This window comes from Mobula birostris, chromosome 30 (assembly GCF_030028105.1).
Source record: "Mobula birostris isolate sMobBir1 chromosome 30, sMobBir1.hap1, whole genome shotgun sequence".
NCBI lineage: Eukaryota > Metazoa > Chordata > Chondrichthyes > Myliobatiformes > Myliobatidae > Mobula > Mobula birostris.
The window spans coordinates 20290180-21443612 of NC_092399.1; the positions used below are offsets into that span (position 1 = coordinate 20290180).

Genomic DNA, 1153433 nt, shown 5'->3' on the forward strand with positions numbered 1-1153433 from the left:
TTGGAAGAAATGCATGCAGGGAAGTATTTTTCATTACTATTGTTACAGCACGGTAATGAGTTGCTGTGATCTTTATCAGTCTGAATCAGGTCTTTAAACATGATATGAAAATATGACAAAGTCCAGGACAGAGAAATTTAAGTGTTCATGATAAGGGATGGCCCATTGCTTTCTGGGTGCTTTGCGCCATATCCTCATCCCATTATTATGCTCTTCTTGCCTTTGACCACATCATTCCACAGGTACTTCTAGTGCATAGTCAGAAAACAAAGTTCCCTCAGACATGATAGGAGAAGACAGGAGGGGGAGGGATGGAGCTAAGAGCTGGAAAGTTGATTGGCAAAAGTGATATGAGGCTGGAGAAGGGAGAGGATCATGGAACGGGAGGCCCAGGGAGAAAGAAAGGGTGAGGGAAGAAGCCCAGAGGATGGGCAAGGAGTGTAATGAGAGGGACAGAGGAAGAAAAAGGAGAGAGAGAGAGAGAGAGAGAGAGAGAGAGGAAATGAATAAATAAATAAATAACGGATGGAGGGCGAAGTGGAGGTAGGGCATTAATGGAAGTTTGAGAAGTCAATGTTCATGCCATCAGGCTGGAGGCTACCCAGACGGAATATAAGGTGTTGTTCCTCCAACCTGAGTGTGGCTTCATCTTTACAGTAGAGGAGGCCCTGGATAGACATATCAGAATGGGAATGGGACGTGGAATTAAAATGTGTGGCCACTGGGAGATCCTGCTTTCTCTGGTGACAGAGCGTAGGTGTTCAGCGAAATGGTCTTCCAGCCTACGTCGGGTCTCGCCAATATATAGAAGGCCTCACCAGGAGCACCAGACGCAGTATATCACCCCAGCTGATTCACAGGTGAAGTGTCGCCTCACCTGGAAGGACTGCCTGGGGCCCTGAATGGTGGTGAGGGAGGAAGTGTAAGGGCATGTGTAGCACTTGTTCCGCTTACAAGGGTAAGTGCTGGAGCCTTCCCTCCCCCTCCTGTCTTCTCCTATCATTTGGTATCTCCCTCTCCCCCTCCCACTTTCAAATCTCTTACAATCTCTTCTTTCAGTTAGTCCTGACGAAGGGTCTCGACCCGAAACGTCGACTGTACCTTTTCCTATAGATGCGGTCTGGCCTGCTGGGTTCACCAGCATTTTTTGTGTGTGTTGCTTGAAATTCCAGCATCTGCAGATTTCCTCGTGTTTGTGTCCCTCAGACATTCCCCTTTATCCCTATCCAGACAACTTCCTGTTGAGTGAAGCGTCACATTACTTGCTACAGACATTGATCCTGGGAACAGGTATGTCATACTTGTGCTGACAGCTTGCCCATAAAGATTGAATTGAGGCACATATCAGAAAATAGTTTACAATTTTTGCAAGTATTTTCAAGAGATCAATCTCCTGCCTAGTTTACTTTTTTGAATGAAAGCTGAACCTTCCCCACCTCTACGATTTTAAATTCATTCTGCACCTGCAATGTAAAATCTAAACAGAAATTTGCATAACATGACAGGAATAATTTCACATCTCCCTGTTTTCTAATTGCTGCTTTTAGAAGCTTTATTAGCAGTGAGAGGATCAGTTGCCATCTAAGTACGGTGGTATCGTGCAGTCAGATGTGACAGTCTGAAGCAGGACAACATTCATTAAAAATCTTTAAATAGGCTGGCAGACAACAACAATAAAGGGCGAGCATTATCGGCAAATATTAAAACTGTGGAAAGGAGAACACTAAATAGGAATTACACAAGCATTTTTGAAAAGAAAAAAATCTGAGCTCTGGCAATGCTGCAAATCACGTTACAGAGAACTGGATTAATTTGGGCTTAAACAATTATGTTTTGCAATTAGGAGATTCATGTACATGACCCAGTAAATAGAAGGCTCAGTTGAGACAAAGCTGTACCATCCATTGTCCTTTGATGCCCAACCTAGCACAGACATTTCCTCTCTAGTCCTTACCCGACTCACGTCTCTGCAACACAAAATATGCCGAATTTCTACATTTTCTCAACTTACGGCCTACTATTAATGCAAAATGTCAACTGGTTTTCACTTTACAGATGCTTTCTGACATGTTGCACATTTCCAGCACTTCAGTTTGTAAAGTTTAATCAATTAAGTTTATTTGACCTTTCAATTCATGTTCATCATCCTCGGACAGTTGCTTTTGATGGAATGGAAAAAATTGTGATAAACTCAACAAAGGTTGTATTTCAGAGAAAACTTTATCAGTTTGACATGAATATACTCAGCGGGTCAGGCAGTATCTATAGAGGGAAAATGGATGTTTTGGGTTGAGATCCTTCATCTGCAATGGAGGAGTAGTTTGGATGAAGAGTCTCGACCTGAAGCGTTGTATGTTCATTTCCCTCTGCAGATGCTACCTGATCTGTTGAATTCCTCAAATAGTTTGTTTCCACCTTCAGATTCCAGCATCTGCAGTCTCCGTGAATATACACTCTGCATCTTCCGAGTTTCCAATAACAATAGGTTATGACAACAAATATGAAGACCATAAAGTTACTTCCCAGCAGTTTTATGGCATTAAGTTGAAAGTTCAAACATACATAAGAGACAGCACTTGAGATCACAAGGTACGAATATTAGCAAAAACTTAAGACTGAACTTGAGTTATAGCTTTTTCAAGAGACACAGGATTGCAAAGCGTTACTTGCTCTGACACCAAATAAACATGTCAACTTTTTCAGACAAACATAGTTGAATATTACTCTGGGAAAAATATTGCATGTTGCACAATTTGGAATTGCTTTACTTTAGGTGCTAAGGCAAATAAAGATACAACAGAAAAAGTAAAAAGGTTTCTGACAGACTACAAGACACCCTGCTATGTGGGCAAAAGTACTTTGTAATTTACTCAAGTAAAGACAATTTTCTTCAGATAAAACTTGAATGAACAGGTTCTTAAAGTTTCTAGGTCCTTTTTAGTTTGTTGTACATAAACAAGAGAATCATTATTACAAATTAACCACAATAACAAGCGTATAGCTTTGGATATATTTGGAGGGCTGTGGGGGGGATGTGTCCTATGGGGGCAAAGCCACAGCAACCAGACCTCTGGTAGTGTGTCTGGCTCTAAGGCTTAGAAGGGAAGAGCAGAGGAGGCTGGTGGTGATAGAAGATTCAATAGTTAAGGGAATAGACAGGAGATTCTATGAACATGAAAGAGACACCTAGTTAGTATATTGGCTCCCAAATGCCTGGGTTAGGGAGGTCTTGGATCAGGTGCACAGCATTTCTAAAGAGGGAGGGTGAGCAGTCAGAAGTCGTGGTACATAAGGATATCAACAAAATAGCTAGGAAAAGGGACAAGGTCCTGAAGAGGGAATATAGGGAGCTAGGAAGGAAACTAAAAACCAGGACTTCAAGGGCAGTAATCTTTGGATTGCCGTCAGTGCTACACACCAGTGAGAGTAGGAATAGGATGACGATATGGCAGATGAAAATGAGGCTGAAGAATTGGTGCAGTGGGCAGGGTGTCAGATTTCTGGACCATTGAGATCCCTTTTGGGGGAGGTATGACTGTACAAAAATAACAGGTTACATCTGAACTTGAAAAGGAACAATATCCTTGCAGACAGATTTGTTTGAGATGCTGGGGAGGATCTAAACTAGTTTGGCAGGGTGATGTGAACCTATGTGATAGGTCAGATGATGGAATAGTTGACGTAAAGGTAGATGGAATGTGTAGACACCGTGAAAAAGGATATGCTGTGAATAGGGCGTAAATCAGTCAGATCGATTGAAAGGTATTTATTTTGATGTGGCAAGTATCAGGAATGAACTCAGATCATGAATCAGTACATGGAACTATGATGTTGTAGCCACTACAGAGACTTGGCCGTCACAAGAGCAGGATTGACTCACAGATGTCTGGGGTTTAGATGTTTCAAAGGGGACAGGGAGAGAGGTAAAAGAAGGGAGTAAGAGTGTCATTGCTAATGAGGAATAATATCACAGCTGCAAAAAGGGAGGACATTGTAGACAGATCAGTGTGAGTGAAAGTCATAAAAACAGGAAGGGAGACCCCCAATAGCGACAGGGACATTGAGGAGCAGATTAAAATACAGAAAGGTGCAAAAAAATAGCAGGGTTCTTGTCATGGGGGACTTCATCTTCCCTAATATTGATTGGCACCTGTTTAATGCAAGAGGATAGATGGGGCAGATTTTGGGATTCTGACACAATATAGGGACAGGTCAACTAGAGAAGAGGACATTATGGAACCAGTACTATGCAATCAACCTGGTCAAGTGACAGATCTCTTGGTGGGCAAGCATTTTGGAGAGAGTGACCAGAATTCCCTGGCCTTTAGCATAGCCTTCAACAACATGGTAAAATTAGGTGTGGGCTAATTTTGATGCTAACAAACAGTAGCTTGGGAGCAGATATTCTCAAGGAAACATACAATAGAAATGTGGAGGTTATTTAGGGAGCAATTGCATGAGGTTCTGTATAGGCTTGTCCCATTGAGGAAGGGAAAGAATGGTAGGGTGATAAGAGTTATGGAACGTCAAGTCAAGAGGAAGGATGGAGCACACTTAAGACTTAAGAAGCAAAGATTAGGCAGGGCTCTTGAGAGGTATAAGGTAGCCAGAAAGGAGATTAAAAAGAGACTTAGGAGAGGCAGAAGGGCTCATGAGATGGCCTTGGCGAGTAGGATTAAGGAAAACCCCAAGGTGTCCTTAAAAAAAAAACACAAAGACTAGAGTAAGAGTTGGACTGAAAATCAACAAGTACGTGAAGAAGTGGCTTGGAGTACGGAGCAGCCTCAATAATGTTGCAATCCACAATAGCCAGACAAAGCTTACCATCCCAGTGCAATCCCTCGTTGAGGAGGTCAAGGTAGCCAAGGTGAGATCATTCTTGATGCTTGGAGACTCAAAAGACCCTGTCATCAAGAACACCCAGCCGGATGTGAGATCAGGCAGGAAGTGGTCAGCCCGTGTAGCAGTTGATGAGGCAGAGTCTAGATTGAAGCACAAGGAGATGGTTGGGGCTATCCAGCTAGGCCGCCAGGGACTTGGATGGACAACCCACAAGTGGTGGTCACCTTCTACAAGTAAGGAGCGCCGTGAGCTTGTAACACAAGAAATACAAGAGGTAGAAGAGAAGAAGAGGTTAACTAAAACAGCTGGCCTGGCCAAGCAAGGGACTTGGACCCGGTGGGAAAGTGTTGAACGACGACATCTATCTTGGAATGTTCTGTGACAGATGGAACCACTCCGCATTTCTTTTCTATGCAAAGCAGCGTACAATCTGCTCCCAACACCTGCCAACCTCAGCACCTGGTATGAAGGTAAGAGAGACAGGTGTGCTGCTTGTGGCGAGAAGGGAACACTTCAACATATCTTGAGTGCGTGCAGAGTCAATCTTTCCAGCGGCATGTACACTTGGAGACATAGCAACGTTCTCAAAGTTGTAACAGAAGTGGTTGAGCGGAGAGTACTGCAGCACAACTTATCTCATGCCCCATGCTGCACAGAACATCGCATATCATTTTTGAAAGAAGGCTCCAAGTCAAGGGTGTACAGTGCAGGCTCACGATCAAGCATACTTTCTTCAGCCAATGATTGGTGTGTCAAGGCTGACCTGGACGGGAAAGGCAGTTTTCCGGAGCAAATAGCTTTCACAACATTGCATCCAGATATAATCGTATGGTCTGACACCAGTAGAGAAGTGGAAATTGGTGAACTCACAGTCCCCTGGGAAGACAACATCGATGAAGCCCATGAGCGCAAGTTAACCAAGTATGCAGAATTAATATCAGAGTGCAGAGACAGAGGGTGGAAGGTCTCATGCTATCCATTCGAAGTAGGCTGCCGTGGGTTTATTGCGTTCACTCTCCAGAAGTGGCTGCGTGACCTTGGCTTCACTAGAAGAGGGATCAAGTCAACCAGCAGGACTGTAGCTGAAGCAGCAGAAAAAGGATCAGCATGGGTGTGGACCAAGTATGTCCAGAGGGGAAGATAGTCAGACAGTGTATACATCTTTTGCAAACCCTTCAGTAGTTGCATAGACACCTGAAGTGCAGACTATCTGTTGGATGGAAGTGACCAACAACTCTGATAGAGGCAGATGCCAAGTTTTTAAGCTCACCAGTGGGAGGTGGTGCTTTAGCACTGCTGGCCCACCACCTCGAGGGAGTCTTGATCATAAGTGGGCCAAAACTCCTGAAGACAGGTGGCAGATCAACTGATGATCCCACTGGTGATAGCACAGGACAGTTAACATCTTAGTCCACGTGTATTTTGTAACTCTAACAGGATAAAACATATTCCTGGAGTTGGAAGAGGTAGGGGAGGTCCTTAATGAATGCTTTGCTTCAGTATTCACCTTTGAGAGGGAGCTTAATGAACGTGAGATCAGTGTAGAACAGGCTAATGTGCTGGGACATGCCAAATTTAAGAAAGAGGCAGTGTTTTGTAAAACATTCGGATAGGTAAGGCCCTGAGGCAAGATGGGATATATGTTGGGTAACTACAGGAAGCAATAGAAGAGATTGCTGTGCCTATGGTGATGATCATTGTGTCTTCGCAGGCCATAGGAGCAGTAAGTTAGAAGATGGACAAATTATAATTGTTTGTTCAAGAAAATTAATATGAAAAACCATGGAAATGATGGACCAGTGAGTCTTACATCAATAGTGGACAAGAGGTTCCTTAGAAAGAGAACTTTTGAGTATTTGGAGAAACAGTCTGATAAGGGGTAGTCAGCAAGTGTTTGAGGGGCAGGTCCTCATTCTCAAGCTGAATTGAATGCTTTGAGGATGTGAGAAAGCACGTTGAGGAAGATAGAGCAGTGGACGTGGTGTTTATGGATTTTAGTAAGGTGTTTGACAAGGTTCTCCAGGGTAGGCTCATTCAGAAAGTCAGGAGGCATGGGATCCAGTGAAACTTGGCCACACGGATTTGGAAATGGCCCACAGAAGGCAGAAGGCAGTTGTAGATGGAGTATATTCTGCCTGGAGGTTTGTGATTAGTGATGTTCTGCAAGAATCTGTTCAGGCATCTTTGCTCTTTGTGATTTTTATAATTGACTTATAGGCTGGAAATTGAATATCTAATATGGTGGTGCCAAAGCTACAAATCTCTCACTCAATGTCAGCATAATCAAGGAAGTGGAAAGGTAGGTTAGTAGTTTGCAGATGACATGAAGGTTGGTGGTGCTGTGGAGGGTGTAGAAGGATGATGTGCATTACAGTGGAGCATTCATAGGATGCAGAGCTGAGCTGAGAAGTGGTAGATGAAGCTCAATGTGGAAAAATATGAGGTGATACACCATGAAAGGTCAAACTTGAAGACAGAATACAAGGTTAATGACAGGATTCTTAGCAGTGTGGAGGATCAAAGAGATCTTGGGGTTCAGGTCCACAGATTTGTCAAAGTTTCCACGCAACTTGATAGGGTAAATACGAAGATGTATAGTGTGCTGGCCTTCATTGGTCAGAGGATTGAGTTCAAGAGCTACAAGGTAATATTTCAGCTCTATAAAACCCTGGTTAGACCACAATTGGAGTATTGTGTTCAGTTCTGGTCTCTTCTTTATCAGAAGAATGTGGAAACTTTAGAGAGGGCATAGAGAAGATTTGCCAGGATGCTACCTGGATTAGAGAACATGTCTTGTGAGGAAAGATTGAGCAAGCTAAGGCTCTTGTCTTTGGAGCAAAGGAGGATGAGAGGAGACTTGATAGAGGTGTATAAAATGATAAGAGACATAGAAAAGATTGACAGCAAGCGCCTTTTTCCCAGCGTGGCAATGGCTAATACAAGAGGACATACTTTTAAGGTGATTGGGGAAAGGTATAGGGGAGATATCATGGGTAGATTGGGGGAGTAGTAAGTGGATGAAATGCTCTGCCAAGGGTGGTAATAGAAGCAAATGCATTAGGAACTTTTAAGACACTCTTTGATAGGCACATGGGTAAAAGAAAAGCGGAATGCTCTGTGCGAAAGAATTTGATCTTGGAATAGGTTAAAAGGTTGGCATGCCATTGTGGGCTGAAGGACTAGCACTGTTCTGTGCAATTCTATTTTCTATATTCAGATATGAACAAGATAGCAAGATCCACAATCATGAAACACTTTGAGTGGCTGGTAACGGATCATATTAAATCCCACCTTCCAGCTGTATTGGACGCTTCCTCTTTTGCCTATCACTGATAACGCCATAGCCTCAACCCTCTACTCCGCTCTGTCCCAGTCAGTAAACGATGCTTCATACGCCAGGATGTTGTTCAGCAACTTCAGTTTAACACGATCATCCCTCAGAGGCTGGTGGTAAACTGTCCTTGTTGGGACTCAACACCCGGCTCTGTAACTGGATCTTGGGCTTCTTGACAGAAAGATCCCAGTCAGTCCTGAGTTGGCAGCAACACCTCAAGCTCCGTCACGCTGGGCACTGGTGCGCCCCCAGGGCTGTGTGCTCTCGCTCTGACTCAGGACTGCGCTGCCAGATCCAGCTCAAACCACATCAAGTCCGCTGATGATACAACAGTGGTTGGCCACATCAGCAAAAATGATGAGTCCTCTCGATGGTGTGAGGACAACAGCCTGAGTGTCAAAGTGGACAAGACAAAAGAGATGACTGTGCACCTTAGGAACGCACAAGCCAACCAGCCTCTATTGCACGTCAATGGCTCGGTCATGGAGAGAGTGAAGTGCACCAAGTTTTTTGGGGGAAACATAACAGATGATCTAACCAAGACCCGCGACAACTCATTATTCAGGAAGCATAGCAGCATTGAAATTTTCTGAGGAGATCGAGAGGTGCAAGTCTCCCTGCCCCCAGTCCAACAGCTTTCTCCAGGAGCACCATCGAGATCATCCTGCCCGGCAGCATCATTGTGTGGTATGGAAGCTGCGAGGCATTAAACTGCAAGACTCTACAGAGGATAGTGAAAACCACCGAGAAGGTCACCAGGGTCTCCCACAATCTTTTTACCTACTACCATCAGGAAGGAGGTACAGGAGCATGAACACCAGGACAGTCAGGCTGGATGACAACTGCTCCCCTCAGGCAGTGAGTCTAAAGAATACTCTGCCTCTATCGAGGTCTCATCACGAGGGCAGTGAGATATTCACTGTTTACGTGCTGTTACCGTTCACTGTTTACCCCTGCTGATCACTACATGCACTTGGAATTATATTTTATTAACTTGTTTGTGGTAATATTTTGCTTTATGTGCTGCATGTGATATATGTTTTGTAAATGCACCACGGTCCGGAGGAACCTTTCGTTTGATTGTATATACGCACAGTCAGATGACAATAAACTTAAACTTGATGGTCGCTCCAATCCAAAAGGCACTAATAAAATATTTACAACAGAACAAATACCACTGGAAAGATCAGCTACCTAGATGCTCCATGCAGCAATGACCTTTAACTACAAGTTGATTTTCTTCAATTTGTTATGTCTGCACTTAGAATACATGGATTTTATAACTACTTTTTGATAATGGACTCTTTCAGTAATTGTGCCAAATAGGCAATATTGGAACAGTCACTCATTAAACTGCTCTTTCATTGGGAAAAACTGCACAATAAAGAGCTTATGCAGTTTTAGCCTGTTTTACAGTTCAGCTATAAACTTTTCATTTGCCTCATTGTTTATGTTACATCCCTTTCTGCAAATATTCTTATCTGAGTAGGTTGTTCACTGCCAAGTAACAGTTCCATATATTGTTTCAACTTGATTTCCCTTTCATGAACAGCTAATGGGTAATTATAGAAATCCATGTAGTTTGTTAGCAGTGTGCATTGCCATGTGGATTGTTGGAAGTGTTTGTGGAATCAGAAAAAAGACAGTTCTTATTTAATTACAGGACATATGCACTGTTTCTTTGACTAAAAGAATTATAAAATTGCAGAAAAGAGAGTATGAAAGTAAACGGTCAAGTAATTAAGAAGTCAGCAAGAGCTCCTTCAGTTATATTATAAAGGAGAGTAATTAATGTCAAGGCAACACACCAAAATGCCCGAGGAACGCAGCGGATCAGGCAGCATCTATGGAAAAGGGTAATCAGTCGATGTTTCAGGCTGAGACCCTTCATCAGGACTGGAAACGAAGGGGGAAGGAGTCAGAGTAAGAAGGTGTGGGTGGGGAGGAAGAGGTACAAGGTGGCAGGTGATAGGTGAAAGCAGGAGCAAGGGAGGGGTGAAGTAAAGAGTTGGCAGGTTGATTGCAACAAAGCCATCAATTCCATCATCAAAATCATTGACATATAACGTAAAAAGAATCGGTCCCACCATAGACCTCTGTGGAACAGGACTAGTTACCAGAGGCCAACCAGAAAAGGCTCCATTTATTTCCACTTTTTGCCTCCTGCCAATCAGCCACTGCTTTATCCATGGTAGAACCTTTCCTGTAATACCATGAACTCGTAGCTTGTTAAGCAGCCTCATGTGTGGCACCTTCTGAAAATCGAAATGCACAACATCAACGGATTCTCCTGTGTCTATTCTGCTTGTTACTTCTTCAAAGAATTCCAACAAATTTATTAGGCACTATTTTCCCCTTGAGGAAACCGTGCTGACTATGGCCTATTTTATCATGAGTCTCCAAGTATCCTGAAGGCTCAATTCTGTTTCGGAATGCTTGTGATTGTTTCAGTAGTTTGCATGATTTGTATTTTTTTCTTTCTCATGCACATTGAGTGTTAAAATTTTATTTATTTATTTATTATTGATTATTCTTTCCTTTTAATTGGGTTATTTCAGGTTTCATGCTTTGTGGTTATCTGTGAGCAAGCAAATTTCAAGCTTGTATAATTTCAACATTCTTTGATAATAAATGAATCTTGAATCTTGAGTGTATGCTAGATAAATTTGGTGATGATAGAAACAGAAGCGAGTTTGTAATTTTTGAGGATACAAAGAACCAGTAAAATTATATAGAGAGGTTAAAGAAATTGGCAGATAGAGTATAATCCGGGAAAATGTGGAGTTATCCACTTTGAAAGGAAAATCTAAGGAGAAAATTATTATTTTAATGGATTGAGAAAACAGAATGCAGTACAAAGTGACCTGGCATCCTCACAAAAAAGTTATCATACAGGTGCAACAAATAATTGAGGAGGCTAATGGAATGTTGCCTTTATTGAAAGGGCCATAGGGTGCAAAAGTAGAGGTGTATTGATGAAACTTTTACCATTCTTTAACACAGTGAGTTATGGAGGCAGAGTCACTGAAAATATTCAAGGTGGAGATTGCCAGAACACAAGGGATGTGGAGAGAGACTGGGGAAAATGTTGTTGAGGCCAAGATTGGATCAGCCACAATCAACTTGACCAGGGGAGCAGAGTTGAGGTGTCTGGCCTACTCTTGCTTATATTTCACCTGAAACTGCACGTTTTGAAGAGTCAAGACACAAAATGCACTCTTTAAACTTACAGTGAAATTGTCGACCAACAGTACAGCCTTGAATATAATCTCTTATGTGTGGCTTGACTGCTTTACCATGAGGTCAAGGCTATGGTGATTTTTAACTTCCCATCCTTTGGACCTTTCTGGGAAATTACTCCTGATTGCTATCCCATCTGCTTTATAGTCACCATGAACACTATCTCCTTATCCCTCTTTTGCACAATTTGTTTTTATAACTTATAATAACATGTCTTGCACTGTATTGCTACTACAAAACAACAGATTTGACAATTTGATTTTGATTCTAATTCTGATTGAAACTCCGTATTAAACAAAGTTTGCCCACCTTTGCTTCAGCTTAGTGGAACAGACAGAGTGGGCATATGCACCTTGCTTGCATTGCAGGACTTCCCAAATTGCTGGCATTCAGAGGCTCCCTGGTAACCCCCTGGTGGCAGAGCTTGGCGGTGGACCGCCTTTGCCCCCCACACAAGGGCCATGCCTCATGTCTCTCTGAGGGAGGGTCTAATCTTGAAGTATGAACTTCAGGCAGGACCTGTGCGAAGAGAAATAATCTGCCGAGTATTCCCAACACTTGGTCTTTATTTGCTTGCTTGTTCAGATCCTTTAACCTCCAAGAAGTCCCTACTATCCCTCTGTCACTGCAGCATCCATTTATTCATAGGTAGCACTCCTTTGTAGCTGTGGGATCAGTGGCATGTCCCTTTAAGAGCTTCTGGACTGCAAAGATTTTAGCAACTATAAGTACTTGCAATAATTAAATAGGGTATGCTATGTAAAACCCACAAAGTTAGTGTGAGCCTATTGTTACAACGAGGAACTCAGTAACACTGTGCACTGCGAGCACTTTGCACTTCACAACTGAAGATGGTGCAGTTCACATAATTTTCACAAACACCACTTGGGTAACCCACAATATCACCTTAAATCCAAAGAACACTAAACAGATTAATATTATTTTTGAGAAGGATTCTGATGGCATAGACTTGTTTCTTTTACGTTCCCTGAGTGATCTTCAGGTATGGTTTGTTTTTCTCCCATTATTTTTCCCAATGCCCAGTTAAATAGTGAAACCATCTGTTGTTCAGCGATTATGTCTGAAGCTACTGGCTTGGGTCACATTAGAAAATGACCTATAATTACATGAAACAGTTTGTTCCTATTGTCTGAAAGGCACTGTTGCCTAGAAATATTTTTCAGTATAAGCTAAACGTTTGCACCCAAGTGGACAATCAGACACAAAAAAAATGAAAACAGGCAAAATTCCTGGTTAAAGTAAAATTATTGGGGGATTTTTCACTCTGATTCATACAAGATTCCTGACAGCAGCTGCCTGTGATGCTCACAATTGCAATGTCATTGCTGCTTTTAAAGGCTGTTAGAACATTTAAAGATAGCTCTCCATGGCAACCAATGGCAAAAGAAGATACCATGGAAGGGCAGGAGCACCTGACTTCTGTGTGCTTGACTAAGGTATGAGGAGGCTGTCATGTGTGATTTGCTCAAAAATTGCTTCTGGGTTGAAAGCTTTTATTCTGACAACCTAAATGTGATCAAATCACTGAATATAAGGTTAGAACAAGGATGATCTCAAATTTCTCCAGAGTCTCTTGCCATCACTATGCTGAATTCCTATTACCAAATCAGAACTCTATCTTCTGCTTCAGAAGCACACAGGAAATCATTCACTATATCTTAAATGATTTATTGATTATTTCATAAGGCTAGAATGCTGCCTTTAAAGTCTGCAAAATCATTTCACTGCCAGTTCCCGTAATGATCATAGTAATCTTCCCAGAGACCTGATATACTTAAATGAGCCTGGAATATAGGCACATAATTTTCAAGATAGTTTGTTACTTTATAACAGTAAATGAATTTCCAACCTTGAGGTAAACTGCTTTACATGATTCCCCCCCAAAAAATGAACATAGCAAAATCCAGAAAGGAGGATGGACAGTGGGATATCATCAAAGTAACTTAACAAGACCAGGCTATGACCAACAAATAACTAACTTCATGCACCCTGTTCACTTCAAAAGGCTAGATATTCTATACACCACACATTATGTATTGAATTAATTAAATAAGTAATTAATTGTAAACGTATTACATTTACACAGAGGGGAATCCTTTTGTGTTCACAGAACCTGAGAACAAATTGTGGCACTGAGGAAGGTCATTCTGTCCATTTTGTCTAATTCCAGTTAAAAAGTTACCCAGTCTAATCCCACTCATGGACACTAAATATTGGAGCTCTACAGGTCGTGCTCTTCAAGCACTCATCCAAATACTTTTGTGAAAAAATGATTAGGATTTCTGTCTCTCCAACTTTCTACTACAAACAAAAATGTTTTCTTTGCTTCTCTCATTTTCCCTTTAGTCCTTCCACCAGTTATTTTAAACTTCTCTCCCTGTTTTTGAATCCACTGCTAAAATAAATGCTTTCTTCTGTTAGCTCCAGGCAAGCTCTTCATACATTATTTGGCACCTGTATTAAGTTAGAACTGAACAGTTTTCAAATTTGGCATTCTGACTAAAGTTATACAGATGTACATTAGAATGCATTCTACCATGGCCTGGAATGGAAACTCCAATGCACAGGGACACAACTTGCTACAAAATGTGGAGGACTCAGCCAATTCCATCACAGGTATAGATCTCCCTACCATCATGGACATATACAAGAGGCGATTTCTCAGAGAGGCAACATCCATTATCAGGGAATCCCTATTATTTGGGCCATGACCCCTCTTGATGCTGCCATCAGTCAAGGGGTTCAGGAAAGTGAAGACCCAAACCTTAAGGTTCAACAGTACGTTCATCCCCACTGACATCAGGCCCTTGAACTAACTTGAATAGCTGTAATACTACCTTGGACCGCACATCTTTTTCTCTCTCTCAACACGTACAAGTGCGGGGGTTCCCAACCTTTTTTGTAATGCCATGGACCCCTACCATTAACTGAGGGCCCCAGTTTGGGAACCCCTGGACAAGTGTTATCATGTTAATTTGGTTGTGTAAAGTATGTGTAATTTATGTTAATTTTAGTTTATGTTAACCTAGGAAGCTCATTTTCATGGCATTTATTCCCTGTATACGTATACCTATGGCAATTATCTTGAATGTGATTGCATTTGTCTAGTGCAACTAAATCCTTCCTGTGATATATATCAGAATTGCATTTCGTATTCAATCCACAGCCTAATTAATGTTGAATCCAGTTCTCGTATAAAACCCTGGCTATTATATTCAACGATCTAGCTGATTTAATAAGTATGTCCTTTGAATATGGCCTTACTACTATTAAAGAAGGTTGTGTTGGCACGTGGTCAAGTGGCTAAGGTGTTCATCTAGTGATCTGAAGGTCGCTAGTTAGAGCCTTGGCTGAGGCGTCGTGTGTGTCCTTGAGCAAGGCACTTTACCACACAGTGCTCTGCGATGACACCGGTGCCAAGCTGTATGGGTCCTACTGTCCTTCCCTTGGACAACATTGGTGTCATGGAGAGGGGAGACTTGCAGCATGGGCAACTGCTGGTCTTCCATACAACCTTACCCAGGCCTGCACCCTGGAAACTTTCCAAGGCACAAACCCATGGTCTCATGAGACTAACTGATGCCTATTAAGTATTAAAGATCCATGGACAAAGATTCCAAGGTCTATTGTTAATCAACACAACTTAATATTTTCCTGTTTATTGTACCATATATTCCCACTCTCTTGCACCTTCCCAAATGTATTGCCCTACTCTTCTATGGATGAAATTTCATTTACTATCTTTCTACTCAGCAGAACTGTCTTACACTTTCTTGCAATGTGAAACTATTTTTACATCATCCACAGACCTTAACATTTAGATTAAAATTAGCAAGAAAAGGAGTACTGGGTATTGTGGAACTTTGTTGGTGACTGTCCTTCAGTTACAATCGAGACTAATTTCCCTTTATTTCGTGATAACATTTTGCATCCAGTTACCAATCTCCCTTGGATCACATAAAGACATGGAGTCACAGAGCACTGCAGTGCAGGAACAGGCACATTGGCCCATCAAATTTGTGCCAAACTCATATTCTGCCTACTCCCATCAACCCTGGAACATAGCCCTCCATAATTCTCCCATCCATGTACTTATCCAAGCTTCTCTTTTACATTTATGACCAACCTATTATAAGGCATCTTATCAAAAGCCTTGCTAAGATCCATGAAGAGTATACCAAACACACTCCAACAGTCTTCCACCCTATCTCCTCAAATAATAATTAAGTTATGCAGACAACCTCTCCTTAATTAGTGTTGAACGCATTTCTAGTTAAAAAAAAAACCCTGGCTATTCAGTGATACAGCTGACTTAATAACATGCCCTTTGACTCTTGCCCTACCAGTATTAAAGATCCATGGACAAAGATTCCAAGGTCTATGGTTTGTCAACACAACTTTAGCAAGTAACCAGCTAGAAGGTCCTGCTGAAGGATTTCAGCCTGAAACGTAGACTGTACTTTTTTCCCATAGATGCTGCCTGGCCTGATGAGTACATCCAAGATGTGTATAAGATGGTGAGAGGCATTGATCATTTGGATAGTTAAGAGGCTTTTTCCCAGGGCTGAAATGGCTAACATGACAGGGCACTGTTTTAAGATGCTTGGAAGTAGGTACAGAGGACATGTCAGGGATAAGTTTTTTTATGCTGAGAGTAGTGAGTGTGTGTAATGGGCTGCCAGCGATGGTAGTGGAGGTGGATATGATAGGGTCTTTTAAGAGACTTCTGGATAGGTACATGGAGTTTAGAAAAATAGACGGCTATGGGTAACCATAGGTAATTTCTAAAGTAAGTCCATGTTCACCATAACATTGTGGGCCGAAGGGTCTGTATTGTGCTGTAGGTCTTCTATGTTTCTATGTCTATTTTGTGTATGTTGCTTGGATTTCCAGCATCTGCAGATTTTATTTTGTTTGTGATTTGCTCTCCTTAATAAATCATTTTGTCCCTAATTAATCTATGCTTTTCTGAATTAAAGCTTACAGTATATTGACCCTGAGAATGTCTTCCAATAATTTACCTCTTATTTGATTGGTATATAACATATTATAGCAGTAGAAATGTCCCTCAACTAATAAGCAAGTCATACCTAGTATATCTGCTAGAATTGGTAGTAAAAAGAAAAAAAAACTGATCTTCTTGAACATTCACGAGAAGGTAAGACACAGTCGGACCATGACAATAACATGACAAGTTGGACATTAAAGGTACAGTCATATAGGTAAGACTTCACTGATGTCATTGATTATCAGATTGGTACAGTATAGAAGGGTCTCTGGCTTGTTCCTAAAGCAATTAGCAAATAGGGAGAGGTGAATTAGCAAATAACCAGCTAGAAATGTGGCTACAAATAACAGGTCTATTGAGTACAAATGATGCTTAGAAAGATTTATTACTCACTGAACTGTTAAAAAAAAAGTTGCTTTTTTATGATTGGATTCTCATCTTACCTCAGATTATTTGAGAAGCAACAGCCAAATTATTTCACTTTGTTCAAGAGAATGCTCATCGATGATGCGTAACCTTAGAATTGAATGATACAGAAAAGTGAAATTATACTTAAGGTATAATCTTCATAGTGTGGGTTTGATTTTGAGAGTTCGTGTTAGTATCTTGAATAAACTAGTCATCTTCCTTCTCTAACAAATGACTGCTCTCCTTCTCTGTGTCGGCTCCAGGTGACATCAGACGCAATCTCCGCTGTGTAGGAGATTGCTCCATTTCTGTCATTAATCTTTCCAAGTACCCATCTTTGATCAACAGTATAGTCCCTCGCCATGGCTGCTTGTCCAGGAGTAAGACATCAAACCTTCATTTTGTCTGAACTATTTGTCCTGCATGCTCCTTCTGAGATTGCATTTGAGGTGATCCAAGAGTAAACGCAAGGGATGATCCGGGAGCAGCATAGACAATGAGATAGGCAAGGAAGAAATAAGCGAGCTTCGGATTCAGTGTCAGTGTAATGTGTTCTGCCGACATTGCTCGCATTGCGTCCTGTAGACTCTGGACAAGCCTTTGCATCAACCCATTTATAGCTGGGTGGTGTAGTGCAGATATAATATGTCTTATTCCATTAATTTTCAGGAAAGGTTGTACTTGTTCTGCAACAAACTGTGCTTCACTGTCACTGGCTAATTGTTCTGGAACACTAGTCCTTGAGAATACGCTTCTTAACAAATCAGCAATCTCTGAGACTATCATGGAAGCTATTGGGAAAACTTCTGGCCACTTGGTAGCTGCATCCACTACTACCAAGAAATTTGTGCCAATGAATATTTCGGTAAAATCCATATGAATCCTCTGCCAGGGCAATACAGTCCATTCCCAGGAATGGAGAGGCACTGCTGCTGGCATCTTCTGGACATTGACATCGTGAACAGTGCATGGTGAGCTGCTCAATCTGCTAATTTATCTATCCCAGGCCACCAAACAAAGCTTAGAGCCAATGCTTTCATTTTCACCATGCCTAGATGTTTTTGGTATTAGATTAGATTATGAGGACACTCAAGTCCTCATTTATTGTCATTTAGAAATGCATGCATTAAAAAATGATACAATGTTCCTCCAGAAAGATATCACAGAAACACAGGACAAACCAAGACTAAAACCGACAAAACCACATAATTATAACATATAGTTACAACAGTACACAGCAATACCGTAATTTGATAAAGAGCAGACCATGGGCATGGTAAAAAAAAGACTCAAGTCCCAATAGCCCCATCATCTCACACAGACGGTAGAAGGGAGAAACTCTCCCTGCCATGAACTCCACGTGCCATAAACTTGCCGATGCATTGGAAGCACCCGACTGCAGCCGACTCTGAGTGCCTCTGACCAGTCCTCCGACACCGAGCACCATCTCTGCCGAGCGCTTCGACCCCGCGCTGGCTGCCGAGCAACAAGCAAAGCCGAGGACTCGGGGCCTTCACCTCCGGATATTCTGGATCACACAGTAGCAGCGGCAGCAAAGCAGGCATTTCAGAAGTTTCACAGATGTTCCTCTGTGCTCTCACGTCTGTCTCCATCAAATCAGGATTGTGCACGGCACCTTACTTGACAGATAACAGATATCATTTACCGGAGTGGCAGCTGTGACCTGTGTCGCGCTACCATCTTCTACAACTCTTCTATGTAGCTCCTTCAACACTTTAGCTCCCAGATTGGTTGACACAACCACTCTCAATTCCCACATAAGGCATCCTGCCAAGGGCAAGTTCATCCTGGTGTTGGTAAAAGTAGGGAAACTGGAACTTCTGCTACAGATTCCAGCCATTTTGGGTGGCTACGTGGACCTGAGATAGTGGGAGGTATTTTCTGATTTCCCTTTGGATCTTCTCTGCTACAATAGGGAGACTTTCAATTTGCATGAAGGAGAATATGGCAAGAGGAGTGTCCTGTTTTAAAGATTTTTCAGGTATTTCTATTTCTAGATTAAACAGGACAATCCATCAGCATCTCCATGATTAGTCACCCCCTTGAATTTGATTTTGTAATTGTGTCCTCCAAGAAGCAGAGAACATATCTGCATTTTTTGCTGTTGCTGTTAGTGGAACTCCCTTCTGTGGATTGAAAATAGACACTAGTGGCTGATGATTAGTAATGAAGATAAATTCTCTCCCATACGAGCACTGGTTGAAACATTTTACAGCCCAATGAAGACTCAATGCCTTTCATCTGTGTGTAATTTTCCTCTGCCAGGGAATATAATGCAAAGTTTATGGAACGTTCACTTCCATCACTGGTAACGTATGACACAATAGGACCAATACCATAAGGTGATGCCTTGCAAGCAAGCTTCACTGGACTGTGTGGATTATAATGTGTCAGTACAGTGTCTGACAATAATTTCCTTTGTCTTTTGGAAAGCTACCTTATACTGCTTTGTCCATTGCTAATTCTTTCAAATGGGTAGTAATCAGTTCCAGAGGTGGAGCACTTTTGGCAGCGACCCATTATAATAATTGACAAAGCCTAAAAAGGACCACAACTGTGAAATGTCCTTTAGCCTTGGGCCATCCACCAATGGTTGGGTTTTCTAAGCACACTTGTGTAAGTACTTTTGCATCAATGGTTTGTCCACAGAAAGTAATACTTGGTTTAAATAATTTACTCTTGTTGCATTGTGCTCTGAGCCCATATCTTCTCATCTTTTTTCTATCACTACCTTGAGATTTTGAAGATGTTCCTTGTCATCCTCACCAGTAGTAATGTTGTCATCCAGGTAGCACTGAGTGCCTGGGTAGTCTTACAGCACCGAGTCCACAGCTTTCTGCCAGAGCGAAGGTGCAGTTGCTGGTCCAAGAATAAACTTATTATAGTGAGAAACCTCTTTGTGAATGTTTATGGTAAGAAACATTTTTAGACTCTTCTTCCATCTCCACCTGTAGGTAGACCTCAGTTAAATCCATTTTGCTAAAGTGGTTTCCTCTAAAAAGGTTTGCAAAGAACCATTAACCCTGTGTCGAGGGTATTGATCTACTTTCAGTACTGGGTTAATGGTGACCTTAAAATGGCATCAGATCCCAAGAGACCCACCTTTCTTGGCTACTGGGATCACTGGTGTTGCTCATTGGCTCCAATTATCCTTGTAAAGAATTCCTTCAGCCTCTGTGCTATCCAGCTCAAGGGTACTTTATCATGGGTGGTATAAGGAACTGGGTGGGCTTTGTAATACTTAAGTGTGGAATTTTCCTTTAACACTATTTGACCCTTGATATGTTTGAGTTTTCCAGTGCCATCTCTGAACACTGCTGTGGCATCATCCAGTACTTTCCTTAATTCACTTTCTGTTGACTCTAGTGCAGAGGGTTTCGCTTGCAAATGGTGGATGGATCTCCCGTTAATTTATAGTTGTCTCAGCCAATCAAGGCCACGCAATACTGGCCCTCCTGTTTTTTACCACATGCAAGCATTTCACTGATACAAATGTCATTCCCACAGGAGTTATCTTTTCTTCAGTATAAGTTCTTAGTTGGCTATCTGCCAGCTTCAATCAATTTGAAGTGCATTCAAACTTATTTTGTGGAATGATTGAAACAGCTGAGCCAGTGTCCAATTCCATTTTAGTTAATTTGCCATTCACTTCTGGTGTAAACCATTTTGCTTGTCTTCACCCTCCTGGCACTTATCCCTTTAAGAAGCCAAAATGCTATACCCATTCACCTCCATTCAGTGCCCCAACCAGCCCATCCAGGTGAGGGAAGAAACACTTCACCACTGAATCTGCTAAGGTCGCCTACTGTATCCAGTACTTCGATGCAGCCTCCTCTGCACTGGTGAGACTCCTCATAAATTGGGAGACCACTTTGTCAAGTACCTCTGCTCCAGCTGACAACTGCAGAAATTCCCAGTGGTTCAACATTTTAATTCCCATTCCCATTCCTGCTGTGATGTGTCAATCCATGGCCTCCTCTTGTGCCACAATGAGGCCACCCTTATGTTCCATCTGGGCAGCCTCCAACCTGATGGCATGAAAATAGATTACTCCTTCCGGTAAATATAAAATTACTTTCCCCTCCCCCTCCTCTATTCCCCAAGCTGGCCTCTTACCTCTTCTCACTTGCCTATTACCTGCCCCTGGTGCCCTTCCCTTTGTCCTATAGTTCACTACTATCCTATCAAGTTCCTTCATCTCCAGCCCTTTACCTTTCCCACCCACCTGGCTTCAACTATTACCCTGTAGCTATCTTTCTTCGCTTTCCTCCATCTTTTTAATCGGGTGACTTCCTGCTTTCTTTACCAGTCCTGAAGAAGGATCTTGACCTGAAACATCCACTGTTTGTCCATTTCATAGATGTTGCCTGACCTGTTGAGTTCTCCAGTATTTGTGCATGATGCTTGTCTCCTGTTCAGATTGTAAATCTCAAGACTATCCAGTCCTGTATCGCTCTCATCATTATCAGATCTTTCATCAACAGCTTGCAGATTGATTTTCTTTGTGAAAATGTGACTTGACTTATCTTTTACTGTTCCCTGTGAAGTCCATTTATTTTTGTCCGCTTGACATGCTTCTTGTATGAGTCCTATGTTGCTGCATTTCCTCCAAGTTCCACCTTTAAACCTGCATTGTTCTGGTGTATGAAAACTCCAGCACAATTATGACACAATTTGTTCAGCTAGGCAGGTTTCTATTTAGACTTTGTAATTTTGTTCATCCTCATTTTCATTCCTGACAGAAACTCAATTACATCTTTGGCTGCAGTTTCCATTGATACCATGATTTCAACTGCTTATTTAAATGTGAGTTGTGCTTCTGTTAGCCATTTTTGAATGCTTTCTTGTAAGATTCCACACACTAAACAATCTCTCAGTGCATCATTAAGGCCATCACTGAACTGGCAGTGCTCGAGACAATTTCTAAAATTCAACCACATACGCTGAAATAGACTACTGTTCTTTTTAATTCTGCTTATGAAATGTAAAACACTGTGCAATCAACAATAGTTTGGTTCTAAATGTTCCTGCATTACCTTCATAATATCAATGAAGCTCATTTTAGCTGATTTGGTTGGAACAGTTAAACTTCTAAGCTTTTCCACCAATTATTCTCACCAAATTGACACACGCTTTTCATTTGCTTCAAAATACTACTCAATTCATTCGGTATACAACACCCAGTTATCTTTTGTGCAATCAAACATCTCTATCTTTCTGATGTAGCCAGCCAGTTCTGCTTTTTTTTACAAGTATTTATTAGTATTATCAATCTGTAATCACTGTTTATGAACCCATGATTTTTTTCTTTTTTCTGCCTTTTTTTTAACGACTGACATTTTTCCTCCTTTGGAAGAAAAAAACGTACTCTGATTTTTCTTTAACTCAAACATCTTGCTGCACTTCAGCAGGTAGATACAGTAGCTGTCTCGGATTCATTTTAAAACATACTCATCGCCACTGTTATGCTTTGTAATAGCAAAAACTAACTGAAAAGAAAACATGGGATCCAGGAGATGTGTGTCTACCTTGCTTTACTTCAGTGACACGCTCCATTATGACGTGGTGGCATAATGACATAGGTCATTCATGTACTTTTATATATAACCCATGATAAATTATGTAAACAGCAAAGCATCCTTAATCAAACAATATATATACAATATTACTCAAATATTACGGAAATATTAAACACACAACAGTTTTTTTCTGGAGTGGCAGAGGCTGAGAGGAGACCTGACAGAAATTTATAAAATTATGGGATGTATAGACAGTCAGAATCTTTTACCCAAGATAGAAATGTCAGGAGGGGTGTGAATCATATGCAGGCAGAAGAAATTTAGTTTAATTCAGTACTATGCTTGGTACAAACATTGTGGACTAAATGATTTGTTCCTGTCCTGTAATTTTCTATGTTTTAAGTTTTATAACCTTAGAGCCATAAGACATAGGAGCAGCATTAGGCCATTCAGCCCATCGAGTCTGCCCCGCCATTTCATCATAGCTGACCCGGATCCCACCCAACCCCACACACCTGCCCTCTCATCATATCCTTTGATGCCCCAACCGATCAGGAAACTTCTGCCTTAAGAATACCCATGGCCTTGACATCCATCACAGTCTGTGGCAGAGAGCATTCAACAGACTTACTACTCTCTGGCTAAAAAAATCCTCCTTATCTCTGTTCTAAAAAGTCGCCCCTCAATTTTGAGGCTGTATAATAGGGTGCATAGGCATGAAAGTCTTGAAGGGAACTTTTGTGCAGACAGGGGAGACAGTAAATTGAAGAAAGGGAGCATACAGATTAGCTTTATTTATTACATATACCTTGAAACATACAGTGCAATGTGTTGATTGTGTCAAATCAATTTAACAATGTTTATTCTGGGGGCAGACGGCTTCCAGCGTCAACACTGCATGCTCACAACTTGCTAACCCTAACCCATAAACCTTTGGAATTTGGGAGGAAACCAAAAGAAACCCACACAGACATGGGAAGAATGTACCAACTCCTTACAGAAAGTGGAGGGAATCCAACCTTAATCAGTGATCGTGCTTACCGCTAGGCTACCATGCCACCTAATAGACTGATAGAAAAAAGTACTGGTTAGATAAATCTTCACAAAACTGATTAGTGTGGCATCTTCATACCACTGAATCCCATGGCATAATTGTGACCGTTATTCTAAAATGTGTCTGCTTTTGTCAGCTCTTTCCTTTGGTTTAAAATGCCATTTTCATAAGACCGTACAACATAGGAGCACAATTAAGTCATTTGGCCCATTGAGTCTGCTCCAACATTCAATCGTGGCTGATCCTTTTCTCCCCTCCCTGGCCTTCGCCCCGTAACCTTTCATGTTGAATCATAACTACATGAAACTTTTTCGCTAGGTCTCAAGGTTTCATGTACTTTGCAACTACAAGCCATATTATCATCGAAGTGAAAGCAGGCTGATAAGAACTGCATATTAGGCCAACCAAACTAATCTCCAGGTAAGGTCAGACCTTCTAATCAATTAATTTCCTGTCTTTCAATTTTAAGTTACTTGGCAGTTGAGCACCAAGTGACATTTTCCAGCATTGCAAATGTACATACACAATGAAGAACTCAAAATGAAAATCAAAAGTAATGTAAATGCTGGATATTTGAAATAGGTACAGTAATTCCTGGAAATAAATCAGTGGTTCAGGCAGTATCTGTAGAAAGAGTGAAGAACTGTAGTGGAAATCTGTAAACTCAATCAGCTCCATCATGGGCACTAGCCTCCCCCGCATCCAGGACATTTTCAAGAAGTGATGCCTCAAAAAAGTGGCATTCATCATTAAGAATCCCCATCACCCAGAACATGCCCTCTTATCATTGCTACCATCAGGGAAGAGGAACAGGAGCCTGAAGGCACACACTTAAATATTCAGGAACAGCTCTGCCATCAGATTTCTGAAGGGACATAGAACCCATGAACTCTATCTCAATACTTATTTAATTTAACTATTATTTATATAGTTACGATATGCACCCAACAGCACCAGCTTCTGTAGTTTAGACATTTTAGACATTCTAACTCTCTGGAATATGGCTAGCTGGTACGGCCCCTTTAAATATTCTGGATTTTCCCACTAATTAACAATTATGTCTTGGATGCCAAGAATTGAGTGTTTAAAGAGCACATGAACAGAGCCTCAGTGCTCAATCATAAGCCATACTAATGATATTACCTAGAATTTGTTTTGTGCTTAGTACTTGATCCAGGTTTATACTGTGTCTCGATCCTTGCTTCAGATACTCCAGCATTTGGGTCTGAACCATCCTTGTCAAGGATGATTGAGCCAGTAGGGATAAGCTGTAAATGAGAGTATTTACTTGATGGATTAATCATGGCATTTTGGGGGAGATAATGTGATGCTTTGGTCATAAAAGCTATGAAGACTGTTAGAGTGAGAATACAGACAAAGCAGTCTTAACAGTAGTTAAAATACAGAGATAAAGTTTTTTTTTCTACCATTAGTAGAGCTGAGACAAAAATGTTGGATGCATTGTCTATCCTGCTGTAGAGAAAATATGTTACCTGAAGGTGTAGAATTGTTTTTATTATTTCAGATATAAACTTTATACATAATAAAACATATAAAAGGAAGAAGTAGTGCAAAAATATTTTACATTCATGGTCATTCAGTAGTGTAAACTTAAAAAAATCCACAAATAAATATTGTGCCAGAGTGGGTCGCTGAGATGATGGCCCTTTCATTGTTTGATGGGTTATCCCCACACAGCTCTGTCCCTCCATATGCTATTGTGGCTGGAGCCTAGACTATGATCCTTCCTCAGAGAGCCTTGACATCCTACATGGATACATCACAGCCTGCTATGGCAGCTTCTCTGCACGTGACCACAGGAAACTACAGAGAGTCATGGACACAGCTCAGCACATCAGGGAAGCCGGACTCCCTTCCATACTTCTTGCTGCCTCAGTAAAGCAGCCTGCGTAATCAAAGGCCTCACCCACTATGAACATTCTTTCTTCTCCCCTGTTCCATCGGGCTGAAGGTACAAAAGCCTGAAAGCATGTGCCCCCAGGCTCAAGGACAATTTCTGATTGGTTGTTATGAACGGTTCCCCTGAACGATAAGATGGACTCTAGACTACACAGTCTTTCTTGTAATGATATTGTTCACCCGTGCTGCATTTTCTTTGTAGCTGTCAGACTTTATTTTGCGTTTAGTTATTGTCTTACCTCAATATGTAATGATTTGATCTGTATGAGTGGTATGCAAAACCAGTTTTGCACTGTAGTTCGGTACATGTGATAATAATAAACCGAATCCACTTCCATTGACCGTACCCCTTCCCATGTACTCCCCCAGCCTGGACTATGCCTGACTGCAACACACCCTTACAGACATCACATTCATCTCACTGCTGAATCTGGAAAGTTGTGATGTGCCCTTGCGAATGATGCTGTTCCTTAAGCATATAGAGAGCCTCATTATACCCAGGCAGGAGTTCACAGAGGTTGGAGTGGGAATGGGCTGCATCAGATTCGATCAGGAAGCGCAGCAATTGTTCCACTATATTCGATCAGTTTACTCCTCCACATTGCACTTACTGCTACTCAATGTAGCAATCAAATACTGGGTTCAGATCTTCAAATATCCCAGGTTCTTCCTGATATTATTCATACAAAATCTCTCACATTATTGGTTGTGAAATAGAACTGTCCATAAGATAAGGCTTTCAATTGTGTTAAACCTAGACTAGATACTTTACTGATCCCAAAGGAAATTACAGTGTCTCAGTAGCATTACAAGTGCACTGATATACAAATATATAAATATTAGTAGAGAAATAAGAATGAATAAAAAAATAAGGTATCTGAAACAGTCTAACTGGAGGGTCATCACTTCCCTGACTATAGGTTGACTCATTATAGAGCCACGTGGCTGAGGGTAAGAATAACCTCATGTAGCACTCTTTGGAGCAGCACAGTTGTCTTAGTCTATGACTAAAAGTGCTCTTCTTTTCAGCCAAGCTGGCATGCAGAGGGTGAGAAACATCTGGAATTGCTAGGATTCTCCATAGGCTCCTTTGTAGAACCACAGCTTCCATGTGTCCAGTTTGACTTTTTAATCATTGAGCCTGTTGGCATCACCTGTGTTGATGCCAATGCCCTGGCACACCACCGCATAGAAGATCGTACTGGCAACAACAGCAGGGTAGAACATGTGAAGGAGAGGCCTGCATACTCCAAAGGACCTCGGTCTCCTCAGGAAGTAGAGGTGGCTCTGGCCCTTCTTGTCCACAGCCTCTGTGTTGGTGCTCCACTCAAGTCTGTCATCCAGGTGCACCTCAACTACTTGTAGGTCCTCATCACATCCACATCCTCACCATCAATAGTAATAGTGAGCAGTATAGGCTTAGTCTTCCTAAAGTCCATCACCATCTCCTTTGTCTTACTGATGTTGAACTGCAAATAATTCAGCTTGCACCATTTGTCCAAGTCCTCTTCCAGGGCCTTGTATTCATCCTCCTGTCCTCCCTTTATACACCCAACTATTGCTGAGTCATCACACACTATCTTGTGAGCTATGTTCAGAATCAGAATCACCACAATACGTCGTGAAATTTGCAGGCATTTACAGGTAAAAAAAGAAATACAACAGAATTTTATAAAAAAACTATATATAAACAGATAAAAAACTTAAAAACACCAATGTGCAAAAGAAGACAAACTGTCCAAATAAAAGTAATACCGGGAACATGAGTTGCAAAGTACTTAAAAGTGTGTCATTGTGTGGGCAGACAGAAAACTGAACCCAGCCGTGGAAGAATGAGAAAATCCCATGTTGAGATAGAAACAAGAGTTTATTCCTCAGAATTCCAACTGAACATCGAATGACACCACAAGCGGAATCTTTCTTGAAACACACAAGGACCCTGCGATAAGTGCTATTTGGAGTCCGCTTTAAACCATCACAGTAGGCTGAGAGCCCATGGCAATCAAAATAAATTTGACAAGATTAAACAGAAAGCACAAGGGCTTACCGACTCTAGATAAGGTAAAAATTAGCAAATACAGGCACAAGGCCGGCAGAGCTCATGACAAAGTGAGTCTGTAGGTCGTAGAATCAGTTCAGAGCAGTGGTAAATGAAGTCATTCACACCGGTTCAGTAGCCTGCTGGTTGTAGGATAATTACTGTTCTTGAACTTGGTAGTGTGGAATCTAAGGCTTCAGAACTTCCTGCCCAATGGCAGTAGGGCTTGACCTGAATGGTGGGCCTCTTTAATGATTGGTTAAATGGAACTCCCCATTTGAGCAATGGGACAGAGCATGTGTGGCTAAGGAAAAAAAAAGACAAATGTTTATACAGCTATAGGAAAAAAGATTGTGATTAATTGACTTACTCTGCCATAATTCTGGTCCAAGACAATGGGCAAAACAGCCTTCTCTTGTGATGTTGCCAGGACTGGAGGGCTTGAGTTATGAGGAGAGACTTGATAGGTTGAGATTATTTCACCTGGAGCAAAGGCATTGAGGGGTGACCTTATAGAGGTTTATATAATTGTGAGGGGCTTAGATAAGGTGGGCAAATAATGGTCATTTTCCCAGTGTAGGGAATTCCTAAACAACAGAGCATAAGTTTAAGGTGAGAGGGGAAAGATTTCAAAATGACCTGAGGGCCAAGATTTCATCACTGTTCCATCCACCCCTAAATTTAATCAATATTACATGTTTATCCTAAAAATTTCTATCAACCATGTCTGAACATATCCTTTCACATTATGACACAATATAATGAAATCGAAAGCATTATATTGCTGAGAAAGCTTGATTAATTCTATGTTCGTGTTCATGAGTAATTTGTTTTCTGGTAGAAGGAGATGGTAAAACTCAAGAGTTACAAACAAACACAATATAATTGTTTTTTTGCAGGATGTTTATTATTGAAAACTAGATATGCCTCAGCAAGATTTTCTCTCAAATCCCTCAGGAGCATGTAAAAGGGCCATTATCAGAACATTCATCCATTATACACCCATTCTGATTTTCATCTATAATGGACCACCTAAATATTTTGTCCATTTTTACTGCTCAATTAAAAATAATTCCACTGAGTTCTCTAGAGAACTTAATTAAAAGTTATATCACAATTTGTTGTGACCTTGCACATCTTTACCTATCAGATGCTGTGTTCGAATTAACTAAGTCATACATTGCTTTTATGTTGCATTACTTAGTGTTATTTCTCTTTAATGTTGTTCTAACAAACTTTCTATAGTAAATTTTCGTGTAACGAGAGCTGTACAACTCATCTCCTTCTACCTTAGGCCACAAACTTACCAATCACCCCTGCTGTGGACCACCTGGAGGTCCAAGACGCTCTCGTTACATGCATGTGCAGTTCAACTCTTTGAGTGATAATGCAGAAAGTTTGAAGTTAATAACTCATCTCCTTCTACCTTAGGCCACAAACTTATCAGTCACCCCTGCTGTGGACCACTTCTACAAAGAAGAGATCCGCATGCTCCACGACAGCTGGACTAAGTGTGTACATGTAGGAGGGGGCTACGTTGAAAAATTAATGTGCCAGATTTTCTAAAATTGACTCCTTCTACTTTAGGCCACAAACATCAATCACCCCTCGTAAAAGCAAACAGGAAATCACTTCATGCACCCAGGAAGATTTAATGTTCTTTATTTCATCAGACTGGCGCTGTGATGGTGAAGACTGTAGAAGAAGCAATTTCCCTGTTAACTTCTGGATTGATATGAATAATCGCACCAGGCTCAAGCCATATTTGATTGAGCTTAGACCACATGCACCTCATTTCCTTAGACATTTCCAAATAGTTAAAGAAGTATTATTTAGACAGTTACTCACAGAAAATATTAGATATTCTGAGTGTAACCATGCATAATAATAAAAAGGATCACAGAATTCCCCAGGAGAACAATGAATGTGGCCAGGCAGGGACAATAGACTTATGCACAATGTATGGGTAAACTTAATCCTAAATTCTGTGCCTGCACACTGTAAGGTGGAATTCGGCATAGAGCTAAAGATCAGGAGACGGTGCACATGACTTCCCTCAACACTAAGCCCAGGTTAAAGCACAAATACATTGCAGCTCAACCTCTGACATTGCAAAAGGGATGGTCAGCATCTATTCTATCATCTGCATGCTGTTGAAAGCCTATCAGCCCAGTCTGGGAGGCAAGGTATCAGGGTCCCTCTCTGCACTCTACCTGCCCCACTAAACATGACGCAGCAAAGTCCACAGAATATTTCAACATGCAAGACTGTAAATGGAAAGTGCAGCTGCAGGAAGAGTAAAGAAAAGAAAATGGGCAGCCCAGTAAATTAACAGACGCTGTGTACTGGATCAGATCAAAAGGCTGGACATGTATCCCCATTCACAGTCCATCATTGTTCATTTTATATTGTAAGGAATTTATTTCTTACATTAAACATAGAATTTATACTTTATTATAAGTTTCAATAACTTACATGTAATGCCCTGGTTCATATTTTTACTGTTGTGCTGTATGTATTTCATTTATCAGTTCTCTAAGAGCAGGCTGTTCTGCTGTCAGCCTGTATGGGTTAATGTTGAAGATAAGGAATGTGTGCCATCGAATTAGGATGGTAGAATGAGGGGTGTTTTCTTGGTGAGGGTCACTAAGGTTGGACTTGGCTGTCTTTTTGTGGGAGATGAAGAGGGAAGATGCTGGGGAGAACTGGTCACAGGATATGACTCGGTGGGAGACCCACTTGTTTTTTTTTACTAACTCTTTAGTTAAGATTCATAAATATAATTCCTTTAATCATATGCAGTGTGCTGTCTGTTATTTTGTGGCACTAATTTGTAACAGGGTGGCAAATTACACAGCATCCACACAAACCGGGGTTTGGGACGGGAGAGTAGCCTCTGTCTCACGAGTTTGGTGGGATCAGAGAGTGTTTTCCCTAGACTTACGCAGCCAAAGAAACCAAGGGGTTTCATACACAATTATGTATCTCCTGAGTTCTTATCTGCAGCTTCAACCTTCCTTGTTTTGAGGGCAGAGTACAATTCGGTAAATTCAGCCCTCCACCATCATTGAGCACGCCCACAAGGAGTGCTGCCACGAGGAAACAACAACCATCATCAAGGGCTTCCGCTATCCAGGCCATGCTCTCTTCTTACTGCTGTGATTGTGAAGGAGGTACAGGAGCCTTAGGTCCCACACCACCAGCTCCAGGAACTTATTAGCCTTTAGTTCTTCGGCTTCTGAACCTGTGTAGATAACATCATTCACCTCAATACTGAGCCTATGGATTCACTTTCAAGGATTCTACAAATCATTTTTTCAGTATTATCTATCTATCTATTTGTTTAATTATTGTGTTTTTTTTCTGTACTAGCACAGTTATTCTTCTTTAGTATCAGTACGATGGGACTTCCGAGAGACTTTGAGAGTTTTTTTTAGCGTGCTCATGGTCTGTTCTTTATCAAATTACAGTATTGCTTTGCACTGTTGTAACTATATGTTATAATTATGTTGTTTTTGTCAGTTTTTTTTATTCTTGGTTTGCCTTGTGTTTCTGTGATATCATACTGGAGGAACGTTGTATCATTCTTAATGCATGCATTACTAAATGACAATTAAAGAGGACTGCATGCCCTCATAACCTAATAATCTAGTACACTGGGAATAGAGCTTTGACCAGTGGCCAGTCCATACATTGGAGGTTTGGAGAGCAGGAGACTTCAATCGGGTCCACTATCTGAGGATAAAAAGCAGGAGCAGTTCACAGCAGCGTAGTACAGCTTTGACCAGCAACCAGTTGGTGTTTGGGATTAATTACTAATAGCAAGTTAAACAAAGGCGCAGTGGCCATCGCTGGAGTGGACGTAGTCAGAGTGGTAATCTTAAGGCTTTAGCTCTTTGAGGTATCCATGAAGAGGGGCTTCACTCAGAGAAAGCAAAGGAAAGAAAAACTCTTACTTCTCTTTTTTCCTGCTCAGCTAAGACAGTAGTGTTAACAGGCAGGATTGTGCAATGCTCCTCTTGCTGGACGTAGAGAGAGCTCCAGTGTCCCTGACCACTACAATTGCGAGAAGTGCATCCCGCTGCAGCTTCTAACAAACTGCATTATGGAGCTGAAGCTAGAACAGGATAAACTCTGGATCATTTGGGAGGTTGAAGGGGTGATAGGTAGGACATATAGAGAGGTAGTTACACCCAAGGTGCAGGACACAGGAAGCTGGGTGGCAGTCAGGAAGGGGAAAGGGATTAAGGAGCCAATGCAGAGTACCCCTGTGGCCATGTCCATTAATAACAGGTATATCACTTTGGATACTGTTGGGAGGGTGGGTGGGGGAAATGACCAAACAGAGGAAAGTCACTATGGGCGAGTTTCTGGTACTGAGTCTGCCTCTGTGACTCAGAAGGGAATGGGAAAAGAGAGGCATGCTGTGATGATAGGGGATTCGTTAGTTAGAGGAACGGACATGAGGTTCTGAGAGCAAGAATGAGATTCCCGGATGGTATGTTGCCTCCCGGGTGCTGGGGTCTGGGGTATCTCGGATCAAGTCCTCAGCATTCTTAAGAGGGAGGGTGAACAGCAAGAAGTCATGGTCCATATAGGTACCAATAACACGGGTAGGAAGAGTGACGAGGTTCTGCAGAGAGAGTTCAGGGACTTAGGTGCTAAGTTAAAAGGTAGGAGATTCAGGGTTGTGATCTCAGGATTGCTTCCCGTGTCACATGCTAGTGAGGCTAGAACTAGGAAAATTACACAGCTTAATATGTGGCCAAGGAGATGGTGTAGGAGGTAGGGCATAAGATTTTTGGATCATTGGGCTCTCTTCCAGGGAAGGTGGGACCTGTACAGAAGGCCTTGATAGAGTGGATGTGGAGAGGATGTTTCCTATGGTGGGGGGAGTCTAAGACCAGAGAGCACAACCTCAGAATAGAGGGGCGGCCTTTTAGATCGAGATGAGGAAAAATGTCTTTTGCCAGAGAGTAGTGAACGTGTGGAATTCTTTGCTACAAGCAGCTGTGGAAGCCAAGTCTTTATGTATATTTAAGGCAGAAGTTGCTAGATGCTTGATTGGTCACAGCATGAAGGGATATGGGGAGAAGGCAGGAGATTAGAACTTAGAGGAAAATTGGATCAGCCATGATGAAATGGCAGAACAGACACGATGGGCCAAATGACCTAATTCTGTTCCTATAGCTTATGGTCTTATAAACACAAAATACTCTGCATATGTTGGAGTCAAAGCAACACTCACAACATGCTGGAGGAACTCAGCAGGTCGGACAGCATCCATGGAAACCATCAGTCAACGTTTTGGCCCGGAACACTTCGTCAGGACTGAAGAGGGGAGGAGAAGAGGCCCTGTAAAGAAGGTGGGGGGAGGGTGGGAAGGAGAAGGCTGGTAGGTTCCATGTGAAAAACCAGTAAGGGGAAAGATCAAGGGGTGGGGGAGGGGATAGGCAGGAAAGGTGAAGAAGGAATAAGGGAAAGCACAATGGGTGGTAGAAGGAGGTGGAACCATGAAGGAGGTGAAAGGCAGCTGGGGGAGGGTGCAGAGTGAAACTGGGATGGGGGAAGGGAGGGGGAGGGAATTACCAGAAGTTGGAGAATTCAATGTTCATACCAAGGGGCTGGAGACTACCCAGACGGTATATGAGGTGTTGCTCCTCCAACCTGAGTTTAGCCTCATCATGGCAGTAGAGGAGGCCATGTATGGACATATCCGAATGGGAATGTGAAGCAGAGTTAAAGTGGGTGTCAACTGGGAGACCCTGTCTGTTGTGGCCGGTGGAGTGGAGGTGCTCGTTTATGTTTGTTCATTAGTCTTTATGTATAGTTTTTCATTGATTTTATTATATTACTTTGTTCTACTTTGAATGCATGCAAGAAGGCAAATCTCAGGGTGGTGTGTGTTGACATATATATATATTAAGAGCATGGGTTCTTAAAACTTTTGCACAGTACTGTATTTGTCAGCAGGGCGTGGAGAGCAACTTTGTAAATCTGGCAGCAGTAAGGGATGTTGGGAATAGTGAAGGTGACGCACTGTGAGAGGGGTGGAAGAGTGTGGGACAGGTGGCAGAGATGGAGTGCCAGGATAGGGGTTTCACGGGTGCAGATACACCCAGTCATGAGACACCAAGCGAAGTTATTTGATTTCAAACAATTGGTTTATTGATCATTATAGAAAGTCTCCTTGGTGGTTCCCACTCCTTCCCCTCTTCCTGCCCCTTTTCCCAACCATGATTCAATTCTCCCTGGCCCCTTCCCACTCTCAGTTCACAATAGAATCCTGTATTAGAATTAAAACCAGGTTTATCATGAAATTTGTGGGGTTTTTTTGCGGCAGCAGTATGTTGCAATACGTAAGAATACTACAGAACTGTGCAAAAGTCTTAGGCACCCTATCTATGTGCCTTAAGTCTTTTACACAGTACTATATATTTAGTATGCTGTATAACACAACTACTATATACACAAACACAGCATAATACATTTTAAATTATCCCATTCAGTCTGAGAGATTTAAGCACTGGAAGATTTCTCACTCTTGTGGGATAACTACTTTCCTGACAAGGGATCTCACCCTGCTTGGCAGGTGAGACTTGTGGCTGAGAAACAATCTCAGGTTCTGGGGCCACCTCTGTGTTGGTCGTAGGAGTTGATTCTGCGACTGCAGGGAGTCGTTCTGACAGCCCTGAACACCTACCTTCTCCAATAATCGACTCTGCTCTCATCAGCAGATCCAAGTGTCATCTCCAGATGTCATCAGACTCAATCTCTACTTCATAGGAGAGCGGTCCAGCTGTGTCCTTAATCTTTCCAAGCACCCACTTCTGACCACCTCCGTAGTTCCTCATCAGGACTGCTTGTGAAACATCAGACCTCCTTGTTTGTGGAGCTCTCAATTTTTCTCAGCTTTGGGTCTTGAGTACTCCTTCTGAGATTGGGCTTGAGGAGATACAAGCGTGAATTCAAGGGACGACCCAGGAACAGCAAAGCTGGTGAGTTGTTGGTTGTGGCATGTGCTGCATTGCGACATGGAAGAAGAAAACTTGCAAGCTTTTGATTTGGTGTCAGTGAAGTGTGTTCTGACATTGCTCACAATGTATTCTTTATACTCTGGACATATCTATCTATCAAGCTGTTTGTAGGTGGGTGGTATGGTGCAAATGTAATATGTCTTATTCCATTCATTTTTAGAAATGACTGAAACTGTTCTGCAACAGACTGTGGTCCTTTGTCACTGACTAAATTTTCTGGAACACCCATCCTTGAGAAGAGGCTTCTCAACGCATCGACAGTCTGCAAGGCTATAGTGGAGGTTAATCAGAATCAGGTTTATTATTACCAGCATGTGTCATGAAATTTGTTAACTTAGCAGCAGCAGTTCAATCCAATACATAATATAACAGAAGAGGAACAATGTTTTTCTCAAGTGATGCTGTGTCTTAGTTTGGAGAAAATTAGAAGTCAAACCTTTGAACCTTTATTTGATTTTGAAAAAAGATGGGGCTCATTTGCTCGTTATTATCATTTGAGCTAATTGATAGATTCTTTCCACGATCTAATTGTAAATTTCTTGGTATATTTTCTTTTCTTGCTGGTGGTTTGATCTTTATTTTTAGAACATTTTGTATGACGCATGGCTCGGGGGTTGTACACCTAATGGTTTTTTTTTTCCCACTTTTTCTGCCTAGTAGGTTTTTTTGTTATGACAAATTTTTTTTCAATCTTTAAGATAATGTCTTTTTTGATACATTGTAAGTGTTGTTACTTCAATATACTCATATTATTTCTTTTGTATAATATAACAACAAAAAGATTTGAAAAGAAAGAAAGAAGAGGAGAAAAAAATAATAAATAAATAAGTCAATCAATTACAGTATATGTATATTGAATAGATTAAAAATCATACAAAAAAACAGAAATAATATATATTTAAAAAGTGAGGTAGTGTTCAAGGGTTTAATGTCCATTTAGGAATCAGATGGCAGAGGGGAAAAAGCTGTTCCTGAATCACTGAGTGTGTGCCTTCAGGCTCCTGTACCTCCTATCTGATGGTAACAAGTGAGAAAAGGGCATGACCTGGGTGCTGGAGGTCTTTAATAATGGACGCTGCTTTTCTGAGACACTGCTCCTCGAAGGTGTCCTGGGTACTTTGTAGGATAGTACCCAAGATGGAGCCAACTAAATTTACAACCCTCTGCCTTTCGATCCTGTGCAGTAGCCCCCCCCCACCCCTGCAACCCCAATATCAGACAGTGATGCAGCCTGTCAGATTGCTCTCCATGGTATATCTGTGGAAGTTTTTGAGTGAACTTGTTGACACGCCAAACCTCTTCAAACTCCTAATGAAGTATAGCCGCTGTCTTGCCTTCTTTATAACTGCATTGTAACACTTCCGGCCACTTTCGTAGCTGCATTCACTACTACCAAGAAGTTTGTGCACATAAATGGTCTGGTAAAATCAACATGAATCCCCTGCCAGGGCATTGCAGGCTATTCCCAGGGACGGAGGAGTGCTGCTCTTGGCATCTTTTGGACGTGTTGACTTCCCAAGCAGTGCATGGCAAGCCTCTTGATCTGCAGATCAATCCGAGGACACCAGACAAAGCTTCGAGCCAATGCTTTCACTTACACCACACCAAGATGACCAGTATGTAGCTCCTCCAACACTAAGCCAACACTCTCAATCCACGTAAGATAAACCCACTCAAAGGCAACTTCATCCTGACTGTTGAAAATAGGGGAACTGGGATTCCTGCTGCACATTCCAGACATTTGGGTTGCCATGTAGACTTGAGACAGTGTGGGGTATTTTCTGGTTTCCCTTGGCATCACATCTGCCATAATAAGAAGACGTTTGTTTTGCATTAGGGAGAATATGTCAAGAGGATGGTCATCTTTTGTAAATTTTTCATGTATTTCCTTTTCTAAGGGTAAACAGGACAATCGATCAGCATTTCCATGATTAGTCATCCTCTTGCACTCAGTCTTGTAACTGCGTACTCTGAGAAACAGAGCCCATCTCTGCATTCATTCTGGGAGGAGCTTAGGAGGATTAATGACGCCTAACGGCGTCTCCTTTGTTTGCATCTTTGGAAACAGCTCTACTTCCATCTTTAATATCTCTATTTTTCCTTTTCAGGGTTCTTTTGAAGACCCTGACCTGGAGTTACACGCTGACTTTGGTTCCTTGCGGGAATGGGACCCGCTCTTGGGGTTTCATGAATGGCTGTTGTTCGGCATGCCAAGGGTTCAGCCTAAGAGCTTCGCTCATCTTTGAAGGGCCAAGATTTCGTGGCTCTGGAGAAGGGCGGATCGAAGGTCAGTGTCACAGCAGGAGGAGTCAGAAAATCTACAGCTGTGTGCCCAGAGACCTGAGATCTTTGGGCACAGAGCTTGGAAAAAGCGATGCAACAGACTTTTAACATCATAAACCAGTGATTTGGTTGTTATGTCTCCCCTCTGGCTATGAAATGGAGACACCTCTTTCTCCCTTATTAAGGAGAGAGAGAGCCTGTGGTATGTTGAATACCGGGTGAACAAGTAGTCTTTGCATCACTGCAAGTCTGTGTCTTTGCTATTGCTTTGCTCACACTTGAGTGCTCGGTGGCGGGGCCGATGCTTTTTTTGCCGGTGGAAGGAGAGATTGTTGCTTGCTCCCACTTACGCTTGTGAGGGAGGGGAGCTGGGGGGGACTTGTGGGTTCTAACATTTAACTGTCATTCATTATTTTGGGGCACTCCTCTGTTTTCATGGATGGTTGTGAAGAAAAAGCATTTCAGGATGCATATCGTATACATTTCTCTGACATTAGATGTACCTTTGCTGTTAGTGGAGCACCTTTCTGTGCATTGAAAATGGATACCAGTGCTTGGTGATCAGTAATGGGGGTAAACTCTCTCCTATTCAAGTACTGGTTGAAATGCTTTACATTCCAAACCAGACTCAAGTCCTCTCTGCTAATCTGTGCATAATTTTCCTCTGCAGCAGTAAGGGAACATGAATGCAAAGGTCATTCATTTCCATCAATCATAACATGTGACATGACTGAACCTACACCAGAAGGTGAAGCATCATATACTGTGTGAGTACAGTGCCTGACATCACCAGTTCCTTTGTCTTTTGGAAAGCCACCTTGCACTGCTTTGACCATTGTCATTTCTTCCTGTAGTAATGAGTTTAAGGGGTGGAGCACGGTAGCCAGGTTTGGCAGAAACCTATTGTAGTATTTGACAAATCCTAAAAAAGAACCACAATTGTCATATGCCCTTTGGCCTTGGGCCACCCATCACTGCTTGAATTTTCTCAGCACACATATATTATGCTGGGACCACAGGAAGTGATGTGAGGTGGCTTTCATTCCTGACTGCAACTCAGTTGTGTCTCTGTCTGCTATTTCCATTGATACAGTGATTTCAACTGCCTTTTTTAAAATATGAGTTGTGCTTCAGTTAGGAGCTGTTTTTGAATGCACTCCTGTAAGATTCCACAAACTAAACCATTTCTAAACTGACAATGCTCTTCAATTCAGCCATGTATACTGAAATGGTCTTGCTTTACTTTTGATTCCACTAATGAAACCTAAGATATTTTGGAATCAACAATAGTTTCAGTTCTACGTGTTCTGATATGACTTTCATGATATCAATTACACTCATTTCGGCTGGCTTGGTAGGACCAGTTAAACTCCTAAGCAAATATATGCTTTCCATCTATTATACTCAGAAAAACTGACACTCACTTTACATTGGCTTTTCATTCTTTACATTAATTTTCTTTTAAATATTGCTCAATTTGCTCAGTTATCATCAGATGGTTATCTGTTTTGCAATCGAATGTATCTATCTTTCTGATGAAGCCAGCCACTTCCACTCTTTCTTATTCGTTATTATTATCACCCAGTACTCATTGTTTATGAACCCGGGAATTTGAACATCTCGCTGCACTTCAACAGGTTGATAGTTGTCTCTGTTTCATTTTAAAACTTCCTTGTCACCACTGTTTTGTATTGTAACTCTAAAACATAAAGCTAATTGAAAGAAATACACAGAGCCGGGAGATGCATGTGTACTTCGGTTTTTACTTTGGCAGGGCACACGCATATAACTTTGTAGCGTAATGATATATGCAACTCATGTAGTTATGCGTATAACACATAATGAATTATGTGAACAACAAAGAATGCTTAATCAAATAATATATTTACTATTTACTCAAATATTACTGAAATATTAAATACACAGCACATTTAAAAGCATAGATGTATTGATACAAACAGACTCAGGGAGGTCTGGTAACTTACTCACCTTCCCTGTCCTGGAGAAGTAAGGCCCATTACGTTTGCCATCTAAAGTGACCAAATTCAATACATGGGAGCTTTATGTTGGGAACAGGTCATGATAAGGTTGTGGGAATCCCATTTTAATGGCATAAGGTTATTTCCCTGTTTTGATGCCGGCTCAAAGGTGACATGATAAGTTAAAACCGGCTCAACTCTTGAAGACAAATTTAAGACCAGTACACCGTTTTAGCGTCCCAGGCTATTGGGGATGATTAGCTATTCATTGTAATTGTTGGGCTTGGAGTATATGCAATGAGATATAGACTTAGTTACTTGTTGGCACACATAAACATTATCTTAGAATAAATAGTGTATTTGGTTAAACTAGAGAGGCAGAAAAAAGTGCCTGATTGCAGATATCAAAAGATGCGATGTGTGTCAGCAATAGTAATCATCATTCTGAAATGACTTTGCATCTTTTGCCAGTTCTTTTATTGACCAGGGAACTATTGTCCATAAGTAACCTGACAGTATTAATGTAAATGCCATGGAGCAACTGAGACCCACTACCAGTGACCTTCTGGCTGAAACATACTCTTTCATATGCTTTCAAACTGGAGATCACATTATCGCCTACCACCAGACAGCTCCTAAACAACAGCCAAAGTGAAAGTAGATTGACAAGAATTGCATATTGGGTCAATCAAAGTAATCTCCAAAGAAGTTTGCATAAATCACTTGGCAGTCAAACACTAAGCAACACTTGACAACACCTCAAATGAGTCATACACATTAAATAAAAACTAACTGGTCTAATCTGACCTTGCAATTCAAGATAGTTTAATGTCAGAAAGAACTTTGGTCACAAATTGAATGCAGAATTCTCATGAATTCTTAGATATTTTACAATGATTATGGCAGATGTCAGCAACAAGAAAAAGGGTGAATTATATAAAAAATATGAATAACTAATGATGTTGCATTTGCTGAAATATATAAAGGTGAACTTAGAGATACCTTTGCATCAGGAAATATTGAGTCATTCCTTATTTACAGATTCTGAAATTGGAACAAAGTAATGTTTCTTTCCACACAGTTCATCGGCCTGGAACCTGGGTAAAATAGTCTTTTAAACATCAATTTATATTCTACAAAATACAAGAAAAAGAAGAATTGTTATGCAAGATACTCATCATAAAACTGTACACTTAAAATTGTGGAGTGCTATTTTTATTTACAAGTTCTAGGCATCCAGGAATGAATCGAGCATTTGGTTGTCATCAGTCCATGTTCTTGCCGAAGATAGATTGTCTCATATAAGAACAAGAAGGACATAAGATCTGTCAGCTCACAAACTTGACAGTAGTTTGAATGGCTTGCCACTAAGACAGGGCTAATGGATTTTAGAGCCATCAGGAGAAGACACCTTGGCATTATTCTTTGATGTTGACACATTCATCATTTAGAGATTTATCTGATGTGCCAAATGAAGAAGACACACTACATGAAGGAAATTAATTTGCCAGAAATTAATTTTTCATCGCGTGTTGATATTTTGTAAGTTCTTTTTATTCTAAAAAAAATCACTATACTGATGGTGCACACTGTCCTCGAGCAGTGTGCCTCAGTGATTCAAAATTTCTATGGCTGCATCGTGGAGAGCATTTTGACAGTTTGCTCAACCACCTGCTAGGGAGGCTCCAATGCTCAGAATCGAAAAAAAACTACGGAGGATTGTAGACTCAGCCAGCTTCATCATGGGCACTGGTCACTCCATCAGCGAGGACATTTTCAAAAGATGGTTCCTCAAAAAGACAGCAGCAAACCTGAAGAAACGTCACCATCCAGGACATCCTCTCTTTCCATTACTACCATCAGAGAGGAGGTACAGGAGCCTGAGGATACACTCTCAACATTTTAGGAACAGCTTCTTCCCTCTTCAGTCATATTTCTGAATTGTCCATGAGCACCATCTCATTATTTTGCTCTTTTCCGCACTATTTATGATATTCAAATATTTCTTATTGTAACTTTAGTAATTACTTATGTATTACTCTGTATTGCTGCTGCAAAACAACACATTTCACAACATATATCAGTGATAATAAATCTAATTCTGATTCTGAAAGTGCTAATCACTGACACACTGGGACTCCAGAGAGAAGAGCAAATTGTCTAGGGAAATCTAGAAAAGACTTAATTTGATAGGGTCTTCTCCATTTTCCATCATTTTGTGGTTGCCTTGGCTGCAATAGAACTTCTATCTTATCTTAGTAGTCAGCAAGGCTGAGATTGGGAATTCCACCTTCTGGGAGTTTAGTTTTTATTCACAATTTCCATATCTGGAAAGCAATCTGCCATAGCTGGAGGGTACAGACAGACACAGTGGTTTGTACACTCAAAGATGTTGGAAGTTTCTATATCTTCTCTTAGGGCAAGATTAAGGCTAAATTCTGAGGTCAAAAATGAACAACCTTTTCAAGTAAGCCTAAAGTCAGGGGTTTAACATAAACCTCCTCTTTGACAAGGGTCAGCCAATGGGCATAAGTCCAATAGTTGAAATAACACAGTGCATCTTTGGCTATTGTTCAGTTGGTATTGTGTATATTGACCATGGATTAAAGTTTGATGAAATGAAATGGCTTTTGTGATTAAAGGTCAATGGAAAAGTACATATGAAATTGCCTAGTAGACAGAAATGGCACATTGTATTTACTTCAAATGGGAAGGAAGTATACTACGTCCTTCAAAGGTTTATATTAGGACCAGATGATTTTTTTAAATTATTAAAGATCTGGAATAGGATGTAGGAAGCATAATTTGATGACACAAACCTCATAAATGCAGCAAAAAATGAAAATGCAATTCTAGAGACAAACTGATTTAGTAACTAAATGGATACTAGCTGAAATATAATCAGGGCAGCAGTGAGTGTGACTGCCTCACAGTTTCTGGGTTCAATCCTGACTTCTGATGCTTTCTGGCCAGGCAGCATCTCTAGGAAGAGGTACAGTCCACGTTTCAGGCCGAGACCCTTCATCAGGACTAACTGAAGGAAGAGTTAGTAAGAGATTTGAAAGTGGCAGAGGGAGGGGGAGATCCAAAATGATAGGAGAAGACAGAAGGGGGAGGGATGAAGCCAAGAGCTGGACAGGTGATTGGCAAAGGGGATATGAGAGGATCATGGGACAGAAGGCCCAGGGAAAAGGAAAAGGGGGAGGAGGGAAAAAACCCAGAGGATGGACAAGGGGTATAGTCAGAGGGACAGAGGGAGAAAAAGGAGAGTGAGAGAAAGAATGTGTGTATAAAAATAAATAACGGATGGGTTATGAGGGGGAGGTGGGGCATTAGCGGAAGTTAGAGAAGTCAATGTTCATGCCATCAGGTCGGAGGCTACCCAGATGGAATATAAGGTGTTGTTCCTCCAACCTGAGTGTGGCTTCATCTTTACAGTAGAGGAAGCCGTGGATAGACCTGTCAGAATGGGAATGGGATGTGGAATTAAAAAGTGTGGCCACTGGGAGATCCTGCTTTCTCTGGCGGACAGAGCGTAGGTGTTCAGCAAAGCAGTCTCCCAGTGTGCGTCGGGTCTCGCCAATATATAAAAGGCCACATCGGGAGCACCGGACACAGTATATCACCCCAGTCGACTCACAGGTGAAGTGTCGCCTCACCTGGAAGGACTGTCTGGGGCCCTGAATGGTGGTAAGGGAGGAAGTGCAAGGCCACGTGTAGCACTTGTTCCGCTTACAAGGATAAGTGCCAAGAGGAGATCAGTGGGGAGGGATGTGGGGAACGAATGGACAAGGGAGTTGCGTAGGGAGCGATCCCTGTTGAAAGCAGAGGTGGGGGAGAGAAAGATGTGCTTAGTGGTGGGATACCGTTGGAGGTGGTGGAAGTTACGGAGAATAATATGTTGGACCCGGAGGCTGGTGGGGCGGTAGGTGAGGACCAGGGGAACCCTATTCCTAGTGGCGTGGCGGGAGGATGGAGTGAGAGCAGATGTGCGTGAAATGGGGAAGATGCGTTTGAGAGCAGAGTTGATGGTGGAGGCAGGGAAGCCCCTTTCTTTAAAAAAGGAGGACATCTCCCTCGTCCTGGAATGAAAAGCCTCATCCTGAGAGCAAATGTGGCGGAGACAGAGGAATTGCGAGAAGGAGATGGCATTTTTGCAAGAGACAGGGTGAGAAGAGGAATAGTTCAGATAGCTGTGAGAGTTGGTAGGCTTATAGTAGACATCAGTGGATAAGCTGTCTCCAGAGATAGAGACAGAAAGATCTAGAAAGGGGAGGGAGGTGTCGGAAATGGACCAGGTAAACTTGAGGGCAGGGTGAAAGTTGGAGGCAAAGTTAATAAAGTCAACGAGCTCTGCATGCGTGCAGGAAGCAGTGCCAATGCAGTCGTCGATGTAGCGAAGGAAAAGTGGGGAACAGATACCAGAATAGGTACGGAACATAGATTGTTCCACAAAGCCAACAAAAAGGCAGGCATAGCTAGGACCCATATGGGTGCCCATAGCTACACCTTTAGTTTGGAGGAAGTGGGAGGAGCCAAAGGAGAAATTATTAAGAGTAAGGACTAATTCCGCTAGACGGAGCAGAGTGGTGGTAGAGGGGAACTGATTAGGTCTGGAATCCAAAAAGAAGCGGAGAGCTTTGAGACCTTCCTGATGGGGGATGGAAGTATATAAGGACTGGACATCCATGGTGAAAATAAAGCGGTGAGGGCCAGGGAAAATCATCGAAAAGCTTAAGAGTGTGAGAAGTGTCATGAACATAGGTAGGAAGGGATTGAACAAGCGGGGGATAACGTGTCGAGGTATGCAGAAACGAGTTCGGTGGGGCAGGAGCAAGCTGAGACAATAGGTCTGCCAGGACAGGCAGGTTTGTGGATCTTGGGTAGGAGGTAGAAACAGGAAGTGCGAGGTGTTGGAACTATAAGGTTGGTAGCAGTGGATGGGAGATCCCTGAGCGGATAAAGTCGGTGATGGTGTGGGAGACAATGGCCTGGTGCTTCTTAGTGGGGTCACGATCGAGGGGTAAATAAGAGGAGGTGTCCATGAGTTGTTGCTCTGCCTCAGCAAGGTAGAGGTCAGTATGCCAGACTACAACAGCACCCCGCTTATCAGTGGGTTTAATAGTAAGGTTAGGATTAGTGTGAAGGGAGTGGAGAGCAGAGCGTTCGGAAGGAATGAGGATGGAATGGGAACAAGATGCGGTGAAGTTGAGACGGTTGATGTCCCGTCAGCAGTTAGCAATAAGGATATCCAGAGCAGGCAGAAGACCAGAGTGGGGTGTCCATGAAGAAGAGGAGGGTTGAAGATGGGAGAAGGGGTCATCAGTGGGGGTGGAAGAGTCCTTGCCGAGGAAGTAGGCTCGGAGATGGAGACGGCGGAAGAAGAGTTCCGCATCATGGCGAACATGGAACTCGCTGAGGTGTGGGCGAAGGGGGACAAAGGTGAGGCCCTTACTGAGGACAGAGCATTCTGCCTCCGACAGTTGAAGGTTGGAGGAGATGGTAAAGACCCGGCATGGATGAGAGCTGGGATCAGAGGGGGGAGAGGGGAGACTGGGGGTGTCAGTGGAGAGGGGAGGGTTGGGGTGAGAGGAAGATGGAGCCTCTGAGTACCCAGGAGCTGATGATGGGATCTGAGGGAAACGGGATTGCAGAGTATTGGTGGGGGAAGGGGAGACGGGAGTCACAATAGCAGCACATAAAGACCCGGCCTGGAGTTCAAGGCTGGAGTCGCAGTTGGTGGTTGCGCAATCGCTTTGAATGACTCCATGGTCGTTGCTGGAGTCCGGGTTTTGAATATGCCCTGAGGTGTTGGAGCCGGCGAGATCAATGGCAGAGGCAATCTGCAGTTCATGCCTGCTAGTTTCAGGGCCAACAGCTGTTGTTTTCTGATGTTTTCTGTGCGGTTTAAATGTTCTCCGAGATTGTGTAAGTTTCCTCACACATTTCAAGAATATGATGTTCCATTGGCTTCTGTTAAATATCCCTTAGTGTAGGTAAGTGGTTAAAGAATCAAAGAATAGTGGCTGGGCTACAGGGAAAATGAAGTGAGGAGAAATGGTTTCACTTGCTGACATAGATCCCATCAAATGAATTGTCCTTGTGTTTCCTTTATTCAAAATAAGCTTTATTCACAATAAAGATATATACAAGAATAAACCATGCAAATAATTTTCAGTTGTGGACAATGCATTAGGTAGTATTAACTTACATTTTTAAAAACCCTGTGGTGATGTGCTGGTACGATACTTAAGGAGCATCCCTGTCCATCGACTGTAGTTCTTTCCCACTGAGCCCCTGCACTGCCTGCACCAAAGTTCAGTGCTTCCCTCAGCAACGCACTTCTGCAAAGTGCAGTTTGTCAGTCAGCAGCATTCCACACACACAAAATGCTGGAGGAACTCAGCAGGCCAGGCAGCTTCTATGGAAAAGAGTACAGTTAACGTTTCAGGCTGAGACCCTTCATCAGGACTGGAGGGATAAAGATGAGACACAGCGAGGGAGCGGTGCGAAAGGGCTTCACTGAACTCCCATCAAAGGGAATATTTAAACTTCTTCAGGATAAGCGTCTCTGGGAGAGACTTTGCAGACTTCTCTTTTTTTTTCTCTAGTCCCGATGAAGGGTCTTAGCCTGAAATGTTGACTGTATCCTTTTCCATAGATGCTGCCTGGCCTGCTGAGTTCCTCCAGCATTTTGTGTGTGTTGCTTGGATTTCCAGCATCTGCAGATTTTTTTCTCTTGTTTGTGAGCAGCACTTCACAACTGACTGCTCTCTGTGTTGTAGTATCGAAGTAAATATCCCAGAGCAATGTGGTGAATTTTGGATAATTGAGGGAAGGAGAATAAAGCAAATGCTACAGTTTTAAACTGAGGGTTTGCAGGGTCAGGAAGGAATTAATTTAATACCTTAGGTTCAAATGCAAATTAAAGCAGAAAATACTGAAGATATTGACCAATAAGAAGGAGGAAGAGGGAGAGGGGAGGGGAAGAGGAGAAGGAGGAAGAGGGCGGGGGGAGGATAAGAGGAGAAGGAGGAAGAGGGAGGAGAAGGAGGAAGAGGGAAATGGAGAAGAGGGTGTGTTAATGTTTTTGCCAAAGTATCCTTTTAATTGGTTCACTTTTTGAAGATGACAAGACAGATTGAAAAGTTAATGCTTTTAATGCTGCACCATTAACAGACATTGGTTTTGTCTCTGAAGACATTGTAAAGAAACTGGGATTATTTTCCCTAGAGCTGGGGTATTCTAGATTAACAAAGTCTTTTGATACAACAGATATGAAAAGAAACCATTTACATTGACAGAAGGATCAGTAACCAGATTGATAGCAATTAGTACAGAATCAGGGAGGTGGGAGATTTTTTAAAACTGTAAACTGGTAGGATCTGGATACAGCATGAAAGACTGATTCATGAAACTGATTCAGTTGTAAATCACAGAAGGGAATTAAAGGAATACTTGAAAAGGAAATGTCTGCAAGGCCACAAGCAAAGGCTAGTGAAGTTAACTGGGTGTCTCGGTGAAAGACCAGATCAGATGCACAGGCTGCTGCTGTGCTGGGTAGTTCTATGAAATATTCAAAAGCTATAGAATCTTTAGAGTAACAGCAAGGCAATTTGGCAAGGATTGTGAGTAATAACAAGGATAAAATGCACAGAAAATAGTAATGGGTTTCGGCAACTCTCAAGATATTGGAGAAGCAATGGGTAGAGCTGCAAATAATGCAGATTCTGATACCTCGCTGCAAAAGAGAAAATAAAAGAAATTTGGATAGGAGGGGTATAGAGATTTGTGATTTGTGTGCAGGTCGATGGGACTAGGCAGATTAATAGTTCAGCACGTACTAGATGGAGCAAAGGGCCTGTTTTTGTGCTGCAGTGTTCTATGACTGTATGACTAAAAGTCTATGGAATATCGCATTCAGAATTTGCAACATTCGATGTAATGGGGGAATGTATATATGTGGACATCAGAGAAACGTAGAGCAAACACAAAACAGACGTAACAGGATTCTTTTATGCACATGGATAAGCAGACTACCTGAAGTATAAGAACCAACCGCTACAAAGTTTTGTGGACGGTTTTCCAGGTCTACAGATTAAGTAGCAAATGTTTTGACACAGAACTTTGTTCATTACCTAGGAATCACGAACATTCAATTGATTGCATATTTGGAATTTACGAAATCATTCTGCTATGACAGTAGATGAAACCGGTGTGACTGAAGTATAAAAGTAGCTGCAGGACTCTCTGTTGCAAATAATACATATGAGGAACCCTGAAGTGCATGCATCCCTTTACTTGTTTCTCCTACATTTCCCATAGTGCGTGCAGCAGTGCCGCGAGCCTGGTGTTGCTATTGGAAAGTTGGACTCTGGGTGTGAGATTGAATCTGCTCCGTTGTACCAATCACCAAGCTCTCCTATTTGATTGACACTTTTACTTGGATTACATGGAGATGAGAAGGGTACTACCATATCTAGGTGGACGGATGGATAGATAGCGCATGGAAACAGGCTCTTCAGCTCCCAGAATCTGCACCAACCATCAAGTACCTATTTACATGAATTCATTCTTCCCACACTGCCAAGAGCTTTCTCTAGATTTTTACACTCACTTCCAAATATTAGAGGCGATTTACAAAGGTCAATTAACTTACCAACATGCCTGTACTTGGGATGGCGTGGAAATTGAAGCATCCCGAGGAAACACCCCCATATGGTCACAGAGAGAACATGCATCCAAGACAAAGTAGTTCAGTTGATTCATCAACAATCCAACACATTAATTTTCTCCATCACTGGCACACAGTGGCTTCAGTCTGTTCCATGTAATCCATCAGCACCTTCAAAACCGGAGATCTCCACCGCTAAGGAGGTTGAGGGCGTCAGGCATAAAACAATTCCACCTCCTGCAGGTTCTCCAATGATGGAGGAACAGAGCCATCATGAATTGGAAATATATTGCCAATTCTTCATCGTATGAATCCTGAAACTCCCTACCCACCAGCTCTGTAAGGTACCTTCACAAGAAGGACTACAAGTGATTCAAAAAGCTGGGACCAAACGAACTTTTCAAAGGGAACCAAGGATGGTCAATAAATGCCTACCTTCTCAGCCACGTCAAGGTTCTGTAACAAAAATTAAAATTAATATAATAAACATGGAAGTTGAATAAATTATTGTAGACATTAAATATAAAAACAGGAACAAACAGCAGCATGAGTGTCCTCTAATTAGGTTAAAGGGTCATCCTCACCTACGTCATCATTGTGAGGGGTCCTCCAGTTGTTCTGCATCTTTCGTGAGCTGTTCACGGCCACCATCATACCGTCCAGTTTTCTGTCAGGGATCTGGAGCTTCACCCACATTTTCCTTAATCCTCTTCCAGTGAAAATAATTGGCCATCAACTCACAACTTGAATCAGTGTTCTTTTAAAATAGAAACACACTATACAAAGAGTGGCAGCCACAAGCATTGAGTTAGCATATCTAATCTGTCTCTATATTATATTTCCTACCAAATGGAAGTATATGACAATAGCCAACGTAGCCTATTTCTTTTTTAAAATCACATCACAGCATCATGGTAAATTAGCTTTTATTTTTAGCTTCTAAAACTGGAAAATGCATAAAAGTTAGCATACATGTCCATTAAACTGCAGAATCTGAAACTACCCTTCTTAGATTTCCTCTGTGAAGTAAGGAATTATCTTGTCTAACCTCATCCAAGTTGATCTGAGCAAGATCACAGCTCTGAACCACATACAGAGAAATATTTATCCACACTATTGCTTACCTCGTAGGATGCACAAACCCGCTGTTATGAACAGGTGAGATTGCAAGCCAGCAACACTTCCAATGCAGACGATTTTAACAGGTTATCTGAGAGTCTAATACTAAGTCTGAAGAACCAAGGTGTGATTAGCATCTATCAAGATTTGTGTTTTATGTATCTGGCAGTAGATTGCTAATTCTTTTATACTGCCAGAACTCCCTGTTACATTTCTCTTACACTGCATATTGTGCCTTTTTAAAACAAGTTCCTGAAAAGTGCCACTAATTAAAAAAATAATCAAAGTAAAAGTAGCTTCCTGCTTTCAGTGTGCTTAATTATCTTCTCCCAATGAGTTATTAAAAACATTTGTTTTTAGGAAATTATGAATTCACAACAGGTTTGTAATCTGCCTACTCCAAAGATTGATGGGAGCAAAGTAATTTTATTTCTTCTGTGCCTTTGTCAAACTGATTGGGCTGTGAAATTGGAGTGTCGGGGCTGGTTGCAACCACTCAATTTGTAGCGAATGTTCTGCCAGTGGTCACTATATTGATAGAGCTCTTAAAGATAGTGGAGTCAAGGGATATGGGGAGAAGGCAGGAACGGGGTACTGATTGTGGATGATCAGCCATGATCACAGTGAATGGCGGTGCTGGCTTGAAGGGCCGAATGGCCTAATCCTGCATCTATTGTCTATTATTGTCTATTGTGTATTGTCTATTGAAGTATGGCAGCATCCCAGGAGTCTGATGTAATCAAGGAAGGCCAACTCACCAAGCTGATCAAAACAGAAACTTCATCCTAGAAGTCATTGATAAATAACTTAGGCATTATTGTTTCAATTAAATGTTAGAAATGGTAATACTATACACTACTAGTAATTATAATATCCTCCCTCCATTCTTTCACAGCAAAAGATCTGAAGATTCTACACTATTTCCTGATATACTTCCCCACTATTTTCGTTGAAGAGAGGATACTGTCATTGTCAGTGTGTCTGTAATCGCCTGGGATAATAGTGGTCTCAGAAGGAGTACTCAAATAGTTCCAGAACTTACTGCAGAAAAACCATCCATTCTGGACGAAATATCTCAACTTGGAAAGAGAAATGTGGAAATTACTTAAAAGCTGACCACAAATCTTTTTTTTTGATTTAGGAGGGACTTTTGTTCACTTGCTAGGACCCGGGCATTACCTGAAAGGCTCGTGTTTATTGGCTAGCACTAATTCTCCTGAGAAGTAGGTGGTGAGCTATCTTCTTTAACCAGTATAGCTTTACTGGTGGAGGTGCTTTTAGTGTTTCTGGGAGAGAATCGGAAGCACTTCCAAGTCAGGAAAGGGAGATATCTGCAAGTAGCAATATTCCCATGTGAACGCTTGCCTTTCCCTTCTTGGCGGTAGAGGTCAGAGGTCTGGGAGTAGCTGAGACAAGTAGCTAAAGTGCATCTTACAGATGGTTCTCTACTGCACATAGAGAATGAATGCTTAGGATGCCTTAGTGGTGTTAATCAAATGGATGTACTTTGTTTTAATGGTGTTGAGTTGCTTGATAATTGAGGCAAATGGAAACAATTCCTGTACAATCTTGATTTGTACCCTAAAAGCAGGGAGAAGATGTGAAGGTTTCTCGAGGTGATTTCATAACATTCAAGATGAAATGCCTTAGGACTGTGGAGCTTTGATCTCACCCTTTGGTTGAGAGAACCGAGCTATGTCTACTGCATATTGTCTAAAACACACATGGTCCTGAGTTTCAGCTTCACTGGGCTGGCATTTCAGCATTTCTGGAAACAGCATGTCTTTTTGCATTCTTCAGTGAACCAGAATTCTGGGGTGTGTATTGTTAAGACATAGAAAGCTATGAAACTAGTGTTGGTAAATGCAGTCACAAGGAAATCTGCAGATGCTGGAATTTCAAGCAACACGCATAAAAGTTGCTGGTGAATGCAGCAGGCCAGGCAGCATCTCTAGGAAGAGGTACAGTCGACGTCTTGGCCCGAAACGGCAACTGTACCTCTTCCTAGAGATGCTGCCTGGTCTGCTGCGTTCACCAGCAACTTTTATGTGTGTTGGTTGGTAAATGCAGTAACTAGGTGGGTGACTGATGGTCAACATGGAATTGGAGACCTAAAGGATTTACTCCTGTGCCGTTGGACTCAATAATTCAAAGAAAGTTATAAAAAACATAGCACTCTCCTGTCCACATTTTAGGCCCTAATGTTTCATGCATACAGACTTCTGAAGACAGCAGTATAACTTTAATAAATATAAATGAACATTGGATTCTTGGCTTTGCATGTGGAAAGCTCATGATCTGCAGTTGGATGATCATTAGAGGTAAAAAATAAAATAGAGGTAAAAAATAAAATCTGCTACCAAGATGACCGCGGAGTTCTCAGGTGGAAGTGAGGAAGCAAGCAGGGAGTCTTCAGAAGGACTTAGGCAGAAAAGGGGAACGGACAAAGAAGTGTGCAGATGGAATACAGTGTTGGAAAGTGTGTGGTCAAGCAAGGATGTAATGCTGAGGCTTTATCAAGTACTGGTGAGGCCTCACTTGAAGTATTGTGAACAGTTTTGGACCTCTTACTTACACAAGGATGTGCTGATGTTGATGAGGGTTCAGCTGAGGTTCACAAGAGTGATTCTAGGAATTAAAGGCTTATCGTATGAGGAGTGATTGATGGCTCTGGGCCTCTATTTGCTGGAATTTAGAAGAACGAGAAGGGATCTCACTAAAGCCTATCTAATGTTGAAAGGTCAAGAAAGAGTGGATGTGAAGAGGTTGATTCCTGTGGCAGGGGAGCCTAGGACCAGAGGACACAGCCTCAGAATAGAGGGAAGTCCATTTAGAATGGAGATGAGGAGGAAATTCTTTAGCTGGTGTTGGAGAATCTGTGGAATGAGTTGCCACAGGTGGCTGTGGCGGTCAGGTCATTGGGTGTATTTAAGGTGGAGGTTGATTAGTCAGGGTGTGAAAGACTATGGGGAGAAAGCAAGAGCATGGGGTTGAGAGAGAAATGGATGAGCCACGATGAAATGGTAGAGCAGACTCAATGGGCTGTACGGTTGAATGCTGCTCTGATGAGGAGGAGGAGGAGGAGATAGCAGCGTGCCACGCGCACACAGCCCTCTGGTGAAAATGATATCGTATCCATTAAATAGGGGCCGTGGACAATTCTGATTTGATGGAGGCAGACGTGAAAGCACAGAGGAACATCTGGAGAAATTTCTGAAACGCAGGTTCGCTGCTGCTGTTACTGGGCGATCGAGAATCTTCCAAGAGAAGGCCCCAAAATCCGCGGCTTTGCCTGCTGTTGGCGACCGAGATTGAGGTTGGATTGTTCGGATAGAGATGGTACTCAGTACTTGTTGTTGGAGAGCTGATCGGAGGCTTGAAATTTTCGGATGACTCAGAGTCGGACTGTGGTTGGGCATGGCGGGGAGAGTTTTTCTTCCTTCTCCCGTCTGCGTGAGATGTGGGACATTTGAGAGACCTTGAACTTTTTACTGTGCTCATGGACTTCTTCATCAAGTTATGGTATTGTTGCACTATTATAACTATATGTTATAATTATGCGGTTTTGTTAGTTTTTTCAGTCTTGGTCTGTCCTGTGTTTTGTGATATCACACCGGACGAAATATTGTATCATTTCTTAATGCATGCATTACTAAATTACAATAAAAGAGGACTGTGTGTCTTCATAATCTATATGACCTAATTGGGATGGTTGTCTCAGGTCATTGATTATACAGTGGGAGTGAGCCACTAACTTAGAGAACCTATCTGGAAGAAGAAAAATGCCTTGCAACCTTCAGTAAAAATCAGGAAATGTATGGCCTCTTTAAGAATGCTGATGTTGCCTTGGATCCTTAAGCCCAGATTTAGTGTTTGCCCACTGTGTACTCAAGGGTCTCAAATGCACATGAATATTCTGTGTAAGATCAAAGTTTGCTATTTGTATCATACATCTCTGCTAGGCCTCCATGTTAAAGTGCATTTTTTTAAAAATTTTTGGGAGTGCATGTGTGCTAGAGTTAATTATTTCTGCACAAATACCCTTTTTTATTGGTTCAATACAGCTCAAGATCTTCAATGCGATTACTTTGTGGAGGAATCAGGTGGAAGGGGAATGCAGAACAACCCACACTTAGAAACAGACAAAGTCATCAGAATGCACCGACATCCTTGAAGTACTTCCCTCCTTTGAAAACTGCGGAGAAGCAGTCCACGGCTTTTGTTATTCACAGGGATTCTCCACTATTAGTGGTCGTGATTTCCCACAAAACGCGCCAACGTGAAGCATGGGGAACTGGCACACGTTCAGGAGGGAAGGAATCGCGGGAACTGACTGCGACGTCAAGGCGCCAGAGTCCTCACAGAGATCCTGAAATTGCAGACAGTTATTCAGAGAGATGTAGGTTAATTACATGGTAAATGTTGGAATTTTCCCCCAAACATGCTCCTGCTGGTGGCGTAACACATTCACTGTGGGAAACAGTAAATTACCTTCAGAGTTCCTAGAACTTCCTTTCCGGAAATCACTTGACTGCAGATTTCTAAGTAGCCCCCAAAAGTCTTAGAAGCAGAGTAAAGCAATTGGGGACTAATTAATCGTGATGCCTTCCCTTCTGCACTGTACATTTTACACATTGCGGTAAAATAACAATTACTTTGTTCCCATGGCTCGCTGTTTATCAATATTCTTTCAGAGGGAGATAATTGCAGTTCGAAGGACAATTGAGGTGCTTCCTGAACTCGGTCAGGTTTTACTTTGAAGAAGAAGACCGGTACTTTATCAAACCACAAGGCGACGACATTGATTTAAAAACGGAACAAGTGGCGGTAGAGAAAATGCCAGCATCGCTCTGAGGAGCCTTGCAATGCTCTGCCAGGATCGCAGTTGGGCAGGTAGTTACGTTTCAAAAATGGTAATCATTAGTGGCATTTGACATCCGTTTCTGTAGTTAAAAGCAGACACGGGCTGAACAGGTACATCCGATACTCTTCAGTACTAATCCGGCGAATGGCCACAAGCGAGGTATCCAAGGCATTATGGATTTCACCATCTTCTTATTTGTTTTCCTTTTCTGCATGTTACAATAACTAAAATGTTGCTGCCACTGCCACATTTCCATAACCATGCGATGGGTGTTCCTGGCCGCTGCAACTGAATTTGGTTTCATCATACAAAATTATGAGGCGTTTAGACAGACTAGATGCACGCAGGCTTTTTCCACTGAACTTGGGCGACACTAGGTCGCAAATTAAAGGTGAAACATAAATCATTTAAGGAGACCTGAAGGAAGTCTTTTTTACTCAGAGGGTGGTGTGAGTGTGGAACGAGCTACCAAACATAAGTGGAGGAAAAGTACTCGAATGGGAAGGGTATGGAAGACTATGATCCACTCGAGGGGGAATGGAATAAGGCAAAGTAATAGTTCTGCATCAACTAGATGGGCTGAAGGACCTGTTTCTGTGCTGTAGTACTCTGTGATTCTATTGTTAAAGTGCTGGAGTTTTTACATTTTATGGGTTGTTTTATTGATCCCCTTAATATTTGATATTCTTGGCTCCTGGTTCATCTGCTTCAATGGTAGTAGAGGTTGTGAACGTTGTGTTCTTTGCACGTACCGTGGGTTACTACGAACAAACCATATTCTGGAAGAATTAAATCTAGAACGTTTATTTACAACAGCAAACAGCAAACATGTCTTTAGCATACTGTTTCTAGATCATTCTGTCATTTCTGCACATGCTCCCAACTCTGTCCAATCATGTTCTTACACGTGACACGTGATACCATCACAGTGAAAGGCACTCCAAAGATGCCCACAGTATTATAGACCTAAATTATAGGCCAGTTAGTCTGACTTCAGTGGTTGGAAAGATGTTACAAGACCATAAGATATAGGAGCAGAAGTAGGCCATTTGGCCCATCAAGTCCACTATTCCATCATGGGCTGATCCAATTCTTCCAGTCATCCCCACTCCCCTGCCTTCTCCCCATACCCTTTGATGCCCTGGCTGATCAACAACCTATCTATCTCTGCCTTAAATGCACCCAATGACTTGTCCTCCACAGCCACTTGTGGTAACAAAGTACACAGATTTACCACCATCTGACAGAAGTAATTTCTTTACATCATTGTTCTAAGTGGATGTCCTTCAATCCTGAAGTCATGCCCTCTTGTCCCAAGCTCTCCTACCATGGGAAATAACTTTGCCATATCTAATCTGTACAGGGCTTTTAATATTCAGCATGTTTCTATGAGATCCCCCCTCATTCTCCTGAACTCCAAGAAATACAGCCCACCAGCTGCCAGACATTCCTCATTTGGTAACCCTTTCATTCCTGGAATCGTTCTCGTGAATCTTCTCTGTACACTCTCCAATATCAGTATATCCTTTCTAAAATAAGGAGCCCAAAACTGCACACAATACTCCCAAGTGTGGTCACACGAGTGCCTTATACAGCCTCAACATCACATCCCTGCTGCTATATTCTATACCTCTAGAAATAAGTGCCAGCATTGCATTTGCCTTCTTCACCACTGACTCAACCTGGAGGTTAACCTTAGGGTATCCTGCACAAGGACTCCCAAGTCCCTTTGTATCTCTGCATTTTGAATTCTCTCCCCATCTAAATAATAGACTGCCTATTTATTTCTTCCACCAAAGTGCATGAGCATACACTTTCCAACATTGTATTTCATTTGCCACTTCTCTGCCCATTCCCTGAAACTACTTAAGTCTTTCTGCAGGCTCTCTGTTTCCTCAACACTACCTGCTCCTCCACCTATATTTGTATCATTGGCAAACTTAGCCACAAATCCAATAATCCCACAGTCCAAATCATTGACATACATTGTAAAAGGCAGCGGTCCCAACATCGATCCTTGTGGAACTCCACTTCCTTCCTTCGCAAGATTGCAAGTTGGGACATGCACGGGCGATTGCCTCCTGTTCAATTCCATTTGCAGCACACGCAATAGCCCATGCCTGGAAGAAGTATGACACCCAGGCATAGGCTGAAAAGAGATAAGTAACATTCATGCCACAGAAGTGAGTTTAATAATGAGGACAGTTGCCCATAGAAGAAAGGGAAGGAGTAGTGAAACCAAAGAGAGAGGAGCAGAAGAAATGGGGAGAGAGGTTAACCAGAATGGGGAATGAAAAATAGAGAAGGATGGAGAGGGACAAAATTATTAGGTTAGAGACATTGATATTCATGCTATCAGGTTTGAGGCTTTCCAAAAGGAATGTGACATGTTGAATTCCTTCTTCTTTAGCCCTTTACCTCTTCCACCTATTGCCTCCCAGCTTCATACTTCATCACCCACCCACCATCCCCCTGACCTATCATCCGCCAGCTTGTACTCTTTACCCTCTCTCACCTTATTATGATATGCTTTCCTTTAAGGCCCGTTAACTGCAATATTATTAATGTATCTGTACTCTTTTCCCAGTACCGGATCTCAACATATTGATCTAGAAAGCTGTTTCTTATTTGCTTCATGAATTCATTTTCTATACTAGAACAGTAGATTTAGCTTTCCTAGTTCACATGAAGATCATGATTTTACACTTGTTATCTTTGCCTTTATCTGCAGATTTAATCTATGGCCTATCATAGCATTACTGTTTGGGGATCTTTACAGGATTCCAACCAACATTCCCCCTTACTCTTGATCACTCTTAGTTAGCTCCACACAGACTGGTTCCACTATTTGAGTTTCAAAGGCATGACACTTTACCTCTGTTGCTTGAATTCCATTTTTTGGCAGAGGGACAATCCCTCTTCCTTTTCCATTTTGTGTATCTCTTCCTGGAATACTTAATTAATGATCCTTGGTCGCTGTTACTGTAATAGCTTTTGGATTATGTCCACTTATTTCTATTTTTGCAATAGATTGAAGTCTCGTTATCAATGCTGCATGTATTCACATAAAGGAACTTTTAATTAAGTCTCGTAATTTTTCCTGTTCTGACTCTTATCCCTTCCCTGCTCTCCCATCTTGGCAGACTCTGGTCTATCATTATTCACTTTGCTTGTCCTTCCTCTTGAACTTTCTAAGCTTTCCCTCTCCAAGACCTTCCTACTGATGATTCAGTTTAGAGTCTTATCTTTAGCCCTTGTGGTTTGCCTGTTTTTCACTCCCAGAGCAATTCAAGTAAAGCCCACCCCAATGGAACAGTTCCCTCTTTCCCTCTTACTGGTCCAATGTCTCACACTGATCTTTCAGCCACACTTTCAGCTCTCAGATTTTACTGTCCTCATGCCAATTTGCAGGTGACTTGGGTAATACTCTAGAGATTAACAGTTTTGTGGGTCTGCTTTGTAATTTGAACCCTAGTTGTTTATACTCCTCAACACAAATTCTTTCTTTTCACCTGTGTGTCACTGGTTTCCACAAACTCCAGTGACAGTACCTTTCTCCTTCTACTCCATGAAAAATTTGCCAAGAACAATCATGGTCATGGAGACTATGATCGCCCATGTCATATGACATGGCACATAATAATGATGTACTTAATCTATTTAAATCTTGATAAATGAATCAGTACTAATGGAATAGACTTTAAACTAAAATCTCTCATTCACCAATGTCCTGGCCCCTTAAGTGCACTTGAGCACTACATGGTGTGCCTTAGCAAAATCTAGAGATTTTACGTTCTCTGACTCCACGGGTTCTGAGCTGTGTTAGGCATTTTTAGCTGGGGTTCCCTGTGACCTCGTAGGTTTCCTCGTAGGTGCTCCATTTTCCTCCTACATTACAAAAAGACGTTTTGGTTAGTTGGTCACGTGGGTGTAATTAGACTGCACAGGCTCATTGGGCTGGAAGGACCTGTACTGAGCATGTCGTGGTGGTTGGCATCCGTCTGTCTCAAAGGACAATAGGTGGTCATCATCATCATCACAAGCCTGGGTGGAAGGTATGGAGATCCTGAGGTGCCCAGTCGTCAAGATCCCCCTCTCAGCCTCACCAGTGTAGTCCAAAGGAAAGCTTATGGAGCAATATGTTTGGCACCAGCTTGGCTAAGAGAGCTGTCGGAAGGATGGTCATTGACTTCCAGCTGCCTTAGGGGCTCCACTCTGGTTGGCTGTCTAGGTTTACTCCCGTAGCCTTTGCCTCTCCTGAGGCTGCCCACAAGGCAGTGGGGCTATTTACCTGTAGCCAGGGATCTGGTTCATGAGCACCAGGGTGTGTCCACACACCGGTGGGCCTGTGTGCTACGTGCGCAGGGGCCAGATCTCCTCCTCGTCCTCTGTAGTTCAGCCTGAGTCCGAAAGGAGTTCAGTTTCCGTGTGTCGCCAGTGAGGAGGCAGTACATGAGGCTTGCGGTTGGAGAGGCTCTGTACTGACAAGGAGAGACTTACACATTCAGCTCTCCTTTTTGTGAGACTGCTCGCCAGCGGTGGAACCTGAAAGTGAGAGCGACAAGCACTAGCCACTACAGCATCACACTGGACACACCACAACAACCATTTTGACACCATTGGGCCTGCTTCAGTAAATAAATAAGGATTGTTAGATAAGTAGATAAATAAATAAATACTATAGCCACAACTGACATGTATTAGAGGTTCAGGGATAGATGTGTAAACAGATTGTATGTGTATATTTTTGTACATAATCAACATCTATTGTACATTACTGTGCCATAGGTGCCTTAATGGGATAAGGATTTAAAGTGCATTTATTATCAAAGAATGTACGAATTATACAACCTGGAGATTTGTTTGCTTGCAGACAGCCACAAAGTAAGAAACACCAAAGAACCCAATTTAAAAAATAAAATAAAATAAAGACCAATTCCTGCTGCGCAGAGAAAGCGAGAAAAAGTGCAAATCATGCAAACAGAAGCAACAACATTCAGAACAAAATCTCTCCTTAGAACCGGACCCCAGAGCATCCTGGAGTAGGCCGAAGCCTCATTCTCAGCCCATCATATTAGTGGGCATGGCGAGCAGCAGCCAGGACAGTCTTCATAACCTCAGTGCCATGGAGGGAAGAGAGAACATTCCGGGAGACCGAGCGAAATCGGCTTTTGTGAGGCAAGGACTCTCGTCTTTGTATAAACTAAGCACTGGAGAGTCTGCGTTATACAGTAATTGACAGATTTAACCTGGAGAATGAAGTTTTTTGTAAGTGTATTGATTAATATTCTTGCCATGCATGTATACTTTCCTGTATTCAAAGTGATTGATGCTCACATGTAGCTCTGTGCATCAACAAGTCCTTAATGTTAAACAAGAACAAAGGGTGCACAAATTTCCAGGGCTGATTATTGCACTTGAGGAACAGAGAAACAATTAGAAATGAAGGCTGGGTCGGGCTGCACAGTAATGTAATGGTGACAGGCTTGAATGGCATTGGTTCAGGGAACAGACCGACAGTGACTCCAACTTTGTCATCATATTTTTATTGGTTACTATTTTGTCTGACAATTCCCACAGACCATAAAAGGCATTTTGCAGCATTTACAAATTCTGATTAATTGTTCATCCGGTGGAGGTTGGGCGAGAATAAGGGTATGGTTGGTGAGGGTTCAGGGTGGGGGTGTGAGGGGTGGAGAGGCAGAAAGAATGACAGCTCATTTTTTTAGATATTGCATTAGAGTATTTAATGGATTGCTCACCTTAGAGGAAAGATCCTGTTAATTTTGAACATGTTTTTTTTCAATAAAGACTAATGGAGCTTTTATGATGTTGCCCTTGCTGGGTCACTGCCTCTGTTGTTGGCGAACACCTGCTTCTCTAAACACAGGAGATTCTGAAGATCCTGGAAATCTTGACAACCACATACAAAATGCCAGAAGAATTCAGCGGGTCAGGCAGCATCAATGGAAGGAAATGATCAATCAATGTTTGGGACTACAACCCTTCATTAGGACCTACTTCTTCCTTTTTCCCCTCATCTTTCTCTCTTTCTTTTACATAAGAGATTGTGAGCAATGGTATTAAATGACAGATGAAGGGAACTTGGATAACAAGAGACCATAGTCTTGGCTGAGGATCAGGTAATGGTAAAGATATCACCAAAGGAAAAGCTTTAATGGGTTATAACTAGTAGAGAAATTTGTGTCAAAAAGATGAAAAGAAGAGAAGCGGTAGGTCAAGGGAATTTGAGCAAGAGAATGGTGAGTGCAATTGATGAGTGAGCCCGAAGGGATAGGAATGAAGAGAAAGATGATGAATTACTGAGAGGCAAACAGGAAGCAGAGGCTAGAAAAAACTCAATAATGACAGGACCTAGCATGCGAAGACTTTTCCAATAGGTTCTGTATACTTTCTCTGTTTCAAAATTTGAGCACATAATATATAGATTACATTTTGCTGAGATCCTGAGAAGAGCTAAGACATTAAACTGAAACATTATATTGAGTAAAAAATCAAAGATCAATTGCTAGTACATTATAGCCCACTTCCAAACTATGGTTCAAATGACTTTGGCGTCCTTCAGTACTGTACTGGAGTGTTAGCCTGGGTGAACCTTTTAGCTTCGAAATTTTTTTTTATTTGCTCATTGCACATAAATGTTATTGACAGGGCCACATTTATTATTCGCTCCAATTGCAATTTGATTGCAGAGGTTTGTAATGGCCATTTTGGAGGGTAGTTAAGAATTCAGCCATTTCATTGAGATTGTGGGAGCCACAGATTTCTTATCTGAAAGGAAATTAATGAACCAGATGTGTTTTTATGATGATATATTAGTTTCGTGGGAACTGTTAATGCTATCTTATTTCAACTTAAAAAAAATAAATTAACTGCTTTTAAGTTCCTTGGTTGCTGTCATGAGATTTAAATGTGTGTCCTGATCAATAGTCCAAGCCTGCAAGTGAAGCCCCTATCCAGCCAATTGTAACGCCTGAGTAAACTTGCTAACTGGAAGAGTTGGAAAAATATCACAAATGAATTAACTGAATTAAATCAGTCAATATAAAAATATAGCAATTGCAAGCTACGATACTGAACAATCAATGACTGACATAGAGCTTCATTTTCTCCACAAGTAACAGGCAACAAAAAAGACAATCAAGAAATGTGTACCACCGTGGTAATGGACGGAAGCTAAGCAAATGTTTAGATCAAATTAAGACAACAGCAAGGAAGCGTGAACATGCCATGTTAAGATTAATAATAGGTTTAGGGTGAGTCGACATGTATTTGTAAAAGGGAAATAATTTTTGATAAATTTGTTGGTGTTTGAAGTTTTAACTAGCAGCCAAGATAAAGTGAAACCAAATTAAATGCTGTACTTTAGGAAGGCCTTGAATAAGTGTCATGAACAAAATTAGAGAGCATTGTATTGGGGGTAATATACAAGTGTAGATTGAGTATTGATTAACAATTTTGAAAGAGAGGACTAAATGAAATCCATTTTTGGGTTAGGTGGCTGTGACTGGTGGGCTAGCTCTGGGGTTAGTGCTGAACCCCAGGTGTCTGCAATTTATACTTTATACTTTATACTTTATTGTCGCCAAACAATTGATACTAGAACGTACAATCATCACAGCGATATTTGATTCTGCGCTTCCTGTTCCCTGGATTACAAATATTAAATATTAAAAATAGTGAAAATTAGTAAATATTAAAAATTTAAATTATGAATCATAAATAGAAAATAGAAAAATGGAAAGTAAGGTAGTGCAAAAAAATAGAGAGGCAGGTCCGGATATTTGGACGGTACGGCCCAGATCCGGGTCAGGATCCGTTCAGCAGTCTTATCACAGTTGGAAAGAAGCTGTTCCCAATTCTGGCCGTACGAGTCTTCAAGCTCCTGAGCCTTCTCCCGGAGGGAAGAGGGACGAAAAGTGTGTTGCCTGGGTGGGTCGTGTCCTTGATTATCCTGGCAGCACTGCTCCGACAACATGTGGTGTAAAGTGAGTCCAAGGACAGAAGATTGGTTTGTGTGATGTGCTGCGCCGTGTTCACAATCTTCTGCGCTTCTTTTGGTCTTGGACACGACAACTTCCATACCAGGTTGTGATGCACTCTAGAAGAATGCTTTCTACGGTGTATCTATAAAAAATAGTGAGGGTTTTAGGGGACAGGCCAAATTTCTTTAGTTCTCTCAGGAAGTAATGGCGCTGGTGGGCCTTCTTGGCAGTGAACTCTGCTTGGTTGGACCAAGTCAGGTCATTTGTGATATTGACCCCGAGGAACTTAAAGCTTTTGACCTGTTCCATTTGCGCACCACCGATGTAAATTGGGTTGTGCGGTCCGCTACTCCTTCTGAAATCAACAACCAATTCCTTCGTCTTGCTGACGTTGAGGGATAGGTTATTGTCTTCGCATCATGCCACCAGTTTCTTAATTTCCTCTCTGTACTCAAACTCATCATTACCCGAGATACGGCCTACAATTGTTGTGTCATCAGCAAACTTATATATTGAGTTTGATGGAAACTTGGCTACACAATCATGGGTGTACAGGGGCTGAGTACACAGCCTTGTGGGGCACCGGTGCTCAGAGTGATTGTAGAGGAGAGCTTGTCCCCTATTTTTACAGCCTGGGTCCTGTCTATGAGGAAGTTGAAGATTCAGCTGCAGATCTGAGTGCTGAGGCCCAGGTTCCGGAGCTTAGGAATCAGTTTATTTGGAATGATAGTATTAAAGGCAGAGCTGTAGTCAATGAAAAGGAGCCTTACGTATGCATCTTTATTCTCCCGGTGTTCTAAGGAAGAATGTAGGACTGGAGAGATGGCATCTGCCGTTGACCTGTTGCTCCGGTAGGTGAAATGCAAAGCATCGAGGTTGACCAGTAGGCTGTGGTTGATGTGTACCACAACCAATCTCTCGAAGCACTTCATAGCAATTGATGTCAGAGCCACAGGTCGATAGTCATTCGGGTATGCCACCTTGCTCTTCTTCAGCACTGGGATTATCGTTGCCTTCTTAAAACACGAGGGGATCTAGACTGAAGCAAAGAGTAGTTGAAGATGTCAGCAAACACTCCAGCTAGCTCGCTTGCACAGGCCCGGAGAACCCATCTCGGGATGCCATCTGGTCCCGTCGCCTTCCTTAGATTTATCTTCAGGAAGGCTCTTCTAATGTCCTCCTCGGTGATGATGAATCTCGATGCCACCAGGTCCGGAGGGAGTGGGACGCTCCTCTTCTGTTCGAATCTTGCGTAGAATACGTTAAGTTCGTCAGGAAGAGATATTCCCAGCCTTTTCTTTGCGCCCAGTGATCTTCTTTAGACCCTGCCATAGTCTACTAGCATCCCTCTGGTTAACCTGGGCTTCCAACTTGGCTCGATATAGCCTCTTGGCGCCCTTAATGGCTTTCCGGAGTTCACGCCTGGATTCCGTGTAGCGACTGGTATCCCCGGACCTAAAAGCCACAGCTCTAGCCTTTAAAAGGGACTTGACCTCATAATTCATCCAAGGTTTCCGGTTAGGGAATACCCGGATCGTCTTGCGAGACACACAGTCCTCCGTGCATTTCCAAATAAAGTCCATGACAGCGGAGGCATACTCATCGAGGTTAGCTGCCGAGTCCTTGAATACTAACCAGTCCACCGATTCAAAGCAGTCATGGAGAACCTCATCTGTTTCCTCCGTCCAGCGCGACACTACTTTTGACACCGTGACCTCCTGCTTCAGTTTCTGTTTGTAAGCCGGGAGGAGGATTTATATTAATAACTTAGATGAAGGAATATGGATGTGATGTGACAAGACATTTAATGTGGGAAAATGCACATTCTGGTGGTAGAAGTTTGAAATTCAGGGTATTTTTAAATGTTTTAAAGGTGTCAGAGTTCATTGGGATCTCATTAATTCAAGCATCGAGGAAGATTGAAACATCGTGGTGAGGGCAGAAGGCGAGCGAGTGTTCGGCCTTGCCTACCAGCCTCTCACTAGCTGCTGCCAGAGGAAGGTATCTGCGTGTGACAGTCTCTCTCTCCCTCTCACTCACTGCTGTCAAGGGAGGGCCCCTGCATTCAAATGATCTCTCGCTCTTTCCCTCGGTGCTGTCACAAGATAGTACCGAAGTTCTGGGTCTGCAGTTTGTAGATTGGACTGTTGTTCACATTGGGGCTAATGAATACTGAGCTGAACTGATTGTGGACTCTTCTGATTTTTTTTTTGATTTTGATTTTTTTTTATATTCTGTGTTTTCACTGGTTCTTTCTTGTTGCCATTTGCACAATTTGTTGTTTTTTTTTGCATGAGCAGTGTTGACATTTTTATTTGAATGGATTCCATCATTTTCTTCTTTTCGTAGCTGACTGTGGAGAAGATGAATCCCAAGCTTGTATATTGCACAAGGACTTTGATAATATATGTACTTTGACTTCGATTTTGACTTTGATCTGGTTGTTCTTGCACACAGACCACTGCAAGTAAATGTGTAGGTTCAGCAAGCAGCTTAGAAGGCAATTTTATATTGGCCTCATTAAATAGAAGAATAAAGATGCATTCATCCAATTATTTGACTGCACTTGAAGCATTTTATACATTACTAAGCATATTCCTGCATCAGATGGTTTATAACACTTGGTTCCTGTGAGAACAGATTTGATATGTCACAAACAGACTGGACTTGTGCTACCTGGAGTCTGTAAGAATAAAAAGTTAATTTATTGTAGGGTATACAATTCACATGGGGCTTGATGGATAGGTGTTCTATCTTCTGTCTAGGGAGTTTAGAATCTGGTGTCTTGGAATAAGGAATCAGCCATTCAGCACAAAAAAGCAAATATGCTTCTTCATTCACAGGGCAATAGAGCTCGCCACCAAAGAGGACAGAGAGGCTCTGTTGCTGCATACTTTCAACACAGATATCAAGCGATATTTCAACAATACAAGATGTGGAGCATGTAGGCAGGAAACTGGGGCTAAGGTTGAAGTTCCCGATGCAGGAAGATTGTTCCCGATGTTCCCGATGTTGGGGAAGTCCAGAACAAGGGGTCACAATTTGAGGATAAAGGGGAAGCCTTTTAGGACCGAGATTAGGAAAAACTTCTTCACACAGAGAGTGGTGAATCTGTGGAATTCTCTGCCACAGGAAACAGCTGAGGCCAGTTCATTGGCTATATTTAAGAGGGAGTTAGATATGGCCCTTGTGGCTACGGGGATCAGGGGGTATGGATGATCAGCCATGATCATAATAAATGGTGGTGCAGGCTCGAAGGGCCGAATGGCCTACTCCTGCACCTATTTTCTATGTTTCTATGTTTCTATACTACTGAGTCATGGAGCAGGCATTAAGAATGAAATGACTCATTTCTGTTTTGATTTCTTTTGTCTTCCAAAGTTCTTTTGAATTAGGCCACTATGTGTTCTTAAGTGGCACATAATTGTTTCAGACTATCTTGATTATAAAGCTTCCTCCAATGAATCTTCATGCTTCTTTGTGCTTAAGTTTCTGAAATAATGTTATCATAAACATTGCAGATTTAAGGGACTGTTGTGAATGTCACTGGAGAAGTTGTGGAAATGAAACTCCTTATTCTTCATGAAGACAGCCAATCTTCTGGAGGTCCTCTTGGTAGAGTCTCATTAAGTTAAAAGTACATTACATTTTATACTCTTAAGATCAAAGATAACAGTAGGCGATTCAATACAATCTCAGTAGTTATAATGACATTGTTTACTTCAATACTTTAGTTGACAAATGATTCCTTTGTGGTACATATTTACAGTAGAAGCATATTGTAATTGATAAGACACCTCTGAAGGTTCAAACCCAAGATTAGTGTTGTGAAAGCTGACTCTTCAAGTACAGAAATCTCCCAACCATTGATAGATCAGCTATTTGATGTGCTATGTGATAGTATTAGTGTGGTTTGCAAGCTTCCTTGAACTTGTTTACATTGGTGCAAATTACTTAAACCCATAATTGCATAGATTAATGCAAACCAATTTACATAACTCCACTGTTTTAACGTTTGGCTGAAGCTTATGCACCATCTCATAGTTACCATTTTTCAAACCATATCTCTGTGCGCCAGCCTGTACTCCACAGACAGTATTGTTTATTTCCAAAGGTACCCATTTATCTTCCATTCTCTACTTGCAATGTACAATTTACATTAAGAACTGAAGACCGGTTCTTGCTTGAATTAATATCTGCTATATTCACATTACTCCAGAATACTCTCTGACAGGGATCACCAAGGACCTCTATAAAATGGAAGTTCCTGGTAACAAAATCGGAATTGATAGCAACAGGCTAATTTACAGGATCTCACTAACATGCTCGCAGCTCTCAGGTTTTTCAATTCTTGGTGCAATGTCAGAATCAGAATCAGGTTTACTATCGCTGTCATGTCTCATGAAAGGTGTTGTTTTGTGGCAGCAGTACAGTGCAATATACAAAAAAATGTCATATGTTACAGTAAGAAGCATAAATAGTGTAAAAAGAGATCAAAAAGTAAGGTAATGTTTATGGATTCCTGATTCATTCTGAAATCTGAGGATGGAGTGAAGGAAGCTGTTGAGTGTGTGCCTTCAGGCCCCCGTTCCTCTTCCCTGCTGGTAGTAATGAGAAGAGCGCATGCCCTCGATGGTGAGGGTCCCTAATCATGGAGACCACCTTCTTGAGTCATCATCAATTGAAAATGTCCTTGATGGTGGGGAGGCTAGTACTCATGATGACGCTGGCTGAGTTTACTACCCTGTGCCTCTTTTCCCAATCCTGTTCACTGGACCTTCCATGCCTGACGATGACGCAACCAATCAGAATGCTCCCCATGTGATGTCTGTAATGTAAGCTCTGAAACCAAAGAGTGTATCTTATTAAACAGGCTCCTTATCAGAGGCCAGAAGACCTTTTGATATATTTATAGATATTATAGATTTATTTATAGATGATCTAAAATTGCAGGAATGGTCTGTGCTGCTAATCTTTGAGGGAGGCATCCACAAAGATCATTAGAGCCGAAATCTTTCGGATATCAATTGTAATTTGGTACTTTCTGGAAGGAACACACAATTTCTGCCACTGGCATTTTCTTTAGCCAATCAGAACAAAGAATTTTCTTAAACATTTAACAGGGAGGTGAAAAAAATGCACATTGAGATCATTGAAAATAAGTCAGAGTAAGAATTATTAAATAGATACAGTTTGTTTAGAGGTTTCTATATAATAGACTATTAATTCAGTTTTGAAAAATTAATGCTTGTTTTAATAAAGCTCTGCTAATTTAAATACTTGCATTAAAGTGCTAAAGAAGTTGTCTATTTATCACATGACACTTCTATCTCAATAGAGGTAACCTTTAATATTCTTACAGTGAGAATCATTTGGAATAAATTGAATTATTCATAGTAAATAAGGAATTTCCAATTAATTCCAATTGTTCAGAGTGTAGCTTATGGAGGATCAGGTGATCGCTAACAACAAACACCAGGTATGTCTATATTTCGCCATACGTATGTGATGTTAGAAGTTGCTGTGAATTTTATGAAGTAATAAAGGTAGGTGACAGACTCACTATTATTACCATCATAGGTTCCAGGTTGTTGTCTTTCAGAGAGGTATTAATTGGGGTATCTAAACTCACAGACATTAAAATCCACTAGAATGGCTAGGAGAAGATCAAAAGTATTCTCTCTGATTTCAAACAACAGGTTCACCTCAACCAAGGTAAGAAAACACAGAAGATGAGATTGTTATCTAGTCAATGCCTTGTTCAAATTAACAGCTATATTTTCTATGTTGCCAAAATGAGTATACTTAAAAGTGCTTGATTGTCAATGAAGCACATTTAAGTAAATTTGTAGCCATGGAAGTTGAAACATAAATGTAAATCATTTTTACAGGAGTGGAACAACCAAGCATTAAAAAAATCACAGTTTTTAGTTCAGTTTTTCAACAATACAAGTAAAACTTTATTTAGGCCATCATTTTCAATTTTGCTAGCTCTTAAAGCATAGTGATTTTGCTGAATTATTATGGTATTCGGGCATTACTTTTTCACTGGTATATTAAATAATTTTATGGAATAATTCTTATTCTCTATTTTTTCAGTGAAAATATTGCTCAGACTATTGAAAGATTAAGAAAAAAGACAATCTTAATCAAAAGTAATTGACTATTAACTCTTTTCCCGCTTTCTTCTCTCTCCTCATTTCGTTTACTGAGGTATCCATAACCCTCTTCTGCTTCATTGACCTGTTACTAATATACCTATGACCATCCAACTTTGATTCATTGTCCATGCTTTTGTTCTGTTTCTACAAACAATACTATCTACTCTCCTAGAAAGTTGGACAGGAGTTGAACACTGGCTTGTTCCATCATTGAATATGATCATGGCTGATCTGCCCCAGATTTTTTCTCCACTTCAGTGCCAGTTTCATATAGCCCTCAATTTCTCAATTTTTCAATTATGTATTCCTTCTCTTTAAAAACCTCCTATGATCTAGCTTTCCCAACCCTCAAGGATATAAAATTCTAACCTAGCATCTGTGAAAATAAATTCCTGCAAACCTGAGTCTCAAGTGACTGTCTATTTATCTCGTAAGTGCATACATAGAAGCTCTCACTAATAGAAACATTTCAACTTGTTCCTGTTCCTGGAAAGAAATAGGTACTACTTAGATATTAGATATGGTGGGAGGTTGTAGGACTGGAACTCCCAACCTTTCTTATTTGATGGACCTCTACCATTAACCAAGCGATCTGAAAACCCCTGGTTGGAAATCCCAGCTCCATGGTTAAAACGATCCCTGCAGAAAAGGAGCGGAACCTTGCTCTCCAGAAAAGTTTACTGAGAAAAGATTCAGTGCTTCCTTTTATTAGAGTCCAGGTTGAGAGCTAACAGATCGTGAGCAGGGTCAGTGGTGATGAGCTCACTTTGAATTTGAACAAGAGGTAGATGGGTTGAGTGAGTTGTCAGAAGTTTTGCAAGTGGAGTTTAACATGAGCAACTGGGAATGTCCCGCACTGTGATTAGGAAAACTCAAAAGGAAGACTATTAAAGGGAGGGAGAATGCAAGTAAATGGATCTCAGTGTTCTTCTGAATGAAAGACAAGTTAGCGTGTGACTGCAGCAAGTAACCAAGAAGGCAGATTGCATGTTTGCCTTTTTGAAAGGGAGAATTGGAATTTAAAAATAGGAGAAACTTTGTCAAAATTATACTGGGCCAATTCCACGGATGAGAAATTGTTCCCTCTGTTTGTGTGTGTAAATAAAAGGGAATTAATAAAATCCTGTATTTCACCTACTCTGTTGATAATGAAACAGGAAAGGATTCTGTTGAAAAATTCTTGCATATGAAAGAACCTGCTTCAAAGCAAGCCTGCTTTTACTTCGATGCTAAGATACGACTTGGTGCCCTCCATAGCAACACAGACTGCAATAAGAAGTGGCAGTATGTGTTGTGTATTTAATATTTCAGTGATATTTGAGTAACTTTGTAAATATATTGTTTGATTAAGCATTCTTTGTTTACTTCATTCATTGCGGATTTTATGTACCGTATGTCATAAACGCACGCCTCACTAGTAAAACTAAGTGTACAGGAGTTATCTCCAGCAATGTCAGCAGTACACACTGCACTGACAATGAATCAGATGCTTGCCAATTTCTTCCTGCATATTACAATACAGTACACTCCACAACCAACAACTCGCCAGCTCTGCTGTTCCTGGCTTGTCCCTTGCATTCGCTAAAAATGATACTGAAAGTTTCTTCAGACATCATGTGTAAAAGAGAGGTGAGAGTGGATATCAGACCACAGGAAAATGACGCTGGAAAGGGAGTAACAGGGGATAAGGAAAAGGTAGATGAACTGAATAAGTATTTTGCATCAGTCTTCACAGTGGAAGACACTTGCAGTACAGTGGAATTTCCAGGTGTCAGGAGTCATGAAGTGTGTGAAGTGACCATAACTACAGAGAAGGTTCTTGGGAAACTGAGAGGTCTGAAGGTAGGTAAATCCTCTGGACCAGATAGTATACACCCCAGAGTTCTGAAAGCGGTGGCTGAAGAGATCATGGAGATATTAGCAATGATCTTTCAAGAACCAATAGGTTCTGGAATTGGTCCAGAAGACTGGAAAATTGCAAATGTCACTCCACTCTTCTAGAAGGGAGAAAGGCAGAAGAAAGGAAACTATTGGTCAGTTAGTCTGATCTCAGTGGTAGGGAAGATGCTGGAATTGATTATTAAGAAATGAAGTCTCAGGGTATTTGGAGGCATATGATAAAATTGGCCCTAGTCAGCATGGTTTTCTCAAGGAAAGATCTTGCCTGACAAATCTGTTGGAATTCTTTGAAGAAATGACAAGTAGGACAGACAAAGGAAAATCGGTTCATGTTGTGTACTTGGATTTTCAGAAGGTCTTTAACAAGGTGCCACACATGGCTACAAGCTACAAGCCCATGGTAACACAGGAAAGATTCCAGGATGGATAAAGCAGTGGCTGATTGGTAGGGGGCAAAGCGATGGAATAAAGGGGGCCTTTTCTCGTTGGCTGTGGGTGACTAGTGGTGTTCCACAGGGGTCTGTGTTGGGACCAATTCTTTTCATGCTATATGTCAATGATTTGGATGATGGAATTGAAGGCTTTGTTGCAAAGTTTGCAGATGATATGAAGATAGGTGGAGAGATAGGTAGTGTTGAGGAAGTAGAAAGGCTACAGAAGGACTTAGACAAAGTAGGAGAATCGGCGAAGATATGGCAGATGCAATACCTTGTCAGGAAGTGTATGGTCATGCAATTTTGTAGAAGAAATGGAAGGGTTGACTATTTTCTAAATGGAGAGAAAATACAAAAAAAACTGAGATGTAAAGGGAAACAACAGGAATTCTGCAGACGCTGGAAATTCAAGCAACACACATCAAAGTTGCTGGTGAACGCAGCAGGTCAGGCAGCATCTCTAGGGAGAGGTACAGTCGACGTTTCAGGCCGAGACCCTGACGAAGGGATGCTGCCTGGCCTGCTGCGTTCACCAGCAACTTTAATGTGTGTTGCTTGAGATGTAAATGGACTTGGGAGCACTTATGCAGGATACCCTAAAGGTAAATTTGCAGGTTGAGTCTGTGGTGAGGAAAGCAAATGCAATGTTAGCATTCATTTCAAGAGGACTAGAATATAAAAGTAAGGATGCAATGTTGAGAGTTTATAAAGCACTGGCGAGGCCTCACTTGGAGTGTTGTAAGCTGGTTTAGCCCCCTAATCTTAAGAGGGATGTGCTGAAACTAGAGATGGTTCAAAGGAGGTTCACAAAAAAGACTGCAGGATTGAATGGCTTGTCATTTGAAGAGTGTTTGATGGTTCTGGGCCTGTATTCACTAAATCCAGAAGAATGAGGGGGTAAGCTTATTGAAACCTATCAAATGGTGAAAGGCCTTGATAGAGTAGATGTTTCCTATGGTGGGAGAGTTTATGACCAGAGGTCACAGCCTGAGAATAGAGGGGCATCCTTTTAGAACTGAGATGAGGGTGAATTTCTTTAGCCAGAGATTGGTGAATTTGGAATTCTTTGCCACAGGCATCTGTGGAGGTCAAGTCTTTATGCATATTTAAGTTAGAGGTTGGTAGATTCCTGATTGGACAGGGCATGTACGGATACAGGGGGGAGGCAGGAGATCTGGGCTGAGAGGAAAATTGGATGAACCATCATGAAATAGTAGAGCAGACTTGATGGGCCAATTGGCCTAATTCTGTTTCTATATCTTATGGTCTTATGGTTGGATCTCTTCAAACCCAATCTCAGAAGGAGCATGCAGGGGAAACAGCAGAGAGCTCCTCAAACAAGGAGATTTGATGTTTCGATCCTGGTCAAACAATCCTGGTGAGGGACTACAGAAGCAGTCAAAAAGTGGCACTTGGAAAGACTAAGGTCAGAACTGAACTACTCTCTTACCGAGTGGAGATTGTGTCTGATGTCATCTGGAGACGACACATTGTTCGGTTGAGGAGAGCAGAGTCAATTGTTAGAGTAGAAAGATGGCTGCTGCTGTCAGAACCACTTTCTGCAGTCCTAGAGTCAACCACTGTGGAGGAGGTTCCAGAACCTGAGATTGACTTGCAGTCGCAATTCTCACCTGCCAAGCAGAGTGAATGCCCAACCACCCCCCCACCAGTCATGAAAGACATTATCCCACAAGAGTAAGAAATCCTCCACAGCGATGAAATCTTTCGGCTTGAATGGGACAATATAAAATTTACTATGCTGTGGATGTGTGTATAGTAGTTGTATTGCATTCTATATTGAATTGTTTATAGCTTAGTAGGGAAGAGTTTTGTGAATTTAATATTTCAGTAGTGTTTGAGTAAAATTGTAAACATATATGCAGCAGAATAAGTGCCACATCTGCCCCTGCAGCTCCTCCCTCACTACCATCCAGGCCCCAAACAGTCTTTCCAGATGAGGCGACACTTCATCTGTGAGTCTGTTGATGCCATCGACTGTATCTGGTGCTCCTGGTGTGACCTCTTGTATGTTGGTGTGACCCGAAAGTAAAAAGCGGGATCTCGCAGTAGCTGCCCATTTCAATTCTAATCCCTTTTCCCATTCCTGCATGTTAGTCCATTGCCTCCTCTTCTGTCGCAATGAGGCCACACACACATTGAGGTAGCAACATCTTATATTTCATCTGGGTAGCCTTCAACCTGAGGGCATGAACATCAATTTCCTGAAGTTCCTGTAATTGTCCCCGACTCCTTCACCATTCCCCATTCCTGTATATCTCTCCCGCCTTATCTCCTTACCTGCCCATCAGCTCTCTCTGGCACTCCTCCCCCTTCCCTTTCTTTCATGGCCTTCTGTCCTCTCCTATCAGATTCCCCCTTCTCTAGTCCTTTATCTCTTTCACCAATCAACTTCCCAGCTCTTTACTCCACCTCTCCCCCTCTCTTGATTCCACCTATCACCTTGTACTTCTTTCTCCTATCCCCTCACCTTCTTACATTGACCTCTCTTTCTTGATAAAGGGTCTCAGCCCAAAACATTGACTGTTTACTCTTTTTCATAGATGCTGCCTGGCCTGCTGAGTTCCTGCAGTATTTTGTGTGTTTTGTGCCTGATTAAGCATTGTTTGTTGTTTACATAGTGCATTACTGGTTACAGTATATGTAAAAGTACATGAATAGTACATGCCATCACACCACCACATCATTAGTGCAAGCCTTGTTTAAAGTAAAAACAAAACTAAGACGTGCATTCCCAGCTCCATGTTTTCTTTCAATTAGTTTTATGTTTTGGAGCTGCAAAGCACAACAATACAATGATTCAAAATGGAGCAATTTCCTCCAACAAAATAACAGAGATAGAAGAAATTTTGTGCTAAAAATATTTGTTGCATTATTTCTTCCGACAATAACAGTAAAGGGGATGACTCAAAGAGACTAAAGTTAATCATAGATAGTGCTAGATACATGAACATACAGGTGAAAGTTGTAGCTCCGTGTGGGCGTCTGGAACAGCACATCTTCAAAAGAACTGTGAGTGTGCACTTACTAGATCTTGTGAGTGCAGCCTATTTCCCAAGCAACACACACAAAACGCTTTAGATTTTCAGCATCTGCAGAATTTCTTGTGTTTTTGATTTTCCCAGACCATCTAACTGTTTGCATTCAATGTATATTAAATGTAGCTTGCTTTAAGTTCTTGATGGATAAAACATCACCAGTACTTCAAGATTCAAGATTGTTTAATGTGTTTAATGTCTTTTTCGGTATACGTGTATAATAAAATAATCGTTACTCTCGATCCAATGCAGAAAAAAGAAAAAAAAACACAGTAATAATGAAAACACAATGAATATAAATACTTTTTCTTTATTTTTCAATATTTTTATTCATTACCTGCATAGATGAATACAAAATACATTATGGTATTATGGAAACAGAAACAAGATTGAATTTCCCCATAACTATGTATAGTAAGTTAATCATAATATTGAAAAGGTACTTTTTTTCTAATCTAAAGCAAAATCAAAACCCCATAACAAAATAGAAAAAGAGAAAAAAAAACAGAAAAAAAGCTGTTTGGTTAAAAGAAAAGAAAAAAATCTGACATATAATCATAAATTCAAACATATAAATACTTAATAATATAGTATAAAAGTAATATAAATACTTAAGATCACTAAGTGCCACTAGGAACAGGAATCTCTGCATAGAAGATGATTGACAGGAAAAGATACGGTATTGGTGATTGAGTGTGGGTTAGTGGGTGGAGGTGTTGATCATCCTTACTGCCTGGGGAAAGTAAGTGTTTTCAAGTCAGGTGGTCCTGGTGTGGATGCTACATAGCTTCCCTGATTCTGCCAAGCCCCCTTTGCTGGCAGATTACTGTGGAGCATAGTATGGTTTGTGGTATTGTGCCATGAGAGTGAATCACTGAACTCCAAATGACAAGTTTTATTCAGTTTACCACCGGGGAAGCAGTGAAGTTACTTGACTTTTATGCTCATCTCTCCTCTAGGTAAAATTCTGTGCCATCAAGCAACAAACACCTTCAATCTTCAGCAGGGTAATTTTTTTTTTATGTTTAACGCTCGAAGGCACCACGAACTTCCAGATATTGCAAGTGTGCATGAAATAGTTGGATTAATCTGTCGGAAGCTTTGCATAGGTGAAAATTGAGGAAAATACTTAACTGCTTGTAATAAAGATTTTGTACATCTTGGTGCGATATGGCTACTTCTGTTGGTCTGGGAGATAGGCGTTGATGCAAAATCATCAAAGCGATGATGAAGACAGAGATTCGGAATTCTCTGTGGCGATGCAAGCTTCTACAGGAACACAGGAGAATGTAAGACACAGCTCCTTAGGCCAGGCTAGTGTAACAATACACACCATTTGGGAAGTTACTACAAGCTGCTAACAAATGCAGAGAGGCAATGCTATGACTGGATTCTGGCACTGAGCAACATCGCCTTAATTGTTAATGGCGTAATCAGAACCCTATCAATTAAGTTCCCACCAATAACTCACAGCCAGCTGCCATTATCCTGCAGTGATCAACAGACTGGGACACAATGTGTTGCAGTGGAACATTTGTTACTTATTGTGCATTTCTGGTATGAACTCTACAATATATTAATTACTGTGTGCTGTAACTAATTGTTCATTAACTCTGCAAAGAAACAATTCTTATTAACAGATCTATTAGCTTATGAAAGGTTTCCATTATTGCATGTTATTGCTTATTATAGAAGAGAAATTTGTTTCAGCGAGGAAGTGAACATTTGCATAGATTTAAAGATTCAAAGAACATTTGTTATCAAAGTATGTATGCAGTATACAACCCAGAGATTCGTTCTTCCTACAGACAGTCACGAAACAAAGAAACTTCACAGAACCCATTCAAAGAAAACATCAAACACCCGACATGTAAATAAAACAACAAATGCGCAAATGGCAAAAACTGAGCAAAAAAACCACAGAATGTAAAACATCAAACCACAGAGTTGCTGAAGCAGTTTCAGAATGTTTGGTTTAGTTCAGTCCAGTTCAATTTAGCGCGGTGTTGTTTGTTGAATGCAACCTGCAGAGCCAGATCAAAACTGCACAAAATAGCAATTAAAAAACGAGTAGCCAGAAACACGCAAGATGAACTAGAGAGAAATCCAAAAGCCGTGTTGATTAAACCTTACCAAAGACCCAGGACTCTGCCACCATACTCCTGCAGCATTGAGCAACAGGGAGAGAAAGACCAGTTAAATGTATGCACCTTCCTTCGGCAGCAGTGAGAGAGACTGGTCAAATGCAGGCAGAAGACATTGAACACCCGCTCGCCTTCCATTCTCATCCTCGTTGATTTCAATCTTGCTTGATGCTTTAATTGGTGAGATCGGTGAGAAATGGAGTTATCATGGGTTCTTGCCCAGTCTACAGGCTTCTTGGTCTTCAGACTGCACGCTCTGCTCCAAACCTCACCAAACTCCCTTGGAGACGGCAAAGCAACAGATTGCTCAATCAGCCCAAGAACGCACCATCAAAATACACCTCCTGTGCCTAATAAAGTGGACGCTAGTGTATTTTTGCAGTCTTCCCATCCACTTCAAAGTTCAACGTCTTGTGCATTCAGAGAAGCTGTTCTGCAGTGTTGTAACATATGGTTATTTGAGATGATGTCAGCTTGAACGAGTCTGGCTATTTTCCTCTGCACTGTCTCATTAACAAGATGTTTTTGCCCACAGAACTGTTGCCTACTGGTGTAGCCTCCTGGTAAGCCTCAGGCTCACTCAGCTCACTTTCGTGTAGGGGGACCAGCCTTCTGCCCCGCCAAACTGGGTAATCAAGTTTACGTGGACGCCGTGTGATGTATCCCACACCTCCAAATAACAGACAGTACACCATATGTGATTAAATGATTACACTTTATAGATCTTACTGGAACTATGTACAAAATAAAAGGAAAGTAAAAAGTGCCAAACTTATCCAAGTTCAACCACTTCATGCACAACTGTTGGTGCTCAATTAATGGAGTCTTCCTTCCACCATTCAATCCCCTCCGACCTCCTCGACCCTCCACCTGCGACCCACCATGGTGGTCGACTAGAGCGCGTCCAGCACATCCTTCCTCTTTGGTTCTCCTCCAGAAAAGCCCTGGACCTCGGACTCCCTCTTGGGTCCGATCCTCACCCATCTTACAGCATCTCTCTCATCGTGTCTTCTCTCTCCGTCCCCATCGCTCCTTCTCCCCAAATCCTGCGAAAGCAATGGCTTACAGATACACAAGAAAGAATAACATCTATCCCAATTGTTTAGCAAATGAATACAATTCTCGTTATCAGTAATTATAACCCAAACAAGCTAATACCGTTAACTCAGCAGTTAACATTACAGAGAAGCCATTTTATTATAACATAACAAAGAAGCCATTTTATTAGCCTTAGCAGTAACATAAAAGAAGAAACACCTTACACTGTTTTTTGCTTTATTTGTTTTCTGCACCATTCTCTGTAAATTGGAAAGAGTATTGTGTGTGAAAATTCCAGGATATCAGCAGTTTCTGAGGTACTCAAAGCACCCCATCTGGCACCAACAATCAAAATCACTTAGGTCACATGTTTTCCTCATTCTGATGTTTGGTCTGAACTATAGCTGAACCTCTTGACCAAGTCTGCATACGTTTATGCGTTGAGTTGCTGCCTCGTGATTGGCTGATCAGATATTTGCATTAACAAGCAGGTGTATAGGTTTACCTATTAAAATGGCCACAGAGTGTATGCACATATACTGGCTGTTTTAGTTTATTAGGATCCTGATAGTTTAATAAATTTTTAAATGTGACTATTCAGAAGCTATGTAAAAGTCCAAAACTAATGTATTTTAAACATTGGTGACCTCCCATTAGTAAGTAGAAATTTCTTTTTTAATAGCTGTCATTGTGAAAAGCCTTTTCTTTGTTCAGAAGACTGCCTTATGGCAAATTACATTCATTCCAAAGCACATCGCCTCTCATGTTGAATAGCCAAAATCCCCATTTTCATGTTATCCTTCCTATCTAATTATAAATGACTCATTTATTGAAGGTGCTCCCACAGATTAATTAACCTCAATGTTTTCTCAGAAACATGGATTGCCCACAATGGCTAATTTAGTAGATAATGGTGAAACATTTCTGCAGCATCTCTGGAATCCTTTGGAAGTACAAAATATCAATATCAATTTCTTGATACCAGCAGCATTTTTGTTGATTAAAAACAATTCAATTTGAAAAATGTAACCATAATCTTCTATTAATCCTCATTGGAAAACCTCAGTATTACTTTAATTACTGGTTTTATGATACATTATGACATCCAGAAATGTATAGATATTAGTATAATATCATAAATTCATAAAAACAAATCCTCTATAACTCTAAATAATAACAAATATTGAAGCAGCATTAGTCTTCATCAGGCATATTGAATAATGCGGTCAGAACACATTAATAAGTAGTTTCTGAAAATGGGCACATTTTGTAATGTGATTATCCCACACCAGTTGTTTCCAATGCAAGCAGTGTACCAACAGTGTACTGCTTATTTTTTAAAACAATTTCAGCACACAATCAGTGCTAGTATGTTGTTCTCTGGCTGGGGGTGGGGGAGAAGATGGGGGTCTGAATTGTGTCTGCAACTACCACTCACACAACGTCATTCCAACCTAGCCCTGTTAAATGACTGTAGTAGGGGATGGCAGGTCCTTCATAACATCCTCCCACCCAAGAGTCATTCAAGAAGGCATAAAATGAGCAGGATTTTCAGACTCTTCCTTTGAAGTCCAGCTGAAGGAGGTGGAGATATGTAGAAATCTCTTGTACCTGACATAGGCTGGGATGTCCCTCAGCCACTCTCTCAAGAAGCAGTGGGAGGAACTGGATGCACAACCACAGATTCAGAGATCTCACTCCCTTGGCCAAAGTCAATGCATGCATTCTCACAAGCCATATCCTACCCACTATGGCATCAGCCATAGAGATTGCTTAATGTTTAAGAACATAAGACCATAAGAAATAGGAGCAGGAGTAGGCCATCTGGCCCGTTGAGCCTGCTCCACCATTTAATAAGATCATGGCTGATCTGGCCATGGACTCATCGCCACCTATCTGGCTTTTCTCAATAACCCTTAATTCCCCTACCATACAAAAATCTATCCAACCTGTCTTAAATATATTTACTGAGGTGGCCTCCACTGCTTCACTGGGCAGAGAATTCTACAGATTCACCACTCTCTGGGAAAAGTAGTTCATCCTCATCTCTGTCCTATATCTACCCTCCCCCCACCCCCCCAAATCTTGAGGCTATGTCCCCGACTTCTAGTCTCACCTACCAGTGGAAACAACTTTCCTGTCTCTATCTTATCTATCCCTTTCATAATTTTATATGTTTCTATAAGGTCTCTTCTCATTTTTCTGAATTCCAGCAAGCACAGTCCCAGGCGACTCAATCTCTCCTCAAAGTCTAACCCCCTCATCTCTGGAATCAAGCTGTTGAACCCCCTCTGCACCGCCTCCAAATCCAGTACATAGATCCTTCTTCAAGTAAGGAGACCAGAACTGCACGCAGTACTCCAGGTGTGGCCTCACCAGTACCCTGTACAGTTGCAGCATAACCTTCCTGCTCTTAAATTCAATCCCTCCAGCAAAAAAGGCCAACATTCCATTTGCCTTCTTGATAGCCTGCTGCACCTGCAAACCAACCTTTTGTGATTCATGCACAAGCGCTCCCAAGTCCCTCTGCACAGCAGCACGCTGCAATCTTTTACCATTTAAATAATAATCTGATCTTCCATTTTTCCTTCCAAGGTGGATGACCTCACATTTACCAACATTGTACTCCATCTGCCAAACCTTTGCCCACTCACTTATCCTATCTATATCTCTCTGCAGACTCTCCGTATCTTCTGCACAATTTGCTTTTCCACTCATCTCCCGACATCCTCTGTCATTTGGGTGTGTTGCCGCATCCTTGCACATTTATTACTGCTGTAAATTTCACACAGACATCATGCAAACTCTGCAAGCTTTCAATATATGATGGCACTTACACACTACCCCACAACACTGCACATATTTGGAAGCATGTGGCTGGCCATGGAAGTGCACATTATGCCCACTGCTGCCAGGACTGAGGCAAAAACCATTTACACCTCATTGTCTTCCTCACTTCCTGCTTCCATCTCTTCCGACAGTTGTGATTTTTTCAGCAGCAGATGACATCCAGCTCTTGCTATCCCTAACCTCCTGTCAACACAACCCTGCCCTTGGGTCTTTGTTCACTCAGAGAGCACAGGACCGCAAGATGAGATGGATTAGGGAGAGGAGAGTGAGGACAAAGACATATAATAATCTGATTGTAACCACTAGATTAACACCTCAGAGACTGATTTAGAGGTTTTCTCACTCATTGTAAACCATTGGGCATGAAAGGCTGCCACCATGAGAGGAGAAAGGCTGATGCTGGGTGAAAACTCCACAGAGGGTTATATATAAATTGTGCTGCAGTAGACAAGGGTGGAAACATAATGGTAGACCTACAGAGGAAAGCTAATGGGTGTACAGGGGAATACCTGATAGAAATCCTCCATATGGAAAAGCACGGAAACACCCAGCAAGACCCTAGCTGGCCTGCTGCAATTGTATTAGTTGTTGGTGCGGCAGTGCTTGGGGTACTGTGTACAGTTTTGGTCCGCCCTGTTACTGGAAAGACATGGTTAAACCAGGAAGAGCACAGAAAACATTTATAAGGTAGTCTTTATTCCTCAGAATGTGGGAGAATGAGTTTAGAATTTTGAGAGGGATAGCGAAGGTGACAGTTTATTTTTTTCCTCCAAGTTAGAGGTATCCACAGCAGGGGACATTGATTAAGGATGAGAGGGGAAAGATTTAAAAGGGACCTGAAGTGTAACTTTTTCATGCAGAGGGTGGTAAGTATACAGAATGAGCTGCCAGAGGAAGAGGTTACATTGAGTACAATAGTATCATTAAAGAAGCACTTGCATGGATACATGGGGAGGAAGTGCATGAAGTGATTTGGGCTGAATGGAGGAAATTGGGACAAGCTCGGTGGACAACATGGTCAGCACGGACTGGATGGGCCAAGGAGCCTGTATCCATGCTGTATTTCTCCATTGTATGACTGTGTGCAAATCCTGGACCACTGGACATGGTGGGTTAGTTGATTAATTACTCACTTACCAACCTTCTGTCCTGTAGGAGAATGTCTTATTCTGTTTGTCAAAAGTCGCTTCTGTTGTGGTTGGTTAGTTTAGAAACTGCAGCTGCTTTTCCCATTGGATGGCTGCCTTGTGTCCAGTTTCAAATATCCTGGCTATATAAAATAGCACGTGGAAGGGGCTTGCTCTCTACTTCCTTTGTTTAGGGAAAGATACACATAATGATTAGGAAGGTATACCCTACATGCATTTTTAACTAAGTATGTTGTTGAATGCAAGTATTTTTGTTGAATACTCAGCCTTGTAGTGTCTGTAGCTTGGGGAACATGAATGTTTCGTTGCATTTTTACTGTTCATAAATGAATGATTAATATATCTATTCGAAGAGAGTGCTTTCTGTATCACTTGCCAGACTCACAAACCTGATTGAACATTACACCTACAAGGTAACATCTAGTGGGATATTTTCTGTGTTCTTTGCAGGTCAGGAAAGAACAATATAGTGTTTGGGCTTTGCAAAAAGAGCTTTGATTTCTGCCTTACAATCATATGCTGATGTAATCATTGCTGTGGATTAAAGAGGGCTTGCAGGCTGTAACAACAGTCCAGTAACAGGGAACTAGGATTGCTGAGGGGGTTGTAGTGGTTGTGGTTGTGTTTCCCAGGATGATAGCATTCCTGAGCCTACCAATACCACCTTCAGCAGCTGGTTGGCAGGTTAGACCACTCCTCTGTTTCCCAAGGTGGGTCTGAAGCTCAGTTTTAACCTACAGATTTGATCATAATTGCCTCAGGCCATCCACAGACACACTCTGTAGCTTTTCTATCTGGACTACTGATGAACCTTGTTCCGCCAAATCCAGCAATTTCCCCAGGAAAGACATCAACATTCATTATAAGCAGCTGGAAGAAACACTGCTACAGTGTCAAGACATCCTCGGAGTCTGAGTCTACTTGGCAACATTGACCCAGAACGTTGATTCAGTGAAAGCTGAGAAAATGGCATCATTTGTTCCGCCAGGATTGTATCTGCATGAACATCTTTAAAAAAAATATTCCTGATGATGGGAAATAGTTGTAAGAAGAGGAAAATGTAGGCAGCATCTGTGAAAAAGAAGCAGTCAATGTTTTATGTTGGAGGCCCTTCATCAGAACCTACATGGGTTGAAGCCACCATTTCTGTGCTAGGATTGGAATTCAGATTCAGATTCAGATTAGTTTCTCACAGGTACATCAAACCATGAAGAGAAATGTGTCATTTGCAACTTGCACACGCAAGGATGTGCGAGAGCAGCCCACAAATCTTGCCACATAATTTGGGACCAACACTGCACGCCAAAAATGTTCAAAGTGGATGGACTTCAGGCTTTATGTTTGAGCACACACATGTTGGTCAACATTTAATGCAGGCTTTTGGGCAGGCCGGCCAGCACCCCAGTCATCTCACTGTGCATGTTATAACTGGTATTCTAAAGCAGAACTCATGTCTGAGGGTTGCCTTTCACCTGAGTTACCATTTTCATTGCCTTGGCCAGCGGCCACTGGTTCCGGTGGCTCACAATCTACATATTCTGTATAACTTCCATTGTAACAGCCCTATCTGGCCTCATGAAAGAAAGATGCAAACTTGTGAGTGAATATGTTGCGGTCTGTCCCATGACGTGCTTACTAGGCCTGGATACGAGGTAATATGCGATGGGGCTGAGGCCTTGCTGTGGAAGAGGGTGGCTGTAATTGTCTGGGGATGCTGTACTGTGTATGAAAATTAGGCAGAAGCTGAGAGTGATACATATCATTCAAATGAGGACAATATAATATATTGAGCAATGTGTGTGGTTAGTGACAGTCTGGGGTAGATGAGATTTGATAAATATTCACTGAGTTTGTCTGCATGAACTTAATTGTCAGGCTGCTTGCATAGACAGTGTTGAATTATGGGAGAAGTGCTTCACTCTTGCTGTTGACCTCATTGGGAACGTCTTCCTACTGCCGCCTGACCATTAGTGACCCTTGGGTACGGGACCTTTATTCTTCTGTCCACTGGACTGAACAAAATCTCCAGAACTATATCTGAAAATAAAGATGGCCTCCTCTTAACTGTGGTCTGCACTGCCTCTATCTCATTATCAAATCCATTGGGATGACCTTCACCGCTGGTTGCAGACCAAAAAGGGAAGTGATTGCTTCAGTCCACATCAGCTTCAGGTTGTGCGCGGTTGTTGCAGAAGTTAACCTTCTCGATGCACCTCCTGGCAATAAAGACTGAAGTTGGCACAAATTAATCACAAATTGGCCAAAGCATTAATTTTCTGTTGGGAGGCACTGATCAACCAGGCACAGGTTAATAACATTTAGTGATGCCAGCTTTGTCCAGTTTCTACCTCAAATAACCTGAGCGGCATTAATAAACGGCAATGAAAGGGCATTATTCAGGTTGATTTAAGCCACTGACAATAAATCCAGGGACTCATTCATTCTAAATGAGGCAGTGATTCACTTGCACTGTTTCAATCCAGTCCATTGTATTCAGTGCTCACAAAGTAGCCTCCTCTAGTTGGCAGATAGGCTGATTGTTTTACCGAGCTCCTACGTTTAGTCTGCAGGAGTGATTCTGATCTATCGATTGTCTGCCACTTGAATTCACCATCCCATTCCCTCTCTGAACTCTCTGTCTGTAGTTGGCTGCTTTGTTACAGGCACACCACAAATGCAATGAACATTTTACATCTGGGTATGTTGCAGCCTGCAGGATTCAATACCGACTTCTGTACCTTCAGATGTTTTGGAGTGCATGCCTTTATGGCAAAAGGCTAAAGTTCAAAGGATATATGTGAGGCTATTTTTTTGTCACAGGTATTGATGGAATGCACTGGCAGGAGCAATGGTGGAGGCAGATACAATAGAGACATTTAAGAGGCTCTTAGATATACAGAGAATAGAGGGATATAACCATGTGCTGGCAGAAGAGATTAGGTGTGATTAATGAGATTTACGGGAAGATGTTGTTTCCTGCTTGCCATTGTTGCCCGCTGCACCTCCAGTAGTGTCCTTTGGTCAGCTGCAGCGTCACCAATTGGGGAGCAGCACTCATTGGTACTTCGCTTGCTTAGCCCTGGTACATCTCCTGACGGTGGTGCAGTGCAGGGACGATTCCCTGCCTATCCCCTCCAGTTTCCAATGGAGTTAGTTGGTCCCCCAATTTCTGACCTTCCTCCTCAGCCACAGCCAAAAGCTGCCCCTTTCTGCCTCTTCAGCCAGCTCCCTGATGGCTTCTCTTAGCCTCGCTCCAGTCACTGCCATATCACAGAGTAACCTTGTCAATGCACCGATGAAGTTCCAGTATCCTATCTCCACGGGGCAGACGATGGTCCTCCAGCCAACGTCCTTATACTCAGCTGCCAGTTCTGAGTACTTCAGCCTCTTCTGCTCGTGGGCAACCTTCACTACTTCCTCCCGGGGGATGGTTAACTCAATGAGGAGAAGTGTCTTGGTGGAGAGATGCTGTGGTGGTTTCATGGGGAACTGGAGCTGTCTGCCAAGATCTGCTCTCACCTTCCACTCCTTGCTAGTGGAGAGGACTCCCGAAAGAGCTTTTGGGCAGGTGCATTCAGCACTCTTCCCAGCCTTAACAAATGGGATGAGTTGGCGTCCCACTGGGGAAAGGTTGCTTCTCGTACCCCGCCTAAAAGTCTCGAGGATCTCTGCCAGCTTCCTTAGGACATGATAGTGCTGCCATCTGCCGCACCCTTGGGACTGCGCGATCTTGCATCCAGCCTGAATGTGCTGGAGGTTGGCATTGCTGGTATCACACAGGGGCGGTTATTCTCACTGCTGAGCCACTGGTGAGGATTTCGGGGGGCAGGGCAAGGTGTCATAGTTTGCCCTGATAAGGAAGCTGAGTCTGGCTTGTGGGACCTTCCACAGGTCAGACCAGCTGAATGACCTGAAGATGATGCTTTCCCATGTTGTCCTGTTTCCCTGGTGGCCCTGTGCCACTGCCTTCAACCTGTGGCGCTCCTGCTCTGTCTTTGTCACCTCCTCCACTGGCATGGCTTTTCTCTCTTTCTCTCTGGTCGATTCTGGCCAGGTCCTCTGCAAACTGTTTCTGTGCTCCTTTCCCATCTTCCTGTCAGAGAGCTCTGCAATGTACTGCCTCCCAAGGCTTTGGATGGGCTACCTGGACAACAATTGGGATTTCCTCGCCCCCTACAACAAAGGTGATGTTGTTGTTTCTGACTCCATTTCTGAGAGATAGGCCTCACGACTTGGAGGGCTTGAACTTCATCCTTGCCCATGTCACTAGCTCGTCCGGTATCTACAGCAGCCTTCTTGTGCATGCAGCCATCTGAAGAATGCTTGCGTCATCATCTACATAGCTTCTCAGAGGAGGAAGCCTCTGTCCTGACTGTATCTTTATGCCTCCAACCACCTGCCTTGCTCCAATAACGATAATCTTGAAGGCTGACACAAACAGGAAGTGAGCGATGGAATATCCCAGTGTGATGCATACTTCGAACTGCTGCCCCTCCATTGTAAAGTCTTGAAAAGAGAAGCCCATCTGGAGGATTCTGAAGTAGTTGGAAACCAGGCCTCTAATGCAATCAGGAATGTAAACGAACTCCATCGCAAAGTTGATGAGCTGATACTGCACAGATCCACAGGTATTCAGAAGTTCTAGCCACACAACGTGTAGGTCACCTTTCTCACGCTTGGTTCATTGGATCTGATCCCATATCAATGATGCATGGTCCACACATCCTGGGAAGACTGGAACTCTTGTCTTCTAGCAGCTGGGGTCAATGTATCCATTGCCCATGAGGTAGCTGGTCATTCTCTTAGCCACGACTGAGAAGATGATTTCCCCTCGGCGTTCAGCAGTGCAATGCTCCTGAATTGGTTGATGGCACTGGAGTTCTGATCTTTGGAGATGAACACCACTCTGGTAGATATGTTGGTTTTCCCAGGCAGTTCTCATCAGGTTCCACAGGATTTTTAACACGAGGGCAGTTTTAGTAGAACTTATAAGGAATTGCGTTTGGACCTGGCGCTGATGCTGATCTGGCCTTTTTGGTGACTTTGCTGACTTCAGTTAGCTTGGAGGGGAGGTTTGATGTCAGACTGGATGGTTGGAGGAGCAGGACGAAGAACATACTCTGGTGATCCAAGAGAAGTTTTCTTTGCTGGATCACCGTATTGGTCCCTGATGTACTGCTCCAGCTACTCTTTGGTGGCTTTCAGACCCCCGGTCTTTCCATCTTTCAGCAGCTGTTGGGTGTATATGAAAGGATTCTCGAAGAAGCTGGCCCTCTTTCCTTCTTACTCCTGCCCTTACAAATGTGCTCTGCCCTTCACAACCTCACCAGCTTCTGCTTCATTTTGTTTCACAACAGCTTCAAGCCCACTTTCTCCTCCTGCGTTGCTGTCTTCCAGTTCTTCCGCTGCTGGCACAGTCTTCATACGAGCTGCTCCATGTCCTTCCCCCTTCTTCCCTTTTTTCTTGGGGCAGCGACTCGCTTGACATCAGCTTTGCCAAGTCTATCTCTACACACCTCGTACAGGAAGTCCCAAAATAAGTTAGCTTGTCTTCCACTCAGCCACGTAACTCGTGTTCTAGGATCGCGCTGAGGTCCATATCCAGCCTCTGCCACTTGGCCACTTCACTCGCCTTTGGCCACTTGATCTTGTGCCTCCTTCCTGGTTGCTTCTTCTCAGCTTTGTGGTGTGGCTCCACAGATGGGAGATGTCAGGTGTGTTTGTGTGCTCACACAGGTGGTTTACCCTTCATTGTTGGGTCTACTTCCTCTACCAACGAATCACCTCCAGCAACGTTGGGTCCTTCAGGTCAGATTTTCTACCTGGCTTTGGGTCTCTCTTGTCTGATCTGCTGCAGCAGTGCAAGGTCACTATTGGCCTTTCTTGCTGCACATCATTCTCCCCTGATGGATTTGTATGTGTCTCCATCAGATTCTGATATGTCTCTATAGTGGACTGAGCGGGAAAAAGGCAGCGAGAGGGGAATCATGGTTGGGAAAAGAGCAGAGAGGGAGCAGGAAGCAACAGAGAGACGTTCTGGAATGAGCAATAAGCCAATTGTCTGGAATCAAATTACCTTGCCTAGTTTCTCAGAGCTGGGTGGGTCTGCACTTGCACCACCCCATACCCCTGGCAACTCCTCTGCCACCTGTCTCACTCCCCTTCTGCAGCACTCCACCCTCGCCATTCCCAACATCCTTTGCTCCCGCCAGATTTACAAACTCGCTCTCCATTCCACATTGACCAATACAGTACTGCGGCAAAAGTATTAGGTGCCCTAGCTATGTGTGCTTAAGACCTTTGCACAGCACTGTAGGTTAGTGAAACTTACTGGGGGATGATCTCTTTAACGTGTACTGTGAGTAAGATTTCTTTCCTCAGCCTTCAGAAAGTTTAACACTGAAGTGGTGAACAAATTGAGGAAGAATATGAAATCTTCATTTAGAAAAACATGGCTTAATCATGAGCAAACAGCATGGATTTGTTAAGGCAGGATTAAATATAACTAAATTGACTGAATTTTTGAGGAGGTTATAAGGACATTGTTGAAGGTAAAATATTTGATCTCATCCATTAGCATTTTTACAATGTGCTGAACAAAACCCCAATTGGCATACTGATTAGATTAGGTACCCAAGGGATCCCAGGGAAGTTGGCATGCTGAACTAAAAGTGGTTAAGTGGCTGAGGGAAAAGAGTAATTGCAAGGTTATGGGAGGCAAGGTTCCATGGGACTTTGTACTTGCTTCTCAATGTAGACTTCATTGACTTGGACTTGAGTGCAGAAGTTAAGAAGTTTGCAAAACTTTAAAATAAAGGATAAAATTCTCAACCACAGGATAGTATCAACAACAAAAAAATGCCAAATGCAAATTTACTGCAGTCTTGAGATGAGAGAAATAATAGACCTGACAAAGGCAGAAAGATGAATAAGTAGAATAAGAAGAGAAAAGGAAGGGGGAGACCTCGGGATGTATCTCTACAGATCCCTCAAAGAGCAGATCTTGAAGAAAAATGGTTTAAATGCATAATCCCTTGTCTTTGCAGGCTGAGGTGTATTGCTTAAGAGCAAAGAGGTCATGTTGGAACTCTACGAATTATTGTCTACATTTCTGGGACTCACGTAACTAGAATACCAAAGGTGAGGTGGAGATTTATGGGGATGTTGTCGGGAATGGGGAGTGCTCTTGATGAAGATAGATTGACTAAGCTGGATTTTTGTTTATGAAAAGCTAAAAATTTAATAGAAAATAATATTTCCTTAAGCAAAAAGATTTGAAGTAATTGATAAAATGATTGGAAGAGACTTAAACAAAAGAACTAAGCTAAGGTGATAGGCTCTGAAATTCATTGCCTGAAAAGGAGATGGAGTCAGAAACGCTCATCATATTTAAACAAAAATATCCAGAAGAACATCTGAAGTGCCATGGCCCACAATGCCAAGGATCAAGAGCTGAGAAAAGGGGGTTCCACGTTGGCCATTTTGTGGTCACAATGGGTCAAATGACCACTATCTTTCCTAAAAAAATACTCTACCATTCAGCTGCAGTTCTTTTACAATTCTGGAATTGAGAACTAACAGTTCTTCAGGGACCATTACATTAACCTGTCTCTTAACTGGAATGTAACGGTGGTAAAGGACACTGTGCAGATGATGAAGGAAAATAGGCTGAATTATAGTCAAGTTAGAAGCGGAAAGAGAAATTAAGGAAAGGGAAGAAAGGCTGGAATAAGAGGAATGGTTGAAAGGGACTGAAAGAAAAATTTGATTTTTATAATTAAAATTTCTAAAATATCTAGGAACAATTTATGATCTGCAGAAGAGAGACTTCAGTGTATAAATTGCTCCCTTTTTGGGATCCCAAGTTCGAAACCAGGTTAAAACCATCAATCATCATTTACAAAATCCTTATGCTGTGAAATCACCCTTCCCATTTTCTGTGGCAAGTTACATCCTTGGTCTTTGTGGAAATGTAACTATTTCTTGATTCTCTTGGGAAGATTCACAGTGTGGTCCTGATTTTGCAGAGCTAATGGTGGAAATTGTCCAGTAATTTGAGGCAATTTGCAATTCATGCTTTATCACTTCCCAACCACAAAATTATGAGGGTTTTGTGCACTAATGACAACAGGCCTGGTGCTCAATATTTTATCTTTACTGAAAAATCTGAGTCAAAATGTTGGATAGCAGCTGAACCAGTTCACACTCCTGTCAAAAACCTGATTACATACTCATTCCGCACAGAGAGAGCATTCTTGTACCCTTGAAAATTGCTAACTAGTTTTGTGATTGCAGAGATGAGAACTGTACAGATAGTCTTTCTCTTGTCATAGTAACAGCTTAATTCTCTCCAGCCGTAGCTCTGTACAGATAAGAATCCTTCTTAGGTTCTGTGGCTCTTTTAATTAGCAGACAGGCAAAAATTGATTTACTTTCAGAATCCCACAACCTGTAAATTAAAGTGCCTCAGTATAATGAGAGAAAGAAGGGACAATACTCAGAGATTAATGGTGTGAATGCACAAATTGAAAGGGGAATTTTAACTCCCTTGCCCTGGCAAAAACTGAGTCAAAATCCAATCAATAAACACACAGCTCAATCTCAATACTTGTCATCTCCTGGATGGCCTCAGTATAATGTTCAAACTATGGACATTTTGTTTTCCTGTGATACAAGCTCGACTGTATCCGCTCACTGAATGGGTGCCCACTTCAAATGCAACGTTCAGTAATGAGGTCCATGGATGTAAAACAGATCTTTGTGAAATCTGAGAGTGCAAGAATATTGCGCAGCATGGTGGAGCAGTGGTTAGCGCAATGTTTTATAGCACTAGCGATCACCAGTCTGGGTCCAATTCCTGCCACTGTCTGTAAGGAGTTTGTACATTCACCCTGCGACTGTGTGAGTTTCCTCCGGGTGCTCCAGTTTCCTCCCACATTCCAAAGGCGTATGCTTAGGGTTAAATAAGTCGTGGGCATGCAAAGTTAGCACAGGAAACGTGGTGCCTCTTGTGGGCTGCCCCCAGTACAATCTTCAGACTGCATTGGTCATTGATGCAAACAACGCATTTCACTCTATGTTTCGACGTACATGTGACAAATATAATCTAATCTTGATTTTACGCCACGATGTGCAACAAATAAAATCTGTGTGGATCCGCCTCAAGAACCCACTGCTATGCACTTGCAAAGTCCTCCGAAATTGGAGAAGGAACAGGGGATGGGCTGGGTGAGGGGAAGTATCTCACCATGATTGTTTAGGTAGGATTTATGGGACGCATGTTACTTTCTCATTTAACTTTAAGGACCCAGTTCTTGGTGGTAAGATGAGCACTGACTAACCACACATCAGAAATTACCAAAGTGCTGGGCTTTATTTAATATAAAAATCTCTTCTTTTTTCTCATTGTGCTGGGTCCTTTGTTAGATCATCAAAGTCAAAGTTGAGCTTATTGTCATATGCTAAATGGCTTAAAAAGCAGAGCCTATTCACTTTAACTTGTAAAAAAAAATAGGTTGAAAAGAGAGAAATGTATAAGATAAATTTTGTTCCTCCTGTTGTCGGACAGAGCATCATAGTTGAAGGAGGTTGGTGGTGGTGCTCCTGGGAGTGAGGAGTAGTAGGAAGGAGGGTAGGGACCAATTGAAAGTGAAGTAGTGCAATAAGGTGAACAGGCAATGAAGCTAAAAAAAAATTTCCTTAAGGGACTTCCTAGCCAGTTCTGGCAATATCTCAGCAAATGCCTGCCTGAATTTGCCCATATATCTTGATGCATATTTCACTGACTGTTCTAAATGGAACCTGTATCTTCCACCAGTGATCACCAACTCTTATTTAATAGCATATTCAGTGGTGAAAGCACCTAGTAGATTTTGATCTGTTACAGAGTGTTCCCTCGGACTTTGAAGGAGACTAGTGTTGAAATTGCGGGGGCCCTGGCAGAAATATTTAAAATGTCGCTGTCTACGGGTGAAGTGCCGGAGGATTGGAGAGTGGCTCATGTTGTTCCGTTGTTTAAAAAGGATCGAAAAGTAATCCGGGAAATTATAGGCCGGTGAGTTTAACGCCAGTAGTAGGTAAGTTATTGGAGGGAGTACTGAGAGACAGAATCTACAAGCATTTGGATAGTCAGGGGCTTATTAGGGAGAGTGAACATGGCTTTGTGAGTGGTAGGTCATGTTTGACCAATCTGTTGGAGTTTTTCGAGGAGGTTACCAGGAAAGTGGATGAAGGGAAGGCAGTGGATATTGTCTACATGGACTTCAGTAAGGCCTTTGACAAGGTCCCGCATGGGAGGTTAGTTAGGAAAATTCAGTTGCTAGGTATACATGGAGAGGTGGTAAATTGGATTAGACATTGGGTCGATGGAAGAAGCCAAAGAGTGGTGGTAGAGAATTGGTTCTCTGAGTGGAGGCCTGTGACTAGTGGTGTGCCACAGGGATCAGTGCTGGGTCCATTGTTATTTGTCATCTATATCAATGATCTGGATGATAATGTGGTAAATTGGATCAGCAAGTTTGCTGATGATACAAAGATTTGAGGTGTAGTAGACAGTGAGGAAGGTTTTCAGAGCCTGCAGAGGGACTTGGACCAGCTGGAAAAATGGGCTGAAAAATGGCAGATGGAGTTTAATACTGACAAGTGTGAGGTATTGCACGTTGGAAGGACAAACCAACATAGAACATACAGGGTTAATGGTAAGGCACTGAGGAGTGCAGTGGAACAGAGGGATCTGGGAATACAGATACAAAATTCCCTAAAAGTGGCGTCACAGGTAGATAGGGTCGTAAAGAGAGCTTTTGGTACATTGGCCTTTATTAATCGAAGTATTGAGTATAAGAGCTGGAATGTTATGATGAGGTTGTATAAGGCATTGGTGAGGCCGAATCTGGAGTATTGTGTTCAGTTTTGGTCACCAAATTACAGGAAGGATATAAATAAGGTTGAAAGAGTGCAGAGAAGGTTTACAAGGATGTTGCCAGGACTTGAGAAACTCAGTTACAGAGAAAGGTTGAATAGGTTAGGACTTTATTCCCTGGAGCGTAGAAGAATGAGGGGAGATTTGATAGAGGTATATAAAATTATGATGGGTATAGATAGAGTGAATGCAAGCAGGCTTTTTCCACTGAGGCAAGGGAAGAAAAGAACCAGAGGACATGGGTTAAGGGTGAAGGGGGAAAAGTTTAAAGGGAACATTGGGGGGGCTTCTTCACACAGAGAGTGGTGGGAGTATGGAATGAGCTGCCAGACGAGGTGGTAAATGCGGGTTCTTTTTTAACATTTAAGAATAAATTGGACAGATACATGGATGGGAGGTGTATGGAGGGATATAGTCCGTGTGCAGGTCAGTGGGACTAGGCAGAAAATGGTTCGGCACAGCCAAGAAGGGCCAAAGGGCCTGTTTCTGTGCTGTAGTTTCTATGGTTTATTTTCTATGGTCCTATAGTGCAGCTACTGGGTGATAACTTGAACTCTTCAAGTAACTGGAGAACGTGGCACCAGCGAACAACATGACCAAAGGCAACAACCTTCAGACAGTTCTTTTACTACTTCTTTCAAATATGATTCTGCTACTGAGCTTGGAGCCCATGATTTACATTTTGACGGTATGTTTTCAGACCGATCGAGCAATCTGGCGCTCTGCTGTCTCCAAGGGAGTTTGGTGAGTTTTCGGGCACAGTGAGTGGCCTGGAGACAGGGCATGAGGTTGATGGTTTCTATTTTGTGTTTCTCTCACGTTTTTTACCGTTTGTGCGATTTGTTCTTTTATCTTGCGCGTTGGGTGTTTGATATTTTTCTTTGAACAGGTTCCACGCTGTTTTTTTGTTTCAAGGCTGTCTGTAGAAAGATGAATCTCAGGGTTGTACACTGCATGAGTATTTTGATAATAAATGTCTTTTGAATATTTGAATCTTAACTATTTAAAGGTTAAAGATAAACTTTATTTGTCATGCTGAAACATTTAATTATACCGTAAAATGTATTGTTTGTATCAAATCAAATCAGAAAGTATTGTGCTGGTCAAGTGTTGCCATGCTTCTGGCACCAATGTAGTGTGCCCACAACTACCTGACCCTAACTCTTCTGGATTGTGGAAGAAACCGGAGCACCCAGAGAAAATACATGTGGTCATGGGGAGAAGGTACAACTCCTTACAGGTAGCGGTGGGAATTGAACCCAGCTCACGCACTTTTGGTCCCCACTGGACACGCAGTACTCACCTGTGGCTCCAAACGGCTGTTTGGATGTTACGGTAGGCACACCCCGGTACACCGCTTCGACAGGTGGGCTAAGCCAGGTGAGGGTAGATGACGGCCTCAAACCCCAGTGAGATAGGCATGTGAAGTTAGCTCCAACATACTAGGTGGAATAGATCTATAATGAGATGCAACGTTCAGGAAGGCAGTACTGCAAACTTCCGAGGAGAGCAAAGGGCATTGCAAGGTTCAGAAGATGTCATGATAGTCCACTGCAACCAAGGAAGACCCCAGTTTGTGACTCCTACTCATACCGCTGGACACAGACTCCTCGGATCAAGAGAGTGGAATTGCCCCAGTGCATCATGCTTTCCACTTTAAAAACTCTCCCCCACAGGTTTCTTGTCATCATTGGACATAACAGACAACCACTGGGTGGAAAAAAAAAGGGATTAAAATGAGTTTTTCATGATTTTGAGCCTGAGAGTAGTTGGCTGTAAAGGTAGTTTATTGAATTCATATCACTAACATCAAATCCACCTGCCACACACACAGAAACCGTTGTCACATAAGCCAATATGGCTATAAGTAAAGATGCTTTATATCGCCACAAACCAGTCATGGATAAAATAAAACCTCTCATGCATTTTCCCAAGGTGACATTGCCAACCTGCATGGGACTGTTGTGAGCAGAGGTGGAGAGAAATGGCTTCAAGATCAAAAACCTGCAAGAAATATTCATCTGTCTGCACCCTGCAGTAGAACATGTTATCTACAGCCATCAGAAAGATGAAAGCTATCACAACTACACCTTTGTCCCATTTTTCAGAAGGAATGGCATGATATGGAGATTAAAAATGACAAAAACTATTTTCTTTCCTGTCATCCACATTCGGATGTTTAGTGCTTGATTTAGATGGCCAAAGTGCCAACTGTACACGGTTCTGAATCTAAGAGGTCTTTGTGGAGTCACCAGATGTATTTATGACTCTAGTACACTATTACTGTCACAGTGGTTGCAGAATGCTAATGCCTCCATCCTGCAGATTTAGAGAACTCTTAAGGGAACCTGCAACCACATTTCCTGATACAGTTCAGGCTTGAACATGTACATAATTGGTCTCAATGCTCCTTAATGTTTTTTTTTTGTTAAATATTCATTTCAATGATTTGGATATCTCAACATCTATTTCTCATCCGATCATGATCCATATATTCTTCATTCTGTTCATCCCCCGATTGGTACAAACCTACACCATTCAGCTTTCTTTGCAAGCCCATGCCCTACGGACCATCTTCCAAAATTCCTGCCCACCTGCAACTAAAATTAGTGAGCCTACCATTTCAATGCAAATAAGATTTGACCATCAAGATTCCAACCCATTGATGTGGTCTGAGATGGAAACCAATTTCGGTTTCTCATTGTAGCATGATTTGTTCACAATGGATGCAAAGACAGACAGGCTGAAGGTACAGAAAGGCCTAGGTCATGAAGTAAATGCCTACAACGGGGCACAGAGGACTGGATTTTAGTATCCAGCGGAAGGGGACTGCCTGAACTGTTACTGATGAACCCTGGTGCAATTATCCTGATTGTGTTTAATGTGCTTCATCTGTACAGTTCATTCAAAAAATAAGATTTTCTCTGTATAGCCATTATCGTCATTCTTTATTATATGTCATGATGCCATTATATGCTTGGATTATGTTCCTAACTTAACTCACAGTACTTTGGTGCATTTATTTCTAATTCACTTTGAAGGGAATCCACAATTTCATGTTTCAAGTTTTAAGTCTTCTTTCTTAATTGCTTAGATAAAATAAGACTTAATACCAGGCCATTCAGATACAGTGTCCATTTACCCAACTGGGATATTCCCTCTTTTGTCCAAATTTTAAATCCATGTCACAGCTAAGGTTATTTTATTGAGACTAAGCAGGTTTAACAATGAGTTTTTTTTTGTCTCCCTAGGAAATCCCTCTCGAAATATTACTGAAAGGCCTGAGAAATAACCATGCCAGTTCAGAGTGTGGATATTTATTTGTGGCTTCTCGAAGATACTGACTGTTGATGGAATGAGTTGATCAGTCCTAGAGAGATTTTATGCCCTTTATCTCTTTCGTCAAACAACTTCCCAGCTCTTTACTTCCTCCTTCCCCCTCTCCAAATTTCACCTGTCACTTGCCACTTTGTACTTCTTCCTTTCCTCCCCCCCCCCCACCGCCTTCTTAGTCTGACTCCTTCCCCCTTCCCTTCCAGTCTTGACAAAGGATCTTGGCCTGAAACGTTGACTGTTTACTCTTTCCCATAGATTCTTCCTGGCTTGCTGAGTTCCTCCAGTATTTGGAGTGTTGCTTTGAATTTCTAGCCTCTGCAGATTTTCTCGTGTTTGAGGGTTTATGCCCTTCTCTGATGGCTTCCCTTCTGCAACTGATTAGCGGAGAACTGCTGTACCTTGGAACAGATACGTCAATACGCCACCTTCTAACTCATTGGCATGTTAAGTATATTTCACAATCATACACAAACACATTTCTTTTTGTAGTTTCAACATGGAGTTTATGAAGATTCCTCTGCAGATTTTAGAACTGGCATATTTATACTGTTTTTATTGAAGGAACTATTGATTCACTGTCGAATTCCAAAGAGGCAAAGGACATGAAGCGCAAAAGAACTGCTAGTTCATTTAAAGTGGAATGGCTTATTGAAACAGTAGAAACTGCTACACTGAAAGCTCGTGAGATCAAGAATGAGCAGCTATGAGAAATATTCATATACTATACATAAACTGGTGTTTTCTCTGTGTATTGTCATGATGCAAAAGTTGCTGGAGAATTTGCAAGTGGGAAGAAGTGGAATGATATTTGGAAACTAGTCTTCTTTTAAAGTGTCAATTAGCGAACAAATGAATATGAGCGACGTGCAAAAGCTCCGGTGAGAAAATCCTTCATTAACCGGCTACGTTAATGTGAGAGTGCAAATGAATGAGAGTGAAAACGATCAAAGTTCTTATTGACAGTGTTTTGCTAGCTGTTAAAATAAATACATCTATATATGAAATTCAATGTGTACATGTTGTTGTCACTGGGCAAAAAATTGCACAGCATAAGATTTTTGTGCAACTTGTCATTACAAATTAGAAGGAATGTTGGTCCAAATGATTAGTCAAAGAAAAGCACATGAGAATGATTAAGTCCTGTTGAAGTTTGTTACTGCCTGTTACGCTGTTGTCATTTAGGGCAGCAATGAAGATCCTCCATCTCTGTCTCTAGCCCCCTTCTCTATTGTGTCCCAGATGTGGCTCAGGGTCCTCATTTCTGCCTCAGTGGTATAGCGCCAGGTTTCCCTTAGTCTCCTGCATTTCCTCTACCCTTCAGGGGTCCACCGAACTGCTGTCCTTGATGATGTAGTTGACCTCTCTTCTCGTCACGTGCCTAATCCATCTCCGACGTTTCCTCATGATGGTTGTGGCGATATGCTCTTGGTGACACTGAAAGAGTGGGGTTGGCTGGAGATCTTTCCTGGTAAGAAAATATTGAGGAGCTTCCGGAGGCTTCTGGTGTGGGAACGATGACAGCTTGGCGAGGTCATCCTCTGCCGGCATTCTGACCCGCACAAGCGTGTGGACAGAACACAACTCTGGTACAGCTTGGTGTGGACACTGTACTTGGTTGATCTCCATATGTTGCTCATTGATCTGAAGACATTTCTAGCTTTTCTGGGTCTGCACTAGATATCTTCCTTGGACCCATCATCCTGTTGAATGATACTCCTGATGAAGGGCCTCAGCTTAAGATATTGACTGTTTATTCCTCTCCATAAATGCTGCTTATCCTCCTGAGTTCCTCCAGCGTTTGTATTTGTTGCTCAGGATTTCCAGCATCTGCAGAATCTCTTGTGCTCAGATTATTGACTGCTCTAATTCTGTTAACATAGTCATGTCTACGTTGACCGGAAAGAACAAGGTCAAGAGGGGAACAGTAAGAAACAGCAGTCCATGATCGTGGTGGCACAGAACTAGAATCTTAATCTGATGCCTGAGTACAGGGAGGGTGTCAGGAACAGGCAGTATACAAGCAAGGTCAAGAATATCAAATGCATTTAAAGTTGTTTAGTTCTTCAGTAAGCTGAATTATGGTGCATCTGCCTCCCTGCCTGAAATCTGTGCATCACAAACCCCTCACTCCAATACTTACCTGAGTGGGACATAGTAGGTCTCCACCACTAGCTATTGATGTCCTTGAGTTCAGTAGTGTGGTCCAATAGCATATCAGCCACAGGTAACATAAAGTGCAGGACCTCCTCCAAAAGAAATTAACAGCCGCCCGAGCTTGTAAGTTATTTTAATTGCTTCTGACATTTAGAGTCATTCAGTTATTCACTTAAAATGTTAATTAACAGAAATAATTAAAATGTTAAAATAAAAAAGTCATTATCTAATTTCTTTGCCGAGTTTGCTAGCTAATTAGATCTGAGTGATGATTCCGCATTTTGCAAGACTCCCAGCAAAATTGAGCCTCTCCTTTGGATGCAATGTGGAGATCAGTCACAGGGTGAACTGATAGGTTCCATCTTACTCATTCCTCCAAATATGTCAGCAAATCCTCTAAGATTAACAGCATTGTGAATGGCACAACACCAACAGAAGAAACAGGAGAGGGAAAACATCTTCACACAGCAAGTAGATATAATCTGCATTTCATAAATGAAGAATGATGGAAGATTCAATTATATTTTTCAAAAACTAATTGAGGAAGTAGAACATGTACACGAAGAACTGAGATATGGTATTTACTGCATTATGCTTGTAGAGAGCCAACACAGACTTAATGGATCAAGTGCCCTTCTTCAATTTTGCAATAATCTTCTAATTTAATGATAGTAAAATTTGATCTGGTGGAAGACTGCTTGGTAGCGTAGTGGTTAGCACAATGCTTTACAGTACCAGTGATCTGGGTTCTTTTTCTGCTGCTGTCTGTAAGGACTTTGTATGTCTTTCTCATGAACGCATGGATTTCTGCTTGGTGCTCCAGTTTCTTCCCACAGTCCGAAGAAGTACTAGTTTGTAGTGAAACTTCTTTTTAGCTGGCAACTCCAGAGATGCAGCTCGTTATCCCCTCATTAACAGCCACTGGATGCAGAGGTGAGAAAACCACCTTTCTCAAACTACATACATTTAGGGTCTGAATGACTTGGGTTCCATCAAAACTGGGAAGTTGGGATTCAATCACCCGAACCCCGATCTGTGCAAATACTGTGTTAGTACTGCCACCATGCAATTAGCTGTTGGCAAGAAATAACAGATCGCACGCTGCATACAATTATATAAAAAAGTATATTTATAAATGCCAACTTTATCAGACAGTTAGCAAGAGAAAGAAAAGGAAAAATAAGTAAAACGGCCCATTACAGTTAACCGAGCCCAAGTGTGCACAGAAGTTGTAGATCAGCTTGAAGTTGTTTTTAACTCATGCACTGGACCCACAGTTTGTGTGAAAGCACACACCACCTTCCAAATGTCGCTCAAAATCCACCTCAAACCAACGGGCTCCCCTTCGGGAGTCTTGGTCCTTTCTCCTTGAAGCCATTCATTTATCCCAGGGCTGAAATGGCTAGCACAGGGCACCGTTTTAAGGTGCTTGGCAGGAGGTACAGAGGAGATGACAGGGGTAAGTTTTTTACGCAGAGAGTGGTGAGTGCGTGGAATGAGCTGACGGCAACAGTGGTGGAGGCGGATACGATAGGGTCTTTTAAGAGACTCCTGGACAGGTATATGAAGCTCAGAAAAATAGAGAGCTATGGGTAACCCGAGGTAACTTCCCAGGTAAGGACATGTTCAACAAAGCTTTGTGGGCCGAAGGCCATGTATTGTGCTGCAGGTTTTCAATGTTTCTATGCACCAAGCACCTTGTGCAACAGGGCTGGCATCCTCAGTCATTTTCCCTCCTGTCCTCTCCCAGATTTTTCCAAAAAGACCTCGACCAAGCGTTCTCTAGATCCTTCTCCCAATTTCACCATCCTGATTGGCTGACACAACATTAAGTTGAACAACATAGCCCCTTATCTTTAGCTCAAACTGAAACACGCTAAAGCAGAACTGACTGCTCTTACAGAACTGCTAAAATGAAATATCTACAGCATAGCAGTAAAAATCTTAACCAGGGTGTTACAGTAAGTACATTCTCCTGTGACTTGGCTAGGGTTAAATCAGGGGTTGCTGGGAGGCACTGCTCAAAGGGCTAGAAGGGCCTATTCTGTGCTGTATCTTAAAAAGTTTAATAAATAAATACATAAAATGTTTCTAAAGCTTACAAGAAATATACATTGGCCTAAGAACTGAAACTGCATGGGAAAAGGTGTTGAACCATGACCAATAAAAGAAATGATAGTTCATTCTGGACTAAATGAAATTACTTATAATATGATCAAAATATGGTAATCTTGAAACTTGAGGGAATTATACACTTTAGTAAAAACATTGAATGTAAGATTTAATTTCAAAGATTTAAGATAAAGGCCCTGAATCTGAATTTTCACATTTCATGATCTCTTTAGAAATTTTGTTTCAAGCAACAGCAGCAAATCACTGAGCATAACTTTAAATGGACTTTGAACATGGGCATTCTTGAGGTTGATGTTATTAAATGTGCGTGTGTGTGTGTGTGTGTGTGTGTGTGTGTGTGTGTTGAGGAGGCAGGTGGGGGTGGGGGAAGTATAATTGAGAAGTGTCAGCATTTTACTCACAAACCGTTGCCATTGAAGCAGCTTGTGAAATTGAGTTATAAAATCTTTGTGGCATGCAAATCAGGAGATATTAGGGGGAAACTATCACAGATCTCATGAAGGGAGATAAAGAAGAAATTAAAATGGGCAATAAGGAAATGGTTGGTACATCTCAAATTTTATTGTCTTCTCTGTACCAGACATGAAAGACGTACTGGAACAAATGGGAAACTGGTGTTCTGATGACTATAAGGACCCATTGTACATATATCAGATATCAAATAATACTACAAAAGTGATAGGGACAGAAAATCAATAAGTACTTTGGACCTGGTGGAGACATTCAAGGGCTTTATAAGTGAGTGCTAGAAACATTGTGAACACCTTGGCTTTCATCATGTACAAGCCATTAGATTTCAGCATGCCCTCAAGATGGTGTCGATAAATGGCAACTCTTTACAGGCAGCTCCGATAGGTATCGTCAAATATTCCCGTTTAGGACTACTACAGCTGAAATCTGGACACAGCCAAGTGCACTCCAGTAATCAACATAGTTTTAAGACATTTAAAAAAATCTATTGATACTCAAATCTAGCAGTATATGCAGACCCAGATAGCAGACTTGGGTTGTGAGTGCAATTCCTCCTTAATAAAACAGAACCACGGAAGTCAAGCCAGTCTGCAGGTAGGATTAAAATGCAAAAGAATTAGGCTCTCATTCACGACTATCCTACTGGTGAGTGTACAGTCTCTGGAAAATAAAATTGAAGACATCAGAGCAAGATTGCTGTACCATCAGGGACTGCTGTACACTTTGGTTCATGGGAACGTGGTATTCCTTGCTATTTTGGATGCATCACTGCAGCTTGATGGCTTCATCATTCTCTGCAAAGGCAGTATAGCTCAGTCTTTTAAAGGTAGAGGTGGCAGTGTATGCTTTATTATGAACTCATCGTGGTGCACAGATGTGACAGTTCTGTCTCAGTGCTGCTCACCTAACCTCAAGCATTTAGCGGTCAAGTGTTGTCCATTTTATCTGCTGAGGGAGTTTTCCACCATCATCCTGGTAGCAGTGTACATTCCACCTCAAGCTAATGTCAGACGGTTTCTGGAGGAGCTGTGCACCATAATCAGAAGTCACAAAACAGTGCACTTTGATGCCTTTCCTATAGTTGTGGGGGGATTTCAACCAGGCCAGCACGAAGAACCCTCTGAACAACTACCACCAGCATATCACCTGTGGAACCAGAGGAGACAGCACACTTGACCACTGTTGCACCACCATCAAGAACGCTCGCTGTGCCATCCCATGCCCACACTTTGGAAGTTCAATCATGTGGCTGCACTTCCACTCCCGGCGCATAGGCAGAGACTAAGTACTAGTGGCGAGGACCAGGAAGTTATGGTCAAGAGCGATTGATCACAGGACTGGACAATATTTAGGGACTCATCTTCGATTCTGAATGAATGCACCACATTTGACTCTGAGTTCATCAAGACCTGTGTGAGTGAGTGTATACCTTTGAGAATATACTGGACATACCCAACTCCAATGCCATGGATGATCGAAGAGATTGGAAATCTTGTGAGGGCTAGATCTGTAGCATTCAAGACCGGTGATCCAAAACTTTACAAGAAGGCCAGATATAACTGATAGAAAGCTATTTTAAGAAGGAATAAAGAATGCTGAGTGAAGTTAGAGAAGGAATCAGGTGCATACCAGCTCCAGCAGAGTTTGCAGGCTATTACTTCTTCCAAGTCAAAACCCAACATCATGAACAGCTGCGATGCCTCACTCCGAGATGAGCTCAATACATTTTATGCATGCTTGGAAAGGGAGAATAAAGCTCTACTTGTGAGAATCCCTGCAGCATCTGGTGACACTGTGACCTCTGTCTTGGAGACTAATGTCAGAACATCTTTTAAGAGGGTGAACCCATGCAAGGCGTCAGGCCCTGATATTGTACCTGATGGGGCACTGAAGACCTGTGCCAACAAACTGTTGGGAATACTCAAGGACATCTTCAATCGCTCATGGCTGCAGTCAGAGGTTCTCACCTGCTTCAAAAGGGTGATAACGTTACCAGTCCGCAAGGAGATCAGGGTGAGTTGACTCAATGACTATCACCCAGTTGTACTTACATCTACTGTGCTGAAATGCTTTGAGAGGTTGGCCAGGATCAACTTAACTCTTGCTTAAGGAAGGACTTTGACCTGCTGCGGTTTGTCTATCACCACAATAAGTCTACAGCAAATGCAATCTCACTGGCTCTCCACTTGGCCTTGGATCACCTGAACAATAGCAATAATTACATCAGGCTGCTGTTTATTGCTTAAAGATCAGCATTCAACACAATCAAACCCTCAGCTCTAATCAGCCAACTCCAAAACCTGGGCATCTGTACCTCTCTCTGCAATTGGATCCTTGACTTCCTCACTGGGAGACCATAATGAGTACAGGTCAGAAATAACATCTCCTCCTGGCTGACAACCAAGGCTGGTGCACCTCAAAGATGCTTGCTCAGCCCACTGCTCTACTCTCTCTATGCAAGCACGACTCTATGGCTAGGCACAGCTCAAACAACATTCAGCAATTTTCTGATGACACAACTACTGGGAAAATTTCAGGTGGTGATGAGGAGGCATACAGGGGAGTGACATAGATCAGCTGGTTAAGTGGTTTAGCAACAACAACCATGCTCTTAGTGTCGGTAAATCCAAGGAAATGATAAACACGAGAAAATCTAAAGCAGCACACACAAAATGCTGGAGGAACTCAGCAGGTTAGGCAGCAACTATGGGAAAGAGTGAACAGTCGACATTTCGGGCCAAAACCCTTCATCAGGATGCTGCCTGGTCTGTTGAGTTCCTCAAGCAGTTTGTGTGTGTTCCAAGGAATTGATTGTGGACTTTTAGGAAGGGAAAGTTGGGAGAGCACACTCCGTCCTCATTGAGAGATAAGCAGTGGAAAGGGAAAGCAATTTCAAGTCCCTAGGAGACAATAGGAACATGTTGACAAGGAAACTGTAATACGAATAGTATGACGAGACAAAATCAACAAAAACTTGTGAGAGGAAAATAGGATTGATTTTCATGACCTGGTGTGGAGAAAACATGGATGTTGAGTATGTGGAGTTTTATAAAATATTTGGTAAGGTTACCAAACGAAATTAGAACTTGCAGAACTGGGGACAATTTAATACCAGTGAATAACAGATCAAAAGCAATAAAAATAATTGGATCCTTTTCAGACTAGTGGGCAGCAACTAAAAGGGTACTGCGAGAATCAAATTGACTACTTACAATCTGTTTCAATGACTGAAATTAGATGCTCACATATCCAGTTTTGCTGATGATACCAAATTAGGTTGAATGCTAAGTTGTGATGAGAAAGCAAGGTTGTTGCAAAGAGGATTGTATAGGTTAAGTAAGCAGACAAAAACACAGAATATGATCTACAAAAACACAATTATACACTTTGCTAGAAAATATATAAAAGCTGATTTTATGAAAGTTGAAACTTGGAAATTTTAATATTTGAAATGCTTAGAATTGCAGCAAGTTAAAATATATGATTAGCAACAAATTGCAAAGGCAAGTAGTCGGTAGTCATTATGTCAAGAGTGTTGTCTCCTTATAACATGCATTTTTACTCTTCAGGCATAATTCAAAGTTCTAAGTACATTTATTGTAAACAGGAGAAAGACTGCAGATTCTGGAAATCGAAAACAAAACACATGGAATGTTGAAGGAATTCAGAAGGTCAGACAGCATCTATGGAAATGAATAGATAGTTGACATTCATTTCAGTATTCCAGAAGGAAGGAGAAAGATGCCAGAATAAAAAGGTGGAAGGAGGGGAAAGAGGCTGGTTGGAAGGTGATACGTGAAACCGGGTGAGTGAGTAAGGTCAAGGGCTGGAAAGGAAAGAATCTAATTGGAGTGGAGAGTGGACCATAGGAGAAAAGGAAGGAGGAAGGGACCCAGAGGGAAGTAATAGGCAGTGGAGGAGGTAAGGGGGGGGGAGAGAATTTTTGTTTACCGATAGGAGAAATGAACATACATGCCGTCAGGTTGGAGGGTACCAGACGAAATGTAAGGTGTTACTCCTCCACCCAGAGGATGGCCCATTGTTGGCGCAAGAGGAAGCCATGGACCAACATGAATGAGAACTGGAATTAAAAAGTTTGGCTACTGGAAAGTCTTGCTTGTGGCGAGTGGTGTGGAGGTGCCTGATGAAGTGGTCCCTCGATTTACAATACGTCTCACCAATGTAGAAGAGACCATGTCAGGAGCTCCAGGCACAATAGACAACCCCAGCTGATTCTCAGGTAAAGTGTTGCCTCACCTGGAAAGACTGCCTGGGGGCCGAGAATGGAAGTGAGGGAGGAGGTGTTGGGCAGCCGTTGTACTTAGCCTGCTTGCAAGGATAAATGCCGGTAGGGAGATTAGTGGTGAGGAATGAATGGACAGGGGAATTGCGGAGGGAGCGATCCCTGTGGACAACAGAGAGGAGCGAAGGTAAAGATATGTTTAGTGGTTGTGCTATAGCTGGGCCATCTCTCCATTGAAATTCAGTCCTAGATTGATGAGCTTTAAGTATCAGCAGCAGATCAGTGAAGGTTGTTGATAGAATCTTGATTGTGATCATTCAGAGTGAACTTTGCTGCAGTGCACCATGGATCAGATGGGCATAATCTAATTTGACTTGGTGATTTCAGTGCAAAAAAATTCATATCCAATTTAATCCAGAAGCTCAATTTATTTTCTTGATTTTTATACGTGCCCTTGTCTACTAACCTATCTATTCTCCAAAGAAAAATACAAATTGGGTGACTGATCCCCACAGATGACCCTATACCTGTTAATTCTTTATCACATGCTTATTCTGAAAGCTTATCTTTAAACTATTCCATTAAAGCTCAAATCAAGCCTAAGGAACAACACCTTATCCACTAACTAGGATGCTATCACCTTCAAGGATCATCATTAAATTCAATGATTTCTGATAACCTGCCATTCCTGTTTATATTGGAATTGGCCTGTTTTGATGCAAGGTAATCAGCATGCAGCTTTAACTCGGTTCTCGTTCCTCCACAGATATTACCTGACCCGACGAGCTATGCCAGCATTCACTTTCATTACCGAGTTACTGTAACTGGTGTTTTATATCCCAGTTTCAGCAATTCTTTTTCTTCCTCCTCTTTCATCTCTTTCCATTCGCATCTCCTTCAGATAGATCAGCTACCAAGCTTTCACCATCATGCCATAGTCTACACCCTATCCATTTGTTCTCTCCATCCCTCTTCCTCTGAGAGATTTCTATAATTTCCTAACCTGATGAAAGATCATTATTCTGAAGCATTGACTCTCTTTCTCCCTCTGGAGATGCCGCCTGGCCTACCGATATTTCAGGTATTTTTGTATTATTGTTAATTTGAATTGGGCAAAGCTTTATTCTGAATGTGAGCCTGCTTCAAGTGCCTTTTGAAGACAGGAAATTATTATTTTTCTCCCTTCTTTTCCAGTGAGTTGACATCTAAGATCAGATCACCAGAGTTCTGATGTACTTAACAATACTTCAAGAGTCAATGAGCCAGTCCTCAGCGGAGGATCGAAGTTGGAGATGGATAGCAACTTTAAATTCCCATGTGGTATTATTTTGGAGGATCTGTCCTAAGTCCAACATGTAAGTGCAATTAGTAAGAAAGCACAGTAGCACCTCTTCTTCCTTAGGAGCTTGCGAAGATTTGGCATGACATCTAAACCTTTGACAAACTTCTATAGGTGTGTGGTGGAGAGTACATTGACTGCTTACATCACAGCTTGGTATGGAAATGTCAGTGTCCTTGAATGGAAAATCCAACAAAAATTAGTGGATACAGCCCACATGATCACGGATAAAGCCCTCCCCACCACAGAGCGCATCTACATGAGACGCTGTCGCAGGAAAGCAGCTCTTCTCATCCAGGATATCCTCTCTTCTCGCTGCTGCCATCAGGAAGAAGGTACAAGAGCCTCAGGACTCACAACACAAGGTTCAGGAACAGTTACAACAGGCTCTTGGATCAGAGGGGATAACTTCATTCAACTTCACTTGCTCCATCATTGAAATGTTCCCACAAGCAATGAATTCACTTTCAAGGAATCCTCTTCATATTCTTGATATTTATTGTTTATTTATTTATTATTATTGGTTCCTCTTTTCATTTGCACAGTTTATTGTTTTCTGCACTCTGGGACAACCCTAATTAGGCAGTCTTTCATTGATTCTGTTACTCTTATTATTCCACAGATTTATTGAGAATGTCCACAAGAAAATGACACATATGTACTTTTGTAATAAATTTACTTTGAGCTTTGTGCCTTGAGTTTTGCCATTGCTACTCTTTTTATTTGAAGAAGTATTTCAAGGTAAATTTCACATATTTTTCCCGTGATGTTTAAAGGAGATTGTTTTATTGGGTTATCTGCCCAGATCTGGTGAGTGGCAGTTTCCTTAATCTGGTAAGATTAACAGTCATAAATGCAGTGTCTTCAAAAATCCATTAATACAACATTTATCCAAAGCACTAACGTTGACTTACTAGGCAGTGTACTTAAAATTGTTCGCATTTCAGCTTTTAAGACATGGTGCAGACTGAATGTTCCATACTGTCTGTAAAATGTTTACAATGTACAAACCACAAAGCTTTCTTATCCATTTGGGATTACAATGTGAACAAATGCATAGTGAGAGTACATAAGGATTGCTTAAAATACATAAATAATCTTATTACATTTTAGACAAAATGTCCAAGATGACATCTGCATTTAGCATCTTTTTGGAAGTTGCTATGTCTTCTGGACTGATGCCCACCACCTCGTGCGACCCCAAAGCACTTCTTCCTTACGCAGTGCAGGGTGGCTTCATCACTTTCAAAGACCAGACTCTGTGAAGTTAGACCCCATGGTAATATGCAGCAGGAATAGCTCTTGGATGTCAATCCTAATAATTACTTAGCTCCCTACATGTCTTGAATTAACAATTCCCTGTTGGAAATTCCTTGGAAGCATAATGCATATTTGGAACCTGATCACTCTTGCAGTAAAACTCCTCCCAACCTGAACTTACATTAAACCTGGTAGAAGATTTCAAATCAGCATCCTCTGCATCAGATTCACCTTCTGCCATTTTATCCCATTCTTACTTGATCCCACCACCAGTTACATTCTCCCCTTCTCTTCTAACCTTTCCTCACCCTTTGTTTTCCATGTCCACTCTCCACAGGGCTCTTTAGTTTGCCCATCCCTCCTCAACCTCTTGCACTTTTCCCTGGCCCTTCACCCCTTCCCTCACTCCCATCCAGTGACCTAAGCAGCCATTTTAGGAGAGGCAGATGTCCACCTGCAACTCATCCCAGCTTGTTCTCTGTATTTGATGCTGGCAATTGGACCTCGAGCCTAGATTAAGGAACCATTTTACAAAACACCTATCCTCTGCCTGAAAAAGTCACATTGAGTTTCTGCTTACATGTCATTTTAACTCTGTATCCCACTCCTTCTCTAAAGATACAGAGGGTCCAAATGCAAATTGGAAGGCTAGCATCTCATATTCCCCTTGGGTACCTCATAACCAAAAGGTACTAATGTTCAGTGTCATGTAACCCACATTGTTGGTGTTATACTATCTTCTCCACTTAGTTTTCTTCATCCTTCATTCATCCCTCACAACCCCTCCTCCCCACCTGATGGCATTTGTCCATCAACAATCCTCCCAGCCCCAAATCTTGTTTCACTTAGCGCCTATCAGCATCTATCCTTCTAATGTTTCTTTGTTCTAGATTCCAGAATCTCCAGTCTTACATGTCGTCCAGATTTAGATGTTGAGAAATACTGGACAGCCTACTGAGTCAACTTCCTCCTGTTTTTTGAAGCGATTCACAGGAGTCAAGCTTAACTTTAACCGTGAAACAGGGCAGTTGTTTTTGGCCATCCATCTACTGCATCTTGTCTAATCAGCAATCTTAATAAACGAGCTAAGTGTTGAAGTGTTGTTTCAGCCAACATTGAAATGAAACCCTTCTGAAGCCCAGGCTGCACATGATTATTTTTACATGGATCTTTTAGATCAGTCTAACTTATATAGAACTCCAGTGCAGTTCTGGTTCATTCCAGTGTTTATCTTGATGTAATCTGGCATCAAAATAAACATAGAAAACATACAACACAATACAGGCCCTTTGGCCCACAAAGCTGTGCTGATCATGTCCCTACCTTAGAACTACCTAGGCTTTACCCAAAGCCCTCTATTTTCCTAAGCTCCATGTAATCATCCAGGAGTCTCTTAAAAGACCCTATCTTTTCTGCCTCCACCACCACTGCCGGCAGCCCATTCCACGCACTCACCACTCTCTGTGTAAACACTTACCACTGACATCTCCTCTGTACCTACTTCCAAGCACCTTAAAACTATGCCCTCTTGTGCTAGCCATTTCAGTCCTGGGGAAAAGCCTCTGACTATCCACACAATCAATGCCTCTCATTATCTTGTACACCTCTATCAAGTCACCTCTCATCCTCCGTCGCTTCAAGGAGAAAAGGCTGAGTTCACTCAACCTATTCTCATAAGGCATGTTCCCCAATCCAGGCAACATCCTTGTAAATCTCCTCTGCACCCTTTCTATGGTTTCCACATCCTTCCTATAGTGAGGTAACCAGAACTGAGCATGATATTCCAAGTGGGGTCTGAACAGGGTCCTATATAGCTGCAACATTACTTCTCAACTCTTAAACTCAATCCCACGATTGATGAAGGCCAGTGCACCATATGCCTTTTTAACCACAGAGTCAACCTGCTCAGCTGCTTTGAGTGTCCTATGGACTCTGATCCCAAGATCCCTCTGATCTTCCACACTGCCAATAGTCTTACCATTAATACTATATTCTGCCATCATATTTGACCTACCAAAATGAACCACTTCACACTTAACTGGGTTGAACTCTATCTGCCACTTCTCAGCCAAGTTTTGCATCCTACCAATGTCCCACTGTAACCTCTGACAGGCCTCCACACTATCCACAACACCCCCAACCTTGAGATGTCAGCATAAAACTTGCCGATGACCTCTGGGGTCTGTTGGAGTTTGAAGTGTGTCATCCAATTTATAAACACAGCTTTCACTTTACATAGATAATTATATTTTCTGTCCTTTATTTCAGATTCAAACCATCCACAATTTTTTATGCTCACCATACGTTATTGCAAAGTCTTATGCAGACTGCGAGTAAGTATTAGTTTATTACAACATCTCCAACTACTGACAGCAGGTGTCGGTGCCTGTAGGCAATAACAGCACAATAAATTAACGAAAGAAAAGTTTTGATTTGCAATCCACGTGTACCATCTTTTTGTTGTTTTTGTTTGCCAAATAGTTCTAACCTAATTTAAAAAAATCTTCATCAATAATCTCAATTCAGATCATGAAAAGAATGTGCTTTAGTTAATGATTTGTCTCTCTTTTTGTCTGTTTGCTCCTTATCTTCTTCCCTCAGATTCTTTTTTTAATTAATTTTTTATGCATTTCTACAATAAAACTGCAGGAAAAAAACAACAACAAAATGGATATTTATACAGTGCGAAACAAACAACCTTCAGATTCAGATTGATTTATCACATGTTCATTGAGTACATTGTTGGTGTTAAACAACCAACATGTCCAACGACGTGTTGGGGGCAGTCTGCAAGTGGCTGTAACCATAACAATGTTCAACACAACACGCAACACAGAAAAACACAAGCAGCAACAAAAAAGAACGACAGGACAAAACATGACAACAGTAGCAAAACAAGCCCCTTTTCCACCCTCACATCCCCTAAGACATACAGGTCTCCAAGCCCTGGACGGGCCATCCCTGGGCTTCCAGTTCTTGGCCCTGGACTTTCAAACTTGCAGACTTTGGGCCACTAAATCTGAGTCTCAACCTTCAGGCTTCTATAATTATAGTTGGCACAGCTTGTATAGTTTGTTATATTTGAATATTGTGTACTGTTTTGGTCTCCAAATTTGAGGAAGGACACTCTAGCTATTGAGGGAGTGCAGCAGAGGTTCACGAGGTTAATTCCCGGGATGGCGGGACTGTCATATGTTGAAAGATTGGAGTGACTGGGGTTGTGTACACTGGAATTTAGAAGGATGAGAGGGGATCCGATTGAAACACATAAGATTATTAAGGGATTGGACACGTTAGAGGCAGGAAACGTGTTCCCGATGTTGGGGGAGTCCAGAACAAGAGAGCACAGTTTAAGAATAAAGGGTAGACAACTCAGAGCGGAGTTGAGGAAAAACTTTTTCACACAGAGGGTTGTGGTTCTTTGGAATGCTCTGCCTCAGAAGGCAGTGGAGGCCAATTCTCTGGATTCTTTCAAAAAAGAGTTAGATAGAGCTCTTAAAGATAACGGAGTGAAGGAATATGGGGGGAAGGCAGGAAAAGGGTACTGATTGTGGATGATCAGCCATGATCACGGTGAATGGTGGTGCTGGCTCGAAGGGCTGAATGGCCTACTCCTGCACCTATTGTCTATTGTCTATTTATAACTGTTTATTATAATTGGTAGTTAAAATGGATATCAATTGTATATTCTGATCTAGACTTGAAAATATTTAAATAGCATTCCAGGGTTGACAGCACTCATTAGTTGCCATTATGCTCTAATGCCCACTGATTTCCAGTGATCACACACAAGAACACAATCACGACCTTTATTTGTTTACTTATTGAGATATAAAACATGGAGTAGGCCTTTTGAGCCGCACTGCCCCAACAACCCTGATAAAACCCTAATCATAGTACAAATTACAGTGACCAGTTAACCCACCCAGTACATCTCTGGACAGTGGGAGGTAACCAAACCACCTGGGGAAACCTGCGCATTCCACAGGGAGAACATCGGAGTTGAACTTTGAACTCCAGCATTCCAAGCTGCATTAATGTTGCTCTAACCGCTATGCTACCGAGCTGCCCAGAGTCTCCCTGGCGTTTACTGTAGGCACAAGAATGTGGAATGGACAATGCACTAAATATGTATGTGGTATTGAAAAACACGGTCAAAATCTTCTTATTTGTATCATAATCTAAGCATAGTCCAATGGAAGCAGATAGTTATCATTTTGTGTTGCTGGTGAACGCAGCAGGCCAGGCAGCATCTCTAGGAAGATGTACAGTCGACGTTTTGGGCCGAGACGTCGACTGTACCTCTTCCTAGAGATGCTGCCTGGCCTGCTGCGTTCACCAGCAACTTTTATGTGCGTTGCTTGAAATTCCAGCATCTGCAGATTTCCTCGTGTTTGAGTTATCATTTTGATATTAAATAAAGAAATCACTTGAAACAGCCACTGTCTCAGGTAGCATCTGTAAAAAGCAAAACAGAGTCAGCACTTCAAGTTCAATATTCTAAAACATTAATTTAAGTTTTCTTTCCACAGATGCTGCATTCTTCCAACACTTCATTTTTATTTCAGATTTCCAATGTTTGCTGTTTCTTTGATATCATTTTTAGCTACATATTTGTATCGTATGCAATTTTCAATCTGGGAGAGGTGAACTAAGAATTTTAATACCATTTCAGCTAACAATGAAGTGACTTTTTGCTGCTGCTTTCACTGTAGATGCATATTTTTTAGATGGAACTAACTCATAGAGGAGCAAACAGTCTGCTAGAGGATCCCAGTGATTTAGCAGCACCTCTGAGGGGAAAGAACCTTTCAACGTTTTGGGTCAACATCCTGCATCAGGACCAAGAGTGGACATGGGAGATAGACAATATAAATAGAAGATCAATAGTGGTGTAACAGAGGCAAAGGTGGTTGGTGCACCAAGGAAGGGTGAAGGATGAAGGGCAGACAGAGCTAGATGGGGGGGTGGGGGGAGAGTGGTGTGGTGAAGTTGGGAGACAGAAGAAAGTGGGAGATAGCTGGAAGCTAACAAAAAGTGAAAGGTGGAGGCAGGAGAGGGATGGGAGGCTGGGGACAGTGCAGACAGTTGTTGTAGATAGAAAAGGTCTTAATCACATCAAAAAAAATTTATTGCAGATTTAGTTTACACTGCTATCTGCTTCAAGTGTATTCTATGACATGAAAAAGAATTTCAGGATGTATATTGTATATACTTCTCTGACATTAAATGTAGCTATTAAAACCTATTGAAACATTGGACCCATGAACACTACCTCACTACTTTTTTTGCACTGCTTATTTAATTTAACTCTCTATATATATACTCTTTATTTTATGCTACTTTTATTTTTGAACTATTTAACTATTTGATATACATATACTGTATATACTCACTGTATTCCTTTTTTTCTGTATTTATCAACTATTACATTGTACTACTGCTGCGAAGACAACAGGTTTCATGACATAATGCTGGTGTTAGTAAACCTGATTCTGATTCTGACGACAGCCCTGAATGTAACATCAATTCTCCTGATCGGCGAAGCAACTTGAAGCATCAGCTTCTGTGTGACATCAGTGCATCTCTTCCCTTCATCTCCACTTGTATTCTTATGCTTGTTTGTTCTTCTGTGCCCTTGTCACCCACTAGAATTTACTGCCTGAAGCCTCAACTGACTGCATTTCATTAATGTTAAGCACTCAGTTCCTCTGGTTAAAGTTAAATAATAGCTTTACTGAGGGAAAAACAAATCACACAATCAACATCCTGTCTCTATTTCTCATCCAGAAACACAGCACCATTAACAGTTCTTAAAGAGCCACTCTACCCGGCTCGCAGAGAACTAAAAACATGAATGTAAAAGTACTGCACAGAAAATAATATTTTTGTATAGCTGACAGGAGTTTATTATATATTTTTTTACTTCCTGGAATCTGACCATGTTTCAGCTGAAGAAATTAGATTAGATTAGATTAGGTTAGATTCAACTTTATTATCATTGTGCCGAGTACAGATACAAAGTCAATGAAATGAAGTTAGCACCTGACCAGAAATGCAAAGAATAGCGTTATTTACAAAATAACTGCGAATAAAAAGTAAGTGCTACAGCACACAAATATAAAAGTACTGAGACAGTACAATATGGGTGCAATACTGCTTAGCGCTGTGATGTGAGGTTCAGCAGTGTCACAGCCTCAGGGAAGAAGCTCTTCCTGTGCCTGCTGGTGCGGGAGCGGAGGCTCCTGTAGTGCCTACCAGATGAGAGGAGAGTAAAAAGTCCATGGTTAGTAATAATAAAATAAAGTTTGTAATTCAAATACTTTCATATTTAATGCCCATACTGTAATTATTTCAACTTCCTGCCGATAGCATATAGCCAATATACTCATGTCCATTAATTAAGCACACCCATTGCCCAGGACATGTCCTCTTCTCAATACTACCATCAGAGAGGAGGTTTAGGAAGGTGCCGATGAATCATCCCCCCATGCATACATGGCTCCTCTGTAGAAAGAGTTAAGTGCACCAAGTTCCTGCGAGTTCACATCATGGATAATCTCACCTAGTCCCTCGATATCACCTCCCTGAATAAGGAGGCACAGCAGCACCTCCACTTCCTGAGAAGATTGAAGCAAGTGAGCCCCTCCCCCCACCATCACCTTAACTGCATTTCACAGGAACACGATTGAGAGCATCCTGACTAGCTGCATCTTTATCTGGTGTGGGAGCAGCAAAGCATGGACTGGATGTCCCTACAAAGGGCTGTGGAAATGGCCAAGAGCATCATAGGGGGGTCCCTCTACCATCCATCAGGGACATGTACACAGCAGGTCCCTTAATATTGTCTAGGATCTCACTCATCCATCCAGCATCCTCTTTGACCTTCTACTATCAGGCAGGGGACTCTGATGTATAAAAACAAGCATGGTCAGGATGTGAAGCAGTTTCTTCCCTCAGGCCATTAAGCTTCAGAACTTCCTGCCTCATCGCATTCGAAGTGTCACCAGATAATCTGTACATAAATATCACATCTGTGCTGTATCCTACAATATTTAATTTATGCACTTTACTTTGTTTATCTATGCATCATTCATTTGTAGATTTAACCCTTACTCTCCTAAATTACTGAGTGTATTGTGTACCACTGTGCTTTACACCCTGGTCCGGAGAAACATTGTCTCGTTTGACGGTACACATGTATATAGTTAAATGACAATAAACTTGACTTGACTCGACAGGAGGCCTTTTCAGGCACAATTTCTTCCCCTCCACCATTTCTGAATGGACAATGAACCCATGAACTACATCACTATTTTTGGTCTCATAAATATACTGTACGTTATACGTATATAATTTGTAATTTTGTGCAATATATAAAAATTACTCTAAATTACACCATGAAAAATATAAATATTTCTTGTCATATTTAGAGTATATTTTTACTGCTAGCACAAAACAACAAGTTTCATGATGTCTGTCAGTGATAATAAGCTGGGCTCTGATTCTTGGTTGTGATGTCTTTCATGTCACCTATGATCCTGCTCAGTCAAGAAAAGACATTAATAAAATAAATGGTATCAATAAAAATGGCAGAGGTAACAGTTCTACTTCTGTTTTTGGTTAAGTTTTATTAAATTCAGCTGTATCCAGAGTGAAATAGAAACACCAAGGGGGAGTTTTCAAAGGGATCATACAAACTGATGACAAGTCACAAGTTCCTTCTACATCTCCCTGGAGCAGCCAACTTGCTATGAGTGAAAATGAACCCACTCTTGAATTGTTTCTATTTTCTCAATTCAATTATTACAGTTAGAAAATTACATTTGACAGAATTTAGAACACTGTTGATTGCTTTTCCATTTAATGGTTAGAACAAGATAGGTCACGTAGCCTGATGAATTTATACTAAGCATTTGCTCACCTACCAAATAAATGAGTCTCTTGAACCTTTCAATATCTGAGACAGAACCTCCCTCTGAGATGAATCTGTGATGTTCTTTTGAAAGGAGGCTCTGCAATCTTAAAACATGTACATTAAGTATCTGGCTGTCAGGCAGGAGAAATTAACAATAAATGCATGTCTTTAAACAGGTTCATCTGACAGTCTCAAGATAAAGGGAATCAGAAATAATGTACTTAAGTTGCATCAAAGTGTTGCAAATAAAGTTAATGCCTTTTATGAGTCCTGTATGGGACCTCAACTCCATTCCTAATGCAACATACTGGACTCCAGAGTCTCAAGTTCTAAAATGGCAGACAATGCTCCTCTGATCAGAGTACATGGAGGCATCCAAAATAGGAACGGAGATTACTTATACTTTTATTTGCTGTCCTGTAGTCCCTGGGCATTTCCCCATAAGCACTGCAGCATGGTTTCACATACAAGAATGCAAAAATACAATCAGCTAATGGGTTCTAACAGTTCCCAAGGACATCGGTTTCCCTCCTACATTTGGGTGCCATCTCATTCTGATGTCAACCATGTCTCAGCTGGCAGCATTAACGGGATGAGAAGATTGCATCCAAAACTCACTCCAGAGCAAAATGCAATATGTCTCTGGTACTGAAAGTACTCTGGTACAGCTCTGCTAAATGAGATGTCTTTCTGCTGAGCAATTAAAGCTATAAATGGAAATGATCTCTTGCTGTTAATTTCAAAAAGAATCGATTATTATATCTAAGCCAGTATTACTCTCAATTACAAATTTTACCTGTTTACAATTTCACTCCTTTTTATTTCTTTGTTCGAGTGAAATATTTCCTGTGCATTTCTGGTGAAACATATAACCTCAATTTCTCTTGCATAGTTCCCTATGTCAAATAAATTTCGCACTGAACAATAGCAGGATCTCAGCTTTTATTCTGATTGGGAGTCTAGCTGTGAATGTCGTTTGATTTTTATTTGGTTAAGTGTTCGTGCTGGCAGCAGTTATCATGAAGGACTTCTGAAAGAATGTATAGTAGATTCCAGAAGTGAATATACTGTAAGTATAGTGGAGTCATAGAGTGTTACAGAACAGAAGCAGGCCCTTTGGCCCATCAGGCGCATGCTGATCTGTTGTTCTGCCTAGTCCCATGTACTTATCCAATCTTTTCTTAAATATTGCAACTGAACCCACATCCACCACTTCCGCTGGCAGCTCTATCCATGTTAGCACCATATTCTGAATGAAAAGGTTCCCTCCAGGTTTCTCTTAATTACTTCATCTTTAATCTATGACCTCTAGTCTCACCCAGCTTCAGTGGAAAAAAAAAACCTGCTTGCATTTATCCTATCTATACCCCATATAATTTTGTATACCCCTATAAAATTTTCCCCTCATTCTCCTTCATTGTAAGGAATTAAGGTCCTAACATTCAACTTTTCTCTATAACTCAGTTCCTCAAGTCCTGGCAACATCCTTGCAAATTTTCTCTGCACTCATTCAATTCTATTGTTAATTTTCCTGTAAGCAAACATAAGAACATAGAAAACCTACAGCACAATACAGGCCCTTCGGCCCACAAAGCTGTGCCGAACATGTCCTTACTTTAGAAATGACCTAGGGTTACCCACAGCCCTCTATTTTTCTAAGATCCATGTACCTATCCAGAAATCTCTCAGAAGACCCTATCGTATCCGTCTCCACCTCCGTCGCTGGTAACCCATTCTACGCACTCACCACTCTCTGCATAAAAAAAATATCCCTGACATCTCCTCTGTACCTACTTCCAAACACCTTCAAACTGTGTCCTCTCGTGCCAGCCATTTCAGCCCTGGGAAAAAGCCTCTGACTATCCACACAATCAATGCCTCTCATCAACTTGTACCAGGTCACCTCTCATCCTCCGTCAATCTCTCATCCTCCGTCGAAAAGCTCCCCAATGCTCTAACAGTTTGTTTCTTCTGACCAGAACTCCATAGAATTTGGTCTCACATACATCTTATCCAACTTCAACATAACATCCCAATTCTTGTCAATACTCTGATTTAAGAAGGGCAACATGCCAAAAGCTCTCATTACCTATCCAAAACCTATCTACATATTACATCACTTTCAAAGAACTATGGATCAGTATTCCCAGATCCTTTTGAGTTATCATACTCCTCAGTGTCCTGCCCAGGTTTGCCCTCCCAAAGTGCAAAACCTCACACTTATATGCATTAAATTCAACCTGCCATTTTTTCAGCCCGATTTTCCAGCTGGTCCAAATTCCACTGCAAGCTTTGATAGACTGCCTCACTGTCCACAACACCCCCAATCTTAGTGTAATCCATAAATTTTTCTGATTCAGTTTACCACAGGAATATCCAGATATTGATACAGATGACAAGCAACAATTGACCCAGCACTGATCCCTGTGGCACACTATGAGTCAAAAGCCTCCAGTCAGAGATGCAACCAAGCCTCTCTCTGGGTTCTCCTGTTAGTCAATGTAGAATCCAATTTAACTATTCATTCTGAATGCAAAACAACTGGACCTTCTGGACCAGCCTTCCATGCAGGCTTTTGTCAAAGTTCTTGCAAAAGTCCATGCAGACAATGTCCACTGCCTTTCCCTCATCAACTTTCCTGGTAACATCCTCAAAAAGTCTGTACGATAGTTTAGACACGAACGCCACACACAAAGCCACGATGACTTTTGCTATTCATACGAGGGATGTTTGATGGCTCTGGGTCTGTACTCGCTGGAACTCAGAAGGATGAGGGGTGGATCTCATGAAACCTTTCGAATATTCAAAGGCCTAGAGAGACTAGATGTGCGAAAGATGTTTCCCATGGTGGGAGTGTCTAGGACAAAAGGACACAGCCTCAGGATAGAGGAGTGCCCTTTCAAAACAGAGATGTGGAAAATTTCTTTCGCCAAAGGGTGGTGAATTTTGGAATTTGTTGCCACATACAGCTGTGGAGGCCAGGTCGTTGGGTGTATTCAAGGCAGAGATTGATGGGTTCTTGACTGGACATGGCATCAAAGGTTACGGGGAGAAGGCTGGGAACTGGGGTTGAGGAGGAGAGAAAAAAAAAGGATCAGCCATGATTGAATGGCAGAGCAGACTCAATGGGCCAGATGGCCTAATTTTGCTCCTATGTCTTATGATTTATGGTCCAATCAGGCCCTATAAACCCAAATATATATTTAGTTTTTTAGTTGTAATTTTAGAGCTCAGCTACAGTACAGGACCTTCCAGCCCATGAGTCCACACCACCCATTTACAGCTATATGACCTGACCAATTTATCTACTAACCCGTATTTTTTTGGAATGTGGGCAGAAACCTATATGGTCTTGAGAAGAATCTACAAACTTCCTACAGAGAGCATCAAAATTGAACCCAGGTCACTGGCCCTAACTGCTATGCTACTGTGTCACCCCATGCAGCCTGTCTCTTAGAATAACTTACCCACTACTGACATCACACTCAGCGGCCAAAAATTTTCCAGCTTATTGTTAGACCTGTTCTTGACCAGTAGAGCAATATTAGCTACCTCCAGTCCTCCAGCGCTAAGGATGTTTGAACAACATCTGCCAGGGCCCCTGTGATTTCTGCACGAACCTCTCACAGGATTGATGAGTTCCCAGGGTCACCTTGTCAGGCCCTGGGAACTTAACAATCCTATCTACAAGTAGCCTTGTATAGTTCAACAGGTCATAAATAACCAAAGTTCAAAGTTTCGGCTAAATTTATTATCAAAGTATATATACTACACTGAGATTCATTTTCCTGTGGGCTTTCAAAGAAATACAATAGAATCAATGAAAAAGAAAACACATACATAACAAAGACAGACAAACGACCAATGTGCAAAAGACAACAGACTGTACAAATACAAAAAAGAAAATAATAATAATAATAAAAATAAAGCAATAAATATCAAGAACATGAATAGAGTCCTTATAAGTGAGTCCATGGTTCAGTGATGGGGTGAGTGAAGGTGTCCCCTCTGTCTCAAGAGCCTGATGGTTGAGGGGTAGTAACTGACTCTGAACCTGGTGGTGTGGGTCTTGAGGCTCTGGTACCTTCTGACCCTCTCCTGATGGCAGCAGTGAAAAGAGAACTTGGCCTGGGTGGTGGGAATCCCCGATGATGGATGCAGTTTCCCTGCGACAGCTCTCCGTGTAGATGCGCCCAGTGGTGGGGAGTGCTTTACCTGTGATGGACCGGGCCATACCCACTACTTTTTGTAGGATATTCCATTCAAGGGTGTAGGTGTTTTCATATCAGACAGTGATGCAGCCAGTGAATATACTCTTCACCAGACCTGTACAGAAGTTTGTCAAAGTTTGAGGTGAGATGGCAAATCTTTGCAAACTTCTAAGAAAGTAGGTGCACTGCTGTGCCTTCTTTATTATGGCACTTGCGAGCTGGGCCTAGGACAGTCTCTCTTGAAATGCTAGTGCTGAGGATGTTAAAGTTGCTGACCCTCTCCACCTCTGACCCCCTGATGAAGACTGGCTCATGGACCTCCAGTTTTCTCCTCCTGTAGTTAATAACCTGCTCCTTGGTTTTGCTGATATCGAGTGAGAGATTGTTGTGTGGCACCATTCAGCTGGATTTTCGATCTCCTTCCTATATGGGCGGAGCTAAGATGGAGCAAGACGGTGAATTTTTTGAGCTCCTCTGAAAAGCAGCTTAAATTCCTCGACTTTGATGTCTTTTTATCCTTTTCAAGGTGGATGGTGTCCTGTTGGAGTCTGTGATCTATAGCTGCACTCAAACTGCGGCTCTTCACGGTGGTGGGTTCCCGTTTCCAGAGCCCGATAACTGGCCTTTTCGATATGTCCAGGAGCAGATTGGAAGACGGGTGCCTTGGGGTGCGGCCTAGCATCGCCCTGTGGACTCAATTCCATGCCAGTGTTGGCAACTGAGGTATCATGGGAAATCGAAACAGCAAGGCTGTCAGAGGTCTCTCTCTCTCTCTCTTTCTCTCTCTCTCTCTCTCTCACTCTCTCTCTCTCTCTCACACACTCCCTCTCTCTCTCACTCTCTCTCTCCCCCCTCTCTCTCTCCCTCTCTCTCACTCTCTCTCGTTCTTTCTTTCTCTCACACACTCCCTCTCTCTCGCTCTCTCTCACTCTCTCTCTCATTCTTTCTTTCTCTCACACACTCCCTCTCTCTCTCACTCTCTCTCTCGTTCTTTCTTTCTCTCACACACTCCCTCTCACTCTCTCTCTCTCTCTCTCACACTCCCTCTCTCTCTCTCTCTCTCTCTCTCTCTCTCTCTCACTCACTCAATGGTGGGGGGGAGGTGGAGTTTGCTGCTGATTCTCAAGTTGGGAAAGCTCGGAATAATAATGCAACGCTGCAGAGCGTAACATCAAAACAGCAAGTTGTTTCGTTGGTCACTCCTCTTGCTGTGGAAGGAAGGGCTCGCTGTCCCTTAGTGGTAAGAGAGAGCCTGTGGCATGTTGAACTGTTGGGTGAACAATAGTTTTTGTTGTACTGCAGTTCATGGTGTCATTGGGTTCTTTGCTATTGCTTGCTTGGTAGTGGAGGGTGCTGAAGCTCCTGCTGGAACAAATGGGAGGAGAGAGAGGGGGAGAGTTGATCTTTGATGCTGCTTGTGCATGGGAAGGGGGAGGGGGCTTTGGGGTTCTAACATTTTTCTGTCATTTATTCTTTGTTTTTTTTTCTGTTTTATGGATGTCTACAAAGAGTAAGAATTTCAGATTGCTTACTGCATGAATTCTCTGTTACTAAATAGGACCATTGAACCATATGCTGATTCTTGACCACCCTTTGCTTTTTATATAACAACGGTGTTGTCAGAAAACTGAAATACGGCATTGGAGCTGTGCTTAGCCTCACGGTCACAAGTATAAAGTGAGTAGAGCAGGGAGCGAAGCACACAGCCTTGTGGTACACCTGTGCTGATGGTGATGGTGGAGGAGATGTTGTTGTCAATCTGACTGACTGGGGTCTACAAGTGAGGAGCTCGAGGCTCCAATTGCACAAGAGGGCTTTGAGACTTTGGCCTTAGAGCTTATTGATTAGTTTTGAGGGGATGATAGAGTAGTCAATCAGAGCATCCTGATGAGTGCATCTTCATTGTCCAAATCTTCCAAGGTTGAGTGCCAATGAAATGGAATTTGTTGCTGGGTTATGATGGTAGGCAAATTGGAATGGATCCAAGTCACTCTCAGGCAGGTGCATCACCAACCTCTCAAAGCACTTCATCACAGTAGATCTAAGTGCTACTGGACAATGGATTTGAATGCGACTGAAGGGTGCTCTCAAGTCAGCCCCGGAGATAGAAATCACAGGGTTGTCGGGGGCTGTGGGAGCTCATGAAAGTGCCTCAGAATTTTGTGAGTGAAAGAGGGCCTGAAAAGCATTGAACTCGCCTGGGAGTGAAACCTCATTGTCACATGACACTTAGTTTTACTTTGTAGGAGATGATAGCATTCAAGCCCTGAAACTGCTGTTGAGTATCTTTCTGTGATTCAACTTTGGTCCAGAATTGCATCTGAGATGACTTCCTGGAGCTTGTACCTAGTCCTCTTGTATTTTACTTGGTCACCAGACCTGATCACCACCGACCTAGTCCTCAGCTGATAGCGGATCTCTTGGTTCATCCAGGACATCTGATTATATTTTCAAAAAAGATTTTCCATTTACAGTGTAACAGCATTTTTTTTTCAATATCTCCTTACCTAAGACATCAATAAGGCTTTCTACCATTTAAAGAAGCAATTCTGTAGTTCAACCTAAAAGATGAGTTTTGTTTTTAGTTTGAAGAAAAGCTTCAATAAATTGTCTTAAGTAACTTGGTGGGAAACTATTGAATGATTTGAGAATGGAACACATGATAAATCATCTGCAGGAAAAGTTGGAAAAAATGAGATAAATCTTCTGTAGGTTATTATTATCCACCTTATTAATTGGCTAATGAGCTGCCTTGACTGGGACGCTTCCGGCTCTCCACTCAGGCAGGAAGGCCTATTCTGGGTCTAGTGAAACTAAAATACTTTAAAATAACTTCAGATGGAGAAATCACTTTGATGAAATGCGCATTCAGAAATCTAACAGCATTTAGTGCCACGTGGATTGACTAAAATAACTGATAGAGAAGTTTCTTTAGTAATGTAGCAAAGTATTATGGAACTTTTGATACATTTAAAATTGTTCATCAGATTCAATAATGGATTGATTTTAATGCTTCATTACTCTGCATGCTCACCTTCTTAATACTGGCTTAATGATGCAAAGAATTTAAGATCCCGTCATTCATTTCAGGATATCTGAGGGCTGCATTAAAAAGAAGTAAATCAGAAATAAAATTTTAGATTATGACATACATACATGTTTAATAAATGATCCCTGCGTGTGACCTTGTTTCATGTGTAAGTGGCAATTCAATATATTCTGTGTAGAGAGCTAGACTGGTGGATGTTATTGAAGTCAATTGGGAAAAGCTCCAAGCCAAGATATTTTTTCTTTGTAAGTTACCACCCCAGCACTAAGAAATGTAATGTAACTGACAATTCACAGGCCCACAAGGTTCTGGTTAAAATGAGCTGATCATTGTTGATTTTCTAACAGATACTCACACCACAAACTAATTCACAATTTCCCTTGCACTAGATTCCACGTCATATTCAAACCAAGGAGATGATCATCGATTTCAGACAGTCTCAGCCTAAGCACACACCCCTCAGCATCAGTGGCTCCACAGTGGAGAGAGTGGAAAACATCAAGTTCCTTGGGGCGCAGATCTCGGACAATCTCACCTGGTCCAGGAACACCACTGGGATTGTGAAACGGGCCCAGCGGAGATTGCACTTTCTGAGGAAGCTTAAACAAGCATCACTCCCCACTAACATCTTAACTACATTCTACAGAGGCATGGTTGAGAGTGTGCTGACCTTTTGCATCACAACCTGGTACTCCAGCTGCAGTGCTGTTGACAAAAAAGCCTTGCAGAGGGTGGTTAGGGGAGCAGAGAAGGATATTGGGGTCTCCCTACCTTCTGTCCAAGACCTCCTTCAGAGTCGATGCCTCCAGAAGACACGGTACATCATTAAAGACCCCTCACAACCTCTCCATGAACTGTTTGTTCTTCTGCCATCAGGCAAACGTTACAGGAGCATCAAAACTAAAACCACAAGGCTACTAAACAGCTTCCTCCTACAGGCAGTCAGACTGCTAAATAGCTGCTCTACCTGACTCTGCTTTGGACACTTTTAACTTGCACTGGACACCCATAACTGATTTTAACTGACATGTGGCTGTTGTGTTTAACTATTTATTGTTATGTTTATTATTTAGTGTTGTGTTTGTTATGTTATGATTACACTGCCCCTGAAAAACAGTCTCATTCTGCCCTGCAAAGCTGATGTATGGTTAGAATGACAATAAAGTTTTTTGAATCTTGAATCTTGAATCTATTCAAATGAAGTCGATGTATTCGGTACTGTGCACACATTAGTAACAGTTCAAACACAATTAGAGTCTTGACGTTAAAAATTATGAAGGAAAACCTCTTCCCATCAGTATAAAGAAAGCCAAACTCTTCAAAATTAGAATGTATTTCAGGACTACAGAGCAAAAAAATCCCTAAAATCATGGAAGTTAAATCTAATCATCTTGCTGGAACTTTCAAATCAATATCTCCAAAAACAAAAGATAATTAACATTTTCAAGTGTAGATATCTCCATCTGAAATCCAGGAAAAAGACAAATGAAAAAACTGCAAATCTAACTTAAGGAACAGGGTAAATGGGAAAGGACACAGACACACACACACACACACACACACACACACACACACACACACACACACACACACACACACACACACACACACCACACTGCTTGGTGGAAGAAGAAGCAGAAATGAATGTGTTACTCTCAAGATGAATTGAATTGAATTGAATTAACTTTATTTCTTACATCCTTCACATACATGAGTAAAAATCTTAATGTTCCATCTCTGTCTAAATGTGTAATGTGCAATCAGAGTAATTTATAATAATTTATAATAAATAGAACAGTCAATGTAACATAGAAATACACTCAAATCAGCATGAGTTAATCAGTCTGATGGCCTGTGGAAGAAGCTGTCCCGGAGCCTGTTGATCCTGGCTTTTATGCTGTGGTACCATTTCCCCGATGGTAGCAGCTGGAATAGACCGTAGTTGGGGTGACTTGGGTCCCCAATGATCCTTCGGGCCCTTTTTACACCTGTCTTTGCAAGTGTCCCGAATCATGGGAAGTTCACAGCTGGTGTGTACAGACCACGTGATGTGGCTGCTGAGGAACTTGAAGCTGTTTACCGTCTCAGCCCCAGATCCATTGATGTCAATAGGAGTTAGTCCATCTCCATTCCTCCTGTAATCCACAACTAGCAATGTTTTTGTGACATTGAGGTTGTTTCGACACTGAGAGTGGAAGCCATTTAAAGATGTAGAAATGATTATATGAGGCCAGTGGAGGTTGATTAAAGCAGATATGAAATGGGAAATGAAGCATTTAGCATTCCTGCCACACACTGTCCCAATATGTAAAATGAGACACACATACCTCAATAAGGCAGGATATTGGTGCTTGAGCAGACACAGACTTCATGATGGAAAATGCATCTGATGTGTATCGCCTTCTGCAAAATGACCTGCGGCCAAACTTATTCTTAGACTCAGTTCTGTCCATTGCTATAAAGTCCACAATGTCTGTTAACATTTATATCCCTGCACCAATCCAAGATACTACCAGTGTTATCCACCACATTAATCATGTTGAATTACTCAGATGTGCAAAGTAAGTGGCAGATGAATTCCTTTGCTTGAACAGTAAGTGCATCTCCTACTCCTCAAATGCAATTTTATTAAATCTCAGGATCACCAAATGTCTAAGCATTACTGATTGTTTCTCTAATTAGATGCATTATCTAATATCATAATAGTTGCCTGTATCACATATTGATTGGGCTGCTTTTAATTAATACACATGTGGAAATAAAATTTGGACCAACATTTAGACTTGTATGTCATGGACTGATGCCAATTAATGGAACCTGCTCTACCCAAGTGGGGTAAATTTCTCTTCATATACCTGGATGTCAAAGAAGTTTAATGGTATAATCTAGGTTTTATAAAATTACTATCTGAGTGATTTTCCTACATCTGCTGCATCTAGCTAATATTTTGCACCACATTCATTAAGAGAAACATACACTGTCACAATGGATCAAGCACTAGCTTCAGTATCAGTCAAGGCTGTTCAAATATCAAGTCCAGAAGTGAATTCATCCTGTCACACACCAAACCACAGTGCAATTTTCTGAAGGTGATGAATCTGCAGTGTTGTTTATTTGGTCAATGAAACAGAAAGTACTGGAGACTCTCAGAGATCAGGAAGCATCTGTGGAGAGGGAGTCAGAACCGATAAAATATCATCAACCACAATGGTTAATTTTATTTCTGGTTTCACTGATGTTTGATGATCTGCTGAGCATTTCCAGCTCTTTCTGTCTTACTTTCAGAATTCTAATGTTGGTTTTCAGCTTTGTTTTTTAATACAAATGATTTTTAAAATTATCTTTATAAAAGGAGACTTTTCTCCCCCAAAAAAGTTTCTCTCTCAGAAACCCTGGCATTGCTAACTTCCTTTCGAAAAACCAACTGTGTTACTGGAGATAAATAATTTGCAATGAAGCATTTAATATAGCATTTAATATATATAGTTATATATTTAATATAACTTAATTCAGCTGCCTTTAGCTGCTCTTGTGACAAGGGAATATAGTTCTTGCAACCAAATTCTCCCTTCACATTATTTTTATCTCACCAATTTTCTGTCATTTCGAATGTCAACTTGTCCTATCCAACATGAGATGGAATTGTACAGCTCTTGGATCTGGTGATTTGTTGATTTTGTCATTTTTCTTTCTCTATTTCCCACTTCCAGCTTATGTTTTCTCTTACAAAAAGAAAGCATCAGCCTGTGTGAAATATCGCAGTAAGTATATTGCCGAGGTTAAATTTAGGAATAGTATAGTTCTGCTGCTGTGGTAATTAGAGAAGGGAATGTGAAGAGCAGCTCTGTGAATACACAAACTGAAGTTCCAACTTGAAGTTTCTTTTATCAACATGAACTTTATTCATAATAAAATATATATTTACAGGAATAATACCTCCCACCTGCATAGCCTTTTCATTCGTACATTCATAGTCAATGTTTAAATTGTGTTCTAGTACATTTCTTAAAACAATAGGACAGTTGTCGCATATGTGGCCTCATGGGGTGATACACTACAATAATGGAGGGGCTTCCTCACCCAACCTGGCCCATCCCTGTTCAGTTGCAGAAGAACCCTATACTGTAATGCTCCCCAACTGGGCCCTTGAGGTGCCGGTAGCAAATTTCTGTGTGCCCTTCAGTACGTACACCTGCAGCCTGGAATGAGCCAGACAGCAGCAGACCTCAACACGTGTCTCGATGTGCGAGCAGACCAACAAGTTTTGGGCAGACCAAGGGGCGTCTTTCCACTGAGTTGATGACGTGCCAGCAGCACTTGATGTCCATCTGTGTGCGTGTGCTTTTGGGAGTAGTCGACAGATCAGGGAGCCCTCTGTCACGTAAATGAATCATGACCTGGGCCCTTGCACCGCCCTCCACACGTTCTTCGCAAACTCACAGTCTGCAAAGAGGTGAACAACAGTTTCATCCGCACTATACAACTTGGGAAACTAATGTGTACTAAACAGTGGGAAGAGCTTGCAATGTGCACTAACAAGGCATCTGATCAAACTACTTTTGAATGAGAATGGAAAATTAAACTGCAAACAGAGAGGGATGTTTCATGAACACTCTCAATAACAATGGCGGCAGAATCTAGTTTGTAAAAGCTAAAAGTAAAATTGAAGGATTTATCACTAAAAATGCTGATTGAATGGTTTACCTATCCTCACAACCATGATTGAAGCCACAAAGAAAGAAATCAATTCACTATGAGTTATAAATCATAAGTTCAGAAGCAGAGAGTCCACATTGCTTAATTAAGCTTGCAACTCCACAACTAATAAAGCAGCCCGTGGTTGCATGCAGAGAATTTCTACAATGTTCAGGTATAGGCTTGGTTTCTTAAGGTAGTCATAGTTGGGGGAGATAGTGGGGATAAGCTCCCACTACTTATTAAATATTTCCAATGGAATGCATCTTAAATAGCTTCTGACAATCAAATCCAGCTTCTGGCCTTCACACGTGGCTTAGCTACTAAGCCCAGTGGAACTGTTTCTACTGACAGGAGACGGGGCAAATGGGCACCTCAAAACCAGCCACTTCAGGCAGATAGGGCTCATCAGCTGTGGTTGGCAGCTCATCTAGGGGAAGAGAAACTCAGATCTCAAACCTCCACAGACTTGCAGCAATACTCACTCATATGGAGGGCTTTGGGAGTAAACCCAAAGGGAAAAGTCTGGAGATGGAGACCCTAAGGCAGTTCTACATTGAGTTCCATGCAGGCTGGCAGCTCCTGCGATGCTGAAGCCAAACAGTGCCAGTCTCTGCCGCTCCTCCAGCTGTGTGGAGAGAGGGAGGCTGCTGAATGGGCAACAGCTTGCTCTCCATACCATACTGCCTTAGCTTGCTGTCCATATCATATTGCCTTGGCTTGCATATCATGTTGGTGCAATTGGAAGACCTCAGGTATAAGCTGATGTGTAAAATAACATTTTTCCATACAAATGTATGGAATAGATAGTGACCATCCTCAGCTAAAGAAAATCTAACAGTCTCCTCTTGACATTAAATAACAACACCTTCTTGACTTCTCCGATAACTAACATCCTGGGGCAGAGGGGTTGTCATTCTAGTCAGAAAACTTAATTGGATCGACCACTGCACCATGGCTACAAGAGTACGTACAAATGAGAGTAATTCCACTCTGTGATTTTCCCACTGTTCTTCCAAACCTGTCCATTATCTTTTAAAAATGTCAGGAGTATGGAACGTTCTCCAATTGTTTTCAAAAATGCTCAAACGTTTTGATGCCATCCTGAAAAAGCTGCTTACTTAATTGACGTTAAATCCTTCTTCCTAAACATTTACTTTCCAGTGTACCAAACTGTGTCATGCAATATTCAGTAAAGGACACCTCTCAGTTATACCAGTGGCATTTCCCAAACTCAGAGAGAAACAGGCTAAGAGGTGTGCAAGATGATAAGAGGCATAACCAGAGTGGACAGACAATGCTTTCTCCTCAGGACAGAAAAAGTTAATGCAAGGGGGCATAACTTTTAAGGTTTTTGGAGGAAAGTATATGGAGGGAAAGAGATGACAGAGGTAGGTTTTTCCTTAGCCAGAGTGGTGCGTGTGTGGAATGCACTGTTAGGGGTGGCGGTAGAGACAACTATATTAGGGATGTTTAAGAGACACTTTAGATAGGCACATGCATGAAAGTAAAATTGAGGGGTATATGTTAGGGAAGGTTTGGATTGATCTTAAGTAAGGTTAAAAGGTCAGCATAACATTGTGAGCTGCAAGGCTATACTGTGCTGTCCTGTTCCATGTTCTCAGTTCTATGTTCATGACCTCTGCCTCCAAAATGAACAACAGCATCTCCCAGTAAGTGAATCAAGGTGAGAATCCAGTCCTAATTTTGATGGTGATTGGGGTTGAGAAATAAGTGCTAACCATGTTGAAAAATGCAAAAATATTCTGATACAGCAACAGCCAGGACATAATTAAAATGCAATATTTTGGTCTGTGTCATTGCATGCTGCTCCGTTAACTAGACTGAAAATGGCGCTGAACATCATCAGACACAAGGATTTGAAGTATAATCGGTCCGATAATTGCAAAGACAGCAGATCTGACTTTCAAATGAGTAATGAATATGGAAGTGTTGCTTTCAGAAACTAATATGCAACATGATTTGGACTTTGTGCTTCTGGAAAGACTGAGGTTCACAGCATGGCTGCTTAAACACATAATTAGTTTCAATTAGATCCCAGGTTGGAAAGCAGCAGAAAGGCCCGAGGACTGAAGGTGATTAAACAAACTCACAGACATTTCCATAAAATGTGTGGAAAGCAGTAGTTTTAAATTATATATACATGTGCTCAGTGTTATATGTTACAGATACTCAGCTGCATGGGATAAATCTGACTGATGGTTCTGATTATAGTCTTGCCGGCAGGTGTCTTGGTACAAACTTTTCAAAAGTTGAATATCTAAGTTTATTCGAATCTCTAGTATCTTATTGGGCTATTAAATAGTGCAGGTTGTTCTCCAGCAATATAGTTTCATTTTACGAGTGAAAGAATCAGAATCAGGTTTAATATCAGTGACATATCTGTATCTTGTGATATTCGTGGCAACAGTACAGTCCAGTGCATCAAAGATGCTATAAATGACAATGTATACCGTATACACTGTATATATTGGATTCTGGTGAATTGTTACGCGGCAGGACTAGTACATTTTGGACCAATTAAGGGGCTGCTCCAATTAGCTGAAGTTTTATGAACAGAGTTAAAAAGGTTTTAAATACACAAACTGAATAACATATTTTGTATTTAAGTGAAATATAGAACAATTAGTACACTACCAATATTACAGCAGAACTATAAAACTGTGTATTGTATTATATATAATATAATACAAATTATATTATTACAAATTACAAAATAATACAAATTATTTGTATTTATAATACCAATTATAAAATTAACTTTCAATCATTTAACTAAGTCGTGCAAAAAGAGAGCGAAAATAGTGAGGTAGCATACATGGGTTATATGTCCACTGAGAAATCTGATGGGAAAGGGGAAGAAACTACTCCTCAAACATTAAGCGTGTGTCTTCAGCCTCCCGTACCTCCTCTCTGATGGCAGTAATGAGAAGAAAGCATGTCCTGGTGATGGGGTTTTTAATGATGAAGGTTGCCTTTTGGAGGCATGGCATCTTGAAGATGTCCTCAATTCTGGGGAGGCTATTGCCCATGATGGAACTGGCTGAGGTTGCACCCCGCTGCAAATTTTATGATCCATACTAGCCAATGATGCAACCAGTTATGCTCTCCACCATAGAAATTTGCTAGAGTCTTTGGTGACATATTAAATCTCCTCAAGCTCCTAATGACTCCTACAGTAGCTGGCATGCCTTCTTGGTAATGCATTAATATGTTGGGCCCAGGATAGATCTTCAGAGATGCTGATATCCAGGAACTTGAAACTTCTCACCCTTTCCACTGCTGAACCCTCGATAAATGTGTGTGTTTCCTCAAGTTCCTCTTCTTGACTTCCACAATCAATTCCTTGGCTTTACTGACATTTAGTGTAAGGTTGTTATTGTGACACCACTCAACCAGCAATCTGTTGCTTTCCTGTATATCTCCTCATCATCATATGACCGTATCAGTGTGCTCAATCGTAAATTGAAAATTAAGGGTCAGAACTTAATACAATGTCTTAGTGATTTCCTTCCAGTTTCCTCTGTGGATCATGAGAAGTTATTTTTGGTGTGAATTTAACAGACTGATTTGAAATGAAGGGCATGTGATAGTCACACAGATTGGAAATTTGCCATGTATGCTGATCTTACCAGCAATCCTGAGCAAAGCTACTTCATGTCAGCACTGCCATTTAGGACCATAATGATCTAATTAATGGCTTATATCAACCATACACAAAGAGCTTTGTGCTTAGCAACAAGAGAAAATGTTATCTCCCAGCTCTGCTATTTAAAGGGATCATCAATAACTTGCAGGTGTGTTTGTAAATGAATGGAAAGAATGCTATTTGCACATGAGAGTGCTATCTGAATTGATCAAAATTAAATGAGAGTGTAGTGACTCAGGTTTGAACTCCCGCCTTCAGACAAATGTCTCCACTGGCAGGCATGGGTGCACCAGTAATTGCTGCCTCTGAGTCTGTCAAAAACAAACAAGAGGAGGAAAATGGAACAGTGAAACTGGAGACTCTATGCACAATGCTTTGAGGAGGTCACAATTTTTTTTTTGAAGCAAATGGAGCCAAATGCATTGCTTTTTCAATTGGAAACTAAAACTATTCCAAGTTCTATGGAAGTCAAACAGCATCTGTGCAAGGAAAAACAGACTTCATGCTTCAGCACACTGTGGAGATCATCAGTCTGAAATGTTGCTGTTTTTATCTGCATTGATATTGCCTGAAAGTTTCTAGCACCTTTCTTAATTCAGTCTTCTTGTGTCTCTGATTTCTTTTTGCTTTTTATCTCCTTCTCCATTGAAAGGGAACAGTGAGCAACTTCTGTGTTAGGCTTCAGCAGGACTGTGGGCTTTTCTGAGATGAAAGAAAGGTATGGCCTAGAGTACGTTGCTTTTAAAGCCTTCAACTGAACACTCAAAGCTAGTTTATGATGTGAATTTCTATATCCTGCACAATCTGGCAAGAAAACAAGCTTAGATCTTGCCTGTTGCTGTAGAGAGGAGGAGGATGAAGCGAAGGAAAAACAGTCAGAGAAGAAGCAGTAGCAGAAATAGAGGAAAAATTCTTTCTGTGTAGGCAATAAGGAAAACTATAGAAAGTCTGTGAATCATAAAGAACATTCCAATTGTCCATTGTTCTAATATTGATATCCTCGGGTTGCTGATCATCCCAATTTCTCTTTGACCAGGACAACAAGACACTAAGATATACCACATTGACACCCTAAATCAGACTTCCAACCATCAAAGAAGTAACTTAGAAACTTTAACTAATTACCTTTGCTCCTCCTCCAAGTGCTCATGTGTCTTTGCCTGTGTGTGTATGCGTGCGTGTGTGTGTGTGTGTGTGTGTGTGTGTGTGTGTGTGTGTGTGTGAACCGGAGGTAGCACTTCAAAGATCCCCTCAACCCTGTCCATAAGTTACTTTGACCCCATCCCACAACATACTACCTGGCCCAGACGAGCCACTGATCTCAGCCTGAAAGGATACTGAAAAGGGGTGAAAGGTGAAATATTTAAGGAGGGTCTTCTTCGCTCAGAGTGTGGAGCAATCTGCCCGAGGAGGTGGTGGATGCAGATTTGATTACAACTCTTAATAGTACTTTGGATAGGTACATGGATGGGATGGTATGGAGGGCTATGGTCCAGGTGCGGGCCGATCAGACTAGGCAGCCCTCTGGTGAAAATGATATCGTATCCGTTAAATAGGGGAGGTGGACAATTCTAATTTGATGGAGACAGACGTGAAAGCACAGAGGAACATCTGGAGAAATTTCTGAAACGCAGATTCGCTGCTGTTGTTACTGTGCGATCGGGAATCTTCCAGAGGGAAGGCCTCAAAATCCCTGGCTTTGCCTGCTGTTGGCGACCGAGATTGAGGTCGAATCGTTCGGATAGAGATGGTGCTCGGTGTCGGAGAGCTGATCGGAGGCTCGACGTTTTCGGATGACTCAGAGTCGGACTGTGGTCGGCATGGCAGGGAGGGTTTTTCTTCCTTCTCCCGTCTGCGTGAGATGTGGAATATTTGAGAGACTTTGAACCTTTTACTGTGCTCATGGACTGTTCTTCATCAAGTTATGGTATTGTTGTACTGTTGTAACTATATGTTATAATTATGTGGTTTTGTTAGTTTTTTCAGTCTTGGTCTGTCCTGTGTTTTGTGATATCACACCGGAGGAAATATTGTATCATTTCTTGATGCGTGCATTACTAAATGACAATAAAAGAGGACCACATGCCTTCATAATCTAATCTAAAAGAATAACAGTTTGGCACGGACCAGATTGGCTGAAGAGCCTGTTTCTGTACTTGTAGTCCTCTATGACTCTAAGTATTATAGCATGTGTGGGAAGAAAAAGGGAGTTAACATTTCAAATGGGTCTTCAGCCTGAAGCATGAATTCTCCTCCTCTTTCCATCAGTGCTGCCCAAGCTGATGAGGGTCCCTTCCTTCCAGTAAAGCAGATGAGAATGGGATGCAGCAGAAAGGCAGAAAAATGTGTTTTGGGCTCATTTTGCCTGTGTTGTAGGAACAAGAATAGTGAGAGCTAATAACTAGTAACTAGTGCTATGGATTGTGCTAATGAGATAACAAGGAAGCACAGACAAAAGTACAGACATGTAGTGCAGCAACAACGACACCCAGATTCCGGGAACCACTCTAATTATGTTATAGCGTGCACCCATTGCTGTCATAGAAAATTGGATTTACTGTTAAACCTGTGGTTAATCATTTTATTCTGCTAATCAGGACCTAGTCTGCTACTTAATTAAGCTTTGCTGTTGCCATCATTATGTTATCAAAATGTAGTTTTGCTGGTAATCACGTCAACTGAGAACTTAAAAGCTGTACCAGATCCATGCTCAGGTGGATCAGCTTTGCCTGGTCTTATGGTGCTCATAATAAATCGCTCATTATTTCAAGCACCAGCTCTGTGTGATCTTTCACTTTGCACATACAGCATTACTGAAATGGCTGAGTAAGGTTTTAAGAAGCTGCATGTGCCGTGAACCCTGAGTATTTTCAATGCCAGCTGATAATTAATCATATAAATATCAGCAAGGAAAGCGACCGAACCACTTGTTGGCCCCACTTTGTAATAAGTGGCGAAATAAGTAATTGGAAGCCAACCACTTCCCCTGAGCCCACAGTGGTGGTGGTAGAGTTTCATTCAAAGCGGTATTAATAATCATTGATTTACAGAGGGGAAATGCTAAAAGCATTCCAAAGCTCATCTGACTGAGTGATTGCATTGTGAAGCCTAAATTTACTGCCCCAGAGGATCGTGCATTAAATTAATTCTGATAGTTTGATATTCAGTGTTAAAGTTTGGACTGCAAATAAAACTACTTGAGTCTCAAAGCAGCTTATTGTCTCCATATCATGGACCAGCTCTCTGCATGAAAACTCTCTTTAAAAAAGTACATTTTCCCATTAATTTAAACAAACAAGGAATACTGATGAATGTTTGTGTCTCCTTTATTCATTTCTGTTTGTGTACTGAGTACCAACTGAATTACAGAGTTCAACATTAACGGGCAGTTAATTAACATTATTGAGATATGCTTGGTGCCTTGCACTGATTGTGTGAGTACAGCCAGAAGTATCACTGGCTGTATTGATTGACTGGATTCCTGACGGAATCAAAACCACTCACTGCTTAAATAAAAAATATTTGAAGATCAGTTATTATTTTAATTCTGTTTCAACAGTGAAGTTAGTAATTCATGTTAAATTCCATGAGGGCAGTGACCTCATCTTCCTTACCACAATATTAACCCTCAAGAGTAATAGTTTGTGTAGTCATTTTCAACCACACAAACCATTACAATGAAACTCCACCTTCTCATTAAATGGTAATATCAATGTGTGTCCAGCAGGTGTCACTGGATGTCTATCGGTGACAGAAGCTTTGGTTACTCTACACTTCCCCAGCCTTCCGATCAAAGCATTTCTTCCTTAAAATTTGACTGCTATCTGCTCTGATTTTGGTTGACCCAACACAGCTCTTTCTATATCTTCCTAATCAGTTGCACAAAGAATGGAGAAAGCTTGTAAGGAGGCTTCATCGGTCCTTTATTACGAAGGAAAACAGATAGTCTGAGGTCCCTTTCAGACACTATACCAACTACTTCAATGACCCAACATAAGCAGTGCTTAAGGAAGAGTTAGGTCCTCTCCGTTATCACAGGAAGAAATCCAAGGGCCTTGTTAGATTAGAAGGCAGTCAGAAGTTGCTGTGCATCAGGATTATGAAGTCATAGTGGTTATTAATTGCTTGACTGTGCAAAATACACTACTGGAATTGCAAGCTGGAGGTCAAGTACATTTAGAAAGGTTGAATGTTTACAATAAAAATACTATCGTGTCAAACCTAAACTCCTGGTAACTTAGTGAGGTGAGCCCATATCCTTCATTCTTCTCATTTTTGCCTCCTCTATCACTTTCTAAGTCCTTTGCTTCATCTCTTTCCGTTTCTTCTCTGTATGTTCAATCTGATTGATATAATTACCAGAACTCTGCTGCTAACCTACCAGCACAAAATGATTTAATTTTTTTATCTACTTCTATTTCACTTTTCAGTCTTCATGTTTACGATAATTAACATTTTTGCAGCTGTCTCTGTGATTTTTTTGTTCAATTTTATTACTACGCCTCATCAACATAAGACGGTAAGAACTTCACGAATGACATCCTTTTTAAAATGATGGGCTGCCAGTTATTCAAACACGCTGCTAAGTTGAGAGATGATTATGGTTTTTGCATAATCATTGATATTAATGTTATAGAACAACTGAAACAATGTTCTATGGAAATTGCCCACGAGTGGCAATGAACATTACCCAAAGGACAAGAAAAATATATCAAAGCATAAACAAAATAATTATCTAACAAAGTTGGCCTGCCCACTCACTTAGAGCTGCACAGGGGGTTACAATGAACGTAGAACCTCAAAACTTTTCTAACATTGGCCTGTGGATTCCCTTCATACTGCCCTGATGTCAGACTGGGCATTCTCCTAGTATCAATCTGGGCATCCCATCAGTGCTATCCCAATGTCAGACTGATGCTCCCTCAGTTCAACCCCCGGTTTCAGACAGTCCCTCAGTGCGGCCTGGGTGACAACTCAGAATCTCCATGGCACCACTTGATATTAACCCGAGGGTTCTCTTGATGCTGTACCAACGTTAACCTGGGCATCAGTGCAGCTACAGTGTCAACCAGGATGCTCCTATAATTCTGGGTGTTCTTACGGTACTGCTTGATTTGGGCTGAGGTGCTCAATTGGTGATGCTCTGATTTTGGCTAAGGTGAACCTTCTGCAACCCTGGTTACAAAGTCATATTCATACGGCACAGAGACAGTGCCATCAACCCACCACATCTGTGTTGATAATTTGTGCTCATCTACATTTAAGCAACAGTGAAATGCTTTTACTGCACCCATTATCTGTACCTCTTAAGTCTCTTCTGCACTCATGTGCACTCTAATGCCCTAATTGCTTCCTTAGTCTCTTTAAGTTCCTTATTCAAGATTTCTCCTATTTCCTAACAATTTTGTTTTACATTTTTTCCACTTGGCCTCTCACATTTAGCCATTTATAAATTTATCTTTACACTCCAAGCTTTCATTTTTAGACATATTTCTTCCCACATTTTCAAATCATAATTCTTGTAACTTCTCTCCTCCTTTTAGGTATTTAGCAATAATTTTATGTGTTCTTTTATACTTAAATGAATTTTCCCTCTGGCTGTTTCTATTGTTCTCTCAGCCTTGTTTACTGTTTCTTACTGCGGTCATGTTGACTGCTACAAGTGGCTTTTTGTAATTTCACCTCCACTGTCCAGATTCTCATACTTCTTTTCCTCTGCTTTCTACACACACTTTGCTTTCACTCTGCAACATCTCTTTTCTTCTGTTGTCCATTTCTCTTTGCCTTAATTTCCAATTCAACATTATTAATTCAGAGCTCTTTCTGCAAGAGTTCTGCATTTTGTCGTTGGTAATTGTCTCATCCTTTGCATTTCATTTCTTTCAGCCTGACTAATTAAGAAATCAGCACCAAATTCAATTTGCCATCCTATGTAAAGAATCGGAAGGTGGGCATCAATCTTGTCTAGGAGACATTTTGGTTTTGAAGGAGGTCCGTATGGTTCCATCTGCTGGTTCCCTGATAAGTACCAACTTTTTCAAGCTTCCAAAAACAATTCCATGTTCACGCTTCATAACTGAATGCAAATCCACACTCTTAAATGATTGTTATTCATAAAAGTCACTCCGAACACTCTCATTGCCAAAACAGCAATGCCACACTCTGAGATAGTTCTCATAAAACAAATTTAAAGTTAATTTAGTGTGATTATTTGAACAGTGGTGAAGTAGGGCTTACATTTCTTTTGAGGATAAGCCACATCACTGCCAATAATTTCCATTACCCTATGAACCTGACTTAAGAAAATAATATTGAAGATGTCTTTATAAAATTAAATTTACCAAAAAGCACTTTCCTGATTTTCTTTCAAGTAAATAATTAGAGGAATAATCCTAATGTCATAATTTTTATTTACTTATTTTTCTTTGCCTGGATCTGCCAAGAACATAACTTATTTCCATTTTTTATTTGCTTTTTGGAAAGGAATAAAAACATAAGAAATAGGAGCAGGAGTAGGCCATCTGGCCCATCGAGTCTCCTCCGCCATTCGATAAGGTAATGGCTGATCTTCACCTACCTGCCTTTCCCCTATAACCCTTAATTCCCTTACTATACAAAAGTCTATCCAACCTTGTCATAAATATATTTACTAGGGTAGCCTCCACTGCTTCATTGGGCAGAGAATTCCACAGATTCACCACTCTCTGGGAAAAGCAGTTCCTCCTCATCTCTGTCCTAAATCTACTCCCCCAAATCTTGGGGCAATGTCCCCTAGTAAGACATGTCAAATTAGATGGAGAATACAAGTATTTAGATCTATTAGTAATAAAGAACAAGACCTTCCAAATCAATGTTGCTGACTAGGAGCTTGCTGCTCATGGTTTGGAGGTGGAACCAAAAGGACTCCACAAAAAGATACTGAATTTGCATTCAGTTATGAAGATTGAAAATGGAATTCCTTTAACATCTGAAAACAAATTATGCTTATCAGTGAACCATTAGGGAACTGTGTGACTGTTGTGTGGGTTTGGCGTTATCCTTCCAGTTCTGGATGGCAAATTAATTTTGACGCTGGCTTCCTAATTAAAGTCTGGCTGAAAGAAACGAAAGTGATGAGACATTGACCGGAGACAGCAGTGCTCTCTGTAGATGATAAATCTGCAGCCAAATGTGCTAGTGGTGGCAGATGTTACCTACATTTTGTTTGCTTGTTGTTGTTTTGTGAATTTAGTATTTACAGAGTTGTCTTCTTTTGCATGTTGGTTGTTTGTAAGCTTTTGTTTGTGTGCTGATTTTCATTGATTCAGTTGTATTTCTTTGTTCTGCTGTAAATGACTGCAAGAAAATGAATCTCAAGGTACTATATGGTGACCTATATGCACGTTGATAATAAATTGACTTCAAACATTTGAAATGCGGAGGCTAAGCATTGTGGATAATCAGCTGACCATTTGAGCTTCTTTTACACCTATCAGTGAAGGTAGAGAGTATTTCATCACACACCTTGTAAATAATTATAATGCTCTGTGAAGTCAAGGGTTAAGTTAGTTGATATAGTTTAACCACTGATTTACCCTTGTAATTTGAATATTCATACATTCAATCCAATCATATTCCTTGCTGATAATGACCCATGAGATACTCATGAAAATTTAAAGAATGTCAAGTGTCAAGCTGATAACTCACTTTCGAGTTCAAGTTTAATTGTCATTCAAGCATACATGAACAATTATGAATACAGCTGAATGAAACAAGATTACTCAGGGGCCAAGGTGCAAAACCCAGTACCAACACAGGGCAACACACATATGGCACATATAAGATAGCAGGAAACATACAGTCACACAAAAAATATAATATTGCCCAAATTCCTGAGTGTCATGTCCTGCAGATGGATGGTGCCTGATGGTGTTGGCAGGAACAAGCCAGCAGCAGTCCACAGATGAACACAATCCAGCTTGTTTCAACTGCAATGAATACCGGAGGCAGCACTGATCAGACCCCAGGGGCAGCTGCAACAGGCAACCCCACAGCTTGAGGCCTGGTCTGCACAACCACCGAGGCCACGCAGTTCACACACGGTTTGTCTCACTAAAAAACCAGTGAACCAGAGTTGCAGTATTCTACATTACCAAGGTCCAACAGGGTCTTGTGATCATGAGTAAAGTGTCCAAGACAGTCACTCGCTCCATTTGTTAGACTATCCACTACCTTCATGCACTGACCCCAATGCCTTCCTGTAGCAGGCGGCAACATGATCCACATCGAATCCAGCTCCATCACTATTGAGCAACTTGCAGATGGGGTAGACTGATGTACTTGATGCTCTTGGTAATCAGCAGTGTCTTATGACCATAAAAAAGAAGTATAAAGATTCAAAGTACACTTATTATCAAAGAATGTATAAATTATACACCTTGAGATTTGTCTGCTTGCAGGCAGCCACAAAGCAAGAGACCCAAATACCCAATTGAAAAAAGACCAAAAAACCACTGTGGAGAGAGAGAGAGAGAGAGAGAGAGAGAGAGAGAGAGAGAGAGAGAGAGAGAGAGAGAGAGAGAGAGAGAGAGAGAGAGAGAGAAAACCAAATCATGCAAAAATGGAAGCTACCCAACAGCATTCCAAACCGGATTGAATCCTCAGATCTACTCCCGGAACAGCTGGAGTAGTCCCAGTTCATCACACCAGCAGGGCCAAAACGCATAGTTGCTGGATCAGATCACAGCCTTGGTGCCACAGAGAAAGAAACGAACATTCGCGGGAGAGTGAGGGACATCAGCCCGACCCTCACCTCCGTTCCTGACTCTTGGGCTTCCAGTCTGTCTGTGTCAGCGTTTAAATTGTCACGTGTAGTTTAGCTTCTAAGCCCAGTGAAACCGTTTCTACTGACAGGAGAAGAGGCAATGGCAGGTTACTGGCACCTTAAAAACCAGTCGCTTTGGGCAGATGGGACTCGTCAGCCATGGTTGGCAGTTCATTTAGGAGAAAGAAAACTTTGATCTCAAACCTCCACTGCCTTGTGGCTATACTCACTTATGGGAAAGCCCAAGGGAAAAATCTGGAGCTGGAATCCTTATGTTGAGTTCAATGTTGACTGGCAACTCGGGCGACACTGCTGGTGCCAAACTATATCAGTGTCCGCTTTTCCTTTAGCTTCATCAGATACGTGGAGAGGGGGAGCTTGCTATATGGGCAACAGCTTGCTCTCCATATTGTACTGACCAGTCTTGTGCATTGAGACATCTGGGATGCAACATCCACAGTTGACCCTGACCAACAGAGGCCTCACTCACATTTGAAGAAACAATAGCCCCTTGATTGATGATAATTATAGGTGTGGTACAAACCAGGCTTCCAGCGACACAGATCTACTGCTACTAATTTCCCACAATATAAATGGGCATCCAAACTTTTAAGTTGTGGAATTCATCCCACTTAACACCAAAGCGTGACAGAGCCTGACTCAGTCTCCATAATAACTGATCAATACTCCCACTGCTGTATTGAACGGATGAACCTGTAACAGATAGACTGGTGAAGAAGATGACAAGTAATATTATGCCTTTACCATCTACTGTAGATTGAGTTTGGCTGGTTAAGTAGCTCTGTGAGCCCTTTAGCTTCCAGTGATCAGACAGCTCAGTTATTGATATTGTTCCTTAGTCACCCCTGCAGATAGACACTGAAGACAATGATAGACTCCTGAGTACATTTTATGGGCTTATAACTCTCAGTGTGCTGTCCAAGTGTCATTCAACATTTTGAAGTTTCAATATTCACCAGCTGAGCGAAAATGTTAGGTGTTAGTCAACAGGAAGTTTCCTTGTTTGTTTATGCCTTACGGCTTAAGCCTTTTGTGAGGCTTTTCATCGATACGTAGAGAGATAGAGAGTAGAAACAGTCCTTCAGCCCACCAAATTTGCACCAACCATCAAGCGTACACTAATCTACCTGAACTTACTTTATTGTGCCACTTTCCCATCAATACCCTAGATTCTACCGCTTACCTTCACACTGGGGGAAAATGATGATTAACCTACCAAATCCCACATTTTTTGGGACATTGGAGATTTTCTTCAGCTCACAAACTTTTCTCCCTGTGCACTGCACCCAGAAACAATGGTTCATTGTCCACTAGAAACCTCAGTGGCCCCTCTTAATAAGTCTCACTTTAGCCCCAATGTCCTTCTTCTGCAAGGGATTGGCACACAAGGCTAGTTGAACAAATGAGGCTATTGGAATGATGGAAAGGCAGGTTATCAATCAACAGAAACGAGTTGAATGCCATGATGGAATCATATTTGATGACACACAAGATTATGTCCGTTCCAGTCAGTTGTACGAAAGCAAATCCAGTTATGTTTTCAATAAAGCAAGACCAGTTCAATCATTTTTAAAATTATCGTTACAAAAGCTACGGACATTAAGGATGTGATGCTGAGGCTTTATCGGGCACTGGTGAGGCCTCGCCTTGAGTATTGTGAACAGTTTTGGGCCCCTCATCTTAGAAAAGATGTGCTGGCTTTGGAGAGGGTCCAGAGAAGGTTCACAAGGATGATTCCAGGAATGAAAGTGTTATCATACAAGGAACGTTTGATGGTTCTGGGTCTGTACTCGCTAGAATTCAGAAGGATGAGAGGGTGATCTCATTGAAATCTTTCGAATGTTGAAAGGGCTAGACAGAGTAGATGTGGTAAGGATGTTTCCCATGGTGGGAGAGTCTTGGATAAGAAGGCACAGCCTCAGGATAGAAGAACGCTCTTTTAAAATAGAGATGTGGAGAAATTTCTTTAGCCAAAGGCTGGTGAATTTGTGGAATTTGTTGCCACATGCAGCTGTGGAGGCCAGGTCGTTGGGTGTATTTAAGGCAGAGGTTGATAGGTTCTTGATTGGACATGGCATCAAAGGTTATGGGGAGAAGGCCAGGAACTAGGATTGAGGAGAAGAAAAAAGGTTCAGCCATGATTGAATGGTGGAGCAGACTCAATGGGCCAGATGGCCTAATTCTGCTCCCTTGTCTTATGGTCTTATGGACATGAAGTGAGCAATGTGAAGCAGTAAAATAGCTTCAGGTTGATTAATAGATTATATTTATTGGCCCTTTCCTACCCCATACTGTTCCTGCATAGAGTCTGCATGGTAAAGCATGAATTTACTATTGCATCAGTATCAGTAGCTATATCCACATATATATTCTGAGTGTAAGTGTTATTTATGGTTCCTTACGTATGTTATACTCAGGTGAAGGAAATGGAGATAAGCTCCCACCACCTCTTAAATGCTCTTAGTGGCGTGCACCTCAAATAGCCCCTGACAACCAAGTCCAGCTCCTGGTCTTCACGTGTGGCTTAGCAACTAAGCTCGGCGGAACTGTTCCACTGACAGGATGAGGGGCAAAGACGGGTTACAGGTGCCTTAATCCCAACCACTTCAGGCAGATGTGGTTCATCAGCCGTGGTTGCCAGCTCACCTCAGAGAAGAAAGTATTTGATCTCAAGCCTTTCTGCAATGTGGTTATACCTACTCATGGGGAAGGCTTTGGGAGTAAACCCTGAGGGAAAAATCTGGAGCTGGGGTCTCTAAGGCTGAAATTCAATGTTGACTGGCAGGTCCTGCAACACTGCTGGTGCCAAACAGTATCGAGCTCTGCTGTCCCCTTGGGTTCATCAGATGCATGGAGAGGGGAAGCTTGCTACATGGGCAACAGCTTACTCTCCTGTATTGTACTGCCCAGGCTTGTGTATCCATTATGGACCCTGACCGACAGAAGGCTCAAATGTTATTTATTGAATTAAGTTGTATGTAACCCAGAAATCTCTCGATCTGCAATTTTTAAACACCACACAATAAAAATGTTTAAAAGATGCAACTGATGTCTCATTTGACAATTTAATTGCTCAGTTTTAAAAGGAAAACTTTATCGTACTTGAGAATGCTTCTTTAAACAAAATAAGGAATTGCAGTTACTTTGGAGACCATGAGTATGATGCACAAGGTCAAATCTGAGTGAAAACTGCTTTAATCATGGCGGTCACTGCATAACTATTCTGACTCCAGCTGCCCCTAAAAGCTTAAAATGGACCAACTTCAGAGTCCGATAGGTATATGTGGAGCCAGAATGAAATGAAATCTGGGTCACTGCATCTGAAATATAAATATCTGTAAAAGGAGAAGGTGTGAGCACTGGACTAGAGGCCATTTCAGTTGTTAATAAAGCAAGTGTTTCTTCTGATCTTTGTGCTGAAGGAAAAAGATTTGCTTATTATTTAATATGTTGGTACCTCTGCTATGGAAAAGAATAGCATTTCTCACCCACCAATTCTGGAAGGAACCATTGTACATCTCTGTGGAATATCTTTCTTATGCTGGTACTAGAAACATTTATATGGATTTATATTTTTCAACTATAACCAATAAATTACTTTAAGCTGTTGTATTTTCTCTTTCAATTAACACAAGTCAAGAATTATTATTGTTGAGATAATGGATGGGGATTTTGAAAATTCTAATTTTTGATAAAAAAATTAATCCTATTTACTTTAAATGGGGTATTTTCTTCTTTTAATCACAATATCAACAAAGAGCTATTATGATGTCTAGATTAAACATACATTTTTACATTTATACCAATAATTTGAATGTGGACTCTGGAGGGGTAGTCAGAATACTATCACCTCGCGATAGTGGGTTCAATTCAAATCTGTTGGAATTCACGGCTCATCATTATTTTCAGTATGGATTGAAAGTAGGACTCAGATGGGACCATTCTTAAATTCACAGACAATATAAAATCATGAAGAACAAGAGGTTATCAATAGAATGTTAGAAACTAAGATAATTTAGTTCAGTAGCATACTATTGAGACATTTATATCTCATACCAAAGTTCTAGATAATAATCAAAGAAGTCCAGTTAAAGTAATGCCTTAATTAAAGGCATCCGTTAGTCTTGCGAGACCATGGATCTGCGCCTGGAAAGTCTTCACTCTCTAGGACACAGGCCTGGGCAAGGTTGTATGGAAGACCAGCAGTTGCCCATTCTGCAAGTCTCCCCTCTCCACGACATCAATGTTGTCCAAGGGAAGGGCATTAGGACCCATACAGCTTGGCACCAGTGTTGTCGCAGAGCAATGTGTGATTAGGTGCCTTGCTCAAGGACACAACAGCTTGCTTCGGCCGGGGCTCGAACTCACGTCCTTCAGGTCGCTAGTCCAATGCCTTAACCACCTGGCCATGTGCCCACAATGCCTTAATTATTATTATTATTATTATCATCATCATCTGAGGAAATAACAAGCAGGATAGACAAAGGAGAGTCAGTAGATGTTTTACTTGGACTTTCTGAAGGACTTTGGCAAGGTGCACACACATGAGGCTGCCTATGATATTACAGGAAAGTTCTTCCATCATTTGTGTGTGTAGCATGGATATGATGTTGGCTGACTGGCAGGAGGCAAGGAATGGGAATAACGGAAGCCTCTTCTGTCTGACTGCCGGTAACTAATGGTGCTCCCCAGTGGGCTATGTTGGGACCGTTTTTTTCATGTTATATGTCAGTGATTTGGATGACGGAATTGATGGCTTTATGGCCAAGTTCGCAGATGATACAAAGATAGGTAGAGGGGCAGACAGCGTTGAGGAATCAGGGAATCTGCAGATGACTTAGACACGTTAAGGGATTAAGCAAAGATGTACCAGATAGAATATAATGTAAGAAAACGTATGGTCATGCACTTTGGTAGATGGAGAGTTAACATACTGTTTACCACCTTACCTTCCTTACCACCAACTCAACCGGCAAGTTAACCTTTAGGGAACCCTGCATGAGGACTCTCAAATCCCTTTTCACTTCTGATTTTTCAATTTTCTCCATTTATACTATTTTCTAAACAGGTTGTGCTGGTGGTATGGAAGAGAAATAATATGTTGACATTTATTTAGAACTGTGTACATACATCTATTGATGCTTCTGGACACATTTTCAGTGATGTTCCTGGAATCATCGGGTGTTTCAGGTCTTTCAACATCATACAACCTCCTTCAGGTGACCCAGCCAGGGCTGATCAGACCCCAGCTTGTGTTCAGATGGCTAGCTACTTATGACTCCATGGCTCCCCTCTTTTGAGCCACAGCCATCTTGAGGCCCTCTCTGTCGCATCGGTGGTACTGCGGATGGCTCTCCTCTTCCTCTCTCCCTCGATGCCCAAAATGCTGAAGGCTCTGGCTAAAGAATCGGCTGCGAATCCCCTACATCCAACCTCCACTGGGAGACACCTTGTTCTCCATCCAGCTTGCTGACAGTTGCTGACCATTCCTGCAAACTTGGAAAGCTTCCTTTCAAAGGCCTCTTCCAAGCAAACTTCCCACCGGACTGTCAGCTCTAGCAGCACCACTTGCTTAGTAGACTCAGACACAAAGGCAAGGATATAAAAGCAAGAATGTAATGCAGAGGCTTTATAAGACATTTGTCAGACTTGCACTTTGAGCCCCTTATTTAAGAAAAGATGTACTGGCATTGGAGAGACTCCAGAGGATATTCATTAGAATGATTCTGGGAATGAAAAGGTTAACATATGAGCAGTGCTTGATGGCTCTGGGCCTATACTCATTGGAGTTTAGAAGAATGAGGGGTGTTCTTATTGAAACCTATTGAATACTTGAAGACCTGGATGGAATGGATGTGGAGAAAATGTTTCCTATAGTGGGGAACTCCAGGACTGGAGGGCACTGCCTCAGAATAGAGGCGTGTCCATTTAGAACAGAGATGAGGAGGAATTTATTTAGCCAGAGCATAATGAATATGTAGAATTCATTGCCACAGAGTCATTGGGGTATATTTAATGTGGAGGTTGATAAGTACCTTTTTAATCAGAGCATCAAAGGTTCCAGGAGAGGCAGGAGAATGGGGTTGAGAAGCATAATAAATTGGCCATAATGGAATGGCAGAAGATGATCAAAAAGCTGAATGACCTAATTCTGCTCCTATGTCTTATGGTCTTACTTAAAGGATGCTCTTTTGCAGTTCATAGCTGATAGTATAAATTGTTTATTTTTATCTGGGACTGTCAGCTCCAGCAGCACCACTTGCTTAGTAGACTCAGACACAAGGGCAAGGATATTGTCTGACAGTCAAATTGTCTAAATTGTCTAGAAATTGGCAAATAGAAAGGAGGAAGATCCACAGGAAAACCGAATAATGCTGGGCTTTGCATTTGAACAATACTACCACATTTTAAGGTACTCCACAAGTCAAATAAGGATCCGATCCCTTCATATTTAGAATGTAATGACCCCACATGCTGGAGAATATTGAGGCTTATTGGAAAGGGAAGAGTCTGAGATTGAGTGGTAAATCTTCACCCGGACAGTAATGGCTTCACATTGTCCATTGAGGTCAGTGGAATTAAATTTCAGAAGTGGAACACAGCATACAGCCACTGACCATAAGCACAGGTGATGGGAGATAAATTTCTGCAAATATTTGAGCTCTTTGTTTTGTGACATCAGTAAGGGTCACTCACTTAGGAAAGTTTGGCTTGTAATGCAGCTGAATAACATAATAAAAAATTTATTTTAAACAGGATTCTTAGGTTAGGCAGCGAAAGGCACTTTCACATAATGAGACATGCCCTCTGTAACAAATCGATTAAATGAACCAGGCAATCTTTTGAAAGAGAACATGATAAATTTATAAAGGAGATGGAGACTGAAAAAGGAGACACAAAGGTAGCAAGAAAGAAGATACAAGAGAGTGTTAAGCTAGAAGAACTGTTAAGCTCTATTTAAAGAGTGTAAAGTGGCTTGGTGAAATGCACACACATGTATATTTAAAGAATGTAATAAGTGATCGGGAAAGCAGCAGGAGAAAAAGCAACTCATTGAAGTCAGTGAGTCTAACACCAGTGGCAGGAAAATTACCGGAAACATTTCTGAAGGTCAGGATGAATCTGCAATTGGAGAGAAAGAAATTAATCAAGGACGGTCACATTAGCTTTGGTCAATTGATATTCTGTGGATTGATTTGTCTGTATTTTTCAGGAAGGAGACTAAGTGTGTCGATGAGAATAGTGCAGTTGATATACTTATCATGAACTCAGTAAGGCCATTTACAGGGTTCCACGTGGGAGACTACTCCTTGCGATAAGAGCCCATTGGTTTCCAAGGCAACTTGGCAAATGGGATCTGAAATTGGTTTGGCGATGGAGAGCAGAGGCTGAATACTGAGGTATGTTTTTGCAATTGAAAGACCATGATCAGTGATGTACCACAGGTATCAGTGCTCAGAGCTTCGCTATTCATACATGTATTAACAATTTCGACATCAGGAACAAGAGAAACTCTGCAGGTGCTGGGAATCCAAGCAAAACACACAATATGCTGGGGGAACTCAACAGGTCAGGCAGTATCAATGGAAAAGAGTAAATAGTCGACGTTTTGAGCTGAGACTCTTCATCAGGACTGGAGAAAAAGAGTTGAGAAGTCAGAGTAAAAAGGTGTGGGGAGTGGAGGAAGAGATGTAAGTTAGTAGGTGATAGGTGAAACTGGGAGAGGGAGAGGGGGAGGGGTGAAGTAGAGAGCTGGGAAGGCAATTGGTGAAAAAGATAAAGGGCTGGAGAAGGAGGAATCTGATAGGAGAGGACAGAAGGCCACAGAAGAAAGGAACGGGAGAGGAGCACAAGAGGGAGGTAATAGGCAGATAAGGAGATATGGTGAGAGAGAGAAATAAGAATGGGGAATGGTGAAGGAGAGGGGTGGGGGGCCTTTACTGGAAGCTCAAGAAATCGATGTTTCTGTCGTCAGGTTGGAGGCTACCCAGACGGAATATAAGGGGTTGCTACTCCACCCTGAGTGTGGCCTCATCACAGCAGTAGAAAATGGCGAGTAGAATCAAAATGGGTGTCCACCGGGAGATCCTGCTGTTTCTGGTGGATGGAGCACAGGTGTCTGGTGAAGCAGCTCCCAATCTTCATTGAGTCTCATTGATATACTAGAGGCCACACCTGGAGCACCAGATACAGTAGATGACCCCAACAGACTCACAGGTGAAGAGTAACCTCACCTGGAGGGTTTGTTTGGGGCCCTAAATGTTAGTGAGGGAGGAGGTGTAGGGAGTAAGTGTAGCTTTTGTTCCGCTTGCAAGGGTAAGTGCCAGCAGGGAAATCAGTGAGGAGAGGCGAATGGTGCTCCACCCCCTTCACTTCCTTGCATGACCTCTCCTATCAGATTCCCCCTTTTACAACTTTTTATTTCTTTCATTAATCGACTTCCCAGCTGTGTTGGCGCATGACCAATTGGTTAAGGCGTTGGTCCAGTGATCTAAAGGTCGCTAGTTCGAGCCTCAGCTGAGGGAACGTGTTGTGTCCTTGAGCAAGGGCCTTAACCACACATTGCTCTGCGGCGACACCGGTGCCAAGCTGTATCGGCCCTAGTGCCCTTCCCTTGGACAACATCAGTGGTGTGGAGAGGGGAGACTTGCAGCATGGATAACCGCTGGTCTTCCATACAACCTTGCCCAGGCTTGCACCTTGGAAACATTCCAAGGCGCAAATCCATGGTCTCATGAGACTAACGGATGCCTCTATATATAAAAAAAATCGACTTCCCAGCTCTCTACTTCATCCTTCGCCCTCTCCTGTTTTCACCTATCACCTACTACCTTGCAACACACACAAAATATTGGAGAAACTCAGCAGGCCAGGCAGCACCTAGGAAAAAAGTACAGTTGACGTTTTGGGCCAAAACTTGTATTTGTTCTTCACTTCCCCCCACCTTCTTACTCTGATTTCTCATCTTTTTTTCCAGTCCTGATGAAGGTCTCGACATGAAACGTCGACTGTTTAATCTTCTCCACAGATGCTGCCTGACCTGCTGAGTTCCTCTAGCATTCTGGGTATGTAAACAGGAGGTGTAATAAGTAAGTTTGCAGATGACATGGAAGTTTAGTAACCCTGCTGTTAGGGAGGTAGAATAATACAGATGAGATGACAAGATTGGTTGATGAAATTGAGAAGTGTGAGATGATGACTTTTGAAAGGACTGAAAGGATTTGGAAATACACACTGAATGATGGATGTATGGAGGCACAGAGGGACTTCAGAGCTCTATGTTAGTATCTCCTAATTCAGCACCACAGGTTGACTAATCCGGTACAGAAGCCATACGGAATTCTTACTTTCATTAAGTGGTGTGTGGAATATAAATGGAAGGAAGTAATATGACAACAATATAAAACACTAGTTAGGGCACAGCCGGAATATTGTGCGCAGTTTTGATTACGATACATTGGGAAGGATGTTATTGCACTGGAGAATGGAGAGGAGGTTCACTGGATGTTGCTGGGAATGGAATATTCCAACTAAGAAGCGAGATGGACAGACTGAGTTTGTTTTCCTTAGAGCCGTGAGGACTGAGGGAGCAGCTAATTTGAGCATGCAAAATTATGAAGGGTAAGCAATCTTCTCTCTTGGCAGCAATTGTCATGGTCCAGTCTGTGGACTCAGGCTCCTAGTTCATGATTCCTAGTCCTGGTCCCACCTTCCCAAGTCCAGGCTCCTAGTTCATAGTTTCTTGTCTGGGTTCCCTGTCTAGTCCATGTCCTAGCCCTAGTCTGTGTTCTTGTCCCTGCTCCTTGTCTGTATCCTGTCACGTCCCTACTCTAGTCAAGTCCTGTTCCTAGTACTTTAGTGTCTGTGTCTTGCACTTGTGTCCACTCCCAACGCCCTCGCACTGTGACAAAGCTATGTATAACCAAAGGGTATATATGCTTTGTTAGGGGCCATTCTGGAGTTATGGTATATAAGAACTACTAATTTCAACTGCAGCCAGTCTTTAAATCTGAATATGGATTGTAGATTGAATTTAAAATACAGCTCGGAACAATGGTCTTCCTAGAGCAGCATTTTAGAGTAATTTGCAGACCAGGAAAGATCCAATTGACTTGACATGTCTGCATATGCATGAATGCAATCAACACCACATTGCATGAATATTACTCAGAGACCAGAGAAATTAACATTCATTTTTGGGTGCAGTGGTGGGAAGATCCAGTCATTTGAAAAATTACATGTAACTCAAAAGAAGCATTTTAAGGGAATTGTGACTATAGAAATTGTCCTGTTACTTTTGTTCTTTAACATATAAAAATGGTCTATAATGTTAGGTCAGGGAGTCTCTCGGTTGTTCTGAATAAAGACTTTTATATCTACCGGCTGTGCCTGTCTAGTGCTCTGTTCACAGTCACAACAAGATTAGAGTTAGGAGACTCTGAGATGGAAATTTGATTTCACTCAGAGGATGATTGAAATCTGGAAAGCATTGTCCAAAGAGGTGATGGAGACAGGTACTCTCAAAATATTTTAAAAACATTTTGAAATGCTGTGACATAGATGGCCACAGGCCAAGTGCTGGAAATGGGGATGAACACCTGGGGCCCTCTGCCATGTCATGTCACTTTTTATCTTATGAATATGACTCTAGATCCTTGGATGCGCTCATTGATTCTTGGAAACAATGGAAATCGCAATATAATCTTTGTCTTCAAAACAATTGTTGTAACCAACCATAAGGACTGTTGACTTGTTCACTTAATATTGTGTTAGGAAAGATATTAAAATAAAATGCAGTAGTCATAATTTACAGCCAACCTCTGGAGAAGAAACAGAAAATATTGATCGGGATAAGGCAGCGGATGTTGCATACATTAGATGGACCATTCAGAATTTCATGATATGCATCAGGGTAGACTGAAAGGGGGCTGTCAAATAGGAAACAGGATAAAGAAGTTTTCCAAACTAGTGAGCAGCAGAGAGTCAAAGCATAGAGGGGTTCATTCACATCTATGCAAAAATTTCAAAATTGGACATATCATTTTGGAAATTACTGATTATACCAGCCTCAGAGGTAATGTGAAATACTGTACTAAAGTATGTAAAGATAGAGCAAGACTTTCAGAAAGAGCAGGCAATGATAAAATCAAATTCAATAAAAAGGCATGTTACATCTTTATTCTTCTTTTAAGTCAAGGGAATAAGGAGGTCACATATTCCTCAGAAGGTAAGAAATTAAATGAAGTAGAAAAGATTTGGAAAGACAGGTACATAAATCTTGTACACTGATGTAAGTTGATAAGACCATGAAGAGTCTGAATAAGTTATTAGAATTCACATCTAGCAGGGAAATAATGTTACATTTGATACAGCAGTTTGGTAGGACCACGCATATGCAGAACATTCTCCAGAGTACAAAGGATTGATGACAACACTGGAGAAAAACACTTAAAAGACTGTTCTAGAATACTTTCCCCTTGACTCCTATAGACAATAACTTACAATGAGCTCTGACTGTACTGGTGCCAAATCCTCTCTAATGCCTTGCCAAAAGAGTCATTCTTCATTTGAAAATCTTGGTATTTGTTGTAGGCTTTCTTGACTACAATACAAGTTGCAGACATTTGACACAAAGTACCAGCATTTGACATTAGATTTCAGAGAAGTTTGAGAACCAATTAATTTTTGTCTATAATGCAAAAGAACACAAGGGGGGCATATAGAAACAAGCATTGTCACACTGTGTAATCAATATATTCTTATTAACTTTACGATACAAGGGGAAAGAATTGAATGCCCATCTTTTATGTATTCATAATATATACTGGGCTTGCAATAATATCAAAATAATGTTTGATGTGGAGTCAAAATTACATTGAACTGAAGACATGAGAAGGAACTGGTGTAATTCCTTGGAGGTCATAATAAAGGAATTATCCACCAGAGTAGGACACACAATGTCTCATCTACTTTAATGACTTACATGGGTTCACATATTGATTTGATCTGACATTTCAATAATTCTAAGTCCTTGCAAACTATCATCAATCATCTCATGCCCACTACCTGCGACTTAGTTCTCTTTTGGCAATTGAAGCAGGGGATTTCAACAAAATAATCATTTCTCTAGAAACTGCCAATCATACAATTTTTATTTAGCAAGTCATTTTCTGCATAACTGCGATCTATCTTTGTCAAATTTCAGTCTTCTATCATTATGGAGAGATAATAGGCAGGGAATGACAAGTGGAAACTGAAGGAATCTCCCACATATATTTACTTAACAATCAAATAATTACGTAGTTGAAGAAAACATGAACATGTACCAGTGAAACTAGTTATTTCCTTACTAATCAGGGACATCACAATTTTTATCTTTCTCTCAGCTACGTTAATGTATAACACTGTCAATTGAAATTGGACTCAAAAGCTAACTTAGACTGTAATACATTAAAGGTCTTTGTTCTCATCACTAAGAACCACTAAAAGGGTATCATTGTCAAACTTGGAGTTGGGTTTGATTACATATGCAATGGAAAAATAGACCAATCATTTGCAAAATGTTTTTATAACCTTTGAGTATTCCAAGTTTCTTCACAGCCAATTCAATACTCTTAAAGTAAAGGCACATTTGAATAGTGGAAGCAGTCTTTGTAAGGCAGGCTTAATGTATGGCAAGAAGATGTAACCAAATAATTGTGTTTGTCAAACACCTCCACTCCATCTGCCGAAAGCAGAACTTCCCAGTGACCAACCATTTTAACTCCTATCCCATTCCCATTCCGACATATCTGTCCGTGACCTCTTTTGCCACATTGCCAGCATTCTCAGGGTGGAGAAGCAACTCCTCATATTCCATCTAGATAGCTTTCAATCTGATGGTATAAACAGCGAATTATCCTTTTGGTAATTTTTCCCTCCCCTTCCCTCTTCTATTTTCGAGTCTGGCCTCTTATGTCTTCTCAACTGCCTCTCACCTTCCCCTGGTGCTCCTCTTTCTTCCATGGTCCACTATCCTCTCCTATCAGACTCCTTCTTCTCCAGCCGATTATCTTTCCCACACACCTGGCTTCAACTATCACCTTCTACCTAGTCCTCCTTCTCCTCTCCCCACCATTTTATTCCGGCACCTTCTTCCTTCCTTTCCTGTCCTGAAGAGGGGGCTTGTCCGAAATGCCTGATATGCTGAATTCCTCCAGCATTTTGTATGTTACTCTGGATTTCTGGCATCTGCAGAATCTCTTGTGTTTTGTTTCATGTTGTTGACTGATGATGAAGTATTAGCCGAAGAACTCCTTTGTTTTTCTTTGGAAAACACCATGGGATATTTTTACATTTTTCATAGAAGCGAAAAGAAACCTTGCCGTGGTTCATATCTGAAAGGTAACACATTCAGAGCAGCAGTTACTCCCCCAATACAGAACGAAGTGCCAATCCAAATGACATAAGCAAGTTACCAAGTGGGTCAGGAATCCACAGTCTTTAAAGATGAAAATCTTGTGGAACAAAGCAATACTGTGAAAACCCTGTGCACTTCAGAAAAACAACTGCACTGTCCATGCAGTTCACTAATACTACACTCAAGCTCTGTTCCAGCTTAAAACTATTAGGTCTTAGGTTTTAATTCCATGTCCCATTCCCATTCTGATATGTCTATCCACGGCTTCCTCTACTGTAAAGATGAAGCCACACTCAGGTTGGAGGAACAACACCTTATATTCCGTCTGGGTAGCCTCCAACCTGATGGCATGAACATTGACTTCTCAAACTTCCGCTAATGCCCCACCTCCCCCTCATACACCGTCCGTTATTTATTTATATACACACATTCTTTCTCTCTCTCTCCTTTTTCTCCCTCTGTCCCTCTGACTATACGCCTTGCCCATCCTCTGGGTTTTTCCCCCCCTCCCCCTTTTCTTTCTCCCTAGGCCTCCTGTCCCATGATCCTCTCATATCCCTTTTGCCAACCGACTGTCCAGCTCTTGGATCCATCCCTCCCCCTCCTGTCTTCTCCTATCGTTTCAGATCTCCCCCTCCCCCTCCCACTTTCAAATCTCTTACTAGCTTTTCTTTCAGTTAGTCCTGACGAAGGGTCTCGGCCTGAAATGTACCTCTTCCTAGAGATGCTGCCTGGCCTGCTGCGTTCACCAGCAACTTTGATGTGTGTTGCTTGAAATTCCAGCATCTGCAGATTTCCTTGTGTTTGAGGTCTTGAACAATTGTTATTGCTTCCAGTTTATTTCTATGCTTAAAATAATTCTATATTTCCCTCCAAACCAAAAGCCCCCAGTCCAGCTTGGCTGGAGTGCTACAGCACACTGCTTCCAGCGTCTCCAATCCTGGGTGGCTGCAACAGACAACACTGCGGCATGAAGCCTAGTCCGGGCCACAACCATAACCACGCAGCTCCCCCGCCATCGATCTCACCAATAAACCAGTAATCTACATTACCCACGTTATAATCCTCCTGGAGTTTGCACTATCAGTTCTACTGCAATCCTAATGTTTTGCAGTGCTGCAGAACTGGGACAGAAAGGATTACCTTCAGCCTCCTTTTTCATCTATCGTAATACCTGTATAGGACAGAATGTATAATGACTGAGAATTATCATGGGTGAAACTATTGCCATAGTCAATGCTAAATCGAAGGTTGCCTGAGGAAAACTTCCTTGTCAAGGAATGTCCTTCCATGACCTGTTGCTTTGATGTCCTTATTTTCATCTGAGCCAAGCTTTTTGCCTTTTTCCATTTGAAGTTGAGAAGCAAGGATAAGTGAAAGGGTCCTCTATTCCAAAGCACTTTAGGAATTGTTCAATGTAATCTAAGAAGTGGATAGTTATTTGATACATTTTTTCCCCAGAAAACTGTCTGGCAAAGTTAGATCTACATTTTGCTATTTTGCATTCTCTGGTAATATCAGTGTCACACAGCATGCAAAGAGGCCCTTTCAGCTGGTGCAAGCCCCTTCTCTCTATTTACCTATCCAGATGGGTCTGAAATGTTGTATTTGTACCCCCCTCAACCATTTCCTCTGGCACCTCATTCCAGGTACTCACTGTCCTCTGTGTCCACTTGTCTTAGCTCGGATCTATGTCCTCTGATTGTGGACTCCCCTGCTCTGGGGAAAAGATGACGACAGTCCTCCTTATCCATAGCCTTCATGATTTTATAAACACCTATGGGGCCATCCCTCATTCTCTTGCTCCCCGGGGACTAAAGATCAAGCATGGCTAGCCTCTCCCTCTTACTTGGACCCTCCAGTCCAGACAGTGTCTTTGTAAGTCTCACCTACATCCTCTCCAGCTTGACATTGTCGTTGTTATAACAGGGGGATTAAAACTCTACATAATACTCCAAGAGGAGTGTCACCAATAACTTATATAACTGCAACATAATGTCTTAACTTTTATACTCCGTGATCTGACTGAGGAAAGCCTTCATGCTAAGTACCTTCTTCATCTCCCTGCTTACTTGCACAGCCACCTTCCGTGAATCGTGCGCTTGCTGTCACAGGTTTCTCTGTTTTATAGCACTCAATAGTGCTCTGCCGTTCACTGTGCAATTTCTACTCTGGTTTGGCTGCCTAAAATACATAAACGCACATTCGTGAAAGTTGAAATCCATTTGCCGTTGCAATGCCAGTCCCTAACTGATCAACATCTCTTTGCAATTTATTGCAACCCGATTCACTATAGGTAGTGCACCCGTGGCTGACAAGGGAAATTAGGGATAGTATCAATTCCAAAGAAGAAACATACAAATTAGCCAGAAAAAGCGGCTCACCTGAGGACTGGGAGAAATTCAGAGTCCAGCAGAGGAAGACAAAGGGCTTAATTAGGAAAGGGAAAAAAGATTATGAGAGAAAACTGGCAGGGAACATAAAAACTGACTGTAAAAGCTTTTATAGATATGTGAAAAGAAAAAGATTGGTTAAGACAAATGTAGGTCCCTTACAGTCAGAAACAGGTGAATTGATTATGGGGAACAAGGACATGGCAGACCAATTGAATAACTACTTTGGTTCTGTCTTCACTAAGGAGGACATAAATAATCTTCCGGAAATAGTATGGGACAGAGGGTCAAGTGAGATGGAGGAACTGAGGGAAATACATGTTAGTAGGGAAGTGGTGTTAGGTAAATTGAAGGGATTAAAGGCAGATAAATCCCCAAGGCCAGATGGTCTGCATCCCAGAGTGCTTAAGGAAGTAGCCCAAGAAATAGTGGATGCATTAGTGATAATTTTTCAAAACTCGTTAGATTCTGGCCTAGTTCCTGAGGATTGGAGGGTGGCTAATGTAACCCCACTTTTTAAAAAAGGAGGGAGAGAAAAACCGAGGAATTATAGACCGGTTAGCCTAACATCGGTGGTGGGGAAAATGCTAGAGTCAGTTATCAAAGATGTGATAACAGCGCATTTGGAAAGCGGTGAAAACATTGGACAAAGTTAGCATGGATTTGTGAAAGGAAAATCATGTCTGACGAACCTCATAGAATCTTTTGAGGATGTAGCTAGTAGAGTGGATAGGGGATGTGGTATATTTGGATTTTCAAGACTTTTGACAAGGTCCCACACAGGAGATTGGTGTGCAAACTTAAAGCACATGGTATTGGGGGTATGGTATTGATGTGGATAGAAAATTGGTTGGCAGACAGGAAGCAAAGAGTGGGAATAAATGGGACCTTTTCAGAATGGCAGGCGGTGACTAGTGGGGTACTGCAAGGCTCAGTGCTGGGACCCCAGTGGTTCACAATATATATTAATGACTTAGATGAGGGAATTAAATGCAGCATCTCCAAGCTTGCAGATGACACGAAGCTGGGCGGCAGTGTTAGCTGTGAGGAGGATGCTAAGAGGATGCAGGGTGACTTGGATAGGTTAGGTGAGTGGGCAAATTCATGGCAGATGCAATTTAAGGTGAATAAATGTGAGGTTATCCACTTTGGTGGCAAAAACAGGAAAACAGATTATTATCTGAATGGTTGCCGATGAGGAAAAGGGGAGGTGCAACGAGACCTGGGTGTCATTATACACCAGTCATTGAAAGTGGGTATGCAGGTACAGTAGGCGGTGAAAAAGACGAATGGTATGCTGGCACTCATAGCAAGAGGATTCAAGTACAGGAGCAGGGAGGTACTACTGCAGTTGTACAAGGCCTTGGTGAGACCACACCTGGAGTATTGTGTGCAGTTTTGGTCCCCTAATCTGAGGAAAGACATTCTTGCCATAGAGGGAGTACAAAGAAGGTTCACCAGATTGATTCCTGGGATGGCAGGACTTTCATATGATGAAAGACTGGATCGACTAGGCTTATACTCGTTGGAATTCAGGAGATTGAGGGGGGATGTTATTAAAACGTATAAAATCCTAAAGGGATTGTACAGGCTAGATGCAGGAAGATTGTTCCCGATGTTGGGGAAGTCCAGAATGAAGGGTCACAATTTGAGGATAAAGGGGAAGCCTTTTAGGACCGAGATTAGGAAAAAACTTCTTCACACAGAGAGTGGTGAATCTGTGGAATTCTCTGCCACAGGAAACAGTTGAGGCCATTTCATTGGCGATATTTGAGAGGGAGTTAGATATGGCCCTTGCGGCTAAAGGGATCGGGGGTATGGAGAGAAGGCAGGTACAAGGTTCTGAGTTGGATGATCAGCCATGATCATACTGAATGGCGGTGCAGGATCGAAGGGCCGAATGGCCTACTCCTGCACCTATTTTCTGTGTTTCTATGTTTCTAACAAGACCCTCTAATTTAGTATCATCAGCAAATTTACTGATCGTGCCACATACATTCACATCCAGGTAATTTACATAAATAATGAATAACACTGACCCCTAGGGCACTTCACTGGCTGCAGGCCCCAGTTAGAAAAACAATCTTCAACCATCACTCTCTGCGCTGACTATCCTGCAGAGATTGGGTCTTATCAAGCCAATTCTGAATCCACCTCACTCGCTCCCCCTGAATCCCATGCAACCTAGTGTTTCAGTTCATTCTGCCTGGGAGGTCATGTCAAAGGCCTTAAAAAAGACAATTCAGACAACATTCACTTCTCTACTTTCACCTATCCCATCACCTACCTCTTCAAAAAACTCCAAAAAATTCATCAGACATGATTTCTCCACACAAAACCAAGCTGACTACTTCTGATCAGGCCTTCACTATTCAAGTGATGGTAGATCTTGCCGCTCAGAATTACCTCCAGTAACCTCCACACAACTGAAGTCTGGTTTACTGGTTCTTATTGCGCTCATTTCTTGGGCATGATACTCTCCTTAGTAACTGCTGAATAGAAATAGATGTTAAAATCATCTGCTACAGGATCTGTGGCTCTACAAGTCGGTTTTAGGAGAAATCGCTCTCATGATACCCTTTTACTGTTAACGCAATTGAAAACCTCGGGATTATCTTTAACCCTGCTTACCTAGTCTACCTCATACTCGCTGCTTGCCCTTCTGATTCCCCTCTTAAACCTGATCTTAAACATTTAATATCAAGAGATTCAGCCACCTAAACACAATGTACAGTTTCTTCTTTTTTTGACCAGGTCCTCAATATTTCTCATCAGCCAGGGTTCTCTGATCTTGGGCTGTCTACACATCATTGTAACCGGAAGACGCTGCTTCTGAACTCTTGATATGACCCTTTTAAAAGACTCATTAATGCTTAACTTCACATGCTTTACTTCTAATCAGTTTGAATAACTGTTAAATAAAACTAAAAGTTCAAAGTAAATTTATTATCTAAGTGCATATATGTCATTATATACTACTCTGAGATTCACTTTCTTGTCAGCCTTCAAGTTCAACTTTAATTGTCGTTCCCCATACGTGAACACCCATGAATACAGCCTAATGAAAGTGTTCCTCTGGGGCCAAGGGGCACAGCACAGGACAAGCAGTCATACACAGCCCCAGGCACATATATTAGATAGCAGTTAACATAACTGAAAAATATCATATTGTCGAAATCCCTGAAGTGTCATGACCTTTAAATTGATGGTGCATGGATGTCGTCGGCAGCAGTCTGCAGATGAACGGAATCCATGTGGTCTTTTGCCGAGCGAATACTTGGAGGGGCCAGCCCTCAGTCCAGCCTGGATGGTGTGCCACACCACACGGCACCAGCGTCTCCTCTCCTGGGTGGCTGCAACAGATGATACTGCGGCAGAAAGCCTAGTACAGGCCACAACCGAGAACAAGCAGCTTGCCCGCCATCGATCTCGCTAATGAAGCAATGAACCGAACCTGCAATATTCTATGTTACCAGTGTCCAGTAGGGCTTTGCATTGGCAAGTACAAAGAAACACAATTCAATCAATGAAAAACTGCACACAAACAAAGACGGCAACCAACCAATGCACAAAAGACAACAAATTGTGCAAAGACAAAAAAGTAAAAAATAAAAACAAAGTATTTAATATTGTGAATATGAGTTGTAGAGTTCTTGAAAGTGAATACATAGGTTGTGGAACCAGTTCATCGTTGGGGTGTGTGAAGTTATCCACTCTGGTTCAGGAGCCTAATGATTGAGGAGTAAATATCTATTTCTGAACTTGGAGATGTGGGACCTAAGACTCCTGTACCTCCTTCTTTCCTTGGTGTATATACTTTTCACATAGTCTACGGGAATCCAGAGGAATTTTTTGTAGGCCACATGCACATCTAGAGTGATGCTTTAGGAGGTTGTGTTGTCCAGTGTTAAGGCACTGTACATCAGCCGGTTAGGTCTACTATACCTTTAACAATGCTCAGCCAATAAGGAAATCCTCCAACAACTGCTTTCGTAATCACAACACCTGCGTTGTTCTTCTATAATTGTGTCTTCCAGTTCCTTTATGTCAATCCTTATTTTGATTATCTATAGTACAAACCTTAATTTGCAGATAATCAATAGAAATGACAATAAAATGGCTCCATGCCTTTAGTAGAATCTGTCTCTGAATTGATTTATCCATTTTATTGTTTTATAACATTGTACTTTTCTGGAAGTCCAGTTATTTTCTTTGCTGTGACAGGGGAATCATGTCTGGTTATCTGCAGAGCATGAATGCTACTTTCTGTGTTTATTCTGGCTGTTTCATAAGAAAATCTTGACAGTACATCCACCATAATATTTAGGTTTGTTGCTCAGAATTCATAGTCTTTCATGTGTGATAGTCACCCTCTGCATCCTTGATGGGAATTGCAGATGTCAACAACAGAATGGCTAGTTTTACTTGTGGTCAGTGACTAAAGTCATTGGTTTCCTGAATAATAGTAGTAATTGCAAATATAATTGCCAACAATCCTTCTGTATCTGAGCATTAAATTCTTCCACTGGTGCTATGATTTGTACTCAAAGGGGCTCTCAGAGCCACTGTCCATGACCTGAATAACCATGACTACGACTCCACAGTCTGAAGAACTGAAGACATGTCAGTGTCCTGCTGCGTCAAAACGGACTGACTACTGAAACTTTGCTAACTCAGATGTCACACGTATAGAAGAGTGAAACAACATTGGAAACAACTCCTGAGCCGGCATCGGCCACGAAACACCCATTTACTCAAATCGCGTTTTTTCATTCTCCCCATATTTTCATCAAATGATGAAAACAAAGGTCAATTTACAGTGCCAATTAACCTACTAATCAGCATACTGTCAGCATGTGGGAGGAAATCAGAGAAAATGCACATGGTCACAGATTGACTCCAAGTGGCTAGAGCTGGAAGTATGAGTGCATAATTCTACTAGTTGTGCTGCTGTGTCATTAATGGCTACACCAACATCGGGGAAATATCTGCTTCAGGGACTTTTCATCCTGTTATTTCATGTTCTCGTTATTTATTGCTATTTATTTATATTTGCATTTGCACAATTTGTTTTCTTCTGCACTCCAGCTGATCCTGTAATAGTTACTATTTTCTGAGTATACCCACATGAAAATTAATCTCAGGGTTGTATATGGTGATGTATATGCACTTTGTTATGTCTCCCCTCTTTCTGTGAAATGGGGACACCTCTTTTTCCCTTATTAGGGAGAGAGGGAGCCTGTGGTATGTCGAATTAGCGGGTGAACGAGTCATCTTTGGGGTACTGCAAGTCTGTGTCTTTAGTGATGCTTTGCTGCACGCTTGAGTGCTCAGGGGAGGGTGATGATGTTTTTTTTGCTGGTGGGGGAGGGGGAATTGTTGCTTTACTGCTACTTAGGCATGGTTGGGAGGAGCTGGTGGGGGCTTTCGAGTTCTTACATTTAACCGTCATTCATTCTTTGGGGCACTCCCCTGTTTTCGTGGATGGCTGTGAGGAAAGAGAATTTCAAGATGTATACTGAATACATTTCTCTGACTTTAAATGCACCTTTAAAACCTTTAATAATAACATTAACTTTGAACTTTAGAAGTCAGCTGCAGTATATCTAGAAATGACTGAAAATGTTTTTGCTGACTCTGGCAATGGCCTAAACTTTCTTTTTCACTGTTTCTGAACAATCTTTTTCTGTTCACCGTGTAACTAAATCACTCCTTTCTGCATACAAGCATACCTGCTTTTTTTAAACCTGATGTTTTACTGAGAAAGTCTTTTGAACACTTGCATAAGTATCTGTGGGAATTACAATTAAAACATCATTCTCACTTGTTGCTTTACCCATTGTTACCTGTGGCAATACTTAGTGATAATTTTACCTCATACACTAACATGGTGTTTGAATGCAAATATTGATGGTATTAATTAACAAGTCAGTTTGGCTTCTTCTATCTACATTGTGCTAGGCATATTCATGAGACAATGTTAATTTAGCTTCACTTGTGCCTATTTGTCATACAAATGTTGAAATGTAGTCGGAGGTCATTGCTTGACATCCATTGTCTGCAAAAGGTCACTTAATAATCGCTACAGAAGTGGATGATATTATCTACCTTATGTATTGCCTAATCACTTTAATGCTTCACTGACAACAAGTGTTGCTACTATCTGCTTAGCTATTCTTCCACTGAACTTTCAACAGCTATGGTGCCAGTCTTGGCTTTAACTACTGTAGATCAGTTTAACATTTGATTGACATATACAATCTTGGTGCTGTTTAATGCTGATGGATTCCTAAACATATTTCCATATTACATCCAGTCTCTGCTGTAAACACAGACAAGATGTATACAAGTTAAAAACATGTTTTTGTAATTTCAAGTCAAATCGAGACAAGTCAAGTTTATTGTCATTTAATTACATACATATTCCTTATACTATCAAGTGAGATGAAGTTTCTCTGGACCAGGGTGTAAAGCACAGTAGTACAAATAACACAAAATAGCTAAGGAAGGTAAGAAATAAATCTATAAATGAATTATGCAAAAATAAATAAAGTGCATAAATTAAATATTGTAGGGTACAGTACAAAACTGAAGTTTATGTACAAATTATCCAGTGTGCACTTGGAATGCGATGTGGCAGGAAGTTCAGAAGCCTAATAGTTTAAGGGAAGAAGCTGTTTCCCATCCTGAACGTTCTTGTCTTTATGCATCGGAGTCTCCTGCCTGATGGTAGAAAGTCAAAGAGGAGGCTGGATGAATGGGTGGGATCATTAATAATACGAAGGGCCCTGTGTACACAGCCCTCCTGGTAAATGTCCCCGATGGATGGTAGGAAGACACCTATGATCCTCTCAGCCATTCTCACTGTTCTTTGTAGGAACTTCATAGTCATAGTCATAGTCATAGTCACAGTCATACTTTATTGATCCTGAGGGAAATTGGGTTTCATTACAGTTGCAACAACCAAGAATAGAGTATAAATATAGCAATATAAAACCATAAATAATAATATATAAATTATGCCAGGACCAGCCTATTGGCTCAGCGTGTCTGACCCTCCAAGAGAGGAGTTGTAAAGTTTGATGGCCACAGGCAGGGATGACTTCATATGACGCTCTGTGTTGCATCTCGGTGGAATGAGTCTCTGGCTGAATGTACTCCTGTGCCCACCCAGTACATTATGTAGTGGATGGGAGACATTGTCCAAGATGACATGCAACTTGGACAGCATCCTCTTTTCAGACACCACCGCCAGAGAGTCCAGTTCCATCCCCACAACATCACTGGCCTCACGAATGAGTTTGTTGATTCTGTTGTTGTCTGCTACCCTCAGCCTGCTGCCCCAGCACACAACAGCAAACATGATCGCACTGGCCACCATAGACTTGTAGAACATCCTCAGCATCGTCCGACAGATGTTAAAGGACCTCAGTCTCCTCAGGAAATAGAGACGGTTCTGACCCTTCTTGTAGACAGCCTCAGTGTTCTTTGACCAGTCCAGTTTATTGTCAATTCGTATCCCCAGGTACTTGTAATCCTCCACCATGTCAACGCTGACCCCCTTGATGGAAACAGGGGTCACCGGTAACTTAGCCATCCTCAGGTCCACCACCAGCTCCTTAGTCTTTTTCACATTAAGCTGCAGATAATTCTGCTCACACCATGTGACAAAGTTTCCTACCGTAGCCCTGTACTCAGCCTCATCTCCCTTGCTGATGCATCCAACTATGGCAGAGTCATCAGAAAACTTCTGAAGATGGCAGGACTCTGTGCAGTAGTTGAAGTCCGAGGTGTAAATGGTGAAGAGAAAGGGAGACAAGACAGTCTCCTATGGAGCCCCAATGCTGCTGATCACTCTGTCTGACACACACGTACTCTCTAATGTTCTGCTGCTCCCATACCAGATGGAGATGCAGCTTGTCAGGATGCTTTCAATGGTGCACCTATAAAATGTGGTTAAGATGGGGCTGCCTCAATGTCCTCAGGAAGTGGAGACGCTGATGTGCCTTCTTATTCAGGGAGATGATATTGAGGGACCAGGTGAGATCAACTGTGATGTGAACTTCCAGGAACTTGGTGGACTAAAATCTTTAAAACAGAAGAGCCATATCTGCACCTTCCAAAATTCCACAGTCATTTCCTTAGGCTTCCTCATGTTCAAACTTAGGTTGTTGTTCTCACACCAGTCCACCAGCTGCTCCACTTCCAGGGCAGCCGCTGTTGTGTCTTCTGCAAACTTGAAGACACAGTTTGAGCTGAATCCTGTGGCGCAGTCAGCTGTGTGAACGGCAGTGGGCTAAGCCCACAGCCTGGGGAGAGCCAGAGCTCAGCATAATGGGCCTAAAGACCTTGCTGTCCACACGGACTGACTGTGGCCTTTCTGTTGAGAAGTCCAGGATCCATTTACAGAGGGAGGTGTTGATACCCAGCAAGGACAGTTTCCACACCTGTTTCTGGGGTAAGATGATGTCAAACACCAAAGTGAAGCCTATAAACAGCAGCCTGGCTTATGTGACTCCATTTTCCAGGTGGAATAGGACAGAGTGGAGGGCAGAGACTGTGGTATCATCATTGCATTGATTTGAGTGATAAGCAAACTAGAAAGGGTCCAATGTAGCTGGGAGAAAGGCTTTAATGCACTCCATGCATTATGAGGACACGCAGTCCTCTTTTATTGTCATTTAGTAATGCATGCATTAAGAAATGACACAATGTTCCTCCAGAATGATATCACAGAAACATAAGACAAATCAAGACTGAAAAACTGACAAAAACCACACAATTATAACATATAGTTACAAGCAGTGCAAAGCAATACTGTAATTTGATAAAGAACAGACCATGGGCATGGTAGAAAAAAAAGTCTCAAAGTCTCTCGAAAGTCCCATCATCTCACGCAGACGGTAGAAGGAAGAAAAAAAACTCTCCCTGCTATGAACCTCCAGCGCCGCAAACTTGCCGATGCAGCACCCTAAAAGAACCCGACCGTAGCCAACTCTTGGGTCCGTCTGCAAACTTCGAGCCTCCGACCAGCCCTCCAACACAGAGCACTGAGCACAATCTCTGCCGAGCGCTTCGACCTCGGTCCCGGCAACAGGCAATAGGCAAAGCCGAGGATTTGGGGCCTTCCCCTCTGGAGATTCTCGATCTCACAGTAGCAGCGACAGCGAAGCAGGCATTTCAGAAGTTTCTCCAGATGTTCCTCCGTGCTTCTCATGTCTGTCTCCATCAAATCAGGATTGTGCACAGCCCCTACTTAACAAGTACGATATCATTTCGGAGCGGCTGCGCATGCTGTGTCTGACGCCATCTTCTCCTCCCCTCCTCCATGACCAGCTGCTCTAAGCATTTCACAATGGTTGATGTTAATGTCACTGGACAATAGTCATTTAGACAGATCACCTGTCACCTTCTTTGGCACTGGTACCGCCTTGAAAACCCAAGGGGACGATGGACTGCTCCAGAGGGCTGTTGAATATATCTGTCCGCACCTCAGTTAACTGGGCTGCATAGTCTTTCAGAACCTAACCTCATATCCTCAGTTTTGTAAGTCAATCACGCCCAAGGAGATAGAATTTGTTCACACAACTATTAAAATCAGTCGGTTATGTGGAGAGACCACATTTTCTATTGGTCCAAGCATTCATAGGGATTATGCTTTCAGTTTTACTGTGCATCTTACTAAAGGCATCTTTACAAAATCCTGGCTAGGTTTGTAGCTCTTACGTGAAATCAGGTTTGCAGGTTCAGTGAGTGGGGACAAATGACATTCACTAATCGTAAGTAAGTTAACAATTTATTTACATGTCAGGACAAACACTAAGCGTTCAGTAACCCATTCAAGATACACACAGTGGCAGATACTCATCTAAATCATGCACCTGGGCCCTCTTACTGCAGCACACTTTCACTGTTTCCATGGCACTGATTTCAACCCCCAGTTCATGGTGACTCAGAGAGTGAAAAGAGGCTGCTTGCTTTCAGTGCTCAAGATTTATACTCTAACGGCACTGTAACTTAATCAGCTAAATGACAGCTCTGGCAGGAGCTGCAATGCTCCTTTTGTGGGCTTGCACGGTGGAATTGTTTTTCAATGAACATAGAACATAGAACATAGAATAGTACAGCACAGTACAGGCCCTTCGGCCCACAATGTAGTGCCGACCCTCAAACCCTGCTGCCCATATAAGCCCCCACCTTAAATTCCTCCATATACCTGTCTAGTAGTCTCTTAAACTTCACTAGTGTATCTGCCTCCACCACTGACTCAGGCAGTGCATTCCACGCACCAACCACTCTCTGAGTAAAAAACTTTCCTCTAGTATCCCCCTTGAACTTCCCATCCCTTACCTTAAAGCCATGTCTTCTTGTATTGAGCAGTGGTGCCCTGGGGAAGAGGCGCTGGCTATCCACTCTATCTATTCCTCTTATTATCTTGTACACCTCTATCATGTCTCCTCTCATCCTCCTTCTCTCCAAAGAGTAAAGCCCTAGCTCCCTTAATCTCTGATCATAATGCATACTTTCTAAACCAGGCAGCATCCTGGTAAATCTCCTCTGTACTCTTTCCAATGCTTCCACATCCTTCCTATAGTGAGGTGACCAGAACTGGACACAGTACTCCAAGTGTGGCCTAACCAGAGTTTTATAGAGCTGCATCATTACATGGCAACTCTTAAACTCTATCCCTCGACTTATGAAAGCTAACACCCCATAAGCTTTCTTAACTACCCTATCCACCTGTGAGGCAAATTTCAGGGATCTGTGGACATGTACCCCGAGATCCCTCTGCTCCTCCACATTACCAAGTATCCTGCCATTTACTTTGTACTCTGCCTTGGAGTTTGTGCTTCCAAAGTGTACCACCTCACACTTCTCTGGGTTGAACTCCATCTGCCACTTCTCAGCCCACTTCTGCATCCTATCAATGTCTCTCTGCAATCTTTGACAATCCTCTACACTATCTACAACACCACCAAACTTTGTCTCATCTGCAAACTTGCTAACCCACCCTTCTATCCACACATCCAGGTCGTTAATAAAAATCACGAAAAGTAGAGGTCCCAGAAAAGATCCTTGTGGGACACCACTAGTCACAATCCTCCAATCTGAATGTACTCCCTCCACCACCACCCTCTGCCTTCTGCAGGCGAGCCAATTCTGAATCCACCTGGCCAAACTTCCCTGGATCCCATGCCTTCTAACATTCTGAATAAGTCTCTTGTGTGGAACCTTGTCAAATGCCTTACTAAAATCCATATAGATCACATCCACTGCACTACCCTCATCTATATGCCTGGTCACCTCCTCAAAGAACTCTATCAGGCTTGTTAGACATGATCTGCCCTTCACAAAGCCATGCTGACTGTCCCTGATCAGACCATGATTCTCTAAATGCCGATAGATCCTATCTCTAAGAATCTTTTCCAACAGCTTTCCCACCACAGATGTAAGGCTCACTGGTCTATAATTACCTGGACTATCCCTACTACCTTTTTTGAACAAGGGGACAACATTCGCCTCCCTCCAATCCTCCAGTACCATTCCCGTGGACAACGAGGACATAAAGATCCTAGCCAGAGGCTCAGCAATCTCTTCTCTCGCCTCGTGGAGCAGCCTGGGGAATATTCCGTCAGGCCCCGGGGACTTATCTGTCCTAATATATTTTAACAACTCCAACACCTCCTCTCCCTTAATATCAACATGCTCCAGAACATCAACTTCACTCATATTGTCCTCACCATCATCAAGTTCCCACTCATTGGTGAATACCGAAGAGAAATATTTATTGAGGACCTCGCTCACTTCCACAGCCTCCAGGCACATCTTCCCACCTTTATCTCTAATCGGTCCTACCTTCACTCCTGTCATCCTTTTTTTCTTCACATAATTGAAGAATGCCTTGGGGTTTTCCTTTACCCTACTCGCCAAGGCCTTCTCATGCCCCTTCTTGCTCTTCTCAGCCCCTTCTTAAGCTCCTTTCTTGCTTCCCTATATTCCTCAATAGACACATCTGATCCTTGCTTCCTAAACCTCATGTATGCTGCCTTCTTCCACCTGACTAGATTTTCCACCTCACTTGTCACCTATGGTTCCTTCACCCTATCATTCTTTATCTTCCTCACTGTGACAAATTTATCCCTAACATCCCGCAAGAGATCTCTAAACATGGATCACATGTCCATAGCACATTTCCCTGCAAAAACATCATCACAATTCACACCCGCAAGTTCTAGCCTTATAGCCTCATAATTTGCCCCCTGTCCTCTCTGATTCTATCCTTTTCCATGGTAATGCTAAAGGCCAGAGAGTGGTTGTCACTGTCCCCCAGCTGCTCACCCACTGCGAGATCTGTGACCTGACCCAGTTCATTACCTAGTACTAGATCTAGTATGGCATTCCCTCTGGTCGGCCTGTCCACATACTGTGACGGGAATCCATCCTGGACACACTTAACAAATTCTGCCCCATCTAAACCCTTGGAACTAATCAGGTGCCAATCAACATTAGGGAAGTTAAAGTCACCCATGATAACAACCCTGTTATTTTTGCACCTTTCCAAAATCTGCCTCCCAATCTGCTCCTCTGTATCTCTGCTGCTACCAGGGGGCCTATAGAATACCCCCAGTAGAGTAACTGCTCCCTTTCTGTTCCTGACTTCCACCCATATTGACTCAAAAGAGGATCCTGCTACATTACCCACCCTTTCTGTAGCTGTAATAGTATCCCTGACCAGTAATGCCACCCCTCCTCCCCTTTTTCTGCCCTCTCTATCCCTTTTAAAGCACTGAAATCCAGGAATATTGAGAATCCATTCCTGCCCTGGTGCCAGCCAAGTCTCTGTAATGGCCACTACATCATAATTCCATGTATGTATGAACAGGTAAGGTAGGTGCTTACTGCAACAAACGACCCCTTAAAAGATGTGATACCCAGTCTGCAGGCTAGTATAACCCCTGTGGTTACCCCGCTATGCTACATGCAAAGTATTAACACTATGATACACACAACTATCAGCCCATCGGCTGCTATCCAATCTACTACAGTAGTCCACCAACTCCCTACGCCCATTGCCTTAAAGTTTGGCTAATGCATATAAGAATGTCTTAAGGTGACCACTTTGCAAAGGTGTGCTTTTAACTTCAACTTACTGCTTGTAATTTACATTAAGAACTGAAGACTGGTTCATATAACTCCAGCATGCTTGCGAACGTAATCTACTGTTGGCCCCGGATGGAAATCTGTCCCAGGAAGGCCGAACTTTAAGAAGGATCTAATTAAGTAGGGCAGCAAAAATGCCCTTCACTTCAGATCCCTTTCCCAATTACTAGCCTATCACGTCCCCATGTGTACCTACATCTACACTATCTAACATCCCCAATTGGCTTTCTACAAGACTGAGCAGAGATGACCATAAAATGCTCCAGAAATCTGATCACCTCCTCTTCCTGGACACACTAGGCTTCTCAATTTCAACCAGTCCTCAAACTGTAGCTTTGTCATTCGTGTGCTTGTTCCCTTCTCTCCTACTGGCCATTGGTCACATCCTTCTCCATCAGTAGTTACTCTGTGGGCAAGGTCAAAGCAAGGTACTGGTGTTTCAGGTTCACAGGCAACAGTTCACATTCCATGCCATAACAGAAGATTATCAGAATGATGTGACAACCAGACTCTCAGTCCCTTTGATCGATCTACAAGAGGGTTTGAGGTGGCTTCAATTTGAAAAGCTGCAAGGATCTCGCCCCAGTGCCATCTCCTCCTGGATTGCCCTTTCAGCCGCAGGCTTAACCAATGAAAGGACCCAACTCATTTGTGTTCACTCCCCATTCAGGCTCGGGTGGCTGCCTTCGGACTCTGTGTGCAATTCCTTCTCTCCCTCTCAGTCTGCCTTGCCATTGAGGTGATGGAATGAACGAGGGGTAGAATCTGATGTATCCACCATAACTCAGATCCCTCTCATCTATTTTCCCAGTACATTTCTTTTCTGATCTATAAAACTAATCATCTACCCTCCAGAACCAGCCTCCAGTACAAAATACATTCACTGTTAGATTTTAACATGTTATTCACGGCTCGCTGTTACACTCCCTCTGTGTCTTCTGCATTCACGTTCCCGACTCCTTTCATTCGCAGCCCTGGGAGGAGTGGAGCACAGTGGAGGAAGCAGCCAAAGCCCTTCACCAGGGGTCCTTAGTCACGGGTGTGTACAATGATCCAGAGGGTCATAGGTTAACCTCGACTCAGGTTGGGGTATTTAGTTAAAGCACCAGCTCCCCGATTAGAGGGAGTGTGCTGCTCTCATTGAGACGAGCAATAAGGGGTATCATAGATGCTGCCATTAGATTATTGGAGGAATTAGAGTACATGTTTTTTCCTCTCTATATCCCCCTCTCTCAAGCTGTCTCTCTTCCCCAGCCTGTCCCATGGAGGCTGGAGGGGCTATGCGTCAGCAGCCCCTTGCCAGGTTTGGGACAGCGTGGTCACTGATCTGGCCAGTACTGGCATAGATGCATAGAGGTAGGCACGCTCACTTACAGGGGAATACCCATGGGTCTCCTCTAACCTGTCTTCCCCATCCTCACTATCTAACCAAACATCTCCATCCCCCTGTCCCCATATTGTGAGATTGTCTTGTACTTCTGCTTTAAGAAAGCATTTATCTGGCTCCCCTTGCTCTCAGGGAACCCTACCTCATTAAGTACAGGCACGATGGAATGTTTCATTTTCACCCCACGGGAGTCCAGTGCATCTGATCAGGATACAGGCATTCCATCAGTAGGTTCCAAGTTCTGCACTGTTGTCAGTCCATCTCGGGACTTGGCACTGCTCACAAGTGGTTCCGTCTCTGATTTTTGACTTTAAACATATTGATCTTATATTTAATCACCAAGTCCTGCTCACGGCGCCATTGAAATCAGGTTTACAGGGATAGAAAACACGCACTAAAAATGGAAAGAAAGTTAACCATTTATTTACAGGACGAGATAAATGGTAAACATTCAGTAACCCATTCAAGTTAAACACCATGTCTGATACTTATCTAAAGTGTTTGCCTGAGCCCTCTTGCTGTAACACATTTCCACTATTTATTGTTTCCACCTCACTGATCATGACTCCCAGTCTGTGGTGACTCAGAGCCAAAAAAAAGGTCCATGTACTCTCAGCACATGAGATTTATACTCTACTTGTGCAGTGACTTCATCAGCTAAATGGCATCTGGGAGGGGCTGCCATTTTCTATAAATGGGCCAATCTCTAACCAGCACAGAGGAGTGGCTTTTGATGACAGGTAAGATGGGTACTTACTGCAACAGTAGCTGGGTTAATAGTCATGCTCTTCCTTAATGATTGAACAGTTCTTTAATATTGAAATTGCTTTTACACTCAGTGTTCACCTTATTAGGTACCTCCTACACGTAATAAAGTGGCCACTGAGTGTACATTCATGGTCTTCTGCTGCTGTTGCCCATCCACTTCAAGGTTTGGTGTGCTATGCTTTCAGAGATAAAATTCTGTACACTATTGTAAACATAGATCACACACAAACTGCTGGAGGAACTCAGCAGTCCAGGCAGCATCTATAGAAAAGAATACAGTTGTTGTCTCGGGCCGTTTGCAATGAATAATAGAAGAGAATATTATACTTTATACCTTATTGTCGCCAAACAATTGATACTAGAATGTACAATCATCACAGCGATATTTGATTCTGTGCTTCCCGATCCCTGGATTACAAATCGATAGTAAATATTAAAAATTTAGATTATAAATCATAAATAGAAAATGGAAAAATGGAAAGTAAGGTAGTGCAAAAAAAACGCGAGGCAGGTCCGGATATTTGGAGGGAACGGCCCAGATCCGGGTCAACATCCGTTCAGCAGTCTTTTCACAGTTGGAAAGAAGCTGTTCCCAAATCTGGCCATATGAGTCTTCAAGCTCCTAAGCCTTCTCCCGGAAGGAAGAGGGAAGAAAAGTGTGTTGGCTGGGTGGGTTGAGTCCTTGATTATCCTGGCAGCACTGCTCCGACAGCGTGCGGTGCAAAGTGAGTCCAAGGACAGAAGTAAAGGCGCTGGTGGGCCTTCTTGGCAGTGGACTCTGCTTGGTTGGACCAAGTCAGGTAATTTATTATTAAAATGCTGAAAGACTGCAGCATGCTGTTGTGCAGAGGGAATTGGGAGTGCTTGTTCATGAATTGCAAATAGTTGGCTTGCAGGTACAACAGGTTATTAAGAAGGTAAATGGAATGTTGGCCTTCATTGCTAGAGGGATTGAATTCAAGAGCAGGGAGGTCATGCTGCAACTATACAGGGTACTGGTGAGGCCGCATCTGGAGAACTGTGTGCAGTTCTGGTCTCCATACCTGAGGAAGGATATACTGGCTTTGGAGGCAGTGCAGAGGAGGTTCACCAGGTTGATTCCAGGGATGAAGGGGTTAACCTATGAGGAGAGATTGAGTTGCCTGGGGCTATATTCTCTGGAATTCTGAAGAATGAGAAGGGATCTTATAGAAACATACAAAATTTTGAAAGGAATAGATAAGATAGAAGTAGAAAAGTTGTTTCCATTGGTAGGTGGGACTGGAATTAGGGGACATTGCCTCAAGATTCAGGGGAGAAAATTTAAGACGGAGCTGAGGAGAAACTGTTTTTCCCAGAGTGGTGAATCTGTGGAATTCTCTGCCCAGGGAAACAGTTGAGGCTTTGTCACTAAATATATTTAAGATACAATTAGATAGGTTTTTACATAGTAAGGGAATTAAGGGTTATGGGGAAGAGGCAGGTAGATGGAGCTGAGTTTACGGACAGATCAGCCATGATCTTATTGAATGACGGGACAGGTTCGATGGGCCGGATGGCCTACTCCTGCTCCTATTTCTTATGTTCTTATGAGACCCAAGGGTTTCCATAGATGCTGCCAGACCTGCTGAGTTCCTCCAGGATTTTGTATGTGTTGCTTGGATTTCCAGCATCTGCAGATTTTTTTTGTTTGCAAACATGCATAGTTACTTGAGTTGTGTTACGTTCCTGGCAACTTGAACCAATCTGGCCATTCCCTACTGACTTCTCTCATTTTGTCCACAGAGCTGCTGCTCACTGGATGTTTTTTTGTTTATTGCACCATTTTCTATAAACTCTCGAGACAGTTTACATAAAAAGCCCAAGAGACCAGCAGTTTCTGAGACATGTAAACCATCCCGTCTGGCAGCAACAATAATTCCATGGTCAAAGTCACTTACATCACATTTCTTCCCCATTCAAATGATTGCTCTGAGCAACAAATAAACCTCATGACCATGTCTGCATGCTTTCATGCACTGAGCTGCTGCCACATGATTGGCTGATTAGATATTTGCAGTAATGAACATGTGCACATATGTTCCTAATAAAGTGGCCAGTGGATGTACTTATGCTAAGCCTTTATAAGACGCCAGTCAGACCGCACCTGGAGTATTGTCAACAGTTTTGGGCCCCACATCTCAGAAAGGATGTGCTGTCATCAGAGAGACTCCTGAGGAGGTTCACCAGGATGATTCCAGGAATGAAAGGGTTAACATACGAGGTGTGTTTGGCAGCTCCGGGCCTGTACTCACTGGAATTTAGAAGAATACATAGAGATGTCATTGAAACCTACCGAATGATGAACGGATTAGATAGGGTGGATGTGGACAGGATGCTTCCCATGGTAGGGGTGTCCAGAACTAGAGGGCACAGCTTCAGAATTGAGGGGCAACCTTTTAGAACAGAGGAAAGGGGGAATTTCTTTTAGCCAGAGTACAGCGAATCTGTGGAATGCTCTGCCACAGACTGTGATGGAGGCCAGGTCCATGGGTATAGAAACATAGAAACATAGAAAATAGGTGCAGGAGTAGGCCATTCGGCCCTTCGAGCCTGCACCGCCATTTATTATGATCATGGCTGATCATCCAACTCAGAACCCCGCCCCAGCCTTCCCTCCATACCCCCTGACCCCCGTAGCCACAAGGGCCATATCTAACTCCCTCTTAAGTATAGCCAATGAACTGGCCTCAACTGTTTCCTGTGGCAGAGAATTCCACAGATTCACCACTCTCTGTGTGAAGAAGTTTTTCCTAATCTCAGTCCTAAAAGGCTTCCCCTCTATCCTCAAACTGTGGCCCCTCGTTCTGGATTTCCCCAACATCGGGAACAATCTTCCTGCATCTAGCCTGTCCAATCCCTTTAGGATCTTATACGTTTCAATCAGATCCCCCCTCAATCTTCTAAATTCCAACGAGTACAAACCCAGTTCATCCAGTCTTTCTTCATATGAAAGTCCTGCCATCCCAGGAATCAATCTGGTGAACCTTCTTTGTACTCCCTCTATGGCAAGGATGTCTTTCCTCAGATTAGGGGACCAAAACTGCACACAATACTCAGGTGTGGTCTCACCAAGGCCTTGTACAACTGCAGTAGTACCTCCCTGCTCCTGTACTCGAATCCTCTCGCTATAAATGCCAGCATACCATTCGCCTTTTTCACCGCCTGCTGTACCTGCATGCCCACTTTCAATGACTGGTGTATAATGACACCCAGGTCTCGTTGCACCTCCCCTTTTCCTAATTGGCCACCATTCAGATAATAATCTGTTTTCCTATTTTTGCCACCAAAGTGGATAACTTCACTTTTATCCACATTAAATTGCATCTGCCATGAATTTGCCCACTCACCCAACCTATTCAAGTCACCCTGCATCCTCTTAGCATCCTCCTCACAGCTAACACTGCCACCCAGCTTCGTGTCATCCGCAAACTTGGAGATGCTGCATTTAATTCCCTCATCCAAGTCATTAATATATATTGTAAACAACTGGGGTCCCAGCACTGAGCCTTGCGGTACCCCACCAGTCACCGCCTGCCATTCTGAAAAGGTCCTGTTTATTCCCGCTCTTTGCTTCCTGTCTGCTAACCAACTCTCCACCCACACCAATACCTTACCCCCAATACCGTGTGCTTTAAGTTTGCACACTAATCTCCTGTGTGGGACCTTGTCAAAAGCCTTCTGAAAATCCAAATATACCACATCCACTGGTTCTCCCCTATCCACTCTACTAGTTACATCCTCAAAAAATTCTATGAGATTGGTCAGACATGATTTTCCTTTCACAAATCCATGCTGACTTTGTCTGATCATTTCACCGCTTTCCAAATGTGCTGTTATCACATCCTTGATAACTGACTCCAGCAGTTTCCCCACCACCGACGTTAGGCTAACCGGTCTATAGTTCCCCGGTTTCTCTCTCCCTCCTTTTTTAAAAAGTGGAGTTACATTAGCCACCCTCCCAATCCTCAGGAACTAGTCCAGAATCTAATGAGTTTTGAAAAATTATCACTAATGCATCCACTATTTCTTGGGCTACTTCCTTAAGCACCCTGGGATGCAGACCATTTGGCCCTGGGGATTTATCCGCCTTCAATCCCTTCAATTTACCTAACACCACTTCCCTACTAACATGTATTTCGCTCAGTTCCTCCATCTCACTGGACCCTCTGTCCCCTACTATTTCTGGAAGATTATTTATGTCCTCCTTAGTGAAGACAGAACCAAAGTAATTATTCAATTGGTCTGCCATGTCCTTGCTCCCCATAATCAATTCACCTTTTTCTGTCTGCAGGGGACCTACATTTGTCTTTACCAGTCTTTTCCTTTTTACATATCTATAAAAGCTTTTACAGTCCGTTTTTATGTTGCCTGCCAGTTTTCTCTCATAATCTTTTTTCCCCTTCCTAATTAAGCCCTTTGTCCTCCTCTGCTGAACTCTGAATTTCTCCCAGTCCTCCGGTGAGCCACTTTCTCTGGCTAATTTGTATGCTTCTTCTTTGGAATTGATACTATCCCTAATTTCTCTTGTCAGCCACGGGTGCACTACCTTCCTTGATTTATTCTTTTGCCAACCTGGGATGAACAATTGTTGTAGTTCATCCATGCAACCTTTAAATGCTTGCCATTGCATATCCACCGTCAATCCTTTAAGTGTCATTTGCCAGTCTATCTTAGCTAATTCACGTCTCATACCTTCAAAGTTACCCCTCTTTAAGTTCAGAACCTTTGTTTCTGAATTAACTCTGTCACTCTCCATCTTAATGAAGAATTCCACCATATTATGGTCACTCTCACCCAAGGGGCCTCTCACGACAAGATTGCTAATTAACCCTTCCTCATTGCTCAAAACCCAGTCCAGAATAGCCTGCTCTCTAGTTGGTTCCTCGACATGTTGGTTCAAAAAACCATCCCGCATACATTCCAAGAAATCCTCTTCCTCAGCACCTTTACCAATTTGGTTCACCCAATCTACATGTAGATTGAAGTCACCCATTATAACTGCTGTTCCTTTATTGCACACATTTCTAATTTCCTGTTTAATACCATCTCCGACCTCACTACTACTGTTAGGTGGCCTGTACACAACTCCCACCAGCGTCTTCTGCCCCTTAGTGTTACGTAGCTCTACCCATATCGATTCCACATCTTCCCGGCTTATGTCCTTCCTTTCTATTGCGTTAATCCCTTCTTTAACCAGCAACGCCACCCCACCTCCCCTTCCCTCATGTCTATCCCTCCTGAATACTGAATATCCCTGAATGTTGAGCTCCCATCCCTGGTCACCCTGGAGCCATGTCTCTGTGATCCCAACTATATCATAATCATTAATAACAATCTGCACTTTCAATTCATCCACCTTATTACGAATGCTCCTTGCATTGACACACAAAGCCTTCAGGCGCTCTTTTACAACTCTCTTAGCCCTTATACAATTATGCTGAAAAGTGGCCCTTTTTAATGCTTGCCCTGGATTTGTCGGCCTGCCACTTTTACTTTTCTCCTTAGTACTTTTTGCTTCTACCCTCACTTTACACCCCTCTGTCTCTCTGCACTGGTTCCCATCCCCCTGTTGTGAACTAACCTCCTTACGCCTAGCCTCTTTAATTTGATTCCCACCCCCCAACCATTCTAGTTTAAAGTCACCTCAGTAGCCCCCGCTAATCTCCCTGCCAGGATATTGGTCCCCCTAGGATTCAAGTGCAACCCGTCCTTTTTGTACAGGTCACGCCTGCGCCAAAAGAGGTCCCAATGATCCAAAAACTTGAATCCCTGCCCCCTGCTCCAATCCCTCAGCCACGCATTTATCCTCCACCTCATCGCATTCCTACTCTCACTGTCGCGTGGCACAGGCAGTAATCCCGAGATTACTACCTCTGCGGTCCTTTTTCTCAACTCCCTTCCTAGCTCCCTATATTCTCCTTTCAGGACCTCATCCCTTTTCCTACCTATGTCATTGGTACCTATATGTACCACGACCTCCGGCTCCTCACCCTCCCACTTCAGGATATCTTGGACACGATCAGAAATATCCCGGACCCTGGCACCAGGGAGGCAAACTACCATCCAGGTCTCTGGACTGCGTCCACAGAATCACCTATCTGACCCCCTTATTATCGAGTCCCCTATCACAACTGCCCTCCTCTTCCTTGCTCTACCCTTCTGAGCTACAGGGCCGGACTCTGTGCCGGAGGCACGGCCACTGTCGCTTCCCCCAGGTAAGCTGTCCCCCCCAACAGTACTCAAACAGGAGTACCTGTTGTTAAGGGGCACAGCCACCGGGGTACTCCCTATTACCTGACTTTTCCCCTTCCCCCTCGTAACCGTGACCCACTTGTCTGCCTCCCGTGGCCCCGGCGTGACCACCTGCCTGCAACTCCTCTCTATCACCTCCTCACTCTCCCTGACCAGACGAAGGTCATCGAGCTGCAGCTCCAGTTCCGTAACGCGGTCCCTTAGGAGCTGCATCTCGATGCACTTGGCGCAGATGTAGACGTCCGGGAGGCTTGTAGACTCCAGGGCCTCCCACATCCGACACCGAGAACGGCAAACTGCCCTCACACTCATACTGCCCCTCTCCTCAAATAACAATAGAAAATGAATGCCAAACCTCCCTCGCCTCGCCTGTTTCCGCCTAAGCCCGTTGAGCCGAAGCCCTTAAGCCTTCACTCTGCTCCCGGCTCACTCCGCCGCCCGCAATCTACGCTGCCCACTCTATGAGGCTCTGTTCCTTTTAAATCTGCCGCGCTGCACAGCCCGACGTCACACGTCTGCGCAGTCCCGCCTCTCAGAACGCCGTTGGAGAAAAAAAAAATAACGAAAATTTCAAAAATGTCTTAGTTAAGGTGTAAGGATTGTTTCCTGATCAGTCAGGGCATCAAAGATATGGCAAGAAGGCAGATGTATGGGGTTGAGTGGGATCTGGGATCGGCCATGATAGACTTTCAGAGCAGACTCGATGGGGTGAATGGTCTAATTCTGCTCCTGTGTCTTATGGTCATATCATCACTAAAGGCATATGCACAATTTAATACATAATATTTATATTACTTATTCACTTCAATGTTATTAACCTCCTTCCTATGGTTCTCAATTGCGTTTGTTTCTCTTGCGTTGGAGCACTCATTGTCACAACTTTACTTGTGAGATTCTAGTCCTGCGTAAAGAGGCTCTGCATCCTTGCTCTTTTCATCTTCGCACTCTCAGCTGATACCCTTGTCCTGAATGATTCCCATTGTAATGTGAGCAGTCTCGAGCCAGACTCACCTCACCCAGCACTCACATTCATATGGCCAAACAGGATGTGAGAGTTCCCACCAATGCTCCTGAACTTAGTCCATTAATTACAGTGCAGGTCAAAACGGTCACATTTTTTGAGGTCATTTTTCACAGATGGTGCTATTTTGCATTACGGTTAGATTAAACATTAGCTTTAATCTGTTTAGTAACTTTAGCTGGATATTCTCTTCAGTCAATCCATAATCCAAGAATACATATATAGACTTTATAATGCTGTAATAGACGTATTAGAGCAGTATTTCCCAACCTTTTTTAGCCCAATGCCCCCCAAAGCACTTTCATACTAAGCTCAATATATTTTCCAGTACCCCCGTCATGTAAAAACATGTCCACCATCTGCCAGCGTGAGAATAATGATACTGCTTTACATTTTTATTTGCCTTTAAACCTCGCTTATGCAGTACCTGTATGCTCTACAGCAGCTTCGATATCAATACGATCCTTGAGCTTGATGGTTTATAACAAGAGTTGAAATCTCTGGTTCAAGTTGTGACAACAAAAGCCTTAAGTCCTCATGCGTAACAATGTCCAAACAGTTTGTGTTTTTTTCTGAGTATCTGGTTCATTGCACTGAAGCCTCAATCAACAAGGTAGGAAGATCGAAAGGGAATGAAGAGCAGTTTGGCTCTTCTCCAAAGACCAGGAAACAACTTTGTATGACAGTATAGCCACATACCACAAAAGCTGACATTTTTGAAAAGTGTTTTTGCTGCTTCATCATTCTGAATTTCGATAATTTCTTCTTGCAAGCTCTCTTCCTGTTCTTTCACCTTGCAAAGAAATGAGTTAATTACTCAGTATGGAATTTCCAGATGGTTCAAATCCTTGAATTGATTTTGAAAATCCTTCTTCAGTAATTACAGGTGTAAGCAGTACTCTTGCAAAACACCGTCTGTGAAAGAGAGTGCCATACCCTCTATGCAGGGGAACAGTGAGAACATTCTTCGCCCAATGTTTTGCTTATATATTTCCAACTTCTTGATAAAAGCTGACACTGTATTTTTTGCCTGGATTAAATTGAAATTCTCACCCTGCAGTTTCATATTTAGAATGTTCATTTTGTCTAACAGATTAGCTATGTATGCCACATCTCCACATGGAAGGTCAACCTTGTTTCCAAGCTTTAGTTGACTTTGAGTAAAAATACAACCACAGTGTCAAAAAGATCAAAGAAATGTTTTAAACCACAGCCTTTTGAGGTGTGAAGAAGCAAGCGGTCAAACACTTCATCTTGGTGTAACTGATGAAATATTCTGCTATTTAATGGATGAGTTTTATTTTCTTGATAGCAGATATTACAGGAGTAACATTTGAAAAATGGTCATTGGCTGAGGTTTTTGGCTGTGAGATGTTGATGATGAATTATACAATGGATTGCAAACAGACTTGAATTTTTTTCATAAATGCCACTAAAGCAGCATGGCGACTTGTCATATATGGTGCTCCATCTGTTGCACAAGGAATCATGTTCCCAGTTGGAATACTTTTATCCTCAATATGCTGTGCATTTTGAGCTAATCATAGGTTGAATCTCATTGATATGTGTTTTTAACTTTCTACAAAAGAGAATCTTTTCATAAACTTTTACCATTTTTGATAAACCATACATATGCCATTAGCAATGCCTCATTGTCTTGCACAGTTGATTCATCCAATTGTATCCCACATTCTATTTTTTGTAACTCTGTGCATAGTTGATACTTAATGCTTCACTCATTTTGCTATTTCTCAGAGGAATTGATTTTAAAATACTGGTATCCACTTTGACAATAGTGGTGAGCACTTCTGACATATCAGGCACTGTTAATCTTTCAACAATTGTATGAGATTTTTCACACTTTACTATCATTTTGGAAATGCTATAAGAGGCAATGAAACCACTATCAAGGCCATTTTAGCTTTCTTGACAAACAACTCGAGTGTGCAAATCTTTTCAAATGCTGCTTTTATTTCATGCAACTGAGTAATGCCATAGTCAGGGTGTCTTTTATGGAATTGTTCCTGCGATCTCGATAGTTTCATTAGACTGTACAGTATTACAAATCAAACACATGTGGCGTCACTAATCTGACGGGAATGGAATAAAACCATACTCCAGGTATGTTTCATTGTATTGATGCACTTTCGATAGTTTGTGTTTCTTAGCAGGATTAGAATTCAAGGTTTCACAGCCTTTAAGCTCAGATCGCAGTGTATGTATTTATCCATCATTCATGGAGCTAAATTAAAATAAAAAAACAGCACAAACTGGGAATGCCTATCAGGTGTTGACGATGGCAGCGAGTTGACACAGTCGGTCAAGTCTTGTGCCTCAAGATAGGGTGCCGCTTACTGCCCCCCCCCCCCGAGAATTTTGAACACTCCCCTATGACTTCTATTTCCCCTAACTGAACCTTAAGACATGTAAACACCCCCATTTGGAATCACTGCATTAGAGGAATTCTATCCTCACAGTATCTCTCTTGATATCTGTTTCTATGCCTATAACTTTCTACAATCTCTGCCCACAATGGATTGAAATTGTTTTGCACCTTCTCTATTACCTCTTGAAGTGGCATACTGGAGGGTCAAGAGGATTTGTCATCAAGATTCTGGATCCTATTTCCACCAATAGGATCACTTTCTTCTGCTTGTTTTGATCCTCGGGACTTTTATCCTTACCCTTTACATCCACAATGTTATTCTGCTTAATAAAGAAATGGAAGGATTCATGAGCGTTGTCACATCAGTTGGGATTTCTAGTACAATCAGTCGGAGATTGGACAGCCATGCTGTCCCTTCTTCCATGAGCCTGGTTTGCCTTTTCACTCGTAACCAGTGCTGCCTTTTTAACCATCTGTCCTTCACAATCACTGCAACCATGAGCTTCTCACACTCACTTGAGCAGCACAATCCATGATGACTTTGTCACTTTTGATGGCTGATGTTGCTATTCTCACTACCGGTGTAAAGTATGTGTGGTCAGCAGCCTCTTGACCTCTAAATAATCAACTGCAAAGTGTACAGAATTAGACACAAGACATAAAGGGGTTAAGTAAGTTGTATGGTAACACAAGAGATTACAGAAGCAGCAATCTAGAGCTAAAACAAACAGTACTGATGCAGGCACAGAATCTTTTGGCAATTTTGTCTTTTGAGAATTCTTTTCCACCACAGATGCTGGTTCACCCACTGAACCTTCCAGGAAAGTTTTTGTTGTACAAGTTGTATGTCCATTTGAAAACTCTTTACAGAAGGTAGCAGTCCAAGGAGCAATCTCTTATGCAAAGCAAGCTTTAGAGCAACAATATTTTAAAACCCAAATTTCAAAATGTATGAGTTGTTATTACTGTGTTCTCACCACCTGCATCAAAAGAGGCATTTCACTTTTGAGCTCACAAAGGGCCATCAGAAATTCATCAAAATCTCTCACTGTCCACATAAATTCAAAGAAGGCACGTACATTCACCAAAACAAATTCTGACAATAATTTTACACCTGAGAATCTGATGAAATATGAAAGCCTGACCATAGTTTCTGAAAGGCAAAGATGCAACCAGCAACCGGTCTCAATGGTTTAACATAATCATATTGGACACAAGTCTGTCAAACATTGTTATTAATGAAGTTGCAAAGATCATCAAAGACTGACCAGAAAAGCAGATAAACTGGTGGATTTTAATCTAAAATTCATATTCGGCCTTTCATGAACCTTTCAAACTGGACTATGTGATCAGGAGATTGGCCAATATAGGTCAAGGGCACTGTATCAATAACAAAGCTTCTATTTCTATTGTCAGAACAAATCTTAACACATGAAAGAGTATGTCTGTTGGAAAATACCAACAGGCAAACTAATTTAATCATAGGAAGCTACTATCCTTGGACATTAGTAGCATTTGAAAAAACTTGAAACAGATTAGACAGAGGCAAGAATGACATGATTCCAACGGAGTGTAGAGACATTATGAAAAATTTAGTCACTCAGAATTTACCAGTGATCGAATATGACAGAATTTGACATCTAATTGCAAAATAATATAAATATTATGTGCTCTGAAAATTATCCCAGCTTTAATTTTTAAGGAAAGATAAATATCCTTGGGCAAAATTGGATTCGTAGATGGATGGGAGGTGTATGGAGCGCTACGGTCTGGGTGCAGATCAATGGGACGAAACAGTTTAAATGGTTTGGCGTGGACTAGGTGGACCAAAGGGCCTGTTTCTGTGCTGTACTTTACCATGACTACGGCCCTAAAATGAAAAGCTCACAAACTTAGTAAAGCAGTGGCCACCAGAGGTAACTGAGATTTGGCCCCTAGTTACTGAGGGGTTTATTTTTCAATAAACCATTGATTCTCTGCTAACTGCTTATGCAATGTGGTAGCACATTGCTAAATGCTGGAACAGCAGCTCTCTCTGCTACTAGGCTGCTGAGCACTAGGATGTGTCTGCCTGGTTTTTCTTCACACAAGTGGTGAATTCCATATTTTAGCTAGACTTTTAACATGGAAAGTGATGAATCCTTGTATTTTCCATTCCAGGGAGATCAATAGGTTCGATTACAATGTCAAGCCATCGTTTGACTAAGCTGCAGCTCAGAGTGAGACACAAAGCAGAATTGTAATGTACTGTTAAATGATAATTGAATTAATCTAACCTGCATTGAAAATATTATAAACACGAGATATTCTGTAGATCCTGGAAATCCAGAGCAACACCTACAATTTGCTGGAGGAACTCAGCAGGTCAAGTTAGCACCTATGGAAATGAATAAGCAGTTGACGATCCGGGGCCAAAACCTGTCTTCAGGACTGAAAAGGAAGGGGGAAGATTCCAGAATAAGAAGGTGGGGGAGGGGAAGGAGGCTAGCTAGAAGGTGACGGGTGAAGCCAGGCCGGTTGAAAAGATAAAGGGATGCCAAAAAAGTAATCTGATAGGAGAGGCGAGTAGAGCACAGGAGAAAGAGAAGGATGAGGGGACCCAGGGGAAAGTATTAGGCAGGTTAGAAGAGATGAGAGGCCAGATTGAGGTATAGATGAAGAAGGGAGGGGGAGGGAATTTATTTCTGATAGTAGAAATTATTATTCATGCCATCAGGATGGAGGCTACCCAGATGGAATATAAGGTATTGCTCCTCCTCCCTGAGAGTGACCTCATCTTATTACAAGGGGAGGCCATGGACCCACATATCAGAACAGAGCAGGTATGGGAATTAAAAAGTTTGAAGTATCATGGACAGAATTAGACCATAAGACAAAAGAGCAGAAGCAGGCCATTCGGCCCATCGAGTCTGCTCCGCCATTTTATCATGAGCTGATCCATTTTATCCTATTTAGTCTCACTGCCCCGCCTTCTTACTATAACCTTTGATGCCCTGGCTACTCAGATACCTATCAATCTCTGCCTTAAATACACCTAATGACTTGGCCTCCACTGCTGCCCGTGGCAACAAATTCCATAGATTCACCACCCTCTGACTTTCTTCGCATTTCTGTTCTGAAAGGGCGCCCTTCAATCCTGAAGTCATGCCCTCTCGTACTAGACTCCCCCAACATGGGAAACAACTTTGCCACATCCACTCTGTCCAATTAGTGCATCATTTTACACCTAGTCTATTCCCTTCTGTAAATGGGGCCTGACTTGCTGAGTCCCTCTTTGTGTGTGTTGCTCAAGATTCCCAGCATCTGCAGAATTTCTTGTGTTAATGTTCGTATGTCTACTCTGATGCATCAGGCAGTTTAAACGTTAAAGATCAACTGTACAAAAACAGCTGACTTTTGCTTATTGAACAATACCTGGCTGGTTTGCTACTCAAACCTAACCCCATCATAACACATTATTAGATACAAGTACAAAGCAATTTTTGTCCTTATCTTCACATAAATCAAACTCAGTTGAGTTGAATCTTTTCATTTTGTTTTTGATTGCTTCAAGTTCAAATTCAGTTTGTCAGGTGACAGTTAGATACCAATTCCGGCAGTGAAATGTTCTTCTGAATGTTTTTTGTTGTGTGTTTCAGGCCACTGAGTTATCCCCAACATCTTCATTACTACTAGTTATGGAACGTTACTCTAAAAGTCAGGTTCATCATAAATTGATCAACAGCTAGTGGGAAGTAGTTTCTTTGTAGCATCTGCAGGCTTCACCTGCATCAGAATCAGGTCCTGTGATGCAGTTACAGAGGCGCTTTTGGCAGGAATCCTGGAGAATCCTCTCTGCTCTGCCTTTATCACAGGTGTCTCAGCCTAACGAAAATAAACTAAGACTCAGATTCTTACCCCACTGACCCGTGTGATGACAATCAACAGGTAACACTCACATCTGCTGTAATGAAGTGCTTTGCGAGGTTGGTGATGGCTAGAATTATCTCCTGACTGAGCAAGGATCCGTCATATAAATATAATGATAATTGTATAATTGTAAAGCAAGCATGACAGCAGCTCTACTTCCTCAGGAGCCTGCAGAGATTTGGCATGTCATCAAAAACCTTGGCGAACTTCTATTGATGTATGGTGGAAAATGTGTTGACTGGCTGCATTACCGCCTCGTATGGGAACGCCAATGCCCCTGAGGTTTCAAGATAATTTGAACAATTTGAATGGGTGGGTAAAAACATGGCAGATGAAGCATAAAGTAGGTAAATGTGAAGTTATCCAGATCAGTAGGGAAAAACTGAAAGAATGAATATTATTTCAACGGGGATAGACTGCGAGGACAAAAGGCAGTTATCAAAGGCATTGGCGCTGGGGTTACAGGACGCCTGGATGAAATGGGCTCTTTCCAAGTGCAAGATCACCTGGGCAGAGCTTTGGAGACTGGAGCCCGTCCGCAATTCTTTCCTCCTGCAGTCTGTGTATGACACTCTACTTACACCGTCACAGCTGCACACATGGGGCTGAGAGAGGGCTCTAACTGTGGGGTTCACTGGCACACATACCGTCAGGATGCAGAACAGCTTTAACACAAGGATGGTAGAGGTGGCACCACAACAAGGCCCTACTGTCCCTTGCTGACACACCGGAGTGGGGGAGGTGTAAATAGAGACCAGCTAGCAGAGAGGCAAACAGGGCAGTCATTTTCATCAAGGACAGGGCCACGCCAGTCACATCAAAGAGGCCTAAATCCAATCTGCTGCAAACTGCCAGATCATGGGAGATGAGGGTCACTATGGGGAGGAAGCTGCAGTTCCTGGAGGTGGAGCAAACCACACTTTGACCAGACATTGTACGGTGGTCCACCAAAGACGAGAAGATCATCCTGATGGAGCGCACAGTACCATGGAAGGACGGATGCGAGGAGGCTCATGAGAGGAAGGCCCTGAAGTATCAGTCCTTCGTCCAGGAGTGCAGGGACAAAGGATGTCAGATGTGGCTCCTCCCCATGGAGATCGGCTGCAGAGGCTTCCCTGCAAGGTTGGCATGTTGTCTGCTGCTTGCGCTGGGCCTTCATGAAAAGAGCAAGAACCCAGCAGCACGCAGGATGGGGAAGGGAGCAGAAGGAGCCTCTTGCTGGATATAGAGCAGGCGGGAAGAGTTGAGCTGGAAGTCAGGAGCACATGGGCAGTGACTTGATCACCACTGCTGACCTGCCAACTGGAGAGTGTAGTGGTTAAGGGTCAAAACACTCTATGAAGATTGGGCGCAACCTGTTGACATCTGTGCCTGGCCAAAGGCTGTGGTTACCTCATTAGGTAACTGAAGAGAGCACCCTAGGGTATGATGCAAGTGTACGTGGGGTCCTTGTAAACCAGTCACTGTGAGTAAACATACAGCTGTAGCAAACATTTAAAAAGGCAAATGGTATTTTGGCTTTTGTTGTAAACGATATTGTGCACAGATTGTCTTACTACAATTTACAAGACCACAACTGGAGATTAATGTGTTGTTTTTTTTCTTTTTAAGAGAAATTTAAGTATATGCTTGTTACTGTATTGTGAAGGACAAGACTGTTCTCGGGATGGTGGGATTACCGTATGAGAGGAGACTGTGTTGACTGGAGTTTGGAAAAATGAGAAGAGATCTCATTGAAAGTTAGAAGATCCTGACGTGACTCAACAAACTCAGGAGCTTCAAGATTCGAGGTTCAAGTTTATTTGTCACTTGTACATCGAAATAGACAGTGAAATGTGTCATTTATATTAAAAAGCAACACACCCAAGAGCCGAGGGCGGCTCGTAAGCATGGCCACGCATTCTGGTGCCAACATAGCATGCCCACAACGCTCAGCCGAACTACACAGAGCATGGCAAGTAACAAACAGCAACAACAAAAGCAAGCCCTGTTCCTCCATCCTGTCCACCCACATAAACAGGTCTTTAACCCAGGTTAGGCCTCCAGTCTCCAGTTGACATGATTTGGGCCTCAGTTGTATAAACTGAGGTTATATAGAGTGAAAGGTAACAGTTTTATAAAATGGAGTAATGCAGTTAGGACTGAGCTGAGGAGTGTGGGAACAGGACATTGTGACAAAAGATATGGAATAGTTGAAAAAGCTGAAACGGTCAAGTGGCCTACCCCTGCTCTAATCTCATTGTTTTTCTATGTTTCAATGCATGGTGATATCAGTGTTTCTCGTGTACCGTAGGGGTTCCCAACCTTCCTTTCTGATGCCATAGACCCCTACCATTGGCCGAGGGGTCCCGTGAACCGCAGGTTGGAAACCCCTAGCAAAACATAACTAAAGAAGAGATTCCAAGACACTGCTCATGTTGCAAAAAAAGCTTTGTTTCAAAATGGAAATCAGGAGAAGTATCAGATCAATGAGCTCATATATTAAATGCCATTCAGGAGGGGCAATCTCAAAGCTTCATTCAGTTCCATTGTGTTACCCCTGGGAGGAGCTGCCAAAAGAAGAGACTTAAAGAAAGTATCTGTTGATACACTGAGCTGTGATCTGATGTATATTGCTGGAGGCTGATTGAACAGTAATATTTAAAACAGAACTGGGTAAATACATGAAAAAAATACAGAGCTATGGGGAACTAGTGAGAGCTGGGATTAAATAACCAAAGTTGACAGGGTCTTCTGTCCAAGCAATATGATGCTCTCTTTATGTTTCAATCCAGGGAACAGTTCCATAATTAATCTGCTGATTTCCTTCATCATACAAAATACCGGGATGGTATTACTTCCCACTCTGTGACCCTTTATTCCATTGGCACTCAGTGTAATACCAATCTTCATAGTTTAATAATTTCAGTTCCATGGTGAAGCACCTTCAATTACTCCAAAAGACTGAGGTTTGGTAAAATACTGAAAGGCTTTTATTCGCTGTACAATACGACCTCCACAGTGAGTGTCTGCCCCCGGACTGAGGGGGAGGGGCAAGGCGAACACCTTTATACAGGACTCTGTGGGAGGAGCCACAGGGGTAGTCAGCAGAGGGGTGTGTCCAGACAGGTAACCGAGTTACAACATATATACATGGTTTACCACACATGGTTCATTAGTTACAGCCATTGTTAGTGGGATCTACCCCACTGTGTTTCTGACTTTGGATCACGTATTATTTAACTTACAGCTTCATCCCTTTGTACCTGTGAGCTCTCACGTAAGCCATTGGTCTTCAGTCATGTTTTCAATTCGTGAAAATATCATTGCTTTTCTGATGCTCCCTCTTTTATACTCTCTGGCATTTCACAGACTATTCCTGGAAAAAATTCATATATTCCAGGACTGTATAGATTGCAAAAAGAACAGATGTGGCTTGCTCAGTCTATTGATATAATATTATCTTATATGAGTGCTGAAATTCTCTAAGTATATTGAAGTATTGAATTACTGGGAAATCAATGTTAGGGCTGTGATTGACTGTCAATCCATTGTAAAAGCCCTGTCAGAGCCTTACTTTTATCATTCTAATCATTTCCTCTGTATTAGAAAGAATTGGCATGACTGATGTGACTGCCATTAGAAATCATGAGGGTGAGGGAAAGAGATGGGGGAAGAGAGGGGGAGAGGGAGGAGAAAGGGAGAGTATGTGTGTTTGAGAGAGAGAGATTTTATTTATATATATTATAGGAAATTCATTGTATTTTTAATGGGGTATCAACTTCACAGAGAAGTTGACATGCATGGTGAAACTTCCTTACAGACTTATTTCCATTGGACGTCAAGGTGATCAAAAATGATACCTTGCTTTCACCTCACCATGCCACAAAAAAAGGCTTTCATTCAGCATGTCACACTAATTTTATTGATCTTTAATAGGATTGGATAATCATGGTGTTTCAAAAGAGAGCACATAACAGGAGTTAATTTTAATGCAGTTGAGTGTTTTAATACTCATCTCTGTTGAACTGTACAGAGAACAGCAAAGTAAGGGTTGTCTCATTGAACCAATAGCCAGAATTTTGCTTCATTCTTACAGAGAATTGACTTCAAGTACCAGAATAATGGCTGGGAAGTTTAAATTGAGGTCATTAAACAAACAGGAAATTAAAGCTAGTCTTAATGGTAGTAACTGTGAAAGCTATCCATCTAGTTCACCAAAATCCTTCTGAAGAAAATTCTATTGGCCCCTCTGTGACGTCAAGCCCATAAAACCAATGTCTGCAGGCCTGAGTCTGCTGGAGGCCTGTTCTGGGGTTAAACGAATGTGTATGTATGTGGAAGGGAAGGAAGAACATTTTCTTTTGATCTTGTGTTTGTTATTTGTTGTGTTCTGTGTTGTTCTGCCAAGCACTGTGGGTATGCTATGTTGACATCAAGCCATGATGACCTTGAACTCTCTCCTCAATTAGGGATAGACAATAAATGCTGCAACATCTAGCACCACCTGCATCTCATGAATTAGTTAGAAAAAGCTTACTGTGCCCATGTTGGCAGAATTCATTTTGTATCAACACAGATTTGGTTTGATAAATCTTACAGTGCTTTCTTACTCAGTAAAACCTAACTAAGGATGCCCCTTGCATGAGCAAGGTTTATGGCAAATGATGAATACATTCATGCTTCTTCATTTCAAAATATATTCAATAGTAAAAATATGCTGATTAGTTTCTCTGCATAATAATATAAAGGAACTGTATCACAATAAGTACTGTCTGCAGTAAATTTCCCTGCACGCTTAAAAAATGTTGACTGCCCTATTGAATCAATGTCATGCAAATAGCCTACCATTTCCAAGTTTTGTAAACAGGTGAGGATTTGTAATAGCTTTATGTATTAGGCAGACTTGTTTTGGTTTCAAAGTTATGTATCTCTCTTCAGTATATCACTTCCTGCATGCAGATTTTGAAGTAATTTCTATTTGATTGACTTGAATTTCATTTAGTCATGGAACAAGTGATAAATTACTACTAAATCATCAGGCAGAATAGCAATGAAATATGAAATAGGGATACGTATAGTATATTTTAATGAAAACATGCTGCATATTATCTATAAACAATAAATCTTGAATGACAAATCAGCAAAACTCGCCAAATGATAAAAAGTGAAACAATAAAATTATTCAAGATAACTTTGGAAGAAAAATGAAATTTTCATTCTCTGAAAAGGGTATACTTGTGTATCTATCATGGAGGTAATGATGTAAATAACATCCAAATCTACTTAGACTTAATGAAATTTTCGGATGAATGGCCTCAGCCTGGAACATCAGCTGTACTCTTTTCCATAGATGCTGTCTGGCCTACTGAGTTCATCCAGCATTTTGTGTGTGCTGCTTAGTGAAATTTTACCCATCTGCTGTTCAAAATTTTATCTGTAGATTGTGGGGTGGTGGTGGTGGGGGGTGGGTAGGGGGTTTAGGTTTTGATTCTGATGCAAACTTATCATCTATGTGACATCGAACAGTGACCCAGAAGGTCTTAATTACAAATGTAGCCAGGAGACGTGCACCATATTGCTCCAAAGTTGATTGAGAATGGTTTTGATTAACACATGCCGTGCTAAGTATTGTGTGAATAGATGGTATGAATTTTCTCTATTGATCATTTGGGGAAAAAAATAAAGTGGCAAATGACTCAGGCAATAAATATTTGCTCTCATGTGTTTCCATCCTCTTCAACACCCATTCCCCCCACAGCCCACTGAAATAAAGGAAGCTTTCACCTGAATTAGGAGTAGCTATGAGGTTCGCCATTGTAGCCAAGTCACCCCTGCAGGTGTTTATTTCATTTAACTCTCCACAAATCTGCATCCCTTTAACAACAATATTGTCAGTCCTACTTCCATTTATTGAGAATATTGGCGTGGCACGGTAGCACAATGGTTAGCACAATGATTTACAGTACCAGCAACTCAGGTTCAATTCCCTCCACTGCCTGTAAGGAGTTTGTATGTTCTCCCCATGACCACATGGGTTTCCTGCATTAGCTCCAATTTCCTCCCACAGCCCAAAGACGTATTGGTTGGTAAGTTAATTGTTCACTGTAAATTGTCTTGTAATTAGGCTAGGATTAAATCAGGGCAGCATGCTTCTGAGGGATAGGATGGCCTATTTGGTTTCTTGTAGTGCAGATGTAGACCACAGTGACAGCAGGGGCATTCTTTGCATTGCAAGGCATTTAATGTCAGCTTTATGTACCCATGTCTTATTCTTTCTCAAATCAGCTTCATTCTAAAACAACGTCGCCTTACACTGGGCTCCATCATGATTAGATTAGATTAGATTATGAGGACATGCAGTCCTCTTTTATTGTCATTTAGTAATGCATGCATGAAGAAATGATACAATATTCTTCCGGTGTGACATCACAAAACAAAAGACGGACCAAGACTGAAAAAAACTAACAAAACCACATAATTATAACATATAGTTACAGCAGTGCAACAATACCATAACTTGATGAAGAAGTCCATGAGCACAGTAAAAGTTCAAAGTCTCTCAAATGTCCCACACCTCACGCAGACGGGAGAAGGAAGAAAAACTCTCCCTGCCATGCCCGACCACAGTCCGACTCTGAATCATCCGAAAACTTCGAGCTCTGATCAGCTCTCCGACACCGAGTACTGAGCGCCGATTCGACCTCTTCTCGGTCCGAACGATTCGACCTCTTCTCGGTCGCCAAAAGCAGGCAAGGCCGGGGATTTTGAGGCCTTCCCTCCAAAAGATTCCTGACCACGCAGTAACGACAGCAGTGAACTGGCATTTCAGAAATTTTTCCAGATGTTCCTCTGTGCTTGCACGTCCCTCTCCATCAAATCAGAATTGTCCACGGCCCCTATTTAACGGATACAATATCATTTTTCACGGGAGGGCTGCGAACGCGCAGCACACTGCTTTCTCTCCTCCTGCCAACATGCATTTAGTAATGCATGCATTAAGAAATAATACAATGTTTCTCCAGAATGATATCACAGAAACACATGACAAACCGACTGAAAAACTGACAAAATCCATGCTCCTAGGCATCCTCCGCAATCTTATTAGTTTGAAAAAAAAAATTCCTCCTCTTCCTTGTAAATATTAATAAGAAGCTTCTGGTAGCTGCTCGGTGTTTTCAGTGTGAGAGAGTTTCTAGACTGCTTGCTCAAATTGAATGGAATGTCATCCATCTGTCCCAAGATTATTCAAGACACTTCGGATCAGTGCATTCACTTTACATTTCTAATTGCACCAGTGCTACTTTGCGTTAATGTTTAATATTTCCTGTTAATCACAAAAAGCTTTTAATGTTGTACTTCAATAAATTAATTGTCAGCTGCAGAGTGTGCTCTCCATGCTGGAGTTCTTGACTGTTTTATTTGACCAGCTATTAATAATGGGGGATTGAATATTGTGTCTAATGAATAAAAAGTGCCAATAGGCACTAAAACACAATGTAATGAGACTTTATTATCTTAAGCCATGGTAGGTTAAGCATCTTATTATAACGTTCTTCACCAGGTACACAGTATGTTTTTGTTTCTATTCCTTCAGGTTCTTTTTAACATGAGTTACAAGACGTATCTTGATTTGATGGCAAAATATATATTAATTTTGTCACAGTGGGTCCCTCAAATAACCAATGGATCAGTTTGGTGTTGCTCACGGGATTTCAGCTCAGGTGATAAAACTGGGCTTCATGTAAGCTGGTGAGAATGTACAGCTGCATGTTTTATACCTGCTTGATTTTCCTTATTTATTGGCTTGATTTGCCTTACTGAATATGGTTCACGAACCTGTGGTGTAGTGGCATCAGCACTGGACTTCGAGGGAAATAGTCCCAGGTTCGAATCCAGCTGGCTCTTTGAACACTTTCTATCTGATCTGGGTTGAGCATTGGCCTAGCAACTCAGGCTTGTTAAAATACAAGGAAATGGCAAGGCTGCCGCCTGACGTGCCACAAAGCGTAGAAAGAAACAATAGCAACAAATATGGTTCTTAAAAAATAAGAAGACATATTAATTCTTCAATGAGAAGGGAGAGTTGTGAAGCTGAAGGTTAATCTCATATTCTACAATGAACATATTCCTCCCCTTTTATCACTAATATGAATGGCCACTTATCTCCCCAAAGACATGGTGGTTGCCAGCAAAGTCTAACCATTTAAGACCTAAGTCGCCAAATGAATTGATGTTCATTGTTCAAGCTCATTCCCAGTCCCCCTGCTTAAATTAATGCTCTGCATTTTCTGACCGTGATGTCAGCCACACTGTGACACTCTTCCCTATTGCTGGTGTCACAGAGAAAAACTGAATTAGCCGTAGGACTTCAGTCTGAATCAAGAATTAAATTACATTCCTCAAAGCTACATTTCTGTAAAGATAATTATAGAAGGACGAGTTCATTATCTTTTTATTACACTTCCATCTTGTTTCTGAATTTAGGTCATGTTTTCCCATGTTGACGGATCTCCCACTTAAATACCTGTGGATGTGACATTATAAAATATGTCCAATTAAGGGACAATGAGAAAGAATCAGCCAAGTGCATCCAAAGCTCACATCCGGCAGGAAGTACTTCATATGAATGTATAAATGACTGGTACTAAATGCAAACACATTCTAGGAATACAAGCCAAGTTCTCCCATACTTCTCCTACCCTTCCGACTGAATGGCTCTGTTGCTTGTATATCATCCAGTATTTGAGGACCAATAATATCATTAGAAAGAATTTGGAAGATCAAAGATATTTAATGAGAGGCAAGTATCTTCTCTGTTGTTAGTGTTAAGCAACATTATAGCCATCCACTGGAATTCAGTCTCATTGAATTGAATTGGAAAAGTATTAGAAGTGGAGAACTATGTACACGCACAAACTGCTGGAGGAACTCAGCAGGGTAGGCTGTCTTGATGAAGGGTCTCGGCCCAAAACATTAACTCTGTATTCCTTTCCATTGACTCTGCCCGAACTGTTGAGCTCCTTCAGCATTTTTGTGTGTGTTACTCCAGATTTCCAGCATCTGCAAAATCTGCTGCATTTGAGTACTGCAAATAACCACTGTTCTTTAATCCCATTGATTGCACGCCATTAAATGTCCTTTTCTTACTGTGATTGATTTTATCCATGCCTTTGTTATCTCTAGACCTGACAAAACTCCTGCCAGATCATCCAGTTTCTACGTTCCATGCGCTTTTCACGTCAACTGATAGCAAGTCCAATACAGCATCACCTCTCCTTGTACAGGCACATTATGGATTCCAGAGTGCTCACATTTCTATTCAGAGCACCCCTTTGGCCTCGAGAATTTGTATCATCTTTGTCTCTACGCAATTCTTTAAGATCTCAACATACCTTTGCACATCCCTAAGATCGGCAACTCTTTATATCACTCTGTTTCCTTGGTCTACGGTGCTGTTCCAACATTACGCACTCATTGCTTTTAAAAATTAGGCACATCACAGCCTTTTCATTCAGCAAGTTTCAAGCAATCAGCCATTCTTATCTTTGCATTTCATGTTTTTTGGAGGTGTTACAAACTGTAGGGAGATAGGACTATTTCAAAATAAAAAACATGGTGAGGGGCATTTCCTGATTTACCTCTGAAAAATTCAGAAGATTCACTCCTTGATTTCACAGTGATTTCTGTGTTTTCCAGCAAAATGTTGGATCTGAGGAGATAAAATGTTAATGGGGCACATTGCAATCGTAAAGTCAGTACATTCCTGAAAATTAAATGTTATTAGTATATTAGGAAAATAAATCACAATAATGAATTTCATTGTGTCAAAAATGTCATAAAATATTTCTCAATGTTTAGGAATATAACCTAATTCATGGCATATCGTAACTATTATGTCCACATACAATTTATTAAGTGCAGCTAATATTGAAATTGTAATACTCCTTCAAGAATGATATCCCAATTGCCAATGACACAGCTCAGTCTCACATTTAAACATATTTATCAGTACATGCTGGGATGACTAATGAACGTCAGAACCAATGTATATTTCTCAAAAATGCAAATATTAAACAGCAACTTTGATCTATGGTATTTGAGTTGATGACTCCCCCTCAAAGTTTCACCTAACTCCTGGCATTTCTTTCTCCCATCTCCCCACCCTTAAAATCTAATCGTCAGCTTTTTTTCTCCAGTCCTGCCGAAGGGTTTTGGCCCGAAACGTCAACTGTACTTTATTCCATTGATGCTTCCTCCAGCATTTTGTGTGTGCTGCTCGGATTTCCAGCATCTGCAGGTTTTCTCTTGTGTTTATAGAAAAGCAGTTACTTGAAAGAGAATTTTAAAGTGCATGTGAAACAAGTGAACATTCGAGTCAATAATTTGATTGGACAGTCCACGTAGAGCAATAGATCTGTGCAGATGTGATGACCTAAATAGTTTTTCATATGCACTTTAACTTTGTGTTTATGACTACACAAACCATTGAGCTGTATATGTGACATTTACAGACATTAGATATTGTTTCAACTGTGCTTCATTTGTCAAAATCCAGGCAGTAAACAAAATGTCTATGAACCACAATGTTGGTAACTTAACAAATTCACAACCCTGTGGCAAACAAGAAAGGCTGATGCACAAGTAAATGTGCTATTTTCCATACCTCTGATACCGATGGAGACTTACTCTTCCAAAAACTCAAAATAATTTGGAAGATGTGTTCGCAGGTTGGGTTGAGTTTTTCTCTGATCTTAGTATCTATTTGGAAATGTTTCATCCCAATGTGAAGAGACACCATCAGTGCACTGTCACACCACAATCAGCAGTGCACTGATGGCGTCTTCTTTCATTGTGGTAGGTAAATTGCCAAGATTGGAAAACAGCTCAACCCAACCTTCTCATAACTTTCCAGGCAGAAGAAGAAAAGAGAAAGTCATTTAACCCCCCCTCCCCACCTTTTTTTTCTCTGTAGACATTCATCAGTCATAATGTCAAGATGATTTATCAGCACCATTTCTTAATTGATGAACTACCCTGGGAACGAAACACCACATAAATTCTGATAAGAATTTTACATCCCCAATCTCAGCAATTTATAAAGTCCTGTGCTTTTAGAAAGGATCAAATAAAAAGTATTTTAGTTAAGTTTTTTTTTCTTCTCAGTGCTTTATATGCTTTAGAATGGCCCCTGTCATGTTGTCAGTCATCTATTTGATAATATGAATTTTAAGCTTCACTCCTCAGGCTTGGATTTCCCAGCGTATCATACACTGAGAAGGTGCTGCAAATTCATAAGGTAAGATGTATCTAAATAGACTTTTGGGAATATTTTGAAAAATTAAGCAATGTATACTCTCAGTATAACTCCTTTCCCATCCTCTGGGCACCCCTCCCCTTTTCTTTCTCCCTAGACCTCCCACCCCATGAACCTCTCCCTTCTCCAGCCTTGTATCCCTTTTGCCAATCAACTTTCCAGCTCTTAGCTCCTTCCCCTCCCCCTCCTGTCTTCTCCTATCATTTCGGATCTCCCCTCCCCCTCCCACTTCAATTCTCTTACTATCTCTTCTTTCAGTTCGTCCTGACGAAGGGTCTTGGCCCGAAACGTCAACTGTACCTCTTCCTGTAGATACTGCCTGGCCTGCTGTGTTCACCAGCTTTTTTATGTGTGTTGCTTGGATTTCCTGCATCTGCAGATTTCCTTGTGTTCAATTTGATAAAGTTCTTTGATGGAAGATTTGTGGCTCTTGTAGTTTATTTGGATTTGCAAACTGTGTTCAATAATGTAGTGCATGGTAGTTTGTCAAGAGATTAAAGCCCATGGAATAAAAGTAGCTGGACAAAATATTGGACAACAAGATAGAGAAAAATAGTGAAAGCTTGTTTCAGAAACAAAAATTGAATTTCTTAATGTCTATATTAATGACTTGGACTATGCTGAATGATATCCTTCTATGCTTTAGTTATTCACTGATTCTGTGAAACTTGTAAGGCCTCAGTCTTCATTAATATAGAATTGGTCTTAAATTTTAAACCTGATTCAAGCCCTATGCTCTACATTACACTTTCCTAGACAACATGACTATTAAGTTTACTATTTATATTAATGTATTAATATATTATTTCTCTCCTCTGCTAGAATTAGTGAATAGAAAACCAAAATAATTGATTGAGGGCACCTTTAAGTAACTTCAAATTTACAATGTTTTCAACTTAACCGCTTAATTCAGCTTACTTGCCTCCACGTCACTCTTCCTCTTCCTGCCTCTGCATTTGTATATTCAGAAAAACAAAATGTATTCCCAAATTTCCATATTTCATCACTGCTCCACAACCCAGGGACAAGTATCTGTTCCTTTCAGATTCTAGCTGTGTAGCTAAACACCAATGTTTCCTTCAGCACCCTCCCCAATGCCCCACCCAATGAAGCTTTAATCATTCCAAATGGTTTCCAGCTGGAAGAACTGAGACTTTCCATGGATGCAGCCTGTCCTGCAAGCATTTTCCATTGTTTACAGCTCACCGAACGAGATTGAGCTCTTGCTGGAAGAACATGAAGTGAATTGCAACTTTAGAGTCAACAACTCATAGTCATAAAGCTCAGTAACAGGCCTTGGGCCTAGTATGACCACACTAGCCAACAAATACCTATCTATACTAATCAACTGATCTATTTTTAAAAGGGAATATCTTATCATGATTTAACTTTACATTGCTTATAGGCATCCATTAGTCTCGTGAGACCATGGATTTGCACCTTGGAAGTTTTCCAGGGCACAGGCGTAGGCAAGATTGTATGGAAGACTGGCAGTTGGCCATGCCGCAAGTCTCCCTTCTCCACGCCACCGATGTTGTCCAAGGGAAGGGCACTAGGGCCGATGCAGCTTGGCACCAGTTTCGACGGAGAACAATGTGTGGTTAAGTGCCTTGCTCAAGAACACAATATGCTGCCTCAGTTGAGGCTTGAACTAGCGACCTTCAGATCACTAGACCAATGCCTTAACTACTTGGCCACGCACCAACACTTTTACTGCTACACATGCCTTTACACTTCCTCCCTCATGACCATTCAGGACCCCAGACAGTCCTTCCAGGTGAGACAACAATTCACCTTTTTGTCAGCTGGTGTGATATACTGCTCCCTGTGCAACCTTCTATATATTGATGAGACCTGACGCAGACTGGGAGACTGTTTCGCTGAACACCTATGCTCTGTCTGCCAGAGAAAGCAGGATCTCCCAGTGGCCACACATTTTAACTCCACATCCCATTCCCATTCTGATATGTCTATCTATGGCATCCTCTACTGTCAAGATGAAGCCACAATCAGGTTGAAGGAACAACACCTTATATTCTGTCTGGGTAGCCTCCAACCTGATGGCATGAGCATTGACTTCTCTAACTTCCGCTAATGTCCCACCCCCACTTCATACCCCATCCCTTATCTATCTATCTATCTATCTATCTATCTATCTATCTATCTATTTATTTATTTATTTATTTATTTATTTACTTTCTTTTTTTTTCTCCCTCTCTCCTTCTCACTATACTCCTTGCCCATCCTCTGGGATTCCCCCTCCCCCTTTCTTTCTCCCTAGGCCTTCCGTCCCACGATCCTCTCCCTTCTCCATCCTCGTATCCCTTTTGCCAATCAACTGTCCAGCTCTTGGCTCTTTCTCTCCCCCTCCTGTCTTCTCCTATCATTTCAGATCTCCCCCTCCCCCTTCCACTTTCAAATCTCTTACTATCTCTTCTTTCAGTTAGTCCTAACGAAGGGTCTCGGCCCGAAACTTTGACTCGACCTCTTCCTATAGATGCTGCCTGGCCTGCTGCGTTCACCAGCATTTTTTATCTGTGTTTATCATATTGACTTACCTTTTACAAAGCCAAGCTGTACAAGTGATTTTAAATTTTGTGAGAATTTATCTCACCATCAAGGTTAAATTGATTGAAGGACAACGTTTTTTCCATTTTAAGGGGTGGCACAATGCTTTACAGTCCAATGACCCAGGCTCAATTCCCACCGCTGTCTGTAAGAAGTTTGTGCATTCTCCCTATGATCACATGGGTTTCCTTTAGGTGCTCTGGTTTCCTCCCACATTCCAAACACTTACCATTTGGTAGGTTAGTTGGTCATTGGAAATTGTCCCATGATTAGGCTAGGGAGTTTACAGCACGAGTCTAAGGTCTGTAAACTCCTATTCTATGCTGTATCTCAATAAATTTAAACAAAAAAAGTCAATGCAGCACCCGTTGAGGCAAACGGATGGTCAGTGATTTAAGGTCAAGACTGTGCATCAGGAACTTGTGTCCCCTAAATTCATTGCTCTTCAGTTATTGAGTTTATGGCCTTATCTTATCATGAACAAGGGTGTACCACTTGCAAGTTTCCATCTTCCTGAACCTATAGATGTTTGGCCGCTCAGTTTCAGGGCTTCTGGAATTTCCTCTCTCTGATTTCCTCTTCACCTTACTGGACCAGGTTATGTATCTATTTTGGGTGCATCTGACCTTTCTAGTACTTTGTCTTTATCAACTGTCTGAGAGAAGGTTATGTGGTCCATTGCATGTACTATTCATTTAATTTGCTTTTCAAAGTTCTTAAAAACTTTTTCGGCCTGGGACTATGGCGACTTTAGCACTTAGAGCTCAATACCAAACAGTAGAAAATTGAAATGGTTGATTGCTACATTAACTGACATCAGAAAGAATATCAGAAAATTACTTGCATCCTGTACACTTCTGTACAAATGACAGTGAACAATCTGTTCCATTTTCAGACAGCAGGCTAACATTATTTAATTGGATCCATTAGCTTCAACGTTCTAGATTTCTACTGATTTTCAGTAGTTCACTGCATGGTTAAAAGCTATGCTCTGTTTGTTTCTTTTATATTAAATTAAAACTAAAGCACCATAATTAAACTCACCCATCCATTAAGAGCAAATCTCCCAAAAGCTATCCCTTACATTAATTTTCACAACAGAACTGTTTCATAACATCTCAAATTTAATATGCATGCTCTTTCTTTCAGTCATGTTCGGAGTTCAAGAAATCTGCAATATAAATGTATAAAAGGTTAGTTTTCTGAAAAGGGTGACTAATTTATGTTTATAAAGGCTCCCTGATTCTTGTTGTGCTTTATTTACATAAGCTTTTTTTTCTATTACTATATCATATTAAGATTCAATTAAAGGGAGAATGCTGACACTTGTCTGATGTGCCCACATTCTCCCTATGTTAGTATCTTAACCTTTGGCCACTGATGAGAACTTGACACTGAAAATGTATGTTTGCAATCTTACAAAAATGAAAAGGGCAGTAATTGTACAAAATTGGGCTTTACTTCAAGTAGTGTCTAATCCTCATTGAACTGGGTCTTTGTTAACCAGCATGGAATTCCGTATTTGCATATTATTAGAGTTTTGCTCTTCATGCCAGAGACATAAAAATGTAAAATCGACATTAATATTCAAGAGTACTGGAGCAGTAGGCATGAGGGTACTTCTGATCTTAACCTTAGATTCCCAAAAAATGTGAATGAGAAGAAACAGAACAGATTCCGTCTTAAATTTTAACTTCACCCTTTTATTCAGCTGGCCTGAATTGGACATCACTGTAAAACAAGGCAGTAATTTTGCAAAATTTGTGTCAGGACTCACAGTAATTTCAACATTAATCACTTTTTTTTTCCTGGTTGAATTCCATGGGCTAACATATGTTTGACGTGCTATAGCCTACATTACTCTAGGTACACACAGTAAATCTTATTAGAATGTAGTCATAACTACTATAGCAGACAACAGGAATTCCGCAGATGCTGGAAATTCAAGCAGCACACATCAAATTTGCTGGTGAACGCAGCAGGCCAGGCAATATCTCTAGGAAGAGGTACAGTCGACATTTCAGGCTGAGACCCTTTGTCAGGACTAACTGAAGGAAGAGTTAGTAATCTACAATAGCAGAGTTGTCTTCCCACTGAAGTAAATAAAAGTCAACGCTTGATTTGTTACATTGGCCTCCAAAGAAACTCTTAAGAGTTCTACTTCATTGGTACGGGTGTAGGATCTGAAGTGGATTATTAAGGTTTCTAATCTTACTGTGAATTTTCCCAAATTAATTCATCCATTTATTTTCTGTTTATATAATAAAGTCAAGGCCTGTGAATCTTTTGGTGTTTAATTCATTTTTTTGTTTTGAATCCTCACACCATGTTACTCCCAACATTACTGAAGCATCACTTGATATTAATTTAGAATCACTCGGTATTAATGGAATGAATGAGCTAAGGTAGGACAAAGTAAATTTTATGAATTCATCCCAATTAAGTGCTGGATTGATCCATATAACATACTGTACTTGTTATGGAAATTCAATATCTATGAAATGCATAAAATGCAATCTTTTCTCAGAAATTAATTAAAGTTAAGCATTTTTGGTGGACTAAGATAGGCTAAATAAATAATAGAACCTAAGGATGTACTGAGGGTCAGAAGAATCTTAGTATCCAGGTCTCTAGTTCTCTGAAGACAGCAGCACAGGGAGGTTGAAGAGTCAAAGATATGAGATACATAACTTCATTAGCTACTGTATACAAAGCAATAACAGAGAACTATGTAAGGCATTAGTAAGGCCACAGTTGATGTAACATGTACAATTCTAATTAATACAGGATAAGAAGGATGTGATAGCTCTGGAGAGGTTGCAATGGAGATTTACCAGAAATCCGATGAAGTATTTCAACTATGAGGAATGACCGAATAGAATGGCTCTGTTTTCCATCAGTAGATGAGTCTGAAAGAGGACCTGATAGAGGTATAAATTTAAGATTTGGGTTTAAGTAATGGGTAGGTGATTTACAGGAAGCTTGAGGAAGAACTCCAAAGATGGATAACATCTGGAACTCACTGGCTGATAGGGTGGTGGAAGTGCATTCGTTCATAACATATTAGTATCTAATTAAGCACCTGAAACGCCTTAGCATTGCACGTTGAGCGCAAGAAAATATAAATTAATATAGATAGGGACTGATGGCTGGCAAGGACATTATAGTGACTCTGACATCTCAGTGAAGTAAAAATCCATCATACTAGCCATAAGGTATAAGTTGCATATTAAAATCAACAATTCATCTTTAAGCGAGTAAAGAACTTCACTGCACAGCTTGGACTTAGATAAACTGGATTGAAACCTTATCAATGAAAACCAAAATTGAATGATGGGAGGACTTTAAGGAAGGTATATTTCAACTTGGGTGGCAGGGTGGGGATACGACTCTACCAAAGGAGATGTGAGGCGCTCCTTCCCTCCGCTAGCCTGCAGGTCACCCTTGGGCAAGGTGCAGCACCTGCTTAGCCCCCTGATCAGGGCCATGTGAGTCCATGGGAACAGGTGGCGGATGGTTGTATGAGCAGCTGCTGCATATTACAAGTCCTGGTTATGCGACCACTGGCACCAGGCAGACAACCTCTGAAGAGTGTTGATATTGGCTGGAGTCACCAGTCTTGTAAAGACACTGCCCGGAACAGGGCAATAACAAATCACTTCTGCAATAGGTTTTACCAAGAGAAATCATGGCTGAGACCATGATCACCTAATTCATATGACACTGCACTTGGGAAATGAACAACATTTCAGCTGTAAAGCCACAACTTTCTGACGAGGAAGAAATGAGAGCATATTGCAGAACACAAGTATGTCTGCAAGTTAAAATATGCATTAATTTATATAGACCCGACACAGACTGGGAGACCGCCTTGCTGAACATCTACGCTCTGTCCGCCGGAGAAAGCAGGATCTCCCAGTGGCCCACCATTCAGAGCCCCAAACAGTCCTTCCATGTGAGGCAACACTTCACCTGTGAGTCGTCTGGGGTGATATACTGCGTCCGGTGCTCCCGATGTGGCCTTTTATATATTGGCGAGACCCGACGCAGACTGGGAGACCGCCTTGCTGAACATCTACGCTCTGTCCGCCAGAGAAAGCAGGATCTCCCAGTGGCCCACCATTCAGAGCCCCAAACAGTCCTTCCATGTGAGGCAACACTTCACCTGTGAGTCGTCTGGGGTGATATACTGCGTCCGGTGCTCCCGATGTGGCCTTTTATATATTGGCGAGACCCGACGCAGACTGGGAGACCGCTTTGCTGAACATCTACGCTCTGTCCGCCAGAGAAAGCAGGATCTCCCAGTGGCCACACATTTTAATTCCACATCCCATTCCCATTCTGACATGCCTATCCACGGCCTCCTCTACTGTATAGATGAAGCCACACTCAGGTTGGAGGAACAACACCTTATATTCCGTCTGGGTAGCCTCCAACCTGATGGCATGAACATCGACTTCTCTAACTTCCGCTAAGGCTCCACCTCCCCCTCGTACCCCATCTGTTACTTATTTTTATGCACACATTCTTTCTCTCACTCTCCTTTTTCTCCTTCTGAATATACCTCTTGCCCATCCTCTGGGTCCGCCCCCCCCCCCCCCGTCTTTCTTCCCGGACCTCCTGTCCCATGATCCTCTCATACCCCTTTTGCCTATCACCTGTCCAGCTCTTGGCTCCATCCCTCCCCCTCTTGTCTTCTCCTATCATTTTGGATCTCCCCCTCCCCCTCCAACTTTCAAATCCCTTACTCACTCTTCTTTCAATTAGTCCTGACGAAGGGTCTCGGCCTGAAACATTGACTGCACCTCTTCCTAGAGATGCTGCCTGGCCTGCTGCATTCACCAGCAACTTTTATGTGTGTTGCTTGAATTTCCAGCATCTGCAGAATTCCTGTTGTTTGCATTAATTTATATATTTTGATCTGTTTAATGATGGGTCATTGGGTTGAAACATTGGATCTGATTTTTTTTAAATCTTCACAGTTGCTGCCAGATCTGTTGAGTGTTTCCTTTAGTCTTTATGTCAGAACCAAGACCACAGTTTTCACTTATAGTTGTTCATGATTTTCACTTACGTGCTTTTACAGGACACAGTTTAGAAATTTGCAGATAACTTAAGATAAAACTTGGAGGCTTAGAAAATGCAAAGAAGGTTGTGGTCGACTTCAAGGAGCCCAGATCAGTCAAATAGAATGAGCAGCAGTTGAAGTTTAATGTTGAGAAATACGAAGTGTTGCATTTTAGATCAGTGGTCCCCAACCACCGGGCCACGGACCGATACCAGACTGCAAAGCATGTGCTACCGGGCCGTGAGGAAACGATATGAGTCAGCTGCACTTTTCCTCATTCTCTGTCATGCACTGTTGAACTTGAACATAGGGTTGTCAACTGTCCCATATTTGCCGGGACATCCCTTTTATTGGGCTAAATTGGTTTGTCCCATACGTGACTGCCCTTGTCCCGCTGAGATAGAGTGTTCCTATGAAACCTTTTGTGCCTAAGTGGCGCAAAGCGAAGAAGCAATTACCATTAATTTTATGAGAAAAATTTTTGAGTGTTCCCAGACCCAAAAAAAGCCTACCAAATCATACCAAATACCACGTAAGACCGGAAATAACACTAACATATAGTAATAGCAGGAATGTTAAGATAAATACACAGCCTATATGAAGTAGAAATAATGTATTACAGCATAGTCAGGAAGATTAAGCCAAAACTGATTTGTGGGTAAAAAATCGGCACGTACGTGCACGCGCATGTCACATATGCGCAGGTCACACATGCGCACACAGGTGCCAGAGCAAGGCTTCATGGTCATGGTAGTCTTTCATGGGGTAACGCAAGTGTCCCAGGATTTGACTGTTAATTTTGTCCCTTATTTGGAAGTGAGAAAGTTGGCAACCCTAACTGTAAAAAACATGTTCAGATGAGTTTAACCCTACTTGAACACCCCACCCCCCCACCCCCCGGTCAGCCGGTCCGCAAGAATATTGTCAATACTAAACTGGTCTGTGTGCAAAAAAGTTTGGGGACTGCTGTTTTAGATTGAAGAATGAGAACAGGCAGTGGAAACCAGGGGGCACAATTGTAGAAGATATACAAGAATAGAGACATCTAGGTGTATCAGGGTATTGTTTGTTGAAAGTGGAAGGCACATTAAGAAAGTGATTTAAAAAAAAATCAAATGGGATCTTGGGCTTTATAAGTAGAAGCAAAGTACAAAAACAAGGAAGTAATAATGACTTTGGTTCAACCACAACCAGAGGATTTTACCCATTACAGTAGACACATCTGGAAAATGATGCATGAGCTTCAGAGAAGGTACAGAAACAAAATGATTCCAGGATAGACAAAATTTAGTTAAGTAGACAACAACAGAGGTTGGTGTTGTTTTCCTTTGAAGAGTGTAGTTTAGTTTAGAAGGGATTTGATGAAGGCGCTTAAGTTGGTGGCATGGTAGCATAGTGGTTAGCACAATACTTTACAGTACCAGCGACCTGGGCTCAATTCCACCACTGCCTGTAAGGATTTTGTACATTTTTCCTCATGACTGCATGGATTTCTTCCAGGTGCTCTGGTTTCCTCCCACAGTCCAAAGATGTACCAATTGGTAGGTTAATTTGTCATTGTAAACTCTCCAATGATTAGGCAAGAATTAAGTTGGGGATTGCTGGGCAGTACGGCTCAAAGGGCCAGAACAGCCTATTCTGCGTTATATCTCAATAAATAAATCAATCAGTCATGAAGGATAGCGATGATGGAGATGGTCTGAAACTGTCCCTGTTCAGCAGTAAGCTTTTGACAATCAAGGACCACGCTACCCACAAGCTGTGGATTTGCATTAGGAAGATGTGAGAGGTATGTCAATTATGCATTACATGCTGACCAGCATAGTGCCAATAGGCCCATTAGCTCACGCTGTTAGCACTAAGGATCACACTAAAATTCTGAAAGCCAGCAAGGTTGGCTCAGTGATTTGGCTGCAGACTAAATCACATTGTGTAGCGCAAAAAAAAAGTACTGCATAACCCAAAAGATTTTCTAGTATACTCTGTTTACTACTTGCTGCTAGTCAGATTTTAGGTGTCAATTTAGACATAATTAGATATTGATGTAGAACCATATTGCTATAAACTTTGCATTTAAAATAGAACAGCTTTCTTCATGGACACACTTAGAGTGATTAACTTCTGAGCAAAAAATCTTTTCTTTTGGTCATTTGAAACTGACATTTTGTAAATGATCACAGCAAATTCAATTCAACCAGCATTTATATAAAAAGTACAGGGGCTCATTGTCAAAACTTTTATTCAAAAAGTTAAAATTGTTTTCAAATTCAGTAAAGTATACTAAGATGAAACACAATGCAAAGCATCATATACAGACAGATAAAGTACATATATATATATATTTATATAGCAGAGAGGTCATAAAGACGACACATCGATAATATAATACATATTTACACACCTCTACATAAATTGTGTATATTACAATTTGTATACTGCTTATCTTTTGTTTTTTTAAAAAAGCCGATTTCAACATCCATTCACTACAATAATGAAAAACATTTAGAACTTGTCCTTGATTTGCTGTACAAATTTTGTTTCTTCTTTTGCATAAAAATATATCTCTGTACAAAAAAAAGGATTCTCTCCACGTGATGCAAACTCGATGCATGTGATTCAGTGGAAGAAAAGGTCTCTTGCAGAATAAATCTGATATAAATAAATAGCTTGTGTTGAAGCAAGTCAAGGTATACAGATGTGTATCATGAGGAGAAGCTACTTTGGCTGCTCTGTAAGGGGCCATTGTCACTGCTGTTATCAGGTTACCTGCATGCTTGGAGCATCAGGATATACAGGAACAGTATTTCTTACAATAACATAATTTTTTTTACAAGAGACATTTTTTGAATATTAAGCAAATTATTACTATGAATTAAAAAGTAAGTTTATTTTGCTGTTTTAAAAATCGTGGCAGAATTGTGATAGCACCCATTCTTGGTTCTTGAAAGTTACCAATGTTTTTTCCACATGCAACTTCCTGACATACAATTTGGACATAACTGATATACAGGTGGTGTAGAAATTAGACATGCCTGTTTCTCCATGGAGGTCAATTATTAGAACATTAATTATTTAAGTTACTCTACCAATTTGGGGCTGCGCAAACTTAAAGATAAATTCCTGTTCCTCAAACACTCCACACAAACCTAAAATTTCTTGAATTAACAAAGCTGAAAATCAAAGCAAGTCTGAGATAGTTATTTATATGACCTCACTACTGCAATGGAACAAACATTGGGAATCTCACACTGAAGGTAGATGCTCATCCATATCACTGAGCTCTGATAGATCAGAAGTCAAGGAAAGAACTGAAACTGGGTAGCATACCTTTAAACTGCCATCCTATCTATTTTAGAATATTCCTGAAATGAACTGTACCTAGTAACATAAATCAGGTAGCCTGCTTAGTCTGATTTAATTTTGTCAACTCAACCAACAAGTGCTTCAGTGTAGGAAAGAAAGCAGCACGTGTACTGTTAACACATACAAAATACTGGAGGAACTCAGCAGGTCAGGCAACATTTATAGAAAGGAGTAAACAGTCAATTTTCTTCAGGCTGTGACCCCTCTTCAGGATTCATAAGGGGTGTGGGCCTGAGTGTCAACTGTCTATTCCTTTCCATAGATACTGCCTAATCTGCTGAGTTCCTCCAGCCTTTTGTATGTGTTTCTCTGAATTTCTAGAATCTCAGCTACCATACTATAAAAGGGGAAAACAAAACATCCATTACATGACACATACAAGCCTCTGCAATTTAAAACTGAAAGGCCAATTATATTTTATTCTGCTCTTTGTCTGGTGCATTACCTTCTTTAGTTTGGAGTGCTTAATCACTGTGGAATTTGGTGCCATGTATAGTACATGGAATGATCAACTTTTCAGGTTAATTAACAAACTTACTTGACCATACCTTTAATGAGGATGCCACTTCTGTAAAAACAGAAACCAAATTTAAAATCTGAAACTGTGTTGACCATTAGTACTAAAAGTAGTTGCAAAAGTACTGTTTTAACTTGAATACTTTAAGTTCAAGTACAAATGTCCACTCTGAAGTTAAACACAAGTAGGTCTGCTAGATTTCAAAATATATCTGTATGTTAAAATCTCATACCATTGTTACAGAGTTCAAAGGCAATTGTTTATTTAGAATTCTGAAACTAGTCTTTTTAGAAAAAATGAATTGGAAAAGAAGATTTAGTATAGTAGCAATGATATTTAGCTATGTCTTGCTTCTATACATGTTGCTTTTGGCTTTCTAACATCAATGGTAAATATTACTTACTTTTCCTTCATTGAATATAGAACCAAATTTGTCTGAGAGGACCAGCAGACAACTTTGCTTAAATTTGACTATGCTTTCTCAGAATAGACTGCTGGAGGCTGTAAGTCACCCTTGTCACTAATTCTTTCATTCTCTTTTTCCCCTAGTAAGTGCCCTACCTTCTGCTCAAAAGATCTGCAGTACTAGAGTTCTCAGCATCTCAAAAACATGTGGACGACTTAACCTGAGTAGTTATTTTACAAAATTGTGGAATATCAGCATAATTAATGTTATTCCTTTCTAAGGTGAACTTCTGAATTTTATTGCCACTCTAATATATACACTGTTTTTGTTTTGTTGTTCCAATGGTCTAGGTACAACCTTGTATGAACTCTTGCTTAGGAGTTGTTACATATTGTCTTTGATTAGTAATTGCAAAAGCAAAATCATTGGAATATCAATACAGTTTATGGACTCTATAACGTTTTCTTTCTCTTTTGCTGAAATAATCTGCAATTTGAAAAAATAGCTCTCCTAAATCCATTTATCCCCTTGCTTAGAGTCTTCACACATTGGGCAGCATGTTATATCGTAATGAATCATCTTTACATATATGAAAGGATTGAGACAACTGTGGAAAAAAACTAGAAAGATTTGTAATGATATGTTGGTACAATTAAAAATCTAGCAATGTATTTCGCACTATAACTCTTTGGGTGTATCTTGGCATTCATTTATAAAGCTTTGTACAAAGGATCAAACACTCTTTTTGATCCCAATGGTTCAACTATCATATTATAATGTAATATTTTCAAATTCAGTGAATGAAGAAAATTAACCATGAACTTCTTTATCCATGTTTTCAATTTTCAATCCATTGAACTGAACATCAGAAAGGCTGTGACTAGCAAAGCTGAAAATGGAATACTCTGGGGTTGTGCCTCATACAAAAACAATAGAAAGGCATAATTTTAAAGCATATTTAAATTTTGTTCCAAGCCACATTCCTTCAAAATATGACTCTTGTAACAGAAAATAAACTTCAGTAAACTAAATATTTTTGGAGAGTGCTAGCCTTATATTTTTCCTTACAGATCCCCTGGCTTATAAAATTACTGTGAATTTACAATTATTTTCTTGTATATCATTTATGGAAAATTTATTTGCTGAGGACCATTATCCCATATAGCATTAACCCACAATACTTTACTGCAGTCTTTACTCTGATAAGATTAGTGCCACCATTCCATTTGTCAATGCTTTCTAGAAGGATTGGGACAATGCACTGCATAATTTGCCAGTATGAGTGAGTGAAATAGGCAGAAAATCACAAGGTAGAAATTTGTCTTTGGTTGAAGGTATTAAATGCACCAAAGCATAGAGGATATGTGTTGTTCCCTTCTCCAAAATCAATGCAAAGGGAGGTCAAACTGCACATGCCTCTCTGTTGTGTATTTAGTGGAAGTAATCAAATTTCTGTCCCATATGATTATTTAGCACTCAGTGATTAACTCACTAATTATACATTCATCTTTTTAGTTGACTGTACAAATAAATGTTTCTTTCCTGCATAGATTTAGCAGGTTGCAGGTGTAAAGATTGTTCACTCTTTTATAGACTCAATCAACTTTCTTTGAACACTTTATTTTCCAACGTATTGACCCAAGGAGCAAACCTCCTAGATAGATAAAAAAGGGACATGATTCTGGCAATGGGTAATCCTTGAAGCCTTCAAGATAGGACAGCATCTCTCAGGTGAACAAGAAAGTTTGTAGAACAGATCTAGTTAATGCTTCCGAAAATCCCTTTGTATAGATCTGTTAAGTTTTTGATGTGTTTCAGGATTTCTAAGAATAAAGACAGGTGCCTAGAAATTGGCTGGTTTTCTTACCGTTGTGATTGAAAATTGTGTTCATCCAATATACATTGTGATTGTGAAAAGTTCTGGATGTTGCCACTTGAGAAATTTCACTGAGAAACCCGAACAATTTTCTTCATTTGGGTGCATGGGATGGTGAAGTTCCCCATGGACCATTCATTGGGAGTACAGCAGGAAAGCATGGACTATATTGCTGAAGGAGCATTAACCATCATTGGGCACACTAAGGACAACTCAGAGGCCAAAAGTTATTTGACCTTATCCTTTGAGCATCATATACAATGCAAATGATTCTGCAAATCTGTTCAAATTTAATCAACCACTGCTGCAATCCTAACAAAAGTCAGATGTCCAACCCACCAACCCTCTGATCCTCATCCAAATACTGGTCTTGCACTTCCAGCAACACACATCAAAGTTGCTGGTGAACGCAGCAGGCCAGGCAGCATCTGTAGGAAGAGGTGCAGTCGACGTTTCAGGCCGAGACCCTTCGTCAGGACTTGCACTTCCAGTTTCTTTTCCTAATCCTTTTGACTAAGACACTGTTAGTCTCCTGGTCTCAATTCACCTCTAAACGGAATGGATAGTTTTTCACTCATGGTCTCAGACTGCTCCCAACCAATACATGTAAGCCCTTAATACTGCTCTCCTTTCAGAGTCGTTGGACCTGCAGCTAGTGAGCTCCAGGCACAGTTTCAGGAAGGGAGGGAGAAGAAGACAGCCAGTATGCTTCTGACTCAAGTGTGCAAGACATGCACTGTTAAACCTCCAGACCAAATACAACTGAGGTTTGCTGAAGGGATCTTACAATCACTGTTCCCCACTCTTGACCACTGTAACATTCTAATGTTCTCAAATTGGACAGAGTTGCTGAATGGATCTCTGTCCTTCAGGCAGTAACAGTTCCTGCTACAAATCCAATTGTCTTGTAGATTAGTAACAGCATCAATCTCTCTGATGCTTAACTTCATGGCTCACCAACTGGTACAACACACAATTCAATGGAATGTACATTTCACTTCAGTAATGGTTTCTAATGTATTAAAGCTGCCACACCTAACAGCAGCTTTAATAAAAACAGAAAATTCTGAGAATACTCAGCAGTTTAGGTAGAGGAATAGTTAGTATTTCAGGTCAAAGACCCTTTCTGATAAAAGGATCTTGACCTGAAATATGAACTGTTTCTCCTTTTGCAGAGTCTGTTTGACCCTCTGAGATTTTCTATCAGTTTCTATTTTTATTTCATATTTCCAGCATCTGTAGTTTTTCTTTTGATTAACAATGATATTTTGCTGGTTTTCCCAGGATTGTTCAACTTCCAATTTTTCCAGACACTGTTAAACTTAATGTTGTCCTTTTCTCATAATTTACAGTTAGTCACAGAGTAAATAGCCAGGTTTTCTTTAGCAGCACAAAACTTTCTTAGAAGATACCCTCCTGAGGCTTCAGCCTTGGCTGAGTAATGATACTCTCACCTTTGACTCAGGATCTTACGAGTTCAAGTCCCAGTCCTGAGATCTAAGTGCAGTGTGTGAAGCTCTGGTGTAACTATGGAGGTGATATTCTCCAGACAAGTTGCCAGACTGAGGCAAAACTGGTGCTGGTAAAAGATCACATCACAATTTGTCTTGTTATAATTTGTAGTTTGATATACTCTGTTACATACATACAGGAAGGCAAGTAGTATTTTTTACACTTGCTACTTTACTAGATTATTCATGAGATTAAATGGAATATTTAAAAGTGTGATTCCTCAAAACTTGCCAAAGTGACACCACAGATCAAAGAATTACACAGCACATTTTGCATTTCAGCGTTAGAATGCACACATATGGAAGTCCAGAGCATTTTGATGTGCAAGCGACAGCTGGTTTGTAGGTTTCTACAAATCCACCTGCTAACTATCAGCATGATCTGGCCTAAGGTGTCTTGTACACTGACTTTTTTTATTTATTAAATGCAAGCTTAGGCATTGTATGTGTTAAATCCACTCACAGTGATTCATTTTTGAAAGAAATCCAGAAAGACATAACACTTAAAACAAATGTTTTGATAATTGGTCATTTCAACTATATCCATGCTCCTATATAAAAAAAACACATGGATATTGTTAAATCTGGCATGAGTTCAATTCAGATCCTTTGATAGCGGCAAGTTTGTCAGTGCTGGAGTAAACCAACAGATGCTGAATAACCACAGACTCCAAAAGAAACCCATTCTAATTCTCCCAAAAGCTTGCAGCATGAAACCTTGGCACTCCTCTTGTGCATCCCCTTTTCAATCACTCCATCATGGGTCAACTTGGTCTCAGCTATAAACTCTGGAGGTACATGGCAAAATCATTTTGCTCTCAGTAAATGCTCCTTTACATCTTGACCCAATCTTGTGAACAATGTCTGATTGTTAGATTTAATTTGTAAGCTCCTTAAAGAGCTTTGGGATGTTTATTATGTTCGAGGCTATATAAATTCAAGATGTTGCTATCGTTGTGGTTCTGTTTGAACATGGTTACTCTTATTTTGCCACTTTGAAGTGACTTTTAATTGCTTCTCACTGCAAAAGAAACTCCAATACATTCCTACTTGAATAGAACTTAATATACTACATTCCCACTCTACTGAGATTCCTCATATCACTCTGTGGTAAATTTATCATATTTAATCTACTAAATTCTCATATTTTTCATGAAACAGAAAGCCATTAAATTTCTGCCAGCTCTTAACAGCATTCCCACTAGTCGCACTCCTGCACTTATTAACTAGAAATCTATTCTTTCTCATATTCTACACTGTGAGATTAATGTTCTGGCAGTGTTGACCGTGAGTGGATTCTTCATAACTGATAAGGCTATAGTAGTGGATAGCAAAATGGGATTTAAGCTATATTTTAAGGGAGGTGTTTTTGAGACTGCATCAAGAGTACTAGGATTGAAACTGATGATGTGGAAAAATAAACAGGAGGCTTGGATCTTCCACATCTGAACAGAATTTGGATCCCTATCAAAAGCTGTCTCAATATGATCTTTTTTAAACCGCCCTTAATTAAACATTTAAGAGTTGTATATTTGCCAATATAGAAGACGAAGAAAGCCCTTAACTCCGAGTGGAGTCACTGGGACTCCGTCATGATGGCTTTTTTTTTTTAGCAGGCTTTCTTATTTTTAGGAAGCCGAGTTGCTAGCTTGACGCTCAACCTAGCACGGATGGAAAGCGTGCAAGGGAGCCGGCTGGATTCGAACTCGGTAGCCTTCGTTCCGAAGTCCAGCGCTGATGCCACTATGCCACCAGCTGGCTAATTTGCCAATATACTCACAGAATTTGATAGTGAGCTTGCCTTTGTTAAAAATGAATGGCACTGTAATCATGAGGATATTATTATAAATCTTAAAGAATTTCAAACATCACCACTGAAATTAAAGCAATATCTAATTTGGATGTGCACTGATGTTTCCTTTCAGTACTTGGATTAACGTGTCATTACTTGTCATGCAGTGGGATAATGTATGGTACAAAATAATACTCAACAATATGAAATTATAGAAAAGATTTAAGCAAACTTCTCTCATATTCTGATAAAGGCAACAAAGAGAACCAAGAGATGGGCCAGGTTCTTTGCCAGAGAACCAGATGGAAATATTTTACTCAAAGGCTTTTAACACATTTCCCCCATTTGGATGTTATTAAATAATCAGACTTGCAGTTGAAATGGATCCCTGTGTGAACCGGGTCCAATCTTAAGTTCCGTGATGGATGAAGGGCACCACTGTTTCTCTTCTTCTCTGCCCAAGTCTTATCCAGCTTGAAGATACTTTCCTGGAGTCAGAGCCTTTTTGAGGGTTTGAGCTCAGTGATGTGATGAATTCATCATCGCATGTACCCTCTTGGTTATCACCATGGGAAATGTTTATTTTTAACTGCAGTGATTTCAGGACAAGTCCAATCCTTGGCCTCCCCCTCACCCCTGGATCTTCGTAATAGAAGTAGTAAGTAGGGCAACAGCCTCATAGCTTCTCCACAGTTTGTACGTGTTTGAAGAAAAGCAGCCAAGTCGAATCTGATGAGGTGATTCTGAACTTCAGCATTCTGTTTCGAAAAAGAAATAAATAAACACTGTATTAGAAAACTCAGAGAGTCAACAGTCTACAGATATATTATTGATTACAAGTAGATTTGTGAATTAAAACTTTCTTTTGCCTAAGGCAATGATTTTCTCATTAGAACAAAACAAGCTGAGCCTCTTGAACTCCTTGAGCCCAAGTTGTACCAACATATAACTTATGTAATTTTCAATAAATCAATGATGTACCACAGAGAGCATGTCTGTTATGGAGGGGCCACTGCACAGAATCGGAAAAAAGCTGCAGAAAATTGTAAGCTCAGCCAGCTCTATCATAGGCACTAGCCTACCCAGCATCGAGGGCAAACTTATGAACAACTTCTTCCCCTCTGCCAACTGATTTTTGAATGCTCCATGAACCCGTGAACACTATCTCAAAAAGGTGGCATCCATCATGAAGAACCCCCATCACCCAGGACATGCTCTCTTCTCATTGCCACCATCAAGGAGGCGGTACAGGAGCCAGTAGACACACACTCTAAGTTTCAGGAACAGCTCCTTCCCCATCACCATCAGATTCTTGAATGGGCAATAAACCCATGAACACTACCTCAGTAATTTTCCTTCTCTTTTTGCATAACTTGTTCAATTTATATACATATACATACACAGTACTGAGCAAAAGTCTTAAACACAGCTAGGGTGCCTCAGATTTTTGCACAGTGCTGTATTTGTCAACGTAAAATGGAGAGCAAGTTTGTAAATCCGGTGAGGGAAAAGGATATTGGGAATGGCATTGGAATGGCAAGGAGTGTCAGGCGTAGGGGAGTAGCATAGGTGCAGACACACCCAGCCATGAGACGCCAGGCAAGGTCAATTGATTCCAAACTATTGGTTTATTGATCATTACCGAATTTCTTGCCGGTGCTTCCCAGTCACCTCCCCTCTCCCTTCCCCTTTTCCCAACCATGATTCACTTCTTCTTGCCCCCTTCCCACTCTCAGTCCACAATAGAGTCCCACATCAGAATCAGGCTTACCATCACTCACATAGGTCATGAAATTTGTTTTTATTTTGCAGCAGCAGTGCAGTGCAATACATAAAATTACTATAGTACTGTGGCAAAGTCTTTCTCTCACACACACACATACACCTAAGACTTTGCACGATATTGTATATATATTTCTTACTGTAATTTCTACATTTTTTATGATTATGTAATGCACTGTACTGCTGCCATAAAACAACAGGTTTCATGACATATGCCCATAATATTAAACCTAATTCTGATTCTGAAGTAAATTGCCTTGTTTATGAAAGAGTTTCCAAGGAAACAATGATCCCTGTACTCATTTAAGACCACCAAACAAATTAAGATATTTGACAATGTAGAAGACATAATGTTACTGACAGGCACTTTTGCCTGAGGACAATCCTCATATATTTTATTCATATATTCAACACATGCAAATGAAACCCAAACATTTTTTTCATGAGATGTGATATGTTGGTGCTAAAACATACGTAATTTTGCATAAAGTTAATTATGACCAAGGAGTTGCTATGTTGGCCAAGCAAATCAGGGTCGGGGCCACCCCTGCAGTTGAAATTTATCACAGTGGGGTACAGTAGAAGGAAACTCACTGTGTCTTAGATTGAGCTAAATGGCAAAAGATTGTATGCCCAAACAACTGAGGGATCAATTATTCTTGTCCATTAGGTCACTGGCGATGAACAAGCAATTGCTGTGTCATGTAGTCCAAGTCAATCTAATGCAAAATCATATGGTAGCAACATTACATTTTACATGATGCATGCCACTATTAAATCAAGGTAAACCACTGCACTATTTATACTGAGAGCATTAACCAACAGAACACCCAAGCTGGATTTTGCCTTAAGAAGGTAGCACCCATCAGCCTCACCATCCAGGGCATGTCCTCTTCTCATTTCTACTATCAGGGAGGTTTCCATAGTTTGAGGATGTACACTCAGCATTTTAGGAACAACTTCTTCCCCTCTGCCAACAGATTTTTGAATGGTCCATGAACTCGTGAACACTATCTCACTATTCCTCTTTTGCACTATTTAATTAATTTTATTTCTTCTGGTAACATATAGTAATCTTTTGTGTATTGCACTGTATTGCTGCCACATGCAACAAATTTCATGACACAGGTCAGCCATAATAAGCTTGATCCGGATTCTGATTTCCGTTGGCCAATAGTCTCTTAGAGATCTGCCAGCTAGATTCAGAGTGAAGATCAGCTTGCTCAAGCAGGAATGAGTCAGATGTCAGATGACAAGACCTCCCTCTTCACTGATAGATTCAGCACTAACTCCAGGGCAGAGCTCAATTGTGCTGAGGTGAAACTGAAGATAAGTGAAAGTTTATTTTCATCGATATTTAATTTAATTATTCTACTTTTAATTTCCATCACTTAAATGAGTTCCGAGCATTTTAAAAATATCTTTATGTTATTGATTACTGAAATGAAATGTAATATCAGGGATATTATTAATTATGTAAACACACAATCTGCTGGAAGAACTCAGTGGTGAATCAGCCTCTGTGGGAGGAAAGGAATTGTTGACTTTTCCTCAGTGACTCAAGGAGGTTTGCAAATGTAAGTGCAGTTACAGGAATGGCTTGGAGGCTAGCACGAGGAGCAGACTGCATCAAGCATGATCAGCCCAATGGCTTGTAAAAAAGATTTTGGGTTACAACATAGGATTCATTTTAAGAATGGCACTGACTTGATAGGTTTAGAATCCAAAGTAACAAGGCATAACCTTAAAGTGAGAACATACCTTTACAGAACAGTAGAAATCTGCCATTTTATTCATCAAAACACTATAATGACCAGGTTGTTTGGAAAGATCAAAACTGATAGGAATTGCAATGTTCAGGACAGAGACTGATAAGCTGTTGTTGAATTGGACTGAAAGTAGCTGTGTAATGTGACTATAGTTCTGAAATGAACCACGTTATTTAACTATTTAAACAGCAATTATCCAGGACTTCTGTGCTCTTGCTGTCAAACACAGATGCCTGGGATACATTCCCAGGTTCAGAAGGCTGAATGTGTCATTTTACACTGTGACAAGACTCTGTATTGAGTCCACTGATGAAGTTCAGACTTTTGAGGTTCCCCTGTGAAACTGCCTTGCAGATGCTACTACAAATTAGCTTGCCAAGTACATTATCAGACCCACTGATTTCAATGAGGATGGCGGGGCTAAACAAGCAGCATCATAATTATGTGCCATGCCATATTGACGTGGATAATTATGGTCTTATCCTGATCATGACTGTTCTTGGCAAATTCTTCTACAGAAGTGTTTGACATTTCCTTCTCCTGGGCAGTGTCATTACAAGGCAGTGATCCCTGCTATTTTCAATCATCTTCAGAGATTGTCTTCATGGCATCAGTGGTCATATAACCAGGAATTGTGATATGCACCAGCTACTCATCCATCACCTCCTCCCAAGTCTTCACATGACTCTGATTGGGGGGCTAAGGAGGTGTTAGACCTTGCCCAAGGGAGACCTGCAGTCTAGCGGAGGGAAGGAGCATCTCCTTTGGTAGGGACGCATTTTCTCCCCACCACCCAGGTTAAACTAACATTCTGTTTAATCATTTTTTGCCATTTTTATTTTTTTAAACATCAAATTTAATTTTATAAAACATCTCCAAATATCAGATACACTAAAAAACTATTAAAAAATCCTCTGACAGCTTACAAAGATTCCTTTCTGAAATACCTATCAGGACAGTTTTGCTGGAACACTTTGTATTCATCAAGATCAGGAATGCTAATATTGGAGGATGCAGCTAAATACTTTTCCATTTTTATATTCAGCGCTGATATTGAAGTCATAAATAGTACAAGTCAGATGTAAAGCTCTTCCGGCAATTTGTTTTAACTGCAGCTACAGAAGATTATTTTGCCATTGTAAATACTTGGAGCAACCATTATTCTGGCTTTTTCAAATATGATGGCATATTTAAGGTAATCAGTGTTAAAATATGGGCAATTTTGTCTGCATTTGCAGTCATTAGAAATTGGGTTGAGGCGCAGCAAACTCATTTAGTTTAATGTCTTCAAAACAAGTTGCTGATGAAACTTTTAATCCAGCGACATTACTTAGATTTGAAATAAAAAGTATAAATGCTGAAATCACTCAGCACATGAGGTAGCTTCTGTGGAAAATGAAAGTTAACAGTTCAAGTCAAAAAGCTTTCACACAACTGTGAAAGAGAGAAGAGCAAGTTAGCTAAAATTTAGAGAGAAGATGGGGAAAGGATGGAACAGACAATGGGAATAACAGTGATAGGGTGAGGCTAGGTTTGGTCAGGGTTGTTGAGAGGAGAAGTAGTGTTTTACAGGTTAATGGTGATAGTTGGAGTGTGATAATATAGAAAAGAAATGTAACCTGTTGTAAAATGCATATCAGTGGGTCATGCTGAGCTGGTCATTTGGAGCAAGTAAAGTAATGATTACTGTCGAAATAGCCTGTTCTGATGCAAACACACCCTATCACAGATATCCCCTGTTTCACATCCTACCACCTTTTCTGCAAATTAAAACTTGTTTCTCTTGCCTCATCAGTTCCGACAATGGGTCTTCAACCTGAAACATTAGTGGTGTTCGTCTTTTCACAGATATTGCCTGACCTATTAAGTGCTTCCAGCATTTTCTCATTAATTTCAGATTTTTAGCATCTGCAGTTTATAAAATTTGATTTGAATCCTGTTCTAAGAAGTAGAAATTTCTTTTTATTAAGTAAACCATCTGTCTTGGCCACCTTCCTAATCCCTGACAACTGGTTCAAAAACTGTATAAAATATGTTTTATTCCTCAATTAGAGGAAGGCATACCTTGATTCCATACGGAACATATTGCAATAGCAAAGCTGGAATCAGAAACTAATTATTTCTGAACAATTGGAAAGCGGGCACAATCATGATACACAGTTGACAATGTGTGACTGTGTCAATGAAACACCTTTGATAATAAGAGATTGCAATACAGAGTCCCATATAACCAATGAGAGGTTGAGATCATCAGCAGGAAGGACATGTGACATTGCAGTTAGAAGCTGGAAAACATGCCAAAATTTGACAACTTATTGAACTTGAAGCAGTCCACGTACTTCATAAAACGCTGCTACTCACCAATGCATTTGTCAAGAGTCGGTGCTATACGGCCGTGCATACAGTGCTCACTGTCACCTCAATCTCATTGGTCACAATGTCAGAAGGCTGGACATTTCGATCATACATAGGGTTTTCAAAAGTTGCTCGACCATTAGTGTTTTCATGGCCTGCAAAACCGTTGAATGGTACTTTGGGCCTTTTCCTGAAAGAAATTTAGAACATAACTAAATGTCTAACGAATGATATGATAACACAAGTAATTTTATAATTTTATACATAAGTAAAAGTTCATGCAAACTTTTCAGGTGCCAATAGACTGAATTTCAGTGCAACTTCTCCCACTGGTATGATAAAGCTCTGATGATCACCATTTGATTATTTGGAAATCTAAAGGTTTGCCACCTGGTTCTCTGGATGCTGTTTCCTGCATTCCTCTTAAACTCAGTGGGATCTCTCTACCAGCTCTCCTTTTAAACGCAACCAGAACCTGCCTCCCCCACCCCCAGTACCACTTCTTTTACGTCACCAAGACCTTGCTTCTTACATTCGCCAGGGCCCTGTTTCCTGCTTTCCCTTTAAACCAACCAGAGCCCTACTTCCCAGGTTCTCTTTCAGTGGGCAATTTATTATACAGCCCTGTATTAGCTAAAAAACAAAACCGTGAATTAAAATGTGTTGGGGATTAGTAGATGTAATAGATGTATATTAATAGATGTCTGGAATATCTGCCAATCCAGCACAATCTATGTCCTGGAGGTGCCAGATTATTGGAGTTTTGAATTAAACACATAAATCAGTCCCCATTATCTGTCACTTTCAATGAGTGTGATTCCAATGTAACAAACTCTTGCTCACAATACATCGTTCATGATGTGGTTATAAAACAGAAATATATAACTAGACCAAAGGTAATCGATTTCCATTTATTCCACTAGACCTACCATCCATACTAACCTATGTTCAGGAAGTAGATGGACACTATGGATCCCATTTTTAACCAGATCTATTTTGGCTGGTTGGGAATTGGTGAAAGCATGAAGCTGGAGGCTAAAAAAAAAATTAACTCCCATTTAAATCCAACTGCTGACTCCTCAGCTCTTCAGGATGGGAAGCTGGCTGGAAATAGAGGGAAGTGCATGTCAAAATGAGAAAAAATGAGGCACTAGCTTTCATGGTTGATCTGCAGAAGCCATGTAACTGGGAAAGGACAAGTCTTTCCTTCCAAGTCAGGGAGGGGTCAAGAGGAAATTAAACCTGCATCGTTAGGCCTCCTCTTTTTTACTTACTACATTGGGTGGATGGCATGTTAGTCAAACTATTAGCAGCTCCTGACCACATCTCAAAGGACCATGGTCTGATCTTGATCTCAGACTTGTATGTCCTCCTTGTTCCCCAGTTACCCTGTGGGTGTCTGTCAGGTTGTCCGGTTTCTTCTCATACTTCGAAGCAGTGCTGGTAGTTTAATCGATTACTGTGAATTAGCCCTCATTGTAGGTGGGTAGCAAATGAAATCAAGGAAAGCTGATAGGCATGTGAGAGAGAATAGATCACGGATGTACAGTAGCTGAAAATGAGGCCACTGCCGTGTTTGTGAGCACCATAGATCTTATCGGCTGAAGGAACTTAGTCTGTGTTTGAATAAGTAATCAAGATAGGTTTGATGGGAAGTTAACTGCACTTTCTGCCAAGATACAATTGCATTCTGTTCATCTGAATTTGGCAATAAAAACTCCCACCAGCATTATTTAGTTCAATTCAGTTAAAATGTTCATGTTGGTTCTTGGCTGTTCCAGGGTAATAAGGGTTAAAATCCCGCCAATTCTTTTCATTTTCGTTCAGTTCAGAGTGGAGTATTAATGGAATTGTTTAAAAGAAGTCTGAAAACAAACATTCAAAACTGTTACTTAATATTCTGCAACATACCTAAGCAGAATAAATCACTCCCGCTGGATACAAGGAGTCAACTGTATTTGTCACACAGCAGGAATGGTAAAGTGCATCTCGTTACAGATCAGTCCAATTCCTATTTATTCTCATCATTCAATATTCAAAGGAGGTACTGGCCATCTCCATTGCATATAATTTCCATAATCTACACACTTTATATCTAGAGTGGATGGACTCCTCAATGTCAGAACTTCCATTCAAAGTATTCTTTGTTTCGCTATCTCCTGCAACTACATATGCACCCAATCATGGCATACTGATGAGTCAGATATACTGCAGTCAATCTTCATAAACAAGTGGAATACATTCCATGTACAGTCAGTAACAGCAGAGATGGTTCAGTTATATGAAGTTTGCCTTCTATTCATGTGCCCTGGTGGAATTAATCTATTATATATCCTTTCAGGCATGCTGTGCAAGTTCATCAGCCTGTTATCTGCAGTGTCTAATGCTCCTGTACAACTCAGAAACCACACACTGCAATCATAACATAACATAACCAATGATAAAAATGAATTCAATCAATTTCATAGTGTGATTCCATGAACGAAGATGAACCTCAAATCTGATATATTGGCATAAAACTCTATCAGTCTTAGGGAGAGAACCTGCTTTTCTACGTGACTGAGCTAACTGTAAGTCTAGTTTGACTATATGAGACTCATACATGTAAGATAAATGGAACTTGAAAGGGTGCAATGTAATTCAAAGTATGAGTTGATTATTGTAACATTCATACAGTGCTTCTACAGGTTGTTTGGAAGTAACTGTTAGCAATAACATTACTTCATCTTATACTTTAAAAAAATATTTTGTTGTGATCTCCAAAACTAATATTGGACTTCATATTAAATAGGAATTTCCTTAGCCTGAGGCTGGTGAATTCATTGTCACAGATGGCAGTGGAGGCCCAGTCATTGGGTATATTTAAAGTAGAGGTTGATTATTAACGACAACAAATTTACAGGGAGAAGGCAAGTTGAGTATGGTTGAGAAGGATAATAAATCAGCCATGATGGAATGGCAGAGCAGATTCCATGGTCTGAATAGCCTGATTTTGCTATTATGTCTTGTGGTCTGAAGTTCTACACCATTGAAATGGATTGATGTTGAAACTGGCACCGCCACGCACTGAGTTATCAAAACAAAATTGCACGTCAGGGATTCTGTCCCATTAAAATATATGATACTTACAATTAAGTCAACTCTGATGTTTGTCACTTCCCTGCATGGTTGATTGCGAGTGACAGCTTAAGTTAGAACACTCAGCAAAAAAAAATGTAGCCTCCTGCTTTTTGTATTCTTAAATGTCTTGTAATTCAACTGTCCTTCCAAATTCCTTCGAAGAGTTTGGATTAATTTGGCAATCTGTCAACAGGCTTTTTATAGACAGAGAATCATAGAACCATATAGCACAGAAACAGGCCTTTCTGCCCATCAGGTCCATACTAACCATCAAGGATACAGCTGTACTAATCTCATTTACTGGCACTCGGTCGGTAGCCTTTTGTGCAGTCTTCTATCCAAAACCTAATTAAATTAATTTGATATCTGGCTGCATGTGTTGAAAATAAACTGGCATACATACAGGACTAAAAAAGACAATATTATTTAATAGAAAATACACTGCCTTGATTCCACCTGAATATTTTAATGAATCCTCCATACTGTACATCCCACAACTTAATAGATGCAGTATTCTACTTTTGCTTCTTTTACCATCTGGAGCACTAGTAACTGATTAATGTTGTTACTCATTAAGTTAAGTAACAGGGACAGAGCTACTTTATTAAAGGCAGACAACCTTCCATTAATGCAGGAGTTCCCAACAAGGGGTCCATGAACTCCTTGGTTAATGATAGGGGTCCATGGCATGAAAATTTTGGGAACTCCTACATTAATGGCAGTGTCTTGTGTAACAATATAGGAAAACCCCACATTACAGCCATATGGATAATAGAAATTCACCCTTAAAGAATCACAGAAAAATTGAGATATAGAATAGAATTTTCTCTCATGGAATTAATATGTTTATTTAATTATACTTTATACTTTATTGTCGCCAAACAATTGGTACTAGAATGTACAATCATCACAGTGATATTTGATTCTGCGCTTCCCACTCCCTGGATTACAAATATTAAATATTAAAAATAATTAAAATTAGTAAATATTAAAAGTTGAAATTATAAATCATAAATAGAAAATAGAAAATGGAAAGTAAGGTAGTGCAAAAAAACCAAGAGGCAGGCCCGGGTATTTGGAGGGTACGGCCCAGATCCGGGTCAGGATCCGTTCAGCAGTCTTATCACAGTTGGAAAGAAGCTGTTCCCAAATCTGGCCGTACGAGTCTTCAAGCTCCTGTGTCTTCTCCCGGAGGGAAGAGGGATGAAAAGTGTGTTGGCTGGGTGGGATGTGTCCTTGATTATCCCGGCAGCACTGCTCCGACAGCGTGCGGTGTAAAGTGAGTCCATGGATGGAAGATTGATTTGTGTGATGTGCTGCGCTGTGTTCACGACCTTTTGCAGCTTCTTCCGATCTTGGACAGGACAACTTCCATACCAGGTTGTGATGCACCCTGTTATATACAATATTTTTCCAACTCATGTTTCTAGAAACATGTGCAGATGATGCAAATTCAAATTATGGAAAATCATGGCACAGACCATTTTCTAGGAATGCACTCCTGCTCCCATAATACAGGATTGCCTGCACATCAGAGAGTCATAAAATATAGTTAATTCATTCTTTTTCTATATTCTAAACCGCTTCCCTCACAATGCAGTCCTTCCTTAAAACATTCAACTTAATCTGCACTTGTCAAGTCATTCAGCAACTCTGTAAACAATAAACATTTTGGAGATGGTGAGCTGTTCCCTGGAACTGTGAGTCTCATTTTCTGCATCAGTGTTACCTGCCCCCAGGCTCAGTGGATATCAGCTCACCACAGAATACATTAGTGGTCTTTCTACTTTTTTGCCTTCCCATATTTGCATCTTCATTTGCCACTTCTCAGCCCAGCTCTGCGACCTATCAACGTCCCACCGTGACGTACGACAATCTTTTACATTATCCACAACACCGTCGACCTTTGTGTCATCTGCAAACCTACTAACCCACCCTTCACACTCCTCATCCAAATCATTTATAAAAATCACAAAGAACGGGGAATCCCTGAACCTCACTGGTCACCGATCTCCAGTCAGAATACGCTCCATTTACTAGCACCCTCTGCCTTCTGTGGGGAAGCCAGTACTGAATCCACACAGCCAAGTTTCCCTGGATCACAGGGCTCCTGAGTTTTTGAATGTGCCCACCCTGGGGAATCTTATTGAGCACCTTGTTAAAATCCATATAGTGTACAACCGCAATTCTACTTTCCTTATCCTGTGATAGTGTTATGCAAGCTAACGTAATTTTTTTGCTTGAACAAAATCATGACTTTGGCCCTTAAGAACTCCGGGGAAATTCTGTGGGAATTCCCCCTGTTGAAAGGGAGCCAGAGGAAGGTGATCAGGTGGTATGCAGTGCAGTCGGACTTAAACATCATTTGTTAGGACAGGATTTTAGACTAAAAACAGCTTAAAAAATGAAAGTGAAATATCTGCCAGGGGCCTAGTGGTTAGCATAATACTTTGCAGTACAGGTGACCCAGGTTCAATTCTCGCAGCTGCTCGTAAAAAGCTTGTGTGTTCTTCCCGTGACTGTGTGCTCTGGTTTCCTCCCACATTCCAAAGATGTAGCAGTAGGTCGGTTAATTGTAAATTGTCCTGTGATCAGGTGAAGATGAAATCAGGGGATAGCTGGATGGTGCAGCTCAAAGGACCGGAAGACCCTATTCCACACTGTATCTTAATAAATCAATCAATAAATAAAGTATTGCAGATGGGTCAATCGAAATTCTTGTCAGTAATGTATAACTGGTTGAGAAGCTGCCTCACATTTTCAGCCTCCTGGGTTTAATCCTGAACTCCACTGCAATCTGTGTGCTATTTTTAAACTCTCAGTGATTGGGTGGGTTTCCTCCATGTGCTCCGGCATCCCTCACGTCCCAAGTATTGGGATTTGGCAGATATATTAGCCACTGCAAATTGACCCTAATGTGTTCGGGTGAGAGATACAATCTGGGGAGGGAGTTGATGGAATGTGGGATGAATAAAATGGCATTAGTGTAATATTAGTGTGAAGGGTGCATGATGGTTGGAGTGAAGAATCTGTTTCTATGCAGTTTGACTATTATACACAGCACTCAAATCTCAAGCACGTATATATAGCTAGGGTGCCTAAGGCTTTAGCTCAATACTGTAATTGTAACCGTGCTAGTCTGTAAATCTGGTGGGAACAAAGAATGTTGAGAAAAGTGAGAGTGGAGCACCACAGGGTTGGGGGGTGGGACAGGTGGCATAGAAGGCGTACCAGAGGTGGGGGTGGCGTGAGTGTAGATACACTCATCCATGAGACACCAGGCAAGGTCATTTGATTCAAAACAATTGGTTTTTTGATCATTACAGAATGTCTTTCTTGTGCTTCCCATTCCCTCCTCTCTCCCTTCCCCTTTTCCCAATTATGATTCCCTGTTCCTTCTCCCTTCCCACTCTCAGTTCGCAAAATAGACCCATATCAGAATGGTTTATCATCGCTCTCATATGTCATAAAATTTGACTTTTTTGGCAGCAGTACAGTGCAATACATAAAATTACTACATAACTGTGCAGAGGTCTTAAGCACCCTAGCTATCCATATGTATGTCTAAGACTTTTGGGAGTACTGTACCTCTCCGCCAATTAAAGAAGCTCAGCTCCTCCTCAGGAATGACAAGAGTTCTCTTGAGAAATACCAGGTATAAGGATTATACCTCCACCAGTTTATTTAAAAGAAAATTATTGAACTTAGTTTAAATGCTGTAGTCTTGACTTTATTTTCAAATTGTATTTTTCTCTTATTAAGTACATTTTACAAGTGCAGGATAGGATGCTCCTGATCTTTACATATAGCTATGAATTATTTTGAGTTGCTTTATGAATTGGTTAAGATAGGTGTGCTCATAGTAAGGTGCATAAAAGAGCTTCTTGCAGGTATGATTATTTTGATACAGACATTTACCTTTTAAAAGTAAAAGTGAAATAGAACTGCAGAATGGTTACTGCAGAACAGAGTGAGCACAGTTGGAATTCAGAGTTGATCTGAGCTAATTAGAACAAGAAGATGTAGGGACCACATTTCAGTAGCAAATTGCCCCATTGTGAAGATTTGAGTTCATTCTTAATTGCATTGTTAGAAGATTCTAAATGATTCACTACCATTCCATTTTATTCTGATGGTTTGCCCGGTTATGATCTTCTTCCAATCCATCAGTTAGAATATTTGGTCTTGCTTTATGCATTCTCTCTGATCCATCTCAAGGTCATTGCAATGTGTGGTGCTCATATTTAATACTCAAGAGGCTACGCTAAATCTAATGATTTAATTAGTAGGGCTACTAGTACTTGATGTTTCAATCCCTATGGTAAGTCAGCGCTCTCGATGTTGGCAGTAGGCTTGGAGTGGTGACAAGGAGAGAGGGTAGGAACGTCATCGGGGTCATCAGGTGGGCACCCTCCTTCTTTGACGTTTCGTTGATAAGTCCACAATGTCTCCAGAGGGCTCAACAGTGCTACCTGGCGTCCCAGATACACCCCCCTCAGTTCCATACCCTCCTGTCTTCATCTTGCAGCCCAGTTGTTGCCTTTCCTTTTAATCCAAATCCAATTGCTGCTTTCTTCTGCTGCGTTTGACAAGGACTTGATTGCTTGTTGGCGGGAGTGACCCCTCACCCCCATCTTCTTCAATAGACTAGATAGTATAGTGTGACCAATACTGATGTCTGGTGATGTACACTGGATACTGCATCTTCTTGCTTTATACTTGTGACTATGAGGCTACATTCAGCTCCAATGCCATATTTAACAACAAAAACATCCAGGGATGTGCTAGGGCAAGCTCACAAGTATTGCCATAATACTCAGTAGGACAACACAGAACACCATAAAACTGATCACAACAAACAACAAAACAACAGTAAATACAAGCCCTGAGGATGCGAACACTATGCCTCGAACTCCAATCTTACCGGTTCACGTACCCAGGGGATCACTGGCCCTTGTTCCTCCTGACCTTATGGAACATTGATTCAGGAACCTATTGACAACTTGCTGACCCTGGGGGGCGGGAGTGTGATCCACTAGCCAAAATCCACACTGCCCTGCCAGCCCAATATCAGACTATGGATGTTTAATGACCAACATTGTTGACTTTCAAGCATGGAGTAGGGGCTTAGACTCCAGCTTGACCTCTAATTCCTGCATGTCCCTGTCCCTGAACATTAAACTAACACACACTTTCCCCCTCTCTCCACAAAACCATCTCTACATACCTAAATAAACCATGCGTAATGTTGCATCAGGTTCGCAGGTCTGGCAAGTGAGACAGGAAATGCACTGACTTCGAATAGGTATATTAATCATTTATATACAAACAGTAAAAATTCGACCAAACATTCATGTTCTCCAAGTTGCAGACACTACAAAGCTGAATATTCAACAAATGTATGTACATTCAGCATACTTAGTTAAAAGTGCACACAGAGCATACCTTCCTAATTGTCATGTGCATCCTTGCTTTAAACAAAGGCAGAGAGAGCTAGTCCCTTCCATGCGCTATTTTATATACCCAGGATATATGAAACTGGACACCAGGCAGGTAAGCAGTAGCATGTTTGTAAACTAACCAATCACACTGGAAGCAATTTTCAACACTCAGAATAAGGCACACCCCAACAGGACATTATGAAACTAAAAAACAAATTTTAAATGCCTTGTCCAGCTTCATGTTTTCAAGATCAACATTCTGATCCATTTCACTCTGCTTCTAATAAATTGAGTTTTCTCCCATTAGACCAGATCTAGTGGAAACGATATTTTTATCTGTATCAGCTTGTCCTTTCTCCTTTCACCCTGTGTTTTAGGAAGGTCCATTCCCTAACTACTTCCATGTTCAAGTATTTTCAGCTCGGCCTGTTAATCAGACTGGTTGTAGCCTCCATAAACTTTCCTTCAATGTCAGCAAAATGAAGGAACTGGTCATGGACTTCAGGAGGAAAGGCAGAGTAAATGCCCCTGACTGTATCAATGGTGCTAAGCTGTAAATAGATGAGAGCATATGAAATTCCCAGGTGTAAATATCTACAATTTGTCCTGGTCCAGCCTTGTAGACACAGTAGGGAAGAATGCCCACCAATCCCTCTAACTTCTCAGAATGCCAAGGAAATCTGGTATGCTTCCAAAGACTCTCAATGATTGATACAGACACACCATACAAAACATCCTATCTGTATACATCACAGCTTGGTATAGCAACTACTCTTCAGAAGACCTGAAAAAATTGCAGGAAGTTGTGAATACAGCTCACTTTATTAGGAAACCCAGCCTCCCCGCCAACAATTCCCGCTGCCTCTGGTAAAGCAGCCAACATAATCAGCCTCCTATCCCAGTTCATCCTCTCCACTCTCCTTTCCATGGCTGAAAATATAAAAGTTTGAGAAAGTGTATCACGAGGCTCAAGGGCAGCTTCAATCCCACTGCTATAAGATTCTTCGACAGGACTCAAACGCTGAACATGAATCTGATCTCTCAGACTAGCTTGACATGACTTCTGTTGGTTATTTGTCTTGCTGTACTACATTTTCTCTGTAACCACAACACTATATTTTATATTCTGTTTTTTTTTTTACTTTTTTCCCCCTTTTTTTAACCTCTAGTTACTTATACATGGAATGATCTACCGGGACAGCATGCAAACAAATGATTTTTTACTGTATTTCAGTACATGTGACAATAATACACTGCCAAAAACAAATTGTATTGCAGTATGTTCAGGAGTGCATGGTGCAGTGGTAGCCTCATCTGTGATAATAAATTGATGATCCCCCTTAGTTATTTTACAAATACTCAAGGGATAATGGACAAACAAGATTAATTCCTGTTCTGTTTCAATGGATTGAACATGTTTGTGGGAATTTGGAATCTGCCCTATTGAAATAATCTTTCCACAGAAAAATAGAACAAAAATGGATGGCATCATACATCACAAATACCTCAGTAGATAAAACTGTACCAAAAGGATAAAGATCCATTCCTATTTACTGCATAATGTAATAAGGGCAAAGTAAATTATCATTAGGTGGAAATGACCTCACATGAGACTGATAGAAGCTTAATACACTTCATGGCATTCACCTGCTCATTACATTAATAGAGCTATTTTGACTTACTTATTTTAAATAAATGGCGGGAGGAGAGAAAGCAGTGTGCCGCGCGTGCGCAGCCCTCCGATGAAAAATGATATCGTATCTGTTAAATAGGGGCCGTGGACAATTCTGATTTGATGGAGACAGACATGAAAGCACAGAGGACCATCTGGAAAAATTTCTGAGACGCTTGTTCGCTGCTGTTGTTACTGCACAGTCGGGAATCTTTCGGAGGGAAGACCTCAAAATCCCCGGCCTTGCCTGCTTTTGGCGACCGAGAAGGAGGTCGAATCGTTCGGACAGAGATGGTGCTCAGTACTCGGTGTCGGAGAGCTGATCAGAGCTCAAAGTTTTTGGATGACTCAGAGTTGGACCATGGTCGGGTATGGCAGGGAGAGTGTTTCTTCCTTCTTTCCGTCTGCGTGAGATGTGGGACATTTGAGAGACTTTGACCTTTTACTGTGCTCATGGACTTCCTCAGCAAGTTATTGTATTGTTGCACTGTTGTAGCTATATGTTATAATTATGTGGTTTTGTTAGTTTTTTCAGTCTTGGTCTGTCCTGTGTTTTGTGATATCACACCGGAGGAAATATTGTATCATTTCTTAATGCATGCACTACTAAATGACAATAAAAGAGGACTGCATGTCTTCATAATCTAAAGAAAATGAACTAATGCTTTTATTTAATAATAAATAGCGGATTCTGACCACTTTTACTTCAAGTGCTAAGCTCTACTTTTGTGTAATAATTTCCATCCCCTATCTCAATGCTACTTTCTAAGCTCTTTAACAAGGCACTCTTCCTGTGCTCAGCATGGAAAAGTCAACAAACTGTCTGCTAATAATAACCTAAAAGCTCATCTGCGGAAAGCACATTATTTAAAGTAGACAATACTTCTGCTGTTACAGAATGTCATTCCTGAATTGGTCTTTGCCCAGTTTATTGATAGAGTCAGCAACAAGTACTCCTAAATTAAATGCATGCTGCATTTCCAAACAGGTGATCTTTCTCTCTCCCAATCTCAGGAAGATACCACCCATTGCAGGAATGTGACTTTTCCAATCCAACCCAGATACTGTAAAAACACACACATATGACTAATAGCATCAAGGCCAACTTGAACTAAGAACTCCCAAATCAATATGACCCTGGTCAAACCAGAACACTTCTCCCAAAGTCACCTTTCAAGCACTCACCTGTGTTTGTAGAGATACAATATAAATCCTGCCGTTATCAGGGCAAAGAAAGGCACAAGGATGGCAACTGCTACCGAGCTGCTGCTGGTGCTCAGGTGGTGCCCAATGGAGTCGGCCCCAGCTTCCAGCATGTGCAGATCTGAGTAAATCACATCAAGTTAATTGCATGTGCAAGAATCAGGCTTAAAAAAGTAACAGTAAAATATAAAGCAAAAACACTTTGTGAGGATGCACTCTATCTCTCATAAAAGTTCATAGACTCAAATAAATGCCAGCATTTTACAGATAATGCATATAGTACAGCTAGCACATCTGTATGGACCCCACATACTGTAATTGTTACAGTATAGTCTTCATTATAAACAGTCATATTTCCAGATTTCATGTAACCAAAGTGAAATTCTCAAAAGGAACTTCATAAGTCAGGGCACAAATTTCTTCCATCCTTGTAAATATCCGGTTTGTGCAATGGGACTTATATCAATCACACTGACTATGATTGTACATTAAGCAAGAGATGTTCCAAACAGTTGTACAGGTCTTTTACTGGAAAAAAAGATAAAATTTTTTGCAGTTGTAAGGGATATTCAATCTCAGCAAAATGATGAAACTAGTCAATGTCTTCAGGAGGCAAGGCAGAGTGAATGCCCCTGACTGTATCGATGGTGCTAAGTTGTAAATAGATGAGGGCATAAAAAATTCCCAGGTGTAAATGTCACCAACAATTTGTCCTGGTCCAGCCTTGTAGACATAGAAGAGAAGAAAGCACACCAATCCCTCTACCTTCTCAGAATGCCAAGGACATCTGGTATGCTCCCAAAGACTCTCACTGATTGATACAGACGTATCATAGAAAACATCCTATCTGTATACATCACGGTTTGGTATAGCAACTGTGAGTAAATGAGAAAATCAGTAAATACGAGATTGGGAATGAGTGATGAAATGCATAAGGAGTCAATGAGTGAGCGTTGGATTAAAGGATTATGGAAGTAAAAGAGCAAAGAGAGTTCCAAGTAAGAGGAAGGAAGGAACTGAATGAGTAAGTGAGTACAGGGTGAAGTCAATCACTCACTCATTCCTACAGCAAAAAAAAACAATTCAGAAAAATCCACTGGAATGGAAAACAATGAAAAAGAACACCTCATCTTATTCTAAGCTTCCTAAAATACTGGTTAAGGAATTCCATTTAGATGATTGGGTGCTGAGCTAAAATGTCTGGTCATTCCCAATGCAATGCAGAACGGGGTCTCACTGCTGGAGCCCATCTGGATTCCAGAGATGGAGCAGAGTGACTAATTCAGTTCTATCTGTCACTCAGTAGGCCTTGGACTATCCCTGAAGTCAATGGCGGAAGGAGGCAATAGTAACAACTGCAGATGTCTGCATTTAATGAGATATCAGCCCTTGCTGGCAGTTTCTTTATACGTTAAACACAAATATCAGAGAACACCATTAGATCTATTGCTATTTCTATAGCAGCACCTACACCAATATACTGTAAATACATGACAAAAGAAATAATAGGAGACTCGCATGATATCACACCATTTATAAACTTTGGATGATCCAAGATGTTTTGCAACTAATTAGGTTCATTTGAAGTGCAAACATTATTCAAATATAAGAAAATTGGCAGCAAATTTATACACAGAAGGATTCCAGATGCAGCTGTGTAACATTAAATAGATAATATGGTTTTAGTTGCTTGTTGTGGGCCAGTAATGCTTGTGATAAAAGGAATAACGCTGCTGCTGAATATTTATTAGAATTTTTCTCAAAGCAAATCCTTATCTGATGCAATGATGGGTGACTTGTGAAGTACAATTTTTGGCGAGGAATCAATTCATTCTGGTCAACATTACGAAAAAAAATGTTAACAAGCAGAATTCCTTTGAAAGCAAATCAGGCAAGATGTGAAATGAACTTCTGTTCACTCGTTTCCAGGGTGTTACTGCAACTGAAAATCACAAATGAAATACAGAATTTTACTTATTCTGTGACATTTAATCACTGCTTCTTATAAGAATCTTCCATTTTCAATGAATTGGGTCTCAAAAGATTTTTCCTAGATCACACCTTACAGAAATTAAGTTTGTTTACCTCCCGTGCAGGTACTTTCAAAAGAAGTTTGTGGGAAATAAGAACAGTTTAACTTGGTGTATGCCCTCAATTGCCAACTCATTTCTGTAGCAACGTCTTTAAGGATCTCTCAGGCCATGTTTTACTAACTCCGTTTTGTGCTTCAGATTTTCTCACTAGGATTACTTAACAGGGGAATGGTTTTATTGTTAACTACTATACAAGAAGCTTGCATGCAAAATCTAAAAGATTTAATCCTGTGGGTCTTGAGATGGATTCTGTCAGATTTCAGAATTACTTCTTAGGTCAATGTGGCTTCAGATTTGCAGAATTACAACTTTAGAGGACAGAATGTCCAGCTTTAGCACTTTTCTTTAGGAAGAAATCAGCTTGTCCTGCCCCAACCAACTAGAATGGTCTATTTAAGTATCCACTCTATTGGGATAATTTTCTCATTTTAAATTCTTCACAGCAAGTACTGTCCTTTTGGGAATACAAGTCAATTGATGTAAGTCATTTTGCAACTATTCAAAATGGACTGTTGACGAATCATGAGAAATTCATGTGCTCTATTTTTGATAAATTTTGGTTCTTAAGGTTGTTGGCAAGAATGAGGTCATAAAATAATCCAATCCAACCTTGATATTCCCCAGGTGATTTTTAGTCTGATATTCTTTGCCCAGTGGCTGAAACATCCTCAAAGTGCAATGCAGAACAGAAACAGATGGTTATAAAAGCCCCTTGGTACTTCTGTTAGTCTTTTAGTGAAGATATAAAATTCTGAAAAAGCACTATAGAATGAGGAGGCCATTGACTTTATGAACATGGGTCATGGATCCAAAATCATTATAAGCACTTAAGAGGTTCAACACAAACTAATGCATTTATTAGATTAGTTAAAAAGTATGGAGAAGGTCACATTACCTATTCTTTGCAGACCAAATTGCCCAAAGTCCTTGCCTCGAACATATCCCTGGTACACAAATGTGTTGCCTGAAGGCTCAGCAGAAACCTAAATGATAATAAGTGAGGTTAGTCACCCTATTAGTAATCAACATTTCAAGGGTATTTACAGAACATGGCCCTGAATTTCCTAACTAAGATGGGTCTATTGTGGAGCAGAACATGCGCCTATTATGTGCGACTCTCCGATGTCGTGAGCTTTGATGTACTTCACACAATGCAACTGCAGCATGATCATCAGGTGAGAGGGAATGTCTTACAAATGTTCTGTGTGGTAAGTTAGGTGGCAAAGTTGCTTAACAAATACAAGAGTGTTCTGTTTTCTAATACATTGATTTACCAGTAACAATGAATGAAGTAGGAAAATTATCATTTTAGACTTAAATGCAACACCCACCAGAAAAATCATTAACCATTATGCATGTTAGTGGTGCATTGCACTAACTATTTGTTTTGTCCTATGAGCTTGTTGCATCTTGTCCCATTTTCATTTAGGAAAGATTTCTACATTGCATTATCAAGACACAATCACTTGAGGAGTTTTAAGCACATGGAATTCTGTGTGTGTTTTTTGTTCTGAGTGTTTGTTCAATCCTTCATCTGATCCCATTCCCACAGATCTTTTGTCTAATTCCACCTCCCACTCCCCCGTGACTCCCCCACTCTATTCAGAGACAAAGGATCCACAACTCATCCAGATTCCTGTGTGTTTCTGTATGCTCCATCCTTGTAAAGCACCATGATAGGAGACAGTCCATTTCTCTGCACCTTGATGGAATATGATGATTCTGACAAACCAGATCACAACCCACCTGCATTAATCATCATGGTAGTTACTTTTGGTACTCATAAAATTAAGCCTTTTTAGGTGCAAGTATAAATATTGAATTCTTAAAATCTTAAAGATATATATATATGAAAATTATTGTTTTATGAAATTATAACGATAAAACTAATACATATCCTTAAGGATTTTAAAGACATTTTTTGCTTTTAACAGTAGGTCATTCACATGGGATTGAAAAGATGTTTAATAATAATGTTCTTTTTTGTGATAAATGTGTTTCAGCTATGTTTTTGAAACCTCAGCTGCTATTACTCTTAAATAGAATATTTGTTGTTGTTGCTGGAAGAAAAACATTCCAAATTTCCCAATTGGACTTGTTCAAATAAGATTTTATGCTTGGCCAGTAAGTTGAACATAACAGGGCAAACATGGGTGATCTGGAAAACTAGCAGAACTTTGATTGCTGTTTGTGCCCTTGAACTTTGATTGTATTTGGGCATCTGTAGTTGCAAGATTTTATAGATGGAATTAACCACAACCAAGCAAATGAGATGTCAGGTTTGCACAGAAGGCATTGACTATACAGTGAAATGATTGGTGCTCAGTTTATACAAAGCTTCTCTGGTGCTGTTTTGGGAATACCATAACGATGAAAATACCAGATTATTCAATGACTTCCAACTTTTATTTATGCTATGGACCCCCTACAATTTACCAAGGTGTCTGTGGTAGGTACTACTTGATCTAAGTATTCACTAGGGTTAGAAAAGTACTCAGAATTGAGAAAGTGATAAATGTGTCTTTTTCTTTCCTCGGCAAAGAATTTTGTGTAGAAACTTCAAATATTTAAAAAATAGGTTAAATTAATTTTAAAGGTTTAGCAAATTTGTTTCAAGAAGATTTCACTTGTACATTATCTCTAGTAGATGAAATGGGAAGTTTCTCATCTTATGTCATCAGGTCCATCGAGCCAGCTGCCAAAGAAGCAATCCTATTCGTTCTATTCCCCTGAGCTAAGTTGGAAGAAATCCTTTCATATTAAGGGTTACTTCGTGTAAAGTGTTTTTACCTGCTACTACCGAAGCAGTGACTTAAGCATAAGTTAAACGTGACAGGAAAAAATACTTTAGTGGCTAAAAGGACTCGGAGAAAGATTTTGTAAATAGGATTCATGAAGAGTCTCCGGTGGAATACCTGGCACTGGCAGAAATATAATGAGACATATGGCAATAAATATTTCACAATTAATTGCAGGCATCTCACTGTAAAGCCTTGACTGCTACCTCCCCAGGGGTATTAATATGAGAGAAATATATACTACTTTACAGGTATAGTCACATGAAAAATAATATCCTTGTGCGAAGATGAGTTCCTTTAGGGCTTCCATTTGAAAGTTGATGAAATTTAAAAAAGAGAATAGACATAAAATGCATAAAAGCATAATAAAACATCTAAAGCACATAAAAATTAAATATGGAAAGTAATGATTATCTTTACGTTATATACTGATAAACCAATCATCTCTTAGTACATATGACAAATGTAGCTTCATATCTTCCTATCAAGTGTATGAATTAATTCTATTGCATCTTCATCTTTGTGAAGAACCATGAGAAGTTGAGGTGGATTTTCAATACTGGGCTCTGCCCTGAGATGGTTAAATTCTTCTACATTTGCTTATTGATTATATAAACAATTATTAACTTCTGTTATAATTTGGTAATCAATTGTCTTTAGAATGGTTCGGCAAAAAATATTAGACAGTGCCATAAAATATTTTCACACCCATCTGATCTCCAAGTCTGTACTGTGAGTTGAAACATGCCACTTTTCAATCCTGACCTGTCACATTCTCAAGGCCAGAAGAGTACATAGTGCTGACAAACTGATGGAGATCTAGGACTACGACTTAGCAGAGAGAATGACAGGTACATTCCTATGTTCCTGTCCAAACTGCCTCCACAGCACTCTAACCATGACACTAGGATCTTGAAAGAGAGAGGTGACTCATCAATACTTACATATCCATCCAGTGCCAGGTGGTCACTTTTAAATTTCTGTACAAATATTTCAACAGGACCTCGGATTTTATAAAGTTCAAGAAGAAGATGGTGCTCCCCCTTTTTGTAGAAACCTGAAAGAAGTAATTACACTAAAAGTTAAACAAATGTAGTATTTCAGTTTATCATTGTCATTCTTGAAGCTTTTGCTTTCTGGGAAAGTTGACTTGGGAGGAAGTCACTCAAGTAATAGTCCTTAATTTACACTGCTAGGTAAAAACCTCAACACCAATTGTGCAGGATGGTACAAGGCTTAAAAAGAATCTCAGAGAAGATGATCAACATGAGAAATAATGACTGCACGTGCTCACTTTTCTGCAGAAAAACTGGCAGGTCTATACAGAGCTCCACATCTTGACTTGCGTAGCTATGCAGAAGTTCAGATTTGCTGAATGAATAAAAAAGTTCTGACCTATTGCACAGCTGATTGACATGGAATTCTTCCTTGGACTCACGTGGACTCCAATAGTGGAGAACACATTTCTACAGTCTGTTGGTATTGACACTAGAAATGTTCCTAGTGAAGCTCCACTGGCTAGAAGTTCTGCAGGAACAGTGAACCCATTCATTTCAGTACCAAAGGATATCACTGAGGCACCTAATTAATATGCAGCAATTATAAAACATGTGTGTTTGGACAAATGAATGGCTAATGAAATATGGAAAGGAGTACACACTAGTTTTTCTTCACTCCTAAACATGGATTTTTATCTTCTTTCTAACACCCGAGGGCAACATTTCTCCTTCATCCCCCTATGCTGCCCTCTACTCCATACCCCTCCTTTACCAATCCCAACCGTCTAAGATAACTTGACCTCTGCTTCAATTGACGCTATAAAATATGTGGTGGAAAATGCTTGCAAAATGTGGTGAGAAGTTATTGGGCATCAAAATTCATTCTGTTGACAGCGACTTAGAAAAGATTTCTTAATTCCAGTTTAATTTGGGGAGTACACACTTCCATAAACTACAAATGAAGTTGAAGATAAATTCTGAGTAAATTAGAGTTATTGCGAAATAGTGGCTTATGACAGCGGTCCCCAACCACCGGGCCGCAAAGCATGTGCTACCAGGCCATGAGGAAACGATATGATTTGGCGATATGAGTCAGCTGCACCTTTCCTCATTCCCTGTCACGCACTGTTGAACTTGAACGCACGCAAGGTCATTACGCACGTGAGGTCATTACCCGCGCGTCATCCATATCAGCGCAGGAAGGAGATCAACCCCTTGAGCTTGTAAATGACGGCGGGCTGAAAAGTACGTTTGACATAACATCTCTGCCGGCATTCCAGATCAAAGTCAAGGCTAAATATCTTGAGATAGCCACGAAAACACTGAAAACGTTGTTTCCGTTTCCAACATATCTCTGCAATGAATGCAATGAAAACTAAATTGCGGAATAGACTGGACATAAGGAACTCCCTTCGAGTATCGTTGTCTTCCATCACCCCTCGATGGCACTGTCTTGTTGCAGGGAAATAAGCCCAGGGCTCCCACTGATTCAGCGATATTGGGGTGTTACAATGATTTTATATGTTCATACGGGGAAAATATGTGCTGTGTGTTTAATATCCAAACATTACTTAAAATGTTATGATGCTATTGACTTATAAGTGACTTATCACTATATTTATGCGAGGAAAATATGAGCTGTGTGTTTAATATTAAATTCGTTAGATAAATCCTTTTAGAAACGAAATTGAGTTTATGAGCCACTTGTAAGTGATTTATAGTTCTTATCACCTATATTCCGGTTGTGATTAACACCCTTCCCCTCCGAACAGAATCGCCAAAAACGATTTGTAGAAAAAAAACGGCACGTACACACGTGCGCAAATCACGCATGCGCACTGGTGCCTGCGCAAAGCTTCATGGTCATGGTAGTCTTCTCGGGGTAAACACAATGTACTTGACGGTTACTCTTGTCTGTTGGCAACCCTACTACCCACCCCGGTTGGCCGGTCTGCAAGAATCTTGTCAATATAAACTGGTCTGTGGTGCAAAAAAGGTTGGGGACCCTTGGCTTATGAAATCTTAAGATGAGGTTGCCATAAATTTATTGTCTGTTGTTTGTGTAAACTAGCACCAAACTCCAGTTCCGAACGTCAATGGTTTTGATATTCACGCTTAATAAAATTCAAAAACTGGGGTTTATCAGATGGACTTCATTATATCACCTCCCTGCGCATTCAACAGGAGATGAATTTTAACGTCAGAAACCTTTAGAATCTACTTGAACAGAAAGTCAATTTTATCTATTTTGCGGGATGCAATTTTGACTCAGTTAGATTACATCCCATTAGAAATAATTCAAAGAGGTTTTCTTCATTTGATAGGAATGAATGTGAAGTCTCCCTGTTAGTGCAATGTATTAAAAAATAACCAGAACCGCAGTCAGAATTATTTTTCCACTTACCTGTCAATTTAAGCTCGACTCCACTCTGATCTAAAAGCGTTGCCATGACTTTACTGGTGGACAGATTAAAGCTGTTAATTGTTAACATGACTGGCTGCCTCTTCCCCAGATATTCATATGAACCTTTCCAGAGAGAATTGTGGGCAAAGACATTGGCTGGAACTGCCAACAATGAGAAAAATAGATTTAGAGACAATTGATCACACAAACAAAGTCTTTAAATGCTTTAAAGATTTGTTTCTATTTCAGCTGTTAACTTACCTGAAAGTTTGCTACTTGTTATTTCCTTCACTGTCCCCATTGGACTTCCACTGGGCCTTGTGTCTGCTGAACAAACACAAGCAAGAAAATAGTTGATAACAATAATATTTAAGGCAAATGTTGGATACAGGTTGTAAAGACAAGACTGAAGGCAATGAATCTGGCTGTAAATAATTTAGTCCTGAAATTATGAGGATGTCACAAACTCCAAGGTCCACTCCTCTGCAGGGAGAAATATGATAATGTATTACTGCAGGCTGCTCTATATGCATGTGGTATCAAACAAAGTGTTTTGATGGCTGCAGAGGGAGACATCACAGATGTTTAGAAACTTTAGATCAAATAATGCAAAGTTCCCATTCGTAGCAACTGAGAATATTGCTCAGACCTTTACTAATGCGAAGGAATTAATCTGCAGTGGAACCTTTTGTGGTAATGGTGCACCAATCAACAAGGGATCCCCCGAATTAATCCTGGCCTAATCATGGAACACTTTACAATGACCAATTAACCTACCAACTGGTAAGTTTTTGGAGTGTGGGATACCTGGGGGAAACCCACACAATCACAGGGAAAATGTACAAATTCCTCACAGCCGACAGCAGGAATTGAACCTGGATTGCTGGGACTGTGAAGCTTTGTGCTAATCAGTATGCCGCTATGCCACCCCATATGCTAAACCAAGCCCTGCCTATCCTGCCGGTGGATGTAGTAGGGTCTATCATGCAAGGGAAGAGGATATCTGTTGGATTCTTGCTAATATTTGTCTCTCAACCAACAGAAAGATTTACTGTGCACTAGGCACATTTTTGGCTGCTACTCTTCATAATTTGGTTGGTCTACTTGCCTACATTGTTAGAATGACAATGCTTCAAAATTAATACACTGTTTATGAAGTATTTTGGAACGTATTCCAAGGAGCTAAATTGAATCAAGTTCTCTCTTTACCACAGAGTGCAGATTTAAGGTAATATGATTGCACTTCAAGTGATTGCAGATTGCTTACAGATATCAGCAATACTTTATACTTTATTGTCACCAAACAATTGATACTACAACTTACAATCATCACAGCGATATTTGATTCTGCGCTTCCCACTCCCTGGATTACAAAAATTAAATATTAACAATATTAAAAATAGTAAAAATTAGTAACTATTAAAAATTTAAATTATAAATCATAATGTCACAATTGTTGTTTCCATGAATTAGCACGAATATTTTCCAGAATCCTCAGACTTATCTGGGCAGTAATATCATATTGGATAACCTAGAAACATAAAAGTTAGAAGCAGTTGTAGGCCTTTCATTCATTTGTGCTTGCCCTGTGAATGAATGACATCAGGGTTCATCTTTTACCTCAGTCTGCTCACCTGTACTAATCTCAGGTCTACTGAATTCCTATAGCGCACAAAAATCTCTCTAAAATATAGTCAGCAAATAGCCAACAAAATCTTCATGGCTATGGAGAAGCTGAGGTGTTGATGGTATTAATTTTGAAAGTTTCAAAGGAGAAATTCAATTTATAAAGGAAGGTGAAGGTTAAGTGTCTCAGAATGCTTTCTTCCTGTGGGTGGATAAATCATTAGTAAGCTGGGAAATGTTTTGGAAAGGACATGTTTGATCACAAAGAAAAATTTCATTGTTTGAGAGGTCGGGAGAGGAGATCTATTGAACTGAATGTAGAATAAACTCATGGGGTAATTTTTTTCTTGGTGTATTACGATGGTCAGTGAAGGAAAGTAGCACAGACATCATGAAAGTGAAGCTCATATCTTTCACTTATGTTTTCAGAACAAAATGGTTTTCAAGATTATTACTTTTGTCATTTATAACATAATAAAGGGAGTGCAAGCAATTTTATATTGTGTTATGTAAGGATGGGGATCAAAGAAGCAACACAGTAAACATTTTGATTATGATTATAAGACCATTAAGACATAGGAACAGAATTAGGCCATTCAGACTAGTGAGTCTGTTTCAAAATTCAATCAATTACAATCCTTTTCTCCCCTCCTCAGTCCCACTCCTTGGCCTTCTCGCCATAACCTTTGATGCCACATCCAATCAAGAACCTATCAAGCTCTGCCTTAGATATTCACAACAATCCAGCCTCCAGAGTCATCTGCGGCAACAAATTCCACAAATTCACCACTCTGGCTAAAGCAATTTCTCCACATCTCTTTTAAATGGATGTTCCTCTATCCTAATGCTGTGCACTCTTGTCCTAGACTCCCACACCATGGGAAACATCCTTTCCACATCTCTGTCTAGGACTTTCAACATTCGAATGAGATCCCCCTCATCCTTCTAATTTCCAGCGAGTACAGATGCAGAGCTATCAGATGTTCCTCGTGTGATAACCCTTTCATTCACGGAATCATCCTTGTGAACCTCCTCTGAACCCTCTCCAATGCCAGCACATCCTTTCCTAGATGAAGAGCCCAAGACTGTTCACAATACTCAATGTGGGTGATGGTGGTCCTTAATGCTGGACGCCACCTTTTTGAGGCATCGCTCCTTGAAGGCGTCCTAGATATTACAAAGGTTAGTGCATATGATGGAGCTGACCAATTTAGCAACTCTCTGCAGCTAACTTCGATCCTGTGCAGTAGCCCGCCCCCCCCATCCACAGCAGAAGGTGATGCAGCCAGTTCAAGTGCCCTCCACCGTACATCTGGAGAAATTTGTGAGTGTTTTTGGTGACATACCAAATCTCCTCAAACTTCTAATGAAATCTTTCCAATCAGAATAATCTTGTATCTATCCAGACACAAGCTGCTCTCTTATGTTATCTTCACAAGTACCTTAAAATAATGCTAACCCAAAATTTTATCTTTGCATGTGGTTGCGATGAAGCATATGTATCGCATAGATAAAAATACAATTCAGTTTATCAACAGATTGCTTTTTCTCTACTTCCTGCGCTTTTAATCTAATGAAGATCATCAAGCTTATGATATGTATGGTATCCCCTGGTTTTGAAAATATTCCTCTTTCTCTAGCTTCTTTTACTCAAAGAATTTCAGTAGTTCAGGAAAACATACCCTTGAGTACATAAATGGTAACCTCCCAACATTAAGCTACTGGCAGAAATCAATACACTTTGCACTTCAGACACAATATAAAGATTGTCAGATCCTTTATAATAGAGCATATTTGATTGTTTTTACTTGCTTTTCCAGTGGAAAAGGCTCAATTAGATTAAAAAAAAACACTTGAAAAATTATTTCAGTACCAGCAATCAGTCCTCAGTAAACTGCATCTCTTCCTAATCCTGAAGCACCATGTAAAAAATAAAAGAGCTTCAAATATATTCACTTTTGCATCCACTTCTAACAAATGCTGCTTGAGCCAAAGTGAAAATTAATAAGCCTCAAGCAAGATGAAAAGATAAGAAATGTCCTGAAGAATAATGGATATGTGGAATAGATTTTCATCAAAAATAATGTCATGCAAATTACCTTCGTTACAAGGAGCTGCATAATGATACGAAAAGCATGACATTGACAGTTGCAAAGATTAAAATAGAGAAGAAAGATCAAATACACAGAACAACATTGTGGTTTTGCTGTTACTGAAACTATAGAATTATTATCTACGAAGCAATTGGCAGGTTTGAATTATGGAGTTTGAGGCATAAAAATGCAACCTGGAGTTTCATTGAACTATTTTTGCTGGGACTGACTGACAGGCATCAGGGAGAAATTCCTCAGAACTTTTCTCCACAGATTCAAAATTCCTTTTGGGGAGCATTATAGTTTGTAAAAAAAATAGTCCTGGTGAGATGAAAGGCTTTTCTTATTTTATGGAACTTGGGCGAGCAACACCATTTTTGACATTGTGCAGTACGTTGTGTAAGAACTGTCCAATATGTTTACATTTCAGTGCAGCATTTAAAAACGTTAATGGCTGTGACGGGAGCTAAGCAGCTTGACACCATTCTCAATTTGCTGATTACATTTGCTGGCAATGTTGCACTTGGGTTACTTTTACTTAGCACTGCAAAAACTGTTAAGCTTTCAAATAAAATTAATATGAATTTCTGTAGAGTATATTATTTGTCACTGCTAAGCACTTCCAGATGGATGGTGAATCACACCTTCCTTGGTGTTATCAGTGAAGCTTAAATCTTCCAAAACTAATCCCTCATTCCCATTGGACTAACTTCCCATGAGTATAATTTTGATACCAGCCATCCTCGTGTTCTTGTTAAAGTGAAATTGTCATTTGGAGCTAGTATGCACTGGGTCGCTGGCTAGCTTATGCTGCAAGTGCACGAGTGTCACATTGAAATAACTCAAGCCCAATTCACTTATAGAATAGCAGTAAGAAAGCATTTGATCTGCTGGACTCCAGGCTCAATTTAAATGAGAAATGAAAGCACCTTCCACAGGTCCAACGCTCTGCTTCCTACCCCTAACCCAATTAGCTTCAGCATTTTGCACTATTTGCAGTAACCAGCAAAAGCATTTCTTAACTTCTTGCAAAAAAATAAATCCATTAATAAAATCACTCAGAATCCAATCTATTACTTTGCATATTGTTTCTCTTTAGGAGCAACGCCTCAAAAAGGTGGCATCCATCATTAAGGACCCATATAACTTTGGCCATGCCTTGTTCTCATTGCTATCATCAGGAAGGAGGTAGAGGAACCTAAAGTACACACTCTGAGATTCACGAACAGCTTCTTCGCCTCTGCCATCCGATTTCTGAATGGACATTGAACCCATGAACACTACCTCACTGTTTTTTAAATTTTTTTTTGCATTACTTATCTAATTTAACTATTATTGTTGTATTGGGTGTATTTACGGTAGAGATAGATAGGTTCTTGATTAGCCGGAGTATCAAAGGGTGTGGGGAGAAAGTAGGGGAGTGAGGATGACCCAAAGAATTGGATCAGCCCATGATTGAATGGCAGAGCAGACTTGATGGGCCGAATGCCCTACTTTTGCTCCTATATCTTATGGTCTTATTTTATATATATATAGTAATTACCTTTTTTCTATTATTATGCATTGTATTGTACTGCTGACGCAAAGAAAACAAATTTCATGATATTAAGCAACACATATAAAAGTTGCTGGTGAATGCAGCAGGCCAGGCAGCATCTCTAGGAAGAGGTACAGTCGACGTTTCGGGCCGAGACCCTTCGTCAGGACCTCCACCATATTAAAACTGATTCTCATTCTGCATCTGCTTCTGATTGATCATCAGTGCCAAAAGAACATAGGACAAAATATCAGTTCCAATCCAGTTTAAGGATGGAAAACACATCAAATTTCGCTTTCACTGGAGATGACAGCTGTCTGCAAATTTAATTTATTTGAAATCTAAATCACAATGACTTGCGATAATGCATCATTTAAAAAAAATCTTTATTAACTATTTTCTTTTTAGCAGTAAGTATTAATGAATTTAAGGTAATGGGAGTTGAGGGAAGGCAGCTGCATTATTACAGAGCTGATTGTACAAACCTTAATAAGGAATCATTCATGTTGGAATAAATGGAGGAAGATTACCTCCCATAAGGAGAGAGATAGCTCTGACTATGGATTTAGGTTATGATGACATTATTTGGAAACATTATGACAATACCTAATTACTTTGTCCTAGCACTAGCTATCACACAAGTACATCTAAAACTTGAGAGAGAACAGAATAAATGTAGAGCACAGTAGTAACATGTGACTTAATCACTGAGGCTTCACTTGAAAGAATTCTCAAGGTACCACTTGACATAGTGTACAACATGACAAGATCATTTCTTTACACTGACAACTAAGAATAACTGAAGTACTTTATAATTTACATACAATTGATACAATTACACAGAATAACATAAACAATGTGAAGTACTTTTTACTCTTACAGTTGGATTTTAGATCAAGTGGCAGACAGATCTTGAAGGCACAAGTATAACTTTCACTCTTTTCCACACATGCTGCCTGGCCTGCTGAGTTCCTTCAGCATTTTGTGCATGTTGCTTGGATTTCCAGCGTCTGCAGATTTTCTCTTGTGATTACTATAACTTTCAGGTTGTATTTGTACAAAAAGTTGCTGACATAATACATATGTTTACTTAAGGGCTTACCATAACAGAGAGGCTGCTTTCCTGACCAGCTTCCATCAGGTCTGCATGTCCGATGCTCTGATCCTTCAGCAAGATAGAAACCAGACTGGCATGTGTATATTAAGGTGTATCCAAGAGAAGGCAAATCAATAGAACCCACATTCAGATGAGGAGGAGTCTCAGGCTGTCTGCAGTGATGTGCTTTAGAGAAAATTTGGATATTGTTATGATTCAGAAAAGATTAAAATAATCGCACTCGAGTCTTAAAATATATCTTTTGATCAACCATTTTAATCCGTTTTTATGAAGCAGAACAGGGAAGGCTCCATACAGATTACAATGAAAGGGCTTCATGAATACTGGATCAAATGCCTTACAGTTTATTTTCAGTGAACATTAATTGCAATTGGCATTTCTGGAAAGGCAGGAATTTAAGAAGATTGTTACATTTATTTGCCATTTGAAAAGAAATTTGGTTCCTCAATCATGTCCATTTGGTCTTATTCTGGTAGAGCACACTCAGACTCTGATTTGCCTGAAGATGACTTGTACCCACTTATGTTTCTGAGTTCGGGATATTTAAATAGTCTTACAGTCCCATCTCTGGATGATTCCAGTGAATAAGAACAGGATATGGTCACTACTCCATGTGCAAGAGCAAATCCTGAGGCCTTTTTACTTCTGTCTAAAAAAAATTACTTCAAAACCCTTCAGCTCTACAGATGTTGTTTGGTATGTGGAAAAACAATGCATCTTGTTCACAATTCCAAATTTTGCTGCCTGTTGCCTCCAAAATGAGTGTTGGGATGCTAGAGATTACTTTTCTTTACCCTTTATAAGGTGGGCACCTAGCATGCTGAGCAGGCTAAATAGGTCTTTAGATACCTTTAAGCAATACACAGAAAATGCTGCAGGAACTCAGCAGGTCAGGCGGCTGCTATGGAGGGAATTAAACAGTTAATGCTTTGGGTCAAGACTGAAGAAGACCTGATGAAGAATTCTAATGAAGTTCTAATGAAAAGTTCTGATGAATGGTCTGCATAAAATATGGACTATTTATTCCACTACATAGATGTGGTCTGACCCGCTAAGTTCCTCCAGCATTTTGTGTGTGTTGCTCAAGACTTTTACCATCTGCAGAACCTCTTAAGTTATTATACGCTTTTTGCATCATTTGGTCTTTTCTGAGTACAGCCTTTCTAGTACTCACTCCAGGGGCAAATGCTCTATATTCCCTCGTGTCTTTCTATGTAACCCAGGTTAATTAAACCCAAAATTGTAATGTTAGAAAGTTCTACCTGCGGAGGGATGAAAACGAGGTTTACTGATTTAAAAAAAAGAATTTGGAAAAAAAACTCTATCTGAGAGCGGGGCAGACTGGATACAGGACGGACAAGGAGAGAAACGCAGAGCAATTAGAAGCTGAAAACGTGAACCGTTAAGAGTGGAATTAGTAGTGAAATCTTTACCCTAGTAACTTAAAATTCTCAGGGTGAAACCCCTGGAGGAGAGACAATAGCGATTGAAGCTACAGCTATAACTAGCTATAAGGAGACAATATCTCGGCAGAGACAAGTATCCCAAATTCCTACCGTGTAGTCAGGAATTAGTTCTGCAAAATCATACCAATGGTTTTAGGCAAGTTTTGTACAAGTTTGTGAATCAACTTTCTGTGGATGATAAATTATTTACTGTAATTCCAACGAATCCAAGAACCAAGATGGCGAGCCTCCCAAGAGTCTAAGATCCAGCGCGGGAACAAAGTGTATAATGATGCAGATGATTTAATACGGTTGGATGTATGTTTATTTTCTTTCGAAGAAACTGAATTTGATTTTCTGTAAGAACTGATTATTTTTGTAAAGGCTTTGCTAAGTTACTAAATGAGATTTACTTTGTTTAAGAGTTGTGATGTTGGAGAATTGTCATGAAATGAGTTAAACTGTATTTATATAATTTTTGAATTTGAATTTATACTTGTAGGTATGCTGCCTGGAACTGAAACTGAAGTTAACTATAATACTTGAGAATAGGAATTATATATGGTTTTCTATCTAAGTAGAGATAAATAAAAAGGAAAGTTTAGTCTGTAAACTTTTAAATAGGGAATAACACTAGATCTAATTTGTTAGAGAAATTAGGAAAAACAGATGTTATTCTAATGATTATCACTGATTCTAATTAAAAAGGAATTTATTGAGGTTTGATAACTGAGATTTAGAACCTAAACAGAATGTTTGAATTTTGAATTGTTCTTGCTCATGTAAATATTTTGTACATATTGTTTCTTTTTCTTCTGAACAAAGCCTTATCCCCAGAAGTGTGTGGTTTCTATTCACTGCCTCCTTCTGATACCTGGATTCTTCTGATGGCCTAATAGCACCTAGTGTAATTAGATTTTTCTCAAATGAGTGTGACAGCTAGTCACACACGATAAGACTGGTGCTGCACAGGTGTTACATTTAAGTCCAGTATGCAGGCACTCTTGGACTATCCTCTCTGATATGCAATCTGCCGCTTATGTGTGAAGATTGCAGAGGCCTTTAGCTTTATTCCAAGTTGCTATGAAATTAAGAGTGCAACCAAGAATTTAAGCAGCAGCAGAAGAGAAAGACAGTGGTCAATGTGTATTTTTAACTACACAAGAAAGAGAAGAATAGTGTTCTGAACTACTGTTGTGTATGTTTAAGTTACTCTGTAATGGTCTTGACCATTGTATTTTATGATTTTGTCTCAGAAAAGACCAAATATTGCAATTTATTTCTAGGTTGGATATCAGAGGAATTGAAGAGGATTTTCTAGCCATTAGCTCCCAAATTCATTCTCCTCTTTTTTCTCAAGGAAGTGTTTTGTGGATTTGGGACCCGCTATTAAAAAAATATCATTGTAAGTACAAATTGAGTGCTGGTTAGCCACTTCATTGCACTGTCAATCACAATTTATGTAATTTTCCTGACATTTGAGTGCAAAATGATGGGATTATAATCGGGTGGATAGCATGTGTCCTACTTTTTCAGGTTAGGACATTGCTGGGTGACTTTTTATTCTGTCCTTGGATCCGAGAGGTATAATTATACTGGACCAACTAGCTTGTTGGAGCAGCTGGATCTGTTGTATAGGACTTCAGTAACAGAGTCACGATTCAGCAACTGTCATCTTCACATCCAGTACAATACGCCATCTCTTCTATAATATGGAGCAATTTGAATTGGATGGCTTCTGAGATGGTGGGAACCATAGAAGAAAACTGAGATATCTCATTCATTAAGCACTTCTGACTGAAGATGATCGAAAAAAAGTTCATCCTTGCAACAATACTTTCAGTTGTATCTCTGTTGTCCATGGTGAAGGTATTCTTGTAATGTCCAGGAATATTATATTTCGTAATTTTGATTCAGACTGTAATGGCTTCACAGAACAGACTCTGGAGTCATGTGTCAGTGTGTAATGGGGTCAGGTATGATGTCAAGGATGTCAAGGCATATGGTGTAATGGTCAGTAATCACACGTTGGTTTCAGGTCATAAGGTGTAATAGAGAGAACAAGTAAACTGAAAACAAGGCAGTTCATGGAGAACTGTTTCCCCTTTAGTAGCTCAACTTTCACTCACCATACACAACTGCCTGAGCACAATATGCCCCCTCCATGTCTTCCTCTGCACTGGGAGTTATTACATTAACAAAAGTCATGTACACTATTGGTAGCTTCAACTGCAAATAAAATCCTTCCTTAGAAACACAGCAGTAGCAAAGTGATTTACTTATTTAATTATTGATTTACGCATTCATAGGGAAAACATGCAAACTCCTTACAGGAGATGTATGATTGTCTTTCCAAAGATGAAATTGATTTCATAGGCTGAAAATGTAGTTTCAATCACAAAATAATGACACGGGCGGTATATACAGCCAATCTGTATTTCATTTTATGTTAATAAATAATTAACTTGCAAGCGTGCAGACACAGTAACAACAAATTCCACTGAGTTTTTAAGTGAAACCAAGACACAAAAATGGGACATACGAATGCATTCAGGCTGGGTACCGCTCCAGGTAAGATTGGCAAGGCAAGTGCGTGTACTTGATCCAAGGAGAAGATAGCCTTTCAGGCACTTGAAGCCCACCGTACTTCCAACCTGCCACAAAGTGAAAACAGTAATTTTAACATAGATATTTCAAACATAAACATTTCAAACCTCCACTAAATGTCAAAATAATACATTTGTTATTATGAGTGTACCTAGTGGACCCGTGTTACTATTAATCTCAAGGAGCTCCTTAGACGAGATTAAAAGTCATTAGGCATGATATTTTATTCCACTTGTCTTGGGACCAGAGAAGAAGATTTGTTTCAATGAGAGGTTTCTAAGGGGGTGCTTCCATTTTATCACAAAATAATGAATTGTTCAAGGAAATAATGCTAAAACCTCACTTGGAATTAATCTGGTTCTAAAGAGGATTTTCTCTGTTGAAGAGCATTCAGTGTTTTTTTTTTCTGTCACTGCTTAAATTTTATTTGGTATGAAATTAGTGCCAAGCTAATTCCCCACTAAAAATACATGCAATTCCCCACAATAAAGATCATCTGTGCCAAAAATATTCTACTCTGGTAACCCGTTAATGACAAAACCACAGTACCTTAAACGTTCTACCTCTGTGTAGATATGTAAAGTAACCATATAATTGAAGTTCCACACATGTCAAAATAATTCTCCTGGTTTTCATTTGAGATTGAGTGGTCCAAAACAAAATTCTTTTTTCAGTTAGTGATGCAATGGTTTGGGTTTTACTGGCTTTTCTGTGGCAATGCAAGAACTTATCATTTCTAGCATGTGTGGGACCTCAGCATGTGCATATTCAAGCACCAAATCTGAACCTCCTGGAATCTCTGGACGGGCATAAACTTGCTGTAATTCTGCAGTGATTAATCTGAAACATTTCCTCACAGATCCTGAACCAGCTTAAAACTGAGACAGGATCTGCAGGTTGATTCATCCAGATGGTGATTTTATGGCTGCAGGGAAGAAATGGAAGGATCAGATACATTATTCATACATTAATTAATCAAGTTTTAAACAGTAAATATATCTTTTAAAGTTTGAGATAATTTTTCATTGTTTTAAGTGTTATTGTTTTCTTTAAAATATGTGTCAGAGGCTTTCAGAAACACGTAAGAATTTGGACAGCTTTGGAAAATTTATAGGATGACTATGCAATTTTTCTTCTTGTCAGTGATTTCTTCAGCATTTTCATGGACAGGTCCTGCCCACAAAACCTGATTATATCAACTGAGGCCCTTACACAACTCAGGTCTTCACTGATGGAACTCAAGATATTTTTGACAGCAAGTTCATCCCCTATTAGGTCAGGCTCAATGAACTAGCAGTACACTTAGGTTTCAGCTGCTAAGCGTAGGCGGTAGGCTCTAAACAGAGAAGTGCCTCAAAGCAAAGCACACGCCCCCTTCTGTACAGGTCCCACCTTTCCTGCAAGAGAGCCCAAAGATCCAAAAATCTTATGCCTTTCCTCCAATACCAACTCATTAGCCATGTATTAAACTGTATAAACTTCCTAGTTTTAGTTTCAGTCATGATGAAATGGGCCAAATGGCTTAATTCTCCTTCTATATCCTATGGCCTTATGGCCGAACTGAATGAATGAAATTTCAGAAGACAAGGACATGACCACAGAATGATGCCTCCTATTGTTCAGAGAAGGGGTCAGGGAATGAACTTCAACCTGGACCGTGGGAACACAGTTTGTCAGAAGATCTAAGAGTGCAGTTACCAGTGGCAAATCTACGTAAAAGGTTCAGCTGAATATGCAATGGACCGCCCTGTTGATACAGCACTGAGGGTGGTTAATGGATTTCCTTCAGCCACACAGCGACAAAGCTGAGGTGATAACTTTGGGGGAATATTGGAATGATAGATTTTAGATCCATGATGAAACTAAAGAAGCCCTTGCTCTTTTCCTAGGAGCAAAGAGACCAAGATCATGACTAGTTTGGATAGGCGGGAATAGAAGGAACTTCTTCTAACTGGGGATTGAACATACTTAGCAAAGTTAACTATTTGGCCAAACAACATTGTAAGTAATGTATAAAATTCAGTATCTATGGGAATTATGGAAACAGAATCATCTGGAGGTTTCAAAAGAGAATTATTCTGCATACCTAAATGGGAGTTATTTCTGGGGAAAGAGTGCAGGAATGAACTTAACAGAAACACTCTATTTAAATCAGCATGGACTTTTTGGGCCAGCATTAGACCATAAGACATAGGAGATACTCGGTCCATTGAGTCTGCTCCACCATTCCATCATGGCTGATTTATTATCCCCCTCAACCCCTTTCTTCTATTTTCTCTGCATAACCTTTGACACCCTGACTAATCAAGAACCTATCAGCCTCTGCTTTTGATATGCCCAATGACTTGGCCTCCACAATTGTCTGTCGCAATGAATTCCATAGATACATCACCCTCTGGCTAAAGAAATACCTCCTCATCTCTGTTTTTAAAGGGATGGCCTTGTAGTCTGCCCTTTGTCTTTGACTCCCCCCACTTGAGAAAACATCCTCTCCTCGTCTACTCGATCTAGTCTTTTCAATTTTTAATGGTTTCAATGAGATTTCCCCCCCCCCACTATTCTTATAATCTTCAGTGAGTACAGGCTCAGAACCATCAAACGCTCTTCACACATTAACCCTTTCATTCCCAGGATCATTCTTGTGACCCCCTTCTGGATCCTCTCCAACACCCTTTCTCAGATAAGGGACCCAAAACTGGACATAATATTCCAAGTGCAGTCTGACCAATGCCTTAAAAAGCCACTTTTGTTACACAACAATTCTGTGATTCCATGAAGGGTGAAGGGGAAGAGAGAAATCTGAGCTCTACCCTGGATTTGTTTGCATTGATATTTACGTAGATAGTAGCACTAGGGAGTTTGAAAGATTATCAACAAAGGATTCAAAATAAGTATTTCTGGAGGCATATGAAAGCGATGGATTGAGAATATACAAAGGAAAAGAAATGTGGGACTGATTGGAAGTACTTAGCGATAACAACAATTTATGAATAAAATTGAGAGGACAGGGGAAGCTAAAATACAAGTTAAGATCATAAATATGAAAAGAACAGTGTAAAAGATTGAGTGATGGGGAAGTAGCTTTTGGTAAGGAATATTATAAGATGTTTCAGGTAGGTACAACTGTGGTTTGGGTCAAAGATAGACAAGTGTCACTGCATGTAAAGCTGCAGTCTCACATCTCCGGCAATGCATGGTTAATCCCAAGCTCCAGTCATTTCTGTATCGAGCTTGCATGTTCTCCCCCTGACCACATACATTTCCCCAGGTGCTCGAGTTTCCTCCCACATCCGAATACCTTGCTGATAGGTTAACTAGTTACATAAATTCTCTGTAATACAGGTGGGTGGAATCTAGTGGGAAATGTAGGCCACATGAGAGAGAATAAACTGCAGGGAAATTAATAGGGAACAGAGGCTGATGAGAACACCCTGAGAAAAAGCAGACACTCAACGGACTAAACTGTTTTCAACTCTATCTTAAAAGAAATGAGGATATAACAAAGTGACAGAGAGAATATGGCATCAAACTCTGTTGCTGCATTATCGAGAATGTATTACAAAGATCTGGTAAAACTTAGAAGAGTGGGGTTCTTACATCTGTAAGAATCTGCATCAGATCAATCATCTCACTGGGGTCTTCTAAACCTTATCTGCCAAGGAAATAATGATGCATATTTATCATTTGGAAGCAAAAAAATATATAATGACCACCTGCCCAGAGGTTTTCTGTCATCAGGCATCTGAACCAAGCCAGAAATATGACTTTGCATTAGTGTTACAGATGCAAGACCGTTTGCCATTTGATGTATTCATATTATGACAGACAGTTCCAATTATTCCAAAGGGAAGCTCATTCACTTATGCTACGTGGAAGAAATGGAGAAGAAGCATGGGAGGGATGATGAATATGCAAAGGCTAGCAAAAAATATAATCACCAAAGAATGAAAAGATGCAGCAATGTCACATAAGGTCAGGAGCATAACTCAGAAAGGATGAAATGAAAAACAGCATATTGGACAATAATGTCACACTGTAGGTGGGAACGGGTTCTTCTGCCAGCATGTCCATGCTAACTATCCACATCAATCCCAATTACAGGTACTTAGTCCATAACATTTTATATCTTGGCAATTCAAGTGCTCATTTAGATAGTTCTTATATGTTGTTCCACCAACCCCTCAGGGCTACAACCACATTCTAGTATTCTGCCTTATAACCACCTCTTTCCCTAACTTTATGTCTTCTAATCGTTTCTGTCTTTCTACTCTATTTATTGATGACCTTGGTACATCAGTTAGGTCCACCGTCAGCCACTTCTGCTCCAAGACCATGAGACCATATGAAACGGAAGCCCTTCAGCCCATTGAGTATGCTCCTCCATTCCATCATGGCTGATTTATTATCCCTCCCAGCCTCATTCTCCTGTCTTCCCCCAATAACCTTTGACACCCTGATTAATTAAGAACCTATCAACCTCTGTTTTAAATATACTCAATGACTCGGCCTCCATAGCCACCTGTGGCAAATAATTCCACAGATTCATCATCCACTGGCTGAAGAAATTCCTCCTCATCTTTGTTCTAAAGGGTTGTTCTACTCTGAAGCTGTGTCCTCCGATCCTACGCTCCACCACTATAGGAATCATCCTTGCCATGTCTACTCCATCTAGATATTTCAATATTCAATAAGTTTCAATGAGATATCCACCTCATTCTTCTAAATTCCAGAGAGTAGAGCCATGATGTAAAGCTTCTCATATATTAACCCTTTCATTTCTGCAATCGTACCCATGAACTTGCTCTGGACCCCCTTCAATGCTGCTAATCTTGCTTAGATAAGGGGTCCAAAACTGATCACAAGGAAAACAAACCCCGTCTTCTCCTCATAAGTGAAACTTATCCCAAGCAACATCCCAGTGAATTTCCAGTCCAAACATGTTCTTCTTATGGTTCACTGATAAGAACCGCTCCAGATGTGACAAAGGGTATGTATCAGAATAGCCAAAACGTATCTGACATTTTCCCCACGGATACACATTCTGAATAAAAAAAAAAGATTCCTTGAACTTTATGCTCTAGTGTTATTGGCCCTTTGAGGTGGATGCATTTGATTTATGAAGAATATACCACTCTCTAAGCACAGGTACATATTAAGTTAAACGTTACATTATAAATTTGATGCAGCCTTTTAGCTTAACAAAATTTTGCTTAACAGAGTATTTTCTAGAAGTATTTCTTTCATAAATCAAGGAATGACAGTGTGTTCTCTATGGTCTGGTTCTACTGGCATTCTCATTCTGATGCCTGGAAAAATAATGCATGTTCTGAGAGCTTGACACTGTCAAGAAGACAAAGAAGTGCTGGCAGATTCCATAATGCTGTTTGAATGCCAAGTAAACCCATATGCTCCATTCATATCGCCTGGGAATGGAAATCCCGTGTCTTTAACTATTTTGACCTATTAATTGACTCATATCATACACCAACATGAACACTCTCAAGTAGCCTTGGAAATGATACAGCAGAGCCTTCATTTGTACTAAAGCAGCTGAAAGGATTTCAACTGATGCACACACACTGCAAAGGTTAAAACATGTGTCCCACAGCCATCTTCTTAATGATAATCAGAGATGGGTAATTCACATCAGAGCTACAATAAGAAAGCTGGAAATCCTCAGCAAGTGAGGCAGCATGAAGCTGATGCCAGGGTACAAGAAATGGATGCATTAATAAATATCACCTGTCCCAAAAATTCTCTACTTCTCGTCACCGACTATTGGCAATCCCACGGTATCTCAGATGACAATTCCACACTGCATGAAGCTGTTTTGACTTTTGAGCATTTCTAGCAGTTTCTGTTTGTATTTCAGATTTCCAGAATCTACAGTTTTATTTTGACTTGCGTGGGCAAGTAATCACAAGCGTGCGAATGACATCTATATCCCAGGAAAGATCCATTTGAAAAAAAAAATGTCACTTGGTGATATCCAATGATAGAATGACAGCTGCAAATCCCTGGAATTTAGGTCCATGATTCAAAGACAAAACTAATCGAAAGCTTCAGCTGGGAAGTACCACACATAAAGGTTGCTGGTGAACGCAGCAGGCCAGGCAGCATCTCGAGGAAGAGGTGCAGTCAATGTTTCAGGCCCTGACGAAGGGTCTCGGCCTGAAACGTTGACTGCACCTCTTCCTAGAGATGCTGCCTGGCCTGCTGCGTTCACCAGCAACTTTTATGTGTGTTACTTGAATTTCCAGCATCTGCAGAATTCCTGTTGTTAGCTGTGAAGTACACTCCTTTGTTAAATACCACAAGTTATTTAATATACTAAAGGTACTATATCAATATGAGATACTGCCAATTAATCTTGCTAGTGAATTCAGGTAAGTTTGGTGAATCCACTGCTGCCCAACATTGGAGAATAGGCTTCCTGAGATTGGCCTGTGGACCTGGAATCTCATTAACTTCAATAAAGATTTTACAGATGTGAGGAAGAAAGGTAAGATAACCTATTTTTTTCTTTTTCTGCAGTAAAGTTTATAATTAATCCTTTTAATTATAAACAGAAGCCTGAAGATACGCACTCAGTGATTCAGGAACACCTTCTTCCCCTCTGCCGTCCAATTTCTCAATGAACACTGAACCCATAAACACTACCCCACTACTTTTTGTTTTTTGAACTACTTATTTAATTTAATTTGAATATAGTTACTGTAATACAGTTTTTAAAAATATTTATCATGTATTGCATCGTACTGTTGCTGCAAAATTAACAAATTTCACGACATATGCCAGTGATATTAAACCTGATTGATTCTGTTAAATGTTTTCAGGTGATTTTTAAACATAGTTTTTAAACATTGTTCATTTCTGGTGCAAGCATTTTTGAATACCTCTGAATGAAAAACTTCTAGGAGATTTTCAAAATCTTTAAAGTTTAAAGAAGTAGTAAATCAGGGGCATGGATCTGCTGTTGGTCAGGGTTTCTTCAGCAATATTTTGGGCAGAGCTTAGTCTGGTCCTGTTATGATGCACAAAACCCTGTCTCCATGCACATCTTCACCAACTGATTCATAATCTTCTCGGTAAGCAAGCATAAGCTTTAGGATCTGAGCCAATCTGGTAACTGCTGGCCAGCAGAAAATCAGGGCAATGACTGCCGGTGGTGGGTCCCACTCCTCAATATTGAGGCCAGTTGCTTTCCTTTTAACCATTAAACAAAGAAGCTGATGCCTCTTCTTCATTAAGCTGAGATGTTGAAAATTTACAGCCTTTTCTGATCCTTCGATGAACCTCCCAATATATTACAGGAGAGAACTGTGGGCTTATGTGGCCACTGTACTCTTGTTGACTATTTCATGAAGGGTCATGCATAGGAGATATTGTTGGTGTAATGATATCAATGTAGTAGGTAACTCACCTGGTAACCTTGGGAATTGTTCTGTATTCCAAAAAAGGGCACGCCTGGATCAACACAAGTGGTGTGTGTTGAATCTGAAGAAAAATAAATGTAATGGTAATACTGCACTGAACTTTAGTGCAACACATTAGTAAATTAAGCACATAAGAGGTCAAGCACAGCACAGCAAATTATCCCCATGTCTGGTAAATTAAAATATTGATGGACATACTGGTTTTGCGACTATAAAGCTGAGGGCTACTGTGGATGTTGTGGCCTAAAATTGATTCAGGGCATTTCTGTGCCAACATCTTCAACTACTGCACAGAGTCTTGTCATTTTCAGAAGTTTTCTGATGACTCTGCCATAGTTGGATGCATCAGCAGGGGAGATGAGACTGAGTACAGGGCTACGGTAGGAAACTTTGTCACATGGTGTGAGCAGAATCATCTGCAGCTTAAGGTGAAAAAGACTAAGGAGCTGGTGGTAGACCTGAGGAGAGCTAAGGTACTGGTGACCCCTGTTTTCATCCAGGGGATCAGTGTGGACATGGAGGAGGATTACAATACCTGAGGATATGAATTGACAATAAACTGGACTGGTCAAAGAACACTGAGGATGTCTACAAGAAGGGTCAGAGCTGTCTCTATTTCCTGAGGAGACTGAGGTCCTTTAACATCTGCCGGACGACGCTGAGGATGTTCTACGAGTCTGTGGTGGCCAGTACTATCATGTTTGCTGTTGTGTGCTGGGGCAGCAGGCTGAGGGTAGCAGACACCAACAGAATCAACAAACTCATTCGTAAGCCAGTGATGTTGTGGGGACGGAACTGGACTCTCTGGTGGTGGTGTCTGAAAAGAGGATGCTGTCCAAGTTGCATGCCATCTTGGACAATGTCTCCCATCCACTACATAATGTACTGGTTGGGCACAGGAGTACATTCAGCCAAAGACTCATTCCACCGAGATGCAACACAGAGCATCATAGGAAGTCATTCCTGCCTGTGGCCATCAAACTTTACAACTCCTCGCTTGGAGGGTCAGACACCCTGAGCCATTACTATTTAACTATTTATGGTACAAGTGTAACGAAAACCAATTTCCCCCAGGATCAATAAAGTATGACTATGACTATGACTATGACATACTGGCTCACTGAAAACTGGTCTTTGGCATAATTCCTCAGAGGAAAGCACCCAATGAAGGCAAAGAACCTCTCTGTTGAGAAGGAAGGGCATTTCAAGGATCAGATGAGGAATTGGTCATTCTAGTGAATCACTAATGGCTATGGAAGTTGGACGTAGGAAAACATAAAGTAAATCATAATATTGGAGATTGGTGGCAGCCGCATGGCTGATTGACAGTGGAAATAATTGAGACATGCTTTCAATACACTGTCTTGAGCAAAAGAGTTGAAGGGATTTATAGGTGAGAAGGGAAAGAAAGTTTGCAGATTTATTTAACATCTCTTTTTGCCGGTATCACAATTTTAATGCTCTTGATCCTCCAGGTGAATCTGACACGAAATGGTATTTTTGCAAGGAAACATTACCTATACATGTTGGCTGGGTTCCACTCCACATGCCGTCAGACTGGCAAAATCTTCGTGATGAACCCACTAATACCAGTGGTGGATTACAGATGAAGAAGACAGCAGATTTATATGTAAATCCTTGTTCTTCTCGCCTTCCTTGAGCTGGGGTTCCTGGATCGCCACAGAACACAGCTAGAACAGCAGAGCATTGGATGAGACACAGACGTTAATGCACAGAAAAAGAAAACTAGAACTTACTTGTTCAATTTGTAGACTGTACATCAGGCCACTATTTGTTCTTAGTTGGGCTTGTAAAGATCAGTCTAAAGTATTAATTTACTGGGGGTTGTTCAGGATCAATAAAGGTTTTGTGCAAGCCAGTGAAATGAGATGCACACATTGCACTTCAGATAAGGAACTTCCACCAATGCACAGAACTGCCGTTTACGCTAATCCCATTGTAAGGATTTGTCAAACATATCCTTCCCAGTATTCTATTTTTGGCGCCTTAGGCAGTGTAGTGATTGTGTTGCATCAAGTATGAAACATTTAACAACAGACATTCAATTCATTTTAGCTTAACCTCTAAAATGTGTTATATGTGATATTGATCCACGGACAATATTTGTTCTTGGACACCATTTTTTATTCTAGTTTTGCGACAGAACATTGACAGGAAGTGTTGAGTGTTGACGGACAGAACATGCCAGAAGGAAGGATTTACAAAGTAAGGTAACAGTTGACTGTGTCAACTCCCTTTACTTCAACAGTCTGAGGCACCCACCTACTTCAAGCAAGCTTCGATTTTACCAGTGCCTAATAAGAATGTGGCAAGCTTCCTCAAGGACTATCATCTAGTAGCATTTACATCCACTGTGATAAAGCACTTTGAGAGGCTGGTGATGAAACAGACCAACTCCTGCTTGATGAGCAACTTTGACCTGCTCTAATTTGCCTACCATCTCAACAGGTTTGCCTTAACCCTGCCTTGTGCAATGGATCCTGGACTTCCTGTTAGATGGCCAGCAGGTGGTAAGAGTGGACTCCCTCACCTCCACCCCTCTGACTGTGTACTGAGGGGGATTAGTACTAAGTTCCCTCCTTTACTCCCTGTATACTCAAGACTGTGTTGCCACCCATAGCTCTAATCTGCTAATTAAATTTGCCAACAACACTCATTAATTGGCCTAATCTCAAACAATAACGAGGTGGCCTACAGGGAAGAAGTTATCTCTCTGACACAGTAGCGTCAAGGAAACAACCTCTCCCTCAATGTTGCAAAAACAAAGGAGCTGGTTTTGGATTACAGGAGGAATGGAGATGGGCTAACCCCTATTGACATTAATGGATCTGGGGTTGAGAAGGTAAACAGCATTAGGTTCCTTGGGATCCACATCACCGAGGACCTCACGTGGTCTATACACACCAGCTGTGTGGTGAAAAAAGCACAACAGTGCGTCTTTCACCTGAGACAGTTGAGGAAGTTTGGTATGGGCCCCCAGATCCTAAGAACTTTCTACAGGGGTACAATTGAGAGCATCCTGACTGGTGCATCACTGCCTGGTATGGGAACTGTATTGCAGGATTCTGCAGAGAGTGGTGCGGATAACCCATCGCATCTGTAATTGTGAACTTCCCATGATTCAGGACATTTACAAAGACAGGTGTGAAAAAAGGACCTGAAGGATCCTTGGGGACCCGAGTCACCCCAACCACAATCTATTCCATCGGCTACCATCTGAGAAAGAGTACTGCAGCATAATAGCCAGGATCAAGAGGCTCCGGGACAGTTTCTTCCACCAGGCCATCAGACTGATTAGCCTATGCTCACTTGAGTGTATTTCTATGTTACATTGACTGTTCTATTTATTATAAATTATTATAAATAACTATGATTGCACATTGCACATTTAGACTGAGATATAATGTAAAGATTTTTACTCCTCATGTATGTGAAGGATGTAAGAAATAAAGTCAATTCAATTCAAAGGTTAACAGCAGATGCTTTTTCATTGGCTCCTCACTGTACCCTGGCATGTCTGGACAGTGATGGTGCATGCAACAGGATGCTCTTCATTGACATAGCTTTGGCTTGGCATTCAATACTATCATCGCCTCAAAGCTACAAACTGTAATTAATAAACTCCCAGCACAAGGCCACAATACCTCCTTGTGCAACAGTTCTCCGATTTCCTCACTTTCAGACCTCAGTCATTTCGGACTGGGAACAACATATCCTCCACAATCGCCATCAGTGCAGGTGAACCGCAAGGCTGTGTGTTTAGCCCCCTGCTCTGCTCACTTTATACTTAAGATTGTGAGGCTAAGCACAGTTGCAATGCCACACTTAAGTTTGCTGATGGCTCCATTGTTGTTGGCCAAATCACAGGTGATGTTAAATCAGCATATTGGAGAGACACTGAAAATCTGGCTGCGCAACAATAACCTCTCACTCAATGTCAGCAAGACAAAGGAACTGAGTATTGACTACAGGAGGAGGAAACCAGAGGTCCAAAACCCAGTCCTCTTTGGGGAATCAGAGCTCGAGAGGGTCAACAACTTTAAAATCTTTGGTGTTATCATTTCACAGGATTTGCCCTGGGACCAGTATGTAAATGCAATTACAAAGACAGCACCATACAGATAGCATAGTAGCACCTCCACTTTCTTAGAAGTTTGCAAGGATTTGACATGTCGTTTAAAACACTGATAAACTTGTACCAAAGTGTGGTGTCGAGTATATTGACTAGTTGCATCACGGCCTGCTATGGATACACCAATGCCCTTGAATGAAAAGCCTACAAAAAGTACTGAGCGTAGTCCAGTTCATTGTGGGTAAAGCCCTCCCCACCAGTGAGCACATCTGCAGCGAGTGCTGTTGCAAGGAAAGCAGCATCCATCATTAATGACCCCATGTTATTTTCTAGCTGCTGCCATCAGGAAGGAGGTACAGGAGTCTCAAGTCCCAAACAGTTATTACCCCTCAACCAGCAGGCTTTTGACTAAATGGGATAACTTCACTCAACTTCACTCACCCCAACAATGATCTGTTCCCACAACCTATGGACTCACTTTCAAGGACTCATCTCATATTCTTGAGATTTAGTGCTTAATTACTACTATTATAGTTGTTATTTCTTTTCTCTTTGTATTTACTGTGGATGCCCACAAGAGAATTAATCTGTGGGTTGTATATGGTGCCATATATGTAAGACCATAAGATATTATAGGAGAATTAGTCATTGAGTCTGATCAGCTATTTTACCTCTCAGCCACAATCTCCAGTCTACCCCACTGTTCCCTTAATACCATGACCAATCAAGAATCTATCAACCTCTGACTCAAATATATATACTGTAAAGACGGCCTTCACAGATGCCTGTGGCAATGAATTTTGCATATTCTCCACTCTCTGGCTAAAGAAATTCCTCCTCATCTCCATTTTAAAAGGGCGCCCCTCTATTCTGAAGCTGTGTCCACTGGTTTTAGACTCTCCCACTATAGGAAACACCCTCTCCACATCCACTGAATCATGGCCTTTCATTATTTGATAGGTTTCAATTAGGTCACTCCTCATTCTTCTGAATTACAGTGAAAACAGGCCCAAAGCCATCACGCAGTCTTCATATGACAAGCTGTTTAATCATGGAATAATTTTCGTGAACCTCCTTTGAACCCTCTCCAGTTAAATCACATCCTTTCTAAGATGAGGGACCCATCACTACTCACAGTACTCCAAGTGATGCTTCAGCAGTGCTTTTTAAAGTCTCAATATTAGATCTTCGCTTTTGTACTCTAGCCCTTTTGAAATGAATGCTAACATCGCATTTGTTTTCCTCACCACAGATTTAACCTGCAAATTGACCTTTAGGGAATCCTGTGCAAGGACTCCCAAATGCCTTTGCACCTCAGAGTTTAGTATTTTCTGTCCATTTAGAAAATAGTCAACCTTTGCATTTCTTCTACCAAAGTGCATGACCATACACTTCTCGACACTATTCCATCTGCCATTTCTTTGCCCATTCTCCTAATCTGTCTAAGTCCTTCTGTGGTCTCCGTACTTCCTCAAAACTACCTGCATCTCCACCTATCTTCGTATCATCTGCCAATTTGCAGCAAAGCCGTCGATGCATCATCTAAATCATTGGCATATAATGTAAAAAGAATTAGTCCCAACACAGACTCCTGTGGAGCACCACTAGTCACCGGCAGCCAACAAGAAAAGGCCCCCTTTATTCTTACTCTTTTGTCTCCTACCAAGCAGCCACTGCTTCATCTGTGCTAGACTCTTTCCTGTAATACCATGGGCTTGTAGCTTGTTAAGCAGCCTCATGTGGCACCTTGTCAAAAAGCTTTTGAAAATCCAAGTACACAACATCAACCAAATCTTCTTTGTCTACCCTGCTTGCTGTTCCTTCAAAGTATTCCAACAGATTTGTTAGGTAAGATTTTCCCTTGAGGAAACTATACGGACTACGACCTATTTTATCATGTGCCTCCAAGTACGCTGAAACCACACCCTTAACAATCGACTCTAACATCTTTCCAACCACTGAGGTCAGACTAACCGGCCTATAATTTCCTTTCTTCTGACTTCTCCCTTATTGGAGAGTGGAGTGGTATTTGCAAATTTCCAGTCTTCTGGAACCATTCCAGAATCTAGTGATTCTTGAATGATCATTACTAATGCCTCCACAAACTCTTAAGCCACCTCATTCAGAATGCTGGGGTGTATACCATCTGTGCCAGGTGACTTATTTATCTTCTGACCTTTCAGTTTCCTAAGAACCTTCTCCCTAGTAATGGTAACTTTGCACACTTTATGACCACTGACACCTGGAACTTCCATCATTCTGCTTCTACAGTGAAGAATGATGCAAAATACTTATTCAGTTCATCTGCCATTTCCTAAGCCACACTAAATACTTGCATACTCTAAATGAATGGCCGCTCCACTTGAACTTGAATTATTCTTATTGGCCTTTTCTAACGAATCCCTTTTGCTGATTGGTCACTCCTCAAATCAGAAAAAAAGAGCTGCAAAACTCTTGCTTTTGAAACCTCAATTGCTGTTGTGATTAAAAAGCAGCACTTTTCACGCACCCTTGGTGTGGATTGTCCAACTCAGTACTTTGATAATAAATCTATTTTGAGCACGTGGCCAAGTGGTTAAGGCATTGGACTAGCTACCTGAAGGTCGTGAGTTCGAGCCCCAGCCGAGGGAACGTGTTGTGTCCTTGAGCAAGGCACTTAATCACACATTGTTCTGCAACGACACTGCACTGGTGCCAAGCTGTATGGGTCCTAATGCCCTTCCCTTGGACAACATTGGTGTTGTGGAGAGGGGAGACTTGCAGCATGGGCAACTGCTGGTCTTCCAAACAACCTTGCCTAGGCCTGTGCCCTGGAGAGTGAAGACTTTCCAGGCACAGATCTATGGTCTCACAAGACTAACGGATGTCTTTATTTATTATTTGAACTTTTCAACTCATGCTTGAAGTAACTGCGCTGATATTTAGAAGTTCAGTAACTGCCCGTACCTCCAAGAGTGAATAATGGAACAGACTGAGATATAATCATCCCCCCAACAAAAAAACCTTCTATCAGAGCCGCCGTTGTGTCTTAAATAAAGTTTTTGTTTTACCTATGTCATTATTGTTGCTCTGGATTCTGAGTGAAATTGCTGATATTAATTCACATGCATGCTTGATAGGTGCTGTCTGACTTGCTGAATGTTTCCAGCACGTTTTTCTTTCAGACTTTAATCATCTACAGTCTTATGACTATTTTATTCTGTTCTAATTGTGTTCTTACTTGTAAAAGTAATTATTACATTTAATTTATACTTTTCTTGTGAATGATGCAAAGAAGATTTGAGAGAAGTTTGGACAGGTACATGGATAGTAGAGGTGTCGGGGTCTGTGGTCCCGGAGCAGGTCGATGGGAGTAGGCAGTTTAAGTGGCTCGGCATAGACTAAAGGGGCAAATGGCCTGTTTCTATGATGTACTTTTCTATGACTCTAAGATACTATGTGCTGGTGATGCTGTTATATGCTTCTGATTGTAGCACTGCACAATGTACTTATGCATATCACAGTAAACTTGACTTTGACTCTGACTTTGTTTTGTATGTTGCTTTTCAGATTATGGTTTTGTCATTCCTCAATGAGACCCATGTTACATCTTTGTTATTTGCTGATCCCTTACTCTCAGAAATCGCTTATATTATGCTATTCTTCATAAGTGAGGTTTAGGTCCTTGGTTTGAAAATGTTCACTGCAAATCTTTCTGACAGTGAACCCAGGTTAATAACAAGAAAGCTTCTGTAATTGTCTTTGGCTTTAAGTCCTATCGTGCATATTCCTGCAGTTTTTCTTATTTTATGGGAATCCCCCTACAGCAAATAAGTTTTAATAGAGTAAATTGTATTGAATATTCGTCAGCTGGTATAATGATAATATTGTGGAGAGATTTTTACTCTAGACCATAAACACGAGAAGTTCTGCAGATGCTGGAAATCCAAAATAGTATACACAAAATGCTGGAGGAACTCAACAGGTCAGGCAGCATCTATGGAAATGAATAAAGAGTCGACACTTCGGGCCAAGATCCTTCTTCTGCACTTTACTATAGATGCTGTCCAAATAATTTTAGGTAAGTAAATGATGAATACAATATTTATACCATAGAGAGATCTGTTGATAAATTTGAGCAGTTATTCTTTTCACTCATATCTTGAAACTATGGGAACTAACTAGATAGGGCATCTTTAGAACTTTCAAATCTGTTCCTGACAACAGTTTCATCAGTTTAAGTACCCTTAACCATATTTCATGGATGCTGTAAGGTTCAAATAAAGCCAGTTCAATTCAAAATTTGAAGAAATGAGAAAGGATCTAGAAAGCGTGGATTGGGACAGGTTGTTCTCTGGCATGGATGTGATCGGTAGGTGGGAAGCCTTCAACGGGGAAATTTTGAGAGTGCAGAATTTGTATGTTCCTGTCAGGATTAAAGGCAAGGTGAATAAGAATAAGGAACCTTGGTTCTCAAGGGATATTGCAACTCTGATAAAGAAGAAGAGGCAGTTGTATGACGTGTATAGGAAGCAAGGAGTAAATAAGGTGCTTGAAGAGTATAAGAAGTGCAAGAAAATACTTAAGAAAGAAATCAGGAGGGCTAAAAGAAGACATGAGGTTGCCTTGGCAGTCAAAGTGAAGGATAATCCAAAGAGCCTTTATAGGTATATTAAGAGCAAAAGGATTGTAAGGGATAAAATTGGTCCTCTTGAAGATCAGAGTGGTCGGCTATGTGTGGAACCAAAGGAAATGGGGGAGATCTTAAATAGGTTTTTTGCGTCTGTGTTTACCAAGGAAACTGGCATGAAGTCTATGGAATTAAGGGAAACAAGTAGTGAGATCATGGAAACTGTACAGATCAAAAAGGAGGAGGTCCTTGCTGTCTTGAGGAAAATTAAAGTGGATAAATCCCCGGGACCTGACAGGGTGTTCCCTCGGACCTTGAAGGAGACTAGTGTTGTAATTGCAGGGGCCGTGGCTGAAATATTTAAAGTGTCGTTGTCTACAGGTGAGGTGCCGGAGGATTGGAGAGTGGCTCATGTTGTTCCGTTGTTTAAAAAAGGATCGAAAAGTAATCCGAGAAATTATAGGCCAGTAAGTTTAACAGCGGTAGTAGGTAAGTTATTGGAGGGAGTACTAAGAGACAGAATCTACAAGCATTTGGATAGACTGGGACTTATTAGGGAGAGTCAACATTGCTTTGTGCGTGGTAGGTCATGTTTGACCAATCTATTGAGTTTTTCGAGGAGGTTACCAGGAAAGTGGATGAAGGGAAGGCAGTGGATATTGTCTACATGGACTTCAGTAAGGCCTTTGACAAGGTCCCGCATGGGAGGTTAGTTAGGAAAATTCAGTCGCTAGGTATACATGGAGAGGTGGTAAATTGGATTAGACATTGGCTCGATGGAAGAAGCCAGAGAGTGGTGGTAGAGAATTGCTTCTCTGAGTGGAGGCCTGTGACTAGTGGTGTGCCACGGGGATCAGTGCTGGGTCCATTGTTATTTGTCATCTATGTCAATGATCTGGATGATAATGTGGTAAATTGGATCAGCAAGTTTGCTGATGATACAAAGATTGGAGGTGTAGTAGACAGTGAGGAAGGTTTTCAGAGCCTGCAGAGGGACTTGGACCATCTGGAAAAGTGGGCTGAAAAATGGCAGATGGAGTTTAATACTGACAAGTGTGAGGTATTGCACGTTGGAAGGACAAACCAACATAGAACATACAGGGTTAATGGTAAGGCACTGAGGAGTGCAATGGAACAGAGGGATCTCGGAATACAGATACAAAATTCCCTAAAAGTGGCGTCACAGGTAGATAGGGTCGTAAAGAGAGCTTTTGGTACATTGGCCTTTATTAATCAAAGTATTGAGTATAAGAGCTGGAGTGTTATGATGAGGTTGTATAAGGCATTGGTGAGGCCGAATCTGGAGTAATGTGTTCAGTTTTGGTCACCAAATTACAGGAAGGATATAAATAAGGTTGAAAGAGTGCAGAGAAGGTTTACAAGGATGTTGCTGGGACTTGAGAAACTCAGTTACAGAGAAAGGTTGAATAGGTTAGGACTTTATTCCCTGGAGCGTAAAAGAATGAGGGGAGATTTGATAGAGGTATATAAAATTATGATGGGTATAGATAGAGTAAATGCAAGCAGGCTTTTTCCACTGAGGCAAGGGGAGAAAAAACCAGAGGACATGGGTTAAGGGTGAGGGGGGAAAAGTTTAAAGGGAACACTAGGGGGGGCTTCTTCACACAGAGAGTGGTGGGAGTATGGAATGAGCTGCCAGACGAGGTGGTAAATGCGGGTTCTTTTTTAACATTTAAGAATAAATTGGACAGATACATGAATGGGAAGTGTATGGAGGGATATGGTCCGTGTGCAGGTCAGTGGGACTAGGCAGAAAATGGTTTGGTACAGCCAAGAAGGGCCAGAAGGCCTGTTTCTGTGCTGTAGTTTCTATGGTTAAAAGGAGATATCGGTCAGAGGTATAAATAAGCCAAGTACTTTTTTTTTGTCCCATACTCTGCCAGAGCCTCGGTGACCACTTTTTCAAGTGGTTGTCTTGGAGGAAAGATTCTGTGAATGGTTCCCCACATCCTTCTCGCAGCACAGTTTTTTTTTATGAGACCGAGTTGCGAGCTCGACACTCAACCCGGCACGGGTGGAAAACGTGCCCGGGAGCGGCCCGACTGGGTTCGAACTCGGGGAACTTCTCTCCGGAGTCCAGCGCTGATGTCACTGCGCCACTGGCCGGTTAAGCCAAGTACACAACATTTAAAAAAAAATCTGGTCAAGTATTGGCATAAAAAAAACAGCAAAACATTTGTGTCAAGTGATGGGAATTTCTAAAGAAAAACTCTGGAAAATTAAATCAAAGACAATATATTAAAAAAATGTTGGACCGCCGTGTTGGTCTGATGCAAACAAAGGGATGAACCATGACTGATCAATACACATTCAGTCCCTGCTGTTCAGCAAAGTTCAAAGTTCAACGTAACATTTATTATCAGAGTACATACATGAGAAAGGTTGTATAGGTTAGGACTTTATTCCCTGGAGCGTAGAAGAATGAGGGGAGATTTGATAGAGGTATATAAAATTATAGTGGGTATAGATAGAGTGAATGCAAGCAGGCTTCTTCCACTGAGGCAAGGGGAGAAAAAAACAGAGGGCATGGGTTAAGGGTGAAGGGGGAAAAGTTTAAAGGGAACATTAGAGGGGGCTTCTTCACACAGAGAGCAGTGGGAGTGTGGAATGAGCTGCCAAATGAAGTGGTAAATGCGGGCTCACTTTTAACATTTAAGAAAAACTTGGACAGGTATATGGATGGGAGGTGTACGGAGGGATATGGTCCAGGTGCAGGACTGTGGGACGAGGCCGAAAAATTGTTTGGCACATGCCAAGAAGGGCCAAAAGGCCTGTTTCTGTGCTGTAATGTTCTATGGTTCTATGTCAATTGATAACATATTTCACTTTGAAATCTGCATTTAGCTGAGCAATTATGTCATAAGATCACAGATCTACAGAATGGCTAAATATCATATGCATCATGTGGAGTTTCTGTGCTCCTGAAATATATTAACCTGGAGCAGAAACCAATAAACAACAAAAAACAGTGGTAGAAATGCTTATCCTTCATACCAATAGAAATTAGATTCTAATGGCAAAAATTATGCTCAGTGCTTTTTAAAGCACTGACATGCATATATACCCACCAATGGCTGACATTCCTGACTCCACTACAAGGATATGCTTTTTCCTCCACTTTCTCACTCTCACTACAGTTCAAAGTTACTTCAGCAATTCTCAGTATTGCAAATCCTCACTGAGACCAGGGTTAGAGGTGATATAAGGAGGAGGAGCTAAGAATCAGTCTGTTGTGCCTCATGAGAAAGCTGGGCGGTATTTACAATGGACCATTAGATGAGGTATCTTTATCTCCTGTGGCAAAAGTAAACTTCTTTCCATCAATAGCCGCTTGGTTGAAATGTAATTCAGTTGGGCTCATGATTTGAGGCTTGGCAACTGATGTGCAAGGGAAGAGTGAGTAGGTCAGAGGCAACCAGTGTAACAGCATTACTGTTGGATCTCTAACAATAATCCAATGTCAATGAGTGAAAATGTACTCAGTGCTTAAATGCAATCTACCACATGGCAGGGAACATGAAAAGCAAAAGGGGAAACTGGAAGTTTCATTGAAAGGTACACTTTCTTTTAAAAACTTGGTTTAATTAATCATTAGCCATTCTGGATGACTTCTGAGCATTTCAAAGCATCCAGTCACTTTGGAATTCACTGCTTGGAAACTTTATTCTGGTGCGCAGATGTTTCCTTCTGTGATGTGAATGCATAATGTTGCTGTCCAACAATGTTAATGTTACTCTTGAGATGAGGGGAAAAAAAAACATGGATTTAACAAAGAAAAGAAACCCTACTCAACTTCCAAGAAATTATACAATACTGCATCATTTATATATCATCTTATTTTGCACTTCATTATTCAACTATTGTTATCGGACAGTAAACTTAGATATTCCTGAAGGTGAAAAAATTTAAGTTAAAAACTGATCACATTTTAATTTCTAAATGGAAACATGTTAGTAGGCTTATTATCATGAATACTTAAATGTTTTATACTTAAATATCAAAGCTTCAAAGTTTAAACTTCAAAGTAAAATTATTATCAAAGTATGCATATGTTTTTGATCTTCTGGTAACATGGCAGTGCTTATGAACCAAAGATGCTAATTTTCTTTGTAAAATGTGTTTTTTTACAATCCTAGGACAATTCTACTCCAAGAACTTTGGGTACCACAGGGCTACTCCATTAGTGAGCTGCTCATTGTTCAGAGTAGCAGGGACTGGTGTCGGCAGCAGAGCTGGCTTAGGTGTCCAAGGGCCCAGCTGGGATTTTGGAGAAGGAGCTGGTCGGGATATCGGAGGAGCCCGTCGGGATATCAGAATATCAGAGGAGCCCGTTGGGATGACGGAGAAGCCAGTCTGGATACAGAGGAGCTGGCCAGACTGCAGAACATGCTGCTGCCTGCTTTTCGGAAGCATTGAAGTTGGTGCAGTGTAACCGTGGGAGATTGTCTCAGACATTTCACTTACGATCGCAAGACTTTGTTGGACAGTATTAACGTAAGTTTCAGCAGGCCTGTTTCCCTCGTCTGATGGTGGGACAGACAACGTGAGAGCTGTGCAGCCTTAGTTGTAGTGAAGATTAGACGTCAAACCTCGGGCTTGCCTGCTATTGCAGACTAGTTAGAAGATGCGGAAGCGTTACAACGTGCACCACTCTCGGCAGGGGCCTGGCCACTCTGATCAGTGCTGCCCTCCGATGTTGGAGCGGTGGAATAACAGGCTGGATTGCATGGCCTGCACAGAGCCAGCAAACTGCATCATTGATTGCCAACATTGTCGCTCAAGATCTTGGACTATATATATGTTTTATTTCAAGTGAATACGCTTCTTTGCTCGCTGTTTTGAATCATGTTACTTGCTATTTTGAATACTTTGCACCTTGGACTCAGAAGAACACTGCCTCATTCAGCTGTATCTATGTATGTTTTAAATGATAATTAAGCAATTTGACTTCATGTCACAATATGGCCCTGAGATTCTTTTTCTTACAGGCATACACAGTAGATACGAGAAACACAATAGAATCAATGAAAGACCACCTCCAACAGGATGGACAAACAACAAATGTACAAAAGACAACAAACTTGCAAATACAAAATGAGAGAAAAAAACTCAAAATAATAATAACAAATAAATAAGCAATAAATATCAAGAAAATGAGTTGCAGAATCCTCGAGAAAAAGTCCATAGGTTATGTGAACATTTCAATGATGGGGCAAGTGAAGTTGAGTGAAGTTATCCCCTTTGGTTCAAAACCCTGATGGTTGAGGGGTAGTTACGGTTCCGGAAACTGGTGGTGCAAGTCCTGAGGCTCCGGTACCTTCTTCCTGATGGCAGCAGCAAGAAGAGAACATGAACTAGATAGTGGGAGTTCTTGATGATGGATGCTGCTTTCCTATGATAGCGCTCCATGTAGATGTGCTCAGTGGTGGGGAGGGCTTTACCTATGATGGACTGGACTGTATCCACTACTTTTTGTCAGCTTGTCTATTTAAGGGCGTTGGTATTTCCATACCAAGCTTTGATGCAACAAGTTAATATACCCTCCACTGCACATTTTAGATCTACACACCTTTGATAGCATGATCTGTCAGAAGCCCATTTGAGTCGTTATGTACAGGGCCTCACTTTATTCTGAATATAGCCTAGTCACCACCTATGATACATTTTATTTTGTCAGTGATCAAAGATGTTGGAAGGACTCAAGGAGCTGAGTGGCTCAGAAATTAAGAGAGTAAGTTTGGGGGGTGGTGGTGTGAGGGAAAATTGGGGCAACATTAATGATTAGACCCCAACAAGCACAAATAAGAAAGTGAAATGTGAAAATCAGGCAGCGTGTGCTTCAATAGAAGGATTTATTTCTTCAAAGCACAAAGTTGTGGGTTCAAATCTCACGCGTGGATTTGAACAAATAGTTTTTAAATGTATTAGTGATGTTCTGAAAGTGTTTACGTTGGAAGCGTTATAGATTAGCCATTAAGCTGTGTGTCTCCTTGTCTATTCACATCATCATCAAAGATTCGAAAACTAGCCAACATTAGTTTCTCACCCAACATCAAGGAAATAAAATGTGATGATTTAACCTGGAGATTCATTCACTTGGTCTTTCATCTTAACATATCAAACTGGTAATTCAACGTATTTGTAATCTTTTTATGGGACCTTTCTATTTGTGTTATCTTGGCACAAGCAAACTGGTTATTATAATTCCTATATTAGAACATTAACTACAATGTTTTAGTTGTAAGCTGCTCTGTGATTCCTGGTTATTTTTAAAATATTAATTCATCTTCAATATTTATTTGCCTGATTGAAGGAGATTCCAAGTACTAAAATAAATTTTTCCTGGTAGAGATTTTTCATATAATAAGCATTAAACATTCATCAAAATGCACCTTGATTTTTATGAATGAACCAATTTGTTTTATCAGTTCATTCATCTATTTATTGTGTTGAGTTCCTTGATACGATACATGAGTGAAGCTCCACATGCCTGGACATACTTACGAAAGCACTGCGGAACTTCCCCATTCCATGTCCCATTCCCCTCACAGGTAAGCACAGCGGGTAGAGAGAGCTGGTATCCTTCAGAGCAGGCATAGCTGATGCTGGCTCCCCAGCTGAAGTCTGATCCCACAGCCATTCCATTGAGGACTCTAGGGGGAGGTTGGCATTTGATAGCTGCAAAAGGACAGAGATGATGAGAAATCCAACAGCTCCAGTACAACAATAATTGCAGCCAATCTCACTCCACTGTCAGCATTCACTTCACAGTTAAAACAGCAGTGAAGGAGAGTGATTTCCAAGAAATGATGTGCTTTGGGTGAGAACTTAACTCTGGCACAAAAAGGAAAAATCATGGACTTTCAAATGGGCTATTTTAATTTAAATTATACTACTCTATTTGGCAAATGGACAAAAATGGGAATTGTGTTGAGAACCTAATTTTAAAAATTTGGAACTACTGATGGAAGATCATAAAACTATGAGTGGTGTAGGTAGGTAAGGCAGCCAGGATGTTTTTCCTAAGATGGAAATGTTGAATATGAGAGGGCCTAGCTTTAAGGTGAGAGGGGAGAGTATAAAGCAGATGTGTGGGGTAAGTTTTATTACACAGAGAGTGGTTCATGCCAGCGGTGGCAATGGAAGTTGATATATTAGTGGCCACTATAAGGTTTATAGAGAGCAACAAAAGCATACAAGGGAATAGAGGGATGTGGATCTTGTACAGGCAGGAGGGATTAGTTTCATTTGGTATCATGTACAATGAAGTCATCATGAGCCAAAGAGCCTGTCCCTCTTCTGTAGTTCTTTATGTTCTATGTTCTTTAATATACTCTTCTTTATTGTTCGAATTTCTATGACTAACTGGGGTCGAAATTCATCTTTTATTGCTAGCGTTAAACATATATGGTGGAACAGAATATTGAGAGGGGACAAAAATGAACAATCCTTTCACGAGCAATTATTTTGTGCTTTGCATCAAAGACAGACCTCTACCCCAGTATCTTAGCACTAAATCCTCCTTCAGTGCATTATTTTGCCACAGAGGATAAAGCACACTAAACTACACAAAATTGAACTTCGCTTTTATACTTAGTCTTTTGACTGATAGTCAGATGCTATTAAGGGTGATCATTAGTCTGGCTTAGAAAAATAAATCTCACATTCACAGAAAACTTGCAAGATGAGTACCTGTCCCACTCACATCATTTAATTTTTCAAAGCTTACGAATCGATATGCATTAAGGGGAAACTCATTCCTTAACCTATCTGCCTAATTGTTCATGTCTGACTTAATATTCTCAATGGCCAATTAATCTGGCCACTTGGCCACTCAACATTATAAACTATTGGTCAGAACCAGAGCTGGTCACTGTCAACATAAATTGGAAAACGGTGTTGATTCTTTCTCACAAATAATCAAAGGATGAAACATATGGAAAAACAAAGATTACTACTGAATAAAAGTACCCGACAATTTGTTTTCTTGTGCAACATCCTCATCAATACAGAAAATGGATTTTAAAAAAAGGCTCTGCAAAAGCACAACAGATGTTGATCATAAAATTGCTCAGGGCAAAATGATCTGATGTAGCATTTGTTGATGAAGTGAATCCATTAAAATGTAAATTTCATTTGACTGTAGCACATGCTCAAAGATAATTAAAAGAACACTAAATAGTTCAATGCAATTCAATAAGCCAAATCCTGGTTATCAATTAGTTGGCCACGTTTGTTAGATTCCTTGCCAATAACAAAGTAATGATCAAACAGTGGATTTAACACATCTATTTATATTTCACAGCAGCATTCTGAACTTATACCTCTCAGAAATCTTGTCTCAAAGAAAAAGAGTATGCATTTTTATTGTACTTCTTGCAAAGTAAAAAAAAAATCCCAAGGCACGTTGTAAGAGTGTGAGCCAACAATATTTGACACTGAGCCACAGAAACTCAGAGAACTAGATAATTGGTCAAAGGTAGGTTTTAAGAGGGTCCTAAAGGAAAGGAAACAGAAGCTCTGTGGAGGTATTTCTGAAGTTCAAAACTTGGGCAGCAGATAAACAGTAATCACATCACCAAATGCTCAAATATGAATTACACCAGAGAGGTGGAGGAATTTAAAATTCTATAATTCATTAAATGAATTATAACACAGGAGGCCAGTTTGGCCACAATGTTCATACTGGCCACAGATGGGGTGATTTAGGTCAATTCTACTGTCTATTTCTCAAACCATGGACTTGTTTTCAGCTCCACCATCCTTCCAAGTAGTTAGTTCCAGACCCTACTATTTCTTACATTATTCACCCTCATTCACCTCCACGCTGAACTGACTGCATAACCTATAGACTCACTTTCAAGGATCCAACAAACTCATGTTCTCAGCATTACTTACTTACTTCGTTTAAAAATATGTATTATTGGCAAGATTTGTCCTCTTTTGCACATGGGGAGTTTGCCATTCTATATAGCTTTCCATGAACTATTATCTTCACCAAAGAAGATATAATGATCTCCTTCCCTCTGCTAGCCTGCAGGTCACCCTTGGGCAAGGTGTAGCACCTGCTTCGACCCCTGATCAGGGTCACGTGAAGGCATGAGAGCAGGTGGCAGATGGTCGTATGAGCATCTGGTGCATATTACAAATCCTGGTTATGCGAGCACTGATGCCAGGCAGACAATCTCTGAAGAGTATTAACAGTGGCTGGGGTCACCCCTCTTGTGAAGACACTGCCCAGAAGAAGGCAACGGCAAACACCTTCTGCAGAAAAAATTTCCAAGAATAATCATGGTCACGGAAAGACCATGTTTACTCAAGGCATACGACACAGCACATAATGATGATACTGTAAACAGCTGCAAGAAAATGAATCTCAAGGTAGAATGTGTACTTAGATAATAATTTTACTTTCAACTTTGAACTTTCTTAGGTACAGAGCAATTTTCTCAACTACACTCCAATCATTCTACCATTTCTCCTAGTTACTGATATTTCTTCCAAGGGAAATAGATTCCTTCTCCTTTTCTTCTTGAGAATCTTGTGATTTTATATGGTTCAAATAAACCCCCCCTTATGTATGTTATGTTTTGAAGGAATCTATTGAAAGAATCTACCTCACACTGATGGTTCTTTCTTCATTGCTACATCTGAAACTCTCTGAACATCTTCCTGGATCTTTATTTCATTCCCTCTCATGCTACCACATACTTCCTGTCATACAGTGACTGGATTGGTAATATTCTAGCTGTGGCCTAATTATTCTTCTTTGTGGTTTCAGCATGATCTCCACATCCATATCCTGTGAACAAATATGAAAAATAGGCCAAAAGTGGCAGGATATGAATTGTATTTATTATTTTCAAAGAATGTGTGCACTGTAGGTAAAGGTAGCTCTTACTATCCCCCTGCAAATGCTGTTGAGCTGAGTTGCTAACTGGCCATTTCAATGGGAGATTGAAACATCGAGACAGTGGGAGTAGCAGTCGGAGGCCTCTGCACTTAAGCGACCTCTCTCTCGATGGTGAAAGAGAGTCTGCTGATTCTCGAGTCAGGAGAAATCTGAAATATATGGTGCTAAAAACTGTGCATTGAGATAGTGAGCAGAAGCGATACCTCTCCCTCATTAGTAAGAGAGAGGGCCTGTAGAGATGTCGAAGTGTTGGGATGGACAGTAGTTTATGATGGACTCTAGATCATGGTCTCTGGGGGCCTTGCTATTACTTTCATGGTGGGCGGAGTGAGGTGGGGGGGCTGATGCGTTTTTGCTGGAATAGGTGCGGGGAAGGGGAGTGGACGGTTGATGCTTTGCTGCTGTATGTGCATGGGATGGGGGAGTGGGGCTTTGGGGTTCTAACATTTTTTTTGTCATTCATTCTTTGGAGTTTTCAGTTTTTTCTCTGTTCCGCGGATGTTTGTGAAGAGTAAGATTTTCAGGTTGTATGTTACATATATTATCTGACATTAACTTGAATAATTGAACCATCGAACCTTGTGGGTTGTGAGACACATATAAAGCTGACTGAGCAGGGTTAGCAGTTTTCCTCCCCAAGACAAAAGGATGATTTATATAAAAATATTCTACACTTGCCTGCTCCTCAATCCTTAGACTACTATTTTTAAATTTTAACTGTAATTAAATATCCCTCCCCTCCACTTTAATGGAATTTGAATCAATGTCTTTGGAAAGAGGGTGTTAAGTTCAAAGTAAATTTATTATCAAAGTACGTATGTATCAACAGTCATTTTCTTGCAGGCATTCACAGTAGGACAAATAAATACAATAGAGTCAATGAAGAACTACACACAAAGACTGACAATCAACCAATGTGCAAAAGAAGAGAAACAGCGCAAATACAAAAGCAAAATAATAATAAATAAGCAAGTAAATTAAATAACACTGAGAACATGAGTCCATGACAGTAAGTTCATAGGCTGTGGAATTAGTTCAGATCTGAGGTGAGTGAAATTATTAGCATTGGTTTAGGAGCCTGATGGTTGAAGAGTAATAAATATTCCTGAATCTGGTGGTTCAGGATCTAAGTCTCCTGTACTCCCTTCCCAGTGGCATCAACGAGTAGGGAGCATGGCCTGGTTGGTGGTGCTCCTTGACAATGGTTACTTTGTCCTTGTGGTATCCCTCTTTGTAAATATGCTCAATGGAGGGGCGGTCTTTTCCTATGATGGACTGCTAACAGGACATCACCTGACTTACCATGGTACATGTTTGTAAATTAAAAATGCTAGGTAACAAATCTTTTGTTATCACCACTCAAATTTTCCCAAAATATCCTTTACTAGAATTAAAAAAGGTTCTTCTATAATGAAAATTCTGATTAAGGTCACATACTTCATACTTATTCACAATAGATCAGTTTTAACAGGTGTATTTATATTGATTGTTACATGAGTTAAGTGCAAGACTGAAGCAACTGTGAGAGTAATGTCAGGGTCTGGTGTGAAATGATAGCATCTAGATATGTTCAATGGGCACATGATGAAGTGATTCTTTTGCTCAGTAACTAACACCAGACTAGAAGCAACCCAAGCATCTCACATTTTTCTTCTATGGAACATAAAATCAGTTTTTTTTTCATTTAAACAGTTTTCTCCAATTTTGTTTCTGCCTCCTCTGTTCATGTTATTCACTTTTCAACATAAATAAAATAATGAATGAAGCAGGTAGATTCACAATGATCATTCAGATTCTCTCTCATTTAACAATGGAAAATAATCTTGGCTGTCCAACTTAAGTCCCTTGGTCAAAAACCCAACATGCCGACAGTTTGTTAATTAGAGTTAGAGCTGAAACAATTTGCATGCAACATATAATATATAAAAAATCTTGAGACAATTAAAGGGGACAGTTCAGTGTGGAAGCAAAATATATAATGAATGATTTTATTAAAACACAGAAAAAGAATCACAAGTCAATTAACATCAACTCTACCTTGCATATCATCGTAATTGATTGACTTACGTCTGCAGATTGGCCTACTTCCATTCCAGCTTCTGTCTTTGGTGCATGTGAGGGCAGAATGCTTCATGGAATCCATCGTGTAGCCAGGCACGCACTGAAATACTACTGTTTTATTGTAGGTGAAGTCATTGCCCAGTCTGATCCCATTTGCTGGCAATCCAGGATCACCACAATTAATCACTGTAAGGGAAAGATCCAGTAATACCCAATAAATTCTTCATGTTTATGCTGTTTTACACTGTATTAAAGTAGTATTGTTCTAGCTGCTATATACCAATGACCTTCACATGTATTGTCACACAGTGAAGTCCTTATCAGAATCAGAAATAGAATCAGGAATATTACCACTGGCATATGTCATGATACTTGTTGTTTTGCTGCAGCAGTAGAGTGAAAGACACAAAATTACTATGAGTTATAACAGAAAAAAAATCAATAATACCTCTGCAGCGAGGCCGAAGGTAGAGATACCTTATTTATTTATTGAGATACAGCATGGAATCGGCCCTTCCAGCTGCACCGTTCAGCAGTCTCCCAATTTAATCCTAAACTAATCAAAGGACAATTTATAATGACCGATTAACAGCTAACCGGTATGTCTTTGGACTGTGGGAGGGAAGCCACTCAGTCATGGAGAGAACGTATAATCTCCTTACAGGCGGTTGCGGGAATTGAACCCGGGTTGCCTGTACTGTAAAGAGTTGTGCTCACCACTGCGCTACCATACCTTTAAAGAATTTTTGCATATTATAACTAAGAGTCGCAACTTGATCTGTTTCCTAAGAGCTTGTGGAAGACCGGAGATCTTATTGAGATAATTCAAAATCTTCAGAATCTATTTCATTCTGCACACCCTCCCCTCTGCCGGCACTAAGCTAGTAATTGAAAAAAAAGGAAAAATTAGACAAGCATTTAAAGTTTTAAAAATGTGATGAGAAGATGCAGAAAATCAATTGGAAGAGAAAATACTTAGTGCTTTCAGCAAACTCCTTCAGAAAATGATAAATGAGAAATGTATTCCCCGTGTTTTCTTCTCATGCTTTACAAGAAGTAAAAATTACATATTGGGAAAAGGAAGAATAAAAAGTACTATGTTTAAACAAATGAGGAAAATAAGTTAAACCAAGGCTTGTTGGACAATATTGTGCTGAGATTTGAGAACCTTCAATATTAGAATTTCTGGAAAAACACAATTCAGTTTACTGAAGCTTACCTGTAAACATTTACCATCCTGTACAGACAAAAATACTCTGTTTGACCAATGATTTCTTCCTCCTGGGTTGAAGATTATAATAGATCAAGCTGAGCTGTATCATTTAAGGATCTATTTTTCATTTCCCAGATGCTATAAAAGTTTTGGCCAGCCATGACATCATTCCTTCCAAGATGGCAGCTAGAGCAAAAGCTTTCTCTGCTGAACGTCATATACTCTGTCTGTGCTTTAACTCTGACAAGACAATGTGCTTATAGATGCAACATGTTACATACAGTATGTAAAATGTCACCCAGCAAAACTAATTTTTGCACCATAGCCACTGCTACTGGATCTGAAATAGACATAGAAAAGAAACTGACCTATGCATTGTGGAGGGACACTGGTCCAGGTACCATTCATTGTACAGTGCCTGGTCAACAAACCAGTTGAATAGTAGCCTTCCCGACAGGCATAGGTAATAGAACTCGAAAAATCCAGCTTGTTGCTATACACTATCCTGGCATTGTTCGGTGTTCCAGGGTTTCCACAGGAGACAGCTGTGAATGGTAAGAAGAAAATTACATGGAATGCATTCCAAATATTTTCTATCGGCAATCATAGGCCAGCTGACAAATTCTTTAGTATTGTTCTGAAAGTTCAAATGATTAACTGGAAAGGACAGCAATAGCTACTTACTTCAGTTTGATGTAAACTAATACATTGTTTGCCCCTATTCCCCTTTTCTCGGCTGACTGATGTATATACATGTTCACCTCGGCACAATATACAATTATAATATGCTTCATTATCTCCCAGGTCTTGTAATCATAATTTTTGTTTATCCAATGGTCTTTTTCATTCAGAATAAGATGTGCAGTATCCACGCTTCTCTTCTATCATATTCCTTCTTCTCCAGCCCTTGACCTTTCCCACCCACTTGGCTTCACCTAATACCCTTTAAGCCAGCTACCTTTCTCTCCCCCCAACCTTTTTTATTCCCTTCCCTTCATTCTCAGTCCTGAAGAAGGATCTCAGCCCAAAATGTCGACTATCTATTCATTTCCACAGATGCTGCCTGACCTACTGAGTTCCTCCAGCACTTTGTATGGGTTGCTTTGGATTGCCAGCATATACAGACGTATCATGTTGAAGTACGATGCGGCTCTCGTTCCCAAACTGAGCATTTCCCATTGAATAAGACTGATACTTTTTGTGTTGCAATAAGCAAATTCAAGTTAAACTATGATGAAGTATCTTGGAATTGAGATGTTTGGATTAAAGAAAGTGAACTGAAAACACACCTTGTGCTCTAGTGTTTCCATTGCATTTTCCTGTGAGCAGGCACAGTGAGCTATAACAGAGAAAGTGTTTCAAGCTGCTCTGACAATATTGACATACCTGCTACTTTTTAAAATGCAGTCTTTTCTCATTCTTTCAGACTAATTACAATCAGAAATATATAATGTGGTGAGGGGGATTGACTTGGTGGATGTTTCCCATTGGTAAGGGCATCTAGAATTAGGAATGTTCCAAAAGTAAAGCCTCCCCATTCCAAGTGGTGGTAAGAAGGAGTGTCTTCATAAAGAGAGTTATTGGGATTCTCTGTTCTGGAGTGTGGTGGAGACAGAGTCATTAAAAACATCCAAGTCAGATATTGAAACATTTCAAATGCAAAAGGGTTGAGAGATAAGGAAACAGAATGGGAAAATGTTGAGGTCAAGATTAGATCAGCCATGATCTTATTAAATTGTGAGGAGGATCAGAGGGCCAACTGGTCTCCTCTCCTGTTTCATCTGTTCTTCTGTTGTATCAGTACTGTTTTGTTATTAGCCTGGGACATAGTGGTTAGCACAACGATTTACAGTGCCAGCTTTAAAATCGGGGTTCAGTTCTGCTGCTGTCTGCAAGGGGTCTCTACATTCTCGCTGTGACCGCATGGATTTCCTTTGGGTTCTCCGGTTTCCTCTCGCGTTCCAAAGATGTATGTAACGCGCTGTAATGGCTTCTCTGTAATGTTTCACTGCTAAGGCTAATGAAATAGCTTCTCTCTAATGTTCACTGCTGAGATAACGGTTTCTCTGTAGCAGCAATGTTTGGGTTATGGCTGGAGATGACAGGACTGTGGTTATGCATGTTAGCCAATCAGGATTGGCTTTTGCTGGAAAGAGATGAGGCGAGAAGACATGAATGGAAAGATTTGGTAGACCGCGGACGGAGTGGACTCGGAGCAAGGGTCCGAAGGGCAGCGATGATCGGAGGAGGTCGATGGTGAACGATCGACTTATCAGTGAGCTCCAACTTTGCGCAACAGACTGTTAATAAGATTAGGCCATTTTTTTCCTTTTATTTTGTTTCTTTACTAACTACATAGTCAAAGTAAAAATTATAAAGCTTAATCGTTTAATCGCAAAAAAAAAGGAAGACATGGAGGAGTGTCACAGTGGTGGTTAATACAGTACAATGATGAGATCAGTGGGTAACAAATGTGAAGTATAAGTAAAGGGCAGGGTCCGTGGCAGAAAGCAAGAATGGCAAGGGTAGTGACAACGTGCAGTACAGTAGATGAAGTGTAAAGTCAAAGAGGTACAAGTACAGTGCAGACTGGGCACAGTACAGGAGTTGGACAGTGAGAAACACAACGCTATTTATACAAATTGCCTTTTAAGATTTCCTCTTGAATTTGAAGAACTGCAGCTGAACCCCACATTATAGGATGGTTGTGTTCCTAGAAAGTTGTTCGTATTGTAATTTTCAGTCAGATGAAGGCGTATCATCTGCAAATGCTTCAAGGAATGTGAGTTGAAAAAGAATAATTTGTGTTGATTTATTTACTTTTTCTCCATACCAGTCCTGCAAGAGAGAATTTTATTCTGTATCGCAAAATTTTGGATAGTCACTTATGAATTGTGTAAAAGCAAAATTCTATTACCAAAAGCCATAATAACAGTGGTCATCTATAAAGTATAATCATCCACACAGATGCAGGGCGAGTACATTATAGTTTGAGAACTCTTGCATGAGCTAAAAATACACTACAACATGCAAATTATTCTGTTATGGTAATTATTTTATATGAAATAATGTCAGAATATTAATATAAATAGAATGGTATAGTCGCAAACATGAGGAAAACTGCAGATGCTGGAATTTCAAGCAACACACATAAAAGTTGCTGGTGAACGCAGCAGATAGAGATCTTTCGTCAGGACTCAGCCCGAAACTTTGACTGTACCTCTTCCTAGAGATGCTGCCTAGAATGGTATAGTCCTTCTGTTTCCATGTTCTTTTGCGTAGTTCAGGATATGGGACTTCAGTAATGCTGATAAACACTAGAGATGCTGGAAATCCAGAGTAACATTTTGGTCTCCGTCTGAAATGCTGACTCTTTATTCCTCTTCACAGATACTGCTTGACTTGCTGAGTCCCTTGAGCATTTTGTGTGTGCTATCATAATGCTAATATCCCATTTTCCATATGGAAAATTCATTTCAAGGGCTCCGCAACAAGTACAGTGATCACCAGCCCGAATCAGGGTAGAATTTCTATTAACTCCCGAGCCTGTATAATCATTCTTTTTATATCTACCTTCAGTTTTGCTTAATGTGTTTGCAACTTTTTGCAAAACTTTAAAATTGTGATTTGATTTTGTGTATATTAGGACACTGAAAAAGGTTCCATTCCTTATTTCCACTAATTACTTCATCAACCTTACTGATCCTTAATTTTTCCACATTAGTTCATACTAGTGGTCATTCCCATTCTGTGTTCCTTATCACCACAGCCATCCCTACCCTTTGCAGTTCTTCCCCATTTTCCAAAGGCAGAAACAGGTTGTTACACAGCAGTCATTTAGTTGTTTAGAAATTACTTAGAGTGGCGGGGTAGAGATATGTCTCAAAAAAAGGTGTAAGGTGCTCTTTTCCTCTTGATCCTGCAGATCTCTCTTGAGCAAGGTGTAGCACCTGCTTAGTCCCCCCACCAAAATCAGGGTGACGTGAAGCCATGGGAGCAGGCGGTGGATGGTCCAATGAGCAGCTGTACAAGTCCTGGTTATGTCCCAACTGACGCCAGGCCAACAATATCTGAAGAGTATTGATAACGGCAGGGGTCAACTGTCCTGTAAAGGCACTACCCAGAAGAAGGCAATGGAAAACCACTTCTGTAGAAAAATTTGCCAAGAACAATCATGGTCAAAAACATGATTGTCCACGACGTATAACACGGCACATAATGATGATGATGATTTAGTTCAAGGCTAATCTCAGGAAAGATATTACAACACGTTACCAAGCAGTTTGGTTCATGGAGAAGGTGGCTAGGAAATTATTGCCAAGAGTGAAGGGAGAGGCAGAACTGAGAAATATGCAGCAATTATAAATTGACTTCTTCAGTAACAGCTTCAAAATAAATCACCTCCAGTCCCTAATTTCATACTGTATACTTGTTAACTCCCTCCACAGCTAAAAGTGGGCTTTCATGGATCGGGTGATGTTTCTAATCTCTTTACAAACACTGCAGTTTTTGACAGATTTCCCCCAACTACCATATTACCTCAGTCTTCACACATTTCTTGGAGGTGTTCCCACATCTCCAGACTGCTGTTGCGCTCAAAAATATTCAAACATTCATATTTCCAGCACAGTACTAATGAATTTACATGAAAGATATTGGTAGATTGTGTTGTTAAACAGGGCCCGGGAGGTTGGAGAACCAGCTGCATGTAGCTTAAGGGAAGTATATTGTTTATAGCTGCAGTGGAGCAGGTAATCAATCTATGGGAATGATTTAAAAAATCTAATTTAAATTATTATGGATTTCTTTTTAGAGATAAGAATGTTGATTTACACTGTACAGAAGATGCCAAATACATCTTGGAGGGGAGGATTTTTAAATGGGTGCTTTGGGTTTCTTGTTTTGTGGCTGCCTGTATAGATGGATCTCAAGGTTGTATAATGTATACATACTTTGAGAATAAATGTACTTGAACTTCGAATTTTTGAACTTCAACATGATCCATGTGATTCTTGTTTGCTATGGGAAAGAGGGAGCAGTCACTGGGTTTTAATCAAATTCTGTCATTACAGTTCACGTTATCGTCTTTAGAAGGACCAGACACAAAATGCTATGTTTCTGGCCAAGACCCTTCTTTGGGACACCTTTACAAGGATATGCTTGGGAAAATTCTTGTAAATCTTTGAGTCATTTCACACTTTTTTTAATGGAAGGAGAATATGGGGAGAAAAATGTAAAAGACTAATATAGAAACATAGAAAATAGGTGCAGGAGTAGTCCATTCAGCCCTTCGAGCCGCACCGCCATTCAGTATGATCATGGCTGATCATCCAACTCAGAACGCTGCACCGGCCTTCCCTCCATACCCCCTGATCCCTTTAGCCACAAGGGCCATATCTAACTCCCTCTTAAATATAGCCAATGAACTGGCCTCAACTGTTTCCTGTGGCAGAGAATTCCACAGATTCACCACTTTCTGTGTGAAGAAGTTTTGCTATTTTTATTTATTTAAGTTTTATTTGTTGCGATACAGCATGAAATCCCCTGATTTAATCCCCCAATTTAATCCTAACCTAATCACGGGACAATTTACAATGATCAATTAACCTACCAACCGGTATATCTTCGAGCTGTGGGAGGAAAATGGAGCGCTTGGAGCCAACTCATGCGGTCATGGGGAGAACATGCAAACTCCTTACAGACAGCGAAGAATTAAACCCGTTTGCTGGTACTGTAAAGCTGGTACTGTACTATGCTACCATGCCACCCCCATTATGTAAGTGAATGGTTAAAAATTAACTTACTGACTATAACATGTGTGCTTAAGTTAAACAAATATGAATGTCTTTAGAGGGATTTAACCCTAAAATCTCAAGCACAGTGTCAGGAGTTTACATAAACCAAGCAGACAGGTATCCAAATAAGTAAATGCTTAAAATTATTTGGAAACACGTACTAACTTCATTGCCTTCGCTGAAAATGTCATATTTTGAACAGTTTCTCTGTTTTAATGCAGTCCTGGTCAGGATGTGACCTTGGACACAATGATGTGTGGCTTTGGTGGGATCACCTCTGGAGGTAATGCACATTTTTTTTCCATTACAAGGAAGGAAGGCATTTGATTTTCCCTGGGGATGATGAGGCTCCTTTAGAAAGAAATTCAGAGTGTCTTAGGATATTATGGCAGAAAGAGACTATCCGTCCCATACTGCTCAAAAATGGAATTTAATTAAACTCTGTTTTCCGGTTTTTGTCCCATAGTCCTGCAGGTTATAACATTTCAAATCTTCATCTGGGTATTGTGGCTACTAAAGCAGGTCAAAGGCTAGGAATCCTGTGGCGTGTAACTCACCTCCTGACTCCCCAAAGCCTGTCCACCATCTACAAGGCTCAGGTCAGGAGTGTAATGGAATACTCTCCACTCTCCTGGATGAGTGCAGCTTCATCAACATTCAAGAAGCTTGACACAATCCAATACAAGGCATCTCACTTGATTGGCACCCCTTCTACAAACATCCAGTCCCTGCATCTTTGACCAACAGTTGCAGCAGTGTGTACTATCTACAAGATGCACTGCAGCAACACACCAGCGTTCCTAAGGTAGCACCTTCTAGACCCATGATCACTACTATCTAGAAGGACTAGAACAGCAGATCCTCGGGAACACCACCATTTGGAAATCCCTCTCCAAGTCACTCACTATCCTGACTTGGAAACACATCACCGTACCTTCATTGCCGCTGGGTCAAAATCACGGAGTTCCCTCCCTAAAAGCACTGAGGATGTACATACACCTCAGGGACTGCAGTAGTTCAAGAAGTCAGCTCATCACCACCTTCTCAAGGGCAACTAGGGATGGGCAATAAATGCTGGCTTAGCTGGCAATGCCCACATCCCATAAATGAACATGTAATGCCCTGGCTCATAATTTTTTACTGTTAGGCTTTTCTGTATTTGATTTTTGTGCTGTTCTCTGCAAGCTGCTTGTTTGGGTTACTGTTGAAGATAAGAGATAGGAGAATTGTGTGCCATCCAATTAGGATGGCTGGATTAAGGGGAGGTTTCTCTGGTTTCTCTGGTGAGGGACACTAAGCTTGGGCTTGGGGCTTTTGTTAAGGGGAAGAAGAGAGAAGAAGCTGGAGAGAAGAGGTTGTAGGATTCGACCCGGAGTGGGGCCGTGTTTCGATGAAGCCTGGGGTGAGATCGAAGCAGGATCGGCGAAGGTGAAACTGTGAGCTCCAACTTGTGCACATTAGACAGTTTCATTAAAATGGGCCCTTTTCCTTTGATGCTCTTTCTTTACTAACCGTTTAGTCTAATTAAGAATTATAAAGCTAAATCTTTTAATTGTATGCGGTGTACTGTCTGTCTGAAGAAGCTGCAGAAGATCGTGAACACGGCGCAGGACATCACACAAACCAATCTTCCGTCCTTGGACTCACTTTACACCACACGCTGTTGGAGCAGTGCTGCCAGGATAATCAAGGACACGGCCCACCCAGCCAACAGACTTTTTGTCCCTCTTCCCTCCTGGAGAAGGCTCAGGAGCTTGAAGACTCGTACGGCCAGATTTGGGAACAGCTTCTTTCCAATTGTGATAAGACTGTTGAACGGATCCTGACCCGGAGCTGGGCTGTGCCCTCAAAATATCCAGACCCGCCTCTCGGTTTTTTTTGCGCTACCTTACTTTCCATTATTCTATTTATGATTTATAAATGTAAATTTTTAATATTTACTATCGATTTGTAATTCAGGGAGCGGGAACCGCAGAATCAAATATCGCTGTGATGATTGTACATTCTAGTATCAATTGTTTGGCGACAATAAAGTATAAAGTATAAGTATTTTGTGGCACTTATTTGTAACAGGGTAACAAATCATGCAGCATCCACACAAACAGAGGTTTCGGGGTGGGCTGGCGCCTCAATCTCACGCATTTAACGGCGCTGGAAATTGTCTTCACTAGACTTACGCAGCCGATGGAACCGGAGTATTTCAAACAAATTTTAAAAAGCTGATTTAAAAGAGGGTTGCTGCCTTCATTATCCTTTCAACCACTAAGTTTTACATCTTCTCGACAGTTGTCCCCATCACTCACTGAATTATTTCTTTTCTCTCTCAAGTCCCCTCTAATCCTTCTACCCATTAGTTTAAGGCTCTCCCTCTCCACAAAGGGAAATGGATCTTTTCTGTTACTGCTTTGCCCTTGGTCACTTACAATAGACAGGTGTGAGAGCATTACTCACCATTTGGCTTCATCCTGCAGCTTTGTTTCTGCTCATCTGAGTTGTAACCAAAAATGAATTTCTCTCCTAAACATGTGTCTTGGAGAAAAATATTCAATGGGCCTTATCACAGGTGTAAAGTGCACTCATGTAGAAAAATAACACAGAAAATGATGGAGGAACTCAGCAGTTTGGGCAGTATCTAGGGAGGGGAATAAAGAGCCGATGTTTTGGATAGGAACGGGGTAGACATCAGAAGGTGGAACAAGGGGAATGAGCACAATTTTGCAGCAGAAACCTAGTGAGGGGGAAGGTGAGTGGTTGGGGCAGGGGGAGATGAAGTAGAAAACTAAGTTTTGGCAAAGGGAAGGCAAAAATATTTACAAGTATCTCCTCGGGATTTTTTTTTATTCGCATGGATTATAAAGCATTCACTTCTCTCTTCACTTCAACAGTTTTTGTGAACTATATCTGAAAATTACACACCTTTGAAAGATTCCAGATTTTCTGCCCATATGATTTCGTAAAATTAAAGAAAAATAATACGAGAAGGTATTGACATAAGCTCTAACTTAGGGAGTTCCAAAATTAGATCAAAGCTTTTATGGAATTTCAATGTCACACATGGATAGACTTCTGCAGAGCATTCATCTACTGAGAATCAGCTAGAGGAATACAAGATCCGTATGCTGAAGAAGGAGGAATGCATGGGAGAGCTAATCAAAACAATTCAAACTGATGCTATAAGAAGCATAGAAGGAGAATCAATTGCTCGGAACCGTCACTTTCTAAAGATTACTCATCAGTAGATTTCCAATTCAATACGTTCTAAGATGTCACATTGCTTATCGTAGGGGACAGGAGGATTAGAGCATACATAAGCCCAGGGTTAAACCACCAGTTTGACAAATAGTCGGGAGTTGTTCTGAATGTAAAGAGGAGGGAGCAAAGATACCTCTCCTCATTTTGTCTTGATTCTTTCAAGGTAGCTGTGACACATTTGGTGAATGGACATCAATAGTAATGGCACTAATTTCCTTATATAAGATGTTGACGGATCTTCTTCATGATTGTTTTAGTCCTTCAGACAACAATCAATCCAAGCATTTCAACGCAGGCGTTTAGGGTGAATACAATTTTCGAACAACATTTGTTGGCTGACACTAACGCAAGATAATAGAATTTTGTTGAGATAACACACGAGTAATGTATGCCATATATGGTTTCTATATGCATGGAGGAATATATTTGATATAGATTGCTGCTATAACAGTGCACCGGACTGATTTCTGGGATGAAGAAATTTCCCTACAGGAATAATGACTTTGCAAGATGGATATGTTCTTTACAGTCCTGACAATACAGGTTTAGCATATTTAAGATTCTTTCGAGTTTAACGGGATAGATACTTGGAAACTGTATCCTTTGGCTCCAGAGTCTAAAAGTTGTGGGTCATTATCTCAGCATAAGATTTTGCTCACATAGGATCAAAATGAGCAGTCGCTTTGTTATCCAAAGCACTATGAACCTTCGGAATTCTCTAACTCAAAGCGGAATGCAATGGAATTTTAAATTCCAAAAGGATTCAAGGGCAGAGGAATAGGATAAGTAAGTGGAACTAAGGCTGAGACCTGACTTAAATCTTATTGAATGCAGGAGTGGGGAGTAAATGGAAGGAGGGTGGGTGTAAGCGGCTCATTCTTATTTTTTTAATGTTTAATGTTCTAAATAATTGTTTAAACATAGATTAGTGATTTATAAATAAATCTCTGGAAAATTTTGAAGTTACTAAGTGATGGGAAGGAGCTTTCTATAACTTGCAGATGCAGGAAGCCATTGTGGGATCCTTGTCTTTTATGACCTCAGAGATTCCAGCATTTTATACATTTTATCCAATTTTCAATGGCCTCAGCTTTTTTTAAAGGTATTTTCATCAAATTTAAATGAATATTCATATAAGTAGTTAATGGGTATCATCTTGCAGTCAAGAAAAGTGATGGCTCATAATAATTGCTTCATTAGTGCTGTGATTCAACAATGTGGTTAGGTGGCTACATTTAGTCAATGCTCTGCTAACAGACAGTGACATATACCTAAACCAAGATGCTTTGAGCATTATAGAAATCCATTTCAGAATACAGTCCTTTGTGTCCATTCTGGCCAAGAAATGGAACTAATTCTGTGACACTGACTTTCCAGTTCTCAATCTGTGACTTAAAGTTCAGATAAGTATGAGACAAGTTTTGGTCTCCACATCATTGAATTCCACTTCTCTCTGTGTGACTTGAAAGAGAATATTGAGATGGCCGTGCTTCCAGGTTAAATGTATTCCATTAAAGAAATCATAGTTTGGTGAAGGGATCCAATCACAAACAAGAGAAGATCTGCAGATGCTGGAAATCCAAGCAATACCACACACAAAATGCTGGAGGAACTCAGCAGGCCAGGCAGCATCTATGGAAATGAGTACAGTCAACATTTTGGGCTGGGACCCTTCGGCAGGACTGGAGGTAAAAAGATGAGGAGCAGAATTAAAAGGCGGGGGGAGGGGAGGGAGGTGTGTGCTTGGTGATGTGAATTTATTGATAACATTTAATTACTCTTTAATTGATTAATTAATTTACTTATTGTTTATATTTAAATAGCCATATATTTAGTCAAATTTTTCATGTTTCACATTTTGTTTGAGAATAAACTACATGAATTTACAACTTCATTTGTTATTCAATCCAACACTATCTTCCTTCATCGGCAATACCACAGTGTCAAGACACTGAGAACAATACAAATATATTCTTAATTGTGAAGTCAAGCAAGATTTGTGTGGTATTCAGATAGATAAGTGATAAATAATTGAATGCCTTCAAGATGTTTATGAGATTTATACAGATTCAATTTTAATTTTACAAGCTTGTTAGCACATACATATCTGTCTACCAATCCTAACTAAGCTGATGGGTTCTCTGAGAGCGACAAACAGCAGACTGCCAAGTTATGGAATTATTTTTTTGACACTGAGGTGATAAGATTAGCTTCAGATATGAGAGTTTATTTCTGGTCAGACAGACCCTGCCACATTGGGGATCTTTAATTATAGAGTACTGTACAAAAGTCCTAAGTACATATAAAAAAAATTCTGTAAAGCGATTCCAGTCCTGATGAAGGGTCTCGGTCTGAAATGTCGATTGTACACTTTTCTATAGATGTTGCCTGGCCGACTGAGTTCCCCCAGCATTTTGTATGTTCTGCCTGTAAAGCAAGGATGCTTTCAAAAATAATCAAATGAGAAGTTTCTAATTATGAAAAAATGAATGTTTGGAAATATAAATTCTGCTCTTTTCTCCTGACACAATGATGCAGAAGACAAAAAATAAGCATTTAAAACAAAATTTATGTAAACATTCCAGGGTGCCTAAAACTATTGTACAGCTCTGTAGCTGTCTGGATGGTATTTAACATTGGTTGCAAGGTTGAAATGGTAGGCCGCTATTTAATTATTTTACTGTTCTTCAGATAGAAAAATAAACAAATATGTTGCTGGATATATTCAACAGGTCAGGAAGGATCTGCAGTGTTAGAAATTAAGTTAATAAGTCATGAGGTGCTTCCAATGCAGAAATGCATTCACTTGCAACTCGACTATGGATGAACTATATATTTTACTTTACAGCTCTGCTACGGTAACTTGCTGTCTAAGGCCACCCTGATCCAAAATGATGAGCTTTCGGATGGCAGCAGGGTCTTAGAGTCATTGTCATAGCATCATACAACATGAAAAGTGGCCCTTCAGCCCATTCAGTCTATACCGATCACCGTGCCTATCTATAACAACCCAATTTCCCAGCACTTGATCCATACCCATTCTATACCATGTCATTTCAAGTGTTTGTCTAAATGATATTATGTAATAACATTTCAGGAGATCATCCAGTTGGGACATAACAAGCTCCACTAAAATAAACAACTGAAGCAGAACAATAATGCTCACACAGATTTTGCTGGGCTGATAAACATTCGGCATTTTTACGTTTTAGTTTTCCAGTATTAGCAGTCATTTGTCTTCCCACAGACACAGAAGGTTCTGAAGATGCTGTAAATCTTGTTCAACACACACAGAATGCCGGAGGAATTCAGCAAGTCAGGCATCATCTATGAAGGGGAATAAACAGTCGACTTTTTGTGCCGAGACCCTTCACCTGGACCTCACGTTGAGGCCCTCCAGCATTCTGTGTGTGTTGGGTTAGTCTCCCACTGTGGTTTGAGACCCTGTGCAGGATCTGACCTGGTGCAGAATCTGAGGGCTGATGCGTCAACAAACGATTCTCAGCAATTCTGAGTTCTGACAATAAATCTTCGATACCGCAGTGTGAATAGTTTAACCCAACTGGTCCTTCTGACTTCTTATGAAGCAATTAGACCTATCTTCCTTGAGGTACTTCACAGATTCAGTTTATGTAGTCCTCTCCCATACCATGTTCTCTCCCTGTTGGTATATGCAAGGATATGGTGATATGCAAATCAGTTCATCTCCACACACTATTGAGACACTGAGCTTAACACTGATAGATGAGTGAAACATTTGCCTGTACATATTTCAATAGAAATAATATATCTTACTTTGATTTCATCAACAAATATGGTCAGTTCATCAATTCATTACTTCACGTTGCTTTAGTTACAATTTATTTTACAGTATATTGGAACCATCTCTGAAGCATTATGGCCTTCTTAATTCAGTAATAAAGCTTTAGCGACGGATAAACTGATGGGAGGCAATGATGATTCTTTCCTTGGATTAGGTGACAAAGAGAGATACAGTAAAGTATGCAATCTAAAGTACTCTTTCAATAACATAATCTCTACCAATGCTGATATGAACTATTTATTTCAGGTGATGTCTAGTGTCCATTATATTTCATAATTTAAAACATATACGTGTTGAAATTGAACACATTTATCAAACTTAGCGTCAAACCTACTGCAAGCTTGTTTCCAATTTAGCTCCTCTAATGAAACCAGTAATGTGCAGCACAATTAATGCCTAGATTATGGGACTAGTATTCATAATAATTCATCATACTGAAGTCGTCTCTTTAATCAGCCTCTCTTTTCCCATCCTTCTCATCAGTAACTCTTTGCTCTTTGTTCATAGGCTGGTAGTTATTTCGACTTCAACCATAGTTTTCTGACAGATGAGCCTGATTGAAGGAATAATTAATTATTCCTTTTAGCCATATCATTAGTTACTCTCCTTTACCTTTTTAACCAACTTTTTACGAACCTCTCAATAATGATAAAAAAATTAATCTCATAATAAATTACTCAAACATAAGGTATATTTGAAAGAAACGAGATAAAGTAGAACTTTAAAACGAAACTACCTTTTTTTGGGATGGAATACTCTAAAATATTGTTGAACAAATTTATAAAGCTTAGCATAGGTCAACTGCTGCTTTTTTATATATGTGTGTACTGGATGTCCAAAACATGTGTTATTTTGTTAATATTCTGTATTAAAGAGAAATGTTAATGCTTCACATATTTAATAATGAATAAATAGCTAAAATATATATTAGTACCCCTTAGAGAATAATTGTTTTGTTGTTTTTCTGTTTACTTTATGTATATATGTATATATATATATAAATACATTGGGTGGATTCACATCTCTACAGAAGAGGCGTAAGGCACTCCTTCTCTCCACTAGCCTACAGGTTACCGTTGGGGAAGGTATAGCACCTTTCAGGGTCACATGAAGCCATGGGAGCGGGTGGTGGATGGTCAAATGAGCAGCTGGTGCATTTCACAAGTCTTAGTTATGCCAGGCAGACAGTCTCTGAAGAGCATTGATAATGGCTGGGGTCACCCATCTTGTAAAGACACCATCCAGAAGAAGGCAGTGGCAAACTACTTCTGTAAAAACATTTGTCAAGAACAATCATGGTCATGGAAAGACCATGATTACCCATGTCATATGACATGGCACATAACGAACAAATTTTATATATATAGTGTTGTAATGTGAGCATTATTAAAAGAAAATTAATACTAATTAGGATAGTGGGGGGTTTTACTTCCATTCTTTTTACACCTGGTGTGTTTTGTATACAGTGTGCCTGCCATGCTGTATGGGTTGTGAAAGCCTCTGTATAGAATTAATGGTTTTGAAGTTCGAGATAAAGTTGTTTCTCTGGCATGACATTGTCGAGTGTGCCTTTTTCAAAGTAGAAGTTACTACATATAGTTAAAGAGATTAATTGACAAAATATTGCTTGAGAGAGACCCAAAAAAACTTGCAGATGTCTTTATAAAATATTAAATTACAAAAGAAAATTGAATTATTTCTAAAGTAACTCAACTAATTTCTAAATGCTTAGTGTTTACTCAAGAGTTGACTAAGTCTACTTTCTCTGACATATTACAAGTTCCAGTGGAATGATCTTGGCTCCCCAGCTGGTGTGTTTGAATGCCCAGTAAATCAAGTACCTCGACACTCGGGCTGGCTCCCGCTCCAGGTTCCATCTGGCTGACAAATACGTTCTGAAGATCCCCTAAGTATATAGCCAGCTTCACAGGTGAATCGTACCATGTTCTTCACTTGAAAGTCTTTGCCAAGCCGAATGCCATGCGCTGGGATTCCTGGATCACCACAAAATCCGAGGCTATCCCCTGCAAGCCAAAGCAATGTACAAACATCATAATCCAGAATTAATTTTCCTGTATAGAATGATCAAATCCTACCATCCGTGTAAAGTTAAAAAGATATAATCATAGCTCAAAGTGGTAACAAGACATTTTTAAAATATATACTGTGATAGAAGTAGGTTTTTTACACTGAGAGTGCTACATGTTTAGAATACATTGCCGAGATATTGGTAGAGACTGATATATTCAGAACATTTAAGAGATTCTTAGAAAGGCAGATGGATAGAAGAAAAATGGACAATTATTGGTTATGTTGGAGGAAAGGATTAGATTGATCTTGGCGCAAACAACAGGAATTCTGCAGATGCTGGAAATTCAAGCAACACACATAAAAGTTGCTGGTGAACGCAGCAGGCCAGGCAGCATCTCTAGGAAGAGGTGCAGTCGACGTTTCAGGCCTCTTCCTGCCTGGCCTGTGCACCTCTTCCTAGAGATGCTGCCTGGCCTGCTAGTCCTGACGAAGGGTCTCGGCCTGAAACGTCGACTGCACCTCTTCCTAGAGATGCTGCCTGGCCTGCTGCGTTCACCAGCAACTTTTATGTGTGTAGATTGATCTTGGAATAGGTTAAAAGCTCAGCACAATACCATGGGCTAAAGGGCTGATGTTCTATAGTCTTGGACAGTGATAACAGATAAAGTCAGCCCTACACAATGGGATTATACACTTGAAAGCAATTCTAAAAACTCTAAAAAGTAGAGATGTTCAGAGATATTGAAGGCACGTGCTTGGGAGTGAACTGATGTCATCAAATTGGTTCTGTTGGCAGAACGCTTGGCTGAATTGACAACCGAACTGATGTGATGTACATAAACCGAGGCAATAATGGAAACAATGAGGAACAGGAGGAGCCCAAGTCAGCGGCAAGATGGTTATCTCTTGCAAAAGATGGACTGAAGCTGATGACTGTGCCAAGTTTAGTTGCAGTGCAATGTAAATGCTCTTGTGTGGAATTACAGATGTTGGCAAAATAAAACAGTCATCCTATCTCACAAGACAGCAAAATTAAACTTTTAAATAGCATAATTTACTATTTTTACAAATCTAAAATCAGACCTACCTTCAAGATATTATTTCTCCAAATAATACCTTATTTAGGCTTCAGTGATGTTTACACATTGTCATTGCTACGCCAGTATATTAAAGTGCATCAGTTATACACACTGTAAAAATGGTAAACTTATCTGAAATTGGAAAATAAATTATTGCATGTAACGTGATATTTCATTGCAGTTGAACCTTTCCCCAGTGGCCCAGTTTCATCCTACATAAATGCACAGATAGGGTGAATATGAACAGTGTTTTCCCCCAGAGTTGGGGTATCAACAACTAGAGGATATAGGTTTAGGGTGACAGGGGTAAGTTTTATTAGGAACTTGAGTGGCAACTTTTTCGCCCGGAGGGTGGTCAGTGTATGGAATGAGCTGCTGGAGGAAATGGTTGAGGCAGGTACAATAACAGCAGTTGAAAGGAACTTCGACAGAGACATGGATGAGAAACAGTTAGTCAAATGTGGGAAAACAGGACAAGCTAAGATAGGAATCCTCTTTGGCATGGATCTGTTGGATTAATTTCCATGCTGCATGGCTCTGTGACTGAATACACAAGCCTTGTGGTTGGACAGGGGGGTGGGGATGGGGGCTTCACGGTAGCATAGTGGTTACCATAATGCTTTACAGCACCAGTGACCCAGGTTGAAATCCTGCTGCTGTCCGTAAAGAGTTTGTTTGTATGTTTTCCTCAAGACCATCTGGGTTTCCTCCAAGTGCTCTCGTTTCCTCTCGCAGTCCAAAGACAATACCAGTTGATAGGTTAATTGGGCATTGTAAATTGTTTTGTGATTAGGCTAGGGTAAAATTGGGGGTTGCTGAGTAGCACGGTTTGAGGGTCCAGAAGGGCCTGTTGTGTACTCAATAAAGATTACTTCCGGGGTGCCTAGGGGTGACTCATGTAGCAGCAGAACTCTCAATGGATGCTATTAAATATTCTCGTTTCAGTCTGATACAGCTAAAAATGCACAACTGCTTCCAAGGTCAGTACAGTCAACAAAGATGTCTTGATGTATTTAAACCAATTGGTAGCATTCATTAGTCTCGCAAGACCATGGATCTGTGCCTAGAAAGTCTTGCTTCAGTCTGTGTTGGTACAGCAGCGTCTGTTGTGGCTGTAGAGGCCTACACAGGAGTGACAGTCTCGGCTGCAGCGACTGCACTTGAAGGCACTGTCCTCCAGTGTTGTCTTGGTGCTGTTTTTCTGACGAGTGCGCTTTTCTTCAGCAGCAAGCCTCAGCTTCTCTTCTCCTCTTTTTAGACCTCTGTGTAGTTCCAGCCTCCAGTGAGAGCGATCGTTTGCGATATCCTCCCACCTCTCGACGTTCATTTTCAGTGACCTCATGTCTGTCTGCAAATGTCTTTGAAGCGAAGATGGGACCGCCCTTGTGCTCTCTTGCCGGAGGCCAGTTCCCCGTACAGTAGGTCTTTCAGGATCCTCCCGTCTGACATGCGGTGTACGTGGCCCAGCCAGCGGAGATGGTGTTGTTGGTGCAGGACCTCATTGTTGGTGACTCGGTCAGTCCACGTGATGTCCAGGATGCGTCTCAGGCTGCGAAGGTGGAAGGCGTTGAGACGCTGCTATTGTCTGTAGCAGAGGCTCCAGGTCTCACTGCCGTAAAGCAGTGGGTTGAGGATGCAGGCCCTGTAGACTGCAACTTTGGTGTGCGTCGTCAGCTTTCTGTTCTCCCAGACACTCTTTGTCAGCCTGGTGAATGTTGAGGCTACTCGTCTGATCAGTCTGTTGATCTCGGGATCAATGGAGAGGCTGTCCGTGATGGCGGAGCCAAGGTATGTAAACTCGTGGACTACCTTCAGCTCGTAATTGTTGATGGTAATGGCAGGGGGTGCTCAATGCCTTGGCCCAACACGTTGGTTTTCTTCAGGCTGATGGTCAAGCTGAAGTCCTGGCAGGCTCCTGAGAAGCTGTCCATGAGGCGTTGCAGTTGCTCTTCAGAGTGTGTTGCCAGTGCCACATCGTCTGCAAGCAACATGTCCCTGATGAGTACTTCATGAACCTTGATTTTTGCCCTCAGTCGGGACAGACTGAACAGCCTCCCGTCCGATCTGGTGTGGAGGTAGACACCATCAGTTGATGTTCCAAAGGCGTGTTTCAGCATGACTGCGAAGAAGATGCCAAACAGGGTGGGGGCAAGCACACAGCCCTGCTTCACACCGCTGCGGATGTTTAAGGCCTCCAAGGAAGAGCTGTCGAACTGAACAACGCCCTTCATGTCTGTGTGGAATGACCGAACTATCCTGAGGAGCCTCGGGGAACAACCAATCCTGGCGAGGATTTTGAACAGGCTGTCTCTGCTCACAAGGTCGAAGGCCTTCGTAAGGTTAATGCCAGACCAACTATTGCTGCTTAAAACTGATGGAAACAGTGCTGATTGTGGATGGAATCATCCTTGGAGGATTCCACGCAGGAGGCATGGCTGCAGCTCAGGGATCCAAGTGCATTTAAGGAAATGTGGTTTTAAACTCCCAATAACGACTATCTTGCTGGGAAATGGGCAGTCTCTGGTGAATAAGATCGATGATCTCAGAGCTAGGGTGCTGAATCAGAGGGACATTAGGACCACGTGTATCCTTTGTTTCACGGAATCCTGGTTAACCCCTTCTGTACTGGATGCAGCGATTCAGATCGACGGGTTTACTATACACCGTTGGGATAGATCTACAGAGTCTCTCAAAAGCAGAGGTGAGGAGTATACCTCATGATCAACTCTTCTCGGTGCATAAATATATCAGTGCTGTCCCAATTCTGCTTACCAGACCTGGAATATCTAGCAGTTAAGTGCTTTTTACCTACAGCAGGAGATCTCCGGGATAATTTTGGTAGCAGTATACATTCCACATCAGGGCAATGTCAATCAGGCTTTAGACGATCTGAGCAATGGGGTCAACATGCACGAAACAGCGCACCCTAACGCCTTCACTATTATTTTGGGGGATTTCAACTAGGCCAGCTTGAAAAAAAATCACTAAGCAATTACCATCAACAGATCACTTGCAATACTAGAGGAAACAACACACTGGACCATTTTTACACCACCATTAAGAATGCCTACCATGCTATTCCACGTTCTCATTTCGGGAAGTCTCATCACTTAGTTGTATTCTACTCCCTGAGTATAGGCAGAGACTGAAGACTGCAGCACCAGCAGTGAGGACCATGAAGGTATGGACAAGGGAAGCATAGGAGCGCTTACAGGACTGCTTTGAATCAGTGGACTGGACTGTATTTAAGGATGCATCTTCGAATCTGGATGAGTATGCTGCAGTTGTTTCTAACTTCATTAAAACCTGTGTGGATGAGTGTACGCCTACAAAGACTTACTGTACATTCCCAAACGATAAACCATGGATGAACCTGGAGGTACGTCATCTGCTGAAGGCTAGATCTGTGGCATTCAAGTCTGGTGACCCAGGCCAGTACCAGAAAACCAGGTAAGATTTGCAGAGGGCTATTTCAAGGGCGAAGAGACAATTTCGAATGAGGTTGGAGGTGACATTGGATGTACAACAACTCTGGCAGGGTTTGCAACAAAGTGAAACCCAATGGCAGCAATGCTTCAATACCAGATGAACTCAATGCCTTCGATGCCTGCTTTGAAAGGGAGAACACAACTACAGCTGTGAAAATCCCTGCTGCACCGATGACCCTGTGATCTCTGTCTCAGAGGTCGGCATTAGGCTGTCTTTAAAGAAAGTGAACCCTCGCAAGGCAGAAGGAGTACCTGGTAAGGCTTTGAAAACCTGTGTCAACCAACTGACAGGAGTATTCAAGGACATTTTCAACCTCCCACTACTACAGGCAGAAGTTCCCACTCGCTTCACAAAGGCAACAATTATACCAGTGCCTAAGAAGAATAACGTGAGCTGCCTTAATGACTATCACTTGGTAGCACTCACATCTACAGTGATGAAATGCTTTGAGAGGTTGGTCATGACTAGACTGAACTCCTGCCTCAGCAAGAACCTGGACCCATTGCACTTTGCCTTTCGCCACAATAAGTCAATGGCAGGTGCAATCTCAATGGCTCTTCACATGGCTTTAAACCATTTGGACAACACAAACACCTATGACAAGACTCTGTTCATCGATTGTAGCTCAGCATTTAATACCATCATTCCCACAATCCTGATCGAGAAGTTACAGAACCTGAGCCTCTGTACCTCCCTCTGCAATTGGATCCTCGACTTTCTAACTGGAAGACCACAATCTATGCTGACTGGTGATAACATTTCATCCTCACTGATGATCAACACTGGTGCACCTCAGTGGTGTGTGCTTAGCCCACTGTTCAACTCTCTTTATTCCCATGACTGTGTGGCTAGACATAGCTCAAATACCATCTATAAATTTGCTGATGATATGACCATTGTTGGTAGAATCTCAGATGGTGACAAGAGAGCATACAGGAGTGAGATATGCCAACTAGTGGAGTGGTGTCGCAGAAACAACCTGGCACTCAACGTCAGTAAGACGAAAGAGCTTATTGTGGACTTCAGGAAGGGTCAGACGAAGGAAAACATACCAATCCTCATAGAGGGATCAGAAGTGGAGAGAGTGAGCAGTTTCAAGTTCCTGAGTGTCAAGATCTCTGTGGCTTTAAACTGGTCCTAGCATATCAATGCAGTTATAAAGAAGGCAAGACAGTAACTATACTTCATTAGGAGTTTGAAGAGATTTGGTATGTCAACAAATACACACAAAAACTTTTATAGATGTACCATAGAGAGCATTCTGACAGGCTGCATCACTGTCTGGTATGGGGGTGCGGGGGGCTACTGCACAGGACTGAAAGAAGCTGCAGGCTGTTGAAAATTTAGTCATCTCCACCTTGGGTACTAGCCTACAAAGTATCCAGGACTTCTTCAAGGAGCGGTGTCTCAGAAAGGCAGCATCCATTATTAAGGACCACCAGCACCAGGGCATGCCCTTTTCTCACTGTTACCATCAGGCAGGAGGTACAGAAGCCCAAAGGCACACACTCAGCAATTCAGGAACTGCTTCCTCCTCTCTGGCATCCGATTTCTAAATGGACATTGAACCCGTGAACACTACCTCACTTCTTAAATATATATCATTTCTGTTTTTGCACAATTTTTAATTTATTCAATATACATATACTGTAATCGATTTACTTTTTTTTCCCTTCTATATTATGTGCTGCATTGAACTGCTGTTGTTAACAAATTTCACGACACATGACGGTGATAATAAACCAGATTCTGATTCTAATTAAATAACAGCAGCCTTTCTTTTTTTGCACTAAAACTGCTCAAAATATATTTTTATGATATGTCGTCTGCAGGGCTATCAGATCGTTACACTTTGTACTTTGTTTCATTAACGACTTTCGATCTTCTGCCTTTGGTGGCTGTGCTTTCAACTGGTGAAGCCTTGACCATCCTGAAAGCTTTCCATTTCTCCCTCTCTCTTTCCTGTCTGATGGAAGTCTGGCTTAACCTGTACCTTCTAGCCAATGCTGTTCCAATAGATTCAATCACACTACCATCTATCTCAGCGGTTCCCAACCACCAGGCCGCAAAGCATGTGCTACCAGGCCGCGAGAAAACGATATGAGTCAGCTGCACCTTTCCTCATTCCCTGTCATGCACTGTTGAACTTGAACATGGGGTTGCCAACTGTCCCGTATTTGCCGGGACATCCTGTATATTGGGCTAAATTGGTTTGTCCCGTATTTCCCCCGCTAAGGTAGAGCGTTCCTATGAAACATTTTGTGCCAAAATAGCGTGAAGCGAAGAAGCAATTGCCATTAATTTAGATGGGAAAAATTTTTGAGTGTTCCCAGACCCAAAAAATAACCTACCAAATCATACCAAATAATGCATAAAACCGAAAATAAATAACACTAACATATAGTAAAAGTAGGAATGATATGATAAATACACAGCCTATATAAAGTAGAAATAATGTATATACAGTATAGTCGGGAAGATGAAGGCAAAACCGATTGGTGGGGGGAAAAATCGGCACGCATGCGCACACAGGTGCCCGCGCAAGGCTTCATGGTCATGGTAATCTTTCCTGGGGTAAAGTTTCCCGGGATTTGACTGCTACTTTTTTCCCTTATTCGGGAGTGAGAAAGTTGGCAACCCTAACTGTAAAAGACATGTTGAGGTGAGTTTAACCCTACTTGAACACCCCACCATCCTCCCCCCCCCTCCCCATCGGCCAGTCCGCAAGAATATTGACAATATTAAACCGGTCCGCGGTGCAAACAAGGTTGGGGACCCCTGATCTATCTGACAATGCAGAACATTTGCAAGTACGTCCTGTCCAGAAAATCCACAACATATCCAGCTGGCCACTGATTATGGTTTTAGTTGACTCTTCACCAAGCGATGGAGGTATCTTGGATGGTATGTCAACCAACACACTTCCCAATGTCTTGGCTGCTGATGCATAGCTTAGGTTTTGCGTGATGACTCTTTTCCCATTCTGACATGTTGGTCCGTGGCCTCCTCTATTGCCACGATGAGCCACTCTCAGGTTGGAGGATCAACACCTCATATTGCGCCTGGGTAGCTTCCAACCTGATGGCATGAATATTTTTTTCTCTATTTCTTGTAACTTATCCCCCTTCTGTTTCCTCTTCTACCATTCCCCACTCTTACCTCTTCTCTTCTCACCTGCCCATCAGCTCCCGCTGGTGAATCTCCTCCTTCTCTTTCCCCCGTGGTCCACTCTACCCTATTATGAGATTCCTTCTTTTTTCCCTATCACCTCTCAGCTTCTGACTTGATCTTCCCCTCTCCAACACCTGGCTTCACTTATCACCTTCTTGCTTGCACTCTTCCCCCTTCACCCCACCTCCTTATTCTGGCCTCGTTGCCCTTCCTTTTCAGCCCTGAAGATGGATCTTGGCCCAAAATGTTGCTTGTTTATTCCTTTCCATAGATGCTGCCTGACCTGCCGAATTCCTCCAGCATTTTGTGTGTGTTGCTTTAGATTTTGCTTGGACCACTGCACTGCCGACTTCATTACTCCCTGAGATGAAACTATCTGCCCTTGGCATTAAGGGAATGGATGCATTGATGAACCTTTATATCAATACAGGTCACTGGCTAGAGCTGAGCGGGCACTGAGGGCAGTGGCTATAGTTATTTAAAGCCAATAATTCCAGCACCAAAGCACCGCTGCTCACATTTTTCAAGGCACAATCCCAGGCTCATAAATAAAAGTGATTCTACAGATGCTGGAAATTCAGAGTAACACACACACACACATAAAATACTGGAGAAATTCAGCAGGTCAGACAGCATCTACAGAGAGCACCCACAGACCGCTGACATTTTGGGCCGAGACCCTTCATCAGGATGGCAAAGGAAAGGAGAGAAATGCAGAATAAGGAAGTGGGGGAAGGGGAAGGGGTACATCTGGCGGGTGATAGTTTAAACCAAGTGAGGGGGAAGGTGAATGAAGTGAGAAGCTGGGAGGTGATAGGTAGAAGAAGCAATTTTCTAGGTGAAGAAAGTGGACCATGGGAGAAAGGGAAGGATGGGGCACCAGAGGAGTGACAGCCTGGTGAGGAGAAGAAAAGAGGTAAGAAGAAAGCCAGAATGGGAAATGGAAAAAGAGAGAAATTACCCGGAAAGTTAGGGAAATTGATGATCGTGCTGTCAGGTTGGAGACTAGCCAGACAGAGTCTGAGGTGTTGCTCCTCCAACCCAATCATTGCTGTAGAGGAGGTCATGGGCCAACGTGCTGTAATAAGAATGGGGAGCGAAATTAAAATGGTCGGCTGCCGGTAAGTCTCGCCTGTAATGGGATGGAGCAAAGGTATTCGGTAAGGCAGTCCCCCAAGATACGTCAGGTCGAACAAATGTAGCAGAGGCTGCAACAGGGGCACCAGATACAGTAAACAACACCAACAGACTCACAGGTGAAGCTTTGTCACACCTCGGACTATTTGGAGCCTTGAGAGGTGGTGATGAAAGGGATTATTGGGCAAATGTAGCACATATGCTGCTTAGAGGGATTAGTGCCAGAAGGTAGATGAGTGATGATTGGACAAAGAAGTGTCTCCCTCCTGGCACTTAGCCATGCATCTCACGCTTGGCACTTATCCCTGTACACCTTTCCCTCTGCAAAACCCCTTACTCCCCCACCACCGTTCTTCATTTTCTGCAGTGATTGCTGTCTGTGACTCCCTTGTGTGCGACAAATTCGGGGTTGATAGAATCTAATAAAATGGAGGATATACACCTAACACCTGATAATTTCTAGACTTCTGGTCATAATTTCTGGACAACCGGTCAAGATAGCACCTGTGTATAACACTCCTTTGGTCGACATCTTCTGGATAGATTACGAAACCGTGTATTTCACTTCTTTAATATCTTTTACATTTGTTTTTTTTTTGTCTTGAGTGTGATTCTGGAACTGTTGGAGCCTGTGATTTATTGTTTGGAGATCGTTTGGGTGCTTCAGCGCTCTGCAGTCTCCGAGAGGATTCCAAGAGGCAGAGGCAGCGTGCGTGAACCTCATAGCAGTGAGGATGATCCCATTCCTTCCTCTTCTATTTCCAACTCTAGCCTCTTACTTCTTCTTCTCACTACCTATCACATCTCCCGGGTGCATCTCCTTCCTTTTCTCCCATAGCGCACTGTCCTCTCTGATAAGATTCTTTTTTCTCCAGCGCTTTACCTTTCTCACCCACCTTGCTTCACCTATCCCCTTCTAGCTAATCCTCCCTCCCTTCTCCTTCCTTTCCAGTCCTAAAGAAGGGTCTTCTGCCCAAAATATTGACTACTCATTAATTTCCATGGATGCTGCCTGTCCTGCTGAGTTCCTCCAGAATTTTATGTATGTTGCTGTGGATTTCCAGCATCTGCAAAATCTCTTATGTTTATTGATATATTTGCTGTCTCTCACATTTTTATAAACATTGTTGTTGTGCAGGTTTCATTAGTGAATTAGGTTGTGTTTCTTTGTTCACTTGCTGCTTGCAAGAAGACAAATCTCAAGGTTGTAGATGGTATGCATACTTTGATCATAAATGTACTTTGAACTCTGAGCTTTGAATTATTGAGATGCAGTGTGGAATCGACCTTTTTAGTCCTTTGAGCTGCACCATACAACAACCCCTGATTTAATCTGAGGCCAATCACAGGACAATTTACAATGACTGATACACCTGGTACAGTATGAACTGGTACATCTTTGGACTGTGGAGGGAAAGCAGAAGAAACTCACAGGGAGAATGTACAAACTTCTTACAGATAGCGGTGGGAACTCAATCTGGATCACAGGTACTGTAACGCAACATGCTAACTACTGTGCTACCCCTTGAAAAGGAAAGACTTTGAAATGGAAATTTCAACTCACAACACAATATAAAACAATGAAACAGTTCATTGTGAACACATTTTTTTCAGCATTGTTATATCAATACAGAAAAGAAACAAAAAGAAAAGGGGTTGGAGTTATTCATATGAATACTCTTCAGACGCATTGTTGTCAGCTACAGAAAAGCACAATTGGCAATGTATTGCATTTATCACGTGTCCAAAAGCAACACTTTGAAAGCTTCGCCTGCAGTTTGCTTCCATGTCTTTTGAAAGGAGCAAAGAATGTCTCAAATCCTCTCAGATGCAGCCTTTTGTCACCACATGGCTGTTACTGCACAAATCCAATGCTGAACACTTCAACAATATCATTCTTGGAATAGATAAAAAAAATCTTGAAATAAAACGTCAACTTTGGTAGTAAAACACAGACTTTAACCACATTTTTGAGGATGTGAAAAAAATCTACTCTGTTTTGGTTATTAAAATGCTGGATTACTGACAAAAAATGCTAAGAAATATCTATTTTGAGAGAATTTTGTTCAAAGACATTTAGAGAGGTACATAGATAGGAAACATTTATAAGACTATGGGCCAAATGCAGGCAAATGGGACTAGCCTGGCTGGGTGCCTTGGTCAGCACAGACCAGTTGGGCCGAGAGGCCTGTTTCTGTGCTGTAAGATGATGTGACTGGAAAGTAATTTCATTGATTGATAGAAAAAATAATCCAGTGTCATAAAACAATGCAAGCCAGTATCAACAAATCGTATTGAAATGCTTTCAGAAGCTGCCTAGTGGTCTGGGAATTAAAAGCAGCAAGTGTGTACAAAACAGGGATATTTTGACATTTGATTTTTAAATTCACCATTGGAAATAAAAGTGTTCAATATAACACGTGACTTACTCTAGATTTACAGAAGAATATAGATGTAAAATATGCTCAATAAATGCTGTTGGATTTTTCAGTTCGATTTTGCTTTTCCAATGTCTAGAATGGTTGTCTAACTGGATGTATTCAGAATAAAGGATCCATGACAAAATATAATCACTATTGACCAGGATAAACAAATTCCTTAGTGGCGAATCTATATCACAGAATTCATAGCATCTTTGCAGTAGAGGAGGTGGCTATTTAGCCCTTTGAATTCATACCCACTCTCTTCCCAGAGCAACTAACAGTTCCACCTTCTTGATAGCATTGCAATTTATTCCCTCCCCATATATCAACACAATTTCATTCTGAGGATCATAATGGAATCTACCACCGTCATACCTGCAGGCTGTCCATTCCAGATTCAAATCACACACTGCATAACAAGTTCTTTCCCCCGAAGTCACCCTTAATTTTATTTCTCTTTTATGTTACATGTGTGGTTTAAAATACTTGACCTCTCGATCAATGGGAACAACTTCCAACTATCAACATTGTCCAAACCTTTTATGGCCTTCCACGTACTTCCCTTAAATCTTGCCTCGTTGTTCTCAAAGGAAAACAGATCCAACCTCTAATCTATCCTTGTGACTGTAATCCTTTCCATAAATCTTTTCTGGATTTTCTCTAAAGCCTTTGCATTCCTCTGATAATTAGGTAGCCAGAATAGAGCACCATACTTCATTTGAAGCTATGCCAGAGTTTTATAGCGTAACTTCCCTGCTTTTAAGCAATATGTCTTTTTTGATAGAGCACAAACATATGCATAGCTTGTCTTCTAACCAGCCCTACCACTTTTAAAGAATCTTGCACCCATATTTCTGAAGTCCTTGTGCTTTGCATCCCTTTTAGAAAAAAAAACTTATATTCGATACTACTTTTCCTCATTTTCCGCATTAAATTTCATCTGCCGCAGGCTTGCTAATCCTACCAGCGTGTTTGTTTCAAAGAGCATAGAACAGTTCAGCAGAGGATTAGGCCCTTTGGCCTATAATATCTGTGATAAGCATGATGCCAAATTAAAATAATTCCTTTTCCCTACAAATGATCCATATTCCTCCACACGTTAATATCCATGTGCCTATTTAAAAGACACTTAATATCTACTATTATATCTGCTCCACTGCCACCCATGGAGACATATTCCAGGAATCTGCTTCTTTTATCTGCTCACCCTCTTTAAACTCAACCCCCTTAAAACTATGCCTTATAGCATTTAAATTTTTTGCTCTGAGAAAAAAAGATACTGCCTATCTCTCCTATTGATGCATCTCATAATGTTTTTGTAAATTTCTATCATATCTCCCCTCAACCACCGAGAAAACAATCCAAGGTTGTCCAGCCTCTCCTTCTAATACCCTCGAGACAGACAACTAGAAAACAGATAGATACTTTATTGATCCCAAAGGAAATTACCGTGTCACAGTAGCATTATAAGTGCACAGATATATGAATATTAGAGGAAAAGTAAGAAATAATTTTAAAAAAGTTACCTCAAACAGTCTAACAGGAGTGGGTCATCACTTTTCCTGGCAATAGATTGACTCATTATAGAGCCTAACAGCCAAAGGTAAGAATGACCTCATATAGCGCTCTATGAAGCAGCACAGTTGTCTTTGTTTATTACTAAAAGTGCTCTTCTGTTCAGCCAACGTGGCATGTGGAGGGTGAGAAATATTGTCCAGAATTCCCAGCATTTTCTGTAGGGTCCTTTGTTCTCCTTTGGTTTGGAAGGACAAACCAAGGTAGAACATACAGCGTTAATGGTAAGGCATTGAGGAGTGCAGTAGAACAGAGGGATCTGGGAATACAGATACAAAATTCCCTAAAAGTGGCGTCACAGGTAGATAGGGTCGTAAAGAGAGCTTTTGGTACATTGGCCTTTATTAATCAAAGTATTGAGTATAAGAGCTGGAATGTTATGGTGAGGTTGTATAAGGCATTGGTGAGGCCAAATCTGGAGTATTGTGTTCAGTTTTGGCCACCAAATTACAGGAAGGATATAAATAAGGTTGAAAGAGTGCAGAGAAGGTTTACAAGGATGTTGCCGGGACTTGAGAAACTCGGTTACAGAGAAAGGTTGAATAGGTTAGGACTTTATTCCCTGGGGCGTAGAAGAATGAGGGGAGATTTGATAGAGGTATATAAAATTATGATGGGTATAGATAGAGAGAATGCAAGCAGGCTTTTTCCACTGAGGCAAGGGGAGAAAAAAACCAGAGGACATAGGTTAAGGGTGAGGGGGGGAAAAGTTTAAAGGGAACATTGGGGGGGGGGCTTCTTCACACAGAGAGTGGTGGGAGTATCGAATGAGCTGCCAGACAAGGCGGTAAATGCGGGTTCTTTTTTAACATTTAAGAATAAATTGGACAGATACATGGATGGGAGGTGTATGGAGGGATATGGTCCGTGTGCAGGTCAGTGGGACTAGGCAGAAAATGGTTCGGCACAGCCAAGAAGGGCCAAAAGGCCTGTTTCTGTGCTGTAGTTTTACTATGGTTTCTATCACAGCCTCCAGTGTGTCCAGTTTGACTCCTATAACAGAACCAGCCTTTCTAATCAATTTATTGAGCCTGTTGGCATCACCTGTGTTGTTGTCATTGCTCCAGCACACCACCAGACAGAGGATTGTACTGGTGACAACAGATTGGTAGACTATGTGAAGGAGAGCTCTGCATACTCCAAAGGATCTCAGTCTCCTGAGGAAGTAGAGGCGACCCTGGCCCTTCTTGTACATAGTCTCTGTGTTGGTGCTCCACTAAACTCTGTCACCCAGGTGCACTCCCTGCTATTTGTAGGTACTCACCACATCCACGTCCTCACCAACAATAGTTACAGGGAGCAGTGCAGGCTTAGTCCTCCTAAAGTCTATCAACATCTCCTTTGTCTTACTGATGTTGAGCCGCAGATAATTCAGCTTGCACCATTTGACCAGGTCCTCCACCAGGGCCCTGTATTCACCCTCCCGTCCTCCCTTTATCCACCCAACTATTGCTGAGTCATCAGAGAATTTCTGCAGCAGCTTTCAGGAAGCTATAGATTTGAACTTCTCTCTACATCAGTGCTATTAAGGATCATGCCATTAACTGCATACTCTCCCCATATAGTTGTTGTGCCAAAGTGTAACCTCTCATAATTACCCACATTAAACTCCTTCTGGCATTACTCTGCCATTACTGTAAATGATCTGTATCCTTCGATGGTCTTCTTCACTGTCCCCAACTTCACCAATTTTTGTGTCATCTATAAACTTACTAAATATTTTGTCCACTTGAGGGGCATGTGGTCCTGCGCAGCACCACAGATCACAGGTCTCCAGCCAGAATAGTACCTGCTGCCACTACCCTCTGCCTTCTTATTTATTGTATTTCGAGATAAAACACAGAATAGGCTTTTCCAGCCCTTTGAGCTACACTGCCAGCAACCCCCATACCAACTCTTTACGGAGGATATTGCTCCGAACTGTAAAACCCTGAGCAGCAACAGCATCATGCTAATCACTACTGTGCAAGCCCACTTCTGATTCCAAAACATCCAGTCCCCTTGGATCGCATGACCTCACTGGCCAACCTTCTACGAAGGACCTTATCACTCCATTTACAATGCATTAGTATCTTCTCCTCAATTCACAACCCTGCCAAGTTTGGTGTCATCAGCAAATTTAGAAATTGTGGCTTGCATTATCATTTTGGATGCAATTAGTAAATTGTGGCTGAAATTGACTTCAAACTGAACCAATCAGATAATGGCAGTTTTGCCTTATGCAAGTGAATTAAGTTTAACTCAGCATAAAAAAATACAGTGTAAAAGTTTTGAGACATAATTCACCTACGTATTATATTCAAGATTTTTTTCCCGGCAGTTCCCTAATTATGCTGCAGAAATATCCATCAATACCAGCTGGGTAACAATTTGCTGGCAGGCCATCCTCTTAATTAATTTTCAGGATATGGGTGCCAGTGACAAGTCCTGTATTTATTGCCCATCCTTAATCACCGCTAAATGGATGGTGATGAATCCTTGGCAAACGTTTCCTTACATAAATTTTATTTTTCATTTTGAATGGCATATGGCTAAAAGAGTGGAGAATAAACATCTCATTGAGGGAACCCAGGAATCGAGAATGAGTGAACAGGGTAAATTACGTTCTCCAATAAAATCTTGATCAATCAGTACATTTTTGGAGAAATTGAATATTTTGACTAATCCAGGGCAGGTATATCTGCTCCATTAGTTAGCTACTGCTTGTTGAGCTACTAGCATTTAGGGCAGCAATGAAGGCCCTCTATCTCTGTCTGTCCTTGGCTGTCTTCTCTTCGTGCCCCGGGTGTGGTTCAGGGTCCTCATTTCTGCCTCTACGATATGGGGCAAAGTTGTCTTTGGTCTCCCGCGTATCCTCCACCCTTCAGGAGTCCAATGAAGTGCGGTCTTGAAGATGGAGTTGGTCTCATCAAGTGCCCACTCCATCTCCAATGTTTCCACATGACGATTGTGGTCATGTCCTCATGGTGATACTGAAGGAGTAGGGCGTGGTTGGAGATCTTTCTTGGCCAGAAAATGCGGAGGATTGATGAGTTTGGAGAAGGACATAAAGATACGGAAGGCGCTGGCATGGAGGGCTATGAATGACATGAAGGAAATCTGGAAATCGAACCTGACCAGAGGGCTTAAAAAGATGATTTTCATAGCAGTCATAGAGTCCATTCTCACGTACGGATGCGAGACGTGGACACTCACCAAGACGATGTGAAAGTCTCTAGATGGTTGCTATACACGAATGCTCCGGATGGCTCTTGACGTGAGTTGGCAACAGCACATGACGAATGTTGAGCTCTATAACAACCTACCGAAGCTCTCCACTAAAATCGAGGCAAGAAGACTGCAACTAGCGGGGCACTGTCTACGCCAACCCGAGCTACCTGCCAGCCCAGTCATCATATGGGAGCCCAAGCATGGGAGGATGAACCCTGGGCGCCCTCCCAAGACTATAGTCAACACGCTCCTAGAAGGCAGTGGCGTGGCTAATGTAGATGAACTGAACACACTGATCAGGGAGAGGGAGAAGTGAAGAGTCCGTCATCGTGCCTGACGCCGGCCCCCTAGGCCTGAGTCGACGTAGTAGTGGTAGTAGTTTGCACAAATAAGAGAAAATCTGCAGATGCTGGAAATCCGAGCAACACACACAAAATGCTGGAGGACCTCAGCAGGCCAGGCAGCATCTGTGGAAAAAAGTACAGTTGACGTTTTGGGCTGAAATCCTTTGGCAGGACTGGGCTTTCAAGGTTCATGGTGTGGAATGATGGCAGTTTGGCAAGGTCATTCTCTGCCTGCACCAGCGCCAGCATTCTGACCCGTACAATGGTGTGGACAGAACACAGCTCTGGTACAGCTTCACCTTGGTGTGGGTGCTGTACTTGGTCGATTCACATACGTTGCTCCATTAGTTCTGTCACTGTTTTTGGTTCAGCAGCTTCCTCTGAAATTCTAGTAACGGGTAGGCAGGTTTGCAAAGAGCCGGAAGCGCAAGCCGACACTGTACTTTTCTGATGGTTCTTGAGTTCATGAAAAATGCTAAAGATCTCTTTATCTTTTGGTATCAGAATGTTAAAGATTGCACTTCTGGAGTCATTATGCCCAGCTGTTTAAAGCAAATATCATTAAATAAACTGTGCAGGGAACCAAAATTTCCTTCAAAACACTTTTCCCATAGGTTATTCATTTTGTGTACATATTTCATCTCTATTCTTTATACTGTTTAAAATCTACACTAATTAATAATTGCTCCAAAGTAACTCTAGTGTAGACCTTTTTGAGAATAGAATTTGTTCTCTACTAAAATTACTGTTTCAAAGGTATTAGGAACATTAAGCATTCAGCTTAGAATAATTAAGAGACAAGTTAAATCTCCCTTCACACTACCAGTAACATAACTTTGTCCCTTGACCCAGGAACTGCCACGCCTGTTTATTTCTTAGGAGAAAATATGCATGAGGAATTCAAGATTAATTGAAGGTATTATTTTGCACCATACATTTTGGTGTCAAAATTGTTGTTGTGACACATCTAGTGTGGTAGTGTAGTGGGTCATGCTTGTCGCTCTCACTTTCAACTTCCACTGTCGGCGAGCAGTCTTACAAAAAGGAGAGCTGAATGTGTAAGTCTCTCCCTGCCAGTACATAGCCTCTCCAGTGGCAAACCTCATATACTGCCTCCTCGCTGACGACACACAGAAATTGAACTTTCGGACTCAGGCTGAACTACAGAGGACAGAGTAGAGGTCTGGCCCCTGCACACACAGCACGTAGGCCCACCAGTGTGTGGATACACCTGAGTGCTCATGAAGCTGATCCCCAGTGATGGGTAAATAGCCCCACTGCCTGTGGGCAGCCTCGGGAGAGGCGCAGGCTATGGAAGTAAACCCAGACAGCAAATCCGAATTGGAGCCCCTGAAGCAGCTGGAAGTCATTGAACATTCTTCTGACAGTTCCTGCAGCCAAGCTAGTGCCAGACGTATTGCTTTATAAGCTTTCCTTTCGACTACGCGCTGGTGAGGCTGAGAGGGGGATCTTGACGACTGGGCATCTCAGGATCTCCACACCTTCTGCCCACGTCTGTGATGATGATTATCATCATCCATAGTCCTTCGAGACAGATGGATGCCAACCAGCCAACCATATTTTGGGTGCAGGTTTTTAGTGGTCCAAAACTATTGTGAAGTCTTCATAATAGAATCGAAACTGAGGTAGACTTGAACCAAGACTGAAGAGTCAAAATTCTTATCCATCGGGGTAGAAATTCAACCTCTGCCGAATGATATACATACATTCAGAATGTCATGGTGTATGCACAGAAAGAAGGATGACTTTCTGCATTTTGTCATGAACTTTAATAAGAGTTTGAAGTAATGAATATGTAAATGACTTAAAGATCTCCAAATATTTTTTGCTGTGTTTCATTCAGAGACAGTACTCTAATATTGGCTTCCACCATGCGATATTCCATCCATTCTCTGATTATAAACTTGCAATTAGAACATCTCCTTTTTAAAATGGTGGGCCTTCTGTCAAGCTCCCCCTTCCCCAATTTGAAACTCCAGGACAGAACAAAAGATAACTAGTAACAATATGTTTTTTTTTGCAAGATTGTGTGTGTTGTTCTCAGTGAAACACTTACAAAACAAAATCTGGATAATACATTTTAATATCTGTGATCAGAGCTCATGGAAAATTCATGTTTTTTTTTGTTTTGATTGTATTCTCTCCAGGGTAGTTAGGAATAATTGTTATAAGCAAGAAAATAAGTGCAGGCACTTCGTACATGCTGATAATTTTCTTCCCCTGCACTTGTTGACTAAATAATTTAATTTGTAGTTTAAACTATGACAGATATTATAGCAATACCTGAAGCAATTCTGTTATTAAAGAGCAGATTGTTTATAAATTAGGAAAGACAGCCAAAATATTCAGATTTTATTTCCTTCATCCAAAGAATTTTTAATTTCTCTGATGCATTGTTGCAGAATGCATTGTTTTTTTTAATAGATATATTTCCATGATTTACTCTGGGTATGTTTACTGCTATAGTGTCTTTATTTGTTCCGCTGGATGGACAATTGTGCACTGCTTGTGTTAGAGTGAGAGATTCATAGACTCACACTGGAGCAGAATTTCTGACTTACTCCAGTCCCTGACGCTTATTCACCTTGGGTGGGATCTCTTGCTGACTAATGCCAAATGCAATTGCTTGGGTTTAGCCATTAAACTTGAATTCCCAACAAGTCCAGGACAGATTCAGCATATTAAAACCTATTCAGATCTCTTGGCTGGTTGACTTCCCAAAGTGTTCAACTGCCTTGCTGAGGTTCTACAGTATTTGCACCCAGGTAATCGTATCTTTGATACTATGCAGAGTGAGATCTGGTGGGGGAATTGAGAACCCATTGATTTCAGTTTTTTTTGAGCTAATGATTAAGAGGCAAAGGCAGGGATCTTTAATACATCATTCCAAATTCCTCTTAATTGTACAGCCCGCAAGCAGCTCTATAAGGGCTTTGCCAGCTCTCTGGTGTATTTTGGCACAGGGCTTTCTTAATAAGCTGTCAGAGCCCAGCATCTTCCCACAATCTGAGATATTTTATGCTAGAGAGATCACCCCCACCCCCCCACTTGCAGAGCAGTTAGGTGCAGGCACGTGGAAACTATGGATTGTGGAGCCACTGGGTCACTAAGGACTGATTTTCTTCTGCATGCACAGTTCTTCTGCCATCAATTTGGTACTAATACAGGTATAATAGTATCAAACAACAGGAATTCTGCAGATGCTGGAAATTCAAGCAACACACATAAAATTTGCTGGTGAACGCAGCAGGCCAGGCAGCATCACTAGGAAGAGGTGCAGTCGATGTTTCAGGCCGAGACCCTTCGTCAGGACTAACTGAAGGAAGAGTGAGTAAGGGATTTGAAAGTTGGACGGGGAGGGGGAGATCCAAAATGATAGGAGAAGACAGGAGGGGGAGGGATGGAGCCAAGAGCTGGACAGGTGATTGGCAAAAAGGGTATGAAAGGATCATGGGACAGGAGGTCGGGGAAGAAAGACAGGGGGGGGGGGCGGACCCAGAGGATGGGCAAGAGGTATATTCAGAGGGAGAAAAAGGAGAGTGAGAGAAAGAATGTGTGCATAAAAATAAGTAACAGATGGGGTACGAGGGGGAGGTGGAGCCTTAGCGGAAGTTAGAGAAGTCGATGTTCATGCCATCAGGTTGGAGGCTACCCAGACGGAATATAAGGTGTTGTTCCTCCAACCTGAGTGTGGCTTCATCTTTACAGTAGAGGAGGCCGTGGATAGACATGTCAGAATGGGAATGGGATGTGGAATTAAAATGTGTGGCCATTGGGAGATCCTGCTTTCTCTGGCGGACAGAGCGTAGGTGTTCAGCAAAGTGATCTCCTAGTCTGCGTCGGGTCTCGCCAATATACAAAAGGCCACATCGGGAGCACCGGACGCAGTATATCACCCCAGCCGACTCACAAGTGAAGTGTTGCCTCACCTGGAAGGACTGTTTGGGGCCCTGAATGGTGGTAAGGTAGGAAGTGTAAGGGCATGTGTAGCACTTGTTCCGCTTACACGGATAAGTGCCAGGAGGGAGATCAGTGGGGAGGGATGGGGGGGACGAATGGACAAGGGAGTCGTGTAGGGAGCGATCCCTGCGGAATGCAGAGAGGGGGGGAGGGAAAGATGTGCTTAGTGGTGGGATCCCGTTGGAGGGGGCGGAAGTTACGGAGAATAATATGTTGGACCCGGAGGCTGGTGGGGTGGTAGGTGAGGACCAGGGGAACCCTATTCCACCCCGCTCTGGTCTTCTGCCTGCTGTGGATCTCTTTATCGCTAACTGCCGACGGAACATCAACCGTCTCGACTTCACCACACCTTGTCCCCATTCCAACCTCGCTCCTTCGGAACGCTCTGCTCTCCACTCCCTCCGCACTAATCCTAACCTTACTATTAAACCCGCCGATAAGGGGGGTGCTGTTGTAGTCTGGCATACTGACCTGTACCTTGCTGAGGCACAGCGACAACTCACGGATACCTCCTCTTATTTACCCCTCGATCGTGACCCCACTAAGGAGCACCAGGCCATTGTCTCCCACACCATCACAGACTTTATCCGCTCAGGGGATCTCCCATCCACTGCTACCAACCTTATAGTTCCCACACCTCGCACTTCCCATTTCTACCTCCTACCCAAGATCCACAAACCTGCCTGTACTGGCCGACCTATTGTCTCAGCTTGCTCCTGCCCCACCGAACTCGTTTCTGCATACCTCGACACAGTTTTATCCCCCCTTGTTCAATCTCTTCCTACCTATGTTCGTGACAGTTCTCACGCTCTTAAACTTTTCGATAATTTTAAGTTCGCTGGCCCCCACCGCTTCATTTTCACCATGGATGTCCAGTCTCTATATACTTCCATCCCCCATCAGGAAGGTCTCAAAGCTCTACGCTTCTTTTTGGATTCCAGACCTAATCAGTTCCCCTCTACCACCACTCTGCTCCGTCTAGCGGAATTAGTCCTTATTCTTAATAATTTCTCCTTTGGCTCCTCCCACTTCCTCCAAACTAAAGGTGTAGCTATGGGCACCCGTATGGCTCCTAGCTATGCCTGCCTTTTTGTTGGCTTTGTGGAACAATCTATGTTCCGTGCCTATTCTGGTATCTGTCCCCCACTTTTCCTTCGCTACATCGACGACTGCATTGGCGCTGCTTCCTACACTCATGCAGAGCTCGTTGACTTTATTAACTTTGCCTCCAACTTTCACCCTGCCCTCAAGTTTACCTGGTCCATTTCTGACACCTCCCTCCCCTTTCTAGATCTTTCTGTCTCTATCTCTGGAGACAGCTTATCCACTGATGTCTACTATAAGCCTACTGACTCTCACAGCTATCTGGACTATTTCTCTTCTCACACTGTCTCTTGCAAAAATGCCATCCCCTTCTCTCAATTCCTCCATCTCTGCCGCATCTGCTCTCAAGATGAGGCTTTTCATTCTAGGACGAGGGAGATGTCTTCCTTTTTTAAAGAAAGGGGCTTCCCTTCCTCCACCATCAACTCTGCTCTTAAACGCATCTCCCCCATTTCACGTACATCTGCTCTCACTCCATCCTCTCGTCATCCCACCAGGAATAGGGTTCCCCTGGTCCTCACTTACCACCCCACCAGCCTCTGGGTCCAACATATTATTCTCCGTAACTTCCGCCACCTCCAACGGGATCCCACCACTAAACACATCTTTCCCTCCCCCCCCCCCTGCATTCCGCAGGGATCACTCCCTACGCGACTCCCTTGTCCATTTGTTCCCCCCATCCCTCCCCACTGATCTCCCTCCTGGCACTTATCCGTGTAAGCGGAACCAGTGCTACACATGCCCTTACACTTCCTCCCTTACCACCATTCAGGGCCCCAAGCAGTCCTTCCAGGTGAGGCAACACTTCACCTGTGAGTCGGCTGGGGTGATATACTGCGTCCGGTGCTCCCGATGTGGCCTTTTATATATTGGTGAGACCTGACGCAGACTAGGAGATCGCTTTGCTGAATACCTACGCTCTGTCCGCCAGAGAAAGCAGGATCTCCCAGTGGCCACACATTTTAATTCCACATCCCATTCCCATTCTGACATGTCTATCCATGGCCTCCTCTACTGTAAAGATGAAGCCACACTCAGGTTGGAGGAACAACACCTTATATTCCGTCTGGGTAGCCTCCAACTTGATGGCATGAACATCGACTTCTCTAACTTCCGCTAAGGCCCCACCTCCCCCTCGTACCCCATCTGTTACTTATTTTTATACACACATTCTTTCTCTCACTCTCCTTTTTCTCCCTCTGTCCCTCTGAATATACCCCTTGCCCATCCTCTGGGTCCCCCCCCCCACCCTTGTCTTTCTTCCCGGACCTCCTGTCCCATGATCCTCTCGTATCCCTTTTGCCTATCACCTGTCCAGCTCTTGGCTCCATCCCCCTGCCTCCTGTCTTCTCCTATCATTTTGGATCTCCCCCTCCCCCTCCAACTTTCAAATCCCTTACTCACTCTTCCTTCAGTTAGTCCTGACGAAGGGTCTCGGCCTGAAACGTCAACTGCACCTCTTCCTAGAGATGCTGCCTGGCCTGCTGCGTTCACCAGCAACTTTTATGTGTGTTGCTATAATAGTATCACATCTCTCCACTACTCTTGAGGTCCCTTGAAGGATTACCCATCTCCTTGTTAAAACAAGGGAAAAGGTCATTATCATGAGGCTGGTAGTTCTCATGCAAGCCCACTATCCTTCAATTTGTTTCTCTTACAAGTACTGAAAAACATCCCCTCCAGTTCTTACCATACTTAAGTAAATAGTTTGTCATGTTGGTGCCCTCTAATAATTTAAGCATCAGTCAGATAAATAGGAATGAACCACATTATATCAATATGGCACAGCTTTGATTCATATTTCTAGAAGGCAGATTCTCCATATGTCAGGTATTATCTCTGGGTATATTAATACTACTCATTTATCATTACTTCCTGACCTGCAGCTGATTAAGTTCCAAGTAGTGATTTTTTAAAATATAAACCAACCTTTTACTTTCTCTCCCTCTTCCCCTATCTCATACTCTTTCACTCATCTTTACTTACTTACTGCTCATTGCAACACTGCCACTTAGGACAGCAATGAACGTCCTCCATCTCTCTCTGTCTTTGACCGCACACATATCTACAGTAGAAGGATTCTTCATTGCTATTTCCATAACAGCTCTGTTTGACCAGTCGGGGTTCTTAGTCCTGGGCTGAACCCCAAACCTGGAGAACCAGAGAAAAACTCTTAGTCTGACCTCTACACTTTGACCTGCTAGGCATGGGTGACCCTCCCAGAACCAAAGCATAAAGCCCTGACTCTTGGTCTCTTCCAATCTTGTGGTCATCCTGCTTTGCTACATGAACAGAAGTGCCTCACTCCATCTGATACACCGCATCTCAGATCTTTATGTTGGTGGCCATCCAGGGTACACCAGTCCCACCACCAACACTCCTGCATTTAATCACACCCACCAACCTCCCCCAACTTCATGCAAAACCAACCCCTCCCACCCACAGCAATGATGTCTTCCACACACAACCCACAGTCAAAAATGAAGAGTCAGCACTCTCCCAACTGCCAACAGGAGTAGACAACATCAGACAACTATTTTGTGAGAAAATTGCTGTTCCTCTCCATGCCTTGTGGCACATCAGGTGGCAACCTCACCATTCCTTTAGCACTTGCCTGTTTTTGACGAGGCTGAGTTGCTAGCTTGACACTCACCCCAGCATGGATGGAATGCGCGCAATGAGCCAGCCAGATTTGAACCTGGGACCACTCACTTCAAAGTCTGGTGTGGATGCCACTGCACTCCCAGCCAGCTACATGAGAACTTACCTCCATTAACTTGCAATAGAGGCCTCAGGCTTTGGTCACAACTGAGTGAGCAAGCAATCACTATGGCTATATTTAGGTTGCATCAACACAATGGCTGTTTGTCCTTCAGGATGCAATAGAGCTTATATCAATGACTACATACATGAGATATGAATGCAAAATCTATTTTATGCCAGATAGCTCATACATCAATAGAGGAGTTCAAATGAACACTGTGTCAAATTTATGGTTGACAGATAGTGAGCCCTCTCAGAACCCCATGTGCTGAGAGGGAAGGCTTACCTGAGCAGTGTGGTAATGATCCACTCCAATGTCCATCCGGATTGCAAACACGAGTACTATTTCCAATCAGATGCCTTCTCTGGCTGCACTGGTATCGTACCGTGGAGCCAACTGTAAACTGATCACCATGCAGTTCTGCTCCTGGGGGAAAACCAGGGTGACTACAGAGCACCACTAGGACAGAAAAAAAATGGTAAAAAATACATCTTTTAAATGAAATTTATAAATTAATTGGTTAAGAAACAGCACAATGAACAGGTGAATTCAGCATTTAAAATGGATCATGTTCTGGGCACAATTATACAAAAGAAAGTGTAATAATTATGGTATTGTAGGACTGAATTGACAGTCTGGATGGGAAAGGTTCAGAGGGATATAGGCCAGATGCCGGCAAATGGAACGAGCTTAGGAAGACACATTGGTTGACAGTGACAAAGTGAGCCAAAGGGCAAAGTCCCATGCTGTATAACTCTGGGATTCTCATTAACTTCTGAGGACCAGTCTTGTGAATATGGATGTTGCAAAGATTTTGCTGCCTTTCCAACCACACTCTGACATTGCTCCTATTTCCCAGCTGAACCTGAACATGGCACAGATTAAACAACATAATTCACTCAAGAGGAATGAACCTCTCCTGAGGTGGGGTTTTTTTTGGATTTTTCATTAAATTAACTGTTGTATCTAATTCTTAATGTAACCATACTGAAATGACTTTTATCAATTTAAGTATTTTTACAGTTTGTTAATTATTATATTCTTAATATATTAGATTTGTGTTTAAATTTAACATTTTCATAGTGTTTGTTAAATCAAAGGTGTATAAAGTATTTTGAAAGGAGATTTGCTAATTTTGAGACATGGTTTAATTTGATGTGTGGGTCTACTAAAGGTGGCATGCACTTCAGCAGGAAAGCCTAATGTTCTGTCGGACTTATTGGCTTGGAAGGGACAAAGTTGCCACCACAGGTAAGGAAGGGTAAGGAAGCGGAGACTGCAGGGCCTCATATTTACAAGGTAGACCAACACATTCTGCCCCCAGGCCATATATTGTGCTGGTACTGAAACAGAGAGAGGCGTAAGTTACTGTAAAACAAGTGGTGGTTGTCTTGGATGCTCCCCTTGTGACTGCAAAACCCTGTTGGATATTGATAACGCAAGATACCACATCCCTGTTTCCTTTGTTTGGTGGATAGCTAGGTGGTGTGGGAGCTGCATAGCCTCGGTTGCAGTGAGGACTAAGCCTCCAGCCGCGGGCTTGTCTGCTGCTGCAGTCCAAGTAAGGAGATGCCGGAGGCTGTCCTGCATGGCGTCTGTGCTCAGTTAGGTGTTCGGCTCTCCCGTCGATACTGCCCTCCAGTGCTTGATCAGTGGAATGACAGGCCAGATTGCTGGGAATTGTACCATCAATTTGTGGGACATGTCACTCAGGGTTTTGGACTATATGTGATTTTTTTTGTGTGTTTATGATTTTTTTCTTGCTCACTATTTTGAGTGTGCTGTGTATGTTTTGCACCTTGGCCCCAGAACCACTCCATTTCTTTTTCCTGCATCCATGTATGGGTGAATGATAATTTAACTTGATATGATTTGCTTCTTTACTGATCTTAGTATCATCCTCTTTTACCTTGCAAAGTTAGGTTTTTGAAATGAATTACCCTTCCCTCCTCCAATGCAAAGAGCAACACTACAAAATGCTGGAGGCACTCAGCCAGTCATGCAGTGTCTATGGAGGGGAATAAACAGTAGAAAATCACAGAGCTTCCTTCTTGAACTCCGCCCCCCCGGAGCTGCACTTAGTAAAAGTCCAGTACATCCATGATGCTTTCCTATCCTGAAGAATGGTCAATGAACCATGAGGTCAAATTCATGTCTTTCTCTGTAGGTGATGTCTGATCCATTTCAAATATCCAAAATTTTTCATGTATTTACAAAGTGATGACCTGAAATATGCCTTTCGATTTTGTGTTTTATATTCTGTGTTTTTGCTAATTTTTTTGTTGTGTCATTTTTTTTGTGTGTGATGTGGAGCTGGGTTGGGGGAGGGTGGTTGATGTTTGATGATTTTCTTTGAAAGGGTTAGTTCCATGGTTGTTCTTTGTCTCATCATTGTCTGTGGGGAAGAAGATGAATTTCAGGGTTGTATACTATATATCTACTTTGATAATAAATGTACTTTGAATCCTTGACTTTGAACTTAGCATATGTAGTATACAGAGATAAATACCCAAAGATATTTACAAAGAAATGAATGGTAGCTGTTATCAATATGGACACAATTTAAATTTATGTGTTATTTAAATAATGAGTTGTGACTACTGAGTGGCTCCAAGAGATAATTGTTTTTGGTTGTTAGGGATATAGTATCTACAAAGATTATGGCTACAATTAAGCAGCAGTTTCTATTAATCTACACATTCCCATCATCCTGGATTCCCTACCATTCACCTTCAAACAAATGACATTTATTAATGGTCAATTAACTTAATAAGCCATATAATGTGGGGGGAAGAAATGGAGTACATGAAAGTAATCCATGGGGTCACAAGGAAGACATCAATAGACAATACCAGAGATCAGAATGGAACATGTGTCTCTGAGGCTGTGAGACAGCAGCTCTACTACCATTTTTGTGTTAAAAGCTCATTTCACATCTGTTTCGTAGGATGCATAATTTCTGTCTCTTTGGTGTCCATTACGTGATGACGCTATTAGACAGTATCATGAACAGCCGAAGAGAGTTTACAAGGAAATGATCACTTTTAATCATCTGTCATTACATTTTTAAAGGTAAACCACAATGCAGATCTTCCCTTATAACCCATGGATTTGGAGATTATTGTTGCCATTTCATTCAGTTGTAGAACAGAAGATAACAAGGCCTGTGCAATGGATAATGAACTAAGATACTCCCTTGTCCTGGAGGGTGAGTTTCACTCATAGTTACCAAAGACTGTCTGGTATATGTTTACAATATGACACGCACTGGCAAAGTACATTATCTAACAGTATCAGATAAATAATTATTTCAAATAATTTACAGGAGTTACTTCATGTATCTAAGGTAACATTCCAACTACAAACCTTTTCTAGCAACCACAAATGCTGGAAAATTCCAAGAGCGATGCTCCAGTGGCAGTTTCCATAGCAACTTGTACTCAGTAACAACAGTGTAAGGTTTTATTTCAGTCATACGATGATCAAGGTATGCTCAGAACAGCAATCAGAATGGGCTGGGATTTGTGATCGTAATAAGTTTTATTGATTCTCCACAGTAAGCATTCTGTCTGGATGCAGAGAAACTTGGTAAAGCAACTGCTTTGCGTGTTGTGATGGTATTGGGTTTGCTGAACGCAAGGTTTTAAACTCAGATGGAGATCTTAAGCCCCATCCGATTTAAATAGCCTTGGGTACCCTCACTAAAGGGAGGTAATACTGTAACAATCAAATCTTCAAAGATTAGTTCACTTCCCTGCTTATTCCCCATGGCAAGTTTAATTGTCAATACCCACTATTTGAGTGGTGGGTCCCCTTCCCTATCATGGAGAAGATGCTTCCAGCTAACAAAGCCATTCAAACACAGTCCATTTATTTTCAGTGATACACGTTTAAATCCAAACAACATTAAAATCTCACAGAGGATTTCAATTGTATAAAAGACATACAAATTACAAACCATTTGTAAAACACAAAGGATTTTCAAAACACAATTACAATTCCTATAAGCTAAAAAGACATACTAATGATGCAGGAGAATGAATCACCTATCACAGAAATTGAAGCCAGAGGAATCGATTTGAGTCACCCTGTCTTTCTATCATTCTTCTTGATGTTCCTTAAATGTTCCAAAAAAGCCCAGACAACTCTTAACATTTATCTTGTTTCTTTACCACTTAGGTGACTACACATTTCTATGTTATTTCCTTGCATACCCTTTTTACACAAACGGTCTAAAAGCTTCTTGGAGACACAGTTTCCTGACTCCCACAATTAATGCTGCAAAGCTGACTCCATCAGTACACAAAGCTTTCAACTTATTACCACATCAGTCATTTGATATACTAAATGATATTATCCACCTGACCTACTGGCTTCTTTGAACTAAATAACTTAGCCAGCATTGTCTGTTTTGAAACAAGAAAAATTAACATATACATTGTCTTAGAGTACACCTCTCGAGAATTCAGTCTAGGTGCTGTGATCCAAGATTCTACTTTCTGTAGGCAGTACCTCAGTTTGCAAAGTGGTCCTTTCAACCTCAAACAACATTAAACGCTGAAGACTGTCTCCTGTTTATGACCAGCATCTAAGCATAGAATATTAGTTGGAAGGCTATCTTATTCAAAACCAACTCCTTGATCTCCATAAATATCCGCTGCTGTGTTTAGAAAGCTGAGCTTGGCAAAATAGAAGAGGCCCCCTGGGCCAGGAAGTGAATATCCATCACAGCGCGATCACAAGAAACTGCAGAGAGTTGTGAACAAAGATCAGAACATCACAGGAACCAGACTCCCCTCTATAGACTCTGTCTATATTTCCCGCTGCATCAGTAAAGCAGACAGCATAATTGAAAAGACTACCCACCTCATACGTTCTCTCTTCTACCCCCTTTCATCAAGTAGGAGATGCAAAAACCTGAAAGCATGAATCACCAGGCTCAAGGACAGCTTCTAACTCACTGTTATCAGACTCTTGAATGGAACTCTTCTATGATAAATGGACTCCTGGTTTCACAATCGTTATCATTTTGCACTTCCTTTTTGAGTCCATTCTTTTACACTTATATTCTGCAGTGTTATTGTTTTACCTTATTCTAGCTCAATGCACTGTATAATGATCTGGTCTGTATAAATGGTATGCAAAACAATCTTTTTACTACAAGACAATAATACACCAATGCCAATTCCGATGACCAAGTTGTCAGTGCTCTCTATCATTACACTGTAAAACTGACCATAACTGCACTGACATGGCTAAATAAAAAAAATGGGGATGCTAGAATCAGCAGTATCAGCCTTCCCTTTGGGAAATGCATGATTATTGTCCTTTCAGTGTTGACCATAATAACAGCATTAGAGCAACAATTAAACCCTCTTAGCTCAGTTGTCAGTCACTTGTCACTAATAGTACAATCACTGCTTGAAAGTACTCCTCTCCTGTCACCAAAAGTGGACTGGATCTAAGCTCTATCATTAAAATGGACATGCTTGCTTAGTATTTTAAATCCTCACAATACAATAGCTGAAACTGATTGATGCCCGGCATCTCTTGAATTTTCACATTTTGCTTGACTGAGAAAAAAATTCATTTCATTTTTGACTTTCCTCTTGTGAATTATAGAGATTCTTCAGGTCATTAAGTAGAAATGCATTGAATAAATTCCACTGAGTGATCAGATTAACATTTTAACTTCCTCTCCACAGCATTCCATCAGACAATAAGACACAGAAGCAAGATTGCGCTATTTGGCCCAACAACTCTTCTTCACCACATGATCACAGCTAATTTATTTCCCTCTTAGCCCTTTTCTTTTTACGCATTTGGCCTTTGACCCCCCCCATACTAATTAAGTACCTATCAACTTCCACTTCAAATCTACCCAAAATCACTTGACCTCCACAGCCATCTATGCCAATAACTTCCACTGATCCACCACCCTCTGGTTAAAGAAGTTCCGCAACTCCTTTCTAAATGGAAATTCTTATATTCCGAACACACTATATGTCTGACCATGTTAGTTAACAATTAAATTTATAATTTTATTTCTTTACTGCTCAATGAAATGACATCAATATCTGAATTTATTACTAACTTCTACTAAGACAAATTACACACTAGGATTAAATTATTCTCTTTTGCAGAATAATACATTCATTTAAAGGCAGCATTTTCACTTACAGAGGCATTTTGGGAGTGACTTGTCCCAGGAGCCATCACCTTGACATGTCAGCACATCTGATCCCAGCAGGTAGTATCGAGCATTGCACTCATACGAGACCGTACTGCCATAACTAAATCTCTGGGCAATGTTCAATTGTACTCGGCGAATTCCATTTTCTACATGTGCAGGATCTGAACAGTTAACAACTACAAGAAAATAAGAATATATTCAAACTCTATGGACCATCTTTCTACATGTTAAAATCTTTGAAACTGCTTTATAGTTAGAGCTTGTACCTTTACATGCAGGAAAGGAATTGCTCCACTGCCCATTAGATTGGCACTGGGAGCTAGTAGATCCATGCAGTAAGTAACCTGGATTACAGGTAAATCTAACCACATCGTTCAGGTTAAATTGAGTTCCGTGAGTTACTCCATTCACTGGATTACCAGGGTGACCACATGAAAGAGCTAGAAAAGGTAAATAATATAACAGTTACTCAGTAACAACTGAGCATTCTAAAAAAAACTCGAATATAGTGCATTCCATTTAATTGGGACACATTGGGACCAGTACATTTTGGACCTCAATTATCTAAAGTTTCATGTAAGTAGTTAAAATGGTATAAAAAGGACAAACTACTGTTTAACTGAGTAATAAATTCTGCATCTAAATGAAATGCAGAATAAATTAGAACACCATCAGTACTACTACAGTACTATAAAGGTGTATATTAGTTCCTAATAGTTCGTGATGGAGAATACCACGTTTTCTGGATTGGTTGTAAATGAATAAAATCAACACATCGCCTATTACAGACAGTGCACTGTCTTCAACCAGTGCTTTCAATGTTTGCATCCACCGAATCTTTACTTTCATTGTAACATTCAAAATGATTGTTGATGCCTTCAAATTCTTTGTAGTTCCTAACTTGAAGAAGTGGAATCATTTCATTTTCGCTCCTGGAATCTCCAAGCCTGAATACTTGAAACTGCGGTAGGCAAATGAGTTCTAAGATAACTTACTGCTTATTTCTCACCAACTGTTAGTGACAAAATCACTATTTCTTGAACACAAGCACATGCAACTGATATTATTTTAAAACTTTCCACCCTATGCACAGTGCAGTATCTAATGGCTACACAAGTTCACATGACTGAAGCTAGTTAGAAACAGTTTGGCAACAGTCTCCAATCCCAATTAAGTGGGATAATGTCCCAAATAAACAAAAGGGAATCCTGGCTATTTTCTTGCTTTGTTTTGTTCTTTAAGAATTGTCCCAAATAGTGGCTGTCCCAATTGACTGGAATCCACTGTATTGTGAAATTCAATCAGTGCATAAAAATTATGGCACATCTATGAAATCAACAATATATAAATACACAGATCTCATGTAAGGAACCCAATATACACCACTGGAAATCTAATCAGTCTGAAAGAGATTTAGGACACAGATGCCTACCAAATGGTCAAATTCTTGCAGAATGTATATATTGTTGATACAGTATACCTGTAAAAAATGCTTGTGGTTATCCCAGTTATTTATGATACTGACTCCTCTAAATTCAGGAATGTAGAAATGAATCAATTTGCTGAAAGGTTACTGATTTCATACAATGCTATACGGATATGGTGGATAAACAGATAATCACTGCTTAATATAAAACTACTCTATTCACCGTGTACAAGAACTTGTCTCTGATACTGGGAAATGATCAGCAATTAGCTTATATTCTGCTATTAGGAACTGTATTTCTGGCACAAAGTTTCACCTGATATGGAAATTGGATGCAGTTTTTGCACTATGAGTAATACAACATTATTAAATAATCTCAGTGATGGACACAGTAAAATGCTTGATGTACACAACACCTTAATATAGCTTTACATAGAGTTAATATATGAAGAAACAGATTGGTTAGAACCGACAGGAAGTGAATATCACCATTAATTCAGTATAAAGAGTAGAGAATCAGCTGGTAGAGAATCACTGGTTATTCCTAGTCTCATTTGTAGGAGGAAACTACTTCCATATGTTACCAATGCTAAAAAAGGTTCATAACCCAAGCTCCATCAATATATGTTATGTCTCTGTTCAGAATTAATTTTAAAAAATATAATCTTACCAAGAGCAATGAAGCATTATTCTGCTTATTGCAAAGGATTGAGCTATGGCTTAAAACAAGGAACGTAGTCGACGAGATTCTAGGGTTCTGCATTCAACTTGCTAGACATTAAAAGAATATTCAAGCCCTTGTGTTGTTGTTGTTTCGTAAGGCAGATGTTCTTTTTCTTCGCACTTCTAATTGTTTTGTATCAAGCCACTCCTCCAGTTCATGGCCACATTGATGGTCCGCAGCAAAGCTGTCTCAGATCTTGGTGAGAGGGCATGTTTGGACCAGTCAGAAGACGTCCTGGGTTGGCAACACAGGGGCAAGCTGGGGTTTGTCAGGCGCCCCATTGGTGTAGTGCTTGCTCTGTTTCGGCACGTCGACTTCTGAGCCTATTTGCGGTTGTCCAGTTTTTTCTGGTAGCTGTAGCAAAGATGTGCTATCACACCTGCTTTTTTTTTAATTTTAAGAATTATTGCTCCACTGGGCATTGCAAATGTAATACATACTGAAGAAAATTCATATTGTCCAAAGTAAACTACCAAATATTCTGTTTCAGACAGTACAAGAAACAAGATCATCTGTTGTTAAAAATTTAAGTTGAAGCAAGTACATTGTTGAATCGAAGAGCCTGACATCTTGACTGCGATTCACAATTAGAGACCAGCTGTGTCATTATTGGGAAATAATACTGAATGGGAATGCCGGAGAGGAGAACAGAGAAGGAGAAACAGGCTTTACTTCACTGCTGCTGCAAGGGTCCTAGTGCTTAATCAGTCAGAGAGGCAGCAGACAGACAGCAAATAGCACTTTCCCTCACTCAGTATTAATGCACAGTGATAGTGGGCAGCAGAGTGAAGCTTATAATATGGGGAAAGATGAATGGCTATCTTTGGGATTAAATTTTAACTATTAAGAACCAAAATTTGTTTTGCACGTATGAATAATCCCTGTTTATTTCAGTTTTATGCAATTAAAGCTACTTGTTTTATATCACTGGTAACATTTGTCTACACATATCCTGGCAAGAGTCGCTCATTTCCATATTAGGGAGACAGGAGATGTTAAAGCATTGCAGCAGGGGATTGTGAACCAGGTTTTCCTGTGGGAAGACATGAATAGATATTTCTGAGACAACATCACTTTGCTTATACACTTGTGAACTGGAAGACTTAATGTGTTACTCAATGCCCAAACAAACAACTTGTCCTGCCTAGTTCCAAATGCAAGCATCAAGAGCTTTCCCCAATTATTGTGACACAAAATGACTGCCATTCCTCCCAAATCCCCCTCCCCACAACACCCCATTCTGATCCTCCCCAGTGTGTGACTGTTGTCTCTTTACCTCATCAATGGACAGTCCTACCCCGATACCTCATCACACCCAGCAGAAATCACTGCTCCTCCTCAAAAAACACGCATGCACCACAATCTGTCCTCGAATAAGCACTGGGCTTCAATGTCTCACCAACACCCTAAGAGACTGGGTGAATGGCCAACAGTCTCCCAAGTCCACTTTCAGGAAAAGAACAGACAGTTTGCTATTTTGGCTACAAAATCATGCAACATGTGAGATGTTATGCACAAAGTATAACAAAAATTTTCACTGAAGGGGTAATGCCCAAAATATTCATTGATGCTTACATGTAAGGGTGAACCAGAAATTCTTGGGATAAGTGATGGACAGAGAATCTTGCAGGTAGAAGCATTGAATCTCCACAGGCATACTTAGCCATCCACCAAACGTTGTACCATGATTTCAGTTGCCAATCACCACACTATCCATTGACCCATTTTATGAAAAAAATCTTGTTAACCAAGAATTGAAAACAAGTATCTAATGAAATAAGTAAGAAATATTTGAGATATATGGACTAAAATTAAAACAAATGAACCATGACCTTCACCACTTTCTCTCCTTTATTGATAACTAAATTAGCCGGCAGGCGGGGTGGTGGCATCTGCACTGAACTTTGAGGTGAATTCAAATCCAGGTTCAAATCTGGCCGGCTCCTTGCACGCTTTCCATCCGTGCTGGGTTGAGCACTGAGCTAACAACTCGGCCTCATAAAAAACAGACAAACGCTAAACAAATGGCAAGATTGCTGCTCGATACACCACAAGGCGTGAAGAGGAACAGCAATTGAAAACTAAATCAAGTGATACTTACGCACACATACAGGCGATTTCCCTGACCACTTGTGATCCTGCTGGCAAATTCGAACTGAAGTTCCAATGAGGCGAAATCCTGGGTTGCACTGGTATACCACTGTCCCACGGTAGCTGAAGTTTTCACCAATTACCTGACCATTGACAATGGACTTGGGCATCCCACAGTGACCAGCTGAAACCAAAGAAGCTTCATTCAGTGTGATTAATGGCTCAATTAATAGCAACTTATGGGAAGAATTCAGAAAGGACAAGAAATATTAGCTGTTCCTATACTTATTTATATGAACAGATCTTATATTGTTTACAAGCAGTTTGGTTACTCTCAGTGCATTCAAGTCATGGTGTTTTAATTTTGTGATAACATTCTGTAATGCAAATTAATTCAGGTCAGTTAATTTAGCAACTAGTCATTAAAGTTACAACATATGTCAAGCTGATAACAGCTCGAAGTTTCATGAATAATCAAGGCAACTTGATCTTGAAACTAGTTGCCTTAGCCTCTTACTTTAAGCAAGTACTTAATTGCAAAATTGCAAAATCAAGTGTATGTTGCATTTCAGTGGTATTTACTTGAACTTTAATGAAATTAAAATAAACAAATAATACAACACAACTTTATAGTGTGCAGCTTGCGGAACTATTCATGAACCAAGCATTTATGCATAGATCTCCAAATACTAACCAAGGCAATTCACTTCCATTCCACTCCACAGTCCGTTGGCCTGGCATTCCCGTACCCGGGATCCTACCATTGTGTATCCAGTGTTACAGGAAAAGATGGCTGTTGCCCCATACGTATTTAATGTCCCAATCTTATTACCGTGTGTTGGAAATCCTAGTTCTGCACATGAGATTACTGTAAATTTAGAAAATTAATTGATTAGTTTTAACAGTTCTTAGCATCATATAGCATGGAAACAAGATATTTAGCCCACCAAATTCATACTGGATGTCAGCATTCATTTATATCAATTATACAATAATTGCATTCAATTCTCCCAAATTTCACCACTCAACTATACGTTCGGGGTAATTTATAGCCACCAGTTAACCTGTACAACTTTGGGATGTGGGAGGAATTCAAAGCAACTGAAGCAAACCCATATAGCTTGATAATGTGCAAACTCCACACAGACAGTGCCTGAGGTCATGATTGAACCCCAGGCAATAAAGACACAAGCGAAGCAGTTTAACTGGATGTCCCACATCCTCTTTCAATTAACCATGTATAATAATCCTTATATTTCCTCTGTTCTCTTCTTTCCTCCATTTTCTTCCATCTGCTTAGACCACACTTGGAATATTGTGTTCAGTTCTGGTTGTCTTCATTATAGGAAGGATGTGGGAGCTTCAGAGAGGGTGCCAAGGAGATTTACCAGGATCATGTCTGGATTGGAGAACCTGTCTTATGAGGATAGGTTGAGTGAGCTAGGGCTTTTTGCTCTGTAGCGAAGGAAAATGAAGAGTTGCTTAACAGATGTGTCAAAGTAGATGATATGAGACAATGAGTGGATAACCAGAGACTCTTTCTCAGGGTGGAAATGGCTAATACAAGGGTGCATAAAATTTTAAGGTGATTGAAGGTAAGTATAGGGGGATGTCAGAAGTACAATTTTTCTTTTATGCAAGTGTGGTAGGTCCTTGCAACATGCTGCTGGTAGAAGCAGATACATTTGGGACATTTAAGAGACTCCTCAATGAGTACTTGGATGATAGAAAATCGGAGGGCTATGTAGGAGGGAAAGTTTAGATTGATCTTAGAGTAGGTTATAAGGTCAGCAAAGGGTGTGTAGTATAATATAATCTTCTATGCTCTATCTTAAAACCTGCATTTCTGATGAAAGGCTTTCAAGCATGGACATTATCTGATCCTGGTGCTGCCTTGTTAGCTACGTACAGTACCTCTAGCTTTCCTCGTTTAAAGATGGATGAATTGGTATTTGGTGCCGTATTGGTTTGAACACAAACATAAACATTTTGGTTGAGAACAGTCTTACAAACGACAAACTGAAGGTCACCCAAGGGTGACTGTGCAAGTCAAGCCCAGAGATAACAAAGTACAAATGAGATAACATTCAAATTTATACACAAGGGTAACTTTTCATGTCAACAATCCAGCTAGCAACTTAGTAAAGAAGACAAGCTGTGCAATTTTCATCCCATTAATTTCTGGAGGGTTGAACAGTGAGCAGGAGTGATTACCATCCAGACAGTGAAGGTACAAAGCAGCTCTGTGCTGATGTGATATGTAAGTGTGCATGAAAGAAAACATGGGTTGGCCTTGATTCTTGTGGGAATTTACAGGTCTAAGGTCAAAAGGTAGTTTTTATTTCTCTCAGTAAATGTCAACTCTCTGCAAATGTTCTGATGTAAAGCATGACTTATTTCAAATATTACTTAATTGTCCAGCACATAGATGCCTAATTTTTCTTGCTGTTTAACACATCAAAATATGGTTATTTTAAGTATTAAAAATAAACAAAGTATTAGAAGAATTCCAAAACAATTGTAAGGTAGTTATAAATTAATTGGATTCATCTACACCACCAATAACACAGAATTTTCTCAAGGAGTAGTGCAGTAGATGATGAATATCAACCTGAGAGTTTTTAACTGATAAAAATGTAAGTTAATTTACAAATTCTCTCTTTCTTTACTCTCTTTAGATATAACTACTGAAATACTTTTCTTGCATTATTCTCTTATTTATTTATGACAGAGAGGCAGCTGTTTGACTCAAAAAGTCTATTCTGGCTCTCCAGAATGCTAGCCTGACTTTTCCACCACTTACTTCCCATCATTATGAAAGTATGAAATTAAAGAAATTTGGCCTGTCCCCTAAAACCCTCACTAATTTTTATAGATGCACCGTAGAAAGCATTCTTCTAGGGTGCATCACAACCCGGTATGGAAGTTGTCCTGTCCAAGACCGAAAGAAGCTGCAGAAGATCATGAACACAGCCCAGTACATCACACAAACCAATCTTCCGTCCGTGGACTCACTTTACACCGCACGCTGTCGGAGCAGTGCTGCCAGGATAATCAAGGACACGACCCACCCAGCCAACACACTTTTTGTCCCTCTTCCCTCAGGGAGAAGGCTCAGGAGCTTGAAGACTCATACGGCCAGATTTGGGAACAGCTTCTTTCCAACTGTGATAAGACTGCTGAACAGATCCTGACCCGGATCTGGGCCGTACCCTCCAAATATCCAGACCTGCCTCTCGGTTTTTTTTTGCACTACCTTACTTCCCATTTTTCTATTTTCTATTTTTGATTTATAATTTAAATTTTTAATATTTACTATCAATTTGTACTCCAGGGAGCGCAAAGCGCTGAATCAAATATCGCTGTGATGATTGTACGCTGTAGTATCAATTGTTTGGCGACAATAAGGTATAAAGTATAAAGTATAATTAATTATCTCTCATATTATCTGAACTTACTTCTCCACACCCTCGCCATCCTACCCTGCCATTTGCCTGCCTGCTGCTGGGACAAGGTATGGGAGCTAATTAACTAACTAACCTACACATTTAGGGAACATGGGAGGAAGCTGGAACCCTTAGAGGAAACAAATGTCAGCACTGGGAAAATTGTGAATTCCATCGATGGCAGTGGAGACGAGAACTGAACCTGGATCAGCAGAGATGTGATGCAACAGTGCAAGCTGCTTCACCATTGTGCGGCTTGAAGAAAGTATATAATGACATGATGATGGAATTAGAATCTGAATCAGGTTTATTATCACTGGCATGTGACGTGAAATTTGTTAACTTAGCAGCAGCAGTTCAAAGTAATACATAATATAGAAGAGAAAAAATTAATAAAATTAAAAACAAATAAATAAATAAGTAAATCAATTACGGCAGTCATATATTGAATAGATTAAAAACATGCAAAAGTCAGAAATAAGATTGATCCTGCAAGATAATTAGATTAACATCGGTAGAGGTATGGTCAATAACAAATACTGCTGCAGAAAAAAACAAATCAATCTGCTCCATTGTATAGTTAGCAGCATTAGTAATTCCTCCTCAGGGCACTCTTGCATTTTCAGCATTAGTAATTCCTTCTCAGAGTACCCTCAAATATGATCAACAGTCAATATTTGGGGAAAAAACTACAAAAAGATAAATAGCCAACAAAGAGACTTCATAAATCAATTAAAATCAATGGCACCAAATTGCTTTTTAAAATGTGATGAATTACTATTGTAAGTCATAGAGAGAATGAGCACAGGAGTAGGCCCTTTGACTCATCACCCTACACAGTAGGGGCAATTTACAGTGACTACTTTACTTACCAATCCAGAATTGGAATAAGATTTATTATCACTCACTTAGGTTACATGAAATTTGTTGTTTTGTAGCAGTACAGGGCAAAGACATATATTAATATAGATTATTTAATTTTTTGCACTACTTATTTCTGTAATTTATAGTGAATAGTGCAAAGAAATGGAATAACAAGATTGTGTTCATGGGTTCATGGACCATTTAGAAATTTGCTGGTGAATGGGAGGAAGCTGTTTCTGAATTGTTGAATGTGGGTCTTCAAGCTCCTGTTGTAGTGATGAGAAGAGGGCATGTGTCTGATGGTAAGAGTCCTTAGTGATGAACACCACCTCATTGAGGCTTTCTCCTCTAGAAGAAGAGCCTGCGATAGAGCTGGTTGAGTCTACAACTGTATGCAACCTCTTGCAATTCTGTACATTGGACCATCCATTTCAAGCTGTAATGTAACCAGTCAGAATGCTCTCGACGAAATATATGTCAAAATTTGCAAGAGTCATTGATAACATACAAATCTCCTCAAGCTCCTAACAAAGTAAAGCCACTGGCTTGGCCTCTTTTTGATTGCATCAACGTGTTAGGCCCAGGAGTGATTCTCTGAGATGTTGGCTTCCAGGAACCTGAAGCTGCTCACCCTTTTCACCGCTGACCTCTGATGAGAACTGGTGTGTGCTCTCCCGACTCCCCTTCCTGAAGTCCACTACCAATTCCTTGGTCTTGCTGACACAGAGTGCAAGGTTGTTTCTATGGCACCACTCAACCAGCTGCTCCGTCGCACCTTTGCGTGCCTCTGCTTCACCGTTTGAGATGCTACCAACAACAGATGATGTTTGATCTGTGCCTACCACTCAGGAGAGTAGAGAGTAGAGCAGTGCACCTGTATTAATATCAGCAAGAGGTGGTTATTACTGATCCATACCACTATCATCTTCCAATAAGGAAGCTGAAGAACTAGTAGCAGAGTGAGGTACAGAGGCCCAGGTTTTGCAACTTGCTGATTGTCTTTGGGGTGTAGGAAGAAGGCAGAGCACCTGGAGGAAACTTTCTTGATCGTATGACAATACTAATTCCACGTCGACAGCAAGATAGAACCTAGAACCGCAAGACAGTGAATCAACTGACAGTGCCACATCTGTTCTGACAGAATTCCGTCAGTCTGTTGTAGAAGTAAGATATAGCGTTCAACTGACTTTGCTGCTCTACAAAATTTTCAATGGGGATTGAAGAACAGAATCCTGTTTAACCTCTTCTACAAGCTATTTTGGTCTACAGAAATCCTTCACCATTACTGCACATCAGTATCTGCAGGCGAATCTCCAGTTTTGAGGACTGTTCCTGGCTTTTTAATTACTGAGTGGGGGAGGGGTGCAGAGAAGGAGACTTTACTGGCCTCTCCATTTCAGAGTTTCGGTGTCGCAGACATGTACACTAATTCGTTTCAGAAGTATTGGGTCACTTGTCCATATTCAAGTTCTTCGTGCAAGGAGGCAGAATCATTTGCAGAGACATTGATGCATGATGTGTTTCCGGACTGGAGGATGAAAACAGAAACCTAGTTGTTTTAGCAACACACATCAAAGTTGCTGGTGAACGCAGCAGGCCAAGCAGCATCTGTAGGAAGAGGTGCAGTCGACGTTTCAGGCCGAGACCCTTCGTCAGGACGGGGGACTGCACCTCTTCCTACAGATGCTGCTTGGCCTGCTGCATTCACCAGCAACTTTGATGTGTGTTGCTTGAATTTCCAGCATCTGCAGAATTCCTGTTGTTTACCTAGTTGTTTTCCCTCTTTTTAACCTTTGAGTGCTTAGGCCAACTATTGTCCATCTGAGATCATTACAGCACACACTGTAGATTAAAATGAAGTACTAAATCCATCTGAGATCAACTTTACATACAAGGAATGAATTTATGAACTTGAGTCAGTAGGAACCCAAAATGAAATTTCTAACATAGCTCAAAACACTTAACGGGTCAGTTAAAAAAAGTAACAGATATTTCCTGTCAATAAATAAACTAACGAACAAAAGAGGGTATGCTCAGGCTCACAGCAAGATGGTTAACTAGTTTTGAGTTAATTATTTTATATTATTAACTTACAAAAACTACTTTCTACTTACTGTTACAGCTGGGCTTCTGGTGTCCAACACTCCAAGTCCCATTAGTTTGACAGCTGATGACCCTCAGTCCCTGTAGATAATATCCTGGGTCACAAGTGATAATCATTTGAGCTCCATATTGATTCGGATCTCCATTTAACAGCTTCCAGTTCCCGTGATCTACACGAAGACTATTAACTTCAGGGCAAGTCACAGCTGTAAAAATGTACATCGAGTTGCAATCAATAGCAGGTTATTACTTCGTTACTTGTTGTGTTGCAGTTTTCTGATTGGTTATCGATTTGATCAATCAAGGATTAGAATTAACCTCCCTGTTTTACATTCTTAAATTCAATCACAATGTTTGGCAATGATGTACAATAAATAAAAGGAATATTGTAGTCTATTGATCTGCCTTTGTCTTATTTCAAACAGAACCACCTAATTTGCATTGTTTCTTCAGATCATTTCAAGAACAATCCATACTTCCTTTTCTTTTAATTTTCTAACTATGTTAGATAAGGTAAAAAAAATCTGTTCTTAAATTGAGGAAAGTAGATAAAACAACATCTCATTGTTTATTCGCAAACAACAGGAATTCTGCAGATGCTGGAAATTCAAGCAACACACATAAAAGTTGCTGGTGAACGCAGCAGGCCAGGCAGCATCTCTAGGAAGAGGTGCAGTCGACGATTCAGGCCGAGACCCTTCGTCAGCACTAACTGAAGGAAGAGTGAGTAAGGGATTACTTACTCACTCTTCCTTCAGTTAGTCCTGACGAAGGGTCTCGGCCTGAAACGTCGACTGCACCTCTTCCTAGAGATGCTGCCTGGCCTGCTGCGTTCACCAGCGACTTTTATGTGTGTTGCTCTCATTGTTTATTCCTTGCACTTATACATATGACCTGACATTTAGTACATTGGGCAGCTTCACCAGTTTTATTTTCCAGCAAAACATTGCAAATCCTTTTTTAATTTTAATTTTCTGAGTATGTATTTACGAGTGTACACTGTACTCTAACTACCAGTTCTTGTATCTATGTTAAAAAATAATAAATAGGAGTGACCTTCTACCTCAAGCTCGAGTAACACAAAGAAAATGCTGGAAGAACTCAGCAGGTCAAGCAGCATCTATGGAAAGGAATAAAGAGCCAATGTTCTAGGCTGAGACGTTTCATTAGGACTGAAAAGGAAGAGGGAAGAAGCCAGAATAAGAAGGTGGGGAGAGTCGAAGTAGTACAAACTAGGTAGCAGGTCGTAGGTGAAGTCAGGTGAGGGGGAAGGTAGATGGGTGCAGGGGGATTGAAGTGAGAAGCTGGAAGGTGACAGATGGGAAAGGTAAAGGGCTGAAGAAGAAGGAATCTGATAGGAGAGGAGATTGGACCATGGGAGAAAAGAAAGGAGGAGTGGAACCCCAGGAAGGTGATGAGCAGGTGAGGAGAATAGAAGGCGTGAAAGGGTAACCAGAATGGGGAATGGAAAATGAGAGGAGAGGGAGAGAAGATAAGTTACCTAAAGTTAGAGAAATAAATGTTTATGCCATCAGGTTGGAAGCTGCCCAGAATATAAGGTGTCTCTTCATCAATCAGCCATTTTCCAGTACTATTTCCATTTTCTTTGATTACCTTCAAGCCCAGTAATCTATGGAATGAACTCAGTAGATAAACCTCCACGGTCCTTCGGAGTAGAAAATTCTGAAGGTTCATTGCCCTCTGATTGAAGAAATCTCTGCTCATTTCAGTACTAAGCAGTCCTATCAATTATTCTGAAAACAATGACTGTAATCCTTGTCCTTCGCCAAAGGAAACATTTTTCCTGCATCTAGCCTGCCAAGCTCTTTAAGAATTTTGTAAGTCTCAGTGAGATCACCTGTCATTCTTCTGAACTCTTGAGAACTCTGTCTCAATCCAATGCAATTCTCCTTATATGGTAACTTCGTCATCCGAGGAGCCACCTAATGAACCTCTGCTGCATTCTGTCAATGGCAAGTACATCACTTTTTGGTAAAGAGACCAAACTACACAAAATATACCAGGCAGCATCTCTGTAAGGACCTATTCAAATACAATAAAACTTCAGTCGTCACTGATATAAATCCCCTCAGAATAAAAATTGACATGCCCTCTTATTCTGTTGCCGTACTGGATGCTGACTTTAAGCGACTTGTGTACAAATGTACTTGGGTCCCTTCTAACATCAGCTCTACTCAATTTTTCGACGTTTAATAAATGCTCCATTTTCTGCTACAGCTACTAAAGTGGATGACTTTACAATTTTTCATGTTATTTATTCTCATTCACGTATTCAGCTTGTCCATACTACTGTTAAGCCTTTTTTAATCCACTTGCTAAACTCTCCTAGTTCAGTATCATCAGTAAACTTATGATGCCTTTGGTCAAATACTTAATATAGATTAACCCAAGAAATTCTGCAGATGCTGGAAATCCAAAGCAACACACACAAAATGCTGGATGATCTCAGCCTGTCAGGCAGCATCTATGGAGCAAACAGTCAACGTTTTGGGCTGAGACCCTTCTTCAGTTCTCAGTGTGTCGTATATGTTACTTAATATTGACTGTAAATTACTGGGGACCTATGGGGGTCTAATAGCACCAACCCCTGCAGCGTCCCCAGCTATTTACAATCTGTATTTATGCTACACCTGCCAGTCTGATAATTATGTATTAGTCCATTCACTACTAACATTTGCTTTCTGCCTACAACCAATTTGTAATCCATTTCATTATACTGTCTAACCTTGTGGACCAAACTCCTGTGTGGAACCTTATTGAACACCTTCTGAAGATCCCATTACACCACATCTACTATGTTAACTGCACAAAACAGGAACTGAATTAGTCTTTTCCCTGTTGGTTCTTTAACCTACTTACTGAACCAGCATCTCATATACATACGATGAATTCTTCTTCCACCTTATCACAATAAATTTGATTTGTCCATTCTCTATGTATTTATAGCACATGCACAATTACAATTACATTTTGATGATGTATAAATAACTCACACAGCTGCTTTCTGCTCTTTACTATTTCTTAGCTCAACCCAAATTAATTTTAGCTTTACATCAGGGCCTGTCAAGCCAAAATTATTTCTTACGACTGTGCTAATCTGCTCCCTTCTCTAGAGTACTGCACCAACCCCTTTTCCTTTTTGAAAATAAAGAAGAAGATGCTTGACATCTGAAATAATAACATTATTATCATCATTATTATTATTATTATTACTAATATGACTGATCAGTTATTACAGATAGCACAATCCATAACCACTGTCTGGATATATTAATACAGGATAAACAAGAAAGAACAACTTATTTAATAGATATAGCCATTCCAAACACATATAACTTACAAAAATCAAGAAGTGAAAGACACCGGAAATATGCTGAAATAAAAGAGGAAATTAGAAAATCTTTGGAACATGGACAAGGTATACATCGTCCCGATAGTAATATCTTCAACTTGTATCATCCTAAAGACGCTACACAATAGCATTAAACAATTAGGGCTACACAGTAATATCTATGTAATTCTTCAGAAAGCCACAATACTAAACACCACTAGAATAGTCCGTAAGTTTCTAGCAATTGACAAATGAGTGTGGTTGTTTATGCCCGTACCTCAGTTTTTACCAGCTTGAGCTGAGAAAAAAATAAAAATAATAATAATAAATTGTTGGAAACACACGTTGAGTCAGTCAGAATTTTATCGAACAAGAAACAGTTTATGTTTCAGATCTTAACGTTTATCAGAAATCAGAAAGATAAATGCACGTTTTAGGTACAATACATACAAAACGCTGGAGGAACTCAGCAGGTCAGGCAGCATCTATGAAAATGAATAAACAGTTCACCTTTCTGGTCAAGACCCTTCTTCGGACTGGAAAGGAAGGGGGAAGATGCCAGAATAAAAATTGAGGGTGGAAAGGAGAAGTGTAGCTAGAAGTAATAGGTGAAATCAGGTGGGTGGAAAAGGTAAAGGGAAGGAATCTGACAGGACAGGAGAGTGGACTATGGGAGAAAGGGAAGGAGGAGGGGCACAAGGGGGAGGTGATAAGCAGGTGAGAAGAGAGGAAGAGAGGCTCAAGTGGGGAATAGAAGAAGGAAAAAAAATACAGGAAGGAGAATCTGATGTTTTTGCCATCAGGTTGGAGGTCACCCAGAAGAAATATGAGGTATTGCTCCTTCATCCTGAGAATAGCTTCATTATGGCACAAGAGGAGCCCACGGACCGACATGTCGGAATGGGAATGCAAATAGGAATTAAAATGGTTGGCCACCAGGAAATTTCACTTTTGGCAGATGGCGTGAAGACGCTTGACAAAGCAGTCCCCCAGTTTATGACAGGGTCTCACCAATGTAGAGAAGACCTCATTGGAAGCACTGGATACTATAGACAACCCCAACAGATTCACAGCAGATGTTTTGTCTCAGCTGAAAGGATTGGTCAGGCCCCTGAATGAAGGTGAGAGAGGAGGTGAATGGGCAGGTGTAGCACATTGGCTGCTTGCAGAGATAAGCGCCAAGAGTGAAATTAATGGGGAGGGGTGAATGGACAAGGGAATCATGGAAGGTGCTATCCCTGCAGAAAGCGGGGAGTGGGGGAGAGGTAAACATGTATTTGTTGGAGATAGTGGGAGGTGCGGAGAATGATGCGTTAGATGTGGAGGCTCTTGGGGTGGTAGGTTAGGACAAGGGAAACTCTATCCCTGTTCAGATGGTGGGGCATGGGGTGAGCATGGATGTCTGAGAAATGGAGATGTGGATGAGGGCAGCGTCAGTGGTGAGGTTTAGTAGCAGCAAATCAATTTGTCTTTCCATTCCCAGTTTGGTTTATAGCCTCCTCAACTGCCATGATGAGGCCAAACTCATCTGCTTTCTCTCCTCCTTCTCTTTCTTCCTTGGTCCACTGTCCTCTCCTATTAGATGCCTTCTTACTCAGTCCTTTACCTCTTCCACTCATCACCTCCCAGCTTCTTACTCCACTTTCCGCTCCTCCACCCACCATCTTCCCTATCACCGGCAAACCTGCACTCCATCCCCTCCCCCGTCCCTATCCCTTCCTTTCCAGTCCTGATGAAGGGTCTCAACCTCAAACACCGACTGTTTATCCCCCTCCACAGATGTTGCCAAAGTTCCTCCAGCATTTTGTGCATGTTGCTTATAGTTAGTAGATAAGGTTAGGAAAGGGGATAAGTTGAACTAAGGAATATCTCTAATTTGTTGAGATCGGATGATTTGATGCAGTTGTTATCAGAAAAAACTTCTTTGCCTGTACAATGTTTTGCTAATGGTAAGGTTGTCAGACATGCCCAGTAGGCCAAACGATATAGAAATAAGACAAAAAGAAAAAAAAACATGATCAAAATGATGAAATTTACAATGGAATGCTCAGTTCTGGTTCAAACAGAAAGAAAATGTGGCTCTCTAAAGTCGGGGAATTTTAATATTGACTCCTGCAGGTGTCCAGATGGAAAATGAAATACTTTTCTCTCTAGCTTGCTCTAGACCACGTGTAACAGCACAGGAGGACACAGAAAGAAAGAGCAGAGTGGGAGCGGAATGATGAATTACCATAGCAGGCAACTGGAAGCTGAAGGTCACCCGTGAGCACAGAGTGCAGATACTCCATAAAGAGAACACTCGATCTGCATTTAGTTTCTCAACGTAAAGGTCACATTGTTAACATCAGATTCAGTACACTAGATTAAAATAACTGCAAGGCAATCACTTTATTTGTCTGTCTTTCTAAACATCGGCTACATTGGGATACTTAGAGATCAAGATTACAGGTTAGCTTTATTTGTCACATGTACATCAAAACATACAATGTAAATGTGTCGTCTGTGTCAAACCAAATCAGCAAAGATTGAGCTGAGGAGAGCCTGTAACTGTTACCATTCTTCCAGTGCCAATAAAGCATGCCTAAAACTTACTAACCCTGCCCATGAGTCCTGATAAAGGGCCTTAACCTGAAAAGTTGACTGTTTACTCTTTTCCATAGTTGCTGCCTGACCTGCTGGGCTCCCCCAGTATTTTGTGTGTGTTGCTTTGGATTTCCAGCATCTGCAGATTTTCTCGTCTTTCTTCTAACCCTATCCATACATTTGTTTTCGAATGTGAGCGGAAACCAGGGCATCCGGAATAAACCCAAGTGGTCACAGGGAGAACATACAGGCTCCTTACAGACAGCAGCGGGAATTGGATCCTGATTAAAGTGATAATGTTAACCACTACACTATTGTGCCTCCCTTCCCGATCTTGGTCATCCTCCTATCATGTTTCCATTATATCAATTAGATCATTTTCAGCTTACTTCTGTTTGTGCCATGTACAGCAGCAAATAATGCAACCTCTGTAACTATTACAGTTCAGCACCTTTAAAGTTGTCATTTTAACATTTTTTCTGTGCAATGGCCCATCTTGCTGCTTGACCTTGTTTTTGCTATCTTTCTGATTTCCTCTTCCTGCTTTATTTCTCCCCACTTTCCCTGCTAAGCTTGCTTACACCCTCTCAATAACCTTAGCAAATCCTTCTGCAAGGACATTGGCTCCAGCTCTGCTGACTTGCAACCCATTCAATTAAACAGATCCTGACTGCCCCTGAAGTGCTTCTAATACCTTAGCAATTTAAAGTTCTTACTTTTGCACCATCCAAATGGTCTACCTGCCAGATACTTGTACAGAAGCTTCTTGGAATTCAATGATGCTTGCTTCTGTATTATAGGAGTTGATGTGATAAATAAAATCTTTTAAACTCTACTATTTGAGTGTGTTTCCAATCCCTATAAATAGCAGAATGACGACTGTCTCCAACTTTCAGAACTTTGGTTCAGAACTGGGCAGACTCACTTCAGCTCCCGCTAAGGTCAAACCACAGCAGCAGCTCTCTTGGTGATAGCTAAGAGACAACTTGATTTTGGTGGAATCACAAGGATAAGCTGTGAAAGGTGGAAATTTAAAGCATAGATTTGATATTCTGGTGTGGTCAACCCACCTGGCATAGAAGAGAGAAGTTTTATGAAGTATGCTGCTCCAATCAGGAAGTGAATGATGAAGACACCAGTGCGGCAAACGGTTCCATTGTCATATTTCACTTTGATAAGTAGGTCAGAACAAATCTCACCAAACCATATCAAATTGAGCCAAAATGATGAGATACTCTTACATTAGTCCAGAGAACAATGGATGCCTCGCAAGGTTGTTAAAAACTATAGTGATCATAAGGAAACATAGATGCAAATCACGTGGTGAAGAATGGCTGCTGCAAGAAAAGTGTTCATTTTAATGGTTATTTTCCTGCATTTATTTATTCATAGACTGGAACATCTCTGTATTTGTTGATTCAAATTGAATTAATTCATAATACATTCTATTGATCTCCCGTCATCCCCTTTCATCAACAATTAGACCATCACTTCATCTTTGAAATGTAAGCCAAGTCCATGCAACATACCGTAAGTTTCATCTCTCTCAGCTTTGGATTGTTTCTATTGAATTTGCATTCCAAACTTGAATAAATCCTTCTTGACTTACAGTGGTAAGAAATGACAACAGAGCTGAACTCAAAATTTACATAACCACAGTATAATGTAAGATCTATACCATTACACCTTGCCTCACAGACTTAAAAGTCAACATTGGCCTCTTTACTTATTTTGGAAACAATACTGAACAAAGCCATTTGACCTTTCATACCTCTACACTCTCAGAGAAGCAATTTGTTTAGTCTCAAACCCTATTCCCTTCTTCTACCTTATTGTAGTGAATACACCTGGAGCCCCAAACCTCAGCACTCCATCGATTTCACCAATAGAACAAGTCTTTTTATTCCATCTTTATTAAGTTCACTGGATGGGTATCTTTAAAAAAAATCTATGTTTGATTATTTGATTGGTCTATGGAAACATCTTTGTGTGCAACAAACAATATGCTGACGGGAGTCAGTTTTTAACGCAGCATCTGCATTACATAGATACATATATATAGGCAATCATTAGTCTCATGAGAGTGGGCACGTGGCCAAGTGGTTAAGGCATTGGACTAGCGACCTGAAGGTCGTGAGTTCGAGCCCCAGCTGAGGCAACGTGTTGTGTCCTTGAGCAAGGCACTTAATCACACATTGCTCTGCGACGACACTGAGAGAGTGCCCTGGAGAGTGAAGACTTTTCAGGCGCAGATCCATGGTCTCACAAGACTAACGGATGTCTTTAAGTCTCATGAGACCATGGATTTGTGTCTTGGAAGGTTTCCAGGGTGCAGTCCTGGGCAAGGTTGTATGGAAGACCAGCAGTTGCCCATGCTGCAAGTCACCCCTCTCCACACCACCGATGTTGTCCAAGGGAAGGGCATTAGGACCCATACAGCTTGGCAACAGTGTTGTTGCAGAGCAATGTGTGGTTAAGTTCCTTGCTCAAAGACACACAGGCTGCCTTAGCCAAGGCTTGAACTAGCGAACTTCAAATCACTAGACGAACGCCTTAACCACTTGGCCACGCGCCAACACGGATATACACATATAGATACATAGAATAGTACAACACAGTACAGGCCCTTCGGCCCACAATGTTGTGCCGACCCTTAAACCCTGAGTACCATATAACCTCCCACCTTAAATTCCTCCATATACCTGTCTAGTCGTCTCTTAAATTTCACTAGTGTATCTGCCTCCACCACTGACTCAGGCAGTGCATTCCACGCACCAACTACTCTCTGAGTAAAAAACCTTCCTCTAATATTCCCCTTGAACTTCCCACCCCTTACCGTAAAGTCATGTCCTCTTGTATTGAGCAGTGGTGCCTTGGGGAAGAGGCGCTGGCTGTCCACTCTATTTATTCCTCTTAATATCTTGTATACCTCTATCATGTCTCTTTTCATCCTCCTTCTCTCCAAAGGGTAAAGCCCTAGCTCCCTTAATCTCTAATCATAATGCATACTCTCTAAACCAGGCAGCATCCTGGTAAATCTCCTCTGTACCCTGAGCTCTGCTGAGCATTGTGGGCATGCTATGTTGGTGCTAGAGTGTGTGGCAATACTTGAAGGCTACCTCCAGCACTCTCTTGGGTGTGTTGGTTGCTAATGCAAATGACACGTTTCACTGTATATTTTGATGATAACTAAACTTGAAATCTCCCAGTGGACAGCCATTTTAATTCCACTTCGAATTTTCATTCCAACATATTAGTCTCTGGTCTCCTCTGCTGTCATGATGGGGCCCCACTCAGGCTGGAGGAACAACACCTTATATTCCACCTGGGTAGCCTCCAAACAGAAGGCATGGACATTGATTTCTCGAACTTCCGGTTATGTACCCCCCCCCACTTCCCCCTTTACTATCACCATTCCCCATTCCCATGTCCTTCTCGCAACTTATCTGCCCTTGACCTCCCTCTGGTGCTCCTCCCCCTTTTCTTTCTTCTATGACTTTCTGTCCTCTCCAATCACGATCCCCCTTCTCCAGCCTTTTATCACTTTCACCAGTCAACTTCCCAGCTCTTTACTTCTCCCTTCCCGTCCCCTCCTGGTTTCACCTATGGTTCTTCTTTCCCTCCCCCCACTTTCTTACTCTGGCTCCTCATCTTTTTCTTTCCAGTCCCGATGAAGGGTACTACCCCAAAATATCGACGGTTTATTCTTTACCACAGATGCTGCCTGGCCTGCTGAGTTCCTCCAGCACTTTGTGCGTGTTGCTTGAAACTTGAGTGTGTGTGCAGATCCTGACACAGAATTTTGATCCGAAAATGTTGATAATTCCTTCTCCCCTTACAGATGCTGCTCGACCTGCTGAGTTCCTCCAGCAGACTGTTGTTCTGCATTCCAGCATCTGCAATCTCCTGTGCCTCTATCGAATTCCTGTTGTGATAGAGTGGGGCTGGAATGATTGACTTCCAATAACTAGAGCCATTTTATCTGTGATCACCTTGGTGTAATCAGGGCAAGAGACAAACAGAAGAAGGCAGAAAAATCCAGAAAAAAATAAGGTATAATAAACTAGAATCCCAACTAGCTGGATCTGTGGGCCTCTGGAATGCCCACCAACCTGTTTTTTCTTCTTTCGTGTAGTGACTCCTTATCCTAGGCAATGAAACATAACTTGCTTTGGTATACTCACCCACGCAGAGTGGTGGATTGCCATTATTGCTCCACTTTCCATTTTCCTGGCAGACAGCTGTTGACAGTTCACCAGACTGCAGTCGGTATCCCTCGTTGCACTGATAGATGGCCCTCGTTCCAAGAGTGTACTCTCTCCCAAAGACTGTTCCATTTGCCGGAGCTTTTGGGACGCCACAAGAAATGGCTGAAAATGAACATCTGTCAGCTTTATCTGAGATACAGTGTGCACCAGTATGACCAACTTCACTAATACTTACATTGCTGCTGTGATATAAATAGACACACAATTACTGTATAACATTGTGTGGGAGCACAGCACTTTGTTGATCTAGTGGGTCACTTCGTTTAAAGGAAGAAACATATATTTACTATTTTAGACAAGTTGATGACTCAATTTGATATGGTTAGAAGAGGTGTAGGATTAAGGTAGGTCACTTTGGTGGGAGTGTGGGGTGGGGCTAGCTCTGTGCAACAAATCATCAACCAAATTTTGGAAGTTGGACAAGACAGGCTGTGACCAACATTTGGCATGACAATCACTGAAATCTGCTTACAAAAAGTATTGCAGATAAGAAAAATGGGAAAAATATTACTTCAGTGAGATTAATGTACTACAAATCTGTAACATTGTTTCTTAAAGAATGACTAATATAAGAAACGCTAAAAAAACATAGAAAATTGAGCTATCATTGGTTAACAAAATGCTAACAATAATTTGAAATAAAGTTTATGATTTCCACCTCATATAAATGGATTCCAACAGAATACAGACTAGACACACACAATGCAGGAGGAACTCACGAGACCAGGCAGCATCTTTGGAAAAGAGTAAACAGTCAACGTTTCAGGCCGAGACCCTTCATCAGGTCCACAGGAAGGGTTATGACCTGCAGCATCGACTGTTTACTCTTTTCCATAGATGCTGCCTGGCCTGCTGAGTTCCTCTGGCATTTTATGTGTGTTGCTTTGGATTTCCAGCATCTGCAGATTTTCTCATGTTTAGAATACAATCTACTACTGTTGGCTATAGCTTCTTTATGCTCATTTATTTGTCAGTGTTTTCTGTGAACCCACAATCCTTTCGTCAGTAGTATTTCTTGTTCATAAAACTGGTCCCACAGCAGATTCAGTTGGGAAACATTAACTCGGTCTAATGTCCTGAATGATATAAATCAGGTATTGCTTAAAGATTTAAAAGGCTTTCAGGAAACCTTGTACTTTCCATTCTCACCATAGAGGTAAAATTTTCTTCACCTTAATTTTTCATAGTGTGCTTCTTTAGTTTTCAGGACCTTTTTGATCTCATCAAAGTCATAAAGTTTTCAAAATCTTGTACAGCAGGTTAGGAAGAGACTGCCTTATTGAAATATAACTTTATGCAAGTTCATCCATAATATTTTAAAGAACACCAACAAATAATATTAATTTTTGTAGTATTTATTAACAACTGGGCATGATATATGTTCCATTGATTTAATTATGGGTAGTGTTTGGATGAACATATAAAATATTTGATGGACCAATACATGGGAAATTGTTCATTTCTGACTCACGGAAAATGAGCTTATGGACAGTTCTCAGGGGTTTTAAGCCTGTATGCCTCTTAATTGTACTTATAATTTGGAGAGTTTAGACTAGAGGAGTTTGCGACAGAGCTTGTGCAGAAACTGGGCCTCATTTCAGCTTTCAACATACTTTGGACTTAATTCACTGATTATACCCCTATTGGAAATTCCTGCCCACGGTGCAGCAACTTTCATTGAATATTGGCAGCAAATAATAAAACATCTATTGAAAGTAGAGCAACATTTTGCTAAGAATTGCAGACTTGACAAATGTCAAGTTCAGATCAAGTTAGATTTTTTTTTGTTTCATTGTTACAATTGTTAAATCAATTCTACAAGAGAGCATTGATATAATGATGCATGACAGATAATATTTTTCTTACCTTGACAAAGAGGAGGAATGGTATTCCAATTGTAAAATCCTTGGGGGAACCTTGTGCATGTTGCAGTACCTTGTCCAATCAATCGATAGCCTGGATCACAGGTGAATCGCACTGTGCTGCCGGGTAGCCCTCCTGTTGGTGTGTGAACTCTGCCGTGTCTTGGGGGACTTGGTGGGCTACAGTATGGAGCTAATGACAAAACAAAATTACAAACATACTGAAGTAAGTAACACAGAGAAAGCGCCGGAAGAACTCAACAATTCAGGTTGCATCTGTGGAATAGGATAATCTGTCGACATTTCAGGCCAAGACCCTTCATCAGGGCTGGAAAGGAAGGGGGCAGAAGCCAGAATAAGAAGGTAAGGAGAGGTGAAATAGATATTAACTGTCCAGGGAACTTGCTTGTCAAACTCAGCTTTCTAACACAGCAGCTGACACTTCCAGAGATCAAAGAGTTGTTTTCCATTAAGTTAAACTCCCTATCAATATTCTTTGCTGAGCTTCCTGTCATAAACAAGAGCCAGTCTTCAGTTCTTAACGTAAATATAAAGCAGTAATCAGTTTTAAGTTGAAAGGGTTAATTGTGCCGCTGAAGGGTTTCGGCCCGAAACGTTGACTGTACTCTTTACCATAGATGCTGAATTCCTCCAGCGTTTTGTGTGTGTTACCCAGATTTCCAGAATCTGCAGGTTTTCTCTTGTTTGTTATGCTAATTGTGCCTGCATCAAACCAGACAACATTGGCTAACTTATTTAGTTCAAGCAACCTTGCAGACCAGATTGGTACATGTCACTTAGCATGTCAAATACCTGATCTATCAATATTCACAGCATTAATTTTGGGCATTTGCAAACTGTCACCAGATGCTTTTAGACCATCTATGTGAAAAAGTACCTAACAAAATATCACCTGTGTGAAGTTAGCAGGTAGCAATAAACAGTATAAATGCAAGACAGGAGTCAAGTTAGTTAGGAATGGTCAAGGAACTGCAAGTTGAATAACAGAAAGATGCAGTGACTAGAATGTATTCTTCTGCCTTTAATTTCACAGTAATTAACTCTTTCATTTGTCAGGTGTTGGTATGTCTTTTTAGCAGGAATTGCATCGGTGTTTTGGAAACCCTTTGTGTTTTAGAAGTTGTTTTGTAATTTGGAAATCTTTTGTAAGATAGAAAACCTCTGTGAATTTGAAACGTGTTTTAAGAATTGTATCTAAATTTGAAGATGTATTAGTTTAAATATGTTTAAATATTAGATAATACTTAGTTTGCTGGAAGTATCTCCTCCTTGGTAGGGAGCAGGTCTGACACTCAAATAGTGGCCATTGGCAGCTAAGCTTGGCATGGAGGTTAAACAGGGTTGTGATTTTGCCTTTGAAGAGTACATGGCTACAGTATGACCTCCCTTTAGTGAGGGTACCCATTGCTATCTATATCGGATGGGTCTTTCAATCTTTGTTTGAGTCAGAACTTCACAGTCACCAAATCCAATGCCATCACAGAGGGGGAGGAGGGCAATTTGGCAGCAATAGGTGAAGCCAGGTGAGGGGGAAGATGGGTGGGTTGGAGAGTGGGGATGAAATAAGAAAGTGGAAGGAAAATAAGTGGGAGGAATAAGTGGAAGAGGTAAAGAGCTAAAAAAGAAGGAATCTGATAGGATAGGATATTGGACTGTGGAAGTAAAGGAAGGAGGAAGGGAACCAAAGGGAGGTGATGGGCAGGTGAGGAGGAGAAGGGGTGAGTGTGTAACCAGAATAAGAAATGGAAAATTTACTGAAGTAAGTTTTTATTATCATCTAACTCTGGAGATAACAGGGTGAGAAAATGAGTCTGCTCTATGCACTTTACATTAATTCATTGGCAGTATTTGATTTCTTATCTTTTCCCTAAATCAGAGAGTCTCTGGCAGAGCAAAATTATGTGTTTATATGCATGCTTCATCGTGCAATAGCAAGGATACGCCACTCACCATGGCAACATTGCCCTATTTCAAGTGAAACTGTTGTATCTGACAACTTGTTCATCATTTTCTATCACTTTCAAAGATCAATAAATAAGTCACTTTCTGCAGTGCATGTTTTCTTTGCAATAATCAGCATCACTGATTAAATACAATAATGCAATTACATCACACTGAGAATACTGAAGTAATTACATTCACTCTGTACAGTCAAAGGTAAATCAAGCAGAAACAGTGTGTGTCCCAGCAAAAGGGATGGTATTTGGAAGGAAAATTGATTCTTATCCAATTAAAATTCAATTACTAGTGCAACATTATACACATTAACAATACAACATATCATTCCTTGTCAAAAAAAATAAGCTTATCGTCAGGAGTCATTTGGAACTGTGGAATAAGTTTTGATTAACATCTTTTTTTTCCCTGCTGTTCTAGTGATAATTTTCATTTTGGCCATCATTAATGTAGCTTTGAAAGATATCTAAAGTTCTTAATTTACAGTGAATTACCTTTGAATGGGTTAGTTGCTATTATGTAGGCAGCAATATTGCCACCAGCCATGATCTCGTAAACAATTAGATGAATGACCTGTTAATCTATTTTTAATAGACGTTAGTTTAAGAAGATGCTTCTGGAGTTGCTCTTAATTCAGACAGACATGAACATATACTACGTACACATGCACGCTACTGAAGCTGATCCAAGACTGGGTATCTTCAAATCCAAGGAAAGATTCAGAAGACATCTCTGGCAAACAAAATTGTGGTTGTACAAATGCCAGATCATGGCAATAACATACTTACATTATTCTCCACGGCAACGTCTCCTTCACCCTTCCAACACCCTTCAGGTGAAGATGCTATATCTGCCAACCTGTTCATCAATTAATCACTTTCAGAAATCAATAGATCAGTCATTGTTTCTGCACCAAATATAAAAGCAAGGATGTAATGTTGAGACTTTATTCAGCACTGGTGAGGCCACATGGAGTATTGTAAGCAGTTTTGGTTCACTTATCTTAGAAAGGATGTGCTGAAACTGGAAATGGTTCAATGGAGGTTCACAAAAATGACTCCAGGATTGAATGGCTTGTCATATGAAGACCGTTTGATGCCTCTGGGCCTGTATTCATTAGAATTTAGAAGAATGGAGTGTGACCTCATTGAAACCTATCTAACGGTGAAAGGCCTTGATAGAGTGGATGTGGCGAGGATGTTTCCTATGACAGAGAGTCTAAGTCAGAGGGACAGATGGGCGTCCTTTTAGAATAGAGATAAAGAGGAATTTCTATAGCCAGAGAGTGGTGAATCTGTGAAATTTTTTTCACAGATAGCTTTGGAGACCAAGTCTCTATGTATATAGAAGGCATAAAGAGGTTGCTAGATTCTTGATTAGTCAGGGCATGAAGGGATACAAGGAGAAGGCAGGAGACTGAGGCTGAGAGGAAAATTGGATCAGCCATGATGAAATAGGGGAGAAAATTCGACGGGCCAAATGGCCTAATTCTGCTCCTATATCTAATGGTCTTATGGTCTAACTGTTATTTTCTTTTGCAACAGTCATCATGAATAAACTACAAGAATGCAAGAGACTATTTCTTACATTTACATGTTTGTAAGTCAGGTGGGGATAATATTAAGTTGATACATAATTTCATTTGGCATTCTTAAATAGGCTTTATATTGTTTCCTCCTCAACGCAACAGAGGTGACTTTCAAACTCCCCAGTGGAGTTCCTCAATACTAATGAATACAAGTGATCAGCATCCTCACACTGGTCTCATCAGTCAGTAGAGCAGAGCTTGTGAGTGATTTTGACATCAGTTAAATTCCCTTGTCGTCAGAAAGCAAAAGATGCCACTGAAAATTGCAAATTCATCATCTACAGTATATTGAATTCTAAGTTTGAGCAAAGCTCCAACCACAAATTATCCACTTACTGTATATAAAACAAGTTTATATCAGTGCACCTGACAACAGTTTTTCATGGACATTTGCAGTAACTATTTTTCCTTGTCAGGCATGATAACCTTGCGTAGTTTCTTAGCCCATCATATTGCTGCTTATCGCTCAATTCTTCAGCCATGATACAATTTCCTGGTATTATTGCTGCAGAATTAGCTGCATTGGAGGCATGGAGACTACATGGCTACTCAAACAGCACTATATAAGAAAACAGTTCGAGACAACATGTGATACTCAAGTGGAAATGCAACGATGGACTTTGCCTACACTCCTGACAATTCTTTAGGTTTCATTGCACTTTCTAAATATTCTATATTTCTAAATATTCTAGATATTCACCTGGGACTTTCACTTTTGCAGCTTTCACCTGGGGTTTGATGAGTGATCTTTTGCATGAAATAGAATCAAGCTAGCTTCCTCAAAGTTCAAGTAAATTTAATATCAAAGTACGTACGTATACGTTACAACACACTGCCTTGAGATTCACTTTCTTGCAGGCGTTTTAAGGAAAATAAAGAAATGCAATATAATTTGGAAAAAACACTATAAATAATAAAGACTGACAAACAGTCAATGTGCAAAAGAAAATTTTACAAATAATAAAAAAATATAAATATATAATACTGAGAATATAGGTTGTAGAGTCATTGAAAGTGAGTCTTTAGGTTGTGGTGTTCATTCAGCATTAAGGCAAGTGAAGTTATTTACACTAGTTCTGGTGATGACTGTTCTTGAACTTGGTTGTGTGGGACCTAAGGCTCCTGTATGTCCTGCCTGAGAGGGAGATACCCATACCTTTACCTGTACTATCAGCACTGTTAAATTACTGATCAAAGCTGGCAAGCTTAATCCAGAATCACATCACATTTAATTAAGCCCTTGTAGGAACATGATGGAAGCCCACTTTAAGAAGAAAGCAAGATCTTCAGATTACAAGCTTGGATTTTGATGCACCTTCTTAAAATTAGAATTAAACATAAAGTGATGGTGGAACAACATTTCTGGAGAATCCAAAGAGCTTGAGCAGGTGGGCAACATTTCTGTTGATACTTAATTAACGGCAAAGAGATGAAGGCCCCAATAATACAAGGAATCAGTCACCCATTTGACACCTTGGGGGACAGCAACACAAACTGATTTTGCTGAAGACCCACAAGTAACCTGGAATGAGGCTAAAGAAGAAATATTGAAGATATAATTTCTTGGCACTGCCATCACATTAGTTAAGAGTTGGCAAAAGATTTCCTTGCAACAGATGGCAATAATCTGCAATTGCTTCCCTGTAGAATAAGAGAAGGCAGATCTTTTCAAGTACTGCCATGTTGCCATACCCAAACTCTGCAGTCAATTCTATTGAGTAGAATAATGTGTGGTTCAGTCAATTTACATATAGAGCCAACTGGTCTTCCTGGCATATCTTTTTCATCTTCTGCCATCAGATCCTATCAAAAGGATGATTGAAAAACTTTACCCTCATACTGAAATGCAATTACTTCAGGAAAGCATTGCAGTCAATCCCTTGCTGGTTATTAATATCCAATTGGAATGAATGGAATTGATACCATCACCAGCCAGAACTGTTGCCCGGAGGACCTAAAATGAGGCAGCAGTGCAAGTTTTGTAATTAAGTTTAAATTACACACACTCCCTTAGATGTTTTTTGCAACCCCAATGGAATACTAAGGTTTCTGTAAGTGATTCTTAATTGCCATTTTTTCTAATCTAGATCTTTCTTCTTATCTAATCTAAGATGAATGTTCTGTTTCTCCTTCCACAGATACTTGCAAACTTGTTTAGTGTTTCCTGCATTCCTGCATTATCTGAATTTATTTGTCCAAGCCCAAGATTAGCTCATTTCATGAGATTTGCTTTTATATTGCCTTCCAAGCCAATTTCAAATGGCTCTGAGACTATTTGGTTTTTAAAGTGACTCCTTCTTCTCTTGATTCAGTAATTTTATTTCAGTGCTCTGACTCGGTGACCCAGATCTTGGTATGTATCCTCAATGACATCAGACGTGCCAGGCACAGAATACAGTGCAGTATGAGTTCAAACTTTGCCAGCAGTCTTCCTAGATCAATCAACAAAAATATATTTGATCCTACATAAGTCTCAACAGCTATTTGTATTTATGTAACACTTTTGATGCAGTAAGACATTCCACTGCGATTCACTCGAGTGTTAGTAAACAGAACTAGGGACTGAATCATACAAAGATAATTTCTATAGTGGGGGTGTCTAAGACTAGAGAACCCAACCTCAGAACATAGGGGTGTCCATTTAGAACAGAGACGAGGAGGAATTTCTTTAGCCAGAGAGTGGTGAATCTGTGGAATTCATGCCACAGATGGCTGTGGAAGCCAAGTCAATGGATATACTTAAAGAGGAGGTTGATAGATGCTTGATATGTAAGGGCATCAAAGGTTACAGCGACAAGGTGGAAGCATGATGTTAAGAAGGAAAGTAAAACAGCCAGGATTGAATGGCCTAATTCTGCTCCTGTGTCTAATGGTCTAGCTGAAAAGATAAAACAAAAGTGTACTTGGGCATGGAGGCAAGTTTTAAAGAGCAGCTTAACGGAAGGAAAAGGAGAATAGTGGCCATTACAGAATTGTGCCATGGAAACTTGAAGCACAAGGCACAACTGCTAGTAATGGAATGATTATGTCAGGAATTAGGGGAACACAGATAAACAGAGGACTCTACACCTGCTGGGATATATAAAGGTAAAGAAAGAACAGCCATGGAAAGGTTTGAAAACAAGAGAGACACATTGAAAATTCAGATAAGGCTTACATGGGAATTAGAGTACTTCAGTGGGTACTGAGGCGAATGGTGAAAAGGAGAAGCATTTTGCAACACCAGAGGAACTATTCCAATCTCCTGGTTCATGCAAGTTCTCAGCAAGTAGACAAGGGGTGATTGATAAGCTCGTGGCCTAAGGTAGAAGGAGTCAATTTTAGAAAACCTAGCACATTTATTTTTCCTACATTTACAGACTTAGTCTAGTGGTCGTGGAACATACGTATCCCTTCTTTGTAGAAGTCGACGTCTTGGACCTCCAGAAAGTGGTCTATAGCAGGGGCGATTGATAAGTTCATGGCCTAAATTAGAAGGAGATGAGTTATTAACTTCAAACTTTTTGCATTTTCACACAAAGAGCTGAACTGCACGTGCATGCAACGAGAGCAGTATAACCCATCTTCTTCCACCTTAGGCCATAAACTTATCAATCGCCCCTGCTATGGACCACCTGGAGGTCCAAGACGCTCTCGTTACATGCACGTGCAGTTCAACTGTTTGAGTGATAACGCAGAAAATTTGGAGTTAATAACTTATCTCCTTCTACCTTAGGCCACAAACTTATCAATCACCCCTGCTGTGGACCACTTCTACAAAGAAGGGATCTGTACACTCCACGACCGCTGGACTAAGTGCGTACATGTAGGAGGGGCCTATGTTGAAAAATAAATGTGCTAGGTTTTCTAAAATTGACTCCTTCTACCTTAGGCCACAAACTTATCAATCACCCCTTGTAAATGCAGCTAATCTCACCCTGTACCTTGTTTCATTTAAATACTGATCATTCCAGATGTTTTATTCATCATAACAAAATTCAGTTGTCACCGGTGAATATTTAGTCAATCACCTTAAATCCTTTGTCATCAAGGACTTCCATTGATTCTGTCTGGATCTTTCTTCATTTCAATCATCCCTTTCATTTTGAACATTTCCTCTTTACTAACGTCGTTCCAAGGAGAACAACATCAACTTCCACAACCTTTCATCTTAACATAAGTGCTCAGCCACGGACTCATGCTGGTCAATCTTTCCCTGCATCTTTTGCAAGGCCTTCATGCATCTCCAGTGACCAGAGTTGATTGCAGTGTTCCAGTTGTGACCAAACCAACAGGTTGTGAAGGTTTATCCTGAATACTTTTGTCCTTTGTGCCTTGGTTTAACAGTTCTTGTATGCTGTGAGATTAATTTTTTTTTAGATAATTCTCCTGCCACTTTCAACGATTAGTGAACAAATGGAGGATCACAAATTGGTAGCAAATGAGTGAATGACACATGACATAAATTAGAAGTCTAATAGGGTTTGGGTTTCAGGAATAGTCAAAACTGAAAGGAACAGAGTCTTAGATGAGGTTTGTGCATGGTCAGAATTGATTATGTTATGGTAGTGTGTACTGAGACCTTGAAAGTCACCTCAAAGTCAAAAATGATACTAATTGTCTCATATAGTTATCCAGGAGTGGGATAAGTTGATGGTTGCAGAAGGATGATTTTAATAGGGATTGAAAGTAATGTCTGAGGAAGTTTCTGTTTATTCAGTACTGGATGCAGGATGAGTTAACTGGCAACTCAGATACCAGAAGTGTCAACTGATGTGACAATGAAGTGGGCTTAGATGTCAAAAGAACACAGCCAAGACCTGACAGTGAATATTCAATTATATTCCTGAGGGACTAAGTGTAGGAATATAAATGTGAGAAGACAAGGGCAATATACGGGGATGCTATCAGAGGTAAGAGTGTAAGAGCATTAACAGAAGACAGTGCAGATGATTCTTTGGCCATAACTAACTGGATGAGAAAGAAACATAGTCCTTTTCAACTGGACAGCAGAGGAGAAGCACCAGAGCATAATTGTGTAGCCAATCATATCGAGGGCTGTAGTCAGGAGAAGATACATCAGACTTTTCTGTTGTTTTGATTGCATGTGAGGTCACCAGTGACTTTGTGAAGTTGTACAATGGCAGGGACGTTCAACTGATTTTATGTTTGAAGCCCATTAAGATGGATGCTTATGGATTTCAGAGGCAACAGCATCTTTAATGCCTTTTAGAAGCAGAGATTGTCCAGTATTTGCAACAATGCATTATTCAATGAATGCTACGTTAAGAGGATGGGTAATGAAATCCTTTGAAATGAGAGACAGTGGTTAGCAACCTCAAAAAATCAAGAAAATAGGGAGAGTGGGCAGCAAGTTTGTAAGAATGGCATCATGGAACAGGAGATGGACCTCAAGGACAAGATAAGATTATAAACAGTATGAGGGAAGAAATTAGAGAATCCGAAACATGATGCAAGTTCAGGATAATCTCAGAAAGAACCATTAAGTGTAAGTTTAGACAAAGAAAATGAAAGGAAGAAGACAACCATCTCACTAGGTGCTTAGAGTTCTAGTGGCAAAGAAGTCCTTGCGATTTTTGCTGAAGTCAGGAATGGGAGAGTCAGGAGAGGGAAGGATTTGTTTGCTGCAGAGACAATAATTCTAATTCTATTCCTGTCCTCAGGAATACCACTGTCAATCTCTCTTTATTCCAATGTTCATGTTAGGGTTTAACAGGTTAATTAACTTCTGTAATGCTTTGCTGAAACCTCATTGCTCTCCATTCCCCATTATCCTGCCTCAGGAATAGATCACTATTGCTTTAGCATTGTTGGGTCTAGGCACTGGTGGACCCTCCATCCCTTGCAGAAAGATCTCAATAGTTCAAAAATGCAAAGAATTTCCCCCTCCTTAAGGGCAATTAATGATGTGAAATCATCTTTTTGAAGCAGCTTTTTCATCATGTTTTCAGCCATTATGATTAATCCTGCTCTGAGGGTTTGGAATCTGCTTGTCTGTTGTGAAATTTTTTGGGATATTGACAAATAAAAGAGAAATTATAAATGCAAGCTGGTGTTTTACTGGGAAACTTATATTGTCCTTCAATTCTGTGCTTCTGGAAGGGATTCAGTAGAGTCTGATGAACACCTGCTTTTGAAATTGTATATCGTCTGTTTTGGACTCTACAGCTTTGTGCATCAGCAAACATTGTTTCAACATTGGTCTGATCATCACATTGTGTTTAAAAAGGTTGTTAATCGTAGCTGTGACATTGTAATGTGAAATTGCTATCGACCAGTGATAGACTTTCTCCCAGCCTCATCTCACACTGCTGCTTACACTAATACTGCAGATTAATGGCTTTGTCCTTGTGCTTATGTCAGCTATAGATATCAGTACAGAACAATTACATTGGTATCTGAAACACGGATAGACTGCAGGAATATGTGGTTAGGGGTGACGTGTAGAAAAGGAGATGTATTAATTTATCCATACAGGCCTCTTACCCAAATAATACTTCAGGGTGCAAATACATGGAAAAACTAAGGCGAATAACTTGGCCTCAAAAATGCTAATAAAAGCTATAAGTAAGATTTAGTTGTAAAGTTATAAACCAATCCCTGTTCAAATAAAGGCAAGCCACTGACATAGCTATTTCAGCTAGGAACATAAATCAAAGTTGGAATATCTTTATACAGGCTAATAATCTATTTTAATTGATTTCTTTGATAATTTCAAAATCAATTTTCAGTTCTCCCTTTATATTTCAAGCTTTCTAAACAAATTATTCAAGCTTTTTTTGGGTTTAAAAAAAGAAATTACAAATGCGTGTGTAACAAAATATCTGCCCATTCTTTCATATTGTACAGTTCTCTGTTTCAGGACAGAATAGATTTATTAAGAAATTAAAGCAGGTACTGCTGCGATGGTGTTGGTTGTAGTGGTGGGGAGTGGTGGTGGCTAGGTATTAATAATCCTCCAGATCAAGCTTCAGGCATGAAAAATCATTGCTTTAAATCCCTTCTCATCCATTCTACTGCTATCTCACATCTTGTTGAGACAATGTGTTGTGTAACTGATCAATCATGCAAGGAATTGATTGGACCTCCTACATACAGAGGGATTCCTTTCTTTCCCTCTCTCATTTTTTGTTTGTGGGTTTTCAAGTGCACGTTTTCCTCTCAGTGGGTCCATGTTGACGCTCCCATACTATACAGTTGCCCAGCACGTACCATTATTAATATGACTCAGTAAAAACATTTAATCGTACTACTCTGCTGTCGGTCTTGCTCTGAACATATGTAACAGTATTAAAGTCAGGTAAGTAAATCTTGCAGATTCTTACTGCATGAGTCAAACCAAACTTATTTCACAACCTGTCATTTCTACCTTTGCTATACCTTGCTGTTTATAAGGCAGATTGATGATGTCCTTGACTTCAATGCATCCCCCAGTGCAAAGACTAATTTTTTGATAGCAGAGAATGGAGGAAAACACACCAATGTCTGTTCCTGTTCATGCTACTTGAAAGCATGGTGTCACCATTGGGTGGAAACTCTGATGAGAAGCACAAAAGGCGGGAGGAGAAGATGGCAGCGCACCACACATGCGCAGCTCTCCGGTGAAAAATGATGTCGTATCTGTTAAATAGGGACCGTGCACAATTTCTGATTTGATGGAGACAGACGTGAAAGCACAGAGGAACATCTGGAGAAGTTTCTGAAACGCCTGTCCGCTGCTGTCGTTACTGTGTGGTCAGGAATCTTTCGGAGGGTAGGCCTCAAAATCCCCGGCCTTGCCTGCTTTTGGCGACTGAGAAAGAGGTCGAATCACTTGGACAGAGATGGTGCTCAGTATTCGGTGTTGGAGAGCTGATCAGAGCTCGAAATGTTCGGATGACTCAGAGTCGGATTTTAGTCGGCATAGCAGGGAGAGTTTTTCTTCTTTCCTTCTCCCATCAGCGTGAAATGTGGGACATTTGAGAAACTTTGAACTTCACTGTGCTCATGGACTTCATCAAGTTATGGTATTGTTGCACTGTTGTAACTATATGTATAATTATGTGGTTTTGTCAGTTTTTTCAGTCTTGGTTTGTCTTGTGTTTTTGTGATATCACACCGGAGGAAATAATGTATCATTTCTTAATGCATGCATTACTAAATGACAATAAAAGGGGACTACGTGTCTTCATAATCTAAAACTTCAGCTCAGAATCTAAAAATTCACTGTTGCTGTAAGAAAATTGGAGCTTAGTTGAGCTGAAGAATAGAACCACAAGGGCAAATAGTTTCCAGCATGGCAACTTAATCTTGCCACCAGAGCAACCTCATCTGCATTAGAGTCTAGGCTTTGAAATTAAAGAAATGCTTGTACAAGCTTTTTACGTGCACATTCATTAAGTTTTTGAGGAAAATGCAACATTTTCAGAAAGGTTCTTGCTTTAATTAGAAAAGTTACACTCTCTGCATAGACAGGTTATACTCAAAATAGTTCTGTACAAAATGAAATTATACCTGTGATCTTGAACGTTTTAACCTCCTATTGTAGTCGTACTATCAGATGATGTATGGGGCTGGCCTTTTATAGTTTTTGGATGACATTAGCAGAAGCTTTGGATTACATTCTCATACAGAACTTTCTGTATAGTATAGAGTGGAATTTCATTGTTCGTTTCCCTACATAGATGCTGCCTGACCTATTGAGTTCTTCCAGCATTTTGTGTGTGTTGATCCAGATTTCAAGCATCTGCAGTTGTGTATCTCCATCCAGAATGCAGGTGTGTCAAATGATTAAGGCGGCAAATAGCTGGCTTCTTCACGAACAAATGAAATTTAAACGTAAAGAAGGCAGAAATCTTATCATAACTGTATGGGCGCTGGTTGGAACATACCAGAGGGAAAGCTTATTATCCTTCTCTTCCTATTTAAGGAGGGATAGACTTTAATTGGAAATGGCTCAGTGACAGTTCATTAGGCTAATTTTTGGGAAGAAAATGGCTCCTGATATATAAAGATTGGTAAAAATTCCATCAAGTTCAGAAAAATGAGAGGTGATTCTACTCAAATCATTCAAAGTCCTGAGAATGCTTGAGAAGGAAGATGCTGAAAGCCTATTTCCCCTTGTTAGAGAATCAAACAAAAGGAGGCTTGTTAGGGAAAATATTACAGCAGTGCTCAGGCAGGACAGATTAGAGGGCTTGTCTACTGAGTCCTTATGGGTGGAGCTGAGAAACAGGAAAGGTATGGCCACATTAGTGGGATTGTATTACAGACCACCCAATAGTCAACGAGACTTGGAAGAGCAAATCTGCAGAGAGATAGCAGGCAACTGCAGGAAACATAAAGTTGTGGTGGTAGGGGATTTTAATTTTCCATACATTGATTGGGACTCCCATACTGTTAGGGGTCTAGATGGTTTAGAGTTTGTAAAATGTGTTCAGGAAAGTTTTCTAAATCAATATATAGAGGGACCAACTAGAGGGGATGCAATATTGGATCTCCTGTTTGGAAACGAATTAGGGCAAGTGACAGAAGTCTGTGTAGGAGAGCACTTTGGTTCCAGTGATCATAACACCATTAGTTTCAACTTGATCATGGACAAGGATAGATCTGGTCCTAGGGTTGAGGTTCTGAACTGGAAGAAGGCCAAATTTGAAGAAATGAGAAAGGATCTAAAAAGCGTGGATTGGGACAGGTTGTTCTCTGGCAAAGATATGATTGGTAGGTGGGAAGCCTTCAAAGGGGAAATTTTGAGAGTGCAGGGTTTGTATGTTCCTGTCAGGATTAAAGGCAAATTGAATAGGAATAAGGAACCTTGGTTCTCAAGGGATATTGCAACTCTGATAAAGAAGAAGAGGGGGTTGTATGAAATGTAGAGGAAACAGGGGGTAAATCAGGTGCTTGAGGAGTATAAGAAGTGCAAGAAAATACTTAAGAAAGAAATCAGGAGGGCTAAAAGAAGACATGAGGTTGCCTTGGCAGTCAAAGTGAAGGATAATCCAAAGAGCTTTTACAAGTACATTAAGAGCAAAAGGATTGTAAGGGATAAAATTGGTCCTCTTGAAGATCAGAGTGGTCGACTTTGTGAGGAACCAAAGGAAATGGGGGAGATCTTAAATAGGTTTTTTGTGTCTGTATTTACTAAGGAAGCTGGCATGAAATCTATGGAATTGAGGGAATCAAGTAGTGAGACCATGGAAACTGTACAGATTGAAAAGGAGGAGGTGCTTGCTGTCTTGCGGAAAATTAAAGTGGATAAATCCCCGGGACCTGACAGAGTGTTCCCTCGGACCTTGAAGGAGACTAGTGTTGAAATTGCGGGGACCCTGGCAGAAATATTTAAAATGTCGCTGTCTACGGGTGAAGTGCCGGAGGATTGGAGAGTGGCTCATGTTGTTCCGTTGTTTAAAAAAGGATCGAAAAGTAATCCGAGAAATTATAGGCCGGTGAGTTTAACGTCAGTAGTAGGTAAGTTATTGGAGGGAGTACTAAGAGACAGAATCTACAAGCATTTGGATAGACAGGGGCTTATTAGGGAGAGTCAACATGGCTTTGTGCGTGGTAGGTCATGTTTGACCAATCTGTTGGAGTTTTTCGAGGAGGTTACCAGGAAAGTGGATGAAGGGAAGGCAGTGGATATTGTCTACATGGACTTCAGTAAGGCCTTTGACAAGGTCCCGCATGGGAGGTTAGTTAGGAAAATTCATTCGCTAGGTATACATGGAGAGGTGGTAAATTGGATTAGACATTGGCTCGATGGAAGAAGCCAGAGAGTGGTGGTAGAGAATTGCTTCTCTGAGTGGAGGCCTGTGACTAGTGGTGTGCCACGGGGATCAGTGCTGGGTCCATTGTTATTTGTCATCTATATCAATGATCTGGATGATAATGTGGTAAATTGCATCAGCAAGTTTGCTGATGATACAAAGATTGGAGGTGTAGCAGACAGTGAGGAAGGTTTTCAGAGCCTGCAGAGGGACTTGGACCATCTGGAAAAATGGGCTGAAAAATGGCAGATGGAGTTTAATACTGACAAGTGTGAGGTATTGCACGTTGGAAGGATAAAGCAACGTAGAACATACAGGGTTAATGGTAAGGCACTGAGGAGTGCAATGCAACAGAGGGATCTGGGAATACAGATACAAAATTCCCTAAAAGTGTCGTCACAGGTAGATAGGGTCGTAAAGACAGCTTTTGGTACATTGGTCTTTATTAATCAAAGTATTGAGTATAAGAGCTGGAATGTTATGATGAGGTTGTATAAGGCATTGGTGAGGCCGAATCTGGAGTATTGTGTTCAGTTTTGGTCACCAAATTACAGGAAGGATATAAATAACGTTGAAAGAGTGCAGAGAAGGTTTACAAGGATGTTGCCGGGACTTGAGAAACTCAGTTACAGAGAAAGGTTGAATAGGTTAGGACTTTATTCCCTGGAGCGTAGAAGAATGAGGGGAGATTTGATAGAGGTATATAAAATTATGATGGGTATAGATAGAGTGAATGCAAGCAGGCTTTTTCCACTGAGGCAAGGGGAGAAAAAAACCAGAGGACATGGGTTAAGGGTGAGGGGGGAAAAGTTTAAAGGGAACATTAGAGGGGGCTTCTTCACACAGAGAGTGGCAGGAGTATGGAATGAGCTGCCAGACGAGGTGGTAAATGCGGGTTCTTTTTTAACATTTAAGAATAAATTGGACAGATACTTGGATGGGAGGTGTATGGAGGGATATGGTCCGTGTGCAGGTCAGTGGGACTAGGCAGAAAATGGTTCGGCACAGCCAAGAAGGGCCAAAGGGCCTGATTCTGTGCTGTAGTTTCTATGGTTCTATGGTTCTATGGAGGCATGATGTAGAAAGAAGGCTGAGGGGAGTTTCTTCTCTCACAGGGTTTTAATGTTTTTTTTATTATGGACAACTGTGGAGACAGAGATTAAATACATTCACTGCTGCAAGAAAGAGATCTTTTGTGTATAAGGAAACCAATGTCTATAGGGGATAGCCAGGAGATTAGAGCTACAGCCAAGATCAGAATACCATGGTTGAGTGACAGGCAGGATGAAGAGGTCATGTGACTCCTTTAACTTTTGTCTCTGATGTTCTTATGAAAGAATATTATGGGCATGCATAAAAGGTAAGAAAAAATAAATTATTTTCAATGGAATGGTGGTTTTTTTATGAATACTGATTGTATTGGCTACATTTTGGTTGAATTGACAGGCAGATTTATGGGCCCCTTTCATGTACAGAACTGGAATCTTTTAAGTTGGCAGGTTATCCAAGTGAAGAGATGGACAGAAACCAGTGCTTCTAGCTCACCTGTTCAGAATTCAAATGTCATAAAATAAAGTTGAAGAGGTGAAAATATTTTTATTAAAATGCTGCATTTAGGCTGTAAATTAAGTTGAACCTGGCTGGGTTACACCCTCTTCTATTTGGATTTGCTGGCTGTGATACATTTATATTCTGGGTACTATATCTACCTACAGCATATGAGCAAAAAGAGAAATTATTGGAAAGGAACACACCTCAAACATCCATTTATTTAAAGTGTGAGGATGGAGGCACAGTCCAGTATCCTTATGCTATTCAACTGGAAAAGTATCAGTTCTACATAACTGCAAAGTTCCATACTTTATTCTTCTACGCCCCACAAAGACCTCAATTTACTATCAAATGGGTTCAGTCAAGACAATAGCACCCACCAATCCCTGCTGATGAAATACCTCAATTGCAAGAGAATGGCCTCTTTTCACACAACGGCTAATGCTATGTTCTGATAGTGGTAATTTCTCATCAAATACTGTGAAATTGTGGTACATTTCCTGATATCAATTGAAAACCAATGAGACTGGGTACTGAGCGTCCCCAGTGATTTAATTTTGTCAGTGAGGTGTCCATTCCAGCAATTTTCACTGGTGGCTTTGGTTGTGAAATAACCCGCTGTTTCTGAATTGGAAGCCTCACTTTAGGAATTTGGCCTGTAGTTCAGTGCAAAACTGTGGGCAGTGTAACGATGCTAAACATTGAACTGAACCTTATTTTTACCCAACATCACCAAAGTATCGCACTTGACCCGTAGAATGTATTTTCTGTTTGAATATTCTTCTTGTGTCAAATATTGTTTCTTTTCAATTGAGATACAGCACAGAATAAGCCTTTCCACCCCTTTGAGCTGCATAGCTCAGCAACCCCCAAGTCACTCCTGGCCTAATCACGGGACAATTTACAATGCTCAATTAACCTACTAACTGGTATGTCTACCGAAGCTGGAGCACCCGGAGGAAACCCACATGGTCAAAAGGAGAACATACAAACTCCTTATCAGCGGTGGGCGGGAATTGAACCTGGGTCACTGGTACTGTAAAGCGCTGTGCTAACCACTGTGATGCCCCAATCGTGTGGCAAATGACTACACTGATTGCAGATTAGAAAGCAAATAAAGGATACTTTCTCCAATTTTCTTCACTTATGCAGGAACATTTTCAATGGTGATATAAACAGAAACCCACAGATATGACTAAATGGCAATGAAATTAGAGCAGAGCAGTAGTACACTGTGAAAGAGAATTCAAGGCCCATGAAGATACACTGTTTCTATTTAACTATGTTTAATTAACTTCTCTTGGAGGTATCCTTTTGTTATGTTCTGTGGTTAACGCTGAAGCCCAAGGTAACATTCTCATCAGTGGTAAGACTTTGGCCATCTTGTTACTAACCTGAGTAATTTATCTTAAATCCTTTCCAGTTGGCGGCATGGTCAGATGACCAGCGGAGGTAAACCTTGTTGCTTGAGCTGATAACTGTAATTGGAGATGTATAATTGCCACTGAGAGAGATAAGCAGTGGGTTTTGGCTTGAGGGACCTGTGGATAACAATAGCATTCGAGTTAGGCATATAGATGTTACCTGATTTTTTAAGCAATGAAACACCATCCTCCATTTGCACTCAAATGACAGATTAATTTTCCACCATGCTGTTCCAAGTGCCATTCTCAGAATTTATCAAAGGCACTGTGAAAATGTTGTGGCTAAATTAGAAGACCTCAAAGTGGAGACACGGAAAAAAAATATGTTTTGAAAGGTAATGTGTATCTTTCTCAAGATTCCAATTTGTTATGCCAGAGCTATGTAGATTTAAAAGAATAATCTATATGCAAATTTCAACCACCTGAATATTAATCTCCGTAACCTTAATTTTAAAGTAATTGACTTCAGAAAATATGAAGACTAAATCATAGCTGGGAACTTGCTAAGGACAACCCAGACTTAGGCTGTGACGCCAACAGTCACGTTCCAGTACAACATCTGAACGGTAGGAGTGGAGTGAATGAAGCTGACTGGGAAGCAAACATTTTGTGTGGTGTCAGATAACTATGAAGCTGGCTGGGTGAATTAAGCTCAGACTACTTCCCTTATTTCAATATCCATTAGACATTTCAGTCTATAAGGACCTGTTTATAAGGACTATCACACAACATAAATGTGGCCTACTATTGATAAGAGGATGGGAGGGGATCTGATTGAAACATATAAGATTATTAAGGGATTGGACACGCTAGAGGCAGGAAACATGTTCCCGATGTTGGGGGAGTCCAGAATGTGAGGCCACAGTTTAAGAATAAGGGGTAGACAACTTAGAACAGAGTTGAGGAAAAACTTTTTCACACAGAGGTTTGTGGTTCTGTGGAATGCTCTGCCTCAGAAGGCAGTGGAGGCCAGTTCTCTGGATTCTTTCAAAAAAGAGTTAGATAGAGTTCTTAAAGATAGCGGAGCGAAGGGATACGGGGAGAAGGCAGGAAATGGGTACTGATTGTGGATGATCAGCCATGATCACAGTGAATGGTGGTGCTGGCTCGAAGGGCTGAATGGCCTACTCCTGCACCTATTGTTTATTGATAACTTTTTAATTTTGTTCACAATTAAAAGTAATGTCTAAAATCTGACTAGAGATGTGTTGAGATTCGCTTGGAGTAGCCCAATCAACACTCAAATAGAATCATACTGTCACCTTGACCACAATGCAAATTTCGAATTACATACATGAATAAATTGCATAACCAGATAACTGACCAAAGATAATTCACCTGCAAAAATTATTTTTGCACTAATCACATTCTGATTTTGCCTGCCATACTCTCGATAGCATAAGGAACCTTTCTTGCTACATCTTTCACCACGCTGGCCTGTTTGGCAGGTGGAGAATTGGGGAGACGGGAGGGCAGGGGAGGAACTGAGAGAGGGAAAGAACATGTTCTGGAACACTCTGCTGAGATAAATCCTACAGAAGGAACATTTTAAAAAATGCAGATACTGAAAACCTGAATTAAAAACAGAATGTACAGGAAATGTTCAGCAGGTAGTATCTGCAGAGAGAAAAACAGAATCAATGACTTCTCAACTATTCTGATTGGGATAAGTATCTAACAGGGAGTGGTGGCAAGTATATTATATTTGCCCTCTCTCTAGGCACCAAAGGGGATATGGAGGTAATGCCAGGGTCCTCACATATCTGAGTAAATACATAAAGACTTTCGATAGCATCAAGATCGAAAGTTTCTCTGATTGTTTGGGTAATTGTACAGCTGGCACCATCTGAGCTCATGTAATGGAGGATTAATAAGGCCCATGAAACTAAGGTTTAGAAAGGCATTAATCTCTACAGCAGAAGAAAGAGTGACATCCAATTAAGGCACAATTATAAAATGATTGTGTGCAATATATCTATGGCATGCTAATATCAGAATTATGAATATTAAATATTATTAATTTACCATCATATATTTCCAGTTCATCAAACTGTCGTTCACTTTGAAAGAACTCAATTTGAAGAGTAACGTTGTAGCCTGGATCTACTTTAATAATCCATGAGCAGGTATGGAAATGTCGGTAATTCCCAAGGAAGCCTTGATTTAAGATGACTCCTGAGGAATCCATGAGGATCTCATTCACTGGGCAATGTGCTGCATCAACATAACCAAAAGTCAAATTATATCACATCACTTTGCTTTGAAAATCAATTGTGAAGAAACATCTTCAAAAGTCTTTTTCTCATTTGTCTGGGGAACGGAGGAACTGAACATACCTGAAGAACTACTCAAGAACAGTAGGCCCTAAATCACAAAATTTCACAGGAGGAGCCCTGGCAATAATTTGACCAGACAGATTCATTCTGCTGTCACCTATCTCTGAACTGTCAGGATATCAATCAAGGCGGCAGAGCTAAAATCTCACAGGACAAGTGATTTTATACAGTTCTGGAAACCTCCTGAGAGATGGCCCAAGTGTCACTTACTCTGTCTTCTTCTTATCATAAATAAGGTGAGCCATCCTGACGCTTATCTGCACTGCTTTGGCTTAATTTTGTGGGAATTAAAACTCATGGAGGAGAAGTACAGTTTCTGTCACTGCAAGGAGTTGCCAGTATGATATCTGTGGTGCCACGGTAATGTAGCATTTACCGCGAAGCTATTACGGCTTGGGACTTTCTGGCGCCCAGAGTTCAATTCTGGCGCCATCTTTAAGGAGTTCTTCCTTGTGGAATGCATAGACTTTCCCTGGGTGCTCTGCTTTCCTACCACAGTCCAAAGATTGTAGACTACATTAAAATGTCCACGTTATAATTATCTAGTTAAACATACTCAGCCATATTTTATTTTTGCCATCTGTACAATAGTTAGTTCTCAGTCCCGTTTCAGACCAGATGTGGGCAGATTAATTGGGCATTGTAAATTGTCCTGTGATTAGGTTAGGGGTAATCGGGCTTATTGGGGTTTTTCTGGGATGGTGTGGCTTGAAGGTCTGAGGGGACCTACTCAGTACAGTATGACTAAATAATATTAATAAATAGACATATTGTTTTCTCCCTTTGAATTCAGTATCAGTGAAGTGAGTAGAATTGTGAATAATTGCTGTCTGTTGCTCAAAAATGTTTATTTATTCATTCAGGGAATGTAGGTTTGTGGACAGGGGATTAGCATTAATGAAACATTACTAAGTTCCCTTGAGAAATTTGTAAAGAAGCTATCTCTTGATCACTCGTAAACTGTATCACATCTGACTTGCTAGGCCATTTCAGAGGACGATTAGCTGTCTTCAACATTGATAATGGTCTGGAAGCACATACGGGTGAGACCAGATAAAGGCAGATTTCGGTCCCTTAGAGATAGACAAAAACAAAATGTTTCTTTTTTTTGTTGCTATAATTCACAGTTCCATGACTACCATCAGTAATACTAGCTTTTCATATGGCAGATTTAATTATTACTTTGAAATTCCACAGTTGCAATTATAAGATGTGAACTCATGCCTTTGGATTATTACCTCACACTGTTCATCACCAGGTTACATGTCTGGTAACAGAGCCACTACATTAATATTCCCTCATTATCATTATCTAGTAAACATACTCCACCATAATTTATTTCTGCTATTCGCATATTAGTTCTCAGTTAAATTTCCGATCAGATGCAATCATCTTTCACAGTTTAAAAGTTACTACTGCTGCTATAACAGTGAAACACATCCAATTTGTAGGCCTGATATTACCTGAGGCATTTAGTTCAGATTCATTCTGCAGCACAGATCAACCCACGTTACGGTCATCTTCTGTATACTTTGATCCAAGACAGCCACAAATAAACCATAATCAGCAGTAGCTACAGAAAGTGCATACTGCAGTACTGATAACACTGGATAACAAAGATTTTCCTTTCTGAATACTTTTGTGTGTATCTTATGGATTTTGGGCTGCTGATCATGAAAATCACCATGAAATTTCCCTATCACTCACCATTTAAAAAAAAAATCACCTACATTTGTTATTTCAATTCATAATTCAAGTCAGAATAACTGATGCCAAGATGGAGAAATGCATTTTGGTTGGTCCACAAATCAAACAGGTCCTCCATGACAGGCAATTAGAAGAACTTCAAGTGGGACCGCAGAAAATCGCATGGAAGGCATTCAAGGATGTTGAAAATTTCCTTGGCAACTACAGAGCACCAAACTACATGCAGCTGTTTGACAGCATGCTTCAAGCATACAAAAACCATGAAGTGTAACATGTCACTAAACATTCATTTTCTGCATTCCCATTTAGACTTCCTCCCTGCAAATCTTGGTGAAAGGTTTTCCCAGGACTTTGGGATCATGGAGAAACGGTATCAGGGCAACTGGGACCCATCAATGCTGGCTGATTATTGCTGGACACTGAAGTGAGAAGCTTCAGACACTGAGTAGAAATGAAAACCATCAACAAAGCACTTTTAGCTTAGTTGAACTATTGCAAAGTGTCAGGAACATCATGCAATTAAATTCATTACATTCAATAAAAGTTAATTTCTTATTTCTCCAAATTCTTATGTGATCCTGAAATTGTATTTATGTTTAGCTTCAAGTGATCTATCATTAACAAAAAAAAACTTCCAAGGAAGCAACACTTTCAAAAAAAGTTGCTGTCCAGTGCGAGTGGTCTGTTCAACTAAGACACGGCATTGACAGCTACTGTATTACTGGACACATGGACTGGATACTCCATGAAACTGGTGGCCCTGATCAATTATTCATAGCAAGACAGTTTGAATAGCTCACAGATAACTTTTTCATTACCCTCCCCCCCCCCACTCTCCACTCCCCAGAAAATAGTCACATATCACTTCTGCTTTATTTGAAGTTTCCCCAAAGGCTAATTGTGAAATGGAGTACAATGAGATTGATGATTCCTGCTCCTTATTTTGCCTTGTTTCAGTCCGGAATCTGAAGTGAAGTTGAAAGTTTGTGTCGTTATGGAGTAATGGGATTTTGCCGTTTAGAAGGTCAGCCAGACCTTGTAAAGATTTGGAATGCTGCATTCTTCATCTGCCCTAATGTATTTTTTTTCAAAGGGAATTAGTGGCATTCATTTGGTCAGATTTATGTCTATATCATGTACATCGACTTGTGTCTCCTGCTTAATGGATGATACACCAAAGTGACAGTCCTTGTTGAATCAACTGTGGGATAACTGTTGAGAACATTAGCAGGAGTCTGAATAGACAATGTGCATCCCTAAACCTTGAGAGATAATGTTTCAACTTCAAAAAAAGAAGTTTACAGTGCACTTGCCCAGATGTTTGGTTTCTATTTATTGGATATCCAGATGACCTCTACTACTAACAAATAACCATATCTTTCACTGGGATGCTGAGGGGGGAGAAAAACACTGGGCAACACCAGGGGAAGATGCGGCGTAGAAGATAACAGAGAAAGAAATAAGAAGAGAAAACTAAACTGGAACTCAAGTAAATCATTGTTAATTTTAAAGAAAAACAACGAAAGACACAAGATAGATAATAGTAAAAGCTTATCTTAATATGAATGGGTCCTGAGTCAGGGTCTTGGCCTGAAATGTTGACTGTTTATTCATTTCTATAGATACTGAGCTCCTCCAGCATTTTGTGTGCGTTGCTTTTAATATGAATGATATGGCAGATGAGGGGAATGAAATTGAAAGGCAGTGAGAGGGGGTGAGGTGGATTGAATGGAATGATATGGGATTGAGGGAGAAAGAAAAAGAGTTGTGCATGCAGACACAAAGAGAGGAGAGAGAGACAGGTGGGAGCATCAGAGAATGGAAACCATATACTGCAATATTATCTTATACTCGTTAAAACACACTGGAAAAGGTAGCGGAAATTTTATTTTATATTTTTATTTATTGTGATACAGCACGGACAAGGCTTTTCCAGTCCTTCAAGCCGTGCCACCAAGCAACCCCTGATTTTATCCTAGCCTAATCACAGGGAAATTTACAATGACCAATTAACCTACCAACTACAACATCTTTGGACTGTGGGAGGAAACCAAAGCACCCGGAAAAAATCCACACAGTCACAGGAAGAACGTACAAGGGTGGGAATTGAAACTGAGTTACCTGTACTGTAAAGTATTGTGCTAACCACGATGCTACCAGGCTGCCCTTAGAGAGAGAGAGAGAGAGAGAGAGAGAGAGAGAGAGAGAGAGAGAGAGAGAGAGAGAGAAAGAGAGAAAGAAAGAGAGAGAGAAAGAGAGAAAGAGAGAAAGTGAGAGAGAGAGAATGAATCAGAGAGTTAAAGGGATTATAATAATTGCATAAAAAGGAGACAATAAATTCATTGAATAGAAGTGTCAGTACTATTGACATTGTTCAATTTATATGCTCATAAATTACTTCAATGATCTCAAACTGTTCCACTGTTGGTATCAGTTACCAATCTGTCCCTTCAATGAAGTACCAGGGTCATCAGTAAGGTATGGAGTAAATGTTACAAATCCCAGAAGTCAGATCTATTTTGAGAATGAAAAAAAGTTTTCATTCCCTTTACCTCTTGATTATTCTCATTATAAATCTTTACAAAGCTATTAAATATGTGTCTATTATAAAGATAGCTTGTGCAATACAATATTCAAATGGCTGATATATTGCCAAGGTCATCCTCAAGTGCACCTAATGGCCTGAATCTCCTACTGCACAGCGGGAGCATATTAGTTGTAGTGCAGTTTGAAGGGACCTCAGTCATTCATATGAATTTCTGATTATGTGCTCCTTGCATGCAAATATCTCACTCATGACAAAAGTACTTAGATCCGTGTTCTTGATGTACTATTTCCATACAATTGGGCTGTTTTGTCTTCAAACAATAGATAAAAACAGAATCAGGTTTATTATTACTGACCTGTGTCACAACATTTCTTCTTCTGTGGCGAAAGTACAGTGCAAGACATAAAAGTGATTGTAAGTAACAAAAATGAACAAATATGAAACAGAGGAATACAAGGTATGGTTCATGGACCATACAGAAGTCTGTTGGTGGGGGGATGAAGCTGTTCCTAAACTGATGAGTCAGGGTAGGGGGTCTTCAGGCTCCTGTACCTCCTCCACAATGGTTGTAATGAGAAAAGGACACGTCCCGGATTATCAGGGTCCTTAGAGTTGGGTGCCATCTTTTTTTGAAGCTTCCCTCGATGGTGAGGAAGGTTGTGCCCTTGGTGGAGCTGGATGGGTCCACAATTCTATGCAACCTCTTGTGAACCTGTGTCTGGGAGGCCCCATACCAGGCAGTGATGCAACCAGTCAGAATTCTCTTCAGTGTTCATCAGTAGAAATTTTCATGAGTGTTTGGTGACATATCAAATCTGCTCAAACTTCAAATGTAGCATGTCTGTCTAGGTACCATATCCAATGCAGACTTTGGTGACCACGGTTTTCCATATAGATCTATCCTTCGTTTTTTGGATGATTTCCATTTCCTCGATGTGTAGCCACCTGGCTAGGCTTTTGATGTACATAAGCCAAGGTCTTCCTCTAGGTTTACTCCCCTCAATCTTTCCAGAAAGTATGAGTTTCTCTAGTTCATCTTTCTGCATGATGTGTCCTAGGAATCTGAGTTGTCTTTCTCTTATTGTTGGTCTGAGTGATCGAACTGCTTGGCCTCTTCTGAGAACTTCTTCATTTGATGTGTGTGTGGTCCATGATACTTTTAACATTCTCCTGTGGAACCATAATTCAGCTGCTTCTAGTCTCTTTTCCATTGCTGGAGAAATGGTCCAGCATTCACTTCCATAAGTCAGGACAGAATAAATGTAGCACTGCAGTATTCTGTTTTTAGTGTACGTGCTCATCTTTCTGTCTGTTAATATGGTCTTCATTTTTTGGAAAGCTTCTTTCGCCATTGCTATTCTGTATTTGTAAATGTAGCATAACCTCTTTTTTTTGGGGGTGGGGGGGTGGGGGAGATTGCATCAATATGTTGCGCCCATGATAGATTGAGATGTTAAAGCTGCCCACTCTTTCCCCTGCAGACTCCTCAAAGAAAGCTGCTGTTTGTACTCCCGACTTCCCCTTCTTGAAGTCCACAACCAATTCCTTGGTCTTGCTCATGCTGAGTGTGAGGCTATCGTTGTAAAACCACACAACTAGCCAATGCATCCCACTCCTGTATGCTTCTTCATCACCATCTGAGATTCCGCCAACAACAATGGTGTCATTGGTCTACTTACAGCTGTGCATAGCTCTGCTGTCATGAGTGCACAGAGAGTAGAACAGTAAGCTAATCATGCATCCAGAGAAGTACTGGACACCGAGCTGTAATCGACAAACAGCATCCTGATTGTACGTATTGCTTTAATCCAGGTAGTTCAAGGCCAAGCGGAGGGCTACTGAGATTGTGACCACTATAGACCTGCTGTGACGGAAGGCAAACTGCAGTGGGTTCATATCCTTGCTCAGGCAAGAGTTAATTCCAGATGTGACCAACCTCTTAAGGTACTTTATCACTGTAGATGTGAATGCTACTGGGTGATAGGCATTCAGCAGTTATCATCAGGAAATTCTGGCACTTTAATTATCTTAAGGTATTTATAAAGTGACATCTGCTGAAAACCTCCCAGTAGAAAATGAGAAGAATCAACACAAACACTTGACCGTTGATCTATGGAGAACAATAAGTCGCCTTGATTTTTACTCAGTGTGGTCAATTTGTTTTTTAATAGGTAGATTACAGCAGTGGTGTTTTTTTTTTCTTTGTAGTTAACTATTCAGTGAGACAATGACCACTTAACATTTGGGATAGGGAATCAATAAAATCTAATTATGGTTCACCTCTATGTACTTATACTAAAAGTGAGGAACGGAGAAGAGGATGAACAGAAAAAAAATTGGGTTTAGTTTGGTCTATTATCCTTAATGCTCCAAAACAGAATCCAGAGAGCTTCTGCAGATTTATGGGATCATCAATACAAATATGGATGAATACAGAACAAACAGATTGAAACACTGATTAATGCACACTGCTGATTAGATGGTGGAATTCAATGCTCCAGCTAACCCTGCTGCATAACTTCACATGGCTGAAAGCAAATTACATACTAGAGAGGATCTCACCACAACTCTTTAAAGATCAGCTATGAGGAGACTAACTGGGAATTGAATCCTTTGGTATAATTCTACAAGCATTTCATACCTTCTGGAGCTTCTTTTGTTAACATTACTGAAAAATCAACCCCTTTGCATAGACCAGAAGCTCTTGGATATAGCTCTATTTCCAGGCATTTCCCTTGGAATACAATTGGAAGAATAAACCAATGGATAAGGAGCAAAACAAGCGAGAGGAAGAATGAGGAAGCTTGGTGGGGGGGGGCGTGTAGATTCTTAGGAGACCAAAAATACTTCAGTGTTAATCTCCAATTCTCCAACATGAAACATAGTGAAGGAGATTTCTGCTTCAATGATGACATCTGAAATGTACCACTTGCTCCAGTTACAAAGGCAATCCCAGAGCAACACGAGTGTTGTACAAGGGGAGGCCGCTAATGCCTTATATTCAGAGCGAATTAGCAACCCTCTCCTGCTGCAGGCAAACAGCCAGAAATCACTTATGTTCATGCAATCTATTTTGGACATGCGACTGTCATCGTTGATTACGTGAAGGCTGTGAAATATGGATGTCTGGTACATCAAACATGTTGGAACATGTTGCAAGGTGTGAATCTGAATGATGGAGCTAGTTGTTTAGTGAATGATCAATCAATAATGCAACATCTGAGGTGTTAAATCACAGTCTTCGGAGCTTGACTTTTTACTTTCACCGCCAGCATACTAGAGAAGATCTCACTGCAACTCTTTGAAGATCAGCTGTGAGAAGACCAACTGGGAATTGAACCCTTTCGTATAATTCTACAAGTATTTCATGCTTTCTGGAGCTTCTTTTGTTATGGTCCTATGGATTTCTAAGCATGGCCTCCTGAAACCTAGTAGGGCCAACATATCTCTTCTACTTCCCACACTCTTCACCATGGCATTATGCAGTGATATTGATATTGCAAAAGACGAAGCAGTGGCTGTTTTGAGACATTAAAGCATGGATGAAAATGCATTGAGAATAATAGTTGGGACTTTTATTATGTTACAGCTGTACAAGATGTTCGTAAGACCTCACCTGGAGATTTGTAACCAGTTCCAGTTACCCAGCCATAGAAAGTTTGCAACTAAGCTGGAGACAGTGGAGGGCAGCTTTACAAGGATGTTTGAAATAGGTGGGGGAACGTCAACTCAGACCACGAGAGGCCTGCGTCAGGCATTTTCATGCCTTACAAGGCGCAGATAGGAAGCCTGTGTGGGGTGCCACTCCTCAAACAGACACTAGAGCAATGTGTGGTTAAATGCCTTGCTCAAGGACACAACACGCTGCCACAGCTGAGGCTCGAACTAGCGACCTTCAGATCACTAGGCGAACGCCTTAACCACTTGGCCACGTGCCCAACACTTTTTTGAAATATAGGAGGGTAAAGAGAGACTGGATAGGTTGGGTCTGTACTCCCTGGAATGAAGGAGCTAAGGGATGACCATACTGAGTTATATAAAATCATGAGGGGCACAGATAAGGTGAAGGTTCACAGTATTTTTCCCAGAGTACAAGAATTTAAACTAAAGGAAATAGATTTAAGATATGACATCAAAGACTTAAAGGGGAAGCAGGGAGTCTGCAGATAGGTTTGACAGATTAGGAGAATAGGCAAAGAAGTGTATGGTCATGCACTTTAGTAGAAGGAATAAAGGGGAGAATATTCTGAATTCAGACCTGCAAAGTAACTTCTCTTACTACCAACTCAGCAAGCAAGTTTACAGCTGCCAGGAGAATGATGTTGAAGCCAGTGTGTTCCACCGGGAGCTGTGCGGTACGGTGTTCAGTCTGGAGTCAGTATTCGCTTGGCAGAAGATAGGCTGTATTGTGGTTGACTGCAGATGTCTGCAGCATTCATGGACTCAGAGCCTCAAGCCGCAGTGTCACCTGCTTACAGCCGCCGGGAGAGAGGCATCAGAGCCGGGATGCTCCGCCAGGGTCGGTGTGGCATGGCATCGTCCAAGCTGGAGTCAGTGCTGTTGTCACCCCCAGTGTTCGCTTGGCAGAAGACAAGCTGTATTGTGATGGACTGCAGATCTCTTCCGCATTCATGGACTCAGGGTCTGGACTTTTTATTTGCGTGGCTGTATCTTTGTGATATTTGCATGTGCTTGCTATCTTCTATGTGTTATGTGTGCTTTGTGCTACGTGTGACTGTTGGTACTGTGACTTGCAGCTTGGCCTTGGTGAAATGCTGTCTTGTTCAGCTATACTCACGGGTATTCATGTATGGTTGAATGACAATTAAACTTGAATTGAAATTGTATTTGAATTGATTGAAATTAACCTTTAGGGGATCCTGCACAAGGAATCCCAAGTCTTGTAACACCTCTGAATTTTGAATTTTCTCTTTGTTTAGAAAAATAGGCATGCCTTTAATCCTTCTGCTAAAGTACATGACCATACACTTCACTTCACGACATTCCATCTGCCACTTTGCCCATTCTTCTTTCTCCACCAATTCTTTTTCCCCTATTACTGTCTCTCCAGCATCATATTCCAGCAGTCCGATATCCACTCTCATCTCTCTTTTGCTCTTTATATATTTGAAAAGAAATCTTTTGGTATCCTCTTTTATATGATTGGCTAGCTTACATTATATTTCTTCTTTTCTCTCTTTATGGCCTTTTTAGTTGATTTCTGTTGGTTTTTTAAAGCTTTCCAATCCTTTACCTTCCCACTAATTTTTGCTATATTATATGCCCTCTCTTTTTCTTTTATGCTATCTTTGACTTCCCTTGTCAATCGCAGCTACCCATTCTCCCTTTAGAATACTTCTTCATCTTTGAGATGTATCTATCCTGCACCATCTGAAATGCCCCCAGACATCCCAATTGTTACTATCTGCTGTCAACCCTGCTGGTGTCCCTTTTCAGTCATCTTTGACCAGCTCTTCTCTCGTGCCTCTATAATTCCCTTTATCCATTGTAATGCTGATACATCTGACTTTATCTTCTCGCTCTCAAACTGCAGGGTGAATTCTATCATATTATGATCACTGTCTCCTAAGGGTTCCTCCTCCTCGAGCTCCCTAATCAAATTTGGTTCATTACTCAACACCCAATCTAGAATTGTCAATCCCCTAGTGGGCCCAGCCATAAATAGTTCTAACAAGCCATCTTGTAGTCATCCACAAATTCCCTCTCTGGATCCAGCACTAACCGAATTTTCCCAATCTTCCTACATATTGAAACCCCCCCTAAGATTATCACAATCTTGCCCTGATTATATTAGCAAAGATTGCGCTGGGCAGTCCACAGGTGTCGCCACACTTCTGACACCAACATAACATGTGTGCAAGTCACTATGATTTTGGATTTTGGAATGGCGAGAGTAAGCCAGAGCTCTGGGAGAAACCCAGACAATCATGAGGAGAATGTATAAACTGCTGGCCAGCAGTAGCAGGAATTGAAATCCAATCTTACAGCCAGAGCTAACTGCTGATGCTCACTGCTACAATACCATGCCACTCCACAATTATGTCATTCAAAGGATGACTATATGACATAATACTCACTACTTTCTTACCCAGACATAAAGGACCAATTTACCTTCTTTAAGTTTCTTGATTCTCTTGATTACGCTAGTGGCAAAGAACTCACGAATAAATTGATTGGATTAAAAAAAAGTTGGAAGACCCATTCTAATGACTATGCACCTTTTGCAAGAATAAACACACAGAAAAGGCTGGAAGAGCTCAGTAAGTCAGGCAGCATCTATGGAGTGGAATAAACAATTGACGTTTCACAACAAGACCCTTCATCAGTGCAAGTAGATGATCTCTGTCTTCATGCACTTCCAAAATTCGGCAGGAGGTGGCAATGTTGCACAATTAATGATCACTTCTTGCCCATGAATTTAGCAGTCCCTGCAGTGGCTTTGCTCTGGTCTCATCTCCCTAGAATGTATTTCTGGTCAATATCAGTAAACACAGTTTTCTTGATATTGGATTGTAGCCATTTTCAGTGTGCTAAAAAGTGCTGCAATGTGCCCTAATGTTTAATCTGCAAAAAAAACAAAACTCTAAATTTGTGGATGTTGTTTTGAAAAATCATTAAGATGATTTGCACCAATTTCCCTTCATTAAAAACATTGCCTCCACAGATCCCAGCGGGAAAAGTGTCCAGAATTTGCAGTTGCTGGATTATTCTAAAACTAACCACTGGAGACCAAGTTAGTGACTAAAATCCTGTCACCTTCTGTGACAGCTATAAAGTTGTCAAGGAAAGCTCAGTGGGTGGTGGGGGGTTGGTGGATGAGGTCAGGGGGATTATAGTGGAAGTAGAGAGGGTAAAGTGAATACAGATACAAAATAACCCCATCTATTCCATGATCATGTGTGTAGATTGATTCTTCTTCCACGATTGGCCTCAAGCAAGTGTGAAACATAGGCTCATAATTTGAGCAGAGATCGGAGCACTGAAGTGAAAAGGTTCTGTCAGTACAACAGCACTTGGAAAGGATCTCCAGTTGAAGCAGAGTGGTGAGGAGATAGACAGGCATGACCAGACAGCAAAGTAGCAGTGTCTCAGCTCTTAACTCTTGTTGGCAAATTTAGGTCATCTACCCTTTTCTTTGACAGTAGGTTAAATTGTGTCGGTAGGGCTGTATTTATTTATTTATTTATTTCATTTAGTGATTCAGTGTGAAATAGATCCTTCCAGCCTAATAAGCTGTACAGCCTAGAAACCCACCTATTTACACTAGCCTAACCACAGGACAACTTACAATGACCAATTCAGCTACTGGCCGGTACATCTTTGGACTGTGGGAGGAAACCAGAGCACCCAGAGGAAACCCACACGATCATGGAAAGAACATTTGAACTCACACTAACTGCGACACTACTGTGGCATCCCTGGTCACCCTGCACAGTGCTGATGTCATCGCATGTGAAATTAATGCTGACGAAATGCCAGCTACCCTGTGTGGTGCCTGGTCCAACTTCCATTTGGAATGGTTGCAGTCGTTATTGAGTCATCGAGAGATACAGTACAGAAATAGGAGCTTTGACCCACTGACTTCACGCCAGCCTTCATGCACCCATAGTTGATCCTACTAAAGTATGAACAAAATGTATTCAATGTACAGTTTTTGTGTTAAATACAGACAAAATCAACTCACTCATCTAAATATTTGGAAGGATGGGTCTTACACTGATTATCTATGAAACAATGGTTCTTTACCAAACACCACCTTACGAGGGGTAATTAATAAGTTCGTGGACTAAGGTAGAAGGAGATGAGTTATACAGCTCTCTTTACATGCACATGCAGTTCATCTCTTTGAGTGATAATGCAGAAAGTTTGAAGTTAATAACTCATGGGTTAATCATGCATCAGGGGTAATTGACGAGTTCGTGGCCGAAGATAGAAGGAGATGAGTTATTAACTTCAAACTTACTGCATAATCACTCAAAGAGTTGACCTGCATGTGCATTGTGCATGCAACAAGAGCTGTATAACTCATCTCCTTCTACCTTAGGCCACAAACTTATCAATCACCCCTCCTGTGGACACTTTCTGGAGGTCCAAGATCTGTATGTTCCATGACCGCTGGACTAAGTGCGTAAATGCAGGAGGGGACTATGTTGAAAAATAAATGTGCTAGATTTTCTAAAATTGATTCCTTCTACCCTAGGCCACGAACATATCAATCACCCCTCGTAATTCAACGTTGCAATCTGACAATATAAGTTCATGACCAATCTCAGAAATGCAGTCTTGTTCAGCAAGGCATAACTCTTGCATAATCCAGAATCATATCTACAATCAAAAAAATCATAACATGTTAGCTCCTTGATGTTCTCTGTACATAAGAGCTACACTCCTCACTGTCGGTCCTGTGTATGATAGGAGATCTGTTGAATTCATTGCCATGGGCAGCCATGGAGGACAATTCATCGAGTACATTTAAAGGAGAGGTTGATGAGTTTTTGATTTGTAGGGGTATCAAAGGTTATAGAGAGAAGGTGGAGAATGGGGTTTGAGGGAAATAATAAATCAGCCATGGTGGAATGGCAGAGCAGACTCGATGGGCCAAATGGCCCAATTCTACTCCTATGTATTATGGTTGTACGTACAGACCAGTTGCAGTCCTCGCATAGTTAGCCCTGACAATTCTAACCCTACTTACATACCTCACACAGTCAGACCAGTTTTTATGAACTCAGTTATCCAACTCCCATGGTCATCTGTGATTTACAAACCACAGGTCTATTGTGTTGCCCAGAACAACTTATGCCTTGCCAATTGCTCAACTGCTGGCAATTGAGCTCTACTTTTGGAAAGTTCAGTGCCCCACCTGAGGAGTCTACCTAAACTCACTTGTCTATTTTCCTATCTGCCTCTGAAGGATCTAGTGGAACAAAGCATTGACAGTGTGCTGTTTTACTGTGAGGCTTTCTGCCTGTTATTGTGTCAGATGGCCCCCACCAATGTCAGTCTAGGCAACGCCAATCCGAATAGGCACACATAATGTGCATGAACGACTGGTGAAAACCTAAACTCAATAATACCACTCAACAACACCAATGGCCGGGCTCCACACAGTTGGCTTCCAGGACTCGCAATGTCAGCAGTGAGGTGTCACACCAGTGCTGAGCAATTATCAGCTGACAGAGGAGAATGACATGGTAGTCAGCACATTGCTTTTGCACCTTGGTTGTTTGTCAGTCTTCGTTTATGCATAGTTTTTCATAAATTCCTTCTTATTTCTTTATTTTCCTGTAAATGCCCGCAAGAAAATGAATCCGAAAGTCATATATGGGGACATATACATACTTAAGATAATAAATTCACTCTGTCTTCGACTTTGACGACTGGGCGTCTATGGAGCAAATACTGCAACGAGGTCCAAGTGGAGAGATTCAGAAGCATCACTAACCTCAGATGTTTTACTTAGTTGAATCACAGGTCTCCCCTCATCCTACCAAGCCATCATTCCTTATGGACCCAAGGCTCTCACTTCAGTCTTCCTGACCATAAGCCCCCATTACCCCACCCTGTCCTTGCTTTTCCTGCCATCTACCTGTTTCTCCCAGTCCCAACAACTTCAGCCCTTCTGACCTAAGGCCTCTCCTCACTCACCTGATTTTACCTTACCCAGCACCTTCAACTTCCAGTCTTTTGTCTAACATCCTCAGTGCCCAGAGTCACCCCAGTGGAATTTTTGAGTGGGGCCAGGCACACACTGCTGGAAAGGCTGAGATCACACTTGTAGAACCAGTATACTCTAATGAGGTGTGGCTAGCAAGTTTGGTTTGCTTGCTGGCCATTGGAAGATCAGTTTTGTTCACTATCCCATATCTAGTCCAATTGTACATAGTCATGCTCCTCACAGTTAGCAAAGGTAATCATCCATGCATTGTCTTGGCCTGCATACCTTTGTTAGATTGCCATTAACAAAGCCATCAATCTTGTTACATTGTCTATTTTATCCATTTCAAGATTTTACATTGTTTGATTGGCAATGAAGCACAACTTTTGTTACAAGTTCAAGTTCAATTATCATTCAACTATATATGAATATAGCCAAACAGAACAGTGTTCCTCCTGGGCCAAGGTACAAAACACACAGCCAACAGCGCATTGCACACTGCACACAGCACGAATAGCATGCGGGGTTATAATTTCAAGAAAGAAAACAGAGTCACAAAGAAAAAAGATAATAATATAACCCAGTTCCCTGTGTGGCATGACTGTAGACTGATGGAGAGTTGTCCAAGCCCCGCTTGTACATCCAGTGAGCGAAAACTGGAGGGCAGTACTGACAGGAGGGGTCAGCCCCCAACCCAGAACAGATTTCAGGAAGTAAATTAAGCAAATTTAATTCAAAGGATGAAAAATTAATATGAAAAGGCTTGGTGTGCTCTGTGTACTTTGGGGGCCAAATGACCTCCTTCTACAGCACAATAAAACATAAAATTCAAAAGAAAAGACACCACTTCTACAACCATGTAGGACGGAGAATTCAGCTGCATCTGCAATTACTCACTGCTGCAGTCTTCACTGTCACTTTCTTTGTACGTACCTTCACAGGATGGAGGTGGACCTTCAAACTGGAGATGCGTTCCCAGGCGACATGTTAATATTTCATTTCCAATCAGTGTAAATCCAGGAAGGCATTGGTACTTGATAATATCACCTTGGTATATGAAAAAAGTAAGAAAGTTATAGCAAAGTGTCAAAAACAAGAAACGTACCACATATTCTTGTTCATTTTTACAAATTTCAGTCTAGTTCTCTTCAATGGATCATTGTGCATTTTTAACTGATCAGGTAATTTCTCCTCCCGTTTTTTCCACTATGTCTATTGAGAGCGGGGATGATTATACAACATTTGTTTTCCTGTAATGATGGACCAAATCCCATTCATCTCCTTTCGAGAGTACCAAGTTCTCAAGAGGGACATATTCTCTTCAATATGTCTGGGAAGAAAGGAATCAGCGAACCAATGAGGAGAGACTATGAATGAGGGAGGAGAGAAGACAGAGGCAGAACAACCTATTTGATAGAGGTGTATACCCAGCTCTGGATCAACTCTGATGAATGCCTGAACTAAATCATTAAATCATCCTTTGTCATAAACTGTGCTCCCTTAATGCCTGTGGTACACGGTGCAGTGGAGAGCAATCAGAGACGAAAGCACAACTTAAATCTGCCTGTTACCAAACAGCTGCGGTCAATGGAACCATTTAAAAGCCATGGAGACCTACTCAGACTTGGAGCATCTGTGCTGGAACATTATGTGAAACCCAAGTGGCCCGCCATTTGTGCATGTAGGTCATAGCCCAAGAAGAATTTATTGCAAACTCAGTGTTAATTTTGGGATAGCGATGAATGAATCTAATGGTTCTCTTCCTTTTCAGTCCCGATGAAGAGTCTCGGCCCAAAACGTCTACTGTTTATTTCTGTCCATAGATACTGCCTGATGTGTTGAATTCCTCCCGTGTTTTGTGTGTGTTGATAAAGAAGAAAGGATTGCATTTTTACAAATCAGGGCACTGAAATGCTGTTTAAAGTGTTGTCTTCGATTCAATCTGCCTATTTATAACAATGGAGAAGTGGCAGATGGACTTCAATCTGGAAAAGTGTGAAATTTAACACTTTGAAAGATTGAAAGTGAGGGTGGAGTACAAGGTTAATGGCAGAATTCTTAGCCAAAGTCAATAGATTCCTCAGAAGTACCACAGTTGATAGAGTGGATAAGAAGGCATTCAGTTTGCTGGCCTGCATTAGTTGGGGGATGGAATTCAATAGCCATGAAATACTGTTGCAGTTCCATAAAACTTGGTTAGACTTCTCTTGGAGTATTAAGTTCAGTTCTGTTCATCTCATTATCGGAAGAATGTGGGAGTAGTGGGTGTCTGGAACACACTGCCTGTGTGCTGTTAGAGTGTCAGATAATAGGGATATTGAAAAGACTCTTAGGTGGGCACATGGATGTAAAAATAAAGTAGAGGATTATGGGCTGTATAGGAGAGAAGGGTTAGATTGATCATAAAGTACCTTCATATAGGTTGACATAATATTGTGGCCGAAGGGTGTTTACTGTGTTGTACAGGTCTATGTTCCATTTCACTGTTAACAATTTGATATTGTTTGCTTTGTGTAAATGACAGCACAGAACAGGCCCTTCGGCCCACAATGTTGTGCCGACCCTCTAACCCTGCCTCCCATATAAGCCCCCAACTTAAATTCCTCCATTGGTCCAGTGGTCTCTTAAACTTCACTAGTGTAGTTTTAATATTTATTGTAGTTTTAGTGTAGATTTAATATTTAATATTAATTAAGGGATGAATGTTAGTCATTAAATAATGAAGGATAAAACCTAAGGCAGATTTTGCTTTTTTTTTGACTTTGACATGATTAGTAACAGGACTCGTTGCAAAGTAGTGACAAAAAGCAGTTAGCACACTTACCGATCTCAAACTCTTCATCTTCAGAAAATATCTCTGCATTTGTCACAGAGACAGGTGGCCGGCACTTCCTCAGCTGATAGGCTGAAAAACAATAAAAATGACTATCGATCATTGGAGTTTTAATTGCAGCATCACATCACCCACTAAATCAAAATCTATTCTTAAGCCTCAAGAAAGTTATCTTGATGAAATGGGTGTGCTATTTTAAAGGAGTTTGCAGTTGCTAAGCAAATACCATGAGAGGTTTAAAGAAGGAAATTTTGTGTACAAATCTACCATGTTGGGTAAAGCTTTTACCCTAGCTATAAGATTTGAGAAAAATGATTTCAGGTACTTCCATTCAGTATGCCTCCTGTTTACATATTCAATACATGTAATTGATTTACTTGTTTGTTTATTACGTTTTATTTTATTTATTGTTTTTTTCTCTCTCTGCTAGACTATGTATTGCATTGAACTGCTGCTGCTAAGTTAACAAATTTCACGTCACATGCCGGTGATAATAAACCTGATTCTGATTTTTCATATCCATTGTTAGCCATTGACTGTTACATTTCTCAATTACTTCCCCTTTCTGCAACTACAAATGTATATACTGTATACAATTTCTCACTTTTGTGCCCTGATGAAAGGCCCTTGATTTAAAACATCAACACTGTTTTTTGCTCACTGATTTTCTTGAATTGTTGAGTGTTGCCTTTTCCATTTCTCATTTCCTCTCTCATATAATCCTCTAGTTATAACAATATAAGACATAGAAGCAGGAGTACTATATAACCATTCACTACCGTGCCCTCATTCAATAAGATCATGATTGAATTTTCTGATCAAGTTCTCTTTACCAAACCAGTCACATGGACTTGGATGATCTAAAAATCAATCAGTCAATAGCCTTGGATCTATTCAATAGCTGAGCATTCAAAGCAGTCCAAAGTAGATATTAAAAGGTTTACAACCTCTGCTTAATGTAGCATGCTATGTAGTGGTTAGGGTAGTCACTTTACAGTGCCAGTGATCATTGATCGAGGTTTGATTTCCACTATTGTTTTTAAGGAGTTTATAGGCTCTTCTTGTGATTATGTATTAGATTTCCTCTCACATTCCAAAGAATGTATGGTTCAGTTTAATGAGTTGTAAGCGACACGCAGGAGCACAATCCTCAAACTGTGTAGGTCTTTGACGCATTTCACTCAGTTACAATGTACATGTGACAATAAAGCTAACTTTAACCTTTAAAGGATTTCTCTTCCTCCCAGAACTAAATTTCAATGAACAACAGAGTTGCATAGCTACAGTTGTCAAAGACAGCTCAGGTGTGAGAGAGCGGAGACAGAGCCAACTTTGGGAAAAGAACAGACACAGTTTCGTGGTGGTGAACTTGATCACATCTAAGCAGTATGAGGGTATATTCACACTCTTTAAATACACCATGACACCGGCAGGACATAGAAGAGCAATGTGATCCACTTTATACACATTGACTCAGCAAATGGACCAGTTTTCTCTGATTGCTGTCGCTGATTTTTTTTGCCAAATAACCATATTCAAGATATTTTGCAAATCATTCACAGGGGCTTCCCAGGAGCTTAACATCATAATGGACATCAGGACTGCAACTAATACCTTCTGAACTGTTAGGCTTTCAGGTATCTCTAAATGAGAGACAGAGAGAGTTGGAGAGGCAGGGAGGACATTGTAAAACTGAATCATATCCTCGATTATATGATTCACTTTTGATTACTATCAACTATTTCAAAGTTCAAAGTTTAAAGTAAATTTATTATCAAAGTACATATATGTCACTATATGCATATCTGAGATTCATTTTTTTGTAGGCATACATATTAAATACAAGAAACACAATAGAATCAATAAAAGATCACCCCCAAAAGGACGGACAACAACCAATGTGCAAAAGCCAACAACTGGGTAAATATAAAACAAGAAAAAATGTAATAACAAATAAATAAACAATAAATATTGAGAAAATGAGTTGCAGAGTCTTTGAAAGTGAGTCCATAAGTTGAGGGAATGTTTCAGTGATGGGGCCATATGAAGTTGAGTGAAGTTGTCTCCTCTGGTTCAAGAGCCTCATGGTTGTCTGGTAATAACTGTTTCCTGAACCTGATACACTGGGTCCTGAGGCTCCTGTACCATCTTCCTAATGGCAGCAGTGAGAAGACAGCATGACCTGGATGGTGGAGGCCTCTGATGATAGACACTGTTTTCCTGTGAGAGTGATCTATGCAGCTGTGCTCAACAGAGGGGAAAGCTTTACCTGTGGTGTACTGGGTTATATCCACTACTCCCTGTAGCCTTTTCCATTCAAGGGCATTGGTGTTTCCATACCAGACTGTGATGCAACCAGTCAATGTACTCTCTACCGCACATTAAAAGAAGGTTGTTAAAGATGTAAATGACATGCCAAATCTTTGAGCTACTGTTGGTCAAATTTAACAGCCAGAAGCTTAAAATCAAATGAAAATTTCTTTTGTCTTTTTTAGTTTCTCTAACATTCCAATCACTAAAGTCTTTTTTTATTGACACACCTGAGGCAGCCAGTTCGCCATCCAACCCAACACTGAAATGAAGCTTCCTGCCAGGTTCAAATTAGTCTCTGGCTATTACCTGCATGTCTAGAACACTAAAATAAATAACTATAATGTGCTTCTGTACACATGGATTCAAGAGAGAGGTGGTCAATTGAGTGCAGGTGATGTCACCCTAAGGCAAAAGAAAATGGAATTTAAAAGTAGTAACTATTTTGTGGGCAAAGTCTATTTTTGAAAGAATGAAGAAACCTGGAGACAAAGTAATATTTTACATTCCAGTGTTCCAAATTATCACTGCAGGTTAAACAAAATTCATTTAGTGTAGCAATTAATCCAACAAGGAAAATGAGGACTTATACCATTGTATGGTACTTGGTCCTAATAACGTAGTCATCGAATAGTGTCAAAAGACGAAGATGAATGAAGCTTATTAGTGTGTGTGAGCTGTGGTTCTAGATCCTAGTTGGAAAACTAGTAGTATCTTTCCCTTCATAACCATCTGCAACCTTTAATGAGTTGTATGCTTATCGCAAACTGCATAATTTCCATGTGTGCAGGTAAGCGAGAGATGGTATAAAAAGTAAAAAGTGAATTTCTTATGAGAGCACGGTACAGAGTGCATTAGCGTCACATTATTGCTCTCAGTTTTCAAAGCAGCTTTCGAAGTTTGAACATTTCTCTCAGTGGAAAAGCTGAAATAAATTAGCATTCATATTTCAAATGATATGCTACTTAGGCAAAGCTGTCTTTTTAATGTATTTGACGTATCCAACACAATTATATTTCAACAGAGCTCAGGAATATTGTCCTAAAACATCAGTATGGAAACGCTTGTTGCCGAGGCTCACAACTGCAGTCACCAGACTCACAAACTGAGGAATGGAAGGTGTCAGTTGCAATGACTGTACAGCTTAAACACTTACGAATGATATTATAATTAGCAATTTAAATGGAGTTCTTAAAACATTAATGATAATCCTGTCAGAGTCATAGACTTCAATAGCATGGAAACAGACCCTTTGCCTCTACTCATCCATGCCGATCAAGTTCTATACATGAGTTAGGAACATTTCCAGTATTCTTAGCGATATCACCTCTAAACCAGGGTGTCCTAACCTAGTGTCCACTGACCCTCTGCTTAACAGTATAAAAAGGTTGGTAACCATTGTTCTAAACCTTTCCCATCCATGTACCTGTCTAAGTGTCTTTTAGATTAATAATTGCAACCAGCTTTACCACTTTCTATGCAGCTCATTCAATATTCCCTCTAGCCTCTGTGTGAAAAAGTTTCCCCTCAAATCTCTTTTAAGTGTTTCCCCTCTTTCCGCTCTCACTTTCAATCTATGCCCCTTAGTTTCAGACTTCCCTTTCAGATGAACCGGAATGCATAATGCCAATATTGAAATAGATATATCGTGTTCTACACAAAAAGCTGGTCATGTTGGCTCAATGATCATTTCATGTTCCAGGATTTATTTTCTTATCTTGTACTCTGGGTAACATCATGCACAAGTCTACAAGAAGATGGGAGTGAGGCAGAAAATGGGCATTTCCAGTGAGAGCCTCAAAACATGTCCATAGACATAGTCATCAAAATGGAACACTTCCCCTAAGAGGAGAGCAGTAAGTAGTATTATTAGAGTCAATATAACACTCTATGCAGATTTATACTAAAACAATTATCGTAATCTACCCATACTGACCAGTCAGAGTGTTCAGAAGTTTGGATTTATTCAATGCTGAGCTAAGTGTGTTAAAATCTCTATGACTTCACTCAGGAACTGGCAACCTAAATAGGCCAAGAACATTCAAATGCATGTAATACCAAGAAATCAGGGGATAGATCCATCGCTCAAAACATGGGCTCCCTATGTCATGGAGAGCATTGTAAATGGCTGCATCACCACCTGCTATGGCAGGGGCGGGGAGGGTGTACTGTACAGGAGCAAAATAAACTGCAGACACTTGTAAACTTAGTCAGCTCCATCAGGGGCACTAGGCTCCATCGTACCCAGGACACCTTCAAGGAGCGATGCCTCAAAAAGGTGGCATCCATCATTAAGGACCCCATTTCCTGAGTTTTGTCTTGTTCTCATTGCTACTATCCAGATGGAGGTACAGAAGCCTGAAGGCACACACTCAATGATTCAGGAACAGCTTCTTTCTCTCTTCCGTGTGATTTCTGCATGGACATTGAACCCATGAACACTACCTCACTAGTTTTTTACTTGTATTTTTCCACTACTTACCTAATTGCACTGTAATATATATATTTACTGTATTTCAGTATTTCATGTTTTTTTCTGTTATTATGTATTGCATTGTACTGCTGCCACAAAGACAAGATATTTCACAATGTTTGTCATTGATATTAAACCTGATTCTGATTCGCACCATGTGATTGTTCTGGGATAAAATTGTGTATTTTGCTTCTTTAGAATATTACTGGGTTGCATTGATATGACAGATTGAGCATCATTCTCTTCAGATTTTTTTGGGATATTTAGCTATTACAATTTAGCTATTGATGTGTCGTCATATTTGTTCCTTATTCTCAACATTTGACAATTTTAAATTTCATGCTAATGTTCTTTCCAGTTGCACACTTAATCCAATTCAATGCTCATCTAATAGGGTACCTCAACTGAATCCATAGCTTCTACTTTTGCAGTATCAGTAATATGAACAACTTAGTTTGGGCTTTTGAATCCAAATCATTCACATAAATAGGAGAACAAATTTACGGTCCAGAATTTTTGGGTTACAGCTGCCCACCATCCAAGGCTATTAGACAAGTGATGTCCTGTTGCCAATTCTATTCTTGGACAAGAGGGTAGTTAGTCAGCTTGCCCAATATTTGTCCATCTTGCGCTGGCTCAGAGTTCACATAGAATCACTAGACTCATGAATCTTGGTGAACGAGAATACGAATTGCAGCTTACTTTACAGCAGGAACCCTTCCACAATGTAGCCTTACAGTAGTTGTTCTTCTCATATCTATAATTGTGTCTGTATTTAGATTACTGTCATCTGACGGAACAACATATGGAATTGATTTTTTGTGCAACCGATGTTAAAGATGAAACAACCTGTGTGATGTTAAGAGAAATCAATTTTGAACAATATTTTGTTACATAGTTCAAGGTATTCATGGAAGAGTTAGATCATATATTTCAGTAGCTGGGATTCTACCACTGATGAAAAATTGAGAGTTTAATTGTTGCTCTGCACGTAGAGTTCTATCACAAGTCTGAAATATATAAGAGGCAGAAAACAAGAGAGACAGGGAGAGAAAGAAGCAACAGAGAGAAAAAAAAGTGGGAACGAAGTAAAGGAAGAGAGAAAGCAAGAGTGCATGTGTACATTTGGTGATGCTGTGGTGTGATAAGTGTGAAGTGGGTATAGAAAGAGAGGGATAGAAGTGAGAGTATACATAGGTAATCTGGGGTGATTATTATCATTATTATTACAAAAATTGCTTGAATCTAAAATGTTCAGATTAAAAATGTTCAGATTCAAATTGTAAAAAAGAGATATGAACTGACCATAAAATTTTATAATAAATCGACCTCCATTTGCCATATCACTGTGGAACTTGAAGAGAACTTGATTTGAAGTGCTGTATGTTGATTCTTTTATGGAACTTCCACTAAATACTCCTAGCTGGGGTGCACTTTGTTGAGCTCCATCCCTAAAGGATCAAATTATTAAACATCAAATTAGCTGAGAAATAGAACAGAAAAAGAAGATATTGATAGATAAATTTTCGGTATATCAAGAGGTAGTTTTTGTTACATAAATACTCAAATGCAAAGTGATTTTTTTTTTCCTGTTTGGATTGAATGACCTATTGAGGAGAGGCAACCTCAAGCTCAGGACTTTGAAACAAGCCAAATGAGCTCAAAACTCTGATACTGTGGAGATGACAGTGGACTTCAGGAGGAGCCCCCCAGTACTCCCCTGACTCACTATACTCAACAGTATTGTGTCTGCTGTGGAGACCTTCAGGTTTCTGGGTGTCTCAATCTCCCAGGACCTGAAGTGGACACCCAACGCAGACACTCTTATCAAAAAGGCTCAGCAGAGGTTGTATTTCCTACATCAACTCAGGAAGTACAACCTGCCTCAGGAGCTGCTGATTCGATTCTATTCAGGAATAATCCAGTCTGTTCTCTGTTCGTCCATCACTGTCTGGTTTGAATCAGCTACCAAACAAGACAAGAATAGACTCCAAAGAACCGTTAGGGCTGCGGAAAACATTATTGGTGTGAAGCTGCCCTCGATCCAGGACTTATATGCATCTAGAGTCAGGAAGCGAGCAAGCAGAATCACTGTAGACCCATCACACCCTGGACATCACCTGTTCCAACTCCTTCCTTCTGGTAGGCACTTTAGATCACTGTATGCCAGGACAAATAGGTACAAGAACAGTTTCTTTCCGTATGCCATCAGTCTTATGAACACTTGAATTTTAGTCTATTATAAACCAAGTCCACCTGTACATACACAGGTATACCTCATTGTATATAGTTCATGATTATTTGCACTATTGTTTTATTTGCTTTTTGATTCTGTACAGTCAGAGGTCAGGGAAACCAGCATCAAATTCCCTGTACGTGTCCACATACCTGGCGATAATAAAGGATTCTGATGCTGATTCATCCAACTCTACTTGATAAGTCAAATTCATCTTCTCACAATATCACTTAATTATTATACCCCAAATTGATATTTAATTTTCATTTGAGCTCTTCCATTCTGTATATTTCACCACGTCACAGGACTTGCTATTGACAAAAGTATTGAAAGGAATTTACCTTTGCATGATCATTCAATTCTTTTATATCTTTATATTCTTATGTATAAAAACCTTACACATTGTATTAAAGTACTGTATGCTAGTGGCCTAACACTGTTCAGATGAGGTTCTCCTTAGACTGAATTATGTGACACCTCATTTTAGTAGCAAACCTGCTTGCTTCCCTTCTCCAACTATACCTATTTCCAATGGGAAATGTCCTTCCTCAGAGGTTAAAATTAGTCCAGACAACATGAAGCCCATGTGCCCATTCTCTCAGTGTGACATGACAGGAGCATTCCTAGAGAACATGCTGATGTTACTAGATTAAACGATCTCTGCACAATTTACACCAACTTTCAATCTATAGTTTAAACCCAGCTGACAGCATCGTTTTGGCTGATCTTTCAACCTATAACTTCAACATTTTTGGCTGATCAGTTCAAAGCAAGCCCAGTGAAGGGTGCTAAAAGTGAAAAAAAAGCTGAAAATTTTCAAGCATCATCTTTGAGGAGAGCAAAGCAGGGTTAATGGTCACTTCTGGAGCCAGGAGATGTTGCAAGAAATAGGTGGAGGTTAAAGATAATGGGGTATTGAGACATCTTTAAAAAATCTATCATTGGAGGGCAGTCAGGATGTGATTAAACTATATGACAACAAAAAATCCATGTGTCAATAAAAAGGCAAAAACAAGAAGTAAAGACAAATCAATCAGAGGAGAGGTGAATCATGGAGATTAAGAAAAAAGGAAAAATGCGTTAACCATAGCATTTCTTCTAGGAAGGGGGTAAGCTGTGGCTGTTGCCGTAAATAGATACAATGCAGGGTGGACAATATGGTTTGGATTTCTGCTGCCACTTGCCCTTTTCTTCCATCACTCTGTCAAGATACTGGAGCCTTTTCCATGTTGACAGCGTGTTTTTGCTTTGAACTTCTGCAGAGGAGACCTGTGTACAAACCTCAAGGTTCAGCTCAATTAACTAATACTGTCAAATAGTCTGCTGCCATCTCATTTGTAGAAGCGGTGTTACTGAGTGGACGGCGAACAATAAAAAGCACAGCAAGAGCTGAGCTGTGAGCGAACAGAAATTCGTACCAGATAGTAATGAAGTCGTTGCCAGGTTCTAGCTGTAGTAGAGTTAAGTTGACATAAATCCCATAGCCCACAGGCACTGTCACTAGCCAAGTACAATCCTGCGAGTTCGGATATTCATTTGGATAGCCAGGAGAGTAGATGGTGCCATTGTGAGTAGTAATATTACCGCCACAGGGAACTGAAATGAAAGAATAGGTCTCTTTACGGCCGTTAACAAGGATGATTGAATCAGGAAAAAAAACACAACTGTTGAATGCTTCCAGAGAAGAAACTGCATGTATTCATATGGCATTTGAGACAGCTGACTAGTAAAGATTGATTTTAAATGTACAGACAACCACATTGCTGCACAATATACAAAGGAGTCAAGAATAGCCATAAAAACTGATTTTAAACTATCAGTAACTTAGCAGTAATATAGGAAGTGGTGATCACAACTAAAATGATTTACAATCGACTATTTGCTGAAATCCTAATTGCAAAGCCTTATCTTTATAATTTTGGGAGCATTAGAAGAATCAAATAGGGAAGTAATTTTAGAATGATTGGAATCAATGTATTAAAATGTGCAATAGTTGCTGTTAGGGCAGGATTTATATATTCTCTTCATCCTAATCATTCTTATATTTAACATACAATATACTGTATATTGTAAAATTATTAGTCTAATTTATTATAATCTTCAGGCTCAATATATTTATTGATATTTTGCACATAGATATGAATGAAATTATTACTTCAAAATATTTATTCAGCACACTAGCAATAGACCATATTACATGAATCATGTACAGCTTTTTCACTAATTTGAATTAATTTATGAATGTATTGAAGCAGTTCATTGCCAAGACCTACTCTTATCAACACTGTGCTTGATTCCATATATCTGCACAATTATCTTTATTGCCTCTCTCTACTGGAATATCCACATCAGATTGACCAGATTGTGGGTGAGAATGATGAAATTAATATGCAAATATTTATTAAGCATGTCAAAAATGACTGTCAATAAAATATTCTAACATAACCAGCTAACCTATATTAATTTGATGCTGTGACTCACCAAGGCAAATTATTATTTGTGGATACGCAAAGTGTAAATTATCACCTTTTTGCCATCTTGCACCAGCCATTTGATATTTCACAGATTTAATCAATGACCATTGACAATAATAAAGTTAATACCTTCACATCTTGGAATGGGATAATCCCAGTTTCTGTCAACTCCATGTCGGCAGTTTAAAACCGAGTGGCCGACAAGGTGATATCCAGGGAGGCACTCAAATGAAATGGACTGTCCAACATTGTAACCAGATTCTGTGACAAAGCCATTAGGAAATGGCTGAGGGTTAGGGCATTCATGCAATTCGTAAGCTGAAAGAAAAATGGTACAATTTATTGTATTATTTATTTATTTAGAAATAAAGCATAGACTAGGCCTTTCCGGCTCAACAAGCCACACTGCCCAGCAAACCATCTATCTAACCCTAGCCTAATCATAGGGCAATTTACGGTGATCAACTAACGTACTAACCAGTATGACTTTGGGCTTTGGGAGGAAACCGGAACACCCAAAGGAAATTCATGCGCTCATGGGAAAGACATACAAACTTCTTAGACAGCTTCGGGATTAAGCTCTGAACTCTGACACCCCAGCTAAAGTAGTGTGGTGTTAACTATCACAGAACCATGGTAACCTAGCCCCAAATTAGCCTGGAATGTCTACAAAACTTCTAATTTGAGACTGTCATGTTGCCTAATACAACTTTAGTGAAATCAGTTCAGAAAAATGAGTTAGCTTTCTTAAATGTTCTGTAAATGCCCAAGTTTTATTTTATAATACTATCTCTAAACTATATAATTCATTCAAACAGTGACAGGAAAAAATGCTCCAATTGATTAAATTCAAGCTACAACACCGAACGTTTAAACGATCTGCTTAGGCCTGCATGTCTAAGGAAAGTTGCTGGTCATATAATCAAATTTACAATATGCATTTACAAACCCTGCATTAATTGATACCAGAATTTTTCTTCTTACAAGTAAATTAACTTTTCTGTAAACTAGTTAATGAGAAACCTCATTAACTGAGCCAGAAAGCTGCCTCAGCTCTGTGGGCATGTCGGCTGACCATAATCCATTAGAAGTAGACCAATGTAGCATGACACACAAAGAAGGAGAAAGATGGTGTTGGTCTCAAAAGTTTTGATGATTCGTTTTTAAGGTTCATGCATATTTATCCACATCATTTCACTTCTTCCATTCTAATGTACTGCGTTCAGTATTCCCAATGTGGCTTCCTCTACATTGGAGAAACCAAAGGCAGTTTGGGTCATCACTTTGGAGAGCACCTGTGCCAAGTCTACAGGAGTAATCTGAGCTACCTGTTGGCTGCTATTTTAATTCATCATCCCACTCACTGTGCTCTCTTTCTCTCTCTATGACCTCCTGTACTGTTGCTATGAGGCCCAAGAAAAGCTCAAGGAATAACATTTCAATATTGGTCTTGGCCCATTGCAGTCGGTGGGACTCAATATTAATTGACTATCTTCTAAGAAAGTTTCTTTTTCTTTCCACTTGCATGAGAACTGGCCATTTTTGACTGCCACCATTTTTTCTTCCTTTTTTTCTGTATAGCTAGTGTACCATGTGGCCTACAGTACAATAAGGGACTACTTTATGTTTTAGTAACACGTCGTTGAATGCGCTATTAGGCGCATATTGAGCTTGTGTTATTAGGCACGTATTGATCTGTACGTGTGTGTTGGAGTTCGGTTTCTACCAGTAAAGAACCATGAAACTTAGTTCCCGTCTCCAGAGTTTTTGTTAGTAGCATTGCCAGGCCACATACACAACAAATTGGTGACAAGGTTAATGAACCTACATCATACCTTATATTCCGTCTGGGTAGCCTCCAACCTGATGGCATGAACATCGACTTCTCTAACTTCCGCTAATGCCCCACCTCCCCCTCATACCCCATCTGTTATTTATTTTTATACACACATTCTTTCTCGCATTCTCCTTTTTTTCCCTCTGTCCCTCTGACTATACCCCTTGCCCATCCTCTGGGTTCCCCACCCCCCTTGTCTTTCTTCCCGGACCTCCTGTCCCATGATCCTCTTATATCCCTTTTGCCAATCACCTGTCCAGCTCTTGGCTCCATCCCTCCCCCTCCTGTCTTCTCCTATCATTTTGGATCTCCCCCTCCCCCTCCCACTTTCAAATCTCTTACTAACTCTTCCTTCAGTTAGTCCTGACGAAGGGTCTCGGCCTGAAACGTCGACTGTACCTCTTCCTAGAGATGCTGCCTGGCCTGCTGCGTTCACTAGCAACTTTGATGTGTGTTGCTCATATTGGAATGCTGTGTTTTACTTGATAACAACACTCGGAGGAAGAGCGCAAAGAACAAGCCAAAGAGCGGGAGAAGGAGGCAAAGCGAGGCTACGAGTCTGTAAGGAAGCAGGAGCACAGCCGGGGTCGGGAATGTCGGAAGACCAAGCGACACTCGGAGCTGCAGCACGTCCAAGCAAGACCTCAGATGGTGCTGACCCCCAGGGGCTGAGGGTCTGCCTGCCCCAGAAGGGAAATAAAAGGGAGCGACACATACATCTAGACAGAGTTTGCTCATGACGCTAGCAAAAAGGACATGTGTGTCAAAAAGAAAACATGGGGAAAATGGGACAAAATTAACATAACAAAGATGGCGATGATTGGAACCATTACAGCATTTGATAGTGGCATTGAAGACTGGGCAACTTACATTGAAAGAGTGGAGTTATATTGTGAGGCTAACAGTGTTAATGAAAGAAAAGCCAGCATCTTACTCAGTATTATGGGAGCAAAAACATACGGGCTGCTACGGAGCTTGTTAACCCCTGAAAAGCCAACTGACAAAATGTTCAAGCAAATAGTAGACACTCTCCAACAGCATTTAAGCCCCAAACCACTGGTCATTGCTGAAAGATTTAAATTTCACAAATGGAATCAGAGCAGAAATGAAAGCATTTCTGAATATTGTGCTGAATTGCACAAATTATCAGAACATTGTCAATTTGGAGCTGGTCTTTTGGATGCATTGAGGGACAGGTTAGTGTGTGGCATGCACTGTGAAACCACACAGAAGAAGCTCCTGGGTGAAAAAGACCTTACATTAGAGAAGGCGCTGAACATTGCAATATCAACGGAAACAGCAGCAAGGGGTGCTTCAGAGATGCAACAAAAGTTTTAAAAAAACTTGTTATAATTTGATATTATTACATTACTTTGTTATAATTTGATATTATTAAGTTACTAAATAAACAAATGGAAGGCATTTGTATGTTAAGGATAAACACATTTGTTTAGTATGGTGCCCCAGTAACAAACACAGTTGATACACTACTAAAATAAAAGGGGAGGAGTGTACCATATATCCTACAGTATAATAAGAGACTACTTTATGTTTTAGTAACACGTTGTTGAATGCGCTATTAGGCACATATTGAGCATGTGTTATTAGGCACGTATTGATCTGTACGTGTGTGTTAGAGTCTGGTTTCTACCAGTAAAGAACCATGAAACTTAGCTCCTGTCTTCAGTGTTTTTATTAATAGCATTGTTGTGTAGCCAGGCCACGTACACAACAGCTAGACTATACTGACTATACATCATTAGCAATGCACTACACAGGTAAAGAAACTTAATCGTATTGTAACTGCAACTCTATTTCACTCTAATAGAGAAATTCTCTTTTTTCTACCCATCTCCCCCTCCCCTCAACCTTCTCTTCTACCTAGGCTAACTCTTCTCTCTTTCTCAGTCCTGATGATTGGTCTCAGATTGAAAATATTATTTGTTCCTCTTTCCACAGATGGTGTGGTAAGGTGAAACAGAATTAGTGATTTCCCTGTTGCAACAGCTGTGCAATGGCTGAATATGTTGACAAGATGTCTTACTCATGTTTAGTTGTAGGCTTTGGTTCTGCAGGTAGGCCTTATCTCAGGAGATACTGTATACCGGAAGTCATGTAGTTATTTCCAGCAAATTGCCTTCAGTGCTCTTGACTTATATGGAGCTTTTATCATTAGTACGGGACGTAAGGGAGAACCTGTACAGTATAATAGCAAGGATTTTTGGAGCTTTTCCGTGGACTTGATCATAACCAGTGCCTGGCGACTTTGAAGCCCCTTCATGTTTCATCAAAAGCCAAAGACTATACAAGCAGCACTGCTAATTGTTAATTGTTGATAAGTATTACTACGAATTGCATGAAATCTTCAGCTTGATTTATTAGTGAAGGATCAAATAAAGAAATCTGAGTTTTGTTCCTTTAGTTGAATTGAATGAGATTTATCACTGCAGTTAAAGCATTAAACACAATTCCTTGAGTTACTAATTATTTGTTCTCTTAGTTGAGTAAAATAAAGTTACTTAATCAAACTATTTGAGAAGCTGTGTCTTTCATTATCCACTCAGTCACTCAAGAGGAATCAAAATAAACCTGAACTCTATTTTGAGACGGATGGTGTCTGGCTGGCTGAGTGTTTCCAGCATATCCTGCTCTTATTTCAGATTTCTAGCATCTGGTGATCTTTGACTCCATTAAATTATATAACACACTTAAAATTAATTAATTTTAGTTATTCATATCCAAACCTTAAAAGAAGCCATGTCAGGCTATGAAGGTTGGATCTAGATTGCTATCAGACATTAGAAGGCTAAGGTGCATTGTACTGGAGACTTATGTGATATTCTAATGGATATAAAACCAGTCCCTGTGAGGTGTGTGCATGTACTGTAAGCTATTGCACAACATTAGAACAATACAAACACACATATTCTTTTACAAGATTCCCTATCCAGAGAAGTTCATAAATCAGACAGAAGCCTCTAGTATATTAGAATTCAACTCACAAGCGAAACAAAATAGTTTTGAAGAAGTGTGTGTCATCTGCTGTGACATGTATTCCCTGGTCAGGCTGCATGTCGAACATCCCATTTGTGTTCACTAAGTCTGGCAATGTCAACTGCTAGATAAAGTATCGGGGGTCAGTTGAATTAACTGAAGTTAATGAGATAGTTTGTTTCCATCACCTCAATATGTTGTCCTCACTATAACTGGGGATGTTCTGTAAGGCTTCTGATCCAAAATAAAGTAACCTAAGTTTCACTTCAGTTCACCTGAAGCTTGGGAAGTGTTTTCTGGTTAATATAACTGAATATATATTGGGTGATGGATTATTTAATAATCAGGTGCAAAGCAGCTCTTAATAAATTTGTTGAGATCATACAATCATTACTGTTCTCACTGTGAATGTCATTAAGCCTTAGATGCAGGAGTTTACTACTAAGTACTTGAATTCAAAAAAGTTACCCAATAAAAAAAGAAGTTATCTACAAAATAATATTCCAGGACAATCAACCTTTAAAGTCAATTGTTACAACTTTTGAAACTTTTGACTGGAAAAATGTCTTGGAAAATTAAGTCATTGTTTCAGAATTTTTTCTAACATTGCAATGTATTGAGAAAGTTAACAGTGACATAATAAGAAAGCCTGTAGCAGGACAGCATACTAATGTATTAAATTTGAATGCAGATCAAATTTGTAAATCCCTGTTGAAGCAATTTCCTGATCCCAGCATGGAACTCTTTGTACTTCTAAGCAGCCAGGTTCAATCAACCATTGACAAAGGTCCATTCCAGAATTTGAAGAGATAGAGACAAAACACAGAATTGAAGGAAATGAAACTGATCAACAACGAGTTCATTACATGCTGGAGATGGTGTACCATCACTTGAAGTTTGGCATGGTGAATCAGTAGGAGGGCATTTTTGGGATATTTTATACTGTCGGATTACAGGCCTTCCCTAAACCAAAATAAAGATTGTGTGACAGAAAGATGCTGGAGAAGTTCAGCCAGTCAGGCAGCATCTGTGGATGGAAATGGACAGTTGATGTTTTGGATCAAGACCCTCTATTTGGACTGGAAAGAAAGGGGGAGATAGCCAGTATAAGAAGATGTAGGGAAGGGGTTAAACAAAAGCTGGTAGGAGAGAGGTGGCTCTACGTGAGGGGAGTGATCTGCAGATGAAGGTGGGAATGATGCCTGAAACTGAGAGGTGATAGTTAGAAGTGACAAAGGGCTGAAGATGATGGAATTTGATAGGAGAGGATAGTGGAGCATGGAATAGGGGATAGGAGGTGGACAGAGGAAAGACATGGAGTGATAGGAGAGGTGATGGTCAGGTAGAGAGGGAGAGGATGGGGAGAGGGAAGATATTGGGTAATTGGGGGGCAAGTAGAAACAGGAGTGGAGAAAGAAAGGCAAGAAAGAGGAAAATAGTGGAAAAGAGACAGAGGGGAAGCAGTTACTGGAAATTTATCACTTGATTTTTAGATTGCTCATTTAATCCACTGGAGTATTCTTCCTTCCATCTACTGGTTTTCACTGAATTTACATGTTGTATTCATCAAAGGTACAATTAACATAGACAGAGAGACAGCAGAGACTGCAGATGCCAGGGTAATTGCTGAAGGAACTCAGCAAGTTGAGCAGCATTGGTATGGGGAAGGAAGAGAAAAGTCCTGGTGAGGAAGCTCCGTCAAAACAGCAACCATTCCCATCTACCCACCGATACTACCTGACACTCTGAGTTCCTCCAGTAGGTTTTTTTTTGCTATAACTAACACAGGTATTTTCATTGCTATACTGACACCTGATGTTGTCCATCATTATATCTTTCCCTTTGTTCTTTGTTTGCCCAACCTACCAATACCTGACTTTGAAACAAGGGCTATTTTATTCACCTCCAACATCTCTAGTTTTCTCTCGTTAATCCTCTTTGATCAACTCATGAGTGTGAGATGTGAAAGGGCACTTTTCTCCTCAAGCTCACTTCAGGTAGAAACTTGGGTTAACAACTGCAGAGGCTCATACTTGTTCCTATGAATTGGATTTGAAATTACCAACATGTACTTACCAATTATCAACTACTGAAGTCTTACCTTGGTACATGAGTTTGAAGCCTGGTTTGTTTTCTGAATGATCACTGTGGAAGTATATGGTTGTCACGTGAGAAGTAGACATTAGAGAAGGTGGAAGTTCAGCTCCACTGAACCTGCCAATCACAGAACTAGTGTCATGTGGTCCATTCCGAACTTCAATGAAATCGTGGTTAGGTTCAGTGGAAAAGTTCAGAAATTCAATATAAGCCCCTAAAAACGACATATACAATGAAAGCCATGAATATATTTCCCAGAGTTATGTGGAGTTACTTTATCACTCTGGACAAACAAGCACTGGGTATTTGTGCTTTTCATGAAGATTGGTTTTCCTCACTTTGGCAGAACCCAAAATCAATATTGTGAATTTTCAAATGACCCAGACTCTGTGTCAATGATTCTACAATATAGAGCATGGAGGGAAACTTGATAAAAATGTGTTTCAGTGCCACAATTAAATGGCAACAAATTCATCTTCTGCAACAGCTTTCCAATGAAGATAAATAAGACACTGGTAAAGCAAACTTCCCATTTCAAATTTTCTAGGTGCCCCTAGCATACTAAATCAGTAAACTAAAGCATCTGTTAACATTAGTGAAGCATGGCTGGGGTGCAGTACTCAACCAATCCATAAACCTGGTATATATTGGATAATTACTTCCTTGCACCAACTATGTTGAGAACTTCATCATCTAGCTTCTGTAAGGAGTGGCAGAGCAAAAAGATGTTACACAGTATTGACTGGAAACAAACCAAATATGATGGAAATGCAGGATAATTTAATTAGCTATTACTGTAATAATTTAAATGCAAGAAAATGAAATTAGCTCAAAATTCACAGAAGTGACTCTCTTTTATAATTATCTAGAATATTACTGCACTCCCTCATGTTTATTCAAACACTACTTCAGTAATGGATAAGACGAGTACCATCAATGGATCTGAAGGAAACATTGCATATTGCTGAATATTAATGAGATGCAATGCAAATGAAGCATAGAATTCCCAGTGATCTCTTTCACATTATTTCTTAATAAATGTGCAATACTTAAATCATTATTTTAATTCTGTCATCTGACTGGCATCATTTGCTAAGTGCATACTTACTGACCTGGCTGCATGTATTATGATTGGCACTGACTGCGCAAAAGCACAAAAAAAAGTGATCATTGTACATAATATAATGTAATGAGTTGTCAGGGTGTGATTTTAAATGTTTAAGTGCTGGTTGCAAGACACTTCAGTTTTGTTCCCTTGATCTACATTTCTTTATCATTTACAGCCTTGTAATTACTCCCTTCATTTTTCATATTGTCGAGTCGTCACATTTTCTTTTCATGGCAATACACTCAGAAAAGCAAATAAAAAACTAAAATTTCAGATTAAAAGTTTGCCTTGATTAAAACATTGACATAAATTTCATAATTTGGCAGCTATTTCCTTTCCAGACAAAATGCCAAATATAATTTAAGTAAAAAACTTATTACCACTTGCACTAAATGCATATTATTTCAATATGTGTGTGTTAAATATACTTCTGAAATTCAATATCATAGACTTAAAAGGTCAGGTAATTTCAGAAGCAACATTTCACATCCGCAGTACCCTACAGTGTGATTAACACATGATGAGTTAATACTCGAGTATTTTCTCATTCAATGGTGGAATATTTCAGGATGAATAATTTGATACCACCTTGGTTCTTGATCAAATGATGTAGGATGACATGTTCCTGTTAAGTAAGTCACGACTGGAACATGCAACAAAGAAAATTGACTTCCTTGTCAGTCCACTAGCTTGAAGCTATCTGGTGGTTTTCCACAAGAACCAAAATGAGCTGAATTATACTAGAATATCAAGGGCAAGTCAAGTCAAATCAAATTTATTGTCACTTAACGACATACATGCATATCGTCAAATGAGACAATGTTTATCTGGACCATGGTGTAAAGCACATAACATACATATAACACACAATAACTTAGGAAAGTAAGAATCAAATCTACAAATAATTTATGCATAAATAAAGTAAAATGCATAAATTAAATATTGTTGGGTACAGAACAAATTAATCAAATGCAATGTGGCATGGAGTTCAGAAGCCTAATGGCTTGAGAGAAGAAACTGTTTCCCAACATGACCATTCTTGCCTTTATGCATTGGAGTTTCCTGATGGTAGAAAATCAAAGAGGATGCTGGATGGCTGGGTAAGATCCTTGATAATACTAAGGGCTCTGCATATGCAGCGCTCCTGATAAATGTCCCCGACGGATGGTAGGGAGAGCATGTTAATTGCACAAACATAATCAATGCACAATTTGGTCATCAAGTTAACAGATCTGATGAAATTCAATGGTTGATTTATCCTGCTCCACAGTTTCTTCTGGGAAACAAAATCCTACCCTTAGCCTCCTCATCACTCTTAAGAATTTGCTGGATTTGCACATTAATTGCCCCCTAATTATACCATAGAAATGACAGAAAAATAAAACCACCTCAACATTATAACAGTAATTGATATGGGTAGATTTGAAATCATATATATATCGGCGGGAGGAGAGAGAGCAGCATGCCATGCGTGCATAGCCCTCCGGTGAAAAATGATATCGTATCCATTAAATAGGGGCCATGGACAATTCTGATTTGATGGAGACGGACGTGAAAGCACAGAGGAACATCTGGAGAAATTTCTGAAGCGATCGTTCGCTGCTGTCGTTACTGCGCGGTCGGGAATCTTCCGGAGGGAAGGCCTCAAAATCCCCGGCCTTGCCTGCTGTTGGCAACTGAGATTGAGGTCGAATCGTTCGGACAGAGATGGAGCTCAGTACTCGGTGTCGGAGAGCTGATTCGGAGGGCTCGAAGTTTTTGGGTGACTCAGAGACAGATTGTGTTCGGGCATGGCAGGGAGAGTTTTTCTTCCTTCTCCCATCTGCGTGAGATGTGGGACATTTGAGAGACTTTGAAATTTTTACTGTACTCATGAACTTCTTCATCAAGTTATGGTATTGTTGCACTGTTGTAACTATATGCTATAACTATGTGGTTTTGTCAGTTTTTTCAGTCTTGGTCTGTTCTGTGTTTTGCGTTATCAAACCGGAGGAAACATTGTATCATTTCTTAATGCATGCATTACGAAATGACAATAAAAGAGGACTGTGTGTCTTCATAATCTAATATATTGAGCTGTGTATAATGGCTCAACGAGTTTAGCATTTGACCACTTGGCACATCATCAACAGTGTTCCAAGCACAATTGTCAGTCAGCGCTGAATTGGGTGATTTATCAGGAAAACTTAAAGATGGTAGAATTAATCTCAGCAGACCATATGCATCAGCCTGGATATTAGTTATCTGGAGCACTCTTGGGCTGCATTATGAAACCCTTCATAGTAGAATAACCTCCAGATGCTGCTAAGTTCATATAAAAATAACAGCTACTGGGATTTTTGGTGGGTGTCTGAACTACAGTAAGTTACAGGGAGTCAATAATTCTAAGAAAGTACAAGGGAAAAAAGTTCTAACTCAGTTTATAATTTCTAACACAATCATAATTATTTTTCAAAGGTTGAACCAAATCAATAACTGGATCACAGCAGAAGTCACTTTGAATAAATGAAATGTATTTAACCTGTTTTCTTTAGAACAATGTTTCTTTGCCGCTCTGAGGAATAGTCAGAATTCAATATAAATAACTACTGCAAAATAGTTCTCTAATGAGAATGAAGCACCTCACTGCACACTGACAAGTTACCATTTCTGAAAAGCTGTCTGATAAACTTCCATTCACAGCCCACAAACACAAAATAAAACGCTAGAAATGAAATCAAACTGACTGACCGCATTATCTACTGGTGATGTTGCAATGTACATGTTGTGCAGCACTTACCCCTGACGAAGAGGCTTGTCAAATCACCATTCTTAAAAGCTCCCTAGCATTTAATTTGTTGTTAAAATCATTTTTCCCTTTTCATAGCTGTTGATACATTACAAAAATTAGTAATTTTGGGCAACAGTTGAATTTTCTTGCTTTGTATATAGAAAACGTGTTTTTGGACAATACCAATTTATGTTTTACTGAGAGGATTTCACAAAATACAATGCAAAGCAAATTAAAAATGTGTTTGTGGCATTACATAGCAATTAAATAATAGAACAATATTCTATACAGAGGTAACATCACTACCTTAGGAATAGGAAAAGTCTGCTCAGCTCTTATCAGCTGACAGCTGATCTGCATTCATCTCTACTCTCCTGTATTTATTCATCATCATTCAATACTCTACAGTAATTTCTCAAAAATCATTCGAGCAAGGGATGCTCATATTTCCCAAGAAAGTACTTTTTTGGATGGGGAGAGTGTTGGGAGAGATAAGTTCTAAACTTCTGCATTTTGTTTGATTAACTTTGTAACTTAAATGTAGTTCTGTCTGTAACGTATCCATCCAAAACAAAGCAAAGCTCCAAAGAGGGAACATGTTGTTTTGAGAACATCCTCTTCAGATTCTGAGGAGTCAAACTGGACACACTGGAGGCTGTGGCAGAACAAAGGACCCTACAGAAAACCCTGGGAATTCTGGACAATGTTTCTCACCCTCTGCATGCCACCTTGGCTGAACAGAGGAGCACTTTTAGTCATAGACAAAGATAACTGCATTGCTTCAAAGAGTGCTACGTGAGGTCATTCTTACCCTTGGGTATTGGGTTCTACAGTAAGGCAATCTATAGCCGGGGAAGTAATGACCTCCGTCCTGTTAGACTGTCTGTGGTAACTTATTTTTTATTCTTTCTACTTCTCTTCTAATACTTATATCAGTGCACTTGTAAGGCTACTGTGACACTGTGAATTTCCTTTGGGATCAATAAAGTATCATCTATTAATCTATCTAATCACATATTCTCTCCTCAAAATGCAAAAATTAAAGAAATAACTTACATAAGTAATTGATTCTCAAATTATTATTAAAATATTTTACCAAATCAAGTTATTTTATTAAATAAAAAGGAAAGTTTACAGATTTAAACAAAGGTAGCAAAATGGATTCAAAATGGATGTAGGGAGTTAGGCATAAGATTGTCGAGGGCTGCAATCTCGGGATCACTGCTGTGTACAAGTGAGTTTACAGGTAGGAGGAGACAGCAGGTGAATGTCTGGCTGAGGCTTTCATTCAGCAGGATTGCCACTGACTCTTCTTTGTCTAACCTGCTTGCAACCACCTCAAAGATTTCCAACAGATTTGTCAGCCAAGATTTCTTCTCAATGAAACTGTGCTGACCTCACCATATTTTATTATGAATCTCCTCAAAACTAATCAATGCGCTCAAAGACCTATGCCTCAATTAACTCCTATGCAAAGGAATTCCAATTTCCTCACTCACAGAGCCCTGTCAGTTTGGATTGGCAATAACATCTCCTCCACAATCATCATCAACACAGATGTACCACAAAGCTGTGTGCTTAGCCCCCGGATTTACTTGCTTTGTACTTATGATTGTGAGGCTAAGCACAGCTCCAATGCCACTTTCATGTTTGCTGACAATACCACTGTTTAGATTAGATTAGATTAGATTAGATTATGAGGACATTTATTGTCATTTAGCAATGCATGCATTAAGAAATGATACAATATTGTTTCTGGTCAAAACAAAGTTGGTGATGAACCAGCATATAGGAGGGAGACTGAAAATCTGGTTGATTATAGGAGAGGGAAATCTGAGGTCCATGACGCATCATTGGGGATGGGAGGTGGACAGGGTCAGTACCATTAAATTCCTCAGTATCAACACTTCAGAGGATCTGTCCTGGAAACAGCACATAAGTGCCATTACAACGAAGACATGGCAGCACCTCTTCTTTCTTAGAAGTTTGCTCAGATTTATCATGCCATATAAAACTTTGACAAACTTCTATAGATGCATAGTAGAGAGTATCATGTCCAGTTGCATCATGGTGAAGAATGGAAACTCCAATACCCAGGAAAAGAAAAGCCTACAAAAGGTAGTGGACACAGTCCAGTCCATCATAGGTAAAAAAAAAAAACTCCGCAAGCATTGAGCACATCTTACAAGAAGTCTCACCATCCAGGCCATGCTCTCTTCTCACTGCTACTATCAGGAGGGAGGTACAGGAGCCATAGGCCCCACTCCACGAGGTACAGGAAAAGTTATTACCTTTTAACCATCAGGCTCCTGAACCAACATGGATAACTCCACTCATCTCAACTCTGATCTAATTCCACAACCTATAGACTCTCTTTCAAAGACTGTACAATACATGCTAATAATATTTAATTATTACTTTTATTAGTATTATTTGGCTTATTTTTGTATTTGTACAGTTTATCTTCTTTAGTACATTGGCTATCTGTCTCTGTTTGTTTGTGTGTAGTTTTTCATTGATTCTTTTGTATTTTTTGGTATCTACATCCAGTGAATGCCCCAAAAAATTGAATCTCAGGTAGGCTACGGTGATATATATGTACATACTTTGATAATGAATTTATTTCGAATGTTGAACAAGTATTGTAAAATTTTAGAAGTGGAGGTCGAGGCAAAGATGAAGGTAAGAGAGAGGAGAGAGTAACACTTTCCATTAGGGAAAACTTAGTACTTAGAGAATATATTTTTGGGGCATCGTCCACTGAGGCTGCGTGGATGGAACTTAGAAATAAGAAGGAAATTTTGATAGAATTCTACTAAAGGATGTGGAAACCATAGAAAGGATGCAGGGATTTACAAGAATGTTGCCTGGATTGGGGAAACAGGTTGAGTGAACTCGGCCTTTTCTCCTTGGAGCGACGGAGGATGAGAGGTGACCTGATAGAGGTGTATAAGATGATGAGAGGCATTGATCATGTGGATAGTCAGAGGCTTTTTCCCAGGGCTGAAATGGCTGCCACAAGGGAGCACAGGTTTAAGGTGCTGGGGAGTAGGTACAGAGGAGATGTCGGGGTAAGTTTTTTTATGCAGGGTGGTGAGCGCATGGAATGGGCTGCTAGCAACAGTGGTGGAGGTGGATATGATAGGGTCTTTTAAGAGACTTTTGGATAGGTACACGGAGCTTAGAAAAATAGAGGGCTATGGTAACTCTAGTAATTTCTAAGGTAGGGAAATGTTCAGCACAACTTTGTTGGCCGAAGGACCTGTATTGTGCTGTAGGTTTTCTATGTCTCCCAATAGTCACCAGGAGTTAGAGGATCAAATATATAGGGATATACAAACATCTACAAGAATAATAAAGTTGTAATAGTAGGTGATTTCAGCTTCTCTTGTATTGGCTGGGACTATCACAATACAAAGGGTTTATTAGGGCAGAACATGTTAAATGTGTTGACAGATGTTTTCTCAAACAATACATAAATGACCATACAAGAACTGGGACAACACTTGATCTCCTGTTAATTTATGAAGGTCAGTGGGACAAAGACATGAAAATCTGCAGATGCTGGAAAACCAAGCAATACACACGCAAAGTTCTGGAGGAACTCAGCAGGCCAGGCTGCATTTATGGAAACGAGTAAACAGTTAAAGCTTCAGGAAGAGATCCTTCATCAGGATTGTGAAAAAGGATGAGAAGTTAGAGCAAGAAGGTGGGGGGAGGGGAGGAAGAAGTCCAAGGTGGTAGGTTATAGGCGACAGGTGAAACTGGAGAGGGGGAGGAGTAAAGTAAAGAGTTGAGAAGTTGATTGGTGAAAGAGATAAAGGGTTGGAGAAGGGGGTATCTGATAGGAGGGGGTTAAAGACCATGAAAAAAGGGGGAAGGAGCGCCAGAGGGAAGTGATGAGCTGGTAAGGAGATAAGGTGAGAGAGGGAATGGGAATGGGAATGGTGAAGGTGGGGGTGGGGTGGGGAGGTAATTACCAGAAGTTAGATAAATCAATGCTTATGCCATCAGGTTGGAGGCTACCCAGACAAAATAAGGTGTTGCTGCTCCAACCCGAGCATGGCCTCTTTGCGGCAGTAGAGGAAGCCATGGACAGACATGTCGTCCTGCTGCGTTAGTGGAGGAGCATTTTGGGACCAGTGATCATAATGTAATTATGGAAAATGAAAGGCAAGAAATCAGACAGGTATTTGCAAAGGTTGATTGGGAGAGGCTGTTTGCAGTTAAAGGAATGTCTGGTAAGGGAGGAGGATCTAGAAATACGATAAGGAGATTTCGGAGACAGCATATTCTTGTTAGAGCAATGGGCAAAGTGGAAGTGTTAAGGAATCATAGTTGATGAGGGCTATTGAGGCACTGATAGTGATAAAGGAGAATGTGTCTGTCAGGTATTGGCAGCTGGGGTCAGATAGATCCCTTGATGAAAGAGTTCACTTAGGAGGTCCAGAGGAGAAAAAAAAAGAAGACTTGGTCAGATTAAAAAAAAGATCTTAAAAGATTCTATAAGTTAAAGGGGTTCTATAAAGTTAGATTCTATAAGTCAATATGATCATCTCCGTGTGGAGTCATAGGTGATGGGTGAGATGCAAAATAAATACTTTATAAATAAGTAATTATTGTGGTGAAGGTCATATAAGTTAAGAAGAATTTAGGGAAATGAATAGTAATGTACTGAAATGTGTTCATATTACAAGAGAGGGAGGTGCTGGTGGTTTTCGGGCACCCTGAGGTGGATAAATCAGAAGAATCAGAATCAGGTTTAATATTACTGGCATATGTCATGAAACTTGTTGTGTAATCCATGGGGCCTATCCAAAAGCAAATTTAAGAAATTGCAGGAATCTATGGAAGAAATTGCAGAGGCCCTGACAGGGATATTTGCATCACCTTTAGCCATGGCTGAGATACGGAGGATGGCTAATGTGTTTTTATTTAAGAAGGAGTGCGAGGACAAGCCATGGAATTATAGGCCTGTCAGCCGAACATCAGAGGTGGGGAAGTTGCTGGAGGGAATTCTGGGAAACAAGATCTATCTGCCTTTGGAAAGGCAGGGACTGATTAGGGACAGTCAAAATGGAAAATCCTGTCTCCCAAATTTTACCGAGTCTTTTAAGGAGATAACAAAGAAAATTGATGAGGTCAGTGAGTAGATGTTGTCTACATGGTCGTTAGCAAGGCCTCTAATGAGGTCATTAGTTTATTACTGTCACAGGTACTTTGATAAAGTATCAGAGAGTAATACAGCACAGAAACTAGTCCTTCAGGTCAATACCAACAAGATACCCATTTGAGCTGGTCCCTCAAATGGCCCATGTCATTCCAAACTTTTTCTATCCAAGTATCTGTTCAATTACTTTTATTGTATCTGACTTAACCATTTCTTCTGCCAGTTTATTCCATAAACACTACACTCTCTCTGTGAAAAATAGTTGCTCCTCAAGTTCCTGTTAAATCTTACCCCTCTCACATTAAACCTACTCCCTCTAGTTCTTGATTCCCCATTGCTTTGAAAAAATACTGAGTACATTCACCTTGTCTATGGACATTAAGATCTTATACACATGAAAAGCAATTACACAGTGCTATAGTACTGTGAAAAGTTTTTGTTTGCATGCTAGCTGGATAGGTTCTAAAAACAAGGAGAAATAAAATGAACTCAGAATATAAGATTACAGTTACAGAGTAAGTTCAGTGCATATAGCCCAGAGCTGGACCATTGTGAGGTAGATTGAGAGGTCATGAGTTCATTGTTCGTTATCTTTTTTTTAACATCTATTTGCATGGTAGGGGAATCTAGATCAGAGGGGATGCAGGGTGAGTTTAACTGGATACAAATTTGGCTTAGTGGAAGGAAAAGTGGGTGGAACTGGAGTGTGGTGATTCAGACTGGAGACCTGTGACCAGAGGTGTGCCACAGGGCTCAGCACTAGGTCCACTGCTCTTGGTCATCTGTTAGGAATTTGGATGAAAATGTTGCTGATATGGATAGTGAGGAGGTGTATTGGAGAATGAAAATGGTTATCTAAGGATACAACAGCATCTAGGTGAACTGCAAAAGTAGGCCAAAAATGATAGATTGAATTAACTTGGACAAGTGTGAGGTATTGAATTTTGGAAAGATAGAGCAAGGCAGGACTTTACATAATAAATGACAGAGCCTTGGAGAGTGTTGCAGAACAACGAGACCTGGGAATATGGGAAGTTTGTTCCCTGAAAGTGGTGACAAATGTAGACAGAGTAGTGAAAAAAGGTATTAGGCTTGCCTTCATTGGTCAGGGCATTGAGTATAGAGTTGGAATAACATGCTGCAACTGTACAGGTCACTGAAATGTAGGAAGTGGGGGAGGGTAAATTTCTGAATGCATATAAAATCATGAGGGGTGTAGATAAAGTAGATGGTCACAGTCTTTTTTCCAAATGAAGAGGATACTAAAGCTAAAGGCACAAAATTTAGTGAGAGTGGAAACATTTAAGGGAAACAGAGGAGAAACTTATTCACATGAAGGCGTTGGATATATGGAGCAAGTTACCAGTGTGAGCTATGGAGGTAGATACAATTATAATGTTTCAAAAACATTTAGACAGGTACAGGGATAGGAAAGGTTTAGAGCGACTGGGTCAAATGCAGGCAAATGGAACTAGTTTGGATAGTCGTCTTGATCAGCAACGATGAGATGGGCTGAAGGATCTGTGTACATACTGTACATCTCTATATCTTATCCAAGTCATTATTTACTTCTTTGCTGGCCTCCTGTTTCCCCTTTGGTCTTTGAAGTCCAGATGTTACAGATTCATACATTACACCAGTTAATACACAAGGAAGCACTGTTTTTAGATTCTGTACTGCATTAGCTTTGCGATTCTCTTTGCTATACTCCCACTTGGCCACTCTTTGATAACTGTTTGCTGTACTGTTAATGACTTTATGTTCTTTTTCTCATTTCATGTAAAATGTAACAATCATCACTTCATCACGGAAACCAAACAAGCAGCCTAAGCCTTGCTCCGGTAACTAAATTTTAATTAAAAAGAAAATCTATCCTCACAGTGAGTCTGGAATTAAGAGGGGGAATTCCAGAGTCAAATCAATCACATCAACCAGCCAGCTAGTTTTTTATTCCCCATACATTATCTCACTATAAAAAGAGCTATACCCTATGCTATAGCGTAATGAGAGAGCTATGGTTGGCGATAAACCCAAGTGCAGAGTAAGATATAGAATTAACTCAGAGTCAAAATAAATAAGTGAACACAAATGAAATCCAAAGGTAAAATCATAAATCGTAGTAAGAAACAGAACTCCTATGATTGAGCACTGAGTTCTCAGCACAAGGCCATTAAATACAGTCTTTCCATGAAGGAATGTGGCAGGAAATAATTGGCAGTCTGGGTATTAAAGGTACAGCATCAGCTAAGCATAATCTGGGGAGCTGGAGTGCTGAGATTTGGATGCCTGCCACTGTTCTGTCAGGGCCATGACACTATAGTGATTGTCCCCCTATTAGTCCATCAGTGATCTTTTTTTCTTGGACATTAAGCTGTTGGATCTGAGAGTAATTAAACCAAGTACAACCAAAGTGAGATTTGCCCTGAGACTTAAATATTTGCAAGCAGTTATCTGCAGAAATATGCAGGACGTGAAACTATGTCTATTCATCAAAGCTCAACAAATCTGAAGAGGGGAGTGAACTTCTACAGCAACATTCTACAAGTAATAAATAAGGCAAACAAGCAATTAGTTTATGTTAATGTTGCTGGCTGTGGTGAGAATATTGAAGAATAAACTAGAAAATATTTCTGTTTATATATTATCGATGCTTTAAAGATGTTTATATCCACAGGGATGGGATGGGAGTTAGGTTTAATGGACCCATCAAAAAGGCAGCACTAAGCATTCAATTAATGTTTCAGCTGTGTTGATATAGTAGAGGCAGAAGAGACTACATACGATTGGATGAAGAACGCTATAAGAATAAGCAAGTGAATTATGAAGTTGGGACATGTGAATGTACACTTTGTAAATTGGGAACGATTGTACTCAGGGAAAAGCACAATGGAATTGTCGAGCTTGTTTGGGGAGCAATCATGTGGGCTGCTTGGATAGGTTTGATTCTTTGAGGCAGGGAAAGAATGGTTCCACGTGTTTTGTCATCCATAGTTGAGAACAAATGCGGAACATCTAGTAAAGAGGAAGAAAGAAGCATATTTAACATTTAGGAAATCAAGATCAGACAGGGCTCTAGAGAGTTACCAGGTAGCCTGGAAGGAGTTTACGAATGGTCTTAGGAGAGATAGAATGGAACATGAGAATGTCTTGGTGAGTTGGATTATGGAAAAGGCTAAGACATTCTACATGTACATGAAGAATAGAAGGATGAGTCAAGTGAGGATAGGACTAAACAGTGATAGTTGAGGAAATATACTCATGGAGATTGAGGAGGTAGTGGAGATCCTTAATGAGCATTCACCAGTGAGAGGGATAGTGATCACTGTTCAGATAGCATAAAACAAGCTGATATGCTAAAACATGTTGACAATAAGAAACGGGAGATTCTGGAGTATTTGTAAAACATCAGAATATAGTCATAGAGTCTGTGATGAGAATACACATAAATTAAGATGTTTGCTGGCCTGGGTTAGCATCAGTGGCATCAGCAGTTGGTCTGCCACCTGTCCTCAGGGGAAGGAGAGATAAGGAACAATGAAGCAGCATCTGGAGATGTGTAATGAAGGGATGGGAGAGAGAGCTGTCTAGAGCGGCTCCCCCTTTGAACCCTGAACTGTTTGAAGTGATGGACAGGTGATCTGGAGATGTGTAATGAAGGGACGGGAGAGAGTGCTGTCTGGAGCGGCTCCCCTTTGAACCCTGAACTGTTTGAAGTGATGGACAGGCGATACCCCAGCAGGGGGATAAAAAGGGACAGGTTCGCTAAGGCAGCAGACACACGACACCCGAGGTAACGAGACCCTGGAAGCGGTGCGCCTCTCACAAGTCGGTGAGAAGCTCTTGGGCGGCTGATCGGGGGATCGGCCTTAAACGCACAGGGTGGAAAGGTACGATCAGTGGGAACCTGGTGTGTGTCTACCCTCGCTTGGGTGCCGGGTTCACTGCAGAGGATCGACCGCATCTGGAGGAGGGGTCACAGTCGGTGACCTCAGGTGACATCACAAAGGACCCGCCCGAAAGCTGCTTGTGAGCAATATCGCCGGTCTGTGAGTAGAAGCCGTTCTGAATGATCAGTCGTTCTCGTTCTCTCTCTCCCTCCCCCCACGTTGTCCATCGCCATGGCAACGATTACTGCGAACTGAACTAAATTGGACTGAACTTTGTGTCACTTTGAAATTGGTCATTTACCCCTAGACAACGATAGAGCTTGATTGATGCTGTTATCTTAATTCTGTGCACATGTGTGTTTACCATTGCTGAACTGTTGCATTTATTATCCTTTCGATTACTGTGTTGCTTGTTTCCTTAATAAAACTTTCTTAGTTCTAGTAATCCAGACTCCAACTGAGTGATCCATTTCTGCTGGTTTGGCAACCCAGTTTCAGGGTACGTAACAAGTCATAGAACAACATATTAACAGGCCCTTCGGCCGATCTAGTCCACACCAAACTATTAACCTACCTAGTTCCATTATCCTGAGCCCAGATCATAGCCCTCCATACCCCTCCCATCTAGGTACCAATTCAAATCTCTCTTAAAATTTGAAATCAAACCCTAAACCACAACTTTTTCTGGCAGTCCATTCCATACTGTCACCACCCTCTGAGCGAAGAAGTTCCCTCTCATGTTCTCCTTACCCATTTAACCTTTCACCCTCAACCCATGACCTCTAGTTCTAGTCTAGAAAAAAGCCTGCTTGCATTTACCTTATCTGTACCCCTCTTGATCTTGTATACCACAATCAAATCTCCCCTTAATTATCTACATTCGAGGGAATAAAGTCAAAACCTATTCAATATTTCCCGATAACTCAGATCCTCAAGTCCTGACAGCATCTTTGTTAATTTTTTCTGCATTCTCTCAATCTTATTGATATCTTTCCTCCGGGATGGTGACCAGAACTACGCACAATACTCCAAATTAGGAGTCACAAATATTTTATATACTTCAACATATATTTGATATTTTGATTTATGAAGGTCAATGTGCCAAAAGCTCTCTTTATGATCCTATCTACTTGTAACACCACTTTCAAGGAACTATGGATCTGTATTTACCATAACTGATGTCAGGCTCACTGGCCTATAATTTCTCAGCTTATTTATAAAGCTTTTCTTAAACAATGGAACAACCTAGCTATTCTCCACTCCTCCAGAACTTCATACATTGCTAAGGATGTTTTAAATATCTCAGCTGGCCCCCTGCAATTTCTACACTAGCCTACCACAAGGTCCTGTGGTGAGAGAATCTAAGAGCAAAGGACTCTGCCTCAAAATAGAGGAGTGTCCTTTTAGAATGGAGATCAGGAGGAATTTCTTCAGCCAGAGAGAGGTGAATCTGTGGAATTCTTTGCCACAGGCACCTGTGGAGTCCAAGTCTTTATGCATATTTAAGGCAGAGGTTGATAGGTTCTTGAATTGTCAGGGCATGAAGTGATATGGGGAGAAGGCAGGACATTGGGACTGAGGGGAAAATTGGATCAGCCATGACGAAATGATGGAGCAGACATGATGGGCCAAATGGCCTAATTCTGCTCCTATATCTTATAATCTTATCTTACAGTCTTATCATTCAAGGAACACCTAGTCAGGCCCTGGGCACTTATCCATCCTGATGTGCCTCAAAAAAACAAATGCCTCCTCCTCTGTAATCTGCAAACGACCCATAACCTCACTGCTTCTTTGCCTCAATTCTATATTCTCTGTGTCGATCTCCTCAGCAAATACAAGGTCAGAAAATCCATTTGAGATATCCTTCCAGCTCCATGTGTAAATGATCACTCTGATCTTCCAGAGGACCAGTTCTGACTCTTGCTATCCTTTTTCTCTTAATATATCTGTAGAAGCCCTTGAGATTCCCCTTTACCTTGTCTGTTGGAAAGCAACCCCATACCTTCTTTTAGCGGTCCTGATTTTCTTTCGGAAGTGTTCTCTTCAATTTCTTATACTCTTCAAGTACCTCATTTGTTCCTTCCTGCCTATGCCTGCTATGTACCTCCTTCTTATTCTTAAGCAGGGCCTCAATTTCTTTGTGGTTAAGAAGGCTACGGTGCATTAACCTTCATCAATCGTGGGACTGAGTTTAGGAGCCGAGAGGTAATGTTGCAGACCCTACTTGGAGTACTGTGCTCAGTTCTGGTTGCCTCACTACAGGAAGGATGTGGAAACCATAGAAAGGGTGCAGAGGAGATTTACAAGGATGTTGCCTGGATTGGGGAGAATAGGCTGAGTGAACTCGGACTTTTCTCCTTGGAGCGACAGAGGATGAGAGGTGACCTGATAGAGGTGTATAAGATAATGATTGTGTGGATAGTCGGAGGCTTTCCCAGGGCTGAAATGGCTAAGATGAGAGGGCACAGTTTTAAGGTGCTTGGAAGTAGGTACAGAGGAGATGTCAGGGTTAAGTTTTTTTTACGCAGAGAGTGGTGAGTGTGTGGAATGGGCTGCCGGCGAGGGTGGTGGAGGTGAATATGATAGGATCTTTTAAGAGACTCCTGGATAGGTACATGGAGCTTAGAAAAATAGAGGGCTATGGATAACCCTAGGTAATTTCAAAAGTAAGGCCATGTTCAGCACAGCTTTGTGGGCCGAAGGGCCTGTATTGTGCTTTTCTATGTTTTCAAACTAAATTCCCTGAACTTATTTTTCAGGACCTCGTCATCTTCTCTATCTATGCCATTGGTACTGACGTGCACCACGACCTCTGGCTGCTCACCCTCCCTCTTAAGAATGCTATGGATACAACCCGAGATGTCCTGGACCCGGGCACCTGGGAGGCAATATACCATCCAGGAATTTTGTTCTCGTCCATATTGAACCTCTATCACCACAGTTCACTTCTTTTTCCTCTTTCCTTTCTGAGCCGTAGAACCAGACTCAGTGCCAGAGACTTGACTGCTAAGGCTTTCCTCTGCTAAGTCTCTCCCCGCATAAATATCCAAAGTGGTATACCCATTTTTGAGTGGAATGGCTACAGCGGGACTCTGCACTGGCTGCCTATCTCCTTCCCTCCCTTGAAGGTCACCCAGTTACTTATATCCTGCAACTTACCTGTAACTACCTCCCTGTATCACCTGTCAATCAACCACTCAGTCTCTCAAATGATCGGGAGTTCATCCAGCTCCAGCTCTAATGGTTTTACGTGGTTTGTAAGGAGCTGCAGCTAGATGCACTTCTTGCAGACGTAGTCATTAGGGACACAAGAGCTTTCCTTGGCTTCCTACATCCAGCAAAAGGATTCCTCTATCCACTATCCTGCCTGGCATCCTCACTGTTCTAACTGTGTAATACTAGAGAAAGCAAAAATAGGTCTACCTACAGCCTCCTCCTCTCTTCACTGAAACTTCTGCGAGCCAAAGCCTGAGCTCCCTACTCTAACACTGGCCCACTCAGACAATGGCCTTTCGCACAATAGCTGCTCCGCTTAAACCTAACTTCTTTTTTATTAGACCTTGCCAAGTGCTTAATGATAAACACTCCAACGTCTCCTAATGGTTAGGATAAATAAGTCCACAGGGTCGAATGGGATATACCCCAGGCTACTGCAGGAGGCATGAGAAATGATTTTTACACCTTTAGCAATGATCTTTTCATCCTCTCTGGTCACAGGAATAATACCAAAAGATTGGAGGGTGATAAATATTATTCCTTTAGGGAATAGGGATAATCTTAGTGAGCGGTGACTAGTGAGACTTTGGTCAATGGTGAGCAAACTATCGGAGAGGATTCTAAGAGCATAACCTGATTAGGAATAGTGAGCATGACTTTGTGAGTAGCATGTCGTTTTTTATGAGTGTAATTGAATTGTTTGAGGAAGTGAAAAACAAATTGATGAAGGTAGAGCAGTGGAAGTGGTGCAGATTGATTTTAGTGAGATATTTGACGAAGTTCCTCATGATGGGTTCATTCAGAAACTCTGGAGGCATGGGGTTCAGGGAAACTTGGCTGCTTGGACTGCGAACTGGCTTTCCCATAGGAGGCAGAAAGTGGTAGCAGATGGAGCATATTCTGCCTGGAAGTCAGTGACCAGTGAAGTTTCATAGGGATTTATTCTGGGATCCCTTGCTCTTTTGATTTTTATAAACAACTTGCATGAGTGGAAAGGTGGATTAGTATGTCTTTAGATGATCCGAGGTTTGGCGGTATTATGAATAATAAAGAAAGGGTCGTAATTGCAATGGGTTATTGATAGAACGCAGAGCTGGGCTGTGAAATGTCAGATGGAGTTCAATCCGGAAAAGTGTCTAGTGATAGACTTTGGAAGGTCGAACTTGAAGGCAGAATACAGGATTGATGGTAGGATTCTTAGCAGTGTGGAAGCAAAGAGGGATCTTGGGTTCCACATCCATAGAAAACTCAAAGATACCGCACAAGATAATAGGATGGCTAAGAAGGTGCTTCATCTGTTGGCCGTTATTAGTTGGATGATTGAGTTGAAGAGCTGCGAGGTAATGTTGTAGCTTTATAAAACTCTGGAGAGATCACTCTTGGAGCATTGTGTTCAGTTCTGATCCCATCATTATCTATTTATTTAGCAATTCAGCGTGGAGAAGGCCCTTCCACCCTTTCGAGTCAGAAAGATATAGTGATGGTGCAGAGGAGATTTACCAGGATGCTGCCTGGATTAGAGATCATGTCTTATGAGGATAGTTTGAGTGAGTTAGAGCGTTTCTGTTTGGAGCGAAAAAGGATGAGAGATGATTTGATGGAGGAGTATATGATAAAAAAGACGTATAGGTTAAGTGGACAGCCAGAGACTTTTTGCCATGGAAGAAATGGCTAATACAAGAGGGCATAGTTTTAAGGTAATTAGATGAAATTCTAGTAGGCTGTCAGAGGTGATTTTCTTATACAGAGATTGTGGTAGAGGCAGATACAACAGGGCATTTAAGAGTCTGTTGGGCACAAGGATGAAAGAGAACTAAAAAGCTATGAGGGAGGGAAGGGTTAGATTGATCTTAAAGTAAGTTAAAAGATTAGCACAACATTCTGTGCTGATGGGTCTGAAATGTGTTGTGGCATTCTATATTCTATGAAAAGAGGAAAAAATGAAGTTTATTAAAAAGTGCAATTAGTATATACAAATAGATTATATGTTATATGTGTCATGCACAGTTGAAATTAACTTATAAATCAGGTCAGAGATAGAAATTTAACCTTAGAACTTAAGAAAAAAAAATCCACTGTGGCCAGTTCATCATCTCACAAATGATCAAACATGGAATAAAATTCTGAATTTGACTATTTCATCCTTGAATCACTAACGTCTGGTTTTCTCACAATTCCCACAAACCAATTAGTGTATTAGTCTGTGAGAGGTAATATTAGTACTGATTAAGTTAATTCAATGCACATTTAAGGTGCTACTTTTTTCCAAATAGGAAAGATGAGTGGAATTAATTTTCATGCAATCATTATTGTTGAAACCTAAGTACAATTGGACTAAATAATCCAGATCAAAACAATAAACTATAAATTATCTCACTCCAATCAATAGGCAGTAAACCAATATTGATAGATTAGGTTAGTTAACATGTGTGTGTGGTATATATCATTGATTGGGACAGTGCTGTGCCATATGATTGGGGTTAGGAAATCGAAAATTTGAAACTTTGCAAGAGCACCCAATATAGTAATATAATACAAACAATTGATATCAGGGCATTCACTTATGAAACACCCAGCTGCATATTAAAGAAAACATATACTCCAAGAAGCAGTTAGATCAAAATATTTTGATTATTTGGGTAGGAGTACATAGCCATTAAATGCTGTGATTTGAGGTTCTGTATTATAAAAGATGATCTATAAATATAAGAACAACATCCACTGTAGACAAATGGTCTTCAAAGTAGGAATACTATATACAACAAAACTGTTCATGTTGTCTGGAGCTGGGGGTGAGGGTAAAGAATGTGTTGATTCTGTGCCCTAGTACAAGTGGCCATTACCTGTTTCAAAGTTAGCAGAAATAAAATTTGAGCCAATCTCTATTTGATGATTTGGTTTTGCATTTGTTCTATTGCTGGTATACTGACTGAGTGAGATACATCAACTAAAGCAATGGCCACAAGTGGCTCACTGTCTTCTTCTGAAATCAGAGCATTATTGGAACATGCTATTATATAATTAGCTGGGTGTGTGTCTACACTGTAAACAGTGGTGATATGAGCTTAAAGAGAAGCTGTTATAATCAATAGACATAGTTAACCTAACAAATGCACATCATCACCATTTATCAACTTGTGCTTCACCAATTAACTATGGTGAAGTAAAAACACCAGCCCCAAGATATATTATTGGGTTTCATAATATTCTTAATATCAGGTCAGAAGGTCCATAATTTTAATTATTTTTTAATCACTCTGCCTGAAATTTCCCTCTATTGTTACATAACAGCTGTTACTTGCACTTTCCCTGCAAAGTGAGTTCAAGGATTTAGGTGCTAAGTTATAAAGGTAAATAGCCATCTGGTAAGAAACAGGCCACTATAGAGGATCAGGAGAGGCGCAGATGGTTGTAAACTCAGCCAGCATTTCCCTCCCCACCATCAAGGACATCTTCAAAAGGTGATGCCGCAATCCACCTGTAGGGAGCCCTACTATACAGACCTCTCTTCTCATTGCTACCATCAGTGAGAAGATACAGGTGCCTGAAGACATATACTGAACATTTTAGGGCAACACGTACAAAATGCTGGAAGAACTCAGCAGGTTTTCTGAGCTCCTCAATTTTATCAACCTTGCCTCTAACTTCCACCAATCCTAAATTCACCTGGTCTATTTCTGACATGTCTCTCTCCTTTCTCTGTCTCCATCTCTGGAGACAATCTTTCTACCGATATCAAGATGCCATTTCCTCTTCTCAGTTCCTTCATCTCTGACTCATCTGAGGCTTACCTTTTCAGAACATCTGAGAAGTCCTCCTCCTTCAAAATATGGGGTTTCCCTTCCCCTACTATTGATGTTGCCTTCATCCAAATCCCCTCCATTTCCCAAACGTCTGCACTCATCCCATAACCCTGCCAATTTAACAGGGATAGAGTTCCTCTTGTCCTCACCTACCACCCCATGAACCTTCGTATGCAACACATCATTCTCCGAAATTCCATCCTCTTCAATGGGATTCTACCACCAAATGCATCTTTACCTTCCCTTCACTCTCTGCTTTCGAAAAGGATCATTTCCTCTGCATTCGCTTATTCGATCATCCCTCCCCACTAATCTGTCTCCTGGCACTTATCCCTGCAAGCAGAATAAGTGCTACACCATCCATTCATCTCCTCCTTTACCGTCATTTAGGCCTCCAAATAGTCCTTCCAGGCCAGGTAACGTTTCACTTGCAAATCTTTATGGGGTTGCCAACTGTATCCAGTGCTCCTAATATAGCTTCGTCTACACTGGTAAGACCTGATGTAGATTGGGGGACTGTTTTCTCGAGCACCTTCACTCCATCCACAAAAAGCAATGTTTCCCAGTGATCAACCATTTTAATTCCAGCCCATTCTCATTCCGACATGTCAGTCCAGTCCATGGCCTTCTCTTCTGCCACAGTGAGGCTGTTCTCAGAGTGAAGGAGCAACACCTCATACTCCTAGGTAGCCTCCAACTTGATGGCTTGAACACAGATTTCTCCAATTTCTGGTAATTTTTCCCCCTCCTCTTCCCTCTTCTTCAATTTCCTACTTGAGCATCCCTCTTACCTCTTCTCCTCACCTGCCCCTCCTCCTTCCTTTTCTCCTATGGAAACACTTCCCTCTCCTATCAGATACCTTCTTCTCCAACCCTTTACTTTTTCCACCTGTCACCTCCCAGATTCTTACTTCATCTCCATCCCCCACCCTTCCCATTTCACCTATCACCTGCCAGACTGAGCTCCTTCCCCCTTCCTTTCCAGTCCTGCTGAAGTGCCTTGGACCGAAACATTGACCGTTTATTCCTATCCATAGATGCTGCCTGATCTACAGAGTTCCTCTAGCATCTTGTGTGGGTGTTACTCTGGATTGCCAGCATCTGCAGAATCTCGTGTTCAACATTTTAGGGACAGCTTTATTGCCCTCCACCATCAAATTTATGAATCATCAATAAATCCATAAATGCCACCTCACTAATTTTGCTCTCTTTTTTGTATTTACTTAGCTCCGAGTGGAGTCATTGGGACGCCGTCATGATGGCATTTTTTTAGCAGGCTCTCATATTTACGAGGCCGAGTTGCTAGCTCGACGCTCAACCCAGCAAGGATGGAAAGCGTGCAAGGGAGCTGGCTGGATTCGAACTTGGGAGCCTTCGCTCCGAAGTCCGGCGCTGATGTCACTATGCCGCCAGCCGACCTTTTTTATACCACTTATTTACATTTCTGTGGTATATTTATTTCTTATTCTAATTTATGCTTTATTTTATATATTGCACTGTACTTCGGGTGGAAAACAGCAAATTCATCGATATTTGATAGTGACAATAAACCTAATTCTGATTGTGAAAGGACAGAACATCCAGGGTGGTGATATCGGGACTGCTCTCCATGCCACATGCTAGTTATGCTAGACGTAGGGAGATCATACAGTTTAACACGTGGTTGGTGAGATGGTGCAGGAGTGAGGGGTTCAGATTGTTGGATCATTGGGCTCTTCTCCAGAGAAGGTGGGACACTCTCCAATTGGGACAGTTTGCACTTGAACTGGAGGGGGACCAATAACCTTGCAGCAAGGTTTGCTAGTGTTGCTCTGGGGGATTTAAACTGGAGCTGTTGAAGGATGGGGACCAGAGTGTCACGGTAGCCGGTGTGGAACCAAAAGGTCGAGCATGATGGGGCTAATTTTCTGAGTTGCATCTATTTCTTCGATCTCAGAGCAGTGATCAGCATGTGGAATTATAATACTGTAGCTATCAGTGTGACTTGGTTGCCAGAGGGGCAGGACTGGGAGCCGCTGTTCCAAACATGACAGGAGGAGGTGTATCAACGATGGAGGGGTGGCATTACTCATCAGGGAAAATGTCACAGCCGTGCTCAGGCAGGAGAGACTAGAGGGCTTGTCTTCTGAGGTGAGACTAGATCTATAGGTCAGAGGTTAAGGAGAAAAAAGATGAAATAATTAAGGGGAACTTCCAGACAGTGGCGGATGCAAGTGCGGAAGGAGCTGCAAGCAGAAGTAGTGGATGCGGGTTCAAATGCAACATTTAAGAGCAGTTTGGATAAGTATATGGATAGGATGGATCTAGAAGACTGTGGTCCAGGTGCTGTTTGTTGGAAATGGCAGAACAGTTCGGTATTGACTAGACTGGCCAAGCCTATCCTTATGCTGTAATGTTCTATTATTCTATTTAATCTTCCAGTAGCATCAAGTATTTTGCCTTCATGTGAAGTAAATGCCCTCTGAAATCTCACAGGAATTCAATGTAAGCAGCAAGAAATTTATTTAACAGAGTCTGTTCCACAAAAGGGTCATGTTCCCTAAAGGACTGTGACAATTTTATACTCTTGTAGAGGACTTAATCACAAATGCAAATCTTTATCCATAGAATGTCCAGTAATCCATCTAAATATATCGATGCATTAATATTACTAATACGTTGCATGAAAAAGTCAATTACATTGACTGTTTTTGAATTGCTACAGCGCAGATTTTCATAGAATTTATATAATGGTTCACAGAGTAATATCATAACTTCCCTAACTAATGCACAGCTAGGATCTTACTAAACAAATATCCTCAAGCACTATGAAGAGTGCATCAGTTTCTGCCAGCATTGATAGCAGAATATTGAGCTGTCCTGTTGAAAATTTGACAAATTGCTTGATTGCCAGAAGGTTTTCATTTAAAAATCACACTGTATTTCTTTTGTTTGTTTTAAACCCATTATTTGCAGAGAAAGAAAGTTACCTGTTATCCAAAAATATAAAGATAAAGTAGCAGAAAGTACAGTTTTGGTTTTCACATTGGACCGGTTTGAAAAGCCATAACCTTGTTGGTTGAAATGGCACTTTGCTCAAAACTGTACTTCTCCCTGAAAAAAAAGGCATATAACTACTGGTGAGAATAGTTTCTACCTTTCGCAACTTACCATATCCAACTTCAAGTGAAATCCTCCAAACACAATCCATGTTACTAGGATAATTTCCTGGAAAACCTGGGCTCAGGATGACGTCACTAGAATCCATGGAAGTCCCTCCGCATTGTGCTTGAATGAGAAAAGAAGAAAGTATTTATTTCTGCCAGATCAGGAATTAAGAAATGATTGCTTAAACTTTGGAATGAAGAAAGGTAAGGGAAAAAGTTGATCTTATTACATTCATCTTGCCAACTTGAAAGAAAGATTAATTTTCAGGTCTGGTGTTCCTGGATAGTTGGATGTCCCTGAAATTGAATCAAGTGGTGAAACAGGCTTCAAGGTTATATTGAAATGGAGTCTTCTAATCTCTGTTAAAATGCCCTTAGATTAGGGGTCTTTTAAATTCAACATCAGAGATATCATGATGATGTACTCTGCACAAGATTCTTGAAGAACTGCATCACAAACGGGAATGTTTCTTTAACATTTCAAAACAGGTTATAGAAAAGTGCAGATGTAATGTCACAGGATTGCCAATGTTCACTGACATCATTCTATTCCCTTTATTCTGATGCCACACCAGACTTCTTCGTAAATCTTAGCTTTAAGCCAGAGGCCTATTTCTAGTGAGGCTTGGGGCTTAATTTCAGAATGGTCCTAAGGTTGCAGATCAGGCATTTTTTTTAATACCTTCACACCAGAAACTAGTTAATTGATATCTAGAAAGTTATTAAATTTATTTTCAATTAATAAGTTCAAAAGAAATAAACAGAAGAACTACAAAGAATCTTATTTCTGGTCATTTTAAGTGGCACCACAAGTTTCATTTTTGAGCAAGTTTTTTTCCATCATCTAAAATTAGCAATGATAGGATTTACCTCCTATTTTTCACCGAGGGTCAAATGATTGGCAGCTTGTACCTATACTTCCCAATGTGTTGGGAGTATATATCTATATAAATTTCACTGTAATTTCATTGTAATATTAAACAGAGAGCTAACTCAGTACAAAATATACAACTTAACATGAGAAGCACTCGGCACTTTTCAAACAGTTTAAATGTTGAAAAAAATAATGGTGTACAAACAAAATGAGAAAAAAATAGGCATCTGCTTCTTTGGATAAACTCAAATTAATCATTACACCAGCTTGGGTACAAACCTACATTGAATGCACAACTGATTAGCAGATTTTAAATGGACTCTTTCCACATTTATATCCTCTCTTGCTTTTTATCAGACATCCGAGAAGAAAGTAAGTTATTACACTCTGTTAAGTTTTCCCTTCATCCACCTCATTAGAACTTAAGGATGTGCATAATTAATCTACTCTCCATTTTAAGAAAATTTTCAAGGCCTTGGCCAGGTGGGATTATTATTCCATTTTCAGGCCAGAGACTAGTGGATAATAATTTATTAAAATAATTATACCCAGCATGTAATAGCTTTTCAATTATCTGCATATTTAATCCAGATCTCAGGCTTGTCAATGGATTGAGAAGTACATTTCAGCAACTCAAAGCCTCCTTTTGATACAATCGGTCAATTTACTTTACACAAGTAATCATTCTCATCTCTGCATTAAATGCAAGGAGCAGAGAATGTTTCAGCAATTCTCTTTACAAAATGTGATCTTCCCCATGTTTTCCATTCCATCATATTATAAAACCTTAAACAAAGTTTATTCAGTTCTCTTTTTATATATAAATTTAATACCACCATGATTTAGTCAGAGGATTTTGTCATCCATCATTGTCCGATTTGAAACCCCCAACATCAGTCAAATGAAATATTCCAATATATTTTAATGGTCAACAATGCCTTCTAGAGGAGGTCTGTAAGGATTGAAAAGACCAAAGCGTCAAATTCTTTCTGTTGTGAATAATGAACTGCAGACAAATAGTTATAAGCCATGGTAAACAACAAAGGAGAGAGTTTTTTTTAGCCAAACACTGTTAATGCTTTATTCTTGAATGATTCTTCACTGAATGAAACACACACAAAATGCTGGAGTAACTCAGTAGGTTAGATGGCATCCATGGAAATGAACAAATGGTCAATTTTTTGGGCTGAGACCCTTCTTCAGGACACTCTTGTCTTCACTGTTGAGCTTAGTGGGTCAACTGACAAATTAAACTTAACCAACTGGTGACAAAGCCTGTGAAACTAATCGATACGATAAATACAACAGCTAGGCTCTGTAAATTAGTCCTTCAATTTGAGTTAAGTAAGTGAATGGGTACAAAACTTGTTGTAATTATTGACATTACTGTAAATTTCCAAATGCCCATTATTGTAGTTTGAAAAGAAATCACATTTATGATTTTAATATATCAAATTCATTACTTATTGTCCTTAGATTCTTCCCTATAATGTTTGCAGAATTTGCTTTGAAACAGGAAGGTGGAACAGGGTGTGAGGAGACAGTGAGTGGAATTCAGGCGTTTCACTGCAGGAATCAAAAATGTATTTAAAATATGCCAGAATTCACAATTGAGTTAGAAAATCAATTTTACAGCAGCAAATATTAATCTGCAAGTTATTATATTTGGCTGATAAGGTTTCTGTAAATATAGCCCCTGCAGTGCCTTACAGAAACCAGAACCATAATTATTTGTAGAAAATCATGGTATTTGTGTGTATTTGAAACAGGAAGACAAATTCTGTATCTTTCTGCCCAGCTGTAGCATATATAAATGTATCTGCAGTGTATGCAGTAACTGTTAGTTATGTTGTTTACATCAGCAACAGTACACTTTGCCTTCAGGGAGGGGTTGGTGGTGAGGGGGAAGAGAAATGCACCTCCCTCCTTAGCTGTTGCATTTGCTCCAAAGAGAAACATTATTAAAAATTTATACAGAGCATCAGGGCTGTGAAGGAAATCTATAGCATGAATATGAATTGGGGCTGGAGAATGCATTGACGGCAAGACACAGTTCTTTACCATCGTTAAGGTGGACAGACTGCAGTTGACATTTTAGATTGCCAGCTTGACCTCAATTTAGATGCATAAAATATTGCTTCAGTGAGAAAGAGATTCACCACTCTCTGTGTGAAGAAGTTTTTCCTAATCTCGGTCCTAAAAGGCTTCCCCTCTATCCTCAAACTGTGACCCCTCGTTCTGGACTTCCCCAACATCGGGAACAATCTTCCTGCATCTGGCCTGTCCAATCCCTTTAGAATCTTATACGTTTCAATCAGATCCCCCCTCAATCTTCTAAATTCCAACGAGTACAAGCCCAGTTCATCCAGTCTTTCTTCATATGAAAGTCTTGGCATCCCAGGAATCAATCTGGTGAACCTTCTCTGTACTCCCTCTATGGCAAGGGTGTCTTTCCTCAGATTAAGGGACCAAAACTGCACACAATACTCCAGGTGTGGTCTCACCAAGGCCTTGTACAACTGCAGTAGTACCTCCCTGCTCCTGTACTCAAATCCTCTCGCTATAAATGCCAGCATACCATTCGCCTTTTTCACTGCCTGCTGTACCTGCATGCCCACTTTCAACGACTGGTGTATAATGACACCCAGCTCTCGATGCACCTCCCCTTTTCCTAATCGGCCACCATTCAAATAATAATCTGTTTTCCTATTTTTGCCACCAAAGTGGATAACTTCACATTTATCCACATTAAATTGCATCTGCCATGAATTTGCCCACTCACCCAACCTATCCAAGTCACCCTGCATCCTCTTAGCATCCTCCTCACAGCTAACACTGCCACCCAGCTTCGTGTCATCCGCAAACTTGGAGATGCTGCATTTAATTCCCTCATCCAAGTCATTAATATATATTGTAAACAACTGGGGTCCCAGCACTGAGCCTTGCGGTACCCCACTAGTCACCGCCTGCCATTCTGAAAAGATCCCGTTTATTCCCACTCTTTGCTTCCTGTCTGCTAACCAACTCTCCACCCACACCAATACCTTACCCCCAATACCGTGTGCTTTAAGTTTGCACACTAATCTCCTGTGTGGGACCTTGTCAAAAGCCTTCTGAAAATCCAAATATACCACATCCACTGGTTCTCCCCTATCCACTCTACTAGTTACATCCTCAAAAAATTCTATGAGATTCGTCAGACATGACTTTCCTTTCACAAATCCATGCTGACTTTGTCCGATCATTTCACCGCTTTCCAAATGTGCTGTTATCACATCCTTGATAACTGACTCCAGCAGTTTCCCCACCACCGACGTTAGGCTAACCGGTCTATAATTCCCCGGTTTCTCTCTCCCTCCTTTTTTAAAAAGTGGAGTTACATTAGCCACCCTCCAATCCTCAGGAACTAGTCCAGAATCTAACGAGTTTTGAAAAATTATCACTAATGCATCCACTATTTCTTGGGCTACTTCCTTAAGCACCCTGGGATGCAGACCATCTGGCCCTGGGGATTTATCTGCCTTCAATCCCTTCAATTTACCTAACACCACTTCCCTACTAACATGTATTTCGCTCAGTTCCTCCATCTCACTGGACCCTCTGTCCCCTACTATTTCTGGAAGATTATTTATGTCGTCCTTAGTGAAGACAGAACGAAAGTAATTATTCAATTGGTCTGCCATGTCCTTGCTCCCCATAATCAATTCACCTGTTTCTGTCTGCAGGGGACCTACATTTGTCTTTACCAGTCATTTCCTTTTTACATATCTATAAAAGCTTTTACAGTCCGTTTTTATGTTGCCTGCCAGTTTTCTCTCATAATCTTTTTTCCCCTTCCTAATTAAGCCCTTTGTCCTCCTCTGCTGAACTCTGAATTTCTCCCGGTCCTCAGGTGAGCCACTTTCTCTGGCTAATTTGTATGCTTCTTCTTTGGAATTGATACTATCCCTAATTTCTCTTGTCAGCCACGGGTGCACTACCTTCCTTGATTTATTCTTTTGCCAAACTGGGATGAACATTTGTTGCAGTTCATCCACGCAACCTTTAAATGCTTGCCATTGCATATCCACCGTCAATCCTTTAAGTGTCATTTGCCAGTCTATCTTAGCTAATTCATGTCTCATACCTTCAAAGTTACCCCTCTTTAAGTTCAGAACCTTTGTTTCTGAATTAACTATGTCACTCTCCATCTTAATGAAGAATTCCACCATATTATGGTCACTCTTACCCAAGGGGTCTCTCACGACAAGATTGCTAATTAACCCTTCCTCATTGCTCAAAACCCAGTCCAGAGTAGCCTGCTCTCTAGTCGGTTCCTCGACATGTTGGTTCAAAAAACCATCCCGCATACATTCCAAGAAATCCTCTTCCTCAGCACCTTTACCAATTTGGTTCACCCGATCTACATGTAGATTGAAGTCACCCATTATAACTGCTGTTCCTTTATTGCACACATTTCTAATTTCCTGTTTAATACCATCTCCGACCTCACTACTACTGTTAGGTGGCCTGTACACAACTCCCACCAGCGTCTTCTGTCCCTTAGTGTTACGCAGCTCTACCCATATCGATTCCACATCTTCCTGGCTTATGTCCTTCCTTTCTATTGTGTTAATCTCTTCTTTAACCAGCAACGCCACCCCACCTCCCCTTCCTTCATGTCTATCCCTCCTGAATATTGAATATTCCTGAATGTTGAGCTCCCATCCCTGGTCACCCTGGAGCCATGTCTCTGTGACCCCAACTATATCATAATCATTAATAACAATCTGGACTTTCAATTCATCCACCTTATTACGAATGCTCCTTGCATTGACACACAAAGCCTTCAGGCGCTCTTTTACAACTCTCTTAGCCCTTATACAATTATGCTGAAAAGTGGCCCTTTTTAATGCTTGCCCTGGATTTGTCGGCCTGCCACTTTTACTTTTCTGGTAACAAGATCAGTTCTGGTTTTTAGGACAGTAAAGGTTCCTCGCTCTTCAATTCAATTATATACATTAACCTCATCTTCAGAAGAAGATTCTCATGTAACAACGTCATTTTTTCTGCATTATTTACATTCTTTTCTGAATGACTTTCTGAAAGGCAGGCAAATTTTGGGTTGTTTTGTATTGATATCTTTCAACAATTTTATATTCAATCCTTTACGCTTGCAGTGAATATATTGTATTACAAATAAGAAATTTTGATTTTATATTACTTCTGTGATGGATGATTCATTCATCTGCATCATAATGTTCACAGCCAAATATTGTACTCACTTTTGCAAACTCAATTCTTCATAACTCAAGAGACCTCAGACTTAAATTTCCTGATTAAATGCAATGCATTCACTTTGGGGTGCAAATTTCCAGTCCTTATGACGGATATTTGCTTCCTTGGCCAGGAGGTCTCACAATTTGCTATGCTCAGCTTTCTAAACACAGTTACTGCCACTTGTACAATCAAATAATTGTAAGTAAATTCTAACTAACACGGTTTAGCTTCTGGTTATTAAATGGTAACCAGTCTTCAGTTCTTGAAATGTAAATGGTAAGCAGTAATCAGTTTGAAGTTACAGCGGTATTATTTATAGAGTAACTTCGCAAACAAGCTCTGTATATAGCAACACACATCAAAGTTGCTGGTGAACGCAGCAGGCCAGGCAGCATCTCTAGGAAGAGGTACAGTCGACGTTTCAGGCCGAGACCCTTCGTCAGGACTAACGAAGGGTCTCGGCCTGAAACGTCGACTGTACCTCTTCCTAGAGATGCTGCCTGGCCTGCTGTGTTCACCAGCAACTTTGATGTGTGTTGCTTGAATTTCCAGCATCTGCAGAATTCCTGTTGTTTGCGTCTGTATATAGCAGATGCGTTGTCAGTAGAAGTGCGTTGGTCACTGGTTTTTTACTGCTTAAGAGGTGCAGTATAATACAATGGGTTACTTAATTTGGCTTGATTCAAAGTACAATAGCTTAGTAAACTTGCAGACTAGATGGATAATATAATTTATCATATCAACAACTGATCTATTAACGTTGGAAGTTTTATGTATATAAGAAGCTAGCTTTACAGCATTAATTGTGGGTGGTTGGGGTCTGTGGCACAAAAAAAAGATTTTAGTCTGTTTCTATAAAAAGGATATCTGAGGAAATAGTGCATGTATATGAAGTCACCCAACTGGCATAAAAGTGTAAACAGCAATTGAGGCTGATTAGGAAGGGGATGTTGAACATCAAGACGGATGAAAGAAACATGGGGTGAACTAGAATTCATTCCTCTGGCTTACCCTTCTGCGATGGATGATTCATTCATCTGCACCATTAGTATGACTTTTTAACTTATAGGAATTGTACCTGTAGTCTGGAATATTTTGTGTTTTAGAAGTGGGTTGTAATTTGGAAATGTTTAAAATAGAAGTCTTTTGTGAGTTTTAAGTGTGTTTTAAAAATGCTGTTGGGACTTAAGTGTGTATCACTGAAAATAAATGAATTGTGTTTCAAAATACTTTGTTGTAGCAGACACCAACAGAATCAACAAACTCATTCGTAAGGCCAGTGATGTTGTGGGGATGGAACTGGACTCTCTGACGGTGGTGTCTGAAAAGAGGATGCTGTTCAAGTTGCATGCCATCTTGGTCAATGTCTCCCATCCACTACATAATGTACTGGTTGGGCACAGGAGTACACTCAGCCAGAGACTCATTCCACCGAGATGCAACACAGATCGTCATAGGAAGTCATTCCTGCCTGTGGCCATCAAACTTTACAACTCCTCCCTTGGAGGGTCAGACACTTTTACAACTCCTCCCTTGGAGGGTCAGACACTTTTACAACTCCTCCCTTGGAGGGTCAGACACGCTGAGCCAATAGGCTTGTCCTGAACTTATTTCCTGGCGTAATTTACATATTACTATTTAACTATTTATGGTTTTATTACTATTTAATTATTTATGGTGCAACTGTAACAAAAACCAATTTCCCCCGGGATCAAAAAAGTATGACTATGACTATGTTAGCTGGAAGACTCTTCTCCTTGATAAGGAGAGGGGACCCACAACTCAAATAGTGGGTACTAGAAGTTAAACTCACTTTGGAGAATAAACAACACTAGTTTATTAAATGAACTAGTCTTTGAAGATTGTGGGTGGCCATAAGTATGGATATGTACTGACTATAATGGAAACGTATGTAAAGGATGGGAAGTTATTGAATGGTTTATTGTATATAATTTTATTTTTGAATAAAGTGTATTTTGAAATAAAAATAAGTCTTTGAAGATTGGATAGTTACAGTATAGCCTCCCTTTAGTGAGAGTACTTGTGACTGTTTATATCCAAAAGGGCTTTAGGGCTTCACTTAAGTTTAAAACTTTTGTGGCCAGCAAACCCAATACCATCACATTCTTTGAAATGGTTGTCCTTCTGTTGCTTAATGCTGCACCTTGCACCACTTCGTGGATAAAACATATACCAAATACTAATGCTAACAGATTGCAGAGAGCTGTCTGGAGAAGCTCTGAGGAAGAGATCTGTCTGTGAATATTCTCACCTCTCGCACTGGCCACCAGTTATAACCACCTATTTGACTATGGTTCTACTGCCTTCAAAGGAACCAAATGAATGGAGATAGGTGAAAGTGGAAAATTACTTTTATCCGTGTACTTTCACCTAATCAACCAAAACCATTGCTTGTTTTCTTCTTAACCAGACATAAATTTGGCAAAGAGTCTGAATTAAATAAAGTGGGAAGAAAGTCCTAGAAAAAAAAACAGGATTAAATAATTAATGGCTGCAACTGATCTCATGACACCATTTTGAAAAGAAAGGGAGGTATCTCTGGTGTCCTGGCTGATTTTTATCAAAACATCAATAAATAGTTCACAACACCTAGGATATTTTTTTTTCCTTTTGGCATCAGTAAGCAGATAGTAATGTGAAATGCACTTTGGGGTATCCGGAATTCATTACATAAGCCATGAGCTAGAATTAAATGTCCAGTAAGAATTTCAGGAGTTTCTGCCCTGGATACACATCAGCACAATTAGGCTGATAATGTCCACTGGGACAAGGTGGCTGCTCATGTGGTCAGACCATCTGCTGCAAATAACGTGTGTAGACCAATACAAACTGGATAAGCAAACAAGAGAATTTTGTCTTGCAGTTGCTGTCCAAGTTGTGCCACTGCCACGAGTCTTTGATCCACAATCACAGTGGACGAAGCAGCAAACCACACAGAGGGATTCAGGATAACTCCATAATCACCAGTTAATCTTGCAATAATGTTACATTTCAACATATGAAATAGAAGCAGATCATTTTGTCCCTTACGTCTGCTCTGTATTTAAACAGGTGTAGTTACACGAAGCAATTTTATCAACGGACCACTAAATCAGTCTGATTCCTCTGGGAAAGAGCAGTTAAGCTGAAATAAGAACATGGATCTGCAAGAAACACTCCACAGGTCAGGGGCCATCTGTACAGGGAGAAACAAAGTTAATGATCAATGATCTTAGAATATAAAGTGCACCTGGGAAAGCACATTGCGGGCCATTGGTTCACAGCTACACACTTTCCGTCGTGCAACAAAGGAAATGCATTGCCTGGGACTGGTGCCAAGTCCAAGAGTGAGAGAGAGCTAGTTTTTGAAATGCCTACCAGGCTGAGGAAGTGGGCAGGTTAGGTAAAAAAGCAAAAGATTGAGATTCTGGTGGTGTAGCAGAGGGGAGCTCAGATTTGCAATGTAAGGGTATCAAAGGTTTTGGGGATAAAGCCAGAGAAAGGGTTGATTTAAAAAAAAATTAGCCATGATTCAACATTCACTGCTGTGCTCCAGCATTGCTGTCAAATGATTCAACAAAATCTATTTCAGTGCAGGAGAATGAAAGGTTAAACAATAAGGAGGGGCATTGATAGGGTGAATCACTCAAGTCTTTTGTTCCCAGGATATGGGCATCAAGGATAAAGTCAAGAAATCCTAATTGTTTGTGGGATTTAGGGGAGCAAATTTGAAGAGAGGTAGAAGACAGTTGCAGGAGAAAGAAGGTTGTGATAGTAAGCTATTTTAAATTTCTGTCTATTGACTGAGACTCCCTTATTGTAATGGGGCTGGGTGGGATTGAGTTTGTCAAATGTGTTCAGGAAGGTTTTGTTAATCAATATATAGAGGTCCCAACTAGAGTGAGCTTGATACTGGATCTCCTATTAGGGAACGAAAAACGTGTTTGTGTAGGGGACATTTCGGAATTAATGATCATAAATCCAATAATTTCAAGACACTGTAATTGAGTAGGATAAGATTGGTCCTTGTGTTGAGGTTCTAAATTGGAGAAAGGCCAATTTTGATGGCATCAGAAAGGATCTGGTAAATATCCATTGGGACAGGTTGTTTTCAGGCAAATGGATGCCTGGTAAGTGGAAGGATTTCAAAAGTGAAATTTTGAGAGTACAGAGTATATTTGTTGGAATAAAAGGCAAGACTAACAGGATGAGGGAACATTGAGTTTTGGTTAAGAAGGAGTGGATAGTAGGTATCGTCAGTGAGGAACAAATGAGGTACTTGAGGAGTATAAGAAATATAAGAGAATATTTAAAAAGGAAATAATAAAGGCTAAAAGAAGGCATGAGATTGCTCTGCTAGACAAGGTGAAAGAGAATCCCAAGGGCTTCTACAAATTATTAAGAGCGAAAGGACAGCAAGGAACAAAATTTGGTCCACTTGAAGAACAGTATGGCCATCTATGCATGGAGCTAAAAGAGATCTTAAATGGATTGTTTGCCGTTGTGCTTACTGGGGAAATGAACACTAAGTCTATAGAACTGAGGCAAAACAGTAGTGAGGTCATAGATGATATTGGGTTTACAGAAGAGGAGATGATTGCTATCTTGAGGCAAATTATGGTGCATAAGTCCCCTTGGACCTTGCTAGGAGGCATAAGTTGCGGGGGTTCGGGCAAAGGTAACTAAAACATTCTTAGCCACAAGTGAGGTACGTGGATGGGTGGGACACAAAGGGCTATGGTCTATGTATGTATCAAAGGGACTGGGCAGAATAACAGCCAGCATGGACCAGATGGGCTGAAAGGCCTATTTCTGTGTTGCAGTGCTCTATGAGTCTAAGAACTAGGGGAGAGATTTAATAGGAACTTGAGCGGTACTTTTTCTCACACAGAGCTGAGCTGCCAGAGGAGGTGGTTGAGGGAGGTACAATCATAGCTTTTGAGAGACAAGCAACACACACACAAAAATGCTGGTGAACGCAGCAGGCCAGGCAGCATCTATAGGAAGAGGTAGCATCTATAGGGTAGATGCTGCCTGGCCTGCTGCGTTCACCAGCATTTTTTGTGTGCATTGCTTGAATTTCCAGCATCTGCAGATTTCCTCATGTTTGCGTTTTAAGAGATAGTTATTTTTATTCTCCTGTGCCATTCTTTCCTTTTCAGGGTGATTGGGGCTCTGTCAGAGTCCCTGATCTAACGTTCAAACTATGGTTCTACTCGAGCAGTGGGTTTTTGGATCAACTGTGTGGCCTAATGCTTCAATATCTCCAAGGAGATGGGAGACTTGGAGAAGTGGCACGGAAGATTATGATATTGGAAAAGTGAATTGCTAGCCTCTGCTCTTGTTGCTGCAGGAGCGACCTCTCTCTGTCTCGCGCGCTGGAGAGAGAGATCCTGTCTGAGATACTGAAATGCTGGTTTGTGGACTGTAGCTTTGATGAACTCTGGATCAAGGTCTCTTTGGGGGGGGGGAGGGTTGGGGGGAGCTTCTGCTGTTGTTTGCATTGTGGGTGAGTGAGGGGGTGGGTCGGTGCTTTTGCTGGCATGAGTGGAGGGTTGATGCAAAGGGAGGGGCTTTGGAGCTTTGATATTTCTATCATTCTTTCTGTGGGGTTTTTGTTTCATGGATGTCTGTGAAGAGCATGAATTTCAAATTATATTCTGTATACCTTCTCTGATATTAAATGAACTTTTGAATCACAGTGGAGTAGAAATTTAATACAAAATGATTGCAGATCATATTTCATGTCTGAAAACCCATTCCGCTAAAATCAGTTGACCAAATTTCATAAGTTGAGTACCAAGCAGGATTGTTTCTACAATGAAAGTTCTGTGCTGTTGACATAGTTCTGATGCATTAGTCGTATGCCATCTATTTCCTAAGATTATGTACACAGGATGTATACAGTGTGCTCTAAAATATTTCATCATTTCACTTTCTCTACAAATTTTAGGCTGCTGTTTTAGGCTGTTTTCTGCTGAAAAGCTGCTCTCTCATATTTCCTAAATATGCCCTGCTAGCCTTACTTAGGTGACTGCTGCCAACTGCTTGTTTTTCTCTGCCAATGAAACTGGCATTGCAAAAATAAATTAAGTACTGGTGACTTCTTCAAAGCAATTAAGTTTGAGCTTATAACCATGATCCAAAAGGCTCTGGAGCTTTACAGCTCATTCCTAACCTCACAATCCCTCTCTTGGCTCCAATTAAGTCCACTTCTGTGAACGGGCAGCATTCAATTCAAAAACCTCAAAGGGAATATTACAGAAAAGGCAGGAGGAACTCAGCAGGTCAGGCATCATCTATAGAGGGAAATAAACAATCAACGTCTTCAGCCAAGACCCTGTATCAGGACTGGAAAGGAAGGGAGTAGAAGCCAGAATAAGAAGGTGTGGGGGAAGGAGTACAAGCTGGCCACTGAGACTAGGTAGGAGGAAGGTGAGTTGGTTGCCGAGGAGGGTGAAGTATGAAACTGAGAAGTGATAGGTAGATGAGGTAAAGTGGTGAAGAAGGAGTCTGATGACAGCTGACAATGGAAGAATAGGAAGGAGAAGGGGAAGCAGAGGGAGGTGATGGGCAGATGAGGAGAAGAGAAGGATGAGAGGGTAACCAGAATGGGGAAGGGAATGAGAAAGAAGGAGTGAGGGGAAAGCAATTGCCAAAAGTTGAAAAAACTGATGTTCATGCCATCAGGTTGGTGGCGAAGTCCTCAACAAAGCCAATCTATGTCAGATCTCACCAATATAGAGGAGGTAGATTCAGGATCACTGGATAAAATATATGACCCCAAGAGACTCAGATGAAATGTTGCTTCACTTGGAAGGACTGTTTAGGACTCTGAGAGGTACTGAGGGAGGAGGTGTAGGGGCAGGTATGGCACCAGGCATGCTTAAAGGGATAAGTGCAAGGAGGGAGATCAGTGGAGAGGGATAAATAGACAAAGGAAGTCACTGTGAGAAAAATGCAAATAATAAAAAAAATCTGTGCTTCACTAAAATCAAATGCCTCTGTGAATATAATACTTGAAATCCAGCATCGACTGTATACTCCTTTGCCTATATGTGTTTAACCCTCAATATACTGAACTAGGAGAAAAGGTGCTTTCAAATGATTTGATCTAACACTTGTACCAAAAATGTTTTTTTTCTGTGAACAAATGGATTAAAAGAGTCAGAGTGCAAATAATAAACTTAAACACTGCTTTCCACATGTTGGACCATACTCAAGGTACACTTGTTCTTGTATACATACCAATACAAAGTGGAGGAGGGTAGTTCCACCGGCGGACAGTTCCAGGCATACAAGATATATGGGAGTGCCCCTGGGGGGATAAACAGGAATGATTGATCTACCATCATCAATTTTCATCTGAAATATCCAAAAGCAAAGTTCTGTAATGGTCTACATTTTACATTACTTAATTACCTGCAGTTGGTATCCTGGTTCACACTGAAAAGTCACAACATCATTGATTAAGTATCTCTCACCAATCTTCACACTGTTGGCAGGGATCAATGGTTCTGGGCAGCTTGTCAGCCCCACAGCTACAAGAAAGAGAATATGAAAGCAGTTACTAAGTGCCGACATTTGCGAGGTTCCTGTGCATTTTCAGAACCATAATCCCAACTAAATACAGGGATTCCTTGTCATTGTGATTGCTACAGCTCCTGAAGCATTTTGGTAGTATAACAAGCATGATGTTCAGAGTGATCCACTCTTTAATGTTAGCGTATTGATAAAATGCATTTGGCCATTATTGCCATTCCCATCATTTGCACTTTGTTCGACACTGTTAGTTTGGAATTATAGTCAGAAAGCATGTGGAAGTCAATTTGGTTCCCACTACTCATTTATCAGGGGTTCCCAACACTTCTTATGCCATGGAGCCTTGCCATTAACTAAGCAGCCTATGGATCTCAGGTTTGGAACCTCTGTCATTGATGAATATGAACATATATAAGTTTGATGCTTTAAAAAGGAAAAAAACTATTCAACTGCTAAAGTGGAATAGTATAATGCTGGGAAAAATAGAAGGCTTGTCTTGAATACAGGCCCTCAGTTCAGGGAAATGTGTTTGATTCATGTTAAAATAGCTTACTTAAAACACACACAAAATGCTGGAGGAATTCAGCAGGTCAGGCAGCATCAATGGAAATATCACAATGTTTTGGGCGGAGATCATTCTAAATTCTTCTGCACTATTTTCCTTTATCTTCAATTCTTGTTCCACAATGGTTGGCATCCGTCTGTCTCGGAGGACAATGGGTGATGATTATCATCATCACAAGCCTGGGTGGAAGGTATGAAGATCCTGAGATGCCCAGTCGCCAAGATCCCCCTCTTGGCCTCACCAGTGTAATCCAAAGGAAAGCTTATGAAGCAATACATTTGGCACTATCTTGGCTGTAGGAGCTGCCGGAAGGATGTTCAATGACGTCCAGCCACCTTTGGGGCTCCACTCCGGATTTGCTGTCTGGGTTTACTGCTGTAGCCCTTGTCTCTCCCGAGGCTGCCCACTAGGCAGTGGGGCTATTTACCCATAGTCACAATACATACTTAGAAAGCAACTATGAAAACATCAATCCTTTTTGCAAGGATTTGTAATTTTTGTGGAAGTTGTGCTAATGAATTATTTTTATTGCAAACAAACGGGGATAAAACATGACACCAGTGAGTGACCATCACCTAAAATCTACCCTACAAAGCAGCAGCAATATCTTCTTCCAGCTATAGTGAAATTAAATTAGACCATTTAATTTTTATTTTCTTTATAGTTGTAACTTTTACTGCATGCTTGTATTTTATATACTTACATGCATATAACTGTTTAGTATGCTTCCTAGTGGTGACAGTATGTATACACAATTGTTCAATGTGACCCTGGTATTTACAGTTCTTTGAATCATTCTGGGAAGTTCCAGAAAGTTCTCTGGTATAGCGTTATTTGAATAGGGGCTATCTGATTGGTTAATTCTCATCTACAAATTTGAATGGAATGTTTCTTATGGTATGCAAAGAGCTGAACACTTAAGCTCACCATTTTTATTCTTTATTCATTTAGTCTTTGCTTCCCCTTTCCCTTCTGTACTAGACCTCTATTACTGTCAGTTTCCAATTGTCTTTATTCTCATTAGCACTTAATAAAATGATCATGAAGCAACAAGTTTAATGCCTCTACCTTGACTTCCAAAAGAACCTTGATTCAAAACTTCAGAAACTAACATGTACTTACTTTTATTCTCCCAATGAAAATATGTACTTCACAAACATGCTTTTCCTCACATAGATCTTTAGAGTATGACAGAGCGAAATTTACCAAGAATAACCTTCAAAGTGGTAGCAGAAGAAAGAATGAAGTATCAGAACAAAGACGCACTCAGCAAAGGAATAATGTCGAGCAAAATAATGTAATAAAACAGTGCATCAGCTGCACATCACCATTAACAGCGTACAACATTTTCAAAAAAAAACATTTGCTCCCCCTCGTCCTCCACCTCAAGTTGTTAGGAAAAAGAGTTGAATCAGAGACAGTTTCTTCACTTGGAATTAGGGTACAAATCATTTCTTGAATAAGATATGGGCATAGCAGGTGGCATACATTGAACGTAGAGAATAGCAAGAAGCAGTGAGTTCCACTGACAGATAGCATTATCGGTAAATGTGAGGAGGAGGAGGTTTCAGGTTTTCTTTCATTTATTTCCCATGCTCAGTGATGAAAATAAAATGAAATACTGGAACTGAATAGAGCCAAACAACAGATCCTGCAGATACAGGAATCTGGATCAACGAACAATTTGCTGGAAGAACTCAGTTGGTCAAGCAGCATCTGAGGGGGTAGGGACAGAATTATCGATGTTTCGATTTGAAACCCTGCATCAAGATTCTTTTCCCCCTGCAGTTGCTGCTCAATCTATTGAGTTCCTCCAGCAGTTCCAATCAATATCCATATCCTTACACCAATGGAAAACATTTCTGTTTATTCATTCTGTACAAAACTTAATTTTGGCCCTATTGTAATTCAAAATCTTGTCTATTTTAATAATGTATGAGAACCTGGCTTAATGTTTATCAGAATATTTACACTGATAAGGATACAGAAAATATAATAGAATGGAAAAAAAATGGAGAGCAGCCAATATTGATGATACAGAAGAAAACAAAATACCAGGCAAAAGGTAATCTGAGTAGACGGAGTGCACTTATTGCTAGCCAACATCTTTTTTATGTCCCTCTTCTTTCTGACCTTATGCTCACTTTGTGTTCACCTCATCCATGAAGCTTATTTTATGCTCCTCTGAAACTGCTGAGCACTCCCACCTTTCCTTCCTCCTACTTTGCTTTTAATGTTGGCCAGACTATTTGGAGCCTACTGTTGTTCAAGTGGGTGGACAGAACGCAACAGGTTCTGGGTTTTTTAATCTGATATTGACAATGGCTTCATTCACTTGCAGGGAACCTCACGCGTGCTCTTTCCCGCCCCTCAGGGATCCCTCCATCTGCAGCCTCTCTGTGACATCATCTGGATTCACACTACCAGCTTCTTAATATGCCCAAAAGCTAAGAATTCGATCTTCATGCCACCATCATCATTGTCGTCTTGTGCCGTTTTATGACGTGGGCGATCGTGATCCCACCACCATGATTGTTCTTGGCAGACTTTGCTACAGGAGTGTCCGCCATCACCTTCTTCTGAGTGATGCCTTTGCCAGACAGGTGACGCCACATTATCAATACTCTTCAGAGATTGTGTGCTTGGTGTCAGTTGGCACATAACCAGGACTTGTGATACGCACCAGCTGCTCCTATGGCCATCCATCACCGGCCCCCATGGCTTTACATAACCGTGATCATAGGGTTAAGCAGGTGCTACACCTTGCCCAGGGGTGACCAGGAGGCTAGCGGAGTGAAGGAGCACCTTTCGCCTCCTTTGGTAGAGACTTATCTCCACCCCGACACCTGCACATCACCCTAAACCTCTGAATTGTTAGGTAGCAACTATTAATAAAGAATGAATAAAGATTTCTTTCAACAACACAAAATGAAGCTCTCAGCCATGGCATGATAAATGGGTATGATTTGGTACAGGATAAGGTGCAGAAAGCAGAATTGATTGCTTTATAGCAGACAGAAGATAGGTGGGGAGATCAGTCTGGAGGCAAAGAAAAAACCATGGGTAAGGAATTGGAATGTAGATCAGTAAAGTCAGATAAACTGGACAATGTTACAACACTGGAAAATGGTAGTCAGGCAGTCCAAAGCTTACCTCAGTGACAAAATGATAGCAAGATTACAAGCACCTTAAGCAGCCAACCTTAGTCACCAAGCCAAGCTTCTCCCTAACAACTGATGGACAGACTAAGATGTTTGTAACCTCTGAACCACTTTAACAATGAGATACGTTTGAGATTATTTTATCCCCATTATCACTTAGACTGCCCTACTACCTGTTTTCAGCTCTTTCACCCTGCCCAGCATCTGCAGTCACGTGCAAACTAGGCTCAATTACAATAAAAAAAGAGCATAATGACCTGTTCAGATGTTGGAGAGCGTGGCTTGGAACAATACACCATCTGTTTGAAAATATAAACTCCTAATGTACGTGTATACGTCAGATGCAATGGGGAAAAGTGAGCAAGCCAGAAGTTGTAAATATGGGCATGGATCACTTTGTGGTCTGTGACTGTTTATCTACTGCATGGCACTGTGTCAGTCTTTGTCTGATAAATTCTTGACATCTGTTCCCAAATCCAACAGGAAGCCTACAGACCAATAAACATATGATAGCATCTATTGCCAAGAATGATGCAATGGTGCCTCCAATAGGTAAACTGAACAATTGCAGACACATTGATCCCTATCACCACAACCTGAAGTACAACCACTTTTCCTGCTCTCAGTGAATATATTCAACCTTCCTTTCATGCCCACATCAATAATAATATTTCCAATTCAGCTTCTATCCCAGTCGAAAATGGCTAAGCTGGAAAGGTATTTAATAATGATTTTTTGGGTTTTAAGGTCCTGTATTCAGCTATTAATCAGGTGTTTAAATATGTATCTTGAGCCAGTTTTATTTGCCCAGCTGTCACTTTAGGACAACTAGGCAAATAAAGGGCCAGAGGCATATTGAATGCTTTCTGCTAATTACTCAATATAAAAAAAAATCAACAAATCTTGATTTGCCATCTTGATTTACCGTTGACTGCTTCTGGTTAAGTAATTAAGTATTTACTCCCAACAAATTCTTCTGGTTTTAACTGTAGCTTATTTTTTTCTACAAATGTTTGTAATTTTCATACATTAAACTGAGAATTAGTGAATACTTAATTATTAAAACCCTTATATTTGATAAGGAGACAGATTTTTCATTCATAAATGTCCATTCGATTGCAGTACAAACACTAAAATGGGAATCATGCTCCAAACATAGTAGCTGGACCCTCCATGAATTTATTGACAGGGTTATTTCAAAAACAGAACTAATTATTGTCTTGTGTTGTTTCTGTTTGTGAAGCTGAATAAATTATGCTAATTTAAGAATTCAATGGATTTTTCAAATGATCCATTCTTCTATTTGGGGTATCGAAAACTGTGTTAACTCGGATCCAGACTTTAATGCAAATCTGAACTTCAATAATTTGCACTTAACCCTTGATCTATGAGAGAAGTGAAGCAGCATCTGTCATATCCATCCCAGTCTTTGCCAGTTCTCCCTTTAACGACTTGAGCAATTTAAAGCCTCTGCATTTCCCAAACCATTTTCATCACTATTGAATAATAAAGATAACACACTTATAAAAGCTGTTCGATTCAAATATGAATGGTAATGAAACTCCAATAATACATTGATTATAAGATGTTTATAGCAGTCAGCAATAATTCCTGAATACTTATTTAAAGGTCATTTAAATCCAATGTGATCCCATCATTCGTGAATCAGGATGACAATCTTCTACAATTGTCAAAAGAGCCATTCGATTTATTTTATGTGCATAATAAATGCCACTGCCAGTAATCACAAAGGGACCTGGGCATTGAAATTTGTCTGAGTAAAATGTATTGAAGATATCTATTATTAGTCTTTTTCTGAATGCAATCCAGAAAAAAGATTTTTGGCATCGGACACAATAAGGAAAAACCAAAGGCAGCACAATAAATCTGACAAGCTCATAAACAATTGCAGATAATAATGGGTTAGATATCCCTATGGATCGTCCAAGGCTTAATGTATTATACAAATAAATTTATATCTATCTATCCATCTACACATACCTATCTATATGGAATGATATATTACTTATGCAATGTCTGTATGACTTAAGTCTTGCCCAGAAGATGAAAACTAACTTCCTGCATTAATTACAGACCTGAACCAATCTGGCCTATTGCCTAAGAAGCTGGCAGTGAACCTAGAGGCCATTTTCCATAAGTTCCTGTATTCATTTTTCTCCCCCTCATTCCTGGCAGCTGCAACTATATTTGGATGGTATGCTGTTTCATTGCTCTCAGAGGTATTGAACGCAATATGTACCATTCTTTCCTCCCAGGTTAGTCTTTCCCAATGCAGTCCTATAAATTCAAGTTCTGACTTTTGATAGGAGCCACCATTTTAAAAGATTCTGCTCTGAACCAGAATCAGGTTTAATATCACTGGCATTTGCCATGAAATTTGTTGTTTTGTAGCAGCAGTACATTGTAATGAATAATAAAAAAACTATACATTATTAACTGTAAGTAGTGCAAAAAGAGAGCAAAAATATATTCAGAAATAGTGAGGTAGTGCTCTTGTGATCACTTCCATTCAGAAATCCGATTGCAGAGGGGAAAAAACTCATCCTGAAATGTTTAGTGTGTGCCTTCAGGCTCCTGTACCTCCTCCCTGATGGTAGCAATGAAAAGAGGGCATGAGCTGGATGATGGGGTCCTTAATAATGGATGCTACCTTTTCGAGGCACTGCCTATTGATGGTGTCCTCAAAGCTGGGGAAGCTCATGCCCATGATGGGACTGGCTGAGTTTACAACTTCCTGCTCATTTTTCTCAATATCAGATGGTCAAGTCGTCACTTCTTATTGTCATTTCAACCATAACTGCTGGTAAAAATGAGACAACGTTTTCCAGGACCATGGTGCCACATGAAACAATACAAAAACTACACTGAACTATGTAAGGAAAAAAACACAAAAAACTACACTAGACTACAGACCTATCCAGGACTGCATAAAGTGCACAAAACAGTGCAGGCACTACTATAAATAATAATAAACAAGACAGTAGGCACATTAGAGGGTACAATAGGTTGGTGTCAGTCCAGGCTCTGGGTATTGAGGAGTCTGATGGCTTGGGGGAAGAAACTGTTACCTAGTCTGGTCATGAGAGCCTGAATACTTTGGTGCCTTTTTCCAGATGGCAGGAGGGAGGAGAGTTTATATGAGGGGTGTGTGGGGTCCTTCATAATGCTGTTTGCTTTGCGGATGCAGCGTATGGTGTAAATGTCTGTGATGGCGGGAAGAGAGACCCTGATGATCTTCTCAGCTGACCTCACTATCTGCTGCAGGGTCTTGCAATCTGAGATGGTGCAATTTCCGAACCAAGCCATGATACAGCCAGTTAGAATGCCCTTCATGGTTCATCTGTAGAAATTTGTAAATGTCTTTGGTGATATACCAAGTCTCCTCAGTGTCATAATGAAATGTAGCTGCTGACATGCTTTCTTTGTAATTGCATCAATGTGTTGGACCCAGGATAGATCTTCAGAGATGTTGGCACCCTGGAACTTGAAACTGCTCACCATTTCCACTGCTGACCCCTCAGTGAGGACTGGTCTGTACTTTTGCATGTGATTTAGAACTTACTATGTGATTAGTACATGCAGCTCCTAATTCTAATGCTCTTGACAATTTACATAATATATGCATTAAAATAAAAGTTTCCCATGCCCTTGCACTAAAACAATGCAGAAATAGTGCAAACACTACTCAACAGACTTGCTTGTTACTTGTTACAAAATTTCTCAAATGAAGCACTTTAAGGCCAGTATCCCTGAAAGTCCATGCTTGGTCCATGAGCCAGCATTTGTTATATTAGCATAATGTTACAATCAGATAACATAAGCCCACCAAGCCAGGTGTCAGATGGCCACAAGGCACTATTTACCTAGAAGATGAAAGGTAATTCCAAGGTGTGAAGACATAGAATGTTACTATTGCATGGGATAAATTAATGGTCACCTCATAAAGCAGATCAAGAAATACCAAGTGACAAAACATTTAAGGTCAAAACAAAAAGTAAGTATGGCAGATTCTATTAGTTGGACAGATTTATCGGGGCAGCTGCTTAATTGGGACAACTCCTAAAGATCAAAAACATATCAAGAAAATAGTTGGTTTTCCATTTGTTTATTTGGGACAGTATACTGTTACTGAACAGTTTCTAACTAGTGCCAGTCATGTACCCTTGTGTTAGTGTCTACTCAGTGCTTGGAGTGAATTGTTTTTAAATAGCATCAGTTGTATGTGTTTGTGTTCAAAAAGCAGTGATTTTTGTCACTGATAGTTTGGGTGAAATAAGTAGTAAGACAATGCGGAACCGTTTTGATCACTGTGGTTTCAAGCATCAGGCTGTGAGATGCCAGAAATGGCAGGGAGTGAAAATGAAATGATTTCACTACTTCACCAATTTAGGAACAATAAAGAGTTTGAAGGTATCAACAATCATCTTGAATGTGACAATGAAAATGAAGATATGAAAGATGAAATCAATAAAAAGCTCATATGAAGACAGTCCATTATCTGTATCAGGTGTCTGCACTGATTTTGTTCATTTACAGTCAATCGTAAGAACAAGGCAGCTTATGCTAGATTAATTTTTCCATCTACAACTATTAGGGACTAATACACAATTTTATAGTACTGTAGTAGTATTGTAATTTGTTCTGTTTTTCATTTAAATGAATAATTTGTTACTCAATAGTTTGTCATTTTATACCTTTTTAACTATTTCCACAAAACTTCAGATAATTGGGACAGCCGCTGAAACGAGTCAAAATTTTACTGGTCCCAATGTGTCCCAATGACCCGTAATCTACTGTATAGCGCTTGTCTTGTCTATATGTGTATATTTTTTTTTGCTCGACTTTTAACATCCACTGAAATTTCTTACTTTTATATTCCAAATGAAATCCATTTGCAGAAACGCTGATGTCAGAGTAAAAATGTAAATAAAGTTGATTGGAGCTACTGTTCAACAATGCGGGGACTGTAGTACCTGTAAGACATCAAACAGAAAATAACTAGAAGAGATCGCCAGAACAGTACATACCTCCTTCGCTCATACAACCCACAGTGAACTCTGAAAAATAATAACCAACACTGTAGTAAATGCAAAGGCTCTGCCACATGGTTAATTTGTTGGTTACTTGCAATTTACCTGGTATTAATGAATACATTTAATATCCTTCCTTCAGCATTATGTAAGGACATGAGTCAAGCTTTTATATTTACAATTTAATAGGCTTGTGCTACATGTACACTGCCGTGCCAATGTCTTAAGGACATGCAAACATATAAGGTGCCTAGGGCTTTTCCACAGTCCTGTATATTGGTTAAAATAGGAAGGTGGTTGGAAAAAGAAATAAATACTTAGCTTTATTAGCTCAGTAGTATTAAGCATTCTTTGGTAACTGGAAAGATATAATAGACACTACTGTGCAAAAGTTTTAGGCACCCGAGCTATATACATGTGCTTAAAATGTCCACACCAAGGTGAAGCTGTACCAGAGCTGTATTCTGTCCACACTCTTATATGGGTCAGAATATTGGGACATGTCAGAGAACAACCTTGTCAAGCTGTCAGCATTCCACACTATGAGCCTCCGGAAGATCCTCCATACTTTCTAGCCAAGAAAGATCTCCAACCACGCCCTACTCCTTCAGTGCCAACAAGAGGATGTGGCCACAATCATCATGAGGATATGTTGGAGCTGCATTGGGCATATGATGAGGAGAGGGACCAACTCCATCATCAAGACAGCCCTTCACTGGACCCCTAAATGCCAGCGGAAATATGGGGGACAAAAGACAATTTGGCGTCATACCGTGGAGGCAGAAATGAGGACCCTGAACCACAGTAGGGGCACAATAGAGAAGATGGCCAAGGACAGACAGGGATGGAGGACCTTCATTGCTGCCCTAAACACCAGTGGTGTAACAGGCAGTAACTAACTAACTATGACGTTTGCACTCTACTGTAAAGATTGAGCAATCAGGTCCCAACATTTAAAAACCAATGGAGTCTGCAGTTTTCAGGTGCGCTTTTGAGAACTGAGTGTATACTGCAGTATGAATTTTGTTACGTTATTGTGCCAAACATTACCATCAGCTGTGAGTTTAAAGACTTCAATAAAAAGATGTTTTATAACAAGCTCCATCTCTGTCAGTGACCCAAAAGGCCAATGGCAGCAAATTGGCATTTTATTTTTGTTGCTTGACCAAGAACAGCGATCCTGTTCATGAGGTGAAATAGTGACGATGGCAGGCGTGGATGTGGTGGATATTTTAGTGAGATTGAGTGATCTGATTGGTCACAGCCATTTATTTTGCACAGGGAATAAGTAGAAATATTGTCGAGACCAAACAGCATTGGGAAAGCCTTGGGGAGGACAGAGAAAAGAGAAGCACAGAGATTGTGTAAGATCAGGATGATTGTATTACTGTTGGTTGGGATGGAGATGTATGTTACATTGATGACTCTGTATCACTGTGAGCTACTGAAGAGATCTGATTAGTGAACGTGATGAAAATCCAGAACGGACATTTTAATCTGGAGCTTGCAGAATTCTTTCAGAGCCATAAGCATTAGTAAGAGGCAATTTCACTCAGAACATTATTTTGAGGTGCAAACATAAAGTCCGCAGAAATTGCAATGAGATCTACTTTATCACTGATGCGGCAGACAGAAAACTGGTGGATAGTTAGAGTGCAAGACATAACAAAACTGATAGTCATGCAGATGCAAAAAGGTGAAAAGGCCTTTCGATGAATATTCCATCAGTACCTGAATTCAGAGTGTTCATTCCAGATGGACTTTATTAGGTCTGGGGATATTTATTTGGGAATTAACCTCTCTAACAAAAAGTAGCTGTTGGTAAAAAGCATGATCTCTTGCCTCAGGTGCAAGTATGAAATGCTGAAGTATCAAAAGCAGCTTAATTTCTCTTCTTTAATGTCTCTCTTTTCCTTTACGAGGTGGATGGAGTTCTTTTAGAGCCTGGATCCAACTCAGACCGCAGTTCTTTATGGCAATGGTCCCTGCGTCCAGAGCTCAACAACTGGCTGATTTTGATATCCCTAGGATGCCACTTGGAAGTTGTGCGTTTTTGGGGCCCTGTGGACGAATTGATTCCATGCTGGTATTGCTGACCTAGGCGTCACAGGAGAATGGAACATTGCATAGTGACAGCAGATGAGGTTGTTGGAGGCCTCTGTACTCAGGTATTGTGCTTGCCCTCTCTTTTTCTCTTGATGGTGGGGGGGGGGGGAGAGAGAGTTTGCTACTGATTCACAAGTTGGAGAAATTCGGATTGAAGGTGGCATGGCAGACTGTAACATCATATTCAGCAATCTGTTGCTTTGTTGGTCTGCTCTCTCGCTGTGTAAGGGTGACACCTCTCTGTCCCTTGTTGGTGAGAGAACAAGCTTGTAACATGTCGAATTCATCAGGTGAACAATAGTTTTTGTTAGACTGCAAATCATGATCCCTCTTCAGGGGATTTGCTATTGCTTGTTTGGTGGGTGGTCGGTGCTGGTGCTTGCTGCTGAAATAAGTGGGGGAGGGGCGGGGGAGAGTTGATGCTTTGCTGATGCTTGTGCATAGGAGGGGGAGTGCTGTGCTTTGGGGTTCTAAAGTTTTTCTGCCATTCATTCTTTGGGGTGCTCTTCTGCTTTTTGTGGATGTCTGCGAAGAGTAAGAATTTCAGGTTGTATACTGTAAACATTCTCAGATTAAGTGGAACCACTGAACAATCATTATGTATACTCCACTCAGTCAGATTTGAATTCAATTTTTTTGATCTCAAGTAATTCTAAAAATGAGTAGTTATCACAGTGTTATATTTTAAATGAACATTTTGATGCACTCAGACAGCACCAAGAAGCAAGAGGATAAAATTATGGATAATACTGTATTCACAACATGAAGACAATAATGTTGAAGCAACAACTGCTGAACAGCATGCTGGACTAGATGAGCACAAGATTTAGACATGATAAGTACAGCTTGCCCTAAAGAATTCTGCAGACCAGAAGAAGAGATTGAGTTGTGTTATAATTGGTCAAATTATAAATTGCATATGTTGACTGGAAATAGTTAATTTAAGATGACAATAATTTAATATTATGTAAGTTTTTATTAGTTTTGTATTATAATAGAAAGCAATGTCAGCTTGTGTTACTATATACTAAGAACTGAGTGTACTGCTTGACATCTACATATTTTACCACATATTACTGTCAGCTGAGTTTACTACCTTCAAATAAAGGATGTTTTCCTGAAGCTCTGTCCCTTATTTTCCTTTGTAAGCAGCAACACAAAGCAGCCTGAACATTCAATTGAATTCATTTAGAAGAATAAAGGTGTTCACTGTAAACATTATGGTCACTTTCAGGAAGCACAGAATAATACGTTGGCAGAAAGCCATTGCACTCCAATGCAGAAAAGGTTTGCATCGATTAAACTTCGTGCAGCAGTCATAGATCATGTTCGCTGGGCAGAGGTGCTGGGATAAAAAAGAAAACAGATCCCAAGCCAACCTGTATTGCTTCAGCTTCAGATTCTTTTGAATAAATGACCTGCTGTTTCAAATTGACTTGAAATAAATGAATTCAGCTTATAGCCTTGATAGAGGAGAAGGATGCAAAATCACATCACAATTGATTAGTGTTATGTCTTGTAACTCGAAAACATTAAACTAATTAAAAGAAAGACACAGGACTAGGGCTGCGAGCTAACTTCATTTTTACCTGAAGCGAGGTCTGCACATATCACATAGTAGCATCATGACCTATGCAATACACATATTTATATAACTCGTAATATATTATTTAAATGAATAAGAATATTTTATCAAATAATACATTCACAATATTACTCAAATATTAAATATATAACACTCCTTAGTAGTTGTATTATAGAGTATAATATATGAGGGGTGATTGATAAGTTCGTGGCCTAAGGCAGAAGAAGATGTGTTATTAACTTCAAACTTTCTGTATTATCACTCAAAGAGTTGAACTGCACCTGCATGTAACAAGACCGTCTTGGACCTCCAGGTCATCTACAGCAGGGGTGATTGATAAGTTAATGGCCCTAGGTAGAAGAAGAGGAGTTAACCAGCTCTTGTTACATGCACGTGCAGTTCAACTTTTTGAGTGAGAATGCAGCAAGATTGAAGTTAATAACTCATCTCCTTCTACCTTAGGCTAGAAACTTATCAATCACCCCTGCTGTGGACCACATACTGGAGGTCCAAGACGTCAACTTCTACAAAGAAGGGATCCGTATGCTCCACTACCTCTGGACTAAGTGTGCAAACGTAGGAAAAATAAATGTGCTAGGTTTTCTAAAATTGACTCCTTCTGCCTTAGTCCACAAACTTATCAATCACCCCTCGTATATTGCAACTACTATATAGACATTCGCAGCAGAGTAAATTTTAAATTGTCTAATTCAGGCTTAAAGATTTAATTGCTGTGGAGGCTTTCTTTATCTTGTGGGACACCATCTTTCCTGACAAGGGGGCTCACTCTGACAGGTGAGACTTGTGGCTGTGAAACAATCTCAGGTTCTTGGGGCCTCTTCCGTGGTGGTTGTAGGAGTTGACTCTGGGAATGCAGGAAATGGTTCTGACAGCCCTGGGTATGTTTCTTTGGACATGTTGGCATCCAAAACAGTGCATGACAAGCTTCGCTGGATGCTGTGCATCATATTGTGCAAGTACAGTGTCTGCCATCACCATTTCATATGAAGAAAGGACTGGATGAACTGGGCTTGTACTCGTTGGAATTTAGAAGATTGAGGGGGAAGAAAGACTGGATGAACTGGGCTTGTACTCATTGGAATTTAGAAAATTGAGGGGGGATCTGATTGAAACGTATAAAATCCTAAAGGGATTGGACAGGCCAGATGCAGGAAGATTGTTCCCGATGTTGGGGAAGTCCAGAACAAGGGGTCACAGTTTGAGGATAAAGGGAAAGCCTTTTAGGACCGAGATTAGGAAAAACTTCTTCACACAGAGAGTGGTGAATCTGTGGAATTCTCTGCCACAGGAAACAGTTGAGGCCAGTTCATTGGCTATATTTAAGAGGGAGTTAGATATGGCCCTTGTGGCTACGGGGGTCAGGGGGTATGGAGGGAAGGCTGGGGCGGGGTTCTGAGTTGGATGATCAGCCATGATCATAATAAATGGCAGTGCAGGCTCGAAGGGCCGAATGGCCTACTCCTGCACCTATTTTCTATGTTTTTTCTGTTTCTATTTCCTTTACCTTTTTGGAAGCCACCTCCCACGGCTTTGTCCATTGCCATTTCTTCACAATCTGTAGCAATGAGTTCAAGAGGTGGAGCACAGTAGGCAGGTTAGGAAGGAACCTTTTATATTAATTGACAAATGCTAAAAAGGACCACAACTGTGACACATCCTTCAGCCTTGGGGCATCTAAGGCTGCTTGAAATCTCAGCATACTAGTGAAATTCTTGTGCATTGATGGTGCGATCACAGTAAATGGTGCTTGGTTTAAAGAATTCACACTTGTTGCAATGTGCTCTGAGACCATAATCTTCTAATCTTTTTAACATTGTATTGAGATCTTGGAGATGTTCCTCGTCATCCTTACTGGTAACAATGACGTCATACAGGTAACACTGAGAGTCTGAACAGCCTTTCAGCACCAGAACCATAGTATTCTGCCAGAGTGCAGGTGCAGATGCTACTCCAAAAATATGCCTATTATAGTGATAAAGCATTTTGTGAGTGTTGATGGTGAGAAACATTTTGGACTCTTCTTCCATCTTGATCTGTAGGTAGGCTTCAGCTAAGTCCACTTTGCTGAAGTGTTTTCCTCCAGAAAGGTTTGCAAATATATCCTCTATCCTGGGCAAAGGATCTACTTTCTGTGCTGGGTTGATGGGAACTTTAAATTAAGACAGAGCCTGACAGACCCATTCTTCTTGGCTACTGGGACCACTGGCCTGTCCATGGGCTCCACTCAACTTTGGAAAGAAATCCTTTAGCCTTCATGTGATCTAGCTGACTGGCTGCTTTATCACAAATGGTATAAGGCACTGGACAGGCTTTGAAAAACTTGGGTGTGATATTTTCTTTTAATAATAATTTACTCTTGATGTGTTTGAGTTTTCCAATGGCATCCTTGAGCACTGCTGTGGCATCATCCAGTACCTTTCTTAATTCATTTTCATTTACTCTTTGCAGGGGATGTGGTATGCAAAAGATGGATGGATCTCCAATCAAGTTGTAGTTAACACAGCCGATCATATTCCCGCAATGCAGGTCCTCCTATTTTCACCACATACAATCTCAATGTGGCCTGTTGGTTGCTGTATTTCACTGTTACGAATGTCATTCTGACAGGAATTTTCTTTTCTGCAGTATAAGTTCTTAGCTGGATATCTGCAGGCTTCAGTTTAGTATCTTTTAAATGCCATTTAAACTCATTTTATGAAGTGACTGAAACAGCTGAGTGAGTGACTAGTTCCATTTTAATTAATTGAGTTATTAACTTCTGGTGTAAGCTGTATTGCTTGTCTGTTGTTAGTTTTCACATTTTAAATCTCAAGGCTATACCAGTCATTCATCACTCTCATCATATTCATATTTTCCACCAACAGCATGCAGATTAATGCTCTTTTGGAAACTGCATTTTGACTACTCTATCTTTTGCTCTTTGTTGTGTAGTCCATTTATTTTTGTCTGCCTGACATGTGTTTTGTATGTATCCTACTTTGTTGCATATTCTGTAAGTTTTTCCTTTAAATCTGCTTTGGTCCAGTGTACGTGAGATCCCTGACTCAATCATAACACATTTTGTTCGGCCAGGCCACTTTCTGGTGCAATTTTGATCATGCTCACTTTCATTCCTGACTGCAATGCAATTGTATCTTTGTCTGCTGTTTCTATTGATACACCTATTTCAACTGCTCTTTTAAATATAAGTTGTGCTTCAGTTAGCAGCTGTTTTTGAATGCTTTCTGGTAAGATTCCACAAACTAAACAAACTTTCAGTGCATCATTAAGCCTATCATTGAGCTGGCAATGCTTAGATAATCTCTTCAATTCAGCCAGGTATGCTGAAATGGTCTCCCCTTCCTTTTGATTCTGCTCATGAAACTTAAAGAGTTCTACAATCAACAGTGATTTCTGAATGTTCTTCCATTATGTTCAAAAGGTCATTTCAGCTGGTTTGATTGAAGCAATTATAGTTTTAAGTAAACTGTAGGTCATTAAACCCAGTACACCCAATAAAACAGATACTCATTTCTCGTTGTCAATTCCATTTGATTCAAAATAACAGCTCAGTTCATTCTGTATACATGACCCCATTATCTTTTTATGCAATTGAATGCATCTATCTTTCTGATGCAGCCAACCATTTCCATTCTTTTTTAAATTTATGATTATTATCATCAGGTGCTCGCTATTTATAACCTGTGAGTTTGTCCATTTACTGCTTTTTTTACTAGATCATATTTCCTTTTCGATAGAAGCATGTGCTGTACTCTCTTTTCTTGTTACTTGAATGTTTCTTGCTTTTTTGTTAACTTGAATCTCTCACTGTGCTTCAACAGGTAGATAGACATCTTGGACTTGTTTAAAACTTCCTCATAACCACTGTTCTGTTTTGTAACTCCAAAATATTAAGCTAATTTAAAGAAAGAACGGGAAAGGAAACAGGGATATAAGTCTAACTTTGGTTTTACTTTTCACAAGGTCTGCATTATCAAGTGGTAGTATCATGACGTATGCAATTTACTAATATTTACAGATAATTTGAAATTAATTATTTAAATGAACAAGAATGCTTAATCAAACAATATATTTACAATATTACTCAAATAGAACCAAAATATTAAATACACAATAATTAGTATCATATATTTTCAGAATTTACTAACACAGGTTCTAAAAAAAGGATTTGTTCATTTCTCAAAGCTCAAAGTAAATTTAATATCAAAGAACATATATGTTACCATTTACAACTCTGAGATTCATTTTCCTGTTGTCATTTACAGTAAATACAAAGAAAAACAATAGAATCAATAAAATGTACACGACAAAGACGGACAAATATTAATGTGCAAAAATCAACAAATTGTGTAAATACTAAAAAGAAAAAAATATATATATATGTAATAAATATTGAGAGCATAAGACAGTTAAATATATAAAAAAAATTAGCCAGGAATAGACAACTAAATTAAAAGGATATAATTATTTAACTTTAAGCATATTCTTTTATAAATTTTGATGCCTTGTTCTTTTAATTTATTTCTGTTTTTTATTCAGCAGGAAACAGGATGTTCCCCAGTATCAACCTGGTATCCAGGGTGATTTCTGGTATCACCCTTGATACCGTCAGTTAGAACAAATCTTTTCAGTTTTTGTGAAATGTTTGCTTAAATGCACTGCTTTTTATGGAGTGGGAGAAGCAAGTATCTCCTTAAAGTTATCCCCTCGAAAAGCATTTGCCATGATCATGTATTCACATCAGAAGGAAGCTAAAGTGTTACCACAACTTCCTGTACGGACTAATTGAACTAATAACTAAACACCACATTTTCAAAAGGCATCTTTCTTAATCTTAAAATAGAAATAAACACAAAGTGATTAGATTTTCAGTTTTAAATATTTGCAGTGTTTTTTTTTCCTTGCTGTATGCTGATGTGCATTATTAGCCCAAAGAACATTAAAATTCTGAACAGTTAGCTATGTAAACATTTTCTATTACAGAATATCTACAAAAGTCATCTTCAAGGTTATCTTAAATTTGTACAGAGCTGCAGATTATTCTCTCAGGCAAAAATTAGTTAGTTTATAGTACGTATCCATGCAAAAACGAAAACATATTCTTCAAATAATCAATAATTTATGGGCAACCGAATGTGTTTATTTCATATGGGTCTGGAGTAATACTACAACACTGAATGCGCTAAAACTGTATCTGTGGATTTTAGGAATGCTTTGAATACTTAAAGCACTCAATGTCAAAGACTACCACAGGCATTTTTATAATCTCAGGAACTAATGTCTCTCACAACAGTATAGCAGTTGCATTACTGCATTAAAACACATAACATGAGACATATAGATGAAGTTTGACTTACACCACCACCAGTGGAGAAAAAAAATTGTAAGTGGAATCAACCATAAGTATGACAGCAAAACTGAAGGTTTACACATGAGAACCCAAAGCATTGGAGCAGAATACTTAGCAAAAGCACAGTGGCTTGTACAATCCATATTCAGCCCACTTATCCTTCACCAAAGCAGATAAAATTTGCCTTACTTGGACTCTGGCAAGCATTCTTAATCTTAGCGATCCTTAAATAATAGTTCTATGGGTGTTTCATCTGTTCTGACCCCACTTGTCCCTTCTGCTTAATATTTTATAAAATGTCTTCTAACCTTTGGTGTGATTGCCAACTCCACAATCAGTTGGATATTTATCAACAAGAGTTGGACATCACCAGCTAAACTTTGCCAGCTATACTGACATTTACTGTCCAATTCTAATTTATCCTGGATTGAGAAATAAAGTATCAACCACGTTGCTAGAATCAGAGTCATAAACGGGCCTATTCAGGATAGTAAATTTCACAGCCTAAAATGATCCAGATTAACCATCTCATCAATGGTCGTGGTCTAGATTAAATATTGTGTAAACACCCGAACTATTTATATTTGTAATAGTAATCTGACATCATTGATCATAAACTCAATCTTCTTGTGTCCTTTGAAAACCACTTTAGACCTATGTGTCTCCACTTACAATTTGCTATTCTCCATGGAGTTCTTTCAAATGTCGCTTTCTAAGCAGAATATGCAAATATCCACCTATGTGAATTAGTGATCAGCCCAAAATTAGCCTAGGTATTTTGCTTTGTTGCTGGATAATGTCATTTCCTGAGCAAAACACAGACAATGAGGGGAAGAAGAGTGGAATCACAAATTTTCACCTCACGAGGGTGTGAAACGGTTTTCTCTGCATCTCAGAAAGGAAGAGATCTGGAGTGACTAGACTGTAATCAAGTGCAGTGCTGCTAAGGAACATTGTTCCTTATTAATGATGAATCTATTATGAGGACAATCAATCTAAGCTGAATCTAGATATATCACCCAGAGCCTTCCAGAACTGCGAACTACAGGAACATAAAAATTGTAGAGTAACTTTAAAAGAATGAAAAATATAAGCAATCAGAGCAAGGAAAGGTAATTCTACACCACTTCACTCTTTTACAAGATCATAGCTGAGCTTCAATAACATTTTCCAGCCCTGTCCTTATTCCTTATGTCAAAAAAATCTAGTGCTGAGAGTGTAATCAACTACTGTGCCTCCCTAGCCCACTAGAAGTAGAGAATTCCAAAGATGCCCTGCCCTTTGAAGGAAGAAATTTCTTCTCATTTTGGTCCTAAATGGCTTAATATTCACTTTAGACAGTGACTTCTAGTTCTATTCTCTTTACCCGCTGTTAGAGTGAGGAGCTAGTATACTGGGCAAGGAGATAGAAAATTGGCCCAGTAGAAAAGGTGGTGTACATAAAGAATTGGTTTCCATATTTTAGCATTCCTGATTATATTACCCAAAAAATAAAGAATACTAGGTCTGTTTCAAAATTCAAACAAATTTGTTGCTAATATGTTAACTTGTATAAGATCATATTACCTGAAAAACTGCCAAGCATTGTTGCAGTAATATCACCCCCATCAAAGACTTCCAGGGAGTCCCAGTTATGTTCTGTGGCAAATCTGATAACTTGAATCTGAAACCATAATTAAAAGCTGATTAAAAACTGCCCCTCATTATTTGATTACTGTAAGTACATTAAACATATTAGTCTGTCAGACAATGTATACAATGAGGGAAAGTAAATCGTGCAGAGGAATTTGGGAAGTTGCAACTTGCACCCTCAGCATATAGAAAGCCACAGAATAAAACTGATCAATATTCTTTACTAGATGGTATTAAAATGGCTCTTTCAAAAGGACCACAGGATGAATGTGACATGAAAAGAATTCCTGAATTAATAGAAGGGTATCTAAAATTTTACTTATGATAAGTTATTATAACAAAGTGTAGCATGGTTGAGACTGACATTGGAATACCTTGGCTGGATACAGCATGGAATAACGGGAATAATTCTGGCAGGAATGACCACGTGCCTCTGCCAGAGCCAGACCTGATATATGTCTATGCAAACCATTGCACGTGAATCGGAAGATTTGGGGTCCAAGATTGCTTGAGGGACTTGAATATGAAAATCTCTAGTGACATTCCAGTGCAATGATGTGGAAACGCATTGTGGTTGAAGATATTGCCTTTTAGATTGAATGTTAAACCAAGGTCACATTTATAGTATCAGGTGGATTTAGAGTATCAAACTGAACTAATATGAAAAATTGAGTTTCTCTCTGTGCCTTGTGGTGCATTGGGTGGCAACATTGCCATTTCTTCTGCATTTGTCTGTTTTTTACTAGGCTGAGTTGCTAGCTCGATGCTCAACCCAGCATAGTGTGTGCAAGGAACCAGCTAGATTCGAACCTGGCACCACTCGTTTTGAAGTCCAGTGCAGATGCCACTGCGCTGCTGGCCGGAAATAGGCGGAAGAGTAGAGGTGTTATATCTAGTATCTGATTCTATACGTCCCTTAAACTACACATGAGAACAGATTCTATCATCATCATCACACTGTTGTTTGTAGGTACTTACATGGATTAGCTGCATGGCTTATTGAATTAAGAACAGTGATTGCATTTCCAGTCTATTTCATTGGCTGTAAACATCTTGGGACATTTTAGGGAAATGGAAAGTGAATCTTTCATTCGTTTTCTTAACCATGCACAATCAGTTTCCACTGTGAGATTCTTTCCAGAGTCACATTGTACCGTCAAAGGTCCTTTGCACTAATGGGTCCGCACCAATCATCAAGCATAGATTTACACTAATCCAATAAAAAACATTTTCTAACCACAAACTCACCAAATAATCCAGTTAGACACCTGGGAGAATTTAGAATGGCCAAACATTCTTCATACAGGTGATATTCAATAAATGAAAATGAATCTCAGGGTTGTATATGGTGACGTACATGTACTTTGATAATAAATTTGAACTTTGAAGTCGAAATTAAACAGGTAATTGTGGGAGTAAGTTATCTCAGCTCTCAACTGTCTGCTAACTTCATTCAAGGAGCAGGACATACACTAAAATAATAAGTAGTGTGAGTCACCACTAGTTTCCCAGCTACACTTGATGAGAAGCATGTGCTGGAAAGTAGCAGTTCATTCACTTTTACAAGACTGATGGTAATGCATTTGTGCAGATGTGGGAATAGTTTTCCATCTGTTGCGTAGGGAGCACATGCAAGGGGTTCATGATAGGCTTGTCCCATTGAGACAGGGAAAGGATGGTAGGGTGAAGGAATCACAGTAGACAAGAGAAGTGGAACTTCTAGTTAAGAGGAAGAAGGATGTGTACCTAAGGTTCAGGAAATGAAGATCAGACAGAGCTCTTGAGAATGATAAGTAGTCAGGAAGGATCTTAAGAAGGGATGTAGGAGGGCTAGAAGGGGACGAGAGGAGGCGTTATTAGCAAGCAGGATTAAGGAAAATGTTCCATATGCATATGAAGAGCAGGATGATGACTAGACTGAGGGTGAGACCAATCATGGCTAAAAGAGGAAATGTGTCTGGACTCGGAGACAGCATAGAACAGACTAATACATTGGAATATGTCAACAGTAAGAAAAAGGATGTGCTGGAAATTTGTAAAACATTAGAATAAGTCTTTGGTTACGGAGGGGATATACCCCAGGTTATATTGGTAAACAAGGGAAGAGATTGCTGCACTTATGCAATGATCTTGCATCTTCACCAGCCACAGAAAAAGCACTGGAAGATTGGAGGATGGTAAATGTTATCCCTTTGTTCAAGAACTCACAGCAATCTCAGTCCTCTCCATCGGCAGCACAGCAGTGGAAGCCGCAAGCACTTCCAAACTCCTGGCAGTGCACATCTCACACAGCCTCTCATGGTCACAGTACACATTACACACAATCAAAAAAAGCTCACAAACACCTCTATTTTCTGGGGAGGCCAAAAAGAGGAACTACAGATATGCCGGATCACTGCATAGCATGGAAACTGTACTCTGGCGAACAGGACAGCTCGACAATGGGCAGTCAAAACTTCCCAAAGTATCACCAGCACCCGCCTACCCGCCATCAAGGAATTACCTATACAGAAAGGTTTCGGAAAAAGGCCAGCAACATCATAAAGGAGCCCATCCACCCTGCTCATGAACTATTTGTCCCACTCCCATCAGGGAGGAGGTTATGTAGTATCTATGCCAGGACTCCCAGACTCAAAAACAGTTACTTTTCTCATCAGTAAGATGGATCAACACCTCCTACTACTAACCCACCCCACCCCTTCCACCAATACTTTATCGAATTCCTGTCAAAGACAAATTTTGTACAGACACTCACGTGCCTAGCGTCACTTCATGTACATATAATCAGTCAATGCATTTAAGTTATCTTATGTATTTTTATTATTATTGTGTTTTTTTTGTGCTGCATCAGATCTGGATTAACAATTATTTCATTCTCCTTTACACTTGTGTACTGGAAATGGCATTAAACAATCTTGAATCTTGAATTTTCAAAGGTGATAGTGATTATCCTGGGAATCATACACCAGTGAGTCCTAAATCTGTGGTGGGAAAACCAGTGGAGAGGATTCTTAGAGATAGGGTTTATGAGCTTTTGGAGAACCTTAGTCATAACAGGAATAGTCAACATGGCTTTGTGAAGGGCAGGTCATGCCTGATTGAATTCTTCTTGGTAGTGACAAAACAAATTGATGAAGATAGAGCAGTGGTTGTGGTGAACAAAGATTTTAGTAAGCTGTTTGAAAAGGTTCCCCACAGTAAGATCATCCAGAAAGTCAGGAGGCATGGGATACAGGGAAACATGTTTGTGTGGGCTCACATTTGGCTTTCCCGCAGAAGGCAGAGGGCAACAATAGATCAAGCATATTTTGCCTTGAGGATGGTGACCACAGGGAGATTCTACAGGTTGGTGTCCCTATGGAACATCATAAGTAACCAGTGATGCTCCGCTGGGATCTACCTATTCTGGGACGTCTGCACTTTGTGATTTTTATAAATGATTTGGATGAAGATGAGGAAAGGTGGCTTAGTAAGGTTGCAATGACACCAAGGTTGGTGGTGTTGTGAATAGAGTGGAAGATTGTCATGTTGCACTGGGACATGGATAGAATGCAATGATGGGATAAGGAGTGACAGATGGAGTTAAATCAGGAAAAAATATGAAGTGATTCACTTTGGAAGGTTGAACTTGAAAGCAGAATATAAGGTTAATGGCAAGATTCTTAGCAGTATGAAAGAACAACATGATCTTGGGAACCCACATCTCTCGATCCCTTAATTTTGCCGTGCAAGTTGATCGAGTGGCTAAGAAGGCATATGGTGTTTTGGCCTTCATTAGTCGGGGGCACGTGGCCAAGTGGTTAAGGCATTGGACTAGCGACCTGAAGGTCGTGAGTTCGAGCCCCAGCCAAGGCAACGTGTTGTGTCCTTTTGCAAGGCACTTAATCGCACATTGCTCTGCAGCGACACTGGTGCCAAGCTGTATGGGTCCTAATGCCCTTCCCTTGGACAACATTGGTGTCGTGGAGAGGGGAGACTTGCAGCATGGGCAACTGCTGGTCTTCCATACAACCTTGCCTAGGCCTGCGCCCTGGAGAGTGAAGACTTTCCAGGCACAGATCCATGGTCTCACAAGACTAACAGATGCCTTTACATTTAGTTGGGGGATTGAGTTCAAAATGTGCAAGGTAATGTTGCAGCTTTATAAAAGTGATTCAATCACACTTGGAATATTGTGTTTAGTTCTGGTCATCTAATTCTGGGAAGGGTGTGGAAGTTTTAGAGGTTGCAGAGGAGATGTACCAGGATGCTGACTGGAACATGTTTTATGAAGGGATAATGAGTGGACTAGAGCTTTTCTCTTTGGAGCAAACGAGGATGAGAGGTGACTGGACAGAGATGTATAAGATGATAAGAGGCATAGAAAGAGTGGACAGACTGTACCTTTTTCCCCAGGACAGAAATGGCTAATATGTGAGGGCATTATTTTAAGGTGATTGGGGGTAAACATACGGGGACATCAGAGGTGGGATTTTTACACAGGAAGTAGTAAGAGTGCGGAAGGCACTGGCAGGAGTGGTGGTAGAGGTGGAGATATTAGGGATATTCAAGACAGTCAGACTGACACATGGACAAAAAAAAAGTGGAAGACTCTGCAGGAAGGATGGATTAGATTTGTTTAAAAGGTCAGTTTAAGATCATGGGCTGAAGAGTCTATACCATTATTGCTATAGTGTTCTATCTTCTATGTTCTAAGAAAGCCCAGAAAGAATGCCCAAGAGCTCGAGATATGGTATCTGATAAATTATCACTTATGTAAGCTGTTCATTGAAAGTCATGAGTCAATAGAGATGTGCTGTATCCATTCATAGTCAGAATAACATATATTGAATACATTTTCACAACTGTATTATTTCATTTAAATACTGCATTCTGCAGAGGTTTGAGTCAAACAATATACAGTAATTGTTCGCTGAATATTGAAGTTATTTGATCAATTTTCTGTGGGTTAATGAGCCTAAAGGCTTGAACCATTTCTTCTTTGGTTCCTTGAGCCTATATGAAGCATGTATTTTCAATTCCTCCAGCAAATAATAACATTGCTTGTAAAAGATTGGCATTATTGAGTGGCCAGTTATCGCTTGATCTGTGGTTCAGATTGTAACATTCTTAGCAGATGTTCAAGCTCCATTCCTTAGATGGGAGCTCACAAATTTGGGTCTACATTTCAGTGCAGTCTTGAGGAAAGGTTGCAGCGTTGGAGTTCTGTTATTCAGATGAAGTGCTGAACTGAGGCTTTGCCTGCTCTCCCAGATAGATTTAAATGTTCCATAGGCACCACTTTGAAGAGGGAGTTGGGGCATTCCTAGTCAATAGTTATCTGTCAACTAACACTGGAAGAGATAGGATCATACTGCAGTTTGTGGAACCTTGCTCTGAGTAAATTGGTTGGAACTCTTCCTATGATACACTTTGAATCTGACATCAGAGAAATGGGCTATTTCAGTCCATGAGATTCATGCCAACTGTGATTACTGTCTAAGCTAAAGTAATTTGCCTGCTTTAGGCCTCTATTGTCTTTCCTATCCAAGGACACATCCCAATGAAGGTACGTTTTTGGCTGTAAAGTTCTGTAGGACATCCTGAGGCTGTGAAAGGCACACTAAATGTGCAATTTTTTAAGTCATGCTAAGAGTCTGATCGACTCTTAATCTTGTGTTATTGACACAAATAAAACCAACAAATATTTTTAACAAAAGGTTATTGGAGGGTGAAAGTGGCTCCTGCAGGTAGAAATTCAAACAGCAAATGACTAAGTAACACCATTAGTTTTAAATCAATGCATATCCTTTACAGCAATTTATATCCTGCAGTATTTTCTTTGAATTTGCTTTGGTTCAATGGATAGATCCTTCATGTGACACATTTTAATGAAGTTTTCAGAAAACTGATCCACAGCCTTTATGATCCACGTATCTCCCGAATAGTAGACTACTAAATAATAAATGTCTAATACAGAGGAAATGAAAAGAAACTCCATTCAATTACTATTACTTAATGGGATTTCCTTAGGTCCCACCAATACTTAAATAAAGGATAATTACAAATCAGTAGATACATCTACATCTTCAAGAGGTACGAACTCAAGAAGGCAGCATCCATAACTAAAGACCCTCACCATCTGCGACATGTCCTTTTCTCATTACCACCATTAGGGAGAGGTACAGGAGTCCAGAGACCCATTCTTAATAACTTAGGAACAACTTCTTCCCCTCCGCCATCTGAATGGTCCATGAGAACTATCTTATTATTCCTTCTTTGCAATGTTTATTTATTTTGCAATTTAGTGTAATTCTTATGTCCTTACACTGGACCGTTGTTGCAAAATGACAAATGTCACGACAAAGAAGCTGGTGATAATAAGCACAATTCTGACCCTATATCTCCAAAAGGAGGCTCATTCTAGAACTGGTAATTCCCTATTGTTCAAGCCTTGCCTTTCAGACTACGTACCCACCTCATCAACCTTCAATTGCATTGTTATTTTATTTGTTCTGTTAGGTTGGAAGCATTCCAGAAGAATTGTAATAGCGGAACATGATTTGGTTTGTAGATCCTGTTCCACCATTCAGTTAGATCAGGTCAGGTGTACTCAGCTTCACCTTCTCAGTCTCCCATTGTTTTCCCGGAGCGCCTTTATTCCAAAATATTTTTTGAACTTTCACTCAAATGTACTGCGATTAAGCATCTGTACCTGAGTTAGAGAATTCCATATCCTTTTGAATTAAGGAATCTGATCTCATTTCATTCCTGAGTGTATAATCATTATTCTCAAACTATACCAGAGATCCAAGATAGACACCTTATGCTCCACATCACTACGTTCATGAACAGCTACTTTCCTGACACCATCTTCTAGAACCCTACCTCTACCTGCAGAACCTTATCCCAACCTCAAAAATTGGACATTGTGGACCAGCTCTTACACTACCTGTCACTTCAGTGTGAGCTGATTTTACGAACTGCCAATAAAAAAGCTAAGTTCTTGGTTTTGCAGTCTTTTTTCTACTGTATGATGTAATATTATGTATAACTTACACTCAGTGGCCACTCATTAGATACCTCCTGTATGTAATAAAGTGGCCACTGAGCCTGTGTGTGGTCTTCTGCTGCCATAGACCATCCACCTCAAAGTTCAATGTGTTGTACATTCAGAGATGCTCTTCACTGCTGTAATGCATGGTTAATAGAGTTACTGTCACTTTGAACCAGTCTGCCCATTCTCTTCTGGCCTCGCTCACCAACAAGGCGTCTTCACCCACTGAACTGCCAATTCTGGATGTATTTTTATTTTCTCACCATTCTCTGGAAACTCTAGAGACTGCTGAGTGTGAAAATCCCAGGAGACCAGCAGTTTCTGAGATACCCAAACCTCCTCGTCTGACACCAACAATCATTCCACGGTCAAAGCTACTTAGATCACATTTCTTCCCCATTCTGATGTTAGGTCTGGACCTTCTGATCACGGCTGCATACTTTTATGCATTGAGTTGCTGCCACATGATTGAATGATTAGGTATTTGCATTAAGGAGCAGGTGTACCTAATAAAGTGGCTACTGAGTGTATATTCAGTGTGTTTTCTATAGCTACTTGCCTGTGACGATGCTGCATTTTTTATTGGACAGTATTACACTGTACTTGTGTACAACACAATAAACTCAGATTGATTTGACTTCAGACTTCCTGACCGGAGAAGTGATTTTCCAACAGTAACCTTGCCTCGTTTCCTAGGGGTTAAGTGATAGCACAGACCAAATCTCATTCAGTTTTGCCAGCAGTTCTGGCTGGAGCTGATTGTGCTCAGCTGTTTGAATGGCACTAAATCCTGGAATTCCACACGTGGGTTTCCAATGCTGAATTCCAGAACTGAGTGAGTGGCAGATGGTGTTGCATCTGTTACTTGGCTCACCGTTGGGTTTCCAGCTGTGGAATTTTCCGGCATCAGTCCTTACATCCTAGACATGGATTATGAGGCAAAGGAGAAAATGTGGCAACGGAGAAAATTTTATTAAGTTATTTTGATTTTGTTTCCTGATTAAGTTACATATATATTAATTTATTCATACCCAACTTAGATGCAGGTGTGCAGTGAATGAGGTGAAAACTCTGGGTAGTAGGTCTGAATCAACACAATCGTGCTCAGTAGGATGAGTTCTCATTATTTTGGATTCTAAGCAATGAGGGCCAGGTGAGCTGAATGTGTTTTCTTCAGGCAATCTCCTTAAGCTCCAGAGATATGGGAAATCTCAAGTTCATCTTCTGCTCTGAGGTGAGTTAGCAGCCAGATCAGTTGACTTTATTGTTCTATACACCAGGGTGGAATGAAATTCCTTGCATGTGTGAAGCTTGTAGAGTAAACAGTGAAGATGGAAATAGCAAAGACAACATTAAAAACAACGATGACTGCAATCACAACAGAGTCGTGCAAAAAATAGCAGTGAGGGTGAGGTAGTGAGAAAAGAAATGCTGAAGTGACAATAAGGGACAAGGCAGAGTTAAGGATTCAGTTTCAGCTGCACAAACATTGTCACAAGGTGTATTTAACTTTATTATATTCTGGTTGGGAATATAGCTGGGGGAAGATCAACCAAGTTTATGATCCATTTGCTATCCCAATTTTTCCCTTGGGAAGCAGAAACTAGGAAAGAACATGGACAGACTAATAACGATGGCTATGAGGATAAATATTTTGCCATCACTTATTCTCAGATCGAACACATATCGTATCTGTATATATTCATGGGAAAGTTGTGGGGGGACCTTTTTATAAATCAAAACATGCTTTATTTATAACTTATTCAGTAAATGCTATTGGTGCACATTTCTCAGCATCATTCTGTCATTCAATACACTTTCTTACTATGTGTCAAAGATTTTTGTGTTTTCTCTTTATACCATGCAGTTGTGAAGTATTTGAGAGGCTGTTAACACAGGGCCCAGTTACTCAGTACCATCATGAGTGCCTATGGAGTTTAAATAGCAGGATTCATTTACTTCAGTAGACTGCTGGAGCAAACTGGATTACTTCTGTCCTCTGCAAGAGAATGCCTTCAGCTATACTGTCGGGGTATTACCAAGGAGATAAAACATGAGCCGACTTGCATTTATTTTTAGAAAAGGTAGATAACTAGATCATAATTCAGATGCAAGTAAGTCACTTCTATTAACAAAACAACTTTTACTTTGTCGTGTTGAGAATGCACCATGCTGTGCTTGAGATGACGGCATTTGATTGTTCTTTATGTAAATTAATTCATTTATGAATAGTGAATAATTAATTTAGTTGAAGCAACTGTATTTGGCCTCCATACAAGTAAATAAAATGATATTATAATCTGTCTGCCTACATTATGTCATTAAAAATTCAGCATACTTAAAAATTCTGCAGCACATAATGAATCTGCAATTACTTCACAAACTTCTTAAGAGGAGTGAGGCCAATGATTATTAAAATTAGTTACAATTTATTACCTGAATAATTGCAAACAAATTAGTGTATTTTAACACCTTATATTATTTTTTCATTAATATCATTAACAGTTAAATACCAGATTCCTGAGCAACCAGATGTTTATAAAACATCAGCAGCCAAAGTGTAATTCTCTACAGTATCAGGGAAGAATCTTTTAGTTTTGCTACAGATGTTCAATATTATTCTGGAAGTGGCCATTAACTGTAGCCAACTGTTTGCATTAAATTAAATTTTGTAAAACATTGAATGAACGTTTGAACAGTTCAAAATGACAATTTAACTCTTTGTGGAGTGTCAGTATAAGATAAATCCAAAATTTGTTAATGTTTAATGTTTGTTGATAGCAGCTGTATTTTTTCTAAGTCTCAGGCACCGTTGATATGAGGATACCTATTAATGACTAAATGTCTGTCGGTCACTTTGAGAGATCGATGGATTCTTTCTTAGTGTTTGTCAATTTGGCTCAATGATTTCTGTTTTGCATTTAGGCTAATCGCGTATATGGAATATTCATGTTCTTTTGGAATGTTAAGTCGAAAACATTGGCGGACTGATGGATACAGAGTGACCATTAAAGTATCTAATTGATTTATAAGTGTATGCTGAACACTGTGTTAATGAACATATGTATTGTTTGAATGAAAGAAACCAGGCTGAATTAATGGCATGAGAACAAAAGATCAAAGAGTTTGTCTTTCTCTGCGTGTCTCTTTACCCTTGTGGAACTCTTATTTATTGGGGTACCTTTCCCTGGGATCCTTGGACTTGACCTGGACTGGAAATCGTGATGGATGCCCAGGATCCAGAAGTGGTTACACGAGTGAGTCAAACCATAGAAACTACAGCACAGAAACAGGCCTTTTGGCCCTTCTTGGCTGTGCCGAACCATTTTCTGCCTAGTCCCACTGACCTGCACATGGACCATATCCCTCCATACACCTCCCATCCATGTATCTGTCCAATTTATTCTTAAATGTTAAAAAAGAACCAGCATTTACTACCTCGTCTGGCAGCTCATTCCATACTCCCACCACTCTCTGTGTGAAGAAGCCCCTGCTAATGTTCCCTTTAAACTTTTCCCCCCTCACCCTTAACCCATGTCCTCTGTTTTTTTTCTCCCCTTGCCTCAGTGGAAAAAGCCTGCTTGCATTCACTCTATCTATACCCATCATAATTTTATATACCTCTATCAAATCTCCCCTCATTCTTCTACACTCCAGGGAATAAAGTCCTAACCTATTCAACCTTTCTCTGTAACTGAGTTTCTCAAGTCCTGGCAACATCCTTGTAAACCTTCTCTGCACTCTTTCAACCTTATTTATATCCTTCCTGTAATTTGGTGACCAAAACTGAACACAATACTCCAGATTCGGCCTCACCAATGCCTTATACAACCTCATCATAACATTCCAGCTCTTATACTCAATACTTCGATTAATAAAGGCCAATGTACCAAAAGCTCTCTTTACGACCCTATCTACCTGTGACGACACTTTTAGGGAATTTTGTATCTGTATTCCCAGATCCCTCTGTTCCACTGCACTCCTCAGTGCCTTACCATTAACCCTGTATGTTCTACATTGGTTTGTCCTTCCAACGTGCAATACCTCACACTTGTCAGTATTAAACTTCATCTGCCATTTTTCAGCCCATTTTTCCAGATGGTCCAAGTCCCTCTGCAGGCTCTGAAAACCTTCCTCACTGTCTACTACACCTCCAATCTTTGTATCATCAGCAAACTTGCTGATCCAATTTACCACATTATCATCCAGATCATTGATATAGATGACAAATAACAATGGACCCAGCACTGATCCCTGTGGCACACCACTAGTCACAGGCCTCCACTCAGAGAACCAATTCTCTACCACCACTCTCTGGCTTCTTCCATCGAGCCAATGTCTAATCCAATTTACCACTTCTCCATGTATACCTAGCGACTGAATTTTCCTAACTAACCTCCCATGCGGGACCTTGTCAAAGGCCTTACTGAAGTCCATGTAGACAATATCCACTGCCTTCCCTTAATCCACTCTCCTGGTAACCTCCTCGAAAAACTCCAACAGATTGGTCAAACATGACCTACCACGCACAAAGCCATGTTGACTCTCCCTAATAAGTCCCTGTCTATCCAAATGCTTGTAGATTCTGTCTCTTAGTACTCCCTCCAATAACTTACCTACTACTTACATTAAACTCACCGGCCTATAATTTCCCGGATTACTTTTCGATCTTTTTTTAAACAACGGAACAACATGAGCCACTCTCCAATCCTCCGGCACTTCACCCGTAGACAGCGACATTTTAAATATTTCCGCCAGGGCCCCCGCAATTTCAACACTAGTCTCCTTCAAGGTCTGAGGGAACACTCTGTCAGGTCCCGGGGATTTATCCACTTTAATTTTCCTCAAGACAGCAAGCACCTCCTCCTTTTCAATCTGTACAGTTTCCATGGTCTCACTACTTGATTCCCTCAATTCCATAGATTTCATGCCAGCTTCCTTAGTAAATACAGACGCAAAAAACTTATTTAAGATCTCCCCCATTTCCTTTGGTTCCGCACAAAGCCGACCACTCTGATCTTCAAGAGGACCAATTTTATCCCTTACAATCCTTTTGCTCTTAATGTACTTGTAAAAGCTCTTTGGATTATCCTTCACTTTGACTGCCAAGGCAACCTCATGTCTTCTTTTAGCCCTCCTGATTTCTTTCTTAAGTATTTTCTTGCACTTCTTATACTCCTCAAGCACCTGATTTATCCCCTGTTTCCTATACATTCCATACAACTCCCTCTTCTTCTTTATCAGAGTTGCAATATCCCTTGAGAACCAAGGTTCCTTATTCCTATTCAATTTGCCTTTAATCCTGACAGGAACATACAAACTCTGCACTCTCAAAATTTCCCCTTTGAAGGCTCCAAAATTTGGAGTTCCCCCTGATAACAGTGACAATCGCATGGTGACTAAGAATGGTAAGCCCTGAAATTTTTGTGGAAATTTTTGTGACCTACTACATAGTATATTGTGTGGTTTATTCATGCTTTCTATTTTATGATAATAAATTAGGCTCAAACTACTTTGTTGTGCTTGTACACTTATTACCATATCTTCTGGACACTCAGATTGTTTGGGTCTAATCAACCCAGCCCATCACACCAACTTTTCAACAGAGCACATGAGTGGGACTGGTGACCTGTCAGTCCTGAGCAAAAATTTCACACAGCACAGCAATCACTCTGACAACAGCCTTTCATCAAAACATTCTCTGCAATGCACTCACATGCATGTGGCCTGTCTTTCTAACATCACATTGTGGGTTCTATTTTCAACTGGATCACATGAGCATACTTTTTAAACTTCAACATGCAAAGTAGGAAATGTAAACGTAGTGGGCAATCAGAATACGGTTCCCCTGTGACCATTCCCCTCACCTGCAGGTATACTCTCTTGGATACTGTTGGGAGGGATTTCTTTCAGGGGCTTGCAGCAGTTATCAACTCACTGGCTCTGTGCCTGGTACTATGGATCAGAGGGGAAGGGTACAGTCAGACAGGGCAATTGGTGATAGGATAGATACCATGATGGGTGTGTGGCATCCTGGTTGGCAGGGTGTAGAAAATTCCTGAGGGAGATGGTGAACTCCTAGAGCTCATTGTACACATTGGTACGAGTGACATAGGCAGCCTGAGGATAAGGTCCCGCAGAATGAGTATCGGGTCTATAACCAGGAAAGTTTAGAAGCATAACCTCAGGGGTAGCGATCTTGAGATTACTCCTGATGTCTTGTGCTAATGAGGTCAGAACTAGAAGGACAAACCAGAGGAGCTGGTGTAGGAGTCAGGGATACAGGTTCTTGATCATTAGGATCTCTTTTGGGGTTGAGGCGACCTGTACAAAAGGGACGTTTTGCATTTGAACTAGAGAGGGACCCATATCCTTCTTGGGAAGTTTGCTAGTGCTACATAGGGAAGTGGGGAAGGGGGGAGGGACTTAAATTAGATTGGTGGGAGTGGGGAAAGTGAGGGTGGAACTGAACCGAAGGAAGTCAGGGGTTAAAGCAATAGGCACCAACAGCAATTCTAGTAATCAGGATAACCAGAGATACAGTAAAGAAAGGGAAAAGAATAATTAATTAAACTGCATTTATTTCAAGGCTCAAGGTTTGACAGGTAAAGTGGACGAACTCAGAACGTGTATTGGCCCTGTGACTTTGAATGTTATACAATAGCTATAACAGAAACATGGCTGAGAGAAAGGCAGGACTGGCAGCCCAGTATTCTAGGACACAGATGCTACAGGCATGATAGAGATACAGGTAAGAGAGGAGGGGGTGTAGCCTTTTTTATAAGGTAAGATGTAGCAGAAATGACATTCTCAAGTTCAAAGTTCAAAGTACATTTATTATCAAAGTATGTATGCAGTATACAACTCTGAGATTTGCCTTTCCACAGACAATGATGAAACAAAGAAACATCACGGAACCTGTTCAAAGAAAACATCGAACAACCAATGCACAAAAATATTACAAATTGTGCAAACAGCCAAAAAAAACTAACAAAAACACAGACTATTAAACATTAAACCAGAGTAATTGAAATGTTCAGTTTTGTTCAGTTCATTTCAATTCTTCGACTGCAAGCTGCAGAACCTGTCTGTCCTGATCAAAATCACACAGAATAGCAATAAAAAATGACTGAGGTCATTTGGATAGAACTTAGAAACAAGAAGGGAGGGTCACTCTAGTGGGGCTGTATTATAGACACATACTAATCAGCAGGAACTTAAGCAGCAGGTGTGTAGATAAATTGGTCATTTTATAAAAGGGTTGTATTAGTAGAAGAATTTAACTGTCCCATTATTGGCTCAGCTACCCAGAGAGTTAAGGATCTAGACAAGATGGGATTTGTGAAAGTTTTCTGAGTCTATATATTAAGGGTCCTTATCAGGGAGGGTACAATATAGGTCTTAGGGAATGAGCTAGGGTGAGTAACTGATGTGGCAGACCAGGAGCATTTTGGCTCAAGAGACCATAATTCTATTAGTTTTGAGACAGGACTGAAGAAGATAGGTCAGACCCACAGGTTATGGTCCTAAACAAGAGCAGGGCTAAATTTTTGGAAATTAGGCAGGATCTAGCTAAGGTTGATTGGGCGAGCCTGTTCGAAAGGAAAGGAAGAAATGCTAAGTGGGAGGCTTTGAAGTGTGTGATAGCAAGTGTCCAGGAGAAGCATGTTCCTGTTCGGGTGAAGGGTAAATCTGGCAGGTTTGGAGAACCTTGGATGACAATTGATGTTGAAGTCCTGTGAAAGAATGCTGCTGAAAGTGCAAACTCTAATTAGTTTTTTTCAACTTATTCCTCGAATAGAGAAGTTGAAATGTAGTTTTTGTTAATTTTCTGTTTATAAACCCACATATGCTCAGTTAGCATCATTACTAGGGCATTAGAACTAAAATAAGGATACTCTTCTGTCTTCTGTCTGTCAATGTTGCTGGGAGTGAATTTCAAGTCACCATATTATAAAAATGTAGAGGTGAGGGAGAGGGTGAAGAAATTTACAAGGATGATGATAGGAGTATACGTATCAGGAAAAATTAAGCCAACTACCTCTTTTCCATTGAGGAAATGCATCTGAGCATGATCTGATAAAAAGGTCTTCAAATTGACAAAAGGTTTTGTCAGAGCAGGTACAAGAAGAATGTTCCCATTTGTGAGGAAGAGCATGATGAGGGACGAAAATGTCATTAGTGTAATATAACCCACCAAGCAAGTGAATAGGGAATTCAAAGAAAATCCCTTTCTCTGAGGGGTGGTAAGAATGTGGAACTCACAACCATATGGAATGTTAGAGACAATGCAATTGAAAAGTGGCTGAACGTCACAGGAGGAAGATGCAGTAGGGAGCTATATTAATAGAAACATAGAAAATAGGTGCAGGAGTAGGCCATTCGGTCCTTTGAGCCTGCACCGCCATTTATTATGATCATGGCTGATCATCCAACTCAGAACCCCGCCCCAGCCTTCCTTCCATACCCCCTGACCCCCATAGCCACAAGGACCATATCTAACTCCCTCTTAAATATAGCCAATGAACTGGCCTCAACTGTTTCCTGTGGCAGAGAATTCCACAGATTCACCACTCTCTGTGTAAAGAAGTTTTTCCTAATCTCGGTCCTAAAAGGCTTCCCCTCTATCCTCAAACTGTGGCCCCTTGTTCTGGACTTCCCCAACATCGGGAACAATCTTCTTGCATCTAGCCTGTCCAATCCCTTTAGGATCTTATATGTTTCAATCAGATCCCCCCTCAATCTTCTAAATTCCAATGAGTACAAGCCCAGTTCATCCAGTCTTTCTTCATATGAAAGTCCTGCCATCCCAGGAATCAATCTGGTGAACCTTCTTTGTACTCCCTCTATGGCAAGGATGTCTTTCCTCAGATTAGGGGACCAAAACTGCACACAATACTCCAGGTGTGGTCTCACCAAGGCCTTGTACAACTGCAGTAGTACCTCCCTGCTCCTGTACTCGAATTCTCTCGCTATAAATGCCAGCATACCATTCGCCTTTTTCACTGCCTGCTGTACCTGCATGCCCACTTTCAATGACTGGTGTATAATGACACCCAGGTCTCGTTGCACCTCCCCTTTTCCTAATCGGCCACCATTCAGATAATATTGATGAATTTAGTGGAGGAAAGTTAGCATAGTCATGTGTAGACATAAATGCTGTCACAATGGCCTCAATGGCCGCTGTACAATATATCCAAAGGAATGCGAAGTAGTAGTCTACTTTACAGCTCACAGAAGTTTCAATCCCAATAGCAGAAGAGCATACCATTGACTCGGGTCTCACATTTAATAAGGAAAACTGATGTCACAACTTGACTATCCATCTACAAGTGATGACTCTATGATAGAGAAGCTGTTACGCCTCCATCAAGGCATTCAACTTCTCTAGAATTTTTGTCCTCAAAGTCCCACCAGCAGTTTAACCCCACAGTGAGGTTAAACGGCACAGTGCCCAAAAGCAAGCAACAAGGCCATTGACATAAGACTAAACCGAACCCTAAGCTTGCACGGTAGACAAACCAACAGCAAAGAAAACAATGAATAGCCGAACCACGTTGCATGTTTGGAGCAAGACACTAAGGATGAATTTCTACTCCGGAAGTGAGTATAAACGAGAGAAAATGATCGGTGAGAAACTATCAAGTTAGATGCCTCAGGTGGCTAGTTGAGCTTCAAAGTGACACACGCACTAAGGACGCAGTGATCATTTCCAATAAGTATACACAGCAGGCAGATCATGAAATCAATCACTGTATACACTGAGGAAAAGGCATCACACCTATTCAAATCTGGCAGTTAACTCTGTATCAGAATCCAAAGTCCATTTTCAAAGGTGCCAAGTTTAGTTCCTACCGATTTTAAAATGAAAAACTCCTCTTTCAACATGTTTATGATGAGGCTTGTTTAACTGTAGTTTTAGTATTTGTGACAGAAAAAATCTAACAAAAATGTACTGACTGCTTCAATGATAAGCCATCCTTGAAAAGGATCAAAATGACATTGGATGCTTCATCCAATGCAAATCACAATCCATTTCTGGTCATGCTTGTTCAATGTGTTGAAACTGCAGTATGTAAATTGTACTGTTTCAATAATCTATGAAATTTCAGCTAATATAAAATCTGCAGCAAATTGCCAAGTAAAACAAATTTCAGAATAATCCACCCAGCTCAAAGATAAGAAAAGTGCAATTGCTAGGATGAGTTGTACTACAGTCGTCCTGGTAACCAGCAGAGACAGAGGAACAGATAAGTTTAGAGGGTAGGTAGATCATGGAAAGATGTAAAAGTAACAGTGTTTACACAATGAGTAACTTTCATCATCATCATCATCATCATTTCATCATTATGTACCATGTCATCACACAGGTAATCCTGGTCTTTCCATGACTGTGATTGTCTTGGCAAATTTTTCTACAGAAGTGGGTTGCCATTGCCTTTTTCTGGGCAGTGCCTTTACAAGATGAGTGATCAAAACCATTATCAATACTCTATAAAGATTGTCTGCTTGACAACAGTGGTCACATATTCAGGACTTAGGATATGCACCAGATGCTCATATGACCACTTTAACTTCCCCAATAATGACAGTGCCAGAGGATGTCCAGGCAGGATGTATTACATAGAACTAGGAGGGTTTTTTGAAAGAATATGTGCATAATCCAACCAAGGGGGCATCCTAGACCTTGTATCGCGAATGAGCCTGGCTGGCTGATTAGAGTTTCAGTGGGAGAGCATCTTGGGAACAGTGATGATGAGTTTTAATGTAGTTGTGGTTTAAAATAAGATTGAACCTCAGGGAAATTGCTAAATTGAGGAAATGGTAATTGCAATAGTATAAGCCAGAAACCAGGTAGAGAAGACTGGGAATACTTGTTTTTGCTATCTGACATCTGGGAGTCATTAAAGGGTAGCTGGTCAAAATTCGAGACCAGCTTATTCCTGTTAGGAAGAAAGTCATGAAAGGCAAGGAAGAAAGGAAGAAATTTACGAACAAAGGAAGAAATTTATACAAGGACCCAGAGTAAGTAGGTGAGCTATTGAATGAGTACTTTGCATTATTATTCACCAAGGCGAAGGACATGGAGGGCACTGAGATTGGTTGGGGGGTGGTGGTGTATGTTGACATTCTAGAGTATTTTGGTATCAAAAAGGAAGGTGTGTTGTGTCTCTTGAAGAACATCAAGGTGGATAAATCCCTAAGGTCTGATGGAATCTAACCCAAGATACTGAGGGAGGCAAGAGAAGAAAATGCTGGGGTCTAGACAAAAACCTTAATATTCTCTTTAGCCAGAATGTTCCAGAGGATTCAGGATTACCTAAATTTGTTCCTTTGTTTTGTGACGAGAATACACATAAAATTAAGATGTTTGCTGGCCTGGGTTAGCATCACTGACATCAGCAGTTGGTCTGCCACCTGTCCTCAGGGGAAGGAGAGATAAGGAACAATGGAGCAGCGTCTGGAGATGTGTAATGAAGGGACGGGTGAGAGAGCTGTCTGGAGCGGCTCCCCCTTTGAATCCTGAACTATTTGAAGTGATGGACAGGCGATCTGGAGATGTGTAATGAAGGGATGGGCGAGAGAGCTGTCTGGAGCGGCTCCCCCTTTGAACCCTGAACTGTTTGAAGTGATGGACAGGCGATACCCCAGCAGGGGGATAAAAAGGGACCGGTTCGCTAAGGCACACACACGACACCCGAGGTAACGAGACCCTGGAAGCGGTGCGCCCCTCACGAGTCGGTGGGAAGTACCGGACAATGCACAGGGTGGAAAGGTACGATCAGCGGGAACCCGGTGTGTGTCCGCCCTTGCTTGGGTGCCGGGTTCACTGCAGAGGATCGACCGCATCTGGAGGAGGGGTCACAGTCGGTGACCTCAGGTGACATCATCAAGGACCTGCCCAAAAAGCTGCTTGTGAGCCATATCGCCGGTCTGTGAGTGGAAGCCGTGTCTGAATGATCAGTCGTTCCCGTTCTCTCTCTCTCCCCACGTTGTCCATCGCCATGGCAACGATTACTGCGAACTGAACTAAATTGGACTGAACTTTTGTGTCACTTTGAAATTTGGTCATTTACCCCTAGACAATGATAGAGCTTGATTGATGCTGTTATCTTAATTCTGTGCACATGTGTGTTTATCATTGCTGAACTGTTGCATTTATTATCCTTTCGATTACTGTGTTGCTTGTTTCCTTAATAAAACTTTCTTAGTTCTAGTAATCCAGACTGCGACTGAGTGATCCATTTCTGCTGGTTTGGCAACCCAGTTACGGGGTACGTAACAGTTTAAATAGGCCAAAAGGGATAATCCTGCCAATTATACACCAATGAGTGGTAAGAAAATTATTGGAGAAAAATGTTAGAAATAAAGTTTACTTACATTTGAAAAAGTATAGGTTTATTAGCTTTGTACAGGGAAAGTCAGGGATTATTAGCTCTGTACAGCAAAGGTCAGGTCTAACAACTGTGAGTTTTTCGAGGAGGTGATGAAGATACTGTAACTGATGAGGGTGGGGCAGTGGATGTCATCTACATGGACATCAATAAAACATTCAACGAAGTCCCTCCTGGTAGATTGATACATAAGATTAAAGAACATGATGATTTTGTAGATTGGGTACAAAACTGACTTGGCCATAGATGACTGCGGGTAGTTGTAGAGGAATGTTACTTTGATTTTTGGTCTATAATCAGTGATATTCTACAGATGTCAGTGTTAGGATCTTTATTGTTTGTAATATACATAAAGTATTTGAACAAAAATGTTGGAATGCTGATCAGTAAATTTAATAATAATATTAATAACTTATTTATAGAGCACTTTTCATACAAACAATGTAGTTCAAAATCCTTTACAACTTGATTACGTGCAAATATGAAAATAAAAGACAAACAGATGTTTCTATGTAGGTTCTCAGTCATCCAGCTCATTGTATATCAAGCAGTAGTAAATCAAGGCAACTGGACTTGCTGCATTGTCTAGAAGATGCTTTACCACTCACCTGAGAGGCTTCTTCAGTTCTAAACCAGGGTAGGTAGTTTTCCGGCTTATCGACTGTGAGTTGTTTAAAGGTAAAGCAATCACATACCTACAGTACAGTCCTAACATCTCTACCCCGGCATCTCCACAACAGTTCACACCTCCATTCACGCAAAGAAACAAAGGTAAGGCTAATGGCTCTCTCATTACCTCTATGACTCTTAATGACACTCATGTGATTGCTATACCTTTAAGCAACTCACAGAGTTTATAAATTGGAAGACTGCCCACCATGGATCAGAACTGATGAAGCCTCTTGGATGAGTGGTGGAATAACTTCAGGACAACACAGCAAGTCCAGCTGCCTTGATTTACTATTGCTTGATATACAACAGATGTTACTTAAATGCAAGATTAAATAAATAGGTTTTGTGCTTATAGTTTTAGGTACTGAGTTCCAGTTTAGGAACATAGTTTTAAAAAGCTGACCCGCCAGTTATCTTTTGGGGAGATAGTTCAAATTTAAGTGTCCAGTTTAAATTTAAGAAGACCTGAGAGCTTGCGAAGGATTATAAAACATAAGTGAGACTGTGATGTTCTCTGGTCTGAGACTCTGAGAGATTTAAAAACACTTTAAAAATAAGAGAATTTTAAAAATAATTCTAAATGATACAGGAAGTCAATGCAGAGTAGTTAGGACATGAGTGAAATGCTCCTTCATCCTGGTTATTGTTAAAAATATAGTAGCAGTGTTCTGAATGAGTCGAAATGTGTAAATAGATTGCTTTGGAAGACCAGTTAAAAAGTGCATTGCAGAAATCTAGTCTATTCAATATAAAGGTGTGAATTAATTTTTCATAATCATTACATGACAGAAGCAGATTTTACTCTTTGTTTCAATCTTACTGAGTTCTGAATTAGAAAAGCTTGTAAATCTTGACGTGGTTGACCTTTTCTATGAGATTGGCTATTGAGGTTATCAGTATCTGAAGCTATACTATCACTAATTGAAGTAATATTTTTGTTAAAAATATTGCAAATTCCTCACGTTTTGTGGCAGATGCTTAGCTTAAGACATTATAGGTTAGTGCAAGGTTCAACAATCAGTTTATAGCTTATGAGAATATTCTTGACTCGTTGCTATTCTCTAATGATCTTGGAGAAATGGGCTCTTCTTGCAAAGCATGAAGCAGCAACCAAGGAAAGTCTACAGAAAACATTAAAATTTGGTAAAGATGTGGACAGTAAGGAAGGCTGTCAAAGGATACAGCGCAATATCAATCAATTGGAAATATGGGCAAGAAGTGGTATATGAAATTTAAACCAGACAAGTGTGACGTTTTATTTTGGAGATCTAATACAAGAGGAAAGTGCACAGTAAACGGAAGGGTGCCTATCAGGGATCTTGGGGTACAAGTCCTTAACTCTCTGAAGGTGCTAACACAAGTGGACTGAATGGTAAAGAAGGTGTACTGAATATTTGTTTTTATTGGTCAGGACTGTAAATATAAGAGTTGAGAGGCCGTATTGCAGCTATATAAAACTTTGTTGCATTGTATGGGTAGAAGGTTATGATTAGTCATGGAGCTGCAAGTGATGGGAATCCAGGAAGTGCTGCAAGACTGTTCTGATTGGACATTGGTAAAACACACACAGAGGAAGAATTAAAGTGTGCTAAAGAACCAGGAGATCTTGGATACAGAGATACAAATCACTAAATATCAACACTAATATGATAAAGCAAAGCATGAGTTACTTTGTATGGAATGTTGAAAGATGAGGTGATGACCTGATAGAAGTTTATAATATTATGCCATGTCATATGACATAGGCGATCATGGTCTTTCTACGCAAATTCTTATACAGAAGAGTTTTCCCATTACCTTCTTCTGGGCAGTGTCTTTACAAAGCGGGTGACCCCAAACTTTATCTATACTCTGCAGAAATTGTCTGTCTGGCATCAGTGGTTGCATAACCAGGACTTGTAATATGCACTATCTGCTCATGTGCACTCATGACTTCATGTGACATTGACTGAGGGGCTAAGCAGGTGCTACACATTGCCTAAGGCTGACCAGCAGACTAGCAGAGGGAAAGAGTGCCTAACATCTCCTTTGGTAGAGACCTATCTCCACCCCGCCACCTATTTTTGACATTTCTCAGGGAAGAAATGTCAAAATCAGGAGGACATGCATTGAAGTTGAGAGGGGTAGATTCAAAGGAATTAAATTAATTAAAATAGAAATTTACTCTAAACTGAGGAAAAATAAGCAACAAATCTATCAAACTTACTTTTTTAATGAAAATTGATAGTCCTATCAAATGAAGAAAGCTACATTAAATGCTTCCATTCTGGCTGGGGTCAAGAGGAGGGGCCTGATACAAAGAGCATCTAGATTCTTAGGCTCAGCAACCTACACAATGCTCTGAGCCTCAATGGTGAGTTCAGAGGTATGAAGTATAACAGAAGTTTCAGTGGTAAGGTCTCTGGGTAAATTTATTTGCCCCACCACTCATGTCAATGGGGACTGAGGTCTACGAATCAGAGAATAAAAGGGAGGGATTTTTAAAATTATTTCAGTTTTTTTGTTTATCTACACTTTCTGAGATTTTTTTCTCCTTGTTACAAAATATAATTTCGATATTTTTTAAATAAAAATTTAAGTTTGTTAAATATATCTCAATAGAACACAAAAACCAGGAATTGAAAAGATATAGAAAGGACAAGGACAATATAGAAAAAAATATAAAAAGGATATAGTTGAAAAGACTAGAAAGGACAATTTCCAGAAATGTCATGTTGGCCAACGAGTTCTTCAGACAAGCGGCAGAATGGGATAGTGCATCGGGACTCATTTAAGGATTTTTCAAAAAATGCCTCCTGGGTTACTACGTATTGCAATTATGTCTCTTATCAATATATTTAGTCACAAGACAAATATAATACTGTAGTGCACAACAATGTATAGGAACAAATTGCAAAATGGATAAATGTGATCACAGTCTGAGAAATGGTGAAAGGGCTGGGACCAGTCATTGACGAACTACACTCGGGAAATTAAAAATAAAATTGTGAAATCAGTGAAAAACGTCAAGTTAGGTAAGAATAGCAGGGTAGTACTCTGAGGAATTTTAGGGAAATATTAACAAGCAAACACAGAAGGACTAAATAGAAATATATACACACCAGTGTCAATCTAGAAATGAATAATAAAAAAATATCAATGGCCAGGAAAAATAGTGGAATTTATTTCTTGAAGAGTAGAGCTGAAAGCAGAAGACATGCTGAACATAAAAAAATCATTTGGTTGGACTCTTCTTGGCACACAATGCATAGTAATCAAAGAATAAAAGCCAGCAAATGCTAGAAATCCAGAAAAATAATAGGAATACCTGAAAATGCTAAAGTTGTTAATTTAAATTTATACCCTGTGATTAAGCATTCTTTACAAACTTGGCTCCAGTTCTGTAATTTTTTTAATCTTAAAAAATTTAAACTTTGTAGTTTAATTTATCGAAATTACTTTTTTTCAGCCTTCTTTGAGTGATCCAATTTTTTTACTTTGGAAAAATAAAGGTATTAATTCTTTTTTGGATTTATTTAAAGAAGATAGACTGATGTCTTTTGAACAATTAGTTGATAAATATTCTCTTTCATACTCACACCTTTTATAATACCTTCAAGTTAGTCATTTCTTACAAAAATATTTAAGTAATTTTCCTTACATATTGGATGCCGACCCGTTAGATACTATTATGAGTATCAACCCTTTAATGAAGGGTTCCATTGGAAGAAATTATAATTTACTATTACACTGGGATAAGCATCCTTTATTTAAGATTAAACAAAATTGGGAAAAGGAACTTAATTTGACTTTTATGATGGAGGACTGGACACAGATTCTGAAGCTGGTTAACTCTTCTTCGATCTGTGCTAGTCATTCACTGATTCAATTTAAAATTGTACATTGTTACTATTTGACGAAGGAGAGATTGTCTAAAATGTTTCCTAATGTTGATAGTTATTGCAATAGATGTAAAACTGAGATAGCTACACTGACACAGATGTTTTGGTCCTGTTTTATACTAGAACAGTTCTGGAAGTCAGTTTCTTCTACAATTTCTAAGCACTTAAAATTAATTTACAACCTAACAAATTAACTGTGCTTTTTGGTATAATTCCTCAAACTATCCACGGTATCATGTTATTGACCAACATGTTATTGCATTTGTTACATTGATAGCTAGGAGGGCTATTTTGTTGAAGTGGAAGGATATATCGGCTCCCATTTTGTCACAATGGTTCTCTCAAGTGATGCTATGTCTTAGCTTGGAGAAAATTAGAAGGCGAACCTTTGAACCTATATTTGATTTTGAGAAAAGATGACATTCATTAGCTCGTTACTATCATTTGAGTTAATTGATAGATTTCATCCACTATCTAATTGTAAATTTTTGGTACTTTTTTTTTCTTGCTGGCAGTTTGATGTTTATCTTTAGAAGCTTTTTGTATGACGCATGGCTCTGGGGTTGAACACCTAATGGGTTTTTTTTCACTTTTCCTTGCTTAGTAGGGTTTTTTTTCTCTTTTTTTTGTCACCAAAATTTTTTCAATCTTTAAAACGATGATTTTTTTTTCCTTGAGACATTATAAGTGTTACCTACTTCGATGTATTCTTGTTAATTTTGGGTAATAATAATAAAAAGATTTGAAAAGAAAAAAGGAATACCTGAAAATACTCAGTAGGTCTGACATTGTTGAAAGACAAGGAGGAAGTAAATGCTTCAAGTTGATTATACTTCATTTCTACTGAGACAGCTTAAATATCAAGTGTATCTTAAGTTGCAGAGAAGGTGGAATTGTAGGGTAATGTAAATTCTGGAAGTGTTAATAATTCACAGCCACCAACATTGAATTGAATTGACTTTGTTTCTTACATCCTTCAGATACAAGAGGAGTAAAAATCTTTAAGTGAGTTGTGGTCCACTTTACGAGGCTGGTCTGCCGTGATGATGTAATTATGCAAGGTTATTTTATTGCACTTTGTGTTCAGTGTTTTATACTACAATAAATGTGTTGCTAGAGGTTTTCTTAAACATAACAATGACTCCACCGTTTTGATTTGTGAAAACCTACCAACTAGTGGAAAGGATGAAAGAAATGATTGTGGTGAACAGAAAGCAAGAGAAACTAAAGCAAGAGATTATTTTTCTTTCGCAGATATCCAGCTGAAAAAGACTGGTGACTTGTTCACCATAGTGAGGAGTCTGGAGAAGGTGTAAGCAAAAGAGAGAGAGAGGGAGAAAATAGAAGTATAAAATGTTACATTTGCTAGAAATATGGGACAAAGGATAATGTTGGAATATATTCAGTATGTAGCCAACATTTGCAGAAACAAAAAAAAATACTGAGCTTATCTTGGGGATTGCTGATACAAATTGGAAGCTTTGAGTATCTGAAACTAACTCGCTGTTGGACTCAGTGACGATAGTTCAGGTTTACAGTATATGAATAGGAGGCCAGATGCTCTGAAGAAGATATAAACAGTTTTGCTAGAATGATTAAAGAACTGAGACAGAACAAATATGCTGTGAAAGTGTAAGACCTGAGGGATGGACAGATAAAAGTCTTTAAGTTTCTGAAAAGATTTGACAGGGTGAGCATAAAGCTTTCCAGTTGCAGTTCAGATGAAATAAAAACTAGAGGCTATATTAACCATTAATAAAACAAGCAAAAAATTTAAGAGGAATGTAACATTTAACATGGTAGAATCTGAAAACTGTTGCAAGTGTAACAGTGGCAATGTGCATGGAGACATTCAAAAATAAAGCCAGCACTAGATAGGTCTGATGGATTAAAAAAAGGACATAAAATCCTTGCAGTATTTAACTGCAGAATGTCTTGTTAAGGGCAAACAGTATTTTTTTGGAGGCTGTAAACAGTTGTAAACATTTTAGTGAACATGTTAGGACAGAACTCAAAGTGTGCTGATTTATAAACAGTGGGCAGGTTCATGCTCGTGTATTTCAAATCAATTGTCATTTGTCCTTTATACAATATTAATAAATACCTGTATGCCAGCTCCTTCGGGGACCGTGATTTTCCATAAACAGTTCAGGCTGTTATTATAAGGAGCAGGAAACCCTGGTGATAGAATTGTGCCCTTTCTTTCAGTGAGATTTCCTCCACAAGGAACTGGAAAAAAGATTAACAGTTTTTATTAAGATTGACAATGAAGACAAATATGTCTCTCATGCACAGACAGTTAAATTTGGTTTTATATAGATGTAATTCAGTTGTGATCATAAATCGCAGAACCAGGTGATATCCCTATTAAGTGTTTTACTGCTTATCAGATAGAAGATCCAAAATAATGCAATCATATTGTTACAAGTATATATATATATATATATATATATATATATATATTAATATATAATTACCTCTTGTCACTGAGTGGCCTTCAAATATGTTTTTGTTTCCATGTAAAGAACAGCCTACACTCCCCATGACATTTTACAAGAAATAATCTGTCAGAGCTGAGCAATAAGCCCTTTCATTGCAGATATTACCTACTGAGATAATAAGAATTATTTATAGATCAGCTCTGTCCAACTACTGGACAAATAATGTTTTGCAAGTCTGTGTCAGAAACAAGAAATCTAGTTAAGTAAATTAACACCAGATGAGAAAACAGCATTCACAAGATTACACAATTTTTTTCCAAAGTGCAGTCGTACTTTATGTCAATTAGTTCTATAAATGTTCTGTCGGGTGAGTTTTCCTGTGGAATACTTTCTACTATATTAGGTTTTACATCAGTGAAATGGAGGGAAGATGCTTACGTGGTAGTTGAAGAATGTAGGTTTCAACAAAAAGATCAGCAGTCTGGGGAGATGGGCTAACAAGATCACTGCCAAGGGTTGAAGTGCAATCACTAAGACGAATGCCTGGCAAAAAGGTGGTGTGTGCATTAGACTTTCTGCCAGCAACACAGAAAGAATTGGTCTCTATAAATGCCATTGAAGGGAGTTCTAAGGCTCCGGCACAGACCTGCTCCAGTGTGCATGGCTCTACATTGTTTATGGGTGCCCTGTGCTCAGTACAAAGTTCTTAGGGTGCTTTTGTGCAAATGCGAGGAGAAGCAAAACCTCATTTCAGGAAGTAGATAATCCCGTCCTGATGTTGCAGTACTCAACAGAATCTCTTGGCTCATATTTTGATATTTCTTAGGAAATGGAAACATTCCATACAACTAGTGTGAAACAATAATAATGACAATGTTTTCACATTTTAAACAGGACTTCAAACATGTCACTTTGAAGGGCAGGGTTCTCATATGATTTGGTGTTTTATGATTTATTTCCATTTGAAAACATACAAAGTAGCAACAGTCTTTTCAACTCCTGGTATCTGTTCCACAGTCTAATACAAAACACGTCTTTATCTCAAATCCACTTTCTTGCCTGATCTCCATATTCAACGGTTGCCTCAGTGACAAAACATCTGGCAAGTCGCAGCAATGAGTGTATTGAAGGTTTAAGAATTCACAACTCTCTGGAGTAGATTTTCAAAGATTCATAGCGCAATCCTCTACATAAAGACTCTTCTCATCTCATTTCTAAATAGTTGGTCCTTTCTCTCACGGATACATTCACCAGTTGAGATTTTCTGCCCTGAGAAGACACGGTTTTCCTGTCAATTCTGTCAGTCTCTCTCAGAAGTTTGTATATTTGAATGAAATCACCTCTCATTCTTTGAATTTCAGTGATTTTAGATTATTCATTCCTCTTCGGACAAACTCCCTATTGCAGGAATCAATCTACATTTCACTGACTCCAAAGCAGGTATATACTTTACATCCGGCTAAGCTATTTATGCACAATGTGTGAATGACCATTTTGCTTCAGTGAGCTAAGGTCTATAACACTGGGGGCTCATCAGCTGGCATTGCCCACTGTCCTTCATGCAGTGCAGAATACACAAAGGGAAATGTAGAGGTGGGTTCGGGGAAAAGATGGGATGCCAGCTGCCGGGGACATAATTACAGCCTTGTAATGCATGGAGCAGGGAATATTGGAATGGCTAACTAGACAATGAGTACCTAAAAAGGACCTGTTGTGGGGCGGGGGGGGAGGAGATTTCGGGAAAATATTGACACATGATTGAGATTGGCACATTGCAGAATCAGAGAAAAAGTCACAGAATTATACAGCATGAAAACCTGTCAACCCAACTTGTCCATACCAACCAAGCTGCCTATCTAAGCTCATTCCAATTGACAACAGTTAGCACATATCACTCTGAATCTTTTTTTCTCCAGATACCTGCTCAAATGTTTTTTTAATGTTGTTTTCAACAAACCTCCTTTGGCAGTTTATTCCACATGCCCACCAGCTTCTGTGTGGAAAAACGTGCTCCTCAAATCCCTTTGAAATCTTTCCCTTTTCACCTTACATCGACTGTATGCCTTCTGATTTTAAACTCCACAAATGCAAAGAGGTAGGGCACTTTTAAGGGCAAGATCCTTAACAGTGTTGCTGAGCAGAAAAGCTTTGGAATCCAAGTCCATAGCTCCTTGAAAGTAGCTACTCAGACCGCTAAGGTAGTTAAGACGGCTTATGGAATGCTTTCTTTTATTAGTTGAGGCATTGAGTTCAAAAGTCAAGGGGTCATGTTGCAACTTTATAAAATTCTGGCTAGGCCTCAGCTGGAGTATTGCATACAGTTTCGTTCTCCCCACTAGAGGAGGAATGTTGAGGCTTTGGAGAAGGTAATCATCTATTGCACCATGATCTTGTCTGCTTTAGAGGGTATGTTGCTATCACGGGAGGCTGGATATACTTGAGATGTTTTCTCTGGAGAGTTGGAGGCTGAGGGGAGATTTGTTGTTTACCAGATTATGAGAGATTTAGACCAGAGTGGACAGAGAGTATCTGTTTCCCAGGGATGAAATGTCTCATACCAGAGGGCATGCATTGAAGTTGAGAGGGGGTTGGTTCAAGTGGGAAATAAGAGGTGATTTTTTTTTTTACTCAGAGTCTGTTTTCCTGGTATGGTGGTAGAGGCAAATACAATAGAGACTTTTAAGAGATGTTTGGATAGGCACAAGGATGTAAGGACGATAGAGAGATACAGACATGTTGCAGGTAGGAGGAATTAGTGTTTGGGTGTTTTTGATTTGGTTTTTAGCTAGTTCAGCACAGCATTGTGAGCGAAATGATCTGTTCCTGTGCTGGAATGCTCTGTTCTATTAAGGGAGAAATATTGCGACTATCTACCCAATCAATGCCTCTCTTTATATTCTAACCCTCTGTAAGATCATCTCTCAATATCTTTCATTCCAGAGAAAATGATCCCAATCTATCTAGTCTCTCTTTATATTTTAAGCCCTGGAGTCCAAACAACATCATTGTCCATCTTTCGTTCAATTACATCCTTCCTGGTGTATGGCAACCAGAGCTACACACAATTCTCCAACTGTGGCCGAATTATTGTTTTGCACAACTGCAACATGATGTCCTAAATCCTGTATTCAATGCTAAGGCCTATGAAAGGAAGTATCCCATATGATCTCTTTACCACGCTGGCTACCTGTGCTGCCATTTTCAGGAGCTATGTACTGGTACCTCTGGTTCTCTCTGTTCAATAACTTATTCCAGGCCCTGCCATTCACCGAGTATGTCCTGGCCTGGTCCAGCTTCTCAAAATGCATCACTTCATACTTGTCCAAATTAAATTCCCCACTTACCCCTCTTTCCAAGTTGATCAATATCTTGTTTTAAACTTCAACCTTCTTCAGTGTCTCTTACAAAAAAAATAGAAAGTAAATACTATCCTTCATTTAATACTAATTACTACACCAGGAACAGTGGGATACGGCGTCCAGGCAGGAGATGGCACTGCCTCTCCCCACTCCCCTGCCCCCCCCCCCAGAGTTTGCTCAGCAGAAAACAAGCTCTGCTGATCGTCTGCAGATTTTGGCGGCAGGAATGGATGGCTTGAGTTTGGGGTCTTTTATTGAGTGGCTGAATTTTTCTAACTTGAATGTGCTAGATGTGCTTTGTGTTGTGTGTGTCCGTAGGCAATGTGTCTTGCACCTTGGCTTCGAAGTAAAGGCTGATTTATACTTGTGCATACTAGCTTACGCCGTAGCCTACGCAAGTGGGCTACGCCATTGTGAACATTTATACTTCTGCGTTGGTGTGTCTGTGTCTCTCTGCAATTCACCGCCAAAACGCTAGTTGGCGGTGGGGTTTCTGTGCCACTGTGTTGAGTTTCTTCGTATTGAAAGTCAACATGAAGAAACTCAAACTTCAAACAATGGTGACTGAAACTGAAGGAGGGTGAAATTTCTGTGCTTGTTCGGCCACTGAGAGACATGGACGAGGAAATGCATTTCAAATATTTTCGGATGTTGGCAGGTAGATTTGACGATTTGGTTCATCGTCTCCAACCATTTATTTCGCATCAGTGTATGCACAGTATACTCAGAGACTGGTAATCACCATTTGAGTTTTAGCGTCAGGTGGAAGTGAACAGGCTGTAGCAGCTAGCTACAAACTGGCATCAAGCACAGGGTCCTCCATAATTTCGGAGGTCTGTAAAGCTTTATGGAAAGTACTGCAGCCAGAGTTCCTTCCCTGCCCTTCAGTCGCCCAATGGGAAGCTATTGCAGCGTAGGAGGAAATGCGATGCTACCAAGCGGACCAATCACAGTTGTTTCGTTTTGCGTCGCCGCGACGCGTAGTTACGTTTTGGGAAAGGTGTGCGTTAGGCTACGGCATAGAGTACAGCGCAGGGTATGTGGCTACGCCGTACCCACGGCGTACATTTGACGCACAAGTATGAATCAGCCTTAATGCTGCCTTGTTTGGCTGTATTCATGAATATTCATACATGGTTGAATGGCAATTAAACTTGAATTGAATTAAAGAAGTGCTTTTCTTCTTAGTATATTTTATCTTCTTCAGCAAATTGTCACATGCTACTTAAATGCATTTCCTCAGATATACTGTTGATAGTTAATTCCACAGCAACTGACCACTGTCTGATATCCAATTCAGATCATTGAGAATAATTGTAGGAAGTTGGGTCATAAGCATTGGCAGACTGGTTAATAACACAGGATGCCACAGCCACATCAAATTGCAGCTTCCACTGATGTGCACGAACAGGAAAAGTAAGAGTACTCAGGTCCAAAGAAGCACATATCTTCAACAGTGACTGAGATCAAACCTATACTGTATAGCTTTGGACAGATTAAGCCACAGCTGATGGAGAAAAAAAATTGGTGACTAGCAAGAGCTTTATTCAGTTTCAAACTATATTAAACATTTCAGGGCCTTTAGTTGCACTGATTAAATGCACCAGTTAATAATCTGCCAACCATTCTCTGATGACTTTATATTAATCAATTCTTAAATTCCAGCAAAATTTAGTTGGTTGGCTTATGACACGATCTCTATGTTTAATCACTGGCTATCACAAGTTAATATTAAGGAATTGTCCAGTTTTGGTTCACTTACCCGAACAGCTTGGTGCAGAGTCATTCCACTGTGCCAAGGCATCAGGCACAGCCAGGCATCTTATGTTCTCAGACCCCTGAAGGGCATAACCTGGGCTGCATTCAAAGTGGATAATGGACCCCACGGCAAAGTCATTTCCAATTCTTCTGCCAAACCTTGGTTCTGGCACAGAGCTGCATTGAGTGGCACTTGTGCGGGGCACAGCTGAAGATGATTGAATGGAATAACTCAAATTCAGTTCCCAATTTCATCAACAAATAGAAAGGATTTCAGCAGAATCCAGACGAAACAAAGAAAAATCTTTCAAATAACCTGACAAGCTATTTATATGCAAATAAGCAACCCAAACACTGAATGTAATCAATAAATCATTTTTGAATTTTACACAAAAATCACACATACACTGTGCAAATTATGTATTTCATTGCTCATAGATTCATCCCACAACACAAAAAGTATATATGGATGTTTCTGCAGCTCGATACAGACACTGTGCTCAAGCAGGTAAAAGAAATCACAGTAGGTTGAGAAAATTGCTCTTGTCCCTCTGGAGCCTGCAGCTGGCCATTCTAGGTTCATGATCTCTCCTTTGTCATCTCTGGGGATTTTGTCTGAGTAAAGCTTGGGCCAACCTTGGCAGGAATTCCTTTTAAGAATCAAATTGCTAAAGGAGAGGGCATGCAACTCAGCACAAATTAACAGCGTGGGTGAAGCTCAACCTGAAAGCTAACCTTCCGTCAGGATGATCATATAGGAAATGGAAGTATTCGTGCCGGGTCACAGCAAGGAATGTGCCTGGAATTTGAATGGCATTTAGAGGGTTGTGGAGCAGCAATTAATTCAATGGCTAGTAGTACAGAGGCTTTGAATTAACAATTCACTCTGCTAAGGAATTTAAATTCAGTCATTATCTGGAACTATATATAAAAATATAGTGGTCAATGGTAATGATGAATACAAAGTTACTGGGTTATTGTAAAAATCCACCTGGCTTCTTGTGTCTTTTGGTGGAGGACATCTGTCCATGATCTACTTTAAGTCATGTGAAAGGACATTGAGGAGTCAACAGCCTTGTTGGAGTCACAAAGAGGCTATCTGATTTATAGCATAATTCAAAAATCAATGAACTACTTGGCATCAAATACGGACATAGAAAATTTGCTCCCAGGCCAGTCACCAATGTAAGTCTTCCTTACAAACATCTGAGGGCTAGTGTTTAAATTGGAAGGGCTGTTCCACAGACCAGACGAGCAACAGACAGATGTGGCCTTATTTACAAATAATAGTTATGAAATCATAAAGCCTACAGTAAAGCAGGCCCCTTGGCCTATCTGGTCTGGGCTGACCTGGCCTTCTGCCTGGCCCCATCTACCTACCTCCTCCATTCCCCTTTCAAACATGTACCTATCCAATCTTCCCTTAAATGTTACAATTGAATCCATATCTACCACTTCTGCTGACAGCTTGTTCCACACTCATGCCAGCCTCTGGGTGAAGAAGCTTCCCCCCTCAGATTCTCTTTAAATACTTTATATTTCACCATAAAACTATGACTTCTAGTTTCAGTCTCACCCGATGGAAGCCTGGCATAATGTTCCAGACTTTCCATCACAATCCCTGGCTCCATCCCATCACAGGAACAGGATAAACCCAGGAGAGGTGGGAGGGAGTAGCCCTGGGAAACATTGAATTGCAACAAGAGGAGAGAAAAACCCTTTTGCTCTTATTCTTACAAACCTAAAAACTTCCTGGCATATCATTTGATGATTATATTGGTGGAAGCAACTGCTGCTCCATCCTCTGGTTCACCCAAAGGAAACACTCCATTATGTTGTGTGGCAGCATATTAGTGCTGACATGGGCAACCATGAGGCAAATCAGTATCACCAGAAAGGTTCTCCTTCATAATTTTTAATGCCATAATCTAGCACATACCTATACTTCTATTTCTATCAACCCTTGGTTTAAGAATGACAACAGGAATGCACTCAGAGCACAACTAGGATGAAAAGCCAATCGGATGAAATAGCAACATGTGTGAATGCAGCAAAGCAATATGTGATTCACAGAACTGAGCGATCTCATGATCAACAGATCTGGCCAACGTTCTGCAATCCTACCTCACCTAGGGATGTATAGTTGTGGACCATTACACAACAGACAGGAGTGGTGTGTCGGCAAAGAATGGTGGGAAACCATTGGATAGCAATGAGTAAGTTCTGGGAAGGCCTGGCACTGGGTGAGCCCTCAAGAGGCATTCTTTCTCTGGGACTATTCAAAGTCATGCCTGCCTACCTGACATGAACCCAACACCTGTCCTGGGCCCTCCTTAATACTGGTTACCAGATTTTGGAGAGCATCTGAGGCTGGAGCTCTCCAAGCAGAAATCTGAGTGACACTAGCATAAGGGACAAAGGACAGAATATCTGGGTCCAATCTTCTGGGCTTAAGTCCAAATCTAGGTCCACACCCAGGTTCAGTGACCTTAGTATGAGGGCAAGAAACATCAAATTCGGGTTGGAAATAGATCTGACTGGTGGAGCGCATGATATCATGAGATTTCTTCAAATGAATGTGACCCTTCAGTGGACAAATTAATGTCAAATGTTCTTTGCTTTTTGGGTAACACAAGGATATTAGTGATCAGCAGCTGGACAGGCAATGCATTTCTTCCCCTCTGATAGCTGGAGACTGGTTCAATGTTAAAACACAGCACAACACAGCAGTGAAAGAATTGGCATAATTACAACTGAATAGAGATTGAATTTAGGCCAATAATTCAAGAGAACTTAATTTAAAAAAATGTTTTATTCAGAATTGCTGGATCTTAGATTAGACTCATTTTCCCTTTTTCAAACTTTGCTCCTGAACATAACCATATAACAATTACAGCATGGAAACAGGCCGTCTCGGCCCTTCTAGTTCATGCCGAACTCTTACCCTATCCTAGTCCCACCGACCCGCATTCAGCCCATAACCCTCCATTCCTTTCCTGTCCATATATCCATCCAATTTAACTTTAAATGAAAACATAGAACCTGCCTCAACCACTTCTGTTGGAAGCTCATTCCACACAGCTACCACTCTCTGAGTAAAGAAGTTCCCCCTCATGTTACTCCTAAACTTTTGTCCTCTAACTCTCAACCCATGTCCTGTTTGAATCTTCTCCACTCTCAATGGAAAAAGTCTAACCACGTCAACTCTATCAATCCCCCTCATAATTTTAAACACCTCTATCAAGTCCCCCCTCAACCGTCTCCGCTCCAAAGAATAAAGACCTAACTTGTTCAACCTTTCTCTGTAACTTAGGAGATGAAACACAGGTAACATTTTAGTAAACCTCCTCTATACTCTCTCAATTTTATTGACATCTTTCCTATAATTCGGTGACCAGAACTGTACACAATACTCCAGATTTGGCCTTACCAATGCCTTATACAAATTCAACATTACATCCCAACTCCTATACTCAATGCTCTGATTAATAAAGACCAGCAAACCAAAAGCCTTCTTCACCACTCTATCCACATGAGATTCCACCTTCAGGGAACTATGCACCATTATTCCTAGATCCCTCTGTTCTACAGCATTCTTTAATGCCCTACCATTTACCATGTATGTCCTATTTTGATTAGTTCTACCAAAATGTAGCACCTCACATTTTTCTGCATTAAACTCCATCTGCCGTCTTTCAGCCCATTCTGCTAACTGTCCTAAATCTCTCTGCAAGCTTTGAAAACCTACCTCATCATCCACAACACCATCTATCTTAGTATCATCTGCTTACTTAATAATCCAATTTACCACCCCATCATCCAGATCTCAATCTCAATATCTGAATCCATCGTCTCAATTGCCACAAGTGTCCATATAATACCTTCTTCAAAGACATTCTGTTATAAATTACTCTGTAACTATACTGGAATCAAAAACACTCACCTCTCTTTTCTACCCATGTTTTTGAAGTTTTGCCCTCTATTCTTTGGGTGTTCCAAATTCCTGAACATTTACTGACTCATATTCCTGCACTTAAATATTTCAATTAATGACCAAACAGAAAGTAGCTCGACTTAAAAAAACTTTTTAAAACTCGTTTCTTGGTGCCCAAAAATTTTCTTTCTTTGTTTCCTGCGCTCTCATGTGCTCATACCTGTACTACACGAGATGAGCTGATTTACAAATTCTTAATAAATTTCTCTGTCTAATGCCTCATTTAAAGCAAGTGATTGAAAACATAACTTTCAAAGGCCATCTTCAGATCGTTTATCTGGGGTCTGCCAGCATCACTTGAGCATCCAGTATTACTTCTATATCAAGCATGCACCAAATTATATCATCCCCACCCCCTTATGAGGTTCCTTTTGCAGCATTATGAGAGAAAGCTGATCATGACTTGGGAGCAACCATAGCCAGGATAACTAGACTTTCATTCAGCAATGTAGACTTAGACCGCATTAGGGTATATATCACATTAATCTTTTGTACTTTCCCCCTCACCTCCAAAGTAGTAGCAAGATCCCAGCTTCTTGATCCCATAATCCAATATTAACACTCCCAGATCCTGTTTTCACCATCCCAAACTTCTCCCAGGCCATCAAGAAGACCACTGATTAATCTTCCTGCTATTGTTGCTTTAGCTTATTGGGACCCCCAACAACCCCATGTTATGTTATCTTTCCTGCCTTCTTAAAGTGGCCTCCAACCTGAAACCAACCGCGGCTCTACTCCTCCACCCAGACAAATTCTGGCCTGGCCCTCTCCACCCGGAAACGTTTCACCAAGGTAACCACAAAGAATATTTGAAGTTCTGTTGCAATCATACAGTTTTAGAAATGAAATTGTACCTGAAAGAAGACAGAATATAGTATTAATGGTAAGACTATATCAGTGTGGAGGTTCAGTGAGATCCTGAGGTCTGAGTCCATAGGACAGTCAAAACTGCTGCGTAGGTTGACAGTGTTGTTAAGAACGCGTATGGTGTGATGGCCTTCATCAACCATGGGATTGTTCAAGAGCCATGGGGTAATGTTACAGCTATATAAGAACTTAGTTAGACCCCACTTGGAGTACTGTATTCATTCAGGTCTGGTCACCTCACTACAGGAAGGATGTAGATACTATAGAGAGAGTTCAGAGGAGATTTACAAGGATGTTACCTGGATTGGAGAGCATGCCTTATGAGAATAGGTCAAGTCAACTTGGCCTTTTCTCCTTGGAGCAATATAGGACGAAAGGTGACCTGATAGAGGTGTATACGATGATGAGACGCATTGATCATTTGGATAGTCAGAGGCTATTTCCCGGGGCTGAGATGGCTAACATGAGGGGACATAGTTTTAAGGTGCTTGGAAGTAGGTACAGGGAGGGTGTCAGATGTAAATTTTTAACACGGAGAGTGGTGGGTGTGTGGAATGCACTGCCAGTGATGGTGGTAGAGGCAGATACAATAGGGTCTCTTAAGAGAATCTTAGATAGGTACATGGAGCTTAGAAAAATAGAGGGCTCTGTGATAGGAAAATTCTAGGCAGTTTCTAGACACAACATTGTGGGTTAAAGGGCCTGTTATATGCTGCAGATTTCTATGTTCTATATAATCAAATTGCTCACGTACCTTGATAGACAAAGTGAAACCCTCTGGCACTGGCATGACTCTTGGCACTGAACTTCATCAGCACTTGATTGGAGGTGGCCAAGGGCAAGGATTCCCCTGTAATAAAAGAGAAAATAATTTACTAAGTACAAGGATCAACACAGCAAGTCTGAATCCTGACACAGGAGGAAATAGTATTCATCGAACAAAATTTTATTTCTGTTTTCCCCTGTTTCAACCATTTTTTATAATAGTAGATTGAGGAACAGATAAAAAAGTAATCGCATAAATAAACAACTTTTATTACCAAATATTCTATTAAACTTTATAAGAAACGACAGAGGAGAGGCATCTGAGTCTTAGCAGTCGGATGGCATAATGCAATACCTTAAGACAGTTTTGTGAGGCAAATGTTGACAATTTCCCACTTGGAAACCAGTTTGTTTCTCACGTCTAAATGATTAATGGCATTTTCTCATGAATGTCGGAGGTCAATTATTTGCTGAAGATTCACTGACATAAAATATGTAAGACGGAAAGGTTAAGAGAGGTGAAACAATCAGTAGTTCTACATCTTTTTCCCATTCACATATAATTAGGGAGTGGCAAGCTCTATTAGCCCTTTGAAAGTTATATCTGCCAACTGCTGGTTTGAATTGTCTCATGCAAACTATTTCAGACATTCTAAAGCCAGAGGGTCTTTCATGGCTCGCCTTCCTTGATGGATGTAGATTCATCTTATTTCTATCATTGCATGGTATCTTCCAGAGTCCCTGGTTGTGTAAAAGTCTTTTAGTCATTAAATACCATCACCTGCTATAACTTGCCATGGCAGCTTCACCAGTCTAACAATTAATCTGGCATATGAAGGAGTCAAGGCTGGTTTCTGACCTGCATCTTTTCAAATTTATTAGATTCCTGCATTCATATTTTTCCTCCTAACTGCCACTACTGACTGACTTGATGCAGCCAATTTCTTTTTTTGAGAGCATTACAAGCAGCTTGGAAACTTAATTTAAATCTTTTCGGCCACTCACTTCACTGTGATCGACTGCTTGATAAGCAAAGTTAACGCTGTTCCTCACACTGGCACATGGTGTGTGGTGGAGTGGAACAGCTAGAACTGTTCACAGCACCAGATGCTCAGGTGGATCCATAACCTTGGACACTGTCCATGTGGAGTTTGCATGTTCTCTTAGTGAACTCGCTAGTTTATTCTGGGGGCCAGTTTCTCCTCCCAGATCCCAAAGTTATGCACTTTGGTAGGTTAGTTGGCCACTGTACTTTGTCCTTAGTAATCAGAGAGTGGTAGAATCTGGGAGAATTTGATGAGAATACAGACAGTCTGTGGGTTATGACTGATGGATACCCTTACACATGAATAAGCTTCCATAATATTAATATAAAACTCCATGTATGTAGCCCTCTCCCTCTCCAGTAATTGTTTTTTTTATTTTCTGCTTTATGCATTTTGGATGTCATTGATTATAATACTGTGGAGGCATAATAACAAGCAATTTTGTGTATTTTCGGATAAATGGACAAAATCAATTTATAGGCAGCCTTAAAAATGGAAGGCATTCGTAACCCAGGGCTGGCCTGTAGGCGAAGAACAGTGAACGGAGTTAATGTAGGATTATTTTAAATGGTCAGAACAGGTTCAATGTGCTGAAGAACCATTTTTTGTATTTCACTGTGACTCTACGACTTGAACAAGCCAAGGACAGGACAAAGTAATCACTGCAAGTGATATCACCTGTTTGAATGCTACTCATGTTATTGTGAAATTGGATGCAATTAGCATTGGCTACTCATTGACCATAAAGACCACCCACTTCACCTTTCTTGACCTTTTTATTACCTTTTCATCTCACACACATTATTTTGGATATTGTTCAGAAATGTAATTACCCTTTGACACTCTTGTGAGAATTCTTCTGGAATTTATTAATGTTTGAGTGACAAGTATATTTTTGTAGATGCCCTGGGAATTTGCATTCATCAAGATGAAGGATGTTATTGCAATGGAATTAAACTTTTTATAGATTTTATATGAAACTTGGCATCTTATATTTCCAGGACAGTAGCGCTACACTAGCTCAGACAAATATTAATATTCTGATAGTAGGGGTAAAGGGGTTTTACAATTGTAGGTAAGTGCTTCCAATGTTATTTGAGAAAATGGAAATAATGCATCAATTATCCAATGAGGTGGACTTGCCATTCATTAACAAGTGTGTCTGCCTGCCAGCATTTCACATAAAACATCAGTTTTTGTCTGCTGGGATTTGATGTCAGCATCAAGCAATGAGATTATTTGATAGCAGAACCAAAGTCTGACACCATGTTAGTTGAAAGGAAGAATATGAATCAATCAAATGGCACTTTTTCCCTTTGTTTCTTTTGTGCACACAATGAGGCAGGAAAGCATAAAAGCGAACTGTGCCTTACATTCTCCAAAAAGACTTGCCAGTTGCTATTAAATAGAATTAATGAAAGTTCATTAATTGGCTTGGTTTGATAATTCTGCACACTGTCTCTGAATTATGACAGTCATGAAATAAACTAACTTGTAAAATTGAAATGATAGACATTTATTGAAAGAATACACACACTGAGCCACACAGATAAATACAGTATCCTGTTGTTTAAAGTATTGTGCAAAAGTTTTAAGCACCCTAGATTTTTGATGTTATTTCAGCCTTGAGAACACTGTGATCTCAACACTATTGAGGCTGGGATTACTGGGAGAGACAGAAGTGAGACAGCTAAAGTCTGCAAGTCTGCGACTGTGGCAAGTTCTCCAAGATGCTTGAAAAAATACCAGCTGAATATTTTTATAAGGCTCCACGAGTGTACTAAGAAAATTGATGTAGATTAAAAGGCAGATGGTGATCATAACAAATATTGATTTGATTAAGTTTGTTTTTACTTTTTACTGTCTCTATGGTATTTTTTGATATTTAGAAAGGTTTCTTTTCATTATTTTTGAAAGCATCTTCACTTTACAGACTTTTCTTTTACATTTGCCTAAGACTTTTGCAGTTTTGTATGTCAGATCGGGTGATCAAGTATTCTGGGTTAGGAGGTCACAGAAGGTGAATCTCAGCACCCATATTGCCTTTCAGTCACTACGAACTCCTGTTTTTCTAACTTTGTTAGCAGTTAGCTTTCTGGCATCGATCCTGAAATCTGAACTTTTGCTTGTATGCCAGGTCACTTTTAATATGGACAAAATAAACAGACAAGCCAAAACCAACTTCTAAACACAAAATACTCTGCAGATGCTGGGGTCAAAGCAACACTCACAACACGCTGGAGGAACTCAGCGGGTCGGGCTGCATCCGTGGAAACAATCAGTCAACGTTTCGGGCTGGAACCCCTTGTCAGGACTGTAGAGGGAAGGGGAAGAGGCCCTATAAAGAAGGTGGGGGGAGGGTGGGAAGGAGAAGGCTGGTAGGTTCCAGGTGAAAAATCAGTAAGGGGAAAGATAAAGGGGTGGGGGAGGGGAAGCAGGGAAGTGATAGGCAGGAAAGGTGAAGAAGGAATAGGGGAAAACACAATGGGTAGTAGAAGGAGGCAGAACCATGAGAGAGGTAGTAGGCAGCTGGGGGAGGGGGTAGAGTGAAATAGGGATAGGGGAAGGGAGGGGGAGGGAATTACTGGAAGTTGGAGAATTCAATGTTCATACCAAGGGGCTGAAGACTATCTAGATGGTAAATCAGGTCAAAATCAACTTCTAGTATGGACAAAAAAAAGACAATCTAAGCCAACCATGCCAAAATTTTTCACAAAGGTGTTCACATAATGAGCAATACACAGAAAATGCTGGAGGAACTCAGAAAGTCAGACAGCACCTATGGGGGGAATAAACAGTGGATGTTTTGGGTCAAATTTTGTTGAATTTCGGCAAATGGCAGGACAGTGAAGCTGAGGCAGGTTGGCAGAAGACATTTGTCCTGACGGTGTTAAGCAGAAGGATAATCCTCTCTTTTCTTCAATGACTATGATGGCTCAGATTTTGTTCTTCAAACATGTCTAAGTGCAAATATTTTCTAAATACTGCAGTTTGACTATCAAGATTGAGGAGGCTTAATTCTGAAGTGTAATCATTACAGATGAACTGCTAGTTGACTGTCAGCACGGTACATCCCATTATTCAGATTGTATAATGTAAAATAAACTTCTCCATTATTTTTTTTGCCACTCCTACTAGACGGACACTCTCTTAATAACTCATTTGTAAATATTTAATTCCACTGATTCATCACTTGTCACAATCCATGTTAAACTCTTCAAAGGAGTGCGGCGTATGATGGGTCCCAACTGACAACCAGAAAACACTTGGTTAGTACATAGTTTAACAGTACCTGTGTGGGAACCAGACAGTGAGCTGAGGAGCCTTGAATGTTGGGTTGGACCGTCGTGCACTTCCACCACATCATTCAGTGCCGTCTGAAAATATGTAAATTGGCCAAATACCACTGCACGAGAGAGAAATAAAATATCCATTCATTAAAAAGACATCAATGGAATGAACATTGAAAATTAATTAGCATTGTTTTATGTGCAGTACACACATAGACTTCTCTGTGATATTTTATAAACAGACTGATTTAGAAATAAATCGACCATCAAATAATTCAAATGGACAATCGTCTTGTGACTGAGATCTGTGCAAGAACTAAGAAAAGACAGATGTAATGGTCTGAAATACATAATTGATAGGATTAGAATATGTTACTGAGCTACTGATGAGCTTTTCATAACCACAAATTAACTTAATAATTCATAACTGTAAGAAAAAAGGGACCTGAAAATACTTTTTGTTCTTTGCAACCACAAAGAACAGAACTACTGGTCTTAAAATATAACCTTTGATCAATTTAGCGCCTTTACTTCCTGAGAAAGCTAAGGAAATTTGGCCTGTCCCCTAAAACCCTCACTAATTTTTATAGATGCACCGTAGAAAGCATTCCTCTAGGGTGCATCACAACCTGGTATGGAAGCTGTCCTGTCCAAGACCGGAAGAAGCTGCAGAAGATCATGAACACAGACCAGTACATCACACAAACCAATCTTCTGTCCGTGGACTCACTTTACACCGCACGCTGGCGGAGCAGTGCTGCCAGGATAATCAAGGACACGACCCACCCAGCCAACACACTTTTCGTCCCTCTTCCCTCCGGGAGAAGGCCCAGGAGCTTGAAGACTTGTACAGCCAGATTTGGGAACAGCATTTTTCCAACTGTGATAAGACTGCTGAAAGGATCCCGACCCGGATCTGGGCCGTACCCTCCAAATATCCAGACCTGCCTCTCGGTTTTTTTGCACTACCTTACTTTCCCTTTTCTATTTTCTATTTATGATTTATAATTTAAATTTTTAATATTTACTATCAATTTGTACCCCAGGAAGTGCAAAGCGCAGAATCAAATATCGCTGTGATGATTGTACGCTCTAGTATCAATTGTTTGGTGACAATAAAGTATAGAGTACTTATTTATCCAGTTGAATTGGAAATAAGAAATCAAACTGCATTCCAACAAACATGATCAAAAATCAGTTGTGGCAGGTATTATTGTTTCATTCAGAGTTCCATACCATAATCTTTGGCCACAATAATGGAATATAAACAGGTCTGTCCACCAGTGTAGTTCTTAGGGTAGTTTGGAGACAAAATTACACCTTCGGATCCCATATACTGGCCTCCACATGGTGCTGGAAAATAAAGCAAAAAGCATTTTTCGGAAAGTTAACACAACAATCATTTTGTCTGATGAAGGGCAGGAGAGCTCCTATTTCATTGGCAGCATCCAGTGAATTTAGAACATCCTAATACTTTTTCTTTACCTGATATAAAATTTACCACTCTGTAGTAGTCAGTAAACGTTCATACTTTCAGCGGGGTAACTCACAGTCACAATATGTTGTTTTCTGTACTGTCTTACCTTAGACTCATCACCATGATAGCAAAGGAAATATTTGTACTATTCTTTGTGAGATCATCATACTCTTGTCCAATGTGTCTACTGCCTAGCTAATGCCCCTGAGTCCGCTTGACCTCCAGGCCTTCCCCAGAGCTTTTTAAAATGCACCAATAATGCTTGAAAGTTAAATTCTGATGTCTAACAGATATACCCCAGGCTACTATGGGAATCCAGGGAAGATATTGTTGTTTCACTGATGAAGATCTTTTTATCCTCACTGGCAGCTAGAGTGCTACCGGAAGACTGGAGGGATGCAAGTGTTTTTCCTTTGTTCATAAAAGGTAATGGAGTTAATCCTGGGATTGTAGACCAGTAGGCAAACTATTGGGGAGGATTCTTAGAGACAAGATTTAGGAGCATTTGGGGAAGTGTACTCTGAACAGAGACAACATAGCTTTATGAGGGTTAGGTCATGCCTCATGAGACTGATTGTCATTATCAAGGAAGTAAATTGATGAAGGTAGAGTGGGAGGCTCCATTGGAAAGTCTTGAGGCATGGCATTCAGCAAAATGGCTGCGTGGATTCGGAACTGACTTTCCAATGGCAGGCAGAGAGTGGTAACAGATGGGCCATGTTTGCCTGGAGTGCAGTGACTAGTGGTGTTCTTCAGGGATCTGTTCCAGGACCCTGTTCCTTGTGATATTTTCATAAACTACTCAGATGAGTGTGTGTAAGGGTGAGTTGATAAGTTTGCAGATGGCACAAAGGTTGGTGGTGTTGTATAGAGTGTAGAAAGTTGTCATAGGTTACACCAAGCAATTGATAGAATGGAGACCTGGGCTGAGAAGTGGCAGATGAAGTTCAATGGGAAAAGTGTGAAGTGTTTCACTTCGGCAGGTCAAATTTGAAGGCAAGTCTACAAAGTCATTGATAGGATTCTGAGCAGTGTGGAGGAACAGAGGGATCTTCGAATCCACATCCATAGATCCGTCAAAGTTGTAGCATAAATTGCTGGTGTGTTAGTGTGCTGGCCTTCATTAGTTGGGGCAGGAATTGAGATCAAGAGCAATGAGGTAATACTCTGGTAAGAATTGGAATATTGTGTTCAGTTCTGATCACCTCATTATAGGAAGTATGTGAAAGCTTTCGAGAGGTTCCAAAGGAGATTTATCTGGATGTTGCCTGGATTAGAGAGCATGTTTTATGAGGAAAGTTTAAGAGAGCTAGGGCTTTCTCTTTGGATCAAAGGAGGATGAGAGGCAACTTGACAAGGGGCATAGACTCAGAGTGAATAGGCAGCACCTTTTTCCCAGGGTGGCAAGACAAATCAAGAGGACATTCTTTTAAGATGGTTGGAAGAAAGTATAGGTGGAATATCAGAGGTTTTTTTTACAGAGTGCATAGAACACACTGCCAGGAGTGGTGGTAGAGGCAGCAACGTTAGGGACTTTTAAGAGACTCTTAGATAGGCACATGAATGAGAGAAAAATAGAGGGCTATGTGGGAGGGAAGAGTTACATTACTCTTGGAGTAGGTTAAATGTTTAGCTCAATTCCATGGGCCAAATGGCTTGTACTGTATTACGTTATATTTAATTTCAAAGGTTTCAAAGATACATCTAATGTCAGAGAAATGTATACAATGTGCATCCTGAATTTTATTTTTCTTTGCAGGCATCCACGAAAACAGAGGAGTGCCCCAAAGAATGAATGACAGTTAGATGTTAAAACCCCAAAGCTCCCCCCAGCTCCCCCCTCCCACACGTAAGCAGCAGCAAAGATCCCCCTCTCCCACCAGCAAAAAGAGCATCAGCGCCCTCCACCAAGCACTCAACCCAAACATACCTTAGTTGCTTCAAAAGTATACTGTATTAATAACTACAGTGTATATATATATAATGCAACCAGTTCTTGTCTTTCATTATACAAAATGTTGCATTAAATCAATACCAAACTTGTCTTAAACAAAGCACCTTAGCTACAACACTATTTTTATGTAGCGTTATCTACTCAACTCTGCAATTTTCCCTGGACATATAGGAATGAAAAATTATTCATCCACACTCAAAACCATAATAAGGAAAGGCTTAATGGAAGATTCATTCTCTTGTCTCAAGTCTGATACCCCCAGTTCCTCCCACCTCTTTATTTCATAGTGCGTAACAGGAGACAGTATATGGAGAATGCTTATTCCTCCAGGGCATGAGGCATTTGTGCTAATTTCTCAAAATATTAGCCCAATATTCTTTGATTTCTTTTTTGAAGGTAGGTGCTGTTTAACCTGATGCTAAAACAGAAGACAGAATGATGTATGAAAAGCTAAACAATTTTCTCAAAATTTTTGTTATCATTGTCACAATTTTTAAAATATGTCATATTAATTTTACAATTCCCAAATAAGTTAACACAAACGTGCAGATGACAAAGCACATTTAAGTAATGGTTTAGAACGTATTCATCACTGTGCTACTTGCCAGGTTCATGTTTGCTCGAAGCAGATTTTCTAGCAGCAAACTGATCCCTGAAGATTGCTCTGACCTGATTGCTGAGCCCTGTATGGTGTGAGACCTTTTGATCTTACATGACAAAACTGACCACTGAAATACTTTGATAACCAGCTAAGAAAAATTCTGAAATGTCTGTTAAAGAAAATACTTAAAAAAAAAACTGATGAGCGTGCTTAAAAAAAACCTTAAAAATGTTTGGGTGGTGCTCATGACCAAAGGGACCTACCTGGGTGTGCTTGAACACAGGCACCTTGACCAATATCAAGGTGGGACAAATGATGAGAGGTACTTCTATGACAACATGTTTTGACTTCAGGAGAAAGGAAGCCTTAATGCAATTTTATCGGGCCTTATTGAGACCAAACTAAAAGTACTGTAAACACAAGAAAATTCTGCAGATGCTGGAAATCCACAGCAACACATGTAAAATGTTGGAGGAAGTCAGGAGGTGAGTCAACATCTATGGAGAGGAATACAGCCGATGTTTCAGGCTGAGGTAGGTCCTGAGGAAGGGTTGACCCTTTATTCCTCTCCACAGATGCTGTCTGACCTGCTGAGTTCCTCCAGCATTATGTGTGTGCGTTGCAGAAGTAAAATTTGAACTCCTCAGCTACAGCAGGTTGTCACAGTGGAAGTGGGACAATTTACTGGACTTCTTCCAGCAGCAGCGGGTTTGTCGTTACAGGAGAGATTGAGAAGCTTGGGTTGGGACTGTACTCTGAAGAGTTCAGAAGAATGAGGAGAAATTTAATTGAAGCTTTTCAAGTTCTTTAAAATTTTTCACATGTCAGGTGGGGGGTTTCCTTGACTGAGGAAGCTAGGGGCAGGGGAATGAGATTATGATGAGGAAAGGCTTCTTCTATCAGAATGTAATAAACCATCAGAATTACGCACCCCAGAGGGATGTAAAACTCAGTTATTGTGTTTATTCACATTGGATTTCTGGATATCCAGGTAATCAGTAGATATGGGATAGTATCGAAAAAATAGCACAAAAGTAGAGGATTGAATGGCCACATTGTCTACTCTGCTCTTATTTTATATATTTTTAAAAGGAAAGAACTTAAAACACCAGAGGCGCATAAAATCAATGAAATATGGCTAATCTAATGAATCAAAAATCATATGAATTATTGGACAGTGTATTACCTCCATTGCTCCCCATCACTTCCTTTAAGCAGAATAGAGTTGGCAAACTACTGTCAGTTTAAAGCTGGACAATGTAACTGCAAAGAAAGTGCAAGAACTTGGTGCTCACTGCTGGCTGCCACAGGGTGCCCACACATGAAGTTTACCCAGAAATCACAATGGCAAAAACCTCACAGCAAGTTTAAGATATCCATAATCATACATAATCGTCTAAGACTCCCAATCTTTATAACAATTACACACCAAAGTATAACATTTTTAAGCAACTTTGAATATTTATCTTCCAAATAAGGCAGAGTGCACGGTATAAAATTCAAATTACTTAAACCTTCAAATTAATCATTGTATAACAAACGAGGGTTGTGACAAGTTAAAATTATTACAGAGTGATGTATCATGTTCCTTCTTGTACTATTTATATTTCCAACTTATTTTACTCTGGGGATGGTGTAATAACTGACTTTTACATAATGCTTTATGTAATGAGTCAAAATGTTTTATCGTTACAAACGTTTTAAAATGTACATTACATAACTGCGGGTCAAAATAATGACTACTTAGAAGAGGAGAGTTCTTTTTATACGTAATTTGCAACTCAGTTCGCAAAATGAGAATACTTAATAAAAATTTCCAGCAAAGTTGAAACGAAAGGCAAATAATTCAAAGCAAAACGATTTTTTTTTGAGCATGAACATTAAACCTCCTGCGAAAGGAGACCGCAACACCTTAACCAAAAACTGGAGGTTCATTGAAATGAAGTTGTGCTTCCCAAAGCAATTAATCAGCCTCAGATGAACTACATTACCAAGACATTTAGTCCTGTAGAGACAAAGAGACTTAATCAATCTGATAACTTTTTTATATTATGATCTGATAAAGAAAAGCACAGGGGTATAGAGGATAGCAGTGATATTAGAGGATTTTAAAGCACCCTCAGAAGTCAAAAATCAATGTACATTAAGGGTGAATCTGTACATGTATTATGGTGTGTAAGTGCCTTTTCAAAAAGAGTCAAATTGAAATTCTTATCCACATCCCTAATTAAGCACTGAGAAAACAGGAGATGGTCGATTGCAGTTTGTAATCAATTTTGTAATTCTGAATGATTGCATGCTTGTTCTATTGACTTACTGGCCACACTTACAGCATGATTTCTTTTTCACCAAAGGAAATAGTAATAGGTGGGTTTCCTGGTATTATTTTTTCCTCAGGCCTCACTGCTACTTCATCATACCTAAAGCTGCTGATCAATATTATTTACATATTAAGAAACATTTCTGATATTTTGACTGTTATCTGATGTGCTTTCTGATCATGTTTTTAACTTCTAAACTGTGCAGCCGAGAAATACTATGACTACATATCATTCATGATTGAATTCGACCTGGTTCTCTGATGAGGTACAGATGGATGATAAGGTTTTTTGTCCATCAAATGGCAGGAGTCTGGCAGGGTCAATCTCCTGCTCAAAATACAATCCAAGAGGTTGTGCAAACTTGTGCAAATTCTTGTATCAACTCATTTTCCACTGATATGGCGAAGACAAAATTATAGCACAAGTTTATTCTATGAATCATTACAATATGGTTCATATCTCAAATAATTTCATTGGTATAGGGGTAGGGAATAGGGAAAGGGAACAGGGAGATATACATGGCGAAAAGATCTCAAAAGCAATAGCCTAGCTCTGATGAAATTCCACTGTGCCATCTAGTACATATCCTGAAGGACCTTGGAATCAGTAATCTACCCTATTTCTTGGACACTTAATGGTCAATAACATGTTAAAATGTTCAAAATATATTGTTAAATTAAGCATTGGAGGTGCAGAGACCAGAAGACTGAAGTATTGATACTTCTTGTTATGGACATGAAGGTCATTGCAAAAGAAGTTATGATGTATGCAACTATAACTGGGCATAACTTTTCTATCTGAGTGGTCATTACCTGAACAAGATGGAACAGGCTTATTCCAGGTTGGATTCCCATCTCCTCCCATAATGCAGGTAAGAGTCGAATAACCAACTATCTCATAGCCACTGTCGCAGTAAAAGGTCACCGTAGATCCGAGCTTCATGTTTGTACCCACACGCGTGCCATTCTTGATTGTTCCAGGATCGAAACAAGATTCTCTGGGGTTCTCTTTAAACATAAGATAATTATGAATCACCATGTTATTTATTTGCCAATTTGAATGATGACAGATTTTTATAATATTATGTAGAATGCGTAATTGCAATGACAAAAGCAATTTGTTATATAGTACCACCTATAACTCTAGAAAATACAGCACAACTTCTCAATATTCTGAACTGCAAGGAAATGTAGTTTACTAAAATATCTCCAGGTCAGATATAGGGAGATAGAGGTAGGGACTAATTGGAGAGAAAAGAAGGCCTTCAGAAAGAGCAGCAAAAGAAAGATTTGTATTTATATTTACTTTGTTTATGACTTTAGGAAGTCTCAAGTACTTTATAAATTGCAAAATACGTTCTGGACTGCGTATAAATATTAGATATATAGGTAATATAGATTCACCAATTCAAATATCGCTCTTATTATCAATCAATTCTCTTAGTTTTTACTTTCAACTTCCTCCATCTTTTTTTGTTACTCACCTGTGTTTACAGGCTTCCTACTATGAACTTTTGATCCTTTTACTGATCTACAAAATAAGGTAGAGCATTCATATGTTTAAAACCTACTCTCTGGAACAGCTTGATTAAGCCACTCTATTTCTCTTTCCCAGAAGAAAAGAACTTTCCCTAAAATGCAACACTGGGACATTTTCCCCTGATTCTTCCACTACCAAATGGCATGTACCTCTTTGCTCGAAAGAACCTAGATAATTTTTCTACAATAAAAATATTACAAAATTCTGAGTCACTGTTGTCATTGAGGAGGAAGAACTGAATACTGGATTGCAGAGAGCCTGACAACTGATGTATCACTGGGAATATTTCCCATTAGTTTCTGTCTTTATTTTGTATAATATAAATGCTGTTAGAAATTTCCACTGTCAGTCATTCTCACCTTTCTGTGAAAAAAACTTTTAGGTAATGAAGAGTAAATAGAAATTGGAAAGGATGATTGATGTAAATCTCAATTTTTATTTCCAGTTGATTTGTAAAATGGAATTCTAGCAAATAGATTTGTTCCTTTGCAGGATTTTTGACAATGAAGCACATAAGAGGCTCTCACTGTGAGAGTTCTGAGAAAACGACTTTGTAATATACTGTTATTTTCCTTAGGAGTCTGCGGAGATTAGGCATGACATCAAAGACCTTGACATATTTCTATAGATGAGAAGTGGAAAGTGTATAGATTGGCTGCATTACCGCCTGGTATTATGGGAACACCAATGATTTTGAACAGAATATCCTACAAAAGGTCATGGATTCAGCACAACACATCACGGGTGAAGTCCTCCCAAACACTGAGCACATCTACGTGAAACATTGTAGAAAAGCAGCATCCATCATTAAAGATCCTCACCACCCAGGCCATGCTCTTTTCTCACTGCTGCCTTCTGATAGAAGGTACAAGTGCCTCAGGATTTGCACCACCGAATTCGAAAACAGTTACTACCCCTCAACCATCAGGCTCTTGAACAAAGGAGAATAATGATAGTCATCTATTGAGATGTTCCCACAACCAATTTTCTCACTTTAAGGACTCTTGATCTTGTTATTTCATGTTTTCATTATGTATTGCTATTTATTTATATTTGCATTTGCAGAATTTGTCTTCTATGCTCTTGCTGTTTCATTGACAATGTTTACAGTTGCTATTCTATAGACTTGCTGAGTATGCCTGCAGGAAAAAGAATCTCAGGGTTGTATTTGGTGACACGTATGTACTCTGATAATAAATTTTACTTTGAACTTTTGAGATCCTAGTTTGAAAACTGAACACTGTTCAAATCTGTGTGCAGCTCTGAGAGTATCCTAGAATCCATTACATTGTTTTGTGGTTTTCTTTTAAAGTTCAGTCCAGAAATACATCTCTGGTCTCTGTAATGATGTCCTTGGCATCAAAATTGTGTACTTTATGATGCAGGATACTATAGGGTTCAGGCTCATGGTTGTTTGTGGCGGTGGTGGAAGTGGAAGGCCGCATTTCTAAATGGTTTATATGAATTTCGTCATTGAGGTCAGAAATTAGTGCCCTCTTTTTGACTTCAATTTTTTTCCAGAAAAGTTGAGGAGTGATTTAATAGACAAATTATATGGAGCTAAATGTGAATAAAAACTTCAATTTCTTATAAAACTTGGGTATCATTTATACTTATGCTTTTCTTGTAAATACTGCTTATATGATGCTTTGTACCTGTGATCTTACTGCAAGTACATTTTTCACTACAGCTGTGAATATGTCTGTAAACTCAGCCTTGACATTGACTAAAAACAAACCTCAATTATTTCAGCATTATCCCAGACATCATTTCTGCTGCTACATTGCTTCGTGACTTATCCATTTTATATCTGGAACCTGGGCTGTTCAGAGCTGAACAAAGACGTCAGAACTGAAGTTGTTCTATGTTGGAAGTTCAAGCCATAAGGAGCATCTCATTAATGTGACTATCACTTCATTTATTTAAATAATCAATAAAAAATAGGAACCTCGATGTTTTAAGAATGCCCTCTGCAAAACTCCTGAGGCAGACAGCAGTCTAAGCTTGTTACTTTGTTCATTTGCTCCACCACTCTGATTATCAGTTCAAAATAAATATATTATCAAAGTAATGTACCTATCTGTCATCATATACAATCCCGAGAATCATTTTCTTGAAGGCCAATCTATAAATCCATAATAAAATAACAATCGTAATAGAAACAATGAAAGACCGTACCAACCTGGGCATTCAAGCAGTGTACAAAAGACAACAAATTGCAAATACAAATAGAAAGAAAAAAAAAATAATAAATAAATACAGGGAATATGAGATTAAGCAACCTTAAAAGTAAGTCCATAGGTTGTGGGTGCATTTCAGTAATGGGACAAGTGAAGTTGAGTGAAATTATCCTCTTTGGCTTAAGAGCCTGAGGGTTGAAGAGGTAATAACAGTTCCTGAACCTGGTGGTACGAGGCCTGAGGTTCCAGTACCTTCTTCCTGATGGCAGCATTGAGACGCAAGAATGTCCTGGGTAGCGGGAGACCCCAATGATGGATGCTGCTTTCCCGTCACCGCATTCCATGAGGATTTTTTCTTGTTTACTTATTTAATGAGATACAGCGTGGACCCGCCCGTTGAGCCATGTCACCTAACAGCCCCCGGTTTAACCTTAACCTAGTCATAGGTCAATTTACAATGACCAAATTACTTATCAACTAGTATGTCTTTGGACTGTGGGAGGAAATTGGAGCATTGGGAGAAACCCGTGCGAGGAGAACATGCAAATTCTTCAGAGACAGCGGCGGGAATTGAACCTGGGTCAAGCGGTGTGCTAACCATTATGCTACTGTGCTGCCCTAATAGTGTGGATGTGTTCTGTGGTAGGGAGGGCTTTACTTGTGATGGACAAGACATTATCCACTATTTTTTTTTATCAGATTTTCCAGTCAAGGGCATTGGTCTTTCCATAGCAGGCCATGAGGCAGCCACTTAATCTACTCTCCAACAGTGTATTTTAATGATTCCTGAATTCCAGCCAAGGCACTTGGGTACTTTAGCTGAGAGCTTTCTTTCCCTGTGGAATGCTGCTCTCCAACAAATTCATTCAATTGTTTATTGCATGTGAGTAATACGTCTAACTAAAACTGTTTACTGCCAGTAATGCAAGAATAGTTCAAGTTATATTTGGAAGCACGCAAACACTTTGTGTGTTTACTTATTGAAGTGACTCTGAACTTTGAGATGCTAATTATCAACCTGATACACAGACGGCATATAATACTAGAGGACTGTAACAAAAGGGATGACATTCAGAGTTATACTGCTCTTGTAGATGAAGCATAGTGAGCTGAACTAACCCAAAGCAGAGATGAAAAATCACCTATTTTGATGGAGGTAATATCATTGCTGGAATTCTGTGTTCTATAACATTATACAATACTAAGAGAAGATCTCTAAAATGAATTAGGACAGCAATGAAGGAAATTGATGCTTCGATCTAAAACTTAAAAATAACTGGATATTAATTATTATGTTAAAACCACAGATATCACCTTTCAATCTGGAATTGATTGGAAGGATTTATGATAAAAATGTAGTTTTCTCACTGGATATTGAGAACAAGGTAATTACTCCCAACATACCTGTCTTTGACCTACCGCAGATATTTCCACTCTTTGAGGGAAAGTGCCAGACTAGTGGCATTTTGATTATGCTTAATACATCAGATTTGATTTTACTGAAATGACTTTTTTTGTTATGAACTATTTCTGGGTACAGAAAACTAGAAAATCTTACATTTGGAATAATTCAAGGGTTTGAGACTTCCCTGGACAGGATAACAGAAAATGCTGGAAATGTTCAGCAGGCCAGTGTTAATGCTTAGTATTAATCTTCTATCACTCTGACAAAGGCCCAAGACACTATGTTTGCAGGCTGCTCCAGAGATCATACCTGTCCTGCAAAGTACTTACTTCAGTATTTCTTACTTTTATTTCAGATTTTCAGCAGCTGCTGAATTTTGCTTTCATATGGTGGCAAAGACACTGCCAAAGCCCTCCAAAAATAAGAATCTCTCATTTGTTTGGAACTGGATTATAATACACAAATTTAATCCCCAGAAGATGACTAATTCAAATCTCATCCTTCTTTCATTTTAATCAACCCCAGATTTCCTCCAACTCATTTCCTCCTTCCCTTTCTATTCCTCTCTTCATTCAAAGCCTAAAATCTAGGGTAGTTACTAATTTAAAACTATAGACACAACCTATATGAAGGCAGAGATCATCTGCAGGGCAATTTTAGGGTAATCAATGCTAGCATAAAACAGTATGATAGTTCAATCAAACTGCTTTATTAAAAAAATCCTCAGATATATTTCTGCATTTCAAGAGTGCCTCTAGTATTCACTACTGTGGCACTTGCTTGCATGACAATTAAAGCAAGGCTCAGAGCAATTTTGGAAACATCCCCTATAGTTCCAACAAAAAACACTTCCATTTATCTCAGCGACCTCCTCCATATTAGAGAGAGAAAAAGAGTTGCATTTATTTAGATACTTAGATAACCTCAGGACTTCTCAAAGCTCTTTACCGTCAATGGAATGATTTTTGAAATGCAATTACTTTTACAAATGGAAATGTAGTAACTAATTTGTATAAATCAAATTCCATATAAAAAAAGTCAGATTCATTATGCTAATTAGTTTGTTGAGCTCAGTTGGAGTATTAATTTGGCCAAGGTGCCAAGGATATTCAGTCTCCTGCTGTTCTTCAAAGTTGCAACATAGAATCAGGGGAAAGCTTCACCTTGGTCAGATCAATGTCCTTTTAACTCCACCAAAGTCACTTCATCTCCATTACTTATACCATCAGTTCCAATAACTGCTTTAGATATAGCCTACATGATCCTGTGTCCAGTAGGGTGTTGGCACATGCATATCTGATGCCCACTAGAAATAGCAGATCATTCACACCAATCAGCATTATACTATCAATTTGGAACTAGCTAAATCCCTCTCTTAACGTACAACTATCCAGGGGTGGTAATGGGGATAAGCTCCCACCACCCATTAAATGCTCCCAAAGTTGTGTGCCTCAAATAACCACCGACACCCAAGTCCAGCTCCTTGCCTTCACATGTGGCTTCGCTATTAAGTCTGGTGGAACTGTTTCTACTGTCAGGAAAAGGTGCAAAGGCAGGTTATCGACAACTTAAAACCAGTCCTTTCAGGCGGAAGGGACTTGTCAGCTTTGGTTGGCAACTCATTTAGAGGGAGGAAAACCCTGATCTCAAACCTCTACTGCCTTGTGGCTATACCCACTCACAGGGAAGGCTTCAGGAGTAAACTTTGAGGGAAAAATCTGGAGCTGGATTCCCTAACGCAGTCCTGAATTGATTTCATTGTTGACTGGCAACTCCTGCGACATTGCTGGTGCCAAATTGTATCAGTCTCTTCATTGGCCGTTCTTTCTGGGTCGTCCGATGCATGGTGAGGGGGAGCTTTCAAATGGGCAACAGCTTACTTTCCACATTATACTGCTTGTATAGCTAGACAGCTAGGATGCAATATCCATTGTCAGCCCTGATCAAAAGAGGTCAAAGAATGTACTGCCAATAATATGTCTCCATCTGCAACATCCCTCTCCACAACTGGATCACCTTTCCTTCTGGTTAGTTGTCCATTGTTTTTCCTCACCTGATATTGTCAGGTAACAAGTACATGGACAAGGAGCACAACAGAAGCGAAAGGACAGTATTCTGATTGCAAAACTTCAGCACAAGGTTTAGAAAGCCCCGTTTCCAAGAGATATTGAGGCACTGATTAAGAAGAAGAAGGAGGTGAATAGCAGGTATAGGCAAGTAAGCACAAATGAAGTACTTGAAGTGTAAGAAATGCAAGAGAACACTTATGAAGGAAATCAAGAGCGCTAATTAAAGCATGAGATAGCTCTCGCAGACAAGGTGAAGGAGAATTCTAAGGGCTTTTACAGATATATTAACAGCAAAAGGATAAAAAGAAAGGGAAAAAAATTGGTCCTCTGAAAGATCAGAAAAGTGATCGATGGGTGGAGCTGAAAAAGTTGGCGGAGATCTGAAATGGATTTTTTTTGCATCTGTATTTACTTTGGAGACAGACACAGAGTCTACAGAATTGAGGTCAAGCAGCAGCGAGGTCATGGACCCTATACAGATTACAGAGGAGGAGGTGTTTTCTGTCCTGAGGGAAATTAGGGTGGATAAATCCCCAGGGCCTGACACATTGTTCTCTCAGACTCTGTGGGAGGTAAGTGCAGAAATAGCAGGGGCCTGGCAGAGATATTTAAAACATCCTTCGCCACGGGTGAGGTGCCAGGGGATCGGAGGATTACTAATGTTGTTCCATTGTTTAAGATAGGCTCTAAGAATAAGCCAGGAAATTACAGGCTGGTGAGCCTGACATTAGCAGTGGGAAAGCTATTGGAAGGTGTCTAAGGGTTGGGATGTATAAGTATTTGGATAGACAAGGACTGGTTCGGGATAGTCAACATGTTTTTGTGTGTGTTAGGTTGTGTCTAATCAATCTTACAGTTTTTCAAGGATATTACCAGAAAAACTAATGAAGGTAAAGCAGTGGATGTAGTCTACATGGACTTTTGCAAGGTCTTTAGCACGATCCCGTAGGGGAAGTTGGTCAAGAAGATTCAGACACTTGGAATTCAAGATGAAGTAATTGGATTAGACAGTGGCTTTGTAGGAGACACTAGAAAGTGGTCATAGATGGTTGCCCCTCTGACTGAAGGTGCATGATTGGTGGTGTGCCACAGGGAATGATGCCGGGTCCATTGTTGTTTGTCATCTATATCAATGATCTGGATGATGATCAACAAATTTGTTAATGACACCAAGATTAAGGTGCAATGGAGAGCAAGGAAGACTGGAAGACTATCAAAGCTTGTAGTAGGATATGGACAGGCTAGAAAATAGGGCTGGAAAATGTTAGATGGAATTTAATGCAGACAATTATGAGGTGTTACAATATGGGAGATCAAAATAGCATAGGTCTTACACAGTGAGCAGTAGGGCACTGAGGAGACTAGTGGAATTTCTGGGAATACAGATCTGTAATTACTTGAAAGTGGCATCACAGGTTCACTCAGAGGGTGGTGAGTGTATAGAAAAGAGAAAGTGCAAATGGTAGATATGCAATAAAACAGAGAGCTTAAGGTAAAAGAGCCCTTAGGGGAAAGTAATCATAATACAATCAATTTCACCCTGAAATTTGAAAAGGAGAAGCTAAAGTCATATGTATCAGTATTGCAGTGGAGTAAAGGGAATTAGAGGCATGAGAGAGCTATAGGTTGACTCATTATAGAACCTAATGGCCAAGGGTAAGTATGTCCTCTTATAGCACTCTTTGAAGAGGCGCGGTTGTCTTAGTCTATTAGTAAAGATACTAACAGAATGGTGGAAGTTCCAGGAGTCTGGGGACATGAAATGTATGAAGTTACCATAACTAGAGAGAAGGTTCTTGGGAAACTGAAAGGTCTGAAGGTAGATAACTCACCTGGACTAGATGGTGCTCACCCTAGAGTTCTGAAAGAGGTGGTTGAAACGATTGCGGAGGCATCACTAATGATCTTTCAAGAATCACTACATTCTGTAATTGTTCCCGAAGACTGGAAAATTGCAAATGTCACTCCACTCTTCAAGAAGGGAGAGAAGCAAAGAAAAGAAATGATAGGCCAGTTAGTCTGACCTCAGTGGTTGAGAAGTTGTTGGAGTCGATTATTAAGGATGAGGTCTCAGTGTACATGGAGGCACGAGATAAAATAGGCCATAATCAGCATGGTTTACTCAAGGGAAAGTCTTGCCTGACAAATATGTTAAAATTCTTTGAAGAAATAACAAGCAGGATAGACAAAGAAGAATCAGTTGATGTTGTGTACTTGGATTTTCAGAAGACCTTTGAAAAGGTGCCACACATGAGGCTATGTAACAAGCTATGAGCACATGGCATTACAAGAAAGACTCTAGCATGGATAGACCAGTGGCTGATTGGCAGGAGGCAAATAGTGGGAATAAAGGGAATCTTTTCCGACTGGCTGCTGGTGACTAATGATGTTCCACAGGGATCTGTGTTGGGACTGATTCTTTTTACATTCTATGTCAATGATTTGGATGATGGAATTGATAGCTTTGTTGCAATGTTTGCAGATGATATGAAGACAACCGGATGGGGAATGTAGTTCTGAGGAAGTAAAGAGGCTACAGAAGGAATCCAGTGTCAGGAAGTGTCTGGTCATGCATTTTGGAAGAAGAAATGAATTGGTTGACTCTTTTCCAGATGGAGACAAAATTCAAAAAACTGAGACGCAAAAGGACTTGGGAGTCCATGTGCAGGATTCCCTTAAGGTTAGTTTGCAGGTTGAGCCTGTGGTGAAGAAGGCAAATGCAATGTTCGCATTCATTTCAGGAGAACTAGAATATAAAAGTAAGAATGTGGTGTTGATACCTTATAACACACTGGTGAGGCCTCACTTGAAGTATTGAGAGCAACTTTGGGCCTCTTATCTGAGAAAGGATGTGCTGAAATTGGAGAGGGTTCAAAGGAGGTTCACAAAAATGATTCCGGGTTTGAATGGCTTGTCAAAGAGTGCCTGATGGCTCTAGGACTCTATTCACTAGAATTCAGAAAAATGAGGGATGACGTCACTGAAACCTCCTGGATGGTGAAAGACCTTGATAGAGTGGATGTGGAGAGGATGTTTCTTATGGTGGGAGAGTCTAAGACCGGAGAACATAGCCTCAGGATGGAGGAGTGTCCTTTTAGTATGGAGATGAGGAGGAATTTCTTTAACCAGAGAGTGGTGAATCTGTGGAATTCTTTGCCATAAGCAGCTGTAGAGGCCAAGTCTTTATGTATATTTAAGGCAGAGCTTGATAGATTCTTGATTGCTCAGGGCATGAAGGGTGACAGGGAGAAGGCAGGAGATTGGGGCTGAGAGGAAAATTGGATAAGCCATGATGAAATGGTGGATCAAATTCGATATGCCAAATGGCCTAATTCTGTTCCTATGTCTTATGGTCTTTTATGGGTGTGATTTTAACATTTAAGAGAAATTTAGGTAAGTTCATGGATGGGATGGTTATAGAGGGTTATGGTCCTTGTGCAGATTAATGGTTCATCATGGACTAGATGGGTCAAAGGGCCTATTTCTGTGCTTAAGTATTCTATGACTGTATGACAATCGTACTGCCCATACACATGGTTGCACAGATGGGCATACATTTTAGAATATTTGTACAACTCAGAAATTGAGCAAGGTGCCATACCGATCAGAAGGAGGTATTAGAAGATGAAGAAGAAGATAGGGCAGGAAGGTTTACACGGTGATGGAATCCTTGGCCAAGGTATATTGGTGGTCATAGTTGCAAAGAGCAATTCCCCTCACACCATAGAGAAGTCATATTTGAGATGCAGTTGTACAATGAATTTTTCCGTCTGCTGCAGTCACCTGCTCTCTGGGATGTTCAATGGATTAAAGCACCATTGGATATATCTTACCTGCCATTCATAAATCCAAGGTGTTGCAGACATCTCCAGCCAACCAGCACAGCCTATTACTATTATGTTAATAAGCTGGCAGGTCAACGTTTGTGTCGTGCCTGAATCAGTTACAATAGATGTGCATTAATCTGAAATAACAATTGACTTTGCTGTCTTTTAATTGGCCTCTGCTATGTCTCATGGGCATCAGTTGGTTTTTGTGTCAAGTTAACTTCTCTTTAAATGAGCTCAATCTGACTGACAGTTAGCCTGGGGGCTCCGACGACTACAATGACTGCAGTGTGCATTTCAGTATGTTTCACCTTCCTGAACCTGGGCAGAGTGTGACTGAAGTGTGGAGCACACTGGGGGTTAGTTGACAAAGAGCTGACCTCCCACTCTATTCCCAAAGTGATCATTGTATTCAGGCACAATCCTGTAACAAACTGTGCTGAAGAGTTTGTAATACTTTGCAGTCAATCCCTCCTATTTATACTAATCCAGCATTGTCTCATTCATTTCAGTGAAATTACCTCCCTTCACTAAATTGGTTTAATTTTAAAAATATATATATATTATGTACATAAGATATATACATCTAGATCTAGCAATGTATCAGTATTGATCTATACATGTATATATCTATATAAATCTATACATATTTAGTTATTTATTTATGCAGACAGAGAGAGAGAGATATACACATAGAAAGATATCAATATAGATAAATATATTTATGTATATAGATATATACATACACTTAATAGCCATATTATTAGGTTAATGCAAATATATAATCAGCCAATCAAGTGGCAGCAACTCAATGCATAAAAGCATGCCGACGTGGTCAAGAGGTTCAGTTGTTGCTCAGACCAAACTTCAGAATGGGGAAGAAATGTGATCTAAGTGACTTTGATCATGGAATGATTGTTGGTGCCTGACAATCAGTTCCAGAGTATCTCAGAAACTGCTGATCTCCTGGGATCTTCATGCACAACAGTGAACATCGACAACAGTGAAATTCTTAGTTTTCAGAGAATGGTACAAAAATGTAAAACATCCAGCTGGCGATTGGTTTGTGGACAAAAATGCCCTCTTAATAGTCAGACTAGATCAAGCTGTCAAGATGTTGAGAGTAACTCAAGTAACTGTTACAATAGTGATGTGTAGAAGAGCATCACTGAATACACATGTTGAACCTCGAAGTGGATGGGCTACAGCAGCAGAACACCACACTGGGTTCCACTCTTGTACCTAATAAAGTCATCACTATCTCTATCTATCTAGCTATCTATCTATCCATTTATTTTAATTCTTAAGAACAGTGAAAGGGGTCTTAGTTTCTTCCATCTGCAGTCTTGTTGCCACTCACTGATCTCTCTCAGAATGACACAGTTATGAGACCATCAGTGTGCTGGGAACCACATGGCCTAAACTGGGAAATGCAACTGTGAGCATCACAAGTGAGGTGAGTGCAAGGTGCAGGATGGGTCCACTGTGATCTGGTCCAATGTTATTCAAGCCTTTGCCTTCCAAATGGAAAACATACTACATCGTTCATAAAAGCTCTTGACTCCACTAATCCAGAAATTTGAAGCAAAGCATGTGGACCAGGATGGTGTAAATGGACCATTCCCACTTCTGAAACATTCTTCTGAAAATATGGGCATCACAGCTTAGTTATTTAATTGATATGCCACAACTGTATTGTTCCCTTTTGCCTCTTTTCCTTGTAGTAGGAGGCATTACATCAGATATATGTTTAACTTATTGAGAAATTGCAAGAAATAGCATTGTTTTAATTATATTTAATTATATCTTATATTTTAAAGTAGTATCATCCACTTTCTTAGATTCTTTCCTCTTTCCTCCTGTCCACTGGAGATTGGCATACAATACCTGCCCAACAATCCCCCAATTTCATTCATAGATAATACTGAGTAGCTTCTTTTTCAGGAGCACATCAGAAGCCTTTCTTTTGGAGTTAATTAACTGGTACTATCCACGACCCAGGACAAGTAATTATTCTTTAAAACTCTCACAAAATTTAAAGAAAATAATGAGTTTGGGTGTGTCAATATATTTTTACATGCAAGGTTTGTCCATTAGCACTCTCCCTTGGGTATTGGTACAAGTAGTACGACTAATTATTTTACTGCTTGAAGGAAATTGTGTTACCCTTATATTTAAGGACAAATCCCATCATGCTGACAGAGGCATCACTCCGAAAAGCCAGAAAGAGGCTGTTGCTGCTGCTCTCTATTCTGTCAGGCACCTGCAAGCCTTGAAAGCTACCAATCAGTGGACTGAGAGAGTCTGGTCCATCGTAGATATGAAGGAAGTCATAGCCTGGTTCTACATTGAAGCTGAAAGAAAAGAGGAGGAATTAGATTCAACATAAGATTGAAGACCTTGTCAAGTACAATGGGGATATTTTTTGATGACGAGAACATTTGCAGACACTGGAAATCCAAGCAACACTCAAAAAAATGCTGGAGAAACTCAGTAGGCCAGCATCAGCCCTGATGAAGGGTCTCAGCCCAAAACGTTGACTGTTTACTCTTTTCCATAGATCCTGCCCGTTCTGATGAGTTCCCTCCAGCATTTTGTGTGTGTTGCTGGCATATTTTCGAAGTATGCTTCATGACCCAGTTTCTATTTACCAAGAGCAGCATAGGTCTTAGTGCTCAGATATCACAGCACATTTAAAAGAAATCCTCTTTCATATTTTGCATTGTCAGGATTACCACAAATAAGTTACTTCTATTTTTTTGCAATAAACTTAATTTTTATGTTTGCCTTTATTAATTCTCCCACTCACCATGGTTGAACTATTTTCCCCTCCATTGCAATAAAACGTCACTCTTTCACATTGATGTTCAGAATCAGAATTGGAGACAGGTTTAAGATCACTGGCAAATGCCATGAAATTTGTTGTCTTTGAGGAAGCAATACAATGCAATACATAATAATAGAGAGGAAATCTGTGAATTACAGTTTGTATATATGTATCATATAGTTAAATTAAGTAAGTGGTGCAAAAATAGAAATCAAAAAGTAGTGAGGTAGTGTTCGTGGGTTCAATGTCCATTCAGAAATCTGATGGCAAAGGGGAAGAAGCTGCTCTTGGATCATTGAGTATCTGCCTTTAGGTTCCCGTACCTCCTTCCTGATGGTACCAATGGGAACTGGGCATGTCCTGGGTGAAGAGGGTCCTTAATGATGGATGCTGCCTTTTTGAAGCATTGCTCCTTGAAGATATCCTAGATACTACGGAGGTTATTGCCCATGATGGAGCTGACTAGGTTTACAACTCTCTGCAGTTTATTTCAATCGGGTGCAGTAGCACCCCACCACCCCAATACCAGACGGTGATGCAGCCAGTTGGAATGCTCTCCATTGTACAAATATAGAAATTTGCACGTGTCTTTGGTGACATAACAGACCTCCTCAAACTCAAAATGAAATATAGCCGTATCTTTGTGAACTGCATCAATATGTTTGGCCCAGGGTAGATCCTCAGGGATATTGACACTCACTAAAGATGTAAAAGTAAGAATAGAAAGGAAAGTTACATTTTCTAAGTATTTTTTATGCCGGGGGGGCTCTGATTCTTTTTTTTCACTTTCAGAGGTGTATTCCCAAATCCTCCTCATTTTTGGAGTAACACCAAGTTCTGAAGTTCCAGCAAAATCTGGAGTGATATAAGTATATGACACTGATTATAAGTTGAACATGGCATTCCTGAAATGGATAATATGGCTATCTAATATTAATGTCAGCTTACAAAAGAGCCAGTGCAGACTTGATGGATTGAATCCTCTCCTTCAGTGCTGTATTGTTTCATCAAGTTATCAAGGAACTCTAAAGCTACAGAACCCAATTCGCTGCTGTTTTTGTAGAATATGGAGAGCTCTGAAATACTACAGAGTGAGGATGCATGAAAGGAATAAACAACTGAAAGGAGAACTGAAAGAAACTGAAGTTAAGGGAGAGAAACAAGGAGTGTTAGGAAACAAAATAGGAGTGAATGAGAGTTCAGAACAGAGAGAAAGAAGAAGAAAAAAGCAGAAAAGTAGAGAAAGAAGGTGGAAAGTTTTGTTTGCCCACATTATTAGTGAAAAGTATGGAGGAACTGGATATGTTAAAAGTTTTGAAAATAAAATGTATAACTTTTGCTTCTTATGTTCTTTGTCATTAAGAATAGATTATGGGAATTAAGCTTATACAGGAAACATTTATACATTTGTCTTGATTTTTATAACTTTGTTGCGAGAATGTCTTTACTACCTTTCATTAAGCACCTTTGTTGAGCAAAGTATATAACAAGGAAAGATTAGTAAAGAGCCATTCAACATGAGAATCGCTGACTACAATCAAATATTTTTTCTTCACTTCAAATAAAGTCCTAATTTTAAATCCACAAAGAATTCTATAAAGTGAAATATGCAAATTGACTAGAATTTCAGTTTCAATGATTTGCAGGGAGCAGAAGTAAAATATTGATTATTTTTCATTTTGTCCAGGTCTGACAAGACAGTAATAATTGGCATTACGCAATACAACAGACCATAGTTGTTTATCAAGGTTTCAGCAGGAGATAATGCCTGTGACATCTATATCATTCCAGGAAGCAAACTCCTGTTGAGGAAAGGTCACAATGCCATCCTCCAGCTGCCTATCGAACTATTACTCTGGCACTTCCTAATTAGCATGTTGCAAAACCAGCATGATAAAACTGTAATCATTAAAAATAGAAACACACTTTTGTATTTCTGAGGAATTTACAGATTTAGAAATCGTACGTGCAATTTACACCTTTACATTTGTATTCAATATTTTTTTTTAAATGGGTAAAACGTGACATTCAGCAAATCTTAGAATTATTCATTTTTACCTTCTATATTGACTGCATACACAGTGGAGAAGAAACCTGTCCTGTTATACATGTGAAACAAATGATAGGTCATGCACTTATATTGAACTGATGTATGTGCATGAACTCTGCATCTAAAATCTGATTTGCTTAACTTGAACAGAATAGACAACACACTACCGTGGCATTTTGAGCTCCTGAACTAAGGTACATCATGCATTTCCTTCAATGGCTTGCTCACTTCAATCTCTGTTATGTGTGTTCAGTGCCTAATAGAACTTCTGAAGAAAAATAATCGTGTCCTGTCGAATATTTAGAAGAATTTCATCTTGTGCATTTGTCACAGCGCGAGGCTGATGTTTCACAATTAAGACAAATTATTGAAAAAAAAAGGTTATTTGGTTCATTGTGTCCACACAGCTCTTTGGAAAAGGAATGGCTTAGTCTCCATTTTCCTGTAAATTCCTCAACTTCAAGCAGTTGTCCAAATCTTTTTTAGAACATAGAACATAGAATGATACAGCACAGTACAGGCTCTTCAGCCCAAGATGTTGCGCCAACCTTTAATCTACTCTAAGATCAATCTACACCTTCCATTCCACATAGCCCTCCATTTTCCTTTTATCCCATCTAAGAGCTTTTAAGTGTCCTTAATGTACAGTATTTGTCTCCATCACCACCCCAGCAGCATGTTCCATTCACCTACTACTCTCTTTGTAAAAAGAACTGCCTTTGACATCCTCACTACACCTTCATCTCAATACCTTAATTAGCCCCCTTGTATTAGACATTTCTGCCTGGGACAAAAGTCTTTGGCTGTCCATTCTATTGATCATCTGGTACACCTCAATCAATTCACTTTTAGATACCTCACATCGATGCAAAACTTACCTCTGAAATGTCAGGGCAATAACATAATCAGGTGAAACCGTCACTGTCCAATCGCACTCCTTGCTGTGAGGATAGGGTTCTGGATAAAATGGAGATAGGATAATTCCTGAGGGCCCAGTTAGATTCCCTCCACAAGGAGCTGGGAAAATTAAAAGTAATTATGAATTAGATTGACATTAACTTAGTTAATCAGGAAGTATAAAAATAAAATAGATATGCTGTATTAAAAGTAAGTTGTTTCAAGCTAAGTTTCATCTCAATCTTTTATATCAGGCAGCTCCCTCTTTTAGGGCAAATAATGTTCATGCAGGTTAGTTCAGCAGTTGGCAAGGCCTTTGCCAGGATTACTTTCCTTTGGCAACTGTTTGTCCAACAATTCATAAAGATAAGAGACTCTATATTTGGCACAACTAATTCCAAAGGCACTAATTACCTACAGCACATTGCAGGTGTCTGTGTGTGTGCTTTATGCACTCTGTGACAAGCATGAACAACAAACTGTATTGTTTAAGGCATCTAGCAACATCTGGCACATTATATATAAATATAGGGCCCTGACTATTGAAGACTGCTTCCCAGGATTGTTGAGCAACCTCAGTATGTCAACTCTGGAGATGTTGTCCACCAACTCTTCAGGATGTCAGTCACGTAAGTTGTTTGTCAAAAAAAAAACTTCTTTTTGGAGAAGATTCTGGATGTCCAGCAAGACCTAGTCCCAATATCTGCAGACCATTTTGATCCACTGACTCACTTTAACCCCTCTTACTCACTAGTGTATAAAGATTTGTGAAATGCATACAAGTGAGGAATCCCTTTGACAACATACACTTGCAGAGAGGTGTTAAAGAACCAGCCCCTTGAAAGCACTGATAGGCCATAAGAAGCAGGTGCCCACCACAGCTATTACATTTCATTGGCCTCCCAAAGTAGTGTGTGTTGGATTGGTGAAGGCAGTTTTTGGCTATTAGAACCTTATATTTAATGATGCCTTTTACATTTCTCTCTATCCCTCTGTCTCTACCCCTCTCGTTCAATCATAGCTTTCAAGATTTACATTGCATGATGGTACAGATGTATTTCCCACAGTTCACAGGTTCTAAAATAATGCTCCCGCTATGAATCTCAGCAGTCAGCTCAACAGCCATCTGCTCTTTGTTGGTATATGTCAGACATCGCCATGCCGTTTACATGAAGACATCCATCATTTGGTAACGGAATGTGTGGCGACACTTCGTGGCTGGCCCCAGTACATCCTTGGTTGTGTTGTTTGTTAATTTAAATGATGCATTTCACTGTATGTTTTGATATACATGTGATTAATGAATCTGAATCTCTTTGCACATCTGTTTCCTTCCGAGACAGAATTCCTTGATAAACCATTACAGGTAAGAAATATGGGAAAAAGAAGTGACATATGGAAGTTGAAGAGATTTTGTTTCATGCCCATGTCTTTGTTAGAAATACTCCAGTCAGAACTATAGCTCTTTAAAATAAATAGGTGTTAAGCCTGGGTTTTATGAGGGCGGCCTTACAGAAATGTTTAAAATCATGAGAGGTACAGATAAGGTGGGAAGTAGCAGTTTTACCTCAGGGTAAGGGGAGATCACAACTAGGGGACACAGATTTAGGGAGAGAGGGAAAAGATTCAAAAGGGGCCCGAGGGGGAGCTTTTTCTGCACAGAGGGTGGTGAGGATATGGAAAGAGGTGCCGGAAGGAGTTGAACCAGGTACTATAGTATCAATTAAAGATAAAAGAAGATTAGTTTTATTTTCATGGGTATGTCAGAATATACAGTGAAATGCATCACTTACATCAATGAACACAGTTCAAGAATGTGCTGGGACATCCTGCAATTGTTGCCATGCTTCTGACGCCATTTAAGAAGCACTTGGATAGGTACAGGGGGACCACAGCTTAAAGGTATATGGGCCAAACACTGGAAAGTGGGACTAGGTGGTGGGCACCATGGTCAACATGGACACAAGCTGAGGAAACTGGGACTAATTGGGTGGGCAATGTTGTCGATATGGACATAGCTTGAGAAATTTGGGCCTAGCTGGGTGGGCACAGTGGTTGACTCACACAAGCTGAGGAAATTTGGACTAGCTGTATGGGCACCGTGGTTGACATGGGCATAGACGGAGAAAATTGGGACTAATTGGGTGGGGAGCGTGGTCAATATGGAGACGGCTGAGGAAGTTGGACCCAGCTGGGTGGACACAGTGGTCACCGTGGACACAGGCTGAAGAAATTGGGACTCATACTGAAGGGCCTGTATCCATGCTGTTTTGCTCTCTGATTCTAAGAAAACTATGGCAACAGTTACACAAAAAGAAGACAACTAGCATGGACTGCCACTGTGTAAGAGTAAATATAATCTTGTGTGATTCTTCAGGTCTGTCAGAAAGAATTGAAGAACAGAAGTGTAGTGCTTCACTGGAAATGAAGAGTAGCGGGGGACAATGGTATACAAAATGGTGCTAACAAAATTGTACTCTTGAAATATTTTTGCTTCAAACCCACTCTTTCACCTTAGTTTATATTCCAACTCAAAACTCATTCTAGACTTGCATTCAAAGAATGCAAAGATACATTCTGGGCTTTTAGTATCTCAACTAAAATATAGAGAGATTATCCAGTACACTAGCACCCAAACTGATCATGGACTATACAATACAGTTTTTACCCTCCCTTTTCTAGATTGAAGCTCTAATATCCTTATTGCCTTTCAGTCCCACAGATAGTAGACATTCTTTTTAAAAGAGTGCAGATAGTGTTGCCTGGTTAATTGATTTTTGTGGCCCAGGCTTAATCAAACTTAAACGAGAAACCTTTTTTATTCCTCAGTGATGATAAAACCTGTACCACCAATACATCTGAAATCAGATAACAGATAAGGACAGAGAGTCACACAGAATAGAAATAGACTCTTTTGCTCACTGAGATAAAGAGGAAAGATGCTGGAAACACAAAGCAGGTCAGGCAGAATCAATTGCAGGAGAAACGGGGTTCACATTTCAAGTCAAGGATAAGACATTAAGAGTCTTCGGCCTGAAATGTTAACCCTGTTTCTCCTTCTACAGATGCTGTCTGAATAGTGAGGCAGCCTCATTTTTATTTCAGCTTCCTGAACCTGTGGGTATTTGACTGTCGGCACAGGAAGGAATTATTACAGAGGCCTTTCTGCTCAGAGTGTCTCTGCAGCTCATTTGTTTTAATCCATTCGAGGGATGTGAGATTTGCAGGTGGAGCCAGCAGTTAGCTGACCATGTCAAGTTGCTGTTAAAAAGGTGGAGGTGAGCCACCTTGCCTTGAGGCATGAGTCTACCCACAATGACTTTTGGGAGAGTGTTCATGGATTTTGAACCAGCGATGGTGAAGGAGCTGCAATATATTTCAAATCAGGATGGCACTTGGCTTGGAGGACAACTTCTGGATGGTAAGGTCTTCCCATTCATTTGCTGCCCTTATCTTTCTAGCAGGAAATGGTCGTGAGTTTTAAAGGAGTTGTCTAAAAACTATTGGCTGGCCCATTATAGTGCATCTTGTAGACTGTTGCTACCTTTTCAATGATAGAGTGAGTGAGTCGTTGATAAAGTGCCTATCAAGTTGTGTACTACAGTCACCTAAGCTATGAGGAGGCCTATAGGCCAATTTAATCCACATTAAGGACAATGGATTGACACCTGGGTGATACTAATTGTTACAAATGGCTTCTATTAAAATAAAATTAACCTCTTTTCTAGCAGCTAACCTAAATATGGTGGAATTGTGATCTGCTCACTATATGGCCAACAGTAAAGGCCAAATCAATCAAGCACAATAATGGTAAATTATTAACAAAAATACAAAATCAACATGGTCGAATTGCGGATTTATAAACAAATTCATAGGCATGTATGAAATTGAGCCAAAAGCATTTGAGGCCCAGTTGAGCAGACTTATACAGTTGGAAGCCATTCAGCCCATTGGGTCCTTGCTAGCTCCTCACAGAGCTCCCAAGCATCCTCCCCTTTAGCATGATCTCAAATGTCCCTCAACTCTGCTTTTAGTATTTTGTCTCCTGTCTACCACAACTGGTTAATCTATAAGCTTATCCATGGGATGTGAGAGGAAACCAGAGCAGAAACATGTGTGGTTATTGGCAACTTCACTCAGACAGCACCCAAAGTCAGGATCAAAGCCATGTTGCTGAAGTTGTGAGGGAGCAATGCTAATGATTACTCTATCACCAAAAATAATTCCAGAAATTACAGAAGTCTGAAAGGATGTTCCTCCAGGCTCAGACAGCTTCTGTCCCACTGTTATATGACTAATGACTGATTCCCTGGTGTGATTAGATGGACTCTTGATCTCATAATTGGTTTTGAACCTTAATGTCTGTCTGCACTGCACTTGTTCTATAACTGTAACACTTCATTCTGCACCTCTTTTACCTTGTTTTATTTGCTACACCATAACGAAATCATCTGTATAAGTGGCATGCAAAACAGATTTTCACTGCACTTCAGTACATACGACAATAATAAACCAATTTACCAATTTAATTTACCAATAAATAAAATGCTCAAAATCAGTTCGGAACTGAAATCTCCCTTACAATGATTGCTTTGCCTAAACTAATTAATTTGGATTTCAAAAATACATTTGACCTACTATTGACTGAAGCACAGAACAAGTAAATTTGCAATATCTGTTATAAATTTAAATACTTGACATACTTCAGTTTAAATTAAATAATCATTAAGTTTTCCAAATTGAAACATAAATATTAGAATTAATTTGAAGTTATGTAAGGTACATTTTAAATACAACAGCATTCCGTGTGTTTGGAGAGTAAAAGAATTCTTTCAATCCTGTTTATCTTGAAATCATTCTAGTAAGATATTACAAAATATAATCAGTGAATGCTGCATCATTGTAAATTACTTTACCAACACTCAAAATTACATTAAGATATCTCCCAATGATAATTTCACTTGCCAAATTACTCAGAAAGATCATCTACTGCACATAAGCCTGTGCAATCATCATTCAATTTCAATCAACATGTTCAAATTTATGACGTTCTGTAATTCAGTCTGACATGACCATATAGACAAGTTGACAACCATCTGCCCTGAAGATTACAGATTCAAATAGAGGCACTGTCCATTTTGTAATTGATTGCTGGTGTCAATTCCAGCCAAATATATATTGGGTAGAAATCTATGTCCAGAGACCGTAAATATTAGCAAGCAGCTCCAATCTGTGAATACATGTTATGAGCCCATGGCACAGATCCACTTCTAAATTTTCCACTAAATGCCACCGAGCACACATCACATGAAGAGCTCCTTAAAGCTGGCTGGCTGGCTGGGTAAATAAAGTATTGATGTGTACTTCAAGGTACCTCACAATATTGTGGGCAGCGGAGAGTTGGAATATCACAAAGGGCTGAAAGCCACTGAGCTGTGCTTAATGCCAACCATTACATAGAACATAGAAATCTGTGGCACATTACAGATCCTTCGGCCCACAATGTTGTGCCAACCATATAACCTACTGCCTAGAATTTCCCTACTGCATAGCCCTCTATTTTTCTAAGCTCCATGTACCTATCTAAGAGTCTCTTAAAAGACCCTATTATATCCGCCATCACTGGCAGTGCATTCCATATATCCACCACTCACTGTGTGAAAAACCTACCTCCGACATCCCCCTTGTACCTACTTCTGAGCACCTTAAAACTATGCCCCCTCATGTTAGCTATTTCAGCCTTGGGAAAAAACCTCTGGCTATCCACACAATCAATGCCTCTCATCATCTTATATACCTCTATCAGGTCACCTCTCTTCCTCCATCGCTCCAAGGAAAAAAGGCCAAGTTCACTCACTTGTTCTCACAAGGCACACTTTCCAATCCAGGCAACATCCTTGTAAATCTCCTCTGCACTCTCTCTATAGCACCCACATTGTTGAATAAATTGCTGCATTAAAGCAACTGGTAGGGTTTAAAGAGTATAAAGAAAATTTACAAGGATGTTGCTGGGTCTGGAGGACACGAAAAGACAAAAACGAAAGGCTGAAAAGGCTAGGATTTCATTCTTAAAATGTAGAAGATTGAGAGAAGATTTGATGGAAGTATTAAAATTAGGTGGGGTATAGACAGGGTAAACACAAGAAGGCTCTTTTCACTGAAGTTGATTGGGACTACAACCAGAGGTCATGAGTTAAGGATGAATGGTGAAAAGTTTAAGGGAAACATGAAGGGAAACTTCTTCACTCAGAGGGTCTTGAGAGTGTGAAACAAGCTGTGAGCACAAATGGTACATGCAAGGTCAATTTCAATGTTTAAGCGAAGTTTGAATAGGTATAAGGATGGTAGGGGTATGAAGGGATATGGTACTGGTTGATGGGAGCCGGCAGTTTAAATGGGTTTGGCATGGACTAGATGGGCTGAAGGGCCAGTTTCTGTACTGTACTTTGCTATGACTCTATGATAACTATTCTCAAAGGTTTCAAAGGTACAGTTATTGTCAGAGAAATGTATTCAGTACACAACCTGAAATGCTTTTTCTTTGCAACCATCCACAAAAACAGAGGAGTGCCCCCAAAGAATGAATGACAGTTAAATGTTAGAACCCCAAAGCCTCCCCCAGCTTCCCTCCCTCCCGCAACAATCACCCCTCGCCCCACTGGAAAAAAAAGCACTGGCACCCGCCACCAATCACTCAAGCGTGAACAAGGCAACAGCAAAGACACGGACTTGCAGTACTGCAAAGACTACTTGTTCACCCGGCATTCGACACCCCACAGGCTCTCTCTCCCTAATAAGGGAGAAAGATGTGTCTCCGTTTCACTGATTCTTAAAGAGGGCCATGTGGTATAACAGAAGAGACTACATTTTCAAATTTTCAGGACTATTTTCACATTAGAGGAGATAATCATCATGAATTAAAAGTGCTGCCAGAACACCTGTACACAGCTTTTAGGAAAAGTAAAACACAGAACTCATTTGAGGTCATTTGTATCTGATTATAGGGTGTTGATGGCATCCAGTGAGAGCCCTGAAGCAGATCTTAACTGGAAGCTTGATGCCTGATTGGACACTATTGGATGGGATTTTGCGGCAGAATCTTAGCTGTCCTGGTCACTTTGTCTCTGCATTCCTTAACTTCCCAACCATCACAGATTACTTCCATCCCTGCTGATGTCCTGAATCCTTCCCCACAAACATCAACCTGAACCACTGATCATTAACTCAAACCCCCTATTCGTCTGGTGGAACCACCATAATGTCTACCCCACTACAAACCTTTGCTTGCACAGGTCAGGTACTCCCAACTCTGGCAAATTCATGCTCTTCCCACCCTTCATACAATCCTTTTCTGGACCATCCATCCTCCCCATGCACAATCCTACCTCCAAAATTACCCACCCTGTCTGATCCTCCTTCCAACTCCCTTCCTGTCTTTGCAGTCACAGGATTGTAGCAGAATGTTTATTCTATCTCATGCACGACTTTCAAAGTTCAAAGTTTACATATATGCTACCATATACAACCCTGAGATTCATTTTCTTGTGGCCATATTTAAGAAATCTATAGAATAGTAACTGTAATACAATCACTGAAAGACCACCCAATCTTGGGTTTCATGTATAGTAAAATGTCAGATTTTGTAAATGGTTCATCTAACATTTGCTGCTAGCCCAACAGTTTGGATGTCAAATCTGAATGTATCCGGGCACATGTATATCAGTAATCATTGGGAGAGCTCGACAGCAACGCTCATGGCAGCAAATCTCTTCAAAATGTCTCATTTTAAAACACAAAATCAAGCTTTTCTTTGAGTATAAAAAGAATCAGGTACTACAGAAAATCTGATATGTAAAAATAACAAAATTGTAAAACACGAAATTGACGTGAAGTAAAGAGAAACTTTGCTTTCAAGTCTGAAAGCTGTGACTAGTATTACTTCTGAAATGTCTCTGATGTCTAGTGGAATTATAAAGCAGATTGTGAAGAGCATTATAAGTAGCAGAAGAGTGCAGATACAGAGTAGGTGAAAGCACAAGAGTGATGAGAATTCAAACAAATGCTTTTTCACAGGCCTAGAAGAAAAATTTTATGCAGAATAGTAAGTAAGGTTGAGAAAATAAACCTTGTTTCTGTGGATTCGAATTGCATCTAGTATAGACGGTCAAATTATAAGCTTGGCAGTTTCTTATCAAAGTCCAAAGTTCAAAATAAATTTTATTATCAGAATAATATATGTCACCATATACAATCCTGAGATTCTTTTTTCTTGTGGGCATACTCAGCAATTCTATAGAATAGTAACTTTAACAACATTAATGAATGATCAACCAGAGTTCAGAAGACAACAAACTGTGCAAATGCAAATATAAATAAATAGCAATAAATAATGAGAATATGAAATAACAAGATAAAGAGACCATAAAGTGAGATCATTGGTTGTGGGATCATCTCAATGGATGGGGCAAGTGAGTTTTGCTATCCCCTTTTGTTCAAGAGCCTGATGGTTGAGCGGTAGTAACTGCTTTTGAAGCTGGTGGTGCGGGTCCTGAAGCTCTGGGACTTTCCACCTGATGGCAGCAGCAAGAAAAGAGCTTGGTCTGGGTGGTGAGGATCTCTAATGATTGATTCTGCCTTCTTATGGCAGTGTTTCAAGCATATGTGCTCAATAGTTGGGAGGGCTTGACCCATGATGTACTGAGCTGAATCCACTACCTTTTCTGGGATTTTCTGTTCAAAGGCTTTGGTTTTTCCATACCAAGCCGTGATGCAGCTAGTCAGTACACTCTCCACTACACATCTATAGAAGTTTGTTGGAGACTGTGCCTGTCTGTAAATGGAGTAGCAGCAGTTTTTGTGCGGTTCCCAGTTTTGTTCCCTTCCCCCTATTTTAAACTTCGAATTTTAAATTTTTATTGCCGATTTTTGAGGGGGAACAATATCTCTCTGTCTACGAAGAGTGGGAAGAACTTGTCTGAACCTAGTGATAAGGCAATGGGAAAGGAAAGATGCAAAAGGAAAGATCTGATGAAATGCCACCATGGGCTGAAGATATGGTTCGGACACTGAATTCAATTAAAGATCAGAATGGGTCAATTAAAGACCAACTGGAAAAGAATAGTAATGAAATGAAGTCACTTCTGGGAAAACTTAAAGACCTGGAAACTCAAGTTATTACACACGAAGATGAATTGAAGATAACTAAGCAAAAATTGTTTGAAACTACAATTCATTTGGAAAGATATCAAAATAAGATTATAGACCTGGAAACTAGGTCTCTCCGAAAGAATATACGAATTGTTGAGCTGAAAGAAGGAGCCAAAGATGGAGATTTAATTGCTTACTTTGGTAAGCTTTTTCTTACCTTATTTCCTACCATATTATCACAGCCACCTACTACAGAAAGAGCGCACAGAGCTTTTATTTCGAAATCTAAAGATCCAAATAAACCAAGGTCTGTTCTGGTTTGTTTTCATCATTTTAAAATTAAAGATCAAATAATGAGACAGGCAAGAAAACAGAGAGTTTTTAGACTTAAGGAATCTGAGCTCCGTTTTTATGAGGATTATCCAAAGGAGATAATGGAACAAAGATCAAAATTTGCTCTGGTAATGAAACAGGCATATGATAAGAAACTATTCCCTTCCTTGCGTTACCCATCAAGAATTAAAGTTTTTCCTCCTAATTCTCCTCCTCATACATTTTTTGATCCTAAAGTTGCACTGGTGTTCGTTCAAACTATATCTGCTGCAGCTGCCAAATGAACTGTCTGGAAGACTGCTTGGTTATCTGTATATTATTGGCATTTCGGAAAGAAGATTTATGAAGGTTACTTGGACATTTCATTGAGAGACTATTTAAAGAAGATAAGGGGATTTGTTCATCACTGCGTATCATTGCTTTTTTTGGAAAGAAGATCTGTGGTTCAAGTTTGACTGTTTAAATGGTTATTTGGACATTCGACTGAGAAAATGAAGATAAAGGGACTTGTTCCTTTAACCTAATATCTGGTTTGATCTTTTTATTGTTTCTTTCTTAATTAATTAATTGGTAGTTTTTCCTACTAATGGGGCTACTTTTATATATATTTAAGGGAGGGTTCAATTACTTATATAATATTACTAGTTGGTATTTTTGAAAATTTAGTTGGGTTAAATATGCTATTAACTTTTTTTGCATTATTATAGCATCTTATAACCAACTTTAAAGCTTTTTTTTCTGGATTTAATGCTAAATTTAAGATGGCGCTGGTTTTTCTTTTTAAGAGATAACATTTTTTCAGTTCTTTCTTGTTTAAAAAAGATTAAATATAAACATGGGATAGTTTGCAGATGCTGGAATGTAAATACTTTCCTTTGTTGAGACTTTGTTGTCCTCTTACAAGGTCAGTGGGTTTTGTTTTTTTTTAACTAAGGGGAGGGAGAGAGAATCTTTTTAAATTTTTCTTGTGCAAACAGAGCAGTCCCTGGTTTTGTATTCTATCATAGGGTGCCTGCTTTTATTTCGGGCTATGGGGGGAGGGGGTGGGGTTAGAGTTAAGGGTTTTTTCCCCATTGGGTGGTTCCGGAGCATGCGTATTTTCTATGTGGTTGTATTCTTCATCGCCGCCATTTTTGATCATCTCGTATTGGTATGTGTTCTGCGCGTGTGTAAAGTAGAATAAAATTATAGTATGGTATTTAAACGGATTAATGTAATAAGTTGGAATTTACGTGGTTGAAATCATCCTAACAAATGAAAAAAGACTTTTAAAATCATTAACTGATTCCAACCTGATATAATTTTTGCCCAAGAGACCCATATCAGGGTGGGAGATCAAAATAGATTTTTTGGATGGTGGAGGGTTTGCAATTTCACTCCACTTCTCAGAGCATAACTAAGGGAGTGTCCATCTTTATTAAATCCAATATATTTACTGAAGCTGATATTGAGTCAGATTTTAATGGTAGATTTTTAATTGTTAAAGGAGTAATCTGTAGCAGAATAGTTGTTTTGGTCAATTTGTACAGTCCTAACTTAGATGATCCTTTTTTTAAAAATGGTATTTGCTTTACTGCCTGATTTAAATGAATATATGTTGATAATGGGTGGGGATTTTAACTGTTGTTTAAATCCTTTGATTGACAAGAGCTCAACTGATCAGCGACTTCCAAATCACTCTGTAGCACTTATTAACTCCTTTTTGACTGATTCTGGATTGATTGAACTATGGAGATATTTACACCCTGATGACAGAGAATATTCTTTTTTTCTCATGTTTATAAAATATATTTGAGGAACGATTATATTATAATCGATCCTCACTTCTTGCCTAGTGTTAAGAATTGTGAATATGACGCTATTGCTATATCTGATCATGTGCCTCTGAGTTTGTCTTTTGAACTTGATGATGTCATTCTTGCCCGCCCACCACGGTGCATGTCTCAGACATTATTGCAGAACTCTGAAGTTGTCAGCTTCATTGAAACCCAGATAAAAGAATTTTTTTCTTTTTAATGATATAGGAGGTATGTCTAAATTAATCATATGGGATACATTTAAAGCATTTTTACGTGGTCAGACCATTTCTTATTCAGCTAAGCTTAAAGGACAGACTAAAGTAGAATCAGATAAGATTTCAAAAGAAATTAAAGACTTAGATAATATTTATGCAATCCCCCCTAATATTGATTTATTCAAACATAGGGTGGAACTTCAATCACAATATAATCTATTATTAACTCATTCTATTGAAGGCTACTTGCGTAAACTAAAGAGCCAATTTTATATGTTTGGAGATAAAAATAAAAAACTGCTTGCATCTCAGTTAAAAATGGCTAGAGCCAAAAGGCAAGTTTTGAAAATCCTTAGGAAAGATGGTACCCTGGCTTGGGAATATGAAGAAATTAATAATATTTTTCAAGATTTTTATACTGAACTTTATAAATCTCAATGTCCAGTAGACTCTTCTAAAATGAATGCTTTCTTACGAAAGATTGCTTTTCCTCAAATTTCTGTTGGAGATCAAAAAGCTCTTGATGCCCAAATTACTGAAGCCGAAATTCATAAAGATTTTTTTTCAATGCAATCTGGTAAGGCCCCTAGACTTGATGGCTAACCTGTAGAATTTTATTAAAAATTTGGAAAATTGCTTTTTCTGTATATGTTGGAAATGTTTTAGGATTCTTTTGTGAAAGGTGATTTACCCTCTACTTTTTATGAGGCTTCTATTTCTTTAATTCTTAAAAAGGATAAAGATCCTACTGATTGAGCCTCATATAGACCTATTTCATTATTGAATGTCGATGCTAAGATTCTGTCAAAGATAATAGCCAATCGGTTGGGGAATATTTTGGGTAAAATTATTTTTAAAGATCAAACAGGCTTTATAAAGGGTCATTATTCTTTTTCAAATGTTCGGAGATTATTTAACATTATATATTTGTCCTCTTTTAAAACTCCACAATGCGTCGTCTCTTTGGATGCTGAAAAAGCGTTCGATTGAGTCGAATGGAAATATTTATTTAATGTTTTAGAGAAATTTGGCTTTGGTGTTAATTTTAATAATTGGATTAGAATGATGTATAAAACTCCTGTTGGTACTGTTATTACTAATAACCGTAGATCCCCTTTTTTTCAGCTTTCACGGGGACAGGACAAGATTGTCCATTAAGTCCTTTGTTATTTAATTTAACACTAGAACCCCTTGCTATTGCTCTTCATGAAGCGAAAGATATTTATGGAGTTTTTGTGAATGAGACCATTCATAAGATTTCTCTTTACGCTGACGATTTACTGGTTTATATATCCAATCCCGAGGAATCTATTCCTGCCTTGCTAAAATTATTTAACGAATTTGGAGAGTTTTCAGGATATAAAATCAATTTTAGTAAAAGTGAACTGTTTCCTATAAATGAATCTGTTTCTGTATATGATAATACTCCTTTCAAAGTCACAGATTCCTTTAGATATTTAGGTGTTATAATCACTAAAAAATATAAGGATCTTTATAAAGCTAATTTTGTTCCCTTGGTAGATTCTGTGAAGTATTTATTTAGTAGATAGAACCCACTTACAAAAATGATGATTTTACCAAAATTTTTATATTGATTTCAGAATATCCCTGTTTTTCTGACTAAAAGTTTTTTAATTCGATTGATTCTATTATTTTCTCTTTTATTTGGAATAATAAAAGACCAAGAATTAGTAAATATCACTTACAAAAGCTGAAAAAGGATGGAGGTCTCGCTTTGCCTAATTTAAGAATGTATTACTGGGCTGTTAATGTGCAATATATGTCCTTCTGGTTACACTGGGTTGATAAGAATGATCGGCCAATTTGGGTAGACTTGGAATTGAAAGCTGTGAAACGGTTTTATTTAACCTCGTTATTGGGAGCTGCTTTACCTATATAATTAGCTAAAGTTGCTGATTTAAATTTATACCTTGTGATTAAGCATTCTTTACAAACTTGGCTCCAGTTCCGTAATTTTTTTAATCTTAAAAAATATAAAGTTTGTAGTTTAATTTATCGAAATTACTTTTTTAAGCCTTTTTTGAGTGATCCAATTTTTTTACTTTGGAAAAATAAAGGTATTAATTCTTTTTTTGGATTTATTTAAAGAAGATAGACTGATTTTTTTGAACAATTAGTTCACAAATATTCTCCTTCATACTCACACTTTTTACAATACCTTCAAGTTAGACATTTCTTACAAAAATATTTAAGTAATTTTCCTTACATATTGGATGCCGGCCTGTTAGATATTATTACGAGTATGAACCCTTTGATGAAGTGTTCCATTGGAAGAATTTGTAATTTACTATTACACTGGGATAACCGTCCTTTATTCAAGATTCAACAAGATTGGGAAAAAGAACTTAATTTGACTTTTATGATGGAGGACTGGAAGCGGATTCTGAAGTCGGTTAACTCTTCTTTGATCTGTGCTAGTCATTCACTGATTAAATTTAAAATTGTACATTGTTACCATTTGACGAAGGAGAGATTGTCTAAAATGTTTCCTTATGTTGATAGTTATTGTGATAGATGTAAAACTGGGATAGCTACACTGACACACATGTTTTGGTCCTGTTCTATACTGGAACAGTTCTGGAAGTCAGTTTTTCCCATAATTTCTAAAGTACTTAAAATTAATTTACAACCTAACAAATTAACTGTGCTTTTTGGAATAATTCCTCAAAATATCTGCAGTATCTCTTTGTCTGACCAACATGTTATTGCATTTGTTACATTGATAGCTAGGAGGACCATTTTGTTGAAGTGGAAGGATACATCGGCTCCCATTTTGTCACAATGGTTCTCTCAAGTGATGCTATGTCTTAGTTTGGAGAAAATTAGAAGTCGAACCTTTGAACCTATGTTTGATTTTGAGAAAAGATGGGGTTCATTTGCTCACCACGATCATTTGAGTCAATTGATAGATTTCCTCCACGATCTAATTGTAAATTTTTGGTACTTTTTTTTCTTGCTGGCGGCTTGATCTTTAGAAGCTTTTTGTATGAAGCATGGCTCCAGGGTTTTCTTTCTCACTTTTCTCTGCTTTAGTAGGGGTTTTTTTCTATTTTTTGTCACCAAAATTTTTTCGATCTTTAAAACAATGTTTTTTTTTCTTGAGATATTGTAAGTGTTGCTTACTTCGATGTACTCTTGTTAATTTTGGATAATAATAATAAAAAGATTTGAAGAGAAAGAAAGAAAGAAGTTTGTCATGGAAATGGAGACAGAAGGAATAGGTAGATAAATTAACGAGCTCAGCTCCCCCAACCTCATCATAGTTTGTTCCAGAACTCAGACAGATCGTGGATAATCTGTTTGTTCACTTTATTTACCAGTCATGACCCATATCCTCAACATACATATGTAAAGAAATCTATCAAACTCAGAATCCTTGGACTTTCGAGATCCAGTTTTTTCTTCCCTCTCAGAATGATTATAAAAGGAGCATTTGTTGTGATAGCCAATCATTACCTTTTTTTGCTGAACACCAGTAGCTATAATAGCAACTGGTATGGTGACTTTTTAACCAATAATGATGGACAATGTGTGGCGTGAGGCCAAGTGGTTAAGACATCAGTCTAGTGATCTGAAGATCGCTAGTTCGAGCCTCAGCTGAGGCAGTGTGTTGTGTCCTTGAGCAAGGCACTTAACACACATTGCTCTGAGAGGTTAAAAAGTTCTATTTTAACTTCATCAGTCCACAGGACTTGTTTTCAAAATGCATCAGGCTTGTTTAGACGTTCCTTTGAACCTTTTGAATAGAACTTTTTGGCCACAATGAGCAAAGGTATGTTTGGAGAAAAAAGGGTGAAGAATTTTATGAAAAGAACCCCTCTTCAACTGTTAAGCATGGAGGTGAATGGATCATGCTTTGGGCTTGTGTTGCAGCCAGTGGTATGAGGAACATTTACTGGTAGAGGGAAGAATGAATTCAATTAAATACCAGCAAATTCTGGAAGCAAACATCACACCGTCTGTAAAAAAGCCAAAGGTGAAAAGAGGATGGCTTCTACAGCAGGATAATGAACCTAAACATACTTCAAAATCCACAATGGACTACCTCAAGAGCGCAAGCTGAAAGTTTTGCCATGGCCCTCACGGTCCCCTGACCTAAACAATATTGAGAATCTGTGGATAGGCCTCAAAAGAGCAGGGTGTGCAAGACGGCCCAAGAATCTCACAAAACTAGAAGCCTTTTGCAAGGAAAAATTGGCGAAAATCCCCTAAACAAGAATCGGAAGACTCTTAGCTGGCTACAAGAAACATTTACAAGCTGTGATACTTGCCAAAGGGGGTATTACTAAGTACTGCCATGCAGGGTGCCCAAACTTTTGCTTCGGGCCCTTTTCCTTTTTAGTTATTTTCAAACTGTAAAAGATGGAAATAAAAAAAAAGTTTTCTTGCTTAAAATATTAAAGAAATGTGTCATCTTTAACTTTATGCTTTTTGGAAATCAGTTCATCTTTTACTCGCTTAGCTATTCACAGTAACAGAAATTTTGACCAGGCATGTGCAAACCTTTGCATGCCACGATATATATATATATATAATAATTGTCAACTTTCTGCCTTAGCTCAGATGTGATCATGTTTAGAATTAGATTCCTGAGGCATTTAGGAAAACATCTTCAAAAGAAGTGAATACTTAACGATTGTATTAGAATTGTAGAAATCTACATATTTCACATTCTAGTGTAGAAGAAGACGAAAAATGCAATTTAGCACCAGAAGCCTTCTTGCCTACTTGCTAGCAGCAGTGTGGACAGTGTGAGTAGAAATAGAAGGGTGGATGGGGCAGGATGCTACTTAAAAAAATCCCCTAAAATTACCTTCCTGAAAGCCAAAATTATGGAAAGCAGAACAATTTAGTTAACTGTTACAGATTACACCAATAATAATAAGATCAAGTCCATTCAATGACAGGTGATTATTCTCGAAGGAGATGATTTGTAAATGATCATTTTCATAAGTAGATTTATATCACTAACCAACAAAGTTCTGTTCTGCTATAACCTGCTGAGCAACAATTGATCCAAGCAAGCACCACCTCAACAGAAACAATTCATTCCGAATGTGCCACAACCATCTAGGTCTTGCTCTCTTTTTGCTGCTGCCATCAGGAAGGAGGTACAAGAGCCCCAGGTTCCAAATCACCAGGTTCAGGAACTGTTATTATCCCTCAACCATCAGGCTCTTGAACCAGAAGGAATAACTTCACTCACGCCAACACTGAACAAACTTCACAACCTATGGACTCACTTTCAAGGATCCTACAAATCATATTCTCAATATTTATGATTTATTTATTTATTATTATTATTTTGTTTCTTTTCCATTTGTTGTGTTTTGTTTATTTATATTTAGCGATACGGCACAGAATAACCCTTCCAGCCATTTGAGCCACCTTCCCCTCGTAAGCATACAACCCTGATTAACCCTAACCTAATCATGGGACAATTTTACAATGACCAATTAACCTACCCGGCGTGACTTTGGATTGAGGAAACTGCATTACCCAGGGAAAACTCATGCATTCCACAGGGAGGATATATAGTAACTCCTGACAGAACAGCGTTGGAATTGAACCCCAAGTTATGAACTCCAGAATGCTCTGAGGCGTAATAGCATAGTGCTAACTGCTCTGTTACCATGGTAACCATTTTGCATATTGGCTGTTTGTCTGTTTTTGTTGAGTGCTGTTTTTCTTTGGTTGAAATATGCTTCTTTGTATTTACTGTAAATGCCTGCAGGAAATGAATCTCATGGTAGTATATGGTGACATATATGTACTCTGACATTAAATTTACTTTGTTCTTTGTATTTTGTACTTCATAATAGCACTACACTAAATTCCCTTTAATACTTCATTATGCTTGGGCAATCCACAGAGTAGTAAATTATTAGATAGTATTTGTAGTCACTCACCAAAACAACGATGTATTTGGAATCAAGGCCTAACATAAAAATACAATTGTTGTTCTGAAGAAGGGTCTCAGCCTGAGAGGTCATCTGCTGCCTGACCTCAGAATCAGAATCAGGTTTATTATCACTGGCATGTGATGTGAAATTTGTTAACTTAGCAGTTAACAAATTGTCCACCTGTTGAGTTCCGCCAGCATTTTTTGTGTGTTGCTTTGGATTTGCTGCAACTGCAGAATTTCGCATGTTTATAATTGTTGCTCAGTTTGGGCTAACTATCTTCCAGAATCTCCAACAAGAAATTTACTCACAGTGGCTCTGATCAGTAGAAAACGTGCGCTCAACAAACTAGATGGAAGAACATCACTAATCTATCTTGAATCTTGAGGAAAAGCTTGCTACTTAGTCACCAAAGTACTTATGATGATTTAAACTAGTTAAATATAAAACAACCTCCAGCACACTGGTGCTGCTGGTAGAGCTGTTGCCTCACAGTTCCAGCGACCTGGGTTTGATCTTGACCTTGTCTGTTGTCTGTGAGGAGTTTGCACATTTTCTCTGTAACCACGTGTGTTTCTTATGAGTGCTCTGAGTTTTCCCCACATCTCAACAGTATGGGGGCTGGGAAGTTAACTACCCACTAATGTTTCTTTATTTATTGAGATACAGCACGGAATAGGTCTTTCCGGCATTTCAAGCCACACCACCCAGCAATCTCCCTGATTTAATCTGAGCCTAATCTTGGGACACTTTATAATGACCAATTAACCTACCAACTGGTATGTCTTTGGACTACGGGAGGAAACTAGAGCATGCGGAAGAAACCTGTGCAATTATGGGGAGAACATACAAATTCCTTACAGGCAGCTGTGGGAATTGAACCCAGGTCACCTGTACTGCAAAGCATTGTGCTAACCACTAGGTTACCATGCCACTTAATGTGTGAAGGGAGATTTGCTGAGAATGAGGAGCAATTTTTAAAAAATGGAATTAATGCAGTATTAATGTAAAATGGGTTATTAATAGTCAGTGTGGACTCAATTTGTCAGAAGCCCTGTCTATGTGTTGTATGTCTCTATGTAAGAATACTTTCAGGCAGGTTAATTTACTCCTGTTAATGATTTCCTCCTCCAAAAACGGTCATTGTGTATTAAAAAGGCCTAAACTTGTGTTAGTAGGGAGCTGACGTTAGCCAAGGCATCATCAACCTATTCAAGCCAACTAATTCCATATTGTCACTTTGATAGGGATCAGTTCAGTCTGCACTTGCTTGTGGAGCAATCTTCATCGTCCATACGTATGCACAGAACAGGGCTTTCCAGAGGTGAATCCTACCATGTGATATAGCCACAACTAGCCATGCCCACAGAAATGCTTAAGACATCTTTAATAGCCATTTAATCCAAACCCTAGTTAACAGAGTGAAAATCTCTGAAAATTTCTGAATTTCTCTACTATTATATGGTTTCTAAGGTTTGGTGTGCAGAGACCCTGGTGAGAGCATGAAAATTGCCGAAGCATTTCCACTTTGCCATGGCAATACACTAAAAAGACTACCAATTTCACCCAAGAGCCACAAACATCCTGACTTTTATCTAGGAAAGTCCTAGAAGCTCCATTTGGAACTGCCATCATCCTGAGGAAAAAAAACTCGATTTCCCTGATTCAATGAAAAGGAAACCATGGTCTTATGCAAATAATTTTGGTAAGCTTTTGTGTGGTAAACCTTTATTATTTTGATTACCAAAGACAAACTTGAGATCTTGTCAAACAACATAGGCATTTCCAGGAAAAGAGGTTAAAAATATTGTGTAAAAATTCCAGCTTCAACATTTGCATTCTTTGTAAATTATTAGCTGCATGATGAAAGAGCTTCTACATCCAAATAATAGGACAATCTGTACAAAGGAATTAGAGATAAATGGTGTTTCGCATTTTATTTAAAAGCAGAATCTAAAAGAGAGCACAGACTTGAACCCAGCCAAACCCAATAGACCCACTCCAATGTACAATGTACATCACGGGCCCAATTCTCACTCAACTGACTCTATGATCAATTGAATGTTGGGCTGTCTAGGTTGTACAGCCTTGCATGATGGGATGATATATTTGAAAAGACGTGTGGATTGGTGAATTTCTCATCAGATGAGAACTTATGTTTAAATGTACACATTTTGCCTACTTAATAAGTTAGCAGAACTAGAGAAAATCTATACAACTCTTTTTTTGGACTTGAAACATCCTTGCACATACATTCACAGCTGGTAAGAAGAGAATTTAATACCAGCTAAGAAATGTGCCTGCTCTTACTTTCCATTCACTTATTATAACAAATACACGTCTGCTATCATTACCCAGACTGTTCTAGATGTGTCAGCAGCCCGACCAAAATGTTTGATTTAGCTGCCACCTTGGTCCAGAGCAATCAGAAAGGGACAGTAAATGCTGGCGCTGCCAGTGCCACCTACATCTTGTGGAGAGCAAAAGAAAATGGTGGTGGATCTGACAGGGCACTTGAATCAGGTTCTGTCACGTAACCATAACATGGTTTAAGAGGAGAAGCAGCACAGTCAAGTTACATTGCCTGGCACATTGGTCTTGAGGCAGTGAGAGATAACACCTCTGTATGTTGCAGGCATGTTATACAATATTTCAAGTGTGACTTTTGGAAATAGGCCTTCAAATTGAGCTCTAAATAGAGTCCGACAGCGTGGAAATAGACCCTTCAATCCGCCACGATCAGGCCAATCATTAAACACCTATTTACATTAATCCTACACTCACTGTATTTTTGTTCTTCCCTCAGTCCCATTCTGCCCAGATACATACTCATTGAAATTTAGAATGGCCAATTAACCCAGTGGTCCCCAACCTCCGGGCCGCGGACCGATACATTGCTGCGAAGAATGCAGTGGTGCAGCAGTACCCAGAACGCACTCAGCATATCTTTAAGGAAAAAAGCTGAAATAAACAAGCTAATTAATTAGATGCCGCCTGGCACGTAAATGTTGGCCCAGATCAGAGGTGATTGCCGATTGCGTGGCCTCAGATCTGGACTGACATTTACGTGCTGGGCGGCACCTAATTAATTAGCTTGTTTATTTTGGCGTTTTTCTTAAAGATGTGCTGGGTGCGGTCCGATTACTGCTGCACCACTGCATTCTTTGCCGCAATGTATCGGTCCACGGCCGGGAGGTTGGGGACCACTGAATTAACCTATTAACCTGCATGTCTTTAAGATCAAAACCAGGCTGTTAGAAATATGAGACAGCAGCTCTGCTAGTTGAACCACTCTGCAACTTGACCAATTAGTGGGTAAACAGTTAATGGTATTTATTTAAACCTATGACACACAGTTCAATCATTCTGAAATAGCTAAAGATTATCAATAATATTCAATACCCAAAAAGTGTGACTAATGCTTAGAACAATGTTCCAGGTATGTATCCGAAGGTGAATTCAAGTTGTGGGGCACACGGTAGCTTAGTGGTTAGCACAACGTTCTACAGTACAGGCGACCCAGGTTCAGTTTCCGCCACTGCCCATAAGGAGTTTGTACGTTATCCCTGTGACCACATGGGTTTCCTCCCTCAGTCCAAAAATACCCTGAGATTTGGCAAGGGTTAAATTGGGGAATTGCTGGGTGGTGTGACTCAAAGGGCCAGTTCTGTGCTTTATCTCAATAAATACATACATACATACATACATACATTTATGCAACTGGAGAGGAATATCAAGCTTAGATGAAAGAGTAATTCAATGAATCAATCTTTGTGCATCTAAAAGATTATAAAATTCAGAATTCCGAATTTAAGAACGTAACTAACTTCATAAGCTTACAGATACAACTAGGCAAATCAATATATCCAAAGCATGGAGGATTGGAAAACAAATTTCCTGAGTGAAGAAACTATTCCCTTCTAATTCAAGGTTCAAGGTACATTTATTATCAAGGTAAGTATGCAGCATACAACTCTGAGATTAGTCTGACAGGGAACAGGAAATGTATGATGTTCCATTGCACAGATTTGGACATAGGGTGGATTGGACATATAGCCTACACTTAGTTCAAAGCGGTAATAGAAGGCAGGAAATAATTAAAGTAGAGAGGGTTAGGCTATTTTTGGTTTCATTCATGTTTGATTCATGATTTGATACATGTCATTTAATTAGGATGTTATTAACAACGAACTTCACTAAAAGAGATCAAACACTTGATTTTCTCATTATGTATGTTACTCAGCTTCCTTTGTATTAACAATTAGCTAATAGGCACATTTTTTTTCAGCTGGTTCCCTTCAAGGCATTCGTGCTGAATTTTCATCAATTATTCCAACTCGTTAATTTTATTATTAGGTTAATCTTCTTAAAAATGAAGCAGCAGTAATTGAGAATAAAACACTTTAATGTTGCAATCCTTAGTTTTCAATTTCAGACCTATTGGCAAAAATCTGTTCGCAATAAAAAAGACTCCATGAAAAGACTGATAAAAATCAATACCTATACATGTTGGTGGATCAGGCTGCCAGAAGAATCTATTGTCAATCTGCACGCACACGATGGCTGCCTCTCCTTGCAGCACGTAGCCGGGATCACACTGAAATACAATGGAATCTTTAGGCTCCCTGCTGTCTCCACTTCGACTGCCATTCTGAGGAGATCCAGGGTCATTACATGATGTAGCTGTGGAAACTACAACAGGTTGTACTGGTTAAGACTTCAAGCCAAAATAACAGCAAACATATTGCAAATAATGCTTAACACACGTAACTATTAATTATAGCAAAGTTACACCACAACTTGTTGAACTTGACGACTGATTTTAAGGATATTATGGTGGTGCAGATAGTTTCAACTATTCTGAGATAGGCTGAAGTGCTTGTATCCTCTTTGGTTACCATTGCTCTGGAATGCAATTTATTAAATATTGAAATTAATGTGAAACAGCATTTTAAATTAGGAACATGAGCATTTTTCAACGGAGTTGTCATATGTAATTGTTTTTACAGTCTTATGGATGCCACTCGGAAGCCCATTGCTTTTTGCCCATCGGTACTTTCCATGAAGAAGATGGTGTAGGTCTGCTTTCTTGAACTGATACGTTTGTACAAGCAAGGGACTTTATTGTTTAGTGTCGAGTTTCAGAATATTGAATCAGTAGGACTGAGAAAAATACATAAGACACAGAAATCATATGGTGAGGAACTTAAGAGATGGCGAGCATGCAGGCTTTTTCTAACTGGGGTTTGGAAATTTCTAACAGGTGACTGAAATGTTTTATATTTGAAATACACCTTAAAACGGTTTTACTGTGTACGTTATCCTGTAGTGCTTTGCATGTGGCTATAAATTCTAGTGAACCCTGATTTCATTGCTTATTGTCTCACCATGAAATTAGTAGATGACAGGGATCTGATGCCATGGTCGCAATTGTGCAGGCATTACACACTTTAACATTTAACATTGGCATTCCTGACTCTCTTCCTTCAGAATTCACCCACAGTCCATTCAGGCCTGAAACTGGAGGCAAGGGATTTAGGATTTACTTTCCAAGGTTGACAATATTGTTTACTTCTGGGGCGGAGGGGAGGGGAATTACTTGACCCAGAACTTGATGGCGATGAGGTGATAATTGATTGCTATATTGATGCTGGCAGTTATGATGGGGAGGAGATGATGAGATCAGCCTGGCTCTGAGATTCAGAGGTGCTGGCACCAACATCTAGAGTGGAGCATTTGGGATGTCAGTATCATGATTAAAGTGCAGAGACTCTGGGTGGAACTAGGAACCAGAACGCTGGCAACAAAGGCTGAATACTGAGGTGCGGGTTGGTGCACATTGAGGGATAAACATTTGGTGGGTTGGGGGAGGCGTGGCTAGATATTTAAATTTATATCCAGAAGACCACAAGAACATAGGAGTAAGATTGGGCCATCTGGCACCTCAAGCCCACCCTACCATATGTTAAGATCATCAGTGATCTACCTCAGATCTGAACTACTCCTCTTCATATCCCACATTCAAGAATACATCTACCTCCACTTTAAATACTTTTAATAATCTAACCTCCCCAATGCTTCTGGGATGGGGAATTACAGAGACTCACTACTCTCTGTGAAAAGAAATTTCTCCATATCTATTTTGTGACCTGTCTCCTATTTTGTAACTAATACCTTTCTTCAAGACTCTTGCACTCGTGAACACATCTGAGTATCTATCATGTCATGAACCTTAATAATATATATGTTTCAACAAGAATACAAACACTAACTCTGTAACCTCTCCTGAGAGGATAACCCTTTCATCCCAGGAATTAGCCTGGTAAATCTGATTTAGACTGCCTCTGATGCCACTGTATTTTTGCTTTGGTAAGAAACCAAAATTATGTACAATTGGAATAAAACTTACATATTTTAAGCTCCAACTCCTTTGCAATAAAGACCAATATGCCACTTATCTTCTTAATTAAGAAGATAAGTTCTACGAGCTTATTTAATTTATACACAGAAAGACACACAGAACCCCTCCCCCTGTATTTCACTCATTGACAGTGTTTTTCCATTCGGACGTCAATTTCCCTTTTGATTCATCTTACCAAAGAGCACCATCTTCCCACATTAAACTTCATTTATCACATTTTTGACAACTTAATCAATCTATGTCCTGTTGCAGTCACAATACTCATAGTAACATGACTCATCTATTTTCATGTTGTATTAACAAACTTAGATATTTTTACTTATATGTCCTTTACTTTCTAGCTAGGTCATTAATATAGTCTATAACTAATGGCCAGGAACTAATCCCCAGTGTACTCCTTTGAACCCGAAATAAGATCCATTTATTCCAATTTTTCATTTTCTTCTATGTGATAACCAGTTCCAATACATTTTTCTCCATTTCATTTCAATCCATAAGATTTTTACCCACCAAATAGAGTCCAGTCTCATATTTTACTGGTAAGAACATGTTGTTATAGATGGACCCAACAAACTGGTGGGCATTCCTAAGGTCAGATTGCTCTGCAATCTTCTAAAAGGAATAACACACCAGGAAAAGCTTTTCTCGAGCATCTCTGACATGGATCCTGAGTTGGGCTCACATCAGGACATGTCCAATTGAGTTTCAATTGATATAATTCAACAAAGAGATGGTTACAAAAAAAAAGAGTTTATTATTTCAGCAGAGCTAAAATGTCGCCAGAGGGCGGCTTCTTCGGGCTCAACTGCAAAAACAGCTTAACTTTTTTAATGTCTCTTATTTGCTTTTCAAGGTGGATGGGGTTCTGTCGAAGTCCATGATCTATAGCTGCACTAAAACTACGGTTCTTTACCAAGATAGACAGCTCACTGCCCAGCTGTTTTTCGATATCCCAAAAACGCAGCCTGGAAGACACACACACAATTGAGGCGAGGTCCTGCGGCCCTGTGGACGGGCCGATTTCATGCCAGTGTCACCAACTGAGATACAGCAGGCGAAATGGAACATTGCAAACAGTGGATTGGCTGTTGCGGCCCTCTGTACTCGGGCAATCGCTCTTTCTTTCTCTCAATGGCAGGGGAGAGCTTGCTGCTGATGCTTGAGTCAGAGAACTCAGGATAAAAATGACGCGACAGACTTTAACATCGTAATCAGTGAGTTGTTTTGATTTGTTGGTCTCCCCTCTTGTTGTGGGAAGGGTAACACCTCCCTGTCCCTTGTTGGTGAGAGAGAGAGAGAGAGCCTGTGGCATTTCAAATTGTTGGGTGAATAATTAGTTTTTGTTGGACTGCAGATCATGGTCTCTCTTTGGGGTGCTTTGCTATTGCTTGCTTGGTGGATGGTTGGTGCTAATGCTTTCTGCTGAAGTAAGTGGGCATGGGGGAGGGGGAGGATTGATGCTTTTCTGCTAGTTGTGCGTGGGAGGGGAAGATGGGGCTTTGGAGTTCTAACATTTTACTGTCATTCATTCTTTGGGATATTGTTTTTCGTGGATGTCTGCAAAGGGTAATAATTTCAGGGTGTATACTCTATGCATTCTCTGATATTAAATGGAACCATTGAATCATTGGACAATTAGGCCAATTTCCGGTCACATAGGATTTATAATAAAAGAAACAATTAAATTTTTGGGCTATTGGTGATGTCAACTTTTTACTCTGCAATAATATTTTTCCTGAATTTGCATGACAATGTTGTTGGGTCAAGATGGTCAAGAATAGAACTTTTTGGGGGAAAAAATGTGTTTTCAAAAGGTAAGTTTTTACTGAAATTTGATACAATTTCTTTAATTGAATTTATTCTTTCCCCAGATTAATTCTGTTTTTGCTACACTGCATGCACAGTTTAGCACAGTTGTTGGTTCCTTCCAAGTCTGTTTTTGCCAGAGTCCCTGGTGGATGTTTAGCTTGTTTTTACAAGGAGGCCTCATGGGGAGATAAATTCCAGAACCACGGATGGTCCAACTTCCAGTTAATCAGCCACATCTGGCATACCTTTTGCAAGCACACCATTGTTGAGAACACAATACAACTGATTTTATACACAAATTTTTTGGTAAGGATGTTGTCCTACTCATCATCCCACTGTGAGCTTAATTACTGCTTTCCTTTGCTTTCTCCAGCTTTAAGCAAGACTGAGTTTGCAGCGAGAAAGCAATTTAAAGAATATTCAGATGGCAAACTTTAACTTTTAGTTTCATTACTGCAGAATCCGATGTAGTACCTCTCCAAGTCTGTGCTCCTGACGAATCGACCTCAGAAACTTCCTTCACATTTCCCTGCACAATAATGGCATGGCAGAAAGCTGCCTCTCAGTTCCAGAATCTCTGATTCAATTCTGACTGCATTGTTTTCATAGTCTCTTGGTGACTACCTGGGTTTCATCTGGGCATTTCTATTTCCCTCCACATCCCAAAGATGTACTGTTTGAAAGATTGGAAGGTTAATTGGGTGCATAAAATAACCTCAGTTGTAGGTGGATAGGAGAAGAATCAGGGCAGTTAATGAGCATGTGAGGGAGAAAATATAACAGGGAAATAAGACAGGCAATAAGAGTGTAGACACTAAACACCAAATGAACCTGTAAAAACAGGATAAATGAATAGCATTCAATGTTCCTCTGCATAGATGCTTGCTTCATTTCTGTGATTTTAAATTGACTTGGCCAAGAATAAATCAGGTTTATAATTATTTAAAGATTATATTATACCAGTTATTAAATTAAATCAGAAGGTGACTTTGACATGTTTTCTGCATCACAGGAAAATTTAAGGATTTTATTCCCCTTGCACCAGTTATTTTTAGCATCTTGGTATTTTGAACCATGCTGCCTAGACAAGCATGGTTATTTGACACTCTCAAGCCAAATTGGCCTTACTCTCGCCTACGAAGATTTGCAGGTAAGTGAGAAAGTTACCCAAATCCTCAGGCCAATAGCCACTACCCTCTTCTTTCCCCAAGACCCTCGGAAACTTGAGCCAAACCTGATACCTCTGCCTGCTAAATATCCTCTTCAACTGTGCAACCAGTTCCTCCTCTAAATCCTGAACTGCTTTCCTCCCACTTCCAGCCACAAGCGATGTTACCCCCCAGACCCTTTCTTTCCTCCTATTCACAGGCAATGTCTTCAGATCTTTCCATTACAGTGCAAAGAAAGGTTCCTTTTCTTACTATTCTGGTAGGTAACTGACTGCAAAGCCTGACTAGGCCTATGGCCAACCACCTGAGCTCAGCCTATGTTCAGGAGAACCAAGCAGATCAGTGTTCATCATTATTGGTCACAACTTCTTACATCATGAGCAATGATCCATGAGCCCTTGACTGTGAAATGGAATTTCTTGGTGAATGATTCTGATAGCCAAATTATCCCTTTATTGAATAATCTCCATTTTTCACCATAAAACTTAACCTTGATTTCTCGTACTATTGCCTACTAACACCCTCTGTGACAACAGTAAAACAAAGTTCTCCCAAGCTCTGTTGATGTCACTTTTTTTTATTCATTCACTTACGGGATGTGGGCATTGCCAGCTAAGCTGGCATTTATTGTCCATCCGTAGTTACCCTTGAGAAGGTGGTGATGAACTGCCTTCTTGAACCACTGCAGTCCCTGAGGTGTAGGTACACTCACAGTGCTGTTAGGGAGGGAATTCCATGAGTTTGACCCAGTGACAATGAAGGAATGGCGATAGGTTTCCAAGTCAGGATGGTGAGTAACTTGGAAAGGGACTTCCAAGTAGTGGTGTTCCCAGGTATCTGCTGTTCTTGTCCTTCTAGATGGCAGTGGCCGTGGGTCTGGAAGATGCTGCCTTAGGAACTTTGATGTGTTATTGCAGTGAATCTTGTGGATAGTACAAGTTAGTACACTGCTGCAACTGTTCGGCGATGCTGGAGGGATTGGATACTTGTAGAGGAGGTATTAATCAAATGGGCTGCCTTGTACTGGATGGTGTCAAGCTTCTTGAGTGTTGATGGAGCTGCACTCATCCAGGCAAGTGGCGAGTATTCCATTACACTCCTGACCTGAGCCTTGTAGGTGGTGGACAGGCTTTGGGGAGTCAGGAGGTGAGTTACAAACTGCAGAATTGCCAGCCTTTGACTTGCTCTGGTAGCCACCATGTTTATATAGCTAGACCAATTCAGTTTCCTGTCAATGGTAACGAACCACCCCCCCCCGCCCCCCCGGATGGTATAGTAGAGGATTCAGTAATGGTGATGCCACTGAATGTCAACGGGCGATGGTTAGGGCCTCTCTTGTTGGAGATGGTCACTGCCTGGCTCTTGCATAGCTCGAAAGTTACTTGCCGCTTGTCAGCCCATGCTTGGATATTGTCCAGGTCCTGTTGCATTTGCATATGAATGGCTTCACTATCTGAGGAGTCATGTAGAGTAAACTGCAGGGACTATTGTTTAAATTTTCCATGAGGCTTTGTTAGGAAAATCTCTTATAGAAAGTTAAAAATTTGACCTCTGAACGTGCAAAGTCATTGTAGTCCAATTTCATTTTCCGCCCACCGTTGGCATCACTGAACCCAAATGTATTACTGGAATGGTTCAGTAGCTCTTACACATTTAACTTTGTCTATTCCTCAGGTTCAGGTAAATGTGCCTGTTTAAAGTCATTCAGGCACAGGTTCAAGCTCAGGGCTGTGTTCATGAAAAAACTTTGGTCAGGTAGCAAGAACCTTCACCAGCTGGTTTTCACTTAACATTCGGTAGAAGGTTGCTGAAAACAAATGATTCTCAGCAACAGAGTTAATGCTGGTCATCTAAGCAGGAACCAATCCTTATAGGTAAAATGTATTTTTTTTTACATTGTATAGTAATTTAGTTTTCAGTGCCTAAATGTGAATCATTCCAAAATCCTTTGCTTTCATTGGCAGGGTAGAGAATGCATAGGTCACAGATTACACCCTGTTCTTCGAACCATCCTCTTTAAAGTATTGGATCATGGAATATGAGTTTTTAATTTGTATTTGTGTTTGCAAACTCAAAAAAAAATCCACACATCTGAATAATATTTTCAAAAATCATTGACAGCCAATAAAATAAGATTGGGGGCCAACAAACTCTCAAGACATATCTATAGCCAGGCTTCTCAGTGTCACTTAGGGAGCCTGTGTTACACAAGTTCCTGCCAAGAAAATCGCGTCTAGCCTCCTGGAGAAAAACCATAACTGGGTTTGTAACAGATAGCAATAGGCTTTGAGGTCTGGTGAATAGTCAGACTGGACATCTTGTTGGTCAGCAGAAATTCTGAGCCAATGCTATTTTATGGTGTGTTACTTCTTAAAATATAGATACAGTATCAATTTTTGAAGGAAGATGGGGTGGGCTAATGCACTTTAGAAGACAGAAAATTAAAGGGCTTCAATGCAAAAGGCAAAAGGACATTCCAATTCTATGTTTTTGTCCAGTTTAACCTTGGATTTTTTTTGCATTGAAATTGCTCACACAAATAAATAAGACCCTAAGACAAAAAGATATTGGAGCATTAGACTATTGGGCACATCGTATCTGCTCTGCATTCAGTCATGACTGATTTATTATCCCTTTCAATCCCATTCTCCTGCTATCACCCCATAACCTTTCACACCCTGATTAATCAAGAACCTATCAGTCTCCACTAAATATACAAAATGCCTTGCTCTCCACAGCCATCTGTGGCAATGAATTCCACAGATTTATCACCCTCTGGTGAAAGAATTCTTTCTCATCTCTGTTTTAAATGAATATCCCTCTATTCTGAACCTGTGACCTCTGGAAATATTCTCTCCACATCCACTCTCCCTAAGCATTTCAGGATTCAATAGGTTTCATTTCATTCTTCTAAACTCCAGTGAGTACAGGCCTAGAGCCTTCAGATGCTCGTCGTATGTTACAAATTTCATGCCTTGATTCACTCTCGTGAACCTCCTCTAGACTCTCTCCAATGACAATAGTTATTTTCTTAGACAAGGGGCCTAAAACGGCTCATGGTACTCTAACTGCAGTCTAACCAATGCCTTATAAAGCCTCAGCATTACATCCTTTTATATTGTAGTCCTCTTGAAATAAGTGGTAACATTACATTTGCCTTCCTTACCACTGACTCAACCACCAAATTAACCTTTAAGGAATCATGCACAAGAATTCACAAGCCTCTCTGCACCTATGATTTTTTAAATTTTCTGCCCCTTTAGAAAATCATAAAGGCTTTGATTCCTTCTACTAAAGTGCATGACTTTGCTACATGATATTCCACCTGCTACTTTTTGCTCATTCTCCCAATCTGTGTAAATCCTCTACAGACTTCCTGCTTCCTGAACACCATCTGCCCTTCCACAAATCTGGCTATACAGCCATCAATTCTATCACTCAGATCATTGACATATAACATGAAAAGAAGTGGTACATGACTAAACTCTGCAGCACACTAGTATTCACTGGCAGCCAACCAGACAAGACTCCTTTTATTCCCACTCTTTGCCTCCTGCCAGTCAGCCAATCCTCTATCCATGCTCGTACCTCTTCCGTAATATCATGGGCTTTTATCTTGTTAAGCAGCTTCATATACAGAAACGTGTCTATCCTGCTTGTTATTTCCTCAAAGAATTCCAACAGATTTGTCAGGCAAGATTTTCCCTTAAGCCAAGCATACTGACTTTGGCCTTTTTTTTTTATCATGCTTCTCCAAGTACCCCGAAACCACATCCTTAACAATCGATTCTAACATCTTCCCAACCACTGAAGTTAGACTGATTAGCCTATAATTTCCTTTTTTCTGCCTCTCTCCCTTCTTGAAGAGTGGAGTGACATTTGCAATCTTCCATTCCTTCAGAACCATGCCAAAATCAATTGATTCTTGAAAGATCATTACTATTGCCTCCAAAATCTCTTTATCTATCTCTTTCAGAATGCTGGTATGTATCTAGTTCAGGTAAGTCACCTACCTTCAGACCTTTCAGTCTCCCAAGCATCTTCTCCTTAGTAACAAAAAACTACACTCTCATCTGCCCACTGACACTCTTGAATTTCTGGAATTCTGCTAGTGAAGACTGATGCAAAATACTTACTATGTTTGTCTGACATTTCTTTATACCAATTACTACCTCTCCAGTGTCATTTTCCAGCTGTCTGATATCTACTTTTCCTACTCTTTTACTCTTTATATATCTATAAAAACTTTTTGCATCCTCTTTGATATTATTGCTTTGTTTATCTTCATATTTCATCTGTTCCCTCTTTATAGTTTTTTTTTTTGTTACCTTCTGTTGGCTTTTAGAAACTTCCCAATCCTTTAACTTCCCATTATTTTTTTTCCTATATTATGCGGCCTCTCTTTTGCTTTCATGCTGTCTTTGACTTCCCGTATCAGATGCGGTTGCCTCATCTTCCCATTAGAATAATTCTTCTTTGGGACCTTCTGAATTATTCACAGAAACTCCATCAATGCTAGTGTCTGCTTCCGATCAACTTTGGTCAGCTCCTCTCTCATGCCTCTGTAATACGTTGTTGTAGGGATTGTTGCAGGGATTAATGACATTCGTCGTTAAGACGAGCCCAATTCTTCATGACCTCATGGACCATAGGATCTATAGGGTTTTCATGGAAAGAGATGGAAGTAGATTGCCAGGCCTTTCTTCCACACAGATATTGCCGCTGCCCAGGTTGGGACCCGGCTGGGTTTGAACTCAGGACCATCTGCCTTGAAGTCCAGTGCTGATGCCACTACACCACCAGCTGGCCTGTAATTCCCTTTACTCCACAGTAATACTGATTCATCTGACTTTATCTTCTCTTTCTCAAACTGCAGGGTGAATTCAATCATATTATGACCACTGTTCCGAACAGTTCCTTTACCTTAATCACCATAATAAAATCTGGTTCATTGCACAACACCTAACTCAGAATTGCCTTTCTCCTAGTGGGCTCAACTACAAGCTGCTCTAAAAAGCCATCTACGAGTATTCATAGGCATTCTACAAGTTCCATCTCTTGGGATCCAGCACCAACCTGATTTTCTCAATCTACCTGCATATCGAAATCACCCATGACTATCGTAACATTGCCCTTTTTACTTGCCATTTCTATCTCATATTGTAATTTGTACCCCATATCCTGGCTCCTCTTCGGAGGCTTGTATATAACTCCCATCAGGTTCTTCTTACCCTTGCAGTTTTTCAAATCTACCTACAGGATTCTATATCTTACGATCCTACGTCACACCTTCCCAAAGTTTTGATTTAATTTTTTGCCAACAGTGACATCCCACCCATTCTGCCTACTTGCCTGTACCTTTGATACAATGTGTAGATTTGGATGTTAAGCTCTCAACTATGATCTTCTTTCAAACACAAATCAGAGGTACCCACATATCTACCAATTTCAGACTGCCCAACAAGATCATCTACCATATTCTGTATACCATGTGCATTAATACATAACACCTTCAGTCTTGTTGGACCATTTTTAATTTTGCCCTTATGTTACACTATGTTGCTGTGCAATTTTGGCCTGTCATCTGCCAGTCCTTCCTTACAATTTCACTAAACACTGCAACAACTTGTATACCAACTGCCCCATCCTCAGCCCGATCACTCTGGTTCCCATCCCCCTGCCAAATCAGTTTATACCCTCCCCAACAGTTCTAAAAAATCTGCCCACAAGGATATTGGTGCCCCTCGGGCTCAGGCATAACCCTTCCTTTTTTGTATGGGTTATACCTTCCCCGGAAGAGGTCCCAATGATCTAGAAATCTGAAACACTACCCCTTGCACCAATTCCTCAGCCACACATTCATCTGCCAAAGCATCCTATTCTTACTCTCATTGTCACCCAGATTCCTACCCTGGAAGCCCAACTTTTCAGCTTTCTACCAAACACCCAATATTCTCTCTTCAGGACCTCCTCCCTTTTCCTACCCATGCTGTTGCTACCAATATATACCACAGCTTCCAACTGCTCACTCTCCCCCCTTTGAATACTGTGGACCTGATCTGAGACATCCCTGACCCTGGCACTGGGAGGCAACATACCATCTGGGTGTCTCTTTCACATTCACAGAATCTCCTGTCTGCTCTTCTAACTATAGAGTCCCCTGTCAGTACTGCGCTCATCTTCTCCCTGCTCTCCTTTTGAATTTCAGTGCCAGAGACCTGACTGCTGTAGCTTTCCTCTATTAGTTCATTGCCCCCAACTGTATCTAAGTGGTATACCTGTTGTTGAGGGGAATGATCATAAGGGTACTCTGCACTAGCTGCCTATCCTCTTTCCGTTACCTGACAATCACCCAGTTTACCTGTGTCCTACACCTTGGGTGTAACTACCTCCCTGTATGGCCTGTTGATCAACCCCTCAGCCTCCTGAATAATCTGGACTTCATCCACTCCAGCTCCAATTCCTTAACATGAAAGAGGCTGCAGCTGGAAGTGCTTCTTGCGGGGGTAGTTGTCAGGGATACTGGATGTCTCCCTGTCTTCCCACATCCCACAAGAGCAGCATTCCATTATCCTGTCAAGAAAAAAATAAATGACCAAATAAATCTACCTAGAGCCCTTGTCGCTCCTCGCCGAAGCCTTAATGAGCTAAAGCCTGAGCTCCCCTCTCTAACATTGGTCCACTCACACAATGGTCACTCTGCTTAAAATTAATTCCTTTTTATTGGCACTTGACAAGTACTTAATTATGCATAATCCAACATCATTGTGGTGCACAGAATGCAATCAAATGTTTCCTCAGAAACAGTGGCACACAGAATGCCCTGACCACTCCACCCTCCCCACTTGCTCTTTTTTGAACTCTCTCTGTTGCTATGCAATCCAATGTCCCCTCCGGAACTGTGGCTAGCAGAATGTCCTGAACACCATGCTCACTTCTTTTGAAATCTCCCTCTCACTACATACACTCCAACATCTCCGAATGATGCAGATACATGTGCCTAGAAATTGGCCTCTGAAGGCATATTCAACTGAAATCCCTCAGGTATCCTAAACAAGTTCTGAGTTCAGTCCATTGAAATAATACTCTACAAGGACAATGCTTTGTGATGTGTCCACAGCAGATTTTTGTTGCAGGCATTTGCATGGGTAAGAAGTTTGCAGTGAGGCATTGAGGTTAAGATTGAGCGAGAGGCTTGTTTGGAAGATGATCAGCCTTTAGTCAGATGATGTGGGACTCAAAAGATCTTCTGCCTGATGATACATGCATCATATTTTAATCTAAGTAAGATTGGTCTTGGGTGGCAGGGTGGAAATACATCTCTACCAAAGGAGGTATAAAGTACTTCGTCCCTCTGCTAGCCTGCAAGTCACCCTTGGGCAAGGTGTAGCACCTGCTTAGCATGTCGTATGAGCAACTGGTGCATATCACAAATCTAAGCTATGCAACGACTGATGTCAGGCAGACAATCTCTGAAAAGTATTGGTAACGGTTGGGGGGGTCACCCACCTTGTAAAGACACTATTCACAGCTCTACACACTGTCCTTACACACCTGGAGAGAAGGGATACTTATGTGAGAATGCTGTTCTTGGACTACAGTTCAGCATTCAACATCATAACTCCCTCCAGGCTTGACAAGAAGCTCAGAGGTCTCGGCCTTCACACTGCTTTGTGCAGCTGGATCCTGGATTTCATGTCAGATCGCCGGCAGGTGGTAAGAGTGGGCTCCCTCACCTCTGCCCCTCTAACCCTCAACACAGGAGACCCCTCAGGGTTGTGTTCTTAGCCCCCTCCTTTATTCTCTGTATACCCATGACTGTGTTGCCACCCACAGCTCCAATCTGCTAATTAAATTTGTAGATGATACTACGTTGATTGGCTTTATCTCAAATAATAACGAGGCAGCCGTCAGAGAAGAAGTCATCACCCTAACAGTGTGGTGTCAAGAAAACAACCTCTCCCTCAATGTCACAAAAACAAAGGAGCTGATTGTGGACTACAGCAGGAACTGAGACAGGTTTACCCCTATTGACATCAATAGATCTGGAGTTGTGAGAGTGAACAGCTTTAAGTTCCTTGGTATACACATCACCGAGGACCTCACTTGGTCTGTACATACCAGCTGTGTGGTGAAAAAAGCACAACAGAGTCTCTTTCACCTCAGACGGTTGAAGAAGTTCAGTATGAGTCCCCAAATCCAAATCCTACAGGGGTACAATTGAGAACATCCTAACTGACTGTATCACTGCCTGGTATGGGAACTGTACTTCCCTCAAACACAGTTCTCTGCAGAGAGTGGTGCAGACAGTCCAGGGCATCTGTGGATGTGAGTGAACTTCCCACTACTCAGGACATTTACAGCAACAGGTGCATAAAAAGAGCCCGAAGGATCATTGGGGACCCAAGTCATCCCAACCACAAACTGCTCCAGTTGCTAACATTCAGGAAATGGTACCACTGCATTAAAGCCAGGACCAACAGGCTCTGGGACAGCTTTTCCACCAGGCCATCAGACTGATTAATTCACACTGTCATAATTGTATTTCTAAGCATGTTAACAGTTCTGTTGTATATCTTACCGTACATACTATTTATTACAAATTACTACAATTTGGACATTGCACATTCAGACAGAAATGTAATGTAAAGATTCTTTCTCCTTATGTATATGAAGGATGTATGAAATAATGCCAATTCAATGGCAAATCACTTCTGTAGAAGAATTTGCTGAGGACAATCATGATCACCTACGTCATACGACATGGCACATGACAAATAAAGGAAGAAAGGTTGATCTACTTTAACTGGCAGAGAAGCTTAGTCTTATGAAATCTCATCCTGCAAAACGCTGTCATAGAATCCTACAAAACAGAAACAGGGCCTATTCATGCTGACCATCTATTTTCCACCCGCACTACTCCCATTTACCAGCAAATTTATTTTACACAAGGTCAAAATATGCATCATACCCCATTTGCTGTCTCTGCAGAACTATAGTTACCTCTGTATGTTAGCAGTTTATATGCTCAGAGGATCCGAACAATCCCAATGATCTTGGTCACTCATGCACAAAAGGTCTGTGAATATATTCCTTCATGTAGCATAAAGAAAGCATGCAAGATGAAAGAATTTCTCTGCCCTGATCAGTGCTTTATTGGACCTTCTACTGTGAGTGACACCTCAGTAAAAAAATCAGTTTTGCCAAGCAGACTCCCTTGATTATAGATATTGCTCCTGCAAAAGTAATACTTCAGCTCCAAAGAAACAGAAAGGTGCACTATGCTTCCAAATGGCAGAATGGAGCACCTTTTACAATATCACAATACTCTCTTTTGACATACTCAAAAATGAAGCGCTCTTTCAGCATCACTGAATCCCTGGACTACAGATATGTGCTCTTTCATAAAAAGGTGCATCAATTCAGATTAAACTGTATTTCATCTCTCATGTTTCAATTCAAAAGTTATTCATTTTGTGTTTCCCTTGAGACTTACTTAGGCAAATTCAGGTTGAAATGAATAGACACAATTGTGCTCAATGAAATTTGGAATAGAATAGGTGAGGAAAATTAAATCCTCTTAAATTTCTGTCATTCTTTTGATTTCATAATCCTTTCTGTGCCCGGGCATGAGCTACAACTTTTAAATAATTATACAGATTCTAACTATAGGTTCAGATACAAATAAAAAAGAGCTTTCTTCGAAAGTGCGGTACTGTAATTAATTTATTCTTTTGGTAATCATATAAATTAAATACTTCTGACAAACGCAAGTATTTGTTAATGCATTCCACCTACCTATATTCTAATCCACTGCACTAGCAAGTTAATATTTCTCAGAATATTAAATTATTGCTACACTGTAAAATTAGGTTATCCAGCTCAAGCACAAGGACATTACCATAATTATCAGTTCTTCCATGAGGGCTTGCAAAACACTGAATAAAATAATAACCATATATTCATTGCAACTCCACTTCAGAAACTCTGTATCTTGAAATTTAATTTTAAACATAGTTGGTGAGCAGCAAGTGGCTACTTGTGTATGTAGTCACGATGCTAAAGCTTGCTTTTCAAGAAGAAAATCATAAGTAGTATCAGCTGGGAAATCTAAAATTGATTGCTCTTGAGAAATTGATGATTGACTGTTTTCTGAAATCACTACAGCCTGAGCTACAGATAAATGGTCAGTTGAGAATCTTTAAAGAACGAGCTAACCCAGTGAGATTGGTATTTGGAGCAAAATATATGTTAGAGAAACTCAGTTTATACTGTGGAGGTAAATAGACAGTCAACATTTCAAGTCAAGAGCCTTTACCTGTATTGGTAAAAGACAGGTCCAGATGAAACATTTTGACTCAAAACATTAAATGTCTCTTCCTCTCCACAGATACTGCTTAATCCGTTGAACTCCTTCTGAAGTTTGTTTGTTGCTCTAGGTTTCATCATCTGCAGTTTATTTGTTGTCTCAGCATTTTGTTGGATTCACCCGCTGTCAAAGAACATTCTTTGTGCACATGCAAAGTTTAGTGCTGTAGCTACTAATGATTTTGAGGAAGCCATGACAGAACAAGTCATAGTTTGAAATACAATATAATATAATTTACTTGCCTAGGTAGACACAATATATGTAAGGCTGAGAGAAATACTTCAGTGAGTTCGGAGGAATGAGTGGCTCAGGAAATGCTGTGGTGTGAGTGTTTACTTTTAGAGATATAGCAAGGTAACAGGCCCTTCTAACTCAATAAGCCTATGCTGCCCTAATACACCTTTGTAACCAATTAACCTAATAATGCATGCACCTTTGGAATGTGGGAGGAAACTGGAGCACCCAGAGGAAACCCAGCAGTCATAAGGAAAATGTCCAACTCCTTATGGGCAGTGACGAGAACGGAACCCGGGTTGCTGGTGTTGTAACTGCTACACTATGTTGTTGGAACAGCTGCAGTAATCTAGAGAGTATGGAATCCCAAAGTTTGGGGGCGGTGGGGGGGAGGGGTACGCAAGAATAGAGAAATGGATTGTGCAAGTTTAAGGGTACTGAGGAAGTCTTAAGCCTCGAAATTCCCTAAAACTCCTGGACAATTTGAGAATGGAATACCGAGGGACACAAATGATTCAAGATCTCACATGTATTAAGCACACAGATATCTCTAGTACATAGTCACCAAACTGCAAAAAAAAAGGCATGCAATTGATAATGGCTGAGTTGACGTACGGAGCAATGAAAGATTCTGAATTTACAGTCTGGCTTGGAGGGAGAAACAACACTATAAAATAAAAATTTCCATTTTCAAACAATTTTAAAACCAAATAATGAATACCTCTCTCTATGTCTGATTATTTCGATGCTTCATAAAGTAAGAACCGATGATTGACTAGTAAGCATTTTAGTAGATTTTGTTTCAAACTTGAACAGAACAGCATTAGCAGGTTAACATTCACCCAACCTGCTGACAGAACCTGAATAAGGATTTCACATCCAATCATTTCCCTGGTTTCTTAATGAGTATTACTGTAATGTAGTTTAACTGAGATTTGAACTTACTGTGAAATTTGACAAAATGAGCTGTTTTGATGGTGAGGGAAGATCATAAACTTTGATTCCTAAATGCATTCTATTCCCCAGTTCTGAGAGATTGCAATTCAACCCCATGTTTACTTACTTAAAGTCATAAGTTCATTTTTCAGTTTTCAAGACAGTGTTAGAATCAAAATCATATATAATATTTCATATTACACAAAAAATTTATGTTTTCTACATTGCCACTAAGAGCTTCGTTTTATATTTTAATGGAAAGTATATTAAGACCTAAAGGCATCCGTTAGTCTTGCGAGACCATGGATCTGCTCACCTGGAAAGTATTCACTCTCCAGGGCGCAGGCCTGGGCAAGGTTGTACGGAAGACCAGCAGTTGCCCATGCTGCAAGTCTCCAATGTTGTCCAAGGGAAGGGCATTAGGACCCATACAGCTTGGCGCCAGTGTCGTCGCAGAGCAATGTGTGGTTAAGTGCCTTGCTCAAAGACACACACGCTGCCTTGGCAGGGGCTCGAACTCACGACCTTCAGGTCACTAGTCCAATGCCTTAACCACTTGGCCACATGCCCACACATATTAAGATCATAAGACAGAATAAGCCCATTATGTCTGCTTTGTCATTTAATCAAGTCAACCTACAAGTTAACCTTAAGGGAATCCTGAACTATGACTTCCAAATCCCAAATCTCTGATTTCTGTATCTTCTCCCCATTTAGAAATTACACATTTATTCTTTCTACCAAACTGTGTAAGTCCATCTATTCTCATCTGATGTCTTGGCTAGGGCTCTGTTTGCTCTCGTAGTGCCTTCCTACTGAATGATGCTTTATGTAATTAATTTTCTGATATGGTAGCACATTTCTACTGTCAGCTACTCGTTAAGACTATGAACTTCCATTCCTGCTTACCAATGCCCATCTTTACTACTTGCATTGGCAGCAAAGATTCCATTCCTCCTGACCAAAGTTGGGCCCTTGAAGACAGAAACGGGTGAAATTATTATGGGGAACAAGGAAATGGCAGATGAGCTGAACAGGTACTTTAGATCTGTCTTCACTAGGGAAGGCACAAACAATCTCCCAGATGTGACAATGGCCAGAGGATCTAGGGTAACGGAGGAACTGAAGGAAATTCACATTATGAATGTGAATTCATGCAGAAAATGGTGTTGGGTAAACTGATGGGACTGAAGGCTGATAAATCCCCAGGGCCTGATGGTCTGCATCTCAGGGTACTTAAGGAGGTGGCTCAAGAAATCGTGGATGCATTGGTAATCATTTTCCAACGTTCTATAGATTCAGGATCAGTTCCTGCGGATTGCAGGGTAGCTAATGTTATCCCACTTTTTAAGAAAGGTGGGGGAGAAAAAACAGGCAATTATAGACCAGTTAGTCTGACATCAGTGGTGGGGAAGATGCTGGAGTCAATTATAAAAGATGAAATAGTGGCATATTTGGATAGCAGTAGCAGGATAGGTCCGAGTCAGCATGGATTTACGAAGGGAAAATCATGCTTGACTAATCTTCTGGAATTTTTTGAGGATGTGACTATGAAAATGGACATGGGAAAGCCAGTGGATGTAGTGTACCTAGACTTTCAGAAAGCCTTTGATAAGGTCCCACACAGGAGGTTAGTGGGCAAAAATAGAGCACATGGTATTGGGGGTAGGGTACTGACATGGGTAGAAAATTGGTTGGCAGACAGGAAACAAAGAGTAGGGATTAATGGGTTCTTTTCAGAGTGGCAGGCAGTGACTAGTGGGGTACCGCAAGGCTCGGTGCTGGGATCACAGCTATTTACAATATACATTAATGATTTAGATGAAGGGATTAAAAGTAAAATTAGCAGATTTGCAGATGACACAAAGCTGGGTGAAGTGTGAAATGTGAGGAAGATGTTATGAGAATGCAGGGTGGCTTGGACAGGTTGGGTGAGTGAGCAGATGCATGGCAGATGCAGTTTAGTGTGGATAAATGTGAGGTTATCCACTTTGGTGGCAAGAACAGGAAGGCAGATTACTGTCTGAATGGTGTCAAGTTAGGAAAAGGGGAAGTACAACAAGATCTGGGTGTCCTTGCTCATCAGTCACTGAAAGTAAGCATACAGGTACAGCAGGCAGTGAAGAAAGCTAATGGCATGTTGGCCTTCATAACAAGGGGAGTTGAGTATAGGAGCAAAGAGGTCCTTCTGCAGTTGTACAATGCCTTGGTGAGACCCCACCTGGAGTATTGTGTGCAGTTTTGGTCTCGAAATTTGAGGAAGGACATTATTGCTATAGAAGGAGTGCAGTGTAGGTTCACTGGGTTAATTCTAGGGATGGTGGGAATGTCATATGTTGAAAGATTGGAGCGGCTGGGCTTGTATATATTGGAATTTAGAAGGATGAGAGGGGATCTGATTGAAACATATAAGATTATTAAGGGATTGGACACGCTGGAGGCAGGAAACATGTTCCTGATGCTGGGGGAGTCCAGAACCAAAGGCCACAGTTTAAGAATAAGGGGTAGACCATTTAGAACAGAGTTGAGGAAAAACTTTTTCACACAGAGGGTTGTGGATCTGTGGAATGCTCTGCCTCAGAAGGCAGTGGAGGCCAATTCTCTGGATTCTTTCAAGAAAGAGTTAGATAGAGCTCTTAAAAATAGCAGAGTCAAGGGATATGGGGAAAAGGCAGGAACAGGGTACTGATTGTGGATGATCAGCCATGATCACAGTGAATGGCGGTGCTGGCTCGAAGGGCCGAAGGGCCGAATGGCCTACTCCTGCACCTATTGTCTATTGTTTATTGACTTATAATTGATTTCACTTTGATCAGTCCTGACGAAGGGTCTCGGCCTGAAACGTCGACTGCACCTCTTCCTACAGATGCTGCCTGGCCTGCTGCGTTCACCAGCAACTTTGATGTGTGTCACTTTGATCACAGTTGTTTTTACACTATTATATTTGGGCCTAGATGTTCTACTTTACAGAGCTATCTTTGTGTCTATTATGGGAAAATAATCACTTTTCAAAGTTTGTAGAGTTGCCGATTGTGACTCAGTGCCAGCTCTTAATGCCTTGATCTAACTCTATGAATAATGTCTCCCCAACCCTGAGTCCCTTCTGCTTTCTCCACAACAACACTTCCTACCTAGCTGTATAAGTTCACACTTTCCTTTACTGCATTCAATCTACCACCACTTTGCCCATTTTCAACCTGCCCAAATCTGACTGCAGATTTCCTCCCTCCGCCAACTCTACCTGCCTCTTTACCTCTCCTTGTATCATCTGCAAACTTGTTCATAGTACCATCACTGCATTCATCCAGCTTATTAATGTAAAACAAAAATTAAAGGAAACCTTCAAAGAGACATCTTAAATATCTTTAAGATTCAGATTTGTATATTAGCAGTGCAAAGAAATTCCAAATATAGTCAGTCAACGAGATGGGAATCAACGTTTTGACAGGATGTACTTCACTGACCAGACACTCAGCTCTCAACTGCAGCTCCGAGGAGCTGTTTGCAGGTGATATCAACTATACCCCGGTACACTGCTTTGACAGGTCGGCTAAACCACGTGAGGGTAGCTGGTGGGCATCATACCCTGCTGAGACAGGGACATGCCTGTACTAGCATGTGAGGTCATCTCCAGCAGACTGGGTGGATGAGATCTGCAGTGAGATCCAATGGCTCTGAAGACATGGAGAGAGGAGGTCACAACCAGGCACAGAAGACATTGTGGTTATCCTCTGCAACCAAGGAAAATCCTAGCTTGTAACATTTGTTCATACCACTGGACCGGGACTTCTGAGGTCAAGAGAGTGGAATTGCACCAGTGAAACAGTTTTTCCATTTTAAAAACTCCCCCACGCAGGTTTCCTGTCATTGTTGGACACAATGGACAACCACCACTTCAAACAGAAGGAGACTTTATGTCCTTAAATTGGCACCAGATAGATCTAAATCTTGGAGGACCCGACCCCAAAGCCTTTGGACAAATAAAAGTTCTGCAACTGTTCAAAAGACAGCTCACCGTTACCTTCCGAAGAACAGTTCAGGAATACGAAAGAAATGCTGACCTCAACAACGGTGTACGTAACTAGAGAGATTCATACATTTAAAATAAAGTAACCACTGTTGACAAGAGGACCCACAACCTTGTCATTGGACTTGGAGGATTGTGCACCTCAATGACCCAGAGAGCTGTGTTGGCTGGATTCAGAGATTTCGGCTTTGGCTCTTGGTAGGGTCACCCATGCCCAAACAGGTCAAAGAGTAGAGGTTAGACTAAGAGTCCTCCAGGTTCAGGGGGTTTCAGCTCAGGACTAACAACTCTGGCAGGTAAAACAAAATTGTTACAGAAACTGCAATGAAGAATCCTTCTACATCTGAATGCAACAGTATTCCTGAGTCTCTATCAGGACTTGGATGACTGACAGTAGTGAAAACCAAGAGGAAGCGACTGACATGACACAGGAAGCCCTAGACACCAGAGAAAGGGGGGCTTCCTTGCGGTCCTAAACACCAGTGGTGTAATGGGCAGGAAGTATCCACCACTGGGGACAGTGATGGTCATAAAGTCAGAGAGCAGCTTAGATTGATAACTTCATTCTAGTTCTCACATACCTTGAAAAGAAATGGAAAAGCCCTGCTTGCTGGTGAAGAAGTCTGTGTCAAACTGCAACGTGATGGAATTGAACGTGCTTTGGATGTCTGGAGGCATTGCAGATCCACTCATCTCCCGCAGCAGAATGCCACTCTCCAGTGGTCCATCCCAAACCTTCAGGACATCATGAACAGATTCTGTGTGGAAAACTTTAAAGTGGATGCTAAAAGAGGAAGCAAACAAAAAAACAAGATCATGATGAGGGAAGTCATGGACTTTTGATTTGAATGTGATGCACAATTTTCAGGATGGAAATTGTTGGCTTGGTTTTATGCTATTATGCAGGCTCACTATATTTTTATCCAAGTTAGCAACATACCACAATAATATTTTATCTTTTGATTCCAAATTAATGCTGGTCATTGAGGTACAAAAAATAGATGAGATATTTTAAAGAAATTCCACCTACTAGAAATCCTACAAGTGGTTTGTTAAAATTTTATCTTAATCTACAAACTTAATTAAATGACAATGTTTACTTTCCTTTATACTGATAAACTAAAATAGTTTTATGATATTCCTGGAGAATTTCCATCTACAGTGGATGCTATCATCTACTTTCTCCCAGCAGCTATCATTTGATACTTTCAATTTCATTTATACACCACCAATTTCCTGACTGTAAAAATAAGATTTCTGGACAAGATGCTGGAAATCTGAATTCTTTAAAACATATGGGTCATCAGTTTTATTAAGAAATCCTGGCATACAAACTCAACTCTACCTAAAGAGTGTGCTGAAATGTTCATCATGTTCAGTTCAGAGCAAGTTCAAGATCTAGAATGTTTAGCACTGGAAAAATACACTGTCCATTCCTTCATCGCCAGACTGGGCAGATATTGAACCTATTTGACCTTTGCTTGCATGGGGATGTGTAGGTGGAAAGGGGCTTTGGATTGGGTTCACTGGCATCAATTGTAATGAAGTAGGACAGTCATTGTGTGTAGGTGGTAAGAGTTGGATCATGGGGAAACGTGAAAGGATTGGACCAACACAATCCTGTAAATGCTGAAAATCTTGAGTAATACACACTCAATACTGGAGGAATTCTGCAAGCCAAGCAGCATCTATAGAAGGGAGTATGCAGTCAATATTTTGAAGTGAAACCTTTCATCAGAAGTGGCGGGGTGAACTGTGAGACCAGCTACTTATCGTGAGGGAGCAGCTGGGTAAACAAAGTTAGGATACCTGCAACAACAGATTGGAAGGTTAGTGGAGAGAGTGTGATACTGCAGGTTAAGGGGATGGAATTAACATGGGGAGCAGAAATACATGAAATGAAAGGAATTGGGGGGAGCATTGGTGAAGTAAACTTTTACTTGAAAGCCTAAAGGTTCAAAGCAAATTTATTAACAAAGTCACCATATGCTACTTGAGATTCATTTTCTTGCAGGCATTTGGTAACAGACACTTAAAATACTGGCAATGAGGTGTGACAGTACAAGTGATGTGGTTTACATGTTAAATTAAGAGAGCAATGAACATTTCTTAATAAGTTCTATTCTGTGACAATTCCAAAAATGATGCTGCCAAAATAATTCTGCACTGTCATATGTAAAAGAGATTTTAATGAAGCAGCTTCCCTTTGATTTGGAGCACTACAACAACTTCATCTTATAAATGGACCCAAATTCAATCTTTTGTTTAAAATGAGTCGTGAGGCTTAATTATTAACTCGGTTAGTTAATCATAGGAACAGAATGAGGTCACTTGGATCATCAAGGCTGCTCTATCAGTTTTCCAGCTGCACCAGCAGTTATCCTTATCGGCCTCTTACTTTTCAAACATATTCACCGTCTTCAAACATAGTAATCACACTCCTCGTCAGTGCATCCCACATTTTTACAGCCTTTTTAGTTCTTTGAAGAACTGCTTTGGAAGGCCCATTGTTCTGTTTATCTGTTTCAATAAAAAAATCATACTTATCACCTCATTTTTTTTTAAACGGTCTATTCAGGTAGTGCAGGATTTGTCCTGAAGTTATTTCCCTACCATGGTGATAGTAGGTGGGCGTGGAGGAGGAAGGTTACATCACTGAAGTAACACTCTGCATAATAATCTGGATTTTGCCAGCAACAGCTAGTAGTTCTGTACTGAACATGCAGCACGACCAATTTAGATGGCAGTAAGTATGGGAACTCCATTGGGAGTCAAGGTTAGCATTCTAAACCTGGAAATAGTCATTATCCTATACGTTTCAATGAACTCTATCTTGCTGAGAACTGCCTGCTTTTATAACTTTATGCACTTCTCCAGACTAAGTGGATGACCTCTGATTCTGCTGACAGCAAACAAACTCCTTCAAAGACGTTTTAGGTGCATAACTTCTCCAGTGTATGTTTAAGACCCTGCCACCACTCATACCTCACTGCTGAAGTCCAGGTTCCTCTGAAGGATCTACCCTGACTGCCAAACCTAGCCCGTCTAGACTTGTCTGATGTCTTGGAAAGGACTCTGTTTGCTCTTGTAGTACCTTCCCACTGAGTGATGCTTTATGCATATAATTTTCTGGTATGGTAGTACATTTCTACTGCCAGCTACTTGTTAAGACTATGAACTTACATTCCTACTTACCCATCTTTACTACTTTCATTGGCAGCAAAGATTCCATTCCTCCTGACTTATAATTGATTTCACTTTGATCATAGCTGTTTGTACATTCTATTATATTTGGGCCTAGATGTTCTACCACACAGAAATATCTTTGTGTCTACTACACAATAACATTTTATTGGGAAAATAATCACTTTTCAAAGTTTGTAGAGTTGCTGATTGTGGCCCAGTGCCAGCTCTTAATGCCTTGATTTAACTCTATGAATAATGTCTCCCCAACCCTGTGTTCCTTCTGCTTTCTCCACCACAACACTCCCTACCTAAATGATAGTTCTGCTCACTCAACTTCGACAGCTGGAACAGGCTTTAGGCTTTATTACATAATAAATGCAAAAAAAGTCTTCTTCATTTACATGAAATATTGCAGGGCAACTTTATTGGTACAGAAGAATCTCTTGCTCCTTATGAGTTTATTGAAGCTGCTTTGCAGCAGACGTATTGGGTACTTCTTACCCAGTGATAGTAGAGCTACTAGGACTTGATGTTTCAATCCCTATGGTAAGTTGGCACTCTCAATGTTGGCAGTGGGTTTGGAGTGGTGACAAGGAGGGAGGGTAGGTACGTCATCGGGGTCATCAGGTGGGCATCCTTCTTTGGCATTTCGTTGATAAGCCCACGACGTCTCCAGAGGGCTCAACGGTGCTACCTGGCGTCCCAGATACACCCCCACCCTCAGTTCCATACCCTCCTGTCTTCATCTTGCAGCCCAGTTGTTGTCTTTCCTTTTAATCCAAATCCAATTGCTGCTTTCTTCTGCTGCATTTGACAAGGACTTGATTGCTTGTTGGAGGGAGTGACCCCTCACCCCCATCTTCTTCAATAGACTGGTCATAGATGTAGCAACGAATCCCTTGCATCCCACTTCTACAGGGAAAATCTTGGTCTTCCAGCCATTCTGGGCAGCTTCAGTTGCTAGTTCAGAGTTCTTGGTCTTTTTCCTCTCATAAGCTTCTTCTACACCATCTTCCCATGGTACTGTCAATTCCACAACATGCCAGCTTGGCTGTTGTGGACCACAGGACCATGTCCGGCCAGAGTGTTGTAGCTGCAATGTCTGGGGGAAACACAGTGATATAACTAACAAAAGACAACTCCAGTACAAAATGGAGAAGAAAGAATGTTAAATTAATATTTTCTAGGACTGTTGAGATGAAACTCTGTGTTCAGTGTGGTTTCCAATCGATTACTCAATCCAACTTACTTGCTGTTTCATATAATTTCTCGCCTATAATATTTCCCACTGCAAGAAATGATGGTTAGCTTATCTGTGACATTTGTAGATATGAGAAATCTGCCATTTTCTATGTGTATGTCTTGCTAAAGCCTATAGTGTTATATGGCTAGATATGGATTGCTTCCGGAATATTTCAGAAATGTCACTTCTGAACAAACCTCCTGCTGTCAACATTTACTTAAACTTTCATGTTTCTGCTGGAAATTCCCTCTGCAACCTTGTCACATTGTAATTACTGGCCCCAGTCAATGCTTCCATAGTCAGTGATGACGCTCTACCATTGTAGGTTGTGATTCAGAGAAAATGTAACCCCTCAACCAATTCAACCTCCTTGTTTCCAAAACCAATGAATATTTCACTATTTAGAAAATAATTAAAATGTGCAATAATACTGTCTGCAAATTTTAGAAAAGCATTATACATTACTAAAATACTGTTTGAAATACCTTGGCAAATCAAAAATCCTACTCCTCTTTATCTTAAGAATACATTCCATTTCAACTTCCAGGGTACATGCAGCACCATGTCAAATTAGCTGGCAATGCATCAACTTTGTCAAGTGTATCACACATTACTTATTTAGGCATCATTGCTCATTATTACTAGTAGAAGCCCCGATTTTCAACTGAGTAGGCTCTGGCTGTTATACCTGCAACTGCAAAGTTTCCTATCCATTAACCTTCACAGGTCCAAAGATGAATTAACCTTACATGACATCCCTATCAACATGTTGCATATGGCTAAGTAATTAAGTCTGCATTTTAATTATGTAATTAGAATAGCTTTAATCAATAATATGCTGTATGCAGTATATGCTCATAATCCAGATAATATGAAAATATCCCCATTGAGATAATATTTCCTTCACAGCTGCCCTTGGGGTTCAATCTCACCAAAGCAAACTGAAATCTTCCCTGCTTCCTTCCAATGTCTCTTCTCCATTTTCACTTGTATTATTCATATTCTTCACACTTTCAGTTATTCCACCATACATTTTCATGTTAAGATTATTCTAGGGCAAAATCCCATAAGGAAGCTATCAATTAAAATGTTATTCTTTCATACTCCAAATCATTATATTGTATTTTCTTTTCCCTCAAAAGCATTAATCTTTACAGCATTTGAGATTGGCTCTCCACCTCTGCCAGAAGTATATTCACTTTCGCAATTAGACCACTGAGGTGACTTTTTTTTCCCCTGTCTGGGCTCTTTCAAGACATCCAGGACTCATAAATGTCTCAGCTGTGATTATTTTTTTATATCTATACTTAAAAATTTTTAATTCATAAATTTTATATAAAACCCAAATTAAAGCTCAAGCTGTCAGGCTGATCAACACCATTATGCCCATTAACCCTCTCCACCCACCACCAGTACACATCGGCTATTCCTTTCCACAGCCCCTCAGCACCTTTGATCCCTCTCCCTCATGCACCATAAATCGCACTTACGCTCCACACCTCATACCTACACTGATGGTCAATCATATGCCTTTCTGCAACTTAGTAGAGTTCCTCTTTCCAAGAGTCATTTTGTCACTTTATCATTTCTTGTCAGTTGCTTTATGTACAGATACTCCTTCATCTTCATTTACATACAATTATACTATGTGTAGAAGCTCATCTTTTATGTAAGTATATATCCCCAGCTATGGGTAAACAGCCCCACTACCTTGTGGGCAGTCTCGGAAGGGACGAAGGCTATGGGAGTAAACCCAGACAGCAAGTATGGAGTGGAACCCCTAAGGCAGCTGGAGTCATTGAAAACCCTTCTGGCAGCTCCTGCAGCCAAGCTGGTGCCAAACATATTGAGATGGATAGCAACCACCTATATATATATATATATATATATATATATATAGCCATATTCAAACAATTACATGTACCTTGTGTTTATCGGATAGATTATATATGTTGGATTTTTCTCTGTTTTTTAAATTGTGTTTTTATTCTTTTTATGTTTTTTATGCTCTACTGGACCCAGAGTAACAGTCATTTTGTTCTCCTTTTAGATTAGATTAGATTAGATTCAACTTTATTGTCATTGTGCCGAGTACAGATGCAAAGCCAATGAAATGCAATTAGCATCTGACCAGAAGTGCAAAAGAATAGTATTATTTTCAAAATAACTGCAAGTAAAAAGTAAGTGCTACAGCACACAAATATAAAAGTACTGAGACAGTACAATACGGATGCAATACTGCTTAGCGCTGTGATGTGAGGTTCAGCAGTGTCACAGCCTTAGGGAAGAAGCTCTTCCTTTGCCTGCTGGTGCGGGAGCGGAGGCTCCTGTAGCGCCTACCAGATGGGAGGAAAGTATAGAAGTCCATGGTTAGGGTGAAATGCATCTTTAATAATGCTTTTCGCCCCACTCAGGCAGCGTTTATGGTAGATGTTCTCAATGGTGGGCAATTGGGTGCCGATAATCCGCTGGGCAGTTTTCACCACCCGCTGGAGTGCTTTGCGGTCTGATATGGGACAATTGCCATACCACACTGAGATGCAGTTGGTGAGAATGCTCTCACTGGTACAGCAATAAAAGTCCTTCAGTAGCCTGGGACAGAGGTGAGCTGTCTTGATGCTCCGCAGGAAATAAAGGCGCTGTTTATTCTCATCTATTGAAGAATGATAATAAACAATCTTGAATTGTGAAATTAGATGCATGGATATCAAATCATACACCGAGTAGAAATCATAACTTTAATAATTTGCTTCACTGCATTGCAAAGATAACTACACTATCTCTTTTGTTTTACTGTAACATGGATTCATGCTCATTCCTATTATGCTTATTTCCATTCTTTATTTAATTAACAATTATAATCTTGACAGTCTTCAGATCCTTTAAGCTTTCATTGTTTCTTCCACAGAACTTCTAACGTTATCTATTGTTGCACAATATCCTTCAAAAGAGAGATAGTGCATTAGATTATAAGCACAAGAGAGTTGTGGGTGAAAAACACGAAGTTAACATCAAGAAACTAGAATGCAATTAATTTATCGACATATCAAATATACAGTAAATATGAACATATTTCCAGCAACTCACAAACAACTCCGTTATTGTTTCCACCAGCAATTAACTACTGCTGACTAAATAATGGAATGTTATGTTGATGTTGCTGAGGCTTAATTTGGAGTATTGTGTGCAGTTTTGGTCACCTAACTACAGGAAAGATGTAAACAAGGTTGAAAGAGTGCAGAGAAAATTTACAAGGATGTTGCCAGGTCTAGAGGACCTGAGTTAAAAGGAAAGATTGAATAGGTTAGGACTGTATTCTTTAGAACTTAGTAGATTGAGAGTAGATTTGATAGAGTTATTCAAAACTATGAGGGGTAGAGACAGAGTAAATCGAAGTAAGCTTTTTCCACTGAGGTTAGGTGGGACTACAACCAGAGGTCATGGGTTAAGTGTGAAAGGTGAGAAGTTAAAGAGCAACATGAAGGGAAACATTTTCACTCAGATGGTCATGAGTAAGTGGAAGGAGTTGCTGGGACAAATGGTCCATTCAAGCTTGATTTCAGCATTTAAGAGAAGTTTGGACATGGAGAGTAGGGATATGGAGGGCTATGGTCCTGGTGCAGGTCAATGGGAGTAGGTCACTTAAATTGTTTCAGCATGGACTAGACAGGCCGAAGGGCCTGATTCTGTGCTATCCTTCTCTATGACTCCAAATATGACTTACATTACAGCATACTGCCATCAAAAATATGACAAATTAATTCTAATCATGACTGCATTGAATGTTCTCACACTACTCTCATGTCTGTTCACTTGAATAGACCATTTCTGTTGGACTATGAAAGGTCCATCAAGCACACTCTAAGTCTATCCATTAAACATGAGTGCAGCAAACAGAAATAAAAAGCTTTCAATGGATTCTGCTTATGCACAATTGCAATGGACTTTATAATTAACATGGCTCCCTCACACAATTAAGTGGGTAAGTAGCAATGTGGTTTCTAATGTGAGATTCTAATCTCGATGGTACCTCAAATATATCAGTTATGTCAAGTGCTTGAATGCTTCAAAATATATGCATGATTATTTTTCTCATGGAAGCTGTAATTCAACAAACTGTACAAATCTAAATCAAACTTTTCCACTAAAGGAAGATAGACAATTATCCCACAAAGAGTGATTCTGAATGACAGGGATTTTATTATTCAGAATCAAGCAGCCAAATTTTATTTTGCATTCCACGGTCCACCACTTGTAGTGCACAGTGGATCCTGGCCATCTGCAGTGATGTCTAGTCATATGGAGTGCACACTTGTTCACCACCACAAGATTTTTTCAATGACATACTAGTTGTCTGAATTCGGCTGTCAAGCAGGAACAGCCGGCAGTCTTCAATGTACCTACGGAGCTGGCTTCCGAATGGCTTAAAGGAGAAGTCAGCAAGTCACCAAGACTTCCATTACAAATGACACAAGGAACATCCATTTAAGTAAAGTTTATTAATTTGCCTTCAGACTCACCCACACTTGCTCACACTACTGTAATTCCCTATCTGCTTCCCTCTAACTAGGCTTGAAATTTTATCCTAAACTGAATCTGTAGATTAAGCCTGCGAATATCTGCTTTAGTAACTGCAAAAATTGCAATTGGCCTCAAAAATCACATCTTCAAACAGTGATTGCTTTCATTATTCCTTAAAAACAGTTTTGTGTTACATACTCCTGAAAATATTCAGGGTAAAGAGGGGATGATTGCAGAAAACGAGAGTCAACATTGATTTGGAAGTGTATGTAAAGGATTTTTAATAAAATAATGACTGCAGAAAATAAGTGATGGTATATATGAATGCAAACACTAGGAGCTCAAGTTGGCCATTTGATACCCAAACTCCTTCCCTCAGTCTGCTCTTCCCCCTACAAGATCACAGCTGATCTTTCTCATTTCCACTTTCCTGCTCTTTCCCTGTATCTATTAATCATTTAGTATTTGGTTTCTAGCTACTTCTGTTTTGACTGCAGTTGATAATGGAGCTTCCTTTACACTCGGAGGTCCAGAATTACAAAGATTCACCAATTATTTCTTGAAGAAACTTCTCTTCATTTCAGTCTTCTATGGCCTTCCCTCTGTTTTGATCTTCAGTTCTAGATTCCTTGGCTAAGGGAAATACCATCCCAGAATTGACTGTCAAGCTGCTGTAGAATTTCGTACCATACCTCTACTTCTTTTGAATTCTAATATCCCCTCATATTCAAAACACAAATGCCCTTGAAAGGAAAATTCTACAAAAAGTAGTAATACGGCCCAGTCCATCATGAATAGCACCCTCCAAAACACTGAGCACATCTACATGGAACGCTGTCAAAGGAAAGCAGCGTCTACCATCAGGGACCCCCACCATCCAGGATATGCTCTTCTCTTCGCTGCCGCCATCAGGAAGAAGGTACAGAGCTTAAGGATCCACACCACCAGTTTCAGAAACTGTTACGACCCCTCGACTATCAGACACTTGAACAAAGGGGATAACATCACTTGACTTCATTTGCCCCATCATTGAAATGTTTCCACCAACCAAAAGACTCACTTTCAAGACTCTTTATCTAATGTCCTCTATATTTTATTGCTTATTTATTTATGTTATTGTTTCTTCTTTTTTCATTTGCACAGTTTGTTGTCTTCTGCACTCTGGTTGAAAGCCTTAGTTTGGTGGTCATTCATTGATTCTGTTGTAGTTACTATTCTATAGATTTACTGAGTATTCCCACAAGAAAATGCATCTCAGGGTTGAATATGGTGACATATATATGTATTTTAATAATAAAATTTACTTTGAACTTTCATCTTACAGACCAAGAACCAACCTGATGGATCTTTGATCTACCCACTCTGTAGCAAACATATCCTTCTTTAGTTATGGTAAATGTAATTACATACAACACATTAAAGTTTGGTTTTTCCCATGGTCCTGTATAATTGCAAATGTTAGGAAGCATGGACCACCTCACAACCTTGCACCCATCAGTCACCTTCACGCTCCAAGTGGAAGAATTTTTGGTTCCAACATTTTGCATCTCAGAACCCACAAAGCTGAAGTAGGAGCAGGTCCTCCTGGGGGAGTTGCCCAAGGAAAAGATGAAATACACTTGTTCTATATCCTCTCATGATAACAGCCAGTTTATCATTTAACTTCGTAACTGCCAGTGCACCTGCATTGTAGCTTCCAGTCACAAACAAGAGACAATCTGCAGATGCTGGAAATCCAAGCAACACACACAAAATGCTGGAGGAACTCAGCAGGCCAGGCAGCATCTATGGAAAAAGTACAGTCGACATTTTGGGCCATGACCCTTCGGCAGGACTGGTAGCTTTCAGTGACTTGTGTACAAGGACAACCATGCCCTTTCGAACAGCTACGCTTACCAGAGTTCGATGAAAGATTAATGCACATCATCCACCATTAATGCAAAGTGATAAATGAAGTTCATTTGCAAAAAAAAATATGTAAATGCAATTGTTCCATATGTGTTTTGCTACAAGTCATCTGTTTTGTGAGGGAGGGCTGGGAGGGATTTGATTTCAAATCCTGGACAACTGGGTCTAAGGCTAGCCAGCATCTGGATTCAGGCTCCATCAAAGTATTCCCATTGATTAGCCAGTACCTGTCATGCCTCCATAGGTAATAAGTACTTCGGGATAATTGAATTTTCAGTTATTTGCCTCACCAAAACTGACCTCAAATAAATCCTAGGAAGGAGTAAAGGTTTCACAGCTTTCATCAGTATTGTCCCCGGCCCTTCCATAAAATTCAATGTAAAGCCAAAAAGCAAGAAGTCACAACACGCTGGAGGAACTCAGCGGGTCGGGCAGCATCCATGGAAAAGATCAGTCTACGTTTTGGGCCGGAACCCTTCATCAGGACTGTAGAGGGAAGGGGCAGAGGTCCTATAAAGAAGGTGGGGGGAGGGTGGGAAGGAGAAGGCTGGTAGGTTCCAGGTGAAAAACCAGTAAGGGGAAAGATAAAGGGGTGGGAGAGGGGAGGCAGGGAGTTGATAGGCAGGAAAGGTGAAGAAAGAACAGGGGAAGACACAGTGGGCAGTAGAAGGAGGCGGAACCATGAGGGAGGTGATAGGCAGCTGGGGGAGGGGGCAGAGTGACATAGGGATAGGGGAAGGGAGGGGGATGGAATTACCGGAAGTTGGAGAATTCTATGTTCATACCAAGGGGCTGGAGACTACCTAGATGGTATATGAGGTGTTGCTCCTCCAACCTGAGTTTAGCCTCATCATGGCAGTAGAGGAGGCCATGTGTGTGTTGCTTTGACCCCGGCATCTGCAGATTATTTTGTGTTTAAAAAGCAAGAAGTATTTTCCCAGGTCATTCATTATACAGGGTGTATTCTATTAAACGATCTGTCACACTGTTGTATCTATTATATAAATTTAAACACTTATAGTCATTTCATTAGTCCTGCTCTGTAAGAATGGGACAAACTACAACACAAATAGAACAACATGCAATATGACGCTGTTTCTAACTGTGACCTTTGTCATTGTAGCATTCAGTGCTGGATTATTGGGAAACCCAGCCACATTAATAGAGTACCCGCCGAGAAAACAGGAGAACACAATCACACATGGACAAGAAGAAAAAGAACAGCAAATCAGAATGACTGAAAGACGATGTGTGAGCTGAATCCCAGTACATAGGTGGTGGTGATATGTTTTCCTGTCAGCTACAGGGAACAATGATCAGGAGTTGCTGCCTTCAGTCTATTACAGTATTCACTTGATTAAATTCATGCCCACTATTACTTTACGCTGTCCTGAAAATTTCATAAGGAAAAAAACACTGGTTATTTATGATTCATCAAGTTGGGAATTTGCATGGAAATCACGGACATGGTGATAAACTGAGCTGCCAGCAAACCCAGATTCAACTAATAATTTGCTATAATGACCTTTTATTTTTGGTGCGCTGAATTAGAATTCTTGAACTACTGAAAAGACTATTAGCATGACAAAGCAACCACAGGCGACCTTCCTTTTTAGTCACTATTCATTAAGTAGTTTCAAAAACAAAACACACTTTCACTCATGCTGATGCCCTTCTTAAATACTTGGTATATCGTGAATTAAAACTTGAGGAAGAAGCTGTGTTTCACGGGACATGATGCCGTCTACCTTTGAAGCACAGCCAGCTATTATTTGAGTTTCTCACTACTTTCTATTTATATACAGAGAAAGCAGAGTGGGTCTTTCTGGCCCTTCGAGCCATACCATAAGACATAGGAGCAGAATTAGGACATCTGGCCCATTGAGTCTGCTCTGCCATTCAATCATGGCTGATCCTTTTTTTTCTCCTCCTCAACCCCAGTTCCCAGCCTTCTCCCCGTAATCTTTGATGCCATGTCCAATCAAGAACCTGTCAGTCTCTGCCTTAAATACACCCAACGACCTGGCCTCCACAGCTGCATGTGGCAACAACTTCCACAAATCTACCACCATTTGGCTGAAGAAATTTCTCTGCATCTCTGTTTTGAAAGGGTGCCCCTCTATTCTGAGGCTGTGCCCTCTTGACCTAGGCTCTCCCACCATGGGAAACATCCTTTCCACATCTACTCTGTCTGGGCCTTTCAACATTCGAAAGGTTTCAATGAGATCCTCCCTTGTCCTTCTGAATTGCAGCGAGTACAGACCCAGAGCCATCAAGCATGCCTTGTATGATAACCCTTTCATTCCTGGAATCATCCTCGTGAACCTCCTCTGGACCCTCCCCAATGCAGCACATCTTTTCTAAGATGAGGGGCCCAAAACTGTTCACAATACTCAAGGTGAGGCCTCACCAGTGCCTTATAAAGTCTCAGCATCACATCCTTGCTAAAGACACTAGGATTAAATCAGGGGATGCCGCCCAGCATCCCCTGATTTAACCCTAGTCTGATCACGGGAGAATTTACAATGATCAATTATTCTACTAACTGGCATGTCTTTAGAATGTGGGAGGAACCCGGAGCACCCGGAGGAAACCCATGCATTCCATGGGGAGCATGCACTCCTTACAGAAGTCGCTGGATTTGAACTCCAAACTCTGCGGCCCTGAGCAGAAATGGCATTGCGTTAACCGCTATGCTGCCATGGCTCAAAGGTTGCTCTGGAGAGGTGCCATGGTGAAGGTCACGCATTGGTGCAATCTTTAGGGGTGATCCAAAGAAAGAGCACTACCTTTCCACTGGAAGGAGAAGCATGGATTTTGATACTCGTGAGCTCTTGGTTCCACAGAGAGTACTGGAGAGCGGCTGAGCCTGGCTAAACTCTGCAGCCAAGCAATATACTGTGCATTTCAGGAATACGTTGGAGATCAAGTGTTGGTACATCATTCTTCCTGTTCCACCACTGCAATCTGTGATGTCTCCGGGGCCAGAGCCCAGAGACAGTGAGCCGAGGGGCCAGGTAATCCTAGGTATGCACACTCTCAGCTTAAAGCTAACATTTCTAAGCACTCACAAACCAGTATGAAGAAGTGTAGGCTTTGCTTTCAGTTTATTCTTTATTTTACTCAATCTTAGTATTTTAATGAATTTCTGTTAATTAATTTCTAAATTAATTTCAAAACAGAAACATGTTTATGTAATTTATTAAATAGAACATAGAATAGTACAGATTTTATAAACTATCCTAAGATCAAACTAAATCTTCCCTCCTACACAGCCCCACATTTTTCCATCATCCATGTGCTTATCTAATAGTTCGTTAAGTGTCCCTCATATATCTGCCTCTACTACCACCTCCGGCTGAGCGATCCATGCACCCACTGCTCTCTGTGTTAAACAAGACTTACCTCTGATATGCCCCCAACACTTTCTTCCAATCGTCTTAAAGTCAGTCATTTAGGACCTCAGAAAACATCTCTGGTTATGCAATTGAACTACCATGTTGTACACCTCTATCACCTCTCATGCTCTTTTGCTCCAAAGAGAAAAGTCCTAGCTTGCTCAACCTCTCCTCATAAGACATGCTCTAATGCAGGAAACACACAGGTAAACCTCCTCCGAAACTCCCACATCTTTCCTGGTGACCAGAACTGAGCACAATATTCTAAAGATTTTATAGAGCTGCAACATGACCTTGAATTCAATCCCCAGACTAATGAAGGGCAACATAGCAAGCCTTCTTAACAACCTCATCAACCTGCATGGCAACACTGAGGGAACTATGGACGCTGACCACAAGATCCACCTTTTCCTCCACACTGCTAAGAAATCAGCCGTTAAACCCGTATTCTGCCATCAAATTCAAATTTATTCTCTTTTAATGTTCCAGAAAACATTTATACCTATTGCAACTATTTGTAAACATTTCTAATTATCAGAGATGTTTAGGCTTAAAATTTAAACTTCTTTTAGGGATGGCAAAAGACACCTTTACGAGAATAAAGAGTATACTGACCAATACTAAACTAGGCATGACAACCCGCCTCAGAGTACTGAAATGTTACGTTTATCCAGTTACGTTATATGGCTCAGAACATTGGACAATACCTAGTAACATGAGGAAACGAATTGTAGCAGCAGAGAGGTGGTTTTGGAGGAGGATGCAAAGGATATCATGAACAAAACGAATATCTAATGAGGATGTCATGAACAGAGCAAACACAAAATGAGAAATGATGTATGAGATCATGAAAAGGCAATGTAACTTCATTGGACATGTGATTAGGAAAGAGGAGTTAGAATGCACGGTAATTATGGGAAAGATTGAAGGGAAGAAAGCAAGAGGAAGCCAAAGACAAATGATGATGGGGACAGCAGCCACAGAATTGGAAATGAATACCAATGATTTGATCCACTTGACCCGAGACAGGAGTGTATGGGCCATGGCAGTCAAAACTCAAACTGGGCATGGCACCTGATGATGATGATGATTAGGCTTAACAACTTTGGACTATCAGGGTGGTCTACTACCTAAGCACCATTTGACAATCATTCACAGTGTACAGATACATGCCAGATGCTCCTCCAAGTCCTTGCTGACTACTACAAGATTCTGATGTATTTTAAATCCCGGGTTCTTTTATTAGTCAGGGATGAGGCTTAAAACTTATCGCTTAATGATCATGTATTAAAAATTAATAGAACAATGAAAACAGAAAGGGGTCTTACTATTTTGAATAAAAGCTAAAAAAAAAAAGCTGGCATCTAACATTTAACTTTTATATCCGAAGCTAAGAAAATTCCAGAGATAAGGATAATCCAATTAGAAAATTCTTTAAAAATACGATAATAAAAACAGCCAATGAGAAAATATGCATTCAGAACAAAGCAGCTTCTGGAATTATACTTTGTATAGCCACTAGAGGCATACTAAACTACCAGGCATGCAAAGGCGACTTAAAATACTAGCATATAAATAAAGCTAAACTGTCGAATCCAGCACTGTCAAACTCACATTTACACTAATCCTAATCCTACTCTAGTTCTATTATATTCACTCCCACTCTCACAGATTCTATCACTTAAGTGCACATAGAGAGCAGTTTATAATAACAAATTAGTTCACCGACCTGGAATGGGGAATTTGGAGGATGGGAGGAAACTGAAGGAGCCAGAGGAAACACACATAGTCAAAGAGAGAAGGTGGGAACTGAGCAGGCATCAGTCGAGATCAGGCATTAGAACTGTAAGGCAGCATCTCCACTGGCTGTGTCATTGAGCAGCCCTTGTGAACACTTCACTTCGGTAGACAACTACGGTAGTGACAACTAGAACTTGATGTGACATGTCTGTTTTGCAAAAGATTAGTGCAGTTTCATTGGAAATGCATGGGTGGAGAGGAGTTGGATCTAGCAGGATCACATCTAGCTTTACTTGCAAACTACCTCTCTGAGGACCATCTTGCAAATGTATTAACCACATCTTTAACCACATTTCTAAGATGAACCCAGAAAAGGTAGTGGTTTCCTGACAAGTTCTGCTCCCACCTGGGAATAGTATTAAACACAACCAAGTGGCAAGCTATTTAAAAGTCAGCACCCGTGTCTGGAATATTATTTTTAACAAGCCCCTTACTCACATCTGAAAGATTTTTTTTTGCCAAACTTGTATGTTGCTAATATGCTAATATCAGTTTTAAGAAACATTCTTTTCCTCAAGCTGATTTTTTTAAAAAGGAAAATACCTCCTCTGATACCTCTACACCATCCGCCACAAGTGGAACTTCCTGGGGGCCAGACATTTTAATTTTGATTCCCATTCCCATTTTCATGTGTCGGTCCATGATCTCTGCTTCTGCTAAGATGAAGCCACCCTCAGAGTGGAGGAGCAATACCTTATATTCCATCTAGGTAGCCTCCAACCTGATGGTATGAATATCGATTTCTCCAACCAGTGAACAAATTTTCCTCCCCTCTTTATTTTCCGTCCTGACCTTTCACCTCTTCTCGCTTACTATTACTTCCCCCTGGGTCCCCTCCTCTTTCCTTTTCTCCCATGGTCCACTCTCCTTTCCTATCAGATTCCTTCTTCTCCAACCCCTGACCTCTCCCACCCACCTGGCTTCACCTATCACCTGCAAGCAAGCTTCCTTCCCCTCCACCCAGCTTTTTAATTCTGGTATCTTGGTCCTGAAAAAGGGCCTCGGCCCAAAATGTCAACTATCTATTTATTTCCATAGATGCTGAGTTCCTCCAGCATTTTGTGCATGTTATGTCCTCTGATTATCACCTCATTTAGACCATAAGGTGCATGGCCAAGTGGTTAAGGCATTCGTCTAGTGATCTGAAGGTCACTAGGTGAATCAGCATGAGCATATTAAAAAGGCAGGGCAGGGGCCGGCTGGTGGCACAAGGACATCGGCGCCAGACTTGGGAGAGGAGGTTCCCGGGTTCGAGACTAGTCAGGTCCGTGCTGGATTGAGCTTTCCATCCGTGCTGGGTTGAGTGTCGAGATCGCAACTCAACCTCATAAAATAAAAAGGAAAATACTGCGAAAATGTCTGTGTGAGGAGTGGCGCGCCACACAGTCTCTCTCTCGCTCCATGCCTTGTAAAAGCCATGAAAAAGACATCATCACGGATGGACTCACGGACATGCAGACGCACAGATGCGCACGCACTCACACGCAGACATGCAGACTCGCACGCACGCAGGCACACGCCAAAAAAAAGGCAGGGCAGAATTGAGGGGATGAGAGGCCTATTCTTGCTCCTATTTTCCTATGTAGCTGTGGAGCATTAAAGCACTGCATGTCACCACATGTGACGTGGGTTTGCATTCTGTCATGATTAGAATAGATTAGATCAACATTATTTGTCACATGTACTGTGCCTTTAAAAAGTATTCACCCTCCCCACCCCCCAGAAGTTTTCACGTTTTATTGTTTTACAACATTGAATCTCAGTGGATTTAATGTGGCTTTTTTGACCCTGATCAACAAAAAAAAGACTCTTTTGTGTCTGAGTGAAAATCTATAAAGTGATCAAAATTAATTACAAATATAAAACACAAAATAATTGATTGCACAAGTATTCATCCTTTAATATGACACAGCAAATCATCACTGGTGCAGCCAATTGATTATAGAAGTCACATAAATAGTTAAATGGAGATCACCTGTGTGCAGTCAAGGTGTGTCAATTGATTGTAGAAAAAATACACTTGGAGCTGGAATGACCGACTGCTGGTGAGTCAGTATGCTGGCAAAAACGACACCATGAAGCCACAAGAAAATCAACAAGCAACTAACTATGCAAAAAGGCTGTTGAAAATCACAAGTCAGGAGATGGATTCAAGAAAATTTCCAAGGCACTTTATATCCCTTGGAGTACAGTTAAGTCAATCATCAAAAAATGGAAAGAATATGGCACAGTTATAAATCTGCCTAGAGCAGACCATCCTCAAAAACCGAGTGACCATGCAAGAAGGGGATGAGGGAGGGAGGCCACTAAGAGACCTATGACAAGTCTGGAGGAGTTACAAGCTTCAGTGGCTGAGATGGGAGAGACTGTGCATACAACAAAGGTTGGCCGGGTGCTTCACCAGTCACAGCTTTATGGGAAAATGGCAAAGAGAACTCACTAGCCCTAACCATACATCCTTGGAATGTGGGAGGAAACCCACATAGCCACAGGCTGAACGTACTAACTCCTTACATATAACGACTGGAATCGAACCCCGATCTCACAGCTGGCACTATAAAGTGATGTGCTAATCGCTACCCTACCTTGCTGTATTGTGTCTGTCATGAAATGGGGTCACCGTACTCTCCATTCGTCAGTTTTCTCCCTACGTGCAAACTCCCATGTCTGTCAGTCAAACTGAAGTGTTAAGAAAGTTCAATACATCTTTATAATTCTAAATCCATTTCATATTTTGCATCATTCCTCTGATGCTCTCAAGCATATTCAAAGCAGAAATCATCTGTGAGGATTAATTCACTAATCCTTCAATTTGAGTCTGGTTTATTTTTGATCTCCCCGTGCTCTATAGCACCTCACAGCACAAAGTGTGCAGGGATGTTGTCAATTTTTTCCCAAACAGCCAATATAGGGCGAAAGGGAGGTGTGGGATGGGTGCATAAAGTTTGTCAGTTTAGCACTTTTCTTCTTTACACTACTCCATCTCTTCCTTAATGCACCTAACCATGAAGTATGCAGTATGGTGAACCAAGCATATTAGCTATGCTCACTGAGGAAAAAGTGCTTGTTATGCACTTCCGAACCTCTGACCTATAAATTCGTTGCACTGTAAACAAATGCAGGAAACTTTGGAAATATTCAGCAAGGCAGCATTTGTAGGAAGAGAAATGGAGTTAAAACTTCAGGTCAAAAAACATTCATCAGATTGACTTGAAATGTGAACTCTGTTTCTGTGAGGAACTCTGCTTTTAAATTAATTCTTCCTATCTGCTTTTACCATGGAGAAGAACCTGAAATGAGCTCAGGGGCGGAAACAATGATACCCTGCAGGATATTAGCATTACCAAGGAGGAGGTACAGGAGGCACAATAATGCACTAATGGTTGATAAATCCTTGGGGCCTGATCAGCTGTTTCCTAGGATGTTAAGGGAGGCAAGCAATGAGATTGCTGGAGTACTGGCAGTGATTTTTCCAACTTCATTATCCACAGTTGACTTACCAGAAGACTCAAGGATAACTAATGCACTTTAGTTTAAAGCGTGTATCCGCAAATAGGTAATAACAGGCAAGTTAGCATTATATCAGTGGTGGCAAAATGATTGGAAGGGATCCAGAAAGACAGAATTTGTGCATTTGTAAGGAGAAGGGCTATTTACGGATAGTCAGTGTTGTCTACATGGATGTTAGAAAAAATTTGACAAGTCAATTGGTAGGCTTCTCTGAAAGGTAAAGCATAGAATTCAAGGTGAGCCAACCAAATGGGTGCAAAATGGGCCTTCTAGTAGGAAAGAAAAGGTTGTGATGGTGTTTTTTGGGATTGGTGCTCTGTTGTTTTATACAGTAATAATTTGGATAAAAATGTTGGTAGCATACATCTAAGTTGGTGGGTTTACTGCACAGCGAAGAGGATTGACTATAGCCACACTCTCGAGTCATGGCTCTGCCACCTCGACTCTGTCAAGCTTTGCCTCAGTTCTGCTGCATCGAATCACATCCACGTCCGCTCCAGCAATGCGAGCATCGGCTCATTCCCTGCTCTCAGACCCAGGCCCCGCTGCATCGATTTGGCCCGTACGTGCCATGACACAACTGTCTCGCACCTTCGAGATTTTAGTCCACACCGCAAAAATGTCAGGTTGTACAACGTAGTTCCAAAGCTTGACTCCAAAACGGGAATTTACAGGGTATTGACTGCGGTGACCGTATCCAAGAAAAAGTGGGATTAATGGAGTAATTTGTAATGTCGTTTATTTTGTTTGCCACCAGCAAATCATTGCTGTGCTTCACCAGTGCTATCTTAAACTGGACATTTTACACAGTAAGAGTAGGATTAGACCATTTGACCTCTTGAGTTTGTTCTACTATTGATCAAACTCACTGATGATATACTGTACTGCAGTGCTATTTTGGTCTACCATGTCCATATCTCTGACTATGATATTATCCACTAATTATCAGTTCATATTTTAAAGGAACTCAATAAATATGCATCCAGGTACAGAAATACAAAAATACACCACCCTCTCCCTAAATTTCAGTCCTCAGTGATCTATCCTTTCCTGAGGCTGTGGTTCTTGCTGCTGAAGTTTTCCGCCAGATAAATATCCTGCCAACCCTCTATGTTTCAGTGAAACGTACACCCTTTCTTTGAAACTCTAGAGAATACAGACTGTGTTAACTCAATCTCAACTCATAAAGCTGCTGAATTGTTGTTGTGCTCCCTTTATGGCAGCTGGATGCCTGTTTTTTAGGTTAGGAAAGCAAAATTATGCACTATGCTTAAAGTCAGAAAGATCCCTGCAGAATTTCAGTAAGTCATCTTTCATTTCATGCATATATTCTCTTGTAATACAAGTTGGTGTACAATTTGCTGTGAGCCATTTGCTGCGAGCCATTTGCTGCATCTACATGTTGGTTTTCATTAACTTGTGATTATTCCTAAATTCTTAATCTTTTATCGAACGTAAACAGTTCCCTCTATTTGTTCAGCCTGTACTCTTCATGATCTTAAACATCTCTGTCAGCTCTGGTTATAACCTCTTTTGTTCAAAGTTGAATAAGCCCAACTTCTTTCTGTTCATGTAACTGAAATACCTCGCCCTTAGAAATTGTTTCTCCAAAGTCTTTATATCTTTCCTAGAGAGTGGTGCAGAAGTTTGATAAAAGTTCATTGTGCCTTCTTTGCTCTTGTACTCTGTGTCTCTGCTTATAAAACCCAGCATCTGGTATATGCTTTAACCCATTTACATGTTCAGCCCTGCCACTTTCAAGGATGGCGCATATATTTCACTCACCATCAGCCTCCCCTGCTAAATCTCTCTACTTTTGAATCACTTATAAAATTTTGCCCATTAGTTTATATTGCCTCTTTTCTTACTTTCTTCAAAAATTAGTACTATTTCATCTCTCACTCATAGGCCTTCTTCACCATTCTGTTACGCACCCTTGAAGTCTCTTTTTACCTTGTCCACTGTTGACTCTGCCTCCAAGCTTTGCATCATCTGCAAATATCAAAATTGTGCCTTTGTCTAAGTCATTATTATATATTAAAAAAGGCCTTGACCCTAATTTTAGTCCCTGAAGAAATCCATTCCATAATGTCCTCCAGTCCAAAGAAACAGTATTCTCTTTTTGTCCTGTTATTTAGCCAATTTTGTATTCAATGTATCTGCAGCCTCTTTTAATCCAAAACGTCCATCCAGAATGATTAGCTTATAATGTAGTAATTTATCATTATTTTTTATTGTATGGATAACAAAGGCCAGAGATAAAGGTTGGCAAATGGATTTGAGGGACTGACTGGTTGAAGCCTGTTTCAGTGTGTGCAGAAACCAGTCAATGGAAATTAGTTGGTGGCCTCAAAGTTTTTTCAGTACCATGCTCAATGGAATATTCTTTACTCTTTCAGCTGGAACATGGAGCCTGTTTTCTTGGGCTGATTGACGTAAAAGAGGAAAATAGAAATTATTTAAACTCTGGGAAAAATCATATTTGTATACGAGCAGCCTGCCTAATGGTCCCGCTCCCATTTGTATCTTGGAGACATTCTGCTATCATTATTCTTAAATAAATCTACATCTCAGCTTTGTAAAGGACACTTGCCGAAAAGAGTTTAAAGGTGTCTGCATCAGGATTTGCGAACTGCTTCTAAGCATGTCTGTAGAGTCAGTTGTATGTTTCTCATTAATTTTTTAATGAATTTTCACTGCACTAAGCCCACAAAGACTTTCAATGCACATGTGTGAAGAGAAAATTGCTTTAATTAATCCCTTTCAGAGGACCAATCTCAGACTTATCCTCCACAGGATTATTTATCTGCACATCACGTTTTTCCAGTGATTTGCAATAGCCATGAACAACCTTCCTGGTGTACATCACAGAATATTAACAGACAATAAAATGAATCATTTCATCCATTCTTTGTGTGAAGAGATTATTCTTTGAAAAGGAATCTCAAAATCTCAATTGGTCTTGCATGGCTATTCACAATAACTTTTCTATAACTGTTGATCTATTCAACAGTATCCCAAATGTCATTTTGACTATGTTGGCTCCCGTTGAAACCATCACATTCTCCCTTCCTCCCACAGACCCTTAAACAGTTATCATTTTTGATGGAACTGTAGGACAAAATAAAGCAATTCATGGCTTAATCTCACTTGCTAACTCTCCATGATTCTGATGCCTTCTATAGTGCATTACCAATCCCAAATTCTTTTTGCTACTCCAAACATTCTTCCTTCTTCCTTCCTTCCTCAACTCCAACAGCTATAGCAAGGAACTCACCAACATCTATGTTACTTTGAAAGAAACTGCAACTGTCAAAATTTCTCATATCATCTGGTCAATCCTCCCATTGTTTTCCAAGAGCAACCCCATTTTCTGCTTGAACCTATATGCTCCAATGTTTCTTCCTAGCTCCCCTATTATCTACTGAAAGCCTACAACCCTTTTCCCTTAAAAAGCTGATCACTTCTCTTTTTAGCTCCCATATTCGGTGACATTATAAACAGTTCTCTCTCCTCAGGTACTGCACTTTTCTCCATCAAAGCTGTTGTTATCTGTTCCTCCTTAGAAAATAAACTGATAGAACATGTAACACTGCAGCACAGTACATACCATCTGGCCCATGATGTTGTGCTGAACTTTTAAACTATTCTAATTTCAATCTAACCCTTCCCTCCTACATATCCTCCATTTTTCTATCCATATACATATCTAAGATTTTCTTAAATGCCCCTAATATATCTGCCTGTACCAACATACCAGGCAGGGCGTTCCATGACCCGGTGACCTCCTTATTAATAATTGCCCCATGTTTGATTTTCTCTTCTCTCCAGAGGCCTTGAATGTTTTGCCGCTGCCCAACCCAGTGCCCATCTTTCCTGGAATTCCATGTCTAATCAGGTTTTTGTCTCTACACATCTGTGCATCAACTGTTCTTATTAAAATCACAAATACGTCCTGATTAATTATGGTTAACGAATAGCAATCTGTTATTCCTTCTTTATTTCAGGTGTCAGAATCAGATTTATTTATCACATGTACAGTACAATGAAATGCACCATTTGCATTAACAACCAGTACACCCAAGGATGTGCTGGGGGCAGCCCACAAGTTGCGCCACATGCATTCCAGTGCTAACATAATATGCCCCCCATGCTTGGCAGATCAACGCAGAACAAGGGACAAAACAACAACAGCAAAACAAGCCCAGTTCCTCAATCCCAGACTCCAGACCTTGCAGACACTGGGCCTTCGATTTCCCCAGCGGACTCACAAACTCAGGTCTCCAGTCATCGGTATGGTTGACTATGCCACACTCCTGGCACTCCTCTGGTTTACCCACAGAATCATATACCCTGGTTACGCCTGGTCTCATGTCACCGCATCTGGTACCTCAATAAGCTATCCCAGCCTTTTCATTTTCGTGAAATGTTGCTCTTCAGTAGCATCTTCTAAAAACAAAGGGTTTCTTTCCAGCATTACAAAGACAGCAACAACATTCAGTATCGCTTCTGCCATCATTCCACCATCTCCAAACTGCCAGGATACTTGTCTGATGCCCTGTACTAAATGTACAGAAGTTTTCTACTATTAAGTACTGAGAAACAAAAAACAGATCTTCAGTCCTCATGGGAACTCTGTTCCCTAGCAACTAACTCCATCCTTTTTCCAGGCAATGTGTGGGGCTGAACCAGATTACTTGGAGCCTTAGTGTTACTTTGTTGCAAAGATTAAGTTTGGAGCAATTAACTTAAACAATTAAGACCACTATTTTCACATCAGCCTAGCTCTGCTCCTGCCTCTGCTCTTCCTGTGCAGAACTCCCCATCCAAATCTTTGTTATTTCTGGAACATAGAGAAACATATACAAAGCCAGAAAAAAAATAGGCAATATTTTACCAGGAACCTACATATCCATTTGACAATGTGACAGCTCCTGGCTAATACCTTAGTTCTATCCTTTGTAAAACTTAGGATACCCAAAACGCTATTGCCTATAATCTGAGTCAAGTCCTGCTATTAGGGTGTATTCTGGCATTAGGCAACATAGCAAATGTTAATTTCAACATCAACCAGTCTTCAGATCTGAATATGAATTGTAGGTTGAATTTAAAATGCAGTTCAGAATAATAGTCTTCCTGGAGCTGCATTTTAAGAGTAAAATGACTGAGATGTCTGTATTTGCATGAATGCAATCAACACCCCATTAACCCAATATTCTGCGTAGACATGAATATGCCTTGAAGGTAATGATAATTAACACTCATTTCGGTTGTGTTGGTGGGAAGAATCAGGTATTTCAATACTTACATGTGACTCTCAAAAGAAGCATTATAGAGGCATTGTATCTATAGAAATTGTTCTCTTCTTTAAATATAAAAATGTTTTTTCTCTCTCTCTCCCTCCCACTCCCTCCCTCTCTCTCAGCTTTGCTCACAGTCACAGTACTGTCATCCATCGATTTCAGCCATGGTGTCTGCTTCTGCCTCTCAAACCTTCTTTCTCCCGTGCCCCCCCCCCAAAATAACTTCTATGGAATTGACTTTCCAATCAATTAAACTTTTTACTTTTTCCCCTCATTAAAATCTATTTTTAGATCAGTTGTACATTGTTATGCTCCATACATGGTCTTATGTGGTGGAACCTAAACGCTCCCTGCACAAGGTAAGAATTCATAGTACTAGGTATACTGTTGGTTCCTTAAGTTTGTTATAGCCAGGAGTGGTAGTGGGGATAACTACCCACTACCCATTAAAAGCTCCCAATGGCATGCATCTCAAATAGCTTCTGACAACTAAATCCAGCTCCTGGCCTTCATGTGTGGTTTAGCTACTAAGTCTGGTGGAACCATTCCTACTGACAGGAGAAGGAGCAAAGATGCCTTAAAACCAGTTGCATTGGGTAGTTGGAGCTCATCAACCCTGGGTGGTTCCCATCTAGGAGAAGGAAAACTCTGGACTCGAACCTCTGCTGCCTTGCGGCTCTACCCCGTCATGGCGAAGGTTTCAGGAGTAAACCCTGGTAAATTCCAGAGATGGAGTCTCTAAGACAGCCCCACGTTGAGTTCAACACTGACTGGTAACTCGTGCGACACCGCTGGTGCTAAACTGTATCGGTCTCTGCCGTTCCTTTGGGTTCATCAGCTATGTGGGGGCGGGGTGGGGGTGTAGTCTGCTATATGGAGCCTGCTTTCCATATTATACAGCCCTGGCATGTGTATCATGTGGACAGCTGGAATTCAACATCCATGGTCAAACCTGTCCAACAGAGGGCCTCAAGATATACGATTATGTAGTCTTTCTGATAACTCAAAGCTATGTGGGAAAGCTGAGTTAAGACGGATGCAATGAGTCTACAGATGGATACAACCTATATGTATCTGGAATGGGATATACGTAGTTAAGAGTGTGATCAAATATTTGTTAGATAGTGTAAAACATCGAAAAATGTGAGGTTACCTACTTTCAGAGGAAGATTAGAAAATAATTTTGATTAGGAGAGAACAGAGCACTATTGTACAGATACTTGATGTTCTAGCGTAAGTAACAGACAAGAACTCAAAACATGTAAGTAGAAAACTATAACTGTCACTCCAGTATGAAATCAGCTGCAAAACAATTTGGCTTTTAATCTTCTAAGTATGAAACTTTTAAGTCATTTGGCTCAAATGTATGTTTATATGAGCTGGTTTTTCACAAAAGGCCACTTTCCTATAAAGCTGTTTTGAGCAAAGTGAATTTTACACTAACGTGTTCCTGAAGGCAATTAATGTTTTGCTGGTTTTGCTTTTCTCCTACAGCCAAGGGAGGAGACTCAGTTGGCCAATCTTCGAAGATTCTTGCATGGAACAAGCAAAGAACAGAACAACTTTGCACAGCTTTAAGACTGCACAAAGACACAGTCCTTGATATCTGTTCTGTAAGGGAGTCAAGATGATGGAAATCTATGATCAGATAAGTTATTTCCTTACTTAATGTCGTGGCAGGCTCAGGGGGCCACATGGCATACTAGTTCCCATTTATTAAATTCCTATGCTGTTATGTTAATACATTTTCACCTGCCACACTCTAGTGTGGTGCCTTGGGACATTTACTATGTTAGAGGACAACATTATACAAATTATATTCATTCACATTCAGAAAAACAGATTGATCAATTGTGATATCAGGTGGCTAATATAACCAGATTATTCATTACCCATATCATGTATGCTGAAAAGTAACATTTGAGACTCTTGGTCTAAAATTCAATTTATATTTAATGGAAAGGCCATACACCTTCTTGATTTTAATTTATTTCAGAATTCTCTCTTGCCTTCTTGATAGTTTTTTTTTTCCATTTATAAGTTATTTTCCCTTAAATAAATCCTTCCCTCTATCAATAGAATTTCACAGTGTGCTCACCAAAAGATGGTGAAGCATCTGAAGCTTTCAAAATGGAAAGTACATCAAGATATTGTTCTTTCATTATGTGTTGTGTTGTATGATGTTGGTGATCATGGTCTTTCCATGAACATGACTGTTCTTGACAATTTTTTCGATAGAAGTGGTTTGCTGTTGCCTTCTTCAGGGCAGTGTCTTTACAATGACACCAGCCGTTATCAATACTCATCAGAGACTGTCTGCCTGGCATTAGTTGTTGCATAACTGGGACTTGTGATATGCACCAGCAGCTCAAATGTCCACCCACCACCTGGTCTCATGGCTTCTCATGACCATGAATGGGGGGCTAAGCAGGTGCTACCTTTTGCCCAAGGGTGACCTGCTGGCAAGAGGATGGAACGAGCATCTTATACCACCTTAGGTGGAGATGTATCTCCAACCTACCACCCATCAAGTGATAAACACAAGAGATTCTGCAAATGCTGCAAATCCAGAGTTACGTCCACTAAAGGCTGGAGCAACTCAGGCAGCATCTCTGGAGAGGAATAAAGAGTCACGTGACTGTGCATCAAGAGATACTTAGACAAAAGGGAGGAAAGGAGTTGAAGTGTAGATCAGTTCCTCTAGTAGATTGTTCATTGCTATTTGATCTCTTGAGTCAGTTGGCTCCTCCTGCTCCCAATTTTCCTCACAATAATTAATTGCTATCGAACAACAGTTCCTGCCTTATGCCAGTATACTTGTTCCACATATTTTTAAAAATATTTTTTCACACAAAAGTTCATTTTTCAGCCTTCTTTAGCAATGATGTTATCACACACCTCTGCAACACATACTAAGTAGCTTCACCCTATCACAAGGACCAAAGTGCTTTACAACTACTCTGCACAATGGTGCCATTTCGGATTTATGCAAGACTGCCAAACTAGCAATGAAAGTGAGTAGCAGACAGAGTTCAACACATTGCAAGTCACTACATAGGCCTCATAAAGGTCTCTACCATTATGGAACAAACATTGGAAGTTGAGCAAATTGCCAACAGCAGTGGGGAGGGGAAGAATGGATCTTTGTTTGTAGGAGTGTTAGTAGTGTTGCAAGTAGGAGAGATTGTCAACCTGTTGAGTCAGTCAGATCAGGAATAAATAAGCTGAGTCACTAAGGCAAAGGTGTAATTTGGCTGGGCCCAAGAGAGGGAGGGTTGACTTCAGCCAGACATAAGATGGGAGCAAGATGGACTATGCAGAGGACTTCCAAGCAAGATGCTTTGAAGTCTTTATATTCTAGAAGTAAGGAAGGAAAGGTAGAGTCATCTTGGATTAATGAACAAGCAGCTCTCAACTCTTCTCATACTCTGCCCAAGATTCAGCCAGATAGATGATCATGGTGGATAGGATGGGAGCTAGATGAATTATGCAAAGGACTTCCCTACAAGTGAGACAAGACCTTTGCACACAGTAGAATCCCACATTACATGACATTATTGCACATACCCCCACTGATGCCATGTGCCTACATCGCATAGGGCATAAAAGAACCAGACCGAATTTGCAGTGTGAATGCACAAATATTAAATATGGATTTAATATAAAACTCACTCACATAAAAATGTTGCAACATGCCGAAGAATTCCAGTCAGTGTTACAAAAATAACCTGAAGTTTTGTCCTTGTTCAGTTCAAAGAACACTAATTCCTGTGACAGTAAAAGCTAGCCAGCTCTGCACACCAATATGAGCAAACAAAGATTCAGAAGTTACTTTATTGGCTCTCTGCTATTAGGATTATCTGCGTCATTCTGCCCTTTGAAATGGAGGCGACCTTCTCCAAAATTTTCCACAGAATTGACAGAGATTGCTTTCTTAATTTGTGATCATCCCTTCTCTGCCTTTTCCCTGTCCTTCACCCCTGTACTGCACTCCATTAAAACAAGGTGACATTGCTCAGCCTATTAAAGTACAGAAAAACATATGGACTGAGAAATTAAAGTGTGAAGCATTGTTCTTCTTAGGGTTACATGCCTAAAAATAACTTTTGCATGGACTGAACCACAGATACCCAGCCAGGAGCTTCCTGTTGAGATTGACCTGCATGTGCCTGCCAGATTTCTACATCAGCTGCATTCTGTGTGAAGTCTTCTTGGTCAATGACCCGTTTCAAACACTTGAGATGAAATTAGACCATTGTCAAGGGAGTGGATATGCTCTGTGTTCTGTATTCCTGGAACAATGAGGTTTTCACTGGATTGAGAGCATGTAAGCTATGTCTTGTCCTTTTGTCTGACTCCTCAGACTCTGAAGGCTCTTTAGGCAAGGTAGCCATTCCTTCCCAAATAGCCCTTCATTTCTTTTTCATCCATGTTCCTACCCAAGAGTTTCTTAAATATCCTAATGTATATGCCTCTAGCATCACTCCTGGCAGTGGCAGTAGAGGCATATACTTTGTGTAAACAACTTACCTCTAACATCCTCCAATACTTTCATCTAATCACCTTAAAAGATCAATGTAAACTTATTGTTAAGGTATGTATATGTCACCAAATACTAACCTGAGATTCATTTTCTTGCAGGCATTCACAGTGGAGCAAGGAAATACAATAGACTCAATGAGAAACTACACACATTCAAAGACTGACAAATGACCAATGTGCAACAGAAGACAATCTGTGAAAATGCACAGAAAATAATGGTAATAAATAAATAAGAAAATTAATAATAGTGGAATCCTAAAAAGTGGGTCCATAGGTTGTGGAATCAGTTCAGAACGGAGGCAAGCAAAATTGTCCACGATGGCTCAGAGGCCTGATGCTTAAAGGGTAGCGACCCTTGAACCCCACCATTGAGCATACAGAGCGCTATCGCAGGAAAGCAGCATCCGTTATCAAGGACCGCCACCACCCAGGCCATGCTCACTTCTTAGGAAGAAGATATAGGAGCCCCAGGATCCACACTACCAGGTTCAGGAATAGTTATTATTTCCTCTTGAACCAGTGGGGATAACATCGTTTGCCCCAACACTGAACTGTTCCCACAACCTATGGACTCGCTTTCAATAACTCTTCATATCACGTTCTTGATATTTATTGCTTATTTATGTACTTATAATTAACTGATTATTATTAATTCTTCTTTCTTTTCTTTTTCTATTTGCACAGTTGTCATCTTTTTGTACATTGGTTATTTTCCACCTTGTTGGGCACGGTCTTTCACTGACTCTATTGTGTTCCTTGTGTTTACAGTGATTGCCCACAAGAAATGAATCTCAGGGTTGTAAATGGTGACATACGTGTACTTTGATAATAAATTTACTTTGATGTTTGAACTTTGAACAACTGTTCCTGAACCTGACTACGTGGGACGTAAGGCTCCTAAACCTCCTTCCTGATGGCAGCAGTGAGAAAAGAGCATGGCCTAGATGGTGGGGATTTTTAAAATTAAACCCCTTTGGATTAACTATTTCCAACCCGTGGAAAATATCTCTGGCTGCCCACTCAAATATATCTCTAACGCCTCTTTAAGTTTTAGAAATATATCATCTGAAACTGACTATTTTACGGATATTGCAATGCACACAAGATGTTGGAGGAACTCAAGAGGCCAGGCAGCATCTGTGGAAAAGAGTAACGAGTCGACCTTTCAGGCCGAGACCTGATGAGACCTTCATTTCTCGGTCCAAAATGTTGGCTGTTCACGTTTTTCCATTGGTGCTGCCTGGCCTGCTGAGTTCCTCCAGTATTTCTTGTGTATTATTTTGATTTCCAGCATCTGGAGATATTCCCTTGTTTGTGATTTTACATATATTCATGATGTGGATGGAATATGTATCCCAGGTATACATCAAATAAAAAAAAATACTGTGTGGCGTGACTGAGCAGGAAGGAAGTGCAGTGAAGGAACACTTTCCCAAAGCTATTCCTAGAGATGCCTTTTAAATGAGTTTTCTCTGAGGCTCTCAACTTAATTAATCAAAAATGTCCGATAAAATCACATCTGTTTCATTATAATTTACATGCAAATCTCATTTAATATTATCAAAACGAGGGCTAATGGTTTAATTTTCTCCCAGTTGTAGCTTTAAAAGGTGAAATATGCAGAACACGGACAAAACCTTTTAATTGTATACCCAAAAAGTAGTTATTAATTATAATTTCTTTGTTACTAGATAGAATAGTATTTCTTTTACCTGATCATGCTGCCGGGATCTGCTTCAACAGTCCAAGTGCAGTGGAGATTGTGATCATATGGTGCTGGGTACCCAGGTGATAAGATTAGTCCCGAAGTCTCGCCAACGATATGACCTCCACACTCAGCTGAAGACATTTATGGAACAAGAAAGCAACAATCTAGTAATTAATGATATTACCTAGGGCTGCTGGAGGCACTATTAAAAAAAACAATTTCTATTGATTTGGTCAAATTGAAATGTCAATGTAAAACAATGCTCTATAAAGAGATGTTAGACTAAATTATTAACACCACATTTATAATTTTTTAAACTACAAAGGAAGAAATTAATTGGATTTCCCAGGCCGTTACCCTGGTTTGTCCTTTAACATTCATTGGATCAAATAAGTTTTCTCTTTTCCATTGATTTGATAGGCAGGCTCTTTACATCAGAGGGTGATACTTTGTTAAAATATAACCTTCATTTTTAAATTATGTTAAGATGACTTCACAAAATTAAGATTTGCTCTCCATCTTTTTCGATGAATTGTCCATCTATGGCCTCAGGAACTTATGCAATACAATATCTAACCTCTTTTAAAATCCTGCTTTTAGACATAAAACCATCATGAACTAATTACAAAGAATTTACTCGTTAGTATTGTAGCCTCTAATTATAAGATTATTATTAGTCTTATGATAATTATGATAAGTTAGTCTTCAAACTCAGCTTGAGAGCACTATCTGTTTCTGAAATACAGAAAACCATGAAATAATATTAGATTCATTGACACAGGAGTCTGTTCAACAGATTGTGCTCCTGCCGGTCAAGACCAGATGCCCAGCCTGTTACCATTTTCCATTTTGTGCATTATAACTCTGCAGGTCACAGGTCATCAAAAGAATATCAAGGCATTTTAAAATGTGGGTGTTTTCAGATCCTTATCAGCCGTCCTCGATATGAACATGGTTCCCCTCAACTTCTTCCTAGCCTTTCTATCAATTACTTTAAACCCTGGTCTCTACTCCTTTGGTACTTTTTACTTACACTATCTAAGTCTCATGTCTGACATGAATTTATATTCTTTATTTAAGTCTTCTTCGAGGCTCTTTTGCTCCAAAGCAAACCGTCCCAGTCTAATCATTCAACAAGGCTCAAAAATGTTTTCACAATTTGAGGTTATAAACAGTATTTTACGAAGGGGAAAAGTGAAATGCAAAGTCAAAGGAAAAGTTAGCCGGTGAGAAGGATCTGTTCCCTTATTCCAATTTCACACTGTATATTATGTTGACACAGTCATGCAGAAAATTCAGAAAAATGTGAGAACTACATCCAGTCACACAGTGCTGAATCAATAAAAATAGGAAGGCATGGAAGACCTGAAACAATTTTACAGGATGGATGACCCTTCATATCAGCCTCCATATCAAAACTTAGCAACCTCCAAAGTACTTTGATTTCCTCAAATGATAAGAAGATCCAGTCTTCGCAAATTGTTCACTAAGCTCTCATCACCTATGCATTGCTGGGCCATTTTATCATACTTCTGAAAAAAAGTTTTGATTTTTGAAAGGCTACAAACCAGGTTTTCTATACAAGATAGGAGACTGTAGTCAAAAAATTAAACAAGGGTATGGAGGAGGGACACTATGATTCCTCTTTATAATATGGGATGGAATTTCTTTGGACAGATAACTTATTTGAACCAAAAGAGCAAAATGTTTTAAGCCATGGGTATCTCCAACTAAATTCAGATTTTTAATATTTAAATTCAGTAACCATTTGGGCCTAAAACAATACCAGGTACCTTGGTTAAAGAATAGTTCAACAATAAGCTGAAGCTGCTGTGAATGGTTTCATGCAATAAATAAATAATGAAATACTTTTGCAGAGCAGATCATATTTGATTATTTTGTTCTCTGCTCGAACTGGTTCAGCTCAGATCACTTAATTTTTAAAGAAGGGTATGGATGTCCAGCAGAGGGTGCAGAAAAGATTTACAAGAGCAGTTTCGGGAAAAAGGGAATTCAGCCATGCCAACCTGGAAAAATTAGGGCAAGCCTCCTTGGAGCAAAGGAGTTTGAACACAGATTTGACAGAGATATATGAGAGAACAGAGGGAAAGTCATACCATTTTGTGGATGTTACAAGCGCCAGGGGATACCGATGTAAAACTTTGGACAACCTTTTTAATGCAAAGGGTAGTTACAATCTGAAAGTCATGGAGCAAATCAACATAGAATTTTAGCCCACCATGATGATGCTGACCATCAGCTACAAATCTCAACTAATCCCATTTACCAAAACTAATCTCGAGTTTATTCTCCCCAGATTCTCCACAAATTTCCGCAGATTCTACCACACAACTTGACAGTATTTACAATGGCCAGCCTATACCCTCGGATGAAGAGTGAAAGGTGAAATGTTTCAGCGGAATATAAGGGGGATCTTCTTAAATCAGAAGGTGGTGAGAGTGCAGAATGAGCTGTCAGCAGAAGTGGTGGACTCAGGTTTGATTTCAACATTTAAGAGAAATTTGGATAGGTATATGGATGGGAGGCAGATGGAGGCAATGGTCCAGGTGCAGGTCAATGGGACTGAGCAGAATAATAGTTCGGCATGGACTAGATGGGACAAAGGACCTGTTTCTATGCTGTAGTGAGCTATGACTCCATGACTCTATGACGTTTTCTGGATATGGAAGTAAACTCAAGCACCCAGGGGAAACCCATAGGGAGAATGTTCAAATTCCATACAGAAAGTACCAGAGAACAGGTTTGAACCCTGCTCACTGGTGCTGAGAGGTAGCAGCTCTACAAACTATGCTGCTGCCCCACTCCATTTTCACTCTTGTTTTGACTCCAGTGTGGGACACTGCAAAAGGCCTGACTGAAGTCCATTTAGACTACATCAAATACACTGCGTCATCAATATGGATTCATTTATTTATTTATTGAGATACAGCACAGAATAGGCCCTTCTGTTCCTTTGAGAATGCCGCCCAGCAATCCCCTGAGTTAACTGTAGCCCAATCATGGGACAATTGACAATAACCAATTAACCTACCAACCAGTATGTCTTTGGACTGTGGGAGGAAACCAGAGCTCCAGGAGTAAACCCACATGTTCACGGGGAGAATGTACAAACTCCCTACAGGCAGTGACCCATGTCATTGGTACTGTAAAGCGTTGTGCTGACCACTATGCTACAGGCTTTTGAAGATTTAAATTTGGTCAGTCAGGATAGACCTCTCATGATACCAGACCGGCTGTCTTTGATTAATCCCTGCTCTTCTGACTGCAGATCAGGCCACTTCCTCAGAAATTTTCTTTAAACCTCCTTAGCTCTGACATTAGACTCATAGGCCCATAATTAGCACAGTCCTTCTCCAGGAAAGGTATCACTTCCAGGGGAATAATGGAAGCAGAAATAATCATCTGCAAATGGGAATTGCATTGATGGTTAAGAAAAGTCTTCCCCGGGCCTTTGGGGAGAATCTGGTGCATGGACTGATAAAGTTGCTCTTCTAGCTAGCAAGGATTCAATTGGCTGAAAGGCCTGTAGTGGTATCATAATTTGATAGAACTTGATACCATTTCATTTAGTGATTCTAGTCATTAGCCAACTTGGTGTTGAGTGAGGGAAAGAAATCCAAATTCAATCACATTAACTGCTGCCATTATACTGTATTTCATAAAAAGAGATTCTGCTAATGCTGGAAATCCAGAGTTGTGTGTACAAAATGCTGGAGGAAGTCAGAAGGTCAGGCAGCATCTATGGAGAGGAATAGACAGAAAGGGATATTCCTTTCCACAGATGCTGCCTGACCTGCTGAGTTCCTCCTGCATTTTTTTTCTATTGCTCTTATATTTGCAGGTATCCCTATTGCTTTGTATTTTTCTGGCAAAAAGTCATTGTGCAGTCTCAGTGAATCTGCTAGCAAAAGGTAATTACATTTAGGATGATATATTGGTATTTAAAAAACATGTTCAAAAGTCCAAATAGAATCTGCTATTTACAAGGTGATAAAATACCAGGTTGGTGAAGGGAAAAGAAAGATAAAGCAAAAGAATTAAGCAATATTTTGACATACTTCTTATTTTTAGCAAATGTATTATGAAAATCTGATTTCCTACCTACGCAGGAAGGCAGTGGATTATCCCAGGCTCTACGATCCCCAGTTAAACAGGTAAGCACTGGCATCCCACGCAAAGTGTATCCTTGATCACAACGGAAAACAACAGTCGTCCCTGCAAAATGTTCTTCATTCTTATACCTATGACCATATTGTGGAGTGCCTGGATCTTCACACTTTATCAGTTCAAAACCTGCCAAAAAAGATTCAAAGGCATTGAATTAAAAACACAAAACTTGTAAAACAATTTAATTATTCAGCTTTTGCTTAAATTATTCATTTTTTAAAAATAAGTGGATACATAAATTGTTTATTTTCAAGGTGATCAAAAGAATCTGAGTTTGCTATATAACATAGTACAACAAATAATTAGGAGATGTTTTTCAACATGCATATATCAAATTCAGATCAGAATCAGGTTTATCATCACCAGCATGTGTCGTGAAATTTATTAGCAGTTCAATGCAATACATAATATAGAACAACAACAAGAATAAGCAAATTAATTACAGTATATTAATGTATATTGAATAGATTAAAAATCGTGCAAAAAGCAAAAATAATATATATTTAAAAAGTGAGGTAGTGGTCACAGGTTCAACGGCCATTTAGGAATCGGATGGCAGAGGGGAAGAAGCTGTTCCTGAATCACTGAATGTATGCCTTCAGACTTCAGGCTTCAGAACAGTTGGTAACAGTTAGAAAAGGGCATGCCCTGGGTGCTGGGGGTCCTTTATAATGGATGCTATTATATAATATGTAATATCATATGTACATGCATTATATAATATTCTGGAAAAAAACAAGGAAAATGGATTAAACGTCATAAATAAAAACTGAAAATTTTGGAAAAAAGCTCAGTGGTACTGTGAAAAGAGAAACAATTAATCTTTTAAGTCAAATATGCTTCATCAGAATTTAAAGGTTGAGAAAACCTTCTGAAAAATGAGAAGATGAGGTATTTCTGTGATAGATTGGAGGGACCTTTAAGCTCTTTTGTCTGTGTGATGTGCTACCAACATTGTAAAGTTTAAGTAGCATCATGTGGTCTCCTGGGATATGGCCTGCAGGTCAGACTGCACAAATGACAATGTAAGTAAGAGATAGAGAATGAGCAAAAATGGCCAGGCTTGATACAAAGAGAAGGGGACAGCAAGCTGTCTAAAGTTGGGAAATTCATTATTGAGTTCTGCAGGCTGCAGCATGCCCAGATGAAAGATGAGATGTTGTTCCTCAGGTATACATTAGGCCATGTAGAAACAGTGCTGGAGACCGTAAACAGAGAGTGGAGTGCAATGGCGAATTAAAGTGGCAGGCAACTGGAAGTTCAGGATCATTCCTGTAAATTAAGTGCAAGTGCTCCACAAAATGATCAGCCAGTTTCATAGAGTTGTTTAAGCAACACAATGCTTCTAACTACTGCATTCACTATAACACCTGGTGTCCTGCAACAGTGGTGACTTTATTGGGTACTATTGTTGTAACTCATGGATATTTGAGTTACTGTCACCTTCCTGTTTTCTTGAATCAGACTGGCCATTTTCCTCTGATCACTCTCATTAACAAGGTATTTTTGCCCACAGGAGTGATATTGTTTTTTGTTTTTAACACCATTCCATGTCAACTCTAGAGACTGGTGTGTGTGAGAATCCTGGGACATCACCAGTTTCTGAGGTATTTAAACCACCCTGTCCAGCACCAGCAATCATCAAGTCATTTAGATTACACTTCTTCTACATTCTGATGTTTGGTCTGAACAACAAATTAAACTCTTGACCATGTCTGCACGCATTGAGTTGTTGCCACATGATTGACTGGTTAGATATTTGCCTTAGTAAGCAAGTGTATAGATGTACATAATAAGGTGACCACTGAGAGTAAATAATTAAGAAATATCAAGAGCAAGGAAAAAATGCAAAGTTTATAGTATGACCACAATAACATATATTGATTATATCTCATCTTCTAATATCAAAACATGTCAATGAGTATGTAGGTTTTATAGTTACACAACAAATAACTCGGAATTGACTGCCAGTGTGAAAAAAGTGCCAATGCAAGGAACTTAGTGCTTTCTTAAAATACTCCTTTTGCTGGCATCAGTAACATGTTGTTCCAGTCAGAATGTCAGGTGTTTATTTAAGCCAGTTTCTCCGCAATCAAGAGCTTTGACACTGGCCTCCAAGAAGCACTCAGACTGGTTTAATCCTTTCATTTGCACAACAGCCGTAATTACAGAGAGTTTGGGTCAGAATGTCAATTGAGCTCCAGTTAATGAACCAAACTGTTGCTGGTGAATAGTTTTTCATAATAGACAATAGACAATAGGTGCAGGAGTAGGCCATTCGGCTCTTCGAGCCAGCACCGCCATTCACTGTAATCATGGCTGATCATCCACTATCAGTACCCTGTTCCTGCCTTCTCCCCATATCCCTTGACTCCGTTATCTTTAAGAGCTCTTTCTAACTCTTTCTTGAAAGAATCCAGAGAATTGGCCTCCACCGCCTTCTGAGGCAGAGCATTCCACAGATCCACAACCCTCTGTGTGAAAAAGCTTTTCCTCAACTCCGTTCTAAATGGTCTACCCCTTATTCTTAAACTGTGGCCTCTGGTTCTGGACTCCCCCAACATCGGGAACATGTTTCCTGCCCTAGAGTGTCCAATCCCTTAATAATCTTGTATGTTTCAATCAGATCCCCTCTCATCCTTCTAAATTCAATAATATGGCTTGTTTGGAGAAAAGTTAAGCCAGATCAGACCTTTTCCATGATAAGTCATCTTGTGTTATTTCTACCAACAACTACTTGAACGTGTACCAAATCTGTACTGAAGCAAATCATCGCAAGGCACTTCACAGGTCTATCATCAAACAGAATTTGACACCAAATCTTAAAAGGAAGGATTAAATCTCCAAGAGTTTCTAAGAAGTATTTCCCTAAGAACTGATAGAATATTCACGGTTACAAATAAAATACAGCAAACTCTTGCAATCTGCTATCCAAAAGTTTGGAAAACTCATTCTTCAGCATCTATTTCACCTAGATCATTTTCTCATGCTCCTTTTAAATTCAAATGGACCGCATTCTCACATTCTCTTTAAACTCTGAGTTCTGTTTGCTGCTCTCCCTTTAGAACTATTTGGTTCACTGGGAAATTTACTATAGAACTATGTAACATGTGAAATAAAAGTGAATTGAAAATGCACTGGGCATCAAAAGGAATACATAAAAATAGACCTGAAAATCACCTGACTAACATCACCCAATATGTTCAATTAGAGTTTGACAGTACCCAGAAGAGATTTTGCAATTTATACAGTATATAAGTATATTGAAAGGTTGTATATATTGAAATTCATTATGGACATCAGGAAGACGAAGCTGATAGAACACATACCAATCCTCATTGAGGGATCAGCAGTGGAAAGAGAGAGCAGCTTCAAGTTGCTGGGGGTCAGCATCTCTGAAGATTTATCCTAGGTCCAACACATTGATGCAATTACAAAGAAGGCATAACAGTGTACCGTTAATTTCATTCGGAGTTAGAGCAGACCTGGTATGTCACCAAAGACTCACAAATTTCTACAGATGTACCGTGCAGAGCATTCTAACCAGTTGCATCACTCTCTGGTATGAAGGGGCCACTGCGCACGATCAGAAATAGCTGCAGGAAGTTGTAAACTCAGCCAGCTCCACCATGGGCACTCGTCTCCCCAGCGTCAGAGACACCTCCAAAAGGCAATGCCTTAAGAAGGAGGCATCCATCATTAAGGACTCCCATCAACCAGAGCATGCCATCTTCTCATTGCTACCATCAAGGAGGAGGTACAATATCCTGATGATACCCACTTAACATTTCAGAACCAGGTTCCTCCCTTCCACCATCAGATTTCTGAATGGACAATGAACGCATAAGTACTATATCACTATTTATTTTGCTCTCATTTTGCACTACTTAATTTTATATATTTACCTTATTGCGATTTATAGTGTTTTTATTTTTATGTATTGCAATGTACTGCTGCCGCAAAATAACACATTTCATGCCACATGCCAATGATATAAGACCCGATTCTTGTTCTGATTCTTTTGAAATTCTTCAATAGATTATGAATTAGCTTTACTAAACTAGATTCCGTATTCAGATGTATGGAGTTCAAGAAACTACAGACCACAAAGCTGCTTGCAAAATGGACATGTCCTTGTTCCCTCCTGAGGTTCTCATTTCCCGTAGATGCTTAATATTGTCCTGACATGGACAATAGGATCTCACGAGCTTCAATAACATAGAGTCCTTCAGCAGCAGAAGATATTGACCTTACCAATACACATTTCATATTTTGGTGTATTCCTCACAACTTTAGATCAATTTTACACAACAGACAAAGTATTCCATGATGAGTATTCCATGATGGGAGTCTAGTTGAGCTAACTTCTAGTTAACACCTGGAAACCCAACATCCAAAGAGAAAGAGAGTTAAAGAAAATTAAGCGATTTGAATAACCAGTATGGAAGTCTGTCTTAGGCATTTGGCAAACACTACATTGGGGGAAACTTAAGAATGACTATGTTATTATTCATCAGCTGCCATTGCCCTTCTTGGGGGCTTCAGATCATGCTTGAGATATAGTGCCAAGGGATGCCTGATGATGTCACAATAGCCATCATACATTCGAAGTAGTGGCATGGACGTTTGAACTGGTGAACAAGATGCAATCAATGAATTGTGCTTTCTCGTATTTTGTCAAATATCTTGAATGCTCAATCTGGAGAAGTGCAGATCACCGATCTAACTTGCATTGCGTGCTTAGCAAAGCGACTTCCTTCTTATCTTCATTGACTTCAATTTAACGAAGACTTCAGTGAATCCCACTCCGTCAGCTGTTGCTTTGATGATAAAGGCATTCACTGTTATTTTCCTATAAAATTTGACTCATGTCTGTATGTAAAGCATTGGTTAGTAAAGGTCATGAGTCAAGAAAACGTTTTGGAATCTGGATGGGCAAGGTATTTGTGAATAAGTATAACTCCATTTCTACCTTCTTCCATCACTTTACTGTTACTCAATGTAGCTAAAGGCTTGAAGACAAATTGTAGAGGGTTTTTCTTTCTTTTTTTGATGTGATCGACCTCAAATTTTCTCATTGTGGTGTGGGTCTCAGCAGAGCAGCAGCAAGTTAATGAATAAGCCAGTGGTGCATTTATTGGAGTAAAGTCTGTTAGAACTGCAACCAGGATCATGGCAAATTTGAAGACCCTGGAACTAAATGTTCAGTGGTAGCATGGTTATGAAATTGTCTGATCTTCAATTTGAGAGAAGTAGACATTTTTGCTCACCAGACTGAAATTCTTGCTGCTGTTGTGACTGGGGTCAGAGACGGCAGTGGCTTGGATCTGAATGAATGGCGGCAGATTGGGTAGACTCCATGAGAGAAATTATACCATTCGCATGGCAGCAGGAATAAAGTGGCTGGCATTTGGAATGGAAGAATGGGAAGCAGATTGGTTCAGAAGGAGTGCAGACAATGGAGAGGAAAAGAGAGGAAATGTTAGGGGTCTAGATGGTTTAGAGTTTGTAAAATGTGTTCAGGAAAGTTTTCTAAATCAATATATAGAGGGACCAACTAGAGGGGATGCAATATTGGATCTCCTGTTAGGAAACAAATTAGGCCAACTGACAGAAGTCTGTGTAGGGGAGCACTTTGGTTCCAGTGATCATAACACCATTAGTTTCAATTTGATCATGGACAAGGATAGATCTGGTCCTAGGGTTGAGGTTCTGAACTGGAAGAAGGCCAAATTTGAAGAAATGAGAAAGGATCTAAAAAGCGTGGATTGGGACAGGTTGTTCTCTGGCAAAGATGTGATTGGTAGGTGGGAAGCCTTCAAAGGGGAAATTTTGAGAGTGCAGAGTTTGTATGTTCCTGTCAGGATTAAAGGCAAATTGAATAGGAATAAGGAACCTTGGTTCTCAAGGGATATTGCAACTCTGATAAAGAAGAAGAGGGAGTTGTATGAAATGTATAGGAAACAGGGGGTAAATCAGGTGCTTGAGGAGTATAAAAAGTGCAAGGAAATACTTAAAAAAGAAATCAGGAGGGCTAAAAGAAGACATGAGGTTTCCTTGGCAGTCAAAGTGAAGGATAATCCAAAGAGCTTTTACAAGTATGTTAAGAGCAAAAGGATTGTAAGGGATAAAATTGGTCCTCTTGAAGATCAGAGTGGTCGGCTTTGTGCGGAACCAAAGGAAATGGGGGAGATCTTAAATAGGTTTTTTGTGTCTGTATTTACTAAGGAAGCTGGCAGGAAATCTATGGAATTGAGGGAATCAAGTAGTGAGACCATGGAAACTGTACAGATTGAAAAGGAGGAGGTGTATGCTGTCTTGAGGAAAATTAAAGTGGATAAATCCCCGGGACCTGACAGAGTGTTCCCTCAGACCTTGAAGGAGACTAGTATTGAAATTGCGGGGGCCCTGGCAGAAATATTTAAAATGTCGCTGTCTACGGGTGAAGTGCCGGAGGATTGGAGAGTGGCTCATGTTGTTCCGTTGTTTAAAAAAGGATCGAAAAGTAATCCGGGAAATTATAGGCCGGTGAGTTTAACGCCAGTAGTACGTAAGTTATTGGAGGGAGTACTAAGAGGCAGAATCTACAAGCATTTGGATAGACGGGCTTATTAGGGAGAGTCAACATGGCTTTGTACGTGGTAGGTCATGTTTGAACAATCTATTGGAGTTTTTCGAGGAGGTTACCAGGAAAGTGGATGAAGGGAAGGCAGTGGATATTGTCTACATGGACTTCAGTAAGGCCTTTGACAAGGTCCCGCATGGGAGGTTAGTTAGGAAAATTCAGTCGCTAGGTATACATGGAGAGGTGGTAAATTGGATTAGACATTGGCTCGATGGAAGAAGCCAGAGGGTGGTGGTAGAGAATTGCTTCTCTGAGTGGAGGCCTGTGACTAGTGGTGTGCCACAGGGATCAGTGCTGGGTCCATTGTTATTTGTCATCTATATCAATGATCTGGATGATAATGTGGTAAATTGGATCAGCAAGTTTGCTGATGATACAAAGATTGGAGGTCTAGTAGATAGTGAAGAAGGTTTTCAGAGCCTACAGAGGGACTTGGACCAGCTGGAAAAATGGGCTGAAAAATGGCAGATGGAGTTTAATACTGACAAGTGTGAGGTATTGCACGTTGGAAGGACAAACCAATGTAGAACATACAGGGTTAATGGTAAGGCACTGCAGTGGAACAGAGGGATCTGGGAATACAGATACAAAATTCCCTAAAAGTGTCGTCACAGGTAGATGGGTCGTAAAGAGAGCTTTTGGTACATTGGCCTTTATTAATCGAAGTATTGAGTATAAGAGCTGGATGTTATGATGAGGTTGTATAAGGCATTGGTGAGGCCGAATCTGGAGTATTGTGTTCAGTTTTGGTCACCAAATTACAGGAAGGATATAAATAAGGTTGAAAGAGTGCAGAGAAGGTTTACAAGGATGATGCCGGGACTTGAGAAACTCAGTTACAGAGAAAGGTTGAATAGGTTAGGACTTTATTTCCTGGAGCGTAGAAGAATGAGGGGAGATTTGATAGAGGTATATAAAATTATGATGGGTATAGATAGAGTGAATGCAAGCAGGCTTTTTCCACTGAGGCAAGGGGAGAAAAAACACAGAGAACATGGGTTAAGGGTAAAGGGGGAAAAGTTTAAAGGGATCATTGGTGGGGGGCTTCTTCACACAGAGAGTGGTGGGAGTATGGAATGAGCAGCCAGACGAGGTGGTAAATGTGGGTTCTTTTTTAACATTTAAGAATAAATTGGACAGATACTTGGATGGGAGGTGTATGGAGGGATATGGGCCGTGTGCAGGTCAGTGGGACTAGGCAGAAAATGGTTCGGCACAGCCAAGAAGGGCCAAAGGGCCTGTTTCTGTGCTGTAGTTTCTATGGTTTCTATGGGAGAAAGGCTTTGAGTAAAGAGTGGATAAGCAAGTCATGGGGGTTAGGACGAAATGGGGCTGAGGTTTAGAAGATGGAAACAGAAAAAAGATGGAGGTAAAGCAACTGATTAAGACAGTGGGATCAGGAATATGTAAGTGGGTGTGATCAGAATGTGCCTGAGAATGAATCTTGTCTCCAGTCGCCTTGGGCCTCTATGATACTGCATCAAGTTTCAGCTCAGTCATATGGGAACAATATGCAGCAGCCACCTCATATTAACTTTATGAGCACCCCGCCCTCCATGTTCCATAGCAAATTTCTATTAATGTTGACATGCATATTTGTATTAGAAATATGTGGAGGATTCTGTTGAAATGCAACAAAAAATGCCCTTACTCTGCACATATTATGTGATTGAAAAGTGTAAGGAAACATGTTAACAGTGATATTCTTCATCTTGAAAATCAGCAAAAAAAGAAAACCCTGAAGATTTTGTGTGTTGCATCAGAGAACCAACAGCATTTGAGAAATGTGAGAATCCCATTATCACAGTGAAACAGGGACAAAGTATCCTGAAATTCTCTTTTATACACTGGAGCAATCTAATGTACTTTATGATCTATCGTAATCAGGCACTTACTTGAAAAAAGGAGCTCAAATCCTTTGCTTGTGTTCTCTGTATTTGTGATGAACTCAAGCCACAGGCTGCTTGATGTACTGTTCAAAATGATTCCAAGCATCTCTGACCCTGTGAAAGTACCAAGTACCCGGGAGGAGCTATCCCTGCCATCAAAAATCTATGAAAAAGAAATAAAAGATTATTAAACATTGCAAAGAGTAGATCACTGGCATAATTTACCCCTGACTGCAAGCTGTGAACCTATTATTTTAAAATGGGTTTGTCATTTTATTACAGATCATACATGAAACAAATCTTCCTCTTGCATTATCAAACTCATTAAAAATGCAGAAATTAAAAGGCACTTGGTATTAGCTGACTGAAGTTTTACTGCAACCTCATAAGTTGTGTTCTGTGGCACACATACTGTATCTGCAGTGGCTGTAATGTCACAGTGGTAAATGCCGCAATGATTCATGAAGAAATCTCTCCTGGAAACAGCACATAAACTGTTACATCAACAGTAAAATAAAATAATCCTTGAAAGTAAAATTTAAAGCAAAATTTATGTTTCAAGATTACAAATTGGATCTTTGTCAAGTGCATTTTGAGTAACAATGTTTTAATAATGATATTCGAATTCCAATTTTCTATTTACCTTAGTAAAACAACATATTGGTGTTTATTTCCCAGTCTGGATATTTTTCCATCTTCAGAAAAGACTTATTTTAACTTCAATGATTATGAATACTGGAAACTAAACTATTTCACTTTGAGCACCAATTTTTTTTTAGGCAGCCTAACAGAAGTTCTCATATTGAAAACTGGAATGGTTTTTTGTTAATTTTATGTAAAAGTCACTACCCCTCAATTATTAGGCTCTTGAACCAAAGGTGATAACATCACTTGCCCCATTATTGAAATGTTCCCACAACCAACTGACTCACTTCCAAGGACTCTTCATTGAAAGACCCCCTGGGCAATACAAACACCTATGTCAAGATGCTGTTCATTGACTACAGCTCAGCATTAACACCATCATTCTCACAATCCTGCTTGATAAGTTACAGAACCTGGGCTTCTGTACCACCCTCTGTAATTGGATCCTCGACTTCCTAACCGGAAGACCACAATCTGTGCAGATTGGTGATAATATCTCCTCCTCGCTGACGATCAGCACTGGTGTTCCTCAGGGGTGTGTGCTTAGCCCTCTGCTTTACTCTCTCTATACCCATGATTGTGTGGCTAGGCATAGCTCAAATACTATCTATAAATTTGCTGATGATACAGCACTGTTGGTAGAATCTCAGATGGAGAAGAGAGGACGTATAAATAAAGGCATCCGTTAGTCTTGCGAGACCATGGATCTGCACCTGGAAAGTCTTCACTCTCCAGGGCACGGGCCTGGGCAAGGTTGTACGGAAGACCTGCAGTTGCCCATGCTGCAAGTCTCCCCTCTCCATGACACCGATGTTGTCCAAGGGAAGGGCAAGGGCCGATACAGCTTGGCACCAGTGTCGTCACAGAGCACTGTGTGGTTAAGTGCCTTACTCAAGGACACAACACACTGCCTCGGCTGGGGCTCGAACTCACGACCTTCAGATTGCTAGTCGAATGCCTTAACCACTTGGCCACGTGTCCACACAGAGAGGGCGTATAGGAGCAAGATTTACCAACTAGTAGAGTGGTGTCATAGCAACCGCATTGCACTCAACAGTAAGACGAAAGAGCTGATTGTGGACTTCAGGAAGGGTAAGACGAAGGAACACATAACAATCCTCACAGATGAATGAGAAGTGGAGAGAGTGAGCAGTTTCAAGTTCTTGGGTGTCAAGATCTCTGAGGACCTAACCTGGTCCCAACATATCGATGTAGCTATAAAGAAGGCAAGACAGTGACGATATTTCATAAGGAGTTTGAAGGGATTTGCTATGTCAACAAAAACACTCAAAAACTTCTATAGATGTAACGTAGAGAGCATTCTGACAGACTGCATCACCGTCTGGTATGGGGAAGGGGGCAGCTACTGCACAGGACCAAAAGACGCAGCAGAGGGTCACAAATTTAGTCAGCTCCATCTTGGGTACTATCCTACAAAGTACCCAGGACATCTTGAAGGAGTAGTGTTTCAGAAAGGCAGCATCCATTATTAAGGACTCCTGGCCCCCAGCACCCAGAGCATCCCATTTTCTCTTTGTTGCCATCAGATGGGGTAGAGAACCCTAACGGCACACACTCAGTGATTCAGAAACAGCTTCTTCCCCTCTGCCATCAGATTTGTAAATGGACATTGAACCCGTGAACACTGCCTCACTTTTAAAATATATTTCATTTCTGTTTTTGCACGATTGTTAATCTAATATACATATACTGTAATTTATTTGTTTACTTCTATATTATATATTGTATTGAACTACTGCTGCTAAGTTAACAAATTTCACGACGCACGCTGGTGATAATAAACCTGATTATAATTCTGATTCTGATCTCGTGTTCTCAATATGAATTGCTTATTTATTTATTATTAATATTTATTTTATTTTGTATTTGCATAGTCTGTTGCCTTTTAAACATTGGTTGAACATTCAAATTGGTGCGGTCTTTCATTGATTATGTTATGGTTATTATTCTATATATTTATTGAGTATGACCACAAGAAAATGAATCTCAGGGTTGTATATGGTGACATAATATATGTTGATAATAAATTTACTTTGATGTTGTGAGATGGGCAGAGGAAGAGGTAAGAAAACAAAAGATAGTCCCACCAAAATGAGCTTTGACAACTTTGAGAAGTCAACACCCGTTCTAATATCACTGTATTCCTGGAGATTCCCTACCAAATGCAATAAGCATATACAACAGTTCATCTCTGTGCGACAGGAGAACACAGATCGTAGTACAATTGTCTCTGTTTTATTATTTTGTACATTATCGCACATTGGTACACTATTATCTGTATATTACTATTCTGTACATTATTATTAGTTAAGTGGCACACTGCTGAATGTGTATTTAAATGTTGCTGCCGTAACAAAAGAATTTCCCATTTGGGCTCAATAAAGTACTTATTATTATGATTAGATACTTACCTACTGTATGCTGCAGATGTAATACCAGTGTCTGTATAAGTAAACTAAACAAGGACTAAGCTGACCAGAGGGCCTCCAGAAAATCAGTAAATTGCTAAGAACTACCTTCAAATTTTTCCCCATTTTGTTGCACTTTTGGGACCAGTGTGATTCCTAGAATTGCACAGCTGAACCCTTCAGCCCATCATGTGCAATCCTGACGATGTTACATGCGGAGATTGCAGCTGTCTTGTCCTTGCCACTTGGGATCATGGGAAGTGTGTCAGAAACTTGGGCACTCTCCACACCAGCCACTGCAACCATGCAAATGACGGCTGTGGAGAGTGGGGAAAATTCTGGAGGTGGACTGACATATATTCCGCAAACCTAGCTACTCTCTCCATGATCACACCTAGGGTATTCATTCCCATGCCCTAAGAAGCCCCAAGCAGTGAAGCATTGGTGACACTGCAGTAAAAGATTGAAATTATGATCACTGTGGTCGCTGTGCTCCACCATGCCTCTCCAGCACCGAGAACATCTTCAAAAGGCAATGCCTCAAAAAAGATGGCATCCATCATTAAAGACCCCCATCACCCAGGACATGCCCTCTTCTCAATCTGCCACTAAGGAAGAGGTACAGGAGCTTTAAGACACAAACTCAGTGTTTCAGGAATAGCTTCTTCCCTCCACCATCTGATTTCTGCATGGACAATCAGCCCATGTATACTACCTCTATTTTTTCCATTTTTGCTCTCTTTTTGCACTACATAAATAAATTTCATGGCATATGTCAGTGATATTAAGCTTAATTCTGATGGTGATGCAAAACTGCTGTCATTTGTCTGACACACAGAACTTTCCCTTGCTCAAGTTAATCAGTGATCATTCCAGCAGGCACAATGACAGAGTGAAATGTTGCTTTGCTGGCAGGCACATTTTAATTCACTTGTGGTTGACAACTTCATGTGAAGATTGGCCCTTGATTGACAGTGAGTTGAAAAATGCAGGTAATAGTTTTAACTTTTTCCACCAATTTCAATCATAAATGAAAAAAAATGAGCATCTCACACATGCACAGTAAGGTGAAAAACAATCATATGTGGCTTGTCCAATACACTTGTGGGAATTGAACTCAATGTGTCTTAAAAAATATGGACCACAATTTATGTGCACGTTTTACAAATAAAAAGGTGCAAATGCACCTGATTTCTGGGCAATACAAAGTTTCTAAAAATATTGATTAAAAGAAAAGAAACTTCATTTCACTTTACAGCTTCCATCAAATTTAATGTTACACCTTTCTGAATTACTTCATTCATTATAAATATCAGAGCAATTGATTTCATCTTGACTTTTTCAACAAACTGCTTCTGGCCATGAACCGATCAAACGACAGACAATTTGTGAAAAAAATATTTCAAATACTGTTTTTGATTTTAAAAAAAGGACGAAAATATTTTATTTCTTGCTATCTTTAGGTATTGGTATGTTCAAAAAATCCGAAAGGATTTTTTTTCTTTGGTCACAGAATTGGATAAATGGCTAACTGAAAGTTTCTAATATTTGCTTAGACATAAAGAACAGATTTCTTTCCCCTGAATTATACAACAAGTTACTATGGAAATAAAAAGAAGCCTTGAAAACTAATATATGTGGTTTAACATACGGGGTTATGACACAGATTTCTTCTTCTTAAGTATGTTGGTAGACGAGATAGGTGAACACACAGTTGTTTGATCAGCATTACTCTCTTCATCACCATTAGGCTCTACAATGAGTCAATTTATAGCAGGAGAAGTGATGCTGCCTGGCCTGCTGCGTTCACCAGCAACTTTGACGTGTGTTACTTCCTCCTGTTAGACTGTTTGAGGTAACTTTTTATTAATCTTTCTAACTTCTCTTCTAATATTTCTATATTTGTATATCTGTGCACTTGTGATACTACTGTGACACTGCAATTTCCTTTAGGATCAATAAAGTATCTACCTCGCTATCTATCTATCTAATGACCACTCTTTAAAAGAAATCCAGATAAATAGCTGAATTCAAATTCCACATCAGGATTACCAATGTGGCAACTTAATCCCTATCCTATCATTGTACCAAATATTAAGTTATTTGCATTCAGTCACCAAACCTAGGACAAGTAAAAAGTAAAAGAGAGATTAAAGCATAAAAATTAACATTTATAAAATAAAACATTAAAGCGACACACTCATTCAAACTAACTGACATAAATCTTAGAGATTCTGGAGATGCTCAAAATCTTGAGCAACACACACTTAAGTGCTGGAGGAACTCAGCAAGATGGCAGCATCTACAGATGGAAATATGTAGACATTCCAGGCCAAAACCCTTCATCAGTACTGCAAACAAATCCGGAAGAAACTAGAATAAGAAGGTAGGTGGAGTGGAATCTGGCAGGAGCTAGATGATGTAGACCCAACATTGATAGGGCAACCACTTCGTTGAAAACTTCTGTTCCATCCGCCATAAAGAGCAGGATTTCCTGGTATCCACCCATTTCAATTTGCCTTCCTATTTCTATTCCAACATGTCAGGCCATGGCCTCCTCTACCCTCATGATGGAGCTACTCTCAAATAGCAAGAGCAACATCTCATATTCCACCTGAGTAATTTCCAACCTGATGGCATGAATTGATTTCTCTAACTTCTAATAACTTCTCTCCCTTCCCTTTTTCACTTTTTCCATCCCCATTGTTTTCCTTCTCTTCTCATCTGCCCATCATCACCCTCTGATGTCCCTCCTCCTTTCCTTTCAGGCATGGTCCACTGTCCTCTTCTATCAGATTCCCTCTTCAGCCCTTCATCTCTTACATCTATCGCTTCCCAGCCTCTTACTTCACCACTCCTTGCCTATTCACCCACCTTCTCTCCATCACCTGGTTTCACCTATCACTTGCCAGCTTGTTCTGCATCCCTTCCTCGCTCCTTCTTATTGTAGCTTCTTCCTTCTTCCTTTCCAGTCTTGATGAAGAGTCTTGGCCTGAACCAGCAACTGTTTATTCCTCTCCATAGATAACTGATTTGTTGAGTTCCTCCAGTGCTTGGTGTTTGTTGCTTTAAGTCACATAAAATAGTGTCCTGACAGTTGTTTGTTTGAACCCATTTTGGATTGCAATACGGCCAATCTATTTATAACAGACTTCTGTAACCTTAGTGCAGGGGTATCCCAACCTGAGAGCTGGGAATTGTGTAGAAATCTATACAGTACCATTAGACCCTGAGACATCCACCAGCATGGTACAGTTGTTGCAATACTTAGTGGAAGTCTAGGTTTCAGCCTTTGCCCAGTAATCCCAAGTTACTGTTCATTATATTTCAAAGCCAGGAAGATCCTCCAAAGTAAAAGATCTAGAGCATTTTTTGGCATCAGAAGGGAGATGAGACCTTCCATAGATTAGCCATTATCATACTGAATGGCGAGGCGAGCTTAAAGGACCAGATAGCCTAACCTGCTCTTAGATTCTTAGATTCTTGTGTTCTACGTTATGCTGTTGGAATAGAACAGTTGGAATTTTGTATTGGGCATAACCTGTGAAAGACATATACCTACTAAGACTGGGTGCAAAGTGGCTGTTAACCTTTCCTTCTCATAAATGAAATAAGTTTGCTATCAACCCGGAAATTTGCTACAAAGTACGAAATTCATGCATTATCAGTTTCCAATGACTTCCTGCATTAAAAACAAAAATACCCGCACTTCAGTAACCCATGAACTTTAATTGGGGTTAACACTTTCCACAGCTTCAATGCACTTGCATCCACTGTGTAAACAACCCATATCCGTTGTCAATTGGAACCTTTAATGCAAAATGCACTGTGCGTTACCCTAACAGGTAACCATAATAACTCAGGAAAAATATGTTTTAAGATATAATGACTTAGATTTTCTAGCCCTTGTAATTGTAGTCAGTCCAGACTTCAGAAGAAATCTGTTTAAAAAGAATAAAAGGACTGTGTGGGATGTCTCTCCCCTCTTCTGAAGTTTTTAAGGAAGCCATTGGAAATCTGTGTATCCAAGAATAGTGATGGTAACAAAATTACTGAACAGACTGTCAGATTGGATGGCCACAGCTCATTAAGAACAACTAAAAAGCCAAGATCATATATATTGATTATTTTTACTATTTTAAAATAGTTGTAAATGCAGCTTTAAGGAAATGACAATTCAAACGTATACGATTATACTTCATAACTTTTAAGGTTGTTCAGGTATAATTCTATCTCTGAAGACTCTTAAAAACTCAACTATGCATCACTTAACCACTTTCAAAGAATAATGTGTACAAATTAGAAGTTCATGCCAAGTTTCTGATTCTGTTGTTTGCACTTTCAAGCCTTCAAGAGTACAGCTAATGGGAAGGAAGAGATTCATTGACAGCACGGTCCAGATTTCCACCTTCACTTCACAAGAGCAGATGCAGAAAGTGTTGGCAGATATATAAAGTGAAGGTGATTGCTGACGTTTTTTTTTGTTGTCATTACCATTGTGAAGCCTGAGCTAATGCCTTATGATCTTCCCCATCTGCAAGGTTTCAAGAGAATTTAATTCATAGATAATTAGTAAGAATGTTTGCTCACTGCCACTGGTATCTGCCAAATCACCCACTGTTTTTTTTCTTCTGTGACTGAACATAACAAGTTGATTTTTTTTTCCAAATTACTACCAGCTGGTTCTCTGCAACCCATTGCCCAGCTGCTACATATTGAAGTATATTGCTCCTACCTCCTTATAGTTTCCTTACATTCAGCAACTTAAAAATCATGAAGCTTTTCTCCATTGTGCTCCCTGATATTTTGATTGAACCTGAAATCTGATAACATTTTAATATGAACTCTACATGTTTCAGTCTAACTGCTTCAGACTATCCTCGGCTTAAAGGAATCAAATCATTCTGAAATAAAGACTTTGACATAAGCTGGTAATCATAGTATGTCTCCTCAAAAAAGGTCGATTCTTCACAGGGAATGTCAGATTACAAAGCAATAAATGACAATAGCCAGCAAAAATATCAGCTGTCACTGTACATAAACATGATAATGAAATGAAGCTCTGAACTGTTATTTTGGTACTTTATAGAGAGTGCTGAGGTTGTAACGTTCTGGAGCACAGTGTGTACTTACTTTTAGAACATCTCCCTGCTGGAGCTTGAATGTCCGGGCTTTCAATCGTATTCCTTTACCCGGTTGTGTTTGGATGGAATAAATACATTCGTGGTTGTTGCTGTAATTAGCTGGGTAATTGGGTGAAAGAAGAATGCCTTCGTTTCCAGTCACAGTGGCTCCACATTCAGCTAAAACAAAAAATCAAAAGAAGCAATTTTGGAACTTAAGATCTGAGATTTTAATTTATTATCTTTGAATTGATAAGAAAGAAACAGGAAAACAATGAGTAACTATTTCACTATTATTAAGATACCTTTTTCCCTAATCTGCAGTAATATGCAAAAGCCTTAGGCACATGTATATATAGCTAGGGTGTTGAAGACTTTTGCACGGTATTGTATTTGTCAACGTGGAGCGGAGAACGGGTTTGTCAACCTGGGGGAAGAAAGGATGACGGGATTTGCACGGGGTGTGAGACAGGTGGCAGAGAAGGAGTGCCAGGGTTAAGGGGGGGGTAGGGGTTGTGACGTTGGTGCAGACACACCCAACGCTGAGACACCAGGCAAGGTCATTTGATTCTAAGCAACTGCTTTATTGATCATTACAGAATGTCTCTCCTGTCCTTCCAGCTCCCTTTCCCTTTTCCCAACATGATTCACCTCTCCCTGCCCCCTTCCCCACTCTCAGCCCGCAACAGCAACCCATATCAGAATCAGGTTTATCATCACTCACATATGTCATGAAATTTGATTTTTGTTACAACAGCAGTACAGTGCAATGCATAAAATTACTACAGTACTGTGCAAAAGTCTTAGGCACCCTAGCTACATATATATGTGCCTAAAACTTTTACATTGTCTGTAAGTCCTTAACCTGAATTGCCGCTATTGCACTTATGAAGTTGTCAGAAAAGTAGAATCCGTTTAAGGAAAGTACAACATCAGGGTTGACTGTGGAACTTAGAATTAACTTGACTTGGCCTATTTAATGGAAAAACAGAATTAACCCACATGAAATGCTTCTCGAGTGGATTCTCAAATGAATCTCTGATATAACTACAGTATATGTGTCAGTAACTATGTTCCAGCCACTTTATCTATTTCTTGAGTCTCACTGAAGTGAACTTTAATTAAATCTATGTAAGATGCATCACTGCGAAATTCTGTGAGAAGAAGTCAGGCACGGGACCCACAACGTGACTACTTAGCTGCCCTGTCATCAGAAGAGATTTTGTCAGGCCATGTCTAAGGTTGCACGTTGACTGTTTTGCCATGCTCTGTGAGGGCTGCACTGAAATTCAAGCATGTAAAATAGCTAAGAAAACCAGCTGGAAGCAGTAAGGAGTATGATATTTCCAATCAATTCAAGTTAATGACTACTGTTCCTACCAAGTGTAAAATTACTGTACATAGATATGGTTGCACAGTTTGTTATCACCTTAATTTCCTTCCAGTGAAGAACTGCCAGCTGAACTACTAACTCATGCATACTTCCAGAATTTTCTGTTTTTATTCAATGTTAATATTACAGTTCATAAATAGTCACTCTCTTAACAAAGCTTTAAAATGTTTTTTTTAAATGACAAGCAAGCCAGTCAAATGGAACAAAATTGACGGGCAGGGACTGAAAAACTGTGATACAGTATCTCACAACATTCAAAGCGGTTATCAATATGCCTTCAGTAGTGAGGCTATTTATTCTGTTCTATGATCTATAACTTCGTTCTCTGCAGGAGAGTTATTTGACATGAATGAAAAATGGAGAGAGATACTTAACATGTGTCAAACAACATTTGGCAATCTTCAACTGTGTGCAATTTGGTTACATCTATTTCATGACTTGTCTTAGTCTCCAGCGTTCTGGCTGTGTTGAGTTTGTGTATTGGTGACCTCTGGGTATCAAGTCTGTCCCAGTGAGGAATAGATGCGTGTGTGCAGAAGGCTGTATTTACTGATGGGACATATGGTAGGTAATGGTGGAAGCAGGTCATCTTGAAGATGGAAGAGACAGTAACTGAAAGTGTCAGCTGATTGATAGAGGAGAAGCTAGCTGGCAGGCAGATGGACAGTAGTGAAGTGGGAGAAGAATAAGTTTGACAACAGTCAGGAACAAAATAATTTGATAGCGCTGTGCTGTCCTTTGATGAAAGGAGTGAAATGTTAGAGTGGCAGAGACAATTTTGGGAGTGCAGGAGCTGGTCTAATTCAGCAATCTGTCTTCAGGCAATCAGAGATTATATTTCACAGTGAGGCAGGCTGTATTAGTGAAAGAGGTATATGAGAACTGACGGTGGTGAAGACAGAGCAAAGCCACAAGCTGCCAAAAGGATTTTGCAAATGGTATTGCTATCAAGTAACTCAGACATACCTTCTGCACTAACTATATCAATGCATATCTTAATATATTCCCTGCCAAGGATTGAACCTAGCTGATGAGTTTCTTCAAGCATTTAAAATATATGCTAATATCCTTCCTGCATCCTCCAAGCAGACCACAACCTTGCTGCGGGTTAAAGGCTAGCATGCTTCAATGACCCAGAGAGCTATGCTGTCTGGAGTCAAACCTTTATGCTTTGGCTCTTGGTAGAATCACCTATGCCAATCAGATCAAAGGATAGAGGCCAGACGAAGAGTCATCCACTGGTTGTCCAGATTTGAGGGTTCATTCAGCTCAGGACTAACAATCTTAGCTGGCAAAATAAAACTGTTACAGAAACAGCGTGGAGGAATACTTCCACATCTGAGTGTGATGGTATTCCTGAGTCTCCACATGGGTCTTGAATGACTGACTGTAGTGAGAACCTAGAGGAAGCTTCTGACATGGTGAAGGAAGTCCTGAGCACCACCTGAGATGGAGGACCTTAATCACTATCCTAAATGCCAGTGGCATAATGGGCAGTAAATAAGTTCCCCTTGTGTGTTTCCTGTATTAGTGTTCTTCAACCCTCCTCATGAACTCTCAAAGATGTACAGCTCTGGAGCACTGAAACTTCCACCATGTCAATGCTGACCTTTTTATCCACCTTGACTTGGGTAAGATACTGGAGAGGTGGGTTAGTATGTTTGCAGATGACACAAAGATTGGTGGAGTTGTGGATAGTGATGAAGGATGTCGTACATTACAGTGGAACATTGACATGATTTAGCACTGGTCTGAGAAATAGCAGATGGAGTTCAACTCAGAAAAGTGGGAATCAGAGGGATGTATCTTAAATCATGATGAGCTGGAGAACAGAAAAAAAGGCTGAAAGCCTAGTAACATCTTTCCATCAATCTCCCTAATGTTTCCATCTCTATCACCATCCTTAGTTAAAAAACCTAGCTCTGACATCCCCCTTATACATTCCTCCAATCACCTTAAAATTATGTCCCCTCATATTAGCCATTTCCACCCAGGGAAAAGTCTCTGCCTGTCTATCCATCTTTGGCTCTCATCATCTTATACACCTCTATTAAGCCGGCTGGTGGCGTAGTGGCATCAGTGCTGGATTGCGGGGCGGAGGTCCCGAAGTTTAAACCCAGTCGGCTCCCCCGCCAGCATGCTTTCCATCCATGCTGGGTTAAGAGCTGGTGATCTCTTTGAAAAAAAACTCACCCGGCAGAAGGCAATGGCAAACCACTGCTGTAACTTGCCTCTTATGTGAATTCCAACTACGTCACAACAGCGTGGGAGGAAGTCGTCCGCTACCTGGAAAATTCCAGATGCAACCTACGTTTACACCTCTATTAAGTCACCCCTAAAGAGCTCCAACACAACTGATTCCCTCTAATTTCTCCATAATCTAGTCCACTGAACAAAGGACCTGGCTCTTTGGAAAATAGAATTTTGCGGCCTAACACAAAACCAATGCAGGAATATCATGCAACATGCATTTTAACATGACTTGTAAAGATTCCTAAAAGCTTTTTAGCTTTTTTTATTTTTACTTCTTGGGGACAGAGCACATCATCAAGCTTGGATCAAGCAGCATTTCCCTGATACATTCTTGGTGGTCTAAGTCTTTCTTTCCATGTCAATACCTGTTTCGTGTAGTGGCGAGCACAATGCCTTACAATACCAGCACACCGGGTTCAATTCCTGCCACTGGAAGAAGTTTGTACTTGCTCCGTGTGACTGTGTGGGTTTCCTCCGGGTGCTCCAGTTTCCTCCCACAATCCAAAGTAAAAGTTGGTAGGTTAATTGGCCATTGTAAATTGTTCTGTGATTAGCTACAATTAAATCGGAGGAATGCTGGGCATTGCAGCTTGAGGGGGTGGAAGGGCCTATTCCATGCTGTATCCGAATAAATAATAAATAAATAAATTCCAAATATGCCAAATGGGTTAACCAATATTGAAAGGAAACTATGATAATATGAGCTAATTAAGTATACAATAAAACATTAGTACAACTAATGAAGAATCAAAATATTAGTGACCACTACTTTGGAGTAAATGGCTATCACAGATCTGAAAAGTCAATTTGCTTCTAAGGCCCTAAAGGAAAGTTGACAGAAATTTGTCCCAAATTCAATCGTGTGCCACACCCATCTACATTGTGGCATTTGTCACCATTGGACCTAATAAATTTGACATGCATACAGCTCTTGATGTTGTAAAAGTAGAGTAAGGGTTGAACCCTTTAATAAATAATTTGATACCACCACTATTTTTCATGTGCTTCTTATCAATTAAGAAGCAAAATCATTGCTGTTATCTATTTCCTACAGGGCACTTTAACACTAGAAACAATCGAGCATATATTGTCTCAATTTCTCTCCCCTTGTTTTTGGAATATGGATATGTTATTAAATAGCTAACAAGTTAAACACAGCTCAGAACAGTACTGTACTTCCTGACTGCAATTATTTGAAAGCCACATCAGAATCTGAAATTGCCCTGGGTCCACTGGCCAGCACTTGGCTCCGCTGACTACTGTCTCACCTTTGAGTCAATTGTAAGAGGGTCAGGGCTAGATGCAAGATTCCAATGAAATGGCACACAGTACCTGTACCTGTTGTCTGTTAGTTTCTTAAGGTTGTTACAGCCAGGAGTGGTAATGGGGACAAGCTCCCACTACCTGTTAAATGCTCCCAATGTTGTGTGCCTCAAGTAACCTCTGACAACTAAGTCCAGCTCCTGGCCTTCATGTGTGGCCCAGCTACTAAGCCTAGCAGAACCATTTCTACTGACAGGATAATGGGCAAAGGCGGGTTACTGGTGACTAATCGTTTTGGGCAGATGGAACTCATCAGCTGTGGTTGGCAGCTCATCTAGGAAAAGGAAAACTCTGATCTCAAATCTTCAGCTACCTTGCAGCTACACCCACTCAGAGGGTAGTCTTTGGAAATAAACTCCAAGGGAAAAGTCCAGAGCTGGAGTCTCCAAGACAGTCCTGCATAGAGTTCCATGCTGACTGGCAGCTCCTGCGTTGCCACTGGTGCCAAACTGTATCGGTCTCTGCCGTTCCTTTGGGTTCATCACATGCATGGAGAGGGGTGGCTTGCTACATGGGTAACAGCTTGCTCTCCATATTGTATTGCCCAGGCTTGCATATCTGGGACAAAATATCTATGGGCACCCCTGACTGATTGAGACCTCACTCACTGTTTGTGCAACCTGTATTAGCAAAAGGCAAATCTATTTCCTGCTTTATCTTTCCTTTAGTTTACACTTTATATTTCAAATATTTTCTAACACTGAATATAAGGTAACAGATTCTAGAGAATACAAAGCAGTAATTCGATTGAGTGGCTCTGACAGTACTGTAATGGATGAATAATTAGCCGCCATCAGCAGCATTTCAGACTACATTGAGTTGGAATCAAGACTCATTATTGTTCCCCATTCAAAATTATTCCTTCATTTCCATGGAGACATCAACACAAGCCATCCTTCTAAGCAGCCTGTGGTATAAAGCCTGTTCACCCTTTCACCTCAGAAAGGAACAAAGCATTAAAAGAAGAATTTGGTTTCAAAGTCAAATTTTGCACCTTTGGTAAGGTCCCCTCCAAATCAATGCAAGCAGATTAAATCAAAGAAAACTGTATTGCCACCAAAAGAGTGTACGGGGTCTTCCTTTTTGTTAAATTTAAAATGGCTTCTCCTGTTATGTTATACTGAGGAATGTTGAGACAGTCTCTAACTAGACAGTTGCTTGGGTTATCGTAGATAGCAGGGTGCTATTAACCAATGGGTGGTCATGTATCGTTTTGTTTTCGGATCCAATGCTGTATCATATGACTGTGGACGGGGTTTTGGCGGGGAGTCGGAGGAAAGACGGGGAGGACGGCAGACGGGGTTTTTGGGGGGGGAGTCAGAGGAGAGACGGGGAGGACGGTGGAGAGACGGGGAGTCGGAGGAGAGACGGGGAGGACGGCGGACGGGGGTTTTTGGGGGGGAGTTGGAGGAGAGACGAAGAGGACAGTGGACGGGGGTTTTTGACGGGGACTCGGAGGAGAGACAGGGAGGATGGCGGAGAGACAGGGAGTCGGGGGAGAGACGGGGAGCCGGAGGAGAGACTGGGAGGACGGTGGAGAGACGGGGGGTCAGTGGAGAGACGGGGAGTCGGAGGAGAGACGGGGAGTCGGGGGAGAGACGGGGAGTCGGGGGAGAGACGGAGAGTCGGGGGAGAGACGGGGAGTTGGAGGAGAGACGGGGAGGACGGTGGCGAGACAGGGAGGACGGAGGAGAAACGGGGAGTCGGGGGAGAGACGGGAGTCGGAGGAGAGACGGGGAGTCGGAGGAGAGGCAGGGAGTCGGAGGAGAGACGGGGAAGACGGGGGGGAAGACGGAGGAGAGACGGGGAGTCGGGGAGAGGCAGGGAATTGGAGAGATACGGGGAGTCGGGGGAGAGACGGGGAGCCGGAGGAGAGACTGGGAGGACGGTGGAGAGACGGGGGGTCAGTGGAGAGACGGGGAGTCGGAGGAGAGACGGGGAGTCGGGGGAGAGACGGGGAGTCGGGGGAGAGACGGGGAGTTGGAGGAGAGACGGGGAGGACGGTGGCGAGACAGGGAGGACGGAGGAGAAACGGGGAGTCGGGGGAGAGACGGGAGTCGGAGGAGAGACGGGGAGTCGGAGGAGAGGCAGGGAGTCGGAGGAGAGACGGGGAAGACGGGGGGGAAGACGGAGGAGAGACGGGGAGTCGGGGAGAGGCAGGGAATTGGAGAGATACGGGGAGTCGGTGGAGAGACGGGGAGTCGGAGGAGATACGGGGAGTCGGTGGAGAGACGGAGAGTTGGAGGAGAGACGGGGAGTCGGAGGAGAGACGGGGAGACGGAGGAGAGATGGGGAGACGGGGAGATGGAGGAGAGACGGGGAGACGGAGGAGAGACTGGGAGTCGGAGGAGGGACGGAGAGTCGGAGGAGGGACGGGGAGTCGGAGGAGGGACGGGGAGTCGGAGGAGGGACGGGGAGGACAGTGGACGTGCGGAGAGGCTCCTGTCGATCACTCCGGGTGGTCCCGAGCCGTGAGTCGACAGGATCCAGGTGGTCGTCTGGAATCGATTGAGCTCCAACGGTTGTGCACGAAGAACTTGGACTTTGCTAAGTGTTGGCGCCTTTTTTTTCATTACTTTCCTCTCTGTATCAAATTTATATTAATATCATAGAATTAGTAATATCTATAAAGTGTATTTGTTAAAATTTACTGGGTGTGCTGGCTGATGATTGATGTTTGGGTTTGATTCGGGCGGCGACCGACACTGTGGGGAGTGTTAAAGCAGGTGCTGGGCAGGATTTCCCCCAGACATATACGAGCCAATATAACGGGATGTTACAAGAGTAACAAATATCAAGGATCATAAATTTTCATCCATCATTGTTGGAAACATTACATTTGTCCAGTAGTGAACTTACACTGAATACTAGCCTTTACGTCATAAAATTGTACATGGACCTCACCTATTTAAGTAAGAAAATGAATAATGAACCATTTGTCTGGAAATTGCTGGAGTCTATAGGAAAGGAATGAGTGATTGAGAATCTTAAAAATGTGCTGTTATTTAGTGACAGCTGACTTGTAATGCACAACAAAACTGACAATTTCTTTTAAAGAGACGTCTAATGTAAAGGACACAAGAAGAACTATGACTGCTAGTTAAAGGGACATTAAGGAGCATTTGGTGAAGTCCCTCATCAGAGAATACTTGCAAGGCTTGAGCCTTATAGGTTAATGAACAAATTATTCAACTGTGCAGCATATTGACCAATAGGTAGGAGAAATAGAGGAGAGGTAACAGACAGGTTGTGAAAGATTTGTGTTCGGTTGCAGGTTTTTGTAAGGCCTCAGATGACCAGATAAAATTTCATGCATACAAATTGATGAATGGAACATTAGTCACTGTAGCTTAAATATGAAACTAAAAGATGTCCAGAAGATTAATTTAATGTCTGAAGGTTCAAAGTTCAAAATAAATGTATTATCAAATTACTATGCTACTTTGAGATTTATTTTCTTGCAGGCATTTACATGAGAAAAGAAATACAATAGAATTTTATGAATAGCTCTGCAGAAACTGTCAAAACTTGATAAACAACTAAAGTGCATGATATATTGCGGAAATAAAAATAATACTGAGAACATGAGTTAGAAGGAGTCATAGTCATAGAACACTACAACAGACAACCAGGCCTTTCAGCCCATCTAGTCTATGCTGAACTACTATTCTGCCTAATCTCATTAACCTACATCTGGACCATAGCCCTCCACACCCCTATTTATGAGTACCAATTTCTCTTAACTGTTGAAATCAATCCTGCATCCACCATTTCTGCCAATTCGCCTTCGCCTTTGATTCGGCCAACAACAGTGGTGTCGTCAGCAACAAATGCGGCATTGGAGTAGTTGCTAGAGACACAATCATAAGCATAAATTGAGGAGAGCTGCGTTTAAGCGTACAGCCCTATGAAGGACCTGTGTTGATGTTGTTGCTAATCCATACTAAATGGGATTTGCCAGTGAGGAAATTGAGGATTCATTTACACAGGGAGATACCACCCAGGTCTTAGAGCTTAGTGATGACTTTCAAGGGCATGATAGTGTTGAAAGTCTGACAACTTGGTTTTAGACTATGAGGTGATCTTAAAAAGAATATCAGTGAACCATCTTAGGTAGTGAGAAGTTAGAACTTGAAAGCCCAGGTACAAAGATCTTTGAAATACTAATGTCAGGTAATCAAATGAGCTAATAGAATTATGGCCTTTATATGTAAAATACAAACAGTAAAATTCATGCCAGAGATGTACAAAACCCTGATTCAATAGTACCCTGTACTTATAACTCAGTTCCAGTCTTTGTACCTTAAGAAGCATAGATTGGCTTGGAGCATTTGAATCAGAATGAGTCAGAATCAGGACTATTATCAGTGGCATGTGTCATGAAATGTGCTAACTTAGCAGGAGGATTTCAGTGCAATACATAATATAGAAGAAAAAAAGTAAAACTAAATAAATAAGAAAATCAATTACAGTATATGTATATTGAATAGATTAAAAATTGCGCAAAAACAGAATATATATTAAAAAAAGTGAGGCCATGTTCATGGGTTCAATGTCCATTTAGGAATCGGATAGCAGAGGGGAAGAAGCTGTTCCTGAATCGCCAAGTGTGTGCCTTCAGGACTCTGTGCCTTCTACCTGAGAAACAGTGAGAAAAGGGCATGCCCTGGGTGCTGGGGGAGGGGGGTCCTTAATAATGGACGCTGCCTTTCTAAGCCACTACTCCTTGAAGATATCCCGGGTACTTTGTAGGCTAGTACCCGAGATAGAGCCGACTAAATTTACAACTCTCTGCAGCTTCTTTCTGTCCTGTGCAGTAGCACCACCCACCCACCCCCCACGATACCAGACAGTGATGCAGCCTGTCAGAATGCTCTCCACAGTATTTCAAGAGGTTTTAGAGTGTTTTTGCTGCCAGTTCAGATTTACCAGAATGATATTGGACTCTATGCATTATATCATGAATACAAATTAGAATCAGGTTTATTATTGCTGACATCTGTCGTGAAATCTGTTTTTCCATGGCATCAGCAAGACTTAAAAATTAATTTAAGCTACAAGCATAAGTAAATTATACAAAACAATAAAATGTTCATGGGCCATTCAATAATCTGATGGTTGAGAGGAAGAAGCTGTTCCTAAAATGTTGAGTGTGGGTCATCAGGCACCTGCACCTCCTCCCTGAAGAGGTTATGTCCTGGATGAAGATCCTTAAAGGAGGATGCCACCATCTTGAGGCAGCATCTGTTAATATTGTCCTCAATAGTGGGGAAGGTTTACTGGGACGGACCTGGCTGAGTCCATAATCTTCTGTGGCCTCTTTCAGATCTGCACACTGGAGCCTTCATACCAAGCTGTGACGCAACAAGTCAGAATAGTCTCCAGAAATTTTACAAGGATCTTCAATGTATACCAAACCTCCTCAAACTCGCCGACAAAGTAGAGCCACTGGTGTGCTTTCTTCAGGAACACCAAAGTGCTAAGCCCAGAATAGACCCGTTGAGGTGTTGTCATCCAGGAACATGAAGCTCGTCAACCTTTCCACTGCTAACCTACAATGACTAGATGTGCCATTGACTATTCCATTAATAATAATGTATTGATAGGTGGACTGACCAGCTTATAACAACATGCATATTTAGAACACACAGGCCGAGAGCTGCCAATACTGGAAGTGAGCTGAACATACCTCCATGGTGTATAATGTATGCACCTCAGATAATTAGCAATTTAACTATATTTCATGTTGATATTTGCTTTCAAACAAAACTTCTGTGAATACACTTTGCATTGAAACATAACCCAGAATTCATCATCTTCTAGATGTCACGATGGCAACAGCGAACAATGTTACCTCAGGTGACATCCTCTAGATGGCCTGTGAAATTCTTTGTTCACTTCTCTTTTATCTTCTTTTTCTTTTAAATGTGGTTCTGCTACAGTTGTAGCCTGTAATCTACAGTTTGAAGGTGTATTTTCAGGCCGATTGTTCTGACGCTTTATTGTTTCTGAGGCGATTCCCAGTGGCGAGCAGCCTTGAGTCCAAGAAGACTAGAGTCAGGGCACAAGCCCATTATGGACTCCATTTCTCTCTGACCTTGGCAATTAAAGCATACAGGAAGATTGAAACATTGAGGCACGTGCATTAGGCCAGTGGGTGTTCAGCACCACCTACCAGTCTCTCGCTTGCTGCTTTCGGAGGGTGGTACCGAATTTCTGGGTCTGCGGTATCTGAATCGACTCTTTCAATTTAATGCTTTTTATGTTCTGTGTTTTCACTCGTTCTTTCTTGTTGCTGTTTGCATGATTTGTTTGTTGTTTTACATGTGGGCATTGTTGTTCTTGTTGCCGTTTGCACAATTTGTTTGTTTTTTGCACGTGTAGGGGTTTGATGTTCTTGTTGCCTTTTATGCAATTTGTTTTTTTGCGCATGGGGGGGGGTGTTAGTGTTTTTCTTTGAATGGCTTCCCTGGTTTTCTTTGACTTGTGGCTGTCTGGAGAAGAACTTGAATTGTTTTGTGCTATTCTTAGGCATGACAATAAACTGCTGGTCATCCTAACACTGGTTATGCAAGTGGCATTATTAGCAAAAAAAAACTGTTCAATGGTGAAGTATCATTGAGTTTGCCATATTAAAATGCACATTGTCACTATTCAGTGTAATGTTGAACTGTTACAAGCAGCCACAGCAGCCCCTAAAGGCAATACTACGACACAAGTGACACTCTTCAGGGAGAGGGGCGTGTTCCTATTGTATTGATGGAACAAACAATGATGGGTATTATGGGAGTGCAGTCAATAGTGCTGGGTTCGATCCTGAGGTGCAGTATTCACTACCTGGAGTTTTCACTTTCTCTCTGTCACCACATGGGTTTCTTCTGGGTACTCTGGCTACTACCTAAATACTATAGACATGTGGGTTGGTAGTTTAATTGACCACTACCAATTGTATTTAGGTGGTAGAATTAGGGGATATTAGTGTGTGAACAGGATTGCTCTACAAAACAGCATGGACATGATGGGCTAAGTGGAGTCCTTCCTTTTTATAAGAAGGTTCAGGAAGAGGTGGGACCATTCTTCCAGGGAGCTGAAGCATGCTGGTGAAGAACAGTGCCTGAAAGAGGAACACGCTTTGTTCAAGAGTGTTAGAAAAAACTTGCAAGACTACATGCAGATAGTCTTGTCAGAAAGTTGCCAGGGGTTCCTAAATCTAATCTCCTGATGGCAAGATGTTCGGGAACTGCAGTACAGGAAAATGCCCATGACCACTCCACCTGCTCCTGTGCTCTGAAATAGTACATATTGACTCCTCTTCTTGAGTACAGAATTTATGTGACCTCCCTAACAGAGCTTTGATCAGCCAGCAGCATGATATGGCAGAGATCAAAGGCAGCAGCATATATTCACCTGAGGCTAAGTCATATGACGCTAATCTCTATGTACAAACAGAGTCAAGGCACTCAAAGACGAGCACAAGAGATCCAGCAGCTGTGGAAAATTTTAACACACACACACACACACACACACACACACACACACACACACACAGAGCTGGAGGAACTCAGCAAGCCAGGCAGCATCTGTGGAGGGGAATAAACATCTCATATTACATCTGGGTAGCCTCCAGTTTGATGGCATGGATATCAATTTCTTCCAATTTCTTCAAGTAACCATTCTGGTTATCCTCTCATCCCTTCTCTTCTCCTTAGCTGCCCATCACTTCTGTCTGGTTCCCTTCCTCCATCTGTTTTTCCCATGGATCACTGTCCTCTTCTATCAGATTCCTTCTTCAGTCCTTTATCTCTTCTACCTATCCCTCCCAGCTTTTTATTTCATCACCTCTCCCCTCCCCCAGTCAGCTTCTCACTCACTTGGTCTCACCTGTCAGCTACCAGCTTGTATTCTTCCTCTCACTCCACCCCAGCCTTCTTTATTCTGGCTCTGCCTCCCTTTTCCATTCCAGTCCTGATGAAGAGTCTCAGCCTAAAACGTTGACTGTTTATTCCCTTTCAAAAGCATTCATTATGCTTCATTTGAGCTCAGCGAGCTCACGGAAGTAAAATAACGAGGTTTGATTGCCGGCGTTCAGGGTAAGCAGGTTAGCAGACCTGGTCATTGGAAAAAATGGGAACTAACAACTGTCATTGTATAGGTTGGTGGGTTTGAAGTTTCCCATCTAGATAAAGTTTGCACGCTGTGCTACATTTGGAGAGTTTTATGCCAGAGAAGAACATCTTCGGAGAATAAATAGAGCAAAAGTTTCTGAACAGGCACCAGGAGTATCAGAAATTGCTCTTTGCCAGGTTAAACTTATTTTCAACAGTAGAACACTCTATTTAGTTTAAGTTGACTGGACTGCAACTCTACAGTGATTATATTCCAAGCAGTACAAAATTTTTTGAGCACCGGAGAGAGCAGTAGATTTACTTCCCTTTCATCAAAACTTTAATGTGCTATAAACATTTCCAGCAATTTTATAATGGGGCTTGACAGGGAAGATATTTCTCCAGGCTGGAGTGTCTGGAATCAGCAATCAGACCTTCAAAAAGAAAAACAAGTTGACCATTTAGGATAGAGATGAGAAGAAATTTATTCACTCAAGGGTCATGAACTTTTAGTACCCTTCTACTCAAGAGGACTATGGACACAAACTCAGCAAGCTGTGACTGCAATGGATAAATCTTTGGATATCAAGAAAATCAAGTGATATGGTGTCAGTATAACAAAATGTCACCGATGTATTAAATGATAGAGCAAGTGGAAGAGTTTAAGTCTGAGTGGCCATGGCTGGCTTTTGTTTCTACTAAAATATAGTGGCTAATTATTGGCAATAGTCTCATTTCAGTTCTAGCACAACAGCGTTACAACAGCATATAGAATATTATAAACGAGGAAGAATTTCTTCAGCCAGAGAGCAGTGAATCTGTGGAATCTGTTGCCACAAGCAGCTGTGGAGGCCAAGTCACTGGGCATACTGGAGGCAGAGGTTGATAGATTTTTGATTAGTCGGGGCATGAAGAGATACAGGGAGAAGGCAGCAGATGGAGGCTGAGAGGAAAAAAGGATCAGCCATGATGAAATGGTGGAGCAGACTCAATGGGCCACATGGTCTATTTCTGCTCCTATACCTTACGGTCTTAAGTTGGAAACACGAAGTATGAATAAACAATCTAAGAAATGCTCAGTAGCTCAGGTATGTCTGTGGAGACGGAAATATAGTTAAGAGTTTAAGGTTGATAACATTTTGTGAGAAATTAGATGCTTTTAATAATATTTGTCTGAACACTTAACTCTGCAATTATTGTAAACATTAAATAGGCATTTTTGTTCATAAATGTTTAGTAGTGCAGCAGAACGCTTGCTTATAATTGGAGAAAATAGTTAGCAATAAACAGTGTTGCAGTCTAAATTACTGACACAAGAAAATTTGTTATATTATTGCCCATCATTTAGGCAATTCAGGGCTTTATGGATAGAGTTATGTGTTCATACTATTAAAAATATCTTTCCCTTCAATAAGTTAAACGTTGCCCACATACTTCAGATGTATTACCTTGTCTTAGAAAAGCCTTTCAATTCAACCAAACATTTACAGATAGTGGCTACTTATCTTTAATGTGAACTCTTTCTGGAGCTGTTCCATCTTGGAAGATACTTAAGATATACACAGAACATTATGTACAGTAATCACATAAAAATTCTTTGTGTAAATTTAATAAAATCACATTTGTATCAAAGAGTTTAATATCTTGTTCCTTAGAGACTGAGGGATGGAAATAAATTTATAAAACATGAGTGGAGATGTGATTTATTCAATTCAAGTTAATGAGTGAATAGATTATGCTGTAAATCTCTGATCTGAAAGAGGACAGGATATTCATAGGAGATGCTTTCAACTTTAGAAGGGGTTCTCCTTTCAAAGTGTTAGCTGATTTGCAGAATAATTTGTCATCTAAAGCAGGGACCATTGATTCTTTCAACAGATCCTGGACAAACATCTGCTGTTTAAGGCTAAATCTGAAGTCAATGGACAAACTGCATAGGTTAAGAGCAGTAAAACTGAAGCAAAGAGAAAAATGAACAGCCTTTGTAGAAATCTACATTATTATTAGGACATAACATAATGAGTGTTAATGTAAGGAGACACCACCTATTGCTGCACCATCCTGCTTTCAATTCGTAATTCTATTTCCAATAGTTTGACCCCTATGCGATTTTGACACCCATTATTTTGTCAAGATAATTATTCCTCTTTAATAAGTTAACTCAGATTTTTGTTAATGGTACGAAGCTGCAAAATTAAATTGCTTATCACTGTTTTTAAAGGAGATACTCACTCACAAAATAATTTTACTTGAATGAGGTCATGCCAGAGATGAATTCTGAGTGAAATTATGCAAATTACAAAACTACTTCAGACCGTTCCAAGTACAATTCACACTAGAGTGCCTGACATTTTCTTTGCATCTGGAGTCGATCAAATTATGCAATTGTTCATGCAGCATATCATGGGATCCACATTTCTTCTAAATAAGATTAGAAATGTCCTATACTGTTGCTCACATGGGCCATTTTAGTCAAACAAGATGCACCATGCTACCTTATTACATTTTCATTGTTTATAGAACCATGGTGCCAACACTAGCAGTCCAAACTAGGGACTTCAGATGTGGCTACAGGCTGCTTAAACATATTCCAAAGTTTATAAGGTGAGCATTTTCTTCAGTATTTAGCTACTGCAGTATATATTTGATGAGAGCTCAGTAATCATATAGCAGTGTATTTAATACTTCAGGAAACTTTCAGTAATATTGTAATATTTTAAACATATTGTTTCATTAAGCAATCTTGTTTGTTTACATAATTTGTTACAGGTTATATGTTTACGTGAATAGCATAGGTCATTACGCCACCACATCATATACCGTATGTGCGTGTCTCACTAAAGAAAAGTGATCCTGAGCTCACATGTTGTCCTGAGATCCTGTGTTCTACTTTTAATTAGTTTCTGAAGCTATAGAACACAACAGTGTCAATAAGGATGTTTTAAAACAAACCTAAGATGGCTACTTACATGTCGAAGCACATGATTTTTTTCTTCGCAAGAGGTGAGAGACAGTCAAGTTTAAAAAAAGGCAGAAAATGGACAAAATTCACAGGTTCAGAAAAAGCGAATACCAGCTGATAATATTAATCAATTTTTTAAAAAAATACTGAAATGCTGGCTACATCAGAAAAAAAAGAGGCATTCGAGGGCACAACAGATAACTGGATGATGTATACTGAACAAATTGAGCAGTATTTTAAAGCAGCTGAACAGCTAATGAAAAGGAAGAGACAATGTTATGGAGTGTAAGAAGGAGAAAAGCATACAGTTTACTTAGAACTTTAACTGTTCCAACCAAACCAGCCGAAATGAGCTTTGCTCATATCATGAACATATTACTGGAACATCTAGAACTGGAACCATTATTAATTGTAATACACTTTAGGTTTCATAAGTGGAAACAAAAGGAAGAGGAGTCCATTTCAGCTTACATGACTCAAATTTGAAGAAATTGTCTAAGCATTGTCAATTCAGTGTTGGGCTTAATGAGACACTGAGAGATAGATTACCTTGTGGAATCTTACAAGGAACCATTCAAAAATGTGTCCTAATTGAACCACAACTCATATTTAAAAGAACAGTTGAAATCATTGCATCAATAGAAGCAGCAGCCAGAGACATCATCGATTTGTGGTCAGCAATGAAAGTGAACATGAACAAAATTGTGAGGTCTAAACAGAAAACTAACTGGCTGAACAAACTGCGGTACCATTGTGTCAGAGGCTCATGTGCATCAGATCAAAGTGGGTTTAAGGGTGAAACTTGCAGAATATGCAGCAAAATAGGACACATACAAAGAGCATGTTGGGCAGACAAAAATAAATGGACTGCATAGGTAAGAGAAAAAGAGAAAAAATAAAGTTGCAGTCTGAAAAAGAGCACTCATCTGCATGGTGTTGAAAAATCTAATAATGATAAGAGTGACACAGGACTGATTAGCTTTGAGGTGTACAGAGTGAAAACTAACAAGAGACAAGCAATATGGCTTATACCAAAAGTGAATGGCAAAATAATTAAAATGGAATTGGACACTCATCGGCCATACAGTCATTCTACAAAATGAGTTTGAGCAGCACTTCGAAGATACTGAACTGAAGTACTGAAGCCTACAGGTATCCAACTAAGAACGCATACTGCAGAAAGGATAAATCCTGTGGGAATGACATTTGTAAGTGATATACAACAACCAATAAGCCACACTGAGCTTGAGAGTGGTAAAAGCATGAGGGCCAGCATTGTGGAACTTGATTGGCTGAGACAACTCCAACTTGGCTGGAGATCCAGCCATCATTTTCATGATACATCCCCTGCAATGGAGCCAACTGAAAGTGAATAAGGAAAGTACCACATTCAAGGATGGCTTTGGAAACTCAAACATATCAAGGGTAAAACGACGTTAAATGAAATTGCCAATACCAAGTTTTACATCCATCGTAAAATAGCCATTCAGTTAGACCAAATGGAGGCTGAAGGAATTCTTTTCAATGTTGAGTGAAACCCATGGGCAATGCCAATTGTCTCAGTAGTCAAGAAGGAGAGTATGTCAGGAAGTGTGGTGATTTTAAAACCACCATTAGTCCAGTACAGAAAATCGATCAATAGCCTCTGCCCAGGATATATTTGCAAAACTTTCTTGAGGGAAATACTTCAGCAAAGAAGACTACAGATCGAGATGGAAAAAGAGTCTAAAGTGCTTCTCACTATAAACACTCAGAAAGAGACTTAAATGGCAAAAAAAGCTTATTTTTTGAAAAAAAAACATCTGCACCTGCACGCTAGCAGAAAGCTACAGACCAGGTGCTGCAAGACTGCCCAGGCACTCAATATTACTTCGATGTTATCACTGTTACTGATAAGGATGACAAAGAATATCTCCAAAATCTCAAGACAGTGTTGAAAAGTTTAGAAGATTATGTGCTCAGAGAATGATGCAATTTTTTGAACCAAGCATCACTTACTGTGGTCACGTCATTGCTGCACAAGGTTTACATAAGTGTGCTGGAAGATTAAAGCAATGGTGCATGCCCGAAAGCCGAAGGACAGGTCACAGTTACGGTCTTTTTTTAGGATTTGTCATTTACTCTAATTGGTTCCTGCCAAACCTGGCAACTGTGTTCTACCCCTTGAAATCATTACTACAGATCGAGAAGAAATGCCAATGGACAAAGCAGCGTGAGGTGGTTTTCCAAAAGACAAAGTATATGGTGATGTCAGACACTGCACTCAGACATTATGATCCATATCATTCCAATGAAACTTGCCTGTGATGGTCACCTTACAATAGAGTAGCAATCACATCATATGTTATAAACGATGGAAGTGATTGACCATTGCATTTGCATCATCTTCCCTTACTGTTGCAGAGAAAAATTGTGCACAGATTGACAGTGAGGCCTTGAGTCTGGTTTGGAGTGTAAAATGTTTCAACCAGTAGCTGTATGGGAGAGACCTCATTACTAACCATTGACCACTAGCATCCATTTTCAATCCACAGGAGTGTGTTCCACGAACAGTAGCAGCACAAATACCAAATAAGATCGAATTCAAGACTATAACTAATCATGGCAACGCTGATGGATTGTCTCATTTACCTTTGGAAAAAGAAATACCAGAAAAATTTATAAAAGAGAACACTCCTCTTGACACACTCTCTTTAATGCAAATCAAAAGTTTCCCTATTACAGCAAAGATGATCCAAAGAAAACCAGAAAAGATCCCACACTGTCTCAGGTTGACATGGCAACTCAAAATAGCTGGAATGTGCAGCAGAATTTCCAGTTATCCCATTTGTACCAGTGGATGTACTTCCCCTTGACAGGGTTTGCCTTATGTGGGGATTCTGTGTTGATGTACCATCCAAGTTAACAGCTAAAGTGTTAGAGGAACTGCATGCTAGTCATGTAGGTGTTGTTAAAATGAAAGTGTTGATTTGAAGCTTTGTCTGGTGGCCCTGAATAAATCAGCAGATCAAGCAGTTTGCCATGCACTGTTTGGGACGCCAACACATCCAGAAGATGTCAAGAGCAGTGCCTCTCCATCCCTGGAAATAGCCTGCATTGTCTTGGCAGAGGGTTCATGTGAATTCTGTCAGACCATTCATAGGCATAAATGACTGGATAATAGTGGATGCAACTAGGAAGTGGCCAGAATTTTTCCCAATACTCCACATAGCCACATGTGTTGAGAAGTTCCAGAACACTTAGTCATTGATAATAGACTACAGCTTGTTGTGGAACAAATTCAGTCATTCCTGAAAATGAATGAATAAGACATATTGCATATTTCATCCAATGTTACGTTGTCTTTCAAGAGGGTGAATACTCACAAGGTGACACGACCGGATGGAGTACCTGGTAAGGCTCTGAAAACCTGTGCCGACCAACTGGTGGAAGTATTGAAAGACATTTCCAATCTCTCATTGCTACAGTTAGAAGTTCCTACTTGCTTCAAAAGAGCAGCAATTAAACTGGTACCCAAGAAGAACAGCATGAGTTGCCTCAATGATTATCGTCCAGCAGCACTCACATCTATTGTGATGAAATGCTTTGAGTTGTTGATCATGGCTAGAATCAACACCTGTCTCATCAAGGAGCTGGACCCACTGCAATTTGCCTATCGGCACAATAGGCCGACAAGCAAATGGCTCTCAATGGCTCTCCACGCATCCTTGGATAACCCGGACAATGCAAATACCTATGTCAGAATGCTGTTTATTGACTGTTGCTCAGCATTTAACACCATCATTCCCACAGTCCCGATTGAAAAGCTGCAAAACCTTGGCCTCTATACCTTCCTCTGCAACTGGATCCCTGACTTCCTAACCAGAAGACCACAATCTGTGCAGATGGTATTAATATCTCCTTGATGACAATCAGCACTGGCGTACCTCAGAGATGTGAGCTTAGCCCATTGCTCTACTCTTTGTATAGCTATGACTGTGTGGCTAGGTATAGCTTAAATGTCATCCATAAATTTGCTGATTAATCAACTGTTGCTGGCAGAATTTCAGATGGTGATGAAAGAGTGTACAGAAGTGAGATATACCAGTTAGTTGAGTGGCAATGCAGCAACAACCTTGCACTCAACATCAGCAAGACCAAAGAGCTGATTGTGGACTTCAGAAAGGGAAATACAAGGGAACACAAACCAATCCTCATAGAGCGATCAGAAGCAGAGAGAGTGAGCAATTTCAAGTTCCTGGGTGTCAATATCTCTGAGGACCTAACCTGGATGCAACATATTGATGCAGCCTTAAGGAAGGCAAGCCAGTGGCTATATTTCATGAGAAGTTTGAGGAGAATTGCTTTGTCAACTAAAACACTCAAAAACCTACAAACATACTATAGAGAGCATTCTTACTGGCTGCACCACTGTCTGGTATGGGGCGTGGGGGCAGTGTCAGTTTCCCCGACACATGATTGTTCCAAATGGGAAAAGATGACCTCTGTTATGTCTCCTACTTTCCTGGTCACTACACACTACAGACATCACCCATACATCTGTGCAAAACCTGATTTCAGCTATTGAGATTTCAGTGAGATGCCATGTTAGATAATGAATTTGTCAGCTTCACACCCTTCTTCCCACAAGCGTAGATCACCATCAATTGTCCTCAATAATCTGGACCTTTACATGAACAGGAAGATTCTAGTCCCAGTGCATACGTGGTTGCAGAGTGTAAGAATTTCAAGACGGTGAATAGAATGTTGCAGGGTAGTACACCTGCCTCCTTCAGTCAGTTAAGCTCCGTACTTGGTTATCCCCAACTTCTGCAGCTTCCCACAGCATTGCACTACCCAACCACCACAGCAGAACACAGAAGCCACAAGGCCATCAGCGAAGTCATGGAAAACACAAACAATTTTCTGACCTTAAGGTTCTGTTGCTTTAATCTGTTGGAGGATCGTCTCATAGTAGGTGCCAAAAAGTTCTTAAGATTTTGTGATAGTGTGCTGCTTGCTGCTCAATCTCACCGAACACTGGTATTCAAGTATGGGGCATAAAGAGACCTGGAGCATGAGGGCATGTGGCAAGACATGGAGAGCAGCAAGAAGATGAGGAGATCAAGGATAAGAGCTTTGGTGCAGCTCGGGAAGGTTTAGGAGAGAGCTGTTTCTGCTCAGCATTCACAACTACAGCTCCCAGCTGAGCACTGGAGGCAGGCATTGGTCAGGAAGGAAAATAGAGACTATTGATAAAGAAGTTTTCAAAAGGAACTTGCAGAATTATCATCCCAAGTGTAATCTAAGCATTTCTTTCTCCACTCTAATCATCACTACCAACCTAATACTCCAGTAGTCAAGCAGGGAGCGCAGGTGACACATTATACCTACACATTCTCATTGAGAAGTCCACCTGGACTGATTAGTACACATGAGTGAGTGAGTCCCTGATTCAAGATCTGAAATAACTTGCCGCAACATCTGTGTTACCTGATGGGTGGCACCTCATGTAAGGAAATCAGATTTCTACTCTAAGCACATCTTCCTTCGGGGATCTCCACTCTGCAGATGTGAACAGTGGAAAACTTGAGTGCTTTAGATGCAGCCCAGTAATGGTTGTATAAACATCATTACGTAAGTGATGCACACCACATTACATTAAGTAGCTTGGCATACAATAAGAGGTGGATTCATTGAAGGGCTAATATTTCAAGCCAATAAATACTATTCATTTAGTAATGAGACAATTCTCATGAAACTTAAAGGGGAGAGTTTATTTTAAGCTATGGTAACCAAATGACCATTGTAAGGTATGTACTAACGTGGAACTGCTTAAGTTCCACTCTGTGTGCAATACTTGGGTGTGATTGTCATAATAAGAAAACAAAATGCCAGAAAAATTCAGCAAGTTAAGAAGAATCTGTGGAAAGAGAAACAGAATGAACATTTCAGTTTGAAGATTCTTTCTCAGAACTGGTAAAGTGCAGAAACAAATTATAACAAGTTTAAAGTGCAGAACCAAGTTATAATTTCCACTGAGGGTGGAGAATGTTGTGTATTTAATATCTGAGTGATATTTGAATAATATTGTAAATATGTTGTTTGATTAATCATTCTTTATTGTTTTCATAATTCATCATGGGTTACATGTAAAAGTACATAAATGGCATACGTTATTCTGCCACCATGTCTCACTGAAGTAAAAACAAATTGTACATGGTCTCCCAGGCTCTCATGTTTTTCTTTCATTTACCATGGTTTTCCAGCCTGGGATCCAGGGACCTCTTGCTTTGGTCCATGGCATAAAGAAGGTTGGGAACTCCTGAATTACAGGCTAAAGAACTCACTGCGAGCAAAGTCAGCAGAACACACTACACTAACACTGAATCAGAAGCTTGCCAATTTCCTCCTTGCATAATCCAATGCAGCTCACTCCACAACCAACAACTCACCAGCTATGCTGTTCCTGGGTCCTCCCTTGTGCCTACACTTGGACCTCCTCAAGCCCAATCTTGGAAAGTGTATGCAGGACAAACAGCTGAGACACATTGAGGGTTCCTCAAACAAAGGAGGCCCGATGTTTCACAACCAAGAGAAAATCTGCAGATGCTGGAAATCCAAGCAACACACATGCCAGAGGAACATGTTGTGTATTTAATATTTCACTAATATTTGAGTAAATATTGTAAATATATTCAAGCAACACACATAAAAGTTGCTGGTGAACGCAGCAGGCCAGGCAGCATCTCTAGGAAGAGGTGCAGTCGACGTTTCAGGCCGAGACCCTTCGTCAGGACTAACTGAAGGAAGAGTGAGTAAAGGATTTGAAAGTTGGAGGGGGAGGGAGAGATCCAAAATGATAGGAGAAGACAGGAGGGGGAGGGATAGAGCCAAGAGCTGGACAGGTGATAGGCAAAAGGGATACGAGAGGATCATGGGACAGGAGGTCCGGGAAGAAAGTCAAGGGGGGGGGGAACCAGAGGATGGGCAAGGGGTATATTCAGAGGGACAGAGGGAGAAAAATGAGAGTGAGAGAAAGAATGTGTGTATAAAAATAAGTAACAGATGGGGTACGAGGGGGAGGCGGGGCATTAGCGGAAGTTAGAGAAGTCGATGTTCATGCCATCAGGTTGGAGGCTACCCAGACGGAATATAAGGTGTTGTTCCTCCAACCTGAGTGTGGCTTCATCTTTACAGTAGAGGAGGCCGTGGACAGACATGTCAGAATGGGAATGGGACGTGGAATTAAAATGTGTGGCCACTGGGAGATCCTGCTTTCTCTGGCGGACAGAGCGTAGGTGTTCAGCAAAGTGGTCTCCCAGTCTGCGTCGGGTCTCGCCAATATATAAAAGGCCACATTGGGAGCACCGGATGCAGTATATCACCCCAGCCGACTCACAGGTGAAGTGTTGCCTCACCTGGAAGCACTGTGGTAAGGGAGGAAGTGTAAGGGCATGTGTAGCACTTGTTCCGCTTACACGAATAAGTGCCAGGAGGGAGATCAGTGGGGAGGGATGGGGGGGACGAATGGACAAGGGAGTTGCGTAGGGAGCGATCCCTGTGGAATGCGGGGGGGGGGGGAGGAAAAGATGTGCTTAGTGGTGGGATCCCATTGGAGGTGGCGGAAGTTACGGAGAATAATATGTTGGACCCGGAGGCTGGTGGGGTGGTAGGTGAGGACCAGGGGAATCCTATTCCTAGTGGGGTGGCAGGAGGATGGAGTGAGAGCAGATGTACGTGAAATGGGGGAGATGCGTTTAAGAACAGAGTTGATAGTGGAGGAAGGGAAGCCCCTTTCTTTAAAAAAGGAAGACATCTCCCTCGCCCTAGAGTTTAAGAGCAGAGTTGATAGTGGAGGAAGGGAAGCCCCTTTCTTTAAAAAAGGAAGACATCTCCCTCGTCCTAGAGTTTAAGAGCAGAGTTGATAGTGGAGGAAGTGAAGCCCCTTAAAAAAAGAAAGAAAGGGGCTTCCCTTCCTCCACTATCAACTCTGCTCTTAAACGCATCTCCCCCATTTCATGTACATCTGCTCTCACTCCATCCTCCTGCCACCCAACTAGGAATAGGATTCCCCTGGTCCTCACCTACCACCCCACCAGCCTCCGGGAATATTGGGAAATATTGGGAAATCATATACTCGACAAGTTACAGTAGTGGTTTGCCTTTGCCTTCTGCCGGGCGAGTTTAAAGAGATCACCACCTCTTGTAGTGGATGACCAGGACGTCTAAGTGCCTTGTCGTGCTCTTAGCGCTCTACAAACACCTGCTGTCCTGCCTTCTTGACCGTTGGACCATTAATCGGTCTCCTCCGCTCTATCTGCCAGGGCCAGACTTCACATGCTGGGACAGGCAGATCCCCTACCTCACCGAGGGTCAAAGACCCGTCGGCTACCCTCACCTGGTTTGGCCCGTCTGCTGAGACGGTTTACCAGGGGTGTGGCTGCTGCGCGTGCTACAGCTACTTGGAGCCACAGGTGAGAGCTTTAAATTTACATTCTAGGTCACAAATTACTTTAAAAGGCTCTCTGCCCCCCAACTGCCATTACCTACCTTAGCTCCCAGTGGCTTCATGTTTTATTGGGTCATTTTAAACATTTATTTTGGAAAGAGAATGAAAAATTCAAGGAGCATAATGATCATTTATCTATTTCATGATAAAGTGAACATTAACTACAAGCACGTATCCTAAGAAGCTTCAAAAGGAACATAGAACTGTTTAGATTGCTGAGATGAAGCAAGCCTTTGTGAACAATACAACTGATATGTTCAACAGGTTATTACTGGGATGATACCTGGTAAATTAAGAAGGACATTAGTCTTCAGTCAAGATGCAGTTGGTGATAATTTGACTAAGGTACTCAAAAATAATTAAATTCAATTGACCTCAAGTGACCGAATGTTAGGAGATGAATACAGCTCACAGAAAGCATTCACATACACGTTTAGCACTGGCAACTAAAGATGAATTCTTGCTCCATAGATTTGATTTATATACTTGTGTAATAGTCTCATTTTTATGACTTATTTGTTGTTAAGAAACAAAACACTAGTCGGTTTTGAAAACGACAAAAAAAGAACTGCTTAGAGCACTGAAGTATTGCTCTGATTTGGGCTAAAGAGCTGGGTAATGCATAATGGAATTGCTACAGGGACATTACTGATGTGAATGTCTAATGAGTTTATCAGTCTACTTTAATTGTAAATGTCCAAATAGGAATTTCAAATGGGAATCACGAAAACAAAAGCATGAAATACACCTATAAAAGGGGAGTATGATTTTGAAGAAAGACATTAATTTAAAATATATTAAGGCTTTTCAATTTATCGGAGATCTGTAATGCTAACAAACTTATTTCTTCTACTAAGTGTAAATAATTAAAACCACAGGGCGTCTGATTAATCAATTAGAAAATAACATTATTGAAATCCAGTAATATTTAATGTATGGTTCAGCCTAGGGTGATTCCAAACTACATGTTTGATAATTATCCACATTGACAGTTGACACAGAAAATCATATTGAAAAAAAATTAATCCGGTTTAAGGTTCTGCCTTGAAGGGGAGGCTAGATGAAAGTAGAGTAACACTTAGATTTTTGCAAGTTTCTGGATATGGGGCATACTGAATGGAATTAAAGATAATATATATTTGAATATCTTGGATGCTAATAAATTAGAGCAGATTGCATCTTATCATCTGTTTCTCTCTGTTATTGACATAATCATGACATTTCAGCCATTTCACTAGTAAAGATGATTAAAACAAATAACGTTGGAAAGAAGCTACCTCAAGTCTCTGACCTCAAAGACAAATATAAATTTCTATTCTTTGAAGGAACCTTCCAAATTTCACACTGGCAAATACCACAAGCTAAAGAAATAAGGGTGTGCAATATATTAAGGTTCTTTGCAGAGAAAGACATAAAAGTTTTCATTACACTTATAGTTTGGCATGGTCTAGATGGACTGAAGGGCATGTTTCTGTGCTGTAGTGTTCTATGACTCTATGTCTTACTTTCACAATTAGGTAGATGCTAATTTAAACAAAATTGTCATTAAAAAAAATAAATTGGAAATGGAAATTTGGAAATTTCCAAACAGCTGCAGTGATGTAGACTACAAATTACAACAGGAAATAGAAAAGTCAGAAGGGCAGTGTTATGATAATTGTGGGGGATTTTAACATGCGAGTGGATTGGGAAAATCATGTCAGCACTGGATCTCAAGAGAGAGAATTTGTAGAATGTCTGCAAGATAGCTTTTTAGAACAGCTTGTTGTTGAGCCCACTAGGGGATCGGCTATACTGGATTAGGTATTGTGTAATGAAGTGGAAGTGATTAGAGAGATTGAGGTGAAGGAACCCTTAGGAGACAGTGATCATAACATGATTGAGTTCACTGTGAAATTTGAAAAAGGGAAGCGAAATCCGATGTGTCGGTATTTCAGTGGAGTAAAGGAAATTATAGTGGCATGAGAGAGGAACTGGCCAAAGTTGACTGGAAAGGGACATTGGCGGGAAGGATAGCAGAGCAGCAATGGCTGGAGTTTATGCGTGAAGTCAGGAAGGTGCAAGACAGGTATATTCCAAAAAAGAAGAAATTTTCAAATGGAAAAAGGATACAACCGTGGCTGACAAGAGAAGTCAAAGCCAAATTTAAAGAAAAGGAGAGGGCATATAAGGAAGCAAAAATTAGTGAGAAGACAGAGGATTGGGAAGTTTTTAAAAGCTTACAAAAGGAAACTAAGAAGGTTATTAAGAGGGAAAAGATTAACTATGAAAGGAAGCTAGCAAATAATATCAAAGAGGATACTAAAAGCTTTCTCAAGTATATAAAGAGTAAAAGACAGGTGAGATTAGATATAGGACTGATAGAAAATGATGCTGGAGAAATTGTAATGGGAGATAAAGAGATGGCAGAGGAACTGAACGAGTATTTAGCATCAGTCTTCACTGAGGAAGACATCAGCAGTACACCGGACACTCAAGGGTGGCAGGGAAGAGAAGTGTGTGCAGTCACAATTACCACAGAGAAAGTACTCAGGAAACTGAATAGTCTAAAGGTAGATAAATCTCCCGGACCAGATGGAATGCACCCGGATGTTCTGAAGGAAGTAGCAGCGGAGATTGCGGAGGCATTAGCGATGATCTTTCAAAAGTCAATAGATTCTGGCATGGTTCCGGAGGACTGGAAGATTGCAAATGTCACTCCACTATTTAAGAAGGGGGCAAGAAGCAACAAGGAAATTATAAACTTGTTAGCTTGATATTGGTGGTTGGGAAGTTGTTGGAGTCGATTGTCAAGGATGAGGTTACGGACTACCTGGAGGCATATGACAAGATAGGCAGAACTCAGCATGGTTTCCTTAAAGGAAAATCTTACCTGACAAACCTATTACAATTTTTTGAGCAAATTACAAGTAGGCTAGACAAGGGAGATGCAGTGGATGTTGTATGTTTGGATTTTCAGGAGGCCTTTGACAAGATGCCACACGTGAGGCTACTTAACAAGATAAAAGCCCATGGAATTACGGGAAAGTTACATACGTGGATAGGGCGTTGCTGATTAGCAAGAGAGTGGGAATAAAGGGATCCTATTCTGGTTGGCTGCCAGTTACCGGTGGTGTTCCACAGGGGTCCGTGTTGGGGCCGCTTCTTTTTACGTTGTACATCAACGATTTGGATTATGGAATAGATTACTTTGTGGCTAAGTTTGCTGATGATACGAAGATAGGTGGAGGGGCCGGTAGTGCTGAGGAAACAGAGAGTCTGCAAAGAGACTTGGATAGATTGGAAGAATGGGCAAAGATGTGGCAAATGAAATACAATGTTGGAAAGTGTATGGTTATGCACTTTGACAGAAGAAATAAACTGGCAGACTATTATTTAAATGGGGAGAGAATTCAAAGTTCTGAGATGCAACGGGACTTGGAAGTCCTCGTGCAGGATACCCTTAAGGTCAACCTCCAGGTTGAGTCAGTGAAGAAGGTGAATGCAATGTTGGCATTCATTTCTAGAGGAATAGAGTATAGGAGCAGGGATGTGATGTTGAGGCTCTATAAGGCGCTGGTAAGACCTCACTTGGAGTACTGTGGGCAGTTTTGGTCTCCTTATTTAAGAAAGGATGTGCTGACATTGGAGAGGGTACAGAGAAGATTCACTAGAATAATTCCGGGAATGACAGGGTTAACATATCAGGAACATTTGTCCACTCTTGGACTGTCTTCCTTGGAGTTTAGAAGAATGAGGGGAGGACTTCATAGAAATGTTTTGAATGTTGAAAGGCATGGTCAGAGTGGATGTGGCAAAGTTGTTTCCCATGATGGGGGAGTCTAGTACAAGAGGGCATGACTTAAGGATTGAAGGGCGCCCATTCAGAACAAAGATGCAAAGAAATTTTTTTAGCCAGAGGATGGTGAATCTATGGAATTTGTTGCCACGGGCAGCAGTGGAGGCCAAGTCATTGGGTGTATTTAAGGCAGAGATTGATAGGTATCTGAGTAGCCAGGGCATCAAAGGTTATGGTGAGAAGGCGGAGCAGTGGGACTAGATGGGAGAATGGATCAGCTCATGATAAAATGGCCGAGCAGACTCGATGGGCTGAATGGCCGACTTCTGTTCCTTTGTCTTATGGTCTTATGGAAATAAAATGGAACATAGAACACTACAGCACACTAAAAGCCCTTCAAACCATAATATTGTGCCAGCCTTTTAACCTAAAATCAATGTAATGCTTTTCTCCCACATAGCCCTCCAGTTTGTTTCATCCATGTGCTAATCTCAGAGTCTCTTAAATTTCCTTAATGTACATACCTGCCTCTACTCCCACCCTTGACAGCACGTTCCATGCACACACCAGTCTCTGTGTTGAAAGCCCACCTTTGACATCACCCCCTTAACATTCCTCCAATCAGCTTAAAACTATGCTCCCTCATATTACCCATTTCCGCCCTGAAAAAAGGCACTGGCTGCCTTCTTCGTCTATGCCTCTTATCATCTTGTACACTTCTATCAAGTCTTCTGTCATCCTCCTTCATTCTAAAGAGAAAAGCCTTAGCTCGCTCAATCTATCATCGTGAGACATGCTGTATAAACTAGGCAGCATCCTGTAATTCACCTCTGCACCCTAAATAAAGCTTCCACCCCCTCCAAAAATGAGGCCACTAGAACTAGACACAATGTTCCAATTATGGTCTAACGAGAGTTTTACAGAGCTGCACTATTACCTTGTGGCTCTTGAACTCAGCCTCCTGACTAATAAAGGCCTATAAGCCATATGCCTTAACAACCCAATCAACTTATGCAGCAACATTGATGGATCTATGGACATAGACCACAAAATCCTTCTACTCCTCCACACTGCTAAGAATCTTGCCATTAACTCTTTACTCTGCCTTCAAGTTTGATCTTCTGTGTACAATGTCACATTTTTCCACATTGAACACCATCTGCTACTTCTCAGCCCCAGCCTGCATCCTGTCAATATCCCATTGTTACCTATGACAACCTTCTACACCATGTACAATGCCATCTATCTTCATGTCATCTGCAAACTTAGTAACCCACCTGTTAAGTTTTCTAATTCCAAAACATTACACTAATAGAAAGGAAATGACAGGAGCTGAAATGTGGGTCTAACTTTGTTTTTTTTTAACTATAAGCCAGGCGTGCACTTATCACATGATTGCAAGCTATATGTAAAAGATATGTATTTTTACACTCAAGTTGAAGTCACTCATGAGAATAATTTTCGAACAATTTCAAAAATCTGCCAACTAATCTGCTCCTCGGTGTTTTTGCTGCTGTGGGGAGGGTGTTTATAGATGAATCCAATACAGTGATTGTTCACTGCCTGTTTCTGACTTTCACCCATACTGGTTCAGTAGATGATCCCTCCATGAAATCCTCCCTTTCTGCAGCTGTGATACTGTTCCTGATTCATTAGTACACTCCAAACGCTTTCACTGTTGCTTTAGAAACATTTAAACCCCAGAACATCCAGCAGCCATTTCTACCCTTGTGACAGCCAAGTCTCTGTAATGATCACATTACAGTTCCATGTACTGATCTATGCTCTAGATTCATCACCATTGTTCCTAATACTTCTGACATTAAAGTAGACACATTGCAAGCTATTCAACTGAATGCATTTATGCCTTCTCCACTGCCTGTCCTTCCTCGCAGTCCCTCTATATATTGCATTTACCGATACACAAACCGTTCCATCTTCTGACCTATCACTCTGGTTCCCATCCCCTTGCCAAACTAATTTAAACCATCCCCAAGAGCTATAACAAACCTCCCAGTGAGGATATTGGTCCCCCCTGAATTCAGACTTAACCCATTCTTTTTGTTCAATATCATACCTTCCCCACAAGTGCTCCCAATGATCCACAAATCTGAAACCTTGCCTGCTCTACTGATTTTTTAGGCACACATTCATCTGCCATGTTATCCCATTCTTACCCTGACTGGTAGCTGCTGATTGGTAGGACTGTTGAATGCAATATACATCCACGTTCTGATCTACATTGAGAGATGTGTAACTGTGATTGTCAGTCAAACAGAATACAATTCTTTCTTCAAACAACTTTAGCAAGAAGAAATAGCTTTCAGAATTTAAAAGAAACTGCAACACCTTAATTGCTATCAGTCAAAATAGACCCATTCTCTTTGTAGGATATATCAATTGTAGCTTACAGACTAGCTTATATATGATTCACACAGATTACTGAGGCTGCTTACAAATGGATCAATTCAGTTAGAATTGAATTCATTTATTACTTTGAAAGTAGAATAACAAACAACCTTCAGTGCTATGAAGAAAGCTAGAGTAGGTTGGCATTTATGGAATTCGAAGCAAAATATTAGTCTTTAATTTTTCAGGACCTGATTTGCTGGAGCGCTGACCATGGTTCTGAATTAGACTGCGCATGAAGAGATTGCTCACTGAACCTGTGCACCAAGTAAAACAGGGAGATTCAAATGGTATTTGTCATTACATGACAAAGGATTCACATTTAAAACATAGTTGAGAGAAGTCAGTGCTGTCATGTGCTTTCAATTTTCCCCAGTATTTAGAGGTATTCAACAAGTATCAAAATTAAAATAATAATTTAAAAAAAATTAAGGAAAAAAAGCAACAAAATTAATTGAAACATAAAAGAATAAAATCATCAAAGACATGCAATAAAAATATATATATCTTAAATTTGCCTTCTGCTTCGCTTCTTAACTTTCAGATCGAGAATTCTTAAGAAAATCATTTGGATCTCAGCGCCAGATCCAGCTCAATCTGGTTAGGATCAGAGAGGCAATTCCCCCGTTGCAATGCTAGGGGATCCCATCAAGACTGAGCTCTACCAATGGGCTGCATCTGCCCCCCCTCCCCCCGTGAGAGCAGTAGCACCATCTATCACACAGTGGCCCCAACCTCTCAGTGAGCGTAAGTAAGTATATGAATTAAAACTAGATAGCTGAATAGTGTTAATTGCCCCTAGACCTGCTGGCCATCTCTAGTGTGATTAGTGTACTAGAGAAAACAGAGAATGCTGTAGTTGTAGTCTGGAAGAGCACTAATGCAAATGACAATTCCTTTCCTCCCACAGATGCTGTTCAGCCCAATCAGATCCTCCAGCAGAGTGATTTAATGATCAGCTTTGCCACATACTAGTCATGCTGAACTGGCAAGAATAGCAAACTGTTGATTTGCAGCATTCAGTGGAATCTGTACCAATGTCAATTTCATGCAGCAGGTGTGCACATTTCAAGTGAAGTTATACTTCCTCCTATTATCTGTGCACCATTGCAATAGTACTGACAGCTCATAAAATGCATTGCAATTACACATCACAAGTGCTCCAAATGGACCTCCCAGATCTTGAGTCTGTGCTACCTGGTCTGTCAGGAGCAGAGGCACAAGATAATCTGACCAGCTACAGGTTCCTTTCAAAGTCAGACAAACAAGACCTGGAAATGGATCACCTGCCTCTTCCATGGAACCCCCTTTGCAGCAGTACCATGAGAGTACTTTCGCCAACAGGCTGTAGAGTTTCAAGAAGGTGGCTCATCGTTTTCTCAATGACCAATAACCAAGTAAAGAACACTAATGATCCATCCCCATAGCCTACGAACTCATAATTAAAAATCAGCACATCTGCTGCTCAAAGGAAGGATCTTAATTTCCTACTCTTGTACTGTAAACCAGTCCAATTTAATATCTCAGATTCAGATTCAAATTTATATTTATTTATCATGTCTACAAGAAAACACACAGTGAAATGCATCATTTGTGCTAACATGCAACACACCCAAGGATGTGTTGGGGGCTGCCCACAATATGGATTATTTTGACCATGTTCCATTGTATTCCACTTCTGCAACGCAGTCATTATTAAGCAGAGGAAAGATTATTTGCTTTTACACTGTGTGTTGTGTTTGAATTGTGAATTATTGATGAAAGATAGATCTTTTAATGTTTCTACTGAAATGCAGAGTTTCATTTTGTTTGTTCTCCCACCAATAATATTTACTGAGAACTAATTTTCAAGGAACAGCAGTAAGTCCTCAGCCCAGCTCTTTTTAAATATTTTATTTTATTATCTTTTATTAACAATGATGAATTTAATTTAAATATCTTGTGTCTATCAATGTGAACTGAACATGACTGCACCGTCTCAATGACTTGTGGTCTGGTGTTTTATATTTGGTGATTTTTGCTCTTTTTTGCAATTTGCCCGATTTGTTCCTTTTTTTCTGTGTTCAAGATTTGATGTTTTTATTTGCATGTGTTTCATGGTTTTCTCTCTTTGTTTCATGGTTGTCTGTGGGTTAGACGAATCTCAGGCCTGTGTACTGCATACATACTTTGATAAGAAATGTACCTTGAACCTTTGAATCTTGAAGTAGCACCCTAATCTCATCCTTTAAGCGTATCCTTATTGTTGGTTTCTTCCAATATGAAGCTTCAAGCTTAGGTAACCAAAACTGATTTGTTAGATTAATGTAAATCATTTTATTCATTTGTTAGTGATCCTTCCCATAGCCTCATTAATATTCCTTTATCTCTCTGTCTTGACAGATCATATTGATCAATGCACCTAATTATCTTATTATTTATTTTTTATTTCCACTTGTCTTTGCTTATTGCTTCCCTTGGTGCTATTGCAATTACTTTCAATGGGAATAAACTTAACCCTCAAATTCTACTTCCAACATTATCCTTTTCCATTCATCTTGTTGAAAATCAACATGTCTTCTGGATAATCCAAACCAAAAACCTGAACCATCCTATCTATTCTGAACATCAAAACCATTAAAGCACCAGAGGAGACAATTTGATCTATTTAGTCTTGGTGTATCTTGGTAAAATAATCACATTCAGTTCTGATGAAAGGAATCAGACTGACATTTTGACTACTTACTTATTTCTAGGGATGTTGGCCGAACTGCTGAGTTCCTCCAGCATTCTGTGTCTGTTGATCTGCAGAATCTTTTGTGTTTACTGTTTTCCACTTCCTTTTTCTCCATAGCCTTGCAAATTATTCTTTCTCATTGGCTATTCAAATTCCTTTTGCTAACATTAGTTATTTCTATTACTACTTCAGGCAGTACATGACTGAACAGAACAATCTCGGAACAAGAATTTGCTTTCATCCCCTTTGCATTTCTTAATTAAAATTGGAAATTGGTGTCTCCTGGTCCTTGAACCATCAAGGTATCAAAGTATCCTGACAGCTGCTCACAATGCAACCTCTTTAAACCAGATGTAATCTCCCCCACACCTCTTAACTTTTGAACATTCCTTCCTCTAACATTTTTGCTAAATTTGCTCACACCCGCAAATATACTGGTAAACTTTTTTTTCACATTTCTGTCAGATCTGTGATAACAGATTATGTTAGAGCAAAGGTTCCCAAATTTTTATGCTATGGACCCCCCCCCCCCCCACCATTAACCGAGGGGTCCATGGACCTTGGGTTGGAACCCTTATGTTAGAGGTTTTACTCTTCCTTTATTTTGGTTGGACATCCTTTGCGAGCACTATCCAGCAATTTAAAAATACTTGTGAACCAATGACTTATTATGACGGAGATAAAATGGATCTCAACTGATCTGGGTCTTGCTTGCTGAATGATTGCAGCATTTCTTTTTATTGTTTTTTCAGCTCCTGAAATATTTTGATTACTGTTGCATATGTCTATTTATTTTGCCTTCTCTCATTTTTAATTCACCCTATATTTTTGCTTCAGTGTCCTCCAGTGAAAATTGACCATAATTCTTAACTCAGTCCTCAAAATCATCAATTGGGTCTTAACGAGTTTCTTTTATCCAAATTTAATTACTAACTTCAGAGAGTCAGCAGGATTGCTATTTATGGCAATAAACATTCATTACAACCTCACAGCTTCCATTTTGATGATTATTTTATTCTCACTATCATTCCAAATAAAAAAATACACAGAAAGTAGTTTCAAATCAGAATGTGCAAAGATGAAACTAATCCCAAATTATTTTAACTCTTTCCACAATCATTCTCCCTCATGTGTGAGAATCTCATCTTCGAGTGCAAGAAGGACGAGACTGTGCAGGAGAGGGTACAGAGAAGATTCACTAGAATGATTCTGGAAATGACAGGGTTAACATATCAGGAACATTTGTCCATTCTTGGACTGTATTCCTTGGAGTTTAGAAAAATGATGGGAGACCTCATAGAAACATTTCGAATGTTGAAAGGCATGGTCAGAGTGGATGTGGCAAAGTTGTTTCCCATGATGGAGGAGTCTAGTACGAGAGGGCATGACTTAAGGATTAAAGGGCACCCATTCAGAACAAAGATGCAAAGAAATTTTTTTCGCCAGAGGGTGGTGAATCTATGGAATTTGTTGCCATGGGCAGCAGTGGAGGCCAAGTCATTGGGTGTATTTAAGGCAGAGATTGATAGGTATCTGAGTAGCCAGGGCATCAAAGGTTATGGTGAGAAGGCGGGGGAGTGGGACTAAATGGGTTAGAATGGATCAGCTCATGTTAAAATGGCGGAGCAGATTCGATGGACCAAATGGCCGACTTCTGCTCCTTTGTCTTATGGTCTTATGGTCTTATGTTCATATTGTCTTACGCAATGCAATCCTAGCTTGAGACAGAGCAGATAAATGATCCTGGACACATGAACATGCTCTATTTCAGCACTGCTTATCTTTTTTTTAAATATATATTTCCATTGTAACTTACAGTAACATTTTTTTATGCATTGCATTGGACTGCTGCCAAAAAAACAAGTTTCATGATCATAATCCTAGTTCTGATTCTAACAATGGTAAGCACTGGCATCAAAAAATAAATCTGTTCACAAAATGTGAATGTCAGCACTAACACACGCATTTACTACTATGCCTAATTCCCCTTGAACTAAGGAGACATGTAAGGGTCAACCATACTAATCTGCTGTCAGTGATAGGTCAGACCAGATGAGAGGGGGAGATGTCCTTCCCTGAAGGGCAATAGTGAACTAAATGAATTTGTGCAACATGTTTTACGACTTGTTACCAAAACTCTTTTTTACCAACTCAACATTTGTTTAATTACTTGAATTTAAGTTCCCCAGCAGACATGGTTGATTCAATCTCATGTTCTTGAAGCAACATTCCACAATTCTAGCTGCTTAACTAGTCACTTAATTATCAGGCCACTGTGTTCATGACATGCCATTCAGATCATTTTCCACTTTTAGTCGCAATAATTTGATAACTACTATTCATTTGATGTATCTTCCTCAACTTTACCAGCTCCTCCCCAGCCAGAAATGTATGGCAAGCCCAGACAAATGTGAGGGAGTTAGGGGCGAAGGACTGTGTTCTAGTATTCTATGCTCATAGTGCAACAAGATATCACCATTAGGGTCAATTTCAGTAATCAGTTGTAGAATAAAGAGCCACATGTTATAATCAATTGCACAGACTATTAACTTAACTTATAACAAATTTTAACTTCCCTTTCTCTGAAAGGTAACTTGGCTATCATCCATTGGTTCAAGTCTTTGCATGGCTCATAACCTGTGTAGCACTAGGGTGGCACGGTAGTGTAGTAGTTAGCACAACACCCTACCGTACAGGCGACCCCGGTTCCATTCCCACCGCTGCCTGTAAGCAGCTTGTACGTTCTCCCCATACTCCTCCAGGTCTCCTCCCACAGTCCAAAGATGTACCGAATGGTAGGTTAATTGGTCATTGTAAACTGTCCCATGATTAGGCCCAGATTAAATTGGGGGATTACTGGGTGTCGTGGCTCAAAGAGCGAGAAGGGTCTATTCCATACTGTATATCACTAAAGAAAATAGTTTCAACCCAAGTGAAATGAAAGCACACGACCACCTACCAACACACCTTGGAAGAGGCGAACTCCACACACGCCGTCTACCTCCAAGGCAGGTAATCCGAGATACGCCTTCCAGTCTATATCCCGGGAAACAGGAGAAAGTAAGAGCATCTCCAACACCAAATCGAAGACCACTTCTGCTACTGAACGGTGGGATACCAGGATCATCGCAAGGCTCCAAATCATGTTCTAGATAAAACAGAACATAGTAACTGTGTTAAGGAAGAGCAAGAATGTTGGTCTTATAGCACATGAAAGACAGTGAGCAAAGTAAAACATTGGTTGGCATGATATCACAGCTGGCATAGATACTATTGCATAGCACCAGAGCAATCCCAACTCTGGGTACCATCTGTATGAAATTTACTGTTTCTCTCTGACCATATGTATTTTCCATGGGTGCTCCAACTTTCTTCATCAGAAGACCATAAGACATAGGAGCCTAATTAGGCCATTCAGCCCATTGAGTCTGCTTTGCCATTCCATCAATGCTGATTCCAGATCCCACTCAGCCCCATACACCTGCCTTCTCACCATAACCTTTGATGTCCTGACCAATCAGGAAACTATCAACTTTCGCTTTAAGTGTACTCACGGTCTTTGCCTCCGCAGCTGTCCGTGGCAGAGCATTCCACAGATTCACTAGCTAAAAAAATTCATCCCGTGGACATATGGGCTAGGCAGTAATTTTACTGCTGTAACTGTAAAGTGCGTAGAGCAGATTCTGGGAGCGAGTTGGTGAGAATTAGGAAGAATAAAAGTGGGATTTATGTCAGAGAGTGGGCGGCGGGGTGGAGATATATCTCTATCAAAGGATGTGTAAGACGTTCCTTCCCTCTGCTAGCCTGCAGGTCACCCTTGGGCAGGGTGTAAGCACCTGCTTAGCCCTGTGTAGGATGAACATGATCAGAATCAGAATCAGGTTTATTATCACCAGCATGTGATGTGAAATTTGTTAACTTAGCAGCAGCAGTTCAAAGCAATACATAATCTAGCAGAGAAAATAATAATAATAATAATAAATAACCAAGTAAATCAATTACGTATATTGAATAGATTAAAAAATGTGCAAAAACAGAAATACTGTAAATTTTAACAAGTGAGGTAGCGTCCAAGGGTTCAATCTCCAGTTAGGAATCGGATGGCAGAGGGGAAGGAGCCGTTCCTGAATCGCTGATTGTGTGCCTTCAGGCTTCTGTACCTCCTACCTGATGGTAACAGTGAGAAAAGAGGATGCCCTGGGTGCCGGAGGTACTTAGTAATGGACACTGTCTTTCTGAGACACCGCTCCTTAAAGGTGCCCTGGGTACTTTGTAGGCTAGTCCCCAAGATGAAGCTGACTAGATTTACAACCTTCTGCAGCTTCTTTCAGTCCTGTGCAGTAGCCTCCCCTGCCATACCAGACAGTGATGCAGCCTGTCAGAATGCTCTCCATGGTACAACTATAGAAGTTTTTGAGAGTATTAGTTGACATGCCAAATTTCTTCAAACTCCTAATAAAGTATAGCTGCTGTCTTGCCTTCTTTATAACTATATCGATATGTTGGGACCAAGATAGATCTTCAGAGATCTTGACTCCCAGGGACTTGAAGCTACTCACTCTCTCCACTTATGATTCCTCTATGAGGATTGGTATGTGTTCCTTCATCTTACCCTTCTGGCTTATATCACAAGTCCTGTTTATGCAACCACTGATCCCAGGCAGACAACCTCTGAAGAGTATGGATCATGGCTGGGGTCACCCATCTTGTAAAGAACATTGCCCAGAAGAAAGCAATGGCAGAGCACTTCTGACTCTATTGCTAATGGAAAATGCTCATTAATAAACTAGAAATGGGAACAATAAGGGGAGGTTTTACATGGGTAAGTGTTTTTCTTTAATTTTAACATCAAGTTATTCCAGGGAAGAAAGAAAAAACAAAGAGTTGTGCACAGTTTTGGTCTCCAAATTTGAGGAAGGACATTCTAGCTATTGAGGGAGTGCAGCGTAGGTTCACGAGGTTAATCCCCAGGATGGCGGGACTGTCATATGTTGAAAGGTTGGAGTGACTGGGGTTGTATACACTGGAATTTAGAAGGATGAGAGGGGATCTGATTGAAACATATAAGATTATTAAGGGATTGGACATGCTAGAGGCAGGAAACATGTTCCCGATGTTGGGGGAGTCCAGAACCAGAGGCCACAGCTGAAGAATAAGGGGTAGACAATTTAGAATGGAGTTGAGGAAAAACTTTTTCACACAGAGGGTTGTGGTTCTCTGGAATGCTCTGCCTCACAAGGCAGTGGAGGTCAATTCTCTGGATTCTTTCAGAAGAGAGTTAGATAGAGCTCTTAAAGATAGCGGAGTGAAGGGATACGGGGAGAAGGCAGGAAATGGGTACTGATTGTGGATGATCAGCCATGATCACAGTGAATGGTGGTGCTGGCTCGAAGGGCTGAATGGCCTACTCCTGCACCTATTGTCTATTGAAAGCTAACATTAACAGGAAATTCTCATCTTATCTTTCCACTTTTAGCATTTGCATTCAGGATCTTCAAAGAATACGGCATAAAATGAGTATCAGTTGAGCCTTTTGGCAAAGGGCTCACAAAATCAGCTTGAAAGAGTACCAAGAAAATTTACAAGGCTGTTTCCGGAACTGGAGGACTTAAGTTACAGGGAAAGGATGAGTAGTTCTGGACTTTTTTTTCCCTGATGCACAGGACAATGAGGGAAATTTGATAGGGGTATACAAAATTAAATGAGAGATATAAACAGGATAGATGTTAGATAATGTAAGCAAACTTTTTGCACTGAGGTTGGATCAGACTAGAACTAAAGGTCATATGTTAAAAGGTCAAAGGTAAAACATTTAAGGGGAACTGGGTGGGGGGACAGCTTCTTCACTCAGAGGGTAGTGCAGGTGTGAAACGAGCTGCCTGCTGAAGTGGAGGATGTGGGTTAGACTGCAATAAAGAAGAGAAGTTTGGGTAAATACATGGGTGAGAGAGGCGCAGAGGACTTTGGTTCAGGTGCGGATGATGGGACCAGGCAGATTAACCCTTCAGGAGCCTTTTTTTAAAAAAAAAGATCATTGCAGTCAAATCTGTGCCCAGCCACTGAACAAAGCTCTCTCTGTCTCTTCAAAAATGTTTTCAAAACTAACGTCAGAAGAACATTCAAACTTGCTCCAGAATGTGCTGTTACTCCTTCCCTATATCTCTGAACATCTAAAGCATTCAGTCTTAAGAGTAAAATTGCTAATCTGGACTAAGTTATGCAGCTCTGTTTTAGGGTTAGAGATCCATAGAGTACTACAACATAGATATTTTTTAAAAAAGCTTCCTGAACAATTCTTGAAAATAGATATTTCCAAAATTTGTTCACTTATAATTAAAATAATGCATGGAAATTTTGTCAGAAATGCAGAAAAGGTATGTAGAAATTATCACTTATATCATGTTCCTAATGACTGCTGCAATTTGAGAATCCCTAAAAATATCACAAAACTATAAAGTTATTTTTAAAAAACTATTGTATTCATTTTTTCATCTTGATCACTGTGTTCTTATGGGGACTGCAAGGTTCCTGTTGATAGATGTCTGCAGAGATTACAGATAGTGCCACCCTCCTACATCTCATATTTTTTATGACATTAAAAGGAAGCCATCTACTCATTGAGTCTATAGCAGCACACACAGCATTCTCAAATAGTTCCATGACCCCACTCATTTCTCCTGCAGTCTGTTTTTTGTTATATACCCATCAACCTCCCCATTTCTTTTGCAACCCATCTGCACCAAGGGCAATCTATAATGGGCAACTAACCAACCAACTAGCACATCTTTGGGAAGTGGGAGGAGAGTGCAGCATAAAAGGGATGTCCTCATGGTCTCAGGGACAATGAGCAAAATGCACACAGAGAGTATCCAAAGGCAGAACCAAATCCCAGTTACTGGAGCTGAGTCGCAACAACTCCAGCTACCGCACCACTGTGCTACTCATTTGCAGTGATGGAAAGTGAATCCTACTCCTAAAGAACTTTCTCCACAGCAGAAAGAGTACTACAGCCTTAAAAGCCTTCAGCAGAGGAGAAGTGAAACACAGAGAAGGGGTCATACACTTTTATCAAGAGTGGTGATCAAGCTTATAGACTGAGTGGCTCCTCCTGACACCATGCGTAATTGCACTTTCCAAGCATGATACAAATATTCTTCAATAAACAGCAGAGGTCTAACAATAATGTTGTCAATGTGCAAGAGGCGCCATGTATCTGATCTCTATCCGCATTGTATTCTGTGTTGTGTGTTTACAATGTTCATTATGGTAAATAGTCACATGAGTGGAGTTGTGTTAAACGTGAAGGGACTGTTACATATTCATGCTTATTTTGTTGCATTTTGTAACTTGGGACTAGTGCAGGTTGCATCTTTTGCTGACCGCTGAGATAATGCTTAATAATGCTTAATTCTATGCTTGCTAATTGTGATAAAGGATCGAATAAAGGATTTGACTTTTGGAACAGTCATTGGAGCTGTGCGTGCATCACGCAAGTGTAACAGTCCGTACAGTCGTAGGCAAGTGGCAATTGTTTTGTTTTGATTTTTGATTAGTTTTGCCGCTACACAGTGTATACAGCAATGAAAGCTCAGGAATTCAGATGCAGACAGGAACACAATGATATTCATTTGGAACACTATAATTTGCATGCTTCACTTGGATTTACAGGCATAGCTTGCTATTCTTTCAATTTCTGTCAGTAAGGCATTTCAAGGCCATTTAAGAAGAAGATTCTATCATTTGCACAAATGGAATTAGAAAATATGTTAGCTGTGTTGAGGTGAATCGTACCATGAAATACTCTGTTGAGTTTCCTAAGGGGCAGGACTTACACTATTTTTATACATTTTTCGTGTACCATTCATATATCAGAGGAATGATACCTACCATATTAATTTTATCCATAATTTACACATTCAAAATAAATGCAAACAGTTTCAATTTACAGGTATGAGAATTTGTAGTCCAACAAGTAGTGGGATTCAATAAGCAGGCACTACCTGAACTTCTGAAAAACTAGTTTGCCTGCTATGGAAACACCAATGCCCTTCAATGGGAAATCCTACAATGAGTAGTGCATACAGACCAGTCCATTACGTATAAAGCCCTCCCCACCTTTGAGCACATCTACTTGGAGGGCGGTCACAGGAAATCAGCATTCGTCATCAAGGACCGCCATCTTTCAGTCATTGTCTCTTCTTGATACTGCCATGAAAAGAAGGTACAGGAATGGCACCACCAGGTTCAGGAACAGGTATTCCCTCTCAACCATCAGGCTCTTGAACCAGAGTGGAAAACTTCACTCGGCCCATCACTGAACTGTTCCCACAACCGATGGACTCACTTTCAAGGACTCTTCTTTTCATGCCCTCAATACTTATTGCTTTTTTTCTTTTATATTTGCACAGTTTGTTGTCTTTTGCTCATTGGTTGTTTTTCTGTCCTGTTGGGTGCAGTCTTTCATTGATTCTATTGTGTTTCTTGTGTTTACTGTGCATGCCCATAAGGAAACAAGTCGCAGGGTTGTTAATGGTGATATGTATGTACTTTGATAATAAATTACTTTGAACTTTGAAATGGTTTGTCCCAGCAACCTTCAACATATTCACATGAAGGAAAGAGAAGTACATCATACCTATAAAGGTTATGTTGAACCCCTCGTACGACATGGAGAAATCTGAAATGAATCGAATCTGTGTCGTGTAATTCCCGAAGAGTCCAGCACTGACTGATGATGGCAGGTTAGATCCCGAGAGTCTTTTCAAAGGTTGGGCAAAACTTCCATTCTCAGTGATCAGCAAATAATCATGTGGACTCTCCAAGTGAAATGTATGGAAAGTGAACTGGATTCCTGGAAACATATTTCCCAATTAAAAACAAAGGTCATGTTAGGCATTTAATTCACATAAAATATTGAAGAAAACATGCAGTGGCAAACCCTGATAGAATGGCTCAGGTAGTCAAATATAAGATCATATTTGAAATTTAAAATGCTTACTTTCCACAAAATCCTATAAAAGTATGAATGAAAATGGCTAATAAATCTACACACAAGGGAGATCAGAAGTCATGTGACAAACAGTCAGCCATTTTAGAAACACACATCAAAGTTGCTAGTGAACGCAGCAGGCCAGGCAGCATCTCTAGGAAGAGGTACAGTCGACGTTTCAGGCCGAGACCTTTCGTCAGGACTAACTGAAGGAACAGTAAGAGATTTGAAAGTGGGAGGGGAAGGGGGAGATCCAAAATGATAGGAGAAGACAGGAGGGGGAGGGATGGAGCCAAGAGCTGGACAGTTGATTGGCAAAGGGGATATGAGAGGATCATGGGACAGGAGGCCCAGGGAGAAAGAAAAGGGGGAGGGGGGGAATCAGAGGATGGGCAAGGGGTATAGTCAGAGGGCCAGAGGGAGAAAAAGGAGAGCGAGAGAAAGAAAGTGTGTATAAAAATAAATAACGGATGGGGTACGAGAGGGAGGTGGGGCATCAGCAGAAGTTAGAGAAGTCAATGTTCATGCCATCAGGTTGGAGGCTACCCAGACGGAATATAAGGTGTTGTTCCTCCAACCTGAGTGTGGCTTCATCTTTACGGTAGAGGAGGCCCTGGATAGACATGTCAGAATGGGAATGGGATGTGGAATTAAAATGTGTGGCCACTGGGGCCACATATGCCCCACTCCCCCTCGTAGACTTCTCTAACTTCTGCTAATGCCCCACCTCCCCCCCGTACCCCATCTGTTATTTATTTTTATACACACTTTCTTTCCCTCACTCTCCTTTTTCTCCCTCCATCCCTCTGACTATACCCCTTACCCATCCTCTGTTTTCCCCCACCTCCCCCTTTTCCTTCTCCCTGGGCCTCCTGTCCCATGATCCTCTCATATCCCCTCTGCCAATCACCTGTCCAGCTTTTGGCTCCATCCCTCCCCCTCCTGTCTTCTCCTATCATTTTGGATCTCCCCCTCCCCCTCCCACTTTCAAATCTCTTACTAACTCTTCCTTCAGTTAGTCCTGACAAAGGGTCTCGGCCTGAAACGTCGACTGTACCTCTTCCTAGAGATGCTGCCTGGCCTGCTGCGTTCACCAGCAACTTTGATGTGTGTTGCTTGAATTTCCAGCATCTGCAGAATTCCTCTTGTAGCCATTTTAGAATTTGATTCTGAGTCATAGTGAATTAAAAAAAGAAGTTTAATTCTAACAATTACAATGAATACTGATAATACATTGGTTGACTGAAATTTACCAAGGTATTTGTAGCAGAGTTCAAAGGTGAACTGATTATAAGGCTATATCATCAGGTAGAAGGGATCACAGAACCCGAAATTCATGAGAAAATCCTTAAAATTACTCTCAATCTTATAGTCTGTGCATTTAGTCTGTTTTGAAGCAATTTCTTTGATCTTTTGCAACTGGCAGAAATTGATCACCCCTTCTCATCACTGATGTACAGTGCCTTTTATTCACACTGAAGGTGCAATGATTAACACATCATCTGTCAAATTATGATAGCCAATTAATAAAAAATAATGCTGACAGCAGATGAGAATAATGAGAATTGCTTTTCCACTTTCAAAGCTGAATTAGAAGATAATAATGAACGTGAGAATATTAAACACATGAATATATTTGATACATTCATATATAGTTATAATGCTGCAGTTTACTGATGTATGAATCCTGTATTATCACTCACAGTGCAGCACCATCCAGGATGATTAATAAGCCATTCATGGAATTTTTAAAATGTTAACCAAGCACACTCCTTTGGGTGTTATCAATGGTGGCAGGCAGCTTCCTTTCTAAAATAATCACAACCTCAAACTGTCTCAGATGGGTTGACATTAACAGAAATTCTCACAAACAAGAGAAGGCAGATGGTCAAAAGTGACACTCAAATGGCGGCAATGATCCTGTCCATAACAAAATGTTGATCTCTTTCCTGACCCCTTTATCAACTGCCAGGCAATTAAAGTCATAACTTAAAATCCATTTTCCTCAACTAATCAACAGCTCAGTGAATGAACAACTTAATGAAAGTAAATTATGCAGCACAGCTCAGAAAGCAGAAGTGAATAAGGGTTGTGGATTTTAAGATCATGTTTTCTGAGCATTATCTAATCAGAGGACCTTGACTGTGTAAAGGAGGCATGAAAAAATGATCAAGTTCCTGAATGCTTGTGGTATTGGATGAATCCGAGCATATACGAAGGGTGATTGATAAGTTCGTGGCCTAAGGCAGAAGGAGTCAATTTTAGAAAACCTAGCACATTTATTTTTCCTACATTTGCACACTTAGCCCAGTGGTCGTGGAGCACATGCATCCCTTCTTTGTAGAAGTCAGCATCTTGGACCTCCAGAGAGTAGTCCACAGCAGGGGTGATTGATAGGCTCGTGGCCTAAAGTAGGAGATGAGGAGAAACTTCAAACTTTATGCATTTTCACTCAAAGAGTTGAACTGCACAGGCATGTAACAAGAGATGAGCTATACAGCTCTCGTTATATGCACGTGCAGTTCAACTCTTTGAATGATTATGCAGAAAGTTTGAAGTTAATAACTCATCTCCTTCTACCTTAGGCCACGAACTTATCAATCACCCCTGCTGTGGACCGCTTCTACAAAGAAAGGATCCGTATGCTCCACGACCACTGGACTAAGTGTGTACATGTAGGAGGGGACTATGTTGAAAAATAAATGTGTTCGGTTTTCTAAAATTGACTCCTTCTACCTTAGGCCACAAACTTATCACCCCTCATATTTCAGGCTTTTGCAAATATTTTTAATTATTTCTCATTATGTGCTGGTACAAAGGACATCCATTTTATTTATTAATTTAATTAATTCCTGACAATGGATAAGTGATGAAGGCCTGACATGCAGCCAACACATCAATAAGCTATAATTGCATTTTAGTTAATAGGGTCAGCTCCATCCCTGTTTGCATTACACTATAAATGAATTTGTGGAGAATATTTCAATGCCAATTTACTGGACCACGTTTAAAAATAATTTATCCTAGATTGGCATCTTTTATCTAGCAGGCTGTGAAGGATGGAACAGCCAAGCCTTAGTATACAATCATGTTCTCATAGGTTTATCAGCAATTCAACACGGAAACAGGTCCTTTAGTTTATCATATCCAGGCTGACCATTGTACCTATCTACATTCATCCCACTTATCTGCACTTCATTCATAGCTTTCCATGTCTTAACAATTCTAATGCTTGGCGAGATACTTCCAAAATGCTGTGAAAGTACCTTCCTCTCAGCACATTCCAGATTCTACCCACTCTCTGTGAAAAAGTTCCCTCACACTCCCTTGAATCCTTCTAACTTACGGGCACCCGTATGGGTCCCAGCTATACCTGCATTTTTGTTGGCTTTGTGGAATAATCTATGTTCCAAGCCTATTCTGGTATCTGTCCCCCACTTTTCCTTCACATCGACCACTGCATTGGCACTGCCTCCTGCATACATGCTGAGCTCGTTGACTTCATTAACTTTGCCTCCAACTTTCACCCTGCCCTCAAGTTTACCTGCGCAAACAACAGGAATTCTGCAGATGCTGGAAATTCAAGCAACACACATCAAAGTTGCTGGTGAACGCAGCAGGCCAGGCAGCATCTCTAGGAAGAGGTACAGTCGACGTTTCAGGCTGAGACCCTTCGTCAGGACTAACTGAAGGAAGAGTTAGTAAGAGATTTGAAAGTGGGAGGGGGAGGGGGAGATCCAAAATGATAGGAGAAGACGGGAGGGGGAGGGATGGAGCCAAGAGCTGGACAGGTGATTGGCAAAGGGGATATGAGAGGATCATGGGACAGGAGGCCGACGGGACAACAACCGTCTCCACTTCACCGCATCTTGTTCCCATTCCAACCTCACTCCTTTCGAACGCTCTGCTCTCCACTCCCTCCGCACTAATCCTAACCTTACTATTAAACCCGCCGATAAGGGAGGTGCTGTTGTAGTCTGGCATACTGACCTCTACCTTGCTGAGGCACAGCGACAACTCGCGGATACCTCCTCTTATTTATCCCTCGATCATGACCCCACTAAGGAGCACCAGGCCATTGTCTCCCACACCATCACCGACTTTATCCGCTCAGGGGATCTCCCATCCACTGCTACCAAACTTATAGTTCCCACACCTCGCACTTCCCGTTTCTACCTCCTACCCAAGATCCACAAACCTGCCTGTCCTGGCAGACCTATTGTCTTAGCTTGCTCCTGCCCCACCGAACTCGTTTCTGCATACCTCGACACAGTTTTATCTCCCCTTGTTCAATCCCTTCCTACCCATGTTCGTGACAGTTCTCACGCTCTTAAACTTTTCGATGATCTTAAGTTCCCTGGCCCCCAACACTTTATTTTCACCATGGATGACCAGTCCCTATATACTTCCATCCCCCATCAGGAAGGTCTCAAAGCTCTCCACTTCTTTTTGGATTCCAGACCTAATCAGTTCCCCTCTACCACCACTCTGCTCCATCTAGCGGAATTAGTCCTTACTCTTAATAATTTCTCCTTTGGCTTCTCCCACTTCCTCCAAACTAAAGGTGTAGCTATGGGCACCCGCATGGGTCCGAGCTATGCCTGCCTTTTTGTTGGCTTTGTGGAACAATCTATGTTCCATGCCTATTCTGGTATCTGTCCCCCACTTTTCCTTCGCTACATCGACGACTGCATTGGCGCTGCTTCCTGCACGCATGCAGAACTCGTTGACTTTATTAACTTTGCCTCCAACTTTCACCCTGCCCTCAAGTTTACCTGGTCCATTTCCGACACCTCCCTCCCCTTTCTAGATCTTTCTGTCTCTATCTCTGGAGACAGCTTATCCACTGATGTCTACTATAAGCTGACTGACTCTCACAGCTATCTGAACTATTCCTCTTCCCACCCTGTCTCTTGCAAGAATGCCATCTCCTTCTCGCAATTCCTCCGTCTCCGCCGCATCTGCTCTCAGGATGAGGCTTTTCATTCCAGGACGAGGGAGATGTCCTCCTTTTTTAAAGAAAGGGGCTTCCCTTCCTCCACCATCAACTCTGCTCTCAAACCCCCATTTCACGCACATCTGCTCTCACTCCATCCTCCCGTCACCCCACTAGGAATAGGGTTCCCCTGGTCCTCACCTACCACCCCACCAGCCTCCGGATCCAACATATTATTCTCCGTAACTTCCACCACCTCCAACGGGATCCCACCACTAAGCACATCTTTTCTTCCCCCGCCTCTCTGCTTTCCGCAGGGATCGCTCCCCGCACGACTCCCTTGTCCATTCATCCCCCCATCCCTCCCCACTGATCTCCCTCCTGGCACTTATCCGTGTAAGCGGAACAAGTGCAACACATGCCCTTACACTTCCTCCCTTACCACCATTCAGGGCCCCAAACAGTCCTTCCAGGTGAGGCAACACTTCATCTGTGAGTCGGCTGGGGTGATGTACTGCGTCCAGTGCTCCCGATATGGCCTTCTATGTATTGGCGAGACCCGACGCAGACTGGGAGACCGCTTTGCTGAACACCTACGCTCTGTCCGCCAGAGAAAACAGGATCTCCCAGTGGCCACACATTTTAATTCCACATCCCATTCCCATTCTGATATGTCTATCCACGACCTCTTCTACTGTAAAGATGAAGCCACACTCAGGTTGGGGAAACAACACCCTATATTCTGTCTGGGTAGCCTCCAACCTCATGGCATGAACTTTGACTTCTCAAACTTCCGCTAATACCCCACCTCCCCTTCGTACCCCATCCGTTATTTATTTATATACACATCTTCTTTATCTCTCTCTCCTTTTTCTCCCTCTGTCCCTCTCACTATACCGCTTGCCCATCCTCTGGGTTTCCCCCCCCTCCCCCTTTCCTCTCTTCCTGGGCCTCGTGTCTCATGATCCTCTCATATCCCTTTTGCCAATCGACCGTCCAGCTCTTGGCTCCATCCCACCCCCGTGTCTTCTCCTATCATTTTGGATCTCCTCCTCCCCCTCCCACTTTCAAATCTCTTACTAGCTCTTCTTCCAGTTAGTCATGACGAAGGGGCTCGGCCCGAAACTTCCACTCTACCTCTTCCTAGAGATGCTGCCTGGCCTGCTGCGTTCACCAGCAACTCTTATGTGTGTTGCTTGAATTTCCAACATCTGCAGAATTCCTCGTGTTAACTTTCATCTTATAGCCTTTGCTTTGGACATACTCACCAAGGTAAAAATCTTACCCCCTCATAATTTTGGATAATTGTACTAGTCATGCTGCAACCTCTTTCACTCTGGGAAAACAACCCCAACCTCACCTAATGGGGATGTAGCTCAGTGGAAAATTGCATGCTTTGCATGTATGAGGTCCTGGGTTCGATCCCTGGCATCTCTGCTGGTGAGCATGAATATTTCATTGGGTATACTTAGTAGTAGTTTGATAGGTTCTTGATTCATAAAGGCTTTCTGGGAGAAGGCAGGGGTAACTGATTGAGAGGGTAGTGATCGAATGGCAGTGCAGACTGGATGGGCTGACTGGCCTAATTATGCTCCTTAATGTACTTTGTGGCTGCCATCCTAGTGAGTGTGATGCTGTTACAGCTTGGGACGTTTCAGAGTTAAATTAAAGTGCTGTTCTGTAAGGAGTCTGTACGTCTCCTCTATGGGATGGGTGGGTTTTTCCCATGTGCTCCAGTTTCCTCTCACAAAGACATACTGGGTAGGTTAATTGATCTCTATAAATTATCCCGTGATTAGGTCAAGGTTAATCAGGTTTGTCAGTGGTCGCTGGAGCAGTGTGGCTGGAAGGACATGAAGGACCTATTCCATACAGCATGTCACTAAATAAAATGTCTGATTACTCCTTCTAATTGACAGACATCAAACTAGCCAACATCCTTTGAATCTGCTCTGTATCTTCTCAAATGTTATCACATTTATGGAGTGTTAGCTTTCATAAGTTGAGGGATGGAGTTTAAGAGTCACGAGGTAATGGGGCAGCTCTATAAAACCCTGGTTAGGCCGCACTTGGAGTACTGTGTCCAGTTCTGGTCGCCTCACTATAGGAAGGATGTGGAAGCATTTGAAAGGGTACAGAGGAGATTTACCAGGATGCTGCCTGGTTTAGAGAGTATGCATTATGATCAGAGATTAAGGGAGCTAGGGCTTTACTCTCTGGAGAGAAGGAGGATGAGAGGAGACATGATAGAGGCGTACAAGATAATAAGAGGAATAGATAGAGTGGACAGCCAGTGCCCCTTCCCCAGGGCACCACTGTTCAATACAAGAGGACATGGCTTTAAGGTAAGGGGTGGGAAGTTCAAGGGGGATATTAGAGGAAGGTTTTTTACTCAGAGAGTGGTTGGTGCGTGGAATACACTGCCTGAGTCAGTGGTGGAGGCAGATACACTAGTGAAATTTAAGAGACTACTAGACAGGTATATGGAGGAATTTAAGGTGGGGGGTTATATGGGATGAAGGGTTTAAGGGTGGCACAACATTGTGGGCCGAAGGGCCTGTACTGTGCTGTACTATTCTATGTTCTATGTTCTACATCAATCTTCCTCAGCCCTTTCCCCAAAATACTTCTGTAACACTTGAATGCAACTTATTTAAAAATATTTATCCAGTTGTTAAAGTGCAGAATAAAATAAAGCAAGTCACTTTAAGATACAAGATTTGTGCAAGTTTTGTTTTAAAGATGATTGGGAATTATTTAAAAATAATCTAACGTACAGAGTCATTTAATTCTTTGGAAATCATTTAAAAGTACTTGCTTTATTTCAATGCTTTGCCTATAAGTTGGAAAAAAAAACAACTTTCCCCACAGCAGAGAATTGTATCTCCACATATTTGGATGTTATTGATATCCTAGAGCTCTACCAGAACTGGAGGCTGTTCAAGCAAATTGTTTCTGTCTGTAAAATGTTGTGAATTATAATAAACGTACATGCAAAACATACAATGAATTGTTTGTGGAGCCCGTAACAGTTACAATGCTGTCCTTGATTTTCTCATTATCTAGATTGTGCCAATTGTCAATCAGAAAAGAAGCTATGCTTCAATCAGGGATTACTTGGCAATAACAGTTATTTTTGCCATTTTTCTTATCTGTTGTGTCAAAATAATAAACATAATCTCTAGCAGATCACTGAAGTGCTTAATTTTTAATGTGTTTTGTATGGTGTACATCTCTATGCACCTGTTAACTAAAAGTAAAATGAAAACTAATTTCACTTACTGCAGTCAAGGGTGACATAAGCAATGTACTTTTTTGTAGAATATTCAATCTTCTTTAAATAATATGTATTGCAGGTGGCGGGGTAGAGATACCAAAGGAGGTATAAGGCACTCCTTCCCTCTGCTAGCCTGCAGGTCACCTTTCGGCAAGGAGTAGCATCTGATTAGCCCCCGGAGGAGGGTCAAGTGAAGTGATGGAAGCAGGTGGTGGACGGTCGTATGAGCAGCTGGTGCATATCAAAAGTCCTGGTTATGCGGCCAATGATGCCAGGCAGACAATCAAGAGTATTGATAATGACTAGGGTCACCCACCTTGTAAAGACAATACTAAGAAAAAGGCAATGGCAAACCACTTCTGTAGAAAAATTATGCCAAGGATAATCATGGTGATGGAAAGACCATGATCGCCCATGTCATATGACATGATACATAACGAATGAACAAACAAGTGCAGATTGGCCAACAAGACTCACCACCACAGCACATGGTATGAGAAGCTGAGTCCAGAAGAATAGATCTGGTCAACTTGTTGGCATACCTATCAGAGTGGTGATTAATACCAACTCCAGGTCAACAGAGAGTATGTTGCTGGAGTGAATAGCAATTCTTACTATATAGTCTTGAAGAAATAGACTCCGACGGAAGGCTGCAAACAATTACCTAGAGGAGTAAAGGTCATTGCAGGCTCTGCCACTTAACCGTCAGTTGTTCAACTAGTTTAGGTTATCTTTACCTGAACAGTTAACAGATCTATCAAGGAGAAGCAGAGTAGTGAAGAGCATGCCACACTAGTACAAATTCATTCATTCATTGTTTATGTGCCATGCCATATGTTGCAGGTAATCCTGACCTTGACCATGATTGCTTTCGGCAAATTTCTCTACAGAAGTGGTTTGCCATTGCCTTCTTCTGGGCAGTGTCTTTACAAGCCGGGTGACCCCAGCCATAATCAATATTCTACAGAGATTGTCTTTCTGGTGTCAGTGGTTGTATAACCAGGACTTTTGATAACCATGTGAGAGTAGGACTACTATGGATTTCAGCAAGGCATTTGATAAGGTACCTCATGCAAGGCTTATTGAGAAAGTAAGGAGGCATGGGATCCAAGGGGACATTGCTTTGTGGATCCAGAACAGGCTTGCCCACAGAAGGCAAAGGGAAAAGGTTGTAGACGGGTCATATTCTGCATGGAGGTCGGTCACCAGTGGAGTGCCTCAGGGATCTGTTCTGGGACCCTTACTCTTCGTGATTTTTATAAGTGACCTAGATGAGAAAGTGGAGGGATGGGTTAGTAAGTTTGCTGATGACACTAAATTGGAGGTGTTGTGGATAGTGTGGAGGGCTGTCACAGGTTACAGCGGGACATTGATGGGATGCAAAACTGGGCTGAGAAGTGGCAGATGGAGTTCAACCCAGATACGTGTGGAGTGGTTAATTTTGTTAGGTCAAATATGATGGCAGAATATAGTATTAATAGTAAGACTCTTGGCAGTGTGGAGGATCAGAGGGATCTTGAGGTCCGAGTCCATAGGATGCTCAAAGCAGCTGTGCAGATTGACCCTGTGGTTAAGAAGGTGCATGGTGTATTGGCCTTCATCAATCATGGAATTGAATTTAGGAGCCAAGAGGTAATGTTGCAAGTATATAGGACCCTGGTTAGACCACACTTGGAGTACTGTGCTCAGTTCTGGTCGCCTCACTACAGGAAGGATGTGGAAGCCATAGAAAGGGTGCAGAGGAGATCTGCAAGGATGTTGCCTGGATTGGGGAGCATGCCTTATGAGAATAGGTTGAGTGAACTCAGCCTTTTCTCCTTGGAGCGACGGATGATGAGAGGTGACCTGATAGAGGTGTATAAGATAATGAGAGGCATTGATCGTGTGGATAGCCAGAGGCTTTTCCCCAGGGCTGAAGTGATTGCCACAAGAGGACACAGGTTTAAGGTGCCGGGCAGTAGGTACAGAGGAGATATCGAGGTAAGCTTTTTACTCAGAGAGTGGTGAGTGCGTGGAATGGGCTGCCGGCAACAGTGGTGGAGATGGATACAATAGGGTCTTTTAGATAGGTACATGGAGCTTAGTAAAATAGAGGGCTATGGGTAAGCCTAGTAATTTCTAAGGTAAGGACATGTTCGGCACAACTCTGTGGGCTGAAGGGCCTGTATTGTGCTGTAGGTTTTCTATGTTTCTATGTTTGCATGACTGGTGTCTTATCCCCAGGACTACAGTCCGTTACCATAACGATATCAGGTAGAGTATATCCAGAAATGCAAAGATAGCATATAAAATCACCAGTCTTCATGTCAGCACAGCTAAAATAACATACCTATATTAATGATTGGAAAATGATGTGGGGGGGGGGAGTTGGTCAGTGCAGCTCTCGTTCCTACCGTTCAGCAAAAGAAGGATGATGAGCATGTTCATAGGAAGATAAAGCATAGAGAGGAGTCTCACAAACAAAAAGCTAAACAGCCTGTTCTTTTGGAAAGGAGCTGGATCGATATCAGACTGTGAATGAGACAAGAGATCATGAGAACACACTGTCAGTTAATCAAAGAGTTCACAAGACACAAATGGTTCCAGCAACGAGAGGACCGTGTCTATCGAGGATAGCTAGCAAAGGGTTCAGATAGAAAAGATGTGAGATGGATAAAATGCAGGACCTTTTCATGACCCTTGAGGATCAGAATGAAACAAGCAGCATGTTTGCTCAAAAGAGATCAATAGCAGCCTGCACTGTGAATAGTCTAATGAAGCAAAGATAATATGGTGACAAACAGTCCCTTTGCAGTCGTGTTTTATCATGCTTTTATCTTCTCTCAGCTGACTTATGGTCCACTTGGAATGGTGTTTGCAATGGACACTAAATCATCAAAATGTTAATATTGTTATTTGGTTCACAAAAAAAATTGTGCTATTTTTGGAAAATGTAAATTAGACTATTAATCTGTAATAATACAGCAGCTAAATCATTGGAATTATTAGCTTTGTTTTTTTTGTGCCTGTGCTAACCTGTAATTATTTGCATTGTAAATCAGGAATCAATAATTAGCCTCTTTCTGGAATGTTACCCATGGACACTGATACATAATTTACAGTGTGATACAGCTTGGGACAGGTTTGTTGATCTACTAGGTCCACACTGAACATCATAGAGTCATATGGCACAGAAACAGGCCTTTGACCCATCTAGTCCATGCCAAAGTTCTAAGCTGTCCCGTCCCATCATCCTACAGCTGGATCGCAGCTCTGCATACACCTCCCATCCATGTACCTGTCCAAACATCTCTTAAATGTTGAAACTGAACTCAAATCCACCACTTTCACTGGCAGCTCATTCCACCAACACCATGCTCCAAGTGAAGTTCCCCCTCATGTACCCTTTAAACTTTTCATCTTTCACCCTTAACCCATGACCTGTAGCTCTAATCTCAACCAACCTCACTGGAAAAGGCCTGCTTGCATTTACCCCATCTATACCCCTCACAATTTTGTGTACATCTCTCAACTCTCCCCTCATTTGCCTACACTGTAAGAAATAAAGTCCTAATTTGTTCAACTTTTCCCTATAACTCAAATCCTGCCAACAATCTTGGAAATTTTCTCCATTCTCTTTTACACAAATCCTCCACATCATCATCATCACCATTATGTGCTGTGCAGACTTCAATCTGTCTTTAAGCTGAGAAGTTCTAATAAACGCTTCAAAACTTTTGCTTGTCCATCGCTTGATGTAACTCTTGTACAGTCGATCACGAGATTCTCTTCCACCAGTTTTTCCTGTCACTGCAAGATGTTTGAGCTTCTCTTTCCTCGATACATGCCCCAGAAATTTCCGATTCTCTGCTTATATCCATCAATTCCTCCCAGTTCCACCACCAGCCATGTTGCACATAGGTGAACTGCTACTTAATGTACACTGGGCAAAGTCGGCAGAATTCCTGGCAGATATCAACATCCCAACATGGGTCCTTACAGCTGTGAAGCTATGTCAGAGCAGGAGTACTGTGACCAGTGGACTAGCAGTAAGGGAAAAGATGAGCACATCTTTGTGAAGTGGGAGGAAACTAATACATCCATAAGACAAGCAAGCAAACCCCAGACAGAGAACAACAGATATCATGATTGAATCCTATGATGAGGGCTTATACTGACTTTATATCTACATAATCTAAGCTCTGTACTGAAGGCTGGAGGCCTATCCCGGAATTGGGGGACAGACTGTGTGAGTGGGTGGGATGGAGGAACGGGGGCTTGTTTTGTTCCTCTATTGCTTGTTGGGTTCTGTGTTACTTTGCCGAGTGTTGTGGTCATGCTATGGTGATGCCGGAACGTGAGGCAACATTTGCCGGCTGCCTTCAGAATATCCCAAGGTTGTGTTGGCTGTTAACACAAACGGCACATTTCACTGTGTGTTTCAATGTAAATGTGGCAAATAAGTCTAAATCTGAATCTGGTTGCTGAAGATGTGAGGCAGCAACTCAATTAGTTGCTCTATTCTGCTGTTCGATTGTGAGAACAGGAAAAAAATTACAGGGATCATCTGATTTTAATTGAACCACTGTAAAGAACTGTGCTAACTGCTCTGCTACTGTGACACACCCTGAAGCAGCCTTTGGAACTTCACAATTGTGCATCTCTGACGAGATGCAAACCCAGTATCCATGGACCATGCAGCCCCTTCCCTTTGAATCAAAGCTATTACTTTGATGAAATATTTTTAATTCCACCAGTATTCACAAGAGGAAATTTGAAGCAGATCACAAATGTTAATGGAAGCCAGAGCTGAATTATTATTAAATCAGGAAAAGATACTGCAAAAGAGTGACAGATTGTAAATTATCCCTGACAGAGGTGGGTGTAAAGAGTATCTGGAGAGTCTTTATGGAGATACAGTATAAAAGAAAGTTAGTTACTGGGAAATAAGTGGGGCTATTACATTGACAGGATTACTCGGAGAACTGGTGTAGATCTGCAGGGTTGAATGTCCTTCAATGTCAGAACGAAATATGAATATGAAGCATATTATATTTGTATCAAAAGCAACACACACAAGATGCTGGAGGAATTCAGCAAGTCAGGCAGCGTCTATTGAAAAGAATAAACAGTCAATGTTTCGGGCTGAGACTTCTTCAGTACTGAGAGAGAAGGAGAAAGTTTTAACGTGACTACAATTGCATTTTACCCTTGGGCAATGCAAATAGTTCTATTGCTAGTCACTGGATCTTTCCCTTCACTAAAACTAACCAAGTTTGACAAGATCAGTCAATTCACTTCCTCTATTTTCTGAATTCAAGGATGATCATTTGCTTGGCAAGTTTTTAAAAGTGTTGACCCAAGAGATAGAAGAGGTATCAACTATCAATTATAATCTAATTAAATGTGGAAAAGGTTCAAGGAATTGAAAAGATTCTACAACTGATGCTATATATCTTTGGTTCTGTGCTGATCTTTAATGCCTAACTAATGAAAATGTACAATATATACTCAGTGGCCAATGTATTAATACCTGCTGTACCTAATAAAGAGGCAACTGAGAGTATGTTTGAGGTCTGCTGTTGTAGCTCATCCACTTCAAGATTTGACATGTTCTGCATTTGGCAATGCTACTCAGCACACCACTATTGTAACACATAGTTGTTTGAGTTACTGTCATCTTCCTGTCAGCTTGAACAAGTCTGGCCATTCTCCTCTGACCTCTCTCATTAGCCAGGTGCTTTCGCCCACAGAACTGCCACTCACCGGATGCATTTTTATTTTTTTTTACTATTTTTTGTAAACTCTACAGACTGTTGTGTGTGGAAATCCCACGAGATCAACGGTTTCTGAGATATTCAAAACACCCCTTCTGACACCAGCAATCATTCTACTGTCAATGTCACTAAGATCACATTTCTTCCCCATTCTGATGTTTGGTCTGAACAACTGGACCTCTTGACCATGTCTGCATGCTTTTATACATTGAGTTGCTGCCACATAATTGGCTAATTAGATATTTGCATTAATAAGCAGGTGTATGGGTGTATCTAATAAAGTGGCCATTGAGTGCTATTTTAGTCACATTTCCCTCTTAGTAGAAACTAGATTCTGATGTAGCACCATTCATGGATCAGTGCTTTTAGCAGCTCTTCATTAGTCTGCGTTATTCATTTTAAGGTGTTGTAGCTTCTTTCTGGGACATCTCTGAGACATTTGACTCTTGTGCACAAATTCCCGAGCAGCACAAGGGAGTTTTATAATATATTCATTTAACAACAAAATAAATTCTTAATTATATTCCTTGCTCACCCAGAGGCATTACGAGAAGTGATTGTGTTGTAATAGCTGTTACTGAGCATTGGGGACTCTTAAGAAGAAGGCAGCACTTTGTAAAATGGGTCTTTGAGCATGTACATGTGATATTCTTTGTGACAGCTGGCACAGATGGTAACTTTGATAGAACATCCGTTTTTATCTCTAGGTGCAGTGCAATAGACCTCAATGTCAATAAATCTGAGATGGTCCAGTGACTTTAGCAGTCAAGTGTTACATTCTCATTCAAAGGGCTTAAGTTTAAATCTCAGATAAGAACACATTATTCAACCAAGCTCTACCAGTTGGATCAGGATTGAAGTTTGAATCTGCACAATGATTTACGTGAGTGATGCATGGGTTTTGCATTGCCAGCAACAATTCAATCTTGACTAAGAGCATCAGGTTAATTTTTAACGGTTCTTTCTAAACCACCTAAATTTACTGTTTTATTGACAACTGATTTGTCTGTGCAATATAAGAAAGCAGCTTAAAGTGATTAAGGGTGTGCACCAGCATGAAAAGACATTCCCATATGTCTGATGTGTACAGAATAGTGAAAAAGAGAAAGCAAATTCTCTATGGTGTCTTGCACAGTATTTATCCTCACCTTTAAGAAAGATTACATGGTTGTTAAGCAATATTAATTTGAAGAACTTTCCTGTGTTGAAAAATCTCGGCTTTGTCTGTCTGAACCCATCCTGCCTGCCTGCATTTGACCCAACTCCCTCTCTTCTTGCTACTACCATTGGGCAAGAGACGCAAGAGACTTGGGTCCCATGCCTCCTGGTTCAGGGACAGTTATTGCCCTAACACAAGCGGGCTCCTGGACCAGCGTAGATGGCTACCTTCGCCTCAGCACCGAACCGATCATACAGCCTGTAGCACTGCACACAAAATGCTGGAGGAACTCAGCAAGTCAGGCAGCATCTTTGGAAAAGAGTGAACAGTCGACATTTCGGGCCGAGACCCTTCTTCAGGACTGAGAAGGAAGATGGAAGATACCTGAAATAAATGATGGGAGGAAGGGAAGGAGGCTAGCTGGAAGACGATATAAGAAGCCAAGTGGGTGGGAAAGGTCAAGGGCTGGAGAATAAAGAATCTCATAGGAGAAAAGAAAGGAGGAGGTACCCAGAGGGAAGTAGACTCACTTTCAGGAACTCTGTCTTTGTTATGTATGTTTTTTCATGGGTTCAATTGTATTTCTTTATTTTACTGCGGGTGCTTGGAAGAAAATGAATCTCGAGGTTGTATATGGCATACATACTTTGTAATAAATTTACTTTGAACTTTTGAACTTGTTTCCTACATTAGAACAGTGATTTTAAAGGAACATCATTGGCTGCAAAGGGCTTTGAGACAGAAGCAAACTAATTTAAGTAGTCTCCTTGTCAATTAACATATTCATGAAGAGCAACTGTAAAATGTAAAAAACATCCTTCCCCTAAGGCTGAAGTTCTAATGCAAATGGAGGAGGATTTAAAAATAGGATCAAGTCAAGAAATTCTCCACTGCAAACCAATTAGCTGAATATTATTGATTGCTAAAATGTACTGCGAACCCCACAGGACTTGTTCTTGCACTCTATCAGAGCAGGATCTAAGGCCACATTTACTTTGCCAGTATGCATTTGACAGCATTCATGGGAAATGTAAAGAAATCAGCTACAGCTCCGTCAAAGGAACAAATGTATACTTTAATTTCATCTCTAATAGCATTTGAAATTTCCACCCTATGAAAAAGAATCTCACTCTCTGCCCCATCTATGCATACTTGGCCTTTTTCCTTGGAGGGGTGGAGGATGAGAGGTGACCTGATAGAGGTGTATGAGGGGCATTCTTGATACCCTCTCTCACCTCATCTCCTTACCTGCCCATCATCTCCCTCTGGTGCTCGTCCCCTTTCCTTTCTTCCATGGTCTTCTACCCCCTCCTATCAGATACCCACTTAGCCAACCTTTTATCCCTTTCACTGACCAACTTCCCCGTTCTTTACTTCACCCCTCGCTCTCTCAATTTCACCTGTCACCTTCCACCTTGCACTTATTCCTCCCCTCCCCCCACCTTCTTGCTCTAATTTCACCCATGTTTTTTTTCCCAGTCCTGATGAAGGGTCTCGGTCTGAAGTGTAGACTATTTTCTCTTTTCCATAAATGTTGCCAGGCCTGCTGAGTTCCTCCGGCATTTTGTGTTTGTTGCTTTGGATTTCCAGCATCTGCAGACTTTCTCATCCTTTTGCATATTAATACTTCCTCAGGTTTTTGACTGTATATTTTCTTCTTTCATTTGACTTACTAAAGTGTAGCATCTCAAGGTTCTCTGGATTAAGCTCCATCTGCCATCTCTCTTCTCACATTTCCCACTGCTCTCTATCCTGGTGAATCCTTTGATAACCTTCTTCACTATCCACAACTCCACCAATTCCTGTGTCATCTGCAAATTTACTATTTAGCCCACCTACATTCCTGTCCATTTAGAACTGAGGTCTCAACACTGATTCTTGGGGAACCCCATTGAACAATCCCTATTGCTCAACATCGGGATGATCAGGAAATGTTCGCTGCCTTCCCTTTTGACTCATTGGGCCCATGGTTCTCACGGTTCTTCCGACTAGCTGGGGTTCAGATTCCTATGCTCCTCTTTGCTCAGCGAGGCTACTGTTTCTATGGCCATTTCAAGTTAATCAGGTCCTACTATCCACACTCCCACCAAGCCCCATTCCCCAAAGTACCTCACGCTCCCTTTCAACTTACTTGATTTGTTGGAAGATAAAATTTCATATTGTGAGACGAATTTTTAAAAAAGGCATGTGTCCAATGCCCCAGTAAATCTGCTAGTCTAGTAACATCAAAGTCTCAGGTGTGGTGGCTTATTAGAGTTTTAGCATACTTTACTACCTTATAGACTGTTACGTAACATCCAGACTCCATAATAATATTGTCAATAATCATTCTGATAAAATAAAACAGCAAAGATATTGAAACAAAGTTATCATTTAAAATACAGTAACAACAATGGTCAATTCTAATATCCTGCAGAATGGTGCTTTGAAAAATGGACAAAGGTCTCAACATTTTTCTGAGGAAACTTAAGTGTATAAATGTTACCTTTGCCATGTGATGTCTCTATTGTCCAGGTACAATTCAGAGAATTCCTATAAAAATCAGGAAAGCCAGGAGACAGGATGGTTCCACTTGGTCCACGAATGTAGCCTCCACACAAAGCTAAACCATAAAGAGAAACAAGTTCACAGATCTCCTTAATTAACAACTTACTTCTTCGTAGATGCTTTGAACTATGGAAATGATACCCAGTAGGGTATGCTTCAATACTTACAGTGGACCAATTTGTCAGTTTAAAACTGAATCAGATTTTCAATTACATGCAAATTAACACTTGTTATGGGAAAGGTTTTTCACAGAAAAATGTTTATTGGTGGACAAACTTAAGTTATTGCTACTTTGGGTATAAAGACATAAAGTGATTAAATTCACTGAGCCAATGAACATAAATTATTTGTTCAATAACAAATATTCAAAAAATACTTAATATTTTTGACATTACCAGCTCACCAGCATCTTCTGTTCATAGTTAATCTTTATATATTATTTAAAAGGCTCTTTTCAGAACTTGGTGGTAATAAAACTAATAGAAGAATCAATGTAGTCACTGATGAATAATTCACAAAGAGCTGCTTAGTTTGAATGGAACTGCTTTCAAGGTAAAAATCTTATTAGCGCACAGAACAAAATTACGCAATCCCCCCTACCTGCTAGGAGAGTTATTTCACTAAAACCAAAAATGGATGCAATGTCTCTGATAATGCCAGAGTCATAAACAACTCCAGAGGATGCCCCAGAGATGTGGAAAATATCTTTCAAAGCCCTCTCCCTATTTTGGGGAAAGTCAGCATATCAGTTGAAAGAAGTACAGAACAGAAGTTCTGAATGATACTGCGGCTTGATCCCTATGCATATTTTTGGTTACACAATATGATAGAACTTTTAACTAGAAAATACAAAGTTTATTTTTCAAAGTCACCTGAATTTCGACATTCACATCTTCCAATCCCCATCCCTCCCTCACTTTACCCCCTCCCAAACTTATGTCTCCAGGTGACTACAGATCTCATCCAATACGTAGAGGAAAGAGTGTTATCTGCAAATATTTGACCACCTGAAAAAAATCAAGTAGTGACGTTCGTGCCATCAACTTTGCTCCATGATTTTTTGCAGGTAGTGAGATTTACAACTCAAGAACTGTCTCCTCAGTTCACTTCCTTTTCTTTTCCAAAGCAACCAGCCAAATATGACAATGAGGCATGCCCTGTGTGGAAATGTTTGCTGAGATCTGAACCCACATTGTCCACTACAACTCTAAAAATTGAAGGAATACCTTCACAGCTGGGCAAAGCACGACTCCATTGGTAATTGGGTTCACAAACAAGGGCTTCATCATCACTTAGGGTATACCCTGGGTCACAGCCAAAGGTCACAGAAGATCCAATATAAAACCTATTTCCATAGCGCAGGCCATTTACAGGAATTCCAGGATCCAAACAAGAATCAGATTGTAGTTTAACACCTGAAAATATAATGATTGAAGGAGGTTATAAGCAAACTAATTAATTTGATGTTTCTGTTATTATAAGTGGTTTTATTATCAACATACACAATTGTTGAATTAAGCTATTTAAAGATTAATCCAATAAGAAGAACAGCAAACTATTGACTAACAACCTTCAATTCTGATCACCTCATTGCACAGGTGTATCAGGATGCTGCCAGGTTAGGAGGACGTATGCATGATTTGTTCTTTTTTTCATGCATCGGGGGTTTGACATTTTTCTTTGAACAGATTTTATGATTTTCTTTGTTTTATGGTTGTCTGTGGGAAGACAAATCTCAGGGTTGTATACTGCATACGATACACACACTACTTTAATAATAAATGTACTTTAAATCTTTGCTGTATTTTTTAAAAATAGATTTCCTTATTAAAACACAATTTTGATCCAAAAATTGGTCTTCCCTGATCGTTCAGGTAAAACTGTACAGGAGATTGCTTCTCCACTGCGACATTACATTTTGTACATTAAACAAAATTGGTTTTTCTTACTAATGGATGGAAGCTACTGCCTAGAAATTGAAGAACAACCGTTATCAAAAGGTGAGTCAGAATTTACATAAGTTGCTGGCAAAAACCATATTGGATATTATGGGAGCAGGATCAAGCGCAGGAGGTTAGCACTCGGTGTTCCCTGGGGCTTAGGAGTAAAGGGCAAATAAACAAAATCTGTTGCTTGTGAGATTGGATACAGAATTAGGATCAGAATTACCTTGGGTTTGGACATGAAGTTAATAAATTTCACGGCATATGCCGGCGATATTAAACCTGATTCTGATTCTGAAGTTGAGATGTGGGGCACAGGAACATCGATCAGGCTTGTTGCAGGCTAGGGCTGTGTTAATGAAGGGGGTAACTGGTTCAGTATGGTTTGGAAACAGGATAAAGGTAAGTGATTATTCATCAGCATCGCTCCCAGTCTGGCACTGCACTGGGAGGACCAAAATGACACATGTCATCTACCATGGGTGCCCTCAAGTTCAATGTAAACCACATTCCTTTTTCCTTGACAAGGAGCATTTCATGAGGAAAAACATCATCCTGTGCCTGACAGTCTTGATGATAGTGTTAGAATGACAACCATGATTGACACCTGAAAGCTATTGAGCATCCAGTCAAGTTTTCATAGTGACTAGCAAACAGCAGTTAACGTACTTATTTCAGAAAGAAAAAAGTATCTGAATACACAACACTGAAAAATGTGTTTTGGGCCTGAAATGAATTGTTTCTTTAATATGAGTCACTTAAAAAATGAATGTTGAATCCAGGATTGAAATTAGCTTCTCAAACATTGTGGGATAGTTGTAGTAGCAAAAGGGATCAGGATGATTGATATGAGGTTATCAAATCTGTTTCTATCCATTACATTTTTGTCTTAGTGAAACAGTTCCTCTGAAGGATAGGCTGAGATCAAATGACGCTCGTCTCTTGTCATGTTGCATATGAAATTCACTACAGATACCAGGTAACAAATGAGACAGCTGCAGAGACAGCATGTCGGGGAAGTTTCTTCATGTCTCCTGTAGCAGCTTAAATGAAAAACCTGATTGACAGTGAGCAGGGAAGTTCACTGAGGCAAGAAGCTGCCCTTCGTTCTCTCTTGTATATTATAACCTGTGGAATACTGGGGGGAGGAGCTGCTGGGATGGTGGGTGCTGGGGGTATAATCAGATACTGCAAAAAATAACCTTTGTCGTGTAGCATCAAATAAAAAGTATTGTGTGTTGCATTTCTTATATAATTTATAGTGGATAGCCAAGTCTTTAAAATGCCTTCGGATATTGTCCAGAGGAGAGTCTAAAAGTGGAAGAGATTTGTATGATGAAATTGATGGCTTTGTGGCCAAGTTTGTGAATGATACCAAGATAGGTGGAGGGGCAGGTAGTGTTGAGGAAGCAGAGAGGCTGAAGAAGGACTTAGATAGATCAGAAGAATGGGCTGATGGAATACAGAGTTGGGTCATGTATGGTCATGCACTTTGGTAGAAGAAATAGAAAGGCAGACTGTTTCAAAATGGAGAGAAAATTCATAAATCTGAGGTGCAAAGGGACTTGGGAGTCCTCATGCAGGATTCCCTAAAGGTTAACTTGCAGGTTGAGACAGTGGAGAGAAGGGCAAATGCAATGTTAGGGTTCATTTTGTGAGGACTAGAATATAAGAAGTAGCTTTATAAGGTGCTAGTGAGGCTTCACTTGGAGCATTGTGAGCAGCTTTGGGCCCCTTATTTAAGAAAGGTTGTGCTGACATTGGATAGAGCCTCCAACCTGATGGCATGAACACTGACTTCTCTAACTTCCGTTAATGCCCCTCCTCCTGTTCTTACCCCATCCCTTATTTATTTATTTATTCCTTTTTTTTTTGCTCTCTCTGTCCCTCTCACAATAACTCCTTGCCTGCTCTCCATCTTCCTCTGGAGCTCCCCTCCTCCTTTCTTTCTCCCTAGGCCTCCAGTCCCATGATCCCCTCCCTTCTCCAGCCTTGTATCCCTTTTGCAAATCAACTTTCCAGCTCTTAGCTCTATCCCTCCCCCTCCTGTCTTCTCCTATCATTTTGGATCTCCACCTCCCACTTTCAAATCTCTTACTATCTCTTCTTTCAGTTAGTCCTGACGAAGGGTCTCGACCCGAAACGTTGACTGCACCTCTTCCTAGAGATGCTGCCTGGCCTGTTGCGTTCATCAGCAACTTTTATGTGTGTTGCTTGGATAGAGCTCAGAGGCAGTTCACAAGAATGATTTTGGGAATGAAAAGGTTAACATATGAGGAGTGTTTGATGGCTCTGGGTCTGTACTTCATGGAGTTTAGAAGAATGAAGGGGATCTCATTGAAATCTGTCGAATGCTGAAAGGTCTAGATAGAGTGGATGTGAAGTGGATGTTTCCTATAGTGGAGGGTCTAGGACCAGAGAGCACAAACTCAGAATAGAGGGACGTCCATTTAGAACAGAGGTAAAGAGGAACTTATTTAGCCAGAGGGTGGTGCATCTGTGGAATTCATTGGCCCAGGAGGCTGTGGAGGCCAGGTCATTGGGTTTACTTAAGGTAGAGGTTGCTAGGTTCTTGATTAGTCAGGGCATGAAAGGTTACTGGAAGAAGGCAAGAGAATGAGGTTGAGAGAGAAAATGGATCAGCCTTGATTAATTGATAGTGCAGACTCAATGGGTTGAATGGCCTAATTCTGCTCCTATCTCTTATGGTCTTATGGCCCTATCCATACTTTCACTACGTTTGGCAGGTTACATACTGTGGCTTGTGCCCAGAAACTGGATTCCCTGATGACGCGGAGGCTCATTCTGAAATCTCAGTGTATCGGAGTACACTGACCGAGGAACAGACAAGTCTATCATCTCTACAGCTCACTCAGTATATGGGTGAGAGGTCACTATCTCAGATTGACAACTATCACCCGAGAGGTGGCTTTGAGTGGCAGCTTCAAAATGTAAATAAAGGTTGTTAGTGAGGCTGAGTTTGACACATAACCCACAGTCACAAATTGTCAACATTAATTCTCACTGTTGCAAATGGCTAAATGATACATTTTAAGTTTTGTAAGGTGCAAGAAGCACCAGAAATAAATGACCATGAGTGATACCAGTGAGACAGTTGTAAGAACTAAACTGCTTCAGTTACAACCAACAGGGAATTCAGCTCACCTTTTAAACTTTGCTCGGCTGGCTTAACTGTGACCACCCCAACACAAAATTGACTTTTCAAGTCATTTTAAGCTGTAAAAAACAGTTGTTACTAGACAGCCAGGAATCTTTTCTCAGAAATCATGGAGAGTGTAAATATGACACCAACAGCGTTGCCTCAGTCCAGACAATAATAATTGTGCACAATTGTCATTAGATTAGAATTTCAGCAGGCTGATTTGCCGACAATCAAGCAGACTTTTTATTATGGTGAAACTAATACATTTAATAACAATATATTTGCACGATACCATTTCAAATAATTAGTCTGTTATAATCCAAGTTTAAACTAACATGACCTGTTAATCTTATACTGATTGCTAAGTCTCAAAAGTGTTGGGAGAAACACAGGGGGATTTTATAGGACACTTTCAGCAGGAATTTATAATACAAAGGTCCTGTGGCATGATTCCACGATGGTTAACAAACTTAAGATTTAGCTCATAGGATACTAAGTTTGCTTCATTGCTTAGGTTAAATAGCTTTCAAAATGTAATGCTTCAGTGTATTATAATCAGAATGAGATAATCTTTTTGGGCCATCCTGCTCCCCTCCCCCACCACCTTCTCGAATCCAATTCAGTGATTTCCCTCAGAATTCCGAGTTCTGCCTGGAACTGTGTCAAAAATCCTTCCAAATCTGCAGCATCTTCCTTTTAATAGGCTCTTGATTCTCAACAGTTATTTCCCTTTCATCAGAACTGTGTGTGAATGGATTTAACAAGGATTATTATAATCACTGCCCACAGCCAGGCAATTATAGAGTATCTGGACAGGGACAGCTGAATATTTTGTCTGTATTCAGAAAAATAAAGAAACATACAGATCATATTGTAGGTTTGCAAATCACACCAGGGTGGATAACCATGGGATACTATCAAGCTACAGCAATTACAGCAAAGCATCAATTGATCATTAAGGCATTATTGTCTGCTGGGACTACACCTGCGAATGCCATCTTTTAATGAAGTACTGCTGTATGTCATCATTCCATCATCCAGGTTCCACACCCATCTATTGAAGTGATAACCAACTTACTTTCAAACCGAATCTGGAACCCAACATCTGCATGGCTCTTGTCAGTAGAGAACAGGAGGTAAAGATAGTTGCTGGTGCTGATCAGAAACTGAGGTACCTGTGTACCGTGGTATACTCCTATGAGCGGTGAAGAGTACGATCTTCCATCTCGTACCTCTAAGGTGTCATAGTTTACTTCAGTTTTAAATCTGGAAAAAGAGTAGTTATATCACACTGAGCAGAGGAACATTCAGCGATGAAGTTGGTATTCCATAATGGCATATTAATAGTAACACTGCCGTGAAATTTCAAACTACCAGTGCTTTTTAAACGGTGTGTGATCAACACGGTATATGAAATCAAAATGGACATAAGCAGGGCTGATGAATTAAAAGCTTTATCGTTCCTATGCAATTCTGTTTATCGGTCCTCACACATTTACTGAATGCAACACTTTGTATCTGAAACAAACTTTGGGCTGGAAATTCATTGGCATGAAAGAGACTCCGTAGAAAGATGATCATTGCGGTTACAGGTCTATCACTGCAATAATCAACAGCTGTACTGAATGGCTCTTGTGCAGTATCCATTGCATGCAGGGCATTCAAAAGAAAGTCTCAGTAAAACCCAGCAGTTAATACATGGGAATCAATAGTGTAGCCATGAACAACTTGTTGAAGCCTTGAATGGGTTGGATCGGGCAGTGAGGAGCCACATGGTAGTCGGGATGAAATCAGAGAAGAGTTGGGGAGAAGGTGTCAGGTTAAGGTTGGGGTCAATGGTTGAGATAAGGAATAATGTGTGGGAATGTGTTTTGGAATTGATAAAGGTGTGTGGACTTGGCTGTTAATATCCTGGTAAGAGGAGATAGGTAAGGCAACCTGAATGGATGGGATGTTGAGCGCAGAACTGAAATCCCATCTACTGGAATTGACTCCACTGTGGCTACTCTTAATGTGCATGGAAGCAGATACGTAAATGAGAAGAGTTTTATGTCCTATAAGGCTTTAGGTCTTCTAATAAATGGTCAAGAAATATATTCCCTTCTTCCAAGTTAAATCAGAAACGCAGCTTGTTAACTAATCACCACTTCAAGCAATGTGCTGATGCTGGATAATGCATCATTGATTTGTTCTTCAATGCCAACTTTTCAAGTAGCATATTGCTGCAGCTTGTAGTGCTCCTTTTGTGAGTATGTTGGTTTCCTCTGGGTCCTCTGACTTCCATTGATAGAATATGCTGCGTGGTTAGGTTAACTGACTGTCGAAAGTTGCCCATAGCATGCAGGTAAGTGGTAGAAGCTGGCCAACACACACAAAATGCTGGAGGAACTCAGCAGGACAGGCAGCATCTATGGAAAAAAGTACAGTTGACATTTTGGGCCGAGACTCTTCGGCAGGATTGGAGAGAAAAAAAACGAGGAGTAGATTTAAAAGGTGGGGAGGGAGGGGAGAGAGAAACAGCAGGTGATAGGTGAAACCTGAAGGGGGAGGAATGAAGTAAATAGCTGTGAGGTTGATTGGTGAAACAGATACAGGGCTGGAGAAGGGGAAGTCTGACAGGAGAGGTCAGAGGGCCACGGAAGAAAGAAAAAGGGAAGGAGCACCAGAGGGAGGTGATAGGTGGGCAAGGAGATAAGGTGAGGGAAGTAAAAAGGGGATGGGGAAAGGTGAAGGGTCAGGGGGCATTACCGGAAGTTCGAGAAATCAATGTTCATGCCATCAGGTTGGAGCATACCCAGAAAGAATATAAGGTGTTGTTCCTCCAACGACAGTGGTGGAGGCCATAGACAGAAATATCTGAATGGGAATGGAAAGTGGAATTAAAAAGTGTGGTGACTGGGAGATCCTGCTTTTACTGGTGAACGGAGCATAGGTGCTCAGCAAAGTGATCTCCCAATCTATGTCAGGTCTCACCAGTTAGAGGAGGAACCCACACCAGGAGCACCGGACACAGTATATGACCCCAACAGACTCACAGGTGAAGTTTGTGATGAGGCCACTCTTAGGTTGGAGGAACAACACCTTATATTCTGTCTGCGTGATTGGTGGGCAAGGAGATAAGGTGAGAGAGGTAATTACCCAAATTGTATTCTAAGCAAAGTTCCAGAAATAATATATCCGTCCTTATCTTTCTCAGGCTGTCTGAAACCTCAGGCACAGCAGCATTACGCAATACTAACAGAAGGTCCTCATCCTGAAATGTTAACTGTGTTTCTCTTTCCAGAAATGCTGGCTGATTCCCAAAGCATTTCCAATGGTTTATGGTTTTACATGGGAGAAATGAGAGACCTACATATTAAAAGAGCCTTTTTTATCATTCATTTATCTATAAATGTTTCTCCTCTTTCATCAACAATTCAGGTAGGTCAAAGGAGTGCATGAAATGTCTTCTCTTCCTATTTGAATACATCAATATTTGGCATCCTCTAAAGGATCCATCAATCTTAGATGGGTGGCAGGGTGGATATATGTCTCTAACAAAGGAGCTCCTTCCCTCTGTAAGCCTGCAGGTCACCCTTGGGCAAGGTGTAGAACCTGCTTAGCCCACCCTGTTCAGGGTCACAGAAAGCCATGGGAGCATGTGGTGGATGGTTGTATGAGCAGCTGATGCATTTCACTAGACCTGGTTATGCGACCACTGTTACCAGGTGGACAATCTCTGAAGAGTATTGATAATGGCTGGGTTCACCCATCTCGTAAAGACACTGCCCAGAAGAAGGCAATGGCAAACCACTTCGGCAGAAAAATTTGCCAAGAGCAATCATGGCCATGGATAGAGCGTGACCATTCATGTCATAAATAATGAATAAACAAATTTCTCAGAGAAATAAACTTTAACCCGAAAAGAATATCAGTCAGATATGCCTACTTCTAATTAAATAACACCTGGTTCTTTCATTGTTTCTCAATCATCATACTGGTTGTTCAAATCTATTTATTAATTGCATCTAAATAAATATTAGCAAGACAAAGGTCTTGCTGATATGGTCTCCCTGCATGACATATCCAACCATGGTCCTCCAAGTTATGGAGGAATCCAGTTCGGAAAAAGATCTTTCAGACCATGCCAACCATTAGTTACCCATTTACACTAATCCAACATTAATCTCACCCTTTTAATTATTCTCCCCTCATTCTCATCAACTAGTCTCAGATTCTACCACTTACCTACAAATTGGAAGCAACCTACTGAGTCCAATTAACATACCAACCCGAATGCCTCTGAGCTGTGAGGAGGAACTGCGGCAATCGGGAGAAACCCACACAGTCAGGGGAAACTCTGCTCACTGTGCCTCTGTTGCACGGTCTGAATGTGGAGGGACAATCTCACAGATTGAAACTTCCCCTAATTCCCACAACATGGCTCTGGATGGCAATGGAAGCTGGTAGTGATTTGGAAAGCACACCCCCAAATGCTGGCAAAAATGCTTTGACAGCATCCAAAACTCCACTCTATATTTGTTAACTATAAAGCAGGGTAACCTTTAATGCACTTAACACTCAGGGGCAGGTTCAAAGTATTGAAAAGGTATGAAATAAATAGAAGTTTTTTTAGAAATACCTGTAGGACACATTGGAGTGCAAGTTAACATACTTTTGTTGGGAATATCAGTGCTGAATTCAGGTGTTAGGATTATCACTGCATAAAAACACTTGGAGGACAGAAAAGACTGATGCATTTTGAACATGACAGTGCAAGGCTAATTAGGTGCTGGTTCTGCATCCTGTCAAACTCAATTGATAACTTGTCTGCAAGTCCTATTAAAAGAGTCTTTTATCTTTCAGTTATCTAGAAAATTATTTGGAGCAAAATAAATCTTCTGCCTGTAGATTGGAAAGTAGTTGCACAATCACTCGCAGATGCAAGTTGTTTATGTTGAGATTTTTTTTCCAATCCGTTGTATAGAATTAATAATACAATTAAATTAAGTACTTCCTTTTACAGGCTGGCTTTGACACAGTAATATCTAAATATCTCAACATCTTTGTCATTTGCATGAACTGGAAATAATCAGGGAGAAAGCACCCGTTAGTCTTGCGAGACCATGGATCTGCGCCTGGAAAATCTTCACTCTCCAGGGCGCAGGCCTGGGCAAGGTTGTATGGGGAAGACCAGCAGTTGCCCATGCTGCAAGTCTCCCCTCTTCATGACTCCCCTCTCCAAGGGAAGGGCATTAGGACCCATACAGCTTGGCACCAGTGTCGTCGCAGAGCAATGTGTGATTAAGTGCCTTGCTCAAGGACACAACACATGTTGCCTCGGCTGGGGCCCGAACTCACGACCTTCGGGTCGCTAGTCCAATGTCTTAACCACTTGGCCGCGTGCTCACACTCGGGGAGAAAACATGACCAGTTAATAGGTTGTTGTAATCTCCCTGCAGCTTTGATATTAAAACAAATCTCATGTTTTAGCTTTTATTTTAACTTCATTGTTGATATTTGGGTATTGTTGGCACTTAGTGTCCATCCCAAATCGCCCTCAGAAAGTGGAGGTGAGCTGCCTTGAACAGTTTTCCCATAAAGTAATTCACAGGACAAGGACAAAGACGAAATATGGGAGAAGAAGTTCGAAAGAATGACATGCTTCACTGAGTGAGAATCCAAGATCCAAGCAGTAACATGCTTTAAAAATGGCCTAGATAACCTTATGACTGTTAACAGAGCCACATATGCAGAAGAACTGTTAAGAGACACAAGAGACTGCAGATGTGGAATCTGGTGAAACAAACAATCTGCTGGTTGAACTCAGCAGGTCAAGTTGCATCTGGGGGTGAAAAGATATCGTTGACATTTCAAGTCAAAATCCTGAATCAGGACTGAAAGTCGAGACCAATTTGTGTTGGACTTCATCTTTGCAGATGAAAAAGCCGAGTATGGACCATGGTGTTTTGTGGAACATTCGCCCAGCCTGCACTTGGTCTTGCTGATGTAGAGTTGGCCTCATCGGGAGCACTAGAAGCAGTGGAGAAAGTTAAAGGAGGTGCACATGAACCTCCTCTGCTCTGAGTCCTGATGCAGGTTTTGATCCAAAATGTCAACAATTCTTTCATATGAGACCTCTTGAGTTCTGCCAGTAGATGATTTGTTGCATAGAAGTGTTGCTGTTAGATAATTGCTGAAAAATTACCTGTCAAAGGTTATTTTGATTGGGTATCCTGGTTCGGCTTCAATAACCCACACACAGTTCAAAGAATCCTTGTAAAATCCTGGCCAGCCTGGAGATAATATCATTCCACTTGGAGCAGTCAGGTGACCTCCACAAGGTGCTGTGGAAAAATACAGACAAAGTGAAGTCAGGATGATGCTGCATAGTCACTCAGTAGGAGTTGAATTTCATTCTTATTTTATTTTACTGTTGAAAAGAAAATACAGAGCAAGTTGCACGTTGAACAAAGGAGCAGGTGCAAACCATGCTTGAATTTGTTCCAAGCAATATATTCAACCATATCATCAAGGTAGACTGTGGTAGAAGCCTAAAGTGAAGTGTTGCAGGAGATCGAAGCACCGCGACAGAAGGCGCAGCTGTTGGAGGCCTCTGTACGCGGCCGACCTCTGTCTCTCTCCCTCTCTCTCTCCCTCGATGGTGAGAGACAGTTTGCTGATTCTCGAGTTGGGGGAATAAATAAGTGACACTGCATATGGTAACATCGCAAAAGTGAGCTGTTGGGCCCGTCTCTTGCTATGCCAGGAGCGATATCTCTCTTTCCCATGTTGGCGAGAGAGAGGGTCTGTTGAGATGTCAAAGTGTTGGAATGGACGGTAGTTTTTGATGGACTCTCGATCATGGTCTCCGGGGTCTTGCTGTCGCTTGCATGGTGGGTGGTGGGGCGGCTGATGCCTCTGCTGAAGCAAGCGGGAGTGGGGGAAGGTTGATGCTTTTGCTACTGCTTGGTGTGTGGGAGCAGGGAGTGGGGCTTTGGGGTTCTGATGTTTTTCTGTTATTCACTTTGTTTTTTTTTCTCTCTGTTTCATTGATGTCTGCAAAAGGTAGGGATTTCAGGTTGTATACAGTATATATTCTCTGATATTAAGTTGAACCATTGAACAGAATGGATACAATAGGCCTAGTGGTCTCGTTCAGCTCTGAAATAATTTACTATTCTGTCTAGTGCACAAAAAAATCTTAAATGAACGGAGCAATTCCCTAATAAGTCTTCCCTAAACAGTCTGCAACATATGCCTGACTGTTAAGTAGTAATCTTCTACTTCTTGCTATCATTGATAACAAGTAGGGATAAATGGTAAAACAAGGTGCTGACATTAATTCAACCATTAGGACTTTCTGATATGTAGATTACGGAAACCTTACATTTGTACTCTATGCTCTGATAATATTTCATAATCCAGAGTTTTACAATCTGTAGAAACCATAGTAATAAATGTAATTGAAATATTATACATGGAACTAATCTATAAGCAATGCTGGAGCATGAAATCTCACTTTAAAATGAGCTCTGACAGGCTATTTAAATTCATAGACAAATGCACACATTTGACTAAATGCAATTGAAACTCCACTGAGCATATTTAATAAGTAAACACATTCCCACCAGCACTCTTGTACACTGTCAGTCTTTAGTATATATCATGTTTACAGCCATTTTCATACCAAAAAGACTAAAAATATACACTGGTTCTTTCATTTGTCCATCACTGTTTTATTAAACTGATTTGAATAAACCAGAGCATTTTCTCATAGAACTAGAGAAAGTTTAATATGAGGAAGGGGTATATTAGGCACATTATATCAATCCCAACTATGTCCAAGAACAGTTCAGCTGCTTCCACTCACCCAGCTTTACCCCAGAGCCCTGAACCTTTATCCACTTTCTAACCATTACCTAGTTTTTCTTTGTATATTCAAGTTTGAATGGTCCAGGTACTATCCCCCAGGAAATTCCACTGTACAGTTGCCTCATGGATAGAACACCATCCTGTCACTAATCCAATTTTCGTGAACAAAAATTTTTATTACAATCACTTTATCAAACATCTTTTACAATCACTTTATCAAACATCTTTTACAATTACTTTATCAAACATCTTCCTTTAATAAAGGCTTTGTATTTCCCTAATCAAGCTACACTTGCCCAAATAGCTGGTAGCTCTGACCCTGATTATAATTGAACTGAAATAACTATCTGAATCTGATGAGCTCTCAAGGAACATTTGTAGACTCCACATTTCCCAATGATATCTACCACTGAACTACTGAGTTCCAGTTCTGGATATGCATACTGCAAATGCCATTGACCCATCCGTCCCAAGAGGTAGTGCAGACGGACAACATTTAACCATTAACTTGGAACCTGTTGACTTAGTTGTGTTTCTCAGCAACATGACACAATGGTCAGACTATTATTTTTGAATCAAATCAGTTTCAGGATCACTCTTTTGTGCATAAACCATGCCTTTCAACATTTGGTTCAAGTTAAATGCATGGCCATACATGTAGGGACCATTTTTACAGCAGTACATTGAACTCAAGTTTGTGTAAACCACCTTCATGAGCTGCAACTGCTCATTGGCAAAAATTAATCTCATTTACAGCGAATCCCAGTAATCACAGTCTTTCATTATCTCGTTTACTGTGCTTATGAAAAGATAAATCCTGCAGTGAAAATCTGAATTCTTATTTTCTGCTATTCATCTCAGAAAGAACAGTGTTGTGTGGCTTTGAAATGTGTTTATCTCATTTGCTTAATATTGTTCAGTGGTTTAATTTAGCTTATAAAAAAAACATTGCAGTTTATCCACAAGAAACAAGCTGGGTCAAGGCTGCCATGTATTTTTCGTGCATGCAGTCTCAAGTTACTCTCATGGTCCTGAGATTAGGTTTCAGCACAGCTCAGAAAAGCATTCTGAGATCTCAATCTTTTTGTCAAAGCACATGCACCGTGGCACGGTGACTTATACATCATCCCATCCTCCATTTAATCAAACAGTCCTTTATTATTCAATTAGTCAACTCCTCTTGATGTACTTACATCATTTAAAGAATTAAACATAAAAAGGATTCCACTCTACGAACATATTGTTCTTTACTCTTTCCGCAAATTTTATACATTACCAGCCCGACAACAGGCCAAGAACAACAGTGCATCTGAACTGGTTTTTCATAATAACTTTTTAAAAACTTTTATTTTGAGGTACAACATAGTGCAGGCCCTTCTGGCCAAAATGAGCTGCTCTGCCTATTAACCCATCTATGTAACACTAGCCTAATCACAGGCCAACTTACAATGCCCACATGGTTCACGGGGAAAATGTACAGGCTTCTTACAGACAGTGCCAGAATGGAACTTTGAACTCCGAAGCCCAGAACTGTCATAGTGCTTCGTGAGCTGATCCACCACCATGGTGCCTTATAATAGGTATTATGACGTTAGGGGTACAAATCTAGAATTCATGGTTGACTTCTGCAGTCAAAGATAATGGCATTCTCTCTACATTACATTTTGCAAACTGTAAAGACATTTCCTTTGGAATTCTTATGAAACTGAATTTACCTAATGCCTTTATTTCTTGTGAGAAAAGAAATGGGTAGATTAGAAAGTTGGACAAAGTGTTAATCTCCATTTTTTCTTGTTTTTAGCTCAGTTGTTTAAAATATTTCACCAAGGATTGAACTAATTGAAACAAATATTTAATTTTACATATTTCATTGCTAGTCTATAAACTCCTTTATAAACTAGCATGGATTACCTCTATTTATACTTGAGCACGCCTGCACGAAAATTCTATGTTTCCTTTATTGAAATGAGTTCTGTATGACTTTACTATAAAGCTCATATCTCATAAACAAAATACAACAAAGTAAGTCAAAATCCCTTTGCTTCCTAAACAATTTTTTGCTGAAGTGAATACCTTCGCATCGTGGTACAGCATTGTTCCAGACCACGTTTCCATCTTTGAAGATACAAGAGATAGTTTCTGATCCATGGGTCTTAAGAAATCCTTCTTCGCATAAAAAAGATACAGTACTGCCCAGCTGAAGACTTTCCCCAAATCTTCTCCCATTCACTGGTACTCCTGGATCTGGGCATTCATTGTGCCTGAATGCTGAAAATTTACAAAAAAAAAATCAAGATTAAACACTGGAAGCACGGGTTCTTCAGTAAATAAATATCTGTTGAGTTTTTCGGCATGAAATTCCACTTGGTACTTTTTTTTCAAATAAGAGATCATTGGAAATATCTTGACCAAAGATTTATGAACGGTGCATACCAAAAGAGACATGAACAGTTCCAAATCTGAGCAGCTTCACCATTTACTAAAGTGTTCTAGTGACAGTCAAGATTTCATTTCACTTGAGCACCATTCTATCTCCTCATGATGATCACCAAGTAGTCATTTGTCTTGTAATTTAATAACCCTCTCAAAGAATTTCAGCTAATTAATTGGACATAGCCAATTGGTTTGAAAAATTATAGGATGTTCCTTGTAGCTTCTTTACTGCTTAGATGAAAATTGATAGCATTCTGTAAATACCCATGAGCATTTTCTGACTCCTAGCATGAAAATAATTGGCTTATAATTATTTGAATCATATCCTTTTGCTTAATACTAGATCCAGAACCAATCACCCACAACACCACTGGCGCACAGGAACAGCACTCGAGCATCCATGGTATGCATTGCAGCAGCTCACCAAGATTCTTTAGATAACACCTTCGAAGCTTTACCAACTGGAATGGCAAGGGCAGCAAAGACATGGAACCACCATCTCTGGGAAGTTGCCCTCCAAGCCACACATCTTCATGATTTGGAAATAATGCCATTTCTTCGCAATCACTGGGTCAAAATCTAAGAACTCCCTCCTTAAGAGCATTGTGCATACACCCACACCTCAAGGATTGTGGTGATTCAATAAGACAGTTCACCACCTGTCAACAGGCAATTAAGGATGGGAAAATGAACACTGGCTCTGCCTGTGAGGCCCACATTCCCCAATTTGTATTAACTTCCTTCCTGCCATGAGTTCCCGAATTTAAGGAAACTTTAAAAATATTAGGCAAGGTGTATTCTACCTTACATTTAATCCATACAGTCTTAGTATTTTTGTAGTACTATTTTCAGAGCACCTTCAAGTATACTGTCCTGACTCTTTTCAACTGTATACATAATATCATATCTGAATTCAATGATATAATATCCATTTCTCAATAGTCCTTACAGATGGTAATCTAACTTTCAATTATCTTTTAATAAACTCCTAAGACTTATAGAAGTCATACTGTATTGAAACTGGCAAGATTCTGAGTCTTAGTACTTTATTCTTTACCATTTAGAAAAATGTTTATCCTTTTGTTCAAGATATTGCTTATCTTTTTATCCACTGAAGTCCTGATCTTAGACAATAGACAATAGGTGCAGGAGTAGGCCATTCGGCCCTTTGAGCCAGCACCGCCATTCACTGTGATCATGGCTGATCATCCACAATCAGTACCCCGTTCCTGCCTTCTCCCCATATCCCTTGACTCCGCTATCTTTAAGAGCTCTATCTAACTCTTTCTTGAAAGCATCCACAGAATTGGCCTCCACTGCCCTCTGAGGCAGAGCATTCCACAGATCCACAACTCTCTTTGTGAAAAAGTTTTTCCTCAACTCCGTTCTAAATGGCCTGCTCCTTATTCTTAAACTGTGGCTTCTGGTTCCCCCAACATCGGGAACATGTTTCCTGCCTCTAGCGTGTCCAATTCCTTAACATCCTAACAGAAAAGAAATGCATTTTAACTACAAAACTTTGGTCATTTTTTTCCATGTGTTGAATCCTACTTTAGTAATAATCTGGGTCATCACAGTATCGGATTAAGCACAAATGATATACCTCCGAATCATAAGAGCTGATATGAAGCCAGAGTGCCAAATTGCCTGAACATTTCTTTTGCTATATTCACTCTCCAAGCCAATGAAAGCAAGTTCAAGGATCAAAAGTTTCAAGTAAATGTTATTCTCAAAGTACATATATGTCACCAGAGACAACCCTGAGATTCATTTTCATCTGGGCATACTCGGCAAATCTGTAGAATAGTAACTATAACAAGATCAATGAAAGATCAGCCAGAGTGCAGAAGACAACTAACTGTGTAAATGTAAATATAACTAAATAGCAATAAATAATGAGAGCATGAGATAGTGAGATAAAGAGTCCTTAAAGTGAGATCATCGGTTGTAAGGATATTCCAATGATGGAGCAAGTGAGTGTAGGTGTCCTCTTTTACTCAAGAGCCTGATGGTTGAGGGATGGTAACTTTCCTTGAACCTGGTGGTGTGGGTCTTGAGGCTCTTCTACCTTCTGGATGATAGTAGCAGCAAGAAGAGAGCATGATCTGGATGGTGGGGATCTGTCATGATGTATCTAGTATGCCATAAAATTACCTGCACTGATGTTTTCAGGTATCCTTTGCTATACGTACAAAGGTCTCTCTATTTTTCAACACTTCCTTGAGTCCTATTATCCGGTACGCCTACAGTGGCTTTGCTACATCTCCCAAAATGTAACAACTCATATTTTTTCCATCTGCACATCATACTAACTCATCAAAATAATTCTATAGATAAAAATTTTCTTCCTCATATCAACAAAACCATATTTTTTAAAACATATTGATTATGGATCATTCATGTAGCTAATAAACAACACCAATCCCCCACAGTACACTACTGGCGCAGGATCCAGATACAAAAGACCACCTTCAAATCTCACCCTCTGCCTTCGGTAACCAGACCAATTTCAGGTCCAATCTGACGACTTGCCCAAAATTGCCATTAAGACCCATATTCCATGTGGGTTTTTCTCAGAGACCTTATTGAAGTCCATGCAAAATATCCATTCAAAATTTTATTCAAATCAGTCTGACATATCAGAAAGACCTGTCCTGATGAAGGGTGTCAGCCTGAATTGTCGACTGTTTATTCATTTCTGTGGATGCTACCTGACCTGCTGAGTTCCTCAACACCTTCTATGCATAATCTGGCAATTTTTTGTCTTTACAAAGCCATCTTTGATAAATTATTATTAATGTTGTCCCTCTAAACATTTTCAAGCACAAGTCATCAATCAGAGCTCTGGATATTCTCCATTGGTCTGGGCCGATCATGGATGTTACATCCTAGCTGTGTACATTCGATACACAAGCCAGTACCCAAGCCAGGATAGTATGATATGAAGAGCAAGCTGCTGCCAATGCAACAGGCTGCCCCTCTCCATGCAGCTGATGAATCCAAAGGAACAGCAGAGACCAATGGAGCTTTGCACCAGTGGCGTCACAGGAGATGCCAACCAGTGTTGAGCTCTCCGTAGGACTGCCTGAGGGACTCCAGTTCTCGATTTTTACCTTGGGGTTTATTTCCAAAGTCTTCCCCATGTGTGAGTGTTGCCATAAGGCAGTAGAGGTTTGAAATCTGTGTTTTCCTTCTTAGTAATGAGCTGCCAAGTATGACTGGCAAACTGAATCTGCTCGAAGTGACTGGTTTCGAGGTGCCAGTAATCCACCTTTGCCCCTTATCCTGTCAGTAGAAAACATTCTGCCGGGCTTAGCAGCTGAGCCATATGTGAAGGCCAGGAGCTGGACTTGGTTGTCAGAGGTTATTTGAAATTCACGGGATTAGGAGCATTTAATAGGTGGTGAGAGCTTATCCCATTAACCTCCACCTTCCCCGCTACCAATGTTGAGAATCACAAGTCTATTTGTTGCCCTTAAAATGTCCAGATGAAAGATTGACCCTAAGCAACGACCTTGGAATTGTTAACATTAAGTAGGCATGTGTGAGCTTGGCCTCATTTAAAATATATTATTGGCAAGGTCATAGTAATAGAGTCATAAAATGCTACAGCACATATACAGATGCTTTGGCCCATCTAGCCCATGCTGAACTATTATTCTGCTTAGTCCCATCGACCTACACTGGACCATCATCCTCCATACCCCTGTTATCCATGTACATATCCAAACTTCTCTTTCAGCGTTAAAATTGAACCCATATCCACCACTCTCTCTGGCAGCTCATTCCACGCTCTCACCTCCCTGTGAGTGAAAAAAGTTCCTTTTAAACATTTCACCTTTCACCCATGACCAGCAGTTCTGGTCTCACCCAATCTCAGTGGAAAAAGCCTGTATTTACCCTTTCTCTAACCCCCCCCCATTATTAATGACAGATAATAACAAGAATACAACATTTCATCTGTGCACTGCCCAACATGAATTTCCCAAACTCTCAAAGTTTAGGATTATTCAAAGTCCAAAAAAATTCAATCATTTCTGCCAATTTATTCTTGATTTTGCACAAAATTGCCACTATCAAGGATTTTGTAATCTACCCTTATTTGTCAATTGCCATGAATAAACAAAGGTTCTCCAGTTCCATCAAATCCAAGTTTATGTATTTATAAAACTCTCCAATGACTTTTATCGGTGGAATTTATCCCTAAGTGCCAGGTGTTCCAAATAAACACATATTCAGTTACATTTGTCTTTTTATAATTCCAGTTTAAGGAAAGGAAATTCCCAGAAGTAGAAAACTTCAGCGATGGCTCAGGGTAATTTCTTTAAATATATCCACTCACCTCATTTTCTATTTTGCCTTGAATTATTCATGCTATGGTTCCTACATTATAATTTTATCATTTCTCACTTGAATTTCATAACTATTACATTATAATATTTTCCATTATTATCTTCTTCTGCTTGCCCACCATACTAATAATGGAGATCTGGTACTTTGTACTAAAAGAAAAGCTATATCCATTATAACTTCAGTCACACAGTGTCATTCATTTTTTTCCCTCTGGATCATTTAAAGTTAACATTGTTACTCCACAAAAGCTTTTAGGTTGTATTTTAAATTTCAAAAAGAGCCAAAATTGGTTCCTCTGGTTTACAAAAAATCTTCCAGTCATAATGGACTACTTGAGGATCTCAGGAGGTAAACAGAGGTAGGGAAAGGAGGGAGAAGGGAGGAAGGGAGGAGAGAGAAGAGAGGAAGAGGGAAAGGAGAAAGTGCATAATGGAGAGGGAGGAAGCGGGAAAAATGATTGAATGGATTGAATTGGTTTATTAATGCAAATGAACTGAAAGCAGTGAAAAACCTGGTTTGCAAGCCATCCATATCGAGCATATCAAAACATAAGCACATTCAGGTAGTACTTGGGAGAAGTAATGACAGAATAGAGAATATAACAATTACAGTCACAGAGAAAGTACACTGCAGGTAGACAAGATGGTGCAAGGACCATGATACGGTAAATTGTGAGGTCTAGTTTTCACCTTTACCGTATAAGAGGTCCAATCAAGAGTCTTATAACAACGGGGTAGAAGCAGTCGTTGAATCTTGGGGCACATGTTTTTAAGTGTATGTATCTCCTGCCTAATGAAAGAAGGGAGGAGAGAGAACGTCTGGGGTGAGAGGGATCTTTGATTATCCTGTCTGCTTTTCCAAGATGGCGAGAGTCTACGGAGGGGAGGCCATTTTGATTTTGTGATAGGCTGAGCTGTGCACACAACGCTCTGCAACGTTTTGTGGTCATGTGCAGAGCAGCTGCCATGCCAAGCTGTGCTACATCTAGGTAGGATGCTTTCTATGGCAGGTCAATGAAATTGAGGAGCGTCAACAGGCATGTGCCGAATTTCCTTAGCCTTCTGAGGAAGTAGCATGGTAGGTGTGAAAAGTGTGTAGAACTGAAAATAGATGGTGGACGCTTTCAAAGCAGAGTGGGAAAAATCTGCACCATATTACAAAGCATTACGCACAGGCCATTCAGCCTAACAGCAACACTCTGGTGCTTTTGTTCTAAAGGGGGGAGGAGAAGATGGTGGTGCGACGCAGCACGCGTAGCCTCTCCGGTGAAATGACATCGTATCTGTTAAATAGGGGCTGTGCACAATTCTGATTTGTTAGAGACAGCCGTGAGAGCACGGAGGAACATCTGGAGTAATTTCTGAAATGCCCGGTTCGCTGCCGCTGCTACTGTGTGATTGAGAATCTCCAAAGGGAAGCCCCTAAAATCCTCGGCTTTGCCTGCTGCTGGCGGCCAGGGCTGGGGTTGAAGCAATTGGCAGAGATGGTGGTCGGTGCTCGGTGTCGGAGGGCTGGTCGGAGCTCGAGGTTTTCGGACGACTCAGAGTCGGACTGTGGTCGGGTATGGCAGGAGAGTTTTCTTCCTTCTCCCGTCTGCGTGAGATGTGGGACTTTCGAGAGACTTTGAACTTTTTACTGTGCTCACGGCCTCTTCATCAAGTTACGGTATTGCTTGCACTGTTGTAACTGTATGTTATAATTATGTGGTTTTTGTCAGTTTTTCAGTCTTGGTCTGTCCTGTGTTTCTGTGATATCACACCGGAGGAATATTGTATCATTTCTTAATACATGTTTTACTAAGTGACAATAAAAGAGAACTGTGTGTCCTCATAATCTAATCTAAAAAAATGCTTCCTCTTACAGTTCTGTGGCTAGCCTGATCATTCCTTTCTTCCCTATACAATTATAAAATGATAGATTCATAGAGAAATGCAGCAAGGAGACTGAGTTTATAGTGAAAGGTTGCAAAGTCCGAGCATGTATTATGGAGGCTTTAAGGTCTTGTTTCAAATAACATAGAACTCATTGCAAGCCGCCTAAAAAAAAAAGTGTTGTCTTTTGAGGAACAGCAGTTATTATTTCTGAGACAAAATATTAGCAAGAATTTTTAAGAGACACAGCAGACTGCAGATGCTAAAACATGTACCAATAAACAATTTGCTGCAGGGACCCAGCAAATTGAGCAGCATCTATGAAAGGAAAGGAATTTTCGACATTCCATGTCAAAAGCCTCCATCAGGACTTAACAAAAATTAAGAGTCAATGGAGGCGTCATCGCAAAAATAGTCTCCTGGAACCAGTGCTTCCATTACCCCGTTCCAGCTCTGTGTATATGATGTAATATAATACAACACCTCTGAACTGAAGATGACACAGCCACTCGGTTACACATCACAGGTTTATATTGACAGAATTATTAAAGGATTTTCTGAAATAAATAAACTCAACAAAAGCCTGCATTTCCTTCTGAAAATATTTCTGTAGGAAGGTCTATAAAATAATTTTGGTGACTTTGGCCAATTTTGTTCAATTTGGGGATTTATTTTCCTCTCTTGCTTATTTACAAAATCCATTTAAGTAAGTCGCAGCTATGTTTTCTCTGTTTTCTCGGTTATAAAAGGGTAGTGTGTGATTTATTTCAATCATATACAAAATTGAGCAGGCACTTTACTTTTTTTTGCTTTCATGGAGACAAGATGACTAGATGTAATACAACCTACAATATTGAAAAGAATCAATGGTTTGTTATTGCACGGCTATTGCTGCACATCAAGATGCATACAAAGTGGAGCACACTGTTCCTATAAATGCAACAGCAGATAGGCATAAAGACTCAGAAAGACTCCTTATATTCTGCCTGGGTATCCTACAACACAATGGTATGAATCTCGATTTCTCCTTCTGGTAAACAAATTTCCCCCACTTTTCCTCTATTTTCCACTCTGACGTTTTATTTCTTCTCACCTGCCTATTACTTTCCCCTGGGCCCCCTCCTCTTTCCATTTCTCCTATGATCCACTCTCCTCTCCAATTAGACTTTTTCTTCTCCAGCCTTTTATCTTTCCCACCCACATGGCTTCACCTATCATCTTTCAGCTTGCCTCCTTCCCCTCCCCGACCTTTTCATTCCGGCATCTTTCCCCTTCCTTCTCAGTCCTGAAGAAAGGTCTCAGACCGAAACAATGACTTATGTTACGTACCCCATAACTGGGTTGCCAAACCAGCAGAAATGGATCACTCAGTTGGAGTCTGGATTGCTAGAACTAAGAAAGCTTTATTAAAGAAACAAGCAACACAGTACTCTAATCAAAAGGATAATAAATGCAACAGTTCAGCAATGATAAACACACATGTACACAGAATTAAGATAACAGGATCAATCAAGCTCTATCGTTGTCTAGGGGTAAATGACCAGTTTCAAAGTGACGCAAAGTTCAGTTCAATTTAGCTCAGTTCAGTTCGCAGACAGTGGGGGGAAGGAGAGAGAGAGTAAAACGAATGAATATTCAAACGGCTTCCACACACAGACCTTCGCAGTCAGCTTTCGTGCGAGCCCTTTGTGATGTCATCTGAGGTCACCGACCGTGATCACTCCGTTTCCAGATACGATCGTTTCTCTGCGGTGAACCCGGCACCCAGGCAAGGGTGGACACACACCAGGTTCCCGCCGATCGTGCCTTTCCACCCTGTGCGTCCATGGCTTGTCCCGCGACTAGCCGTCCAAAACTTCCCATCAACTTGTGGGAGACGCACCGCTTCCAGGGTCTCATTACCTCGGGGTGTCGTGTGTGTCCTGCCTTAGCGAACCTGTCCCTTTTTATCCCCCTGCTGGGGTATCGCCTGTCCATCACTTCAAACAGTTCAGTGTTCAAAGGGGGGAGCCGACCTTGACAGCTCTCCTTCCGTTACTCTCTCTCCCATCCCTTCATTAACATCTCCAAATGCTGCTCCATTGTTTTCCTCATCTCTCTTTCTTCTGAAGACAGCTGGCAGACCAACTGCTGATCCCACTGGTGCCAGCACAGGACAGCTAACATCTTAATCTATGTGTATTCTTGTCACACTATGTATTCATTTCCATAGATGCTGCCTCACCTGCTGAGTTCCTTCAGTATTTTGTGTGTGTTGCATAAATTTAATCTTCCAAGCTTTGGCTGAGTATTTCGATCAGCATTTTCAAATCCTACATATCTAAATATAGCTTCTGGAGTAGAAAGCAATTGCATTCATTTTCCAGCAGAACATTCTTACTCTAAAAGCTCTTCAGGTTATCAATCATCCTTGCATCATTTGCACATGGAAGAAAATCACTCCCAACTAATATATGTGTTTTAAAGTGTCTCCCACAGAAGATACTGAAACCCAGAAATGGAAATATGGCCCAGGACGAATGGTTGCAAAGGCCTCCCTGAATTTAGACAACTGTTCCTCTGATCTGCCTAACACAGTATCACTTGGCACAGAATATCTATCTATTACCATCAAGGGAGCTTCATTGTCATCAAACTTCACCAATTTTGGTTGGTTTTAGATATAATAGTAGATGACTGGGGCAGTACAGTTTCAGATGCTGGCTCACAGGTCTCAGGACCCAGGTTCAATGCTGGCCTCTGGGCATATTCCATCTGTGACCCTGTGGGCTTCATTTCATGTCACAAAGTCATACTGATATGTTAAATGGTTACTGTAAATTATCACCTACTATAGATAAATGGGAAATTAGAGAATCAAAGGAGAATTGACAGAAAGAGCAAGAGATGAATGGGACTATGTTTCCCTGAATTAATTGGTGGCATAGACCAATGGGCCGAGAAGCCTCATTTCATGCTATTTATGAGTAAGAATTCAACAGACTGCCTTGGATCTCTTAGGTTAACTTTTAGCAAGAGAACAACTTACAACAGAAGCAGCAAAGAAATAAACAGCATGTGTTAAGTTCCAATCGCGGACTATTAAGAAGCAAGCACCACATTCAGTGATTGCAATTTTAAGTGATTTCCAAGGTGAATTTATAGCAACTATGGCAAGTCACCACAATATCCAGACTGACACCTGGCAAGGAGACATTAAAGAAATTACAAAAGTGTTCAACTGTGATTAACCAAGCCCTGCACAATCTTCCAAAGCAGAAAATAAATAATTTCATTGTTAAGCCTTGCAATTTTATATTCAAATTATGGTATAGATTTTTTTCGCAGAAGAGTCCTCAATTATGGATTTGGCGGTGCTATAGACTCCTCTGATGATGAGTTCTTTCTGTGCAAATTCACTTTTTATCCTTATTCAATGCAAAAATTACACATTCAGTATCTTTCTTTCAAAACAGGATGTTGAATTCTGCTGAAATTTAAATTTTTCACTCAAAGGAAAATTTGACCCATTCAATATTGGAGGGATCACATCAGTTTAATATTTAACAAGGAGCGCATACTGCAGAAGAGGCTCTTTGTCTTATTTGCCAATTCTCTGCAGGTGGCAACATCTGTAGCAAAAATCCCACCATTGTTGCACATTTGGTTATTGATCGTTTATGGAATCAGAAAGTGATAATCTGAAACTGAAAGGTGTGACCTTTCACAGTTTTTGCCTATCACTTGAACTTCCCCTACACAAATAATGCATTTATTACAGAGCATTAAAAAGTCACTCTTTGGACTCTGTCTATACTTCTCACCGTCTTAGTAAAGCAGCCAGCATAATCAAAGACACTACTCATCACTGGCACTCTCTCCTCTTCTCTCTCATCAGGCAGAAAACCTAAAGCCTGAACACATGTACCAACATGCTGAAAAACAGCTATCCTATTGTTACTAGACTCTTGAATAGACTTTTTCTATGATAAGATGGACTCATGGCCTCACAATCTACCTTCTTATGATCTTACACTTCATCGTTTACTTGCACTGTACCTTTATAGTAGCTTTTACACTCTATTCTGCAGTGTTATTGTTTTACTTTATTCTCGCTCATCACATGGTGTAATGATTTGATCTGTGTAAACAGCATGCAAGGCAAGCTTTTTACTACACAGTATTTTGGTACATGTGACAATGATAAAACTGGTCAATCATCCTGACTAGTCCATGGTAGGGTATACAAGCAGCAAAAAGAGAAGTGGGCGATTTATCTCCCTGATTTTGTTCCACCATTCAATAGGATCAATGCTGACCAACCGTCTTCATCCAAAATGTTTGCCCTTTCCAATAACTCTTTATTTATTTTCTCCCATTCAAGTTCAAATCACTTTGAACATCAAGACCACATAACCTTACGATTTTTCCATATTGTACTCTGTCATGCTGTAACCCTTTAACACAGCTTTTATGTACACAGTATATCTATAGCTATATCTTGTGTTTTCATTAGAACTAACACTTCGACCAAGTTTTATGTCGTCTACAAACTCGGAATTTGATCCCTCAGCTAAATTGTTAATATGATTGTGAACAGTTGGAGTACGTGGACAGATTTTGTTTGTAACATTTCTACTTTTTACTTCCAGCTTTGTTCTCTCTCTCGATGTTTGTCTCAGGTTTGTATTTTAAACTGCCTTGCCAATTGGTCCTGCTCCAGATGAGATACGATCTGTCCAATTAGAACTGGGCACACCTGTCCTATGAATAGTCATAAAGGCTCGAATCCTGCATCATCTGTGCAGCCACATATTAATTTTCTTTTATCCTCTTAATTGTATATTTGAGCACTTTGAGCTTTCCCTGGCCCCACGTGTCGCAATAGCCTGTCACTACTTTCCACTGAGATTTCCAACCTTAACTATTCCCCAACATGCCGCTAATTTATATTCTGAATGCTTCCTGATCATTAGGGCCAATTTCCAAATCGTCGTGAGTAATAATCTCATCAAAATGTCCTTCAGCCAGGGAAACTTAAGAGTGAGTTTGTGTCTTCAAATTCAACGGGGTTTGGTCATTCCTCCCCTCTGTATCCCCGTCTCTCTGCTGTAGCACTGGCACGTGCTTGCATGACAAACTGTAGTGAGTCCTGTTAACATCCAAAGCACAAAAAGCAACAATTGTTTTATTTTGATGAACACTGTTATTTGCCATGATGGATTTCTCAATGAGAGTTTCATGTGATATGTCCAAACCTCTTTTTCTGTAAGAGAAGAATAGATTCACTGCTACTTACTGCTGAATGTGATGTTAAATCCTCGAGCAGCTGTGGAGTGGTCTGTCAGGAACTCCAGACGTGCTACATGCCCACTGCTGGTCAAAGGAGAAGGAATTTTGTTTCCAGAGAAAGTTCCCAAGACAGGTGATTCAGGATTTAACCCGTCCTTCACAGACACAAAGTCAAATTGTGGCTCAACATCAAAATCATTAAAGGCCAGATGAATCCTGCTTTCCGGCTTTGCGATAATCAGCCATACACAATGCATATGGTTGCCATAATCCTCCGGGTAGTTTGGAGATAACAGAACACCAGATGGAGTTGTAAAATTGAAGAAGCACGAAACTGAAAATAGAATAATATATTGCAGTAATTTGACAGTGAAATGCAGAAGTCACCTGAAAGAATCGTAATGACACTTTGGAGAATGCACAGATACTTTCATTCAACAGTCAAGGATCTCAGCTGCCATGGCTAACCAGAAAATTACTAAGATAACAATCCAGTGGACTAAAATTATTATTGTCATGGACACCAAAATGTTCAGTCAGCTGAAACGAGTTGACAGCTTGCAGTCAGTCATGTTTGAACAAAAAACAATAAAAGTAAATGTGTCATGACAATTATAGCTTTATTTAGTTGCATCAGAGCCCACTACACAGGATAAACTGCCTAAATGTCCATTTGTTCTGAAAGTGCCTGCAGTAACTGGATTGCTCCCCCACTGACTGATCTTAAACTACTTTTTCAATCCTTTGATCAATTTAGAGACAGCGTTGACAACAACTCATAACACATTTACCCTACTCAGTCTTAGACACTGACACAACAGCCTTAAAATCTTGAGCTCAATGGTAAAAGCAATATTTGAACAATTACGACTGGTAGGAATTTCAGTTAGTTCCCTTCTGAAGGCCTTGATCAATTCTTAAGGTCATAGTCATAGTCATACTTTATTGATCCCGGGGGAAATTGGTTTCGTTACAGTTGCACCATAAATAATACTGTAGTAATAAGACCGTAAATAGTTAAATAGTAATATGTAAGTTATGCCAGTAAATTATGAAATAAGTCCAGGACCAGCCTATTGGCTCAGGGTGTCGGACCCTCCAAGGGAGGAGTTGTAAAGTTTAATGGCCACAGGCAGGAGTGACTTCCTATGGTGCTCTGTGTTGCATCTCAGTGGAATGAATGAATGTAAGGCCTCCTGATTACCCCTCATTACCTACTGCCAGATCACATCAGCCAGTTCCATTCCCAGCCATTACCACTCAGTCTAATTGTTGAATTGTCTTATCATTGTTCTTGTGAAATATTAATTTCTTGGTGAGTCAATATTTCCTATTGTCCCACATCAATACCTGTACACTAAAGTTCATTAAAATCCATTGAACCTCCATGTCATTTTGGGGTCTGTTTCAAACTGGAAAAGATACATTATCAAATAAATCAGTTTTATCTTTAAAGAAAAGCAGCAGAGTAATCCTTCTAGGTAGGTGTTCTGCCTTTCAGGCAATTAATTTATGTTAAACACTTTCAGCTCTTATTTTAATGAGCAGTTTCTTCTCTGTATTAGGTCACTTCTTGTACAGCCAGGAAGCACTAAGTATAAACACACATTGGCTAGCAGAAGGGCAGAAGGACAGAGATATATGTTAGGAGCGACAGAAGTTTCTATCTAAAGCCATCCTGTTTCCCCAGCAGAAGCATTGTTTTTTTTTCACTCTTAATCACTATATCATGCCATTGAGTCTGTAATAAACCAAGGAGCTAGGAGGCTACACACTGACTTTCAAATAATTTTTGAATGGCGTTTGGCTGACTGTCTAGTTAAAGTTACAACACCTCAACAAGGACAGTACAATAGGCTACACTCAAACTATGCAGAGCTTCAAGATGATCATTGGAAACAGTAGCATACACTGTTGAAGAAACTATCAATTACTTAGCTGCCAATTCAATTAGTTGCCATCTTTCTTTTGTAGAGGACAGACTTCTCTGTTCCCCCTGACAAATTCAAGATTATAAATTATAATAAATTACTATGACTGCACATTTAGATGGAGACATAAGGTAAAGTTTTTTACTCATGTATGTGAAGGATGTAAGAAATAAAGTGAACTCAATTTGATTGCAAGATTAAATTTTATAAAATTAAAATTTTATAAAACTTAGAGGACTAAGTTTTGCAGTTTTAGCTGGGGAAAAATAGAAAAGCTATAGTATTATAAAGATAGAATGATGGTTTTAAACTACTTACAGACACAGCTTGGCTTCTTGAATGACCATTGGTTATTCTTCTGGCATGTAATAGATTTTTGACCAACAAGTTCAAAAGCAGGCAAACATTCAAATCTCAGAGTGTCACCATGAAGGAAGCTGTTTCCCTCTCGCTTTCCGTAGGCTGGTGTTCCAGGATCACTGCAGGTCCCCTGTTCAATCTCTGAAAGAAAAAATTTGGGAAAGGATATGTATATATATTTATATACAAGAAATAGAATCAGTCAGACTTAAGATGGCCTGAACTTTGCTTCACTTAAGTTCAGTACAAAGTGCAAAAACAGATTTTTCAAGATCATATCAACTTTCTATTGATATATGCAATCTCTAGAAGCAAAATGTGATTGTCATCTGTTAGGACAAGAGTCTTTATTGTGCTTGGCAAACAAAAATTCTCAATGGAGCAGAAACAGTTGGTCAGAACACTAAAATGAAACTTTTACATTCGGTTTGTCCTTATTACCCAAAACATCTGGCCATCCGAATATATTACATCTGCCTTCATAAAGAATTGGCCTGATTTCAATTCATAGATGAAATGATGTGAAACAACATGTCAATTACAATAAGCTTTTATACTTCAATATTACTCAGTCCCGTGGATCCAGGACTAGAATTTCATTTGTACAACTCAGTGAATTAGAGTGTAATGCAGCTGAGAGCTGCCATAGTAGGAGGCTGAGCAATTTGGCATACATTTCCACATTACTAGGTTTTTTTTATTATCCATAGGAAAATTACACACCTGATCTTCAGCAATTTAATTGTTTGTGCCAGCATCTTTTTTCCAGTATAAGACTCCCTGAAATGGCATTAAAAGTGGTATAACACACAGAATTCACCTGTTGTGGAATTTTAAATCTCATGCTCTGAAATGCAATAATTCTTAATTACTCACAGAAAAAAAGTTCTACTAAGTTTACCTCCACTTAAACTATGTTATGTTAAATAACTTACACTTGCTATTTGTAGTGGCTTTTCTAACAAACCAACGCGGCTGCTGGAGACTGCTATGGATTGTGATACTTGCATGACTCGCCCTCCAATCACTCCAGAAATAATGTTCCAAAAGTCGAGGAAATGTATTCAATTCTTTATTACCAACTAGTAAAACAAATGATTTTGAAGCAATGCAATTAAGCATAATTAAGCCTAAATTAATGAGATTTAAGTGTAAATTAAGTGGTCAATAAAAGATATGACACCCAGCGGTCCCCAAAGCCAAACTAATCTGCCCAGGCAAAGCACGGATACGTAACTTATTCCCTTCACTTTTACCATGCCCTCACTCACACAACTAGTTACTGCAATACACATAATAAATAGCAACACGGAGTACAATACAGATAGAAAACAGATGGAGGACTCCTACACAACCCTCATTGCAGATCTGTGGTCGTGCTCAAGTTTCTAAAATGTGACAACACTGCAGTGTCTATGGAGAGAAAAATCAAGGGCATTCTGAGGTTCTTTGCCACGTACATATTCCAAGCTGCTCCTTTTCATTGCTCTTATGCTTCCGAATTTGCTACTTATTACCATTCTAGGGAAGCAACCAAACTCAGATTAAGTATAGAATACATCCTTTGCACAGAGGAGCAGAAAAAGAACAGAGGTCATTAAGAACACCAAATTTTTTGGTGTTCACCTGGCAGAGAATCTTACCTGGTCCCTCAGCACCAGCTCCATAGCAAAGAAAGCCCAGCAGCGTCTCTACTTTCTGCGAAGGCTGAGAAAAGTCCATCTCCCACCCCCCATCCTTAACACATTCTACAGAGGTTGTATTGATAGCATCCTGAGCAGCTGCATCACTGCCTTGTTCAGAAATTGCACCATCTCAGATTGCAAGACCTTGCAGCAAATAGTGAGGTCAGCTGAGAAGATCATCAGGGTCTTTCTTCCCACTATTACAGACATTTAAACCGCACGCTGCATCCATAAAGCATACAGCATTATGAAGGACCCCACGCACCCCTCATACAAACTCTTCTCCCTCCTGCCATCTAGCAAAAGGCAGCGAAGCATTTGGGCTCTCACGAGCAGACTATGTAACAGTTTCTTCCCCCAAGCCATCAGACTCCTCAATACACAGAGCCTGGACTGACACCAACCTACTGCCCTCAACTGTGCCTATTGTCTTGTTTATTATTTATTGTAGTGCTTGCACTGTTTTGTGCACTTTATGCAGTCCTGTGTAGGTGTGTAGTCTAGTGTAGTCTTCTGTTGTTTTACGTAGTTCAGTGTTGTTTTTGTATTGTTTCATGTAGCTCTCTGGTCCTGAAAAACACTGTCTCGTTTTTACTATGTTCTGTACCAGCAGTTATGGTCGAAATGAAAATAAAAGGTGACTCGACTTGACTTGACTTACCTGGGATTGTGGTCCCCACCTAGTGTAAGCATTCAGAGACTGAGCTCACATTTCTGGCAGCATCCTGGTACATTACCTGTTTCTTTCCCTGGACAGTTTCCCTGTTTATCTTCTGCAAAGAGCATGCCTTCTGAAATCGCAGTCCTTCAATAATCTTTCCAGGTCTTTCTGACTCCTTGAGAGCACTGTCCCACTCATTGCCCCTCCTTCATGTAATAGCATGAGATTCAAGAAGTTACAATAGCATTGCTTCTATTTTTTGATTATGTATTTAAGAGTTGGCTACTGAAAAGCCTAGCTCTTCTTTCAGTTAGTCCTCACGAGGGGTCTCAGCCCGAAACGTCGACTGTCCCTCTTCCTAGAGATGCTGCCTGGCCTGCTGCGCTCACCAGCAACTTTTATGTGTGTTAGTTCAAGAATAAATTTAACCTTGCTGACAACACCAGCTTGTTGGCTGAAACAAAGGTGGTGACGAATTGGGCAACAGGTGAGGGATTGAAAATCTGGTTGAATGGTTCCATTATAAATATTATAACTCACTAAATATTATTGTTATTATTATTAAATTGTTATTAAGTATTATATATAAATTATGAATGTATGCACAATTTTTCATAAAATTCTATTGTATTTCTTTTTTCCTGTAGACACAGTTAAGAAAATCTCAAGGTAGTATATGGTAACATATAGGTACTTTGATAATAAATTTACTTTGAAGTCAGAATCAGGATCAAAAGGGAATGTTAAGCTGACACCAGCAATATCAGTTTTAATAGAGCACAGAAAAACCTTAAATACTGTCTGTCATTCTTTCAATTCATTTCGTCAGTTCTTATATGATCATTAGAGGTATCCCACCATTGAATAATAGAAAAATAATCCAATTCCTACTCTTAAGAGAAAATCTGAATGCACGTATGTATCTTTACCATTTAATAAGAATGGTTTAGTTTTTAAATGAGTTAGTATGGGTTTACGTAGTGAGTAAAAAAATATTGAGATGACAACATTTCGGGCTAGGTTTCCAACTAACTGACACATTGACACACTTAATCCTGATTACTAGAAATTCAGTGGAATGAATCTAAGAAAATATCCAATTCAGGTAATCCGACCTTTCACTCTTAAGTCTGTTAGTTGTTAAAGGTACTGGTTTGCTTACGATAAAGCTGCAACACTGACACCACTTTTTAATTCACCAAATATGTACCCAAGTCATTCCACTGATTCTACTGCAACCGAGCCACGTTTTTTAATATTATTTTTTCAGCAATATAGGAGGGAGATTGAAAATCTGGCTGACCGGTATCACAACAACCTTTCAGTCATGCCAACAAGACCAAGGAGATGATTATTAACTTTAGGAGAAGAAAGCAAGAGGTCATTGGGCCAGTCGTCATTGAGGGATCAGAGGAGCAGAGGGTTAAATTCTTCAGCATTATCATTTCAAGATATCTCTTCTTGGTCCAGCATGTAAGTGTCATTATGAAGAGAGCATGAGAGCACCTCCACTTTCTTATAAGTTTGCTAAGATTCAGCTAGTCATCTAAAACTTGGACAAACTTCTATAGATGTGTGGTGGATCTGTGGTATCTGTAACAGGCGGGGTTGATAAAACACGCCGTTACAAATTTCAAGGTGATGTAATAAATGTATAAGCAAAGCAAAGTAATGAAAGCCTAATTTATTTTCATAAAATAGAAAACACAAATAAACCACACAAAATACTACCTAGCAAGCCACAACGATCTCTGGGCTCATGACTCTCAGTCACCAGTTGATTGTCACTGTTGTCAGGGGAACTCCAGTTTCTGACTCACTCATGAAACTATCCCCTGGTTAGAGGCACAAATCATGATTTACGGCCCTGGATGAAGTCCAAAAAAAATCCAAACGGTATCCTAGTATATACACAAGTTTTGCAAGTGCTGAGCAACCAAGAGACAAAGTCTGATTTTTTGTTCTCATGCCATTAACTCAGTTTCGTTTCTTTCATTCAAAAAACACAAATATCCATTAATACAGTGTTCAGAATTCATTAACAAATAAATCAATGAGACATTTTAATGGTCACTCCTCATTTATTAGACCCCAATGTCTGGATGCAACATTCCTTGGACTTACAAAGGACAATAATGTTCACACATATAAGTTATAAGCACAAGAAAGAATCCAGCAGACATTTATTCACTAACAGACCTGCAGTGTTTACTCTACATACATTAACAGACACCACATGCTATGAGATCAGAAAGAGTAAAGTTGTAATTTGACCTGACAGATATTCATTCATTGTTTTACAAAATGTAATATGCCATAGCATCATGGCCTGGGATGGAAACACCAATGCCCTTGTATGGAAAAGCGTACAAAAAGTGCTGGATATGGCCCAATCCATCATGGGTAAAGCCCTCCGTAGCATTGGGCACATTAACATGGAGTGCTATCACAGGAAAGCAGCATCTATCACGGACCCCCATTATCCAGGCTAGGAAGAAGGTACTTGAGCCTCAGGACCTGCACCACCAGGATTAGGAACAGTTATTACCCCTCAATCTGGTGGCTCTTGAACCAAAGGGGATAACTTCATTCATCTTCACACACCCTATCACTGAGCTGTTCTCACAACCTCTGGACTCACTTTCAAGGACTCTTGATACTAATTGCTGACTTATTAATTAGTATTATTAATTTTTTTTATCTCTTTTTGTATTTGCATTTGTTGTTTTTTCACATTAGTTGTTTTCTGCCCTGTTGGGTGTGGTTGTTCATTGATTCAATTCACTGTGATTGCCCAAAAGAGAATGAAACTCAGGGTTGTTTATGGTGACATATATGTACTTTGATAATACATTTACTTTGCACGCTGAATCATATAATTTTCTCTTTTTAAATTTATGTTATCTGCTTCAACAATTGTTTTTGCTGAATAATTTCATAAATTTGTAACAAAACTCACCACCAGCCCAGTTGAATTGATTTTAATTTCTTGTCTTTCTGATCATTGGGAACTACAACATTAATTTATCATTCTGCTCTATTAATGTTATTATTTCTCTTCACAATACACAGCAATTCCATTAGGCTATACTTTACCTTTGTGCTGAAATTTAAATTTCTAAAGATTTCTCAACTGCAAATTCTCAGTTTTTAAAAGGGCTAACTTGAGTATCCTGTGTTGTTGTTCTACACTTCCTACAATGAGAGACTCACATGACAAAAGTTGGGAAACCAGGTGAGATTCTCAGGGCAGCCTGGATTTTAAAGAAGTCAGCACCTGTACAGTCCTTTGCTGTTTTATTGGACTTGGGTAAAAAAAAGTTATTTATTCACTATAGGAAGAATATGGCATTGTAGAAATGAGTACATAAATTCTGAAAGCTGTGATTTATAGGCTGTTGATCCTCACATTAAGTTAGAAATTTATTCTCTGCAAATCTTCTGCCCACATTAACGTGACCTGGATTCATCTTTTGGCTACTGACTAACATTGGCCCTTAGCTAAACAACGCTTTAGTTTGAAAATCTCAATTTTAACTTCCAAGTCTATTCATGGTCTTCTCCTTCCTCACCCGTCTTATGTCCTTTGACTCTATAATAAACTCAGGGAAGGACTTTCACAATGAACTGTCGGGCCCTGGGGAGTTTCATAGAACACAAGGACCTAAGAAAGTGTGTTCATTGTTCCTTGATGCAGCATGACAAACTAGTAGGCAGGGTGATGAAGAAGGCAATTGGCACACTGGCCTTCATCAAAGGGCACTGAGTAAAGAAGTTAGGATGTTACATAAGATGTTTGCGAGGCTGCACTTGGAATATTGTGTTCAGCTTTAGTCATGCTGTTATAGGAAAGATGCCATTAAGCTGGAAAAAAGTGCAGAAAAAATATAAGGATATTGCCAGGACTCAAGGGACTGTTGTATGGAGAGGTTAGACAGGCTAGGACTTTCTTTCCTGGAGCCTAGGAGACAGATGGGCAATCTTACAAAGGTGCATAAAATGGTGAAGGACATAAATAGGGTGCGTGCACACAATGTTTTTCCCTGGGCTGGGGAATCAAGAACTAAAGGGTGAGAGAAGAAAGAATTAATAGGGATCTGATAGGTAACTTTTTCCACAGAGGCTGGTACATACATGGAACATGCTGCCACAGAAAGTGGTTCAGGCACCTATGATGACAACAGTTAAAAGACCTTCGGACAAGTACATGGATTGGAAAGGTTTAGAGCAGGGGTTTTTATGCTATGGACCAATACTATTAAGCAAGGGTTCCACGGACCCCAGGTTGGGAACAATCGGTTTAGAGGGATATAGGTCAAACACAGCCAACTGCACAGACAAAATTGGCTGAAGGGTCTGTTTCTGTACTGTGCCACTCTATGTCTTTACTAATTCTAACCTCCACTCTTAGCTTTTTGATCATTTTCAGTTTTAGTCTGTTCACTATTGGTTCTTTATCCTCTGCACCACTTTCCTTTAATTCACAAGATCACAAGACAAAGGAGTAGAAGCAGGCCATTCGGCCCATCGAGGCTATTCCGCAGCTCCCCCATGAGCTAAACTATTCACTCATCTAGTTCCAATTTCCGGCTTTTTCCCCATATCCCTTGATACCCTGACTAATTAGATACCTGTCAATCTCCTCCTTAAACACCCTCAATGATCGGGCCTCCACAGCCATATGTGGCAACGAATTCCACAAATCCACTACCCTCTGGCTAAAAAAATTTCTCCTCATCTCTGTTTTAACTGGGTACCCTCTAATTCTAAGACTATGGCCTCTTGTCCTGGACTCACCCACCAAGGGAAACAACCTTTCCACATCTATTCTGTCCAACCCTTTCAACATTCGAAACGTTTCTATGAGATCCCCTCTCATTCTTCTATACTCTAATGAATACAATTCAAGAGCCAACAGACGCTCCTCATATGTTAGCCCCTGCATTCCAGGAATCATCCTCGTAAATCTTCTCTGAACTCTCTCCAACATCAGTATATCTTTTCTAAGATAGGGGGCCCAAAACTGCACACAGTATTCCAAATGAGGTCTCACTAATGCCCCATAGAGCCTCATCAACACCTCCTTATTCTTATACACTATTCCTCTTGAAATGAATGCCAACATAGCATTCGCTTTCCTTACCACCAATCCAACTTGGTAGTTAACCTTTAGGGTATCCTGCACAAGGACCCCCAAGTCCCTTTGCACTTCTGATTTTTGAATTTTCTCCCCATCTAAATAATAATCTGCCCGATTATTTCTTCTTCCGAAATGCACAACCGTACATTTGTCAACATTGTATCTCATCTGCCATTTCTTTGCCCACTCTCCTAAACTGACTAAGTCTCTGCAACCTTTCCATTTCTTCAACATTTCCTGCTCCTCCACCTATCTTGGTGTCATCCGCAAACTTGGCCACAAAACCATTTAATCCATAATCCAAATCATCGATATACATTGTAAAAAGAAGCGGCCCCAACACCAACCCCTGCGGAACACCACTAGTAACCGGCAACCAATCAGAATAGGATCCCTTTATTCCCACCCTTTGCTTTCTGCCTATCAGCCAATGCTCCACCCATTTCAATATCTTTCCTATAATTCCATGGGCTCTCATCTTATTAAGCAGCCTCATATGCGGCACCTCATCAAAGGCCTTTTGAAAATCCAAATACACAACATCCACAGCCTCTCCCTTGTCAATCTTATTCGAGATTACCTCAAAAAATTCCAAAAAGTTGGTAAGGCAGGATCTTCCCTTCATGAAACCATACTGGCTTCAGCCTATCTTGTCATGCACCTCGAGGTATTTCATAACCTCGTCCTTGAAGATTGGCTCCAATATCTTTCCAACCACCGATGTCAGACTAATAGGTCCGTAATTTTCTTTTTGCTGCCTCCTTCCTTTCTTAAATAGCGGAACTACATTTGCAACCTTCCAGTCCTCCGGAACCATGCCAGAGTCTATTGATTCCTGGAAGATCATTTCCAATGCTTCCACAATCTCCAAAGCCACCTCCTTCAGAACCCTTGGGTGCACCTCATCCGGGCTGGGAGACTTATCTATTCTTAGTCCACTTAGCTTACCAAGCACTTTCTCTCTAGTTATCTTGACTGTACCTAATTCTATTCCCTGATACCTCTGGCTATCAGGTATATTGCTCATGTCTTCCACTGTGAAGACTGATGCAAAATACTCACTCAGTTCCTCCGCCATCTCTTTATTATCCATTATAATTACTCCAGCATCATTTTCAATCGGTTCCATATCTACCCTTGTCACTCTTTTACTCTTCATATATTTAAAAAAACTCTTAGTATCCTTTTTATGTTAATCGCCAACTTCCTTTCATAATTCATCTTTTCTATCCTAATGACTTTCTTAGTTTCCTTCTGTAAGTTTTTAAAGGTCTTCCAGTACTCATTTTTCCCACTAATTTTTGCTTCCTTGTACGCCGTTTCTTTTGCTTTTATTTTTGCCTTAACCTCGCTCGTTAGCCACATTTGTGCCATTTTTCCATTCATGATTTTCTTTTTTCTTGGAATATATTTTTCCTGCATTTTCCTTATTTCTTGTAGGAATTTCATCCAATTCTGCTCTGCCGTCCCTCCATTTTGTTTACTTTTCTAATTGACTTGGGCCAGTTCCTCTCTCATACCACTGTAATTTCCCCTGTTCCACTGAAATATCGATACACCTGATACCAGCTTCTCCTTTTCAAATTTGAAACTGAACTCAATCATATTATGATCACTACTTCCAAGAGGTTCCTTTACCTCCAGATCCCTAATCGCCTCAGGTTTGTTACACAGCACCCAATCCAAAATAGCCGGTCCCCTGGTGGGCTTCTGGACAAGTTGCTCCAAAAAGCCATCCTGTAGGCATTCTACAAACTCCCTCTCCTGAGATCCATTACCTTCCCGACTTTCCCAATCCACTTTCATATTAAAATCCCCCATAATTATCTTGATATTGTTCTTCTGACACGCTTTTTCTATTTCCAGCTGCAACTTGTAGTCCACATCCCAACTTCACACTTTATCACCTGAACAGTTGTAACCTCACATGACTTCATGTTAAACTTTGTTGGATAATGAAGAAACTCTTCTCGGGCTTCCAGTTTGATACAGGTATTGATTATAACTGATGTTTCAATGACAAATTCTGCCTTCTTCATCAAGGATGATGTCAGGATATATCTAGTACGGTGGTATTTATATCCCCGACGTCCGTCCCTCCTGATTGGTTAGTCCTCATTCTATCAGGTTTCCGCTCTCCCACCTTGTTTACAATCAAATTCTAGTTCTTACTTAGAGTGAGCCTTTATCTTTGTTAATTCTTTTCCTCTAGTTTTATTTCAACGCCTTCTTTACCAGGTGGTCTAAAAAGTCATTGGCTTGGCACAGTAGTTTTGGGCCACTGAAGCCAATCCTATGGCCAATGTAAATCCGGTGTTTTGCTACCGCTGATTTCTCCAGGTAATCCAAACAGATACACCTCCTGTGCTCCTTGATGTGGGTTTGTCTGGCTGATATATGTTGCTCCACATTCACGGGGAATCCTGTAATTGGCAGGCGACCTCAGTCCCAGGTCATCTTTGATCTGTATTAGATTAGATTATTAGATTATGAGGACACGCAGTCCTCTTTTATTGTAATGCATGCATTAAGAAATTACACAATATTCTTCCGGTGTGATATCACAAAATACAGAACAGACCAAGACTGAAAAAACTAACAAAACCACATAATTATAACATATAGTTACAACAGTGCAACAATACCATAACTTGATGAAGAACAGTCCATGGCACAGTAAAAGAGTTCATAGTTTCTCAAAAGTCCTACATCTGACACATACAGAAGAAGGAAGAAAACTCTCCGTGCCATGCCTGACCACAGTCCGACTCTGAGTCGTCCGAAAACTTCAAGCCTCCGATCAGCCCTCCGACACCGAGTACCGAGCACCGTTTCTATTCGAACGATTCGACCTCAATCTCGGTCACCAGCAGCAGGCAAAGCCGGGGATTTAGAGGCCTTCCCTCCGGAAGATTTTCGATCGCGCAGTAACAACAGCAGCGAACCAGTGTTTCAGAAATTTCTCCAGATGTTCCTCTGTGCATTCATGTCTGTCTCCATCAAATCAGAATTGTCCACGGCCCCTATTTAACGGATACGATATCATTTTACCGGAGAGCTGCGCGCATACAGCGCGCTGCTATTGCCTCCTCCTGCCTGTGTAAACTGTGATTTGGGCTTCTTTACAGGTTTGTAGATGCTATTAATCTGGTATTTCTTCAGGATCCTGGCAAACCTTCCAGAAACCATGGAAGTAGAGGGAAAACAGACTGCAGCAACAGGTTCCACCTTGTTGTTAGGATTTTCTGGTTATTCCATTAGCCCTTTTAAGGGCCCGATTGATTTCCCTCACTTTGTAGCAATTCTGTAGAAATGCCGTGCGTAATCGTCTTATTTGCTCAGGGAGAATCTCTGGGTACAAAATAGTTCTTGCACGGTTAATCAAAGCAGAAAGAACTGCTCTGTGTTGGAAGGCATGATGGTGGCTGTTGTTATTCAGGTATAAGTCCATGTGAGTGGGTTTCCAATAGACTCTATTGATATAAAACTAGAGAGAAAGAATTTTAACAAACACAAAGGTCTTATAGACAATAGACAATAGGTGCAGGAGTAAGTCATTCAGCCCTTCGAGCCAGCACCACCATCCACTGTGATCATGGCTGATCATCCACAATCAGTATCCAGTTCCTGCCTTATCCCCATAACCTTTGATTCTGCTATCTTTAAGAGCTCTATCCATCTCTTTCTTGAAAACATTCAGAGACTTGGCCTCCACTGCCTTCTGGAGCAGAGTATTCCACATATCCACCACTCTCTGGGTGAAAAAGTTTTTCCACAACTCTGTTCTAAATGGCCTACCCCTTATTCTTAAACTGTGGCCTCTGGTTCTGGACTCACCCATCAGCGGGAACATGCTTCCTGCCTCCAGCATGTCCAATCCCTTAATAATCTTATATGTTTCAATCAGATCCCCTCTCAGCCTTCTAAATTCCAGTGTATACAAGCCCAGTCCCTCCAATCTTTCAACATATGACAGTCCCGCCATCCCGGGAATTAACCTTGTAAACCTATGCTGCACTCCCTCAATAGCAAGAATGTCCTTCCTCAAATTTGGAGACCAAAACTGCACACAATACTCCAGGTGGGGTCTCACCAGGGCCCTGTATAGCTGCAGAAGGACCTCTTTGCTCCTATACTCGATTCCCCTCATTATGAAAGCCAGCATGCTATTAGCTTTCTTCACTGCCTGCTGTACCTGCATGCTTGCTTTCAGTGACTGATATACAAGAACACCTAGATCTCATTGTACTTTCCCTTTTCCTAACTTGACTCCATTTAGATAATAATCTGCCTTCCTATTCTTACCACCAAAGTGGATAACCTCACATTTATCCACATTAAACCGCATCTGCCATGCATCTGCCCACTCACCCAGCCTGTCCAAGTCACCCTGCATTCTCATAACATCCTCCTCACATTTCACACTGCCACCCAGCTTTGTGTCACCTGCAAATTTGCAAATGTTACTTTTAATCCCTTTATCTAAATCATTAATGTATATTGTAAACAGCTGCAGTCCCAGCACTAAACCCTGCGGTAGCCCACTGGTCACCGCCTGTCAGTCCGAAAGGTACCCGTTAATCGCTACTCTTTGTTTCCTGTCAGCCAGCCAATTTTCAATCCATGTCAGTACTCTGCCCCCAATACCATGTGCCCTAATTTTGCCCACTAATCTCCTATGTGGGACTTTATCAAAGGCTTTCTGAAAGTCCAGGTATACTACATCCACTGGCTCTCCCTTGTCTATTTTCATAGTTACATCCTCAAAAAATTCCAGAAGATTAGTCTAAATAAGAACTGCAAATTGATTGTAAACAAGGTGGGAGAGTGGAAACCTGATTGGATGAGGACTAACCAATCAAGAGGCATGGATACAGGGTTATAAATATGACCGGACTACGCATGCCCAGGCATCATCCCTGATGAGGATGGCAGAGTTTGTCATAGAAACATTGGCTATACCCAGCTGGAAGCCTGAGAGGAAGTATGTACAGTAACAGTACCCCAAGTAACAGTTGACACACCAACAAGAGAAAATCTGCAGATGCTGGAAATCCAAGCAACACACACAAAATGCTGGAGGAACTCAGCAGGTCAGGCAGCATCTAGGAAAAAGAGTACCATCGACATTTCAGGCCAAAACCTTTCGGTAGGACACATCACGTAACTTTGGCACAATAGTTATCATTTTGACTTTGTGTGAGTTAATATCTTCCTGTATAACTGGATCTCAAAATCTCTATATACATAACCCTAGTCCTATTCTCTTTATTTCTCATATAAGATCAACGTTCCTGGGCCCATCCATAAAAAAAACTTACATTTCTGCATTTTTGTCTTATTGTGATCAAGATTAAACTCTGAAGCCTTTTAGCAGTCATTTAGTATTTGCTTTGGGTTGATAATGCTGAAAGGAATAATTAACGCCGGTGTTGATATATTCCAATACAGTAACTGATTAGTGAATTGAACAAAATAATTTGAGTTGAGAAAATGGCTTCAGTGATTGATTAAAGAAAACAGATCATCCTCATAATGAATACTGTCCCTCAATAGACAATAAACAGAAATCGTGAGTGCAATGACAAAAACCTTGTGAGATAAATTAGCACTTTTGTTCTGCAAATATGTGTGGAATTAAGTTTAAAATCTTACAGCACAGAAGGCGGCCAGTTGGCTGAGCATATATTAAGATTTCTAATGATAAATAGCTGTGAGGTTAAACTGGGCAACTGCTGAACATTAATATTGAATGCAGATGTATTGAGATTAGGCAGACGTTAGAAGAAGTAAATAACAATGCAGCAAATAATGAGCTGTCACTAATAGAGAGAAAAATTACTGAAGAAACAAACAATGCTTGAATGTAAACATTAAAGCACACTATTCCTCATGCAGCAACCTAAAAGGTGTTTTCCCTCTCGTCCCAATCCAGTGCACTATTACTGATGAAGGGATTGAGGGTTCATGCAGAAATAAAAGATTTAGACCTAGAGTAAGATCCTGTTCATGTTGTTCAGTTATTCACGGAGCTAGTTATATTGTCATCACCTCATGTCTGAGCAGAATAGAAATTACATTGCAAGAAAAAATTCTGCAGAGAGCATAAGGTGGCCTAGTCATTTTAATTTTCTTCAAGAGATTTGCTAACCACTTTCTACTCTGTCCTTGTTTTCCAAATTCTTTTGCCATTTATCAATCAAATTCTTTTGAAGCATAGCAAAAAAAAGTTGGCATTTATTACTACTACGTTTAGTCAATGTAAGTTTAAACTTCAAGCTATACTTAATATCATCCCCTTTGCTAGTTTCACTTGCCGTGTGTTTTTTCCCGAAACAAAATGCGTCACGATTATCCATCAGTTTATCTGATTTTATAAAATATGGGCAATAGCTAGTCTAACAATGTTACAAAATTTACTTGGATGGGAACGGTTTAAAGGGTTATGAGACAAAGGGAACTAGCCCGGATAGGAATCTCAGTCTGCATGGACCATTTGGGCTGAAGGGTCTGTTTCGCTGTTGTATGACTTAGTATTTGTTATTAAGTGGTTTCAATTCTGAAGCTTTTCACCATAGCCTGAGGCTCCTGTACCTCCTTCCTTATGGCAGTAATGAGAAGACAGCATGGGCTGGATGCTGCTTTCCTGTGACAGTTCTCCTTGTAGATGTACTCAATGGTGGGGAACATCTTACCGCTACATGCCTGGGCTACATGCACTATTTTTGTAGTAGGCTGTTTTAAAGTCTATCATGAGTTTGTGTGCATCAGGCCGGTACTTATGCCAGTTTCCGTGGCATGAAGCAACAGAGTTCGAGACTCCCCCCCCCCCCCTTCCCGGATAGGACGCCAATCTATTGCAAGGTTGACACCCAGAATTTTTGCTGGTACCCATTCTCAGCTGGGTAGACTGGAGCATTGTGAGGTTAAGTGCCTTGCTCGGCCAAAGCTCGAACCCACAACCTTCAGATCGCTAGTCCAATGCCCTAACCACTTGGCCACGCGCCACACATACTAGGCTGTAGTCAACCAGTAAGTATACTCTCCACTGCACATATGTAGAAGTTTTTAAAGTTTTAGATGACGTGCCAAATCTTCGCAAACTTCTAAGAAAGTAGAGCGGTTGCCATATATTTATTTTATATGGTACTTACATGCTGGATCCAGGACAGATCCTCTGAAATGATAATGCTGATGAATTTAAAGTTGCTGAATGTCTCCACCTCTGATCCCCTGATGATGACTGGTTTCCCTTCAGTTTCTTCCGCATGTAGTCAATAATCTGCTCTTTGGTTTTGCTGATATTGAGTGTGAGCTTGTTATTGTGGCACCGCTCAGACAGATTTTCAATCTCTCTCCTATATGTTGATTAGTCACCACCTTCGATTTGACTAATAACAGCGGTGCTGTTAGCAAACTGAAATATGGCATTGTTGCTGTACTTAGCCTCACGGTAATAAATCTAAAGAGAGTAAGATGACCATGTCAGACTCTGCACAGAGCTGACAGAAAAGAGATGAGAATCATGCATCCTGGACACGGCTAGAGAGAACTTAATGGTTTTTGACTTTGGCTGTGACTGGTTTAATGCTGTCAAAGAGAGCAGCTATTAATAAAACATGCCATAAATAAGAATAAACACCAGTTTAATATCTGAGATCATTTGTACATTGTTGAAGAGTGCATTAAAATGATGTGTTGTGATATTATTGGCATACAAGAAAATGGATCAAACTGCTCTGAATAGATGAATTTAATGTGATGCCTTGTAATTAGTTCATTCTATAGAACATAAAAATATGGCAATAAATAATAAATGTAAGCACACAAACCAATTGTTTTTAAAAGAACGAAATAGAAATGCTACTTGTCCTCAAGAATCAAGAGTAATAATCTATTTCAACTGGTCAAATAACTATTCCAGGAAATTCCCTTGAACTCAACCCTATTTCTATATTTTCACTCCTATGACTAGCTGTTGCAACAACATCAGCTGCAGAAAAAAGAAATAAAGTTTTCAAAGTTTGGGAGATTATCCAATCTTCTGAAGACAAAGGGGGCAATACTTGCAGGCAGAGTGGTGAACTATACCTCCCACTAAGTGGCTATCCAATGAGAGAGAGCATTTGTGTCACATATGCAATGGCAGAATGTAGCCAGTGGAGGAGAAAGGCAGCGATGCAAATATGTATGACCTCCTCTGAGCTACAACATTCACAATGCTGACCTAAAACTAGTAGATATGTTGAGGGGCAGGAGTTCTCCTTACACATGGCATTGGGTCAGATCAGTTCAGCAACAGAAAACAAGTCCAGAAGATTAAATTTCTACCTCACCCATAATGCTAGCATGGCATGGCAGATACAATGGATTCAGGTTAACTGGGACACACCAGGACCAATACATTTTTGCCCACTCAAGCGGCTGCCACAATTTGCTGAAGTTTCATGGAAATAGAAAGTATAAAAATGTCAAACTACCATTTAACTGAGCAACAATTTATGTATTTAAATGAAATGTAGAACAAATCAGAACATTACCTATACCTCTGCAGTACTATAAAACGGTGTGTTCGCTCCTGATAGTTATTGATGGAGGAATTCATGTGCTGTGTTCCTTTGATTGACTGTAAATTAACAAGATCAGCGCAGACACCTAGTGCAGACAATGAACTGCCTTCATACAATGCTTTAGCAGCATCCTCCAAATCTTCACTTTCATTGTAACATTCAACATGATTGCCAATACCTTCAAATTCTTTGAAATCCCTAACTTGTTGAAGTAGTAAAATCATTTTATTTTCAGTCCCAGCTGGTCCTGGCATCTCGAAGCCTGAATACTTGAAATTGCAGTCAGCAAAACAGTTCTGAAATGACTTATTTTGAAATACTGCTTTTTTTTTTGCCAACTATCAGTGACAAAAATCGCTGCTTTCTAAGCACAAGCACACGCAACAGATGTTATTTTAAAACTGATTACTCTAAGCATGGTGTACTGTCTAATGGCCACACAAGTGCCGCAACTGACGCTACTTAGGAACAGTCTCCTGCCACAATTAAATGGCATAGCGTCCCAAATAATTGAAGGGAATCCCAGCTATTTTCTTGATTAGTTTTTGTTTGTTGGCTGTGATTTCAATTTGGCCTCTGTGTTTTGAGAAATCCTTGTGTCTGTAGATCTCAGTGTCAGGTACAATTTCTTCATTAGCAGTGCCTCCTTGAAACCAACAGCTTAGAGTGTCTTTACTGTAAATGTCCTGGGCTCTGTGCCATGTTTGGAATAGGGATCTGGGATAAGCTTGATGTAAAAATAAGTCCACCAGTTAGCCTCTGTATCTGGAGCAAACACGTAGACCTAAATGCAACATGTGCACTCCAAGTATTTGGTGCAAGGATCATCCAATGGCAGCAAACAAATATCCATCCAAAGTAACTTTAATCAATCCTCCCACCTAATTGGTGTGTCCCGGTGAGGAGAGGGAGCCACAATTGCACAATGTAAAAAAAAGACTTTTCTAAATGTGAGAGCATTGAAATTATCTACTTTACCCAGTTACTGAATTCCTGCTACTTTACTGCAAAGAAACATAATCCTCCTGCTCTGTAGTTTAGGTCTATTGTGACAGCATGGTCTCCACTGCATTCCAAATAGAGTCTTCCAGGTATACACAGTATAACATATATACATGATACTAGCATAGTGATAGAGATGTCACCTGGAACTAATAATTTCCCGGTATGGAAGGTCCTCTTTAATAAAGATTTATACCAAGCTGTCAGATGTTGAAGAACAGGCACGTAATACTGATTGGTATGTATTTCACAGGCCATGCACCAAGCTGCGTACTGATTACCTTGTTTATTATTGGAAAGAAAGCCTCATGCTGTGTACTAATGAATGAACTATCCAATGCAAATCAGGGTCTATAGAACAATAACTATTCCTATGATAAACAGGGAAAGTTGTCTCTCTGATCCAATGAAACACTGATGCACTTTTCCATACATTATCTTTTTTCACCTGTATCATTGTTTTCTATTTATGGCAATAACTGGTTCAGATCCACTGCATCAGAAGCTTCCCAAATGATGAGGATTAGGAAAAATGCTAATGGTTATTTAGGACGGCTGTAAAGATAAAAGAAATGCCAAAACACACATACACAGGAAGCACCTGCAGAGATACAGTAAAGCACCAATGTACAGTGGGGACTTCAGCAACAATTTTTTAAACACACAAGATAAAGTATTTTCACTTATTGAGATACAGCTACAGCACAGAATAGGACCTTTGGGCCACACCGCTCAACAGCCCCCGGTTTAATCCTAGCCTAACCACAGGACAATTTACAATGACCAATTAACCTATCAATCAGTACATCTTTAGAGGAAACCAGAGCACCCAGAGGAAAACCATGCAGTCACAGCAAGAACGTACAAATTCCTTACTGACAGTGGTGGGAAATGAACCTAAGCCACTGGTACTGTAAAGAGTTTTGCTAAACATTACGCCACCATGAGTTACTATGCAAGATATAGTCTGCCTGAATATAAAAACACACACAGAGTCCTTTGGTCTGCTGTTCTCTCTTTACTTCAGCTGAATGAGCAAACAAATTAGGTTATCAGTGAGGGCGTGCATTTTTGTTTAAGTTTACCTGCTTGCCCGTAGCTAACTTTGGTCAGGTTCATCTCTGTGGGTGGATTTAGACTGCCTTATCACTAGATGATCATAGATTAACTGAATATCCTGCAGGTATCACAACTTCTCATGGCAGCATAGTTACACGGCATAAAAGCCAGTCCTCTGGCCCACCATGTCTCTGCTGACCACTGCAGTTATCTGTATTAATCCTTCCCCTCTTCTTCTTTCCCCTCTATGGCCTCTTACCCCTTCTCACAGGCCTATCACCTCCCCCTGGGTGCCTGCCTCTATCCCTTTTTTCCTCTGGTCCACTCTCCTCTCCTATCAGATTCCTTCCTCTCCAGCCCTTTATATTTCCTACCCACCTGGCTTTATCCATCACCTTCTAGCTAGCCTCCTTCCCCTCCTCCTACCTTTTTATTCTGGCATCTTTCCCTTTCCTTTCCAGTGCTGATGAAGGGTCTCGGCCGGAAACGTCGGCTGTTTATTCATTTCCATAGATGCTGCCTGAGCTGTTTGTTGAGTTCCTCCAGTTTTTTATTGTGTTGTTTTTAATCCTATTCATCTGTATTTGATCTATAGCCTTCTATAACTTAGGGTTCAACTGCTTGTCTTGGTGCTTCTGAAATATCAGAATCTGCTGAGGGGACGTCAATGATAAAGCATCCAAAAATGATTAAGCCTAGTAGAGTTTTGCATAATTAGGGAATTGAGAAATGTGGGTTGTAGTATGAAAATGATGCTAAAGTAAATAATCAGCCATGACCTCATCTAATGGCAAAACACGTTTAGGTCTGAATGGCCTACATCTACTTCTATTCCTTTTTTACCTATGGAATGGTCTTTGAAAAACCCAAAAGTGACCACCAGGATCTAGTTATTTCTGACTGAATGATTGGTGAAAAGATGTCAGTTTAGAAGTTCTACCATACAACACAATATTTATGTCCACAATGAGATAAAATGTAATGGAAAACTTATTGTTTCGATGCTTACTTTGCACTTAAAGCAACAGCGACAAATTTCAAGCAGATTATCTAAGACATGCAAGTTTGGATGTGATTCCCATGAAATTGATTTCAACAAGTGTGCCCTATGTATGGACAAGGACGTTCATGCACAAAGAGACCATCACAGTGAATGTGAAGTTTATCTGAGTGAAACTTGAGGCGACCCATCGAATCAGGTCCAGGGCTGTGGAGTTCAGTTACAGGTAAGTACCCTTTAAGGCACTGCAGCTTTCTTCTGAGGTTTCCTCTACTGTATAACACCATGATCATGACCTCAGCCTGACCCGAGGTCTTAATCCCCATCAGTATCTGTGAGGCCTGAAGAAATTAAAGATCTGTGGAAAAGCTAACTGGAACATGTTAGGAGTAGACAAAACCAATGTCTTTGTTCTTGACGAAGGGTCATAGCTGAAATGTCTATTGTTTATTCCTCTCCCGTGTGAGTTCCTCCAGCATTTTGTTTTTGGTCCTCTGTATTTCCTGAATCTGCAGTATATTTTGTGTCTTAGTTCTTGACAAGTTGTGGAAGTGGATGCTGTCATTTTCTGAATTGACTCTTCCTGGGTTGAGGTAATTGAAATGCCCCACTGATAACATGCTAATTTAAGTTAATTTACAATTAAGAAGCCATTTGTAGGATGCTCTTTGAGAAGGCAGAAGATTAGTGATGGGGTATATGAGGAGTGCTCTATGACTGTGAACTGGAGTGGCCTGAGTCCAGAGTCTGACTTGAACTGGCTACAGTTGGCGTGAAATGGCCAGCAAATGGTTCAGCAAAAATAACCAAAGGAAAGACATTCAACACACGTGGTGAGGTGGTACCACCTGTAGCCTTGGGCCAGAGCCAAGGAGTGTTCTTTGGATGGCCCAATGAGTCAGAGCCCATAGAATCAAGGTATAATGCTGCAGACGTGATAAGGGAAAATGAACAATAATTAAGGTTTTTGGAAGTCGACCAGTGAGAACTCAGGAGACTAATGAAAGGGAACTCCAGGGAGACCATCTATTTGAAGGAAGACCCCAATTCCTGAGGTAGGGAGAAGCAGGCTCATTTGTTTGGCCAACAGGAAATCCCCTATTTCAATGTTGTAACTCAGATGTTGTATACTGTGTACACTCTCGAATAATAAATGGAACCATTTGACATGTAGTTTGGGAGTACCAAATGGTACAAGAGAATTCAAGAGTTATGTGGATTTGATATAATAAGATGATACAATAAAGTTGAGAGTGTTTTGAATTAATTAGGATTTTTTGGGTCATTCACCAAACCTAGGTTAGTTGACCAAGGGAAGGGTCAATATCTTACATCCTGATCTACCTGTCCACTTTTCACAACCAATGGACCCAATTCAGTCAACTCCCAGAATCTGTATCTTACCTGCTTTCAAAAGATATGGAAAGCCTCCATAACCACAAAGTGTGCAACGATTGTCCTATCGCTTAGTGATTTAGAGCATTGTGCATAGCTTGTTATATGCACCTCCCTCAGTGCAGATGAATTTCTTGCTCAGTAGTTACACTCATTTTTGGATAATACTAAGGCAGCAACATTAACAGCAAGAGCTGAACCAGATGGAATGTTGGGTTAATAATTCAGTTCCTTGCAATTTGAATTCTGATTATTGCTGCTGTCAGGCAATGCACTGGTCTGATGTCAAAGCCAGCCTTGATATCATGAACACTCAGTTCCTAAGTAGGTCTTACATGGAAAAAAATCTGAGTAGAAATTATGAAAATAGGGGAAAGATGGCTGTGTAAAGAGTATTTCATACATAATCTTCCAATTGGTGGAAAAAGCAAATTAGAACGAAGGATGTGATTCTTGACAGCGCACACTGCTATGAGGGTCAATTTAATGCTTATTTAAATAATTCTTCAGTACGTTCTCTGGCAACAGAGACTAAATCAGTCAGCCCCTGTGACCTGCAATATGTGAACACAGCACAACAGGAGATAGCTGTGCAGATTTCCTTGCGCTCTCACGCTAAGTGACTTTGGCTTTGCAGGCACTCGACTCTGAAGCTGATTAGGGAGAATTGACGTCTATGTAGTTTATTATGTATTCACTAATTTGTCTGCGGCAATTGCAATATCGGTTGTTTTCTGGCTATATTTTGAAGCATATCCATACACTAATTTTTCAATGACCTACATTAGCAGCAAGCATTTCTCAAATTGAACATGTCAGCTTTCAAATCCTATAATTACTTTGCCTGGCTTTTTGAGCCACATGCAAACAGAGCGACTACTGAAAAACAATTGGGCAATTCATATCAACTCAAGACAATGGAATTCACACACATACATATGTATGACAACAATAAAAACTAACTGGCTAACCATTTAATAAATAACTTGTGTATGGTTATTTTTAATAGTCCTCTGTTTGAATACTGATTATTCAGAATAGATTAGGCCTCCTGTAGCTTCTAAACTAAAGTGTCCCTCTTCTCAAATCTGACTATAAACATCGGATCACAAATTTAGCTTTCAAGGATGGTGCTGTTTCTGCAACAAATAATGTCATATTTTTCCTTATTATATTACTTTAGAATATTTTCCAGGAATATATTTGCAATTGTATCTGTAATTAGGTACTTACAATGCTTTTTCTATTATCTCTGCTCTCTGAGCTGCTCCTATCGAGGAATAAGGAACCAGGAACACTAGTCTGGGAGGTTCCTTGACTTATTCCCTCTCCTCTAAGCACTACCATCTTAAACTTCCAATTTACTCCACCCACTAATCTCACACCATCACCTCCCTCAACTCCATGCTCAGCTCTTTGAATGGCCCCAACATTGACCCCTGATACTTGTCCTAATCTTGGCTCAGCTCTTGAACTCCAACTGGCATTGAGTTAACCCCAAGATCCCAACTGAAGCACCAACTCAACCCATGGTCCTGAGGTCTCTCATCCTCTTGGTCCCTTTAGACTCAGTAGCTGATAATTCCCTGGTCTGTCTACTGCCCTTCTAAGACATTTGATATTCTTCAAACTTCTGGGACCACATCCGTGGCTGAAGAACATACGAAGATTCTGTCAAGACCCCAGTAATCCCCTCTCTTTCCTATCTCAATAGCGTGTAATAGATTGCATCAGGGTCTAGGGATCTATTTGCTACAATGCTTTTCTAAGAGACACAACACAACCTCCTTCCCAATATCAACGTATCCCATAATATCAGCATACCCCTTTCTGATCTCGCTACCAACCATGTCTTTCTCTTTCATGAACATTGATTCTAAATGCTAATTTCCTCTAGTTTCAGTCAGAAGTTCCTTCTTTTGGCTTTGAGTGTCCTACCTCTCGCTAGTTAATGCTCTTGGTTTAATGTATGTAAATATTTTGAGATTCTCTTTAATTTTACTTTTTAGCATTCCTAATCTCCCATTTAAGTTCTCTTTAACTTCCTTCATATTCCTCAAAAGTCCTTTCCAAAGTCAACTTATTGTGAAGTTAAAATCCAACTTGCCCTCCCTGCTTTTTGAGGCCTCCATTTCCATATCATAAATGTTTTACCCCATCTTATCACAGGTTCTTTTACCATTTTATCTAAAAACTTTGCTCTCCAGTTGCTAGTTGAAGTCTATTGAATGCTAACTTCACAAGGCAAATTTCAAGAGGGAAAAATAACAGGACTTCAATCAGTCCATAAATAGACCTTTAAAGGCCATCAGTAAGTATATTTTAGTGTCTTACCTATTTGAGCTAATTGATGAAATCATAAAATATATTATTTACTATTTATAAATCTTTTTTTTATATTTCCAGGCACTGAAATTACTTTCAAAATAAATTTAAAGAATCAGCAAAAGTGCATAGTTTGTGAAGTTTTAATGAGATGCTTCAAAAGTTTGCTGACAGAAGTTCATGTACCTCAAGCCCAGTGTGCAAACTATGAGTGGTGAATAATCTCACTTAATGTACTCCAGTTCATTGGGGAGACGATGACATCAGTGACTGCAGATCAGTCATAATTAAGTGGAATTAAGAATTCTATTTATGGACTCCGCAAGCCAAAGGTGAGAAAGGTGAAGTGCACTGACAGGAATTCCACTCATTCCTTTGCTTCTGGGTCACCAAATGATAATTAATGCTTATCATTCGTAAAATACATTACATTTAATGAGTTTGCCCCTGCAGTCCCCCAAGTTGCTTCTGACACTAGAGTAATTTTATACTTAGTTATCACTCGCCTACTTCAGGCTCACATGTATTTATCATAGAACAAAGCAAGTCAGATTGGATTCAGACATCCACTAGGCACTGTAACAGGGGTTTCTAAACTTTTTCATGCATGGAGCCTTTCCATTAACCAAGGGATCTTTGGACCCCAGATTGAAAACCCCTGCACTGTAAGCTTTTGCTATTTGAATAAAAAAGAACAAAACCTTGAATCCACTACTCAACACCTTTTTACATGACTTTGTTCCACATTTTTCACATACATAATTCCATAAGTGAGGAAGACCAATCATCTCATTCTATCTGGATATGCCAGAGAAGTTCCGTTTGGATATTATGTTAAACTATTAGGGGCAGTACTTCAACAATTTCATTGGATTACTACAGTTTGCAAATGAAGGTGTTCCAGTCCTGAAGAAGGGTCTCAACTGTTTATTCGTTTCTATAGATGCTGCCTGACCTACTGAGTTCCTCCAGCATTTTGTGTGTCTTGTTCTAAACATTTATACTTTCCAAAGCTAACACTTCCATGGTCTGTCATATCTTAATGTAGAATTGATTATTAATGTTACCCATGCCACAAAAATCTTGTCTATTTCTTCGAGATCCTCTCCCATGTTTTCCTTTTTAGATTACTTTGTTTCCTCATTTGATGCTAGTGTCAGTCTCCTCTAACTTGATAATATCACGGTTCTCATTATACCTTTATGAGCAAAATTGTAGAGAGTAATCAGGCTACAGCGTACAGATTTACCATGGTATCCGAATTAGGCACATGCAGTCACTGTTCAATATTCTACTTGGTGGATAACAGTTAATTCAACTATTAATGGTAAATATATTAATGATGTTATGAATTGATTAGATATCTACATAAAGACCATAACTAAAGTTCCATCTGCAACATCAACAATCAGTAAACACTACAATGGATAAAATCTTTTCCAGTCCTGTAATTTTTTCATTGGTCTGCAGTTTGAATGGTTTAATGTTAGTTACTTGGGTAACGTATCCTGTACATCGAGTGCAAAGCAATCCCCTCTTTCTGCTTGAGTAATGTAGTCATATTATTTGCATTTGAAGGAGAAACCAAACAGAGCAGTCTTTGATGTACTGCTTATGTAGTCTGAGACAACACTGGAGGTTAAAAGAAGATTCCTACGTCTGGCACAACATCAGTAACAGAAATCCTCTGAGGCATGCTGTCAGATCCCTCTCAGATTTGTGTATCCTTCCTAAAGAAAATTTAAGAAGAGTGAAGCCAGTGTAATTAAGATCAATATTTAGTGATCTAGAAGCTTCCTATGGAGAAATTCATCTCTGGTTTCCAGCTCTTCAAATGTATAGAACTGGCAAGTGTCTTATTTCTCCCCTCACTGTTCCCTCCCCCCCCCCCACCTACTACATATTGAAGGCTGATTCTTCTGATATTACAATCTATTATGAAAGACGGTAGTAAGAAGCTTCTCTGTAACTCTGCTTTATTTTAGTTCAAGTTTTCCATAATATCATCGACATAATTAATGTTAACAACTGCAGAATTTCAAGCTCAAATGATGTTCAAAACAGTTCAAATGCTTGTGATCATTTGCACAGGCTTTAAAATAATTACCAGGATAGAATGCCACAGCCCCAGCCGGACTGAGACATTCTGCTAATTACAATGTTTTGCAAACCATCAAGGAATTTATGAAAATTAATCTTGACGAATTTGTTGATAGCTATCCATGAATTATTTTGTTTAATATACTTAATTTAGGATCTGACTACGCTACCTCTACCATTCAGAAAATAGACTTAAATCTTCCGTAACTGTTTTCAAAAATTTACTTGTTCACCTAATTATTTTAACTAAAGTTTACTTTATTCATAATTAAAAACATATTTACAAGAATAAATTGTGCAGTGCCCGTTCATCCTTACATTCATTGACAATGTGTTAAGTAATGTTCAATTACATTTCTTAAAGCCAGTAGTACTATAGCCTCTTTCTACAATAACAATACAGGCATTTATTGTTCATCCCTAATTGCCACTGAGCAATAGGCAGTAAAGTGGGTTGATCTCATATTAAATTAAAATTGTCTGACAACAGATATATTTTCTTCCTTGAAGAACATTAGTGAATCTAACAGTTCTTTTTTCCTATAATCTTTTTTTTAGTAGTTTTAAACACTTCAATTTCTGGATTTATTTAATTACTTGAATTTAAATTTCTTATCAGCCATGGACAATTTCAAACTGGATCAATAGTTGAGAGTCCACTCATAGAATGTAGAACAGTACAGTACAGGGACAGGTCTTAAGGCACCATTTTTGCACCACCCACGAAGGAAAAATAAATTATCCCATCTTCTTGCAATATGGTCTGAATCTCCATATTCCCTGTATGTCCGTGTGTTGGTCTAAATGCTTCCTAAGCATTGCTATCATATCTGTTTCTTGGCAGTGCATTCCAGGCACCTACCATTCCTTGTGTAAAAACAAAATATCCTTTTCTTTTTAAATCTTTTTATTGAATTAGTACATAAAAGGTACATTAGTACATAAAAGGTAAAACATATAGCAACCAATACATTGTTACATTATAAATATACAAGTAATATTAATACAAAGAAAAACAATGCAAACAACGTAGGTTTGTTATAAAATAACAAGGTAATATAGTTGTATACTAATTTTCCATATATACTGATAAAGGAGAAAAAAAACAGAAACCCCCCCCAAAAGAAAAACAATCGTGCAATTAACCTACAAAGCAAAACAATGGGCTAACTAGGTACAAAGTAGACTTAAACAGCTTAAACAATCACGTCCTCAAACCTGACCTCCACTAATAGCAGATAAAATCCACGAAGGGAGTGTATATATGATCAGAGAGAAAAAAAAGTTACATTAAATGAAAAGATTGAATAAAAGATCTCCAGGTCTGTTCAAATTTAACTGAAGTATCATAAAGATTACTTCTGATTTTTTCCAAATTTAGACACAGTATCGTTTGAGAGAACTAAAAAAACATTGTTGGGGCATTAATCTCCTTCCAATGTTGTAGAATACATCTTTTCGCCATTAAAGTAAGAAATGCAATCATTCTACGTGCTGAGGGAGATAAATTACTAGAAGTTTTAGGTAATCCAAAGATAGCAGTAATAGGATGGGGAGAAATATCACTATTCAAAACCTTTGAGATAATATTAAAAATGTCTTTCCAAAAGGCTTCCAGAATAGGACAAGACCAAAACATGTGGGTCAAGGAAGCTATCTCCCCATGACATCTATCACAAAGGGGGTTAATATGAGAGTGAAAACGAGCTAATTTATCGTTAGACATATGTGCTCTATGGACAACTTTAAATTGAATTAAGGAGTGTTTGCAACGGATAGAGGAAGTATTGACTAGTTGTAAAATATGAGCCCAGTCATCTGTCGTGATAGTAAGGCCCAATTCCTTTTCCCAGTCAGTCCTAATCTTATCAAATGGAGCTATCCTAAGTTTCATGATAGTATTATAAATAATAGCTGTTACACCTTTCTGACATGGGTTAAGGTTAATGATAGTGTCTAAAGTATTTATAGGGGGTAACGCCAGAAAGGAAGAAAGTATGGTATTCAGGAAATTTCTAACTTGCAAATATCTAAAAAAATGTTTTCTTGGTAAATTGTATTTATTAGATAACTGTTCGAAAGACATAAGGGAGCCATCTGAAAATAAGTCCAAAAACCGTGATATACCATTAGACTTCCAAATTTGAAAGGCACAGTCCGTAGAGGAGGGGAGAAAGAATATATTGCCAATGTGATGCCAAACCAAGCTATCGGACGATTGATGCTAATGAGAGAGATAACAGAGACAATGGAGAAACATTCAAAATGTTAATAAGAGAGGAGAGAGGGATTAACGGAAAAGAAACACAATTCAGAATATTGACAGACCGGTTGCTTTGAAACTGAACTGTTTGAAGTTTGATGGACAGGTGATACCCCAGCAGGGGGATAAAAAGAGCAGGTTCACTAAGGCATGGGACACCACGAGACCACAAGACCCTGGAAAGAGCGGTGTGCCCCCACAAGTGGTGGGAGTTTGGCAGTCTGGTTCACGGGAACCGACCATAGGCTCACAGGGTGTAAAGGTACGATCGGTGGGAACCTGGCGTGTGTGACCACCTTTGCCTGGGTGCCCGGTTCACCGTGGAAGAACGATCGTATCCGGAACGGAGGGGTCACAGTCGGTGACCACAGTGGGATAGAAGACATCAAAAAGGGTCTGTCCGAAACCAACTGCGAAGACATCAAAAGGTCTGCCTGAACCAAATTGCACCCCCCCCCCCCAACGGTACAACAGCGATTACTGTGAACTGCACTAAGCTGAAATGAACGCTGCGTCACTGTAAGACTGATCATTTTACCCCTAGACTGCGATAGAGCTTGGTTGATTCTTATTACCCTAGTTCTGTGTATTATCATTGCTAACCTGTCACGTTTATATCCTTACGATTAGAGTACTGTATTAGAGTTCTTTAATAAAACTTTATTAGTTCCTAGTAATCCAGACTCCAACGAGTGTTCCATTTCTGCTGGTTTGGCAACCCAGTTATGGGGTACATAACACCAATAATAGGAATCACTAGCACAAATTGATTAAGATCGAAAAATTTTCGGAATTGAAACCAGATGCGTAAGGTATGTTTACCTATTGGGTTGCAAACCTGTTTATAGCGTTTCAGATTGGAAGGAAGAGAAGAACCTAATATAGAGCCAAGTGCATAGCCTTGAACAGAATGTAATTCCAATACTACCCATTTTGGAATGGATAGTATATCTTGGTCAAGTAACCAAAATTTCATGTGTTGAATATTAATTGCCCAATAATAAAATCTAAAGTTAGGTAATGCCAAACCTCCATCTCTCTTAGCTTTCTGTAGATGTATTCTACCCAATCTCAGGTTTTTATTTTGCCAAATAAATGAAGAGATTTTAGAGTCTACTTTATCAAAAAAGGATTTTGGAACAAAAATCAGTAAAAACAAAATACTCTTGCAAATCTACTTCAGACTTCCCCTCCCCACACACATCTTAAACCTATGCCCTCTAGTATTTCATATTTCCACATTGGGAAAAAAACACTGATTCTCCACCCCAACTCCACCTTCTATCTGATCACTCCCTAGCCTCCAGCACTCCTGAGAAAACAATCCAAGCTTCCTTTGGAAGAAAGAGAGATCAACTTTTCTCTATTGCTAAGATACCGCAGTCCAGGCAGCAGGCTGGTGAACATCTTCTGCACCCTCTCCAAAGCAGTCTCATCCTCCATAGTTATAGAACCTTAGATCAATACAGTATGGGTATAGATACAGGTTCTTCAACCAATAATTCCATGCCAACCACAGTACCCATCCAGCTAGACCCATTTTCCTTTGTTTGGCCTGTATCCCTCTAAAGTTTGGAGTCTAAGCCCTGCCCTTCCAGGTACCTGTCCAACACTTTCATATTGTGCCTGCCTCAACCACTTCCTTTGGCAGATCATGCATATACTTGCCACTCTCTGAACTTCCCTTTTTGGTCCCTCTTAAATGAAAATACTCATTAAAAGTCTCAACTACTTCCTCTGGCTCCACACATAAATTCCCTCCATTGTTATTGAATAGACCAACCCTTTCCCCAACTCTATTTTCATTCCCAACATAGATTAAAAATGCTTTGTAATTCTCCTTAATCCTACCTTTCAAAGATATTTCATGGCCACTTTTTGCCTTCCCAATTTTTTGTTTAAATTCTTTCCCATTTCCTTATATTCGTGAAGGGCAGTGTCTGATACCAGCTTCCTTTTTTTCTTTTTGGCTAAACTTAAAGTATCTCATCAACCAAGATACCCAAATCTTGCTATCTTTATTTTGCACAGGAACATGCTGGTCTAGAACACTGAGAAACTAAACTTTAAAAGGATCCCACATGTCAGATCTGGTCTTGCCCTCAAATAGCTGCTCCTATCTACGTCTTCAGTAATAATTCTGCAATGAACCTTACCCTAATATAGCATTTTCTCCCAAGGACCAGCCACATCCTTATCCATTACTATCTTAAATTTTATTGAATTGTGGTTTCAGTTCTCAAAATGCTTCCCTGCTGAAATTTCTATAACCTGGCCAGATTGATCCCCCAGTACATGGTCTAGATTGCTCCACTCCTCACTGGATGGCCTATATATTGCTTAAAGAATGCACACTGGTTCAGGTGCCTGATTCTGAAGCTCCTTAGACTCCAATCCAAAATAAAAATGTCTTAAAGACAAAATGAGAAAAAACAACTTACAGAACCTCCCTTTTGAGGTGGTTCGTCAAAGATTGACGGAATACAAAGCAGAAACTTGAAAAATGAAATTCTTTTCAAAATGGTGACTTTGCCCACAGCTTGTACCAAAGTCACTGATAATGGAGAAAGTGGGGACTCTGTCCCAACATATTTAATGGAACGAAAACATAGGAGGGAAATTGAAAATTGGGCTGAGTAGTACCACAACAACAACAACAACAACACCACACAGAAAATGCTGAAGGAACTCAGCAGGCCAGGCAGCATCTATGGAAAAGAGTACAGTCGATGTTTCAGGCTAAGACACTTCTTCACGACTGCAGAAAAAAAAGATGAGGAGTCAGAGTAAGAAGGTGGGGGGGGGGGAAGGAAGAAACACAGTGAGAGGTGAAACTGAGAAGGGGGGAGTGGTAAAGTAAAGAGCTGGGAAGTTGATTGGTGAGAAAGATACACGGCTGGAGAAGGGGGAATCTGAAAGGAGAAGACAGAAGGCCATAGAAGAAAGAAAAGGGGGAAGAGCACCAGGGGGAAATGATGGGCAGGTAAGGGGATAAAATGAGAGAGGGAAATGGGAATGGGGAATTGTGAAGGTGGGGGGGGGGGGGGTGGAGAGGGTGTTACCGGAAGTTGAAGAAATCGATGTTCATGTCATCAGGTTGGAGGCTACTCAGATAGAATATAAGGTGTTGCTCCTCCAACCTGAATGCAGCCTCATCACAACAGTAGATTCTACAAAAACAGCCTCTTACTCAATGTCAGCAAGACCAAGGTGCAGATTATTGACTTTAGGAAGAGGAAACCAGAGGTCCATGAGCCAGTCATCAGAGGATCAGCAGTGAAGAGGCTCAGCAAATTTAAATTCCTCAGTGTTATCATTTTGGAGGACCTGGGCTCAGCACATAATTGCAATTGCGAAGAAAGCACAGCAGCGGCTTTACTTCCTCAGGAGTTTGCAAAGATTCAGCACGACATTTAAAAACTGAGATGAACTTCCATAGATGTGAAGTGGATAGTATATTGACTGGCTGCATTAATATACCTGGTATGGAAACAGCAATGCCCCTGAACAGAAATTCCTACAAAAAGCAGTGGCCCAGTCTATCACGGGTGAAGTTCCCCCTATCATCAAGCTCATCTACACAGATAGTTGTTGCAGGAAATCATCTGGGGCCTTCATCACCCAGGTCATGCTCTCTTCTCGCTGCCGCCATCAGAAGGAAGGTACAGGAGCTTCAGAGATCACACTACTAGCTTCAGAACCAGTTATTACCCCTCAACCATCAGGCTCTTAAACTGAAGGGGATAACTTCAGTCAACTTCACTTGCCCCATCACTGAAGTGTTCTCACAACCTATAGATTCATTCTCAAGGACTCTTCATTTCATGTTCTCAGTATTTATTGTTTATTTATTTCATTGTTGCTGAGTCAAAATTATGGAATGCCCTCCCTAACAGCACTGTGGGTGTGCCTACACCTCAAGGACTGCAGTGGTTCATCACCACTTTCTTAAGGGCAACTAGGGATGGGCAATAAATGCTGGCTAAGCTGCCAATGCCCATATCCCATAAATGAAGAAAGGAATTATTATTTCTTTCTTTTAGTACTTGGCACAGTTTGTTGTCTTTTGTACTGGTTGAATGCATAATTGTTGCTGTCTTTAATTGATTCTATTATAGTTATTATCTATTATAGATTTTTTGAGTACGTCCACAAGAAAACTAATCCTGGTTGTATATAATGATATAGATGTAGATTGATAATAAATGTATTTTGAACATAGAATTTACTTTCTTTCCTACATTGATCCCTACCATCTCATAATCAGAAATTAAACAAATAAAATTTTCTGTTATCAAATGACTGTTCAAAAAGTGCACACATATTAAATTTAACTCATAGGAATATCTGTTCTACAAAAGATTTCTTCAGTAGAATAGCCAGAAAGGGCACACCTCTAACTCACTACATTTTCTATTAAAAATCAATGTCCTCAATACTCTGTTTCAAGATTAAAGATTCATTCTGAAAATCCTTGTTTCTTTCTCACTGTTTTAATGTCTTGAAAATCTTAAAATCTGTTTTTGTCTTCACTCGTCAACTATCAGCAAAGGCATAATTATTGAAGTCAGGCTCAGGAGAGCTGTTGAGTTCAGGAAGCTGAACAGATCAACATGACAATCAGATTAGGAACGATGCTTAGATTTAATAGCCTCTAGCTCTTGCAATAGAGACATTGAAAGATCCACTGAGATGCCTGTACTGAAATATGCAAATTTTTTCATAATGCAACATGTTCATAAAATACAAACTCTTTGGGAATGTTGGTTCATTATTGCTAATAAATAAATTTGATTTAAAAATGACTCATTGTTTTGTTTTTTTCCCTGGCTAAGAATTAATGTGCAATACACTAAGAAACGGATTCAAGGTTAAGTTTATAACAAGACGGGGAAATCACTTAAGTGTAATTTGCAATATCCTGACAATTAATTCCCCAGCAACAGCAGGGACAGAGTATCCTTCAAGATCATTAAACCAGTGTAACTGCATCCCCTGACTGTGAATTCAGACTGCTGAGAAGTACATCATCTGGGCGGAGATTGTACAGTCAAACGGAGGGAGCAATACAATTTTGGAGCTGCTCAGTGAACCTGATGTCCTTTCTGCCCTCTCAGGTGGTCATGAAAGAAGGGCAAGAGCATCCTCTCAAACTACATTATGTGCAAAAAGCCCTTCAGCAACACACAAATGTATAATCAGACTTTTTGGTGACTGCCATGCTGCAATTTGCATGACCCTGCTGTTTAGAAAGTAGTTACTGTGTTTTCACATCTATTGTACACCTGTTGTATTATCTTCCAATACCATCCCTGGCAATGCATTCCAGGCACTCCCTACTCTCTGTAATAACCTTGCCCTGCGCGTCACCAGTGAACTTTCTCTATCCACCTACTTCAAGTTACTGATATATTGTTAAATGATCTGTATAATGGCATGCAAAACAGAGTTTTCACTTGTGACAATAATAATACAATTTACTATTTCACCTTAAGTGAGATTGAGTACAGAGAGGAAATTAAGAACCTGATGGCATGGTGCGAAGACAATAACCTATTTCTCAATGTCAGCAAGACGAAGGAATTGGTTGTTGACTTCAGAAGGAGTAGCGGACCGCACGACCCAATTTACATCGGTGGTGCGCAAGTGGAACAGGTCAAAAGCTTTAAGTTCCTTGGGGTCAATATCACAAATGACCTGACTTGGTCCAACCAAGCAGACTCCACTGCCGAGAAGGCCCACCAGTGCCTTTACTTCCTGAGAAAACTAAAGAAATTTGGCCTGTTCCCTAAAACCCTTACTAATTTTTATAGATGCACTGTAGAAAGCATTCCTCTAGGGTGCATCACAACTTGGTATGGAAGTTGTCCTGTCCAAGACCAGAAGAAGCTGCAGAAGATCGTGAACACGGCGCAGCACATCACACAAACCAATCTTCCGTCCGTGGACTCAGTTTACACCGCACGCTGTCGGAGCAGTGCTGCCAGGATTATCAAGGACACGACCCACCCAGCCAACACACTTTTCGTCCTTCTTCCCTCCGGGAGAAGGCTCAGGAGCTTGAAGACTCGTACGGCCAGATTTGGGAACAGCTTCTTTCCAACTGTGATAAGACTGCTGAACGGATCCTGACCCGGATCTGGGCCGTTCACTCCAAATATCCAGGCCTGCGTCTCGTTTTTCTTTTGCACTACCTTACTTTCCATTTTTCTATTTTCTATTTATGATTTATAATTTAAATTTTTAATATTTACTATCGATTTGTAATCCAGAGAGCGGGAAGCGCAGAATCAAATATCGCTGTGATAATTGTACGTTCTAGTATCAATTGTTTGGCGACAATAAAGAATAAAGTGCAGACCCTCTAGTGTTAATCCTGGGGAAAAAAGATACTGACTGTCTATCTAAGCTGCTCATAATCTTATAAACTTCTATCAGGTTTTCCTTGGTCTCTGCCTCTCCAAGTTTGTTCAACCTCTCCTCATTGCTAGAAGGATAGCATTTAAGAGCAGGGAGATTTGTGCTGCAACTGTACGGGGTACTGGTCAGGCCGCATCTGGTGTACTGCCTGTGATTCTGATCTCATTACTGAGGAGGGATAGACTGGCTTTGGAGGCAGTGCAGAGGAGATTCACCAGGTTAACTCCAGAGATGAGGGGGTTTGTCTATGAGAAAAGATTGAGTCGCCTGGGCTATACTTGCCGGAATTCAGACGGATGAGAGAAGCATTTAAAATTATGGAAGGGATAGATAAGACAGAGGCAGGCAAGTTGTTTCCACTGGTGGTTGAGATTAGAACTAGGGGACATAGCATCAAGATTCGGGGGAGTAAATTTAGGATTGAGATGAGGGGGAACTGCTTTTCCCAAATAGTGTTGAATCTGTGGAATTCTCTGCCCAGTGAAGCAGTGGAAGTTATCTCAGTAAATATATTTAAGATAAGGTTGGAGAGATTTTTGCATAGTAGGAGAATTAAGGGTTGTGGGGAAAAGGCAGGTAGATGGAGAAGAGTCCATGGTCAGATCAGCCATGATCTTATTGAATGGTGGAGCAGGCTCGATGGGCCAGATGGCCTACTCCTGCTTCTGGTTCTTATGCTCTTATGTTCAAAGCGCATGCCCTCTAATCTAGGCAATATCCTGGTAAACCTCTTCTGCACTCATACTTTGATTATCATGTATTGCATTGTACTGCTGTCGCAATGACAGCAAATTTCATGACATAAGCTGGTGACAATTAACCTGATTGTGATACATATGGATGACCTGGACTCTTCTGGATCCACTATTGAAATAGTTCTAATGAGCAATTAGCAATCCAAAATGATAAAAAAATACTTTATCTCGCTGCTCTTCCAACATGACTTGTAGAGCATTTCCAGTATTTTCTGCTTTCAACTTAGACTCACAGTATCTGCAGTATTTCTGTTTTGTATCTTAATAAACCGTTCTTAAAATATGTTCAAATTTCTTTCCTTCATCCATTTGGAACAGTTTGGCTGACACTACTATTTACCAAGTGGCTGGGTCAAACATTTGCAAACTTCATGTTACGTAAGGACAAGAATGCAAAATTTGAAATCAAGTAGGTCGGAAGATCAAAAAGCTCCCCCTTCAATCCTCACCCACGCATCCCACACGTGCACTGTGGGTGTGCAGAGCAGAGGCTAAGAGAAGGAGCTGACACTGACAAACGGCAGAGGAGAGAACCAGAAATATTTCCAATTGTAAACTCTGGTGTGTAAGTAAAGTTTTATCGCCTCAGACGCATAAGCCGCTTAAAGTGGATTGCACCAAGATACATAAAATATCAAAGGACATAAAAAAAGGGTCAACCCTGAACCAGGAGCCAGAAGGATAAATTCACTAAAAATAAATTTACAGCAGATATCAAAAGGAACTTCAATCTCCAGTGAGCATGGGGTCTTTTGAGTGAATCTCCAGGGCATGATGGTAGATGCAGACTTCAGAGATAGTCTGATATGATTAGACACCACCTAAGAAAGATCAGAGGGGCATAGAAGATGAATCTAACTGGATTGGGATATTTCTTCAGCTGTGCTAAGGTTTTGATAATTCTCAATCCTCATAAATCCTCTGGTGACTTCTCCAATGTGTTGAGTGTCAGCTACCATGCAGATCAGTGATACAGCACACCTTACTCATTTTAGGAAGCTGCACAAGGTAAGATATTTTTTTATCAAGTTCCCCCAACCTTCCATCAGTCTAAGGTGGGACAATGGGACCATTAAGGCAGAAATATTCAGAGAAACATTCTTCCTTCTATATTTTGATGTAATTCTCATCCCAGCAAAATGCTTGTCTCAAATGAGGAAATCCACACCATATAATACTGAGAAGCAAATTATGGCTCATTGAATTGCTTTAACTTATTCTTAAACTTTTTTTTATTAAGGGCTCTAAAAGAGAATAAACTGAACAGAAAAGCAAATGCATAATGGGAATACGATAATCTGACACTGATGGAATCAGAGATATGCTATGTAAGGAAGAACAAGGCTGAGTGAACTTTAGCAAGAATTGTTATTAACCAGGCAGCTGACTGTCAGCAACTAAACGGATATCTCTGCCTTTTAATCCGTAAATAGTAATTCAATCAATACATTATTTGATAGAATCTGTTCACATTTGAAAGTAGAATTAATACCCTGGATTTTTATTATTTTGTGTTGCGATTTGAAAAGAAATGTGACCTGGCTCCTTTTACTGGCCTCAAGGGATAAAAGTATGATCTTACCATTATAAAATGAATTTCATGCTGTGCTCAATACTAAAAGGACCACAGGTTATTTTTCAAGTGAACACACTGTTATTTGAGTGGCACAGCAGTTAGCGTGACCACAAAAGGAACACAAAGTTCAAATAGTTAATCTGGCTTCTTCTGGTAGGCTGAAGGGACACTGGTCTGGATACCAATAACCATATTTTCTGAATACAAAACTGGGAAGGGACAGCTAATGGGAAAGCTTTGAACTCTGTTTAAACAATAAAGATGCTGGAAATACTTTTTAACACAGGCAGCGTCTGTGGAGAGAGAACGTTAATTAATGTTTCAGGTCAATGACCTACTACACATTGTGATTAAAGATTACTGACAAGAAACATTAACCCTTACTCTTTATTCTTTACACTTTTGACTGTAATGCTAAGCACAGCTCCAATGCCATACTTAAGTTTGCTGACGTCACCACTGTGGCTGGCCGAATCAAAGATGGAATCAGGAGATTGACGAAATGGCTGAGTGGTGCCACAACAACAACCTCTCTCTCTCTCTGTCTGCAATACCAAGGAGCTGATTATTGACTTCAGGAACAGGAAACTGGAGGTCCATGAACCAGTCCCCATCAGGAGATCAGAGGTGGAGAGGATTAGCACGTTTAAGGTCCTCAGTTTATCATTTCCGAGGATTTGTCCTGGGCCTAGCATGGAAGTACAATTATGAAGACAGCACGGCAGTCTTTACTTCCTTGAAAGTTTGCAAAGATTTGGTATGACATTTAAAACACTGACAACCTTCTATAGAAGTGTGGCGGAGAGTATATTAATGACTGGAAGCATTATAGCCTGGTATTGAAGAATCAATGCCCTTGAATGGAAAATCCTGCAAAAAGTAGTGGATATGGCCCAGACCACCATGGGTAAAGCCCTCCCTACCACTGATCACGTCTATGCAGAGTGCGGACACAGGAAATCAGCATCTATCATCAAGGACTCCCTCCACCCTGGCCATGCTCTCTTCTCACTGCTACCATCAGGAAGAAGGTCCAGGAGCCTCAGGACCCACACCACCAGGTTCTGCAACATGTATTACCCACCAACCATCAGGCTCTTGAACCAATGGAGATAGCTTCACTCGGCTCATCACTAAACTGCTGCAACAATTTATGGACTCACTTTCAAGGACTCTTCATATCATGCTCTCAATATTTAGTACTTATTTATTTGTTATTATTATTTCTTGCATTTTTGCACTGCCTTTTGTACTTTGGTTGTTTGTCTGTCCTGTTGGGTGCTGTCATTGATTCTGTTATGTTTCTGGGATTTTCTGACTATGCCCACAAGAAAAACAAATCTCAAGATTGTACCTCGACAATAAATGTTCTTTCAACTAATAACTACTCCTCATGAACTGACCTGCTGAATATTTCCAGCATCTTCTGGTCTTACTTCAGATTTCACTTTTCTGTAGTTTTTGCCTTTTATATTTCATTAAATTCAGGGCAATCTCACAAATGCATCATAAAAATCAATGAAAATGGGAATTTCCTGCACTCATTGTTCAAAAGTCAGATACTTCATTTCAAATTCAACAGGAGCTCTTCAACATGGGTAAATTCAGCTTCAACAATTCTTAAGAAAGTCAAAGTTACAAAATATCAAAGTACAATTATTATCAAAGTATGTATGCAATGTACAGCCCTGAGATTCGTCTTCCCCACAGACAGCCGGGAAACAAAGAAAACCATGGAACCTGGTCAAAGAAAAACATCAACTCTCCCCACGCGCAGAAAGAAACAACTTGTGCAAATGGCAACAAAAAGATGAGCAAGAAACACAGAATATAAAACACAAAAATGTAAGAGTTAAGCTGAGAGTTTGTATCTGCAGGCTGCCTCGATTCAAAATCACCCACAGTAGCAACAAAAAAAAGGAGTGACCAGAAACCAGAAACACATCATAAGGTGAACTGCAGAGTCCAATCCACAAGCCATGTCGATGAAACTTTGCTCAACACCCAGGACTCTGGTATCATCCTCCAATAGCACCAAGTGAGAGAGAGACCCTTTGGTCTCAGGGTCTGTCTTACAGGAGCAGCAAGCGAGAGGGAAAGAGACACTGTCACATGCAGACGCCTTCCTCTGGTAGCAGCGAGCGAGAGGCTGATAGACGCTGCTGAACACTCGCCTATCTTCCGTACCTGTCTCAATGATGTCGGTCCTCCTCGGTGCTTTAATCGGTGAGATCAACTAGAAATCTCCGTCTCCAGGCTGCATGCTTCGCTCGAAGCCTCACAGGATACCCTCGGAGACAGCAAACCACTAGATCACCCAATCAGCCCAAAAATGTAGACCACAGGCTACAACAGTAGTAGAGCTACACTTGAAAGAAAAGGAACACTTAAAAGAGGTGAAAGAACTGGCTTTGTGAACCGCCTGGAGGATGTCACCCTTGGTCGCCTTGTTCGTTGGCGCCATCTTCTTCCAGAAGTTGCAGAAGTCAACACCATGCAGTAGCCGACTAGATAGATATCCCATCCATAACCATTCATACACTCCATCGCTCACACAAAGTAGCTGTAGTTTGCACTGCAGCAAATAAACAAGCTCCCTTAGTCAACGCCTTCCAAACCCAGCTCTAGAAGGACAAGGACAGGAAAAGCGATGGAACACCACCACATGGAATTTGCCCTTCAACCCACACATCATACTGATTTGGAAAAAGTCGCTATTCTATCACCGTCACTGGATCAATATCCTGGAACATTTCTCCTTTGACAACATTACGGGTATACCCAACTTCAAGGACTTCAAAGGTTCAAGAAGGCAGCTGTCCTCCACCTTTGCAATTCAGTATGAGGAGCTAAATGTGACACACAAAATGCTGGAGGTACCCAGCAGGTTAGACATCATCTTTGGAGTGGGGGGGGGGAATGAAGGTTGATATTTTCAGCCAAGATCCTTTATAAGGACTGCAAAGGAAGAAGGGAGAAGCCAGATTTAAAAAAGTGGAGGAGGGGGGGGACCATGAGCTGGTGGTGTGTCACACGTGAATCCAGGTGAGGCAGGAAGGTAGGAAGGAGGAGGAGAGGGAATGGGAGTGATGTGAGAGAAAGAAGAGGAAAAGAGAATTAGATGCTAGCTCACTTGCAAAGCCCATAACTGTTGAATATTTATTTTTTTTTAAAAAATCAATTGTTCACTGCGACACACAATTTGTTTGTTTGGGGCAACACAGTAGCATGGTGGAGATCACAATGCTTTACAGTATGAGCAACCTGGGATCAATTCATACCACTGTCTGTAGGGAGTTTGTACATTCTACCTGTGAGTGCGTGGTTTTGTTCTGGGTGCTCCAGTTTCCTCCCACAGTCCAAAGATGTAATGATTGGCAGGTTAATTGGTCATTGTAAAGTGTCTCATGATTAGGCTAGGATTAATTTGTGGTTTGCTGGATGAAGTGGCTCGAAGGGCCAAAAGGGCCCACTCAGTGCTTTATCTGAATAAAATAAAATAAAATCTTTTAAATCTCATTTTTTGTTAATCAGGTATGGATCGGATTATTAGCTCACCAGCTCTTATCCTTAAATAAGATCGTAAGACCATAAGATATAGGAGCAGAAGTAGGCAATTTGGCCCATCGAGTCTGCTCTGCCATTCAATCATGGGCTGATCCAATTTTTCCAGTCATCCCCACTCCCCTGCCTTTTCCCCATACCCTTTGATGCCGTGGCTAATCAAGAACCTATCAATCTCTGCCTTAAATATACCTAATGACTTTACCTCCACAGTCGCTCGTGGCAACAAATTCCACAAATTTACCACCCTCTGACTAAAGTAATTTCTCCGCATCTCAGTTCTAAAAGGACGTACTTCAATCATGAAGTTGTGCCCTTTTGTCCTAGAATACCCTACCATGGGAAATAACTTTGCCATATCTAATCTGTTCAGACCTTCTAACATTCGGAATGTTTCTATGAGATCCCCCCTCATTCTCCTGAACTCTAGGGAATACAGCCCAAGAGCTGCCAGACATTTCTCACGTGGTAAGCCTTTCATTCATGGAATGAAATGAGATTATGAAAAGGCAACGTAACTTCATCGGACATGTAATTAGGAAAGAGGAGTTAGAATGCACGGTAATTATGAGAAAGATTGAAGGGAAGAAAGCAAGAGGAAGACAAAGATAAATGATGCTGGAGACAGCAGCCAGAGAACTGGAAATGAATACCAATGAATTGATCCACTTGATCTGAAACAGGAGTGTGTGGGCCATGGCAGTCAAAGCTCAGACTGGGCATGGCACCTGATGATGATGATGATGATTAATTCCTGGAATCATTCTTGTGTATCTTCTCTGAACCCTCTCCAATATCAGTATGTTCTTTCTAAAATAAGGAGCCCAAAATTGCACACATATACCAGTTCAAAACTATTCCTAATCTCATTTTACTCTCTCCTAGCATTGAAAAGCACAATGGTAAAGTTCTAGAGGTTTATTTTATTCATATTTACCTTGCCAAACTGGCATTTTATTCTCATCATTGTTAAGAATGATGCTAACAACGGGTTGGTGGTGGGGTGGAGACATGTCTCCACCAAAGGAAGTGTAAAAAGCCCCTTCCCTCTGCTAGCCTGTAGGTCACAATTGAGCAAGGTGTAGCATCTGCTTCGCCCAACCTCCCTCCCTCCCCATCCCCAATCAGGGTTATGTGAAGCCGTGGGAGTAGGTTGTGAATGGTTATATCTGCATCTGGTGCATATTACAAGACCTGGTTATGTGACCACTGGCGCAAAGCAGACAATCTCTGAAGAGTATTGATAATGGCAGGGGTCACCCGTCTTGTAAATACACTGCCCAGGAGGCAGCAATGGCAAACCACTTTTGTAAAAAAAATTGCCAAAACATTCATTATCATGACAAAGAAAATAAAGACAGATGGAAAACAGTGATCATCTCCATCATACAGCATGGCACATAATGAACAAACAATGGAGAAAGGTTGCTGAACCAAAAAATTCACTTTATCTCTCTCTCCACAAGTGCTGCCTGATCTGCTGCGTATTTTATTTAGAATTTTCCAGAAAGGAGAATACAACCCATTGAGCCTATGTTGCCTCCCAGAAGAGCAATCCCATCAGTCCCATTCTTCTCCTTTCTCCTAGCAACATATCTTGACCCCATATGTCCATCAAATTCCTTTGACAATTTTGCCGCTTACCTACACTGAAAGATCATTTACTGAGGGAGCCTGATGGTTGAGACGTAATAACCGTTTCTGAACCTGATGGTGAGGTTCCTGTACCCTTCAACAATCAGGCTCTTGAACAAAAGGGGATAACTTATTTAACTTCACTTGCCCCTTCATTGAAATGTTCCCACAACCAATGGACTCACTTTCAAGGTATCTTCATCTCATGTTTTCAATATTTACTGCTTATTTATTTATTACTATTGTTTCTACCTTTTTCCTTTGCAGTTTGTTGTCATCTGCACTCCAGTTGAACACTCTGTTTAGGTGGTCTTTCATTGATTCTGTTATAGTTATTATTCTCTAGATTTGTTGAGTATGCCCGCACAAAAATATAACTTAGGGTTGTACACGATGACATACATGTCCTTTGACTATAACATTTACTTTGAACTTTGAATACTTAATTATTGTCAACCACTTCACAATGAGATGCAAACAACATTGACACACACTGGTTGTGCACTGCATCATAATGCCAGCAGAAGGTGCATTCATAAAATAACCTGGAGAATTAGATCAAATAAAACAGTGATATTATTTTGCCTTTTCTGGATCATGCTAGGTTGATGTTTTGCATTATAACCATTTCAGAGCTGTTATTGCTTGAGCACTTTAGTTTGTTCTGGTTATATTTTTGCACTGTGAAAATTCCAGCCTATTTTGCGAGCGTGTCAAAGGATATATCTATTTGGAGAAACAGCTCGTTGAAAGAAGTCCTATGCTTAGTGCACTGAAGAAAAATATTGCTACAATGGAACTGAATTCATAATAACATTATGGTTCATGAGCCACAATCACAAGAGTTTGACTTTTATTTTAAGAAAGCTATTGGAAAATGGACCAAGATGATTACAACATCTAGGAGATAGTTTTGATTATTATAGCAAAGTACTAATGTGAACAAAGATTTAAAAAGTGATGTAGGAATAGAGGACATAATTGATTGCAAAGTCTGTTATAAAAGCAAAATCACGATGGGGTTAAATATGTTTAAATATCCAGAAAAAATAATATCAGTACTTGAATTATGTTTTCAATGTGAATCTATGTCAAATGTATACGCTGCTTGGTTCCCAGCTGGTCTGAAGTGCTATATCCGAAGAATGAAAAGGCATTGAACTGATACACTGAAAATTATGCCTTCTTTCGTATTTAAATTAACCTTCTCAAAATGTATAGAGAATTACAAAGATGGACTTATTTTGAACAAAGTTTGATTATTTCTTTTTAGTATTTTCCTGCACTGCCCAGTGTATAATCCACAATTGTTTCCATTGTTGCATAAGGGTTCAATCAAACTGTATGCTGAAGACCTGGGCCTCGGTACATCCCTGTTCAAATGGATTTTCAATTTCTTCACTGGCAGACCTGTTAGCATGGATTGGCAACACCATCTCTTCCATGCTCGCCATCAGCACGGGTGCACCACAGGGCTGTGTGCTTAGCCCCCTGCTCTACTGTTTACTCTTACGATTGTGTGGCTGGCGCCACTATTCTTGACCAAATCAAGGGTGATGATGAGCTGGCATATAGAAAGGAGAGTGAAAATCTGGTCGAGTTATGCCGCAACAAAAGCCTCTCACTCAACATCAGCAAAAACAGAGTTGATTTTAACTACCGGAGGAAGAAGCTGGAAGAAGCATCAGCCAGTTTTTGTTAGGAGAACAGAAGTGGGGAGGATCAGTGGAATAGAACCTTATTGTCATTGCTCAAGACAATGAGATTGCGGCGCTACTCCAGTCCATGTGAAACTGATATTTACAATGCATGTGGTATGGCTGAATTTTTTTTAAATCCCATATTTACATGCAATAAGTGACTACAATGGTCCATAAAACGCAAAGGCCATGGGCAAGCTGGGTGTAGCATTATTCAGCTGTACAACAGCCCTTGGGAAGAATCTGTTTTTCAGTCTTACTGTCTTGGATGAGATGTTTCTGTTCTCCTACCGGATGACAGGAAATTGAACAGACAGTATCTACAATGGGATGGGTCTTCAATGATGTTAAAAACACACTGTCAGTTTAAATTCCTTGGCACCAACCTATCAGAGTTTCTGTCCTAGGCCCAGCACACAAGCATCACCACAAAGAAGGCACAGCAGAGTCTCCGCTTGCTCAGAAGTTTGCGTAGTTCCAGCATGTCACCAAAGACTTTGACAAACTTCTATAGATACACAGTGGAGTGTATCCTAACAGGCTACGTCACGACCAGGTGTGGAAACACCAATGCCTAGGAATGGAAAAGGCAGAAAGTGGTGGATACGGCCCAGTCCATCACAGGCAAATCCCTCCCTACCATTGAGTGATGACACAAGAAAGCAGCATCCATCATCAAGTACCCCTACCATCCAGCCAATGCACTCTTAAAGTGATTACCAGTGGCAGGAATTACTGAGGACTAAGGACCAGACCAAAATGTTCAGGAGCAGTTAATACCCTTCATCCAACCGGCTCCTGAATGGGCATGGATACTTTGCTAAACCTGAACTGATTTTATAACCTACAGAGTCAACTTCAAGGTCTCACCTTCTGATTATTATGTTTTAATTTACACAATTAGAAGCCATTGGCCACAGTGCAAAATTGTATTCATAGTAAAGAACTGAACTTTATCCTCAATTCCTCACCATACTATTGAAACAAGTACCTCTCAGATATCAACCAACAGACAACAACTTAGAATTTTAGCTGTTCTTATCACACACACTAATTCACAAACAAACTGCATCTTGACGTAAATAAAAACAGCTATTTTTGGAGTACCATCATATCTGGGATCTGTAAAAGGCAAGTGCCACCCCAGGGGGACCAAAAGCAGTTTATTCTAGGAATTATAGTTCTCCCTCCTTTGATATTTTTTGCATAGCACTAACTGGGTGCGAAAATAGTTCTCCATCCCATTAGAGACATCAAAACAGAAAATATTTCCAAATTAAATTATCTTTTCCAGAAAAATAATGGCTTTTTTTTTGTAATGCCAGCTAGCTCTGTTCGTGCAGCAATAAGTGTTTTTGTAATGTGATTCCATTAAACTCTGCAAATTGTAAAAATATATGGTATACATCAGGCAGCAAAGCAATGTCAGAATAAGGAGTCAACATGAACGTATTTTAAGTAATTTTACAAAGGCAATAGTCCTTTACAAAATATCAGATTATTTTCAATTTCAAAGATAAGATCAATTCTCCTTTTCATTCTGTACCTTTAATAGAAGTCATCAATTCACACTAAGCCTTTAATACCTTTAAAATATCATAGAAGTGCAAATAATTCCCTTATTATGTAGCTATGTACTTCATATATTTTTATTCTGTAATTACAGTACATCTACACAATAACCTCTCCCTGTCCCCAGCTGAAGGAACTTTCCTATAAAATTTGCATTAAAAGATTGGAGAACGGACGTCAAAGGCTGTATTTCAAATGAAGAGTTCAAAAAATGCTCATAAAGCCAGTAAGACTCATTTCTTGTTGTTTAAATGTTATCTGAATTTGTCTGTAAAATTAGAGCTTTATCATTCATTTAACTTCCGCAGATTTTATTTTCTTCCAACAGTTAGAGCGCAATTGTTAAAAAATCATGGTGTTTGGCTTAAAAAGTTAACTTCTCTCTCACATGGATACTATCTGGTCTGCTGCAGATTCCCAGCATTCTTGTTATATTATTTCAAATCTTTCTTTTGTTTTACTGTTAAAATCATAGCCTTACTAAAGTAGAGCTCAATTGTTGGTTAACAATGGGATATGACCTTTAAATTTATTTAATTTCATGAAAGAGATTAATAGCCACAGGGGAATCTTTCAAGAAGTTAAAACTCTTGTCACGTTTCCCTCTGCTGCTCAAACATAATTCGATGGCTTCAAAGCATTTGGGTGATTTGGAAATCCTGCGTTGAGATAATGCAGATTAGAGCATCAGTTACTTTGCAGCAGCCAGAATTCGATATTCCTTGCCAGTCGTATTTACTTCTAAGAGTGCACTGCCCTGGAATTATCTGCCTAATTAATATTCCCAGTGAAAACTCACAGATAGTCATGCTCGGCAAGAAACAAATCATTGAGTAACATGCAGCCTTCATCTTCTGAGTATCTACATCAAGTCATGCTGGTTTCTTCAGGTATGGCTTACTGGCCACAATACATTTCATTAGGCTTTCTGTTCATATGATAAATACAGCCAGGTTAATGTAATATTACAGCTTTTCATGAAAAAACATTTTTTAAAGTTGTTCTACATTACATCTACCTCAATTTGATTTTGATAACACTAATGTTCTCTGGACATTAAAAAAGATGATAGGTTGTAACTGCAGGCAATGTATAAGCTGGACATTGCATTCTGTAACCCTGCTTTATTTTTAAGCTTACATGATCAAAAATTGATTTTTCACAGAGTAGAATCCCTTCATTAGTGATACCTACAGGCAGAATCATGACAATTATAGAATTGGATTGTATATATTCTGTCAAATGTTGCTTTAGCATATCTAGAGCAACATACACAAAATGCTGGAGGAACTTAGCAGGTCAGGCAGCATCAATGGAAATGAACAAACAGTTGAAATTTCTGGCTGAGACCTTTCATCATGACTGGAAGCAGAAAAAAGCCAGAATAAGAAGGTGGGGGGGGGGGGGGGTCCAGAATTTTGTGTGTGTTGCTCTGGATTTCTTTCAGCTGCAGCATCCCTTATTATTAGCATACCTAACCTTTACCTCCTAATTTTGGCATGCAACTTAGATATGGATTGTTCAGTCTGCAATATTAAGGTGATGATGGCAGTCTATATACATTTCTCCCAAAGGTAACTGGTTTTGGAACTTGGATCTCAAAGATCCATGTAATGACTTTTGTGGTACAGCCACATAAATACCTGGAGCATGTTGAAGTGCATTCTTTCGTTTCTCGCTTTGTGAATGGACATATTGCTGTTATTGGGAGCCCTAACTGGGATGCCCCGGAACTGCTTGCAGATTCCCCAGTACCCTTCAGTTGCTTAGGATGACATGGAGTGTTGGTTTCTTTTTTCCAGCAGTGAGCTGCTGAGCTACTACCAAAAGAGATGAGTCAGCAGAGATGTGACTGGCAGCAATTTGATGGTAGCGGCTTCCAGGGATGATTGATAATACACAGGGAGTACTGGAGCAAAAAGGGAAAAAACATTTCCATTTGAGTGTCATTTCCCAGAATGTCTCTAGAGACACCATATACTAACTGTATCTGCCAGAAGAGCAAAGGCAGGCGTGGGTTTAGAGGTTTGGGCTGCATTTCCAATTTGCTGCTCAATATAGCTTAATTACTGGAAAAGAGTAGGCAGGGGACATTTTGGGCTGAGACCCTTCTTCAGCAATGAGACGGAAGCGGGGAAGATGCCAGAATAAAAAGGTGTTGGGGGGGGGGGAAGGAGGTTAGCCGGAAGGTGATAGGCGAAGACAGGTGGGTGGGGAAGGGCAAGGGCTGGAGAAGAAAGAATCTGATAGCAGAGGAGAGTGGACAATAGGAGGAAGGGAAGGTGAAGAGGGAAGTAATAGGCAGGAGAGAAGAAGTAAAAGGTCAGAACGGGTGATAGAGGAAGGAGGGAATTTTGTTCACTGGAAGGACACAAGTATGTATAGATATATCTCAAAAAGTTACATTAAATAATGGGTGGTGGGTGGAGCTACGTCTCTACCAATGGAGGTGTAAGATGTTTCTTCCCTCTGTTAGCCTGCAGGTCACCCTTGGGGAAGGTGTAGCACTTGCTTAACCCCTCCAATCAAGGTCACGTGAAGCCTTGGGAGCAGGTGGTGCGTGGCCGTATGAGCAGCTGGTGCACATCACAAGTCCTGGTTATGCAACCGCTGAGGTCAGGCAGATGATCTCTGAAGAGTGTTGAGAATGGCTGGGGTCACCCATCTTGTAAAGACACTGCCCAGAAGCAGGCAACAGCAAATCACTTCTGTAGAAAAGTTTTCCAAGAACAATCATGGTCATGGAAAGACCATGATCGCCTATGTCATGCAACACAGCACCTAGCGAATGAATGAAATTAAATAAACAGTGCAAAAAGAGAAAATCGAGGTAGTGTTCATGGGTTCAATGTCCATTCAGGCAGAGGAGAAGAAGCTATTCCTAAGTTGGTGAGTGTGTGCCTTTAAGCTCTTGTATCTCCTTCCTGATGGTGTCCTTAATGACGGATTCTGCCTTTTTGAGGCATTGCTCCTTAAAGACATCCTCGATGCTGAACCTGTGTAGTAGCAAACCACACATCCGCCAACCACCATACCAGATAGTGATGCGGCTAATTAGAATGCTTTCCGTAGTACATCTGTAGAAATTTACAAATCTCAAACTCCTAATGGAATATTGTCACTTCATTGTAACTGTATCAATATGCTGGGCCCAGGATAAATCCTCAGAGATGTCGACACCCAGGAACTTAAAGTTGCTCATCCTTTCCACTACTGATCTCTTGATAAGAATTGGTGTGTGTGCTCTTGTCTTAGCCTTTCTGATGTCCACAATTAATGCTTTGGTCTTACTGAGGTTAAGTACAAGATTGCTGCTGAGACACCACTCAACCAGATGATTTATCTCATCACCTTAAACCTATACACATTGCCCTGGGATAAAGTTTCATACTGTCTATATAATCTCTGCCTCTTATAATTTTATAGAGTAGCTCCCCCAATCCTCCACAACTTCATGGAAAACACCCAGCCTATTCAATTTTTACTCATCACTGAAATATTCTTTCCCAGGCAATGTCCTGATGGATCCCCTCTGAATCCTCTCCAGTGCAATCACATCCTTTCTTTCGTGTGGAGACCTGAACTACAGAACATACAGTGTTCCAGCTATAAAGATATTGATGTTTTAAGATGTTGTCCCAAGACCTCAGAGTTTTCATGTTGTATCCTGTATGTATTCTTAACCATCCCATTTCCCTGTGCTGCCACCTTCAGGGAGCTTTCGGAAGTTCCATCTGCCACTGCTCCACTAACTTCCCAGCTGAACAATACTATTCCATAGCCTGACTATTCTCTTCAGCACCAACACCACCATCAATTTGCATGAACGTTCTCAATATCTGAAAATTATAACAGAGAAATCATATGTACAATTTGTACAGATGTAAACAATATATACCGAGAAATTTTTAATATCTTCATGGATGCCCTGTCTGGAATCCTTGTAAGTAATTATCAATGTCTGAGCACCATTATGCAGAGTATCTCTCAATCAGTCCAGACTGACTGTGAGTTCCCTTTTACTTTGAGTCCTTACGCACATCCTTGGTTGCCTGGGAGAAGTTCTTGCCTTTGATGTACGAGCTTCAGACTGCTGCCCGGGGCCAAATGAAGAAACACCGATCTAACTGACAATGAGGTACAGGTTAAAAATAAACCAAAGATTTAAGGATTAGCTTTATTTGTCACATGTGCACCAAAGCAGTCAGGGAAAATTAATTTGTTTGCTTCAAATCAAATCAGCAAAGATTGTGCTAGGGGCAGCCCACAAGAGTTGCCGCATTTTCAGCACCAGTGCAGCATACCCACAACTCACTAACCCTAACCGTACATCTCTGGAATATGGAAGGAAACCAGAGCACTGGAGGGAAACCAACATGGCCTCCGGGAGAAAATACAAACTCCTTGCAGAAACTGGTGGGAATTACTGTTCCCTCTAAGCTGTGCGTGTGTGTGTGCGCACGCACACGTTTTTCAGCCAGCACACAAAGGAAATTAATGTGTGCCCAAAAGGTTAGTTACCTAAAATAATGTAGTAATTAATAATTATACTTATTGAAAATAATCTTTTAGCTAACTGTTTCTGTTAACTAGTTAGTCGGTTTTTCAAATACCACAATGCACGTCACTAATTTACATTACCTCACCTTTCCTGTTCCGGTTTGTACAGCTGCATCACAGTGGCAGCCATGTTTGGCAGACAGTGTTCATATCGTAAAGTTTACAAAGATCTGTTTCAAATTCTGTAGATAGCTTACTAAGTTTTTATTGAAAAAAATTATGGATTCACTATGATGTATTCAAAAGAAGCGAAGGGCGTGAAGCGCAAAAGAACTGCAAATTTGCTTAAAGTTGTATGGCTTAACAAAATAGTAGAAACTGCTACACTGAAAGCTCATGAGGTCATCAACGTTCAGCTACTAGAAATATTTATGTATGATTCGGAAACTGGAGTTATCTGTTGTATTGTCATGATGCGAAATTTGCTGGAGAATTTGCTAGTGGAAAGAAGTGGGATGATATTTGGAAAGTTGAGTTTTTGAAGCATCATTTGGCAGGTAAATTGCATTTGGACGGTGAGGTACAAGAATGGTCAGCTTTTGATTTCTCCACAGTTGCAGATTGTGACTTCACATTTGGCGATGAACAAGTTAATGCCTTATGTCTAAAATATCATGATTTTCTAGCTAAAAATACAGTAATAGTTAGACAGTTTAATGACTTCAATTTTTCCGTGCAAGAAAAAATTAAATCCAAACTGATTTCAAACATTGCTCAAATGGTGGCATTTGTACTTCAAAATGAACAGTTTTGCGACCTTGCATAGTTGATGGACATTGGGGGAACCTTTCTTGCGTCTAATGCGGACTGTGAGCGAGGCTTTAGCCTAATGAATCAACTCAAAAACAAGCTGAGAAACCATTTAGGTGAATGTCATTTGGATATGTTAATGCGAATCAAAAGCTATCAATTGGATGGAAGTTCTATTAGCCTAGATGGACTTTACAAAGAATGGGTAAATGCCAAAGACAGAAGAGAAAAAAACCTGAGTAACTTAAATGTGTATGTTATTTTGTTGTTATTCTATGCAGTTTTATGTCAAATATTTTGTAAACCGACATAAACTGTGCCATGTGTGCATTCAGTGCGCACATACTTTTGTCACAGGAAAAAAAATTTGCACAACATAAGATTTTTGCGCACATTGACAACTAAAAATTAGAACACTGGTGGGAATTGAACCTAACCTTACAGGTAGCACTACACTGTACATTATACTAACTGCTATACTACCATGCTGACCACAGAGCCATGGTGGAAAGTGAATTAATGCCATTGTGATGATGCCATCAGTGTCCTAAAACCAGCAGATAAGATGACCTCTCAGGGGACAAGATGCTATTGGCACGCAAACATTGTTACTGTGGTTTCAGCCTCCTGATCCAGGCATGAGTAATAGGCTTCATCTCCCCTTATTTGAAGCATACTTCACTTTCCTCTCCTAAGAGATACCATTACCTGCAGCCTTTTGTCACCTCCACCTATCACCTCCCAGTTTCCATTGCTATTCCCTCTCTCGCCTCCTCTATCCCTTCACTTGAATCAACCTATCGCTTGCTAGCTCTTGATCTCATACCCTCCTACCCCACCCACCCTCTTCCTTTCAACATTTAAACTGGTGACCTTACCACTATCTTTCAGTTCAGATGAAGAGCCTCTGCACGAAGCATTGATTTCCTTCACTTGGATCAACCTGTTGCTTACTAGTTCATGATCTACCCCCCGACCCGCCCTCTTCCCTTCAACATTTAAACTGGTGACCTCACCACTATCTTTCAGTCCAAATGAAGAGTCTCGACACAAAGCATCAACTTCCTGTTTCACTCCAATAATGCTTTTAGACATATTGGGTTCCTCCAGCATTTTGTTAGTCACTCCATGGTACACAGGTACCATTTTCACTTATCAGCTCTCAGTTAGCTCTTTGCCTAACCTGAGCTGGAGTCTGCTTGCGACTAAGACATAGATAGGGATAAGGATATGAGGACTAGAGGGATGGTCAGGACCTCCCTTATACAGCAGAGTAATAAGTTCACTGATGCCAAATTGATCAGCTAATGGGGCAGAGAAGATGGCGGTGCGACGCAGCACACGCGGCCGCTCCAAAATGATATCGTATTTGTTGAGTAGGTACTGTGCACAATCCTGCTTTGATGGAGACAGACATGAGAAGCACGGAGGAACATCTGGAGAAACTTCTAAAAATGCCTGCTTCGCTGCCGTTGCTACTGTGTGATCGAGAATCTCTAGAGGGGAAGGCCCCAAATCCTCGGTTTTGCCTATTGCCTGTTGCCGTGGCTGGGGTCGAAGCGCTCGGCAGAGATGGGGCTCGATGTTCGGTGTTGGAGGGCTGGTCGGAGGCTCAAAGTTCTCGGACGGACTCAAGAGTCGGCTGTGGTCGGGTGCTTCCAGGGTGCTGCATCGGCAAGTTTGTGGCGCTGGAGGTTCATGGTAGGAAGAGAGTTTCTCTTCCTTCTACCGTCTGTGTGAGATGATGGGACTTTAGAGAGACTTTGAGACTTTTTTTTACCGTGCCCATGGTCTGTTCTTCATCAAATTACGGTATTGCTTTGTACTGTTGTAACTATATGTTATAATTATGTGGTTTTTGTCAGTTTTTTTAGCCTTGGTTTGTCTTGTGATATCATTCTGGAGGAACATTGTATCATCTCTTAATGCATGCATTACTAAATGACAATAAAAGAGCACTGCATGTCCTCATAATTTAGTCTAATGTGTGTTATCTTCCTATTCACAGAATCTGCCAACATGTGGTATCTCAAATATGCAGGCATTAGCTGTTTGTGCATAACAGCTCTATGTCCAATGACAGCACCTATCTGCTCACAGTCAGTATCTTTCCAGAAGTGGAGATGTTAAGAATCTCAAACTGGTCCCACCTGGCACTAACAGTGTAGAAGTTGAAACACATTGTGTGGCATCTCTGTGAAACCACTGACTGAACCATTTGGTGGATGATGACAGAACTGCCCGTGTCCTTGAAATGAAATCCATTAAAACTCCAGCATAGTGGTCATGGTCTCTACATTGCTTCATATGAGAGCTCACAGAAGCACACTTCTCCATGTGATCTCATGTCATAAAAAGTGTGGACCTAATGACAAGCTAACCATCAGCCTTCTTATCAAAGCATTACAAGCATCCAAGCTCCCTAGGGCTATGCAAATATTCCAACCCAACCTAACCGAGCTTGGCATACCAAAACTCCATGTCTCATACTAGTGCACCAAGTCTCTCGTCCAATGGTGTGCCCCTCTTAAAATCTATTTTGATCACCCCCTGCCATACCAGCATCCAAACATTGTTCTAACAGTTCCTGCTGTTAGGGCATATTCTGAAATTAGGATATATAGCAAATAGTAACTTTGCCACTAACTTCAGCAACCAATCTTACAACCTAAACATGGATTGTAGATCAAGTTTAAAATGCAGCCCTGTTTCCTGGAGCTATAGACAGGAGTAAATTGAAAAAAAAACAGACAATGCTGATTAACGTACATTTTATGTGTCTGGAGTATGGATGAGAAGGGTGTGAAAATTATATGCAATTCAAAGGAAGCATTGTAGATATGTTCTAAATATAGAATTGTCCTTTGATCTTTAGCACATAAAATGGAATGTAATACTGGATCAAACAGGCCTCTTCCTCCGGAAGTGACTCAGTATGATTCCTGCTACTGTTTCTGTTGAATAAAACACTTCTATGTCCATTAGCTTCATTTTCTCTCTGGCGACTTTGTTCATGTTACAACACCTGCCCTGCTCTTTGTTGTTCTAGTGATAGTGAACTCGAAACAGGGATCACTGCCTCTTTAATGCTTGTAATTATGTAAATTGTTGTTAATGTGCTTTAAATGAAATTTATCTTGTTTAACTGCTTTTATTTATAGTTTTATGCTCATTAATCAATTTGAAGGGTTTGAGACTTGTTCACCTAACCTGTTCAATGAGGGTTTGGGGGCTCAGCGGACAGAGAAACCCAAATTTGGAAGCAGTAAGCCTGGATGAGTGCAGAACTGCTGCAGCTGATAAATCCCAGGCAGCCGCTTGAGTTCCGGATCTTAGTATGGGCAGATTAATGTTGCACAAAGTCAAATCCAGCTGAAGGCTGTTAGTAATGAAATCTTGTTCATGCAAAATTACTGAAGCATTAATTGGTTCTCTTGAAGTTCTTCACTTTACGTTGCTTTAGGAATGTTTGTTTGATTTAGGGACTTATAAGCAGAGCAATTGAGCAAATCAGCATTTAAGCAAGAACCATTAGTCCATTTATTCCAGCAAATCATGTCAAATAATGTCAATCAAACAAAAATAACCACTTGATGTTTGATAACTAAGATATTTGCAAATTAATGTATTAATTAGCAAGAGCAGACGACCTGTAAATACTTTGAAACAATATGATATGCTTTCTGTCTCTCCTGTTCTGTATTTAACTTTCGGAAGCCTTCATTTTCGGAAGGCAGCCTGTTTTGCAAGGTGGTCTTAGGCATCGTCCACTATTGCTATTCACATTTAGCAAACTTTTTGTGGAATCGCTCCCTCTGCAATTCCCTTGTCCATACATCCCTTCCAGCACTTATCCCAGTGCAACTCTTGCCCATTGAACTATCTATCCCCGCAGGTGGCCAAAGAGCTACACCTGCCAATTCACCTTCACCCTTTCCATCACGCAGGGCCCCAATCATTCCTTCCAGGTGAGACAACATTTTACCTGCTAATCTTCTGGGGTTATCTATTGTGTTCAGTGTTCCCGATGTGGCCTCCTCTACACTGGGGGACCGTCTTGTTGAGCACATCCACTCCATCTGCCAAAAGCGGAACTCCCTGGTGACAAAACATTTTAATTCCGATTCCCGTTTCTGTTCCGATGTGTTGGTCCGCAGCCACCTCTTGTGCCACAATGAGGTCATCCTCAGGGTGAAAGAGCAACATTTTATATTCTACCTGGCAGCCTCCAAACTGATGGCAGGAATATCGATTTCTCCTTCCAGTAGAAAAATTCCTTCCCTCTCCCCTCGTTTTCTATTCCCCTCTGTGGCCTCTTACCTCTTCTCCTTACCTGCCTATCACCTCCTCTGGATCCATAACTCTCTTTTTTCCATGGTCCACTTTCCTCTCATATCAGATTTCTTCCTCTTCAGCCTTTTACTCTTCCTACCCATCTGGCTTCACCTATCCTCCTTCCCTTCCCCCACCTTTCTATTCTGACTTTTTTTTCCCTTGCTTTCCAGTCCTGAAGAAAGATCTCAGCCCAAAACGTCAACTGTTTATTAATTTCCATGGGTACTGGCTGACCTGCCGAGCTCCCCCATCATTTTGTGTGTGTTGCTTTGGTAAACTATATATTTTTTATATATATCTGCCCTTTAAATGCCTAAGGAGAGAGGATGAAATCCCAGCAAAAGGGCTTCTCAAATGTGCCATTCTCATGAAAGATTCAATACCTGCAAATTAGGTAGAGCAAATGAAAATTAGAGTTAGAAGGAAAAATGGGCCTGGTTGAGTTTACTTTTGGCATTGCCAGGGAGAACCATCAGGGTATCTATAATTGATTCTTCAACTTATCTATCGGAGTGGAATGTCTAAGTCGGTGACAAACTGGAGACCAGGTGTTGATGGATTTGGTCCCCAACTCTGCTACTGGACTGACCAGTGAACCCTGTGGCAGAGCACATTTGCACCCAGGAGAGGCACCCATATGCAGTATGACTGGCGTATCACTTGGATAAGGTCACCGCCTAGGTAGGACGCTAAGTAAGCATTTGCCTATTTTACTTTACCTTTGTGCTTTTAATCAGCTTCCACTGGGGAAATTTTAAAATAGTTCAAAGTTTTGTGTGCTGTGAGCTGTGGAAAATGTTGCCAGGTATCTGGAAGCAGGACTCAGGATATGGTACTTGAGGCCTAGTTGCCACATGTGACTCGCTCTGCTTTGCAGTGTAACTCCTGGGTATGAAAGCTCAGCTCAGCCAGCCTTCTGTATCAGGTTAGCGAAGATGGGCAGCCAGTGTGGGTAATAAGCTTGGAATGCAGGTTCAAGACCAGGATCCAACCCAATGACATTTTAAGATGTCTTCTTAATTTCCTATCAATCAAATATTTTATGACATTTATTATGGATCAAGGGAGAAAAATGGTTACATTTTAAAAATATCTTAACTAATAAACCAGAACACATATCCCAATTATAGTAAAACTGATATTAATTCTGCAGTCTGAAGAAAAAGACAGGAAGTTGAATAAATAAAGGCAGTCGATACAGAGGGACCTTTGTCATAGAGCCATAGAAAAGCCCAGCACAGAAACAGGCCCTTCAGCCCATCTAGTCTGTGTCAAGGCATTTAAACTGCCTATTCCCATCGACTTGCACTAGGACCATAGCCCTCCATACCCTTACTATCAATGTATCTATCCAAACTTCTCCTAAGCCATGAAATTAAGCTTCCACGCACCACTTGTGCTGGCAGCTCGTTCCACACTCTCATGACCCTCTGAGGGAAGAAATTTCCCTTCATGTTCCCCTTAAACTTTTCACCTTTCACCCTTAACCTTTGACCTCGAGCTATTGTCCCATCCAACCTCAGTGGAAACTACAATGAATAAACAAATGTGAAATAAGAATTTAATACATTATTTGACCAAAAGCGTTTCCTCTCTCTATGGTGTCACTAAAAATAACTTTGGTACTATAACTTGCAAATGAAATGCCGATTTCCCATGGAAGTAATGCAAAATTGGAATTTGCATCTTTAGTCATCAGTTTGGCAAAGCATCTACGAGAATTTTGTTCCATTGTTTTCCCCTGGTATCAGGTTTGTGAGCCTAATTCACTTCAAGGTATTAAGGTACCGGATCATAATATCACAACAATACTGGGATAAATAAGTCATCAATATTAACTTCCATCTAGTAAGCAGTGCAAAATATTAAGGACAAACTACCAAGCACATGTAAAACAGGCGTAATTTCAATTCTCGCTTTCAAAAAAAACTACTTAATTTTCCTTTGTATCATGCACAATGTAAATTTTTCAAGTAGAACTGGCAAATTGTTGAAGTCATGAAAACCAAGTGAAAAGAGTTAAAACAAACAAGAGCTGGTCCTTACAAGAGTGCACTAGCGTGAAGAATCATAATGGACAATAAATTAATTATGGACAGATGCAAAGTGATTTTATTTGCTGACTTATTCAAGGTACAGTTATAAATTAACCCAACTCTAAGTTTTGTTCTGTAACAAAGTAACTCGTGATGCCTACTTCAGTATTTGGTTTATCTTATGTTTACGTTCAACAGTTGGTAAAATAAAAATTGATGTAAAAGAAAGTAAATAAGTTACATCAGTACTAGATGTCAATTGTAGATTTCTTTTTTCATTTAAAAGCAAAGAATAAGTTGTATTTTTACATCTCCTGAAAACATTAAAATTTTTCTGACATGCATGTCTTTAGTTCTAAAGCAGAATAATTGTTATGCAGACAAACATGACAGTCAATTACACCAAGTGAGATCCTCAATGAGCAGCTGGGTAAACTAATATTTTGGACTTTGAGTTAATTGAGGACATAGTCTTGCAAACTGAAAAGTTAACTCTCTTCTTGTAATAGTGGACTATCACAACATCAAAACAAGAAATAAACATTGTTTTTTATCTTCTGTACTGAATAACTGGGCTGGAAGAAAAATTAAACTAGTACATTTGTTAGAAGAAATAAAGAATAAACTAGAATACTGGTTTTCAACTTCAGTTTAATTTGCATATTTTAAGAGCTTAACCTTTTCCCCCACTGTCCCTTCCTGTCATTATCCAGAAAACAAACAGCTCTGTATAATCCAAAGGGATACATTGGCAATGATGGTCCAATTGGTTGCTCATACTCTGAGGCAGGATATTTTGCTCTCAAATGTTACCATAGAGACTCGATCACGACAGTCGTTCAGAGACTTTCTCTTTCAGATGACATTGTAAACAAAATGTCATGAACTATCTGTTCTCCTAGTTCTTATGAGACTGTAGTGAAGCAAATATTCTTGTACTTAGCCAAAATCTTTTCTCTCACACAATTATCAAAACAAAAATAGATATGTTATTTGTGGGAGTTTGCAGTGTGCAAGGAAGCTTACAGTGATTCCTCACTGATTCTTGAGAATTTGGATAAAACAGGTTTTAATTTTGAAAAGAAAAAAAAATTAAATGTAAGAAATCTAAACTTATATGTTTATAGAACAAGGTCTCAGCAATCAAGCAATATTTTGGTGCAACCTCCTGATTTTGTAATTTTTTTCATAAAATATGTGTTTTTCCTGTCATTACTTAGCTTTTGTCAACACAGTCAGACACAATAAAAAGCTAATTATTCCTATTTATTTAGTCTTATATAGATTTAGAGCTTTTAAATCATTGTGTCTACGCTATAGGTACACATATATGCTGCTAAAAGTTGAATTTTCATTTTTGTTCATTTTTTATACTATTTCACGTGTACTCCTTTAAAACTCTTACATCATGCAAATTTTATCATTAGCATTAAATATACAAAGTAACAATTTTTGACATAAAACACATTTTTAATTTTAAAGAGGCAATTACTTTAATAAATCAACTGTTTTGGAGGAACAGATTGTAAGCATATTAATCTAAAACAAAGAAAGCTCTATCTGACGGTGGAGGCAGTGGGCGAATTACAACAAACAATTCCAACCTTTTCACCCCTCAAGTCAATGCTTCCTTGCTTAACAACTTTATTTAACAGTAAATTTATTCGGTACAGCAAATAACAATTTGTCATGCACATTTTATCCTTCTGTAACTATTAACAACAACAGTAAACAGCAAAATAAAAACTACAGTACAACTGCAATGTTTAAGAATAAACATCAGAAAACATACCAGGAACTAAAAAACAATTCCATCAATTTCCGGGCTTGAAAATCTTCAAAAACGTTCAGTCAGTTTTATCAGGAAGTAGATGATTAATATGCTGCTCCTCTATGAAGTCCATGACTTCAGCAGACAGGTGGTACATCTCCCTTGTCCTGTTTGTACGACACAGTGATGATGGCTCCATCAGTTTGACCAGAATATCTTCAACCGGTACAAAGCACATATCCTTTCCACTTGGTTTTGGATGGAAGCATGTGTTGGGCCCATGAGGGTGGAAAAACTCCACTTGAACATCTTGATAATGAGCATCCACAGTGACAGCCTTTGCTAACCACCAATTTTGGTCATTAATGACTGCAAGCCAATCTCCGCAATTAATGACACCAGCAGATATATCTGTCATATTTCTAGTTTGCCCTCATCGCCAACGCTTTTTCAGTTTGTTCCTATCTGGGGGAGGAGGAGAAGATGGTGGTGATGTCTGTTATTTGTCAAGTAGGTACCGTACACAATTCTGATTTGATGGAGACAGACATGAGAGTACGGAGGAACATCTGGAGAAACTTCTGAAATGCCTGCTTCGCTGCCGCTGCTACTGTGTGGTCCAGAATCTCCGGAGGACAAGGCCCCAAATCCTCGGCTTTGCTTGTTTCGGCGGCCGGGGTGAGGTCGAAGGCACTCGGCAGAGGATGGCGCTCAGGAGGCTGTATCGGAGGGGCTGCTCGGAGGCTCAAAGTTTTCGGACGGACGGACTCAGTGTCGGCTGTAGTCGGGTGCTTCCAATGCATCGGCAGTTGTCGGTGCCTGGAGGTTTATGGCAGGGAGTTTCTCCCTTTGCCACCTGCTATCGGGGACTCGGGAGTCGATTGGGACTTTGAGACTTTTTTTTAAACTGTGCCCATGGTCTGTTCTTTATCAAGTTATGGTATTTCTTTGCACTAACTATATGCTATAATTATGTGGTTCTGTCAGTGTTATCTGTCAGCATTAGTCTTTGGTTTGTCCTGTTTTTCTGTGATATCACTCTGGAGGAACATTGTATCATTTCTTAATGCACGCATGCATTTCTAAATGACAATAAACGAGGAGGGAGTGTTCTCATAATCTAATCTTTTATTATCTCTTGGAGTTTATTTTTCAAAGCTTTCATCTCTCTCAAGTATCTTGCTCTTGTTTTTTTTCTTTCCCTTTCACATGCTATAGACTGCCTACTGCGAGCTGGCTCCTGTATAGTCTGATCCAATGGACTATCTGGGGGAGTTTCTGGGTGTTCTGGGCCCTTTCTCTTACGCTCTCTTGACTCTTGCTGTCTACGTTTCCATGCCTTTCTCTTACTCCTCTTTTCCCTTTCATTCAAATCACTGATAGTTTTTATCTTCCCATCCTCTACTCTCCTCTTCTATCTTTGCTTTTCCTTTCTCAGGTATTCCTCCTTTAACTTTGGCTCACTATGTATTTTCTCTCTCCACTTTTTTTGGTATTCCCTGTTTCTTCTCCTTCGCTCCTCCACTGATAGCTGCTGCCTAGCCATAACTTCCTAAAATACATAAAAGGAAGGTCAGAATATAATGGAATTACTATGATATTGTGCAAAATTACTATGAATTTAATTATGTTTAATTTGGTGAAATTTTACAAAATGATTATGAAATGGTGCAACTCCACATCCCATTCCCATTCTGACATGTCTATCCACGGCCTCCTCTACTGTAAAGATAAAGCCACACTCAGGTTGGAGGAACAACACCTTGTATTCCGTCTGGGTAGCCTCCAACCTGATGGCATGAACATCGACTTCTCTAACTTCCGCTGAGGCCCCACCTCCCCCTCGTACCCCATCTGTTACTTATTTTTATGCACACATTCTTTCTCTCACTCTCCTTTTTCTCCCTCTGTCCCTCTGAATATACCTCTTGCCCATCCTCTGGGTCCCCCCCCCCCCTTGTCTTTCTTCCTGGACCTCCTGTCCTGTGATCCTCTCGTATCCCCTTTTGCCTATCACCTGTCCAGCTCTTGGCTCTATCCCTCCTCCTCCTGTCTTCTCCTATTATTTCAGATCTCCCCTTCCCCCTCCCACTTTCAAATCTCTTACTCACTCTTCCTTCAGTTAGTCTTGACGAAGGGTCTCGGCCTGAAACATCGACTGTACCACTTCCTAGAGATGCTGCCTGGCCTGCTGCATTCACCAGCAACTTTGATGTGTGTTGCTCAACTAAATTCATTTATGGTTTTAGTCATTGGGGATACATATAGAAGAAAATATTGTAGGCCTGTGTGTGGAAGAAATGAAAGGGAAATTATGTATATTATAAATAAAGAGGTTAATGAAACATTTCAAGCCATATTACTATTTATGGTGATTATAAATTATGTTCAAGCCTCCACTGAGGATGATTTGGATGTTTTTGTCAACACCGTCAAACCACGTGTACCACGACAGAAAACCTGACGGTGTTAACGTCCAACAGTGATGACAAAAACACACTTTTTTACATGACATGCATGATTTGTATACAGGAGCAATCTTGTTTTCCCTTTCTTGCTAGCTGCCTCTGGCCTCTACTTAAAAAGCATAAATTTATGACAGAACTTAAAATAATTCTCTCTATACAAAAGAGACAGTGTTGACACATCATGGTTGTGACAGTAGCAACATCAATAAATATGTAAAAATTATTGAAAAAAATAGCAAACTTACAGGAGCTTGTTTGACCTTGTTGCATTTAGCAGATGTGGAGGGTGGAAGGGGGGTCCTCAGGAATATAGTTGACCACATGGTTGCCTGATTTTATTGCTTTTTTTTAATATAAATATCTGACCGTGCTGACAAAAACTTGGGACACATTTTGAGCAAACACAAAATAAGAGTAAATTTTGTGAAAATTCACTGCTTTTAGTTTTAAAGAAGTTCTTCACTCTACTCTTTCATCTGGCATATATATTATATATTTTAAATGACTTTTTCACACTTTTTTATCAAATTGAAATGATAATCTCTTGTCTGAGGACCACTGATTTTGTGGGTACTGAGCTATCATATAATCATATAATTTATAAAATTAAAAACAAACGTATGAAAAAACGTTGCATTTGTGCAAAAGACCCTCAGATGATCAACCCTGATTATTTTAAATAAGAAAATGTTATTTGTTTTCAATGGAATTAGCACTTTTCCTAGTGGGATATGTTTTCGCCAATGTCTCAAGAATCAGTGACCTGTGTTACAGCAACAATATTTCATTGCTATAAAGACTTTAAAAATGTCCTTAAAATGGAAGGTGTGATACAAATCCCAGTCTTTTTGCCTCTGTCCCTCCCTTTGGCAGGTTTTTCAAAATATCACTGCAGTCCTGCAACCTTCTTCTTCCTGCATAAGCAGGGACTTTCTTCCACTTTATGTATTTTTGATGAATACATTGAGCAATACGGGGTCACACGCTCTGATCCTGAAAATTCACTGATACTTCTTTAAAAGTTCCTATGTGCATTCCATTAAAATGTCTTACAATAATCTTAGACGTTTAAATCAATTTGGTTAAGCAATTCCCAATTCTTTGAAGTCAGTGCTCTTGAAATTTATGTACCAACTTTCCTTTACATTCAGTGTTTCTGAACTTTGGACCATACGAAATATGATTATTCTGCAATGGGCACCACTTTGGACATTGGATTTTCAATGGGGTTAACCACCAATTTCTGTGTCGCAATGCAACTGAGATAACACAACCCCTATCACACAGTTTCTTTCTCCTCCCTCACCTACTCGATCTGGTCATCAGCAACAACACTCCTACTGGGTCCCCCCCCCCCCATTCTGTTCCTATCAACAACCTCCTTTATTTGGTTCCACGTACAACTTTTCTTTCCTGCTAGATTCCATCACATGCAGCCCTTTGTTACTTTTGTCTTTCACCTCCCGGTCTGTTGTTATCTCCACTCTTCCCTCCTCCATTTTCCTGTCATGCTTCCACCTATCACTTGCCAGTTCTTGCTCCAGCCTTCCCTCTCATCCCTTTATACCGGCTACTTCGCCTCTACTCTTTCAGCCCAGAGGAAAGGCCTCGACCCGAAAAGCTGACAATCCATTTCCCTTTGCGGAATGTGCTCGACCCACTGATTTCCTCCAACAGATTCTACTATCAATTGTTGAAATGCCTTTTGTTCTTAAAGACTGGCCCCAAGTAAATGGCTCAGAATCTACTACCAATTGTTGCACTGTCTTTTGGGAAACACTTGAGGCTTAACAGTTAATTATTTCCCAATGGGTAATCCACGTACATAGAACTTTTAAAGCAATTTTATGAATTTGTTTATTTATTTATTCTTCACATTCTTGGCAATTAATCAGTTTTATAAGGATAAACACTACCTAGGCCAGGCATGTTCATATAAATGTCTCTTTAACTTCACCAGACCTATAACTCAATCCCCAATAAACTGCAGGAAGTGTTTACGAGCAGCAAGTATTTTGACGGATCAGGTGGATTGCGATAATTGAACTCATCTGGAAGCACACAGATTAGTATTGCGTGCATCCGAGCTGGATGGACCAAAACAATTGATCACACTAATCCCCTCCTAACATCGTTTCTATAAAGGAGCACAGAAGAACACACAGAGAGTGAGCTTTCCAATGATACAGGTAAATCTGTATTCGAGGCTCTCAAAGTAACTGGCAGCAGAAGGTACAATTTTCTATCCTTGCAATATTCTTTCTTATTTTCCGCCACTGTGCACAATACCTGCAAAGATAGCCTTGAATCCCAACATACTGTTGGTCTCATCAGTCTGGAATTTCAGCCACATCTGATTGCTCATACTCACAATGAGGTCAGGAACATTTGTGCCTGTCAACCTGCCAGGCAGAAAATCAGAAAACCTGATTAGTACAATCTGACTTCATTTCAAATGTCAGAAAATTAAACAGAATTCACATGATGAAAGACTCTCAGATGTCACAGAAAGTGAAGTATAATTGAAAAGTGAAGTTGATGATGATGTGAAGAATTAATTAATCCAATTATCCAAAGGTGAATAATTCAGCAGCTGCCTTTAGTTGTCTCTGAATGCAATGTCCCCAAAGTTCTCAACCAAACATTCACAGTTACAAAGCAGAAGATTTCAATGTCTGAGGGGAATTTCTACAGTTTCTTTCAAATTTTGATCATGTTGGCTTGCCTACCTCAGCATTTTAAAGAAAAATAAGTTAATTAACTTCAGAGACATGGAATTACACATGGCCCTGTATTGGAAATGGCGTATTCAAGGAGCAGTACCTCAGGAAAGCAGTGTCCATCATTAAGGAGCCTACCCCCCAAAACTCCACTTAGGACGTGCTCTCTCCTCATTGTTACCATCAGGAAGGAGATACAGGAGCCTGAAGGCACACACTCAGCAATTCACAAACAGCTTCTTTCCCTTCGCCATCCGGTTTCTAAATGGACATCAAACCCATGAACATTCCCTCACTAAGTTTTACTTATTTCTGTTTTTGCTCTACTTATTTTAACTGAACTATTTAAGATACACACACACATATATATATAATTTTTTTTATATTAAACGTGTATTGCATTGTACTACTGATGCTAAGTTGACAAATTTCACAACATATGCCAGTGATATTAAACCTGATTCTGATTCTGAAAATGGTGCAACTGAGATACCAGTAAACGATGAGAGAATAAACTGGTGTCTTCTGTATGTTGCTTTATATAAAATTAGTGCTCAGTACACCTACTGAGTTCACCAGTATGAAAATAACAACATTAATCTTGAAGATGTGTGGCATAACTGAGAATGTTATGTGCACATTATCTTCTGTACAACTGGCTGCTCCAGTGACACACTATGAAAACTGGAAACCAAAACAATCAATTTCACTTCAATGGTGATCTCAGAACCAGACAGCTGGGAAGCAACGGGAGCTTCATTCTCTTTCACTAATTGGAGCTGCATTAAATAAAAGTAATTTTTACAGCTAACTGACTGCTTGCTGACAGTGAACATGCCACTCTGCAGGAGACGCTGGAACAGACACAAAGGCCCTTCGATGTAAATCAAAAAGCAGCACCTAGAAATTCAGTTGTATTTCTGTTTCCTATGTGAAACAATTGATTTTTTTTTACCAACTGAAACATGATAATGATGATTTTTGGTTCATTTCACAATACATCAGAAATTTAACTGGGCACGTTCTGGTAAACCTGATGTGATTTCTAGGTCAGGCCCCCAAGAGATGTTGTTATATTTTGTGCAGCTTTCTTATTGGAGAATGGTGGGTGAACTTAAACTACGTTGTCATGGAGGAGAGCCAGAAAAAGATGGTCTTACTGACCAGGCTGCCAGCTCTGTACCTGATTGACTTAACAACATCTTTGCTCCTCTCATAACCATCTCCTCACACACTTGCTTAGCAGGCTCCATCCACTCCCTCCCAATCAGCTAGTTATTTTATTTATGGAGATACAGCATGGATATAGGCCCTTCCAGTTCTTCAAGCTGCGTCGCCCAGCAACCCTCGACTAATCATGGAACAATTTAAAATCAGCAATTAACCTATAAAATGGTACATCTTTGGACAGTGGGAGGAATCCAGAGCACCTGGAAGAAATCCATGTGGTCACGGGTGGGGACGTACAAGCTCTGTGCTACCGTGTCGCCCCAATTTTTCCTGGTTCCAATTTTTCCACTCCTGCTGCCTTCGGTCTTCCCCATTCAGTTCTAAATACATGACAGTTCTTCCCACCACATAATACCCCAAAATGTCGGTCATAACCGCAACTCTACCCCAATGATCTCCTTCACAAACTTCAGTGTTCTGTCCTTGACGTCCTCCACACGTGTGACTGTCATCAACACAACTTAACCAATCCCCTCTCCATGCTAAACTCTGATATTCACCCCCCAGCTGACACTCGCCATAGCACTAGCCCAATTTCATCAGTCACCTTGAACTTCCAGGTCCATCCTTCAGTTTGGAATTATGCAACCTGTCCTGGGTGGGTCAATCGTGATACTGTTGCCAACATGGTCTTCCTGTACCACACCTTCATGCACTTTAAATGCACCCAGTAATTTCTAGGAAAGCATTTTCATGTGTGGAAAAATACTTCATGAAAGTAGCTTGGTCACTTTGGTAATCTATCCCCTATCCACAAGCCCCATGATCTTGCCCAATCCCTATAACACATTCCACGATCTCAGAACATTCTCAGACCAAAAGCAGCTCTGGATGGTCACCTGAGGCAGTTCCTTCTAACTGGACTGAGTTTGCACTGATTTGCCCATGTGTTCCCCTAGATAACTAACTAGAAGTTACTACCCCCATAATTACTAAAGTTGATTTGGTGTCATTTTCACATTAATGCACTTGGTAGAGTTAAGTTTAACGACTTCAGCCTGCAGTTTTTTAAGGACTTACGGGGTTGCTATTGTGACCACACAAATATTATTTGACATCTGTTGCAATATAACTGATGTTGGAAATACGTCTATACATAAAGTTCCAGATTTTCCAGTTAAGCAGCAAGCAATGATCCAGGAGGAGATAACAATCCAATTCTTTTTGTATCTGGCAGTAAATTTTTCCTCATTTTTAGTTGAACCTATTTGTATATTGCCTGGCATTATTAAATTTTAAATGAACGGGCACAATCAAATACAAAAAAAAAATCTGAAAAATCTACTTGTAACAAGTATTCCTCAAAAAACTCTGCCCTTAAATGTCTCCAATGAAAGGGTGCAGCAGCAACCCAGCAGATTCTCATGATGATTAGCCTGAGCAGGGAAAGACCACCTCTTTCAGAGCAGGGTGGGCTTCTAATCCAATGTTTTGAATTACAGTAAAGTAACATTTTAGTCCAATTTAGTCTGAAGTTCCTCCCTACTTCATGCTGTTTTGGCCAACTCATTCTGTGTTATGTGATGGGAATACTGCATAATAAAAACACCACATCTGAAGACACTCTTGGAGAGGATTGGCCTGCACTTACACATGGAGCACTGTTTTTGGTTCTCCAGGCTGCCCGCCATCGCCGATGGTTAGTGTATCGTAGCCTCTTTCCAACTCAAATTCATCAAAAGTAAGCCTGATGACCTGTTGGAGATAAAGTTGAGACACTCTAAGTAATGGAATTAGTTGTTAAGAAAAATTACTTAGCCTAATAGGTTAGATTTACCACAGTACATAATTATCTATTTAAATGTTTATTTTCCTTTTATATCATCTCAATGTGTACTTAAGAATGTATAAATAATTGTAGTTTTATACATATAAAAAAATGGAAAAGGTTATATGTGTGAAAAAAGTACATGATATTTGTGAATTCCTTATCCAAATAAAAATAAAATTAAAAAAAAAGTTGAGACATTCATAAAAGCTCAGATAGAAACAAATCATGAAACAAAAATAAACAGGCTGCATTAAATCTGGTTATTAACTATCAAGAGTAGTTTATCACCAGAATGAGCAAAACTCCATTAATCCAGCACACATGGGACTTCAGTGCTGTCAGATTTATAGGTTTACCAGAGTGCTGGATATTAATCTTAATTAACACACCTACACACGTTTAAGACTCTTAAGACATTACACAGAATAATGATAGTCACAGAATAATGATAATAATGACCTTTTCAGTGAGCTTGTTAACTTTGAAGGGAATGAAGGAAACAGAAGAAGGCAAGGCTTGTGGGAGGACTGAAACTAGGGTCTGGGTATCTTAGAGAATACTTGTGCATCAGACTTGGTAAACGAGATGTCCAACCGTTGGACTATGGATTATCAGAGTTTTACTCTGTTTATCAACATCAGCAGCATTTTATTCTAATTTGATCTATACTTTAGATGTGTGTTAAGTCCTCTTCCCCTCTTAACATCAATTCAACTTGCAACTAAACACTTGTGAAAAAATTGATGGGATGGAAAATTGGAGCTCCACCGGGAGGAATCTGTGATTTTAAATCAGGATACTGTGTCAGTCCCAATCATTATCATACAAGAGAGCCCGTACATGTGCAGTACATTCAATTGTCTTCAGTAGTATGAGGCCTGTTTCATTCTGAATTCAAAGAAAGCTCCATTTGCAGGAGTCAGGTCATCATGTCTGACAATGGGAACCAACATCAACTAGGAACTCTTCTATTTACCTGATCTCAACTATTTTCTCAATAATGAATTCAAACCAAATCATAAGAATGAACCTCACAAGACCATCACTGCCCTTCAAACATGATCATGACCACCAACAGCTGATTGCAATTTCCTTGCTAGTGGCTCCAATGCAACTCTGGAGGTCCTTATTCTCCATATTTTTCTATTATAATCCTCCCTCAATCATTATGAGACTCCTACCTTCCTCAGCTTGAAATACAAAGCTCATGACCATTAGGTGGAATGAGAGAAAGAATTCTCCACTCAAACTCACTTGAATATTGGAGAAGGAGTATAAGGCCTACTCCATAACATAAAAAAAAGAAGAATTTTGAATGTCGGATCTTTGGAAACAAAAACACCATAAATAGTATATTTTAATGTATTTTCAGATGTCTGAAAGTCTTTGCCTATCCTAAAATATATCATGGTATCATAGAGATTTTGCATAATGAATACATTTTTTCAGATACTGCGTACTTACATGATACATTTTGCTTCAAATTCACTTCTATTAGGCCCACTATAGCCAGCATTCTAGAAAGATTCTCATCTCATTAAACAAAGCTAGGTTCAAAACTGTTGCTTCTTTCATGCTTTCATTGCCTCTGTTACCTCAGACTACAACCAACACGAAGTTATATTTAGGAAAGTCCTGAGGTCAAGTTTCTGCTTGGAAGATTGACAAGCCATGCACATATTGCACAAGTCTTGAGAAGTCCATTCTTTCCTCTCAAGACTCCACTGAAACTCATCTGGATATTGGCAGATTCAAAATGTACCAATGCAGTCAAGCAACAGTTAATTTTGCTAATCAAATAAAGTGCTTTGCATTTTAAAGTATTCTTCATGATTCCAAAGTGAAGTGCTGTATGCTTAATGCACTCTTAAATTGGTTTAATACAAAAATGTATTTGGGTCAGAGCATGCAGTATTGCGTGCAGCAGATCAAAAATAATTTATAAGAAGCATGTGCTAAGAAATTCATCCACAGTCACTATGTAAGTGCCAAAATAGTTGTGTCAGTGCATCACACTCCAGCTCTAAGATTTCATTTAAAGCCGATGCAGCGGGGTATTCATCCACAGGGATGAATTTCAAGATTTCACTCACGACTTTGGCTTCTTTCACTGACAGATTTTCCAAACTAATGAATGTTAGATACCACCAGCAGCCGACTACAATCAAGTGCTTGAGATACTACATGATGCTGTCTACAAACAAGGAACGGTTCATCCCGATGCATTTCAAATCATAGTCAGAGCCTTCACCTAGGCTTGTTTGAAGAAAACCCAGCCTAATTACCAACAGCATATAACCTATAGCACTAGAGGTCCCAACACAATAGACCAATATTCTATTAATATAAGGAATGCCTGCCTTTCTTTGGAAACCGGCATAAGCACTGGCCTGATGGGCCACAAGGCTTGTGACAGACTTCAATCTGCCTTTACTTGCCCAGACTGCATTTCAGTAAACTGGATCACTTTGAGTCTCTGGACTGAGCTGTATTTGAAGACTCATTTGGGGATCTGAATGAATACACCATGGTTGTCATGGACTTTATTAAAACTGTTGTAGATAAGTGTGTTCCGACAAAATCATTCAGGGTTTTTCCCAACTTGGTGCCATGGATGAACCATGAGACCCACAATCTGCTGAGAGCCAGATCAAAGGCATTCAAGTTTGGTGACCAAGAAAGCTACAAAAGATCCAAGTAAAATCTCTGGAAATCCATCTCACTGACCAAGTGGCAATTCCAGATTAAACTTAACTCAGTGAAGGCTGCTTGACAGTTATGGCAGGGCTTCAATAATATCACCTCTTCAAAGTTAAATCTCGCAACATAGGCAACAACAGGGCTTCACTTCCAGATGAGCTCAATGCCTTCTATGCTGACTTTGATGGTAAAAGCATGGAGGAATCATCATGACCTCCCACAGCCGCCAGTGATCCTGTGATTTCAGTTTCTGAGTCTGACGTGTGAGCAACCTTCATGCGGCTGTACCCACAAAAAGCATCTGACCAAGAAGGGGTATCTGGCCATGTACTAAAGACCTGTGCTGATCAACTGGCAGGAGCGTTCACTGAGATTGTTAACCTCTCACTTCGGCAGTCTGAGGTACCCACCTGCTTCAAGCAGGCTTCAATTATATCAGTGCCCAAGAAGAGTGTGGTGATCTGTCATAATAACTATCACAAGGTAACACTTACATCCACAGTGATGAAGTGATTTGAGAGGTTAGTGCTGAAGCATATCAACTCCTGCCTGAGAAGTGACTTAGATCCATTCCAATTTGGCTGCTGGAGCAACAGGTCCATGAAATCATAAGACCATAAGACATAGGAGCAGAATTAGGCCATTCAACCCATTGAATCTACTTTGTCATTATGGCTGATCCCGGATCCCACCCAACCTGATACACCTGCCTTCTCGCCATGACCTTTGATGCCCTGACTGATCAGGAAAAGATCAGCTTCTGCCTTAAATATACCCACGGACTTGGCCTCCACCACAGTCTGAGGCAGAGCATTCCACAAATTCACTACTCTTTGACTTTAAAAAATTCCTCCTTATATCTGTTCTAAAAGGTTGCCCCTCAGTTTTGAGGTTGTGCTCTGTAGTCCCGGACACCTTCACTATTGGAAACATCCTCTCCACATCCACCCTATCTAGTCCTTTCAACATTCCATAGGTTTCATTAAGATCTCCTCATATCCTTCTAAATTCCAGTGGGTACAAGCCCAAAGCTGCCGAATGCTCCTCATATGTTAACCCCTTCATTCCAGGAATCATCCTCGTGAACCTCCTCTGGACCACAGGTTCACAGCAGATGCCACCTCATTGGCTCTTCACTCAACCCTGGAACATCTGAACATCAAAGATGGATACATCAGGATGTTCTTTATTGACTACAATTCAGCATTCAATATAATCATCCCCTCAAAACTAATTAATAATCTCCAAGACCATGGCTTCAATACCTCCTTGTGCAATTAGATCCTCGATTTCCTCATTTGCAGACCCCAGTCAGTTTGGATTGGCAACAACATCTCCTCCGCAATCTCCATTAGCACAGGTGCTCCACAAGGCTGTGTGCTTAGCTCCCTGCTCTACTCGCTTTACACTTATGACTGTGTGACTAGGTAGAACTCCAATGCCATATTTAGGTTTGCTGAATGCACCACTGTCATTGGCCAAATCAAAGGTGGTGATGAATCAATATATAGGAGGGAGATTGAAAATCTGGCCGAGTAATTCGATAACAACAACCTCTTTCTCAATGTCAGCAAGACCAAGGAGTTGACTATTGACTTCCAGAGAAGGAAACCAAAGGTCCATGACCCTGTCCTCATTGGAGGATCACAGCCTGAGAGGGACAGCAACGTTAAATTCTTTGGTGTTATTATTTGGGAGGACCTGTCCTGGACCCAGCTTGTAAGTGCAATTAGGACCCGAGCTGCAGTGTGTCCTCTCTCTGCAATGCTAAGGCTGTGAGACTGCCCCTGGCTGCTGTGCTTCGTGACTGCGAACTTTGTGGTGATTTGCCCCACTAATATGATGAACCAAAGCTTTGGGCCTACTCGGGCTGTTCCAGAAATTTAGGTCCGAGAACTTAATTTGGTTCGGAATGCTGTTGTTGTCGCTTACTTCCATTGTCTGAATGATTTGTCTTCTTTTCTCTTTCTCGGTTCACATTTGGGGGGAAGGGTTTAGTCTTTTTTTTTAATGGGTTCTTTCAGATTTCTTGCTTTTGCAGCTACCTGTGAGCAAACAAATCTCAAGGTTGTATACTTTATACATTCTTTGTTAATATATGTACTTTGATAATATATTTACTTTGAACTTTGAACTTTATTTCCATTAGTACTCCAGCGCACCTCAGATTTACTTTTTATACAGAATACATCTATGGTTCGTTCCTTCACATATTAAGAAGAAAATTACGTTCAAAAAGGTTTAAAATGAATATATTGGCATCCATGTGGCCAAATTAAAACATCTGGAGGACTGAGTGGGAACTTGTTCCTATCCTTTGGGGTAAACGGCAATACCATTTAGTCAAGTGGTAATACTCATCCATGTTTCGCTGACTTCAATGAACTGAATGCTCTATGGTGTCTGCAGCTTATGGCTTTTACATTTTTATACTTTTAGACCCAGGAATCAAAAGCAGATTTCTCTTCTATTTTGAAGTATCTGTATTGATCTGCATAGGAATACACTCAGCAGATACTTGCCAGTGGTGATTAACTTTTATCTGGATCACAATCGTATTGTAGGAGTAGAACTGGTGTCATTGGGGAATAGCAATAGCACTCTTCCATCACGTAGCTTTTTAGTCAAGTGTAAGATGTTGATTTTCACTTAAAATTAAACTATGTTTTTTGTGTCAGATTGCCTGTAGAAAACAAGACAACCATGTGCAATCCTCTGGCACATAAAACAAAGAATAAATTACTGAGATATTGCTAATTAATTGACAGAACTATTTCTGTTCATGGTCGATTAGGTCTTTTTTGAAAAGGGAACTGTACAACTTTCCCATTGCTTATTTAATAATGTTCATCTTATACAGTTCGCTTGGAACTGGACAAAAGCATCATTGATAATATCACAAGCCAATATCTAATCATTAGCAAGGATGATATTTCAGCCAACAAAAACACTGCAGTGCTCTTGTAATCCAGACATCAAATTAATGCATCCTTTGAAAAGATTTGTTCAACAGCTAAATCAAAGGGATTAAATTACAGAACAGCTACTCATATGGTAGTCGGCTGGTGGTGTAGTGGCATCAGCGCCGGACTTCGGAACGAAGGCTCCCGAGTTCGAATCCAGCCAGCTCCCTGGCACGCTTTCCATCCATGCTGGGTTGAGCGTCGAGCTAGCAACTCGGCCTGATAAAAAAACGTCATTATGACAGCGTCCTGATGACTCCATTTGGAGTTAAGGACTTTCTTCTTCTTCTTCTTCACTCATATGAAACATCCAATTCATTCAGTGGCAAACATGGTGCATAGTGTGTGGGAGCATAACTGGTGGGTGTGTGTGTGTGTGTGTGTTTCTGAGTGTTAACATATCGGAAGATGTATCCTGGGCCCAATATGTCAATGCATTTACAAAGACGACAGAACAGCACAGCTATATTTCATTAAGAGTTTGAGGAAACATGGTATGATACCAGAGACTCTCACATAATTCAACAGATATACCATGGAGCGCATTCTATCTGACATGGAGGGGTAAATTACATTAGATTAGATTAGATTCAACTTTATTGTCATTGTTCCGAGTACAGATACAAAGCCAATGAAATGCAATTAGCATCTGACCAGAAGCGCAAAAGAGTAGCATTATTTAAAAAGTAACTGCGAATAAAAAGTAAGTGCTACAGCACACAAATATAAAAGTACTGAGACAGTACAATATGGGTGCAATACTGCTTAGCGCTGTGATGAGAGGTTCAGCAGGGTCACAGCCCCAGGGAAGAAGCTCTTCCTGTGCCTGCTGGTGTGGGAGCGGAGGCTCATGTAGCACCTACCGGATGGGAGGAGAGTAAAAAGTCCATGGTTAGGGTGAGATGCATCCTTGATAATGTTTTTCACCCTGCCCAGGCAGTGTTTATGGCAGATGTTTTCAATAGTGGGCAATTGGTTGCCGATAATCCGCTGGGCAGTTTTCACCACACGCTGGAGTGTTTTGCGGTCTGATATGGGACAATTGCCATACCACACTGAGATGCAGTTGGTGAGTATGCTCTCAATGGTACAGCGGTAAAAGTCCGTCAGTATCCTGGGACAGAGATGAGCTTTCTTGATGCTCCGCAGGAAATAAAGGCGCTGTTGCGCCTTTTTGATCAGGATGGAGGAGTTCAGGGACAAGGTGAGATCATCGGAAATGTGGACATCAAGGAATTTGAAGCTTGATACATGCTCCACTACAGCTCCGTTGATGTAGATGGGGACACGAGTGTGGCTCCTAGCATGCCTGAAGTCCACAATAATCTCCTTGGTCTTCTGGGTGTTAAAGGCCAGGTTGTCATTGGCACACCACATGGCCAGGTGCAGGACCTCGTCCCTGTAGGCCATCTCATCATCCCCTCTGATCAGGCCAAGCACCGTGGTGTCATTTGTGAACTTGATTATGGAGTTAGAACCGTGTACGGGAATGCAGTCATAGGTGAAGAGGGAGTACAGAAGAGGGCTCAGCAAACAGCCTTGAGGCACGCCAGTACTCAGGGTGAGAATGGAGGAGGAGAGGTTATCTAACTTAACAGATTGGGGTCTGTTAGTCAGAAAGTCCAAGGTCCAATTGCAGAGGGATGAGCTGATACCAAGCTGGCGAGGTTTGGCGATCAGCTTGAATGGGATCACAGTACTGAATGCAAACTAAAGTCAATGAACAGCATTCTGACGTAAGAGTTGGGACTGTCCAGGTGGGTCAGGGCAGAATGAAATGCCATGGAGATGGCGTCCTCTGTCGACCTGTTGGTGCAATAGGCAAATTGATGGGGGTCATTGGTAGTGGGCAGACAGGATTTCAGATGTGATAGAACCAATCTCTGAAAGCACTTTGCAATGATGGGGGTGAGTGCAGCTGGGCGGAAGTCATTCAGGCCTATGGCAATGGAATGCTTCAGCACTGGCATGATGGTGGCGATCTTGAAGCTTGTAGGGATAATTGCCTGGGCCAGGGACAGACTGAAAATATTCATGAAGACCCTGGCCAGCTGCCCTGCGCAGACTCTGAGCACACGGCCAGGTATTCCATCTGGACCAGTTGCCTTCTGTATATTCAGCCTGCTCAGGGTGGCACAAACATCGGAGGTGGAAAGTGAGAGAGGCGGTTCACCAGGTGGGAGATCCGCTTTGAGGGTGACCTCCTTGTTCCCTTCGTCAAAGCGAGCATAGAAGTAATTGAGATCATCAAGGAGGTAAACAGAGCTGGAAGGGGGCACAGAACTAGGTGGTTTTAAGTCTGTAATAATCTGTATACCATGCCACATACGCCAGGGGTCCGAGGAGTTGAACTGTTCCTCGATCCTCTGTTTGTATGTGTGTTTAGCCTGAGAGATTCCTCTCCTCAGGTTGGCCCTGGCTGAGCTGTAAGCCTCCCTGTCTCCAGACCTGAAGGCTGAGTCTCTGGCTTTGACCAGGAGGCAAACTTCTCTGTTCATCCATGGGATCTGATTGAGGAAAATTTTTATTTGTTTTTGTGATGTCACTCTATCTACACACTTGTTGATGTGCTCAAGGACAGAGTTGGTATATAAGTCAGTGTTCATCTGAGAGTCTTTGGTGGCATGGGCAGCAAACACGCTCCAGTCTGTGTGCTGGAATTGGTGTTGAAGAGCAGAGTCGGCACCCTCCAGCCAGATCTTAATTTTCTTCATTGTGGGTTTCACACGTTTAACGACCGGGCTAAACTTGGGAAGCAGAAACAATGAAAGATGGTCGGACTGTCCCAGGTGGAGGAGGGTAGAGGCTTGGTAAGCATCAGCTACATTTGTGTAGTCATGATCTAAGGTTTTATTTCCCCTTGTCGTGCAGGATGGTAAATGTGCAGGACTGGGGAAAAAACTGCAGAAAATAGCGAATTTAGCCAGCTTCATCATGGTCGCTTGCCTCCCCAGCATCAAGGACATCTTCAAAATGGCAGCGTCCAACATTAAGGACCTCCATCATCCAGGATATGCTTTCTTCTCATTGCTACCATCAAGGAGGAGGTAGAGCAACCGGATGACTCATGCTCGACAGTTTAGAAACAGCTTCTTCCCTTCCACCATCGGATTTCTAAGCAGAGAATGAACCCTTTTACACTACCTTGATACATTTTTGCTCTCGTTTTTAGCTAATTAATTTATTTTTAAAAGTGTATTTCTTGTTGTAATTTATAGTTTACTTGTAATTATTATGTATTGCAAAGTACAACCATTGCAAAACAGCAGATTTCAGGACATGACATCTTTGCGATCAACTCTCAAATAGGTACCACCGTACTGATGACACACTGAACTATAAACAGAAAATGCTCAAAAAGCTTACCAAATCAGACAGCATCTGTGGAAAGTGAAATAGTCAATATTTCAGGTCTGTAACCCTTTATTAGAAATTCCGACAAGGTAACACAGACCCAGAAGTTTCGCTGTTCATTTTCCACAGATGTGTCTTGTCTGCAAGTTTTCCCAGAACTGATTCAATTTATATTTCAGATTTCTAGTGTTCGCTGTTTTTTCTTCTTAGTTTCATACAGAGAACTCCTCCAGCTACAAAAGGGTGCTGTTACTAAATGAATTTACGCTGAAGAGATGCGAGTAGGGTAGGAGTGATATTGTGGGAATCATTGGAACCTGGGAAAGGGCTGAAAAGGGAGGTGGAGGAGTGGGGGCAGAAAGAGTGTGAGGAAAGAGGGAGGAGAGTCAGGGGGCGGAGTGGTAGTAGGAGTGGTTGGGGAGGAATGAGGAAGGATGATAGGCAGCATGAAGATTCTCTTGTCTGGCAACTTTTCAGGTATGGCAAGTTAAATGCTACATAAACACAAGAGATTCTGGAGATGCTGAAAACTGATAACAACAGACACAAAATGCTGGAGGAACTCAGCTGGTCAGGAAGCATCTATGGAGGGGAATGAACAATTTGGAGAGATGTAGGGCAGGCAAATCCTCTGCTTACCCTGCTTGCTCCTGTAGGTCAGAGGAAACCTACATGAAACCTCTACGACTCTGGATGATCTACCAAACACAGTGCAGAGCAGAAGACTGATAGCTGTGGCAGAAATCAACACTGGCAGCCTGCAATAATCCTGACATTTAGAAGGAGATAGCACCTGCGATCCTGACCTCTATGGGGCAAAGCAGTCAAGGCACACTCCTGATGGTGCATTGGGACAAGGTCATAACAATTCACAGATCTTGGTCAGGACAAAGAACACAGATGAACCTTTATCCTGCATAGTTTAGGAAGTGGGCAAGTAAAGCTGAGATGTTCTGTAAAACAATGAGAACTCTCATGTTTCACACCAGCATAAATGAAAATTGTACTGAAAAACAGACTTTGCATTTTGCACTTAAACACAAGAGATTCTGCTGCCATTCTAGCTCTCCTCTTACCACTTCTCTTCTTATCACCTGCCCATCACCTCTCTTTGGTGCCCCTCATCCTCCCCTTTCTCCCATGGTCCACTGGCCTTTCCTATCGGATTTCTTCTTCTCCAGAAAATTACTTCTTCCACCTATCACAGAAGTTCCCAACCTGGGGTTAATGGACCTCCTTAGTAATGGTAGGAGTCCATGGCATAACAAAGGTTAGGAACCTCTGTCCTTTCACCTCCCAGTTTCTCACTTTATTCCCCCTCCCTCACACACCTACTATCCCTCTCACCTGGTTTCACCTATTACCTGTCAGCTTATACTCTTTCGCTTACCCCCTCCTTCTTCCCCTGCCTCATTCGTCCTTCCTTTTCAAGACTGATGAAGGGCCTCAGCCCAAAAGTCGACTGTTCATTAGAAAACCAAAATCCTGCCCAGAATAATAAGATTAATTTCCAAATAATTTTAAAAATATTCAAAAATGTATCCAAAGTTTTATTATTCTGGTTTAAGCCAATATCCAACACAGCATAATTTAGTTTGGAACTTTGCAAACAAATTTTTAGTCCTTGCTTTTCTATTCCAGATTTATCTAATTGCTGAATTCTTCAGCTGGCACGGTGGGATTTTAATTTGTTACCAGATCAACAGTCTGAATGCTATTCCTGTAACCCAACCAGTTTGTGATTAAATTGCTCTTTCTGACTGTTACAGATCCTGTCAGCTGTGCTCTTGAGATCTTGCCAATTGTACAGCCAAGCTAACTTCAGTGCTTCTGGGCCTAGGCAGAAGCTTGGAGGCAGGTAATCTGCTTCTGTGTGAAACCCCTCTTTACTGAACATCTCTGGAAATGTGGCTTATTAGTCCCTCATTATCAGCCACTGGACTCCGAGGTGAGATACCCACCTTTCTCACCTTGCAATCACCCGACATGAAATAGCAGATCATATGAAGCATACAATTATAAAGCGTATTTATGAAAGTTAACTTAACCAAAGAGTTAGTAAAGAAAAGAAAAAAAAAACAAGGAGGGCCCATTATAATTAAACTGTCAAATATACACAGGTTGCAGCTCAAATCTTCCAAAAGCCATATCCACCGATCTCCGATAGACCTCTGCTCCTTCAAATTGCGTTTCCCACCGGATCAAACCTTGCGGCTGGTTCTCCCTATCATCTTCCCTCCTCATCTCCCGCCAAACAAAGACAAAGACCAACCTTAGTGTCCCTCACAAACAGCTCTCCCCAGCATTCTCTAGAACCTTCTCCCAGTTCCACCATCCTAATTGGATGACACACATTCCTAAGCATCTCTTATTTTTAAGAGTAACCCAACCAGGCTGAAAGGAGAACAGACTGCTCTTACAGAACTGCTGACTGGAAGTGCACTGAGAGCGGTAAGCGTAAAGGAGTTGGGTGCTTACTGTTCTGGTTAACAACGGATGGTGCAATCCGGGTCATACTACAATCGAGGAACGTGTTTGTAGATCGGATATTGAACTTTTTACTGTTGGACTTCGGCCATGTTCCACCGAGATACAACACTGGGCGGCACGGGAGGTCGTTCCTGCCTGTGGCCATCGAACTTGCAGCTCCTCCTGTTGAGGGTCAGACACCTTGAGCCAATAGACTGGTCCTGGCCTTATTTTCCATCTGGCATAGTTTGCATTTTGTTGTTTGATTGTTTGTGGGTTTTGTATTGCTATATTTATGCTCTATTCTTGGTTGGTGCGGCTGTAACGAAACCCAATTTCCCTCGGGATCAATAAAATATATCTATCTATCTATCTATCTAAAATGAAATACCTACAGCATAGCAGTAAAATTGTGAACCAGGGTGTTACATGTGCAATACTAATCTGACTGTAGAACTTGCCCAACCGTGAACTTCACACTAATAACAACAGCAAAACTGAAAATTGGAAGGAAAACATTACGAACATCTATCAGGAATTCAGCAAGTAACTACTCCCAATTGATCACCATGTTAATAGACACAATTGCAGTTTGGTATTTCCCTCTTCCTCGTGCTGTCAGAGGAAGATGTCTATGTGTGATGGTCTCTCTCTCCCTCTCGCTCACTGCCCCTGAGAGAAGGATTTGAATGATCTCTCCCACTCTCTCCCTTGATGATGTTGGAGAATAGTACTGGCCCTGCAGTTTTTGGATTGGACTGTCGTTCAACTGGACTCTTTCAACTTTGTGTTTTGATATTCTCTTTTGTCACTTGTTCTTTCTTGTAGCCATTTGTGTGATTTCTTTGTTTTTTTTGTGCGCATGGGGGTTGATGTTCTTGTTGCTGTTTGTATGTTTTTTTTGCATGTGTGTGGGGGGAGTGGGGGCAAAAGTTTTTCCTGAATGGGTTCCATGGTTTTCCTTCTTTTACAGCTGTCTGGAAAAGACTATTCTCGGGATTGTAGACTGCACATATCCTTTGATAATAAATGAACTTTGATCTTTAATAAATGAAGGTAAATACTTGATGGGGGCAGTGGAAAGTATCGAGATCAGGGTAAAGGACAAAGATGGTACTAAATGGATTGTATCTAGAGAGCTGGTATGCCTGAGGCAGTACTCTTTGAAGTTTCTTTGAACACAGCTCAATTAATATGAGGCTTTTCCTCGATAAGCCAATGATATTCTCAAAGTTGTGCACGTATCAAAGCTATTAATCCCACTTTTCATCTGAGCAGCTAGCTGCATTCTATCTTGCATCTTGTTCCAGTGGTAGCTCACTCCCCCGACCTCTTGCCAACTCATCAAAGGACAACAATTTCCCAAAACGTTATTGATGGATAATTCACTTGTGATCCCATTTAACACAGATTTTAGGCCACAAATAGTTCAATGCAGTCAATTTAATTATCTCAAGTCTATACTAAATCCTGTGAAATTTATCTGTCATGAAAGAATTTTAGGCCATTTACTTATGCGGAAAGTAATAATGAATACAAATCTATAGCTCTGCCTAACCATTGAGATCTTTCTCATTTATTACAATGCCAAAGAAGGCCATTCAGCCTACCAGAATCATTTTGGCTCTTAAGGAGCATTCTCATTAGTCTCACTCCCGCTTTTCTTATTTTACCTGAACCCCTATAAATCACACTTTTTCATCCCCTTTGATTAATTTCATACCTTCCCAAGGTGCATTTTATGGTAGCCAACTATTCTACCAACCAGCCCATATGTGGAATGTCAGGCAAAACCAGACTACACAATAAAACCCACACAGTCATGGGCAGAAGTTGTAAACTCCATGCAGACAGCAAATCAAGGCCTACAACGAACTTTGATCCCTGGAGCCTGAGAAATTTCTTGAAAAAAAAACTCAATGAAACAACATCACATTAACGTGCAATGTCTTTGTTTCTTGCTGAACGAATCTGAAGGTAACTCTCAGGTTATATTGGCAAGGAACAATAACGATGGCTTGACATGTTATTTAGCTCTTCCAAGAATGAAACTCAGATTCATGCTAATTATAATCTGTGTGATAAGGAATCTAGATTCATGATCTTCAACTCTGTTAAGATCAAAATACAAAAAAAAAATGTTCTGCCTGTTGAAGACTAAGGTAATCAAAAGGTCATAACATCAATGAAGAATACCATCAAAATATGACTCTTAAAACTCCTCCTGAAGGGTTTTGGCCGAAAAGTCAACTGTACTGTTTTCCACAGATGCTGCCTGGCTTGCTGAACTCTTCCAGCATTTTGTGTTTGTTGCTCGGGATTCCAGCTTCTGCAGATTTTCTCTTGTTTGTCATTAGGCTCTTAATATTTATCTGTTTGTTGGAAATTGAGAATTCCACTACGTATTAAATGTGAGTTCTGCCTGAGGCAGGACATTGCCACAGAAGATTTGATATTTGGAAAGCAAGATGTGGAGGAAATGAATTGAGCAGAGCACTGTACACTGGGAGTAGGTTTTAATATTTCCGTATATAAACTTCTCACCATTCAACATGTGATTCCCCCTCTAAACAACATCACCCCACACTACAACCAGTTGCTTTCTTACTTTCCAGATATTACAAATGGTGGAATATCATTGCATGATGAAAGAGATTGAGAACAAAGTAAACAGTTCTATCAGAATGTGAGTGTGGCTGTATTGGGTCAAATGGCTCTGATCTCTGCCTGCACACGTTCTTCATCATGCAGGCAATATTTAAATAGTACAGATGATATGCCTTCTAAAGAGCAATTTTTTTTTACTGTTTTGTGTCTATCAACAGCACAAAAAGTATTGGCATTAGTACGCTAAAAAGCTCTGAGTAGAAGCGCATATTTCAAATTTACAATAAGACTTTCTTCACCCTGTATTCAAATTGTCTCCTAATAAATGCCTTATCATTAGCCGTATTAATCATCTGTTGCATCTGCATGTTGGCCTTCAGTGATTTATGCACAAGCATACCTAAGACCCAAGAAATATCAACACTACCTTGTCTTTCCCATCTTTCACCATTTAACAAAGGCTTTGTTTTCCTGTTCAAAGTGGAGCACCTTATATTTTTTCCATTTGTCAGGTTTCTACTTGACTATCATATCTTCTCCATATTTCTTGAAGGATCCTCACAAATCCCATCAACAGCAAGTGCACAAATGTGATTTTGTTCCCCTCAAGTCGATCAACAATATAATAATACAAATAGGGACCAAAACACTGATCCATACAGCACATCATTTGTTGCAGAAGGATATGTTTATTTCACTCTTCATTATGTCCAAATAAAAACACTCACTACTGGTTAGTATGTTGTCCCAAATCCACATGTCATATAACCTTGCTGATCAATCTCCCACATAGCACCTAATGAACACCTTTCAAAAACCAAAATGCATCATACTTAATAGTTCTTCCTTATTTATTCTAAAAAAACACATCTCCAAAGGACTTGAGCAAATAAGTCAAACATGATTTTAAATTGATCACTTCATGCTGTTTCAGCTCATTCAAAATAATGTGTAGATTTCATGTGTCAGCAAAGACTTGGATAAACAGCAGAGAGTATACTTTTCTTTTTCAATCTTTTTTATTGAGTTTCAAATTGATAAACGTAACAATGATAATGATACAAAGAGATTGGGATTACATTAATAACAGTTAACGTATCCAGACACAGACTCCGAGTAAGATATTTAATTTAAACCTCCCAATCTCTTAACAACTGAACATGAAGAGGATTCAAAAGAAAAGTTTTTACCCCCTACACTAAAAAAAAACAGAAGATCAGTTTTATTTAAATGGAAAGATTCTAATCCCTCTACTACATTTCAATGGTTTTCCCAAATTATAATATGTTTAAATTTGGAAAAAATTAGGAATGGTACCACTGATCCTTCGGTTAAATTTGAAGACATTTAGTAGAACATTTTCATATGATGTAAGTTGACCTTTTCCGAATCCTTTTTAATAACTTTTTGTTTGTGTATAGAGGAGTGGAGTTAATGACAAATAATGATCTTAACCGATGAAATATGGCAGCTCAGTCTTTGTTTTGTTTTGTTTTTTTTTTTAGAGTAGAGGGTATCCTGGTTGCATCAGGCCTGATGCTCAAACACATTTGCCCAGAAATGGGAAAGGCTACAGAAAGTGATGGATACAGCCCAGTGCACATACAGGCAAAGCCCTACTGATAAATGAATACATTTACAAGGAATGCTGCCACAAGATAGCAACATCCATCATCAAAGATCCCCACCATCCAGGCCATGCCCTCTTCCGGCTAATACCATCAAGCAGGAGGTACAGTGCCTTTGGTCCTCCAGTACCAGGTTCAGAAACAGTTATTACACTTCAACCTCCTGTGGTGAGATCCTCAGTGAAACCACATGTTAGAAACACACAGGGAAAAAAAAGAGAAGCAAAAGTCTGGACCAGTCTTTGAATTGAGTAAATAAGGAACATTTAAATGTTCTTTTTTCTCTTAGAAAATTTACAAGGATGTTGCCGGGTTGGAAGGACCTGAGTTATATGGAAAGATTGAATAGGTTAGGACTTTATTCCTTGGAACACAGAAAATTGAGAGGAGATTTGATATACAAAATTAAGAGGGGTACAGATAGGGTAAATGCAAGCAGGCTTTTTCCACTGAGGTCGGGTGGGACAACAACCAGAGGTCATGGGTTAAGGGTAAAAGGTGAAAAGTTGAAGGGGAATATGAGGGGAAAATTCTTCACTCAGAAGGTGGTGAGAGCGTGGAATGAGCTGCCAATACAAGTGCTGCATACAAACTCAATTTCAATGTTTAAGAGACGCTTGGATATGCACATGGACGGTAGGGGTATGGAGGGCTATAGTCCAGGTGCAGGTCGATGGGAGTAGGCAGGTTAAATGGTTTGGCAGAAACTGGATGGGCCAAATGGCCTGTTACTGTGCTGTACTTGTCAGAAAAATTTGACAAATGAAATTCAGTGAAGGCTAAACCTTTTTTTGGCACACAACATTATTTTCCATTCTTTAATGGTCAATTCCTTCTGAGGAGCCAAAGTATTTAAAAATCAATAAGTAAGAATATTTCATTAATATAACAAAATCATTTCATTAAAAAGTAGCAACTGCTTAGGCGATAACCACTGTCCCTTTCTTGTTGGTTTTACTCCATACCCTTTTGAATGACCTTTGCATGTTTTAGAAATAAGCAGCTTCATGCAAATCAATATTTGAACATGGACAGAAGATGATGGATTTCTTTCAGTAAATTGTTCACATTGATGCACTTAAAGAGAATGATTTCATGTGATTGAGAGAACTTCAGCAGTTGTATAAAACTGGTTAGACCATGAGCATTGCAGTCATTTCTGGTAAACTCATTAAAGGAAGGATGTGGAAACTTTAGAGAGGGTGCAGAGGAGATTTACCAGGATGCTTCCTGGATTACAGAATATGTCTCAGGAGGATAGAGTGAGTTAGTTAGGGCTTTCCCCTTGGAGAGACCAAGGATGAGAAGTGACTTGACTGTGAGGTGCATAAGATTATGAAAGGCATAGAATGGCCAGCCAGCACTTTTATCTCTGGGTGGAAATGGACAATACCAGAGAAGGTGGAGGAAAGTTTATGGGAGAGGTCAGATTATAGGTGCCTGGAGTGCACTGTGGGTAGTGGTGGCAGAAGCTGATAAAATAGGAGTTTTTAAAAGATTATTAGATAGGCATGGATGTGAGGAAAATGGGGAATTATCTGCTGTGTAGGAGGGAAGGGTTAGATTGATCATTGAGCAGGTTAATAAAGATAAAGATTACCTTTATTTGTTTCATGTACATTGAAACATCAAAGCATACAGTGAAATGTGCCATTTGCGTCAGAGACCAACACTGTCTGAATATGTGCTGGGGGGCAGCCCAAAAATGTCACCTTGCTTCCAGTGCCAACGTAGCGTTGCCCACAATTTACTAACCCTAACCAGCAGATCTTTGGATTGTGAGGAGGAAACTGGAGCACCCGGAGGAAACCCACGCTGTCAAGGGGAGAACCTGCTAAGTCCTTAGAGACAGAAATGCGAATTGAACCCCAATCTCGATCACTAGCACTGTAAAGCATTATGCTAGTCACAACAATACCATGCTATCTTGTATATAGGTCAGCACAACATCATGGGCCAAAAGGCCTGTACTATGCTGTATTGTTCTGAGTTCTATGTTCTAATTTGGTGTAACACGCAAGTTGGTGGAGGAACTCAGTGGGTTGGGTCAGTTCCAGCGACCCAGGTTCAATTCCCGCTGCTGCCTATAAAGGAATTTGTATGTTATCCCCATGACAGCTTAGGTTTACCCCAGGCCCTCTAGTTTCCTCCCACAGTCCAAAAACATACCAGTTGGTAGGTTAATAGGTCATTGTTAATTGTCTCATGATTAGGATAGGGTTAAATTGGGGGTTGCTGGGTAGCATAGATCGAAGGCTGGCAGAACCTACAGTATATTGCGCTGTATCTCAATAAATACGAGGGGTGATTTATAAGTTCGTGGCCTAAGGTAGAAGGAGTCAATTTTAGAAAACCTAGCACATTTGTTTTTCAACATAGTCCCCTCCTACATTTACACACTTAGTCCAGTGGTCGTGGAGCATACGGATCCCTTCTTTGTAGAAGTCGGTGTCTTGGACCTCCAGAAAGTGGTCCACAGCAGGGGTTATTGATAAGTTTGTGGCCTAAGGTAGAAGGAGATGTGTTATACAGCTCTTGTTACATGCACGTGCAGTTCAACTCTTTAGGTGATCATGCAGAAAGTTTGAAGTTAATAACTCATCTCCTTCTACCCTAGGCCACAAACTTATCAATCACCCCTGCTGTGGACACTCTCTGGAGGTCCAAGATGCCGACTTCTACAAAGAAGGGATCCCTATGCTCCACGACCGCTGGATTAAATGTGTAAATGTAGGAGGCGACTATGTTGAAAAATAAATGTGCCAGATTTTCTAAAATTGACTCCTTCTACCTTAGGCCACAAACTTATCAATCACCCCTCATATATAAATAAATAATTCAAGTCTCTAACTCAGTCCATTTGGCTTTACTGAAGTTGTTGGTCCAGTTTTTAATTCCATGGAAATTAGATAAGTTTGTTGAACATATCCAAGCTAATTTATGGGTAAATTCCCTGTTGCTGTAACTATGGAGTTGGTTAACTAGATTATTAAAATCCCTTTGCACAGCCACAATAGAGAAAGAATCTGAAGTCAAATCTCAGTTTCCAGTTTTCCTTCAAAAAGAAGCATACAGGAGTGCTTAGCACATGACTATCTTCTTAACCTCAGAAAATTAAAGTTTGATCGGAGAGTCTGATTGCGGCATGCTCTGTTGCAGCAGCCTTTCTGGGTCCAAATGAAAGGGTGTGATTGTTTGTCCTCTATATGTGCTGTGTGTAATTGTTGGCATTGTGCTTTGCACCCTGGCACCAGGGGAACTGTGCTTCATTTGGCTGTATTTATGTGTATGGTTGAATGATAATTAAAGTTGAACTTCAAACTCAACACAATAAACTGCACGGGATCACTTTAAAATGCTGCACTTGTTGCAGATATGCCTTTATGATTAATTTGCTTTGACCACATATTATTTTGCAACAGTGAAGTAGACAGAGTTGGCCTCTAACTTAGCCATAGGTTTTCAAAATGCCAGCCAGTCTCTTCTCAATCTTTCTTCTGTCTGTTCTACCTAACTACCGTGTGTAACTGACTACTAATTATTTCTTAAATTGCCCAGCTCTGAACATTTTCAATATCACTTTCTCTACTTTTGAGTTAATGAAAGGAATATCTTTTGTCATAGAACAGGTTCCTTGCTTAAGAAAACTAAATGTCCATGTCAGTCATTGTGATAAAATAGAGGTGAGAATCTAGTTTCCAAGTTAGAATTTGGATCCATAAATCAAAGTCTTTTATTGACTGATCAGGTGTTCCCTCAGACCCAGGGGAAGGCAAATGTAGAAATTGCCGGGGCCCTTACAGAAATATTTAAATCACCCTTACCGACTGGTACCAGGGGATTGGAGGATATCCAGTGATCTTCTGCTGTTTAAGAAATGCTTTAAATTAAACCAGGAAATTATAGGCTGGAGAGCCTGACATCAGTAATGGGAAATTTATTAGAAGGTATTCCAAGAGACAGATATATGAGTTTTTGGATACACACAGATGGATTAAGGATAGTCAGCATGGCTTGGTGCATCGTAGGTCACATTTAACCAATCTCATAGAGTTTTTCGAAGAAGTTACCAGGAAAGTCGATGGAGGCAAGAATGTTGTCTATATGGACAAATTTGCGGATGACACCAAAATTATGGGCGTAGTGGACAGTGAGGAAGGCTATCATGGCTTACAGTGGGATCTGGACCAGCTGGGAAAATGAACTGAAAAATAGCAGATGGAATTTAATGCAGACAAGTGCATGGTGTTGCACTTCAGTAGAATCAGCCAGGGTAGGTCTTACTCAGTGAAAAGTAGGCACTAAGGAGTGTGGTAGAACAAAGGGATCTGGGAATACATGTCCATAATTCATTGGAAGTGGTGGCACAGGTAGATAAGGTTGTAAAAAAAGCTTTTAGTGCATTGGCCTTCACAAATCAAAGTACTGAGTGGGATGTTATGTTGAAGTTGTACTCGACATTGGTAAGGCCTAATTTGGAGAACTGTGTGCAGTTTTGCTCAATTGCCTACAGGAAAGATATAAATAAGGTTGAAAGAGTACAAAGAAAATTTACAAGTTTGTTGCCGGCACTGGAAGACCTGAATTATAAGGAAAGATTGAATAAGTTAGGACTTTATTCCTTGGAATGTAGAAGATTAAAAGGAAATTTGATGGAGGTATACAAAATTGAGGCGTATTGTTAGGGTATATGCAGGCAGAATTTTTCCATTGAGGTTGGGTGAGACTAGAAATCATGGGTTAAGATGAAAGGTGAAAGGATTAAGGGAAACATGAGGGGAAACTTCTTCACTTAGTGGTTCGTGAGAGTGTGGAATGGGCTGCTAGCACAAGTGGTGCATGCAAGCTCGATTTCAATGTTTAAGAGATGTTTGGGTGGGTACATGGATGGTAGGGGTCTGGAGGATTATGGTGCTGGTGCAGGTCAATGGGAGTAGGCAGTCAAAATGGTTCAGCATGGATTAGATGGGCTGAATGGCCTGTTTCTGTGCTGTACTTTTCTATGACTCTATGACTGATGGACAATTTCACTGACTCCACAGCTGAAGAGTTATCAATTGATAGTTAAGATCCTTCATTTCCACGTGAGTAGATTATTGTAGAATTACACTAGGTTCCAGTTTATATATGGGGATGGAGATCAAGCACCAATATAGATGACAGAGAAAAAAGAAGGATCAATAGTATCAAATCAGGTAGAGAACTAGTAGCATTTCTTACAAAAACTACTAAACTAAAAAAATATTAAATTTAATATCGTATATCCTGCTTCAGAAATCATGGGTGTCTCTGTATCTTCAATTACACTGCACAGTGCAAATAGTGAATTAAATGATTCGCTTCTCAGACAAAACATTTAATTTTATTATTGTTCCAAGCAAATTTCAACAGAAAGAGTATTATTGATTTAGATAATGTGGATCTACTAAAATTCAGTTAACTCTGCAGTACTTTCCAATCTGTAACGCTCACCTTTCCTAGCTTTCACTTAATCTTTTTCCCTGTGCTAAGAGCACTAACTTCCTCCCTCCATATCATGCTTTTGATGCTTCCTAAAAAAGGAAGGATTACAGAAAAAGTTAAGGCAATTGATATAAGGGTTAGATCTCTACAATTTGTAGATTGCAAGGCTGCAGGCCTAGAGGTAACTGTCACTGGCAGCAATATAGAAATACTACCTTGTTTCCTTCATTGTGACTTATTCGTTCTGTACCACACGTTCATAAAAACAAAAATAAAATTTAATTTAAAGTATGTGTTGTAGAGTGGATGAAATCACTGGGGAGACAGAGTTACTGCTAGATACAAAGCAGCTTCTTTATTCGACAAAACAAGGTACAGCAGGCATCATACAGACGGGGACACTTTTGGTAGAAAGGTCTGCTAGCCCACTGTGGGCTCAATATTTATATGCTAAACACGAAAGGCAATCCCTATTTACAAAGTTATAGACAATGCATAGACAATGCTTCCTCTTGAAGCTACCTACAAAACATCACACCTTCTGACTTCACCCTTTCCTCCCGATGCCAACATATCTGGGGTTGTACTCACAGCCTTTAGGAGTGCAAGTCAAATCCACAATACATTTATTTGGTATTTTACGTGCTAACATAGAAGACAATTAAAGTATAGATAAGGCTGTCTTCAAAACTACCTGTAAACTTCACACTTCCATCTGCAGCGTCTGGCTAGTATTCCGATATTCACAGCTTTTAGGAAATGCATTGTTGTGAACTCAATCCATTGTACCTTGTCAAACAGAAGACTGGTGGCCAAAGTCATTTAAGTGTAAATGAATCATCTACTCAAAAACTCACTCATAAGTATGTATATTTATGACAGGTTCCTTAAGATTGTCATAGCCAGGTGGAGGGAGTAGTAGCAGTAAACATTGTATCATTTCTTAATGCATGTATGCATTTCTAAATGACAATAAAAGAGGACTGAGTGTTCTCATAATATAATCCCCCACTCTGTATTAAATGCTGCCAATGACGTGCATCTGAAATAGCCTCTGTCAACCAAGTCCAGCTCCTGGTCTTCAATGTAGCTGAGCTACTAAGCCCAGTGGAATTGTTTCTACTATCAGAAGAAGTGGCAAAGGCAGTTTACTGGTGCCTTAAAACCAGTTGCTTCAGTCAGATGGGGCTCGCCAGCCGTGGTTGAAGCTCATCTAGAAAGTAAACTCTAATCTCAGACGTCTGCTGTCTTGCGGCGAAACCCACTCATGGGAAAGGCTTTGAGAGTTAACCCCAAGGAGAAGTCCAGAGCTGGAGTCCCGAAGGCAGTCCTACTTCAAGTTCAATGCTGACTGGCAACTGCAACAGCGCCGTTGGTGCTGAACTGTATCGGTCTTCTGCCATTCCTTTGGATTCACCACCTGCATGGAGAAGGGGAACCTGCTTCATGGTTAACAGGTCGTTTTCCATATTGTAATGCTCTGGCTTGTGTATGTAAACAGCTATGATGCAACACCCATGCTCATCACCGATCAATGTAGGCCTCATTATACTTATGACAATATCTTCACCTTTTCTTTTTTAACAACAATGTTTAGAATAACTGGTTTGCAAAGGTTTTAATAATGATCCTGGGTCGCTATTTAAAGGGAGTACTGAACTCCATCTGTTATTTAATTAGTGATTAGTGGCATCACCCTGTGTGGAACATTTGCATTCGGAAGTCACCAACCGTGAATCCATACTCTGCTGAGTTAGCTGAATGTACCTCAATGTACTTGAATAAGCTTTAGCACACCTAGCACAGCTGGGTAAGGGAGGGGGAAAAAGAAGCTAGACATCTGTTGGTTATCACGGCCATGTGCATAGGGTGGTTACTTTTCCTTGTAACAATTTAGCTAAGCTTATGTGCTGCACAACCGATACTCTGATTAGAAGGGCAAGAGCATGATGCCTGCCAGTGTACAGTATCTTTATCTATTGAAAACCATGGGAGGCGAGTGATTTTAATAGGAGCCTGTCCCTTGGCAGGCCACTTGAATGCAACGAGTTCTTTCCAAATCCTAATGTTAAGGGAAGGGGAAAGTCCAACATTAGAGTTTGATATTTAGCATTTTAAAAAGTTTGCATGTGTGTTGCCTAAAATGTGTCAGGACTCCTGGGACATTTTTCAGATGGATGAGGTGATATTGTTTTAAACATGTGGCAACAAAAAGAGAACCAACTGCATCTAGGGGGGAATTGCATAACACCACGAGGAGAGGTAAACAGAGTGAAATGAAAAGGGGTGCATTTGGGTTTTGTAACCTTTACAAGATTTAGTGTGATTCCATTCGGTACCTGGAGCTCTATTCTATTAAAAAATGCTACAGGCATAGATTTAGTTGTTAGATGACAAAGTTTCAGCATGAGAATATTTTTAAATACTGCAAACTCGCAGCATTTTGGCATTGAAACCTATAGCTGATGTGATGTTCTGTATTACAACTAAAGCAAAAGAATCACATGAAGAAAACTCCCAAAGAATCTTCAACAAAAAATTATATTTTTCACAAAATAATGCAATATTTTCAATTTATTTCTTCGTTATAAATGTTATTTCTGGTTTTATTGTTTCAACTGGGAACAAAAATAGAATGATTTAATTGCTATTATTTCTGCTTATTCCTTGTTTATTTTTAACCCTTGATCTTCATCGGTATACATGTGATCAAACACACCCAATTATTGCTCAGCTTCGTCAAAAAGATGTAAATGAAATTACCCTTCTTTCCCCCTATAGGTCAATAGGTACATTTAATGTCAGAGAAATGTATACAATATATATCCTGAAATTCTTTTTCTTTGCAAACATCCACGAAAACAGAGGAGTGCCCCAAAGAATGAATGACATTTAAAACATTATAACCCCAAAGCCCCCCAGCTCCCTCCCCCCATGCACAAGCAGGAGCAAGGCAACTACCCCCCCGACACCCAGCACGAAAAGCATCAGCACCCTTTATCGAGCACTCAAGCGTGCAGCAAAACATCAATAAAGACACAGACTTGCAGTACCCCCAAAACTACTTGTTCACCCGATCATTCGAAGTACCACAACAAGGGTCTGTGCTTTTTATAGCTAATGACATAAACTCTCCAACTGTTTGTGCCTCTACACTGTCCTTCTAGAAGGATTTCCTTCAGAGCATTAGTATTCTAGTCCTACTTCTGATTTGGCCAATAGCCCTTCCAATTCAGAGTCAATGATGTAATATTTTATTCATAAGTAAATATACTAATCAGAGAGTGGACAACATTTCTGTAATTACATTTCAATTTTGATTAGTTATTTTTCGGCAGTGAGTAGAAAGAGAGAAAGAAGGCAAGCAAAAAACCTTCGAAGGTTCATTTCCTCAACAGTTATTTTAAAGCAAAATAAAAAGAATATTTAGTCATGACTCGCCGAGTAATTAAAAATGCATGAGTTAATCCAAGGTAAGAGCCCAGGCAGGGGCTGACAGAACCACTAATCTGATTTGAGAATGATTATGCATTAATCGATTACATTTTTCAAGGAAGGCAATGGGATTGAGTTGTTGAAACAACTTTCTAAATCTACTTAGAATACCACGTCAAACAGAAACTTATAAAATACCAGTTTGTAGAAAAAGTTGCAGACAAGCGCGCAAATGGAATTTGGAAGAATGAACAAGAGAAAAGCTACAGATTCTGGAAATCCAAGCAACACACACAAAGTGCAGGAGGAACTCCGTAGGCCAGGCAGCATCTATGGAAAAGAGTGTGTATAGCTTGGAAGAATGAAGTTTTGTTACAGTGTGAAGAATAGACATCTAAAACTATGGCTGGTTTGAGTTGTTCTCCGATCTTGAAAATTCATTTGCAAACATTTCATCACTAATGCTCAGTCTTGGCACAAGCGAATGTGCGGTATGCAAGAGAATTCCTAGACGCATGGTTTTCTGCAAAAAATTCTGTGACAGTCATGTAGACCTCGATCTTATTTATAAGCTAATGCGGGCTAAATTCCAGAGCACAACACAGAGAGTTTGTCACACAACCAATTAGTGACGAGACCCCTTCCCTACATCACAATTGAGTTTCTGTAATGACAGCCAATCAGCTGATTTGTAAATATATAAAGGATGTGAATTCGGAGGATACACCACAAATTGACAGCGCACTGATTATGTTGCCTTGTATCGTGATGAAAGATTTGCAAACAAATTGCCAAGATCAGAGAACAACTCAACCCGACCATGAACCACCTGAACTATACATTTTCCAAGGTATCTCCATCTAAACTATATTTACAGTTATGTCAGATACACTGACATACTCTTGAGATCAAATTACACAGAATGAGTTCATTTCCATCTGAAAAACTCTTAGTAATCATAGGGTCTTTCATACAACAGGAAAATGAGCTGGATAAACAGAAGTAATACACACACTGTGCTGGAGGAAATCAGCAGTCCAGGCAGCATCTATGGTAAAGAATAAACAGTCGACATTTCAAGCCAAGACCCTTCATGGTTAGGTTGAGTTGTCCTGATGAAGGGTCTCGGCCCAAAATGTCAATTCTTTACTCTTTTTCATAGATGCTGCCTGGCCTGCTGAGTTCCTCCAAGCATTTGGTGTGTATTACTTTGATTTCCAGCATCTGCAGATATCTTTCATTTGGGAATATAGAATTGGTTTTCAGCCTTCAAAATGAAGTCTTGCTGTAGAGTTACAACATAATATATCTGCTCTGATTGTTCAATACTCAGAATTCTCAAACCTGGATCTTAGAGATGGTTTGGAGCACCACTGAAGCAATAGGTTGACAGTATTCAGTCTGTTGTCATTTCCTGACATGTTCTACTGGGAGGACACAGTGCACATGCTGTTCAGTAACATTTAGATTACTACCTATTCACCAGCACCTCTAGTCTAAGCATTGTTCTGTTCTTGTTGAAACGATTGGAATTCACATTATCACGGCACCATGGTAGCATAGTGCTTAGCACAACTCTTTACAGTCCCCACGATCCGGGTTCAATTCCCGATGCTGCCTGTTAAGGAGTTTGTATGTTCTCAGTGTGGATTTCCTCCCACGTCCAAAGACATACTGGTTGGTGGCTTAATTGGTCATTGTAAATTTTCTGGTGATTAGGCTAGGATTAAATCAGGGTATTGCTGGCCGGTGTGGCTCGAAGGGCCAAAAGCATCATATCTCATTTAAAAAATAATAATAAATTACTTAATTACTGAATAGAATACCTTTGTCACCAGTTTCTTCAAATAAAGCCCACAGAAATCAAGGGTACAAATTCTATGAATTAAAGTTATTACCTTTATAAGTTATCCAGAAGAGTAATGGTGCTATACAGCACAGAAACAGGCATCCTGGACCAACTTGTCTCAAGCTGACAAGATGTTTGTTTGAGCTAATTCCTATTTCGCTGCATTTGCCCCACATTCCTCTCATTTTTTTAAAATCCAGATAAACGTTTTAAATACTGCATTCTACGGGCAGCTTATTACACACACACACACACACACACACACACACACACACACACACACACACACACACACCCCTCTATGTGAGAAAGTTTAACCTCAGGTGCCTTTAAAATCTTCCACCAACAACCTTGTGAGTCTCTTCGACACCCTTTCCAGTTTGATGACATCTTTCCTACAGCAGGGCAACCAGAAGAGCGGTCAATACTCCAGTTGTGGTTTCACCAATAATTTATACATTGGCCATTTCCTGTACTCAGTGCCCCGTTCATTGAAGGGCGTTGTCCATTTCCACCTAACACCTTCTTCTCCACGCTACCTCTGTCACCAATTTCAGGGAAAAAAAATGCCTGTATCCCCGGATATCTCTGTTCAACAGCACTTTCCAGTGCCCTGCTATTTATTGCACAAGTTCTATGTTCAGTTCACCGTTCAAATTGCAATACCTTATAGCTGTCCAAAATAAATTCCAGACAGCTGCATTCATTGGCCCATTGATCTGGATCCCATTGTATTTCTAGGTAATCTTTACTGTCCACTGCACGACTATTTATAGTGTTGTCTATAAATTTACTAACTGCACTAACAATTTTGATAACAAATGTATTAATATAGATGACAAATAAAAATGGACCCAGCATAATGCCAACGGTCCTAGTATTGTCTAAGCACTTTGTTATCTCTTCAAAATATTCAATCAAACTTTTGAGGCATGAATTGTCACACACAGTCATAGTGACTATCCTTGCCTTTCTAAATGCTGGTAGATTTTGTCCCTTTGAACCCCTCCAGTACCTTTCCCACCATGGACCTGTGGCTCTCTGGCTTGTTCTTGCAGCCCTTCTTAAATAAAGGCGTAGCATTAGCCATCTTCCAGTCTCCAGTACCTCCCTCCAGGCTAAGGATGGTTCAAATACTTCTGCCGGGGCAAGTGAAATACAGTTAAAGAATCTCATGGGATTTTTCTTAAAATGATCTCCTGTTCTCTTTGTGCCCTCCTCTTTCTCTTTTAAGTTTTATCACTCGGCAACATGATGCTGTGTGCAATTAATGTATTTTTACATATAACCCGAATGAATTACTTATATGAACAAGAATCATATGTGTGTGTGTGTGTATATATATAATTGAATTGAAAATACACTAGGACTAAGATGTTAACTGTCCTGTGCTGTCACCAGTGAGATCATGAGATGATCTGCCACCTGTCTTCAGGAGTTTCGACCCACTTATGACCCTTGAGGTGGTGGGCCAGCAGTGCTAAAGCACCACCTCCCACTGGTGAGCTTAAAAACTTGGCATCTGCCTCTATCAGAGTTCTTGGACGCTTCCATCCAACAGATAGTCTGCACTTCAGGTGTCTACGCAACTACTGAAGGGTTTACAAAAGATGGACACACTGTTCGACTATCTGCCCCTCTGGACGTGTGTGTGTGTGTATATGTGTGTGTATAAATATATATATATTTATACTTATATATACACACACACAAACAAGATTACTCAAATATTACTTAAATATTAAATATACAAGAAGGTTTTTAAAGCTCACATATCACACTTGTTGATACTGCAGGCCAAATTGAGAAATATGTATGAAAAAGAGAAATCAGCCCGGAAATTTATTTACTGCCACTTATTCACGTTAACATAGATTTGACGTCTCTATCAGGTTGTCTGTGAAGGTCCCATTGAGACCTTCAATTGTGAGGTTAGCAGAATTGAATCAATTTTAGTGAGGTCTATTCCACTGAGAGGTTGTAAGCTTTTCCTGTTACCAACATTGTACCTAATAGATACAATCTCTGTATCCAACTCTGAAAGAGACATCTACAGTTAGGGTGGCATGGTAGTGCAATAGTTAGCACAAAGGTTTACAGTGCCAACTCTAAGATTGGAATTCAAATACCCAGTGTAAGGAGTTTTAATGTTCTCCCTGTGACTGTGTGAGTTTTCTCTGGGTGCTCCAGTTTCCTCCCAGATTCTTGAAATGTATGGGTTAGAGTCAATGAGTTGTGGGCGTACAATGTTGGCACCAGAACAAGCTGTTCAGCACAATTCTCACTGATTTAGCTTGAGGCAAACAAAGTATGTCACTCTATATTTCAATGTACATCTGATGAATAAAGCGAATCTTCAGTCTTCTACAATGTGTGCAACGTTCTTCTAGTTACTGAGAAGAGTTGCTACATTTGAATGAATGAGTGTTGCAGTGAAAGGAGAGAGCAGGTGGGAGAAGGCTTCCAAGCCATCAGAGGGACAAGGCAGTTGAGGATATTGCCTAAAGATGGCACGTTGCTCTTACAATGGAACTACAGAAACACTCCAGACCTACAGTGAGGTGTTCCTAGCAGGGGTATGCTCGGGAGGTCTCCAGTCAGGTAAAATATGCCAGGCAGATTTTGATTGTGCACTGGAGGAGCCTTCAGTGTAGTAAGATTCTCATGCCTATTCTGCTTGCTCCTCTAGATTGAAAGAGAACTTGGTAAACCTGACAATGGGATATACCATGAAGAACATCATCCGACAGTGAGAACCAAACTATGAGATGTGGCAAACAGGCACATGAAAATAATACACTAAATAATGGCTGGCTAAAAAGCTGCAGAGCCTTCAATTTCCAAGCACTACTGCACAGCATTCAATGCCAATCCACTCGCATTCCTCATCAACCCCAATTCCTATTATGTATGCTAAAATTCAGAAATTCAGCCAATAGATGTTCAGTTATGACAGAGACCTGTGTTGCTGAGTCCGACTGAATAGCACCTGTTGACTTTAAATTTGTGGCACCTATTACATCGTTTAAGGTACTTAAGACATGAATTGATAACCTAAAGCAATCCTTGAATGCTTAAAATGCTAAAATATGATAGAAATCCTTGAGGTTTGGAACATTGAGTATTTTTAGCAATAGCTATGATGCACGAGGAGGCACAGAAAATGATTATTTTACTGAATTTCTTGCCTGTGAAAAGGATTTCATAGAAAACTGAAAATATTCAACATGTATGTTTAACAGTAATAACATTTACCCTTAATAATAAATTCATAGCAGATAATGGGATTGCAAAAATAAGAAGAAAATACCAGAATAAATTTTGCCATTTGAATTGAAATTAGGAGAGAGTTGGGTCATTCTGAGTGCAAACTACTGACTTACCAAGGGAAGAACTTAGTGCAGTAATAACAACATGTTACTAGACCTTGGTCTTCTCCCTTCCTTCTCAGTCCTGAAGAAGGATCTCATCCCGAAATGTTGACTGTTTATTCTTCTGCATAGATGTTGCCCGATCTGCTGAGTTCTTCCAGCACTCATGTGTGTCTTTGGATTTTCAGCATCTGCAGACTTTCTCATGTTTGTGATTGACTAGAACTAGGTATTTCCTAGATCATATCTCACATTTTCTTGCATCCTTGAATGAGGATTTTTGGTCCATCAAAACAGTGCCAGTTCTTATAAGATTAGTCTCATTAACCCATTAATTTTCCCCCACCTTCCCCATCAACATCTGCTACATTCTACCACTCACATACAATTTAGGGCAACTTATCAATTGACACAGAGCATTTGCGGAAACTCATGCAATCACAGGAAAAATATGCAAACTGCACACACACTAATGATGGCTAACAATGAAGAACCAGTCCTTAAAGACAATGACTTAGTGCAATTGCAATTTTATGCAAGGAAAAAATCTGCACAGCAAAGCCACAAGATAACTAACCATGTAGTCTAAAATTGTGATAATCCAAAATTCCATTGTTCAACAATCCTGACAGCTTGGGACCAATTTACCTTGCTCCTGACTCAGTGAGAGCCTGAAACCCATACTGAATTAAAACTTCACCAGGACTCCTATCTCATGCTGTCTTTAAATTCACTGGGGCCCCAAATCACTATGCTTCTTTTAAACTCACCACGTTTACTGAAGAAGTTCCAATACTACTGCGTAGCAGCTTAAAATGAGCATTCTATGTGGACTTATCAAAACAAGTAATAATTAATAGTTTAGAAAATCTAATCATCTGATACCACGGATTCAGAGAAATCTTCATAAGGAAGACTGGCTGGGATGTGGTTGAGAGACTTCTGTTGGTCAGGACAACAGCTCAAACTTTCTTCATGAATGGCACAGAATAATTTGGATTCACCTCACTGACAGGCATGGCCTTCCTTGAACACCTCATCTGAAAGACAGACCTCTGACATTACAGAACTCATTCACATCTTCCTTAAAGTGTCAGTCTGGATCTCGTCCTTTGATTGGGACTTCAACCCATGCCTCTGGATGGAGGTGGGAAACCAATAAGATAAATCATTCAACTGTTAGCGAGACTTTCAGTTCAGAAATTTGTCGTAATTAGATACAATCATATCACTGTTAATTTTATGCAATTAGCTAGAACCAAAGAAATGGAATTGATTGGAAATGTAATTTGTCATTTACTTCTTGCCTCTTTCCTGCAATATCTATGTTGGATTTTCCCAAACGCACATGCGATCCTACCATTGGCTTAAATATCATTTGTCAGACACTCACAAGTCCTCTCTGGGAATAAAGGATTGAAATTTAGTAACATAAAAGGCAGGGGTAAAATGTAAATTAAAATAACAGCAACTTGGATAGGAAAAAATTGAAGAGAGGAAGTGAGTGAGGTACACTGTAATGGAAATGAAGGAAGAGACTGTGTACATACATCTATTGATGCTTCTGGACACATCTTCAGTGATGTTCCTGGAATCATCGGGTATTTCAGGTCTTTCAACATCATACAACCTCCTCCAGGTGACCCAGCCGGGGCTGATCAGACCACAGCTTGCGTCCAGATGGCTAGCTACTTATGACTCCATGGCTCCCCTCTTTTGAGCCACAGCCATCTTGAGGCCCTCTCTGCCGCATCGGTGGTACTGCGGGTGGTTCTCCTCTTCCTCTCTCCCTCGATGCCCAAAATGCTGAAGGCTCTAACTAAAGAATGGGCTACGAATCCCCTACAACCAACCTCCACTGGGAGACACCTTGCTCTCCATAAATAAACTTCAAGGTAGATGTAGACATACGCATGTGCAGGACTTCATTGGTTGTGGACTGGTTTTGATCGGTTGAGAGTTATAGATGATATAAAGTCTTCAGCATGTGGGTGTGCTATGATGGTGTCGGATGCATGGCAACATTTGATGGGTGTCCCAGCGCATCCTCAGACTGTGTTGATTGTTGACACAAACGAAGCAGGGTCTTCAGCCTGTCAAGTGCTCACTGAGTGCAAAACATCCACCAACACTAGTCTCAATTCTCTATTCTCCCGAAATTCCCTTCTCCCACTGAATTCTATCATAGGAGCAATTTATTGTGGAAAATTAATCTACCAACCTGCATGTGAATGTGGCAGAGGTATCATAAAGAGTACTTTTTCCTTTATTGGCTATGGACTTTCTCTTCTCTTTGTCTCCTCTAGAGATTACAAGCCAACATATTCCTGCCACTGTACCTGAGAGCCCAGCTGGTCTTTCAGTGCCAGCTCGTTTTGCATGTTTGAACTGTGCAGTCTCAGGACCAGTGTAAGAGGGTGTGCAGAAACAGGAACAACCAATGGGCCATGCCTTTGCTGCTAGTGACCAGAGCTGAATTCACTTTTACTAAACACATTTCTTTCTCCACTGTTACTTCCTCACCTGCTGAGTATTTCAGCATTATATCTCAGAATTCTGGCATTCATTCATATTATTTTGCTTTTGTAACATATATTTGTTGCCTTTGGATAAACTCGGGGAGATAAGAGAATAATTCTTTGTAAACTACTTTGGTGTTATCACCTATCCAATTGAGGATAAAAGAAACATCTCTGATCTGCAATATAACATCACTTCCTACTATTCCCAAACACAAACTGAATCCTTGATTGTGCTTTTATTAAGCAGAAACTGCAAAAAAACTGATCAATGCTGGGATTTTTACTTTGAGCCGCTAAACTGCTGAATTAAAGAAGAAGCAAGATCAGCAGCAACTGAAGAGTATTCTGTGATTAGTGGTTTATGTTACCAAAAATGATTAATATTTCATACCATGTGAAAAATACTCCCGGATTCTTTAAGAAAAACAACAGTTTCAGAACGTTGACACCCGAGCAAGTAAAACAAATAGGTAGATTACCCTATTGATGGAAAATAAGTTTAACCTTGATAAGATTGGAGCAAGGCTGTATTGTAAATCAATCTCAAATCTCCTGATGATAGTCACAACATCACAAAAAAATATTTGGTCTATTAAGCCCAGTGTGCCATTTTCACTTGGCAGTCTGTTCAATTATCCTCTCATACTCTGCGTTCTTAATACCTTATTTTCCAAGTATCTATTTATTGTCCTTTAACTGGTCTTTAAAGGGAAATATTTTTAATTCTTTTTAATACTTCCTTTTAATGCTGGTTAATCACATTAATCCCAATTAGGAAAGACCGAATGCCTTACTAATAGTACAAAGTTATCTACAACAAACTTGACGCTATGAAAATAGTATTATAAACCACATTTTAAGTGTATTTTATAGACATTAAAATGTATATTGACATTTCTTAACTTGCAAAATAATACAACAAATCCCATCACTTTACTGATGAATCAACATTTAATTCGTAATGCAAAATAAAACAGCTAAATATTGTTATTATGAATTTCTAGGAGATGAAGCAATTACATTTTGAAGCCTTCTGTCTTGACGCATATTATGACCGAAAATATATGCAAAGTTGTCAATGACTAAACACAATTTAATTGTATGGTTTTGAAATATTCTACTTCATTGTCAGTCAAAACTATTAACAGTACTTCAACCAGCAAGACAGCAACCTTCCAAGTTAAAGTGATTCATGGACAAGTTTGCATTATTTCTTTCCTTTTTGAATGAAAACTGACCGCCAAAGCTTACTGCCCCACTTATATTCAGTCTCGTTGAAGAATGACAGCATAGCTGAGAAGTGAAATCCAATCACAAACAAGAGAAAATCTGCAGACAGTGGAAATCCAAGTAACATACACAAAGTGCTGGAGGAATTCAGCAGACCAGGCAGCAACTATGGAAAAAAGCACAGTCGACGTTTCGGGCCAAGACCCTTCAGCAGGAATCTTCTTGCTTAAGGGTCTTAGCCCAAAACGTCAACTGTACTTTTTTTCCATAGATGCTGCCTGACCTATTGATTTCCTCCAGCATTTTGTGTGCGTTGCTAGGAAGTGAAAGTTGGTTTTATGTCAGCTATGCACCTTTTTTCACTGTCATTGGTGATGTGAATATTTTTATACATTGCTAAATCCCCACAATTTGAGTTCTTATTCAGTTTGAAACAGGTAGCTGAATTTTGCTGATTCAGAAGAATCCTAAACAAATTCAAAACTCCTCCATTACACTAGCCACAATAGCTCTAAAGTCACTCATATGTTGGCAAGAAATGGCACTAAATTACTTAGAACATAACCAGTCCTTTCAAGTGCACAAACCTGCCCACCATTCAATATAGCCTTGGGATGAGTTCCTCCATTCTGTTTTCCATATCTCTTATCCATAACCTCTTGTTATATTAACTAAATAAACAACTTTCACTGGCAATTTTGAAAATATGATTTATGCTTTTGTAATCTAATTCTGTTCTTAAGATGGTTTGCTGACATTTTCCCAACAAATAATTTCATTCAATCTTCTGTTGATGATTTTAATCAACTTAATTACAATTTTCTCAACCTAGAGCAAGATGAATCTAATTAATACAAATTGGTCATATAGTTTAATCTCTTAGGCCTTGATGTTATTCTGATGAGCCTACACTGTATTCTTTTGCATCTTGTTCCAAGATATAATATGGCTTGACCTAATTTAAGCTATAATTCATTCTTTGTATCTTTTAACTTCCTTGAGATAAAAACCAATATTCTATTTATTATTTGATTTCTTTTTTTTTCTATGTATTAGATTTCAGTCATGTTCACAATGTTGATGCACAATAGTTCTTAACTTATCATCATCTAGAAAGTAATGCGATTTCATTTATTTCTTTGGAAGTGAAGTGCTTGACTTCATACTTCCCCTGGCTAAATTCTACCTGCTGCCATTTGTCTCTAAAGTTTGTCTGAAAGGAAAAGTCTAGAACATCTAATTTCTTCGATACAATTTACTCTTCCTGTGGTATTTGCTAAACAAGTCTTATGTGTCCTGTCTGTGAGGGTATATTCCATCTACTAGATTATCTCATCATAAGTGATTGCTTCTGGCAAACAAAACAGTACTACATTGTAGTGTTACATTGTGAGTAAGGTTAAATTGCTCGAATACATTAGACAGTGTATCACTTTGCATCAGCGTTCTCTTTACACAACCTCTCATTACTAATAGAGGAGTCCAAGAGAAATAAAAATTCTACTGGACATCAAATTAATCAAGAATTTGGGTTAAAAATATCCTTTGATGAAATACTTCTTTTTCAAGTCTTTGTTAAAATATTCTTCCATCAAGAAAGAGCTTTACTGTGCTTTGCCCTCCTGACCCATTGAAATCACTTTAAAATATGTCATCTAAATGTAATTGGTTCTATTGAAACCAAAAATTGTCAGTTTTATAAAAGTTTTCAGATTGTCAGAATCTGTCCTAAGTTGGTAGAAATGTACAATTTTGCTTTAGGTCAGAGAGATATTTTCTCAGAATCGTACCAAGATGTTCCATAATGCAGGTTGCCCATTCAAGCTCAACTCTTGTAGATATTTGTGCTTCCCCAGTTCCTCATCCATTCTTAAGTAATTAATTACGTGGCATTCCAAACAATACAGAAGAAATCAAAACCTCTGCTGTAGGTGCTGCTGAAATTAAGAGCCTGGACTCGAGGATAACTCTTAGTGGGTTTTATCAATCATGTTTTAGACTTGTTTTCTCTCAGGCACTGGTGAAGCCTTAAAAGTAAGAAGCTTGTCCAAATGTAGCCAAGTAAAAAACATGAAATAAGTGTGATGTGGTTTTACTTCAATTATCTTCGAGGTAATGTACACCAAAGCGAGTTCTCATGACTACTGAAGCATGGGTTAACTGCTAATGAATTTCAGCCTTCAGCCTCCAACTGACAGTGTATAATGAAAATCTGATTCACTAATCTTTACAGATGACAAATTATATTTTTGTGACTTGTTTTGAAATCTTGATTTCAGTTTGTCAAAATGAATCACAATCTAATAAGTTGTTGGTAGAATGAAAACACATTATAATCTGCTTAATTTTCTTCTCACAGAGATTATTTGTCTTTTTTTTCATTTCAGTGTTATCCTTCATTAAGCAGTTGAGGTCCAGAGGCTAAGAACAATCAAATTTGGAGCAAACAGCATTAAACTACAATCTGAAGCATAATTCTTAGAGATCAAGGTCTTGGATTTAATACACTATCTCTTAGACTCTTTGCTTTTGGTGCATTTGGAAATGCAGTTTCATATAATGTTCAAATTGCACTTTATTCCTCAAGCGATTTATTTTGCCTATTTCCATTCAATTTTATTTGCATGTCACCAAATGTAATATCGTAGTGTGATTAGGCAGTAGTTTGGGACATACATTTTGAAAAAGACCGATGATACATTTCACACAGTAGATTTTTATTAATGCAGTTTGTCATAAAACTGTATTATGGACGTCTTTGGGGCAACATGGTAGGGTAGTGGTTAGAAAGACACTTTACAGTACCGGCGATGTGGGTTCGATTTCAGCTGCTGCCTGTAAGGAGTATGTATGTTTTTCCCATGACCAAGTGAGCAACCTGATTTTGAATACCTATCCACAGCACGTTACTGGAGTCAGTTTGTTGACATGTTAAATATTTACAAAACATCTTTACAGGTATTTCTCCACTTACTCAAAAAAAGTTTGATTTAATGTGAATGGCATTACTTGGAAAACCCACAGGAGTGACAAATTTCAGTTTTCAATAAAATGAACTTGCAACCAGCACACGCACAGGGGCATTTGTGTTAGGTTAACATTGCTTTTGAAATGTCTTTGCGTATTGTTTTGATTTGGCCAATTTTCAGAACTGTAGATTTATGATTTCTTCTCCAGAGCTTTTAAGTACAGACTATATTTAGTTTGATGATCAAAACTGAACACAAGGATTTTATCAATAGTTCATATTCTGAAAATTGGTCAAACATCACAACAACCACATAGGCGCAGACCTCCAAAAATATAGCTTTCAGAAGTAGTAAACTGCAGATTAGTGTTTTTTTTTCTTGTTATCATTGTGATTGTCAGGACAAACGCAAAGCAATGAAGACAATTTAGCAGTAGACAATCACTTTAATAATAAACTGCAAAACAACAAGCCACAAGGGACCAGAAAACAAGACAGAACACAACAAGGCAAAAAATTAACTGTTGACTGGGGGCAACTGGTTGAGGCTGGCTGGTTTGATGGGTAAACAAGGAGTGTAGATGAGAGGTGGGTTTAAATAGGTTGCAGGTGACAAATTGTAAATGAGTGGTAAGTGACTCTTGTTAGCTGGGTTGAGGCTGGGAGGTGCCTGCCTGTGAAGACCTGACAGTGAGTATCAAACCTCAACTTTCACGTTTGTCACAATGGGACTTTCTTTATTATTTGCTTGTTTCTTTTTCAGTAGACTTGTGTACCGATATCTAGGCCAGCATTTATTGCACATCCCCATTTATCCTTGACATGCAGTAATACTAATGACTTGATCTTCTCTTGTGAGATTCTGTACTCATTCCCTCCCACATTCTTAAAAGGTATTGGTTAATTCGCCCTAATGAAGGTGGGTGCCAGGAGAGCCAGGGTAGGTTAACAGTCACGCAAAAGAGTAAGGTTTACTGGGAAACCCATGATACAGATGAGGGTTCTCGGAGAGCCAGCACTCACTCTGTAGGCTATAAAGCTACTGTAATGCCCTGGTGAAGATTTTTACTGCATGCTGTATAGTTCAGCATATAGTTCATGCTGTATAGCTCCACTCCTCACTGAACCTGAGATGATTGTTTGGCTATTAATAGGTGGATTTTGAGGTTATTTTTTTCTGCTGTTAATCACCCACAGTGCCTGACAGAAATTCAGCTTTAAGTTCCAAGATCTGTTATTACACCATCCCATTTAGCAGTTTTCTGCAAGAGCAGTGTGCCCTGCTGGTAGAATGTTTTGATTTTGGCTAAGATTAGAAGCCTTGCAGTTCAACTTAGGAATGTTGTATCAGCCAGTCAGGGTGGTGGGATCTGGAGAAATCTCCAGAGAGAGATTGGTGATGAAGAGTAGTCTGGTTTCAGGTGTTTTTGTTGAGAGTTGTGAAGCAGGATAGAAGGGAGGATGCCACAGAATGCTGTGGGAAGGAGAGTCTGCTTTGCACGTAAGTGCTTTGTGCAGATGAATGGCTCCAAGGAGGAAGGCCAGTACTCCTGAGGGAGAGAGCCAGTTTGTTCAAGATGGACTTCAAGAGATGCTCTGACTGTGGCTGGTGTTTTATAAAGACTGTGGGTTCAGCGGCATGAGCAACAGTTATACCCAGCTTTGGAAGAGACAAGCTCCAACATTTATGAGCACATTTCAAAAAACGCTGGTGAATGCAGCAGGCCAGGCAGCATCTATAGGAAGAGGTACAGTCAACTTTTCTGGCCGAGATGTCGACTGTACCTCTTCCTATAGATACTGCCTGGCCTGCTGCGTTTTACCAGCATTTTTTGTGTGTATTGCTTGAATTTCCAGATTCTGCAGATTTCCTCGTGTTTATGTGCACATTTCGACTGGTTTAACTGCATTGGGCCCTTTTATTTATTTTTTCTTAATTTTCTTTCTCTTAATAACTGTTTGATAAAGCTGACATAGAGTAAACGTGCTTTTTTAAAATAAATTTATGCGGTGTATGATCTGTTATATCCTGCTGACCAATAATTGTGTATGGGCAGTATTTACACAGCGTTCAGTGAAAATCAAGGTTTCTTTAATCGGAACATCACAATGTTCCTGTTTAGTTGAGCCCAAATCATACCGACCCTAGACCTATATTGTTTGTGAAAGGTGGCCTTCTCACCACTGAGCCTCAAGGATGTTCGTAGAGCTAATTTACGACTCAATTTTGCATAAGTGTCTGCTGAGGGGGTTACAGTGCCTTAGATATCTTAAGAAAATTTGAGAATGATTTGAATTTGTCTAAATTACATCTCCAATTTTATTCTGTTAAACTCTGTGAACCGGCTTGACATATAGTTCAGCTTGAGAACATTTTCATAAGAACAGTTGACACAAGAATGAAATGACTGAGAGATTTGGGAATTAAGGATTAAATAATTATTACCTGGATATGAATCACAAGTAATAGAGATGGTTCAAAGTCCAGAACAGAAAAGAAACACTTCTTTCCTGGTGTCGAAAATAATATATAGAGGACTGGTGGCTGGGAGAGGGGGTGGAGAGGTGGGGGTGGGGGTGGGGCTGGGGTTAGTCAACCACACACTCACAATAAAAGTGGTGACCTGTACACTATTAATAGTTAAGCATGGTCACTCTTTATCTGATAAATATCAATCATTTATTGTTCATCTGTTTCAATTGTGTATAAGAGCCAGTGTATCAGAGGTTCTCCCTCACATCGACTGAATAACGACTAGTTCTATCTGAACTTATGGATTATGACTGGTTATTAACAATGGCTGTGCGTTCCTCAAAGCTGTCTTTCACACTCAGACATTGATAGAGATAGAGTTGCTTCCTCTTGTCATATCTGTTTAATTGACCAGGACGATTCTCGACCGCATGTGGCAGGCCTGCGGAGAGTTGTCATGTGACCTAGGTATGCCTATGGCATGCTGTTTAAATGAGTTGCAGCTTCACCTGCTGCTGCATTCAGCGTATAGTTCTCCTCTCCTCACTGAACCTGAGATGATTGTTTGGCTATTAATAGGTGGACTTTGAGGTTTTTTTTTCTGCTGTTAATCACCCACAGTGCCTGACAGAAATTCAACTTTACCTTCCAAGATCTGTTATTACACCATCCCATTTAGTAGGATTCTATGCCATACAACAGGCTAGCGGGTGACCTCATTGTGAAGATGAGGTTCCACAAGGACTCTTGTGATACTGGTAGGTTAATGAGGACATGAACTTTTCCCGCCAATAGATGGAATATCTATTATATACAAAACCCTTTTAAGCACCAGAAAAAAATGTAATGATTGTTGACTGAACCAATATCATAATAACACTGTGAACTGCTTCAAAAAAAAATGGTTTTCAACCAGAAACATTAACAAAGTTTCTCTTGTGCAAGTGCAGCCTGACTTGCTGAGTGTTTTATTTCCTATTTTAACACCACATCTCTTTGCTTAGATATTATCATAATAAATGCACCCTAACCATTTTTCAAAAGAGCATTCTGCAATGGACACGACAGAGTACACTTAAAAATTATAGGATTTGTATTTGGAATCTATTGATTTAATTTGAATCTATTTAACATTGCTCAAGAAAATAGGCCAACCATTATTTCTTTATCTCCTTTCACACTCTCATATGTGTTAAACAACAACGTCAGCTCAGTAACAATTATTAAATCACACAAGCACAACAAATGAACAAAGAGGCCACCTTAAGATTCGAGGACCAATACCCCATCTTCCATCTGTGTAATCTCCAATCTGATGGCATTAACATCAATTTCTCTATCTTGCAGTAATTTCTCCTTCCTTCTTCCTTCTCTCTTTTTCCATATGCTATTCTGGCTACCCTCTTACCCCTTCTCGTCTCCTGCCTTCCACCTCCCTCCTTCTCTTTCTCCCATTGTCCACTCTCCTCTCGTATCAGATTCCTTTTTTTCAGCTCTATACCTTTTCATTCTCCACGACCTGGATCAAAGTGTTGATGTCATGTGGAGCTTACGTGTTTCAAGGACTCCATTAAGCAATGCCATCTCAGGGTCACCCATGTTGGAACAGCTGTGGATGAGATGCCAGACAAAGATTGATCCAACCCCGGCTCCTGAACTGACAGACTCATGTCTGCCCCTCCTGGGCCACACTATGTCATGAATCAAGCCAACCTTTCAAGATATTAACCTCATCTGGCCCCTGTGGTTCCCCAACCCAGGAGATCCTCTATCTGGTCCAAACATGCCCTCTCACCAAGATCCCAGACGGCTTTGCTGCGATCTATCGATGCAGCCATGAGCTGGAGAGGTGGCTTAACAAAAACGAATTAGATGTGTGAAGAGAAAATCACCAATAACAACAACAACAACTGTTTCCATCTATCAGCTCCCAGATCTCACTTCAACCCCCTCTCTACCCACCTACCTTCCCCCTCATCTGGCTTCATCCATCACCTTCGAAATTGTGCCCCTTCCCCTCCCCTCACTGCTGTATTCTGTCTACCCCATAAAGATGATATCTAACTCAACTGTGTCCTCAGCATCATTCTCCCTCTCTTTCCACTTACCCCTTTTCTCCCTCAGAGTTCAACTATCTGCCAATCTCCACCTTTGATGTATTTATTGAATCTAGTTTACAGATCCCCAGGGTAGAACTTTCCGAAGATTCATGCCCCTTTGAGAGAGAAAAATAATCTCAGCTCCATCTGAAAAAAATTACTCATTCTGACATTATGTGTCCTAGATTTACTGTACCACTCAAAGAGAAAAATCATCTTATCAGTTACCCTGTCAATCCCCCTCAAAAGTACACGTATTAATAAGATCACCTCTGAATCCTAAATTCTAATGATTTTAGGACCTACCTGTTTAACTTTTCTTCATTCTGCACTTGTCAGCATGTGGTATTGATCATCCAGAGATATTGTCTCTGAGATCATACCTGCTGGCCTCTTCAAATCTTCCTAAACTCTACCTGCTTCAAGTCATCTCTCTTTCTACCTATGCACCAATGAAGACCTTGAACTTCAGCTTTTCATCCACACCTTTCACAATAATGATCAGCATTGAATGATACTCTTTTTTTTCTTGGCATGTGCCTGCGTGCCTGTGCGTGCGTGCGCTGTGATGATGACTTTTTCGTGGCTTTTTACAAGGCGCGGAATGAGAGAGAGAGAGAGAGACTGTGTGGCACGCCGCTCCTCACACAGACATTTTCGCAGTATTTTTCCCTTTATTTTACGAGATTGAGTTGCAATCTCGACACTCAGCCCGGCACGGATGGAAAGCGTACTCGGGAGCGGACCTGACTGGTTTCGAACCCGGGAACCTCCACTCTCGGGTCCGGCGCTGATGTCATTGCGCCACCAGCCGGCCCTGCATTCAATGATATTCTTAAACCTGGAACTAAGGAGGCAAACCCGGAGACGTGACTGAAACTGCAGAAAAGTCTCTCTGATCTCCTCTTTATTTCAGGATGTGTCATTATTGCTCTCCCTCTCCTACTTTCCTCACACTATGTAACTAGGCTTTCCTTTCCACGAAGCTGCCAGTGAATAATGGTGTTCCTCAGGGGTCAGTATTGGGATCTCTACTTTTCCCATTGTTTGTCATTGACTGAGATAATGTTGTTGATGGCTTTTGTGGCGGAGTTTGCAGATGATACGAAGATAGGTGGAGGGGTAGGTAGTGCTGAGGAAGCAATGAGATTGCAAAAAGACTTCAACAAATTGGAAGAATGGGCAAAAAAGTGGTAGATGGAATACAATGTTAGGAAATGTATGATAATGCATTTTACTAAAAGAAACAAAAGTGCAAACTATTATCTAAATAGGGACAAAACTCAAACATCAGAGGTGCAAAGGACTTAGAAGTTGTCGTGCAAGACTCGCAGAAGGTTGATTTACAGGTTCAGTGTGTGATAAAGAAAGCAAATGCAGTGTTGGCCTTCATTTCAAGGAGAATATGATATAAAAACAAGGAGGTAATGCTAAGGCTTTATAAGACACTAGTCAGACTGCAGTTGGAGTATTGTCAACAGTTTTGGCCCCCATAATTCAGAAGGGATGTGTTGTCACTGGGGAGAGTGCAGAGGAGGATCACAAGGATGATTCTGGGAATGAAGGGAACGTTTGGCAGCTTTGGGCCTGGACTCACTGGAATTTAGAAGAATGCCTAGGGATCTCATTGAATCCTATCGAATGTTGAAAGGATTAGATAAAGTAGATGTGAAGAGGATATTTTCTATGGTGGGGGTGCCCAGGACTAGAGGGCACAGGCTCAAAATTGAGGAGTGACCCTTTAGAACAGAGTTAAGGAGGAATTTTTGAGCCAGGGCAGTGAATTTGTGGAATGCTCTGCCACAGACAGCTGGGGAGGCCAAGACCATGGGCATACTTAAAGTGAAAATTGATAGTTTCCTGATTGGTCAGGGCATCAAAGGTTATGGCAAGAAGGCATGATGGAATGGCAGAGCAGACTCAATGGGCTGAATGGCCTAATTAGGCTCCTATGTCTTATGGTCTTATTCTATGGTTTTCCTTTGGCTTCACTTTTCAAAAGACTAATCACCCTTACCAGTACTGAGCACTGAATGCTGGCTGCTGATGGATTAAGGTACATTCTGCCCGGTTCTCTTGTCTGGCAGTCTGCCCATTCCTTCTTCACACTATTATGAAATACAGAACCCTTGAGAACATGAACTGATTATGACTTTGATGTGTTTAGTTCAAGCTAATTTCTATTCTTGGGTGGCAGTGTGGAGATACATCTTTACCAAATGAGGTGCAAGATGCTCCTTCCCTCTGCTAGCCTGTAAAGTCACCCTTGGGCAAGGTGTCGCACCTGCTTTGCACTCTGATCAGGGTCTTGTGAAGCCATGGGAGCAGATGGTAGATGGCCATATGAGCAGTTGGTGCATATCACAAGTCCTGGTTATGAAACCACTGATGCCAGGCAGACAATCTCTGAAGAATATTAATAATGGCTGGGGTCACCTGTCTTGTGAAAGCACTGCCCAGAAGAAGACAATAGAAAACCACTTCTGTAGAAAAAATTTGCCAAGAACAATCATGGTCATGGAAAGACCATGATCGGTGACATCATATGACATGGCACATAACAAGCAAATTTCTACTCATAAATGAACATTCTCTGCCTGGTATTTTTTCCAGTAAACCTATTTACCCTAGACATAGACATCTTCCCTAAATTGGTATTTAAAATTGTACAAAAGACTCCAGCTAAACCAAAAAGTTGTAAGCATTTGCATAACTGTTTTCATTTTTGAACTAATATCCCAACTTACAATGATCGCTATACCTTTCTCTATTGCATTAACACCTTGGCTAGCCAACTTGACTTTTCACCGGACAGCTTTCAAAACAGTATTACATATGTTATAAACATCAACACATAACCATGAGAAACAGCAAACACAAGAAGATCTGCAGAAGCTGGAAATCCAAAGCAACACACACAAACCGCTGGAGGAACTCAGCAGGTCAGGCAGCATCTATGGAAAAGAATAAACAGTTGATATTTCAAGCCGAGATCCTTTTTCAGGAGGTGGTCCAAAACGTCAACTCTTTTCTATAGATGCTGCTTGACCTGCTGGGTTCCTCCAGCACTTTGTGTGTGTTGCATGAGAAACAGCATTATATTTTCCATCTTGGTGCATTGCAGCTTTTCAGACACAAAATTAAAATCGGTATCGTTTGTTAATTTGCTTTCTCTGTCTGTATCAAAATAGGCCAGGTATTCATTTGTGATATTGGCTTAATTTTGTTTCCTCTCCCCCAACTTACTTACTGACCATGTCCTAAAGCTGTGCTGCCCAGAACTCTTATGTTCCTTTGTCTATGTTCACTTTCATTAATAGCCCTCATTTCACACCTTTTATGAACAAAGTATATTCTGTTTCCATTAACCCATTATCAAGATTGTATGATTTACAGTTAATATCTAAGGCTCTGGTAAACTTCTATAGATGTGTGTGGAGAGTGTATTGATTGGCTGCTTCACAGCTGGTATGCAAGTGCCAATGCCTTTGAATGGAATATCCTACAAAAAGTCGTTGATTCAGCCCAATACATCAAGGATAAAGCACCCCACACCCCCCAACCATTGAGCACATCTACATGAAACTCTGTCTTTGGAAAGCAGCATCCACCATCAGAGATCCCCATCACCCAGGCCATGCTCTCTTCTCGCTTCTACCCCCAGGTAGAAAGAACACAAGTCTCAGGACTCACACAACCAGGTTCAAGAACAGTTACTACCCTTAAACCATCAGGCTTTGAATAAAAGGGGACAGCTACACTCACTTGCCCCATCACAGAAATGTTCCCACAACCAATGATCTCATTCTTATGGACTCTTTATCATGTCCCCTTTATTTATTGCTATTTATTTATATTTGCACTTGCACATTTTGTTGTCTTCTGCACTCTGGCTGATCTTTCATTGATCCCGTTGTAGTTACTATTCTATAGATTTGCTGAGCATGCCCAAAGAAAATGAATCTCAGGGTTGTATATGGTGACATTTATGTACTTCGATAATAAAATTTACTTAGACCTTTTGAATATTTTAGATTCATCCTATGGCATAGTAGTCAGGGTTCACTAGGAAGGTCAAATAGAACAACAACTGAGTTGCAAATTTTGAAACATGCTTGCTTTCTCACTTTTCCATTGTTGATGAAGGAACTCTAACCCTGAACCTGGACTCTGTTTCTCTGCTCATCAGTGCCTGACCTGCTGTGTATTTCCTGTATCTTATGTAATCATGTTAGATTTCTAGCACAAAGGCATTATTAACCCCTGCAAATAACATTTGTCCCAGCCCTGACCAACTACAATCTGCCTATTACGCACGTGTTCTTCCATTGTTGCTGTTGAAAATGGAAAATAACTGCACAAAACAAGTAGAAACCCAGGAAGTTATTCCATAAGAAAATAATGTGCGCACTGACAGCAGAAAATAAAATGTGCATCTCCAATAAGAAAATCAAATGTCATTGAATAACTACTCTTTAAATTATACAAGATAATGTTTCTTCCATATTTCCCTATCAACATGACCAGGTTGAGATATCAACAGCTGCTGAGTAAATGGCACACAGTGAAATTGATAGTAATAGGGTGTTGAAATTTAGAACAGCAAATATAACCCTGTGGAGCTGATAAGTATGCATCTAATTAGGTTATATAGTTCAATCGTATTATAGAAGTTCACTCTAAAAGTTAAGTGAGCTGTTTATAACCACAAGAATGGAAGTTAATTGCTTCTGCAAATACCATTCCCCCAACTGATGAACATGCTGAATATTTCAAGGAGAGAATACACGTTTAGGAAGAATTGATTTACAAGTTCATAACTGATGAGAAAATGCGGTTGCAGTGAAATGAAGTGAAAACCATACATTATATACTGTATGTTATGGATGGTGTGAATGAAAGTGATTGATAATTCATAAATTATTCAAATATTGCTTTGCTATGATGGTAATTGAAATATGTAATATAATATGATATTTATATAATTGAAGACAAATGCCTACAATTACTCAAAAAATGAACCTCTTCAATTATAGTCTGCGTGTTCACTATTGTTGATAGCCTCCAGTTTACTTCAGTTAATTAAAGACTGTATATAACAGTAGATATAGGGATGACAAGGTAACTTGAAATGGAGGAGATCTGTGATTGTTGCCATAAATCTATGACAATAGCTGAATGGATAAAGAAATAATTCTAGGGATAAAAGAGGATGTTATGAGTACGTAATGAAATATTTACTCAGCAAATGCAAATAACAAATTTTCCAAAGCAAATGAACTAGTGAGGAAGAATGGGAGAAAAAGTCTGAGGAGATTTGGTATGCCACCAAAGACCAGCAAACTTCTACAGGTTCATTACTGCCTGGTATGGAGGCACCAATGCACAGGATCAAAAGAGGCTACAGAGAGTTGTTGACTCAACAGCACAATACTCCCCGTCATCAAGGACATCCTTAAAATTCAGTTCCATTATCATTCGGGACTTGCCCGCTCATAAACATGAGAAACTCTGCAGATGCAGGAAATCCAAACAAACATACACAAAGTGCTGGAAGAACACAGCAGGTCATGCTGCGTCTGTGGAAATGAAGAGACAGCCGATGCTTTGGCCCGAGACCCTTCTCCAGGTCCTGAAGAAGAGTCTCGGCCTGAAACCTCAATAATCGATTCATGTCCATAGATGCTGCCTGACTTACTGAGTTCCTCCAGTATTTTGGGACATGCCAACTTCCCATTTCTACCACCAGGAAGGAGAAACAAGAGGCTGAAGATCCACATTCAACCTTTTTTGAACAGCATCTTCCTGTCTGCCATCAGATTTCCGAATGGTCCATGAAAACTACCTTGCCGTTCCTCTTTCACAATATTTATTAATTCATGAATAACTTATAGCATATTTTACATCTTGCATTGCACTGTTGCCACAAAGCAACATTTTACAACATACATAGATACGTCAGTGATAATAGACTTAGATTCTGAGTTAGCTGATCTTGACAACAGAAACACTTAGGATTAGAATTCCTGATCCCTCTTATTAGACATTAACTTTTGCTTCAAGTGCGTGTTAATCGGTGTATTCCATTGCTTGCTTTATTCTATTATCATAATCCAGCATTTCTGAAATGGGTAACATGATAAATCAAACAAGATGCTTATTGTGAGGAAAAGAACTTTGATTTTTTTTTCAGCAGTGAGAATTCTCAATTGAGGAACTGTGACAAAATAAACAGTTCTGCTGACACATAAATAAGATCACAGAGAACATGAAGTGATCATCATGGAACTCCAGAGCCAGAGGCCAATAATCTTATAGATAGATTATTAAAACAGTGAGAAATGGCAGAGAGAAAGCTGTGTACCAAAAAAAATACAATCTACCATCAGACTGCTGAAGACAGCTAAATAAATACTTCCCATTACGTATTGCTTGGTGGCTATGCTTTAACCTTTACATCTGAAGTCTGTAGGAAATATGCCATACTAGAACATTTATTCTGAGCACTGATCTGCTGGTAGAGCCAGACATTGGTTACTACTGGTTCAATGCACTTTTAATGACCAGCAGGGTTTCTCCCCGCAACCTTTGCCAATATCTGGCTCTCACTATGAGGAGATTGTGGTGATGACCAGATTGCTCCTCGTGGGAATTTTGTATGAGAAATAGTTGCTATCCTAAATGTGACAACAAAGGTTATTTAACTAGAATACAGAACACAGAGCATTACAACACAGGAAAAGGCCGTTTGGCCCACAATGCTGTGCCCAATTAAACTAATGATGTCTAATTACACTAGTCTGTTATGTCTGGTCCATTACTCTCTGTTTTCTACATATTCATGCACTTATCTAATTGGTGCAATTTGGTGTGTCATTAGATCACAAAGTTGTTATACAAAATCAACTCTTCTTATTGTTGTCAAGGAATTCCTATTTGCTTTCTTTCATACTTGAATGAAAATGAAAGCAGGACTCTAAATGACCCTTCTCATGTCTCACCATAAACTGTTCAGATTTGCTTTGACACTTGTATCTCTTCTGCATTTAAGATGTCTTTAATCCTTCCTCACAATATACCTTATGAAGGTCTTGTGCCTTATTGTCTCCCTATACTGCATACTCTCTGCAACTTTAACACAATATTCTGCCTTCTGGCATTGATTTTCCCTTAAACTACTATGAAGTACTGATGGGACGAAATTATTTAAATGCAAAATTTAAATGCATGCAAAGTAAACATTTTCTCTGTACCTCAGTACCCGTGACAACAATAAACCAATTTATCAATTTAGCTGTTACTTAATTTATGGAGAAGATAATTATTTCCTGTAAAATGTTAAAAAAAACTTGGGACAGTCAGTCTGCAGGAAAGAATCCATCCAAGGAATGGAGTGGGGCTCATTCAACAGCTCTATGCCATCTGAAAGAGTGAGATGCATTGTAAAAATAAAAGGACTTACCTTGTCAGGATCAGAGGCTGTAATCACCCATATACAGTGTGCATCGCTGTCATACTGAACTGGAAAATTGGGGGATGAAATAACTCCAGTAGGACCATTCAGATGGGCACCACAAACTCGAGCTATAGCAAAACAATTTAAAATAATTCAGAGCTGTGCTCGATTAGTGTTAAGAACTACATGAAGCACTGTCATAGGAAAGCAGCATACATCATCAGAATTCCTCACCACTCAGGCCATCCTCTTTCTCCCTGCTGCCATCAGGTAGAAGGTACAAGAGCCCTAGGACTCAAACTGCCAGGTTCAAAGGAGATAACTACTGTACACTAACTTGCCCATCTATTGAGATGTTCCCACAATCAACAATCCCACTTTAAGAACTCTTTGTCTTGTTATTTTGTGTTTAGGTTATTTATCACTATTTATTCAAATTTGCATATGCTCATTTTGCTGTCTTCTGCACTCTATTTGATCTTTCATTGATCCTGTTATAGTACTATTCTATAGATTTACTGAGTACGCCCAGGAAAATGTACCCCAGGGTTGTATGTGGTAACATATATTTAATTTGATAATAAAATTTACTCTGACTTTGACTAAGTCGTTGCTGTGAATGGAAGTTTGTTTTAAGGCAATTAAACTATCATTAGATCCAGAAATAGTTAATTATTGGTTAATCTTACTTGAATTCTTTTTTTTGCTAGCACACTTTATACATAGAATGGGACGGCTAATGCAAATAGAACTTTAAAATAGATTGGATACATTTCCCAAAGCAATAGAATTGCTGTCAAATTCAACAATAAAAGATGTTTCACAGCTCATTAAATCTTTGCCCTCACTGTGCTACAATTACACTTCTTTCAGTTCTGTTTTATGACAAATAATCCTCTAAATCTAAATCCATTTCAAAGGATTATATTGGACTGGGGATGAAATTAATACAATGGCAATACATAGCTGTCACCACTTGTGAAAGCGCTATTTGTGAATCCAGATGAGAAATGCGAAAATAAAGTTTGAAGCATTTTATGCCTTACAAGTGTATGACACAGGTTGCTATCGATAAATCATGTGATGTGTAGCCTTAAGGAGAAAGCAGGCCCCATTGCAACGGAAGGATAGAACCAATGTAATCTCGTTCAGAATCTGTTAACAATTCCACTAACTATAGCCTGACTTTGAACAGTGAAAGAAGGCATTAAACAAACCACCTCCTGAACTATAAGCAGAGATGAAGAAAGCTGAGAGAATGGAGAACAGGCAGCTCAACAGAGGCATAATAAGCGGTAGAAATTATTAAGTGCTGTAGATAAACTGAACTATAGTAACTTCACTTGACTACATCATCCACAACCTCAATCAAATAAGGAAAAAGTTAAATTTAGATTTAATTATATTTAAAAATGTTCAGAATAAAAAAAATATTCAAGATAGACCTATCAAAATAATTGCAAAGATTAGTCTTGTCCTGCTGTCCTTCCAGTGGAGGGTTGAGGGGGAAGCTCAACAAAAACTTATCTGAATGATCACAAGCTGCCAGAAGATTAAAGGTCTCTTGCAATACACCACTAGTAATTCACTGTTTGGAGATTCTGTACTTATTGAGCCCTGGACTCAAACGGGCTCCCTTTCTTTCTCTAGCCTTGATTTCCTTTTGTTTAGGTACAACACAATGAAGTGAATAGAAATGGTCCTTCCAAATCAGTTCAGAGAGACAATATAAGTTTTGATGTACATTCAAGGTTCCATGTCTTTTCAGTTTTATTCAGCACAAAGCATTGAAAGGCAAAGGCTAGAATGTTGCCAGTCATTTGCAGTGGCGTATTTTTTTTAAAAAAAATATGGCATTTAAGAACACTATGACCAAGAATTGTCTTTATCAAGAAACAATTTTTATTTTTTCCAGTTTTAATCTACTTCTCATTTTAATTCGTGAATTGTAAAATTATGTAGCAAATGTTTAATTCTACCAAGAATTATACCATTTGTGAATACTATCTTATGAGCTGCATTAGATCACTCGGCGTGATTAAAGCCACTCTGTTTAATGATAAGCATCAATATACGAGTTTCTGAAAGAAAGTGACAGTTCCTTGCACAGGGAAAATTATTGCAAAGTATGTTGGTTTCACTTCTCTGAACTCCACCAGTAAGTAGTATCAAAAAGCCTTTGGTAAAACAAATATTAACTACTTGCCAATTAACTCAGACTTGATATGTCACCAACATGTCTAACAAATTTCTATAGATGCATTGCCATCCTGTCGGGAGGGACTGCTGCAGAGAATTGGACAAAGCTGTAGAAAGTTGTAAACTCAGTCAGCTCCACCATGGGCACTAGCCTCCCCTGCATTGAGGACATTTTCAAAAGGCAATGCCTCAGAAAGGCAACACATATCATAAAGGACCCTCATTACGAGGATATGCTCTCTTCTAATTGCTACCAACAAGATGGTGGTATAGGAGCCTGAAGACACACACCTAGTGTTTTAGGAACCCGATTCTGATTCCTCCATGAGGAGAAGTTAACTATATTCATAGGGTAGCGTAATTACAAGAAGGGTGTATAATTCCCAACTACCAACATTGAGTTGGGGTTTCGCTTTGAGAAGCAGGTCTGACACAATGACATTGTTACATAAGGATTTTTTAACATACTTTTGTGTTTAGGTTCTTGAGTTCAATAAACTGTGTTATGGGTTTCATCAAACATAAAACGCCTCACTTTGTTTTATTTGTGAAAACATAAACATCCATTTCCGCCATATTAATGCCAAATATTGCACCTGAACACAGAATAGCTATAGCCTTTTCTAATAATTGCATTTTCTTGAATATATTAATGAAATAAGCAGAGCTGATAATGATAAAATGATGAAACATCAATTGACCTGCAATGTTAACACTGTGAAATATTGCGGAATTTTGGTAGCCCGGCTTGGCTATTTGGAAGTTTGGTTGATCACCTAGCTTGGCAAAAGCTTTGCAGATGTTTCGGCTCCAATTAAGAAGCCATCATCAGTGCACAGCTAAGGGTATTGTCTTCTCAGAATGCCAGCTTATATACTCCTTCAGGGTCCGAATGGATATTGATTAGACATCATGATCTGGCTGGCTGTTTCAAAACACTGTGAACAGTTTAGCAGTAGAAGATTCAGCGTTGATCTGCTGAGGTCCTCCAGCATTTTGTGTGTATTGCTTTGGATTACCAGCATCTGCAGAGTTTTTCATGCTTATGATAAATATTTATGCCTTAAACTGCAGAGCTCTTGATTATTTGGCCATTAAAGCTATTGTTGCTGTTGAAACCATGCTATGCTCAAATTTTCCACTGTGCACTCTGATATTATAATGTTGACCACACAATCAGAAATGTTAGAGAATGGAAATTTGAACTGAAAATATGCTGCATTATACTTTTGTAGTGATATGTATTTCTCTCATTAATCAGATTTGCTGAAGATAAGAAGAAGAAACTTCTTTTAGAAAGACGCTTCCAATACTGGGAGAGTCTAGGACCAGAGCAGAGAGAATGGAAGGGTGTCCCTTTAGAACAGTGATGAGGAATTTCTTTAGCCAGAGGATGGCGAACTTGTGGAATGCATTGGCTCAGATGGCTAAGGAAGATAAGTCATTGGGTGTATTTAGAGCAGAAGTTGATAAGCTCTTAATTAGTAAGGGCATCAAAGGGTATGGGGAGAAGACAGGAGAGTGGGGTTGAACGGGAAAATAAATCAGTCATGATTGGATAGTGGTGCTGACTTGATAGGCTGAATGGCCTAATTTTGTTCCTATGTGCGAGACAGAATCAGATATTCAATGAAACTTGCAGCGCTGAGGGGGACCCCTTTTACCTATAATATCCATGCCAACTACATTGCCCATTTACACGAATCGCATTTGCACACATTAGGCCTATATCCCTCTCAATGTCTGTCCTATCAAAGTAGCCATCCAAAAGACTTTTAAGCATTGTAATTGTACCTGCTTCCACCACCACCTGTGGCAGCTTGTTCCAGACATTCGTCGTCCTCTTTGTAAAGACTTGTTCCTCGGGTTGTCTTTCATTTTTTCTTGTCTCACCTTAAACCTGTGCCCTCTAGTTCCAGACTTCCCTGAACTGGGAAAATGATCTTGACTATCTATGCCCGTTATAATTTTAAGCCTCTATGGACTGTAATGTTCCAATGAGAAAAAACCCTAGTCTATCCAACCTTTCCTGACAGCTAAAACCTTCCATCCAGGTGAATCTTTTCTGTACTCCTTGTGATTCCATCACATATTTTCTGTACTGTGGAGACCTGAAATATATAAAATACTGTGTGGTTGGACTAATCTTTTGTGCAACTGTAACATGACATATCAATTTTTATACTCAATGCCTCAAATAATGAATGGAAGCATAACAAATGCTCTTTCATCACCATATCCAACTTTATCACCTGTATCAAGTAGCATGGAATTATACACCAAGGTCTCTTTTTACATCAATGCTCCTAAGGCACCTGCCATTATATGTCCAACCTAAATTTGATCTTCTAAACACATTACCCTACACTTCCATCTGCTACCATTCCGCCCAACTTTCCAGTCGATCAATGTCCAGTTGAATTCTTAAGTAACTTCCTTAGCTCTCTCTGACTCGTCAATTTTTGTGCTATCTGTACACCTACTAATCACATCACATAACATCTTCATCAATGTTATATATATTTATTACAAACAAAATAGAATTGACACAAAATAACCAGGTCCTGCAGAAATGTGATAAAAATGCATTTGTCTCTGTATGTTGCCACAGCTAATCATAAACACTGCATTCTTCCATTTTATAAGCTGAATCTCAAATAAAACTACAGAATAGTTCAATGATTTCCAAAGGGGACATTGTTCTGAATCTTGTTCTCCCCTTGGATCATAGGTTTATGTAGGGAAGCAGCATATTTCTGGAGCGATATACAAATTCTGTTCTTTGTTGGATAAATCTTTGCAGCAAGTACATACAGTTTCACATTCAGACATGAAGTAAAGTTTTTTTATTGATGATGATGAGGTGGTTGAGACTTTGTCCTAATACCACCCACCTTCTGCATGTATATGCTTTAGTATGAATTTATTTTAATGAAGAAGAGTTAGGTCATTGTTCAGGCTTGATCTTCACGTATGACAGAAAAGTTTTGAGGACCTACCCCTCATTTTACACTCCTGCTTATGTTACTTGTGTGCTTTTATTACACTTAAAAGATTACCCTGTCAAAAATAAAACTGAAAAGTAAAGTTCTACCTCCCTGCATTGGTAAATTGCTGGTGGCTAACTAACACAAGCGCCAAAAACTTCAAAATAAAATTTTAAACAAAACTCATACTGTCATAATATTTAATTACAGCTAATTAGTTGCTGTTCATAAAATACAACTTCTCTTGACTTGAATTTTTGGCAACTTCTGAGACTAGAATCTTATTTGTACCATATTGCTCTATTACGGCCATTTAAGATGATTAGTTTTTCTCTCATTCCCCATTGCATTGACACGAAGGACACATCAATTCACAGAAATGAAGGGATGAGGAAGAATAATGGCTCGGAATGACTGTGAAGGTGAAAACTAGTCAGCTGCTCAGCTTAGTAACTGTCAGTAATTTCTCACCTCGGCAGAATGGTCTGTGATCACTCCAAGCTGCAAACATGTCAGTTACTCTCAGACAGGTGATGCTTTTAGACCCTTGCAACTCGTAGCCTTCGTCACAGGAGAACTGCACACTGGAGCCCAGACTAAAAGGAGAAGGAGAAGCCGTCAGTTCTGTCGAACATAAAGATTAAAACACTGACATGAAATTTCACCTCGGTAAGACTAATGTAGCGTTATGTCCACTGCTGGAAGGTATCAATCATTCATAACATACAATTTTTAAGACAGACATTTTTGATGTTTTTTTTCTCTGAAATACATTCTCATTAAAAGTGACAGATGGACAGAGAGCAGAATGAAGCAGTATTTTGTGCATCATGACAAAGTTGAGAAATTACACTATGTTAATGCCTCTATTCTTTCCTTTCCTTCAACCCAACAAAACACCTCACACCTTGTATCTGTGCAAAACATAGGAAGATTGAGTGATAGGCTGTTAATGTATGGCAGCTTCATTATGATGGACCAGTGTTCCATTAAGAATTGGATTAGGTCTGTCACACTCACTGAGGAGGCTCCTCTTTGCTGTTCAAGAGAACTAAAGGGAAATTCTGGTGCTGAGAATAGATAAGTTGGGGATAAACATGGCCAGAGTTCAATTTTATGAACAAAAAAAATCAATTTGTATCCCAGACACTGCTTTGTATTTGAACTCTGATATATTTTGAAAAGAGTATAACCTCAGAGAGCTATAGTAAGCAAATATTTCATTCAACGAATATTCATCAGAGATAATCATATTAAAAATCTAGTTACTGCAGCGATGGTGAGTTATTATCTTGAACTGTCACATATACAGAATATATAGGATATAGAATGATGATAAGCTTTCAAATGGAATGATGTATGAGTTGAGGGTGGTGCTGCTGCATAGTCGATGCTATTTTTGTCTTTCCTGATGATAGGTGAGACAGGTTTGAGAGATACTGTCAAGAACTCCTCAGAGTTCCTGAGATAGACCTTGTAGATGATACACACTGCAGCCGCAATGAGTAGGTAACAGAGGGCCTAGTAATGAATGGTGTGTCAGTCAAGTGGGCTACTTTGTCCTGGTTGATGCCAAGTTTCTTGTGTTGCTGGATCTGCGCTTGTCAAGGTAAGTGGAGAATGTTCCAGCATACTCTATCAATTGCAGAAGAGCAGTGGACAGGCAAGAGGTGTTTTGATCCCTGTTGGATACTCAGTTTCCAGCCAGCTAGCTTTCACTTGGCTGAGGCATTTATGAGCATGGTCAATGGTAATCTTTAAGTTGTCAGTAATTTGGCCAGTACAAAACCACTAAATGTCAATGTTTTAGGACTAGCCACTCTCTAGATAGATGCTGTCATTGACTGGCTCTTAAATGGCAAACAACATTAATGTTCTCAACTCAATGCTCAATTCAGATCTGAATTGGTTTATCTGAAGAAAAGGAAAGTACTCCAATCATTGAATCAATTTCTCATTAACTTCAATTTTATCAGGAATCCTTGATGCCATGCTTGACCAAATGCTATCTTGTTGCCTAGGGCACTCAGTGTCAACTTGGATCTAAATTCTATTTATTTATTTAACAGCACAGTAACCGGTCCCTCCAGTCCAGCAAGCCCACACAGCCCAGCTATTAACCTACTTGCCCAATCATCTTTGGAATGTGGGAGGAAATTAGAGCTCTCTGTGGAAACCTGCGTGGTCACGAGGAGAACGCACCAACTCTTTACGGACTGCAGCAGCAAAAGAACTGAACTTGGCTTGTTGACAATGTAATAGTTCATTACTGACTGCTACATGGCCCCTGAGTCTGGATCAAGACTCAAATAAAACAAGGGCCGAGTCCCAGCAGAAATCAAATCCAACAGGTTGTGACCTTTGACAGTGTTGTTAGATTGAGAATAAATTGAGACAACAGTTTTGAGCTGCATTTATTTATCATTATTTGCCATTGGCAGGCCAATATTCATTGCTGGGTAGACAGCAATGTTGTAGCTGTACTCTTACATCTTTACCATAGGCTCAGCTAATTTTGGATCACACATTCAGCAGTACAGCAGGGGTGTTTTTGTGGCCTACAGCTTTTGATAGACGTGTGTAGCTCACTCAGTTATCTCTTGCTGTCATGTTGAGTGAATCAATCTGATTCTCTATACTGTTATCTTTACACATGTAGCAGAAATGAATCATTTGTTCAATATACCCGGCTAAAAATTCTGCAAAAACACCAGCTTTACTATTTGCTCATTTTGGGCCCTGTTATCATTGGAAATTGATGCTCATGCAATCACTTAATTGCTCAACACTTTACACTTCCAGATGTTGCAAAGCCTCAAAGTCAATTCTAATCTACTTGCAGTAATGCAACAGAGTGAGGTGCTGCCATTCACAAGTGAAAGTTTGAAATATTTGTTTCCTCAGTGCTAGTTTATTATAAATTCAGAATACAGTAACTAAAAGTGTAATGAAAACTAAGGTCGCACCCTAATATTAATTTTCACACTTAATGTGGCTGAAAACATTTAAATATAAACTAAGGACTCTGTTTAGCTGGCTGTTGGTGTAGTGGATTCTGCACTGAACTTCGAGGTGAGTGGTGCTGGGCTCATATCTGGCCAGCTTCTTGCACGCCTTTCATCTGTGCTGGGCTGAGCATCGAGATTGCAACATGGGTCTTGTAAAAAAACTTCCATTGCTCAAGGAACGGCATGGTTGTCACCCAATGTGCCACAAGGCACGGACAGGAACAACATTAACAACACGAGCTCTAGGCTTAGTGAACCTACCCATAACAGTGTGGCTGGCAAGAAAGAAATCAGGATAAAACTCACTCTGACCTGAATTTTATTCTCTGGACTCCCGTCATCACTGTCCATCTCTTCTCTGCGAACTACAAGCAATACTGACGAGAGCAAGACCAGGTTTTTAGGCTATCTTATGCCTGTCCACCATAGGTAGAACTGCTTCTCTGATCTGCCATCGAGATGTTTGCGGATAAGCGGCAAGTATTGGCTACCAGGTCAAGCAGTACTGAAATCTAGGAGAGGTTGTCTCTGCTTTCAGAAGGGCTCTACTCCAACACACGAGGGCATTTTGGTCTCTGCCCCGATCTTGTGGCGAGGACCTCAAGCAATTTTTTCAAACATCATCATCTGTGAACAGTTTTGAGGTGGAAGTCCAACCAGAAGGTCAAGGGTTTGTTTCATTCTTCCACTGCCACTCCCAGACAAGCAGAATCCCAACCACACTCCCAATTCAAAATCAATCACTTCCACATTTAGAAGTACATCTCAGCTTCCTTCTGTACAACTGCTCTTGGCTAATAGAAAATACTTATTTTACAATGTTAGTGCATATACATCTGGATAATTCCACCCACCATCCTGACATGAACAAGTTAACTCCCAGATCCGTAAAATCATTCCAAACGAGCATTGTTTTTTAATCAGCAATCGCTCTCCATTGTTGGGGCATGTGAGCCTTATTCAGGGCCTTTGTGATGCAGGAACAGCAGTGAATTGTCCTCTCTCATTGCCTTTTGGGTAGTGAGTTATCTGGCTTCTTTAAACTGGTGAGAAGGCAGATTTGTAGCTGCCTGTCGTCAACTACAGAAACTCACCCCAAGAAGCTCCTGATTTATTTTGCAGTTATTTCCTCTGGAGAAGCAGTTCCCAACCTGGGGGTCCATGGAGCCTTCAGTTAATGGTAGGCATAAAAAAAAGGTTGAGAAGCTTTGAACTAGAGGTTTCAGTGTTTAGATCCTGACCCTAAACTGCTAACAGTCTGGTTGATTGCAGTTCTGAATACTGCAATTTCCATTTCTTAGATGAGAGTTGGTGACAGAGTAAAGGTTCATAAAAGCAGATTATTTTCAAGTGAAAGTCAGGGGAATTGACTCTGTTACTTGAAAGGTGACCACTATAAAGTGGAGAGGCTTGGAGTTTACCCCTGGGTCAATGATAGAGGCCTTTCAGCTTGTGTTACCAAGCAAGCTATTCCCATCTGCCCAGCACTGGTCCAAAGCCTCCAAACCTCTGTTATCCATGTATTTATCTTGTTGGCTTTCAAATGCTGCTAATGTGCCTGTCTTAACCACTCTTTCTGGCAGCTCTTTCCAAGTATGCACCACCCTTTGTCTGAAGAAGCTGCCCCCGATATTCTGTTTAAATCTCTTGCCTCTGGTCTTGAACCTATGCAGTCTTGCTTGGGAGCAAGGTTACAGGTGTGTAAACGGAGACACAAAGAGCAACCTAAATATCGATTTATAGCTTCTAGTAATGTACCAAATATAATGCACAATTTTAACTACTAAGATCGTGGATGGGAACGCCTATACGCTCTGCTACGTTTTACATTGACACATTATTGAATGTAGATGATGTCAAAAAATGGTGATGCAGAATATACAACAGAACACAGTTACAGTTATAAAGTAAATTAAATTGTAATGACAATGACAGAATATAATGTATGACCTGGGGTCTATAAGAAATTTTGGACCACATAGTTTGAATGCCTGAAATGCATATTTCATTGCTGATAAGAATTGAATGAGGGACCTAAGAAACTCACTGTGGAGTCTTGAATAATGACCTTGAGTACGGGCCTTGAATAGTGATTGCAAGCTATGATATAATAATTCAGGTTGTTGACCTTTCATTTAAAAAAAACTTTAAAATACGACAGAGAGAATCTGGTCTATGCAAGCACTCTAGCAGGGTTACAAATAACAGTATTTTCTAATTAAAATGAATATTCCTGCTTCAATAGAAACGGAACACTTTAATTTCTTAATTCAAGTTGAATTAGAAGCATTCCAGATGAGATCTTTTAATATAGTCAGTAAAAATGAAAACTTTATATCAGTATTGTGGTTCTCAGTCTAAAAATCTTTTGATTTAAAACCGATTTACTTAATATGTGCTTTAGTTACAAACAAAACTCTCAATAGGAAATAAATTGTGATAATATACTTTATTTTAATGCATGCTAGGCCAACAACTCTCTTTCATGGAACAAGCTCTACATTACACAATTCTCAGAATGGATACACTATTGAGAATCTTTTAAGGACGCACTCTATTACTTTGTGCAGCTCTGGTGCGACACGTACAGATTAGCAAGTGGCAGATGTCAAGAAGATATATTGAATGAAAGATTGGCTTTCAAATTGAACTTTGTCACATTGCCAACTGGAGCACAAAAGATCCATATGTAAAGGTGAATGCTTTTAGACTGCAAAAAGATGGACTTTAACGATGTGATTTTTAAAAAATATCCAAGTAAGATTTTTTATCATGTGAGGAGGAGATGGGTGAGATAAAGATGGGAGGATGCTAGTAAATAAACCAACCTTTCCCACAGACATCAAATTTTTCTGCCCCAGTTCAATCTATTCACAGCAAGATGACTAATTTAACATTACTGCCAGAACAGCATTATTGCCAGCACTTAGGCAACTGTGAAAATTGCAGAAGTATTTGTTCCCAGACTGGAGGATAGGACAATCATATGTTTAAAATTATTTATCTTTTATTCTGAACAGCTTCAGTCCTGTGAACAAAAGGCAGTTTGCTTTTATAACTCTTCAGAATCTCAGTATAATTATTCTTGGAGTAAACCTTTTACAATTATCTTTACGTGAGCTAAAAACCTTGACCTGTGAGTTTCTATTCTGTTCTCAATTGCCACTCAACTGCAAACAAATGCTCTCAGCAAATAAACAGATAATGTAGCCAATAATCCAGTCAACATTCAGTTGAGACTACTAACAGAGATTACAAAACATCCACTCTTTCAGATGGACTTAATAGACCCCATGAGGCATTTTGAAAAATTGTTGGAAAGTATTTCATTATCTTGGCTTCAATTTATCCCTAAACCAACATGATAAATTGAGTATGCCATTATTTGCCTCCATTCTATTTATTACAGTCTGACAAAACATTAATTGACTACTGCTTTTGCCTGTGTTAAAAGAGTGACATGTTAAATGCATTTCTCTGACTGCAAAATGGCCACAATGATAAAAAAAACACAATAAATACAACTTTTCTCTTTTCAGAGATGTTTACAAACGTCCGAGTTCTTTTCTGAACTTCTCTGAATGGATTGTTTGTTTCAAATCCTTTGGAATTGATCCATAAGCTTTAAGAAAGAGATGGAAAATACTCTTTTTCAGAGTATGACACCATACAGATACTAGTCTTCTGTCTAGGTGTCTAGAAATCAATACCAAGATATAAAGGTTTTCATCATTACCATCCTCCTTTGCAATTTCAGTGCCGAAGAACACAACACACTCCACTATTCAAACCAAAGCAGAAGATGTGCATTAGTTAGCAAGAGGAAACTTTCATTAAGATATTGAGGAATAATGTCATGACATACATAAATGGAACACAGGTGAAAAAGAACTAAAATGCAAATACTCTGCTCATTTTAAACAGAACTGCACTGATGTTTCTATCTTTAAAATGAGGCAAACTAATTAAAATGAAAGCATCACCACATAAAAGCAGCATAGTATCGGTGTAAGAGCAGCAATGTGGAGCAGCTAGAAGAGCTACTGCCTCCCAGGTTCAGTGACCTGGGTTCAATACTGATCGCTGATGTTGTCTGTGAAGAATTTGCACATTCTTTGAAGTTCCAAGAAAATTTACTATAAAAGTGCAAGTATGTCTCAGTGTACAACCCTGAGATTTATTTTCTTGCAGGCATTCACAGTAAATATTAAAAAAAACTCAGTAGAATCAATAAGACAAAGAGTCGTTGAGCACTGCCATCAGGTAGAAGGTACGGGAACCTTAGGACTCATACCACCAGGTTCAAGAACAGATACTACCCCTCAAACATCAGTTTCTTGAATGAAAGGGGAGAATTTCACTCAACTTCACTTGCCTCAGAATTGAAATGTTCCTACAACCAATGATCTCACTTTCAAGGACCATTCATCTCATGTTCTCATTTTTTTATTGCTATTTATTTATATTTGCATTTGCACTGTTTGTTGGCTTCAGCACTCTAGTTGAAAGTCCTAGTTGGACAGTCTTTCATTGATTCATAGTTACTATTCTATAGATTTGTTGAGTATGCCCACAAGAAAATGAATGTCAGGGTTGTAAATGATGACATGCTGTATATGTACTTTGATAATAGAATTTTCCGAGAGAAATTGCTTGAGGGTGGATCAAGTTGTGAAGGGCGCGCTATCACATGATGTGATTACTCTACGTATTCGAATGACCCGCAAGATGTGCCCTCCTCCACCCTTTACCGGGTTACTCAGAGAAGTTAGAGAGAAGGAAAACATGTTTGAGAAGTGGAACATTTCCAAAAGCCGAGTAGTGTCTTCAGTGTAGCTGCTCAAGTGACCACTGATACCACAGGTGCAGAACACTATTCCTGAAGCTTCAGTGGGACCAAGCTTTGATGTATCCATACGGATTTAGGGCTGGAGTCACACTTGACGCAGGTTCTCAAGTTAGTTTACTCTACAGATCCTTTTACAACCGGTATTTGACGCATTTTCCATTGACGCCACTCAGTGCCCTTGAGATTTAGGGCTTTAGTGCTGATGAGTGCCTGCATCATGGTTACTTGTCATTGAAACTGGAGTTTTAGGAACCAGTTATTGGAGTAACTGGGAGTATTGATACACCAGTGTTGTTCTGCCTAATTCCATCCTTATAGGAATGAATACTTCCATCGTGAGAATGCTCGTGGGAGTATGCAAGGAGAGGAATGGTGAGAACTTTCTGAAAACCTTGTCCATTCACCCTGTGTTCAGAGCTGCTTTTGAGAAGGGGCAGCTTCCTCCGAAGCAGGATGATGAGCAGAATCGAGGAACTGTCTGGTACACCCAGTCTAAACCTGTCATGTTACATCCTGGAGGAGTAGCAAGAGTGACAGGAACCCCCAAATGCCCAACACCCTGTCCAGCAAGGTGGATTATCCTGATGATCAGGAAGAAGAGTCATGCAGGAGTGCTGATGAGACCTGAACTGCAGAAATCTCTGGCTGTGTATGCAAACAGGATGATAGTGATTAGCAGGAACACCTCAGCAGGAGATGTGTGATGTGAGGTTAGTGTCCAGTTTTCTGTGGGAAACCGAAGAGAAACAGTTTCTTGGATCGAAGACATTAACATCAAAATTAGGCAACTTTGTTGACTCACCAATACCCGAGAAATAGAAAAGGATATTAACTGAGAAAATGTTCAAAACCAAAGATGTCTTTTCTACTAATGAGTCTGATACTGGTTGTTCCAAGAGTACTTGCCGTATCATTAGGGTAACCGAGGACATCCCTTTCCAAGATGGGTCTCGCCAGTTAGCACCAGCAAAGATTGATGTTCAGCAGAATCTGCTCAAACGGAAAGAAACTAAGTTCTGTCATGGGGCGGGGGTCCTGAACCGCCAGAAGGGTGAATCACAGACAGGGAAAGGGATCCTCTGGTGGATGGGAAAGGTCACAGGGAGTGTTTGAAGCTAGAGAAGCTGAAGATGAGATTAAGAGGTTTCAGGGAGTCTGGAAATCCCCGAGCTGAGCTGGGAGAGATTGCACTTGAGAAACAGTTATGTCCATTCCCATGGTCAGATACGCTACTCCCACTTATAACTGGATTGGGTGCTCTGAAGTCATGAAATTCATTTGAATTCTGCGTTATTAATAATTCTTTAATAAGTTACAAGGTCATGTGGGCATGACTATTTTTGGTGGGGGAGAGTGTAATGCCCTGGTTAAGATTTATACTGCTATGCTATAGGTAGTTCATTTCAGCTGTTTTCTGCAAAAGCTGTGCATCCTGCTGGGAGAATGGTTTGGTTTTGGCTAGAGCTAAGAGTCCTGCTGTTCCGCTTAGGATTATTGCATCAGCCAGCCAGTATTGTGGAATCAGGAGATAGTTCTAGCGAGAGTGGGTGGAGAGAGTTTTGGTGACAGACAGTGGGATTTGGGGAGTCTCTTTGGCAGGAGCTGCAGAGACGACAGAAGGGAAGATGGTTGAGAATGCTGTGAGCAAGAACATCCCTGCTGCACGAAGTGCTTTTTGCAGATGAACGGCTTGAAGGTGGAAGGGCCAATACTCCCAGGAGAGAGTCCATTTATTCAAGATGGATTCCGAGCGAGGTTTTGAACATGGTGTGCTCTTTCATGCAGACTGTGGGTCCAGCACTTAAGTAAAAAGACAACTCCAGGATGAGCTCCAACTTCATGTGCACATTGGAATGGGTTAACTGCAATTGGCCCTTTTTTTTTCTTTTCTCTTTTCCTGTTCGATAAAGCTGAAATTTGTAAATATACTTTCCTCATAACGTTATGCAGTTTTTCAATCTGTCATTACCTGCCGACCGACAATTGTGTACAGTACCTATAAAAAATATTCACCCTCCACCCCCCCCCCCCCGGAAGTTTATTGTTTTACAACATTGAATCACAGTGCATTTAATTTGGCTTACTTGACACGGATCAACAGGAAAAGACCCTTTTGTGTCAAAGTGAAAACAGATCTCTACAAACTGATCTAAATTAGTTACAAATATAAAACACAAAATAATTGATTGCTTAAGTATCCACCCCCTTCAAGTCAGTACTTAGCAGATGCACCTTTGGCAGCAATTACAGCCTTGAGTGTGTGTGGATAGGTCTCTATCTGCTTTGCATGTCCGGAACTGCAATTTTCCCCATTCTTCTTTATAAAACTGCTCTAGCTCCGTCAGATTGGATGGTGGTTGTGAGTGAACAGTGCTTTTCAAATCCATCTACAAACTCTCAATTGGATTGAGGCCTGGACTCTGACTTGGCCACTCCAGGACATTAACTTTTGTTTTTAAGCCATTCCTGTGTAGCTTTGGCTTTATGCTTGGGGTTATTGTCTTGCTGGAAGACAAATCTTCTCCCAAGTCACAGTTCTCTTGCAGGTTGCATCAGGCTTTCCTCTAGGATTTCCCTATATTTTGCTGCATTGATTTTACCTTCTATCTCCACAGGCCTTCCAGGGCCTATTGCAGTGAAGCAACTCCACAGCATGATGCAGCCACTGCCACACTTCATGGTAAGGATGATGTGTTTTCGATGATGTGAGGTGTTTGGCTTACACCACACATAAAGTTTACTCTGATGGCCAAAAAGCTCAGTTTTGGTTTCATCAGAACATAGAACCTTCTTCCACTAATTTCAGAGCTCCCACATGCCTCTGGCAAACTCAAGCCGAGATTTCATGTGGGCTTTTTTCAACAGTGGCTTTCTCTTTGCCACACTCCTATAAAACTGCGACTGGTGAAGCACCCGGAGAACAGTTGTTGTTTGCGCAGTCCCTCCCATCTCAGCCACTGAAGCTTGTAACTCCTCCAGAGTTGTCATGGGTCTCTTGGTGGCCTCCCTCACTAGTCCCCTTCTTGCACAGTCACTCATTTTGAGGATGGCCTACACTAGGCAGACTTACAGCTGTGTCATCTTCTGTCCATTTCTTGAAGTTTGACTAAATTGTACTCCAAAGGATAATCAGTGGCTTGGAAATTTTCTTGTATCCATCTCCTGACTTGTGCTTTTCAATAACCTTTTTGTGGAATTGCTTGGAGTGTTCTCTTGACTTCATGGTGTAGTTTTTGCCAGGATACTGACACACTAGCATTTGGACCTTCCAGATGCAGGTGTATTTTTACCACAATCAATTGAAACACCTTGACTGCACACAGGTCTCCAAAAACAGATCTCCTTTTAACTAATAATGTGCCTTCTAAAACTATTTGGCTGCACCAGTGGTGATTTGGTGTGTCGTATTAAAAGGGCGTGAATAATTATGCAATCAATTATTTTGTGTTCTATATTTGCAATTAATTTAGATCACCTTGTAGAGATCTGTTTTCACATTGACACAAAAGAGTCCCTTTCTGTTGATCAGTGTCTAAAAAGCCAAATTAAATCCACTCTGAATTAATGTTGTAAAACTATAAAACACAAACACTTCCAAGGGGAGGGGCTGAATACTTCTTATAGGCACTGTATAGGGAGTATTTACATGGTATTCATTCATATTGAAGTTTACTTTCATCGGAACATCACGGTCTGTTTGGTTGAACCCCTAATCATACCGACCCTAGGCATGTATTGTTTATGAAAGGTGGCCTTCTCTCCGCTGAGTCCTGTGGCTGTTAGCAGAGCTGGCCAGCGAGCCAAGTTTGCATATGAGCCTGGTGAGGGGACCAAGAAAAGTTAGGGAAGAACACAAGGGCATAAGAGAAAGGAAGCAGGAGTTGGCCACAGCCTGCCCCTCTCCCATGCTTGCTCCTTCATACAAAGAGATCATGGGGTAATCTTTAACTTCACGGTTATTTTCCTGCACCAGCCCTCAACATCCAGAAACAGTGAGCTTAGAATCAGGATCTTTATTCTAAGCACAGAACTTGCTTGCAAGCGTTTTTGTCCTTGTGCATACTTCACACAAAAGCAGTCACCATTTAGCATGAACAATGGCAATCCAACCAATGGCAAGTCACCAGATCATCGCCTTTTGTTGTTACAAAGGGAGGAATGTTGGCAAACGTGCTGGTGTGAATTCAGCATCCTTGACTGCATAGAACTGTAGTCTGTTATATCTAACTAAACAGGTAGATGGAGCCCTGGTTCAAGATTTAATCCAAACGATGCACATCTCAAGCAATGTACTTAGTTGCAGCATTTATTAAAGGCAGTTCCCATTGCACTTAACGTTATGCAATATCTCTCTGTCGCTATGGCACTTTTTGTACCAGGGTAATTGTTAGAATTGGGCAAAGTTAATGAGAGTGAGATGAATTAATTTCACATTTTAGCATTGACATAAACTTGCATTACGCACCTTCAATAACCAAACAAAGAAGACATTTTAATCACTGCTCAAGTAAATTGTTTAGAGGTCTACTTCTTTCTTGAAAGCAGTGCTATTTTGTCTCTCACTTGAACAATAACAGGTGAACATTAAAATTCATCTGCAAAAAAATCCACAGATAAACAACCACTGTTAAGGGATTAACGTCATTATTCTTTACTGATCTCTTGTCTGCAACTGGAATATGTACTTAGCAATTTCCATCAATTAGTGTTTTGTTTTCAACATTTCCACAGTGTATTTCATCTGACTTCACTGGAGTTTAAAAAAAAATCCATCTGTTCAGACATGGTTAGAAGATATTTTATTTCCTGAACAGGAAATCTGCCAGATAAACAATCAGTCATGCTTTGTGCAGACTTTAGATTATTATTGTGTGATGGATTCGAATAATCTAATACTCCTCATTCACATGTCACTTTGAGCTGCCCTAATAAAGAAACATTTTCAATGTCTCCACTGGATAACCACAGTCTCAAAGAGCTGGAGTAATTCCCCTTTTAATTCCCAGTCAGGTATTTTCATCTGCAACAACAGTTGACACACTAAATCTAGGTAAGGTTTGGAAATATCATCCAGGAACCATTATCCCTTCTTTTTCCATGGACATTTGATGAGAACAGGAGGGACTTCGCTGTTGAAAAATCTATAAACTACAGGACTAAAATGAAACAGAATGTGCTGGAAGCAGTCAGCAGGATGGACAGCCTCTGTGGAAAGACAAAAGGCATTCAACTTGAAACACTAACTGTTTCTCTCACTGCAGCTGCTGCTTGATTTGTGTTTCCCCCCACCTATTTTCATCAAACTGGCTCTTCTGTCATGGAAATCTTGTCAAAACAGAATGACAATAGGGTCTGAAGGGCCTCGACCCGAAAGTTTGACTGAATACTTTCCCGTAGATGGCGTCTGGCCTGCTGATTTCCTCCAGCATTTTGTGTGTGTGTTGCTTGGATTTCCAGCATCTGCAGATTTTCTCTTGTTTGTGACAATAGGGAGGCAAGGAGGGAAGTGAGAATCATAGAGGAGCTGTTGACTTTAAATGTGTCTCTTTTAGAAAATGTTGCTGAAGTCTCTGAACAGCAATGGATAGAGCTTTTGGCATCACAATCAGCAGGGAGCTGACACTGGAGCTGGAAGCTTAGATCAGTATCGTGACTTAGGGAAGAGTGTTAAAGTGGATGGTGTTTTGCATGTCAGAAGATAGAAACTTGTGGCAAATAAAGCTTGATGCTTCCTTGCACAGGCTGAAGGAGCAATTTGACCTCGGAAATCAACATGAAATGCAACTTATTAATTTGCACTCTGTATCTCATCAGGTCCAGGATATCTCTGCTAGAAAGATGGCCTGATTGACACTACCAACACAAAGCCACTGATAGTTTAAGCCTCTCTGGTAACAAAAATATCAAACCCAGTCAGCATACTTGGGGCAGGACCTTGCATCCTGCCTGCACTTTCCTGTCTCTGCTCAAAGAGGAATTCAATATACAAGAACTGCAAAAGAACATTTTAATTGCTCAATTTCTGGCATTGAGGAACCAGGTCAAATCAGGGCCTTCCCAGCTTAGGTCACATGTAAGGACATGTAACCAGTAAAATGAGGCACTGATGCCCAGAAATATTTCCTTTGAAATGAACTATTCATGAGCTAGGTATAGGAAGACATGATCGAAAAATCTATATTTGAAAAAGAGGCAAGCTTGTATAAACACTCTGAATAAAACCATAACAAAAATTGTACTGAAAGAATATTTTTCTACTCAGGAAAATACAATAAAGTCTCCAGCATTAAACATTGCAGAGATCACTACATCAGCTCTGTACACTCTTTTCTTATCTTCTCTGTCATGCTAAAGATCTAGTGGTGTGATTGCTGAAATCCCCATATCTCCCAATTACTGGTCGATACTGAAGTACATTGTACTCTTAACCAGAATCAGAATCAGGTTTATTATCACTGGCACGTGACGTAAAATTTGTTAACCTAGCAGCAGCAGTTCAATGCAATTAATAATCTAGCAGAGAGAAAAATAAATAAATAAAACACCGTAATAATAAACAAGTAAATCAATTGCGTATATTGAAAAAAATGTGCAAAAACAGAAATACTGCATATTTTTTAAAAAATGAGTAGTGTCCAAAGCTTCAATGTTCATTTAGGAATCAGATGGCAGAGGGGAAGAAGCTGTTCCTGAATCGCTGAGTGTGTGCCTTCAGGTTTCTGTACCTCCTACCTGATGGTAACAGTGAGAAAAGGGCGTACCCTGGGTGCTGGAGGTCTTTAATTATTGGCGCTGCCTTTCTGAGACACTGCTCCCTAAAGATATCCTGGGTACTTTGCAGGCTAGTGCCCAAGATGGAGCTGACCAGATTTACAACCTTCTACAGCTTCTTTTCGTCCTGTGCAGTAACCCCTCCATACCAGACAGTGATTCAATCTGTCAGAATGTTCTTCACAGTACAACTATAGAAGATTTTGAGTGTATTTGTTGACATGCCAAATATCTTCAAACCTCTAATAAAGTATAGCGCTGTCTTGCCTTCTTTATAACTACATTGATGTGTTGGGACCAGGTTAGATCCTCAGAGATCCTGACACCCAGGAACTTGAAGCTGCTCACTCTCTCCACTTCTGATCCCTCTATGAGGAATTATTTGTGTTCCTTCATCTTACCCTTCCTGAAGTCCACAATCATTTCTTTCCTCACCACCTGAGATTCTACCAACAGTGGTTGTATTGTCAGCAAATTTATAGATTGTAGTTGAGCTATGCTTAGCCAGACAATCATGTGATTATACAGAGTAGTGCAGTGGGCTAAGCACATACACCCCTGAGGTGTGCCAGTGTTGATTGTCAGAGAGGAGGATATGTTATCACCAATCCACACAGACTGTGGTCGTCCGGTTAGGAAGTCGAGGATCCAGTTGCAGAGGGAGGTACGGAGGCTCAGATTCTGCAACTTCTGAATCAGGATTGTGGGAATGATGGTATTAAATGCTGAGCTATAGTCAATGAACAGCATCCTGACGTAGGTGTTTGTGTTGTCTACGTGGTCTAAAGCCATGAGGAGAGCCATTGAGATTGCTTCTGTCATTGACCTATTGTGGTGATAGGCAAACCATCACACTCTCTTTAGATATCTTAAACTTTAGCAACTATATTCCAGTAAGTCTAGACAATCAACTCCATTAAATTAACAGCAAACTTGCTATTAATCCATGACCCCTTGAATTACCACTGGGCTTCTTCATGTGTGAAATATTGTGTCGGTGGCAAAAAGAAACAGAAAATCCTGTAAATGCTCAGTAAATCAGGCAGCAACTGTGGAGAGAGAATCAATTATTGTTTCAAATCGGGTGAAGAATCCTGGATCTGAATTGTTAACTGTTACTTTTCTGAAAGATATTTGCTGACTTGTAAAGTGATTTTATTTTGGGTTTCCAGTGGTTATGATTTTTATTGATTACCATTTGCTGCTGGGCTTGCTGAGCATGCTCATTATATTTGGTAGGGCTGACTTTGAATCAGGATTGCAGAATCAGAATAAGAAGCAAGTTTAATACCACTGACATACTGTATGTTGTGAAATTTGTTGTTTTGCAGCAGAGAACAGTGTAATATGTTAAAATACTATAAATTACAATAAAAATATATTTAAAAAGAAATTTAAAATGTAGTGCAAAAAGAGACCAAAGATAGTGAGGTAGTGTTCATTGCCCATTCAGAAATTTGATGATGGCATGATAATGTAGTGTTTAGCATGATACATTAATGTACCAGAGATGGGGGTTCAATTCTCACTTCTGCCTATAAGGAGTGCGCACATTCTCTCTGCGACTGTGTAGGTTTTCTCCAGATGCTCCAGTCTCCTCCCCGCAGTTCAAAAGCGTATCAGTTGGTAGCTTAATTGGTCATTGTCAATTGTCCAGCGGTTAGGCTAGGATTAAATCCAGCAATTGCTGGGTAGCTCGGCTTGAAGGGCCGAAATGCCCTATTCCGTGCAGTACCTCAATAAATAAAATATATAATAAATACAAAGCTGTCCCTAAAATGCTGAGTGCGTGTCTTCAGGCTCCTGTACCTCCTCGCTGTTGTAGTAATAAGAAGAGAGCACGTCCTGGGTGATGGGGGTCATTAACAATGAATACCAGCATTTTGAGGCATCACCTTTTTGAAGAAGTCCTCAATGGTAGGGAGTCTAGTGCCCATGATGGAGCTGGCTGAGTTTACAACTTTCTGCAGCTTCTTCCGATCCTGTACAGTGGCCTCTCCGTACCAGACAGTGATGCAAACAGTTAGAGCGGTCTCCACAGTACATCTGTAGAAAGTCTTTGGTGGCATACCAAATCTCCTCAAGCTCCTAATGAAGTACTGCCATTGGCATGCCTTCTTAGTAATTGCATCAATGTGTTGGGCCCAGGATCAACTGTCAGAGATGTTGAAACAGTAACTTGAAACTGGTCAACCTTTCCACTGCTGACCCCTCAATAACGACTGGCCTCAGAAACAACTCACTTTTCATACTTGCTGTAAACCTGAAGCATCGCCACCACCCTTACCAAGTTGGCAATCTGTATAGATTGTAGTAAAGTTATGCTATGTAATTTACACAGCTACGTCAACCCAGGCACTTATGGATTCAAGAGCATTCAAACAACTGTAAATGTGGAGTCCAATTTTGCATTTTAATATTTTTAAAATGTATATTCAAACTCATTTAGGTGTGCAGAGCTTTGCACAAACATTTCAGTAAAAATGTGCAAAGATCTCCAAAAATATTAATGTCTGTGTTTGTCTTTAGCTATGTTTGTGCCAAGCTCCGTGTCAGTTACACATGTGCACAGCATTTTCCTGAATGCAGAACAACTCATGTTCATTGAATTATTTTATTACAAATATGATGCAAGTAGTAGGAGATTACTGTAAATGTATAAATGTATCACTGAAGAATTAATATCAGGCCTGGAAGTGACAAGAGATATAATGACGATGTAATTTTATTATATCAGAGTATCTATTTGGGAACTCATACCCCACTTTTGAACTCATACATACAACGTAGTCTAACCAAGACAGCATATAAGAAGCCACAACTAAATCTCACAGGTTTCTGCCCTGACGAGAACCCTCTAGGTGAAGAGATTTTCCAAATTCCCTTGATTCAGAAATGCTCCCATTTGACTGAAACCAATATTGGCACTCAAGAAAGAAAGGAAACAGCAAACACAATATTTGGCCAGTTAGCCAGATCGTCACAAAGGATATTTTTTTTCAGCTGGAAATCATTATGCAGAATAGGTTAATGTTGCACTTAGAAAATCATTATATAACAGACAGTTATAAAATGCTTTTAAGGAAGGAAGATCACATTTGACAAATTGTGCAGACATGTTAGTTCAGGGGGGTCTACAGTAATAGTGTATTAGGATTTTCAAAGGACATTTAATAACAAATATATTATTGCAATTATTTAAGTAAAAGCTAAAATGAATGGGAATTATAGTAATATTTTAGCATGGAGATAAGATTGCTAAAGGTCAAAATGTAATGAGGAAGAGTGTATGTGACACTTTCAAGCTGTTTATAGAGGGGTGTTGTAAGACTCAGTGCTGGGTGCTCAGCAATTTTTTGATGTACTTTTCTTCCCAGACTCGAGGGGTAGCCATGGGAACCACATGGGCACCATCAATGCCTGCCTTTTCTTTGGCTACATTGAACAGTCCATATTTCAAGACTTCCCCAGTAATGCTCCCCAACTCTTCCTTCACTACATTGATGGCTGCATTGGCACTGCTTCATGCACCCATGCTGAGCTCATCAGTTTCATCAATTTTGGCTCCAACTTCCATCCAAATTCACTTGCTCCATTTCTGACACCTCCCTCCCCTTTCTCGATCTCTCTGTCACCATCTCGGGATACAAATTGTCGACCAACATCTGTTACAAAACAACTGTTTCCCTCAGCTATCTTGACTATAACTCTTCCCACCACGTCTCCTGTAAGAATGTTATTCCCTTTCCTCAGTTCCTTCATCTCTACTGCATCAGTTCCCAGGATGAGGCTTTCCTTTCCAGAACATCAGGGATGTCCTCCTTCTTCAAATAATGGGGTTCCCCTTCTTCCACCATTGATGCTACCCTCAGCTGCATCTCCTCCAATTCCCAAACATCCACTTTTACCCCATCTTCCTGCTACCTTTACAGTGACAGTGTTCCTCTTGTCCTCCATGATTCCCTTGTCCATTCATCCTTCCCCACTACTCTCCCTCAAGGCGCTTATCACTGCAAATGGCCAATGTGCGACACCTGCCCATCCTGCCCATTCACCACCTCCCTCACTTTCATTCAGGGCCTTAAACAGACATTCCAGGTGAGGCAGCTCTTAACTTGTGAATCTGCTGGGGTCATCTGTTGTGTCTGGTGTTCCCAAAGTGGCCTCCTCTACAGTGGTTAGACCCGTCATAAACTGAGGGACTGCTTCTTCAAATACTTCTGCTCTATCCGTCAAAAACAGAACTTCCTAGTGACCAAACTTCCTATTTCTGTTTTCCATTTCCATTCCTACACACTAGTCCTTGGCCTACTGTTATGTCACGATGAGTCCAGCCGCAGGGTGGAGGAGCAACACCTTACATTCCATCAGGGTCAATTTTTTCTTATGGTTAAAAAAAAGTCCTTCCCCCTCATATTTCCCATTCTGGCCTCTTATCTCTTCTCACCTGCCTATTACCTCCCCCTGAGACCCTGCTTCTCCTCCTTCTCTTTCTCCCATGGTCCACTCTCCTCTCCTATCAGATTCTTTTCTCTCCAAAAGAATCTTACCTACCCACCCGGCTTCATCTATCACCTTTCAACTAGCTTTATTCTCCTTCCCCCCACCCTTTTTATTCTGGCATCTTCCCCCTTCCTTTCTAGTTCTCAAGAAGGGTCTTAACCCAAAATGGCAACTGTTTATTCATTTCCACTGATGCTGCCTGACCTGCTGAGTTCCTCCAGCAGTTTGTGTGTGTGGCTTTGGTGTTTGTGATGTAATATTCAACCCGATCTGTTAACTTTCTTTCCCTCTCCGCATAAGCTGCATGCCCTGATGAGTATTTTCAACATTTTCTAGTTCTATTTCATCTGTAAAAATGTTGTTTATCCTACAAAGTTTTCCTGGCATCACGTTATATTTCTGCTGTAGGCAGATAGCTTGATGACTTGCATTTATTTATCCTACACGGAAACTCTAGAGACGACCACTAGTGGGGGTCAGAGAGAAGATTATTTACATTCTGAATTTTCCTATTCAAAAATTGTTGTTATCAATGACAATAAATAACTTTTTCAAATACTGAAGCTACATAATTTTGTCCTTATTTAACAATATATTCTGTGTACCTTAAATAAAGTGTACACAATTTGTATTGGAATCATACAAGTGATTACATAAATCAAACGTCTCACCTTCCAGATAGCCTCCCTCCCCTCCCCCACCCTTTTTATTCTGACATTTTCCACCTTCTTTCTCAGTCATGAAGAAGGGTCTCGGACCGAAATGTCAACTGTCCATTCATTTCCATAGACACTGCCTGACCTGCTCAGTTCCTCCAGCATTTTGTGTGTGTATCAAATGAAAAGTGCAGAAGAACTACCAAACAAAATCTGGTAACTCTTACCTGAAATCCCGACCTATTCTTTTGCCCCATTCAGGAATTCCTGGATCAGGACACATATTATATCCTTGTGCCATCCCTGCTTGAGTTACTAAGAAGAAAGGAGATAGAATTGAAATCCGGTTTCACCGGTATCAATTTTGTAACTCATCTATTTTACACTCCTCTGAATTACGACTTATTTATTAACAGGATATTTAAACATTGCTTGAAAGCTGTAAAAAAAGTAAGTGGGGGATATATTAAGTCTAATAGATAAATCAAAATTCAATCATTATGTACTTTACACTACCTTAGTTATTTCTTTAGATTGTGCTGCTCTTTCAACTTGAAAATTGTAGTTAATAAATGGCATAATTACTCATATTTTTATATATCTCCTTCATGCAAGAAATATGAGAAGATATGCAATTCATAAATTACAAATCTGTAACGTTCCCCCATGCTGAAGTAGAACTGTTTTCCAGAAGCATGCAAGTTAGCAGGATATGCAAGTGATTTAATAAGGGAATTTAATTTTCTGTTGATTTAATATTCTATTTTCCCTGACTTTAACAGTATCATTAATCTATGTTATAAAAAAAGCTTGCATGCAATGTTAAAATTGACCAGAATTCACCGTAGACCATAGATGTCAGCAAGAGGCCCAATGTATGGAGTGATGCTCTATACATGTACTCCAAATTTCATGATGAAATGATTAATCAAATTATTTTTCTTAATTGAAATAAAGACAACAATATAGTGGATAATTAGGATAAGAAATGACAGCACCCATAAATTTTACACTCTGTTAACCAGCAGAATTAGGTCAGAATTGAGCTTATTCTGTCACCCATTATGCATGGTAAACAGAGTATAACTATTTAAACAATATTATAGACCATAAGACAGAGGGATAGTATAGGGCCATTCAGCTCATCAAGTCTGCTTTGCCATTCCATCATAGCTAATATACTTTCCCTCTCATCCCATTCTCCTGCCTTCTCCCCAAACCCTTGGCAGCCCCTGCACATCTATTTCTTCTACTAAAGTGCATGACCTTACACTTCCTTACACTGTATTCCATCTGCCATTTGTTTGTCCATTTCCCTAATATGTTCAAGCCCTTCTGCAGAATCTCTGCTTCCTCAATACTACCTGCCGCATCACCTATATTTGTATAATTCTCAAACATGGCTAAAGAACCTTCAATTCCATCAGCCAGAGCATTTACGCATAACATGAAAAGTTATAGACCTAACAGCAATCCTTGTGGAACACCATTAGTCACCGACAGCCAACTAGAAACAGCCCTTTTATTTCTATGCTGACTGTCAGCCAATTTTCTATCCATGTAGGTATCTTTCCAGTAATTCCATGGACTCTTGATTAGCAGCCTCATTTGTAGTGCCTTGTCAAAGGCCTTCTGAAAATCTGAGTGAAAAACAACATCCATTGACTCTCATTTGCCTATTCTGCCAGTTATTTCCTCAAAGAATTTCATCAGATGTGTCAGGTATGACTTCCCCCAAAGGAAACTATGCACATTTTATTGTGTGTCTCCAAGTACCCAAAAGCTCATCCTTAATATTAATTTTAGGATCACTGAAGTCAGGCTAACTGACCTATGATTTTCTGTTTCTTGCCTCCCTTCCTTCTTAAAGAGTGGAATAACTTTTGTGATTTTCCAGTCCTTTGGAACCATTCCAGAATCTAGTGACTGTTGAAGGATTACTACCAATGCCTCCACAATCTCTTCAGCTACCTCCTTCAGAACCATGGGGTGTAGTCCATCTGGTCCAGGTGACTTATCTACCCTCAAATCTTTCAGCTTCCTAAGCACTTCCTCCTTAGTAACAGCAACCACACTCACTTTGGTCCTCTTGACAGTCTCAAATTTGGGTAAAGGAAGCCTTATTTCAAAGCTTCCAAATAACACAAAGCTTAGATCTGAAGCACACTTTGAGGAGAATAGTGATACACTTTGGGAGAGTCTGATCAAAATATTAAAATCTGCAGAAGCATAACAGATGAATTTTCAGGGAGAAGAGCATGAAGCAGTGTTTTGGTAGGAATAATTCAGAAAGGTAACATAACTAATCACAGAATTTTAAAGAAATTTCAAAAATGGAAAAAAATCAACCGTGAACTTACCAAATAGTGGAACTAGTGGGAAGGGCTAATTGACTTACCCCCCACCCTAATTCTGCTTTTTATGCTCTTATATTTTTATATCATGATGAACTGTTGCAACATTATATTTATTGTGCTTCAGAATTGGTTGTAAGTAGGCTGCGACAATAAAGAATTATACAGCATACACAAAATGCTGGAGGAACCCAGCAAACGAGGCAGCATCTGTGGAGGGGAATAAACAGTCAACATTTGGACTGAGACCCTTCATCAGGACCAAAACGTTGACTGTTTATTCCCCTCTATAGAGGTGGCCTGATTTTTTGATTTCCTCCAGCATTTTCTGTGTGCTGCTGAAGATTTCCAGCATCTGCAGAACCTTTTGCGTTTCTTAATGATTCTATATTGAGTGAGTTATACAATAACTCACATTGCAGAATACAGAGAATGAAAATCCACTAAAGGAAGGAATGTTGCTTATTTATAAAAAAAAGGTTTTGACTACAGCAATTTAATCAAAAGATTTTTCAAGGCAAGTCTATAGGTTCTGAAAAAGAGGGGGTGACAAAATAGACTTGAGATAAGTTGTTATGTTTGAAGTGAGCTCAAAGTAAATAAAATAAATCTTGAATTCTCAGCACAGCGCCGAGTAAAGGTATCTGTGATTTGAAGGGAATATGTCAAAAGGTAATATACAAAGTTCCTGCAGTGAAGGCTACTATTTTCATCTCATTTGATTAAAATAAACAAGTGATTTAATTTTAATTTCTGTACAAACTGCTGTAGGATTCTGTTTAGCAATAATGCCATCAGGTCACAAGCATCACAGTACAATGTAGCTAATTACCTGTCATATTCTGACATTCAGTCAGTAAACAGTCCTATTCAGTGAAGCTCATGTGATTATCATTTTTAAAATGACTGCACACATAAGTGATAATATAGCAGTAGAGTGTTCACTTCTTAAGATAGTGTTCTGGCATCTTCCACACCTACCCCAGAAGACTAGGCCAAATATCTCATAAGAAAGATGATTAATGAGAAATGCTAGGCTTTTCTAAAAGGTGACTAAATGAGTACATTAGGATCAACATCAGTTTTGGTCATGGCCCGACTCTGAAAACTACACTTACAGCTAAATCCAAAGCCTCTGATACAATTGACAAAGTGAAACACATTTTTCAAACCCAAAACAGGGTGACCTTTCCAGCTAGGAGCAGAACTCTGCTGAAGATTCTTATGGACAGGATATCTGCACATTTGGAAAACTGTGGAATTATTAGGGATAGTCAGCATGGCTTATTTTCAGGGGAGATCCTGAATCGCAAAGTGGGCTAAGGTTTTTGAGGAGGCTTACGGGGATAAGTACTAGAAATGAGGATTTCCCAGTGGTACGTTGGTGTTCCTGGTTGCCACCTTTTTCGATTTGACTTTGCATTCCCATTCTGACATGGCCTCCTCTACTGCCACAATAAGACCACTCTCAGTTTGGAGGAACAACACCTCATATTCTATCTAGTGAGCCTCCAAAATTTTTGTCACGAACATTGATTTCTCTAACTTCCAGTAATTTCTACTCCTCCCCACTTCTCTCCTTTGCTATTCTGCATTTTCCTCACCTGCCCATCACCTCCTTCTGGGTATCCCTCCTCCTTCCCTTTCTCCTAAGGTCCATTCCTCATGAATCAGATTCCTTCTTCTCAGCCCTTTGCCTCTCTCACCCACCCAACTTCTCATCAGCTTCTTAATTCAATACCCCTCTCCCACCCACCCAACTTCCCTATCACCTGGTTTCACCTACCACCGGCCAGCTTGTGTTCCTTCCCTTCTTATTATAGATTCATCCTCCCTCCTTTCCAGTCCTGATGAGTGATTTCAGCCCGACTCTTTATTCTTCTCCAGAGGTGCTGCCGGTTCCTAAGGTTGTCATAGCCAGGGCTGGTGGTGGGGATAAGCTCCCATTGCCTATAAAGTGCTCCAAATGGCGTGTGTCTCTAACTGCCTCTACAGCCAAGTCCAAATTTTGGCCTTCACATGTGGCTTAGCTAGTCCTGGCAGAACTGATTCTACTGACAGGAGAAGGGGCCTCAAAACTAGTTGCTTCAGGCAGGTGGGGTTTGTCAGCCTTGGACGGCAGCCCGAGTAGGAGAAGGAAAACTCTGATTTTAAACCTCCACTGCCTTGTGGCCATACCCACCCATGGGAAAGGCTTCGGGAGTAAACCTGGTGGAAGAAATCTGGAGCCGTGGTCTCTAAGACAGTTTGATGTTGTTTACAGGAGGTGCAAACCCATGATCGCCTGGGATCAACGGCTGCCTTCTAGGTGCTGTCTGGCCTGCTGAGTTGCTCCCGCATTTTGTGGGCGTAGCTCTGGACTTCCAGCAGCTGCAAGATCTCTTGCCTTGAATTCATTGCAGATTTATCTTACTCAGTTACTTTTAAGCCTCAGTTTATTGATGCAATGTTACTTCACAACACCATGATGAAAGTTCAATCAGATTCCACTGCTCAAGATTAGCAAGCAGTAGCTAGTAAGTGAAAGGGGTACGAATTAGCTGATGAGGCATCTAGTCCATTTCTGAGGACAGATAATCAAATCTCTCGAAAGTTGGTACAAAACAGCAGAGAAAAATAAAGGCTTAAAACACGGCTTTTTCTCCTTGGAGCGACGGAGAGCGATGGAGAGGTGACCTGATAGAGGTGTACAAGATAATGAGAGGCATTGATCATGTGGATAGTCAGAGGCTTTTTTCCAGGGCTGAAACGGCTAGCACAAGAGGGCATATTTTTAAAGTGCTTGGAAGTAGATACAGAAGAGATGTTAAGGGTAATTTTTTTTTACGCAGAGAGTGGTGAGTACATGGAATGGGCTGCCAGCGGTGGTGTGGAGGCAGAAACGATAGGGTCTTTTAAGAGACTCCTGGATAGGTACGTGGAGCTTAGAAAAATAGAGGCCTATGGATAAGCCTAGGTAGTTCTAAGGTAGGGACATGATCGGCACAGCTTTGTGGGCCGAAGGGCCTGTATTGTGCTGTAGGTTTTCTATGTTTCTAAAATATAATTTTCTATCACATCAAGACTGAGAATGTAAAATGAAGAGCAACTTACAAACTGAAGACTTCTGATTGTCTTTGCTGGGAAGTAATTTAACACCTCGAGATTTCAGCTCAATCAGCTTTTTAACTGCAAGAGAGAAGATTAAATAAGGCATTAGCAGTCAAAATGTGCAAGTGCTGTGCATGCTTCAAGATAGGAAGTTACAAAATTCTGGGGAATTTGAAGGCAAGTTGATGCTGAAGAATAAAAAAAATAGAATTACCACTTTTCAGTCACCCACAACTGTTCTTGAGAGTCTAGTCAGAGAAATCAAACCCAATAAACAATGCATTGCACCATCGAGAGCAGTTAGGATTTAGGCACTATTGTAGAAACAAAGGCACAGAGCTGCCAAAGGCTAACTGAAGTGAGTAATATAAATCAGTGGAAGAAACAATAAACAATGAAAGATGGAAAGGAAATTCACTGGTCATTACAGCAGGCCAGTGCACTACTTTCATCAGAGCATGAAGCCCTTGACAAGCTATCATTCTAGAATACCAGAGCGATAACATTTCTCAATTATGCATTGGTACAAAACTGTTCCAAATAACATCCAAAATAATGTTCATCCCTGTTATGACCCAACAAGGAATATATCTGGGATTGGTGTTGGTTTATTATACCAAGATACAGTGAAAAGCTTGTCTTGCATATTGGTTATACAAATCAAATCATTACACAGTACACTAAGGTAAAACAATAATAATGGAGATAAAGTGTAAAGATACTGAAAAAGGATAAGATGCAAGATCCTAACAAGGTAGATCTTGAGGTGGTACGGTGGTGTAGTGGTTAGCACAATGCTTTACCATACTAGTGAACTGGGTTAATTTCCCACCACTGCCTGTAAGGAGTTTCTTTTCTTTTCAAATCTTTTTTATTATTATATTATTCAAAAAAAAAAACACGAGTACAACGAAGTAACAACACTTACAATGTCTCAAGGAAAAAAAAACATTATCAAGATTGAAAAATTTTGCGATAATAAAAACCCCCTACTAAGCAGAAAAAGTGGGGAAAAACCCATTAGGTGTACAACCCCGGAGCCAAGCATCATACAAAAAGCTTCTAAAAATAAACATCAAACCACCAGCAAGGCATGCAGGTACAGCAGGCGGTGAAAAAGGCGAATGGTATGCTGGCATTTATAGCGAGAGGAATCGAGTACAGGAGCAGGGAGGTACTACTGCAGTTGTACAAGGCCTTGGTGAGACCACACCTGGAGTATTGTGTGCAGTTTTGGTCCCCTAATCTGAGGAAAGACATCCTTGCCATAGAGGGAGTACAAAGAAGGTTCACCAGATTGATTTCTGGGATGGCAGGACTTTCATATGAAGAGAGACTGGATGAACTGGGCTTGTACTTGTTGGAATTTAGAAGATTGAGGGGGGATCTGATTGAAACGTATAAGATCCTAAAGGGATTGGACAGGCTAGATGCAGGAAGATTATTCCTGATGTTGGGGAAGTCCAGAACGAGGGGTCACAGTTTGAGGATAAAGGGAAAGCCTTTTAGGACCGAGATTAGGAAAAACTTCTTCACACAGAGAGTGGTGAATCTGTGGAATTCTCTGCCACAGGAAACAGTTGAGGCCAGTTCATTGGCTATATTTAAGAGGGAGTTAGATATGGCCCTTGTGGCTACGGGGGTCAGGGGGTATGGAGGGAAGGCTGGGGCGGGGTTCTGAGTTGGATGATCAGCCATGATCATAATGAATGGCGGTGCAGGCTCGAAGGGCCGAATGGCCTACTCCTGCACCTATTTTCTATGTTTCTATGTTAAAAATACACCAAAAGATTTACAATTAGATCGTGGAAAAAATCATCAATTAGCTGAAACGATAATAATGAGCAAATGAGCCCCATCTTTTCTCAAGATCAAATAAAGATTCAAAGGTTTGACTTCTGCCTGTAAGGAGTTTGTGCGTTCTCCATATTACCGTGTGGGTTTCCTCTGGGTGTTCCGGTTTCCTTCCAAAGTCCAAAGATATACGTTGGTAGGTTAATTTAGTCATCGTAAATTGTCCCTTGATTACGCTTGGATTAAATTGGGGCAATTGCTGGGTGGTGTGGGTCCATGGACCAGAAGGGCCTATGCACAATATATCTCTATACGGATGAATAAATGAATCTTGTGTTTGTTTTAAATAATCATGAAAGTAACGGCAGCTTATTTTGTGAACAGTGCAAAGATTCTGGAACTACTCTACAGCATTTTGAGGAACTATTTCTGTGAAATAGGTAGTCTGGGTTACCTGATCCAAGAGAACTTCAATAAATCAGGACAATTTTTTTCCTTCATTAACTAACTTAGGTACTTTAGCTGATGCCATGCACATTCAAGATGATCTATTGTGAGAGTATCTAATCTAAAATCTACATCACCACAGAGGTTGATATGGTTTGCAATACTATACAATGTAAAATCCATAGTCTGCAACCTTCCTGGCACTCAATAACATCCACAGCCCACTGAGAGGAAATGTTTCAAGATTTACACCTCTGAAGTTATGAAGTTTGCAGCTCTGATATGGAAAGGTATCAAGTCAAGTCAAGTTTATTGTTGTTTAACTATATACATGTATGCGATGTATATAACCATATAATGCATATAGAATTGAGACAACTTTTCCAAACCTGGGTATAAAGTACAATAGTACACATAACACACATTAGCTTATGAAGTTAAAGATACAATCTACAGATGAATCACACATAACTAGTCATAGTCATACTTTATTGATCCCAGGGGAAATTGGTTTTCATTACAGTTGCTCCATAAATAATAAATAGTAATAAGACCATAAATAGTTAAATAGTAATATGTAAATTATGCCAGGAAATAAGTTCAAGACCAGCCTATTGGCTCAGGGTGTCTGACCCTCCAAGGGAGGAGTTGTAAAGTTTGATGGCTACAGGAAGGAATGACTTCCTATGACGCTCTGTGTTGCATCTCGGTGGAATGAGTCTCTGGCTGAATGTACTCCTGTGCCCAACCAGTACATTATGTAGTGGATGGGAGATATTGTCCAAGATGGCATGCAACTTGGACAGCATCCTCTTTTCAGACACCACTGTCAGAGAGTCCAGTTCCATCCCCACAACATCACTGGCCTTACGAATGAGTTTGTTGATTCTGTTGGTGTCTGCTAATCTCAGCCTGCTGCCCCAGCACACAACAGCAAACATGATAGCACTGGCCACCATAGACTCGCAGAACATCCTCAGCATCATCCGGCAGATGTTAAAGGACCTCAGTCTCCTCAGAAAATAGAGATGGCTCTGACCCTTCTTGTAGACAGCCTCAGTGTTCTTTGACCAGTCCAGTTTATTGTCAATTCGTATCTCCAGGTATTTGTAATCCTCCACCACGTCCACCCTGACCCCCTGGATGGAAACAGGGATCACCGGTACCTTAGCTCTCCTCAGGTCTACCACCAGCTCCTTAGTCTTTTTTACATTAAGCTGTAGATAATTCTGCTCACATCATGTGACAAAGTAACAAATTAAAGTGCATTAATATTAAATATTGCAACGTATGGAACAGATTAACCAGTGACACTTCGAATGCCGTGCAGCCAGGAGTTCCAAAGCCGAATGGCCTGGGAGAAGAAACTGTTTCTCATCCTGACTGTCCTTGTTTTTATGCATCGGAGTCTGCTGCCTGATGGTAGAAAGTCAAAGAGGATGCTGGATGGTTGGGTGGGATCCTTAATAATACGAAGGGCCTTGCATACGCAGTGCTCTGATAAATGTTCCTGTTGGATGGTAGGGAGACCCCTATGATGTCTCAGCTGTTCTCACGGCCCTTAGTAGGGACTTCTGGTCTGATGCTCGACAACTGCCTTCGCAGATGGAGATGCAACTTGTCAGGACGTTCTCAACGGTGCTCCCGTAAAACGCAGTTAAGATGGGATGCCTCAATCATCTTAGGAAGTGGAGGCACTGCTGTGCCTTCTTGTTCAGGGAGGTGATACTAAAGGACCAGGTGAAGTCATCCGAGGTGTGAACTCCCAGGAACTTGGTGCACTTAACTCGCTCTACAGAGGAGCCACGTATTCGCAGAGGGGAGTGGTTCACCTGCACCTTCCTGAAAACCACAATGATCTCCTATGCCTTCTCCAGTTTCAGGCTCAGGTTGCTCTTCGCACACCAATCCACCAGCCACTCCAATTCCTCTCTATACTCCGTCTTGTCATTGTTCTTGGTAAGGCCAACAGCTGCTGTGTCAGCTGCAAACTTGATGACACAGTTTGAGCTGGATCCTGGGACACAGACATGCGTCAACAGTGTGAACAGCCTTGGGGAATGCCAGTGCTCAGTGTAATGGGATGAGAGATGTGCCGGCCACATGAACTGACTGTGGCCTTACTGTTAAGAAGTCCAGTATCCAATTGCAGAGGGAGGTGTTGAGACCCAGCAAAGACGGTTTCCCCAACATTTTCTGGGGTATGATGATGTTGAGTGCTGAGCTGAAGTCTATAAAGAGCAGTCTGGCATACGAGATCCCATTTTCCCAATGGGACAGGACAGAGTGGAGGGCAGAGGCTATTGCATCATCAGTGGATCGATTTAAGTGATAATCGAACTGGAAAGGGTCCAGTGTAGCAGGGAGAAAGGCTGTAATATGCTCTGTAAACAACCGCTCAAAGCATTTCATAATGCTTGAAGTTACTGCCACCGGACGATAGTCATTTAGGAAGGTGATGGTCACCTTCTTAGGCAACGGAATGATGGTTACTGTCTTGAAAGCCAAGGGGAGAATAGATTGCTCCAGACAGGTGTTGAATGTATCTCAGCACCTCTGTCAGCTGGGCTGTGCAATTTTTCAGAACCTAACCTGGTATATTATCGGGCCCTACGTGGGTTGACTCTGGCCTGGGTTTTCCTCACCTCTGCTTCAGCCAGGTGGAGTGTCTGCTTCCCTGGAGGGAGCAGTGCCTTCTTCACCAGCACTTTGTTCTGTGCATCAAACCAGGCACAGAAAACACATTCAACCTCTTAGGAAGTGAAACATCCTTGTCACTGACGCACAGGGTAGATTTGTAGTCGGTAATCCTGTCCATTCTTTGCTACATGCGCCTGATGTCTCTGCTATTGCACAAGAGGCTGTAAGTTCTCTGAGAATGCTCCCATTTTGCCTTCTTGACAGAGCGGGAGAGCAGATTTTTGCATCCCCGAGAGCTGTCAAATCCCCCAATCTAAAGGCAGCATCACGATCCCTCAGCCGTGCAAGGACCTGTGCAGTAAGCCATAGTTTCTGATTTGCCCTCACCTGTGTGCATTTCATGATCGTAACGTCCTCAGTACACTTCTCTACGTGGCTGGTCACAGAATCCACATAATCCTCAATGTTACCACGGTTACCATAGGTAGCAGCCTCCCTGAACATTCTCCAGTTCGCATTATCATAGCAGTCCTGCAGTGCAGAGATTGCATCCTCAGGCCAGGTTTCCACTACCTTCAGAAATGGTTAGACCCGTTTGATCACTGGTTTCTATGCTGGAATTAACATTACAGGTATGTGATCTGAGAGACCATCTTAGGATCGAAGGACTGCTTTATAGGCAATGGTATGTTAGTATAAAGCAGGTCTAGAGTATTTTCACAAACAAGAGAAAATCTGCAGGTGCTGGAAATCCAAGCAACCCACACAAAATGCTGGAGGATCTCAGCAGACCAGGCAGCATCAATGGACAGTTGACATTTCAGGCCAAGACCACCTCAGAAGTCAAAATGCCAGTGGAATTCAGGCAGGACTGTTTTTAGGTTTGCATGGTTAAGATTGCTTGTAATAATGAAGATACTGTCGGGGTGTTTGGTTTGAAAGTCACTAAGGGAATTGTAGAGCTCACGCAGTGCCTCGTCGGCATTAAGCAGAGGGGGGGGTCGGATGTATATAGCTACCAACACAACTGTAGTGAAGTCGCTTGGTATATAAAACAGACTGCACTTCAGAAATTTGAACTCAATCATCAGTGGACAGTGGGAAGCCACACTGCAAAAGCATCCATACACCAGTTCTTACTTATGTAAATACAGATCCCACTATCATGGGTCTTGCACGGATTCCTGGCAGTCCAAAACACGTTGAAGCCCTCGAGCTGGTTGCCACATACGGTGTGGAGTCCTGAAGACAAGTTCCTGTGAGAATGAGGGCACAGATGTGTTTCTCTCACTGGTTCCGTCTCAGGCGCAGGTGGTCCAGTTCATTTTCAAGCGAACGTACGTTTGCCAGTAAGAACGAGGAGGGAGCGGGCCTGAAGGGCTTCAACCCAAGTCGTTCGCAAATTCCACTCCTTCTTCACCCTTTTTGTTTTTTCGCACTGCTCTTCCTAGGGCGTCGCCCACGGAGGTCTGCAGCAGGCAGTGGCGAGCGCAATATGCCCAGGCCATGGAGCTCTTCTGTAGTCCAAGACTTCTCTAGCAAGGTGGAAATGCTGTGCATAGTATATTTAACAGTCAGCAGCGTTTTCCAATCACAACAATGGCCTAGAGGACATGGACGAACAATTACACCCAGAGACAAAGTGGTTCCAGTGTCTGAACATGCCATCTTGGAAATATTGGAAATCAGGTGCACAATGCTGAATCACTCCAGAAAATTTCAGACTGAGATTCATAAGCAAACCTCAATGGTTCAGAACTTATCACAATAATACTTTACTCCAGGTGAAGACACTTCAATTACACGATGCTGAAACAAATGCTACATAATTGATTGTATTTGCATATCCTTCATAGCAATATTGTTAACACGAATTCTCTTTGGGTAGCTGGATCTGTTTGGGATCATTAGTTGGAGGGTGAACCATGTTGGATATCATAATTAAGGATTAACTAGAATGAAAACCACTCTTTAGGAAATAAAATCTGTATGCAATTGAATTTCCACCTCATATTTTGTTCTGGTGAAACCAGTCACTGGATCTGGGACATTCTTTGTCCAATTCAAACTACAAAGGGAAACGCAATAAACAAATGTTCCTGATATATCCTTGCCACTTCATGCATAGTTCTGCATGGATCTGTACTGATACTCAACCATCTGATTAGTTGTTTATTCACGAACCAGGCCTTCAACACAAAAGGGACATATGTTGGGTGTCTGCAGTTTGTACTGAGAGGCTTTTGGAACAAACAACAATTTTGAATGTTCAAAGGGGTTCTGCTAGTTGCGATATGTGACCATTGTAAAATATAATTCTATAAATTTACCTGACCATATTCAAAACGAAAAGATAAGAAGGCGAATAAAGCAACTGAAATTGTAGTTAATTATTCATTGTAATTTTTTTGTGTTGGAGAAATAAAAAATGTTGTTTTAGGAGACTGAGATTCTCCTAGACTCTCTCTCTCTTCTGGAGCTTTACTTATGTGAATAAAAACTTTTATATTTCCCAGTTACATCTTCCATATAGTCAGTTTTAGTCAGTCCCAACAAAATCAAAAACTTCATGCAGTACTCTAGCTGTTGTCTATTCAACTATAACATATCTCTCTTGCCCTTCGTAGTCCAGTCCCCTGATAATAGAGGTCAACATACCACTTGTCTTCTGTCCACTGTATGTGCACGTTAAATTCACTGGCTGATGAAGAGGGAGGTTCAAATCTCTGAAACAATGGTTCCTCATCATAAAAAAAGTTTTCTGTTCTTCTTTTACAAACCGATTAGCCTCATATACTGGACAATGTGCTCTAATGACCACCATTTTATGCAGTTACATATCCTTCATTTAACCTTTTGTAGATTCTTTGATTCCAATCCGCAACTGACTTACTTTGTACAACTCTGTTATTTCTCCTTTAAACAACCCCTGTCTACTCAGGCCTATTAGATCAATACCACACACATTGTATTTGTATAACAACCTTTTCTGTGGTACCAAATTACTTTTGAAAATCTAATATATAACATCCACTGGTTTCTCTCTTATCTAACCTCAAATCACCTGTTTCTTTCATTGCTTTCATTAATATTAACAAACAAAAGGTACACAGGGTCATGCACATGAATTTAGATTTACTGTTATTGAGGAGCATGCTCTAGTATTCGTAACGTTATGACATAATTGTACATGAAAGCAACCATGACATATTATACACTGGTTTTAAATAATTATTGTGAAGCCATGACCCTGTTTTATTCCTCTCAGTACTCAGTATCATGGAGTCATACAGGGCCTTCAGCCCATCGAGTCTGTGTCAACCTGCAAACATAGAAATGAGTTTCAAACAAATCATCAGCCTGCTGAGAGAATTATAGGGGTCTCGCTCTCTCCCCGCTTCCCACACCCCCACCCCGTCCAGGACATACACCACAAACACTGCACTCACGGAGTCTTTGGAATTCTTAAGGAGCCCTCCATATCCATCCCCATTCACCTCTGACCATCAGGCAGAAGGTACCACGGTATAAGAAGGACTGTTAGGCTGGCAACAGCTTTTCCCTCAGAACACTTAGCTACCACTCAGTACACATTATTTATGACAGAGCCAGTAGCAGTATTGCTATTGTATGTTTAACTATATGTCATATATGCACTTTATGTCAACTTGTACATCTACAGAGTACTTCTTTTAATCTATTAATATTATTTTATGTGCTGTATGTGATACACATACTGGGCTTTTTTACATCTTGGTCCCTGAGGAATGCTGGTTCGTTTACCTGTGTACTTGTGTACGGTTGAATGGCATTAAGCTTGAATTTGAACTTCAACCACTCATCTATACACTGTAAACACAAGAAAGCCAGCAGATGCTGGAAATCCAAATCAACACATACAAAATGATGGAGGAGCTCAGATGGTTAGTCGGCATCTATTGAAATGAACAGACGGTCAACCTTTCGGGCCAAGACCCTCCTTCACTGGAAAGGAAGGAGGAAGACGCCAATAAAAAGGTGGTGGGAGGGGAAGGAGGATAGCTAGAAGGTGATAGGTGAAGCCAGGTGGGCGGGAAAGGTGAAGGACTGGAGAGCGAGGAATCTGATATGAGAGGAGAGAGGACCATTGGAGAAACAGAAGAAGGAGGGGACCCAGGAGGAGGTGGTAGGCAGATGAGAAGAGGTAAGAGGCCAGAATGGGTAAAAAAAAAGAAGAAAGATGGAGCAGCTTTTTTTTTAAACTGGTAGGAGAAATTGATATTCATGCTATCAGGTTTTAGGTCACCTAGACAGAATATAAGGTGTTGCCTCTCCATCCCGACAGTGACGTCATCTTGGTACAAGGCATGCTGGAATGGGAATGGGAAATGGAATTAAAATGTTTGGCCATGGGAAAGTTCCGCTTTCGGTGGACGGAGCAGAAGTGCTTGAGAAAGCATTCCCCCAATTTGGGACGGGTCTCACTAATGTAGTGGAGGCCGCATCGGGAGCACCGGACACAATAGACGATCCCAGCAGATGCACGGGTGAAGTGTTGCCTCACTGGAAGGACTGCTCGGGGCCCCGAATGGAGGTGAGGGAAGATGTGAATGGGCAGGTGTAGCACATACACGGCTTGCAGGGATGAAGTGCCAGAGGGAGAGAAAGTGGGGAGGGACAGGGGGACAAGGGAATCATGGATGGTGCAACCCTGCAGAAAGCGGGGGCGGGGGGGTGACATGAAGATAACTTTGATGCTAGGATCTCTTTGGAGATGGCTGAAGTTGCAGAGGATGATGTGTTGGATGCAGAGGCTTATGAGGACAGGAGGAACTCTATCATTGGTAAGGCGGCAAGAAAATGGGGAGATCGCTGAAGTTTGGGAAATTGAGGAGATGTGGGTGAGGCCAGCATCAATGGTGGAGGAAGGAAAACGCCGTTCTTTGAAGAAGAAAGACATCTCTGATATCCTGGAAAGGACATCTACACATTAGGTTTGCGATATAACACTGAGTACTGAAATAGTATTTTTCTAAAGGATGCTCATCTACACACTAGTGGTGATTTACAGCAGAGATATTGGAGAAAACTAGAGAATCCAGAAGAAACTCACACAGTTATGGGAGGGATATCAAACCCCACATCAACAGCACACAAGGCCAGGTTTGAACACAGGTCACTGACACAGTGAGGCAATAGCCCAATACTCATAAAATTTGGCAGGAACTCAGTAGATCAGGCAACATCTGTAGAGGAAAATAAACAGTCTATGTTTTGGGCTGGGACCAAGCCCTATTGAAGGGCCTTGGCCCAAAACAAGAATAATTCATTTCCCTTCTGAGATACCGCCTGACCTACTGTGTTCGTCCAGTATTTCACAAACATGAGAAAATCTGCAGATGCTGGAAATCCAAGCACTACACATAAAGAACTGGAGAAACTCAGCAGGGCAGGCAGCATCTATAGAAAAGAGTAAACTGTCAATACTTCGGCCCGAGACCGTACTGCAGAACTCTTGAAGATTAGGGCCAAGTCCTGAAGAAGGGCTTTGGCCCGAAACATCGGCTGTTTACTCCTTTCCAAAGACGCTGCCTGATCAGCTGAGTTCCTCCAGCATGTTGTATGTCTTCCTCCAGTATTCTGTGTGTGTGTGTTGTTAGACAATAACACAACCAGCTGTGCCACAACACTGCCAGAACGTAGACAAAAAATTATCCTTTACAATGTGGGCTTTGCAAATACCACATTATTTAGTTACAATGTGTTACCCAATATAGTTATGTATTGCACATTTTGAAATAAAATGTCTTTGACCTCTGAACTTTACACGTGGATTTGCTCTCCATTGTTCAGTACAGTAATATCTATTTTTCTAAATACAGAGGGATGTAGACCATTTCCTCAAGTGATACAGAGGACTGAGATTACAATTATTTTCAAACAAGATTGGGTTCTACATTACTTGTTGAATCCTTTAGCATATTAAATAGCTAACTTCTGGGTTCTTCAACTTTAATGCTGAAACTTCTGCTAAGATCCCTGCAGCTGCCTGACCATGAATAATAATCCTTAAATCAAGCTACTGAAACATTTACAGGTCTATGATGTGACATTTAGTACTGAAATAGTGTTTTTCTAAAGGACGTTCAATTTCCATAATTGAAATTATTTACCATAATTTTGACAAATATTGTGTAAGCTAATGTAACACTGCCTCTAATGGGTCAAGCACAATCCAACTTAACTACCTATATTCCCACCGTTGAATAAATTATGGTGATGAATAATGAGCATTTATATTATCTGTGCTCCAACGCCATAAAGTCTCTCTTTAATTAGTACACAACTGCGGAAAAGTGTTATAAACAAATAATAGTTTATTGTGGGAGGATGTGAATAATACTGTATATATACTCAAGAGATTGAAGGCAATTTAGAAGACAGTACTCTCCTAAATTCGGAGATAAAACACACACACTTAATGATTCAGGAACAGCTTCTTCTCCTCTGCCATGTGATTTATGAATGGACATTGAACCCATGAACACCACTTCACCCTTGGCTCTCTTTCTGCACCATTTACTTATTTTGTTTTTATTTCTCATTGTAACTTAGTAATTTATTTTATATATTGCACTGTACTATAGGCAAAAAAACAACAAATTTCACAACACATGACAGGAATAATAAACTTAAACCTGATTCTATGTCAAGAAATCATCCAGTATCTGGGAGTAGAAATTCATTCTCCGATATGTGTAGGACATACTGTGTGGTAGTATACTTGTGCTGAGCTCACATGGATTCATTTTAATTGAAGCCAATGGATATTTCAGAATGTGGAGTTAATGGATTTGCAATAGGGTCTCATCTGCTCAGAACGTGCAAGGGAATTCACACTTCTTATCCAGATTGTAAGATAAAATCACCGCATGGTATTTGACTTTGGCTCGGTTGAAATGTAACTCACTTGTCTAATCTGAATACAGTTTTTAACAAATATATCAGTAAAGCTAATGTCGACTTTCACACATATGACTGCACTTCAATAGCAAAACACAAGATGGCGCCACGTACGGCGGCCATGTTGCGAGCTCGTTTCCAAATCTACAGTATACTAATAATTTCTATGATTTTCTGAGCATTTTCTGTTCAAGTAGCTGATAGTCACATCAGATATGATAGACTGACCCTTCTGAACATTGGAAAGATGGCATTTACCCACTATCTGCCGTCTTTCCTACACTGGGATCCCTTGCTTGCGCGATCCATGGGAGATTCATCTCTTACACCGCCACTACCTCAGAAGAAGCGCGGAGGTGAGAGAGAAGGGCCGGCGTCCTGGTGAGGCTGAGACCATGTGCAAATCGACCGCCGCTCCTTAGCATACCCCTGGCTAACGTTCAGTCCCTGGATAACAAGCTTTGTGAACTGAGAGCCAGAATCTCCTATCAGCGGGAAACAAACGAATGTAATGTTTTGTGCTTCGTGGAGACCTGGCTGGTGGAGGAGGTACAGGGTCATGCCACCAAGTCCTTTGAGTTCTCCCTGTTCTGGGCAGACAGGTCAAGGAACCTCACTGGGAAAAGTAAAGGAGGAAGGGTATGCGTCATGGTCAACAATGCTTGGTGCGACCCCTAGAAAAGGATTTTGTTCCCCAGACTTGGAATACATGGTGCTGTTGTGCAGACCCTACTGGCTGCCTAGGAAGTTCACGGCTGTTATCATTACAGTGGTGTACATTTCGCCACAGGCTGCATCTGGTTCTCAAGGCACTATACGAGACCATCAACACACTAGAGACTGCACACCCAGAGGTTGCCTTCATCGTCGCCGGGGACTTTAATCGAGCGTCACTGACAGAAGTCTCTCTGAAGTTTTGTCAGCACATCCGGGTGAGCACCCGTGGAGATAACACACTTGACCACTGCTACACTCCCTTCCGCAATGCTTACAGAGCTCTCTTTCGCCCAGCTTTTGGAAATCAGATCATTCTTCGATCCTGCTTCTCCCGACGTGCAGTCAGAAGCTGAAACAAGAGGCAACCATAATTAAAACTGTCCACTGTTGGTCTGACCAATTGACTTCCACGCTGCAGGATTGCTTCGCTGAGGTCGACTGGAATTGTTGTCTCCCAGAAGTTGGTCAGGATCTTCCCGAACCAGAAGCCCTGAATCAATAGTTCCATGCGAACAACACTTACAGCGTGACATCGAGCTTACATCGCTTGAGATCAACTAGAGCTCAAGAAAAGCAGCTATGATCTGCGCAAAGCTATCAAGGTTGCAAAACAACAATATAGGGAGAAGATTGAGTCAAGATTCACAACAAATAGTACATGTGACTTGTGGCGAGGGCTGCATACCATTGCAGACTTCAAAGCCAAATGTTGTGGTAGGGCCAACATCGTGGTCTCTCTCCCAGATGAGCTCAATCGCTTTTATGCCAGGTTCGAAGTCTCTAACTCTGAGCCTCCAAGGAAAGCCACTGCTACAGCCTGTAACCCAGTCATCTCTGAGGCTGAGGTATGCAGGTGCTTCCAATGAGTGGACAGTCGCAAGGCTGCGGGACCAGACAGCATCCCAGGGTGAGTACTTAGGATGTGTGAGCACATCTGGCAGGTATGTTTACAGACACTTTTAATCTCTCCCTCTCCCAGTGTAGTATGCCCTTCTGCTTCAAATTATCCACTGTTGTCCCTGTACCAAAAAAGAACAAGGTAACGTGCCTGAATGACTGGCGTCCTGTTGCACTCACCTCAATAATAAGCAAATGCTTTGAGAGGCTGCTCAAGTATTATATCTGCAGCTTGCTACTACCCAAACTGGACCCCCTACAATTCGCCTACCGACACAACCGCTCAACAGATAATGCAATAGCCACTGCTCTACATACCGTCCTTACACACCTGGAGAAGAAGTATGCTTATGTGAGAATGCTGTTTTTGGACTACTGGTCAGCATACAACATGACAGTTCCATCCAGGCTCAACAAGAAGCTCGGAGTCCTTGGCCTTGACCCTGCCTTGTGCAGCTGGATCCTGGACTTCCTGTCAGATTGCCAGCAGGTTGTAAGAGTGGGCTCCCTCACCTCCTCCCCTCTGACTCTCAATACAGGAGCTCCTCAGGGCTGTGTACTGAGTCCTTTACTCCCTGTATATCCATGACTGTATCGCCACCCACAGCTCCAATCTGCTAATTAAATTTGCCGATGACACTACATTGATTGGCCTTATCTTAAACAATAACGAGGTAGCCTACAGAGAAGAAGTCATCTCTCTGACACAGTGGTGTCAAGAAACCACCACTGGTTGTGGATTACAGGAGGAATAGAGACAGGCTAACCCCTATTGACATCAATGGATCTGGGGCATCCACATCACCGAGGACCTCACATGGTCTGTACACACCAGCTGTGTGGTGAAAAAGGCACAACAGCGCCTCTTTCATCTCAGATGGTTGAGGAAGTTTGGTGTGGGCCCCCAGATCCTAAGAATTTTCTACAAGCACAAAATTGAGAGCATCCTAACTGGCTGCATCACTGCCTGGTATGGGAACTGTACCTCCCTTAATCGCAGGACTCTGCAGAGAGTGGTGTGGACAGCCCAGCTCATCTGTGGTTGTGAACTTCCCAAGATTCAGGGCATTTGTAAGGACAGATGTATAAAAAGGGCCCGTAGGATCATTGGGGACCCAAGCCATCCCAAACATAATCTATTCCAGCTGCTACCATCCGGGAAGTGGCACTGCAGCATAAAAGCCAGGACCAACAGGCTCCAGGACAGCTTCTTCCACCAGGCCATCAGACTGATGAGCTCATGCTGACGTGTGTACTCTATATTACATTGACTATCCTATTTATTATAAATTATTATAAATTACTATGATTGCACATTGCACATCTAGCTGGAGAAGTAAAGTAAAGATTTTTACTCCTCATGTATGTGAAGGATGTAAGAAATAAAGTCAATTCAATTCAAATGCTGGTGGAACTCAGCAGGTCAGGCAGCAGCTATGTAAAGGAATAAACAGTCAACGTTATGGGCCAAGACCCTTCTCCAGGACTGAAAAAGAAGGGGGTAGGCATATCCATTGATGCTGCCTGACCTTCTGAGTTCCTACAGCATTTTGTGTGTGTTGCTTTGGATTTCCAGCATCTGCAGACTTTCTCATGTTTATAACATTGCTTACCAAGGTTTGGAAAGATCCATGACTGATGGAAATCTTTATTTTTTTTTATTTCTTATTGAGTCTCTAATGGAATCGTAAAGAACTGCAGTAAAACCGAAGAAAAAACAAGGACAAATGTCTTCTTCAGTTGCTCTGGTAAAGAGCTAGCAGACATCAACCAAATAGCCTCCACCTTAGTTGTAGCCGTTCTATGATTCTATTTGACAGGACAAGATTGCCTGGACTACTAAGGATGACTTTAATTGTTAAGTTGCTACTAACTATGAACAGTTGAGGTGGTAGTCAACACCAGAATCAGAGATCAAGATTATCGAGATATTGCTTTGAGAGAAAAATAATAAAACAGAGATGCTGACGCTAAGTAGAAATCCATTTTACATATTCCCTCAAATATTAGGCCCACATTTCCTCATTTGTCTGTCATACTAGTTGATCCTACAACTCTAGATTTGAAAAGATCTGGAAAACGCAAATTTTTCACTGTATTTGCTAATTGTTTCCTCTGGTCCTTGGATGTATATACCCAATCCAGACATTGTGTGGATCTTTGTTGACATTTAATTGAATTCCCCTTTGGAATATTATGCCATGCCCATCTATAGTTTACAGTGCCAATAGACTTGTATGTCTACAGTCCAGCCACCAGCAGCAATAATGTTTTCCTTTACTCACATTTTGCTGTTTTCTCTCTCTCTTCCCTCAGGACTCCAACAATTTACTTAGTCCTTGGGAATATTTCTATATTTTCCATATACAGTACAAATAGCTGAATTTGTGCATGACACTTCACTTCATAGACATATCCCACACGTCTTTCAACTTCCATTATCCCCTTTACCTGCTACTCAGCACCTCAAACTCCTCACTGGCCTAGTGCTTGTGGGGTTATTTTCATGTTGAAAATAGACAATAGTTCAGATGTAAAACAAACATGCCTTATTCAAGGCAGTCACTCCTCCACTGCAGTCATCAGTTCAACAAATTATCAGCAGACACACCACGTGACGCAGTCCAGACCTTACGCAGGTCAATGACTATACTTCAGCGAAAACACGCTTGAGTGTAAAACCCTAATGGTTCCCACAGTCAATTAATCCATTGGCAAACATATTTATTAGCCAGAAGCTATAATCAGTCAGTCATGCCTCAATATGATTCATCTGAAGCTCACAACTACATCCTCACCACGCACATCCCACGGTTTGCTGGCACTGCCAATTAGTTGGATACACCACCCAGAATACATGAGGTATACTGCCACATCTCCCACTCCTTCTCTCTCTTGAAGAAGGTAGTGTACAGCCAACGGCAGCTGAAATGGTGCTAAGAGAGGAATGCTCTAAATTAAAAATGGAAGAACATCTACAAAAGCGGCAGAGGTGAGATATCAAACCACTCACTTTAGAAGTTAGAACTGGTGAATGGGAATTAATTTTGAAAATCAAAGTATTAAGAGACTTGTAAATGAAGGTATGATCTTGTCACCATACCCTGTTGCCACGGCCTGATAAAAGGTCATTAAGTTTCAAAGTATATTTGATATCAGAGTATGTATAACCTGAAATTCGTCCTCTTCACAGACATCCACAAAACAAAGGAACCTCATAGACAATAGAAACATCGAAGCCCCAAAGCCTTCACTTTGCCCAAGCAGTAGCAAAAGCATCAACTCCCCCCCAACTTCCACCAGTGCCAGCTGAAGCAGCCACCCCACCATCCTGCGAGCATTAAACTGAGATGTGTAACACTGTTTTCCTCATGAAACATCGAGGTTTGTTTGCCAATCACTTTAACTTTATGTTCCCTGGTTCTTGGATGTTCTGCCAATGGAAGCATTCTCCCTGATTTTTTTTTAAATGTTTAATACATTTTTCAGATCTTCACATAAACTCTTTAGCCCCAAGGAAGAAAACACCATCTACTCCACATTACCCAAATAACCCTAGACACTTTTTAGTAAATCATTCCTGCAGATCATTAGAGCAGCAGTCCCCAACCACCAGGCCACAAAGCATGTGCTACCGGGCCATGAGGAAATGATATGAGTCAGCTGCACCTTTCCTCATTCCCAGTCACGCACTGTTGAACTTGAACATAGGATAGCCAACTATCCTGTATTTGCCGGGACATCCCATATATTGGGCTAAGTTGGTTTGTTCCGTATTTCCCCCACTAATGTAGAGCGTTGCTATGAAACCTTTCGTGCCGAAATGGTGTGAAGCGAAGAAGCAATTACCATTAATTTATATGGGAACAATTTTTGAGCGTTCCCAGACCCAAAAAATAACCTAACAAATCATACCAAATAACACATAAAACCGAAAGTCAATAACACTAACATATAGTAAAAGCAGGAATGATATGATAAATACACAGCTTATATAAAGTAGAAATAATGTATGTACAGTATAGTCAGGAATATGAAGGCAAAACTGATTTGTGGGGACAAAAATCGGCACGTACGCACATGCACACATTACATGCGCACGTCACGCATGCGCACACAGGTGCCCGCGCAAGGCTGCATGGTCATGGTAGTCTTTCCTGGGGTAAAGTGTCCCGGGATCTGACTGCTACTTTTGTCCCTTATTTGGGAGTGAGAAAGTTGGCAACCCTAACTGTAAAAGACATGATGAGGTGAGTTTAATCCTACTTGAACAACACCGCCACCCCCTCCAGTCAGCGGGTCTGTAAGAATATCGTCAATATTAAACCGGTCCGCGGTGCAAAAAAGGTTGGAGACCCTTGTATTAGAGCATTCATATTTTCACAAAAGTGTGATGCCCAGGACTAGTGATAGAGTGACACCACTGAAACAGAAAATGAGTAAATAAAATTCTAAAGAATTGATTAAGAAGGCTCATTCAAAGTACCAAGCAAAGGTGGAGAGAGTAGTTCATGAACGAATATTAATGACTGGATGAAACAAAAAGGTATAGATTTCATTATGAATGTATCTCAATGCCCCACATTCATATACTGATTGACCTGATTGGAGAGCTCCCCTCTCACCCCCAAGTGATGCTCAGGCCCTCGGTAGTATAATCGCATCTTCAGGGGAGGCCGGGAAAGGCCCAATGCACAGCTTTGATAGATGCAAAGTTAGTGGCTTCGATCTGTTACCGGAAATCTTCTGACTGGTAGAAAAGCCATCCCCCTCGCTTTACCTTCAATTAAATATGTTACATCGTAGCAATGCTGATCACAAGCATGGCTTGGTGAAAGGTATCAGCCAAAACTCTCAACTGTTTATTCTTCTCCGTAGATGCTGCTTAGCTTGCTGAGTTCCTTCAGCATTTCACGGTGGTTGCTCTGGATTTAAAGTATCTGCAAAACCTATTGTGTTTATGTTTGTAATGCTGTTGCTACATAAAAACTTTCAAAAATTTAAATAAAAACTTTTAAAAAAGATCACCCAAAAGACCATTAACATATTTTCAAATATTTAAAACACGACAGCGAACACAGATATATATATATATATATAAATATATATATATATATATATATACATATATAAACTGCAACACAGCTTTTTCTTGCCTTCTACATCATTACTGTAAAATCTCGATTGATGTAACTGGGCTCTTGGATTCTACCTCAGCTCCATGAGCTGATTTTACATTGCCTGCTGGGGAACCTAAGCAGGTTCATGGATCTGCTGAGCAGTGGAGTGTACCGACAAATCTGTTAAGAAGAACCCGTCAGCAAGTTTGGGACCTCTGGGTTCACTTACACATTATGCTTTCGTCCCAAGTTCATCTGCATTTACGAAGGTAAATGCCGACAGCTTGCCTTAGGACTGATATTGTCATTTACGCAGAAGACTGAGCCCAGCATCAATGGTTTCCAATCATCTGTTCATCTTTTAGGGATCAGTGATTCTTGCCACAGAGAAATAAAGGATGCTGTTTCACATTCCTAGCCATTAGACCACCGAAACAGATGGAAAGTAAAATGTACAGGAACAGTATGAGAGAGAGAAAAAAAATTAAAGAGATTTTCACTGTCACAAGTCTGGTAACAGTTCAGGAAGGTCAGTCTTACTTAGAAATTCCAAATAACCTGAAGTATCCTGCATAAGCTTTGAATGGATGAACAGAAACCAATCATCATCTGTCAATCATCAGCTTTCAGATCATTGACCAATGCAGAAATGAATTTATTTCTAACTATCAATCTTGTGCTCTGCAGAGGATTGATTTCTCTGAACACTGAATAAATTGCTAATTTTCCGATCTTTCCTTTCTGGTAATATGCTGCCTCACACCCTTTCCCCAAGACCACTTTCTCAATCCCATTTTTCTCCCTTACCCTCTCATGGGTATAGTACTAGCATTTTGAAAACTACTTCAGTGACTTGAATTTTATTGATTTGTTCAGATTCCTCTAAAACTACTGTACAGATAGCATGGCTGTTCAACCATTTTCACTCACAGTGATTGACAGCATGGCTAGCAGAGGTACAGGATTTAGAAATGGTGACAGACATTTCACCAACAGCACAAGTGCCAAAACTCAGATGAAGATAAAATAATTTATTTGACAGAATGTCCATCATAGATTTGTAACAACATCTTGGGTGATGGAGTAAACTCTCTGTTAAATATGTTTTTTTAATGAAATGCTTAAGTTGCCAGTAGTTTCCGAACAGTAGGCATGCATACTTATGATCTTTTCAAAACAATATTTGTGCCTTTCAAATATTATGAATAGTAGATATGGTAATGTTCCTTTAGCTCCACAGATGTGAGTTAAGAAATTGCCTGGAGAGTTTTGGCTGAATTCCTGGCCCTCACACAGATTTGTGCACTGTTATATTCACATTCATATGAAGGGACTGCCACAGCCTGGAGTTCAAATGCATTTTTCATTGGTATGGCGAGGAGACCCTACCCCAAAATGACTCTGACTGCCAGGAAAACTTTGAGGACTGTAATAGCCAACGTTCTTGTTCTTTTAATAGTATTATATGTCTCTAATCCCCCAAAATATTTCAAACCAATAACTTTGCTCCGAGTAATTAAGATATGAGTTGTCAAATACTTTATTGAAAAGTAAACAGGTTTACTAAAAGCACATAAAAACATAAATAATTAAAAAGTTTGAAACTAAACAAAATCAGTCAAAATGTAACTTATTTTTTCCTTTTGCTTATTAATTTTTGATGTGCAATTTCATCCCAACCTTAGCCAGGCTGGGCTCCACTACTGTCCACCAAATGGAAGAAAAGGACAAGTTAAAGTTTTCAACTGAGTCAGTGAGACCCAGTGTTTCAAATTTCATGGAGAACATGCAACCATTCAAAGCTCTTTCCATTTTCTGTGCCACAACACCATCAGTTCAAACTGAAACCACCAACAATACTTAGAATGATCCGGTCCATGGAAATTCAACTTTACTTATATCATCTCCAATGTACATAATCTTCAAATGATAGGTGTACTCATATCCTAGGTAAAAAACATGAGCCTGGTGGTATAAAAGGTAAGATTGATGCAGACAAAACCCTGAAGTATAGTTATACCCAGCAAAATCAGCAATCCAAAATCAGATTAATTGATTTTTGTTGGTTTAACAACATACTGAGAGGTGTGCAATACAAAAATATACAAGCATTTCAATAATGTCCAAAATATACATTCGTTCATTATGTGCCATGTCATATAGCATGGGCAATTGTGGTGTTTTCATGACCATTATTGTTCTTAGCAAATTTTTCTACAGAAGTGGTTTGCTATGCTTTCTCTGGGCAAGATATATGACCTATTTGAATTTACATATCCACTACACTTTGCATTTACTATCACGACCAAAAATACCCTGTGGCTGGCAAACAACTGGGAGGAGTATTCAAGGACATTTTCAATCTCTCATTGCTACGGGCAGAAGTTCCCACTTGCTTCAAAAAGGCAATATTTATACCAGTGCCTAAGAAGAATAAGGTGAGCTGCCTTAATGACTATCACCCAGGAGCACTCATATCTACAGTGATGAAATGCTTTGAGACGTTGGTCACGACTAAACTGATTTCCTGCCTCAGCAAGGACCTGCTTCCACTGCAGTTTGACTATCGCCACAGTAGGTCAATGGCAGATGCAATCTCAATGGCTCTTCACACAACCTTAGACCACCTGGACAATACAAACACCTGTGTCAGGATGCAGTTCATCAACTATAGCTCAGCATTTATCACCATCAATCTCACAATCCTGACTGAGAAGTTATAGAACCTGAGCCTCTGTACCTCCCTCTGCAATTGGATCCTCGACTTCCTAATCAGAAGACCACAATCTGTGTGGATTGGTGATAATATCTCCTCCTCACTGATGATCAACACTGGTGCACCTCAGGACTGTGTGCTTAGCCCACTGCTCTACTCTCTCTATACCCATGACTGTGTGGCTAGGCAGAGCTCAAACACCATCTATAAATTTGCTAATGAGACAACCATTATTGGTAGATTCTCAAATGGAGACAAGAGGACGTACAGGAGTGAGATATGCCAGATAGTGGAGTGGTGCAGCAGCAACAACCTTGCACGTCAATGTCAGTAAAATGAAAGAGCTTATTGTAGAATTTAGGAACAGTGAGATAAAGGAACACATTTCAATCCTCATAGAGGGATCAGAAGTGGAGAGAGCAAGCAGTTTCAAGTTCCTGGGTGTCAAGATCTCTGAGGACCTAACCTGGTCCCAACATATCAATGCAGTTATAAAGAAGGCAGGACAGAGCCTATACTTCATTAGAAGCTTGAAGAGATTTAGTATGTCAACAAAAATACTCAAAAACTTCTATAGATGTACCATGGAGAGCATTCTGACAGGCTGCATCTGGTACGGGAGGGAGCTACTGTACAGGCCCGAAAGAAGCCGCAGAGGGTCATAAATTTAGTCAGCTCCATCTTGGGTGCTAACCTACAAAGTACCTAGGACATCTTCAAGGAGTGGTGTCTCTGCTGCATGGGGCGACTGAGGAAAACCCAAGAGCAGGTCACTGGCACGTCGAGTGAGTTGGGGATGCTGACATAGACATGAACATAGAACAGCAAACAGGAGGAAGCTTGACAAGGAGACGGAATCTACAGGGACTATCTTGTAACTAGAGCAGAACTTGGAACTAAACATAGAACCGACAGTTCTAAGCAGATGAAGTATCACACAAGGATAGACCAACAAACTGACAACCTGTGTCGTGACGCCATCGTACTTATTTCACAGTCTCTGATGCAAACCAGATGTACCGTAATCAAGTAAACTGGCAGCAATTGGAAATCTAATGGCTGAAATTAGGGCATAATCAGGGAGAAGGGAGAGTTAAAGGGGAACAGCCAAATGGAACCATGACAGTCTCGTAAAGGCAGTGTCCATTATTAAGGGCCTCCAGCACCCAGGGCATGCCCTTTTTTCACTGTTACCCTCAGGTAGGAGGAACAAAAGCCTGAACGCACAAACTCAGCGATTCAGGAACAGCTTCTCCCATCTGCCATCCGATTCGTAAATGGACATTGAACCCGTGAGCACTACCTTGCTTTTTAAATGTATCTTATTTGTGTTTTTGCACGATTTTTAATCTATTCAATATATGTATACTATAATTTATTTATTTATTGTTTCTTCTTCTATATTATGTATTGCATTGAACTGCTGCTGCTAAGTTACAAATTGCATGACACATTCTGGTGATAATAAACCTGATTCTGATTCTGACGTAGCATCTGTAATATGTAGTGCTCTTAGCTATTAAGGTTACTCCAATAGCATTGCTCAAATCTGCAACCTCCAACCAGCACAAAGACATCAAAAACATAGGAATACCCAACAGACAGGTTTCCCTCCAATTCACATAGCAGCTTCACTTGGAAATTTTTCACCATTCTTTTATTTTTCCTTAGCTCTACTCTAGAAACACCTCATCCAATATTTAATGGGTGAACTTTTATCAAGGAGTCTGTACCAGTTGAAGAAGCTGGCCTATTTTCCAAAGAGCAATTAGGCAATTACATACTTGTCTTTCCAGTGACATCCTGGTCTCATAAATAAATACATTTTTTGAATATATTCATCAATGAACTGTGAATATGGATATACTTAGGGCAAGCTCATAAAATACTCTGCAACATGCACAACATGCTGGAGGAACTCAACAGGTCGGGCAGCATCCGTGGAAGCGAACAGTCAACAACTTGGGCCAAGACTCTTCGTCAGGACTGAAGAGGTTCCACCTCCTTCTACTACCCATTGTGCTTTCCCCTATTTGTTCTTCACCTTTCCTGCCTATCCACTCCCTGCTCCCCCTCCCCCACCCCCACCCCTTGATCTTTCCCCTTACTGGTTTTTCACCTGGCACCTACCAGCCTTCTCCTTCCCACCCTCCCCCCGCCTTTTTCATAGGGCCCCTGCCTCCTTCCTCTTCAGTCCTGATGAAGGGTCTCAGCCCGAAACGTTGACCGTTTGTTTCCACGAATGCTGCCCAACCTGTTGCTTAGGGCAAGCTGTTTACTGTTCTGCAAAAGTGTATCACTGAGAATATTGTAACTTATGGAAGAAAAAGATGGATTAATCAAAAATCAATATATAAATCATTAGCTAAGAGTAAACTGGTGTGAAATTGAAATGACTTAAACAAAACTATTCAGAACCATTTAATAATTTCATTGGTGCTCTGAAATGGTTCATGTAAATATGAATTTTGCTTTCTGCATATTAATACATTTGTAACAACCTCCTAAGAAACTGATATTCAAGTGAAACTAACAGTGAGTATCTCCCATTAATAATCATCAGGAGTCTGGCGACCAGGGCAAGTTTCTAGTGCAATGATGGTTAAAAGAGTGAAGCTGGTCATGGAAGTTGTGTTTGAGGTGCTAGTCCTGAACCTCCCAATCCTGCGGTGGGCTTCAGAAAGTAGTATGGATGTGCACTGACTCTGCCCCAGCAGACTGGCGAAGCTCTCATTTCTGAAAAGGAGACAGCGCTGAAAGGAGGCAAGGCGAGGAGTAGAGGCAGATTGGGGCAGAGGTATGTAAAAACATTAACAAATTATCTTTTAAAAACATGTTAAAGCTCAATATTAGCTACTAAGACACTGCAATAAAATAAGCAAAATGTAAAACCCTAGCTGCTGGAGTTTACAGGATGGGGTCAAAGTGTTGAAGAAGTATCATCTGCGTTATTGGGATGGTATATACTGCAGTCATGGTGCACCATTATTGGACTTAGTGGGTGCAAAAGGGTACAGATGTGCTTAAACTAGAGGTTATGATTTTTTATTCCATTTGTGCAATAAAACTTTAGAAAATCGCGAATGTTGGAAAAAATTTGTACATATGTCTTAAAGTAAAAAAGAAACATGAAAATAGGGAATTTTTTTTCTTATCATAGCTTATGTAGCAATATAGAGTATTCCTGTTTTACATAACTATTTATATTTGTAATGCTGGCAATTTATAAAACAAAGATCACCAACTTTTAACAATTGAATAGCTCCCTAATGAAATGAGGTGTGCATAGACTCCGAATGTACGAATGATAAGAGAAGCAAAAATCATGTTGCATCTGAGGTCAGATATTCCAATTAGAGAGAGTTTTGTGCTGCATATAATTCACAACATAAATGACATGGGAGCAGTTGCTGTGACACTGGGTCTCAAGTGAAATTTTCCACTTTGACATTGCACACCATTCAACCCAGGAGCAGAAACCAACAACAAAAGCACTCCAAAGCACTTGAAAATGCATATTGAACAGACAAGCTTTTAAAAAGTGTTTTTCTCTTGACTAGATGTTGTTCTGATATGCTCAGCTGTTCCATTAGTGGTTCAGCCAGTGCTGTTTCATCATTTTCCCTGGAAACAGTAATTCATCTGAGATGGTGGGCTGGAAGTATTAAAAGCACATTAAAGTGGAGCTACTGGGCAACCTTGCACCTGCCTATGGGATGTACCATTGTTAATGTATTCAATCCCAAGGTTTGGGTTAAAATCACAGAAAGAGGGAATCTACGGATAATCAGAGACGGGATTTGGCTGGAGTGACAATTGAAGAGACAATGGGTGAGGCTGATAGCTGGGGAGAGAATTGGAATTGAAGGTCAGTTAGGGAAGTGATTGGTCAGGTTTGTATTTGTTTGCTTATTTGGTTCATTTTGGTTGGTTAGGAAAATAATCAGGCGCTAATCAGGGAGTGTCTGGTAGAAAGTATGGACCTGAGAATGCAGCATTTGGAAGGATGCAAGTTGGATTCAGTGTACCTCAGCTTACAGGAATAAACTTATTTAATTCAAGGAAAACAAATACTAAACTGTTGCAATGCAAAGAAAGTTGTTGCCTTCACACCTAAAATTGAAGAAACATCCTATTTTATAGGATCATGAGGAATTAGGGATTTAGTAAACTGAGTAATCACACACACACAAATGGACAAACAAGAGGAACCCAGGGATTTAATTATGTGAGCATTATTTTATTCACTTTTTACACAGTGCTCATGTGAAACAGTGAGCCAAAGCGTTTCCAAGTCCACGGGTAAATGTTTACGAGAATAAAAAAGTTTCAAGGTGATGATCAGCTCAGAGTTCTTCTCTTAACAATCTTTCTATGGGACTTAATGATGTGCATTAATTAAATCCAGCAAATGGAATTATCAACATACAAGTACAAGCTGACTGACCATCAACCACCCATTTAAACTCATCTCATTTTATTTTCCCCAACCACTCCATAATTTCTGGACATAATGACTACAGCCACATAGATGGTACAATCAAAAGGGAGGGGTTGAACACAGAACATAGATTAGTTCAGCAAAGTTCAGATCCTTTGGCCCATGATGCTGTGCCAACCTTTTGGACAGCAGTAATATTGAGAAAAACCCTCTCTCACTGATTGCCAGAATGGGTTCCATTTGGAATCCTTTAGAGTTGATTAAGGATTACAAGTCATTTGTAGTAGTGACACAAAAAACATTTGTAGTGGTGACACAAAAGAGTGCCAATGCTGGAAGCCAGAGCAGAAAAAACACTGCTGTAAGAAAACATCAGGTCAAGCAACAAGAGGGAAACAGGTATAGTTGACAGTTTGAATCGAGGCTCTTCATAAACATTCCAGTCTCTGTTTGGCATTTTGCAGTGATTATATAACACTTATAGTATTGGTTTTGTAGTTTTAGATTTAGAATTTAAGTACAATGAAGTATTCAAAGAAGATCATAAAAAATAAGCTATTTTTCAACATGGAGAGACGTGGATGCCTGGATTGTGCTGCCTGGGGTGATGGTAGAGGAAGATATGTTAAAGACCTTTCAAGAGATGTTTAAATAGGCACATGGATGTGAGGAAAATTGAAGGATATGGACACTGAATAGGCAGCAAAGATTACCTTAGCACTAATTTAAAGGTTCAGCACAATATTGTGGGCCAAAGAGCCATTTCCTGCGCTGTATTGGTCTAATCTCTATGCTCTTTGTCAAGCTTTGCCTGACTTACAACCTGTCTAAGGCCACCTAGTTGGGTTCCACTGAAATTCACAACAAAGCCAAAACACCTCATCAGGGGAGGGCATCTTGCCTACAACATGCAAATTTAAAAAATAGCCTCCTGGAATACAAGATGGTTGGTTCAGATTCCTGGCAATGTCCCAGCTAGGAATGATTCTTTAAATGAGCAATTTATTTTTCAATCTTAGTACAAGGATGAATTATTATTATCCACTTGATAGTATCAAAACAATATGTGGTTGACTTTGTGGAACTGAAAAGAATTTACTTAACAAACACCTGTTTTGTTCAAATCAAATTTCAGCGTGCCATCTCCTCCATTGGTGAAAACAAGCTTCCATGCCAGCAACATTTTAAGCCTGAAATGTGAGTCCAAAGTTTGTGCACTGATATAAAATGAGATTTGTAGACCATTTGATGTAACCGTGAGTGTCAAGCTAAGGAACAGAAGTAAAAATCTGCTGGATTGCCAGCGTGCTATGAGTATCTAAATGTGTAATATACTCAATTTTGTGTCAAACATTCCATCAAAAGATGTACAAAACATTTATGCTTATGAGAGAATTTCTCGACCTAAGTTTCCTATTCTCAAATCTTCAAGAGGACAAGAAATGAGGGAGACTCTGTGTACTGCATAGTAATTTTATCAGTAAGTTTCAAATCAATAAATTCTAAATGCTAATTTGACATTTATTGGAACTCTGTCCCCAACTACATTTACATTAAGTGATTTGGTGCTGTAACAAGATTTTCTCATTTATTCAAAACATCTGTAACAACATTCTCAAAAAAATTGAAGATATATCAGAGTGCAAGTCAAAACGCTTCACCCTAATGATATCAAATATTTAAAGCTAATTATTTTTAACTTGTAAAGATGTTGTGGCTATATCATCCTTTCCTGATTTCTTGGAACAGTGTCTCACAATAAATGGGAATCGAGTTCTGTGAATGTTACTTTGTACTTTGAAAGTGACAGAAACTGCATTTGGTTCCACACACAATCGAGTCACAGAAGCGATATTAATGAATGGAAAATTTTCTTTGATGGAACTAGACTCCATTTTTTTAATTGACAATTTATTTTTCTAACACTGACACAATGCAAGAGACTTATCTTATTATCTGCTATCCCTTCATACCAACTTAACACTATGCAAAACAGTCACTCAAAACAGACAACGCACACAAAATGCTGGTGGAACGCAGCAGGCCAGGCAGCATCTCAAGGAAAAGGTACAGTCGAAGTTTCGGGCCGAGACCCTTCGTCAGGACTAACTGAAAGAAGAGATAGTAAGAGGTTTGAAAGTGGGAGGGGGAGGGGGAGATCTGAAATGATAAGAGAAGACAGGAGGGGGAGGGATAGAGCTAAGAACTGGAAAATTGAATGGCAAAAGGGATACAAGGCTGGAGAAGGGAGAGGGTCATGGGATGGGAGGCCTAGGGAGAAAGGGGGAGGGAAGCCCAGAGGAAGATGGAGAGCAGGCATGGAGTTATAGTGAGAGGGACAGAGGGAGAAAAGAGAGAGAGAGAAAAAAGGGGAAAAAATTAAAAATAATAAATAATAGATGGGGTAAGAAGGGGAGGAGGGGCATTAACGGAAGTTAGAGAAGTCAATGTTCATGCCATCAGGTTGGAGGCTACACAAACGGAATATAAGGTGTTGTTCCTCCAACTCAAAACAGACCCTCATTTTATTGAAAGTCAGATGTCGGGTACAGCACATAATTGCCATTACAAAGAAAGCACAGCAGTGTCTCTACTTTCTCAGAAGTGTGCGAAGATTTGGCAAGTTATCTAAACTTCATCAAACTTCTATAGATGTACAGTGCAGAGTATAACAACTGGCTGCCTCGTGACCTGCTATGGAAACACTAATGCCCTTGAATGGAAATGCCTTCAAAAATAGTGGGAACTCCCCAGCATTGAGCAAATTTACATGGAGTGGAGCACTGTTGCAGGAAAGCAGCATCTATCATCAAGGATCCCCACCATCCAGGCCATGTCCTCTTCTCACTGCTACCATCAGGAAGGAGATACAAGAGCCTCAGGACCCACATCATCAAGTTAAGGAACAGTAATTACTCCTCAATCATCGGGCTCTTGAACCAGAGAGGATAACTTCACTCACCCCAACACTGAATTGTTCCTGCAACCAATGGACTCATTTTCAAGGACTCTTCATCTCATGTTCTCAATATTCATTGTGTATCTTTTTTTGTTTGTTTCTTTGTATTGACTGTGAATTCCCACAAGAAAATGAATCTGAGGTTTGTATATAGCGACACATGTACTTTGATAATAAACCGACTTTGAAATCTCCAACGTAATTAAATCCAGTTTCAGGTCCTTATAAAAATGTAAATGGCAAAACATTGAACTCTGTTTCTTGACTGGCTTGTGTAAGAAGCAGAAAGTAGAACGTCGCCTAAGTGCTGAGCACCTTCTCAGCCACTTAGCTCTTTATCCTGCCCTATTTAATCCTAGTGGCACGTAAATTAGCACTGGTATTTCAACTGCTTTTTGCAATCAGTTACAGAAGCATCTCTTGACACTAATTTACAATTTGTTCAGAACCACTGAAAAGCTCTTGTGGCCAGGAACTGTACCTTACGTTAGAAGTAAGGCCACAATAAAGGATTCCTCTGCAATGAGATAGTCTGGAAATCCAATCATTAGATACCTTATTTTTCTCTAGAGCTATGCTTGTGATCTTCAATTTTGTTGGAGTGAACTTAACAGGTTTTCCAAATTGAATCACATCCTTCTGGAAATGTATCTGGTTATTTACATTCCTAAATACACAGTTTATTTACAGTACTATTGGGAAGCATTTTCAGAATGGATCCTATACATATCCACTGTTTGGCACCATCAGGTGATGGGGTTTTGACCATTGCTAAATCTATATCAGCCTGGATTTAAGGAGGCCTTCCTACTTAATCCCAGCACTTATGAGAAACCTGATTCAGGTACTGTCTTAATTATCTTCCAACTTTCACATGCACAACACAAGAATGCTCTCAAACCCTATCACCCATCCTGAGTTCAAGATCATAATCCAACACTGCCATTCTTGATTTCCCAATTCACCGGCACTGATTACTTACCTAGGTCAAAAACCCTGATCAATGAAATCCATTCCTACCACCCCCCACCTCCAGAAACCTGAACCTCATAACCTCTTTGCCCAAACTGGAAAGCCAAATTGATGCCTTATGCTCGTGCATTTACTACTGTACTCCCAGCTGTAAGACCTGAATCTCAAGCCCCTTCAGGGCTCCAATATGAAGCCCCATTCCACGTGTACCTCACACTCGAACTTGTTGCAGTCCCCGCCCCCAACAGTCTCCTCCCTTGTAATCACTAACCACGTCTTGCTCCAACCATTGTTCTCTCTTCCCTGCCTTCCTCAGGAGCAAGATCACAAGTTTCCATTCATACACCCTGCTCTACTGCAATATTACAATGACTTAGCCCTTGTGCAAGGATTCATGGAGCTCAGGTGCGACTGAATTTTCAAGAAGCCCATGGTTGAAGCTGTCACTGCCACACGGCAATGTGACAAACAGTAAACATACCCTTGCAGGTGCAAATGAATTTCAATGTTTGTTTTGGGAACTCACAAATGAATGTTAATATCACATCAAGACACTGATTACAGATTCAAATTTCAAGTTGAAAGTAAATTTTATTATCAAATTTCATATATGTCACCATATACAACCCTGAGATTAATTATCTTGTGGGCACACTTTAAATAACAAATAACTTGAGCTCAAAAGAAAGATTACTAATGTGTTTTTTTTAACCATTATGCAATCTTTGTGTAATTACAAGATATGGGCGCCATTGGCTAGGCCAGGGTTTATTGCCCCTTTGAATAAATTAATAATTACCCTTGAATAAAGTTGCTTGTCTGACCAATTACAATCAACTTCTCTCTTTGAAGGGCATTAAACAACCAAATTATTTTTATACATTCAAGCAGTTTCATTGTCACCATTGTTAACACCTGATTACTAATTTTCTAGTTTATTTAATTATCCGGTTCGGGCTGACCGGAAGTGCACTGAGAGCGGTAAGCGTAATGGAGTAGGGGGCTTACTGTTCTGATTAACAACGGATGGTGCAATCCGGGTCATATTATGATTGAGGAACGTGTTTGTAGACCGGATATTGAACCTTTTGCTGTTGGACTCTGGCCATATTCCACTGAGATACAACACTGGGCGTCACGGGAGGTTGTTCCTGCCTGTGGCCATCGAACTTTGCAGCTCCTCCCGTGGAGGGTCAGACACCCTGAGCCAATAGGCTGGTCCTGGACTTTATTTCCATCTGGCATAGTTTGTATTTTGTTGTTTGATTGTTTGTGGTTTTTGTATTGCTATATTTATGCTCTATTCTTGGTTGGTGCGGCTGTAACGAAACCCAATTTCCATCGGGATCAATAAAGTATATCTATCTATCTATCTATCTTACCTTAAATTTCTTTGTTGCTCGAATAGGATTTCTGCTCACTTTACCAGGTCATATTTTACTGGTCTGTAGGTTATTAGTCCAATAAAATAACCACCAGAATTTTTTTTTAATCTTGTAATTTAATCTATTAGATTTACCTAAAAAAAATCTATCCAATGTTTTTTCTCTTCCCCACATTCATTTTCCTCCATCTGAGCATTGCAAAGCTATACATGAACAAATGTCTCACACATTTGAAGTGCCTTTCTTCTTTTCTTCACTAATGTAATCAAGAGAAAAGTCTCGAGTGTAGCTGCAAGTTAACATTTCAAACAGCAAATTTACTGATTGATTCTCATAATCACTGGAAAGTAACCATGCTGAACTATTCAAATTAACCAGATGTGAACTCATCAAAGGGAAATTATGATTGCTAAACCGAAGGAAAATGAGCAATGAGCGACCAGAACCAGAATAAATGATTAATTAGTTAAACCAATCATGTACCACTTCACTGACCAATCAAATCATTCTGATCCAAAATCTTTTGGAATCATGATTTATAAACCGATTATGTATCTTTAAAAATAAGCCCACAATTAGATCTAAACTTAAGCCTAATAATTATTATTCTATAAAAACCTTGCTCAATCTATGTCAGTCTTTATCTCTGTCTAAAGCTGAGAGATGATTAGTCCTGAAGTGACAAGGATTGTACTTGCCTTTCTGATATTAATTCCTGAATATATTATTTTTGTCTTGGTTCTGTCCACATTCTGAAGGCTGTAAATTCATGCCTGGCAAAATAAAGCATGTCAGAAGTTTCTGCAGGACAACTCACTGAATATTTATATCAGTAACTTACTGAATCATCATAAATCAGTAGGTCCAATGTGCCACCTAACGCTGAGCATAAAATACGGAATTTTCACCTTCCCTTTGAGTCATGTTGAGGACGAATGTGTGGGCTATCTGCTTTAAAATTCTATTAATTATTCACATCACTCTTGGGCTGAATTCAGCATAGAGAATGGAGACGATTCTTAGCTTTTTGAGATGAGTTGTATTTCAGGACATTCTACAATATCAAGTTTGGCATTATAAATGCAGAGTTTCTTTATCTAAATATTTCACAAATTAAACACTGTAACGTGCCTTAGCTATTGGTAGTTTATTGACAGGATATAGCATGTGCTGCTGTCAGAGAAAGATCCCTGCACTCTCCCGCTCTTGATGGAGGGTGAGGGCCTGTTGGGGGAGTCAGAATAAACGATGTAGCCAAACGGCTAGCTGCTGGTCTTCTGTTTGCGTTTGTTGCAGGAGTGACCTCTCGCTCTTTCTGCGAGAGAGAGCCCGTCTGAGATACCGAAGTGTTGGGTTATTGACTGTAGTTTTCTGATGGACTTGAGATCAAAGTCCCTTTGGAGACTTTGCTATTTAGTATGTATGAATAGGCTCTTCAGCCTATGATGTCAGAGCCAAGCACAAAGCTGAACTATTCTAGCAGCAAGCAATCTGCTGGAAGAACTCAAAAGGTTCGGCAGCATTTGTGGGAGAAAAAGAATTGGAAATGTTCCTGAATTATGCTACATCTCTTTTGCCTGTCGATGATCCATATCCCTCCAATCCCTGGATATTCATATCTTTCAAACAGCCTCTTAAATTCCATTATCATATTTGCTGCTACCATAATCTTTAGTAGCAATTTCTAGGCACCTGCCATTCTCTGTGTAAAACAGAACTTGTTCCACACATTTGAAAACTGTCCCCCTCTCACCTTAAAAAAATGCACAGTTTTTTCCTAAAATTAATACCATTATTTCTATAACCCTGCAGCACTGTTGTATACGGCCTCCCAACCAATAGCCCTGAATTTCTGTAGGTCTTTTACATTCTTCATGGCACATCTTGGACTTTTCATCCCCTGAAGCAATGAAAATAATGAATGAGTTTTTTAAAGCAGGCACCCCAAACTTGCATCATTGAAATATTCTGAATTAATGCTTTCATATTACACCTCATGGAAAGTAAAATACAGTATATCTGGTTGATGGCCTTTGAGCAAGCTAATCAATGTTGGTTACTAGTAAGATCTCTTACTAGCTCTTCTTTCAGTTAGTCCTAACGAAGGGTCTCGGCCCGAAATGTCGACTGTACCTCTTCCTAGAGATGCTGCCTGGCCTGCTGCGTTCACCAGTAACTTTTATGTGTGTTGATAATCAATGTTAGTACTAAATCTGAGCTCAACTTCAGTGAGTATGTGTATATCAACAATGAATTACAGATTGGTGGTCATGCCTGTCAATATGTATCTTCTTAAGTTAATCTCATATCATAACTTGGGATGTGAAGGAAAATTATCTGGAATTAGATTTTTTGAAATGTATATTTCTGCCTAGCCTGCTGAGTTCCTCCAGCAATTTGTGCACGTTGCTTGAAATATTAAAAGGCTGGAAGAGGGAAACATGAGTTAATATTGGAAAACACATACATTAGAACAGGGAAAATGAGTAGGCTTAAGGATTATCATTCATCTATCCATTAGACATAGGAGCAGAAATAGGCCATTCGGCCCACTGAGTCCACATTGCCATCTCAACCCTATTCTCCTGCCTTCTCCCTGCAGTCCCTGATGTCCTGACTAACCAATGACCTATCAACCTCTGCTTTAAGTATACTCAGTTACCTGGCCTCCACAGCTGTCCATGGCAATGAATCCAACAGATTCACCTTCCTCTAGCTTAAGAAATTCTTCCACTTCTCTTTTCAAAATGGACACCCCTCTGTTCTGAGGATGTGCCCTCTGATCCGAGGAACTATAGGAAACATGCTCTCTATATCCTCTGTATCTAGGCCTTTCAATTTTTATAGGTTTCAATGAGATCTCTCCCTCATTCTACTAAACTCCAGTGAGCACAGACCCAGAGCCATTAAACACTATTCATACATTAACCCTTTTATTCCTGGAATCATTCTCCTGAACTTCCTCTGTACACCCTTCAAAGCCAGCACATCATTTCTTAGATAGGAGGACTCAACAATCTCCTCAGCTATCTCTTTCAGAGCCCTGGAGTGCAATCCATCTGGTTCTGATGACTTATTTACCTTCAGACAATTTAACTTCCCAAGCATTTTCTCCTCACAGGTACACTGATTTCTGCCCTGTGACACTCTTGAACTTCTAGCATATTGCTAGTGTCTTCCACAGTGAAGACTAATGGAACTGTGAACATAAATCTACTGATGCTTCTGGTCACACCTTCAGTGATGTTCCTGGAATCATCGGGTGTTTCGGGTCTTTCAACATCATACAACCTCCTCCAGGTGACCCAGCCGGGGCTGATCAGACCCCAGCTTGTGTCCAGATGGCTAGCTACTTATGACTCCATGGCTCCCCTCTTTTGAGCCACAGCCATCTTGAGGCCCTCTCTGCCGCATCGGTGGTACTGCGGATGGCTTTCCTCTTCCTCTCTCCCTCGATGCCCAAAATGCTGAAGGCTCTAACTAAAGAATGGGCTACGAATCCCCTACAACCAACCTCCACTTGGAGACACCTCGCTCTCCGTCCAGCCTGCTGACAGTTGCTGACCAGTCCTGCGTACTTGGAGAGCTTCCTTTCAAAGGCCTCTTCCAAGCTATCTTCCCATGGGACTGTAAGCTCCAGCAGCATCACTTGCTCAGTAGACTCAGACACTAGGACAATGTCTGGTCGCAGGGTGGTGGCTGCGATATGGTTGGGGAACTTCAGCTGCCCTTCGAGGTCCACCAACAGCTGCCAGTCCCTTGCAGAGGTCAGGATGCCTGCAGATGTTCTTTTGGCAGGTAATATTTCTTAAGTTTATTTTTCATGTCCCCCATTACTATCTCTCCAGTGTCATTTTACAGCAGTTCAATTTCATATCTGAAAAAAATTTCGGTATTCTCTTTGATATTTTTGGTTAGCTTATCTTCATATTTCATCTTTACTCCCCTATTGTTTTTTATTAGTTGCCTTCAGTTGCTTTTTTTAAAGCATGCTGATCTCTAACTTCCTGTTAATTTTTGCTCTATTAGGTGCCCTCTCTTTTGCTTTTTTGTTGGCTTTGACTTCCCTTGTCAGCCACAGTTGCATCATCCTGCCTTCAGAATACTTCTTTTTCTTTGGGTGTATCTATCCCGCACCTTCCAAATTCTCCCAGAAACCTCAGCCATTACTGCTCTGCTATCAGCTCTGCTGGTGTTCCCTTTCAATCAACATTGGTCAACTCCTCTCTCAAGTCTCTGTAAATCCCTTTACACCACTGTATTACTGATGCATCTGACTTTATCCTTCCCTCTCAAACTGCAGGATGAATTCTATCATATTATGATCACTGCTTCCCAAAGGTTCTTTTATCTTAACCTTTCTAATGAAATCTGGTTATTACACAACACCCATTCATAATTGCCATACCCTAGCTGTTCTCAGCTGTTAGAGCAACCATAAGCTGTCTCATAGGCACTCTACAAACTTCATTGCATGGGATTCAGCACCAATCTGATTTTCCCAATCTACCTGCAGATTGAAATCCCCATGACTATTGTAACAATAACCTTATTACATGCCTTTTCTATTTCCTTTTGAAATTTATATCCCACATCCTGGCTACTGATTGGTGGCCTGTATGTAACTCCTATCAGAGTCTTTTTAACCTTACAGTTTCTGAACTCTGCCCACAAGGATTCTGAGTCACATCTTCTTAACGACTTGATTTCATCTTTTACCACCAGAGGCATCCCACCCTCTGCTTACCTGTATGTTCTTTCGATACAAGATGTATCCTTGGATGTTAAGCTCCAAACTATGATCTTCTTTTAGCCACGTCTCAGTGATGCCCTCAACATCATACCTGCCTAATTCTAACAGTGCTACAAGATCATCTACCAAATTCTGCATACTGCGTGTATTCAAATACATCTTCAGTCCTGTATTCATCACTGTTTTTGATTTTGTCCCCATGTTACACTTCAACTCATCCCACTGACTATAATTTTTCCCTATCATCTGCCTGTCCTTCCTCATAGTCTCACGATGCATTGCATCGACATATATACCAACAGCCCCACCTTCAGTCCTATCACTTTGGTTCCCATCACCTGCCAGCTTAGTTTAAACCCTCTCCAACAGCTTTAGCAAACCTGCCCACAAGGATATTAGTCTCCTTCGGGTGTGGCTGTAACCAGTCCTTTTTATACAGGTCATACCTATGCCAGAAGAGATCCCAATGATCCAGAATTCTGAAACCATGTCCCATGCACTACCATTTCCCTCTCTCACCTTATCTCCTTATCTGCCCCTCACCTCCCTCTGGTTCTCCTCCCCCTTTTCATTCTTCCATGGCTTTCTGTCCTCTCTTACAGATTCCCCCCCTCTCCAGTCCTGCATCTCTTCCCAGCTCTTTACTTCACTCCTCCCCTTCCTCCTGGTTTTATCTCTAACTTTGTGTTTCTTCCTCCCTTCCCTCACCCTCTAACTGACTCCACATCTTTTCTTCTCCAGTCCTGAAGATAGGTCTCAGCCTGAAACATCGACCGTACTCTTTTCCATAGGTACTGCCTGGCCTGCTGAGTTCCTCCAGCATTTTGTGTGTATTGCTCATGCCTTTCTAATTTTTGTATTAGAGGAGAACCTCACATTTCACCATATTATGTTCCATCTGTCACAGATAATATGCTTCAACACTTTTGCAGATTTTTTGGGTTCTCAACTTACTAACCTATGCAAAATACTGGAGATGCAACCAGGTTGGGCAGCATCTATGAAGAGGAATAAACAGTCAATGTTTTGGGCCAAGGCCGTTCATCAAGAGCAGATGTACTTACAGAATATTTTCAGTATACTGGTGAGGCCTACTCAGCACCAAAGCCAGACCATGCTTCCCAGATGCATGGTGCCAGCTTGTTTGTTCCTCCACATCTGACTTTAGTCAGCACGAGCATATGGCGTTCAGTAAGCAGATGGAATCCAATTCAGTTTCACCCTACCGTGTGCTACACTGGGGATTTACAATATGTCACTAAGAAACTTCACTATTGTAAGCATGAAACTTAAAGATTGAGATAAGAGTTTGAGTTTCATTTCAGAATGCATCAACACCATCCATACACTTTATTTCTGCTGGAAGCAGAATATTTCAAGTGGTCTTATAAATCATATTTGATGCCAGTTCTGCATGGAATTCCTAATATTTGCCTTTGTATTTACCATCTGGTTTGGCAAATGCTTGCTGAAAATGTCCTTGGACTCTGTGGCATGTTAGACAAGGTACAAATCCTGCTGACACTTCACTTAGCCCCGAGATATTGTGATCTTCCCTGCAGCTAACTTGATGCATACCACTGAAAAACCCACAGGCCAAGAGCTCCAGGCTACAGTCAATGAAAACTGAGTGACAACAAGGCCTCAAGTGATGTAATTGGGTCACAGGGAAGGGTCAGACCAAGAGCCCATCCTAGGAATTGCAGTGAAATATGTTCCCAGATGCAAAGACAAGCTCTTTCAATGATTCAAACTCTCCTTCGCATTCAGATACACTTGCAAATCTTTTAAAATAAATGAATAGCTATTCAAAAGTTCAGCTATTCCCATATAAATAAAAATCAAAATGACTTGAACCACCATAACTTCGAAAAACATTACTGTGTTGGCAAATAGAACTTAGCTTCCATTCCTCACAACTTAACATCTCCACAGAAATGCATGGGCTCACAGATCTGTACCATCTCGAACATTCCTCAGAGTGCGAGGACATTTTAAGTAAGTGCTTGTCAATCCAGCTGGTACTAACAAAGGCAAATGTTGGTAATTCCATGCAGAAACTGCCAAAAAGATCTGGCACTATCTGTCCCATCACTAGAAATGCTTATTCTGCCTCCAGCCTTCAATACTTTCAATGTTTAAATGGAACTAAAATAATAGGTTTTATATTCTCTTACAATATATCAATTATTTTTAAGCATTGTGTCCATTCAAGTTTGCAGTAATATTTGTTACATGATTCCCTTGGACTAACATAATACACTCAATTTACAATTTAATAATGAAAAGACCAAGGCAGTTCTATTTATTAATTAACCGAGAACAACATGTTCAATCATAATTAAATGCTATGTAATTACAAAGGTATTGGTGCAAATTAGTATTCTAATTACTGTTTTATTAATGTGTAACTGTACTCCTATTTCATGGGATTTAAAATGAAATGTTACCAGAATTCTTCTGGTTTTCTGCATTGTTTGCAATCAAATCAGAGGATGTAACATCCTGATAAAAACACTGAACTGACTGCATGATTTGGAATGGATGGAAAGAAGGGAAAAGTCATGAAGCCTCATTGTCCGATTGGATCTGCACGTGTATGAGTATTTCTACTGGAACTTATTCTATTTCTGCTCAGAAATCTCTCAGATTTCTCCATCTGTACCATGGAGAGCATTCTAACTGGTTGCATCACTGCCTTGTATGAGGCGGGGGTGCTTCTGCACAAGATCAAAATAAGCTGCAGACAGTTGTAAACTTAGTCAGCTCCATTATGAGCACTAGTCTCCCCAGCATCCAGTACATCGTCTAGGAGTGATACCTCAAAAAGCCAGCATCTATAATTAAGGACCCCCATCAGCCCATCAGCCAGGACATGCCCTGTTCTCAATGTTACCATCAATGTTCAATGTTCAGAAGACTGAAGGCACACACTCAACTATCCAGGAACAGCTTCTTCCCCTCTTCCATCAATTTCTGAATAGACATTGAACCAAAGAACACTACCTCACTACTTTTAAAAAATTTTGTTTTTACACTATTTATCTAACTTGGCTATGTAATTCACAGTATTTTTATCGATTTATAATGTATTACAATGTACTGCTGGCACAAAGACAACTAATTTCATTACATATGCTGGTGATATTAAACCTGATTTTGAAATCCCTGTTTCAAGCAGACAGAGGCATCTGCCATTTTACTGGATGTGTTGCTAGTGACTCTAAACATACTATGGAGTTCCATCAAATTGTTCCATCCTCCAGAGATTTCCCAACACCTGGGCCATGATACAGTGACCTACTCCCAGGTTAAACCTGGTACAAGCACTGCAATTTAATTTTTATTTGGAGATACTGCACAGTAATGGGCCCACCTAGCCAAATAAGCCTGTGCCACCCAGTTACACACGTGAACAGCTCTCCTACTAATCTGTACATCTTTGGACTGTGGGAGGAAACCAGAGCACACAGAGGAAATCCACACAGTCACAGTGAGTGGGTACAAACTCCTAACACACAGCGGCAGAAATGAAGTTGGGTTGCTGGTACTGAAATAGCATTAGGCTAACTGCTAAGTTACCTTGCTGTCCAAGAAACATTTGCTGGGTGAGTCGTTTAAATGAATGTTAAAAAAAAAGGTGGTCTCTTTGATTTGACTTAATTCAGTTATTTCAGCTGGTTTTAATTACCTTTAGATTTGTGTCAGTGTACTTACTGTGACTTCAGCATTATCTTTATTTAATGGTTCTAAATGCAAAACCCATCCTAAAACTTTCAACTTCAAAGGCAGTCAACAAACCTGGGGGATCAGAAGAGGGGGAGCACTGACTGTTATTGGCCATTTATGCTTGAAGAGACATCCTATTGTTCTTCACTACTTTGGGCAACACCGGTGTACTGGGAAGCGGCCTCCCAGTGATATATCACAACCGACACTATACTGGAAAAAGCCGTGTGATTCTTGGACAGTCAACCAACAATCAGCAGTTCTGGATTCTAATGAAGAGCCAGTATCAACATCAAGAAGAACACTCGATCCTTTTTCAAGGACACTAATTATTCATGTCCATTATTGGGTTAGTCTATTAGAGGACAGATAACATAATAAGTTCGGGCATTGCTGGTTGCATTCGAAATGAGGAAAGAGCGATCAAAGCATTTATGTAACAATGCAGCAATAAAACAAAACCAGAACAAGATGAGGAGGATGGCACGGCATAAGCTAAAGGCAGATACAAAAATCAGCCCTTCAATTTCTCTTAATTTTATTGGAACATTTATTTTCCAATTAAATGTGCCACCAATTGTCAAAGTGAATTCCCATTAAGACTGCTGAAATCTTTTTCTCTAAGGTCGAATATATCAAAGTATAAAATCAGCTATTTTCTATGAGGTTCTGAGATACTTCAAGGAAGGAGGAGATGGATTTGAACATCAGACTGTGCATTCTCTGCTGCCAGGAATGCTGCTGGACTGAAACTTGTGACTAACCAAGGATGGTCATACAAATATGATGTGAAAATATTAGAAATTTTGATTTTGTCTTCCTTCTTCCATCTGGGTAGCCAACAAACTGATGGTGTGAATATCTATTTCTCCTCCTGGTAAAAAAAAATTCAAAACTCCTCCCCTCTTTCGCTATTCCACACTCTGGTCTTTTACCACTTCTCACCTGTCCATCAGTTCCCTTGGGTCCGCTCTTCCTTCTCTTTCTCCTATGGTCCACACTCCTCTGCTATCAGATTCCTTTCTCTCCAGCCCTTTACCTTTCCCATCCACCTGTCTTTTTAGCTAGACTCCTTCCCCTTCACCGTTCCTTTTCAGTCCTGAAGACAAGTCTGGGCCTGAAATATCGACTGTTTTTTTCATTTGTATAGATGCTGTCTGACCTGCTGAGTTCCTACAGCATTTTCTGTGTGTTGCTTTGGATTTCCAGCATCTGCAGACTTTCTCATATTTAGTCTTCTTTGTTTTTGACCCCCGTAATTCCTTTGCCAGGAAGTAAGATACTTTCCTCTACAGCCAGAGACATGTCTTACTGCCTTTCCTAACTCTGCTACTTCCTCTGAGCAATTTTGATGATCTACAAACTCAAATGCCAACACCCCCCATGCCTAAACAGCAAACTGTCAATTCCTCACAGATCTCTAGACTGTGTCCTCCTCCTCCTCCTCCTCCTCCTCCTCCAGTCCACGAACAGTCAATCAGCTACTTCACCAGAAACCTGAAGATAATACTCATGTCTCTTTTCCTGATAGGCTTACAGCCTGATGGAATCAGTGGCTGGGATTAGAAAAGGATCTCTGCTCAATCATAAGGACTCTCTAAGTCATGTGTGCTTTCTTTGCTAAGCCTTCTGCTTCCTAGCATTTCAAATCAGCTGCAGATTTCACCTGTCGAAATAGAAATGGCTTTATCATTGCCGGTTCTGCCCAGAGCTTCTAAGCCCCACACATTTCAGCCATCTGTATTCAACTTGCAGCTGATATTATCTGCAGTGATAATTCATCACTGACAATAGATGACACCAGATGACAATATCAATCAAACAGCATGAAAAATAATAACACACTGTACAACTAAATCTGAATTGATTCAGCTTAATTGTGCTAACCATTTGAACTACAGCTTGCTATTGTCACCCTCTAATAGGGACTGATCACAACAAGCATGGCTTCCAAACAGTCGCTCTAATACCAGCCAAGCCACACATTTGTGGTTATTATAAAGCTAGAAGTTTGATTCCATTGCACTCCTTCACATAATTTTTCAATTGCACTTGCTCAGTTGGGTTTCAACATTCCCCTGTGAATTATAGAGAAGCTGACAAAAGCCTTACTGAGGAAAAGAATTCTGTGCAACGCACACACAATGCTGGAAGAATTCAGTAGGTCAGGCAGCATTGGATTTCCAGCATTTGCAGATTTTCTTGTGTATGAAAGGAATTCAGTGCAGCTTTAACTGAAATCTCCAAAAAAAAAAATCAAATAAGACTTTATCACGGCTGTCATCAGTCTGAAGCACAAATTATCAAAGCTCCTGCACCAGAATTTTGTTAGAGTGAGTGAATAATGCAATTGGATAAATATAGAGAAATAAATTCTTCTGAAGGTGTCATCGAAAAGATCAGAATCTAAGAATTAGATATGGTCTCAAATTTTGACATAAAAGGTGAGGAAAATCCTGAATTCTGTCTGAACTAAAAAACTGAGAGATATTAGGCGGTCAATTTTTGTTTTCCCATTCTGATCCAAATTTACTTTTGTTGTCTAAAGGGGTTACTATTTATTATTTATGGTGCAACTGTAACAAAAACCAATTTCCCCCGGGATCAATAAAGTATGACTATGACTGTGATAGGAAACAAGGTCAGGCCAATGGAGTGATGTCCAAGGCAGCTGTGGTCTAATTGAATTAGAGATTCAGCTGAAAGAGATGAATGATCTGTTTCTATGCCTTTTGACTGTAATCAATTATGGAGACTCTGCAACCAAAGCAAAACAAAGAAATGAAAGCTGATAAACATTTGTTCAAGCACATCATATCATCTTCTATTATTACTTTAAGAAATCTAATTCTCAGAATCTGATCTTTTCGATGACGCCCACCAGAGGAATTTGTTTCTTTATATTTATCCAATTGAATCATTCACTCACTCTAACTGAATTCTGAGGCAGAAATATTAGCAATTTGTGCTTCAGTCTGATTAGCCGTTGTGGTAGAGGCTTGCTTGTTGTTTTGTTTTGAGAATGTAGTTAAAGCAGCACTGAATTCTTTCACGAGGAATTCTACAGATGCTGGAAATTCAAGCAACACACATCAAAGTTGCTGGTGAACGCAGTAGGCCAGGCAGCATCTCTAGGAAGAGGTACAGTCGACGTTTCAGGCTGAGACCCTTCGTCAGGACTAACTGAAGGAAGAGCTAGTAAGAGACTTGAAAGGTAGTAAGAGATTTCAAATCTCTTACTAACTCTTCCTTCAGTTAGTCCTGACGAAAGGTCTCGGCCTGAAACGTCGACTGTACCTCTTCCTAGAGATGCTGCCTGGCCTGCTGTGTTCACCAGCAACTTTGAACTGAATTCTTTCCCTCAGTGAGGTTTTCTTCAGCTTCTCTAAAATTCACAGGGGAATGTTGAAGCCTGACTAATCAAGTACAATGGGAAGATTATGTGGCATGTTGTGATGAAATCTAACTTTTAGCCTTTTAAATGGTCAAAAATTTATTCTGTGGTTTGGCTTATATTTATTCATAGACATTTGGAGCTATAAAGCCAAGCACTTGGTGTATATCGCTGATAGACTCTGACCTAAGGATCTTGCTCAACCATTTCACAAACCAGTCTCAAACCGGTGAGGAGAAGTAAAGATGATGGATTTCTTTCCCTCAAGGATGTTAATGAAGCAAATGGGGTTTCATGGTTTCTAGTGATTGCATAGTTACCATTAAACATAAATTGCTAACTTCCAAATGTGTTTATTCATATGCAAATTCTCCAGCTGCTGTGGCGAGGTTCCAATGGAATTATTAAGGTACTAATTCTGAAATTTAACTGCCCAGCTCCCATGTCCTAATTTTTTTTTGGAGGAAGTCAGTCAAGGAGGACCCTGGCAATGACCGTCTATGTTGCATTAGCGTTAGGGTTGCAGAATGTAGGCAGTCTCCTTCAAAGTTACCACAATCAGAGCAGTCCTTTTCCTTTATGATGGTCTGAATTTCATTATCCCTGAGATCTTCTGCCATGTTTTCCTCTTTCAAGATGTGGGGAAGTGAGGTTATAAATTTGTGACTCATGAGTTTTAGAACTTCAGGAAAAATACCACCTGCAGCCCTGGTGAAGGGTCCCAGCCTAAAGCATCAACTGTTCCTTCCACTCCATAGAGGCTGCCTGTCCTGCTGAGTTTCCTCAGCATTTTGTATGTATTGTTCAGAGGTTAAATTCCATGTTATTGTCAACGCATTCACTTAATAAAATAAGAAAGTGCTGTTTCACACACGCAACACAAATGTTCCACACTTGCCCTTACTGTACTCTATCACACCTTTCCGGTCCAAGATGAAATCCTGGAAAATATGATCAAAGAGTCATATAATATGGAAAGAGGCCTTTGAGTCAATCATGTCATTACTAGCCATCAAATATTGACGTATACTAATCCAATTTTCCAACTTCTAGTCCTCTACCTTCTATGTCATGATGTGGCTATTGTTCATCTCACCCTTCAGCCAGTGACTCCAGGTTTCAACTGCTGCTAGGGTGAAATATTTCTTCCACAAACTTCCTCATAATCTCCTACCTTAAACTATGCCATTTGGTCATCAACACTTCCACTGAAGGAAAAGTTTCTCGCCATTTCCTTAACACTGCCATTGTTTCCGGCGGCCCAATCAATGGCGGGAGCAGCGAGTGAGGAGGTTTCTCGCTCACTTAAAAGGAGAGCTTCCCGGGTGTTCAGTGTCATTCCAGCAGCCCAGTCAGCAGCGCGAGCAGCGCAGAGAGGAGTAAATAAAAGTACAGAAGGGATAGGCGGAGTCACCATTGTTGGAGTAGGCCAGTGGTGAGAGTGGGAGTGTCAGGCTTTGGCTCAAAGAAGGTTTCGGCTTGGAAAGGGCATTGGCTCCTGCTAAGTTTCTGTTAAGTTGCATTTTTTCCCTACTTAGTGTAGTTTAAATGGCCGTTGTGTGTTCGTCATGCTGGAGGTTGGAGTCCTGGAAGACCCAGAGGCTCCCAGGGAACTAAATCTGAGGCTACACCCACACTAGACTGGATAATTTTGAAAACGCCGGTTTCAAGTAAAAACGACAGGTGTCCACACTAGGCACTTTTCAAAATATCTCTGTCTACACTAAAATGGATATTTGGGCGAATCTACTCCTACTGGGCATGCGCAGACACAGCTACAGAAAACAAGCGAAGAGGAAACAGTATCATATTTATGTTTCCATGGTGGCGTTGTGCTATTTCCATTGGTCAAAAACTAGAGTACCAACAACAACAGGGGAAGAAAGTTTTCAACAAGGTCTTCGAGGAATACAAAGAAAACCTCCGCTGGGAAAATCAGACCGGACTTCTTCATTTAGACAGACAATGAAGTCGAGCTGTTTCTGCGAGTTAAAAACGACTACAAAGTCAGCAAAGCAGTGGAGATGTTTAATTCCAAACAAACTATTAACGTAGACAATAAAGTAAACAACACATGCATGAAGCCGTCCTCTACCCAAGATCAACAAGATCAACAATTACAAAATGTTAAATGGTCAACTCGACATAGACTACCAATCCCACATCAAACCCAAGCCTATTAGGAGCAGAACAGGGCACTCAACTCAATTTGAAATACTAACTACCAAGTCAGATGAGTACAGCAATTCATTTTTCCCCCACACAATTAAAGCATGGAATGATCTTAATACGAACACAGTCATACAACCAAACCCAATTAAATTTAAGGCAGCTTTTCTTCTTCAAAAATCTCCTTCTTAAGCCCACCCTCCGCCACCTCCAGTTTAAATTCCATGCGGATCAAGAACCAAGAACCAAGAACCAAGAACCAAGAGAGTGGAATATTCTGCCGCCAGACCTGCGCAGTATTTCTGACATTAATATTTTTAAAGGTAGAATCAATCAAATCAATTTAGGGGATCTAGTCAAGAAAGCTCACTTTACAAATTAACTCTCACGCCATTCACACCGACTGCGCGTTATAACAGCGACAGTGCTGGCTTGGAGACCCTGGGGTACAGGAGATCGAGGGTACGACCACCGGAGACTGGGAGACTGGAGGGTACTGGCAGAAGAACAGAGGATGCAAACAGAGAAACTGAGGGAACCAACCTGAAACCCACCTCCAGTTTAAATTCCATGCGGAATATTTTGGAGGATCAAGAACCAAGAACCAAAAACCAAGAACAGCCCCATCCGGCAGTGCTTGCACAGTACCAAGCAGAAGCAGAAGAAGCATTGTTGTTGTGGTGTTGTCATGACAACGTTTTTAAATCTCTCCATTTACCCCGTCCACACTACAATGCGAAACAATCGTTTTCAAATTTACACACTCTGGAGAGTGTTTTTGAAAATCTCTGTTTTCGGGGGATGAAAACGCTGTTTCAGTGTGGACGGAAGGTCAAAACGAAGAGAAAAAGCTTAATTTTCAAAATTATCCGGCGTAGTGTGGACGTAGCCTGAGTGAAGTGCATTCAGCTACAGCTCCTTGAAGACCGTGTTAGGGATCTGGAGCAGCTGCTGGACGACGTTTGGGTTGTATGGGAGAGTGAGGAGATCATCATTCGGAATTACAGGGAAGTAGTCACTCCTAAGCTGTGGGAGGCGGGTAGCTGGGTGACTGTCAGGAGAAGAAATGGAAAGGCAAATAGGCAGTTAGGGCAGAGCAACCCTGTGGCCATTCCCCTCAATAATGAGTATACTGTTTTGCATACTGTTGTGGGGGATAAACTCCCAGGGAAATATTACAAAGACCAAGTTACTGTCGCTGAGCATGGGTCTATGGTGTGGAAGGGAAAAAGGGAGAAGAAGGGAGCAGTAGTGATAGGGTACTCAACAGTCAGAGGAACATATAGGGGATTCTGTGGACATGAACGGGACATCCGGATGGTATATTGTCTCCAGTTTCCAGGGTCAGAGATGTCTCGGATTATGTCAACGGCATTTTGGAGAGGGAGGGAGAGCAGACAGCTGTCTTGGTACATTTCGGTACCAATGACATAGCAAGGAAGAGCAACAAGGTCCTGAAGAGAGAACACAGAGAGCTAAGCAGAAAACTGAGGTAGTAATTTCTGCATTGTTAACTGTGCCACACGCCAGTGAGGGTAGAAACAGGTTGATTTGCCGGATAAATATGTGGCTGAGAAGCTGATATAGGAGGCAGGACTTCAGGATCTTGGATCATTGGGATCTCTTCTGGGGGAGGTGTGACTTGTACAAAAGGGACTGGCTGCAGCTCAGCTCAAGGCGGGGCCAATATTCTCGTGGGCAGGTTTGCTAAATCTGTTGGGAGGGTTTAAACTAGTTTGGCAAGGGGATAGGAACTGGAGTGAAGTGTCTCAGGATAGGATGGATGGTAAAAATACAAAGATAGCATGCAGTCAGGCTGTCCGGAAGGGCAAGCTAATGATAGGACAAAATTGCAGCCAGCAGGGTGAGTATCAGTGCATTAGGGATGCAGAATCAAGGTGTTATATCTCAGTGCATGGATGATCTTCTTGCACTTTTACAGATTGTCCGGTATGAAGTTGTGGCCATTACTGAATTATGACTGAAGGATGGTTCTAGTTGGGAGCTGAACATCCAAGGTTATGCATTCAATCAGAGGGATAGGGAGGTAAACAGAGAGGGTGGTGTGGCTTTGCTGGTAAAGAATGGTATCAAGTCATTAGAAAGGTGTTACATAGGATCAGAGGATGGTGAATCCTTGTGTGTTGTTAAGAAACTGCAAGAGTAAGAAGACCATGATGCAGTTATATACAGGCATCCAAACAGTAGCTGGGATGTGGACTAGCGATTACAATGGGAAATAGAAAATGTTTGTCAAAAGGACAATGTTATGATAGTCATAGGAGATTTTAACATGCAGGTAGCTTGGGAAAATCAGGTGGGTAATGGATCCCAAGGGATTGAATTTGTTGAATGCCAATGAGATGGCTTTTTAGAGCAGTTTGTCAGGGAGCCTACTAGGGGATCAGCTATACTGGATTGGTTGTTATGTAATGAACTGGAGGTGATTAGGGGGTTTAAGGTAAAGGAACTTTTAGGAGGCAGTGATCACAATATGATTGAGTTCAACTTGAAATTTGATAGGGAGAATATCAGGTCTGATGTAACAGTATTTCTATGTTACAAAGGAAATTACAATGGTACGAGAGAGGAGCTGGCCAAAGTAAATTGGAGGGAGATGCTGGTAAGGCTGACAGCAAAGTAGCAATGGCATGAGTTTCTGGGAAAAGAATGAGGATGGTACAGGATACATGTATCCCAAAAACAAAGAAATACTCAAATGGCAAAACAGTACAACCACGGCTGATGAGGCAAGTCAGAGCTAATATTAAAGAGGGCATACAGCAAAGAAAAAAATAACAGAAAGATAGAGGACCGGGGGGGTTTTAAAAACCTACAGAGAGCAAGGTGGATGATCTTAAAGGGAGACTCACCTACTGCAGGGAGATGCAGAACTGCTGTGTATTCTGTTTCACCGAGACCTGGCTCTCCCCTGCCACCCCCGACTGTGCCATCTGACTGGAGGGATTTTTGATCCATTGGATGGACTGCACGGCATCTTTGGGCAAGACGAGGGGAGGTGGTGTCTGCCTACTGATCAACACTGCGTGGTGCTCGGACACAGTGGCACTGACAAGCTCCTGCAGCCCGGACCTGGAACACCTGTCAGTGAAGTGTTGTTCCTACTATCTGCCACGGTAATTCAGCTCGGTCATACTGACAGTGGTCTACATTCCCCCCCAGGCAGACGTGGAGTGTGCTCTGAACATACTGTATGCCAACATAAGTGAACTTGAGACCAGGTATCCGGGGGCTTTGCTCATTACAGCCGGGGACTTTAACCAGGCCAACCTCAGAAATGTGCTGCCAACGTTATACCAACATGTCTCCTGCCCCACTAGAGGCCCAAATATACTTGACCACAGCAACACAGCAGTCAAGGATGCCTACTGTTCCGTCCCACAACCTCACTTCGGTAAATCAGACCATCAGGCCGTACTCCTCTTCCCAGCTTACAAACAGAAACTGAAGCGGGAGGTCACGGTGTCAAAAGTAGTGTCGCGTTGGACGAAGGAAACGGATGAGGTCCTCTGTGACTGCTTTGAATCGATGGACTGGTTAGTATTCAAGGACTCGGCAGCTATCCTCGATGAGTATGCCTCAGCTGTCACGGACTTTATTTGGAAATGCACGGAGGACTGTGTGTCTCGCAAGACGATCCAGGTATTCCTTAACTGGAAACCTGGATGAATTATGAGGTCAAGTCCCTTTTAAAGGCTAGAGCTGTGGCTTTTAGGTCCGGGGATACCAGTCGCTACACGGAATCCAGGCGTGAACTCCAGAAAGCTATTAAGGGCGCCAAGAGGCAACATCGAGTCAAGTTGGAAGCCTAGGCTAACCAAAGGGATGCCAGTAGACTATGGCAGGGTCTAAATGAGATCACTGGGCACAAAGAAAAGGCAGTTATATCAATAACTGTGGCGCTTCTCTTCCTAAAGAACTTAACGTATTCTACACAAGATTCAAACAGAAGAGGAGCGTCCTGCTCCCTCCGGATGAACCAGACCTGGTGGCATCGAGATTCATCATCACCGAGGAGGACATTAGAAGGGCCTTCTTGAAGATAAATCCAAGGAAGGCGACAGGCCCAGATGGCGTCCCAGGACGGGTTCTCCGGGCCTGTGCAAGCGAGCTAGCTGGAGTGTTTGCTGACATCTTCAACTGCTCCTTGCTTCAGTCTAAGATCGCCTCGTGTTTTAAGAAGACAACGATAATCCCAGTGCCGAAGAAGAGCAAGGTGACATGCCTGAATGACTATCGACCTGTGGCTCTGACATCAATTGCTATGAAGTGCTTCGAGAGATTGGTTATGGCACACATCAACCACAGCCTACTGGTCAACCTCGATGCTTTGCAATTCACCTACCGGAGCAAGAGGTCAATGGCAGATGCCATCTCTCCAGTCCTACGTTCTTCCTTAGAACACCGGGAGAATAAAGACGCACACGTAAGGCTCTTTTTCATTGACTACACCTCTGCCTTTAATACCATCATTCCAAATAAACTGATTCCTAAGCTCTGGAACCTGGGCCTTAGCACTCAGATCTGCAGCTGGATCTTCAACTTCCTCACAGACAGGACCCAGGCTGTAAAAATAGGGGACAAGCTCTCCACTACAATCACTCTGAGCACCAGTGCCCCACAAGGCTGTGTACTCAGCCCCCTGCTGTACTCACTGTACAGCCATGATTGTGTAGCCAAGTTTCCATCAAACTCAATATATAAGTTTGCTGATGACACAACAATTGTAGGCCGTATCTCGGATAATGACGAGTTTGAGTACAGAGAGGAAATTAAGAACCTGGTGGCATGGTGCAAAGACAATAACCTATCCCTCAACGTCAACAAGACGAAGGAATTGGTTGTTGACTTCAGAAGGAGTAGCGGACCGCACAACCCAATCTACATCGGTGGTGCGCAAGTGGAACAGGTCAAAAGATTTAAGTTCCTCAGGGTCATATCACAAATGATCTGACTTGGTCCAACCAAGCAGAGTTCACTGCCAAGAAGGCCCACCAGCGCCTTTACTTCCAGAGAAAACTAAAGAAATTTGGCCTGTCCACTAAAACCCTCACTAATTTTCATAGATGCACTGTAGAAAGCATTCTTCTAGGGTGCATCACAACCTGGTGTGGAAGTTGTCCTGTGCAAGACCGAAAGAAGCTGCAGAAGATCGTGAACACGGTGCAGCACATCACACAAACCAATCTTCCGTCCGTGGACTCACTTTATACCGCACGCTGTCGGAGCAGTGCTGCCAGGATAATCAAGGACACGACCCACCCAGCCAACACACTTTTCGTCCCTCTTCCCTCCGGGAGAAGGTTCAGAAGCTTGAAGACTCATATGGCCAGATTTGGGAACAGCTTCTTTCCAACTGTGAAAACACTGCTGAACGGATCCTGACCTGGATCTGGGTCAAATATCCGGAACTGCTTCTCGGTTTTTTTGCACTACCTTACTTCCCATTTTTCTATTTTCTATTTATGATTTATAATTTAAATTTTTAATATTTACTAATTTTAACTATTGTTAATATTTAATATTTGTAATCCAGGGAGTGTGAAGCACAGAATCAAATATCGCTATGATGATTGTACATTCTAGTACCAATTGTTTGGCGACAATAAAGTATAAAGTAAGTCAGTAAGTATAAATGAATCATTAGGAGGGAAAAGATGAAAAGGTGCAAGCTAGCAACAATATCAAGGTGGATAGAAAAAGCTTTTTCAGGTATATAAAAAATAAATGAGGGATGATAGTGGATATAGACCGCTGGAAAATGAGGCCGGAAAAATAATAATGGGGACAAGGAGATTGCAGGTGAACGAAATGAATATTTTGCATCAGCCTTGACTGTGGAAGACAGTGGTAGTGTGCCAGATGTTGAAGGGTTTGAGGGAAGAGAAATGAGTGCAGTTGCTTTAAAGAGAGAGAAGGTGCTCAAAAAGTTGAAAGACCTAAGGGTGCATAAGTAACCCAGACCAGATGAACTGCAACCTAGGGTTCTGAAAGAGGTAGCAGTAGAGATTGTGGAGGCATTAGTAATGATCTTTCAAGAATCATTGAATTCTGGCATGGTACCAGAGGACTGGAAAATTGAAAATGTCACTCCACTCTTTAAGAAAAGAGGGAGGCAGAAGAAAGGAAATTACAGACCAGCTAGCCTGACTTCAGTGGTTGGGAAGATGTTGGAGTTAATTGTTAAGGATGAGGTTATGGAGTACATGGTGACATAGGACAAGGAAGGACAAAGTCAGCATGGTTTCTTTAAGGGAATTTTTTCCTGATAAATCTGTTGGAATTACAAGTAGGGTTGATAAAGGGGATGCAGTGATTGTTGTATATTTGGATTTTCAAAATTACAAGTAGGGTTGATAAAGGGGATGGAGTGATTGTTGTATATTTGGATTTTCAAGAAGCCCTTAACAAGGTGCTACACATGAGGCTGCTTACCAAGTTAAGAGCACATGGTATTACAGGAAAGTTACTAGCATGGTTAGAACATCAGTTGATTGTTTGGAGGCAGTGAGTGGGAATAAAAGGATCCTTTTCTGGTTGTCTGCCAGTGTCTAGTGGTGCTCCACAGGGATTGGTGTTGGGACCGTCTTTTTTGTATGCTCTATATCAATAACTTAGATGAAGGAATAGATGGATTTGTTGACAAGTTTGCAGATGATTGAAGATTGATGGAGGGGCAGGTAGTGTTGAGGAAATAGTTAGGATGTGGAAGGATTTAGACAGATTAGGAGATTGGGCAATAAAATGGTAAATGAAATACAATGTTGAAAAATGCATGGTCATGCACTTTGGTAGAAGAAATTAATGTACAAAGTATTTTCTAAACAGGGATAAAATTCAAAAATCTAAGATGCAAGGGGACTTGGGAGAGCTTGTGCATAATACCCTAAAGGTTAACTTGCAAGTTGAGTTGGTGGTGAGGAATGCAAATGCAATGTTAGCATACATTTCAAGATAAGAGCAGTACTGTGATGTTGAGGCTTTATAGGGCATTGGTGAGGCCTCGCCTTGAGTACTGTGAGCAGTTTTAGGCTCCTTACCTTAGAGAAGATGTACTGGCATTACAGACGGTTCAGATGAGGTTCACAAGGATGATTCCAGGAATGAAAAGATTATCATATGAGGAACGTTTGATATCTCTAGGCTGGTACTCACTGGAATTTAGAAGGATGAGGGGAGATTTTATTGAAACCTTTCAAATGTTGAAAGTCCAAGACAGAGTCGATGTAGAAAGGATATTTCTGACAGTGGGGGAGTCTAAGACAAGAGGGCACAGCCTCAGGACTGAGGGGTGTCCATTTAAAACAGAGATGCAGAGATATCTCTTTAGCCATACGGTGTTAAATTTGTGGAATTTGTTACCACAGGGAGGCCAGATCATTGGGTGTATTTAAGGCAGAGATTGATATGTTCTGATTGGGCACGGCACCAAAGGTTACGAGGAGGCGGCCGGGGAGTAGGGCTGAGTAGGAAGAAAAAAGGTTCAGCCATGATTAAATGGTAGAGCAGACTTTATGGGCTCAATAGCCTAATTCTGCTCATATGTCTTATGGTTTTATAGTTTAATATTTTAATCAGGTTATCCTCAGCTATCTGTGCTCCATAGAAAATAAGTGGTCTTAGAGCAACAGTTATTATCCCACAACCATCAGGCTCTTAAACCAGAGAGGATAACTTCACTCAACTTCATTTACCCCAACAATAAACTGTTCCTACGAACTATGGGTTCATGTTTAAGGACTCTTCATGATCTCATGTTCTCAATATTTATTGCTTATTATTTTGTTTTTTTTTTGTTTCGTTGTATTAACTTGAATGTCTGCAAGAAAATTAATCTCAGGGTTGTATATGGTGATATATCTGTACCTTGATAATAAATTTACTTTGAAAATTTTAATAAATTTTACTTTGAACACTGAAATACTCCATTTAGGCAATATCCTGGTGAACCGCTGTTGTATTCTTTAACTTTTGTCAAAAGCAACATGGCAACCTTTCTTCATTCTCAGTACTTCCATCAACAACCACCCCCCTTCCAATATCATTGTACCCTTTTCAACTCCTCCCATACCCACTGACTGGGTTACTAATGCTCCTTCTCACTAAAGGAGCAATTCATATTTGCCTTCTCTTTATAACGTGTTTATTTGGAAATAATTGGGAAGGTGTGTAGCTCGGGTGGTCGATGGTTGGTTTGAAAAATATATAAAGGTCAACCATTCGGAGGAATTGAATTGACTTTATTTTTTAGTCCTTCACATATATGAGGACTAAAAATCTTTACTTCTCCATCTAAATGTGCGAAGTGCAATCATAGTAATTTATAATAATTTATAATAAATAGAACAGTCAATGTAATATAGAGTACACTCAAATCAGTGTGAGTTCATCAGTCTGATGGCCTGGTGGAAGAAGCTGTCCCGGAGCCTGTTGGTCCTGGCTTTTATGCTGCAGTACCACTTCTCGAATAGTAGCAACTGGAATAGATTGTGTCCCCAGTCTGTGGCTTGGGTCCGCAATGATCCTACGGGCCCTTTTTCCACACCTGTCCTTGTAAATGTCCTGAATCATGGGAAGTTCACAACTACAGATGCGATGTGATTGAGGACACACCACAATCAACAGCGCACTGACGATGTCTCTTATGGTGACGAAACATTTGTAAGTAAATTGCCAAGGTCGGAGAGCAACCCAACATGTTTTTTTTTAATCTCTCAATTCTGATTAAAGATAATCAATGTGAGATGTTGGTTCTACTTCCTTATTCATTGCTGATGTCTGACTTTTTGAATATTTACACATATTCTATTCTTGTTCCAGAGTTCTTGCAACTGCATTTTTTTTTGAAGTTTTTGATCAAAAATACGATTTGCTTGAAACTACATTTCATTTGAGGTCTGTGTAAATAGGCATAAGCTCTTACCTTGGTACTGAGCACTAAACCCTTTCTGCTTGTGATTACCGTCTGATGTGAAGTGAAGTCGGAGCCAGTTTTTGCTACTGATAACAGGAGAAGGTAGATTCATTCCAGTCAACCTGCAAAAAAGAAGTTCATGAAATTCAGTAAAGCTCAAGGGAAAATGTACTTGAATTTCATCCTTAGGGGTCAGCTGGTTGTTGCAACCATCTGGCATTCAAAGGCTTAAAAATATTGCATTATCTTCACATTTCACACAGAGATTTTACTCCAGACAACTTAATCAAGTCAGGTACAACATTTCAAGCAAGTAAACATTACTTCACAATTACTGTGGATGTATTGTTCTTATTTCTCCTGTGAAATCTCAACCGTGCTATTTTGTTAATTAGATTTGAATATTAATTTTAAAACAGCTCAGTGGAGTACAAGCAGTTTTCCCCCCTCATTTTTTTGTCAAAAATATGGTGCCTTCAGGACAAGAAAGCAACCTATGTGATTGGAGTTGGCAGCTCAAACACAAACCAGAGATGATTAATAGTATGAAACCTTTTCTGTCTGTATAGTCTTTCAGCAAAGATAAACTTTTCTATCTAAGCTGTCCTCCCAACAATTTACCCAAAAAAATAATTTGCCAAGGACATTAATTATTATTTCAGCTGCTGGAAGCACAATGGTGAGCTATTATCATGATTTTGATCAGTTCCCACAGCATTATTTGTCCTTGCAGTCACAAATAAGGACAGATTTACATTGACTAAATCAGGGTTCTTTGGAATGATCACCAGTTTGATTCATAGGCACTCGAGTATATAACTGCAGGAGAAGCATACTTATAATTTTAGAGTTAATTCATCGTATCCCATTAGCCAATATTAATGTCACTAATGCTGTCCCCACTCATTATTAATGCCACACATAACTACCAGTAATACCTGCCCCATAATCCTTTGTTGAAAAAACCTAAGCCTTCAACTTTTCACAAGGATTGACCTGGGAGATCAAGGGGAAGTTATTATGTGAGGAAAAACACTTTAATTCATAATTGTTTTTTACAATTGATTACAGTTGAAACACTCAACATCTTACACTGAATGCTTGTTGCCACCAACAAAAAAGGCAGAGGAATAGTAAAAGGCCAGGATAAATCTCTTAGGTGATTGTCATTTCACCCTTGTGACCCAATTCAGACAGAAGAAATTGGGATCCTCCATTTCTGCTGGCCAGTAGACATCAATAGTGGAATGACTTACGGCGGTTTCAATCTTGACTTTACAGGGCTTGAACTTCTTCTGCTGAATTGCTCAGAAGGCATAATTGATTGACATCAACTTACCCCATCTTCTTGAGACCATCAACAAGAATCAGAGGTGAAAAAAAAATGAATATGTTTCCCAGAATCAAATCTGCCAATATTTTTTTTCGAGCACTTCCAAGTTTGATGGTACAATGGTATAAATGCTGGTTTAGTTTATTAACCACTGAAGGGAAAATCAAATTAACTAACATTTACTCATCATTTTGATGAGCTCAAGTAACAAAGTTGCCAGCTTAGGATCTAGGCACTTTTTAAAAATTCTCTCAACTTTTGATTTTTGTTGCATGTCAGAAGCTGTTTGGAGAAGTTGGTGTCAATCAGTGGTATGTTCTGGACAGTTCAACAATAGCAATTTTAGATTATTATTAGATTATGAGGACACATAGACCTCTTTTATTGTCATTTAGTAATGCATGCATTAAGAAATGATACAATATTCCTCCGGTGTGATATCACAAAACACAGGAAAGACCAAGACTGAAAAACTAACAAAAGCCACATAATTATAACATATAGTTACAACAGTGCAACAATACCATAAGTTGATGTAGAACAGGCCATGGGCACAGTAAAAAAGTTCAAAGTCTCTCGAAAGTCCCACATCTCACGCAGATGGGAGAAGGAAGAAAACTCTCCCTGTCATGCCCGACCACAGTCCGACTCTGAGTCATCTGAAATTTCGAGCTCCGATCAGCCCTCCGACACCAAGTACCGAGCACCATCTCTGCCGAATGCTTCGACCCCAGCCTCGGTCGCCAGCAGCAGGCAAAGCCGTGGATTTTGGGGCCTTCCCTCCGGAGATTCTCGATCGCACAGTAACAGCGGCAGTGAACCAGGCATTTCAGAAATTTCTCCAGATGTTCCTCTGCACTTCTCACGTCTGTCTCCATCAAATCAGAATAGTGCACAGTGTCTTACTTACAAATATGATATCATTTCACCGGAGAGCTGCGCGCACTACGTCGTGTCGCCATCTTCTCCTCCCGCCCATTTTAAACAAAACTTAAGTTAATTAAAAAAGTACACAGGCAACACATCTAACACCAATTTTCTTTGAAGCCCTTAGATTCAGTCCCACAATTCCAAAATTACAAAATCACAACATTTGAAAATAAATCAATACATTCCTAACCTTCCTTTCTCTTTGTAAAAAAAACTAGGTGGCCTATTTCTCCTTTGGAGTACTCTGATCCCAGTTTCTGATTGGCATTTAAAAATGTAGGAGAATGACTCATATAATTTGCTAGCCTCTGTGCCCCCTGATCTAAGATCAAGAAATAACCAGACGAAGAGCTAAAAGGAAGAATGATAAATTCAGTGGCCAATTTATTGGGTAAAGGAGAAAACCCAGTGAGGTCTTCTGCTGCAGCAGCTCTTCCAGTTCAGAGTTTGAAGTGTTGTGCATTCAAAGATACTCTTCTTAGAGTTCCCATCACCTTCCTGTCAGCTTGAACCGGTCTCCTCTGACCTCTGTCAGCTTGAACCAGTCTCCTCTGACCTCTGAGCACAAAGTGCTCATTGGATGTTTCTTTTTTGTCTTTCGTACCTTTCTCTGCAAATTCTAGAGACTGTTGTGTGTGAAAATCCCAGGAGATCAGCAATTTCTGAGATAGTGAAACCGCCCCATCTGGTAGAGTCAACATCACTTAGATCACATTTCTTCCCTATTCTTACATTTGGTCTGATCAAAAACTGAACCTCTTGACTATGCCTGCATGCTTTTATGCATGGAGTTGTTTCCACATGACTGGCTGAATAGATATTTTCATTAACACGCAGGTGTACAGGTGCTGCTAATAAAGTTACCACCTGATTAAACATGGCTTTTGCTTGCTGCAGTGACAGCATTTTAGCTCCATAGACTAATTGCAATCATTTAATGAAGTCAAAGATGTAATTTCCAGATGTTTCCTGTCTATAATTGGTTCTAATCTTGGCTCTCGGAGGAAATCACAACATTTTGGATGGTTTGGGAAGTACACATAAAGTTCTACCCAAAATATAGAATTTAATATAGCATTCTGCAGAGTGTGCAAAAACAATTGCAATAAGCTTACCACACTTAACTTATGCCCAGATTTTATAACTCACTGAGAATGTGAAATACTGTCACAAATGCAGTGGTTACTGTCATTGACAATAGTGTTTCATATCTTTGTCTGTAGTAGTCATGTCATATTCAGTCAAATACTGCCACTGACAACCACTGTTTTCAGGTGGGGTAAAGGGGAATGCAAATAGTAATTTGCAACATGAAGTAGATTTTTTTAAATCTCAGTAGCTCAGTTGTGGGCCTTTTCAGTTCTTTTCCAGAACTCAGTAATAAGTCAAATGTTATTACTGAAAAAGAAACAACCCTTCAGATGAGATGTTATACCAAGGCTGCTGTTTCAGATCATTCAAATTCCATGGCACAGTTCAAAGAGAATCACATTCTTCTGAAATGAAGACAGCCAATTTAAACAAAACACAACACTGCTCTTGCAGGGTTCTATCATGGCATGCACTGTCATGTCATAGAGTGGTAGAGACATAGAAAAGTACAGGGAAAAAACAGGCCCTTCGGCCCATTATATCCATACCGAATCATTTAAACTGCCTACTCCCATCATCCTGCCCCCAGACCATAGCCCTCCATATCCCTACCATACATGTACATAACGTCTCTTAAGTGTTGAAATCGAGCTTGCATACACCATTTGCGCTGCCAGCTCATTCCACACCCATGACCCTCTAAGTGAAGTTTCCCCTCATGTTCACTTTAAACTTTTCACCTTTCACCCTTAACCCATAACCTCTGGTTGAAGTCCCACCCAATCTCAGTGCAAAAAGCCTGCCTGCATTTACTTTATCTATACCTTTCATTATTTTGCATACCTGTATCAAATGTCCTCTCACTTTTGAACATCCCAAGGAATAAAGTCCTAAACTATTCAATTTTTCCTTATAACCCAGGTCCTCCAAACCCAGCAACATCTTTGTAAATTTTCATTTACTTCTTTCCTGCAGGTATGTGGCCAAAACTGCATGCAATACTCCAAATTAGGCCTCACTGGTGTCTTGTATAACTTCAACATAACATCCCATCTCCTATACTCAGTACTTTGATTTATGAAGGCAGATGTGCCAAGAGCTTTCTTTACAATCTATCTAACTGTGACACCACTTTCAATGAATTATGGACCAGATCCCTTTGTTTTACAGCACTCCTCAGCGCCCTACCATTCACTGTGTAAGACCTACCCTGGTTGATCCTACTGAAGTGCGGCACCTTGCACTTATCTGCATTAAATTCCATCTGTCACATTTGTAAATGTTCCAGCTAGCAGATAAATATTTAACGAAGTAATCTTTCCCTGAAATCAGGAATAATCTGGGCTAAAATCTGCATGTACTTTTCCTACTCTGGTTAATATTTAGGCTTACTTCACATATTCCGCCCATTCATTACCCTCCAGAAGCCGAGGCTGGAATGATAACATCCATAATGTTGATATTTAGGCATTATCTCCTAGTTCCCTACAGACTACAACTAATCAGCCATACCATTCTGATATAAAGCCTCTCCTCCACTGTGAACAGGCTCTTGCTGTCCTCACACTAATCTATCCTGAGCATCTCCAACACTGGTTTTTTCTTCCCTGCTGCTCTGTTGTCTTCAGGACCCTCTGCAGATCATTCCTGGATGGTCCTCCTCCTGCTTGATTGGGTGAACCATAAATTCAGTCGTTTAAGCATTGGTGAAATTAAAACGATGAATGCCTGCCCTAGATACCAGGTCACACCATCGCAATGAATTTCATCTACTGAGTCGGTCATTGTGGGATCAATCAGATATTCTAAGTTGACTACGTATTGAACCTCCTTCCAAAGGAAGAACACCTGTTTCTACTGCATGGTTACCATCGATTCAGAGCACTTATTATTGAGACCCCCAACAATCTTGCCTTTTGTCAACACCACAGAGACCATTTGAACATTTATATGGCGGCTTCCAATCTTCAAACCTCAATTAACTTATTTTCATGCAGATCTCTGTAGCCTATATTCAGTCACTCACTCTTAATCTTACTCATTATCCGAGGCACACTTATTTCCCAACGCCTTTTATTCAAATGTCACATTCCTTCATCTCACCTATATTAGCCTCAAGCCCCTTGTGCACCCACTCAGTCCCTGGGCCCCAGCATTAGATGCTGTGCCCTTTGCCAATGAACTGCCAAACACTGGAATTTTCTCTCTGCATCGAACATTCTTCTTTAAATCCCTTATTAAAATTTGTCACTTCAAACAAAATTTGGAACATCATATCTTCAGCCCTGTTTCCAATGTCTCTGACTCCAATACTGCGAATTACATGTGTAGCCTAGGGAAAAAGTACACACTCAGGACAACAAAGACTTTTTGGGGTTTTAATTCCTTTATCTGTTATAGATGTTTAAGTGCCAGAAGAGGGTTACGAAACAAAACGAACGAATTTACAACCAGTTCTTGGCGATACAATCTCAGTTTAACTTTCAATCCACACCCTTGTGTATGAACAGAATTCTGTATGCAGTATAAAAAATACCAGAACTAATACGGTACTAATACAGTATAAATACGGTAGTGGCAATCCTACTTGACTGGTGAGGAACTTTGCCCAAGTCACGCAATCCAGCATTGAGTTCTTCACTCATGGAAATCTAAAGCATCCACATATAAAACATGTCAAATTACCAATCTTCTCAATCCACCAACAAGTATAAACAAATTCACATGGATATTGTCAATTAATGCTCACCATGTCCAGCACACTCTGGGAAGAACCCAATTCCAATGCCTTACCACGTCTTCAGCAGAAAGTACTATTCCCACTATCCCGCGCGTGCGTAATGACATCACCATCTCCCTAAAAGGCACAGTCAACTATTCTAGCATTACCCGGATGCCTGCCTAAGTACACTTTTAACGATACTGAATAAGATCCGATGGTCACACGGTTACACGTCTTTATTTTGCTGCCTTAAAAGTATGTAGTGATTTGCGAAGCATTTTGGAAACATACTGAGGTGAGGTGTAGGATTAGCAGCTATTTCAACAACTGGTTCTGCTCCTAGATTCTGACATCAGTCTGAAAATATTTACCTTCAAGGAATCTCCAGCACATTAACGATAGGTCAGACAGCAAGCACAACCAGCTCCTTCACTTTCAATCCACTAAGAGACTATTACAAAGTAAAGTATTCTAGGGTATATTTAGCATAAATTGGAGTTTAAACACCATTGAAGCATCAACCAACCTCTCTTCACCTTCAGTTCACCCTCTTGTGCTCCTTAATTTCTTTTAGGGTAAATTGACGTGATTCATCTGCACTACCTCCCATAGTGACATTTTCTACAGACTTGCCAAAGACAAGATGAAAAGGTCTCTTCTCATTTCCTTATTGGATTTATCGGCAACAGTTATTTTTTTTTCTCTTCAATTGGATCCCTTTAATTCATGATGTTAGTTGCTGCACTGAATTAGAAATAGGAATCTCTCTGCAGTTGGGTAACTAGCATGAAGCTCAAAACTGCTGTCCACTAGCTCTCGAGACAGTTGCACAGCAAAGTAGCAAAAGGGGAAATTTGATGGGGAACCTTTTATTGCTTCTGGTATCAACCATTTCTTAACTTGCATGTTAAATTAATAGCCTAATACTAACAAATTTATCTTCAACCAATCCATAGAAGAACTGGAACGTTCATTTTAAAAATTATATATTGAGCCATATTGTATTAGATCCAGCCTGCTCCTCTTGCTCAACTCCTGTGTCCTCTGTCCATGAACTCCCACCACACCCCGAACATCGATGTCACTGCTGCACTTATTACTTGTGGGTCCACATGTTCAGACGTCTTGCAAGTCCAGTGGCTATAAACATCCTGTAAAGTGGAGGAGTCCATGAGTGGAGACTGAGTCTTAGAATTAGGATCCTGAAGTGTTACCTTACATGAACTGCTGGGCTTTTTGATAGATTGCTTCGGCCATTGACTTTTATAATTGATAATCAGAAAGATTTAAAACCATTCCATGTAGATAAAAAATGGGTTATGTACAAAGAATATTTTAAAAAATTTTTATGGTAGAAACTATTTGAAATCCATAAGAAAGGCTGAAATAAAGAAAACACAACTTGGCAATCAAGGGCCAGGAGTAAAACAAAGTATTTTTTCTTCTTTATTTGGCTTAAGTTACTTTAAATGTTTTTAATTTGTGTGTGTGTGGGTGTAATAAGAAAAGATTAAAACTAATCACTTTGATGTTTAGCAGGTCCTGAAGGATTTTAAAACGTCAACTTTTACTGTAGATTTGACATCGTGGGCCATGACCTCACTGACTTTCCAATCCTTTGCATCAGTGCAGGCACCATACTGTACAACATGGGAAAGTCACTGTGCTGCTCTGGAACTCAGCAATATTCTGACAGCCAATGGAAAACTGTGCCCTAGGAGCACAAACAGAGAAGCAACTTGCTCCGTGAACTAAATGATCGACAATCTCACTGCAGTGGAAAAGCTGGTCTGGAGACAGAAAAGATGCCCCTATTTCCTCTGCCCACTCTGCTTCTTGACCACCAGAATGGAATTTAGAATTACAGTCTAGTTTCCAGCTTTCCCTTAAAAGGCCTTCCTGGGCTCTGAGTGGCCCTTTCTTCTTCCCAGCGTGTAGAACCTGATAAAGATCAGACACTTCCTTTGTGTCCTTGGGATTCAATCCATTTAACAGAGTGCTGGCTAAGCAAGTGCAATCTCTGAATGATAAATAACTCTGATAATAGCGAAATAATTGCCTTTGGGCATCAAGATCAGGGTATATAATGCTCAGCAGAAGAACAGACAAGCATCTGTGCACTGCTGAGTAACGGTTAGAATTAGGATGTACCTGTCAGTGAAATTACATTAATAAAAGTGGCCAGACTGTCCTCAGAAGTGAACTGTTGGAAGAAACTTAAATGAACTGCACTTACTCTCCAGCAGAAGCAACCAGTCAATCTCAAAGCAGCACTGACTGTCAAGTAAATCCATTATATCCATCTTCAGAGACATCCTGACAGAGAGGCCTAAAAGATTACATATCAAGAATTGTTTCTCTGTGCGTCACAAGGAAATACATCCACAGAGATAGATCTAAACTGACAGCAAAAAATACCTTGCAGAGTTGCACTTTTTAAATAGAGATTACCAAATCATTTGCAAGTGCTTATTGTGGAGAGGAATAAAAAGTCATCATTTCAGGTAAAGGCCTTTCATTAAGACTGGAAATAAGGGGGCAGAAGTAGAATTCCAGTCCTGATGAAGGGTCTTGTCCTGAAACGTCAACTATTCATTTCACTCCATACCTGATGTCTGACTTGTTCAAACAGGTTAGTCAAGATTTCAGCATCTACAGAATCTCTTGTGTTTGTGGAAGTGTGCAGTACTTTCTCCTGACTATGATCTTATCCTTTCCATTCACTGACAAGTTCTCTACAACTCTTTCTTTTTGTAATTTATTTTTTATTGAATTTCACCATCAAACATTTCCATAAGATGTATTTCAGATACTGTACATATATATCATATAATCATATTTGTCACAAATCTCCACATGATATTTATCTGAGGTATACACTTACAGAAAGGAGAGGAAAGAAAGAACAATCGAAAGAAGAAAGCTATGTACATAGTAGGGAGTGATCTTTTTTTTTACAACGTATTCATTGACTTGTGAGAATAAAATCAGGCCTATGAGGTGTTATGTAGTTAAGCTATTTTTTTCCAGTATGAATAAAATTGTTCCAACTTATGATTAACAGATGCTGTTATCTTCTCCATTTTGTAAATGTCCATTGTAATTTCCATCCATAATGGAATTTTCTTTCTTTCAGTTGAGTTGGTTAAGAATTGTTCTACTAGCCATGTTATTTTGAATTAAACTATTTTCTCCTTTTCTGATATCAGAATTTCCAGTTGCAATCTTTACTTGTTTGCATCCTGGTGCCGACCCTGCCCTTGTTCACTTCTGTTGAAGGTGACCAAAATTAGCCAGGTAAGATTATTTGTAAATTTACCTGACATCACTGGACTAAATGTGTTCCATCAACAACATCCCTTCCTCTGCTTCTTGCACTTCTACCTACAACAAATAGGGGAACCTGAACACACCCTTGTTACTAAAGCCTAGAAGTTCAATTCAACTGCCTTTGTCACTTGCTTCTCTTCCCAACTACCCATGTTATGTTCTCACCTAAAAATCCTCCTCGCTTGGCCCTTTATTTGTATACATGTGCTTTTTTTTCCCTCTTAGTTCTTGTTGAAATTCCATTTCTTCCCAGGCAGCCCTCAGGACTAAAGATAACTTGTCAGTCGTGGAGCTATGTAAACTCTGCCACAGAAGAGGACTGGTAGTTGGTTGGTTTATGAGGTTAACTTGCTCCACCACATTTTCCAGCTTTCTCTCTGAGCGCAGTGAACAATATTGAGATTCACAATACAATCCTGAATGCTCCATTCCTATGCTGAAAGTGGTCAGCAGATAGTAATCCAAGAAGTATGCGGAATTTTGAATTTTTCTACGTAGGCTTTAAGTACCTCCTGGCATCTTCTTTGTTTACCTGCTAATCCATTTCTGAAACACTGCTCAGAATAGAATGTGTGTATCGATAGTCTTGTGTTGACCACCCATAACAACTTAGCCTATCGAACACTACCAACTGGCTAAGTCCAGCTGGAGCTTCAATACTGGGAATGTTGGGAGAAAATGTTGCCATTAATTCATCTGAATGCAAAGCTATTTACAGTTCCAGGGATCCGTGCTCAATTCGAAATACTTGTGCTATTTGTGTGAAATTTGCACATTTTTCCTGAAACTGATTATTTTCTTCTGCATGCTCTGTTTTCTTCCCACATCCCAAGGATTTGTTGGCTGTCAAGGTAACTGACAACTGTAAACTTGTCCCTTGTGTAGGTGGATGGGAGAAGGGTGGTTGAATCACATCTGTGAGAATAGGTTACAAGGATATGATTGGGAATTTGAGAGCTATTACACCCTAAGCAGTCTAAGAATTAGTTATAGAGCCTATAAAGATTTTGAAAACACTGTGTTGGTACTATTTTCCCAATGTCTTGAGATGTCTGCTGCAGATAATCCAAATCCCAGAAGTAAGTGATCACTTTTGCCAAAAAAAAGTCATGAGTTTTGTGTCACATCCAAGATCTTCGTAGGTGGATGTATATCATAGATGGATGTGACCCCAGCTCCACAGCAGAGTGCTGAACTCTTGCTTTCCCTCTAAAATATCGTAACAAGTATTACACTTTAGCTACAGTTAAATAAATGCCGGCTCAGTCAGTGATTTCCTCATCCCATGACTGATTACATAAAATCTACAGGAATCATTACTGCATTATGTTAGTCTGCAATATTATGTTGTTTTGGTATTAAAACAAAGTTGAATGGGATAGCAATACAAGAAGTGTCAAGAACGACAGAATAAGGCAGCAATCCAGATACAGATATATTTCATCAATCTCGGCGATAATTTGCCGGTGGGATATGTATGCTGCCAACAGAGCAATATTTACCGTCCAGATTTGATTCCCTATTAATAGAACAGAGAGTCAACAATGTCTATACCACTAGACAAATCCAACAAAGATCCAGCAGACTCCTTCAGAGGCTCTGATTAGCTCACTGACAAAATGCAGGATTTTATCCCTGCCTCAACAAATCATCGTCGTTATGTGTCGTGTCATATGACGTGGGTGATCACAGTCTATGACCATGATTGTTCCTGGCAAATTTTTCTCCAGAAGTCATTTGCCATTACTTTCTTCTGGGCATTGTATTTAAAAGGTGGACGACCCTACCCATTATCGATACTCTTCAGAGGTTTTTTGCCTGGTGTCAGTGTTCTATGAAATGCACTAACTGCTCATATGACCATTCACAACTTGCTCCCGTGGCTTCACATGACCCTCATCAGGAGGCTAACCTGCCCAAGGGTGACCTGCAGACTAGCAGAGGGAGGGAGTGCCTTACACCTCCTTTGGTAGAGATGTATCTTCACCCCATCACCTCAACAAATGCATAGAAGAAATGTCAATTGCAGTAGCTTTTCCTTCCAAAAGAAACAATTTCACTTATGTGGACTTCTTTTATTGGCTACAGAGTATCTTTGTGTCTATAGGTGTCAGTACCATGAAGACTCTCAATGACATACCTAATGTCTGAAGCTGGACAACCAGATGATGGAAATATTTGTGTCTTCTGGCATCAAGATCATAATTCTTAAATCATTCAAAAGTTTTCTAATGTTAGAAGATGGAATTTACTTTGCACTTCTTACATTTCAAGACTAAGTAAGATTTATGATGCCTGAGTGATGAACTCTATTTTACTCAGTCAAACAAAATTAAATATTATGCTGCCCTCAGTATAATTAACAATTTCTATCATGCTATATATCACTTCAAATGCCAAGTACACTCAGGTTTATTTTCATCAGTCAGGTTATAAAAATACCATTCTATTGGCTTCTTTTCTGCATTCTTTCTTCTTTTAAGTGGTGTTTCTATTTGAATGAACATTTCACATTCCAGTGCATTTGGCTAATCAAATTTACAGAAGGCACACATCACTTATAGCACAAGTAAAATTACATCAGTAACACCTCACAAAGAATGCTCTTTCTATACACACTCTAGAATAATGCATGATGAATCATAGATAATGACAATCAATAAAACTCCTGCAAAATGGAGCTGAATAATTATTTGATTCAGAAGGTAATTAAATCATATTGTTACATATATAATGATATGATCAAAATGCCTGATATGCTTTTCCATCTTACTCTTTGCGAACAACTCCGTGTATTCTATTTGTGTTTCTGACACTTCTATTAAAAATGTAGTAATAATAATGCACATACTTGTACCATACATAGAAATGACTCGCTTGAACAGACCACCTGGCTTTCATGGTTTTTGAGAGACTGAATGCACAACTATGTGATGTATATAAGTTTCAAATTGTTATTCATTCATCTGCATGGCAGGTATTTACTCACATCACTTTTCTGTGTTCAGCATACTTGCCAACTCATCTGCTTAATGATGAATGCTTAAGAAAGTAAGGTAAATGGGACCAATTGGTGAATGAACAACAGATGGATGGTTAGTTAGAAGAGTGATTTGTTAGTTTGCTTGACCGAACATCTGGTTGTCGCACAATGTGTATTGTTGAACTGCTTGTGTTTGTTGGTCAAATTACTCAAGGGTATTTTTAGCCAGGTTTGAGGAAACTTTATTTTTCTTCAAGTGAGGTTCAGAGGTAAAGAGCTCATCCATGTTGGGCTACCCCAGATTAGAAACATTAAAGAACTGCACAGAATTTCTTTTATGGTCAGGCACCAGTTTGCTATTAATCAAAGTTCTTCATGGTTGACGACAGCTTCGAGCTGAAATGGAAGTTACTCAGACTTGCACTGATCTGGCCACTTCAGGACAGCCAGCCAGAGAGGGAAAGCAGCCCACCATTCAGGCTGTTCGTATCACAGGAGAGGTTTAATTACCAACTCAGATAACCTGTGCTTCACCTGCTATACACATTAATGAAAGTTTGCATTAGACTCTTATCTAATGCAGGTCAACAAACACACTCAAAAACTTCTATAGTTGTACCGTGGAGAGCATTCTGACAGGCTGCATCACTGTCTGGTATGGAGGGGCTACTGCACTGGACTGAAAGAAGCTGCAGAAGGTTGTAAATCTAGTCAGCTCCATCTTGGGGACTAGCCTACAAAGTACCCAGGACATCTTTAGGGAGCGGTGTCTCAGAAAGACAGCGTCCATTATTAAGGACCTCCAGCACCCAGTGCATGCCCTTTTCTCACTGTTACCATCAGGTCGGAGATACAGAATCCTGAAGGCACACACTCAGCGATTCAGGAACAGCTTCTTCCCCTCTGCCATCCGATTCCTAAATGGACGTTAAAGCTTTGGACACTACCTCACTTTTTTTAACATACAGTATTTCTGTTTTTGCGCATCTTTAAATCTATTCAATACACATAATTGGTTTACTTGTCTATTTATTATTATGTTTTATTTTTTTTTTCTCTCTCTCTCTTTGCATTGAAATGCTGCTGTTAAGTTAACAAATTTCACGTCACATGCTCGTGATAGTAAGCCTGATTCTGATTCTGAAATAAATACCCAACAATGAATTCCCTAGGAATTTGAGCCAAAAACACAAAGCCACAGGTGGATTTCACAGTCAATAACAATTTGTGGTACTAGCTCTCCTTCCAGGAGGGTTCAAATGTTTCCATTCAATTGGAGGTGTTGTCCTTAACAGAGGACTTGCTGGCTGCCATGGAAATATTCTAATCAAACCATTTTTCAACAAGAATTGAGAAAGCAGTTTCGGCACTGAGACATTTCTTGTAGCATGAATGTCTGGAAGTAATGATTTTGAAAGAAACAGGGACAATACCAAGGAAGGGAGAGTCAATTATGATATCTCCAGTTGAAGGGAGATGTGGAAGATGATAAACCACCGTTTATTATTCATGGAAGCGGATGGTGAGATATATCCATGACCCAAGTGTTCAGATGACAGTGGTAATGGGAAAAGCGATGTCTGGGGTAAGAGATGACCAGTATCAAGGGGGAGCAAATGGGAAGGCTGAACAACTGATTTCAATATTCGTCGCAAAGCTGTTGTGAAATTTCTTCCACTTGCTGTTGACGTACTTATGGAGGAGATTAACTTGGAGGAAGTTAAGTAATCTATTTGCAGAGAAGAAAAGTTTTGAAGATTATTCTTCCTCTGTCCAGAATAAGACTGGAGAACAAAACAGTTTGATCATTATAATCTTAAAATGTTGGATAAGATCGAATTAAAATCTGATGGATGACAAATCCATGCATAAGTACTTTCAAGTCAGCATTTCCAGATATTTAGGGAACAATTACAGCAGCCCAAACATGCTACATCTTTGGGGGGCAACAAAAATTGTTCCATCGAGAAGGGCTTTAAAGGGGGGCAATGAGCAAATTAGTAATAATAACTCCATTTACTCTTTCAGGTTGGAACATAATAACACAGGAACTTTGATATTTGTTCTTAAAACCTCCAAAGAACTTGAAAAAAATGTGTGACAGGCTTACCGTGCATTGCATTTTAGAGAGGATGGTATATTTTGGCAATGTTACATACACCAATTATATGGGATGAAAGGATTGAAGTAAAATTCGGGGGCATACGAATGATGCTTCTCGGCATAATCAAAAGAAAGCTGTCAACAGAATGTGCACATGAAACACCAAAGCAGCTTAACAAGGGAGTTTTATCTGAGAGAATTTGTGAGAATCAAGAGTAAAAGGCAATCAATTAATTTAGAGTTTTTTTTTCCCCCTCTGCATAGGTTCATCCTATTGTCTCAGCAAATTCACCAGGCAGGATGTCAAGTCTTAAAGGTGAAGAATGCCTAAGTAAAAGACAAACATCCTTGGTCAGCTCTTTGTATGTGTGTAAGTACACACATGCATAAATGTAGCTAAACACAGAAGTCTACTTCTGAAATTCAGATTCAATATCTTCAATGATATTACATTTCCAAATTATAGTCCATTGCACTGATACCACTAGTTTTACCAGGTTTGGTGCTAGGATGAATTTTTAGCCATTGGGTTCCAACTCAGCCTTGTGCCAAATTTGCTTAAAAGTATGGGGTCTGTGTTTGGATTGCTATGATTACACCAGTGGATTTCAGAAGGTAAAGGAAGTAAAGTGAAGGAGTAAAGGAAAACTCACAGGAGTACGTTCAGCCAGAGACTCATTCCACCGAGATGCAACACAGAGCGACATAGGAAGTCATTCCTGCCTGTGGCCATCAAACTTTACAATTCCTCCCTTGGAGGATCAGACACCCTGAGCCAATAGGCTGGTCTTGGACTTAATTCCTGGCATAATTTACATATTACTATTTAATTATTTATGGTTTTATTACTATTTAATTATTTATGGTGCAACTGTAACAAAAAACAATTTCCCCCGGGATCAATAAAGTATGACTATGACTATGAATTGGATCAATATAGCATTACTTGTCATCTAAGAGTGTCGTAAAACAGATTACAACTGTTAGAGTGATTTTTGGGTTTAGCATATTTACATTTAGCAAATGACTTCAGTAACCAGTCTTCACATTTGACTATGTATTGTGGATTTAATTTGTAGTGCAGCTCTGAACAATGGGTTCTTAAAAACCATGAATCCCAGACCAGACAATGCTGATTAAAATTCATTTGGATGTCTCTCATGTGGGTGCAAGTCGGGAGGTCTGAAGTTTGTGTGTAGTTTCAAAGAAAGCACTGTCGATACATTGTAAATATGAATGGTCCTTTAATGTTTAGCACATATCGAGTCCCATGTTGGTCCAGCAAGACCTTTCAAGGGAAAGCGTCTCCATATGATGCCTGCCATACCTTGTTTTGTCAAATAAAGAAGCTGCTTCGTAACTACCAGTACTTTTCTCCGGTGACTTCACTTAACCTAACAACATTTTGTGGCAGGGGTGGGATACCTTCATGTGACCCATCGTGTGGCTTAGCAATCTAAGTGGATGAGTATTCTTAAAATTAGCACAAACACATGGATCTGTTCAGGTCAGTGGAACACGGGAACATGAGGTATCATGAACATGGAGAGCAGAACTGGTAGATATAAAAGTACTGTGTGCACACTCATGTGTTTTTATGTATGAGACAAAAATTTGTGGGATAATTTGGTGGGACAGAACCACCAGTTGTGAAGTGTTGTTACTGGAGATTCGGGATGCCATGGGGGTGGGAGGGGTGGAGTGACTTTTACACCTATTCTGTGTACACCAGGAGATACTCAAAGAGACTATGCCAACTGTTCATTTGCCTATATGGCCAGTAAAGAGGTCCAAAAGATCATATTGGTTAACAAAAGAGTAAACCACCCTGAACAAGACCATGCCAATATTACATCTCATTGTGGCGAGTCCTGCAATGATCCTGAATGGCCTGTCTCCAAAATATAAAGATTTTTCAGTCCTGGATATTGCTAATAGATTTTGGAGACTCCCCTTAGCACCTGAGTCCCATGACCGATTTGCCTTCATCCTGGTTGGGCAGCAGTGTACATGGGGAAGACTCTCCTAGGGATTCCGCAATAGTCCAGCCACTATTCTTAAGGTCATGGCACAGACTTTGGAAAAGCTCAGTCTAATGCCCTACTAGTCGACCAGCTTACAATATGTAAATGACCAACTCATTGCTTTGGAAGATGAAGCAGATCATTTAGGGGTGACAGCCAGAGTTTTAGAGATACTGCGAAATGAGGGGTTAAAAATCCATCCACACAAAGCTCAAATAGGAAAAGAAATCATACAGTACCTAGGTTATAACATTCACCAGCGACGAAGGACATATCAGATGACAGACTTTTGGCAATCAGCTTCATGACCCGCCCAGTAAACTTAAGGGGAGAGAGGAAGATAATGGGCCGATTCAATTACTGCCACAATTCTACACCAGGGTTCTCAGCACTAGTGGCCCTGATACAGGCCTTGCTTAAAGAGGGAAGCCCCCTCTGGAGGAAGTAAGATGGGGACCAGATAAGAAAAAGGCTTTTACTGATACCAAGAAAGCCCTGGTCTCTGTACCCACTCTACGATTACCTGGTACAGCTCGTCCTTCTGACATTGCAGCAATGGGGGGGCGGGGGGGTACCACAATGCAGTAGTGGTGCAGGACCATGGCAACTCAAGAAGGCCAGTAGCATATTATTCAAGGAAACAGACACCTGTTGCAGTCTGACTTCTCCACCACGTAGCAGCTTCAGACTGTGCTGGTTGGGCAATGCAGGTAAGTGAACTAGTTGTAATGATGGGACGACTCATACTACACTCACCCCATACCATTGTAGAGCTCCTGAATACGGGGAGGCTGAGAGCAGCCACTGACAGCAGGAAGGCAGGTATGCAGCACAGGCACCTATTACAACTGCTGGAAGCAGTGAGTCTGCCGGCTGAGGTGGCAGTAATTAAAGTAAAAGCTCAACCGAAAGGGGAGAGTAAGGAGCAGAAAGGAAATGAGTGGGCGGACATCAGTGCAAAGAAGGCAGCAGAGGAACAAAAGGCAACTGAAACTGCAGGTGTGCAGGAAGAAATGACAGAAGCCAGTTTAGAAAAATTACATGAAGAGGTGGAGGCAGAAGAGAGGGAGACGTGGAGGAAAAAGGGAGCAAGGGAGAGAGCAGATGGGAGCTGGACACATGAAGAGGAAGGAGTAATGGTGCCATGACCTTGTATTAGACAGATACTACTGAAGTTATATCATGGGGTGATGCATCAGGCAAGGCAGAACATGATCACAGCCCTCTGATAGGACTGGTGGAGGCCAGGGATGGGCAGGGCCATGGAGAAATTCTGCCACCATTGTTTCATTTGTGCCCAGCATAACCCTGGTGAAAGCAGAAAGATACAGATGGCAAATCAGCCACGGCTGAGGGGACCCTGGGAAAATATCAGGGTGGACTTCACACAGCCCCTGTCAAAAAGCGGTGGGGGGGGGGGGTGTGGAATGCTACTGTCTAGTAATTATGGATCGCTTCACCCAGTGGGTAGAGGCTATCCCAACAAGGGACTGCACCGGCAGCACCGCTCAACGGATCTTAGTTCAGGAAATCCCAGTTCAGGTGGACTCAGATCTGGGAGCACCTTTCACAGGGAAAGCGATGAAGGAAAGGCGCAGACTGCTAGGGATTCGACAACGGTTCCATCCACACTACCACCGTCAGAGTTCATGAATGGTAGAAAGAATGAACTGAACAATCAAGAACGCCTTAGCCAAAGCTATAGCTGAGATGGCAAAGGTATGGGTTGATGTATTACCAGGAATCTTGATGAAATTGATAGCAACCCTAAACTGCACGCTGGGTCCCAGCCCCAATGAATTATTGAAGGGGCAAGCAATGCAATTCCCCTTTGGGGTAATTACACCCTGCAGTGAGCCTGGGGCTTACAGGAAAAGAATGACCTAGTATGTGAAAGACCTTTGTAACCAATTTAAAGTGTTGAAGGACCGAGCAAAACAACAGCAGCACATTGCTGACCAGAGGGAACTGGAGGGAGAGGAGATAGTCCTCCCACAGTCAGCTGACCAACTCATGGTGAGGTTGCTGCCTGAAAGGGCAGGGTTTGCTCCCAGGTGGATACGTCCACAGATGGTCTACTCTCTGTGCATCCAGTGAAAACTCTGGATTCAGGCTAAACCGTACGACTCACATTCTTGTTGGTCCCACAGACAGAGTGCACTGGGGGAACAAGTGTACCCGGTAACTGTGTAAATACAGAGAATCTAAAAGATGAACACCGGCCGTCCAAACCAGACCTGACCACAATTGACGAAAACACATACACAGGAAATTTGAAGGCAAAAGAGAGTGAGCGCGTGACAAAAAAACCTGTGAATAGCATGCTAAAGTGTGATTTTTTTAAACAATATTTTTATTGAATTTTACATATATTTCACATAATAATTAAACTAAATAGTGAAACGTCCTCATGTTTTTCACAATCATCAAAGGAAAATAAATATAACATTTCACATACTTCACATATTTAACAAAGAAATAAAATAAAAACACATGAAAAACAAAACTGTAGAAGCACTCAACAACATACAGCTACTTCAAAATGACTGTGCACCTTGACGTCCAAGAAACTCCAGTAAAGGTTTCCACACATTTTCAAATTCTCCTGCCCTTCTTCTGGTAATGTAAGTCAGTCTCTGCAATAAAAGATGCCATCTCCTTCACCCATACATGTATCGAAGGTATATCCAATTTTCTCCAAGATAAAGCTATCATCCTCCTGACCTGCAGGAGTCCAAAGTCAATTAAAATTGACTGTTTTGAACCAACAGTAAAATTGTGATGGTACTAAAGTGTGATTGTGATGGTACTCTGTAATGAAGGCTGGTTGTGGAAAGAAGGTGATTAGATAAATAGCATAGAATAGAAAAGATATTGGGGAAAATAGCTGGGGAGGGTTTTAAGTTAGAGATAACAGGTTCCATAGCATGGCAGACTTAGAAAGATTGCACATGGTATCTGAAGGCAGTCCTGAATGGGGAGTGAATACAAATAAGTTGGGCCCTTTCAGCAGTTGGACCAGCGATCGACTGGACGGTTCAGAAGGGGATGCTACTGGGGAGAGGTCCTTGTAGTCATTCAAATAGAGAACAACCCAACCCCTTCCTGTACATAGATGAGAGGGCCTGTGAGCCTGATGCACTTACATTGCTGGTGCCCCTGGAAAGAAAGAGTTGTAGCAACCAAAGAATGAAGGGGTGAAGATGAGGAACGTGATTAAGTTGCAATCGGCCAGCAGGGGAAGAGCCTGCAGGCATATGAATAAAGCCGCATTTTGAAAGATCACTGTTCAAATTTCTGGAATAATGTCTCCATTTATCATTTTGTAGTTAGTGATTAGAGATGATAGGGTAGATGTAGATGCACATAAAATAATTGGGGGGGGGAATAGATTTATGCTGCCCTATTTGAGCAGATCTCCCTTCAGGTTGTCCTCTCCTGGTACAAATTTATTTTTTGTCCAGGAGAACATGCTAGAGCAATATTTTGGTTTAGTACATTTACATTTAGCAAATGACTTTGGCTACCAGTCTTCACATCTTAATATCTGTTGTGGATTTAATTTGGAGTGCAGCTCTGAACAATGCCGATGGCAATTCATTCGGATGTCTGTGCTGTGCGTGTGAATCAGGAGGTGTGAAGTTTGTGTGTAGTTTCAAAGAAAGCATTGTTGATACATTATAAATATGAAATTCTTCTTTGATGATTAGCACATAAAATATCGAGCCCCACGTTGGACCAGCGAGACCTTTTCACTGAAAATGACTCTATATTATGCCTACTGTACCTTGTGTTGTCAAATAAAGAAGCTGCTTTGTAACTACCCCAGCACTTTTTCCGGTGACATCAAAAACTAAGGAATTATAGTGTAGGATATACATCTTCTCAAACCCATAAACCTTGCACTCTTCTCAGAAATGAGCAATATCTTAAAAAGATACCCATCTGATAGGTAAAACTGCAAGTGAATTGCACTCTGTTTTCAAATGAAGATGATATGCAAGGGATCTGACTAAAATGTTTATTCAAGGTTAAGGTTATGTTTCCTTTTGGAAAGACTGTTAGGAATTTTTATTCTAGAATTGGGAATCCTGCAGCTGACCTGAGCATAGCTAATAGTGTAGAGGAAGCAATTTCTTGCATTTTATATCTCTTATGTTTAACTCCTGTGATTTAGAAGTTTAATTAGATTGTTGTTACAAAACTACTTATTCACACATCAATTATACTTAGCAGAGCCTATTAGCATCTTGATGAGATTACTGCTTTGAAATCTCATAGGTCCCTACTATTCTTAACAAACATGTCATTATATGAGTCAATATCAACATTCTTAGATACTAACTCTCTCCACAACATAGAAGCTGAAGAATCAAAGTTGTCCAAAGAAGTTTTGCACTAAATTATCTCCAGTATCCACACCTGAGTTCTAACAGCTAAAAGAGTTACTTTCAATTGTCCCAGACAGGCATCGACCAGAAAGACACACTTGTCCTGCCTTGCTGAATCTCTCTTCCAGAAACTGGCTGGCCTTGAATTTGGCTCTGTTCCGGATCTTTCAACAACCATTTTGGTTTCCACTTACCGGTCAACTGAGAAAATTCTTTATTTCACTAAAAACCTCTTTATAAATCTCCTGATTAAATACGACTGCACTACTTTCCCGAAATACACACAAAATGCTGGAGGAACTCAACAGGTCAGGCAGCATCTCTGGAAAGGTATGAAGAGTCAATGTTTTGGACTGAGACCTTTCTGCCTGACCTGCTGAATTCCTCCAGCATTTTGTATGTGTCACTGTGGATTTCCAGCAGCTGCAGAATCTCTTGTGTTCCCTAAAATAATCTCCTGATGTCCAACAAAATCAAACTGCCAATCTATCTCCATCTTGAATACACTCAGCCAACAAGTCTCTATAGCCATCTTGGACAGAGAGTTCTGAAGATTCACTGCTCTCTAGTTGCTGAAACATTTACTTCCATCTGACATGAATGCTTCACCTTATCTGGTGACTGTGACCTTCATTCTAGGCAGCCCAACTGAGAGAAAAAACATTTGTGAATTCTGGCAAGCTCCATAAGAATTTTGCATATTGTAATGGCATCATCTCTCACTGTTGTAAACTCAAGAGAATATAAACCCCATCTGCTTGATCTCTCTTCCAGCAACCAACCCACTACCCCTGGAATCAATTCAGTGAACCTTTGCTACACTCACTCAATCATAGATATGTATCAACGTCCTTAATTTAAAATGTTTACCTGTCCACTCACTGTGCGTGCAAGCTAATTAGAATCGGGACCATATCAAAATCTGCCCCTACCTTTTTTCACTTAATTATTGTGTAAGATGAATAATTACTGATTTTTTTAAAAATCCATATGAAATACTGTTCTTCAACTCTCCTGGGATACTTGGAAAGAACAGCTGTAGAAATAGGCTTTTCAATTAGCTGATTCAGCGGACCTTTATATACTGTATCAGGTACAATGATTGAAATGGCAGTTTAATGTCCTTTCCTGCAGGTTACACTCCTTAATAACAGGCAGATTGCAACTGCATTGGCTCACTTAGATCCATTTGCCCTAGGCAATATCTTCTTCTGACAGAATAGTAGTCTGCTACTCTAGCTATAAATATTTTGTGTAACTACAATGGATATTTTACATGGATATTTTACAATTTTACAAATAAATCTAATCTGCTCACATAGAAACATATGACCAGTAAATCATGTCATAAACTTAATACCTTAAATTTGCAATACATTAATAAATTATTAGCATTTCGCCATTTAAATTTGTAAATCAAGTTGATGGAGTTAACTTAATTCACCCTACTAGCATTTAGCACTTAGTACTGATAATGGTGTGACTTAATCTTGCTATGAAAACACAAATTTCAGATCCTTTGAATGGGTAAATCTAAACACCTCCTTCATACCTTAACTGACTGAACTTTGCCTCCTTCTTGACCTCAGAGTGCCTGGTTCTATGGGATTGTTTGGTTGGTGATTGGGAATTGTTCAGATGCTCGCTGCCCTACTGAAATTTGGATAAATCTGCTGCAAGGCTAACAGAACTGATGGAGTCCCCACATGGACATGAATCAACAAACACAGACTTGAGTTCAGTCTGCGGTCACCAGGTTACAAGTAAATGTAACTCTATATCAAGTTCCTTTAGTTGACCATGGATCAACTTGAGACATCCCACTGAGTTTGCAATAAAAATTCAAATTTGTTCTCTAAATGCATTTTGAAGGAAAAACCCTTAACAATGCATGCTATATAAACATGGAAAATAGGAAAATGAGTAAACAACAGGAATTCTGCAGATGCTGGAAATTCAAGCAACACACATCAAAGTTGCTGGTGAATGCAGCAGGCCAGGCAGCATCCGTAGGAAGAGGTGCAGTCGACGTTTCAGGCCGAGACCCTTCGTCAGGACTAACTGAAGGAAGAGTGAGTAAGGGATTTGAAAGTTGGAGGGGGAGGGGGAGATCCAAAATGATAGAAGACAGGAGGGGGAGGGATGGAGCCAAGAGCTGGACAGGTGATTGGCAAAAGGGGATACGAGAGGATCATGGGACAGGAGGTCCGGGAAGAAAGACAAGGGGGGGGGGCCAGAGGATGGGCAAGAGGTATATTCAGAGGGACAGAGGGAGAAAAAGGAGAGTGAGAGAAAGAATGTGTGCATAAAAATAAGTAACAGATGGAGTACGAGGGGGAGGTGGGGCCTAGCGGAAGTTAGAGAAGTCGATGTTCATGCCATCAGGTTGGAGGCTACCCAGACGGAATATAAGGTGTTGTTCCTCCAACCTGAGTGTGGCTTCATCTTTACAGTAGAGGAGGCCGTGGATAGACATGCCAGAATGGGAATGGGATGTGGAATTAAAATGTGTGGCCACTGGGAGATCCTGCTTTCTCTGGCGGACAGAGCGTAGATGTTCAGCAAAGCGGTCTCCCAGACTGCGTCGGGTCTCGCCAATACATAAAAGGCCACATCGGGAGCACCGGACGCAGTATATCACCCCAGTCGACTCACAGGTGAAGCGTTGCCTCACCTGGAAGGACTGTTTGGGGCCTTGAATTGTGGTAAGGGAGGAAGTGTAAGGGCATGTGTAGCACTTGTTCCGCTTACACGGATAAGTGCCAGGAGGGAGATCAGTGGGGAGGGATGGGGGGGACGAATGGACAAGGGAGTTGTGTAGGGAGCGATCCCTGCAGAATGCAGAGAAAGGGGGGGAGGGAAAGATGTGCTTAGTGGTGGGATCCCGTTGGAGGTGGCGGAAGTTACGGAGAATAATATGTTGGACCCGGAGGCTGGTGGGGTGGTAGGTGAGGACCAGGGGAACCCTATTCCTAGTGGGGTGGCGGGAGGATGGAGTGAGAGCAGATGTACGTGAAATGGGGGAGATGCGTTTAGGAGCAGAGTTGATAGTTGAGGAAGGGAAGCCCCTTTCTTTAAAAAATGAAGACATCTCCCTTGTCCTAGAAAATGAGTAGGCCACTTTGCCTTTCGAGCCTGCGGCACCATTTGATAATATTGTGGCTGATCTTCGGTAAAAGAGTAGCAATTATAAACACAAGGCGTTCTGCAGATACCGGTAATCTTCATTAACACACGCAAAATGCTGAAGGAATTCAGCAGGTCAGGCAGCACTGATGCAGGAAAATAAACAGTCAATGTTTCCGACTGACACCCTTTATCAGGACTCAGAGCCCTGTTAAATAGTTGACAGTTTAGGCTAAGATTCTTCATCAGGAATCACATTACTGCTCAGTAGTCCTGATGAAGAGTCTTTGCCCAAAACGTCAAACATTTATTTTCCTTCATAGATGCTGCCTGACCTGCTGAGTTCCTCCAGCATTTTGTGTGCATTGTTAGAATACAAACTATGTTCTTCTTTGAAACCGGGAATAATAAACAGAAATGTGTGATAAGGAACGTGATGTAAAAGATGTCTAAAAATCAGTGTGCAGGACATTTGAAGAGAGGAGGTTGAAAAAAAAACCCACAACTGACAGCTGCACTTTATCATTGGCACATATTTGCTAAATTCACCTTAATATGCAAAGGCTTCAAGTATTTTTGGTGCAACCTGGAGACGAGAGTAATTAAAGCCCTGCTGTGATTCCATAATGAGCCACGAATAAAATAATAAACCAATCTAATAAGCTTCATTGACACCTAATTACAGTCCTATTTCATTATAGGTGTGACAATGCAGGATGTCTTAATCAACATAAATTATTTTTTAGGCACTGCAGGGCTCATAGTAACCGGGCAGCTAAATCATCTCAAGGTTTTCTCAAAAGAAAGTATAATTTATGGTAACGTAGAAACTCAGACTCATGATAGTTGAATGCCAAAGATTAAACGATAATGACCATAATTTCATGATTAGCTCAATGCTCGTATAGCTTGAGGTACTTTTCTTATTTGCTGGTATGTAACTTCCCAAAGTTTCTCCAGGCTTGAAATTTCTCCACAATACTTGCTTTAAGATGGAATTAAAAAATACTTGAGTTACCTGTGCACCATGGACAGTGAGGGTGTGACTTGTTGGTTAACCACGGTACTCGTGATTATATCTGGATTTTGAAGTCCTCGCTGTCCTCTCGAAAGCCCTATCAGTGACAACAGCAGGGGTGCAAATAATGAGATGTTGACTGCCATCACTGGAATGAATGGTTGCCAACCTCTGATTAATGTGTATCTCGACTTTACAGAGTGCAGCAAGACTGCAGTCAGTGCTAGCTGACTTCAACTGGTGATGACTGCTTACAAAATTGCATCTTGTGACTATGCATGAGGTTATCATCACGATTGGCATTATCTGGCTCAAAAATCATCTCATGGTGGATAATTATTGAGCCAGTTAATACCAATGGTGTATTGGTATTAACCATTGCAAGTGTATCCTCACCAAGGAAAATACAGTACATTAAATATACCATACAAATACGTTCCTTTTTTTTGGCTACTCTTGTTGAAATCTGACAATAATCATCTAAAATGTTTGACTAAGCAGGTTTAGATTTTGTTCATGCTAAGACTACAATTGCTTTGCAAGCTACTTAAATACTAGAATCATTTACAATTTCTTCTTCTGTGAAGTATTAATTATAATTTTTGTTTTATTATTTCTTGTTTCTCTGATGTTTTCATGTCTATATTCACAGAACTTTCCGAATCCTGGTAAGCATTCAGATAGACCTCTCAAGAACCTTCTTTGCACCATCTCTGGTCTTCTTCGATGATAAGATAACAGTGCTCTTAACACTTTAGAGAAGTTTCCATTGATGATTAACATGTGTGCATTTAATTTTATTTCTCCAGAATTTAATAATTGAATTTTTTTCTCCTTCTAATGGACATTAACCTGTGTCACTAGCTTGCATACCTCAGGATCCTATGATTCCTCTATCCCACTTAAGATTTACTTTTTAAGAGATTGACACCCTAATGTTAAATTTCATTTCATAATTGCGAGTCCATTTCTCAGCGTTTAGTTGTACTCCTTGAAACCCTCAACTTACGCACTAGCTGTCTTTTCAGGTGAACATATGCAGATGAGACCAATTGAAGAAGAGCCTTGAAGTTCTTCCAATATAGTGACCCTTATTTATCCTCAACCAATTCACAAAGCACATATGTATTTGTATCTGGTTCTAAGATGTTGAAATATTTAAATAGACTAATGCAGACCCCACAATAAAATGGCAACTCCATTGAATATAAGATGCTTTGAAACATTGTGCTAACATTCTCTATGTTCACATTTCTTAATCTTCACATACTTTGTACCAATGCCACAATCACAATTATTAATATTTCATGAATTCTGAGATTTCTCTTCTGAAATTAGTTCTTTAGTGTATAGATTCTAGATTTCCATGCATTCCCTCTTACTTCAAAAATGACTGCCTAATGTAGAATTTTTTTAAAAAACAGCATTAAAAGTTGCACAACATATTGTCTGTGTGGATTAACTATAATGTTTTGAAAGGTATCTGACCTATTTTTCTCTCTGTCTCACATATTTAATTCAGGTAAAGTCACTTTGCACGTACCTCAGAATCAGTGCAGTGTTTTGATTCTGATCCTTGATGCAAGGAGCTAAAATCAGGAGCTGTCGACTACATCAACTATCTGGCATTGCCCTAGTATGTGATAATTTCTACGTTATTTCACATCATATAAACACAGTACAATGTGAGCATATGAGATGATAAACCATGCACTCTGAAGGGAGAGTTGATTTATAACATGATAGGTTGGTGCCATATGACATTAACTAAGACCGTCACTCAACTGTCTCAAATTAATTACAGTGACAAGAGACTGTATCCCAAATGATTATGGAAACTTAATCAGTAAAATATAAATGATTAAAATTCAAAATGAATTATCTTGATTAATGTCATTTAAGCTGTTTCATCACTTAAAGATGGGAACAGCCATACACGAACTAATGTATAACTTACTTGTCTGTTATTGTTAATTTTCAAAGTAAAATATCATTTACATGTGAATAGTAGAGGAGGTACATCTTGATCATTTATCGAAGTGCTATTGAATAGATAATAGATGTTAGTGATTACAGCAATACTGCAACATTATAAAATTGGTATAAATGGATTCAAGTTTGTATAGAAGTTTATGTTTAAGGAGCAATACATAACAAAGAATGTATTTAAACCCTGATGTGCCATGGAGAGCATTCTAACTGGCTGCATCACGACCTGGTATGGAGGGATGGAAGGGGACAACTGCACAGGATCAAGAGAAGCTGCAAAAAGTTTTGAACTCAGTCACATCCATTGTCGTATCGTTACAGCAACTATTGTCTGAGTGGACATAGAGTGGTGATATTAAGGCTTTAATTCTTCGAGGCTTCAGTCAGAGAAAGCAAAGGAAAGAAAAGCTGAAGTTTTTTTTTCATTCCCTTCTGTATATCTGCTCAGCTAGGACAGTAGTCAGGCAGGATAGTGAAATGCTCCTCTTGCGGGATGTGGAAAAGGCAAAGAGACCTCTAGTGTCCCTGATGACTACAACTGTGTGAACTGCACTCAGCTGCAGTTTCTAACACTTGGTGTTAAGGAGTTGGAATTGGAACTTGATGAAATCTGGATCATTTGGGAGGCTAATGAGGTGATAGATAGGACACATAGAGAGGTGGCTACACTCAAGGTGTAGAACACAGGAAACTAGGTGATAGTCAGGAAGGGGAACGGGGTTAAGGAGCCAGTGCAGAGTACCCCTGTAGTCATCCCCCTTAGCAACAGGTCTATCACTTTGGATACTGTTGGAAGGGATGACCTAACAGGGGAAAATCACAGCGGTTGGGTCTCTGGCACCGAGACTGCCTCTGTGATTCACAGAGAAGAGGCACACTGTGGTGATAGGGGATTTGTTAGACAGGGGAACGGACAGGATATTCTGTGGGCAAGAACAAGATTCCCAGATGATATGTTGCCTCCCGAGTGCTAGGGTCCAGGACATCTCGGATCGAGTCCTCAGCATTCTGAATTGGGAGGATGAACAGCCAGAAGTCATAGTCCCAATAGGTACCAATGACATTGGTAGGATGAGTTTTGAAGTTCTGCATAGGGAGTTCAGGGAGTTAGGTGCTCAGTTAAAGGGCAGGACCTCCAGGGTTATGATCTCAGGACTGCTACTTGTGCCACGTGCAAGTGATGCTAGAACTATGACGATTATACAGTTTAATGTGTGGCTAAGGGTAGGAGGGAAGGGATAACGCTTTTGGATCATTGGGCTCTCTTTCAGGGAATGTGGGACCTATACAGAATGGACAGTTTGCACTTGAACTCAAGGGAAACTAATATGCTAATGGGGAAGGTTTGTTAATGCTGCACAGTAGGGTTTAAACTGGAGTTGCAGGTGGATGGGAACCATAGTATCAGAACAGTTAGTGGAGAGTTTATGGAAGCAGATGTGAAGAAAAACTCAAAGTTAGGAATCAAAAGGTTGACCGTGGTGCCACTAGTGTCCCGAACTGCCTATTTTTCATTGCAAGATGTATTGTTGGAAAGACGGATAATAGTGCCAAAGGTGAGACAGCTGGTTTACTAACAGAGGCAATGTGTAGTGAGGAGAGGCTGTTGATAGGGCAAAATTGCAATCAACAGGATGAGCAGCAATGTAGAAGGCAGAGAAAATCGAAAAAGGTGAACACAGGACTGAAAATGTTGTATCTGAATATGCACAGTATATGAAATAAGGTAGATGAACTTGCAGCACAGTTGCAGATTGGCAGGTATGATGTCGTAGGCATTACTGAATCATGGCTGAAAGATTATAGCTGGGAGCTTAAGGTCTAAGGATACATAATGTATTGAAAGGATAGGCAGGAAGGCAGAGGGGTGGCGTTGCTCAGTTGGTAAAAAATGAAATCAGATCATTAGAAAGAGGTGTCATTGGTTAGAAGGTGTTGAGTCTGTGGACAGAGCTGAGGAAATGCAAGGGTAAAAAGGCCCAGATGGGAGTTGTATACAGACTCCCAAACAGTAGTAAGGATGTTGCCTACAAATTGCAACGGGAGATTGAAAATGCATGCCAAAAGGGCAATAGTAGCTTAGTCATGGGGATCTTCAATATGTAGTTAGATTGGGAAAATCCTATTGATGCTGGATTACAGGAGGGGGAATTTCTAGAGTGCCAATGAGATGGCTTGTTAGAGCAGTTCATGGTTGAGCCCATTAGAGGATCAGCCATTCTGGATTGGGTGTTGTGTGATGAACCAGAATTGATTAGAGACCTTAAGATTAAAAAAAACCTTCGGGGAAACTGATCATAATATGATTAACTTCACCCTGAAATTTGAGAAGGAGAAGCTAATATCAGATATATCAGTATTACCGTCGATTAAAGAGAATTACAGAGGCATGAGAGAGGAATTGGTGAGAATTGATTAGAAAATAACACTGGGAGGGATGATGGCAGAGCAGCAATGGCAGGAATTTCTGGAAGCAATTCAGAAGCAACAGGATATACCTTATACATCTCAAAGAGGAAGAAGTATTCTAAAGGCAAGATGACACAGCTATGGCTAACAAGAGAAGTCAAAAGCAACATAAAAGCCAATCAGAAGGCATATCATACAGCAAAAATTAGTGAGAAGTTAGAGGATTGGGAGGCTTTTAAAAACCAACAGAAGGCAAATAAAAAGGTCATTAAGAAGATAAAAATGGAAGATGAAAGTACGCTGGCCAATAATATTAAAGAGGATGCCAGAAGTTTCTTCAGATACATGAAGTGTAAAAGAGAGGCAAAAGTGGATATTGGATGGCTGGAAAACAATGCTGGAGAGGTAGTAATTGGGGACAACGAAATAGTGAACTAACTGAATAAGTATTTTGTATCAGTCTTCACTGTGAAAGAAACTAGCAGTATGATGGAAGTTCCAGGTGTCAGGGGGCGTGACGTGTGTGAAGTTACCATAACTAGAGAGCAGGTTCTTGGGAAACCGAAAGCTCCGAAGGTAGATATGTCACCTGGACCAGATGATGTACACCCCACTGTTCTGAAAGAGGTGGCTGAAGGGATGGTGGAGGCATTAGTAATAATCTTTCAAGAATTACTAGATTCTGAAATGGTTCTGGAAGACTGGAAAATTGCAAACGTCACTTCACTTTTCAAGAAGCAAGAGAGGCAGAAGAAAGGAAACTATAGGCTTGTTAGTCTGACCTCTGTGGCTGGGATGATGTTGTAGTTGGTTATTAAGGATGAAGTCTCAGGTTACTTGGAGGCACATGATAAAATAGGGTGTAGTCAAGATGATTTCCTCAAGGAAAAATCTTGCCTGACAAACCTGTTGGAATTCTTTGAAGAAATAACAAGCAGGATAGACAAAGGAGAATCGGTTGATGATGTACACTTGGATTTTCAGAAGGCCTTTGAGAAGATGCTACACGTGATGCTGCTTGACAAGCTATGAGCCCATAGTATTACAGAAAAGATCCTAGCATGGATAAAGCAGTGAATGATTGGCGGGAGGCAAAGAGTAAATATAATGGTAACCTCTTCTGGCTGCCAGCCGATGAGTAGTGGTGTTCCGCAGGAGCCTGTTTGGGACCGATTCTTTTTACATTATATGTCAATGATTTGGATGATGGAATTGATGGCTTTGTTGCAAAGTTTGCAGACGATGTGAAGGTAGGTGGAGGGCAGGTAGTTCTGAGGAAGTGGAGGGGCAACAGAGGGACTTGGACAGATTAGGAGAATGGGAAAAGAAATGGCAGATGGATACTGTGTCGGGAAGTGTACAGTCATACACTTTGGTAGAAGAAATGAAAGGGGTAATTATTTTCTAAATAGAGAAAAAAAACAAAAAACTGAGTTGCAAAGGGTATTGGAAGTCCTTGTGCAGGATTCTCTGAAGGATAATTTTCAGGTTGAGTCTGTGGTGAGGAAGACAAATCCAATGTTAGCATTCATTTTGAAAGGACTAGAATATTAAAGCAAGGATTTATTGTTGAGACTTTATAAAGCACTGGTGAGGTCTCACTTGGAGTATTGTGAGCAGTTTTGGGCCCCTTATCTTAGAGAATGTGCTGGAACTGGAGAGGGTTCAAAGGAGGTTTACTAGAATGATTCCAGGATTGAATGGTACCTTATATACTGTAAGGAACACTTGATCGCTCTGGACCTGTATACGCTGGAATTCAGAAGAATAAGTAGTGACCTCATTGAAACCTATTAAATGGTGAAAGGCCTTGATAGAGTGGATGTGGAGGGGATGTTTCCTATTGTGGGAGAGTCTAAGACCAGAGGACACATCCTCAGAATAGAGGGGAGTCCTTTTAGAATGGAGAGGAGGAGGAATTTCTTCAGCCAGAGAGTCGTGAATCTGTGGAATTCTTTGCCACAGGCCACTGCAGAGGCCAAGTCTCTATGTATATTTAAGGCAGAGGTTGACATATTCATTCTTGATTGGTCAGGGCATGAAGGGTTATGGGGAGAAGGCATGAGAGGAAAATTGGATCAGCCATGATGAAACGGCAGAGCAGACTCTATAGGCCAAATAGCCTAATTCTGCTCCTGTATATCTCATTATGGGTGCTAGCCTCCATAACATCCAGGACATCTTTAAGGAAAGATGCCACAAAATCCATAATATAAATTCATAGTTTTCATTATTATGTATTGCATTGTACTGTTGCAGGAAAAACAGCAAATTTCATGACCAACGCTGGTGATATTAAACCTGATTTTGATTCCGATTCCGATTCCGATTCTGATCAGTATGCAATCAGCCTTTAAGGCAGCAAAGAACATTCAGGTGATAACGGTAGTAAAGAAGAACAATGAATTGGACAGGATCTTCTAAGAAGGACAAATGTTGTCTAAGATGGGGGAAACTACAATTTACCACTTACACAGATGAGCATATACCCCTATTTGACAAGCATTTAAATGTAAGGGGTTTCTTCTTTTATGTTACTGTTTAGGCTAATAAAAATGGCTTATTTGTTATGTTAGTAGAAAATGGCTTCTTTGTTATGTTAACTGCTGAGAAAGTACTTCTCTCTCTCGCAGCTTGTTTGGGTTATAAAGAGAATTGTATTCATTTGCTAACCAATTGCGATAGGTGTTATTCTTTCTTGTGTTTCTGTAAGCTATTGTTTCGCGGGCTTTGGAGCATAAGGTGCGATGGGGTCAGGGAGAGGAGACACGATGCTGTAAGCTGGGCAGCGGAACGGACACCGAGCAGAAGTCCGAAGCCCAGGGTCCTCAGCAAGGAGAGGAGACGAAGACAGACTCGTGTGGAGCGTCTGGTCGACCACATTGGTTGGTCCCAGGCGGCGGATCGAGGAGGCCGGAGGGGATTGAAAGAAAACTCTGTTAATTGATCTCCAACTGTTGTGCACAAAGTGGTTGAACTTTGATAAGTTTGGTGCCTTTTACTTTCCTTTTATATTTTATCTCTATTAATTACATAGTTCCAGTAAGATCTATAAAGTGTAATCATTTAATCATATATGGTGTACTGTCTGTTATTTGGTGGGGTGGGGTACATCACACAGCATCCACACAAACTTGATTACCCAGTTTGGCAGGGCCGTAGGCTGCTCCCCCTCGATGACAGCGAGCTGAGCGAGCCTGAGGCTTACCAGGGGGCCACATAAACATCTGTCAGTCCTAGTTTAATGCTAATGACTTGAAAATTTTAATAGAAAAAGGATCAGGTTTTTGTGGAATTTAATAAAGTTAAATGTGCATGCTCAAAAGTTCTATATATACCTTCAGAATTTGAAGGAGCCTCAATATATTCAAAGTATAAAGTATTCACTAATTTGTCTGCGTGATAGTTTGTTTAATGCCAGCATGATGTCTCAGATGCAGACACACATATCAAGTCCAACATATGCAATAACATTTACATAAAAATATTAAATGATTACTGGGTAATTACCACAGATATAATGAAGAATAATCTGCTATTGATTACATGCCCAATATCCATTATTAATTCTCTACAAACGTATTCACAACCGGAAAAGACAGCCACCACGTCTGTGCACTTTCTACACATTTAGACTGAGCATATTTGAAGCATACTCGGTATTTATCGCCTTACCAAAAACCCAAGGACTATGAGATGTAACGAACACAGGACAATAAGCATAATTTCTCACTGCATCAAGCTTCTTTTGAAAATACCAGCGATGAAATTGGAGAAATGCAGTTTGTCTTTCGTAAAGGCTCAGGAACAAGGGAAGGAATATTTGCGATGAGAAACATCATGGAGAGATGCTTTGAGGCACAAAAGACCATCTACCTATGCTTTATTGACTATTAAAAGGCTTTTGATAAAGTAAGACACAAGAAAGCAATAGAGGTGCTGAACAGATACAATCTGGGATAGGAGAATGTGCAGATAATAAGGAACTTGTATTGGAAGCAGAAAGCGGTGGTCAGTGTAGAAAGTGAGCTGTCACCATGGGCATGTATTAACCGAGGCGTAAGGCAAGGCTGTGTTGGATCGCTGGATTTGTTCAACCTCTACAGAGAATGGATTTTTCAGGAATGTGGCCATCAGGAGACAGGTATTCCAGTCGGAGGCCGGAAGGTAGATAATATCAGGTATGCGGATGACACCGCGTTGTTAGCTGACAGCGAAAGTGAGCTGAAAATTATGCTGAATAAAGTGAATGAGAAAAGCCTTGACTACGGACTTAAAATCAACCCTAAGAAAACAAAATCGATGGTGGTAAGCAAAACAAACACTAAAGACTCTTTCATGATGGTATCGTTGCAAGTGAATGGACAAGACATTGAACAGGTTTGAAAGTGTGAATATCTTGGCAGTTGTCTGACAGATGCGAGAGATGTGAAGTTGAGATCAGAAGGAGAATAGGTATGGCTGAGATCCAGTTCATGAAGCTAAAAGATCTACTATGCAATCAGAAGGTAGACATCCAAAGTAGAATCTGCTTCCTCGAGTGTTACGTATGGTCAGTACTGAGGTTTGGATCAGAAACATGGACCCTGAAGAAGGATGACATGAAAAGAATTAATGCTTTTGAAATGTGGTGCTATCGACGAATGTTGAAGATCAGCTGGATAGAGGAAGTTTCAAATGAGAGGGTTTTGTCCGAAGTTGATAGACCACGGATATTGCTGGAGGAAATTATGAAGTTAAAAGTTGCTTACTGTGGACACGTTATGCAGAGAGATAACATCTTGTCAAACTTACTATATGGAAAGGTGGAGGGAAAGAAAGGAAGAGGACGGCAAAGAACAATGTGGCTGGATAACATCATGGATTGCATCAAGCTGGACAAGACTAGGGATGTTGTGGACAAGTGTCGGGACAGAGCACCATGGAGGGAAATCATCCGCCAACCGGACCTAATGCGACCTAATGACGACGACGATACTTAAAGAAAACAAAATAATTCGCAAAAGTGCATTTTTCTACAAACTGAACTGAATATCGGAGTCAACTGTCCTTTTCACAGATCATCTTGATCAGTGACATCACAGAACAATCTGAGGCATCGATGTCCCAGTGAGTGTGCTGTTCTTCCCTTTTCGATTTCTTACCCTCAGATGGGGATCATTCACAAGATCCAGCACACTTGACTGGCTAATTAAAGTCTAGGACTATTGATTTTAAAATATAGAGACAACAAGCCTCTTGGATAAAATAAAATGTAAATGAATTAAAAGTAATCACCTGGTTTTGTATCCATTTGCTATTTGTTTCTAGTTTCAGAATAACCAGTAAAAACAAGGTGAGGACACAATGGGCTGAATGGCCTATTTCAATACTGCATGAATCTAAGATACATAAACTGCATTAATAAATTTATATAAATTAGAATCAGGTTTATTGTCACTAACATACTGTATTTTGTAAAATTTGTTGTTTTGCAGTAGCTGTACAGTATAATACAAAAAATATAATATAAATTTTAGAATGGTGGTAATTTTTGGTATCTCGGATCAAGGCACTTGATGTTGCAGTGTTTGCCGAGCTTAGCAATAAGCTTGCAGACGTTTCATCACCATTTGAGGTGACATCCTGAGTGTGCAGTTGTAGGTGTTTCTCTCTGGAAGTGCTTGAGTATATATAGGCTTCTGTTCACTTGCCTCAGTCCTGATTGGCTACCCCTTCAGTTGACCTTTTGAATTCCGTCAGCTTGCATTTCTTAGGCTCTTTGGGGTTCGTAGATGGTGCCTATTTCAATATGATTGTTCCGGAAACACAGACTGGAGGTATGGAGGCATGATCCACTGTCGCTGTTCTTGGGACATAAAGACTGAGAAGGGCACCACTTTAACTGGGACACTGCGGAGGTTCTGCCGCAGGCAAACACAAAGCAGGCACGAGAACGTTTAGAAGCGTGGTTCTATTCCAATAACTCCATAAGCACACATGTTGAAATAGACGCCATCTACAAACCCCTAAAAGCCAAAGAAATGCAAGCCACTGGAATTCAAAGATGTAGCCAATCAAGACCAAGACAAGCAGAGTGGGGCCTATATAAACACGAACACTTCCAGAGAGAAACACCAAAAATTTCACACGGAGGATGTCACTGGTGATGAAACATCTGCAAAGCTCAGCAAACACTACAAGGTCAATATAAATTTTAGTAATAAATAGATATAAAAATATTGAATGAAGTGCTAGAGGGTAATAATAGTGAAAATGTTCATGAGTTCATTGTCCCATAAAATGGGATGGTTTAAAATTGTTAATCCTTGTGCTTTCTTTTCTAATTTACAAATGTCTACTTTTACAGGAAGATATCTACAGGTCTTACTATTAACCTGGTTAGCCACTAAGCTATTCCAATAGGATAGCTGTTGAATCATTATCCAAGAGGGAAGCTGAGGAGGACGCCTCTTATTTTTTTTCCTCCATGTTGGGAGATAAAATAGATTCAATCTCTCTAGGCATCACCACACCATGGCATTCAAGTTCGACAGGTTTGTGCTCTTTAAATTATGAACCCAAATGTATGTTTCAGGAGTTGATATTGTGAATACTTAATTCCCACAAATCCAATTGTTTATTGAAATACATCATACAACTCTCTGAGGAAAACATTATGGCACCCAATTATAACCACAAACAATCTGATGACACCATAACCATTAGCTGCAACTCAAAGTAACTTAAATTGTCAACACCTCTAATCATTTACTGTTGCCTGTTGCCTATATCTTTAAATAATATGTGCAAAATTAGAATTTTCAGTTAATCATTGTAATCTATTGTTCAAGACATCCAGCTGCCAATGAGAAATAACATAAGAAATTGATTACATGATTTATGGTGGGTTTCAATTCCACAGTGAACAATCAATGACATTCAATCAGATTTAGAAATGATGGTCTTCTGCATCAAAGAAGTGTGACTACCTCACAACAGCAAAATGCTTTTGAAAACACCAGTGAATATTCTTAGCTCCAAATACGTTTACAAAATCACCACACAGAGGCAATGTGCTTACTTTATGACTTCAGAAATAACATGCTCAGCATATTTAAAGACTGGAGCTTTCAGCAGTCCCTGATTTCCCATCTGTTAAAACAAATGGGAAGAAATGAGGAGTACAAATTGAAATTCCCACTGTGTATACAACTATAACAAACAACATGGTCCTCTCATTCACAAACAATAGCTCTGACTATAATTATGACTTGTCAAGGGGGAGAAATGAGGACCAGAGCATGTGGCAGGGAGCTTTTTTTTTAACAATACCGTGCATTTTTTTTCTGGAGATACCATGCAGAATAGGACCTTCCCGCCCTTCAAGCCATGACATCAAGCAACTCCAATTTAACACTAGCCTAATCACAGGACAATTTATAATGACCAATTAACCTACGAAATGTATGTCTTTGGACTGTGGGAGGAAACTGGAGCACCCGGAGGAAACCCATGTGGTCATGGTGGGAATGCGCAAATTTCTTACAGAATTGACCCTGGATTGCTGGTACTGTAAAGCGTTGTGCTAACTATTGTGCTATCACGTTGTGTTCTGCAACTGAACAAATTTTGCCACTGCTATAAAGAAATCTATAATTTCTGTCATGAAGAACTACATAGGAAGAGGAAATAGTTCCCCACCAGACAGATTTTTGGTAGTGTTCTTGGTCACAAACCCTTAAAGCAACACAAAAACACTAAGCCTTTGACAATGTACATATTCCAATTCTGCCGTTTTATCTTAGTTGATACTTTCTCATTTTGACTGTGTGCAAACAGATGGAGGACTGATGAGTCATGGAGGACTGTCAGTAGAAAAAAAGTAATTCTTCAGAAGATTTATAGAGTACTTCTAAACTTGGATTAATATTTGTCCTGCAACAGAATGAGGAACGTTAGGTAAAAAATTATTTTTCAAACCGCCCTGTAATGTAGAATGTAGTTTTGTTCTGTAAACATAACTCCAATCCTTCATGTTCTATCAAACTCTTTTCTCACATGGTGCACAGAGATTGCGGATTGTTCTGCTTAGGTACAGCACAAATTCCTAGCCATGTGTTTTATTATTATCAGTATGAAACAGTCAAGCAGGAATTAAAACAAAAGATCAAGATCAGGAATTTCTCTTTATTCTATTTTATTTTATTTGATTTGTTCAGATTCAGAATCAGAATCAGGTTTATTATCACCGGCATGTGACGTGAAATTTGTGAACTGATTAGCAGCAGTTCAATACAATACATAATATAAAAGAGAAAAAAATAAAATTAAAATAATAATAAATAAATCAATCAATTACAGTATACATATATTGAATAGATGCAAAAAACAGAAATACTATATATTAAAAAAAGTGATGTCATGTCCATGGTTCAATGCCCATTTAGGAATCGGATGGCAGAGGGGAAGAAACTGCTCCTGAATCGCTGAGTGTGTGCCTTCAGGCTTCTGTACCTCCTACCTGATGGTAAAAGTGAGAAAAGGGCATGCCCTGGGTGCTGGAAGTCCTTAATAATGTGTGCTGCTTTTCTGAGACACTGCTCCCTGAAGATGCCCTGGATACTTTGTAGGCTAGTACCCAAGATGGAGCTGACTAGATTCACAACCCTCTGCAGCTTCTTTCGGTCCTGTGCAATAGCCCTCCCATACCAGACAGTGATGCAGCCTGTCAGAATGCTGTCTATGGTACACGACCATCAGTGAAGAGGATATGTTATCACCAATCTGCACAGACTGTGGTCTTCCAGTTAGGAAGTTGAGGATGCAATTGCAGAGGGAGGTCCAGAGGCCCAGGTTCTGCAACTTTTCAATCAGGATTGTGGGAATGATGGTATTAAATGCTGAGCTGCGGTCGATGAACAGCATCCTGACTTAGGTACTTGTGTTGTCCAGGTGGTCTAAAGCTATGTGAAGAGCCATTGAGATTGCATCTGCCTTTGACAGGCAAATTGCAATGGGTCCAGATCCTTGCTGAGGCAGGAGTTCAGTCTAGTCATGACCAACGTCTCAAAGCATTTCATCACTGTAGATGTGAGTGTTACTGGGTGATAGTCATTAAGGCAGCTCACACTGCTCTTCTTAGGCACTGGTATAAATGTTGCCTTTTTGAAGCAAGTGGGCAAGTGAGAACTTCTGCCCATATCAGTGAGAGGTTGAAAATGTCCTTGAATACTCCTGCCAGTTGGTTGCCAGCCACAGGGTATTTTTGGTTGTGGTAGTAAATGCAAAATGTAGTAGGTATGTAAATTCAAGAGAAAACAATGGCAAACCACTTCTGTAGAAAAATTTGCCAAGAAAAATAATGGTCATGGAAACACCACAATTGCCCATGTCATATGACTAATTGGTTGGCGCAGGTTTTCAAAGCCTTACAAGGTTTTCTATCTGGACCTTCAGCCTTGTGAGGGTTCACTCTCTTCAAAGACAGTCTAACATCGGCCTCTGAGACAGCGGTCACCGGGTCATCAGGTGCAGCAGGGATCTTCACGTCCATGAACTGAAAGAAATGCTTGCAAGGTTTATAATCCAGAGGTCTGTTGTGTGCAGCTTGGATCATTTATTTTTGATATTGCAACAGTTCAGGTGGTGGGATGGAGATACATCTCTACCAAAGGAGTTGTAAGGCACTCCTTTCCTCTGCTAGCCTGCAGGTCACCCTTGGGCAAGGAGTAGCACCTCCTTAGCCTCTCGATCAGGGTCACATGAAGTCATGGGAGCCAGGTAGTGGATGGTGGCATCAGCAGCTGCTGCTTAACCAGGACTTGTATGTTACCATTTATGATAGGCAGACAATCTCTGAAGTGTATTGACAATGGCTGAGGTCACCCGTCTTGTAAAGACACTGCCCAGAAAAAGGAAATGGTGAACTACCTCTGTCAAAAATTTTGCCAAGAACAATCGTGGTCATGGAAAGACCATGATCGCCTACATCATAAGGCATGGAAAATAATGAATGAATAAATTGCAAAATTATGTTATAGTATAAACATAGCAGGGAAATAATTTAGGACAATCCAAAGATGCCCACAGAAATTCAAGTCAACTTTTAATTTCATCCAAAGTCCCTAATCAAGGATACTGGTGCACAGTTATTTTGATTGAAGCAACTTTATGGTAATAAAACACAGAAATAAATCAAGAAATCAAAGGTTAAGCAAAACATTTGTGATGGCCTCGCAAGGGCACCTGCAAAGGGTAGGAGTTACCATACGCAAACACACTTCATTTGAAGATTCAAGGCTCTAAACTGTTGCATGATGTCCTTGCATATAAGACAAAGCCAAGGCTTGTACCTGATTCTTTTTGAAAAGCAAGATTTACGTGGAAAGAAACATATGCACTAACTTGACAATTTCTGTATGCAAAAGCAAGATGCTAAGAAGGGTGAGCTTATTTGTTACAGACTCAGCTGAGCACACAAGGGCACAAGCATGTCAGATGCTGGTGGTACCCAAGGGAAGTGAATTCTTTACTAAAAATATCTCCTGTTAACATTGCACTTATCATCGAGCAAATGCAGGGGGTTAAAAATTATTGTCCAATTTACGAATCCGCTGAATTTATGGTGCAGTTCATCTGTTTGCTTTGCACAAAATGGCAAATATGTTTAACCTCAGTTATTTTAAAGAACTGACTCAATTGAACATGAAGGCAATGAAACTCAATGTAGAAAGTCAGGGTTATAATTTCATTGCATATGTACACTTTTAACAATGCAGTATTTGATAATGTAATCCCAAATGTCTCTGTCCCAGCAAACAAAAACTCTAAAGTATTAGCCAATATGTTTCATGCAGTAAATCATTCATTATTTTATAAAGCTAAAATCCTTTCTTATTTTTTCTACCTCCTTGTTTTGAACAACAAAATTGGCTTTTAAATTTCCTTCATTTTTTAATGCTGGATTTGATTCCAATTTTTTTCTATTTCCTTTACCATTCTTTAAATGTAATCGGTAAAGGAGAATTACTTGTCTCAGTAAATTTCAGCTGATTAGAGCAGATATGTGCCTCAGAATTTTAAAAGATTAGTTTTATTTGTCACATGTACATCAAAACATACAGCGAAATGCATCTTTTATGTCAAATCAAATCAGCGAAGACTGTGATGGGCAGCCTCCAAGCGTCGCCATGCTTTGACATCTCACAGCATGTCCACAGCTCCCTCACCATAACCACATCATAAATGTTTGGAATGCAGGAGGAAACTGGAGCACCTGGAGGAAACCCACACAGTGACTGAGACAACCGACAAATTGCTGACAGAGAACAGCGGTAACTGAATCCCAATCTTAAGCTGGTGTTGCAACAGCTACGCTACCAGAACTGAGTAATTGTCAGCAAGAGTAATTACAGTCGCGTAGGGGTAGGAAAGCCTTTTCCCATGCCTGCAAGTTTGCTGGTTTAGCACTGTGGAGTTAAAGCCAGATTTTCCTGGGAGAGCTCTATGAACAGTCAGCCTTGGAAAAAGTGGCCTAAATTTCCCGGCAACATACCAAAAAGAACATGACATAAAATATATAGTCAGGTTGGTGAGTTCATCCTGACACACTCATTCTGCAACTTACACCAGGCTAAATTGAACTTCAATTGCAAAGAACTCAAAAAAGTCCACTCTGTAATTGCATGTTTAGGACTCTAAATAAATGCATTTCCTCACAGCTTACTTTGGTAGTGAGGAGAGCTAATTCCTGCAAACATAATTTCAAGTGATCAGAATTTCTTCAGCTCTAAAGCACAGTTGTCTGTTTTACATGCAAAATGAGAGGTTATCCTTGACCAGTCATCAGTGTCAATTTCACCACTGGGGCTTACTGTATGTTGTGGAAAGCAGTCACAACGTGTAATGCAATATTCATTTATTTTGCCAAAAATTGTTATTCATAAATAATTAATTTCCCTACCACAGCATCTGATATGATTATCAGTGATTGATTATAATGCTCGTATCTTTTTTTAAGCAGAACGAGCTATCAGTCTCCTTCAATGTCAGTTTTATTTCTGTAGATTATCAGCACCTAAGCACTCTCCTCAAAGCAATGATTCCTTGCTGGAAATATGTGTTATTGACCAAAGCAACAACTGTGTATATTTAAAGCCCAATCCCTAGGATGCAATGCCTAATTCATATAGTCTAATTGTTCTCCCTACTGTGATTTTCACTATCCTGTGGTTCAGCTTCACACCAAATATAGTTATTGAGCTTTGTAGGAAATATGACCCTAAGCACGTTGCAGTTTTCAGCAGTTTCATCCAGCATGGGCCTTGTTATTAATAGCACTTGGAAATAATTAACCCTGAAGACAAAAGTTTTCCTCAAACACATAAAACAGATGAAGTGCAATATACCTTCATAAGTGATGGCTTAAAGGTCCAAGCAGAACACAGAGAGGGAAAACAGCGCAACACCAAGGTATGTCATAAATTCTGCACATTCATTTTACTGTCTCCAACACTGCCTTTCTCAACAGTCCTTAACGGCTTCAAATGAGAACTTATTTTGTTTCTTTTTTGGTTATCTGATAGGCAAATCCCATCTTTCTCCCCAGATACAAGGTTCTGAAAATTATCATGCCAACATGTTCCTGGTTACATTTCGTACCTATACAAATGGGGATTTAATACAAACCAATGCACCATTTTCAGGTCTAATGACTAAAATGACCCCTATTTGAAATGACGACAGCAGGAAGTATCAGGCACATCTGGCATGAAATCACCAAGTGCAGTACTTAGTATCAATAATCATTTTCTGTGTCAATTCCTTAAAGACCAGCCTTTGCTGTTAAAGCCAGGGGCTGTAACGCCACTGGAGCATTCATTCCCAGAGTATAGGGAAAAATGGATCTACGACATCAAGTTTCTGATTCAAACCCTGTGATGAACCACTGACCCTTTGCCCAGAAAGGTAATTCATCCGCTAAGAAATCCGTTTTCTATCTTACTGCACTTGTAAGGCATCACCAGTCAACAATTTCTCAAAATGCTTAGGTATTTAATTTAACTTGCCAGAAATAATCATTTGCCTTTGCTTGTACAAGGTCACTTTTATATGCTTATCCAGATATTTATACTTTATGCTTTATACTTTATACTTTATTGTCACCAAAAAATTGATACTAGAATGTACAATCATCACAGCGATATTTGATTCTGCGCTTCCTGCTCCCTGGATTACAAATATTAAATATTAAAAATAGTAAAATTATTAAATATTAAAATTTAAATTATATATCATAAATAGAAAATAGAAAAATGGGAAGTAAGGTAGTGCAAAAAAAACCGAGAGGCAGGTCTGGATATTTGGAGGGTACGGCCCAGATCTGGGTCAGGATCTGTTCAGCAGTCTTATCACAGTTGGAAAGAAGCTTTTCCCAAATCTGGCCGTACGAGTCTTCAAGCTCCTGAGCCTTCTCCCGGAGGGAAGAGGGACGAGAAGTGTGTTGGCTGGGTGGGTCGTGTTCTTGGTTATCCTGGCAGCGTGCGGTGTAAAGGGAGTCCAGGGACGGAAGATTGGTTTGTGTGATGTGCTGCGCCGTGTTCACAACCTTCTGCAGTTTCTTTCGGTCTTGGACAGGACAACTTCCATACCAGGTTGTGATGCACCCTAGAAGAATACTTTCTACAGTGCATCTATAAAAATTAGTGAGGGCTTTAGGGAACAGGCCCCCTAATAGACCCCCTATTTGGAGAAAACATAACTTATCATTTGAAACATAGACCAGTTAAAAACAATGGGCTGTGCCCCGGAGAATTGTGCACAGAAACCTGAGCAAGGAAGTAGTTTAGAATCATTGTTATGAGCTGTATCCTTCTGCTTCAGTTCATTATGATTATTTCAAATTAAGTCATTGGCAGTTTTGACCATATAGCATACTGCATTTGGTCAAAGATGTGTCTATTCTGGATCATGGGGTAAAATGTACAAAATTACCAATACATAATGCTATAATTCCAAACATACTCATCACCGAACTCCAAGTTCTGGAAGTCCAACTCCTCCTTTTGCAACTGGATCCTTGATCAATAGACCGCTGTTGGTAAATCCTCAACAATTAGTCTGAACACTGGTGCTCCACAAGTTTATGTCCTCAGCCTCCCATCTACTCTCTGTGCATACATGAATGCATAGCCAGGTTGTACTCCAAATCCATCTACAGATGACACTGCTGCAGTTGGCCATCAAATAACAATGAGTCGGAATACAGGAAGGAGGTAGAGAGCTAGGGGGCTTATTAATTTGGTGCCATGACAGCAACCTCTTCCTCAATGTCAGCTGAAAAAAATAACCTGGACATTGGCTTTAGGAAGAGGGTGGTTCGATACTCCTGCTGAGTTTGAGAGCTTAAGGTTTCTAGGAGTGAACATCACCATAGTCTGTCCTGGTCCAGCTATGCCATAACCAGGATAGCTCACTAAAACCTCTGCTTCTTCATGAGGAAAAAGAAATTTGGCACATCCTTGTCCACTCTTACCAATTTTTATTAATGCACCATAGAAAGCATTCTATCTGGAGGCATCACAGCTTGCTATGGCAACTGTTCTGCTTGTGAGTTCAAGAAACTGTGGAGAGTTGTGGACATAGCTCATCATCACGATAATCCGACTCCGATGGGAGAAGAAGATGGCGGCGCGACACAGCGCACGCAGCTGCTCCAAAATGATATCGTATTTGTAAGTAGGGGCCATGCACAATCCTGATTTGGTGGAGGCAGACGTGAGAAGCACAGAGGAACATCTGGAGAAACTTCTGAAATGCCTGCTTCGCTGCTGCTGCTACTGTATGATCAAGAATCTCTGGAGGAGAAGGCCCCAAATCCTCGGCTTCGCCTATTGCCTGTTGCCGGGGCAGGGGTCGAAGCACTCAGCAGAGATGGTGCTCGGTGCTCGGTGTTGGAGGGCTGGTCGGAGGCTCGAAGTTTTTGGACGGACTCAAGAGTCAGCTGTGGTCGGGTGCTTCCAGGGAGCTGCATCGGCAAGTTTGCGGTGCTTGAAGTTCATGGCAGGAAGAGAGTCTGCGTGAGGTGATGGGACTTTCAAGAGACTTTGAGACTTTTTTTTTTTTACCATGCCCATGGTCTGTTCTTTATCAAATTAAGGTATTGCTTTGCACTGTTGTAACTATATGTTATAATTATGTGGGTTTTGCCAGTTTTTTTAGTCTTGGTTTGTCTTGTGTTTCTGTGATATCATTCTGGAGGCACATTGTATCATTTCTTAATGCATGAATTACTAAATGACAATAAAGGAGGTCTGCGTGTCCTCATAATCTAATCTAATCTAATCCTCTCCATGGACTCTGACTATATTTCTTGCTGCATCGCTAAAGCATCCAACAAAATCAAGGACCCTAACCACCTGGGACAATCTTCTCCCCTCTTCCATCATGCAGCGGATACAAAAGCCTAAAAGCATGCACCATCAGGTTCAAGGACAGTTTCGACACCACTGTTATAAGACTATTGAATGGTTCCTTCGTACAGTAAAATGGACTCTTGATCTCACAATCCACCTTGTTATCACCTTACATCTTATTGTCTACAAACATTACTCATTCTCTGTTGCTGTTACACTTTAATCTACTTTTTGTTAGTGTTTTACATTGTACTACTACAATGCACCATGCAATGAATTGTTCTGTGTATCAATTGTGCAATGATTCACTGTACCTCAATACAAAAGCCAATAACAAACCAATAATATTCTGATCACACCTTAAAAATCTGCTGTCATTAACATAACAATAGATGAACTGGAAGGCGTGTTCAAAGCAAAAATGCAAAATAAATCTCTCAAAAGCACAGCTATAATGAAGTAATGAGCTCCCTTCTATAGTCTGACTGTTCTTTCCTAAGGGGTGTTTTGTTGCCAAGAAATTACAAGTCATGTCCCAGTTAAAAAAGCCAGATCATCCACAGAATTATCTTTCAGCTTCTTCCTATCCAGGGTGCCAAAATACAGTGGTGTAGGATTCTAAAAGTTTCAATTATTCAACTCAATTCCATTTTAAAGACATTGTTACATACATGTATAATGTTCTTGCTGCAGGCAAATTTGCATTTCAAAGGCAAAAACATGACATGAATACAAAGACACTCTTATCATCGTTGCTAAACACAACAACAGCACTAATGTAACACATTGGGTTTTTGCACAAGAATATTTTAACCCATGATTTGTACACTGGATTAATTAAAGATTTTCTGTTCAGACAAGAATTTCAGGAATGTTAGTATTACTTGGGTTGAATGATAGCACTCTTGTCTCTGAGCCATAAGGGTTGGAGTTTCAAGCATAACTCCAGGCTCCTGAGCACATAATCAAAACCAATACTCTGTACAACCCCGAGGGAGTGATGTTCTGTCAGAGGGACATCTTTCAGATGAGACAATACAATGAAATTCTGTCAGACCTCTCAGGTGAATAAAAATGATTCCATGACACTATTTGAAGGACAGGACCGGCTGCCCGGCATTTATGGAAATCTGAAATAACCTTATTAAGAAGGCATCCTATTCATTTATCTTCTTGCTGTTTGTTGAACTGTGCTGTATGCAATAAATCTAACAAGAATCAAACTTGAAAAGCATGCAATGCCTGAGCTGTTATGCATTCTCACCACTTTGTGTTTTCCTTCAAATTCCCAGCACCCGCTGTCAGCAGGTATGTGACATATACAGTCCAATTTTGATATCTGTCATGCGCTGGTGGTCTGATAGATTTTCTGAACAAGTGAATGTTATCATTATTCTTATTAATATTCTAACACACTGCTTAATTCACCTTTATTTTCATATGTTAACACAACATGATAATAGATGTTCCATTGCACCCAGAAAGATGAAAGGGAGCTCCTGGAGATCATAAAAGGAATGCAGGAAGAAGACTTCGCGGAGTCTCAGGGGAGTGCGGCAAACTTCGGGAGGTGAGACTGTTGCCATAATATTGGGTCTACTGAATTACAAACAGGATATTATCAGTTTCATTTTATGTACTGTATGTTGTATGCATTCTTGCAACTCTTGCCTACTTGTATGTATTCTTGTATACAATATGCATACAGTGAAACTCTGGTGATGTGCAGTGTGGAAAGTTGCAGAACAAGTTGCGCAAGTCGATCTCCATGTTTCTCTGCGTATTCTGCAGCAGGGAACACAGCACAGTTACATAGAGCAGAGGACTATTAAAATGTGAAGATTTTTTGGGTCTCTCAGCTAGAATGAGCACCCAGTTCTAGCCCAGAACCATTGGTTTTAACATTGGCCACTTGCAAAATTTAGCTTAAGTCCAATGTGTTGCAAGAAATCATAACATCAAGTTTTAACATTGACTTCTCAAACTTCCACTAATGCCCCACCCCCCCTCGTACCCCATTCATTATTTATTTATTTATATACACACTTTCTTTCTCTCTCTCTCTCCTCTTTCTCCCTCTGTCCCTCTCACTATACCCCTTGCCCATCCTCTGGGCTTCCTCCCCTCCCCCTTGTCTTTCTCCCCGGGCCTCCTGTCCCATGATCCTCTCACATCCCTTTTGCCAATCAACTGTCCAGCTCTTGGCTCCATCCCTCCCCCTCCTGTCTTCTCCTATTGTTTCGGATCTCCCCCTCCCCCTCTCAAATCTCTTACTAGCTCTTCCTTCAGTTAGTCCTGATGAAGGGTCTCAGCCCGAAACGTCGACTGTACCTCTTCCTATAGATGCTGCCTGGCCTGCTGTGTTCACCAGAAACTTTTATGTGTGTTGATCAAGTCTTAACTACAAGGAGGTCTAATAGTACATGAGGGGAAACAGCAGCACTGCAATAGTAGGAACAGGTCAAACAAAATGTATGCTGTTTACATTGGTGCACATGGTCAGGTATATGAGCCTTTCAATGAGATCCCATCATTCTTCTAAATTCCAGTGAGTAGAGGCCCCGAGCTATCAAATGCTTCTCATATGTTAACCCTTTCTTTCCCAGGATAATTCTCATGAAACTTCTCTGTACCCTTTCCAATGCTAGCACATCTTTCCTTAAATAATGGATCTGAAACAGCTCACAATACTCCAAGTGTGGTTTGACCAATGCCTAATAAAGCCTCAACACTACATCTTTGCTCTTATATTCTCGCTCTTTTGATTTGAATGCTAAAGTTGCATTTGCCTTCCTTACAACTGACTCAGCCTGCTAGTTAACCTTTATGGAAACCTGCATGATGACTTCCAAGTCTCTTTGCACCTGCGGTTTCTGAATGTTCTCTGCAAAATGAAGTAATGGAAGCTGTCCGCGATATGTTAATTTAACAACCAGAAAAAAATATTACATATTCTCAACACCGCACTCTAAAGCCAAGATAGTCAAACAAAGCAACTATATCAGATGGGCAGTTTTCAGAAAAAAGAAGCTACTGAGGGAAGAATTTAATGTTTAGGCCAGGGAAAATTAAGTTTGGATTGCATTTGTATCACACAGAGCATTAAAGTAAAAAAAAAACTTCACAACAGAAATAAGTGCATTCGTATGAACACTAATACAACAAATTGATCAACACCAGGCAAGGATGTATATCGTAATCAATTCAACCAATTATCATTAACAAAGACTACAGTGAATTTGAAAACACAAGAGATTCTTCAGATATTAGAAATCTTGAGCAACATGCACAAAATGCTGGAGGAACTCAGCAAGTCAAGCAGAATCTACAAAGGGGAATAAACAGTTGACATTTTGGGCTAAGATCCTTCATCAAGTCTGGAAAGGAAGTGGACAGAGGCTAGAATAAGAAGGATGGGATGCGGAAAAAGCACAAGCTGGTAGTTGACAGGTGAGAGCAGGTGAGGAGGAAGGTGACTAGATATGGAGGGGGGGATAGATTAAATAAGAAACTGGGAGGGGATAGGTGGAGGAGATAAAGGGATGAAGTAGGAATCAAATAGATCATGAAAGAAAGGGAAGGAGGAGGAGAAGTAAAGGAAGATGAGGGAAGAGAAGAGAAAGGGTGAGAGTATAACCAGAATGGGGAATGGATGAAAAAATAAGGAGCCACGGAGGGATAAACTATCATAAATTAGAGACATTGATGCTCATGCCATCAGGTTTGAGGACTTCCAGGTGGAATATAAAGTGTTGATCCTCCAACTTGAATTTGGCTTCATTGTGGCAGTAAAGAAGGCCATGAACAAACATGTCAAAATTGGAATGGGAAGTCGAGGTGAAATAACTAACCAGCGGGAGATACTGCCTTTTGTGGTGGACAGAGTGAATGTGCGTGGTGAAGGAGTCCCCCAATCTACATCAGGTCTCACTAATGTAGAGGCCACTGCACCAGTAGCACCGGATGCAATACTTGACCCCAACAGACTCGCAAGTGTCACTTCACCTGGTAAGACCTGAATGATGGCAAGGGAAGAGGTGTGTGGGCAGGTACAGCCCTTTTCACAATTGCAGGAGGGAAATTAGTGGGAAGGGATGAGTAGACAAGGGATTCATACAGAGAGCTATCACTACAGGAGGCAAAGAAAGGGTGGGAGGTAAAGATGTGCTTCGTGGTTGGATCCCACTGGAGATGACAAAAGTCACTAAGGAATGGCAGAAATTACACAGAATGACCTGCTGGAAGTAGAGACTCACGGAGTAGTAGGTAAGGGCAAGAGAAACCCTATCTCTATTATGGTGTAAGAGCAAATGTGCAGGAAATGGAGGAAGTGAGGTGAGGCCAACATGGATGGTGGTGGAAGAGAAACCATGTTCTTTGGAAAATGAGGATAACTCAGATTTGAAAATGTTCAAAAAATCATTGAAGATTTAAGGTCAATTGAAATATTCAATGCATCACTAAATGTAGCAAAAGAATTATCAATGCTTAAGGGTGTTTATACAACTTGATCCATGGTGATGAATAAAGATTGTTTCAGAAAATTGAAACTAAACTGGAAAAAAGTTCCAGTTTCTGCTTTTCAAAATGACAATTCAATATATTACAGGGAAAGGAAGCAGAAATGTTCCTGGATACCTGAGCAGTTATTACAAGTATCAAGGTCTATATCTGTGTCTAGCCAGGTGGAAAATAAACCTATTACAAGTCTAGGTAGAGAAAGAGTTAGACAAGTTAGGATGAAATGGAATTTTGGTGCAGAGAAGCCATAGTGACTTGGAGACATTGGTTATGGAATTGATAAAATTAACATAGCTGGCTTACTATGTGGTCATTACAAGAAAACATTAAACCAACTTGCTGACGGTGAGCAGTATTCATTACCCAGTTTGCAGGGTTGGCATGTGGAGCTGTCAGGAGCCTAAGTTTTCACTTTACTAGATCTGGCAAATGCTGAGCCAGACATGGACAAGGAAAATATGACAAACCAAGGACTTTATTCCTTGGAACATAGAAGACAGGAGGTTTAATACAGGTATACAAAATTATGGGGAGTATAGATAGGGTAAATGCGAGTAGGCTTTCTCCATTGAGGTTGGTAAGACTAGTACAAGAGTTTATGGGCTAAGGATGAAAAGTAAAAAAAAATTGCAGGAAACGTGAGAGGAAATTTCTTCATTCAGGGGATTGTGGGAGTGTGGAAAGAGCTGCCTGCACAAGTGGTGCATGCGAGCTCGATTTCAATGTTTAAGAGAAGTTTGGATAGGTACATGGATGGTAGGGGTTTGGAGGGCCGTGATCGCAGTGCAGGTCAATGGAGTAGGGAGCTTAAATGGTTTGGCACAGACTAGATGTTTCAAAGGGACTGTTTCTCTGCTGTACTTCTCTATGACTACGACTCTATGATCAATTCATAAATTGATACATTCAAAATAAATGTATTTTTATTCTTATATGCAAATATCATATGAGGTAAAATCATCATCTCAAGCCATGAAGGACAAGACTTAAACAAAGAGCACATCAATGATTGTGTGGTCTAGATAATTTGTTAATAGCCACATCTAATAGGAATATTTAAATGTTTGGATATTTGGATGTTTGAGGAGGTTCACAAATAGCAAATATGCTTTCTAAAGATGATTGCAAATTTTTTTTGTTCATTTAACAAGATTAAGAACTTATTTATTGTGTATCCTAATGTGCTTTTGAAATGATAGCGATGAGTCACTTCCTTGATTCACATCTATTCATCCAATAAAGAAATCTCATGCCGTGTTGGGCTGCAGGATTGAGGGCTGGTATCAGTAATGGAATGCTGATTTAATTGAAAAGGCAGTGCATGAGTTAGATGGGAGTTAGATGTGTTACCATGTACCTGCAGATCTTCTTCTTCATAGAGATCATGAGTTTGGCTGGTGCTGTTGGATTATCCAAGATGAGTAGCCGCAATTGGTTTTGTAAATAATGGAAACCATGACCTCAAGGCAGTTGTAGTAGAGGAAATGAATTTGGATGGAGTATCAATTCAACAAACACTTTGCCACAGTGGATGTTGAGATTCGTGGATATTATGGGAACTATCCATCCAGGTAAGCAAGGAGTTATCCAGCACATACCTCATTTGTGTCCTGCAGGTGATGGAAAAGCTTTGTGGCATCAAGGCAAGAGTCATCTTCTCTGGAGTGCTCAGGTACTGACCTTTCTTGTTCTCAAAGTATGTATAAGGATCTGATCACAAACAAGAGAAAATCTGTAGATGCTGGAAATCTAAGTAACATACACAAAATGCTGGAGGAACTCAGCAGGCCAAACAACATCTATAGAAAAGGTGTGTTAAAAGGACAATGTTATGATAGTTATGGGAAATTTCAACATGCAGGTCGATTGAGAAGATCAGGTTAGTATTGGATCTCAAGAGAGTGAGTTTGTTGAATGCCTAAGAGATGGCTTTTTAGAGCAGTTTGTCATTGAGTGTACTAGGGGATCAGCTATATGGATTGGGTGTTATGTAATGAACCGGAGGCGATTAGGCAGCTTAAGATAAAAGAACCCTTCAGAACCAGTGATCACAATATGATTGAGTTCAACCTGAAATTTGATAGGGAGAAAGTAAAGTCTGACATAGTAGTATTTCAGTGGAGTAAGGAAAATTACAGTGGTATGAGAGAGGAGTTGGCCAAAGTAAATTGGAAGGAGCTGCTGGCAGGGATGTCAGCAGAGCAGCAATGGCGTGCATTTCTGGGAAAAATTAGGAACATGCAGGACTTGTGTATTCCAAAACTGAAGATACCTGTTTCTCAAATGGCAAAATAGTACAACCATGGCTGACAAGGAAAACCAAAGCTAATGCAAAAAACAAAAGAAAGGGCATACAACAAAACAAAATTAGTGGGAAGATAGAGGATTGGGAAGTTTTTAAAAACCTACAGAGAGCAACTAAAATAATCATTAGAAGGGAAAAGATGAAATATAAAAGCAAGTTAGCAAATAATTTTAAAGTGAATAATAAATGCTTTTTCAAGTATGTAAAAAATAAAAGAGAGATGAGAGTGGATATAGGACCACTAGAAAATGAGGCAGGAGAAATAATAATGGGGGACAAGGAGATGGCAGATAAACAAAATGAGTATTTTGCATCAGTCTTCACTGTGGGAGACATTCACTGTGTGCCTGATGCTGTAGTGTGTGAAGGAAGAGAAGTGGGTGCAGTTACTGTTACAAGAGAGAAGGTGGTCAAAAAGCTGAAAGACCTAAAGGTACATAAGTCACCTGACCAAATGAACAGCAGCCTAGGGTTCTGGAAGAGGTAGCATTAGAGATTGTGGAAACATTAGCAATGATCTTTCAAAAATCATTGGACATTTGGCGTGGTTGCAGAGGACTGGAAAATTGCAAATGTCACTCCATGCTTTTAGAAAGGAAGAAGACAGCAGAATGGAAATTATAGATCAGTTAGCCTGTCCTCAGTGGCTGGGGAGATGTTAAAGTCAATTGTTATGGATGAGGTGATGGAATACTTGGTAACACAGGACAAAATAGGACAAAGTCGACATGGTTCCCTTAAGGGAAAACCCTGCCTGATAAACCTGTTGGAATTCTTTCAGGAGATTACAAGTAGGATGGATAAAGGGGATGCAGTGGATGTTGTATATTTGGACTTTCAGAAGGCCTCTGATAAGGTGCCATGCATGAGGCTGCTTACCAAGTTAAGAGCCCATGGTATTACAGGGAAGTTATTAACATGGATAGAGCATTGGCTGATTGGAAGGAGGCAGCAAGTGGGAATAAAAGGATCCTTCTCTGGTTGGCTGCCAGTGACTAGTGGTGTTCCACAGGGGTCGGTGTTGGGATCACTTCTTTTTATGTTGTATATAAATGATTTAGATGATGAAATAGATGGCTTTGTTGCTACATTTGCAGAGATGCAAAGATTAGCGGAGGAGCAGTTACAGTTGAGGAAACCAGTAGGATGCAGAAGGACTTAGACAGATTAGGAAAATGAGAAAGAAAGTAGCAAATGAAACATAACGTTGGAAAATCAATGGTCATGCACTTTGGCAGTAGAAATAAATGTGCGGACTATTTTCTAAATGGAGAGAAAATCCAAAATTCTGAGATGCTAAGGGCCTTGGTAGTCCTTGTGCAGAACACCCTAAAGGTTAACTTGCAGGTTGAGTTGGTGGTGAGGAAGGCAAATGCAATGTTAGCATTCATTTAAGATGTCTAGAATACAAGAGAAGGAATGTGATGCCGAGGCTTATATGGCTCTAGCGAGGCCTCACCTTGAGTATTGTGAACAGTTTTGGGCTCCGCATCCTAGAAGAGATGTGCTGGCTTTGGAGAGGGTCCAGAGGTGGTTCACAAGGATCATTCCAGGAATGAAAAGGTTATCATATGAGGGTCTTTACTTGTTGGAATTTTGAAGGATGAGGGGGGAACCTCATTCAAACCTTTCGAATGTTGAAAGGCCTAGACAGATTAGATGTGGAAAGGATGGTTCCCATGGTGGGAGACTGGGACAATAGGATAAAGCCTCAGGATAGAGGGGCGTCCATTCAAAACAGAGATGCAGAGAAATTTCTTTAGTTAGGGGGTGGTGAATTTGTGGAATTTGTTGCCATATGCAGCTGTGGAGGCCAGGTTGTTGGGTGTGTTTAAGGTAGTGATTGATAGGTTCTTGATTGGACATGGCATCAAAGCTTATGAGGAGGAAAAAAAGGATCAGCCATGATTGAATGGCGGAGCAGACTTGATGGGCCAAATGGCCTAATTCTGCTCCTATGTCTGATGGACTTACGGTCTTATGGAAAAAAGTACAGTCGACATTTCGGGCCGACTGTACTTTTTTCCATTGATGCTGCCTGGCCTGCTGAATTCCTCCAGCATTTTGTGTGTGCTATATGGACCTGATGAAGGGTTTCAGCCCAAAACATCAATTCTATGTTCCTCTCCATTGATGCTGCCTGACCTGCTAAGTTCCTTCAGCATTTTGTGTCTGTTACACTGCATCTGCAGAGTCTTTTGTGTTTATATATGTGGCTTCCTAGTTGAATTTGTGGAAAACACCACTGAATGTCCGGGGTAGGTGGTTCAATTCTCATTTGTTGAAGAATCTCATCGCCTAGCATTACTGTAACTTGTCAGTTGTCAACCCATGACTAAATGTCATCTAAGTCCTGCACATATAGACATGGGCTTCTTCATTTTCTGAGGAAAAAAGAATGGAATTAAACATTGTGCAATTATCAATAATCATCTCCACTCCTGACCTTATGATGTACGGAAGTTCATTGTGGAGCAGCTGGAGGTTGTTGGGGCTCATGAGTCAGTTACTACCCTGAATGATGTTCATGTTCTAGAATGACCAACACAACAACTATCTTCTTCAGTGTGAGTTAACACCCCAAGCGTTTTGAGAGTTTTCCTGACTGTCTTTGTTTTATCAGGATTGATTGATGCCACACTCAACCAAGTGCTGCATCAATTTGCCGCATAAATACCAGTATTAAGCTAATTGGCTAACAACAAGATTAGTTCAACAATGCAAATTTTCAGTACTCAAGTCAGATGTGGTACAATGTGTGTGTTGCTTTGGATTTCCAGCATCTTCAGACCTTCTCATGTCTGAGGTCCAATCCCATTGCCTTTGCTCTTTCTAGCACTCTCAGTAATTCAAGGTAAGGCACAGAGTGAGTGAAATTGGGTAAAAATTGTTTTCTGTAATGGAGGTCTCAAGGGGAGAGATAGGGCACACATTCAGTACTTTTTCCCTTCGATCTTGTTCTCAGCTGGTCACCCCATCTTTGAAGGTGGGAATATTTTGGAGCTTCCACCTCCTTTTTGTTCATCATTGAGGTGAAACACACTGAGACCTGTACTACAAAACAATGTACTATTGAAGAACCAAGATCTATTTTTTCATATCATGATTAATCAAAAGAGCAAGTCCAGGATAACACCCCTTTCATTTCTCTGATTTAATTTCTATATAACACTTCTGTCTGATCACTTATTGAAACAAACGTTAAGTGCATTTACTTCAAGCATCCAGCAATTGTCGTGAAGAAAGTTGTCATAAATTGTTAAAGAAGCATTTAAGAATCAAGTATAAAAGGTAATTAATTTCAACAATAAGACATAGAATTCAGAAAGTTCATCCTAAACAGAACAATGCTATGCTTCAAAAAGATATTATTCCCCTGAGTAACCAATCTATTGAAGAATCAGAACTTAGTTCCACCAATTCTTGAGGGGATATTGGAAGAGAGACTTTGAGATAGAATGAAATTGTGACTCAGGTCACAGAGGCACAACAGAAACAACATGGTGAATTCTGTGTCTTAACATTACATCACATATCTGACATTTGGGAAATAGGACGTTGGAGTGTTAGCTGAAGATTACAATAAAAAGAAATACCTTGTGCAAACAGAAGATAAAATCAGAAGGGTATGCATAAGCCACTTAATTCCATATGATCACAAGTGTGTTACAAAAGATGATTCAGTGAAGGCTGTAGAAGAAACAGTTTACACTTACACTGAACTGAGTCAGGAAACATCACTCTTCTCTAGTCAAGAAATGGTTATAGCAACAACAAAACAATTAAACACTCAAACACGTCACAAGACGATGGCTTGCACTGTCGCAGTAGTTTCTCCAGTTGCAATCATTGCTGAAATTTTTTGTCCTGTTCATCTTTTCTATGATTAAAAAATGCTGCTGATCATAAAGAACACTAAAATCTGTAGATCTACCTTGCTAGTGAGCTGGATAAAGAAGGTGCTGTGTCGTTACGGCCTAGAGTGTGGAACGGGCCCTTAGAACACCCCATAGACTACTACAGCTACTCGGAGACCTCAGAACATCAGAAGCAGTGTGCAAGGATAAAGAAGCCCAGGAAGCACACCACTATTACTTAAAGTGGATCCCTGCAGGCCCATGCTCCCAAAAATTCTATTTGCTAATGTCCAATTGCTAGAAAATAAACTAGATTACTTGTGTTTGCTTCTGAACCAGCAGGAGATGAGGGACTGCTGCACACCTGTCCTGTCAGAAACATGGTTCCAGGATACCACTCCAGACTTGGCTATCCAGCCGGAAGGCCTAATCTCCTTTCAGATGGATAGAAATGCTGCAACTTCCAGTAACAGGCATGGAGGAGGTCTCTGGTCTATGTCAATAAGAAATCATGTATGAATGCCTCAATAGTAACAGTAAGATCTGCTCACCGCAGACAGAGCTTTTAATGCTGAAGTTCAGACCCTTCTACATAAAGAGGGAGTTCACTCCCAATATTTTTTATTGTAGTTTACATGCACACCCACCCCCCCCCCACCACCACCACGTGCTAGTTCTGGGGAAGTGCTGTAGGAGCTCTACGGCACCATCTGTGACTTCGAAGCCACTCACCTCAACACTTTCTTCATTGTTCCTGCTGACTTCAGTTATGTCAACTTTGTAGCCAGAGGAGAGAATATATTAGCCCTGGTCTATATCAACTTTCATGGAGCCTACAAGCAGACATCCCACCCTGCAAAAACTGATTTCAGGAAGATAGCACCATCAATTTGCGGGAGACTTCCGGGAGAGGTGGGATGTCTGCAATAGAGTAGCTCCTTAGCAGCTGGCCAGCTAGTTTAAATAACGTTAGCTATGCTAATGAACGAATGACACCTGTTAAACTCACCTCAACATGTCTTTTACAGTCTTAACCCACCATGGTCAATAGAAAAGTCACTGTTGCAAACAGTGCAGCGAGCAACACTGTCATTATTTTGACCCCTATTAGGCCGGGGTACACTTTAGTGTAGTCTGGGGTGACGAACGTTTTATATTTTCTTTTTTTTTGGAACACTCTGCCATGGTGCGCTCTCTCTCTCTCGTGGTCGCTCGCGCGGTCTCGCTTGCTTTCTCTCGCACACTCTCTCTCGTTCTCTCGCTTGCTCTCAAAAAAATCGATTTCCGTGATATTGTATGTAATTTGCGGACATCAGGGAGCCACTACTCATATGCGGGAGACTCCCGGAACTTCCGGGAGAGGTGGGATGTCTGTACAAGTCTGCCCCCCCCCCCCCCCCCACCTCGGATACTTAGACCACATATTCATTTTGCTAATCACTGTGTGCAGATTGCTGGTAAAATGAGCCAAATCAGTCCACTGAGAGCTCAAGACCTGGCCAGAGGGTGCCACCTCAGCACTGCAGGCATGTTTCAAAAGCAGAGGCCAAGATTACTCTTTTTATTCCTCATTACATCAAAATGTCCCTGCCAGTTCCATCAGCATTATTGTGTAAGGCTAATTGGCATATGTGACAGGCCCTTAAACTAAAACCAGTATACTGTCTTGCATATTAAATGGGGCCAACTTCTCAGACAATGGAGCCCTTGGACTCTCAGCTGTAGATAAGCTGGCCCCAAGAATTACATGATTATCAGGCTACGTGCCCGCAGACCAATGTACAAACAGCTGGAGGCTATGGCTGTACCTTCACAAGCAGAACTGCAGTTGTTAAAAAGGGCATCTCACTTGCTCAAGGGTGATTAAGAATATGCAGTAACTTCTTGCCCTGCCAGCAAACAGCCAATTGACAGAATACTGGGAGCTTCTACATTCAGACTAATTGAATTAAATGAAATTTTAAAGAGCAATGAAAACACCAGAATCTGTGAAAAGAAAAATCTGGTTCACCAAAACTCCTTAGAAGTGAAAACTGGTCCAAGAGCAATGCAGCTGATTTTTAGCCTGGCTAACCAATCAGTTGTATCAAGTTGCTACGACAAAGCACTGAAATAATGAACTTTGTTGATGACATGCCTCAACCTCAGCATTCAAATATTCAAATTCAAGTAAGAGAAAAGCACTCCCTTCCCAGGTTGGAAGACATGGGAATAAATTATGGAAACTTTCCTATAGACTAGTTAAGCAGGTAATCAAATATACAGAGTTATACATTAGTGTTCAGCAATCTTCCCACATTTCTCCATTCTGCTCCCCTAGTTTATTTCTGCATCATATTTTTCAATATACACTGGAGCATAACTGTAGTCATCAGCTAGAGAGACTGACCAAGGTAGATTAAAAATTGATTTTAAATCTCACAAGATCAAGTCACACAGAAATAAAGAAAAGAAACTGCTTGAGGATTACAATCTACTGCTGTCTCTCAGGTCATACTTAGTACCACACCATGTCAGAAGTATTAATGCACACCATGATTAGCAGCCAATATCAATCAGCAAAGTAGCTTCGTAGCATCCCGGCTGATCAAGATGCCCAAGACTTTAAGGACATAGATACCACACAGGGTCCAAGAAGATGACATAGCACAAGAGAAAATCATAAATTAGAGAAAATCGGTAGATGCTGGAAATTCGAGCAAACACACACAAAATGCTGGAGGAACTCAGCAGGCCAGGCAGCATCTATGGAAAAAGAAGTACAGTTGATATTTCGGCCCAAAATGTCGACTGTACTTTTTTTCTATAGATGCTGCCTGGCCTGCTGAGCACCTGCAGCATTTTGCATGTGCTACAAGAGAAAATCGTATCTGACTACACTCTTGACGACCCTGATCTATTATTAGGATCAATCACCATACATCCCATAAAGTGTCAAAGATACACCTTCATAAAAAGGATAAGAGTCGGAGTAAATACAGACCTTTCAGCTCTACTGGGCCATGCCCACTGCAGCATCCTCCCTTCTGGTCCAAATTGCTCACATTCAGCCAATATACTTCAAGCCCCTCCCCACTCCGTGGAAAGATCAAAATGCCTCTTAAATGTTGTAGTTGTACCTGTCTCCACCATTTCCTACAGCAGCTTATTATTACTTTCTGTGTACAGAAGTTACCTTCAAGGTCTCTTTCACATTTCTCCCATCTTATCTTGTTTATAGCCCTCCAGTGTGTACTGTAATATTAGCACCATGCTCAGTACCAAATAATCAGAACAAATTTAGCAAATAAATCACCATTCACATGACACTGGGGATCTTCAGTAATACCAATAGAATTCACCAACACCTGTAACTTCTGGCCTAGCTTATCCATCACTCTACCACTTACATCAAGCCAAGAGATCAATCATGGCTCGTGAGCAAGAATATGGCAGGAGACAACCAAGCATGAAATGAGTTGTCAACTGGTGGAGCTTCACTGAATACGACACACATGCTAAATAGTGTACGCTTAGGGGAGGGGTTGAGGCATTTAAAATAGATTAAGCAATGTCATAGGCAATGATGAGTTGTAAAATGTAAAAATATGAGTAAAAGGAGACTGTTTGTCCCTTTGAGTCTGCTGCACCATTCATCAAAATCACAGTTCTTCTACAGAACCTCATTATCCAACACTACTCCCATATTAGATTAGATTAGATTCAACTTTATTGCCATTGTGTCGAGTACAGGTACAAAGCCAATGAAACGCAGTTAGCATCTAACCAGAAATGCAAAGAATAGTGTTATTGACAAAATAACTGCGAATAAAAAGTAAGTGCTACAGCACACAAATATATAACTACTGAGATAGTCCAATATGGGTGCAATACTGCTTAGCGCTGTGATGTGAGGTTCAGCAGGGTCACAACCTCAGGGAAGAAGCTCTTCCTGTGCCTGCTGGTGGAGGAGTGGAGGCTCCTGTAGTGCCTAGTGGATGGGAGGAGAGTAAAAAGTACACGGTTAGGGTGAGGTGCATCCTTGATAATGCTTTTCGGCCCGCCCAGGCAGCGTTTATGGTAGATGTTCTCAATGGTGGGAAATTGGGTGCCAATAATCCGCTGGGCAGTTTTCACCACACACTGGAGTGCTTTGCGGTCTGATACAGGACAATTGCCATACCACACTGAGATGCAGTTGGTGAGTATGTTTTCAATGGTACAGCGGTAAAAGTCCATCAGTATCCTGGGACAGGGGTGAGCTCTCTCGATGATCCACAGGAAATAAAGACGCTGTTGAGCCTTTTTGATCAGGATGGACGAGTTCAGGGACCAGGTGAGATCCTCGGAAATGTGGACACCAAGGAACTTGAAGCTTGATACATGCTCCACTACAGCTCCGTTGATGTAGATGGGGACGTGAGTGTGTATCAACTGTATCTCCTTGGACTTCCTTAATATCAGCAAATCTATTAATTATTGCTTTGAATGAAGTGAATGGCTGAAACACCACTCAAGGTAGGGACTTCCAAAGATTGCTCGCCTCTACATGAAGAAATCTCTTCTCACATTGATATTACACTTTTATTCTGTAATTGTAATTCTTGGTTCGATAAGCCTTAGCCACAGAAAAACATCCTCCCTGGATCCATCCTTTTGAGACACTTAAAAACATTTTAAGCTTCATTGAAATCTTCTCACATTATTTTAGACTTTAGAGAATACAGTTCCAGTCTTTTCAATCTCTTCTCACTCAGTAAATCTTCCATCTGTGTAACCAAATCTTTATTCCATCTGTAGCAAGTACATTCACATTTTTTTAGGGAAAGAGACCAAAACTCTTCAGATGACATCTTACTAAGGTCTGTATAACCGCAGTATTGCATTTACATTCTTGTGCTCAAATGTTCTTAAACGTCAAAACACCACTGGTTTTCCTAATCACTTACAAACACAAGAGATTCTACAAATGCTTGGTTCCTAATCAATTGCTGAGCCTGTAGGTTATTTTCAGTAACTTGTGTACAAGTTTGATCAGGTATCTGCTCAACAAATTAATCAATATATCATTATTTAAAAAATACATTATTTTCCTGTGTGTTTTTTACTAAAATGGATAACTTCATATTATTCTATATTATAGTGCAACAGCCATATTCTTATTCAAATTGCTGATATCCCCTTGTAGTCTAACTCACAATCCTGTCAAATTTAATATCATCATCAAATTTTATAAGAGGACATTTGTTCACTCCGCCAAATCATTGATGCAGATTGTGAATAGCTAGGGTCCAATTGTCAATCACTGTGGTACTCTAAAACGAACAGCTTGCCAATCAGCTTGCCTTCTGTCTGATAACCCATTTTCATTCAATGTCAATATATTACTCCCAAACAGATTATTAATTGTAGACCATCCTCCTGTGTGGTTGATATCAAAGCTATTGCAAATAGCACCGGGCAATAAAAGAGATAATGGAGGAGTGCAGCATGGAGTCTCCAAGCACAGAACCATCTTGCACAACAGTGGAGTTCAGGGCAGAAATACAAGAATAAGACTGGAGCTTTTGCAAGTGGAAATATCAAGTGAATTATCCATCACAGCCTCCAGTTGAGTGATCATGTGTCACAGTAACCAGAATTTCCCCAATTTGATTCAGTTCACATTCCATCAACCCAGGTCTCAGGGCTCCAGTAAAGGATATGAGGTTGGCACCATTCCAGTTGGAGTGGAGAAGAACTTGCTATTTCTTGCTAGCCTATTTCTCTATAGTTACTATACTGACATTTGCCAAACAATGTGGATATTTCTCCAGGTATGTCTACTTACAAGTAGTGGGTCAAATCAAATCACACCAATCATCATCTGATTAGTCTACTCTCAATCATCAGTGAAGTATTCAACAGCAACTTGCTGACTAACAGTCAGTTTAGAATCTGACAGGACCTCTCAGCTCTAAACCACACGGCAGCATTTGCCCATATGGATTCAAGAACTACCTTCACTGGGAAGTATGACTACCACCCATAACACTAAGTGTCAAATCAAGCAATCCCAGTAAAACTGGTCAATAGACTTGAAGGAGAAATTCCACTGGCTGGAGTTATACTTACTGCAAAGGATAATGACTATCTTCATTGGGAACCCACCATTTCCAGGACAATACAATGATACAGATAGTAGATCTGTTGCCCAACAGCGTGAGTGACCCAAATGTAATCTTACCTCGGTACTGTCTGTGTGAAGCTTGCATGTTGATCACATGGATATTTTCAAGTGCTCTGATTTCCTCCCCAAGCCCTTGGCAATGTCACCTCCAAAATAAGGTCATATAAACAGCAGTCTTTGATATTTAATGGACTTTCCATTTCCAAATCCACCACTATTAATATTTTGAAACAGAAGCAGGAGCAGAATTAATTGATTTCAAGAGTTGTTCAGGGAATGGATACACTGAACTTCTACCGTCCATGAGGCAAAGGTCAAAATGTGATGGAGTAACTTCCTCTTGCTTAGACGTACAAGGTTATAACAGCACTTACAAGGCTTGGCACTATCCAGGACAAAACAGAGTGCTTGATTGACATCCCATGTACCGCACAACCCTAAACATTCATTAACACTATGGCTACTGTGAGGTATCATGTGACACGTGCATGGAAGGGACTTGACAAGGCTTCAGCAATGGTACCTCTCAAACCAACATCACCTGCCACCCAGAAGGACTAGGGGGTATGCCACTGATCCTTCGGTATTGCTGGGTCAATATCCTGATATTTCCTTTCCAACAGCACTGTGGGAAGGGACACCTTTTGCACTAATGAAAAGAAAGATGGGAGGAGTTCAGGCCCATTTCTCTATAACAATCGGGGACAGTATTAATTATTATTTTTTTTTGTCAGTACTGCCCACATCCCAAAAATGAATATGCCATGTAGAAACATGGTCTATTCTCAGGTTAAACAAAAATGTATGTATTCCATTAATCTTGCACTTCAAGAAGAGAAAATGAGAGCAAGATGAAGCCCATTCATCTTTCTAGTGCAGCCCGTCCACTCTCTCTCCAATTACACAAACATGGCATTTCTACATACAGTACAGTTAAAGATAGAGTGAAGCATCTTCAACAATGCACAAGGCTTTCAGATGACACCACAGGCCCAATTCAAATTAAGTACATGCATGATCAGTTGATTCTAATATTTTCTAGTGACCTCATGCATAAGACATTCCTTTATCGACGTAAGGTCATGGTTACTATGGTGATGGTAACTGGAACAATCTGGCTATCTTTGATTACAATCTTTCTCACTAAGTATTATCTAGCACTTCTGTGCAGAATAGGTCTGACTTATTCAATAAGGTAATGATGAAGTCTCAAACAGGCAAGGATAGCCTGGGGCAGTTGTAGTCAAGGAAGAGCTTTGAAGTGAGACCGCTGGAGACACCTCTGCTTACTGCAGATGAGACGGTGTATACCTAATTCAAAGGAGTAAAGCCTCTTGAGTGAGACTTTTCCAAAAAAGTCTTCCTAAAACCTAGCAACACTCACAAAATGCTGGTGGAATGCAGCAGGCCAGGCAGCATCTATGGAAAGAAGTACAGTCAATGTTTTGGGTCGAGACCCTTCGCCAGGGCTAGCTGAAAGAAGAGATAGTAAGAGATTTGAAAGTGGGAGGGGGAGGGGGAGGGGGAGATCTGAAATGATAGGAGAAGACAGGAGGGGGAGGGATGAAGCTAAGAGCTGGAACGGGATCCCACCAACAAGCACATCTTTCCCTCTCCCACTTTCTGCTTTCTGCAGGGATCGCTCCTTACGCGACTCCCTTGTCCATTCGTTCCCCCCACCCCCCATCCCTTCCCACTGATCTCCCACCCGGCACTCGTCTTTGTAAGCGGAACAAGTGCTACACCTGCCCTTACACTTCCTCTCTCACCACCATTCAGGGCGCCAGACAGTCCTTCCAGGTGAGGTGACACTTCACCTGTGAGTCGGCCCGTATGATATACTGAGTCCGGAGCTCCTGGTGTGGCCTTCTATATATTGGTGAGACCCGATGCAGACTGGGAGACCGTTTCACTGAACACCTACGCTCTGTCCGCCAGAGAAAGCAGGATCTCCCAGTGGCCACCCATTTTAATTCTACGTCCCATTCCCATTCTGATATGTCAATCCATGGCCTCTTCCACTGTCAAGATGAAGCCACACTCAGGTTGGAGGAACAACATCTTATATTCCATCTGGGTAGCCTCCAACCTGATGGCATGAACATTGACTTCTCTAACTTCTGTTAATACCCCACCTCCCCTTCATACCCCATCTGTTATTTATTTATTTATGTATGTATGTATGTACGTATTCCCCCCTTTTTTTTCCTTCATCTTTTTTCTCTCTCTGTCCCTCTCACAATCACTCTTTGCCTGCTCTACATCTTCCTCTGGGCTCCCCTCCCTCTTTCTTTCTCCCTAGGCCTCCGGTCCCATGATCCTCCCCCTTCTCCAGCTCTGTATCCCTTTTGCCAATCAACTGTCCAGCTCTTGGCTCCATCCCTCCCCCTCCTGTCTTCTCCTATCATTTTGGATCTCCCCTCCCCCTCCCACTTTCAAACCTCTTACTGTCTCTTCTTTCAGTTAGTCCTGACGAAGGGTCTCGGCCCGAAACGTCGACTGTACCTCTTCCTAGAGATGCTGCCTGGCCTGTTGCTTTCACCAGCAACTTTGACGAGTGTTGCTTGAATTTCCAGCATCTGCAGATTTTCTCGTATTTGTGTTCCTAAAACCTAGTTTCTTTTTACACAATACCCGGTGCTGGAGACAGATAAATTAATAGAAAGGATGTGAAACATACCCGACAACTAAGACTCTATTGGCTTTATTAATTGTGAAATATCATCATCTGTCTGTTTGAAGTTTCATTTGATATTAACACCTCTATTGTGAATGGCATTTGATCTTGCGAGTGAGGAATTCAAAGATTTGCAATTTATAATCATCAATATTCAAAAACTGATAAGCGAATTCCATACAAATATTTGCTATTCGGACTTCAGAACAGTATGGGTGACAGGGGCCCATGATGTTCTCCTTGTGCACAAGTAAAATAAAAGGAATGCTTGAATCATAAGCATGTTTTTGTTCTGGGCCCAGTTATTTTAGTTATTTTATTACTGACGACGACAGTACCAATATGCTTTATCTTTGCTTTTCAATATAATGTGTGTGTTACCTTTTCTGGCCCTGTTCATATGCCCAACCACGTCAAATAAAACAGAAAAGAAAGTGAACATTTTGGAATTGCTCAAGCGACCTTAATTTGTAATTATTTTTGTAATTTTTAAACCAGTTTTACTGTTGTTGACTAGTAAAATCTACATGCAGACAGTCATAGATGGAGAATATTGACTCATTCAGTCTTTGCATTTGGAAAATAATTCTGAATGAGTGATGACCACGATTCAGGACATTTACAAGGACAGGTGTGTAAAAAAAAGCACCTGTAGGATCATTGTGGACTCGAATCACCCCAACCACAATCTATTCCAGCTGCTACATGCTGGGAAATGGTACTGCAGCATAAAAGCCAGGACCAACAGGCTCCGGGACAGCTTCTTCCACAGGCCATCAGACTGATTAACTCAAACTGATTTGACTGTACTCTATATTACATTGACTGTTCTATATATTATAAATTACTACGATTGCACATTGCACATTTAGACGGAGACATAACGTAAAGATTTTTACTGCTTATGTATGTGAAGGATGTAAGAAATAAAGTCAATTCTATTCAATTCAATGTGCTTGGTCAAGACCAATCCTGTCTAACAAGTCCAGACTCTACATTATATCTATGTTAACTGTCATGTATTGAGAGTTGTCACATATTTCCTTTTGCTATATTCCAAGTTATTTTCTTCCATTCTTTAGTTTGTTCTTCATTTGAAGGTAAATATCTGAGCAACACACATGAAGTGCTGAAGGAACTCTGCAAGCCAGGCAGCATCTATGGAAAAAAAAAAGTACAGTTGATGTTTCCGGTCGAAACCCTTTGGCAGGACCAGAGAAAAAATGCTGAGGAGCAGATTTTAAAAGTGGGGAGGGGAGAGAGAAACACTAGGTGATAAGTAAAACTTGGAGGGGGAGGGTTGAAGTAAAGAGCTGGGAAGTTGATCGGTGAAAGAGACAGAAGGGCATGGAAGAAAGAAAAAGGGGGGAGGAGCACCAGAGGGAGGCGATGGGTGGGCAAGGAGATAAGGTAAGGGAGGGAAAAGGGGATGGGAGATGGAGAAGGGGCAAGGGAGTGGGGTGGGTGGGTGGGGGTGAGGCATTACCAGAAGTTTGAGAAATCAATGTTCATGTCATCAGGTTGGAGGCTACCCAAACAGAATATAAGGTGCTGTTCCTCCAACCTAAAGCCCAGTTTATACTTCTGTGTCAAATGTACGCCGTAGGTATGGCGTAGCTGCATACCCTATGCTGTACTCTACGCCAAACACTACACCATAGCCTAACGCGCAACTCTTCCAGAATGTAACTCCGTGTCGCGGCGACGCAGACCGCAACAACTGTGATTGGTCTGCTTGGTAGCATTGTATTTCCTCCTACACATTTCCGGTTGCTTCTTCTTCTCCGCCATTTCAGAACTGAGAGAGAAGAAACTCTTGTTCAACATTTATTAGCTCCAACTCCAACATGATGCGCTCAGATTCAATCGCCATTGTTTGAAGTACGGGAAGAAACTCAACACAGTGGCATAGAAACCCCACTGCCAACTAGCGTTTTGACAGTGAATTGCAGAGTGATGCAGACTCACCAATGCACAAGTATAAATGCTCACAACGGTGTAGGCCACTTGCATAGGCTACGGTGTAGCCCATACGCACAAGTATAAATCAGCTTTTAGTCTGGCCTCATCACAACAGTGGAGGAGACTATGGATAGCCATATCGGAATGGGTATGAGAAGTGGAATTAAAATGGGTGGCCACTGGGAGATCCCGCTTTTCCTAGTGGACGGAGCGTAGATGCTCGGCGAAGCAGTCACCCAATCTTTGTTGGGTCTCAGAGACATACAGGAGGCCACAGGGGAAGCACCGAACACAGTAGCCACACTGGGAGCACCGAACACAGTAAGGGTTTCAGCCCAATGCATTGACTGTGGTTTTACCATAGATGCTGCCTTGCCTACTGTGTTCCTCCAGCATTTTGTGTATGTTGCTCAGACTTCCAGCATCTGCAGCTTTTCTCTTGTTTGTAAATAACTGATAGAACTTGTCGATCCAGAAACTGATTATCAATGCTTTCATTTCCTGGTTCAAAATAACAACAGACCACTCACTAATTAATGTGCCCATTGTCAATATACCACTGACTTTCAAATATCTGCAATTAAGCACAGGTATACTTCTTCCAAAATTAATACTGATTCAAATGGAAAAAAAAGGTACGATCAACAGATACTGGGCAGCCACTCACACAGCTGTTGATCTTTTGCTCAAAAAACAGCTAAGCACAAAAGGAGATAATGTGATAGATTTTCTCGCAAACAACAAGAATTCTGCAGATGCTGGAAATTCAAGCAACACACATCAAAGTTTCTGGTGAACGCAGCAGGCCAGGCAGCATCTGTAGGAAGAGGTGCAGTCGACGTTTCAGGCCGAGACCCTTCGTCAGGACTAACTGAAGGAAGAGTGAGTAAGGGGTTTGAAAGTTGGAGGGGGAGGGAGAGATCCAAAATGATAGGAGAAGACAGGAGGGGGAGGGATGGAGCCAAGAGCTGGACAGGTGATTGGCAAAAGGGGATACGAGAGGATCATGGGGCAGGAGGCCCAGGAAGAAAGACAAGGGGGGGGGACCCAGAGGATGGGCAAGAGGTATATTCAGAGGGACAAAGGGAGAAAAAGGAGAGTGAGAGAAAGAATGTGTGCATAAAAATAAGTAACAGATGGGGTACGAGGGGGAGGTGGGGCCTAGCGGAAGTTAGAGAAGTCGATGTTCATGCCATCAGGTTGGAGGCTACCCAGACGGAATATAAGGTGTCGTTCCTCCAACCTGAGTGTGGCTTCATCTTTACAGTAGAGGAGGCCGTGGATAGACATGTCAGAATGGGAATGGGATGTGGAATTAAAATTTGTGGCCACTGAGAGATCCTGCTTTCTCTGGCGGACAGAGCGTAGATGTTCAGCAAAGCAGTCTCCCAGTCTGCGTCGGGTCTTGCCAATATATAAGAGGCCACATCGGGAGCACCGGACGCAGTATATCACCCCAGTCGACTCACAGATGAAGTGTTGCCTCACCTGGAAGGACTGTTTGGGGCCCTGAATGGTGGTAAGGGAGGACGTGTAAGGGCATGTGTAGCACTTGTTCCGCTTACACGGATAAGTGCCAGGAGGGAGATCAGTGGGGAGGGATTGGGGGGGGACGAATGGACACCCCCAGCCTCCCCCCTCCCCCCTCTGATCCCAGCTCTCAAGATTCCAGCCTTGAACTCCAGGCCGGGTCTTTGTGTGCTGCTGTTGTGACTCCCGTCTCCCCTTCCCCCACCACCACTCCGCAGCCCCGTCTTCCTCAGATCCCACCGTCAACTCCTGGGCCCTTGGAGGCTCCATCTTCCTCTCACCCCAACCCTCCCCTCTCCATTGACACCCCCAGCCTCCCCCCTCCCTCCTCTGATCCCAGCTCTCATCCGTGCCGGGTCTTTACCATCCCCTCCGACCTTCAACTGTCGGAGGCAGAATGCTCTGTCCTCAGTAAAGGCCTCACTTTTGTCCCCCTTCGCCCACACCCCAGCGAGTTCCGTGTTCGTCACGATGCGGAACTTTTCTTCCGCCGTCTCCGTCTCCGAGCCTACTTCTTCGGCAAGGACTCTTCCACCCCCACCGATGACCCCTTCTCCCGTCTTCAACCCTCCTCTTCTTCATGGACACCCCGCTCTGGATCTCTTTATCGCTAATTGCCGACGGAACATCAACCGTCTCGACTTCACCGCACCTTGTCCCCATTCCAACCTCACTCCTTCCGAACGCTCTGCTCTCCACTCCCTCCGCACTAATCCTAACCTTATTATTAAACCCGCCGATAAGGGGGGTGCTGTTGTAGTCTGGCGTACTGACCTCTACCTTGCCGAGGCACAGCGACAACTTGCGGATACCTCCTCTTATTTACCCCTCGATCGTGACCCCACTAAGGAGCACCAGGCCATTGTCTTCCACACCATCACCGACTTTATCCGCTCAGGGGATCTCCCATCCACTGCTACCAAACTTATAGTTCCCACACCTCGCACTTCCCGTTTCTACCTCCTACCCAAGATCCACAAACCTGCCTGTCCTGGCCGACCTATTGTCTCAGCTTGCTCCTGCCCCACCGAACTCATTTCTGCATACCACGACACTGTTTTATCAGCCCTTGTTCAATCCCTTCCGACCTATGTTCATGACACTTCTCACGCTCTTAAACTTTTCGATGATTTTAAGTTCCCTGGCCCTCACCGCTTTATTTTCACCATGGATGTCCAGTCCTTATCAACACCACTCTGCTCCGTCTAGCGGAATTAGTCCTTACTCTTAATAATTTCTCCTTTGGCTCTTCCCACTTCCTCCAAACTAAAGGTGTAGCTATGGGCACCCGTATGGGTCCTAGCCATGCCTGCCTTTTTGTTGGGTTTGTGGAACAATCTATGTTCCGTGCCTATTCTGGTATCTGTCCCCCACTTTTCCATCGCTACATCGACGACTGCATCGGCGCTGCTTTCTGCCCGCATGCAGAACTCGTTCACTTTATTAATTTTGCCTCCAACTTTCACCCTGCCCTCAAGTTTACCTGGTCCATTTCCGACACCACCCTCCCCTTTCTAGATCTTTCTGTCTCTGTCTCTGGAGACAGCTTATCCACTAATGTCTACTATAAGCCTACTGACTCTCACAGCTATCTGGACTATTTCTCTTCTCACCCTTCCTCTTGCAAAAACGCCAACCCCTTCTCACAATTCCTCCGTCTCCGCCGCATCTGCTCTCAGGATGAGGCTTTTCATTCTAGGACGAGGGAGATGTCTTCATTTTTTTAAAGAAAGGGGCTTCCCTTCCTCCACTATCAACTCTGCTCTTAAACGCATCTCCCCCATTTCACGTACATCTGCTCTCACTCCATCCTCCCGCCACCCCACTAGGAATAGGGTTCCCCTGGTCCTCACCTACCACCCCACCAGCCTCCGGGTCCAACATATTATTCTCCGTAACTTCCGCCACCTCCAATGGGATCCCACCACTAAGCACATCTTTCCCTCCCCCACCCCTGCATTCCGCAGGGATCGCTCCCTACACAACTCCCTTGTCCATTCGTCCCCCCCATCCCTCCCCACTGATCACCCTCCTGGCACTTATTCGTGTAAGCAGAACAAGTGCTACACATGCCCTTACACTTCCTCCCTTACCACCATTCAGGGCCCCAAACAGTCCTTCCAGGTGAGGCAACACTTCACCTGTGAGTCGACTGGGGTGATATACTGTGTCCGGTGCTCCCGATGTGGCCTTTTATATATTGGCGAGACCCGACGCAGACTGGGAGACCGCTTTGCTGAACATCTACGCTCTGTCCGCCAGAGAAAGCAGGATCTCCCAGTGGCCACACATTTTAATTCCACATCCCATTCCCATTCTGACATGTCTATCCACGGCCTCCTCTACTGTAAAGATGAAGCTACACTCAGGTTGGAGGAACAACACCTTATATTCCGTCTGGGTAGCCTCCAACCTGATGGCATGAACATCGACCTCTCTAACTTCTGCTAGGCCCCACCTCCCCCTCGTACCCCATCTGTTACTTATTTTTATGCACACATTCTTTCTCTCACTCTCCTTTTTCTCCCTCTGTCCCTCTGAATATACCCCTTGCCCATCCTCTGGGTCCCCCCCCCCCCTTGTCTTTCTTCCCGGACCTCCTGTCCCATGATCCTCTCGTATCCCTTTTGCCTATCACCTGTCCAGCTCTTGGCTCCATCCCTCCCCCTCCTGTCTTCTCCTATCATTTTGGATCTCCCCCTCCCCCTCCAACTTTCAAATCCCTTACTCACTCTTCCTTCAGTTAGTCCTGACGAAGGGTCTCGGCCTGAAACGTCGACTGCACCTCTTCCTACAGATGCTGCCTGGCCTGCTGCGTTCACCGGCAACTTTGATGTGTGTTGATAGATTTTCTGAAGTGTTCTTTGTCAAGACTGCGCTACATGCTTTGTAAAAGTCCTGCAACAGTGTTAACTGAAGAAATCTTCCCACATAAAATAAAGGCTCATGATATTTTAAAGCTCGTTTGAACACACTGCCAACATACCAGCAGAGCTTTCTAAGCATATGTAAGCATACCTCTTCACTACCACACTGTTTTTTCACACAAGCCTGGTTGAGAATCTTTGAAGGGAGGTTTGTGTTTTGTTGGTGATTCCCAGCCTATCATGTATTAATATCATGGCTGATCTCATGGCACAGTGGAAGATGGTCAGCCAAGATTTTAATGAGCGGCAGAGACGGATTTGGAACTCTTGCCTTTGTGCTTGTAGGCCTTAGTGTCTGAACATAGCATCACCAGGTCATTCTGGAGGTCCTGATATTCACCAGATGGAAGTGATGCATCACTCCTTCAGCAAGTCTCCTTCAACCATGCCTCATAATTTTCAAACAGATGAATATTTGAAGACTTAACACTATACACCGTAATCCTGCACTCAAATCACTCTTGCTTCAAATGTTTTTTTAAATTTGCAGGATTAGGTGAGCTTTATCAGCGTTTCATGAGGTAGTGTTAGTGGTCTAGTCTGGAGTCTTTGTTTACACCTCTCTTCTCAACTTGCTTGTTCTCGAATGAAATTATTTAAATATATTCAAATAAGCCCCTTTGATGTTTGATTTGCCATGTACCGGGAATAACATAGTATTATTTATGCAAGACTTGTTTGCTTCTAAGAACAGCTGAGATTGTCATGCATGATTTACTTTGGAAAGACTTTGAACGCTTAATACTGGACCTGTTTTCCAGTGTGAGTTTTTTAATGTTGCTTTCTACCTGAGTAGGATTTCAGAAAACATCCTAAACTGGGTGCGAGGTACTGGATATATTGAACGGACCATCTCATGTATTATGACTATCTTAGGTTATCTGCGCAGCAAAGAATTTTGATTGTAAAAATTCTCATTAAAAATATGGTAATATACCAAGTTGGATCCGAAGAAAGTAAACCCCTTTGAGGAAATGCTAAAGCAAAGGTTATTTATGTTTTGAGTGTGACAAGTGTATTGCCTTCCCCTGAAGAAAAGAAACTGTAATGGTCTGCTCTGAGAAAGAGTGAGCCCCAGGCATATCTGCTGGATGAGATTTTAGAGAAAAAAATTGTCATCAGCTGAAATAGCTAAGTATGCAATGCACCATTGCACCCACGGTGAACTTTAGTAACTTAAATGAGATTCCATAACTTCGGTGGAAGCACAATTCAGAACTGGAGTATATATTGTCTCTGGGTGCAACATTGTGAAAGAGAAAAAGAAACACAACAAATTAGTGAATATCACACAGAGAGAATTATACATTGATAAATCAGTATGACAAGAAGTAATGTTGATACTCAAAAATAAAGTTTGGAATCCAGCAGGTAGATTTTTTAATGAACAATTATGATGCAAACACTCTACACTTTAAACATGGATCATGAATTGTCATAATTGGTGTCATAACTGGTGTAGGAAGGAGGGCATCAGATTTTTGGATCATTGGGCTCTCCTCCAGTGAAGCTAGGGCCCGTACAGAAGAGATGGCTTGCACCTGAACTGGAGGGAGACTATCTCCCAGCGGGACGGTTTGCTAGTACTGCATGGGGCAGGGGGTGCAAATTAGAGTTGCAGGGGAATGGGAACCAGAGTGCCGAAACAGATAGTGGAAAGGTTGTGGAGACAGATTTTGTTAAGATCTCAGACAAAGTCAGGAATCAAAAGGTTGAGCACGGTGTGACTAATATCCTAAGCTGATTATATTTCAATGCAAGAACTATTGTACAAAAGGTAAATGAGCTCAGGGCATGGATCAACACATGAGTTATTACAGCCACTAGAGAGACTTGGCAGCAGTAGAAGCGGGATAGTAGCTCAATATTCCGGAGTTCCCTTGTTTTAGACGCAACAGAGCCGGGTGGGGGGTGGAAATGGGAGGAAAGATGAAGGGATGGCATTTCTAGTCAGGGAAAATGTCACAGCCTTGCTCAGTCAGAACAGACTAGAGAACTCATCTAGTGAGGCTTTATGGGTGGACCTGGGGAATAAGAAAGGTACGACTATGTTCATGGTATTATAAACCAACCAACAGTCTGTGGGATTGAGAGGAACAAATTTGTAAAGAGATTGTAGACTGTTGCAAGAAACATAAGGTTGTTATAGGAGCTGATTTTAACTTTCCACATATTGACTAGGACCCCTCTACTATAAAGGGACTAAATTGGATAGACTTTGTCAGATGTGTTCAGAAAAGTTTCTTTGATCAGTAGAGATCTCAGTAAGAAAGTGTATGGTACTTGATCGGCGATTCAGGAATGAGACAGGGCAGGTGACAAAAGTTTGTGTATGGGAATGCTTGCATCTAGTGAGCATAATGCCATTAATTTTAAAGTAAATATGGAGGAGGATCGATCTGGGCTGCGGGTTGAGATTCTGCATTGGAGAAAGGCCAATTTTAATGATATCAGAAAGGATCTGGCAAGTGTGGATTGGGACACGCTACTTTCTGGCAAAGGTGGTACATAGTAGGTCTTCAAAAGCGAAGTTTTGAGAGTACAAAGCTTGTATGTGCATGTCAGAATAAGAGGTAAAGATACCAAGTATGGGGAACCTTGGTTTCCTAAAGATTTTAGGACCCTGGTTAAGAAAAAATAAAGGAGTTGCATAGTAGGTGCAGGCAGGTAGAAACAAACATGGTAGATACGGAGAATTAAGAGATGCACAAGAACACTTAAGAAGGAAATCAGGAGGGCTAAAAGAAAGCATGCCCTAGCAGACAAGGTGAAGGAGAACTCTAAGAGATCTGACAAATATGTTAAGAGCAAAAGGATTGCAAGGGACAAAACTGACCCTCTGGAAAATGGGGGATATCTTAAAAAGATATTTTGTATCTGTATTTACTCAGGACATGGACACAGAGTCTATAGAAGTGAGGCACAGCAGCAGTAATCTGGACCCTGAAGAGTTTTCTTTACTGCTTATGATACTAAATTAGTTGGTATTTGGCATTTCAGTTATTCCTTTCATATATTTAGGACTAACAAAGTGAAGCCATCATTCTGAACAAGAAAGGGTTTTGGTAATTGCATGGTGTTGATCATCAAGGTAATTAGTCATGCAATGAATAATAATTACCTGTGCTAGTCAGGCACCGATTAAAACAGTCTATTAAAACCTATATTCACTTTAATGAATTGTTTTCCTTCCCTGATACCACAGTTCATCATTAGTTCTCCCAGGGCAAAGAACTATATGTCAACTGGGCTATGAAAAACAGAGTGGAGGTGCACTGGCTTGCTTCTGACAGATGACAAGGCTCGGTATGGGGCTTGATGTTCTGTCAAATATGTCATCGATTTTAACCGTTATTCAGAGGTAGTGGATTCTGAGATGTGATTCAAAAGGGATTTGGATAAGGACTTGAAAATAAAATTGCAAAAGTATGAGAAGAGGGCAAGGCTGAGAAATTGGCAATGTTCCTCTTACAAAGAGTTGGAACTGACTCAGTAGCTTCTCACTGTTATCCTTCCAAGAGCTTGTGATTCAGCAGAGCACAATGAACTGCCAGATTCACTTGTGTGTATTCCTAGTCCTCTTCATCCCCATCTCAATGGCAGATGTTAAATGTGAGCACTCCAATGCCTCTGCTCTACTACATCTCATGTGACAGTGTATTGTTTGGTGTAGCCTGGACACCTACATCAATGGATAGATATTTGGGATATGTTGCTAATCTCTCCAGCTGCAGTCTGGAAGGAGTTTGATGAATGATGTAATCAGCAACTGATATCTTAATGGTCACAGACAAAGCTATTTTGGGTGTATTTATTTGACCTACAGCATTTCAGAGAGGCCCTTATCAATTAATCACAGGAACTTGGTGCATTGCCCAGCACAACAGACGGAAGTGGATATTACTCCAGGAAGACCATTAGTAAATAAGGCATCACATTTCTAGACCCTTCCCCGTTTTTCCAGCTTGCTCTACTCTTGATGACTTCTCTCTATTCTCCTTGTCAAACCACTACTGCATGGCTCCAATAAGGCATCCGTTAGTCTTGCGAGACCATGGATCTGTGCCTGGAAAGTCTTCACTCTCCAGGGCGCAGGCCTGGGCAAGGTTGTATGGAAGACCGGTAGTTGCCCATGCTGCACGTCTCCCTTCTCCACGACACAGATGTTGTCCAAGGGAAGGGCAAGGGCCAATACAGCTTGGCACCAGTGTCGTCGCAGAGCACCGTGTGGTTAAGTGCCTTGCTCAAGGACACAACATGCTGCCTCGGCTGGGGCTCGAACTCACGGCCTTCAGATCGGTAGTCCAATGCCTTAACCACTTGGCCATGTGCCCACTTGACTCCTGTATAACAGTGATTATTTCTCCCACAAGTGCTCCGGAGTTGTGATAAACTCAATTCCTGGTACAGCAGACTACATATTGGGCATGTCATGTTGGTTTTGATCTGAAAAAAGATTGCACCTCTTTAAGGAAGATATCAAGCGACCAGCTGCTCTCTGGATGCTGCACCAAGTTCTTTGGTTTGCACATAACCGGAGATCTAATCTGGACCTACAATATCTCCTCAGTAGTCAAGAAGGCACAGCAGCATCTACACTCTCGGAGGAGATTGAGGACCCCCTACCATCCATCCCACTATTTCTTTATCTCACTACCATCAGGAAGGATGTACAGGAGCATCAAGGCTAGTACTGTCGGACTGGGTAACAGCTTCTTCCCCCAGGCTGAGAGACTAATGAATACCCTGTCACCACTGAGGTCTTGCCAACAGGGCAAAGAGCTGTTAACTGTTTACTGTACTCTTGACTGTTTACCTGTCCTGCGCACTTCACATACATTTCAAGTTATATTTTATTAATGTATTTGTGATAATATTTTGCTTTATGTGCTGTGTGTGATATATGTATTGTGGGTACACTATGGTCCGAAGGAATGCTGTTTCATTTGGTTCCAAATACTATACATGGAGTCAGATCACAATAGACTTGATCTTGAAGATCTTACAGAAAGTTTCCAGAGAAAGCCCACAAAGGTTTCTTGATCACACTGTACAGACATTGTTTCAGTCCCTTGTGGCTTATGTGTATTAGTCTGCAATGGATTCAGTGAACGTTGATAGTGGCTAAGGACTAGTATGCAGGGATACTTTACACTGCAGATGCTTCTAATTCCAGGAATTCCTGAGCATTAAATGGCATTAAAGTTGAAGCAGCATTTAGTGAAATCAATCAGCAACCATCCTGCATATCATGACAATCAATTTTTGCACTGTAAGGTGTTCGTTCAGGCACCAGTATAATTAATTGCAATGTTGCTCACTGTGGTACTGTTAAACAAAAAGGCAGAAGGATTGACATCATGATCTGCCAACATGGTGCACTGGCAGCAGGTGCCAGAGTTATTCACAGGAATGTGTGTCTAGCATAAATCACACTACAATTTTGAACACATCCACTGGGCACTAAAATAAAACCAATTTATTGTGCAAGACATCAAATTTTGCAGCCATGGTCCCTGTGTGTACATGAGCAGAATTTCCTTTATCAATATGGTGGTTCATCTTTGCATTAAGGCTGTCTGTCCAGCAAAGAAGTTCCAAGTTGTTATGGTTCATGTATTTTACTGTAAATCATAGTATCCCTGTGGCTTTAGTAGTACTCTGCTGTGAACAGGAAGAAGTTATCACAGGTCGGCACCCATTAAAATCAATGCAATTACAAATGTCCTGAGTTAACAATACCTTAAAGTAATGATGCCAAGAAATCACGCTGACATGATGGAGGTGAGATATAGGGATCCAAGGACAGTTAAAAAACATAGGTGGAACAGTTTTATTATTTCATTCCTGCTCTGAATCAAAGACCAATTTGTCACAGAGAAAGGTTACCATTAGAACTTTAACATTTACTGCAGTACTTTTTCCAGAATTGTCAGTCCCAATTTCGCTTCTGCAGAAAGTTGTGATCTCAGCCAGCTCCATCATGGGCACGAGCCTCCCCAGCACTGAGAACACTTTTTCAAAAGGCGATGCCTCAGAAAAGGCGGCATCCGTCATTCAGGACTCCCAACGCCCGGGACACATCCTCTTCTGACTTCTACCATCAAGGAGGAGCTATAGGAGTCTGAAAGCCCATATTTAATGTTTCAGGTACAGATTCTTCCCTCCACCGTCAGATTTCTAAATGGACAATGAACTCATGAACACTACCTCACTATTTTTTCTTGACTTTTTTTGCAATACTTATTTAATTTATTTTTATACATACTTATTATTGTTTACAGTTTTTAAAATTATTGTTATGCATTGTAATGTACCGCTGCCACAATACAACATATGCCAGTGATATTAAACCTAATTCTGACTTTTAAGCCCGCAATACAGATCTCTCCATCATCTCCTGAGTTTGTTTACTTCCAGTACCAAGACTGGATATCGCAACACAGTGGCACACACTTGAAAGAAATGTCCTCAATGTTAATTTTACACTCAATACGTCACATGACCTGGTTATGTGGGTCAAACACCCACTGCTGATTACCATCTGCAGTCGTTCATTGATTCTATTATGATTATTGAATTGCTGAGTATGCCTACAGGGTTGTATATGGTGACATATACAGTATGTACTTTGATACTAAGTTTACTTTAAACTTTGAACTGTGGACCTCAGCTGTTGAATCGAGCATCAGATGAACTTGGGATGGGGAAATCATTATGGAATGTTGATCCTTGCTCCAGACACCAGTGGTGAACAGGCTAGCTTAATTCTTAAGTACAGTCGTGTCAGCCCAGTCCATTGGAATGTGTTGATAGAACCAAAGCAAGCTTTTTGACCTCACTGAGCTTCCTGCTGAGATGTTTTCTTTATGACAGCATTGAAAGCAGAGGGCACTGCACAGGTATGGCTCCCATCTTTTAATGACAGTGCTACATAGTTAGATTCATGACAGGTCTAATAGCTCCAAGCTGAACACTAATGCATCGCTTTGGTAGATTAAGTGCAGCAGAATAATTTTCAGGCACAATTTGGGCTTCCATGTAGCTGCCTGAAGCAGATGAAGGCACTGGATATGGGAAGGGTGTTGGTTCCTGATGATAAACCGGCAGTCAAGTTGAAGACTTGAGCTCTAAGACAAACAAAACCACTATAATTGCACATAAAAAGGAGCTCTGTGCATTTTAATCATTAATCTCTTACCATACTCATTACAATGTCAGTCTCTGGCAAAGTGACAGAACTGTCGTCAAAAGAGTTACCAAATGGCATGTATTCTCCAGTGACCTAGTCATTAATTCCCAATTTGGGTTGACTTGGCCTCAGAACTTAGGTTCCGGGAGTGGGAAAGTGAGTACACGAGATTGCAGCATCGTATTTGACCAAGTACGGCATCAAAGGCCAGTAAAACTGAAATCAGCATTCAGTGGGAAAAAAAATATCCAAAGTTTGGGGTTATACTTTGCAAAAGGTACAGTTGTTGGAGGCCAATTATACCAGCTTCTGAACATCACTGGAAGTTTTCCTCACCTAGTGTCTGAGAGAAAGTATCAACAAGTACATCTCCCTGTGCTAGTGACCCAAGTTTGAGCATGACCTCCAGTGCTGGATATGCTGGCTTCCTCCCTCATGCCAGAGATAGGCTGGATCAGCCACCGTAAATTACCCTTCATGCGAACCTGTTGTAGCAGAATGGAGGGGAGTTTATGAGCAATAAAAGGGAGGGTAGGCTACAGGGAAGTAAGTGCAGAAATGAGACTGATTTGATTGGGCTGAGACTCGATGGGCTGAATAGCTCCATTGGTGTGAAAAGAAGATATAAAAGAGATGTTCCTTGAAAAATGAACAAAGTTTACTTTCTCTCCTAAGTCACACACAATATATATACTGTGTATAGACACACACATAAATAGAGAGACAGATACTTTATTGATCTCAAAGGAAATTACAGTGTCACAGTAGCATTACAAATTGCTACCACTCAACCATCAGGCTCTTGAACTAAAGAGGGTAACTTCACTCATTTTCACTTGCCTCATCACTGAAATGTTCCTACAACCACCGGACCACATCCAAGTACTCTTCATCTCATATTCTCACTATTTATTGATTATTTATAATCATTGTTTCTTTTTGATTGTGCGCAGTTTGTTATCCTTTGCACTCTGGTTGAATGCCCTAGTTAGGTGTTATTTCATTGATTCTGTTATAGTTATTATTCTATAGCTTTGCTGAGTATTCCCATAAGAAAATGAATCTCAAGGTTGTATATGGTGACACAACTCCTCCCTTGGAGGGTCAGACACCCTGAGCCGATAGGCTGGTCCTGTAATTATTTCATAATTTACTGGCATAATTTACATATTACTATTTAACTATTTATGGTTCTATTACTATTTATTATTTATGGTGCAACTGTAACGAAAATCAATTTCCCTCGGGATCAATAAAGTATGACTATATGTACTTTGATAATAAATTTACTTTGAACATACATGCACATGCATCCACACACATGCTCTCTTTCTCTGTTGTAAAGAGTAGAAATCTAAGTAAGGAATATGTTGAAAGGAATTATCAGTTGTGAAAATGAGTGGCAGCTCATTAGCAACAATGAAGTCACTCCCTGTTGCTTTTGTTCCCATTATAACCATTCGATTCCAGATCTCCATTCAAGCCGGAGTCTAGCCATGAGAAGAAGATCTGAATTGCAGTCCTAATGCATGACGGTCCTTAACATCATAGTAACACCTGGACATGAGGAACTCTTAAAAAATTTGAAGTTGCTGGAAATCAGAAGGGAATATCTTTCCTGTGGTGGAGTCATATCCAACACTGGCTTATGTGAATTCTAGCCAAAAAAATCAGTGCAAACACTCAACATAAAACTTCTAATAATCATCATATTGTTTCCTTTTAATTCCTCAGCTTTATATAATAAAAGCCACCCTGCATGAAAACATCTTTTGAATTCAGTCATTCCTTGTTTCTGCTCAGTTTTTGCAGTACTTTCTTTGAATTCAAAGGTTTACTCACAAGTTTTGGCTGATGTGACATTTACCTATTAGCTTGAATTAAATTGATTTTGTAATAAAGTCTGCTTGATATTTTCTGATAAAATTATCAAAGGATCAAGAGATTAGGATCAAACAATACATCTTAAATGTCATTCTTTCATTAATAGACAGAAAGACTGTCTATTAATCCTTCTGTATGACAATAGCTTATCTTAGAAATAGATATTTTGCACAGAATTTCTCTGTGGCAAGAAAACTACATTAAAAAGATAATGTGTGAGGCTTCACCAACCTAGTATAAAGACAGCCTGTTACAAAATTTTCACTGTATGTGTCAAATATGCAAGGTATTGTGCACAACAGAACTGGTCTCTCATATTGGGCAATGACAAAAACCTATATGACAAATCTCAGGAAGAGAAACAAAGATGGTTGACACATCAGTTACAGGAGAATGGAAAACAACGATTGGGTTTGCAATAGTGTGCATCAATAATGTGAACAATGTGACTGTACAGGAGAGTCATTTTAAAGTTCAAAGTAAATTTATTATCAAAATGCAGGTATGTCACTATACACTACCCTGAAATTCATTTTTGTGGACATGCACAGTTAATACAAAAAAAATAGAATCAATGAAAAACTGCGCAAAACAAAATAACCAATATGCAAAATACAGTAAATTGTGCAAATACAAAAAGGAAAAAAGAGAAAGAAATATAGCAAACATGAGTTGCGGATTCCTTGAAAGTTGAGTCCGTAGGTTGTGGAATCAGTTCAGAGTTGAGTGATGTTATGCACAGTGGTTCAGGAACCTGATGGTTGTGGGGTAACAACTGTTCCTGAACTTGGTGATGTGGGACTTAAGGCTCTTGTACCTACTTCCTGATGGCAGCAGTAAGAAAAGAGCATGGTCTTCATGGTGGGGCTCCTTGATGATGGATGCTGCTCTCCTGTATCAACACTCCTTGAAGATTTCCTTAATTATGGGGAGGTTTTCTGGATTTATGTTCTATAAATCCAAAAAAAGTGACCGAAGGTATAATATCCCAACATGCAATGAAAACCCAAAAGCTCTGTGAACATGCAAGCTGTGAGAACATATTGATGGAAGAGGGGCTTTTATTGTATGTTTCTTTCTGACCCTTGTAGTCTTTGACCATCCAAAGATTCTAATTTGTGTAGTACAGTAACAAAATTGGTTCCGTATTTCCTCAAATGCCTTTAGGTATGCTAACAAAGGCAGCAGTTATTGAGTTAAAAATGAATTAGAAATAGTAAAATTGTAAACCAACAAGACACTGAAATTGTAAATCTCCACTGTAGAAGGCTTTCTAATTTTCATATGGCATTTCATATCAAGGCTCATTTGTGCAAAGCAAAACAAGTGGAGAAGTTTTAATACCACCTGAAACTTCATTTAAACTTGCTTCAAAGTTGAAACCCTTTGAAATAGAACGTGGAACCCACTATTGGAATTGAAATTGTGTTTGACAACCTGAAATGTAATTCAGCATTTTGGCCTTTCAGAATAATAATAAAAAAATTTGTATCAACCTGCTGATGGAGATCCAGAATGGAAAGGGGAAGAGGTCTAAGTCCTGTTTTCTCAAACTATGATGGAGTGGAGAGTATAAAACGTAGTGATAGATCAAAGTGGAAGCTGCAATTACGGTCACAACAACTTCTCAACTCAATGTCAAGAAAACTAAAAAGCTGATCATCCTTCATTGAACATAACTCCGAACTGATTCCACTGGTAGCATACACCTACTTTGATAATAAATTTACTTTGAACTTTGAACAGTTGTTTATGATTATCATGAATTTACCATCAAAGTAAAACACCATAGCCCCAAGGGAATTGCAGTCAGAGGAAAGATTGTGTTGCATAAAATTGACAGACAGCAGGTTAACCCAAAGCAATTGGCTATGAGTGTAAGCAAGATTCAACTAAAAGCATGGAAGAGTTAAAGTAAAGTATGTCTTATTTTATGATTACCATAATTTCTTGACCTTCAATGCAGAACAAGGAATTCTTGCCTTCCATGATTTAGTAAAATCCTGAATCAGTGATGATTTGATTGAAAACATAGGTAAGAAAGAAGGACAAAAATCCTACAGCTTGGGGATAATATCTGGTGGTCTCCTGATTAGTGTCAGATTACCATTTGGTTAACGGGCAAGGAGTAGAAACCAAGGTTCAAATATAGTACAGAAACCAGGTTCAGATACATTTAGGCCGGTATTCTGTGATAATTGGTTGAATGAAGAACTTAAATTAATTGCTTAATCAGTTGCTGGTCAAATGGCAGAAGCTGCCAATGGTTTAAAACAGCACTAACCATTCAAAGTGTGTCATTATTAATTGACTATGATAACCATTATACTATTGGTCATCAGAAGTTACTTCACCATTCATTTCCTCCATAGAATTATTACAAACTCATAAGTAATTGATTGCATTTGGAAATACTTCCAAAATTAATCACAGAATACTGATTAATGGAGAGATAATTTAAAGCAGGGCATTGTTTGTTCTATTGAACTTGTTGAAAGTTAGTGAGGTACCAAATTAAATTTACATTGTAAGATGATATGAGTATGATATAACATCAAGTAAGTAATAAACCTGATGACAATTTATGGCATCACAAGCACAATAATGTCACGGAAAATTGGCTTGGTTTGAGCTTGCAAGCGTTCAGGACAATATTTCTTGATTCACTTCGAGAAATGACAGCATGAAAGGGTTGGCCAGTAATAATTGACGACCAGGCTTATATGAATTTTGAATGAGCTTTACAGACCCAAGGACGTTTCTACAGGGAGGTACATGCACAGTTTCCAATGTATCAATGTCAAACAATATGGTTATATTAATAATAAAGTCAACACAGAATAATTGAAGGTGATATGCACCTTTTGCTTTAATTAACAGGAGAGTAATGGAAACAAATGACAGTTGGTCTCTCACTGAGGAAGGACAGCCATTTTACGTATCATTTTCTTCCAATCTCCAAAGATGCATCCTCCTTCCGAGCAAGCCTTTCTTTTTGTCATCCTATTTATTATAGGGATGGGAAAGTCCAGAAAATTTGTTTTTAAACTCACAAGAGAGCACAGGCCATCAACTTTTTGCTGTTGATGTTTCTGTAGCAGGCAATTTATTTTTTACGAGGTCGAGTTGCTTGCTCGACGCTCAATCCAGCACGGATGGAAAGTGCGCCAGGGGAGCCGGCTGGGTTCGAACTCAGGAACCTTTGCTCCAAAGTCCGGCGCTGATGCCACTATGCCACGCTAACTCATTGTCCTTTTGTCCTTTCAGTGGTTAGAGATATTTTCTACGGCATGAAAAGTCAAGCAGCTTGATGTGATATGATGTGTTCATTGCCAGGGGTTTATGCCCACGGTCATACTCTGAGTCCATTAAGCATCGTCCATTTGTGAAGCAGGTGCTTCCACTGTAAGTGAGCCCTGTAGATACAGTCAAGGCTGTTGATGGAGCTCAGAAATGCTCAGAAAGAGTCAGAGAACTTTGCTGTGGGCTACGGATGAGGCTGTATTTTATCCATTGCACAGTTCCTTCCATCTAAACACTGGGTTTGTGGTCATGTTTTGGCTGCTGGTTTTAGGATGCCTGCATATGGTTTTAAATATTCTAGTGGTAATTTTACAAGGGTGGATTTTCCTTGATTTTCTTCAAAGTTATTAGAATTGTGGCAAATAACAAATGGAGAAATGAGGACCTGTAGCGTATTATTCACATTCGCAGTGTTATTTAGACTTTTAAATACTCGTTTTACTATGACAGATTGAATGAAATGAATGTTCAAATGAAAGCAAGTGTTCTGCAGAATTGGTAGCTGGGATTAGAGAGAGGTCTAGAGGTAGAGAAGTGCGAGAAGTGGCGCCCGACACAGACTCCCAATCTGCACCTTGTAAGGCATGAAAATGCCCGACACAGGCCTCTCGTGGTCTGAGTCAATGTCCCCTCCCCTCCCCATGGTAGCGAAGTAGTTAGCACGACACGATTACAGCTTGGGGCCTTCTGGAGTTCAGAATTCAATTACAGCACCATTTTAAGGAGTTTGCACATTCTCCCCGTGACTGTGTGACTTTCCTCTGGCTGTTCCCGTTTCCTCCCACAGTCCAAAATCCTACTGAGTAGTAGATAAATTGTACGCTGTGCAGTGCAGCTTGTTGGTCCAGAAAGGCCTGTTCTGTACTGTATCTCAAAATAAGTAAAATAATGAAATGATTCTCAGAGAAATAGAAGACCTAGATGGGATTAAGATTGGAGGTGTTAACATCAACAATATAAGATATGCAGACGATACCACCCTAATAGCAAGTGCTGCAGAAGACCTACAAATCCTCCTAGACAAAGTAGTACAAACAAGTGTAGATTTTGGTTTAACCACCAACTGAAAAAAAAACAAATGTATGGTAATATCAAAACAGCAAAATACTCCCAACTGCCAAATGTACATCGGTAACCAAGAGATTAAACAAAAGACCAGCTTTAATTACCTTGGTAGCTTTATATCACAAGTTGCTGGAAATAAAGTAGAAATAAAAAGAAGAATTGCCTTTGCCAAAACCAATTTCCAAAAAATGAAACCCATTTTTACCAACAGACACATTTCTATGACAACAAGGCTTAGGCTACTAAAATCTTACATCTGGTCAATCTTGCTGTATGCTTCCGAAACATGGACTATAATATCAGAACTCCAAAGAAACTTAGAAGCAACAGGAATGTGGTTTCTTAGAAGAATGCTGAAAATATCATATAGAGATCAGTAACTAATGAGACAGTACTCCAATGTGCCCATACAAAAAGATCTTTAATGAGAACATTAAATGAGAGGAAACTTAAATTCCTGGGCCATGTCGTCAGAAAGGGACAAATAGAATGCCTTACATTACAAGGCCGTATGCCTGGGAAATGCGGAAGAGGAAGGCAAAGAAGAAAATATATGGACACTGTGAAAGAACTAACAGATCTAAGTGTGCGAGATATCATTGACGCTGCAAGGGATCGTTCGATGTGGAGAGCCATGATCGCCCAAGCGTGTAACGTGCAAGGCACATGAAGAAGGAGAATTGGGCGAAAGGGCCTGATTCTATGCTGTACAACTCTATGGCTTAGTGGCTCTAGTATGACTATTGATGCAAGACTACATTTGATAACACAGCTATTAATTAGCTTGCTATACACAGATTTGTTCATTATAACACAATTGATGTTTCATAATCATTTTTGCACAGTAAACATTATATTCCTTTCATAAATTAATTTTTTTACCAGACATCTTCCCCAATAAATAATTTTCAAGAATACTCTTGTACTTGATACTCTAACAAATAACGAACATTGTGCTACTTATTAGTGGGGCAATAACACGTTTTATAATCACCAATTTTCAATTATTGTCCAATGAACTGCATATAATTCAACATGATAACTGAATGGTGTTCCTTAAAAATGAATTTCAGAAAATTTAATTTGAAGAGAGAGAACATTGCATCACATTAAAACGTGCTTCTGTGTTAACATTCACACCAATCTCAATTTGCCATCAATGAAATAACATTGGGAAAAGCAATATCATTAAGAGACTAGTCCAAACCACTATTTGTATTTCACACCAATCAAGTAGAAAGCCATCTTGATAGCTTACTTGCAACTCTAGTAACGGCAGCCCAGGAGATCTGCAGCCTCAAACTCCAGTATGCTTCCATATTAGTTTCCTTCAGATCCTCGAGTTTTCTCCCACAACCAAAGATGAGTGGGTTGCTTGGTTAATTGGCCTGTGTGGTGAGTAGTTGAGTGGTGGAGGGAGTTATTTAGAATGTGGGTGTATAAAATTTAGTGTACGAGAGTGCTCGGTAGTTTGTGCAGATTCAGTGGGTTGAAGTGTTCATTTTCATGCAGTATTACGCTTTAACTGTTCGCTATATATGTTGTCCAAGGTAGTGCACATTGCATGATGAGTCCAAAAACAATTTGCATGATTACCGTGCAAAACACTTGTTTGGGCTGAACATGTCATTGGCTGTAGCATTAACTCCACATCGTTCTTGCACTCTAACATTTCAGTCTGGTCTTCGTGCATCGTTCCAATGAAACTGAAGGGAAAATTAGCATCAGGGTGAAAAGAACACCTGACTCAATTTGCAGATCACACCCTCCTGGACTCAACCCTGAGCTAATAACTGTAGAATCAATTTACCACTCTCCTTCCCACAGACAGCAGGAATCTGCATAAAACCTTACAAATCACTGGTAAGGTCCCTTCTCACCCTAAATCTAATGCTTTCTTGTTTTTCGTACCCTTATCATAGGAGAAAGTTTTTGACTGTTAACCCTACCCACCGCTGCTTCTCATATTTTTATGTATTTTTATCAGGTTACCACTCAATCTCCTCCAGTGCATGGAAAGTTTTCTATCAATCTCTTTATTTGTTTATTTGATCCATTGTAGCCGGTAACATTTCATGTTTGCCAGAAAACTAATAGTCCAACCTGTTTTCATGAATACTGTGGTTTTATTCAAAAGGTTGGATGTGGGATTTGGTCCATAAATGAGTCACCCAAAACTAAATTTCAAAAACAACTCAAGAACAAGACGGCCAATTCCACCACGTACCATTATGTAGGTAGCAGTACTGTACTGCATTGCTAATTCTGGTCACTATTCACTGCTCTGCAGGAAACAAAATGTTCTGCCTCAACTGACACAGTTATCGATGTGGTAAATAACCAAGCTGAGCCAAAAAAAATCTGATCAACCTTTGAAAGTGTCTTTGCCACTATTTTGTTTCTGTTTCTGCCAATGTAAAACAACCAGGACCTTTTGTCAACCTGCAGGAAGAAACAAAGAACACACAGTGTCTTCACATATCTTCAAGATTCAAGATTGTTTATGTCATAAGGTGGTGGCTGGGAACGGACCCAAGTACAAGACACAGACACTGAAGTACTAGGGACAGGATTAGGATACAGGGTGAGAGCTAGGACATGGATACGAAAACCAGGAACCTGGAACAGGACCGGACAAGAGAGCTAGGAGCCTGGGCTTGGACTCCGAGCCAGAGACTGGACAAGGACCCAGAACCTGGGTCTTGCCTCTGGCTCGGACCCCAGAACTAGGCAAGGACGTGACTTGGCTAACAGGCAAGATGAGCCTGGAGACCAGAGGCTTGAGGCAAGGCTTGAGGCAAGGCTGGAGACCAGAGGCTTGAGGCTTGGGGCTCGGCTCGGCAAGAGACTTGAGGTGAGGCGAGAGGCTTGAGGCGAGGCGAGGCGAGGCTGGAGGCCTTGAAGCTCCTCCTGGGCAGGGTGCGGTACTCCTGGGCAGGGCACGGATCTCCACCCGATGGAGGCAAGGGACAGGAAGGGACAGAACCCACTGCAGGGTAATGGCAATCTGGCCTGGCTTACCGGACGGAGGCAAGGCACAGGAAGGGACAGAACCAACCGCAGGGTAACTTCAAGACGGCCTGGCTTACCCGGCGGAGGCAAGGGACAGGAAGGGAGCTCGGTACAGGGTGGCTCCAGGACAAGACTGCAGGCGAGACGAGGTGAGAGTTACCAGCAAGACAAGGCAAGGCTTCAGGCAATGCAAGGTGAGAGAAGAACTTCAGGCGAGGCGAGAGTTACCAGCAAAACAAGGCAGGGCTTCAAGCGAGGAAATGGAAGGCAGGGGAAGGGATAGAAGAAGTAAGGACAAGAACAATCCAGCAGCCGCACCCTGGTCTCTGGAGGTATTTATGCAGCCAGCCCCAACTAGCACCAGCTGACTCAATTAGTGCTCAACAGGAACAGAAACAGGGTAGACAGGAAAACCTGGAGCAAGGGTCGATGGACCGGACCGTGAACCCGAATGCGGACTTCACAGACCGGACCATGAAAGTTTAATGTTATTTCTAGTGCACACGTGTAAAGGGGAACAAAATAATTGTTACTCTAGATTCGATGCAGAACCAAAAAAACACACAATAAGGCAAAGAACATAAAAACACAATCGATATGAATACATAAGACAGCTTAAACACATGGATAGATTTTAGTTCCTTAAAGTAACCCTAGGTACAGGAGTGTCTCTACATAAGTTGACTGACAGGAGATGATAAAGTAGTAATGGGTTGGAGGTGTGGAAGAGTGGTTAGTGAATGGAGGTGTTGATCAGTTTTACTGCTTAGGGAAAGTAACTGTTTTTGATTCTGGTGGTCCTGACGTGAATGTTACATAGCCTCTCCTCCTTGATGGGAGTGGAACAAACAGTCCTTGAGCAGGGAGGATGGAATCTTTTATGAAGTTACTGGCCCTTTTCTAGTATCCTTCTGTATGTCCTTCATGGTGGGTAGGCTGGTGCCGGTGATGAGTTTTCATTACCCATTGTAGAGCCTTTCTGTTCATCGCAGTACAGTTTCCATATCAGATAGTGATGCAGCTGGCTAGAATACTCTCTACTGCACATCTGTAGAATTACATGAGTATATATGTGCTTGTCCCAGCTCTCTTCAGCCCCTTCAGAAAGTAGAGGTATTGGTGAGCATTCCTGATTGTGTAGGATCTGTTCTGGTACCATTAGAAGATGTGTGAGATGTGCATTCGCAGGAGTTTGAAACTATTTGCAATTTCCACTGCTGTGCCACCAATGTAAGGAGGAGTGCGAGTGGGGCGAGTTCTTCTGAGGTAGATAACCAAATCTTTTTTTTGTTGACATTGAGGAAGAGGTTATTTGCCTGGCACCAGGCCTTGAGCTCCTCTATCTCCTCTCAGTAGGTTGTCTCATCATTGTTGATGATGACCCCCACCACTGTCGTGTCGTTGGTAAACCTGGCGATGTGATTGCTCAGGTGTTTGGCCGTGAAGTCACGTGTGGAGGAGGATGGGGAGGGAGGAGCAACTGTGTATCCTGACTGCCTGAGGTCTATTGGTTAGGAAGTCCAACACCCAGCTTCACAGACCGAGGAGGAGGAATTTGTTCAGCAGGATCTGTGGGACAACAGTGTGAAATGCAGAACTGAAATCCAGAAGCAGGATTCTGACATAGCTCAGATTGCTGTGGTGTGGCACAGTAGTTCAGCAGTTAGCATAATGCTATTACAATATCAGAAATCAGGGCTCAACTCCACCACTGTCTGTAAGGAATTAGTATGTTCTCCCTGTGAACATGTGGGTTTCCTCCAGGCGTGCCAATTTTCCTCTCATGTTCCAAAGATGTACAGGTTAGTAGATTAATTGGTCACATGGGCATAATTGGGCTGGAAAGGCCAGTTACTATGCTGTATCTCTAAATTAATTAATAGGTACATTGGATTTAAAATACACAAATGATTTAGACATAAGAAATAGAAATAGGTGCAGGTGATACCATTGTACTGTTCAATTAAAATAACAACTGCATCATTACAAAAACTAAATATAACTTTTTGAACTTGCAAATCACAGATTTTATACAAATAAATACTTAAATAATAATCTCTTTGATACTCCTGTCTTGGCAAGCCCTTCTGCTTGTGGTGTTCAGAATATTAATACCAGGGGTAGTGAGAGGAAGAAACACTCAACAGTGTTTGCAGTCAGAACAGAATACGGAGTTTGAGAGAGCATGACTGGAGCAGGGTAGTAAGGAGCAATACAGTGCTGGTGGGATCAGCTGGTCTGCAGAAACACAGACGTACAGAGTGAATCTCATACACTTTATTATGGACGGCCATGGATCGTAATCATTGTTGAAGCACTGTTAGCACAGGCTGTGCAAATAATCTGAAAGTGGCCTTAAGGTTGTGAATCTCAACTCAAGTTAATTACGCAAGCACAGATATTGAACCTATAGTCCTAGCCTGACTTCACACTCTCATCTATCTATTCATTATTTTCTGTTTACATAATTTTGTGGTAATGATAAAAGGACTGGAAACAGTCAGCTAAGTTTTAATGGCATTCTCTGTACACAGACTTCCTGTTTACCAACATCACTTTGAATGTGGTACTGGCAGCAAAAGGTTCTTGATATCTAGTTGTCAAATAACTGGAAGGTTGATTTACCAATTAGGTCAAAATTCTCAGCAACAGATAAGTAAGAATTAAGAATTGTATATAAAACAAACTTCATTTGTCTATTTTAAAAGTTTCTTGCTCCAGGCAGTAAATCAACATTTTTTATAATACTGTTTACATTGCAAATACATGCTGGTATTTATGCACATTTTAATCCATATCCATACTTAAACCTCTAGCTTATTTTATATAATTCTTTATTCTTAAGAATTGCTGATTGCTGTTTTATTGTTGCATGTTTTAGATAGAGTGAGTTTTTTTCGGGTAGATGATTTGTTTACGAGTGACTTTGGCCATCAGACTTCTATTTTAACTGTTTGACAAAGGACTGTGGATTGAGTCCACCACAATAGGCTTCCTAAAAGCTGTGAATACCAGATGCTTCTGGCGCCGTAGTTTGACCTAATGTTGTAGTTTCAAAGACAGTATTATCTATACATTATAAATATTAATTGTCTTCTATGTTAGCACAAGAAATGCCAAATAAATGTATCGTAGACTTAACTTGTATTCTTAAAGGATGTGGATACCATCTCAGACATGTCGGCGTCGGAAGGAAAGGATAGTATGTAGCTTCAAAAGGAAGCATTGTCTATGCATTGTCTATGACTTTTTAAGTAGTGATTGCCTTTGTGTTTAGCATGTAAATATTGAGCCCACATTGTGCTAGCAGACCTTTCTGCGGAAAGCTTCTCGGTACGTATATGCCTGCTGTCCCTTGTTGTGTCAAATAAAGAAGCTGCTTTCTATGTACCAGTGACTCTGTCTCTCCGGTGATTTCGTCCACGTTACAACAATAGTAAATCCCTAATACATGTAAACATATATAGTACAGTTTATAATACATGTAAACTGAAGTTGGTCCTTGAAACACATAGATTAAGGAAGAAGGTAAATGTCAGAACAATGCACACAAAATGCTGGACGAACTCAGCAGGTCAGGCAGCATCTACAGAAATGAATAAACAGTTGACGTTTTTGGCCAAGACCCTTCTTCAGGACTCATATCAGGACACATTTTTAAAAAATGTCTGCAACTTTAACATAGCCTTTGCTAAGAATGAGTTCCACATATAAAATTAGATTCACAAAATAAAAGATGGCTTATTAATTATCACAGCCAGCCATATGGTTAAACAAATAAAATTGTTCTTTTTGACACAACAGTTTCTTGGTCCTTACACCGAGAACAGTTTATATATAGTTGAATTTTGCAAAATATCAGTAATTTCTACAAAGGCACCATCTTTTAATCCTGCAGATGACCAATGTGTCTTTTTGGATTTCCACTTGCATGGATATGCAAAGAGCTATCTTTGGTTTTACTCAGGAAATTTTAGAGACATAGAAAATCTACAGCACAATACAGGCCCTTTGGCCCACAATGCTGTGCCGAACATGTACTTACTTTAGAAATTACCTAGGGTTACCCATAGCCTTCTATCTCTCTAAGCTCCATGTACCTTTCCAAGAGTCTCTTAAAGACCCTATTGTATCTACCTCCACTACCGTCGCTGGCAACCCATTCCACGCATTCACCACTCTCTGCGTAAAAAAACTTACTGCTGACATCTCCTACTTTCAAGCACCTTAAAGTTGTGCCCTCTCATGTTAGCCATTTCAGCCCTGGGCTGGTAGGCCTACTTCCAGCAACTTCTCACCTGTTGTCTTTATCATCAATGAACATTCACAGCTACTGCTACTTTTCACAAAGGAATTCTACAAGCTGATGCTTATCAACTCTATGGTCTAAGGCCAGCTGATTCTCAACAGCAACACACACAAAATGCTGGAGGAACTCAGCAAGTCAGGCAGCATCGATTGAAATGAATAAACAGTCGACATTTCAGGTTGAGACATTTCTTCAGGATTCAGAAGGAAGGGGAAGACGTCAGAATAAGAAGGTGGGAGGAGGAGGAGACTAGCTGGAAAGTGATAAGCAAAGCCAGGTGGGTGGGAAAGTTCATGGGCTGGAGAAGATGGAATCTGATAGAAGAGGAGAAAGGACCATAGGAGAAAACGAAGGAGGAGGGGACCTAGGGGAAGTGGTAGGTAAAGGTAAAAGGTCAGAGTGGGGAATAGAAGGAAAGGGGGTGTGCGGAACTTTTTACTGAAGGAGAAATCGATATTTATACCATCAGGTTGGAACCTACCGAGATGGAAATTAAAGTATTGCTCCCACACCTTGAGGGTGGCCTCATGTTGACACAAGAGGAAGCCACGGACTGGCATGTTGAAACAGGAATAGGAATCTGAATTTAAATGGTTACCCTCTGGGAAGTTCCACTTGTGGTGGATGGAGCGGATGTACTCGACAAAGCAGTCCCCCAATTTATGCTGGGTCTAAGCAACGCTGAGGAGACTGCATCGGGAGCGTCGGACACAATAGACGACCCCAGCAGGTGAAGAGTTGCTCAACTGTTTTACTTTTGCATTAATTCACCCGTGGAATAAACACTAAGGAAAAAATGAAATCCAAGGATAGAATTTAGAAGTTCTGTAAACCCCTGAGATCTCTTTGTCCGGATTAGTGTTTGATTGGGGAAGTAAAGTGAGATTCTCAGATACTCTGCATAACTATTTGATGTCTCATAATATCTACCTCAGTACTCACATGAAACACATTCTATATTGTGCAGTTGCTTTGGAGTACCAGGAAGTCCAGAATATCCCTTTCTCAGAGATGTAGGACTATTAGATTTAAATGAAACCTGTTGGGTAAACTATCATTGACAGCCCAAAAGCATGCAGGTAGAAGACTCGAAAAGATATATATAAGTGCTTGTTGCTTGAAGAAAAAAATATGTAAGTGTAGCTCTTTTCCCTTGACTGGTGTGAGCTTATTAATAAAAGCCTGTGAAGGGTATAAATCCTGAGGCAATGCGGTTTTACAGCTGCTGCTAGAGACTTCTGTTTGGACAGAGTTCTTGAGCATTCTGGTTAATAAGACAACTGCTCTCTCAGTGCAATATGTAAAATGATTTGTACGCCGCAATTTGAAACAACAGGATTCCCATGCACCTGGTCAAATCTCTAGTAACAGATTCATTATTAGATATGAACCTATTAATTCATCAATAACCCAGTTCTCCTTTGATCCAAATACAGTCCTGAAACTAGTTTGGAAATGCCTTTTCCTTGAACTATATAAATATGGATGCATAAGTACTGTGGAATTGAAAGTACCTTGAAATAATTTCTCAGTTCTTGTCAATGCACTCAGAGGTGACATATATTTATTTTAGATCAATCTTTAAGTGCATCTAGAAACAATGGATTGAAAAATTTGATATATTCTATCAATGATCTTCTGATTTTTCTAAATACCATGTCTGCAAACATTGTTTGATTTTAGATTAAAAGACATCATATGCATCCCAATGTGGCACTTGACGTGAGTTAAAGCAAGCAGAAAATTGCTGATGGAATCGTATATACAGTTACAGTCCAGCTGAAGTACATAATGAATCATGAAATCAATCAGCACACAACCATGCTTTTGCTCCAACACTTTGGAAGAAGGTACAGGAGCCTCAAGACTCACACCTCCAGGTTCAGGAAGAGATATCATCCCAAAACCACAGGGCTCTTAAATGTAAGGGGATAACCTCACTCAAAGCACCATACGCAAAATGCTGAAGGAACTCAGCAGGTCAGGCAGCATCTATTGAAATGAATAAGCAGTCAAAGTGTCAGACCGAGACACTTTCTCAGGATTGAAAAGGAAGAGGGAAGATGCCAGTAAAATGGTGGGAGAGGGGAAAGAGGTTAGCTGGAATGAGATAGGGGAAGCCTGAAGGATGGGAAAGCTAAAAGGTTGGAGAAGAAGGAACCTGCTAGGAGACAAGAAGAACTTCATTCAACTTCAGTTGGCTATTATTGAAATGTTCCCCCAACCTATGGACTCACTTTCAAAGACTCTCCATCTCATGTTCTCAATATTTATTGCTTGCTTGCTTGCTTGTTTGTTTGTTTATTTGTTTATTATTTCTTTTTTTTTGTATCTGCACAGTTTGTTGTCTTTTGCACATGTTAGTCAGTCTTTCATTGATTCTATATGGATTATGGATTTATTGAGTATGCCCGCAAGAAAATGAATCTCAGGGTTGTATTTGGTGACATGTATGTATTTTAATAATAAATTTACTTTGAACTTTGAACATAAAGCTCTGTTCCTTTCCTTCTTAACCTTACCAGCAACTTTGATGTGTGTTGCTTGAATTTCCAGCATCTGCAGAATTCCTCGTGTTTACACAATTAAATGTGTGTTCCACAAAGAGTTATAATCAACTCTACTCCTGACCCTCTAATCACAAATCCATGTAAAGTAACTATGGAATGTTGATGCCATTTCATTGATAATTTTTAGAGTTGCTCAAAGTTTCAAATGTCAATCATAAGGCTAAGAGTTGTTGAAAGAATTTCTAATAACTTCAAACCTTTTCCTATATGTGCAAGAAAGGGACCTTAAGCCTGTTTGCAGCCACCAGGAGTGAGGCGTCATAGCTGGTGCACTCCACCTGGGGCAGTGTGGCATGGCGTCCAAGCTGTAGTCAGTGCTGCTCCCACCCCATCAGTGTTTGCTCTGCAGAAGACACGCTATATTGTGGTTGCCTGCAGATTTTGGCGGTGTTCGATGGTTTGAATTTATTGTGCGACTGTATCTTTCTATCTTGTAAATGCTATGTGTGCTTTGTGCTGAGTGTGACTGTTGGTACTGTGTTTTGTATCATAGCTCTGGAGTAACGCTGTCTTGCTTGGCTGTATTCATAAGTATCCATGTACATTTGAATGGCAAATAAACTTGAATTGAATTGAATTTTGCACATATGGCTATCCCCATGGAACAAGGAATAGAATTAAGCAAGGAGAAGAAGATGGAAACTCCCTCAGAGTGTTCAGGAAAGAATTCCCCAATAGAAACCACAGAAAGGAGCAACATCCTACTTGCTCACACTTCACTAAAGACAATTTCACTGACACCTACCATCTATTCCAATCAGAATAGCAGCCTCAGAGTGTGGCAAGGATCAAGGTGTCAATTGCTGTGGAGACCAATGTTTCCATTAAACAGTAGGCCTCTCTCCTTCCGAGCTGGAGTTGCAAAAACATTTAATACATTTCACAGTTTGTAAACTACTGTTCATGTTAAAAGAGACACAAAGGAATAAATGCAAACATGAATTTATAAAATGCTTCTCGTCACCTCAGGATATCTCAAAATAGTCACCAGATACAGAGGCACTTCTAAATTTTGTGGTTACTTCTGTAATTCAGGGAAACATGGTAGCTGACATACTCAGGAGGAAGCTACTAGAAGCAATAATATCATAATAGCCAGTTATTTTCTATCTTAGTGTTGTTAATTGAGGAATGAATGTCGCCTTCCAGACTCTTCTTTAGAATATTGCTGTGAAATGATGAGAGTAGGTAGGAGCTGAGTTTAGGACTTAATTTGACAATGTCACCCTCACAGATAAAGCCCTCTCGTGCAATGAGCACGTTTACAAGGAGCGGTGTGGCAGGAAAGCTGCATCTAACATTAATGACCCACGTCATCCTAACCATGCTGTCTTCTCACTGTTCCCATCAGAAAAAGGTACAGGAGCCCCAGGACCCACACCACCAGGTTCAGGGACAGTTATCACCCCTCAACCAGCAGAGGGGGTTACTTCACTCATCACAACACTGAACTGTTCCTGTGTCTTATCAACTCACTTTTATGGACTTTTAATCTTATTTTCTCTGTACTTATTGCTTATTTATTATAAATATTTTTTTCTATTTGCACAGTTGGTTACTTTTTGCATATGGTTTGCTCGTCCATCTTGTGTGTGGTTTTTCATTGATTCTATGGTGTTTCTTCATATGTACTGTGAATGCCCACAAAAAAATAATTAATTATTAATGGTAAGACTCTTGGCAGTGTGGAGGATCAGAGGGATCTTGGGGTCCAAGTCTATAGGATGCTCAAAGCAGCTGCATAGGTTGACTCTGTGGTTAAGAAGGCATATGGTGTATTGGCCTCCATCAATCGTGGAATTGAATTTAGGAGCTGAGAGGTAATGTTGCAGCTACATAGGACCCTGGTCAGACCCCACTTGGAGTACTGTGTTCTGGTTTCCTCACTACAGGAAATTATGTGGAAGCCATAGAAAGGGTGCAGTGGAGATTTACAAGGATGTTGCCTGGATTGGGGCGCATGCCTTATGAGAATAGGTTGCGTGAACTCGGCCTTTTCTCCTTGGAGCGACGGAGGATGAGAGGTGACCTGATAGAGGTGTATAAGATGATGAGAGGCATTGATCGTGCGGATAGTCAGAGGTTTTTTCCCCAGGGCTGAAATGCTTGCCACAAGAGGACACAGGTTTGAGGTGCTGGGGAGTAGGTGCAGAGGAGATGTCAGGGGTAAGTTTTTTACTCTGAGAATGGTGAGTGCGTGGAATGGGCTGCCGGCAACGGTGGTGGAGGCGGGTACGATAGGGTCTTTTAAAAGACTTTTAGATAGGTACATGGAGCTGAGTAAAATAGAGGGCTATAGGTAAGCCTAGTAATTTCTAAGGTAAGGACATGTTTGGCATAACTCTGTGGGCTGAAGGGCCTGTATTGTGCTGTATGTTTTCTATGTTTCTAATGTTTCTAAAATGAATCCCAGGGTTCTATATGATGACATATATGTACTTTAATAATAAATTTACTTTGAACTTCGAACAGCACTATACTCACGTCAGTTTTTTTTTAATGCTTAAGTCAATGGAGTGGGACTTGAAACATCAACCTTATGCTACAAGGGTGAGTTAACTATCAACTAACTACTACTGACATAAAAAAAACACCAGTATGTTGATTATATCTGTATTCCATGTTACGGATTGGCAACATGCCTGTTGCTTACTACTGCATCACAACAAAATAGCATACTTGCCAGGAAGGAGACACAGTAAAGGCAACTCTGATCAGGCTTTTCACAAACAATTTGTTAATTTTGATACAAATTAATATTAGCCCCAAATCTTCATTCACCAGCAATTCCACCCTACATGTTCAAGTTCAGGTTGATTGCCATCCATCCATATACATATACGTACACGCCCAAATGAAACAATGTTCCTCGGGCCAAAGATGCACAACACAGTACATATAGTTCGCACACAATACAGAAAGTTATATTACCAGAAATAAATCCACAAATTATAAGATGCACCTATGACACAAGATACAAGGTAAACAGTATATCGCTGTTGGGTGCTTCATTCTACCTGTCCCTAGCCATCACAGTCCGTAACTGGCCATATGTGATTAAAAAATGACTTCATAAAATAAACAATGCAAGCAAAAAGAAAAAAATATAAATATAATTATAGTGTATGACATAGAAATGGCAATAAAATATATTTGTTAATTATCCTCATGGTCTTGCAAAAAATTAGTTTTCCATTCTTGGGTGAAACTTCCCGATGAACACCAATGGCTTTCTTGTACTTTTGCCATTGGAGCATTACAATTGGCAACACTCTGACGATGCCTTACTCTGATATCTACTGGTAAGGCAGTCTCATGGACTTCGGGTGAGTGTTCTCCAACTGTTGTGGGCTTAGATGTGAATGTTAAGTCTGATGCAGCATCTTCAGATATTTCTTTCTTTCTTTTTAAATCTTTTTATTAATTTTCCAAAATTATAAACAGAATAACAATATTGATACAGAGAGATTGGAATAATCTTATTGTTGATAAGCATGTACAAAAAAGATTTCAAATAATACAGGTATAATAGACTTCCAAACTCTTAATATAATTAATCATAGAGAAAAAAGAAATAAAAAGAAAGAAAAAGTGCAACGAACCCCCCCAAAAAAACCCCCAAAAAATGAAACTAAATACTAAACCCAAAAGAAAACGGAACAAAACAAGGCTAGCCCAATATCTTAAATTGAATACGTTTAGTAATGTCGTCAACTCTGCTCCTCTATTCATGTATTTTAAGTTAATAAGAAGGATTAGGAAAGGTCAAATTACATCATATGAAAATGTTGAATAAATGGTTTCCAAGTCTCTTCAAATTTAACCGAAGGATCAATGTTACTTCTGATTTTTTCTAAATTTAAACATGATATAGTTTGGGAAAACGATTGAAATGTGGTAGGAGGATTGGTCTCCTTCCAGTTCAATAAAATGGATCTTCTGGCCATTAAGGTAACAAGTGCGATCATCTGACAGGCTGAAGAGGATAGAAATCTATGTTCTATCATTGGCAAACCAAAAATTGTTGTAATAGGATGGGGTTGTAAATCAAAACGCAAAATTGTTGAGATAATATCAAAAATATCTTTCCAGAATTTTTCCAAAAGAGGACAGGACCAAAACATATGAGTTAAGGAAGCCACCTCAGGGTGACATCTGTCACAAATAGGGTTTATATGGGAATAAAAATGGGCTAATTTATCTTTAGACATATGGGCCCTATGCACTACTTTAAATTGTATTAGCATATGTTTGGCACATATAGAGGAAGAACTAACTAATTAAAAAATGTTATCCCATTTCTCTATGGGTAGGCAAAGTTGAAGTTCCCTATCCCATTTATTTTTAATTTTATCAGATATACCCGGCTGTAATTTCATAATTATATCATAAATAGATGCTATTGGTCCCTTCTGAAAGGGATTTAAACCTACAGATTTTTCTATAGGCAGGACAGTTGTGCTTCACAGTGCAAACGGGTGTAGGACATGGCCTTCGCACGTTCCCATTACACACACACAAAAAATTGGGTTGATTTGAAATGCTTCTTCTTCAGCTTCAGTCTAGTTTTGTGAGTCAGAATTCTTTCCCAAGGAAGTGCTTTAAATATCTTTGAATTGGATATTCTTTTCCATTGCCTTGAGACACCTTCAATGTCTTAAGTTCAGAAGGAGTTACTAATCACTGCTGTTTGGTAGACTCTGAGGTGGTTATAATATTTTAGCCTTTGAATACTGTGTACCTAAAGGCGATGTTGGTGTATTGGAATCAGCATTTAAAAAGTTGTCTGATGTTTGTTTCAACTGAGAGATAGAAAGTAGAAGAAAATCACCATTTTCATGGAGTTGGTTTCGCTTGTTTGCCAACTCAGCACGTCCTTCCTACAGTGAAACTAAATACTTCATCACTCTCCAACTCATTCTAATGTGAAACCAAAACATTACAGTCATCAGTACATACTCCCCCAACCATAAAATCATTGGACGAGGTCAAAAAGTAATTTGACCCTGTCTTGAACAATTGCCTGGCCAAGTCCCAAAAGGCAGACTAATTGATTCTCCTTGGAGGCTTCAACACCAAAACTACAAAGTATGCAGACACTGCAGTACTGTGATTGACAAGGAGGGAGAAGTGAATGTCAGCTCCAATAGAGTTTCCCCTTGCTATGGATTGTTTGGAACACTTTCTTGTCACAAACAAGTTCAGTTCATTCGAGAAAAGAACTGCGAGATCACATGGCAAGGCCCTTGATACCAACATGGGCAGCTGCTTGATTACATCATCACCCAAGTAAGAAAATCCAAGGATACCCACAGAAGTTGAAAAATCTATCTGCCATCAAGAGTTGCACTGAGTAATCTCCATCAATCTGAGTCTTTGATGGGAATGGGAACAAGAGCATTGCCACTGAAAAGGATCACCAAGAAAACACTGAAATACCCTGCAGATCAGCTTTGCTTGGTCAATGTCTCACAGATAACCTGATAAATGCCTGCCAACTTTTGCCACAGACTGTTTATTTTGTCTGGATAATTGGTATCAGTGAAAAGTCTTTTGCCCTATTCTTTTAAAGAACAGCAACACTAGTTTGATGGCAATGACCAACAGATCATTAATTTCGTTTGCCAGTCCTGTATACAATAATGACAGTGGTGCACAAGTACTCACACAAAATGCTGGTGGAACACAGCAGGCCAGGCAGCATCTATAGGAAGAGGTACAGTCAACGTTTCAGGCCGAGACCCTTTGTCGTGATGAAGGGTCTCAGCCCGAAATGTCAATTGTACCTCTTCCTATAGATGCTGCCTGGCCTGCTGTGTTCCACCAGCATTTTGTGTGTGTTGCTTGAATTTCCAGCACCTGCAGATTTCCTCGTGTGTGCACACGTACTCTATTGGTTCTGAAATGAAAGATGGTTTATAGAAACAAGCTACTTCCCCTCTGCCATCCAATTTCTGATTGGACATTGAAGTCATGAACAGTAACTCATTACTTTGCTATTTCTATTTTTGTGCTACTTATTTAAATTAATGTGTACATACCATAATCCACTGTTTTTTTTCCTATTATTATCATTGCTGCCACAAAGATAACAAATTTCACAACATTCAGTATGCTGGTGGTAATGAATCTGATTCTGATTCTGAAGTATAGTAGTGCTGTTTTTCAACTCTTGCTAGCTCACATATTTTATCCTAACTTAGGTGAGTAGGAGTCCGTCAAACCTGGCCTTTTAACGTCTGCCATCCTGAAATAATTTCGGGACTTCAGCCACCAAACCTTGCTGAATTTGATAAGGAGAAAATAACAAGTGGGAACATAAGCAAAATACAGATGCAAGCTATGCCAAGAACAAAATTATATAAACATTAGAGTTTTGAAATTTTATATTTAGTTCAGTCATCTACTTACTTAAATAGTTTTTCATGAAAAAGAGCTATTTAATCTTTTTTAAATGACAAAATTGTAAATACTTAAAATTTATTAGTCGGAGAATATTGTCGTCAAACTTCTTATATTTTTATCATACAAATGGATGATAAAGGAAATTTTGAGATAAATGTAAATCAATAAGGACAGACAGAGATGAGACAGACAGAGTGGGAGAGGGAGAGAGAGGGAGGGAGAAAAAGTCAGATGCAGGACACAGCAAGGTATTAATATCAATCTTAGAATTTGCTGAACTACATTATCAAGTGAAAGACTCTGTATCATCAAAGGTCAATGGTCTATTAAGCTAATTATATTCTAAAGACAACCTGATGTTCCAAGGCACAATGAATCCGACTGGGATATCTGACAAAATTTGTTTTCTGGTTAGACCACGTGCCAAATGCATCATCTAAATATCCTTTCAATGCAAACTATTTCAATCAAGACCTTGTTACGTAAATGTCAACTGTTACCAAAATTGGAACATAATTCATTCGACTGGAAACTACGTGTCAGTTTGTTATTGCAGTACCCAGAGATTGATCACTTCTTGTTTCAGCTCCCCAGAGTGAAGCTATATGTTCGAAAGTCCATCCAAAAACAAACTAAAATTATTGTCATAATAATGAAATTGCCAAGTAGATTCAGTGTTCTCCCACAATGGGCTGTTTATATGCACCTATTTTTAATGCATAAAACATTGATTGTTTCATTTCTATGTTGAGATCCAAAAGAAAAAAATATATACAGGAAAAGCATCAAAATGGTCTGCAAATGCCTTACTGTCAGATTACATGAAATTCTGTTGTAAATCTGTGGAGGGTCAGACACCCTGAGCCAATAGACTGGTCCTGGAGTTATTTTCCATCTGGCATAGTTTGCATTTTGTTGTTTGATTGTTTGTGGTTTTTGTATTGCTATATTTATGCTCTATTCTTGGATGGTGCGGCTGTAATGAAACCCAATTTCCCCCAGGATCAATAAAGTATATCTATCTATCTAAATCTTGCTCATAGATGATACCTCAAAAAGATGGCATCCATCATTAAAGACCCCCATCACCCAGGACTTGCTCTCTTCTTTTTGCTACCAGCAGGGAGGAGGAACAGGAGCCCAAAGACACACATTCAAAGTTTTAGGAACAGCTTCCTATCCTCCACAGTCAGATTTCTTAATGGACAATGAACCCATGTATACTAACTCACTGTATTTGCTCTCCTCTTGCACTACGTATTTAATTTATTATATATCTGTGTGTGTGTGTGTGTGAGTGTGTGTGTGTGTGTGTGTGTTTGTGTGAGTGTGTGTTTCTGTGAGTGTGTGTGTGTGTGTGTGTGTATGTTTGTGTGTGTGAGTGTGAGTGTGAGTGTGAGTGTGTGTATGTGAGTGTGTGTGTGTGTGTGTGTGTGAGACAGTGTGTGAGATTTTGGAGGATACAATCATCGACAGCATTGTATGAAAGCAGTCTATTATCTGCATTAGTTGTCTGCACTGATTTTACTCTTTTACATTCTTTGACATGGATGAATTCAACCACCGATAATTATTAGGAACTAATACACAGTTTTATAGTACGGTACTAGTATTGGCAGTGTTCTAATTTATTCTGTATTTCATTAAATACATAATTTTTATTGTTTGTCCTTTTATACCTTCATAACTATTTCCATGAAACTTTGGCTGATTGGGGCAGTCACTTAATTCATAGTCATAGTCATACTTCATTGATCCCGGGGGAAATTGGTTTTCATTACAATTGCATCATAAATGATAAATAGTAATAGAACCATAAATAGTTAAATAGCAATATGTAAATTATGCCAGTAAAATATGAAATAAGTCCAGGACCAGCCTATTGGCTCAGGGTGTCTGACCCTCCAAGGGAGGAGTTGTAAAGTTTGATGGCCACAGGCAGGAATGACTTCCTATGACGCTCTGTGTTGCATCTCAGTAGAATGAGTCTCTGGCTGAATGTACTCCTGTGCCTACCCAGTACATTATGTAGTGGATGGGAGACATTGACAAGATGGCATGCAACTTAGACAGCATCCTCTTTTCAGACACCACCGTGAGAGAGTCCAGTTCCATCCCCACAACATCACTGGCCTCACAAATGAGTTTGTTGATTCAGTTGGTGTCTGCTACCCTCAGCCTGCTGCCCCAGCACACAACAGCAAACATGATAGTACTGGCCACCACAGACTAATTGAGCTAAAATGTACTGAGGTATTATATATATATATATATATACATATAAATAAATATATACTGTATAAACAAACATTATTTATTGTTTTTTTATGTATTGCTCTGTACTGTTGCCACAAAACAACAAATTTCACAACATATATCAGTGATACTTTAGAGGCTGCTCCATGGCATCAGACTGCAATATATGGATGTGTTAAAATATCAACATTTTTACCAGCCCAGGAGTTTTAATAGTTTATCAGTGGCATCATCTCCCCAAGGCACATTATTCCTTCAAAACACTGGTTTTATGGAATCTATTTCCCTGACAGTGCTTGTTGGGCCAGAAGAGCCTGTAATGGTGTAACGTCCCAAATAAAGTATACTCTCAGGTCAGAAAAGAATGGTATTGTACTGTATGAGACTGTATGACATGGACTGCATTACTTTCAGTTATCACGCTGCAGAGAATAGCACGCCTTCTCTGTAACTTACTGTATTGTGAACAACTTGCACTGTGAGCAAAATGTTGCTCCAGATGTGGATGAAATAGAAAAGGGACATTATAGGAAAAAGAACAAGAATTAATCCATTACTTGCAGTTAGAATTTCTTCAAAATCTACAACCCAGTTAAATTAACTGTTAGCTACAAATATCAATGATGGTGACGTCCAAAAATATTCAGATTATAGCTGCAATGCAGAGCTTGTAGTGCTTTTAAAAAAAATTTCAGCAGATTAAGGGATACGTTTTCATTTATACATCACCTAGCTCACCTTTGGGACATTCCCAACCACATTACAGCTAATTAAGCACTTCTGTAGTGAATTGATGTTTGCAACACAAGGAAATGAATTAGTGCATTTGAATACAGAACTGGGCGAGCAAACAATTATGAGGTACATGACTAAGTAATCTGTGCTTAATGATGTTGAGGTATAATTAATGGGCTGGGATATAAAGAGAACTGCTCTTTACTGAACGGTGCCATGGGATCTTTTGCATCCAGCTGAAAGGGCAAATAGGTTTAATTCCTCATCCATCTGACAGCATCTCCAACTCCTTCAGGGCTGCATTGAAGAGCCAGCTTGGATCATATGTTCAAATCTTTTGAGTGGGGTTTAAACTCAGGAACTTCCAGTTCAAGGTAAGCCTGGTATCAGCGAAGGAAGACTGATCCCCAGTGATTATGAAGAAATAAAATATTAACTTCACCCATGAACTTTGATATTACAAGTATAATAAGAATAAACCTTTGTCTGAACCCTGTTGTAGCACAGTACTGGAAGTGCAGCCTGGAAAAGACAAATCCTCAATAAGGAAAGTCAGTACTCTGAGTTTGCAATAAATGGCTTGACTTTAATATTACACTGCAATGTGCCAAGCCATAATGCTCCTGAGTATTGTTTACCTTCATAAATTTTCCCAAAATAATGATGTTACCAACATTGTCAGAGAAAGGTCACTGAATATTTAGGGAGACGTGGACAACATCTTTATTAATCTCATCTACAGTTAAGGAGAGAAAGGATAAATCATAGGAAACAAGCAACGTGGCAGGGTATAATGAGCTGAGGCCATACCTCAGCCGGCCATACGGAGTCAAGGAGATTTCTTATTGATTATTAGATTAAATCCCAAAGTCCACCAAGAATGTGCTTGACAAATATGTTTTTGATCACTTTTCAACCACTTCAAGAATAAGCTTTATTTACACATCCTTAACAGCAGAAGCAAAAGATTTTACTGAACAGTCAGTTTTCTCCACAGTTTGTCATCCACAATAGGTCGAATTAAAATTTATAATTGTGAAATATGAACATTAAATACAGAACAGTACTGCACTGGAATAGGCTCTTCAGCCCTTAATATCTGTGTCGAGCATGACGCCAAATTAAACTGATGTCTCTGTCTTCACATGATCGATCTTCCTCCATTTTGTGTATTTTCATTTACCTGTCTAAACTCCACTGGAATGCCTCTACTGTATCTGCTCCCACTAACTGCCAGCCCATCCTAGGTACCAAGCACTTTGTGTAAATAAACTTGCCCCGGCAGTCAACTTTAAACATTCCTTTTCTTACAAAGCAATGACTTTTAGCACCCAACTTTTCTATCCTGGGAAGAAGGTTCTGGCAGTCCACTCCACCTCTGCCTAAAAGTTCTATTCGGTCTCCCCTCAGCTTCTAACGCTCCAGAGAAGACTATCTAAATTTGTCAAACCTTTCCATGCAGCTAAAACCCTCTAATCCAAGCAACATCCTAGCAGACCTTTCCTGCATCCTCTCCAAAGCGTCCACATCCTTCCTGTGATGCAGCAATCAGAACTGCACACAATATTCCAAGTGTATCTGAAACAAAGTTTTCTATGACTGCATTATGGCTTTCTGAATCAATGTTGCTCACGATGAAGACAAGCATGAGTTATGCCTTCTTTAGCACTTCATACATTTGCATTGTCATGTTCGAGGAGATATGGATTTGGACTCCAAAATCCCTCTGCACATCATTACACTTTAGGGTCCCACCCACCATATATTTAACCATTCGAAGTGTAACACCACACAGTTGCCCAGATAAACTTGAAATGCCATTTCTCCTGTAGGATACAGCTATTCTAACTGTATCCTTCTTTACTGTCAGCCACTCCATCAATTTTTGTACCATCTGCAAACTATTAACCAAATCTTCAATTTTGTCCATGTCACTTATGCACTTTCTACACTATACACTTTATACACTCTGCAAGCGTCGTGGAACGTGTAGAGCAGGATGAGACACAGAAGATGTCCTGGTCATCCACTGCGCCTAGACCCATCTCCGGCCGTCTCGACTCTGTCTTGCTACTGGATCCAGATGGGAATTGGGAAGAGAGAGTGAGGCTGACGCTGCGCAACTCTCCCTCACTTAAATCCAAATCAAGCTCTAGTCTCGACACCATCATAATGGTGTCAAGGTCCTCATCGACTTTAACGATGGACGAACAGCAACACTATTCAATCAATCCTTGGAATAGCTTAACAGAAAAAAATTGCAAATCCTGCATCAGATCAAACGTGCAGTGATTTGCTTTACAATCTGCAAATTTCAGGGTGTTACATTATTGGGGTACAAATGCACCTACTAATCCACTAAAGAAAACACCAGCATGACAAAAAAAAGGCAAGGAACAACTACAATGAAAGGAAAAGACTCAAGAGTCAAGTTTATTTATCATGTGTACGATGAAACATACAGTGAAACGCATCTTTTGCATTAACAACCAACATCCCGAGTGGGTGCTGGGTGCAACCCGCCAGTGCCGCTAACGTAGCATGTCCACGGTGCTTGGCAGAACAACACAGAAAGCAACAGCAACAAAACATGTCTTGTTCCTTCCTCCCACTCACTTATATACATAGTCCATTAAACCCAGGTCAAGTTGTCTTCTTCAGCCTCCTGTGGGCTTAAATTCCGACTCAGGTTTGCAGAGATAGGGCTTCAACTTCCTCAGTACACTCAGAGATTTGCAGACTTGTCTCTGGTTAACAGGCCTCAACTTCAAGACTTCCAATTTGATCTTTGGGCCTTGATCCTTGGCATCGATCCTGGGACACACCGATCACTGAACATTAGGCCTTGAACTCTGAACACAAGGCCTCAAACTCTCATTTCACCAATTCTCAAACCTAGCAGATCATCAGAACTTGTTCCTCCTGCCTGAACGGAACTCCAACTCTTGAACCCACTGACAACTTGCTGACTTGGGCCGACATCGGACATCTGAGCACACATTTCCCATGTTCAAGTCACTAGCCTTCGAATACAGAGTGGAGACTTTGACTCTGCCCTAATTTCTAATTCTCCCACATTCCTGTTCATAAACGCTAACCTCATCCCTAAATCTGCTCTATGTCACCAAAACCATCCTAATGAGCCTAAAATAATTTAAAAAGAATTAAATCTGAGTTGTGACTCAACGAAAGTTGCATTAATGTTGTCTGTGGGCAACCTCTTCTTTTAATGAGGGGGACAACATGCAGATACCCTTCCCTTTATTGGAATAAGTTCTCAAATTTCAGAATCTACAGCCAACATGAGCAGTGTAAGGCATTTTGGCTTCATATTTTCCATTGGAAAATGAAGTAGGGATTTTGTTTTGCTCACTGTGTTTTCAAGCTTTCAATCTTGGAATTGCCAGAAATGACAGAGTGAAAATAAAACCATTTCACTACTTTAACAAGTTAGAAACTATGAAGAATTTGAAAGTATCGACAATTATCTTAAATGTTATAATGGAAATTAAGATTTGGAGGATGTAACAGTCGAAATCATTCCATGAGATCAGTTCATTATTTGCACTAGCTGTCTATACGGATTTTGGTCATTTACAGTAAATCAAAAGAACATGGCAGTGGACTTTGGATGAATTCCTCCGTCGATGACTATATGGAACTAATGCATAATACTGTAGTAGTATTAGTAGCGTGATAATTTGTTCTGTATTTCATTTAAATATGAAATTTGTTACTCAGTTGAACAGTAGTTTGTCTTTTTTTATATAACTTTTAAATTGTTTCCATAGAACCATAGGAGCAGCGACTTAATTGGGCCAAAATGTACAGGTTCTGATGTGTCCCTGTTAGCTAGAATCCACTGTATTTTGCTATCTCCACAATATATGCCTCTACTACTACAAAACCTATTAACTGGATCATATATTTGTACTTATTTACCTGCTGAATAAACCATCTACTATTGTGTATTTAATATGTCAGGAATAAATGAGAATATATATTGTTTAAATAAGCATTCTTGTTTGTTTAGATAATTAATTACAGATTATATGTTAAATTACGTGAATTGCATGTAACATGACACAACCACATGATACACTTAAAGTAAAAAACTTAGGCTCGAATTTTGGACTCTCCACCTATTCCTTTAAATGAGTTTAATGTTTCAGAGTTACAAAACATAACATCTACAGAACAGACAAACTGGAAAAAAATTCTGACTTGTTCAGCAATGTCCACTGATATTCAGCATCCACCACACAAGTCTTATCTAACTCCAGATAGCTCCATTTAGTCTAATTGACCTTTAATGGATTTTGCTTTGCAAGGGAAAACAGGCAGCACTTGGGATGTGCTTAGTCCATACAATTGCTTCAGATGAGAGTGACCGTTGTGTTTTGCTCTAGTTGTCGTAACTGCAACGACCTGGAGAAAACCCGAACTACGCTTCGATTATTGCCTGAAAGCAAAATTATTTAAAATGATTGGCCTTCTTCCTGATGTCCCTATTTTGATACCTTTCAGAAATGTCCATCAGTCCCTGACGGTGTAATTGATGTTCATTTGCAAAAAAAAAAGCAGAGAGCCAAGTACTAAGAACCACTGGGAGACAATGTATATAGAGTACATAGTTTCATTATAAGCTGACCCACTCTCACTTGAATTTTCCAAGTGGCCTGCCCAATATCTCACAGCAGTACTCATTATCAGTGGCTGGAAGACACAGTTATGCTTCTTCTATCATTCCCAATTCCAAAAGATTTAGTTTCAGTTTCAAGCGTCACAATATTACTTGTACATGCCAAGGTATGTTTCCTTGATCATCTGCACTGACCTGTAGCTTTTATCATATAAACATCTGGCACATTTGTTGGAGCACTAACTGCTTAGGGAGTGGCTCAAATGTGCCAGATGCAGCAGGCTACCTGGGTCAAACATCATTATTTTCGGTTGCACATTCAAGAATTGAAAGCCTTTCGGTTTCTGAATTGATCAGGATTTCTTTACTGAGGCCTCAGCAATGCATTACTATAGCCCATCACTCCCTGAATGCTGAGGAGAACTTATACACCCCGTTGCCTGCACTTCAGATCAATTTCCTCACTCTTGAGTAGAAAGCCACTGAGTGGTCACATTTGAATGACTCCATAGAGAAAAGTGGACTCTGTATGAAGTGCTCCTCCACGTGCCTGGAAAAAAGCTTGTTGTTCTTTAAAGGCATTTTGAGGGGAAAAAAAGAGGCCATATCTGTTGCCCTTTGCTAAATCCATAATGCTTCACATGGTCTCACTCTCTTCAACAACTTTCAATTCTCTGGCTGTGATTGCTTCATTTTCACCATGGAAATCCAGACCCTCTACACTTCTATCCCCCATCAAGAAGGCCTTAGAGCTCTACTCTTCTTTCTTGAAAACAGACCTGACCAGTTCCTTTCCAGCACCACCCCCTTTCATTTGGCAGAACTGGTTCTCACCCTCAACGATTTCTCTTTCGGCTCCTCCCACTTTCTCCAATCTCATGGTGTATTTATGGGCACCTGCGTTGGCCCCAGCTATGCCTACCTTTCATTGTCCATGTTCCAAGCCTTCCCTGATAACACTCCCCAACTCTTTCTCCGCTACATTGATGACTGCATTAATGCTGCTTCATGCACCCATGCCGAAGCTCGTCAATTTCATCAACTTTGCCTCCAGCTTCTACCATGCCTTTAAATTCACTTGGTCCATTTCTGATACCTCTCTCGCTGTTCTCAATTTCTCTGTCTCCAACTCTGGAGACGAACTATCTATTAATATCTTTTATTTACCCACCGATTCCCATGACTATCTTGACTGTAGAACATAGAATAGTACAGCACAGTACAGGCCTTTCGGCACACAATGTTGTGCCGACCCTCAAACTCTGCCTCCCATATAAGCCCCACCTTAGATTCCTCCGTATACCTGTCTAGTAGTCTCTTAAACTTCACTAGTATATCTGCCTCCACCACTGACTCAGGCAGTGCATTCCACGCACCAACCACTCTCTGAGTAAAAAACCTTGCTCTAATATCCCCCTTGAACTTCCCACCCCTTACCTTAAAGCCATGTCCTCTTGTATTGAGCAGTGGTGCCCTGGGGAAGAGGCACTGGCTATCCACTCTATCTATTCCTCTTATTATCTTGTACACCTCTATCATGTCTCCTCTCATCCTCCTTCTCTCCAAAGAGTAAAGCCCTAGCTCCCTTAATCTCTGATCATAATGCATACTTTCTAAACCAGGCAGCATCCTGGTAAATCTCCTCTGTACCCTTTCCAATGCTTCCACATCCTTCCTATAGTGAGCTGACCAGAACTGGACACAATACTCCAAGTGTGGCCTAACCAGAGTTTTATAGAGCTGCATCATTACATCGCCACTCTATAAAACAAAGTTTTATATACTATAAAGTAAAGGCATCCGTTAGTCTTGCGAGACCATGGATCTTCTGCATCTGGAAAGTCTTCACTCTCCAGAGTACAGGCCTGGGCAAAGTTGTATGGAAGACCAGCAGTTGCCCATGCTGAAAGTCTCCCCTCTTCACAACACCCATGTTGTCCAAGGGAAGAGCATTAGGACCCATACAGCTTGGCACCAGTGTCGTCGCAGAGCAATGTGTGATTAAGTGCCTTGCTCAAGGATACAACACGTTCCCTCGGCTGCGGCTCGAACTCACGACCTTCAGGTAGCTAGTCCAATGCCTGAACCACTTGGCCACCTGCCCACATCTTGACTGTATCTCTTACAATAAATACCATCCCCTTTTTTCGTTCCTTCGCCTTTACCACATCTGTTCCCAGGATGAAGCTTTCCTTTCTTGGACATAATCCCATCTTTCCACCACCTTAACTGGGATAGAGTTCTTCTTGTTCTCACTGACTACTCCATGATCTTCCGCATCCAACACATTATTCTCCTCAATTTCCACCATCTTCAATGAAACACTACCACCAGACTCGGCTTTACCTCCCCTACCACACCCCCAATCTCTACTCTCTGCCTTCCATACAGATTGCTCTCTCTGTGATTCCCTGTGATTCCTCCCCACTAATCTCCCTCCTGGCAGAGGTGCTACACCTGCCCTCGCCACCATTCAGGGCCCCAAACAGTCCTTCCAGGTGAAGCAACACTTCTGTCGTGAATCTGTTGGGCTCATCTACTGTATCCAGTGCTCCTAATATGGCCTCTTCTATATTGATGAGACCTGACATACAAACATAGATTGAGGGACTGTTCTGCTCCACTGAAAAAAGTGGAATTTCCTGGAGGCTAATCATTTTAATTCCTACCCTCATTCCCATTCGGATATGTCAGTCCATGCCCCATACCTTGTGCCACAAAAAGGCCACTCTCAGGTTGGAGGAGCAACACCTCATATTTCACCTTGTTAGTTTCCAACCTGATGGCATAAACATCATCTTCTCCAACTTCTGGTAATATTTCCCATTCCCCTGCCCTCTTTTTCAGTTCCCCACTCTAACCTCTTCTCCTCACTTTCCTGTTACCTCCTCGTTCCTTTTCTCCCATGGTCCTCTCTCCTCTCCTATCAGATTCCTTCTTCTTCAGTTCTTTGGCTTTTCCACCTATCAGCTCCCAGCTTCTTACTTCATCCTCTCCCTCCCCCAACAACCTGGCTTCACCTATCACCTTCTAGCTTGTCCTCCTTCCTCTCCCCGCACCTTCTCATTCTGGCATAATTCTCCCCTTTACTTTCCAGTCTTTATAAAGGGTCTCTGCCTGAATCATTGACTGTTTATTCATTTCCATAGATTCTGCTGTTTTTCCATGTTTTCTTTTCGGTCGGGCGCCAGGCGCTCGATGAGATTCAGCGGGGGACAGGGGGCAGGCAACCGGGGCTCGGCTGGGGACCGTGGTCAAGTGGTCGGCGACTTGGGCCGGCTCTCCCCCTGGACTCAGTCTGGTGAAGAGGGTGTAAGGACACCCAGCAGGACTAAAAAAAAACAAGACCTGACAAAGGGCGGATGAGCTCCTTGTGAGCCAACGGCCATCTTCCATGGAAGAGATTAAAGCCTCACCATGTATCTACGAATCGTACGCTATGCACTTAGTCAGAAGAGACATGATGAACTTGGGCGCTGCACCGTGTGCCTGGACCTGCTCAAGGCCTCCGCCTAAGGAAAGGCCGAACTTGAAGAAGCGGCCGTGGCTGGAGGCCGACACGGCCTCGGGCTCGATTTCAGCGGCGGGCGGTGCCAAGGCAGCCAGCGAGAACAAACTGGAGAAGAGGCTGTACTCAGCACTGTTGCAAGATCGAAGAAGATGGAGGTGCATAGCCACCAACCCTGGATTCGGGACGGCACCTGCTGACTGAGATTCTGCTTGATTTGCTGAGTTGCTCCTGCATTTTGTGCGTGTTTCTCTGTATGTCTGTTGCCCTTGCTTCTCTGATAAGGAAGCAATGTCTTCAGCCCAACTCCTCTTTTTGGAAGCTCACACCCAAAGCCTCCACTTTTAAATATAATGTATTTATTTACTTATGGAGCCACAGCACAGAATAGGCCCTCCAGTCTCTGAGCCGCTCTGCCCTGTAACCCCGCTTTAATCCTCGCTTAATCACAGGACAATTGGCAATGACCAATTAACCTACCAACTAGTACATTTTTGAGACTGTGGGAGGAAACCTGAGCACCCAGAGGAAACCCATGCGGTCATGGGAAGAACTTACAGGCTCCCTACTTGCAGCGGCAGGAATTGAATCTGGGTTTTACGGTACTGTTAAAATGTTATGCAAATCACTATGCTACCATACCGCTTTGAAATATCAGACTTCCAAATTGATTTGACATACTAATTCTGTTACCAAGAAACATACAGTTTACTGGGGCTGCCACAAAGTTGCCCAGATGATGGGAAATGGTGGAAGGAAAGTGCTGCCTCTCTCTGCTCTTGTGGGAATAGTCCCCGGGGTTAACAAACTATAATTACAAGCATAAATTAGAATGAGCACAAAAGATTCTGCAGGTGCTGCAAATCCAGAGTAACACAAACAAAATGCTGGAGGAACTCAGCAGGTCAGGCAGCATCTATAGAGAAGAATAAAGAATTGATGTTTCAGACCAAGATAAATTAGAATGGCTGGAACTGTTTTCTTTAAAGCAGTGGTCGCTAACCCATCGATCACGATCGACCAGTCAATCTTTTGAAACTTTCCCAGAGGATCCCGAAAAAAAAGAAAAATAAATACACAAATACATTATGCCTGATAAACCTTTTGATGGAAAAGCAAATTTTACCCCTACAGCGTATATGTGAGTCATATGTATTAACTTCTACTTTGTGAAAGGACCACTCGACAACTTCATGCCCAAAGGAACAACTTTATCTGGGATGGCAAAACCAATGCAGCGGAGGGGTTTATACACACATGTGCAGAAAAGTTCGGAAGTAAAAGCCCACAACCCCGGAAACAACCTCTGTTTACAAACAGCCTTCCGTAGCGGGAGTATTGCTATATTACTATTATCCTAATTGGTATTAACTTATCTTTATAATGCTCACATGACAACACCTTTAATTCTAAGTTTCATTATTTAATTTTATTTCAACATGAAAAATAAGTGAATAAAAATTGACTGTTGCACTCAGTGTGCTGACTGGGGCTGAATACTTCCTGCTAGTATCCTGAAATTTGGCTCATAACAACAGACAGCCAGTCTGAGACAGTCTGTGAGGTGTCTGTCAGTAAGACAGCTCCTGTTCTTAGATTTAATAACTTTCATCTGTGAAAATGCAATTTCACACAGGTAAGTTGACCCGAAGTAGGCACTGACTTTTAGTGCACACGTGGTGAGATGAGGAAACTTCTCCCTGCTGACATGCCCATAAAAGTCACCGTCCCTTGATCTTGCTTTAAGCTCAATGTCATTTTGCAAATCAATTATTTCTTTTTCAATATCACTTGGCACACCAATCACTTGCTGGAGTTTGGCTGCTATCTGTTCTATATCGATCGGCAGAAATGGGTTTGAAATAAATGCAGCAATATCTTTCATGACGTTAACTCCCCAAAACACTGATTGAACTCTATTGCCAGTTTGTCTTGGTAAGCACAGTACTGCTCAGGGCAAAAAGCATTTTTTTTTTCCTTGATGGCCTAGAACAGTTTCCCCAAGTTGGGAAAGTGTGTCAGCCTCCCGTTCTTTAAATTTGAAATCCAAACACCGAGCTCGGCCTTAAACGCATTTACTGCGCTTATCATGTGGGGCAGTTGTCTGTCTTTTCCCATGAGCTCGTTGTTAAGTGCGTTTAATTTAGCTGTTAGGTCTGTCAGAAACCCTAAATCCAGTAGCCACGTATCGTCTGACAGTTCTTTGTGCTCCTCGTTTCTTTATCTCAGGCAGCAAGTCAACAAACCATTGTAGCACAGCGCCCTCGTAAACCTCTTGACAGACTGAATACTCGAATGGGCAGTTTCCTTTGTTAGACTGAATGTTGAATCTGCCACATTTTTCAGGTGTTTTGTATTGGTAAACTGTTACTGAGACACTAGTATAAGTTCCAGGGGTACACAAGCTAATGACACGACTGTTTAATGTTTCCCACTTCTTTTACATTTGGGGAATGTTGGAATTTAAAGGGGGAGAATTGTTGTAATGTGAGCACTATAAACGTAACTTATTACCAATTAGGATAATGGTAATATAGCAATAATCCTGCTACAGAAAGCTGTTTGTAAACAAAGGTTGTTTCCAGGGTTGTGGGGTTTTACTTCCAGTTTTTTTCTGTGCATGTGTGTATAAATCCCACCGCCGCATTGGTTTTGCCGTCCCAGATAAAGTTGTTCCTTTGGACATGAAGTTGTCAAGTGGTCCTTTTTCAAAGTAGAAGTTACTACAAAAGGTATGAAGTATTGTAATATTCTTAAAGAAAGACAGCTATAGCCTGTTTGGTATGCTAGTTACAGTATTTTCTTGGTTGAATTAATCTGAAAGTTTGACAAAAGCATTTTATGTAATTCAAATACAATTAACCCAAATAAAAGGCCTCAAGTTGGAAGTACAATCTGAGCAGTTCATTCTCTGAACGATTTAGTAGGTCAATCTTGCCTTTCACTAAAGCCGAGGTAGGGGATCTTGGGATTAAAAAGGTTAGCGACCTCTACTTTAAAGAGAAGGCTGAGGAATAATGTGAAGCTAGCAGATACTACGAGGATGGAGCTCAAAAAAAAATAAGTTGTATTCTTTTTCGTGGAGGGTTCATAAACTTGATGTTACAGATGTAAAATTAACAGGAAAATAAGTAAGAGCCACTTGAAGCAAAAGAAAGTGGTGTGTGGTGTGTTTCTGGAGTGCCCTGCTGCAGATGTGGTAAAAGAAATGGGAAATAGAAATCTGTAAGGCAGCAGGGAAAGGGTCTAGTGTGGAACTATACAACTATTCTGGTAGGGAGCTGGTGCAGACACAATGGGACGAACAACTTCTTTCTGTGTTATAACTATACAATAATTCAGACCAGTTCACTTGATTAGTTGAATATCACACAATGCATTTGGAATATACATGCAGTCTTGGAAAAGTTAGCTTTAAATCAGCATTTCTGAGGACTAATGTCTCCAACTGTCTGTTCTGCAGTCTTCTGATAAGAGCAGATAATATGTCAAAGATGCTGCAATTATGACAAAATATCAGACCTAGCCAGCACCTTTAGTATTGAATGGAAAATCTAATTTCTAGGCCAATATCTCTCAAAAAAATGGCAGATGGTAATCAGAGATAAATGTTATAGTGTTATGAGTAAGTCAAATCTTGGTTCATTCCTGATATAAGTTCTATTTAATTATGCGGGATGGTGTGTACGATGAAGAAACTCGACTTAACATCAAGTCAATTACAAACAAACTATTGTCTGAGCCATGTCCCGCAGAACTATTAAAACTTGGGAAACATGAAAGAAATGTGAATATAAAGGATATATTTCTGCAAAGCAAAACCCAATAGCTTGAATGGCAGTGATGCTTCACTATCAGATGAACTCAATGCCTTCTATGCCTGCTTTGAAAGGGAGAATACAATTACAGCTGTGAAGATCCCTGCTGCACCCGGTAACCCTGTGATCCCTGTCCCGGAGGCCAATGTCAGGCTGTCTTTCAGGAGGGTCAACACTCGCCAGGCAGCAGGCCTGATGGAGTACCTGGTAAGGCTCTGTAAACTTGTGACAACCAACTGGCCAGAGTACTCAAAGATATTTTCAACCTCTCACTGCTGTGGTCGGAAGTTCCCATCTGCTTCTAAAGAGCAACACTTATATCAATGCCCAAGAAGAGTAGTGTGAGCTGCCTTAATGACTATCACCCAGTAGTGCTCACCTCTACGGTGATGAAATGCTTTGAGAGGTTGGTCATGGCTAGAATCAACTCCTGCCTCAGCAAGGACCTGGACCCACTGCACTTTGCCAATTGCCACAATAGGTCTACTGCAAAAGAAATCTCAATGGCTCTTCACACGGCCTTAGATCACCTGGACAATACAAACACCTATGTCAGGATGCTATTTGTTGACTATAGCTCAGCGTTTAACACCATCATTCCCAATGTCCTGATTGACAAGCTACAGGACCAGGGCCTCTGTCCCTCCCTCTGCAACTTGATCCTTGACTTCTTAACAAGAAGACCACAATCAGTGTGGATTGGTAATATCTCCTCCTTGCTGACGATCAACATTGGGGCACCTCAGGGATGTGAGCTTAGCCCACCGCTCTACTCTCTCTATACCCCTGACTGTGTGGCTAGCTGTAGCTTAAATGCCATCTATAAATTTGCCGATGATTGTTGACAGAATCTCAGATGGAGATGACAGGGTGTACAGGATCAAGATATACTAACTAATTGAGTGCTACCAATGAGCTGATTGTAGGCTTCAGAAAGGGTAAAATGAGGTAACACAAACCAATCTTCATAGAGAGATCAGAAGTGGAGTGAGTGAGAAATTTTAAACTCCTGGGTGCCAAGATACCTGAGGATCTAATCTGGTCCCATCATATCAACGCAGCTATAAAGACAAGGCAATGGCTATATTTCATTATGAGTTTGAGGAGATTTGGTTTGTCACCTAAGACACTCGAAAACTTCTACAGATGTTATATGGAGAGCATTCCGACAGGCTGCATCACTGTTTTGTATGTGAGTGTGGGGGGGTGGGGAGGTGTGCTACTGCACGGGATCGAAAGAAACTACAGGAAGTTGTAAAATTAGTCAGCTCCATCTTGGGAACTAGCCTTCATAGTATCCAAAACATCTTCAAGGAGTGATGCCTCAGAAAGGTGACATCCATTAGTAAGTGTCCCTATCACCAATGACATACCCTCTTCTCTCTGTTACCATCAGAAAAGAGGTACGGAAGACTAAAAGCACACACTTAGTGATTCAGGAACAGCTTCTTCCCCTCTGCCATTCGATTTCAAAACGGACTTTGAACCCATGAACACTACCTCACGGTTTTAATATTATTTCTGTTTTTGCACTATATTTAACTTAACTACTTAATACACACACACACATATATATATATATACTTAATGTAATTGATTATTTTTATTTTCTATATTATCTTGTAATGCATTGTACAGCCAACAAATTACATGACATATGCCGGTGATATTAAATCTGATTCTGATTGTTGGTCTGTGTTCCTTGGAGTTTAGAAGATTGAGGGGGTTTTTCATTGCAACTAATCGAATATTGAAGTGTCTATATAAAGAATACATGGAGAGGATGTTTCCTAAAGTGGGAGAGAATAGGACCAGAGGGCACAACCTCAGAAATCAAGGACAGCCCTTTCGAAAGATATGAAGTTAGACCAGATATGTACAGACATTTCTTCTGCTAGAAGGTGATGGATCTATGGGTCTATTTTTCCACAGATGACTGTGGAGGCGAAGTTATTGGGTATATTTGAAGTGAAGGGTGAGAGGTTCTTGATGAGTAAAGCCATCAGATGTTATGGGGCAAGGCAGGGGAATGGGATAAGAGGGATAATAAATCAGCCATGATGGAATGGCCCAATTCTGCTCACATATCTTAAAATCTTATAATACAGGAAGTTTGGGCTTATTCCTGCAGAGATAGGTGCAGGCTGTAATAATTTGGGCTTGCAGATGCATAGCATGCTACTGACTATTGCAGTTGTGGGCCTGTTGAGAAAAATGCAGTTATACCCAGGATTGAAGGTCTCAGGTGTTGTGGATAATTGTTTTAAAATGTCCTTTGGAAAATGTTGAATATGCAAATGAAAATTCTTCTTCTGGGACCAAATCCAGGAAACCAATCAGCACATGGGGCAAGGTTCTTATATCAGAAGCCACAATGGAGGCAGATGGTTGGGGGTGTACTGTAGGGATGAGAATGGGTGACCAAATTGGTGCCCAGTGGAGAATGTGAAAATTGGTACCTATTAAGTAGAGGGAAGCGGAGTGGGGGTGGTGGTTGTGATTTGTTCTGTGCTAGACATGGTTAATATAATCCCATGCTCAGGGGATTGGTTGGACTGTAATTCCAGTGTATCAGGGAATTTAAGGAGTCAGTGGTTTGTGGGGGTATGGAGGTCAGTATCAAAGATAGAAGCAAATTAAAAGGATTTACCTGAGTGGGATTTCAGTCTGAGGAAAGATATGGAAACTTATACTCCATTTGGGTAGCCTCCAACCTGATGGCATGAACATCGACTTCTCTAACTTCCGCTAATGCCCCACCTCCCCCTCGTACCCCATCCGTTATTTATACACACACATTCTTTCTCTCACTCTCCTTTTTCACCCTCTGTCCCTCTGACTATACCCCTTGTCCATCCTCTGGGTTCCTCCCCCCTTTTCCTTCTCCCCGGACCTCCTGTCCCATGATCCTCTCATATCCCTTTTGCCAATCACCTGTCCAGCTCTTGGCTCCATCCCTCCCCCTCCTGTCTTCTCCTATCATTTTGGATCTCCCCCTCCCCCTCCAACTTTCAAATCCCTTACTCACTCTTCCTTCAGTTAGTCCTGACGAAGGGTCTCAACCCGAAACGTCGACTGCACCTCTTCCTACAGATGCTGCCTGGCCTGCTGCGTTCACCAGCAACTTTAATGTGTGTTGTTATATGGAAACTTAGTTGTCTCAGAAAAGCACAATAATTGTTACTCCCAGGATTATGTTGACTAATTTCTGTCCGATATTCCAAAGGAAACAAAGCAGAGGGAACAAGATCACTTGAGGCACATCGAATGTCAACATTGCGATAGATATAAAGGTAAAGCAATTAGTTGCAAGGGCCGTGATATGTTTTCATAGAGGCATCATATAACATGGAAATGATTATTTGCACCACAAAGAGCACTGGAGGTTTTCAGTGGGTCAGGTTTAATCTACGGGGGAAATGGACAATTAACTTTTTGGTTTAGACCCTTTATCTGAAGTGGAAAGAAAAGAGGAGTACAAAAAGGTGGGAGTAGGGATAGAGCAAATTCTTGTGGGTATTAGGTGGATTCAGATGAGTGTGGTGAATGGGAATGAAGTGAGAATCTAGGCAGAAGTGACAAGGAGATTTAGATGGTGGAGCATGGAATAATGGGCTGAAGATGGGGAGGGGAACCTGAAATGTCGACTGTCTTTTTCCCTTCATAAATGTCATTTCACCTGCTGAGTTCCTCCAGCTTTTTCATGTTGCACCCGATTCCAGCATCTGCTCTGGAAATGGTCATTGACACAGCTCGCGCCATGATCTCAGTTCTCGGCCTGTATACTTGGGTGCACTGGGTGCATTCATCAAGGCATATTTATGTACAGGAGCCGCACTCGACTGTTTAAGGAAGTGTGAACACCATAAATAATCCTCGTGCATACTTCAACAGTGATGTAGAAAATCAGAAAGTGATTTCTTTGGGCTTTGACAGCACGGTTTCCCTTGAGGATTGCAATCATTCTATAACGGAGTTTCAAAAGATTTCCAGCTCCCTTGTTGCTCAAAAAAAAAGCTCAACTTTGGACAATGACTGGCAGTTACTGCTAACTTATCGCCCTATGGGTTTAAATTGTTACTGGGTCATAGTAGAGAGTTGGCATATTTTAAACCTGTTTCTGCTTCAATAGTCTGTTTGCATCGAAGACTGGTGTGTGTGTGTGTGTGTGTGTGTGTGTGTGTGTGTGAGAGATGTGAGAGAGAGAGAGAGTGAGACTATCTATCTGTTTTTGCAGTGAAAAAGAGAATGAGAATAAGAGAGGAACAGACACTGGAGTATTATGGTAATGTGTTATTCCTCTCTGTACCTTGTGGCATATCGGGCAGCAACTTTGCCATTTTTTTGGCATTTTGTATTTTTTTAATATATAAAAAGGCTACACTGCTGGTTCGCCACTCACCTAGCACGGATGGAAAGCGTGCAAGGAGCTGGCCAGATTCGAACCCAGGACCATTCATCTCAAAGTCCGGTGCTTTTACTAATACACTGGCCAGCATATTATGGTAATAAGTATTCTTCTTGCTTTCAGACCATTGAATTTATAAACAAAGCATGTAAACTCTTTTGTGATTCCTAACCATTTATCTGAAATGCATACATATTGAATGAAGACAGGATTTAGTTCGGTTGTGATTCTTGTCCCATTTTCAAACAAGCTGGTTATGGAGGCCTAGACATGAGAAAAGGCACTTGGCAAACTACTAGTCAGAACTGTAGAAACCGGGGTCTCGTTGATGGAGTTCACTTGCACTCTCTTGCATCTGTCTTCATTGCCACTTCTGTTGCTAAGTAAAATAAGAGCCAAACAGAATTTGCTGTGCAGTAATAGGTCACAACCAAGGAGGTGAAACAGCTCTTTTATAAGTAATTGACAAGAAGGAGACAAGTAATTCTCATCTTTGTGCCCTCATCTCCCAGTGGAAGGGCAAAATTTTGTCGCGTAAGATGTCAATTGAGTTCATGTTCCTCAACTAATAGCTTTCATGAGGTTTGAAATTAGGACAGAAAATGCAATTCTGTATGGAAGGGAGGTGTTTCATTGTAGAATGCCAACGCCTTGATGAGATCAAGGCTTATTCTTCCTTAAAGTCATCTGGTTCTTTTGATACATTGCACTTCATAGGGAACCAGAGTGAAAGCAAAGTATTTCATTGACACTGGTCATTGACAGAAGAGCGAGGAGAGAAATGACAATACAGGGACAAGATCCTGACACAACTCTCCACCAACAAAACACGCAGCTTATGGCAAGGTCTGCACACTGTTGCAGACTTCAAAGCTAAACGCACTGGTGTTTACAACACCGCCGTCCTCTCTCCCAGATGAGCTAAATCTTTTTTATGCTCAATTCAATGCCGCCAACATTGAGCCCCTGAGGAGATCCGCTGAAGAGACATGCAGCTTGGTCATCTCTGAGGCTGAAGTAAGCAGGTGTTTCCAGTGAGTGGACAGTCACAAGGCAGCAGGACCAGATGGCATCCCAGGAGAGGTACTCAGTGTGCATGGCACAACTGACTGGTGTGCTTACAGACATTTGCAATCTCTGCCTCTCCCAGCATAGAGTTCCCTCCTGCTTCAAAACATCCACTATTGTCCCTGTACCTAAAAAGACCAAGGTAACATGTCTGAAAAACTGGTGTCCTGTCTCACTCAGCTCAAGAATAAGCAAATGCTCTGAGAGGCTGGTCAAGGGCTATATCTGCAGCATGCTTCCTCAATTTGCCTACCGACACAACTGATCAACAGATGACACAATAGCCACAGCTCTACAGACTATCTTTACACATCTGGAGAGGAAGGATGCTTATGTGAGAATGCTGTCCTTGGACTACAGTTCAGCATTCAACACCATAATTCCACACAGGTTTGACAAGAAGCTCAGAGATCTTGGCCATCACCCTGCCTTATGCAGCTGGATCCTGGACTTCCTGTCAGATCGCCGGCAGGTGGTAAGAGTGGGCTCCCTCACATCTATCCCTCTGACTCTCAACATAAGTGTCCCTCAGGGCTGTGTCCTAAGCCCCCTCCTTTACTCTCTGTACACCCATGACTGTGTTGCCACCCACAGCTCCAATCTGCTAATTAAATTTGCTGACAATACTACATTGACTGGCCTAATCTCAATTAATAATGAGGCAGCCTACAGAGAAGAAGTCATCACCCTGACACAGTGATGTCAAGGAAACAACCTCTTCCTCAATGTTGCAAAAACAAAGGAGCCAGTTGTGGACTATAGGAGGAATGGAGACAGGCTAACCCCCATCGACATCAATGGATCTGCGGTTGAGAGGGTGAACAGCTTTAAGTTCCTCGGCATACACATCACTGAGGATCTCACGTGGTCGGTACATACTGGTTGTGTGGTGTAAAAGGCACAAGAGTGCCTCTTTCACCTCAGATGGTTGAAGGATCTTGGTGTGGGCCCCCAAATCCTAAGAACTTTCTACAGGGGCACAATTGAGAGCATCCTGACTGGCTGCATCACTGCCTGGTATGGGAACTGTACCTCGCTTAATCGCAGGACTCTGCAGAGAGTGGTTCTGTAGATGTGAACTTCCCACCTTCCCACTATTCAGGACATTTACAAATACAGGTGTGAGAAAAGGGCCTGAAGGATCATTGGGGACCCGAGTCACCCCAACCACAAACTGTTCCATCTGCTACCATCCAGGAAATGGTACTGCAGCGTAAAAGCCAGGACCAACAGGCTCCGGGACAGCTTCTTCCACCAGGCCATCAGACTGATTAATTCGTGTTGATACATTGTATTTCTATGGTATATTAACTATCCTGTTGTACATACTACTTATTACAAATTACTCTAAATTGCATATTGCTTATTTAGACGGAGACGTAACTTAAAGATTTTAACACCTCATGTATATGAAGGATGTAAGTAATAAAGTCAATTCAATTCAGATGTTATTCAGTTCCAACTCTGCATTCTGTTTAATCACCATTACCATTCTCTATATTATTATATGAATGTGATTGCACTGGAGATGCGGTGGGGCTTGAGAAAAAATTGCCAGAGTTGAAAAGTTGCGACTATATTGACTGAATAAGCTAGGGTTTGTTGAAAGAGATGAGTAAGCCCATTGGGATGGATAAATTTATGAGAGGCCAAGGGAACCATTTGTGACTGTTTCCCCACTTATGATAGAGGAGGTAGATTACATGTAATTGGTAGAAGGTTTATGGGATTGGTGGGGAAACATTTTTCACCAAGGCATCTCGAACTCACTGCCTGAAGTAGGGGTAGAGGCAGAAATCCTCACTACATTTGAGAAGAACTTTGACATGCACTTGAAGGGCCATGACATGCAGGTTTGGCGATGAAGTGTGGGAAGGAGGAGTTAGGATGGGCAATTATTTTTGATGAACCAAAAGGCCTCCTTTTATTGTGCAAATGTTCCATGTCTCTGATAAGTGATAATGTACGGGGCTAACAGATGTGTGTATATTCCCCCTGCCCCATTCTACTTGCAGAGGAATGCACAATGAAAATATTCTAAAACACAAGAAAATCTGCAGATGCTGGAAATCCAAAGCAACACGCAAAAAATGATGGAGGAACTCAGCAGGTCAGGCAGTGTCTATGGAAAAGAGCAAACAGTTTATTTTCGGGCCCAGACCTTCCATCAGGACTGGAAAGGAAGGGGAGAAGATAGAATAAGAAGGTGGGGGGAGCAGCGGGGGGGGGGGGCGGGGGAAAGAAGTACAAGATGGCAGGTGATAGGTGAAACCGGGAGAGGGCGTGCTTCCCAGTAAAGAGCCGGGAAGTTGATTGATGAAAGAGATGAAGGGCTGAAGAAGGGAGATTCTGATAGGCGAGGAAAGAAGAGCATGGATGAAAGCGAATGAGGAGGAGCACCAGAGGGAGGAGACAAGCAGGTAAGAAGAGAAGGTGTAACAGGGATGGGGAATGGTGAAGGAGAAGAGGGGAGTAATTACCGGACATTTGAGAAAACGATGTTCATGCCATTAGGTTGGAGACTACACAGACGGGATATAAGGTGCTGCTCCTCCAACAGGACAGCAGAAGAGGCCACGGACTGACATATCAGAATAGGAATGGGAAGCAGATTTGAAATGGGTGGCCACCAGGAAATCCCACTTTTTGTGGCAGGCAACCAAAGGTGCTCAGTGAAGTGGTCTCCCAATCTACCTTGGGTCTCACTGATATACAGGAGGCCACACTGGAAGCATTGTATACAGTAGATAACCCCAACAGACTCACAGGTGAAGTGTCACCAATATATTCTAAATGTATTATTTAACAAGAATGAGAAACAGACTGAAGACAATCTGTTGCTTCTTCTGGGCTAATCCCATTCCTCAAACTTACAGAGTTAAAATACTTGCAAAAGCAAAGCAGCAAAACGAATGCTGAGAAAGCAAAGGGGAACTCAGAATTTTGTCCCTTATTCAGCTTTTCCTTTTTATATGAGGGAAACGCATGACAAATTCAGAGATTCAATTTCTCAGAGTAGCTCATTTGCCGACTTCGCTGACTTGCCCAAGGATACCACAAATTAATTTTTTAGTTCAGTGAATTCTTAAAATTGGTTAATAGAAATAATTTATCAGTTTTCTCACTTGCAGCAGAGAAAGGTTTCCTTTGACAAACTTAAATTATTTGTGCTAGTGGTAATTGTTTTCCTCTTAAAAATAAAAGGTATAATGAAATATGCTTCTTATTGGCTGACCCAAATCTTCCATTGTTTAAATAACAAAAATAAGTTGCTAAATTCATATGAAAATTTAGAAAACCTATAATCTAACGAGTGGATGAAATCTTGTGAGCCCTCAGTCAGGAGAAGGACTATTCAAGTGATATTGAGAAGTTGACAAACATGAGATTACACCTGAATACTCAACATCCTCTAAAATATCTCTCTGTTTTTCCTGCCTGGACATTTAGATTTCTATACATCAAAACTTTCTTTATCACCCACATCCACTGTATAGACAGCAGCAAAAGATATTCAAATATACTAGAAAATGCAGAGAAACAGTCAGAAGGCTGAATTTATTTCATGTACCATCAAAACACAACTGTAGGAGCCATACATCTGTTCTCTATCTGCATTATATTCTGTGTTGTGAGTTTATTATGTCTTTTACAGTAACTAGTCCCATGAGTGGGGGAATGGTAAAAGTGAGGGGGAATAAGTTACGTATTTGTGCATTGCTCTGGGTAGTTTGCAGCTGTTGTATCTTTTGCTGAAGGCCCAATTATGATTAACTTACATTTGGGTACGTTTCATTGCTTCAAGACTGTATGTTGCTAATTACTAATAAAGGATCGAATACACATCTTCGACTTTGGAGCAATCATTATTGGAGCTGAGGGCAGTTCATGCAAGTATAACAAATCAGTGGGGTTGCCAGCAGCAGCAATTGTTTTAATTAAAATTGGCCGCTACAATACCCTTTCATGGATAACCATTGAAAACAAAGTAACAGAAGAAAATACAGAGCAATTCACTTCAATGATACCTATTTAAATCCTGTGAAAACACTCGGTGATTAATATGCAGATTACTTATCAATGTCAACATCTTTCCAATTCAGTTTTTGCCTTTTCTCTCCACAGATACCCATCAGAGTTGTTGGTACCCATCAGAATCTGAGAAAAGCCAATTTCAGTGTATTCTGGTGGTGAGGATTTCTTTGTATACAGCCGTTCATGGAGATATGAGAAAGCTTTAATTTGACCCATTGACAAAAATCTGACAAAACTAAGAATATTATTTGTGCCTTGGCTCACGTGAGTTTTAATCTTGGGCATTTCACAGGGCCTTTCAATGACCAAAACTAGACTGATCATCTGCAGTAGTTGTAGCCTGGAAAGTAATGACCATATTGCTTAAAAAAAAGTGGCATGACTTGAAACAGGTTTTAGAAACATAGAAACATAGAAAACCTACAGCACAATTTGGCCCACAACACTGTATCAAACATGTACTTACTTTAGAAATTACCTACGGTTACCCATAGCCCTCTATCTAAGCTTCATGTACCTATCCAGGAGCCCCTTAAAAGACCCTATTGTATCCACCTCCACCACCGCCACCAGCAGCCCATTCCATGCACTCACCACTCTCTGCGTAAAAAACTTACTCCTGACATCTCCTCTGTACCTACTTACATGCACCTTAAAACTGCCCGCTCATGTTAGCCATTTCAGCCCTGGTTATCCGCACAATCAATGACTGTCATCGTCTTATACACCTCTATCGGGCCACCTCTCATCCTCCGTCGCTCCAAGGAGAAAAGGCCAAGTTCACTCAACCTTTCGATAGTTTCCACATCATTCCTGTAGTGAGGTGACCAGAACTGAGCACAGTACTGCAAGTGGGGTCTAACCAGGGTCCTTTACAGCTGTGACATTACCTCTCAGCTCTTGAACTCAATCCCATGGCTAATGAAGGCCAATGCACCCTATGCCTTCTTAACCACAGAATCAACCTGTGCAACAAGCTTTGAGTGTTCTATGGACTCGGACCCCAAGATCCCGCTGATCCTCCACACTGCCAAGAGCCTTACCATTAATACTATATTCTGCCATCATATTTGACCTACCAGAATGAATCACCTCACACTTATCTGGGTTGAACTCCATCTGCGACTTCTCAGCCCAGTTTTGCATCCTATTTAATTTTGAATAAAACAAAATTGTGACATTGCCACATCTCTAACAGCAAAAAAAAAGATTGAGGAACTTCACAAGCTGCATGGCATCAAAAGAGGGGAATAAACAATCAATACTTCGGGCTAAAACAAATCATCAGGACCTGATGAAGGGTCTTGGTGCAAAACATCAATTGTTTACTTCCTGACATACAGGTTGCTTGACTTGCAAAGTTCTTCCAACATTTTGTGCTCAAGATTTTCAGCAACTACGGAAACTTCTGTTGTCCCACACTTCTAACAACCACCCAGAATATACGTCCCTAACTTTCTGCTTGGATTTTCATCAGCTTCAATGAAACTAACAATAATGTCATGGATATTTTGAACTTTCAATGTCATTTTAATCTCAGTATTTGCCTCAAAACTTCAGCTGCCTTAAAACTTCAGTAGTTTTACATTGATAGAGTGGCAGTACTTATTCAATAGGGTAAATGCAGAGATGCTAGTTTCCCTGGTGACAAGAATCAAAAAAGAAAAGGCCACAACCTCAAACCTATATCTGCTACAGGTATAATTAAACAGTCCACTTCCACAAGAGGGAAGGAAACCTCCAATTCTCACTTTCAATTAACAAGGCAGGATATACAAAGTTGAAAGCAAACTTATTATCGAAGTATTTATATGTCACCATATGCTAACATGAGATTCATTTTCTTGCAGGCATTCACAGAAGAAAACTATATAGAATCAATGAAAAGCTACACATAAAGACTGACAAACAATGTGCAAAAAGAAGACAAACTGCGAATTAAAAAAAAAGTAAATGAGTAATATTGAAAACATGAGTTGAGGAGTCCTTGAAAATGAGTCCATAGGTTATGGAATCGGTCCAGGGTTGAGGTGATGCACGCTGGTTCAGGAGCCTGATGGCTGAAGGGGAATAACTGTTCCTGATCCTGGTGGTGTGGAACCGAAGGATCCTGCACTTCCTTCCCAAAGGCAGCAGTGAGAAGGCAGCAGAGCCTGGATGGTAAAGGTCCCTGATGATAAATGCTTCTTGCTTGAGGCTGTGCTCCTGTGATGGACTGTTTGCTTGCCTATACTGAGGGCTTGACAACAGACTGGTCTACATCAATCTTGATTTTTGACTGGTGACAGTTTGTGCTATTATTTCTCATTCAGAGGTCAAGAAACTTTATCTAATACTTTCCTCACTGTTCAAAACAGCTTCCAGTTACAGCCTGATGAACAGCACTTTGTGGCCTCACTATTTACAGACAGCCACACTTGAACGCACTTTCCTGTACCTCTGTTACATTTCCAAAATCAAAATGTATTTCCTGTTAATATTCACCTGGACCTGACAGTCCTCTCATAAATATGCAAGATAGACCTCAATGGTATCACAGGCAGCATGGATAATGTATTGGAGCACTCAAAGAAGAGTTCACTCCCACAGACCTCATCAACATGAGGTCATCTCACATTTGAATTTATCTGAGGACCTTTAACAGGATGGTCCTTTGTGCTCTCAAAGTAAAACTCACATGCTTGAATGATCACAGCCAAGATCACAGACGTAGGATCATTCTAAACCACTGTTGCCAATCTCTGCTACATCTCAGAGTTTTGTGTGTGCATGGTGAGTAGAGAGGAAATGGTAACAGAGAATGCAGGGAGTTGTGGGCACTAAGAAGTGAGCATCACTCTGTGCGATTGGTCAGAGGTTTATTTGAGCAGGAGGCACAAGAGCCTGTGCATTGGCGAGCACGGAGCTCAAGCCTAAAGTTCCGGGCACCCTCATTGGCTAGTATGGGGGTCAATACTGAAAATCAAAGCCCAAAGTTCCATTGCAAGTCTAGAAGTCAAAGTCAACTCTGGCTTTTTCAAGTATATAAAGAGTAAAAGACAGGTGAGAGTAGATATAGGACCGACAGAAAATGATACTGGAGAAATTGTAATGGGAGGTGAGGAGATGGCAGAGGAACTGAACAAGTATTTTGCATCAGTCTTCACTGAGGAAGACAGCAGGATACCGGACACTCAAGGGTGGCAGGGAAGAGAAGTGTGCGCAGTCGCAATTACGACAGAGAAAGTACTCAGTAAGCTGAATAGGCTAAAGGTCGATAAATCTCCTGGACCAGATGGAATGCACCCTCGTGTTCTGAAGGAAGTAGCTGTGGAGATTGCGGAGGCGTTAGCGATGATCTTTCAAAAGTCGATAGATTCTGGCATGGTTCCGGAAGACTGGAAGATTGCAAATGTCACTCCGCTATTTAAGAAGGGGGCAAGGAAGCAAAAAGGAAATTATAGACCTGTTAGCTTGACATCGGTGGTTGGGAAGTTGTTGGGAGTCGATTGTCAAGGATGAGGTTACAGAGTACCTGGAGGCATATGACAAGATAGGCAGAATTCAGTATGGATTCCTTAAAGGAAAATCCTGCCTGACAAACCTATTACAATTTTTTGAGGAAATTACCAGTAGGCTAGACAAGGGAGATGCAGTGGATGTTGTATATTTGGATTTTCAGAAGGCCTTTGACAAGGTGCCACACATGAGGCTGCTTAACAAGATAAGAGCCCATGGAATTACAGGAAAGTTACATACGTGGATAGAGCGTTGGCTGATTGGCAGGAAACAGAGAGTGGGAATAAAGGGATCCTATTCTGGTCGGCTGCTGGTTACCAGTGGTGTTCCACAGGGATCAGTGTTGGGGCCGCTTCTTTTTACATTGTACATCAACGATTTGGATTTTGGAATAGATGGCTTTGTGGCTAAGTTTGCTGACAATACGAAGATAGGTGGAGGGGCCAGTAATGCTGAGGAAACGGAGAGTCTGCAGAGAGACTTGGATAGATTGGAAGAATGGGCAGAGAAGTGGCAAATGAAGTACAATGTTGGAAAGTGTATGGTTATACACTTTGGCAGAAAAAATAAATGGGCAGACTATTATTTAAATGGGGAAAGAATTCAAAGTTCTGAGATGCAACGGGACTTGGGAGTCCTCGTACATTATTCCCTTAAAGTTAACCTCCAGGTTGAGTCGGTAGTGAAGAAGGCGAATGCAATGTTGGCATTCATTTCTAGAGGAATGGAGTATAGGAGCAGGGATGTGATGTTGAGGCTCTATAAGGCACTGGTGAGCCTCACTTGGAGTACTGTGGGCAGTTTTGGTCTCCTTATTTAAGAAAGGATGTGCTGACGTTGGAGAGGGTACAGAGAAGATTCACTAGAATGATTCCGGGAATGAGAAGGTTAACATATGAGGAACGTTTGTCCGCTCTTGGACTGTATTCCTTGGAGTTTAGAAGAATGAGGGGAGACCTCATAGAAACATTTCGAATGTTAAAAGGCATGGACAGAGTGGATGTGGCAAAGTTGTTTCCCATGATGGGGGAGTCTAGTACAAGAGGGCATGACTTCAGGATTGAAGGGCGCCCTTTCAGAACAGAAATGCGAAAACATTTTTTTAGTCAGAGGGTGGTGAATCTATGGAATTTGTTGCCACGGGCAGCAGTGGAGGCCAAGTCATTGGGTGTATTTAAGGCGGAGATTGATAGGTATCTGAGTAGCCAGGGCATCAAAGGTTATGGTGAGAAGGCGGGGCAGTGGGACTAAATAGGATAAAATGGATCAGCTCATGATAAAATGGCTGAGCAGACTCAATGGGCCGAATGGCCTACTTCTGCTCCTTTGTCTTATGGTCTTATGGACTGGAGACTGGAGATCCAGTGGCCTGTACTGGAGTTGGAGGAATGTCCATGTGTGTGGTTAAATGGGAGGGAGGACAGAGAACTGTTCTGCTCTTGTTGATTTGTTGCTTATTGTGTTCTGTGCTGTTCTGCCGAGCATCATGGGCATGCTACATTGGCACTAGAATGAATGGTGATACTTGTCAGCTGTCCCCAGCACAACATTAGGTGTGTTGGCTGTTAACACAAAATGATACATTTCACTGTATGCTTCCATATACACGTGATAAATCAATCTGACTGGGACTGTTCTCAGTGTGTGAATATAAAGTGAGTGGCCACTTTATTAGGTACACCTGACACCTGCTCACTAATGCAAATATCTAATCTGCCAATCATGTGGCAGCAATTCAATGCGTACGAGCATGCAGACATGGTCAAGAGGTTCAGTTGTTGTTGGGACCAAACAACATGAATGAGGAAGAAATGTGATCTAAGTGACTCTGACCATGGATTGATTGTTGGTGCAAGACGGGGTGGACTGAGTATCTCAAAAATAGCTGACCTCCTACGCTTTTCCTGCACACCAGTCTCTAGAGTTTCACGTCACATGCTGGTGATAATAAACCTGATTCTGATCCTGAATGGTGTGAAGGGCATACAACATCCAATGAGTGGCAGTTCTTTGGGTGAAAATGCCCTGTTAATGAGCGAGGTCAGAGGAGAATGGCTAGACTGATTCAGGCTGACAGGAAGGCGACAGTAACTCAAATAACCACACATTACAATAGTGGTGTGCAGAAGAACATCTCTGAATGCATAACATGTTGGGTCTTGAAGTGAATGGGCTACAGCAGCAGAAAACAGGGAACGTTTACTCAGTGTCTACTTTATTAGGTATTGGAGGTACCGAATAAACTGGCCTCTAAGTGTATGTACTCAATGTGCAGTATACATTATGGATACATATAATAAAGTGAAGTTGTGGAATTTTAACAAAAATAAACACAAAATAACAACTTTATGCCTGATTCAGGGCCAGAAAGACCATGAAGATTATTTGTGTCACTGCAGACGCTATTTTCAGTGATAAAGCCAAAATGCCTTATCCGAAGTTGGAGGAGGGTGAATTAAAGCTTTAATAAATGCAATTTTTCTGTAGTAATATTGTGCACACAATTGCAAGATTACTAACAACGTGTTATAATTTTAATAATGCAATTTAGAAATATTCTTTTAAAAGTGAAATAATGCCAATATGTGGAGAAATATTTAGAAATATTCTTTTAGAAGTGAAATAATGCCGATATGTGGAGAAAGAGGATGAAATGAGAATAAATTGACATTCCCTTTTAAAGTTGGTCCAAACAACTACCTTCTGTGTAGCATATTTAATAACAAAACATCAACCAGAAATGCAGCCAAAAGAGCATCATTTGATGTTTTTTGGATCTTAAAATGATCTCCTTCATGTCATTTGTCAATGTAAGATTGTTTCAACTATTGCTGCAGGCAGAAAGCTCAGAGAAATACGCTGTCAATTTTTGGTGCACTGTGTCAATAGTGGTGAGGAAAATAATGAAGAAAATGTCTTATACCATAAAGGAAAACATGATCACTCCACATTGTCAGAGAACAGCATCTCTCTGCAATGAAAGGAAATTTAATCTGCTGAAGAGAGAAGAGGTTGCTTCAGACCAGATCATTTTGAAATCGTGAGGAAATAAAAATAATGGATTACATTTTTTCTCATGGAAATGGATGAATGCTGTCAATGGTATAATAATTTCTATATAAAGACTGAGATGTTTATCATTTTCATAACAAAATATTGCCAACAATCATGTCATTATTTATTGCCAATATAAAGACCAGCCAGGCAACATAAATGATGAGTAAAAAGAGATGTCAAAATGTTCATCTCATTTATTCTCCCACTTCTTGTTCTAAAAATAACTTGCACACAAATAATCAAGTTTAGGTTAACATATAACTCTGCAAGGCTGCCTGTATGTGTGCTTTATTTCATCTCCTTTCCTAGTCCACCAATTATGTGCTCCTCAAGATCTGTTATGTATTCCTAACTCAAAGGGCAAATTAAAGTGCCTTGAAAAAGTATTCAGTAAATTTTTCACATCTTACTGTCTCATTTTCTAAATTAAAAATATATTGAAGTAGGATTTTTTGGGCTAAGCTAAAAAGCATTGTGTATCGTGTCAAATCAAAAGAAAAAATCCAAAAATTTGTCAGCAATTTACAAGAAATCAAAATTTTGAGGCTGGAAAAAGTATTTATCCTCTTTGTAGTTACCAAGCTTACTTTCCTTAGGTGTCATATTGTAAAATAGCTTACCAACTCACCCAGTCTGTTGATGTAAAAAATTGGAGAATCACCTGTTTTCAATGAATTCATAAGAATAAATACCCCTTCTCTCTGTAAGGTCTAAATGAATGGTAGAATTCAAACATACCAAATTGAAGACAAAAGAACATTCAAGACAAGTCAGGGAAATGATAATAGAGAAGCAGAAATCCAGGGAAGGGTACAAGATCATGTCAGAGGCACTGAACATACCTTGGAACTAGGTGCAGTCCATTGCGAAAAAGTGGGAAAAAATATGAAACCACTGCTTAGGTCAGGCTACCCCTCAAAACGCTGTTACCAGAAAAGAACAGCACTTGTAAGAGAGGCTACTGCAAATATAACTGAGATCCTGTGAGCTTTGCCATTCTTCCTCTGTGGTCACAAGCTTCGATTTAAATGGAGTACTTCTTACACAGAGTGTGAAGCTTGGAGTTTAGTCAGAATAGGAATTCAGAGCAAAGGAGGAAGGAGGTTGTTGCACTTGCAACTAGGAAATGGTTTGCGTAAACCTGTAGCTGTAAATATTGAACCTATTACTGATTGTTTTTAGCTTCGAGCAAACTAGAGCTTTTAGATTCAATGACTCTAGAATGAAAAAAAAAATGAGTTACACATATCAAGGTCTGCAAAGCTGGCTGAGTGCTGAAGTGCAAAGTGAAGGAATTCAAGCAAAGAGATATATTCCAGAGTGCAAGTGTCTCCTATTGATGTCTCCATGTCTAATCTCTTTGGATCAGCTTGTCTAAGATGTCATAAGATTGGGAATGAAGTTCATGATGGGATTAAATCTGAAAAGTTTGCTCCAGATTTTGATTGTGGATGCAAACATGATGAGCAAAATACGAAACAGGATATGGCAAAAAAGAACCAACAAATTTGCAAATAATAGATCATATCCAGTGAAACAAATTGAAATTCAGAAAAAAAAAATTGAAGGAGTGACTTGTAATCATGGATAGGGGATGGTTTTGGCTATGATTAAAAAGGATTGCTTGAGTTTGGTGTGGGTATTCATTAAATCCTGTTAGTTAATGTTGGATCACATGGAATTAACCTAGCTTGGAAATAGATTGAGTGGGAGTTGTCAGAGAATATTTGGATGATTGGGAGTCTACAAGTTGTAAGAGGTGATCAGTAGCAGGCACTGAAATGATCTGATTTTTGGCTACAACCAATCAGAATATTTATGTATTACCTCATTGACGGGGTAAGACCCTTTCAGTGAATTCTCAGGACATCAGAATACAATTGAACAGCTGTTCAATAAAATGTTCAATGAATCAAATTCAAGGTTATGCACTTAATGAGATCATTCAGAGAATGTCCCTGGTTTAAAACATCAATCATGGCTGATGTATTTTTTCAATCCCGCGTTCCGCCTTCTCTCAGTAACCCTCAACTCCTTTAACAATCAAGAACCTATTAATCTCTGAAGTTCTTGTGTCTTAAATACACCCAATGATTTGGCTTCCACAGCTCCCTGTGGCAAGAAATTCCATGGATTCACCACCCTCTGGCTAATCTCAGTTGTAAAGTGATACCTCTTTATTTTGAGCCTGTGCTCTCAGATCCTATTCTCTCTGATTAATGGAAACATCTTCTTCATATCCACTCCAGGCTTTTCAAGATTCAGTAGGTTTCAATGAGATCCTCCCTCATCCTTCTGAACTCCATCGAGTCCAGGTCCAAAGCCATCAAACGTTTTTCATATGTTAAGCCTTCATCCCCGGGATCATCCAAGAGAACCACCTCAGGGACCTCTCCACAGCCAGCATATCTTTTTTAAGAGGTGGAGACAAAAACTATGCGACTTTGAGGAAGAGTGGATAAAATATCATACAACCTCCTGATCTGACTTTGATTATGGACCCCTGCTCCAATACATTTAAGCCAAAATAACCCAGAGTTTGGATGTTGCAAAAATAAACAACTTCACTCATAAAACAAACAAGTTGGAAGACAGGCATCTAAAAGATGTTTACAAAATTATGGCAGCTGCCATCTTCATGTGTTGCCATTCTCCTTGAACGAGGAGAACGAGGTTATTCAGCCGAGTTAATCTATGTTTGCTCTCAGAGCAATCCCATCTATTTCATTTCCCAATTAATTTTCTCCGTTAATTATTTGCAAATTCCCAGTGGTGAGCAGTGATGATCGTAAAAGTATTTTAAAAACATTCCTTTTGTTATAGATACAGTATATAGCACAGTGACAGGCTCTTCAATCAGAATCAGAATCAGGTTTATTATCACCGGCATGTGGCGTGAAATTTGTTAATTTAGCGGCAGCAATTCAATGCAATATATAATCTAGCGGAGAGAGAAAAAATAATAATAAATAAAACAAAACATAGCAATAAATAAACATGTAAATCAATTACAGATATTGAATAGATTACTAAAAATGTGCAAAAACAGAAATATCATGTATTAAAAAAAGTGAGGTAGTGTCCAAAGCTTCAATGTCCATTTAGGAATCGGATGGCAGAGGGGAAGAAGCCATTCCTGAATCGCTGAGTGTGTGCCTTCAGGTTTCTGTGTCTCCTACCTGATTGTAATGGGGAGAAAAGGGCATGCCCTGGGTGCTGGAGGTCCTTAATAATGGACGCTGCCTTTCTGAGACACCACTCACTGAAGATGTCCTGGGTACTTTGTATGCTAGTACCCAAGATGGAGCTGACTAGATTTACAACCCTCTGCAGCTTCTTTCGGTCCTGTGCAGTAGCCCCTCCATACCAGACAGTGATGCAGCCTGTCAGAATGCTCTCCACGGTACAACTATAGAAATTTTTGAGTGTATTTGTTGACGTGCCAAATCGCATTAAACTCCTAACAAAGTATAGCTGTTGTCTTGCCAGTTGGTCTATGCTAACCAAGCTGCTTTCCTGAGTTAGTTCCATTTGGCCCATCTCTCTCAACCTTTCCTATCTATGAACCTGTCCAAATGTCTTTTAGAAGTTGTAATTGCACCGAGCTCTACCACTTCTTTGGCACCTTGTTACATTTACTCACAGTTCGCTGTGTAAAAAGCATACCCTTCTGATCCTCTTTCTAGATCCAGATCCTGTTGTAGTTTTGACAACCTTCTTCACTGTCCACCATATTAAAAAGATCTAGAAACTTATTAATTACTACACTTGTGTTCTCATCCAAATTCTAAATAGATATGATGAGGGAATCAGCACTGACCTCCTATCTGAAAAACAACCCTCCACTTCCACCCTCTATCTCCTTTCACAATGCTAATTTTGTATCCAACTGGCTAGCTCATCTTGGTTCCCAAGTGGTGTCACCTTCCAGACCATCCTATCTCACGGGACCTGGTCACTGTTTTTTCCAAAGTCAATACAGACTATGTATACCACCCTCCTCTCAACAATCCAATGGTCACCTCTTCAAAAAACATAAATCAAAAAACATGAGACATTATTTCCCATACACAAAGCCATGCTGGCTATTGCTAATTGGTCCTTTCCTTTCCAAATTCCAATAGACCCTATCTTTCTGAATCTCCTCCAATAACTTCTTGATATTAGATGTATTGGCCTGTAATTCCCTGCATGCCCACCTTGATATGTCTTACATTCTCTGTCAATTTATTTTGGGATATCACTGTTCTCATCCCTAAATTCACTAGTTTCAATGACCTTCTCAACAATAAATACTTGTTAACATAAAGAAAGCTAAATTGGAAAATGGGCAGTAAAATTGCCATGTCATTAACCAGTTATTCATTTAAACTGATCTACAGTGCACATCTCCTCATTTACCATGATTTCAGTGATAAGTCAATTATAACCACCCAGTACAAGGTCACAGCACCACCAAGAGTCACAGTTTCATGACTGATTATCAATAGGTCCTGCTAATGATTACAGATTGATGTGAATCTGCAGCCCTGAAAGCAGAGGCAGAATTAATGGCAGTACATGCTGAAGTTTATAGATGAGCACAAAAAACAGAGGGCACACTCAATTTCAGATAGTAGGAGTGTGACTCTTTAATCACAGGGACTCAAAGATCTACCAGGCACATGCTAACTGGGAGGAGGAAGCATTTAAAGTGATTGCCAGGAAAGGCCAGTATTCAATGAACTCATATGCATGACTAAGATCAGTGAACCTATCATCAAGTATTATCTTCCTCTACTAAACCACCAGTGACACATATCACTCGAGGTTCTGCACCCTGTCAGTTATCGACCAGCAATTTCCATCAATTAGGATTCAAGCACTTAACCAGATTCCAAACTTCACTCCCATCTGTAATTTGCACACACCGACAGTGTGATAGGCATTTCACCCACACATATGGAAATTCAGTCTCAACACAGGTCTCCTATGTAGGGTAAGGCACAATAGCATATGACTGTGAGGACACTTTTCCCTGGAGGAGACACCATCTTCTGTGATGGTATTGAGTTTGCTGTCTGTGAAGTTCTGAACTCAAATGGAAATCTAAGCTCTGTCTGATATAAATAGCTATGGATATCCTCACTAAACAAAGCTTATATTTTAGCCTCCTACTCTTCAAAGATGAGATCACTTCCCTGTTAATTCTCCATGTCATGTTTAACTGCCGATACCCACTATTTGAGTGGTGGATCTCCCCTCCCTACTACTACAGAGATACTTCCATCTAACAAAGTAGCTTAAAACACAATTAATTTACTTTTAGTGATTCATATTTAAACTTAGATAAAATTTTCAAAACACATTTAAAACTCAAAGGATTTCTGTCATAAAAAAGATTTCCAAATTGCAAATGATTTCTACAACACAGAGGATTTAGAAAACACAAGTACAATTTCTACAAGTTAAAAGGACTTAACAACAAATTGCCGATGAACTAGTCACCCATGGCAGAAATTAAAGGCAGAGGAATGAATTCTAGTCATACATCTTTCTGTCATTCTCTTATTGTTCCTTGACAATTCCTAAAAAGCCTGACTGCTCTTTTACATCTATATAGTTGTTTTGCTACTTGGGTGACTTTTCAAATATCTTTCCACACAGATGATCTGAAAGCTTTTGGGGACAAACATCCACAATTAAATGTTGTGAATGCTGACTCCCTGAGAACACAAATCTTCCAACTATCAATAGATAGGCTATTTGACAAGCTAAGTGATAGTATCAATCTACTCTGCATGCTGTCTTGAATTAAGTAACTTAGCTAGTGTTGCCTGGTTTGATACAGGCCAAGTTACATAAACCTATTGCCTTACACTTCATGCCTTGAGCAATCAGCCCCATGCTGTGGAATAGCAGTCTGCTCTATAGACAGTGCTGTTTGTTTGTCAAACTGTCTTTGTAACTTCAGACTGATTATTGCTTGCTATTTACTGTACATTAAGAACTGAAGACTGGCTCCCATTTACGACAAGATGCTGAACAAAGAATATTAATTGGAAGTTTACTCAAAACAACTCTATAAACTCTAGAAGTGTCAGATGCTGTATTAGAAAGTTGAACTTGGAAAAAGGCCCTGAACAGTGAAAATCCCTCACAGATGGAGCCTATGGCCATCGGATGCAGTGGGAGTGTTAAATCTGTTCATACCAAATTCCTTTCTCAAATTCCATTCTCTCCCCTTTGCATAATCTCTTCAATGTTCAAAAGTTCAAAGTAAATATACTTATTTTTAATTTATTTATTGAGACACAGTGTGGAAAAGGTCGTTTTGGCTCTTAGAGCCGCACCATCCAGCAAACCCTAATTTAACCCTAACGAATCATGGAACAATTTACAATGACAATGTACAATCTACTAACTCGTACATTTTTGTACTGTTGAAGAAAATGGGAGGAAACCCATGCAGTCATGGGGAGAACATACAAACTCCTTTCAGATAGCAGTGGGAATTGAACCTCGGTCACCGATCTGTGGTAACCGCTACTCTATCATTATTAAAATACATATATATATTACTGTTTACTACCTTGAGGTATATTTTCCTTCAGGCATTTACAGGAAATTAAAGAAATACAAAAGGATTTATGAAAAAACTAAATGTAAACTAAACATTTAGGGGCACCATGGTAGCGTTGTGGGTTAGTGCGATATTTTACAGCTCAGGGTATCAGAGTGCGGAGTTCGATTCCAACTCTGTCTGAAAGAAGGTTGCACATCTGTCCTGAGAGCACGTTGGTTTCCTTCCTCAGTCCAAAGATGTACTGGTTAGTCGGTTAATTGGACACTGTGAATTGTCCTATGATTAGACGAGTTTAATACAGTGGGTTGCTGGGCGGTGTGACTCGTTGGGCCGGAAGGGTCTGTTCCACACAATATCTCTAAATAAACTAACAAAGTTTGATAAACAACCAATGAACAAAAGAAGGCAAACTGTCTTTCTGTAGTCTGTGCTCTGCAGATTAACAAACTTCAGAAACTGTAATCGTGCAGTCCCCATTTTACCTCACTACCCCCTTCACTCTTGTGCCTTCCTCTTTTCACATTGCCAAGAATTCAGGAAACTCGACATCCAGGGGAATGAAGATGACGACGGCCGGCATTTGATCTGACACCCCCTGCAACGGACAGAATCAAACAAAAAAATGGGTGCTCCCGGTGTGGTCTCCTGTATATCAGTGAGACCCGACATAGAGTGGGAGACTGCTTCGCTGAGCAACTACGCTCCGTCCGCTAGAAGGAATGGGATCTCCCAGTGGCCACCCACTTTAATTCCACTTCCCATTCCAATTCCAATATGTCATCCATGGCCTCCTCTACTGTCGCAATGAGGCCGCACCCAAGTTGGAGGAACATCTCCTTGTATTTTGTCTGGGTAGCCTCCATGAACATCAATTTCTCAAACTTCTGGAAATTGCACCACCACCCCCCGTTCACCATCCTTATTCCCATTTCTGTCTCTCATCTTAACTCCTTGCCTGCCTATCAGCTCCCTCTGGTGCTCCTCTTCCCTTTTCTTTCTCCCATGTCCTTCTGTCCTTTCCTATTAGATTCCCCCTTCTCCAGCCTTGTATTTCTTTCATCAATCAACAACTTCCCAGCACTTTACTTTATCATTCTTGCTCCCAGTTTCACTTATCACCTTGTGTTTCTCTGTCCCCTCCCCCTACCTTTTAAATCTACTCCTCAGCTTTTTATCTCAGCCTGAAATGTCGACTGTACTTTCCTCCATAGATGCTGCCTGCCCTGCTGACTTCCTCCAGCATTGTGCGTGTGTTGTGAAAAAAAAATCCCCGATAATCTGAAAAATATATCAAGGGAAATGGGGCGGGGTAGGGTTGTGTCCAACTCAGTCATCTGAGCCCCACAGATTCCAACAACTTTCACTGCAGCAAATGACAAGCAGTGCCTCAGATACAATGCAGCAGAAGCAAAAGCCATCCAGGTCAGACTGTTCTCATTGTACTGTGGATGTCAGTTCAACAAGGGTTTGAGATTGTCCTGCTAGTTTGGCATCCTCCAATAGAATGCAGTGATATGCTGTGGTCCTGTATAGGGTGGTTGACACCAACAACCGTGAGATACAATTTGGTTCTCTTCTCAGGGTGAAGTTGTTCATGATTCTACCAATGTCACTTTGACAGTGCCCTTCCTAATATTCCTTACCAGTCAGTTGGACCTGCTCCCTGTTTTGAATCACACGTTGCCACTTTGGCTGCTCGAGGTCACTCTCCATGGTCATTACCAATTTCTTCACTGTGCGCTTCCTGCAATTACCACAGAAGCCATGTCTGTGAGTAATTGTATTCTCCCCATACAGTCAGCATATAATAGCCCTCATTTTGCAAAGAAACTATCAAGACACATGTTATCACTCGGATACTGACCATGAAAAATCAGTTCAGTTACATTCTTCTGTAAAACTGGAGGGTGACAACTACAAAAGCTACTGTCAGGGAAAGACTTACCCTGTAATTGACTCCAAACCATTCTCTCTAAATTAGTTCCACAACAAAGAGCAAGTCATTGACTGTTTCTTTTGGCTGCACAGGTGGATAGTTCTTGCTGGTGCTGCTAATAGCAGGGCTCACTCTTCAAACTGCTATCAAGCCTTCAGTACCTTGAGGGTCCAACTTCACAATGCATTGCACATTGATCAATGTTATCATTTATCAATAATTGCATTTCCATGCTGCACAAGGATTGTGTTTGCAGTTTCCCTTTCTAAAATGATGGACAATACAAATTCTGCTATATACACTTACATGTCCAATGCACAGCAAATCTGCAGCAAACTACAGTCATAGCACCCAAACAGCAAGCATTATCGAGCTGAATTTTGTAACCAAATCTTATTCAAGCCTGTGTTATGATTAGTCATTTTTTTTAATAAAACAAAGGTTATTAGTACAAACTCTTGGCTTATGAACATCCCTACATGTGACAACCTCCCATAATATTAATAAATTTAAATACACATATATTCATTCCTACAAATGTTTGAATTAGTTTTGCCTCTCTCTCAATTTATAATATTCCCTCTTATCAGTCTTATGTACCTTTGATGTAATTCAATAATGTGGAGACATGGTTATCATATTTAGAGATTTTAAAAATATTTTCCAATTTAAAAACAAAATCAGTTTTGGACATTGTTAAAATAGAACTGTTTGTGACTCAAGGTGATCTGTAATTCATCAGCTTGATTTACCCTGGCTAATTAAAATTGAACCTGCTTGCCTTTGTGATGTATGAGAAACTGAAGCAACAAAGAGGATCAACGCTGCCACAAGGAACGTGCAGACTCTGTAGAGGCAGCACCAGAGGCCCAGACTGAATCTGGATTACTGGCACCGTGTGTCTGCCTTAGCTATGCCACCGTCTTGGTGTTCCAGACATATGTCTCACAGATAAACACTTCCAACCAATATTACTCACAGTCTGGCAACATGAACTTCTTCAGCAAGAAAAGGTTAGGAAAGAGATAGGAAAATTAGCAGGAATCTTAAACTGATTGAGGTATGAACTAACAATAAAGTTTCTTCTTCTAGCAACTTATGGCCTCTCTAGTCTCTCCATTCATGACTAGCGAAGAATAACATCAGAGCATTACTTTCACATGAATGCAATCCCAGTTTCAATTGTCAGAGATAAAAAAGACATTGATTTAGAAAGATTATTTTTAAACCAACTTCTTCTCAGTAAAGAAACCTAAATATATCAGGATCGCATTTGTGATTGTATTACTTGATTTCTTGCAGGTTCAGGAAAATATGATTCAATGCTGTAAAATAATTGCCAAGTAATAAATATCCGGTGTCACAATGAAATGTTTAGTAGTTTTATAAGGGTAAGAAATTAAGTGTAAACCCAGTACAGTCTTCATGTAAAGAAACCAAAGTATATCAGGATGAAATTTGTGATTGTACTATTTGATTTCTTGCAGGTACAGGAAAATATGATTCAATGTTGTAAAATAATTGCCAAGTAATAAATATCCCTTTTCACAATGAAATGTTTAGTAGTTTTATAGGGGTAAGAAATTAAGTGTAAACCCAGTATCGTCTTCATGGACTCTACTGAAATGTACAGACAAAGAACTTACCTCCTTTCAGTTGAATAGTCATCGGTATTGCTTATCAGTACCTTTCTCTTGCCTGTAGTTTCACCATTTAAGGATAAATTTTAAGCATTTCTTCCATAATGAAATCTCCTAAACTTGCATGGTGATTGATTTGTGATTTTATTAAAGGTGACCGAAACCATTATTATTGGTGCATTTGAGCTGGCGGTGTGTCAGATCTTCTATGTCGCACTGTCCCCATCTCCCTCTGCAAATACTATTTTGACTTACCCCATTTCTAGCCCCAGAGAATATATGCAATTAATACTGTCAATCTGGATGCCACAGAGAGAGATGATGAGGAAATGTGAGCACCAATGGGACAGTTCCCTCATTAAGAAGCTTTAAGATATAGCATTTATTAAGAATCAGCCCTCATTAACAAATTTGGTACATTAAGTCAGACTAAAGTCAGTGTTGCCTAGCTTAATAACAAGTATGGACTTCCAATGATGTTCCAGAAATATCTGTACAATTCTTTATTATGACTCAAGGCCCTTGAAAGATGATCAAAATACAAATTTTGATATTTCTCTTTGATGTGTCAAGGATAGAAACAGTAGTGGATACAATTCAGTACATCACGGGTAAAGCCTTCACCACCATTGAACACACCTACATGGAACACTGTCGTATGAAAGCAGCACTCATCATCAAGGATCGCCAACATCTAGGCCATTCTTCCTTCTCATTGCTGCCATCAGGAAGAAAGTACAGGAGCCTCAGGCCCCACACCATCAGCATCAGTATTACCCCTCAACTATAAGGATATTGAACCAGAGGGGATAACGACACTCTCCCCATCACTGAACTGTTCCCACAACCTACAGACTCACATTCAAGAACTTCTCATCTCCTGTTCTCAATAATACTTATTTATTTGTTTGTGTTTTTATTTATTTACTATTATTCTTTCATTTTTTCTTTTTTTTTATTTGCCCAATTTGCTTCCTTTTACATATTGATTGTTTGTCTGTCTTGTGGGGGCAGTCTTTATAGATTCTATTGTTTTTTTTTGTATTTACTTTGAATGTCTGCAAGAAAATTAACCTCAGGGCTGGATACTGTGACTTATATGTACTTTGAACTGGACTCTCTGACGGTGGTGTCTGAAAAGAGGATGCTGTCCAAGTTGCATGCCATCTTGGACAATGTCTCCCACCCACTACATAATGTACTGGGTGGGCACAGGAGTACATTCAGCCAGAGACTCATTCCACCGAGATGCAACACAGAGCGTCATAGAAAGCCATTCCTGTCTGTGGCCATCAAACTTTACAACTCCTCCCTTGGAGGGTCAGACACCCTGAGCCAATAGGCTGGTCCTGCACTTATTTCCTGGTATAATTTACATATTACTATTTAACTATTTATGGTTTTATTACTATTTAATTAGTCATGGTGCAACTGTAATGAAAACCAATTTCTCCCAGGATCAATAAAGTATGATTATGACTATAAACTTACTTTGAACTTTGTTGTTTACTACACTGCAACAACAGTCCTGTATCTTTAGCTGGGGAATTTAAGCGTCAGGGTGAAAACCTGCCTGTTCCGATTTATGGGTGAAGTTGCAGTCTAATCAGAAAGGGTGCAATTCAGATTGCCCCTTAATGATACTTAGAGGAGTGCTCGACCAGTATAGATTGAGATGAGAGAAAAAAAACAAGACTGGACAGCAATCTTGCCACAAATAAGTTAGAAACATAGGTTGTTTTAGAAATGGGTACATTAACTTGTACGGTGAGGATGAACTTCTAACATTGGCGCAAACCTACTATTCAAGATTCTAATGAACAGTAAAGATGCAGATTATAATTCCTAATTTAACATCATTTAATATTCTAAGCTAAAAATCGCATGGTTACTTTGTAAATGCATTAAGAAAGAATTATAGGAAGTTGCATAAACAGCAAAATCTTTTGGTGTAAGCTTCATAAAAATACATTGTTATGTTTCCTTGGGTCATGACATTCTGAAATAGACATTGGTGATTTCAGCACATTTCTCTCTATTGATATTCGGGAAATTCTCAGAGTAAAAACTCTTCAGGGCAATTACTAAGGACAACTCTTAAGATAGATACCATAATACAGCCTTCAGGAAGTTGCAGTTCAACGAATGGATGCTGCAATAATTGGAAGAGTGAATTGGAAGTGATTCTTAGGGCACAGGGCCCACACAAAGTATATTCTCTGTGCATGGAGACCATAGGATTTTATTAGGAAGTTACCAGGAAGGTCTTTGCAAATAAATGATTGCGAACCTTGAATGCCAGGACTTCATTCACACCCACTCTTGAAAATTAAACAAAGCCTCCTGTCCTTGAGTACAGAACTTGGGTGACCTCCCTGGTCCAGCAGTGAGCAGAAAGCTGTGAGATATTGGAACATTTGGTACCAGCAGCCTGGAATAATCTTGTGAGTGCGAAATTGAGAGTGATTTCAATTTAACTGTGATCTTCACAACCAAAGTATTCTCAGCAAATGTACAAGGATGGATTAAAAAGCACAGGAATCCACTGGAAACAAAGAAAGCAGTCGGAGTAACGGCTCAATATGTAGCTCAGATACAAGGGGACTGTGCTGGTAAAATCTATAAATAAATATGAACAATCAATGTCAGGAGAATAACATGGCATTTAGTGTCGGTTTAAATATGCATGAACACAGTGGGTCAAAGGAGTTGTTTGTATGCTGTATCACTAACTTACCTTTCTGATTAGAGCAAATGATTTTTCTGAGTTGTACTGCTGCAGGTCTTAAGGGCTTGGTGCTAAACTATGAGGCTGGATTTAAAATCACAACAATGTCAGAGTTAAAAAGGTATAAGAACAGGAAAATCTTGCCTGAAGATCAGTATTCCTCCTGGGTTGCTCAGACAACTCAATATCACTGTACTCTGGATAAACTCAATTTTCTATCATGAGCCAAAGACAGTATAAAAGTACATTTCAAAATTAGCTCAGTATCTTTGCTTTTACTTTTTTTTCTTTAATTCTGTGCACATTTACATATCACCTGTAGTATTGCATTTAATGAAGATGCTTAGCTGGTAAAATTGAGCTGTAATGTCTCTTGAAGTCCACTGTCTTTCAAGTACTCTCCATAGAAAATTGGTCTCATTTGGCAAACTCAGTCATGCTTGCTTTTCATTTATTTTGACCCAGGATTACTGGATATATACTGCTACTGAAAATGGTCCGTGCTCTTGACTACTGTGCTGCAAATTATGGTATTGACAGCCAGGAATGATAGTGAAGAGTTGGAGTAGTTAATGTCTCACATCAGACGACTTAGAAAGAAATTTCTAAAAAAATATGAGCAAGACTATTGGGCACTAATAGACAAAGTTCTATTTTGACTTCAATCAACACGGGGGGTTTGTTGGTAATGGCTAAATTTTAAACAAAAGCGAGGAAGTCTGCAGATGCTGGAAATCCAAAGCATCACACATAAAACACTGGAGGAACTCAGCAGGTCAGGCAGCATCTATGGAAAAGAGTAAAACAGTTGATGTTTTGGGCTGAGATACTTCTTCAGGACTGAGAAGGAAGGGGGAATATGCCAGAATAAAGGTTGGGGGAAGGGAAAGCAGAAGGTGATAGGTGAAGCCAGATAGGGTGGGGAGGAAGGTAAAGGACTGGTGAAGAAAGAAATTGATAGAAGAAGAAAGTGGACAATATGAGAAAAACAAGGAGGAGGGGGCCCAGGAAAAGTAACAGACAGGTGAGAAGAAGTGAAATATCAGAGTGGGGAATAGAGGAAGGGAGAAAGAAGGTGAGATTTGTTCCCCAGAAGGAGAAATCAACATTCATTCCATCAGGTTGGAGGATACCCAGATGAAATATAAGGCGATGCTCCTGCCCCACTGAACTCATGTCCTCATATCTGAATTCTATTCTATCCCCCTTGGTTCAGTCCCTCCCCTCCTATGTCCGTGACATATTGAGTTTTAAAAAAAGAAGAAAATGGACAAATTCAGGTGTTCATAAACAGTGAGCACTGGGCGATAATAATTATAAATTAAAAAAAAACAATAAAACTACTTCGGAAAGATAGATGTGTATAATTGCAGAATGTAATATATATACTGAGTGAATTCAGCAGTATTTTAAAACAAATGAAATTGCCAATGAAAAGCAGGTGTCAAATTTGCTGAGTGAAGTTGGTGGAAGTAGATACATTTGCTTCGAAGTTTAACTGCTCCAATCAGACCAGCTGAAATAAGCTTTGCTGATATCGTGAAAGTTATGCAGGAATATTAAGAACCAAAGCCATTGTTGATTGTAGAATGCTTTAGGTTTCATAAGCTGTCCTGAAGCCTATATATATATGATTCGGCATGTCATCAAAAACCTTGGCAAACTTCTATAAGTGTGTGGTGGAGTGTGAGGTTACTGGCCGTATTATGGCTTGGTATGGGAACACCTTTAAGCAAAAAATCCAACAGAAGTAGTGGATTCGGCCCAGTACATCACAGAGAAAATCCTCTCAACCATTGAGCACATCTATATGAAATGTTGACATAGAAAAGCAGCATCCATCATCAAAGATCCTCACCACCCAGGCTATGATGTTTTCTTGCTTCTACCATCAGGTAGAAGATACAGGTGCCTCAGGACTCTCACCACCAGGTTCAAGAACAGTCAACCATCAGGCTATTAAACAAAAGGGGACAACTACACTCATTTAGTGACTCTTTGATCTTGTTATTTCATGCTTGTTATTTATTGTTATTTAATTATTATCTGCATTTGTGCAGTTTGTTTGCAGTCTACAGTTCCTGATGTTTACAGTTTACAGATCCTGTTTACTGTTAAAGGAGCAGTTGAAATTGCCGAATAATTGGAACTAACAGACAGACGCAATTGAGTTGCAGTCAGGAATGAAAATGAGTGCGAACAAAATTGCAACTTCGAAATGGAAACCCGCTTGGCCAAACAAAATGTGCTATCATTGTGGCTAGAGTTTACATATATCAGACTAATTCAAGTTTAATGGCAAAACTTGCAGAAAATGCAAAAACGGTAGATTATTTAATCTGGAAATTAGACACTGGCTGCTCTTTACCATTCAGCTTAAAGTAGCCAGTGAGCTAGATCACATGGAGGCTGAAGGAATTTTTTTCAAGGTTGAGTAGAACCCATGGGCAACACCAGTGGCCCCAGTAGCCAAGAAGAATGGGTCTGTCTGGATCTGGGGTGATTTTAAGGTCACCACCAACCCAGTACTGCAAGTAGGTCAAAACCCTCTGCATAGGATAGGGGATATCTTTGCAAGCCTTTTTGGAGGAAACATTTCAGCAAAGTGGACTTAGCTAAGGCCTGCCTACAGATGCAGATGAAAGAAGAGTCCAAAGTGTTCCTGACTATCAACATTCACAAAAGGCTTTATCACTTTAATAGGCTTATTTTTGAAGTAGTACCTACACCTGCACTCTTACAGGAAGCTGTGGACCAAGTACTGCAAGGCTGTCCAGGCACCCAGTGTTACCTGGAATGCATCACTGTTACTGGTACTGTTACCAAGACACTGTTAAAAAGATTAGAAGATTATGGGTGCAGAACATAACGCAACAATTGTGATTTCTTTAAACCAAGCATCACTTATTGTGGTCACGCCTTTGATACACAAGCATTACACAAGTGTGCTAAGAAAATTTAAGCAGAGATGGATACCCCAAGGCCAAAGGATGTGTCAGAGTTGTGGTCCTTTTTAGGATTTGTCAATTACTATAACAGGCCCCTACCAAACCTGGGTACTGTGCTCCACCCCTTAAGCTCATTACTACAGATCAGGAAGAAATGGCAATGAACAAAGTAGTGTGAGGTGGCTTTCCAAAATTGAAAGGGAATGGTGATGTCAGACTGTGTACTCACACATTATGACCTACATTGTCCAGTGAAGCTTGCCTGTGACACCTTGCATTATTGCATAGGTACAATCACGTCACATGTTATGAGTGATGGAAGAGAACGCCCCATAGATTTTGCATCATGTTCCTTTACCACTGCAGAGAAAAATTACAGATTGATAGAGGGGCCTTGAGTCTAGTTTAAAGTGTAAAATGTTACAGCCAGTACTTGTAAGGGAGAGAGTTTACCCTCATTACCAATCACCAATCACTTGTCCATTTTTCAATCCACAGAAGGGTGTTCCACTAACAACAGCAGCACAAATGCGGAATTCGGCTCTGTTCCTTGGTGGACAAGATCAAATTCAAGAGAACAACTAATCATGGAAATGATAATGGATTGTCCTGTTTACCCTTGGAAAAGGAAGTACATGAGAAATTTACTTAAGGGGATACTACTCTTGACATATTCTCCCTAATGCATTTCTCCAGTACTTTGTGTATGTTGCTATGAATTTCCAGGATCTGCATATATTTTCGCGTTCTTTATATACCTAAGTGGCTTGCTAGTCTACTTTAGTGGTTATTTAGTGAATTCTTGAGCTACCACAGAATGATTTGAAATCAAATCCTTTGCTTTAAAGGTCCAACTGTAGGACCTTTGCTTCATCATTAATGGCACAGTTCAGAATCATTAATGCACAGGATTGCCTGCAAAGGACAAATGGAACCAGAAGCGACTTCTGTAAATAGAAATACAGAGAAAGTCCTCTGTGACCCTTAATGATGATCAACACAGGTTCAGTAGACCAATGTGACCCTAAGTTACATCATGCAATACCACTCAAGTTTTGTGATATCAATCATGATCTGGAAGTCACCCAGCAGCCTTACATAAGCAAACTTGAACCCTCAACACAAATTAACGTTTTGTCTAAAGGTCACTAACGCCTAGAAAGAGAAGAAAACCTGCTGCATTCTTTACTTTTGTCAATATTTACACATTTTCTCCAATCTGTCCTGAAGTAATTAATTCCATATCAATTTTTAAAAATATATCATTTTTGAAATCTGTACTTATCTAGAAAATAATGCTCTTATGAAAAACAATGGACTTCAAGATTTGTATTTAATCAACTCCTCTTAAATTTCATTTCAGGGGCTTGATATCTATCACCATATTAGGAGACAAAATTTGACAATGTAATCAAGATGAGGTCAATTCTTACCAAAGAAAAATAAGCTATTATACTTATTTCTGCTTTATATTCATTCAAACTGCATTTAATGCATGTTGCGTGGTTCCCAAAGTTATCTTATTTTTTGAACAGTCATGGGCCAACATTTTGAATGTGTTGCATTTTGGCTGGAAACTCAACTAATTGTTTTGACTGTGAGACCCCAGTGACCTGGATTTGATCTTGTCCTTCAATGATCTCTGGCCTGGCTTTACATATTCTTATTAAGTGTGGGTTTTACCAAAGTGTTCCATCTTCATGCCACAGCACACTGAAGTGCTCTTTAGTACATAAACTAGCATTTGTAAATTACTCTAAATGTAAGTGGATTGTGAAAGACTCAAAGGGGAGATGATGGGTATTTGCAAGGGAATAAGTTACTGGAAAATAAGTGGAGAAAGTTAAACTGATGGGAGCCAGCAGAGGATCAAAATGGGCTGAGTGGACTTCTTTCATGGAAGATATGATGTCTTGTTAATCCTTTTCCAATCTTATGAAAAGGTTCTCTATTTTTCCTTGATGATTAGCTTGTATCTGTTTTACTTTCAATTAATCACCGGAGTATGAAACAGTCTGCAAAATTTACACCGGTCTTCCAGCATGACGTTAGATTGGACATCCTGGCCCAGTCCGCAGATGACCCACGTAGGTGTCACTGGTCTTCAAACATAGAGCGGAGACCTAGAATCTAGCCCTAAATGCTAGACTGACATCTTACTCACCTCTCTGTCTCAAAAAACACCCCTAAGAACCTAATAAACTACACAGATAAACCACTAAACAGAGGTCAGCACCAACTTGGATTTTTCCATCGGGCCTTAGAATTACAGAAAAAAGGCACCTGTAGTAAATGAGTCCTTACCATCTCGTAGGCACTCCAGAAATTCCTCTCCTGGAATCCAGCACCAATCTGATTTTCCAAATCTATCTGCGTATTGAAGTCCCCTGTGACATTGCCCTTTTCTACCTGCTATTGTAATTTGTAGTCCACATTCTGACTACTGTTTGGGGGTCTTAGATCTATTCAGAATGATTCAACACCTTCCAACCCTATGTCATCTCTTTCTAATAATTTGATTTAATTTTTTACCAACAGAGCAACACCACCCCTATGCCTTCCTGCCTGTCCTTCTGATAAAATGCTTATCCTTGGATATTAAGCTCCCAGCTATAATCTTCTTTCAGCCATGATTCAGTGATGCCTACAACATCACACATGCCAATCTGTAACTGTGTTACAAGTTCATCAACCTTACTCTGTATATTGTGTGCATTCAAATATAGCATTTTCAGTCCTGTATTCATCCTTTTCGATTTTGTCCACCTTTGATGTTGCAACTCATTCCTGTTGACAGCAACTTTGCCCTGTCATCAGCCTCTCCTCACAAGGAGTCTCACTACACATTGCCTCTGTTTGTAAACTAACTACCTCATCTTCAGCACTCTTACTCCGGTTCCCATCCCCCTGCCAAATTAGTTTAAATCCACACAAACAAGTCTAGACAACCTGCCCTTGGGTTCAGGTGTAACCTGTCCCTTTTGAATAGGTCATACCTGACCCAGAAGAGATCCCAATGATCCATAAATCTGAACCCCTGCCCCCTGCACCAATACATCAGCTATATATTTACCTGCCAAATCATTCAAGTCTTACCCTCACTGACAGCGGCAAAGGCAGCAATCCAAAGATTACTAACCTGGAGGTCCTGCTTCTCAGCTTTCTACCTAGCTCTCTAAAACGTCTCTTCAGGACCTCCTCACCTCATCTACCAATGTCATTGATGACAATATGCACCAAAACTTCTGGCTGTACAACCTCTCCCTTGAGAATGCCATGAGCCTGATCTGAGTCACCCCATCCAGATGTCTCTACCACACACACAGAACTTCGTTTCTTTTCCACTGATGAAGAAATCTCCTATCAACACTGCAATCCTCTTCATCTTTCTGCACTTCTGAGCCATAGCACCAGACTCAGTGTAAGAGACCCGTTTGGTGATGCCTCTCAATAGTATGTAAAGTTGCATATTTACCATTGAGGGGAATAGCCACAGCTGTACTCTGCTCTGCAAGTGCATTTCCCCTCCTTCTCCTAACAGTCACCCAGTTACCTGTCTCCTGCAACCTAGGGGTGACTATCTCCCTGTAGCTCCTGACTACCATTCTCCCGTATGAGCCAAAGATCTTCAAGCCACAGCTTCAGTTCTTTAATACATTCCCTCAAGAGCTGCAACTCAGTGCACCTGGTGCAGATGTGTTTATCTGGGAGACTGGATAAAGTATAACTTGCCAATAAAAGGTAGATCGGTATAAGATTGACATCTCAATATAAACAGCAATGAACACAGCAGATTTGCTCAACATATAATTATTAAGCCCTTCTCAAGGGAAGCAAGAACAAAGGCTGACTGGGAACTGGGATATTGTCCTTACAAAAGGTGGAGAATAATCCAATGAAACTGCCTCAGAAACTAATCCTTCTCTTTCAAACATTATTAATTCCTTTCCCACGCCCACAAGTAAACCTCCAATTGCAATATAAGTGCAGGGCAAAATGCAATCATTTACTTAGAGTCTTTGAATTGCTGTCACCTAATCGACAGATGTCTGATCGAGTGAAAGCCTTAACAAACGATCTGCTTTATAGCAGAATTAGGAATTGAGCTGAAATATCTTAACCATTCATTTCCAAGTCTTGATGTAACAGTCTTTCTTATCTCAGTGTGGCTTGTACAGATATCTCCTTTTCTCTACGTAGCTGCAGATTTTGTGCTTTATTCACATAGCTTTGAGAGATTTCTGATGGAGACAAATTTTGTAAGATTAAAAAGAACAAACTTGCGGACTCTTTTAAGACCAAATCTACTACCAACAAAAAGAAAACTCTATTTATGATAGCCTAAATTCTATTCACTGTTGGTTTTGGAAGAGGAAATTACAATGTAGGAATAAAAACACGGATATCTACCACTTTATAATCAGTTAGAAAGACTAAGGCAATAAACTCTATTGACAAATGATTATCTTTACAGCTTTGGATTAATTCTGCAATTACACAACCTAACAACTTCTGAGAATATTCACAGAATTCCAAAATCACACATTGTCAAAGACAGTGTCTGTTGTGCACCAAAGGACTTTTGAAACAGATCTACTCCATCACCCCAGGTCATGCTTTGTTCTCATTGCTTTCATCAGGAAGGAGACACAGAAGCCTAAAGATACACAGTCAATGATTCAGGAACAGCTTCTTCCCTTCTACCAAACAACTTCTGAATGGAAACTGAACCCGTGAACATTCCCTCACTACTTTTTAATTCTATTTTTGCACTATTTGATCAAGTTAACTATTTAATATAAACAGGTATATACCTACAGTAATTCATGTTTCTTTTTCCTATTGCGTTGTACTGCTGCCACAAAGACAACAAATTTCACAACATATGCCGGTGATATTAAAACTGATTCTGATACCACTTAGTATTTTCCAAAGTCTCCTATTCTGTGCTCTATTAACTCGTAAAATAATGAGCAGCAATTGAAGACAAACTTTAAACACAAGTGATTCTGTAGATGCTGGAAATCCAAATCAACGTACACAAAATACTGGAGGGAGCTCAGCAGATCATGCAGCATATATGGAAATGAACAGTCAGCACTTCAGGCGGCGATCCTTCTCCAGGGCTGAAGAAGGGCTAAAAACATCATTTTCATTGCTGTGTATTTCTCATTTGTTATTTTCATGTGTTCACTCTCAGCAAAAATGTTTATAAAGGATGGACAAATCTGTACTGTATATGTTAAACATAATCACTGTTCCAAGAAGAATGCGTTGTTACAGTGCCGATACTTCATGTCAAAGTTCAAAAGTTCAAAGTCCAAAGTAAATTTATTATCAAAGTGTGCAGATAAAGTTCAAGGTTCAAAGAACAGCTAAGTGGTTAAGTACAGCTCCAATTTCATATACACGCCTGCTGATGATATCGTGTTGTGGTCTGTATCAAAGGGGGTGATGAATCAGCATGTAGGAGGGAGAAAGAAAATTTGGCTGAGTGGTGTAATAACAACAAACTCTCACTCAACATCAATAAGACCAAAGAACTGATTGTAGAAGTCAAGAGAGGGAAGCCCGAGGCCCATGATCCAGTAATCATCAGAGCATCAGAGGTGGAGAAGGTCAGTAATTTTAAATTCCTGGGTGTCACTATCTCAGGAGAATTGTCTGGGCCCACCATATAAATATTATTGTGAAGAAAGCATGATAACACCTTTACTTCCTTAGCAGTCTGCGGAAGTTCAGCATGTTCTTTTTTTTAAGCCAAAGGGTGGTGAATCTATGGAATTTGTTGCCATGGGCGACAGTGGAGGCCAAGTCATTGGGTGTATTTAAGGCAGAGATTGATAGGTATCTGAGTAGCCAGGGCATCAAAGGTTACGGTGAGCAGGCAGGGGAGTGGGACTAAATGGGAGAATGGATCAGCTCATGATAAAATGGTGGAGAAGACTCGATAGCCCGAATGGCTGACTTCTGCTCCTTTGCCTTGTGGTCTTATGGTCTTATGTCATCAAAAACCTTGGCAATCTTCTATAAATATGTGGTGGAAAGTGTGCTGACTGGCTACATTACTGCCTGGTCTGGGAACATCATAACCATTGAGCGGAAAATCCTACAAAAGGTAATGGATTTGGCCCTGTACATCAGAGGTAAGACCCTCCCTACCATTGAGCACATCTCCATGAAATGTTGACGTAGAAAAGCAGCATCCATCATCAAAGATCCTCACCACCCAGGCCATGCTTCTTTCTCACTGCTGCCTTCTGATAGAAGGTACAAGTGCCTCAGGACTCGCACCACCAGGTTCAAGAACAGTTACTACCCCTCAACCATCAGGCTCTTGAACAAAAGGGGTTAGCCTCACTCATTTAAGTACTCCGTGATATTGTTAGTTCATGCTCGTTATTTATGCTATTTATTTATATCTGCATTTGCTCAGTTTATTTTTTTACAGTTTACAGTTACTGTTCTATAGGTTTTGGAAGCATGCTTGCAGGAAAAGAATCTCAGGGTTGTCTGTGGTGACTTTGAACTTTGAACTTTATTAGTGAGCAAATGCCAGGGCAATTACATTGTTCCAAAATATGAGCTGATCCCTAGGATATAAGGCAACAGTGATCCGCTAAGTCACCTCCAAATGGAAGTCTCTGGTCACTATAGTTGTAATTGAGAATGGGAAATTTAAATAGTCAAAAGAAGAACAATAAGCAACAGATATGAAATTGGCAGTTACAATATTGAGGGAGGTGAGTACTTAACTTAATGTGGTGGAAAGGGGAACAAACTCAGTCTATTTCCTTATGTTCTTGCATTTTAGTATTTCCCTGAACTGCAGCTTTTCAGTAGCTTTTACACTTTTTTTCTGCATTATTATTGCTTTACCCTATTCTAGCTCAATGCACTGTGTAATGATTTGATCTGTATAAGCAGTGGGCTAAACAAGATTTTCTTTGTATCTTTGTACAATTGACAACAATAAAACAATACCAATACCAAACTCGTTAACAAACAAAAGGACGACGGCTGTGATACAAATGGATGTCTACATGCTCACGCTGTAACATTTTAGCAAATCACCAACTGGTATGGGAGGGAGACTGCACAAGATTGAAGTAAGTTGCAGAAAGTTGTGAAATTGATACCTCCATCATGGGTGCTAGCCTCCATGGCATCCAAGATATCTTCAAGGAGCCGTGTCTCAGGAAGATCAATCATTTACTTCCTGAGAAAGCTAAGGAAATTTGGCCTGTCCCCTAAAACCCTCACTAATGTTTATAGATGCACCGTAGAAAGCATTCTTCTAGGGTGCATCACAACCTGGTATGGAAGTTGTCCTGTCCAAGACCAGAAGAAGCTGCAGAAGATCATGAACACAGCGCAGCACATCACACAAACCAATCTTTCGTCCTAGGACTCACTTTACACCGCACACTGTCGGAGCAGTGCTGCCAGGATAATCATGGACACGACCCACCCAGCCAACACACTTTTTGTCCCTCTTCCCTTGCGGAGAAGGCTCAGGAGCTTGAAGACTCATATGACCAGATTTGGGAACAGCTTCTTTCCAACTGTGATAAGACTGCTGAACGGATCCTGACCCGGATCTGGGCCGTACCCTCCAAATATCTGGACCTGTCTCTCGTTTTTTTGCACTAACTTACTTTCCCTTTTCTATTCTCTATTTATGATTTATAATTTAATTTTTTAATATTTACTATCGATTTGTAATCCAGGGAGCGCGAAGCGCAGAATCAAATATCGCTGTGATGATTATACGCTGTAGTATCAATTGTTTGGCGACAATAAAGTAAAATATTCATTAAGGACCCCCATCACCCAGGACATGCCCTCCTCTCATTGTTACCATCAGGAAAGTGGTACAGGAGTCTGAACGTACACACTCAGTTTTTCCAGATCAGCTTCTTTCCCTCTGCCATCTGATTTCTAAATGGACATATACTGGATCAGGGAAATCACTGACATGATAGCAGGTGTTGTACCTACACCACTATGATCCTATATGATTATAGAAAGAACAACAGACACCCAAACAATCTCTTAGCTACATTTTATGAGAAGATTAATTCACCTGAACAAGTTGCATAAAATTGCAGTGGAACAATTCTTAATTTGGTTATCAACAAACAGATTTGAAAATTGCAATATATTACATTATCATCATACAATCTTGCTTGATGATAATGTAATTTTATCATTCATAATACGTCAAATGTGCATCATGCTCAAGTTGATGTTACAAGGAGATGAAGCCTTTCAAGTTGGATGAATGGGGACAGATTTCTAAAACACTTCTCTGTACAACATGTTTATTTTGCCTTTCACTTACTCTTCCTCTTGAAAAATTAACATTTATCTAGGAATGAAAATTCTCCCAACTAAAATTACATCTGCCGGAAAAGGGATTGTTGAGATAATTAAATTTTACAACCTTCAGAGTAATGTCTTGTTTGTTTGATAGTTAATACTCAATTTACATATTTTGTAGCACTTACAGAAATTGGCGAAATGAAGGAATGGAAATAACTTGTACAATGAACAGGCAATTGCAAAACATTCTGTTGTCAACATCTCTATTATGTTAGCATTTCTCTGCTTGAAAAAACTGATTACTCTTTCCATACACATCCTCCAATTATTCTATCAAGCTCTCATTAATTAAATAGAAATATGCCAAATAAATGAGCAATTACAAACAGAATAGAAATGTCAAATTAGTCATGCTTTTTTGTAGAGGTGTTTCGATGTAACAGTGATGCATAACAGCAGATTTCGAATTCAGTGTCTTTCAAAGATTAGTTTTTGGTTTCTGTTACGCTGATTTAGGTAGTAGGCCCTCTAAGTAGAATATGAGAGAAGAATTGCATCAGTAGGTGAAGCATTCCTAATTGCAAATCAAAAACTTCACAAAGGAGTATTTGGGGAATAAAGGGAAGAAACAGGAAAAAGAAACAACAAGTAATCTGCTGGATGAACTCAGAAGGCTGTAAAGCATCAATGGGAGAAAGGAATTGAAGCCATTTTGGGTCGAAAATCCACAAGGGGAAATAATTTGCTTGTTTATTCTTTTCTTGTTTACAAGGTATCCAGAAATAATATCTACTTTAAACGCAGTTCTGTTGGGGTTTCTTTAATTTCTCAGTAGTTTAAATGGTAAACATGGAGTAGGTGATTTTCCACATAGGAAAAGAAGCCATTGGGATTCTTGAAGACATCATTCTACCATTATTCTCAGTTCATTCAACATGTACCACAGGCTAAAATTCAATGGACATTTAAGAATTCCACTTTCTGGTACGATTTTCATTCAGAAGAACTCGAGGGAAACGAAAGGTGCAATTTGTAAAATTCAGAATGGTTTTCAGATAATTCCATTCTTCACAGATTGGCAGAAAGCTTTGACTTGGAAGAGTATTTCACTCAAGTTAAATCATAAATTTGAATATTTGAATTCATTATAAACTTAAACAGAAGCAAATGATAAAGCTGTAGAGTAATACACTGGTGAACACTGACGTAATATAAAATTTAAAGACATTAAATTGCATTATTCAGTTGGGAATAACAAATTGTGGTATAATTTTCTTCACAGCCCATTAACTTAGGTGCATTTCTATATATAACAGCTAAATATCACAGAGTTTTTGCACATCACTGTGATGTGCAACTCAGTAGTTGAAATATTTGATTTTATTTTAAGAGGCTGTAGGCTACAGCATTTATCTCAGTCAGAGGCTCTGAGATCCAGAATTATCAAAGACAACCGTAGAGAAACACTAAAGCTTTTGTTCAGGTTCTCTGGACCTAATGTACTTTTCGATAAGGCACAATTGGATTAACCTGGAAAAGAATCTGCAGAACAATGTATTCTGCGATCCCCATAGTTCCAAATCTATGTTTGAAACCACAGAACAAAAAAAACCCACTATGGTTTAAAAAAAAGCATTTGTCAGATATTCAACAAAAAAAAATCAGATGTTCCACCAATTTTTCATCCTTCATCAAAGCATTGATTACTTGTTGTGATAAGTTCCACAAATCGTGATCGCAAGCCTGGCATATCAAAAATTGTTTAGCACCCAAGAACATTGCACAGTAAACGTCTTGAGTTTATTTTTAAATTGCAGCCACTACTGTTGCTAAGGCATATTGCAAACAGGCTATCAGTTTCTGGAGGGAATCAGAGCACCCCTGAGCTTTTCTTCCAATTCAAATAGGCATAACATTGCAGCAGCTGGAGGCAGTTGACAGTCTCTGAATGAGAAAGACGGAGATCAATTATAACAAACCTATGCCTCATACTAGCAGATCCAATTTGCACAGAATGGGAATCAAATCAATGATCGTTGTTATTTGAACTGCTCTGATACTCATGAGCCTAACTTCCCACAGTCCAAAGATGACAGGTTGATAGTTTAATTGGTCATTATAAATTGTCCCGTGATCAGACTAGGGTTAAATTTGGGGTTGTTGAAAGCTGCAGCTCGAAGGGCTTTTCTCTTTGTAAGATGTGCTTTTTATTTCTCAAAGACAATTCTACTCCAAGAAGTTTGGGTACTGTAGAGCCTATTCCATACTATACCTCAACAAATTAAAACATCAAAAAACTTGACCAACCACGTTGTTTCCTTAATTTTGGAGGGGGGAGGGGAAGATTAGAGCAGCGGTTCTAATGAAAAAAAAATATTCTTTTTACCATGATTTGTAATATATGAACAATTGTTGGCTTGCATGAAACAGCAATTAATAAATACTGCTTAATGTGGAACACGCACACACATTGTTAGCTAATTCGGCAGGAGCTGGAGAAGGTCACAAACTAGGAGTCAAGGCGTGGGATTATGAAAGACGTTGCTCACCCTTATCAACAGTTCATAGGATGAAATGAGAAATATTTCAGGCACACAGCCAGATAGTCAATAGGCAAGATGAGAATACAACGACCAAATAGAATTAGTTGTGATTTGTATCAAAAGGAAATAGGGAAGGTCATGCCCAGTATCCAAAGTCTCTCATACAGAGAGAATAATGAAAACAAATAGATGGCACTGAAGGGAAAGCCTGGAAACCCATCCACTGATGCCATAATATAAGAAGTTAACTTACGGTACCCAGATGCTTTTCTCTTTGTAAGATGTGCTTTTTATTTCTCAAAGACAATTCTACTCCAAGAAGTTTGGGTACTGTAGGGCTGCTCATTGATCAGAGTAGCTGGACTGGTGATGGCAGCAGAGCTGGCTGGAGTGTTGAAGGGGCCAGCTGGGATGTTGGAGAAGGAGTTGGTCGGGATATCGGGAAAGGGGATGATTGGGATGTTGGAGGAGCCCACTGGGATGTCGATGGAGCCAGTTTGAGTACGGAGGAGTTAACTATGTTGCTGCCTGCTGTTCGGAAACATCACATTTGGTGCAGTATAACTGTGGGAGTTTGTCTCGGACATTTCACTTGCAATCATAAGACTCTTTTTTGACAGTGAAAATGTAAGTTGCTGCAGGCCTGTTACTCTTACCTAGTAGAAGGACAGATGACATGGGAGTTTTGTAACCTCGGTTGAAGCTTGGATTAGGCCTTAAGGCTTGGGCTTGCCTGCTGCTGCAGACTAGGGAGAAGTTTGTGGAAGCTATACAGCCTGGCATCCTTGCTCGGCTGGGGCCTGGCCTCTCCAGTCAATGCTGTCCCCACATGTTCGAGTGGTGGAATGAGAGGCTGGATTGTGTACATCGGCACACTGCCAGGAAACTGTACCATCCATTGCCAGACATTGTCGCTCAGGGTCTTGGAATATATATATATGTTTATTTTCAAGTTGATTTGCTTCTTTGCTCACTATTTTGAATTAGGCTACTCACTATTTGGAATGTTAACTTGCTATTTTGAATGTTTTGCACCTTGACTCCAGAGGAACACTGGCTTGTTCGGCATGGTTTGAATGATAATTAGACTTGATTTGATTTGAGATGTGTAGGATCTGTTAGCATAACGGCAGCATATTAGTTGTATATTAAAAAAATCCTATAAAAGGTAAGTCTCACAGAAGCTGCAGAGGGATTACAAGATAGTTTTGCCAAAGGCAGTGAAAGGAAACCAGACCACTGTTGATCCTAATGTATATGCATCACATCTGCAGTTCTGACAGAGCCTCTGATCTGAAATGCTGACTTTACTTCTCTTCCCACAAATGGAGCCTGACCTGCCATTTCCAGCATTTTCACTTTTTGTTTTAGATTTCCAGCATCTGTAGATTATTTTTTATTGTAATTTGTATCACAGTCAGCCTCATGGGCAAGGCACACAATGAATTGAAGCAGTTATTTCACAATAAATAATATTGAATGTTTTGATATTTCTTGTGATCCATATATTTACATAGCCCAATCGCCTCTCCTTTGATTTAACAATATCTTTATTTTTGCTCTTCAATGGATTGAAGACCATAAACATAGGAGAAGAATTATGCCATTTGGTCCATCAGATCTGCTCCACCATTCCGTCATGGCTGATTTTTGTTTTCCTGCTAAAACCCATTCTCCTGCCATCTCCTCTTAAATTTTAATGACCTTATTAATAAAGAACCTATCAACCTTTGTCTGAAATATATCAATGACTTGGCCTCCATAACATCTGTAGCAATGAATTCCACAGATACACCACCCTCTGGCTAAAGAAATTCCTCCTTATCTCTTTTCTTAATGGGTGTCCTTGTATTTTGAGGCTGTATCGTCTTGGTATGATCACAAGAAACTGCAGAGTGTCAAGACACGGCTCAGCATGGGAACTAGGCTCCTCTCTATGGACTTTGTCTAAACTTATCACAGCCTCAGTAGAGCAGCCAGTATAATCAAAGGACACACCCACCATGGACATTCTCTCTTCTCCCATCGCCCATAAAGCAGAAGATTCAAAAGTCTGAAAGTGTATATCACCAGGCTCAAAGACAGCTTCTGTCCCACTGTTATTAGACTCTCCAATGGACCTCTTGACAATAAGATGGACTCTTGACCTCACACTCTACCTTCTTATGATCTTGAACTTTATTGTTTACCTGCACTGTGCTTTTAGACAGCTTTTACACTTCATAATGCATTGCTGTTTTACCTTGGTCTGCAGGTTTTCACAAATAAAACAATATGAGGTGTTGTAGTTTATGAAAAAAGCCATATCAACTCATTTATTGAACTCCAAAAAACTGAACACAAAGTGCGGTAAAAGTACTTTACATAATTATATAATCACGTCAGACGCACCCCCAAGAGTGCAGTGAATAAATACTTTCCCTTACCATGGCTTCCCTCCCACTATGCCTGACAGAAGCCTGTAAATGTTATCAGTTCTTGACTATTATAAACATTTCAGTTGTATACATTTCAAACCATATTATTAACAAATTTAGCTTTTCTGACTTATCTTCTCCTTAGGCATAAGGAACAAAAAGTGTGCTAAACTTCCAGGTCCCTGAAATTCACATCGGCGAATGAAATGTAAGCTTCTGGACTTTGTTAGGGAGGTTAACTCTTCACATGGGCCAAGACTGGATCTTCTGAATACAGCTGTTGTTCACAATTTTTTCTCCAATTGTGACTAAGATGGGTCAAGTTTAATAATTCACCCAGGCACCAATGCAAAATAACAAAATGCTTCAAAGTACATGTCACAGGGTGTCAACAGTGCAGGAGGTAGGAATTTTGTCCTTTCAATTCATACCAGAGTGGCTTAACTGGTCCGAGTGCACCATTTTTCTTCAGAAGCAAGTACTTTGTTTGTTAAACCAAACAGTGATCAACATCCTTTTCAAAGATCATGATGAATTTTCCTCTTCACTGTCCAATCAGTCAATACCTTCTGGATATAAATCACTTGCTGCAATAAATTTGTTAGATTTAATTCTTGTGTCCATTGACTGGAAGATCAGGGCCCCCATCTTCACTCCTCAACTCTTTGCCACTAAATTGCTCGAATCTTTTAAAGAAGTAAGAAAGGATATCAATCTTTCATTTTTGCTTTGTGGTTGACGTAGTCTATGTGAACTTCAGTAAATTTTGTGACACATTTTGTGAAACTAATCCAATAGGTTAAGGTCCATGGAATCCAATGCAAGCTAGAGCCTGAGGAAGGGCCTTGGCCTGAAATGTCAACAGTTTATTAATTTCCATAGATGCTGTCTGACCTGCTGACTTCCTCCAGCATTTTGTGTGTGTTACTCTTGATCAAAAATTGGCTTGATAAGAGGAGAAGGAGATGATGATGGAGAAGGTCCTTTATGATTAGCAGCCTGTGATCAGTGGTGTAACACAGGGATCAGTGCTGGAGCCCTTACTATTTGGGTATGATTGTAAAAGATGTGATTAGTTAAACTGCGGGTGACATGATAATCTGTGATGTTGTCAGTGGAGTTGCAGATTATAGGATGATATCTATTAACTGGCAAGGTGGACAGAGAAATAGCAGATGGAAGTTAATCCTGAGAGGTGTGAGGTGAGGACTTTGGGAAGAATGAATGAAAATGCCCTGGGAAATGTTGAGTAATAGAGGGAACTTAGTGTACAAGTTCCCTGAAGGTGGCTGCACAAGTTGATACGATGGTGAAGATGGCATGTGGAACACTAAACTGCATTAGCTAATGCGAACACTATAAGATCAGGATGTAGAACTTACAAAAAAAAGTCATTCAATCATAGCTTGAAGACTGTGCACAGTTCTAGTAACACACTACAGGAAGCAGATGATTGCGCTGGAGTGAGTGCATCGAAGATTCAGTAGGATATACCTGAGATAGATCATTGCACGTACAAAGAGACTAGTTGGGCTGGCTTGTTTTCCTTGGAGTGGAGGAGGCTGAAGGGTAATCTGATAGAAATATACAAAATTGTGAGAGACACACAGTGTAGACAGTCCAAAGCAGAGGTGTTGAAAACCAGCAAGCATAGCTTCAGGACAAGGGGTAAAAGATTTAGAGGAGATCACAGGAGGAATCTTTTCACCTGGAAGGTGACTGGAATCTGGAATACTCTGGCTGAATGAATGGTGAAGGATGGTCCTCCAGAGCACTTGAATCACCAGATGGTATACTAATAACTGGGGTTAACATTGATTGGTTCTTGATCATCAGCACTGAGATAGTGGGCCGAAGGGTCTGTTTCTGGTCTATATGGCTATGTGATAATTACTCTGCCATCAGCTTTGCAATCCTTCTGTAAATGGGAACAATTTCTTTCAGTCTTTATCCTTGTTTATTTTGAACAATACAATCCCAACCTCTCCAACACTTTCCTATAAAATTAATCCGTCACTGCTGTAACAATTCTGACAAACCTTTTCAGAACTTTCTCCACATATGTCCCATCCATGCTCTGGTGCGGTATCAAAAGCTGAACACAAGTTTCCAATTCTGCTCCAACATTTATTTCATGGAAGTTCATACATTTGGCATTATTTTCAAAACCTTTATTATAAAGGACTGGTTCTCATCTATTTTTAAACACTTCCTCCATCTTCAAAGATCTATGTTGATATATTTCCACATTTCCCCGTTCCTGGATCTCTTCCCTGATCTAATCATCTTTGCACATTTCTTGAGCGTATTAAAAGGACTTTCCAGTTTTCAATATCCTTCTGATCATGAGCGTGAGCAGGAAAGATAAGTCTCGTATAGCACTTTTCACTCAGGTACTCCAAAAAGCTTCATGAAACCAGACTGTTGAACTAATGGGATGCACAATAGCATAGCACTCAGCATAATGCTTTGTAGAACCAGCTCGAAGGTTGGGGTCCAATTCCAGCTGCTGCCTGTAAGGAATTTGTATGTCCTCCCTGCGTATGCATAAGTTTACTCTGGTTGCCCCGGGTTGCTCTCACACATCAAAGAAGTATGAATTAGTGTTATGCTATGTTGGCAGTGGAAAATGACAACACCTGTGGGCTGCCCCCAGCCCCTCCTTGACACAAACAGAACATTTCACTGTATCAACTCATGAATGAGAGAAAGTCTGCAGATGCTGGAAATCCAAAACAACACACACATACAAAATGCAGGAGGAACTCAGCAGGACAGGCAACACTGACCTGCTGAGTTCCTCCAACATTTCACTGTATGTTTTGATGTTTCAATCTCATAAAGCCAAGCTTTAATCTGTCCTACCAAACATCTTCACACCACCCACAATCACACTTTGAAAGTCATGAAATACTACATGATTTCAACCATAACTAGAGTATCAGAAGCTTTTATAACTGTTCAGTTGTTTATGCGAAATATCATTTGGAGTGCCAGAGCCTATTTCTGCACAGCAAGATACCACAATAGTAATGAAAGCTAAACATTGGCTGTGGATTATTTTTACAAGTAAATCATCCTTCAAATTTTCCCAGACCACGATTTGGGAAAGATGTTACAGGAGAATTATCCACATTACCTCTGCATTTAAATATCTTTATATTCTTTGTTTATGAACATTTAGTTTTATAACTATATTTTATACAGTGCTGACAGATTCCCCAGCATTGAGCTATACTGTCAGCAGTGCAGCTCATTATCTTTATGTTTGTTGTGTTTTCTTTCACGGTGTGCAACAGCACATTGTGCTGCAAGAATTTCAGGTTACGGAACAAAGGCGTAAATGCTAACTACTTAACCTTTCTGTTAGCTCAAGGACGCTTTACATCATTGTAAAATGTCACAAACGACAATGTTAGACAGTGAGACAAAAGCAAGTCAGAGAATCCAAAGACAGTAAAGACACATCAGTAGACAGTAACGAAGCACAATAGACTGAAAATCATCCAAAATATTTTAATATAAAAATTTTGAAATACAATGTTATGGATATATTTTAAACATGTGACATTCCACAGAAAATGCTGGAGAAACTTAGCAAGTTAGGCAGCTTCTCTGGAGGGGAAGAAACAGAATATTTTTTGGACTAAGTTCCTCCATGCTCTGCACTACGCTCCAACAATCAAGGTTTACGGCAAGAGCCTGGAAAATGTGGATCACTATCTGTATCTTGGGAGTGAAGGCTGGTGAATGCTTTAATAAGTCAACATTTCTTTTGGATGATCGAGGAAAAGAGTATTTGAAGATGAAGACTTCAAATTTGGGATAAAACTCATGGAGTATTGGGCAGCAATATTGCTTGCATCTAATTCTGAGACCCAAAGTAGGCTACTTAAGCCTCTGGGAAAATACAGCCATCAGTACCTCTGTGAAATCCTTCCAAATTCAGTGGAAGAATAAGCAGATCAAGATCAGAATCCTTTCCAAGACTAACATCTGCAACAGTGAGGTACTAATTACTCTCAATCTGCTAGGCAACATAGTTCCCATGCCCAACACCAAACTTCTGAAGCAACCACTCTATTCTAGCCTCTCTAAATCAGATATTTCAGTCTGTGACCTGTGTCATCGTGCAGTTTGGGCAAAGCTGAACATAAATACATTGCGACATTATCAAGTCAAAGGCAATTTCAGATATATTTCCTTGCTTGTCAAATAATGATCCACTTGTGCCTTGTACAATCAACACTTTTGTCATTGTCACCTTCACAGCTTTGCCAGGTGTCTTCAACCTGAAGCATTAACATTTGTTGGATCTTTGTTTGTTTTCTGATCTGTAGTGTTCTTCCAGGAGTAAGGAATGACGAGTACTCCTAATTCCAAGACATAAGTTTATTTTTAGAGTACTTACATACGAATACTAAGCAAACTAAATAAAGAGTTCATAAACGATGATGAGGCGTATCGATGCAAAGACAAAGGAATAAAGAAGCCAAGATGGCGCCTCTGAAAAATCCACAACTTTTATAGATAAGGGAAATGCTTTAGATAGAGAATAGGTTATATAATTACAACAATAACATTATGTGGGTAATATGCTAATACTGAGCCAGTGAAGGGTTATAAACCAATAGCTTAATTGCTATGCTGCCTTCTGCCAGTGAGTGGGGATGAACCACCACAAACTGTGAAAATTACAGGAGTTTTTTTATAAAGTGTAAACTCTATAAAAGGTAATTTAAAAATATTGGTTTCCAATACATTGCTTGTCTTCTCACAGATGCACCCTGACTTACTGAGTATTTTCTGATTTATTTTAGTTTTCCAGGATCTGCAGATTGTTTTTTGATTTTCCATTTTGTCATTGAATTTCTCCTCTGCTCCAAACTATCACACATTATTTAGCTTGTAACCTTCATCTTTTTTCATTTCTCTGCTTCTTAAAATTTATTAGGGTGGAAATTAGTCCCGGGTTACATGTACAAAATATTTGACTGAGTAAATGTTCATGGTGAACATCACTTCTGAAATTTCTTTGAAATTCCTGAAATATAGTTCAAAGCTCACACTTCATTATAAAACCATAGGACATATGAGCAGAATTTGGCCATTCGGCCCATCAAGTCTGCTTTGCCATTCCATTATGGTTGATATATTATTCCTCTCAACGTCATTTTCCTGCCTTCTCCCTATAAGAGTAATATCACTCATGTAGCAGAAGCAGTATAGAGCAAATTCCCACCTCGTTATATATCTCTTTTTAAAAGCTTTGTGAAATGTTCATTGACATGAAATATTGTTTTATTTTTTTCTCTCTTCTGATGTTACTTGTTCTGCAGAATATTTCTTCAATTTTCTGTTTTTAATTTCCAAACTATTTAACTCTTGTCACTGTCAATGAACAGATTTATTTTAGTTTTATTGTTTTGGAATGATAGAATTCTGTGTTAAGAGTTAGATTATAGTGTCTTGAAACGTGACTCTGCATCATGATCAAAGCATTCATCGAAGGAATGAATCTGTTCAGCATTCTCATGGAAGAACAGATTCTGATACAAGGTGTGACACCACTCAGAAAAATTCACTGCACCTTATTTCTTCTCAACCAAAAATGTGACATTTGAAAACTATTGAGTTGAACACAAGTCGAAAACTATTGAGTTTAAAGGCACAAGTCGAAATTCCACTGTGACAGCTGTAGAATTTACAATAAATTAAGAATGTGAAAAATGTTGGATGCAAGGTGCTTCAGTTATGAGAGCTGCCACATATCTTCAGGCTTGATCCTGACCTCAGATGCCAACTATCTAGTATGCACATCTACCCACTGATTACGTCAACTTCCTCAAGGTAAGCCTGTTTCCTTTCACTTCCCATAGTTAGCTGACTGTTGCAAATTGCCCTTAGTGTGGGTGGGTAGTGGGAGAACCATAGGCAAGTTGTACAGTTGTAAGTGAGCACAGGTGACAGCAGTTAAAGTGGGAGAGTAGATTTGATGGGATTGCGTAGAGAACAGGCTTGGGTTTAATGGGCTGAATGATCAACCTCATCCTATTTCACAAGGAAATAATGTAAAAATAAAAATATGCCTTTCCTCAATTAACTAAAGAAGCTGTTAGGTTGTGCCAACATGGTGGTGGTGTGATTAGAGCATTGCTTTACAAGGCCAGCTGTAAGATTGGTATTTGATTGCCACAGCTGTCTGCAAGGAGCATGCAAGTTCTCCCTGTCCCTGCATGGGTTGCCACCAAGTTCTCTGACTTCCTCTCACATTCTAAAAACAAACAGTTAGGGGTTCGTGAGCTACGGACATGCTATGATGTAGCCAGAAGTGTGGCTACATTTGTGCTGCCCAGCATAACCCTTACTAATTTGGTCTGACGCAAAATGATGCATTTAACTGTATGTTTTAAAGTGTATTGGACAAATAAAGTTAATCTTTATGTAATGGCAGTATTCACCTGCACATGTCAAGTGATGCCTACAGGGCACAAAAGTTTGATGCTTGTATCAAACAAAAACAATAAGAGTCAGGATGAGAGACACTTTCTTTCCCCAGGCCGATAGGCTCCCGAACTCCCAGCCATATTGTATTCAAAATGTCACTGGTTAATCTGTTCCATACCTTACAATATCTAATATTAATGCACTTTAATTATTTATGAGTGATTCATCTGCTAATGTTATTGTATGATATGTGTACCACTGTGCTTTAAACCCTGGTTCGAAGAAACATTGCCTCATTTCTATACATGTTATATGGTTACATATGTTATATACATGTAGGCTTGTAGTTACATGACAATAAACTTAACTTGAATTTGAACTTGAACTGGAAAAAGTTCAAAGATTTTCCCCAACCAAAATAAAAAACCTGAAATATAAATTCTCTCACGGCAGATACTCCAAATGAATATTTTTAGTTTTGTTCTTTTATACTATTACTATATTGGTTTGTTATTTATTTTGTTCACATTGCGCCATGTGTACGTAATATCGGGATCAGTCATCAGCTTGTTCAATGAAGATGAACTCAGCAGAACTGATAATTCAAACATACTTTTGTCACCTCCTCATATATTAGAGAGAAATAAACGATAAGGAAACCTAATGATGCTACCACCAATTTTACATGAATGGCAGTATATTTAATTATGGAAATGCCTTAGAGATGTCAACTGGCTGCCAAATGCACTTGCAGAGTGGATTTAAATCCATACGATAAGGGGCCATGCTGAGGGCATCCAGATTAGTGTTTATTAACTTCTGGTCACCTGCTTAGTTCTCTTTATAATTAACTAACCCTTAATATTTGTCAATACACCCATTTATATTCACCTCATCTCACTAGACTGAAGAGAAATGAAGAGACAGCGCTAAGAAGATTAAAATTAGATATAATATTGACGCCAAGCTGGACTGCATTTAGTACAAAGTCATTTATCTCTAGATTAGTTTAAATTTTTGTCAACCATTGAAAGGTGTTTTGATCGCATGTTGAAATTGCAGTTAACTCAATTTTGTTTTCTGCTCACAGAAGCAATTGTACATCAGTATGGTCCCACCAAAAATGACTTTCAAAAAGGAAATTTTCAAGGGTGACTTCTTGGAGAAATGGAAGTGGAAGCCAAGCTGAAGGAAAAAAAATGATGTGTAAAAGACTGGTCAAAGTTCTAAAGAAGGTTATAATGGAGGAGAGCAAATCAAAAATGCGCAAAGGGTTTAAAGAGGAAATTGCTGAGCTGAAGTTTTGCGGGAGGAGAAAATGGCCGCCACTTTTGATCCTTTCTTACTTTGCCTCATTTGTCATTTAGTTATTTTTCCCTTTTTATATGGCAGCGGTCACAAGCTAGAACAGATCTTGGGACAGATTCTACTTTCCTCCTGCTCACATCTTCATTAAAATATTACTTTTTTCCCCCTATATTTCAAGAAATCAATCTGAAGTTGAGAATTCTTTCTCATTGCTTAAAATTCCCAGTTATATTCCTAAATATATGCCTTGCTTAACTTCCTTCTCCAAGGACAACTTTCCAGCTCAGTTAAAGTGCCAATGAAGAAACTCGAAGAATCCATGTTCAAATTCCAACTCTGCGTTTTGTCATATGCAATAGACAAAGATAATTGACTTTGTTTTAAACAAATAGTCATCAGGGAAGGAAAGCTGTAAAGCTATGTGATCTGTACAAAAGGGATTTCAGTCTCACTTTTGACTTACGATGCAACTTCAGATAACTTGACTTGTCTGTCTGCATCATAACATTGGCACAGTTTGTTAATCTTTTTGTTCTTCTTTACATTATTGTAACCTCTGAAAGCAGAAGACATGACCACGGTGATTTCCCAAGCATGGTTTCCGGTTTTTCAGTTTATAAAACCATAAGATCATAAGATAATAGAGCAGAAGTAGGCCATTCGGCCTTTCGAGTCTGTTCCGACATTCGATCATGGGCTGATCCAATTCTTCCAGTCATCCCCACTCCCCTGCCTTCACCCCATACCCTTTGATGCCCTGGGTAATCAAGAACCTATCTACCTCTGCCTTAAATACACCCAATGACTTGGCCTCCATTGCTGCTGGTGGCAACAAATTCCATAGATCTACCACCCTCTGACTAAAGTAATTTCTCTGCATCTCTGTTTTAAATGGACGTCCTTCAATCCTGAAGTTGTGCCCTCTTGTCTTAGACTCCCCTACCATGGGAAGTAACTTTGCCATATCTTAATCTGTTCAGGCCTTTTAACATTTGGAATGTTTCGATGAATGTTCATAACTCCCATTGTCTATGTTCTTTTGTCTGCATATTCACTTTCTCACTGCACTGATGGCATTGTTTACCATTTACTGCCATGATCTCTCACTATTATCCTACTGGAGGAATCGCCTGCTGTTGTTCTTTTCTGTTTCCCACATCTAACAAAGGGCCTTCATCCTGACATGTCAACTACATTTCTCTTTCCACATGTGTGCCTTGACATGCTGAGTGTTTCCAGAATTTTCCGGTTTAGTTTTTGATTTCTAGCATCTACAGTTCTTTTGATTTTTAGCTTTAGCCTTGTCCCTCATTTCCATCGATTTCATGTCAGTCAGTCCTTGCCATTAATACTAATACTTGTGAGTATGGTTTTAATGCAGGTGAACTTCGCTCTGCAGTAAAAACCAAAGGCATACAGAAGACAACCAGTATGTTCATTCCATCTGATAAGAAATGCAAATTAAAATTCTGTATTGTGATCAATTGAGCAGGCATATAATAAATGTTATTTGAAAGTACATATTATTTGACCAAAGAAAGCTGGAATAGGTTTAATCAGATTTAGTTCTGCCAGAGGAACTCGATGTGTTGAAATGCAGACTTCAAAGCTGGATCAAATATTATAGAAGATGGATTGAATGGTCTTTAAACTGAATCAACATTCTATGCAATCGTAGCAATGTTTTCATATTTCCAATCCCCTTGTGATAAAGGCAAATGTACCAGTTTCCTTCTTAAGTACCTGCTGTAACTGTTGTCATTCATGCACTAAGCACTCTGTACTCCATACTTTGGTAATATATTTCCATTTGGATAATAATCTGTCTTTTGGTTTCTCTGATCAAAGTGCATGACCTAACACTTTGCACAAAGTTTTCGTCAAGTTTTCACCCATTCACTTCCTCTCTATTCTGTTTTGGAGTTTGAATATCGCCAGTGCAACAGTCCCTCACACCTGTTTTTCGGATACCATACACTCTGCTCCCTCCTCAAAATCATTAATATGAATCATAAATAACTGAGGGCTGAGAACAGATCTTTGGTGTACTGCATTATTTATATCATACTTGTTGCATCACCTTATCTCCTTGTCATCAGCAAAATTAACAACACTACTTTCACCTTCCTTACTTTCCTTATGGCACACATAGAACATAGAAAACCTACAGCACAATACAGGCCCTTCAGCCCACAAAGCTGTGCAGAACATGTCCTTACCTTAGAACTACCTAGGCTTACCCATAGTCCTCTATTTTTCTAAGCTCCATGCACCCATCCAGGAGCCTCTTAAAAGACCCTATCGTTTCCGCCGCGACCACCGCCGCCGGCAGCCAATTCCACGCACTCACCACTCTCTGAATAGAATACTTACCCCTGACATCTCCTACTTCCAAGCACCTTAAAACTATGCCCTCTCGTGCTAGCCATTTCAAACCTGGGTAAAAGCCTCTGACTATCCACACGATCAATGCCTCTCACTATCTCGTACACCTCTGTAAGGTCGCCTCTCATCCTCTGTCACTCCAATGAGAAAAAAGCTGAGTTCACTCAACCTATTCTCATAAGGCATGCTTTCCAAACCAGGCACCATCCTTGTAAATCTCCTCTGCACCAGTATTGAGCACCGTACTCCAAGTGAGGTTTGACCAGGGTCCTATATAGCTGCAACATCTCGGCTCTTAAACTCAGTCCCACAGTTGATGAAGGCCAATGCACTGTATGCCTTCTTAACCACAGAGCCAACCTGCATAGCAGCTTTGAGTGTCCTATGGACTCGAACTCCAAGATCCCTCTGATCCTCCACACTGCCAAGAGTCTTACCATTAACGCTATATTCTGCCATCGTATTTGACCCACCAAAATGAACCACCTCACACTTATCTGGGTTGAACTCCATCTGTCACTTCTCAGCCCAGTCTTGCATCCTATCAATGTCCTGCTGTAACCTCTGACAGCCCTCCACACTACCCACAACACCCCCAACCTTTGTGTCATCAGCAAATTTACTAACCCATCCCTCCACTTCCTCATCCAGGTCATTTATAAAAATCACAAAGCGTAGGGCCATCTTGTGCCATCTTCCTAATTAGAAAAAAAAAGACCCATTTATGTCTATTCTTGTTTTCTGTTAGCTCGCCAAACTTTCATCCACATTAGTATGTTATTCTGAATATCATAAGCTTTCTGTTTCTACAATAACTTTTGATATGGCACTTTATTAATGCCTTGTAGAAATCCAGGTATATGACATTCAAAGGCTCCCCCTTAACCTCTGCACATGTAACTTCTTCAAAGAGATCTAGTAAATTGATCAAACACTATTTTCCAAAGTCATGTTGACAATGCCCAATTACCTTGAAATTTTCTCATTAAAGATGTAATGGTAGGTGACCCTACTACCACATTTCCAATACATCTCTGATCGTTCCATATGACAGATATGAAACTAACTGATCTCTGAGATGCAATCAGGAAACCTGAGCTTCAAAGAGTTAATAATGCAAGAAACCCAAATGGAAATAGCTAATCATCTGATCATAAAGGCATACCTGCCTTTAAGTGGAGCCTCAATATGACAGGCTTCGCGGTTGTGAACTCACTTTCATGAACTTCAGTTCTGAATGTTATATGCTTACTTTTTATTGTTTGCATAACTTACTCATATTTTTGCGCATTGGCTGTTTGATGGTCTTTTTTAATGGCTTTCTTTGTTTTGTGGTTGCCTATAAGGAGATGTTTTTTAAGTTTGTATATAGAGTACACACTTTAATAATAAAAGTACTTTGAACTTTGGTTGATAGAACATGATGCCATTAAATGTAGTAATGTAAACCAGGAATAGAAACCATAGAAAAACTACAACACAGAAATAGGCCTTTTGACCCTTCTTGGCTGTGCCGAACCATTTTCTGCCTAGTCCCACTGACCTGCACACGGACCATCTCCCTCCATACACCTCCCATCCATGTATCTGTCCAATTTATTCTTAAATGTTAAAAAAGAACCCGGATTTACCACCTTGTCTGGCAGCTCATTCCACACTCCCACCACCCTCTGTGTGAAGAAGCCCCCCCGCTAATGTTCCCTTTAAACTTTTCCCCCTTCACCCTTAACCCATGTCCTCTGTTTTTTTTCTCCCCTTGCCACTGATAGTCTGATTGAATAATCTTGAGCTAAAACAGTCAGATTTACGCAAGAGATCTATAGCCTTAGGAACATCAGTCAAATTGCTTTGGCCAAGGAGTCCCATTCAGATAAGGAATGCTCTTTAAGTAATGTGAGGACAGGCTTTCATCTTTGTAATTATGAGTGGCCTTTACCACAGAGGAAGAAACCACCCCAAAAAAAAACAAGAATAAAATCAACCAAAGGGCATGCAGAGTCAAAGACTGGGGAACAAGAATACATAATTTAAAGTTTGGTGAAAAAGCTATGTTTTCATTTGGGATGTTAAGGGAGTATTTTGAGCATGGAAACAAGCCCACTGCTTCTGGCCTTCAGTTGGAAGAATGGAGAAAACTGTGTAGGTGGGGTAGTGGAGAGGGTAATTGTTAGAAATTTGAATGCTTTGGAAATTTGGAATTCCATTAATATTAATAGTTCAAATACCAAAAAAAAGCACATTAACTTATAAATGTTAGAATATTGGAATGCTAAAGTAAGCATGCAAATTTGCTTTAATTTTGGTTTCTATCACTTATTTAACTTCAGAGTGTTAGGGATTATTCTGGATTTATGACTTTATGGAGAGCATAATTATGAATTAACTAAAATGAGAATTAGTCATCATGAAATAAAACCTGTACACAATTTAATTGCCAAGTTATACTTTGTGGCTAGTGAAACCGATCCATTCTCATTTTATCCCAATGGAACTACACAGGAGAAGATAATTGAAGAGTGTTCCTGAACATAAAAGATTCTGAAGATTCCTTGAGCAACACAAACAAAATGCAAGAGGAACTCAGCAAGTTGGAGAGGAAAAAACAGTCAATGTTTCCGGCTTAGACCCTTTATCAGGACTGGAAAGGAATGGGAAAGAAGCCAGAATAGATATTTGTTCCAGATATTAGCACATTGTTAAAGATGTATCCCTGCTGCTTAAGGCACAGTTCTGGGCAGATCTGTTTAGTCACATAACCTTTTGGTTAGTTGCATGTTCATGAAGCCATCCCTCAACACTAGCAAAAAGGGTAGATTTTGTGTATCTCAGGTCTTTGGAACAGACGCTAGTATTGAATGTTCAAAGAGGTTCTGCTAGTTGGAGATATGCTACCATTGTAAAAATGTAATTCTGTAAATTTACCTGACTGTATTCAAAATGTTAGCAAATGAAATTGTAGCTAATCATTTATTGTTATCTTTGCATTGGAAAAGAATAAAACATTGTGTCAGGAGAGTGAAATTCCTTGGACTCTCCGTCCTGCAGGTGTGCTGTGTGAATAAAGGGTTTTAAGTTCCCAGTTACAGCTTTCATGAGGCTCTGTTTGAGTCAGTCAAAACAAAGAGAAACAATGGTAAGTGTTGATGCTTACAGGGAATGATAAAAGAGGAAAGGAGTCAGCAGACCACAGGAAGAGTCCTAAAGGTTACTGAGACCAGGAGGACATTGCAACAATACATGGTCTATGACAGGTCTATAGCCAGTACAGTGTTATTCTGTGAAACTTTTACTGTGATAAAATCAAGACCATTTCAGCTTCTTTCTCTTCTCCTGCACTGAAGATGTGGTGAAATATTAGAGCACGTCTAGTGTCCACACAAACACATCTCAAATGAACCACTACAGTGTACAGGGATAAAAATAATTTGTAGTTATGAAGGGGTGGGAGAGGTATTAGGGGAAAGGATATCCTCGCCACAAAATGAATCACTCAAGTTTTCGTTTGCATATCCTTCAGTAGGGAAGTAAGGAATAAGCAAGATAACCACAATAAAATGTTACATCAGCAGAATATGGCGTCAGTTTTTGTGTCCAATTCATTCTTTATACTTTATTGTCGCCAAACAATTGATACTAGAGCGTACAATCATCACAGTGATATTTGATTCTGCTCTTCGTGCTCCCTGGAGTACAAATCCATAGTAAATATTAAAAATTTAAAGTATAAATCATAAATAGAAAATAGAAAAGGGAAAGTAAGGTAGTGCAAAAAAACCGAGAGGCAGGTCCGGATATTTGGAGGGTATGGCCCAGATCTGGGTCAGGATCCGTTCAGAAATCTTATCATAACAACTTCTTTAAACATTATTATGTTGACCAATCCCTATATAAAAATTTATTTTGATTTTGATAATTTCCTGACCAGTTGCTTCACCATCTGGTACGAGAATTGCAAGGCACCTAACTGCCAAGTCCCTACAAAGGATTGTGAGGACTACTGAGAGGGACATTGGGGTCAGAGATATTTATCAAGAGCACTACATATGCAGGGCCCTTAGCATTGTCAATCATCTTTCCCATCCGTCCAACAATCTCTTTGACTATGTACCATCAGGCAGAAGGTACTGCAGTGTTAGGACGAGAACTGTTAGGATGGGGAACAGCTCGTCCCTCCAGGCCAGTAAGACTACTAAACTCCCTGCAATCACTCAGATCTCATCACGCATGAAGCGCCAGTAGCATTACACTGTTTACTTCATAACTTATGTCATAAATGCACCTTATTATTTGTTAATTTACTAAAGGTAATATTACGTTTATGTGATATATGTGTGAGATACATGTACTGTGTTGTGCATCTTGGTCTGGAGGGACATAGCTTAATTTGGCTGTAAACGCGTGTGCAGTTGGATGACACTAAACTGAACTTGAACTTGAATTTTAATTCAAATACAAAAGTATTAGAAGGTCCGAACATAATTTTACAATTCCAGAATTTAAACAAGAGGTACTGTTAAAACTAGCAGCAGAAAACAATAAAACATGAATAGGTACTACCAATAACTGGGCACTTAATTGTCAGCTGAGACACTGCAGCAGAAGTGTTTGTTTCTGTGCTCTGTGAATCGATAGACTTGGCCATAATGATCCCAAAAATTCAATGGCTTTTGTATTCAGTGCCTGCATATCATGAATGGAACCACTGTCCCCAGTAAATCTGTTCAGAAAATTAACAATTGATCATAAATGTGCTTCATTTTGTTGCCCGGAATTGAAGAGATTTCAATCTCAAAATGCTTTATATCCTTTTTATTAGATCTTTTTCAATTTAACTGGCCAAATGTGATACATTCAGAGACGGAAAAAATGTCAATTATGTATAAAGCAAATTGTTGAATTTTGACAAAGCTAATTCCTTGGAGAATGAAATAATATACTTGAGATACTGTAGTGTGAAAAATCTCGCAATACACTCTGGTAAAAATCAGAGTCTACAAGTTTAATGCAACTTTTTGCAGTTCCTCCAAATTTCTCTGAGATCATGGCAAACATTTATTTTATCAGTGTGCTTTCAACAGATGTATTACAGAGGTATAGAAGATATCCAGTGTACAGCAGATTAGCCCTGGAACACACACTGTGTGCAGCATGATGGTGTAATGGTGCTGCATAGCTGGTAAATGTGTGCGTAATGGTTGTGACAGAGCTGCCCCCTATTCTTGCCGAATATTTCTGTAGAATGGACAACCCATTCTCACAAAGTATTTGGTGTCCCACATTAATTTCATGCATGAAAATTAAATAATTCATAAAGCAGAAGTGGGAAGAGGAAGCAAACATTTTACACAAGTTTGGGAAAAAGATGCACTGTTAAAGATAAGACAAAGATATAAGACATAAGAGCAATATTAGGCCACCAAGTCATTGATTTTTCTCTTCCATTCCATCATGGCTAATTAATTATCCCCCTCAACCCAATTTCCTTGCTTTCTCCTCTTAACCTTTGATGCCTTATTAATTAAGAACTTATCAACCTCCATTTTAAATACAGTGCATTCTGGTAAATTGGGCATTCAGTTAATTGGGACAGCTGCTTATTGGGTCAACTCTTAAAGAATGAAAACGAATCAAAAAATAGGTGGTAATTCCTTTGTTTATTGTTAATTTGACACTATGCCACTTAGTTGGGGCAGGAGACTTGCTGAGCAGCTTCTAACTAGTGTCAGATGTATGCACTCATGTGGCCATTAGACAGTACCCTGTGCTTAGAGCGAAAAGTTTTAAAATAGCATTGGTTGCGTGTGTTTGTGTTCAAAAAGCAATGATTATGTCAGTGATAGTTGGTAAGAAATAAGTAGTAAGACAATTGCTCACGGTTTTGCTCACTGCAGTTTCAAGCATTCAGGCTTGGAGATGTCAGAAACAGCTGGGAGTGAAAATGAAATGATTTCATGACTTCAACAAGTTAAGACCTATGGAGAATTTGAAGGTACACTCAGACCCCGCATAACACTATACTGCAAGGAGCTGATTCATTACAATGTGGTTATTCAACTCATAATTGAAATTTTTTTAAATTACAAACATTTATCTGAAACATTTAAAACTTCTCAAAAGTGGCCACCATTACATTAAACATTCAATCAGCCAATGAGAGTGTTATACATGCACTTTCAGCCACTCACAGCTAACCACATATCAGTTCACGCTCTGCCTCTCCTGTGTGTGTAAACATTCTTGCTCCCTTGCCAATTTATTCTATTTTTTTCACTCCATAGTGTCTGGAAGATGGCCTGTAACTTCCCGTGAGGTTAGTACCTCTAAGGTTTCTAGGAAAAGCATTTCCTAGAACCAGTCATCTAATACATCATTGAACTGTCTAGTGAAGCAGGATGAGAGGACGTTAATGGTGGCAATGTTGAAGAGTTTCTGCATTCTCATGCTGAGAGCCCTAAAGAATGAAGAGCTTCAAAAATTGGCAGAGCAATGCATCCTGAATGAATCTGAGGACATGGATGCAATAAGGCAAAGAGAGGTGTTCTCAAAAATATTTCCTGCTTCCGAGAACTGCTTCGTGAGGGGAAACTTAAGGCAGTCAAATTTTGACGCCTGCTTGAAGAAGAAGTCAAAATTAGAGGAGGACCCACAGCCTAGTCCCCCCTCTAAGACGCAACCATCATCGGCTTTCCTCCCCTGTTGCTGCAACGTGTTGAAGCTCCACTGACGTACAGATTAGGACTATTTGCATATTTGTTACCCCACAGATTGCTGTTTATACATAAAATAATATATCATTTATCTTGAGTTTGGCTTGTTTCATTAGGCACACGTCCATTTATATAATGCTATAATGACCCCGTATAGCAGTGATCTACATAGTGGTCCACCTCTGAGGATCACATCCTCAGTGTTAAGTGGGGTCTGAGTGTATCTGCAATCACCTGGAGTGTTACAATGCAAATGAAAATTTGGAGGATGCAATAATCAAAAGAATTGTATGAAGGCAGTCTTTTGTCCACATTAGGCGTCTGTACTGATTTTGTTAATTTATAGTCAATCGAAAGAACAGGCTGGCGTACACTGGAGTAAACACAGAGGGGGAGAAGTGAGAGAAGGTTTCACCAAACTCCCAGCAAGAAGAAGATTTAAACGTCTTCAGCAAAGGCATCCCTGGAAGAGACTTTGCAGTGTAGTAGTAGCTGCCTGGCCTGCTGAGTTCTTCCAACATTTTGTGTGAGTTGACTGGATGTATACCTCCATCGATAATTATTAGGAACTAATACACAGTTTTATAGTATTATACCTTTTTAACTATTGCCATGAAGTTTTGGCTAATTGGGGCAGCCACTAAATAGGGCCAAAATGTACTGGTCCCAATGCGTCCCAATTAACCAGAACCCACTCTATATACTGCTGTCTGTGGCAATGAATTCCACAGATTCACCGCCCTCTAGCTAAAGAAATTCATCCTCATCTTCGTTCTAAAGGGACATCCTTCTATTTTCCCACTTTATTGAAAACATCTTTTCCAAATCTACTGAACATTTAGGCCTTCCAATATTTGATAGGTTTCAATGATATTCCCCATCATTCTTCTAAACTCTAGTGAGAACTGGCAACGAGTCATCAAATGCTCCTCATACATTAAGTCTTTCATTCCTGGGCTAATTTTCCTGAACCTCCCAACCGTTTCCAATATCAGCATAACCTTTCTGAGATGTGGGGCCCAAAACTGCTCACAATACTCCAGGTGTGGTCTAGTCAATGCCTTATAAGTCCTTAGCTTGCGTACTCCTGTTACTCCACTTCAAAACATCACTTTCTTGTTATTAAGGAGCAACTTGAAACAATCAACACTTTATGAATCAAATTCAACGATTCAAGATTCAAAGTACAAAGTATTGTATGCATGCAGTATACAACCCTGAGATTTGTCTTCCACACAGACAGTCACAAAACAAAGAAAACCATGGAACCCGCTCAGGGAAACATCAAACCCGCCACCCCCAGGTGCAAAAAAAAATCTTGCAAACGGCAGCAAAAAAAAGCAAGTGGAAATCAGAGAATATAAAACACAAAATTGAAAGAGTCCAGACATATTCAGTTCATTATCTGCAGGCCACACTGATTCAAAGTTGCATGAAAATAGTATCCAAAGAAGTAGTGACCAGAAATGCATCACAATGTGAACTGCAGAGTCCAATCCACAAATAGCGTCAATTAAACCTTGTCCAAGATCCACACACACACACGCACATACACACACGGGAACCACATTTAGATGTTACCCAGGCAGCAGAAATAACTTCTGTTTTCAGTGAGGAAAATGGCAATACAGTACACACTAAGCTGCCAGGGAATATTGCGGGCTCACGTTAATAAAAATACTTCAAAAATGACAAGTTGAATCTAAACATCTTTAAATTTTAATAAGCAATAAAAGTTGCCTACCATTTCTGCAAAACATGATTAAGATTAGAGAACATGTCTTATGAGGAAAAGTTGATCGAGTTAGGACTTCGCTTCAGAGTGAAGGAGAATGAGAGGTGAATTAATAGACATATACAGTATATGATTATAAGAGACATCCATAGAGTGGACAGCCATTTTCCCAGGGCAGCAATGGCTAATACTAGAGGACATCCTTTTAAGGTGTGTGGAGGGAAGCTGAGGGAAGATGTCAGAGGAAGGTGTTTTCTACAGAGAGTGATAAGTGCCTGAAATTTTCTTCTGCAGGTGGTGGTAAAGGTTGAAACATTAGGGACATTTAAGAGACTCTGGAACAGGCACAGTATAAGAAAAATGGAGGATTATAGGCTGTGTAGGAGGGAATGGCTAGATTGGCCATGGGCTAGGATTAAAGGTCAGCACAATACCTTTGGATGAAGGACTCATACTGTGTATTGTTCCATGTTAAGATCAAAACTTAAAGGGCCTATAGCTCCAGCAGTAAGTAGATACAGTATGCACAAGTAGAGGCTTGGTAGTATGCCGTACACCTTAGAAAGGTAGAGTCATAAAAATTCATTTGTAAAATTATGCATGCCTTGTGGCTCTTAAAGTTCATAATATTAACTCCGAAGCTCCAAAGGCCTTGGCTGAAACATTCACTCAATTAAAAGGACACTTTTGAAAGAGCTTTCTACCCATGTAAAAGTACAATTTATCAAGACATGGTGATGTTCACGAGTAATACTGTGCTCTGCTACCTCCGGGAATAATCTCAATGATCTCTAATCTATTGATCTGAGGGAGACAGATGCCCAACCTCAGAAAAGTATTTTGAAAACAACCAATTGTTATTACAACAATAAATTCACCTGAAGACACAATGTTATTACAGAGGACAGTTTAATTCCAATTTAGTGACAAAGATGTGTGAACAAATCATGGAAATGAGTTAATAAATTTCATTTTAAACCCACCACTTGAAAATTCCAGAACTTTGTCAATTCCTTAAGACAGCCCATAAATCTAGTTGCAACAAAATCAATCTATGAAACAGATTGTTTTGCTTTCCCACTTTTATAGTCACGACTTCACGGTGTGTGTGTGTGCGTGCATGAAATGGGGAGAAGAAGAGAGATATATTAAAAATTCAACAATGTTTTGTTGTCCAAATACTAATTTTGACTTACATGTTTTTGACAATTTTGGTGATTTCCTTTTAAGAATGGGATTTGTAATTAGATTTCACCCGGCTAGAATAGTTAACTAGTTACGGCCTGTCGAACACAAATACAGAAAGATTCTTCATTTCTGTTTCTGTAATAATTTTTTTGACCATCCAAGGTTACTAGCCCTAAGCTGAACCCTGAACTTGAAGGACCAGTGGACCACTCTTATTGTAGCCTCGTTTGGCATGGGTGATCCTACCACGAGTCAAAGCACAAGGCCCTGACTCCAGCCAACATAGCTCTCCAGGCTGTTGAGGCATGCAAGCCTCCAAACCCAACAAGGTTGTGGTCCTCTTGGAGGTTCCAGTTAGAATGCTGAGCTTTTAAAGTAATCTTCAGATCAAACCTAATCAACTTAAAGAAATCTAAAATGTTAACTGCAGTGGTCAATTGCTTAAATCGTTTCTTCAATATATTTTGAAGAGCACACAGGAGAATAAATGTAGCTCTGCTGTCTCATCCTTGCATCTAACAGATCTTCTGTTTGTGTTAGACACACTTCCAGGGTTAAGTATCTCTTGCTTTCACTCTGTTGTGGGTTCTGAGGCAGCAAATAAAGCCAATATAAGTCCTGTCACAGGTGTAGTAGGTGCTTCATGATGTGGGCAGGTAGAAAGAAGATTGGGAGGTAATAGGGTGATTGGGAGGTGGTGCATGGTTTCCATTATTTACAATAAACTTTTGCTTGTTCCAACGGAAGAAAGGATTATCTTTGTGGTCTCAGATACTCTTTCTCCATTTTAAATTTTGATCATTGGCAAGGAATTCTCACAAACTAGTGGGAATGTTACATCTTTTCAAGAAGACTTGAAAAAGTTTCTTGATTTGATTTCTCTGCCCACCTGGTAGACTTTGGATTGGAATGCCTATTTAATGGCAAACAAGCAAGAAGGCCTGTCCACTGGACATAACTCTGTTTAAAATGACCCCAGCACTGGGCTGTACAGCTAGCGAGAGACATAGATTGAGTTATCATTCTAGCAAGTTTGGAGGATTTTGCAGAGTTTGTTAATGCCACTTCTCCTGTGCTTTGACGTGCCTGCAATATGTAGTCCATGTTTCACAAGTGTGCAATAGGGCAAGAATTAGTGCCCGGAAGAGAACATGCATTGAAAGCAATTGTGGTTTGATCATTGATGCCTCCCTTCGATGAGAGGTACCTCCTGAAGAAAAAAGGTACTTGACATTTTCCTAGTCTTGTCTTGGACTTTTACTTTCAAATGGTGGTACCAGGGTCAATTTGGTGGAGGGACTTATTCTGGATTCCTCTTGCTTCCTTTCCAGTCCTGATGAAGGGTCTTGGCCCAGAATGTTGACTCTACTGTATTCCTCTTCTGACCTGCTGAGATCCTCGGGCATTTTGTGTGCATTACTCTCGATTTCCAGCATCTGCAGAAACTCTTGTGTTTGTGGAGGGTTTTTTTTGCAGATATTTACCATACTTCCCTTGCATTTCCTTGAATGAGTTGGCAAAGGCTTTGTGCTTGGACTCCGAGAATATGCATATATGAGGGCCATGTACTGCTACTCACTGCCTGAAGGTGATGTCACCTTAGTTCCATACTAGAGACAACATGGATTTGATCTACGCAAACACAAGGAATTCCGCAGATGCTGGAAATTCAAGCAACACACAAAGTTGCTGGTGAACGCAGCAGACCAGGCAGCATCTCTAAGAAGAGGTACAGTCGACGTTTCGGGCCGAGACGTCGACTGTACCCCTTCCTAGAGATGCTGCCTGACCTGCTGCGTTCACCAGCAACTTTGATGGATTTGATCTACTCCAGCTGGATGCCCAATGGAAGTGAGGTGCAGTATTGAGGAAAGAAACATTGGGAAACATGTTGGGGTAGTGATGGAATCTTACTCAACACAAGTCTGAAATGAGACTGTGTTTATTGTGGATCCATCAGGTAAACACAGTGCTTGTAAACCATCACATAACCCCTGGAAGGTAAAGGAAAAATTTTAAGGGCAGTCATATTTGAGGAGGGTAACTTTTCAATTAATGTCAGTAAATCAAAGAACTGGTTGTGGACTTCAGAAAAGATAATATGCGGGAACACAAATCAATCCTTGTAAAAGGATCAGAAGTGGAGTAAGTGAGCAATCTTAAACAAAATTGTCAAACAAACACTCGAAAACATCTACTGTGGAGAGCATTCTGACTGGCTGCATCACTGTCTGGTGTGAGGGGGAGGGCTACTGCACAGGATTATGGAAAGCTGCAGAGAGTTGTAAAATTAGTCAGCCACTTCATGGGTACTAGCCTCTGTTGTATCCATGACATCTTCAACGAACAATGCTCCAGAAATGTACATATAGTGGTATGCAAATGTTTGGGGGCCCCGGTCAAAATTTCTGTTAATGTGAATAGCTAAGTGAGTGAAAGATAAACTGATATCCAAAAGGCATAAAGTTAAAGATGACACATTTCTTTAATATTTTAAGCAAGAAAACTTTTATTTCCATCTTTTACAGTTTCAAAATAACAAAAAAGGAAAAGGGTCCAAAGCAAAAGTTTGGGCACCTTGCATGGCAGTACTTAGTAACACCCCCTTTGGCAAGTATCACAGCTCGTAAACGCTTTCTGTAGCCAGCTAAGAGTCCTTCAGTTCTTGTTTGGGGGATTTTTGACCATTCTTCCTTGCAAAAGGCTTCTAGCTTTTTGAGATTCTTGGGCCGTCTTGCATGCACCGCTCGTTTGAGGTCTATTCACAGATTCTCATGGCAAAACCTTCAGTTTGCTCCTCTTGAGGTAGTCCATTGTGGATTTTGTGGTGTGTTTAGGATCATTATCCTGTTGTAGAAGCCATCCTCTTTTAATCTTTGGCTTTTTTTTTATACAGACGGTATGATGTTTGTTTCCAGAATTTGCTGGTATTTAATTGAATTCATTCTTCCCTCTACCAGTAAATGTTCCCCGTGCCACTGGCTGCAACACAAGCCCAAAGCATGATCAATCCACCCCCGTGATTAACAGTTGGAGAGGTGTTCTTTTCATGAAATTCTGCACCCTTTTTTCTCCAAAGATACCTTTGCTCATTGTGGCCAATAAGTTCTATTTTAACTTCATCAGTCCACAGGACTTGTTTCCAAAATGCATCAGGCTTATTTAGATGTTCCTTTGCAAACTTCTGATGCTGAATCTTGGGCGCATTGAGCAAAGTCATGTTTGCATGCCACTGTATATAGTAATTCAGTTCTTTTTCTTTTTCTCTATATTTATCATGTATTGCACCGCTGCCGCACGGTCAACAAATTTCATGACATATGCCAACGATACTAAACCTGATTCTGATTCTTATGAGTCTGCGGTGATTATGCTGCTCACTGAACTTCTCTAGAAACTCTAGTTTAGTGACGTTCATGTCCACTATCACTCAGAATGAACTGAAAGCAGAGATATATTCATTCCCATCCCATTAGTTAAATGTTTGCACACCAATGTCCTTTACCCATCTTTTCTTGGCACATTTATAAATGTCACAATACTCTGCATTTTTACCTGTGGAAAATTAAAATACTTACTTAGCTTCAGTACTTTGGTTAAATGCTGTGTTCAGAGATTTGTTGAATACATAATTTCAATTATGTACATGTTTACTTCTGAGTGTAAAGAAAGAGATTTGTATTTATGCCATGTTATTAAATTGTACAGGTTTATTTGGAACATATCACTTAGAAAAAAGTATTGTTCTTCCTTTACCATAATTGTGAGTCTGCATAAGTGTTCCTGCTCGATAGCACAGATGAAGTGGCTTGACAACAAAGAGTGCCTTGAATGAAAGCAATGGCTTCAAGTGTAACTCTCACTGACCTTGCCAGCAATCCCTTGAGCAATTTTAGAAACAAACATTTTCAAACATTTAATATTCAAAATTACTTAGGAAAGCAGTGAAGGGCAAGATCTTTCAATTCTTTTGGTTTTCATTGTATTATCATATGAAATGATTTAACTGACATCAGGTAGGGAAAGGATGTTGGTGAGACATTGAGTGAAATTCATGCTATTGGAATGGTGCTAAGGACTTTTAAGTTGCAAGTGAATTGGGAAATACAGCCCTCAGCTTTAGGCAACAACAAATCCACTCTCTTTAGGTTCTCTGTGCGAGTGTCAGCCTGAATCATTTGCTCCTATCTTGGAATGAGGCTCCTACCTATAACCTTTGCCAGAAGCAAGAAAATTGGAGCAAGGGTTTGGCCATACGGCACGTCAAGCCTTCTCTACCACAGAATAAGATCATGGCAGATTTGAAATTAGTCTCAGGATTGCTTTTTGGGAGTGTTTCACAGAACATTCAATACCCCCATAGGCCAATATAGTCATAGTCATAATCATACTTTATTGATCCAGACGGAAATTGGTTTTTGTTACAGATGCACCATAAATAATTAAATAGTAATAAAATCATAAGTAATTAAATAGTAATATGTAAATTATGCTAGGAAATAATTCCAGGACCAGCCTATTGGCTCAGGGTGTCTGACCTTCCAAGGGAGGAGTTGTAAAATTTGATGGCCACAGGCAGGAATGACTTCCTATGACGCTCAGTGTTGCATCTTGGTGGAATGAGTCTCTGGCTGAATGTACTCCTGTGTCCAACCAGTACCTTTTGTAGTGGATGGGAGACATTGTCCAAGATGGCATGCAACTTGGACAGCATCCTCTTTTCAGATACAACCGTCAGAGAGTCCAGTTCCATCCCCACAACATCACTGGTCTTACGAATGAGTTTGTTGATTCTGTTGGTGTCTGCTACCCTCAGCCTGCTGCCCTAGCACACAACAACAAACATGATTGCACTGGCCACCACAGACTCGTAGAACATCCTCAGCATCGTCCGACAGATGTTAAAGGACCTCAGTCTCCTCAGGAAATAGAGATGGCTCTGACCCTCCCTGTAGACAGCCTCAGTGTTCTTTGACCAGTCCAGTTTATTGTCAATTCGTATCTCCAGGTATTTGTAATCCTCCACCATCAGCAAAAAACAGGGCCAATATCAGCACTGAATGTAATCAATGATTCTACCTTTCTGGTTCAGAGAATGAAACAATAAAGAGTCGACATGAGAGAAAAAAATCCTTTTAATCTGCCTTAAATAAATGACTCCTTATTCTGAAACTAGCCTGCTACTCCATATTTTCCCCCATGAGAAGCATCTTCTCATTATCTCCCTTGTCGAAATCCTTAGAATCAAAGGTTTTAAAAGATCAATATCTCAAACAATAGTGAGCGTAGGAGCAACCTGCCTGTTGCTTTCTTATTAGACAGCCTTTTCTCCCCAGAATTCAACCCAGTGAATCTCTCCAAGCTGTTTCTGATGTTCAGACATACTTCTTCAAATAACGAGACCAAATAGTTTGCAATATTCTAGGTCTGTGGGCTTGCTATTTCTTGCACAGTCATCTCTAGTTCTCTCCATCATTTTTGCATTAAAGACAAATGTCTCATTTGCATCCTATCAGACCTACCTGTGTTTCATACATACATGATCCCTGGGATCAATAAAGTATGACTATGACTATGAAGGCCAAGTCATTGTGCATACTTAAAGCAGTTGATAGGTTCTTGATTGGTAAGGGTGTCAAAGGTTATGGGGAGGAGGTAGGTAAATGGGGTTGAGGAGAAAAATAAATCAGCCATGGTGAGGCAGATCTGATGGGCCAAACAGGCTAATTCTGCTCCTATGCCTTACAGTTTTGTGGAGTACAAACCTGATCCTTCTAGTACTTCATCAAATAGCATTTTGCTTTGCAATTCTTTCTTTCAAAGTGGTTATCATCATGCTTAATGCTTCTTATTATTTTCATTAAAATATCTTTATCCTCCCTTAGGAAACTCTTTATATCCTCCTCACAACTTCCTTTCCTATTTTGCCTTATCATTATCAAATTTGGATAAATTCTATCTGGTCCTCTCATTGAAATCATTATTAAAGTTCATACTTAGTTCAGACCCCAATAATAGTTCTCATATTACTCTCTCTAATTACAGTTCACAAACAACAATGACTGAGTTATTCCAATTCTTTCTTTCCTCTTAGTTAACCAATGTTCTTTTCTACTAAATACATCAACTGATGTTATGTATCTTTTGGCATGACAGTTTATCAAAGCCTTCTGGAAATCAAAATACAGTACATTCTGTTTCCACTTTTTCAGCACTGCATATTATATCCTCAAAGAATTCTAAACTCTAGTATATCTGTCAGTTGAGTATATTTAGAAAATCATAGCCAATTATTTAACTATCCACAGTTATTTCCATGAACCTATCAGATCGTGGGGCATAATCTCAAAGAGATCCATTTCCATTTCAACCAATTGCATTGCCTGGTACCTCTCACACAGTGACAGTGATTGCTTCAAGTTCATTAGTTCATTTTGTCCCATTTCTCTTGCATACATGGGATCGCTTTAGATCCTTCAACCCTGGAGACTGATTTTTTTTTATATAAAGAAGTTCTAATTCTTTTATTTCACATGATTAATTCCCAATCTCACTCTCTCAGGACCAACATTTAAGTTAGGAACATATATATTTCTGCATTCTACTTTTATACTTTTTGCTATCTTACACTTCTTATCTACTTTCTTCTTTCTTATTTTTTAAAGTTATTTTTTGCTGGCTGCTGGATTTGTTGCAGACTTCTACCCTGTGATTAATTCCCACAACGTTTTATTTTCCTTTCTTCATTTCTGCTGCTTATCCTTTGTTCATAATAGATGGAATATTAACTGCCACTGTTGAAAGATTTTTGCCCTTTTATTATCCTTCTAAATTAGTTGTCAATTTTGTCTCCACAATTGGATTAAGCTGCTGGCCACATGACCCTTTGCACTGATTCACATCTAGGACAACTTTTATTTTCCTCCCAGAATTAATGGAGAATTTGTAGGAAATTACACAACACTATGAGGTAGATTTCAAGTTCTAAGATGTACTTCTTTTCTCTTTCTCCCACACTTCTAAAGAGTGCTGCACTATAGTAACATGTTGCATAACTCCGCTGTTTCATTTTGAAAAACAATAATTGGAAAATAATGGCTTTATTTCCATTACCATAATACCATAATTAAAATGACACTGAACCTTTATCAATATTTATCAACTGTATATAGCAAATAAGGAGAAGAAAACAGAAATTTAGTTGCTAAAAATGAAATTATTGTAAATAAAGTTCTTTTAAAAAAAGAGTAGGTTTTCTTTTTGGAAACAACTCCTCACTTGTAGACACCAAAAAGTTTGGGTTGGCAACAGCATCTCCTCCTCAACCTCTCTCAGTACAGGTGCACCACAGGGCAATGTGCTTAGCAACGTGCTTTACACTGTGTTGCTAATCACAGCTCCAATACCATGTTTAAATTTGCTGATGATGCCATTGTTGTGGGCCAAATTAAAGATGGTGGTGATTCAGCATGCAGGGCATTGATTGAAAATCTGGCTGAATGGTGTCATAACAACAACCTCTCACTCAATGTCAACAAGACCAAGGAACTGATTGAAGACTTCTGGAGAGGGAAACCAGAGGTCCATGAGCCAGTCCTCATCAGAGGACCTAAGATGGAGAGGGTTAGCATCTTCAGATTCCTGGGTGTTCCTACTTCAGAGAACCTGTCCTAGACCCAGCACATAAGTGCAATAGCTAAGAAAGCACTGCAGCCCCTCCACTTCCTTAGGAGACTACGGAGCTTTGGCATGACATCTAAAACTTTGACAAACATGTGCGGAGTGTATTGACTGGCTATATCACAGCCTGGTACAGAAACACCAATGCCTTTGAATGGAAATTATGCAAAAGGTAGTAGATTTGGCCTATTTCAACAGGGGTAAAGGCCTCCAACCACTGAGCACATCGACATGAAATTCTGACATTGGAAAGCAGCATCCATCATCAAAGATCTCCACCACCCAGGTCATGCTTTCTTCTCACTGCTGCCATCAGGTAGAAGGTACAAGAGCCTCAGAATTCATACCACCAGGTTCAAGAACAGTTCCTACCCCTCAATCATCAGGCTCTTGAATAGAGAGGGATAACTATACACACTTGCCCCTTCATTGAAATGTCCCCACAACCAATGATCTCACTTTCAAGTACTCTTTATCTCATTATTGCATGTTCTCATTATTTATTGCTACTTATTTACAGGTGTATTTAGACTTGCACTGTTTGTTGTCCTCTGCACTCTGGTTGATCTTTCACTGATCCAGTTATGGTTACTATTCTATAGATTTCCTGAGCATGCCCACAAGTAAACAAATCTCAGATTTGAATATGGTGACATATGTACTTTGATAATACATTTACTTTGAACTTTAAAGTCCTCACAATCCATGAAAAAACATTTCAATGGCATTACAGAGGCATAAAATGCATCATATATTTATTTCAGAAATAGGTAATAACTATTCTATTGTAGTCGCCCTGATACACGACGAGTAAAAACAGCACACTGAGTCAAGCGGGGGCGGGTTGAACTGTTTACGGTTTGAATCGGTGCGCGCTTAAGTAACCTGCTCCCAGCAACCCCCACTCTTTGCGGGGCAGAAGCGACGTCGGCTTCTGGGCCGAGGTCAGCCCCGCACTCAGAGTCCTCTCGGTTGCCGCTGGCTGCGGGCTTGCCGGCGACTGCTGGAGCCGGTTCGCTTGCTGCGTGGGCGAGCCGCTACACTATAGTATTTTCTATAAACTAAATAAACTAATACAAAAAAACTGTACATAGCATAGAATTGAACATTGGTATATCTCTTTCTTTATCCATTAACAAGTTGTCAAGTATAATCATGAACTTCATACCTGAACTCACAGTATATTTTTCTATATTATTTCATACTTATATTGTCATTCTTATTTCTTCTTTACCCCACCATAAGTTACCCCAATTTATAGTTTGACATGCTCCCCTCAATTGCCACTGACATAGAGAGACGTAGGTTAGATAGATAGATAGATAGATACTTTATTGATCCCAAAGGAAATTACAGTGTCACTGTAGCATTACAAGTGCACAGATATACAAATATTAGAAGAGAAGAGAAGTAAGAAAGAATGAAAACTAAGTTACCTCAAACAGTCATCACTACCCCGGCTATAGATTGACTCATTATAGAGCCTAATGGCTGAGGGTTAGAATGACCTCATACAGTGCTCTTTGGGCAGTGCAGTTGCCTTAGTCTCTAAATAAAAGTGCTCTTCTGTTCAGCCAAGGTGGCATGCAGAGGGTAAGAAACATTGTCCAGAATCACCAGGATTTTCCAAAGGGTTCTTTGTTCTACCATAGCCTCCAGTGTGTCCATTTGACTCCTATAACAGAGTCCAGCCTTTCTAATCAGTTTATTGAGCCCGTTAGCAAAGATTGAATCGGGGTAGTTTATTCGCAACAATTAATAACCTAGAACTAAATACTTCTACAGTCCTCTACTTTCCCCATTGCTAATCTCCATCATCTGATGCAGGGATTATCTGGAGACCTAAATAAATATAGTTGATGAGTTTGTCATGGTGTTGATTACAGTAGAGTTTAAAAAGCAAGACATCATGCCTATAAATTAAATATAAAAATGTGTTGGCAGTGTACTGTACAATAAGAATTCAGCTTTCTAACACCCTTTAATACCAGAGAGAATTGACATGTCATCCATATGTTCAAACAGGGTGGAACAAAGATATAGAACTTTTGCATAAATTCCAGAGATAATGAGATCACTCACAGAAGAAAAAGAGAAAGAGAAGTCCATAAAAATCCGTTCATTGTAACAGGATATGTCTAGCAAAGGTCTTTGGCAATAAATTCAGAAGATTTGAAGCTTCCCATTCTGCAGAAAGCTGAACTAGAAGGAAATGGCACCATATGTGCTCTAAGACACTGTGATAATAACTACAAGATGAGTTTTAAGAAGCACTTCAGACTATAAATGTCACTCGCAGAACTGCAGTCCCTGCAGAGCTACCCCGCAAGTCCATTAGGAGGCTTAACCAAGACAGACATCAAATCACGCAGCTTCAGTAAGCAATTTGTCAACCATTCAATTCACTGTATGTTTCACTGTAGTTAAATAAATCTAAATCTGAATCTGCTCCAATATACGTATTTCTCTGCAGCTGCGTCAGCTTTCGGTATTTGCTAACACATGAGCTTAGAGCTAAAGTCAGTATTTCCATTGGTACATTTTATGGCAGAAACGGTAACTCACCACTTGTCCTAGTAAAAATATATGTTTGATTTTATTTGCCACTGAATCTTTCACAAGGATCGATCCCAAGTCGGATCAGTACAGCAGAATGATTGAAAATTACATAAAATTATTTATTTCAGTAAACTCATCATGTGGTACCTTGTGGTAAACCAAGAACTGTGAATTCCCCCTTAATTACAGAAACTGCCGAGAGATTATTGTGAATCTACTGATGAAGATGGAAGCAGATAATGTGAAAGAGAAAAATAATGCTACACAGAGATCCTAGCAATTATTTTGGCTCTAAGATGCAGAAAGATGCATAAACTGAAGTAAAATCACAACTATGTCAAAGATGGAAAAGGAGAAAATAGAAAACCAGTTCCTATAAATCTTTAAAAGATAGACTAAGAGTTTTAAGACATTTCAAACTTTCTTAATTGGCAGCAAATCGAGTGAAAAGGGACCAACCGAAAACAAATCTTAGATATCATACTTCTACAGAGGTTTGAGTTCACAGAGGTTTCTACTCTGTGAGATGGTGGATGGCAATGATTTGAATGAAAGGTTGGCTTAAACATGCTGCAACCTGTATGATTCCTACAGCACCATACTGAAGTATTCAAGAAAGATGGATTCATATCTAATTTTAAAATTCCATTTAAATTATATGTGATAATAAACAAAAAATCATTACATTACTTCAATATTATACATTCATGAGTGAAATAAGTTATTTTATGCAGATGCCGCAATATATTGATTACATTTGAAAAAGCCCTGATTACAAAAGAAATTATATTTTGACTATTAATGCAGAAGAAGACAACTCAGAATAAATAATTATGATGCAAGCTGCCAATGGGCTGCTTTGATTAAGAAAGTAATTGGCACCCAAACAGCTGCAAGTTGCTCGGCATTCAGTGAAACTAACTTTATTGACTGTATCGAAGGGTAAACTTAGTCAGTAGAAATTAGTAATAGACAATACTGTACAAAACCCATGAATTGTATTAAAGAGATGTGAAAATTAATTCTGGATTTAGGATGCCACTGTAATTTCAACTGGTGTTAGAAAATGCTTTTTCATTAAGGGTTAAATATTCACATACACAGACATCTCGAACATTTTGTGCAAAGCATAAAATGCAAGAAGATTCTTCGGTCTTTATTTCTGTAGATGAAAAATAACTGGTGCCTTTGCCATCATTGGAAAACAAGACCATACTCCATTGTAGAAATGGATCACCAGGGTGAGAGTATGACTGAAGGTGCATATTGGCCTATGCTGGGACAAAATTACAGGTAGTTCTACGCATCTTTCCCAAGAGAAAGAGTGCATTAAAGAGCACTATAGTTAATTATAGTCAGCCAGAGGATGTTAAATCTGTGTAAGTCATTGCCACAGGTGGCTGTGGAGGCCAAGTTATGGGGTATATTTATTTATTTATTTATTGAGATACTGTATGGAATTGGCCCTTCGAGCCGCAGCACCTTGCAATCCGCCAATTTAACCCTAGCCTGATCACAGGACAATTTACAATGACCAATTAACCTATCAACTGGTACAGTACATCTTTGGATCTTGGGAGGAAGCTGGAGCAACTGAAGGAATCCGACGTGGTCACGGGGAGAATGTATAAACTCCTTAGAGTCAGCAGCAGGAATTGAACCCGGGTTGTTAGCATTGTAAAGCACAGTGTTAACCACTACGCTACAGAGCAGAGTTTAATTGGTTCTTCATTAGCAGGGCTATCAAAGGTTAAGGAGAGAAGTTAGGAAAATTGGGTTGAGAGAGATAATGAATCAGCCACGACTGAATGGTAAAGGAGACTTGATGAGCCAAGTGACCTAGTTTTGCTCCTATGTCTTATGGTCTAGTTGCAGGGTAGAAATGGTACTATTTGATCCCACCATTGAAACATAAAAGAGCACATACTGGGTTACTTCGCAACAGAGTGTTAAAATATTTATTACAAAAAAGTGTTAAAATAAACTGGTTAGCAGTTCTGTCAAATAAGGTAAAACAAAGTAACAAAAGCTGATTTATAAAATATCATCTGCAGTATTGTATATCCTCCTATTTCAAGAGGTGGAACTTATTGAGATTTTCTGGCAAATTGTCACTAAAAACAATTGCCTGATTCACAGCACTCCATTCAGTGACGCATTGTCACTAATATGAACATTTGAAATTCTGTTTAACATGCATCCCCAGCACATTGAGGTACCGTGGCTACAATTTTTATTGCTCTCTAGCGCAATATTAAGCCTTTTATTCTTCATGTTGCATGGAGATAGTAACAGTACATATTGTTACATTTGCACTGAGAACTCCAGCACTGCGAAGAAACCCTCTGAGTCAAACAAGTTGGGAATCAGTCTTGCTAACCCTGGCTATATTTATGCAATCTTATTTTTCCATGGAGTGATATCAGTGAACAGTCACTGCAATTAAATCATGGAGAGAGGGCTGTGCCTGTCATTTCCTAAACTCAATTATAAATATTTAAGGCGAATTTTATCACTTGATTTAACCTTGTTATATTCAAATAGAATATAGTCCAATTATTGTCATTTATTTGTTTAATATTGAAGGACAATTACTTCTGGCTCATTAGCTTTCTAATCCACACAACCAATGTTCTGCATCTCTGTGATTGAAAGAGATTCCTTTCTGCACTCTGCTTGCTTTTGGCCCCCTCACTTCATCACGCACGTTATTTTTCCCCCTTCCTCATCTCACTGCTTTCAATTCTTTAAGCCTATCACTTAGTAACAAACAGCCAGGCTTTTAAATATTAAGTTACCACGCAGGATAAAATTGAGAGAGATTCTAAGAATCCATCAAAGAAATGTGAACTTAGTGTAGTGAGCCACAACAATGAAAGCAAAGCTATTACAACTGACAGGTTGATATAATATCAATGCATAATGAAATCATGTTCAGTTATGAGAAATTATGGGAGTTGTGTTTTGATAGGCATATTTCCACTGTAAATTTAATTGAAAAGTTGCAAGATCTGCTATCTTTTGTATGTTGAGCAATGTATAGGCTATTTAGTAGTCGAGCAAGTCATAGCTTCACTGGTGGCAATTGTTTACAATAACCAATCCATTAGTTTTCAAATTAATGTGTTCCATAGTAGAAGAAATAGAAGCAGGAGTATCCATGGCATTTAAAGCTGGAGGGCATCGGAATAAGTTGAAAGTTAAAGGTGATCTAAAATTTTTCACCCCGGTATCTTGACTACTATGTGAATACGTAGGGCTTAGGTGGCTGTCGGATTAATGGAGGCAAATGGTTAGTATAGACAGGTATGATAGTCAGCACAGGCATAGTGGGCTGAAATGCTGTTCAGCTCTATGTCATAGTCATAGTTATACTTTATTAATCCCGGGGGAAATTGGTTTTCGTTACGAGGAACTTTATTCTACGATACTGTGCAAAAGCCAAAAGGAGATAGAGATAGAGATAGAGATGGAGCACGCGCTAGGGTGCCTCAGAATTTTGCACAGTACTATAGTAAGTCTTGGGTGATAAGCCCTTGAGACCGAGGTAGTGGATGACTGCACAAAGGCCGATGTTGTCTATTTTCTCAGACAGTGCTTACTTGCAATTTTCAATTATCTGGAACAGAAATACCTCAAAAGTTATTAACTTCAAACTTTCTGCATAATCACTCGAAGAGTTGAACTGCACGTGCATGTAACAAGAGCTGTCTACCTTAGGCTACAAACTTATCAATCACCCCTCGTATGTATTTCACTGCATTGCTGCCAGAATAAACATCATGACAGTCTCAGGAGTGGATGTGTCTGTACCCATGCAACCCCTCACCCCTGGCATTCCTTTCCTGCCACCTGTCCCATACCACTGCCATGGCACTCCACCCCTGCCATTCCTACATTCTTTGCTTCTGCCAGAGTTACAAAATTGCTCTCCACTCCATGTTGATCAATAGAGTATTGGGCAAAAGTCTTAGGCACCCTAACTATATACATCTGCCTAAGAGGTCTGTACAGTACTGTATTTTGAGGAGTATCTAAGGTAATAGGATAAGTGTCATTCAATTACAGTGAATCTTCGATATTAATTGCTAATGGCGATAATGCTCTATAGTGAGCATAGATTAAAGCTATGCTAATTATAGTCCCCAGTTAAACCAGAAACTACCATTGACAAAACCGAGGCAGGAATAGGATTTCAAACAACAAACATTTAATAAGTGAAGTATCTCGACCAAGGGTTCCCAAGCTGGAGTCCACAGACCCCTCAGTTAAAGGTAGGCATTCATGGAATAAAAAGGGTGGGAACCCCTGCTCTAGAACATGGTTTCCATGCTGAGAAATGTTTTATTGTGTGATCTGAGCCATGCTATCATTTACAGCCTTTTTGCTTGCCTTTGAGATGCTTTAGTGTAGTGGGTCAGGTCCATAACATTTCTATCATGTAAGTTTAATGCCAATCACAGGCCCTCTGGTCCTAGACTTACACACTATTGAAAATATACTCTCTACGTCCACTCTAGCTAGGCCTTTCAATATTCGGTAGTTTTCGATGAGACCCTTCCCCTAGTCCTATAAACACCAGCAGGCCCAGAGTCATCAAACACTCTTCATACATTAACACTTCCGTTCTTGTAAACCTTCTGTGGGCTCTTTCCAATGCCAGAACACTCATCCTTAGATATGGAGACCAAAATTCTCTCAATGCACCAAAAGTGGTCTGAACAATGCCTTATAAGGCCTCCGCATTACATCCTTGCTTTTATATTTTAGATCTCTGAAAATCAATGTTAACACTGCTTTTGTTTTGCATAATTTTTACTCAACTCGCAAGTTGACCATTAGGGAACTCTGCTTCAGGAATTTGCACCTCTGATTTCTGAATTTGTTCCCTACTTAGAAAATAGTCTTTACTCCTTCCACCAGAGCGCATGACCATACACTTCCCTACTTTGTGTCCATTGGCCACTTCTTGGCCCATTCTCCTAATCTGTCCAAATCTTTGTACAGGCTCCATGCTTCCTCAACACTATCTATCTCTGCATCTATCTTTGTGTCATCCACAAACTTGGCCTGTTCTGTTTTTAATACTTCAGCACTATTTGAGCAATATTGTAACTATATTGTTTGATTAAGCATTCTTTGTTGTTCACACAATTCATTGTGAGTTATATGCAGAAGTACTGAATGGCATATCTCCTCACAATACCACGTCATAGGTGCGCACCTCAGTAAAGTAAAAATGAAATGTACATGCTCTCCCAGGCTCCCATCTTTTTCTTTCAATTAGATTTATGTTTTTGAGTTACAAGACATAACAGTGATGATTTAAAATGAACCCGAGATGAGTACCTACCTGTTGAAGTGCAGTGAGACATTACAGTTTAAAAAAAACACAGCAAGACGGTCATTTTTTTTAAAACAAGGCAGAAAATGGACATTCTCAGGTTCATAAACAGTAGTACTGGATAATAATCATACACGAAAAAAGAACAGAAATGGCTAGCTACATCGGAAAGATGGGCACATTCAGCTGCACAAGAGATAATTCAAATATGTATTTTGAAGCAAATGAAACAGCCAATGAAAAGCAAGTGCCAATTTTACTGAGTGTAATAAGCGGAAGAGCATACAGTTGGTCTAGAAGTTTAACTACTCCAATTAAACCAGCAGAAATTAGGTTTGCTGATATTGTGAAAGTAATGCAGGAATATTTAGAACCAGAACCATTGTTAATTACAAATACTTCAGGTTTCATGAGTGAAATCAAAAGAGAGAGGAATCCATTTCAGTTTACTTGGCTGAATTGAAGAGATTGGCCGATATTTGCCAGTTCAGAGATAGGATTAATGGTGCACTGAGAGATTGTTTAGTTTATAGAAACCTACAACAGAGCATTCAAAAATGCCTCTTAACTGAAGCAGAACTCACATTTAAAAAAAACAGCTGAAAGCATTGTATCAATAGAAACTGCGGACAGAGACGCAATTGAATTACAGTCAGGAATGAAAATGAGCATGAACAAAAATTGCAAGTGATGTTATCACTTGTTGCAGGGCTCACATCCAACAGATCAATGCAGATTTAAAAGCAAAACCTGCAGAAGTTGCAATGGAACCATGCTGCCAACAACCTATCCTTAATGATGGACTCTAACATCATGCCAGCTACTGAAGTCAGGCTAACTGGCCTATAACTTCCGATGTGTGGAGTGACATTTGCGGTTTTTCAGTGTTTTGGAACCATTCCAGAATCTAGCGGCTTCCATAATTTCTCCAGCTACCCTTTCAGAACCTTGAAATGTAGCCCACCTGCTCCAGGTGACTTTTCTATCTTCAGACCTGTCCACTACCTCCTTATTAATAGCAACTATACTTACTTCTCATACAAGAGAAAATCTGCTGGTGCTGGAAATCTGAGCAACACACACAATATGCTGGAGGAACTCAGCAGACCAGACAGCATCTGTAGAAAAAAGTACAGTCAACATTTCGGGCTGAAATCCTTTGGCAGGACTGGAGAAAAAAAAAACGCTGAGGAGTAGATTTAAAAGGTGGGGAGGGGAGAGAGAAACACCGGGTGATAGGTGAAGCCTGGAGGGGGAGGGATGAAGTAAAGAGCTGGGAAGTTGATTGCTGAAAGAGACAGAAGGGCATGGAAGAAAGAAAAAGGGGGGAGGATCACCAGTGGGAGGCAATGGGTGAGCAAGGAGATAAGGCGAGAGAGGGAAAAGGGGATGGAAAATGGTAAAGGACGGAGCTGGTGGGGGGCATTACCATAAGTTTGAGAAATTGATGTTCATGCCATCAGGATGGAGGCTACCCAAACGGAATACAAGGTGTTTTTCCTCCAGCCTAAGTGTGGCCTCATCACGACGGCGGAGGAGGCCATGGATGGACTTATCGGAATGGGAATGGGAAGTGGAATTAAAATGGGTGGCCACTGGGAGATGATTGAGAGACCGCTTTGCCGAACATCTACGCAATGTCCACCAGAACAAGTGGGATCTTGATAAGTGAACAAGGAGTCACCTAGAGACTGAACTCTGCAGAAAGCAGAAAATGTATGGGTGAGGTGGGGAGATGTAATGAGTGCTGGAGTTCCATTTTAGGTGGCAGAAGTTATGGAGAACTATGTGCTGGATGTTTTTAAGATGGTCTGAAAGTCATTAGTTTAATGGCTGGTTAGACTCATTAAGACTATTAACAATGAAATAAAAAATGTATTAAAATAATGTATATTAAGATTTAAAACAAAGGAAGTTATTTTAACATTTTGAACACAGGTAATTAAAACAATTTGCAGTTTCTTCCCTTCAGCCAATTATCCTTCATGCAATTGATGCATTGACAGATCCTGTGCCAGATTAAATCTTGTAGAAGATGGAAGATCATGTTTCCAAGTGTAAATGCTGAAGGATCTCAGCAGCAAACAATTCTGCAGTAGAATTTGACAGAGAGCCCAGCCATAGAACATGGTAGGTAATGGCTGCCAGACCTTAACTTTTAATTTTAATATATTTCAGTTTCCACAGAGCATGTCTGCTGAAAAATATTGGCATTCAAGTATGCAGTTGCCAATATTTTGCAATAACATCCAGGCCAATCAAAAATAAATTTCCTCTGACTGGTAAAAGCAGCTTAAAAATTCAAAATAAAACACGCTTAAAATTTGAACAACAAGTGCTGTGACAGAAAGTAGATAACGGTATAATTAAACTACCAAATAACTGATATTTCCCAATTAGTTTCTCTATTGTTTCATTTTGTGTCCATTCTTCCTTTTACAATCAATCAGCAACATTCAGCTGAACAATGAAGAAATGTTTGATATTCTGCTTCTTTTCATTTGGGACATCTGTATCAACTTGAAAGCTAATGATTTTGCAGAATGTCTTTGAGACATATTCTTTCCTATTTTACACAACTTCTAACTCCAAACTCTAAACTTTGGAGACTGTTTCTTCCCGCTGAACCATCCCAGGATGTAATTTGTGTCCCCAGAAAGGTCAGATCAATTAGCAAGCATTCATCACTCTTCCTTCTTGCTCTCCACCCAATTACAGCTATTTCCTTCCATTTTTTCTGCAGCTCACACAACTTAAAACATGTCCAAATCTTGCTTTGGTCTTGTGGCAAACCAGCATGGCCGCTTCATGAGTGCAAGTTCAGCTTAGGTTTGGAATTAGCTTCGCCAAACTTGAAGTCTGTAAGCCCTTTTATGTCTGTTCAATAAATGGATCCACAATCCATGTCCCGTGTGAATACAGTTCAATATAGCCCAATATTAACTCTTTGGTAGGTCAATAGCTGAATTCTCTGTGAAATATTTGTTGGATATTTGATGCTGTCAACCAGATTTTATGCCACTGTTCTCAATATCCGTAAGGTCTAACTGACATTTGAGGATAAAGGTTTCACTAAGTTAAGTCCAATCCTTGACTGGGAGAATGGGAGATCATTTTGCTGAACACCTATTCTCTGTCCACCAGAGAAAGCAGGATCTCCCAGTGGCCACACATTTTAATTCCACATCCCATTCCCATTCTGACATGTCTATCCACGGCCTCCTCTACTGTAAAGATGAAGCCACACTCCGGTTGGAGGAACAACACCTTATATTCCGTCTGGATAGCCTCCAACCTGATGGCATGAACATTGACTTCTCTAACTTCCGCTAATGCCCCACCTCCCCCTCGTACCCCATCCATTATTTATTTATATACACACATTCTTTCTCTCTCTCTCTCCTTTTTCTCCCTCTATCTTTCTGACTATACCCTTTACGCATCCTCTGGGTTTCCCCCCCGCCCCTTCTCCTTTTCCCTGGGCCTCCTGTCCCAAGATCCTCTCATATCCCTTTTGTCAATCAACTGTCCAGCTCTTGGCTCCATCCCTCCCGCTCCTGTCTTCTCCTATCATTTTGGATCTCCCCCTCCCCCTCCCACTTTCAAATCTCTTACTAGCTCTTCCTTTAGTTAGTCCTGGTGAATGATCTTGGTCTGAAACGTTGACTGTACCTCTTCCTAGAGATGCTGCCTGGCCTGCTGCATTCACCAGCAACTTTGATGTGTGTTGCTTTACTAGAATATTACCTGGGTTTCATCAATTAAGTTACAGAGAAAGGTTGAACAAGTTGGGTGTTTATTCTTTGGAACGTAGAAGGTTGAGGGGGGACTTGATAGAGGTATTTAAAATTATGAGGGGGATAGATAGTTGACGTGGATAGGATTTTTCCATTGAGAGTGGGGGAGATTCAAACAAGAGGACATGAGTTGAGAGTTAAAGGGCAAAAGTTTAAGGGTAATATGAGGGGGAACTTCTTTACTCAGAGAGTGGTAGCTGTGTGGAACAAGCTTCCAGCAGAAGTGGTTGAAGCAAGTTCGATGTTGTCGTTTAAAGTTAAATTGGACAGCTATATGGACAGGAAAGGAGTGAAGGGTTATGGGCTGAGTGCTGATCGGTGGGACTAGGTGAGAGTAAGAGTTCAGCACAGACGAGGAGGGCCAGGATGGCCTGTTTCCGTGCTGTAATTGTTATATGGAGATACAGCATGGAGTAGGTACTTTGAGCCACGCTGCACAGCTACCCAACAATTTAACGCTCGCCTAATCATGGGACAATTTACAGCACTAATTAACCTACCCAATCCATATGTCTTTGCACTGTGGGAGGATATCCATACGGTCAAGGGGAAGAACATACAAACTCATTACAGGCAGTGGCGGGAATGTAAAGTGCTGCACTAACGATTACACCACCCTGCTGCCCCTCTAGACAACTAGCATACCATTGGTGTGAGATCTGTTAATCAAATCTTAACTCGTTCCACTTTATCTGCATTTGCTTTCAAAGTCCCCAGAATAGAAATAGAAATAGTTGCCTTATGCATGCAGAGTATACTTGAGAACTTTTTCTTTTGCCTTTAAAGAAACACATTGTGCAAATTTTTCATTAGCATGAATACATTTGTATGATGTTCCCCACGGCAAGAATATACATTAAAGAGAATGGGGAGAAAAAAGGAGGAAGCACCTTGGGGAAAATGATTCACAGTGATAGTACAGGTTGAGATCTTCAATACGGCCACTTTAAATGCTGAATACAGTAACAAAATACAGCAGAGTTGCTCAACATCCTATCTATGCTGCTTGCTTTCCACAAGAATCTATCAAATATTGACTCATTTTCAGAATGAAGCTGACAGCATGAACAATCTATCCCTACCTACGTAATACTTCTGTCAAAGTGAGGTTTAGTGTTGTATGGGCATTATATTATATCAACACAACTTAAGCAGTTGCCTGTTCTTAAATTAGGAGAAGAGCCTAATCTGTTCTGCACTAGTGTGGCAATTCAAAAAAGCCAAAGCTTTCACATTTATCAAGATCTTTGCATAGGTAAAGAATGTTTTACAGATAAGTACAACCAAGATAGTTACAGAACAGTAATTGACAATTAATGCCTCCGAAAGCCCATGTAAAATGTAATAGCTGCTGAGGTGTATCACTGCTTTGATTTTTGGAACAGCAATGCTGATTAAAATAGCAAGCTTAAATTGCAGAGGTGAATCAGTAGATCTGTGCAGCAGCTGGTGTCCTGGCGACTGGAAATGATTGCTGGGGCACAGTAAAGCTATTGGGAGATTTGATGGAAAGAGGAAGATCTGAAATCACAACCATGACCACACAACACGGTGTATGACTTCCGAGCAGCCCAGTGTTATTATGACGAAAGAAATGTACAGTAAAAAAACATTAATCTAAATAGAATTTCTTTGTGCCATGAATGATCTTATCTCAGTTTTGATCATGGACCAATTTTGATCTATATGAAGCAAATAACTTGTGCAATACTTAGATCCAAATTGGAAAACCTCTGAAAACTTCAAGCTATCTAACAACTTTGAACCTACTGCAGAGAAGGCCCTCTTTCAAGCACAATATCTACATGCAACATACCCTTATCTTGGAAAGTTCTCTTTAAGCCACACGTCTAAGGAGGTGCAGTGAAGCACAGTTTTAGCTGCCCATTTTTGTAGCAGAACAACAGCAATAAAGAAAAAGATCACATCTACTTCTGTTGTAAATTATGGATTCTAACAGAAATCGAACAGTGCTCTGTGTGAAATAATGCTCATTGATGTTTTAATGCATTTACATTCTGCTAATTAACCGAATTCTGCAAAACTAAAATTTGAACAGAATCAAGAAGTAATGATTTGAAGTTTTAAAGTGCCTTCAATAGGTGATTTCATGGTGCACAGGGCCAAAAGCAATCCAAGAAACAAGACAGCTAATTTGCACTAGGCAAAAACCTCACAATAATCAGGAGCAGGTATTAGATTAGATTAGATTATGAGAACACTCAGTCCTCTTTTATTGTCATTTAGAAACGCATACACGCATTAAGAAATGATACAATGTTTCTCCGGAGTGATATCACAGAAAACAGGACAAACCAAAGACTAACACTGACAGAACCACATAATTATAACATATAGTTACAGCAGTGCAAAGCAATACCATAATTTGATGAAGAACAAACCATGGGCACGGTAAAACAAAGTCTCAAAAGTCCCCGAGTCAATCGACTCCCGAGTCCCTGATAGCGGTGGCAAAAGGGAGAAACTCCCTGCCATAAACCTCCAGGCACTGTCAACTTGCCAATGCCTTGGAAGCAGCCGACCACAGCCGACACTGAGTCCATCCGTCCAAAAACTTCGAGCCTCCAATCAGCCCCTCCGATACAGCCTCCCGAGTGCCATCCTCTGCCGAGCGTCTTCGAACTCGCTCCAGCCGCTGAAACAAGCAAAGCCGAGGGTTTCGGGGCCTTCTGCTCCGGAGATTCCGGTTACCACCCAGTAGCAGCGGCAGCGAAGCGGGCATTTCAGAAGTTTTCCAGATATTCTTCCGTACACTCACGTCCATCTCCATCAAATCAGGATTGTGCACGGTACCCTACTTGACAGATAACAGATATTCCTCACCGGAAAAGCCGCACACGCTACCGTCACGCCGCCATCTTCTCCTCCCTCCTGTTAGGGCAGCCATTTGATTTGGGTTGTACAATTAGTAAGTAACATAGTGGAAGATGAACATTGTACTTCTAAAATTGGATTCAAATGGTATTCCAGACAGAATTCAATACCTACACACCACAATATTGCTTTTAAACATGAACAATGATGGACAGGTTTCTATCCAATCATCTTGATCTGTGGTATGGAGGCATAAATATTGGCAACGAGAACAGAGGAAACTCAGCTGCCTCTTCAGTGATACTACAGAGCATTTAATGTTGAGTGAGAGATCAGAGAGGGCAGTCAGAGTTCATCTGAGAACAGCACCTCTAATATTGCAGCAATCTCTAAGTATCGTTATTGAGAATCAGAGTAAATAGTTATCCTCAAGTCTTTGGCATGAGGGTTTTGGTAATTCAGAGGACAATGTGCCTTTCACTTTGACGTTCGACACACGGGACAGCCAAGGTTGCAGGACGGCACAACATCCTGATCACCATTTATTGCTTTACTCCTGTCAAAATAATTGATAAGTTCCTGGCTGAATGTTCACCTCAGCAGATTTGACTGTACTAAATCCTTAGCTTGCTTAATATGCAAAAATCTATTGAACTATCTTGAATATACTCAATGACAGAGTATTCATAAGGATTCTTTGGATGAGGAAACCTCTTTGCATCTGTGAGTCGACTGACTGACCACTTACTTTGGATTTTGTGATTCATGGAGGCAGGAGAAACATCAGCACTGCACCTACCCTATCAAGCACCAAGGGATTTGGTGTTTTCATCAGATTACCTCTCTCTCTTGTGAATTTAAGAATAAATAATCCAAAAATAGCAGATGCTAAGAACGTAAAATGAAAAAGAAATGCTGGAAACACTCTGCAAGCCAGGCAGCAGTTGAGGAAGGAAAACAAAAGTCATTTCAACTGAAAGACAGTTCAACAGAAAGAGAAAACTGGGAAAACTATAAATGACAGAGATGTAGAAAATCTGAATAGAATGAAGGAAAAGCAGGCAAAACTAGGATTGTCATGTTGAAACCAAATGATCACAAGTGAGTGTGAGGGGGAAGCTGGGGGGGGGGGGGAGGGAGGGATTGGTAGAAAGAGTGAGAACTAGAAAGCAGAGAGAGCTATAGCTAGAGTGCCAGAGAGAAAGAGAAAGAACAAGAGAAAACAGAAATTGCACTGTCTGAAGAGAAGGATAACCACAAGTAAAAGTTTCAGATGGCTGACCTTATAATAGAACTGATACATTTTGATATAAGTTATAGTTCACTTGAACTTCTTCCAATCAGGTCTAGATGGCTTTGGTAAATATAGTGTGATCTTTTCTGCAATGGGTAAACAAAACAGATTGGCTGACTGTTTTATTGTGCACTTACATTCACCCTTTAAGGGCAACCATGAGCTTTCGGCTATTCACCACCTTAATTCCCTATCCCACTTCCACCTATCCTTCTGTGGTCACCTGCACTGTTACAATGTGAGCTATCATCAGATTAAGCAACACCTCATCTGCTACTACATTTCAAGTTTAATTGTCATTCAACCATAGATGAGTACAGCCAGATGAAACAAAGTTACTCTGGGCTAAGGGACAAAACATAGTGCCAACAATCATACACAGCACAAGGTACATACAGCACATAGAAGATATCAAGTAAACAGACAATCACACACAAAAAAATAGACCAAGTCAATGAGTTATACGTCTTGTAAGTTTATGGTGCATGGATGCTATTGGCAAAAACAAGTAGCTTTTGGCAGAACATACACACAAGCATGCAATCCAGCTTTTCATTCCACTAATCGAGCACTGAAGGGCAGCACAGACAGAAGGGGGCAGTCCTCAACCCAGCAAGGAATATGCACTACATTGCCTCCAGTTTCTCCACTCTTGGACTGCTGCACCAGGCAAGCCCTAGGCTTGGGGCCTAATCCTCACTACAATTGAGACAATGCAGTTCCCGTCTGTCTTTCCAACAAACAGGGTAATGGACTTGCAGCATTTCACATTACCAATGTCCAATGGAGTCTTGCGATCACAAGAGTAATGTTCAAAACAATCACTTGTCGTTCGACTGCACACACACAGCCTTTATGCACAGACTTCGATGACTTCCTGTGACAGGCAGCAACACAGTCTGCATCAAGTCCAGCTCTTCTGCCAATGTGGAGCTCACTGATGGTGCAGATCTGCAGCATTTGAGTTCTTAATGTCCAGCGTTCTTAATGTCCAGCATTATCTTGCAGTCATAAAAAAAAGTATAAAAATACAAACACACCTTTGGTAGATCCCGGAGAGGCCATTGCATCAAAACATACCACCATCTTACTGGAAGTCCAGCATGTTGACATATTGCTGCCTTCAAACTCAACATTTTCACATGACACACTTTCTTTCTGTCAAAAATTGGATACTTTTGAAAAATTATGGTAAAAATTATGATTATATTTTGTGATGCTGGATCCAGGTACATAGACCAATCTGTCAAAGAAGACCACGGAACAAAGGAATATACATTTCTTACCTTCTACCCTCTCTCACACACCTTTGCTTCAGGTCTTTCCTCCATTTCCACTACTCATACTCCCAACCCCTCCCATGGTCTTACTGTTTATCTCTTAGCTTTCCTGGCTGTAATGAAATGACCTTGGATTGGAAACTGCGCTTCTGTCAGTGAATTCAGCATTTTCCTTTGTAGTTGCTGAGCTATTAAGGTGAACAGCTCCTGGCAGCTGTGTGTAATATCCTCAAAATGGTGAAAGTGATGCCTTGCCAGAGGATGCAATTGACTCAATTGACTCTCATTATGTTCTGATATGTTCAAGAAAAGAAGTTCAGAGATCAGCATGACCAGGAAGGTCAAATTGCAACACCGATGGATATTGGTGATCAGTATAATTCACACAAAATGTGCATAGATCAGTTCAACTGATTGATTCTTTAAATGGCAATGTTGCTGAATTCACAATAACAATATGTACTGTACCTGATGAAATATTTTATTCAAAAATAATTAATCAAGCAAATTAAACTAAGTTCATACAAATATGAAACAACCCCCAAGTCAAATTCCAAGAGTTATTTTTCTGATTTTGTAAATTAACTATCAGTTAGACTGTAATTATGTGTTAATCAGGCATTATTAAGTTTTGATGCTCTTTTAAATGAAACATTCAATCATTTATTTCTTGTAATAAAGACAAATCCGACTGTACTAAAGTCCACTTGTTGTCTGATAGAGTGGAAGTCATTAACAGATCTTCCTCAACCTTCTCGTCCGAGCAGCTGAAGAGCTGCTTTTGGATTTATGGCATGATTTTATCCATCTGGATATAATTTTTATAGTGCAATAACTCCAAGAAAAATGTGAAGATTAGCAGTAGCTTCTCCTTTATTACTTCATAAAACTTAGAATATGTCAATCTAAGGAGGCCATGAAATGTCCTCCTCAAATTTGACTGTCCTTAAAAATTAATCTCTATTTTACAGTTGTTTGACAGTCTGTAAGCCCTGATCTTGACTGACGGTCCACAAATGATTCAATCTCAGAGTGATTGGTGTCAGGCAATTTGCTTTCCAATCTTTCTAGCTGTAATGCTGCACCTCAACTCCAACAACTGTCCTGCTGAAGGGATTGTAATTTTCAGGACTAATAGGACAATGTTTAAACTGAAATATCTCCACACCAAAAGCAACACCACTCCACACTTAGTAGTTGAGCTGGATTGGTTAGACAGCTTGGGTACAAACATGCTTGGAGGCTGAATTCCAAGTCAACATTAACTGGTTCACCAGAAAAATAAGTAAAAGGATGGGACTTCAACTAAACACTCACATCAATAATACAGGTTCATAATGAGACCATGGGCCACTTCTCATACATCCGGTGCCACATCTCAGTGGAGGTTGACATCAGTGATGAAAATCACTGCTGCCTTCATCCTTCTGTTAGAAAAGAGGGCTACTGAAAAATCAAGATCTCAAACTACAACTCAAGGCCTGGTGGCATGCAGTGATCATTACATTCCTATATGTTTACGAAGCTTGACATGCTCCACAAAATCCTTTAAATCTGCTCACTAAGAAACAAACCTAGATCAGTGTCCTCTCCCAAATAAATATTACAAGTCCCCAGGCTCTAACTATGGTGCACAGCTGGGTCCATCGGGCAGGCAATACTGACCCTTTGTCCAACACTACACTCCTGAAACAGAAATTCTATTCCTATCTCTGTCACATTAAGAGATTGCAGGGTGGACAGACAAATCATTTCAAGCAATTGTTCAAAAATTTATTGAAAATATCAGATAATCTGAAGAATTCCCTGTTCATGACAACTCACAGTGGACCAGAAGGATTCTTGATAGCACTACGTACTGCAGCTACATGCATAAAAAGCAAATACAAAGAATAGGATCATGTTTGCCTCAACAAGCACCTCAAGCTTCACCTGCAGCAGAGTGTATGGATTCCACATTACCCACATTAGGGATTTCAGAGTTGGCACAATACACACTTGATCCCAAGTATCATCTGAGAAGAATGAAATCAAAAATTCTGCCAAATTAGAAATGTATTTATTAATCCTGCAGTCAAGCAATTGATTGAAAAGTTCTATTCTATGCAAATAAAATATTGCACATCAATTACTATCTTTAGAGATTATAATAGGGGTGGAGGAAGGTGGAGAGAAGACTATCATATTGTTAACTGTCACAATTTGCCATTTATCCAAGTTAAGTGAATTAAATGTCAATGTATAAGAGTAACATTTTTTTAGCCATTATCTTTCTATCTAGGAAATATATGAACTAGTTAGATCCTTGGTTCCTTTTGTATTCTGTATTCTCAACCGAATGTGTAGCCACATCCTGATATGAAATCTTGCATTTTTCTATGTACAATTGCAAAGCATGGTTTGGCAATTTATGTTGTGAGCGTCATAGTGGCCTTCTTACATACAAACACCAAATAATGTTTTTATACGTTTGTGTTCTGTTGGTGACTGGACAGGCAGAAATGGATACATCGTTGAAAGTATTCTACATACCAATAACAATGCAATTTGTTTCATGAGTCCAGGTCCAGATATTAGTTATAGTCATACTTTATTGACCCCGAGGGAAATAGGTTTTCGTTACAGTTGCACCATAAATAATTAAGTAGTAATAAAACCATAAATAATTAAATAGTAATATGTAAATTATGCTAGGAAATAAGTCCAGGACCAGCCTATTGGCTCAGGGTGTCTGACCCTCCAAGGGACGAGTTGTAAAGTTTGATGGCCACAGGCAGGAATGACTTCCTATGACACTCAGTGTTGCATCTCGGTGGAATGGGTCTCTGGCTGAATGTACTCCTGTGCCCAACATGCAGTGTCCATTATGTAGGGATGGGAGACATTGTCCATGATGGCATGCAACTTGGACAGCATCCTCTTTTCAGACACCACCGTCAGAGAGTCCAGTTCCACCCCCACAACATCACTGACCTTACGAATGAGTTTGTTGACTGTGTTGGTGTCTGCTACCCTCAGCCTGCCGCCCCAGCACACAACAGCAAACATGATCGCACTGGCCACCACAGACTCATAGAACATCCTCAGCATCGTCTGACAGATGTTAAAGGACCTCAGTCTCCTGAGGAAATAGAGACGGGTCTGACCCTTATGAGCAAAATTAAATCTTAGGAATAATCAAAAGAAGACAAATTAAAAATCATGGCCACAAGTTGCACCTGATTTGCTATCTGTTCATCAGAAAATAACAATGCTTTATGACATCATATTGATCTGTTTTTGACTTAAATTGGATAACTCCTCACTCCTAATCCTTCGTCTGTCATCGTTTCTAATCTTGGTTGAAGCCTTACAGGACCAGTGATTGTGTGTTAAGAACTAGATAATCCAAGATATTTTTCCAAGTGGACCATAACCTTATTGGTGGGTTTGAGGCTTGCATGCATCAGTGACCCAGAGGGCTATGTTGGATGTATTTAGGGCTTAATGCTCTGGTTCTTGTCACCCATGCCAAACAGATCAAAGGGTAGAGGCCAAACCAACAGTGATTCACCAGTCCTCCAGGTTCAGGGGTTCCACCCAGGGCTAACAACCTTGATTGGTGAAACAAAATTGTTATGGAAACAGCAATGAAGATTCCTTCTACATCTGAGTGCAATGGTATTCCTGAGCCTCCACTCAGGACTTGCATGACCGACAGTAGTGAAAACCAAGAGGAAGCTACTGACATGATAAAAGAAGACCTGAACACCACAAGAGATGGAGGACCTTCACTGCCGTCCTAAGTGTAAGTAAGTAATCCAAGATGTTGATCTAATACAATGATCTTGACACCAAATTCAATTGCTTTCTCCCAAAACATTGGAGAGAATGGGAAAGATTATGTGATTATTATTTTGACTAAACATGTATTATCAAGTAAATCTCAATTAATTTAATTTGCATACTTGGCAGTCTTACTCTTGACTAAAACATCTCTCTTTTTGAGTCAGTTAAAGCATTTATGCTTAGTGTCTTTGCAAATCTACATATTACTCTCAGTTGTTGCATAACCTGAAAAAATCAGGTTGAAATTTAATTTGAATGCTATTATCATATCATTGTAATATCTCAACTTCAATTCATTTAGCTCAGGTACTGAATTTTATTGGTGCAAAGAAAAGAGTCCAGAGAAATCTGTGATCTAAGGGGCCAATTAAACCCTTATTCACACCAGCATGGAATTTATTAAGTAGCTTTGTGATTTATTTTTACAGAAATTCCATTTACACCATCAATTATAAAGTGATTGCATTCATTTCAGCATGTGAGGCTGTTAGTATTTCATGTGCACCAAAAACTATTACTTTAACCTATTTTAGGTGCATAAACTTGCTCTAAATTTCTACTTCTTACCAAAAATTTGCCCAAAAATCTTATCATTTTAACTAGTTCCTTAAGATACACAGAAGTTGAATGCATTACCATTCAAGCTTTATCTGCAAATTACCTTTTTTTGGTGAATACTGATCTTTAAGTCTATGAAGCATCTGATCCATTTATCCCTGGATTCCTGACTTGTCCAAAAATCTATTGATTTTAGTTCTGAATATACTGAGTGACTGGACCTCCATGCAGTATAGAATTTCAAAGATTTACAATCATAGAAGAGAAGAAATGCCTTCATATTTCAGCCCTAACTGGCTAGACCTTTCATCCAGGGAATGTAGGCATCTGCAGAGAGGGAAATGGAATTAACATTTAGTTTAATGATTCTTCATTGGAATAATAATCCGTCTCCTCCTTTCCCTACATACTCAGCTGGATCAATCACCTTCAATGTACCAATTTGGTTTTCATTCCATTCCTCCTAGATAGTGAAGATAAATCTCCAGCCAAATGAATCACAATCTAGATACTCTGGGCCATGGGTTCCCAACCTGGTGTCCACAGACCCCTCAGTTAATGGTAGTGGTCTATGGCATTAAAAAAGGTTGGGACCCCTGCTCTAGGCTGACAAGCACACTGATATTAAGTCAATAGATAGAATAGGAATAAGAAACACATTGGGTGGTACTATATTATTATAATAATCGTGGGTGCTATGATCAATTGACATAGATGATAAGCCATAACAGTTAAATTGAATGTATTATTGCAGTCATTCTCTTTCTACAAAACCGTTAGTTTCTTTAATGACTCAAAATGTCAGAGGAAACCTTAAATTGATATTCAACATGGTTTACCACAAAAATTGGATTGCTGACTAGATATGTAAATCCCTGTGAATGTAAATGATTTAATCAAAAGAACAAACATTCCATGCACTCTCGGATAAGTTAAAATGTTTCAGCAATCAATTGATTGTAATACATTTCAATCAGTTATATTTCATCTTCTTGCAGCTGAAGGCAACATACAACTCATCTGAATATTCCATAATCAATTAAACATCCAGCTGAAACAATACTAAATGCACCCCGTTCTGTTTCTTTACCTGTAGACATATGACCAGATTATTATTTTACTCCTGAAAAATGAAAATAAGACATTCCTTTCAGAGTGATCATTTTTAAAAATTATTCTTAGAATACCGGTCTCAAAGCCAGAAGGAAGGACAACAAAGAGGTGGTCGAGGGAGGTAAAGAAGTGCCTATGGGATGCCTTCATGTAGGTTGACCTGGCCATGTTCAAGGACTCAGAGGATCTGAATGAATATGCCACCGTTGTTTTGGACTTTATAAAAACAATTATAGGAAAGGTGGCTACACAAGTCAACCAGAAGCTCTGGATGAAGCATGAGAACTTCAATGTTCAGAGGGCTAGATCAGTGTATTTCAAGTCAGGCAACTAAGAAAAATACATGAGGTCCAGTTATGACCTTTGGAGAGCCATTTCACGTTTCAAGTGGCAATTCAGGACCAAACTTGAATCATTGAAGGGTGCTCACTGTGGCAGGGCTTGAAAGGTATCACCACCTAGATATATGGAGAAGAGAAAATGACTGGTTGCTTTATGGTCTGGCATGAAGACACCAATGCTCCTGAGTGGAAAAGCTTACAAAAAGTAATGGATACAGCCCAGTCCATCATGGGAAAAGCTCTCGCCATCACTGAACACATCTACGTGCGGCACTGTCACAGAAAGCTCCATCCGTCACCAAGGCCCCTGCCATCCAGCCCATATTCCGTTCTTGCTGCTGCCATCAGGAAGGAGATACAGGAGCCTCAAAACTGACAGCACCAGGTTCTGGAACTGTTATTACCCCTCAGCTGTCAGGCTCTTGAATCGGAGTGGGTAATTTCACTCAATTTTACTCACTGCATCGCCGAACTGTTCCCATAACCTATGGACTCACTTCAAGGATTCCTTATCTCATGTTATCAATATTTATTGTTTATTTATTTATTTTTCTCATTTTGTATTTGCACAGTTCATTGTATTTTGCACATTGGTGTTTCTCCACCTTGTTGGGTATAGTCTTCCATTGAGTCTGCAGTCTTTCTTTGTGCTTATTGTGAATGCCTGCAAGGAAACGAATCTCAGGATTGTATATGGTGGCAAATCCGTACTTCAATAATAAATTTACTTAGAAGTTTGAACATTTGCGTATGAAAGCCCTGACGAAAAGCAAGGTCCAGAATTTGTGTTTCAGCCCCACTGAAAGTACAGTCAGTGGGATTGCCCAACTAAATCATATGCTGCCCAAGTCTTAACATCTCTGTCAGGTAAATTGGGAATATCGTATTTGAAATAAGTGCTTTAATTAACATCATAATCTAGAAACTGGGTTAACTATGAGCAGGTAGATAACCTGAATCATCAGTGAAACAGCAACCCTGATTTAAGATGGAAGTTATACAGTAAGTACAGGGTGAAGGTGAATAAGAAAAGCCCAGGGAGAGTACAACATTTTTATGCTTGACCCTGCTCTAACATTCATTGACATCATAAGAACATAATAAATAGGAGCAGGAAGGAAGCAATTTCGCCCTTTGAACCAACTCCACTAATCCGCAGGAACATGACACGGTACTCAGAGCAGAAACTGCAGCAGAGTTAGAATGAAGGTTGTCAATGGCTTGAACAGTGGTGCATGAGGGACGACTTCATGCTCCTGCACAGGAACCAACCCTGAGGTTATTACCTTTGAGGTGTTATTTAAAAAAAAATCTACTAGCTCTCTAAGTTTGGTTTCAAGGACCTCCTCCCACTTTATAATTAGTACCTACATGGACCCTAAGAATTAGGGGTAGGCCATTTAGAACGGAGTTGAGGAAAAACTTTTTCACCCAGAGAGTGGTGGATATATGGAATGCTCTGCCCCAGAAGGCTGTGGAGGCCATCTCATTTGGGACAAATTGTAAGGAACAAAAACTAATCAAGAAAATAGCTGGGAATTCCTTTGTTCGTCTTGGACACTGAGCCACTTAATTGGAACAGGAGAGTGTCGCTGAATAGCTTCTAACTAGTATCAGTTACATGAACTTGTGTGGCTATTAGACGGTACATCATACACAGAGTTTTTAAATAGTGTCAGTTACGAGAACTTGTGTGGCTATTAGCTAGTGTACAAGGCTCCAGTGCTGGATGTTCAGGATGAGGTAGTAAATTGGATTAGGCAACACACAAAAAATTCTGGAGGAACACAGCAGGCCATACATTTCCTCCAGGATTTAGTGTGTGTTGCTTGGATTTCTAGTATCTGCAGATTTTCTGTTGTATGAAATTGAATTAGACATTGGCTTCACGGGAGAAGCCAGAGAGTGGTAGTAGAAGGCTGCCTCTCTGACTGGAGGTCTGTGACCCATGGTTTTCTGCAGGGATTGGTGCCAGATCCATTGTTATTCGTCAACAATGGCTGCGGGACCGGATGGCATCCCAGGGCGAGTACTCAGGATGTGCAAGGCACAACTGGCAGGTGTGCTTACAGACATTTTTAATCTCTCCCTGTCCTAGTGTAGAGTGCCCTCCTGCTTGAAAACACACACCATTGTCCCTGTACCTAAAAAGACCAGTGGTGTCCTGTCGCTCTCACCTCAGTAATATGCAAGTGCATTGAGAGGCTGGTCGAGGACTGCATCTGCAGTGTGCTACCACCCACACTGGACCCCCTACAATTCGCCTACTGACACAACCGATCAACAGATAACGCAATAGCCGCAGGTCTACACACCGTCCTTCCACATCTGAAGAAGGATGTTTATGTGAGAATGCTGTTCTTGGACTACAGTTCAGCATTCAACACCATAATTCTCTCCAGACATGACAGGAAGCTCAGAGACCTCGGCCTTCACCCTGGCTTGTGCAGCTGGATCCTGGACTTCCTGTCAGATCACTGGCAGATGGTAAGAGTGGACTCCCTCACCTCTGCCCCTCAACACAGGTGCCCCCCAAGGCTGTGTCCTAAGCCCCATGCTTTATACTGTCTGTATACTCATGACTGTGCCGCCACTCACAGCTCCACTTTGCTAATTAAATTTGCTGATTGATTGGCCTAATCTCAAATAATAACAAGGCAGCTTACAGAGAAGAAGTCATCACCTTGACACAGTGATATCAAGAAAACAACCTGTCCCTCAATGTTGCAAAAACAAAGGAGCTGGTTGTGGACGACAGGAGGAATGTAGATAGGCTAACCCCTATTGACCTCAATTGATCTGGGGTTGAGAGGGTGAACAGCTTTAAGTTCCTCGGCATACACATCACCGAGGATCTCACGTGGTCTGTGCATACCGCCTGTGTGGTGAAAAAAGTACAACTGCGCCTCTTTCACCTCAGATGGTTGAAGAACTTTGGTATATCTCCACAAACCCTAAGGACTTCCTACAGGGGTACAATTGCGAGCATCCTGACTGGCTGCGTCACTGCCTGGTATGGGAACTGTACTTCCCTCAATCATAGGGCTCTGCAGAGAATGGTGCGAGCAGCCCAGCACATCTATAGAAGTGAACTTCCCACTATTCAGGACATTTATAGAGACAGGTGTGTAAAAAGGGCCCGAAGGTTCACTGGGGATGCAAATCACCCCAATATCCAGCTGCTACCATCCGGGAACCAGTATCGCAGCATACAAGCCAGGACCAACGGGCTCCAGGACAGTTTCTTCCACCAGGCCATCAGACTGATTAATTCACGCAGATACAATTGTATTTCTATGCTATATTGACTGTCTTATTGTACATAATATTTATTACAAATTACTCTAAATTGCACATTTCACATTTAAATGGAGACGCAACATAAAGATTTTGACTCCTCGTGTATGTGAAGGATGTAAGTAATAAAGTCAATTCAATTCATCTACTATCTCAATGATCTGGATGATAATATAGTAAACTGGATCAGCAGATTTGCAGACGACACCAAGATTAGGGCATAGTGGACAGCAAGGAAGACTAGCAAAGCCTGCAGCAGGATGTGGGTCGGCTCGAAAAATGGGCTGAAAACTGGCAGGTGGAATTTAATCAGACAATTGTGAGATGTTGCACTTTGGGAGGGCATACATGGGCAGGGTTTACATTGTGAGCAGTAGGGTACTGAAGAATCTGTTAGAACAGAAGGATCTGGGAATACAGATCCATAATTCTTTTAAAGTGGTGTCACATTAGGTGGAGACATAAAAAGAGCTTTTGGTGCAGTGGTTGGGCTCATCACCAACAACGATGAGATGCCCTGGAGAGGGGAGATGGAAGAGATCGAGTCCTGGAATCAGGCAAATAACCTCTTCCTCAATGGCAACATCTCCAACAGGACCACAACTTTGTTGTAGTTTGGAGGTTTGCATGCCTCAATGATCCGGAGTGCGATGTTGGCAGGATTCAAGGCTTTATGCATTGGCTTTTGGTAGGGTAGCCTTGACAACAGGTCAAAGTGTAGGGACCAGACTAAGCGTGGTTCCCTGGTCCTGCAGGTTAGGAGATTCAACTCAGGACTAACAAAACTGACTGGTAAAACAAAACTATGGAAACAGCAATGAAGAACCCTCCTATGTCTGAGAGCAATGGTAGTCCTAAGTCTCCGCCTGGGACGCACATGACTGACAGACGTGAAAACCAAGAGGAAGCCACTGACATGTTGAAGGAAGCCCTGAACACTTCCAGAGATAGAGGACCTTCTTTGCTGCCCTAAATGCCAGCAGTATAACAGGTAATAATTAAGTGAGTCAACGTCAACAAGACAAAGGAGATGGTTATGGACTTCAGGAGAGCTTGTACCACTCACAACCCTCCTTACATCAGTGGCACAGCAGTGGATGCTGTGAGTAGTTTCAAACTCCTGGGAGTGCACGCCTTGCACAATATCGCATGGCCCCAGACACATTCCACACAATTAGGAAAGCTCACCAAGGTCTCTGCTTTCTGAGGATCCTGAAGAGAGCTGGACTATGCACATCTATATTCTCATCATTCTACAGGTGTGCAGTAGAGAGCATCTTAACGAAGTGTATTACTGCGTGAAATGAAAACTGCACTGCGATGGACTGGAAATCTCTACAATTTGTAGTCAAAACTGCTCAATGCATCACTGGCAGAAGCCAGCCTGCCTTTAAAGACATGTATACAGAAAGGTGCCGGAAAAGAGCGACTAACATCATGAAGGATCCCACCTTCTCTTCTCATGGACTGTCTCTTCCAATCCCATCTGGGAGGAGACTAAGTACCATACATATCGGGACCACCAGACTCAAAAACAATTACTTTCCCCAAGCAGTAAGGCTGATCAACATGTTCCACGAACTAACCCATCCCTCCGCTCCCCCAACAACTCTGCTTTATCAATTTTTGTCAATCACCTAATGTATAGATATTTCTACGCTTTAAGGACATACAATCAATGTATATAAGCTATTTCATTTTCTTTACCCGATTGATTATTTGGTGCTGCATCAGAGCTGGAGTGACTATTATTTCATTCTCCTGGACTGGAAATGATATTAAACAATCTTGAATTGGCCTTTATAAATCATATTATTGAGTACAGGAATGGGGATATTATACTGAAGTTGTATGAGATGTGGGTGAGGTCCAACTTGGAGCATTGTGTGCAGTTCTGTTCACTTACCTACAGGAAAGATAGAAATTGGATTGAAAGAGTACAGAGAAGATTTACAAGGATGCTACCAGGACCTGACGACCTGAGTTTTTGGGGAAAGTTTGAAAGTTAGGACTTTATTCTCTAGGGCATAGGAGAATGGGTGGATATTTGATAGAGCTATAGAAAATTATGAGGGGTATAGGCAGGCAAGTGCAAGCAGGCTTTTTTCACTGAGGTTGGGTGAGACTAGATCTATAGATCATGGATTAAGGGTGAAAGGTGAAATGTTTAAGGGGAATATGAGGGAAACATCTTCACTCAGAGGATGGTGAAAATGTGGAACAAGCTGCCAGCATAACTGGTAGATTCAGCTTTGATTTCAGCATTTAAGGGAAATTTGGATAGGTATATGGATGGGTGTGTTATAATCCAGTGCAAATCAATGGAACTAGGCAGATTAATAGCTCAGCATGGACTAGATGGGCTGAAGGGCCTTTTCTGTACTACTGTGTTCTATGAATCTATGACTCATAGTGCCATGATGCTGGCTACTGCTGCAACCCCTGATGAACCATTTCCCCCAACATGTATTCCTCTTCAAGGGAGATGACTGCTGAGGTCTTCGGAACAACCTTCCTGTTACTGCCCTGCTTGTTCGACATCCATTTGTTATTTTTCCCTCAGCCCTTAAACTGCGGTGTGACCATCTCAGTACATGTGCTAGGCGCAATACCTTCCGCATTATGGAAACCCCAAAGTAAGTCCGTACACAGTATCAGGGAAATCATGTGGTCTGTCAGGAGGTGCAAGCTGTACACTTCCTGTACACGTAGTCATCAGAAACTCTGGCTGCTGTGACGAGTTCCTTTATTGTGGAGGTGGAGTATAAGTTGCGATTGAGCTCACCTGCCATGACTGAACAACTTTGAAGGGAAAAAAAGTAGAGACAAAAAGGAAGATCCTAACGTCACCTTACTTTAACATTGCTTGCCCTCCTTAGCAAAGCCAACTCTCAGGCAACCAGCAGCACTTTGACATGACAGCAGCCCCTTTCAAAATGGCCGCTCTGCTCGGTCCGAACTTTTATTTGGCTGCAGACATCATGATTTCACTCTACGTATCCGTCCTTGTCTCAGATCCCTTAATTTTTTGGCTTAACAGGAATCTTCATCTGACCAAGCATCAGCTACTGTTTTGCATGCAAAAGTGATTCCAATGACAACAAAACTGCAGATGCTTAAAGTCTAAAATCAATATTTAAAATGCTGGAAGCAATCAACAGCTAGGACCAGAGGAAAAAATCCAAATTTAATATTTAGGTCGAAGGTTCTTCACTAAGCGCTTTCATTCTTCTTGTCTGGGAGTTAACCTTAAATAGCCTGACAATGATCATAACATCCATGAATCCTGTGAAATCAAAGGATAATATCCCAATGCTATATAATCTCATCGGTAACTTACCCTTCTGAGTCCAAAAGAAATTCTTCCTACAAGGCCAATATATTTTTCCTAAGATCTATTGTCCAGTATTGAACACTAACTAGTATTTTGCAAAATTGTTAAGGGATTTGAACCTGTATTTCAGGCATCTAGAGTAAGATACAATTATTCATCCTTTGGGTTATGTCTTTCAACTGTCACTGATATTTTAACAATGCCTGCATGTAGGTAAAGTCTCTTTTGGACATTCATTTTGTGTTCTCTATTTTTAAAAGACAACTATGTAATGCTGTGTTCCCAAGTTCAGGATAATTGTAATAACTTACTCAATCAGTACACTTTTGATCACCAGTAGAGCTGGAAGCTGTTCATCAGCAATGTTATCTGGCAGCACTAGTCATCAACAATTAACTCATCAATGCCCAGATTTCATTTTGGAAGGACCACAGCCTTGGGTCAACATTTACCAATGAATAGAATCCCTAAGGTGAGATGAGAGAGATTGAGCTTGACATCAAGATAAGATTTAACTGAATGAGGCATCAAGACACCATAGTCACTGAACTATGAATGGAAAACACTTCATAGCTCACACAAAAGATGGTGGTTGTGGTTGCCAGAGGTCAATCATTCTCAATCTTAGAGCGGGATCCCAGATTTAACTATCTTCAGGTACTTCATCAATGACCTACCTTCTTGTCAAAAGTTGGGATGTTCACTGATGGTCACACATTGTTCAGTTCCATTTGCAACTCCACGGCAAATGAATTAGCCCATGTGTGCATGCAGCAAGGCACAGGTAATATTTAGACATTGTTTGGTTGGAGGCAAGTTACATTTGTGCCATGAAAGTTCCAGTGGAATGATTATCTCCAGCAAGAGAAATCAAATAGCCTTGACATTCAATGGCAATACTATCACTGAGTTTCTTCGTATCAATTTCCTGAAATTCAACTAAATCAGAAACATAAATTTTACAGTTTCATGAGCAAATCATAAGCTGAGTGTAGAAGCCATGTACCTGCTCTCGTCTGCTTTATAGTCTGTGTCGTGCCTTTATTCTGGTATTATGGTAACTTCATGCTACCGTCCGGGAAATAGTACCACAGCATAAAAGCCAGGACCAACAGGCCATCAGACTGATTCACTCACACTGGTCTGAGTGTATTTCTATGTTGCATTGACTGTTCTATTTATTATAAATTATTATAAATTATGTTGATTGCACATTGCACATTTAGACAGAGACGTAACATGAAAGATTTTTACTCCTCATGTATGTGAAGGATGTAAGAAATAAAGTCAATTCATTCTATTCATAATTCATAACTAGTCACATGATTGGGCGTGTGGTAAAAGCGAAGGTATAAGTTACATATTCTTGCTAATTTTGTTGCAGTTTATAGCTTGGGAATGGTAGACCATATTGTTTGCTGACCATTGAGGTAATGCTGAATAGTCAAGTCAAATTTATTTATATAGCACATTTAAAAACAACCCATGTTGACCACAGTGCGGTACAGATCAGAGCAGAATAGTTAAAATTACAAATATAAGAAACACAGACATAACCAATAAGGCAAACAGCTTATAGGCAGAAAAGAAACAACACAAGGGCCTAGGCACAAGCCAAAAATCAGCCACGTCAGGAGGATTCAAACACTAGTGAATAAAATAGTGTTTAGCTTGCATGGTACGATTAAGTTCATGCTTTGATTTTGTATTGTTTCTAATTGCTAATAAAGGACCAAATAAAGAGTTTGACTCTTTGGAACGATCATTTCATTGGAGCTGAGGGAGCGTCATGCAAGTATAACAACTCTCTAGCGGTCACTGGCTAGCGGCAATTGTTTTGTTTTAGTTTTGCTGCTACGCTGAGCATTCTTTGGTGAGTGACTTCCTTTCTTACACCCCATCTGTGAAGCACATCAGATGAAGTACTCTCCGCTTGCCTGGATGAGTTCGGAATGAAAAACATTCAAGAAGTTCAACACCATCAGAACAAATCAGCCTGCCTGATTTGTAGTCCATCCATCACCCTAAATATTCATTCCTTCAACCACCGGTGCATGCATTTGCTGCAGTGTGCATCATTTACAAACTGTACTGCAAGTACTTGCCAGGTTACTCCAATAGCATTTCCCAAACCCGTGGCCTCTACAACTTAAACAGACCAAGATCAGCAGGTGATAAGGAACACCACAACCTACGAGTTTCCATTCAAGTTGGTACTATCTGCATTTGGAAATGTATCACCATTCCTTCTTCAGTTTTGGGTCTAAATCTAGCAACACCCTTCACCAGAAGGACTACAGCCAATGAAAAGGGTGACTCCCCACCCCCCTTCTCAAGGGCATTTGAGGAGGAGCAAAAATTATTGGTCTTGTCCACATCATCCAAATTTTAAAAAAAATATTTTTTTAAGTTGCAAATTACTCTGTGACTTTCAAATCTTGACTAATAGAAATTGTGCACTTCTAGTTGTTTCCCTGAGACCAATGCTGCAAAAAAAACTAGAAGTCCAGTCCAGAGGAGGTCAGCACTTCCATTGCAGCAAATTCTAATCCAAAACATAAATATATCTCAATATAATTAAATAGTTTGAAATTCATCCCACCCTTAGAAATCCTTAATGAAATTCATGATGCGCCCTAAATGAGATAGGTTTTAAAGTAGGATTTTGGTTTCAGTCAGTCGACAAGCTGACAAAACTTCTAGTGGGTTAACTGCTATGATGGTAAATGTCTCGTTGTATCTGCTGGCATGGCCTTCTAAGTTTTCTGCAAAGTTGGTCTGAGGCAAATTATTAGTAGTACCTGTACGTAATTTTCGTTAAAATCCATGGCCTACTCAAAACTGTGACCAACTACAAAAGGAAAATGTCTGACTGGCTTAAAGGAGGATCAAAGTTATACCACGCACTGCACAGAGAATCTATAGCAAGCAGACTAGAAGAAACTCGTAACAAAAGCTATCAAAGAGATTTATAATATTCCACCTGCTACAACCATTAAAATGAAAATGATGAACTCTTCAGTAATGTGACATTCTGTGGAATACCATTACATCATATTCAACTTGAAAGTATACTAATACATTGTCTTAAATTAAAACAATTTCATTGGTGTTGCAGGCAAATGTTCAGAGATCCATGTTAATCAAATTATTCAACGTGAGCCTTTTTAAACATGATAGAATAAAACTCTGAAAATCAGGGATAATTTTGGTTCCTCATCAAGCTCAGAGATGATCTTTTTCTTCACACTTAATGAAGCCCCAGTACATCTGTTCCCTAAATGCTCACAAGGGACTCAGTTCGCAGACTAGCTTCCTGATCACTAAGATCCTAGATACCACACTCCCTTGCTGGTTACTAGGGCTCCAGTCCCACACTCCCTTCCAGTTCACTAGGGATTCAATCCCTGTGATCTCTGGCTAAACACAAGGGCCACAATTTCTGTGCTCCCTTCTCATTCTCTAGGGCAATGGTTCTCACACTTCCTTGCACTCAGCGGGTCCACAGTTCCCGGGGTTAATTTCCACAATCTCTTTCAGTTTACCAAGATCCATTCGCTGCACTCCTTTTAAACTTACCTGGTTTCACTGAATCATTTATTGCAATACCATGTAACATCTTCGAAAAAGTGAATAAAAAGTGTGTTATGTTCTCATAATAGGTTACATATAATGATCTATAAAATCTGCTAGTGCCAAGGTCACAATCATGATGGGTTGTCTAAGTATACCCAATGAAGTATATCTCTGAACTACATAAAACATTCTATGCCTTCCAGCTCTTCTCTTGGCAAAGCACCCGTGTGTGCACATTCCATTCTTGTAAAATATCACAAATAATTTCCACCTACAATTCATCTTCCTTCAGGAGAACTACAACCTTGTCCTTGGGTTTGGAGGCTTGCATAACTCAATAATCCAGAGAGCTACGTTGGTTGGAATCAGAGCTTTATGCTTTGGCTCTTGGTAGGGTCACCCATGCCAAACAGGTCAAAAGCATAGAGGCCAGACTAATAGTGGTCCAACTGCCCTCCAGGTTTTGGGGGTTCAACTCTGACCATAATTGCTGTTATGGAAGCAGCAATGAAGAATCCTTAACAAGAAAATTCTGCAGATGCTGGAAATCCAAGCAATACGGACAAAATGCTAGAGGAACTCAGCAGGCCAGGCAGCATCTATGGAAAAGAGTAAACAGTTAACGTTCTACATTTGAGTGCGACAGTATTCCTGAGACTCCACCCAGGACTATGTGACTGACAGAAGGAAGCTACTGACATGAGGAAGGAAGTCCTGAACACCACCAGAAATAAAGGACTTTCATTGCTCCCCTAAATGCCAGTGGCTTAATGGGCAGTAAGTAGCAATTCATTTTCTATTTTGCATCTTTTCACATTTCTTCAGATCAATTCGACACAATGACTTCTAAGTGCAACAGATGCTCATGCATTCCACAGGCTATAAAAATGCAGCAAGGCCAGCAATGTTACAACAAATGATATTGTGTATTAAGCCTCAGGTTAATTTAGTAAGCATTCTGGAGCCAAGTTTTTATTTTACTTAATGAAATAATTAGCAATAATTTAAATCCTCAACCTAGTAAATGCTCAATTAAATGAATATTTGGATATATTCCATGTTGTTACAATAGAAAATAATGTCTCTTAATTGTAAATGTGATTGGAGTATTCCACTGTTTCAGGTGGCATGTATTAAATGTTTAGGTAATCAAAATGAGACAGCTGGGAAATGGATTTTTTTCTAAATCAAAGTTGTTCACAAACAAAAGGATCCCAAGACAGTTATGGATAAGTAAAAACATTCGGCCGGTCCTTTTATAGTTGGCCAAAATACTCACCAATGTCTCCACCTTTGTTTGGGTGCCCAGTGGTTTTTTTAGTCAACGCGAAAGGTAACCAACTTGTGATAGCAGCTCCATATTTGCATTTTTCTTTTGAAACCAACCTCTTATTATTCTGAACTTAATTCCCGCTAAACAACATCTATGTCCAGCATCAATTCTTTCCCTCATTTGCAAAAAATTATTATTACATTCTGAAAAATACCACGTTGTTTCAGACAATTTGGGAGACACATTAGGACTCGTGATATCTTATTGTGAGGCTTGAAATTATTTTGAATAGTTGTATTATACAAACACTACATTTGCTCACGAGAAATTTCTTAACCCACTACCTAAACAAGATGCCATTCAAATTAACATGGAGATTGCCACGCCAAAATGGGAGATAAAAATACTGCAAACAAGCACACTAGAGAAAAATATACTTTGGCAAAAGCAGCAATTTACTTGTTTTCTGAATTACAACAATGGAAGTGCAAAGTTGCCCAAAGAAGTATTTCTAGATTCATCTATTTTTGGCAAACTATGGAATGATGCACTGACTTTCTTTTAAGATGTGGCACATTCATAAAAATAGACCTTTTGTTTGAGTGCTATTATCATTTCTAATTCTAATGGTCTCACTTCAGTACCACAAGACAATGACCCCATCCATTTCCACTTCATGTTCCTTTCTACTTTACAGTGCATTAAGGCAAAGTGCTTGCAAACATGGAAATAAAGGGCCATGGTGACCCGCTCCTATTTCTGTTTCTCTAGGTGTCTAAAATATGGTGAAGTTGAATGGCAAGCAGCTTTCAGTCCTGATGGAACTGCCAGCTGTCAGTCTGATTCATTTGGCTCAATGTTTTATTTACAAAATGTATAATACAAAACCCTACAGTTGTTGAAAGCTCTAGAAGGAAAGGGACAAACAATTCAGTTTATAGTTTGTCGAATATCAGTTGTAATTTGGAAAAAAGCTTCCACTAATACTAAATGAAATTGTCCAAGTACGGAAATGGATCAGGATAAATCTCAAACAGGGAATGGAAATGCTCAATTTTTTTATCCAATAATGTTATAAGGGACTTAAGATAACCAAAGTAACAGCATAATCTCAATCGACAAGACCCAGTGTATTTGCCCTTTCAATTTCGAATAGTTTGGCATGTAACAAGTACAAGGAGTTCTGTTCCTTAAGCAAATCTCCTCCTATCTGTGAGAGATTGTGTCTTCTTTCAGTGTTTGCTTCACATTCTGTCTCAAATGCATCAGATGCTTGAAATCTAGAAGATTATATCATGGTTTGTGAAAAGCTTTGTACGAAAGATATAACTTCCCATCACAATTGCTGAGCCCTACAATTCCACCAAAGATAATCAGCTCTGAGGGATGTTTCTTCACTAGTGATTTCCCACTAATCAGCAATGCAAATGCATTCTATAAATTTAGATCGAAGACGTCTGTTTATATTTTCTCTTAAAGGGGTGGGATGGGTGGGACGGCACACGTGATATTCACAGAATGAGTTCTTCGTCCATTGACAATGGAGTTCAAAAATGATAGGATGCTCTAAATTAGACTAGCAGCTGGCATCCTGTTGTTAGCTGATGATCTGAAGGAAGTGGGACCTATGGCATGAATTGCAAGGTTATATTGTACAGCAAACAATCTTTTCACACTAGTCTTTGAAATAGACACATTGCAGCAATAGAGAGTTACGGCAACCTACAAAACAGGGGGTTATGTAACCTTCTGAGTCCATGCTGGCCGAGTAGTACTTAGGTGGTACCGTAAGACAGGTAGAAGAGCTACGGACTTATGACACCAGAGAGCCAGTTTCAACCTGAACCTTGAGCACTGTCTGCCTGAAGTGCACATGTTCTTCCTGTGACTGTGTGGGTTCCTCACACATTCTAAAGGTGCATAAGTTGGCAGGTTAACCAATCTACCCTGGTGTGATGGTGAGTTTGAAATCTGGGGTGTGTTGATGAGAATATGTGGAGAACAAAAAAAATTGATTTATGTAAGTGTGTAATGTTTAGCTGAAGAGTGTGTTCTTGGGCTGTATTTCTCTGTGATTCTAAAGCTGAAGCCAACTCCCAGCTTTCCATTTATAGCTTTGAAATTTCCAGTACAACAGGAATTCTTCCAGCAAACTTTTGAATATAATCTACATTTCTGCCTCAAACAAACCACTTTCAGTGGCGGGCTCCAGACCGCAGCACATTTTGAGTAATTTTTCTCTTCCTTGGGTCCCCTAAAACCTTTGAACTTAAATGAGTTATTAAACTTCCTGGAAAGGAAAAGATGCTTTCTTTTAACTTTTTAAAGAGTGCAATTAAATATCCTTCAGCTTCTTCTGTGCTAATGAAAAAATAAACCAGCTTTCCAGTGTTTTGTCAAAAATAATGATAAAGAGAACCTTTATTTATCACATGAACAAGGAAACCTCAATCCATACAGTGAGGTGCATGATTTGTGTCAACAGCCAACACAGTCTGAATAAGTACTGAGGGCAGCCCACAACATTGCCATGCTACCAGCACCACCATAACATGCCCAAAATTCACCAACCTGAACCGTACATCTTCCAAATATGGGAGGAAACCAGAGTACCAGGAGGTACTCTGTGTGGTCACAAGGAGAAAATACAAACTTCTTACAAAGAGTAGTGGGAATTGAATCCCAATTGTTGATCACTGGCACTGTAATAGCTTTACATTAACCACAATGCTATCATGCCACTCATAACTTGACTTCCACATTCCCTCAAGATATTGTCATAAATCTCCTTGAACTCCCTCTGGATATGGCACTCGTCTTGCAGTGTGGTGACCACAATTGTATGCAATTCTTCTGCCTTGCCTGTCTAGTGCTTTATATCAGTTAGCCTTAAATCCCACTACAAAATATGACTCAATTTGTGATGGGTATTCACTTTCCATGGTCAAAGATGCTTGTAGATAATCTTTGTGCTACTACAGTAGCACAACCCTTCCAAAGGATTGTAGTTGTTTGTGACAAAGTTAAACTTCTAATGAATGTTCTTTGCTGAACTTCTTGTTGTAAACAAGAACCATTCTTTAGTTCTGAATGTAAATTGAAAGCAGTAACTTGTTTGAAGTTAAAAGAACACATGGGCCATATGAGATTTCTTATCTGCATTAGCCAAATATAAAGACAATGGGACTATCTTAATTGGACTACATTAAACCAGAAAATGACTGCTAAGTTATTTGCACCATTGTCCTCCGAAGCTTTGAGACCATCTGAGTAAATTACTTTGTCCCAGCAAAGATACCTGGAAAACATCACATGCAGAAGATGCCACTCAGTAGCAAAACAGTATAAATGTTAGGAGGCATTGAGGATAGTTCGGAATGACAAAGAGAATGGCAGAAATGCAGGCCAACAGAAAGAAGAACTTGATTTAATTCCTCAGCTTTGGTTCTGCAACAGGAACTCATTTGTCTGCAACTCGGTATATTACTTTAGTCTGTAAGAATTGTACCTGAGCTTGAAAATCATTTGTAGTTTGTAAATATTTTGTAATTTAGGAAATCTCTTATAAATCGTAAATCCTCAGTAAGTGTTAAAATATAGAATGAACTACTTGTCTAAATTTAAATGTGTATCATTAAAAAATAAAATAAACTGTAATCAAACTACTTCATTACCTGGAAGTATCTCCTCCATTCAAATAGTGGGTATTGGCAGCTGAACCTCACTGCAGAGATGAAACTGAGAAGTAAACTAGACATTGAAGAGTAGACCAATAGAGTATAATCCCCCAAGAGTGAGAGCCCTTACAAGGACACAACCCACCCAGCCAACACACTTTTCGTCCCTCTTCCCTCCAGGAGAAGGCTCAGGAGCTTGAAGACTCATATGGCCAGATTTGGGAACAGCTTCTTTCCAACTGTGATAAGACTGCTGAACGGATCCTGACCGGGATCTGGGCCGTACCCTCCAAATATCCGGACCTGCCTCTCGGTTTTTTTGCACTACCTTACTTTCCATTTTTCTATTTTCCATTTGTGATTTATAATTTAAATTTTTAATATTTACTATCGATTTGTACTCCAGGGAGCAGGAAGCGCAGAATCAGATATCGCTGTGATGATTTACATTCTAGTATCAAGTGTTTGGCGACAATAAAGTATAAAGTATAAAAGTACGTATCTATGTTGGATGGGGTTTAAAATCTTTTCTGGAGTTTAAGGCTTTGCAGACAGGGAATCCAGTGCCATCAAAACTCTTGATCAGAACTACTGTACGTCATAATCTCTTGGGAAAAGTACAATGATTTCTCCTGGAGAAGGGTTGCAATGCACTATTACAGGAGCAAAATCAATCTTATTCAATAATGATTGATGGGTGTATTGCTCAATTGCCTGCACTCTGGCTAAGGGTAATGGTGTCAACTAATGGATACTTTTTCTCCAATCATATACACTGAAGAGAATGATAGGAAGTCTTCTCAAAATGCCAGCCACTGCTTCTATGCCAAAGGCAAGATGTTCCAAACTACCATAAACCACTCTGGCTCAATTTCACAGAAAAAGTAAACACAATCTTTGTAATATCTGAAATTAATTAATTGCAAATGCATTAATTTTATATTTATTTACTTCCTAAAAAGAGTTGGAGTTGCTAATTTACGAAGAATGAATCCAATGAGATGGTTCAGGTGGCCTGGAGAGAGGAATGCTGAGCTCACAATTAAAGGAGAACAACAGGCTAAACCCACCAGGATGGGTCAATCTTGACCCAGGCAGTGTTTTGAGTTCATTCCACGGTTCCATTCCTGCAATTACAAGTTGCTCTTGCAACTCATGTGTGCATTCAAACTCAAAGCTTTGAAACAACAAATTAGAGTAGTCTATGAGCTCTGAACAGGCCTAAACTGGCAGAGCCTGAGATCTCCGCCCATAGACCAGACTACTGGACTTTTGGCGGTTTGTACTATTTTGACAGTTTCAATTATTTCTAAATTTCCATGGTGAACAGATGCAGTGACAGATTACATCAACTTGTTACGGATTTTTAAAAATGATTTAAAAATTAAAACTTATAACTTGAAGTTCATTTATCCAAAGCAAGTTAATTAATAGTCAAAGTCATGGTCATGGTCATACTTTATTGATCCCGGGGGAAAGTGGATTTTCGTTACAGTTGCTCCATAAATAATAAATAGTAATAAAACCATAAATAGTTTAATATGTAAATTACACCAGGAAACAAGATCACTAATTCAAAATAATAACAAGCACTACCATCACTGACCTTCTCCATTGATGTCAGTGACCTCAATCAAACAGAAAATGCCTTGGCCCTTCGACTCAGTCAGATCAGGAACAATCCCTGGGCACAGTGGTGATTCCAGGGCTCGGATCGAAGAGTACACGTGCCAACATTCGACCAACTGTGCATCCCTGTTTGCGATGCAGCCACTGAAATTATGGATACCCTGAACCATGATTCTCTTGTTTGTGGTTCTCTTCCAAACCACTGACAAAAAGTGTGTGCATTTCAGGCAACTGATAATGATAAAACAACTTTAATTAAAGTGGAGAACGATCAAAGAAGAACAAGGAGATTTCGGAATTCTATTCTGAACAGTCCAGCAAGATGACAAATCTGAGATCCATCAGAAAAGTAACCAAGGTAATGTCCTGGTGCAACCTTTAACAACTTGGAGATGTATGCTCTCAAAACCATTGAGATGCGTATTGACTTCAGTGGGAATGTATCTCTTCTCCACTCACTCATCACCAACAACTCTACAGTTAGCTCCGCTTCAACATTCAAATTGTTGGGCATCATTATCTCACAGAACCTCATGTGAGAGAACCCTACCTCCTTCATTAACAAAATAACTCGGTGTGTGATGTATTTCTTCAAGATTCAAGATGGTTTATCATTTCCAGTACACAAGTGTAAAGGAGAATCAAATAGCTGTTACTCCGTATCCGATGTAGCACATGAAACACAATAAGATAAATAACCTAATATTACAAAAACACAATAAATATTACATAATATTATACATAACATTATATGCATAGATTGATTGTATGTCCATAGGTGGTGCTAGGCAGGATGAATATTCATCTTTCCCAGAACATACTGGCACAATTCTACATTGCCATCATAGCAAACATCTTCAAATCAGCCTTTAGTGTCTGATTTGGTGCAGCATTCTCTCACAATATACTAAAATTACAATGAATTGTCAGGTCAGTAGAAAAAGTCATTGTCTACTGTAACTGCAGCACCTGTATGTCCCCAGGACGAAGAAACAGACAGGAATATCATTATGGGCACTTCCCATTCCTCAAACTGTCTTCTCCAAATGTTCCCTTCTGGAAAGCTCTATACGGTTATTGAAACAAAAACTTCACACCATCTTAAAAGTTTCTTCCCCCAGGCAGTTTATCTGATCAACAATTTTAGTTAGACTCCCCCCACCCTACCTATTAACCCCATCATTATACCATCAACACTTCAAACCACTTTCTATAATGCTCTTCAAAGTGTAATTACAAGCTGATATTTATGTATTACTGCATATTTTATTCCATATCTGTACTTTAATCTCTAACTTTATTTTATATCTTTTTAATTGATGTGTATTTTATTGCATTTTGCACCACACATGGATGTGGTGAATAAATGCATGTGGTGAATAAAGTTGATCCTTTAAAATATAGGAAAAAAGACTTAAGAAATATAAACTACTTTGTTTTAACAGTATCACACTGATGGAAATCCATGGCTGCGTATAAACTTATTTAACTTCACTGAGAATACTTCACATAATCCAAATTGTTCATTTTGAAAGGAATTTAGTATGAATAAATATTGTTTAAATTTCTTCTTCTCTGTTATTTAAGTTCCAATCTCTTTGCTCTTCCTTTGATATCACTACAATATTATCTATATATTTGTCTTCATAGCCATTCATATTTATCTTAAGCCAGAGATACTGAGCAGAGACAGAGCCATTTATAATTTATTTTGATGATTCTTGCGAGAAGACTGCAGACATAGCTATAACTAGATCTAGCTGACTGATTTTACTCACTAATACTTGGTTATTGTCATGTTAAGAACACAAAATTTAAAAGCTACAATAGTGAACTACATCTTTACTTCGGCACAAAATACCTCAAAAACATTTGTCAAGTTGTTAACAGCTTCTGCTGAAGTATGTGTTTAAGGTTTAAAATTCATCATCTACATGACTCTATTATAAATTTCCAGTAGTTACACAGCCTTTCTTGACTTTTGTTTTTTATCAACCTGTCACTGAATGGAAAGGGAGGAAAATGCTCACAATATAGGATCTGCAAAGGTCATTTGATTCACAACCAGACAGATTTGATCCTGATCTCTAGTGCTTCCAGGTGGAATTTGCTGGTATTTTTCTCTGATTTTGGGGTTTCCTTTCATATGAGCAGTGTGCTTGATTAGTTGGCTACTGGTAATTGTCCATAGTGTAGATTAATGGGAATGAGAGGAGAATAAACTGAATTAAGGTAAAATTAATGCAAAATGGGTGGTGGTGGCTAGTATGGACTTGGTGATCCAAAGAGCCTTTTTTGTAGTGTTCTTTGTGACGCCACCTTGAAGAATAATCTCTGTTGGCTCCACTCCACGATGTAAGGGATCTTTCACGAACAAACAGATTTCCTTCTACTTGTCCTTAAGCCACATTGTTTCTTATAGGGTGGTCTCTGCCGCTGTTCCCCATTGGACGTGGGCTTCCAGCATGACTGTGCAGTGTGATTTAGTGCAGGACTCTCTCAGCACCAGTGGCCTGCAGCACGTATAGACTGACTCTGACAACCAGTCAGACGGTGCTTCCCACTTAATAGGTTGTGAACATTAGCTCCAAAACTGAATGTGTGGCAATGTGATACAGGTGCAAAAGTAGCTGAGAACAATTTACAATAGCTTCTAAAAAAATTATAACTCATACAAATTGAAAAAATATTTTAAATAGACTGAATTAAATCAAATTCTTTTAGCTCTTGTGGTCCTCTACTTCTACTAATTTCAAGGGGCGATATAGCAGGCAGACTTCCTAGTTCAAGGTCTGGGAAATCCATAGAGAGCCACTCTGCCAATATGAACTCCAAAGTCTAGAGAATACAGGCCAAGCCTACTCAATCTCCCACTGTACAGCAAATGGATATCCCTGGAACGATGGAATTGAATTCTTACTGCACTGTGGTAAGAGTATCACTCTTTCAAGAATGTGAGTGAAAATGTACACAAAATTCCAGGTTCACCTTATTTAACGAAAGAAAGAAACCCATTAGTCCTGCAATTTATCCTTTCATAATAAAGAACAACATACTAGTTGTATTTGTCAAAAAAACTGTGGGTCAATTGTTTAAGAAGGATAACCAGATGGCTTGAGTCGCAAAAATAAATTGGGGTGCTTTTATTTACCTCAAAACAAGACTAAAACTGGGGGGAAAAAAGAATATATATAGCCACCCTCAGACTAAACACAAAAGAAAACTAACCCTAAAGCCTTGGTAACCTGAGGCTTATAACTGCTAAGCCCCTCCCCCTAGACCAACCAAAAGCTAATTAACTCAATTATCCAATTAAAGATGATATCCTCCACCACCAGCACACCTGTGCAGGTTGCTGCTGCCTCTATATGAGACAGCTCCAAGCAGCAGCTCTGTTTCAGACCCAGTCACTATTACTGCTGGGGATGAGTGTTTTACCGAGTGCACCATGTGCTGTCCGTAGTCAGTGACGGGCCTTCGTCACAGTATTCTTAACTGCTTGCAGCGGGTACATGTTAACTTTCAGTAACACACAGAATATTTTTTACGCATTAAGTGCCACCTTCCATGTTCTTGATTTTTTTTACTTAGCTTTTTTTCTATAACCTTAGAAAGAATTTTCAAAAACAAATCTGGCCCTTAGGCCTAATATGTTCTTGATGACTAATAAACACCTGTCCACACCAAATCCATTTTTCCTCCCACATCCCCATTAACTTCAACCCCTGCTGAATCTTCTACCACCCATCTATGCTGAAAACTATTTAGAAAAGATAAATAACCTTCCAAGCAGCACATCTTTGGTCTGTGGAAGAAGACCAGAACACCAAGAGGAAAATCACATGGTTACAGGAAGAGCATGGAAACTCTACACAGAAAGCACCCTATGTCAGGTTTTACCGCTGATCTCTGGAGTTATGAGGCAGCAGGGCTAATAATCGTGCAACTGAGCCGCTCTTGAAGCCTCTTTGCATTTTCATAGTATCCTCAATCTCAGGAGATGATAGACTCAGTTGATATTTATATGTTTATGTTCATATTAATATTCTCCTTCTGTTGCAGAACAAAACTGTTTCATGACATGCCATACAGCAACTCGATCTATAAGTTACAAAATTTTTTTCCTGAAGTCAATGACTCAAGTTTTTCTTCTACCTTTTTATTTACCTTATCCCTTTGAATAAGAGCTTATTCCTCTGCACTTTTTTTTTTTGCAGATATTCTTGCCCAGATTTCCTCTCCTTAAACGCATTACCTAAGTCTAATCCAGGTTGAATTCCACTGCCTGTTCGATTTATCTCTACAGCCTAAAACATTATTTCTCACTGTCAACTATATTACTATCATCTGCAAACTTCTTAAACATGACTAGTGTGACTCATTTAGATTGCTGAAGTACATCAGGGAAACAAAGGGACTGGAGTACTGAGGAATACAGATCTTCACTGTTTATAGCCTTCCAGTCTGGAAAACATCTGTCAGCCATTACTCTTTGCTGACTGTCACTAATGCAATAACCTGTAGCTTTGTGTCAGAATCATCCTTACTCATTTGATGAATGGAATTCATCTTAATAACGCAGCTGTTCTTTAGTAGCTGCTGTTAATAAGATATTTGAACCAATCAGGTTCATAGGACACAAATCTTCCATCTTAAAGTGTGATTTTGTTTAAAACTTTACTTTTAAAAAAAGTTAAATGAAAAGCTCAGAATTTATTCAGTATTAGTATTTGCCCTGAGGCAGGCAATGATAACTATCTGACATGTTGGTCCACGGCCTCCTCTTGTGCCATGATGAGGTCACCTTCAGGGTGGAAGAATAACACCTTATATTCTATTTGGGAAGCCTCCAACCTGATGGTATGAATATTGATTTCCAGTAAAAAATTTCTCCCCACTACTCTCTTCCTCTTTTCCTCAGCCTGACCTTTGACCTCTTCTCACCTATCACTTACCCCTTCCCTTTCTCCTAAGGTCCATTATCCTATCAGATTCCTTCTTCTTTAGCCCTTGATCTTTCCGACCAACCTGGCTTGACCCATCACCTTCCAGCTGTCTTCCTACCACCACCACCCCCGCCTCACACCTTTCTATTCTGGTATCTTCCTCCTTCCTCTCAGTCCTGAAGAAGGGTCTTGCCCTGAAATGTTGACTATCTATTCATTTCTATTGATGCTGCCTGACCTACTGAGTTCCTCCAGCATTTTGTGTGTGTTGCTTCAGTTTTCCAGCACCTGCAGACTTTCTTATGTGAATGATAACTATGGTATGGAATTGCTGTAGTCCTTGTAATGCAAGTACTCTCTCAGCGCTGTTATATAGGGAGTTCTATGATCTTGATCAAGCGAAGGAGAAAGGATAGAGCATGATTTGGGAGGGAAATGATAGGTCTTGAACGGTAAAAGCTTGTATCCTGCTTCATGGCACAGCTTGTGATCCTGGTTTATCTTAAAAATAGCATGCACTTCCTCTCTGGTCCTCTGGAATGCTGGGAATGCGGTCTCCACGATAGTTGTGCAAAGATCATGTAGACTGGTGTCATCTAGAATAGCTCGTTTTTGAAAGGTGGCTTGGCACCAACAAGATCCAGTTTAGATATTTACCACATGCTGGTTATCTCACCACCAGCTACATTCCTAATCTTACATCTGGTTCAAAGGCTTTGCCACCAAGTCAACTCTTGGTGACGGACATTGATGGGAGCCAACCACGGTACATTATGTGGCCATGCAATCCATGTTTTCTAAGGAATTTAACTTGGAGGGCCACTGGTTCATCAGTAAAGCGAGGGCAATGGGTGACAAGCATCAGGAACGTCTCTTACCCAAATTTAATCCAATACTATGTAAGCCCATCTAGGCTGGGGGAAAACCTGACAATTTCCATGGCCAACACGAGGAATTCTGCAGATGCTGGAAATTCAAGCAACACACATCAAAGATGCTGGTGAATGCAGCAGGCCAGGCAGCATCTCTAGGAAGAGGTACAGTCGACGTTTCGGGCCGAGACCCTTTGTCAAGATGAAGGGTCTCGGCCCGAAACGTCAACTGTACCTCTTCCTAGAGATGCTGCCTGGCCTGCTGAATTTCCATGGCCATTCCCTTCTAACAAGATACTGCTGTATGGTCAGCTCGACATGGTCTACACTGTCTATAGTCAGGATTCATGCAGAATTTGTGATGAAGAACTCTTAGATGTTGGCTGATAAATACAATACAATATGTTGCAACCTGGGCAATACACCCATCAACCCTGTAAAGTATCTTTTATTCCACCTGTACACCAATCCAGCAGAAGACTCATTGTTCCCCTTAGAATCCACACAACTCTTAATGAAAAAATACTTATCCTTGACCTATAAAGCAGTGGGCAGCAATTTGTAAGCACCTTAATACAATGCATTTTCATTTTGCTCAGACACAGCTCCAGCTCTTCAAAGTGAGAAAGCCAATTAATTTTTAAAAAGTAGAGCCACAAGATAAACAGAACCTAAATCGTTCATGAAGTCTATTGTCCTTGAGTTTTCTGAGTTCAAACCCAGATCGACATTTCAAGCTTTCTTTTTACTAATATGTAGTTGCCTAATTTATTGTTCAAGCACTTGTTAATTAGTTTTGTGTTTGTGGATATTCCAAATGATTGGTCTTCTTCTAAAAATGGTGCTTGCTGTTATTTTGGCAAATCTCTGTGATATTTTGCACTTCCTTTTCGTCCCTTCACTGGGAATTTCACAATCTTTTTGGCTGAATAGCTAATGAGATTACTTGACTTTGTCCACCTGATATTATTTAATTTCACATTTTTTTGTAGTTAATGAAAAATATACACAGTTCCTCACTGTGTTCACTCAATTCTCTGTAAAGGCTGCCACTGTACATTTCTATCATTGTCATTTAAAGACCAAAACAGCTTAGAGATTTGGACGAGGCCAAGTCTATAAAAGACCCATCATTTTGTCTGCCCATCAGATCAAAATTGAAGAAGGGGATGTGAATCAGAGGAGATGAATCAGGTCCAGAGAGAGAAAAGGAGAAATAAAATGTGATTAAGATAGGAAAGGAGGCAAAGAAACAATAAGATAAAGTTAAAATTTGTTTTTGCTCTCCACGTTTAAGGAATGAGCTTATTTATTATTGTTTTTATTTTTAGTAACAGAGAGCATATCTTTGAATAAATTATTACATTTTGCTGTTAAAATATTACTCTAAATAGCTTATCAACTTTCTACATCATATTTATCTCCCATCTAGTGTACAGCCAGATTTGGGAACAGCTTCTTTCCAATTGTGATAAGACTGCTGAACGGATCCTGACCCGGATCTGGGCCGTACCTTCCAAATATCCGGACCTGCCTCTCGGTTTTTTTGCACTAACTTACTTCCCATTTCTCTATTTTCTATTTATGATCTATAATTTAAATTTTTTATATTTACTAATTTTAATTATTTTTAATATTTAGTATTTGTAATCCAGGGAGTGTGAAGCGCAGAATCAAATATCGCTGTGATGATTGTACATTCTAGTACCAATTGTTTGGTGACAATAAAGTATAAAGTATAAGGTGTGTAAGTGCAGGAGCAACATGCATAAACTGTTGGAAGAACTCAACAGGGCAGGCAGCCTCTATAGAAAAGAGTAAACATTTTGGGCCGAGACCCTTCAGCTGGACTGGAAAGAAAGGGAAGTCCAACAGTCGGTGTATAGGAACTATGTTCTGTTTAACGCTTTTGAATGGAGAGCGAGAGAGTGAGATGCAACTTTTACAAAGCTAACCATATAGCGCTGAGTGTCTGACAGCTATTTTTTGACTTCCACACTTAACTGTACGTCTGGAGCCATATGAAATTCTGTTACACTTATACTCAAACAGTGCTTAATGTGATTAGCTGCATTGTTAGTTAGGCAGCAAACTTTGGTGAACTGACATACGACATCAGTTGCAAGAAATTGTACCTGTTACAAGCAAATAAAATATAACGTACAAGAGTGACAAGAGGAGTAGTTCTGCTAGAGAGGAAGGGTGCCATCTTGCACCACCATCTTATCATCTTATTGGATAGCTAAACTGTTAACATGAACACGAGAAAATCTGCAGACACTGGAGATCCAAAGCAACACATAAGATGCTGGAGGAACTCAGCGAGCTAAGCAGCTTCTATGGAAAAACACTAACAGCCAACATTTCGAGCTGAAATGTTGACTGTTTACTCTTTTCCATAGATGCTGCCTGGCCTGCTGAGTTCCTCCTGCATTTTGTGTGAGTTAGCAGTGTCAACCATGCTTTGATCTTTAACATATCTTGTGCAAGCTATTTGCCGTGAACTTTCAGTTAGATTTGTTGGTGTTTATACTATTGCTATAAAATGTACTGTGAACACTTTTGTAGCAAATTTCGTGACAAGAATATCAAATTGTACAACACTTTGATTTATAACAGGCCTTTAATATTAACATATTTCCTATGTATATCTAGTTCACTGCATGTACAATGTCTAACATGATTACCTAAACTATGAGGAGACTGAAGGTAAAATTTCATGATTTTCAAAATCAGAGTGATTTAGTTATGGTGATTGAGAAGAAATACAGAAATAGCTGATTGACATGATATAAAAAATCACAGGTAATGCACAATCAAGAAACCAGAAATGGGGAGGCTGGATGGGGAAATTAAAGAAATTGGAAGAACTTTGTGAGATTGTCCCAAATATGAAAAAAACTGTAGTCAGATGCAGAACCTGGGGCTTGTTTGTTGGTGTCTAAAAGAGTGAACATGCTGCATCAGAGATGACATTCCACCTTGTCTATGTGTGTATCATAATGATTGATACATTGCAAATATATTTGAGATGTGGGTTCTCCGCATGTACGGGAAAAACATACAGAATTGTTTGAGAAAACAGACCATGAGTTTGAACAATGGGCAACACGTTTTGTCATTACTAATGCAAATTGTGGGAGAAAGAGACAAAGAAAGGAAAAGAGTCAAATTGATTCTGATTCCCTAAAATCTGAAAAATTAAACAATGAATGTATTTGTAATAGCTTTTTAAAAAAAATTCTAGTGGCAGAGAGCGTGACTTGAAGTAATTTAGTAGTTTTCTTGCTGATAGAACAGTGCTTTTAAATAGCTTGCCAACTTTTTACACCATATTTATTTCTCATCTCATTCTTGGTTGGCATAGGCTAACTCTCAACATCTGTCCACACCCCTGCTCCCTGTCAGTTTGAAACCTCAAAACCCTGACCTCACTCCCAGGCCAACATTCATCACACCTGACATCCAATACCTGTTCAAGACTGGATTCAATTTCCAGCTAACCCTTTGCCTTGTTCAAGTCTCTATTCAATCAACGTATAAGTTGATCCAATTCTATCTCCTGTCGGCTCAACCCACCCATCCCATCACACACCACAATTTCTTCAACAATGACTCAGGTCATGACTCTGCAAAGTGACTCAAGCCAGTGACGGAAAAGTCTTTGTTCTTTAAGATCCCTCGAGGTGTGTAGTTGATGAAATATTGCTGCTGACGAGAATCTTGGAAATTGGGCACAAGTTTCTCTATTCAGTGATGATTTGGAAAGTTATATAGATAGATAGATATACTTTATTAATCTCGAGGGAAATTTGGTTTCGTTACAGCCGTACCAATCAAGAATAGAGTGTAAATATAGCAATACAAAAACCACAAACAATCAAACAACAAAATGCAAACTATATCACTGAGTCCACAGTTCAGTCACACCTTTTCTCCAGCAATAAAGTCCAAGACCCAAATATCAAGCCGTTTGTGTGAAGGCAACTCAGGAACTATGAAGTCAGGATCACACTTGTACACGAGGTAATGGATCTTGCGCCCATTCTAAATTTTCAGGTTTTATTTCCGGAACTACATTTTTATCTGTCTGTCAATATTTAGCATTTAAGGAAATTTTCAGACAGTCCCCTAAGGAAAACAATTAAAGAATGATCAGCAGATCTGTCCATCTCAAGTGAACAAAACAGTAGCATTTGACTTTCACCTCCTTAAAGTTCTCATTCTCATCCTCCCTCCATTGCATTTGTTACTTCTCACAAGCTGCCACTGGCAGTTTAATTCCCCCATAAAAACTGAAGCTACAGCACGCTAATCTATTCATTGATTCCCACTTTTCATGAAATTCCCAGTGAGAATATAAAAACACTACACAGCCATTTTGTGATTAGGAAATTCACTAAATGCTTCAGAAGAACATAGATCAAACTAATGTTCACTCGTATGACACCATAGCGGCCTCCATGACATCAAGGAGGACTGTGCAGCCAATGTGTTGTTTTTTTCCACTCGAGGTCCAATCATTGCTGTTATTTCAATGGCTTCCAACGTGTGCAAAGCAGTATTTTGGACAGATGTTGGATAAGTGGCTGGTTAATCAGTTTTACTAGTAGTGAAGAATGAATAAATTGTAGATTGGAAGAAAGTACGCCTCGTGTCTTCAAGCAATGACATGGGACTATTTCTGATGCCAACTTTAACAGACACATGATTCAGTTAATTAATCTAATTTAACAAATGGCACATCTAATCATTTTTTTAAGTGACAGTCTAATATTTGCCAAGTCTGTCTATACAAAAGTATGGAAAGCAATCAACTTTATGGCATTGTTTATCAGACAACAGAATTTCACAAAAATGTATGTACTCCTGTGTAAATGCTATTGCCATTTCATCACTGTGGTCTGCTTTCAGTATCAAATAATTTCATATAGATATTGCAAATGCAGAGTTCAAATGTTCTTGCAAGTGTTGCTAAGAACTTTGATTTTTGTAATCCATAATATCAACCACAAGTCGAAGCCAGTGCGCTCCACCGGGGTCAGTATGGTATAGTGTCCAGGCTGGAAGTGGTGTGACCCCCCCCACCCCCAGTATTCGCTTGGCAGAAGACAAGCTGTATTGTGGTTGACTGCAGATTTTTGCAAGCTGCTGTGTTGCCTGTTTACAGTCATCACGAGAGAGGTGTCAGAGCCGGAACACTCTACCAGGGAGGTGTGGCACAATGTCCTCACTGGAGTTGGTATTTGTGCCTGCCCCCCCCCCCCCAGGTGTTCACTCAGCAGAAGGCAAGCTGTATTGTGGTCAACTGCAGACTTATGCACTCAGGGACTTGTCTATATCTTTCTTGACTGTATTTTACTGATACCTTGCATGTGCTTGCTATCTTGTATGTGTTATATGTGATTTGTGCTGTGTATGACTGTTGGTACTGTGTTTAGCACCTTGGCCCTGGAGTAACATTGTCTCATTTGGCTGTGTTCATGGGTATTCATATATGGTTGAATGAAAATTAAATTTGAATTGAATTATGAATTCTCTCAATTATACTGTAGAATTCACATTTGTTAGCTTGTTAGACATGATATTCCTTTATCAAATCCCAGGTGGTTTTCATTTATTGATCTATAGATGTGCCATGAAACATATGGGACTATTGTTGTCTGAACTTCAGCAATATACATGTATTTGAACTTTATAAACTTCTATAATGTACTACAGTGAAGATATGTTATTCCGCTCTCTCTCAGGTAACTCCTGGAGTGGAAATGTTCAATGGGGAACATCAGAATCATAAAATGATTCTATTGGTGGGAAGTTAGAACTTTGGGAAGCTTTTCTAAATCAACAGAAGGCAACCAGAATGTCATAAAGAAGGAAAAGATGGAATACAAAAGTAAGCGAGCCAATAATATTGAAGAGGATTCCAAAAATTTATTCAGATCTATAAAGAGTAAAAGAGAGGTGACAGTAGATATTGAACTACTGGAAAATTACACTGGAGAGGTAGTAATGGGGGACAAGGAAATAGCAGACGAACTGAATAAGTGTATTGCATCAGTCTTCACTGTGGAAGATACTAGCACTATGCTAAAAGTGCGTGAGTGTCAGGGGGCAGAAGTAAGTGAGGTTGTCATTAATAGGGAGAAGATTCTTGGGAAATAAATAATATAAAAACAAGGTTGTAATGTTGAGAATTTATAAAGCATTGATGAGGCCTTATTTGGAGTATTGTGAGCAGCTTTGGACCCCTTATCTTAGAAAGGATATATTAATGTCACAGAGAGTTCAAAGGAGATCCACAAAAATGATTGCAGGATTGAAAGGCTTGTCATATGAAGAGCATTTAGTGGCTTTGGGCCTGTACTCACTGGAATACAAAAGAATGAGAGGGAAGCTTTTTGAAACCTATCAAATGTTAAAAGCCTTCATAGAATGGATGTGGAGAGGATGTTTCATATGGTGGGGGAGCCTAGGACAGAAGGCCACAGCCTCAAAATAGAGGGATGTCCATTCAGAATAGGAGATGAGGAGGAATTTCTTTTGTCAGAGAGTGTTGATTCTGTGAAATCCGTTGTCACAGGTGGCTGTGGAGATCAAGTCAGTGGCTATATTTAAGGCAGAGGTTGATAGTTGCTTGATTAGTCAGGGCAAGAAGGGTTACAGTGAAAAGGCCGAAGATTGGGACTGACAGGAAATGGATCAGCCATGATGAAATAGCAGAGCAGACCCGATGCGCCACACACCTATATTTGCTCCTATATCTTATGAACTTATTGTCTTATCTCAGGAAGTCATTCAGGTCAACCATTTGCTAGTAGATATCTGTTGTCCCCATTCAAAGTACATCAATGTTGTGATTTATCTGGAATATGATTAAGGTTGCTATCACCTTTAATTTTTTCTTAGATCACTGCCTCTTACATTTGAACTCCTGGATCCATTGCTGGTGAGCAATAACATACGGTATGTCCTGTATTAATAAGTACATAATTACACTGCTTCTCCCAAAGCAAATATGTCACATATTTGGCAGCCAGTATGGGTTGTCAATGGACTCCGCTTCGAACATCAAATGTTGATATTGTGAGAGACTTACGCAACAGATCCTTTTTCACCACTGCTATTACGCATCTCTCAGTAGACAAAGGCAGATGATCATCTATGCATGGGTTCCCAACCTGGGTCTTCAGACCCTCGTTTAATGGTATGGAGTGAAGTAAAAAAAAGGGTTGAGAACCCCCGGTTTATGGTAACATAGACTCAAGCACAGATCTCCAGCTGCACAAAAAGAATGGTCCCTGCCCAAAAATCCCCCTGAAAGGAATGGGGAATCCATTAGACAAATGTCACATCAGCCTTAAATGAGAGAACATATGAAACTCTGCATTCCTTAAGGTATAGGGCCTATTTATTCTCCTTTAAACCATGTAATGAGAGTGCAAATCAACCCTATATCAGTGTTAATATCAGGTTTGGCATCAATCTTGTTAATACTTTATCGTGAATTCATTCGTACACTGCACCATAAATCATTGCATTTTTCTCATTTCTACCAATTTTATTACCTGTACTTTCTTGAATGACAAAATAGCAAATAAATTTCTTCTTGAAAATGCATTAGATGGTTAATAACAACCATTTAGACATGAACTAGAAGCTGCTTTCTCTAACAGTTCTTCTTTTGGAATGATCTGCAGCAAATAAATACCAAAAGATGGTTAAACATTTAAAGTTATATGTTGTTCTAAATTGGCAAATTTAAGTAGTTTAATGAATGACTTATTTCATTAAGAAACAAAAATTTAATATTGATCACGTGTAAAAGAGGGAGGCATCAGTTTCCTATCAGACATGATTCTATTTTCAAGGATATCGTAAGCACATTTGTCTAAAGAAAACCAGTAGTATGGGAAGGAAAGAAAGCCTTTCAGAAAACTTCATTAAATTTGGTAAAACATGTTTATATATATATTTTTTAAATGAGCCCATAATAGTTAATGAATCTCTGGGCACTTTTGTTTGTGTGCAAATAATTAAATTAATGGAAGGCAGATTGATAAAGAATGAACAAAAAAAAACACATTCTGTTTTCAGGCACCATGTTATTATGTTAATTAAATGTAGGACAAATAGCAACCAATTTGTTAATAGCTGGCGCTGGATCCTCCAGTGAACCAGTTGCCGACATATAAACCAGTGCTGTCAGACTTAAAAGTCTGGAATAAAGTCACAAGACATTGGAGACACTTAGCAGTTCAGCAACAACCAGAGAAAGAAATTCAGAGTTAAAATTACAGTACATGTGAGGAGGTCTTTTCTATCAGTTTATTTCATTGTTGGACTCTGAATGGACAAGAGCAATGGTGTCCAGTCATCCAGGAATCTCCAGTAATAAACCAAGAAAATCACTACTTGGATCCTACTCCAGAATGAACCCTTTGCAGAATCTAAGAGCCAAAATATTTCAATGGGGATTGCAAAGAGCTAAGAGTATAGGGGGTAAGGTATATTATTATTTTTAGAAGGATTTTGTTTCAATTACTAATAGGCATGATTAGTTACTTCTAAAACATCCCATTTATTTTAATTAGTAACTAATTAAATTAGTTACTTATAAAACATCACATTTATTTTAAAAAGTATTTATGTCAGCTTCAAAAGCTTTTTGTGGCTTTGAATGTTAATGATATTTGAAAACAAGAGATCAACTTTCACATTTGGCATAGCTTTAGTCTCAGGTTAACTGTAAGCCAGGCTTCTATCGTGGGCTACCTGAAACCCAGCCACTGCCGAGAGCATGGCATTAGACTTGAAGATATGGAAGGGATACAATGGCTCTCTAAATTTGGAAGAAAATCTAAGGCAAATATGTGCGGGGAACTGGGACAGTACTTCCACCTCTCCTGTGGTTTTCAGCTGAAGAACTGGCCAGGGCACCAAAGATAGTCCTCCTGTTCTGGTAAGTATGATTTCTACATCTTTCAGGTGAACTCTGCATCATATCCAAAGCAAATCTATTGATGATATCCACCTGAAATACTAATTATTTTGCCTCTCTTTAGATGCCAACCGATCTACCAATTCCAGCATTTTCTGTTTTTAATTCAGATTTCAAGAATGTGCAGATTTTTTATGATTTTTGTTTATGAATTAATTTCAAAGGCAGAATACAAGCTAATACAAACACATAATGCACTTAGCACTTTTGACCGAAGTGAATTAGTAAACAGCTTGGCACTCACCCCATACAGTACATAATATACTTTGTGCTGAGCCCTTAGAGGAAAACACACTCACTCTTCGTGGTCAAATATGTGTGTTCCACTGAGTCATGGCATTAACTTGCTGCAGATGAACAACTGCTTACAAATCTGATGCGTGTTTTTCTCATCGTCACCAAGACTGCGCAGAAAACAGTCATCACTGATTAATTTTTTGAAGATTTACCATCTCATTATGTTGTTACTCCAGAGAATCTGAGATTAGCTGAACAGAATTAATTCATGTCCATCTGTTATATTGGCATTTTGGCTGGAATCCCATACATCTTCAATATTTCTAATTTTGCAACAGCAGAATATTTTTGTACCTTTTGAGTAGATGGTTTTGTCAGTAAGAACTACACCAACTATTTAAAGTTCAAAGTAAGTTTTACTACCAAAGTACAGATGTGTCACCATATATATTTTTCTTGCTGACAGACTCAGCAAATCGATAGTATAGTAACTATAACAGAGTAGTAACTGTTCTTGAACCTGGTGGTGTGAGTCCTGAGGTTCTTCCACCTTCTACCTGATGGCAGCAGTGAGAAGAGAGCATTACCTGGCTGGTGGGGATCTCTGATGATTTTATTCCACCCCAACCTCAGACTTTCTCCCAACACTTAGGAATCCAGTTTATCCTAACCTTCTGTAATTGCTATAGGGTAGCTAACCATTGCACTCAGGTTGAAACCAACTATCAAATTCCAACTGACATTTGTACTTACTGCTGCCTTTGTAATCCTGGTCAAAGAGGGAATTTAACACATAATACTCAGTAATTCCAATACCTGACTTGAAGTTTCATTGCATTTGCTCAAAGGGGTAATACAGGAATTCAAAGACTAATCAATGCTTTGATTAGGAGTTATTGCAAGAATCTTTTTAAATAGTTTCCAATTATTCAAAATTAAAATGAAGGAGAGGAGTATATAGTGCAAATGAAGAAGAAAAGAATAAACAGTACCTTGAACTTGCATTACCACTCAATATTTGCACTTCTGCACGTACAATGCATCCTCAGTTTCCATCTCCCAAATTTGTATTTTTGTGTTGAACCAGTGTTAAAATATCGCATATACCAATGAGTCATCATAAAGGAGAAGATTTTATTAGAAAGGGTGACAAGAATTATGAAAACATTTAAAAACAAGAAAGGATTTTGTTTCAAAATAGAATGATTACCATGAGGTGAAAACAAATATGTTTTAACAACGCAAACACAAGGAAATCTGCAGATGCTGGAAATTCAAGCAACGCTCACAAAATGCTGGTGGAACGCAGCAGGCCAGGCACCATCTATAGGAAGAAGTACAGTCGACGTTTCCGGCCGAGACCTTACGTCAGGACTAACTGAAATAAGAGATAGTAAGAGATTCAAAAGTGCAAGGGGGAGGGGGAGATCGGAAATGATAGAAGAAGACAGGAGAGGGAGGGATGAAGCTAAGAGCTGGAAAGTTCATTGGCAAAAGGGATACAAGACTGGAGAAGGGAGAGGATCATGGGATGGGAGGCCTAGGGGGAAAGAAAAGGGGAGAGGAGCACCAGGGGAAGATGAAGAGAAGGCAAGGAGTTATTGTGAGAGGGACAGAGAGAGAAAAAAGGGGAAAAATAATAAATAATTAATTAAATAAGGAATGGGGTAAGAAGGGGAGGAGGGGTATTAACGGAAGTTAGAGAAGTCAATGTTCATGCCATCAGGTTGGAGGCTACCTAGACGGAATATAAGGTGTTATTCCTCCAACCTGAGTGTGGCTTCATCTTGACAGTAGAGGAGAGCATGGATAGACATATTAGAATGGGAATGGGACGTGGAATTAAAACGTGTGGGCACTGGGAGATCCTGCTTTCTCTAGTGGACAAAGCATAGGTGTTCAGCAAAACTGTCTCCCAGTCTGCGTCGGGTCTCGCCAATATATAGAAGGCAGCACCGAGAGCACCGAACGCAGTATATCACACTAGCCAACTCACAGGTGAAGTGTTGCCTCACCTGGAAGGACTGTCTGGGGCCCTGAATGGTGGTGAGGGAAGAAGTGTAAGGGCATGTGTAGCACTTGTTTCGCTTACAAGGGTAAGTGCTAGGAGGGAGATCGGTGGGAAGGGATGGGGTGGACGAATGGACAAGGGAGTCGCTTAGGGAGCGATCCCTGCAGAAAGCAGCAGGAATTAATCCTCGGGAGTTAATTCAAAATAGTTCTATTTAATTCTGATGCTATTAATTTATGTAAACAAATAAACAAGCTTGTTTATAGTTCAGAGGGAAGAAAAAGTTTAAACGGAGATATTTCTGAGTTACCACAGTATGCAGAAAAAAAGCTTCCAGATTCAATATCTGCTTCGTAGTGAGTTAGCTTATTCAAACCCTCATGACTGTAACTAATAATGTATCCTATGTGTCCTTGGATAGGGTATCAGCAAAACAGTTATAATTTCAAGTGCTGACCCTATGTTCAGTAGTCCCTGCTGGAATGGTGCCCAGACAATGGATGTTGAAGCAATCAAGCACAATTGTAAAGGTACTCACAATCCACTAACTGGTGCTCTGATTCCAAGCTTAGATGCGGTACACTGAATAAATTGAGATTGCACCAATTTGTCATCTGAAATTCGGTTATTTACTTTCTCATCACTGTAAAGATTAGAGGTTCATGGTGTCTCTAAAATAAAACAAAAAGTAAGCTCTTCTAAAGACATCAGTTGAAGAGTTCTGAGACCTGTGAAGTAACTTGAAGTGTTACAATATTCCTGCATTGAGCCCGAAGAGAGTTCCGGTAATTGCGCTCACATCTGAACCTATGCATATCTGTTCTTGGCTGATACTGTCTGCCCCTGCTATAATGTAGAGCACAAGAGAAGCAAATTAAATTAAATTAACCCCCTTCCACTGCTTTTCATAGCTTTTCCTTGAAGGAACCACCCCTTCCAGCAATATGGCGAGCAAAGATACATTCTTAAGAGACATCCTTTCAGCTAGTACATTATTTTCATTAGACCATCAATATTATACAAAAATGGAAATCATTTGTATGGAATAACAATGCAAGGATATTAAGGAATGTTTCCAGCTACCAGTTTTATTTTTTTCCTAGATAGCATGGTCTCTTGGAATTCCAGTCTTTCAAAATTTACTTTTGATGTTCAGAAACATTGCTGGTTAGTGGCAAAGCAAATCTCACTCTACTCTCACAGATTATGTATTTTAATCTCCCAAAGATGCCTCTTTCAGCTTATGTTAACTTCTTGTGCACTTCTATCCATACCTCCTCACTCACTCTGTCTCCCAACCACTTCGCCATTGCAAAATATCTCTGATTCAATTAAGTTAGTATGAATGGGTTTTAGTCACTGTAAGACCCTAATAGGCTTGACAGGGTTGATGTTGAAATGTTGTCACTGATGGAAGAGTCATGAGCAATGGTTGCAATATAAGATGCCGGTCATTTAAGATGGAGGTGCAGAGGAATTCCTATTATTTCAAGGAGGAGTTAACGGCCGGAATTTTCTGTTCCTGAGGATGGTGGAACATGGGTAATTGGATACGCAGTATTTAAGGTGGAAATAGATAAAAACAGAGCTTTCTAGTTAACTGGACCATCAGTTAATCAGGGCAGCTGCTTATTTGGGACATCTTTTAAGAATAAAAACAAACTGAGAATATAGCTGGAATTCCATTATTTATTTGGGACACTCTGCCACTTAATTCAGGCAGTAGACTGATGCTGAATAGTTTCTAACTAGCATCAGTCACATGCACTTACGTGGCTGTTTGACACTACACCATGATGGAGCGAATGGGTTTTAAATGGCATCAGTTGTGTGTGCTTGTGTTCAAAAAAGCAATGATTTTTGTCACTGATAGTGGGTGAGAAATAATTAGTAAGACAATTCAGCTCACTGTGGGTTCAAGCATTCAGGCTTGAAGATGGCAGAAATGGCCATGATTGAAAATAAAACTTTCACTACTTCACCAAGGTAGGAACAACGAAAATTTTGAAGGCATCGACAATCATCGTGAATATTACAACGAACATGAAGATTTGGAGGATACAATCGTCCAAAGCAATGTATAATGGCAGTCCAGAATCTACGCTAGGCGTTGGCACTGATTATGTTCATTTACGGTCAATCAAAAGAACATGGCAGCATACACAAGATGAATTCCTCCATTGATAAATATTGTGAACCAATGCACAGGTTTATTGTACTGTGGTGGTATTGGTAAATTGTTCTATATTTCATTTAAGTACATAATTTGTTACTCAGTTAAATAGTAGTTTGTCCATTTTTATACGCTTCCAACTATTCCTTGACACTTTGGCTATTTGCAACCGTTACTAAATTGGGGCAAAAGGTATTGGTCCCAGTGAGTCCCAATTAACTGGAATCCACTGTACTTGAAAGATCAAGAAATGGAGAGGTATGGGGAACAGGCACAGAGGGGGAGCTGAGGCCAGGATATCAGCCATGGTTATACAAAGGAGTAGGGGAGTATGGAGAATCCATGTGGTCTATTGCTACCTCCATTTCCCTTTGTATGGGTGCAGTCCTTGCACATTTGGAATCAGAGCAAAAGTGTGTAAACTAACACACAGACTTATGAAGTGGAAGCTCCTCAAGTCCATTTCACAATCTAATAAGACCATTGCTGATTTGACTGTACCCTCAATACCACAATCCCACTTTCCACACCAACCTTTCACCCAATAAATCTATCAAAAATTATCTGCCTTTGCCTTAAAAGTATTCAAAGACTTTTCTTTCTGGTGAGAGATTTCCTTGAAGAAGAGATTTCCAAGGACACATGATCCTTTGAGGAAAAAATCATTGACCTCGACTCCATCATAAATGGGCGACCTTTTTTTAAAATGGCGACCTCAGGTTCTAGGTTCTCCCCCAAGGGGAAACATGCTCTCCACATCTACTCTGTCAAGACCTGTCCAGTATCTTACAATACTTGGGGTTCTGAAGCTGGTAGAGAAAAGCATTCATGGGCCCACTGAGTTGATGTCTTTCAAATGACTGAGATTAAAGTCGTCTCCAATTTATAGTACTAGCCATAGTTAGTTTACTGCAGGGCACAGTTGCTATTTGCAATTGATTTGCTGGGGAACCTGACCAAAATTTTCTTAGACATTTGTGTGTTTCATGTGTCCATTACAGTCTCCTGAGCTCACTATCATATGTAATGATGCATGTGTTTGCAAGTCTTTCATTTACAGTACTCATTTATTTTCTGAATCACTGCTTAAAGTACATGTAACAAGTATAACCTCAGTGAATCTCTCAGCTCAAACACTGCCCTCTATGCACCCTTGCCCTCTGTTTATGCTTAGTGTTTTAACACCCTTTACTTGTCACTCCACAATCTACCTGCAGTTATCTGGAATGGAAATTAAATCATCTTCAGATAAATGGAGAGAGGACCAAGGATAAATGAAAAAAAAAACACTTCGGTCTTTCTTTCCAAGTAACTAAACATTAAATTCTCTATTGCTTACAGCATTTAATACCGAGCATACAAGGAATGCGTTTAATGGAAGACATCATACAGCTGTTTTCATGCTTGAGAAAGCCAACAAAAAAAGAGCAAATATAACAAAAGTATGTTGCTTCAAAACAGAGAAAAAAAGGGGATTGGTAATGCATATTAAACATAAAATCATTATACTTGGAGTCCGAAGATGACAAGACCGGCAGCATTATGTGTGCTTCATTCATAATGAAACAGTCTGTGAATACACTGCTGCTCAGTGTGATTAGTGTAGTCAATCACTAGTTGGGCACTTGTCCACAGGGAAGAAAGCCTGATCAAGAAGGCTGAAGAATGCTAAACGTGACTAATTACGGGCCAATAAATCATTGCAAAGGACGAGATCTGGGAAGGAAAAGTGCCAAAAGTGAATCGACTGCTAACATAATAGTCAGACTTCCATTTGAATGCTTCACCAATCATTCTGTCCCTTCAGTGTCAATGAGTCAAAATTAATAGGCAATGACAAAGTCAAGGGCTTTTGGCATTAATATGTTTCCTTTGTTCCTAACCTCAAAAGTAATTTGGCCCGTGGTAGCTGGCACATTAGTATGATGTTCAATCAGATAATTTGGCAGAGAAAAGAAAATGATTTTAATTTGGTTTGGAGAAGATGCAAAGGTAACAAAATACATTCTTTAACATGGGGGAAGACAAGGTACACCTTTCAGGCAATTGGAAAGAATGGCTTGTCATATGAAAGTGTTTGATGGCTCTGGAGAATGAGGGGAGACCTCATTGAAACATATCGAATGGTGAAAGACCTTGATAGAGCGCATGTGGAGAGGATGTTTCTTGTGGTGGGAGAGTCTAAGACCAGGGAACACAGCCTCAGAATAGAGGGGCATCCCCTCAGGGCAGTGCACTATGCCCCCTCCTTTACTCTCTGTACACCCATGACTGTGTCAACCCCCCCACAGCTCCGATATGCTAAGTAAATTTGCTGATGACACTACACTGATTGGCCTAAACTCAAATAATAATGAGGCAGCCTACAAAGAGGAAGTCATCACCCTGACACAGTGGCGTCAAGAAAACAATCTCTCCCTCAATGTCGCAAAAGTAAAGGAGCTGGTTGTGGACTACAGGAGGTATGGAGACAGGCTAAGCCCTATAGACATCAATGGATCCGGGGTTGAGAGGGTGAACAGCTTTAAGTTCCTCGGCATAAGCATCTCCGAGGATCTCGAGTGGTCTGTACATACTGGCTATGTGGTGAAAAAAGGCACTACAGCGCCTCTTTCACCTTAGTCAGTTGAAGAGGTTTGGTATGGATCCCAAATTCTAGGAACTTTCTATAGGGGCACAACTGAGAGCATCCTGACTGGCTGCATCACTGCCTGATATGAGAACTGTACTTCCCTCAATCACAGGACTCTGCAGAGAGTGGCGCAGACAGCCCAGCACATCTGTAGATGTGAACTTCCCACTATTCAGGACATTTGCAAAGACAGCTGTGTAAAAAGGGCCTGAAGGATCACTGGGGACCCGAGTTACCCCAACCACAAACTGTTCCAGCTGCTATCATCCGGGAAATGGTACCGCAGCATAAAAGCCAGGATCAACAGGCTCTGGGACAGCTTCTTCCACCAGGCCATCTAAGTTCTTAATTCATGCTGACACAACTGTATTTCTATGTTATGTTGACTATCCTGTTGTACATAATATTTATTATAAATTACTATAATTGCATATTGAATATTTGAATGGAGACATAACGTAAAGATTTTTACTCCTCATGTATATGAAGGATGCAAGTAATAAAGTCAATTCAATTCAATTACAAATTGCTGAGGATCTATCCTGGGCCCAATAATGACAAAGAAGGCATGACAGTGGCTGTATTTCATTAGGATTTTGAAGAAATTTGGTATGTTCTCAAGACTCTTGCAAATTTCTACAGATATACTGTGGAGAGCATTCTAATTGGTTGCATCACTTCCTTTTATGGAGGCACCACTGAATAGGATTGGAAAAAGCTGAAGAAGGTTGTAAACTCAGCCAGCTCCATCATGGGCACGAGTCTCTGCAGGATCAAGGACACCTCAAACAAGTGGCATCCATCATTGACAACCCCCATCACCCAAGCCATGCCCTCTTCTGATTGCTACCATGAAGGAGAAAATACAGGGGCCTGAAGACAATCACTCAACAATTCAGGAACAATTCAGAATTTGAGAAAGTTAGGAATCATTTATCAGCAATAGTTGGAAAAGAGAAAGTATTAAAAATAAATTAGTAAGGGAAAGGGAGAAAACTGGTTGACAGAAAGGCTAATAGATGTAAAAGAGGGTGCATTTGATAGTTAGTAGAAAATAGTCTGGGTGGAATTTGCTTCTTGAGTGGGAAGATATTTGCAGTCAGAGTGGGACACTGATAGAAGATGAGAATATCAGTAGTCATCATCTGGAATCTGGGATATGGGTATGATGGATAGCGGAGCCTAAAGTATAACATCACCTGGTTCAAGAACAGCTGCTTCTGTTCAATGATTCGGCTCTTGAATGGAAAACCCTAATCACTACTACAGTTAAACAACACTGACTACTTTGTGCTAATACAAACTTTCTTTTTCATTCATATAGTGTTTTTCTTTTTGTTAACTGTATATAATTTATGTTTAACTTACTTTTTGCTTGTAAAGTCTACTTATATACTTTGGGTCTGTGATGCTACTGCATTTTTCACAGCACCTATGCATAAGACAACAAACTTTGACTTTGACTACTGGGGCTGAGGGATTCAATGCATGAGTAAGTTCATAACTAAGCCTTACCCTGCTGCCTAATTTGGACCAGACTGGGAACACCACACTGAAGCAGGCTTAAAAGGAGGTTTCCATGTTTCTGCTTAAATGGCTCACTACTAAATTACATGAATGAAAATTCTGGAAACAGCGTCTAGTGGTGCTTTGCATGTTGCTTGATGTCACTGAGTATGCCTGGACTCTTATGAGTGGCCATACATCAAGGTGCAATCTGGACAAAAAGGACTGTTGTTTCTTGAACCAATTGGTAACTTCCCGCCACCCCTCCAACTTTCTGCAGCCTACGGTGAGCCTGATATTTCATTCCCTCCTATTTGTCATTGAAACTGCCTTGCTTAATGCACAAACACGTTGTGCTGGGCAATTCAATTTCCAGGCAAGCATGTGGACAATTACACAGAAGTTACACGGTACCTCTCTGGCTGAACAACAATTTTTGACATTGCAGAGTTCAAGAAAGGTAAATCAATGAAGAGGACACAAGTGCATGTCTTGAAAATTTCCTCTTAACTGCAGAAGCAAACAACTTAGGTTTCTACTTCCTATAGTATTACAGTATTACTTCTTACAGATGTGTTAAGGGATCTTGACCTATGTGGAGCAAACAGCTGGTAGTAGGAATATCCAAATAATTTAACTACAAGATTCAGGCATTATTTTCAGAGTAGTAAAATATAAATAAACCGAATCACAGGAAGGCTGATTCTGTGAATCACATACAAAACACACACTGAAGCAATTCTGTCTGAACATAGACTATCTCCTCTATCTTCTCTTTCTATACCTCCTCTCAAATACTTACACTGCTGCTTTATAAATGCTACAACTGAGTCGACTTCCACCTACCACTTCAGATGCATTCCTGA

General features: G+C 40.4%; 1 protein-coding gene across 1 annotated transcript; it reads right to left on the reverse strand.

The window, feature by feature from the left end:
- Positions 1-212094: 212094 nt before the first annotated feature.
- csmd2 (CUB and Sushi multiple domains 2) lies at positions 212095-901487 on the reverse strand. Its single transcript, XM_072247323.1, has 66 exons — positions 901375-901487; positions 847359-847433; positions 842139-842226; positions 822596-822720; positions 816945-817066; positions 768172-768275; positions 764920-765032; positions 702247-702429; positions 700005-700331; positions 688143-688337; positions 684403-684541; positions 679294-679481; positions 674336-674524; positions 673048-673164; positions 655081-655296; positions 649405-649593; positions 613026-613195; positions 604825-604981; positions 596239-596430; positions 592121-592247; positions 561579-561781; positions 540533-540724; positions 518596-518734; positions 515007-515194; positions 502633-502827; positions 496704-496820; positions 495470-495583; positions 491121-491216; positions 485510-485713; positions 480052-480176; positions 453898-453994; positions 443108-443212; positions 434373-434491; positions 434199-434268; positions 420822-420938; positions 397719-397928; positions 390916-391104; positions 389731-389908; positions 387382-387527; positions 381285-381365; positions 379394-379507; positions 364216-364404; positions 362161-362307; positions 344913-345101; positions 342963-343148; positions 332855-333049; positions 327125-327298; positions 326441-326614; positions 322456-322629; positions 322177-322365; positions 316282-316455; positions 291530-291712; positions 277187-277363; positions 275612-275791; positions 270136-270309; positions 256426-256599; positions 254896-254969; positions 247408-247519; positions 243406-243585; positions 237309-237374; positions 237048-237209; positions 234590-234702; positions 231743-231830; positions 228737-228875; positions 217325-217508; positions 212095-212170 (listed from the first exon to the last, which is right to left on the reverse strand). The coding sequence occupies exons 1-65, from the start codon at positions 901475-901477 to the stop codon at positions 217349-217351; spliced, it is 9891 nt and encodes a 3296-aa protein (XP_072103424.1). The 5' UTR covers positions 901478-901487; the 3' UTR covers positions 212095-212170; positions 217325-217348.
- Between the last annotated feature and the right edge of the window lie 251946 nt (positions 901488-1153433).

Coding starts and splice junctions, on each gene's coding strand:
- csmd2 (XM_072247323.1), bottom strand. CDS start 901,477: ATGAATCTACCTTCTCCTGTTATCAGTAGCAAAAACTGGCTCCGACTT. Junction 443,213..453,897: donor AATGCTTGGCAGTTTTTCAG/GTAATATGATCT, acceptor GATGTCTTACAG/GTACTACAGTCCCCGCATTG. Junction 243,586..247,407: donor TACCCAGCCTGAATGCATTC/GTATGTCCCATT, acceptor TTTTCTCTAAAG/CACATCACTGCAGACAGCCT.